Source organism: Myotis myotis, unplaced genomic scaffold (assembly GCF_014108235.1).
Source record: "Myotis myotis isolate mMyoMyo1 unplaced genomic scaffold, mMyoMyo1.p scaffold_m19_p_2, whole genome shotgun sequence".
Taxonomy (NCBI): Eukaryota; Metazoa; Chordata; class Mammalia; order Chiroptera; family Vespertilionidae; genus Myotis; species Myotis myotis.
The window spans coordinates 48,919,569-50,073,001 of NW_023416324.1; the positions used below are offsets into that span (position 1 = coordinate 48,919,569).

Sequence of the window (1,153,433 nt, forward strand, 5' to 3'; positions counted from 1 at the left end):
CTAATTTCATGTGGATGTGTTGGCATCAAAGACATGTGGGAAGAAAAATTGAATAGATGTTGCCATAGAAGAGAACTCCTGATATCATTTCAAAGGACTGGGAGTTAAATTTTTAGTAGAAAAATTAAATAGATCAAACATAAAATTGGATGGAGGCTTTTTACTCTGTCCTATTCAGCAGCTGGTAGGATATGAGTGAGGTTCATGACTCAATTATTCATTACTAGAGGCCCAGTGCATGAATTCGTACATGGGTGGGGTCCCTCGGCCTAGCCTGTGATCAGGGCTGATTGTGGGGGGCGGGGGGTTGCTGGCCAGCCATGGGGAGGGCCCAAGCAGCAACTAACCAACGGCCGATTCTGAGAGGAATCGGGCTCCCTCCTTCCTCCTATCTGGGTCCAGGGTGAACCAGATTCGAGGTTGTCAGGGCCCCAGCAGCAAGCTAACCAATGGCCAATTCCACGAGGAATCAGGTTCCCTCCTCCCTACTGTCTCGGTCTGGGGTGCAGGTGAACCAGAATCAGGGCTGTCAGGGCCCCAGCAGCAAGGTCTGGGTCAGTGTGCGTCATAGCTATTGGCCAGTCATTCCAGTTGTTCCAGTTTTTTGGGTGTAACGGTCACTTAGGCTTTTATATATATATAGATAATCTATGATTCAGGTACTCTTAGTCTCATTGTAAGAAGGGGAAACTGAGGATTAAAGAGGTTACTTAATGCACTAAAATTATAAAGCTAGTATTATGCAGCAGGATTAGAACACAGGTCTATTTGTTCCTATAGGTCATGCTTATTTCCAAAGAGGAAAAGAAGTATAAAGTGTTTGGATTGGATATATTTTAGAGATTAAAGTAAAAATCCAACAGAAAGGTTCTCAAAAGCTTATGCATTATCCTGTCTAGTTCACCTGGTATGGATGAATTTTAATAGAAACAGAGTATACAACATTTTAATAAAGTTTCCTCTGACAACCCTGCCCAGTGTGGCTCAGTTGGTTGGAGTGTCATCCCATGCACCAAAAGGTGGCCGGTTCAATTCCAGATCAGGGCATATACCTAGATTGTGGGTTTGATCCCCAGTTGGGGCACATGTGGAGGCAACCAATCAATGTTTCTTGCCTCGATGTTCCTCCCTTATACCCCTCTCCCTTTCTCTCTCTAAAAAAAAAATCAATATTTTTTTTAAGTTTTCTTTGTCCTTGACCTTGAAAGAATAAGCATGAAGGTAGTGAAAAGCTGTTCAGCTATTTGGAGTAGAACCTAATACTACTAATAGCCTGGAGTAGAGCCTAATGTGATTGGGATTGGGTAAAATTCTAGCCAGAAGCTCTAAGTAGAAAAAATCCCAATGACACTGATCACCCTGTAGCAGATGGCCCATGCAGGGCGCTCCTGCTTCAGTCTCAGCTTGATCCTGTGGGCTTTCCTTGGTCATCAAATGTACTCTGACAATGAGGAGGTTTCAGCAGGGTGAGTTGGTTTGAGGCTGTTGAGTTTAAAATATAAACAATGTCTCTGAGGTCTCCCTGCAGTACTATCTGCTAATGGAGTCATGTACACACTACCTAGCAATAGCACATTTAATTCCCATAAAAGAACAGTTGTCCTTCTCTTTCACTTTTTTTTCTTTATATATATACTAGAGGCCCAGTGCATGAAATTCGTTCAGGGTAGTGGTCCCCTCAGCCCAGCCTGCACCTTCTTCAATCCTGGACCCCTCAGGGAATCCGGGACCCCTGCCAGCAATCGGACATCCCTCTCACAATCCAGGACTGCTGGCTCCTAACTGCTCACCTGCCTGCCTGCCTGATCACCCCTAACTGCCCCCCCCGCCAACCTGATCACCCCTAACTGCCCCCATTGCTGGCCTGGTCACCCCTTACTGCCCCCCATGCCGGCCTGGTAGCCCCCAACTGCCCTCCCATGCCAGCCTGATCATCCCTAACTACCTCTGCCTGCCAACCTGATTGCCCCTAACTTCCCCCACCCTGCCAGCCTGATCACCATCAACTGCCCCCCCTGCTAGCCTGGTCACCCCTAACTGGCCCCCCTGCTGGCCTGGTTGTGCCCAACTGCCCCCATGCCAGCCTGGTTGCCCCCAACTGCCCCCCATGCCAGCCTGGTTGTCCCCACTGCCCCCCCTGTTGGCCTGGTCACCCCACACAGCCTGCTGGTCATTACTGTTTCTGTGATGGCATCCCAGACAATTTGCATACTCCTTTATTATTAGTAATATATATATATATATATATATATATATATATATATATATATATATATATATATATTACTTAGCTCTTAACACAATTTGTAGCACATAGAACCATGCCTGTAGTTTTAAATAATTTCGCTGAGTTTCATTTTTAATCCTGAGTTGCAATTTAACTACTTGTGTGGTTGTAAAAGCAGACTGGATTAAGAAAATCATATAAAACTATAAGCCAACCAGAGATCTATCCAGAGAAGGTACAGATCTGGCAAAAGCTTAGATTTCTCATACTCAGAAGCCATCTCATATTCAATGCAGGGCTTCTGAGATCACTTGGATTTTTTCAAGAGTCATCTTCACAGCCTCAGAGTTAAGACAGACATTAATATAGCCTCTGATCAAATTCAGAAATATTTTGCACAGTGTCTGGGAAAGTGCTCAGGTAGATCTTTAAACATGGAAAGTCTTGTTGGTTGGAGGAATAGCCAATTCCTCCAACAGCCATTTTGTTTTAAGGCTGATTTAATCACTGTGGAGTTCTTTATACTAATTCATAACATGCCCATTGTAATTTAGGATAATGGAACTGGAAAAGACTTCAAAATTCATTTGGCAGAATACCCCTTTTTATAATAAGGAGTAAATTTATTCACTCTACAATGAAATATTGTGAATCCACCATGTGCCTGATTTGTTTTAGGTACAAGGGGTATGGCAGTGAATGTCACAGACAGAAATCCCTAACTAATGAAGCACACTCTTTTTCAGTTGACTTGCTCAAAGTCAGATAGTATCAGAGAGAAATTTTATTGCTTTGTACTATACTTGTTACCCCTTTATTTACTCTCCTTTCTCATTCCCCAGTTATATCCTACTACCCATCCAAAGCTTTGTTAAGGTCACCCATATTTTCCAGGTCAGTCTCCTATATGTTCCCAGAGTCCTTTTTCCATAATCCTGTAACAGTATGTTTTATTGTTTTATGCTACCTCTATTTACATATGTATCTCTTCCAGTAAACTTTGAAGTTCTCAGTTATTACAATTTATTTGTATTGTAATCTCAACATCTTTCTGAGCACTTTAATTGAATGAATTAGTGAATTATTGGATATTATCTTTTCATTTATTCATTCATTCATTCAATAAATGTCTACAAAGTGCCTATTATTTGCCAATAACTATACTAGCCACTGGTGAGCTACAATTAAAAATATAAAAGACACAGCTTATGTTATGGTACTTAAAATGAGACAGTGAACAACAGATTAGATAAGTAAATTAAATTGTAAGTGGTAAAGTAATTCTATGTGAAAAATAGATGAGTAAAGGTTTTCAGGAATGCTGGGGTACAGTAAGCATCTTCAATTTTAATGAAGTAGCCAAGGCAGGTCTTAATGGAAAGGTGACATTTGAGGAAGGATTTGAAGGAGGTGAGGGTCTGAGCTATATAGATATTGAGTGAACTGCATTCTAGCAGAGGGAACAGCCACTGCAAAGACCCTCAGGAAGGAGTGTGCTTTGTGAGTTCCAGGAGAAGCAAGGCTCTCAGTGTGGCTGGAGTAGAGTGAGAAAAGTATAACTGATAGGAGATGAGGACAAAAAGGTGATGGGGGAGGGAGGATGGAAATTAACAAAACCTTGTGATGATTGTTAGGACTAGTTCTTACCCTAGAAAATTGGGAAACCATCAGAGCAGGGGTCCTCAAACGTTTTAAACAGGGGCCAGTTCACTGTCCCTCAGACCGTTGGAGGGCCAGACTATAGTTTAAAAAAAACTATGAACAAATTCCTATACACAGTGCACATATCTTATTTTGAAGTAAAAAAACAAAACGGAACAAATACAATATTTGTATTTGCATGTGGCCCGCGGGCCGTAGTTTGAGGACCCCTGCATCCGAGCATTGTGAGTGGAGGCATGATAGGATTTGATTTACATTTTAATGGGATCTTTCTGGATATTCTATTGAAAGGAGCTGGTAGAAGGGCATGGGAGATAGCTCAATTAAAAGACTATTACAGTAATACAGCAAAGAGATGATGGTGTAAGGTAGCAGAGAAGGCCCTAAGAAATGGTTGAATTTGTGATATATTGATGCTAATGTGGGTAGAAGTAGCTATTTGAGAGAATGGCATGTGATAGAAAGGTAATAGGGATGAGTTTAAGATTTTTAGACCTAAATAATTGAAAGAATGGACTTGCTATCAACTAAGATTTAGAATGTAATCAACGAAGCAGATTGTCGGGGAGAATGAGTAAGCAGCACTTTTGGGCATGAGTTTGAGATATTTAGTATCCAATTGGTGATATCATATAAGCATTTGGATACATAGAAGGAAGCTTGAGGGAAAGAATGATAGAAGATAATCCTAGTTGTCTGTGTTTGCGTATATGTTTATGTGTGTGTGCGTGTGCATCTGTGTCATATAAACTCATAAGTCACGTTAAAAGTCATGAGACTAGATGAGATTACCAAGGGGCAAGGTGCAAACTGGAAATAGAATTAAGAAGAAAGGTTGGGCCTAGCCTGCATGGCTCAGTGGTTGAGCATCAACTTATGAACCAGGAGGTCATGGCTTGATTCCCGGTCAGGGCACATGCCCGGGTTGTGGGCTCGATCCCCAGTAGGGGGTGTGCAGGAGGCAGCCAATCAATGATTCTCATAATTGATGTTTCTCTCTCTCTCTCTCTCTCTCTCTCTCTCTCTCTCTCTCTCTCTCTCTCTCTCTCCCTCTCCCGTCCTCTCTGAAATCATTAAAAATGTATTTTTTTAAAAAAGAAAAAAGAAAAGAAGAAAGGTTGGTATTGTGGATTTAAAGAAAGAAAGGAAGGGAAGTATGAAATGGTCATTAAGTAGAATGGGGGCAGTGAGTAGAGTAAGGGAACATAGTATAATTTCCAGGCAGCATTAAAGTTATATTTGAAGTTCATGATCATACATCTAAAGTAAGATCAGTCAGCATGGTTGATGTTTCCCTCCAGCCATTTTCAGTTGCATGGCTACAGGAAAGTTGGGTTTAACATTTTATACAACAATAAGTACATCCTGCATCAAATGTAGCTGTGTGGGAAAACATGTTTAAGAAGAGAATTAAATTTTCTATATGTGAGAATGTATATTGGTTAGTGTTTTAATATAGACAGTAGAACTCAAGTGCATACACAGAGGAATAAAGTACTCTGCATAAGAAATTACCAAGATTTATCATGGAGAAAGTAGGGAATGAAGAGGGCGCTAGTGAAGGAACAGACCTGCAACATGGCGGAACTGCACGGTCTGACGAGGATCATAGGACTAGGCCGCCAAGAAGACTTTACAAACAAAAATGACTAGTGACTCTAAACATTAATAAATTCTGTCATACACACAATAACCAAAGTGAATTTGAGAGGAAAAAGGAAAATCAGAGACAAGGGCTGAGAACAGTCAAGGAAAATGAGACATGAGTCAGAGGTTAAGAGAAGCAAGAACCAGGAATGAGAACTATTGGGCAGGGGGCGGGGACATAATCCCATAGGAATGTGCAGAAATATTAGAAGGAAATTAGACATGGCATAAATTTTGTGGGCTCAGATCAATATTTTCATTAAATTTTAAATAGCAAAATATCAGCTCATATTTCAGTTAATTAACAATAATAGCTACCAATTTTTGAATGCCTAGTATGTGCCATACGTACCTACAGATGGGCCCTTCCATGAAGAAAACTTCAAGACCTTGCAAGATTAGCATTGTTAAGTCTTCATGCTATTAAAACACCTACTTATTTATACTTTTTATAATTAATGTGTGCATTACAGTTGAAGCAATCTCTTATATTTTTGAAATGTTTTATTAAATTGCTGACATGTCTCATGTTTGATATTATCTTAAACTTAAGAAAATGTGGCAATATTATCACTATATGAGTGATAAAACTAAGATTCAGGGAGGTTAATTAGCTTTTCTAATTTCTTACATATGACTGAGCCAAGTATTTAAAACCTAGGACCCCAAAATTCTATTTTCTCCTGTGAATTCTGGTTATTTCTTCCAGTATTTTAGAGTCAGCCCTGACTCAGCCAAGCAAGCCTAATTCCATTTGAATACCCAGGGATACGCGTTCATGTCATGAAAGCAAAACATTTCACACAGCAGCAGCTCATCAGACCCCAAAACCTTGGTGTCAGCAGTGACACAGAAAGTGTCTCGGTGGCAGAGACAAAAACAAGTGATGTCGCTATCTGATTTATCGGAGAAAGCAGAGGGGTCACAAAGAATAAGATACATTCTGAAAAATAAAAGAAATCTTATTTTCTTAGTGAAGCAGAGAAATTTGGGGGAAAAATCAGCCAGGAGTAACTACTAGATTTGAAACACCAAAGTAAAACAATGAGTTGACAAAAACAAACGATTCAACCAAAGTGGTTATTTCATGCAGTGGAACAAGTATTTGCAAAACCATTACTGTATTATCAATTCTCTCACCATATAACCCCACCATACCTTTTAAGAAGATGTATTTTATGGATCTAAGCTATTCCAACCAGCCTGAAATTCATATGCTTTCCCAAAATACACTACATATTTTGAGTCACAGGCTCAAGAACTGTAGGCCCACATCCAAAACTGGCAGAAGAGTTCAGGAATTGACTGAAACTGGTAACAAATAAAGTAGAAGGAATGGCCACATCACAGGAGAGGGAGAACTCTGAGCAGATATATATTATAGCTTTGCAATGAGTATGAATATATACTATAAATTATAACAGTTAGCCAGGGGACATATCATGTAATACAACCAAAGTCACTGGGGAAGAGCTATTACTGGACGTATGCCAAAGGATAAAGCAAGGTACTGAGTAGCATAAGGTCCTAGGAGGCAAATCCAAGGCAAGCGTGAACTAGAGAGTTCTGTGGTAGGACAATGAAAAAGGGTGCATAAGGTTAACTGAAATATTTTTAACCATTTATGTTCTAATTCTTTTGCTGCCTTACCTTTTCTCTATTAACGTAATCAACTTCAGGAATCTCTCTCATAACTGCCTCTCTGGCTCAAAGCCTTAGATGCTCTATCTTTCAAATTTTGATTTGTTAAATTCCTATTCGTATTTCAACAATCTTTGTCTAAAATGACAGTGCACTTAAGAAGTTCCCCTCAAGTCACCACCCAGACTCCCCACTTGAGTGCAATATCATTCTCAGTTTACACTCCCAATTTCCTGTATCCTACACAATGCTGGGTTTTAGCAGACTTTCAATTTTATACATCTGATGGGTAGGAAAATGTGAGGTTGAATATCTTGTCATATCTTTATATATTTTAGTTTTTACCTTCTGTTCATATCTTTTATCCATTTTATGGGTTGTTTATCTCTTTCTTTCTGATTTGTAGACTATCTTTATATGTACTAATCTTTTACTGTTACAAGTATAGCAAAGGTCTTCTCCCAGTGTATGGTTTGTCTTTTAACTTTGTTCATAGGACCAACTTACTGATACTTTCACTGATGGTTACTCTTTCTTTCTACATTATTTCAGAAATCCTTTCCAGTCAGGAAATAATTATAGTCTCCTACATTCTCTTTTAAAAGTTTTAGTTTTGCTTATATTTTCGTCTTTAATCAATCTGGGATTTATTTTTGTTATATGGCATGGGGTAGGATACTGATATATGTATTTTATATATAAGCTAATTATCCCAGTTTAGTTTAATTAATGTTTCACAATTCCCACTGATTTCTAATGCTACCTATGACATTTACAATGAGTCTACTGGTATTTGCCTTCTGAGTTATGATTAACATTTTCCTGACTTTAAAAGTCCTATATAACCAAATCATATAGACGTCAGGTGTGTATCCTCTAACAACAGTACTAAACCCACAGAATCAGAGAACCTTAGAGATTAAAGGTAATATATGGTTTTAAAATCTGATTATAGAATTGTATAGATAAGAACATTCATGCCCAGAAAAGTTAAATGAGTTGCCTAGGGAAACATAACCAATCATTGATAAACCCAGTTCTAGAAATATGTTTTCTCCACAGAACAAGTGCTCAGCCCATATTAGATTGAATTAGTGTTTGATTCAAATGACAGCATCAAATTAAATAGAATGGGGAAAATGTGATTTGTTGAGTGTCTATCATGTGTTGGATGCTGTGTTACTATTTCCCTAAAACCTGCAAGTGACTGGCCTTTGAATGTTGACCCATGAGTTCCAGCTTGTGTGGTCTTTATTCTGCCTCTGTACCATGACTGGTTATTCTGAGAATACTCTTAGTCTGATAAGAAGATTCTATTCAAACTTGGGTCCTGCATTGCTATAGTGCAATTTTCTCTAACATGCAGAAAATTTTTTGCCAAACCCCTGAATTATACATAGGTGTATATTATACAGGAACTGTACAAATAGAATTTCTCCTTAGAAATTCAAACAGTCACCTGCTTCCCTTGGTTCCATATACTCACTCCACAAACATATGTTAGGAATCCACAGTGACATAGATCACCCTCATGAATATCATGCCTGTCTAATAGGGTCTTACAGGCTAATTGTGTAATGAGCTCATAAAAAATTATTATTCAGTTGTAGTGTCATTAAATAGAAAAGAACAAGGAAGTTATAGAAAAGCACAAAAAGATCAGAACTGATTATTCTACATGGTAGAGTCCAGGAAATTCTCATGAGTGGGAGTACATGAACTGAACTAAAAGTACAGGCAGAAAAACAAGTATTTTGCATAGATATAGATATTGATGTGGAACATTATGAAATTTTGTGTTAGTGGGTAATGCCTCAAACTTTCCTTTCCAAGATCTCTCATTGTGATCAGTGTCAATATTTATTAAGCAGTCCGTTATTTTACAGGTACCTCAAAGTCCCAGGAAACACAGAGAAAACAATATCGATTTGATTCCTGCTTTCAAAGGTAAGGTATCTATCTAATTTATCATTCAAGACAGTATACTTTGAGATTGCAAAGAAATCTATATAATAAAAACCCAGTGGTTGTAACGCCATAATGACCAAAGACCGGTCACCAGGAGGCTGCCTGCACGGCAAGGCGCATGAGTGGGTGGGGCTGCGTATGTGGCAAGGCACCTGCGGGAGGTCGGGGATGCCTGCACAAGGAGGCACATGTGGATGGGCGGGGACTTGACTTTGGGTCCTGCAGCGGCGCCAGGACTGGGGTGTGGGGGACATCTCAGGTCTCATGCAATTTTCCTCCGAGTCGGGGTCTTGCGTGATTTCACATGCTGGGTCACTAGTATTATTAATAAGTACAGCATGGCAACAGGTGTGGATCAAGACTGAGCTAATGGAATTTTTGTCACCACATACAAAAGAAAATATCAGTTTGCAATATGACAAGTATAGCAGTGCTCATAACGCTTTCTGAGGTGTCATAGAAGCTGTGTAAGTTAAATGTCTTCATAGAATCAGGGCCGGCTCATCAGCATATAATCTGTGCAGTTTCACAGGCTCCTGAACCTAAAAAAGTTCTATAGTAGGATTCAAGCTCTGTTGTTGCTATCTTGAAATTATGTTGCTATCTTAAAAAATTGATGTTTTTTAACAAGGGGCTCCACTTCTTATTATGGCCTGGCTCTACAAGTTATATAAACAACACTACATAGAAAATATAATTTAATCTGATTTAGCAAAAAGATAATCAGAATGCCAGAGGATTCAGGAACCATATGGGTTGGAAATACTTAACTGGATAAAAAAAAAAATGCCTAAGGATAAATGAATAACGGCCTTAAGATAGTGAAGGTTCAGATGGTCCAAAGGAAAAGCAGAGCTTCCAGCGCAGTCCTAGAAGGTGGTACAAGAACATTCCTGGAAGTTATAGAAAACCTGAGAAAAGGCAGAATTTCACTACAGTGGAAGGTAAGACATCATTACATGTAAACTTCCAAGTATCAGAGGTATTAAAGCTGAGACTTGGTGACCATTCAGTTGGGATTATTGCAAACGAATTTTTGCATTCATTAAGAGGAGAAAGAATGAGATAATTACAATGGTTCCAATCAATCATAATATTTCATATTTATGAAATATATTGAAAATTCCTTGTCAAGAAGACCCATATTTAGGAGTTCCAAAAAGTGGAGCAGGAAATATGTAATCTACTTTCAAATATATATATTGAGCAGAGAAAATGAAGAGAAATTGGAGAATATGGGCAATGTGCTCACTCAAATTGTCTCAATGAATACACAGATCATGCAGACATTAGTTATGACTCTTGAGACATGAGTTTAATTGTAGCAAGTGATAATAATAACTCAATATTCAACAAGTCTAACTTAGTTGTTTAAGGGTCACAAAGAATTTGTGAGTTAAGACTTGTTATGCCATTTTATAGATTCTAAAACAGTTGATTGGTTTTTGTTTTTTTTAATCACATACCTAGCTAACAGAAGATTAGTGAATTTGGTTTATTTCTTCGCTGAAGAACTATTTATTGAGGACCTAGAATATTCAGACATTGTGCTATGTGTAAATATGAGAAAGACAGAGTGGAGTCCATACTGTAGCAGACTAGCCAGGATATAATACACTTTTTGCTGTGTTACATCCTAAAGGAAATTCTCAAGCAACTTTTCTCTGTGGCAAGCGATTGTTATTTTGGATAATTCTGATTGGCATGGACTATGTTTATTTAGCCTTTATTTCAAGCCTAGATGAGCCTTGTACTATGATAATCAGAAAATGAATAAGATATATACCCTGTTTTTCTAGAAATATGCCAGAGATAGACCTGGATAAACAACTGACTAAATTACAAAGCAGAATGAAATAAGTAGTAAAGTAAGTAGATTTAAAAATATTGGAGAGCAGAAGTGGGAGACTTGGGTTATTAGAAAGGTTTCATGGAGAAGGTAAGCTGAGAACCATGAAGTTTGGATAAAAATTGGAATTATGAGAACACAATTTAAAAGAGGACACACTATGATATATTGACTCACATATCCATAGCACTGAACACAGTAACCAGCATATGCCCACCCAGCTAACAGATAGTGTTTATTAAGTTAATGAAGACAAAATTATCATATTTATACAAATTAAAAATATTATAATGTATTAGTTTGTATTTAATGTTGGACAATGTTTTAAAGATCAAAATCACAGAGCTATGGGTATTGATGGAACATTTGGATGATGGGCAGGCTGGTGAGTATGAATGGTGAGTGGTATTACTGGGTTTTGGACAAGTGCTTATGGAAGAAAGAGAAAATGATTCTTAGAAAGACAAGTAGGAATCAATTTGTGGAAAGACTTACTTTTTAGATGAAGGTTAAAGTGAACTCAGTAGGAAATGACAAGACTCACTTTTAGCATCCAGCACCTATCAGAGTATCTCAAACAATAGTGCACAATATGTGTATGCTGAATGAATAAATTAAAATGTAAATAATAAATGATGAAAAGAGTAAGATTTCAGGAGAGAGTGGTTAATAAAGGACAATTAATGGGGGGAAGTGACATCTGTGTTAATGCATGAAAAATGAGCAGTAATTGGGAAGGAGGAAGAACAGAGGGGGAAAAGGTTTGGAAAATAAAAAAATTCAGCAAAATATATAAAGAAGGCAATAGAAAGAAAAAACAACACTAATGCTAGAGATGAAGAAAGGAAAGAGATGAAAGATAAAATTGGGAAACTCAGAAATTGAATGCCAGAATGCCAGTGGGGTGGGTATAGCAATAGTTTACAGGAAAGGTAACTATGGTGGTGGCAATGAGAATGGAAAAGGAGGATGGCTTTGTAACTTCCAAATACTCAATGTTCAATAAAGAATGCATGGCAATATGATTTTGATCACTTATATGTAGTAAAGAAGAAAGAGAAGAGAAGATGGACCCAGGTTTCTAGTTTGAGGGAGCTGAGTGATGTTGACAATATAATTTGAGATTGGGAATATGGACATTGAGCAGATTTTAAAGATTAAATTAGTAAACTTAATTTTTCACATAACTTAGTTAAGAATTCTGCCTGCCATCTCTTTGGGGTTGCCTTGCAGTGTATAACTATATCTGGAGCTCAGACATCATAGCATTAAAGGACAATCCTGGGAGAATCTTTATCATCACGTCATATAGCAGTATTTCCTTTTTAAGGAAAGCAAATGGAATTAAAAATCATGACTATTTATTATCATTCCTAAGTAAGTGATTGCCCTTTCCAAAAAGGTAGGCTGTTTCTCAGCATTAAGAGATTTCACAACATCTGCTAATCTCCTGCCATTTCACTTAGAAATCACACTTGTTTATCTTTTTTATGTTTGTGCTTAAGTAAATAACTTGTAGGAAAATATGTCCCTTTGAATATTGAATAAAGAAAAACAAATTAAGCTTGGATATTTTTAAATTCCTGCATAAGGACAATAATGAAAAGAATCAGAATAATTCCTTCTCCCCTGATATAAGAGCTGCCTGTAGACGCTTACCTTTAGACTAACAGCAAGGATCGCTCCATATGCACTTTTTTTTTTTAATAACAATGTTTTAATGTTGACTTGATTGCAGGAGTCCCCCTTCTCCCCACCCTTTTTCCAGCTCTACTATTCCTGCCTCCCCCTCCCTTGGACTTCACCAAACTATTGTCTGTGTCCATGGGGTATGCATGTATGTTCTTTAGCTAATCCCTTCACTGTCTTTATCCAGTCACCCCCATGTATCCATGCTTCTGGTTCCATTTTGTTCGTGAGTTTATTTTTTTCATTAGATTCTTCATATTATTGAGATCATATGTTGTCTTTCTTTGACTGGCTTATTTCACTTATATTAACACAATGGAATACTATGTGACTGTATATGCACTCTTTTCACTAAGCTAGCCCTGCCAAGATGTCTTAGAACACTGATAGGTCCCACCTTTGACAAAGACCTGAATGCAGTGTTTCTTGACATTTTTTTAATGGAGCATAAAGAAAAAGTAAAAACATTTCACTGGATTTGTTCTATTGATGTCATTAAATATATTTCCAATTGCAACCAGAGAAATAAAAGTATAGTTTAGCCCAAAGAGGGAAGCATCCATTATTTTGAGGACTATTAGAATATTTATAAAAAATATATATATTTTTTTTATTGATTTTTTTTAACAGAGAGGAAGGGAGAGGGATAGAGAGTTAGAAACATTGATGAGAGAGAAACATCGATCAGCTGCCTCCTGCACACCCCCTACTGGGGATGTGCCCACAACTGAGGTACATGCCCTTGACTGGAATCGAACCTGGAAACTTTCAGTCTGCAGGCCGACGCTCTATCCACTGAGCCAAACCGGTTAGGGCAGAATATTTATAAAGACAGATATAGCATTTGAGTTGAGCTTTATCTGGACAAATATAGCACTTGAGTCCATGGGAAAGAATAAAAAAAGACAGACAAAGGCGAGAGAGAGAGAGTAGGGAGAGGGGAGGACAGAATAGAGAAAGGGAAGGAAAGAAGAGAGAAAAGGCTGAAATGAAACAACCTAAACTGAATTTTCTGAAGAAACAGAATTTTAGGAGTGAAGAAGAGAAAAGTAAAACAAGTTCAATGTGAGGAGATGAGAAATGGTAAAAAGGATGAACACGGGTGAGAACACTGGATCTGACCTCAGGAGTTCTTTGGTTATCCTGAGAAAACCACTTTTACAAACATTCCAAATTGAATATGGAAAGAGAATCACTTAATTTAGAGACAATACTTATGATAGTAGTGATCTATGTGAGACAAGATACAGGGTGTATGGAGAGATGAAATATTATAGACATTGAAGAGAAAATCAGATTTTTTTCAACATCACGATATTTTGCTCTTAGCCTGATTTCTGTACTTAGCCTTAATAGCTGTGATACGGTCTGGTGGGATGACAAAATTAGCCTCTTGTGGAGAGTCTATTTCTCACAAAGTCTGTCCCTCATTATTGTGAGTAGAGAACAGAAATCAAATACATAAGTTCATTGCATTTCAGTCCTCAGGTTAGTCCTTTTAATACAGATATATTGGCCAGATAGATGACACTTATGTTCAATCATTTTTCAAGTCCAATTAGTCCTTAATCCTAATTATGCCTGACCTGATTTGAAGTGAACAGACATTCATTTTCAACCAAGTAAACAGGAACCATAGAGCTTTTGTTATTTGTTCGAACAAGCCTTGTTAAATAGCAAGCATCTGCTCTCCATTCCAATTATTATTTGTAGGTTTGGAGGGTCTAGATTAGAATTGTCAGATTTCACTTTATTGTATAATTAAGTCAGAAAAATGAATTAATAGCAACAGCTCAAATCTGTCATGTTTTGCAGTTAGCTAGTGCATCCATTAGCTTCTTTGATTCTGATAATGCTGGGAGGTAATGTCTGTCTCCTCATCTGTATGATGGGGGTAATAATAATATCCTCCTCACAAGGTTGTGGTGAGGATTAAGTGAGTTAACAGATGCAGAGAGCTTAGAATTGTACCAGGCACATAGCAAATATTCAGTAAATGTTAGCTGTTTTTGTTGATCCTGTTATTATGATTATTAAGTTCAGTGTGCTTTGTACAATCTGTACCACATTGAAAGAAGAAAGAGAGGAAGAGGTGATGAGAGGGAGGGGGGCCTGGAGATAAAAGAAAAGAGGGAGAAGAGAGTAATGCCAGACATAGAGCTGAGAGGCTCTGAACCATGCCTATCAGAAAAGGCTATTCAGGGTAGTGAAGTGTCATTAAGTAGAGTAGACAGAAGCAGATACATTAAACTGGTATTGATTAGCTTTGTAAATCCCCATTCTCTTGCAGTCAGCAATGGGAGATCGTTGAGATTAGAAGGCAGTGAGAGGAGACAGGGTGTTTCAGGGATTAAATTGAAGGACTAAGAACCACTGACCATCTTTATGACCCTGTTTGCTTGTAATTAATCTATGAGGGCCTGAGCCACTTTCTCTACAAAGGAGAATTAAATAACAGTTTCTTATATTTATCTTGCAGTGAGGCCACCGAAGTCAGAAAGGTATTCACATAAGATGAATAAGATAATGAAGAATCTCAACAAACTAAACTCTGTAGCTGTTTTATTCATTGTTTATTTTGTTTGATTTAGCCTCAGTTCACATCTTACCATGCCTCAACGCCTCATTTGGATGATTTTGTAACGCCTCACTTTCCAGTTCCTCCTCCCGTCAATCCATGTGCCATAATGCATACCAGACTCACATCTGATCAAATTAATTCCATAGCAAAATGAATAATCAAGTCAATCACTAGAGCATGAATTTCACAGTCTGAGACTAGAAACTTTATTAAAGCTTATTCACTTTGTCCTCATCTTTCTAGAGCATTATTCAATATATCCTTGTCTTTACAGGGGTCATACAGACTAATTTCCTATTGCTGTTCTACCATTATTTGTGGTGTGACTTTGGAAAAATCGCTTCACCTTTGTCAGACACATTTTCCTGGGGGTGATTATGTATCCCAGGAAACATTTGTCAATCTCTGGAGACATTTTTTATTTTTACAACTGAAGGGAGGGGTGCTATTGGCATCTAGTAGGTAGAAGCAATGGATACAGCTAAAAATCATAGAATGCCCAGGACAGCCCATCACGAAAAAGAATTATCCATTCTTAAATGTGAGGATGAGAAGCTCTGTGTTATAGAGATCATAAACCTACTGACTCATTTGGCTGTGACAGTTAAAAGTTAAGTGCCATATAGTGCCTGACATTCATAAACAGAACAAATGTTCATTTTTATCGCCTGTCCAATCTTATTTCCTTTCCTGATGTCTATTTTTTTAAAACCATCTTTAATGTTTACTATGTGCCAAGCACTTTAAAAATATTAATCCTTAAACTAACCCTGTGAGATAAGTCCATGTCCATTTCACAGATGTGGAAACTAACATTAAGGGAGGTTGGATATGTTGCCTCAAGTTACATCATCTGTGAGTTGCAGATGTGGCATTTAAACACTGGCAGTCTGACTCCAGCGTCTGTGTTCTAACAAATGTCTTGTGCTGCATTCCTATCTCTTACTGCCCTGCTTACCAGTCACTTCAGACTTCTGTTTAGTTTCATGATATTGCACACATCTCCATACCACTGAACAAGAAATGCTAAGCTTTTTAAAAACAGAAACACATTGTTCCTCTTAGAATCATCCCCTGTGACTAGCACAGTGCTTAGCATAAAGTAGATCGTATATGTGTGAATGAACCAATCCACCAGTCTATCAGTCAGCATTCCCTGGTGCAGTTTTCCTTCCAGTCACAAGTAAAGGATCAGGGAGACAGTACTTGACCCTAAAGCAGAAAAAGTCCACTGATCTTCCCAAGGGCTTTGTCTTTGTCTTTTGTTATGACTTCTTCAGCCTGGACTCCAGCCACCTAAACTAATGAAAACTGACCCTGAGTGATTTCATGGGTACTGAGCCTTCCAGGGGCTTGATGAAAATGCTTTTCAAAAACAGAGGCGCCCTAGCCAGTGGGGAGCGTGCAGGAGGCAGCCGATCAATGTCTCTCTCTCTCATCATTGATGGTTCTATCTCTCTTTCCATCTCTTCCTCTCTGAAAATCAATAAAAAATATACAAAACAAACAAACAAATAAACAAAACAACAGATGCACCCTAGTCGGTTTTGCTTAGTAGAGTGTTGGCCCACATACAGAAGGGTCCTGGATTTGATTCTGGTCAAGGGCACGTACCTGGGTTGCAGGTTCGATCCTGGCCTCCGGTCAGGGCACATGCGGGAGGCAACCAATTGATGTGTTTCTCTCACATCAATGTTTCTCTCTCTCTCTCAGTATCTCCCCCTCCCTTCCACTCTCTAAAAATCAATGGAAAAAAACTATCCTCGAAAAGGATTAACAGGAGAAAAAAAAAACACAAAAAACACAAAAACCAGACCCAATTGTATCCACAGCATCCAGGAACTGCTAAGGTTCAAACAGAGCCATATTTTGGTTCTTAGCAAGCATCAAACAAACAAGCATGCTTATTATTTTTTGAGTAACTAGGTAGGAAAATTATTAAAGCTTCCCCATCTATTTTTAGTGACAATTTCTAACACATAAAAAGAAAAAAAATAACATCCTCAACATATGGATAGTGTTCCAATGTGAATATTATTTTAAGGCCCAGTACTTGGATTCAGAAGCCTAAGGTGGTTTTTTTCTTTATTTTATTGTTTTTCACATCACCATATATCCTCCCAATACCTTCTTTCACCTCCACCCACTTGCCCTCCTCCCTATAATCACCAGGCTGAACTCATGTCCATGAGTTTTCTCTTTTTTTTCCCTTTTTTGTTCAATCCCTCCACCTCCCCCAACACCTCCCTCCCCACCAGAGTTGTCTGCCTGCTCTCTATCTATATGAGTCTGTCTTTATTTTGCTTGTTAGTTCAGTTTGTTAATTAAATTCCACATATGAGTGAAATCATATGGTATTTGTCTTTCTCTAATAGGCTTATTTCACTTCGCATAATGTTCTCCAGGTCTATCCATGATATTGAAAGGGTAAAATTTTCTTCCTTTTTATGGAGAGCACTATTCCATTGTGTAAATGTACCATAGCTGTTTTACCCATTTATCTACCTATGGACACTTGGGCAGCTTCCAAATCTTGGCTATTGAAAATAATACTGCAATGAACATAGGCATGCATATATTCTTTCGAATTAGTGTTTTAGGTTGCAATTCCACTTCTGGAAATTTATCCAAAGAAGCCTAATGTTTAAGTCCCAGCTCTGCTACTTCTATAACCTTGGCAATGCTACTTAACATCTTTGTATTTCTGTTTCTTCAATCTGAAGGAAAGAACATTAATACAAACGTAAGTGTCCACACCCACACACACCCATGCCCCCCCCACACACACATCATGCATGACTATTGCAAAGATCAAATAAGATGAAGTATTTGAAAGTACCTAGAAAAGTTTTATTTAAAAAAATGCATGAGTTTATCTAATATTAGGAAAGTAATAATCATCCTTATAATCCTTAGAAAAGGAATAGGCTAAAAGAATGATTTAAGAGTGTTCACAAAACACATCTATAGTAGCTTAAAAAATTGGCTAAAACATCTGTACAGGGCTGATGATAGGTGATAGGATGCCAAAAGTCTCACATTGGAGAATAGTACAGTTTTCACTTAATCTTTTCACTTTTATTTAGCTTCATAGAGCTTTCATTTCAAGAGTAACTTATCAATATGCTCAGTCCTATTCTCTTCCTTCAAGTTGCCCTCACTTTGACCCTCATGGCAAATAGCAGACATCGCAAAAGAAGAAACACCACCAACGATCTGTGTGCATTCAGGGTCCTGTCCTCAGCCACTCCTCACTTCGCAATCTGTGGTGTTTCTGGGTGCAGACTTGGGCTCTATAAAACAGTTTCTTGTTGTCTTTGCATAATTATAACCCTGCCCTTTACAAACACTGTCTCCTTAACCAAACTTTAGTCAAACTCATCCGAACCCTTTTTTGACTTGACCCTGTCCTTGGGCCTTGTCCAGAAGAGAAAGAATCTTGCCAAGTCAGTTTAGTGAGAACCCTCACACTATGTATCTGGTCATCTGTAATAGCTGATCAAATTTCTCATTTCCCACCATCCCTCTGGTGATATCTGATCACCCTGGCCTGCCATCAGCAAGAATCCCATCCAGTCTGTTTAACCAGAATCCCCCTATTTCTGATATCTCCTTTTAGTAATTTTCCTTTATTTAAAAATGTATCTTTATTGTTGAAAGTATTGCAGATGTCTCCCACCCTTTTTTTCCCTTTTCCATTGACCCACTCTACCCTGCACCCACCTCTCCCAGGCCTTCACCACACTATTGTCTGTGTCAATGGGCCATGCATATATACATGTAAATTCCCCAGTTAATCTCTCCCCATCTCTAACCCCTCACCCTTGCCTTCCCTCTGAGATTTGTCAGTCTGTTCCATGCTTGCATGTCTCTGGATCTATTTTGTTCATCAGTTTATTTTGTTCATTAGATTCCACATATGAGTGAGATCATGTGATACTTATCTTTGACTCACTTATTTAGCTTAGCATAATACTCTCCAGGCCCCTTCATGCTGACTCAAAGGGTGAGAGATCCTTCTTTTTTAGTATTTTTTTTTTCATCCATAGACTCTTACTTTGCTCCATGGATATAAATCCTCACATTTCCTTGTATTCAGAGTTCAGCCCAATCTCTCTCCTCTCCTGCAAAACCCCATTGCAGTAGTGCCTTGAATGAAGTCTTCATTACCATCTTTAACAAGAGTCTTCAACAAGAACATTTTTTTCTTTAACACTCTTTGAATCTAATTGGCTGAATTGGCTCTTTTTAATAGTAATACTGGTTCATGGTCATGTTTATGCTGCCTCATGCCACCCTTGGAGAAATACTCCCCACTTCTAAGTTCATCTCAGCTCTGAGATCATGCAGGCTTATGCCAGCCCCCAGATTGGGCACCCTATACCTTGCACTTTTCCTAAAATTGTAATTCTGAGTACATGTACTTTGGTATAGCCCATGAGGGAAAGTTTGCCAAGCTTGGTAGCAGATGTTGAATTCTTTAAGTATGTATTCTAATTTAGGAAAAGTCAGGTACCCACATGAGAACCTTACAATCATATGATAAAATTCACTTAGAAATTCTGCCATGGCTCCTTTTTTTCTGACCAAATAAGAATTTTACCCAACAAGAATTTTCAAATTAAATAAGCACTGGTTGAAGCCAAAGCAGCTCATGTGGCAGTGCTTTGCAAATATAGTGTTTTCAAACTGGGCTTTATAAAGCCCATTGCATCTATTGCTAATATACTTCACTCATAATACATGCATGGGAGCTGCACAAATCCTAGCTGCAGCTCAGGCCCCAGTCTCAGCCCTCTAGGTACAGGTTGCTGAAAAAGTGAAACAGCCAAGCTAAGCAGATAGAGCCTTTAGGACGATGTCAGGCAGGATCATGAATTAAATGATTTTTTCTCTGTAGCCTTCTTGCCTGATTGACTTATACTTTTAAAAGTCAGTCTAATTCAAATTCAGTTCATGAGCTCTCATACCTCAAGTTCTTCGAATTTGTAGCAAAATGATCCGAGAGGGTTTCATCAAAGATCAATTTTCAGACTCAAAGAAGGTGAGCCGTATCAAAAAAAAGCTCTATGCAGTCACAGAGTAAGGTTTTACTACTCCCAACTAATCAGAGAAAGCAAGTAAAAGTATAAATTTTAGGCAATTTTGAAACAAGTTAAAATAAATATGTTTTTAGGAGTACAGTAATTTGAACTTTGTAATGGTAGCTCATTGTCCAATGAGAGATACCTGAGCTCACAAAGGAGAGTGATTTGTAAGCAGGAGCACCAATCTGCATACAGTCCTTCAGAGAACTATTTTAGCAGATTAAACACTTCCCCTTCTAACCTTGTTAACCCAATACAATTTAAGGGAAACTATGTCGGCATAAATAAAACAAAAGAAAAAATAACAGCATTTCAAATCCTAAACTTTAAAAATGCACAAATTCCTTTTTCTTATATAATGTTGCATAATACAGTGCAAAAAGAATTAGACTAGAAGAAAGACTTGAGTTCTCTTTTTAACTCCAAATATTGTTTCCAAGTCAATTGTTTCATTGATTTATTCATTTTATTTAGTGTTAACTCTGTGCTGTGTACTGTTTCAGACATTGGAGATAACAGTGGAAATGAAGAGAGCACACAGCATTGTGAATCTTACTTTGTCATTGGAAGAGAGAACAACAAAAAAGTAACATGTTAATATATGTAATTTCACACAGTTGTTAGTTACATCTGAAAAAATAGCAGTGTAGCCCTCGCCGGTTGGCTCAGTGGATAGAGCGTCGGCCTGCAGACTGAAGGGTCGAGGTTCGATTCCGGTCAAGGGCACGTATCTCAGTTGCAGGCTCACACCCTAACCCTGGTCAGGGTGCATTCAGGAGATAACCAATCGATGTGTGTGTGTGTCTCTCTCTCCCCTTCCTTCCCACTCTCTCTGAAAATCAATGGAAAAATGTCCTCGGGTGAGGATTAACAACAACAAAAAAGCAGTGTAAAAAGATAGAATATGAGGTGTGGGGATATAGAAAATCAGCATATGAGTCATTATAGAATGATTAGGAAAGCTCTTCAGTTAGATGACATGTGAGCTGAGTCTTGAAACTAGGAAAATTTTATAAGCCTCAGCTCCTTATCTGAAAAATGAGCATAATGGTAGGATATATTCCATAAGGTTGTTAAAAATACCAATATCTTACACAAAAGATACTTACCAATTGAATGATGGCACATTGTCAATACTCAATATAGTTATTAATGTTATTATGTTAGGCATTACAATGATGACAAGTGTGGATGTGAATAATAATACAAATAGCAAATGTTCTCTGGAGAGAATGAAGTCAGGTGGTATCACTGTTGAAAATGCACAATTAATTAAAAAACTAAGTAGGTAGAATGATCATAAGACAGCAAGAAAAATATTAAAATAAAAAGCTATATCATTATCTATCACAGTTCTTTTGCCACTTATGATCATGTTAGATCAAAATAAGTATTTATATAATATCTTTTATCTGAGCACCTTAGCCTGCTTGGGTCATATCTGGGTGTAAAAGCTATTACTTTCTGTTGATGTTTGATCAAAACAAGTTTTGTCAGTTATGATACTACAAGGTAGAATCAGAATCACAGGTGAATTAGAATCTTGTATCTCATTTAGAACACGATTTCTATACCTTTTAGAACTCCAATAGCAGCAGGATGGTGTAGAATGTGCATTTGTTTGAGAGTCACAGATCTCTGCATATCTATTATTTCTTGACACTTTCTGTGTAAATTAAGAGGATCTTGAAGGCTTAGTTTTCTTATCTATAAAAGGAAGATAGTGGTTCCTAACACAGGCTGCTTTTGATGTTTAAGTGATATAATATATGCAAAGTCAACTAGCATATATGTTGGTTATAGAGTGGTGAACAGAACAAATATGGTCTTATCTCATGGAACTTAATCTAGTGGAAAGAACAGATATAAACAAACAATTGAGAAAAATACCATAAAAAATAAAATAGTATAAAAGTGAAATAATCATGAAAATATCACACAAAATGCCAAGGATTATTGTTTTGGTAGCAGTGCTGTTTTGGAAATAAATTTGAAGAAGACAGAAGTCTTGCTTCCTTAAGTTACTTGGTAGAGGGCCTAACAACAAAAATGTCATGCCTAAAAAATCGATTAAACAAAGGTGTTTGATTATTACTTTCATAGATACTAGTAATGATGTGAGGAAATTTTAGCTATGGGAAAATTAAATGATAACTAAGACAGTGTGTCTGCTTCATGATTCTGAATCTAAAATCTGATGGGAGATACAAAAGAATACATACCCTTGGCCAAAGGATAGTATTCCTCTATCTGGACAGATCACTCTGTTAAACTGCTTTTAAGGGAAAGAACAGAGACAAAGGAATGTAAGAAAGAAAGAAAAGACGTTCCTTGCCAGTAGATCAGCCCATTCAACTTTGTCAACCAAAGAGGTTACTAGTTTTGTCAGAACCACATCTTATCCAAGGGCCACAAAAACAAGGCAGAATGCTACAACTGAACTGTAAGAGTCACGAATAAGTTGGCTTTCCCCCAAAAGGAGATGAAAAAGAGAGAGAGAGAGAGATCTATGCTGACCCTCTGAGTTTGGAGAGTCCATGTTTCAGAAGTTCATGTTTATTATAAACAAATTGCAAAGTACTCCAATTTACTTGACAGATTTAGACAGGACTGAATGAATTTACATAATTGCCAAGTTAAATCTTAGGAGACAAGTTTTCTATTGCTAGTATCTCTCTCTGTTATTTTTCCCTTGAGTATCCACCCACTTGAAGATAAAAGGTTGTCGGCCACTCCAAACCAAAAGTAAGCCATCAAGTCTTTTTGGTATAAGAGTGATATAAAGATTTGCTTACTTTATTGCAAAAAAAAAAAGCATGCCAAAGAGTAAAAGATGGGCAAAGAACCTAAATAGACTTATTTTCCAAAGAAGACATACAGAAGGCCAAGAGCACATGAAAACGTGCTCAAAGTCACTAATCATCCGAGAGATGCAAATCAAAACGACAGTGAGGTACCATCTCATGCCTGTCAGAATGGCTGTCATCAACGAATCAACAAACGACAAGTGCTGGAGAGGATGTGGAGAAAAAGGAACCTTCGCACACTGCTGGTGGGAATGCAGACTGGTGCAGCCACTGTGGAAATCAGTATGGAGTTTCCTCAAAAATATTAAAATGAAACTCCCATTTGACCCAGTAATCCCACTTCTAGGAATATATCCCAAGAAATCAGAAACCCCAATCAGAAAGGATATATGCACCCCTATGTTCATAGCAGCATAATTTACAATAGCTAAGATTTGGAAACAGCCTAAATGCTCATCAGCAGATGAGTGGATTAAAACACTGTGGTACATCTACACAATGGAATACTATGCTGCTATAAAAAAAAGAAGGAACTCTTACCATTTGCAACTGCATGGATGGAAATGGAGAGCATTATGCTAAGCAAAATAAGCCAGTCCGAGAAAGATAAATATCACATGATCTCACTCATTTGTGGAATATAATCAACAACATAAACTGATGAACAAAAATAGAGCCAGAGACATAGAAGCATGGAGCAGACCGTCCAATCTAAGAGGAAAGGCAGGGGAGGTAAGAGATTAACTAAAGTACTTGTGTGCATGCATATGAGCATAACCAATGGACACAGACAGTAGGGGGGTGAGGGTATGTGCTGGGGGTGGTGGGAGTGGCTGGGGAGAGGTCAATGGGGGGGGGGGGAAGGAGACTTATGTTAATACTTTAACCAATAAAGAATTTAAATAAAATTTAAAAAAGAGTAAAAGAGACCATAGGGCCCCAGACCATTGTACATCTTTCTTATATATGCTGGGAACTTAAAGATCATTATTCAATAATTGACCTATTTCATGAGATTATTTGTCAAATAGGTATATTTACACATGCTCTAGCAGTCTGTTATTATCCTGCCACTGCAATTATGAAAACCAAAAAGAAGGGGCAGCTAGGAATGGGAATTTTTCTTTTTTAGCTCTACAATTTTCACACAAGCACATAAATTGCATTTTCTTTAAATAAATTCATTAGCTTCTGCCACTCAAATGTCTTTCCTGGTTTCTTCCAAAAACTCAAGCTACTTATTTTACTGGAACTGGTAGTTTCCTTGCAACATAATACAAAACATTTTGGCAAAGAGCAAGCCCAGGAAGAAAAAAACATTATATATAGCAAATGATTCATTAACACTGCATTTTTATCCTCATGATAGAAAGCTATGTAAATTACTTTCCATTGGTTTTATTATTTTAATAAAATAAGGAGTCAGCCTGATATGTGAAACAGGAGTCCTGAGATTCTTTTGAATATTGATTCCACTTACCTATTATCGAATGAGGTTTCTTGTAATTTTTGAAGATGAATAACATTGAGAAAAGTGGAGTGACAGTCAAGTTTCCACATTAAGTCAAGAGTAGTGAAACTAGGCATTCTGACCATCAGCAGTATGCCCTGTTCTTGTAAAAACCCGAAATGCAGTTCTCAGACCTTTCCCAGATGTGTCAATGTACAAGAAAAGTCACTGAAGCTGTTAACAACAATAACAACTTTTTTAAAAAGGCCAAGGAAAAGTTCAGTTTCAGAAAATCACTTTGTGACTCTTAAAGATACATAAGAGCATAAAAACCAAAATTATCTTAAAGAGCGCGAGGCAGGTGGGATAGCATTAGCAGTATTTGCCACTCCACTTCCAGTTTCTAGGGCAAAAGAGAGGGACCTCCTGTTGGTGGCATGGCTGTGCTCCCTACTCTTCCTTTCACAGAGAAGTGGTGTCGCCCAGCCCATCCCTAGATAGCATGAGTACTGAAGGCAAATACGTTTTGACAATTGTGGAGGACTCTTCCAGAACTTTAAAGATACCTAGGAAATCTGGCAGAAATTCCTGAAGTAAATATTTAGGCTTTTAAATTACAGATTGCAAAGGCTGTACAATCATAGCAATGATATCAAAAGAATCAGCCACCCTCCAGATCTCAGCCTGATGAGAATTTAACATAAGATATTTCAAAGGAACCACGTTCTCTGCTCTGGCATAATTTCCACGACATAAGTGTTAGCAACCCATGTGTTTACAATATCAAAAAATGTATAGAGTGCATTAATTACTGATAAACTAGTAACTTCGGAGAAAGAAAAGAGAATGTCTACTACTTTTTCCATTTTATAGTCCTTTCCTTTTAGGAAGGTTTTTCCTGTTAAAACATATAAATTAATATCCAAAAAAAACCTGCTTTTGGAAATATGGACCATCGATGGAGGCAGTATCACACGGTGGTTGAGTGTTAGGCTTTGCAGACAAGTCAGCCTGAGTTGTATTCTCAGCTGCACGGATTCCCAGCTCTACCTATGTCACAGTCATTTATTATCCTGTGGAAGATAATTGATTTGATTGGCACATCCCCCCTCCTTCTAGGATGCTTTTCTTTGCTGTCGGGCATGGAAAGTTGAAAACTACATTTCTCTGATTTCCTTGCATCCAGAATCTGGCATCAAATTAGATTCACCAATTAGATGCACTCACTGATTTTTGAAGGGTAAGGAGAGATCATGTAGACCATATCCCCACTGCCCTTAGTTTTTTGTTTGCTTGTTTTTGCTGGCTAAAAATATTATGGAAATGAGGGCTTTTTCCGCAGCAGCGCAGTAAGTAGTGTCTGGCTTTCTCAGTATCAAGTGCAGATTATGATGGCTTTGGAAACCTCCATGTCCTTTCTTCTGGTTCCATATTTTGCTGCTACAGCTGTGCTTACGTTCAATACCTCAGCTGAGACTTCCTGATCCCACCCCCCCTTTTTCCCTAGAAGATCCTGCCCTGTTGTTTGTCCTGTATGTTTGTTGGACATTGTTTCTAGAAGCCCAGCCTAGAACCTACTTCAGAGGTTTTTATAAACACCTGAGTCCATGTGTTAATTCTGTCTCTCTTAAACTGCCTAAAGCAGCCGTGGGCAAACTACGGCCCGCGGGCCGGATCCGGCCCGTTTGAAAGGAATAAAACTTTTGAAAAAAAAAGACCGTACCCTTTTATGTAATGATGTTTACTTTGAATTTCTATTAGTTCACACAAACACTCCATCCATGCTTTTGTTCCGGCCCTCCGGTCCAGTTTAAGAACCCAGTGTGGACCTCAAGTCAAAAAGTTTGCCCCTCAAGTCAAAAAGTTTGCCCACCCCTGGCCTAAAGCCTTAGTGTCCTCATCTGCAAATTGGGTGTTTGCTTAAAAAGGGTGTTGTGAGAATGAAGTCAGATGGCTTATGTAAGCACTTGACCCAATGCTAAGCACACAGTAAGCAGCCGGTATCTACACTAATAAAAGGGTAATATGCTAATTAGACCGGGTCAACCAGACATCTTCTGGACATCCAACTTCCTTCCATACAGTTAGGGGGCAGCCAGGTCAGCAGAGGGGCAGTTAGGGGGTGGCCAGGCCAGCAGGGGGGCAGTTAGGGGGCAACCAGGCAGGCAGGCAGGCAAGCGGTTAGGAGTCAGTGGTCCCAGATTGTGAGAGGGATGTCCGACTGCCAGTTTAGGCCCCATCCCTGTGACAGTCAGACATCACCTGAGGGGTCCCAGATTGGAGGGGATGCAGGCTGGGCTGAGGGACCCCTCCATGCACGAATTTCATGCAATGGGCCTCTAGTATATTAGAGAATATTATTTTAAATATCAATTCAATGTTGCTCTACCCACAGATATACTCTCTGTAAACCTTAGACATTCATTCAATGATGGTAATAGAAACATTGAGAAAAAGAAATTGAATATGAATAATTGAAGTAAGAGAAAATACTTCTAGGATCCCCTGATTGTATCAGTAACAACGCTGTCAGGCATATTCCATAAAGTCAGATAAGGTTGGGAGTTATCTGGAAAGAAAGGTTCCAAGAAAGAAAAAAAAAAAAAGGAAAGGAAATGTGTCTCTGGCCAGTAAAGAAAACATCAGAAGGATGATATAAGAACAAAGGAACAAAGTAAATGAGGTGTAAGGATCTTTTCATCCAACTCTATCCCACTAAAACAGTTAACTATGGAAATATAGTAAGAATGCCCCAGTCCTGAGGTGACAAACCATGATATAAAACTTTTGGCACTAGGTAGCTAAGTGTCCTAGGGTAAGGAATTTTTACTTCAGTGCCAAAAATGCCTGCTGCCTTGCTCACTGCCCCATGACCTAGAAATATTCTAGTGGTGTTTAATCCCTGACTTTAAGAAAATATACTGAAGGGGTTAATTTTAGGAACCAGCAGAAATAATGATTATGAGAGTATTTATAGCAAGGATCTTAATCATTTTCATCATCTTTTGGATGTGCTTAAAATTAACAATTTCTCCTCTACCTTTGCTAGGTTTGGTCAATCAATCCTGCCTGTAAGTTTAAATAGTATCTCTCTCATGCAAATTGGAGGTGGCATCATAGGAGGTAAAATTAGAAGAGGCTCTACAAAGAGACTTTAATGGAAGCTATTGATCAGCTCATTACTTGGCCTTCAGTTTTTAGACATCATTAGCAAGAAAGAACTTAACTGAATAGCCTCATTAGTATAGGGATGGTGCACTGGAATGAGAAATGTGTGAAGGTAAAAATAAGGTATCAGAACTCTTCAGACATGTATAAAGTATTGTCTGTGCTCCTGAAAGAGCAGGAGGAAGGCCTCCCTAAGAGCAGCTCCCCTTTCCCATCCTAGTTCCCCCAGAAAAGATGTTGTCATAAATTCACATCCAGACACAACTTTGAAAAGAGGTCTATCTCTTCCTGTTCACCCCTTCTATCCTTAGAAATTGCAAAGTTAATATATAGAATGTATGACCCAATCAGAAGTAGAGCCCAGATTTCTGGATGCCCCACTCAAGTGACTTTTCTCCCATATTATATTTTGTCACTTCCAGTTCATATGATTTCTGTCCTGAAGTGATTTCTTTCTTATCTTAAGGCTGAGCACAGACTCTAAATTAATTGTTTTATTTTTAATGTTGCATTTAATTGCTTACAGGATATGTATAGTTTAAAAGAGATCCACAAACCTTCATATTAATGTCATTTTCAACATTTCACTTTATTATACACTAGGGGCCCGGTGCACGAAACTCGTGCACTGGGGGGGGGGGTCCCTCAGCCCAGCCTGTGCCCTCTCACATACTGGGAACCCTCAGGGGATGTCCTACTGTAAGCTTAGGCCCGCTCCCTGCTCCCCTTGGGGAGCAGGCCTAAACCACAGTCTGGCCTCCCTTTGTGGGAGGCGACCGGGCTGATCAGGGGAAGGCACCAGCCCCATCACCCCACTGCTGCAGCCACTGCCAGTCACTGCAGCCACCAAGGTTTTTTCATCAACACGGACTCCAGTCCCTTCACCATGAAAAAATGACAACTTTCTTTAGGTATTTTCAAGATGTATCTTTCATAGGATATGACATTTCTTTCTTTCTTTTTTCTATCCTCACCTGAAGATATGTTTCCATTGATTTTTAGAGAATGTGGAAGACAAAGGGAAAGACAGAGAGAAACATCAAAGTGAGAGGAACACTTTGATTGGTTGCTTCCTGCATGAGTCCTGACCTGGGCCCCGGCCAGGGAGGAGCCTGCAACCTAGGTACATGCCCTTGGTCAGAATTGAACCCAGACCCTGCAGTCAGCAGGCATTATCCACTGAGCCAAACCGGCTAGGGCAGGATATGACATTTCTTAGCTCTCCAGCAGCGGACCTTCGTTTTTTTCGCCAGGAGTGTGGTGAAAAACCCTAGATCACATTATTGGATTCTTATTACCCAAGTTACTAAGAATATTACCAGTGGCATACAGGGAGCTTAGCCAATGAGCAGTCAGAAAAGGTGTTTCCTCTGTAGTTCACACCGATCTCCCCGCCGAGGCCTGATGCCTCGGCCAGAGGCATTGACCCCCATCACCCTTCAATTGCCGGATCGGCCCCTCGCCCAGGCCTGACACCTCTGGCCCAGGCGTCAAGCCTGGGCAGGGGACCCCCGTTTCCCTCCGATCACCAGCTCTGCCCCCCAACCAGGCCTGACGCCTCTGGCCCAGGCATCAGGCCTGGGCAGGGGACCCCCAGACTCCTCCGATCACCGGCTCCACCCACCCCACCCAGGTCTGATGCCTCTGGCCGAGGCTTTAGGCTTGGGCAGGGGCCCCCCTCACAGCTCCAATGGCTGCCTCCACCTCTGCCCAGGAGCCCCCTGGCTCAGGCCCTTCCTATGCTGCTCAGGGCCCACACAGGGCCTACCTTGAACTGACCTGGGTGCCAATGATGTTCCCAGGACCCAGGCCGCTGGGCACCTATGATGCAAATTAACCGCCATCTTTGTTGGGTTAATTTGCATACTCATCTTATTGGCTGGTGAGCATAGTGGAGTGACATCAATTTGCATGTTTCTCTTTTATTAGTGTAGACTAGAGGCCTGGTGCACAAAAATTTGTGCACTCGGCGGGGAAGGGGATCCCTCAGCCCGGCCTGTGCCCTCTCGCAGTCTGGGACCCCTTGGGAGATAACAACCTGCTTGCTTAGGCCTGCTCCCAGGTGGAAGAGGGCAGGCCCAATCCCTAGGTGCAGCCCCTGGTTGGGCTCAGAGCAGCGTGATTGGGGAGTTGGGGCGCTGCCCCCTGTCATACACAGAGCAGGGCGATTGGGAGGTTGTGATTCTACCCTCAGTCACGCTCAGGGTAGGGCCGATTGGGGGGTTGGGGCACCATCCCCTGTCACACTCAAGACAGGGTCGATGGGGAGGTTGCAGCGCCACCCCCTGTCATGCACAAAGCAGGGCCAATCAGGGGGTTGGGGCATTTCCCCCTGTCACTCACAGAGCAGGGCCCATCGGGGGGTTGGGGCTCTGTACCCTGTCACGCACAGAGCAGGGCCAATCAGGGGGTTGGGGCCCATCCCCCTGTCACGCCCAGAGCAGGGCCAATCAGGGGGTTGGTGTGCCGCCTTCTATCACCAACAGAGCAGGGCCAATCAGGGGGTTGGGGTGCCGCCACTCTCACACTCAGGGCAGGGCTGATGGGGAGGTTATGGCTCTACCCCATCACACACAGAGCAGGGTCCGTGGGGGTGGGGGGGGCGCCGCACCCTGTCACACACAGAGCAGGGCCGATCAGGGGGTTTGGGCGCTGCCCCCTGTCACGCTGATCCTGGTGCCGGGAGGCCTCGTGGCTCCACTGATCCCGGTGCTGGGAGGCATATTACCCTTTTACTATATAGAGTAGAGGCCTGGTGCATGGGTGGGTGCCAGCTGGTTTGCCCTGAAGGGTGTCCTGGATCAGGGTAGGGGTCACCACTGGGGTGCCTGGCCAGCCTGGGTGAGGGGATGATGGCTGTTTGCAGCTGGTCACACATCCTTCAGGGTGGGGGTCCCCACTGGGGTGCCTGGCCAGCCTGGGTGAGGGGATGATGGCTGTTTGCAGCTGGTCACACACCCTTCAGGGTGGGGGTCCCCACTGGGGTGCCTGGCCAGTCTGGATGAGGGGATGATGGCTGTTTGCAGCTGGTCACACACCCTTCAGGGTGGGTGTCCTCACTGGGGTGCCTGGCCAGTCTGGGTGAGGGGCTGAGGGCTGTTTTCAGGCTGGGGGTGATTGAAGCTCCCAACCGCTCCTTTTTTTCTTTTTTTTTTTTTTTTTATTCTGGGCCAGCTTTAGCTTTGAGGCTTGGCTCCAGCTCTTAGGCCTCCGCTGCTGAAAGTAGGTTTCTGACCTTTGCTTACAATATTGCAATCCTGCCTGATGAAGCCCGGCAGGTTTCTGGGGTTTTGTTTAGCTTCTATGTTTGTTACATAGTTGCTTGCAGCTCAGAGGCCTGCAGCGGCAGGCGGGGAACGTTGGAGTCCTCCGTCACTGAAGCAAGCAAGCCTCATGTTAGTTTCAAGCTGCCTGGCTGCCGGCCGCCATCTTGGCTGACTGTTAATTTGCATATTTCCCTGATTAGCCAATGGGAAGGGTAGCGGTCATACGCCAATTACCATGTTTCTCTTTTATTCTATAGAATAGGATAGACCTAGCTCTAGAGAAATTCCTAGATCTTCACAGAATGTGACAGTCATCATGAAAACTAGGGTTTTAGAAATATAATTTACAAAGTTCAAATGAGAGGCCTTGACTTCATGCTGTTCATAGATATATTGGTGGACACTGAGAAAAAGAATATCATAAAACAAAGAAGAAAACCATCAGGAGGTGAAAAGATGGAGAGTGCTGTTTTTCTTATCTTACCCAGTCAAAAAATGTCTTTGATTTTAGGAAGAATAAATCAGAATTTCAATGTGATGGGATAAAAAAAAATGCATGATTTGCATCTAAGCAACCTATCCCAAACTCATTAGGAAAGATCCTCAAGAAAGTTTGGCTCTTGTCCTAATCTTGTAGCTAATTCTATGATATCTGGTGTCATGAGCAAGGGAACATCCTGAAAGGAGTCACTCACACATGTTTCTGTCTTTCTGCAGTGCCAGGTTTATTAGGGGAGACCCCCCTCAAAAGCCAATAGAGCAGCCTTGGGCAAACTACGGCCCGCGGGCCGGATCCGGCCGTTTGAAATGAATAAAACTAAAAAAAAAAAAAGACCGTACCCTTTTATGTAATGATGTTTAATTTGAATTTATATTAGTTCACACAAACACTCCATCCATGCTTTTGTTCCGGCCCTCCGGTCCAGTATAAGAGCCCATTGTGGCCCTCGAGTCAAAAAGTTTGCCCACCTCTGCACGCAGGTTGCACACAGAAAGGAGGAGCTTACATGATGGAAGTGAGCAGAGAGAACTTTGGTCCAAGTCCTGGTCACTGGCCACATCCACAGGTGGAGAGGCAGATATTGGTCTCAAGGTAGGCGGCTAAGTGGCAGGAGGCACCTGGTAGACTGGAAGTCTGGCAGGGCTTTGAGCATAACCCTTGGTGCAGCCAAGCCTGAACATTGGGTGGTCTAAGGTCTGAGTTCTCATAGCCTTCCAGGAGTGGAAGTCCCACTCATATTGGTGTCCAGATGGAGTCCTTATCCAGACGTCCACCCTTGTGGCTTTGGGCTTTTGAGCCACTCCTAAGATTCTTCTCATTACACTCCATTACCTCAGTCTTGACATTGCACTTGACAGTGACCCCAATGGATTGTCAAAGGTGTCCAAAAAGTCTGCTCTGCTCTTGCTCTATACTTCTGGCCAAATCATTGCATCTCTCAGGGCTTTAGTGTTCCTTTTCAGTGAAAGGAAAAGATGGCCTTGTGGTTTTCAAATTGGGTTCCACAGAGCCCAAGGCCTCCTCTTGAAGGAGAGCACAAGGGTAAGTCATATGGTTGGAGCTTCAAGAAATTTAGAGCAGCTGTACTTTGTCTCTTGTACAAATTTCACTGATGGTTTTGTTTAAAATAAGGATTCACTACTTTAAAAAGTAAGCCCTCGTTGAGTGCATTTCTAGCTCTGAAAATCTAGGGTTCCAAATGTCTGACAATTGTCAGATCTCACTTTTAGTAACTGGATCAAGACAATGTCAGAGAGGAGAAATACCTTTTTCCTCTATCCTTCTAAGTTCTCAACTTGGATTCTTGTAGCAAAGGACAAATTAAAAAGAGAAAACTCACATATTTGTTTAATATGAGTTTGATGTGACACACGAGCCTTCATAAGGAAATGAAGACCTGAATAAACAGTTACATTTGAGTGCTTTTATGCTAGATTTGATGAAGGGCAGGAAGTCCTGGGAAGCTATTTTAGGACAAAGGTGAGCTAAGCATAGTAAACTAGGGGTATGTAGCAAGGCTGTTTGTTTAGATTTTTCTCCCTGTGTTCTTTCATCTTCAAAGACAAGAATTTTTCTTTCTTCTGAGTGTAGGGAAAGCATCTCTCACATGAGGATTTTATGACCTGTCTCAAGGGAAGATCAGAAAGTTCTTCCTGCACATGCTATTCCTCAAATTCCTTTAGCTTAGATATTCAATAGGCCAAGGTGCCATAGTTTGAGGTACAGTATGCTGAACCCCATCAACATGTCGGAGGAATTTGCCTTAGAAGTAGAAATGAAGAATGTGACCAATGAAAACTGTAGAAGAAGATACAGATTTTTTTCCTGTGAGAAAATTTCTTAGGTCTCACACGGTGCCTGGGTGTCTTGAGTTTACCCAAGTATGGGTATAAATCCTGTTAGATTCAGCAAACAACAAATATTGGATGAGTCCTCAGCATACATTTATATTTATATTTAATCAGCAAATATTTCCTGAGATCTTACCAAGAATTCTTACAATTCTAGGCCCCAGGAATAAAGAGGTATGTAGTCATGTTCATTGGTCTCTTAGACCTTACAGTATCATGGGGGAGGCAGACATTAAACAAATCTGTACCCATTAAATACTTTCAATCTTTTTAAACTTTTTATTGTTAAGTAATCTTAGATTTCCACAAAAGACGAAGAGCTAGTACAGAGAATCCCCAAACACTCTTCACCCAGTTCTCCCTAATATTTACATCTTATATAAATGTGATACATTAATTAAAAGTAAGAAATTAACATTGGTAAATACAATTAAGTAAACTAGAGACATTATTTGGACTTTACCAGTGTTTCCACTAATATCTACTTTGTTCCAGAATCCAACCTGGGATGCATTTAGCCACCACGTTTCCTTAGTCTCTTTCCATCTGTGACAGTGTTTCAGCTTTCCCGTCCTCTTTATGACCTTGGTACTGAAGAAGACTGATGAGGAATTTTGTAGAATATCTACAGCATTTACTACTTGGCATTCTTATCAAATGAAGAGTTGTCTCCTCATCCCATTTCCAATACAGTTTTATAAATTATAGGAACATTAAAAGGAGATGTAGGAGAAATAAGAGGAGAGAGGTTTATTTAGAAACCTCTATAAACAAGACATCAAGCTTCAGGTGCACTAGACAGATGCCTCTGAAGACATGGGGAAGCAAAAGAGAAAATGACAGGAGAAAATGTACCACTGTTATGCTTTTCCTTTCCTCCCCCACCACCCAAGCAGAGTTTACTTACAGGTACTTGGGATTCCTGGTGCTGGGAGACAGCATCAGAAAAAAAAAAAAAGAAAAGAAAAAAAAAAAAAAAGCAGAGCAAAATTTTTTAAAAAATAGCAAAACTCTCTGGGACATGAACAGAATTCTTGTTCTGCAATGAAACCTGCTATAGCAACACTGAGTAACTTGAAAGAATTCTTCAAGAAATAGCAAAAGGTCAAAAGTTGAATTTGCTACCAGAGAGATTACATCCATTTATTTCTCCTTTTTCATATTTATTAAACTCAGTTGGGGTGCAAAAGACAAGAATTGTAATATGCAGCTTCCCAGGATCTCACACTGACCTATTTGGAGTATGTATATAAGGAAGGGAATTGAGGCAAGACTACCAGGGGAAAGAGGCTGGAGTTGACAGTGAAGAGCCGGGTGGGACGAAAGGAGTTAAATGAAAAGGAGGCGGATGTGCTCACATCCTAGCTTCCATCTGTGTGCCCTCAGTTCACGAGACAAATGAGAAATTGGCAGATATAAATGTCTGGCTTTAGAATCTTTCCTCATGAGAATGTGGGACTGTAAACCCTTTGCGAGTTTGCAAGCACTGTCCTGAGATAAATAAAAAAAAATTGTAAGAAAACCCATATTTTAAATAAAATTTTTAAAAAGCCAACTTCATTGTGAGATCAAAGAGGAAGTAGATTGATTACTTAATTGAAAATCCTCTTCCAGAAGAAAAGTAGATGAAATAAGCAGATAAAAGTGCTTCCTAAGCTTTCAAAGCCTTGTTTTTATATGCTTCACCTTCCTTTCTACAGCTCTCAATCCTGCGCCCTATTTCAGAGACTTTTTCCCACTCATCTTGGGAACCTCAGGACACTGAGGAAATTTGATGTTCAGACACTTTATTTTTAGGATATCACATTATGTAATATCTTAGGCTGGTGTCATTCATTCCAAAAGCTGCTGTTTTGAACGAGAACAGAGAAAAATGTACCCAGTAGATATAAACCTTTTACATTCAAACTGTCTTGAAAACACCTTATAAAAACTCAGCAATCCTTCCTGACAGCCTTTTTCTTCTTTTTACCCATTAACAAATACATATGTGACTCCAGGTTCATTTTCAAAGTCTAACGCCTGCACCTCGATTTCTGGCAGTATTTCTCAATTAATTAACATTCCTGAGAGCGCAGTTAGGCACAGTATTGAAGAAGATAACTTTTATTTTATTTGGTTTCCATGCTGTGTAAAGGATGTTACAACTCCAATATACTTCATCCTTTGAAAAACATCCTCTTGTTCTCCCATCAAGGATACCCATAAAAAGTAAGAGACAGTGACGGAAAGGGAGAAAAGGTACAAATATAAAGAATAACGAATGTTGCTGGATACGTGCTGAGGCCCAAATATCAGTAGAGCTTTGCCACATAAAGGGCCCGCAGTTGTGCTCACCCCCTCAAAGTGCTCTTTTCATCTCAAGAAAAGAAATGTTGCAGGATGTCACTGGCAAACAAGATCAATGCCAATTTTGAAAATATGCATGGAAAACAATAGTGAGTTTCTGACCAGCAATTATCATAACATCAAAATATCTTATAGTTTCATTCTGAACTGGTACAATTGTTTCGACATTGTATTTATTTGAAAGGCTTTTCATCAGCTCCGTCAAGCATTTGATCCAGGCATCCTGCTAATGTCGCCTGTCTGCTGTTTAGACAGAATTCTGCAGGAGTGAAGTGGGGCAGCAGTCCTAGAATGCTGCCGACATGCTCTTGGAGAAGCCAGCCTAGTCATTAGCTTTATTGCTAACAAAGAGGAAAATAGTGCATATAATTACATGGATTGCAGAGCCAGCAACGAAAATTGGCACCGGGGAATTATTTCCCTGCCACCATTACTTCATCGGGATCAGAAGTCGCCTGTAGGCCTTCAAGGGAACACGGGGTTGGGAACAAAATAAACATGTGTTTTCTTTCTGTTGTAGATTATTTTTTTCGCCCCTAAGCAAACCTCTCTCAAGTCCCTGCCAGTTAAACTATTTTTAGAAGTCAGTGAACCCAGTGAGTCAGTGACTTCAGGCTTCTTATGATTACTCTAATGTCAGTTCAGTATTACTAGCAAAAATAACAATATTGGTGAGACCATGAGATAATGAGAACTGAAATTCAGGGAAGTTTAAGTTATTCAAATTACTGGTTGGCTGTGTGTGTGTGTGTGTGTGTGTGTGTGTGTGTGTGTGTGTGTGTGCCTGCAGCGTCCAGTGGCTGGCATCCCCTTTCGCTGGGCAGCTACTGTCTTCTACACATATCTTAGTTGTTGTCATCACTACAGTAGGAGATGTACAAAAATGTTGAGGCTTATGCCCAGATACCATGCCCCTCAGTGCCACAAAAAGATGTGAACCCAGAACCAGATGGATTTACTACTTGGAGCTATTTGGGGAATTCTTATAGTCTTATTCTGTAAGGCTCCTTTGGATATTAGCTTCTTAGTCACCCTTGTGCCTCTCATTTCTCCTATGCAATTAAATGTGATAATACATATAATTCACCAGCATAGTTACGTACATAAAGCAGACTTTCTCTCTTCTCTAGATCCATTCCTGTTCCACTTTGCTTTTGCAGCAGAAGAGCCCTCCCTATGGAATCCAATGCCGCCTTACTGACAGTGAGCTTGAGCCACTCAGATTCTTCCCTATAATATGAAGATCATAACAATTGCCCTACATCTCTCAAAGAGTTGGTGTAAAAATCAAAGGAGATCATGCATACGCAATTGTTTTGTTTATGAATGGTTGTCTGGTTTTACTTCAAAGTTCTACATAATTTTCATGAAGCATTATTGCCATGGGATTTCTTTCCTCCAGGAAATCAACTTTGTCATTACCCTATATTTTCTTTGGTAAATCATACGTATTGATTATAAACATATCCAGTACCCAGAGATTTATATATAAAAAACCAAACATGCCGGAACCAGTTTGGCTCAGTGGATAGAGCGTCGGCCTGCAGACTGAAAGGTCCCAGGTTCGATTCCGGTCAAGAGCATGTACCTGGGTTGCGGGCACATCCCCAGTAGGAGATGTGCAGGAGGCAGCTGATCGATGTTTCTCTCTCATCGATGTTTCTAACTCTCTATCTCTCTCCCTTCCTCTCTGTAAAAAATCAATAAAATATATTTAAAAAAAAACAAAAAACAAAACAACCAAACACATGGTCCCTGAAGGCTCTGTGAAAGAATTGGGGGTATTGGTGAGATGAAATATTAACATGCAGAATAAAGATAAATGACAATTCCAAATGGCCTTATGGTTGGAGACCTCCCTCCCAGTGACTCAGCTCACCTCACAGATGCAGCTGCTACAAATAATAGCCAGGGAGCAATGATCATTGTGATTTCACTCCATTATTACCAGAAGCTTGATATACATAAAATGTAGGTCAAAGCATTCCATTTAAAGCCATATTATTCTTCAGAATATGAAGCATGAGAATGTTGACTCAGCACTAAAGAGACAGGTGATAAATTAGTAATCTCCAACATGCTATTTCAATGACCACATTCAATTTCTATCTCCTCATAGCAATATAAATTCCACAAAGTAGAGGATCATACTTGTTTTATTTTTGTTCATCTCTCAGGTGAACATAGTGTCTGCCTCATACAGGCCCTCAATCAAATAAATGCATGTAAAGGATTAGTTAATTGATTGAGATATATTTATTGCTGCATGTATTTACAACTCTTCTTCTCTGCTGAACTTCCCCTATGGGAAAGGATTGTGCTGTGTTATTCACCCTTTATTCAGTAAACAAGTAGATATAAGAAGGATGCTAGGTAAGAAGTTGATGCATAAGCTTTCTCCTCTGGGCCGCCAGCTTATGTAAGAAGGGAATTCAAGTTCCATAATGGGAAGACTCATAGATTCACAGATAGAAAGAGTTAAAAGAAAGACAAGAAAATTAAAGGGATGTTTTGGGTGTAGACTAATAGGCACAGAAGACCGAAGGTAACCTTAAGTATAGAGAACAAAAAGGAATGAAGGGAATTCATGAAGTCAAGAAAGTTAATAGAGCATGTTGCTTTTTAAATGTCAGAGCACAAAGAAAAATTTAGAGATCAGCTATAGGTTTCAACTGTACGAATTTAAAAGAAATAGCATGGGGACAATTGTTGAAGGGTTAGTGATGTGTTTAGATGTAATTATGTGAGGCATATGGCAGTTTTGATGATGAAAAGCTGTGATTAAGAATATAGGGAACTGTTTGTTAAACTAAGTAAGTAAATTCAGATTGCTGGAGATAAGCCAGCAGCTGCTTTGCATAGGATTTAGTGTGTACATCTTGGCAAATAACACACTATATTTGGCCTTTGGTTAAAAATAGTTTAAACAAAGATTTTTCGAAGAGATGATAGAAATTTAACATCATATTTACCATGAATTCTATTCAACCATTTGAAAATTATGGAGGGCAAAACAATAATTGGCTGTCTTTTATATGCCTTTTATATGCATTTTTCTTTCTATATTATACCACAATCTTTAATATACAGGTGAAATTTAATAGTCTATTACCAAAATGTGCTTTGTACGTTTTATGAAAAGAGTTTTAAAAGTGGAAAAAATAATTGAACAACATTTGGGGTTCCTCAGAATTATTGATTTGTTGATATAAATTTATGTTCATCCTGACTTTTTAAAAGAGTACCAATTCAGGTATATATATACACACCTGACAGATAACAGTGATAATTAACCATGGTGCAATGCAATGCTTTAAACACTTTATAGCTAACTAAATGCTTTGGGAAATTAAGTGCAGAAAAACCTAGAAGTACAAAAATGGATAAAGTTATCTGTGATTTTAGTTTATTAGGTTTTTGGGGAGAATAATAAAAATATGAATACCAATTGGTTAGTATTTAAAACATTCTTAATGCATAAAAGAGCTATAGTTTTATAAGGAAAGACCAATTGATGAAATTATATTGATGTATATTAGGACTATCTCTCTTCCAAGTAATCTTTTCCTCTTGAAACTACATTACTAAAATTTGGTATCATTTATGAAGAGATATACCTTTCTTTTGTCTATTTATAAATAAAAAAGTGAATTCAAAAAAAGTGACTCAAAAATGAGTATGTGTAATATTTGTATCAAGGATTTCAGTAAATATTTTTTAAAATCTCTGTAAGTGTGCACTTATGCACAAGTAAATGCATTTAAATTTTTCAGTTAATGGGAGATATGAAACAAATAGTATGTTTATCTATTTCCATTGCATTTACCATATATGTTCACTTAAGAAAAGAGAAAGAGCCCTAACCAGTTTGGCTCACTGGATAGAGCGTCGGCCTGTGGACCAAAAGATCCCAGGCTTGATTTAGGTCAAGCGCATGGGCATATCCCCAGTAGGGAGTATGCAGGAGGCAGCTGATCGATGTTTAACTCTCTATCCCTCTCCCTTCCTCTCTGTAAAAAATTAATAAAATCTATTTTTTTAAAAAGAAAAGAGGAAGAAATAATTTTTAAAATAAATCAACCCTATATTAAAGTAATGACTACAAATATGGTGATATTTCAAGTCTGTACTCTGTGCTCTTGCAGAGGCCACCTTGTACACTGCTACATTTCTACAAAAGCACCTGCTGTCCTTCAAGTTGTTCAGGCATTTAGCTGAGGGCACACCCTGAAGATCTGCTTCTTTTAGATAACCCCGTAGGGCCCAGTGAAATCCATCAGTGAGAAATGAATGAGAATGCAGTCCCCTCTACAGGCTACAGGAATGTAAATAAATAAACTTACAAAAACACAATTATTACTTGAAGATAGTAAAAGTACTTGTCTCTTTAGCCAGAGAGGATCAATTGAAAAATTTCTATGAGCAACAATAACATGATTACATACCAAATTAACATAAAAATCAATAGACTTGATATATGCAGAAAAAATAACTTAAAAGATAAACTATGTCTATCCACAATACCAATAAAATAATTAAGTATAACAAGAAATATATAGTCCTGGCCAGTGTGGCACATGCCTAGGTTACAGGTTCAATCCCCTGTCAGGGCACAAATAAAGGTCAACTAATCAATGTTCTCATTCATATCAATATTTCTCTCTCTCTCTTTCTATCTGTCTGTCTCTCTCTCCCCCTTCCTTTCTATCTAAATCAATAAGCATATTCTGGAGTGAGAATTTTAAAAATGAAGAAATATATAAAATCTGAATTTAAAGGTAAATATTACTGAGAGAAGAAAAGGGTTTAGAGAAACAGAAAGGCATATAATCTTGAATAAGAAAATTTAAAGATGTTTATTCTGAGATTAATTAAAAAGTAATTCATTCACAATAAAAATAATGATGTTTTTTGTAGGAGATATTAGGGACTGGTTCTAAATACAGCATGAAATGAAAAACAAAAGAACAAAACTTTTCAGGAAAGTTTTTAAGAGAGGGAGAGCAATAAGAGGAAATTAAAATATGTTAAATATAGTATAAAGCTACAATAAATAACACTGCAGTTCTGGTAGATAAATAAACAGAATGATCAATGAAACAGTAAAATGTCAAGAAATAGACACAAATTCATATAGGAATTAAGTGAATGGTAACAATAGCTTTTCAGATAGTGCAAGAAATGTGAATTATTTAATGAATAATGTCAATAAAACTAGGACATCTGATAAAATGAATTTCCAATGGATGAAAGATCTAAACCTGAAAATACAAACCATGAAAGTACTGGCAGATTTTCTTTGTATTAACTTTTTTAAAAATTCTTTATTGTTTAAAGTATTACATAAGTCTTCTTTTTCCACCATTGACCTCTCCCCATCTGCTCCCACCACCCCCCAGCACATGCCCTCACCCCCCTACTATCTGTGTCCATTGGTTATGGTCATATGCATGCATACAATTTTTTTGGTTGATCTCTTACTCCCCCTCCACTGCCTTCCCTCTTAGGTTGGACAATCTGACTGATGCTTCTATAATTCTGGCTCTATTTTTGTTCATCAGTTTATGTTGTTGATTATATTCCACAAATGAGTGAGATCATGTGATATTTATCTTTCTCTGACTGGCTTATTTCGCTAAACATAATGTTCTCCAGATCCATCTATGCCAGTAGTTCTCAACTTTCTGGCCCTTTAAATACAGTTCCTCATGTTGTGACCCAACCATAAAATTATTTTCGTTGCTACTTCATAACTGTAATGTTGCTACTGTTATGAATTGTAATGTAAATATCTGATATGCAGGATGGTCTTAGGCGACCCCTGTGAAAGGGTCATTCGACTGCCAAAGGGGTCACGACCCAAGGTTGAGAACCACTGATATGCTGTTGCAAATGGTAAGCATCCTTCTTTTTTACAGCAGTGTAGTGGTCCATTGTGTAGATGTACCACTGTTTTTTAATCCACTCATCTGCTGATGGGCACTTAGGCTGTTTCCAAATCTTAGCTATTGTAAATTGTACTGCTATGAACATAAGTTTGTATATATCCTTTCTGATTGGTGTTTCTGATTTCTTGAGATATATTCCTAGAAGTCAGATTATTGGGTCAAATGGGAGTTCCATTTTTAGTTTTTTTTGGGGGGAAACACCATACTATTTCCACAGTGGCTGCAGCAGTCTGCATTCCCACCAGCAGTGCATGAGGGTTCCCTTTTCTTCACATCCTCGCCAACACTTGTCTTTTGTTCATTTGTTGATAATAGCCATTTTAACAGGTGTAAGATGGTACCTCATTGTCGTTTTGATTTGCATCTCTCAGATGATTAATGACTGTGAGCATGTTTTCATATGTCTCTTGGCCTTCTTTATGTCCTCTTTTGAAAAGAGTTTATTTAGGTCCTTTGCCCATTTTTTGATTGGATTTTTTATCTTCCTTTTGTTAAGTTGTATGAGTTCCCTGTAAATTTTGGAGATTAAATCCTTATCGTAGATAACTTTGGCAAATATGTTCTCCCATGCAGTGGGCTTTCTTGTTGTTTTGTTGATGGTTTCTTTTGTATTATGTTAATGGGGAAGCATTTTACTAAGTTTGACACGAAACCTAGAAATTTTAACTTAAATTTGGTAGGTTAAAAATTGTATTTTCAACTTAATTATTTTTCCAAAAGGGCAATCAATAATTTCTAAGCAAAGACAAATAGCAAGTGACAACTAGTAATACAGTATTTCTGATTCATATTATAAAATATGTATTTTCCTGCCCTTCTAGAGAACTCTAGAGAAAAGTTCTCTAGAAAACTCAAGAGAAAGGCCACCACAAGATGAGTAAAGGTTTGTGGGCACATTTTATTGACAATCATTTAGCACATATTTATGGAATATCTATTATATCCTAGACACTGATCCAGAACTAGCGATTCAACTATGAACAAAGCAAACTGAAGACACTAATCTCATGTAGATCATATTTCATCAGTGGGAAGCAATTAATAAATATAATAAATCAGTAAAATATCTAGTATATTAGAAGCTCAGAATCTATGGGCGAAAAGGAGCAGAGTATGGATATGGGGAGACAGAGTCAAGGTTAAAGGTGGTCAGGATGAATTTTATGGAGAAGGTGACATTTGAACAAAATCTTTAAGGCATTGAGTGAGGAGTTAGCCCTAAGACTATTTTGTAGATATCATAATAAGAGTGTAAAGAAAAGTGAGAATAAATATCTTAACAGTGTGCTTGGAATACTTGAGGAAATACAAAATCAGTGGAGTTGGTGCAGAACAGGTGAGAAGGGAAAGAGTTGGTGATTTAGTCTAAGAAGAAATGGGGGCCAAGTCTTGCAGGGAATTTTAAGTCTGAGCAAAATGAGCCCTGAAGGATTTGTCCAGAGTAGTGACATAATCTGACTCACTATTTAACAAGATCACTCTGGTTATTATATTAAAATCAGATTGTAAGACAGCAAGAATGGAAGCAAGATCAAATCAGGAGGGCTTCCTGATTATCCAGATAATGAATTTCTGTTCACTGTTGTAGTAGCAAAGATGGAGAGAAGTGGTTATATTCTTTCTACATTTTGAAGGTGGCACCAACAGATTTCAGAAAAATAAATATAAGTGTTAATATATTAAAAACTCATTTCAGGCCAAAACCGGTTTGGCTCAGTGGATAGAGCGTCGGCCTGCAGACTGAAAGGTCCCAGGTTCGATTCCGGTCAAGGGCATGTACCTGGGTTGCGGGCATATCCCCAGTAGGAGATGTGCAGGAGGCAGCTGGTCGATGTTTCTCTCTCATCGATGTTTCTAACTCTCTATCTCTCTCCCTTCCTCTCTGTAAAAAATCAATAAAATATATTTTAAAAAAACAAAAAAAAACTCATTTCAGTCATATTAAGAGAAATCCTAATTAATTACACTAAGATGCACCCATTAAAATAGCAAAAGTGCAGAAGGTAACCCAAGTAGCAGTAAACATGTGGGCCTACTCATACTCATATACACTGATGGCAGTGTTGGTATGATCACTTTGGAAAACAGTGGAATTTAACTAGAGCTGAGAGTATGTACACTCTATGGCCCAGCAATTTTACTTCTAGATATATAGCCAATAGAGTTGCAGCTATACATCCACCAAAAGACACATGCAAGAATTTTCATAGGATTACTAATTATAAAAACCCCAAACTGGAAACTTCCCAACACACATTAAAAATATAATATAAACTGTGTAATCATCACACAATGGAATACAATACAACAAAGAAAAGAACAAACTGTATCTATAAACAAAAGAGGGGATGAATTCCACACATAAGAAAATGGTGATAGAAAGAATTCAGACCTGTAAAGCATACAGATTCAGTTTATATTAAAGTCAAAAACAAGTAAAACTAATCTATGGAGTTAGAAGTCAGATAGAGGGTACCCTTGGGTGAGGATCAGTGGCTCCCTGGGGATACAAGGAAGGATTCTAGGGTTTGGGTAATGTTCACTTTCTTGTCCTGGGTGCAAGTTACATAGAATTGTTCAGCTTGTGAAAATGCATCCATCTATTTATGATTTTGTACATTTTTCTGTAAATATGTCACATTGTACTTCAAAAATGAAGGTGGTGCTTTTCACCTATGAGACTGGCAGAAATATAAAACAGTATTTTGGCTAGGGAACAGGAAGAAAAATGTTCTTTTGTTGTGTTGGTATGAACATAAATTAGTGAATCTGCCATGGAAGAAAATTTTTATCATATCAAATATTAAAACTACAAATGCATATATTCTTTTTCCCAGCTAGTTTACTCCAAAGAATATGTTCTTCAGATACTCTCAAACAAGAACAAAATGATGTATGCTCAAAGTTATTCATTTCAGTATTGTTTGTATAAGTAAGAAACTGAAATAATCTCAAAGGCCATCAATAAACATTTTAAATAAATGATGACTACAGCTATTCAATAGAAAATTATGATGTTATAAAAAAAAACATAATAAGAGCTCTATGCACTGATACAAAGCAATTTCCAAGGTATATATTGTTAAGTTTCAAGAAATATTAAAGTACAAGAGGCTTGAATGGCATGTTCCCATTTATTTTGAAAGAATAAATGCTTATATATAATAGGGAATGATGGATAAGAATTTATAGCGTTTAATGCCTCCAGGAAGAAGAATGGGTAATGACCAACTGATAGTCATGGTAAGAAGACTTTATACAGTGTACCCTTGTGTTCTTTTTGAATAAATAAATGTATCACCTATTTGAAAAACAAATGCAATGTATGCAGAAATGAAACATTTTATTAAGGAGAAAAATATACACACTCTACCATAAAATAATTGTAAACTAAAAGAAAAGAAATATTTTACCTGGATATTATACATATGCAGTATTCTGAAGTCACACCTTACATCATTGTGTAAAACTTAATAAATCATTGAAGACATTCAGAGAAGGCAGTTTTATAGTTCTTGCTTAATCGGATATAGGATACCCTTGTGAGTATATTTATTGGACTGTGTCATTGTCAATTTAAGATCATGTCAACTTCTTTATTCATTGAATTAAAAAGAAAATAGATTCTCTAACAAAGTCAATTTACACTTGTTTTCCCATTCTCCACTTTTTTTCATAATTAAAACAACATACTGCAGAGATGCACTCTTCAAGAATAGCTGTGTTTACACACTGGTCTGTGTTGCTCACTGTTTAGAGTATTGACCCATGCATTGAAGGATCTCAGATTAAATTTCAATCAAGGGCACCTACCTGGGTTGCAGGTTGAAATCCCAGGCTAGTAGGGGTGCGTGCAGGAGGCAGCCAATCGATGTGTCTCTTTCACATACATATACTGATGTTTCTTCCTCTCTCTCTCTCTCTCTCTCTCTCTCTCTCTCTCTCTCTCTTCTATCACTCTCTTCTCTCTCCCTCTTTTCCACTCTCTCTAAAAATTCTCTGGAAAAATATTCTCAGATGAGGATAACAATAACAAACAAACAAACAAACAAAAAGTAGCTGTGTTTACAAGGTAGCTCATATTTGGATGAAAAGTAAAAAATGCTTTATTTCTAATTCATCTCTTTGTTTATATTCTAGGGTTAACAGGCTTTTGTTATTTCAGCAACATATAGATAGAACTAATATGGTTGTAACATTAAATATTTTATGAGAATCAGTTTTTTTCCCCTATAAAGCACATTTGGAAATGTTCAATGACTATATCCTGTTAATATGGAAATATATTCAGCAGAAAGGCTAACAACTTTATTTCAATGATTTATTAATGTAATTTTTTCTCTCATCATTTGGCAATGTAATATGATTTATATCCAACTTCAAATGGCTAGTCAGAAAATTTTCATTTTATCACTATATAGCAAAAATTAATATACTGGGAACATATATTTTTCAAAATGAAGACATAAATATAGCTTTTAGTCAATATTTCAAAATAGTGACATCTATCTTTCTGAAAAGATACATTTCATAACTACATAAAAAAACTAAATGAAGAATTAATTTAAGACTTTAACAAAATCATTCCATTAAATACAACCAATATTTATTGGGGATCTAATCTGTCTGCTAAAAACTATAGGAAATATACAAGAACATTGGGTCATAAAAAATCCCTGGCATGAGTTCTAAGGATACAGAACAGTAAGATCCTATCTTTACGTAGAAGAAGCTTGCTTTATTTTCAATATGAATTATTTATCGTAAAAATATGTAAAGATATTTATAAAATTCCACATGAGTTATGCAGACAACAGATATTACATGAGAACACGTGAGACACAAGGGCATATCAGGGAGAAAATTGAGAAGCTGATAGGACTACAGAGACTCATGAAAGAATGTAGCTTATTAATAAATCTTTTCTCAGTCCCACTCTATAAGTCTATTATGTGGTAAGCCATAAATAACTCATGTATTTCACAATAAATATTTGTGAATAAATAGCAATATTTCTGCTTTTAACAAAGCTATAATCTGCCATGGACACAGCACTTTAATAATTACTAAAATACAGGAAAGAATAAATAATATAATGTATTCATAGATTGTCAGTGAATGAAGGACTTGGATAGTACTTAACAATTAGAAGGAATGGATGTTTCTATTATTTTTTTTATTTTTTTTTACATTTATTACATTATTTATATTTTACTCATGTATTTATTTATTGTTTATATATATTACTTATCTGCACTAATAAAAGAGAAACATGCAAATTGGTGTCACTCCGCTATGCCCACCAGCCAATTAGGATGAGTATGCAAATTAATCCAACAAAGATGGTGGTTAATTTGCATATGCAAGCACAGAGCGAAGACCGAAGATGACTGAAGACTGAAGACAACTGAAGACTGAAGAGGCTTGGCTTCTCCACTGCAGCCAGAGCGGAGAAGCCAAGCCTGGCTGCTGTGGCCCCTGTGGAAAAGCCAAGCCTTGCTGCTGCGGCTGTAGCAGAGAAGCCGAACCTTGCTATTCTCCACTGCGGCCGGACCAAAGGCCTGGGTCCCGGGTGCCAGAGGAAAACTGGTGCCAGCAGCCAGGGGAAGGAAGGCCTATTGCGCAAATCTTTGTGCAACGGGCCTCTAGTATATATATATATATATATATATATATATATATGTATGTATTTTTATTGGGGTATAAGTAACTGGAGGTACTGCTACGCTGGAGCCAGCTTCCTAACTCTGCATGAAGTTATATAGTCTTAAAACATACCATAAAATTCAACAAAGGCTACAAATCAGGTCTTACTCCCACCTCCAGAAGCAGTTGCTAAATTTGTGTAACACAGCACAGTAAACACAGTTTAATACACTGCCTAAGGGATCAGAAAATATGCATTTTCTTGGCATTCATTGGACAAAACCCTCTCATTCTGAAATCGGATATTCTACCAGCCATTTCGGCCTGGTTCTCTGTTACTGAGTATGTGCATTATAGAATTTATGCTATAAGGTTCTTCATAATTTCTTTTTTCCATCCACATTCCTCAGGATAAAATACATTGTTTCTTGGGGGTTGCAGTATCCAAATGACTAGAAAAGAATGGATGGACAAGAGATATAAAGTAGGAAAAGTTGGAACTGGAGAAATAATATTTTTAAAAAGCCATTCAACAGTTCATTTATTTGAAATAATTATTGAATGCAGAACTGGGTCTTAGGCACTATTGTAGTTATTGTCAATGCCCTGGTGATCTAAAATAAACACACTTGGTCCTCATGGAGCTCATGGCCTTTCCACAGTGGAAGGACAGCTGCAAAATGTTATGATTTATACAGACTTTGGGTCTCTTGCCAAAGGGGTAGACTGAGCAGAGAGACAGTTACCTTTCAACCTTATTTTAAGCAGAGAAGGAGGCTTGTTTATATAAGAGAAAGTATCTGTTGACCTTCATGTCTTTACTGAAACCAGAATCATTATTTCTTATAATACCTTCCAGGTTGTCAATAAATATCATGTTAATCAAAGATTTATTTTGAAGTTTATTTTCTTTTTCTTATTCTTTATGAGTTTTTAAGTTAAAAGCTGTGAGACATTTTTCTGGGGACAACTAGGTAGACTGGCATTCATTGGACATAACTCTGCCATTCTAAAATTGCATAGTCTATAACTAGGACCCTTTCTCTCCACCTTTTTTTTTTTCTAAGTGCTTCATTTCAAGGGATGTTCACAGCTTGAACTGCAAGATCCATTCATTTAGTCAACTAGTAACTAGTAAGCACTTAATGGACGAATAACTCTGTCCTCAACATTATTTTTGCCAGAGAACACTTACCAGTTGTTAGGAAATGTACCTCAGGTGACTATTGCTTTCTACTTTTTTTATTGATATGACTGCATTTTCTTAATTTTGCTCAAACATCACAATTTTACCTAGGAAACTCTGATTTTGCATCAACATGAACTCATACCCCACTAAGGCAGAGGCATTTTGGACTCTAGACAGGCCGGAGAGAAACTTAGAAGTGTCTTTGCTAAAATTGGTATCTAGATATCTTTTTCTTACACATTAGGCGAATTTTTTGGGGGGTGGGGGGGAGAGGAGTGTGATAATATGATAGTCTTCTAAGATTGCTTCTGATCTGACTTGTCCCACCTCTAGAGACACCAGGTAATAAATAAACCAGAGAATTCCTTTGTTTGGGCTGGTAGAAGCAGGTAGGTACTGTACTGGTTTACGCTTTTCCTCATACACACATTGTAGTGATTATGGGGTTGGAGAAGCTCTACTAGAATGTGATTCTACTGGCCCCATCATTGACATAGAATTGCTTTCAATTTTTCAAAATAACTTTTGCTTTTGAAATAAGGCTTTTTTTTTTTTTTTTTTGCTGTTATCCTCAATATTAAAGTAACAACTGATAAAATTTGCAGTTAGCAGTAATTAAATAGGAAAACCAGAGACCAACAATTAAATATCATTTAGGAAAATTAATATATTCATGACAGTTAATATAACTATATAATTAATTTTTATACAGTAGCCATAAAAAAATCCATGCAGTTTCCTTTAATTAGAAACTTTCTACAAATCCATTGGCAGGTTGTACATTTTCAAATGCCAGATATTATTTGCTTAAGCAATTTAATCCCTACATGTGACATTTTCTTTCTAAATAAAGTATAAGGGTATTAACATATAACTACATATTATTTTGAATAATTATAGACTCAAAATCTTTTTATTTATGTTATAATTCCAAAATTTTGTTTTGAATAATCCTATTTCTGTAGCACAAATTTAAGAATGATTGATGATTGATTAATTAAGTCATTCATTAAAAAATATTGATGGAGGGCTATGTGGCTGGCACTGTGATAAGGCTAGAGATATTTAAGGGTTGCTGCCCTCAAAGGTTTTTGAGTTCATGGAAATATAGTTACACAAACAAATTATAATTAACATGAAGGCATTAAAAAAGGGGAAGGTCTATCCGAGCAGAGGAAAGAGCACTCGCTTCAGTTTTGGGCGTGGAAAAAGGTGTCAAAGTTACATTTAAAATAAACCTTGAAAGTCAAGGAAGTACCCCACCCTGGGAGCAAAGGGTATTCCACACAGAGGTGGGAAAGGGGTTGTCCACACAGAGGGAAGTATATGCCCACAGTCATAGTTGGGTGTACATGGCTGTATGGTGCGTCCAGAAATGGCAAGTCCTCAGTGTGACGGATACCGAATGAGAAATGAGTCAGGACAGCTAGGCTTATATGCAGTTCTCAGGAACCTTGATGCATCTACAGCATGGGATGGGGAAGAAACTAAACAGGGTGTAGTCCATGAATAAAACCAAATTTCCTGATTTGACAGCAAAGAGGACGATGAACTGCAAACCTGGGTAAGATAAGGTGTAAGGAGTGCAGGCCCATTGCTGTTATAACACGTTGGTGCAAAGCTGTGGGGGACTGAGCGAAAGCAGTGTGGTGAGGTGAGGACTGGAACTGAGGTATGAGAAAGATCGAGGAGATAAATATAAGATGACTTCTAATTAGAAACAGGTAGAGTAAATGCATGCATATTCATGTGTATACACATTAATTCAGTCATTTCATAATTGTCTGCTGAGCAGTCTTTATACAAAATACCGTGATGGATTAGTCACAGCTCCTGCTCTTAACCACAGTCCAGAAATGGAAGAATGGTATATTTAAATACCTGGAAGGAAAGGTAAAAGTGGCTAATGACTCACCAATGAGAAACTTGATATATAATGTGTAAAAAGACAAAACTTGCATGCAGAGTATTGTATGTATTAGTAGCTCCTTATTATGTGAAATGGATCAATGACAGAAGATGTCAAATATTAGGGTATTTGAAAGCGCATAGCCCATGGCATAGGGTGATCTCTCAAGAAATACTTGCTGGGGGATTGGGGGTGAGGATGAAGTATAGCTAAAAAAAAAAAAAAAAAAAAAGAAATGTGAATTTTCATTCCTGCTCTATTATTTACTGCTAGTGTGACCCTGGACAAATGAAGTAGCTGCTCTGTGATTAATTTATTCACTAATTTATTAAATAAACACTTTTTTAATAACTATTCTATGCCAGACCCATTAGCATATGAGACAGGCTTGTTCTTTGTTTTCTCGGGATTTCCCTTTAGAAGGAAAGACAGCTACAAGCATATAAACGAATACATTAAAATAAGAGTTTTAATTTGTGATCAGCACCTCAATTTCCTTAGCTGCAAATGTAATGTAACAATACTTTCTTTTAAAAATCACTGAAATGATTATAAATAATATGGATAAGTGCACTTGCATAGTACTTGGCAGACTATAGGAAAACACCGAATGACTCAGTAGTAGTAGAATTAGCAGTGTTCTAATGAGGATAGCATGGTTTCAGCATTTCAGAAGCTAATGGTATATAGAGTGGTCAGCAAACCATAGCCTTGGACTGGCCAACTTTTTTTGTTTTACAAATAAAGTGTTATTGGAAAGCAGCCATGCTTATTTGTTTACCTATAGGGTACCACTGCTTTCTGGCTTTCAAAGGCAGGATTTAATAGTCATAACAAAGGCTATGTGATCACCAAGCCATATTTACTTAAACATTTACGATCTGCCCTTTAAGGAAGTTTTCTGACCCTGGTCTAGTATGCTGGTTAGGTCATATTTACCAAAAACTGGTTCTTTTCTAATGTAGGACTGTGTATTTTGTACCCAGTGATGGATATAAATCTTTAGTGTTGTGAAGAGAGAGTCTGCTCCTAATAGGGGTTATCAGAGAAACCTTTTGTCAATGTAAAAAATGTCCAAACCCATAAAAGAAATTCTTGTAAAAGTTTATTTGAGCCAAACTGAGGACATATGCCAGGCAGCAAGGTCTCAAATGCTCTGGAGAATAACAGTTTTTGCAGTTTCTTTTATGAATTTGAAATTAAGGAGGGACATAAGAAAGATTACATGAAGGTGGGAGAAAACAAGGCGGGAATGGAATTTATAGGGGAAATAAGATTATGTGTTCTCTTGAGGGTGGTCAAGAAGGAGGGGTCGAAGGTGTGTTCACCTAGATGCACAGAAACAATGAACAGTACTTGCTTAAGGCAAAGATAAGCCTTTTACTGAAGAAGTTATATTCCTGGGGTGTGACTACCACCATGATCATAGGAATTTGTGATCAGGTCTCCCTGAGATAGAACCCTTTTTTCATCCACACCTTCCCAGGGGAGAAAGTATTTCTACCAGACCTTGAAGGATAAAGTAGTACTCGGGAGGTGTAAATGGCTGGAGTGAAAGCATTTCCAAAATTTTTTTTCTGTATGAATAAATGGCACAATAGAAGCATAGCATGTGATGAGCACATTTCAAAAAAATGATTTGATGTGAGGCAGGAAGGCATGGTCGATAAATTAAGGAGTGTTTTTAAAACCAGACCAATGTGTTTGAACTTAATTTGGTAGACAATAGAAAGTCACTGAAAATTTCTGAGCACGAGGATCTCATAATCAGTATTTTAAAGCTTTTCATTTATCAGTTGGCATGCAAAATGAGTTGAAGCAGAGATAATGAAAAAAGTCAGCTATCATTAATGAATAAAAAATTTGCACAGGCATAGGATAATGAGGATTAGCACTAAGATGATAGATGAAAAAGAAAAAGATGACCACAAACATTGCCTTCGTCACTGTGACAGATTGAGCACGCAGGGTGGAGGGGGGGGGGGGGGGGTGGAGGATGGAAGCTGGCATATGCCATCAGTGTCAGTGGTGGTGAGAATTGATGAAAATGATGAACAGTGTCAAATTCAGGAGCGAAATCAAGATGAATGTGGACTGAGAAAAGATCAATGGATGCTGATACATAGGAAGTCAGTTGTTGCCTCTAGAGTGATGGTGGCAGATGTGCGATTATGACTTAAAGACGTAGAGAGGTAGTGTACTGGAAAAAAGAGGGAACAACAAATTCTAAGGTGGTGATAGTAAAACCTGCCTCACCATCATTGAGGGCTTATGCTGTGCCAGGTTGTGTTGTAAGCACTCAGGTTACTATTTAATTTAATGTATATAGTGACTCTATGAATAGTCATTGGTACTATCATGCCCATTTTACAGATGAAGAAATTAAAGTTTAGCAGAAATGAATTGCCACAGGCTTTCATAGTTAAGTGAATACTACAGTTTAATACTAGTTTAATACTAGTATGACATGAACGCTTTTTACTTAACCATAAACTATACTGCATCTCCAAAGCGGAGGAAAAAATATCAGTGCAGTAGTGTTTTTTAAATTTCTCTTTAGTTATTAAAAACTAGAGGCCCGGTGCACGAAGTTCATGCATGGGGGGAGAGGGGCAGGTCCCCTAAGCCCAGTCTGCAACCTCTTCAATCCAGGACCCCTCAGGGGATGTCTGACTGCCGTTTTAGGCCCGACCCTCACAATCCAAGACCGCTGACTCCTAACTGCTCACCTGCATGCCTGCCTGCCTGATCAGCCCTACTGGCACCCCTGCCAGACTGATCACCCCTAACTGCCTCTGCCTGCCAGCATGGTCACCCCCAACTGTCCCCCCTGCCAACCTGGTCGCCCCCAACTGCCCCCCCACTGGTCTGGTCACCCCTAACTGCCCCCCCCCCCGCCAGCATGGTCACCCCTTGCTGCCTGCCTGCCATCCTGGTTGTCCCAACTTCCCTCCCTCCGCCAGCCTAGTTGTCCCCAACTGCCCCCCGCCAGCCTGGTCATCCCTCACTACCCCCCTCTGCCAGCCTGGTTGCCCCTCTGCCCCCACTGCTGGCTTGGTCACCCCTCATGGCCCCCCCTGCCAGCCTGGTCACCCCAACTGCCCCCCAGATGGCCTGGTCACCCCTCACTGTCCCTCCCCCCCGCCAGCCTGATCGCCCCACATAGCCTGCTGTTTGGTCATTTAGTCGTCCCTCACTACCCCCTGCTGGCCTGGTCGCCCCACGCAGCCTGCTGTTCAGTCATTTGGTCGTCCCTCACTAACCTCCTTGCCAGCCTTGTCACCCCACTCAGCCTGTTCGGTCATCCATTTGGTTGTTCGGTTGCGATGGCCCCATGGCTCTTTATATAGGTAAATTGTGTTACCATTTGGTAAGGGTGATAATGGCTACTATTTAAAATGAAATCTTCATGGTTTAGGAGAAGGGGAATTAATTTAGAAAGCAATATCTACTTATCAGAAACACAACATAATGTTAGTTTAATCAGATAGGCCTTTTTGTAAGTGTTGAGAGGTGAGGAGACCCCTAAGGCTGGCCCTGCGTCTGGCAGAATAGCAGGATCCTGGGACTAACCACTGTGTGTAGTGATGGCTTCTAACCCCCAAGCTTCCTGATGGCAGCCCAGGTAGCAGCTCTTTGTGGGCCAGGTGCACAGGGTTGTTCTGTGAGTCATTCCTGGCAGTTCAACCTGCAGCTGTCAGACTCAACTCTGGCTCTCCTGTTGGTTTTGTAAGCACCAGATTCCCTCTGTTAAATCTCTTCCTACTTAACCTCATTGGGACGATTTCTGTTCTAGAAACCATAATCTGTCCTGTCTAGGTTTTAATCCTAGCAAAATTAGCAATCATGCGATGGGTAACACGGAAATTCCAGGAATGTCTCCAAATGTCTTTTAAGCTTTCCCTGCCAAACAAAGGGAGTGCTGGATTAAAGTTGGTATTTCCTTAACCGTGGCTGTTTTCCAAATTGCAAATGGTAATCTTTGGATATAGTTTACTTTCTCCTGGGATGGACCAGAATCAAATAATCCTGACATCCTCTAGGGTTTTCAAGAAACTGTATTACCAGAAAAATCTGTCCCGTAGCAGTCTGTGACTATTCCAGCTAAAGAAATCCTTGGGCTCCTGAATCTTACCAATGTGTGAATGCGGTGTGATTCCCAGAAGGGCAGCCCTGTTCAGAGCACACCTGCGGGAGGTTGTAGATTTCCTTTGGTTTCTATTTCTGCTCTTGATTTCTGGTAGAATTGTATTATCTGATAATGCAGTCTATTGTATTTCAAATTGAAAAATACATTTTTCTTTGAGTTTAATATGTACTCCAGTTTTATAACAGTTCCATGGGTGATGGTGATTTCCTTAGTTACTATATATATATATAAAGGCCCGTGGCCGTCACACTGTCACGCCGTCATGACCAAACAAGCAGCAGCTCTCGTGGCAGGTGGGACGGGGTGTGAGCTGCTAATGTTGGAGAGCTACAAGCAGCGGAGGCCGGGGCGGTGAGCTTCAAGCAGCAATGGGCGGGGTGGCCAGCTGAGGCAAGCGGAAGCGAGCTACTCAGGCACGATTTCCTGTGCGCTGGGCTTCATATATATATTATATATTATATATATATATATATATATATATATATATATATATATATATATAATATATATATTATATATATATTATATATATACATACATACACACACACACATAGCTTCTAGTATATATATATACTCATTCAACTTGATTAATACCTTTGTTAAAATCCCTTCTGTTCTTACACTATTGTCTATTCAATCTAACATGACATAAGAGAGATACACTTTCATATCTATTATTTATGTATCTATTCATATATTTCTTGAAGATTTGGCTTTCAGTATTTTGGCTTTGATGCTATGATATTTAGATATTCAAGACATCTTATATCCTCATTGTGGAATTGCACATTAGAATTATAAAGTGGTGCTTTTATATACCATTTAATTTGCCTTGAATTTAATTTTGTGTGAAGCAAAATTTCTAAAGCTTTAAATAGACACTCAGTTGATCTGATTGAAGAACCATGAAATTTGAAAGATAGTGGGAAAAAAAGACCCCCCTCCACCACAAGAATATAACTACTATATTCATATTAGTTCTGTGTATTTCTGAAGTGAGGGTTCAATAAAGGAGAGAATAGAGGTCTTCCAGTGGAAAAGAATGAAGCTAATGTGAAAATAAACTTTTGTTTTCTTCCTTTATAAAGTACATTAACAAATAACAACAAAGGGTTGGGAAATAATTAATTTTCTTTTTTTTTTTTTTAAAAAAAAAAAGAAAATTTTACCCAAAAAATAATGTAATTTTCCTTTATCATTCCTGGTAAATCTGTTTAATATGAAGTTCCTAAGTAAGGATATGCAGAATTCATAAATTATTTATAGTAGTTTAAATATTTTTTGTCATTTATAATTTTGGGAATTAGAAGTCACTAAGTGTGTTTTAATTTTCAATATTTTATTTCTTCAAAATCCTAGCTAAATTTTCATTAAGTAATTATATTTCCATTTAGCTAACATAATAGATTAAAACATTTAACTATGGTTTTTACTGCAGTAAAAATGTGTTATTTTCCACCACACTTAAGATCCACATAAAAGTCTCATCATAGCTTTGCTGAATGTTTTCCTCAATCTCTTTGTGAATGTAAAAAGTTTAATACCATTTGCCATCAATGTTGCCTTTACAGTTCTTAAAGGTCTTAACGAAGCACTGTAAGGTGGTAATACCTTAAAAGTCAACCATTCCACAATCTAAATGATTGGGTGTATTTGGCTAATCAGTGCTTATAGCCATCATATACTCAGATCTCAGAATCTCCCTTTTTAAAAAATATTTTTTATTGATTTCAGAAAGGATGGGAGAGGGAGAGAGAGATAGAAACATCAATGATAAAAGAGAATCATTGATCAGTTGCCTCCTGCACACGCCACAGTAGGGAGCCTGAAACCTGGGCATGTGCCCTGACTGGGAATCAAACCACTACCTCCTGGTTTATAGGTCAACACTCAACCACTGAGCCATGCTGGCTGAGCTCCCTTTTTTAAATTTGGTTGTGTTTTATTGGACTTGAACTTTCTTTACTTTGACCACAATATATTTAGCAATCAAATTAGATTTCCCCCCTTTGGCATTTGAAAACTGTCCTTAATACTGGGGGGCACCCACTGCAAGTACAATAGACATATTTACTAGATGCAGAGACATGCACTAGAACTGGGGGAAAACTTTTATATTACACTTCTCTATTTTTCTATTTTCTCTTAGTTGTTTTATTTTTAATTTGGCATGTTTGTTGCTTTCCATTGCTACTAGTTGTTTTTAGTAATGTCCTAATATTAGTTGTTTTGTAGCAACTTCCCTATTTAAGCTAAAAAGGCCTGAACAGTTTTCAAAACCTGAAGATGCATCTCCACCAAGATGAGCCCTTTCCCAACTATTTCCACCCAATAGTCTACTCTTCCCCCAGAATTTCTCTAGTACCTGAGTTCATGGCCAACCCCATGTACATGACATCATTATTTGGTCTCACCTTCTGCATCTTTTTTAAAGTATTTAGATCCTATCTATTGTTTTCACCTCCTGGTTGTATCCCTTCTTCTGCTTTTTCAACACCATGCCACCCCACCTATCTTGTCTATTACTGACCCATCCCGGTCACTACTTAGCTTATTCTTCTTGTAGATCCAAGGCAATTTCAATGAACAGGTATTTAGAATATTTTTTTTTCTCCTTGAATCCTGATTACCATGACAGGTTGATTATGAAGAGTCTAGAATGATTCTGGTTTTAGCAGTTATTCAGATCCCTGAGCATTTAAAAAAATCTACTGCTTAGTATGCAAAAATTATGGTTTTGCCAAAAGTGTTCTACTATGTTACTTTTAAAGTCTTTCTTCCATTTCTGAACAAATGCACTTGGTACTTGCATAACCTGCTGGACTCCGTTTCCCTGCATAGTAGCAATCCAGCTTCATTTACTTATGTTTCCTTCTTTATGTCTTTCACATCTGCTTCTCAGTACTTTGCATTTCCACTGGAGAAGTGTTGACTCATGTAGTCCTTTCAGGGTCCCTCCTCCAGATCAAAGATGTTCCGCTATTGTTTCAAGCCATGTTAGCTGTCCCGGCTGCATTATCCAATCTAGCCTTACCCAGATAACTTTTACTTTCCAGAAGAAAACACACAAAATATTTTGTTTTTCTCTTGCACATATACTTAAAAATCTTGGAAGAGACTGAGGATTAATAAACTGCTTCTTGGTCATTAAATATTGCTTCATGTGAGGGAAATATTAATTTGGTTTAAAAAAAACATTTAAGTCACACTTACACAACAATTTGTAAAATTCTAATTTATCCATTATTTATAGAGACACAACCAAGTGTTGTCTTAATTTACACATTTGTTACATGCAAGACCTAAAATTGTCTGTCTGTACCATTGGCTGCAAAAGGTTAACTTCATGAAGGCAAAAGTCATGTCTATTTATATTGGTTTTAACAGCCTGAGAACAAGGCTTACTGGATAATTATTTTAATATGGATGAAATTAAGTCAGGTCTATTGTCATGTTTAATCTCAGTGAGATTCAAAGGTGAGGTTAATAATTTCTTGAGAAAATCAAGTTAATCAGCTACACAAGACATCATCAATCAGTATCTGAATGTAATTGGTCCCAGTATTTCTTTCTGGAGTAGCCATGGCCTCACAGGACCTAAAGTAAATTTAGAGAGTGACTGTTTTGCTCACAGGAACGTGGGTAATTTTATTAGCTATTCAAAGTCATACTATCCAAATCCAAATCTAACTCAGAGAAAGAGATTTCACAAAGTTCTTTGAATTTAATATTATAATTTTTCTATAATACCTCTCTGATTCTCATTTCTTCTATTATAGCCACCAGACCAGGAGAGAAAATTCTAATAACTATCTAGTCATTATCTTGTATATAAAATCACATGGACTATATTTAATTGTAGCACCAAGTTCAGCCTTGTGCATTTAAAGGTTTTAAATATAAATTGAGGAAGTTGAGTTCCTCTCAAAGAACTATTAGATATTTTAGACAAGAAATAAGTGATAAAAGAAGTGGTATTTTAAAACAATTGGTTGACACATAGAAAAAAATAAGGTGACCAATCATATATAGCTCTTACACATTGAGGGAAAAATGGCACATCTTAGTTATGTGGTCAGTGGAAGTGGGATATCCCTTTCTCCACTGAGTGCTGGGGTGGGGTCCTTACAATATCTTGAGAAAAATAATTTTCTGAGACTTGCACTGGAGGATGAGTAATTTTTATTTGCATAGAATTGTATCCCTCTGTTTCCAAAGTCCCATTTCCCTTAATCCAGTCCTGGGAGATGTGCAGCTGGGGATTCAGTAGAGCTAGAGGCAAAGCCAGCATCCAAAGCTTCCTTTCCGTGGTGGAGTTGGGTGGTACAGCATCAGACTAGTTACAGACCACTCATCCATGGTGTGGGGTCCATATTGGCAGAAGCCATGTGGGCAAATGCAGGGGAACCAAGAGAATGCCAAGAGCCAAGAAGGCCTGAGAGCGAACTTCTTTGGGATGAAATATATCAAATCTTCCAGTGCTTGCAGTGGTCATACTTACTCTGGCCAATGACCTCTTCCCAGGTGTGACAGACAGACAAGTACCTTCCCTGTGTCATCCAGACTATCCTGGGCATGAGTCTCTTCTCCTCCTGTTCAGTCCCTTCCCCCGGCCATCTGGGGGGAATAGACGGGTGGCCCCCTGGGGAGTGTTACACTGTAGTTTCCTGGCAAAGCTGCACAAAGGGCATGCCTATAGTACTTGACCTTCCCTTCGCTCCTTTCCTGGTATGCATAACTGGGTCAATTATAACAGTATCAGTTATACATACAAATAGTTATTTCCTACCTATCTTCTTAGTATTTTTAAGAAAAAAGTTATTTTAAAAATCGGTAAATAAGGCAAAATGATGTTTGCGTATCTTTTCAATGTTTCACTGAAGCTTTGTTTAACAGTTCATTTTTAGAATGTACCATTGCTTGACATTGCTATTTATTATTTACTAAGAATTAAGACTGTGAACTTAAAGACCTTTGAATGAGATGCAAATAATTTTTGTCATAGAAAAGTTAACCCTAAAGGGAGCTATATAACATTATTAGGTTGGTGGTGGTGGTGGTGGTGGTGGTGGTGGTGGTGTGTGTGTTTCACTTTAACACAGTAATCTTTCCCAAATTTTCTTTAGAAGATGTTCTATGAATATTTAGTTCCTAAAATATACCCTTTGAACCACCTTGACAATCCACTGGTCCTTCATCATTTAATTAGTTAAATAAATTTTGGACAAATGTTCATTCTACATTTGTATGAGGATCATGATTGTACCATTTGAAAATTATTCCTGGTTAGCACATTCCCAATTCTGATTGAATTCTAAGTCACCTTTTCAATTACTCTTAAGCTTCCATGGCAAGTGTTCCTGCAAACCCAATGCATCAGTTCTCTGCAGTTGATGAAATGGGAAGGAGTCTCTAAAATGATGAAAAGAAAGAAACCCCTTCTGTGGGTGTGCTTTGTTCTAGTTTAGGCAGTAATCGGATCTGATTTCCTGGGCTTCTCAGTAGAAGAACCATCTCTCAGAGCAGGATGGAGGTAAGTAGCTGACACAGTGTTGGCAGGTTCAGGCTGGATAATCATGGCTGTGCTTTCCCGGCTGCCTCAGACCGCCAGCTTCCTGCTGGGCTTCCACCTAGATGCTGTTTTAAATACTGTTTTGTTAGCATTCGTGCCTAAGCAGGTCCTTCCATTTTACTTGCTGCACCCCTAGCTCCCTCTGTACAAACACATTGCTATTGCTGCTCACCAATTAGTGGGGGTGCTAATGGAAACCCAAAAGATCATAACACAGTTTTTAGATTCTATTATATTCAATAAATGAAAAGACTCAGGAGAAAACAAAACCATTCGATGAAATAAACAACAGGTGAGTACAGGTTTCTTGTGTGAAAATTGTTTTAGAAATAAACAGATATATTTACTTTCTACTTTCAAGATCAAAAACTTTGAGAGTGGACATCAAAGGGCCAGCATCATTATTGCAGAAAGTTCCCAGGGGGTAGAGAAAACAGACAGAAAACATAATGCTGCGGGCACCGGTTATGGCCACTCTGCAGACTTCAAAGAGCAAAAAAGGCCTCAAGGTTGCTAAAATTGCTCTATCTGCCAGTTCTAAATATGGTTTTTCAATCAGTATATTAAAGCTGTGACAAACTTTGCCAAATCCCAGAGTAATAATTTACATGGAATAGAAACCCATCCTTTTCTCTTAGGTTACTTGTGTGACTCAGGTTGTTTTTATCTTTGCATCACAAAATAGAGGCAGTGAATAGAACACTTTTCCAGGAAATTTTCCCGTTGTTCTTATTTTCATTTCAATGATGTGTAATAGGCATTTGTCCTAACAGTTAGCCAGCTTAGCATAAAATGACTGAATTTTGACTTACTGGACTAGTTAATTCCATAAAACCAACTACAAGTTTGGTGAAGCAAGCAGGCTGAAGCTTGGTAAAGGATTTGTGAGACATTATTTGCTTTTTGCTTGTTTATTTACAAACTGTATCGAATCACTGTGGTTCAGAGGCCACATATATGGAATATATGTGACATCAAAATAACAAATTGAAATAGTTATAAAGACAGACTTATAACTTTTGTTTTATTAGAATGTAATTTTATGTGTTGGTGTTTACTAGTACATAAAAAAAAAAACAAAAAAAAAAACCATGGGATGGAATTCCTAAGCTTATTAAAGAAACCTGATTTCAGGAAATGCAGACATCTCTAAGGAACTCGGCAGGAAACCAGCAGCTGCTACAGTGATGGGAGAAATCCCTTGGTTTCCAAACTGTCTCTGTCTTCATTTCCTGTCCTCTTTTTTGTTAGCTTATTTAAGCTGCAATTTTATAATTAAAGTACAATGTTTTCAGCTCCCTGAAAATAACCTTATTTAACCTCGCTTCTTCTCACCTGAGTCCTGGAGCCCTGGTGGAACTGAAGCATGTTATAAGAATCTCTCTCTCTCCCTCCCTCTTGTCTAAGCTTCTGCATTCTACACAGAGTTTTACACATTGAAAGCCTCACCCATACAAAACCAATAGTAACAGGGAGTGACTATAGGTGTGGTTTTTGGGTTAAATGGCCTGGATCTGATTCTTTGGATCAAAAAACAATAACATCAGTGAAGATGTTTTGTGTGAGTGACCCTTTACAAAGAAGGATCCATAAACCTCTGTTTTAATTCAGAAAACTGTGCACCAGAATAAAATCTACATTCTAGCCTTAGTGTGACTTTGCATATCTTAATTCTTATTCGTTAAGTATTGTTTTCTTCATTTAATTCACACAGAGCAATCTTATTTTCCCAATTTCAAATATCTTACTGGGAAGTATCACAGGGGTTTTTATCTATGGACATAAGGGAAATCTTTACATCTTTTTGAGATTTATTCCTTTTTTTTTTTTTTTTGCTTAGCAAATCCTTCTCCACAAAATGATCAGAAAATGTTTACCAACTGTATTATCAAGATTCTTTCATATACAGATTATAGAAAGCTAATTCAAGCTAGCATGAGCAAAAACATAAAGGAAAGATATAAATTCTGATGGCATGCAGTCTCGTCACTTTGACTCCTAAGACCCTTATGTAATAACTAGAGGCCGGGTGCACAACATTTGTGCACTGGGCGGGGGGGTGGGGGAGGCACAGGGGCAGTCCCTCAGCCTAGCCTGTGCCCTCTGACAGTCCGGGACCCCTGGGGGATGTCCACCTGCCATGGAGGTGGGAGAGGCTCCCGCCACTGCCGCTGGGCTTGCCAGCCTTGAGCCCTGCTTCTGCCTGAGCGGCCCTCCCCCTGTGGGAGCACACTGACCACCAGGGGCAGCTCTTATGTTGAGCATCTGGCCCCTGGTGGTCAGTGCATATCATAGTGACTGGTCATTCCACCATTCAGTTGATTTGCATATTAGCCTTTTGTTATATAGGATTTTCCCCCTTTTCCTTTAGGTAAGGATGAATATCAGGGAGTGCAGAGATCAGGATTTTTTCTCTCCATTCCTTAGTTCTGCTTCCCTCACAGGTTCTATTCTTGTGGTGGCCCAGCTCAGCAAACATAATGACACAGAGTGGACCTTTCCCAATAATTCTAGTGACAATCCTGGGCCTGACAGTGATAGGAGCAGTGTAGGTTCTGCATCCAACTATTGTCCCAATCACTGTGTTGAGAGGATTTTCTGCTTTGCTTAGTCGGGTCGTGGTCCTGGGTCCACCGTAGAGCTGGTAGGTAAGGTTAGAACTGGCTAGACTGTTATTCATGTGATATGAATAATCTGAGAGGCTGAGAAAGAAAGCTGTGAGGATGAGAAACCCAGCAGAGATTTCAGTAGCTTCACATGCTGAGGGAATAAACACTGATGAGAGTTTTGTGTCCTGGAGAATTAAGAAATATGAGAAGTGAGTAATTAAAATTGCTTCCTGTATTTACAGGTGCCGCCTATCTATTGATCTCATGTTACAATGTTCATATTGTATTGGTTTTCAGCTTTGTCTCTGTTGGCTTTGAAATTAGATTTTGTGGAACCTGTAGGTCATAAGTTTGCTTATTTAGATTTCTGAAAGACAGGCCCAAGAATTGCAACATATTCAGTGTATATATAAATATAAAATTTTTTGCTCTTGAAACTATTTTGCTGCTATGCATCCATTCACTCACTCAGTGTTTACTGATGATAAAACAGGAGTTAAGAGCTCAGATAGAGCAGACTGCCAGGGTGGATCTCTGCTTTGTTACTAATTATCTGTGTAAGCTTGGACAAGTTAATTTGCCTGTCTGACCTTCAGTTTTCACATCTTTAAAGTGGGGATAGAAATAGTACTAACCTTACAAGAGTCTTTTTAGAAGAATAAATAAATTAAAACATATAGATAACCAAGAATAGTGCTTATCAACTAGTGAGATGTATAAACACTTGTTTTCATCATCATCACCATCATCATCATCTTCTTCTTTTCTATGCTAAAGCCTTCTTTGAAAACAAAAAAAAAACAGACTTTTGTGATTTGAGGCTAACCACTTTATTTTGTGCTGTTATAAATTCCCATCCAAGGAGCTTCATTGGTGGGGTTTTTGTACACCTGTCAATTAGATGTGGCCAGTCCATTTAGACAGTATGCATGGGAACTTGATCATGATGTGAGGAGCAGCAGAACATGGTAAAACAGATTTGGCTGTCAAGATTACTGTGTGGTATTTTTCACTGAAAGTATTTTTGTCCATTAATGACCAAGAATTCCTGATGCTGTTCTTTTTTCTACTTCCACAAAACTTTGAGTTTGCCATAACTATATTCAAGGTAGCAGAAGTGCTTTTGAGCTGTTCTGGCTCCACCTTTTAGGACACAAACCAGCTCAGGTCCATCCCAAAGCTTGCAGAGACCAGAGATGTTTATATAGTGGATTAGGCAGGGAAAGCTTTATGAAGTCTTCTGAAATATGAAGTTAAAACAATTCTGAAATAGGTAGACAGCTATGCTGGCTGATGCAGTGCTAACATTTTGATATCACTGCAGGATTTTGAGACTTTTTTTCTTCACTAATTTTGAGTGTCATAAAAGTCAAGACTACTTCTCTAGTTGTGATGATTCAGTGATTTTTTTTCCTGATTTTAATCACAAAATCTCTTTGCAACTCAAAATGATAACCGACTGATTGTGTACTGTTATCCCATAGAATGTCAATAACATGAAAACCCAAATAGACTCTCATCCTTTTATACTTTACAACACTTAATCCTGATTATGTTGAGCTCCCAGACATCTACTTTCCAAGTGAAAAGCAGGAAAAAATGTAATACCAGTGGATTGGACAAGTTCACGGATTTCAGATGTCACTCTTTTGATCAATCTAGAGGTACTTTTTCATATCCAAGGATGGCTAATAACTACCAAAGTAGGTTAATTCTGATCTTAGATTGATCAAAGACAGAATATTTGACTTATGGTTTTAAAAATTACTGTGTTACACACTCTGAAATATGGTGTCTGTTTGGTGACTATTTGTATATGGGGTATTGAGTAATGCTGTATCAATACTAATGATGCCAACCTCTATAAAGACTTAATGCAATGCAAAGAGAACACAATGCATTATATAACTATATACAGCTACATATAACACATTATGTATAATATATACAATGTACTGCAGCACATTGTATTGTAACTTGTTTTGTACTTGCTTTTAGAACAGGGACCATGCAATTCATATTTCTTTTTCAGTTGCTTAGTCCAGGAACTCAATAATTCAGAAAGTATTTGGTAAATGGTTTTGAAAAAACATAGGACTCCATATTCACATTTTAATAGATGAAGTTGCTGGTAATGAAATAAATATCAATGTTTTCAGTACACAAATCATTCCCATAATAATTTCTTTAAAGTTGTATTATGCTTTATTATTCATAATCAAATCACACGTAAGTTTATAAAATGACTAATGTCTACCAATAATCAGCCATCTAGAAGTTTAAGTCTGTGATGCTCTTCAAATTAATGGTTAATTTGAAAAGTCCTGTCATCTTTGAAGCTGTTAAACCATTTGGGCTGTGTCTGTTGAATCTATCAAAGAGAAAACGTGTTTATATTTTTTGTTTTCCTATTGGATATTATTTTCTCAAAATTAATATCCTCATATTTTTATGATTTGAATTTTACATGTTCCAATATATGTAGTCATATTTATTTTAATCTTTTATAAATATTAAATTAATATATGTTTAATTCTAAAAACTTGAAAGATACAGAAAAGCACAAAAGGAAAATAACCCATAATTTCAATAACTAAATGCCCCATTATAATTATTTTGGTGTATATGCAATTTGTATGTAAATATTAACACATATGTTTCCCTTTGTACATCATAATAATGTATATGTTATTTGATAGCCATTTTATTTTCTACTTAACATTTTACATTCTAATAAATATTCCTTAATATAGTGGTATTTTAATAACATAGATTATTATGCCATAGTTTAATAAATTATTTCTCCATTTTTGGACTTTTAGGTTGTTGCCAAGTTTTAGTATTCTTAAATATACTGTCCTGGACATCCTTATATCTATATTCACAATATGTAATTTTCAGTAGGAATAACCATAAGTGGATTATTGTTTCAAAGGCTGTGTACACATATGGACATGTTAAACCTGAAAGTTTATATTTTAGCTTCTATTGTCTTCTTCCAACCTAATAATAGAAGCATCTTTCATTTTATTTTTTAAAAACCACTATAAATTGAACAAGCAGTGTTTTAACCTTACACAGTTAGTTACTTTACAGCCTCTTATAAATTATAATAAACTCCTCTGATGTAAAACAATATCAATGGCATAAAGAAATCATCATAATTACAGTAATACAGGACTGGGCAAAAGTAGGTTTACCGTTATGGGTGACATTCTTTTGGGTTAATAAAGTTATTGTAATAATCATAACCTGTATGTCTTTCTATACAAACAACTATAAACCTATTTTTGCCCACCCCTGTATTTAGCTCTGAATAAGTGCCTGGCACGTTTCTTAGAGGAGATGCTATCTAGTATTAACTCACTTGAACTGCAACTCCTATGAGGTCAGGGATATTAATATGCCCATTTTGAAATAGAGGAAACTGAGTCACAAAAAGGTTAAGTAATAAGTCCATGGTCACACAGCTAGAGAGTGACAGGACTGGGATCAAAGCTAAGCACTGGTTCCTGAGCTCATATGATTAACTGCTCCATTATACTGCCTCTAAAACAGCCATTATGTGACTAACCAGTTTATCTGCTGATCGTTGATAGACACGTGGCATTCCCTAGCATATGCTTGAATTCTTTCATGAAACTGTCCAATTTTTACAAAGTGTAATTTTTTTAGATTAAAATATCTTCAGATGGAAGTAACAGCCATCTATGGCCTCTCCTTGGTACATAGATGGGTTTTATGTGTACCTTGTTTAAAATATGGAAGGCTGGACATCATTTTCTGGTGGAAGGCTATATCACACATAATATTTGAAGGAAGGAAAAAATAAGATCTGATTTGTGCCTCAGCAAATGCATTGCTAATCTTCCTATTAAACCGAACAAATATGCTTATTCCTGGTGCCAAGCAGAACTCTTTATATGTATCTCATGTGAAATCTCTGACTTTGCAAAGGGCAGAGAAAGACTAAAAATTACTTCTGAAAAGGAAATTAGCTATTCTGCACTGTTATACGTATTAGCCTCTACCACAAAAGAATTGAGATTGCTCCATTCTCTTCTACTATCTGAGACTTTGATTTATTAGTGATTCTCGCTCTTTTAAATTTCTTTTCCCATTTGCCAGTCCCTGCCCTTAAATTCAACAATGGAACATCATGGGCTTTGGAAGTTGAGGAACTGACACCATCAGTTAAGATTAATCAAAAGAATAAGAATAATAAACACTGTTCTACAATGATTTTTTCGTAAGCAATCTTTGAGGTAGATAGCTTTATTATCCCCATTTTATAGATGAGGAAATCGGAGGCATAAAAACAGTGTGTAAACTACCCCAGAACACACAGCTAGTCAAGGGCAGATAACAGACTTGAACCTAAGCTCTCAGACTCCAGAGCGCTTGCTCATAAGCACTATTACCTGATCCTCTATAGCATGAATGTGATAAGTACTGTATTACAGAGCTTCTGTGAAAATTAGTAGAAACTGTCTATCAGTGCCTGGAACGTGATGTACAATTCATCAATGATTGCATTGCTGTTGACAATGTTATAACTGTTATCCTCCCATTAAAAGTATGTCTTCTATTCATGTGAAATATTAAATATACCGAAATAATGTATGTATTGTAAATAATATTATTTTTATAAAACCACCACACCTACCTACTCTCCACTTCAAGAAATAAATCATGACCACTGCCTTTGAGGCACTATACAATATATACTGTATAAGTTGACCCTTTTCTTAAACATTGCCAAGCATGTATCATCATTACAGAAAACTGTATCACTATTGTTAACACAGCTTATGGTGTCTGCATTACTGATACACAACCATTTCTTAAGTCTGCATTTATAGTTGTTGCCTTATGGTGATTGTTCATATGGGTGTAAACATCTGAAGAATCACAGCATTCATTAATTTATTCATTCAGGACATAATTCCGTTATGCCTTCATAAAGTAATTGTATTATGGCTTATATACTAAAGTGTATATTACTGAAATGTTTTTTCTTTAATTTCTCTTTTATATGTCACATTTAAAGGATTATTATGATTTTGTTTAATGAATGGATACACAGTTTTTAAGGATCTGGAAATTTTATTTTAGAACAAAAAAGGAGTTACTAGAATATTTTTATATGTGGGGAGTTTGAGGTGTGATAGAGTTGGAAATTATTGACTTCGAGGCTACTATAAATTCTTCCTCTCCCTTATTCACTAACATACAAATATTCACCAAATTCTCTAAATTTTACTTTCGTGGCTATTCTAACATATTTTCCACACATCACCAGTTTTTGGATCACAATTTACATGATCTTAATCTAAATTCTCAATGTCTTCCTAATAGACCTTCTTACCTTAAAAGGTAAGCTTATATATTTTTTTAAATCCTCACCTGAGGATATGTTTGTTTGTTTGTTTGTTTGTTTGTTTGTTTGTTTTTAATTGATTTTGAGAGAGAGAGGAAGGGAGAGAGAATAAAAAAGAAACATTGATGTGAGAGAGAAACACTGATAGGTTGCCTCACATAGGCACTCTGACTGGGGATTGAACCGCAACCTAGATATGCGTCCTGACCTGGAGTTGAATCCACAACCTTTTAGTTTAAGGGACAACACTCCAACCAACTGAGCCACTGCAGCTGGCCAGGGAAGGTTATACAATTTTTAAAAATATGGGCTTTGGAATCAGACTGACTTAGATTCATATTTTATCTGTTTACTTATTATTTGTATTTTAATTGTTTTGTATTTTTAAAAGGACTCATAAGTCTTACCTAGAAATAGCAATATTATTAGACATCAATAAGACAATATGTAAAAAATACTCATTAGAAATTAGTTTACTCTTTCGGTTCTGCTATGTATAGTATGATGATTATAACAATCTAGACTCTATAAAATAATCTTGATTGCAATAATAAATACTGTTTTCAGACCATGTGACAATGTGAGGTTTAGAGAAAGGGTAAGGTAATTACAATGTACCATTTGGTGTACAGCACTAAAGGCCTGGGTGTATATGTATCTACTGAACAAATATTTGAGAACTCCTTTAGTAACAGATATTATATGACCTCAGGAGATAAATTCTCATTACTTCTTCAATAATATTGCAGATGCATTTGATGCTGGGTATGAACAAAATTTTCTTCTTCCATCGGAGTTGCCATTTCTACTGAATGTCAGGATCTTACTTATTTTCAGCTTACATATTTTATGAACTATATTTCCATTCAATTTCTGCTCACCTGCAATGGAAATATGAAGCACTTACCAGGAAGCAGGCCTTTTTCCTGCCTCTTTATAAATGAAACATTTCAGAAAATTAATGTGGTACCCTATGTTAACAACAGCAATTTCAATGCCTGCATGAATGCTACATAAAGGAATAGAGAACAAAAGTCGTCTTTATTATTATTATTGGTAAAGCCCATTTTAGAAGATTGCTTTATTTCCTCCATCTGGGCTTCCTTATTTTAAAGATTCATCTGTAAAATAAGTTGTCAGAAGGTTAATTTAAAACCGCAGCTCTGGCCAGTTTTCTGAGATGACTTTCTTCCACTTTCAGAGATTAGTTCATTTATATCAGGAATGTTTCCAAAAGGAGATCAGAAATAACTATAGGGAAAAATGAGTGTTTGAGGCATTAAGGACAATGGGAAAATGTGCCTTTAGCTGATTCTAAGGAACTGGATATACATCCAGAAAATATAGAGAACAAACCCAGGGTCCTTTGAGCCAGCAAGGTAAATGGTAGAGTGTTTGTCAGTGAGTATGATTTGTAGGCAAAGAGGGGACCATTATTCCAAAGATGCAGACTCTACAATTCTGAAAAAAAAAACAGAAACAGAAACAAAAATATTAGGTGGACTAAGGGGGGAAAAAAAGTGGGAGGAGGGTAGGTATAAAAAAGGGTAATATCAAATTGATAGAAATTTTGGAAAATAAAATAAAAATGAGAAAAGAAAAGAAGGGTTTATGAGGAATGAGTGTATCCAATCATAGATATTTTGATGGAAACATTGTCAGATAAGACAAATCCAGGATAGATATGCCAAATTTTAAAAAACTAGCTTTTTAGTGTCATTATCAAACAGAATTTGTAGCTTTATCTAGAACTATGTTTGAGGCATCTATTTTATAAAGTATAACATCATTGTCACATGTTCTGCAATTAAATCAAGAGTTTTATTTGATGTTAATGACAGAATATAATCAAATTTGAAACCATTTGGATTTTCTAATTAGCTGCTATTTTAGAAGCAAGAATAACACACTTGGAGTGTACTATTACTCTTGACTCTGTCAATCAATTTAAAATGCCATGGTTTTGGTAAGTAAAATATAAATGATCGTGGAGCTTCTGCCTCCAGCCACGACAGGAAGCTCTAGAGTAAGTAGGCAGAAATTGCCATCCTACTGTAAACAACTGTAACACTGAACAAAATATGTAAGGCAGGTGATTTCAGGCAGTGACAAGCAGGCAGTGCAGGACTGGATTTTTGAAAGGAGGTAACACGTGAGGTAAGTCAGACGCTGCTCACCCCAGCTTTCTGTCTGGCGGTGTTCTCCTGGCCATGAGCCCTGGAGGTGGACCCAGAGTAAAGTACAGCAGGAGCCAGAGACTGGACCTTGAGGCTGTTGAAACACTTGATATAGGAAGGGCAGAGAACCACGCAAAAGGCAACTATGGAGGGAAGAAGTCCCGGAATTCAGAAGACAGCACCATGCACTTTATTGACAAGGACTTTGCTGCACATAACAGGGCAAGTTTCCCTCTGGCTAGCAGAGAGCAAGAGCTGTGGGTCTGAGTTGAATGAGATACCAGCGGTGCTGGGAGGCACTGGGGTTCTGGACTAACCCATGAGGATGGACCTCACTATGCGGGGCACCTCAGACATTTAGTAAAAAGGAAGAAGTAAGGACCAAACACTAAAGTAACAGCCATCTCATTGTACTAATGTACAAAACCAAAATAGGTTTTCTTCCTAAAACCTAAGGCCGATGAGATCAAGAATATATGCCAGCAACTTAATTATCTGCCAGAACAAAACTTCATATTAATTCATAGAAGACATCACAGTCTAGACGTACTTTCCACAAATCAGGGGTAGGGAACCTTTTTTCTGCCAAGAGCCATTTGGATATTTTAACAACATTTGTGGGCCATACAAAATTATCAACTTAAAAATTAGCCTGGTATATTTGGTCAAACATTTAATTAACTCACCCCTAATGCTTTGACAAGGCCAGACCAAATGATTTCGTGGACCTTACATGGCCCAGGGGCCTGAGGTTCCCTACCCCTGTTAAGTCATCCACAAGAATTCTATATCTAATGACAATATTCCTAAAATAAGAGTCAAATAAAGACATATTCTGATAAACAAAAGCTCAGGGATGCAACTTGTAGTGTCGGAAACAGCAAACCAACACTATGAGAAGTGCTAAGGGACATTTTCCCTCCCAGGATATAAGGAAATGATATTAGGTGGAAACTTGGCTCTATGAGCAGTGTATTAATATACTAGGGCTACTGTAGCAAATTACCAGAGACTAGGCCAGTGATGGCGAACCTTTTGAGCTGGGCATGTCAGCATTTTGAAAAACCCTAACTTAACTCTGGTGCCGTGTCACATATAGAAACTTTTTGATATTTGCAAACATAGTAAAACAAAGATTTATAATTTTGATATTTACTTTATATATTTAAATGCCATTTAACAAAGAAAAATCAACCAAAAAAATGAGTTCGCATGTCACCTCTGACACACGTGTCATAGATTCACCATCACTGGACTAGGTAGTTTAAGAAACAGGAATTTTTTTTATATTTTTAAACCTCACCTGAGGTTCTTTTTCTCATTGATTTTTAGAGAGAGTGAAAGGGAGGGAGGAGGGGGAGAGTGACAAAGAGAGAGAAACATTGATGTGGGAGAGACACATCAATTGGTTGCCTCCCAAATGCTCCCTGACTGTGGTGGAGGATCAAACCTGCAATTGGGGTACATGCCCTTGACTGGAATAGAAGCTGAGACCCTTTGGTCCATGGGCCGACTCTCTAACCACTGAGAAAATCTGCCAGGGCGAGAAACAGGAACTTATTATCTCACTGTTCTGTAGGCTAGAAATACAAGATCAAGGTATTGGTTCTTTGAAAGCTGTGAAGGAAAAATCTGTTTCATGCCTCACTCCCAGCTCCTGGTGGTTTGCTGGAAATTTATGATGTTTCCTAGTTTATAGAAGCATCACCCCAATTTCTGCCTTCATCTTCATTTGGCATTCTCCGTGTGTGTGTGTGTGTGTGTGTGTGTGTGTGTGTGCCCAAATATACCCTTTTTATACGTTACCAGTCATATTGGAATTAGGCCCATGCTAATACTTCATCTTAACTAATTACATTTGCAACAATCCTATTTCCAAATAATGTCACATTTTGAGATACTGGGGGTTATGAATTTTAACGAGACTTAAGTCACCCATAACAAGTAGGATTGAAGAACACTAGAAGGTGTAAATGTCTGAGTAAATATAATAAACTACCATACATTTTTTTACTTTTTCATTTTTTTTAAATATATTTTATTAATTTTTTACAGAGAGGAAGGGAGAGAGATAGAGAGTTAGAAACATCGATGAGAGAGAAACATCGATCAGCTGCCTCCTGCACACCCCCTACTGGGTATGTGCCCGCAACCCAGGTACATGCCCCTGACCGGAATCGAACCTGGGACCCTTCAGTCCGCAGGCCGACGCTCCATCCACTGAGCCAAACCAGTTATGGCACTTTTTCATTTTTTGAGATAAAAATAACAGCATTGTCTTTTGAGATATCTATTTATATAAAAGCCTAAATGACCAAACAACCAGTCGCTATGACACTCACTGACCACCAGGGGGAAGACGCTCAATGCAGGAGCTGTTCCCTGGTGGTCAGTGTGCTCCCACAGAGGGAGTGCTGCTTAGCTGACCGACTCATCCCAGTGGCCCACCAGCCAGGCGGCAGCCACTCACTCCCTCAGTAGTTCTGCAGGTCCAATCTCCAGAGAATGGGCCAGGCACTGCCGCACCAGCACTGCCGGAACAATCCCGATAGCACTGCCAGCCTCCTGGAAGTCAGCCTCAAGCACCATGGCTGCTTCCCTTCCCTAGATGCTTCGCAAGGAAGAAATGATATAAAAGCAGCTGCCAGGTGGCTTCTGACAACCGGCGTAAATTTCGGTGGGATGGATCTGGATCTCGGGCCAACAAGGACGTCCCACCACCCACCCGCTCAGAGGGCTGATCACGTCCCAGCCCCTCCCCCACACTCCTCTCAGGACGGGCACCAGATGCCGGGCTCAATGCTGGCAAGTGCCACTCTGGCGGCGCGAGCCTCTCCTGATCAGGACTGACTGAGCACAAGCCCACCACAGGAGCAGCAGGCCAGGATGAGCAGGAGCAGCATGCAGGAGTGGCAGGCAGTGTTGGACTATGGGTTTTGGCCCAATCCCCGCAGGCCACACTGAGGGACCCCACCTATGCAAGAATTTGTGCACTGGGCTTCTAGTATCTAATATTTATAGATGTAAAATATGTGACAAAATAGAACAAGAATGGGAATACGATGAAGTTTTATTGTTGTAAAATGAGGATTTCTTAAAATGTGAAGTACATATTTTAACTCTAGAAGATTTGATAAGTCAAAGATACATGTTGGAATACATACAACAGCAATTAAAAAATCACTAGGAGTATTAGAATAATTAAAAATATTCATTTAACTGAAATGAATATTCATTTAGCAAAAAGGAGGGGAAAAAGGGGGGAGATCTATTAAACAATAAAATACATCTAGCAAGATTTTAGAATGAAAACAATATAAAAATTACATTAAATATGACTCAGTTAAACATTTGAATTTAAAGTCAGAGATTGTCAAACTGGATTAAACTGCATAACCCAATTATTTGCTATCACAAGAGGTGCTCTTTAAATATAAAGCCACAGACAGAGAGATGGATAGGAAATATATATCATGTAATTAAAACAGATGGCTATATTAATATTAGATAATGTATACCTCAAAACAAGGAATATTACCACATATATGTGTTTTAATTACACATACTAGGGGCCAAGTGCACAAATTCGTGCACCTTGAAAGGAACTGTGGGCCACTATGGTCACAGCAGAGGGTCTCGGCCCATCCTCTGTGCCCCCATCCGGCCCCTCCCGCCATGAGCCCCAGTCCCCTATCTGTCAGCAGCCCCACTCTTGCCACCATCTCTCTCATGCGCTGGCAATGCCAGCCCCGCTCGCACCCACTGATGGCGTGGAGCAATTGGGGCTGGTGTCGTCAGCGGGTGCGAATGGCGGCTGCTTCCCCAATTGCCCCTCAGAAGCAGGGGCAGGTGGAGAAGTGCTCAGAGGCGATCGGGGCCAGCACCAGGCACTGACAGAGGGTGCACGGGGCAGCTCCAGAGCTGGCAGCAGGTGCGAGTGGGACCATGACCGGCAGCAGGTATGAGTACAAGGCAGGACCGCAGTGCATGGGAGCAAAGAATTTTCAGTAACCAACAGAGGCTCACCCTGATGACAGTGAGCGGTGGCGCACCTTGGACTGGTGCCCCCGCTCACCTGCTCCACCATCCCACGGCAGCTGACACCCACAATGACACGCGTATGCCCCGTGGTGGTCAGTGCACGTCATAGCAATTGGTTGTTCAGTTGTTTTGCTGTTCAGTCTATTTGCATATTAGGGATTTATATATATAGATACAGTCTCTCTTTCTCTCTCTCTTTCTCTCTCTCTCTCGGCCATAAAACATCTCTCATTCATTTGAAAGCATTGATTTTTGTAGAGAAACTTTCTTGACCATAAGATAAATTAAATTAATACTCAATAAAAAAGATATCTGGGATACCTGGGAAATCTTCAGTTGTTTGGAACATAATTCATTTCTACATGAGCCAGAGACAATAAAGAAATGACAAGGGAAATTAGAGTATATATCAAACTGAATGACAATGAAAATACAACATATCAAAATTTGTTGTAGGTAGCTAAAGCAGTGCTCAGAGGGGCATTTATAGAACAAATAGCTTATATTAGCAAAGAAAAAAGGTTTAAATTTGATATTATAATTTTCCAGCATAAGTGGCTAAAAATAGCAAGAGGATTTTAAGGAAAAGTAAGTAGAAAAATGAAAAATAAAATGAAGAATAAGAATCAATGAGATGGAAAAGAGATGTAATAATGGAAAATAACAAAGGTAAAAAAGTTGGTACTTTGATAAATCAGTATACCCTAGCTTTACTGATAAAGGCAATAGAGAAGAAAATATAAATTTCCAATATCAAGAATAAAACATGGGATATCTCTACAAATTTTATGGATACTAAAAAGTTAAGGAAATACTATGGGCAAACTAAAGCCAATATATTTAATAATTTAGATGAAATGAGCAAATTCCTTGAACCACACAATTCAAAAATATGACACAAGATGTTGAAATAGGAAATATGAATATCAGTTTTATGTTAAAAGAATTATCAAAACCTTCCCAAAATAACACATTAGGTCCATAAGTTATTCTTGTGAATTTTATCAAATATTTAAGGAAGGAAAGCTAACGATCTTTACAATCTATTTTAGAAAGTACACCAGGGAACACTTACCAATTTGTTTGTAAGGCCAGCATATCAGTCAAACACTTTTTATAAAAAGTGCCCCTAACTTCCTGAACACATTTCAGCTATATAAATCCAGAAATAAATAAAAACATATAATGAACAGGTTGGGTTTATCACATTTATGCAATTTAGGATTAACATTTAAATATCAATAAACCTAACTCACCACATTAACTCACCACTCCCCCTCCACCCCCAGCCCAAACTGGATCATCTAAATAGTTGCTTAAAAGTGAGCAAAACCATCAACAGCAGCCTGCTTGATAGGAACATGGAGAGGAATAAATCTGTATATGTAATCTCCCGTGTAATACAGAACCTGGCACATGGAGGAGCTGGTAATGTCAGCAGTTGTTTTTACTAAACATTCTGAAGCAGTTTCTTATTTTCCTGTGACTTGCAGAACAAAATCTTATATATTTTATCAATGACCAACTTTCCTAAGAGCTGATGAGAAGCAGGGTAATTCTGAGAGGTGTTGAAGACAGGTCTCTGATTTATCCAGGATACCAGGAATACTGGCCTGGGGCTCCTGGGTAACTAGAGGAACCTGCAGGGCAACTTCATCCCTGCAGCACCAGCCAATATTTTACATTGATAACCCTGTGCTGGGCTGGAAAGCATCGAGAATGTACTTAGCTCAGTGCCTGGGAAATGATGTTAGCTTAATCTGAACTTACCTCTAGGGACCATCAATGGCTAACTACTTAGGAGATATGGACTAAGGATAGGAAAAAAAATTAGTGAAGTAAAAAAGACAAGTAGGACAAACTCTAATTAATATGAATTTAGAAGGGTATGATGAATGTTGTATCTGTCTTCTATTTTACACGTAAAAAGGTACTTTCATAATTTTTAACTCAGATCTTTGTTAATACTAAAATGATTTAAAGCAGAATTTTTAAAAGCCTTCAATATGCTAATGTGCACGACAAATCTCAAACAGATGACATAAAATCAATTATTTCTCATACTTTTCCATCCAAACATTATTAACCTTCTGCAGGATCAGAACACCGCAGAATGCAATGTAGTAAGTGTTGCGCTAGAAAGTTGTGAGGTCTTTAGGAGTATGGTCTGTGTTTCTATCAAATCTGTATCTTCAGAACCAAGCAACATCGGGCATTCTATAAATATTTCTTTAATTATTTTTCCACTTATGATTATTCTTGTATAACAGATGAAAAATCAATGCACAGAGAAAATAAGCGATTTGCCTAAGTCAAATAGTCAATGAGAGAGATGGGATTTAATTCTTTCTTTGGGAGGTGGGGGTGGTAATTTAATTCTTACTTGCAATCTTTTGCTCTGTGAACTCGAGTGGTAAGGCTTCATGCTAGAGGTAGACAGGGGCAGAATGGTATCAAACTGGTAGTTGGCAAATGTACAGTCTGGTGGTGCTCCTACTCCTTGGCAGGGTGATGTTGAGCAAATTATGTAATCTTCCCAGGCTTTATATGCTTCCCTGGCTATGAAATAGAGGAGCAATTAGATTAATGACTTCTGAAATGCCCAGTAGCTCTAAAATTCTTTAAATTACTCTATCTGAGTTTGAAGAAATGGCAGACTGTAAACAGGGGAAGACAGTGAGCAAGGTAGTTTGAGGTATATGGGGAGCGACTTGACCCTTCAAAACTAGTATCCATTGGCAAACTGTCCCTAAACCTGAGCACCACCACCAGTCATCTTGTTTGATTAAGTATTGGTTTTTTATATCTTTTTCTTATTACTATCATTAATGCTATTAATAATAATTGCTTAAGTTAAAAGAGGGTATTTCTTTCTTAAAACTACTTTCTCATTTATTTTCCCATCTTATTCTTTGCTCATTATGAGGGAGAAAGTGAAGGCAGGCATCTGTCTCTAGGCCTTTAGGACAAACGGAGGATTTACATAAGGTCTCCCAATAAGCAAAGTGCAGAGTCAAGGTCTGCTGACTTCCAGCCTTATGTTTCTTTTTCAAGATTGCTTTTGCCTTTCTCTCATTAATATTTTAAAATATATTTCTTAGCATGTGGACCTTTTCCAGATTTAGATTTCTCACCTTTAGTTCTGCTCAGGGTTCGTGATCTCTATATAACTGGAGGCAGAGCTTCTCCCTCTCTTTCCGCCCTGGAGCTTTCTTCTTTAGCTATAGATGATTAAACCGCCTCTCGACTGGTAGAGATGCCCCTTGTAACACCACAGCAAACTCCAACTTTAAACCTCCTCTTACAAAAAAAGTATCAGACCTCACTTCACACATAAAGGTATCATACTTGAAACTATACCAGAGTTTTAATAATTCACTCTTTAAATGCACTTTTCATACAAATTGCTTCAGCTTTTCCAGTGCGGTAAAGGATAAGAACATGTTTTAGGTTGCAGATTTGTGTGTCAGCACTTCAGGATGATTGATGATGGTGTTGATAGAGGAATAGAATTACCAAACACCTAATAGAACACTTAACATGATAATGTTAAATCATTCTTAAATGGCTTACCTTCAATGGATAAAACCATGCTTTTCATGTGGTAGTTTCATAAATTAGTTAAGCACCATATTTTGACAGACTGTGCTAGGCTCTTGTTGATTTAAAGCTAGGCAAGCCAAAAAACAACAACAAAACAAACAAACAAACGAAACAAAAAAATCCTTGACCTCAAAGTCTTCATAGTTTAACAAGAGGCCCGGTGCACAAAAATTTGTGCACTCAGGGGGAAGGCAGGGTTCCCTCAGCCTGGCCTGTGCCCTCTCGCAGTCTGGGACCCCTCGGAAGCTAACGCCCTGCTGGCTTAGGCCTGCTCCCGGGTGGCAGAGGGCAGGCCCAATCCCTAGGTGCAGCCCCTAGTTGGGCTCAGAGCAGGGCCGATTGGGGAGTTGGGGCGCCGCCCCCTGTCATGCACAGAGCAGGGCAGATTGGGAGGTTGCGATGCCACCCTCAGTCACGCTCAGGGTATGGCTGATCGGGGGTTGGGGCACCACCCCCTGTCACACTCAAGGCAGAGTCGATGGGGAGGTTGTGGCGCCACCCCTTGTTATGCACAGAGCAGGGCCAATCCGGGGGTTGGGGCGCTGCCCCCTGTCACGCACAGATCAGGGCCAATCAGGGATGTTGGGGCTCTGTACCCTGTCACGCACAGATCAGGGCCAATCGGGGTGTTGGGGCTTTTTACCCTGTCACGCACAGAGCAGGGCCCATCAGGGGGGTTGGGGCACCACACCCTGTCACACACAGAGCCGCAGGGCTGATCGGGAGGTTGGGGCGCCTTCCCCTGTCACGAACAGAGCAGGGCGGATAGGGAGGTTGTGGCCCCGCCCCCTGTCACACACAGAATCGCAGGGGGATCAGGGGGTTTGGGCCCTGCCCCCTGTCACGCTGATCCCGGTGCCAGGAGTCCTGTTGGCTCCACTGATCCCGGTTCTGGGAGGCATATTACCCTTTTACTATATAGGATAGAGGCCTGGTGCACGGGTATGTGCCGGCTGGTTTGCCCTGAAGGGTGTCTTGGTTCAGGGTGGGGGTCCCCACTGGGGTGCCTGGCCAGTCGGGGTGCGGGGCTGAGGGCTGAAGCTCCCAACCACTCCTTTTTTTCTTTTTTTTTTAATTCTCGGCCAGCTTTAGCTCTGAGGCTCCAGCTCTGAGGTCTCTGCTGCTGAAAGCAGGTATCTGGTTTGTTTGGGTTCTATAATCGAAACAATGTATAACTCCAGCTCTGAGATCCCGGCTCGCTGAAAGCAGATTTCTTGGGTTTTGTTTAGCTTCTATATTTGTTACAATGTTTCAAACTGCAGGCTCAGAGGCCGGCAAGGCATGCGGGGAACATTGGTTTCCTCTGTCACTGAAGCAAGCAAGCCTCATGTTAGTTTCAAGCTGCCTGGCCGCCATCTTGGCTGGCAGTTAATTTGCATATCACCCTGATTAGCCAATGGGAAGGGTAGCGATCGTACGCTAATTACCATGTTTCTCTTTTATTAGATAGGATACGAAGGACAGGAGAACGACAAAGTGCCACAATGTTTCATGTTGTTAGAGTTCAAGTGAAAACGACTCAAATATGTGTAGGCAGAAGATGCCATGGCAACAACGGGAGGCAGCTCCTGAGGGTCAGGGTCAGTTCGGAGAAGTGAGGCTTGAGGTGAGTCCTAAAGGGATGGGAATCCATCAGGAAATGGGTGCAGAGATGATAATTCCCAGCATATGTTTTCGCAGATGGAAAGAGAAGCTCACCTTCTGGGAAATGGATATTCTTTATTATGGCTAAATTACTGGTCATGTGCAAACAGTACATTTGTTAAAAATAGAAGGAAGTAAATCATAAAATAAAGTAAATCATGCCAATCTAATAAATTTGGATATCATCAGATATTTGAGAAAGATCTGTCTGATAAGTGTGAAAGAAGTTGGCGTGAATGGATTAAAAAGGGTAAATAAAGAGTATTCCCAATTTTTAAGCATGAAACGAAACATAGTTTCTTTGAAAAGAAAAATTTGGGAGAACAGAAGTTCTTTTTCAGGAATGACATGAAGCATCCAAGTGGAAATATAGAAAGTTAGATACACAATTCAGGAATTTAAGGGACAATTGATAGGCTAGAATTATAAATTTTAATTTCATCAGTTTATATGTGAGATATAGAACCACGGATTAATGAGATCAGCTAGGGAATAAGTATAGATAGAGATTTCTCCTAGGACTTTTGGGGAAAATACTTGCTGTTAGAGAAGATCAGGCCTCTGTCCTTCCCTTCTCTTACTTATTGTAATCCAAGCATGAATCTGGAGCTAGAACAAGGGAATGCTTCTGCATTAATGAAGGAATTACTTAAATTTGAGGCCACTATCAGGGCTGGAGATTGCAAACCAGGTAAAATGCTAGAGTGGATAAAGAAGGATCTACTTCAGGATAAGAATGAGTCACCCATCTCTCCTGTGAGGTGGTTGCTCTGTCTTCTGACCTTGCTGGGAAATATTGAGGCAAGCAGATTAAGCACACTCTGTTGAATAAATTAAATATTATTGATTCAAAGAAATTAACATATGAACCACACCTAATCTATATATCCATATCTCTATCTCTATCTCTATCTCTATCTCTATCTCTATCTCTATCTCTATCTCTATATCTAATCTATATCTATATCAAGAGCCAGGGTCCGTAACATCCAAAACGACCAATGGGATGACTGAACACCAGGCTGCACACACAGCAGTGGGCTGAACTGATGACCTCAGAGAGAGAGAGAGGCAGGGCTGATCAGCAGCCACCCCAGGCTGCTGGCGAGGCCCAGAGAGAGAGAGAGGTGCGGCTGCTGCCGAGGCCTGGTGAGAGAAGCAGGGTCTGATCCACAGCCTCCGTGGCAGTTGCTGATCAACCCTTGCCTCTCTCTCTCTCTCCAGGCCTCACCAGCAGCGTGGGGCAGCTGCTGATCAGCTTCGCCTCTCTGATCAGGCCCAGAGATGCTGACTGGCATAGAAACCAACCAATCAGAACCAAATCTGGGTGAACTGCGAAGGCAGAATCTAAGGTGGGGGCTGAGGAGGGTAAGGGCAACAGCTGTTTGGTGTAAGTTGTCAGAAAGTGGTTCAATTTTTTAATGACCAGTTTGGCAGTATAGTGCAAATGGCTGGCTATCAGTCCAGATATAGGGATTATGTATTTTTGTCTGCCAAAAGCATCTCCTCCTGCTGAAAAAGGCTTCCCCCCCCCCCCATTTAAGCAATCCTATTCTATATAATCTATCTATACTAATAAAAGGGTAATATGCTAATTAGACCAGGTCGACCAGCCATCCTCTGGACGTCCAAGTTCCTTCTGGACAAAGCCATGATGGTGGGGGCTGAGGCAGAGGCAGTTAGGGGCTATCAGGCAGGCAGGCAGGTGAGCAGTTAGGAGCCAGCAGTCCCAGATTGTGAGAGTGATGTCCTTGATTGTAGAAGGTGCAGGCTAGGCTGAGGGAATGCCCTCCCCCCACCCCTGGCATGAATTTTGTGCACCAGGCCACTAGTACAGAAGTAAAACTTCATAATACTACAAATGAAATATTGCAATTACTAAGTGTCCTTCTATGACCATGATTTTTCATTCTTAATACCAATGTTAACAGAGAGTATTCTCAGTCTTTTTCTATTTTCTCCAGGATATGGAGACTAGTGGCAATTTCTAAAGCTATGAATATGGGGTATAAGAATGTATTCTGATTAGTCATTAATTGCCTGTTTTATCTAGCTTAGTTCCCACTCATAACCTTTAACTGATGAATTTGACTAAAGCAAAGGAAGTATTTCTGATTAAGCAACCCATGAGGGAGGCATAGTCCTCACCATGACTGAAAACTCTTTTATGGGCGTGTGGAGATACAGTGGGCTCTGATCACACAAAGGCAGGAAGGCCAGGCATAACCACAGATGATCTATTTCAAATGACTTAGCAATGTACTAATCTTGATTTGTGACTCCTCTAGTTCTGGCAAGGTCGTGGCTTTGCGACTGTTTTTGTTTTATGGATAAATTAAGCAGCAACTACATATACTTTGTTGCAGTTATAAATAATTTAAAATCTACATGGTCATTCATGTAAATTAGCATGCAGTTTCTGATGGTTCCCAACAGGATAAATAAAGCTTGTGGATATGAATGATTATTCATTAAATCATATTATTCTACATTTATAACATATCATATATTATAAAATGTTTTATATTACATGTTATTATATTATTAAATAATAATAATTTATTCATTTAAACCTCTTCAATATATGTGTTTATAGATAATGGGAAACTCAGAGAATTCTGTAGTTGTTGCTATTATAATTTTATAGATTAAGTTAAAGTTCAGAAAGTATATGGTATGTAACTAATTTATAGGAATAAGTAACAAACTGAAACTCAAGAGTCTCCACAAAGGTTCATCAGTAGATAGAGGAGAAAATGAGATTTCAACATGTTAATCAATACAAACACAATCATGGAATATTGTGCTATCTTCTACAAATAATTAATGAATTTTGACATATTTAATAAAGCCTTCACTGTCTCCATAATCCTTGTTGAGGCCTTCTCTCTGACCTGTTTTTTTCTTCTTCTTCCAATCTGTTTCGGTTTGCAAAGTGAACGTGCTGGTGTCATTGAGCCTATGCACTTGAGGCCCAGATTCTTTACTTGCTCTCCACTGAGCAGAAAGAAACCAAATCAAGGCAGACGGGCAAATGTTTTTTTAAGAATTTTTTTATTGACTTCAGAGTGGAAGAGAAAGGGAAGGATAGAATCATCAATGATGAGAGAGAAAACCATCCATCAGCTGCTTCCTGCACACCCACCACTGGGGATCAAGCCAGCAACCCAGGCATGTGCCCTTGACCAGAATTGAACCCAGGACCCTTAAGTCCGCAGGCCGATGCTCTATCCACTGAGCCAAACCAGACAGGGAGATAGGCAGATTTTTTATCTTTGTGACTCCTAGACTGCAGAGGGCAGGCCAAATTCTGAAAACAGGTATACTCACCTGTACAGGCAGACCAACAAACCAAGTTAGATGAGAACGAATTATTGAAATAGTAAAAAAGGAATCAGAATAGATTTACTCCTTTAAAATAGATGCATATATATTTACTGTCATTCTAGGAATTTGGTCCATTTGATAGTTGGGATAAATATTTATGTACTCTACATTATGCATTTGAATTTGATATAAAATCAGTTTAAAATATTTCCAATTGCAATGTAGCTGACAAATTGAATACTGAATAGGATTACTGCTGTAAGGCAAAGCATGCTGCTAGTTTGCCTCAGGTAAAATGATATGCTCATATTAGACCCCCTCAACATCAAAACTTGTTATGAACTTGTTATCAAAAGGTCAGTTTGAAAGACTTCTATTTTCAAATTACTCCTCTTCTCCAAATAGCCAAATAGAATTATAGAAAATCCAGGAAATAATGTATCCATTGTGATTCCAAACATTAAAATGTAGAGAAGAAACCTTCTCTTGCTCTCAAATAATAATGCCTTACAGTGATATGAAGTTTTTCTATTTTAACTTGCTTTACCACAAGCAATCTTATTTGAGCTTCCTTTAACAAACACTCCATTTTGTGTGTGAGGAACCTGAATCAGCTGCCCAAAATTATTCAACCAGGTGAGACTAGGGCCTGCAAGAGATGTCTGTTCTAAGTCCTATCCTACAGGGCTTCTGCTACATAGAATTTTCTATAGTATGAGAGTATGTTATTACAAATTGTAAGTTTTGTGGCATATTAGGACAACAGTTTACTGTCATGACTAAATTTTTATTAAAGTTACTTTACTATTCAAAATCCAAAGGTTATTTAATAATAGGATTTTTAAAATTCTTCTTTTGTTGTCTTTCTCTTTTAGAATAGCATGGAAGGAAAGAGAAAAAATAACAGTAAATGAAGAAAGGCAAGAAGAGTTAATGAAAAAAGAGAGAGAGAAGAAAAATAATGTAGGAGGGAGGGGAGAGAAGGAAGGAAGGAAGGAAGGAAGGAAGGAAGGAAGGAAGGAAGGAAGGAAGGAAGGAAGGGAGGGAGGGAGGGAGGGAGGGAGGGAGGGAGGGAGGAAGGAAGGAAGGAAGGAAGGAAGGAAGGAAGGAAGGAAGGAAGGAAGGAAGGAAGGAAGGACTTGAAAAATTGTTCAGATTTATTATTTCACCAATATTAAGTATAAATTATTCAGAAGATAGAAAGTCTATCTTTCTTCACAATTTAGGACAGAAGGCACGGAATTCGTAGCTGTTTTATGACACATGGGAACACTCAGCAAGTCCTTGAGCAGTCTGCTTCTCAATACCAATTTCCTCATATCACTAGAAATTATTTTCACACAAAATCTATGTACTTTATATTATTTTTATAGGTTTAAAAAATACTACATGTATGGCATGCAAATAAATGTTTTTCTCCAGTTTACTAATTCTACAATAAAAAACCTTGTGATTCTATTAGCAAAACATTCCCAAGGTCGTAGATAGAGGTCTTGGGAAATTGAGCACATGCTTGCTTATCAAATTAATGTTGCTTATAAATTAAGAAGCTGTCAAAGCACAGTGATTATTTAACATGCATAGCTACTTCCACGGAAAGGAAGAGGTAGTTTGAGTTTGGGAAGACCTTATGTTAAAAAGTAAGTTTCCACATGATCTCACTCATTTATGGAATATAAAGAACAACATAAACTGATGAACAAAAACAGATCCAGAGACAGAGAAGCATTGATCAGACCATCAAACCTCAGAGGGAAGGTAGAGAGAGTGGGGGTAAGGGGGAGAGATCAACCAAAGGACTTGTATGCATGCATATAAGCCTAACCAATGGACACAGACATCAGGGGGGTGAGGGCATGAATGGGAGTGGGGGTGGGGAGGAGCAATGGGGGGATAAGGACACATATGTAATGCCTTAATCAATACAGAAAAAAATTTAAAAAATAATAAAAAATAATAATACTGTAAACAAAAAAGTAAGTTTCCTCTGTGCCATAATATATTATTATACGATAACTTTGCAGCATTTTGAAATTACAGAATTTGTAACACAGAGGCCTAATTCACTTTTAAAACTTAAAACTTTTATTCTATGAAATTTTAATAGCAGAGCTGATCATTGGTAGTAACTTAGACACAATATAGTATCATAAAAAATGGGGGGAAAAAACAGAGTTAATAAATTGGACTTTGGTAAGTTTGGTTATTTAGAATGTTTAACTAAAATGTCCCATGTATGAGAAAGTTATTTCCAATTATTAAATGAACTTTGTGGTCCAGGGTTGTACAGACACATAACTGGAGGTAGAAAAAGGATCACAGACTGAAAACAAAATAAAAACCAGTGTTTAGGTAAGGACCATATTTTCAGGAAACACATTTATTTGTTTATTCATCAACTATTTACTAAGCCCTCCTTCCATCAAAGGTGCTGTGCTTGATGTCTCTGGCCCCTGGTAATCCCAGTCTTCCTGTGGTGGCCATGTGTAATGGGGACAACCTTGGCTTCAAAACCTGAACACCAGGAGTTTGGAGAGCTTTAAAACATATATTCAAATTTAAAGACTATTAAAGGGATAGCTAGAAGACCCACTACCCCATTTAACAGCTGGCAAGGCTAGTATTTAGAAGCTTCATGTGTGTCCCTTCTCAGTCACACCAGCCTCATTCACCTCCAGAGGAAACCATCATTCATATTTTTGTGCTAATCAGCCCCTTGATTTGCTTTATAGTTGTTTATGCTTATATCAGTAACTCTAAAGAATGAATAATTAGTATTACCTATTTTTTAAATCTTTTAATGATAGAATCATACTGTATGTGGCTCTGATTTTTTTCTCACAACATTGTGTTTTGGGAATGAGATGAGTCCAGTCATAGCTGCAGTGAATTTACTTTCACAGCTGAAAATTACTATTCTCTTTGAATATAGAACAATTATTAACCCATTCTACTATTGATTAGCATTTGAAATGTTAATATTTATTTTCTTTTACAAGCACTGCTGCCTTGTGAGTTACCTTCTTTTGCAGTTGAAGAATTTCCCCTGGTATTTATTTCTAGGAGTGGAATTGTGTTCAACATACTACAAATTGGCAAAGTCTTCTAGAGTGTTCTCCACAATTCTCATTTCCTGAGAAGTGGATGAATATTCTCATAGCTCCACAGCTTGCCAACACATAGTGTTGTAAAGCGGTGTGTAATGCAGACATCAAAGTGTACTTCTGGGGCTGCTAATGAGTTTGAGTATTTTTTTCATGTATTCAAAGGTCATTCATGTACCTCTTCTATGAAATGTCTGCTGGTGCTTTTATTCCATTTTAATTGGATTTTTTTCTCATTAATTGATTGGTAGGATGATAATTCTTTGTTTATATATGTTGTGAGAATTTTCTCAGTTCTTAAGCTATATTTTTTTATCTTGTATCTTGTGATGATCAGATGTTCATTTTAATGTAATGATAGATTTTATCAACCTTTTGTTTTATGATTTGCATTTTCTGTTTTTTTATTTAATAAGCTCTTCCCTGTCCCAATGTCATAAAACATCCTATAATAATTATAGAGGTTTCCATTCCCATTTCAATCTTTTTTCTATCTGGAATTGCTTCTTTGAATGATGTAGAGAGCTAACTTAACATTTTTTTGTCTCCATTGAATAAACAATGTTCTCAAACCACTTATTTTCATTGATCTACACTGACAACTATGTCATAAATTAAATTAAATTTTTATATACAGGTATGGCCATTGATGGATGTTCTAATCTGTTTTCATTTGTCTAGAATTCTATCCTTGAGCCAGTACTATACTATTAAAATAATTATAGTTTATAATAATTTTTGTTATAGTAAAAAAATCTTCAGGTTATTTTTGACCATTTAATTCTCCAAATACTTTATAAACTAGTTGTAAATTTTCACAAAGCTCTTGTGGGAATATTGATAGTAATTGGTCTAGAGCACTTGACATGCGTTCTTCTCACTTAGCTATTAACTATATATTTTTGTAAAAATTTTGTACATATGCATGTATGCATATATGCAATTGCACATTCATTCATTTGCTTCTCCTTTGCTGCTTAACTATTCATGACTTTAGGACTGGTTTCCATAATTAGATAAAAATTTAAGAACAGACATAAGTTTTTACATTTGTTTTCCTTCCTCAAATATTAACCTGTGGTGCACAGAGTGGTTCCTACTTGGATTTCAGGAATTTTTAACACCATTAAATTTCATGCAGAATTTATTAACTTGCAGAAGTACATTTTTAAGAGAAACGTGTCCAAAAACTTTATTCATTCTTAAAGAAAATTTTTTTAAAATGAAGACCTGACTGTTCTTGAGCACTTGGCAGAGTTTGGGGCTCACAGTAAATTCGCAATAAATATTAGTGATTTAACTTATGGTTTAGAACAAGATCTCCCCTTCGATACTTGTGGAACTAACAATAAATGTGTGACATTGAGACTACCAGACTAAGATTAGGTTCAACTTAAAAAAATTAATATACATCTATAAAAGAGTAAAGTCTAAAAGAGGAATGAAAGACAAAACAAATTCATACATAATTATTTTCATTCAGAGATAACTGTTAACATTTTACACAATATATTGCAAGTCTGACTCATATCTTCTATCTATATAGCCTATAAAAATATACTTATATATCAAACATTATTATAGTGGTATTTTTCCTTTTTTTTCTTTTCTGGGGCCCTTTGTTACTCTAATGCCAAAATTTATATCTTAATAAATAACTCAGATATTGGGATCAGTCCTACTGTGGTGATCTCTCCTTGGGAGTTCCACCTCACCCAGACACTGAGGCAAAAAGAGGGAGACCAAATGAAATACCAGGAGTTCTAGACCTTCTGTGTATTATGAATATGTAAATAATCTGCTTCTCCTTGATCCAATTGTCTAAGTCAGTGATTTGTAACCTTTTTTTTCCATCACATGGCACCCATAAACTAATTACTTAAATTCTGCACCAAAAAAATACATTTTTTGCAATCTAGTTTTTTAAAAAATAACTAATATGTATTGAATTGCTATAAAGAGCTAGGTGTTATACTATGCTTTACATACCACCCTCATCTGGGTCCTGTTGGAAAACAGCAATCTGAGGAATAAAATCTGAGGTATTTTATGGAGGAAATCAGTTATACAGTTGTGATCACTTACATTGTTGGAAAACTGAAAAAGAAAGTGAAGTAACCTAAAAATTAGAAGCTTCCATGACCAGCTTCTGTTCCTAAATCTAAGAGAAAAACATATAACTGGAATGTGAGGTTAGATAGATATTGTGAGTCAGAGTTAGGCAGCTAGGTTAGCACTTGTACAAAACAACAGCAGTTTTCAAAAGAAAAAAAAAGCAATTGAGAATAGTCAGGTAACGTAAGAGTTCAAATTATAACTTGAACTCTTTGGAAAACAAGTATTGAAAACAAGTATTGAAATGAGTTGTGCTGGTCTTTGAATGTGTTAACTTGGTTAGATTATAGTTCCCAGTTATTCAATTAAACACCAATCTAAAAGTTGCCATGAAGGTATTTTGCAGATGTGACTAAAGTCCTAAATCAGTTGACTCAATGAAAGGAATATTGTCCTAGATAATCTGGGTGGGGTTGATTCAATAAGAGCTGAAGTTTCCCTAATTGGAAGAATCTACCTGTTGACGGCAGCTTTGGCTCCTGTCCCAGATTACCACTTGCCCTTACTCATGGCCTGTCCTATAAATTTTGGACTTTCCTAACCAGCTCCTACAATCAACATGAGTCTTACAATCAATATTTTAATATATATCTCCTACTGGTTCTGCTTTTCTGGTTGATCTCTAATTGATACAAGTACTAAAAGAGAAGACAGGGAGGATGTCTATAGCAAGAGATAAGTCAGTGGGAGGGGCATTGGGTAAGGGCACAGAGGAATAAAATGAAGGCAACAATAATCAGGTGGAACCTTGACAAATGAAGTAACTTTTGCCACAATCATGGGACTTTTCTCTATTCGGACACTAGTCAGTTCTTAAGTATGTCTTACTCTGGAGTCTGAGGTGGAAAGGCTAGGTTTAAACCCCTCATACGAAATCAAAGAGAAGGGGGAGCTATTGCTATAATTAAGAGAAAAATCCGCAATAGTAATGGTAGAGTGCCAATATATAATATTTTATCTACATGTATTTTAAGAAATTTTATCCTACAGTTTGCTCAATCATTTTTGAAATTCTAATGATTAGAATATAAACTACTTCAATTTCTTATCTGAAAAAAAGAATATGAATTAGCATAACTGTAGAATTATTATCTGAGAATAAGGGATAAAGTGGTTATTGTGGACTGAAAATTTTTTAAAAATTAGGATATCAAGAACATTATCAAGCAGACAGTTTTATATAACTTCAGAGAACAGTACTATGAAAGAATAAAACTTATTGCCCAGCAGGGCTGAAAAGTGGTTCTGCATGTTTGACTCAGGGCCATTCAGGGACTGTAGCTCCTAGATTATAGCTAATTCCCTCTGAAGATATGGCTCTGCCTACTAATACAGATTTGGAAAATTTCCAAAAAGATACTTTGGCTGCTACTGCCATTGTTATCTGTATACATTGATTGCATTTCCTTTTCATTTTGTACAGCTCGGAGTTAAATTCAGCTATGCAGGACCCAGTTGTCCTATGCTCCTTCTTTCCTGAATTTAGCAGCACGCACTCTCAAAACTGTGCTTTCTCTTTGGATCTGTGTCTTTCTTCTTCCTCTTTAACCTATAAAATCCCTTATTTCTTCTACCATATTAAAACCTCAGTTGTCCTACTGGCCAGCTGGCCTGATAGATATACAAGCCAATTACAGGCCACCATATTGCTTTAGTCTGCAAGACCAGTTAATCAACTTTCAAATTACTCTGATTTTAAGGAATAATAAAAAAAAAATGAGCAGAAGAATGAATGCGAAGGACCTCCTTAAGGCATTATACTACTAGCAAAACCCTCACTCAAAAGAGAAAAAAAAAGAGATGTTTCTCTTTACTTGTTTTAAATTATGATACATTTATATCTTATAAAATAGATCTTCAATACATTGAGAAATAAACTGTAGTAAGGCAGTTAGGTTAGTAGGTTCTAGATTCAGATAAGTCAGGGCTTACCAGCCAAGGTAGCCAAGGGCAAGTTACCTCACTTCTCTAGTCTTTTCGTTTTCTGTTATGGAAACAAATAATAAGATTATTCTGATGAGTCAAAAAGACAGTAGTTATAAAGCTCTAGGCTGACTTTGTGATGTACAGGGAGTGTTCAATATCAGTGTCTGTGAACAGTGGCCATGGTTGTTATCTTCATGTATTTGCTTGAGGAAATAACAAAAGATACCCCAGATTTTAGTCATCCCAATAAATAAGTAGAAGATAAGTCTTTATCAGCAACTTATTTTCTGGCCAGCAAAATGTTTCATATCTTGGATAGGTTAAATCAGTGGTTCTCAACCTTGGCTGCACATTAGAATCACCTGGGAATCTTTTAAAAATCCTGATTTCTGAGCCTCATCCTCCGGAAATTCTGTTTCTTTGTTACTAATGTTGTGGCCCCACCCCATAACAAAGAAACAGAATTTCTGGAGGATGGGGCTCAGAAATCAGGATTTTAAAAAGATTCCCAGGTGATTCTAATGTGCAGCCAGGGTTGAGAACCACTGGGTTAAATGAACCTATTTCCTGTTCGTTATACGAGGTAATTCTGTGGATTTGATGAGCTTCAGCTCTGTGGAGTTGAGGCTGAGTCATTCATCAAAGGCTGTTAGAAGTCATCTACATCTGCTTTAACAGAGGCAGCATCTCCGCTCCAGGTGACCTCATGTTACACCATCGCTTGTGGGTGTTAAACTTGCTCTCTCCGGGGCATAGCTTTTATACATAGAATCTTAAAGGGAGCACTAAAGTGCCTTGGCAAAATTGGGCACTCTGAAATTGAAAGCGCAGTGTGTGTGCTGAGAGTTGTTAATGAGATGCTATCTCAATAATTGCTATCACAGAACAAATATTAGGCTGTTCTGGCTTATGCAGCATAGGAAGCTATCTGTGGGGAAGGGGGAATCTCTTTCCTAAGATAGAGATATTTTATAGACAGCAAAGCCGATGTAGTGACACAAGCATTGAACTTGGTGTCAGGTGAACTGTGGGGCAAGCCAGCTCAACTTACATTTTAATTCTATTCCAGTGGTTTACCTTCCTGTCCCAGTTTCCTTATTGGGAACCTAGAGATAATCATACCTATCTAGAAGGCTCTGTGAGGTAATGTATGTGATAACATGTCCCACTGTGATATGAAATAATATGTACTAGTAGCTTTTGACTGATGGAGTAAATCTCTGTGAAATCGACACGGGATCCCCAAGATTCCTGAGGAAATTATATCAGCAGAAACACTTTAAGCTTGGATTACATGAAACAGAAAGAATGTGACATTGAAAGAGGCTCCTGAACTCCCAGGCTTATTGGTAGGCTGATAAAAATACTCAGCTGCAGAACCAAGAGCCCAGAGGGTAGAAGGACCCGGAAAGCAGGTCTGAGCCTTGCAGCATTGTTCCCAGGCCTCGCAGCCGAATCAAAACTCTGACTGGACTAAGCCCAGATGGCTTTCAAAGCTACATGAGACCTGGGACTGTGTTTTCTTCCATTTTTCACCTTAAAAAAAATTAACAGCGGCACCTTCAATTATTATCCTGTGCCTGCACTGTGATTGCATGTTGGGAATACTGGGGCAGATCATTTGTTTCATTAGTTTCAAAAGGACAGAGATGGAGAGCAATTTTGCTCATAAGCTCATTTAATGGGTTAATCATTGGCACCTTCTTTAGATGCTTTAGAGCAGTGGTTCTCAACCTTGGCTGCACATTAGAATCACCTGGGAATCTCTTTAAAATCCTGATCTGGGCCTCATCAGATGATGGGATGGCAGTTTGGACGTTGAACTGATGTTGAAATGGGATAAGGCCCCAAGTCACCTTGGGATGTGGAAAGAGAAAGCATAGGATGGACTGAAGAGTGTATGGCACCTGAAGGTTAGGGTGAGAAGTGGGGTATCCCACAGGCAGTGGAGAATCACAAAGCACTTATGAATTTTTAAAATGACTGAGTTCAAGAAATGCCTAAAGGAAAAGCCTGTGTTGCTGTAATGCAGGGCTTTTTTTTTAGAAATGTGTGTGTGAAATGAGGCATGCTTCATAAAATGAAGAAAAAAAAAATCACTATAAAATGGGTTTAATACACTCAAAGAGATGTAGCTTCTTGTCAGGAGTGCTTCTACCGTGGGAAAGCTCCTGAGGAGAAGAATGGAAAGGTCCTTCGTTAATCATTTTGGAATCTGCCTTTTGTTGGGAATACTTGTGAGGAAGTCTTTGATATTTCAGAAATCACAAGCCTTCTCCCCTTTCTGTCAAGAAAGGGCATGTAATAGGCTCATGTTTGTATTTATTTCTGCCTTGAAAATTTAAGGCATTGTGTCTCATCAGCACTGCATCTCTGACAGCTTTTTAAAGTACAAATTAGAAAAACCTTTTTCCCCCCTAATTATCCTTATTTTAACTGCAAAGGATGTCATTTCTCCAGAGTTTTAGTGTATCGTATATTCAACTATAATGAGTCCACTTATTTTCTTTGTTTGATAAACTCCAGAGCTGCTTGTTTTATAATTCCCCAAACTTTGCCATGGTTTCGTTAGCAGATGATGGTCTCCTACACTGTAGCTGATGACAGCGTGCCCTGGACCGACACCATGAAAGAATCTCCTAGGCTTTCTATTGACTGTAGTGTTTCTAGAATTTTTGCAGAAGCATTCAACCATATACCATCCAATTAATTAGAAATTGGTTTCAAAAACAGAGCATTTTTATAGCAATTTTTACATAGGCCTAAGGGATCTAGAAACCATGTCATATGAGGGATGACTGAAGAAATGAAGGACAGTTAACCCAATGGAAATGAAGTGTTACATATTTATTTAGTGAACTATATATTTAGTGTTCACTAATGGACTTGTACAAATAGATGGGCATTAAATACATATCACTATTTGGAAGGCATATCTAAGGCCTTGACTTGATCAACAAAATAAATATATTTCTCCTAAATGATTTGTGAACATTATTATGAGAACCAATTGACAGCCTATTAATTTGTATTGAACATCAAGATTGTATTATTTGTGTAGACTGCATTGAGTTAAATGGGTACATGACCTAAACTCCCTTTGAACTCAAGTAGAGGATTCTGTCTTGCAGGGTTTCTGATGTAAAGAAGGCCAACTCAGCTGGTACCAAAAAAAAAAAAAAAGAAAAGAAAAGAAAAAAGGTGACCTATATTATTTTTGTAATAGAAGCTTTGCCTAAGAGAATTCAAAGCAATAATAAAAGCATCCTGTAACTAAAAGATCTGAAAGCAACCCTGGGATTCATCTTGTTCAAACTTGTAACTTTACCAATGAGGAAACTGAGGCCCAGAGAGTTTATATGACCTGTACAAGATTACACCAAGGTCATACCCCTAAAAAGTGGGCAAGTCAACCCAACTCCTGGTACTCAGGTTGTAGCTCTTATTAGTAACTTGGGTTATGTTACAAATGCAGGTCTTTTGTTTATGTATTCCCTATTAATTTATCCGTAAAGAGCATTGTGTCTTTCCTCAATTTCCCTTTATCATCTCATATAATAAATTAACAATATTAATTTTCACTTTTCTTCTACATCCTCTCCCCTCACTTCCTAAACACTCAAAAGCCCCACGTGCTTCTTCAGTGAAATGACCATGGGCAATGGCTGCCTGCTTTAAGTTAGAGTGAACCTTAGGTCTTAGGTTCACAGACAGCAATACAAAAAGTGGAAAAAAAAAACCAAAACTATTGCTTGCTATTGTCCGTGGTGATCAGAGGCCAAAAGTCATGAAATGAGGAGAAAAGGGAAGGAGGCCTTTACGAGGAAATATAAGAGGTGATTGTGCAGAAGCCCCATACGTAGAAGATGTGTATGCATGCACAGCAAAGAAATTTATGGCTGAAAAATCCCTCCCTTTCTCCCTTGGCCTCCTGGAACTCTCATTACTTAAGAGGCTATAATAGTTAACTGGTGCTGCCATAATAAAATACCATAGTTTGTGTGGCTTAAACAACAGAAATTTATTTTCTTAGAGTTCTGGGGGATGAAAGTCCATGGTCAGGTTCTAGTGAGAGCTCTCTTCCTGGCTTATAGACAGCAGCCATCTCACTGTGAGCTCACATAATCTCATTGTGGCTTGGAGCCGGGGGGTTGGGGGCGGGGGGGGGGGGGGGGGGATCTGATGTCTTTTTCTAAAGTAACTAATTCCAGTATGAGGGCCCTATCCTAGTGGCTTCATCTATCCCAAATTACCACCCAAAGGACTCCTCTCCAAATGCCATATTAGGTAGGGATTGGGACTTCAACATAGGAATTATACAAACTGAGTCCATAGCAAAGGTGCACTTGCTTGCCCTAGAATACATAAGCTGTCAGCAAACTCTGATACCAAACTTTCATAGCGAAACACATTTTTCACAGTTTTCCAGCTTGTGAACAATATTGAAATTGTGTACTTGCACACAGGGTAACAACAAATGTGAAGATGCCATTCTCCTTTATTTAGTAGGTTTCAGAGTTGTTTTTCTAAGGCTTATCCAAAGATAGCTTAGTTAAACATTAAATATGAGACCAGTTAAAAATTGTTTCTCTCTATATCAAAACTGTATTCTATGGTTCAGAATAAAAAGAAAATCTCTTTTAACTGGATATACATATTCCAGCTAACTCCTTCAACCACCCCCAGTCCTATGTTTATACATTCTTCGTTTAAATAGGTGTGCCATGTGCTGTGTAAGATATTTTGTTCATTCTAGGATCCTCTTATTTGGGGCATTTAAACTGTACATAGTTGTCTATTCTATTTCTTTTTCATTTTGAAATTTCATTTCCCCTTCACTCACACACATTTTGTGTTCTAAGTGGGAAAAATATATTAAGTAAAGATTGTGTTTTTTCTTCTCCCATTCTCTGCTGCACACTGAGTGTTTTGTTTTTTGTGTTTTTTGTTGGTTTGTTTGTTTTTTAATATCGGGCTTCCACATGGGGGATTTAGGATAACTATCAAAATACTTTTATTTTTCAATAGAATAATATTTGAATAGAGTTAATGGAGGATAGCACGTTAATGCCATTCTTCAGTGACCTATGAACTCTACTTTTTTCCAGATGTGTATTTGATAAAGGTTTAGGGGAAATTATATACATCCATTTATAATTAAAAGGCCTGGGTATTATAAATTCTATGTCAAACAAGATACACCCAAGGATTCCAGAATGGAAATATTATGTTTTGTATTAATGAACTTTATTACAAATCCACATTCCTTCAGATATTAGAAATTTATTTTCAGCTACCTTGAAGTCTCACCATCCTTTCTTAGGGGTTATATCCACATTCTGTAGGAAGAGTTTTACCCTGTTAAGCACATTATCCTTTATCTACTCTAGTACCCATTGACATATACTGTTTCCATCTGACCTATCATCCTAGATTCACCCAGGCTGCTGCTCACCTCCTTATTCCAAGTTCAGGGCACTAATCCCTACGCCATGACCATACTGCGACAATGGATATATTTAACTAATTCTGAACCCATTAGGCTATGGGTCTCTTTTGTCCTCTGAAAAGTGTTGGCTTGTTCTTGTTTTGGCTTTTGCTCTAGCAGTGGGCTTGTTGTGTGGTTAATATAGGCTCTATGCCTACGGAGACAAGGTTAAAAATCCTCTCTGTTCATAGATCTCCAAGTATATCTAGATTATTCTCCCATAACCTTCCCCAAGAGCTCTGTATGTGGTGGGGCAGGGGAAAAGCATAAGTCCACTTTTGGGGGAAACACCATAGACCAGTGGTCGGCTCTTTGGCCCCTTGTGTGTGGCTCTTCCACAAAATACCACGTGCAGGCGCGCACGTACAGTGCGATTGAAACTTTGTGGCCCATGCACAGAAGTCGGTTTTTGGCCTGGGCGAGTCTATTTTGAAGAAGTGGTGTTAGAAGAAGTGGGGGTACGTTCCCTGAGGTCGACCCCTAAGATTGAGGATGTTTTTAGCAAAGGCCAGCTTAAGAGTACCCTAATTAAGTTAATAACAATGTACCTACCTATATAGTTTAAGTTTAAAAAATTTGGCTCTCAAAAGAAATTTCAGTCGTTGTACTGTTGATATTTGGCTCTGTTGACTAATGTGTTTGCCGACCACTGCCATAGACTAAGTCCTTTGCTTTCTCTGTAGTCCTCTCATTTCTTTCCAAAGAACTTTCATCTAGTATGGAGAGAGAGATAAAATGGGTAGCCTATTTCTTCAACTTGTCTTTCAAAGTTATCTGTGGCATGTGATAGCTGAGTTCTTTAAAGTCTAGGCTTTTGAAAAACTAAAGACTAGATTTTTTTAAATCCTAAATGTTTTTTGATAAACATGTCCCATGTCCAGAGGGTGACATGGGAAGGGAACAAGAAAATCTGAGGAAGCCTTTTTGGTAAATATTTTAAATACTAGCCCTGATATTTGCTTTTCTTTAAAATGCTTTGCATACATCCTGCTTGCCTTTTGCCACTGTTTTATATACATGTATGTCTCCTCCAGTTGCCTCTGTCTTCTACACAAACTGCAACAGGAGGTAACTTTACTTTTCTGCAGAAGACCAAATTTTTAATTTTTTGTTTATAACATAGTGCCCCCCACACACACTGGAAAGAAATATGGATACCATGATGCCTACTAAGTTATGTCATTAAGCAGTCACCCCTCTGCCACAACGCCATCCTATTGGCTTTGGTAGCACAGCAGAATAATCATGTATTCATATCATGCTCAATATTGTATGAGCTTCAGTAGCACATAATAAACTCTTAAATGCTATTGATAGGCTTAATGCCAAACAATCAGCACAGATCAAAGAATGAGTTAGTTTAGTAGGATGAGATCCAATTTAAGCTGCTGCTGTAGAAGAAGGGTCACATATCCTGGATCAATATCAAGAGTATTACAGTAATTGACTGATGTAGTGAGCATGGTGCAGATGTCAACACTACTTTGCAACAGAGTAGCATATTTAATATGTAACCAATACCACCTCAATTTTGGTCTAAAGGATAGTAACCTTTGGTCAAAAGACCAACATGTAACAGGGAAGCTATGGAGTCTATGCCCATGATAATTAACCTTACATGAAATTGGCCTTTCATAATTAATTAAGCTGCAGGATTTTTATCTCCTAAATCAAATCCCCCTTGAAACCTTACAAAAACCCTTTGTGTAATTACACAAACACTATCAAAATAAAATCACTGTTTCCTTTGTGTGTCAGTTAATATGCTATAGTATTCATGGTTGTTTTAAGTTTACATAAAATGTAGAGTATTTGGAAGGGAAGGGAGATGAAATGCTGTTCTTGCAAACTGATGTTTACAAATGGGCATTTACTACTCTAATAGACCCTTGTACCAGTTCTCACTCTCATAATCTATTATTTCATTTCAGTGTTTTTATATTGGATTATCCATCAACTGTGAATACTGTTTGCCTTCACTAATGAATTCTTATGATGTGATAAGATGCACCTAAATGTTAATAGAGTCATTCTATGTTTATATAAATAGACACATTTCTTCACTCAGTACTTTTTTTTTTCCAAAGTATTAGATATTGTGCTGAGGATAGCAAAAGGCTGAGAAAAACTGTCTTTAAAAAGAGAACATATAGTGAATTAAATGAAAAAAATGCATTGCAAACATTATATAAGGAATAATTATGTTTTACTATTAAAATGTTCAGTTGTCTGAATGTTCACATTCAGTTGGAGAAATCAAGTTTTTCTGGAGAAGTTGTCATCTAACTTAAAAGATGCCCAAAACTTGAATAGCAGACACACATCATGAGTGAAAACAAGAAAGTATAAAGAAATGCCATTGAGATGGAAGATAACATAAGTAAGTTAGAAAAATGTGGGACATATCCAAGAAGTAGCTTAGACCGATGTGGCTGGAATGCAGAGTTACTAAAAGCAAAAGGTAAACTAAAAATGGATCTGGATCCCAGTATTGGAGGACCTTAAAGATCAAGTTAAGAGAATCTACCAAAATTGTTAGACATTAAGAAGCCACTGAGGGAATGATTTTATGTGGAGCATGGTTTCTGCAACTTTTCCTAGAATATAAATAAACTGTCATATATAAAAACTAACTCTTATTACTTTTTCTTGGTGTGTTTCCTGACTGTATCTTTTATCTAGGTTCTAGATGTTGGCCTTTATATTTCGTTCCCCTCTCCCACATGCATACAGACACACATATAAATGAACATGTGTACATATAACCTGGCAAGCTCTTTCCCAGGCTGGCTTTCTGTTTGCTGTTTTGTTTTTGCATATAAGTGTGTGTATTTCCTACCATGAAATTACAGGTAATAGTTTTAGATAGGTATTGTGTTGATTTCTGGTTACATTGTATGGGAAATCCAACATCAATTTTCTACTATCTTTCCCCTTGCTATTTCTATCACAGAAGCTGAACAAATAAATATTTACTTTCTTAGATTCTCTGGCAAATAGAGAGGGGTCGTGTCATACAGATCGTGGTGTGTTACTGGAAGTCTGCTGAAATGACAGCTGGGGAAGTTCTTGCTTTCTTGGTTAAAGGGATTGAATCAGTATCATTGATACCACTTCCTTCCTCTTTTCTTCTTCTTGAAATATATATGACTTTGCTTATAGCTGGGGCAGAGGTGTGGTGTAGGGGAAGATCAAGAGAATTTCAGAAATATTGGTCTTTATATAGTTGAGCTTTTTAACCAATATTAACAGAAATCTATAGATATCTTCAGATATCTTATTATATGCCAAAAGTATATCCCAAATTCACTTTTATTTTACTTGCTACCAAAACAGTTCCTAATTAGTATGCAATGTTTATTAGCTTTATGTAAATCTCTTTCTAAATTTATCTTTATTATTGGAGGTATTACAGATGTCCCCCCCTCACATTGACCGCCTCTACCCAATGCTGGGTCCCCCCCCCCCCAAGGCCTTCATCACACTATTGTCTGTGCCCATGGGTTATACATATATGCATATAAATTCTTTGGTTAATCTCTTCCCACCTCCACTCTCCCACCCCCACCTTTGCTCATTAGATTCCACATAGGAGTGAGATCATGTGATACCGTCTTTCTCTGACTGGCTTATTTCATGTAAACCTTGACTTAACATAAATCTATAAAGTATAATTGCTTAAAGTAAAATAATCAAATAATTTATTTTCTCAATTCCATATAACCTCTCTGATTCTCACCTTCTTTATAAAATGAAGGGAAAAATCACCTACTCTGAATAATTATGGTGCTTAAGGGCACTAAAACACCTGATATAGGATAAAATCACCTATCACAGTGCCTGGTCTATAGCAGCATATGAATAAATATTTTTAAATTAATGTATGAATAACACATTTCTACTTTAAACAAGCTCATTTGAATGGTATTAAGTTTCTGTTGGGTTGAATGATTAGATGTATCTTTGAAGAATCCTGTGAGTGATGTTTTGTTGCCATTAGAAGATAAAGTTCTCATTTGATACCAGCTCAAATATAGCTTTGGAGATTAGTATTATGTCTGAATGATAGAGACAGCATCTTGGTTTTGGTTTATCTCCTTGAACTTTAATTTTATACTAAAAAAACTTTGGGGATTAATAGATGACAAGTATATTCAAATTTGATGCTGATGTGATTCTACAAAGTTTAGAAGATTGCCAATGAAAACTTTGACTTCTGTGATCCAAGATTATATTCCTTTTTCATTGTATATTACTTAAGAGTTTACTATATAGCCCTAACCAGTTTGGCTCAGTGGATTGAGTGTCGGCCTGCGGACTGAAGGGTCCTAGGTTCGATTCTGCTCAAGGGCATGTACCTTGGTTGCGGGCACATCCCCAGTAGAGGGTGTGCAGGAGGCGGCTGATTGATGTTTCTCTCTCATCGATGTTTCTAACTCTCTATCCCTCTCCCTTCCTCTCTGTAAAAAATCAATAAAAAATATATTTAAAAAAGATTTTACTATATAAATAGTAGGTTATACTAACAACTTTTAACATTGTACAAGAATTATAAAATTGGGTTTGTCAAGGGTCCCTGCTATAGTATGATTCTATTTAATACCATTAAATTGTAGCATGATGTTGACTGACGCTACAAAGTATTTCTTGATTTAATACTTAAAAAGCAGAGAATCAGTCATTATTTGAGGGAGGGGTGTTAAGATTTAATCACCTCAAATCAGTATTACCTTCAAGAATTTGTTACATAAGCAGGAGATGATACCCATCTTCAGATAAAGAGGGGATGCAGAAAACACCATCGATAAAAAGAGGTAGCAGGGTAGCTGGCAGTTTGGGAATTGTTCTTGTCCATCTTCAACATCCTATATAATAAAAGCCTAATATGCTAAGTGTCCGGTCATCCAGTCCTCCGTTCAACCAATCAAAGCATAATATGCTAATGGCATGCTAAGGCTGCTCAACTGCTCGCTATGATGTGCACTGACCACCAGGGAGCAGATGCTCTGACCAATAGGTTAGCTTGCAGCTGGGGTCCGGCCAATTGGGACTGATCCAGACAGGCTGGACATGCCCTGAAGCGCTCCCGCGGTCCCTCCATGGCTGGCCAACCTCCTGTGTCCCTCCCTGGTCTCGATTGTGCACCAGTGGGATCCCTTGGCCTGGCCTGTGCCCTCTGGCAATCTGGGAACCCTCAGGGATGTTGGAGAGCCACTTTCAGCTCAATCCTGCAGACCAGGCCGAGGGACATCAATGGTGCACGAACTCATGCATCAGGACTCTAATCTTCTTATATAAAGATCAACCCATGACTATTGTATTCATATCAAGATTCTTATAAAACATTTTTGTAGAACTTGTGAAACTGACTGTTTTGAATTACAAAAATGGGCAATTATGTCTTACAGTTAATCACATCCAAAATTATTTTTTCATCCCCTTGTCCCCAGAACTCAATCCTGCTGAGTATATAGAAATTCAGAACCACATTTAAGGAGAGTTCTTTATTGGGGTTCACTATTAGAATCTAGAGTAAACCTTTAAAACAATAACCATGACCTCACTGACCATAATTCACAAGCCAAATAATTTCTTGATTCTAAAAAGCTCTGGCAAAACTCTTTTGCCCTTGAAACTGAATAAGGAACAAATGGGAATATCCTTGGACTTCAAACAACGTCCTATTCAAGGAAAAATTTTCCATTCCCTTATTTCATTTAGAGCATGTTTTCAGGGTCTTCATGTCAATGCTGTGAATGTATATAGGGTATAGTTTCACTCCCTTCTTTATTCAGTGGACTTGATGTGAATTCCTTCTTTATATATAAGCATAAGGCATAAAAATGGTCAGAACTTTAATTTAAAAATACATAAATCATGGTTGGTATTAGACTATAAAACATTTTTGCCTATAAAGATGAAATTCCCCCATACTCTCCCCAAATGTGTATTTATTGGTTTAGAAACAAGTAGTCCAAATCATGCTGATGAAAATGGCCTGGCCAGGTCAACTTTTGCCAGATAAATAAAAATAGAGTAAGTTAATCACATGGCAATGCTTTTGGAGTACTTTTTATGGTCAGAAAGCACATTTATGTTTATCGAAATTTGGTATAAAGGTAAGGATTGAAATGATGTTATACTAGATCAGGTGGACCATAAATCCAATCAGAGTGGTCTTATAAGTCATAGAAAAGAACACACAGAGACACAGAAAAGAAGGTGATATGAAGAAAGAGACAGAGATTAGGTATTATGCTGCTATAAGCCAAGAAATGCCAGAAGCCACCTGAAGCTGGAAGTGCAAAGAATGCTCCCCTGGAGCCTTTGGAGAAAGTTTGGTGCTGGCAACACCTTGATTTGCGACTTCTGGCCCTCAAAACTGTTCGTTAGAGAATAATTTGCTATTGTTCTAAGTCTCAAAGTTTGTGGTACTAATTTGTTGCATCAGGCTTAGGAAGCAAATACCGGCAGGTTCCCAGCCTGGGAGATTCCTTCCTATGTTTGAGAAGCTAACAAGTCCAGATGCTCACTTGTCTAAAGCCTCTTATTGCTAGTGTGCAGGCCTAAGGTCTAGGCTTAGTCACTGCATTTGTTATCTGTTGCTGTATAATAGCACATACTCAGTGGCTTCAAACAACACACATTTGTCATTGCACAGTTCCTCTGGTTCAGTAGCCTGGACAATGTCCAACTGGGTCCAGCACCTCAAGTAGTTGGCCAGGGCTGCAGTCTCCTCTGAGGCTCGGCTGAGGTAGGGTCTGCTCCCGTGCTTATGTGGTTCTTGGCAGTGTTCAGTGTTCAGTGTTGGACGGAGGGCTTCCCTTCCTTGCTGGCTGTCAGCTGAAGGCCACCCTCACCTCCTCGCCACGTGGGCTTATCAACACGTCTGCCTATTTCCTCAAAGGAAAGCTCTCTCTTCGGAAAATGGGTTTTACAATCTTATATGACATAACCAAGTACATGTAAGCACATATATTCTGTCACTTGTGTCTACTCTATTGCTTGTAAGCCAGTCTCAGGTCCTGCCCAAGCTCAAGGAGAGGGCATTACACAGGCATTACCAGGATGCAGGGATTGTGGGAGTCACCTTTGGGACTGTCTGCACAGTCAGTCAGACATAGCTGTTCTTCAAGTTGGCAATAGTGACACAGAGAATCCGGAACAGTGAGGAGTCTATATTTGAATAAGTAGAAGTGGTGGCAGCAGCAGCAGCTCCAGCACCAGCTGTGTCAGAGGCAGTCTGCAGGGTCCAGGACTGGCAGCTTGATGGGGATGCTACTGAGATGTGTTTGTGAGCAGGGCCAGTGGTGTTGTCATAAAACTAGTTCTACAGCATAAATTTGGCTGTGGGTTTGGCTACAAAACTTCCCTTGTCTCTGCACTTTGGCCTACCTCCTGATTTTGTGAGTTACCTGAATACTTTCCAATACATTCGTTGTATGCTTTAATCAACCAGACTTGGTTTCTATTGTGTGTAATCAAGAACCCAGGCACTTAGTAAAATAAAACTTGTTTTCTGGGATCCTAGCCCACCTATAGCCTTCCTGCCTTCCCTCACTATAGACAATAGGGCCAAGATTATAGCTATTAAATTTGGATGTAAACAACATTAAAAGAGAAGTAAAATATGTTTATTTCTCTCTGGAAGAGCCTCCTCTGACTCTCAGATTAGGTTAAGTACCCAAGCTACATGTTTTTATAACGTGCCCCTCTCATAACAGTTATCCTATTTTACTATCTTTATTTAAGTAAAGTCTTCCCTGCTCGACTCAAATCTTCTTTGTCCATAGATACCATCAGTCTAAATCAGTGCCTAGTACACCCATAGAGTTTAAGTGCTTTCCTAAAATAACGAATGTGTAAGCAAATGGACGAGAAAATTTATAGTACTCCTTTCTCTGCACTCCTAGTCCCACCGAGTAATCAATTGTGTCTAGCTTTGGCAGCTCCAAGTATTAAATGTTCTAGAATTAACCTTTGTTTAGATCACTTTGAACTGTCTTCCTGAAGATGCTGTTTCAAAATTTATTCACAGCTAAATTTTCTATTTTCCTTAATGTCAAATCAGAAAATAGAGGTCTTATTTCATCTTTTGGCCTACCAGAGATTCCCCAGGTAATTAAACTTCATGCCATTTGATATAATATCAGATAAAATTCTTCACTGATGTTTGCAATTAATTTTATCTGTTTTATTGCTATATTTTTACTACACTTTCAATATTTTCTCTTCTTCAGTTCACAATTTTTTTGCTGATCTACTCTATTTCTCACCTGTCTACAATGTTCTATCGCCAATGTTCATACCATATACAATGCTCACTTCCACCTTCTACAAGTATTCAAATGCTACTTATTCCTTCTGATCCAACAACAACAACAACAACAACAAATGATCTCTTCTACTGTCATTTTCCTGCCCATCCCAAAGTAATCTTTTTCTCCTTCAAATTCTCACATTTATTATTTTAAACCTTCTGTAATAAGTATGCATTTGTCTTATCTCTTTTAGTACAATGTAAGTTCCTTGAGTCTGCAATATATGATGATTCACTTTCATGTTCTTTGGATATTCAGTAAATACATGAATGATCTTACAATAGGAGAACACAGGATACAATAGCAATAAAAGCAATCCTATTAAAGATAACCTGTGGAGGTTATCATCTCTCAAATAAAATATGCCAAGTTCTCTAAATTGCTTTACATAGGTATCACCTAAATACCACACATGTGTATGACCCCAATTGTGGAACCCTAATAATACTGTTCATAAAAATCGTATAGAATTGATCACCTCCCTCAGTTTCTGTGTTTGTCATTAACGGTGTGTATACCAAATATTTCTGGTTTTCTTGCATTTATCTTCCAGCACAATTTGAGATTGGATGGGGCCATGTGGCTCCTCTTGACCAATGAGTGTGAGTAAAAGAAACACTGGCCAGTTCAGATCCAGAACATTTAATTGCCTGGTGAGACTTTGACTCTGGAATGGTAACTTATGCATTTGAGATGGTGCGGCTCTCTCTCCTCTGGGTCCCTGAGACATTATGATGAAGAGAGCTCCCTGATGATCTACAGTTGATAAATAAAACCATAGATACTTAAACCATTGAGAATTGTAAATTTTTTGTTTCCACATAAAGCAAGCTACCCTAACTGATAGCACCTCTATTTTCAATCTAGCAAGCCTGGATATGCTTTATAACACAGAATATCTACAGTTTTTTATTTTGCACTATTTTTTGTATGATAGTTCTTATCATCCACTGCTTAGGACATCAGTCATAATTTACATACATGTGAAAGGAAGATAGACTCGTTGATGGGGAAAATTTGTTATTATGAACTAGATATGGAGATTGGCTTATATACTGAAAACATAGGGATTTAACAGAATAAATTTCTTGGGAAAAGAAGAAAGGATTTAACCTTATATTAAGTGTAAACTGCCATGAATGTTACACTACATTCTCAAATTCCTATGGACATTTGTTGTTTCTTTTGAGAATTACTTAGAAAGACAAGATGATGAATGCAACTAATAAAAAAGTTTGGGTTGTAGGCTATGATTACAAAGCAAAAGTTTTCTATGTGAAAGTCTGGATTTTTATTGGATAAGCATGCTCAGAGAGGAAATTTATACTAATATACAAATAAATTGTTATATTGTTCTAAAGAAGGGTGGTAGCTCTGTCATGTATATCACAAAATTGGCAACAAATTTTGTTTTTTATAGAGAATCTAAACTTTAGACTTAAGTGACCTGCTCTAGGACATAAATGCAACAATAGAAGTTTTCTTAAAATATATATTTTTATTGATTTCAGAGAGAAAAGGAGAGGGAGAGAGAGAGATAGAAACATCAATGATGAGAGAGAATCATCGATCAGCTGCCTCCTGCATGCTCCCTACTGGAGCCCACAACTCAGGCATGTGCCCTGATGGGGAATTGAACTGGGACCTCCTGGCTCATAGGCCAACACTTAATCAATCACTGAGCCATCCCAGCTGGGTGCAATAGAAGATTTTTTTTTTGTGTGTGTGTGTGTGTGTGTGTGTGTTTTGTTTTGTTTTAATATTTTTTTATTGATTTCAGAGAGGAAGCGAGAGGGAGAGAGAAATAGAAACATCAATAGTGACAGAGAATCATTGATCGGCTGCCTTCTGCATGCCCCCTACTGGGGATTGAGCCCACAACCCGGGCATGTGCCATTGACCGGAATTGAACCCTGATCTCCTGGTTCATAGGTCAATGCTCAACCTGGCTGGGCAATAGAAGTCTTTAAAAAAATAGTATGACCCAACCACTCAGTCTTGGAATAGCTTTTATTTTAACAATCTGCTTCCTGATAGCCAAAGAGTGATTGGAGCACGATTGGCATGTTTTATTGACAATCAGAGTAAGCATTTTGTCCTAGAGTAAATTGCAGTAAATTCTTAATTATGATGTCATTTGTACCCACAATGACATATGGATGTTAGTTAATTTCATTAAGCTGTGTGTCTAAGGAGGACCATAGAAAACAATAAAAGAAAAATCCCATCCATTGATCTTGAAAGAATTGCTGATGTAGCCCTTATGACTTCCTGACATAAGTAGTTTTTGTGCAGTGATATTAAAAACACATAACCCTGGGAATGACAAAATGCATCAGACCGTCAAGGAGATGATTTATTCAGGCTATTGTTATAGGGAGAATGTTGTTAAAGAAGAATGTCTCAAAGAGAAAGAAGGGGCCTGTGTTTTACAGAGAAGAGTAAAGGAGGAAGTCATCTCCATCTTAAGAGACACATGAGAAAGGATGGAGGGAGACCTTATTTTTAGAATAGACAAGGCAGGAGTGTCTGAGATCAAAAGGGTGAGGTTACTTCATAACTTTCAGTATCTTCTAGAGCTCCAATAAAGTTCATCATCAATTCCATATCTGAGTTTCAATCAGGACACAAAAACCACTCTAAGCATTTTTTTTTTTACCAAAAGGGGACTTAATACAGGGAATCCATTGCTTACAAAAGGAAGGGCTGAGGGTGCAAACAGCAGGGGAAACTTTCACTCTCAGGCCCCCACCACAGGGGCAAGTGTGGAGAACCAGGTGGTAACCAGGTTCTGCCGAGCAGGGCAGAAAGCTGCAGGAAGCGCTTCTTGATGATCACAGCAAAACCCACACAAAATCTCACATCTGCCGAATCCCATGCCTTTGCCTGCCGCTGCCAAGGAAAAAGATAACATGGCTCTGCTTCCCTTCCACCTTGTAAATCATGCTCAAATGCCCCTCGGTGGTAGAGGATAAATTGTATTGGGAGCCCTGGAGTCAAAAGGATCTGGAAAATGTGTTCCCTAAATACCCAGCCACTGTGAAACAGAAGAAACCCTAGAAGGGTTTGGCTGCCTGTAGAATAAAATTTAATTACCATGCTAATTTTTATTCTTTTAATAAAAAAGTAAAGAGATTTAATTCTTGACACAGAGCCATGTTTCTCCTTGTATCACCTCCTCAAACCTCTCCTACTCTGTGCTGCTCCCTCAATTTCAGTTGCCAAACCCCACCCCAATTTTTCATTCTCTTCCCTTTTATTCTCTCCTCCCTACCTCTTTTCCTCCAACCCTTTATGTTACTGAATTTAAAATATAAATTATTAAGTAGGCTTGGGGTTTCCTGTTGGATATGAGGTTGATATTTCTAGGCAAGTCTACGTAAATTTCCAAGGCTTACTATTTGACATTTTATTTTAAATTTAGGTTTATGAGAACATAATTGCCTCATACAGAGTAATATGCTCTCTGACATACTCTGACTCATATATGGACCATAGCCCCCTGTCCTTTATTTACTCACAACAACACGCTTAAAGTAACCATTGGTATAAAACACTTTGTCAGGCAGGGTAAGGGTTACAGCATCATCTGGCAAAGGTTAAATTGGATAGTCAACACTTCGCTCCCTTCGGCCAGCTCTACCACTGAGAAAGTTTTCCCGGTAGATTCATTCGCCCCTTCTTTTTCTCTTTACCTGCCTTCCTCCTTTTTTTGCAGCTCTCAATTCCTCATTCTTTCTTTACTTTTTTTTACTGGTGACACTATTATAGATGTCCCCATTTCTCTGCGCCCCACCTTTGCCTGCCCCTACCCAGCCTCCACCCTTCCTTCCCTCTGGCCATCACCACACCAACATCATCATATGTTCTTTGGCTAATCCTTTTACCTCCTTTCATGCAGTCTCCTTCACCCACCTTCCCTCTGACAGCTGTTAGTCTGTTCCACGTATCTGTGGCTCTGGTTCTATTTTGTTTGTCAGTTTATTTTGTTCCTTAGACTCCACATATAAGTGAGATCATAGGATATTTCTCTTTCTCTAACTGGCTTATTTCACTTAGCATAATAATCTTTAGGTTCATCCATGCTGTTGCAAAAGGTAGGGGTTCCTTCTTTTAACAGCTACATAGTATTCCGTTGTGTAAATGTACCACAGCTATTTTATCCTCTCATTTACTGATGGGCACTTGGGCATTTCCAGGTCTTGGCTATTGTAAATAACTCTGCTGTGAACATAGGGGTGCATATATTCTTTCTGATTGGTGTTTCCGGATTCTTAGGATAGAAGAAGTGGGATCACTGAGTCAAAAGGCCATTCCATTTTTAATTTTTTGAGGAAACTTTATACTGTTTTCCACAGTGGCTGCACCAGTCTGCGTTCCCACCAAAAATGCACGAAGGTTTCCTTTTCTCCACATTCACACCAGCACTTGTTGCTTGTTCATTTATTGATGATAGTCATTCTGGCAAGAGTAAGGCAATATTTCATTGTGTTTTTAATTTGCATCTCTCTGATGGCTAGTGACTTTGAGCATCTTTTCATATATCTGTTGGCCATCTTTATGTCCTGTTTGAAGAAGTGTCTATGCAGGACCTTTGCCCATTTTTTAATTGGACAATTTTCCTGATGTTGTGTTGTATATTTTTTTTATATATTTTTGGAAAGTAACCCCTTTTCAGTTGTATCATTGATGAATATGTTCTCACATACAGTGGGTTTACTTTTAATTTTGCTGGTAGTCTTTTGTTGTACAGAAGCTTTTAGTATGATGTAGTCCCATATATTTATTTTTTCAGCAAAAATATTAATATGAGAGATATCTGAGATTTTACTGCCTCAAACTTTGTTCTTTCTCAATATTGCTGAGGTTATTTAGGGTATTTTGGGGTTCCATATAAATTTTTGAAATATTTATTCTAAATCTGTGAAATGTGCCACTGGTATTTGAATAGGAATTTCTTTTAATAGATAGATTACTTTGGATAATATGAACATTTTAACAATATTAATTCTTTTAATCCATGAAGACAGTATATGCTTCTACTTATTTGCATTGTCCTCAATTTCTTTCTTCAATATCCGATAGTTTTCCAAGTACAGGTCTTTTACCTCCTTGGTTATCTTTTGATACAGTGGTAAATGGGGTTGTTTTCTTAGCTTCTTTTTCATAAAATACATATTTTTAATTGATTTGAGAAAGGAAGGGAGAGAGAGATAGAAACATCAATGATGGGAGAGGCTGTCTCCTGCATGCCTTTCCACTGGGGATCAAGCCTGCATCCCGGGCATTTGCCCTTGACCAGAATTGAACCCTGACCTCCTGGTTCATAGGTCAATGCTCAACCACTGAGTCACAATGGCCCGGCTCATCATTTTTTAATGCAGAACATAAATTTCAAAGTTTCCTTCTATCCTATAGTGGGCACAGGGAAATGAGGAGCATCTCATTTTCCATACCCAAAACGGCTTCTGAAGATATGTATTTTTTTGTTAAATAAAATATCATCTATTATGGAAGGAAATTAAGCCAGTCCAAAGGGACAGAAGTGGTGACCAATAATGTGATTCAAAACAGAGCAATTTGTTTGGTACTATACTATTCAAAGACAGACCAACTTTTTAATTCTCATGTTTTAACCACATAACAGAGAGAACTGGATAATTAATATAGAAGCAAGCTGAAGACTAGATTATATAGAAAAACCGACTACTGTACTACTTTACTAGTTTAATAATCTTGTCAGGATGCCATAGACTTCCTTAGTGAAGTCTTCAGTGAGATATGTGAGTAGAATTATAGCAATCCTCCTTTCTTCAACAATGTTTTAGTTAATTCTCCAGAGAAATGGTGAGTGTAGTGAGTAAAAGTATACAGTCTGGACTCAGTCTGCCTGCATTTGAATCCTGACACTGGTACTTAATTGTTATGCAATCTGGGATCTAGGACAACTTACATTTCTGAGACTCTGTCTCATGATTAGTAAAAGAGAGATAAAATAAAGACATATCTTGCCTCATTCAGAGTTGTTGAAATTATTAATAAGGTAAAACATTTACTACAAATGTGTGTGTTCATGCACACCCACTTTTATGAAATACCAGTTTACAAAGCAGGAAACCTCACAGTCATTCTAGGCTCCTCCCTCCATTTCATCCTTCACAAATAATTGATCACAAAATTTGGCCAACTATACCTTTTCAATACCTTTCAAATCATTTCCCACCCTAGTTTAAACCCTCAGCACCAGTATCTCCTACTTGGACTATGGCAATCACATCTTAACTCATTTGTATTATTGTTGTTATGTCACCACCCCTCTTCCTCATTTATTACCTACATTGCAGCCAGTGATCTTACTCTATGGAAAATGCGATCAGTCTAACTCTAATTTTAAAACCTTCATTGTTTCCCAAATACATATAAAGTTTAATCTCCATAGTTTAGTACAGGGGTGGGGAAACTTTTTTCTGCCAAGGGCCATTTGAATATTTATAACATTATTTGAGGGCCATACAAAATTATCAACTTAAAAATTAGCCCAGCCGAGACCGGTTTGGCTCAGTGGATAGAGCGTCGGCCTGCGGACTGAAAGGTCCCGGGTTCGATTCCGGTCGGGGGCATGTACCTGGGTTGCGGGCATATCCCCAGTGGGGGATGTGCAGGAGGCAGCTGGTCGATGTTTCTCTCTCATCGATGTTTCTGACTCTATCTCTCTCCCTTCCTCTCTGTAAAAAATCAATAAAATATATTAAAAAAAAAAATTAGCCTGCTATATTTGGTCAAACATTTAATTAACTCACCCCTAATGCAGGGCCAGACCAAATGATTTCTTGGGCCTTATATGGCCCCTGGGCCAGACATTCCCCACCCCTGATTTAGTAGATAAGAACCTCATCTTCCAAATTGGCCAACCTCTACATTAATGAATATCAAACTTCCAAGCATATCAGAGTCACCTAGGATGTTTGTCAAAAATGTAGATATTTAGAGCCTACTCCACGAATAGTATCATAGAGTAAATCTCAATTATGGACTAAACATCTGAATTTTTAACAGTCAATTTAAGAAATATTGCTGAGATCATCTTCTGAGAAATACCTTGCTCTACAGTTCTTATAGCTAACCATTTTTCACTACCTCTACTCTCTCTCCATCCTATATAAATGGTGGGTCTTCAAATATGACAAGCTTTATATGCCTTTTTCCCTCTACACCTGCTTTTTCTATTTCCTGGAAAGGCCTTCTGCACTTTCTGCCTGGCTAATTTCCATCTATCTTTCAGCATTTCATTCAAATGGCACTCTTGTGTGAGATTCCAGAGACCTTTCAAGGAACAGTTAGTTATATCTTCGCTTGTATTTTAGTAAGATCCTCTACTAAGCTCTACTTGTAGCCTTGGATTATAAGTGAATTTTAAGTATTAGACCTCACTACTAGCCTAATAAAGGCATGGCAAGCGAGAAGAGCATCCCACTCATTCCTGTGTTAGCATCACCCAGGACCTGACACATGTCTAGTGATCAGTAAGTAATCATTTGTGGAAAGAAGAAATTAATAAGTGTTAGAAAGTCACTTATTTGGGATTACGTATTTAAGGATTTAGGTCATCTGTACAGGGATAAATACTTCCTCCACAAGTCTTCTGCTCTTATCTGAACTGCTTTCATTAGATATTATCTCAATTGTTCAAAAGGCCAAGAGGTAAATATTATTAACTTTATATTAGAAAGTCTAGACAAAATGAAAACTGTTTTCTGTTTGATTGTTTGAGTTCAATGAAGCAGAAACTGCAAGGCACTCCAGAGACAGAAGGTGGAAAGGGGGTGCACTTTTCTTTTATTCCCTATTAAATTCAGTGTCTACTAACTCAGCTATCACTGAACTGTGGGTAACTTTGCCTGAATGTGGAATTTTGTAACTACCCCGAACAGTTCCTGGGTGCTGCAGCTGGGGCAGTTCACTTGGCCATGGGAGTGCATGATCCACAGGTTCACCTAGGATTTGTAGCCAAGCTTTGTCTGCACAAAGCAGTGACTGTTCAAAGAGGGGCTGGTTCCTTTCCAACATTTTACTATTTCACTTTTAGGCATTATTAAGGACTGACCTTGTTGACTTGACCTGGGGCCTGTGTTTCCTGAAAACAATACTGGTTAAAAATCCCCCCACCCTTTGTATTTCAAGAAATGGTTTTCTGCAAAGAACCAGTCTTCTTCCTGTGACTCAGATAAGGCTCCCAGATGACCTTCTGTTTATCTGTAACAAGCCAGACACACCCTCCAAATTCCAATGTGTGTCGCACAAATGGTTAGCTAACCTGTTTGTCCCTACTGACAAATCTGGACAAAATACCCACTAATTGACCAACCTAGAACTAGGTTTCTCTTCTTTCCTGAGGCCCCTGAAGTTGGCTCACCATTGAGCTTAAGTAAGTATTGGGAGCTTAAGCAGAGATTGGAACATGGAAGAACACCCATTTAACAGCTCCTCCCAAGATTCATCTGGTTGCAAGAAAAATATTTCCTGTTCAAATGTCCAGTCATGCCCACCTGTCCATCCTTCCCCCATATACCAAAACATAATGATAATAAAGAGATGGGTAAGTCATGATTTTCTTCTATTCCACGTGCACTGCTCTCCTATAATAATGTCTTTTTCAGAATCATCAGAGACTTAGTGTTGACAATTTATTAAGTGCAGGGTGATGAAGGGAGTCATGAAAAAAGTACCTATCATTTGATGAGTAGGGTTACTACATATGGTCCCAGAAATGTGCTAGTATTTTACTTTAACAAAATTGGAGGAAACTAAAGTTAAAAGGTAATTACTTAAATAATTACAAATAATTAGTAGGTAAGAACCTCATCTTCCAATGGCCAACCTTATCTTCCAAATTGGCCAACTGGTTCCTATAACTAGATCTCAATCATGATGCATTGTTACAATCATTAGATTAGGTAACAATGCATCATGTTTGAGATCTAGTTATAGGAACCGTCAATACACAAGAAGAGATCACCATTTATCAGAACGTTCTTATTTTTAATAGATGAGGTACAAGGTATTATTAGCCACTTTAATTTCTGGGAATAGTCTCCTAGGTCTTGCAGAGAGAAAAGTGTAAAAATCACAAAGGAGAATTTTCTAATAAAAATGTTATATTGCCTTTTTAAAAATTGTTTTACTTACTTTCAACTGGGCCCTGACATGTAGGTGAGAGCACTGAGGGATTTTGTGTGAAGGGGAGAATCTTGGGCAGCTCTGTTTAACATGATTGATGATTTTTTTTTTCACTTGCATAATTCTCGTTAAAAGAACTTTCTTTCCAGGGTATTTTTAAATTGAGGTATCACTGTACAAGGCAGCATGCAATACATTCATTTTGAAAATTTCATTTTAAAAAATGGCATTGTTCTTTGTCTTGAATATAATGCTGTAATGTTTAGGTTCTGTAAGTGCACAACTTGAATGTTTAATTATGTTCCAATTCTAGGCATATTATGGAAATCATTATTTTTGGCTTGTGTATTCTAATTATATTCCTAAGATTTATAGATGTGATTAGAAACACATGGATATCCAATGTAACACAATGACTTTTTGAAAGTGATATTTACAGCTGGTAATATGTGTGCTTCATCATTCTCCATCTGAGCTATCATTGTCTTAAAGAACAGATGTAGCTACACTTGTAACAATAAGGATAGAGTATACAATAAGAATTTTAAAATAAAACCGGAAAATAAAATTTTTAAAATTCCAATATTACAACAGTGGGGTAACTTATAAAAAATACGAATATCAATGGAAAAAAATAGAAAACTATCAACGATTAAAGTTTAACTATAAAAAAAGAATAGTGGTACCAGGGATAGGGGTAGGATACTGAAAAGCCATAGTTGACATGTATAATTTCTAATGCAATGTTTTACCAAGCACTTCTTAACCAAAATAGAATATCCCGTTACTTTCACACAACTATTAGTATTAGAATAGATCTTAATTTATGTTAACAGGGATTCACATTTGTTGGATAGAACTACTGTTTTTGCTTTATTATGCTAATTTTATTTTGAATCTGTTTCTTTTCATTACATTATCCACTTATGAAGAAAATAGATTAGTTTTCTTTGAAATACAAGGATCCCTATGGATTTCCTGGGAGCAAATGTGCTGACATCAAATTTTACCATGTCCAATATATATGCTATTCCTCTTCACAGAATCTCTGTGAGCTTTAATTCTTCTATCCCCTCTTAGACTCTTGTTTTGAAGTACAGTTATGGCCATGGAAGAAACAACAGCATGTTTCAAAACATACTTCATATCTTGCAGGACAACACCCTAATTTCACAAGGATTTGCTCCCTCCCATATGGAACCTTAGCTGATTAGTTAGTGTGGCCATTTCTACATCTTATAAAGCCAGCTGCAACAGGATAAGGGAGAAGCAATGAATTTCATAGTTTTAATATATTATTATATTTATTTTGCTGTAAAGTTAGTTAGTTGGTCAGGGGCAATGTTTTGTGGCACATTATGACCCTAAATGAGGCGTTCTATGGGTTCACATGTGGAAGCATCACAAGTATTGATACATATCAAGAATAAGGGTCCTTAGGTAACAGTATGGTGGTTACCACAGGGGAAGGAAGGATGGAGGAGGATAAAGAGGATAAAGGGTGTCCAATATGGTGATGGAAGGAGACTAGATTTTGGGTGGTAAGCACACAATGCAATATGCAGATGATGTACTGTAGAATTGTACACTTAAAACCCATACAATGTCATTAACCAATGCCACCACAGTAAATTTAACTTAAAAAGTATCTGACCCATTAAGGGAAACCACTATCCTCTCCATGAAGGAAGGCATCCAGTGTAATCAATCTGCTACTGAACAGCTGGCTTGATCTCCACCCAAAATGGTGTGTTCTCAGCTCAACATTGTTCTCATTTGTTGGCAGGCGGGGAACACTGCATGGGCAGTAGCCATACCAGCCTTGACGGCTGCACATGTGCAAGCCTTCAGCCCTGATGCCAAATCCACTTTTCCATAAAGCAAGCACCATATATTAGTTTTCTAGGACTACTGTAATATCACAAATTGGGTGGCTTAAAATTTTTCTCCCACAGTACTGGAGGCCAGAGGTCTGAAATCAGGTTATTGGCAGGGTTGATTCCTACAGGAGGCCTTAAGACAATATTTGTTCTATGCCTCTCCTACTTCGGAAAGCTGCAAGCAACCCTTGGTATTCCTTGGCAAAAACTCTAATCTCTGCCTCTATCTTCTTATGGCCTTCTTCCCAGTGTGTCTCTGTATCTCAGATCTTCCTCTTCTTTCTCTAATAAGAATATCAGTCATTGGATTTAGGGGTCACCCTAAATCAGGATGATCCTATCTGCAGATACTAATTATATCTGCAAATATCCTATTTCCAAATAAGGTCACATTTAGAGAGATCAGAGGCTAGGAAATGTATGTATATTTTTTCAGGTCACAATTGAACCCACTATACAGCAGGTTGAAGAAAGAGGTTGATTGAACTCAACTGATCACAATAAAGATTTGTCTTATTCAGACCCCAAGTGACCCTCTGGTTCCTTTGCCTGCCTCCAAGAAGCCAAACACATGACATAGGTGCTGATGAAAGGAAAGTGATTTATTTAGGTGCCAACAACCTGAGAAGATGGCAGGCTCATGCCTTAACAACCATCTTAACATCTCAGGAAAGGCAAAGGCTTGCATAGGGAGATCATGGGAAGAAGCAAACTATGAAATTCTGGTGACATGCAGTTTTACATTCCAGCTTTCAGGTGGTTTCAATGTTCTCTTTTGTATGTGTCAGCATCTGTCATTATTTTTCTCTCTGGGGGTTTTATTGATGATATCTGGCAACAGGATGTTGCAGGCCTGGCCAGCCATTGGCATCTGCTACACTCTTGTGGTCAAGGCCAGGGAAAAGAGGAACTAGAACTACTGCTGTCTGTAACATGTTTAAATATGAAACTGTTAATATTTTAAACTGTAACTTTTATTAGTATATTCTTATTTTTAATTATTGATTAGTTAATTAATTAAATGTGAGAGTTCTTTTTTTATTATACCCTACTAGTGGCCCAATACACAAAATTTGTGCATGGGGGTGGGGGCATGTCCCTCAGCCTGGTCTGCACCCTCTCCAATCTGGGACCCCTTGGTGGATGTCTGACAGCTGACAGTCAGACATCCTTCTCACAATCCAGGACCGCTGGCTCCTAATTGCTTTCCTGCCTGCCACCCTGATCACCCCCTAACCACTCCCCTGTCGGCCTAATTGACGCCTAACTGCTCCCCTGCTAGCCTGATTGCCCCCAACTGCCCTCCCCTGCTGGCCTGATCACCCCCAAGGCTTTTATTAGTATAGGTACCATGTTACATTATCTCCCTAACTATTGAGGTATTCCTCTGCTCTGAATGCCCTTTGTTAGTTATTCCCATGAAGCAAAAATACCATCCCAATATGTACCTGTCCTGAGATGTCCATCCCCATATCTCATCAGTACATCCTTTTGTTAACAAGTTGCCAAACTTTTTTCTCTCCAAATTCTGACCATCTGGCCAAAACTGTTAGCTATGCTCCATGAATCAGTGTAGATGCATTCAGTGTAGATCTATCATTTCTTTATTAAATTGTCAGTTAAAAATGCTGCTTGACTTTTGCTATTTGTGAGACTCTACTACCCTTCTTTCTTTCAGGACTTTGTGTGTAATGTTGCAACAATTCTTTTCTGGCTAGTCCCTTTATATTGTGCAGAATGATTAGTAAGCCCAGGCCTAACAATGCCCATAACACCTTAAATATTTACTATTTAGCCCAGGGGTGGGCAAACTTTTTGACTCGAGGGCCACAATGGGTTCTTAAATTGGACCGGAGGGCCGGAACAAAAGCATGGATGGAGTGTTTGTGTGAACTAATATAAATTCAAAGTAAACATCATTACATAAAAGGGTACGGTCTTTTTTTTTTTTAGTTTTATTCATTTCAAAAGGGCCGGATCCAGCCCGAGGGCCGTAGTTTGCCCACGGCTGATTTAGCCCTTTACAAAAAAAGTTTGCCAACTTTTGTCCTATGAGATCATTGAAATAGTTGAAGGAAGGTAAACAATATAGTCACCATAATGGTCATGCAATTTACTTGTGCCTTTAATACCTGTCCAAGCCCAATTTTGTATTATTTTCTTCCATTTGGTGGTGATGTATTGCTGTACTCACTGGGTTGATGGATCATATAAGCCCAGTTCTTGTCACTTGGTATCCATGGTCTTGGATTCAGCAAGTGAGGACTTGACTTTCTTGAATACCTTGTAATTCATCCCATCTAGGCTTGTGTCAATAGAATCTCTATCTATCATATATACTTTCAGCATCATCTGATCTATTGGATCACATGCACCAAGTAAAGGAAGGCTTACATTGTCTGCTGGATCCATTGTAAATTCTTCTCTTACTCTAGGCTTCTCTCAATACTGTTAAGCTTATTGATTATTTAGTAATTGAGTCAGAAAAGCACCTTTAAATATAGTTATACTAGTGGCCCATGGCACGGATTTGTGCACATTGAAATAAAATTAATTAGAAGAAATATTTTAATACTGCTATTTGCCCTTTCTCTATAATAGAAATGTCAGGTTGTGCTAATAGTCGACAGACATATACTGTGGATGACGCCCCTTTCTTTCAGCTTCAGAATGTCAACAAAAACAACCAAATTCACGATCAACAATAACAGATCAAAACAAGCGTGCAATTAGTGCCAGCGAAAGCTTTATGTGTATTGCACATGCATGAGTCAACATTTATTTTTAAATTGCCAGTCCATGTCATATGTACCAGCCAGTCTGTCAGTCGGATGATCAGATGGATGTACAGTCAAAAAAAAAAGTCACTTAGTCTTTTATATATATAGATGTTTCCAATATCCAAATAAGTCTGTCCACCAAGCACTGTGTTTCTTTCTTAGTAATAGGTTATATAAAGAATGAAATAGATTTTTATTTGTTTATGTCCCTTGGTTTTCATAAAGGTATTTTCCACACTGTGATTTTTATGATTACCAAGTCATTTAGAATGCTTCTTACTTCGATGTCCAAAGAGCATGATGTCATCAATGTAGTAGACCAGCATGATATTTCTGTAAAGGCAAAATGACCAATATTCCTGTAATCTAGATCATGACAAGAAAGCCACAGAGCTAATATAGCCCTGAGATAACATAATAAAGGCTTACAATTGTGATTGTGAGATGAAACCAAGCTACTTACCATGGTCCTTACTAAATAGTAAAGTTTTTTTTAGTTCAATAATTCTGTACCAAATGCCAGAGGTTAGTCTGGAATGCAAGCTGACAATAGAGTAACCACCTAGTAGGTTTATGATAATGCACATTCTCAAGGACCCATTGGTCTTTTCACAAGTCAACATTCTGTATTCAAATATGAGTTATCTAAATGTTTATCTAACAACTATTGCTTTAAGTCAGCAGTTCTCAACCTGTGGGTCACGACCCCTTTGGGGGTCAAACCACCCTTTCACAGGGGTCGCCTAAGACCATCGGAAAGCACATATATAATTACATATTGTTTTTGTGATTAATCACTATGCTTTAATTATATTCAATTTGTAACAATGAAAATACATCCTGTATATCAGATATTTACATTATGATTCATAACAGTAGCAAAATTACAGTTATGAAGTAGCAACAAAAATAATTTTATGGTTGGGGGTCACCACAACATGAGGAACTGTATTAAAGGGTCACGGCATTAGGAAGGTTGAGAACCACTGCTTTAAGTGCTTTAAATTATCCTATCTAATAAAGAGGGAATATGCTAATTGACTGCCCCCGCCCTCAAAGATGGAAGCCCCCCAGCCAATAAGGAGGGATTTTCTAATTGACTGCCCTGCCCTTAAAGATGGTGGTGCCCACAGCCACAAGATGGTGGCGTCCAGTCCCCTCAGCCCCCCAGCCACCCAAGGCACAGGCAAGAGTTGGATGGCAGCCGCATGGAGGTCAGGTAACCAGGGCTGGCCGAGTATTGCGCTGCCGGCAGTGGCAGCAGCAGAGGTGTGACAGGGCATTGCCTTCCCCTGATCACTGGGTCGCACCCTGCTCCTGAGGGCTCCTGGACTGTGAGAGGGGGCAGGCCGAGCTGAGGAACCCCCTCTAGTGCATGAATTTTCATGCACCAGGCCTCTAGTTTAATTATAATATTAAACATTAATTTAAAATATTAATTAATATTAATTATTTTATGTACTTCACAAAATAGGTGTTATTATTGCCTCCATTTTATAGGTGAGAATTGAGGTAAACAACTTGTTCAAGGGCATGGAGTTAATAAAGATTTGAGCTGGGATTATCAATCCAAGCAGTCTAACTCCAGAGCCCATGTTCTTAAGTAAGATGCTTCACTGCCTATGAAGTTAAAATTTTATACTTCTCTAATACACTTTATATTTTATAAATCAATTTCATAGTATGGATTTTTAACTGTTCTCCAGTCTCTTCTCTATCTTACCTTTGCTGAACCTCCCTAATATATGTGAGTATACACATGTCCACACATGCTTACACACACACACACACACACACACACACACACACATCAGACTTCAGAAATATAGAGCTGCTGGTATTTGTCATAAAACAACCCATTGCTTTCTACTTACTTTCTTTTATTTTAACATATTTTTATTGATTTCTGAGAGGAAGGGAGAGGGAGGAGAGAGAGAAACATCAATGATGAGAGAGCATCATTGATCAGTTGTCTTCTGCAAGCCCATTACTGGGGATCGAGCCCACAACCTGTAACCTGGGCATGTGCCCTTGACCATAATCAAACCTGGGACCATTCAGTCTGCAGGCCAATGCTCTATCCACTGAGCCCAAACCGACTAGGGTTCTACTTACTCTCTTCTGCATATGCTTCCTTCTCAGTAGTATGCCTTACCTCACCTTACCAGCCCGAAGAGGACTTTTATCTTTAAACTTCACCTCCCCCACCAAACACACACACACAATTCCCAATAGAATTTTTAGCTTTTATATAATCAGTGAAGTCTGTGACAATTACAGAGACTTCTATTTTTGCAATTATCATATACTAGAGGCCCGGTGCATGAAATTTGTGCACGGGTGTGGTCTCTAGCCCTGTCCAGTGATCAGGGTCAATCTGGGCCTTCCGGCTGCTGGCCGAGTCCTTCCTTCTAGCTGCCGGCCAGGGCCTTCCTGTCGCCTGCCAGCTGCTGGCCGGAGCCTGCCAGACAGAGGGAGGGACCAGGGGAGGTTGGCAGGCTGCAGGAGGTTGGCTGTGGGAGCGCACTGACCACCAGGGGGAGGCTACTGCATTGAGCGTCTGCCCCCTGGTGGGCAGTGCACATCATAGCGACCGGTCATTCTGGCATTCCAGTCACTTAGGCTTTTCTTTTATATATATAGATATGTCTGCCTCCATTATTGCACAGTAAGCACAATAAAGACAGACTTCAGGCCTCATTTATCTTTACATCCCCCGTGCCTAGCACAGTTCCTGATGCATGGTATATTAAAAATACTTATCATATTTAATTAAAACTCATTTTGCTATTCCTTTCCTTTAATTTTTTTTTTTCAAAAATTCTCTGGTGCCTACTAAAAAAATAAAGTCTAAAATCCCTCAGTATTATAGCAAGCTCTTCTTAATCTTTGCCCCCAATTTACTTTTGCAGCTTCAGTTCTTAAACACACACCACTTTCAGCTCCAGCAAAAGTAAACTAGGACTGCTTGAAGGTTCCAGGATAAAATTTCTTCTTGTTTGTCTTTAATTGAGATATAATTGACATTATAGCATTGATAAGTTTGAGGTGAACAAAGTGTTGTTTGATATTTATATATTGCAATATAATTGCCACCAAAGAATTAGCTAATACCTCTGTTAAGTCATATAACTGTCATTTTATTTTGTAATGAAAAAATTTAAATGTAGTTTCTTTCATGGAAGCTATATTATAGTATTGTTGACTATAATCACCATGCTAATGGATGGCCAATGCTATTCATTTTCAAGTTGCAATCTGTACCCTTCTTCATCTCCTCAATTACCCACCCCAGTCTCACATAACCACCATTCTATTCTTCGTTTCTATGGGTTGTGATTTTTAAAAAAATATGTATATTTATTGATTTCAGAAAGGAAGGAAGAGGGAGAGAGAGATAGAAACATCAATGATGAGAGAGAATCATTGATCAGCTGCCTCCTACATGCCCCACACTGGGGATCAAGCCTGCAACCCAGGCATGTGTCCTGACTGGGAATTGATCCATGACCTCATGGTTCAGAGATTGACATTCAACCACTGAGCCACACCAGCCAGGCTGTGCTTTTTTACATATTTACATGTAAGTGATATGCCACAATAATTGGGCCAAAACTCATATCCTGTTGTTTCTTGCTTTTGTGCTTTGCTCACATTGTATTCTTCATCTAGCATTCACTTAATCCTATTTTCACTGCTCTTTGAAATTCTGCTGAGCTTTCAATGCCATCCCTCATTAAACCAACTCCTATTTCTAAGTCAGATCAAATTTACCTCTTTTTTTTGTTGTCTGTGAGACCACTCACTATACTTATGTATAGCCACAGTTTATTTTATACAAAGCATCATTATCTCCATGGAGGAAGGCTCCTATTTACCTCTGCATTTCCCATCCCAGCTTTCCCCTAACAATTACTCAGCATTAGCTACTGCACTGACAATAAGATGCTATTCTTGTCCACATGCTTACTCATTGTTAATTAATCATAAACACATGAATGTTATGACTCAATCATAAGGTATAATCAATAGCAAAATAAATGTATTTTGCCAGTCACATTCCAGTATGTCAGGAACTATATTACCTGTTGATCTAGTACTGTAGGTTTTCTTATCCCTATTTTAGAAATAAGGAAACTGAGGTTCAGGAAATATAAGAGACAAAGCTAAGATCACACATCTAGTAAGTAAAAGAGCCTAGACTTAAATCCTTGTCAGCCTGTCTTTGGCACCTGTGTTCATAATAAACTATATTCCCTGCTTACCATATACAAATGCACTACCCCAACCACTTTACATATGTTATCTATTTGGTCCTCTGAACAACTCTGTGAGGTATGTATTATATTCTCTATTTTACAAATGAGGAAACCAATGTTTCTATATGAAGTCATTTCTGAAAATTCACATAGTCAATAAGTGATGGAATTGAAATTTGAACCAAGACCGTCTGATGCCAATCTTATCTTAAATCATAAACTGTCTTCTGCATAGGTCTTTCTGCTTTACATTTCTCTCTTTCAGGCTATGGATTATTTGGAGTATGTAAGAGAAGCAGTAGCAGAGTCACAAGTTATTTAAAATGCTTTCTTCTGGCAAGTAAAGGACCTGAAATGCCATAAGTCACAAGGCATAATCTATTTCAACAATGTCTTATCTTCTCTGAGCCCCAGGGTAGAAAAGAGACCCTAAACTTATATCTAATTGATTTATTAGTCATCTAGTTCTCTTTTTAGGAGTTATTTTTGAAAGGATTATTGATTCACATGTGTGCTGATTTTTAATTAGTTTCTCTTTTCTGGCAATAGTATTTATAGTTAAATTAACCAACAGGCAGGTAAATAACTCATGGCGGGTACATATGCAAATTGTCAAGTAGTATCTGACAGTCTTGGTTTTCACAGAAACTCTGTGTTCAGTGGTTTGTTAAGACAAGCTAACATTTTTAATGGGCAGAAGCCCACGCTGTTAGGCAACAAGCAGTTAGGTAAACCCACCCTGGGATGGGAGAAAAGCAGGGCAGAAACCCCAGAATGATGTAGCCCTGAAGTAGGTGGCCAGCCCTTACCACGCTGCATCTACCTCTTAGAAGATGCCCCATGGAAAAGACAGCTGCATATTGGCTTCCTAACTTATTTTACTACTAAAGTTGTGTTTTATGATAAAAATAATAGTAACAATAATACACTCGTGGCCTTTTACAGTTAATAACTTTAAAGTCTTTTTCTTATAACTATGTTTTCCAAAGCATATGGATATATACCAGGAAGATATGTAAGTATGGGAGGGGTTGGAAAAGCTTCCTAGATCAATTTTCTTTTCTTTTAGGCAAGGTAAAACATTATTGCATATTAAGTCAAATGTAGGGTGTATTGTGGAGTAGACTGTCAAGTAAGCATGAAATTTTAAAATAAAAGACCATGTTTCAAAGAAATATTATTCTTGCTTCAGCTAATTTGTGCAGCTGATCTAGAACCTCAGGGGTTTTGCTTTTATAATCTTCTACCTTTGAGGATACTCAGGGAGAAAATTTGAGATGCATTGATGGATATTATTTCAGTTCAAGTTTATGAATTAGATAAGCATTTTTATTAATTTTACTAAATGGATTAGGGTGATTTTTATGGTTGTAGAGTAAGTATTTTAAGGTTTTCTAGCCACATTTTCTATGTCCTTTCTTTCCCACTATCCACCTGTAAAACCACTCAAAATTCTAGGTAACTTCTTGGACCATATGGAAAATGAATAGGTTCTCTAAGAAGATGAAAGCAACCCACCATACTTCACCTTTGTGCTGCCTGTGGATGTTTTTCATTCACTGACTCTTTCCTAATTAATATGCTCTCACCTCTTAGATTACCCTTCTTGTCATGACTCAGTGAACGCTTTGGGATGGTGCTTATGACCAATTGACAATTCAGATAACCAAGGGCACACTCTTTCAGAGCTCTGTCCATCAGAGTCAAGAGCTATAATTCTGTCATGTTTCCCGGTCTCTTTCATAACTCAGTTGAAGTAATTACACCCCAAAGGGGAAATCAGTCATTCTAGCCTAAATGTTTTATCACACCTCTCATTTGTATCTTCTCTATCAACAGACCTTCATCAGGAAGCTGTTTGTGATATAAAATTGCATTTGAAAACAGTATCATGGAGTGATTTAGAGCTTCTGAAGTCCGAAGACCTGGGTTTTAAACCCAGCTCTACCACGAACAAGGAAGTTGTTTAACTTTTCTAGAATCAATTTCCCATTAGCATAACTAATACAATATCCTCATGAAAATATTATAAGAATTAAATGAACTACTGACTTCATAGCACACTGTCCATAATTTAGAATAAGAGATCATCAAATAATAGTCACATTTATTATTGTTCATATTATTGTTGTTAAAATATTTTTAATTAAATGTAATATGAAAACTTGAAAAATCATTGGTATATAGCATGATAAAGTGAATGAATGTAGACAGCACTCAAGTCTTGGATATCAGTACCCCCCAAATCCTTGCTCATACCTCCATTCAGTCATTAACAATCTGAACAAAACAGTATTTTTGCTGCCCCATCCATCCATAAGTTTTTGTCTCTTTCTGTAACTTACATGAATAGAATAACATTAAATGCATTCTTCTGTATCTGGCTTGCTTTTCTCAATCTTACATTTGCAATTTCTTTGTGTTGCTGTCTGAAGCACAATTTGTTCATTCTTATTTCTGGTTTATAATGATATAAAATGTTTTTATTCATTCTTTTGTTGATATTCATTCCACTGTTAAATGTTTTTTAACATTTATTTCTAGTTTGAGACTATTTTAATAATGCTATGAACATTCTTGTATATGTCTTTATTTCTCATTTTTGTTAGATTTACCCCTAAACTAGAATCACAGAATCACAAGATGCATTGTATTTTCAGTTTTAGTAGATACAGCAAAATAGTTTTCCAAGGGGTTTTTATTACTTACAATTTCTCTAGCAACGCATGAGAGTTACAGTGGCTCCCATCTGCACTAACAGTGGATAATGTGAATTTGTAAACCCTTGTAAGTGGAATGGCATCTGGTTGAGGGTGTAATTTGTACTTTCCTGATGATTAATGACATTAAATGCTTTTTAATATGCTTATATTTAATAGCCTGATATATGATATAGTCCCTTTGTTCAAGATTTGTGCTAATATTTCTATTGTACCACCCATCCCTTTTTTATGGCTTAATACAAGTTTTATATATGTTTTTAGATATAAGTCCTTTGTAAAGCATCTATATATCAGATATTGTGATCTAGTGTGTGATAGGGGTTTTTGCTCTATTAATAGAATTTTAGATGATTTTTTTATTTTGATGAAGTTCAATTTCAATCTTTCCCTTTATAATGAATGCTTTTGGTTTCCTATTTTAAAAAAAAAATATTTACCTATCTCAAGGCCACAAAATCTTATCTTATGTTATCTTCTAGAAGGTTTATTGTTTTAAATTTGATGTTTTGGTCTACAAACCATCTATAAGCTATATCTGTATGTGTGAGTTAAATGTTAAGGGGCATGTTTTTTTTTTTCTATAATTACACCAGTCAACACAGCATCAGTTATTTATTTTCTTAATATGTTTTTATTGATTTCAGGGAGGGAAAGAGAGGGAGAGAGAAAGAGTGAAACATCAATGATGAGAGAGAATCATTGATCATCTGCCTCCTGCATGCCCATACTTGGGATCAAGCCCACAACCCAGGCATGTGCCCTGACCCGGAATTGAACTGTGAGCACCAGCCAGGCAACATCAGTTATCTAAAGGCCTTCTTTCCCAAGTGCATTCCTGGGTCACCTTTGTTGTAAAGTGACCATATAGATTTATTTTTTATTTCATCAACTTTTATTTATATTGTTATTATTTTCTTTTTCCATATTTTGGAGATCATCTGCTGTTCTTTTTTGTAGCTTTTTGAGACAGATGATTATAATCACTAATATTTAGCACTTTTATTTTCTAACATATGGATTCATAGCAAAATGTACCTCTTTAGCTGCGCCCTGCATGTTTTGATAAGTAGCATTTCAATATAATTCATTCATAAAAAAAATATTTATTTTTAAATAACCCATGAGTTATTTACAAGTATATGGCTTAATTTCAAAGCATTTGGGTGTTTTCTATCTTCCTTTTTATTGTAATCTTCCCTTAGCCACAGTTTCACTTTCTGCAGTTTCAGTTACCTACATTTAAACAGGGTCCAAAAGTACTGATTGGAAAGTTTTAGAAATACAGAAATCATAAGTTGTAAATTGCCTGCCATTCTTACTATCATGATGAAATTTCGCACTCTCTTGCTCCTTCCCACTCCAGAGGCGAATCCCCCCTTTTTTAGTGTATCCACCCCGTATTCCCCTACTTTCCTGGTGACTTAGAAGCCCTCTTAGAATCACAATGCTTGTGTTCAGATAACACTTATATTACTTAATAATGGTCCCAAAGCACAGGTGTAGTGATGCTGGAAATTGAGTTACACCAAAGAGAAGCAGTAAAATGCTATCCTTCCTTTCTTTCTTTTTATTTAATTTATCATTATTATTGAAATTATTATAGACTAGAGGCTCAGTGCACAAAATTCATGCACGGGGGTAGAGGGAGGGGGTGTCCCTCAGCCAAGCCTGCACCCTGTTCAATCTGGGACCCCTTGGGAGATGTCCGACTGCCAATCCTGTGGGATTGGGCCTAAACCAGCAGTCAGACATCCCTCTCACAACTTGGGACTGCTAGCTCGCAACCGCTTGCCTGCTTGCCTGCCTGATTACCTCTAACGGCTTCTGCCTCCAGCCTGATCACCCCCTAACCACTCCCCTACCAGCCTGATCAATGTCTAACTGCCTCCATGCCGGCCCAATTGCCCCCAATTGCCCTCCCCTACAGGCCTGGTCCCCCCCAGCTGCCCTCCCCTGCTGGCCTATTGCCCACAACTGCCCTCGCCTGCCGGCCATCTTGTGGTGGCCATCTTGTGACCACATGGGGTGGCCATCTTGTGTGAGGATCAATTTGCATATTACCTCATTATTATATAGGATGTATTCTTTGTTTTTTTCCCATTGACCCCCCCCTTGACCCCGAACCCACCCCTCTGTCTTCCCCATACTATTGTCTGTGTCCAAGGGCTATGCATATCTATATATATAAAAAGCCAGGGACCGGAACACCGTAATGACCGGAGCAACTGATCACTATGATGCCCACTGTGGCCAGCGAACCAGCCCGATCAGGGGGGTGGGGCCAGCCGGCCAACCTCCTGCAGCTCCTCCCCCCAGTTGCCCCACCCCTGATCGGCCTCTCCCACCCCAATTAAGGACAGGGTGGCTGACCAACCCCCCCATAGCCCTGCCCCCCAGTTGGCCCTGCCCCTGATCGGCCTGCAGTCCCTCTCTCATGTTGGCCCTGCCTCTGATAGCCCCTCCTACCCCAATATGGAGCGGGACCAGCTGACCAACCTCCTGCGGCCCCTCCCCCCAGCCAGCTCTGCCCCCAATCACAACCCCCACTAAAATCAGGGGTAGGGCCAGCCAGCCAACCACCCATGGCTCCTCCCCCAGGCTACTGGCCCCTGATCAGCTCCCCCACCCCTTTCGGGGGCAGGGCCAGCTGGCACACTGCCCACAGCCACTCCCCATGGCTGGCCTCACCCTCAATCAGCCCCCAGCACCCCGATCGGCCCACAGCCCCTCCCCCCAGCCATATCCACCCCCGATCGCCCCCCCAAAACCAGTTGGGAGTGGGGCTGGCTGACCCACCACCCACAGTCCTTCCCCACAGCCGGCCCTGCCCCCAATCAGCCCCCCACCCCAATCAGGTGTGGGACCCATCAGCTAATCACCCACGGCTCCTCCCCCCAGCTGGCCCAACTCTGATCAGGCCCCGATTGGGGCCAGCTGTCTAGCCAACCTCCCACAGTCTCCTCCTCCTGACAGACCCGGCCCTGATCCGCCGGACCCCACCCATGCACCAATTCATATACTGGGCCTCTAGTATACATGTAAGTTCCCTGGTTAATCTCTTCTTACCCATCCACCCCTGCTTTCCCTCTGAAATTAGTCAGTCTGTTCCATGTTTCTATGTCCCTGGATCTATTTTGTTCATCAGTTGATTTCGTTCATTAGATTCCACATATGAGTGAGATCATTGATCTTTACATTAAATTTTATCTGATTGGCTTATTTCACTTAGTGTAATACTCTCCATACTCTCCAGGTGCAACCATGCTGTTGCAAATGGTAAGAATTCCTTCTTTTTTACAGCCACATATTATTCCATAGTATAAATGTACCACAGCTTTTTTATCCACTCATCTGCTGATGGGCACTTGGGCTGTTTCAAAATCTTATTGTAAATTGTACTACTAAGTGAAAAGGAAAAAACAACAACACACATTATATATAGAATTTGGATTTCTATCTATAATTCAGGCATTCACTGGGGGGTTTGGAATCTATCCCTAAAAGATAAAGAGGGACTACAGTATTAAGTACTGGCTTCAACCAAATTCTTTATGGTCAGCAAAGCCTCTGAATTATGATAAGACTTCTTAGGCACAATAAGTGTTCAATTTCAGTGAATGTTTCATGTATACTTGGCCATAAAATGTTTTCTGCATTTGTTGATGCTGTGAATTAGACCATTTTGGTATTCATGATATCTAAATCTTCTTTTCCTTACTGAATTCTGGTCTATTTTTTTTCTCTCAGTGACAGAGGTATGATAAAATCTCTAGCTATAATTATAGGTTTTCCTATTTCTTTTATAATCTGCCGGAATTTGCTATGAAGATTTTAGATCCATGTTATTAATTGCATTATAATAATTCCACAAATTATGTAATATGAAGTTTCTATTAGATTAACCCTTTTATTATTGTGAAAAGTCCCTTTTTCCCCTGATAATACTTTGTGGCTCCAAATCCAAGTGGTCTATTAGTATAGTTTACCTGGCTTTCTTTTAGTTACAGTTTTTAGAGTATATCTTTTTCATCATGTTACTTTTAATCTTAATCAGCCTTTATGTTTTTTATTCCAGTTTTTAAATCTACCTTTTTAATTGGGAATTTAGCTTATACCCATAATGTAAATACTAATTTATTGGGATTTTAATCTAACATATTATTTTTTGCTTTTTGTTTCATTTCTTCTTTTTCTGTTCCTTCTCTTATATTCTATTTGTTGTATCAAGCATGTTTCATTATTCTATTTGTTCCCATATTGTGCTTATTAGTCATACTGCCTCTTATTATCCTTCTAGTAGGTTCCTTAGAAATACCAACAAATATCCTTGACTTAGTACATTCTATCTGAAATTAGTACCCTTTCCATTTGGTAGATATGCTAAAGACCTTAGAGAACTAACTTACCTAACTCAATTTTTATGTTATTATTCACATGAATTGCAATTATATGTATTATTAAACCACAAAAGGCACATTGTCAGTGAACCAGCATCCAGTCACTGCTCTCAGTTCCAAATCCATCCTTCTTTGCCTGCTTTCTGATACTTAAGCTGCACCCTCTGAATATTTCTCTTTGCTCTCGGTAGCAATGCTAGAATTTGTGGGCGGAGGACCCTGTGGTGACAGTGGAAGGCAATGCCAACAGGAAGACACGTTCCTTCCAGGTAAAGGTCCTCCGCGTCTTTATTTAGCACGGGTGCCCTGCAGATGTCACAGGCAATTTCAGCTGCACCCTCAGGCCTTGCCCTCTTCACCCAGTGGCCGTTTCCATGAGCTTCTATTGTGTGGTTTCTTTTTTTTGTCTGACTCCATTTTTCCTTGCCTAATGGCTGTTTCAGTGAGTCTGCCATGGGCTGCTAGCATAGCAGCTCTAGAAGCTTTGTCAGGCAACTGTTTCCCACCCTAGAGAGCGATTTCCTTAAAACGGTGCCAGCCTGCCTATGCTTCCCAGCCATGGCAGGTCCTTTTCAAAGATTAGTTTGGGCTTGTGCCCTCCGGGACCCTTCTCTTTTACTGTGAGGCAGCACCCGCTAATGGTACCCAGGCCTCCTTTCAAAAAGTCTGCCTCTCAGCTTTGGGCTGAGGCAGGGGGAGAATAGTGAGGGACCGTCCTCAGTTCCTTTGTCTGTCATTCTCTCTCAGCCTAGGAGTAACAGCTGTTACTCTGTTTGTTTGCACATATTACTTATGGGCCCTCTGTAGTATTCTTTTACCCGTTTTAATAGTTAGCTATCTTTGACTGATGAACAAATCTTTCCATTAAATTTTTTCTGTCCTAAAAACTGGTTTGGTTCCTGTCTCCTGGCTAGATCCTGACTAATATACTCAGATTTCTAATAGTGTTTTCTATTATTTATCATCCCTGGTGCTCTTAAGTCCTTTCTGCATTTCTATGGTGCCATCTGAGGTCTTTTTCTCTCTGTCTGAAGAACATCCTGTAGTATTTTTTCAAGTGTGTGTCTGTAACAATAAATCATCCCAATATTTGTCTAAAACCACTTTATTTTGCATTTACTCACTAATGAATAATTTTGCTCTGTGTGGAATCTGAGATTGGCAGCTACTTCTTTTCAGCACTTTAATGATGTAATTTGTTGTCTGGTTTTATCATTCCTATTGATGAGTCAGCTGTCAGTCTCATTGATGTTCCTTTGAAAGCAATGTGCCTTATCTCTGGATACTCTGAAGGTTTGTAATTGATTTTAAGTAGTTCTACTATTATGTGCCTTGGAATGGTCTTCCTGCCCTTTCATAGGTTTGTAGAAATCCTTGAATCACACTGACTGATATCTTTAATTAGTCTTTAAAAATTCCCAACCACTGTATTTTTTCAAATATTACTTTTATCCCACTCCCTTTTTCTCTTCCACTATAGCTTCAATTACATGTATATTAAATGTTTCACAATGTCTCTTTCACTCTTTTTTTGTGTATTTTCCTCTTTTGTTTATTTTCTAATTTATTATTATTGTTCTCTTCAGCAAGTCTAATTGGTTATTATAACAAATCTATCAAGTTCTTTATTTCCATTTCCCACACAATTTTTTTTTTTTTTACACAGACCAGTTCTCTCTGGACATTTTATCTATTTCCATAAACATATCAATAATAATTATTTTATGTCCATGTCACATTACTCAAATGTCTGGATCATGTGTGGGTCTATTTCTATTGCAAACTTTCTTGATCACTCAGTCCTGATTCTTTAAATTTCTATTAATTATTGAGTAAATTTCAAAATTTTTATAAAGTAATTATAGTGACTACCTTATTTTGCTTTTTGTTGTTTTATTTTTGCATTACTTTCAAAATAAGGTCTAAATTCTTTATCGAAAGAAAAGTAAAGTTTACTCTGATATGTGGGAATTTGGGGGTATATGTTTCTCATATGATGTAATTCTAGAATTAAAGTAATAATTACAGCCACTATTTGTCATTATATATTTAATATTGGTTTTATTGATTTATTCTGACATCTAATACCTTTCTATGTAAGAGTACATAGGATACATTTTTTGAAAGGCTCTACTAAAGGAATCTCAAGTAAATATATTTATTAAGCATTTAGATAAATTTGTTTTTGTCTTTAGGAATTCATTACATAAATATATTGAACACATCATTATTTTTTAAATCTAATATTTGCTATTAAAATGGAGACAAATCTACCAAGCATTTGGAATTTTTATAGTCAATAACAACTCATAGCTAGATAATTAAAGGCTAGTTATATGTTCTCATCTCTTATTGTTTTAAAGTCAGAGAGTTATGTATTGAGAAACAGTTCTGGAGGAAGAAAATCTTTAAACAGCTATGTAACTGCACGACTATGGGGAAAGAGAGACAGAGACAAAATGGGAAGAAAAGAATATGTAACAAAAGGTAAAAGTTTCAATAAATTTCATATCCCACTCTTGTGGAAAAATTATATTTATATTGGTCATATCTAAATATTACAGAGCAGTTCAAGATGCTGAAGACAGAGTATTAAAGTAGAAGTGCTTGGGCCTGGTTGTTAGCAGCCAACACAGACAGACTTCAAATTTGATTCTAGAAAAAGGTGTTTTCTTCATAGATTCTAGTCCTATATCTACACCTCCTTGATTCACCTTAGGACCACTGCTGTATACTTTTACACCTACTCTCTCCTTTGGAGTTGCCCAAACTTCTCAATTTTTAAATATTGGACATTGATCCATATGGCCTTTACGTATTCAGGGGTCTCTGTGTTTTTAGTAGCAATACTGTTAATTACACAATTGCATAACTTATGTAAATAAAATGAATATTCTGCTTTTTTCTATGACCCACAAAATAAATAAGCAGATTTTTTACAAAACCCGATGCTATGTCTATTTAACCTGATCGGGTGTCAGGGTATTGATTCCTAATTATAGGACCTATAAAATATTGAACTTTGGTGAGAGAAAGGAGAGACATTCAGTAAGACTTATTAAATAAATCTTTGGTGTTGCTTATAGAAATTAAATATAAAGCATTGAGCGGCATGCAGTGAAGTTCTTGGATTTCAAGAGACATTTCAGGTATAAAAATTATCACACTACAATTAGGGATTTGGTTGATTTTTTAATTGAAATTATTTTGTAACAGGAAAATGGAAAATTGCAAACCCTTTATTTAAATACTTCTGTTCAGATCTTCATAAATTGTTTTCTGATTATTAATAAGCATACTAATTTTTTCTATAGTTGGTTAATTATCAAGTTTGTTGGATTTAAGATGTATATATTTTGAGGCATTGCAATGTTCCCCAAAACAAATTTTAATGGCATTGTCAGTGGACATTCTACTTGGAATTTCTTTGAAAAAGCTTGTGTTAGTTTTATTCCATCCAGACCTATTCTGTGCAAAGAACTGTGCCAGGCACAGGGGATGTAGAGATGAGTAATATAGATTTTCTGCCATTAAGAAATGAAATAAATTTGCAAGAATATGCACTGTATTAGTTTAAGTATGAATTTCAGCCTGGTTTTCTATCTTCCAGCTTCCTCAGGAAAAACTTTTCTAGCTATTTGATCAGATTTTGCCTCAAAATATAGTAACAAATTAAAGTGAATGTAAATACAAGCTATTTTATTTCTTATTTTTCATAAGGATGGGATTTTTGTCTAGTTGGAATAACAAAAAAATGATCTCTTCTTCAAAAATAAGAACATATGTCTTAGAGATAAAGTAACCAAGTATTTTCTAAATCTTTTCTTCAAAGCATTAGCTGTGTGAAATTTTGAGATTTTTTTCTATAAAAATATTTCCAATCAAAATGAGTTTGGCCCTAACCAGTTCGGCTCAGTGGATAGAGCCTAAACACTGAAGGACCCCAGGTTTGATTCTGGTCAAGGGCACATGCCCGGGTTGCAGGCTTGATCCCCAGTAGGGGGCGTGCAGGAGGCAGCAGATCCTTGATTCTCTCATCATTGATGTTTCTATCTCTCGCTCCCTCTCCTTTCCTCTCTGAAATAAATAAAAATATGTTTTAAAAAATTAGTTTGTAAAATAATTTTTCTTGTATCCCTCTGTGAAGAATCCCAACATATATAAAACATCAACTTTTTTGAGAAGTCCTGTGATTTAAAAATTCTATTTAAGTTTGTTTAGCCTAGCATTTCTCACTTAACAATACAGCCTCCCTTATGAAATATAAACAAAAAATTAATGCATTGTGGAAAAAACAGTGAAAAAGTAAGAGTTCACACAGCAAAGGAAACACCTAAATTTTTATTCTCAGACCAGAGGGCTTTCTATTAACCACACTTGTCTGGCCAAGTAATGATAAGAGAGGAAAGTTAACATTCTTACAGGAGATTGAGTCAATGGCCCATTAGAGCAATAGGCCAAAAGGTGGGATGTTGACCAGAATGCAGAAAAAAACTGTTATTAGAGAGGGAACCAAAGTTTCTGGACAGAGCCTGTACAGTAGTTAACAGAAAGGGCTTTGCATTCAGACTACTTGTGTTCAAATAAACTCATTATTTGCAGTGTGACCTTGGAACAGTTGCTTAACCCTAAGTGTCTCACTTTTCCTATCTGTAAAATGAAAATAAGGATAGAGACCATCATAATGAAGCAGAATTTTTGGACTGGAACCCAGATTCTTTGTCCACCAGAGTCGAGTAATGAATCCACGGACAGAAAGTGGTATAGCAAAGGTGGAGATTTATTGAAGAACAAGTACAGACTCCCACATGGAAGAGCCCCATAGAACTAACTCCCATGTCGGGAGGGGGAAGAGTCCCACTGAGTTGGTTTTCCCTATGGCTTATAAAGGCTACAGATCTTGGTGCCTTGATATCCTCTCTGATTGGTCACCATTCCCTTGGACTGGTTACTATAGTAACTCCTGGACTCAAAAGTTGAACCTCACAGGTCCCCTCCTTTCTTATTGTTTTCCTATTACCTTTGGGGTTTCCTCTTCTCCTTCTGGATGAAGGGCTTCCTTCCCTTTATTTTGTAAATATAGACCTTTTGCTGATCCCAGCTCCCTCATTCTATGGAAATGTACCTGTTGCAGTTTTTCAGCTTCCCTATTCTATGGAAATATACCTTCTGCTGCTCTGCAGTCCTGTGCTTCTTCCATGGTCCTCTTAATTTCTAAAATGTCATAAACCTGTCTTTTCCACCCCCCAAAATTCCTGTTTCAATAATCACATATTATGATCACTAAATTAGTTATGATTGTCAAAGCACTTAAAACATTGTATAGTACATAAGAAATAGCATCTAATTGTAGAAATAAATAGTCCTCACAGTTCTTTGTCTTTTTTTGGGTCCCTTGTTGTTGGATTGTCTTCTTCCAATTGAGAAATCAATTTTTCTTACAAATTCAAACTCACTGAGCTGATACTTATCAAAAAATCATGTTTGGGAAATTCACAAAATGAGTTTATGGAGTAAATAGAACAAAAGAAGAAGAGAAAATATTTATGTATGCTGGCCAAATCTTCAGCCATGTGCATATCCAATATCTTGGGGCATGCTCACTGGAGAAAACCAACTAATCTCATGTAATGAGAACAACAGATTATTTTCTATATTGGTCCCTGTTGCCTCCAAATGTTTGCTTGTGGACTTGCTTACACAATGTTAATAATACCAATATATTTACTGAGTGCTTGGCGTATCCCCTGTTTTCTTCTTAGGGATTTGTATATAAATTTTTCACTGAATTACTAAAAAAAATTCTACAAGTTGGTTATTGTTATCATCTCTATTTTATAGATAAGAAAATAATGAGAAATGTTGTCTTACTACTAAACCAATGTAGTTTAATTTTTTTTAATATTGCAAATAGTTTAAATTCATTCAATGTAGAAAGTAGCCCTTAAACATGAGTCTTTCTAAGATGGGGTTGGCATTTGGAGAAACTAATTCATAGTTTATAAATGGTGAATATGCACGGCTTATCATTTTATACATCAAGAGTAGTTTCTCTTTGATACTCCAAAACTCATGAAATTGCTGTTATTATTCTATGTTACAGAGGAGCAAATTGAAGTTCAATAAAGTTAATTTGCTGGTCCATGTTTATAATGAAAATGATTCCCTTATTTCTTTAAAAATGGTCTAGAAAATCTGAATATGAAATACACACACTTTCATCACTGAAGCTAAAAAAGAAGAAATGTTAGCAGTAATGGTAGATCCATAAGAATTATCAAAGAAAGAAAGGTCTCCAGTGCCGAGCTAGTAAAACAGATAATTCAGAATATCTTTAATGAGAATTATTTTTCTTACTGCTCGTTTTCCCTGTGCAAAAGCTGATTATGGATTCATTTATTTCATCAAGAACATAGCATGTGAAGGTTGCTTTAGTATGTACTAAATAGGTCCAAAAGTTAGGAAATGAGCATCTATATAATTCAGTATTTCCCATGAAGCTATATGCACACCTCTAAATTGAACATTGGCCTTTGAACCACTTTTGCATTTATTCGAATGGTCAGAGGGAAATTCAGAGTGATTTCTTTTTGTATCTACTTGTGTCTGGTTTTCTTGTCAAAATGACATGGAGTATCCTCCAAATAGCATAAATATGTATCTCTTAGCTATCTGCATATTTTGAAATCACTCCAAGACCTTCAGTTCTAACAAAAAATTCATTGTTTTCTGTCTCTATACCAGAAGCTTGCTATGTGTCTGAATTTCCCAGGAGCAAAATAAATAAGTTTCATGACTTTTTCATTGTCATCTTGAAAATATTCACACCTTTGTTTAGCTACTTAAGAAAAAAAGTCTTTATAATACATCAAGTACTGTTTACTTCATTGTAAAGGTTGGAAAAACATCAGCTAATTGTCAAGAAAATTTTAAGTTTATATTCAAGGTTTCAAGCATTAAATATCATGAAAATGCAAAGAAGCCTTCTAGTTCACTTCTCACTTGTTCTAGGATTTAGATCTACTGCCTAAAATATGATAAATTATTGTGTGACAATTAAATTTCCTTTGAATACACGTTATGGAAACTAAAAAAAACAAAAAATGTGAGTCAACACTCTCTTGTCAATATAAATGCAAGAGAACAGTAACCTAAATGTAAATAGTGCCTGGATTAAAAATCATAGCATATTCAGAGTACTTCAAGTAGTTAATTTTGGCCACAGTGTGGAACATAAAACCCTGGGCTCTAACAGTAGGCTAACTTGTTTTTGAATCCTACCCAACTATGGTACTAACTAGTTGTATGATGATGGGCTAATAACTTTACTTTTCTTAATCTAAATTTCTTCTCTAAAATTTTAATAATTATAAAGATTAACTAATTATGAAATATACATTATAATATATATTTACATATTAATTCCCAATATAAAAGAATGTTATAAAGTTTACATGAAATAATGAATTCAGACTACACATTGTGAGCATTATAAAAGGTAGATACTGTTCATTACTTTGGTTAGATTAAAAATCTAATTTAAACCAGAGAGGTCAGAGCCACAGCTTGAAAAATCTGTTATGCCATTTAAGGACTTTAGATTTCATACTGTGGCATACAATGGAAAGCCCCTGAAAAATTTTATCCAGAAGACTACCACAATCACTTTGCATTTTGAAAAGATCACTCTGCTTGCAGTGTGGAGTGTGAATTAGAGGTGCAATAAGGAAAATAGTTACAGACTATTTAGTGGTCCATGAGGGAAATAACAAAGGCTTGAACCAAGCAATCACAGAAACAACAGAGAGATTAGAAGGAGCTGGAAATAATGGAGCATGACTACTAATATAATATTCAAACTTGGAAAAGGGAGGAATGACATCCAGCCACTAGAAAGATAGGTGGGGAGGCATGGTTGGGGGGAGGAGAAGGGAGTACTAGATGGGTAAGATAAGGTTGGTTTTGAAGAAGTAGAATTTGAGTTACCTGTAGGACATAAAAATACAGAAGTCTATCACATAGTTGGTATGTTGATTCAACTTGGATTGCAGAAATCAAGACATTTATGGATCACTTACATATAAAAAGTAAATTAAATAATGGCACCATATGTGACTACTTATAGAGATTAGAGTGATCAGAGGAGACCTAAGGATTAAACTTCCAGAAATATCAAAATATAAAAGATAGGTAGACGATAAAGAACTTCAAATGGAGCCTGAGAAGGCACATCCATATAACACAAGTGGAATCAGTAGATACTGATGCCAAGGAAACCAAAGGAGAAGTGTTTCAAAAAGAAAAAAGTGGTTAACCCTGCCAAATGTTGCAGGTAAATAAAATAAGATTAGGAGATAAGAAATACCATATGATTTGACAATTATTGAGTTGCCTATGATATTTGCAAGAAGTTTCATTTCAATGGTGGGGACTATAATCTAACTATAGAAGTTTGAAGTATATATATGAAACATGATGATATACTTTTAAAAATATATATTTTTTTATTGATTTCAAAGAGGAAGGGAGAGGGAGAGTGAGATAGAAACATCAATGATGAGAGAGAATCATTGATCGGCTCCGTCCTGCACACTCCACACTGGAGACCACAATGCAGGCATGTGCCCTGACTAGGAATGGAACCATGAACTTCTGGTTCATAGTTGACACTCAACCACTAAGTCATACCAGCCAGGTGATAATAGATTTCTTTTTTCCAAAAGTGGGCACAGCAATATTTCTGATCTTAAATCTTCTCCCAGATCTTGTTGCACTCCATCAAAGGTGGAGTCTGTTTCCTCAAACCAGAGTAGGACTTTGTGACTGTCTCAATGAACAGAATGCAACAGAAGTGATGCTGTGTGTTCTTCCAAGTTCAGATCATAAAAGGAAATAAAGGTTCTCTCTCTCTCTCTCTCTCTCTCTCTCTCTCTCTCTCTCTCTCTCTCTCTCTCTCTCTCATACATGTATATCATATCTGGTTCTTGAAACCTACCAAGCACATTGTGAGGAAGCCTAGGTCATATGGAGAGTAGGTATTCTGGCCAACAGGCCCAGCTAACATCTCAGTGCTCACACCAACACTAACTGCTTGAATGAGCACTCCTTTGAATGATTTTTGCCCCTAGCTTTTGAGCAGTTTCAGCTGATACATCTGAAGCAGAGATGAGCTATCCCAATTGAGCACTTCTCAAATTGCAGATGAAATATTATACATGTTTTAGGCCACTAGGTTTGGGGAAATATTTTATATAGCCATAGTACATACTACAAACACAAAGAAAAAAGACCATAATTGTTAATTATTCTTTGGAAGTAACACTGAAGAATTGCAGGAGAAAAAGAAATTAATAACTGAATGAAAATAGAGGATCAATAATGTTTGGGAGGTTGTTTTTTTTTTTAAATTTGCTATTAAAAGAGCATCATCCCTAGTCATATAAGATATAGCATGACAATAAATGTTAAGAAGAAATAATATTGGTGCAAATTCTGTATCCTGGTGGATATAAAGATTACCACACAGAGATCATAAAGGGTGTGATTGGCTTTAAAAGGGGAAAATGATATGTGTATGTATATAGGTGTTCATATATGTGGCAGAAGAAGTTAAAGAGCATTCTTAATATAAGATCACTCTTATTCTTAACTAGAGGCCCAATGCACAAAATTCGTGCAAACGGGCTGGGCCCTCACAGCCCCTCACTGCCCTGGGTTCGTCTGGAAGGTCGTTCTGCTGTTCAGCCTAATTAGCATATTAGCTCTTTATTATATAGGATAAGTTGTCTCTATGAAATCAAAGTCATCTGCATTGAAAAAGTGGTGAGCTAGGTATTGGATGAGTAGAAAGAATAAAAGCATATGAGAGCTGTTAGCCCATAAGTTTATTCATATGATAGTATATGCACATCTTTTGTTCCATAGACTTAACTACCAAACACCACTGAAGACCCTTACACCTAGTCCTTAACCCTAAGGTAACTATTGTAGTAGCATCTATTACTGTTGATTAGTTTCTCTTTTGTTTTTGAAATATATATAAACGTAATCATAGAGTAGGTACTCCTTTGGGTCTGGCTTTTGTTGTTCAACATTGTGCATATTAGACTCATACATGTTTTCATATAGGAGCAACTTATTTATTAACATTGCTGAATAATATTACATTATATGAATACAAATGTATTTTTCAATTTAATATAGATAGACATTTGAGGTATGTCAAGCACAGGACTATTAAAAATGAAGCTCTTATATAAATATTTTTGTGTATGGCCATATTGCAAATATAAGAACATTTCTGTTAGGCATATACCCGAGAAGATGATTACTTGGTTATTAGGTTTACATATTTTCAGCTGTTGCTACTATCAGACAGCTTCCCAAGTTGTGATATTGAATTACATTTCCACAATTAGCTGGTGTGAGTTGCAGTTCCCTCATGTTCTTGCCAGCACGAGGTGTTACTGAGCACTTTTATTTTAGCTGTGCTGGTGCTATTGGGTTTCTTGTCCTTTTTCTTAAATATTTTTAGGAATATTATTATTTTTTTTATTGTGTTCTTGTTTTTGTTTTAATTCTGGGTTCGAGTCTTTTTTTCAGATATTTGCATTACAAATATTTTTTGCACTCTATGGTTTGCTTTCTCACTCTCTAATGGTGTCTTTTGAAGAAAAAAAAATAACAATTTTAATTCCATCTAATTTATCAGTATTTTCTTTCATTGTTAGGTTTTTGCATTCTGTTCAAGAAATCTTTGCTTATCTCAGTCATAAAGATATCATAAAGATATTTTCTCATGTTATTTTATTGCTAGAAACATCAGGTTTTATCCTTTGCATTTATATCAGCAGTACATTGCAAATAAATTTTTGTGTGAGACTGGAGGTAGAGTTTCAGCTGCACTATTTCCCATATAAATGACCTAACATCATTATTAAAAAAATCATTTTTTTCCCCACTGCACTAGTGTCAGTTTTGAGACTCTATTTCTTTGGTCTGTGAGTCTATCCTGACACCAACACAGCACTCTATTTATGACTGTAGCTTTTATATTAAACCTTGATTAGTGGCAGTATAAGCCCTCAAGTTTTGGCCTGCTCAAGATTGCCTTGGCTATTGTTTGCTCTTTGCACTTCCGTATATATTTTAGAGTAACTTGTCCTTTCCACAAAAATAAAATCCTACAATAATTTTGATGGAGATTGCGGTAAACCTAGGTAACAATTGATATTATTGTAATATGGAAATTTCTAAACCATGAAAGACTATATTGTCTGGAGATTTATCCACATTGTTACTGGTATAAAAAAAGCTTACTCCTTATTTATTAGTAGATATTATTCCATTGTATGATTATATCACAATTGTTGATCCATTCTCCTAGTTGAAGGGCATCTGGGTTATTTTCATTTTCTGGCTATTGTGAATAAAGCTCCAGTGAATATGCTTGTACAAGTCTTTTCATGGACATGCCGTCTTTTCTCTTGGGTAAATACTGAAGATGGGAATTTTGAGTCATTTGTATATGTTCTTTTGCAAAGTGATTATTCAATTCCTTATCTCCATTTCAATTGGATTGTTTGCCATTCTGCTTTGAGTTGTCAGAATTCTTTAATGTATCCTGAATACCAGTTTTTTGTTAGGTATCATTTTAGAAATACTGTCTCCTACTCTTTTGTTTTCCTATTAATTTTATTTCACTTTATTAATGATGTCTTTTTATTTTATTTTATTGATTGATTTTTAGAGAGAGAGAGGAAGGAAGAGAGAGAGAGAGTGAGTGAGAGAGAGAGAGAGAGATCAATTTGTTGTTCCACTGTTTATGACCTCATTGGTTGATTTTTGTATGTGCCCTGACTAGGGGGTCGAAACTGCAACCTTGGCATATCAAAACAACACTCTAACCAACTGAGCTACTGGGCCAGGGCTTTATTAATACTACCTTTGGATGACAGAAGTTTTTAGTAATATTAAAGCCTATTTATCAAATTTCCTTTTGTGGTCATTAATTGTTATCTTTGTTTTAAGCAACTTTTACCTTCCTAGTAGTCAAATGTACATTCTCTTTCTTCTGAAAAATGTACACTTTTGGTATTTATGTTTAGGTCTATAAAATCTCAATTAATTTATGCTTATTGTATAACATAGGAGTTAAGTGGTTTTTTTTTCCATATATATTCTGGGGGTTCAGAATGAGCAATGCCAAAATGTACCTCAGTGTATGTGGATTATTTTGATCTAAAGGCAATTTTAGCTTCAGACTCAACAGAAACTTTTGCCACTCCCTTGAACTACCTGGAAGAACTGGAATCAGGGGCCTTGTTCATAATAAGAGGTTGTCAGCAATAATCTTTTTGACCCGCCTAAATGGCAGGACAAACTTATTTGTTAAACAAAAACACCTGATCTTCTTATCATCCTGCAGTAACCAAAAGTGCATTATCTCATTCCTAGCTCAGAATGTCTTGTATACCTTCATCCCCCTTTCTATCTCTGAACCTCTGTCCGTGTGGATATCATGAATGTTAGCTTTGCAACTCTGACTTCTCTTATAGTCCTCTGAAGAGTTTGCATTTGTTTGTGTTGCCTGTTCTTTCTCTTGATCGTTTCTTGGTATGTCAAAAAATAGTTTTTAATGGCAGATGTTACATCTGAAAATTTGTGGGCTCAGGACAATATTATCTCATTTGGGAGATGATTTACTCCATTCTCTGATAGGCAACAAAAGGCAGATCACCTCAATCTAATGCTGAACTAAACGAACTAGAATCTGGTTTTCAGGCATTAGTAGGCTTGAATTTCTCTTTGTTTCCTCTAACCCATGTTCCTGGAGTCCCAAATGACAGACTGAGTTATATTTTAAAGACCTCAGGCTTGGTGACTTCTAAATTGTATTTTTTTTTTCTCAGTGCTAGAAAACTTACAAATATTCTACTCTGCTTCAGAGTCACGTTTGGCTTGATTTCTTAGCTTTTTGGCATATGCAGCTGAAATGGCAAATGTTTTGGTGCTTAAACATGTGCCAGTGTCAAGCTGACTTTTTTGCACCTTTCTTCTCACTGAGATCTGAAACTTTCAAATCCAGGATGCTTTGGCAGGCCCAACCTCATCTTCTAGCCCAAGGAGGTTGCCTTGAACCTCTACTGGCTTCTCTGGCAGTATCTAGTCAGCCAGCATCTGGACCTTTTGGCCTCCTGACCTTTGCTGAAACTGAGCAAATGCCCTAAGAGGAAAAACTGCATGCAGACAGTTGGGTGCACCCTGTTAGTTTCCCTTCTCCCTTTGATCTGTTTCCTTACATCTTGGCTACCTTAGAAACTTTCTAATACCTTCATCAAGATTTTAGTGGAGTTTTTTGTGCTTGTTTTTTTTTTTTTCTGACTTATAAAAATCATTCTAAAATTTGCTAAATTATTTTCATAACAGAAATGTTTATGATAATAGTATATTCAGTTGGTGTTCTAGAACTTCCTTAGTATCTTCATATTTTACATTTATAATGATCTCATTTTTTAAAAAAGTTTACAGCAGGCATCTTAGTTCATGTAGCTTTTTTTTCTGAAGAATTATTTTTTGGAATGAATTGCCAGTATTACAAGATCCATTAATGTTTCAAGGGATATGAACAATGTACTTCTCATTAAAAGCATTTTGTAATAATCTTTTAAAAAGATTGTGCCAATTTACAGTATCACTTATAATATATAATTGCTGCATTTTTATCACAATCTCTTCAGCACTGAAGAATTCTGTGTTTAATTTTGGATGGCTTAATAATTGTAAATACTACATCTTATTTCAATTTGAATACTCTTTGCCTAAAATGTTTAAAATTGTTTTATATTTGGGGAGTGGGGAGTAATTTCAAAGACTGCATGTCAGTAGAGCTACAAGGTTAATTTCCATAATTATAACAATACTAGAAGCCTGTCACACGAAGATTTGCGCAATAGGCCTTCCTTCCCCTGGCTGCTAGCACTGGTTTTCCTCCGGCACCCGGGACTCAGGCCTTTGGTCCGGCTGCAGTGGAGAATAGCGAGGCTTGGCTTCTCCCCTCAGGCCACAATGAGGCTTTTCAGTCTTCACTCCGGCCGGAGCCTTCAGTCCTCGCTCCATGCCTGCATGTGCAAATTAACTGCCATCTTTGTTAGGATAATTTGCATACTCATCCTGATTGGCTGGTGGGTGTAGTGGAGTGACACCAATTTGCATGTTTCTCTTTTATTAGTGTAGACAATAGTGTATTTTCCCAGTTGTCTGTGGTATACTTTTCCTTGTATTCTACTCAGAATTTTTCATAATGTCCAAGACATAGGATGTACTCCACAAACATTTATTAAATTGAATACCATTTTCTCTTTCATTTTTCACTGATTTTAGACAGACTTTGAATAACATTTCAGAGGCTTTATTTGCACATGGTACAAAACTGGCTTATCTGTTTAATCCACTTACCATATGTCCAATGTCCTCCTTTCCTGGATGCTTCATTTTGATCTATTTTGCCCATCATGAGAAATAATAGATTCATAAGTTATGTATCAGTTATCTAGACTTATATTGGTAGGCTTTTCTTTTTATCTATAGCAAACTGGCAAAAGGGACACAACTGTATTCCTGGACTTGAACAGGCACATAATAATAGAATTTTGAAAAATGAGGACATTACTCAAGGCTGCTAGATAAAGCATGTCAGCCAGTGTTGTTGATTGGAAAAACAGTAAGTTCTGCTCAACCATTATTCTCTACATCCCTATCTGTCTGTAAGCAAAGATAATGTAGCTAACTTGTCATCAGTAATGTGGTTTTGAGTTGCTTTTCCAAGAGTAGAAATCAATTTTCAATGGTCCTTTCTTGTACTGTAAAATTTCTGGACAAGTTGAAATCATGGCAAAGTGGTTTATTATTATTAATGGTATTTTATTTCTTTCTTTCTATAGTCTTCTCATATAAAAGAGCTGCTGTCCATGGTGTAACAGGCAAGATATTACCAATTTGTCTAGTATAATTGATTACAATAGTATTATAAGCAGAAATATTAGTGATATTTAAGGAAAAAATTTCACATTAAAACATACAGTGCTCTTTAAAAATTCTTTATAGATTTAAACTTATATAGAAGAATTACATATATTGTATGCATCTTGACTTTCTATAAAATCCTTATATTTGCTATATTAAATTTAGAAGTATAATTTATTCAAGCAGTAACTGCAAGTGTCCGTATTGAATTTACTTACAGTTTATTTAATTATTAAATTAACAAATTATTTCTTAAATATGAAGCCATATGCTACATTAAGGATTCTAAAATCTCCTGAGACACTGAGAAGCAGGCCAAAGTTTTTTAAAGGAAGAAAACACATTTGTTAAATAAAAATAAATGTAAAAAACAAATATGTACATTTAAAATGTTTTATTGATTTTTATAGAGAGGAAGGAAGAGGGAGAGAGAAAGAAACATGGATGTGAGAAACATCAATTGGCTGCCTCCTGTATGCCCCTAAAGGGGATCAAGCTGAACCCCGGGTATGTCCCCTGATCTGTGAGCTTTTGGTGCATTGAGCTACCTCAACCAAATGAGCCATACTGTGCAGGGCAAAAACAAATATGTACATTAGAGTTCCTTTCTTATAGAACAACAATAAAAAATGTTTTTATTAAATAAGACAAAGAAATAGAGAGGGAAAAAATGTCCTTTAACTTGAAATAAAATTATATTTATTTGGTTCTATTTCCAGGTTTGACATAGATGAGGTTATTCTATTCCTCATCTAGCCAATAAACAAACACCCTTTGCACCATCTCTTATAGGTAGTTATCTACACTCTGGAATTTTCGGACTAATGAAAGATACACATTTCAAGAAGTATCCAGGGAAGTCAATGTTATTTTGATAACTCATCATTTTGTCTAGTTAAAGGCAGTAAAAACATCAATCAAGAAAGCCAAAGATGTACAAATATTATTTCCCAATGGAAAGGGTATCTTAACCCACAAAAATAGAAAAGACATAATCTCCGGAGAAGATAGGCTTTTTACTGAATATACTGTACATTTTTTTTTTAATTTTATTGTTTTTTACAGAGAGGAAGGGAGAGGGATAGAGTTAGAAACATCAATGAGAGAGAAACATCGACCAGCTGCCTCCTGCACGCTCCCTAATGGGGATGTGCCCGCAACCAAGGTACATGCCCTTGACCGGAATCGAACCTGGGACCCTTCAGTCTGCAGGCTAACGCTTTATCCACTGAGCCAAACCAGTCAGGGCTATACTGTACATTTAACGTTGTAAAAAAGTCATTACAATTTTTATGTTTTTTCACTTTTTTCTTAATTATATAAGATTTTATTTTAAGACCTGAGTGTTGGCTACATGGGTGTGCCTCAATAAAACAGAAATTATTTTTAAAAAACACAATAAAAACTACACAAATTGGAGACAATTTCCAAACTAACATACATCTAATCTAAACACTTCCTGCCAAAAAAACCTTAGTGCTTTTTAGAATCGAGAAGCTCTGGGTGTTTAGAAATGCTTTTATTATTTTGAAATAAAGTATATTTCCCTGTCAATCGCTCCCATCCCAAACATCTAAGTCTGTCTTCTAGAACATGGAGTAAGTCCATTCTTCTTTCCTAAAACACACCCCTATAAGTATTAAGACAGTTATTGAAGCAAAAAGGTTGGAATCATATTGATATTTTCTAAATGTCTTCATGCTACATTTTATTATTTTCAGGGACTTGTGAAAGCCAAAGCTTTGAACATATTGAGAGCAACTTTCTATAATTTAATGGGCTAGTTTATTTCTTGATTTCGTCTGAATTCAAGCAGATATGTGAGTTTCAGATAATGGCAGACAGCTCTGAAGTAAGAAGCAATAATGAGAGGCCCTACCAAGAGGGCCAGAAGGCTTTTCTCAGCAGCATCTGAGACTGCATTCCTGGACCAAGTAGCAGAAGGTGTACCCTGTTCTCTAACAACTGAAAATGCCTTTCCGCCACGAGTCCTCCTGTCCAGCGTGGTTTTCTCTCCTATCCAGTGTCATAATGCTGCTGTTATTTAATGAGGAGTGTCTCTGGAGGCAGACATGAATCTGGCTTGCTTTTGAGGGTGTATTATTTGTCCTTGGTTACAGAAATAGTAGTGATCTGTTCCTGTGTAATTTAACATCCTCTTCTTGCAACATTTGTAGGAATCACTCTGGGGAGTAAAAGCTTAGTAACAGTAGTATAGCACTTAACCAAAGAGATTTAATTCTAATATTATTCTCATCCTATTTATTGTTCATGCTGCTATAAAACTTATCTGCAAGTGAGTTTATCACCTTCATACAGGCACCCCATAATTTTCAGGGTAAAAGGTAGGCTCTTCTTGTGGCATGGAGAAACTTTCTGACCTGACTCCTCCCTATCTGCATCACCTATTGCCATGAATGTCTCCACTCAAACCTCAGCCACAAAGAACCACCACCTCTCCAAAAGCCCTACACCCATTCTTGCCTCAGTGGCCTTGTGTCTAAAATGCCCTTTCCTGTCCTGGCCTGTTTTGCTCAGTGGATAGAGTGTTAGCCCTCAGACTGAAGGGTCCTAGGTTTGAGTCCAATCAAGGGCATGTACCTCAATTCCCAGCCCAGCAACCAATCGATGTGTATTTCTCACATCGATGTTTCTCTCTGTCTGTCTCTCCCCCTCCCTTCCACTCTCTAAAAAAAAATCAATGGAAAAATATCCTCTGGTGAGGATTACAAAATAAAATGAAATGCCCTTTCCTACCACCTTTCTCCTGCATTGTACCCAGCAATAGTTTTCATCTCAGCAAATAAGCCTTTCCTGACTCCTGAACACCTCTGTGTGCAGCTCCATCCTAGCACAAAGTACACGTATATCGGAGCTTTTATTTTGCCCACCCAGAGATTGTGAGTGTCTTGAAAATCAGGGTCTTTCTGCATACACCTACGTCCCCCCCAGCAATTTGCACAAGGCTCCCACAAGGTAGTCTTCCTGGAAATTTATTTTTCTTGTCTTTTACTTTGATAGTAGATAAATACTCTGTAATGTGATCCCTCTACAACCAGCTGCACACGTTTGTAGGAAAACTAGCTAGAAACTGCGATGAAACAGAAAGAAACCAACCTACCTGTCCCCAATACCTACCAAAGCAACGTAATCATTAACCTTGTTGACAAAGTTGTCCAACCACGTAGTGAACAAGTCACAGGCCTTTTGAAATCTGTTGTCTCACTAGGAATAATGGGCACTTCCCTTTTCGGCAATGCACGGATGTTTGTTGTTTTTGTAAAGATACCTCAGGTTCTACTGCTAGTGACAACCATAAGCGCCTCTGTGACCACTGTATGTAGAAAAGCTGACAACTGTGCAGTCTGGATAACAATAAATTTGTCATGCTCTTTCACAGTGACAGTAGAAAACACTGCATTATATTTTCAGCTTCCTGGTAAATACATTTTGTTTCTTCTTTCAAATGTTTCCCAGTCATCATGCCTGATAGATTGACAAGCTCAAAACCATGTTGTCACAGGGAAAACTTAGCAAAGCTACACAGCATGGTTCAAGATAGAACAAGGTTCAGAAAATAAAAGAACATGCATAGAAGAAAATAGTGTCTACACCAGGGCATACTCCACTTAGATTACAGAGAAAAGTAAAAAGACATTTCTTTGCATAAGATTATCCCATCTTTATATACACAAACACATACATTATTTTTTTTTCACTTAGTAAAATAAATGCTGCCAATAGAGAATTTATAAAACAAAGCATGCTTTTTTGTTTAGGAATAACTATCTATACTACTAAAAAGGTAATATGCTAATTAGACCTGGAGACCAGACATCTTCCGACCGTCTGATTTCCTTCCAGACAAAGCCATGGTGGTTGGGGCCAAGGCAGAGGTGGTTAGGGGCCATGAGGCCAGCAGGGGAGGGCAGTTGGGAGCCATGAGACTTTCAGGGGAGGGCAGTTGGGGGCCATCAGGCCAGCAAGGGAGCAGTTAGGCGGCAATCAAGCTGGTAGGCAAGCAAGCAATTAGGAGCCAGGGGTCCTGGATTGGAGAGGGTGCATGCCAGGCTGAGGGGAACCCTCCCCCCATGCATGAATTTTGTGCACCAGGCCTCTAAATAATAATAAAAATCTAGGGACCATTCATTTTAATTAAAATAATCCCACCAATTTCTCTTTGTAACTCCATACATGTTTATTGCTCTGTATATGATCAGTGTTTAGCCTCTCTGTGTGAGAAACCCCACCATTCTCAGTTGTGTTCACTTACATGTTTTTTATAGTGACTGTGGCATGTACAGATGAGGAATTGTATGAGAGAAACATTTACTCAGCACTAAATCTTTGCCAGCTATTGGTCAGTTTCATTACATGTTTTTAAACATTACAAGAACCTGATGGGTATTTGTAGGATCTGCTTTTAACATGGAAGGAAAAACTCAAGTTAATAGCCAAGCCAGGATTAAAATCCAGATCAAAATGACTTCAAAGCCTCTACTTAAAAAAAAAGGGGGGGGGGGTTGAGGGGGGAGCTGTCCAAATAGGCTGCATCCAATCTAGCCTATCAAATTGGCCTAGTTTATCTGCTTCCATATCATCTGCCCAAATTTCTTGAAATCCATATCTCTAAATTCTATTGTGAGTTGTAAAGACAAAAATAAGGGTTTTTTAATTTGTGAAAAAAAAGAATGAAAGAAATCTTAATGGAGTAGGGCCTAAGCATCTACACCTTTATTTTATTTTTTATACAATATTTTTTTTTATTAGAATTGAGGTACAGTATAGTTTCAGGTGCACAACCCAGTGATTGGACATCTATATAACTTAGATACCTAAGATTTGGAAGCAGCCTAAGTGCCCATCAGCAGATGAGTGGATTAAAAAACTGTGGTACAGCTACACAATGGAATACTATGGTGCTGTAAAAAAAGAAAGAACTCTTACCATTTGCAGCAGCATGGATGGACCTGGAGAGCATTATGCTAAGCAAAATAAGCCAGTCAGAGAAAGATAAATATCACATGATCTCACTCATTTGTGGAATATAATGAACAATATAATTTGATGAACAAAAATAGATCCAGAGACATAGAAGCATCAAACAGACTTTCAAACCTCAGAGGGAAGGCAGGGGAGGCTAAGCAGAGGATGAGGGAAGGTAAGAGATCAACTGGAGAACTTGTATGCATATAAGCATAACCAATGGACACAGACAATAGGGGGATGAAGGCCTGGGGCAGGCTGGGAGAGGATAATGGGGGATTAAGGGGACATATGTAATACTTTCAACAATAAATTTTTTTTAAAAAGTACAGATTAGAATATCCATGAGGATGTTAAGTACAGCATAGGAAATATAGTCAATAATCCTATCTAATAAAAGACAAAAAAGGGTAATTAACCGTACCTCCACTACGCTTCCCGTTGGTTAATCAGGGTGATATGCAAATTAACTGCCAACAAAGATGGCGGTTAACCGCCAACAAAGATGGCGATTAATTTGCATACGTAGGCTCAATGATGGGAGGCGAAAGGGGAAGGATGGAAGAACGGTGATGGCTGTGATCGGAAACCCAGGAGGCAAGAGCCGGGGGGCAGGGTAAAGGCGGCCCCCAGGGCCGCCTTTGCCCTGCCCCCCACCCTGGATCCGAGAACCGGGACAAAGGCCCGCCCCCCAGCTGGTGATCGGAGAAGCCTTGCGGGGCAGGGAAGAGGCTGCCAGCGTCTGCCTCTTCCCTGCCCCCCACCCCAGCAGTGATCAGTGACCCTGCAAGGAAGGGAGGGACCCAGAACATGAAGAAGCCATCCTGCCTGGCTGTGGGGGACCTGCTCACATCCCCGGCGGCAAGGCAGGGAGGGACCCAGAATGCATAAGCCATCCTGCCTGGCCACGAGGGACCAGATCGCATCCCCAGATGTGAGGTAGGGAGGGACCCAGAACACGGGGAAGCCAGGTCTTTTTTTTTTTTTTTTTTTTTTTTTTTTTAGATTGTGAATTATTTATTACAAATAAATGGTGGCTTCACATCTGTCAAAAACGGGTCCTGTTTTTACATGTGTGTGCAGGTTCTGATGTACAAGAAAGGGTCATGTGCTTAGTTCCTTAGTTCATCCATGCAAAGCTCACAGGTACATCACTAAATACTTTAAAAATAGAACAATCTCCTTTTGAACCAATCTGTTTAGATTCAGGATTAGTAAAACAGTATGAAACTAATCAAATACAGTGATAGGAATTCGGAAGTGTGACACTGATGGTTCTGGGCATGTGAAGGGTGAGGGACAGAAGGGTATACATGGCCTTCCCTTCAGTTCTGCTGGAGAGATGAGCTCCGAGGGCCCAAGCTGCTCCATGCCCAGAGGAGGTGGGTGTGGTCAGTGGCTCTGTTTCAGAACTTCTTGCCAAGCAGAGAGCTTACCCGACCCACAGGAACCTTTTTACTCCAGAAAACAGAAACAGCCAGTTCCCAATGGGCATGGGAAAACCAGTGTCCCTTCCTGTGCCCGGTGTCCTGATGGGGTGACGGGGAGGTGGGCGAAGGGAGCAGGGCAGAGTTGTTAGGCAGCTGGAGTGGGAGTGGAAAGACCATGAAATGTCCACAGTCCTGGCTGTGCCCACGGCCTGGGAGGCTCCTCCAGTCACTGGCTGAGGGATTAGGGCTGATTCTCTCAGGAAGGGAATATTCCATGGGTGGAAGATTTACAGGCTCACGGTGGGCCGTGTGTTAGTTTGGGGCAAATCCCTCAGCATTCCTGCTGCCAAGCCCTCAAAGGAATGAGGCAGAGGCACCCCTCACCCCCAAGACCCCTTCGTGGACATTTTAGCATCTATGTGATTTTTAATCCCTTCAGGGAGACTTTCTATCCTGCAGTCCCATCCCACCCCACTGTTGCTGTTTGTCTGCCAGCTTGGTCGAGCATCAAGGGGAAGGAGGGTTTATACTTACTGAAAGACTACTGATCCTACCAGGAAACCAACCTGTTTACTGTACTGTTGTAAATATCATACCCTTTATATCCTGTATATTGGCTTCTTTTAAATAAAGTGAAATGTCTTAGAAAAAAAAAAATGGCAAGGCAGGGCAGGACCCAGAAGACCCATATGGGGAGTGCCACTGAGCCAGAAGCTGGCTCATGGCTGCCCAGCATAGTGGTGGTGGCAGGAGCCTCTCCCACCTCTGTGGCAGCACTAAGAATGTCCAACTAATGGTTTAGATCTGATCCCTTGGAGGCCTAAACCTTTAGTTGGACATCCCCTGAGGGCTCCCTGGCTGCCAGAAGGATGTCTGACTGCAAGGTTAGGCCTGATCCCCTGGGGTGTGGGCCTAAGTCTACAGGTGGACATCCCCCAAGAGGTCCTGGACTGTGACTGGGCGCAGGCCAGGCTGAGGGACGCCCCCCCTACAACGCCCCCCCCCCCCAGTGCACAATTTTTTGTGCACCGGGCCTCTAGTATTATAATAACTAAGCATCTATAGTTTTAAAGTTTCACAAATGATTCTGAGGTGGATGCTAAATCAAATCCTTAATTTATTTACTGAAAACCTACTAAGGCTCTCTGACAAAGACCAGTTTTCTTCAAAGACCTGGTAAGTACCAGAAAATCTATGTTATGATTTATCTGAGATTTTCCCAAAGCATGGAAAATAGCCCTCATTGACCAAAGATTGTCCCAAAAATGCTTTCAATATAAAAAGAAGTCGTAAGCCCAATCAGAGGAAGGGCTAAATGTTGGAGAAAAGATTAATAGTTTGTGATTAACCTGGACTCTCTGCACACATTCTAGAGTCTACCCAGGGAAAAGGGGAGGGGGCCAAGGAGTCAGGTGGATTAATTTTAAAACAAAGTCAGCTTTTTGAGATGGAGTCAGCTGTGTCCACACAAAGAGAAATGAGCTCACAGGGCAAACTACTACCCCCAAATTGGAGAGACAAACCAGTGGATAAATCACAACTTACTGGAGCAGAAACCAATGAGTAAAATTTTTCCTGGGAACCAAGGCAGAAGTAGGGAAGCCTAAACCGTGATTGATGAACTCCTGGAGACCCTGGGTGGACAAGTCTGAGAAGTAAAAACTCCAGGAGGACTTAATCATCAGGGCTCCCATCCTTTTATGAGTTTACCACCAGGAACTCTCCCAGGTCCTCACCATGAGTGAAAAACCCCTTTATTCTACCTACAGGGAGAAAGGAAAAGGAATCATTTTGAAATATGCCAGAGCATTCACATTATGGAAGATGATTTTTCACAACAGCTTTATAAAAATTAGTCTTGAAGCTACTAAAGGCTGTGATGACATAACGTTGTCATTATTTGATGTTGAATTAATAGAGAGTATATATTACAACCATTAAGAAATGGAATTCACAGGATTTCTTTTGAAGAGATGAGGGCCTTATAGGATGGAAATCAGAAGAAAGCTAAGAGGAAGTTTATGAAATTTCAAGGTGTCATATAGCATATAACTTATTTGGTTATATGTTGGTAGGAATCTTTGGTTATATCTTTGGTAGGAATCTGTAACTCCAAAGATTTTGTGGGGACATTATTATAAAAAGATACACTCAAAGCAAAACTCCATGGGGTAAGGACAGCACTTGAAGCATTAATGTCTACGCCATTTACCTTTTTAACAGAAAGCTCACTGTATTTTTTTCAAAGGTAGTAAAATAAAATTACAGTCCTGCTGAGTCCAGTTTCACCTTTAGACAGTTCCTAAATTATGAAGGTTTATGAAAGCAAGACAGATATTTAATTACTATCACAAGAGCAGCACCATTCCAATATAACATGCAGTCACCTATTATCAATCAAATTGAGTTTTTAAGATTGCTTTGTTCAGAATACACACTCGATTATGTACTATGTCACGAATACTTTTCTAAGGACCTTAATCCATATCGGCTTTCACCCTGTCCCCTAGGGTTCTTTTCAGAATTAAATCTGAAGTGAGAAATTATAACAATTAAGTAAACAGCACAGTACAATATTTAATAGCAGTACACACAGACTGAATTTGTTGCTATGTCACAGCTAAGCACAAGCTGTAGCAACCTGACTCTGACTTGAATAATCAGAACAAAACAAAACAAAAATTGCATTAATTTTCACCTTGAAAAACTATGCTGAAGTTTTATTTATCAAAGAAATTATCCACAAAAACTCTTTTTCATCCACACTTCTGGTAAATAATTTTGAAAGCAGAGGTAATTCTATAAAACTTCCCTGACACTAGATACTGGGCACCATGAAGGTCACTTGGACAGGCTGATGTACATTAACAACAAACAAACAAAACAACAACAACAAAAAACTCCTGCTCAAATTTTTACCAGATTAATAAATAGAAAAAATATTTTTTCAGAGATATTTAAACTTACACCTAAAATATGAGAAAAGGCCAGATTTCAAGGAGCTTGAAAGCAAGATGACTCTTGTTTCAGGGAAAAAGAACTGCAGAGCCTCAGCTAAGAAAGAGCCCAGCACTTACAGTTATGTGCCGGCTAATGGTGGGGATTTCTGAGAAATGCATCATTTGATGGTGATTTCCTGGTTTTGCAGTCATCATAGAATGCCCTTACACAAACCTGGATGGGATAGCCCACTTCACAGCTAGGCCACATGGTATAGTTTATTGCTCCCTAGGAGAGGAAAACTAATTTTTCCTATACCCGTCTGGGTTGTGGATGTAAGAAAAGTCTAGTCCTGTAGATTTGTATGAGTTTATTGGAGCCAAAACTGATGACAGTTACTGGGAAGCAAGACCTCAAATTCTCCTGAGAATGATAGCTTTGTGGTTTCTTTTATACATTTGAAATTAAGGAGGGACATAGGAAGATTACAGGAATAAACAAGGCAGGGATTGAGTTACAGGGTAGTTAGCAAAGTTGTGTGCTCTCTTGAGGGTGGTTATGTTTATTTCAACGGTGGCATGTTACCTAGATGCACAAGAACAATGGGTAAGTCTTGCTTAAGGCAAAGATAAGCCTTTTACTGAAAATGTTATTTATATGTCTGGGGTGTGATTACCTATCATGAACCTCCCAGTTAGGAATTTATGATCACATCACTGTGTGAGGTTACTTTCCTTAGAACTTCGTTTTGTCCACAGGGTTCTTAGCTAATATACTCCTGAAATAAAACACAAATCAGCAGGAGAAAAACAAACCTAAGTTTAATAACATGTGCACTTCCTGTATGCATGGGAGAGAAACCAGGGAAACAGTCCCCTCCCCTCGTAACACAACCACATGGCACACACCTGGGGGAAGAGAAATGGAATTCTTCCTGCAAGGTTATTTTCTGGTGCAGAACAAATCATTCTAATGCTTTAACATTCTGAGCCTAGGTGGAAGTGATGCTTACTTATGTCTTACTAGAAACTCGTTGCAGGAAGACTCCTGCAAGAATAGAGCTTCCTGCAGCGCAAGCGAAGCAGAGAAGGGAGCAAACCTGCCTCCGCCGCCCCGCTTGCTTCCCACTTGCTTCTCTGCAGCTTCGCTCCCTTCTGCAGAGCTTGGCTTCCTTCTAGTTGTCTTCAGTCTTCCCTTCGAGCCTGCATATGCAAATTAACCGCCATCTTTGTTGGATTGATTTGCATACTCATCTGATTGGCTGGTGGGCATAGCAGAGTGACACCAATATGCATGTTTCTCTTTTATTAGTGTAGATGGGAACTATGGCATGCTTATAGAAGTCACCATCTTAATACCATCTTCAGCTGAAGACAAAAGATGTTGGGAGTAGAAGATCAGCTATGGGAGGTTACCAGGAAAAGCACAACATTCCAGGGATAGGTTGTGATGCAGATTTAAGTCCTAGTCTTCTGTGTTGAGAAGAGGTTCTAGTGAAAATGTTTTCTCCTCTACCTGCTACAGCCAGGAAGACACCCCTACACATAGAGATGTCCCTTATAAATATAAATGTATTATACAAGGGATAACTTCTATTTGGTTTTTCCAGATTCTCCAAGGTCTGCTGTGTTTCTTAAAATTAACCAGCCTAAAATAATTCTTATGTCAAAGAGGCATATTTTGGGGTGATAAATTCTATCCCCCTGCAGATCCTAGGCTACAAATCTGTACAGCATGTTACTGTACTGAATATTGTAGGCAATTTTTCTGAACTGAGGGGGTTTGTTTGTGTATATCCAAGCCCAATAAAACATGAATAGATTTTTTTTTAATTTGCCACATTTTAAAAACTTTTTAATTGAATTTATTGGGGTTACATTGGTTAGTAAAATTGATACCGAATTTTTGGACTGGAACCCAGATTCTTTGTCCGCCGGAATTGAAGAATGACTCCATGGACAGAAAGTAATATAACAAAGGTGGAGATTTATTGAAGAACAAGTACAGACTCCCACGTGGGGAGAGGGAAGAGTCCCACAGAATGGACTCCCAAGGAAGGAGGGGGAAAAGGGTCCCATTGAGTCCCCTTTCTCTATTTCTTATAAAGGCTGCAGTTCCTGTGTCCTGATATCCCCTCTGATTGGTCAATATTCCCCTTTGAGTTGGTTACTATAGTAACTCCTGGACTCAAAGGTTGAACCTCACATGGGACATGTGAGGTTCTCCCCCCTCCTTGCTCATTGTTCCCCTATTCCCTCTGGGCTTTCCTCTTTTCCATCTGAATGAAGGGCTTCCTTCTCTTTATTTTGTAAATATAGACCTTTCCTGGCTACTTCCAGTTCCCTTGTCTTATGTAAATGCAACTGTTACTGCTCCCATGTATTATGGAGATGTAACTGCACCTGGCTTCCTAGTGTTAGGGAAACATACCTCCTCCCAGTCTGCAGCCCCCTGCTTTTCCATGGACCCCAATTCTAAAAAATCCCTAAGCCTTCCTAAGTTCCCCCCAAATTCCTGTCTCAAAATTATATAGGTTTCAGGTATACAATTCTATATTACATTATCTGTATATTGTATTGTGTGTTCACCATCCAAAGTCATCTCTTTCCCTTTCCATTCATCCCCTCTTTAGCCTCTTTTCCCTCTCCCCATTCCCCTTTCCCTTTTATGATCACTATACTGTTGTCTGTATCTTTGATGCATTTTTTTTTTATTTCTTAACCCCGTTTAGCTTTTTCATCCAGCTCCCCAACCCTCCTTACCTTTGCAATAGCATGGACGGACCTGGAGAGTAATACACAGAGTGAAATAAGTTAGTCAGAGAAAGACAAGTATTGTATTGAAACTAAAATGTGGTGGTTGGGTCCCTAGTTCTTTGTCTCACAAAACTGAAGAATGGATTTCTTAGGTTTTACGCCGCCACAAGGAAAAACCGTGAGTCCAAACAGAGACCAGATTAAACAGGCTTTATTGGGAGCACACGGGCGGGTTCACCGGCTCAGAGAGGGGAGCTGGAGAAGCCGCGCCCAACCTGGGCAGGGGCAAGGTTTTATACTTTTCTGAGGCAATTGTTGCTGGCCAAAACTGGTGGCAGTCGGGGCTTTCCAGGGTCAGGTGAAACCTGCGGTCTGTCCTGCGGTTTGGTCATTTTCCGGAGCCGTTTGTCCGGCAGAGATTTTTCACCGGGGTGGGGTGGTTTCCAGACGTCAGTGTGGACAGGTCAGCTTCTCACCAGCCCAAGAGAGGGAGGGGGTCCTTTCGCCCCGGGGCAGGGTGCCAGCGAATACCAGACAGGATTCATGAACAAAACAGTTGAGGGAGAGACAGACTTTCTGCCACAGCGGGCAGAAGGAAGGGGACCCAAAGCGGGTTACCACTTAAGCTTCTTTGTCTAGGGCCCTGGTCGGCAAACTGAGGCTCGCGAGCCTCTTGAGTGTGGCTCTTCCACAAAATACCACGCGCGCGAGCGTGCACGTACAGTGCAATTGAAACTTTGTGGCCAATGAGCAAAAGTCGGCCTGGGCGAGTCTATTTTGAAGAAGTACTGTTGATATTTGGCTCTGTTGACTAATGAGTTTGCCAACCACTGAGCCAAATATCAACAGTACTTCTTCAAAATAGACTCGCCCAGGCCGAAAACCGACTTCTGCACATGGGCCACGAAGTTTCAATCGCACTGTGCGTGCGCCCGCACGTGGTATTTTGTGGAAGAGCCACACTCAAGGGGCCAAAGAGCCTCATGTGGCTCGCGAGCCTCAGTTTGCCGACCAGGGGTCTAGGGTATGTATGTGTTCTGCTGGCTTCTGATTGATCGCTTCAAAGAATGCTGCCAATATCCAATTATTTCAAAGCTCAAGTTCCCCCCACCTACTGGAGAAACTGATTGAGGGTTGACACTTCAGGTCTGAGGTGACATCACTGTTCAGGGCTAACTAGATCTAGTTTCCTTCCCCCCGCCCCCAGAAGGGTTCCCCACCTAGCTGGATCTAGTTCTAAGTCCCTCAATATGATTTCACTAACATGCGGAATCTATTGAACAAAATAGGAACAGACTCATAGATACAGAAAACAGACTGACAGCTGTGAACAGGAGTTTGCAGCAAAGAAAGAAAAGGTTTATTTAAGGAATGGCACCAAACCTTGGAGAAAGAGGTAAATAAGCGCTCTAAGATCTGGCTCCCCAGTGGCCCCCAGGGTATAGATCATATACGGGGAAATCATTAGTTATGGAGACTAAGCAAGTTCTGGTTATGGGCTCTACTGATTGGTTGGGGCCAATCATGGTGTCATCCTGTCTAGTTCTGCTTTCATGAACCTAGGTCTGAAATACAACTGAGATGAAGATGTTATCTTTAGTTTGACTGAAACTCTGTTCACTTGATCAACAGACCTGAAAGCTTTTCTTAAGACTGTTTGATGCTGACCAGAATCTGATGTCCTCAGGGTTTAATGAATAAGGGGTGGACATGTAGTATGCACAAGTGTGGAAGGATCTGAGTGAAAGAAAGGAAGTGAGTCATAGTGCTATTAGACTGGACAACGTAAGCTTGAATTAAGGAAAAAGTCACACTAAAAAATGAAGTTCCTAAGTGGTTACACAATTATAACACAACTAGAGGCCCGGTGCACAAAAATTTGTGCACTCGGGGAAGGGGGGGGGGTCCCTCAGCCCGGCCTGTGCCCTCTCGCAGTCTGGGACACCTCGGGAGATAACGACCTGCTGGCTTAGGCCTGCTCCCGGGTGGCAGAGGGCAGGCCCAATCCCTAGGTGCAGCCCCTGGTCGGGCTCAGAGCAGGGCCGATTGGGGAGTTGGGGCGCCGCCCCTTGTCATGCACAGAGCAGGGAGATTGGGAGGTTGTGATGCCACCCTCAGTCACGATCAGGATAGGGACGATTGGGGGGTTGGGGCACCGTCCCCTGTCACACTCAAGGCAGGGTCAATGGGGAGGTTGCGGTGCCACCCCCTGTCACTCACAGAGCAGGGCCCATCAGGGGGGTTGGGGCTCTGTACCCTGTCACGCACAGAGCAGGGCCAATCAGGGGGTTGGGGCGCTGCCCCCTGTCACTCACAGAGCAGGGCCCATCAGGGGGGTTGGGGCTCTGTACCCTGTCACGCAGAGCAGGGCCCATCAGGGGTGGGGCACCGCCCTCTATCACCCACAGAGCAGGGCCGATCAGGGGGTTGGGGCACCGCCACTCTCACACTCAGGGCAGGGCTGATGGGGAGGTTATGGCTCTACCCCATCACACACAGAGCAGGGCCCATGGGGGGTGGGGGGTGGGGGGGAGCTCTCCCCTATCAGGCACAGAGCAGGGCTGATCAGGGGGTTGGGGCACCTTCCCCTGTCACGAACAGAGCAGGGTGGATAGGGAGGTTGTGGCCCTGCCCCCTGTCACACACAGAGCTGCAGGGCGATCAGGGGGTTTGGGCGCTGCCCCCTGTCACGCTGATCCCGGTGCCGGGAGGCCTCATGGCTCCACTGATCCCAGTGCTGGGAGGCATATTACCCTTTTACTATATAGGATAGAGGCCTGGTGCATGGGTAGGGGCCGGCTGGTTTTCCCTGAAGGGTGTTCTGGATCAGGGTGGGGGTCCCCACTGGGGTGCCTGGCCAGCCTGGGTGAGGGGATGATGGCTGTTTGCAGCTGGTCACACACCCTTCAGGGTAGGGGTCCCCACTGGGGTGCCTGGCCAGTCTGGGTGAGGGGCTGAGGGCTGTTTTCAGGCTGGGGGTGACTGAAGCTCCCAACCGCTCCTTTTTTTCTTTTTCTTTTTTTTTATTCTGGGCCAGCTTTAGCTTTGAGGCTTGGCTCCAGCTCTTAGGTTTCTGGCCTTTGCTTACAATGTTGCCATCCTGCTGGCTGAAGCCGGGTGGTATTTGTTACAGAGTTTCTTAAACTGCAGGCCTGAGCCTGCAGCCGCAGGCGGGGAACGTTGGTTTCCTCCGTCACTGAGGCAAGCAAGCCTCATGTTAGTTTCAAGCTGCCTGGCTGCCGGCTGCCATCTCGGCTGACAGTTAATTTGCATATCTCACTGATTAGCCAATGAAAAGGGTAGCGGTCGTACGCCAATTACCATGTTTCTCTTTTATTAGTGTAGATGGTAAATATTTGTTTAATGAGTTGTGCTAGGACATTATGATGGCTATGAAATCACCAAGTGATAAGAATTTTTCAGTTTTATTATAATCTTATGGGACCACTCTAGTTTTTGTGGTCCATTGTTGACCAAACTCTTGTTATGTGGTGCATAACTGTACAACAGACTATTAGAAGGTCAGTGTGGCTAAGTGTAGAAATGAAGCAAGGGTGAGAGTGATACCATATGAGTTTGGAGAAGTAAGCAAGCAATTATGCGTGGTTATAGGCAGGCAGTGTCTGCAATGATAATAGTAACACCATAATAATAATAATGATAATAATTATTATTATAAATAATAACAATATAAATGGACTTTTTCCCAAAGACAATGGGACTATACTAGAATATAAGAGTTTTAAGTTAGAAAATATGATCATATTAGGGTTTAATAAATGGATCTTAAGGATGCAAAGTGAAACTATAGAGACATTAGGATATAATTCATATCGGAGATGATGATTACGTACTCTAGGGTGGAAGTAATGATGAGAGAGTGGAGCAAACATATTTAAAATACATTGTATAGAACCAATGGAACTGCTGTGGATTGGATACGAAATCTACAAGAGATGGAGTTATCTGGAAGGATTATCAGATTTTTGAGTTTATGATTCAGTATTGGTAGCATTTACTGAGATGAGAGAAGACAGGAAAAATAGGTTTTGGGGAAAAGTCAATAGTTCTAAAGGGTTATATGTTAACTGAGGTGCTCATGAAATATGTAAGTGGGAAAATCAAATAGTCCTTCATTTATAAAAGTCCCAATATCAGAAAAAAATGTCAGTGCTATAGATATAAGTTGTCAGCATAGAGGTAATTTTCAAAGTCACAGGAATAGATGAGTTCACCTAGCAAGAAAATATAAAGACAAAGACCAAGAACTGAGCTCCACACAGAATTTTGCTAGTTGTGTATAAAAAGAAGAGCTAAAACCTTTGGAAGAAAACCAGTACAGCATAGTGTTATAAACATTGAGAAGGGTTTGTTCAAAAAGAGAGTGGTGCCCCACCAGTGTGGCTCAGTGGTTGAGTGTGAACCTATGAACCAGGAGGTTACAGTTTGATTCCCAGTCAGGGTGTGCAGGAGGCAGCCGATCAATGATTCTCTCTCATCATTGATGTTGTTATCTCTCCCTCTTTCTTCCTCTCTGAAATCAATAAAAATATTTTTTTTTTGAAAAAAGAGAGTAGTCAACTATGTTGAAAGGTGCTTTGATGTCTAATAAGATAAGCATAGAAACAAGCTATTTCAGTGGCCTAATTAGGACAGAAGAATGATTAGAAAGGTTAACCAAAGAAATGGTGTGTGAAGAAATGAAGATGTTAGATGATTCTCTCAAAATATTTTACTGTGAATGGGAGCAAAGAAATATGGAGCAACAAGGGGCATATGTGGGATCGAGGACAGATTTCTTGATGTAGCAGGAAGTACTCTGGAGGTTTATATACTTTGGGGAATGATACACAGTAGAAAAGGAGAAAACAGTGTTGCAGAAAGGGGGATTATTGTCAAAGCCTCCCTCTACCTGGCTGAGGTAAAAATTAAAAATGGAAAGAGAGTGATGAAAAGGTTGGAGTGTTAAAAGTAGAAATCAATTCCTCAAGAAGATGAGAAGGATGGACTATAGAACACAAAGAAAAGAGGAGGAAGCCTTTATCTATCATAACCGGAGGAAACAGGAACAGATGAGACAAGGTGTGAAATCATTATTTCAGTGAGTGCAAAATGAATTTTATAGGAAAACACAGCAGAACTGACGTGCAGAGTCATGGACCTCTTTGGAATTATGAATTTTAAGTGAAATCAGTGCTAGGTGATTTTCTCTGGCAATATTCATTTCTTTGGGTCCTGGCACAGAGAAAATAATCTGGTTTCTCTAGGGTTGGGGATATATCAGGTGATACAGAGGGAGAGGGGCAAGGGAGGTTAGAATGTTTGCCAAGATGTGATTATAATTATAGGCTAGGGGACTTAACCTGAATAAGGAATGTGGTAAAGGCAGGAGGGAAGAGGCACAATGATAGTGAGAAAAGGCAAAGTCTGTGTTTTAGATCAGAAGGAAGTTGAAGTAAAGTTGTGCTGCCAGAGTTAATGTCTTAGAATAGAAAGTGTGCTTATATATTGGGATATTTGAAATCCAGATCTAAGAGAAGGCTCAGTTTCTGATGATGACAACATTTACTGTGTGTCCGGAAGAGCAGATGGCTGAGGTGGAGTAGAGGAAACAGTCATTGTAGGTGGAGAAGGAAAGAACAGAGATTCCGGTTTCTGTAGACGTCATCAATACGTAATCACCAAGGATGTGTGGAGGAGAGGAAGACTCTGAGCCAGGAACAGAAGTTTTCAATATGTGCAGTAAACCAGGTTTCACTTACTACATCTACGGAGAACAGAGCACATTAATTTCATTGAATTGGTCTTTTTAATGCAACCATATTTATTTCTCTTTGGTTCACATGAGCTCATGAAAAATGGAACTTTTTCAATTATGTATCCTGAAAAATTTAGTCATTGCAAACCCAAACTCCTCACCCCTGCAGCTCTGGGAAGTGCTGAGTCCAAAAATTATTGTGAAGAGCTGGACAACACCAGGGAAATCACAGAGGAGCTGGACAACCAGAAGCAGAGGAGAGAAAGACATTCAAGAACAAATTACAGGAGAATAGAAGGAGGAAAAAATCAAGTGACTGTTAAAAAGGCATGAGCTCTATACTTAAATCTTTTCTCCACTATACCTGGTATATAAGCTGAAGATGGGCATTACATAGACCAGTTTCTTGAACATTAACATAGAGATAATAACACTCATATCATCTGCTTGTTTTGAAGATTAAAAGAGGGGAAATATGTAAAGTCTATTTATTATGCAGTGTATAGGCTAAGATGCTATAACAAAAAGATCTAAAATTATAGTTACTTCAAAAATGTATTGCTCTGCCATCCAACAGACTAAGGGGTAGGTGAGCCCTGTTACCTAAGGCCATTTGGGGACTTAAATTCTTTATATCTTGATGTTTTCTTATACCCTGTGATATGGTTTTGCTCATGGTTGAAGCGGGCTGATCTCCATCTCTGTGGTCCTATTTGGGGGGCAGGACAGGAAAGAGTGGAAGATAAGGTCAGACAGATTATCTTCCGGATGTTGGCATATGTTGTACATGTTATTCCAATTTCTATCACACTGGTCCAGACTTAGTCTCATGGGGAGTGCAGTTTCTAGCAGGCCAGTCTGGTTCTAAGCCTCAATTTTGGAGTTTTGGAGTCTAATACCAAAGGAAATAAGAAGAAAATGAATTCTTGTGGTGAGTTGCAATATCTACCACAGCACCTATCACAATACATGGTCCATATTATTAATTATTAGTTCCATTAATTACCCTTTTCAGGAATATCTTTGGTCATCCTTTACAGACTTTAGTGACTTTTAAGTGAAAATATGTTGAATTTTTATTTGTAAATACATAATAAAATTTGATTCCTTGATAATTATTGACATATCTCTACCAACAATTCAGGAACACTTTATATGTACAAGTGTTTAACCTGGTGCCAATTTTCTGAGTCGATTCCCATAATAAAATGGTGGCACAGTGTATGGTTTAAACATATAGAAAACGTTAATATGAAGTTTAAAATACTTGGTATGCTGGATATGGTAGAGATTTATCTGTTATTTGACTAACTGTGATAAATTTACATATGTGGACCCAGCCCAAGTAAAAATACTCATAAGTAGCAAGTAAATAAAATGACTATAAATCATGTTCTATTGACTTATTCTGGTAATTACCCTCACAACAACATGTTGTCTCTGCCAATATATTTTATTTGTGACTGTCTAGTTTTGTTACATGTTTTACTTATTAAGCATTTGTTGCTTATGAATACTCTGGCGGTTCAGCATGTCCCATGAAATAAGAGCATTTCCAATAAGGATCCAATCTGAATAAGGAGGCTGTAGCAGCGCTGGGGACATGTAAATTAGGATGTTAATGAGGAACTGGCTACTCTCAAATTTACAAAGCTCCCAAGAATAAAGCTCCTAGAACAAAAATAGGTCATTACTACACAAAGTCAATTTTATTGGGAAAATAAGGCACTTCTATTGGAAAATAAGAAACTTTTTAACAGGGACTCTATAAATTCAATGAAAAATAAGTACACAACTAATTCCATTTAAAACAATAGCTTTTTACAAATGGGTCTATGTACAGAGCAAAGTACCTTCTGACTTCCCTCCTTTTGATCATATGCACCATCCCCTTTAAAGTCATTTTGTCTATTACCTTTTCCAGGAGGTTTTCCTTCATTATTCCCTGTACTCTTGTGTTCTATTTTTAACACTTTAAAATATTTTAAAACTGTTTAGACTTGTGAAGACATGGATGTGTAAAGCAAAAACAACATTATTATGATTTCATTGTTTAGCTGCTACGAGTTTAGGTAACTTGAAAAATCTAAGTAGAATGGAAGATTTGTAATTTAAAATCTCTCTGTGTTTTTTTTTTGTTGGTTTTTGTTTGTTTTGTTTGTTTTTTGTTTTTTGGGGGGTTTTTTTGGTATGGTGCTCTTTATTAACACTTAAGCAAATACTGTTGTTTTCAGAATGAGAACTAAAAGCAGCAGTACACTTCTAGGCAGGGAGCTGGTAGGACGTTTTGTATCCTGGGTGGGTTGAGAAAGAAAGATAATAATTGCTTTCTCATGCATATTGGATCCTGCTGCTTTTCACGTGGTATTGTTAAGGAGATCAGTGATTTTTATTATTAAGTAGCTTTTGTCCCGCAAATCCAGCTTCCTCCCTCTCTGTGCCTTTTCCCTTTAAAGCCAAAGGAGAGGAGGACAGAGGAAGCCAAATGGGTCAGACCTGAAGCTAACTGTGTGCAAAGCAGACAGTGAAGGAGTTCTGCACTGGTTCTGCAAAGTCTGCGTTACTTTCTGTCTGATTCTGAAGTTTAAGTCAAAATTTTCATTGTACTACAATATGCGGTTTCTCCTTTAGAGAACTAATATTATCCTCTTAGAAGCAGAGTAAGAACTTAAGAGCTCTAAGTGTTGAATCAAGCAAAGAGTTCAAAGAAAAATTAGGATCCGTGTAGCAAAGAGAAAACTCAAATACCAAGGTTAAGGACTGTATATAAATCACGTTATATCATATGTATTATGTCATATATATAATATCACACACAAAAAAAAATGTAATGCAAATTCAACTTAGAATATGTAGGCATCCAGATTTAGGTCACACATTCAGTTACTTTGGATGAGCCAGGAACATTGCAAATACCACCTCAAATCAACAATTCAGTTTTAGTATAGTTTTCATCAAAGAAAGTGAATTTTCCCAAGATTTCTCAGATTGCAGGATTATACACTTGTTTGAGATCATCCAGCTTTTTACCAAAATTCAAATTGGGAACTTCATTGTGAATATAAATGAAATATGTGCTTTCATTTAGTGGCATTCTTTTGGCACAGCCTCAGATGAAGCAGCACATTAGTCAACACCTCAGTTTTTCCTTTCTGTCACAGAAGACTTTCCATTTTAGTTCTAGTGGATTGGGAATAGAAAATTATTTTGAAATGGTGATTACAGCTTTATTTATCACTAGAGGCCGATGCACAAAAATTCGTGCAAGAGTAGGCCTTCCTTCCCCCGACTGCAGCACTGGCTTCCCTCAGGCACCCAGGACCCAGTCTTCCCTCCTCTAGCTGCCTGCAGGCACCCAGGACCCAGGTTGCCTTCCCTCCGGCCTGGCTTCATCAGAAAGGACAACCGGAATGATGTCTGGAAGATGTCAACTGCTTCCACGTGTTGATGGCGCTGATTGTCCCTCAGCAGCAGGGGGAAGTGGAGAAGCCTTGAGGGGCGATTAGAGCCAGCAGCTGCTGCTTGCACCCACTGATGGCGCCAAGCAATCAGGACTGGCACCAGGTGCTGGCAGTGGGTATGAGCAGGGCCGTTGCTGGCAGTGGGTGGGAGAGGCGGCTGCCAGCCCCAATCACCTCTCAGGAACACAGGAAGGTGAAGAAGCCCTGAGGGGTGACCAGGGCTGGCAGCTGCTGCTCACACCTGCTGGCAGCACTGAGCAATCAGGGCCAGCACCGGGCGCTGGCAACAGGTGCAAGCAGTGGCTCCAGTGTCGGCTGAAGGTGCGAGCACTGGGCGGGACTGCAGCATGTGGGAGCAAAGAATTTTCAGTTAGCTACCATAGGCTCACCCCGATGACAGCGACTGGTGCCCCGCCTTGGTCTGGCACCCCTGCTCATCTGCTCTACCATCCCACTGAGGCTGACACCTGCCAGGTCCCGCGCACCCCCTGGTGGCCAGTGCACATCATAGCGACCGGTTTTTCTGGTGTTTGGTCTATTTGCATATAAGATTTATGTGTGTGTGTATATATATATATATATATATACATACATACGTACTATATAACTGTGTAGTCTAATTCTCAGATAGCACATATAGTAATTGAGATAGCAAGTAAAATAGTAAGTATAAAGCATTTTGTAAAGCTGTAAATCTCTTTTAATTACAAGGACTAACTTGGGCATTCAACAAACATTGAACACATAGTATGTGCCAGTCATTAACAATATGAAGAAAAATAAGGCAAAATTCTTTTTTTAATAATCTCTCAGCAGAGATGAAGAGGTAATATACTAAAGCAGGGGTGGAAAAGGTCCAGTCCACGGGCCTATGAGGTCCACGAAATCATTGGTCTGGCCCTGACAAGGTATTAGGGGGTGAGTTAATTAAATGTTTGACCAATATAGCAGGCTAATTTTTAAGTTGATAATTTTGTATGGCTACAAATGATGTCATAAATATCCAAATGGCCCTTGGCAGAAACAAAGTTCACCACCCCTGCAGTAAAGAACACTGCCCATCCAAAATGATAGAAAGCACAATAGGTGTGGATGCCGGGGCCATTCTCAGCATCTACTAGGGTTCAGGAATCTGGAGAAGGGCTGCAAGTAAATTAGTAAAGAGACTAGACATGAAATATAAATTTGGAATATATGGGGGAGTCAGATGGAGCTTAACTTTAGTAACTAAGTTCTCCCTGAATCTTTGGACCCAGGGCTTTTTTTCACACATTTTTGCCCTAAAGCAAAGCAAACACACATATCAGAGGTAAAGTGTGGTAAGCAGTAAAGTATCAGGTTGGGGAAACTGCCTTTGGCTGTTCAGCTGTTTGGCCAGCAGCAGGTAATAACATGTAGATTTTCAGGTTTGGGGAAATGCCCTCAACTGTCTGGCAGCAGGCAATAATATGTATCTTCAACCCTGCTAAAGCTTTAAGGTTCACCAACCTTTTGATGAACTTCTTGCATTTATGACAGGGGTCCTCAAACTTTTTAAACAGGGGGCCAGTTCACTGTCCCTCAGACCGTTGGAGGGCCGGACTATAGTTTAAAAAAAACTATGAACAAATTCCTATGCACACTGCACATATGTTATTTTGAAGTAAAAAAACAAAACAGGAACAAATACAATATTTGTATTTGCATGTGGCCCGCGGGCCATAGTTTGAGGACCTCTGATTTATGACCTGCTGGAATTAGCCCCCAGCATGTGAACATGTCTTTGAGAATACAAAGAGTAGTGCATATCCAAGAGGTTTACCGATGGGCATCCTTGAAACATGAGTAGAGTTGTTCATTGGGTTAACAATAGTAAAAACTAAAAGTTTCCTTTAAGATCTGGAACAAAGTAAGGATGTCCACTCACATCCCTCTACTCAACATAGTCTTGGAAGTTCTAGCCAGAGTAATTAGGCAAGAAAAAGAAATAGAAGGCATCTAAATCAGAATGGAAGAAATAAAATTATCTCTGTTTGCAGGTGATATGATCTTTCATGTAGAAAATCCTAAAGACTCCACACAAAGAAAAAATGAAAAACACCAAATTTATTAAAATTACAGGATGCAAAATCAATATACAAACATTAGTTGCATTTATATACATGAACAACAAAACAATTTGAAAAGAAAATTAAGAGAACAGCCTAATTTACACTAGCATGAAAAAAATACTTAGGAATAAACTTAAAAAGGATGTAAAGATTCAGACATTAAAAATTATAAGACATTGATAAGAAATTTTCAAAAACACAAATAAATAGAAATACGTGCCATTTTTATGGATTGGAAGAATTAATATGTTATTAATCATACTGATATTTTTTACAGAAAAAAAATCCTAAAATTCATTAAGAACTAAATAAGACTCTGAAGAGGCAAAGCAATTTGATCAAGAAGAACAAAGCTGGAGGCTTAACACTTCCTAATTTCAAAATATGTTATAAAGCCACAGTAATCAAAACAATATGGTACTGGTATAAAAACAGACCTATAGAACAATGAAACAGAATAAACAGCCCAGAAGTAAACCCGTGCATATACATCAACTAATCTTCAACAAGAGTGCCAAAGAATTCATAATGCAGAAAGGATAGTCTCTCCTATAAGTGATGTTGCAGAAGACCACAGAAAAACCAAGCAACACTTTGGAGGAAAGGAGTAACACTGTTTCTTTACACCAGAGGACTCAGGGAGTAACTTTCCAAATCTGAGTAAAGTAACATGCAGAGGGCTTCTCTTTTATATCTCCCTGTGGTCTTTGCCCCGCAAATATGGATTATGTTTCCGATCCTTTTTGTGGGTCTTGCAAGAAGGCCCCCAGATGTTGGGGGTCTCCAGGCCATATCTGATGGTTTGGCCTGGCACCAGCATTAATAATCCTCCCTCTGGGGTAGTGCACTGTTCATAGTTTTATGGCCTCTGTAACAGGTTCTGCAAGACCAGTTTCTGGGAAGGAAGTAGTGACTTAATTATAGGTTATCAAGAATGTACACTGAGCTTGCTGGCATGGATTCAGATCACAACCTCCCCCCCCCCCCCAAATATCAGGGTTACATTGGAATTAGCCCTTTTTAGCCTTCTCAGGGAAAACTGTATATATTCATGCAAATGAATGAAAATTGACCTTTATCCTACATCATACACAAAAATCAGCCCAAAATGGATTAAAATCTTAAATGTAATATTTGAAACTATAAAACTCCTTCAAGAAATCCTAGGAAAAAATCTTAACATTGACCTTGGCAATGATTTTTTGGATAGAATACCAAAAGCACAGGTAACAAAAGCAAAAATAGTCTAGAGTAATGAAAAACTTCCACACAGGAAAGGAAGCAATTGACAAAATAAAAGAAAACCTATAGAATGGTAGAAAATATTTATAAACCATATATCTGATAAGGGGACAATATCCAAAAAATATATAAGGAACTCCTACAAGTAACTAGCAATAATAATAATAATCCAGCTTTAAAATATGCAAAGGGACTGAGTAGACAGTTTTCCAAAGAAGACATTCAAATGACCAATAAGTATATGAAAAGTTGTTCAACATCACTTATCATCAGGCAAATGCAGATCAAAACCACAATAAGCTATCACCTGACACCTGTTAGAATAGCTTATTTTTCACCTTCATTCAAGGATATGTTTTCTATTGATTTTCTTTTCTTTTCAGAGAGAAAGTGTGTGTGTGTGTGTGTGTGTGTGTGTGTGTGTGTGTGTGAGAGAGAGAGAGAGAGAGAGAGAGAGAGAGAAGTATATGTGAGAGAGATACATCAACCGATTATCTCCCATACACACCCTGATTGGGGATTGAACCTGCAACCTTTCAGTGTATGGGGCAGTGCTCAAACCAACTGAGTCACCCAGCCAGGGTAGAATAGCTATTTTTTTTTAAAGATAAGTCTTGACAAGGATATAAAGAAAAAGGAACCCTTTTACAGTGTTGGTGAAAATGTAATTGGTGCAGCCACTATGGAAAACAGTACAGATATACTTCAATATATTAAACTAGAGGCCCGGTGCACAAAAATTTGTGCACTGGGGCGGGGAGGTCCCTCAGCCCGGCCTGCCCTCTCACAGTCTGGGACCCCTCGGGGGATGACCATCTGATGGCTGAGGCCTGCTCCCGAGGGGATTGGGCCTAAGCTGGCAATCAGACATCCCTCTGGCAGCCCAGCAGCCCTCGGGGGATGTCCACTTGCCAGCGGGGAGCAGACCTAAGCTGCAGTCGGACATTCTTAGCGCTGCTGAGGAGGCGGGAGAGGCTCCCACCATCACCGCTGTATTGGCAGCCATCAGCCTGGCTTGTGGCTGAGCAGAGCTGCTCCATGTGGGAGCTCACTGACCACCAGAGGGCAGCTCCTGCATTGAGCATCTGCCCCCTGGTGGTCAGTGTGTGTCATAGTGACCAGTCATTCCCAGTCTTTCTGCTGTTAGGGTCAGTTTGCATATTGCCCTTTTACTATATAGGATAGAGGCCTGGTGCACGGGTTGGGGCCGGCTGGTTTGCCCTGAATGGTGTCCCAGATCAGGGTGGGGGTCCCGCTTGGGTGCCTGGCCAGCCTGGGTGAGGGGCTGATGGCTGTTTGCAGGCTGCCCGCACCCCCTTTAGGGTGGGTGTCCCCACTGGGGTGCCTGGCCAGCCTGGATGAGGGGCTGATGGCTGTTTGCAGGCTGCCTGCACCCCCTTTAGGGTGGGGGTCCCCACTGGGGTGCCTGGCCAGCCTGGACGAGGGGCTGATGGCTTTTTTCAGGCTGCCGCACCCCCTTCAGGGTGGGGGTCCCCACTGGGGTGCCTGGCCAGCCTGGATGAGGGGCTGAGGGCTGTTTTCAGGCAGGCCAACCCTGCAACTGAAGCTCCCAGTCTCTCCTTTTTTTCTTTTTTTTTTTTTTATTCTGGGATTTATTTACCTTCTGTAATTGAAACTTTGTTGCGGCTCCAGCTCAGAGGCCAGCTGGCTGAAAGCAGGTATCTGGGGTTTGCTTAGCTTCTATAATTGCAACCTTGTTGCTTAGGGTGCAGCTCAGAGCCCAGCTGCCACAGGCGGGGAACCTTGGCTTCCTCCATCACTGGAGCAAGCAAGCCTCCTGCTTGCTTCAACTGCCTGGCTGCCGGCTGCCATCTTGGTTGGCAGTTAATTTGCATATCACCCTGACTAGCCAATGGGAAGCGTAGTGGAGGTATGGTTAATTACCATGTTTGTCTATTATTAGATAGGATATGCAAGCACCATATGATCTAGCAATCTCACTTCTCAATATATACCCAAGGGAATTAAAGTCTGGATCTCAAAGAAATATCTACACTTATATGTTCATTGAAACATTATTCATAATAGCCAAGACATGGAAGTAACTGAAATGTCCATTGGTAGATGAATGTATAAAAGGGTAGAGTGAAACTTTCAGAGGGAATGGATATGGATATAGAGCGTGGTGATGGTTTCATGGGTATATACTTATCTCCAAACTCATTACATGTATGCATTAAATATGTACAGCTTTTTGTATATTAATTATATCTCAATTAAAGTAGTTTTAAAAAGCACACATAAAACAATTAACTAAATGTAACTCATAGGGCAAATGAAGAAACAAGTGGTTATGGTGAAAAAGACAAAAGAAATCAAAATTAATAAAATCAAGTTTCTATTTATCATCATATGTGAATAATATTATTTCAGTATATTACTTCCAGTAATATTCACAGAAACTTTTTGAAGAGGACAAAGATTAATACTGTGTACATGGATTAGAAAATCCAACATATTAAGGATGTAAATTCTCCTCAAGTTGATCTATAGATTTAATGCATTTTTATAAAAAAGATGAGCTGACAGACAATCCAATGAAAAATGGGTAAAGGACCTAAATAGACACTTCTTCAAAGGACATATATATATATATAGACTAGAAGCCCAGTGCATGGAATTCGTGCACAGGGGGTTGGGAGGACAACCCTTAGCCTGGCCTGCACCCTCTCACAATCTTGGACCCCTCCTTTTAATGGGCAGTCAGACATCCCTCGTGCATTCTGAGACCGCTGGCTCCTAACTGCTTGCCTGCCTACCTGCCTGATCACCCCTAACCACTCTGCTGCCTGCCTGATGACCCTAACTGCTCGCCTGCCTACCTGCCTCATCTCCCCTAACCATTCTGCATCCCTGCCTGATCGCCCTTAACTGCTCATCTGCCTGCCTGATCGCCCCTAACCACTCTGCATGCCTGCCTGATCACCCCTAAACACTCTGCCTTGGCCCCCACCACCGCAGCTTTGTTTGGAAGGATGTCTGGAATGAAGTCCAGCAGGTTGTCCAGCTGTTCAGTCTAATAGCATATTATGCTTTTATTTTTATAAATGGCCAAGAGATTTATGAAAAAACACTCAAAGTCACTACTCATCAGAGAGATGCAAATTAAAATGACAATAAGGTATCACCTCACACTTGTCAGAATGGCTACTATCCACAAACGACAAGTGCTGGTGAGATGTGGAGAAAAGGGAACCCTAGTACACTGCTGGTGGGAATGCAGACCTTTGTAGCCAAAGTGAAAAACAGTATGGAGTTTACTCAAACAATTAAAAATGGAACTGCCATGTGACCCAGTGATTACATTTCTAGGAATATATCCTAAGAATCCTGAATATATGCACTACTACTGTGTATTCATAGCAGTGTTATTTATAATAGCTAAGATCTGGAAAGAGCCCAAGTGCCCATTGGTAAATGAGTGGATAAAAAAGCCATGGTACATTTAAACCATGGAATACTATGCAGCTGTAAAAAAGAAGGATCTCTTACCCTTTTAGACAGCATGGAGGGACCTGGAGAGTATTATGCTAAGTGAAATAAGCCAGTCAGAGAAAGTCAAGACTCACATGACCTCACTTATATGTGGACTCTAATGAACAAAAAAAAATGATGAAGAAAATAGATCCAGAGACATAGAAACATGGAACAGACTGTGGAATCTCAGAGAAAAGGTGTGCATGGGGAGAGATTAACTAAAGAATTTATATGCATATATGCATAACCATGGACACAGACAACAGTGTGGTGAAGGCAGGGAGGCGGGGAGGGAGAGGTAGTGGGAAAGAAGGAGTACATCTGTAATACTGTCAACAATAAAGATACATTTAAAAAAATGATCTTAATCTGAAATGGGCATGAAAGGTATAATCTCTAGAATAGCTAAAGTAATATTGATAAAGTATAATAAAGTTGAAGAAATAACTCTATCAGATATTAAGGCCTATTATATAGCTACATTGATTAGGATAGTGTGATATTGGTAAAGGGATAGACTCTTGTATTAATGGAACAGAATAGAAAATCTAGGAATAGGCCTACACAAGTACAGCAAATTGATGTTTGACCATGGTGCAAAAATATTCAGTGTTGGATGGAGGGTGAGTTTGATCTGCATCCTGTGCTATCCATTTTTTTCTTCATTGTGTACTCTATTAGTATAAATGTCTAACCATGTGCCTCCAAGATTTGTGGACTCATTTATTTATTCATTATATGTGTGTTCTACTGTACTGACTTATGAAAAACATATGCAAACTGTACAAATGTTTAAAGTATACAACAAAAATAAATATAACTAGGGATTTTAAAATTTTATTCCTACACCACAATCTTGTATAACCTTGAGATGCAAGCACCACTTTGATGATAGCAATTGTAAACAAAGGGAAGTTATTAGAAGAGCATTTTTTATTTTTGTTTTAGTATGAATTTTTGGTTTTATGTTTTCCCTGAAATCACTGCCCTGAAATATTACAAAGTACTAATAATATAGGTGATATTCTCACAGTGTTAGTGAGAGCATACCACGATTCTCTAGGGAATATTTTTTGTGTTATTAATAGTGGAAATTTAACCAGTTTCTGGAGGCAACAGAAATGTGAAAAATCTTGGGTTTGTTCATTATATTTAAAACTAGAGGCCTGGTGCATGAAATTCATGCATGGGTAGGGTTCCTAGGCCTAGCTGGCAATCAGGGCTGATTGGGGCCTTCCAGCTGCTGGCCGGGGCCTCCCTCTCCAGGCTGCCAGCTGCCAGCTGCCAGCTGGGGCCTCCCTTCCCTGCCCCCTGGTTCTCAGTACACATCATAGCGAGTGATCGAACTCCCAGTCTCCTGGTCAAACTCTTGAGGGGACACTTTGCATATTAGCCTTTTATATATTTACATATGTGTGACAAGTTTTGTAGTACTCAGAGTGCAGAAAAACAAAATGTACTTTTTAACTTTCTCATAACCAGTTTCTTCTTATACTTTATCTCCCTGCAAATGGAGGTAGAGGGAGGGTAAAGTGTGAAAAAGGGATCAAATATATGGTAACGGAAGGAAATTAGACTTCTGATGGTAAGCACACAATAAAGCACACAGTTATCAAATTATAAACTTGTGCACCTGAAGAGTATATAATGTTATTTACCAGTGTTACCCTAATAAATTTAATTTTTAAAAGTTAAGGTTTAAAAATAAAGGAATAAATTAAAATGAATGAGGGAAGGAAAGTGAAGGGGAGGAAATAGAAGGAAAAGGAAGGGAAGAAAAGGTAAGGAAGGAAGAGAAGGGAAGGGAAGAATGGAATTAAAGAAAAGAAGGAACAAAAGAAGGAGGGAGGGAAGGAAGGGAGAGAGGGAGGGAAGGAAGGGAGAGAGGAAGGAAGGAAGGAAGGAAGGAAGGAAGGAAGGAAGGAAGGAAGGAAGGAAGGAAGGAAGGAAGGAAGGAAGAAAAAAAGGAAGGAAGAAATTGAATTACAAGGCAACTCACCATCAATGGGACAAAACATATTCCTGGTTTAATGAAACAAATCTGAAGACAAAAAATAAGATAACCTAGACTATGTTGCTGAGGGTCCTTGTACCCTCAATAAACAAACCAGTTGCTAAACGTTGAATTTATGACATTACTTTCTGGAATCCTCAGGAAAGCCTTACCTCATACTAGCCGACCCTACTGTCATGCTTTACCACATTCCCACATGTCATTCTCTCCATCGTGCTTATTGATGTTTAAAATTACCCTATGTCTTTATCCTATTGCCTAAGTTTCCACACAAGAATGGAACCTCCTAGATGGCTTGTCTGTTGTTTTTCTTGTTAACCTTTCTATCTTCAGGGCCAAAAATAGTGCCTGCCACAGAACAAAGACCTGATAAATACATGAGCATTGACTGAACAGATGAACACAAAGAGAGTCAAGAAAATTCTACTTACAGTACTTTGTGACATACTGCCTTAAACAGAATTTACCCTACCTAGACATAAGTAAACTGAAAAATACAAAACTTCAGCAAAATTTGGTCAAAGATAAAAACAAACAAAAAAAAAGGTTTGTGTTGCAATTAATGACAAGATAAATGAAGGAAAACGTGAATTTTATAAAAGAGAATTTATGATAATAAATATGATGATAGAGACTAAAACTGAATAAGAAAAGGAACTCAAGGGAACAAAAAGATAGAGCAAACTAGTTGGGTGCCAAACTCCAGTTCAGGGTATCGACTAATATGGGTGCTCTGTTTCCCAGGTTTCAATGTATACTTTCTTTAAACTTGTGGGCAAATACTTCAACTACTCATTATTCAGCCAATCATGAGAAAAGAAAGGGGCAGTCCCTCAACTGCTCCAAATACATCTCACTAAGAGATCACCCCAATATTCTTCTTCCCTCCACTTCTACCCGTGCACTCTGTCTGAGCTCAGTCTCCCCCAAATCACTCCTACCAACCCAGTAATCTTTCTCTGCTACTCCCTTCTTTCTATCTCAGCAATTTCTCAAACTTTATGGTCTACTGCTCTTGCAGACTGCATATAAATGGAGTAAGGAGTTAAAGTGAAATAAGATAAGGGAAGACATCTGAGAGAATTGACATTTCAACAGAGAACTGAACAAAATGAGTCATAATAGCTTATATAATATTATACAATAAAATATATCAGAGAGACTAATCTTCCAGGTAGTGGGAATAGCAAGTGCAAAGACCTAGAGAGAAAACCATTCTTAGCTTGTTCAAGGAATCTAGTGGGACTAGAGTACAGTATGCTAGTTGTTGTTTTTTTTTTGTTTTGGTTTGTGCGTGTTTTTTGGTAGAATTGAAAGAGGAAAAACCACAATTCTATCATGGTGTTATCAAGGTAACAAATACAGACAGCATAAAAAAGCAACCCAAAACAGAATGAAATGAAATGAAAATACAAGAAGGAGCCTAATTACATGCTAAGTGAGTATATTAGAATGGAAGAGAATAATTCTGGCATGGTAGATCAGGTAAGACTTTGTGAAAGATTTTAAAGGTCTTTATTTTTTGTTTATCTAAAAGCATGTTTGTGTTTTGACTTTACTGCGTAACTTCATCAAGGGCTTCATTATTTGTACAGCATTGCACTTGTTCAGTCTAAGTCTCACCACTACTAGTACACTGACATTGCAGGGAGAAGAAATGGAAAAGGGGATATAATGGCCTTGCCCCTTCCTAACAAGGGCAGGACTTGAAAAGCACACACATCTCTTTACTTGCATTCCATTGGTCAAAAATTTAGTCATGTGGGAAACTTAGATGTAAATGGAGATTTGGAAGTATAATCTTTATGTGAGTTGAACTCTATCTAGCTAAAATCTCTATTACTCTGGAAGAAAGGAGAAAAAATATAAGGGAAATTTGGAAGTCTTTAGCACACATTCTAAAAAGAAAATCTTCATAATTCTAATAGCATCATCAGTGATGGCACACTTTAAAGCTCCATGGGTATATAAACTTCAGTTCCATTAACCATCTAAAGACTTACATTTGTCTTTGGGTGGTGCTAACCCCACCTTCCATTATATTTCATTTTAGATATTACGGGAACATTCTTTGACTTGTAGAATTACTTGACTAATAGGTTGTCACATAAATTAACTAGACACTCTACATCCAAATAAAAAGTATTTCACAGTCACCTGTTATAATACCAAATTATGTTGAAAAAATTTGTTAACTTTATTCCCCATCACCCTCATGGATTTTTATATTTATACAGGTCCATTCTATTTCAAATTTGATACATATGCATAGGATATGAAGCAATCTATATTTATGTTCCTTGCAAAGGCCAGAAGTTGACTACACACATCTAGAAACAGCTCCTGTCAAAATTAAGTTGTACACATCACGAATACATTCTTGCCGCTGCAGCATCTGCAATGCACTTTGCACAAACTGCTGCAGACTGCCCACAGACTGCAGCAAATGGCAGATACATGCTGCTCTTTGATACAAGGAGTGAAATACCACATGATTCTCTGTGAAAATGTGGTCCCCAACTTAGTGTGTACTGCAACAAACACACACAAAAAAACCCACAAGTACTTTTGCAACTGTTTTGATTTCCTATAAACAGAAGATGAATTTTAATAATTAATTTCACAAATCTTCCATTTACAGAAAATCTACATATGTGCTATTGTGTAAGAAAATGTTATTATCCTATATTAGCAATGACCCCAAAATATAGATTCTAAATGAAACTTAAATGTCAATCTCTACTTATTAAAATAGTAGTTTTTTTAACCAGGAATTCTAAGGTATCATCTACAAACACAGATGCAGAAGAAAGAAATAATTCCTAGTTTATTAAATGATGTAAATACTTGCTATTTTATGTTACTTACATTGTCTGTGTAATAATAAACAGCCCTATAGTTCAATAAAAATAATAGAATGAAAGAAGTGGACATTTTAATAATCAAATTTTAGTTATTTTTCAAAATAAAAGTCTTCAATTTAAAGTATAGCAGCCAAGAAGTGATCAGAGTTGAAATTACTCTTGATTTACAGTTTCCTGACCGGTATGCTTTGACAAAAGCAATGAAAACTAAAATTAATGTCATCAGAAACATTGCACTGATAAAAGAATTCTATAAAAGTACACAGAAAAGATTGAATTCTTAAAAATGAAAAAAAATGATGAACAAAATGAAAATATTCAAAAAAAATCGTTCAAAATATTGGAAAAATAGCATCACCTAGGAAGAAAATAAAAAGACAAAGATATCAAAAGTAAGAGGAAAAAGAGAGAAAATTGAAGAGGCAATATAGGGGTTTATATAACTAAATAATATAAGTTCTTGAAAGAATAGAGAAAAAGAAGCGAGATGTTACAAAGATTTAATAAAACCAGATTTTCCATAACCAAAGGACTTAGGCCTCTGCATTGATAAGAACCATACCAAGACAGCATTATAAAATACTAGAGTACTACTGTGGATACCAAAAAGATCCTAAAAACCTTCACACAGGAAAAACAGCTCAAATACAAGGAAGTAAGGAAAAAACATGGTATTGTACTTTTCAGCAGCAATTCCAGATACAAGGACACAACCAGCAATGCCTTCAATATATCCAGGAAAATGAGTTCCAACTTAAAATAGTATATCCAACAAAACTCTAAATCTATTGTAAGGGTAAAATTTTCAGGCATAAAAAAACACAAAAACATAAAAACATTACATCTTATGCACCTTCTTAGGAGACCAACAGATGGTGTACCTCAGCAAAACAAAGAAATAAACAAAGATTTAAAAATATGAGCAACAACAAAAAATAAGCAAAAAGAATCCTATATAATAAAAGGGTAATATGCAAATTGACCAAACGGTGGAAGGACCAGTAGCTATGATGCACACTGACCACCAGGGGGCAGACACTCAACGCAGGAGCTGCCCCCTGGTGGTCAGTGCGCTCCCACCGGGGAGGGCCGCTCAGCCAGAAGCCCTGAGCTGGGCTCATGGCTGGTGAGCGCAGCGGTGGTGGCAGGAGCCTCTCCCTCCTCCACAGCAGTTAAACATCTCCTGAGGGTTCCCGGACTGCGAGAGGATGCAGGCCGGGCTGAGGGACTCCAGTACACAAATTTTATGCATCGGGCCTCTAGTTTCCAAAATAAAATTAAAGGAAGTCCCTGGGTGACACCTATTTATCAGGCTGAGAAAAAATAAGAAGTACAAATTGAAGCAGAAAAAAGGAAAACTAGAGGGAAGAAAGATGGGGGAAAAGGAGATGGAAATAATAAATCATCTGATATTTGGCAATATTTGTGAACATTACTGTAAGGTATTTAGCAAACCTGTTAGAGTATTTAGGAAAAAAAATATTTCAAGTGGTACATTTAACACTAAACAAATGGAAAATGAGACAGTAATGAGCTCTAGGTAAAATTAAATGTGTTGGGTTTTTTTTTTTGTTAAGGAAATATATTCATAGTACACTACTTGGCTTTGCAATTGGCATAATGTAAATATTAATAATATCACCAAAAATATGATATAATTATATGGGGAAGATAAGAGGAGGAATGTTAACCCATAACTCTTAACTACTGTAATGAAAAGTTTAATAGATTCTGTCAAAATTTATAAATCAAGAGAAATCAGAATATGCATAGTATTTAGAAATATGGATGTAAATACCAGAAGAAAAAGCTAAAAATTGGAAAGTGGCTGCCTATGGGAAGAATGACAATGGAGGAATGGGCTGGACATATATTTTTTAAAAATAAGGATAACTATTTTATTATAAACTATTTTATTCCAAGGATTCAATAAGGTGCAAGTAAAAACAAACTGATGACTCCACTGCTCTTTCAAATATAATCTGCAGTCTCTTCTCTATCACTTCGTTAAAATTTCCAGTAGGCACAATAACTAGTTTCGGTTATTCTCAGATAATAAGATGTCCTCTGCCCATTTTTAGACCCAAGCATAGTAATTACATTGTCCAGACTCAGCTCACAACTGTAGAGTTCCACAGCCTTCTTCACTTTAAAACCTTTCCTCAATCCTCAGGATCGTTTCAGGTCGGGAGAGGTGATGGGAGAACAGAAGGCTTCTTCTCTATTTAACACTTTTCCTTTTCTCTCACCCTGTGATATTTTTTCTCCCGTGGATGGTGGCATTTTTGTGAGTTTCTTGGGGATACTTTTTTTTTCCTGGGGTTCCCCAAATTGAGGCTTTTTTCCTTTTTTACTGTGGACAATAATGATTATCCATTGGTTATTTGACCTCTCAGGAGGGAACCCTAAGTTTCTGCATCCAATACCTTCAGCCTTTAACATATGCTATTTTAACTTGGTTCCAGACCATTTACATCTTGTGAGTTCACTGGGCTCATGGAAAAGTCTCACATGCCTGCCAGGCAAAATGGAAAAGCTTCCTTCCCAGGAAGGAAAACATTGAAAAAGCCTTCTGTGTTTGCTCTGCTGGGCAGGCAACTCCACCTATTAGTTTTCACCTTTAGCTTTCCCTGATGTGAGTCAGTTACCAGTACTTACATCCTGTGAAAACCTAAGATACACATGCAAGTATGCAGGTTATCATTTTGAGCCTCTGAAGGCCCCATGGCTCTTGAGATGAGAGGGAGGCACCCCTCGCCCTCAATCTTATAGAGGTTAACACCACAGAGCCCAGGAGAGCACTCTCCAGGAATCCTCTCTTCCAACTCTTCTCCCCTCTTAATGCAAGACATGGGGGAATCACCAAAGCTGGAAGAATTGTTTGCCCCATTCGTTAATCTGTACAACACAGGTCCTCAAGCACCCAGCTTCAGAACACAGGGTTTTTGGTAATGATTGTTTTGTTCTTGGCCTTTGGGCAAAAGATTAAACTGAAAAAAGGAGTTTCATTTTACCAACCTATTGCATTAAATTTTTAGTACTATTTTTAAAAAAATATGTGGACTTTTTATTTGGATTAAAAATGAAGGTTAATTTTTCTAAAAAAAAAAAAAAAAAAAGAGGACAAGGAATAAGACTCTGAGTATACATTAAATAATAGTTTGTAATCCTGAGTCTTTTTTTGTTGTTGTCAAGTTTCCTGATAAAAGAATACTTAGAAATGATGCATGCCATCATGAATAACAAGATTCAGGTAAGATTCAAGGGTTCTGTCTGCAAAAGTCACAAACTCAAATGCCCACCAGAAGCAGACAGATAATAGTCATATGTAACGCAGAGTAACCTTAATAAAATCTACACAATAAATAGATAGATAAATAAATAAATAAAGTGATGAATATGTTAATTAACTAGGTGGGGGATCATTTCACAATGTAAACGTATATCAAATCATCACAGTGCCACAATGTACACTTTAAGTGTCTTACAATTTTGTCAACAAAAGTCAGAAACTGAAATAAAATTTTAAAAAAACAAGCAAACAAAAAACTATGGTGCAAGTGTACTGAGTGGTGGCAACCAGTGTCAGAAAATGAAAGTGAGTGGCAGGCGTTCTGAGAGCTGCACAATCTAAAGCAGGCAGCTACCACTCAGCTTCAGCTGATTGCCATGCAGTGATTTAAATCCTCACAATTGCAAAGAGAAGCTAATGGAACAGACTGACAGAACTCAGAGAAGAGGGAGGGGGTAGGAGGAAGGAAGAGATTAGCCAAAGAACATATATGCATATGTGCATGGACCATGGATACTGGACAATAGTGCAGTGAAGGCCTGGGGTGGGGCTGGGGCTGAGAGGGGAGCAAAGTAGGAGGAAATGGGGGACATCAGTGTCAACAATATTTTTAAAACAAACAAAATGTGTGTGTCAGCCAGATCCAGCATGTAGACCAGCGGTTCTCAACCTGTGGGTCGCGACCCCTTTGGGTGTCGAATGACCTTTTCACAGGGGTCGCCTAAGACCATCAGAAAACACATATATAATTACATACTGTTTTTGTGATTAATCACTATGCTTTAATTATGTTCAATTTTTAACAATGAAATACACCCTGCATATCAGATATTTACATTATGATTCATAACTGTAGCAAAATTACAGTTATGAAGTAGCAACGAAAATAATTTTATGGTTGGGGGTCACCACAACATGAGGAACTGTATATTAAAGGGTCACGGCATTAGGAAGGTTGAGAACCACTGATGTAGACAATCCCTGATCTTCAGATTTCCTTGCACAATGCCTATTGTATATCAGTGCTGTTAAATAGATGAGCTATTTCTCATAGTACTATGCTGTTCTCTCTAAGGCTATTAGTCTTACATTACAGAGCTGCCAAAACCAAAGTCAATAACTCAGTCCACTCAATCATTTAACAAATGTTTTTTGAGTGCTTACAATGTTTCAGGCACTGTTCAAGGCACTAGGGACACAATAGTGAGAACAAGCAAGCAAGCAAACAAAACCCTGCCTCACAGAACTGAGTCCATTGGCAAACAAGCAAATATACCAGATTATGGTTAATGTAAATGTTTAGGGCAGAAGCATTTATTTAATCCTCATAATATAAGATAATGATGATCACATCAATTTCCTAATTTCACAGATGAGAAAATTGAAGCCTAACAGAGATTAAGTACCTTGATTAAGGTGACACAGATATTAAATGGTACAATAGAAGCTTGAATTCAACTTCGCCTAATTCGAGGACCTACATTATAGTATCATGTTGAACAAAGACCAAAAAACAACAGGTTTAGAAGGTGAATTAAAGCAGAAAGACTATGTTGGAAAAATGATATGAAGATCACAGACATCACAAATGTGTGACATCAAGAAATAACTCATAGACATAATATTGGGAAATTACAAACAGGTGCAAAAGCTTCATGTTCACATATCAAAGATAAAGAAATTCTTTAGACAAACACATCTAGTAGTAGACAGTCCCCAGTTTGTTTGTAGTGCTCGACACTGTCAAGATCCCAGGGTCTTTTCAGTCTTTCCTCTCAACTATATGCATCTTGCTGGCTTTTTGTGTCTGGCTTGTTGCCCCAAGGTCAGTGTCTAAATGGGGAAGAGAAGGAAGAGTTCTTCTTTCTCCCTTTTGTAGGTCTCATATCAGGAAGAAAAATAATTCCTTGAAGTCCTTCCATGTGTTTCATGTGTTAAATACTAAGGTGAATGAGGTTGTTCAGACAAATTCTGATAGGCTTTGACTAATGTTGATTTATCTATGTGACCATCTATTGTTTCTTGGAAAATATTAAGGTTTTATTAGCAAAGAGGAAAGGATAAATGGTTGCTGGTTAAACCACTAATAAAGTCTTCTAAAATAATAGAAAAGCAAATATTTATTGTGCCCATTATATTCAAAGTACTTTGAAATTCAAAAAAATAAGACAAAAAATACAATGATCTGTGACTACAAAACCTTCCATTGTATAAATATTAGGGACAGAATTTTGAGTAAAATACTTTATGTAATTGGTCAAATGTATAAAAAAATAATGACCTGCAAGTAATGAAAAGCCCTTCTGCCCTAGCCGGGTTGGCTCAGTGGATAGAGCGTCAGCCTGGGGACTGGAGGGTCCCAGGTTCAATTCTGGTCAAGGGCACATGCCTGGGTAGTGGGCTCGATCCCCAGTAGGTGGCGTGCAGGAGGCAGCTGATCAATGATTCTTTCTCATCATTGATGTTTCTATCTCTCTCACTCTCCCTTCCTCTCTGAAATCAATTAAATATATTTTTTAAAAAAATAAATGAAAAGCCCTTAGGAGAAAAGTCACAAATGAAAATTAAAATACAATCTTGACTTGAGTATAGTATGGACAGATAGTGAATTCTTGCATAGCAAAGATTAACTGTATAGTTGGTGACAATATATTTTATTACTATAATTGTTTAACTCTATTGGAATTGGTTACACACAGAGACACATTCTCTTTTAATAAGCAGTGGAATCAAGAGCTTCTTGTGTAACTTTTAAAAACTGATCCCTCTCAGATTCTCAGTTGCAGGCAGGCAAGAAAATATCTCAAAATGAAATTGCCTCTGTACCTGGGAAACAACTATATGTATACTAGATTAAATCAGAGCACCGATTACTAAGTCCTTTTTTGTTTTCCTTGTGTTTCTAGGGTTTTTCAGACAAAATAAATATAAATCCCATTGATTCAAATGCACACACATTATTTAAAGGACAGCAGTGTACTTCATATATTTTTTATTGTTGTATCTTTCAATATTTTACTCTCATTTGTTCCCATTTTTGTTCTTCCATGATGCTCATATCAACTATGATTGTCAAATATCAGGAAGTTATTTATAGATACTTATGTCTATGTAGGAATCTTTTTCCAAGTTTATTTATTACCTCAAATAATATAGAGAAATATAACCACTAGAACCTCACTAGACAGAAAAGCAATGGAGTGTATATCTGCTTTGCTTCTCCCTTTTCTCCAGCTATTTAACATCCTTTAATTGCTTCCTGGCCCATTGTGGCAGATGCTTTCAGTATTTTGCCCATAATCACTCAGACCCTTTACCTATTTTCCACACATAACTTCCTGCTGCTTCTTCCTCTTAAGATCTGGCCATGGATCTTTGTTCACAGGCTAGCCTCTGACTGCCACAGCCAGCTTTATCTGAGCAAAAGGAAAGCCTGATATGTCAGCAATTCAAAAGCTCCTACTCTCCTCAACCCAATTGTTGCTCATGAAATGGTCAAAATCACTAAACTAGCATGCTGGGTGAAAATTGAGACAGAAATATAATAGATACTGGCAAGGCAATCACAATGTCTACTATAAATATAATTCTGTGGTCTAAAAATTGTTTTCAACTCATATTCCTATGGGTTCCTTAGTAAATACAATCAGATGTAAGCCAAATCATCACAATATAGTCCATGAAAATACTTTTCAATGAGAAAAAGTGGATAAACATCACAGTGAATAAGCAAATTGTATTCATCTACTTCAATCAATGATATCTCCAAGTCTCCCCTTAAAGAATTGCTCATCTTCCAATTTCCACTTATGAATGTCTTTCTCCTTTGCTGGACCCACAGACTCATTCATGGAAGAATGAGAAAGAAAAGAAGAGCTTAATCGAATCTAATAATTTAAGTAAAGTGTTTATTATTTATACTTAAGAGACCAATTAGGCAATACATTCGAGAAAGTTACCTTAGTAAGTCTGTCTTTTATGGTTATGCTATATTTGAATTCGTGATCATTGATTATATTGTTAACCTTTGGCCTTATTAAATACTCAAGTTTAAGAGTGATCTGGATTACTGATACTATCTTTGATTATGTTAGCCTCCTTTAAGATGTTGAGAACCATGGTTAACACGAATCCAAAAAGAAATTTAAAAAAGGAAAGAAAAGAGCCTCAGATTGTCCAGAATCACAATATCACAATCATTGACCAGGGACTAAATTTATACCTGAAAACAACATCATTTGGTTTGAATAATTAAGTTCTACATTAGTTTAATTACCTTATACATCTCAGTGATCTAAACAATTCAGTATAATTTTTTCTATTCTAATTTATCAGGTAGTCTAAGTTATCTTGAAGACTTTCTGTAGTCATGGTCATTATAGTGGTAATAAAAAGTAATTCAAAATTATAGGTTCAAAGAGTGGAATGACTGTTGCAAGGGACTTAAGGAAGGAAGAAAAGGAGAGTTACTTATCAATGGGCATGTTTCAGTTAAGTAAGATGAGTAAGCTCTGGACATCTGCTGTATAACATCGTACCTATAGTTAGCAATAATGTATTGGGCACTTAGACATTTGTTAAGAGGGTAGATCTCATGTTAAGTGTTCTTACCATGATAAAAATACATAAGAAATAATACCACCAACAATAACAAAAAAATAGCAATAACTGAGTTATTCACTATTAACTCTGCACCAGACACTTTTTAATCACTTTATATATTTAACTCATTTAATTCTCACAATGTTATTATGATCCCCATTCTACAAATGAAACTGAAGCATCAAAAGGTTAAGTCATTGACCCAGAATTAAATTCAAACAGTCATTTCAGAGTCCATTGTTATTACTGCTATGCCTGTAGAAAAACGTATCTATTCTTGTGTTTAATTTTTTATATCAAGGGAGTTATTCTTGGAAGAAGTCAGTAATTGTGTGCCTCTGATTCCAAATCTAGTAACAAACATTAAACAAAAATGCTAGATTTAACATTTTTAAATGTTTTGATGTGAGCTCTGTATCACTGATTGATTTTACCATGTAAAACAGCAGCCACATTATAAATAAGGAATTTTTAAACAAACTATTTTGTTGTCTAAATAGATACAACTTCATTTAGTTAAGTACAGAATATTTGATTCTCAGTGGTAATGGATACTTTAAGCACCCAGTTTAAAATAACTAAAATTACTTTACTGTTCATATTTCAAGTTGAAAAGAATTATAAGAGTTGAAAGGTGCTAAGACTAGTATTTTAGACTTGGTTCTATTTTGTAAAGTTATTTCATCTTTGAAGGAAGGAGAGAGAACTCAGTTTTCTCTAATTTGCTTCTCGCTCTTACATTCATACATAAAAAACTGAAAAAACCTATTGAAAGTATATTTCAAAGCATGATTATATTATAAAATTGGAAGGCATCTTAATTGTACACACATACTTATTTATGTATATGTAATGTTTCAGATAATGTATGAATGTGATTAAACAAATAGCCTTCTCTATCTCAGACAAATGACTGTTAAATTTCTATGGACAAAGTTGCAGTAAATCTGTTCAAATCATAATTAGTTTCACCAGTATTCTAAAAAGAAATGATATAATATTTGGTTTTAAGTCCCAATTATGGTTCCCATCTTTGGGTCAAGTCAATTTTTTATAAAGATAGTAATATTAAATTCTTGACATAGAGCACAAAATTATTACACATTAATATTTTTCTTTCTTCCACGTAGTTCATATGAAATAGCTGGTTATCATATCTTTGCCTTGACCTAAGAACTTTGGCCACACTTTAAATCCCAGGACAGGTAAAATTGACACAGCACACAAAATACTGACAGAAATTCTGGCTTCTTTCTGATATGGCTTTGTATTTTATAACACTCATCGAGGGTAATGAGTCAAACCTTCATTACATAGCATAGCACTCATGTTGTCTGAAAAGTCTCAACTAAAACTTGTAAGCAGCCTTAGGAAGGGAAGTTCTATATTTGGAGTTAATGTTTTGGATAATCATTCTGTTTGTATCTGCTGCCTGTGGGTAATTTATTTAATCCCAACTTTGATTTCCTTATCTATAAAAAGGAGCTGAGGATGATGTTTACCAAATAGGGTTGTTGTTAGGAAGTCTCTAATAAGTTAAAAATGTATGATCTTCTTAGTAAATGAATAAAGAAAATGAGTAAAGATCTCTCTCTTAAGCACTAGATGTCTATACCTACCCAACTGCTCAAAAATTAAAAAATATGTTAATCCACTATTTATTATGTGTCAAAAAAACACACACAAATAAGTTTCCAACATAATGGCAGACTGAGTTGAAATGGAAAAGTCTCTTGCTCAAATCTATAGGTATATTTGATAAAACATAGCAACTTTTAAATACATAACCTCACATGAAAGAGATGAAAAACCCCAGGTGACAGAAAAGAAGTAAGCACATACCATTTCAATAAGGACATTAGTTGATGCTGTGGAAACTTACAGAGGTGTTGGGCCAGATATAATCTCTAGAGAATAGGGTTTGTGATTTTAACAAACAGCAGGAAGCAGATGAGACCTTGCACCAGAGTATGGGGAGGATATGAAACCCAGATGCTGCACTAAAGTAATATGCTGCAAGAGCTCATCTTCACTCTAAAATGAAGGAGAGGGAACCCCATCTTACCCTAGGTCTTATATGGTTTGGGGTTCATGTTGATACTACTATTGTAGAATGGTAGTTTCAATATTTGAAGTATAAAAGTTAGCCCACGGATATAAAAATTCTAGGGAGTCCAACAAAAAGCAATACTTTGCATTATGGAAAGTTTCGTAAACTAGGGATCATAGGATGCTCATAAGTAAAACAAAACAAAACAAACCCTCCACAGTAGGTGAGCCCAGTAAAAAACTGATAAGCTATGAGATTGGTCCCCTAATTTCCAACACTCACAAATAGATGAAAGACTTAACTGTAAGACATGAAACCATAAAACACCTAGAAGAAAATATAGGGAAGAATCTCCTTGATACTGGTTTTGACAGTGATTTTTTTTAGATACAACAACAAAAGCACAAACAACAACAACAAAAAATCAACAAGTGGGACTAACTCAAACTTAAAAGCTCTGCACAGCAAAAGTAACAATAAAAGAAATAAATATGAAACCTATAGAATTGGGAGAAGATTTTTGCAAACCATATATCTGATAAAGGGTTAACACGGAAATATATAAAATACTCATACAACTCAATAGTAAAAACAAAACAAAACAAAAACAAACAATCAAAAAAATGGTCAGAAGAACTAAATAAATGCTTGTTTTTCCAAAGGAAGGCATCTAAGTGGCCACAGGTACACGAAAAGATGATCAACACCCCTAAACATCAAGGGGCAAATTAAAGCCAAGATGAGTATCACTTTAAACCTGTAAGAATTACAATCATTAAGATTAGTATTGGTGAGGATGTGGAGAAAAGGGAACCATTGTGCACTGTTAGTGGGATTGTATACTGGTTCAGCCACTGTGGAGAACAGTGTGTAGGTTCCTCAAAACATTAAAAATAGAACTATCATATAATCCAGCAATCTCACTTCTGGGTATATATTCAAAGGAAATAAAAGCAGATTACTGAAGAGATGTATCCATTCGCATGTTTATTGCCATATTATTCTCAATAGTCAAGATATGCAAACAACCATCAATGGATAAGTGGATAAAGAAGATGTCACACACACACAAACACAGGACTATTATTCAGTCACTAGAAATAAGTAAATCCTGCCATTTGCAAAACAACAGGGATATGCTTTCAATTTGGATCCTAGAATGAAAAAGATAAGAAGCAAAGCTATATGGACAGTGTCACATGAACACAAAATAAAGCATTGTTTTTGTAAGAACTGAGATTTGGGGGTTGTTATCACATAACATACCAAAAATGATAGATATACTAGTTCACTAATAATGTGTACTACAATATTTACTATCTCATAGATATCTATTAATTTAATAAATGTAAATTCTTACTACCATCCTATCTATTAAAAGAGTAATATGCAAATTAACCATCACTCCATGACAAAGATGGTGGTGCCCATAGCGGCTGGGCAGGTCGCTTGTGGTGACACCCTGGCAACGTAAGCCCAGTAGGCAAGCGGGACCACAGGCAGCACCCAGCAGGGCCTGCTTGCCCATCCCCATGGTGTGGAGCAGGCAGGCCCCACAGAGAGCAGAGAACCAGGGGGTGTGGGCTCAAGCCGTCAGTAGCACATCCCCTGAGGGCTCCCGAATTGGAGAGGGTGCAGGTCAGGCTGAGGGACCTCCCCGCCCTCCCTCACTCCCCCCTTTCCCATGCATGAATTTCATGCACTGGGCCTCTAGTATCTGAATATAGTGGGATCTTGGTAAGTAAGAAAATTTACTTCATTTGTTGTTTATTCTCATCCACCAACTTCCTTCTTCCTAACAGAACCTCACTTCTATTCAGGTAGCCTTTCCCATATAGCTCACATGGCTCAGGAAAAAATGTTTCTATCTCTTAGTTCAGAGATAATCCTTATTGTTTTAAGAGTCCCATTTCTCCTTGTCTAGAATTGATTAAAAAATGAACAAGTTCGGCCCGAACCAATATGCTCAATTAATATTTGACAAAGGAGGCAAGAACATACAATGGAGCCAAGATAGTCTCTTCAATAAATGGTGTTGGGAAAATTGGACAGATATATGCAAGAAAATGAAACTAGACCACCAACTTATACCATACACAAAAATAAACTCAAAATGGATAAAGGACTTAAATGTACGACAGGAAACCATAAAAATTCTAGAAGAATCCAAAGGCAACAAAATCTAAGACATATGCCGAAGTAATTTCTTCACTGATACAGCTCCTAGGGCACTTGAAACTAAAGAGAAAATGAACAAATGGGACTACATCAAAATAAAAAGCTTCTGCACAGCAAAAGAAACCATCAACAAAACAACGAGAAAACCCACTGTGTGGGAAAACATATTTGCCAATGTCATATCTGATAAGGGCCTAATCTCCAAAATTTATAGGGAACTCAGACAACTTAACAAAAGGAAGATAAACAATCCAATCAAAAAATGGGCAAAGGATCTAAATAGACACCTTTCAAAAGAGGACATTCAGAAAGCCAAGAGACATATGAAAACATGCTCAAAGTCACTAATCATCCGAGAGATGCAAATCAAAACAACAATGAGGTACCATCTCACACCTGTCAGACTGGCTATCATCAACAAATCAACAAACGACAAGTGCTGGAGAGGATGTGGAGAAAAAGGAACACTTGTGCACTGCTGGTGGGAATGCAGACTGGTGCAGCCACTATGGAAGACAGTATGGAGTTTCCTTAAAAAACTGAAAATGGAACTCCCATTTGACCCTGTGATCCCACTTCTAGGAATATATCCCAAGAAACCAGAAACACCAATCAGAAAGGATATATGCACCCCTATGTTCATAGCAGCACAATTCACCATAGCTAAGATCTGGAAACAGCCTAAGTGCCCATCAGTAGATGAATGGATTAGAAAACTGTGGTACATCTACACGATGGAATACTATGCTGCTGTAAAAAGGAAGGAACTCTTACCATTTGCAACGGCATGGATGGAACTGGAGAGCATTATGCTAAGTGAAATAAGCCAGTCAATGAGGGAAAAATACCACATGATCTCACTCATTCATGGATAATAGAGATCATTATAAACTTTTGAACAATAATAGATACAGAGGCAGAGCTGCCTCAAACAGATTGTCAAACTGCAGCGGGAATGCCGGGGAAGGTTGGGGGGCAGGAGGGAGGGGGGTAAGAGATTAACCGAAGGACTTGTATGCATGCATATAAGCATAACCAATGGACATAAGACATTGGGGGGTAGGGAGGCTAGGGGACTGTCAAGGGCGGGGGGAAAAAAGGACACATATGTAATACCCTTTGTAATACTTTAAGCAATAAAAAAAAAAAAAAATGAACAAGTGATTCAATTCCAGCCAGTAAGAACCAGAGAGAAGCTTTTAGAAAAAAATTGTTCTTAACATTTAAAAGAGAGTCATGAAAAGCCTATCTTCCTCTCAAGTCAAATGTCTGTATATGAACGAGAAAGAATATGGCTTCAATCACTGCAAGCAACTACCCAGTCATCTAGGGCACGTCTGAGTAAGGATGCTGAAGGAGCCTGAGTCTTTGATGATGGTGTTGAGACATTGGGCCCACCTTGAGAACGTCTCTCCTTAAGGAGCTTATATCATCTAAGCCAATGACTTTTCTTATTGGTTAAACTAATTTGTGTCATATTTTGTGATATCCATAGCCTGACACATGCTAAGTTCCATAAGAAATATATTTTTATTATCAAACTTCCCATTAAGTAGAATTTTATAGATTTTTGACCATCTTCTGTTGTATTTTTGCCATAAGGAATCATTTGCAGGGTAACTGATGTTCATTCTCTTCCATTTGTCTAGAGTTCCTGCCTCAACCATTTGGGTAATTGATTTAGGCCTCAGATAAGGCCTTTTAAAACTTTGGCTTTATATTTCTTATAACAATAAAAATCTATGATGCTGCACTAATAGATAATGCTTTTAACTACAATTTCTTATGCTTTTACAAATATATTCTGATATTTTTAGCACCTTTGAAAACTTTGAGAGTATATCATACCAAACCAAGTATAACATTGATGACCATCCAAAAATGTTACTATTTTATTCAAAATGTATACTGTTTATGTTTTACATATATTATTCCCTGTGTGAACAGAATACTGTATCCATTGACTAAAATATAAACTAATCACACATTTGTAGTTGTAATGTTTCTTCTATGAAAATCATGGCTTTTGCTTCTTGACTAAATTAACATTTAAATATGAAGGTTAATGGTAAACATCAACTATTGTTTTTGAGCTTTTAGTATGTGTCAAGCATATGTTAAGCACCTATTTCGTTGTTATTTTATTTGTCAGTTGTCAGCACTGTCCCTGTCACTTTATTTTGCAAATAATAAGTCCAGTATGAACTTCTACCCTAAGCTCTCATACCCATGTCCATTCCTGTCCTCATAAAAAAATAATAATAAACTCATCCAGCTACCATAAATCATCACATCCTAGAACATAATGAGAATTATAAATAATTTTCAAAGATTTGTATATATTTTATCCCCCTTATTGGAATGAACATACTTCAAAAGTTGCACTCTACCTCTGCATGTCACCCATACCTTTTTATACCAGGCAAATACTTATGCCTTTTGACTTGTTTAGATAGAATAGACCATCTGGGAAAGCAAATTAGTAAAAATAAAATGTTCTTATCCCCAACGCTTCTAGAAAGGGGTATATTATTGAGTTTTTTGTTACTGGAAGGAGAGAAACCAGTAGTTCATTTCTGTTAAGAGTTTTTCAAATAACATCTATTTGAGCTCACTGGACTCAAAGCTCCTGAAAGCCAGAGGCTGGCTCTATTTCATCTTCATGGTGAAAAGTCAAGGGAATTTAGAAGCAGAAAGATAAGAATTGCATGACTGCTGCTCTCTGTGGTGAGGAAAGGAGGACAAGGTTGGGGAAGCAGGAGGAGTAGGGCACATGTCCATGTTCTGCTTCTGTTGAAAAGCTTATCTATGTTGCACTTTGATTGACCTTGCCTGAAAGATGCAAGTTTAAGGCAAAAAAAAAAAAAAAACCCAAAAAACAAAAAACCTTTGGACTCTTGGAGTGGCATCATCAAAGTCTGGAGGTATAAATAATGAACTTCTTCCCCCCCAAAAAACAAATTTAAAATGAAGCCTACTTTCTGGGATGCAAGCAAACCATCGGCCTCACATTGGGGCAAGGTAGCAGACTTTGGCATCAACTATATAAATTGTTGAATAAATAGTATCAAGTGAATGAAGTTTTTGCTCTTTTTCCCATTCTCTAAGAGAATCAAATGCCCCTGCTAGCCCCTGCCAGTCAGGCAGTTTATTTATATTCTCTATTGTACTTACAGTGTTTTACACATAGTAACTATTTATTAAATGTGCTAAAAACCATTTTATACCATTAACCATACATTCAGTAACAGTAGAACTTGAAAACAGAACTTAAAAAGCCTTAAGTAGTCATTTTTATGGAAATCAGCAAATGACACATAATTTTCAAAACATAGGCATACTAATGGGCATAGAAAACTCAATGGTAAAAGTACAAATAAAAAGAAATTTTTACTTTAATAAATTTTGTATAGATTACAGCTACAAAGATATTTAAACACACATTGTGGCTAATGTAATCAGGCAGTTCAATTTTAAGGGGTGTTTAATCTGATAACTGTGTTACCTATATACAATCTTGATTTATTTCCAAGGAATTAAAATAATCTCTTTAAATTTAATGTTAGCATAAGCATGGGAATCTTAAATTAACCACGTGTGCTTTAGTGAAATAACAATATATCTTGACATATTTAGAGATATACAATACATAAAGGTTCTGCCCTGGCCAGGTAGCTCAGTTGGTTAGAGCATCATCCCAATATGCCAAGGTTGTAGACTCAATCCCTGGTCAGAGCACATACAAAAATCAACCAATGAATGCATAAATAGGTGGAACAACAAACTGATGTTTCTTTCTCTCTTCTCTCAAAAAAAGTCAATTAAAAAATGAAAGTTAAATAGCAATGATAAAATCTTCCTGGTCATTTAGATATGCATTTAATATTATAAAGTACCTGGTTAGTATCTGTATCCTGATCCAGTACCCATTTATATAATCATAGTAAAAATCACATTCATTGTTTTAATGCTTTAAGTACATTGCATTATAATGGTTTTCATTTTTAAATGCTTTGTAGTAGATAGTAAACTACTATCAAGAAACAAATACATTTCATTTTTATTTGAAATCAAATATTAAGCTGTAAACAAATGACTGACAGTATGTTTTAGTTCATTTTATTTTCTTATGAAGGAGCAAATACACTAAGTAATCCAAGCTCAGAGATACTGGTGTCTGGCATTTGTAAGCAGCAAAACTAAGAAAATGTTATTGAGTTTGAAGATGATACAATGTCAACTGTCATTCTCTGGTGGGGAGAATAAGGCTACCAAAAGCCCTTTGGCTCTAAGAAATGCCACGTTCCTTTTCTAAAACATCTCTTTAAATTAACTGGGTGAAAGTTAGTTTCTTGAAGTGGTTTAAATCCAGGAGGATATCAGAAATTTCTCAGATCTGTGACCTTTTTCTTCATAGAGAAGTGAGGAGGAGAAGGTTGAGGTTGGTATTGTGGAGATATGAAATGAATTGAGAAAACTTCAATAAGTTTTCCCTGTACCACTGTTTCATGGCACTTCACTAAAAACCTATTTTCTATACGGAAGACTTTGATTTCTGTATTTTTACCTAATTTCTGGTTATTTTCTTGCTGCAAATCAACACTATGATTAAATAAGACCATCTTGCCCATTAAGGAAGACCATCTGCATTAAAAACTTTCATAAAAAGGCATAATACTTAAATTCAATTTAATAAGTATTGCAGATATACAAATCAAATAATGAAATGTGCTTCTCTAGTAGATTGGGAAGGTTTAAAAAATGATTGATATCTAGGATTAATAGTGATGTGAAAAACAAGAATTTTGGTATACCATTGGAGCAACATGAATTAGTTTATGTTGAATTTTGAGAGGGATTTTGGTACTATCAAATTTTTGTATATGTATAGTTTTCATACTGTCAATAATATTTTATTTATTTTTTTAATTAAATCTTTATTGTTCAGATTACTACAGTTGTTCCTCTTCCCTCCCCCCCATAACTCCCCTCCACCTGATGCCACCCCACCCTCTGCCCTTACCCCCCTCACTGTCCTCATCCATAGGTGTAAGATTTTTGTCCAGTCTCTTCCCGCACCCCCCAACACCCCTTTCCCTCCAAGAACTGTCAGTCCACTCCCTTTCTGTGCCCCTGATCCTATTATATTCACCAGTTTATTCTATTCATCAGATTATTTATTCACTTGATTGTTAGATTCACTTGTTGATAGATGTGTATTTGTTGATCATAATTTGTATCTTTACCTTTTTCTTCTTCCTCTTCTTAAAGGATACCTTTCAGCATTTCATATAATACTGGTTTGGTGGTGATGAACTCCTTTAGCTTTTTCTTATCTGTGAAGCTCTTTATCTGACCTTCAATTCTGAATGATAGCTTTGCTGGGTAAAGTAATCTTGGTTGTAGGTTCTTGGCATTCATCACTTTGAATATTTCTTGCCACTCCCTTCTGGCCTGCAAAGTTTCTGTTGAGAAATCAGCTGACAGTTGTATGGGTACTCCCTTTTAGGTAACTGAGTTTCTTTCTCTTGCTGCTTTTAAGATTATCTCTTTGTCTTTTGCTTTTGGCATTTTAATTATGATGTGTCTTGGTGTGGTCCTCATTGGATTCCTTTTGTCTGGGGTTCCTGTGCATCCTGGACTTGTAAGTCTATTTCTTTCACCAGGTAGGGGAAGTTTTCTGTCATTATTTCTTCAAATAGATTTTCAATATCTTGCTCTCTCTCTTCTTCGGGCACCCCTATAATTCGGATGTTGGTACGCTTGAAGTTGTCTCAGAGGCTGCTTACACTGTCTTCATATTTTTGGATTCTTTTTTCTTTTTGTTTTACTGGTTGGTTGTTTTTTGCTTCTTCATATTTCAAAGCTTTGACTTGATTCGTGGGATCCTCTAGTCTGCTGTTGGATCTCTGTATAATATTTTTTATTTCAGTCAGTGTATGCTTAATTTCTAGTTGGTCCTTTTTCATAACCTCGAGGGTCTCACCAGATTTCTTGAGGGTCTCACTAAATTTATTGGTGGTTTCTAGAAGATTCTTGAGTAACCTTATAAGTGTGGTTTTGAACTCTATATCCAGTAGTTTGCTTTCCTCCATTTCTGTCATTTGTGACCTGTTTTTTTATCTCCTCATTTTGGCTGCTTCCCTGTGTTGATAGAGTGGCTTTCTGTGCTAGGTGTCCTATAGGGCCCAATGGCTCAGCCTCCCCAATTACCTGAGGTGGACACTCTTGGTGCACCCCTTTGTGGGCTGTGTGCACAGTCTTGTTATAGTTAAGCCTTGATTGTTGTAGGTATCACTGGGAGGAATTGACCTCCAGGCCAATTGGCTGTGGGAATCAGCTGTGTCTACGGTGGGAGAACTTCTGTGCTGAAGACACCCTTATGGGGCAAGACTAGCTTCAGTGGGGCTTTGCTGCTCACTCAGTCTGCCCCCTGAGTGTGTCCCTTATGGATCTGAGGAGTTGTAATCTGGATGGTCCCACTCTGACCACTGGGTACACTGGCTCTTGGATCTCTAAGGAGGTGCTAAGTTAGCCTGCCTGAGGCTACACAGCAGGAGCTATGGAGAGATCTGCAGATTCCTCTGCCTTGTTTGGGGTTTGGAGATGCCCAGATGAGGCCCAGCTGTGAAGCAACGCAAGCTGCGGTGGGGCGTTGGGCCTTCTCTTGGAAGTTCTGGGTCTGTCTGGCCCAGCTGCAGTTTGTTAGGTAATTTTAGATTGCAAAGGGCCAGGTCATTCATATGCAAAAGCCTCTGCGCACTGCTTTGGTGGAGCGGGGTCTCAGGGAATCAACAGGGTGGAGCAAGCAGCTATGGCTGATCCTCAGCCCTGCCCTAAGAGGTCCTGGGTCTCAGTGTCCCGAGGTAATCCCTGTAAGCACCTCTGAGAGAAAGCCGCCCTCAAGTTCCAACCAATGCCAGACAATCCAGTTTCTCCCTGTATGAGTCTGGGTCCCCAGAGACTCGCCGGGAACTGGAGTTCAGAGCAGTCGGGAGCTTGAGACTCCCTCCTGATTGAAAAAGACAACCGCATCCTCAGTTGCCAGCCCTTTCCTGGTGCACCTCCATACCACTTTACTTCCGCACCTCCTCTGAGTCGCAGTGTGCTTTTCTCTTTCCTTCTAGTTGTAGAATTTCCACTCAGCCAGCCTTCCTGTGGTTCTGGATGATGTCTGTTTTGTCTTTTAGTTGTAGTTTTGAAGTGGTTGTGTGAGGCAGCAATTTTCTGTGTTTACCTATGCCACCATCTTGGTTTCCTCCTGTCAATAATATTTTAAAAATATGTTCTAATATCTTACATTCATGTCCTCTGCCTGTTTTTAAATTAGATTGTGTGTGTGTGTGTGTGTGTGTGCGCGCGTGCGCGCATTAAACTGTATGAGCTCCTTATATATTTTGACCCCTTATTAGATGTATCATTGGCAAATATATTTTCTCATTCAGTAAGTTGTCATTTCTTTTTGTTGATGGTTTTCTTCAATGTACAGGAACATTTTAGTTTGATGTAGTTCAGTTTCTTTATTTTTGCTTTTAATGCCCTTCCCTAAGAAAACATATCCAAAAAGATATTGCTAAGACCCATGTCAGAGAGTTTGCTATTTGTTCTTTGAAAAGTTTTATGCTTTTAGGTCTTACATTTAAGCATTTAATTCATTTTGAGATTATTTCTGTATAGATGTAAGAAAGTGGTCCAATTTCACCTTTTTATATGTATCTGTCCAGTTTTTCCAATATGACTTATTGAAGAGACTGCATCCACCCAATTATATATCCTTACCTCCTTTACCACATATTAATTGACCTATAGTGGGGATTTATTTCTGGGCTTTCTATTCTATTCCATTAATTTGTGTATCTGTTTTTATGCCAATATCATATTGTTTTGATTATTATAGCTTTATAGTATAGCTTAATGTCAGATTGTGTGATACCTCCCAGTTTATTCATTTTCCAGATTTCTTTGGATATGTGAGGTATTTTGTTGTTGTTGTTTTTTTGTTTGTTTTTTACACTATAATGTGTTAGTGAACTCATTTATATTATTTTTATAAAGATATTATCTTATTAGCTGATCTTTTTATTCACATTTTATGTAAGATAATCTTCCTGTTGGAGTACTGGCATGATAAATTTAGTCTGAAATGCTCTGAGAGAAAATTGCCAATACCATATAGCATTAGATAGAACAAGGTCTTGTGATTTTACAATCTGTTTTTGAGACATGCATGGTGTGAAAAAAAATTAAAGAAGCTATAATGGAACTAATCATGCTTAAGAATTAATAGCCCAAAAAGCAAAGATTAAGAAAAGTCAAAGACATTTTAAAGAAGACAAAGTACCTTGTTTCCTTATATATCGATACTGATTATGAAACCACAGTAATTTATAAGTTTTCAATTGAGACAGTATGGAGATACAAACGAAACAAAACACACAGTCAAAAATAGACCAATGAGCTGGTTTATGATAGAGAGTGCAGTATTATGTACAATCAATTACCTCATGAGGAAAAAAAATGAGAACAGAAACAAAAATTAATCCCTTACCTCACACCAATACACAGAATCAATCTCAGATGGTTTAAAGTCTGAAAGGTAAAATATCAAATTATAAAGCATTAGAATGCAATGTGGAAAAATATATTTACAATATTGGGGTAGTAAAGTTTTCTTTAAATTAAATTCAAAGCACATATCATTAAGGAAAGTACTGATAAAGTTGACAACATTAAATTAAAACTTATTTTTATAAAAAATAGACCATATTAAGATTAAAAACTAAAATTGAGTTATAACTGACAATATTGATATTGGAAATGTGGATTGTTAATAAACCTATGAAAAGGTGCTCAATCTCATAAGTAACCAGGAAAATATATATTTAAACCATAATAACATATCATTTCACACCCCTCAGACTGGAAAACATGAAAATGTCTAATAATACCAAGTACTGCTAGGATATTAATCAATAAAAACTCTTACAAATGATAGCAGGAATATAAACTGTTTGAAAACAATTTAATATTAAATGTATTCTGTAACCCAAGAAATCCACTTTTATGTGATATATAAACTAGAAAAACTCTCATAATTATACATCAAGAGATGTAAACAAACATGTTCATAAGATGTAGTTATAAAAACAAATATTGTCATCAGAATGTGAATATAGTAAATTCATACAGTCAGTTACAATACAGCCGTAAAAACTAGTGAAGCACAGTGACACATCAGGATTCTCACAAACAGAATGTTGTTTTTAAATCAAAAGCAATCTGTGAAAGCATACATACTGCTTTATATCACTTATTAAGGGTTAAATACTAAAAGATTTTTAGCAGTAAGGAATATATAAATGTACAAATAATACAACGTTTAGGAATGAGGTAACCTCTGTGGGGTGAGGGAAGCAGAAATGGAAGAATAGGAGTGAAACTTCAATTTTCCTTCTTAATGAAAGGGTTAGCTAGCTAGTTTAATTAGGCATGTTTAGGAAGTTTTAGTAATAAAAAGGGGTCTATAGGAAAGAAATACATAATGAAGACTTGAAGATGCCAGGGTGTTTATCTTGTACAGAGAGTAGAGAAATGGAATAGGCAAATAGAAGTGTATCTGGCCGGTGCAATTAAGACAGCCATAAATCAAATGTATCGCGGGCCTGAGCAGTTAAAGTGACCATAAGTTAGGCCAAAAGTTGCCCTGACTTGAGTAACTGGGAGGGCCATAAGATAGGCTTTCTTTGCCAAGGTAAACTGCCAGAGCTATAAGATAAATCAAAAGTATCTCAAACAACAAGATAAGGGGGAAAGGGGGTAGGGGACACCATGTGGGCTTTGAGCTTTGAAAACTAATTCTATGTAGCAAAATGACCAATAAGAAGGGGTCAGGTTCAGACAAAGAACTGCAGCCTATTTAATATCTGTCCAGGAGGGACGGAGTCCTAGGCTTAGAATTTAGAATTAGGTTTTAGAGATAGTGCCTGCTTGCAATAAAGTTTCTGCTTGCAATACGTTTCTGTACTTTTCACCTATCACCTTTTGTCCAAGGCCTCGTTCTTCGAAACCATCAAGACAAGAACCTGGGAATTCAGGGCATTCCAGTTCAATTTCTGCGTTTCATTAAGGTGCATGGTGGGTACATCAGTGCTCATTGTATTTTGTGTATCTTAAATATGCAAATTTATGTTTAAAAATAAAAATTATGGAAATGAATTAAAACCTACAATAAAGAAGCATTCATTTTAGGAAGCACAGATTATTAATCTGAAAGATAAGCTTCATGGTGAAGGCCATCTAACTAATTTGAAGATGAATCTTAATGAGTTTCATTTCCTATTCAGAACTTCTCCACTGCTTTTCAAAAGCTAACCACAACAATGCAGCACTTCCTACCCTTAAGGTATTCCACTGATATTGATCCTGTCCTACCAAGCTCTGAGCTCTTCAGACCTGTATCTCCATCAAAATTGAACAATGTTTTTTATTTCCCCAAGAACTAATATCTAATTAAGTCAATCCTATTAAGATAGTAACAGTTGGTAAAGCTAAAATCATTGTGCTTTCTACACATAGTTATATTTTAACCAAGAATTGATAAAGAGAAAATCATTTAAGGCAAAGGTGTCATTCCAGGCCTTCAAAGAGAAAGACTAGGAAAAATAGTTAAATTAAAACTCATTGCTTAATATCATCCTATGTCTTTTTAAATTTCAAATAAGGTTAGTTCTGCTTGTCCTAGGAACAGATAATCATTTCAAAAAATTTAGTAATGTGAATCAAAGTAACTAATTAACAACTTACAAAATTTTATAGGCTTAATGTCTAGTCACTCACAGATGTAATCTGAACAGCTAATCTGTTAAAACTGGCTTGATCTGATTTTTAAAGTTGTTTCTGTTTTTATTGTTGGACCTCTGCCTGAATGACAGCCTGAGGATATTTAACACTCCTCTTTCTTTCTTCAGTTTTCAGATAGTCATCTGTATTTCCAGAGGGTTGATGACAGGGCAACTTGGAGTTTAGAGGCAGCATCTGCATTTGCATTTCAATAGTTCCATCATTCTATGAAACCATTGAAATCTCTTCAATATGCCCATTGTTTAGATAGTGAAGGTGGCCAATTTTTCAAGATTCTTAGAAATCTTTGAAAAAAAATGGACTATTGTATCCAAAGCCTATTCTACAGAGAATATTCTTCTCCCTTGTTATTTTTTTATGCTAAAATCATGTTTGTTAAAACCCATAGGCACTACATCACATCTGCACATATTTAAAATCTTTTATCCTTTTGGACCTTTGTGGCCTGAAGTCGTGGTTCTAGGATAAAATAAAAGGGAAAGGATAGCAGCATATGGTTTACAACATATATAGGGGAGTCATCAATTTTTAATTAGGGTTCCAAAAACATCTTTCTTCCCATTGAACAGAAATGTTTGTTTTCACTTAGAAAAACAAGTCCACTTAACACATGGAGGATAATGCCATTGGTAGGTACATAGCCTGTTTTCAAGGATCTATACTCATAACTAGCTGTAACATTAAATAGAATTTCTGTCAAATATTTAGATTGAAGGGAATGCATCCTGAAGTTAAAATATGAAATTCAACTGGATACCTTTCTGAGTTGAGCCTTTGTGCCCTTCCTGGAAGTGTGGGCATTATCCACCAAATAAATTTAGGAAAGGATTGAATGAAAGAATGTATGTGAAAGTTCTGTGCAAAATGCATCCAAAAGAGCTGGAAGCCTATAAAAGATTGCTACAGTTGTATACTTGTTATGGCAGGTTATTTTTTTTTAACTTTATATTAGTACCTACATTTTTTCATATCACTACACCCAGGTGAAACACCGAGATGTGAAAAATGTTTGCAAGGACAAAACGATGGGTGAAAAAATAGAGCTCCACAGAGGTCAATTAAAAATTTTGTCCTTAGAACATCTTTTTCATCTCCTTGCCATTTGTTTTAGAACCCTTTCTCAGTGGTGTTTTAAAACGGCCTGGCTTTTCAAAATACACTCTCATTTCTTTTTCCGTCTAACTAAATTAATGAAATACTAGGAGGCTCTCCATAAAAGTCAGCCCACCTTCATGGCCCAGATAAAGTGGAAAGGAATCCTCATTCTCGGTCCTCTGCGGAGAGGTGTCAGTCTTCAGATACTCTTCCTAGAAAATCCCTAGCAGCCAGAAAGGATTTTTGACCTTGACGATTTTAGCATTGCAAATCTAAGAATATAAGCAAGTGCATTTTCTTTTTAGTAAACCATGAGCTTACATCCACCCTGGCCATTGAATGGCATGCAGCCTGACTGTATTAGCATTATAGAGCTAAAGAGAAGATTCTCTCTCTCCCCTTGTGAGGAAGCAAAACCTATGGCTTATCTTCCGCAAAAGAATGATTCCAGGATAATAAAGCCGTTTCCAAAGAGGGAATTCACAGATGGGTTTAGAGAATAAAAGAGAAATCTAAATATAGTACTAACTTCATCAATGTGTTTCTTAGCATATTGCAGCTTATGAGTTTAAATATAAGCGCGTGAGAATACAGTGTCCGAGTGTGCCTTTATGGAAGGGAGTATATGAGTGTGTGTGTGAGAGTGTTCAAAGCAGGAGGGTAGTTGGGAAACCCCTTTGTTTTCTGCGCACTCCCAGGGCAGCAACCCAGGCCCCCCCAAAAAAGAAGGGAAAGCGAGAGCAGGCGCAAAGGTCGCTGCCTTGACTGACTGATGCGAAGCGACCCAACCGCCAAGCAGAGACTTTTCTCCTTGGCATCCAACAACCTGCAGCGGGAAAGGCGGGCGGGGGAGGAAACCCCGAGGAGGCGCTCCTGGCCGCCTCTTTGCTGAGGTAGCAGGAGCAGCAGCCTGCGGAGCCACGAGCTCGGCGTCACTGAGCTGGTGCGGGCGCCCAGGCGCTCGGGAGGCGCAGAGGCCGCGAGCTGCTCTGCCGCCCAGGCGCCGGCGCTGCGGGACCGTGCGCGCCGCGAGCGCCCCGGGCCGGTCCGGCAGCGGGAGGAGCGGGGATCGCGCGCTGCCAGGCGCCGAGTCCCCAGCACTTTCCTCGCGCCCCGGGGGCGACCGAGGGAAGCCCGGAGCTCGGCCCCTTGCCCCGTTTTCTAAACGCAGCCTCTGACAAAGCCGGGACAAAGCAAGCATTTCCATTCTCCGCCGGACTGGGATTTTTCTCCTTCGATTTCAGGGGAGCCCGAGTAGAGGTCAGAGGGGCCAGCGAGATTCTCAAAAAGGGGCCGAGAGCCGTGAACGTGGTCACCCCCTCCTGTCGCGGGGAAAATCTCCTTGACATTTTTCACACTTTGAAGCAGCTGCAGCTGGTGTCGTCGGAAAAGGGGGTGGGAAAAAAAGAGGGGGCGGGGAGAGCAGGGAGACACAGCCGCGAGCAGCGCCTCCTCTCCTGCCAATCCCGGCACCTGTGCGCGGAGCCACTGCACCGAGGCGGACCCCACTCCAGGAGAACCCCGGGCTCGAAGCCACGGACACCCCGCCCCTGGCAGCGGGTTCTCCCCGGAGGGGACCTGCAGCAGCCCACTCCGGCCACCGCGGTCGCCTGCAGCCGCGGGAGCGCACAGCCCCTCCGAGCCGCCCACCGTCCCCTGGTCCCCAGGGACCCCCGCCCAACCGAGGCGCGGCAGCCGCGGGCAGGGGGTGTTACAGAGTTGGGTGCACGATTCGCCTTTTCTGCTCCTCTCTTCTCCGCCCAGGATTTATTGTCTGTGGAGCCTTTGGGGGGTGGGGAGGGAGCTGCGCCTCCGCCGCCGCCGCCGCTGCTGCTGCGGTCGCTAGCGCGGCGCGCACGGCAGGCGGAGGCTGGGGAGTGAAGCGCTCCTGCCTCCCCCGCCGGCGCCTCGGGCTTCCCCTCGGCCGCTTCCCGCCGGAACCTCTCCCGCCGTCCACCTGAAGGGCACCGGCATCATGGTCTAACGTGGCACCTGCCTGGAATCCCCTCTTCCTCCTCCTGTGCCTCCTCCTGTGACCACCCTCCTCCGCACCGCCTCCGAGGACGCCCGTGCCCACTCCACTGCGGACCCCGAACACTTTAAGGAATAACCCTTGGCAGCCGCACGAGTCGCTCTCTCCGGAACCTCATGGGCAGTTTCTCCGGCCGGCCATGTGAGTAGGACACTCCTGTTCGGTGGCCCAGGGGGGCTGCGGAGACCTTCGCCGCTGGCGGCCGTGGACAGGGCGCGCTGGAGGTGCGGGACCCTAGCGGCCGGCGAGGGGCGGGGGGCGGGGGCGGGGGCGGGAGGACTGGAGCCTTCAGCGCTCTCCCGGAGCTGCTCGCGGTGGCCCCTGGAGGCGGCAAGGATGTGGTAGGTTGCGGGGCATTTGGAAATGGGGTGCTAATTGTGTGGGTGCAGGGGAGCACCGAGTGGCCTGGGCTGGCTGGCGGGAGACCCTAAAAGGTTACCTGCTGCTGAAAGGAAATGTAAAGAGCGAGCGCTGGGCGCTCGTGCTGGGACCACTGGCCGGGCTGAGGTTAGTCTCAGCTCCTCTTCATGACCGCGGGCATCTCCAGTCAGCTTCCGAGGGGTCTGCGGGTGAAGCACTTTTTTTTTAATTGACACACACACACACACACACACACACACACACCCCACTTGTGGCAGGTCTCATTTGGCCCTTTATCTTGGAAGGTATAGTATTACTGTTGGATGTCTGTTTGAAAGATACAATTAGAAGATCTTTATGCCACTGGGGATTGAAGGCACAGGGTGGGGTTTGGGGAGGTGTGGAGGGGATGAGGAGTGTGACAGACTGGAGGACATGAGGACCGAAAGAAGTGGGGAGCAATGGAGTGAATGCTTTCCCTGGGAGTCAGGGAGAACCATGCCTCCCTCCCTCCCTCCCCCTAAGCTAGACAACTCCTGCCCACACAGCTCCTTTGTGTTGCACGGCGAAGCCGGTGAGCCCGCACCATTCCCAATCCCATCGCCAGCCCCCTCCAGCACCTTCTGTCCTCCTCCTGGAGTCATTAAGGATGCAGGACTAGTTTCGGGTCCGGCGGGGAAAGAGGGAGGGAAGTCCATTAACATCCCCATAATCATGGCACCCCGGCTCGTGGGCCATTAGATTGGTTTCCGAAGGTCTCTAGGCTAACTGCTTGGCCGAGTCCAGACGGGGGTTGCGGGGATGGGGAGGCGTAGAATGTCTTTAATGTGTGACTTCACAGTGACGGGGATGGCTGCAACCTTGCTCCATGGTACTACTTCTTGGCCATCGGGCCGAATAAAGGACCCGCCTCCGCCCTCTCCTCTCCCGCACCGTCTCCTCCCCACCAAGTCACAAAGCCTGTGGGCTGGGCGAGAGGGGGCAGCGCAGGCAGAGCAGGGAAGGGGTCACTTTCTCAACTCCCGGGAATTGGCTTCAGAAGGGAACCATCTGCGACTCCCACGGCTCCCACGTTCCTGTCGAAGTTCCCCTTCAGAAAGAATTAGGAGGGAGGGGGTGCGGTGAGACATAAAGATCCTCCACCTGCTCCTTTTGGTGACTTTCCCAGCACACTTTCCACGCATCGCCTCTACCTGCATTGGTAACTAGGTCAGCAGGTGCCTATGCGTACCTGCATTCATTGCAATATGCCTCTTGATAGATGTCAAGCAATTTGCATGTGAGCATATTTGTACCTGGACCAAATTTCTAAGCACAATAGAGATTTTCTAGCGTGGGCGACAAGAGTGCATTCCAGCGAAAGCAGGACACGTGATCTCTCCAACCGGGGAGATACAGTATTAGGAACTCGATTTTCTTTGTTCTAGGCTGAGCCTATGAGATGCTCAGTATCCCAGTTGCTAAGTCCTCGTATAAGAGGGGAAAATATTAAAGTTGACGGGAGTGGGGGGGGGGATACATGGTGGAGAGCATAGGTAGATAGATAGATACCTGTGAACTGCTTGAACCCTCTCTGCTGCCCACCTCTCCCTCTCTTACCGCCCAGCTCCCACCATGCCCCTCAGCCTAGCCAGCTTCCAATTTAAAAGTGAAGCATTCCTTCTCTGAGATGCGGTGGAAAAGTTCTCCAGCCCCTGCACACGTGGGTTCCCCAGTGCCTGGGAACCTGATGGGATTAGCAACAGATTCTGCCACCTCCCCAGTCCAAGTGTAACGCCTCCATCCAGGCGACATTGAGCTGACTTCACAGACTCTAAGAGAAGCACCACAAGATCTTCTTGCAAAAGGCAGTAGGTCAGAGTCAAATCGTGCTTCTTGAAAACCACTGATCCAGGACAGGATGAGAAATTTAGCTAGGATGTAGGAATGATTTTATTTTTCTTTAAAAATTAGATGCTTAGGCCTAAAGTATATAGAGGGTGATGTTTAGCTATGTCTGTGTTGGGACTCCTGGGGAGATTTCTCAGGCCTGTGGAATGTCCTGGCCTGTGATTATTAATCTCAGGGAGGCAGAACTTGCTCTCGACCCATCATTTAATTAGAGTTACCTAACTTGGAGATTTCTTATTTTATTTTTCACTCCATGTTTTATAAGCCATCTTAATGGGCTGAAGTTTTTAAAGTGTGGGCTATTTCTGTCCTATACTGCATTGCATCATACTAATTTGTTGTGGTAGGGGAAGCAGAGTCAATTTCCATGACATATTATGAAGTGAGAGTTTTTCTACATTTTATTTTTATACTTGACTGTCCAAGAAAAGATGTGTACTTACCATGGCAACCCTTGCATTCTCCATCACGTGTGCCTGCACATATGTGGCTTCAGAATTAGAAACAACTTCTTAAAGAACTAAATCTGTTTCAATTCCAGTTGCCATGTTTTAGTCAGAATTTTAGCACCACTTTAGGCTGGCATTAAAATTTTCTTCATTAAAATAGCATTTTATTTTCTTTTGTAAGCTTTTAATTTTTCTGTGACCTCTATAGCATACAACATATTGATTAAAGTGTTTCTGTGTACATATAGTTTTGTTCACTTTGGATTTTTAAAAATTGTGAAGGTATAGTTAATATCACTGAATTTTTATCACTTACAAAAGTCATTAAATAACTATTACCCATGTGGTGATAATTCTCAAGGATTTTTTTTTTTTAGATCTATCTTATTTTCAGTATCTACTACATGGTAATAATTGATATAAAATTCTGATTTCTTTACTCACAATTAAAATGCCTACTTTATAGAACAGTTGAATATTTGAAGATGTTATGTTTTAATTGATCACCAAAATTACATTGTCAAACTATAATTTTATCTTATGATAACTGTGGCCACACTTTAAGGGTGGATCACACATTCCATGATATTATAACTTCATTCCATACTCAAATGAACAGAATGCACAAAATAACCAACGATCAATAAATTACTATCTGAGTTATTTCTGTATTCTTTGTTTGTTTGGTTAATCCTCACCCAAGGATTTTTTCCCCATTGATTTTTTTAGAGTGAGTGAAAGAAAGGCAAAGGGAGGGAGAGAGAGAAAAACATCAATGTGAGAGAGACACATCATCAATTGATTGCCTCCCACATGCACTCAGACTGGGACTGGGGATCGAACCTCCAACCCAGGTACACTCCCTTTACCAGGAGTGGAACCCATGACCCTTCAGTTCCCAGTCAGATGCTCTAACTACTGGACATACCAGCCAGGGCTCTGGATTCTTATTACATTTTTTTCTTCACATAAATTATTTTATGATTTTTGGAGAATTATTTATTTAAAGAATATATGTAGTTTATTGAGTGTAACAATTATAACAACCACGTCATCAATAAAAGACATTATTTGGAGTATTTTGTTCTTTTCAGTAATAGTAAGTGCTTTGTACAGTATCATCCGTATTCTTTTTCAGGTGAGTTCAGCAAGTCATGTAAATTTGCAAGATGACTTTGGGAGAAACGTCAATTCAAGTCTGTGACACAGAATAGACCTTTAGTTTGTGCCAAGCGAACTGACCATTCAGTAATCCATATCTTCAAGAAAAGATACATTGGGGATGATTCTAGGATCTTCTGAGAACTTTTCACTTTGAATCTCTTTAATCTAGGGGCCAGATCAGTATTCAGTGGAGGGTTTTTAATGCCTCAGAATTTAAAATGGAAATTTAATATTAAAGCACAATCTGACCATGTAGTGTGACAATTAAATTCTATTCTGAGGAAGCACAAAAGCAGAAAGGAGATGCATAGATGGTAGGTTAAGCATATGTATTGAAATACGGGATCATAAATTATAAATGGAAACTCAAAACTAGAAGTAGCACTGAAGATCAACAGTGTTTGGAAGATCGTGGCCATGTAATATTTTCCTTTATGAAGATTTTAGCTGTGTTTTGTGAATCAGCTTTGCATCATTAAAAATGTTCATGTTTTTATAGAAAACACTGTAGTGCATCATTCTGAGGTAGTGAAAGAAGAATAAGAAAACCTTAGGTTCCTCCAGAATTAACATGTGATCTTAGGTAACATAAATCAGCCTCTTAATGCTATAAAATAGAGGTAGTAATAAATGCTATTTTATTGTCCTAGTGCATAGCAAATGCTAGGACAGAGTAGTATATGAAAAGTAGTTTGGACAATTTCGAAGAGTTTAATAAACTTTTTGGTACAAACCAGTTTTCCTATACTGATGTATGTGTGTGTGGTTGTGTATAGTGATGGCATACTATATTTTTAAGGTATGCCATTTAAATAGTTAAATATGTATATTTCCTATCTTGGAATTAGGTGGTTACACTCAGAAATCCATGAGCTCTTGTAATCAGGACCCATCCCTTGTCATCTTACTTCCTTAGTGCATGAATTGTAATCACAGTCATAACAGCAGCTACCTGTTACTAAACACCTACCATGAGTCAGGTGTTTTGCTTCAAAGTAATCTTGTAGGAAGCATCAGTCACCATTTGAAAGTTTAGAAAACCGACTCAAAGACAAGTGACAAGTCTATTTAAAATAGCTAAAAAGTGGTGATGATTTAAACTCAGATTTGGCTCTTGTACCTTTTTTTTCATACTATGCTCTTTCCTTCGTTGGCACACATTGGTGATTGTTAAATAACTGAAACTTATAGATCATAAAGCTAGTTCCTAAAGAATAAAGAAAAATTAACATTTTGAACTAGCTTTTCAAAGTGATCTAAATATTTGGCAATAGTTCACCATATTGCTTTTGTGACCATTTAATATTAGTACAATATATACTGGTGCTTATCTTCTTGGCATAATTAATTCATGGCAGAAACATTTAATAAGCTATTACAACCTTTCATATGAAAGTACATTAAGGAAGGTTTCAATAAAGCAAGTTTTGAGTCAATAGCTGTCATATCTAGTTTGAAACTGGTGACATATTTGATATATAAGCCTCTGGAGAATTAATGTATGTGCTATTTAAATTATTAACCACGATTGAAAAATTATCATTTGTTATTCAATGATATATGGAAAATTATTAAGTAAATTTAATTACCCAAAGGATTTTCTGCACACACTCATTTTCATCCCATTGTTCAGTTTGATAAATTACTTAAAACCTCTATACAAAATATTATTTTACTTAATACACATGAAAGCAACACTAGTTGCCAAAAATGAAGTATTGAAATTTACATTAGCATTGACATGATCTATTTAAATATTTTAACAATGGAGTAGATGCTTACATTGTTTAAGGAATTAATTTACTGACTTCTTAAAGATGCCTTTCCTTCAGTTGTGCCAGAGTATTTTTGCTCCACATGAAGGTCAGTAAGGCTGAGAGCATACTGAACACCAGATACTGAACACATGGTAGTGATACCATGCCCAGGGTAGTAGCATAACAAATTTGTTAAGTGAAAACAAGGAACTTGTAGAATACATGTAAATGTATGTGTGTGTGTGTGTTATATTTTTTTTTGGGGGGGGTGTTCAGGTAGAATTAAATTTTGTGCTATTCAAGACGTAAAGTAGTCTGAAAACAAATGAGAAGCTATAAGTTGCAATTACAGGGAAGAGGTAGCTAGCCTGAAAAGAAAAATACTGATAGTGTATGTCCTATCACTATCATTATGAGACTTTCAGAGGGAGAAAGAGAGGGCAGTAATGTAAATACAGAGCTAGCAGGAGAAAAAGATGGGAAGAATAGTTGAAAAAGAGCTGTTTGACTGAATTCACCAAGAAAAAAATATTGTAGCTATTTAGGCTATTATAATATTGAAAGAGATAAAGATACTTTTGTGTAGTGGCAAAATATTTATGGCTGACTGGCTGCATTATCAAATTATTTGGCAATAGAAGGAAAGGCAAGAAATGTGCCTTACTGAGACAGTGCCTAAATGTTATGAAGACATTTGTTGTACTAAAAAGGTTAATGATGGACACAAAGCTAAAATGTGTCAGCTAAATTTAAAGACTTAATGTGACACAAATGTATAACTAAAATAATTTAAAAGTGGGAGCAATTAGACTTTTTAAGCAGTAACTGCTCATGTGTTCCGCATCTAATACATTCACCATTATAATTCTTACCATAAGTAAGCATCCTATAGTCCATAGGATGGAGGTGCACCTCAGACCACATATTTTGAGCACTGACATCACATTAAATATTTACTCCAGTGTTATTCTGAGTCAGTGTAATTGAAGCCATAAAAAAATTTTCTTCATTTCAAGTGTGATTAATTTCTCAAGACAATTATAAAAGTTATCATAATTAAATCAAACACCTATTTAAACTTTCAGTGATTGTTAAATATTAGCAATGTCCTTAGGGCAATACCATATTGTTGAACATTGGGCATACTACACAGATGCACACACAGCTGAAATTTCTCTGTTTTATAACACACACACACACACACACACACACACAGCTGTAATCTTACTATTTCATAGATTCATAACACTTTAGAGATGGAAAATTCTTGAAAAGGTCTTATTTTACCAAAGAGGAAACTGAGCCAGGAAAGTTTCTTCTTCTTTTTCTCCTCCTCCTCCTCCTCCTCCTCCTCCTCCTCCTCCTCCTCCTCCTCCTCCTCTTCTTCTTCTTTTTTTGTGAGAGAAAATGAGAAGAAGGGAGAGGGAGAGAGAAGAAACATTGATGTGAGAGTGAAACATCCATCCATCAACTGCCTCCTGCACACCCCCTACTGGGGATCACACAACCTGGGCATGTGCTCTAACTGGGAATCAAACCAGCAACATTTTGGTGTACAGAACAATGCCCAATCAACTGACCCACACTGTCTAAGGCTAAGTTTGCTTTCTTGCTGAATGGCACACAACAATTAGTGACAGAAACAGAAATGGAACCAGATCTCTCAGCTCCCAAACTCTATCAGTAAAACCATACCCTTGAAACTATTGGAGTTCTTTTTATCTGAGCAAAGGGAAACAGGGAAAAGGACTTTAATCCAATAAATTCAGTTAATGAACCAGGCCATTATGATGACCCCACACAAATACATTTTTTTTCTCATTTCATTTTTGGCCTGAATTTTGGACTGAGTTTTTATTTGGCCTAACTTTTTATGGGTAATTGCTTTATCTCTCCATTTGAATTTGTCTAGGCAGTTTAATGCTATAAATTTAACATCTATCACATATTCTATTTTTAAAAGACACTTATTTTTGCCCTGGCTGGTGTGGCTAAGTTGGGTGAGTATTATTCCGTGCACCGTAAAGTTGCTGGTTCGATTCCCTGTCAGGGCACATGCCCAGGTTGTGTGTGGGCTTGATCTCCGGTGGGTATGCATGCAGGAGGCAACCGATTGATGTTTCTCACACTGATGTTTCTCTCTCTCTCTCTCCCTCTCCTTCCTCTCTTTCTAAAATTCAATAAAAATATTTTTAAAAAGATACCTTTATTGTAGAAAAATTAAATTTATTCCACTAATATTAAAGCACTCTAAATTTGGATACTATACCCTTTTAATGAAAATTAAAATGTTCTTTTAAATTATTTTAGTATCTTTTTAGTATAATGCCAACTAAATGAATTTTATTCTAAATTTATTAACTTCATTAAAGAGCAATTAATGAGTTTTCTTACCAAAAACAAGATTTACTGTAAAGTTATGCCTTTCTATAAAATATTGTCTTAAATATTAATTAGGAAAACATAATCAAGAAAATAAAATATGATACATTTGGAATTCATTAAATATACTCATTTCTATGAAATATTTTTGCATTACCAAGATACATTTTGAAGGGTCCATTGAAATAATAAGTTTCCCCTTACCACTAAATACTGTTTATATACCTGTCACGCTTTCATAAGATGAATTTAAAATAAATGTTTCTCATTTGGTGTTTTTTCTAATGCTAATATTTTGAGTCCACTCTTTTTAGAAACGTTAGTTCTTGGAAAATTTAGGACAAGATGTTTTAGTCCTAACTGCTAAAACATTAATAATACTTACAAAGCCTTTTTAAAATTATGTATGTCTCTTAAAATATGTATTTGGTTTATAAACAATAACATATGGAAATAGTTACAAACAAAAGCCTTGATTAAACAAGACATACCTACATAGTCACATATAATAGCCCCCTAAAAAGCAAATTAAAATGGCTTAGTACAGCAATAATGTTTGAAATTGAAAAAAAAATATGGTAACTGCATTAGTCTATTACAGATCAGTGCATTAGCTGTGCTTTTCATTTGTAGATTAATTCTATTCATGCCAGCTTTCCGTGTACTGTTCTGGGACTCGTGGGTGTGATAGAACGGAACATATTTCTGTATCTTTGACTACAATCCCACACACCATTTTACATGACAAATCCTAAATGTCCTAGACTAGGTGGTAAGAGAGAAGACACCGTGTCTTCTCTTTACCAGTCCGGGGTTTGAATCACCTCCATAATGAAACCTGTTTTATGTTTCAAAGTATCTAACTTCATTTAATGAGCTTATTTAGTGTTATGCTATAAGGTGTGAAGGGCATTTTGTGTTGCCCCCTTGTTTTCTTGCTTACCTGTTTGCTTTTTCTACTTGGACATAGTTAAGGTTTGCTTCCTGCAGACAGAAAGCAAGCTGCTGAGACTCAAAACAGTAGCCTCCAAAGTGGGTTATGAACCAGGGAAGAGAGGTGCAAAGGTGATTCATTTTTGTGCTTTGGCACAAGAAGAAAGTACTAGAACTGCAGCACATATTTATTTTTATATTAAAACTGTGAGGAGAATAACCTTAATTAATAGTTAATGAATATATGGATTAACAGGATCACATTCTATATTGAGATTGGGATGCATGCTTTTTTATGAACATGTATTAGAAAAACTAGGAAGGCAATGGGTAAAATTGAGAATGCATTTATCTTAAAGTCTAAAATGTGCTGGTGAGTAAAAACATTAGAGCAAGGCTTGTATGTGAACAGTGTTTAGAATCCTTTTTTCTAAATATAATTGTATATATGTCAAGCTCTTAGGCTCTTTATGGATCTCACCCTAAATAGACTCCCTGAGCCACGCCAAGGGCACCAGTCTTCTGTAGCAGTTGGCAGGAGATATATACTCTCCACTGTTCATTAATTAGCATAAATTCAGCCCTGAGGACATGGTTTTATGGTGGCTGCTAAGGGAATAACATGTCAGTCTCTTTGTAATCGTTTTAGGAATGTGATTGTCACTTCCTTTGACTCTGCATGGGTCCAGGACAGCCCCAAGCCTCAAGGGTACTCTTCTTCTTTGCATGTGTAAAGTTATCCATAATTTTCAGGATAGACTTTGTTCTTAATCTTTCCTTTTCCAATGTAGAATTTATTTGTATGATTATGTGTGAAGATAACATAGGAATGCAGATAAAAAGAAAGTTGAATTTAGATTCTGGGTATATGGATGAATATTTTCTTGTCTTGAATGTCCCTTGTTTTTATGTTATTGCTTAACAATGGATAAAATAGGATCTAATGATAATATTTGAGGGCAGAACATTTTATTGGGACTCAAGAATTACAGCCTGGCCCTGGCCGGTGTGGCTGTTCGTTGAGCATCATCCTGTGCACCTAACTGTTGCCGGTTTGATTCCCCATCAGGACACATGCCCTGGTTGTGGGCTCGATCCCCAGGAGCGGGCGTGCAGGAAGCTGCCAATATAAATTTTGCTCTCACATCTATATTTCTCTCTCCCTCTCCCTTCCTCTTTCTCTAAAAATCAATAATAATAATAATTACAGTCTGATAGGTTCACATTGTAAAAAATATTATAGCTTCTAGTATTTACTCTGAAAAGGAAGGCAACCAAAAACTCTATAAATGCCATTTGAAGGGTTTTACACACTCTTTTGGATTTGAGTCACGGAAGATACTTTTTAAAAAATACCCAAGAATATGTTTTTATGAATTTTAGAGAGAGAGAACGGGGTGGGGGGGAGAAAAAGAGAAAGAGAGAGAGAGAGAGAGAGAGAGAGAGAGAGAGAGAGAGAGAGAGAGAGATGAAAGAGGAACATTTGGTTGCCTCCTGGATGCACTCCAACTGGGATTGAACCCCATAACCTGGGTATGTGCCCTGACCACTGGGAATCAAACCCTCAACCTTTCTGTGTCCCAGACAATGCTCCAACCAACTGAACCATGTGGGCCAGGGCAAGACACTTACTCTTAAGCTGAGTAAAGATCAATATTAAGTTGGTAAATTCTTTTTAGAGTGCTTTGTTGGATAAAAATAGGTAATTGAATGAAACTTTAGAGTTCCTTAATTACTTTTTTTTTTTAAACAAACCTTGTTGTAAATGATCAAACCCTTCATTTGTATGATTTGTGTGATCTCCTAAAGATCACTTATAGTTGGTCTTTTCTGGGATGCTTCAATTTTTGAATATGCTTTCTTTGTAGCATCCTTAAGTAATTGTTTGTTTAAATGGCTGTCTCCAAAACCAACACATATGCATAGTAGCCCATTTGATATTTTATCACTAGCAAACTAGCTCAAGAAAGCATAGTATGTGAATGAGTGATTTCACTTCTGCTTCTGAATGCCTCTAAGTGACTCTCCTAGCCATTACTGTGGTTCCCCTCAATGTCTGCCTTTTCCTTTCTGATAACAGCATAAGATTGTACTTCCCAGTCCCTCTTTGAAGTTAGGCTGGCATGTGACTTACTTTGGCTAATGCAAGAGAAGGAAAAAGTAAGGTGTGTCTCTTCTGAGTGGAAGTATTCATGATCCAGTGCACTCTTTTGCTCTTCCCCTGATGTAGCAATCACAGAAGCCTGTGTCACAGTGGAGCCTCCATCAGCCTGGTCTCTGAACAACTAGTCATCCTTGCATACATGTATTCAACATGTAGCATGAGCAAGAAACAGGGTGCTGTTGTGTTAAGACTTGGGGACTTGGGGATGGTGTTTGTTACTAAAGATAACCGAGCCTTCCCTTCCTCTCAAATTTATTGAGTGAAATTCTAGTGAAAGTGGTATCCTGATGTCCAGTTTATGGCATCATAATGACAGCGATGTTATATATAAACGTGCCTCTAATTTAGATTTTTAATAGAAAAATGCATCCTATTTTATGACTGATTGAAATTATAATAATTAACAAAGCTATAGTCAAAAGATACAGAGGTTGATGTATTTGATAAAATTTTATAGATTTCAAGCAGTATGAGTTTCTCAGTTTGTAATCTTGCATACACATATTTTGATACTCCAGAAGTCTAAGCACTCTGCTACTATTCTTGTATAATGCAGTAGTGACTCCTCTGAGTTATAAAAAAAGAAACCCTGCAGGTTAATACATATATTCTCATTCTGTAGATTATTGAGACAATATTTATAACAAACAATCTACCACACCTATGGAAATCAGCAACATTTTCTCAGTTTAATAAATTTTACTCAAGTTCATGCATTTATTCATGCATTATTTATAAATATTTATTGTGCTATTGCTCTGTACCAGGCCCTGTGCCAGGTAAGGCTGATTACAAATGGGGCCCTTTATTTCATGGTGCTTATAATCCAAAGGGATAGGCAGATATTGAACAAATAACCACTCTAAGGATATATAATTTCAAGTTATGATGAGTACTAAGAAGGAAGAGACCAAGGTACTGAGAGTGAATATAATAAAGAGTCTGAGCAGATGAAGTAGCATCTCTGATGAACTGATTTTTTGTTTATTGTTGTTAATCCTCACCCAATGATATTTTTCCATTGATTTTTAGAGAGAGGGGAAGGGAGGGAGGGCCGGGAAGAGAAAGAAACATTGATGTGAGAGAGAAACATGGGTTGGTTGCCTCCTACATGCAGGATCGAACCTGCAGCCCAGGTACGTGCCCTTGACTGGGAATTGAACCGAAGACCCTCCAGTCTTCCGGCCAATACTCTAACCACTGAGCTACACCCACCAGGGCTGAACTGATCCTATATAATAAAAGCCTAATGTACTAAGTGTCAGGTCGTCCGGTAGGCTTTTCAACCAATCAAAGTGTAATATGTTAATGATATGCTAAGGCCACTCAACCACTTGCTATGATGTACACTGACCACCGGGGACAGACAATTGACCGGTAGACCAGTCACTATAACGTGCACTGACCACTAAGGGGCAGATGCTCCAACTGGTAGGTTAGCTTGCTGCTGGGGTCCGGCTGATCGGGACTGAGTGAGACAGATCAGACATGCCCTGGAGCTTTCCCATGATCCCTCCCCGGATGGCCAACCTCCTGCGTTCTGCCCTGGCCCCAGTCATGCACCAGTGGGGTCCCTCGGCCTGGCCTGCACCCTCTTGCAATCCAGGACCCCTCGGGAGATGTCGGAGAGCCGGTTTTGGCCCCATCCCACAGGCCAGGCCGAGGGACCCCAATGATGCACGAATTCGTGCACTGGGCCTCTAGTATTTACATAAGACCTCTAAATTGATAGGAGTTACCAAGGCAAAGAGAGGGAGCAGGAGAATTCCAGCTGGGCAAATGGCATATGCAAAGACTGCAAATCCTGAGAAGATGGTGCAGTGGAAGGCAATGCTATTGAAAAAAGGCTGGATATTAGGGAGCCAGGGATGATTGGCATAATATGAGACAGGCCTAAGTCAAATTCCTCTCAGGATTTATTGACCAGTTTAAAGAATTAAATATTTTTATCCTACACAAAGTCATTAAGCATTTTTTAAACAGTAGAAGGCCAAGTGGAGGAAGGGATTTATAAATTTGGAGATGTTTACAGAAGGTTAGGTAAGTGATTACCATATCTTGTGCTTGCATTTTGGGAGTGGAAATGGAAAGAGGTAGATAGAACTGAGGTATGCTTTATACAACCTGTTGGATTCATTGTTGAATTGATAGTGGGATAGGGCTAATGAGAAAAAGTGTGGTATGAAGAATAATTCTAAGCTTTCTCACAGAAATAACTGGATACATGGAGGTACAATTTATTGTCTGGAGAATCCTGGAGAGGGAGCTACTCTATTAGAGTATAATTGGAACATTGCTACTAATGTGAAGGAAAGTGAACAACTGGCTGACATACTGATAAAACATGAATCGGAGCATCAATTTATAAAATTATAAACACCCTATAAAAAATTACTGGAAACATAGTGGATACTTTTGAGGGGAAAATAATTAAAGCCTCTTTTTAAGAAAAACTGTTTTCAATAAATGATCATTGGGTGACTCACTCTATATCGCTATCTTGGTTTTCTTTTTCTTTTACTTATTTATTTATTTTGGAAAAGACAACATGAATTCATAATATCCATCCCTTCTGAATACTAAATTCTTCCATCTTTTTTTTCCCATTATGCTTTAAAGTTTGGAAAGAACAACTTACTCCTGATTTTTTATATTTTTTTACTGTGATGAGCAGAAGGGTGGGTATAGTTTGTTTTAAACAATCTAGCTCAGGTACTCTGTATCCTCTTATAGCCCTGTATCTATCCAGATAGCCAAACTGTTGATCTCTCTGGTCAAGGCCACACACATTTGCAGATATCCCCATGTGGACCCTTCCCGAGAACCCTTCCCATTCATAATATCCTGATGCTAAGTTCTGTCATTTAGGACACACTGTAAATTGCTGCCCAGAGAGTGCACATATTAGTAAAGTGATAATCCTTTATTCATGTACACATTACCGATTCATTATTTTGGAATGTTTTCAGCTTCAAGTTACCAACAATGAGTGGCTTAACTCTGTAAGATGCGTAGTTATTGTATCCCCTCCTCCAGTTAGCACTTGCAGTGGTAACTAACAATTCCAAAACATCTCAGTGGCTTACAACCCCCAACATTTATTTCTCACTTACGGATCTATGAGGCAGCCATAACTCTGCTTGGCTCTGTTCACCCAAGCATCTCACTCCAGCATCCAGGCTGAAGGAGTAACCCTTATCTAGGATGTGTTGTTGTGGAAGAGGGCAAAAGCAAAGGGCCAAACTGACCCATTCAATTCAGCGAAAGCGTCTACTCAGACATAGCATATTTTATGTCCTTTGACATTCCATTGGCAAGGGCAAGTCGTGTAACCCAGCATGGAACGGCAAGAGAATGAATGGGTAGACATCCATCCATGCTGGTATCAAGGCCCAGTGATGCCATTAGGTACTCTAACTCTTCCCAAATCATTGTCTTAGCATTTATACTCTGAAAGAGTTTTCCTACCATAACATAATCACCTTCAAGTGGACTGGCACCAAAGATAATGGCAGTGGTGGGTATCAATTTTGAGTTCTTTAGCTCTCTCTCTCTTTCTCTCTCTTTGTCAATACTGCCCCCAGCATACAGATTTATTTAATATAGTAGTATTTGTGATTATATTTTGAATTTTCTTCTCTGATCGACTTGAAGTGCATTTTACAAATTTCTTAAATAAATTCCTTTTGCTATATCCTGCTATTTTCCTAGCATGGGGCACTTAGATAAAGTAACATTCATCTTGAAAGTTAGGTTAATAGCAATTCAAATTTGGCTTGGGGAAACAGAATACCATATCTTCTTAAGCACCAAGGTTTAGTTATGAAACAGAATTTTATTTCTTTTTGAAAATCTGGAGGATATATGGAGTAATTTAGATTTTAAGAATGGATGTACTTTGGGACTTTCAAGATAGTTGTCAGCTGATAAAGCTATATCCTGAAGTGCCACTTAATGTTTAAAACCTTTTATAATTTATTTTTGTTTGGTTCTAATTTATATAGGACTTTGAGTTATAATCATTGTGTATTTCATGAGCCATATTTTCACAAAGAAAATTTTATTTTTTATTTTTTTCAAACAAAATAAAAATAGGACTATTTCCAATTAAAATAATTTCTTCAAAAATAAATGAATTAGATCATTCATGTTTGACCTCCTGTGTTATTTGGAAACCACTTCAAATGGTAAAACAATCACCACTAGATAAGTGGTTTCAAACATTTTTGTCATTGTGAGCATTTTTTATCAAGTAAAATAGTAAAAAAATTTTTAATGCATAAATCCAAAGACAAGAAAAACTGCTATGTTTGAAAATCACTATTTTTATACTCAAGAATTACCATTCTAGAGTATAATTATTTTATAATTTCTCACTTCCTATTTTAACAGAAAAATACTTTATCCCCAATTGCAGAATTTGCGAGAAAACATAGGCATTATTTATTTTCAGCTATAAATAATCAACAAATTTAGAGTCAGGCAACATTATTTCAATTACCTTATGAGCACAGATAGGGTTGCACTGGATTAGCTCTTCTTTTTTTGACTGACAGAGCGTGGCATCCACACAAAGACTCCCGGAGGGTTTCACCTTCTCACACCAGTTATCAGTGTGTATTGCCGGCCTCTCCAAGACAAAAAGGCATTTGGGGCTGCAGTGCCGCCTCTTAATGAATATCTTCTGTGCCCAGCTAAGTAAGCGAAATGGTAGAGAAAGCACAACGCCCGGATAATCTGAGACAGATGAAATGACTTACTCATTTTGCTGAATATGGCTCATTAGGATGGCTTTTGTTTTTGTACTTGTCAGGGCCTGGGATCACTTACTTCCCTCATCCTAAATATCCTATTGAGACTGGTTACAGTTTTTGTGAAAGTGGACTCCAGGCTGAGCAGCAAAAAAACAAACAAACAAAAAACACACTTTAGAGGCAAAAGTGGACAAAATGATTATTTTCTCAAGACTTAATTCCTCTATTATCCCATTTTTGAGGGTATCTGGGGGCTCTTCTGTTTTACATGGAGTTCTTGATACTCCTGCTGGCTAACCCATATGACTCTCTTGCCTTCTGCCACCCTGATATTGAATTATTTTATCAAATATCTGTCAACATTTTATTTTTCTGGCATCTGTGGTTTAGTGAGTGAAATGCATAGTAAAATTGCAGTCAGACCAAAATTATGGGTTTAAATATTTCCTATTTCTTGCTAGGCAACCTTAGGACAGTTCATTTTGACGCTCATCATAATTTATTCATCCTTGAAATGAACATAACAATGCCCATTTCACATAAATGTTGTGATAACTACATAATTTATGTAAAAAAAACCCCCACATCTAGCACAAATATTGCCTTAGAAATACTTTGGACATGCAACTCAAATCACCTTATTTCCTTCCCTTTGAAAAGGGTCTATTGACTTGCCTTTATATTGGGATAAAGACAGAAATCCATAATTTTCCCCTTAAGTCTAGTTGGTATCAACACTGCAGCTCCACTTCCTACATGCCCAAGAATGTTAGTCTTCTTTTGGTGCCTTGAAAAAGCCTTATATTCTGCTGTTCTCATTGGCTGCTTTCTTCACCCGGTTGACTCCTATTCTTCCTCCCTTTTCACTTCCTGTGGAAATCCTCTGCTCTCACATTCTGTTTGGCACTGTGCATATAGCACAGTGCTACACAAAGTGTTCCATACATGTTCACTGAGTGTGGATTGCCATATTGATCTACAGTTTTATCTTTCTCATCCTTGAGATGTTTTATCTCAACCATTCACAAAAATGCTTCAAAATGAAATTGCGTAAAATAGAATAAAAGGAGAAGGAAGGAGCTCAATCATTTGTTGGAACCTCAATCATTTCAGGAACTCGTCTAGGCATGCTGCATATATGTTTTTCCTCCTGTAATCCTCATCAACACTGAGAGCAAGCATGATTTTTAGGGAAGGAAAAATAGATATGTATCGTTAAGGTCTTTGTGCCAGATCAAGAGGAGGAAGGGCAGCATGCCCTTTTTAATTAATTTATAGACTAAAAAAGTACTTTTTTGTTGAAAAGCTACAGAATAACAGGAAAGTTTTATTACATAGGAAATTTTCATGTTGTAGAATATTTTAATCTTTTTTTTTTTAGGGATACAGTTACCTTTTATATATCTCAGGCTAGATAAAACACAAAGCTTTTGAAAAGACAATAAATAGTCCATATTTTGTACATAATTTATATATTTATAACTAAAGTCACTATTAAGAAAATAATTCCCATGACATAAGGAAGTACTTATGATGTCAATCTGCATTTGCACTATCAACACAAAAAGAGAAGCTTGGAAAGAGCCTGTGGATGCCAAGGTAAGTTGAGGATGATCCCAGTAAATATTTCTTAGAAGTACAATATGTGATAAAAAAACTCACAGCCAGTTAAATGAGGGCCACCGACCTTGTCAGAAAGACACAGCTGGCCTCCAGTGAGCAGAAAGAACTACATGAACTGTTACTAAGAAATACATTCTTCTAAAAATTTTAATTAGCAAATTGTTCTTTTTTTATCTTACATGTTTTATAAGATAATGTCTTTGGTTCCCTAACATCCCAAATATGATAAATGTCAACTAAATAAAAATCTTTGCTCACAAAAAATGAATCTTAAAATGGAAGAACTGTGGACTCATAAGAAACTGCAGAAAATGGAGGGTTATTGTAGACTTAAATCTACTGTTATTAAATAGTGGATGTACTAAGAGCTGGTCTGAGACTCAGCAGGCTTACTGTCTCCAGTTATGTTAGATGATAAACCAAACTTCCAAAATAAAATTATTTTAAGTTTTTGTCAATTTAAAAATATTGACTCATTTAAAAGTTTTCTTTCCTTCTACCGCCTTTCCAATCTGTAAGAATTTAATATGGTATTGTACTTGGTCTTTCAGAGATTATTTTCCCTCACCCATCTGTCAAATTAATCTTTGTGAATGCCTTTCTAGTAAAATTAATTTTCCTTCTGGGAGATCTCCAATAGTTCCCCACTGCTTATAAAAAGTCTTAATTTCTGAAGTTGAAGCTCACAAGACTGCAAATTCCACTTACAACTTTTTCAAACTTATTCTCTCTTCCTTCTCTACACAAATATTCCACTCTGTGGAAACTGAGATGAGTTCCCTAAGAGACAAAGCTCCCTCATAAGAGTGTTTGAAAGATGACATAGGACAACAGATACAAAGAGCAAGTAAAGATCTTACCACTATGTGTTGAGGCTTAATAAATGCTAGTCCACCTACTGCTTGCTTTATTGAGTTCATATTTCCCTTAGAAATACCAGTGAATTAATTGCCCAAAGTCACAATGAAATACATGTTCTATTGATTATAAGGACAAATGTGAAAGGATATGGTGTAGAATTTGTGGTCAGAAGCAAGGGCTTCAACTTCAACTAGTCTGGAACAGGCTGTAGCACTGTCTCCCTTCAGCTAGAAGACTATGGACAGATTCGTCTTTCTTAGTCTTGGTTTCTGATGTTTCAAATATGTCAAGTCTTCCTGTTCTGTTAAGGTATTAGGGGAGGATTAGGGGAGCTAATGCATGCCACTTACTTATAATAATTACAATAACTCCTTTTACAAAATTTTCGAGAGAGAGAGAGAGAAAGAAGAAGAGAGAGAGAGAAAGAGAGAGAGAAAGAAAAGAGAGAGAGGGAGAGAGAGAGAGAGAGTGTTGTTCCACTTATTTATGAATTCATTGGTTATTTCTTGTATGTGTCCTAACAGGGGATCAAACCCACAACCTTGGCATTTCAGGGCAACACTCTAACCAACTGAATAACCTGGCCAGGGCTATTCATTCCAGTAACTCTTGGTAAATGTTACTTTTTATTGTCATTGAAAAATAAAATGTCCTATAACATTGTAATAACTATGTATGGTGACATGGATCACATATACACACAGTGACTTCTGCTCTAACCCTTCCCATCATGCCTTTAATACTCTGGCCATAGTAAGTACCAGATGCTTCCAACATGCAACCTGCCTTGCCCCAAGCCAGGTTATCTGCCAAACTTCTACTGGCAAACTTCTACTCATTCTTTAGGTGATAGTTCTAAATGCCACTTTCTTCATGAAGCTTTTCTATAACCTTTCTCCTTATTTCATTCCAGAGAAAGTTAGTGGCTTTTCCTCTGTGTTTTGAAAGTGTTGGTGTATGTCTCTGTCAAAAGGCTAATCATGTTATATTTTAATTTTTATGTGTCTTTTTCACTAGAATAGGCATTATATCAAAAATAGCATCTTAAGCCAAAAAAATCACTTTTTGTGTAGAACAATGTACTGTTTATCTTTTTTCCCCCCTGCAGTTGCTGCTGCTGATGCCATGTGTATGCATGTGCATGTATATGTGCATGTGCGTGTGTGGGTGAGGGAGACGTACTGATGGAGGGCTAGCTGTCCCTCATGCCATTCTCTTTCTCTGCTCTCTGGCCTCTGCTGAGGTCTCCAAACACTGGATCAACTGCCCTCACTACAGCTGCCCTTAACATTTCTGTATATCCTACCTGGACCACTAATCACTCAGCTATCTGTATTTAATGTTCTTCTCACCTCAACTCTTCATCCCTTCAGACACATCCCTATAAACACTTCATGCTCATCTCAGAAACTTTTCATTAAAGAAACTTTCTCATCTCACTGGGGTATGTAGAGACCCCATGTCTGTAGAGACCTCTTCAGTCTATTGCCTATTGTGGATCTGGGGTGTTTTAAGAGATTTGTAGACTTTCAGGGTTATATTTTGGGAAGAGAAGCACCATCCTTGAAGAGATGCCATTGGAGCTAGTTGGATGTTTCTGTCACAAACACCCTAATAATGGGTTGATCATTAGGCACCTATGGTATCCATACTCTGGTTTTGTTCACTTTGAATTTTTTCTCTTCCTATTTGGGGAAATGCCTGTTTCCTTTGAGGGCAATAAATCAGATGTTAATACATCAGTCACTCATACTCTGTGACTGATAATCATAATCTATGCTCATTTTTCTTAACATGATCCATGATACTTAATGTCAGCTGTTGAAATTCCAAGAAAAACCTCTGTCTCAACAAGTGTTTGGCTCTGATTCTTATGCCAGATACGGACTTTAAACACTCTATTTTGAAATTCAAGGTTGAGCAATAAATTCTTTGTTCTCTGCTATGTTCATCCTCTCTCTATAATGAAGGCCACCAGTTCCACTGTTATAAGGGACACAACAGGTATGGGAAGAAAATATAGGAAAGAATATTGCCCATAAAATATCTCTGCAACTTAGAAACTCCACTAATTCTGTAAAATAAGCAACCAATCATAGGCTAATATTTTCCAAAACTTAGTTAACAAATTTGATTTTTTGCTCTAGATCCCCAACTAGAGTATAAATTGAAGATAAATGCTACGTTAAGCTTATCTATAAACTGAGGCTAATAATGGTCTATCTCATCAGGTTATTGTATTAAATGCTATCATGTAAATAGAGCACCCCGTAAATTTCTAGCACTTGGTAGGTCTCAATAAAGTGAGATCCTACTCTTCCTCTCGTGTTGTTATGTTGTATTCTTCCATGGTGCTTAACAGAATTGGTTGGCAATCAGAATCAGCGAAGTCGAATACTATTAACAATAAATGTAACAGCTGAAAACTATTGCTTTATCAGCCTGCTATGGTGAATGTTTGCAACCTTTGCAGATACCTAAGAATATATAATATTCTACATAAAGGAAGCCTTCTTTATTCCAAAAAATTGTCATTAAAAATGGGGATTGAAAAGCCTTTTCTAGAAATCATTACCAGGACAGGAATTGACTGGAATGTCATGGGAAGATATGCCTTTGGAGCATTTGGATACCACTTTCCTGGTTTCTGGTAGTGTGTCCAGTTAATCCTGACAATGCCAAACATGGGCTAATTTCATCTGCCAATTGATGTGCTGTTCAGCTATTGATAACGCTTAGTTCTAGAGAGTTCATTAGCCAGCTTAATATAAAATATGAGATACTAAAAATATATACAGAATATGATCTGTGTAGAAATTTAGTCTCTTTGAATTCTGTTACTCTTACAAAGATGTATGGATTGAGAGAAAACACTTTTAAAATATAAGGTTTATAAAATACTATAATCACTTATTAATATTATTACTATTATTACATTAAGTAGTAATTAGGAAATACAGTTTATTTTTCTTAAGTATAGGAAATCTTAACCATATATAAAGTGAAGTTTACTTTTTACAAGATGAAGATCATAATGATTCATTGAAACAGGAAAATAACATCCCAAAAATCCTATAAAAACAGTAGGATATAATCATTGATTGTTGATTCTGGATAGAATTTCAGAAGAAGATGCTGTGCCCAGCAGTTAGAGAAGTTAATTAAATTTACTTTTTGAATTTGTCCAAAAACTTTCTCAAAATAAACAGGCAGAAACAAAAAAAAAGGTAATTAATGCCAAAAAATGGGGTGTTCAGCTACCATAGAACTTCCACTTTATCTACATTTTAGTTACATTTTTTTACACCAGTATCTGATGTTGAGGAGATTTTTGCTGCCACTTCATGAAAAGGGCAGGGGGTAAGAAGCTATTTGACTGAACAGTGGTTTCTTCATAGATGTCCAGAGGAAAAAATCTCGGCCCAGCAAACGTAAGTCATATATACTTTGAAGTAAGGCCACATGATCCTCAAATAATCTTCCAATAGAAAAACATAATAAAACACCAGCTTCCATGATGGGTTTATCTGGGGAGATTTATAAATCTGATCTTTAGTATTTTGACATCTTCACCCAACTCCAGTTTTTCATAACCCCATATTGCCAAGACAAATATTCTTTATTTTTCTATATTATCTGGAAATTCACAAGAATTCTAATCTGTGACTCAGGATTGATGATCAGGTGGGTACTTAACTACCCATTTCTTCATCCAATTAGATTAAACAGGAATTAGATGACGCAAGGAATGGCCATTTTTATTCTCATTAATAAGGCATTAGCAAATTTATCGCATCTACCTACACAATATTTCCTTAAGGCTACTTTGTAGTCTTACCTCAATAATAGAAATTCTCCTCCTCTCTATCAGTATTCTCATTACTCCTTTTATTTCCTTTTTCTCCTTCTTGCCCTGTAAAAACTTATCAAAATATGTTGATCTAATTACATTTCTTTTGTGCAAAGCATTATGTCAAGGGGTGGGGGTGGACTTAATTTCTATTCTTAATCACTATAGTCTAGAGGGGAATAAACACAATTACAGTGCTTTATGCCAGATGCTATGATAGGGTAGTACAGGTTACCTTACCTCTCATATGTTCTCTTTCCTCTTCCCCTCCCTCTCTCTCTTACACACACAAACACACATACACCAGCACATGTAAATACACACCAACACACACCTTCAGCCTGTAAACAAGCAGATGTTCCAATTAAATGAAAGTTTTGACTAAAGTTAAATCATTATACAGAATATACTGATTTAAAAGAACATCATCTAAAAGGGATCAAGAATCAAAATTTCTGAGAGATTGTATTTTATTCCTAAAGAAAGAATAAAGAGGAAAAGAGAGAGAGAGCAAGTTATTTTTTCTTTTGCTCAAAAAAGCTGACTCTTTGGGAATAACTGAATGTTTTCATAACTTTTGAATCTTTACATTACAAGTACCTAATGCTAAGCAAACACCACTGCATTTTTTTTTTAATCTAGAGGGAGAAATTGCCTCATTTGAGATCAGGACTAGATATATGGTAGTTTTCTCCCTACTAAGATTTTGGCGAAAGCATAGCTGAGCATTTAGGGGACAGTGCAGAAATGTAAGGACCTACATTGAGAGTAGAAATGCCAACCACCTAACTTTTAGGTTAAACAATAAGAGCTAATATTTTCATTATCAGGAATCTATCTATACTAATAAAAGGGTAATATGCTAGTTAGACCAGGTCGACCAGCTTTCTTCCAGATGTCCGACTTCCTTCCAGACAAAGCCATGGTGGTGGGGGTCGAGGCAGAGCAGTTAGGGGCTATCAGGCAGGCAGGCATAGGGGTTGGAGCAATCAGGCAGTCAGGCAGAGGCAGTTAGGGGTGATCAAGCAGGCAGGCAGGTTAGGAGACAGTGGGGATTTTGAGAGGGATTTCCGACTGCCCCACAGGGATTGGGCCTAAACCAGCAGGCAAGCATCGCCCAAGGGTTCCTCAATTGGAGAAGGTGCAGGCTGCGCTGTGGGAACACCTGCACCATGCATGAATTTCATGCACTGGGCCACTGGTACATCTAATCTAATAAAAGAGAAACATGCAAATTGACTGTACCTTTGCTATGCCCCAAGCCAAGCCCACCAGCCAATCAGAGTGACTATATGCAAATTAACCCAACCAAGTTGGCGGCTGGAAGCCACAGAGCTGGAGCAAGCAGGAGGCTTGGTTGCCCCAGCAATGGAGGAAGTCAAGTTTCCTGCCTGCCTTGGCCGGCTGTGGCCTCCACTAAAGGCAACAAAGTTTTAATTATAGAAGATAAATAAATCCCAGATACCTGCTTCCAGTCAGCCTGCACTGGGAGCTTGGGTGGTTGGGGGCCGTGGCCAGCCTGCAAACAGCCATCAGCCCCTCACCCAGGCTGGCCAGGCACCCCAGCAGGGAACCCCACCCTGAAGGGGCTTTGGCCAGCCTGAAACAGCCCTCAGCCCCTCACCCAGGCTGGCCAGGCACCCCAGCGGGACCCCCACCCTGATCCAGGACACCCTTCAGGGCAAATCAGCCGGCCCCCACCCATGCACTAGGCCTCTATCCTATATAATAAAAGGATAATATGCAAATTGACCCTAACAGCAGGACGACTGGGAATGACTGGTCACTATGACACACACTGACCACCAGGGGGCAGACTCTCAATGCAGGAGCCGCCCCCTGGTGGTCAGTGTGCTCCTACAGGGGAAGCTCTGCTCAGCCACAAGCCAGGCTGCCAGCTGCCAGCACAGTGGTGAAGGCAAGAGCCTCTCCCGCCTCCTCAGTAGCACTAAGGATGTCCGACTGCAGCTTAGGCCTGTTCCCTGCTGGCAAGTGGACATCCCCTGCTGCCAGAGGGATGTCTGACTGCCAGTTTAGGCCCATTCCCCCAGGGAGCGGGCCTAAGCCAGCAGGTGGACATCCCCCGAGGGGTCCCAGACTGCGAGAGGACACAGGGACCTCCCGAGTGCACAAATTTTTGTGCACCAGGCCTCTAGTATATATATATATAAAAGCCTAAGGGACTGGCCAACTGGCCGGCAGCTATGATGTGCACTGACCACAAGGGGGCAGACTCTCAATGCAGCAGGGGAAACCACAGGCATGGAAACATGGGACAGACTGATGAATCTCAGGAAAGATGGATGGGGGAGGGCAGGAAGAGATTAATCAAACATTTTATATGCATACTAGAGGCCTGGTGCATGGATTGGTCCACTGGTGGGGTCCCCTGCAGGGACCAGGCTGAAACTGACTCTCTGGCATCCCCTGAGGGGTCCTGGATTGGGAGAGGGTGCAGGCTAGGCTAAGGAACCCTACCAGTGCACAAATCCATGCATGGGGCCTCTAGTACTTTTATAAATGTCTTACATATCTTCAAGCTTCACAACATCTCTGGGAGCTAGGAAATTTTATCTTCCCCATCTTTCAAATGAGGGAACTACAGATGTGTGATTGGAAGTTTTTTTAAACTTTCAAAACACAACAGTTCTTATTTCTTCTGTACCCTTCTTTGATTTAGTTTTTAGGTGTACATGTTTCACTGCTGAAGTTCATCTCTTGCCATTTCAACATGACTTAGTAAGTCTGGTGTTCAGAATATAGTCAGATGAGCCTAACCTGAGCTTAAATCCTTGCTCTGGCCCTACCTGGTTTGGCTCAGTGGATAGACAGAGCAGCGGCCTGTGGGCTGAAGGGTCCCAAGTTTGATTCTGGTCAGGGGCACATACCTCAATTCTAGGTTCTACCTGGGTGGCAACAAGTGTGTCTCTCTCAAACATCAGTGTTTCTCTCTCCCTGTCTCTCACCCTCCCTTCCACTCTCTCTTGAAATCAATGGGGAAAATATCCTTGGGTGAGGATTAACAAAATAAAACAAAATGCTTGTTCTGCTATTTCCCCTCTGTGGAAGCAGAGGCTGGGAACTTCTTCCAGCTGTGAACACACACAGCTGACTCTAAATCCTTTAACACAACCTATCCACAGACATTTCCTGTTCCTTTGCCACTCTACAGCCGGGTGACCTTGGGAAATTCTCTTAATATCTCTTCAGCTTAATTTTTCCCTTGCCAAATGGGGATAACAATACTCACTGTTGAAAATTGTGATGATTAAATGAAGTAATCTATAAAGTGTCTTGTACACTAAATTCAGTAAGTGATAGTAGTTATTAATATGTATATTTCTTATTACCTGCATAACAGTCTATGAAGTTGATATACTACATAATTTACTTCCTCCTGAAGGTCATTCAGGCTGTGCAGACATTTTCCCTATTATAATATCCAAATTACACCTTTTTGTATTGTTCTTTACCCCTTTATTGACTAAACTCATTGAAAAAAATATTGGAAGTAAAATTCCTGTATGATTGAATATGAACAGTTTTATGCCTCTTTATACATATCATCAATTTTTTTCCAAAAGGATTATACTAATTTTGGGTGCCTCCTCTGACCGGTTTTATTTGGCAAGCCTTCCAGAATACAAATAGTAACATAAGTGCAATTGTACTCTTTCCTACAAAGTAACCCCCAGAAAGGCTCTGTTCATGGGAACAAATTCTGTTATGGCTCCCAATGATTCTGAAATGTCTTTGGAATTGCTTTTATAACCTGCTTCTCAGGCCTTGCTATTGAATTCTCCCTCTCCTTAGCTTCCTACATCTTATTCATTGCTCAGCCCTGTTCACACTCTATCCGCACAGACTTTCGTGCTCACCTGTGCTTTTCTCTTCCTGTTATCAATGTCTTTGTCCAGATCCTCAATTGTGAACCATGTCCACCTAAAAACTAAATCAGAGAAGGGTATAGAAGAAATGAGAACTGTTGTGTTTTGAAAGTTTTAAAAATTTCCTTAGATATTGCTGCATTTTGGTTTTACAAATAAAGGACATTTAAAAACAAGTAAATAAGTTTTAAAATCCTTTATATTTCACACACCCGAGGCTCTTGCAGACATCTCAAATTGTAAGTATATTTTTAAAAAATCAATCAAAGAATGTTTATTAAATATCTATTATTTGCTTGAAATATTCCAATAGCATTTTACCTGGTCTCTCTGCCACCCATATTTTCCCCTCTAAGTTCCAGTCTCAGATGCCAACAGGTATCTTACCAAAGCCTTGATGTCATCAAATCCTGCGTTTATTATGTTTTTTCATTATGTTGCTTCTCTCCTCAATGTCATTGCTACTTGTTTGCTTGGCTGACTCCTACTTAACCTGGAGAAGGTGTTACCTACACTATTTAAAGGATGAGGAGGAAGCTTACATCATTTCCTTTTCATATCAACATACATGATCAACACACTTAGAAGATGGTGCACTGTACCCAGAGGAGTTTTGTAAAATTGATCATTGTTACTGTTTTTTGAGTATTTACCACATATCAGGCACTATTTTAAACATGTCAAAGGATTAATTCATTTAAATCTCACAATTACCTTATGAGATAGGTAGTATCATCGTGTCCTTTTTTTTTTTTTAATGAAGAAAGGAAGGCACAAGAAAATTCATTAACTTGCCTAGCATCTCAGCTGGTAATGAATAGGGCTGGGTTTCAAAATCAGAAGTCTGGCCTTTAACCACTACTAAACCAACAGCTGTCTGGTACCTCAATTTTTCAGGAGTAATTACTCCACTGCAACTGCTACCTTGCAGTGTGATTTTCCTTACCTTCGTTTTCCTGCTCTAATGGCACAATAAGCATTACACACGTAGTAAAGTTCAGCCAGTGTAGCCTTCCCTGTGAGGCAGATGTGGTGAAATGGTATAGCACATTACTCATCCTAACAACAATTAATTCTGCCAGATGGCACTTCACTAATGGATTATGGTATATTATGCAATCTGTACAGATATCATTATTTGCCTCTTTTAAAAGTATTTAACTACAATTTTTCCATTTAAGTTTCCAGTAAATTATCCTTAACTTGCTCAGCTTTTATAATAAACCATATAGTTTTATTTTAAAACATTTATACTTAAGAGACTGCCTACTCTTAGGCAATTAACTGTTGCAAAGAGTAGACCATGTGACTTGGTGTGAGGATCAATTACCTTTACTTGACTTTTCTAAGTAACTAGAGGCCCGGTGCATGAATTCGTGCATGGGTGGGGGCCGGCTGGCCCACACCAATTGGGGCTGATCGGGGCCGAGCCAGCCAGGGTCTGGGCTGCGGGAGGCTGGCTGGCTGTCCCCACCCCCAATATGGGGGGGGGGGCAACAGGGGTTGGGGCCAGCTGTGGGGAAGGGCTGCAGGCAGTTGGCCAACTGGCCCCACCCCCGATGAGTGTGGGGGAGGGCCAATCAGGTCATAGTGACCGGTCATTCCAGTTGTTCCAGTGTTCCGGTCACTTGGCTTTTATATATATATATAGAAGATTATCCTCAATCACAGAAGTGGACAATATCTGTGGGTCTCTGTCTGTAGGATAAGGACTGTTCAGGTTCATTAGAGCAGAGACTTTTTGCTTTATTTTCTGAGGAAAGTCCTTCTTAATAGTAAGAGCACTTATTTGTTCCAAGAAGTATTCTCACTACTTTATTAAGATTGCCTCCTTTGCTCTTCACCACAACACTGGTGTCACTATCATTTTTGGAAAAAAAAATTAAAAATCAAGGGACGTTAAATAACTTGCTTAAGATCACATGGCTCATTAAATAGTGGAACCAGTGCAAAAACCCTGACTCTAGAGCCCTTCCTGCTAACCAGGCAATCTAGTAGAATATCCCTGTGCCTGGATTCCTGCATAGAAATCCTATAGTTTGTCAATTTATTTTGTTCATTAGATTCCACAGATAAGTGCAATTATATGCTATTTGTCTTTCTCTGTTTTATTTCACTTAGCATAATAATCTCCAGGTCCATCCATGCTGTCTCAAAGGGTATGAGATCCTTCTTTTTTATGGCTGCATAATATTCCATTGTGCAAATGTACCACAGCTTTTTTATCCACTCACCTACTGATGGGCACTCAGGCTGTTTCCAAATATTAGCTATTGTAAATAATGCTGCTATAAACAGGGGTGCATATGTTCTTTCTGATTAGCATATTGGGGGATTTAGGCTATATTCCCAGAAGTGAGAATTTCGAGGCATGGAACAGGATGATATATCTAGGGGCAGCGTGAGGGAGTGAGAAGAGGAAAACCTCTTATACAATTACATGCATAGCCCATAGACACAAACAATAGTTTGGTGGAGGCCTAAGTGGGAGAGAAGCGGGGGGGGGGGGGGGGGGAGGCGTGCAAAATGGGGGACATCTGTAATACTTTTAACAATAAACATTTTTTAAAATGTAATAATTGCAGAAAAAATAAATCCTATAGTACTTAAACACCACATAGCTTAATTGAGACACAAGCAGATTGGCACAGAACAGATGCTTAGAATTTTTGAGATAAACCAATGAATGGAAACAACAGTGTCTATTTAAATGTCTCAGAAAGATAACCTGTTTTATTACTAAATGACAGTTATAAATATATTGTTAACTTTAATTGGAATAAACTTGTTTCCTCTCAAGTGAACAGAAAGTTAGTCATTTGCATGTATGGGAAATATGTCAGTTTGTCAATGTGAGCAGGTCCCCTCTCCTTCCCCTCTTTCACTGGTGTAAGAGCTCCTACACTTCAGGAATTAATGGCAAATTTTCATTGACTGTCTCATAAAAGTAAAAAATAAAATTCAGTAAGTACTACTGTTATCTTCTGTCAGTGTTATTATAATGAGATGTTATCCTGCTTCAAGATTATTAATGATACCTTACACTTGGTCAATATTTCTCAATTTGCTTTCACAAACATTATCTTATTTGATCCTCACAAAACTCTGTGGAGTTGGTACTATAAGAGTTTCCTATCCAGGACTTGAATCCAGAGCTTTAACCTACAAACCAAAGTTATTTCTAATGATGTTAATTAATTTATATCTCATTTATGCAATAAATGTGAATTGAATAATTACTATGTGCCAGGACCATTCTAAGCATTTGAGGATAAAACATTGAACAAAATAGGCAAATATCTCTGTCCTTGAGGGGTTTATATTCTGGTTGGGGGGCCAGGCAAGAGGGAAATAGGTGACAGTTGATGAGTATAAAAAACAAGTAATGTATAGATATTGGAAATCAGTATTGCAATATCAATAATTGGTGACCTAGTTAATTAATTAATTAATTCATATCCAGATATGCTTTCTTGAACAGAACATGTTGAGTATTTAATTCTAATTTTAAGGTACAGACGTAGATGCTTAATTCATAATTGTTGAATGAATAAGTTAAAGAATGAACGGAGCAGAGACATAAAGGTCATTAGATTTAGGGAAAGAATCTGTAATTTTTGTACTGATTGTGGCTTGACTGATCCATTCTTTTGTTTGTTTGACAAATACATAGATTAAGTGCCTACTGTGTGCCCTAGAGATAAATATCAATAAAAAAATACATGGCTCCTGCTGTCAGAATGTTAACAGTTTTCCAGGAAAGACAAATTAAACCAAGCATTGCAGTTCTATGGTTGGGGGAAGTACATGATGATATGGGTGAGGAATATAGTCATCTGACTCAAATAGACAGGAGAACTTCTGGGTGGAAGTGATATTTGCATCTTGAGAAGAAAAGGAGTAGAAACTGGTCATTGATTAGAAAATAAACTAATGTCATATGCAAAGGTCCAGAGACTACAAAGAGTACATTTGATTTTCTCAACTATTGGAATCTATTGTCATTTGAAGGGTTTGTGTTCTAGTTTTTAGAAGGAAGAAAAAACTCTTTCATAACACATAGCCTTTGTCCCCTTCTATCATGTACTATAAATAAAAATTTCTATTACAGGAGACTGATATCACTAGCTATAATTTAAGTACTAAATCTTCCAGATTGAATTTGAACCTTAGCATCAAGCACAGTGTCTCTAGCACCTAGGAAAATGCCCTATCCATAATAAAAGGTCAATAAATTGCTGTTGACGGAAAGGTTTTTTGACTTGAAATCCCAAAGTGGCCAGGTTTTAGAGTGCAGAGAAGATACTAAGAAGAGATGCCAGAGAGGCAGTCTGCTGGACTGACTTACCTTTTCAGATGATGTCCTTTATCTTTAACTTCAATATAGACTGGTAGGGTAATCCAACAATTAACATCACATAATAACATATAGCATTATGATCATTTTCTTTACAATTGTCACCTTTACAAATGCTTTTGTGGCTTGGGGAGCTTGTTTACATCAGTCATAGAAAATAGGGAGAGAGAGAAAGAAAGAAAGACTTGACAGAAAAAAAATCACTAGAGAATGTTTCATGAGGAGCTGTTAACCATCCACCAAATGGAATTTATATGTGTGAAGTAAATTGATTTGAGGAGCAAAATTATGTTAATGGATCACTTGAATAAATTTAAATCTGAATGTGTTTTCCCATTTACTAATGCTTACCTGGAAAGATGTGTTTAGTCAGTTAACTGAACGATAGCTTTTTAATGAAGTGTGAGCTTTTCTTTTCTTTTTTTTTTAAAATATATTTTATTGATTTTTTACAGAGAGGAAGGGAGAGAGATAGAGAGTCAGAAACATCGATGAGAGAGAAACATCGATCAGCCGCCTCCTGCACATCCCCCACTGGGGATGTGCCCGCAACCCAGGTACATGCCCTTGACCGGAATCGAACCTAGGACCTTTCAGTCCTCAGGCCGATGCTCTATCCACTGAGCCAAACCGGTTTTGGCAAGTGTGAGCTTTTCTTACTCTGTTGCTATATAGAGTGTCAGGTTACTAAGCTTCATTAATCTTCCATCCTGAGAGTAAACTCAGGAATATAGTCTATGGTAAAATATCAGGGAGTGTTTTGATCTGGTTTAAATATGTTAAAATATGTGGTGATGGCAATATCTTGGGCAAACACAGTATTACTTGCAATTTTGGGCTGAAAATCTTTGCAAAGAACTTTTTGAACAGTAAGTTGGTATATGATTGACACAAGGGCTAGCTCATGGTTATTCTAAGAAGTTATGAGATATTATTTCCTTGTTTTAGAATTTTTTTCCTAAGAATTTTCCAAGCCAAGTTTAAGTTTTTGAGACTGTGCTTCCATGGGAACAAGTCCCTTTTCTCCATCAAGCAATTGATCTTTTTCTAGCAAGCAATGTGAATAGTGATGCTTAACATGGTAAGAAAAAGTATGGTAACCAATATTATACTTTGTAATTAGAAAATACCTTTGACATACATTGATATTCATAGCTGTCTAGTAAGGTAGATATGATTACCACCATATGCTAAATATAGAAAATAGAAAAAGTAAAGCAGCCCACTAAGAAGCAACCAGGGAAACTTACAATAGGAAATGGCAGAGCTCCAAATGAAATCAAATCTTCTGTTCCCATATATGTCCCTTTCCACTACATCATGAAATGTTCAAGGTAGGTCCAGGGTCCTTACAGTTTTCCCCCATTATCCATGCAGGATGCGTTCCAAAACAACCAGTGGATGCCTGAATCCACGGATAGTTCCGAACCTTATACATGTATATACTATATTATTTTTCTGTATGTACATACTTGTGCCTTACATTAGGCACAGGAAGAGGTTAACACAATAACTAATCATAAAATAGAACTATTATAACAATACATTGCAATGGAACTGATGTGAATGTGCTCTTTTTCTCTTATAACTGAGATGTTTACTAAGTGACTAACAGTGGGTAGTGGATACGATGGACAAAGGGATGATTCTCATCCCAGGCCGGACAAAGAGGGATGGTGTGAGATATCATCATGCTGTTCAGAACAGTGTACAATTTAAAACATATGAATTGCTTATTTCTCTAATTTTCCAAATAATATTTTTGGACCAAGGTTGACAGTGAATATAGTCTTCATTAACTGAAACCATGGAAACCACAGTTAAGGGGCAACTACTGTACCCTATTAGTTAGGGTTCTCCAGAGAAACAGAACCAAAAGATCTAATATATGGCATAGGGGGTGGAGAGGGTAGGTTTTTTTCACTCTTTTCTCTATTAAAAATAGTGATTTGGATTGGATGAGGTCCACCCACATTATAGAGGGTAATCAATCTGCCTTATTCAAAGTCTACTGATTTAATTTTTTATCTTTTCCAAAAACACCTTCCAGAGTAACATTTGTCCAAATAGATGGGCACCATAGCCGAGCCCAGTTCACACATAATATTAAGTATCACGTATACTAAGGTGTTTCCAGCCAAAATGTACAAGGGTATATTGGATGCAATTAAGTCAAGGATGCCATTAGCTAAGGCAGTGATCCAACATTCTACAGATTTCACATTCCAAGTATTTCTACTGAACATTATTAACTTTGGTCTCACTTGAGACTCTTGCTCTCTTTCTTTTATAACCACCTACTTTAGGCTATTCCAGAATCACCCTGGATTTGTTCACACACTTTTCTTACCTGACCTGACATGGCAAATGAAGCATAATAATTGCTTTAGATGTGCCTGAAGCTCTAGGAAGAGTCTGTATAAAGAAAGTAGGAAAAAGCAAAACTGTGTATTGCTGATTTCCCACATATAGCTAATGTGTACCTCAAAGGGGTGAAGTAGAATTTGACATATAAGGTAAATTCTAGAGGTAGGGTGGCTCTGGGGAGCTTCCATCTCTCCATTCTGCCAATATAAGCCACATTTTCTATTACTTTCAGTCAAATGCATTCTAAATGATGTAATCAACTTTTAATGAAGAAGAAAGCACTTTCTTTGTGATTATTTAGTTCCTTTAACAACTTTCATGACCATGAACAAGTATGTATCTCAGTTTTATGAATAATTTGAGGTCATTGGAGTAGGGGAATAAGTCTGCTTCTTTCTCTAGAATTCCATGAATATAACCTTTTATAAAAAACTTTTTTAGAAGCATAAGTATTTAGATTTATAGAAAAATTGCAAAGATATCACAGGGAGTTCCCATACACCTCCATGCATACTTTCCTCTTTATTATCTATGTTAGTGTGGAACATTTGTCACCATTAGTTAACCAATATTGACACATTATTATTAATTGAAGTCTGTTTTATCATATTTCCTTAGTCTTTACCTAATCCCTTTTTCCGTTCCAGGATATCACTTGAGATACCACATTGCAGTCAGTCATCCTGTCTCCCTAGGCTCCTCTTGGCTGTGACAGTTTTTCAGATTTTCCTTGTTTGTTTTATTGTCCTGGCAGTTTTGAGGTGTACTGATCAGCTATTTTTTAGACTTTCCCTCTATGGAGACTTGTGTTATGATTTTCTTTTGACTAAACTAGGGCTACAGAATTTTAGTTGAAAAGACACAGTGGTAAAGTAACATGCCAGTTCGGACTGATGGATGTTTCTTTATACTTTGGGTTATAATCCAATACAACTTTTTTATTTTATTGCTCAAATTGTTCCAGCTTTAGCCATTAGGTGCTCTGTCATTTGACTCGTGTGTTCCTTTGACATACACCCATGTTTTTATCACGTCCTTATTTTGTGATATTTTTGACTAATTCAAAACAATATAATTTTTTTTTTTCATTTTAAATAAGTGCCAATAAAAAATAATGTGATGTTTTGTATTGGCCCTTTAAAATAATTTACAACTCATAAAATTCCAAAATAATTCTCTCGATTGGTGAGAGGCAGATAAGTTATAGAAGTCTTCTGTTAAGATTAAATATTATGTAAAACTAGAAAAACATTAAGTCATTAATACCTTAACTTGATTTAGTGATTTGGTTTATTGATTAGCTCAAGCAGAGAACATTATCCCAAGAAAATAACATGCATGATAGACAGGTTTTGATGAAGGACTACTATATATTTGGCATCACTCTTTATTGTTTTATGGGGTTTGCTGTCATTATTTTATAAGTAGTTCAGAATCTATAAGTAGGTTTGCTGGCATAGGTGATAGTTGACGGCATGTATTGGGGTCACTCTAAGAAACTTTCTGTCATTTTAGGATTTGAGAGGTAAGCTAATACAAATTAAAAAGTGTCTACTCTGTTAAAGGAAGTTATTTTCTTCACTACTAATGGTATTATACAAATAAAGTAGAAAAGACATCACATATATGTAACAAAATATTAAAAATCAATCATTCAGTAAATGTGTGAAAAAATTTGTTTTTGACATATGATACCAAGTTGGACATCAGAGTGATTGGTTGTCCAGGCAGGTGTCTTTTCACCTTAGTGAGGATGATTGTCCCAATAGGTCTGGACTATTCTATTAAATACTAGAGGCCCAGTGCACGAAATTCATGCATTGATAGAGTCCCTAGTGGCTGCTGGCTGCCAGCTGGGGCCTCCCTCCCCTCCCTTAGCCAGCGCCCCCAGGCTGAACTCCCTGACAACTCCTGGTCTAGGGCACAATTTGCATGCTGTGCTTTTATTATATAGGATATAGAATACATTCAACAAAGCTATTGACAACTTGGTTTGTGCAAGGCACTTGACTACATGCCATGGAAGATGCCAAATTAATGAGACAGAATGTCTTTTTTAGTAGTTAGGGACATGCACTGTATATACTGATAATCGCAATTGAGGTACATGGATAAGTGATCTATGACTGATTAGATAGAGACTACTACTGGTTCAGGTGCTCAGCATAGTCACTGGAAAAGGGAATATTTGATGTGGGTCCTGAAAGATGGAAAGTGTTTCAATAGTCCAATGAGGTAAAGATATGGTATGGAAAAACAATAACACATACAAGTAGGAGTGTGTATTTATTTATTCATTTAGAATAAAAATCTACTTTGAGCTTAGTGAGATTTATGCGTAGAAAAATAAGTATGCCAGGTTTAGGGAATGATTCCAGTGCTAGGCCAAAGTGCTAGAATAATATTCTCTAAAATTAAAATTTAAATCAAAGTCAAAGTTACTTTTTTATCTTATAAAGAATTTTATTTTTAAAGGGACAAACTGCAGTCGCTTTGAAAACTTTTAAAAGTGTGTGTGTGTGTGTGTGTGTGTGTGTGTGTGTGTGTGTTGTGTGTGTGTGTAGGTCTCAAACTTTCTGAACTGAACTAATTTCCTCTCATTAGTTAGTGAAAAATTTTATATAAAGCAAACAAAAAATGTTTTTGACACCCACACATTAATGTTTGAGCTTTCTTACTCAATAAGAGCTTCCTGAAAGTTCACATCATAATAACTTGTGATTCTTTTTTGAGGTATTCTTTTAAACCATGTATATTTAGAGCTAGCTCAGAGCTGGTTTCTTACCTACTCCCTGAGCCTAAGAAACAACCAATTCTCTAATCATAATCTCAAACACATAATCTTTGAGAAATTAAATGCAACAGTTCAAAGTACATAGCTGATGGTCAAGGTAGTAATATTATTTTCTTAGCTGTAGGATATCTTGGGCTTTCTCACACTGGATTTTTATTTCTCCAAATCTAAAACCACCATTCTATTGGAGTCCAGATATATATTTTTAACACTGCAGAAACATTGATGAATATTTGGTATGACACAGTTTCAAATGACTTGGCATTTGCCGATGTCTGCAAGTTTTTATTATTTTCTCTTTCATTTCTTTATGTCTTCAAGATTGTCCTGAGACTTTATAAGGCACCTTTCTTTGGCCACTTCTGTGACACATTTGAAATTCTTCTGATACTAACCTGTTGGCTGGAGGTGGTCATATTTTGTGGTTATGTGTGGGTTACTCAGGCGGAGTCATGCTCTGCCATGAAGTGTCCCACAACACCCTAAAATAACTTAATAAAAAATATCACACCAGTCACCTTGCCATATTCAGGCCCTGACTTAGTTTCTTTTCAGCTTCCTCAACAAATATAGTAAATATTTAAGTGCTTTAATATACCAGGCATTTTGTTTGGTGGTGGAATTACAGAAGTGAAGAAGAACCCCACCCTCAGAGATCATAGTATTCTACCAAATATTTAATTAAATAGGTTTGAAATGAGAAATTGGAATTTCTCTAAATTGCTATGTATATCTTTAACTTTACATAGTAGAAAAGGAAAAAATTTAACAGAAAATGTGTTCGTATGGTCTGATACAATATGGTGTTTATAAAATTGGTATTTCGCCATAGGAAAACTTTCCAGATAATGAGGTATTTAATGATTAGCAGAGGCAGTGTGAAAACATTAGGCTTTTTAAGCTGTGATGGGGGAAAAGTAGTCTGTTAAAACAGAGAAAGGAGAATGGAGGGAGACTGTGAACTTCACAATTTGACCTTGAGCCAACCTTGCTTTATTAAAATTCTTAGAATGTTGCTTCTATTCTGTACAGTCAGCCAGATAGTGTGACATTTTTATCCTCTGATTTTTGAAATCTAACCCCCTTCTAAATATTCATAATGATGATTAATTACAACAACAGTAGAAAATGATTCTATATGGTAATTTTTACCTTATTCCAATCTTAGCTGAAGAAAAAAATTACTGTATGAAATCAAAAAGTTGGATAAATTTATGAGTCCCTCTTAATTTTTTTATGTATTTACACACAGAAAGGACGACAGAGAAAGAGACAGACTGACAGAAAGAGAAATATGGTAGAAGAAAGTGAAAATTATAAGAAAGAAAAAATAAAGTGATCCCACAACCCAGAAATAAACACTGGTAACACTTAATTCTACAAATACCTCATTAATATGAGTACTATTATACTTTCCATTTTATGGATGAAGAAATTGAGGCTTAGATGGTCTAAGTGATACAATAATGCTCACCTGGCAGTTGGCATAGTTGTGACCTGCAGCTGTCTAATTAACCTCAATGCCCTATTATTAGCCATGTGCATTGTCCTTATCCTATATAATAAAGAGGTAATATGCAAATTGACCATCACTCAAACACAAGATGGCCACCCCCATGTGGGCACAAGATGGCCACCACAAGATGGCCAGCAGGGGAGGGCAGTTGTGGGCCATCAGGCCTGCAGGAGAGAACAGTTAGGGGTGACTGGGCTGGCAGAGGAGGGCAGTTGGGGGCAACCAGGCCTGCAGGAGAGGACAGTTGGGAGGGACCCAGGCCTGCAGGGGAGGGTAGTTGGGGGGGACCAGGCCTGCAGGGGAGGGCAGTTGGGGGGGACCCAGGCCAGCAGGGGAGGGCAGTTAGGGGCAATCGGGCTGGCAGGGAAGCAGTTAGGCATCAATCAGGCTGGCAGGGGAGTGGTTGTGGGGTGATCAGGCTGGCAGGCAGAAGCAGTTAGGGCAATCAGGCAGGCAGGCAAGTGAGCGGTTGGGAGCCAGCAGTCCTGGATTGTGAGAGGGCTGTCCGACTGCCCGTTTAGGCCCGATCCCATGCCCGTTTAGGCCAGATCCCACCAGGATCTGGCCTAAACGGGCAGTTGGACATCCCTAGAGAGGTCCCAGATTGGAGAGGGTGCAGGCTGGCTGGGCTGAGGGACACACATCCCCCCCTCCCCGTGCATGAATTTCATGCACCGGGCCTCTAGTAAATTATAATTTCTAATGGGTGATGTATATGTATTTTATTTAACCAATATTCCATTTTTAGATATTGAGATTGTTTTTGTATATAATGCTACAATAAATATTGAATATTTTTGCCCACTGTTTATGGAACAATGCCTAGAAATGAAAGGATATTTTAAAAATGACCTTCCAGAATTATTTTCCATATGTATATAAGTAGAAAGAATGTTAAAATGAAGCCCAATATATCCCATCAGCCAGTTTCAACAGTGATCATCATTTTGCTACTCTTGTTTATGCTGATATTTATTCTCTTTACTATACTATTTTAAAGAAAATCCAGATAACATATCAGTTCACTCATAAGTGTTTTAGTGTGAATGTGTCTAAGACATAAAAATTGAACTTTGTAATGACTTTCTGTTTCTTTCTTGCAATTTATGTATTGAAGAAATAGAATAATATTTCCTCAAGATTTTCCCTATGATCTAGATGTGACTAATCCATTGTGGTGTTGTTAAACTGTTCCTTTTTCCTTCTTTTATTCCCACTATGAACTGGTGGTTAGATCTAAACGCTTGGTGAGATTCAGGTTTGATTTAATTAATTTATTTTTTTGGCAAGAATATTTTATGGGTGGTGCCATGTACCATATCAGGAAATACTCAATTTCAGGTTACCCCATTTTCAGTGATGACAAGATTAGTCTTTGAATTCATGCACATGTTCTTTAGTCTGCTTTTCTCTTTCCTTCCTTTACTTCTTTTTAATCTTTTCCAATCTGATAGCCTGAAATTAATAACTAATTTTCCATTTCTATAATTACTAATAATATTGATTCTTTTTTTCAATTCAGATTGACCCATGTAAATTGCCTCTTTGTCTTTTGTTCACTGCACTGTTTGTCATTTTGGAAGAATGAACAGGTTTATGTTGTATTTAATGTATTTTTATTAAGGACATGATTAATTTTTTTACATAGAACATTTTAAAGAGACTGTGCTTTAAAAATATTTCTAATATATTAATAAGAAAACACATTTCTTATATGCTGGTTTAATTAATTATAACCCATAGTGGTTATACTGTCATAAAACTGGTGAGTATATTAAATCTCCAAGGCAAAAATATTTCAGAAACTTAAGAAGAAACACAATTTTCTACACAGAATATTTATTTATTTATTTATTTATTTATTTTTTTTATATTTTATTGATTTTTTACAGAGAGGAAGGGAGAGAGATAGAGAGTTAGAAACATCGATGAGAGAGAAACATCGATCAGCTGCCTCCTGCACATCTCCTACTGGGGATATGCCCGCAACCTAGGTACATGCCCTTGACCGGAATCGAACCTAGGACCTTTCAGTCCGCAGGCTGACGCTCTTTCCACTGAGCCAAACCGGTTTCGGCCACAGAATATTTAAACAAATTTAGTTTTCTATAACAAATATCTTCAAGTTCACAATTATACATCAACAGTTTTTGATTTTTTAATTTATTCTAATTAATTATAGGAAAGATCATTGTTCTTATTAAATACACTTAGGCAAGAAATTCAACTTCATGGTGCAAATATATAGAATAGGTATGAATTTAATCAAATATTATGAAAAATGTCCATAATATTGCTAAGTTTTTTCTTCCCATCAGAATATAATGAGTAACCTGGTGCTTTTATTCTCAAAACACTTGTCAACAGCTTTTTTTTTTTTTTTACATCGAGTTTTGTATTAATACTTTTTGAAATTTGTGACCAATTATTTTATTTATAATGTTAAGAAAAATTAAAGTCATTTGGATCTTAATATATTTTACTTTCACAAAGTTTATATATATATATATGAAATTGATAACCTTCGTTGTCCTATGTACTATAGATATTTTTTCCCATGGATGTCATTTGCCTTCATATTATTTAGCTTGTTTTAGATCTGTAGTAATTTTCAATTACCTGAGGTAAAATATGTTAGGACAGTTGACTTTTGTAATTCACATAGTAGTTATCTATAATAATAAAAGCATAATATGCAAGTTGACCAAATGACTGAACAGCAGAACAACCTTCCGGATGACCATGTTATGACACACACCGGTGCCATTGCACCAAGGCGGGTGCAATGCATTTGGTCAGGGGGCCCTGCCATTGCCCCCCCAAAATCGTCCCACAGAGGGAGGCCCAGGCCACCCTCTCTGAGGCAATCGATGGGAGGGGGGGGCGCCATAATTGATTGCCCCAAAGAGGAAGGCCTAGGCTACCCTCTGTGTGGCAATCAATTGCGGAGCCCTGTGATTGATTGCCCAGCAGAGGGAGGACCAAGCCACCAGCCAGCAACTCTGTGGCAGAAGTGCAGGGCTGGCCAGCGATCTCCCCACTGAGGGAGGCCCAGGCCAGCCAAGCAATTGCACCTCACGCCTGTTGCTCGCAGAGGGAGGCGACTGATGATGGGCAAGAGGGGGGCAGCGCCACACAGATGGCAAGCAGTGGCAGTGTTGGGGGCGGAGCCAGCTGCTGGCAGCCAGGGGAAGGAAAGCCCTGATAGGCCCTGATTGCCAGCCAGGCCTACGAACCTACCCAAGGGGCCCCAAATTGTGAGCGTGCGCAAGCCAGCCTGAGGGACAGCCCCCCCACTCCTCGTGCATGAATTTTGTGCACCGGGCCTCTAGTGTTCTTATAAAGTTGCTACAAACACTGAATTAGTGAATACTGAATTGTTTCTCCTAGGGGAGATACACGTTTAGGTTTCTGTGAGCCTCTGGTACAACGTTTTTATTAACCAATAAATATATAACCTTGTTTTATGTGTGCTCTATTTAAAGGCACCTTGTTTAATGCATTTTATTGATTCATTAACATTGAACTCATGGCCAATAGCACTATAACTCATGCCTGAACAAAACTTACCTAACACATTTTCTTTATAAAGTGCATGACAGCTTTCTTTCGCTTAGGAACTGAGACAGCACAGCAGTACTGTGCTCGGGGAGCATTTAAAGAGCAGAAACACCAACAAAAAAGTTCAAAAATGCAAAAATATCCCACTAAGTACCACAAAAGGACACATCTTTTGATATGTGAGAGATGAAATAAGAAGGCAAAGCATCACCTTGTTGAACCTCATCCAGAAATGTGCACATTGAGCAACTCAACGTTTTTGGCACTGTGCATACACATGTCCACAAATGACCACAAAGTGCCACAAGTATTGGCTTGGGGTCATAGATATATATTTTTGTGAAAAGGCAACTTCATAAAATCAGAATCTCCATATATCAAGATTGGCTATATTTTCCATTTTGATTTTTCCTTTGCTTTTCTGTGTCACCCACATTTAAATGATGTCTTTGAATAACTCCTCTTATGATCTAATGTTATTGAACTGCATTGTATTAAAAATAAGTAAAATAAATATATTTCAGCAAGCTGCAATTAAAATAATTTACTAAAACAGTGTTTTATGCAATCAAATAGTATCATTTAGATTTTTAAGAATTTAGAAGTTAAAGTTACTATATCAAACCTTGATTAAAAACTTATCACTCATGCTTTCTTCCAATGAATAAGTTATTTTTATCTTTTTCTGTATTATGATGGAGTTAATATTCTAATACTTAGAAAGTATTTGAGCACATCTCAAGTTTGTGAGACACTTAAGAATTAGATTGTTGGATATTCTGCTACATGCTTTAATATATGGTTCAATTACTAGAGAATGGCTACAGCCTGGCCACTGAAACTTTTGTTACTGACATAGAAGCTTTATTTTGAGTTAAGGGAAGTGTTTCTCAACTGTGGCTGCACATTAGAATCACCTGGGAATCTTTTTAAAATCCTGATTTCTGGGCCTCATCCTCCGGAAATTCTGTTTCTTTGTTATGGGGTGAGGCCACAACATTAGTAACAAAGAAACAGAATTTCTGGAGGATGAGGCCCAGAAATCAGGATTTTAAAAAGATTCCCAGGTGATTCTAATGTGCAGCCAAGATTGAGAACCACTGGTTAAGGGACTCCTATAATGAAAGAACATGTCATGAATTTTAGACTGTTGGCGTTAAGGAACTGGTTTCTTAAACTCGTTTTTATATTTTACTCCAAATAATGTCATTTACCTAAGACATATCTAAAGTTTTAAACTTAATTTTATAAATTAAATATATGCGCACAGACATACAGTCACTTTTACAGCAACTCTATCTTCCAGATATCATTATCTCTACTATACAAGTGAGGAAACTGAAGCTCAGGGGTTTAAATAGGGGTCACATCGAGTAACTTGTCCAAGATCCTATAGTGAGCCAAGGCTCATCTTTTCATGCTTCCCACTTTAAGCTTCAGTTACATTAAACAGTCTCAGGTTCTCTAATTTGGCACACTCGTTTTCATTTCTTGGCCTTCCCATATGGTAGTTCCTCTTCCTGAAACAATCCCATCTTCCTCCATCAACTTCCTTTAATGAATTTTCATTCATCCTTCAGTTTTCATGTCAAACTTCCTCTTCTCATTGGCAAGAGGTAAAGCCTCTGAACACTGGGTGCCTCCCTGTTAATACTGGTCACACCCTGTTACGTTTGCTGCCTTTTTTGCGTGTATGTACCGTTGGTAAGGTCCGGGAGTATGTCTTGTTCACTCGTGTAAAATAAGTCAGCCCTTAGCACACTGATTAGCATGTAGTGGGCCGTGTAACTTGAAAAATTTGCTGCTTACATGAACACATATTTCCAAATGTTAAGCAAAGCAACATTTTTGTAGATTTGGCAAATGTAAGCATTTGATAACTTCTGGGATGGTGAATTTCCTCAAACCATTATAATTGACTTGTGAGAAGAAGCTAGAGAACAGAGATTATTCTGTGTTTCTAGTTGTCAGTAGGTTAACTTATAGGGTAAATGGCAGAAAAATATGTATCCAAGAGGAAAAGATAATGAAAAACAGTTAGGGGTTTTTATTAAAAAGCCAAAAAACAAAATGAAACCCAGTAAGGAATAATGAGAAGAAAGTATAAGAATACAGGGATGAGCAAACATTTGGGTTATGATTAGTACAATAGCTTTATTAACTCAAAAGAATATCACAGTGTAACTGTAAATCTACTTTTGCCCACCCCTGTATTTATCCAATGTATCAGCAATTGGAGAACATTCACCTAATCATACATCTAATAGCTCTGTTTTTGACAAATTGATTCACTTTTTATCCTATCTTCACTAAGACATATCCATGGATACATCATATGCATATGCACACTCTTCCCTGGAAAGTTTTATTGGTTCACATTATCAAGAGACTTTGTTAGTCACTTTTGTGCTTGCAATGACACATGGGAAGGACATCAATGTAACATGTGCATGACAGAAACACATCCTCTTCTCAGAGAACTTGTTTGTTAAGACAAACCCCCAGGAGCATCATAATAAGCTGTTCGTAATAATAAATTTTTCATGATAACAAACAGTTTCCAAACCCAATCCTGTTGTCACCATATTTCAAGCAATATTAAATACAATTGGGGTACAGCCCTGAAGTGTGTGATAACTGTGCATCACTCTTTTCTATGCCACTGAAAACGAATGAAAATCAGCTAGGGAATATGTTCATTTGTACCTATCAGTGCTGTAGGCAGATAGAACTCTCATTTGTCCTGGCCTCTGTGGCACCTTGATATCACTGACCAAACACCAGTTTGGGCTGTGGTCTTTTGTGCAGGAAGGAACAGGAGCAATTTAAATTGCCCTTAGGCAACTTTCATTGTCTTCATTCGTGTTCGCTTTCTTGGCACTGATTACTTATGTTAGCTCTCCTGTTAACTTCTGTGTGACTTGAGGGATATAGAAATTTAACAACTTGTGTGATCTATCTCATTTGTGAAATGCAGCTAATCTACTTAACCGTGGCAATGAGTCAAATTCTTAATAACAGGAGGTAAGTCATTACTTGAATGACTAAAAACAATTTACCACAAATTTGGAGGCTAGAGATGGGTTGTATAAACTGTCTCTCAGTATAACATAGGGCATATCTACAGTGTGTCCCACTGGGTAAGATAAAAACTAGCTTAGGCATGATGGGCCCCAGAAAAACAATAGTATAACGAGCCCTTATTTATCAATTACCTAGCATTAGCAATTAAAATTTTGCTATAGTTCTTTTACCTTTTCATATTTTTTCTTTTTTCCAATATTTTCAAGCAAAATTTTAACAAATAGGTTAGGTAGACTATATGTGTTTGCAAGAGACTGGGAGTAGTTTTCTTCTACTTCCTCTTACTTTTAGCCAAATAGTAGGCATAAGCTATTGATATTTAATATTCATATTCTAGACTCATATAATTACACTTTCTGCTTTAAAATCACTTGTTAGATTTTAGCAACGATTTAATTCCTTTTATTTAAAAAAAAAACTTTAAACATTTCTGTAGCAAATATTTTAGGTCCCTTCTCCCTTGCCACTTGCATCTATAAAGGCTAAACAAATAATTGATTCCTTCAGCCTCCCTTATATATTTATATCCATATACATGTGTTCATGAAAGAAGAAATTTGAGAAGGGGGAAATGCAAAAAAAAAATCAGTTGTATATAATACTGGTTCAGATTCAAAGATGGCTGCAAAGTAGGCGGAAGCTACTTGTTCCTCCTCCCAGCACCAAACCGGATTTACAGATAAATTACAGAGCATCAACCTGAATAACCAATTGAAAGACAGCTGGACAGGAGTATTATAATCAAAGATTTACAGAACAAGCCACATAGAGGCTGGTAATAGGGGTGGAGATGTGGAGAGGGCTGGGCCCTGCATCCGTGAGTGGTTGCTGAGAAGCTAGAGGATATTTCGCTGCAAAACTCCCTCTCGAGGAGCAAGGGGTTGAGGCCCCAATCACCTGGGCTGGGAAGAAGAGCCTGCATAGCACTTGACAGTGAAAATCAGCAGGAATTCTGTCTACCTGAAAGAGGAGGGAGTTTGCTAGAAACCCAGGTGCTCTTTTAAAGGGCCAACACAGGATATTGCTCTTGAAACTTCATGCAGGGCTTTGGTAGAGGGAAGGAGACTTAGGGCAAACAGGGGTCATAAGGAGAAGATCCAGGTGACGTGGCCCTGGAGGGCCAGCCACAGAGGTCCCCATCATGAGTCCCTATCCCACACTGCCCATAGCATCTGCCCAGGGTCAAGCACTCATATTCTTACAACACCAGCCTGGGAGTGCACTAACCCGGACCTCCAACTACTGGCGACACCACCCCGCCAAGCATGAGTCCTGAAGAAAGGTCTGTGGACTGCACCAAGAGGGATGCTCCTGGGTATGCTCTTTCTTTGGAAAAGCTCTTGGCAGACACTCAGTCAATCATTGAGCTGTGTGGCTTCGGAACAGGGGCCAGTCTGCCCGCTTCCTGCAAGCTCAGCTGGCGCTACCCCCAGTAGGAGACTATTTTGATATGTCCTCTCATGTCCTGGTGGTCCTGCCCTGCAAAGCTCAGTTCTGCAGAGGGAAGGAAGTGCTGCTCAGCACCTTTGGAGCACATCTCCCTCAAAAGCTCTTTTCCGTGATTTAGATGGGTACTGGGTTGTGCAGCTATGGATGGTGGTTTGGAGGCAAAGTGCTGGCCCTACTCCTGCAGACTTGGCTGGTACCTCCTCCAATGGAAGACTATTTCGATCTGTCCTCCCAAGTCCCAGTGGCCCTGACATGCTGAGCTCAGGTCCCCAGGAGGAAGGGATTGCTGTACAGAGGTTGGACCTTTAGAGTGCATCTCCCTCAGAGATGCAAACTATACATTCCTTTCAAGTGCACATGGACCATTCTTTGGCATAGACCACATGTTAGGACATAGAAGAACTCTTAATAAATTCAAGAAGATTGAAATCATATCAAGCATCTTCTCCAACCACCATAGATGGAATTAAAAATGAATTACAATAAAAAATGAAAAACACAGAAATATATAGAGACTATAAGACATGTTCCTAAACAGTAAATAGTTTAACAATGAGATCAAAGAAAAAATCAAAAGTTTCCTTGAGGCAATAAACACAGAACAACCCAAAATGTATGTGACAGAGCAAAAGCAGTCTTAAGGGGGCAATCCATAGCATTATATGCCTACCTCAAGAAGCAAGAAAAATCTCAAATAAGCATAAACCCTCACTTACAAGAACTAGAAAAAGAATAACAAACAAAACAAGAGTAAGTAAAAGAAAGGAAATAATAAAAATCAGAGCAGGAATAAATGACATAGAGATTTAAAAAAATGCAAAATATCAATGAAGCCAAGAATTGGTCCTTTGAAAAGAAAAACAAGATTTACAAACCTTTAACTAGACTAATGAAAAGAGAGAGGACCCAAATAAACAAAATCAGATATGAAAGATGAGAACTGATAACTAACACCACAGAAATGAAAAAGATTGTAAGAAAATATTACAAACAAGGTATGCCAACAAATTAGAACAGACAGCTTTTCATGCCCAATGAAACTTCCGTATTCAGAACATTCTACAGGAAAGTGAGAAGAACATGTGTTCCTAAAGAAATTCTGTCAGAAAGCATGCCTAACTTTAAATTACTAGATCATATTTAAGTGTTGGAAGTCAAGGTTATTAAAATTCTTTTTTTTTTTTTAAATATATTTTATTGATTTTTTACAGAGAGGAAGGGAGAGAGATAGAGAGTTAGAAACATCGATGAGAGAGAAACATCGATCAGCTGCCTCCTGCACATCTCCTACTGGGGATATGCCCGCAACCCAGGTACATGCCCTTGACCGGAATCGAACCTGGGACCTTTCAGTCCGCAGGCCGATGCTCTATCCACTGAGCCAAACCGGTTTCGGCTCAAGGTTATTAAAATTCTTAGACAAGAATTTTAACTCCCTTGGGACTTTTCAGAGGATGGGACTTAATCACCAATTGTGTATTACTGAGATTCCTATGAATGAAACTATTAATTTACTGTCATTTAAAAGACAATGCAACATTTAAGTATGATTATCAAAGGAATTAAATAAATATTTCTATTTATGAAAATAATGCTGTGTTAACATTGTGAAGTATACACAAGAGTAATTTTCAATATGTCCCTTTAATAAACTTACAACAAACATTGAATATATTTAAGATAACCTTCGAGGTTATATAATCACAGTGTAGTAAATGAAATTTAGTGTCAATTTTAGTTCCTAGAAAGTGGATTTTTAGTAGTAAAATTTAGGTCCTTTTTGTTACTGTAAAAAATATGCCTTTTTTTACTTATATTATAAAATAATTAATAGACCTGTTATTTTGTTAAAATCAAATCTTTATTACTACCATAACACATATAAGTCCATAACAGTACTCTCATATCCAAATATTTAGAAAAATGAAAATGCATAGTGAAGCCATTAAGTCCTATGAGTTTGCTTCCTAAAGTAATTTAGCAGTCTTTCATTTAAAGTTATTATTATCATGTAGAAAGCTTAATAAGAAAATCTTTTTCCAAAGGCTTAATGACTTGATACATTCATGAATTTTATGATTGTGGGAAATGATAATTTAAAGCCTAGAAAGACCAGTTGAAAATAAACTTCACTTAACATATTCCACTTTACTAGCAAATAACCAAGGGTAGTTTGGGTTCTACCTCAAAGATGTGTTGCCAAAAATGTTAGCTTTGTCAGCTCTTCAGAGAAATAAAGTGGCCTGTATTTATTTCAAAGTGGAAGGGGCACATTCAGAAGGACAAGGGATGGGCCAGAGTAAAGGCAATGAGAGTAATTGAAGAATTGGTCCATAACAAATTACTTTTTTCATGCCCAATGAAACTTCCGTATTCAGAACATTCTACAGGAAAGTGAGAAGAACATGTGTTCCTAAAGAAATTCTGTCAGAAAGCATGCCTAACTTTAAATTACTAGATCATATTTAAGTGTTGGAAGTCAAGGTTATTCGTTGTTCTTTAACAAATTTTCGTGTTGTATTCGCATTTTCCATCCTACATCTATTTATTCCAAGCTTCATAACAAAGAAATTCAATTTCTAATCAGTGAAATAACCGGTAATTGTCTGGTGACCAGTTTCATTGTTTGTGTCCTTCTTTTTAAATACATTTTAACTCACAGCTGTGTTAGTTGAATGGATGTCCCACTTACATTGGAATATGGGTGGCAGCAGTAAGAGATTAAAGTTCCTCTCTAGGCAGGGCTAGGATGGCATCTAGCATAAATCAAGAGGATATAAGTCAACTACAAATAAGCCAGCAAAACAAGCATATTGTTTCTATGAGGTTAAGGATCACAGCTGATTTGCTTATCCTGGTATCACCAGCACCTACTGCAATGCCTGGCACATAGTAGGTTTCCAATCAGTAGTTATTGAATCTCCAGTTTAAATAAAAGATCAGAATTATCTTGGTATTATTTATAAGAAGAACACATTAATAATGAGGATAGAGTGTGATACAAAATTATTTGTGAGCTGAAGGGTATGTTATATATACCTACAGTAAAAAATCAGAAATACTAAGAGCTTATGGGGCTTGAGTCTATAGGTGGTGGAAATAATTTTGTCTGCAAACTCACAATCTCAGCATTTATGGGAAAGGTTTCTGGCTGCTATAACTAAAATACATCAAATTTTAGCAGATAACTATAATAAAAGGTTTATTTCACATTCTTTTCAAAGCCTAACATGAGTCAATAGCGTGCAGGCTACACAAGCAGTCATTCAGGGATCCAGGTTCCTTTTTTTTTTTCATTTTCTAAATCTTTGAAATTTTCTGCATGAGCCAACAGATGGGGAAAGAGAATGAGGTATTTTTATACTCAGAAATTGGCATACATTACTTCCACTCACATTCCATTATCTAAAAATGAGACACAAGTCCATGCCAAAAAGGTATGGAAAACGTACTCCCACTTCCTTTGCTCAGGAAGAAGGGGAGAACATGGAAATTTGTCAATAGCATCAGTGTCTCCAATAGTCCACTCTTTAAAACATTACAGATCTGTTTCACTATTTTTCCCATGCATAGGACATACTCATTCCTCTTCCAGAAAGGCAACCCAAATCCCATTTAATCACTAGATCCAGGTCAAAGCATAGGGCCAGTACTTGGGTGATAGGCAGTTGCCTCCATGGGATCAGGATATGCTTCTTTGTGGGCCAGCAGCCTAAGAACTAAAAGAAAAAGTGATGCACTACTTCATATATAACAATAATATACAATGATGGAGCATAGTCAGAAAAATATAATAGAACCTTGTTTTTAGATAGAGAAATAATGGAAGGCCCATAACAATATGAAATATCACTAGGTAGGGTGTGAAGATGCCTACTGTGGTGGGGGTGGGAGGGATGTTCTCTAATTAGACTTCAGTTTTACTAGGAAGAGTACTGTCATTCCAGACCCCTGGCTCCAGGCTCTGGGAAGTTCTTACTTTTCCATTCACCTCCATGGTCATATCTATCAAAAAGGTTCAGACTCCTGGTTTCTTTGGCCATAAAATGTCCTTGAAAACTTAGTAGGCTTTTTATCTACTCAACTCTGTGTCAGTAACTGTACCCAAAGTTCTTTCCTGTCCATGCCAGTCTCTCTCTACTTAATGGGAGCTACATTTGGCCATCAGACATGGCTGGGAGGCTGTATTCTGAGTCTGATCTTTGCCAAAGGATTTAGTAGGCCTTTGAGTCCCAGAGATCATTTTTTGTTTGTTTGTTGGAAGCCTAGAAATAGTTGTCTTCAGCATTTCTTCAAGGCTTCAAATTTATGGATGTTCTCTTCCCTGTCATCTCTGCCAAAAAACCTGCCAATTCTTGTTTAATCTGATCTCTTTCTCATAATATTCTGCTTAAAAGAGCAGCAGTAGCATCCAACATACAAGATCATGTTGATTCTTTCCCATTACCTCCTCTAGAGGTATAGGCTCTGCAAGCAGATACCTACTTTCCACCTTAGCATTGGTGATAGTTTTACCAAATATTTGAAAAGGTAGAATAGAGCTTTTGAGCCTCATAGCTGGGTCTCCTTGCCATCTATGGCTCCAACACCTAGTGTTAGCTTCATGCCCCGTATTTTAGTTTTTGTCATGGTAACACCCAACTTCAAAGGATCAATTTCTGCATTCACAGAGGCTTACTGCTGCAATAAAACGTAACACTGAGTAGGTTATGCAATAAAAGTTTATTTTTTACTCATGTCATAATCCAGTGTTCTCAAATTGTGGTCCATGGACCTTTGTAGGGATGGGGGTGGCTTGTAAAGTCACAACTTGTTTCTTAGTAATTATAACATTATATAGTACATTTTCCAGCATGTTGACATTTGCACTTGTGGTTAAAAAAAAAAGCAATGATGAATAAAACTGCTGGCATCATTGCACAAATCAAAGCAGCAGCATCAAACTATAATAGCAATCACTGTCTTTTCACTGCCATTCTTTTGCAGTCCAAACATTATCAGATTCTCTTAAAATATGTCCTTCATGAAGGAAGAATAATTACTCTAATAAATGTTAAATCCTGACTTTTGAGTGCAAACCTTTTCCATATTCTGCATGAAGAAATGGGAATTATGCATAAAGCACTTCTACTATTCATCGAATTGATGGTTGTCTAAAGGAAAAGCCCTTGTTTTATTGTGTGAATTTCTGGATGAGGGGTGAAGGCAAGTCTCACTCTGTTCCAGCCTAAGAATTCCATTATACAGCCATAAATTCTCATTGTTTTATATCTATAGCATTCAAATTATCCTTTTGTCTCTTAGGCTTCTGGTGTATACCCACAATTCATGTGACCATCTCTCTTAGGATTCTTTGGAATTGTTACAATACAATCACTGGCATTTCAGCCTCTGGGAATGTGGCAGAATATGGTTTATATGCTTAAGGATGGCCACAGGAGGCCAGTGAACCCCGCAGTATAGGCAGAGACTTGGCTGAAGATTGAAGTAAATATAAAAGAAAATCTGACTGGAGAGGAAAACTTAGAAGTGGGGAGGGCGAAGTCTCTGACATTCAAGTATTTAAAATAATTTTAGTGTTTGCTTTCAGCTTAGTGAATATGCTTAATCCTTAATTACTAAAAGACTAAAAGGAAAATATATTATAATTACTTTTAATTAATTGTGGAAACCATTATGGGAATAATCATTTTGGTGCATTGGATTAAGGAGAGAAAGCATAATTATAAGAATCTAAAACAGATATATAATAAAGATAAGATCAAAAAAGGAGAAATCAGAGCTAATAACATAAATGTTATGGGTAACCAAGAAATGTAACTGTATTTTCAACAGAAAATTTACCTATTTTTTCATATTTTTGTAATGAAAATAATTAGAATTTTATTATCCTGGAATTTATTTTACAGGAAAGATTTTAATGTAATTTTTTTTTCTTAACAAAGTGTGTGGTTTGCTCAAGGAAGACAACCAAAAATTTGATAGGTGTGTGTGCAAGTTAACCATATCCATTTAGTGCCTATGAAACTAAGGTAATTAAAGAAATGTCAAACTTAGGTACACATAATGCATTATTCATGTTTATTTTGAAAACAGAAAGTGTGAATAATACCGCAATATATATGGGAGTACAAATATCTGTACAATGTCCTCTTTTCATTTCCTTTGGATATATATATATATATATATATATATATATATATATATATATCCAGAAGTGGGATTGCTGGATAATGTGGTTATTTCCATTTTTATTTTTTATTTTTTGAGGAACCTCCATACTGTTTCTGTAGTGGCTAGGCCAATTAACATTCTCATCAACAGTGCACAATTTTTCATGTTTTTTCCACTTTCTCAGCAGTACTTATATCTTATCTCCTTGATGACATTCATTCTAACAGGCTATTCACAATAGCCAAGATATGGAAACAGCCTAAGTGTTCATCAATGGAATAGATAAGATATGGCATACACACAAACACACAATGGAATAATTTTTAACCATGAGAAAGGAAGAAATCCTGCTATTTGTGACAATATGGACTGACCTTGAGGGCATTATACTAAGTGAAATAAGTCAGAGAAAGGCAAATACTATATAAGCTCACTTATATGTGGAATCTAGTAACAGCAAACTCATCAAAACAGGAGTAGAATGGTAGTTACCGGGGACTTGGGGGTGGGAGAATTGAGGAGATGTTCTTCAAAGGGTATAATCTTGAAGTTGGAAGATGAGCAAGTGATGGAGACCTAATGTGCAACACAGTGTTTATAGTCAACAGAACTGTATTATATATTCAAGGCTTCTAGGAGACTAGGTCCTACATTTCTCACCACTAAAAATAAGTGTTAAATATGTGATGTGATAGAGGTGTAAGCAAACACTAAGGGTGGTAATCATATTGCAATAAATAAATGTATCAAGTCAATACATTGTACACCTTAAGCTTATACAATGTTAAATGTCAATTATATCTCAATAAAAAAATATTGAAACATAAGTCATATGAATCAATCCATTAGAGGGTATTAAATTAGTGTAAATAAGCACAATGTATATCAGTTGTTAACCATAAACCATGTAGATATTAGAAAATAGACAATAATAAGTTCCCTTAATATATGAGATTAATTCATCATTTTAAGTGGTTGTCTTTGTTTTGGGACATATTCTTTGAATGAGTGAATACATGAATGAATGCTGAACCAAATACCTGGTTTGAAAGCACTACAGTGCATCAATTCAATACTACTTAGGAAAAGTATAGAGTTATTTATTTCTTGAAGAAAGACTAGCCAGATTCATGTTTATAGTTGTGAAATCACATATATGATTCTATTCAATTCTGTTCTGCTTTAAATATGTTGAAAAATTTTTCCTTACCTAGCATATGACAGTTTTTTCTATTAGGAAGATTGCATTTTTCTTGGACAAAAGGAGAGTATAAAGTTCAGTAAAACTGTTCTTTAACTAACAAAATAAATGTAATTTAACATTACCACAGATCCAAAGGATCTTAGACACACACACACACACACACACACAATATATTGGAGATATATTTCTTAGTAGGAGGAAAGACCATGGTTATTTAAGGACTTCAAGAATCTTTGAGCCTTAGCTGGTTTGTGTCACTGGACAGAACATCAGCCTGCAGACTGAAAGGTCCTGGTTCAATTCCTGTCAAGGTCATATGCCTGGGTGGTGGGCTCAATCCCCATTAGGGGGCATGCGGGAGGCAGCTAATCAATGATTCTCTCTCATCGTTGATGTTTCTCTCTCTCCCTTTCCGTTCCTCTCTGAAATCAATTAAAAAAAAAACTTTGAATAATTGGTTTGCTTATCGTGGCTGTGTAGTTGCTCCGGTATAATCTACACTAATAAAAGAGAAAGATGCAAATTGACCATACCTTCATGATGGCCACTAGCCAATCAGGAGTGAGTATGCAAATCAACCCAACAAAGATGGTGGGTTAATTTGCATATGCAGGCACCAAGCGACCGGGGGCGGTGTGGGATGCTTGCATCATCGCCATGGCCTCTGGGCCTCTGGGCAGCATAGGAAGGTGGAAAGGTGGCTCCAGGTTGGAACAAAGGCAATGCTGGCAGCCAGGGGAAGGCCCATTCTTGCATGAATCTTCGTGCATTGGGCATCTAGTGTTATATATAAATGTTGATAGATAATATTTCTGGTGTTTACCATAAGGCATAATATTTACTGAAGGTATTTGGTAAGTACTTTTCTTGTTAAAAACATTTTGGTATTCTTAGTTTGTTGATATATAGAAAAGTCAGAGTTGAAATTCATCTAAATCTTTTTGCAGCTATTGAAGTAATCATATGATTTTATGGTTTTCTCCTTTAACATGTTCATTGGGGAAATTACAATAATAGACTATCTAAATTTAAACCATCCATGAATTCTTGGAATAAACTTATATTGATCATAAAAGATATAAATATTTATATCTGGCTTGATTTAGTTTGCTAATATTTTATTCATGTTATTTCAACTATGTTTATGAATAAAATTAGACTCTGATTTTCATCTATTGCCTTTGTCTCATTCTTTGACATAAAGTTTATAGTTACTTTATATTCATTGGGAATATTCTTTCCTTCCATTTCACCTTTCTTCCCTTTCCCTCTTTTCTCTCACTTTTTCTCCCTCTCTTTCCTTTCTCTACCATAGTTTGTTTAAAGTAGATTATCAAGTCATCTAAGTTTAGATGGGGGTAGCGGGTAGTGGTTTGATTTTGTGTGTTGGGATAGATTTTAAATTACTGGATGCATGTCTTTAAAGGTTTAAAATACATTCAGATTTTCTAATTCTTCCTTGGGGCTGTTTAATTTTTTATATTGTTAATCCAGAAGTTTTAAATAGTAAAGAGGAAATAAAATAGCTAGGAAACCAAAACACCAAAAGCACGCAGTTTGAGGCAGGACAGTCTGTGACTCGATTCCTGGATTTGGTTCTGTGGGTTTTGGGTGAAAACTATCTACTTCATGAAGTTGTCATCTTTATCCAAATGTCCTGGGTGGAATCTGTCACTTCATGGAGTTGTCTAAAGTCTTTGTCAGACACTTTATCATGTTCTCAAAGTTTGTCCGCCTCCCAAGGATTCCTGAGTCTTCAGCTTGACAGCTACAGGAGGATAGAGATGGGAGAAACAACACTCCAGCCTTTGTTTTGTTTACTGTTAACAGTACCTGCTAATGTCCCTTTTCTGTCTTAGGGGAGTTTTTTTCTGATGTCTTTTCCAGAAGATGAAATCTCCAGGAACATCATCATAATGGCAGAGATTGAAATCCTCTAGTTAGGCATAACTCATAATTAATTTTAAAAGATGTAATCCCTGATTGTCATGAGAAGAAGGATATATTATACAGTGTAAATTTTTAATTTGTGAGATAGTGGGCACTAGGATTGTCCCAGGTTAGTAAGAATAAAGGTGTTAATAACCAGAAATGAAATCATTTTAGAGCTTTTGTACATTGTTTTTTGTATAATATAAAAGTATATTCCTGAGAAATACAGTGATTAAAACATATTTTTATTTATATCTAGTTAACTTAGGAGGATTGAATTTCTTTTTTGATTTTTCATTTAATGAAATTCTGCCCCAGCTGGTTTTGCTCAGTGAATATAGCTTCAGCCTACGGACTGAAGGGTCCCAGGTTCAATTCTGGTCAAGGGCACATACCTGGGTTGTGGGCTCGGTCCCCAGTAGTGGGTGTGGAGGAGGCAGCCAACCTATGATTCTCTCCCTCTCTCCCTCTCCCTTCCTCTCTGAAATATATATATAAAATTCTAAGTTTGGTAAACAACATAGCTATTTAATTTTGAGTTAACTAAAACTTTGAAAATCAACCACAATGTTATTTCTATTTTCCTTTTATTTGTAATATGAAAGAGCAAACATAATTTAGGTTTAAATTAAATCTTAATGGTTCTATTATTCTGAGTTGGGACTTGAATTTGGAAAAGACAAAATTAATAACGATTATTAGTGGAGCAAAGTAGCTATAGGTGATATTTTCCAAACAAATAACAATAAATAAAATGATAATAGGGACTTTCTTTTCTTTTAAAAATAAGGGGTTAGGAATCAAAAAGTTTAGAGGGTTAACAAAATATCTTTAGTGATGAAAGGAACTTATTTTACCTGACTACAGAAGAACTTGGACATTTTATAAAAACAAAAACAAACAAACAAAAAAACAAACACCAAAATTCTAAATTTATTCCTCTATATTTTCCATGTAATACTTAGCAGTAACTGTTTTACAAAACATTTCTTCATTAAGAACAAATCTACTAATATTGGGCCAACATAGTAAAAAATTTTGGGATGACAATTTATGTATTTCTTCCAATTGACTATCCATAGGCTAAAACTCTAAGCAAATCAAAGTTGCCAATCCCAGAGTTTTTACATGTATGCCTTCAAATTTTTCTTTGTATTAATTATAAACATTTTAATTAATGTTAAAATGTGTGTGCATTTAGACATAAATACATAACAATGGAATTATATGGTAAAATAAAATCTTTTAGCTTTCAAAGATCAATAAATTAGCATATTGAGTAATGTATATATTGTTTAATTTATCATATTAGTAAATTTTAAAGTTTCATTTAGAAACAGAGAAACTATATTATTCTTATGTATATTTTTACTTCTCTGTATTATACTTAACATTATCTCAATTGTTTATATTAATTAATACCTTTAACCAAAATAAGTAGCACTTGTTTTTCTGGAGAAATGAGAGAACTAGAAGATGGGAAATCAAGAATTTTCAGCTCTATTTTCTATGAGCACACTTTCTTTAGAACTTTAACAAATTTGATGGAGGGGAGGAAGGAAAAAACAGATATATAGTAATTTGAGACATTTGCACATACCACTGATTTATACTCATTCTACATATAAATATTTTAAAAGTTAATTTAAAACTGCTTAGTAATAAGTGATTTCATATTTTTATAAAAAGTTGTTTCAAGTAGTCATAGGTCATTTATTAATTAATTCATTTTAATAATAATCAAAGGTTTTTAGTTGAATAAGATCTGGAAGTTATAATTTTAGCCACCCATTAGGACTTCATGGTTGGCAACATGGTAGCATTAAAGGAATCCTTAACACAAAACAATAGCTAATATTATTGTTTCATTTAGTTGAATATAATTTTATGGTTTTGAATTTATAAAACCTTTGTGAAAACAGTAACAATTTACAGGACCTATCTATAATAATAAAAGCATAACATGCTAATTAGACTGGACAGCTGAACAACCTTCTGTGCGTCATTCAAGACTACCTTCTGAACAAAGCCGCAACAGTGGGGGCCAAGGCAGAGGCAGTTAGGGGCATCAGGCAGGCAGGCGAGCAGTTAGGAGCTAGCGGTTCGGATTGCAAGATGGATGTTGGACTGCCGCTTTAGGCCCGATCCCACTAAACAGCAGTCAGACATCCCCCATGGGGTCCTGGATTGTGAGAGGGTGCAGGCTGGGCTGAGAGACACCCCGCCACACACACAAATTTCATGCACTGTGCCTCTAGTCTATATATATAAAAGCTTAAGCGATCGGCCGACTTTTGGACTGTTCAGCTGGTAGCTATAACATGCACTGACCATCAGGGGGCAGACACTCAACACACAGGCATGAAAACATGGGACAGACTGATGAATCTCAGAGGGAAGGGGGAAGGAGGGAAGGCAGGAAGAGATTAAACAAAGATTTTATATGCATACGAGAGACCTGGTGCAGGGATTTGTGCATCAGTGGGGTCCCTCAGCCTGGCTTGTGGGGTTGGGCCAAAACCAGCAGTCTGACATCCCACAAGGGGTCCCGGATTGTGAGAGGGCACAGGCCATGCTGAGAGACCCCACCAGTGCAAAAATCCATGCACCAGGCCTTTAGTTACTAATATAAGAATTTTACAAAGTTTGAATCATGAAATGTTAAAGCAAAAGTATATTTTAGTTAAAATATTATACTGACACTATTTTTACATAGTGATCAAAACAGAGAGAAGATGTAGATTTGTAAACTTGAGGGTGACATGTATTTAATCATCTCTTAAGGTGCAGAGCTACATATTTTACATAATCCCCAGAAGAAGAAAAAAGTATTCTCTCTGAGGGACACAGGTTTACCTTGGTTCATTATATGTACTAAAAATATGCACAGACTAAATAACTAACGGGGTGTTTAATGATATAATAAACCTAATTTGGAACATGTCTTTCCAGAAATAATATATAATGACAAGGGGCACAGATTAAATTCCTTCACATGAGCATTCAAATCCCAGTTTTGCTGTTTCCAATTTAAGGCTTAATTACTTCATTACTTCAGCTTTCTGAAGTTTTATTTTCTCATCTGTTAAATGGCTAAATCAAGGTTGCTGAAAATTATGTGAAATAGTTGGCATAAAATTGCAGCAAAATGCCTTGTAACAACAAGGATGATTTAGCGATTTCTCCTCTCAATCGTGTCTGAGATTATATGTTTATAATCATGTTTCTCTACATCACAGTGGGTATTGATCTTTTTCTTTTGCATTCTGAACCTTTTCATGGCTTTTATATTAACCTTTGTTTTATAATAAATTCTACTTATGAACTGTTACAATTCAGTGGAATTCAAAGTTTTGGGTCCCCCCCCTCCCACCCCCTTAATCCATATCTTCAACCACACTCTGCCTTTCCTGCCCTGCCCCTTAAAAACATTTTTGAAAGATTGCATAATTTTCTGATCAGTTTCTGATATTTAAATTTTCATTCCAGTTTAAAAACTCATCCATGAGACAATACCCTTCTCTCCATTCTTCTAGAGCAGTGGTTCTCAACCTTCCTAATGCTGCGGCCCTTTAATACAGTTCCTCATGTTGTGGTGACCCCCAACCATAAAATTATTTTTGTTGCTACTTCATAACTGTAATTTTGCTACTGTTATGAGTCATAATGTAAATATCTGATGTGCAGGATGTATTTTCATTGTTCACGACCCACAGGTTGAGAACCGCTATTCTAGAACCACCCAGGCTAGTCTTTGATTCAATAGATGAGAATGATCTGCCTCTTTGCTCTTCCTGCTCCTCTTCTGAAATTCCTCTTATGTGTTGGATTATGGGAGAGAGAGGTAAAGGGCAAGTGCCTCTTGCTGATCTGGCCCCTATCAAAGACTGGAGTTGACAGTTACCACATGATAGCTTCCATCAATACCCTGTGGGTGGAGGATGTCCATTTCCCAGCTTTCTTTGGGGACATGGGAATATTTTCTTCAGAGGAGCCTGTACAGGTGGTTTCTACATGCCTCTGTTCTCAGATAACAGAAATCTCTGTCCAGCTCATTCCTCTCCAGCTTCCCTCAGCTGTTTTCTTAAAAGTATGGTCTGCATTCTTTTGCAGTTCAATCCCTCTTTCCTAAGGATGAGCAGTTTGTCTTACGATGCATTAGAGAGGAAATATTCTTGCTCTTTGCTAGGCTAACTGGTGGGTACATCTAAACTACCCCAAACTCACTCTCGCAATTCTACCTTTTCTCTAAAAATCTTTGCTCCCTTTAATCAGCAGGATGAAGGAATAATGTTAGATTAATAAAAACCATTGGCAGAAATCTCAAAATTGTAGAATTATTTTGGAGCATCCTCTCCCCTCCACCTTAGTACTTTGGGAAGAAGGTCAAGTTGGCCTACGGGGTATGCTCTCTGATTACTTACAGCAAAATTAAGTTAGAAATTAATTCTTTAAAAAACTAGAAAGTTTCCCAATATTTTAAATGAAAAAAAAAAAAAGCATTTAAAAGTAACCCACAGGTGAAAAACAAACCACAAACAAAAATTAGAAAATATTTCTATCTGAATGAAAATAAAGGTAAATCAAATTTGTGGGATGCTGCAAAGCCGTGCTTAGAGAAAAATTTTTAGTTTTAAAAGATTTTATTTTTCCATTGCCCTGTATTCAGTTTATCTTGGAATATATCACATGTACACTTCAAAAGAATATGTATTCTAGTTTTTTGGTGTAGAATGCCATAAATGTCAACAAGATTAAGTTGATTGAGAGTGATATTCAGATCTTCTATACTCTGATTGATATTCTTTCTACCCATTCAGTTACTGAAAGAGAAAGGTGTAGAAATTTGCAAATATGATTGTGGATTTCTCTATTTCTCACTTCTATTGTGTCAGTTTCTGCTTCATGCATTTTGAAGCACTCTTATTTGATGCATGCACATACAGGTGTTGTTTTTTTTTTATGTGTTCCTGATGAATACCTTATTTATCATTGTAAAAAGTCTTTCTTTGTTACTGGTTACATTTTTGTCTTGTATTTTACATTTTATGATGTTATTCTAGTCCCACCAACTTTCTTCTTTTTACAATTTTCACGATGCATTATTTTCTATCCTTTTACTTTCAGTGTACCTGTGTTTTTATATTTAATGTGTGCTTTGTACATGATTTCACTCATATGTGGAATCTGATGAACAAAATAAACTGATGAACAAAATAAATCCAGAAACATAGGAGTATGGAACAAACTGATGAATTCCAGAGGGAAGGCAGGTGTAGGTAAAGGTGGGTGGGGAGTGATTAACCTGGGACCTTATAGCGTATGTACATAGCTCATGGACACAGCCAATAGCATGATGAAGGCCTGGTGGTGGGGGGTGGGCGGGGTGGAGGGAGTCAATTGGGGAAAAAATAACAAAGGGGGACATCTGTAATTCTTTCAAAAGTAAAGGTAGATTAAAATAAATAAAGTGTGGTTTAATAACAGATAAAATTGGATTTTGCTTTTTTTAACCAGATGGTTTTACTGGTGAGTAAAGGAAATAATGATACCAATATTAAAAAGACTCTGTCATAAACTACTGGAGGAGGAAACACTTCCCAACTAATCCTGATATCAAAAGCTGATATTATAAGAAAAGAAAAGTAGCGTCCATCTCACTAGGAATAGACACAAAGACCCTTAATTATTGTTAGCAAATTGAATCTAGTAATATGTAAAAATGAGAATACATCACAAGTGAGCAAGGTTTATCTGAGGCTTAACATTCAAAAATCAATGTAATTTACCATATTAACAGAATAAAGGAGAAAATCATATGACCATCACAATAGATGCAGAAAAAGCTTTTGACTAAATTCAATACCTTTTATTCATAAAAATAAAAACCCTTAGTAATTCTGGAATAGAAAAGAACTTCCCCCTTCTAATAAGAATATCTATGAGCCCTAACCGGTTTGGCTCAGTGGATAGAGTGTCGGCCTGTGGACTGGAGGGTCCCAGGTTTGATTCCGGTCAAGGGCATGTACCTTGGTTGTGGGCACATCCCCAGTAGGGGGTGTGCAGGAGGCAGCTGATCAATGTTTCTCTCTCGTCGATGTTTCTAACTCTCTATCCCTCTCCCTTCCTCTCTGTAAAAAATCAATAAAATATATATTTTTTAAAAAAAGAATATCTATGAAAATCCACAGCTAATAGTTAATATTAATTAATTGAATGTATTCCTTTAAGATAGGGAAAAGCCAGGGATATCCATTCCCATAACTTGTATTCAGCAACGGTTCTAGCCACTGCAGTCAAGTAAGACATCAAGTTCAAAAAAGAAGTAAAATCCTTTTCCGTAATAGTTTGTTATGAATGATGCATCACAGACATTCTAAGATTTTGGAAATTATTTTATTTATATGAATTATTAAAAAATAAACACAATAGCTAGTTGGGCAACATACTTAGAATTAGGCTGATTGCTCTATTCCCTTTTTAACAGAGAAATATGCATAATAAATGCCATATGTTTTAAATTTCTTTATTGTAGCTATAAAAATAACTTAGAATTGCTATTAAAGTATGAGAGTCTCATAATTATTTTACTTTATTCTATTTTACATCCACTTAGAGTTGCTTTTAAAAAAAATCTGAGGGTCTGATGAGTATTTTTTGCATAGATTTCCACATAATTGTTTTACATTTTTCTTCATGTTTTTTGGAGTAAAGCAATAAAATACTAGTTAAAATAAACCAATCCATCATATTTCAAACAGTTATAATAACATGATAGATACATATCACTTAGAATAGCACTGACATAAAAACTAGATATTAGGGAATTACCCATACTTGTCTTCGTAATTTCTTGGCATAGTAAAAGTTAAATATTGACTGCCAACTTGAATGTCAATATTTCCTAACCTAGCTAGTGGTCCTCGATGCAGTCTCCTTAAGCATATCACAAATTAGCCAGGAAGAAAAAGATTGAAACATGAGATAGAAATAAATAAACCAATTTTGTAAAGAGAGGGATCCTCATTGGCTGCTGGGTTGCCAAAAAGAAACTTGTATTGAAAAGCAGAAAGGTGGGTCTTTGTGCTCTCCTGCGTGGCCCTCCCTGACTTCAGTACACAGTCCTTGCTCCCCATATTATGTAGTCTTCGGTTCTGAAAAAAAATATTTTAAAAGCAGTGTTTCCCCATCCTGATGTCACTCATATATCTGCGGATGCTCTTTAAATGATTTGACACTATCAGAGTCTTTTTTGGTAATTGTGAAATGGGGCTTAATAAGAAAGAACTCATCATCTTGAATATTCAGTGGAGGAGAAGAACTCAGAAAATGATTTACTATGAAAAATGAAAACATTTTTTTAAATTGATTGGCCAATAGTGATTGAGGAGTTATGGGCTGTAAGAATGGAAGAAGAAAGCTATAGGGTAGGATTTGGTTGCCTTGTATGACATATAAAATTTTATTGAATATCTGTAATATGGGGAACTGACAGTGAAAGGAGATAGTTATTATCTATCTTTTACAGCGTGTTTAGAAAATAATCTCTGACAAGCATATCATAAGATTGTAGACTGCATACGGAAAATCTATCAATATTTTTCAAACAAAACACTAAAGTCAGCGTGACTCTCCACTAATGAAACTCAAGGACAAAAAACAACAATAAAAGCATTATTTCCGTATTTATTTTGCAATTTTTTTCTTCAAGGCAAAATTTTTCCCTTTCACCTTACTATTAATTCTATTTATTCCTCATAAAAAGAGAGGAATTTTTAAAAATGCTTTGGGGTGGTCTGGGAAAAACTTTCTGATAAAAAGCTAAGCATTTTGTCATTTGTTAAATAGAAATACATTGTTTCATACATTTAGCCCATACAGTAAGCACTCATTTAACCTCATCTATAGGATCTGCTACTTAAAGCAAAGTGACGTAAAATCAATTTTACCAGAGGCTAATTGATATAAACAAGAGTTAAGTTCCTTTGGCATCTCATCAACCTTATAATGAAACAACACTGAATGAAATATCGTTCAAGGACCTGCTGTATTTATTTAGCACCCACTGTGGGTTGTCTGTGAAGTCTTTCATTCTGTGATACATGTATGTGTGTGAGCTTTGTAGTCAAGTAGTATTCCTATCCATACCTTCTGAGTAAAATATAATATGCATTTTTTTTATAATCAGAAAATTTTAAGTCTTTCTTTTAAAATGTATTCTGAGTGCTTCAAATTTGCAGACACACTTTGGCAGAATTTGGGAGCACATTGCAAGCATCATTACTTAGGCATTGTCAAAAGCTTACCTAATTTACTGGCTATATTTTAGAACATTTTTCATCTGATTATAGCCACCACAGACAGGAATGCTATCATCATATGAAAGTTACAGTGGTTATGACAAGTATAGATGTCAAGTCTAGGGTTATGGTCTGAGGCCTCCAGCTAACTCGTCCCCAAGACAGCTTGGCACATCTAGATTTATAAAGTATAAGTGATGAATGTCAACTTGTTCTAATTAGGTGACAGCCAGAGGTAGCACCTGAATATAACTAAGTTTTGGAATAAGCTTAGTGACATAAATTATAACTTTTTAATATTTTTATTCATACTGTTCATATATAGTTTCAAATATGTGAGTCCATTTAAAGATAAAAATACTTTACAAAATTGCTTTCTGAGGCAAGTTTAACCTAATTTAAAAATTAGCTATGATACAGATTTAGGAAAAATAAGAAGAAAGCATTAAAGTTTGGGGGAAAAAGTAACTAACTTCCTTTGTAGTTGAGACCAAAAGTATGCATCCTTTTGGTCATAATGAAATTTTGAAAATCCAATAATATCTGTCAATTCAAATATTATTTATTCTGCCTCACAACATCTTAAGTTATTTTGAAAGGCAGTAGCAGATAAAATTAACTGGGTAATTTATTTGAAAGTCAAAAGCACAGGAAAAGTGTAGACATAATACTAATAACTTTATATTTTATCTTAGAAATGTGATAAAAATATAAAATGTAGCAGCATAATAAACTTACTGAAAATATAAAAAAATGCCAAGTTTTAAATTTGCCACTGGTTTAGTTAGGTTTTTACTCACTTTCTCTTTTAGGGCATCTCCTTCATCATCTTACCAAGAAAAACTGTATGGATACATTTTAAAGAACATTTTTAGGTGAAATATAAAATGTAAACTGCTGATCTCTTTACCTTTTCTTTAAACCAGGTGAAAAAGATATGTCTTAATTGTGATTATTTCAATTTACCTTCCTAAAAGATACTTGCTTTCAAAAACAAGAGCTGTAATAAGAAGAAACAATAATCCTATTGAATCACGTCTTATGCTGTGGAATATGTACCAAATAGTCCTTAAGATGCCTCCCTAACAGTGCACTTGTATAGTGATGCTAGGTGAAAAGCAAGGTTACCATTATTAATGCAAAGAATCCAACTGTTCTTTTTTAAAAAGTCATTTCTGAACCTTTGCCCAATGCACTTCTTTTATGCATTATAGGTTCATTTTTTAAAAAGATGATAGCTGTGCCCAGACGGTGTTGCTCAGTGGTTGAGCATCAACCTATGAACCAAGAGGTCATGGCAGGGCAGGCTACACATCCAGGTTGCAGGCTCAATCCCCAGAGAGGGTGTGTGTGTGCAGGAGGCAGCCTGTCTATGATTCTCTCTCATCATTGATGATTATCTCTCTCCCTCTCCTTTCCTCTCTGAAATCAATAATATATATATATATATATATATATATATATATATATATATATTTTTAAATGATAGCTGCTATTACATTACAAGAGAAGCTGCAAATATTGTACTTCTGCAAACAAGTGAGAGCAAACAAGACAAATTAATAGTAAATATAGAACTTGCCTGCCATTTATTTACAATTAATAAGTGATAAATTGTTTTAATAACAAATGGGCTATACTTCTCAGAAATGAAATTAATAAAAATATGCATTTTGATGACAAATTATCAGAATTACTCAAATCAGGTATGCTGGCCAGTATTTCCCTGTTGCCATTCATCACGATCAAGGTTTTCTACTAAGATGGCAGTACTCCATATTTCACAGCTAATTGGTCTCATCAAGCCAGTAAGCAAATGAATGAATCCCTAGAGCAAGTTAGGCACATTGAGAAAGCTATGGACTTGCTCACATTTCTGTAATAAATTTCTACTGGATAAATATTTAATGGAGTTAAGTAAAAGAATCTACAGACCTTATATGAATGCTTGAATACATTTATTATTAAAAGACATTTGTGTCAGTTTTGGATTACATTCAATTGTGAGTAATATAAATCCCTCAAGACAGACTTAAGCAAATATATGTTTTATTTTTCTACACTTTACTCCAGTACAAGTATCAGGCTGGTGAAATTCCTCTTGAAACCCAAGCTTCTTCTAGGTGTCTAGCTGGCCATATGGATTTTGTCCTTCTTATTGCCTGCATGTTGCACATGCCATCTGTACCATCACATTCATGTTACAATCAGGAAAAATAGAAAGGGCAAAGAAAGGGGCACAGAGAAGCCAACAGAGTCTATGACAGGCATTATATAGGCACAATCAACTTCAGTTTAAAAGAATTGTACAGTCATCTTGGTCAACAGTGTGGGTTCTTTGGCCTGAATTATTATTATTTTTTTTTTAATAACTGCCCTAGTGAAAACAGCACAAATACTCATCAACACGTGAATGTGAATGGACAAATCAATTTTGGAATATTTACATAATGAAAGTCTACTCAGCACTAAAAAATGGATTGACTACTTATATAGATGAATCTAAATCATTAAGCCAAGCTACAGGTTACTACTAGTTACTAAAGGGTACTAAGTACATAAATTCTAGAGCCTACAAAGAAAATAGGTGTTGAAAATATATATTCATTAGTTGCCTGGGGATTGAGAGGGGTCAAGGGCAAACTGGGAAGAAATACATGAGGATTTTTTCTGAATTCTCTTTTAAAGAGATTTCTCAGAAATCCCAGTGAATTTGGCTTACTGAACTTTAGCCTGGAGTGGGTCACATTGCCACCCTTATATTCAAAGGAGTTTGGGAGACGGATGATTCTAACATTTAGAGACCTACTACCTCGAACGAATTTGAGGCTCTATTAGTAAAGAAGGGGAAAAAGAGTGTAAGGCATCTACTGGAATGCTTCTAAGAATTTGAAGCATCAAAGTAGAAACATTCTTTTTTTTTTTTTTAACTGAAATAGATTTAATAAAGGATATTAGGTAGCTCAGGGGATAATTGGAAAGGCCAGAGAAATCTGCTCCATTTCTGAAAATTAAGTCTAGTAGAAACATTCTTAATTATTTCTCAAGTTTGAAATTTTGCCCTCAAACATTGCTCTAAGAAATTTTTAGTTCTTAAATTTGTTAGATGGTATATTAACTATCAAGTTGACCCAATAGATTTTATAATAAACTGTGAAATAACATAAACAAAATGCATGTGTTTCAAGAATGTTAATAAGGTGTGATGAATTATCCTGCAAATAGAAAATATTATATAACATTTGTTATATGAGCTTACAACACTAGGGCTGATTAAGGCTGTTTGAGACAATGTGGTAGTTGAATTAATTCACATTATCTAAAATGCTAACTTTTTGTTGGTCAACTAATATATTTTCAGGCGACAGTACCTCTAAAATAATGCATTGTGTTTTGAACTTCAGGTCTTATGTTTTCAAAATCTTATGCCAGCCAGTATTTGTTATTTAACATTCATAAAATTGAGTGCTGATTGTTGCCAACCACTTTGGTTGACATTGAGGCTATAGTAGCGAATGCGGCTCAGTTACTGCTCTCAGGAGTTAATAGTATGGTCTAGTGAATGCCAATAGTAACTTATGTATGGTTGCCAGTATCCACAATTCCAAAGGATCCATTCACATTATATTCTAAGTGAAAGATGCCACCCCAGGTTGTCCTTATGAGAAGGCTCTGTGTTACCCATCTCTGTATTAGGCTAACTTTTCACTTTTCCAGCATAATTGAGAAATGAGATTTTTCTCAAGGGGAAAAAATGTTTCCTCATAATGTTGTTTGGAGTATTAAGTGGGATATCATATTGGCACAATACATTTTATTTTTAAAAGAAAGGTGGTCCAATTCTCTTTGTCAAAAGTGTGGGCTCTAGAGCCAGAGGATCTGAATTCAAATTATGACTCCACAACTTGCAGCCATGGGCAAACTACGGCCCACAGGCTGGATCCGGCCCATTTGAAATGAATAAAACTATTGAAAAAAAAGACCGTACACTTTTATGTAATGATGTTTACTTTGAGTTTATTAGTTCACACAAACACTCCATCCATGCTTTTGTTCCGGCCCTCCGGTCCAGTTTAAGAACCCATTGTGGCCTTCGAGTCAAAAAGTTTGCCCACCCCTGTCTAGAGCAAGGTATGTCTTCCTCTGTGAAATGCTGACTCTTAGGATCCTGAGAGGATTAATTGAATTATATAATTCCTATAATCATACATTCTAGATACATTTTAGTTATTAGCTTATCAATTGAAGCTGAGGTATTAAGCCTCAGCATCCATTTTACTGAATGGTATTTGATGGACAAATTCCCTAACCATTTTATACACTTTTATCTGCCTTTTTTAAATAAAATTAAGTACATGCAATTTAAACTTTTCCTCATATTTAAACATAATTATTACAAATATTGCTATTATACTACCATAAAATTATCTCACACTTATTGTTTGCTCACTGAGCACCAAGTACTCCTGGAAGCATGTTACCTATAGAACCTCATTTGATTCTCAGAACAAAGTTTGCTGCTAGGAGATTTAGAGTTTTTATTTTGTTGTTATTGGCTTCCTTGCATAATCTCAGCTATAATTCAGAATCTTGAGGCTTCTCAATAACTGAATACAAGATAAGTAAAATGAATATGTTTAGTACTTTGCCATGAACAATGTTAAGGTCACAGTAACATTCTAGGTCAATGTTTCTCATTTTTATTTTTCCTTAATAGATATATCTCAATAGAAAGGGAAGCTATGATTCTGACCTATAAAGTTACCTCCACCCCTACCCCAACTTTGGCTATCTGATTTATCCCTTGTGGAAAGTATCACTCTTAGTGTTGGCAAAAATTATAATTGACCAGTGTAATACTTCATTAAAAAAATCCCTACTCACCACAATTTATTTACTATCAATATAAAATTCCAAAATTATGGAAGAGATTATTTAAGAGTTAAGCTTTTGTATTAAAAGAGGACTCTAATTTTTTTTTAATGTTGACCTACACCCAAACCATAGAGTTAGTCTTTCCCATCTCAATCCAAAGTGACAGAGGCAAACTCAGCAAACAGTTTCTCATTTGGCAGTAGTCAGACCATAAAAATTTAGTTACTTAAAAAACCAATTAACCTTTAGCACAATAGGTTAATAGAAATAAAATCTGTATTCTTTTATTTCTTAATCCTTACCTGAGGATATATTGATTTTAGAGAGAGTGAAAGGGAGAGAGAAACATCAATATGAGAGAGAAACATTGATCAGTTGTCTTCCTCTATGTGCCCCAATGGGGACCTGAACCCACAACCTTTTATTGTACCTGACAACCATGCTCCACCCAACTGAACCACACTGGTGAGGTCAAAATCTGTATTCTTTTGTTAGGGGTGTCATGACAAAATTCCACAGAATAGGTGGCATAAAAAACAGAAATTTGTTTTCTCACATTTCTGGAGGCAAGAAATCCAAGATCAAGATGACAATAGGTTTAATTTCTTCTGCAACGTCTCCTTTTGGTTTACAGATACCTACCATTTCACTGTGGTTCTCACATGGTCTTTTCTCTGTGTACATGTCCTGGTATCTCTTCGTATGTCCAGATTTTCTCTTCTTATAAGGACACCAGTCAAATTGAAGTAAGGCCTATCCTAACAGCTTGATTTAACTTAAACATATCTTTAAACACCCTCTCTTCAAATACAGTCACATTGTGAGGTTACAGGGGGTGAAGGCTTTAACATATGAATTGGTAAGGGGAACACAATTCAGTCTATAACACAATCTATTTAGAGATCACTTTTCTTTCATATATATATTTATGTTATAGTAATACATCATGGTTTTCTGATCAAGAACCTTATTATTTTAACAAGCACAGAGGACATCTTATTTAAGTATAAAGTCTAGCAAAAACTTAGTTTTAGTGATGAGAGCTACTTCAGATTAGATCACAAATAGACATATATGTTATTAATGCTTCTGTTTACTTAACTTTTTTATATTTTTCCCAATGCCTATTTATGTAATTCTAGCCACTGTGGAAGAAAATGCCATTCTAGGTCAAAAATTTAGGAATTGTGCCATTCAATGCTAGCAAACATAGATTTTACTCAATACTAGCAAAATAGCTGATGATTGATTATTTCCAGAGACTCCTGTATAAAATAGTATTGCTAAAAGAATGAGAAAATAAATTTTTGTATAAAGGAAAGTACACTCATGAAAGATTGTTTAATTTGTTGTGATTTTTATCTTCTGACTTTTCTACTGGAATTGACCTGGATTTAAAAAGAAAATCAATTTTTTTCTCCTACATCTTTAAATAGATTTTGTTAAGACTGTTCATGGTGTATATTGGTTATTGGTATTTGTTTGGTTCAGTATTCATTGCTGCGTATTATAGTGCTTATCATAATAGTGCTACCAGGCAGATAGCTCTCAAAATCAAATTTTCCCTGAGCGAGGGTATCAGCAACCTTCAGTTTACCAAATTGGTCAAGAATGCCATGTTTTCCCAAGATCATGAAATTCAGTGCTCTCCAGATATTGGAATTTTATAGAGCAGTGATATTTTAATTGGGACATTTTATTAGACTAATAATAATAAACTTACCGTTTAGAATCAATACCATTTTATGAGAAAGAACATTTTAATGCCAAAAAGATTGCTTAATGCAAACCTCAAAACATTGCTTATTGCTCTCATTTCCCTACTGAGAATTTTATCGTCCACAGTCCAAAATGTGGGAACCACTGATCTGGAAAACAGAACAGAGGGTAAGAAAAGCAGTAAATGTCAAGAGAACTAATTAAAGACCTGTGCATAGAATAGTGCATCCCTTTTCAACATGCAAGTGATTTTCTAATTAAAACATCAAAGAGATTGTTGCTGTGTAACATTTGAAAAAAATGGCATTAGGCTTACTCAATATATAGTAATAGATACATGAAAAAGAGCCTTCTTTTTAAAAAATTGTGATATTATCCACTTGTAGTTCTGGTTTCCTGACAAGATTCTCCAGGATATTTAACATATCTTATAGTGCAAACATTTCTCTCAGTATAGAAAGTAGACTTTCAAGGTTTTTTTGAGTTAAACAGAAAGTTTAGATCCTAAAGATTTATTAGTGCTGATAAATGTCTATATTAATGCTCGTAAAGATAAATTATTTTTAGTGACAATATAATGTAAAGGATCAAGAAATAACTACCATATTCCTTTACTACACTATAGTTATTTTTAAAAAAGGAAGGATAGGAAAAGAAAGAAAAAGAAAATAGAAGATATAACTTTTCAACTAGAAGCAACATAATAGTGATTGATTATGGTAAAAAAAAAAATTCGTAGTCAATCATAGACCCAAAATTAGAAACTTGCATTGTAAGTCTTATGCATTTGGGAGAGATACTGGTTACTGACCCAAATTCACACTGACCTAATTTCTCACCAGTATTTGTATGTTTCTAATAGCAATAAGTATTCCTGACATTTTATACTCTGATTAATCTGAAAGAGCAAAACATAATAATATTTTTAAAAGTATAAATACTCATCAAGAATATTATAATTACTTGTTTAAAACAGTTTATTGGGATCTTAATGGCTCTATATTTTGAATTGATTTTATGTATAGAATTAGCAGTGCTTCAAGATATTTCTTTTAGGTAGAATTACTTCAGAATAACATGTAGAACTAAGTAATTCCTATTAGCTTGTTTTAATCCCTTCTAAAGTATATCATCATTATAATTAACTTTGTTTTTTTGTGTGTTTTTTTAATATAACTTCTATTACTATCAGCATGGAGTACTAAATACCTTGAAAGTACCTTCCCATAAAAAAACACAAAAAAACCTAAATAATGTGGATAAAATATAAATTATATTTCTATAAACAAATTGCTGAGTTGGCTAGAAAATTAGAAAGTAGCCAAAAGCTAAATAAGAGAGAAAATCCTGGAAAGTGGTAAGAATTGAAATTAGATCTTACCCTAAGGGCATCTGCTAAACTGTAGGAATCCTGAGCTTCTGTGTCACTGACTGGAAATGCCCAGCCAGTCAGGGCATAATGCTTAGATATTCTCTGGAGTAGATACACTCCAATATGGACCTCAAAGATAAAATTTTCAAGTAGGGGAGGGTGGGGGTAAGGGGAAGAGATCAACGAAGGGACTTGTATGCATGCATATAAGCCAAACCAATGGACACGGACAACAGGGGGATGAGAGCATGAATGGGAGGGTGGGGGGAGCTGGGGGTTAATGGGGGGATGAGGACACATTTGTAATACCTTAACCAATAAAGAAATTAAAGATTAAAAAAAAATTTTTTTCAAGGAAAATGAGCTCATTGAGTTAAATCATAAAACACACAAAGGAACCAGAAACCATCAGAAGCCTGGCACTGTAAATCAAGGGTCAGCAGAAACAAGATCCAGAAGAATCATACTTCAAACTCTTCAGATATTGGAGTTTTCTTCAATGTCTGTGTTTCAAGAAGTAAGGAATTAAAATGTGAGAAAAGAACAGGAATCTATAAATATAACCAGGTGGATTTATAATATCATACCTGATGCCAGTCAAGAAACTTGTTTACTGCAAGACATACAAGTTAGTGTGCCAGTACACAGAGCAGAGTAGAGAAGGGAGGAATCAGAGGGCAAAAAGAGACTTCTCAGCATAAGAGGTTAAGAGGTGTTGAGGATAGAGTGCAAAGGCTTAAGTTACATGTAAATGTACTTTTAAAAAGAAAACAAACTAACAAGGATGAACAAATATTCAAAGATGAAATGTATTATTTTTTAGAATTGCTGAAAGACAATACACCTCAGATAAAAAGGCAAACCCGATATAAAAAGAAATTCACAAATAGATAGTATCATAGTGAAACTGATGACAAAAAAGATCATAAAGTCAACTAGACAGAAAAGTAAGATTATCTACCAAAGGAGAGCAGTTTAAGTGATAACTGATTTCTCAACAGCAACAAGGGAGTTGCAAGTTGGAAATAACACCTTCAATGAGCTATGGGGAGGGGAGGTATCTGTCCACATTTGATTCTCATCTTTCAAAGCTATCTCTCAAGAAGGGTTGCAAAATGTAGACATTTTCAGATGAACAACTGAGAGGTTTTTTTGGTTTGGTTTGGTTTTTGTTAATCCTCACCCAAGGATATTTGTCCATTGATCTTTTAGAGCAGTGGTTCTCAACCTGTGGGTCGCGACCCCTTTGGGGGTCAAATGACCCTTTCAAAGGGGTCACCTAAGACCATTGGAAAACACATATATAATTACATATTGTTTTTGTGATTAATCACTATGCTTTAATTATGTTCAATTTGTAACAATGAAAATACATCCTGCATATCAGATATTTACATTACGATTCATAACAGTAACAAAATTACAGTTATGAAGTAGCAACGAAAATAATTTTATGGTTAGGGGTCACCACAACATGAGGAACTGTATTAAAGGGTCGCGGCATTAGGAAGGTTGAGAACCACTGTTTTAGAGAGAGTGGAAGAGAGAGGGAAAGACAGATAGAAACATCTATGTGAGAGAAACACATTGACTGGTTGCCTCCTGCATGTGTCCTGACCAGGGTCTGGGCCAGAGAGGAGCCTGAAACCAAAGTACGTGCTCTTGGCCGGAATCAAACTCAGGACCCTTTGGTCCACTAGCCAAAACTCTATCCACTGAGAGATTTAAAATCTCCTGACTTACTTTAAAGACAATTTCAAAGGATGAACTTCAGGAAGAAGGAAAGTGATCAAAGGTAAAAGGTCTGAGATGCAATGAAGAATAGTAAGCAAGTATTAAATAGGTAAATTATATCTAAACATAGAAATCATAATTTCCAAAGGAGACGTCAAGAGGTAGAATGAAAACAGGAAAAAACAACACCTCAATTCAAAAGAAGGGAAGAGAAGTAGAAACTCTGTATAAATAGTGCAAAATAAAATCATATAAATTATTCCAAAGTATTATCAGTAAAGTCAGATGAATGCAAATACAATGTTCTGACTAAAATCTGGAAAATATGTTGATTTTAAAAATACAGTAATATTTTATTTCTAAGAGACTACCTTAAATATAATGACCCTTCCCAAAAAATTAATTCAAAGTATGGAAAATGACATCCCAACCAATTGCTATACAAGAGAGCAGAAACTATACTATCAAATAAACAGATTTTAAGTCAAACAGCTTTAGTAGATCTTATTATCACTACCTAGTCACTACACTACATAATAAAAGGTTCAATTCATCAGGATGTTATAAATTCTACATATGCAATAATATAGCCTCAGGTTACAGACAGTAAAATATGGTACAACTATGAGCAGAAAAGAGCAAATTCCCCATCATATGAGGGAAGTCTTCACATTTCTCTCACTAGTCCTATATAATAAAAGAGTAATATGCAAATTGACAGAACAGCAGGACGACCGGGATGCCCATGGGCCCTCACCACCACTGGCCCCACCCCCCAGTGGTCATCCCCACCCGAATCAGGGGTGGGGCCAGCTGGAAAACTGCCCACGGCCCCTCGCCCCAGCCAGAGTGCCTCCCAATGGCCCCCAGTTGGGGCGGGCCAGCTGGACCCCACCAGTGCACGAATTTGTGCACCAGGCCTCTAGTTAATAGATAAATAGAAACAAAAATCACCAACACTTGGATAATGTACGTTCTTTTCAAAACTCATGTGGACTTTTACAGTCCATTAACAATCCTGCAAATAAGTAGATTAAAAATTATGTTAAAAGTTGGTAAATACTAGGGTAAAGGAAAATATAAATAAGATATTTTCTAAAAGATATTTTCTAAAAAAAAGATAAGAAGGATCAGGAGTGTTAGTGCAGGAGTAAAATTTGGGGAGAGCTGTTCAAAGTGCAGTGTTAAATGTGATGGTCAGGAAAGACCATTGAAATAGTAACATCTGAATGAAGAAGACTAAGGTGAAGGCATTCCAGAGAGAGGACACTGCTGGAGTAAAGGCCTGGGCAGGAGCAAGCTGTTTATGTTTGAGTGGACTGATGAAGATGGAAAGAAAAGGTTAGGAGGAGATGTTACAGGTAGCAGAACACTAAGGGTCCCGTAGGCCAGGTCAGGACTGTGGCATTTGCTCTGAGTAAAAGGGAATGTCCTCAGAGTGCTGGGACCAGTGCAGTGACTACATCTGACTCATGATTTTAAAAGACCTCCCTGGCTGCTGAATTGAGAATAGACCAGAGGAAACAAGATTGTAACACAGAAGCAGTGAATGTATGCTCTAACATTCTTTTAATGGATAACACATTTACTTAATCACAAAAGAAGCCAAAAGTAGATAAAGAAAAGGAAAGAAAGTAAAGGAAACCTGTCTGGCTGTGTAGTGGGAAAGAAAAGAGGAAGAAATGCCAGGTGAGGAGTAAATTGCTATGTAACTTGTGTTATGATCCCTTCTTGTGACCCCATACATTTTTAGAAAGTGCAAACAGATATTTTAAATGTTCCTAGAATTAGCACGTAATTATGTGTTGTTCATTTGAGTAGTTACAGGTCTTTGGGTACTCACTCAGTCTCAAATAGGAACTTAATTGGGTTTTTCCTGAAACCCATCTTCCTAAATAGATGTTTACTTGGCTTCTTACTTTGGTAAAAGATACAGGATGTTTCATATTTCTCTCAGTACACAAAGAAGAACATTGAAAGTATTTATGCTTTAACACATCCTAGAAATTATAAATATTCTGATTTTTCTCTCATCAATAAGATTCATTGCCATCAAACAAACAGAAGTCACCTGATTAATCATAACACTAAATATTTCAAACAAAATACTGAGTGTCTTCTCTGCCTCACACTGTATACCACAACTCTAAAAAATGTACGGGAAGAACAGTGTCCTAATATTCACAAACCTGAAGTCTTAGTTTTGTGACTGAGAAGCATTGGCTTGTGGGTGGGAACCACAGCTGAGACTCATCAGGGATAGGAGGCAGAAAGAGAACAGGCTGAAGGCAGCAGAACTCTTGGTAAGAACTTGGTCTTCACGTCTCCAGATGATAAAGACTATGATGCCATTTATCTTGTACATTACCGTATGTGTTTACACATGGATACACATTTTGGGGGGGTTTAAAATACATTTTTTATTGTTGATAGTATTACAGATATCTTCCTTTCCCCTCCCATTATTTCCCTCCTCCCAGCCCCTACCCCTCCCCCCCACCCCAGATCTTCACTAACCTATTGCCCATGACCATGGGCTATGCATATAAGTATGTAAGTTCTTTGGTTTATCTCTTCTCATCCCCCCAACCCTACATTGAGGTATGTCAGCCTGTTCCATGCCTTCATGCTTTGGGTCTTATTTTCTTGGTCAATTCATTTTGTTCATTAGATTCCATAAATAAGTGAGATCATTTTGGAAAGAATAATATTTACTCATATTTGCCAACTCTTCCCATTTTACTTTGAGAAAACAATACACGTCTTTCTTGCCAAATAATTTCAGTCCTTCCATACACGTTTTTTCCCTGCATCTACACAACTACTTGATATGATAGTAGTCGCTTCTCTGAGACTTAAGAAAGCTCCAAGTGCAAATGGAATAATCTGGACTTAAGCAGAGCAGTTGCCTCATTTAGGCAGCTGTGCCCGGTGAGAAGATCGGGAGGAATCAGAAAACCCAGCAACACACTTTGCTGCTGACCTGGGGCAAGTGAGTCTCAGTTTCTTCATCTGTAAAATACTAAACCCACAGGTTCTTTATGAGGCATAAGTAATACATATATGAATGTTGTATAACCATAGATAACATCAGAGCTATACCGGGCATACTTTATCTCTAACATCATTCAGTCAATCCCTTAAAAATGATTATTTAATTTCTGCGGTGTTTTATGAATTGTGCTATGTCCTTCAGGATGATATAACTTCTGTCCTCCAGGGATTTTGATGTGGGCTGGGGTGATAGATGTATGTGTAGGACCCTGCAATAGGACAGAGGGACAGCAGATAACTGGGTAGGTAGGTGAAATTATAGAAGATTTTCTAGAGCAGAGATTGTTCTGTATTCCGGTGGCATCAGTCTTCTCACTTCATAAATGTTGACTGAAACCTTGAAACCCAAATGTTGACATGAGTATTTTCCTCTTCCTTTAAAGTTTAAGTGGATGGAAGAAGGAAAGAGGAAATCAAGAAAAGTAATCAAACCTATCCCATAAATGTATTAAATAAATGTATTAAGTTCTAGATGACAGGTAATTACATTGCATTTCTATATTTCACCTTATTCAAAATATAAAATAAAAAATAGTTTTAATATGCTATTAAATTTTATAAGGATAGATAGATAGTCTAGGTGCAATGTTTTATCACAACTTGTGTGGAAGTAATCTTATTAAAGCACCTAGCATTTTTTCTGTGTTTTTTAGTATCAGTTTTATCTTTGCATAATTGTGTAGAATCGACATTAGGACTTTTTCAAGTATTCTCACCATTTTTAAACTGCTGTATTCCTTCTACATTGCCCATTCTGTTATTGCTCTTGAGAGTATTTTGGGTGTTATTGATTTCTTATAAAGCATTCTTTACATTTTTTGTCATCCTGCGATTATTATTCACTCTTGTAGGCAAGTGTTTTTATAAATTTATCCACTTAATTTACATAGTTGTAAGAGAGTTATTTTTTTGAATAACTCTGAATTTTAGTTAACTTAATTGATTGTCTTTTAGTGATTTCGGCAATAAACACATTCCTAAATCTTGCATGTAACTCAGTTATCTCTGGAAGGACCCTCACTAAGGGGAGCTTGCTATTTCTTATATTGATTCAATTAGTTAATAAAATACCTTCCTAAAGATAACAGACTTTTGATACAGCATTACTGTGTGTGTGGGGAGGGGGTGTAAAAAACCCCACCAAATATGTTTTTTATTGATTTCAGAGAGAAAGGGAGAGGGAGAGAGAGATAGAAACATCAGTGATGAGAGAGAATCATTGATTGGTTTCCTCCTGCACACCCGCTACTAGGGATCAAGCCTGAAACCCAAGCATGTGCCCTGACTTGGAATCGAACCGTGACCTCCTGATTCATGGGGTCGATTCTCAACCACTGAGCCACATAAACAAGAAATAATTCAATTTAAAAACTAGAATTTTGTGAATAATGTGCTTCCTGAATTTATGAGGAGCTTGACTGTTTCCCAATTGCTACACATGCTCTTCTCATTAATTTTATAGACTTTTTGTACAGTAATTGTTTGTTACAACCTTACAGAGTAAATTATACACCATTATAAATGAGCACAGGTACCTCAGTGAAGAAACTGTTCTAATTTCCGGATTTTTCTACTTTCTTAACGCTCCTTCTTAAATCTCAGAAAAGGGACGACTATCATTTAGTGATTCTAGATTTTCAAAAAGTCCATAATGATATGCATCTACTTTGAATTATATTTCTTTGGAGAAAGGTTAAAACAATATGCTATTGTGTTTATCATTCCCTAAATGTGCGACATGGCACTGTAAAAACAAGTTTTTCCTCTCTGACATGATTGATGATTCTTATATTTTTGGTAAATCATCATTACCCTAAAAAATCAGGCACCTGACTTTCTCCAAGCTCAACAGTATACCATCTATCTTTCTTTCTGTTAAACATTTCACTCCTCTTTTAAGCAGCTTAAGTATAGTTGAGAAGTGATTTCTTTTCACAATAATCTTGCTGTTTAACTTCAGCTTGTCCTTATTAACTATCAACTCAACATATTTGGCTGAAATAAATGGGTATTGATTATTTTTGTACTGTCATTTGCAGTTCAAATTGGTCTTTATAAACAGCTGAGATTCTTTTTAATAGCTATTATATGCTTAATATGTCTGCATAGTTCTAGTCTGGGATTAGGTTCACTGTGCTGAATTCAGGCTCAACTTCCCTTAAAAGAAAAAAAAAGGAAAACAGCTCAGTAATAAAGCAAGAGCATTTCCACTGCTTCTTCAACTCTTTTATTTATTTATTTTTATTGAATGCTAAGCCAAAGAAGGAATTCTGAAATTCGGGGGTCGGGGGTTGGGAGTGTACCGGGAGGTCACATGGCTTTATAACTTTGTGAGGATGGATGGTCACAGCATGTTGCCCCTTATTCTTCCCTTTTTCTGGGCAAGACAGACTATTAATCATTATTTCCAAAATGATACAGCAATCTTATTCTTCCTTTTTTCATATGCATGCTTAAGCACACTTTTATTTTTTTAATCCTTGGTGCTTTTATTTTAGTTTGTGATGAATTATTTCTGTTGAGTTTTAATATTTACCAGAGTATAAGTCAAAGTGACAATAATTGATATTTAATATTTGAATATTTCATGACCATCTGTGACTCACATGGTAAGAATCCTACTCTATGAGAGATCAGAAAGACTAAAAAACAGACAATGATATTTATGCAGAGTAGCATTGTGAAATGAAGGTTGGAATGTGGGACTCAAAGTTCAAGTTCTTACTCCGGTTTTCCTGTGTTACTTTGCACATGTCAATTGTCAGACTTCCTGTTGTCTCATCTATAAACAGTGATGAACTAATACCTACTTCAGAATTGTCAACTGTACTTTATTATATCAAAGCCTTCAAATGGATTAGAATCTATGTGAGTAAAGACACAAACATTGAAATGGAGACTTAATATGAGCTGGAAAATCACTGGTTACTCTTCCAAACATTTAGTAGATATAATAAGGAAGATTCAGAAGGTAAGCATTGAGTGTATGTGAAGTGGTTGGATTTGTTTCTGAGTGGAATTAGGACTTAAAAAATTGGTCTGCAACAATAGGTAACATTTGTAATATGAATATAGAATCTTCTAAATGTTCCCACCAGAAAAGAGCAGAATTCTATCATTCATTCATTAAATATGTATGACTATAGTCTATGTACTGTACTTTGTTAAGGGAAAAGATGGAAGATGAAGTGGCTATAAAAAGAAAAAAAAAAGCTTGACTTTTATCAGATGGTATATGTTTAATCTTTGGACTCTGACAAAAACCCTCTTTACCACAGACTAATAGGGTGAATTTTGAGATTATAGTCAACATTCTATGGCTTTGTACTTTAACAGAAATGCTCCTGTACATTCATTGTCAAATTTGAGGGCAACAAATGCTACCATTTTTTATTCTATATATTACTAAGCTTCTTAGTCATATTGATTGCCATTTTAAATATAAGGGATTGTGTTTATTTATAGGCATGCATTTTATTGTGCCCAATTTGGCTTATCATCAAGTTAAATAAAAGCTCAAGAAGTGCCAATCTCAGTTTTTAAAATTGTCTGCATTTGTTCAAGATTATTCAATTAAATATTATCAAAACACAATTAAAATTTTTACTTTTCTAGAAACTAATAAGTCAAGGATATTTACTCTTTGTAATTTATCTTATATTCACTTTACTGAATAAAAATCCTTAAGAAGTCTTAAGGAGCTTACAGAACAAAAAGCAGAAGGACTTGCAAATACTCACTCATTTCGTATATACAGACCTTCATTTAGAGCAGTGGTTCTCCACCTTCTGGCCCTTTAAATATAGTTCCTCATGTTGTGACCCAACCATAAAATTATTTTCTTTGCTACTTCATAACTATAATGTTGCTACTGTTATGAATCGTAGTAAATATCTGATATGCAGGATGGTCTTAGGACACCCCTGTGAAAGGGTCGTTCGACTGCCAAAGGGGTCGCGACCCACAGGTTGAGAACCACTGCTTTAGAGGCTTATCTAAATTACACAATTTATCTAATAAATCCATTTGAGCACTATATATTTTTAGTTTGGGATGTGCTCACAAAGCAGCAAATATAATAATCTCAATGAAAGGGAGGAAAAATAGCTTCAGTATCTTTGTTGACTTGTTTTTTATGTCATGATTAAATCATTTTCCTTGGTTATAATCCTTGTCTACTGGTAGGGGCACCTGATTCCCATAGAGTTGTCTCACACAGAAGAGAGCAGCTACCAAATGAACTCTTCTCACCTTTCCCCTTCAATCCCCCTAGGCCCTGCAGCAAAGGGAATCTGGGGTTGACCTGCCTTCTGATAACTGGTCACCCTTGATGGCTGGTAGAGAGAGCAATGGTGAGAGGCTGCTGTGAGTGCAAGGTGATGGTCTCCTAGGAAAGTGTTAGGAGGTGCCAGTGAATGGCTGAAGGAAAGCACACAAGTCAGGGGTAACAGAAGGACAACATTGTTTGGACGGGCACTCACTAGTTTGACTACCTGGCTCACACCCAGTGGTCACAGGAACATACATTTGCCCTTGGGGCAGGATTAGGGAGATTAATTCATTCAAACAAGAAATACTTCTTGAATGCCAAACACTGTGCTAAGCTCCTGCAATAGAGTGGAGAGTAAAACTGACACTGTCCCTGTCTTCATGAAGCTTACAGTGCAAGAGGAAGGCAGACATTAAGCAGAAATTCCAGAAGACTAACATATAATTAAAATTTGTTATAAGTGCTATAATGGAAAACTCCAGGCTGTGGAGTTGAACCGTATTTGGAGACCTAATTGGATAAAAGGGTCAAAGTGGTGATTAGCAGTTATTCAGATGGAATAGATTATTCGAGACAAAGAAAGCAGTATATGTTGGGGCCCTGGGTAGGAAGGAGTTTCAAGTGTGTATTCAAGGCACTTAGATGTGCTAGGAGAGCTTCATAGTTAAAAACCATGGTTGCATGAAAAAGTGTGTTTCTGCAAGGAGGCTCTTAGGAAGTTACTGTGAGCTAGTTCTACAGCGAGGAGTTAAGTTCACTTGTCTGCAAAGACCTTCATGTGGACCACTTTTCCAAGACTTTACTTCCCTGCTCTTATTGACTTGAATTCAGAAACCTCCAGTGGAAATTTGTATTTTCCTCAGTCATGTGCTGAATAGGGGCTCCTGGATATGCTGTGCTATCTACTACAGTAGTCAAAAGTGGCTATTAAAATTTAAATAAATTACAATTCAATAACATTTCAAACTCACAAATCCAGTTCCTTAGTCCTTCTAGCCACATTTCAAGTGCTCAGTAACAGAAAGTGGCTAGTAGCTACCGTATTGAACAGCACAGATATTAAACATTTACATCATTGCAGAAAGTTCTATTGTACAGCTCACATGGTAGTCAATAGCATGGGCTCTCAAGTCAGACAGTTCTGGATTAAAATCCTGATTGTTGCATTTACTTGCTATATGGTCCTAACCAAGTTACTTAACATCTCTGAGACTCAGGTTAACCCTGACTATAATAAGAATGGAATAGATTATATATATAAAAGGCTAAGTGGCCGGCCATATGTCCATCAGACCGTCTGACCATCTGACCAACCAACCAGCAGGTACATATGATGCTCACTGGCAATTTAAAAATAAATGTTGACTTGTGCATGTGTGACACATATAAAGCTCTCACTGGTGCCAATTGCACACATGTTTTAATTTTATAATACTATATTATATAATGTTATGTAATTTTTTGCAGTAACATAATTACCGTACAAATATTTCTTCTAATTAATTTCCCTTCAATGTGCACAAATCCATGCACTGGGACACTAGTATATATATAAAGAACCTAGCATAGCAGCTGGCACATAATAGACATTTTAGAAATACTACTTATTTCTGATATGTCTATTCTTTTAATCCAACTCCCTATCTCCTAGTGACTCTGTCATTCTCTGTCTTCCTTCTCCATCTAGTATAAATCCATTTCAACCATATTTTCACCTAAACTTTACTTTCTCTATTCATCCTCAACCCAATCCATAATTCCATATCAATCCAACTTGTTCTCTTATCCCACAAACCTTACTGAAGGAAAGTATTTCACTGTTGAGATTATCAACCTTGTAAATGGGCAGCCTTCAGGTTCATTTGGTTGACCTCCAGGCAATTTGGCAAGGCTTTAACTATACCATTCTGGCTACTCTTTTCATTTTTTATAATACCTGTTCTAACTGCAGTCTCCAACCCAGATTCTTACCTCATCTCTGTATCAGCATATGACTATCTCCTGGAATGCATTAATTGAACTTCCCTCTCCTACACCTGCAAGTGTATATGCTTTATTCACATGGGTTCCAAATGTCAGTGTAAGGCTATATTAGACACACTTGATTAATGTTAAAAAATACATCTACCTTGTCCTGATCCCAAAATCCTGAATGAAAACCTTTAGTGTTGGAAATGGTGGGAGCTGTATTTGTTTAAAGCCCCTCAGGTGATTTTTGTGAATTTTTCCTAATTCAATTTAGGAAAGTTGTGGACACCTTTGTTCATAATCTCTTTGTTTTTCTATGCTTTTTAAATATCATTCTGGCTGCCTCTATTTCTTCCCAGCAGTTGACATGTAGGCTGCACTTTTCAGAGCTCTTCAATGAGCTGTTAGAGCATCTGTTTTGCCCGTGGTCGTCACACTTCATCTCTCCTTGCTGGAGCTGTTAACACACTCCTGCTGATGTCTTGCCAAACTTGAGAGTAGCTAGAATAGCTCCTTTGCTGTGTCCTGGCTGTGCTCCAAGACTTGGTGGTTGGTTATTTTGTCTGACCATTTAATGCAAACTGTACATCATAGATGACACCAGTAGAAGGGTTCAAGCGGCTGGACGTGTAGTCTCAGGAAGATGGAAGTCCCACGGTTATATAGTAGTTTAGACATAAATATTGCTCTGTAAAACTTTTAATTTGATTCAGAGTGTTTTCTACTGGGCATAACATTTAGCATTCCAGAGAAAAAGGACATGTAATGCTGTTTTAAAATATTTTCCTCTATTAGTATGTGGTATATATAGTTTATAGTGAGTTTTTTTGGCCCTCGTTTTTGTTTTGGTGGTTCTCAAAAATGTAAAATGGCATGGATAGAAGCAAATATTTCAATGAAAATAGCTAATTGATCAAAAATCAACATGTAATTAACAGATCAACACACATATATTTGTTAACATAGATATTATGTTTAATAAGAACTTCATCACAAGTAAATTATACAGTGCATAGTGGCATTTCAACTATTCAGTCTCCTAGTGGAATTATTTTTATGATTCAATGATTAGTCATTATAATTCTTTATTAATTAAAGCCCAATTTTCATGTTTCCTAACATACTATACATTTAAAATTTTAGTATCTTATTTTATTTTTATTTGGGATAATTCTCATTAATAATAGCAACATGTGCTGAGCTCTTGAATTGTGACAGACACATGTAAATCATTTTACATATATTAACATTTTTTAAAAATATGTTTTTATTGATTTTAGAGAGGATGGAAGATGGAGAGACTATCATATTGATCTGCTGCCTCCTGCACACCCCCTACTGGGTATCGAGCCCACAACCCAGGCATGTTCCCTGGCTGGGAATCAGAGTCCTCTTGGTGCATGAGTCAATGCTCAACCACTGAGCCCACCAGCCAGGCCATGTATTAACATATTTAGTCTTCACAACAATCCTATAAGGTGGCTGTTATCCCCATTTACTTATGAGAAAATTAAGGCACACAGCACGTATTTTTTTCCTGACGTCATTCTTTAAAGACAGAATTAGAATTTGAACCTACTTCTCTTATTACAGAACCTAGGCCCACTTAGGCTGTGCTCCATATCTAACCTTGCATATCTGTAGATCTGCTTGTGAGCATTCCAAAGAGCAACGTTTGGGCATCTGGGGAGTTGAGTTGGGGATCTTTGCTGCCAATATCACACATAATGAAATTGTTCTGAAGTCCTATTAGTATTTTATAACTTGTATTTCATTTATTCTGACTTATCCTCAAACATAGGTAGATGGACATTAACTAGACCACTTTTGTTTTCACATACTAATTGTCAGAGATATAAAAGGAGAAAGAATAGCTCATCCAACAGAGTGGTTTACATAGATTTCCAACCAGGATAGTATGTTACCATTCTTCATCAGAGGGTAGTCACGATGACTAAAAGTGGTTTCTAAAATTACATCACAATTATATATAGACATTTGCATGTACAGGTCATGTTTGCTGCCTTTTATGATTTTGAGCTTATAAATACTAGTGAATAATTATTAGTTCACTTAAGTTATTATTGGCTCATCATGGAAATCCGTTATTTACTGAAATGTAGAGAAAACTGTACATTGAGCCCTAGCCTGTTTGGCTCAGTGGATAGAGCGTCGGCCTGCGGACTGAAGGGTCCCAGGTTCAATTGTGGTCAAGGTCATGTACCTTGGTTGCAGGCATATCCCAGTAGGGGGTGTGCAGGAGGCAGCTGATCGATGTTTCTCTCTCATCGATGTTTCTAACTCTCTATCCTTCTCCCTTCCTCTCTGTAAAACATCAATAAAATATATTTAAAAAATGTACATTGAATTAATTCAAGAGTCAAAAACTAGAAAGTTTATATAGTATAGTTTATATAGCTAAGCCTCTTCGTGAAACTGCAGGGACAGGCCTGGAAACTTAATTTCCTCCCCAAATTATATCATAAACAATTCAGGTTTTCACTTGGTTTCACATTATTGTATTGTTATAACCTCGAGAGAAATAACTTTTTTTTTCACTTGAAATGAGTTTCAAATGAAACTAAGGTTCAAGTTATCATTGCACATTGAGAAACATTCTCTTGAACTGCTTATACACAGGCATGAACATATGAACACACACACGCAAACACATTCAGCATCTTCTACATATAAATGGACTGATTTCAGGAAGTATATTTGAAAAAGTGTTTTTAAGAACCAGTGACTGTTTCCCAAAGAAATGGTGTTATGTTACAGTACAAAAGGTTATTCATATCATATTTTACACTATTTAGTTAATGCTTTTATGGGATCATCCTGTCCTAATTTTTCTCTCTGGATGCCAGAAACACAATCATCTGTACCACTACCCTAGAATATCCACCATCACCATTACCCATAACAACTATCTGGTTTTCAAATGTATGCATGCAATCAACCAGCACAGTTATCAAATCCAGTGATATTCCATTAGGATAATTAGGTAGATGTTAAGAAGCTATACTTATATTTTCAAAATGACAAATAAATATTATGGTTTTGTTCTGAATTTTCAAATCCTGAGACTCAGTAGTTTTTTACTTTTATTAAAATGAGTATACATCGGTAGTACAAAACTATAAAGTTTACTTAATGATCACAAAGTACATGTTAAATATGCTAAGCCAAGGTGCATCTGATGCATTTATTATTATATTCTGGATTCCAGCATTGCTATGTCACCTGTAACTGAGAAGAACACTTTATATTAACTGACTTTTTCAAGAAGTCACAATTATTAGAATTAGAAAACCCCTCTCAATTTAGCCATTATCATGAACGAAAAGCAACAATTCCTCTCTTGAAATTGATATTCCAAATGTTGGTGAGAGATATCTTCTTTTTTTTTCTAAAGGGTGACCTATTTTTGATAAATTTCTTTTCTATACAAGTAATCACTGTAGTCAGTAGGTCTCTGCCTTAGTCATCTGGGCTGCTATAACAAAATGCCACATACTGGGTAGCTTACACCATAGAAATTTATTTCTCACAGTTCTGGAATCTGAGAAACCTGAAATCAAGGTTCCGGCAGATTAATTTCCTGGTGAGAGACCTCTTCCTGATTTTTAGATGACTACCTTCTCACGAGAGAGGGAAAAAGAAAGAGAGAGACAGAGAGAGAGAGACAGAGAAAGAGAGAGACGCCAACCTCTGGTCTCTCTTTCTGTTCCTCTAAGGACACTAATTCTATCATGATGTCCATCTAAACTTAATTATCTCCCAATGGTCCCACCTCCAAATACCATCACATTGGGGCTTAGGGGTTTAACATGAATTTGTGATTGAGGGCACAAACATTCAGTCCATATCAGTCTCTAATCTGAGAATTGCATATCAGTGTCCACATGGTATTTTTACATTTTTTAAATTGGAATGTCTTAGAAAAGTCAAGCACTTTTCAGTTTACCACAGTCTTTGCCACTCCCTATTATATATATATATTTTTTTAAATATATTTTATTGATTTTTTTACAGAGAAGAAGGGAGAGAGATAGAGAGTCAGAAACATCGATGAGAAAGAAACATCGATCAGCTGCCTCCTGCACATCTCCCACTGGGGATGTGCTCGCAACCCAGGTACATGCCCTTGACCGGAATCGAACCTGGGACCCTTCAGTCTGCAGGCCGACGCTCTATCCACTGAGCCAAACCGGTTTTGGCCACTCCCTATTATATTATTCCTTGCTACATACTCAATGATGTTGTCTAACAAGCCTGTGTAGATACTTGGAGTCTTGACTCTCGATTTAAACCATTTACCTTCTCAAAATTTATCAAGATTTCTATATTAATATACTTTTTGATTCTTTTTTATAGGATGGAGAGCCTACTAAGGGGAAGGAATCCCCCACAGTATCAGAGAAGTCCTTGTAAAGAAGTTCGTGCAGCACTTCGGAAGAGGCCTGAAGAGGAGTGTAAGTATTTTAATAGGATTAACTATACTATAGATAGATTTTGGTGAGTAGCATTGTAAAACTAAAGGGTTAACCTTTAAATAATTTTTAAAAATAGAGGTACTTAATAAGTATTTATTGCATCAAATTGAATTTATTTTTTTAAAACATATTACCATACAGTACATGGATTCAAACCCTAAAAGACCATTGTTAAGATGCTGTACTGATAATTGGGTTTCCAAAGAGATTGGAAAAGGCTGCACAATCCACCACATTTTTCTTAGATAGTCATGTCATGAATATTAATGTTTCTCATGAGTCTTGAAGTTAAAAATCATTTTGAAATGTGTTTAAAATTAACATCCTCTAGTTTCCTTTGACCACAATGCTTTTTCAACATTTAAAAAAAAACAGCAAAACAAAACACCTGAGGACTATGAAAACCACTACATTAGACTAAAGAATAAATATCTAGTGGTAAATATAAGCCCATTTAACAGAGAAAAATATTTGATTTAATCCCATTTAGGAAAATATTTTGGAAGATAGAAGGTGTGTATCTCACCATAAACTCATTTTATTCTATCTTCATATTATTGCATATTAGTGTATATACTTGTCAGGAGAGGTTTAATTTAAATGTTTCTAGTCATTAGTATTTTTTTAAATGATTGACATGTTATTTGCATTTTAAGTTTCTAAAATGACCCTTAGTACTAACTTCCTTCATGGTATTTGAATATAATTATTTTCAGGGAAGTAAATCACATTCCATTATGATAACATCTCAATTCTGCCCTTTTCCAGGAACTTACATTTTATAAGGATAGAGCTAATGCAGTGGGTTCATTGGCAGGTACAGTTTAGTAGACTTTTAAGATTACACTGGCATTTTAAATTAGTTTGAAGTACACTGTTCCAAGTAAAGACCAACTACATTAAATCTGGCAAGTTGAGTGTTTTTGCTTTGTTCTGTTTTATTATAAAGTCAATGGACATCCTAGTTTGGTTGGTGTTTATATCATTCAATGTAATGTTAGTTTTACTTTAATTGGTAGATTTAGCTTTAACACTAGAAACAATATCTAATTAAAACTAAAATTTCAAAATGAAGATTGAGTTCATGGGTATCTTAAAACAAAAACTATAAGATGTAGGGTCTTGCATCTTTTACTGGGTACATAAGAAAGCCTTGGGGTTTTTCCTTTATGCTAGTTTATCACAATCAACTTAGTATCTGGTATAGTTCTGCAGATTTTCTTTAAAAATTTAGAGGAGATTTTTGTAATTAAATCTGTATTGATTCTTATAGAGTTACTATTTAATGTATACAAAGTAATTTTTCAAGCCTCTTGTACTGAGTTGGTCTAGGCCAGAGATTGATCAACTGATCTATTGAATAAATCCAGCCTGATACCTGTTTCTATAAATAAAATCTTACTGAAACACAGCCATCTCCTATTTACTTAGGTATTGTGTATGGCTGCTTTTGCACTACAAAGGAAGAGTTCAGTACTTGTGACACAGACTACCTGGCCCACAAAGTCAAAAATATTTACCTGATTATTTACAGAAACAGTTTTTTGAAACCTGGCATGGGCCAGCCATTCTTAATAGTGTGGTCTCCAGACCAGCAGCAGCATCTGGGAACTTGTTAGAAATCCACATTTTAAGGGCTGCAACCCACATCTACTGAATCAAAACCTCTGAGAGTCAGGTTCAGTAATCTGTGTGTTTTGAAGGGAGCCCTACATGAGATTTGGATGCAAGCTCAAGTTTAAAAACCACTAGCCTGGGTCAAATAACTGGCTGCAGATGATATTAAATCATCATGGATGCAAAAAACTAATGATTATAGAGATATTTCATTGTTAATATAGGCATATGTCAGAGTTAAGTCTTATTGTTATCAAATATAAGGTACATAATATAACTGATGCATGTGTTATAACAAGACCTCATCAATTGGATTGTGGCAGTCATGCCATTTTTGAACTAACACTGTAGAAACACTGTGGGTTGACTATGTTATAGAACATGGAATGATATAATGAGAAATGAGAAATTATAAAATATTGTTCTCTTCCAGAGAGGTCTTAAGTATCCCTTGTTAATATAATGAACAGTTCTTGTCCTGTTATAGGACAGGATTGAAGTCCTAAGAAAGAAGCCTTCTTTAAGAATAGAAGCAGCATATCATATTAGAACTAAGACATTAACTTTAGAGTCACACAATAGAGTTTATTCTGTATGTGACACTTAATGTAAAAGAACTAATCTGTATTAGTTATATGGTACCAATTCTATTATACCCAATCCACCTATGTACAACATTCTCTTTATTTTTTATTTTTTAATCTTTATTGTTGAGATTATTACAGATGTCCCTCTTTTTTTTCCCCATTGCCCCCCTTCACCCAGTTCACGCCCCCTGACCCAGGCCTTCCCCACCCTATTGTCTGTGTCCATAGTTAAAGCATATATGTATATACGATATTTGTTTAATCTTTTCTCAACTCCCCCTCCTCCTTTCCTTCTGAGAATCCTTAGTCTGTTCCATTTCCATGCCTCTGATTCTATTTTATTCACCAATTTATTCTGTTCATTAGATTTCTTATTTGTTTATTTTGATTTTTAGATGCAATTGTTGATAGATATGTATTTGTTGCCATTTTTTGGTTCATATTTTTTATCTTTTCCTTTTCTTCCTCTTCTTAAAGAATACCCTTCAGCATTTCATATAATACAGGTTTGGTGGTGATGAACTTTAGCTTTTTCTTGTCTGTGAAGCTCTTTATCTGACCTTCAATTCTAAATAGCTTTTCTGGGTAGAGTAATCTGGTTGTAGGTCCTTGTTATTCATCACTTTGAATATTTCCTGCCATTCTCTTCTGGCCTGCATAGTTTCTGTTGAGAAATCAGCTGACAGTCCTAGGGCCATTACCTTGTAGATAACTAACTGCTTTTCTCTTGCTGCTTTTAAGATTCTCTCTTTGTCTTTTGGCCTTGGCATTTTAATGATGATGTCTCTTGGTGTGGTCCTCTTTGGGTTCCTCTTGTTTGGAACTCTTTGTGCTTCCTGGACTTGGAAGTCTATTTCTTTCACCAGGTAGGGGAAGTTTTCTGTCATTATTTCTTCAAACTAGTGGCCTCGTGCACAAAATTCATGCACATTAAAAGGGAATTAATTAGAGGAAATATTTTAATACTGCTATTTGCTCTTTCTCTATAATTGAAGTGTCAGAGATGAAAGAAAATTAGTAAAATGTATATGAAAATCTCCATCCTGTCAGAGTCTGGGGTACGCCACGGGACCTAGAGTCAAGTCCCCGCCTACCACCTGCAGATGCTTCAAAAACCCAGGAGACCCAGACCCAGCCGGCCCCACCCCTGTCAAGCCTCTCTGGGTGGGGAGGTGCAGTCTCAGGTCCCCCATCAAGCCCCACTGGGCAGGGGGTGGGGGGCGCAGCCTCAGGTCCTCTGACCTGGCACTGGGGTAAGGGGGGCATGGCCTGAGGTTGCCCATCAAGCCCCGCCAAGCTGGGGGCACAGCCTGAGGTCTCCAGGCCTGGTGCCACGGCTGGGGGTGCATCCTGTTAAGCCCCGTGGGGCGGGAGGCATGGCCTGAGGTCTTTCGTCCTGTCCAGGCACCATACAGCCTCAGGTCCCTGCTGTTTGGTTGTGATGTTACAGCGTCCAGTCTAATTTGCATATTCATCTATTATATAGATAGGTTTTCAATATCTTGCTCTCTCTTTTCTTCTGGCACCCCCATAATTCAGATGTTGGTACACTTGAAGTTGTCCCAGAGACTACTTACACTATCTTCATATATTTGGATTTTTTTTTTTCTCTTCTGGTTGGGTGTTTTTTGCTTCCTCATATTTCAAATCATTGATTTGATTCTTGGAATCCTCTACTCTACTGTTCAATCCCTGTACATTATTCTTCATTTCAGTCAGTGTATGCTTTATTTCTGACTGGTCCTTTTCCATTATTTTGGCATTCTCACTAAGATCTATGAAAGTCTCACTAAATCCATTGGAGGTTTCTGGAAGATTCTTGAGTAACCTTATAACCATGATTTTGAACTCTATATCCAGTAGTCTGCTCTCTTCCATTTCTTTCATTTGTGATATGCCTCCCTATCTCTACATTTTGGCTGCTTCCCTGTGTTTATTTCTGTGTATTCAGTAGAGCTGCTATGACTCCTTGAGTTGGTATAGTGGCCTTGTGTAAAAGGTGTCTTATATGACCCAATGGCTCAGCCTCCCCAGTCACCTGAACTGGGAGCTCTAGGTGCACCCCTTTGTGGGCTGTGAGTACAGTCTTGTTGTAGTTGAACCTTGATTGCTGTTGGTGTCACTGGGAGGAATGGACCTCCAGGCCAATTTGCTGTGGGGATCAGCTGCTACTGCAGTGGGAGAGCTGCTGTGCAGGAGACACCTCTAGGAGTCAGTACTTGTTTCTGTGGGGCTTTGGTGTTCACTGACTCTGCCCCTGGTATGGTCTGACACTGACCACTGGGTACACTGGCTCTTGGGTCTCCAGGGAGCTACAAAGTCAGCCACTGCCTGGGGCCACCCAGCAGGAGGTACAGAGAGATCTGCAGATTCCTCCTCTTTGTATTGGGTTTGGAAGTACCCAGATGAGGCTCAGCTTTGAAACAAGGCAGGCTGGTGCTGGTGCTGGGTCTTGGGCCTTTTATTGATAAGACTGGGGCTCCCTAATCCAGCTGCAGCTTGTTTTACCCTGAGCAAGGACAGGCAATTCGTATGCAAAAACCTCTGCACACAGGTTGGGTGGGGCTGCAAATTGGATGGGGCAGGGTCTCAGGGAATCACCAGGGCGGAACAAACAGAAATGCCTGCCAGTCAGCCCTGAGACCAGGGAGGTCCCAGAACAGGAGCAATGATCCCTGCAAGCACCTCTGTCTGGGAGAAATCCACCCCTGATTTTTCTGCCCTGATGCCAGATAATCCAGTTCCTCATATGTGTCTGTGTTCCCCAGAACCTCATCCTGGTGCTAGAGCTCAGAGGAAGTGAGACCTGGTAAGTTCAGTTCATGCACTGGCCTTTTAAGAGAAATAGCTGGGTCTCCAGCAGCCTCTGTGTCACTGAGCCCTAATCCACACTGGTTTTTATAGCCAATTATGGGAACTTTTTTCCCCAGCTCTGGGACCCTGTGCTGGGCATCTGGTATGGGGCTGGGACCTCTTGCTCCTCCCAGGTGGTCTACACAGAGGCTATCTCCCTCCCAATTAAAAAGGCAGCCCACATGAATGCACGTCCAGCCCCTTCTGCCTCCATGCCTGCTACCAGTGTCAGTGTGCCTTCTTCTTTCCCTCTCTAATTGTAGGACTTCCATTCAGCCAGCTTTCAGGCAGTTCTGAATGATGGTTGTCCTATATTTTAGTTGTAATTTTGTTGTGGTTGTGGGAGGCAGCAAGTACAGGTGTTTACCTATGCTTCCATCTTGGTTCTCTCCTCTGTGTTTTTTTTTTAATCTAAGACTCGGTTTACTTATTTGAAAAATGAGAAAAATGATAGACCCTCCCTTATAGGATTGTTTTGAGAATTAGGGAGATAAGTGTATTAATTACTTAGTATAGAACCTGGGATAGCAAGTTTTTTTCCCCCTTTCCTCTCTCTCTCTACACTTGTTATTATTGTTATTATTTCAAACTGTATGAGGATAATAAACCATGTTTCTGGTTGCAGAAATTAAAATCCATAGAAATTACTACCATTATTTTTAGAAACAATAATGCATGGAAAGGAGTATAGGTCTTAAACAAATGACATAAAGCTGAAATTCTTAAAGCAGTGTTCAATAAAAATGCGTGTTAGATAGTAAATTGTCTCACACAATGGCATAGTTCTTTCCTAGTCATTCCACGTATTCAATACGGAATATAGACAAAGACTTGTTGGTCAACTCCCATGAAAAACTGTCACCTTAAAAATCACTATAGAAATAGAAATGGTAGTGGCTCCCCTTTAGTGAGAGTAAAGGAATAGAATTTAACTCAGACAGAGGATCCTCCATATTTAAGAAGAGCCCTCTTGCATTTAGAAATGGTGCAACAGGAAGGTTTCTTACTAAGTGTCATGATTCAAACTGCCTTCTTTCATAATATTTTATACTCATTTACAATATTTTTAAATCAACACAAGCTCTTAACCAACTATATCATGTGAATTATATCTATGCTGCATCTAGCAAAACAAACTTTCAGTAAAAATTAGTTGTTTCTTATAAGAAACAGACTTTTAAACATGTTCAAGTTATTTCCCATTAAAGAACAAAATTAAAAACCTTGTTCTCAAAACCACAGACCCATTCAGCTACATTCCCACATTCTTGCTCTATTCCCAGACAAACCTTTCTAAAGAGTCATCCACACTCACTCCATTTACCTATCTCCCACTCCTCCAAGCCCATGCAATCAGGCTCCTCCCCAGTATACTGAAACAGCCTTCATTCACAGCACCGACAATCTCTTTATGTTGTTGTGTTAGTTTTCTCTTGTTGTGTAACAAATTACCACAAACTTGGTGGCTGAAAACAAATTATCTCACTGTTTCTGTGTGTCAGGATTCCAGGTAGGGCTTAGCCTGGTTCCCTGCCTCAGGGATCATACCTGGCTGAAGTCTCCTCAGAAGCTCAACTCAGGAAGAATCCACTTTCAAGCTTACTTAAGCTGTTGGCAGAACTTGTTTCCTTATAGTTTATGACCAGGAGCCTTGCTTTATGCTGACTTCTAGCTGGAGGCCACCGTTAGGTTTTAGAGCCTCCTGCAGTCCTTGCTTACATGTACTTTCTCCACATGACTGCTCACTCCATGGAGCAAGCAAGGAGACTCTCTTCAAGGAGGGCCCTGTCCTCTTTTAAAGGATTTTACCTGATTAAGCCAGGCTCACTAAAGATCATTTACTTTTGATTAATTCTCAATCAACTGATTTGGAACCTTAACTACACCATCATCTTTTCCATATTCTGTTGGCTAAAAGCAAGTCACAGGCCCTGCCAATCCAAGGGAAAGGGATTACATAGGGCTTGATCACTTCAGGGGTAAGAGGGCGATGATCATGGGACCATCTTAGAATTCTGGCTACCACTTACTAAATCCTTCAGGCATTTTTTTTTCAATGTTCTTCTTAGTTAACTTCTTAACCAAAATTAATACTGTTGATCATTTCTTCTTTTTGGAAATCCTTAATGCTTTGATTACCATAATACAATACTTGCCCTGGTTTTCCTCAGTCTCTCCGGTTATTCTTTTGCATGTGCAACTTTCTCTTTCCAGCCACTATATACTAGAATTTCTGAAAACCGAAGCCTTCTTCTAAATATACTCTCTCCATAGACAGTTTCATTACACCCACAGTATGTTATTCCTGTGATCAGATGACTCACAAGATAATACCTCCAACCCATGCATCTCTCTATATATACAAATGTCTACTTAACATAGTCCCTTGGATATTTCGCCTATGCCTGAAACTCACCAAGTCCATGATCTTTCCCCCCAAACTGTAACTTCTTCCAGTGTTTTTGGAGTGAGTGTTAGGAGCTCTTAACTATTTCGGTTCAAAGAACATAAATTTGGGAGCCATCTTTCATACTCTTTTCTTCTTTTTCCTCTAATATTCACTATAATTTCAAGGCCTTTAATTCCACCTTCTGAGTATGTTTTGAGGCTGCTCACAAATCATCTCCTCTGTGGAGATTCAAAGATTATACAAGATACTCCTCTAAGTGGCCTTCCTGTGTATTGTTCTCAACACTTTCTTCTTAAAATGATTCTCTGGTCATTGCTCATTCAAGAAAGACAAAAGTCTTACTTAGTTTATAGGACTTTGCATAGTCTGGCTTTGACCCACCCCTCACTTTCATCTCACACTTTATTCCCTTGCCCTTTGTATTACTACCACATGGGTGTTCTTTTAATCAGTAATAGAAACATAGAATGAATATATATATTATATATATATATATAATGTTATATGACCAGAGAACAAAAAAAAACTATCCTGGAAAAGAGAAATTAGAGAAAATTACAAAGCTGTTAAAACTTTTTAATAATCACAAGAAGATAAGTACTCTAGGAAGTAGCTTCAAAATAAACAATATAGGGAAAAACAGTAATTTTTTTTTCAGAAAGAAAAAGGGAGAATTAAAAATGAACATTGATGAGGAAAGGAATTACAAAAAAAACTAAACATGAAGAGCAGACTTGAAATCTCCACTGGAGTCAATAAAATAACTAACACTGTAAACATACCAGGAATTGGAGGAGCAAATAGTTGAAGTCCATGAATACAAAGAAAGTATGACCCACAAATACATATGAAGAGACATAATGACAAAAGAAATAAAATATAAAAATACAACCTAAGAATTATAAACTGTCCTAAGAAAGAAATCAGAGCAAGTTAAAGGGGAAAAAAATAATCAAAGAGTTAATTGCATATACTTTTCAAAGTTATGAAAATATCTGACTATATATTGAAATGTCTTATAGTGTACTCTACTTATCAGTTAAATGAGGGCCACACCCAAATACATCCAGACAAACATTTTAGAATTACACTATCTGCTCTTTGAAGAGCAAGGTATCTTTCATTTACCATTATGTCAACAACACACAGCATAGTGCCTGGAGTTAGGAGATGTTTAACAAATATTTCAGAATGAATGAAGAAATCAATTACTTTACTTTAAAAATAAAAGTGCACCAGCTTGAGAATAAGAAAGAGGGGTATGGGGTTGGGGAGAGAAAATACAAAAAAAGAGAGAAAGCAAGGAAAGAAAAACAGAGACAAAGAGAGAAAGAGAGGGAGGGAGACAGGGAGGGAGATAGGGAGGGAGGAAGGGAGGGAGAGAGGGGAAAACTTCTAATTATGAAACAGATACCATGGTCTCATCTTTCCTGTTCCTCCCTTCAAAATTCAATTAAACACCCTAGAAATTATTTAACAGACCATGATATAACAGCCTCTGAAAGCTTAAAAAACGAAGACAAACTGGCTGAGATTTCCAAACTGGAGGAAAGACAATGTAATGTGTCCCTTGGGTTTTCTTTTCATCTTCCATATATCCCTGGACTGGGTGCCAGAGAAACCTACATCACATTGTCAAAAGACATCATAATCATAATTATCATTACAGTATAAAAAAAAAACAAGAAAAACCTGTTCTCTCAATCCACCTGCAGCAGCAGAACAGTGAGGCCCCAGGCCATCCTAGCCCTGCTGTCCCTGGCAGCCAGAACTATCTGGTATTAATGGTGGCAACAGTAAAACCCTGTGTCTTTGTACCTTCCATCCAATGGCATAATGAGGCCCAGACCCAGTGGCTTCTGTGCCTCCCCTGAAGGTAACATTAGGGAGCTCAGAAAAGTATCTTCCCTCCCTGGATGCGGGCACCAGTAGGGTCTGAGCCAAGAGCCCAGCAGTGCCAGAAGAACAAAGCAGACCAGAATAGCATTAGCATTACAAGGGGTCAGAAACTTTTCCCCTTTGAGTGCCAGTGATGGACTGAATGTGAGCCTGTCTAATGGCATGGCTTCTAAAAAGTGAGGTAAGCAGGTGTCTGTTCCTGGAGCCCTAGTAGCCATCACCAGGTGCACTGCTGTCATTCTTATCTTTTAATATGGAGAATTAACCTCCTCGTGTTCCTGACCCCCAAAACAGCCGTTGTTAGCTTAGAAATGTGTGCCTTCAGGGACCTAATGAAGATGTGTCTGCTCTTTCAAGAAATTTTCTTTCCTCAACATTGGACTATCCCAGGCAGGCCTTGAGTAGAATTTCTTTTTACTCTATCTTTTTTACAGAATTAGGCACATTATGTTTCTTCTCTTTTAAAATTCGAATTCTAGCCCAGCCAGCATGGCTCAGTGGTTGAACATCAATCTATGAACTAGGAGGTCACAGTTCAATTCCCAGTCAGGGTACATGCCCGGGTTGTGGGCTCGATTCCTGGTGTGGGGCTTGCAGGAGGCAATTGATGAATGATCCTCTGTCATTACTGATGTTTCTATCTCTCTTTTCCTCTCCCTTCCTCTCTAAAATCAATAAAAATCTATTTTTTAATTAAAAAATGATAATTCTATAAATTTCTAGAATCTTAACAGCAAGGTAATACCTATACCTTCACCTCTAGTGATTTTAGTATTTTGAAACTCACCTAAGAATTCTTTAAATATTTTTGGTGGTGTTCTGCCTTCTGACCTTAGATTTGTCCAAATTTTCTAGACACTTGGTATAGTGTCCCCATTCTTCAAGTTATAGTTCCTCACTGCTATTGCACTGGACTCCTGAAACACAGCTTTAAAAGGCCACATCATCAGTAGTTTCTCTGACTCTGCCCTTTCTTGGAGATTCATTCTAGATCGGGCTCTGAAATTTTGTCTCTGCTTTGGTTGGATTTCTTTAAGGCACCAGTTACAATTGTTTGATTTGGTAATACTGACACATCTCTTGCTTTTCTACTTGCCTCTTTAAAATTAGCCAGGGCTGGGGCTGTTCATTTCTTTTTCACATATGTTTCTCTTCACCTTGAAGATTGCAATTTCTGTTTCATATCCCATAAAATATCAAGATTTCTCCTAAGGAAATCTCTCTTTTCCTCCAAAGAAAAGCAGCCAGTTTTCCTTTATTTTATTTTTATTTTTCTACTTCTTCTTTTCTGGTAATAAAATTGTAGCATGCTTCTTTTAACACTACTCCAGTTCATTCTGGAAACCTTACATAAACTCAGTTCTTAAAGACCGACTGCTCCAAACAGTCTTTGTTATTTCTTTGCATAGTCTTTAGGTATAAAATAATTTCAATGACTTTTGTCACCTTTTTCAATTTCACCTAAGAGAGGGAAGATTCTCTTCATTCTAAGGGCTCTCTATTATTTTTCATTTGTTTATTAATCAAATTCACCACCCTTCTGTGGGCACATCTACAATGCAAGATTCCTGAATTATAAAGCCAGGGACAGTGCTTGTGTGATTATCCAGCCCAAAGCTCAAGATCAGATAGCAGTAATTCAAACACTGTGGCCAGCATCTGCGAAGGTCAGCAGGATCAAGGCAGTGTTGATAAAACAGTCCCATCTGCCCCAAAACAACCACTTGCTTGGGAGTAAATCTGCTGTGAGCCCCCATTAATCCTCAAGTCAAATCCTGCATGACCCACTTACTGAAGCTGAAAGCCCATGGCCATATGCATGGGTCCCATCAGAAACTTCTTCAATCATTACTTGAGTCATCCAAATCTACTTTTTTCCCATTTATATGTATTACTGATAAAACTGATATTGGAGGATGTAGCTCAAGTGCACAGCTACCATGGTCTTCCTAAGATTTAATCCATCTCGCCTCACCCTCTGCGGCCTGCTGCTATACAGATGACGCCTTGGCAGCCAAATCAAGTGTTCCCAGTCAGGCTCCAGAGCAGCGGTTCTCAACCTGTGGGTCGCGACCCCTTTGGGGGTCGAACGACCCTTTCACAGGGGTCGCCTAAGACCACCGGAACACACATATATAATTACATATTGTTTTTGTGATTAATCGCTATGCTTTAATTATGTTCAATTTGTAACAATGAAAATACATCCTGCATATCAGATATTTACATTACGATTCATAACAGTAGCAAAATGACAGTTATGAAGTAGCAACGAAAATAATTTTATGGTTGGGGGTCACCACAACATGAGGAACTGTATTAAAGGGTCGCAGCATTAGGAAGGTTGAGAACCACTGCTCCAGAGGGAGGGAGGGAGGGAAAGGCCTGAGTGCTGCGGCTATGCTCAGTTCTTCAGAACTTACCAATCAGGTAACTCCTTCCACATCCATGGAAAAGAGGAGGGGGCAAGAGCCCAGGAAGATCATGGAAAATGCCTCCTCGTGGAATCCTGAGAAGTAGGAAACAAATCTGCCCCCTCCTACAACACTTCTATAGCACGCATCACCATGAAGCAGGTCTCGCAGAAGTTCTTGGGGGTCAGTCTGCCTTAACATGAGTTCACATCAATTCCTAGAACACCTGTCCCAGAATGAAAGGTCAGCCCGGAGAGTTTCTTTCGGTAAAACTTGCATGTCCATGAAGTAGCATAACTTCATTAAGATTGCTCTATGGGAGAGTTTAATTTAGTTTTCAACCCTCAGTCTTCCTTATGTGGAAGCCACCACTCTGGTACCTCACAAATTTGACCTCCTGTCAAAACATTTGATCCAGAATGACTTCCAAACCATGCCACAGGAAGCAAAGGCTCTATCTAGAGCTGCCATCAGCAAATCAACAAGAAGCCCCTCATCATTTGAGACTCCATCTGACCCTCCTTCTAATTTTTTCTGTCCTCAGGAACACAAAGAAAAGTACACAAAATTTCTAGAGTCCTTTCTTATCCCTACAACCAAACTCATTGCATTCTGCTTCCATTCTAAACTCCTGTGCAATTAAGATTTTGAACAACCATATTTCATGACATAATTGAGGTGCAACTATATTTTTGTCTCCCTCTGTACATTTCAAGGGGGATAATCTCGCCCTGTCCCTGATGTCATTGACCCACTCAGGGAATAGACAGCCCTGTGATTGCTTTAAGTCAGAAAACACAGACTCAAATTTGTCCTTAGATATGTTAGTCCAAATTATTGATCAATGCTTTAATCTTCATTAGATTTAAGACTTTTTCTCCCTCACGTCCCCTCCCCATCAATAGTGCTCGGTCTAACTCGAGATAAGAAGGTGTGGTCAGAGCCTTTTCACTTCCACCCACTTCACCTCTCTGACTTTATAGCAACTCTTTCAGAGCCTCTCAAGATTGAAGAGGGCGCGGCAGAGACTTTAAGGAACAGGGAAGCTCTTGCTTAGCTAGAGAATTCTTCTTGATACATGTTAAAAGTAACGTCTGGTTTGGGGAATAATTTTCATTGTTTTTCTTGGAAAATCCCTTCACCGGCAGAACTTGTCTCCGGCCTCTGCAGATACTTAGCTTTTCTAAATGTCTTCGCAACACCTGCAGGCCCTAATAAATACAACACTTGCTTCTAGGTTCTTGCCTGTGGGTTCATCTGGTAAACCAGAATACACCAGTGAAGCCATTGAAAGCCTTCTACCTGTGAGACTGGTTCTGCTACTTCAGAGAATAGCAATGATAGTCCCTAACAATTATCTAGGTGCTTGGCAGCACATCCAGCTTTCTCACTCAGGCCAAAGGGGAAGAGAGGAGGAAAAGGAGAAAAACAGGATAGGGGCCCAGAAAATTCTAGGGAACTCAGCAGTAGGTGTCCATGACTGTTCTAACAGTACTAAAGTGATTCAGTTCCCAAGATTTGAAATCAGTGTCTATTTCAAGTTTTATTTTCAGCAGAGAGAGGATTTCACCCACACAGTTTGCCATATTTTTGTACCCTAAGTTCAGGGTCATGTTGTGTGTGTATTAAGGCCATTCCAAGACAGAAGGAACCCTTGTTGGCCAGACAGCTTCACAGGAGGCGTCCACTCTAGTTTGAAGTACATGGTCCTCCCAGGACCCAGTGTGGCTACATCGCTATTATTAACCTCTAGGATCCTTGACTTCTGACCCACTATAGCTCCAGCTGTAAAACCACAAGTGATTTGCATTAGGGTCAAGGTATGTGTTTTTTTTTTTAATTGAACTAGATAAAACTGTACCTGTGGCTTTCAAATGATAGATAAAAGACCAAGCCTCAAGAAACTTCCTCTATAAATTGTCAAATCAGATGATTCATATAAAAGAACAAGTGTATTAAAAGAACAACTTATAAGTTAGTTTGGCTAATGCATTTCAAATATTTCAGGCTCATTGGAATAAAGATAATATAAAATAACCCCCAAAAGTAGAAATACTAGTAATAAAATGTCATGCTGTGAATTTTGCTTCGCTAGACTCTTAGCCCTGTGGAGAAAGGAACTGTGCCTCTGTTATGTCCACATCACTGAGCCTAGTACCTGGCACTTGGTGATGCTTGGTAAATACTTGCTCATTGAATGAATGAATAGAAGAAGACATCTTTGTTAAAAAATATACACACACTTCAATTTTTGTTGTTTTATCACCTATACTAAATGAAAAGGAGTCAGTAAATTGATAGCATGTTAAAGCCAATGGTGTATTTATGAAGTGATGTTCCTTGGAGTTTACTGATGGACCAATCCATTAAGGACTTAAACTCTGATCCATGTGAGGCTGTTTCTATATGTAGAATAAGTAAGTATTTTTATGAAATAAAAGTCCTGAAAACAACAAAGTCATTCTAGCCCCTTTGGAAGATTCTCTGGATTCATTAAAGAAAACTTAACTGTTTAATCAGAGCATGCTATTTTAGAAAGAGTTGGCTTAATTTACTTTCAAATGAGTACACAGGGGATATTTGTACTCAAAGATTTTAAAAGTATCTCCAGTATTGTATAGTCCAGAGGAAAGATTGATTGCACTTTACATGTCTTAGTTGTTTGAATTGATGGTATGTTCTTATGGAATGAAACCTAGAAAACCTTTGCAGCACTAATTTAAAATTATGTTTTTAAGTTCACTTACATTTATAAAAATGTCCAAAAATCGAGCCTTGTGTCATTCTCTTTTGTGTGAGTTTGAACATCCTAGTGTCAAGAGCAAAGCTAAATACTTCCTTTTTCATTTTAAAAGCAAAAATACATGTGCCATTTGGCTGCATGCCCGAAGAGTGAATAATGTTACCTGTCTTCTGGTGGGTCACCACATGCCATGTTTAATCAAGAAAATATTTCCCCCTATAGTATTTGGCATGTCACATGCCTATCAGTTTCCTGTCAGGCAAGATAGGAGAAATCAATAAGTGCATCAGTTCTTCCCACTCTTTTTTGGAGCCAAGCACTACAACTGACAGTAAACTTGACAGCTTTTACCATCAGCAGCATTTTTGCTGGCATCCTGTTGTTAATAACACATTGGCAACACAGCATTACCAGGGCTAATCCACAGTGGAACAATCATCCCTGCATCATCAGCCACAAAATGATTTTAAGCTTTTTCCAAGGTTTTTTGTTTTTCAGACTTTTTTCCCCTTCGGCCAAACTCTTCACTAAACTTGTTATAAAATTAATTGGGAATGGGAAAATGGAAGAAGAGACTATGAAAGGCTCGATATTTAGTTCTTGATTCAAAGGCCATATTTATCAGCTTTTTAAGAACCACCATGTATACTGACGGATACAATCAAGACTCTGTGAGATACGAGAGGTGAAGTTAAAATATGTAAAGGTGAAAAATTGATTTTTGACTGAATGTACAATTATAGCACTTGGGAAAGTTATTGAGATGACTATTTCTGATAATATGTGAGATATAGACAGTATTCTAGATGTAGTGTAATATGTACTTAATAGCCACAATGCCTTTTTATGTTTAAAAGAAAAATCAATGAGTCAGGAAAGGGTGAGCAGTTTTATGGCCAGCCATTATCCAGGCATGTTTTCCTCTCCTAGGATCAATTGCAGTGTTTATTATATAGACATAATTTATATTTCTGGTGTTATGTATTATCTACGCCATCATTAAGCGAAGTTCATGGGATGTCCTGTCCCCCGGCTCACTGATCCATCTGTGTAGAATCCAGACTTCAGTTATTTAAAGCTCTTTAGTTCTTATGAGATTCTGGAACTTTTAAATGGATCCTGCCTCAGATTCACAAACAACTTTTCATTTTTACCTTATCCTGATTTATTTTACTTGAAAATTCCTAATATCTCAAATTCTTTTGAATATTATCAAGATTTTAACATTGCCCTAACTGGTTTGGCTCAGTGGATAGAGCATCAATCTGTGGACTCGGGGGTCCCAGATTTGATTCCGGTCAAGGGCATGTACCTTGGTTGCGGGCACATACCCAATAGGGAGTGTGAAGGAGGCAACTGATTGATGTTTCTTTCTCATCAATGTTTCTAACTCTCTATACCTCTCCCTTCATCTCTGTAAAAAAATCAATAAAATGTATTTTTTAGAAAAGATTTTAACATCATTTATAAATTTTTGTTGCTTTAAATTCAAACTTCTAAATGGAAAGTTGTTTTCTTCGTGATCTCAATTTTTAATTTGTAAATTTTCCCAGAATTAGAAAGACACTTTTACCCACTTCTTCTTACACAACTGTTACCGTTGCAATGATACGTAACCACAAACCTTAGCTTTACAACAACAAAGGCTTATTTTTCACACTGTTACATGTTGGCCACATATTGGCTTGGTCTCTGCTCTGCCTTCTCTGGCTTCTAAAATCTAAGAGGAAAAAGGAGCCCATATCTATGATTTACTGTAGAAGGAAAGAACACTAGTAAAAGCACCGGCTAACGTAAAGCTTCCCCTCGTCTTGCATCCCATTATCCAAAGTGAGTCACAAGATCTTGGCTAACATCATTGGGGCAGGAAGCATGGCCTTCCCATGGGAAGGAACATCCAGAGGAGGAGCCTGACAGTATAGAAAAATGCTTCAGGTAGTATTGATCACCCCACACGTTCTACCACAGCTTCCCTTCAATAGCAGCTCTCTCCTTTCAGTAATTCCTTTACTGCAGGGCTGAATGTTAAATTCTTCTTGTTTTTTCCAAGCCCTGCAGTCATGCTAAATGACATAAGGCTGTAATGTAGTAATGTAAATGAAAGCATCTATTCATTCTTAGCAAATATAGGTAGGAATACATGTTTTCTTATTCTCTTGTTTCCAACTCCCTCCTTCCTGGTTCCCTTTCACTTGTATCATTATGTGTTTTTGTTCAGGCTCAGTAACCTAAAGCAAAATCACTCCCCCTTGCATGGGTAAGAGGAATTTTGCTCTTCTATCACCAGTAACTATGAGTCCCAGTCATTTTGGCTTCAGAAACAGAGCCTTGAATTCTCACCATCACTAACACCCAACCTTCTGACTGCTCCAGAAATTATATTTACATTTATTTAGCATTTTATATTAGATGTTTTAGAGGTCTGATCACACTGTTTTCTCATATTAAAGTAATTGTTGACAATAAGCAACCTGCAAGTCATTTTCACCTATGGTTTTAAGCAACATTTCATTTATCTTTTATGTATTTGTACACTATTTTTTTAAAGATACAAGACTAATCTAACTAGCCGGGTTATAGAAGGAATGAGGAATTTAGATTTAATGATGTAGGAAGTAGGAAATAATTGAATTTTCTGAGTCATGAAATAGGAAAACAGCATGGTGTCAATATCATAGTGTACTAAAGAGTATGGGGTTTTTATGTCATACCATCCTGGATTGGAATCCTGTTACCATCAATATGGTCTTAGTATTGAAACACAAAAATTGAACTGGAATGCCCTGAATTCCCAGGTTCCTGTCTCAATGGTTTTGAAGAATGAGGTCACGGACGAAAGGTGATAGGTGAAAAGTACAGAAACTATTGCAAGCAGAAATTTATTGCAAGCAGGCACTACCTCTAAAACCTAATTCTAAATTCTAACAGAGGACTCTGTCCCTCCTGGACAGACAGAGGGGCCCCTGAAAAGGATGACTTCTGCTTTCTTTGTCTTGAGGCATTAAATAAGCTGCAGTTCTTTGTCTGAACCTGACCCCTTATTGGTCATTTTGCTACATAGAATTAGTTTTCAAAGCGCAAAGCCCACATGGTGTCCCCCACCTTCTCTTCCCCTTATTTTGTTGGTTGGAGTCACTTTTGATTTATCTTATAGTTCCCCCAGTTGTGTTGACAGAGAAAGCCTTATCTTATGGCCCTCCAGCTACTCAGGTCAGGGCTACTTTTGGCCTAACTTATGGTCACTTTAATTGCTCAGGCCTGAGATACCTTTTGGTTTATGGCTGTCTTTAATTGTCCAGGCCAGATATATTTCTATTTGCTTATTCCATTTCTCTACTCTCTGTACAAGTAAGATAAACACCCTGGCATCTTCAAGTCTCCATTATGTATTCCTTCCCCCATAGGTCAGCGGTCGCCAACCTTTCAGACCTCACAGACCACCAGTGGTCTGTGGATCACTGGTTGGTGACAGCTGCCATAGACCATTTTCATTCCTAAAACTTTCCAAGCCTGCCTAATTAAGCTAGCTAGCTATTCCTTTCAGTATCTCCACCTAGAAATGAAAATTACACTACCTTCCTCATAGGACTGTCATTCACTGATTCTACAAATTTTGGGTTCCCACTTTGTACCTGATGTTGATGAACAAAACACTCAGTTTTTGACCTCATTATGCTCACAGTTTAGGGACAAATCTATGTATATAAAAGCTTACGCCACCGTTCAACCCGTAGCTATGATGCACACTGACCACCAGGGAGAAGACGCTCAATGCACAGGCATGGAAACATGAAACAGACTGATGAATCTCAGAGGGAAGGGGGAGGAGAGAGGGAGGGAAGAGATTAACCAAAGGTCTTATATGCAAACTAGAGGCCCGGTGCATGGATTCATGCATGAGTGGGGTCCCTCGGCCTGGCCTGTGGAGATGGGGCCGAAATTGGCTCTCCAACATCCCCTGAAGGGTCCCAGATTGCAAGAGGGCACAGGCCAACGCCAAGGGACCCCACTGGTGCATAAATCCATGCACTGGGCCTCTAGTAAATATATAAGAAAAGAAGCAAATTAGTAGTGAACAATAGTGATAAGGGCTCAGAAAAAATGAAAACAAGTGATAGAGAACTGGGTATGTGTCTTTAAATTCAGTGTCAGGGAAAGCCTCTCTAAAATGGTGATATTAATGAGGAATAAATGAGAAAAAGATGTGTAAGCTATTGAGGACCCTCTCATGTCCTCTTGTCCCTTAACATCTGGTATGTGCCTATGGTGTCTAAGTGCCAGAACTGTCAAATCCTCCTGAGAACATTCATTCAGCTTGTGTTCATTGCAGCCTGAAATACAGAGGAGTTACTGTCTTCAAGTACAGCTTTCAGTCATCGACAGATGGGAGTGGGGTAGTAAGTAGTGCACCTCCCTCCCCCTCCACTGGCCCACCCTGATGTATGTTGCACATGGTCTCTCAGAGTCCCAAGTAGTATAGAGCCTTAGTTGCTCAGGGTGGTAATTGCTTCATTACACACCCAACATTGGCTTCCTTCCCTTCCCTCTTTCACTTCTTTCCTCTTCTACTATTGTTCTTTAGAATTTCCTCCCAATGAAGTATTTATTCTCAAATCTCATCTTAGGCAGAGTCTGTTGCAGGATGGAACCTACCTGAGAGAAATATCATCTCTAACCATCTAGGATAGCATCTGTAATAAAATATGAACTCAGCAAATGTTGTCTTTTCTCCACCCTTCTTCCCCTGAGTGAAACATGCATGATGAAAATGTTTTAGGAAGTCATCTCTAGACTATATTACAGTCTTGGAGGTAGGCATAGAGTCCTAGAGGCCACTGAGGAGGCAGACTGTTGCTTTAGAACTGAAAAGAAAAAGGCAATAAAGACAGGCCAAGGTGAGATGCCAGTAAACTTTAGTTACAATGGCTCATTTATGACTCTTTTGTATCCTTCGGTGCATATTATATCTTTTGCTGGACCGCATGGTTCTATGAAGTGGTGGTACAACAGGGTATTAGTGCCATAAGGATACCTTTGGGTAAATAAATTATATAAACTATAAAGCCAATAAAAGTAGGTAGATCAGCAAAGTGTTCTGTGAAATTGGTGAGAGGTTCCCAGGTCTCCTGTTCTTATCCGTCATACCTGACCTAGCAGGTAGCAGTACCAGGGAGAGTGTACAAGGGCCTCTGATCTCCATCAGGACTCTCAAAGCTGGTGATATTATTCCTTCTCCATGGAATTTCATTTTAAGGATGTATTTCAACAGAACTTTATCCTTCATGCAAAATGTTATTTTCTCAGCAACTTTTTTCTTTTTTTAAATTCAATTTATTGGGGTGACATTGACTGATAAGATATTATATAAGATTATATTTCAAATGTGCAATTCTGTGATAACACCATCTGTATTGTGTGCCTACAACTCAAAAGTCAAGTCTTCTTCCATCACCTTATATTTGACCCTCTTTACCTTTTACTTTCCTCCCACCTCACTTCCTTCTGGTAACCACCACACTGTTGTCTGCGCCTATGAGTTTTTGTTTGTTTTTCTTGTTTGTTCATTTATTGCTTTCAGTTTTATAGCCCACATATAAGTGAAATGATATGGTTCTTAACTTTTTCTGTCTGACTTATTTCACTTAGCATGATATTCTCAAGATCCATCTATGTTGCTGCAATATAGATGGATCTTGTATTTCATCTTTTCTCATGGCTAAGTAGTATGCCATTGTATATATGTGTCACATCTTCTTATCTTCTTTATACAGTCATCTAGTGAAGGACACTTTGGTTGTTTCCATGTCTTAGCCACCATGAATAATGCTGCAATGAACATAAGGGTGCATATATCTTTGTGAATAAAGGTTTTCGAATTTTTCATATAGATAACCAGAAGAGGCGTTGTTAGATCAGATGGTAATTCTATTCCTAATTTTTTGAGGAGCCTCCATACTGTTTTCCATAGTGGCTGTATTCCCACCAGCAGTGAATGAGGGTTCCTTTCTCTCCACAACCTCTCCAACACTTGTTATTACTTACCTTATAGATAATAGCCATTCTAACAGGTATGAGGTGGCATCTCATTCTAGTTTTGATTTTCACTTCCCTAATAACTAGTGAAGTTGAGCATCTTTTTATATATCTATTGGTAAATGAATGGGACTATATCAAACTACAAAAAGCTTCTACACAGCCAAAGAAACCACCAACAAAGCAAAAAGGTAACTAAACAAATGGGAGAAGATATTTGCAAACAACAGCTCTAACAAGGGGTTAACAACCAAAATGTGTAAAGAACTCATACAACTCAACACCAAAAAAACAAACAATGCAACTAAAAACTGGGCAGAGAACCTGAACAGACACTTCTCCCAAGAATACATACAAATGGCCAACAGATATATGAAAAGATGCTCAGCAGTTAACTTTTAAAATTTTTAGTTTTATTTAGACATGAAGACAATGACAGGAATCAGATTGAAAAAGTGAAGAAGAGGTGCTTAATCATCCCCACTCTATGTTCAAGTCTCTCCCATTTAGGATCAAAGTGATGTGTAGAAACATTTATATATATATATAAAAGCCTAAGTGACAGTTATGACCAGACGACTGCATGGCCGGTAGCTATGACAGGCACTAACCACCAGGGGCAGATGTTCAATCAGGAACTGCCCCCTGATGGTCAGTGCACTCCCACAGCCAACCTCTCTCAGCTGGCCAACCTCCTGCGGTCCCTCCCCCCAGCCAGCTGGCCCAATTGGGACTGGGTGAGATGGCCCTGATTGCCGGCCAGGCCGAAGGACCCCACCTGTACACGAATTTGTGCACTGGGCCTCTAGTACTATATAATAAAAGCCTAATATGTTAAGTGTCTAACCGTTCGTTCAACCATTCTACCAGTCACTATGATGCCTACTGACCACCAGGGGGCAGGTGCTCCAATTGGTAGGTTAGCTGGCTGCTGGGGTCTGGCTAATCAGGACTGGGCGAGATGGGCTGGACATGCCCTGGAGCCCTCCAGCAGTCCCTTCCTGGCCAGCCAACCTCCCATGGTCCCTCTCTGGCCAGCTGGCCTCGATGGCCCCAATCAGGACTGGGTGGGACAGGCTGGACACACCCTGGATGAATCTGTGCCCTTGGCCGGTTTTGGCCTGATCCCCACAGGCCAGGCCAAGGGACTCCACTGTTGCACGAATCCGTGCACTGGGCCTTTAGTTATTTTTTATATATAGCATAAAATCAAAGTAAAAAATGTGCTTACTGTGTAAGTGCATTTTAATGTTAAGCATTCCTTGTCTTCTCTTCCAACTCACTTTTCACTTCTAAGCTAGCCTTTAATGGACATTTTGAAGTCTCTACTTGATCTTGGAAATTTAAACAATTAGCTTCCTACCGGGTCCTACAAGATCTGATCTGTTACCTACCTGTCTCTCCAATCTATTCTTGGGCTATTTTCATTCATGCTGATTAGGCTCAGGTATACTTGCCATCATTAGTTCTTCAAAATATGCCACATACTAAGTGTCTTTTTGGATGTTGTTCCTTCTCCCTGGAATTTTTTTAATCAGCTATTTACATAGATAGCTCTCTCATTCTTAGGTATCCACTTAAATGTTTACCTTCTTAGTGAAGTCTTCCATGACCACCTTACCTTATCTGTATCAGGGAGCTAGTACTAAAATAATACTGCATAACCAACAATAACACTTCAGTGACATGCAATTATGAAGACACATTTAACCCAAATGTCTGAGGACTGATTGGGGGCCTTTCCAGCTAGGCCAGGCCTCGCTCAATGGCTCTGCTAATCTCATTTGTGCTTGTTTATGTCTGGAGGTCAATTGGAGGTCAGCTGATCTAAGGTGCTTCTGGTGTGCAACTCTGCCTTATATATATCTAACATCTTCCTCCTAGGACCAGTGGGCTAATCTGGACCTGTACATTTCATAGGCCTTACACATGACAGATGTGTAACTATATGAGCAGAAACATACGAGGCATTTTAAGGCCTAGGCTCAGAACTGGTCTATTACATTGGCCAAAGCAAGTCACAGAGCCAAACCCAACATTAATGATATACTACTCCCTTGGAAATGTGGCAAGTTGGAAGGGAATATTTCTGATCCATAATCCAGTCTACTGCAATAGGACTCCTCTGTTATTCAAGTTCATAGTACTCTATTTCAAAGCAATTATTTTTGGTCTTCATTCATTGTCTAGTGTCTATCTTGCCCATGAAATTTTATTTTAGACAAGAAAGAAATAATAGACTACACTGTGGTAACAAATTAGCCCCAAGTATTAGCAGTTTAATGCAATAAAAGTTTGGCTCTCATGTCACAGTCCAATGCCTTTTGGGAAGCCCTCCTCCACTATAGGTATGTCAACTGCACCCGTGCAGCCTACTCAGGGGAAGAAAGAACAAAAGATCAAATGAGATAATTTTTTTCAAGGCCAGGCCTAGAAGTGGCTTCTATTACTTTCACCCACCACTGGCCAAAGGGGGAGCAGGCAAAGGAAATGGTGAAGTGAACACTCAGCTTTGTTTCTATGGAGACTGTGAGATCTTTGATGGGAAGCTGTGCCACTAGCACCACAGTGCCTGGAAGATGGAAACTACTTGTTCAGTGCATAAGTGAGTGATGCCTTGCTCCAAAGTTAGTGTTTTCATCTATTGAAGATACTGGTTTATACCCAAGAAAACCATCATAAAGAATAAAGAAGTAATCTTTATGATAGGGTTTTATAGGAAAGATGTATTATCTGGGGGCTCTTAGTGTCTGACTACTGTCTCAAAAATACATAGGAAGTGTTGTTATTGTATATGAATCATTGTTTGTGATAATGAGGAAAATGTGTTGATTTATGCAAATATGTGTGTGGATATATGAAGCCAGACGTTAATTTTCATTTCTTAAGATAAAATGGTCGAGAGAATACGATCTCAGTAAAAGCCAAGACAGGAGACCCCGGGCAGGGAGAGGCAGCAGATGCGGGCCTGTCTAGCCCAGAGTCTTCACCTCAGCTCCAGGGCTTTCTTCTCTTGCCAGCAGCATCCAGGCCACGCAGTTCTATACTTATCTACTCCTCCCGGCGCCCTGTAGAGCAGCGGCTCTCCGCCTTCCGAAGGCCGCGGCCCTTCAATACAGCTCCTCATGTGGTGGTGACCCCCAACCATAACATTATTTTCGTGGCTACTTCATAACTGTCATTTTGCTACTGTTATGAATCATCATGTAAATATCTGATACGCAGGATGTATTTTCATTGTTACAAATTGAACATAATTAAAGCACAGTGATTAATCATAAAAACAATATGTAATTATATATGTGTGTTCCGGTGGTCTTAGGTGACCCCTGTGAAAGGGTCATTCGACCCCCAAAGGGGTCGCGACTCACAGGTTGAGAACCGCTGCTGTAGAGTGTAAAGGATTTGGAGGGTGGAGTAGATGTACAAGGAACAATGGAAGCCTTATAGTGATCCACAAAGCTCTGCCATTTTTTTCCTGTCTTTTTACTGGCCTTAAGATAAAACACACACATTGAAGAAACTTATGGATATTGATTTTGTTGGTTTTTCAACAAAGTATATAAAATGCTTGGGTCATCCAAGATACTGACCAATCACTGGGTCAGAAGCCTTTCATGAAACTCCAGATTGTTCTGTGTGCAACCTCCTCCGGTTCTCACAGTACATTCTGCACACTTATTTCTTATCATATCAAATATAATGTCTTACATTATATTTAAATCTGCTTTGGATCTTTGCCCCTCAATGACAAGTTCTTCTAGGGGCTTATTCATATTGTTCCCAGAGCTCTCACAGGCTATATACCCCGAAGGCCTTAGTCTGATATTAGGAATTCTGTTTTGCCCTCTAGTTTCTAATGGTCTTCATACATGTACTTTAAAGCTCTGCCTTTAAGTTTAAGTGTCCCACAGTGCATACTGCAAAGTCAACCTTTGCTCCGCCCTGATCTCGCAAACCCAGTGTTGAGTGTATAGTCTCATGTTTCCTGGAAAGCCATTCTACCATAATTCTTTAGGTTGGCATCTGCATGAATTTTCTGAAGATACTGGTGACCTTGAAAATATAGTAGATTCCCGCTGGCTAAGGATGGCTGTGGTGAAATTCATTCTAAAATAATGAATAGACTCTACTATTTAAAATTTCCCTAAACCTTATCATTCAGCCTAACTATGTTCTCTATCATAATTTCTGCTTGGGTTAGTGCTCATCAAATTTCTTTGATAGGCAGTGCCTGTACTTCATTAGCTCCTAGAAAATTATAAGCATCAAATAGCCACTGATTATTAGTAATCATATCACAAAAATGCTAAGAGAACATTAAACATGAGACAGAGTTAAAGTTCTTAGCCATTTCAATATCTATTTCAAAGCATCCTTGACATTTCAAATCCCCTGAATTTTTATTTATGCCGTAGTTGGAAACCTAAATCTAAAACTTTAGTATTAACATGAGTGTTCATTGTGCCCTCTGGATTCGATAGGTTAATTTTAATGAACATTTAAACACTCACATTAGGCAATCTCATTTAATTATAATTAAGATGTGAAGCTGGGAGTTGTAGTGCTTGGCATCCTAATCTGGCCCATTTAATGTGCAGCTATATCTCAAGTGGCGCAGCAATACTTGTTAAATATTTCGGTGGCTACAGAGCGATAAACACTGATTAGCAGCATATCTGAACAGGTCCTTGCCCCTGGGAGATCAGGTTTTTAAGTAGGAACTTATGCCTTAAGGACTTTTCATATGTATTTCCTGCTTTTGAGTAGCAAGTAAAAGAGGCAGGTCAAACTGGGGTTAAATTCAGTTTAGGCCACAGAAAGGTCTGGAAAGTGCAGGAAGGAAAGGGCTGCAATAGGGAGGGCAAGCAAGTGGGAATTAGCATTCACCTAACGCATACAATGAATGATGTGTGTGGGGGGTGGGGGGGGATGGAGGGGACGGTATCATTTACATACAATTAAGAACTAGTCAGGAGGTTATATTTCAAGGATGTTGGACTAAAATACTGGAAACCAGAAGTACCACAAATGGGTTATGCCCAAAGCAAAGGACCTTTCCAAAGGTCCTCCCAATAAGTCTTTTAAAATGGACAACAGAGAGGAAACCAAGATGGCTGCATAGGTAAACACCAGAAATTGCTGCCTCGCACAACTACTTCAAAAATACAACTAAAAGACAAAATGGACATCATCCAGAACCACAAGAGGGCTGGCTGAGTGGAAATTCTACAACTAGAAGGAAAGAGAAAAGCACACTGAAACTCAGAGGAGGTGTGGAAGTAAAGTGCAGAGGTGCGGAGGCGCATGTGAAAAGGGCTGGTAACTGAGGACGCTGCTGTCTTTTTGAATCGGGAGGGAGTCACAAGCCCCCAACTACTCTGAACTCCAGTTCAGGGCGAGTCTCTGGGGACCCAAACTCACACGGGGAGAAACTGGACTGTCTGGCATCAGTCAGAACTTCAGGGTGGCTTTCTCTCAGAGGTGCTTGCAGTGATTACCGGGACACTGAGACCCGGGGCCTCTTAGGGCAGGACTAAGGAGCAGCCATAGATGTTTGCTCCACCCTGTTGATTCCCTGAGACCCTGCCCCACCCAAGCTGTGTGCAGAGGCTTTTGCATATGAAAGGCCTGGCCCTTTGGAATCTGAAGATTACCTAACAAACTGCAGCTGGGTCAGAGAGACCCAGAACTTCCAAAAGAAGGCCCAAGGCCCCACAGCAGCTTGCATTGCTTCACAGCTGGGCCTCATCTGGGCACCTCCAAACCCCAAACAAGGAAGAGGAATCCGCAGATCTGCTGGGTAGCCTCAGGCAGAGGCTAAATTAGCACCTCCTTAGAGATCCAAGAGCCAGTGTACCCAGTGGTCAGAGTGGGACCATTCAGATTACAACTCCGCAGATCCATAAGGGACACACTCAGAGGGCAGATTCAGTGAGCACCAATGCCCCACTGAAGCAAGTCTTGCCCCAAAAGGGTGTCTCCAGCACAGAAGTTCTCCCACTGCAGACACAGCGGATTCTCACAGGCAATTGGCCTGGAGGTCAATTCCTCCCAGTGTACCTACAACAATCAAGGCTTAACTACAACAAGACTGTACACACAGCCCACAAAGGGGTGCACCAAGAGTGTCCACCTCAGGTAATTGGGGAGGCTGAGCCACTGGGCCCTATAGGACACCTAGCACAGAAAGCCACTCTATCAGCACAGTGAAGCATAAAAAATGCAGAGACAAAGAAACAGGTCACAAATGACAGAAATGGAGGAAAACAAACTACTGGATATAGAGTTCAAAACCACACTTATAAGGTTTTTCAAGAATTTTCTAGAAACCGCCGATAAATTTAGTAAGACCCTCAATAAGTCTAGTGAGACCGCCGATAAACTTAGTAAGACCCTCAATAAGTCTAGTGAGACCGCCGATAAATTTAGTAAGACCCTCAATAAGTCTAGTGAGACCCTCAAGAAATCTAGTGAGACCCTCGAGGATATGAAAAAGCACCAACTAGAAATTAAACATACACTGACTGAAATAAAGAATATTATACAGAGTTCCAACAGCAGACTAGAGGATAGCAAGAATCAAGTCAAAGATTTGAAATACGAAGAAGCAAAAAAAAAAAAAAAACCCAATCTGAAAAACAAAAAGAAAAAAGAATCCAAAAATATGAAGCTAGTCTAAGGAGCCTCTGGGACAACTTCAAGCATACATCCGAATTATGGGGGTGCCAGAATAAGAGAGCGAGCAAGATATTGAAAACCTAGTTGAAGAAATAATGATAGAAAACTTCCCCTACCTGGTGAAAGAAATAGGCTTACAAGTCCAGGAAGCGCAGAGAGCCCCAAACAAAAGGAATTCAATGAGGACCACACCAAGACACATCATAATTAAAATGCCAAGAGCAAAAGACAAAGAGAGAATCTTAAAAGCAGCAAGAGAAAAACAGTCAGTTACCTACAAGGGAGTACCCATACGACTGTCATCTGATTTCTCAACAGAAACCATGCAGGCTAGAAGGCAGTGGCAAGAAATATTCAAAGTGATGAATGCCAAGAACCTACAACCAAGATTACTTTACCCAGCAAAACTATCATTCAGAATTGAAGGTCAGATAAAGAGCCTCACAGATAAGAAAAAGCTAAAGGAGTTCATCACCACCAAACCAGTATTATATGAAATGCTGAAAGGTATACTTTAAGAAGAGGAAGAAGAAGAAAAAGGTAAAGAAAAAATTATGAACAGCAAATACATATCTATCAACAAGTGAATCTAAAAATCAAGTGAATAAATAATCTGATGAACAGAATAAACTGGTGAATATAATACAATCAGGGGCATAGAAAGGGAGTGGACTGATTATTCTCAGGGGGAAAAGGGTGTGGGGGGTGAAAGAAGAGACTGGACAAAAATCGTACACCTATGGATGAGGACATTGGGGGGGGGGTAAGGGCAGAGGGTGGGGTGGGAACTGGGTGGAGGGGAACTATGGGGGGAAAAAAGAGGAACAACTGTAATAATCTGAACAATAAAGATTTAAGTAAAATAAAATAAATAAATAAATATTGGACAACAATGTGGAGACCCAGGAACTATACCATGAACCATTATAGCACTAAAAATAACACCTGACCATTTATTTTTTAACATATTACTTAGTAACAGGGAACCATCAAGGCTGGTATGTTCATCTCTATTATAACCAAAGGTTCTTTTCCCTCTTCCCCCCTCCCCTTTTAAAATAGCCTTAAAAATGTGATGTTACCTGTGACTAGGTCTCTTAAATTAAAAAAAAACACAAAACTGTGTATAAAGGAGTGTCCTGTCCTAACATTCTTTTCATTCTCTGAAGAATGTGTATACTGCACTAGCCATGGCAGGAATCAATACCAAGGATTTGCAAAGAACAAGAGCAGGTCTACTCATCCTAAAAATAACATCACTATATATTATACTATCATCATATAATTATAATATAATAATATAACATTTATTATTATAATATAGTATACTGCAGTATAGTGTAGTATAATAGTAATAGTATAATAATATAACAATAATATTAATTTATTGTTCTAAATTAAGATATATATTTCTTTCATTGTGTTGAATAGAGTCTCCCTGAAAGTGAAGAGGCATTTTTTTATTTTCAACACAATAGCAACAAAATAGCATAAAACAATATTATGATAAATTATTTTTACATATATATCACTTTCTTGCGTACTGAAATCATATATTTTCAGCTTATAATTTCATTTGTTACAATAAAACAATATAAAAACAACCATTCTCCTAAGGATCGTGCTTGGCTATTAAGAATGGTTAAAGAACAAAAATTCAGATCTGAAGATCTAATTGTCTTCATTGAGCGATTCATGTCAGGCAGCATCCCATCTAGTAAACAGAGAGTTTCTCCAAGAAGTTTAAATATGGAAGACTTTTATAGGTAGAAACTAGGCAGGACAAGAATGCTATTAGCAAAAGAAAAGAAAGGATTTTTTCTGGCCAGGCTACCTTCCCTTTGACGAAGGCTGGATCTGATGGGGCAGATTGCCTCAGTTTCGTTGCAAGCGGGGATTGTGGTTGGAGAGGGTCATGATAAATTACCTCACTGGTGCTGACCAAAAATTCCAGACCAACCAATTATATGCCTGCAGAAGGTTGCGACTGCAATTAGATCAGGTATTAAGTCTAAGTTCCGTGTGATGGGCTTTATAGCACATGTGACTCCATTTTGGGCCTGTGGTTTTCTTTAACAGAACTCTATTTTTAAAGAAACTGCTTATGAGATACTTAAAATTAATTATTATTTTATAGATAAACAACTTAAATTAGATTAATTCAGTTTTCTAATCTGTAGACCTAGTCTATATCAAGTGGTATTTAATCAGATTGTATCTTTGTATTTCTAAAACATTCAGAATAATATATTGTGGACTGTAAGCATTTTATAATGTAACACTATAATGGAGGTGTGAAAATCGCTTTTAAATTAGTATAAAAGTAAAAAACTAAAGTATTAAGAATACTTATAACTACAAAAATTAGTTAATTTCTATTTCATATTAATGATGCATTTGTTGGGTTCCGGGGGGGTGGGGCGGCGGTAAGAGATCAACCGAAGGACTTGTATGCATGCATATAAGCATAACCAGTGAACACAAGACACTGGGGGGTAGGGGAGGCCAGGGGAAGGTCAAGGAGGGAAAAAAAGGAGACATATGTAATACTCTTTGTAATACTTTAAGCAATAAAACAAAATTTTAAAAAAATAATGCATTTGTAATCAGAAAATTACTTCAGCCTAAACACATGGTTTGCTAAGCTTTATTTATTCTAAGATGATGTGTTTTATACAAGTAAAAAATTACATCAATTAAATACATAATCTCCAGCATCTTAATTGCTATTTAATATTTTAGTATAGTTTTTATTCCCCAAAAAAATTTCTAATTTCAAGGAGAGGTAAAAAAAAAAAAAGTAACTAAGTTTTACTATATACAGTTGACTTTATTAAGCAGATCTTGAATATTTTCTTGGTTCTTTCACTCCCCTTTTAAAATTTTTATTAGAAAATTGCACTAAAGTATAACAATAAAGCTTCCTTTATGACTCCTAAAACACACCAGGCAGTGCCTGACTCTGTGCATGGACTAGATACTTCTCTGCTCCACTAATAAGTGGAGGTTCCCTCCACTAATAAGTGGAGTCCTGACTAGTAACTACTAGTATATAGAGATTCTTGGGCTTTGTAAATGTAAAGGCTTTACTTCAAATATTCAAACAAGTAATGTCAAGGTATAGTTTTTTTCTTATTTCCTCTATCAACCATGGTTGGTAAATGCATAGAGTATAAACTAAAATTCTAAATAAATATGGATATCTTAATTTCATGGAAGTCAATGTATTATGTATATATTATTGATTTTAGAAAGGAAAAGCGAGATAGAAACATCAACGATGAGAGAGAATCATTGATTGGCTGCCTCTTGCACGACCCACAATTGGGATCAAGCCTGCACCCAGGCATGAGCTCTGACTGGGAATCTGAACCGTGAACTCCTGGTTCATAGGTCGATGCTCAATCACTGAGCAACACTGGCTGGGCTGGAAATGACTTTTCTAAAATAAATTTAATTATTACAAACACATATGGTTATTTTAGGATTAATTAGTATGATTATAATATAGGAAACACATTAAACTATGAATATACAAACATATAATAGTGCCAGTGTCAAAGCAATTTTTTAATGGTCACTAGGAATTACCACATCAGCTTTTAAGGTGTAACAGTGAGAACATACAACTTTATTTATTCAGAATAATTAGAAGAAAAGGCAACTCAGACCTGTACAAATCCAATTTATGAAATATTTTAAAAGAAACTCTGCTTTTATAATTTCTAAAAACAAGGAAAATACATTGCTCATTTACTATTTAGTTATTAGGAATAAAACAAGAAGGGAGGGAAAATCACTATACAAAAAATTTTCCTTGCTGCTATTGAAGGGTTGCATTAAAAAGGAATATTGGAAAATAATATCATCCTTTTGTTCCACCCTGAATATATATATTCACAGCTCAAATATTTAAAATGTAGTGTTTGCGGAATTATTCTGAGAGGATTTGTAACCTGATGATTAGAAGAACATCTGAGTAAGCTCTTCACATTCCATTCTTGCTTATTATGTTCATTTAGATGTATTTGTCAATTTATAAATACAGTTAATTAAAACTTTTTAAATTTTCTTTTTTTTTTAAAGGAGCCCGCTACATGAAAAAAATGCAAGTCAAAGTGGTCACAACCTAGAAGTCTGCAGAGACAGGAATAACTAGCAAGTAGATATTATGTTATTTTGCTATGCTTAAATATGTAGAATTCCATAGTGTTCTTAGAATTTTACTCTATAATAACCAAATAGTCATAATTTAAAATTTACACTTAGTAATATTTGTGTTAACTATATATTATATTACAAAAATAGGAAGAAAAGAGTAACTATGAATTTCAGGAAAACAATTTTCTGTCAATATTAATGAAATTATTTTGATCATAAAGATAAGTTTAAATATTGTATCCTCTCTCAGGTCTTATTTCTAGAGCCCCAATTCAACAATATATTTCTTTATAAAAAAGAGTAAGACTCTCCCTATGCCTCATGACATACTTAGTTACTATGTAAATATATTAATTCTTCTCATAAACCATTAATAGAAATTATGTTATAACCATACTTTAAGAGTAAAGTAAATTACATTCACTTTTGAAGGTTACATTTCAAAATTTCAAGGTGCTATCAAATGAAATCCAGACACAAAGCAGGATCTTTCCATTTATCAGTACTTACTGACATTTTCAAGTAATGAAATAATGCAGTGTTTGGATGAGTGGATTCAGAAGAAGATTTAAGAACGTGGGAAGGGTAAATAAGATTATTTAAATGGAAAAAAAAACATTTTTGAAAAATTCATTGTTTCACATTAAAGTTGTTGGAGTTTATTCTTTCTCCAAATGTATCTTGAAGATCGTAATAGAATAGAATGTTAAGGCTAAAAGATTTTAGAAAGTATTTACCTCAAATCTTTCATGGATATGGATTAAGAAACTGATACATTTATATACACATGATATACATATTTTAATACACACACCAATACATTTATAGATACATAACATACATCTTTTTAAAAAAAATTTTTGTTGTTGGTATTATTCCAGATGTCCCCCATTTCTCTCCCCACCTTTGCCTTCTATCACCCAAATCCCTCCCTCCCCTCCCTCTGGCCCTCACACATTGTCTGTGTTCATGGGCTATGCATATATGTTCTTTGACTATTCTCTTCACCTTCTTTCATCCTGTCTTTCCCACCCTCCTTTTAGATAAAACTTAACACAGTTAGTTCTTAATTTAACAAGAATTTTCAGTGGTAATGATGATTAAAATATATTTATAAAGAGAAGTGTACTGTATAAGAAATGATGGCATTATCTATAATAAAAATATTGTAGAAATTGTACATTTTATATTTATATTTAAAAATCCTATAATAGTAGAAGTTTCTCTAATTATAAAAATGTTTAAAATTGTGTTTCAATTGCTCAACAGTACAGTCCCTAAAGAATTATATAAGCCAGCAGAAGTTTCTTCCCTTTCTGTCTTCTTTTACGGCTTTATAAATGACGCCATGGATAATAAGTACCTCACATATAAACTCTTATAAATATTCATACTATTGGAGCCATATATCTTGATAACAAGAATGCTAAGTAATGGTTCAATAGAGAAGGATCATTATAATGTAAATTACTAGCCTTTAATGTATCTGGTTTATAAATTTAGAGTTTTTCTCTTGGGTTGTTATACAGTGATACAAGCTTGCACTATGAGGCAGTGGAAAGCAAAAGCTCTTTCAAAATTCTAAGACTTTTAAAATAGTTCAGTTGGATTATCTTTCTAATAAAGGAGATAAAATTGTTAAAAAAATGTATTTAGAAATATGTTGGTAATAACCAACATCAATTTTAGCTCAGAAGGAAATGAAGATCATAATTTAAAAGGCATTGAAGAACTTAAAAGAAGAGTTAGTGAAAAAAGGAGAAACATCTGGTAGACTGTTGAGAGAGTCTGGTGGTGGAAGACCAGGTAATTGATGCTGTCAGTAATCCAGGTGGACAATTTCAGAGTCAAACTAAGGTGGCGGCAGTAGAGATATTGAACAGGACTTTGATTTGAAAGAAATACCTTCTTCACTGTATTCTACAGAAGCTTGACGTGGATCCCATTATTTAAGATCTGGTATATTAAAAGAAGAGCACTTAACTTTCAGCAGAGGATATTAAAATGCTAGCTTTAGACAGTGAAATTCAGGTGCCTGTGGCAAAGCAAAATGGGTATCTCACAGGGATGATGGAAATTCAGAACTGAAGCTCTAGGATTAGAAGACATATGGACTTAATTTATCTGAATACAGATAGTGATTGAGGCCACCAGAATGTAATCAGGCAGAAAGCATATACAGGGGGAAGGGGAACATTACCACAGGTACAATTCCTAGGATCAATATTCAATCATCAAAAGTGGAATGAACCACAAAAACACTGAGCAGTAGTCAAAAGTAAGAGTACAACTGGCTTCCAGTGTTTATGTTTTGTTTTAAAAAAATAACAACAAAGCAGGCAGATTCATAGACATTAACTGTTAAATGCTGCTGAAAAACCTAGGAGAAATATGACTGAGAGAGCAAAAGCTTTGGGGCATCACAATTAGTCAGCCATTGGGAGCCCTAATGAAGAGCATCTAACTTTGAAGGCCAGACGGACTTACGAGTCCTTTTCAATATAGTGACTTTATTCTTTACCTTATCTCCTTCCTACATCAAGCCCAATGATAGAATTATGTTGTTCAGATTTATCTTCGGATGGTTTTATATTTTTAAACCAGATTTAACAAGTCAGATTTACTTATTCTCAGGATATCTTTCTATTGCAATCACACTAAAACATCCCATAATTTGAATAGCTAATGCAATTGAATGTACCTTGGTTAAGGATATCTTCATTACTAGGTAATCCTGTCAAATACATTTACCCTATTATTACTTCATTCAGCCATCTCATAAATGATTTCCCTCAGCCGGCTGACAAATACTCTATTTGCATCTTTGTTAGGAAGATCCCAGTCCTCCTGCAGTGTTTCTCCTTTACTCTCATACTACTACCACACCCACAAGACTTCAGACAACAACCGATTTTCTGTGACACCAGCTGGGCATCCTACAATTTAACTCTATTCTGACACTGTCTACCTAGAGAAGCATCAGATCTCCTAGGTTAAGCCTTCAGTCACATCAGAAGACCCACACACACCTCAGATGGCAAACCCACGTAGCAGGTCTCCGGGTTACCCACAACTTCTGTCCAACTTGGCTACAAATTGGAGGTTCCCATGACCTCCTCCCCTTGGATTCTGTTATTTGCTGGAACAGCTCACAGAACTCAGGGAAAACTTACTTACATTTATCTGTTTATTAAAAGACATGATAAAGGATACAGATGAACAGCCAGATGAATAGATATGTGGTCTGGTAGGGTTCGGAGCACAGGAGCTTCTGTCCCTGAGATGTTGGGCTGTATTATCCTCCTGGAATGGGGACATGCTCACCACCTGACAGCTCTCTGAATCCCATACTATTGAGATATTATGGCGGATTACTCATGTAGGCATGACCAATTTTTAACTCCATTTCCAGTCCCTCTTCCTTCCTGGAGAATAGGAGGTAGGGCTGAAAATTCCAAGCTTCTAATTATGGCTTGGTTTTTCAGGTGACCAGTTCCCAACCATGACCCACGCAGAAGTTCAGCCAGAGTCATCTCATTAGAACAAAAGACACTCTTATCACTCAAGAAGCTCTAAGAGATTTAGGAACCCTGTGTCAGGAACTGGCATCAATGACCAAATGTTAGGACAAAAGATTCTGCTAGTACCTTTATCCCTTAGGAATTTACAAAGGTTTAATAAGCTCTGTCAAAAACTGGGGGCATAGATGTGCCTGTCTACCTGTCCGTCCATCCATCCATCCATCCATCCATCCATCCATCCATCCATCCATCCATCCAGTGCTAATAGTTCCTGGCACATAGTAGGAACTTATAAGATATTTTTGAATGAAAGAATGAATGCTTTTCTCCCTGTGGATTATTCCTAAATTCTTTTTAAAGTACTGTTACCGTCTTGCAGCAAGTACACTCAGAATTGTTTGACCATCTCTAAATCCTTAAATAAACAAAAGACTAAGAGGAAAATAAGTAAAACTTTCTTTAAAAAAATACATATATTTTTATTGATTTCAGAGAGGAAGGAAGAGGGAGAGAGAGATAGAAACATCAGTGATGAGAGAGAATCATTAATCACCTGCCTGCTGCATGCCCCCTACTAGGGATCGAGCCTGCAATCCGGGCATGTTCCCCAGCCAGGTATTGTACAGCGACCTCCTGTTTCATAGGTCAGTGCTCAACCACTGAGCCACACCAGTTGAGCAAGTGTAACACTTTTATGTGAGATTTTCCACCTGATTCTCATTAGTACTATTAGTATTTTTCTTTCCCTGGTACTATAGAGTTAATTTTCATGATTGTAACTAGGGCAGAATAGCCAACATCTCTTTTAAGACTTTTTATTTAGAAACAGATTACCCTTAAGTCTTTATACTGCTTTATTTATTTATTTTTTTTTGGTCCACAATAAAAATAGCATTATTGCTTTATTTCAGTTATATAATCCATGCTTATTGTAAAAACTTCAACCAATGTATGAAAGCATAATGAAGAAAGTTGCTTGAAAAGCCACCCAAATGATATAATGATTAACATTTACATTTTTTATGGTTTGACCACTTTCTCATTATGAAATGTTCTTTTTTATTTCTAATGATTATTCTTGTTTATTCTACTCTTTCTGTTCTTAGTAAAACTACTGCCAGCTTTCTCTTAGTTAATATGTTCATGTGTTTTTTTAATTAACTTTATTAGAGTTACAAAGATTAATAAGATTATATAGGTTTCAGGTGTACAACTCTATGATACATCACCTGTATATTGCATGTATTTCTTTTTGCAGCCTTCTACTTTCAGTCTTCTTGTGTTCTTATATTTATGATTTCTTGTAAACATCATATAATAGACTTTTTTAAAGTCTAGTCTGTAATATTAATCTTTTACTTGGAATATTTAACTCATTTACATTTGTAATTATTTGCTGATATAATTGGATTTATATCTATCATGTTACTCTTTATTTTCTCTTAATAACCTATCTGATTAGGTTTGTTTTTCTCTTTTTTATTGCTTTCTATTGAATTTTGGATTAATTCAATTCTTTTTTTCTATTCTATGTTTTTCTGTATTAACTTATTAGATATATATTCTTTAATTGATCTTAATGGTTACTCTAGAGATTCCAACATTTATCCTTGACTTATTATGGTTTAACATAATATATTAAACAAATAGCCTGATATTAGTTTTAACAATAACCTGATATTAATAGAATCTTAGGAGACTTTAATTCCATCTTTTATCATTCTTATTGTGACACATGTATCTAGAGATTCTTACCCCTCACTCAAGAGATTTGTTATTATTTTGTACAGTCAAGATCCATTTATATTTACCCACATATTTACCTTTTCCACTGTCTTTCATTTTTTCCTGCATATCTGTTTTCCACTTGGGAATATTTTTTCCCCATTTGGGACTCTCTTTACTATTTCTTTTAGTGTCAGTATACTGAAAATAAATGTTCATAGTTTTTATTTCTTTGAAAATTCTTGATTTCATCTTTGTTTCTGAATATAATTTTTACTGGTTATAGACTTTCAGTACTTCAAAGATGTTATTCCAATGTCTTGTAGCTTCCATTTTTTTTTCTGTTAAAAATGTCATTGGTCTTACTGGTGTTCCTTTGATAATTATTTGTTTTATTGTTTAAATTATTTTTAAATATTTTAAAGATTATTTATAATTCTGCTGACATACACCTAATGTAAAATTTGCAATCTTAACTATTTTTAAGTGTACAGTTTAGTGGCATTAAGTACATTCACACTGTTGTACAACCATCACAGCCATCCATCTTTGTAACTTTTTTCATTGTTCAAAATTGAAACTCTGTACCCATTAAACAACATTTCCTCCACCCCCGACTGCCACCATTCTTTCTGTCTCTATGAATTTGACTGCTCTAAGATCTTCAGATAAGTGGAATTGTACAGCATTTGTCTTTTTGTGACTAACTTATTTTACATAGCATAATATCCTCCAGGTTCATCCATATTGTAGCATGTGTCTTGCGAATTCCCTTTTTTTTTTAAGTACGAATAACATTTTATCTATATTCCACACTTTTTAAAAAAAATATATTTTATTGATTTTTCACAGAGAGGAAGGGAGAGAGATAGAAAGTTAGAAACATCGATGAGAAAGAAACATCGATCAGCTGCCTCCTGCACATCTCCCACTGGGGATGTGCCTACAACCCAGGTACATGCCCTTGACCGGAATCGAACCCGGGACCCTTGAGTCCACAGGCCGATGCTCTATCCGCTGAGCCAAACTGGTTTTGGCTATATTCCACACTTTTTATTTATTAATCTGTTGATGGATATGTGGTATGCCTCTACATTTTAACTGTTGTGAATAATACTGTTATGAACATGGGTATATAAATATTTCTTTGAATTTCAACTTTCAGTTCTTTGGGTATATATCCAGAGTAGAATTGTTGGATTATACAATAATTCTATTTTTAATTTATTTTTAGTTACAGTTGACATTCTATACAGGTGTCCCCAAATATTATATACACATTTTAACAGCTAATAGCTCAATTTTGTCAATGAAATATATTTAATAGATACTGCCTTTATAATTATTCAAAGTGTGTATACATTTGGGGGATACCCTATATTATTTTATATTCATTTCAGCTACATAGCATAGTGGTTAGACATTTATATAATATATGAAATTATTCTCTCTGATAAGTCTAGTACTCATCTGGCACCATACATAGTTATTACAATATTGATTATATTCTCAATGCTGTACTTTTATATCCCATACTATTTTTGTTTTGTTGCTACCTTAATCCCTAAACTTTTTCACCCAGACCCCACTACCCTTCCAAATTGGCAAATATCAGACTATTCTCTGTATCTATGAGTCTGATTTTGCTTTGTTTGTTCATTTAATTTGTTCTTTAGATTCCAAATATACGTGAAATCACATGGTAATCTTTCTCTGTCTGACTTATTTCACTAAGCATAATATTCTCTAGAGCAGTGATGGCGAACCTTTTGAGCTCGGCGTGTCAGCATTTTGAAAAACCCTAACTTAACTCTGGTGCTGTGTCACATATAGAAATTTTTTGATATTTGCAACCATAGTAAAACAAAGACTTATATTTTTGATATTTATTTTATATATTTAAATGCCATTTAACAAAGAAAAATCAACCAAAAAAAATGAGTTCGCGTGTCGCCTCTGACACGCGTGTCATAGGTTCGCCATCACTGCTCTAGTCCATCCGTGTTGCTGCAAATGGTAAGATTCTTTCTTTTTTATGGCCAAGTGATATTCTACTGCATATATGTACAACATAGTTTATCCAATGGTCTATCAGTGGACACTTGGGTTATTTCCAAAGCTTGGCTATTGTAAATAATTCTTCAGTAAACCTAGGGGTGCATATATTTTTTTCAAGTTGATAATGTGGATTTCTTCAGATAAATACCCAGAAGTAGAATTGCTTGGCCATCAGGTGTGTTTTTAATTTTTTAAGGACTGACTGCGATACTGCTTTCCATAGTGACCATGCACTGCTTTACATTTTCACCAACAACGAATAAGCAAACTGATTTTTCCACATCCTGGCCAGCACCTGTTACTTTGTGTTTTGGTGTATTGTTTATTTTATTGTAGCCATCCTGATACGTATGAGGTGGTATCTCATTATGATTTGTATAAGCATTTCTCTAATGATTAGTGATGTTGAGCATCCTTTCATGTGCTTATTGCTATTTGTATATCTTCTTTGGAGAAATGTATATTCCACTCCCGTGCCTATTTTTAATCAAGCTGTTTTTTTGTTGTTGTTTACATGACTTTTAAGACTTCCTCTTTAGTTTTTATCTCTATCACCCCAAAATAGAATGTTCCTGTGACATCTTTTGTAAAGGCCCGTGTGGCATAAAACAGAGTATCCCCTGCTTTCTGAAAGCCACTTCACTTTTATGAAAGATTTACATTATTATGGTAATGACAGTTTTTTCATAAAAGTGAAAATCCTCTTCAGATTCCTTTCAATTATCTAAAACAGGTCATTTCTCTTTTGAGATGAAAAGGCCCAGAGGTCTATACTTGTGAATGGCAGAAAGACCCACAAAACTTACAAAACTGTGTGGTTATTGAATTTTTGTAAAAAAAAATCTTTTCAATATACTATGGAGACTTGCTGTTGTTAAACTGTTATTTCAAATAATTATCTATTCGTTTTTTTGGCTTCCAAAAAAAAAACAAAAAACTAACCACAAATCACCTCCAAGTGCCCAAGTGCATATTCTACTGAGAATGTATCAGTAATTGTGTTTGCTGGACATTCAGAGATAAATTAAAAATAATGTATTTTCCATGAGCAATAACCTAAAAATGATGACTAGTTTGTACATGTTATAGGTGCCATCTATGTGAACAGGCATTCAGAATCTAATGAATGAAATCAATGACACAATTCTTCAGGTCCTGTATTGCCAATATGCAACTTTAGTGTCTAAGGCAGGGGTGGGCAAACTTTTTGACTCAAGGGCCACAATGGGGTCTTAAACTGGACCAGAGGGCCGGAACAAAAGCATGGATGGAGTGTTTGTGTGAACTAATATAAATTCAAAGTAAACATCATTACATAAAAGCGTACAGTCTTTTTTTTCAATAGTTTTATTCATTTCAAACGGGCCGGATCCGGCCTGCGGGCCATAGTTTGCCCACGGCTTGTCTAAGGATTATAAATATTATGAGAGGGAAGAAAGTCATTGAAGGCTGGTTGAGCCACAAAGTAGCGATCATATGAGAAGGAAGCTAGAGGTAATCAGGGAAGTGGACACAACAGTACTTGACTCTCAAGGCCATACTGGGCAGAGAGAGACTAATGCCAGCTGCACACCACAGGCTCCTGGCCAGATCTGCTTTGGGTATCTCTGAATGAGCCAGCAACCTGGCTTCTGTTGCCTGAGGTGTTCTGATGCCAGGTGAAAGGTTTTCCAATGCTGCTATCTTCATCTGACTTAATTCCTCAATTTCCTGTGCTGAACCCTGAGCCCAGTTCCTACCTGTGGGCTAGTTGAGCACTTTCTAGCTGAAATTAGGAACTGAGTTTAGTTGTTTAAATCATAGCTGAAACCAGACCTGGAGAGGAAAAGAAAGGCAAAGGGAGGGAAATTGACATTTATTGAGTAAGTTTTATGTCATCCAAGTACATTACACAAACATTTTTCTCACTTGGCCCTTACGACACGACTATAACAGAGATGAGACTCTAAACTGCAGGGAAGTTTGTTGAGTGATTATTTTTACACGATTACCACAGTTAATTACTATAGGGAAAACCAGTAGCACAATTTATTTCTATGTGACTCGTAGAACCATTCTCTTTCTACTGTAGTACCAGGAGGAAAAAGTTTGCATGAAAGACATTACTAGGCAGAGCGAACATCATACAATTTTATCACCATTGTGAAACTACACAGTCATAGCTTTATGAAATGGAGATAAAACAACTCCTTATTAAAGCAACACCAATCGAACAATGACAATAGCCATCAGTACTGTTGCTTTGAATGTGACACCTCTGGCCATAGTGTGAAGGGTAGATGGTGGGGCTCATGGTAGCAGCTAGGAAAATGGCTATCAGCAACAGCCAGGGAATATCCGGGGAACAATACCAAGTGAGCTTTTATAGCAAAGAACAGATATTTGAACTTAAGATGTGCATTCAGGAGGTTTACCATAAAGATGGGAACTAAAGCCAAGGGTGTAAATGAGATTTCCCAAGAAAGAATACAAAGCCAGGTCAGAAGAGAACCAAAAAACTTGGTTAATAAAATAAACAAATACAAAAAATATTTTATCCCTGGCTGGTTTGGCTCAGTGGCCCATGGACTGAAGAGTCACGGGTTTGATTCCTGTCGAGGGTGCGTACCTGGGTTACAGGCTCCATTCCCAGCCCTGGTTGGGGCACATAAGGGAGGCAACAAATCGAAGAGTCTCTCACACATTGTTGTTTCTTTCCCTGTCTCTCCCGCTCCCTTCTACTCTCTTTAAAACTCAGTGGAAAAAAATATCCTCCAGTGACAAAAATAACAAATAACAGAGAGGCAGGAAGAGGATGAGCGTAAAGGGAGTTCACGGAAGCAAGGAAAGGGTACTTAGAGGAAAAAATGGCTCAACAGTTAAATAAAAGCTGCAAAGAAACCTAAGAGTTCATGGAATCTGGTGGTTAAGACATTGTAGGTGTCTGTGAGAGAGCTACACAACAGTGTAGATTAAGGAATTTGGTGTGCTGTAGGTTGGGTTCCTTGGAAACAAGCTCTGAGATAAAGATAGGATTATTGGGAGTGTCAGGTAGGGAGAGAAATTAAACTATGATGAGATTGCAACAGAGGCCTCGATAGAGCCTATGGATAGCACTCCAGCTGGGAAAGCCTTGCAGAATAAAGCCAAAGTGATGCAAGGTGCCTGGGCTTTTAAATCAACATCAACCAGTCGTTGGAGAATGTAACCTAGGTGAGATCATTTCCTTTACCAAAAGGCAGTGCCCAGAGAAGGAGGCACCCATGGGCCTTTAGCAGGCAACCTTCCAGCAGCGGGAAGAGTGAATGGTTTCCTCCTGCAAGGGACCTGGGTTGGAGAGTGCGGCCCAGCGTCCCAGCAGAGAGTGGAGAAAATGAATGTGAAAGGCTAGGCTACTGTTTAAATACTTTGCTGTAAGGGATTTTGTTATTGCAGCCACTAATCTTCTTTTCCAAAGTCTTCCCCACCACCATCTTCTTGCCAGCTGACTCCTTTACTGACAGATTTTCTTCAGAGATAGATACTTCATTGACTTATGTGCCCCTTTACTGTTCTTTATTAATTGTTACTCTTAATCTGTCTTATACTATAGAGGCAGATGGAGGCCTAAGTGCATTCCTGTAGCCACCCTCATTAATGCATGTTTATGACAAATAACCATAGTGGACAGAATTGCCTTTTCCAGATCAGTTACCATTAGGAAAGAGGCTCCCCCTGAGAGCTCCAAGTTAAGGAATTTAGAAATTACAAGCCAAGACTTGATATATCCCTGCAAGGTTCTGACTGCATTGAAGAGTCTGGTTTTACATATTTCATCTGGGCCTTTACATTTAACTAGAAGATGCTACATAAATAGTATGATTATAAATATGAAATCTTACTGTAATTATATGCTCATGAATATAGAAAAAGGTTAAATAAAAACTGTTCATCATTTTGGCGATTATTAATTTACAGCAGCTCTGAGTATGGGGACGGGGTAAAATAGTTCCCAGGAGAGATTTGAGTCAACATGCATTTATGTCATCATATCAACCACATTTATCACCCTGCATCCTTATGATCCGGGGTTCATAATGCAAACTCAAATGTCTCTAGCAATCACCTGGGATGTGTGAACACTGGCGGTTTTATTATTAGTTTTAGAATACATGGGACCCTCTATTTATTTCTTTTTAAAAATCATGAATAGAATAGTTTAATGTTTTACATGTCTTGGCAGGGTTTCTTTGGAAATATGTTAAATTTCCATTTAACCAAAAAACACCCCCCGCCCCCCCAAAAAAGAAAGAAACAACAGAAGCATGCACTACTTTATGGAGTTCTAACTGGAGACTGTTTGAAAAGGCAGTTTTGTTCTTGCTTTGAAAATACCATATAAGTGCGCGCGCACGCGGACACACACACACACACACACACACACACACACACACGCATGCACGCGCGCAGTTCCATCTGTCAAATTGCCTGGAGAATGATTTTAAGAAGGAATGAAGCCACATTAAAGGCCATAAAATATGCAGCAAGGGGAAGAAGGAGAAAGCCATCCTGCAGTTCATTGGCTTTGCCTACTGTGCAGTGCTCTCCTTGTGAACAAGACAGATGGGGTAGTTATTACTACATCAAGATGTCTGCCCTTGTGGACAGTAAGAGAATTGGAAAGAGAACCCTGGACTCCAGATTCCAGCTTCTCCCATGATTATTAGCCAAGGAAATGTGAAAAGTAAGGATCCTTTCATTTTAAGGGAGCAAATCAACTTTTTTTCTACCAGGAAAAAAACACAAATTTTATTTGCAATCAAGAATCTATAACTCCATTAATATTATTATTAATTTGGCAAGTGAGAGAAGTGAATTTTAACTTACAGTTTTGCAGCTGTGTCTAAGAAAAGGCAGCACATTGTTAAAGGGTATGTTTATAAGCCAGATATTGACAATTTATAAATGTATTATTGTTTACCAAAATGTGGGAGCAGGACAAGACATTTTGTTAGCATCCTCATTTGCACCTAACCTAACTTCCTAAAAAAATAGATAAGACAAAGCATTTAGACAGTGTTTTCCAAGGTAGATTTTTGCTTGGATTGTAATTTTGAAAAGTGTTCACTTTTCTGTCGAATAACAAATTGAAAAACCATTATCTGGAACAAAATGCACATTGTTAAACTTATTGAAAGTGGTCTCCACCTGTGAATTATAGCAAATCTATCCAATAATTCTCTCCTGGTGCATTTCGAGGATAAGAAAATAACATCAGATGTTCTGACCAGTTTATAAGCACTTATGAAATAGGAATGACATTATTGAAGATCTTGTTTATTAGGAACTAGAAGTTATTTGGTATTTCTAGGTAAAATGTTAAAATGTCCTCTATATCTCCCTAAATTTTGTCCCTTTATAGGAAAAAAAATGACAGTTTTTATTGCAAAGTAGCTAATTTATTTAAAAAACACTGTACAGTATTTTGCTTGATTTCCCTTATACAACTATGGAACTATTCTTCAATTAATGCCTAAAAAGTATAATAAGATAGAAAAACAATCTCTCAATAAAAATGTACTACCATTTGCAAAAATAATTCTAATTTAGTAATAGAAGTAAACAACTGATTTTAGAAATACTGGTTTTCTTTAAAAAGGTTTGGAATATAATGTCAATAAAGAGAATGTTGTTTTTCTTTTAAATAAAGAAAATATTTAACACTATGGCAGATAAACTGATTTTTAATAGTTTTTTTAAATGTTTTTTAAAATTGGACATTGTTGTCCTTGCTGGGTTGCTCAGTTGGTTGGAGTGTTGTCCTGGTGCGACAAAGTTCTGGGTTCCATCCTGAGCAGGTGCATGTAGGAATCAACCAGTGAATGCATAAATGTGTGGAGCAGCAAATCAATGTTTCTCTCTCCTCCACCTCTCCTCCTTCTTCTCCTCTCTCTCAAATCAATAATTTTTTTAAGTGGACATTGTTGTACAATCTAGTGAACAATAGGCAGCATACACATAGTTAATTGTCCTAAAGAAGATATATACAATTATGATGAAATATGTAATAATGGTAATTCCAAAAGTCCTAGTCAATTAAAAAAGCTTAGAAAGAATTAATCTAAATATCTTGTCCAAACTTAGGAACTGTAAAATAGTAGTTATTTTAAAGTTTTATAGGTTAACATTCTGTTGTGAGGGAATGAAATAAAGATTGTTTCATATTGACAAACAGAGACAATTATTTAGAGAGAAAATAGATTGAAGTACCAATAAGTGTAATACTGGAGCCCTATGTTGAAGAAGATACAAAGAATTTCTGCAATGCTCAGTTGGGCTTAAACTATACTTGCAATATTTTGACTCTAATTTTTGAAAAGTTGAAAGAAGAGTTGGCTCTACCTCCTTTTTATAAACAAAAAGAATTCATTTTTCTTGAGCTCAAAAATTAGATTTGAATAAAGAATCGAGTGAACCAACATGTTCCTTTGAACATATACATTCATCACAATATACTTCTATGGAGTAAACCAGTTTAACACCTTAGATATAAACTATCTATATTGTTAACTAGAGGCCTGGTGCATAAGATTTGTGCGCTGGGGGAGGGGGGGGTGTCCCTCATCCCGGCCTGCAGTCCGGGACCCCTAAGGGAATGTCCACCTGTAGCTGAAGTGGGAGAGGCTCCTGCCACTGCCGTTGCGCTCCCCAGCTGTGAACCTGGCTTTTGGCTGAATGGCACTCCCTCTTGTGGGAGCATCATAGTGACTGGTCATTCTGGTCGTTCCGCCGTAACAGTTGCTTAGGCTTTTATTATATAGACTAGAGGCCTGATGTATGAAATTCATGCAAGAGTAGGCCTTCCTTCCCCCATCTGCTGGCACTGGCTTCCCCCTGGCACCCGGGACCCAGGCTTCCCTCTGGCTGCTGGCAGGCATCCAGGACCTGGGCTTCCCTCACAGCCCCGGCTTCGTCTGGAAGGTCATCCAGTCTAATTAGCATATTACAGTTTTATTATTATAGATATGGTCTCCATATAATCCTGAGAAAGTGGGAGGTAGTCGATGGCTTGGGAATTGATCCAGAGTCTCTCTACCATTTAGATCTAATTCCTAGGGGAGTTGCCATTGTAGGATGAGATCTCAATAGGTTTGGGAAGAAAATAACAAAGAAAAAATACATTGAATATGCATATTCCTATTTAAGGCATGGTAAATTTAGAGAATTGTAGCAATGAGGACCACTGTACTCTATTTATAAATGAGGACACTTTAAAAAAAAATTATTTGACTCAGATCATGTGGCCTCTTAAATGGCAAAACTGGGACTAGAATTCAGGTCTCCTGATTCTTAATCCAAAGCCCTTTAATGGAATTCTGGCAAGATTCCTGATGATACTTTATGTTCCCTGTTAGACATGCAATTAAGCTTATAATTGGTCCTTGTTCCACTTCTCTGTGAACTTGCCTTTCTTCAGACTCTATGAGAGGGCACATTATTCACCCAGGGACAGAGAAGAGAGTGTGAAAATTAAGCCAGTGAAGTAAGTTTTTGTTGTCCAGTAAACAAGGGTAATAATATGATTTGATTATTTATTATGTTCTGCTCATGTTTCCTGATTTTCATTAACTGAGTACCTAATTCATTTAACTTAGGTACAAGTGAATCCAAATGTATTATTAATTTTATTTCTAAATAATGGTGGGGAAATGTTGCAGGGTTCCTGTGAATTTTGGCATTGTCACCCCCAACTTTCCTCTTTTTAAAGTCATGAAAACATTATTTTCTAGCACTAAAAACTACTTCCACTGATTTCTCAATACTGCACCTTATTTTATGCAGAGAAATATTATCTTTACTAAAATTGTAATTTTTTCCAAAGGCATTTAGCTTTACTCTGTCGGATTATGCATCTCTTCCAACAGAAGTTTTCCATCTCAGAAATCATTCATTCTGCTCTCTTAGCAGAGTTAATTGCCCGGATATTCCCTGCAACTCAAATAGGCTTAGTGTCTTTAGGTGGTCATAAATAGGAGTTGCACTTATTTGTAGTAAAGTACACTGCAAAAGTTGAGGCTTAATATAAAATGACATAGTTAGCCGAGGATTAAGGTTGGGAAAGTCATGTGTATTTATCAAAAATCTAATAACCTGCTCAATTGTATTTTGTTTTAATTTTTTATCTTATGACTAAAGCCAAACAGTCATTGTTGAAAAGTTATAAAATATGTATAATCAAAGGTGAAGCATCATAATGTCTGTCACTTACAGACAGATAAAGCCAAGGTGACTAAATGTTGACAACTGGTGACTGTAGGAAAAGGATATAAGAGTAAGGTTTTCCATTGCCTATTTTATTTCTTATAGATATGGTCATTTCTGAACATTTAGAAAAGATTTTTATTGTTTTCACGTTGTTTCTTTGTATATCTCCATTGAATAAAGATGCTGTTTATCCAAACAACTTATAAAATTATCATTTTGTTCATAGTGCACTTTTTAAAAAGAATCTTTATGGTTGAAATTATTATATATGTTCTCTTCCCCCTCGCGCCCCGCCCCCCCCCCATTGGCCTCTTCTAGCCCGCCCTGCCCCTTATATCCTTTTCCTACATATACCAGTTGTCAACATTTAACCACCTTGGCTTTATCTCTCTGTCTGTAAGTTACAGACATTATGATACTTCACCTTTCAATATTTCTATAGCTCTTAAAATGAGGACTATCTTTTCCATAACTACACCACCATTATCACACTCAAGAAAATTTACAATTGTTCCATAACTAGAGGAATGAAATGCTTGCACTGGGGCGAGGGATTCCTCAGCCCAGTCTGCGCCCTCCCACACTCCAGGACCCCTCGTGGGATGTCTGCCTAATCCGGAAGTTGGACATCCCTCTCGTAGTTTGGGACCCCTCACTCCTTACCGCCCACCTGCTCGCTCCTCCTTACTGTTGGGCTCGCTGATCCTTAGCGCTGCCAGAGGCAGGAGAGGCTCCTGCCACCGCCACTGCCCTTGCCAGCCATGAGCCCAGCTTCTGGCTGAGCGGTACTCCCTGTGTGGGAGTGCACTGACCACCAGGGGACAGCTATTGCATTGAGCATCTGCCCCCTGGTGGTCAGTGTGCATCCTAGCGACCGATCATTCTGGTCGTATCGCCATACTGGTCACTTAGGTTTGTATTATATAGATATTTACCATATTTAAAATTCTCCAATTATCTCCCAAAAGCCATGAAGGGCTTTTCTATTTTGCATCCAATCATTCTTCATGCATCTTGGTCATTATATTCCTTAGTCTCACATCAGAAGCATCACATTAGTAGACATATAATGTCATTTTGTCCCACAGTTGATGATATTAAATTTGACCACTTTCTTGAGTAGGTGACAAATCCCTCCAACATTTTCTCTTTGTAATTGGTAAATAATATGTGGATTTCAAAATTGTGTAAATATTCCAATTCTAATACATATTTACTCAATAATTTTAGCATCACTTGATTATCTTTGACTGAATTACCATTAAGGATTGTAAAATGTGCATATTCTATCATTGTTCTACATTGTATTAGTATTCTTTGAAGAAGTTTCCCTTTTGATCTCTCTTTCACTCACTCACTACTGTGGGCTCATAGATTATTTTTAATTAAAAAAATTTAAATTTAACAAAAGTAATAGAAACTTAATTGTAAGTCTAGCTTGCTTTTGATGGGCTTTGGAAAGAATTTGGGCTTTGGAAAGTGTATGCATTTAGTAGCATTAACATTGTTCCATTCTTTTAATAAATAATAACTTTGCTGCTTTTCCGTTAGTCTGCCTGACATGTTGAAATTATTTCACAATTTATATTTACAAAAAACTTTTGAAATTTATGAGATTAAACACTGCAGAATAAGTGTTATGTAGCTTGCTTTTTAAATTCTCATAAGATTTGATTACTTTTTCTGAGTGATTCATTCACTAAGCATCGACAATTATTACTTTAATTGGTAATTCTACAATGTTTACTCTTTTTTATCTTTAATTTCTTTATTGGTTAAGGTATTACAAATGTGTTCTCATCCCCCCATTAACCCCCAACCTCCCCCCCCCAACTCATGCTCTCATTTACTGAGTACTTTGCTGTATCTTCACCTCTTTTGGAGAAAACAAGCCACTTTATAATTATTATTTTTCTATTTTTAGTTTTTTACACAAATAAAAATTACTTAATATTTTCTTCATCTTTTAATATAATCCAATAGTATTTAATGATGAGACATTTAAGAACATCAAAAGCTGATTTTTAGGAACTACCTGATCAGTAATGATTTTCTTTTAGAGGAACAGAACATCTCCTAAAAGATGAAAATTTCTATCTGGAAAGTTGCAGAAGATTTGGGTTAATTTTAATAAGAAGGTCTATTCTGGTGATTGGAAAGGAGTGTGTGTAGAGAATAAATACAGATTTGTAGATAAACCATTGTGTGTTTGAATCTTGATGTATTCACTGCTTTGAGACTGTTTCCTTACCTGTGTAAAGGGATTCAAGCTGACAGTTCTTATACCATCTTATGAGATTCATGGTAGGCCCTCATCTAATTAATGTAGCCATCATGATTATCATTATCACCATTATTTTCCTTACATTGCCTTTAATATTATTAGCCCTTGAATTGATTCAAGACACTAAATTTGCTAACAAAGGTTCTCAATGTATGAGTCTTTGTTATATAATTGAGTTAAAGGTGACCTCTGTAATTTTGGCTCCTATATTGTTCATTTCTTCACAGCAAGTTAGAATCTGCCAGCTCAAAGCTAGCCAGTGCCAAACTCCAATTCTTATACATTCAGTTGCTTTCAATAGAGACCCCAAAGCATAGTTTTAACCATTTAGAGCCTACCTGCTTTGCATGGCCCATAAAACTGCACCTAATGTATAGTAGCCATAGGTAATACAAACCTGTGGCTCAAAAGAGCTGCTACCCTTGCAGCTGTCTGACTCAGAGACTCCACATCTTGCTGCTGCGCAGTATCACCTAGACATAAAAGCCCCTTCTCCAGTTTCCCTCTCCCCAAGAGGTCCCGTGCCCTGTTAGCCTTCTGGGTGGTGGTCCCACACCCCTGTCTCTGGAAGGTCTCTCACTGGGAGGCACTTCAGAACCCTTTGCAAACCCACCCAAGTGCCACCCACCAAAGCTTGTTGTGAAATACGGCCGCCTTGTGGTCCTGACTTTCCCTTGATCAGCCCTGATATGCTTAAACCCACCAGTCTTATACTCCAGTTTTGGATCAGAGACTAAGAAGTTGAGTCTTTCAGGCCTCTTGTGTTTTTTTTAAAGGCTGATGGGAAGGGAAAGAAGGGGATTTTTGCTGCATTTATTTCACAACCTCGCCCCAGAGGATTTGATTGTGGACTCACATTGCACTTGGTCAGCAGGGAACCTGTGTCTGGTAGAAACTGCCTTACTTTATTTCAGGAGGCAAAATATCTGTCCAGGGCTTTCTGGTACTGTTTTGGGAGCTAAATTGCTTGAGGAGGGCCATGTTTGTCTCAACTGATACCATAGAAGGAACATGTCCTGAGTTCTAGTAAGGAATTTTGCATTGATTACTTCACTCAGTCCTGTTTAGAAAAGAATAGCCCTATTTTATTGAGAAGGTAAATGGCATAATAGAGCTAGAAACTGGTAGAGATGGAATTTAAACCTGGAAGTTATTCATAGACCATGTTCTTGCCCTTCATCACCATTCTGCTTTAGCTATTCCAGAGCTTGCAATAATCTGCAACTAAGTATTTTATGGGAGCTGTGATAATGAATCAAACCTATTTTTTTAAATATTTCTACCAGTTTTTACTTCTTTCTCTTTTTTTGTATTGTCAATTCATCAAGCATCTTATAAAATTGAAACCTGGAACTATTTAAAACAAATTGCCTACTTTCAAAAAATTGCCTTTATGTGTTAGTCTTATACAAAGTGTTAGTTTATTCGTAGGCTGCTGTTTGAGTGAGTTGCTTAGAAATATTGAATGAGAGAGAGAGAGAGAGAGAGAGGGAGAGAGAGAGAGAGAGAGAGAGAGAGAGAGAGAGAGAGAGAGAGAGAGAGAGGAGAAGGCTATTTTTATTCAAAAACAACACACTGATGGATCTGTTATTTGTGAAAGGCAAAGCTACCTAGGGGTAGTTTATGAGAGAAATAAGGCGCAGAAGAAGCTAACCTGTGTTACTTAGTAAACTATCAGGTATTACAGATTTAACTCTTGGCAGCTTGAAAAGAAAAAAAAAAAAACACGTAACTGGCTGCTGGAAACTCAGTAAAATGTACATAGGCAGGAGTGAGTTCTTGGGACTTTTAATAGCTTGAAAACAAAAGGATCAAGAAAAAGATGATCAAATGAGAAATTCCTTAGAGAGGAACAACAGACTATTATTACTATGCCCCAAACAGCAGTTGTTAGGTTACTGGGTATAGTACAAAATCCTGATATTGAACAATAAGAGGTTTTGAGAGATCAGACTAAAAGCAAGGTAGCAGTATAGCAAGTGGTCACTATGGTAACCAGAAGTGAAATGTTGCTGATGGGGAGGAACACTGTTAGGTTAGGTTGAGGTTACGTATAAAAGCCATAGAGAAAGAAATCAAGTTGCTTTATTTTCATCTATTTATTTCTGACTTGGAAAAGGAAAGATATAGGGATAGGCACTAGCTAGGAAATATCACAATATAAATTATATAGTTTTCCCTGGCCTTTTTGGGGGGTAGCAGAAGGCAGCAGAGATGAGGGTAAAGACAGTAATTAAAGGTGTTAGTCATAGAGGGGGACAGCCATGTGCTTTCAGCAGGTGCACTGTAAGCCCAGGATCAGGCCATCTGTACAGTCTCAGAATGGACACAACATGAGAGGGCATAAGATTAAAATAAAAACGGGAAGCACACTTCCAGAAAGTTAATTGATTTGACTTTTGTGTTCATTTTTTTCAATTGCTTTCAGTATTTACATTTTTATTATGAAAGGGGAAACAAGCTACTTATTAGTTAATATCTGTGATAGATAACTTATATCTCATTTAATTTAATGAAGAACTAGTTATTGAAGACATAAAGTCATATTTTGGCAAAAACAGTTTCCTTTGTGTACAATGAATTTTCAAGATGCCAATCATCAGAGGAGAAACTGGCTGCTGGTTTATGCTATTAAATGAGGACCTATTATTAGGCACAAAAAAAAAATGCCTGGTCATCTGTTAGTCAGAATTTGGTTTCATAACTACCCAGTGTTCACAGATATAAGCAACTTCAGAAAAGACCTCTAATACACAGAGAAACTGAGTGGGGACAATAAACAAGGCATGAGAGGTTATGGGTTCTACTGTATGATTGGTCAGTTTTTTAATTAGAAGGAGAAAGGTATAATGAGTTTTGATGGCTATAACACACCAAAGATTGCTGTATTAGTCTGCCAGGGCTGTCATTACAAAATATTACAGTCTGGGTGGCTTAAAGGTTAGAAATTTATTTCTCAGTTTTGGAGGCTGGGAGTCAAAGATCAAGGTGCTGTTGGAGTTGGTTTTTCCAAAAACTCCAAAGTTTTTCTTCTTGGTTTGCAGATGGCCGCTCCCTCTCTCTGTCCTCACATGGCCATTTTTCTGTGTATGCACATCTCTAGTGTCTCTTCCTCTTCGTATAAAGACACCAGCCCTACTACATTAGGGCTACTTATGACTTCATGTAACCTTAATAACTTTTATAAAGACCTCTCTTCAAATGTAGTCACATTGGAGAGTAGGGTTTCAACCTAATGGATTTAGGGGCAGGGAGAAAATTAAATCTATAAAACAATTGCCACTCCCCAAATCAGAGTACACTAGATGTATCCATTCATAAATTTACACAAAAATATTTATTAGGCATTAACAATGTGCCAGACACTGCACTAGGCACGGGAGAAGTGCAGTGAGGAAAGGCAGACGGATCTTATTCTGAAGATTAATGGGGCCATTTAAACAATTGTGTTACATTAGGTGAAAAGTGAGTTCACTGAGCTACATAGGAGCATGTAGCAGGATTTCCAAATCTGGTCTTGCTAGATCAAGTATAGAACTCATCCAGTTAAATGTGAACTTCAAATAATTTTTTTAGTATGCACATGTTCCAAATATTGCATGGGACATCCTTATACTATCCATTGTTTACCTGACTTTTCAGTTTAACTAGACCAGGGGTGGGCAAACTTTTTGACTCAAGGGCCACAATGGGTTCTTAAACTGGACCGGAGGACTGGAACAAAAGCATGGATGGAGTGTTTGTGTGAACTAATATAAATTCAAAGTAAACATCATTACATAAAAGGGTATGGTCTTTTTTTTCAATAGTTTTATTCATTTCAAGCGGGCCGGATCCGGCCTGCGGGCCGTAGTTTGCCCACGGCTGAACTAGACACTCTGGTTTTTATTCTTTTATTTATTTACTAGAGGCCCGGTTCACGAAAATTCATGCACTCAGGGGGGTCCCTCAGCCAGCCTGTGCCCTCTCGCAATTCGGGAGCCCTCAGGGGATGTCCAACTAATGGCTGAGGCCCGCTCCCCCTGGGGCAGGCCTAAGCCATTAGTTGGACATCCTTAGCGCTGCCGTGGAGGCAGGAGAGGCTCCTGCCACTGCAGCTGCACTGGCCAGCCATGAACCAGCTTCTACCTGAGCAGCACTCCCCCTGTGGAAGCGCACTGACCACCATGGGGCAGCTCCTGCATTGAGTATCTACCCCCTGGTGGTCAGTGCACACCATAGCAACTGGTCATTCTGCCCTTAAGGGTCAATTTGCATATTACCCTTTTATTATATAGGATAAATCTGGCAACACAATAATTCCATTCATGAGAATTAAGAAAGCTCCACAGAGGAGGTGAGATGTAATCTAAGACCTGAGGAAATGAATAAGGTTAAGAAAAGAAAAGGAAGCCAGAAGAAAAGATTCCTGCAGAAAAGAAAGATGCTAGAGACCAGCAGTAAAAGTACAGATCACCAAAATGTAGAGTAGTTGAAAACCTGTGGTGAGAAGCAGACACTTGGCAACAGTTACTCTAGAAATAAAGCACAGAACAAGCATGAGGAGAAAAAGATGGAAGAAATAATGCCCAATTTCACTAGACTAAAGTTATTCAGTAGAGGAGCAAGCTCAAGGGGATACACCAACCATGACTAACTAATCACCAAGTCTTGCAATTGTAGTTCTAATTTATTTATTTACTTAATCTTTTACTATGTTGACTTCTTCCCCTCTCTACCTCCTTTCTGGCTGTATTTTCTCAAGAACCCCTGATTGGTTTCCAAACCCTCTTCAAACTATTCTTCACTGAGCAGCAAGAATACAAAAAAGGTCTGATCAGATCCTTCCCTCACATAGGATCCTCAGGACATTGCCAGATGAACTTCATCTTGTTTAAATCAGTACAAATGATGCTAAGATTTAGAAAGCTGATGGAGATTTTAACATAATTTTAAAAAAGCAAGAACAAAAGTATGAAAACTGTATGTGTGTATGTGTGTGTTTATGCAATTTTTGTGCCATAAAAACTCAGAAGGAAAACTGCCTAAAATCCTTCTAAATCATTTAAAGCAGAGTGGAGCTAAGTACGTGAAATAATTAGAATTATAAATTATCAACTTTTGGTCAACATTGGAGCAATTTTCTTCAAAAATTGTTCATTTCCCTGTGAAAGACTAAACATCAAATTGTCTAAGACAATTAATAGTGTCGGAATTAAGATTAGATTTCAGTTTTCTTGGTCTTAATATACTATACTTTATGCTATTTTGTATACTATATATAACAAACTAACAGAATATTTCCAGTAAAATGATTTCCAAACCAGTAGTAATTTTAGAAGAAAATACTTTTATATCACCTTAGATTATATGGTCAGTAGAGATTTTGTATATGGATGTGTGTATGTTTATAAATGTTGTGAGATATCTCAGCAATGTCTATGAATAATTTTGGGGTATGAGAACTATTCATTTAATAATAGTTACCAAATTCTGTACTAGAATGGTCAGCCATTCTCAGATTAAAACAGAAAAATAGTGACTATTATTTCACAGAGATATGACATAGATCATTATTTTAAATCTTGATAACTGAAAATATAATGATAGTAGTGCTTTTACTTTTTTCAATCATTTTGTTATTGTTTAAAGAACATAATTTTAATGTATAAATGACAAAGAATTTAAAAAATATGATATGTTTTATATCTGAATCAAAATAGAATATTGTGAAAGAAAGCAGAGTTGGTGTCTGGACTTGGTTATTATAACCTGCCAGCATGTTATTTAGAACACAGGTGTTACCATAGAAGACATTTCATAAGAAAGATGATTCATCATTTAGATGCCCCCCCCCCTCCCCATATATAATATCTAGTAAAGCATGAAAATGATTTGACTTTTCTTTCCGGTGAAATTTAAAAAGAAATTTGAGTCACCAGCTAGCTAGGAAAGGATACTTTTAGAGGAGAGATTTCTGAAATTGTCTGTCTTGGTCAGGGTCGGTGTCCTGATGAGTCCTCAGAATGAGCTTTGACAACTTCCCACAATAAATGCCAGAGCATGCTCTCACATCCTAAGGAAGCTGGAAAAGATCTGCTGAGGGAGTGACATTCCAACTGCCTCAAGATTGAATGATTAAGATTTCTCCAAGTGAAAAAAAACAAACCACACACCCGAAGATCATTCCTGTCAGAGAAATGCCTTTGCAAAAGCTTGGAAGAATGTAAAGGCATTGTGGCTATGTGTTGGGTGGAAGAAGTTGACAACATTTACAACATTTATAGGGTAGGCTGTGTGGTAACCAATTAGAAAGATATTAAAGAAGTCAAAGAAAGGAAAGGAAATAGAACCCAACATTTCAGCAATGACTGCAGAGACCAGGGGCCACATTTAAAGATATGACTCATTTGTGACACTGAGCGTGGAAAATGATAGAAAACAAGAGTGGAGGATGGCCCCAGAGGCTCAGTTTAGGAGACCAGAGGAGTTGTCAGTTCGTTAACTGACAGATGGCAGTACATTAGAAAGGCTAGATTTGGGGGAGAACACGATGAGACGATGCATTTCGCATTGTTACCAGATAAAGGACAGTGAAAGTAGTTAGTCAATAAGAAAGTTTGTAGAGGGGGAGAAATCCACTGGGGAAAACAACCTTAGGAGGCTTACCTTAAATATAAACTTTTAACAAGAGAAAATCTTTGCCTCTGATTCTCAGGTTAAATGATTGTACATATTTACTCTCTATTTAAAAGTTAGAAATTTCTAAAAAGTATGATAAAGTATTCTTTAATTTCTTTACTCTGCCCAAATATATCTGTTATAATCTTTATAAAACAAACCACCACTACTCAGGATAACTCTGAGACAAGCAGGAAAAATTAATTAGTCCAGCTATATTTCTTTTAATATGGGGAAAATATTTTAAAAAAATAAATAGCACATTTAATCTAAGAAGCTAAAAAGGTTACTCTAATTATCTGGTACATTCATTTATCTATCATCCCCCCTCCTTTAACACTGCTTGCTCTGAACCTCAACACACACATGTACATACAACACAGCAATACATTTAAGTACATTTAATGAATTATTGTCTACTGTCCTTAAAAACTAAGCAGATGGTCCAGAAGAATAATGGAATTATTTTACTTTTCTGATTCAGATTAGATTTGGCTCTTGGTTGAGAGTCAGTCTAGGTCAGTGGTTCTCAACCTTGGCTGCACATTAGAATCACCTGGGAATCTTTTTAAAATCCTGATTTTAAATTCCAGAGGATGAGGCCCAGAAATCAGGATTTTAAAAAGATTCCCAGGTGATTCTAATGTGCAGCCGAGGTTGAGAACCACTGGTCTAGGTAGACAGTTGTTGCTACTTAATGAGAACCCAAGTGTATTTTTGTCTCCGCTGACGCTCATTTCTGTACCTTGTTTTGTTATACATATATCTAAAACAATGTGAAATAGAAAGAAGATTTGTTCTGACAGCATCCATATGTTAATCTCACTATAATTGCTAGAAGTGGATTAAGCTCCAATTAGGTTCGCAAACAAAGTAAAACATTGAGTTTATATTACTAAAATAATTATTTGGTCTGTGGCATCACATCTCAGTAAGAAAAAGAAATAAGATCTAAGGTTTGGTGCAAAAGTTCAAGGTCAGTCAGTAGAATTGTTATCAGGAGGCATTTCCATTTGAAAGGGTTCATTATTGACAATGGAGAAAAAATCTTAGAAATATTTTTCATACCATTTATTCATGTTGTTATAAATATCACTTGCCTGGAAACTCACAACCAAATGAGACCTTAAGTTCTATTAACCCTGTATAAGTGGCAAAGAATTTTTCAAATTTGAAAATGTGACCTTTATATAATTATTTACAAGGTTCTTTTCTAATGGACCCACCTGTTCAAAAATCAGGGCCATTCTTAAACTTCCAAAAATACCTGGGTTATTCATACATTGTTCTGGAACTATACCTGAGAATGAGTCTATTTATCTACATGAGACACTTCCTATAATTGAAAAGTTAGAAAACTATGATATAAACTCTTGTCCAAGAAAGAAGTTTCCAAAGATGATGTTTGAAGGCAATGATTGGTGAAAAGTAAAAGTGTTCCCTATTAGTAAGCCTTGAGTTAAATCCATTAAACCAACTGGTTTTGTAAGCATATATCAAGGGAGTAACAAATGAAGAGAATAAAAACACCTTAAATTATACTTTGCTATTTAAAAACTGACAAAGATTGGAAATAAACTGAATATATCTGCTGGCAGTGGTGCAAAGAAATGGATATTCACATATAATACTCTGGTCAGTCTCAGTTGGTACAAATAATTGAGCAATTTTACAATATTTATCAAGAAGAGTAAAAGTGTTCAAATACTTTTCACCTAATAAAAGCACAATAGCTTATATTTGAGGTTGTTAATTAAGGCACTAATTATAATTTGGGGAAATGTTGAACTATATACATTTCTAAGATAGAAAAAAGATCCTATCTAATAAAAGAGAAACATGGTAATTGGCGTACGACCGCTACCCTTCCCATTGGCTAATCAGTGAGATATACAAATTAACTGTCAGCCAAGATGGCGGCCGGCAGCCAGGCAGCTTGAAACTAACATGAGGCTTGCTTGCTTCAGTGACGGAGGACTCCAACGTTAACCGCCTGCCTTGCCGGCCTCTGAGCCTGTAGTCTGAAACATTGTAACAAATATAGACGCTAAACAAAACCCCAGAAACTAGCTTTCAGCGAGCCGGGATCTCAGAGCTGGAGTTAATACAGAGTTTCGATTGTAGAACCGAAACAAAACAGATACCTGCTTTCAGGAGTGGAGGCCTAAGAGCTGGAGCCTCAGAGCTAAAGCTGGCCCAGAATTAAAAAAGAAAAAGAAAAAAAGTAGCAGTTGGGAGCTTCAGTCCCAGCCTGAAAATAGCCCTCAGCCCCTCACCCAGACTGGCCAGGCACCCCAGTGGGGACCCCCACCCTGAAGGGTGTGTGACCAGCTGCAAACAGCCATCATCCCTTCATCCAGGCTGGCCAGGCACCCTAGTGGAAACCCCCACCCTGATCCAGGACACCCTTCAGGGCAAACCAGCCAGCCCCCACACATGCACCAGGCCTCTATTCTATATAGTAAAAGGGTAATATGCCTCCCAGCACTGGGATCAGAGGAGCTGAGAGGCCTCCTGGCACCAGGATCAGTGTGACAGGGGGCAGCACCCAAAACACCTGATAGCTCTGCAGCTCTGTGTGTGACAGGGGGCGGGGCCACAACCTCCCTATCGGCCCTGCTCTGTTCATGACAGGTGAAGGCACCCCAACCCCCTGATCGGCCCAGCTCTGTGCCTGATAGGGGGGAGCTCCCCAAACCCCTGATCACCCTGCGGCTCTGTGTGTGACAGGGTGCGGCGCCCAGACCCCCTCACCCCACGGGCCCTGCTCTGTGTGTGATGGGGTAGAGCCATAACCTCCCCATCGGCCCTGCCCTGAGTGTGAGAGTGGCGGCGCCCCAACCCCCTGATTGGCCCTACTCTGTGGGTGATAGAGGGCGGCGCCCCCTGATCTGCCCTCCTCTGTGTGTGACAGGGGGCGGTGCGCCAACTCCCCTATCGACCCTACTCTGTGAGTGACAGGGTGGAGCTCCTCAATCCCCTGATGGGCCCTGCTCTGTGCGTGACAGAGGGGAGCTCCCCAACCCCCTGATGGGCCCTGCTCTGTGTGTGATAGGGGGGAGCTCCCCAACCCCCTGATTGACCCTGCTCTGTGTGTGACAAGGGGGAGCTCCCCAACCCCCTGATCGACCCTGCTCTGTGCGTGACAGGGGGCAGCGCCCCAACCCTCTGATTGGCCCTGCTCTGTGGATGACAGGGGGTGGCGCCACAACCTCCCCATCGACCCTGCCTTGAGTGTGACAGGGGACGATGCCCCAACCCCCCAATCGGCCGTACCCTGAGCATGACTGAGGGTGGCATCGCAACCTCCCAATCCTCCCTGCTCTGTGCATGACAGGGGGTGGTGCCCCAACTCCCCAATCGGCCCTGCTCTGAGCCCAACCAGGGGCTGCACCTAGGGATTGGGCCTGCCCTCTGCCACTGGGAGTAGGCCTAAGCCAGCAGGTCGTTATCTCCCAAGGGGTCCCAGGCTGCGAGAGGGCACAGGCCAGGCTGAGAGACCCATCCCCCCACCCCCTCGAGTGCACAAATTTTTGTACACTGGGCCTCTAGTTGATTAATAAATTGGTAGACATATTCACAACATAATATTTCAGTCTTCAAAAAGTATGTTTCAAGGAATGTTTAATGATATGAGAAAATGTTCACAGTGTAATTCTAAGTAGAAAAGCATGACACAAAACAATGTATTTAATCTTAATAATATGTGTGTGTTGTGTGTGGGGGGCGGCTGGGGGAGATGGATGTGTCTGTCTGTATTTAGATTGCAACCTTAAGTGAAAGGAAGGGCTCTACTATGTAATAATGCTTTACTTCTGGATGGTAGGAGAATAGTGAATTTTCTTTTCTTATACTGTTCTATTTTTTCCCATTCTTAAAATAAATATGCATTACTTTTATATTCTGGAAAAAAAAAAACATACAGGAATTTTGAGTAGCAAAATTTTGGTTGAGCAGAATTGTATGTCCAAAATGTCTAAATAGTTCTTCTCTCCTTACTCTTATTCTGTTCTCTCTGTGCCAGTATAAAATGTTCATTAGAAAAGTATCACTCAGCCCTAGCCAGTTTGGCTCAGTGGATAGAGTGTCAGCCTGTGGACTGAAAGGTCCCAGGTTCGATTCCAGTCAAGGGCACATGCCTGGGTTGTGGGCTCGATCCCCAGTAGGGGGCATGCAGGAGGCAGCCAATCAATGATACTCTCTCATCATTGATGTTTCCATCTCTCTCTCCCACTCCCTTCCTCTCTGAAATCAATAAAAATATTTTTTTTTAAAAAAGAAAAGTATCACTCAGATATATTCCACATGACCTGGTGGTTAATAGTATACTCTTGCCTGGCCAGTGTTGCTCAGTGGTTGAGCATCAACCCATGCACCAGGAGGTCACAGTTTGATTCTTGGTCAGGGCACATGCCCGAGTTTTGGACTCCATCCCCAGTTGGGAGCATGCGGGAGGCAGCCGATCGATGTTTCTCTCTCATCAGTGTTTCTATTTCTCTCTCCCTCTCCCTTCCTTTCTCTCTAAAAGCAATAGAAACATATTTTTAAAAATAGCATACTTTCATACTTTATATTTTCATCCTCTCAAATGTTCTTTGATTTAGTTCCAGTATCAGTTTGGGATGACATATAGTGCTCTCTCTTTTCTATTAGAACTGCTTCTCCCAAACAAGTTATTCCTATCATTTCCATAGGATAACCATCATATCAATTTTTCAAAATACTTCTGAAATATTATTTAACTCTTTGGGTTCAATTTTTAGGTTCAAGTTATTTATGTTCACTATTTCTACTGATTAAATATATTCAGTCATTTATTTTTCTGGGTATTTATTTCTGACAATTTAGTGGGTAACCTATTTGTTTTGTACTTTTGGTTATGTCACACATTTTCCTTGAATATCTAATTTTATACTTTTATTGGGTAATTTTGCTTGCATTTGAAATTGCAGTTTTAAGTCTTTTGCAACTGGTTAGTGAAAAATTTCCATCTTTGCCTCTATTCATTAATCTGTACAAAAGAATTTCACATCATATGTCTGTCTTGGATTAGAAATACAAATAAAAGACAGAGTTCTAATTAAGAATTAATGCCCAAAAAAAACCCACAACAAAATACCAAAAAAAAAGGATTAATGCTACTTCAAGAGATTGACAAGGAAACAATTGTAATAGGTCTACACCAGATTGGACCCTGGGTTCTATAGACACTGGAGATGACACACCTAACTTTTGGTTGGAACCTAAAGAGGGGATTGTATTAGTTTGCTAGGGATCCCACCATAACAAAGTACAAATGGATGACTTAACAGAAATTCATTTCCTCATAAGTCTGGAGGCTGGAAGTACAAAATCAGTGATTATCAGGGTTGTATCCTTTTGAGAGCTATGGGGGAAGGATCTAATCCAGGACTCCCCCCTTGACTTGTAGATGTCTTCTCTGTGTCTCTTCACATTGTCCCTCTATGTGAGTCTCTCTTCATGTGGCTTTCTTTCTGTAAAAATAGGACTTTAGCCCAGCCAGCATGACTCAGTAGTTGAGCGTCAATCTATGAACCAGGAGGTAACAGTTCCAAGTCAGGGAATATGCCCAGGTTGTGGGCTCAATCCCCATTGTGGGGCATGCAAGAGGCAGCCGATCAATGATTCTCTCTCATCATTGATGTTTCTATTTCTCCCTCTCCCTTCCTCTCTGAAATCAATAAAACATATTTTTAAAAAACAGGACTCTACTCAAATATGACCTCATCTTAACTAATTACATCTGCAACAATCCTATTTCCAAATAAGGCCACATTCTGAGGTACTAAAGATTAGGGCTTCAACTCATGAATCTGGGAAGATCCAGTTCAGGAATAATAGAGACAGTAGAGGAGTTTTTTTGTTTTGTTTTGTTTTTTATAAGGATCATCTTTAGGTTTAATTGATAATGCTTAGAAGAGTAATCCAGGAGAGACAGTAGTTCAGGAGAAGAAACAGGTAATGTAAAGGCCTAAAGGCATGGAAGGTACCGTGTGAGAGGAGACTGAAATCTTGGCAGCTGCATATATGCCTGGCTCTGCAATAATGTGGGGTTGGTAGCAAAGGTGGCAGGGAGCCAGTGAAGAATCTAACACAAGTTTAGATTTTGAGTTTTGGAGATGATTATTCTAGTAGCTCTCTGATCTTTGTGAAGCGCCTTCTGTCTTTCAGCAGAAGCCCATCATTTAGGCATGCTCTTCATTGAAAGAGCTCACCAGCTTTCTTTGAAACTTTTCCAGTCCTCTTTGCACAATGTTTATTACTCATTTTATTCTCTTAATTCTCTCAAATCCTGGTGCCTGTCATCATCTGCTAAATAATTTAATTCGGTAAAAATTTTAACTAAAAAAATTGCAGCCAGGGAGTCTATTACTTATAGGATGAATAAAGGTAAGCATTTAAATACTCAGAATGTTTAAAATTGTGTTTGAAATTATACTTTTAATCCCATATTGTAGAATAACAGTTAAAAAAATCCAGAATCGTAACAAAACAGTTCAGTTTTATTTTTTAAAATAAATCTTTATTGTTCAGATTATTATAGTTGTTCCTCTTTTTTCCCCCCATAGCTTCTCTCCACCCGATTCCCACCTCACCCTCTGCCCTTACCCCCCGCCCATGGTCCACATCCATAGGTGTATAATTTTTATACAGTCTCTTCCCGCACCACCCACACCCCACTCCCTCTGAGAATTGTCAGTCCACTCCCTTTATATGCCCCTGATTCTATTATATTCACCAGTTTACTCTGTTCATTAGATTTTTTATTCACTTGATTTTTAGATTCATTTATTGATAGATATGTATTTGCTGTTCATAATTTTTATCTTTACCTTTTTCTTCTTCTTCCTCTTCTTAAAGGATACCTTTCAGCATTTCATATAATACTGGTTTGGTGGTGATGAACTCCTTTAGCTTTTTCTTATCTGTGAAGCTCTTTATCTGACCTTCAATTCTGAATGATAGCTTTGCTGGATAAAGTAATCTTGGTTGTAGGTTCTTGGTATTCATCACTTTGAATATTTCTTGCCACTCCCTTCTGGCCTGCATAGTTTCTATTGAGAAATCAGATGACAGTCGTATGGGTACTCCCTTGTAGGAAACTAACTGTTTTTCTCTTGCTGCTTTAAAGATTCTCTATTTGTCTTTTGCCCTTGGCATTTTAATTATGATGTGTCTTGGTGTGGTCCTCTTTGAATTCCTTTTGTTTGGGGTTCACTGCACTTCCTGGACTTGTAAGTCTATTTCTTTCACCAGGTAGGGAAAGTTTTCTGTCATTATTTCTTCAAATAGGTTTTCAATATCTTGCTCTCTCTCTTCTTCTAGCACCCCCATAATTTGGATGTTGGTATGCTTGAAGTTGTCCCAGAGGCTCCTTACACTATCTTCATATTTTTGAATTCTTTTTGCTTTTTGCTTTTCCAGTTGGGTATTTTTTGCTTCTTCGTATTTCAAATCTTTGACTTGATTCTTGGGATCCTCTTATCTGCTGTTGGATCTCTGTATAATATTCTTTATTTCAGGCAGTGTATGCTTAATTTCTAGTTGGTCCTTTTTCATATCCTTGAGGGTCTCACTAAATTTATTGGCAGTTTCTAGAAAATTCTTGAAAAACCTTATAACTGTGGTTTTGAACTCTATATCCAGTAGCTTGCTTTCATCCATTCCTGTCATTTGTGACCTGTTTCTTTGTCTCCGCATTTTGGCTGCTTCCCTGGGTTGCTAGGTGTCCTATAGGGCCCAGTGGCTCAGCCTCCCCAATTACCTGAGGTGGACACTCTTGGTACACCCCTTTGTGGTCTTTGTGCACAGTGTTGTTGTAGTTAAGCCTTGATTGTTGTTGGTATCACTGGGAGGAATTGACCTCAGGGCCAATTGTCTGTGAGAATCAGCTGTGTCTATGGTAGAAGAACCTCTGTGCTGAAGACACCCTTCTGGGGCAAGACTAGCTTCAGTGGGGCTTTGGTGCTCACTGAGTCTGCCCCCTGAGTGTGTCCCTTATGGATCTGAGGAGTTGTAATCTGGATGGTCCCACTCTGACCACTGGGTACACTGGCTCTTGGATCTCTAAGGAGGTGCTAATTTAGCCTCTGCCTGAGGCTACCCAGCAGGAGCTACAGAGAGATCTACTGATTCCTCTTCCTTGTTTGGGGTTTGGAGGTGCCCAGATGAGGCCCAGCTGTAAAGCAATGCAAGCTGCTGTAGGGCCTTGGGCCTTATTTTGGAAGTTCTGGGTCTCTCTGACCCAGCTGCAGTTTGTTAGGTAATTTTAGATTGCAAAGGGCCAGTCCATTCATATGCAAAAGCCTCTTCACACAGCTTGGGTGGGGTGGGGTTTCAGGGAATCAACAGGGCAGAGCAAACTGCTATGGCTGATCCTCAGCCCTGCCCTAAGAGTCCCCGGGTCTCAGTGTCCCGAAGTAATTGCTGCAAGCACCTCTGAGAGAACGCCGCCCTTGAGTTCCGCCCAATGCCAGACAGTCCAGTTTCTCCCCATGTGAGTCTGGGTCCCCAGCGACTCACCTGGACCTGGAGTCCAGAGCAGTCGGGAGCTTGTGTCTCCCTCCCAATTGAAAAAGACAACCACGTCCTCCATTGCCAGCTCTTTCTGCGCGCACCTCCATACCTCTGCACTTTACTTCCCACCACCTCTGAGTCTCAGTGTGCTTTTCTCTTTCCTTCTCGTTGTAGAATTTCCACTCATCCAGCCTTCCTGTGGTGCTGGATGATGTCTGTTTTGTCTTTTAGTTGTATATTTGAAGTGGTTGTGCGAGGCAGCAATTTCAGGTGTTTACCTATGCCGCCATCTTGGTTTCTCCTAAACAGTTCAGTTTTAAATACACCTCTGATTCCACCCTGGGACGCTTTCATGAGTGCATTCTCCCATGTTTTTAAGTTCCTTCCAGCTTTAAACTTGTTCAATTAATATTCCTTTTACTTTGACTCTTTTTTCAGCCTGAGGGTGACATCAAGCAAGCTTATTTGTTTCATAAATCTCTTAAAATCTTTCCAATTATAAAGTAACTGCCTAGATTTATACCCAAAGCAACTTAATTGATTAAAATATTGCCACTACAAGTCCTGTTTATTTAGTTGAGCTTCAGAATTGTAGCATTTGCTCTAAATAGAAGACACAAGTACCACCATCATCAGCATTAATTAAAATATTAATAAATATAGATAATGCTAGAAGTTATCTATAGTTATGATTGAAGAATGAGTATAAAACAGCATGAAATGCCATTTAAAAGCGCTTTCTTTAAGTTGTTTATATCAGTTTGAAAACACAGGTCTTTCATCATGTCTTGTGAAGGGCACCATATTGACATTGTGTCACAACACAAAAGGCAAGGAATCCCTAAGATGAGAACTACATGGAAAATGTTTTCTTGCTAGCTCCCAATAAATGCATCTTCTCAAATCTTGAAAGAAGGTGTGGAGTGAAATGCTTCATACAAAGTGGACTTTTTTTTTTTTTTTACAAAAGTAAATATTTACCATCTTGTACCCAAATTTTCATTAAATAAAATATTTGATTAAACTAATACTTCTAAATGTACTATATACAACTCAATAAGTCATGTTGAATAATTAATATTTTTCTTAATAGCCCAGTCATCATTAAGAATATAAATCATTATCTTATACTACAGCATAAAAAATATCTCAGGAGATATTAAGGTATAAGACCATCTTATGAGTAATTTATGTAAGGGTGAGATAAGTGATCAGACTAAGGTTCAACCAAACCTAAGATTGTATTAATTAAATAGCCTTTATTTGACTACTTCTGTTCTATTCCCTTATTCTGTCTCTCTGTGAACAAGCCTTCAGATATTATTCCAGCAACTTATTATTTTAGATTATCACCTTATGAAAGTTAGATCTTTAAGAGTGTCCCAAATCTTAGAAATTGATTTCTTTATGCTGCTCTTGGCTGAGGTTCACAGTTTATCTGAAAGCAAATTCTATAAGAAAAATAACTATAACTTTTTTTACAGAATTAGAACTTTTTCTGAACTCAGACTATTATTAATCTAATCTTGAAGTCTGATTTCTACTGGACTCCACTGTAATATTTTCATATTTAAGTGAGTAGATTAAAATTCCAAGAGAAAATGGAAATACTAAAATACTGTTACTCATCTGTGTGATACAATAAGGAGTCATTTTGAGTAACCTTGTATATGCCACTACTTAGTAAAAATCTTCTCTCAAGAGACTTTTTCCCCAAATTGATTCTGTAATCCTGAGGTTGATGTTCTTTAAAGTAGTTAGTTAAGATGACAATAATAACAACAATGAGGAGGAGGAAGACAAGGAAAGCAGCATTTTTTATATAGTCTGGAACAGTTAGAGAAACCTTTAAAAAGAAGTTGAGCTTGAATAAATAATCTAAACTCAAATTCTATGGACTTTTTTAATAGCACACACTGTGACTCATAGGCAATGACGTAAATAGAGTAAAACAGAACATTCTATTTATCATTCTAAGATGTTCCATTTTACAGGTTTCTATAATATCAGTTACTGTGATGTTTTAAGACCTGCAAATAAATTCTAATAACCACCATGGTTTATAAAGATATCATAGGTTTAGCATAAATTGGCCAGACTGGTATAGATGGGAAATATGGGTAAGGGATATATTGGGTGTGATGTAAACTAGAGCACAGAATTGGAAAAGTATGCATATGAAAGTACGAGGTAAAACAGCTGAAAAATTGGGTTGAAATTAGTTTAACTGTCAAGATAAAATATCGTGTAGACCAGAATTTCCTAAAATGTATTCTAAATACTCATTCCTAATTACAGTGATAAACTTCAACATTTTCTGTTTTTTTGTTTGTTTGTTTTTAAAGTGTTTAGTAAACACTGGTTTGAACAAAGATAAACATATTTACCACAAGACCTTTCTGGGGTCATATTAGTATATTTATTTCTTAGAGGAAGATACCACCCAGGACATGGACTGGGGAATACTGCTCTAGGAAATCTGGACTCTGTGAAGATCCCAGAGCTGGGGACTAGACATGCATTTTAGGAGATTAGTCAAGATACTTAATGTGTATGTCAATATATAAAATGGATATAACTTTAAAATTTCCTTTTATAGCAATTATCATTATCTGCAATTATGGATTTACTAGTATTTGCACATGTTTTATTCAGTATTCATCTTCCTTACTACCCAGTAAATTCATTAGAGCAGGAACCAGAGCTCTTTTATTCACTGGTATTTCCTACTTATAACCCAGTACCTACCTACCACAGAGTAGGCATTTAATAAATATGTGTTGAACAAATGATGGTAAAGTAAAGGTATCTGGAAATAGTATGCGTCCATACAGTTATATTTTTAGCACTACCACCAGGATATGATAAGGGTCTGATCCAGATTGAATGAATGGTAAAGAAAGAACGGGGAAGATGTAGAAGGTTTACTATGGGAGGAAAGAAAGAAGAAGCAGTAAAAGATGACTCCAAGGTTCAGAATTAAGAGAATTAAAACAAAGCTAATCAAAATTAGAAATCGAGAAGGAAAGGGCAGTGTCTAGTGTGAAGTCGGTGCTTTATAAATATTTCCAAGATCTGCTTTAGATTAGTTAAATTTTATTCAAAGATAGGGAGCTCATGAAGCAAAAACTATACCAGGGATGATGGTTTATATTGGGAATCATTCATAGAAAGACTCTTGAAATCAGTAGATGAAATGGGAAGAATGTGTATAGAGAGAACAGAAACATTGCTTTATTCTTTGAAGAAGTAGCTTGTCTAGAAGCATAACTTAGAAATATTTGATAAGCTTCTTCTAGGTACCAGGCACCATGCTTTTCTTCTTGATTTCTTGGTTTGATTGCTAATGTGATAATATCAGCATTAAGGACCACAAGGGTTTTGTCCTAATGACAGTTCATTGATCGTTATCAAGACAGACTGGTGCCCATGTATTGAAAGCAAATAAAATTGTGTGCAATAATTGCAGGCTTTCAAATATTGTAATGACAAGATGAAAACAAACCCCTGAAATCTGAGTATTTTTGAAGTGGGATCATTTTAATGGTCAAAAAACAAGCCTCAGATGCTCCACATGGAGTCCTATAAGCAACATGCCAGTTGTCTTGATAAGGGGGTTTCAAAGACATACTTGAGGTTAGGTAATGGTTTTAAGGATGTTTCTTGAAGTAGGACATGGAGAGAACTTGGCAGTTGTCCATCTCCCTGTGGCACATTTAGTGAAGCAAAGGTTTCTCAGTGAATAAATTAGAAACGGTTGTTATTTGAAAAACGTAAGTCTGTGCCAACTAATGAGGATAGCCAGGGTATTTGTCCCAAGAAATCTTAGAAAGATTGAACTTTCCTTGATCCCTTTATCTTTCAAGGTATGTAATATTATACAAGGATAGCATGAACAGACCAGACAAAGGTATAAAATCCTAAGGAATGCACAGAGGTATCGAAAGACAGGTGTTTTGATACTCATATTCTTATAGCCTGAGTCAACTACTGCAGGCATAATTCTCAAATGGTTGAAATTCTTTTTGGCGTAAATTATCAGTAGAGAAGGGTTTGAAGAATGTAGCAGGTGAATCTTCCTTTGACTTCATTTGGGTGAGGCCTTATTATCAAACCTGCTGTTTAAATGCATTTGATTCTAGGAGAATGTCAAAAGGGAGGCTGTTGGCTGCACACTGTGGTTATAGAAAAAATCCCCTTTAGCTATTCAATTTAGATTTTTTAAAAACACGATTCAAGAGAGAAGGGGATCAATGTAGTGTTGTTAGTAGACAGAAAAAAAAATGCTCTTATCTTTGATTTCAAGGAATTTACTGGAAGGGTCTTGCCAGGAAAAGATGAATACCTGTTTTGCCTCTTTAAATCCTTTTGAAAAATTGAAAATCTAAGAATTTCTCTTTTGGATGTGTGCTAAGGATATGTAGTAACACAACAAATCAGATTGCTTCTGAGTCAGACTCCAAACACTGGGCATGAAGCTACATGTCTTTGTGGTGTACTGGGCTATGGTCATGTTTCAGAAAAAAATAAATGTGCTTCTGTATATAATGTATGTAATGTGTATGTACTTTCTTGTGTTTTGTGCTTACACAATTTCTGAAAAGCTTTCTCAATTCTACCACATTACATTTCCATACTTTTGACATTCAAAAAATTATCTAAAACTGATCACTAAGAGGCCAATGTTATTTCCCTCACTGCCACCCTTCATTCTGTTTTGCATCTATAAAGTATTCTATGTGAAAATAACTCTCGTGTGTGTGTGTGTGTGTGTGTGTGAACTGATAATAAAGTCATGACTATAAATTCTCATATGCTGACCTGTATACATTGCTATCAATGTAGTGCAAGATCTCTAATAGAAAAAAAAAAATCAATGATTCTGCCTGGCCAGCGTGGCTCAGCAGTTGATCATTGACCTACGAACCAGGAGGTCACAATTTGATTCCCAGTCAGGGCACGTGGCCCACATTGTGGACTCGATCCCCAGTGTGGGTGTGCAGCAGACAGCCAATCAGTGATTTTCTTTCATCATTGATGTTTCTGTCTCTCTCTCCCCCTCTTCTTTCCTCTCTGAAATCAAATCAATAAAAATACATTTTTTAAAAATCAGTGATTCTGGGGGAGGAGATATGAGATCCAATCTCAAGTCTACTAATTACTCTGTGTGTGACCTTATGCACATCACAGATTCACTAAATGTTAATTAGTTATTGTTAAAATATGGAAAGTTACACATATGCCTATTTTATGAAAAAACAAGGTGAAAGGTTATAAATTGTTTTGAAATTTTTGCAAGGACTATACAAATGAAAGTTATATTCATCTTAGCTCCCATATTGATTTGCTAAAAATCAATATTTTTAAAGTATCAACTCTGGACCACATACTAACCAACTTATTGGAAATATGCATTGTTGAACAGGCTGGACATGGCCTGTTCTCACAGAGGTTTCAATCTCGTAAACAAGATTGATATTGAATTAAGTAATTAAAATGTGATCAACAGGAATTGCAGCATAGAGTTGGAATATATGCTCAAGAATCATAACCTGCCTTGATGATAAGTAGAGGCTTTTTTCCCTTCTTCATACAATTATTTTAAACGGCAAGGGAAATGTACCTATGCAGAAGCAGCCTTATTGCTGAAGGCTCTGGCATAAGAGAAGTCATGTAGCCTTAGAGTTATAAAAGAAGCTGTGAATGCAAAAAGCCAGAAAGGAATGAGAAGAGTGTATGTGGAAGGCAGCAGTCAGACCCCAAGACATCACCATCCTTGGTATGCCAGAGTAAAAATGTTAGACTTTGCCTAGAGGTCAGAGAGGAGTCATGAAGTGTTTGTACCAACGGGGTGACAGCATAATATTTATGTTTTTAAAAGGTCACTCCAGCTGCACTGTGGAGGGAAAAAAGAGAGACAGGCATAAGTGCAAGAGATAATAGTTTGAGCTAGGTTGCTGAGCAGTTGAACTTGGTTCAATAAAAGTTTAGGCTATTTAATGGTTAGGACTTGGTGATAGGTATGGGAAGTGAGCGAACTAGAGGAGTCAAGAGCAGTGCCAAAGTTGCTATATTAAGAAACTAGGCGAATTATATTTCCATCCACTGAGATTTAGAACACAGGATGAGATGGAGGTTTGGGGGCAGAACAGTCGTTGCTTACCCTGTGAATGCTTAAAACCTGAAGACACAATTTTAGTATTTTTTATGTACTCTTATTTTATAGGCTAAACTGAGAGAGGTAAAACAGTGTGCCAAGAGACTCACAGCGAGGGAGTTAGCTCCATATTCTTGACCATCATGATGCTCACTACCTTTTAAGAGCATCCCTTCAGTTTTGAACAGTTATATTTGAGATGCCCATAAAGTAGAAACAATAAGAAAAATAACCTGAGTAGAGGTAAAAAGAACGTTTATAATCATCCACTCATCAAAGTTAAATGAGATTGTAAAAGGAAAGAGTGTATAATTAGAAGAGAATGGGCCTGGAAGGGGCGAGGGGAGTGTCTAATACTATAAATCTCAGTGTTTGGAGAGAAGATAGCTTCTTCTCAAAAAATTGAAATAGAGGAAACGAAGTGCAAGGATAAATGTCAGAAGAGAATGCTGTCACGGGAGCCAAAGAAAGGGATTGTTCCAAAGAAGGATGTAGTTCTCTGCCCAGTATTCCTAATACTTCAACTAATGAGGGATTAAAAGTCTAAAAGAGATCAAAGAAAAACTTCCTCTTAAACCTGGAAGATAATTTCCCACCTTCCTTATTTATCTGTTCTTACCACCAAGTTTTCACCAAATGAAAGAAATTTTAAAATACATATATCCATAAAGACAGATAAAATAAAAGACATCTAGAGATAAGAAATTTCAGCAAATTTTGAGAAGACAGGGAATGAAGATGTAGTTTATTTTCATCTACATGCAAAGTACATTATGAGCTACATTATAAAGTACTCTCAAAGGGATACAAAAAGTAATTTACTCCATAGATTTCCTTTGAGTTTTGAAGGCAACAGGTACCAGGCAAGGAACTGGAAGAGACTTAGTACTGAAAATAGGAAAATTGACTGGATTTCTCTATATACAAAACTGCATAGCTATGCCCCAGACAGAAGATGAGAATATTCTTTGGCTTTCTGCCAGACCATCCTGCAGTGAAATCTATTATGCATACAAAGCTTCCAATTAACTTTTTAGTGCTTCACTCTTCAATATGGAAGGACAGCCAGGGATCAGCAGATATTTTTTAAAGCCGATCATGAAAGATAAAGACCTAAATAAACAAACAGAAAATAGAATTCAGAAATAATGCAAGAAACAGGAGGAAAAAAGATTTAAAATGTATTGTTGATATCTTCTAAGAATCTAAGAGAACATTAACGTTTTATGGTCCCCTAACATACTATGAAAAAGGAGCATCCATTCAGGAAGCAACAAATAACTTGTGGAAAATAAAATGTGCTATCAGATATAGATAATACAGTCAGTAGATTTAGTAGATAAAGTTAAGAAACTCTCCCAGAAAATAGAATAAAAGGACACAGACATGGAAATTACAAGAGAAAAAAAATAATTGTTACCAGATAGATCTAAAAGGTAGGTCCTACGTCCAGCTAATCAGGATTGCAGAAAAAGGGAAAATAAAAACAACAAAGAGGAGGAAATTACCAATTAAATAACAGAAAATTTAACAGAATTGAAGGATAAGTGCTTTCAAATTGAAGAGATCCATGAAGTATCCAGTACAATGGAATTTAAAAACAACACACACACACACACACACACACACACACACACACACACACACACACCATCAAAGCACATTTTCATGAAATTTCAAAAGACTACAGATAAGATAAAAATTCTAAAATGTTCTGATGGAAGGGAATGTGGGTATAAACTGGGATTTTGAATAGTAATGGGACTGGATTTCCTGGCAACCATTTTCAAAGCTAGAAAATATTAAATTAAAATGCCTTCAAATACAGAAGGAAAATTATTTCTGACCTGGAAGTGTATATTCAACCAACCTTTCAATTGCTTGTGGGTGAAATAAAACCATGTTCAGACATGCAAAGTTTTCAAAAAATGTACCTACCATAGATGCTTTCTCAGTAAGTTATTAGATGTTATATTCCAACATTGGATATTATATTCCAATAAGTCTAGCAAGCAAAAAGTAACCAACCCAAATAGGAGCAAGAAGATAGACTGCTTCTAATGGATTATTTCAGGGGAGTGAGAAATTATTAAAAATCAAATTACATTTGTTTGGCTATACCAAGAGGAGATAGGATATTGAATTAGTGGAAGGTGCATAAAAAACCCAACCAAAGAAAACAAGAGGCAATTTTTAAAGAAAAAAGAAAGCACAAGAGATAAAATGTGATTGAATTGCAGTGGAATATAGTCATCATAAAATAAATACTATTAATTTAAAACAATATTGTTTGGTTGATTACAAGTATGTGGGAATTTATTAGAAGAAAGATAAACTGCCACATTTTACACTAGAAACCTGTCATTGCAAAGTCAGTAGTAGCACTGTAATCAAGTTATTTAGAATTTTAGGGTAAGAAAAAAACCTCTAAAATGTTGAAAATTATTATCTGTAGGGGGCATAAGTCAGGAAAGAATTGTGATTGAGAAATAGTCCTTGCATTAGATACCAAAGTTATCAGTGAGGAGAGAGGTTGTTCAAGAGATGATAAATGGAAGGTCTGAGGAAGGGCAGAGTGATGTTACTGCCAGGTAATGAGACCATCACAGCGCAGAGGTTTTACAGGATGAAAGAAAAGTAATGTAATAGTTTTTAGAGAACAAAGGAGGATAACAACTCCACTTTCCAAGCCTGAAGTGTTTGGAAATCATCATGTTCCACTTGTAAAGCCTGTAGGTCAGCCAAGTTTCTATTGAGACTACGATGGGGAGGGAGCATTCGTGAAGAAGATGAGGCTCATTGGAGTTGATCATGATGTAAGGCATAATCTCAGAGTTCAGGGTGTAGAGGAAAGAGAAGTTGAGCCAGGGACAGCCTCAGCACAGTGTGGGGATGAGAGATGGGACAGAAAAGATGATCAGAGGTGCCTACCATTTGGGTCAATGAAAGACAAAGCAGTTATAAATGAATTAAATTCCAGAAATCTTGGTGGACAGTGAACTCTCTCTCTGGCCAAAGTGTTCAGGTGCAGACCTGGATTTTGTCTTATTTCTCTTGGTTCATAATAAAAATTTTGTGGTGGTAGCACAAGGTGGGTATCAAAAACAACCATGCTGTTCAGCACAAAAGGGTAAGTGCAAGACACTGGGTGACAGAAAGCATGAACAATTGATTCCTCACTCATCTGTATGTCATCAAGACAGACAGAGTACATGTCAGCTCTACAGCATCACAGCTGGGTGGTCAATGTGGCCACTAGTGACTCAAATTAAAAACCTGGGAATCTCTTAAACACCTTTCTTTGCTCCACAGCCTCCCCTTCCACCTCTCATTTCATCCTTCACCAACACTTGATTGTGCTTCTTAAATATCTTTCCAGTTTATCACTCCTCTCCATCCTCACTGCTACTATTTTAGTCTAAGCAGTTGTCACTTATCTTTACAACTGCACTAACCTCAGCAAACATGTACTAGATGCCTAATAGATGTCAGATGTTTACTAGATGCATTTATTGGTTGCCTAATATGTGTTAGATCTCCCCGTGGAGACTTGAAAGGTACTACCTATATCTTGGCTATTGTAAATAACACTGTAATAAATATAGGGATGCATATATCTTTTCAAATTAGAGTTTTGTATTTCTTCAGATATATTCCCAGAAGTGGAATTGCTAGATGATAAGGTAGTTTTATTTTTAGTTTTTTGAAGAACCTCCACACTGTTTTCCATAGTAGCTGCACCAATTTGCAGTCACACCAACAGTGTGTGAAGGTTCTCTTTTCTTCACCTCCTCACCGTTATTTGTTGATTTATTGACCATTCTGACAGGTGTGAGGTGATATCTCACTATGGTTTTAATTTGTATTTCTCTGATTAGTGACATTGAACATATTTTCATATGCCTGTTGACCATTTATGTGTCCTCTTTGGGAAAATGTCTATTAAGATCTTCTGCCCATTAGCTTGTTTGTTTTATTGGTGTTGAGTTGCATGAGTTCTTCATAAATTTTGGATATTAACGCCTTATCGGATGTGTCATTGGCAAGTATCTGCTCCCATTCCACATGTTGTCTTTTCATTTTGTTAATGCTTTCATTTGCTGTGCAAAATTTTTTTAGTTTGATACAGACTTTGGATTCTTTTAAATCTTATGATAAGGTTGTGTCAGCCCCCTGGAACAGGTAGGGCAGCTATCACCTGGTGATATATCTTCTACTTTTAGGGGGACAAAGTGATCAGGGTTTCTTCTTGCAGGATAATTTCTTAAATAAGTTTAAATCAAAATAATTGGTATGCCATTTTGGGATATCTTAGGGTGGCCTACCCTGGGCCCCTACAGAACTCCCTTATAGGGAAATCTATAATAATAAAAGCGTAATATGCTTTTGGGTCAATGAAAGAGGTCCTTCCGGACAAAGCCAGGGCTGCAAGGGAAGCCCAGGTCCTGGCTGCCAGAGGGAAGTCGATGCCAGGAGGGTAAGGAAGGAAGGCCTACTCTTGCACAAATGTCGTGCATCAGGCCTCTAGTGGTACAAATAAGTAGGAAGCTACATAGTTAGTGCTCTGGGAACTCAGAGGAAGACACTACTCATTATTCTTCCTGGGGAGACATCACAGACAGAGTGACCTTTTAGTTAGAATGAAAAGTTTTCAATCAAGCTATCAGTACCTGATGTGGTTGGGGAAAGAGTCGCAGGCATGTTTGTTTATTTATTCTTGTATTCATTTGATCATTCTATATTTGTTGTCAAGCACCAAGACAAATGCAAAATATGAACAAAACATGATTTCTATCCTTAAGAGGCTTACAGTCTATGAGAAGAATAACATAAAAAATAATAGATTTAATAAAGAACTGTAGGTGCATGATACAAATCTGTACACAATTTATGGTATTTAGTCAGTTTAACTTAGAGAAAGTCATGCCAAGGATGTCACAGGTTTCTGCCATGATTACAAGTTGTTTTCTCCCATTAAAATCACAGGATTCGTAAAGATAGGCCCTCATTCTAAGCACATAACCAATCCAACTCTGATTTGTTGTTCCAATAGAATATAAGCTTCATGAAAACAGAGAATCTGTTCAATTCATCACTCTCTCCCCAGTACCTAGATCAGTGCCTAGAATAGAGTGGTTTTTCAATGAGTATATGTTGACTGATTATATGAATTTGTGGGTCAAAAAGAAGACATCATAAACCTTAGTGGTGAAACTTACAGAAATGGGAGAAAAGTATTTTTTCAACAATTTCTGGAGGTTTCTGTTCTCCACTGTTACTTGTGTAAAATTAAAATCATATCGTAGATCCATGTTTCAAGTGGAAGTGGAAGTACAGTAATAACATTGCAATATGGCCCAGTTCTGTTATTCCTAAACTGTATGATATTGAGAAGTCTCTTAACCTCTCTAAATCCATTGTTTTATTTGTTAAATGGGAATAAATCCTATCTCACATACCTTGTAGGTTTGTTTAAGGATTAAATGATATAATGCTTGGACATGTCCAATATAAATTTTGAAGTAATATGTAGTTATACAATATATACCAACATTAAATTTCTAAGTTTTAAATATTACAAGAAGGTAGTTGATTAAGCAATTGTGTTTTTCTTTTTCTGTTTTTCTCTAGTGCATTGCCTGGAGATGACCACCAAACGGAAACTCATCGGCCGTCTGGTGCCGTGCCGATGTTTCCGAGGTGAAGAAGAAATCATCTCGGTTTTAGATTACTCCCACTGCAGCCTTCAGCAGGTGCCAAAAGAAGTCTTTAACTTTGAACGGACATTAGAGGAGCTTTATCTAGATGCCAATCAAATTGAAGAGCTACCCAAGGTAATTTTGACAGCCTAAAATATACTCTGTATATGAGTTTTTCATAATTTCCAAAGACTTGGCATAATGCTAATGCTAACTATAGCCCTTTGCCCTGGTGACTGACAAATCACTAAAATTGGTATAAGTTACCCCAATAGTCTCATTACCTTTTTTTATTTATCAATATTACAAATTTATTTTAACAAACACCAGTCAGAATTTTTTCAATGTAACATTTTATCTAATATTTAAGAGGAAAATGTCTTTATTATTTTATTTTTTCCATTTCATTTGTAACTTCATCTGATATGTTCATAACCAATTGAACTCCATGGAAATGATCATTTATTAGATTATGCCTTGTTATTTTAGTTGAAAATGACCTTCAAGAAAATATGGATTGGTGGCTTAAATCAATAACTTCTGTGTTTTTAAAAAGGAAAAAAATATACTATTTCAGAACTGAAAATTTTTTATGCATGTATGTTCAGGTGACATTGTTTTAAAAACTTGAATTACATGGTCTAAGTCTAAGAAATACTTTTCACACACACACACACACACACACACACACACACAAAATGTTTTTGGAATTTGAAATCTTTGATTATTACAGATATCATCAAATTACCTGGTGTTTAATAAATATAATGTAGAAAAAAATAATTTAAAAACTAATACCAAACTTTATGTACACACAAATGCACTCACAAAATCTTTTTTTTAAAAAATATATTTTATTGATTTTTTACAGAAAGGAAGGGAGTGGGACAGAGAGTCAGAAACATCAATGATAGAGAAACATCGATCAGCTGCCTCTTGCACACCTGCCACTGGGGATGTGCCCGCAACCATGGTACATGCCCTTGACCGGAATCGAACCTGGGACCTTTCAGTTCGCAGGCCGATGCTCTATCCACTGAGCCAAACCGGTCAGGGCTCACAAAATCTTTATAACATTGTGTCAGGCAAAGAAAATGTCTCCTGGGAACTTGTTCTCCATTGCAGAAAAGATTGAGGACCAAAAATTAACTAAAGCAGACCCAGATTCAAAATCTAAACCACTGGATCCTAATAACCATTTAAATACATGACTCAAATTAATTAATCACATGGCATTTACCTGTGAACGATTTGTACAATGGCTAGGAGGGGAGAAAATTTTCATTTTCATTGCTTTTGCTAAGTAAAATGCACATTAAATATCCAGAAACTAGAAAAAGAATCTTCCATAATTAAACTAACTTCATTATCAAACTCTAAGTAAAGCATGCTGGCCAAAACAAATTATAAATAATTATTTTTATGTAGGATTATTAATTGTGGTGTTTATAAACACTTCAAAGGCAAGAACTATTTAATATATACTTTAAAACCAATATATTTCTTTTTTGACAACCTAAGTGTATAGTGACATCTTAGATCTTTGCCCAGGAGGGTTGGATTAGGCCTAAAAATAATTTTGGCCAATGGATGATCTGGATTGCACACCAAGTAGAGGCTGGACTGAAATGGGCTTTCCCTTCTTCCATCCAACTATGAATTACTTGAGGGCAGAAATGCCATTTTGTTTAACTTTGCTCCCTTTACACATGCATGCATGGTGACTTTCAGAAAAGGATTACTCAATTTATTTGTTGTCACTACCAGGTGAAACAATGCAGAGAACTTCATTACTATTGTACTTGATTAGCAAAACTATGTAATGGTAAGCAATTCATAAATGTGGTATTTAGCTTATTTAGAAAAATAAGCACACATATTTCTGTAGGGAACGCCAATCTAGGATTTCCAGATAAAAATAAAGGACATCCAATGACATTTGAATTTTAAACTATAAGGCAGACAATTTTTAGTATAATTATGCCTCAAATATTGCACTGCATATGCTTATACAATAAAAAGTTTGTTATTTATCAGAAATCTAAATTTAATTGAGCATCCTATATTTTTGTTTGCTAAATCTGGCAGCCCTCAGTCCATCTAGTAAATTAAAATCTTTTTCTAGTTTCATGTGACAGATTCTGTAAGAAAATAATAAAACATGATCTACACTAATAAAAGACAAACATGCAAATTAACTGTACCTTCGCTACACCTTAAGCCACACCCACCAGCCAATCAGAGCGACTATATGCAAATTAACCCAACCAAGATGGCGGCTGGCAGCCATGGAGCTGGAGCAAGCAGGAGGCATGGTTGGCCCAATGATGGAGGAAGCCAAGCTTCCCGCCTGCCACGGCCGGCTCTGAGCTCCACTCAAGACAACAAAGTTTCAATTACAGAAGACAAATAAACCCCAGATACCTGCTTTCAGCCCACCGTGGCCATGGAGCTGGAGCGATCAGGAGGCTTGGGTTGTCCCTGGTGATGGAGGAAGCCAAGCTTCCTGCCCGCCCACCCTGGCCAGCTCTGAGCTCTACTCAAAACAATAAAGTTTCAATTATAGAAGGTAAATAATCCCCAGATACCTGCTTTCAGCCGGCCATGGCCATGGAGCTGGAGCGAGCAGGAGGCTTGGGTTGCCCCTGGTGATGGAAGAAGCCAAGCTTCCCTCCCACCTACCTTGGCTCCTGAGCTCCTCTCAAGGCTACAAAGTTTCAATTATAGAAGGTAAATAAATCCCAGAATAAAAAAAAAAAGGAGAGGCTGGGAGCTTCTGTCGCCAGGGGGGCTTGGCCAGCCTGAAAACGGCCCTCAGCCCCTCACCCAGACTGGCCAGGCACCCCAGTAGGGACCCCCCACCCTAAAGGGGGTGTGGCCAGCCTGAAAACAACCATCAGCCCCTCACCCAGGCTGGCCAAACCTCCATGGGTTGAGGGTCCCACTGGGTTGTGGGGGTCTTGACCAGCCTGCAAACAACCATCAGCCCCGCACCAGGCTGGCCAGGCACTCCAGTGGGGACTCCCACCCTGAAAGGGGTGTGACCAGCCTGCAAACAGCCATCAACCCCTCACCCAGGCTGGCCAAGCACCTCAGCAGGACCCTCATCCTGATCCGGGACACCCTTCAGGGCAAACCAGCTGGCCATCACCCATTCACCAGGCTTCTATCCTATATAATAAAAGGGTAATATGCAAACTGACCCTAACAGCAGAACGACTGGGAATGACTGGTCACTATGACACACACTGACCACCAGGGGGCAGACGCTCAATGCAGGAGCTGCCCCCTGGTGGTCAGTGTGCTCCCGCAGTGGGAGCTCTGCTCAGCCACAAGCCAGGTTGACGGCTGCCAGTACATCGGTAGTGGTGGGAGCCTCTTCCGCCTCAGCAGCGCTAAGGATGTCTGACTGCAGCTTAGGCCTGCTCCCCGCTGGAAAGTGGACATCCCTGAGGGCTCCCGAGCTGCCAGAGGGATGTCTGATTGCCAACTTAGGCCCAATCCCCCCGGGAAGTGGTCCTAAGCCAGCAGGTGGTCATCCCCCGAGGCGTCCCAGACTGTGAGAAGGCACAGGCCAGGCTGAGGGCCCCCTCCCCCTCCCCCCAAGTGCACAAATTTTTGTGCACAGGGCCTCTAGTTAATTAATAAAGCTGTATTCATTTAATATTTACTACACAGTATTTTAGGCTCTGGAGGGTAGTTATAAGAGAAATACCAATTCTTGCTCTCAATGATCTAACAAACTAATTACAAAGAAGTCAGAAGCATTACAGGTAAATGCACAGTAAGATATAATTAGAGCCAAATATTGTGTCAGAGCTTATGTATTTCAAAGAGTTCTATTCTTGGGGAGGAGGAAGAGGGCTTGACCAAAAAGCACAGATGAAAAAATTAAGATGTTATATGGAAAGGAAGAGAGAGGGACAGCACAGCTGTGCAGAGTCTGGACCTGAAGGTGCATGTTTGTGAGGTCCCACTATATGCAGGTAGAGTATGGAGAGTGGGAGGACCCAGATTGTGAAAAATCTTGAGAGTCATACAGCATTGTTTGATTTGATGTATTAGGCAGATAATGCCATTGTGGAGAGTTTTATACATCAAGTCAGTAGGAGCTTAAATAGGCTTGCATTAATAAGAAATTATGCAAGTAAACCAAAGATATTCCCAAGTTATAAGATGTATACTTTCCCAGTGTATTAAAATTAAGAAGAAATTATCATCTTTTGTTATTGGTGTGCTTTAGATATTTTGAAGATATTTCACATAATTTATCAAGGTTTTGATGAGTCCCCAAATTCAATATTGTTGTTTTCATAAAACATCCCTGTAAGTTAGTTTCTTCTAAAGTATCTGCTAGTGAGCTATGATCAAAACTATCTGACATTGAGAAATGTGATACTAGTACATTAATATACGTGCACATTTTTAGGAAAATGGGAAATTAAGAAGAGAAAAGAATAATGTATCAGTAAGGGTTCATTATGTGTATTTCAAATAATAGAAGACCCAATCCAACTTAACTTAAGCAAGAAATAGGATTGATTGGCTCACATAAGTGTCAGATCCATCAGGATAGGTTCCAGAGTTGGTATATTTTTATTTGCCTTGTGTGGGATCAACTTTATTCTTAAGCTGCCTTCCCTCATGGTGGTCATCTGCTTCAACATCCATAAAAAGGAATATCTGACTCCTGAAAACTCTCTTTTTCTGAGAGGGACAAGAAAATGTTTCCTCCAATATTCCTCAACTAATTTGCCCTTAGGTCTCATTTGTCTTAATTGTGCATTTGTTCATTGCTGATCCTATCCCTTTGCTATGGAACCTTCTGTGACAAGAATGATGGCATTGTTATAATTGGGTTAAACAGTGATGGGCTACTGCTATGGAGTTATGATTTTAGCAACAATGCAAAGAGAAGAGGTAAAAGGACTGATGGTGATATTACCATAATGGAAACTATAAACAGAATATTATAAAATAATTTCATGAGGAAAATTTTCTTTTAAGCAAAAATAACATATAAAATTTTTGAAGACCTATAGGCAAAGGATTAAGCTCTTCAGGGATTTAAATTTTTAAAGTTATATTAAATAACATTTTTTCTGCCATCTTATATTATGGGTTTTCTTTGTATTTCTCTGGCATTGTTACCATTGTACTTTCAGATTTATTGAATAATGAGATAGCCATTCATATTCTTGATATTACATTATGGCAAGACTTGCCTTTTACAAATGTTTTTATTACTTTTTCCTGATATTTAATACCAAGAATATTCTAGCTAGTCATGACTCCATACATAAGATGTTATACAACAGGTAGAGAACAGAGTCAAGGTTAATGGCATTAGGTAAGGATACTTCAAGAGATTCTGTCAGAAAAGAAACAAAAATAGATATGAAAGAACAGGAAATTTTTTGATAAGGAATAGTTCAATCTGTGTTGCTTAACTTTCTGTAGTAAAAGATAAAAATACAAAATGGCATGCCTTTTGTTTATTTTCTGCTTTGTTCCCTTGCTCAAGAAGATATATCTGCAAAAATATTGCTACGAGAGATGTCTGAGATTTTACTGTCTATGTTTTCTTGTAGAATTTTTATGATTTCGTGACTTTTAAGTCTTTTATCCATTTTGAATTTATTCTTGTGTTTGGTGTAAGTTGGTCTAGTTTCATTTTTTTTAAATGTAGCTCACCAATTTTCCCAACACCATTTATTGAGGATACTGTCTTTACTCCCTTTTGCGACAACATGGATGGACCTGGAGATTATTATGCTAAATGAAATAAGCCAGACAGAGAAAGACAAATACCAAATGATTTCACTTATATGTGGAATGTAATGAACCAAATAATATAACAAACAATAAAGAAACAGAACCGTAGATACATAGAACAAACTGACATATACTAGAGGGGAGGAGGGCAAGGAGTAGGTGAAAAGGGTGAGGGAATTAAGTAGAGGTGGACAACAGTATGATAATAGCCAGAGAGAAAGAGGGGAAGGGAACATGGAAGTGGGAAAAGTGGGTCAATGGGGACGGAAAATGACTTTATCTTGGGTTATGAGCACACAATGCAGCATGAAACCTGTATGGTTTTATGAACCAGTGTCACCCCAATAAATTCAATTAAAAATGACATGCCTTTTACACAGTGATAGAAATGCTACAATTTACCATTTAGTACTTTTTTTGCTTGTTATTTTGAATTTGGAACTTAAAAATTATGGACAGAGTAATAGACCATAACAGGTGCATATTACATATTCTATATATGAAGTAGTGTGGAAAGGCAAATGTGAAAAAAGAAATAAAAGGAAAACCTACAGAGAAACTTCTTGAAACTGAAGAGCAACATTTAAAAAGAGAATATAAATAAGTTTGGAAAAGCCAATATGTGATCAAAATTAAAAGACATGTAAAGTAAATTTGGTAGATGAGGTCAATTTCAACATATGTAAAAGAGGAGCAAACCAAATCTGAAGCACCATACTTTAAAAGTTTTCTCCTTTGAGAAGTTTACAACCTACTCCAGAAATTTTTTAGAGATTAAGGACCTGAGCTTTGGAATTAGATCCTTGCACTGCTGCTTTGTTGGCAAGGTGTTTTATTTGCTGAAAGCCTCAGTATTTTCCTTAGCAAAACTGGGAAAATAATAGCACCACTCTTAGGGTTAAATAGATGATAGATGATAGATAGATAGATGATAGATGATAGATAGATAGATAGATAGATAGATAGATAGATAGATAGATAGATAATAGGTAGGTAGATAGATAGATAGATGGATGATAGACAGATAGACAATAGAATAGTAGCTGAGATAATTCATGTGTAATACCTGGAATAAAAAAATCCTATATAATAAAAGGGCAATATGCAAATCGACTGAATGGTGGAATGACCAGTTGCTATGATACACACTGACCACCAGGGGGCAGACACTTAATGTAGGAGCCGCCCCCTGATGGTCAGTGTGCTCCCACAGGGGGAGCACTGCTCAGCCATAAGCCAGGCTGATGGCTGGCAAGCATAACAGCAGTAGCGGGAGCCTCTCCCACCTCCCCGCCTCCACAGCAGTGCTAAGAATGTTAAACTGATGGCTTAGGCCCGCTCCATGGACATCCCCTGAGGACTCCTGGATTGCTAAAGAGTGCAGGCCTAGCTGAGGGTGCACCCCCCCCCCACCCCACCCCCAGTGCACGAGTGTCATGCACTGGGCCTCTAGTATTTAATAATTGATATTTATCATTCTCTTATTACAGATAAAAAAAAAATCCATGTTAATTACCCTCAGTCAAACAAAAGTAAGATTTTGTAACATCTCAAGGTAATTCTGGGTATTGACTCTCCAACAAAAAATTGTGTCATGACTTCATCTGTATCTGGAATTTCCAAAAACAGCTTTTGGGAAAACACTCCTCTGCCCATAATGGGTGATAGGTTTTTGATCCTATCAGCTACATCAGCATGTTTGTGATAATACCACCACTTCTCCAGAGAATGTCCTCAAGTCACAGAGTCACAATGTTATATAATTTTTGAGTAGATGCAATCTTGGAGATTATTTTATTTAGCTTTATTATTACCGATAAGCAAATTCAGGCCAGAAAAAGGTAATTAAGTTTCCTTAGGTCACCTGAGATGTTATAATCTATCCAAAACTATTACCAAATTCTATGTATTAGTTAGGATAGAATAGATCACGCTATGGTAACAAGTCAAAATCTCAGTGGATAACCGAACAGTTTTGCTTTGAATCTCATGAGTGTTCACAGGAACCCGTAGCTAACAGCCAGTTCAACTCTCCACTCAGTGCAGAAATGGCTACTTATTATTTCTCTTAAAACAGTCATCCAACCTACTCATGACATTTCTATTAATGAAAGAACACACTAACTTAAAAAGCAGGTCCTTGCATTACTGGAAAGTTGTGGTTAGTAGAAAGTTCTGCAACAATTAATTAAAAACAAAATACTGGAAGAAGCTGGGTACTGGAGCTCAATGTCATGTGTGCTATGGACTACAAGGTCCCAAACTGATAAATTTGTATTGAGAAAACAATTACATACATGTGTTATAGAAAAGCAACATTTTATAGTAATTTTTCTGCATTTCTATGAGTGTTAATTCCTATTTTTAAAAAGTGATATATCCCTACAAAGAAATATTATTGAAAGGCAATGAAAGGGAATAAAGTATTGTCACATGCTATAATGTGGCTGAACCTTGAAAACATTATGCTCAGTGAAAGTGGTCAGGAATTTACCAAGGAGGGATGTTTCAGACTGGTGAAAATTTTGTCATGGCCTGCCTCCATTCACTGGACCATGAATAGCAGAAATCCTTATTGACTCTTCAGAAAATAAATGTGCAAATGAATGCACCTGAATCATGCCAGCAACCAGCAGGTAAAATAATGCTCCAAGTTAATGACCAGCCAATGGGCTATGAAACTGTGAGCGAGCTGTGTGTGCTGAGCCTTTACATAAAAGCCACACAGGCTCTTCGCTCAGAGACTTGGCCCCTGCTCCTTCCTCTGCCAGCTTCTCTTCCACTAGACCTGTTCTTTCATTTCCTTCAGCCTCTCCTAAAGTCTCCTTCACAGAGAAGCTTTTCCCCGCTATCTTATACAAATTAACACCTTCCACCACCACTACTTATTCTCAAGAAAATTTTAGGCTTAATTTTATCTCTAGAAAAATTTCTAGTTCAATTTAGTTGTTAAACAGTATTAAGACATTGCCTAAATACTTTATCATTGCTATAAAGCAACGGCGTAAATAATCCCTCCTGATAATGGTGTCTATTATTTTACAAAGAGTAAAACTCTTGACAGTGGCCAGAGGTGAAGAAGAATGGGAAAAGTTGGAGCATATCTGTAAAGGACACAAAAAATAAAACAGCCCGACTTTTTAAATTATATTTTTATTTTTTTAATTAAAGATTGTTTAATGTTCACATTATTACAGAAGTCTATGGGGAATGTAAGGAGTTCTGAAGAAAAAGGACCAAGATTTAACACGGTTCTGACTAGCCCTGTGACTTCAGACATATTTAACCCCTTGGAACTTTAGCTTCTTCACCTGTAGTAGATGCTAACAAATTTATTTCAGTTGTCTCCTAAGAGTGAGGATCAAACAATATAAAGTATATGAAAGCCCTATATAAACAGCAAAATGATATACAACTCTTGGGTTAAGAGAAATAATTTATTCTATATAATAAAAGGCTAATATGCAAATAGACTGAACACGGAACAACTGAACAAACAGTCGCTATGATGTGCGTTCACCACCAGGGGGCAGGGCGTGACACATGGCAGGCGTGGGCCACAGCAGGATGATGGAGCAGGTGAGCGGGGGCACCAGACCAAGGCGCCTGGGGCGCCAGTTGCTGTTATCAGGGTGAGCTTCTGGTGGTTACTGAAAATTCTTTGCTCCCGAGTGCCATGGTCCTGCTGGTCGCTTGCACCTGCTGCTGGCTCCAGCCCTGCTTGCACCATCCCTGCTTGCACCCTCTGCCAGCACTAGAGCCGCCACTCACACCTGCTGCTGACACCAGAGCCACCACTCACTCCCGCTGCCGGCACCCGCCCCGATTGCTCAGTGCCGTCAATGGTTGCAAGTGGTGGCTGCTGGTCCCAATCACCCCTCAGGGCTTCTCCACCTACCCCTGCTCCTGAGGGATGATCAGGGAAGCAATTGCCACTTGTACCCGCTGACGGCTCTGGCCCCAATCCTCTGCACTGTCAGCAGGTGCAAGCAGGGCCGGAGCTGTCAGCTCATGGGAGTGGTGGCTGTGGGAGCGGGGCTGCAGGCAGAGAGGAGACCAGGGGCTGTGGTGGGAGGGGCCAGGCAGGGGTGCGGAGGATGGGCCAAGACCTGCCCCTGTGCCCACTGCAGGCTCATGGCCCCACAGTTCCTTTCAAGGTGACGAATTTGTGCACTGGGCCCCTAGTTTTATAAGAAAGGGCATATGTTTAATAAAGTTAATTTATTTCTTTAAGATTCATGTAAACAAATTCAACACTATAATCAAAACTAAACTTTCATTGGCAAACAAATAGCTATCAACTTATAGTTTTGTTTTTCTTTAAATTTAGTCCACAAAAACTAACTGACCATTTTAAGTAAAGATGGACATTTATTGGAAATATATCTGGAGTTCATAAAATTAATAGGAGCCTAAAGAACTTTACATGGGAAAGGTAGGATCCAAGTGAGCTCTGGATGGTTGCCCAGAATTCACAGCATAGGATAGTATGGGCCACACACTGCTGTTCTCACACCCCTATGTAACCATGATGTTTGTTCAAGATACAAATTCCAGATGCCCCCAAATATAATAACAATGAGGGATGTCCTTAAAAGGAAGGTCAAGATTCTAATGGAAAAAGGGGAATGGATGCTGAACAGCAAACTAACTAAATAAGTAAAACGTCCTAGAATCTTTTACATATCTTTTGGCTTCAGTTGTATTGATTCTTCTTGTCATTCACTGATATTTGCTATTCAGGAGCCTGAGGCCATGTTTTTCTTAGACCTTTAAATAAAATTATTTGAAATAAAGGGCACTTGCTTATCTTGTGAGAGGTATTACTATTAATTAGATCAAAGGAACCATAGAAGGATTATTTTAGGGTGCCAAACTATGAGGTGCTAATTCATAATTGTGATTTTAGTTTATTGAAACTTGAATGAGCATTGAATATTTTTTCTTCTACACAAAAGGAATCTTTTTAAATGAAAGAAACTACTTTATCACCATAGTTGCTAATTAAACAATTGTGATGATTGAGAAATATGAAAAGGTTTACTCTAGGTTAAATATGGCTTAAATTTGCAAATGTAGAACATAAAAACTGCCACTTGTTCAATAAAATTGTCTCATATTTTAATCTTACATTAACAGATAATTCCTTAAGTGTTTGCCTTGCAGAAGCATAGAGTAGTCCACAACATTGGCATTTTATATAAATAGTCCAACATTTATACCTATGGAGGGCTCTCCTAAGATCCTGGGTTTAAATAATGTGGGGGACAAATGACCTTCAATTCTTTCACTCCCTTAAAAATATTCAGGGTGCATTATGCTGTTCTTCAGTGTCCAAGGTATAGAATGTATCTGAATATGTGAAACCATGTCCAGAATAAAGCTGTCACATAAGCATTGCATAAATAATCCAAATTTGTCCCTGTTTAATCTTTTGTCTGAAGCATCTTTCTCCAAATCTATTCTTTTATTGCAATTATTTTGCCATTCACATGCAGTCATTTTTTTTTCAATAAATAAATAATGTAGATTGACTCTCCAGAGACCCAAGGGAAAGTTATATGAAGAACAAATTTGTATTAAAAAATAGTTTATAAGTGGAACATTTTAGATAATTTTTTCTTATTCAGATTTCAATTTTTATTTAAAATGTTTTACTTGTCCAAAAGTTTATAGTATTAACAGCTCTTGATTACATGTAATAGTGAGAAACTGGGACTTCTGCCACGCCCCAGTCATTTTTTGAACTGTTTTATCTTCCAACTGAGCATTTACTTACCCTTTCATTTATTTCTGACCTTTACCCAAATTTCAAATCCCATTGAAATTTAATTTCAATGAGATTGAAAACTCATTAGATGTCTTTTACTGCAAATTTTAGGTAAAATATATCTATTGATCTGCTCATTCATTCAGCATTTTTTAGTACTAATTATGTGCAGACAGCTGTTGTAGGTGCTGAAGATACATTATTCAGTGGGACCAACAAGTTTTTATTCTCACAAGATCTACATTGCTACAAAAAGAATGGAGATCATTTTAAAAAGAAAATGTTAGGTAATGGCAAGTATCATGATAAAAATTAAGCAGAGGGATTGCTGGAAGACTGTTTTAGTTGCGAGGACAGTGAATGCTTCTCTAAGGAGTCACCTTTTATGTTGACTTTTGGATGACAGGGAGGAGTCAACCATATATATCTGAGCAAAAGCATCACAGACAAAGGAATACTCTAGGATAGGAAAGAGTGTGACATGTTCAAAGAACAGAAACAAGGCAAGTGTGTAATGAGTGAGAAGAAGAGCAATACAAGATGCAGTAGGAGATGTACTGGTAAGTAGGTAGTGAGACTAAACCATGTAAGTTCAACTAAGCTAGGGAAGAAGACCTTTATATTTTATTGTAAGTGAGATGAGGAGCCACTGAAAGATTTTTAAGGGAAAGGGTGATATGAAATAACTTATATTTGAAGAATATCTTTCTGGCTGAAATGTGGGAATACACTAGGAAGTCAAGAGTAGAGTAAAGGAGCCCGTGGCTTCAACTAGATTGATGTAGAGAAGAAAAAGAGAAGCATTTTGGATTATGCTTTGTAGGTTAATGTTAATAGGATTTGCTAATGGAATGGATTTGGAAGATAGGAAATTTGGACCTGAAAAGAGATTTAGAAAGAGTTCCTATTGATAAAGGAGGGAAAAGGGAGAGAAAGAGTCGCTGTGGGTATTTGGAAGAACCCATGTGTTGTTGTCAGGGAAACTAGAGAACAGATGTTCTAAGAGAGAGTAGTAAACTAAGAGATTGACTTAGACGAGGGAGGGAGGACCTTTCTGTATTTGCTAGCGTTGACGTAATTGGTAACTGTGATAGTAGCAGTGTGGAAACACAGTGAAGCAGGATTGTAGAAGCAATGGGGGACATCCACATCACTCGTAAGAGGTTTTGCTATGAGAGAAAGCAGAGACATAAGACAAGTTAGAAGGAAGTTGGAGGTTACGATAAGTTCTTTTTTTTCTATTTGTTTTCTGATCATTGACATTAAAGCACATTTATACACGGATGAGAATAAATTAGAATAAAAAGGGAAAAACTAAATGAAAGAAATTGATCAAATAATTATAGTAGCAAAGTCCTGAAAGCAAAAGGACATGGGATTCCCAGAATGCAAGAAGGGTCACCTTTGAGAGGAGAGGAATGAGAACATTCATCCATTTTAATGAGAAGAAAGAAAATGTCAGCACAGATGATGATGGTTTGTAGAACCTGAAAGATGTGATCAATATTGAAATTTGGCTTAAATGATAGAAGTCTCAATATGTTAAAGAAATGCTGGAATCAGTGAGCTCAAGGATAGGAAGTGGCAATCTTGCTGTGAGCTGAGAGGTTAGGGGAATGGGGTGGATGAAACAAGGTCACAGAGGAATATAATACACAAGAGGAATGGAACATCTTCCATGTATAAATTAGCTGTATTTGTAAAGTTGCTTTTTGAAGTGGCATTTTGAGAAATAAATACTGGAGCCAGGTGCTTCTAAAGTCATATTTGCTTATGTGTCTGGAACAGTGTGTTAGGTGGAGAAAAAGAGAAGAACAAGACAGGTGAAAGAGCAAAGAGGAGAAGGCAGGAAATGCAACAAATATGTACTGAGCACATATTGTGTGCTAGGGCACTCATATGCAATAGCTTCTGTGTTCTCAGAACAAATCTGACAAATAGGTTTTGTTATCCTCATTTCAAATCCAAGGATACTGAGCGCATAAGGCTAAAATAATTGCATATTATTTAATGCAAATTGTAATACAAATTACTTCAAATCCATGGTCTTTTCACTTTACTAATCTGAAGACAGACCTTTTATAATTTGGCATATGACTAGACTTGGGGATGAACAAGGAGGAAAAAAGGATATTAAGATTTTTATCCTAGAGAACTGGGAAAATGATGCTATCAAAAACGTATTTAAAAGGTGTCTATTCAGATCCTTTGACTGTTTTTTAATTGGGTTGTTTGTCTTCTTGGTGTTGTCATATAAGTTCTTTATATATTTTGGAAATTAACCCCTTATCAAATGTATCAATGGCAAATATGTTCTCCCATACAATGGGTTCCATTTTCATTTTGTTGCTGGTTTCTTTTGCCGAGCAAAAGCTTTTTAGTTTCCTGTAGTCCTGTTTATTTATTTTTTCCTTTGTTTTCCTTGCCCGAGGATAAATGGGAACTGAAAGAGATTTTGCTTGGAGTGATGGATGCATGGATACAGCATGCAGATGGTGTTTTGTTGAGTTGTACACTTGAAACCTGTACAGTTTTGTGAACCAATGCACCCCAATAAATTACAGATATACAAATATGACAAATTCTGTTTTAGATGCAAAATATGAGCTATTAGCTGAGCATCCTCATAAAGACGTCAAAAAGTAGTGAGATATCTGACACTCAGCCTTACCAGATCAGGACTGTCAATCCAAGTCTATCTTTCATGTAGAAATTAGAAACAAGCAGTCATGTTTTGTTTGGCCTGCCAATTTTCGAAAAGTGAGCTAGTAGCCAACTTATACTTTACCAAAAAAAAAAAAAAAGTCCAGATTCCTGGACTCTTTAAAAAACGGAAGATGTGGCGGGGTCCACATGCCCAACTGGTAACAATTATGTAGATTTGAGTGTCACTGGCTCTCGATGAAGCAGCTCTATTGGCCACAGATTCCACCTAGGCTGCCACTAACAGTGAAGTTACCCATCTAGCTCCCACAGGAAATTGTGTTTGCAGCTTAATGTGTATATTCATTAATCTTTTCATGAAAATGTATCTACTATGTGCCAGATACTTTGCTAGTCACTGGGAAAATGGTGATTGAATAGACTTACATTGAACAAGTAATTGCATCCAGTATGCTGTCTTCTGTGATAAGAGGGGAAGCAATCAGTGATTTGCAAACACATTCAGTGGAGCATCCTGAGGAATGTCATTTCAACTAAGACTTAAGGATGAGTAAGAGTTCATAGGAGAGGAGGGTGCGGTTTCCTGAGAGAGTGCAAATGAGGCATATTTAAGGAACTGAAAGAGCTGAAGTATTGCTTAGATACATAGTGCAGGAGTGACAGTGGAAGAAATGAGGCTGGAGAAATTAGGAAGCCCTTCCACGCTAAGATCAGAAGTTTGAATTTTATCTGGATTATGTGAAAATTCACTGGGTAACGGCAAGATCAGATATGTCTTTTAGAAAAATAGTTTTAGCTGCATCAAGTATAGACATAAAAGGGTAAACCCAAAGGCAAGAAGGCCCATAGAAATCTGAGAGAGGATGATGGCCTAGTCCAGGGTAGTGACCCTGAGGATGGAATCAGGGACACAGATTGGAGAGACTTTTGAGGCAAAATTTACTGAATTTGGTCATCTGTTTCATGTCTTGAGTTGGGGAGGCGGGAAGCAAAATGAGTCAAGGTGACTCTCAGGTTTCTACTAGAGGATGTGCAATAAACCAGGAAATGGAAGGTATGGAATCGAGGAAACCAGAGCTTAGTCTGGGGGTGGAGTTAGCAAATGGATATCTATGGAAGCCATGCATGCATCACACCGAGACAGCAACCTACCCAGCCTGGAGCCAGCTACACCAGGTGCAGGAATTAGTTCCTCTAGAATAGACTGTGGGCCTAGCAACTTATCTGATGTGCTTTAGCATTTGGAAATAGAATTGCTGGGCATTTGACAGAGCTGTTTGAGCCTCTTGGGGGAGGGGGGGGAGGGGCGGAAATTAAGGATAAATATATAGAAAACCGGGCAAATAAAAAAACACAGTAACTTCAGAAAAAATAATATGAGTTAAAAAATCAAACCTAGTGTGTAAATAAACATTACTATCAGCATTAACTACTTATATAATAAATATTTGGGTGTAAGTATATCAGGAAGATGAGGCGGGGAAGGAGTGATGGTGGCTGTGGTAAGAAATGTGGGATGCAAATGAGAGGATAAAGAACTGATGTAATGCTTTTATAAAAATAAAAAATAATTTTAAATAAGAAAAAGAAAGAAAGAGAATTAAGCTGGGAAACAAAAGCTCCAAGGGTTAACCTGTTGGTAGATCTGACCAAATTATGGTACTTCTCTTTGAAAATTGTCCATAAAACACACTGATTAATGTAAATATCCAATGCTCAAGTGAATTATAAAGTGTCATTTGACCGAATTTAATGACATAAAAAATTAAAATGTAAATTTATAAGTGTTGGTCAATATTTGCTATCTACTCTTTTCACTAGTTCTTATAATACTATTTAACTGATTATTACATGTGTTAATGTTGTTTGTTTCCTAGCTCAGTCCTTAATATGTGAAGTAGATCTAAATCAGAAGGCATTTTATTAGCATGGCAATTTAGATTCACTTCTAGAATGAAATTAGCCTTTAGAGAATTAATGGAGAATTATTTCTTTAGAATATAAAAACAAGCTTTTTCTAAACTTGCTTCAGTTTTTATTTGCTTGGTTTTCCATACATCTATCATTAAATTTCTATAAAAATGTCCCTACAGTATTTGTTACTATACTCTAGAGCAGTGGTTCTCAACCTTCTGGCCCTTTAAATACAGTTCCTCATGTTGTGACCCAACCATAAAATTATTTTCGTTGCTACTTCATAACTGTAATGTTTCTACTGTTATGAATCATAATGTAAATATCTGATATGCAGGATGGTCTTAGGCAACCCTTGTGAAAGGGTCGTTCGACCGCCAAAGGGGTCACGACCCACAGGTTGAGAACTGCTGCTCTAGAGAAATTCCTTAAGGGTTGGTTTCATTCTAGAAGTGAGTCCAAGTTGCTACATTAGTAAAATGCTTTCTTTGATATAGATCCACTTCATGATACAATTCTTGACCAGGAACTCCTGGGAAGTCAGGCCATACTCAACTTGTTATAGGAACATAGAATTACTTCAATTTGATTATGAGGTTGACCTTCCATAGAACTGGCCCATAGTCACATGTAAAATCGCATGTAAACATCTGCTTTCAAAATTATGCATACATATATGAGACCATGAGTTAGGATCTACCATAGTATACATGTGGTACATTTTTTAAAAAAATAATGACAATTAATTTAAAAACTTCTAAGAGAGATGTGAATATGTTGTGGAATCAAATGAAAATTTAATCTGAATTGAAAAGAAAAAAATCACATTCACTGTATTCTGTTGTTAGAGGAATTGTGATAGAAGTTTAGAGAACCTAGACTAAACTTCAGAGATAATGAACAGTTCTTCGGGTAATGAGAAATGATAGGAAAGCCCTAGCTGGTTTGGCTCAGGTTTGGCTCAGTGGATAGAGCATCAACCTGCAGAATGAAGAGTCCTGGGTTTGATTCTGGTCAAGGGCACATATCTCAGTTATAAGCTCCAGGCAACCAGCCATGTGACTCTCACATCAATATTTCTCTCTCTCTCTCTCTCTCTCTCTCTCTCTCTCTCTCTCTCTCTCTCTCTCTCTCTCTCTTCCCCTCCCTTGCACTCTCTCTAAAAATCAAGAAAAATATTCTGGGGTGAGGACTAACAAAAAGAGGGGCTGAAAAGTGAAGCAAAGGATATGAATGATGTAAGCTCATGTGCATTGCCTGCGCTAGTATTGCTTTAACTTCAAAGTTCAGCTCCAGAACTCCACTGGCTCTTCTGGTTGCTGAGATGAGCAGTTAGCAGGGATATATCCTGTGTATTGAAAAGCAGTGGAGCTTTAGAATCTGGCAGATTTGAATTTGAATCCCAGTTTGAGGAAGGTTCTCAGCCTCATTTTCTCCCCTACTTGGAAGAGGGCATCTACCTTGTAGGATTAGTTTTGTCAGTACCAACTTTGTGGTCATTCTTCATTGTTGTAGAAAAAAAAAATAGTATGATGCCTGTAAAGTATGAGCATGAGGCCTTACAAAACACAAAACCTTCAATAAATGGTGGCAATTGTTAGGAGCTGCAGTACCTTGAAAGAACACCAAAAAGTTGGCTTTTTTTCTATAAAACGAGAAATGATAATCCCACTTTACAAAAAGGATGTCATTTATGTCATTTTCTTTTCTAAATCAAGTGATATAAAAAGACAGACAACCTTTTGCTGATATCCAGTCTTCCAAAATTTATGTGAAATTTAATGTTTTAATAAAACCCTAGAGATATTTATGCTTTCTATACAAAGAGGCAGCTTGTGTTTTCTATAATGAGCCAAAAAAGCAATAACTCAGTTAAAATCTTGACCAGAAATTAGTGAGAATACCAATAGTCTATCTTTTTAAAGCCTTTTTACTGCTTCTTGATTTCTTGGTAACAGGGTAGACTTGCTGTTGGTTTTTTATTTTAGCCTGTGTGTGTGTGTGTGTGTGTGTGTGTGTGTGCGGTACTTATTGCCTAGAGAGTTACGTTTTCTGTTTTCTTTATATTTTAAGTGGATGAATTAAAGGTTTGTTCTCTTTTTTTGAAGTGGCAATAAAGAGTAATTATGTTGAATATAACTCCCATGGCCCTTAATTGTCTCTTTCCTGTCTGTCAGTGCCCTTCGATAGGAATAAAAATTCTCTTTATTTGTCCGAAATAATTAAGAATTGACTACATAAAAGCTTATAATATGTGTTCACCACATGAATTTGCTCATTAGCATTAATAATGGCTGCTTCTGTCATTGCCAGTGAAGTACCACCAGCCCGCAGGGGAGGTCTAACTTCCAGGAGAAATGGAGCAGGGCCAGCAGGGCAGAGTGAGGGGGGTGCTGACACAGGAAGAACAGAGTCACATAAGGGAGTGGAGAGTTCCAGGGAGGCAGTGATGACATTCTCAAATGCGACAGGAAGGCCAAGGAAGGCAAAAACTAGATAATCATGAGCCTGGGCAGTAAAGTTTCATTTGTGGCTTTTACAATAACAACATTAGGGAAAAGGAGGTGAGAGCGTCTTGATGTTCCCATTCTCTCTAGGTCATCACATCCATCCGGTCTCATGTTCTCAGCCACCACACTGACGGCTTACAAATCTGTTTTGCTAGCTCAGCCCCATTTCTCAGTTTTCAGATCTGTGCATGCTTTCTGTATTTACTTGAATATTCCACAGAACAAGTCTGATACCCCTTTGAAACCTGTCTCCTGTTCCTATGTTCTCTGTTGGGTGACCATCTAGTCCCAATACCAGGACCCTGTCATCCTTTACTCTTACTTCTTACTCACCTGTCAATTTTGCCAGCTTTTTCTTAAATCTAGTCTCACCTCTCTACCATATGAACAGAGCCTTTGTCAGGCACTCATCCATCTCCTAGCAGACTAGAACAGTCTCCTTAAATAAAATATATATATATATATAATGATTTATATATATGATTTATATATATATATAATGATTTATATATATAATGATATATATATATATATATAATGATTTCAGAGAGGAAGGGAGAAGGAGAGAGAATTAGAAACATCAACGATGAGAGAGAATCATTGATTGGCTGCCTCCTGCCACTGGGGATCGAGCCTACAACCCGGGCATGTGCCCCGACTGATTCATAGATCGATGCTCAGACACTGAGCCACACTGGCTGGGCAGAACAGTCTCCTTATTGATATGATCCCTGCCCCTCTGCAATTCTTCTTCACACATCCAACAGTGATATTTCTAAATGTAAATATGATCAGGCCATAATCTCATTTAAGGTTATTCCCTGTCTCCTCTCTAATTTGTAGGGGGAAAGTATGTGACTAAGGCCTCTCATTGCCTGGCTACAGCCTCCCTCTCCAACCCCTTGCTTCTGTTCTCACAAAAAGTGCTGAAAACACTAAACTCTTTCTTGCCTCTAAGCTCAGGCTGTTTCTCTGTCTCATATGCCACTTTAAGATTCATCTCAACTGCCACCTGCTCCACAGTTTCCATTCTTCTCTCACTGGCAGTTCCTCACGCTCCTCTATACCTTCATGTAACTATAAGTGCATGTCCACAGTTGCACTTTCCAAACCTATGTGATTATTCTTTCAAGACGTATTTGTTGAATGCTTATTCTACTCCATGGAAACAGAATTTAAGGAGCAAGACACTAGACCCGTGGTCGGCAAACTGTGGCTCGCGAGCCACATGCGGCTCTTTGGCCCCTTGAGTGTGGCTCTTCCTAAGCCTTAGGAGTACCCTAATTAAGTTAATAACAATGTACCTACCTATGTAGTTTAAGTTTAAAAAATTTGGCTCTCAAAAGAAATTTCAATCATTGTACTGTTGATATTTGGCTCTGTTGACTAATGAGTTTGCCGACCACTGCACTAGACTATGAGACTTGGTCTATTTAATCTTTAAATGAGTGTAACGTTTGGTTCAAAGTTAGAATCTCACTAAGTATTTGTTACATAAATAATTATAATAGGACTAGAAGCCCAGAGCGCGAAATCGCGAGCAGTAGCCCACTGCTGCTCACCACGCTCACCACACTGCCCTCCCGCCACCCCAGTGCACTCACCACCTTGCCCGCCCACCCGCTGCTGCTTTCCACACTCGCTGCCCCACCTGCCCACCACCCGCCTTGCTGCGATCAGAGCCTGTGCTTCACAGGGGAGGGATTGAGAGGTGCTCAGTGCACCTCATGGCGACTGGTCCAGCAGTTGTTCTGGTTGTGACACTTATGGCCTCTGGCCTTTTATTATATAGGATTGGTAAAAGTGGATTATAAAAATATGTGTGCCAGATTATATAAGAACACAGTAGAGGGAAAACTAATTCCACTTAGCTGAGTGGTCAGGGAAGTCTGCCTGACAGAGTGTGTTGTTAAAGATAAGACAAGAACATGACCTATTTGGACTTTTTAAATGATAAATTGACCTTAGAAAACAATTGTGGAACTTTCTCAATAGTATGTAGCTAGTTAATGGTGGAGTCGGATTTCAAATCTAGGTTTGTCTGATACCAAAGTTTATGATTTTTCCATTATGACTAGACCTGGAGAACAGATCCGAGCTATACCATGAGCCATCTTCTCTTTGGTTTACTGACCTGGTCAAAACTTATACTAGTATTACCCTGGCTGCGTGGCTCAGCCAGAGTGTTGCCCTGTTCACCAAAAGGTTACAGGTTCAATTTCTGGTCACAGCACACACCTAGGTTTTGGGTATGATCTCTGGTCAAGGAGCATAGAGGAGGCAGCCAATTGATGTTCCTTTCTCTCTCTCTCTCTCTCTCTCTCTCTCTCTCTCTCTCTCTCTCTCTCTCCTCTTCTCTCTTTAAAATCAATTTAAAAAAACATACCCTTGGGTGAAGATTACTGAAAAAATCTAAAATATTTTACTAGTATGGAAGTCTAGATTAATGCTATTCAACCAGTTGTTCACACACCATATTGATCACTCTCCATAGACAAGCTAATACCTTTTAAAAATTACCAAAAATTTTACTAATAGTTACTAAAAAAAAACACAACAACAAAAAAACAAGGCAACCTGTGCATATACATGAAGACACACACACACACACACACACACACACACACACACACACACCACTTGTCTTAAGAATAGCAGAGTTATCAGCAATTTGCCCCAAATGCCTAGCAACAATAAACATTAAAAAATTCAAAGCTGTGCCCTGGCCTGTGTGGCTCAGTTGATTGGGTGTCATCCCGTGCACCAAAGGTTTCTGGTTGGATATCCTATCAGGGTACATGCTCAGGTTGCAGGCTCGATCCCTGGTAGGGGGCATGCAGGAAGAGCCAAACGATGGTTTGCTCTAGCATCAATGTTTCTCTCACCCTCTCCCTTCCTTGCTCTCTAAAAATCAACAAAACAATTCCTTTAAAAATAAATTTTAAGCTGTGCTTTTATATTCAGCTTTCACTTTTTCCTATGTTATTCTTGCTGTTATTTGCTTATTTCCATCAAGTAATTATGAATATGTAAGTTAAAGAACATTTTCACCTAAATTTTTTTAAATATAACTGGTATCACAAAGAATGTGTATGATGAAGTGCCATGTCTTGTATATTGAAACGAACAGCTGTTATCCCACTATAACAGATATATTCCCTTCTTCCAAGACAATGACAAATTCTAAAATAACCTTGCTGTTTCAAAGGGGAAAAAAATGATTGAGAAATGCCTTTGTACAAATTGTTGCTGAAAGGATCTGTATTTTATAACAACAGCAGTAATATTTATTGTTTTCTAGGATAAAATGCCTGGGTAGTTATTGCAGTTGCCATCTTTCTGCAGGGAAGAAAAGAGCTCATCTCTGCAGCACATTCAATATTTCTAAACTGCACTAGAAGGGTTTATAAGCATTCCCTTTTCCTACAGCTGCAATCTTATTTTATGCCACCAGCACTTGTCTGGCTCCACACCTCCCACATCAGCTCACAGCTCACCGCTACTGAGACCCACCACAAAACCTTCCCCTCTGTGACTGCCCATATGAGACTGGCACCAAGTCTTAATGATCTCTCCTCCCAGTATGTCTCCTTCCCCATCCCTCCTGACAGTGCCTTCACTAAGACTCAATATTTTCATCTGGGTATTCCCTAATCACCCACCTGCCTTGCTTTTGGTCACAGGTGCCAGTTGTTATTCAAAAGCAAAATTCTGAGTCACTCACTTCCCTGCTTAGGAACATTTAAGGGACGGACGTGAATGGGAGGGAGCCATGGAGACTAGTGTGAAAGGCAGATTCACAAAGTTAAGGGCAAGTTCTAAGAATGTTTCTTCTGGACTAAAAGGCAATATGCAAAGCATATTTTATAGTATTTTTACATTGGATTTATTTTATTTTATAGCTACTTGTTGACTGTACACTTGAGAAAGGGGGTACTTTGTTCTCTCACCTTTGGGTCCTGGCACTGTGTGGCTCTGAGTAGATGCTTAGGAGGTGCTCACAAGCACAAGCGGTCAGGAAGGAAGGAGGGAAGAAGAAAGAAAGAAAAAGAATGAGGGAGAGAAGGAGGGAGGGAAAAAAGTAAATGAACGCCATAATTAGAAGCTTGCAATTTTCCAAGTGTATACATGAAATCATTTTTACTCTATTATTTTTAAGTTGATTCTTTTCTCACCAAAGATAATTATCAACACTTGTGTTAAACTAAAGAATTTTAAAACATTTTATTATAACGTGTGCAAAGTAATTACCTATTTGAAACAGCTTTCAAACAAACTTGGAAACACTGTCTCCTGCACACATTTAAAGGGATCAAAGGAAGAGCTTCTAAGAAACCAGCCACTCCGTGATGCCAGCTCATTAGATAATCAGTTCTTCTCCCGGTGGAATCCACTTGTGCCAGCGTATGGCATCCATCACCCTCTCATTGAATATTTATGATTTTATATGAAACTTTTCAGGAAAACAGTTTATCTTTTTAAAATTCACAAGCAACGAATAATTTTTTTATTTGTGGTGCAAAACTAAACAGCTTATTTCTTATGTTTTCTAGGGAGCTGCTCTAATATACAGTTATTCACACTCATGGTGTTTTTAATGTATCCTTGATTTCCCAAGCCAGAGTATAAAGGTGATAATAAAATGCTAATTCCAATTATAATAGTTTGCATTTGTATAGCACTTCAGGGTGAGCCAAGTGCAAAACATACATTCTCTCCTTTAACCCTACTTTAGGCCCTTGCTCCCAATAGCCATTGAATTTAAATCTTCTTCCCTCATCCTCCTGGGACCATTAGGATGGGTTCAAGGTTCTCCTCTTATTCATTCTCCCCTACCAGGCAGCCTCTGACTGTTGTCACTTGTCACCGTTATCTTTCCAGAGCACGATCTGACAGTGCAGAGGGAGCAGCGTGCCGCGGTAGAAATGGCTTCGTATCAGACAAAACTGAATGTGAATGCTGGCTCTGGCACTTCCTGGGTAGATGACCTTGTAAAAGTGAACTTCCTGTGTTTTCTCACCTGCAAAATAGGAATAATAATAATACCTTTCCTTGCAACATTGTTGCAAGAACTAATGGTGATATATTTTAAAATCTAGTTTAGTGCCTTGCATATATTCACTAAGCTCTCCAACAAGTGGTGACTATCTTGTTATTTGTCACTTCCCTGTATAAGAATATTCATGAAACAACAACTGTTTACTGAGAAGGTGCCATGTGTCAAGCATCACATTATACACTGAAGAAGCCACAGTGACTAGAGAAGCTTACCGTCTAATAATCCCCAAATAGGGACATCTAGGCTTCAGTGGGGATAAATACAGAATTTTATGAAAGTGTATGAGTGGAGCATGTAAACGGGCCTTGAGCTGTGATCTTAAAGTTGGGGAGGCCTGAGCTTAGAGAAGGAGGTAGGGCGGAGGTTGGATAGGATACAGTGGAAAAAAGCTTCAGCTGGAAACCTGGCATTTGCAAGGGCGAAGCAGAGCATGGTGAATGCAGAAACTGGCAGCTGCCTTGTGTGGTTAGAGATATGGTAATGCAGGGCAGAGAGGGGAAGGGGTGAGGAACAGACAGGGACAGGGGAATGGCAAGGTGAGAAACTGGAGAGATGAAGGGCCTTGAAAGCCACAGTAAGAAATGTGAACTTTATTCTGAAGAAAGCAGAGAACCATGGAAAAGGGATGAGCAGGTGGACCTGATCACATTTGCATTTTTAGAAGTGACATTTCATGACCCATCACAGCCGTCCTTCACCTGGTCCACAGCCACATGGGCTTCCAGAGATTTGCTAGTTCCCTGAAATTGGACGCGTGTGTGCGTGTGCATGTGTGTGTGTGCGCGTGCACACGTGTGTGTGTTTTTCTGAAGACAGCATTTGTAAGGCTGACTCAGAAATGAATAAAAATCATCATCTGAACACCTCCTGTAGGATAAAGCCCAGACTTGCACATCTTTTCACATTCTGGCTAAAACCTTCCTTTTCTATTCCTTTCCACAAAGTTTAGAATAGAGCCTCTTTTAATTTTTTGCCATTCCTAACATTCCCCTGAGTCGTTCCTCCTAAAACAGCTCTCTAGACTGCCCTGCTCTTCCCAATCTACCCCTCCCCACCCACCTTCTGCTCACAGAACTACCCCTCTCTCACAAACCCTGGCTGAGCTTTTTCTTCCTTCCCCAGGCATTCTCTTACTTCCCTTCCCCTTCTTCTCCGGCTCAAGCACATTTCCCAGTCATAGAGTTCAAATGACCCAGCTGGAATGAGAGATGGACAGAAATAGAAAGTACAGAGATGGACCCATACTTATGTAGAAATCAGATGTACAATAGAACTTGTCCTGCAAATCAGTAGAGAGACAAGGAGCTGTTTTAAAAATGGAGCCAGAACAACTGGTCATCGATAAAAGGAAAAGAATGGACCCTTACTTCATATCATACTCAAAAATAAATTCTACATGAGGCAAATCAAAGCATGAAGACTTTCAGGAGGAAAAAAACTGGAGACCATGTGCACATATTAAAACAGATAAATTTGACTATTATAAATGTCTTTTTATTGAAAGACTAGAGGCCCAGTGCAGGGATTCATGTACAGGTGGGGTCCCTCAGCCTGTTGTGTGCCCTCTCGCAATCCAGGACCCCTCAGGGGATATAGCAGTGTGCGAAGCAGGCAGGCGGCCAGGGAGGAGCCCGAGCCAGGCGGGGTACTGTGCCTCTGTAGTCTGCAGCGGAGGTGGGAGAGGTTCACACTGCCTCAGCTGCACTTGTCAGCGGTTAGCCCAGTGGCATTCCTGCTGTGGGAGTGCACTGACCACCAGTGGGCAGCTCCTGCGTTGAGCATCTGCCCCCTGGTGGTCAGTGTGCATCATAGAGACTGGTTTCAGTAGACCTGTCGTGATGGTCACTTAAGCTTTTATATATATATAGATAACATAAAAAGAATGGAATGTTGAGCCATATATTGAGAGAACTGTCCAAAAATTAGTATCCAGAATATGTTTTTCAAATGAATAAAACAAGAAAACATATTCCATTTTATTAGTAATTTGTTACAAAAGATGTTACCATTTTACATACCACAAATTGGAAAAATTAATGTGTGTGTGGTTTTGTTGCACTGAAAGGTTTTTCTTTGACGATTTTGTCCACCATACTGCTGAGGACAGAAATTGGCAATATCTTTTATTTTTCATTTTCAGTGCTAAATGTCTACCATTAGCATATAATTAGTATTCCATAAATTTATTTAAAATGCATGTAGCTGTTGTAGACTCAGAGCATTCACTCCAAAATCTAAGTCTCTGCATATATCAAGCAAATTTCTGAAACTAGTTTGAGGTATGCATATTTTGAATGGGAGTATCTTTAGATGCTACAAGAAAGGTGCAGTATTATTCCTCATCTGCTTACTTGTGCTGGCTTTTTGGTGATCCATTTTTTCATCACCTCTCTTGGGAATACTTTCATGAATCAACCCCACCACCACCATGAACATAATCTGGTACAGATATCCTACCCGTGTGTTTTTACCATACCTCATATTTACTTTGGCATTTTTCCCACTGTAGTAGTTGTCTGAATATTAACTTGTAAGCAATCTGAGATCAATAGCTATTGCTTGTTTACTTTGTGCCTCTCATACTTGGCATAGTGTCTCTAGCCTGTAGCAGGTATCAATTAATGGTTTTCCCATGGATGAATGCATAATTCCTTTTAGGATATACATTTTTTGCTCAAATGTGTTTTTATTTTCAATCTTTAGGCCTTTCTCTTTCTGTCAGCTCTCTTAGTAAACACCTAACCATTTCTTTCTTGAGTCAGTAATTTAAATTGCATGCTCTTCACAAACCAATTTCTGTCAGAGTTTAAATTGCTTCCATTAGCCCTAGAAAAAGACCTTTAGTACACAAATATTTCAAGACTCAAAACAACTTCACTGTTTTTGAAATGTGAAATTTCAATACCAAATGAAAGGCAGGGTAACTATAAACATTAACAGTCTTACTCTAATTAGTAATTAATTAATTTGCTATTTTATACTATATTGAAGAATTATGGTTATTTCATAATCATCCTTGACTTCATTTTCATTCAAAGCTTAATTCTTGAAGGAATCATTAAAATATCTCTTTAATTTCTTTCCAAGTAATAAACATCATAACTCACATTCAGAAGTTCACTTTGGTTATTAAATTAAATTCCACAAGCTTGTTACCTCTCTAAAACTTCTAATACAGTGAGGTACTGCTTTCAGTTAGAACTGAATACTTTACTCATTTTCCCTCAACTTACCTAAGTATTTGGTAAAATATACTTATTAAGCACACACTATGTGCGATGCTAATAACTTGGGTATAGGCAAAGGCGAAACAGATTGCTACCAAGATGAATTAGATATGACTTCTACCTTCAAAGACCTCATCATCTAGAAAATAAGAAATAGGTTATATAGAGAGATGTGCTTCTGTATCATATATATAAATATTAATAATCCCTAGTAGTTATCAACTCTTACTATGTGCCAATCAGTTTTACATGTTCACAAGTAGTTCATTTCCTCAGATCAAGGCCATTGGTTATAAGACATCATTATGGTAGTCGCACGGAGAAACACGCCTTAAAAACTGGAGCTTGCTCTTGACTGTAATGTGCCTCCCAAACATCAAAGATGTTAAGATGTAAAAAACGCAGAACTTAGAATTGATGGATAATGGTAACTCATTTCAGTTAGGTAATGTTATTGTCCTCATTTGACAGAGGAGGAAATTAATAGGGCTCAGAGATGTTAAGCAACTTTCCCAAGACCATACAGCTAGTAAGTAGATGAGTGGGGATTGAACCCACATCAGTCTGATTACAAACACCATGCTCTTAGCCTCCATACCAGAGAAGTCTTGGATTCTCTGTGTAATAGGGTATTGAAAATTTTTCATATATTTTGTTCCTAACATGGTTATGTTTAAAGTTAGAGAAGAATACAGGAATATATTTTTTAATTTATGGGAAAAAATGAGAATTTAGTTGAGATGATGGGACTTAAATTTCAAAAACAGAAAAAAAGCCTTTCTGTTTTGAAATTTAGTTGTCTAAATTTGGCATAAAATGGTTATAATAATCTATTAACTAAAGAATAGTTAGTACACTTGACCAACAACAGTCATGAGGCAGTTGATTTTTAAAAATCTATGAATTTATAACCTTAAATCTATGAATTTATAATATTACATTGCATATAGATGTAATAATCCTTGCTGGATGATATAAACTGGACAAAAATTTAGTTAACTTTTACCATGAGTGTAGACATTTATTTTTCTATTTTTAAAGGAAAATTGGCTGTTAATAGGAACTATCAAACTTACATTTTTAACTGTTATTAAGAAATAGTAGCAACATTTCTGTACAGCATATTGAAATTCTAGCACTACATGAAGTATTGCAAATAATCTATGTAAGGAGCTACAAGTGACTAACCAAAAGCAAGAAAATATATATTTCATCTTAAGTATCAACCAGTACAATCTATTTTTTAAAAGAACTTATGAGTTAAGAAATAATAACTATGGCTTACATCATTTCTGCCTATAAATAATGAATTACATGTAAGAACAAGTGGTAGTTAAATGCACTCTGGGCCAATTGCATCGTCATGGATACCAAAGACTTCATCTGTGGAAATTTAGCAAAACATAATTAGAAATGTCAAACAGAAAGGATCTCATTAAGATAATTCTTCCAGAAAAGAATAAAAATTCTGTCCCAGCTGTTCATATCTTGAGTAATCAAGATAAGATGGACATAGCTAAAAAATCTTGTTTCCCAAAATATGGTACTGTAAACACACACATCAGAATAACCAGATCACTCGAGTTCTTGTTTAAAATACAAGATGTTGATGCCCACCGGGTGTGGATCAGTGGTTGAGTGTCGACCTGTGAACCAGGAGGTCGAAGTTCTGTTTCCGGTCAGGACACATGCCACATGCCCGGGTTGTGGGCTCAAACCCTGTGTGGGGCATGTAGGAGGCAGCCGATCAATGATTCTCTCTCATCATTGATGTTTCTATCTCTCTCTCCCTCTCCCTTCCTTTCTGAAATAAATAAATATATTTTTAAATACAGATGTTGACTTTCATCCCAGACCCACTATATCAGTATGTCTTTGGGTAGAGCGCAACAATCACATTTTAAACAAGCACCTCCACCCACCAGTGATTATAAGCATGCTGGATTTGAGCACCGTTGCTTTCACTTTACATATTTCCCCACCTAATACTTTAGACTGATGGCAGAAATTAACCAATCACTAGTTTTCACCAAGTATCAGAGGTTATATGTTTCATTTATTAGATATTTATGAGCAGTGTAGGGGGAAATAAAAGAAATGTGAGCTCATGTACTCAAATATATATATCAATTCTTGCATGTCATATAAACAATTCTTCAAAATGATTACATTGAAGTGCTACTTTCTGAAATCTAACATAGTGACAGGAAAAGAGAATTGAGGTAATCTTATAGCTGAGGGAATAAAAAAGAAGGGACAACTCCAGGAATTATTTCAAAGAAGAAAATCTATAGGGTCAGTGGCAAATTGGACATTAATGGTAAACAGGAGGAAAAGTAGAATACTTTGGGTTTTGAATCTAAGCAGCAGAGAAGAGTGAGGTACTAACATGGGGATGGAAAACATTCTGAAAACAATAGAGAATTTCAGGGTGGAAGAAGGTGAGAGTGTGTAGCTGGCCCATTCACTACCACATTTATAAAGATGAATTTTGTTACTGAGTTTATATATGAATGGACTTAACCAAATTGAGTTCTAATTAATCATTATTTTTTACAGCAATTGTTCAACTGTCAAGCTCTACGAAAACTAAGTATTCCTGACAATGACCTTTCAAGTCTGCCAACCACCATTGCTAGTTTAGTTAACCTTAAAGAACTCGACATCAGTAAAAATGGTAAGATTTCATCTCATCTCTAAATAATTTTTACTGAAAATATGTTTTAATGATTTCTCTTAGAAAATGGTATGATACTTTTTCTTTTATTTTGTTGCAACTCTAAGTTAACTTTATTGAAAAGTTAAATCTTACTTTATCAGTTAATGACAGAAAACCTCTCTCCCCTTTTCTTACTGGTGTGCCTAATTTCCCTTTGCATTTAGATATATTATTTAATCTATTTTAGAATATTTTACTGCCTTTATACTGTTTACCTCATTCTCAGTATGTAGTGAAGGACCAGGGGTATTTTCTATAAAAATAAAATAATAAATCCTTTCTTTCAGACATCATAATGGACTGGAGATATACTTGATGTTAAACATAGTGCTTATAGCCCTAATCGGTTTTGCTCAGTGGATAGAGCGTTGTTGGCCTGTGGACTGAAAGGTCCCAGGTTCGATTCCGGTCAAGGGCATGTACCTTGGTTGGTTGCGGGCACATCCCCAGTAGGGGGTGTGCAGGAGGCAGCTGATCAATGTTTGTCTCTCACTGATGTTTCTAACTCTCTATCCCTCTCTCTTCCTCTCTGTAAAAAATCAATAAAACATATAAAAAAAACCCATAATGCTTATAATTGACAATATGATCTTGTGAACTTCAAAATTTGTTAAAAATGTAACTTCTGTTAAGTGTTCACACACACACACACACACACACACATACACACACACACACACTCTCACTCACTCATGAAGTAAAAAACAAAGGAGAAGAAACATAAAACCAACAAGGGGACACAGGAAACTCTGGGAAATGTTGGATGTGTCTATTAACTTGATTGTAGTGATGGGATCACTGGAGTTTGCATATATCCAAAACTCATCAAATTGCACATATTAAATATGTGCAGTTTTTTGTGTATCAATTATACCTTAATGGAGCTGTTTTTAAAAAAGAAAAAATTAATTTAAGCACCCTAAAAAAAATAAAAGTTGGATAAGATTGGCTTGATTCTAGGTAAATAGGGACCTTAATTTAATCTGTTAAGGACACTAGGAAAATTTCTTGATCACATTAACTATGGCATTTCTAAGAATTCCTAGACTGTCCTGTTTAATATTAAGATCTTTCCATTGTTACTCCCTAGAAGCAAACCCTATTTCTTTCTACCTCTACTTTCTTAGTAATATTTATGAGAGAAACTGATATACTATATATTTACATCATTTATGTATTGTCTGGATTCCTCTTACTAGAATTAAAATTCAATGATGTGTAAATACGTCTCTCTTCTCCGCGTCCAGCGTGGCTAGAGAGCGGTCCGGTTCTTGAGTAGGGGCGGCTGGGGATTGAGAAAAATGAAAGAAAGAGACAGACACAGAGATGAAAGGGAAAAGCTGGAGCCCGGTGGGACCACTGTCCTCTGACCTGGATCCGGACAAAGACAGTGACTCTGAGCCAATACAGCATATGTATTTTATACTGCAAAAAAACTGGAAGTTTAACTAAAAGTCAAGACAAAGGAGATTATTTGCATTCTTGGGTGGGCTAGAGTTGTATTCATTCCTGCTGCTTGGCTGGATTTAAATAACAAAACCCACCCCCTGGCACCTGGGCTGAAGGTTAAGCTGACAACACTCCTGCCTTTTGGCAAAACGTGTTTCCGGGACTTGGCTTTGCCAACGCCACTGGCTTGAGCTGACAATAATGAAAGAAATGCCCATGTGCCTTCCCAGGTGCTCTCTACAATGATGTCTCAAATTTTTTTGTGTTTGTTAGTGGTGTATCTGTATTGCTTAAAACAGTGTGTGGTCCATTGTAGGATCTCAACACATAATGATTAAATGAGTTCTTGAATGAAAGGTTATTCTGGATGAACATGGAACACTTGTTGAAATGTACCAGTGTGAATAGCTAGTGAGATGTCTAGAGTGTAAGTCTATGAGAGTCATAGAGAAGTTTAGTGTCACCGGGGAAAGAGGAATAACCCCTGTAAGTAATCAGTGAATATCATAAAAAACACTACAATGAAATGCTTAATTACATAGCACAAATTACAATTGCAAATTCTTAGAGAATAGAAAGATTAATTAAGGCTGCTTTATTATTAGAGAAGAATTCAAGTAAAAGATGTAGCCTGAGCATTTCCATGAAGCATGGTAGCATCTGGATAAAGGAGAGCATTTCATTTGAAGGAAACAGAATACAAACAGTGGACACACACTTTCTTCTATCCAACTTATCTTACCGCTTAGAGTGTTTTCAGGAAAACAATTTTAAAAGGACTATATGCAGACTTAGAGAATAGCAGCTAGACCAGGGGTGGGCAAACTTTTTGACTCCAGGGCCACAATGGGTTCTTAAACTGGACCGGAGGGCCGGAACAAAAGCATGGATGGAGGGTTTGTGTGAACTAATATAAATTCAAAGTAAACATCATTACATAAAAGGGTACGGTCTTTTTTTTTTTTTTAGTTTTATTCATTTCAAACGGGCCGGATCCGGCCTGCGGGCCGTACTCGGCCTGCGGGCCGTACTTTGCCCATGGCTGAGCTAGACTTAGGCCCACTAAAAGATGACATTAAGTTCTACCTTTATTGTTTTAAGATTAGATTTACAGGCCACATATTTAAATGGATTGGTATTTCTGCACTTTATTAACAACTAATACTGCTTATTTATTTACATACATTCACACATGAAGTACTATTTTCAAATTTTAATTTCTGAGAAATATAGGATGGAGAAATATACCATATCTTCAGGAAGGTTTGGCTGGAAATCTATCTTAAAGAGGATTAGAAAAAAAGTCATCACCAAGTATAAACACACAACTCCTGATAAATATGAGATTTGGAGAACTTAAGTCTGTGAGCATCCTTAAAAAGTCCTTATGAGTATTATTTAGGGACTTTTAGCTATGTTTATATTCTCTATATTCTGGAAATATTTACGCAAAACGACATGCAAGACATGGCAAGCTGCTCTGCGGAGTTAGCACAGGACAAAAGGTTAAGTGAGCCATTGCTGGAAGTTACACAAACGGTGAAAGATTTTAACACAGGACCCATTTCAGAAATCATACCTTAAAAGGCTGTCACTGACTTCTATGGCAGAGACCTTGACAGTTACTTAAGGAGCATAATACATCCTTTGGGGATCTGTCAAGTGCAAAAGGAGCAGATAGAAGAACATTAAGTGCAGTGTCAGCATCACAGTTAGCAAGGCTGGAATAGCCCTGGTGGAAAAGAGTCAAGACACGGGAGAATATCATGAGAGAATACCACTATCAGTATTGGTATTAGAGGCAGAAACAGAATGTTAATTTGTAGACACACTCATTTAAGTACTACTTAATCTGGTAAGAATTTGCCTGAAATGTGCTTGAAGTTGATGAGTGACTCCATACAATGAACTAACTCATCTGGAGGCTGAGTTTAAAGCTGACCTTGGTCGTCCTTGTGGCCTCCAATCTTTACTTTTCATTTTCAGTTCTTCCATTTGCCACCTTGATTCACAATTTTTCCTTTTATCATTGAGAGGTACTATTTTATAATAAAACCTTGAATAAGTAAACTATTGAGTGCAGAAAGATATCTACATAATTTACGTGACTAGCTTTCATCTACCTCTCCCACCACATCCCCAGCTATCCTTTCTCCCTTCCATTTCATCCACAGGCAATTCCCAAATGCATCAGCTATTTATTTGTGACACACGGAACTCTGTTTTTTTTTCTCTTTTCAAAATATTCCTGCCTCCCCTCTGTTGCTCCTCATTAAGCAGACAGGGTCATCTTCACCTTTCAAAAGGTGTTTCAGATGCCATTTATTCTGGGAAATTTGCCTGTACACAAGCAGAATTGATTGCTACTTCCTATGATCTGCCTTGTGTGTGTTTTTGCTTTGAACTTATCTCACTTTGTAATTTAATATCTATATATCCCTATATATTTGACTAGATTGTGAAACCCTGGAAATCAGGGACTATTTTATTGATCTCTCTATTTGAAACCACTAACACCTTACCCAGCATACATAGTAGTGCTCAATAAATGTTTAACAGGTTAATAACATTATACAGAAGCATTCTTTTAAAATATTCGATGTGCATTTATACAGGGTGGGGCAAAAGTAGGTTGACAGTTTTTTATAGAGAAAATAATGAAATATTTAATAAATAATAATACAAGAATTAAGTGTGTTTTCTATACAACTCTTTATCTTAAAGACCCTATGTAGGCTACGGACATGTTAAGTGTTGTGACTGAGTGCTGGAAAATATAGAAATGACACTGCAGTAAGTAATGAGTAACCACGAAAATCAGCTTTAATCTGTCATGTAACAATATTTTTTATATCCTTGGTCCTTGGGATAGTGACTACTTCATGTCAAGCTTTGACCTCTCCCTTGAGCTTTAGACTGATATAGCCACCCGCATGCTGAACATAACTATAATATGTTCCACAAACACCCCAGACATAATATATTTAAAACCAAACTCATCATCCACCCAGTCTGCTTTTTCTCCATTATCCAGCTCTCTGCTAATGTTACTATTATCCACACAGGTACCATATGCATTCTGTCTACCATATGCATTCAGTCACCAAATCCTGCCAAATATACCTTCAAAATACATGTATAGTCAAGTCTGTTTTCTTCTTTCTGATCCCATACAATTTTAATTTACTCTCTTTCATTTTCCTAGACTACTTAAATAGCCTCCTAATTGATCTCCCCATCCCCATTATTGCCACCACATTACAAAGTAGCTTTAGCAATCTTTACACATTGCAAATATTACCAGGTTATATTTACTTAAGACTCTTCAACTGACCTAGGATAGAGTGTAGGCTCCCTAATACAGCAAGTCCCCACAATTCTATCCTCCCATCTCACCAAAGGTGATTTGCATTTTTTAACCTATGGTCAAGGTACTTAAATATTTAATGCAATCACCATCTCCATGACTCTCTATTATTTTCTCTGCCTAAATTATCTTTCACACTCTTTTACCTGGCTCAATCTTTTTCGTCATTTAAAACTCAATTCAGTATTAAAAAACATTTGACAGTTATATTAAAATAGTTAAATAGTCTTCATATTTAAGCTGTTAAGCATTTTAAGCATGAAGAAAATAATGAGACCAATGTGCCTATCGTGAGATTAAAATATTAACATTTATTTTGGATATCACATTCTAGTTTTTTAAAAAATAAATAAATAAAATCTTACAGAAACTTGCCCTAACCAGTTTGGCTCAGTGGATAGAGTGTTGGCCTGTAGACTGAAGGGACCCAGGTTTGATTCCGGTCAAGGGCATGTAGCTTGGTTGCAGGCACATCCCCAGTAGGGAGTGTGCAGGAGGCAGCTGATCGATGCTTCTCTCTCATCAGTGCTTCTAACTCTCTATCCCTCTCCCTTCCTCTCTGTAAAAAAATCAATAAAATGTATTTTAAAAAATCTTACAGAAACTTGTAAATTCTCATTGTCACTTCCTCCCTCTCAGAGTTAGTATGTTTAAAATTTCAGTGAAGTACTAATACATTGTACATATAGTTTTGCAAGTTTTTTATTCCACATTATGTTTCTGAAATCTGTCCTTGGTGACCAATGTGGATCTAATTGTACAAGCAAAGTAAAAATTCCAACGGCTTTATATCTTTGCCAACACTTGCGGTTATTAAATATTTTAAATGTTGCTCAATCAGATGGAAGAGTAGCTCAATATTTTAATTTATATTTCCCTAATCACTAGAGGAGTTGGATTTTTTTTTCTTCTTATTGGCAAATGTAAGGTATCTTTCTCTACAAATTGTCCTTTTTGGTACATTTTTATTTTGGATTGTTTATTATGTATGTGGACATCAGTCCCTTGGTTAAATGAGTTACAAATATCATCTTCCAACCTGTGGCCTGTCTTTTCACTTTGCTTGAGATGCCATTTGCTATAGAGAAGTTGACATTTTAATGTATTAAAATTTATCACTCTTCTCTTTATATTCTGTATTTTCATAGCTTATTTAATAAAAATTTTCCTACCCAAATATCATAAAGGTATTGTCTATATTTTCTTCTCAAGCTGTTAGTTTCTTTTTACATTTAGGCCTTTGATTCACTTAAAACTTATTTTTTGTGCTATATAAGATAAAAACTCCATATAAATAGATTATTGTTTCAGCAACACTTATTAAATAGTCTTTTGTTTTCCACTAATTTATAATTCTACCTGTTTTACATACAAAAGACATTTTTCTAAACTCCCCATCCTGCATCATTGGCTTATTTGCCTGCTCCTGTGCCAACAGCATATTGTTCTAATTACTAAAACATAATGTTGAGTTTTAATCTCTGATAATACAAGTTCTCCTTTCTTTTCTTTTTCAAATATATCTTGCTATTCTTAGTATTCAATTCTTCCATGTATATCTTAGGCTCAACTTGTTGAGGTTCACAGATAATCTGTTGGAATTTTTTTAATTAGCTTAAATTTAAAGATTGATTTGGGAAGAATTTATATTTTTGTGATAGTAAGTATTGTAATCCACAGACATTTACCCTTATTTAGGTTTTATTTTATGTCTTGCAATGAAGTTTTCAATTTTTCTCAAGAAAGTCTTTTATACATTTTATTAGAGTCACCCTGCCAGAGGATTTTCTACTCTGCTAATTGTTGAAATACTCTTTTGTCTATTGGTTGATTATTGGTTTATTTTCCAATTATTAATTTCTACTTTTTTACTTCCTACTACAGCTATTTTTATTATGACTCCTCTTCTTTCTTAGGGTTTATTCAGTTGTTTTTATTATTCCAATATATACTTTTTGCCATTGGATGTACTTATTTTCCTGGTGAACAAAATTATACAGACTTCAAGTGCACAATTCTACCACACCTCATCTGTACACTGTATTGTGTGTTCACTACTCCAAGTGAGTTCTCCTCCCATCACCATTTATTCCCCCTGTACCCCCTGTAATACCCCTCCCCTGGGCAATCACCACACTGTTGTCTGCATTCATGAGTTTTTATTTTCTTTTTTGCTCAATCCCTCTACCTCTCCTCCCTGCTGCCTCCAGCCCCAAACTCTCCCCAACCTGACAGCTGTCAGTCTATGAGTCAGCCTCTATTTTGCTTGTTAGTTCACTTATATTTAAAGCTTTTTTCGTTTTCACATTTTTATTGAGATACGTTGCAGACTGTATGGTCAGGATGACACTAATTTCTCATTATTTATTGACTTTCACATTGTGGCCAAGTATATGGTCAATTTTTAAAATACAGGGTGTCCCAAGAAATACATACACACACTTTGAATAATTATAAAGGCAGTGTTTATTTTCATTTTCATTTAACAGTTATCAGCTGTTAAACTGTGTATACATTTTTTGGACACCCTATGTACATTGCTTCTTACAATATAAATACATATTCTCTTATTATTGGGTTCAGGCTAGGAATCCAGTAATTATATAATTTATTCTCCATTACAGTATGCATTTTTAAGGACAAATGCTATTTCTTAATTTTTGCATACTTGAAACATTGAAAACACTCAGTGCTTGGAATGTTTGCCTACTTGGAACACTAAACACACCTAATGAACTGGAAAAAAAAAAGAACTGGAAAATGAGATTTCAACCTCTTGTGTTCAGTAAAAGATTCTGTTCTCTCTCTCTCTCTCTCTCTCTTTCTCCATATGGAGAAATATCTGTAAATTACCCTTTCTCTCTTAAGTCTTTCTAATCCTCAAATTACATGCAACAATCCATGGGTGAATGCATCAGTTTTTCATACCAATGCATCTTTTATCCTTTATTATGCATATCTTAATTCAATAGTTAAATAGAAGCCCATGTCCATCTGTGATGCATTTTATATAGAGTGATCTCTGAATAAATAGTCTCTGCCTGTTTAAAGAGCTGATTCATGGCCATAACGGAGTAAACGTTTTATATGATAAAGCAAAATAATGAATGACAAGGTTTAATTAGCTGGTGATTCAGTTTTAAATATGAATGTTGATTTGTCATAGTTCAGAGCGACTATGACACTATAATTAAATGACTTTAATGAAAATGAACTAATGTGAAAACCCTTCCTAATTCTGCAGCAATTAAGTGATTTTTCTCTTATCCTCTAAAACTTATTTCTATACAAGAATAGATTTTAAAAGCATCATAGTGGGCAAAATTACTATTGTTAGTTGTAATGAAAGGCAATCAGAGTTGAAGGCATTATTATGTGTTTTACCAGCTTGCCAATTATTCCTCCCCTTCCCCCAAATGCATGCAAAACACTAAAGACAAATAATATCCTCAATTTCCAGTAAAGAAAAGAAGTTTCTCTCAAACACATTTGAGAAAACATATGAGCAACCAGTTAAATGATAAAAAATATTTTAAATGTTGAGCATATTAAGAATAGACACCCTGCTGGATATATATATATTTGGGAGGGATGCCTTAGGTGAATTGGGGAGAACACGTTACCATGCATCTGTTCTCAATTAGCAATAAATATGCTCTTTGGTGTTTGGCAAATCATTAGGCCATTTGTTTAGAGCAAAGCTTATTATTTTGCCCTATTAAATGTCTGACTTTCAGCACTCTTAATGTGTTATTTATCTGAAAATCACTAACACTTCCCTAGCTATAAGACTTCTTTTCTACTTATGTCCAAGATCATAGTGTTACAGTAAGCCTGGATGGACTCCCTCCATTTCTGTTACTGAATCGGCTGGCAACACAAACCCAGTCTGATCTGCTGCCACCTTCTCAGCCTTGTGCCAGGACTTTTAACTCTTTCCAATGTCTTTATCAGCAAATACAATCAACAAATAATGCTTAAGTATGTTATTAACACTTACTCCATGGGAGGATAGAGTTTACAGCCAGGCAATATATCTAAATATAAGGAAGAAAGCAGTTGCTCTCACCCCTTCATCTTTCTGAAGTCTGTGTTGGGCTGTCACCTAGACTGGTACATTTCCCTAGAGTCGCAGCGGAGCCTTTTCTGAGCTGAGTGATTAAGCTGTCTTCTGTGTCGCTGTGAACCCTAGAAAACTGTAAGAGAACAAAATTGAACTGGGATTGAAGCATGGTGAGCCCTCTCTCCACAAGGCCATGCTCCCTCCCAGTTTCAGTGTAAACTCCTTGAAAGCCAGATGAGAACTGCTGCACATTAGTTGCACTGTTTCTAGATCCACAATAGCCATTTTCAAAGTATAGGCATAGTACGTGCTCAATAAAGTGGTTAATTGATAATGAAGGATAAAATTATTAGTCAAATATGAAGTAAGATTATTAAACACTTTATTTTACATAATAGTGACTTATTTAAAATAAATGATTGCTGTTGAAGCAGAGAGAGTGTGGGGGAAGGAACCTGGTGTCATTTTAACTAAATCAGATTCATTCTTCTGGGAATGAACTTGTTGGTCAAGGCCATAAAGACCTCTCAAATTTTTCTCTAGATCTATCTTTAAGGCAGAATCAGTTGCATAACTGTCTCATATTATTGACTACTTTACCTGCCTTTGATTTTTCTTTTTATAAGGCCACTACAGGAGGCAGAATCTTTGCAGGAAACCTTTAGCTCTTTCTCCTCCTCTTCCTCTTCCTCTTCCTCTTCCTCTTCCTCTTCCTCTTCCTCCTCCTCCTCCTCCATCTCTATCCCTTATCTTTTCCCCTCCCTCCCACCCTTCCTCCCTCCCTTCCTGCCTCCCTCCCTGTCTCCCTCTCTCTTCCTCACCCTTTTAAAGATATAACAGACCTGTACGGTTTCTCCCAAATTTGCTAACCTAATTGCTGGATGTTTTTTCTTCCTCCTATATAACATATTGCCCCTATGAATTTCCTCTCTAATCAGAACTTACTATTCAGTAGAGCATTGTCTCATATGCCAAAAATTCCTTGGGGAATGTAGGCTAATACACAAAATAAGATTACAGTATATCCTTTTAAACATCAAAAATTTTATTTTATGTGAATCATTCTTAATGGACATTATTAAAAGATGTTTCACATCACATTATTTTTGTTAAATAAGTGTAATTAATGCAATTGAACTTTTCCAGCTTGACTTGAGTTCATCATAGGTTCTGTTTTTGAACTTTCTTTTAGTATGTGTAGCTTGCCTCTACACAACATAGATTGGTATAATTTAAGAATTCTGCTATTAACTTCATAGTTTTCCCCTCACCAACTTTATTATCAGACCATCATTATACTCTCTTCATATTGGCACTCTGCTATTTCCAGTAGCCCCTCCTTTCTCCTTGTTCCTTCTATTTGCTATCTGTTGACCTATATATAAAGTTTACAAAGATCCTGAACTTGGCTTATGACACTTGTTGGCAACATGTTAAATTAAGAAATAACTTTATTACCTGAACATTACCCTCAAAGTTCCAGAAAATCATACTATCTGAAATTTGACCAAGTAATTATAGAACAAAAGCAGTTTACAATGCCCCTGTAGGAGCTACATGGTCAACCTTCAGTGTGCATCACACTCAGAGTTTCAGTTGTATTTGATACTTGCAGAGTATGTTGGAAACAAATGTAATATGTAGTGCTTTGTTATAAGTGTTGCATTGTCAATCTTGAATAGCTAAAATGTATACCCAAAAGTAGTTCAAATCCTAGATTTAGTAGAGGCAGCTAGTATAATAATGTGTGGAATAAGGTTGTCCTGTTTTCAAGTCCTGGCTAGTCTTGGAGGCTCAGTTTCTTCATAAGTTAAAGTAATAATAAACCACATTATAAAATTATTGTGAAAGTGGAATAAAGTGATTATAACATTTTCTCAATAAATTTCATTCTCTCTGCTCCTAAATATACTTCCATTTATTAGATATACAAAAACTGCCTGCCTTCTTTAAATTGAAAAGCATTCTAAAAGTTGATATCATAATTAAAATATCACAGTAATGTCTCATAAATATATTTTCTCTTATTTTTATACAAAATATTAAGATATTTGTTCAGCATATGGCATTCATATCACAGAATAAACCATTTGGGTTGATATGTCTGTGAAATTCATAAAACAAGCGTTTCAAAATGCATTATCCATAACTATTATCAAGTGTACTGATTTATATAAATATTTATAGGTAATCAACATAAATGTTAATGTACTTAAGAGAACACAAAGTCATTCAAAATGTGGTATTTGTAAAAATTCTGTATTATGTTTGTATGGAAAGAGTTACCTTTTTCATCTTAGAAAAGTTCATTTGAATCTAAAACCTTTGTACTAAAGTCAAATGTTTCTATACTTGTAAAGTTTTTTAGTTCAGTGCTTCAAGGTATGGACGCAAAAATATAATTAGATGCAATTTAACAAGCACTTGCTGAGTTACCATTGCTTTCTTGAGTCTAATCAAGATCATGTCAGGATTGTCAAGATATTGAATGTCAACTGAAAAAATTTACTTATTGGCTCCATCCTGTCTTTCTAGAATACCTCTTCTACTATTCCAGCCACCCTTTGACTCCAGCAGAACCACCAATCTATTAATGCCACCACCTTCTCAGGATTTCTTCCCTTTTGATGTTTTCTCTGCCCTTTTTGCATGGCTTAAATGCCATGCTTAATCATTAGATGACTCCCGTTAGATGACACCCTTGCTTTTATCTCATGTCACTGTGTATGCTCAATAAAATTATAATTCTGGCTGCACCCAACTCTACCTATTGCTGAAAGGAACTGGGGAAAATCCTTAGTTACGCTGGTTGGTATCACTTTAGGTTCATGATTGCAACATCTAAGTACAGCTTTCATGCTTCCCAACTTCTTTTATCCATCGATGTTCCTCTTCTGGTGACTATGTCACATATTTTCTTCTGTCTTCAAGCCTTCCACACTTCATCGCCATCTTCACGGCTATTCATCCTACTCCACTGAGAATATTAACACTCTTAGAAGATAACTTCCATAGACTGTTACCATCATATGTACCCATAGACCAGCATCTGCACCCATATTCTCTGATTTTTGCTTATTAGTGCAGATGAACTATGCCTGTTCATTTCTGAAGCCAATCTTTCCTCAACAATCCTTTTTTTATAATTAAATAAAGTTGAACACTATATTTATTCATTTATTCAAATATATTTTTATTGATTTCCGAGAAGAAGGAAGACGAAGAGATAGAAGCATCCATGATGAGAGAGAATCATTGATTGGCTGCCTCCTGCAAATCCCCCACTGGGGATCGAGCCCACAACCCAGGCATGTGCCCTTGACCAGAATAGAACCTGGGACCTTTCCGTTCCAAGGCTGACGCTCTATCCACTGAGCCAAACCAGCTAGGGCTGAACACTATATTTATTACTGTCTTAAAATCCTTTTGTGAGACCTATTTGTCTGTATTAGTAATAAACAGGGTAGTCAAGGTGAAAACAATTAACTGAATACTGTATACTAAAACCTCAATTTAGCCATGACTTTCAACTTTTCCATGCTAGGCAGAAAAGATTCAGATTGGATTGATTTCAGAATTCTTCCCTCTCCCTTCTGCACAGCAGTGAAGTGGTCAAATGGAGGCAGCAGGAAAGTGAACAAGAATGAAAACTGCACAAAGTGAAGTCGTTTTTGAATAATTGAAAGTTGAATAGGAATTTTTTCAACCTAATTTATTTAAAAGGGAAAGGGCAAAGAAAACAGATAAAGAAGTCTATTATGTCTTTTCTTCTTAAAGATATTCATATTTTGTTAATGCAATTATCAATAATTCCATTGCATTAGGATCTTTGTTTCTAAGGTATTTTAAGTTCCAATGCAGAAATGTCATTTCTCATTTGACAGTATTTATGTGGACATATTCAAAAGAGATTTTATGATATAGTTACTGAAGTAAACATATTGGGAAAATATTACTGCAATGTCCTAATTTGGATGGTAAACATTTATCGATGTCATCTGCTATTTGTGAATAGGGCAGTTGTCCATTTTTAAAAATAAATATACCATTTTGCTTATAAAACACAGTGCTTCTTGTGTAACTAGTTTAGGATACATTCCTCATTGGTTGTTCAGCCTAGGTTTGAATCTAGTCTAAACATAATGAGCTTGAATCTCCAGGGATTCCCAAAAGAATACAATAGTGATGCCCTTAAATAAGGGCTGCATTAGAAAGCCTATGTGAGGTGTCAACTGAAAAATAGGGATTAGAACTTGCGTTGTACTAGGTATCGTCTACAAATATTTGATCTGATTTTCTCCAGTAATCACAAGTAAAAAAATTGGAATAAGATAATTATAAAAGTAAAAGATATTTATCTCCCTAATTCTGAATAAATAAATTTGAAAATCAGTACATAATCCATCTCAGAAAATGTGTATGTATGTATATTTAACATATAATTTATATATATATATATATATATATATATATATGGCCTTTTTAATTATTCAAAGATACTGTGTTTCAGAGTATCACACAGACCAATCTCAAAGATTGGTAATAAAAATGTGAGTTCTACAATAAGTCTAACATCATTTTAATAGGAAGTAACATAATGGGGTAAAGAGGAACAGGAGATATGATGCTGAAAAACTGAATTAAATCCCACCTATATCCATTTCCATCTATAAACACTCATTAAGTATTTAAGTAAGTCACTTAATTCTTGTGAATGTGTGGTTTTTCATCCATGAAATGAAAATAATGTTGCTTAATATATCTTCCTCACAAGATTAATAGAAGAATGAAATTATTTTATACAGTGGCATAGAGAAGTTTGTTACCTTTCATTTTATTAATATGTGAATTTTATATAGTATTTATTAGGTACGTGTTAAGTGCCAGACATGCTACTAAGCGCTTTACATTAATACCAGCTAATACTCATAACACTCAAATATTATAATGTCTAAAATTACATGGCTAGTTAAGTGATAACACAGGGATTCAGTCACCTTGCCAACCTGTGCTTTTAACTGTTACGCTATCTTACCTCTCCAAGTTTAGACTGAACTACAAGATGGGTTTATGTTCTAAGAACTTTTCCTAAATTCAAAAATCCCAGCTCTCATAAGCAAATTAAGATAGCTATAAGAACCTCAGCAAAAATATAAAAATATTGCTCAGTACAAACTAGTTATACAGCATGTCCCAAAAAAATGTATACGCACTTTAACAGCTGATAGCTCAATTTTGACAATGAAATGTGTTTTTTAAAAAAACACCACATTTGTAATTATTCAAAGTGTGTGTATACATTATTGGGATACCTTATATTTTTATATTATAAGATATAAATATATGTATAAATATGCATATTCATACATATCTTTTTATAACTTATCCCCCATCTGCAAGAGCATTTATGTCAGCAACTATATTGATCAAATATTGGGATATTCTTCCATCATACTAATTCCTACCACTTTGCTGTGTTTTCCTAACTCAATAAATTTTACAAGTTTATACCTCAAGCCAGCTCGTTCTCACCTGATTGTTGGTTCCTTTTTGACTGTTACCCTCTGCTGCTATTTATTTCTAATAACTATAGATAACATTTATGCAGCACTTCCTGCTAATTACTTTATCCGATTTATCTTTTTTTAATCCTCACTGCAACTCTCTGATGAAACCATTCATTTAATCACCATTTTTTAGAATAGGAAATTAGAACATTATACATTTAAATGACTTGCCTAAGGTTACCCGACCTGTTTGAGTAATAAAGTTAGGATTCCATCTTAATCCAAGAGACTCTGCTCTGAACAATTTAAGGTTTAAACTGTGAACATAATACAGGTTTTACAAAAAATAATGTAGCAGCATTTTCAACACAGCAGGGAATTCCTTTTTCAGTAGACGATAAGGAGACATAGTCTTTTCCTTAATATCGTGTTCTGTTTTGCTCTGCTTTCATATTTTGGTTTACACATACTTTCAGAAAATATCATTCTATGGCAGTGTGGACCGACGGCATCGGGCACAGTGTGTAATGAGCCCAGATTGGTGACTGAACAGAAAGATCTAAAGGGAGGAAAATAGAAGCCTTACCCCCTGTTGGTTGCAGACATCCAAAGTAAATATAAATACTAAGGAAGAATGTGGAGGATAGTTCCAGGGTTAGCTTATTGACTTCTTTGACATTTTGTTAATGTCTAGTTAATGAGGGCAGCTCTGGGTGTTACATCTTTCCAAAAAGGAGAATTGTTCTTTCTCATTCAGTTCATACAGAATGGAGCTCCTAAACTTGGGTTCTCCTTAAGAAGGCAACATACTTTAGCAATAATGTGAGGACAGCATGCTTTCTGATGAACTTTCACGTAGGGAAGAATAGCATGAGAAATGTCCTCCACCCTACTTGACACTGAATGAACCACCTGCTGCTTCCTGGGTGTCCGGGTCCTGTGGTCACGTGGTTTAGGTCGCTGACTCTAGCCAGGCGGAGGAGGGTTTTCTTTCTTAAGTATCTATCTACAAAAGTTCAACTAAATCCTGTCACAAAATGTTTCTCCTCCCTCTGTCAGATATGAAGTATTCAGGAGGACTGCTATTCTGTGGACATTCTTATATCATTAATAACAGTTTCAGAAATTGAGAGCAGGTAGTACGGCAGACACATAGGAATTGCTCCATATACTAGTAGCTGTTGTCTCTTCTAAACGTTTGCAGGGGCTACTATATTTGATTGATTGGTATCAGTTGACTGAAATGCCCTCCACATCTTTTATTCCTGACACTCATGTTTCGGATTCGGTTTTGTGGCTAATTTTCAGGAAGAAAAACTTGTGTTTTTCTGTCACATCGCCAACAGCACAGCTGTGACAGCAGATGAGCAGTTCTCCAAGGGCAGCTATGGAGGCTGCTATCTCAGAGCCTCCAGAGGACCTGGGAAGGGCTGCTCACTTCTTCACCCTCCAGGCAGATGCAGAGCTGCATCGGTGCCAACAGGAAGAATTGCACAAGATTCGTTAGAGCACAGTATTCGTTTGGGAATATCCATTGGTTATGTGATTTGTCCTTAGGTATTTTTCAGATGCATGTGTTCAATCTTCCCAATCTTATAAAATGAAGGGAGCAAATATTTTTATCTTCTGTTTTCTTGTATCTGCTGATTTCCCCTTTTTCCTGTAAAGGCACTATAATAACTAAATAAATCCAAACTATTTTTATTTCTTTCGATATGTAAAGAGTCAAGATCTATCTTATACCAAACACACAATTGTCTTCAAATTTGTATCCAATTTCCAATTATAGCTATCATAAAATATGTATCTATGATGAAAATATATATATCATTAAATTATTATTTTTACTTAAATAATAATACCCACAGTGTTTATACTGTATAATTAATTATTCTTAATATTATCATTATAGCTTAGAGAATTTTGACTGGAACATTTTCATGTATTTTTTCTTTTACATTTTAGGTGTACAAGATTTTCCAGAGAGCATAAAGTGCTGTAAGTGTTTAACAATTATTGAAGCCAGTGTCAATCCCATTTCTAAGTGAGTATGAGTGATTTCATTTATTTATTGTATGTTTCCAATGGAATAATGTACCAAAAAAGGAAATTCACATAATAAATTAATTTTAAATGCTGCACTTAAAACTCTGTTCAATAGAATGATGGGAAAGGACTAATCAAATCAGAATAATTCACCAAAAGATGATTAAAAGCACTGCTGGATAACAATGAAGGCCTAATTGGTGCAAGTGGGCACTACTTTGAAGAAAACTGTGTCATTATTTTTCTGTGGCTCTCCAGCAACATTCTATGGAAGAACACTGAAACTAAGGAAACAGTCAGTAGTATAGCCATGGTGGAAAATTAGCATCAAGGATCTGATGAAAGTTCAAACAAGTGCAAGAATTTTATGAAAATAGCTAATCATGTACTTCAAGCTGGAAAAGGAATTAACTGTGATCAAAAAGGTAGTATTTGTGTACCTGAGGTTATAGGAAGAGCAAAAAGACAATCCAATGAGGATAGCAGAATGGAAGAAATGCATGGTAAAGATGCTGTGATAAGACATAGGGTATATGTGGTTGGTGACCACCTGTGACCACCTTGGCAAATTAGTTGTCACAGTGATAGAGTGTACGGTGGATCAAAGAGGTCTTTAAAACATGAGGTGAGCCGAAACCGGTTTGGCTCAGTGGATAGAGCCTCGGCCTGCGGACTGAAAGGTCCCAGGTTCGATTCCGGTCAAGGGCATGTACCTGGGTTGCGGGCACATCCCCAGTGGGAGATGTGCAGGAGGCAGCTGATCGATGTTTCTCGCTCATCGATGTTTCTAACTCTCCCTCTCTCTCCCTTCCTCTCTGTAAAAAATCAATAAAATATATTAAAAAAAAACAAAAAAAAAAACATGAGGTGAATGGATTGGAGGAGCCATGAACCTCAATGTCATAGTCAATTAGCAATGTAAGTGGACTTAAAATCTAGAAAGGCTATAACTGTTGTAGTAATATTTGCAAGAGGTTGAAACAAGTAGTGAAGTTGGGATGCAAAGAATGAGTTTCAGAGTAAGAATGACATTTTAATTATGCAAAAATTGAAAGTAGGATTTGAGAAAACTTCCTTAATCCTTGGTCCACATGATGTTGGAGAGACTGAGAGAAACTGAAGCCCACTGGAAAGTCATTTGATAAATGAAAGGAAGTTTATCTAGGAAATTTGGGGGGAAATTTTTTACCAACTGAGAGGAAGTAGTGAGCATGTTTCCTCTATGGATCATGAGAAATGGCTGTAGATAAAAATAGGAATGGAATGTAAAAGAAGGAGACTGAAGTTAGGAGGGAGGTCTTTACACCGACAATTTATTAGAGTTCCCTTTGTTTTCATCTTTCTCCGAATTTGATACTATCTTTTTTTTTTCCTATTTAGCCAGTCTAGTAGATATGATATCGCATGGTAGTAGCTCACAGTAATTTAATTTACATTTTTAATGTCCAAGTAGCATCTCCCCATGTACTTATTATTTACAATCTGTATTAGTTCTTTTTTGTTAATATGGTACCAATTCTATTATACCCAATCCACCTATGTACAGCATTCTCTTTATTTTTTATTTTTTAATCTTTATTGTTGAGATTATTACAGATGTCCCTCTTCCCCCCTCCCATTGCCCCCATCCACCAGGTTCCCGCCCGCCCAGGCCTTTGCCACCCTATTGTCTGTGTCCAAATGTAATGCATATATGCATGTAAGATCTTTGTTTCATCTCTTCCCACCCGCCCAACCCCTTCCCTCTGAGGATCATCAGTCTATTCCATTTCCATGCCTCTGATTCTATTTTATTCACAAGTTTATTCTGTTCGTTAGATTTCTTATTTGTTTATTTTGATTTTTAGATTCAATAGTTGATAGGTATGCATTTGTTGCCATTTTGTTGTTCATATTTTTTATCTTTTTCTTCTTCCTCCTCTTCTTAAAGAATACCCTTCAATATTTCATATAATACTGGTTTGGTGGTGATGAATCCCTTTAACTTTTTCTGATCTGTGAAGCTCTTTATCTGACCTTCAATTCTAAATTAGAGCTTTGCTGGGTGAAGTAATCTTGGTAGTAGGCCCTTGCTATTATTATTTATTTCTTGCCACTCCCTTCTGGCCTGCATGGTTTCTGTTGAAAAGTCATCTGACAGTTGTATGGGCACACCCTTGTAGGTAACTAACTTCTTTTCTCTTACTGCTTTTAAGATTCTCTCTTTATCTTTAGCCCTAGGCATTTTAATTATGATGTGTCTTGGTGTGGTCCTCTTTGGGTTCCTCTTATTTGGGACTCTCTGTGCTTCCTGGACTTGTAAGTCTATTTCTTTCAGCAAGTAGGGGAACTTTTCTGTCATTATTTCTTCAAACAGGTCCTTAATATCTTGCTCTGTCTCCTCTGGCATCCCCACAATGCAAATTTTGGTATGCTTGAAATTGTTCCAGAGGTTCCTTATACCATTCTCACATTTTTGGATTTTTTTTTCCTTTTTGCTCTTCTGGTTGGGTGTTTTTTGCTTCTTCATATTTCAAATCATTGATTTTATTCTCACAAACCTCCACTCCACTCCTGAATTTCTGTATATTATTCTTTATTTCAGTCAGTATATGCTTAATTTCTAAATGGTTCTTTTCCTTTTTTTCTTTCTTTCTTTTTTTTTTTTTTGGAAGTTTCTAGAAGATTCTTGAGTAACCTTATAACCATGGTTTTGAACTCTATATCCAGTAGTCTTCTCTCTTCCATTTCTTTCATTTGAAACATTCCTCCCTGTCTCTGCATTTTGGCTACTTCCCTGTGTTTGTTCCTATGTATTGGGTAGAGCTGCTATGTCTCCTTGAGTTGGTAAAGTGGCCTTGTGTAATAGTAGGTGTTCTATAGACCTTAGTGGCTCAGCCTCCCCAGTCACCTGAGCTGGGAGCTCTAGGTGCACCGCTTTGAGGGCTGTGAGCAGTCTTGTAATTGAGACTTGATTGCTGTTGGTGTCACTGGGAGGAATTGACCTCAGGCCAATTGGCTGTGAGGACCAGCTACGACTACAGCAGGAGAGCTGCTGTGCAGTAGACACCCCTGTGGAGCAGGACTTGCTTCAGTGAGGCTTTGGTGCTCTCTGAGTCTGCCCCTTGAGTGTGTTGGTTATGGATGTGTAGATTTGTAATCTGGTATGGTTTCACACTGACCACTGGGTACACTGGCTCTTGGGTGTCCAGGGAGATGCAAAGAAAGCCACTGCCTAGGGCCACCCAGCAGGAGGTACAGAGACATCTGCAGATTCCTCCTCTTCGTATCTGTTTGGAAGTGCCCAGAGGAGGTTCATCTCTGAAGCAAGGCAGGCTGGTGCTGGTGCTGGTGCTGGTGCTGGGTCTGGGTCTTGGACCTTTTATTGATAGATTTTGGGCTCCCTAATCCAGCTGCAACTTGTTTGAGAGATTTTGCCCTGAGTAAGGAAAGGCTATTAATGTGTAAAAGCTGCTGCACACCGCTTGGGTGAGGTTATAAATTGGATGAGCTGGGGTCTCACGGAATCACCAGGCTGGAGCAAAAGGAAATGGCTGCCAGTCAGCCCTGTGACTGGAGAGGTCCCAGCATAGGAACAATGATCCTTGAGAGCACCTCTGTCTGGAAGGAAGCTGCCCCCAAGTTCCTGCCCAGATTCCAGACAGTCCAGTTCCTCCTCGTATGTGTCTGGGTCCTCCAGAGCCTGGCCCAGCACTGGAGCTCAGAGGGAGCGGGAGCATGTAAGTTCAGCTGTGGTGCTAGCCTTTTAAGAGGAGCAGCTGGGTCTCCAGCAGCCTCTGTGTCACTGAGCCCCAATCCACACTGGTTTTCACAGCCTGTAGTTCTTACTGCCCATAGGGACTTCTTTTCCCAGCTTAGGGACCCTGGGCAGAAGGTCTGGTGTGGGGTGGGACCCCTTGCTCCTCTGGGCAGCCTCTGCAGAGAAGATCTCCCTTCTGATTAAAAAAGCAGCACACGTGGGTGGCAGACTAGCCTGTTCTGCACCTCCGCATCTCCTACCAGTTTCAGTGTGCTTTCTTCTTTGCTTCTCTCATTGTAGGACTTCTATTCAGCCAGCTTTCCATCAATTCTGGATGATGGTTGTTCTGTATTTTAGTTGTAATTTTGATGGGGTTGTGGGAGGAGGTGAGTACAGGCGTTTGACTATGCCACCATCTTAGACAATCTATATTAGTTCTTAAAAGTTCAGGATTTTGTTTATTTATATTGACTTGTTTTTTATTATTGGTTTACTAGAAATTGTTATATATTCTGGCTAAAAGTTCATCATATATTTGTTTGTAAATCATTGCTCCTATTCTGTGACATGTCTTTCCATTTTCTATTGATTTTCAAAGAGAAGTGTTTAATTTTGAAGAATTCCTATTTATAAAAATTTTAATGACTTATACTTCAAGCTCCTATCTAGTGATCTTAGCTAAGTTCATAGTTATAAAGATTTTCTCCTATGTTTTTCTCTGGAACTTTTATAGTTTAGCTTTTACACTCAGGTCTATGATCCATTTAAAGCTGAATTTTATATATGGATAAAGTGTGTGGGTCATTTTTGTGGGGTTTTTTTGCTGGTTGGTTGGTTGGTTTGCATATGGTCTCCAATTGTTCCAGTACTGTTTGTTAAGAAGATTACCCTTTCTTCATAAAATCACCTGATCATTTTTTATAAATCAGTTGATCATATGTGTTTGATTCCATTTCTGAGTTATCTGTTTTGTAAAGTGATCTATATGTCATCTTCTTACATCAGTTCTGTACACTTAATTACTAAAGCTTTGTAGGAATTCATACAGCCAGGGAATGGGAGTCCTTCAACTTTGTTCCTCTTTATCAAAATATTTGGGATGGTCTGTGCTCTTTGGTTTTTCATATAAATTTCATAATCAGTTTGCCAATATTTACAAAAATAAAAAAAATCCTTCTGGACTTTTGATAAGGATTGCACTGCATCTGTGGTTGAATTCGGACAGAGTTGTTTCAGAAATGTTGAGTATATCTATCCCTAAGCATAGCTTATCTGTATACTTATTTCGATCTTTAAAAAATTATTTTATTGTTTTCAGTGTATAAATCTTGTACATGTTTTGTTCATTTTATTTCTAGTATTATATGCTTTTTGTGCAATTGCAAATGATTTTTCCATTATTTAATTGTTTATTGCTGCTGTATAGAAATACAATTGATTTTTAAATATGAACCTTATGTCCTGCAACCTCACTAAAGTCCCTAAATAGTTCTAGTAGGTATTTCATAGATTTGGGGTGATTTCCTCGGTAAACTGTCATGTCACCTGTGCATAAAGACAATTTTATTTTATCCTTTTAAATCTTCATACCTTTTTACTCATTTATTTTTCTTGCTCTATTGTTCTGTCTAGGACCTCCTGTACAGTGTTGAATAGAAGAGGTGAAAAGAGATATCATTATCTTGTTTCCAGACTTAGGGAAGGAGCATTAGACTGTCCCCATTATGTGTGATTGTTACTTGTTTTTTCATACATGCCCTTTATCAGGTTTTGGACATTTTTTAATAACCAGACCCTCACTTCCTTTTTAGTTTTTTGTGTGTTTTTTCAGCAGGGTCCTCTAAATGTAGATTTCTACTTTACATTCTTTTCAAGGAAACCTAGGCTTTCTCTGTGTTGTTTTTCAGCAGTTGTTTAGTCTCTGACCACTGCCTGGTTCCACAGCCACTTCACATGTTTAGGTAAATATTTATTACAGCAGAATCTCAATTCCAGACACCAAAATATGTGTTAGTTTTCTAATCGTGTATAAGAAATTACCAGCAGCTTAGTGGTTCAAAACAACATATATTCATTATCTCTCAATTTCTGTGAGTCAGGAGGCTGGCTGGGTTAGCTGGGTTCCCTGCTTCAGAGGTTCATCAGGCTGCAATCAAGGCACTGGTCAAGCTGTGTTTCTTCCGGAGGCTCATCTGGGAAGAATGCACTTTCAAGCTCACTCAGGTTACTGGCAGAATTCCTATGCTTGTTGTTATAAAGTGAGAGGCCCAGCCTTTTGCTGGCTGTCAGTTGGAGGCCACTTTGGGATCCTAGAAGCTGGTTCAGTTCACAACATAGCAGCTTGTTTCTTCAAGCCCAGCAGCTGAATACAGTGACTCTCCTAGTAAGACGGAGCATCTACTGTTAAGTTATGGGAGTGACATATCATATTCACCACATTCCATTGAGCAAGTACCAAGTCCTACCACAGTTAAAGGACATGACCATCAAAAAGTGAAAGCCCTAGGGCTACCTTAGAATCTGTCCACCGTGTCTGTCTGGTTTGCTGAGACTTTTCATTGTCAATGGATATTGAATTATTACAATGCTTTTTTTAAAGCCTCTACTGACACAATGATATGGCTTTTCTTTTTCAATTTCATGATATATTGAATTACATCAATTGGTTTTTTTAATATCAGTTTAACTTTCCTTTTCAGATATACATGCTGCTTGGTCATGTGAATTATTACTCTTTTTATAAATTAATGGCTTTGATTTGCTAATGTTTCGTAAAGGATTTCCTCATCTATATTCATGAAGCATATTAGTCTGAACTTTCTTTTCTTGAAATGTCTTTGATTTTGGTAACAGGGTAAAACTGGCTTCATAAAAATAGTTGGAATATGTTCCTTTTTACTTTTTACAAAAGTTTTTATAGAATTGGAAGTATTCTTTTCTTAAATATTGGTAGAAATTACCAATACATCCATTGGGCCTGAATGTTTATGGGAAAGTTTTTAATTACAAACTTAATTACCGTAGTAGTTATAAGGCTATTCCAATTACTTATTTGTTTTTCTTGAATGATCACTGGTAGTTTGTGCTCTTGAGGAATTTATACATCTCATTTAAGTTTCCAAATTTATTGACATCTCATTTTATTAGCCCTTTAATATCTTTGGGTCTTATAGTGTGCTCTTTCTTTCATTCCTGGTATCAGCAATCTGTGTCTTCTTTCTTTTTTATTTTCATTTATTAGTCTGACTGGAGAGTTGTCTATTTTATTGCTCTTTTCAAAAAACCAATTTGGGTTTCATTGGTTCTTTTAATCTGCTGTTTTTCTCTTCATTTTATTTGACCCAAGTAATCTACAAAGAAGTAAGTCATGAAAACTCTAGAATATAAATAGTTTTGAATGTTTTCATCACAGCTTTAGTTTTAGATATGAACTTTACAATATAGTCTGAATGCCTAACCAAGTCATTGGTGAAAATTGCCACAAGAAAATTGAAAACAACTACTCACTGAAAAAAGGATGAACCAACATTTCTTGAAAGCATGTTATGTCTCAGGCATTTAGATACATTATTTCATTTTCGTCTTTACTTATCTATATAACTTTTTACAAATGAAAACACACGAAGATAGTAGTTGAAAATCTAAGTTTCTTTCACTATATCTCCCAATTCCGAAGAGGCATTTTTGGGTTTGGTTTAAATTAAAAGATACATTTTGAAATTTTTGAAATATTGTTAAAGCTCAATGATAAGGAAATTGCAAATAAATTATGGCACATGGACTGGATGGGTACAAATAGCATGTAGAAAGTAACCATATGGCTCTGTTTACTCAAATCATCCTAGTTTGCACCTCTTAACGTGGCATGATTAATAATAGGTCCCTTTAAGCTTTCAAACATGTCCTAGTTTGAAAGATAGATTATACAACAAAATTAAAAGATAATTACAAAGTAAAGGGAGACTTCATGATACAAGTTTGCAGTGATGTTAAAATAATTAATTGTAAATTAGATTAGAAATACATGAAATGGTAATGATGTTGTGTTAAGGTGGAATTATGAGCAGTATTGTTTCTCTTTATCTTCCAAATCTTCTGTAATATTGTTATATTAATTTTATAAATTTAAGCTGCAAAAATTTAAAGATTTAGATTTAAAATGTATTTCCAGTAGGTTAGGAGATTTTACATTGGCTTTCCTTTCTTTCTTTCTTTTTTTTTTTTTTTTTTTTGCACCATTTTGGCTGTTTGTTTATTCAAGTTTACAGAGAAGGTTAAACATCTGTGGAAAAACATCAAAGACTTATTTCTCTCAAGTTCATGTCTTTTTAAGTGGTAAATACATGGTATTTAACTTTGTACACCTGATAAAAGGGAAAATGCATAGTAGAAAGGAGATTAAAGAATGAAACAGAAGCATCAGGCAGTAAATCAATCACAGAATAGCTTCTTAATCACAGCATGTAAAACCTGTAATTAAATTTGGTCTAACTGTTCTAGTGGAGCTTAAATGCTTGTAATAATGTTTTTATTTAACATCTAAAGTAGTGAATGGAATTAGAAAAGAAAATGTTGAAAAATGAGTATCCACAGCCTATCTTAATTTGCCTATTCCAACAATAAAATTAGCATTAATAAAAATATTTAAATTAGGGTTATAGTTAATATTGAAAGATCAGAATAAAAACAATACTATGCCACATCAAAGTAATATAATTACTCCCATTTACTGTGCTCTTGTCTGTGGGGCATTTAATCATTTAATCATTGGAACAACTCTGGAAGTGGATGTTAGCATCATCATTTTAAAAACAAGGAAACTGAGTCTTACAGTTGCAGAGGTCACAGAGATAATAATTGAAAGAGCTATGATTCAAACCCAGGTCTTTTGACATTGATGCCCATGTGCTCAACCTCTAAATCATATGGTGTCTGGTTCTATTACCCTTTGTTAAAGTTTGAGCATGTCACTTTTAAGTTCAGAAAGTAATAAAATGAAAGTGTTTTCTTAGCAGAGAGAATTATTTACTAATATATATAAAAATTCTATTCTTTGAATTTTTTAATAAATCAAATGTGCCAGTTGTTTTAAGATAGTAAAACCATTTCATTATTGGGAGTCCCTTCACTTAAGCATAAAATGTTAGATTTCATTGAATAGCTTGGAGGAGGATAAAGACAACCCATCTTCATCAAATTTATTTGTCTTCTTTCTTGCTGCTCCTTGAATGTTCCTCTGAAAATGGTGATACTGACAAATGGGGCAGCTGTTCTTTAAGAAACTACAAATTTGTACCATAAAATTAGAAATAAATAAAATTGACTATTTTATTTACATGTTTTTCAAATATGTTTCAAAGTATAAAACTAGATCATTAGGGATGCATATATCCTTTCTGATTGGTGTTTCTGGTTTGTTGGGATATATTCCTAGAAGTGAAAGTTCCATTTTTTAACTTTTTGAGGAAACTCCATACTGTTCTCCACAGTGGCTGCACCAGTCTGCATTCCCACCAGCAGTGCACAAGTGTTCCTTTTTCTCCGCATCCTCTCCAGCACTTGTCCTTTGTTGATTTGTTGATGATAGCCATTCTGACAGGTGTGAGATGGTACCTCATTGTTGTTTTGATTTGCATCTCTCAGATGATTAGTGACTTGGAGCATGATATCATATGTCTCTTGGCTTTCTGAAAGTCCTCTTTCGAAAAGTGTCTATTTAGGTCCTTTGCCCATTTTTTGATTGGATTGTTTATCTTCCTTTTGGTAAGTTGTTTGAGTTCTTTATAAATGTTGGAGATTAAACCCTTATCAGTGATAACATTGGCAAATATGTTCTCCCATGCAGTGGGCTTTCTTGTTTTGTTGATGGTTTCTTTTGCTGTGAAGAAGCTTTTTATTTTGATGTGGTCCCATTTGTTTATTTTCTCTTTCGTTTCCAATGCCCTAGGGGATGTATCGGTGAAAAAATTGCTTTGACATATGTCTGAGATTTTATTGCCTTTGGATTCCTCTAGTATTTTTATGGTTTCCCATCTTACATTTAAGTCCTTTATCCATTTTGAGTTTACTTTTGTGTATGGTGTAAGTTGGTGGTCTAGTTTCATTTTTTTGCATGTATCAGTCCAATTTTCCCAGCACCATTTATTGAAGAGACTATCTTGACTCCATTGTATGTTCTTGCCTCCTTTGTCAAATATTAATTGAGCATAGTGGTTTGGGTCGTTTTCTGGGTTCTCTATTCTATTCCATTGATCTATATGTCTGTTCTTGTGCCAGTACCAGGCAGTTTTGAGAACAGTGACAATTACCATAGCTAAGATTTGGAAACAACCTAAGTGCCCATCAACGGATGAATGGATTAGAAAACTGTGGTACATCTACACAATGGAATACTATGCTGCTGTAAAAAAGAAAAATTTCTTACCATTTGCAACAGCATGGATGGAACTGGAGAGCATTATGCTAAGTGAAATAAGCCAGTCAGTGAAAGAAAAATATCACATGGTCTCACTCATTTATGGATAATAAAGACCAATATAAACTGATGAACAAAAATAGATACAGAGGCAGAGCAGCATTAAACAGACTGTAAAACTACAGTAGGAAGGCTGGGGAGGGTTGGGCAGTAAGAGATCAACCAAAGGACTTGTATGCATGCATATAAGCATAACCAATGGACACAAGACACTGGATGGGTAGAGGAGGCTGGGGAAAGGAAAAGGGGGAGAAAAAAGGAGACAAATGTACTACTTGTTGTAATATTTTAAGCAACGGTGATGTCCGTTCCATCTTTTAGTTTCACTTTTGAAGTAGTTGTTCAAGGCAGCAAACTCCGGCGTTAACCTATGCCGCCATCTTGGTTCTCCCGCACCCTGCTTTTAATACTTCCTTGGGTGCCTCTGCTTTTTCTAATCTGCTGGATGGTCTTAGGCAACCCCTGTGAAAGGGTCGTTCGACCACCAAAGGGGTAGTGACCCACAGGTTGAGAACCACTGTGAAATCCTGTTTCCTGCTGATATTCTCAAATCGTAACTCCTAATAACCTCATACATGAAATATTTTCTTTAGAACTCTTTGGTCACCAATCTCAGATGAATTCTTACCTCTGTATTATAAAAAACTCTCACTGTTCTCTGCCTCTTTTCTCCTTCTTTTGTAACTTTCGTGAATCCTATATCTCTATTAGAGAAAATTTATGGAAACCCTCCATGAAGCCATATGCAAACAATTTAACTCCAAAGTACATACTGGAACAAGATATTTTCAGCAAAAATAATCAATATATGATTAGGATCCTAAGAATGTGTAAAAAATTCCTACAAATTAATATAAAAGTTTTAATTGTGTTTAGTCTATATTCCCCAAAAGCAGGTGTTTAGAATATAATTCAAGCAGTATATTTAGGAGTTGGTCTCAGGAAATACTTATAGAGGGTGTGTTGTCAAGCTATTTACTAGTGTGGACCATTGGACCTTGATCTCTCGGGGGAGCTCTGGCCAACAGTGCAAGACACCTGTGAGGGAGCTGAGCCAGTTATGCTCCTGCCAGTCATTAGTTGAGGACTGTCCCTCAGGGACATTAACCTCATGTAACCAGGGGTATAACTTAAATAATCTCTTGTACAAAAGGGTATATGTTCAATAATATTTACAGGTGGAATGGTTATAATAGAAAACAAACAAGACACCAGAAACAACTGTAATGTTCTTTAACAGAAGAATAATACATGCATCATAATATACTCATACAACAGGATGCGATGCAATGGTGATCGGTCATCTACATCAAAATGGATGAATTTCACTAATTATGCCAATTTTTCTGCTTCTCCTCCTACCCCTGGGACATTTATATCTCAGTTTCACTGTGTCAAAATAGTCATAGTATAAGTGGATTTATATAATGTCCAAAAACATACAAAGTCATTACTTTTTTAAGTATTTAAAGAGGTATAGTAAAACTTTTTAAAACTTTTAACAAAACAGAATAGTAAACATCATTCAGGAATTTGTGGGGCAAATAGAAAATTGTAGTCAGGGAGGGGCACCCAGAGGATTTTAAAGGTATTTGTTAAATTATATCATGGGTACACATATTAATTTATGTACAGAAAACATTTTATAACAAAAGATTGGATAGAGGAAGAAAAACCATGGAGTGAAACTGAGATACAATGTCCCAGGGGTAGGAGGAGAAGCAGGAAAAGAGGTCTACTAGAAGCCAAGAAGGGGAGAACAATTAATGATGGCAACTGTTGCTAGGCAGTGTGGGATGCAAAGTGAAATGAAGTTAGTGGAATTGGGACTTAAGTCAGAAGGCTTTGGTGACTGCAGTTTCAGTAACTGAGTTGGGGCATGTGTCAGAAAACAATGCCTCAAGAGGTTGTAAAAGGCCTGTGGATAGGTAGTTCTTTAAGTAATCCTGCCAGTAAATGCAAGTAGGGAGATAAGTCATTATTTGAGGGGGAGGAAAATTTGAACACTATTTAGGAGTATATTTTTAAAAGAGCATAATCTCTTCTAGACCATGGATCTCTAAATAGAAATTTAATTATAGGAAAAAAGTCAACATCCTTTTAGGAAAAAGTATCCTGGAAAAATTATGGGTTAAATGTTTTTGGTGCAAAAGATGTAAATATTTTAATAATTATTTTATCTAACTGGAAAATTTTCCCCAAAGGATATTTTCTCAACTCTTTTGATGACTCCTAAAAGCCTTTAGGATTTTGTTTATTATTGTTTCCATGTTCTTGCTAATTTTCAGTGAATAAGAATTAGACCAACTTGAGTTGTAAGAGACATGCATGATGAGCCTACTTTTAAAAAAATTATCAATTAAAGGGAAAAAGACTCCTTCCTTTTCATATTGGGCAGCTTTATTCATCATTATAACAAAATGTAGGCAAATTTTAATGACTACGTGAAAGAGTAAGTAGATAGCCTTGCCTGACTATATATGTGAGTGTTCCATTGATAAAGAACATTACATTTAAAATTTAAAAATCATGGCATACAACTTGAAAATTCCACTTAATAAAGTCTTGCTGGTGTGCTTAAGGTTAGGGCAACACTGAGTGATGCTGTTGGCTTTCGCAGTGACATAGTCTCAGCATAGTAGAGTGGCAAGGAGGTGGGTGACTGTCATTTACTTTAATAGCAGGAAAAATTTTCAAGCTGTAACAACATGCTCAATAAATTCTTCCATTACTGTAATACCGAAGGAGAGTTGAAAAATGTATTACATTTCTAGTTTTTTCCTTGGAGATATATAGTCTTGTTCTGTTTCTATGGCAATATTGATGCAGTAACTAAACCTTTAACTTCTCTCTAGACTCCCTGATGGCTTCACACAGCTTCTAAACCTGACCCAGCTCTATCTGAATGACGCCTTTCTTGAATATCTTCCAGCCAATTTTGGAAGGTAAGAATAAAAAATTTAAATGATTTCATTTTATTTCACTTTAGGTAAGTACTTTACCTGAGCCAGTTGGTGAAGCTTTAAAAGTGACCATTGTGATAAACCTCATTATTATTCAGTAAATGAGACAATATTAACCTATGAAGCATTTTGCAAAAAATAAACTAAAATTAGGTCATTAATAATCAAATAGCCCAGCCGATGTTGCTCAGTGGTTGGATGTCAACCCATGAACCAAGAGGTCCCTGGTTCAATTTCTAGTCAGGGCACATGCAGGGTTGTGGGCTCCATCCCTGGTGGGGGGCGTACAGGAGGTAGCTGATCGATGATGTCTCTCTCATTGATGTTTCTATCCCTCTATCTTTCTCCCTTTCTCTTTCTATAAAAAAAAGAAAATATTTTTAAAATAATATATATGTATTTCCCTTTTTAAAAAATAATCAAATAAATTGCATGTGCTAAATATTAAAAAATTTAAAAGATATGGAAAAATACACATGAATATTTATGGCTCTTGAGTTGGAAAATACCTTTATAGAATAGAAACAAAGGAAAATATAAATGGATACATAGATGTGAGTATATAAACACTTTTAAAATCAAATAACATCAGAAGATATTTAACAATTAAGGAAAAACAATAAACTGGGAAAATATTTCCACCATTTATGGGAAGCAAATTATATCCTTAACTGTAAAGAATTCTTACATATGAGTTTGAAGGCAAAAATTTCATTAGAAAAAAAATGGATAAATGACACATACAAGCAATCCATAATAATGTACAAATTTCCAATGAATGCATGAAAAATCATTAGCCTCACAAATAGTAAAAATAATACAAATCAAAATGACAATAAAGTTCCATTGTGTTCTAGCATGTTACAGAGGAAAGCTATCCTCATTCTGCTTATGGAATTGCAGAATGATATGAGCTGTGTACAAGGCAGTGTGACTTAAAAGGTTTGAAAATATTTACAACCAGTGCTTCTGCCATTCACTTCTAGAAATGTATCATATCATCATCAAATATCACCCTAGGATTTATGGACAAGAATATTTATCATTATTTGCAATATGAATAAAGTGGAAGCACGCATCCATCTAGGTCTAGGAGATGGGTTAAATATATTAAGTTGCACCTACATGACAGTCTGTGGAGATTTATAATGTTGTATATGGAAATATGTTTATAGATCATATGACACGTTATATTTAGGAAAATATTATAACAGAATATATAAACTACGTTCACAATATGAATATAAATAGGCATGAAATAAAAGACTGGTTCCTTAGGAATAAAATTAAGGAAATTTTTATTTTCATCTCTATATTTATAATATTTTCCAGGTATTCTGCAATACATCTTTTTCTCCAATTTTCTTTGAAATAAATTATACACAGCACTATACAAGTTTAAGGTGTACAGCATGATCATTTGACTTACATATCTTGTGAAATGATAACCACAATAAGTTTAGTTAACAATCATCACCTCATATATTTACAAAAATATGTTTTTTTCCATGAGTTTTTTTGTGTGGGGGGGGAGGTTTTTTGAAGGGGCAAGGAGAGGAGATTTCTCATATAAATATGATCATACCATATTTCTCTGTCCAGCTTACTTACCTCAGGCTCCATCCATTTTGTCACAAACAGCAGTTTGTCCTTTTTATGGCTGAATAGTATTTCATTATATGTATTTACATTTAATTTATCTATTAGCTATTGACGGAGACTTAGGTTGTTTTCATGTCTTGGCTATTGCAAATATGAAAAATATATCGTAAAAGTTAAGACAATTTAAGTTTATTAACTGCATTTTTCTAAGTGATCATCATTGAAAGTGCTCAAATAATAGACTGAGTATAACTTGATGCCTGTCTGTTGGCAGAAGCTAGGGCAGATGTTCAGAACTCTGGAATAATGATGTGCCTTAGCATGTAGTAGCCCCATTTGCATATGGATTGTATAACATTTCCCAAATTCCCTGCAGATCAGATCACAGCACCTACAAACACCCTGTTCTTGGACAGTTTTTAAAATTCACAGACCTTCAAAAGAGTATTTACCTGGCTTCTAAATGAGCTAGTACTTCACCATTGACTCATCTAAATTAGCATTGTCCTTCTGGTAGTGAGCACAACTGCAACTATGCTTTTGATTTATTAAATGAGAAAATGTCTAATTGTCACCTGAAGAAACTCTTTTGTCTTAAATTTTTTTCGGTTCTCTTTTAGCAGTCCTAATATGAGGGAAGGGATTTGGCAAATAGAAAACATAATAACAAAATTTAAACCACTTGGAATTAGATTTTAATTTTGTGTAAATCACATGTCAAAATATGATCTATTTTATTATTGTTATCTAAACAGTTTTTGAACCTTCAGTTGGATAGTTTGTCAAAAGGATGCTTAAAATCCCTTTCAAAACCTGAGATTTGTGTTCCTAAGAGCCAAAATAAGTCACAAAATATCATCACACTAGTACAAATATTGAAAAGATTTGAGACATATAAATGTTTAAGGAATCTTTTCTACTAGCAATATATCCATGTACTGGAGAATTGAATCACTTTATTTCATATAGAGATTAAGAGTTATATGATTAAAATTAAATTAGAAATTTGATAGGAGTCAAAACAGAAAAGAAATGGGAAGAGACCTTGATGAATATACAAAAGCACAGTAAATATGGACAATTGTAGGTGAAATCATTCAAATAATGAATTATTCCCCAAACACTAAAAATTCATAAAATTCATTTAATGTTGCTCTACAGAATCCTCAACTGAGTACATTTTAAAACTCAGTTATAGACATTAGTGACAAAAGTGCCCCAGGCTGCATACCTGAACAAGTACTTAGGTGTGAAATGCATTCCTAATCACGTGTTACACAGCAACAGAAACTGTGAGCATCTTTTACCTCCTCCAGGATTTCCCCAACCCCAGTACTGTCACGGGACAGATGATGCTATAGATTTTTCATGTACATCCACTTCCAAAATGCTAAGATGCTCATCTTAGAGTCAATGAAATATGATATATTAATTAGATTGCTTTTTCCACTATCCAATTATTGATAATAGTAATATCTAACACATATTAAAACTTGCAATGTGCCAGGCATTATGCTTTACCTATGTGACATTATTTAAGATTCAAAACTCTATACGTTATGGTACTGTTATCACAAACTCATTACAGAGGAGGAAGCTTAAGTTAGACAGGGTTAATTTGCCCAGAGCCACAGAGGTAGAATATGAGAGTCTGGATTTCATCCAGATCTGTCTGAACATAAAATTCAAGCTCTTGCCCTAACCGGTTTGGCTCAGTGGATAGAGCGTTGGCCTGCGGACTGAAGGGTCCCGGGTTCAATTCCGGTCAAGGGCATGTACCTTGGTTGCAGGCATATCCCAAGTAGGGAGTGTGCAGGAGGCAGCTGATCGATGTTTCTCTCTCATTGATGTTTCTAACACTCTATCCCTCTCCCTTCCTCTCTGTAAAAAATCAATAAAATATATATTAAAAACAAACAAAGAAAAACTCAAGCTCTTAACCACTATGCTATTTTATTTGCTTTACAAGTTAATGTATAATCTTTTGAGGGAAAGTGTTGCCGTGTTCCAGTGAACATAGCACTTGGAATTTAGTAGATAGTCAATAGTCTGTTGAACATATACAATTAAACAGTGAATATATTTTTATAAAACATTAAATGTAGAAGTGATATCTTTGAAAGATATTTATTTCCTGGAAATTTTGATTTTACAAATTACTTGTCAAATTTGCTTTTGACAAATGATATTCATTATTGTCTAATGTTGATATGACCCTATTCATAATCAATTTGTATAATTCTTTAAAATCTGTAATGAAGGTATATAATGTTGAACATAGTTGTTTTGATAATATACATAGTGATTATTGATTGTACCATAGTAACATTGTTTTCTAGAAAAAAATAAGAAGCAATTTTTAAATTTATTTCTATAGACTTGTCAAATTACGGATCTTGGAGTTAAGAGAAAATCACCTGAAAACTCTACCAAAGTAAGTGACTGTGTATTTTCTAAATTTTGAATTGTGAATTTTTTCACTATTATTAAAAAAGTGACTATTTTTATTTTGGCTATGCTTTGCCATTTTGATTGAGTGAATTTTTCTATAATTTCCTGGAGACTGAAAAGTATCATTACTGTAAGAGTTATGCATTAAGTAAGAATGAATCCTGCCTTTTAAAATCATATAGTTACAAGGTGGGGAGAGTCCATTTATGGTTCATATTATAGTTAAACTAACACATCAGGAATGTTAGTCTGTCAATTTCATTGAAACTTATGAAATTGTTATTTTTAAGCACAGAAACAATCAAGAGTTTCAAAAAGGTTTAACCCAATATGATGTTGAGTGTTTCGAGTTAATTTATGGATTGTGATAGTTTTCAGTTTTTAAATCAAGACTATGCAAAAATATTACATAAAATGTAGTAATCTGAACAATAAAGATTTAATAAAATAAAATAAAAAATATTACATGAAAAAGATTACTTTTTTCCTAGAGATCCTAAAATGGTTTGGAGAAAATTTATATTTATACATTCTTTCAAACTGTGTCTTTTTACTAGTTTATTTAAATTTTGGTTTATATAAAAACACAAGATATTTTATGTAAAACAAATAATTAAAATGTTATGCAATGTTTACTTTAATAAAATGCTTTGCTTTACCCTGCCTTGACCTATTCATGTCTAATAATAAAATTTTGTGTTGTACAGAAAAAAATGTTCTTGAAAAACAAAAATTATTCAAAATATAGTTTTTACTCAAATAAATTAATATGATATGTATATGTTACAACTAACTTATTGAAAGTACCATGGCTATTATTACCTTCCTGTAGTATTGCAGAAAAAGATTGAGTACAGTGTTTCATTCTTCAAAAATCAGCAAGACTTAGAGACCTTTTCTCTGCTAACAATTGTATTTTTTACTTTCTAAAATCTTTCCCCTAAGCAAACAGTACTGAATTCCATTGATTTTTTAACCAATATTTCAATAAAATACCTTTAAGTACTTTTTATGTACGCTATAATGTATAAAAAATTTTGTCAATTCAAGACTTTCAATAATGATATTGATTTCATTTAAATATATACATAGAGATAAAACATCTCTTCATTCCTCCATAAATGGAAGAAGACAAGGAGAGAACATGAAAAGGAGGAAATCCCTATATCTAGATACCCTGAACTTTTGAGTAGCCTTTCTCTAAGCTAAAGCATTAGGCATAAGTCTAATGAAAGGCATCTCTTCCAGGTTGGAGACATAAACAGAGAGGGGAGAATGATAGAGAGTGTTACTGGTTTAGCATCAATCTCCTGTAAATGCAGTTGGTGCCACCATTTCCATGCCAAGGGTTTTAAAGGTTACATTTAAAGTAGAATGGAAACATGGCTAAGCAAAAACTGACCCACGGGAAATAGCATTGTCCCCTTCATCTAATATATATGTTTAGGTCAAGTCTCCTTGAACATACTGAGTGTGTGGAGGAGAATCCTTTCCTCTGGTCTCAAGTAATGGTTTTGATGTGAAATATAAAACAAATCTAATATAAGATGTCAGGTTTTTAAGTATATTTTTAACATATAAATTTTAAATATAAATTAAAGCCTGACCTTAGATTGCTTTTATGGACTTTATCAGAGATAGCTGTGAAAACAGTTCAGAGTCATGAGTAACAATGCTCATAATTGGTGCATAGGTATTGTGTAGGCTTTGAGACTATGGTCCAGTATCAAACCATTAAAATAAGTAGAGTAATATGCATTCAACTATGTTTGGTCTAAAAAAAACATTATAAAGATGTATAGAAGTAACACCGGGTCTCTTTGGTAGACAGATAAGCATGTATGACTTGAATAGATGTTACAGTTTTTACATTTAAAAACATGTTCAAGTCATTTTCAATCTTGTGTGTTCATTTTTTACCTTATAGACAAAAATATAAAGAATCAAAATATGCATAAAATAGGAGAACTGTATCTTAGTTTTTAGTGTCTATAAAATGAGAATTGAAGACAGAAGTTCTGTCTTAAATAAAAATAAACTGTTTTCACTATGTATTATACCCCAATCTAGACCTGTAACTGAGATATGTGAGAGCTTTCTACACTTCTTACTTCGTACCTCCAATGAAAATAAAGGAAGAAATTTAGTTTTAGGAAAAACAATTTAGTTTTATAATAATTCCTCCAAGAAGAGATAGTGCATAATTTTCTCAAGGAAACAAATAAGATGCCAAGTCTTCAGTGCGTTCTTAGTGATTCCTCTTCTTTTTATCTTCTGTCTTAAAAATCTATATGTCTGACAATCTGTGCCAAAGCTAAAAATGTGTAAGAATTATGATATGCCATCCATTCAAATGCATATCCCTTATATAAACTGGTAGAGACATTCTGATATGTGCAGATTCTAGAACAATTCTTTCAGTTATTACCTAGAAGTCAGTATCATAAATTTTTACACTGTTTTGTGATCATTCCTTTAGATATCAATGAGTGAGGAAATTAAATTTCTCAGATACACATTTCCTAAAAAATAATTAAAACAGTCAGTCTTGATTATGCGTAATAATTGAGGATGTTGAACAACTGAAGAAACTAGATAACCAAAAAGAAAAATCTTTAGATTTCAAGATACCACTTTTCCTCATAGCAGAATTATTCTCCAAATTATGGTTTTTGAAGGCAAGCCAGAAATGAGTTAGTTCTCATTTTGACAATTTTTCACTAGCAATTTCTCTATCTGGAATTCTCTTACCACAAGTCATTGCATGGCTAGATCTTCCTTATTCTTTACACTTTCCTCAGATGTGGCCCCTCAGAGCTTTCCCTGGTCACATCATATAATATTGTCCCCTCTTAGCCTTCACACTGTCTCACTCTTACATTTGACTTTCTTCATAGCATTTAAGGTTCTCTGAATTATTTCAACTCTGTTTACTTGGAGATGATATTCTCAGGAGAACCAAAGTTCAATTAAGAAAAGGGTTTTATTTTTCTTTATGTCACTGCTGAATCTCAGAACCTAAAGCAGTGCCTGGCACACAGTGAGCACTCAATACATAAACAAGAATACTGACATAGTGATTCAAATAAAGAAATACCTGTCATGTGACCTGGAAAATGTATAAGTTGGTTTTTCCCCATAGAAAATAATATAGGATAATAAATATTATAATTAGATGGGCCTTTGGTGAGCATCAGACAGAAGAGGACAAAGATAAATGATTGAGGGGACGAGGGCTTCTCAAAAGCTGATAGCTGAGCTTTAAATTTTAAACTTACACTGTCACACACACACATACATATTCTCTCTCTCTCAGTTTGTTTCAAGTTAAACATTATATAGCTAAGGAATGACAAGAGAGGAGACTAATTTCAAATTAATAAAATTAATACTTATAACAACTAAAAATATCTAAAAATAGTATATCTTATTTCTTTTCTCTTGTCATTAAAATGTGATACATTTAATCAAAAAACAGAATATATGTCAAGATAACGAGGAAAGGATAAGATCATTTTTTTAAATGAAAATTAGGAACCATTTCTATGGAAGTAACATATCAGCATATAAATTGTTAGTTATAATTGCAGGTTTTACCCTTAAATAAAAGTTTTTTAATATTCATGAGAAGAATTTTTCTAATACCTTAGTTAAAATTTGGGCTGTCCATCATGGCTAAGACTAACCGGAGCCAAAATATGATTTGATGTAATTGTGTCTATAATAATTTTCAAAATATGAAGTAATATGAAGAAAAGTAAACACAGATTAAGCTAATATTTGTCCTTCTGTATTTGTCCTTCTGAGTGTACAAGGCTTAAGAAGTGTGATTCCTCAATCTACTGTCCTAATACACTGACTGAGAGGAATATTTCAGACACATTCCAGCAGAATTACTGGGGCAATATCAGTCAATAGAGTAAACCCTGATGAACAAATCCAAAGGGGAAAACTAGATGGATTTGGTGGATAAGGAACTCTTAAAAATTGTTGGAAGAAGGAATTTAGAGTGTAGATTATAAATATGAAGTAGTAACAACTTTCTTGGGGGGATCATGAATCCTTCCAAGAAGCTAAAAAGAGTAGTGGAATCTAGAAAAGCATTATTTCTAAAATTCCAGCTATATCTATTTCCGATATTTTTGTGGCCCACTGTGAGTTTTCACAAAAAGTAGATTATTTGGCATTTTATGTAAAGTAAGCCATATCAGAATACATAGTATACTATGAAAGAGCACCAAAACTAGAAAGGACTCTGTCAGTTTTAAAGTACCAAAATTTATCAAGTGTGTAATTTTAATTATATAAATGTTGGTTCAAAAGAGAATGTTTTATTGAGCAAAATTTCATTTGGTTCATTTCACTATCATCTATGAAATTTTTTGAACTCTCCATAGAAAACATTATTAAGGAATAATTTAAAGGAATATTAAATTTAAAGGAAATTAAATTTAATTTAATTTCCTTTAAATTCCCAAGTACACGCATGAATAATACTCTAAAACTACTAAGCTATATGTGCTTGAAAACTAGTAAATAGTGTATCCATTATACATGATTTTATTCCTTAGGCACCATTGTTTTTATTTAGTGATTTCCCCCCTGGCAACAAAGGTTCAGAAACTCTACAGTATTTCTCTTCTCTGAATGCCTATGGACCCACACACATATTCACAGGTGTCAAAACGTTACACCTTATCTAGCCATACTCTAAGAGAAAAGATCCCCTTGAATTATAAATATAAATCAAAACCAGAGCTACAGTAAAACACTACCAATGAAAGACATTAGATCATGAAAGTCAAGAAAGTCATAATAGTTAAGAACTATTTCAGATTGAAGAAGACTAGAGACATACTAAAAATAGTTATCTGAATTGTTTATTTTTCTAAAAAAATTGAGACAACTGGCAATACTTGCATGGGATCTGAGGACTGAATGGTAGTCATGTATCCGTACTGATTTCCTAATTTCGATGGCTGCATTTTGATTTGGTAGGAGGATGTTCTAGTTTCTAGCAAATACACACTACTATTTGGGGATGATGGGCTACCAGGTTTGCATTGTACTCACAAGTATTCATAAAAGTTATGTATGGTGCTTTGAAACGTTTTATGATTCTTTAAACATAATAACTTTTAAAAAGAGATTTTTCAAACATCAATTCTTTAAAATTTAAAAAAAAGCACTGTCTCATGGAGAAAATTATCAGCTTCATTTCTGAAATACTTGTAGATGTAGAGAGCAAGGGAAGAGTTTGCATTCATGTACTAAAATGCTTAACTGTTTGTAAAAATGAGCATTTGTACTTATGTGATAAAAGTTTTACATATGTGAGTAATATGTATACTGTGGATGTATTTTTTTCCTAACTAAATGGCAATGAATACTCTATATCTATAATTTATCAGTCAGATTTCTATTCATTTGCAAATAATATATTTTAGTTTTCATATAAGCTCATTTACTTTTTTTAAATAAGACTACTCTATAGGCAGACTTACAAAATTAGAATGTACTTGTCAGGTGTTTTTTTTAAAACCTCTCTTCCTTTGTTATCGATTTTACTGCCAATTATCATTGTCAGCATAATGAAGAAAATTGTATAAATAATATGTATTCTGAGTTGGACAGGTGTGACTAAGTCATGTTCTATTCTCATTTCAGTGATTCTATTAACAGATTTATTTCATTTGGCATTACTGTACTAGTTACTTCAATAAAATACATCAATAGGTTCTATGGTTCTATTGTAACAAAAAATTACATTGTCAAGCACAGCTTACAGAACAGATTTTTTATGTTTTAACTCTGTTTTTGTGACTATAAAACATAATTGGATATAATGTGTTTTTATAATCATACTAAAGGCCCAGTTCACAAACTTCGTGCATTCGGCAGGGCGGGGGGTGGGGGGGGTCCCTCAGCCCGGATTGCGAGAGGGTGCAGGCCAGGCTGGGGACCCCACTGGTGCGTGATCGGGGCTGGGGAGGGACACAGGAGGTTGGCCAGCCAGGGAGGTACTGCGGGAGGGCTCTAGGGCATGTCCAGCCCATCTCGCTCAGTCCTGATCGGCCAGATCCCAGCAGCAAGCTAATCTACCCGTTGGAGTGTCTGCCTCCTGGTGGTCAGTGCACGTCATAGTGACTGGTCAACCGGCCAACTGTCTGCCCCATAGCAAGCAGTTGAGCGGCTTTAGCATATCAGCATATTATGCTTTGATTGGTTGAACGACCAACCGGATAACTGGACACTTAGTATATTAGGCTTTTATTGTATAGGATTACCTTATGCTTTTACCAATATATATCAGTTTTTAAGGCATGGTGTTTTGCTAAACCAAACACCATCCCATCCTGGGTTATCTTTATGGAAAGTGACAATATGACAAGCTAGCTAACCAAGGTAATAATATTAGTGACCTCTAGTTGCAGAGAATTGTACTTAGAACTAGGTATTTTCTTTATTTCTTCTCACCTTGTCTTAAACTTTAAATTCAGATTAAATAAGTCCTAATTATAACATACTATATTTAAAAACATTCTGTAAATTATAATGCATTATAACAACACTAGAGGCCTGTTGCATGAAGAGATTCATGCAATAGGCCTTCCTTTCCCCTGGCTGCTGGCACCGGTTTGCCTCCGGCACCCGGGGCCCAGGCCTTCGCTCTGGCTGAGTTCTGGCCAGAGCTGGGCCCCAGAAACATCAGTCTTTGCTGCCTCGCCGGCCCCAGGGCCGTGTGGCCTCGCTGCTCTGCCAGCCCTGGGGCTGTGAGGCCTCGCTGCTCTGCTGGCCCCAGAAACGTCAGGCCTCGCTGCTCTGCCGGCCCCGGAAACGTCAGGCCTCGCAGCTCCGCCGGCCTCGGGGCCGTTAGGCTTCGCTCCACCACTTGGAGCCTACGTATACAAATTAACCGCCATATTTGTTGGTGAATAATTAGCATATCCTGCTGATTAACCAATGGGAGGCGTAGCGAAGGTATGGCCAATTACCATGTTTGTCTATTATTAGATAGGATAATTATTAGAGGTCCTTCTAAAATATCAAACATATACCCTCCAAAAATTCACTAAAGGAAAGGCTAGAGCTCTCTGTCTTGTGAACTAATTGTATTTTTTAGCCTACTTTCAACATAAAATTAGGATTAAAATATTGCAATTAAGGTTGAGTCAGGTCCAGTGAGGACCTAGGGAGAGGGCACAAAAGAAAAAAACAACAAAAAAACAAAAACAAAAAACAACCATGAGATAAAATTGCTCTTTTCAGAGTACTCCAATCAATACCCACTCTGATCCCTGATGATTAAATTTACCAAAAGACGAGAACTGCTTGATATACAATAGTGAGGTTCAAAGTGCTGTGGCTTCAGTTTATTAGATCTCGAGGCTTAGTCTCTAGAGGAGCAATTAGCCTGTGCTTCGTTGTTTCACCTGGGAAGAGCCGTAATGTACTTGAATGGGTATCTACTTTGCAGTCAAACCAACCTGGATTTGTATTTGGACCTTTGCTGCTCGTTTATGAATTTTTTAACTTCTTTGAACTTCAGTGCCATTGTTTTTAAAGAATACTTGTTGGTCGTTACCTCCTTTAAATGGTAAATTATAGTTTGAGTCGTAGTTGATGAAAATGAGTTTTGTGATCATTAGAACCAGGAAAATACTTAAACAAAGGTAGCATGTTGTAGCACTTGGAAAACATGAGTGTGTGCAAGAAAAGATTGGCCTGAGTAATATTTTTTTTCATTTTATCTCATAATTATATCTTTATTAGAAGGGGAATGGAGAGTGTTTTTAGTGTTTTCTTTATAATAAATACTTAAAAGTAATGTGATGCTGTTTTGCTTTTCTTATTTTTAAGCAGGACTGTAATGAGAGCTAGAAATGATTCTCATCCTCAGTAGTGTATGTAAAATTTTAAATATCTAGTTATCAGTTCTTGAAGACTGTTATTTTTTCTTTTTAAAATTGGTAGTTTCTTTGGGTAAATTGGACTAAAGATACTAAAAGGCATGATAAAAAATAAACAAAACTTTCAGCAAGCACCAGGAGGAACATAGCCACCATCTGTGACTCCATGTACTTTTATAAACTCATTCACTGCCGCTTTGCAAATTTAAATAATTTAATGTGTATGATTGTTCTCCCCTTATGAATAAATGTAGTTCCTTTACTAAAGATATATTCTAAACATCATACTAGCGTTGCTCTTGGTCTCAACATCTTGGGCTAGAAAAATTTAAAAAAAACACAAAAAAACAGAGAGGAGCTCCTTAATAGATCTACTCCTATGGTCTCAGATATTACCTCTGGTGGTGAATTTGCAGATTTATCCTAATTCCAATTCTGTATTCCATACTCAGATCTCAAGTGGAATATTCACCACATATCAAAAGTGAAATAATTTTTATCTTTCTCCTCTACCACCACTCCATTACAAACCAAACAAAATCAAACAAAACAGAAATCCCAAGCTTCTTAGTATACACTGCCTAGTCACAGTACCATCCACCTAATCACAGAAATTAGAACTCCTACTCCTCTCTTCCTCTCCTACTACCCTCAAATCCACCTGCCATCAACATATGCCGTATCTAAGTACTCCTCCCTTCCTTCCATCATTGTCCTACGTGAGTGCCTTAATATTACTTGCCTCAGCCTCCAGTAACTCCTCCTTCCTCTTACCTCTCCTACTGGAACCCACCTCTTTATTGTTGTCAGAGCTTAAATTGCCACATGTCCCTGTAAAAGCTCACAATGACTGCTCACAGGGGGCAGAAGACACATGTTGATGCCCTTTATAGTTTGGAGTTAGCATTTCTACTGTCATTACCTCCCAACATTCACCATCCCACAGGGTGTCTCTGCTGCATCCAAAACACAATACACCTTTGTGTCCCCAGGCATCTTTCTTGGAACCTTCCTCTTTTCTGTCTGAAAAACTCCAAATCACCCCTTAATTTTTACATCACTTTTGCTTTGAAATTGGTAATAGATTCTGCATTCCGAGTGGTAGCTTTGAGAATTTGTTAGAGTTTTTCAAGGTAACATTTTCATTAAAAATATATCTATTTATAGTTTGACTCAGAAATTGAATATGCTTAATTTTGTGAGGTTTTTATCATCTTTATTTTGTTATTTGAAGTTCCAACTCTAAGTCTAGCTGTTAAGTAAGTGAAGCTGAATAATCTGCTTTTCCTTTATAGTTACAGATTTTGTAATAGCACCGCCTTAGCAACAGTGGTGCCTCAAGAGGTATTGGTGAATTGATTTTCACTAGAGCCCTTCTATAGTATAGATGGTCAACGACTTTTAATGGTTCAACTTTACAATGATGCAAAAGCCATACATATACATTCAATAGAAACCATACTTTGACTTTTGAATTTTGATCTTTTCCTGGGCTAGTGATAGGCAGTTCGATACTCTCTTATGATGCTGGGCAGCGACAGCAAGATGATTTTGCCCAACTGTAAGCTAATATAAGTGTTCTGAGCTAGACTAAGCTAAGTTAGGTATACTAAGTGCATTTTTAATTTATGATATTTTCAATTGACAATGAGTTTATCAGGCTATAACCCCATTGTAAGTCAAGAGCATCTGTATTTTGGCAAGTGCAAGGAAAAACTGAACTTCAGGAGATATGTTTTATTTTAGCATTTTCAAATATTTCTCTGACATTCATGTTTTAATTTTTACTTTTAAAAAGGACTCCTGCTAAGTAAACAATAAATAAATTACTTTATTATTGATAGTTGACTCAATGATGCACACTAAAACAAATGAAATGTATCTAACTCTCCAAATGTATCTTACCGCTTTTTTGTGTCTCCACTTTCCTCTCTACTCAAGTCAGGGTTAATTCCGGTCTTTCAATATGCAAAATACATTCTAAAAAGGCTTGATTTCCTCTCAAACAGATGCAATGTGAATATTTCTCAGTTGCTTTCATTTTCGACACTTTCCGTGACATTTAACATCAGTACTCGAACAATATTGAAAATTCACATAAGATATTAACTTTATGACATTAATTTCCTCTAATATACATTTTATATTTCCTTTTAGTAACATGAGATTTCAGTTTGTCCTTTCTTGGCTTTTAAAAATTGTTATTTCTTTCCTGCCATACTCCAAATTTTATTATGTTTAGTTTTACCTCATTTACACTCCAAATGATCCCAAATCTTTATGTAACTATATTGTACTGCTATTCATTTTTTCTTTATAGTTAACCTTTTTAAAATACATTAAAAGGACATCTGTTAACATTTAGTAGATAATAACAATCTTTTCTAGTTATAAAGTAAATGCCCTATAATTTTCTAAATAAGAAATAACATTAATTCGATTAAAATGCTATGACTCTTATCAAATATTAGCTGTTTAAATTTATGGTTGTTCTAAAAAGATAGATTGAAAATATTATGCTACACAAATTTGTTAAAAGTAAGAATAATACATTTCTCTATTAAATATTCAGTGATGCCTGGTTGGTGTTGCTCAGTGGTTTAGACTAGAGCATCAGCCTGCATGTGGAAGGGTTGCAGGTTCGATTCCTGGTCAAGGGTTGTACCTGATTGCAGGTTCATCCTTGGCCCCGGTTGAGGTACATGTGGGAGGCAACCAATTGATGTGTCTCTCTCACATCAACGTTTCTCTCTCTCTCCTGCCTTCCCTCCTTTCTGCTCTCTCTAAAAATCAATGGAAAAAAATATCCTCAAGTGAGGATTAACAAAAATAAATATTCGGTGACAATTTGACTAAATTAATTACTTTTACTTACATTAAATGATATTAATGTCCAGGCCAGTTTGGCTCAGTGGATAGAGTGACAACCTGCAGACCAAAGGGTCCTGGGTTAGATTCCAGCCAAGGGCACATACATTGGTTGCAGGCTTCTCCCTCGTCAGGGCTCATGCAGGAGGCAACCAGTCGATGTGTTTTTCGCACATCGATGTTTCTCTCTATCTTTCCCTCTCTTCCACTCTCCCTAAAAATCAATGGGAAAATATCCTCAGGTGAGGATTAACAACAACAAAAAGTTATTAAGGCTATTAGTGTAGTAAAATATTTCTAAATTAAATAGATTTCTAATAGCAAAAACTTTACTTAGATTAAATGTCTCTTGCAATTTCTAAAAGCAAAAGGAAAAGCATTTCTTATACTAAATAGAGTCTTAAAGGGAATCTAATTATTATATCCAACTAAATGGATGCACATTTTAAAATATACTTATATACTTTAGTTTATTAAAGGAAGATTTTATAGTTATAGGTTTTATTTAAGGGAGAATATAAAATTAAAATTATTTGGCTTTTAATTTTATGTGAAAACATCTAAATCACTAAATATGGCGCTCAAGACCTGACCTTTACCTTCCCTCTAACCACTCCCCTGCTTAATTCCCTAGATATGACTTGCAGGTTCATGCCTGTGTACACTTACTGATAAGTTCTTATTTTACATGACTTCATATCTCATAAGGCTTTCTCATAAACCAGTTTAAAAATAACACGTTGTAAAAGGTATACCTAATGTATACCGAATGTGACAGACACTACTCCAGGTGCAAGAAGATATGACAAAGAACAATAGATTCTCTCTTCTTCAATGACTTTCAAGCCTGGCAGAAGGAGACAAACCATTAACACACACAAATATGTGAATAAGATAGGTAATTGCTGTAAACAAAACAGGATGATGTTATAGGAAATTTTTAGGTTTGGGGGTTTACTTTGTTTAGTTGGTTGGTTGTTAGTTTGGTTTTTTTTCATTTTTTGCTTTTTGAGTTAGGCCGGTCAGGGAAGACCTTTGTAAAGGTGGCCTTTGCATCTAGTCAAGCAAGACGGGAACAGAAAACTGAGCATGGGCATTAGCGAGATAGAGGTCACTGATAGGAGCTTGGTAAAGCTATTGCAGTGATGCGTTAGGTGCAGCCTCATTGGAGTGGTTGAAGAGAGAGGAAGGATTCACAAAAAAGATAACAAGGTAAAAAAAATAGAAATAGGTAGATAACTTCAGACAATTAAGATATAATGATGACATAAGAGACAGAGCAATATTCTAAAACCCCAGTTTCCACAGTCACCCCCAAATTCCCTGAGCACTAATGTGGGGGAAGGAGACAGGATTACTCTACCACAGTAGCATAACTTCATATCAATAAACACAGAAATTAAAATGGAATTGAAGTACGACATTTAAAAAAAAAAGAAAATAAGTGCAGACAACACCTTCACGAAGTTTAGTTGCAGAATGGAACCAAGGAAAGGCAGCAGTTAACTGGTATACGGTGCCATGGAAAAGGTTTTTTAAGATGTATGGTGTTGCCAGGCTGCCATGGCTCAGTGGTTGAACCTATGAACTAGGAGGTCACGGTTTGATTCCAGGTCAGGGCACATGCCTGGGTTGCAGGCTCAATCCCCAGTGTGGGGCGTGCAGGAGGCAACCAATCAATTATTCTCTCTCATCATAGATGTTTCTATCTCTCTCTCCCTCTCCCATCCTCACTGAAATCAATTTTTCTTAAAAAAGGATGTAGGATGTTAAAGCATATTTGCAAGCTGATGGGAATGATCCAGTAGAAATTGAAGAATTAATGATGCAGGAGAGGAGGTAAATAATTACAGGACCAAATTTTTTAGAAGGAGAGGGAATGGGATGCAGAGTACAGGTGGAGGAGAGGGCCATAGAAGCAAGGACCCTTCTAAACGGAAGCATAAGGATCCTAGACAAAATGGACATGACATAAGTTGGTGGCTTGGGAGTGGAAAGATGAAAACATTCTCAACTAATTGCTTTGATTTTCTCTATGAAGCCTGAAGAATCATCATCAGCTGAGTGTAAGTAGGGAATGTTGGAGATTGAGGAAATGAGAGAAAGGGTGAATGAGTAGTTCTCTTATAGAAGGGGAAAGTGAAAATATTGGGAGGGGGCTGGACTTAAAATCATCTGGCAGTGTTGACTGCCCATTTGAAATTTAAGTTTATATATTTGAAAGAAATCCATTGAGCAGTCTTCTTCAGAAACTCAGATACATTGCTGCAGGCACCAAAGCAGTCAGCTGGCTGTGTTTTGCCCAGCATGCCAGATGGAGGAGGAGAGGGACAAAGAAACCTGGCCTTTTTACAGGTGCGTGACTGGGGTATGGGTCTACAAAATCTAAGATGGGAGTGGAGGCAACTGGAGAAAGAGAAGAAATGTTTCATTTGTCCTTCTTACCTTCTGGATATACTATGAATTTTTAAAGTACAATCCACATGTCACTTTGTAAAGTGTCTCCTGACACTTCAAGAACAAGCTAATTATTCCTTACTCTGCTACCACAGCATTTTGTATATTCTTTACCATAGTCTTTATCACATTGTACTGGATTTCTTATTTGTGAGTTTATTCCCAAGAAAACTGAGAACTGCTAAAAGAAAGAAAGTGTCTTTTCTTTATATTGACAATAATGTGGGGCATAAAGAAAGTTCTCACAGAATGTTTGCTAAAATAAAGGCAGGCCATGTTTTAGTGCCTAGAAAAATGCCAAGTAATTGGTGGACACCTGATAAATACTTGATTGATTGTAAAGACCAGAAATGAATAGGGAGTTAAACTCCGGGATGTTTTCTCATTAAATAATTTGTCCACTGTCCCTGCCTCTTGATTATTAAAAAATTAACTTAAGCATAATGCATTGTTTTCTTTCTTCTCATTTCACTTGCATAACTTTTAGCCATTGCACTTATTGCTAGCTTCAAGAGAGTACACACAGATGTCAAATTGGTATTGATATCTTATCTTGTGTTTTTAAAAAATGTTGGCAATATAAAGACGTGGCTTAAACTGACACTTTTAGTTATACATGGTCTTTCTTTTCCTGGGTTAGTTAATTGAGTATGTTATTTAATTTAATTTAAAAAGTAAATGTCAACTTTAGGTATATTCTTGGACTATGTTTCTTTATAAGAAAATATGTTACAGTATTTTATATAGAATGAATTTCCCTACCATTATGTACAATGAAAATGTGTTCTAAAGAAAGGAATAATGAAGGTATAGTGTATTGTGAGGCAATATGGCCTCTTTTAGATTGCCAAATATGGTTGCCTGGGAAGCAAACCATTTAAAACACTTTGTATACAAATATCCATAATGCAATTATAATTTGCTATAGATGTATTTTATAACTGTTTACAAAATCTTTAAATCTCTAATACCCAAATGCAATCACTGCATATCCCCTGATGAAACTGCTCTCATGAAAAACAAAACAAAACAAAAAAAAACACCCCACTGAGAGATGATAAACAGTGTGTCCCATTGTTGTATTGAAGGAACCATTATTTGGTGATTTTTAATCTATCTGAAATTGTAAAAGAATCCACCTTTAAATAAATTTTGTTCTACTTGAATTATCATTAAGGAATTAGTACCCTTTTAGCTATAATTCCTTATAGAAATTTTTGCATTTAAAAATAGTTGTTCAGACTGTCATAGAAAGAAATATGTTGAAAGAATCTATTCCAAGATTAGGGCAGAACCAAACTCAGTAATTTGTGGGAGAAAATCGATGAGAAATATGAATTCAATTGATTTGGACAGTGGATAGCTATTACTTTTTATAGTAACAATGAGATACCTGAAGTTCTTGCTTCGGTTGTAATATAGTAACTGACATAATATTTTTTATATTTTTATCAAACATAATGAATGGCATTTAATATTAGTTTGTACATGAAATTTACTCCCTAATAAAATATCATAGACATTCCATTTACAAGGTTTTGAATAGATGATACAAGATCCCATGAATAAACTGATTTTGTCTGCTATTCCTATTCTATCTGCAAAAGAAGTATTAAACAAGTAAATCATCATAGTCCTCTTTTAACTCTGCCCCGTTTTTAAGTTGAAACCTTGCATATAATTATAACAAGGATAATTAACTTTCCTAAAATTTCTTCTGTTGTTTTCTGACACATTTTCCCATCTGTATTTTGAAACAGAAATGCAAACTGATTTTTTCCTCTGAGATTACTAAACAAGTAAGATGAAACAGGAATATTAATGTTTAGTATGTCATAAACTTTTTATAACTATCATACTTGGGGTAACCTGATGCAATGGGAATCCAGAAATATTTATTAATCTCACACAGAATAAAGTTATTGCTTAAAAAGTATGTAATAAAAAATAAATATTGCTTTGGAAAAAAACAGCTGTTAGGTGAGCTGCTTCGACAGTTTAATAGCAAAATTAAAAAAAAAAAACTTTTAAAATCCAATGCAAGTTACCAAAATATGCCAGTATTTTAAAAAATAAAAATATTCTATTGGTGATATGTTTTTTTAAGTTTACAAAATATGCATTATTTTTTTCTTAACTTAACCTATGTTTCCCTGTCTACATCAGAAGCTGGAAAAGCAACATAGCCAGGTGGAGGGGGCTTGAGAAAACATGAATTCCCATTTCTTTCATCCCTTACTACCAGTGTGCTACAGAGCAAGTGAGTTAGTGTCTTCTAACTTCAGTTTTCCTATCATGTTTTTAGGCACTATAAATAATAAAATATGCATCATATACCCAATAGTATTTGCACAGATTGGATGCATGATAGGTGGAAGTGATTCTTAAGTTTTCAGAGGGAGGGAACAAAACAAACGAAAGAAGCCAAGAGAAGCTTCTCAGGGGGATTCTACTATTGCTGCAGTCCTTGCTCAAGATAAAAAGTAATTCAAAAAGAAGGAGGCCATACCCAGACAGGCCACACCGATCATACCATGCCCAAACCCCTCTCTGGCTGTTCTCTTTTCTCTTTTTCCTTCCATCCTTTGAGTTGGGGATTTTGAAAGAGCCTCTGGGTTCCAAGTTTACCAATTCTGCTCCTGCTTTGTCTGCTGGGCCTCACAATGGCCGCTACACAGCAAGATCCAATAGCAAAGCACAGGAAGTCAAAGTGCTGATATTAGAATCACCTCACTGGCCCGAAACCAGGAGTCAAAGATGTTTACACTAAATTGCCATGGCGCAAAAGGGCCCATTTTAGATTGCTGAGTTATCTGACCTCTAGTCCCTGAAGAACTGTCCTCTGAGGCCTTTTACCTTAGTTATCATAGTAACCTGGCAGCCTGCCTTGCAGAGTTAAACAACCGATCAATAATTGTTGAATAAGGAGAACCAAGATGGCGGCATAGGTTAACGCTGGAGTTTGCTGCCTTGAACAACTACTTCAAAAGTGAAACTAAAAAACGGAACGGACATCACCCAGAACCACAGGAACGCTGGCTGAGTAGAAGTCCTACAACTAGGAGGAAAGAGAAACGCATACGACACTCAGAGGAGGCGCAGTGCTGAAGTCAAATTCTGAGGTGCGGAGTGCGCGGAGCGGGCTGGCAGCGGAGGGCGTGGTTGGCGTTTTCAATCGGGAGGGAGTCGCAGACTCTGAGCTCCAGATACAGGCGAGTCTTCAGGGACCCAGACTCAAACGGGAGAAGCGGGACTGTCTGGCTTCGGTCAGAGCGAGTGCAGCTTTCTCTCCGAGCTTTGCAGCGGGTGCTGGGACTCAGAGAGGCAGAGCCCCTGGGGACAGGACTGAGAGCCGCCATAACTGCTCTCTCCAGCCCACCCTGTTGATCCTGTGCGACCCGCCCCGCCCAAGCCCTGCACAGAGGCATTTGCCGGATAGCCTCAGGCAAAGGCTAGATTAGCACCTCCCTAGAGGACAGAAGTTCTCTCACTGCAGACACAGCTGATTCTCATAGCCACTTGGCCTGGAGGTCAAACCCTCCCTGGTATTAGCTACAACAATCAAGGCTTAACTACAAGACTGCGCACAAAGACCACTAGGGGGTGCACCAAGGAAGCATAACAAAATGCGGAGACAAAGAAACAGGACAAAATTGTCAATGGAAGATATAGAGTTCAGAACCACACTGTTAAGGTCTCTCAAGAACTGTTTAGAAGCCGCCGATAAACTTAATGAGATCTACAAGAAAACTAATAAGACCCTCGATGTTATATTGGGGAACCAACTAGAAATTAAGCATACACGGACTGAAATAACGAATATTATACAGACTCCCAACAGCAGACCAGAGGAGCGCAAGAATCAAGTCAATGATTTGAAATGCGAGGAAGCAAAAAACACCCAACCGGAAAAGCAAAATGAAAAAAGAATCCAAAAATGCGAGGATAGTGTAAGGAGCCTCTGGGACAGCTTCAAGCGTACCAACATCAGAATTATAGGGGTGCCAGAAGATGAGAGAGAGCAAGATATTGAAAACCTATTTGAAGAAATAATGACAGAAAACTTCCCCCACCTGGTGAAAGAAATGGACTTACAGGTCTAAGAAGCTCGGAGGACCCCAAAAAAAAGGAATCCAAAGAGGACCACACCAAGACACATCATAATTAAAATGCCAAGAGCAAAAGATAAAGAGAGAATCTTAAAAGCAGCAAGAGAAAGAAACTCAGTTACCTACAAGGGAATACCCATACGACTGTCAGCTGATTTCTCAACAGAAACTTTGCAGGCCAGAAGGGAGTGGCAAGAAATATTCAAAGTGATGAATACCAAGAACCTACAACCAAGATTACTTTATCCAGCAAAGCTATCATTCAGAATTGAAGGTCAGATAAAGAGCTTCACAGATAAGGAAAAGCTAAAGGAGTTCATCACCACCAAACCAGGATTATATGAAATGCTGAAAGGTATCCTTTAAGAAGAGGAAGAGGAAGAAAAAGTGCCAATAAAAAGGAAAACTGTGAGAGAAAAAAATAATAATAATAATAATTGTTGAATAAATGAAGAAATAAATGTCATTTGTTTTCACATAATGAATAATTTAACTTGGAACCAAAAGGCCTAGAGCTACATATAGCATAATTGAAACAAGATGTGGTATTGTATGTGTACCACCGTATACCACCACCCTCAAATCAGGAATCATGTGTCCTATATTCTCATGCTAAAACCTGGCTAACTTATTCCAGTCAAAACTTACTCAAAACCTTACGTAGATATATATGTTATTAATGTGATTGAAAAAAGATGTGTTTATTTATAGAAACAATATTTGAAAATTTTCAAATTATTACTTCTTGTTCACACAGTGGATAATGAAGATGTGTATATTTTTATTATTTGCTAATATTTATACATTTTATGATTCTTGTAAGATCAAGTAGTCAACTTTCTTTGTTATTTTTATACTTACTTGATAGTAAACATAATAGCATGGTTTATGCCAGGGTTAAGGTCTAGTATGTTTTCAAAATGTTCTTGTCTTAAATAAAACAATGTGATTGCCTGAATATCCATGAAAATCACATAAAGATTAATTAAAAACCCATTAGAATGATTTCTGGCCAATTTAGAAAAATTGTTCTTAACCAGAGTACTATGAGAACCCCATCGATACTTCACAAGCATGCCGATTCCAGTTAACTTATAAGTGTTATTTTTGCTACAACGGAACGTTCTTATCCTCATGGCAATGAGTGTTAGGCAGAACATTGCCCTGACTCAGGACTATGGTACTGAGTAGAATGAGACACAATTTCCATAAATAAGAGGTCATAGCATACATAGTCAAGCCAACACCAAAAGAAGATGGCATCCCTATTAAAACAGGATGCATTTTCTCCTCAATATATGCTAGTTCAGGTAAAGGCAGTAAACAGGATTATTCAAGCAGTCAAAAACTACATAAGGATAAATAAGGAATACTTTAACATTATGTATGCTTTCGTAAATAGTATGTGATATTGTTAAACTATCATAGCTATTGCTGTTGAATTATTGCTGACTTGTTTAATGTCGCCATGAATCTTTTAATACGTTCAAAGCATGCCACCACAACTTAAGGAATGAGAAAACCTACAGAGAACCCACCAAAATAAGAATTCCTGCTTAAAAGAATCCATTTGAATTTATAAAAACTTAAGAAGTAGTTCTATACATTTGATTTATTTGGATAATCCAATCCTTCCCTATTGCATCTGTTTCCTTAGTGATTTTTTTTATGCAGCAAGTTTAGTAGGTGATCACTGTGGTAAGGAAAATATTTTGCAAAGGTCCTTTTTCCTGATTCTGTGAAATAGAGAGAATAGAGTCATTAGGATGAAGACCCTGCGTCGCATAGCTTTGAAGAGGCAAGATAACTTATTATCGCTTTGTATAGGAAGACTAGACATTCTTTTCAATCAATAAACACACAAAGCACAGTTCAGCAGAGTTTCTATGTCAATATCCAACAAAGAACCCCTGTAGTCTGAAAAAAAGGAGAGTAAAATTTGGGTTGTATTCATACCCAAATCAGGTATTTAATAGAAAATGGCACTAGTGAGACAATCAGGGACAAACTTTTTATAGGAACCTGGAAAGGGAAATGTTAAGGAAATGGTTTTGCGACTATAAATTGCACTCTTAACTCTAGGTAACGGATAAGGAAATGAATGTCACTATTTACAAGCAAAAATAACTTCCTCTGCTCCCCACAAAAAGTTTTCCTGGACTATCCCAGACCCAAATTCACTACTTCACATACAACCCGTAATATTAGTGCATGTTTCTGCTGAGAGTGGCTAAGTTTATACCTATGTGTACACAAGGGTTACTTTAATAAATGTACCAGAATTGAGAGTTATGCTAATTTTCAGCTACTAGATGAAGGCAAATTTAAATACTTTTAAATATGTAGACAATAAATGCATGTATTGTGATTCCTACATTATGCGGGTTGAAATTTATTTAATAGCCTTCAAAAATGTTATATTCATATGACATACCAATATAGTATATTTACTATATATCTATTATCAAAACTATCATTATGTCAATTATAATCCCCAAATCCATAGGCTGTTGACAGACAGCTAATCTGAATATTCTGTCTTCTCTTTTTGGTTAGTAATGGCTTTTTGTAAGTTGAGCCAAGAACTTTATTCCCTTTTGTTTTTCTCTGCTGGCAAATTGGGGTTAATGGCTTCTGATATTAAGTCTCTTTCTTCTGACAAGTGTAATGCAATCACTTTGGGGAAGCTTTTTAAAGCTAAATTATAAAAATATAAATGCTGCCAACCTTTTTCAAATGTTATGTTTTTGTTAAGAGCTAACAAAGTTGAGAAAGGAATAAGGAAGCCAAAACAGTGGAATATTTTATTATATGTGACTATTATATGTTCATTTTGATCCATTTTTACATCAACAAAAACTTTCCTAAAGAAGCTACTCCAGTTAGATTTAAATAAGTATTGATATTTAAAGAAACTGTATTAATCTTCCTTTATTAATAAGTTAAAATGAACTAAATAGTGTGAGCAGACATTTATACTGAATATACCTGTTTCTCCAACAGTCTACTTATGAGCTCAATTCTGTGGTTTTCCAATAGTTTCCACAATTCATAACATTTAATTCACCATTTATATTTCTCTTTTATTTTTTGTTTATGTAGACATCCATTTGATAGTGTTTTGTAATTGTTCTTTAACATTAAAAGGCTCATTAGATGACATACATATTCTGTGTTGGATTCTATTTTGCTAAATAGTTGACTGTCATTGTATTTTGGGGTTATTTTTTGTTGCATATTATTCTGGAGACTCTCTTGCTACTCAGAAGAATCAAAGCTATTCTGGTTTGCCTGTTTAAAATCTTATATATATATTCATAATGTAAAACTTGTTAAAGAAACAACACTGGAAAATTTACACTTGCTACTTAAGCTGGTTTTCTGCCTGTGACTTCTCTGCAGCTATCATAGCAACAGCAGCCATCATTTCATGGTGTTTTATACCTGCCAGCATTATGCACACTTGCTTTATATTTATCACTATATTAATCCATATGGATCACTATAATACAGGTATTATTATCAGTTTCAATTTTATAGATGAGGAAAATAATGAATAAATAAAACAGAAACAGGCTTATAGATACAGAGAACAGACTGATGGTTGCCAGAGGGGGAGAGGGTTGGGAGACTAGGTGAAAAAGATGAAGGGAATTGAGAAGTACAGATTGGAAGTTACAAAATAGGCATGGAGATCTAAAGTACAGCATAGGAAATACAGTCAATAATATTGTAATAACTATATATGGTGCCCATTGGGTACTGGAAATATCAGGGAGAACACTTTTTGTAAAGTAATATATGATTGGCTACCACTATGTTATACAACTGAAAATAATACAAAATAATCTTGAAAGTAAACTGTAATTTTTTTAAGTAAAATAAAACAATGGAGAAAAATAATTTATAACAAAAAGTATTAATTGATAGGCTTGCCTTGTCCAATATCAGAACATATTATTACATATACTTATTAAATAAATACTGTCTATAAAATATCAATTAAGTCAATGGAACGAAGCACAAAATTAGAAATAGATCTTAGTATTTATAAGAATTTTAAATATGACAAGATGAGTATATTAAATCAGTGGAAAGGGTGTATTATTTAATCAATATCATTGGAACAGTTGGGGACCCATTTGAAATAAAAAGGAATTAGTCTCTGGCTTATTCAGTATACAAAAACTGTGGATGATAATTTAACTTACAAGGTTAGTTGCATCAATGTCTTGAGTGACCTAAACAACACAAACAAACAAAACAGGAAAAATAAAAATTCATTAACACAGTAAAGGCTAAATCATGATACAGTAACACCATAAAGCCATTAAAATGATGATTTATATAAATTATTACTGAAGAAAAGAAGAAAGATTCAGAAAACTGCATATAAAATAGTTTTATTTTTATGAAATAAATAATGCCACAACCGCTTTTATTTGTATGTGATTAGGTAAGCATCAAGAAAAATAAAAAAGGTGACATACTGGGTTATATATTTGGGTCACTTGAGGCTGGGGTCAGGATGAGAAGAGTAAAGAGTAGAGAGGAGAAAAAGATGAAAAAAGTAAACAATTTTAAAAAATTAAAACTGTGCTAAAAAAGTATAACATATAAATTTAGAAAAGTTATATTTTTAATAGAAAATAAGTTGAAAAGGACTGCCAATTACTTCAATTGTTATCAGCAGTTAATGAATCTGTATTATAATTCACCAGTTCTTCAGCAGGGTCGATAGATATCTTAGTTCATGCAAAATGTTCTTTAAATAAATTCTGGAATGGGATTCTTAAACAATATTCAATGGACACAACTTAATGTGACCTTCTGTCAACATACTGCTTTAGAAAAATGAGAGTGTCAGTAAAAATCTAGCAGTGGTGACTTGAGAATTGCAAATGCTCTTTAATGGACTTTGACTCTTAAAATGTAACAGATTCGATCTACATGATGAGACCTGCTGGATATGACAAGCAATTTAACCAGTCGATTTTACAGGGAGCTAAGATAGAAATCAGATTAAAGAGGAGGAGCCCTAGCAAACAAGTTTGATAAAAGCTACATACATCCAAGGAGGTAGAAAATCAAGTTCAAGGCAGTCAAGTGTTAAACTGGTACTATAGGACAAAAACAAACACACAAAAAACAGCAGGACTCAGCTGGCAGTGGAAGTAGCCATAGCATAAGAAGCTAATCGAGAATCTCAATATTAGACCATAGGCACTTTGCTTTCTGCCTTTATATCATGCAGTGTCTATGTGTGGTGGAGCTGAAATCACACGGGTTCTTGCAGTTCAAAGGCAAGTGGCAATCTATCCGGTCCTACCCACACTGGATAAAATCGGTTGCTAGAGTCTAGCTTTCTGGCACTTTTTAAAAGTTATCTGACACATAGGACAGGTTTATCAAGTTGAATTCCTTGCAATCGAGCCTTCTTTATTGAGAACATATTTCAGGGTGAAGTTGCAGTAGCGTTGTATTTATGTAGCAGGGCAGTCTCTGGCATGTCTGTACATAAGGGCACTTTCTGCCTTGAAAAGTCATTAGTCAGTACAATACCTTCCAAAGTTAACCACAAAAGTATCCTCAGTAAAGAAGTCTTTTTTTCTTCCTCTCCTTTATACTCTAAAGGGAACTATCTATAGCCTGTGACAGTATGAAAACATATTTGCAGTGTACTATACAGGTCTAAACTAGACCCCCTCCCCCAAGTCTAAGTCGAATATGGAAAACTGATAGTAGATTCTTATACTGTATATGCCATATAAATTATTTTGTTGGGCATAAGTAGTTGATGAGATCTCAAAAGAATGGGGCCTTTTTTTTAAAAAAAAAAAAAAAGAATGAAACTGTTTTTACAAGAAAACAGAAATCCAAACAGTATTAAAGCGTGATAGGGAAGAATGCAGTAGAAAAGTCCAGATTTCCAGATTTCTGCCTGGAAACAATTAGTTCTGTCTACAGCTTACCAATAGTTAATAACCATGTTATGTTTGGATGATCACATTAACAGAGCATTCTGAAACAGAACAGGGTCTACTGGACCTGAATAACAGGAGGTATTGGAAATAATTTCAACAAGTGTAATTAACGAGGGATATTGTCAGTTAAGAAATTTCACAGGGAAAATGCTATTGTTAACAATCCTTTAGAGTTGTGGTCTACATCCTTTCTGTTCTTAGAATCTTGCAGGTAAATTATCATCTACATGTTGCAGTGCATCATGGGTTCCTTAAAGGCAACAGTTCCATGCTGAACTCATCATTTGTCACTATCTGTACTTTTTCCAGTATCCCCAAGGTCATTAGAAAGAATAGAAATAACATATTCTAGAACCTGTGAATCATCCTAGTTCTATTTCTTACTCCCACTTCCAATCAGTCAACAAATTCTGTCAAATCTGTCTAATTTGCTTATTCATTTCCTTTGTCTGGAACTCTCTGCTCCCAGATCCATCCGTAGCTGGCTCCTTTTTTATCATCCAAATCTTCAATCAAATGTCACTTGTCCTAAAAGTCATTGATGACCTAGCCACTCCCATTCCAGCACTTTCCAAGTCCCTTGTTTTAATTTCTTTGTAACACTGATTATTATTATTCAAATTCTAGTATTTCTTGTCTCTTTTCTAAAATTTCTCTGTGAGAATATGAATCTTGTCTAGCTTGTTCATCACTGTATCTTCACTGCCCATTGTACTGTCTAGTTCATAGTATACATTTAATATGAATGTATTTTTGTGATATTATTTTATTTTATTATTCCTTATTGATTAAAGTATTACATATATCTCCTTTATCCCCCATTGACCTCTCCTCCGCCACTCCCATCCCCAGCACATGCCCTCACCCCCCTATTGTCTGTGTCCATTGGTTATGCTTATATGCATGTATACAAGTCGTTTTGCTGATCTCTTACCACTCCCCCTCGCCTGCTTTCCCTCTGAGGTTTGACAGTCTGTTTGATGCTTCTCTGCCTCTGGATTTGAATGTATTTTTTTATTCATTCATTATAGCATTCATGCAACAAATACTTATTAAGTGCTTGTGTGCCAGGCACTGTGTTATGCATAGGAGATGCAATAGTGGGCCAAAACAAACCCTATCTTTGTATTCATGGAGCTTAGATTTTTTAAAAAAAGATAATAATTCATCGAATTATCATGTAACTAAATGTAAAACTACAGATATGAGTAGTTACTTTCAAATCTGTATTGCTTTTTTAATCTCCATTACCTTTGCTTTAATTCAGGTTATGATCATCTCTTGCATTAATTTCCCTGTGTATGGTCTTGCCACCCTCCACTCTATTTTTCCAAAATTAAAGTGCAGATCTTAAGTAATTTTCTATCTTAAAACTATTAACAAATTCAATAATTTTCAAGAAAAAAATATCTAGGAAACCAAGATGGCGGCATAGGTAAACACCAGAAATTGCTGCCTCGGACAACCACTTCAAAAATACAACTAAAAGACAAAACGGACATCATCCAGAAACCCAGGAAGGCTGGCAGAGTAGAAATTCTACAACTAGAAGAAAAGAGAAAAGCACACAGAGACTCAGAGGAGGTACGGAAGTAAAGGGCAGAGGTAAGGAGGCGCACGCTGAAAGGGCTGGCAACTGAGGACGTGGTTGTCTTTTTCAATTGGGAGGGAGACACACCCTTCCGCTCTGAACTCCAGTTCCGGGCTAGTCTCTGGGGACCCAGACTCATACGGGGAAAAACTGAACTGTCTGACAGCAGGCGGAACTCAAGGGAGGCTTTCTATCAGAGGTGCTTGCAGCAATTACTGCGGGACACGGGACACTGAGATCCACCGGGGCCTCTTAGGGCAGGACTGAGGATCAGCCATAGCTGTTTGCCCTGCCCTGTTGATTCCCTGAGACCCTGTGCCACCCAAGCTGTGGGCAGAGGCTTTTGCATATGAATGACCTGGCCCTTTGCAATCTAAAATTACCTAATAAACTGCAGCTGGGTCAGAGAGACCCAGAACATCCAAAAGAAGGCCCAAGGACACACAGCAGCTTGCATTGCTTCACAGCTGGGCCTCATCTGGGCACCTCCAAATCCCAAACAAAGAAGAGGAATCTGCAGATCTCCCCATAGCTCCTGCTGGATAGCCTCAGGCAGAGGCTAAATTAGCACCTCCTTAGAGATCCAAATGCCAGTGTACCCATTGGTTAAAGTGGGACCATCCAGATTACAACTCCTCAGATCCATAAGGGACACACTCAGGGGGCAGTCTCAGTGAACACCAAAGCCCCACTGAAGCAAGTCTTGCCCCAAAAGGATGTCTTCAGCACAGGAGTTCTCCCACCATAGACACAGCTGATTCTCACAGGCAATTGGACTGGAGATCAATTCCTCCCAGTGATACCAACAACAATCAAGGCTTAACTACAACAAGACTGTGCACAAAGCCCACAAAGGGGTGTACCAAGAGTGTCCACCTCAGGTAATTGGGGAGGCTGAGCTACTGGGCCCTATAGGACACCTAGCACAGAGAGCCACCCTATCAACACAGGGAAGCAGCCAAAATGTGGAGACAAAGAAACAGTCACAAATGACAGAAATGGAGGAAACCAAACTACTGGATATAGAGTTCAAAACCACACTTATAAGGTTTTCCAAGAATTTTCTAGAAACCGCCGATAAATTTAGTGAGACCCTCAATAAATCTAGTGAGACCCTCAGTAAATCTAGTGAGACCCTCAAAATATCTAGTGAGACCCTCGAGGATATGAAAAAGAACCAACTAGAAATTAAGCATACACTGACTGAAATAAAGAATATTATACAGAGATCCAACAGCAGACTAGAGGATAACAAGAATCAAGTCAAAGATTTGAAATACGAAGAAGTAAAAAACACCCAACCGGAAAAGCAAAATTAAAAAAGAATCCAAAAATATGAAGATAGTGTAAGGAGCCTCTGGGACAACTTCAAGCAAACCAACATCCGAATTATAGGGGTGCCAGTAGAAGAGAGAGAGCAAGATATTGAAAACTTATTTGAAGAAATAATGACAGAAAACTTCCTCTACCTGGTGAAAGAAATAGACTTACAAGTCCAGGAAGCACAGAGAACCCCAAAGAGAACCACACCAAGACACATCATAATTAAAATGCCAAGGGCAAAAGCCAAAGAGAATCTTAAAAGCAGCAAGAGAAAAACAGTGAGTTATCTACAAGGGAGTACCCATAAGATTGTCAGCTGATTTTTCAACAGAAACTATGCAGGCCAGAAGGGAGTCGCTAGAAATATTCAAAGTGATGAATAGTAAGAACCTACAACCAAGATTATTTTACCCAGCAAAGCTATCATTCAGAATTGAAGGTCAGATAAAGAGCTTCACAGATAAGAAAAAGCTAAAGGAGTTCATCACCACCAAACCAGTATTATATGAAATGCTGAAAGGTATTCTTTAAGAAGAGGAAGAAGAAGAAAAAGGTAAAGATAAAAATTATGAACAAGTACATATCTATCAACAAGTGAATCTAAAAACCAAGTGAATAAAAAAATCTGATGAACAGAATAAACGTGTGAATATAACAGAATCAGGAGCATAGAAAGGGAGTGGACTGACAATTCTCGGGGAGAACGGGGTTTGGGGGCTGCAGGAAGAGACTGGACTAAAATCGTACACCTATGGATGAGGACAGTGGTGGACGGGGGTAAGGGCAGAGGGTGGAGTGTGAACTGGATGGAGGGGAGCTATGAGGGGAAAAAAGAGGAACAACTGTAATAATCTGAACAATAAAGTTTTAATTTAAATAAATATATATCTACACTCCTTAAGATAATGACTCTTCATGACCTGCCCCCAACTATTTCTCCTTCCTCTCCTAACCCCCTCTTTTCCCTCCTCACACTCTATGCTCCAGTCACCTGAATTACATTCTTATCTCTGGGCCTTCAAGCATGTTGTTCCTGCTACCTGGTCATCTTTTCCTGCTTTTTGTTTAATTAATTTACTTATTCTTTATAACTAAGTGGAGGTAAGCATCCCAAGAATTTTTTTCTAAACCCACTCAGAGTATCTCTGCCATGCCTTTCCTATGTTTTCTTAGCTAAATAAAAAAGTATACCATTATTCTTTAATTGTTTATTTCCTTGCTTGCTTCCCTTGCAGGCCTATGATTTCCTTTAGGTCAAAATGACTTTCATATTTTTAGATTCATTGCCCAGAGTAGTAACAAGTTTGTAGAATAAATTTTTGAAGGATGGTTGGATGGATGCATGGATGGATGAGTTCATTTGACAAAATTAAAAAGTATAGGATGGCATTCAGCACAGCTTCAAACATATACTATTAAGAATGTGTGTAAAAACATACTGGCCAGAATAGAAAGCTAGTAAAGCTCCTTTTGGGTTTTCCAAGCACTGTGACAGGTAGCACTCAGTAATTTACTCACTAAATTTATTCCATATTTGTTGATGTTAAGAAAAGAACGTCATTTATTCATACCTTGGTGTTGAAGTGTTGGAAGAAAAGGCAGTATGGCAACTACATCATCAGACTGAAAGGCAGTTTGCAAGATTTCTTCTGCTGAAACACTTTAAACAAAGGGTGTTAACATCCTCTAGTCTTCAGTGAGGAACTTTGTAACCAAAGAAGAAAAGCTGTGGTTGCACTCTGTCACTGGACACATGGAGTCATGGAGGCAATACCATATCACATATCAGACAAGCTTGAATATTTGGACTAATAAGTAAAATATAGTATAGAATAAGACTTACCAATAAATATGTGGAAACCATTGCTGTCCAAGGGGAGTTGACTGTGTTTTCTAGAGAAGAGGAGCATGAGGGCAGAAAGGTAAGCTGCTTCTCAAGAAGCCCTCTGGAACCATTTGCAACAAGGCAGTTGCTTGCTGCAGTTAACCAGTACGGATAGAATGAGTATAGACCAAAAGTATAAAAATGAGATGATTCTCATTGGTCTACTGACAACATCCTACCAGAGGGGAACTGCTTTCATCTTATACCCAACGAACTAAATAAAATAACTTCCTTTACCTGCAAAGGGTAACTTAAGCACCAAGGCAAGTACTTACATATCAGCTACTGTCCTGGTAAAGGTGTCAGTGACTATCTGCAAAATATCTGTGCAATAATAAGCAAATATTTGTTAAATACCTGCTGTATTTCAGGCAGTAGCCTGCATGAGGCCTCATTATCAGAAGGAAAAATGAAAGGTAACTGGTGAAATGAAGCCACAGTAAACTTTAGGAGTTAAGAGGAGTAGCCACCAGATTCTGATAGCCAAGGAATTAAGGTACTCAAGAGCACCAAAGTAAGTGAGCTACTGAAGACAGTTCCATATCCTATATAATAAGACCCTAATATGCAAATTGACTAATGGCAGAACAACCGGCCGCTATGATGCACACTGACCACCAGGGGGCAGACGCTGAACGCAGAAGCTGCCCCCTGGTGGTCAGTGCACTCAGCCAGAAGCCAAGCTAACGGCTGGTGAGTGCAGCGGCAGTGGCAGGAGCTTCTCCCACATCTACAGCAGGGGGACATCCCTGGAGGGATCCCAGAATGCGAGAGGGCACAGGCCAGGCTGAGGGGCACCCCCCCTCCCAGTGCACAATTGTCGTGCACTGGACCTCTAGTCATATATATATATACACACACACACACTAGAGGCCTGGTGCATGAAGTTAGTGCACTGAGTCCCTCAGCCCAGCCTGCACCCTCTCCAATCCGGGACCCTTTGGGGGATGCCTGACTGCCAGTTTAGGCCTGTGGGATCAGGCCTAAACTGGCAGTTGGACATCCCTCTCACAATCCAGGACTGCTAGCTCCCAACCACTAGCCTACCTGCCTGCCTGATTGTCCCTAACCGCTTCTGCCTGTCAGCCTGATCACCCCTAACCACTCCCCTGCCAGCCTGATCGACAGCTAACTGCTCCCCTGCTGGCCTGGTTGCCCCCAACTGCACTCTCCTGCCGGCCCAATCACCCACAACTGCCCTCCACTGCTGGCCTGGCCACCCCTAACTGCCCTCTCCTGCTAACCTGATCGCCCACAACTGCCCTCCTCTGCTGGTCATCTTGTGGCTGTGGACGCCACCATCTTTGAGGGTGTGGCAGTTAATTAGCATATTCCTTCCTTATTGGCTGTGGGCGCTGCCATTTCTTATGAGGGCGGAGCAGTCAATTAGCATATTCTCTTATTGGCTGTGGGTGCTGCCATCTTTGAGGGTGAGTCAGTCAATTAACATATTCCCTCCTTATTGGCTGTGGGCACTGCCATCTTTGCAACAACATGAGGGTCAATTAGCATATTCCCTCTTTATTATATAGGATATGACATAGAGAGAGAGCTACTGAACAAAGTACCTGTCACTTTAAAAGTGACCTGAAAATCAGCCTGTTACCAGAATAATTTCAAATTCACCAGCAGTAATGAGTGAAGACATCACTCCTAGATGCTACTGCCAAGTGGAAGAGAATGTTTAGTGGTAGATGGAATGTTTGAAGAGGAATAATTGTGCCTAAATGCATATGTCATCTAAATTGTAGTTGTAAGTAGATTTGCACTTGTCAAGATGGCAAATTCTCAAATGACAAAAACAATGAAACAAGATAAATTCAATAGGATACTTTTGCTATAGGTCTATTACTGTTTCTGTAGGGTCTGGAAATGGAACACAAAACAGGAAATAATGTGGAGAATCAGTAATGTGTGACAGGCACCAGCAAGCTAGATGGTAAAAAGTATAACCCCTTATTCTCCCAAAGTAAACTCAAAGAACTTCTAGAAATTAGGATCGAAAGGCATCCAGACTTTTCAGACATAGACCTTCTGATTTCAAGGATTACCATTTTCCATTTTAGTTCTTACTATAATACTTCCTGGAGAATATATACATTACCAGATTTTCCATATAATAAATGCATCAGAACATTCTTAAAACTTATAATAAAAAATCATATCAATCAGCATTCCTTATAGTGATGTTATTCAAAGCAAAGTTTGTTTTCAATTAGCTTCAAAATTAATTTGTTAGCTCTAAATATAAATTCTGCATTAGTGCTCCTGTGGTAATTATTGCTTACCGTCAAGGCTCCATTAAGTTTCCATGTTTAAAATGATGAATATGTACCTCTACTGATTACTGCTTATGATTTAATGAGTTATTCTTAGAATAATAATGTTTTTAGCAATATGTTTATTGTTTTTGAACATTTGTGAAATGACTTAAACCTTGAAAAGTTTGTATATATTTAAACTCAGAGTGGAAGTACAAAATCACATTTTTCAGGCTCTTTGCAATTCTGGTGTAAACTTATGAAGGCTCTATTATAGAGAACTTTACAAAGTTATCATACATTCACATGACAAAGGTATTCAGAAATGTAAACTAAATATTTTATTTCAGTTTAGATCTTGAATTAATTACAAGTTATATATTTTATTAATCTCCTCTTGCTCTTTTAATATTCTGCCTACCTGAACCTAGAGTGAACATTTTGCCAACATAGATATCTAGAACCTTTAGCAATTTTTTTTTGTTCTTCCAATTTTCCAATATGGGGATGGAGTCAGGCACACAAACACATAAGTATAGTTCTTCAAGAAGCACTGATATAAAATGTAAAAGTCATGCTGACTCTCAGCGGGTTGCAAGTAGGATTGGATTAAAGGATATATATAAAACACCTACTATAATGCCAAGTGAAAAGGTTGGAACATGGTTTTGAAGAATCCTGTGATCCACTGAAGAAAATTAAGCTAAGGAGTGCCATGATCAGATTTGCATCTTTAACAGTTATGTTAACAGTTATGAAGCAAAGTTGAGGAAGATGTCATTGAGGAGTCCAGAGGGATGAATTTAGAGACCATTTCAGCAGCCTAGAAATCATGTAAACCAGTTTAAAATAATGACAGTGGAGTGACGAGCAAAGACACAAAATATACTTAGGATATACTTAGTGAAATAAATACTTTAGTCAATGATCAAATTTTAATTAAGAAGGGTTGAAGGAAAAGAAAAGTCCAGATGACCCACTGGTTGCTATCATGGAAGACTTTTTGAATTACTGTACTATAAATGGATACAGAAGAAGGCTTGGGAGATATGGGAGGGGTGGGACAGGTACTAGGTGGAAATATTGAGTTTAGTTTCGGACCAATTAAATTTTCATGAAAGGATATGGTAGTGAGGTACAACTGATACACAGATCCAAAGACCAGGAAAAAACTCTGGAATTAGAAGTTTGGGAATCACACCATACAGTTAAGCCCAGCGCAGTCAATAAGGGCTCCTGAACTTCTAGAAGACTGATTAGATTAATTGAGATAATTCAACATGGCAAAATATCTTTTGAAGTCATTAAAATTGTGTTTTTAATAATGAAAATGTTCAAAGAATAACACCACATCAAATAAACACATAATGTAAAATTTCTTGTACAGTAAAATCTTAATTGTGTAAAAATCAGTCTTAAAAGGCTAAATGGTAAAGCCTGAAAGAATTACAATGGTCATATCAGGGTTAAAATTTCATGGTGAGTCGCCCCCTCTTCTATGTACCTATATTTTATAACTTTTATTTGTACATTACTTAAAAATCAAGTTAGGGTAAAGGTGGCGTCCTAGAAAGATAATTATTAAGCTGTGTCTAAAGGACAGGATAGAAATCAGCCAGGTGAAGAGAACAGTAATAGCAAAGTTACAAAGATGAGGAATATGCTGTGTCCAGGGAACCATACTCAGCTGGAGGTTGTGGAAGCATATCATGATGGCAGACAGTGTCCAGAGAAGAAGCTAGATAAGAAGGTGTGCTAACCCTGTGCCCACTTGTTATGTTGAGGTTCTATCCCATGTACTGTGAAAATCTGTTAAAGAAATACACGCAAGGTAAGGTAATGTATTCATTGGCTAGGGCCACCGTAACAAAGTATCACAGATTTGTGGCTTAGACAACAGAAATTTTTTTACTCACAACTCTGGAAGCCAGAAGTCCAAGATCAAAGTTTCAGCAGAGCTGGTTTCGTCTGAGGTCTCTGTCCTTGACTTGGTCTTCCCTCTGGGAATCTGTGCCCTAATCACCTCTTCTCATAGAAACACCAGCTATATTAGATTAAGGTTCCCTCTAACTACCTCATTTTTACTTAATTATCCCTTTAAAAACTATATATCCAAATACAGTCAAATTCTGAGGTATTGGTGGTGAAGACTTCAACATATAATTTTGAGGATGGGGAGGAGACATGATTCAGCCCCTAACAGAGAATGATGTGGTTAAATTTCCTTTAGTAACCATGTAGAATATGGATTTAAGTGAGAAGAGATGGATTGATAGTCTATTGTAAAAGATCACCATGTTCTTAGAACTCTGGCTGTAAATCAATGAATTTAAAATGAATGTAAAAACCCAGACACAATAAATTAAATTTTGGGAGATCCTATTCTATACCTATAATACAGTTAGAGATAGGACTCTGAAGCTCAAAGATAGATAATTAGCCTGGAAGTCTAGCTATGGACATTGTCAATACATGTTACTTGAAACTATAGGGGCAAATTCTTATATATTGAGTGATGAGAGCAATGAACCGGGAATGAAAAACCAACATTTACAGAACAGGCAGAATAAGCCCATGAAAGAAATATTAAGCTATGAGGTAAAGCAGAAAAGTGCCTTACCGTAAGATCTAAGCAAGTAGAGATCTTTGATAAAGAGAATAAGTAATAGTCAAAGACAGCAAAGAGATCCCAAAGATAAATGTTGAATTTGGAATGAGAATTTTGGACATTGATACTTAACAACAATTTTTTGAACTTCTGTGTGTGCGGCTATAGGTAAACCACTGTAAAACATGCATTATGTTTCATTTCAATCGACTAAGAAAAGTATCATTATCTCTGTTTTACAAATTTAAAGAATGATAGCTCAGGAAAGTCAAATTACTAGCTTAAGGTCAGCAGATAAGCAACAGATGTTCTAGATTTCTTTACCACTAGCAAAGAAATCTGGAATAATTAACCACTAGTAATACTAACTCCCTAAGAGCAAGACACTTTTATTGAATTGAGGCTAGAGACCCAAAGAGCAGTGGGTTAATGAATGAATGTTTGGTGAGGAAGTAGGATAGACTGCCTTTTGTAAAAGAAAAGAAAAAAAGACAGAGAGCAACTCATCTTACGCTTCTTCTTTATTTTTTTGACGTTGCCTGGGACACAATAGCTGCTCAATAAATTATAGTTCAATAAACAAGAAATGAATGTTAACTTGAGCTAGGCATAAGGTATATATGTTTGGGTTTGGAAGAGGAGGTAGCAGAGGTGTAGATTGTACGCAGCTCAAGAAGAAGGAACCAGTAAGAGAATAACACTAAAGAAGAAAGAGGGGAAAACTGAAGAAGTTAGATCCTTCCTAGAAAAGGTTGATAAGGCCTGGGATCAAGTGCACAAGTAAGAATTTGACCTGACTAGGTGAAGAAACACTTTCTTTAAGGTTGAACAAAAAGCGTGAGGTATAGAAATAAATGTGTCAGGACACATGACAAGTGCTTCATCTTCCAACAATCCCCTCCATATTAAGCTCCCTGCTCAAAAAATATCTCACCATAACCAATAAGTTTTGTGCTTTAAAATTTTAATGTACTTATACCAGGTACATGCAATTTTCTATGCCTAGCATTCTCTCTCTTACTGTATGGAAATCTTAGAATTTTTTTGAATTCTCCAAACAGAATCTGTCATTTCCTCTTTTTTACACCTCTCAACCCACTCCTTCCACAGTGACTTGGAGGCCATAGATAAATCACTTTCACTTATTTATTAAGCTCCTTTGAAATACCATAGCATATCAACAGAATATTTTGAATGCTATAAGGAATATACCTTATAGCAGAGATTTAGCTTGAACACAATTGCATTTCTTTTATTCAAACATCTATATACAAAATAATGTATATGATTCAAATTTACTAGTCAGCTAAAGACTATTCTGTCAGATGACTGCATCTATAATCATAAAAACATAATATGCTAATTAGACCGGACGTCCTTCTGGACGAAGCCAGGGCTGCAAGGGATGTCTGGGTCCTGGGTACCAGAGAGAAGCAGCTGCTGGCAGCCAGGGTAAGGAAGGCCTACTCTTGCATGAATTTCATGCACCGGGCCTCTAGTTTTATAATAAAAGCACATTCTTAATTCATTGAGTTTTAATAATCTCATACTGAAAATGACATACTGATTGAAAAAATTTATAAGTGTATTTAAAGAGTAAAATATTACTTGTCAGTATAAAGATATATCTATCGATCACCTTGGTATCGAAAGAAAATGATTTGTACTCAGGCCCTATCTTCAAAGCCAAATTGTATGCTGCAACACTTTCAGCTTTCAGGTGGTGTTGAATTGTGCCTGGTTCAATAATGGAATGAGAATGCTGACTGCTCTATAGCTCTTCTGTTAGAAAAATCCATTCTTGAATAATCTGTAAGCGCTGTGAGAAGGTCAAATGATGAGGCACAGAGATCTGAGACAAAACCCTAAGATTTCGTTGTTTTGACTTTGCCAGCTATCCAGCTGCATATTTAAAATTCTCCAGGAAAAATACACAGAGTGCACAATTCTATTCAACTTGAGCCTGAATTTGACCTACATAGTATTATCTATATCTAATTTTAAAAATATGGTAAGAAATATAGAATATAACATTCTTTATAATATTTACACATACTGTTATTTTTCTTGTATCACTAAAATAGTAATGTAAATGTAAAAACATGAATTAGGAGAGTTATGATAATGATGTGAAGTAGCTATATTGATTTGTAAATAAATACCTCGTTTAAATGACTATTTAAAAATACAACCCAAAATAAGTTAAAAACTAAAATTCTAGCAAAAGCTATGAATTTATATATGTATTGCCTGTCAGTTAACCATGCAGATAAGTAATGTTTGTTCAATTAGTCTATGTGCAGTCCTAATCTGCCTATTGGAAGCATTGACTTGTTCAACTTTTAGAGCATTTACCAAGTGTTTCTAATGTAATTAACAATCAAATGGTTTTGAGGATTCTACTTTTTGCCTTCTACTGTGAAAATACTTTAAGATTAGTGTTCACCAGTTTCAGTTGTATGCAAAAATATTGTAATGTCAAATCTTTTCATTTTTTAATTTAAAATATTAAAGTCTCTTTATATGGGAGAAAGAGAAATTTCTATTGCAACTAAGGTATTGAACCATCATTTAATATTATGTATAACCATAATTGCATTTTATCTGAGATGCCATAATTTTCTGTTTTGTTATTTAAACATATTTAATTTTAAATCATTATATGTTAGCAAAAATATAGCATTTAATTAATTTGAATAAAACATAGCACACTGAAAATTGTAATTAAATATGGATATGTCATTAATTGAAATGTGATTGGTGGCTTTTCTGGAACAAATGGAGAGCAAAATTAAACTAGAATAAAAACATGATGAATTGATTCAGTATAAACAGGATAGTTTCTGCTGAAAAATTATGTTCAATAAGAATTTGTCATCATAATTTGTGATTCTTTATCACTTTACAGTATGTCAAGTGTAATGAATTCAGGTGCACAAGCTATGTAAATGACTGCCAATGCTTTAAATAAAAAAGACGGTTACTTAACTCAAAATAGCCATGGCATATAAATTTGAGCTACTGTTGTGTTTCCAGATATCATAAATATTTTGTAAATTATTTTGTACTAATATATGCATTTAGCATTTTGCATCCAAGTCAATGACTTTTTTAAATGTTTCAAAATACAAATACACATATTTTAATTACAACATGAAGATGCTGGGCAAAATTTGCTGTTTTAAATAGCTTATTAAGAAATAACTGGAAAGAATGATTATTTTTTGCAACCCAAACATTCTTCCAGTGAAAATACTTTTCATATAATAAAACATACGCTTCTATAGATGTCCACTTACATATGTGTCTTTCACTGCTTTCTTTCAGTGTTGTTTTCACACATAAGAGCTTTTTTCAAACATTATGCAGATTAAGCTTAATTATTCTAATATGATGGGAGCTGATCTTTGAGAGAAAAAAAAATTTACTTAACAGAGGACATCCATAAACCGAATTTGTTATTTTCAGGAAGAAAAAGAAACCCTGAAACTCAGAGTAAAATATCAATGGGTTCATTTATATTCTGCCTTAAACAGCATGCATTGATAATGCTCATTATTGGAGAGTTCATTTAAATGAGCAGGAACAATCTTGGAAATGAAAGTTATAGCAAGTTTTTTTAATGGAAATGGTTTATCACTCAGTAATCTTTATATGAATATTTGGCCCCCTCCTTTCAGGAAGTATGCATGTTTTTAATCATCTGATCCAATTCCACTCAGTTTAACCTTCTATTTTATCTAATATTTTTTCCTAATCCTGGAGCTGTACCTCTTTACAGAAATCTTGTTTAACACTTATTTCTGTGGAATTATGTTAAAACAATCAAATGTTCCACCTCCCTGTACTGTAGACCAAGTGGTATTATTTTAGTCACCTTCTGCATTAGGAGTTCCATCTTTTGGGCATTGAAATTGATTTTTCTCATCTTAGCATCTGAAGATCCAGAGTGTGCCCCTTGCCCAATCGCCTGAGACTATACAGTGACACCTACAACAGAGGATGTGGAGGCAGCAGCTTTCGGTCACCAGAAATGGCAACATCAGGAGCATCAGCACGAATAGACTATGTAGAGGTAGTTCTCCCAAACTATGTTATGAAACCAAACATTTTTGGTGTGCTACCTGCTATGGGGGCTGCCTTCTTCCCGCCTAGTGTTATGCAAAATGTTTGGTCTTTGTTAAAGTTTAACAATGACATTTCTAACTAATATAGAGAAATGTGATTTTTCTTCCAAGTATGTTCAGTTGCCTTAACTTTCAATGAATATGAATTTTTATCAGCCTCAGAAAAACATTAATACCCAAATTTTTGTCAAATTTATTTCCTTATTATATAAAGCTGCTGTCACATGTACTTTTTGTATAAATATTTTTAAAATATATCCGAATAACCCATCATTTTAAAGGTCATCCTTATGCAGTAAATAAGAGAATTTCTCTGATCAGTTATATCCTCCAGAGACTAAATACGGTAGGCCCAGTTTTCTGTTACACGCCCTGATGATGTTCATTGTGAACTTTTTTCCAAGTGAAAGATAATTCCCACATGGCCCCAAGTCAAAATATGAAAGGCTAATGATTGACTGGTCTTCTGTATCTTTTCATTTTATGCAATTTAATGTGAAAGAGTTATTTTGTAGCTATAAAACACATTTGTTAATTAACCACATTGGCTTTATCTGTACAGTTCAATGACTTACAGCATTTCAATTTGCATGTAAAATGAGTCTCTGTAATGATGGCTTTGCAAAATAAATAATAATTTACATAATGGGTGACTTTAAACACTTTACATGTATGGCTTAGAAGTAGGATATATTTCATCTTGAAATTTTCAAGTGTTTGAAATCCGACATACAGAGGTCTTCATGTTAATGTAACAGCAAATTCACAAATTCATCGTTCACCCCATCTTAACTTTTTTTTTTAACAAAGCAAGATACAAAGAATTTATATTAGTTCTATTGGAACTATTGCTTGATTAAATATAATTTGAAGGTTTTTTTCATAAACGAGATATGAGCAGGATATATTAAACTTAACAGTTTTTTCTGGTTTTTGAGGGGGGAGGGTGTTCTATTTCATTTTGTTATTTAGGAAATTGCAAACTGTTATTACTTGTTTTTTGTGTGTTGTTTTTTGTTTTTTTTCCAAAATCTGCACTATGGATTTGAAATGTACTTTTCTGAATATTTCTATTCAGTTTTAATGCATTTTAATTATGTGAAATATATAATGGATATTATATATACTTGTATATATAATATCCATTATATATTATATAAATATAGTGTAATGAAATTATGTACTAAAATGTATAGCCCTTTGTGAAAAGCACAATACATTTGCAAGTGGATATTGTTGTTTTTTAGCTCAAATTATGTAAATGTTGATTTTTTCATAAGTACTTGTAAAAATTCGTACAACATTATTTTTAGCTGTGTGTGCCATACACTAATTGACTTCTGTCATTTACATATATTGCATATCTCTAGAAACTGTATACCAAAAGGTGTATTGATAATTCTAAAAAGACAAAAGTAAATTTCTGACTCATCTTTAAAATAAATTGTGCTATTTTAATGTAGTTTTATGTGTTCTCACCATGTTCTTCAAATACCATTTTAGAGATTATTTAAAACATTCTATAGGAAAGTAGTGTTAAAGATTAAAGATATACTTCTGTTTTGCTTTTAACATATTCCAATAAGAAACTGGATTTTTCATTGTTAAAATTTGAGAGCTGCAAGTAGAGTCTGAAGTAACATGTTATTCTGTTGTATAACTATTTTGTTTGCATAACCTTACTGCAGTAAGCTATATTGCTTTTCTGGTCTTATGATAACGTATTGCAATTAAAAGCTTGTATATGTAGGATAAAGGGAACTTTTCTCAATAACAAAGGATTAACAGGTAACTTGAATAACTGTTGTCAAAGCTGGAGTGGTTTAAATTGCATTAGCAGAAGTGATTACAAGAGTAAGAAATTAAATACCAGTGAATACAATAACTCAATTCGTTGTTGCCCACTGTTACTGCTATATGCTACCCTAGTGTTCCAAGTGTAAATGAATGTAAATTCATTCATAATGTTTATATCACTCTAACGCTAATCTTTTTTTAAGAGGAGTCACACATACCAGTGTAATAAAATGTGAAATGTGTTTATGAGTTACATATTTTTAACCACTAGATATATATTTTAAAACGAGGTAAAATAGTAAAAAGAAAAAATGCGCTTATATGCATTTGTAGTTATTGAAATTATAATAATGTCTTATAGTGTACTTTTAGAAATATATATATATATATATATACACTGAGATATGCATATTAAGTGAGAATTTATTTAAATATAATTAATGATAAACAAAGTGAAAAAACCTCATAAGCAGGCAGTACAATATACGCTTACCCATTCCCTAGGATACCAAGGACATCAGAGCCCTTCCCTCCTTCATAAATGTCACTCCCAGGAACCTGGGCCACCAGGCAAACAACATACTGATTTGCCCTTCAACATCTTTTTGACACGTCATGAAAGAGAAGTCATTTTTTAATGGCTCGCAGGAGTGCCTCAGAAAATAGGGTGCATCTTCCCTATGTTTCTCAGAAGTTACAAGTTCTTGCAGGTTTATTAAGAATTCTATATACTCTCACATCCCTATTTTTTGGTTATGTTAAATTTTACTGACTAGGGTTTCAGTTGTTTTTTTTTATCAACTTAACCTTCCTGTAGCAAAACTGGCAGACCTACATCTTGTCACACACAAAAATATAATTGTTCTATTTTTAGTCAAAAACAAAATTTAAAGGAGTCTTGTTAGCTGTTCTAAGTTTCATTTTATATTGCTTGCTTCTGCCATAGCAATTAATATAAATTGGATAAAAACTGATAGTTTATATGTGTTGGCATAAAAAGCAAACAATATTAGTAAAACAAAATTATGGCATCTAGGTGTCATTACAGTAAAAATAACAGTTTCAGAACATCAGGGGGTTAGAATAGCCTAAGGGTGTGGAAACTTCAAATCTCATTGAAGTCAGAATCTTCTACCAAACCAATAATCGCTCCCATCTTCTCCCAATGTACAACTTGCTTTGATGTCAGCTGTATAGTACATACAGATATAACATTTGAAATCCAAACTCTTAGTTACCTCTTCTGCTTGGCAAATTTTGAAGGAAATACATATCTTTAATTCATTCCAGTCCAATAAACATTTGTTAAGGGCTTACTGTTTGTCAGGCATTGTGATTAACATTGGAGACACCGAGTGAAACAGAGCCCCTGCCGTTAGGCAGATGACAGTCTGGTAAGGAAGACAGACACGCAAAGCATTACATGCCACACAGCACGTTACAGGGGATTATGGAAATGTGGTAAATAAACAGAAGTAGTACAGAAAGTACTTAATCCTATTGGCCAAGTCCGAAAAAAATTTGCAAAGGAAATGAAGCCTGAGGAGTCTTTTGAACAATAAATTGGAATTGAACAAGTGGGCAGAAGGAGGAGGATTGCTTAAAGTGGAAGGAAACCTGTCACAGGGATTAATGTGCAAAATAGTAGCATGTGGGAGGAGTCCTCATGAGGTAGATGGATAAGGAGTCATCGTGAGGAGAAGGGGCTTGTGTGCCACAGGTGGACTTCATTTTGTGAGCAGTAGTAAGGTTTCAATGAAAGGATTGTAAGCAGAGAAATGGTAAGTTAGATTTGTGAGCAATGGGATAAAATTTATTAGTAAGAATTCACAGGCACCCTCCCCTCTACAGAGGCAAAGAACAAAAGCCGCTCAGTAGATTTCCATTTGTTCGCTTTTGTTTTTTAAATTTATCTTTATTGTTGAAAGTATTGAAGTGTATATTGCATAACATAAAATTCACTAGGTGCATAATTTAATAATTTTTGGCAAATTTATGGAGTTCTACAATCATCACTGCAAAGCAGTTTCGAACATTTCCATCAGCCCTACCAAAAATCCCTCTTGCTCCTTCACAATTAATCCTCATTCCCACTCCAGCCTCAGGCAACCACTAATCTGCTGTCTGTACTATAAATGTGCCTTTCCTGAACATTTTGTGTAAATGGAATCATACATCTTGGGATCTTTTCTCTGGCTTCTTTCACTTAACATAGTGTTTTTGAGGTTTCTGTCCAATTGTTATGAGACGAATGGGACAGAAGTATTTCACTCCCAAGGAAACCATGAATACTCAGGAAATAAGACATGTCAGAAGGATGTTATGTGAACTTGGCCAAGGTGTGGAAGATATACAGTATTGAAAATCCAAGATCATGAGGACAGGATGGCGTGGAGAGTTCAGTGAGGGCAGAAGAATCAGAGTGTACAGTAACGTGAAAGTAGAAGATAACATGTCACGTTATTTTAATTAAGTTTTCTGAAAACTAAACCTTGAACTTCTATTTCTTCTCTACCTTAAAGGTTTGTAATGGGTATTTGTAAATTTCCCATTCATTGCACTTCCTGTTTGTGGTTACTACTCTAGACATTACATATGCTTTGTTAGGTTCTTGAGTTAAAATCATTTCTCAAAAAAATGCATTAGAGAAAGCCAACAAATCATGTCAGACTGACATCTGCAGTTAAAAGTGAATCTAGAACAAACTGATTTTTCCTTGGAAAACCATTTGGGACAATATAGTAGTCCCAGTGAGATTGGAACTGCATTTTTTTTTAGAGAATGAGAATTGTTTTAGAAATTCTAGTTCAGTTGGAAAGACCCTTAGGTGGAATTATGAGACCACCCAAGTCACACAAAAATTTAAAGGTTTCTTTTTTATAAAGGAAGGCAAGACTCTGGACCTACTTGCAAGCTCCACTCCACTTGCTGAAAGGGCTGTTCTGATTTAGCTGCTGCTGTGGGATTGAAGATGAACCAAGTTTTGGTGTTCCTTGCATAGACTATTAGTTACTAGAGAAATCATAGGATTGCAGTGCATCAGATGGAATAAAAAGACTGAGTCTGGCCAGAATATAACCACCACGTGAGTGTACCAGGAAAGACAAGCTCAGAAACAAAGAAGCATTAAGTAGGAGAGCCTGACAGAAAGCTTTAGGTGTGATGTCATGACTGGCCCAGAACCAGGTGAACCCAGGTTAGAGTCTCAGAACAACACAACCAAGGCAGGCTGGTTCTCATGCAGGAAGGAGTCCTGCCATGCCCTACCTCTCAACAGACTCTGTGGTCCACTGAGGTGATGAGGGACTTCTGATGGGTGATCAGAGATCCTCTGGAGCCACCCCAGGGTGATGAATGGAACTCAGTCCCTAAGCTACAGAGTTAAGGTCCCCTGGCTTGGCCTAAGATGGACAAGACAAATCCTAAACCCTTAATGTTGGTGTGATCTGTTAGAGCAGTGGCTCTCAACCTTCCTAATGCCGCGACCCTTTAATACAGTTCCTCATGTTGTGGTGACCCCCAACCATAAAATTATTTTCATTGCTACTTCATAACTGTAATTTGCTACTGTTATGAATCGTAATGTAAATATCTGATATGCAGGATGTATTTTCATTGTTACAAATTGAACATAATTAAAGCATAGTGATTAATCACAAAAAAACAATATGTAATTATATATGTGTTTTCCGATGGTCTTAGGCGACCCCTGTGAAAGGGTCGTTCGACCCCCAAAGGGGTCGCGACCCACAGGTTGAGAACTGCTGTGTTAGAGGAATTAGGAGCATCAGCCAGCTATAAAACTGAGACTCTGGTCTTAAAAAAGAGAAGATATTAACTGTACTAATGTACTCAGATCCTAAGAATTGGCTATTCCTCTGTGACATGTCCAGAGACATTGGATAAGAATTTGCATACACTGGGTTTTGCATACTAAGAAGTGCTGTGATCCAAGTTAGTAGATCTCCTTACACATTGAAAATAATTAGAGGAAAGAAATTGCCATTTTGAGGCTATGTTCCTTGACAACAGGAGAGGATGCATAAGAGTGAATACTGAGGACTGGGAGACCAGTTGCTGCAATTTGGCCAAGAGAACATGAGTACCATGACAACAGAATGAAGAAGATTAAATAGGATAGGGAGACATTTTTGGAAGTGAAATTCAAAGGCCTTTCATCAGAGTGTAGTTTATTCTTGGCACATATAAGGAACATGGGAAAAGGTCCACAAAATCAAACTGCTTCCAATTTATGCCTTAAATCGAGGACTCAATCTGGGGCTTTATGATTTGATTTGAAAGGGATTTCTCAGATAAGAGACACAGTCATGTTCAAATGCAACGAATAACGAATTGCAAGCCAAACATAAAGCATCTTGTGTTAATACCTATTTTTGATTGACTATGGCCCTGCTTCTATTTATTAATTTGATTAAAGTGAAGTCCAAATGTCAATGCTTCTGTGAAAACTCTGCTGGTTGCACATCCCCATTCATACTATAACATATGCATGTCAGACTTTGAGTGTAATATTGCTGAAAAGTTATGTTGTATTATTATTAGTTGTTTGAGGGTCTATTTCTTTGAGATATTTGAAGACAACACTATGTCTTCATCATTCTATCTCCCTTCAGTGGCTAATAAAATGCTTTGTCCAAAGTTACATTTGTTTACTGAATAGAGAAGATATGGCAATCAGGAAATATAGTTTTCTGCCAAATATTTAAATACTGTTATATGTAATAAAAGCAACACAAATGTCAGAAATTGTTAAACTGTCACAAGAATTATTCTTACCAGAACTCTCTGTGAAACAGATGCATTTATTTGCTACTTAGTCTCAATTAATCAGGCTACTAGAACATTGTTGAGTTTGAAACTGTTAGGATCATTCAGCTAGTATGTGTATAAGTATCACTTCCATTTGAATTACTAAAGTGTAATTTTAGTCCATTATTCTAAAATTTGGCAAATATATTTTAAATCAGGAATGATTCTGGCCTTTCTCACCAAACTTTACCTACTTGAGAGGTTGTCCTAAAAACCCATCATGACATCTTCCAGCGTGTAAGGTCTATGTATGCCTATTCTTATGTTCTCTGCATCCCAACTAGATTTCAATAATCTATTTTATACTTACCTTCTGTATTTTTCCAAATTGCCAGTTTTTTGGGGTTTTTTTTGGGGGGGGGGGCGTTGAGGACAGGTATGATGTTTTATTCATCCTCCAGAGTACCTAGCATAGTGGCTTGCAAGTGGTATGCATAATTAATAAAGAAAACGAGAAAGATGGAAAGGAAGAAAAGTACTCCTCCAAAAAAGATACTCGAGAAAATCAGATTACTCCTGGTTGGAAGGGAAAGAGGGTGGATCTGAGAACACTCGACTGAGGCTATAAAGAGGAAGCTGTCCTTCAGTTATGGAGAGAGCAGTAGCACACTAGGCAGAGGAAAGTCCAGGCATGTCTGCGGAATAAGGAGTGTCCGTCCTGATTTTGCTGATAGTTGGAATAAGTTGAACTGAGTAGTGAAAGTAAAGTGGAAAGGTAGATTGAGGAGTTTGGAAATAGCTAACTGGTAGCTATTAGATTATTTTATTATGTGGGTAACAAGGAAGAGTTGATATTTAAGGTAGAAGTTAAAAACTCAAATGAGATAAAATGTTTAGAGCAACAACCCATAAATAAAGCAAATATATGTTTAAACACAGTGCAAAACACATTTTTAAATCTCTGTTGAGCAGCTAGTACTTATATAGATTTAAAGATACATGAAGTCATATACAGTACAATTCAATCATTGTTTTCCCCTTTAATAAAATAATAATCTAAGTTTAACTGATCTAGTCTATAAGTGATCTCATGTTTCTTGACAATGAAGGGAAACTAACACTTACTTAGTGGATATGCGTCTCTTTACCCACAACATAATTTCATTAGATGTTATAACAACTGTATAAGATATGTGTTTTTGTCATGTTTTTCCAATGAGGAAATTGAGTCTCAAAGAAATTAAACAATTTTACAGAAGGTCACTCTGATAGAAAATGGCAAGACCTGGAATCAAATCTGCTTCTTTCCCTAGTGCTCCCATAATGTACTCACTTCACTGTTTTGCCTATAGATTATATTTGCCTGCTTACATTATATTTTTAGCAACTTCAAAACATTTATGCTAATGTTGCTCATTTGATTAGCTCACCTGCAAGGCACTGGGTTAGGAATCAAATTCTATTAAACTTCTTATAGATTATAGACATTTATCCCATATGACAAGAATAGGTTATTCTTTTGAGGTGCTTTTCATTAAAAATATTTCAGGTTCTATATAGGGTTCTGGAATTACAGATTAAGCATTCAGCCCTTATTATGATAAAACTAGAGGCCCTGTGCAAAAAAATTTGTGCACTGGCAGGGGAGAATGGGGGGCGGGGCAGTGTCCCTCAGCCCCATTTGTGCCCTCTCACAGTCTGGGACCACTTGGGAGATAACCACCTGCTGGCTAAAGCCCATTCCCCAGATGGCAGATGGCAGGCCTGATCCCTTGGTGCCTGCCCCACCTCACCGGGTCGCGCACATGGCAGGGCCGATCCAGGGGTTGGGGCACCGCCCCGGGTCACACACATGGCAGGGCCGATCTGGGGGTTGGGGCGCCGCCCCGAATCGGGTCGCACACGGGACGCCCCGATGGTGGCAGGGCAGGCTGGCCGATCACGGCTGTCCCGCCTGGCCGCCTGGGGTTGGGTCGCACATGGGACGCCCCGGTGGGCCGGCAGATTGCTGCTGCCCCACCTGGACGCCCTGGGTCCGGTCGCACATGGACACCTGCCACCCCGGGTCACAGATAGCAGGCCTGGATGGCAGTAGGGCAGGCAGAATGACGCTGTCCCTCCCCACCGCCCTGGGTCGCAAATAGTAGCGCTGTCCCACCCTGCCTGCAGTATGCAAATTAGCCGCCATCTTTGTTGGTGGCTAATTTGCATATCGTGCTGATTAGCCAATGGGAGGCATAGCGAAGGTATGGTCAATTACCATGTTTGTCTATTATTAGGTAGGATGAGATAATCAATGAATTTCATAAGGTTATAACAGTGTCAGTTTATTTGTAATAATGTAAGACATTCATTGCTGCCTTTAACTTATGTTGCAGTGTCTTTATTTGCCCAATGTTTTAAAATCAAGATGATTTCTTCTTTTGCTAACATGAATTAAAATTTTAAAGGCTCATCCAAGAGTACTCTCAACAATATTTTTTAATCTACACATTAACCTGGTAAAGAATGCATAAAAGATATTTCCCATTCATCAAATAAGAACATTAATGTTATTTGCTATCTGTAGTGCCATAGGCAATGCACTAATTTTTGTGTCAGCTTGTACTATTTATTCTATATTATTTTTCTTCTTGAGGACAAATATTTAGAATTGTAATTTTTATTATTATAAGTTTTTGCTTTGCTAAAGGCTTTCACACAAACTGGTAAAACTTTGAAATATAAGTCATTTTATATAGTAATCACCATCAAATACAGTTAAATAGTTCAGGGTGTTTCTATACAGTAATTACTGAACAATGTCCTTTCAGTATTTCTTCACATAGGAAATATAGACACTATGTAGCTTCTAATATCAAAGTTGTTGTTATTCTAAGAAATTTCTAAATTTACATTTTTATACAAAATTTATCATACTTAGAAATCAAACATTTGTGTATGATGTACATAATTGATATAAAGGAAGTAGAGAAATTTTTAAGAAAAAGCAAAGAATATCATTCTCATTATTTTTCCCTTCATCAATAGGCTTATGTGGGTATCTATAATTATAAAAGAAGACTTAGAAATAAAGAGGATTAAAAAGGACAAATAAACATGGATACACTGAGATGAAGATCTATAAACAGTCATCCTAGTTTTGTCATTTAGTAATTCTAACAGAAGAGCAAAACCATATATTCTGTTCACATGAGGCTTAGGGGACAGAATAAGAAATAAATGTAGTTAACATTAATGGCAGAAAACTCAATAAGAGAATGAAAATTAGAATCAGGGAAAACTTGCCCAACATTTGTTGAAAACTTACAATGTGTTGAGCACTGCACTATGTGGTGAAAATGTTAAAGATATATTTGATCCTTTCAGTGAGTTTTTGTGTGGAAGAGATATTCTAAGCCCAAAACTCATGTGCAAAAGCCGAGAGATGAATGAGAAACTGATGAATTATGTAAAGTACTAGGAGATTCATTTGTGCTGGATGCATTGGCTTGTGCATATCCAGAGATGAGGTTTGAAAAGTAGAACAGAGCCTATTCAAGGAAGGTTTTGTATGCTAGTATAATGGTTAAATCAATAAAGAAAAATAAGCCTAATTTAGTCAATTTTGCAAGAAATACTATCCATTTGATTTTAGCTAATATGGGCACCAGAATCAATTCTTTACATGTAGTAGCTCACATAGCCCTCTCATTAACTCTCTGAAGTAGAAAATATTATTATCTCCATTTTAAAAATAAGGAAACTGAAACATAAAAGAATAGCTTGCCCAATGTCATAAAACTGGGAAGGCAAGGAGGAAGGATTTGAACCGTGGCAGCCTGACTCAGAAGGCCTATTCTTGATTACCATGGCACAGCTGGAAATGGCTTTATTGTTGTATAATTGACATCTAATAAACTGCTATAAAGTGTACAATTTGATAAACTTTGGCATACACACCAGTGAAAGCATCAACACAGTCAAGACAATGAACATATCCATCCCTCCCAATGGGCCTGCTCACCTGCTCCCCACCCAGACAAATGCTGTTCTGCTTTCTGTCACTATAGATTAGTTCAGACCTTCCAGAATGTTTTATAAATGTAATCATTTCGTATATTTACTTCCTTAGCCTGATTTCTTTTACTGACATAATTATTCTGAGATGTGTCCATATTGTAATGTTTATCAATTCTATTGCTCTATCTTTTCACCTCTCAATTGATATTTGAATTGTTTTCTTCCAGTTTTGGGGCTACTAGAGATAGGCTGCTATGGATATTCATGTAAAGTCTCTGTATGAATGTTCAGAGAAAGAAGGCAGGCACAAGGAATATATATGTTTTAATTTATGCAGAATAAGCATGAGGAAAATCTAATCTGTGCTCTCAGAAACTGTAATAGCGGTTATCTTTTGGGAGGCAAGGAAGTGACAAGAAGGGTGCCTGAGGGGGGCTGCTTTTGGACTCGGGAAATATTTTGCTTCCTCATCCTGATATTGATTACATGGGTAGCCAGTTCAGTACATAAAAATACAGTGAACATTATGTTTGTATTATTATTTCATTGGTATCTTACATTTTGATTAAAAGTTAAAATAAAAGTGAGGCTAATGAATTGGTTTGGTTCAATCTAGATGATTTTCTACATGTTATCTGGCAGGTCTGTTTTTTACTTCATAGCCCTTTTTACTATTTCAATTATATATTCCTATAGCATCCTCCTTGTAGTCCCATAGCATTGCTTTTATGCTTTTACTGTGATTGCTTATTTTACTATGTCTTTCTTGATACACTATAAGCTTTCTGGAAAAAAATGTCTAATTTTTCATCTTCATGTTCATTATCTGGCATGGTGCTTGGTACGTAGTAGATAGTCGACTTGGATAATGATATGATATCTTCCTTGGTGGTTGCTTATGACCTGCTCAAAGTTTAGCCTCTGAGTCTTCACTATTTGGTTTCTACTAAAGGTTTTGCTTCCTTATTGTCTGAGAATTATTCATTAGATTGTGATATTGAAAGTTTTTGTTCCAACCTCAATGCTTTGTTTTAACATATATTTTTCATAATAATTATAATTTCTACTAGAGGCCCAGTGCACGAATTCGTGAATGAGTGGGGTCCAGCCAGCCTGCCCCGATTGGGATTGATCGGCCTGGGTCAATCGGGCAGACTGGCCAGGGGGAGGGGCCGTGGGCGGTTAGCCAACCGACCCCGCCCCCTGATCAAAATCCTGGTTGAACTCCAGGTCAAACTCCCAGTCATGGGAACAATTTGCATATTAGCCTTTTATTATATAGGATTGTTGAGAATTTATCATGTGCTCTGACCACTTTACATATACTAACTTATTTAAGATGCACAACCCAACAATATAACTATTTATATTGCTCCCATTTTATAAAAAGGCAAACTGAGGCATTGTTAAATTAAATATCTTTCTCAAAATCACAAGGCTTGTGTCAGATTTGATCCCAGAGAGTCTAACTCCAGAGCTCATACTTTTATCCAGTATAGTCTTCTGTGTTTATATATACTAACTACATTATGTCATTGCATTTCCTAACTTCCTTTAGAACTTTGACAAGATATTAGCTTTTCAGAGTGGCTTTCTCTGATCACTTTTTATGTTATAACACCCACCAAATACTCTCAGTCATCTCACCCTGCTTTATTTTCTCCATAACACTTACCCCCATATAATATATTGTATAATTATGTTTATTTCTTTCTCAGACATTTCTCTCCAGTAAAATGGTAGCTGCATGAAGGTTAAGACTTGATCTGTTTTGCTTTCTGCTATATTCTTATCTTAGAATGAGGCCTGATGCATAGTAGATGCTTAGTAAATATTTATTGAATAAATGAATAAACACTTCATAAAATCAGCTTATGCTGTGGTGTTAGAGGGATGCCAAAGGTTTTTAATTTTTTTTTAGCAGAGTCACTTTTTGCTTAGAATAGAGACCAAAAAGAATCTCCATCAGACAGAAACATGGACAGCATTATACTTTCCATATAGCACACTTGAACATGCCCTGGAGATCTTAACTCAAGAGCATTTCTGAACATTTTAGTTTCATGTGACTTTTTATTCAAGAAGCAACTTGTTCTGGCAAAAGTGAATCAAAAGAGAGTTTCATATAACATCATACTAGTATGGCTTGCATTTTTTAAAGACTTCTGTGGCTGCTACGTGGAGCGTGGATTATAGTGGTCACAATGGAAGACACGGTAACAAAGTTAATGAAATAATGGCAGTCATCCATGAAGGAAACAAAGCTTGGAACTAGAGCAATCAGGGTAACTGTAGAAATGAGAAGAAATAGATTTCAGAGAGAGTAGACTACATAGGTCTTGATGAATAATTAATTACGGGTTTCTGATTTAGGTAATAGCAGTTACATAGACAAGACATATAGGAGGTCTGGGAAGATGACTACTTTTGTTTTCAACAACATAAATTGGAAGTTTGTGTGGTATATTCAAAGGAGCTGTTCAGTAAACAGAAAAAAAAATTGGACCTGGAACTTAAAAGAACATCTGAGGCTGGAGAATTATATTTCAGTCACCATGTGCATGAAGTTGCATAAGGAGATTTTGCAGAATATTGTTCCAGTATCAACAGGTTCTTAGCTGAGCACACAATGACCAACATTATGATTTAAGCTATAAAATGCTTTAATGAGAGGTCATTGAATAAATAAAGGAATTGACAATAAGACAATAAGTATAACCGAAAACAGGCTAAAGCAATTTTTAAAAAGCACAGTGTGCTGTAATACCATTGTTGCCTCCACTGAACACTGAATGTCACAGTTTGAACTGGCATCCTGCCAGCGCTGGGTACTGACCACTGCTACTGTACCCTCAGCTGCAACCTCTGTTGCTGTTGCTCGAGGCATGAGTTCTCTGTAGGCAGTAGCTTCTATGGAGAGTAGGGAGTATGTGCCTAACTTGTATACCCTGAATGCCCAATTCACTGGTGCCAGAATGTCTTGAAAACCAGGTGTCTGCTTCTAAAACCAGGTGTCAAGCAAAACCACCAAATACACCTACTCACCATTGTTAGGTTTATTTATTGCAGCAAGGGAGACTACATACTGTGGAGAACCATGGAGAATCTCCACTAACAGGGAGTTAGAAGGGACTGTGACAGGTGTTTTTTGGAGAAGATTTAAGAATGTGGTTGTATTTTCTGAATTGGGTATTTTCTGAAAGTGAGACATGGTTATTGGTTATTTCAGTATTTTTAAGTTATGAAATCAGGGGAATGTCAAAAACTAGGGTTGCCATTAAAGAAGAAGTAGACCCTCCCAGTAGTAGAAGTACAAGTTCATTGTTTTTATCTCTATTCAGTTATGATTTTATAGTTATCTTGTTTTTGCTTTGTTCTATCATGATCATGAAGAGACCTCAACTAAGGTTGATGTTTTATGATAAGCAAAAAATAGCCTAGGAAACAGCAGCCAGACTAGCTACCAGTTGTCAGGGCTGTTTTCTCCTTTCTTGGTAGGCAAGCTTTACCTCCTACCAGGACGCTTAAACCAGGAATTATCAAAAATGCCAGATGCTGGACAACCAATTAAAAAATTACCCAAGACTACAATTTGCAACTATTAGGTATTGTATTAGATAACTCAGGCTGCCATAATGAAATACCAAAGACTAGGTGGCTTAAACAACAGGAATGTATTTCTCATAGTTCTGGAGGCTGGGAGGTCCAAGATCATGGTGTCAGCCAATTCTATTCCATGACAAGAGGTCACTTTCTGGCTTGCACATGCCAACTTGTCACTGTGTCCTCACATGGCGGGGGGGGGGGGGGGGGGGGGGGGGGCTCTGGTCTCTCTTCCTCTTCTTAAGGATATTAATCCCATTCTGAGGGCTCTATGCTCATTACCTTCTCTAAATCGAATTACCTCCCAAAGCCCTACCTCCAAATACCATCACATTGGGGGTTGGGGCTTTAACAAATGTTGAGGGCCCACAAACATTCAGTTCATAACAGGCATCACTTTAATTTCGGAATCAGCAAACCTATTCCTACAACAGGCCAAATGGTAACTATTTTAGGCTTTGCAGGCCATAGAGTCTCTACCGCAACTGCTCTGTCCTTATAGCACACAAGCAGCCAAAGACAATATTGAAACAACCGAGCATGACTGTGTTTCAATAAAACTTTATTTATGGACATTAAAATCTGAATTTAATATCATTTGAATAGGTAATGAAATATTATTCTTTTTTTCAACTGTTTAAAATAGAAAAACCATTCCTAATTTTAGATTATATAAAAAGTTAACTCATTTGTGGAATATAATGAACAACATAAATTGATGAAGAAAAACAGATCCAGAGACAGAGAAGCATTGATCAGACCATCAAACCTCAAAGGGAAGGCAGGGGATGGTGGGGGTCAGGGATCAACCAAAGGACTTATATGCATGCATATAAGCCTAACCAATGGACACAGACAACAGGGCGGGTGAGGGCATGAGCAAGGAGGGGGGGGTGGGCAATGGAGGAATAAGGACACATATGTAATACCTTAATCAATAAAGAAAACACACACACACACTGACACAAAAAAAGTTAATGGACCAGATTTGACCTGTTGGACATAATATGAAAACCCCTGTTATAACTGAAAAGCAGTATTTTTAAATTTTATTTTATTTTTCACTTGTAATTTACATTCAATATTATTTTGTATTAGTTTTAAGTGTACAGCACAGTGGTTAGGCAATACTAGTATGCTCCCCCCGATATTTTATTGACTGTATTCCCTATGCCAGTGATGGCGAACCTTTTGAGCTCGGCGTGTCAGCATTTTGAAAAACCCTAACAACTCTGGTGCCATGTCAGATATAGAAATTTTTTAATATTTGCAACCATAATAAAACAAAGACTTATATTTTTGATATTTATTTTATAGATTTAAATGCCATTTAACAAAGAAAAATCAACCGAAATAATGAGTTCGTGTGTCACCTCTGACACACGTGTCATAGGTTCGCCATCACTGCCCTATGCTATCCTTTATATCCCCGTGACTATTTTGTAACTATCAATTTGTTTGAGAAACAATATTATTGATGAGTCTTCTGCCTATGAACTGATATGGAGAGAGAAGAGCCGATGGTATTGATTGGTTCAGAAGAGCACATCATGTGGAATTAGAAGAGAAGTCACCATACTAGAGATCCCATTACCTCTAGGTCTTTATTAGAAAACTCAGAACTACATCTAACTTAATAGTTCTTACATTAGGAAACAGTGACAGACTCTTCTTTTGAGTTTTAGGAACTACTTCAGTAAGTACTTCCTAGAGTTCTAGGCCAAGCTGCCTTAAGTAGATATTTTAAGTTTATTTTCCTTTCATTTGAATATATTATGTATATTTATTACAAGCTTTTTATTCTTCAAAGCTTTTTCCTTCAAGTTTTTTATAGTATCACTGAGATATAATGACATACATCATTATGAATTTAAACTGTATAGCATAATGGTTTAACTTACATATATTATGACATTATTATCTCAGTAAGTTTAGTTAGCATCCATCAGATCATATAGATGCAATGAAAAGAAAAAATTCCCTCATGATGATAACTCTTAGAATTTACTATCTTAACAACTTTCATATATGCCACACAGCAGGATTAACTGTGGTCATCAAGTTGTACATTAAATTCCTTCCATAGATTTTTAAAGATTATTTTCTACTGATCAGCTTCACATGACAGACTTCATATTTTTTGCATACAATCTAATAACTTCGGTGGTTTATCTATAAAAATTGACAGTTTTTTGATAGCATAACATTCTTTCAATAGGTGAAATCATAACAAATATTCTCCCTAGTAATTCCAAATTTCTTCTCATAAAAATGAAATTATTCTGCTGGGTGCAAAAGATAAAGGGATTAAGAAAAGAACTCATAGGCACAGACAGCAGTATGGTGATTACCAGAGGGAATGGGGGATGGGAGGAGATTAAAAGGGTAAAGAAAGGATAAATGGTGGTGGGAGGAGACTTGACTTGGGATGGGGTGGTGAACATACAATACAATATTCAGATGATCTATTATAGAATTGTACACCTGAAACCTACATAATTTTAGTAATCAATGTCACCCTAATAAATTCAGTAAAAAAGAAAAATTGAATTATTCTCAGTTGTCTCTTTTTACCTCCGAGGAGTTCTCTAAGATATGTTTTGAAAAGTGAAATTTAACCTCATGACCTCCAAAGCTAAATCTACCAGAGAGTGACTCCCAGTAGAGAACCATACTTATGACTAGATTATAATGTGCATAGGGTTTTTTCAGGCAATAAAGCCAAGAAGGTAAACAGGTGTCAAATTATAAGGTTCCTTAAATGCAATGTTGAAGAGCTTAGAACTTTTCCTAAAATAATTTGATATCTGAGCCCAGAAATGACATAATAAAATTATTTTGGTAAGTATAGCTTGGAAGGAGGTGGAAGGAGAGGCAGACAAACTATTGAAGAGGCTGTTACAAAGGCCTGGTTACCATAGTCCAAGAAGTAAGAGGGGCTAAACTAAGAAGTAAGTAGACTAGAAGTGAAAGGGGCTAAGGGACTCTTCATCTCTTAATCCCTAATTCTAATATTACCTGATATGAAGCCATCTCTGAAATTTGAGTCTGACAGCAAGAATGAAAAAAGAATATACATTCAAGATATATAATCGAGGTAGAATAAGCCGGTGCTTGTAATTGACTAATATGGAGAGTGATCAAACAAAGATTTAGAATGGCTTTCAAGTTTCTATTTTATGTTACAAGGAGAATAGTGGTAACATTCATCAAAGAAGTAAGAGACAAGTTCTTTGTACCATTTCTTTATTGAGACACTCAGCCCATCCTTTCCTTCTAGGGAAAGCGGGCTCCATCTTCTTACTTTGGCACTGACGGTTCTCCATCCCAAAGAATGAGCCTCTGCTTACAGTGTAAAGGTCCAGTGCTTTAGACTGGGGGAACATGGCCTATAATAGCCTGATGGGCAGATAATTCTCTGAACTAGTCTTCTCCATGAATGAATTGCTCTTGAAAAAGAACGTTCTGTCTCGTCTTTGAGTATTAATGTTAAGCAACCAGAGAACTCAGATCCATTTCATTTTGCCAAAATTTTTTTGAGAAAATACTTCGCTTTTTCCAGAACATGTCAAAAACCTAGGTGAATGCTGGTGTATTTTCTTTTCTTGGAATTCCTTTTCTGCCTTCTTTATCTAGAGAACTCTTTATCTCTTAAACCTTAATTCTAGTGTCACCTGATATGAAGCCATCTCTTGGTCAGGCCCTGAATTGCAAGTTCTCATAGCAGTCTACCATCTTCTGGGTAGCATGAATCTCAATCATAATAAATAAATACTAGTACATTAACTTCATAATCATTTAATTACTAAATTTTCCAATAGAATGTAAGTTCCTTCAGAGCAGGGTCTATGTTTTGTCAATCCTTTAATTGCTGCCACACACATAATAAAAACCTCATAGTATCCATTATTACTGGTAATTATAAGATTTATGACTGCTCTACTAGGTTGTGAGGTACCTGAAGGCAACAACCACATCTTAGTCCCAGCCCTTTGCCCAGCACCTAATATGTGCTTAATATATATTAGTTACATTAATGAAAGAATTATTTGGTTAATGAATTTAAAAGGTTTGATTTACAGAGAATATGTAAAATGAAGTATCAGTGTGGTACAAAATTAAACAACTTAGATCATTAACTTGCTATTTTGTCCACAATAATAACAATAATCTGATTAGATTTTTCTTTCTCTTTGTGCAATTAGCTGTTTTGTCACATTAACAGGAAGTTGATCTTTCCTCAATAAAAGTCAGGTTCAGAAATGTAATTTTTCATGAGAGTATGTTGAGAAGCAATGGTTGAATATATGAGTATTTTAAAGCAAGATTTACTTTACATGAATATAATTATCATGAGAAATAATGCAATTAGACTTCAGTGTCTTTTATAGTTTTTTGAAATGAGTTTCATTATGAAGCACATTTCACAATGGTCTCATTTAGAGGGAGATTTCTTACCCATTGTTATTTCTATTGTACAGTCTATTACTTCTGATAGCTATCTTATTATATTTGATATCACAACTTCTAAGTGCTGATTGTTATAATCATATTTTAGCATGATAATCTTTATGCCAAATTATGTCCATGGAAAAAAATATTTTTAGTTAAAGCCAACCAGAAAACTATCCTAAGTAAAATTTGTTCTTAAAATTGCTATTTTAAAAGAACATATGGAGCCACAAGTACACATCATTCCAATTTTTAAATAAAACCTAATTGTATTTCTATGTATTGATAGGCACTATCAAAAATATGCCAGTAATGTTGGGTTTAGCATTACAAATTGTAAGGGAAGAATCTGTGGCAATAACTTTATATAAAATACAAACTACCTAGTTGAGTCAGAAGCAGATATTATTGTAAGGAGTAAATAAACTTAGAGAAAGGATTTCTGGAGCAATTTTCTTTGAATATGTAATAAATATAGAAAAGAAGAGAAATACAGATTTAAAAAACATTAACATATTTACCTAATTCTTGAAACTCTAAGTAATAAAAGTAAAATAATCCTGAAACACCAATCAGGAAAAATATATGCATTATTTGCAATAGCTAAGATCTGGAAACAGCCCAAGAGCCCATTAGTAGATGAGTGAATAAAAAAAGCTGTGGTACACTTATACAATGGAACACTACGCAGCTGTAAAAAGAAGGAACTTTGAGACAGCATGGATGGACCTGGAGAATATTATGCTAAGCGAAATAAGCCAGTCAGAGAAAGACAAATATCACATGATCTCACTCATATGTGGAATCTAAGGAACAAAATAAATTGACCAACAAGATAGAACTACAGACATGGAAGCATGAAACAAACTGACAGATCTTATAGGGAAGGTGGGAAGAAGAGCAGAAAGAGATTAACAAAATAATTAATAAGCATATATGTGTAGCTCATGGACACAAACAATTGACAGGTGAAGACCTGGGGTAGAGTGGGAGGTGGGTGGAGGGGGACAAAGGAAATAATGGGGGACATCTGTAATATTCTCAACAATAAAATAATTTTTAAAGTAAAAGAAGCTATATATAGGATCACAGTCATGCTTTCTGAAAAGCAGAAATTATATATATCAGAAATCACACCAAAATCCACACAGTCAATGACTGGAAAACTAAAATATTGAGAAGTTAAATGCAGAAAGTAAAAAAACATAAACCACCCTTAAACTTAAATGATTTATAGAAATGGTTTTTAAATTATGATTAACATATGAAACTGTGCATATACTTTTCTGTATATTTTATATTTTTAAAATTATTTAAAATGTACCTTTGCAGCCAATTTAAATAGTAAGATATTTATTTCTTTTTTAGCTTAGTATTGTCAAAATATTTTAATCAAGATCAGAATTGTTAAAATTATTTGTTTTTTATTTATTTTATATTTTTTGCTTAAAATCTACTAAAACTCACATTATTATACCAGGATTTTTTAACTTTATTTTTATTGTTGACATTATTATAAACATCGCTATTCCCACCCGACTTTGCCCACATCAAACCAGCCGCCACACTCCCTTCATTCCAGCCAGCACCTCACCATTGTCTGTGTCTATTAGTTATGCATATATGTTCTTTGGCTAATCCCTTCACCTTCTTTCCTTTTAAAATGTGAGACATAAAAGACCTCTATTTTTGCTTTAGCTCTGCCACCAACAAACCATGTGACACCCTTTATAGGTCCCTAATAGTGCAGTAGTGGTAGTGTACTTGGAAGTATGCTTTTGCTACAAGAAACAGAATTCTCAGTAAGTGACTTTTTTTATTTTTTTAATATATTTTATTGATTTTTTACAGAGAAGATGGGAGAGGGATAGAGAGTTAGAAACATCGATGATAAACATGGACCAGCTGCCTCCTGCACACCCCCTACTGGGGATGTGCCCGCAATCAAGGTACATGCCCTTGACCGGAATCGAACCTGGGACCTTTTAATCCGCAGGCCGATGCTCTATCCACTGAGCCAAACCAGTTAGGGCAGTAAGTGACTTTTTAAATAGTAGGTGCATCGTTGCCTATAACAGTCTAAGAGTTAATGGCTTCAGAGTTTGTTTCAGGAGCTTAATGATTTTATCAAAAGCCTGGGCTTTTTCTATTTTTCTCTACTGCTATCTACAGCATGCAGCTTTCAACCTTGGACTTGTTACCTCATGGTTGCATAGTGTCCACTGCAACTCCAGACATCACATTCTCATCCAACTCTGAACAAAAAGGGGGGACAGGGGAAAAGTTCTCATGTCTCCCTTCCTTTTTTAAATCAAGTTTTTTTCCTAGCATCTCCCCCAGTAGATTTCTATTCCTGTTCTAGTCACCAGAACTGAGTCATACGTTCATGTCCCAGCTGCAGAAAAAGGTTTACCTACTGACAATCTGGCATTTCCAGTTTCGGATGCAGGGCAGGTACTGCTGTCAAGGAAGAAAGGGAAGGAAAATGACAGTTGCCTGGGAAGCCAGCCAGGGCTACCTTGCAGATTATTTTCAAAGGCCTTTATCCTCTAAAGTTCAAATTCTCTGATGTGTTAGTCACCAGGTTGTGTAAGTAATATACATCAGTTAGAGGTTTAACAATCGAAGGCCAAATCTACATAGAAGCACATGAATCAATATTCAGAAAGCTCAATGTGACAAGTAATAGGTTTTTATAGGATGTACAGGAAGAAACAATGTGCCTGAAACACCTGTGGGTGTGCACCTGCATGTTAAAGGAGTCTCTTTGAAAAGAAACTTCTTGTTGCAGTTCCCTGCTCAGCTATCTGTATAAGTTTGAAAATAGTTTAACTCTGCTTAAGCACTTTTTCAGTACCATTGTAAAATGTCTTCGTGGGGAAATACTGTAGGTTGCAATATACTCTAGTGAAAATGAGCATCTTCATCGCTGATTGTTTCTCATAACCTTTTGATTGTTCTGCTGCAGTGTAAACTATGAGAATCAGCTTCAGGGATGTAGCTCTCACAGAGATAATTAGCATAGCTCCTGTTTGCATGGTATCTTTTCCCCCACAAAGAACTCAGAAAACCTTACAAGTGCAATTATATCTTGTCTTGAGTTAGGGAATGCACAATGATTTTTGGCCAGTGGGAAAATTTATGTATAGAGTGAATGAATGATAGGTTCTGATTATAAACCCAAGAATACTAGAGAGAGAGGAATAAAATTCAGGCTTCTCCTCAATCTAACTAGACCTTACATTAGAAGGAATTAGTGCAGAATTTGTCTTAGATCTCAATTTGCTGTTCTTAAGGTTCTGTTTTGTGTGGTTTTTTTTTTTATTTTACTTTAATCTATGTCTCTGAACAAGTATACCTTACTGTATGAACTAGACATATTCTTGAGAGATTACTTGAGTTTATTTCTTCATACAGAATCTTTTTTTTCATGCTGTGAATTAAATTGAAGATAAGTAATTAGAGGAAAGAAAATGTTTTCAACAAGACATCAGAAAAATCAATTTAAAGCTTTAAATGTTAAGTTTTTAAAAGGAAAAAGCATTTCCAAAGCAAATACTCATATTTGTGATAGTTTGATGTCACGTATTATATATTCTAAATGTTCATTATAATAAATTAAATGCTATAAAAAAGTAACATCTTAATTGAGAAATATTAACATACTTGTCTAAAAAAATTGCCTTTCCAATACTTTTTGACAAAATACTGTCTGTTTAGTTTGGTTACATGCCCCTCTGGAAGATTCCAGGAAGCCAGGTTAGCCTTTTGTCACTGTTGTTCTTAGGAAGAAGAGGAATTGAAGTGATAGGGAGTACACAAAAATAATAGCTGTGACATTGGTTTTAAGGTACAGTAATAAAATTGTTATATGAAAATATCTGATCATGGCAATTATGTTTATCTGCCATTGGATAAGAAATTTTTAATATTTCCTGGTGTCTAAAGATGATACGTTTATGGTTTTTCAACATGAAGTATGCTAGGATTTGCATTTTTAAGGAATGTCAATACGTAGGCATTCTAGTCTTGGGTATCTGTGCTATACAGAAAAAATTATTTCAAAAATTCATAATATGAGATTCATCTCCAGAGAGATTATTAACAAGGGAAGAACATGATAATGTGGTAAAATTGGCATGTCTAAGTTACAAAATGTAAATGTCCATTAGACATAGGTCACAGATTAAACAAAGTGCAAAGATAGTATATTCTTTCTCTTAGTTTCAATAAGAAAAATGCATTGGACCATAACAGCAAAAATGAGTTTTCCTATCCTTGTGCCATGTATCGTCACTAATTAGAGAGAGTATTCAAGCACATTTGAAAGACAAGTTAAAAGCTGGAATGCATGAGCTTATAATGCACAAGCCCATGCCGAAAATTTGTAGGATCCTGTGAGAGTCAGGAAACCCAAGTTACTGAACTGGGAATTTATGGGCAAACAATAGTCCTGCCAACTCTATGTGGCTTCAGAGGTAATTGTACATTTAAATACATAAAACCTCTGAGTCTGATAAAAAGACAGAATCATAGATTGTATAATTTTATTAAAGTGACAGATGAACCTAGCTATGCATTATTTTGTATCATTGTTCCAACTGGAATCTTTTTCCAGATTTTCAACTGGATAGATGCTAGAAAGTAATAGCATGCTAGTAAGGGCTGATATTCATAAATGCAATCGAATGACAGTGTTAAAAAAATGTTCCTGAATTCCAGTAACATGTACCCTAAAAAATGGGAATTTCAAATAGCATAGAAATGGTTATTATTGGCAATTCCCTAATAATAAGTATCCTCAGTCCTTAATTTATCTGTCATATTTGTATTCAAGGATTTGAAAACCTAAAGATTCTTAGGGGTCAATCTTATAACATAAACCCATAAAGTCATCTCGGGTTTTAAGGACTGATGTTAAATTTTAAGGACTGATGTGACCAGAGGTTGGGAAACTATGTCTGTGGTTCAAGTCTGGCATCCCTGTTTTTGTAAACAAAGCTTTATTGGAACACTGGAGGCCCGATGCACGAAATTAATGCAAGGGGCTTGGCTCCCACCACCGTGGCAGCTGCCTCTGCCTCAGCCCCTGCCGCCATGGCTTCATCCGAAAGGTCTTCTGGGAGGACGTCCAGAAGGACGTCTGGAAAGATGCCTGGTGTAATTAGCATATTGTGCTTTTATTATTGTAGATATCCATGCCCATTTGTTAACATAACATTTGTGGCTACTTTTGTGCTACAGCAGAATTGAGACAGAGATCATATGGACAGCAGATCCTGAAACACTTCCTATCTGGCCCTTTACAATAAAAGTTTGCTAACTCCTCTTAGACTAGTGTGAGCTGTAGACCACATACTTTTCATAAAAACAGTCAGATTTAATCAATGGTCAAGCAAACAAATCAGGCCAGATTTAGATGGAGATGATCCCATGTCAGCTCTGTCACTAACTTTCTATGTGACCTCACGCAAGTGACCAGTTCTCCTGTCCCTAAGAAATGAGCATTTCCTTTTTGAGGTTGCCGTGAATAATGCCAGAGCAAACACCAATGTGGACTTAATTTATTTTTAAATATACTTTTATTGATTTCAGAGAGGAAAGAAGAGGGAGAGAAAGATAGAAACATCAATGATGAGAGAGAATCATTGATCAGCTGCCCCCTGAAACCTTCACACTGATGATCAAGCCCGCAATCAGGCATGTGCCCTGACCTGGAATCGAACTGTACCTTCTGCCAGGCCCAACATGGTCTTTAAAGGGAATGTAAAAATCAAGCCAGGGTGTCATGTCCAAAAAAAGTCAAAAATGCAAGGAAAGCCTGAAGTGAATATTGGGAGCTGAGGTGACAGGAAATTCTAACAGGTCAGAATTTCAAGCAGACAAAGGAATGTGATCTGATAGAATTTAAATACTCAGAATAAGATGCTTAAGTACACCTAGGCCCATGTTTCCATGACCAAGTATGTACATGATTTCATGGACTCGAATGGACAAGAATTCAATTTCATCATCTTCAAAAAGAAGTTTTTCAAACTGTGGTCCTAGTCTAAGAAATATACTAGAGGAAAGTAAAAAATGTTTTTGGTCACATAAACAGGAAATATCTCTGAAATGTTTCCATCTGTGTTAGAGAATCACAATAGACATTTGTATATTTTATCTGAGAAGTCCTGCCAATTAGAAATCTAACTCTTTTTTTTCCAAAATGTCCTGGCGATTCGATTTTTTTTTAACTCAAGCAACACCTATAATTCCTTAGGAGAACTTTAGGAAACTCTGACTTAGACAATTTCTTAAGTTATTTCCAAATTTGAAAGAAGCATTCCTGAAGTATTTTAGTAGTTAACTCTTACAGTGCACTTACCATGTGTCCAACACTATTTATGTGCTTTACCTATACAGTGGGGCCTTGACTTACGAGTGTCCCGACTAACAAGATTTTTGAGATACCGGCTGATTTTTTGCATTGAGTTGACAGTAATTTGAGTTAACGAGCTTCTTAACGAGCTCGGACTCGGAACGAATTAAACTCGTAAGTCAAGGCCCCACTGTACTATCTTAATCATCACAATAATCCTATGATGTAGGGATTCTTATTAACATCCCCATATTACATATAAGAAAACTAAGGTGCAAAAGTCTCTTTTAATTTGTTCCAAGTCAAATAACTAGTGAGTGGTAGAAGTGGGATTCAGACCCAGGTAGTCTGAATCCAGACTCCATGTCCTTAACTACTCTGCACACATAATTTTATTGCGATATTTCAGATATTCAGAGAAGTGAAAAACATACCTAAGCATTTCACTTAATATTTATTTTATTATTTGAATTTCTAAAAAACATATTATTGGAAATGTCAAAAAGTTAACAGTAGATGTAGGTATCCAGGAACTGGTGACCCTCAAACTTAGCTATCTACCTTTATCCATCATGCATATTCCACAGTACTTGAACAAATGTATATTCATTATAGTTTTCATTAAAACTCTAATGAACAAAATGAAATGAAAAATATCAGGATATCTCCATGGCAACTGTTAATTAACTGTAAATGCCTGACAGAAATGTAGTGGTGTTTCTTTGTAAATATTCTAGTATTCACACTTCTCACTGGTAAAGAATAATTCATGTATGCATATATGAATATCTTCATTAAACAAACAGTGATTGGGAAGCTATTTATGGTGTGAATAAGATTGGCAAGTTACTTGCCCTCATGGTGCTTAAATCTAGCAGGGGGAAATTAGTTAGCTAACATATAAACATATGATATTTTTCAGTGGTAAAGTTTAAGAAGAAAATAAAACAGGCTAAAAATATACAAAGTGAAGACAGAAAGGAGACTTTAGTTTGGATAGTGGGGATGGACTATCTTAAAAGGAAACATGAGCTGAGATGAGAAAAAGGTATTAACTCTGATATTTATGGGAAAAGAACATGATGGAAAGGAGAGATAGCAATGATAACAGTCACAATCAAATTTCACGCATTTCTACCATTTTACATATACAATATGACCATAGGTCAGTAAACTTTATTAAATACAACCAATTGTATTAGAATTTCTCCAGTAGATAACAAGGTAAACTTACAAATCAGCAAGATATTAGGTTTGGCTAGATAAAGGTCAAATTTTCACCATTACTGACTGAGGGCATGGCCCAAATTTGTGACCAAGTCTTAATATTTGCTCGCTGACCTATGGTGGCTATCACGTCTTCAAGGCCAGTCATTTATAAGGGGAAATCACACCCATTGGATCTCTGTGGGGACAAAAAGATAGGACCAGATCCACATGTGCTTGCTGTAAGGAACTAGGTTGCAAAGTCAAATGTGTGCATCTCTCCAGCAGGCTGGCTTGAATTGCATAAGGACAGGCCACATGGGAATCCACCTAGCAAGGAGGTAAACAAATGGAGATAGAAAGGTCACCTCCTCCTAACCAGTAAAGTGAGGCGATCAAGGCCTGAAGTATTTCTCTAGCAAAATGGATCACAGCTCAAGGTGGTTTTGCCCCCTCACCCCAACCCAGGGCACATTTGAAAATATCTGGAGATATTTGGTTGTGAAATTGGGGATGGTGCTACTCCTGTCCGGTAGGTAGAGCCCTTGGATGCTGCTAGCCAACCTATGGTGCACAAAATCACTACACCCCAGAAGTCCTCTTATCCAGCCATGAGGGTAGGACAACAGGGTTTCCTGCAACAAAGTCTATTGGGAATTTTTAGAGTTACTATGGAGAAAAATATTTTATTTTACTTCCTTTGAGGACACGTGTTAATATTGTACTCTTATTATTTTCATTGTTTCTTTTTATATGTGCAAATACATGTGATTCATAGAGCAAGGTTCTACAAAACCCGGCTGAAATGTCACCTCTTCTTGAAGTTTCCCGTAATTACTCAACTGCTAGGTGTTTTTTTTTTTTTTTTTTTAGCTCCTATGGCAATCTATACATACTTTTATCCCAGCACTTATCACCCTGTGAAGTAACTATTCATTTAAAGGTCATTCCCATTTGGAAAATAAGTCTTTCAGAGTGCAGACTGTGTGGGATGTGGTAAACATTCTACAAAGCTCACATTAGGACCCTGTATTAAAGAAGTAATCAGTCAAAATGTCAATAGTTCCGCAGTTGGGAAACAATGAGTCCCAGAAATCTTTGTAACTGCAATATCCACATGGTACCTGCCATAACAATCACAAACTGAGTGAATGAATGCTCAGAAAAGGACACTACTACCATAAAAATGCCATGAGTTCTATTTTATTTATCTGGCAAAGCTTTACTTATTTGTATCCTGAGGGAATTAAAAACGCATTTCATATGTTCATCTGAAAGGAACATTTTTTGGACAATTTGACAGAATGATTATAGTTTAGCAGCTAGCACATGATCAAGAAAAGCAATAGGCTATGTTACAGACTGGATAAAATCTTGGGGTAAAAACAGTCCATTTGAAAGGTGTGAAACATAAGACATAATATTGAATGACATCTTCAAAAACAAAAGTAAAAATGTAGTAATCTTAAAGATACAAAGTCATATTGGACAGATAACTTCAAAAACAGAAGTGAGAATGTAATGATGAAAGGAAACTTTGGTGATAACAATTAAACAGTGATGGAAACTAAGAGCATAAAAAATAAAATGAGATAAAATTAAAATAGAAGAAAATATATTTTAAGTAACTTAAGCTTCAGAAAATAGTTCAGAACACCTCATGGGACAGAAAACTTTCTTGGTGTACCAGAACAAGAAAAAGAAAAAATGTTGCCCATTCAAAAGAATGGAAAAGGGATGGTAGGAAGCTAGAGTTTACATTTAAAATGTAGTTCCCTAGGTATGAATTTATGAAGCACAGTTTTCAAAGGCAGTAGCCTAAAACTAAAAAGAAAAAGGCTTAGTGGTGGCATAGAGGTTACCTATCTTCCCACAAAAAGAATCACGCTTGAAAAACAGTAATAGAAATGAAAAAATAATCACTTTTTTCTACATTGTCTTAGAGACCCACACTAGAGAATAGTGTTCAACTCTGAGTGCCAGCTGGTCATCAGAGGTTCTGTGATCTAAATGGTGTCTCAATTCTGTTGTTGCCAGGCAAGATAGCCCCAGATAATATATTAACAAATAAGCCTAGATGTGTTCCATAATTCTTTTTTTACATATATTTCTGTTGATTTCAGAGAGGAAGGGAAAGGGAGAGAGGGATAGAAACATCAATGATGAGAAAGAATCATTGATCAGCTGGCTGTCTCCTGCATGCCCCTTACTGGGAATCATGCCCCAAACTCGGCCATGTGCCCTGACCTGGAATCGAACAGTGATCTCCTGGTTCATGGGTCAAGGCTCAACCACTGAACCACGCTGACTGGGCCATAATTCTTTATTTACAATAACATGAGTGCCAGATTTGAACCTGGTCTTGTTTTGGAAGAGAAACACTGAGAATTTTTACTAAGTCTAAATTAAGATGATCAGGTGTTTAGGGGGTTGAAAATCCTATCACACAAGGGATGATTAAGAGGTCACTAATATTTAACCTAGAAAAGAGGTAAATCCTTTAACTAATGCAATTTGCTTTAGGATACCCAAGTACAAGGTGTAACTCATTTATTCATTTAATAAAATTAATTTTGTCTTGGTCATCAATCACTAGAACTAGGGGGAAAAATCTGCTCTCAAGTTTATACAATATCCTCCTAGGAGACTGTGAGAACCACCAAGTTCATAGAATCCAAATAATTGTGGAAGGGCCTCTGGTCTTCAGGTCATGGTGGTTCTCACTAGCATATTTGTTCCCTAAGGCCACAGGGTCAAGTCACATACAGGTGGCTCTGCTACCCCTGTGCTCATTCTCACTCACTTGCCACGCTTGGCCACTGGATCCTTCTCCTTGACTCCCAAGGCCTTGATGCTCATTGTTTGCTTGTTGCTAGAAACAAGATTTGCAAGAATTTGCCATTCTTTAATGTTTCCAGGCTCAGAAGAAAATCTAATTTTCTCTTCTTGTGGCCCAGCCACTTTTCCCACTAGATGCATCTATTCAGTGGCATAGATTTGGCAGGAGGCGAGGCAGATGTTCTCTTAGATGTTGCCCACAAGGTTGCACAACCTCTGGATGGCTGGATGGGTGAATGGCTGGCAGTCCCTCTGAGCATCTTAAAGCGTGTTTTAAGATCTGGTGGAGAAAGGAGGCATGTAGACATGAAAAAACTAATAATTCAAGAAATTAAGTGGTAAATATCAAATAAACCCTGGAAAAAGGAAGCAAATGGTATGTGTATTTTAAAAAAGGAGATGTAATTTTTAGGTGGAGTAGACAAGAAATATTCCACTTATTTTTTAAATATTTATTTCCAGTCAAGACTTTTATCTGAGCTCTTTTCTCTCTACTCATTCTCTCTCTCTCTCTCTCTCTCTCTCTCTCTCTCTCTCTCTCTCTCTCTCTTTCTCTTTCTCTCTCTCCTTCCCTCCCTCATACCTGCCCTCCCTTTTTCACACACACACACACACACACACACACACACACACACACACACATTTTCCCTAATAAAGGTCTCTCACATTCACTTCAAAGTCACTATAGTATTTTATTTTATTTTTTTAATACATTTTTATTGAGTTTTTACAGAGAGGAAAGGAGAGAGATAGAGAGTTAGAAACATCGATGAGAGAGAAACATCGACCAGCCGCCTCCTGTACACTCCCCACTGGGGATGTGCCCGCAACCAAGGTGCATGCCCTTGACCGGAATCGAACCTGGGACCTTTCAGTCCGCAGGCCAACGCTCTATCCACTGAGCCAAACCGGTTTCAGCACTATAGTATTTTAAATAGCATTATTCACTACATCCAACCAATCTTCACCTTAGATCCACTCCATTCCAATATTCCCACAACTGCTACTCAATCAAGAAATTATCTTTAATTTTTCCTCTTTTTTACCTCCCACATCCAATCGGTCATCGTCATTACCACATGGTTTTCAGGGCCATTTTTTTAATTTAGCCTCTTTGCTAGCACATCCTCTCACCATTATCCACACCATTCCAAGCTACTGGAGTGAGCTTTATAAAATACAAGTCTGGTAAGTCTTTGCTCTCTAAATCTCAAAGGTGTTATTGCCTTTAAACTAAAACTCAAATTCCTTGGCCTGACATGTATGACCTTATGATCTAACCCTTTCCTACATTTTATTCCTGATTTCTTATTATTTGTCTCATTTTTTTATTATTATTTCTTACTATTGTTACTAACCTGCTGTTTCTGAAATAGGCTATGATCTTTTAACAAGTCACTTCAGTCCTACCTTTGATCAAAACCTTTCACTGACCCTCCATCTTACTCAGAATCAAAGCCAATGTCTCTATTGGGCTGTTAAGACACGCTTTTATCTAACTCCTCATTATCATCTCCTTACTCTCGCTCTCCCTCTCCCTCACTCTGCCTCAGCCACACTACGCTCCTGGGATGTCTTCAAGCAAATAATATGTTCCTGCTTTAGAGTTGATGCACTGGCATGCTCCTTCATTTCTTTTAAGCCTCGGCTCAATTTTTTTCCTTTTGAGTAATATCTATCTGACCCCCCTATTAAAAATTGCAATCCTCCATGTAAATTCTTACTGTGTGCCTTGACTATTTGAGTTTTCTCCATAGCATTTATAACATTCTAGTATATTATTTTATTTTACTTAACATTAATTGTAATCCCGTCCCCCTCCCCCCACCAACACTGAAATATAAAGTCCTTTCGGGCAGGAGTTTTTGTCTCGTTTATTCACTGCTGTACTCAGACCTCAGAAGATTGTCTGGTACATGGTCTTTCAATAACAGTTGCTGGGTGAATAAAGGGTACACACAGGTTTGCATTTTGGAGTACCTGACAGTGTCTGGATTACACTAGTATTTCCTTTAATGCTCATAAAAGCCCTGTAAGATAATTGCTATATCCATTCTAAAGATGAAGGCACTAAAATTTCTAAGATGTGAGTCAATGATGTCTCCAGAATTTCTGTGTAGTCAGCATATATAAGGACAGCATTCTGGTTGGTGGAGAAGTAAAAATTTGACACTCAGAAATACACTGTCTTTTCTTCTGTTGCATGTTGTACTTGTGAGTGGCTTGAGATACGCTGATGCATATAGCATGTGCTAAGGTATCTCTAACCTTTGGCAGCATCTCTTGCCCAAGGTTCTGCAATTATTCAGAGCATCCAAGCCAATATGTTTAGGAGACAGTGAATATAACGTTTGTCTATAGCAGAAGTTCATGTAGGGAAGTAGAAAATGACAAGATTGATGGTGCTATTGTGTCTATATTGTGGCTTTTTAGAATGCTCTGCTAGGAATGGGGCTATCATTGGTTCCCAAACCTGTGGTGACTTAAAAATATAGTTGTTCGAAACTATACCTCCTACTGGTGTAGATGTTTAACAAGCTTCCCAGGTTTTTATAAAGCAGCCAACCCTGCCCTGACTGGTTTGGCTCAGTGGATAGAGCGTTGGCCTGCAGACTGAAGGGTCCTAGGTTCGATTCCAGTCAAGGGCATGTACCTTGGTTGCGGGTACATCCCCAGTGGGAGATGTGCAGGAGGCAGCTGGTCGATGTTTCTCTCTCATTGATGTTTCTAACTCTCTATACCTCTCCCTTCCTCTCTGTAAAAAATAATACAAATATATTTTTTTTAAAAAAAAAAAAAGCAGCCAACCCTGTACTCTAGCTAGACTGGCATTTGGGAACATGGTAAACTACTAAAGGTTTTCAGGTAGCAGTTTGCATAGGTTACTGTTATTTGCAGTTTGATTCTTGCTGGAAAGCACCCCTGTTGCTGTGCACTGTACAAACAGGGAAATCTAACAGGGAGGTGGGTGAGATGTTCTGGAGTAATGTGTCATGCTTTGCCTCACAACGGTATTTGTCTCCCTCTGTTACAGGTCAATGCACAAACTGGCCCAGCTGGAAAGACTTGACCTAGGAAATAATGAATTCAGTGAGCTGGTAAGTGAATGCATTTTCTAAACTTGATAAATACACCCCAGGAGATTTTTTTTATTTGTCCTTGTAGCTCCAGGTATCAAATCAGCAAGTGTACATTTGCATTTGCTAAATATAGAAACAAAATAAAATCTGGGGATTAAAATAATTGTTTGGCTCCATAGTAAGCCACAGAGAACTGGATAATATTAGGATTCACTACAGCAAGGGGGATAAGCAGAGGCAGTTTGACAGTTTTGAGCACCAGTTATGTGGCAGGCACCATGTTCCGTGAATGACAAAGGTTATCTCATTTCCTCCCGCTTTGACATGTCACCATGGTAACTTTATGGAAATGAGCTCAAAGTGGTCACCAACTTACATGGCTTTAATGTGGTTTAACAGGAGTTAAACCAAGACTTAACTCAAAATCTAAACCTTGAAAACTTCTGCCTTGGAGGCTTCTTAGTGAAGAGGAGACGTCAATTGTCTTCTATTTCTAATTGTCCTGAAAGTATCTTTCTAGTGAACACATGTTACAACCTCACTACGATCAAATATGACAGAATTCGGATTTCTCCTTTCAGGCTTACGTGTCCTTTAAAATTTGCCTGAAGACTAAAGTCTCAAATGCAAATTAGAAAACAAATACTCCTTTGCAAGCACACTCAGCTTTCTATTTCAGAAGTCTCCCACTTGAACATCATCATATATCAAAAATCCAATTCATCTAAAATGTATTTTAATTATTTATAAGTTAAAACAGTTAAGTAATCGGCTTTCCTCTCCCAGCTATGTTGCTAGCGATGTGACCATGTGTGAATTACTGAACCTCTCTAAGCCTCATTTTCCTCTTCTATAAAGTGGAGATTATAATGATTCCTCCCTTACAGGGCTTGTGTGAGAATTAAATGAGATAATGTAGGTGCCGGACCTGGAAAATGTGATTCACAGTAAATCTAATGTACAGGGGTGTCAGTGTAAATTACACTGCATGTTGAATGAGCAAAATAATTAACTTTTTTTTTTCTTTAACCATAACTGATCTGATCATTATCCCACAGTTGATTAGCTGTTTGTGGAAGGTAAAAAGGTACTTTTCTTGTGTGATTAAAAGTTTAATCTTCTTTAAAGGTTACATGGTTCCTCTCAGTGATCGGCAAACTTCAGCTCGGCAAACTGTGGCTCACGAGCCACATGCAGCTCTTTGGCCCCTTGAGTGTGGCTCTTCCACAAAATACCGTCTTCTGCGCATGGGCCACGAAGTTTCAATTGCACTGTACGTGCACGCCCACACGTGGTATTTTGTGGAAGAGCCACACTCAAGGGGCCAAAGAGCCGCATGTGGCTCGCGAGCCGCGGTTTGCCGACCACTGCTCTACATTGTGCTCATCTTCTTTGCATAGCATTTCTGTCTCTCGTGTATCCTCTCGCCTTCCCTGCTTTTCTCCTTAAGATGGAATTGGATATGTGGGAAGATGGCTGCACGTCTCTCTGACCTGAGGAAAGGGACTATCCTGTCCTTGGGCTGGTTTTCAGAAGCATGCTGGCAGCACATGCTCTGGGCTGCTGTCTGCAGCTGGGCCTGTCTCCCGTGTTAAATCTGCAGTTCTGAACCAGTCCTCGCTCCGGCGATATTTCCTTTGGGCTCAGGAGATATCGCCCTCTTGCTGGACCTGCCACCACTCAGCTCTCATTGGCTATAGATACATGAGTCTCTGCCCTGTCTTCCTTCCAGCATCAGGCTTGGCAGTTCATCTCCTGGTTTCTGTTGTGAGGGTTCTTCAACAACCATAACCCCTATAGCAGCCCCATAGCCAGTATACATAGACCCTAAGTGTCTACATGATGTGCAACCTGAGAGAGGCCAAGGACAAATGAAGTGCAGAGACTCCCTCTGCCTGCTGCATCTCACTGTCAAGTTTTTCCTGCTTTGCACGCTCTCAACATTGTTATAGGGCAGCCTGGATGGTCAATAACAGATAGTGGCAAAACTAGTTAATACTGGTAGCTTTAAAATTAGTCCTTAGGAAGGTGGGATCTGCCCATAGTTTTATGAAGAGATGTAGCTTGGCCTAGTAGTTGAGAAGCCATAGACAGTGGAACATGACAACTGAGATTTGACTCTCAACTCCATCTCCGGCTAGGTGGGTTCCTTTGGGTTTGTAGCTCACTCTCTCTCATCAACATTCTCTTTACTAAAACAGGGATCTCACTCTCATCTCTTTTGTAGGCTTTTTGAGAGAATTTCATGCATAATATTCTATCATAAACACTTACTATGTGTTTCAGTGAATTTTAATTTCATCAGATGTATCATTTTGCAAGCCTTTCATTTGTATAGTTTGTGAATAAATCTTTTATTATAAACTAGAGGCTCAGTGCATGAAATTCGTGTATGGGTAGGGTCCCTAGCAGCTGCTGGCTGTCAGCTGGGGCCTTCCTTTGTTCCACACCACCCCTGGTGGTCAGCGCATGTCAGAGCGAGCGAGTGAACTCCTGGTAGGTCGAACTCCAGATGGGACACTTTGCATATTAGGCTTTTATAGAGAGAGAGATATTTGGAAACAGAGATGAATATTTATTTTTTTGAAAATAGACTTACTAAAAGTAAATTTAAAATATATTTTCTTTATCTTACACTTTATGGTATCTAAGAAATCATCCAAGCAGAAACATTTATTTTTTACTTTTGAACTCCCAATATTCCATAATGGTCACAAAGCAGTCTCTTCCTAATTTTTTTTCAGTTACCCCAGGGCACTTAATGTGATAATACACAGTTATTTGTAGGAGTGGGGGAAGTATAATTATTGAACCTCACATTCCTAATGTTATTCACTTTTAATCAAATGGCTGGCTTTTATTAGTCATATGTGTGGGACTATTATTTCTCTGACAATACAACCTTTAATGAAAAAATAAGAGAATTTTCTATGATAAGAGGCCTCTGGAAATAATGTAATATAAAAGAAAGAGGATTAAATTCTATTCTACAGCTAGATGTTGACACCCAGGAGATTACTATTAGGTGATTCATTTGTGTGACATGATAATGAGACCAATGTGGAGAGAAAAATGACAATAAGTAACTTTTAAAAACCTTAGAATGTGAAAGCCTAATAAGAACAAAAATTTACTTGCTTAAAAATCCATATAAATATCCCAAATGAGATTCAAAGTTGAAATATCTATTAATGGATGCTCCTGTTATGATGAAAATTTCTAAACAGAAGGTATTATTTTATGTTTCTAACAGTAGTAACCACCAAAAAATGCTGGGCAAACTTCTAGGGACATAATAGGTTATTAATGTTGGGGTGGAGTTTTTTAATATATTTTTATTGATTTCAGAGAGGAAAGGAGAGGAAGAGAGATAGAAATATCAATAATGAAAGAGAATCATTGATCGGCTGCCTCCTACATACTCCATCTTGGGGATCAAGCCCACAACCTGGGCATATACCCTGACTGGGAATAAGTCGTGACCGCCTGGTTCATAGGTTGATACTCAACCACTGAGCCATGTCAGCGGGACAATGTTTGGGTGATTGTTGTTGTTTTCTAATTATTTCTTTCATGGCTTATTTTTTGTTTTGATTTTTCAATATAAAATTAATAAATGAATAGTTTTCAAATTTTAGAAGTTTTTTTAAAGTATAAAATGATAGTAAAAGCCATCCACAACCTCATCTCCTTATATGATCAAAATTAATATTTTTCTAGTGTCTTCTTCCTGCCCCTCCCCCTCATTTTCTTTTTATGAGATCAAATGTGTATTATTTGGAGCCAGGTCAGAGATGGGACACTATTAGGTTGATTTGTGGAATTGGATCACATCAATCCTTAAAATCCTCTGTGTACTATCACATAATGATTCAGATCTTCCCAGAGTCATAGAATGGTCAGGGCCACTAAAACAGATTCAGTAGTTGTCACAGGGCCCAAAAACCCTATGGTAGGTATAGATTTCAGGTATATAGAGATCTGTCCAATGAACTGAGTCCCTATTGTCCTGAACTGGTTGAGGAAATAATGGAACCCTGAAAGCAAATCACCACAAATGAGAAGAATATAGAGCAGACTGAGCAGCAGAGCCTGGAGAATGATGGGATCAGTAGGTGGATCCAGAACCAATGTGAAGCCCTACTGACCATCCCTCTAATTCAGTCCCAGCTTCTTAGCTTCCAGCCTCTCTCACTACCTCGCTGCTCCCCTCCCTGCACTGGTCTGGACATTTGTTTTTCATATGAATTTTAGAATTAGTTTATGAAGTTTTAAAAAGAAAATTCTTGTAATTTGATTAGAAATGCATTGATTCTATTAGATTCTATAAATCAAATTTGATTGGATTAACAATGGAAAATTTTAAGATATTGATTTTCATTAGAAACCAACATGACATATCTCAATTTGTTTGTCTATTTCAATCTTTCAGCTAAGTTTCAAAAGTTTCTTCAAAAAAAGTTTTACACATTTTTAGGTTAGCCCTAAGTACCTATATTTTTGTTGTAGTTATCAGTATACTTTTCAAAGGTTATTGTCTCCAGCTGTTTTGTTGCAAGTGTACAGTAATCCATTTGATTTTTTGGTTTTTGCTTATATCCAGCTACCTGTTAAACTCTACTAAAAACACGAATAATTGCCTTAGATTCTTTAGATTATTCTGTGTAGTGAATCAAAAGTCTGTGAATAGTTGAATAGAAGTAATTGTTATTGTCTGATTCCTGACGTTAATGGAAATTTACTTAATGTTTTGTTATTAAGAATATTCTTTACTATTAGTTTGGGTTAGCTTCAGGATTTACCTTCCTATTTCTAAATTACTAAGACAATTTATCATAAGGAGATGTCAAGCTCTATAAAAAGCTTTTTGACGTTTATCGAGGTAATAGCATTTTTTCTCCTTGAATCTATTAATGCTGTGAATTATATACAGTTTCTAATGTAAGACCACCCTTGAATCTCTAAAATAGATCCAACATGATTATGATATAACAATGATAATGACCATCTACATAAACAGTATGCAGGTCAAGCCTATCTAGGATTTTTAAAAATCCTTGCTCATATGTGAGATTTGTATACATTATTCTTGTGTACTTTCTCTATCTGTGATTTTATGTTTCTCATCAGTTTTGGAAAATTACCAGTCCTTATCTCCTCAAATGTTGCCTTTTACCTATATGGTCTGTCTTTCCTGCTGGAATTTGAATATGAATATGAATATGAGTATGATATGTGATCTTAAAATTCTATTTTATTAATTAATTTATGTTTTTTTCTGAAAAAGTAATCAGATAGGTGATAATTTTTAAATGTTTATTTTGTATCATTAAAGAAAGCATCTTGGTCTCTCTACCAAACATACTCATTCCTCAGAATTTGAAGCAGAATGGTAAGATCATTTTAAGAGTATTTTAACTCCTTGAACTATTTAATGTACCAATTACTGACAGATATTTTTTAATTATAGGCCACTCAAATTCTGCATTAAAAAAAATAAATTGTAATAAACAAATACCTAAGTGATAGCAACAAAAATGTTTAAAGAGTAAAAAGAGTTATTTCACATGATAAAAAAAAAAAAAACATTTAAGCCTCGGCTGGTTTGGCTCAGTAGATAGAGCATCAGCCTGTGGACTGAAGGAACCTGGGTTCAATTCTGGTCTAAGGCACATGCCCGGGTTGCAGGCTCAATCCCAAGTGGGGAGCATGCAGGAGGCAGCCAATCAATGATTCTCTCTCATCATAGATGTTTCTATATAACTCTTTCCCTCTTCCTTCCTTTCTGAAATCAATCAGTAAATAAATAATTTTAAGTTTTTTAAAAACACAATGCAAAGATGGATTGGATTTAAAAGTTCAAAGAACTCATCAGGAAATGCTCAGTAAGTCTACAGACCACTAGAAGCAAGAATTTCTAACCTTAGTATTCAAAATGAATTCATTTTGGTTGACATTCTTCACTTTATTTCATAGAGTCCAACAAAAAATTCAAATAGATAAATAAAGAATGGAGAAACTCTGAGAAGAAATATCAACAACTGCATAGATTATCTGTTTGGACTATACAAATACTACCAATGTGCTTTCATAGAAATTTAAAACAATTAATACTTATGCTAATGTTTTAACTTGTATCTACAATTAATTTGAATTTAATTAAAGAATTTAACTTAAGAATTAAACTCATTCTACTAAAAAGTGTAGCTACCAATGGTTTCAGCTCCCTAATTTGCCCAGGGTGGACTCATTTTTAATTACCTGGGATGCCTGTATACCTGAGGCAAGCACTTTATTATCATATGCAGTAATTTTCTTTATGAGTGATTACAGCATAGGTTTCCCACACCTATTAATTACACTTTGTCAGTTATTCTTCAAGTAAAGTTTATAAGTAGATAGTAATAAAATACAATTTGTCATCAAATAACTGGCTACCCCAATTTTAAGGAATATATTTGAAACATCTTAGTCACTAACTCTTCCATTTCTTATATTTGTAAAATGTCCAAGGACAATGATATTGTAGATATATATCATAGACATTGACAAATGTTATTAATATATCAAGAATTTTTTGAAAAATGAAGCTTATTTTTTAAATTATTACAGGCACATCAATTTCTGTATCAAAGTCCAGGCAGGAGGTGGAAACTATATCAATTATTTCACAAAGAAAGTTTCACATAAAGAAAGGTTAATTGTGCATCAGAGAACTAAAAGAGTAAAAAAGAGGCACTGAAGGGTTACAGACATAACTCTAGGACAGTGATGGAGAACCTATGACACGCGTGTCAGAGGTGACACGCGAACTCATTTTTTTTGTTGATTTTTCTTTGTTAAATGGCATTTAAATATATAAAATACATATCAAAAATATAAATCTTTGTTTTACTATGGTTGCAAATATCAAAAAATTTCTATATGTGACACGGCACCAGAGTTAAGTTAGGGTTTTAAAAAATGCTGACACGCCAAGCTCAAAAGGTTCGCCATCACTGCTCGAGGAAGTAGCTAAAATCTCTAGGAAACAAATGGGAGAAGGTAGTGTAGGGAACTGGGAAAACCTAAAGCTGGGACTAAGACATCTATAGAGGGCACCAGACAGCTAGGTAATAGTGGTGTCCCTTAGGGGGCCTGATAAGGTTGGTTCTAGTTGTGTTGAAAATTGCTGTTGCTGAGGTTCATTGTTGCTACAAGGAGAAGCGTTGCCATTGATGCTACTGTTGAGATGCTAAAATGACAAGGAAGTAAAACAAGGAGCAAATCCCATCTTCTTCCTCTGGCCTCCCGGTCTCTCTCCAGCACACCGAATTGTCAGTGCCTGTCACAGAGCTGCCTGTCCAAAAAGAAATGTTAATCTCTGAATTACAAGCAGAATATAATGGGCCCACAGCTAAAAGGCAATAGTTTAAACATTTAAAGTAAAACAAATGTTTATTTTTGCCAACTCACTTGCAGTATCATTCTCTCCAGAAAGCTTTCCCTCTTCCTAGCAGAGCACCAGGTTCCCAAGTGGTGCTTGATAAATATTTCTCAATGACTTGAATGAGGAATGATTTGATTTTAAAAGTGAACCATTTGACCCAGTGGTCCCACTCTATGAATATATCCCAAGAAACTAGAAACACCAAGCAGAAAGAATATATGCACCCCTATGTTCATAGAAGCACAATTTACCATAGCTAAGATCTGGAAACAGCCTAAGTGCCCATCAGCAGATGAGTGGACTAAAAAATGGTGGTATATCTACACAACGGAATACTAAGTTGCAGTAAAAAAGAAGGAATTCTTACCATTTGCAACAGCATGGATGGAACTGGAGAGCATTATGCTAAGTGAAATAAGTCAGTCATAGAAAGATTAATATCACTTGATCTCACTCATTTCTGGAATATAATGAACAACATACACTGATGAACAAAAACAGATCCAGAGACAGAGAAGCATCAATCAGACTGTCAAACCTCAGAGGGAAGGTAGGGGAGGGTGGGGGGTAAGGGGGAGAGATCAACCAAAGGACTTGTATGCATGAATATAAGCCTAACCAATGGGCACAGACACCAGGGGGATGAGGGCATGAGTGGGGGGGTGGGGGGCATAAGGACACATATGTAATACCTTAATCAATAAAGAAAAAAGAAATAAATAAATAAAGTAAAATAAAAGTGAACAGTTCAGCCAATTCTCATCTTCAGAATTATGCCTACATAAATAGGAAATTGAAGTATTTCCTCCAATTCTAAAGTAGAGGAAACACTTTATCTGAAAAGCAGTCATTCTGTAATTAGCTATCTTTTGAGGAATCAATTTCAATTCACTTTGAGACACACTTCCAAACAAGTTTCTCCATGAAAATTAAAAGTACAAAATTTGAAACTGTGCCCAATAAATAAATAAAACTGTATTTCTACTAACTCTGAAATTTGAAAGGAATCCTTGATGAATCATTCAAACAAAATGTATTTTCTGACTGAAAAGAATTGTGAAGGCTTTTTATCACAGGAAGATCACATTGGGTGTCCACTTTTATAAATGCAACATCTGTCTACTTAGGATTGTGAAAGCAATTTCCACTATCACACATACAAATAAAGAAACTTGCTGTCTTGCTTTCAAACTTTCCCTTTCGTAGCAATAAAATAAGTCACCTTTGCCTTTGTTTTCAAAGGAAGCAATTTTTCCCTCATTGCCATTTCTTATTACTTTAGTATCATAACTGGGCACTGTGAATGAAACTAATTAGCTCTGTTTGCCTTTCTATAAATAAATTGTTCTAAGAGTGGCACATATCTCAATGTAGTCAAGTACCTTGGTGATTCTATCAACAGTTCTACCAGAGAAATTAAAGAAAAAATAAACACTCCCTGACTGACTACATTAAGTAAGAATACAAATTTAAAATCAAGGCTTCACAAAGAAAACAGGAGATTATGTAATCATGGAGCACACCCAGGAGAACATTCTTGAGTTGTGAATAGGGATTGTGAGTCACCTAAATAACAAACATAAATTGTGTGTAGAGTAATCAAATTCAAACTGGAATCTTCCTGACTTACATACTGAGTTGGTAATATCTGGATGTATTACCTGAAATTGAATTAATAGAAAAAAAGTTATTTGATTTCAGGTTTCACAACAAATCAAACTAAAAGAATGAAAATGCCAAGGAGAAATATAGAAATATAAAGAAAAGGGTATGAAGAATGTGCATGTGTGTTCGCACATGTGCGTGTGCATGTGCGTGTGCGTGTGTGTATGTGTGTGTGTGTGGTGTAACTAAGTGTAGGTGGCCAGAGAAGCTTCACTCAGAAGGTGACATTTTAATAAAAACTTAAAGAAAACTAGAGAAGAAATCATGCAAATATCTGGGCGGAAGATTGTTCTAGAAGAGGGTACAGGAAAAGTACAAACATCAAAGATGAGAGCAGGCATAACATGTGGACATCAAGAAGACTAGAATGGCCCTGGTTGGTTTGGGTTTGGTAGAGCATCAGCTCACAGACTGAAGGGTGCTGGGTTCGATTCAGGTCAAAGGTTGCAGGCTTGATCCTTAGTCCTGGTTGGGGTGTGGGCAGGAGGCAACCAATTGATGTGTCTCTCCCACATCAATGTTTCTCTGTCTCTGTCCCCCTCCCTCCCACTCTCTCTAAAACTCAATGGAAAATATCCTTGGGTGAGGATTAACAACAACAAAAAAAGACTAGAATGGCTAGAATACATTAAGTGAGGAAAGGGGGGTGATCAATTATTTGGGAATGGAGTGGGTTGGGGTAGGGGAGTAGAGATAGAATCCTGTAAGACATTTTAAGGTTTTGAACAAGTAGAACCACTGGTCTGACTTACATTGTTACATTATATTATATTGCACTAGGTTACAGTATGTTATATTACATTAATTTACATTACGGTACATTATATTACATCACATTACATTATATCACATTACATTGCCAGGATCAGTTTGACTGCTGTGGGGAGAATAGTTAGAAAGTGGGGCAAGGTGGAGTTAAAGGGACCAATTAAGAAGTTGTTGCAATAATACAGGGAGGAAATTACAGTGTCCTGGATTGGGGTAGTATCAGTGAGGTGGTAAAGAGTTGGTTTCTGGGTAAACTTTAAAGATATAGGCCAGAAGTAGAATCTGAACTTGCCAGTTAGGGATACCCTCTTTCAAAAAAAAAATAATACACAACTAGGAATACACAATTAAGTACATAAGTGAATGAAAAAAGAAACTACGAATTTTAAATTACAAATTAAAATTAATAAAGTACAATTTTAAAAGCTGATGAGTGCCATAAACACCATTAAATCCGAAAAATAGCATAACACACATTTATGATGCTCCTTTCCCCACGCATTTCGGTTTCATGCTCTTTGACAGCCTTTTCACATGACAAATACTCTGTAATATTATTTTCTATGGAGAGAATAGACAAATAATCCAATCTTTTATCTACCATGGATTTTATCACTGCTAGTTCAGAAACATTTATTTTAGCCTTACAATTTTCAATGTTACACCTTGTAAAATTTTAGGATTGTTGTCATATTTTGGAAAAGCTGAGGCTCAGTACATTTTAAGCCTTGTTTCTCCTCCTCCACATAATACTTCTGGTGCTGGGAACCAATGGACCTGTTCATGTCCCAATATGTCCTCTGATCCTGCACCTTCGTGTCCTAATGGTCAGGGGGGTGGCACAATGAGCAGTGGGCATATTTCTGGAAGTCATTTCTACACTAGATGGCCAGCAATAAGTTAACTATATGCCGACATGATTGCAATCCATATAAATATATTCCACTACAACTATAATAAACGTATTCTTATGCAACTTCCTTTTATCTAGCATCCTAAAATGTCTGTGACATGAGAAAAATTATAACAGAGAGGAAGTCAGGATAGAAATTATACTTAAAATATTTTTACTTTTACTCAGCATTCCAGGCCTAAGCATATACCGGTATTCCTATTGCTGAACTATAACAAATGACCACAAATTTAGTGGCTTAAAACAATACAAATTTATTATCTTACCGTTCTGAGTTCAGAAGTCCTAAAATTAAGGTTTTATGGCTTTGTTCCTTCTATAGGTTTCATGGAAGAATCTGATCCTTGCCTTTTCCAGCTTCTGGAGGCTGGTGGCCTCTTTCTCACATCACTTCAATCTCTATCATTACATCTCCTCTGGCTTCTCTTCCATCATCACATCTCTTGCTCTATCTTCTTGACTCTCCTGCCTCCCTCTTAGAAGGATGTTTGTGATTATATTAGGACCCCCTCCCACCCCTCCAGATAATATAGGATAATCTATTACAAGATCATTAACTTAATCATGTATGAAAATTCTCTTTTACCATTTAAGGTAACATATTCACAGAGATCAGGAGATTGATATCTTTGGAAGTCCATTATTCAGTCTACCACAATCTGACTTCTGCCCCCAAAGATTCATATCTGACCCACATGAAAATGCCCTTGCCCCAACTCAAGTTTCCCAAAAGTCTCATCCATTAAAACATCAACTCGGTATTAAAATCTCACCTAAATCTCATCAGTTCAAGTCTCAAACTTCATCATCTAAAGCAAGCATGTCAAACTCACGGCCCACGGGCCACATGCCTCATTTATTTGGCTCGTGTTAGCCTTTGAGTTTGACATGCTTGATCTAAGCATCTAAATAGTCATGGGTAAACTTTGGGTATAATCCATCCCTGGGCAAAATCCCTCCCATCTATAGACCTGTGAAACTAGAAAACAGTTAATCTGCTTCCAAAATACAGTTGTGCAATAGGCATAGAATAACAGTTACAGACATTTCCAAATATTTTTTTTTAAAAAAAGGACCAATTTCAAAATCCAGCCAAGCAAAATTCTTTAAGTTTCAGACCTTAGAATAATATCTGTGGCTTAAGACACAGATATTATTGGCTTCTGAGTCATCCTTCCTTTTCCAAGAAGGAAAGCAACTTTTTGCAGCTGAGTACATTTACCAACTGTTTCCTACCTATAGAATTTTAGGAGTCTGGCAGTTTTATTTTGTCCTATCTCTGACCTTTTCAACCTATGCTGGCAATGTTTCTGTTGCTATAACAGTCATAAGAGCTTATGTTTATTTTCTCCTTAGTCTCCATTGCCCTAGGAGCTATGTCGGTAAAGATATTGCTACAACATGTCTGACATTTTGCTGCCTGTGGAGTCTTGTAGAATTTTTATGGTTTTCCGTCTTACATTTAAATCCGTTAGCCATTTTGAGTTTGTTTTTGTGTATTGTGTAAGTTGGTGATCTAGTTTCATTTTTTTTACATGTATCTGACCAAATTTCCTAGTACCATTTATTAAAGAGACTGTCTTGACTCCATTGTATGCTCTTGCCTCCTTTGTCAAATATTAATTGAGCATAATGGCTAGGGTTGGTTTCTGGGCTCTCTGTTCTGTCCCATTGGTGTACTAGTATATGTCTGTTCTTGTGCCAGTACCAGGCAGTTTTGAGAAGCATGGCTTGGTAATATAGCTTGGTATCTGGTATTGTGATCCCTCCAACTTTGTTCTTCTTTCTCAGGATTGCCGTGGCTATTCAGTGTCTTTTTTTATTCCAGATGACTTTTTGGAGAGTTTGTTCTAGATCTTTGAAATATGCTGTTGGTATTTTAATGGGGATTACATTGAATCTGTAGATTGCTTTGGGTAGTATGGACATTTTAATGATGTTGATTCTACCAATCCATGAGCATGGTATGTTCTTCCATTTGTTTATGTCTTCCTCTATCTCTTTTTTCAATGTCCTGTAGTTTTCTGAGTACAGTTCTTTTACCTCCATAGTTAAGTTTATTCTTAGGTATCTTAAATTTTTTTGGTTCAGTGGTAAATGGGATTGTTTTTTTAGTTTCTCTTTCTGTGAGATCATTGATGGTTATATAAAAAAGCCATAGATTTCTGGGTGTTAATTTTGTATCCTGTTACATTGCCGAATTCATTTATTAGGTCTAGTAGTTTTTTGATGGAGTCTTTGGGGTTTTCTATGTACAGTATCATGTCATCTGTGAATAAGGTCAGTTTTACTTCTTCTTTTCCAATTTGGATACCTTTTATTTCTCCTTGTCTCATCGCTGTGGCTAGCACTTCCAGTACTATATTGAACAGGAGTGGGGAAAGTGGGCATCCCTGCCTTGTTCCTGTTCTTAGGGGAAATGAGTTTAGTTTCTGCCATTGAGTATGATGTTGGCTGTAGGTTTGTCATATATATTCCTGGCTTCTTTGAAGATGTCTGACAGGTTTCTGGAGACACATACATACCTAACCTCTTTGTGTGGCCTTTGTGGTAATGAATGAATTATCTGACCTTTTAACCCTTACAAGACACTAGCAAAAGATTGCCCAGACATACCCTTGATTTTTTTTTTCCTGGCAGTGAATCTCCTAATTTTAGCATCTTTTGCAATCTGGAAAGGAAAAGAACTTCCCAAATCAAGTCCTAGTTATTTTTTGCTTAACAGTTCTCTCAATTTACCTCTTTCATCATGTATAGTACTGTAATCAGCAATTAGAAACCAGGCCATACCTTGGATACTAAACTTGAAAATCTGTTCTATCTGAATGTCATGTCCATTAGTGAAAGGGGTGTTTTAAAATCCTTTACTATTTTTATGTTATTGTCTATTTCTCCCTTCAGTTTTTTCCATGTTTGCTTCATAGATTTGAGTTTTCTGATATTGTATAATTATAATACTGATAAATATTATATATTCTTACATAATGGACCATTTTATAATTGTGTCATTTCTTTGTCTTTTGATAGTATTTATTATCTATTTTGTTGGATATAAGTATAGCCAGGGGTGGGCAAACTTTTTGACTCAAGGGCCACAATGGGTTCTTAAACTGGACCGGAGGGCCGGAACAAAAGCATGGATGGAGTGTTTGTGTGAACTAATATAAATTCAAAGTAAACATCATTACATAAAAGGGTACGGTCTTTTTTTTTTTTTAGTTTTATTCATTTCAAACGGGCCGGATCCGGCCCGTGGGCCGCAGTTTGCCCACGGCTGGGTTAGTGTTCACACACCCCCCGCCCCCCCCCCCCCCCACACACACACACAGAAGGGCCTAGGGCTGTCTCTATTCTCTTCTGGTTACCATTTGCATGAAATATCTTTTCCCATTCTTTCACTCTCAGCTATGTGTCATTAAATCTAAAGTGAGTCTCTATAGACAGTATATAAATGGCTTTTTTTTTAACCATTCAGTCCAAAAAAAAAAACAACACCAAAAACCCAATGTCTTTTGATTGGGAAATTTAATCCATTTACATTTAAAGTAACTATTGGTCTGAAATAACTTACTATTACAATTTTGTTAAATGTGTGTGTCTTCTTTGTAGCTCTTCTGTCTTTTCCCTCTGGCTGTCTTCATTTGTGTTTTATTGATTTTTTTTTATAGTGACACATTTTGATTCATTTTTTATTTTCCTTTGTGTATCTTTTTTTTGAGTATTTTGTCAGGTAATTTATATACCAGCATTGCTTTAGCATAGGTTTTTTTAAGATTTATTTTGTTCCTTTGTTCAGGCCTTACTTCCCTGTTTCTTAATGTTCTGTGACACTTTTCTTTGCTGTCTGCACAATTAAAAAACACCTACCTTTCCCATTTTTTGAAGACTAACGCTATACAGGGGAAGACCTGTACCAATCAGTCCAGCTAGAGATTCCAGGGATAAGAGAGGTAGTTTTTAAGGTCAGGAGTTCTATTCTGGAAATCTTAAGTTTGACATCCCTATTACATATCCAAATGGAGATGCCAAGATGGCTATTAACTATTAGTTGGGGCAGAAGTACAGATAAATATCCTATATAATAAAGAGGTAATATGCAAATTGACTGTCACACCTTGCACAAGATGGCCACCCCCATGTGGTGACAAGATGGCCTGCAGGGGAGGGCAGTTGGGGTGACCAGGCCGACAGGGGAGGGCAGTTGTGAGTGACCAGGTCAGCATGAGAGAGCAGTTGTGGGTGACCAAGCCAGAAGGGAGGGCAGTTAGGGGTGATCAGGCCAGCAGGAGAGCAGTTAGGTGTCAATCAGGCTGGCAGGGGAGTGGTTAGGGGGTGATCAGGCTGGCAGGCAGAAGTGGTTAGAGGCAATCAGGCAGGCAGGATAGTGGTTGGGAGCCAGCAGTCCCAGATTGTGAGAGGGATGTCCAAGATTTGAAAGGGTGAGGCTGGGCCGAGGGGCACCCTGCCCCCCAGTGCACAAAATTCATGCACTGGACTTCTAGTATATAATAAATATAAGTATACAAATATATTTTAAAACCATGTGACTAGATATGACTACCAAAGGAAAGAGTATAAACAAAACATAAAGCAATAATTTATACATACTATAATTGTGTACGATAGATGCAAGTAGAATCGCTCTGGTAAAATGAGGGAGGGGTCTGGTACCCAACAGCCTTCTTCTATTTCCTGTTGCTCCACAACACAATTCTATAATCTGTATTATCAAACTCAATTAACTATTGGGGGATATTGTGGAAGGCACAAGATGCTCCCCAAGATCTGTACCCCCTGAAATATATACTAGCATGTCTCTTCCTATTTATTCAAACAAACAAGTGCGTGCTGTGAAGTGATTTTGCAGATGTAATTAAAGTCCCAAGTCAGCTGACCTTAAACAGAGAGACCCTGGGTGAATCTGATCTAATTAGGTTATCCCTTCAAAGATAATGGACTCTTCTTAATTAAAGAGATTGAAAGTGTAAAGGGCTCAGGGAAAGAGCCATATTTCAAGGATCTGAGAGTGACCCCAGCAAGGAAACATCTGACAGCAAGGAAGGAAACAAGGACCTCCAACCCTAAGGAACTGAATCCTGCCACATGACCATGAGCTTGCAAGAGGACTGCAAACTCCAGAGGATAATGCAATCTAGCCAACACCACCATTTTGGCCTTTGAAACCCATGCCCTGACTTCTGACCTACAAAATTTTGAGTGTTGGTTTAAACTAGTAAGTTTTCAGTTATTTGTTATGCAGCATTAAAAAAAAAACAGCTATATTTTATGTATTGTTCTTGCAAAGATTAGAACACATTGAATAATTGAAAGGATTGGTAAGACTCCAAGGAGCATATGCATGTGGGGCTTTCAATAAAGGCCGATGATACAGTAGAGCAGTGAAAGGGAGAATGCAGGAAACCTCAGGGCCTCAAAGCCTTCCAAGTACAGCTTTCCAAAATCTTCTTATTCACACGAGGATGTGTGCTGGGGTCCAGCCCCAGCGGGTCCAGGGGTCCCCAAAGGTGTGGACGGAGTCGGCGAAGAAGGAATGATACGGAGACAGCATTCAGTTGATCAGCAGCCTAGCCAGGATCTCTAGCCAGGATCTCCAGCCAAGTTCTGGTCTGGATCTCCAGCGAAGTTCTGGTTAGGATCTCCAGCCAGGTTCTGTGTCCATGTTCTCTTGCTAGGTTCTCCAGCCAGGTTCTGTCCAGGTTCTCCAGCCAGGTTTGGTCACCAGGTTCTAGTCAGGTTCTCTTGCCATGTTCTATCCAGGTTCTGTAGCCAGGTTCTGTCTCTAGGTTCTTCAGCCAGGTTCTCTCGCTAGGTTCTGTCTCTAGGTTGTGTGGCCAGTTTCTGTCCAGGATCTTTTCCCATGTTCTCTCGCTAGGTTCTGTCTCTAGGTTCTGTGGCCAGTGTCTGTCCAGGATCTTTTGCCATGTTCTCTCCAGCGAAGTTCTTCTGTCTCTAGGTTCTGTGTAGGTTCTGTGTCTAGGTTCTGTGTCTAGGTTCTGTGTCTAGGTTCTGTTCTCCAGTTTCTGTGTGGCCTGTTGTCTTGTTACATCTGTATTTATACCAGTTGATTCCAATCCTATCAATCTCTATTCCAAAGGTTAGGGCGTTTCTAATCTCCATTTCAGGGAGTAAAGATTATGTAGCTTAAATGTGATTGTTCGTAGTAAAAGTGATTAACTACCCGCCTGGCACTTAGTTAAGGGGTTTTATTCCCTCCCTAACTTTAGGGGAAAATCCCTACCTGGGGAAACAACCTTTCTCAGAGAGGTGACCTTGGTTAAAACACATAGTGCCAAGAAGGTGAGCAAACATATTAAGAACAGTATGCCATATATGCCAGGTCCCTTGAAACAGCAAGGATGGACCAGCTCCCGGCAGATGTGTTTCATCTCTGCATAAAACCACCAGGATTTGTATGATAATTCTTAGTGTCAGGAAAGCTCCCTAAAAGTTTCCAGTAGCATCTTTCATGCCCTCTGCACACATTGCCATGCCAGGCTATTGAACTGGTGATGACAGGTTATTATCCCCACTAGGGGACTTTCAGTCTTAAAATAGTGTTACAAACCTTTAATTAGCCACTGCCCTGACCTTGGCCAAGAGTCTAGGCTTTCCCAGAGAGAAGTTTAGAGATGAACCATTCCACCTGTAAAATAATTCTATGCCATACAATTCTGTCTCCCTTTCCCTTTCCCTACTTTACTGTCCCTGGGTCCCCAAACAGGATATTACATGTTGGCTATGGTGAATGAGCAGTCTTCGGTGCATGCCTGGATAATCAAGGTTGTGGTTAGCTACCTGGAGTGGGGCACTCTGGTTAAGTCCTCAAGCCTGAAGAGTGCTTCTCAAGCCATCATCTCTTTCTGCCATTGTCAGGGGATTCTTAGGGGCTAAAGCTATACTTGCCAACAAGTTGTAGAGGAAGAACTACTAATGACAAACACATTATAGAATTTCACTGCTATTTTGATTGTGCCAACCTGAAGTTAGTGAAACATTGCCTTCTGCTCTATCTGACCCCACACTCATGATAGAAGCCAATTAGAAACAGATCTTCATTGAACAGTCCAAGTTAGTGTAATAGTCCTAAGTGCTAATGCCTGACTGCCTAGATGTCCTCCGATTGATCCTTATTGACTAATTATGGCCTCTTTTGCTCCCATTCCCTGCTTTCCAAGTCTGAAAATTGTCTTTGTTTAAATTGTTAAACTGTTTACATTACTCTTTAGTTGTAGTACAGAAGTGTAAAAAGGAAAAAGAAAAAAATCCCCTTTAGCAATCTCCCAGTCCCATTCCCCATAGGTTAGCACAGTTTAATGTCTGTTGCCTACTTCTTTTCTATCTATGTACAAACAGGCACCTGCATATCCATTTTCCCCCTTAAGAATTTATCATGGACACTGTACATCTTTGATTCATTTTTAAAAATTATCAATGGTTTCCCTCAATGGGCATCATATTATTTATTAAATATGTAATCTATTGATGGACATTTATGTTTTTCCAATATTTTGCTATTGTAATGATGCAATGACTAATGTTTGACACATTCATGCAAATATTTTCAAAGAATGGCTTCTCAGAGATAGAATTGCTGGATCATTGAATTGCATATTTTATTTTAATGGATACTGCAAATTTTTCTCACAAAAGCAGTATTAATTTACATGAACTTTTGGAACTCATTAGAGAAACCAAACAATTCTGACTTCCCAGAGGGACCCCTTTCTGTTTGAATTAAGTCATAGGTGATTGGCATTGAATATTTTTTTACAAATATAATTAAATCTACTCTGTATCTTCTATAAAATTCTTTAAGTCTCTAAGTCTTATTTTACTCTTTTCTGTTTATTAGCAGCAGCATTTTCCTGTTTCATTTGTTTTTAGATTTTTTCTGTTTTTATCATGTCAACAGAACTTGAAGAGAGATGAGACATAAAACCATTTTGACATATGAATCCAACTTACTGTTTATCAGCATATGTTTATGCTATATTTATGTAGGTACTCTGCAAGCACTGAGGATACAAAGATGAATAAATTTTACCTTTCATATATTCAAACCCAATAAGAGTTATGCAAATTATAACACCACTAGAGGCCCGATGCATGAAGAGATTCGTGCAATAGGCCTTCCTTCCCCTGGCTGCCGGCACCGGTTTTCCTCCAGCACCCGGGACCCAGGTCTTTGGTCCAGCCGCAACAGAGAAGCTAAGCTGCAAGGCTAGGCTTCTCCCCTCTGGCCACAGTGGGGAAGTGTTCAGTCTTCAGTCTTTGCACCTGCATATGCAAATTAACCACCATCTTTGTTGGATTAATTTGCATAGTCGCTAGCTGGTGGGTATAGCAGAGTGACACCAATTTGCATGTTTCTCTTTTATTAGTGTAGATAATTAACATAAAAAATGGATTGGTGGATGGATAGATAGATGATAGATAGATGATGATGATAGATAGATAGATAGATAGATAGATAGATAGATAGATGATAGATAGATAGATAGATAGATAGATAGATAGATAGATAGATAGATAGAGATAGGGGATCTGAAGAGTGACTTTTGTGGGGGAAGACAGAGAGGTTTACAGTAAGGTAAGACTGAAAGCTAAGTAGGGGAGAAAGAAGAGCTGGTAGCTATATAGGGATGAAACAGAAGGGTAGGCTTGAAGAGCTTGAAATGGTTAGATATGGCTGGATACAGATTCTTTTATAGGATAAAGGGAGGCAAGATTAGAAAAATAAACCGAAACAAGAGCATTAGAGTCTTTGAATGTCACATTAAAAATTTGCTATTTATTTAATGAATAACAGCAGGAGAAAAATTTTAAGCAGGAGAAAAATATATTTAAGTGTACATTTTAAAATTTACCTGTGATATGAGGATAAATTAACCACTCAAGCAACAATTTTTATTGATAACCTACTGTGTGTTAGAAATTATGACAGAATCTAAAACTTTAATAGACTAGACTAAAATCAATGATAATTGAGTTATTATAGTAGACTCCAAAACAGATTAAATAGCCAAAACTAAAAAATGAAGACAGAAGAAATGAAGAAAAAAAAAGAATGGATTCAAGAAATAAAGAACTTGAAAAGGGGTGGGTATATTAAAGGGAGAAAGAATCAGGTATGTTTATTTTAGTTATAATTGGGATGATTTGGTGGATAATGTTATTAATTGAAGTAAGAGGAGTAGAGGAAGAAGTAGAAGTTGGGTAGGAAAAGGAGGTTCTGAACACCCTGAATTTCAATTACCTATGGAACATGTGGGTGGAAAGACCCAAAAGGTAGTTAGAAATACAGATTTGGAAGTTAGTAAATGTGACAGAGCTAGAGATAGAAATTTGAGAATCACTGTCATGAAAAGATAATAATAATAAAGGAAAATGCCTAGAATCAGAAGGGGAATTGTGTAAAATAACACAACAAATATGGAAATGTTTTACAAACTTTATACTGTTATTATTGGAACAATTAAACAAAGCTACTAGGTCCTATTAGAATTTAAGTTTCACAAATCAAAGAATGTGTCCCTCCCGTTCAACATTGTATCTCAGAACCTAGAATATTTTCAAACATGTGATAGGTTTTCAGTAAACATTCATTCCTTTTCTGAATATATTTATTATTTGTCTTATATATATATTTTTATAGGGGTACATCAGGGTTGTGACTTTTTCTGATGAAATCTCTCACAGTCCTTCTATAGCCACACAATCCATGAAGAATTTGGATGCCATTTCTTTAACTCTATAAAAAAAAGTTTCTTTCTTACGTTTGTAACTCAAATAAAACTACAACAGTCATTCTTAAATGTTCAAACAGTTTGACTTTACAGAATAGTTACTAATTTCTTCCTTTCCTGGTGCACATTTTATATTATGTTAATAAGACCGAAATAGAAATTTAAGAAAATCTTTATAGTTAATATGGAGAAAATAAGAAAGAAGCATGCATCTGTAATAAAGCTCACAATGGGCTAGAATTTCATTATTCATTTTTGATGCCTTCAGTATATTCACAGCATGGCCTCTGTGATTGTCAACAATGACAATCTTCTCATACGCTTAACGTGGTGCCAACAGAGGGAGAAAACCCCAGTGGTGCATGGTCCTGTTGTATGCTATGGAAGCCCTCCTTCTGAGAACAAAATCAGTCTCTCTTAATCAGTCAACAGACATTTTTTGAACTCCTGCTGTGTGCCAGACATTGCACTACATTCGTAGAAGCTTATAAAGGTACAAAATGTGCCAGTGCCTTCAAAAAAGTATGAGCCTGTTGTGAGGACAAGGCATAAAAAAGTGGTATAAAGCATCAAATGAGGTGTCCAAGGAATAAATGCTACTCTGAGGTCAACTTTCAAGGTCTCCTAAAATTTGTCCATTTACCCATCAAAAGTGGTTGCCTAGAGCCACAACTATAAGAAAGAGAAAAATTATCCTTCTTATACCTTTCACTAGGCCAAATTTGACTGCTTACTAGTATTATTCTCCATACTTGCAGCTTGCGTCCCTGCTTCTATGTCCTTGTTTGTACTGATTCTTCCTTCTGGAATATCCTTGCTTTCTCTCATGCCCCTCTCTATACTGCATTATAGTTTGTAAATCCTATCCTTCCTCAAGGCCCAGCTCAAATGCAGTAGATTCTCAAAAATTCCCTGATGTTACCAGCTAGAAATTATCTTCCTCTCCTATAAATTCCACTATAAAGAGATGGCCACTGCAACCATTACTTTCTTTATTATGCCACCGTTGTCCCTATTCACGTAGGTGCGTGATTACAACATGACATGTCCCTTCTCTCTCCCCTATTGCTTGATGAATATTGTCCATAAAGGGATTTGAATCCCTCAGAACCCAATGAAGCTAACTTGTGGTTTCAGTGCATCCAGCACTCTTGAGTCTTTCCATCCTCTGTGGTCCATAAAACCATCTCATAAGCCTGTTCTATTTTTAATAAAATAACTACATAATATTTGATTTTAGTTGTGATTAATCACCTCCCCTAACTAGGATGTGAGCTCCTTGAGGGCAAAGAACCTGTGCATTCATCTTAGTAACCTCTGTGTCCAAGTGGTGTATATTAAGAAAGCTTCCTCAAATTACCATCAACATTTGTTAAAAATTTAGATTTCTGGGTCACACTCTGAGAAATTCCAATTCAGTAAGTTTCATAGGGAGGTCAGGAAGCTACATTTGTTTAAACTCCCCAGATGACCCTCAACTGCAGTAAATTTGAAAATGGTCACTAGTTAATGAATATGTGTGAATGAATGCTGACTTTTTACTCTCTAAAGTTATAGCATTATAAGAAAAAGACATGTAACTACCTAATCTTAAGCTATTTGAACACAATAGATTCTCAAACACTTTGGAATCAATGTATGCTAATGGGGTGACTAATGGCAGGTGTAATTTTAAAAAGCTTTCCCTAAGGCACAGAATTTGCTAGGCCTTGAAGAATGAGTTTGATATGGTAGGTGGGGAGTAGAGAGAGCATCTTGGCCAGAAGAGTGACATGATCAGAAGAATGAATGGAGATGAGGAAACACAAGCATAGTGAGGGCTGATGATTAGATTAGCTTAACGAGAGCAGAGGTCCTCATGGCAGAGGAATGAAAGATGAGGCTACCTCCCCACTGTATAAAATAAACCTTTGTTAGTGGAACTCTCATTTTCATTTTCATTTAATGAAAGCAAAAATAAGTGGGTTTGATGTGATTAATGACCAACAAGGGAGATACGGTGCTGACTTGGCGAGCATCCACCTCTATGGCATGTATAGAAGTACAAGATTTAGTGCAGAATGAACCTGCCCAAGCATCTGTTCACAACTCCATATGAAAATGGAAAAAATAGACCAGAGCATATGTTACAAGTAGAGGTCTGGGCAACTTTTTTTTATAGCATGTTGGTAGGGATTCACATTTTTAGAAAAATTCCTTACTGACTTGTTAATCGGATTTGAATATTAAAAAGCAAAACTTTTTTAAAAAGCATTCTGTTCACACATGAAAAATAAATTAATTTGTTACCAAAATGATAATAAATTTGCAGATAAAATATAATCCTTTGGTTTTATGGCATACCAACATCAACCTATACATCTATAATTAATCCTCTTGGACATTACTTCATTCATCAATCTGGCAAATAATTATTAGCAATTTACTAATAGATTGCAAAGCACTGTACACACAATGTTAATGTGAAGCATCATATGCATGACACAAATTGAAAGATTTATTCTTCCCTGGAAGAGATGTTGATATGGAATGATTAATTTAGACAAGTTATTATTTATTCCTTCGTTTATTCAACAACTCTTGGATGAATAATGTGGCTCTATGACTTTGTTTTTTCCTCTGGTATATCCCCCACACTAAGCACTATGTTTGAACTATGTTCAGATATCTGTTGGATGATTACATTTATTGATCACTCTATCAGGTTCCTATATACAAAAGTAGAGTATTATGCCAAGTGAAATAAACCAGTGAGAAAAAGATAAGTATCACATGATCTCACTCATATGTGAAATCTAATGAACAAAACAAACTGATGAACAAAATAGATCCAAAGACATAAAAGCATAGAACAGAATGCAGAATCTCAGAGGGAAGGTGGGGGAGGGTGGGTGGGTTGGAAGTGATCAACCAAAGAACCTGTATGAATATATGCATAACCCATGGACACAGACAATAGGGTGGTGAAGACCAGGGAAAGGGGAGTGAAGTGGGGCAGGGAGGGGGGCTAAAAAGAGTCAATGGGGGGAAAAAGCAGACATACCACTGAGCCAATCTGGTCAAGCTATGTAATACTTTCAACAATAAAGATCTTTTTTAAGTAAATGGAAAACTCATGGAGTTTATAGGCTAGTGAGGAAAACAAATATTAATCAAGTACAGGCAGAAATGTAAAATTCCAGCCATGACAAGCGTTGAGGAACTTCTAAAGAAGTTTGGCCAAATACTTTCCTAAAGGAGAAATCTAAAGATCTTGGAAGTCTAAAGGATGAGTGATAGCTAACCAGGCAAAGATAAGGAGGAAGGGCACTTTAGGCAGAGGACGGGGAGGAAGGAGCATGATGAGCACACAGTGACTGAAATATAGATCCAGAATGGAAACCTAGGTAGGTAATGTGAAAGTATGTAAAGACAACTCTTAGAGAGTTGTAGAATTATAAATGTTAGACAAGGTCATATAAGTGAAGAAATACCTCATTTAAAGTTGCTATAATACAAATTGGTTTGAGCTACAGCCTCAAGACTCATTGCTCACTTGTAATATAAAAGAAAAATGTGTCTGATAAAGCATACTAAATTTACTAAATTTTTTACACTGAAAAGCAAAACAATTGAGCATGTAATTTCAAATTACATAACCTTGATCTTTGTAGATTGCACCAATAAATATAATTTTACTAAATTACACAGTAGCAATTAGCCCTCAAATGGGGGTTAATAAAGGAATCAACACGGTATCATAAGAACAATTTGAGTGTACTGATGTAGAACTATATTGACGGATTAATATACCCTGGCAAACAGCTCATTCAACTGTTGTGTAAAACTAATAGAAACTATATAATTTATTGGTGTAGTTCACATGATAGAATCTATGTAGAGAAAAATAAACCCGAGAATTTTAAAGAGCTTTAAAGCAAATGTAGAAACAATGAAATGTTAAAATCTGACCAAAGAAATAATTGACTATTATCTCACTAGTAATTATGCTCAGGTAAATTAATATTCTTTTCCTCAATTCATTTTGCTTTTTCTTTGGCCTTGTGTATTACTACAATTTTTACCACAGTATTTACCTCTAGATCTGATCACTCTCCATTACCCTGTATCTACATTTTGTCTGAGATCAAATTATAACATTCTTAAGGTTTCCCTCCCCCACATGCATGTGCACCTGTATCCCATAACAGTGCCATACCTAAGCTTGGTACTTGATAAGTACTTGTTAAATTTTCAGAAGTGGCCAGTTAGAATATTTACAAATCAGTATTATAAGGTTTAATACTAAAATGAGAATTATTATAAGTTGCTAGGTTTAGATCATTATTATTTAGATAATAAGTGTTCAAATAACCAGGTTTAAAGATAAATGTTGTAGAATGTTAAACATATTCTTTACCAGCTTATATTATTTATGTGGGATATGGTCAAACAAACCTAATAAATGTCCAGTGATATGTATACCATTGGTGTTCTGATTCAACCCTTAATTGAGAATAAATTCATAAATGGAGTAAATATTAGAATGTATTATAAAAGTAGATGAAATATTCAGAAGTAATAAATAAAACAAACATTAAAGAATCATAAAATTAAAATATGCAAATTTAATAAATCAAGTCTACTTAAAATAACCCATAGAAATCTGATAATGTTTAAAAGTATTTATGTCCCTCAAAATGCAGTTTAAGAGCCCATGATAATTGGGTGGAGGGGGGCAATGGTAGGAAAAAGGGGATGTCTGTAATACGCTCAACAATAAAGATGAAAAAAAAAAAAAAGAGCCCATGATATGAGAGACACAAGATTTTATTAAAGTACATAACCTCACTATGCAGTAAAGTAAGATAATTATAATGAGAAAATTAAAGCATAGTAAGATAAAATCTTGCACTGATAATATAATCTTTTTCTTTTTTCATTTAACAAATATTTACTAAAGATCCTCTAGGCTAGGTGATGGGGATACAATGGTGATGACTCTGTTTTAGCATTTCCTAACTGCTATAAATCAAAGACAAGATGACTTTGGAACCCAAGCATGAATGTGTCTTGCCTGGTCTCTGTTCTTGCCAGCCTCTAATGAGCTACTTTTATGACCAAACACATAATAAAATGATCTTCACATGGAAAGATTTAAAATTTTTAAAGTAGTTCCTCGCTTCCACTGGACAAATTTAAGATACTGACAAGGCATAATGACCTGCCTTATCATTTTCTACTTTTAGTCAGAAATTATAATGCATGCACACCTGACAGTTCAGTTTCTTACTGTTTAGCAGACTAGTGACATTAATTTATCTGTTGTTTTCTGTTGAAGTAATGGGGCATTATACAGATTAAAAGAAAACTTATCTTATATACCAAATATTGATTATTGATTTTTCAAAGAATTTGAATTTTGAATTACATTGAAATTGCTCTGAATAGAAGTAGTCTTGTGATTCAAAAGGTAATTCAGTGTTGTACTACATCTTTGTGACCTTCAAGGGTCATTGCCAGTATTTTTGCAACAGACACACAGCTCAGTGTCAGGGATTCAGAACTGCAAGCCCTGCTCCAGAAGCTCATGTTAGTGAGTATGGAACTAACAGCTTAAAGAGATTTCAGGTTATTGATTTACCAGATAAACTAACTTTCATTGTATTAAATAAGTAAAATCCAATAATGTTATCATCAAGTAGTAATACAAAGAGAATTTACCCAGGGTCTATAGAAAATAAGACTAATGTTACACATAGGTTCTTACATAAATCTCAGCAGTTTTATTAAAAACATTTCTCACTAATTCACATTAGGGGATTGGCTAACAGTGGTAAATAAAAATAGTGACTCAGCTTTGTTTTTCATTCAATGAAATATCTATATTGAAAAAAATATTTATTTGATACAGAAGAAAGAAAACAGTTTTAGATACTTTCAGAGACTAGTTCATAGGAATGTGTACATTGTAGAATATGATGTATCAAAGTACATGAATGTGATTTAAAAAGTACATGTACATGTTTTCAACATTTCAAAATTTAATGAGATAGAGAATTAGGTATAACATTGAAATTACATAGGTTACTATAATTATAATTTGCACCAATTAACACCCATACATCACCCAAAGATTCCAGAATTTAAAATTATATTGTCAACTGCTTGTTTTTTCTCTATCTTGAGGGAAAAGGGGATGGGGAGAAGTAGAAGAGGGTAAAGGAGAGATGAGTGGTAATGGAAGGAGGCCTGACCTGGAGTGGTGAACACACAATACAATATACAGATGTTGTATTATAGAATTATATACCTGAAGCTTACATAATTGTATTAACCAATGTTACCCCAATAAATTCAATAAAATAAAGAAATACTTACATTTGTATTATTTCCTTTAATCAACTGGGCTTTATTGTAAATTTTGCATTACTCCATTTAATATTGTTTTTTCTTCTCTGATTTGCTTTTTGTCTGACTTAGCGGCTAAGTACTAAGTCTGATTTATATAGCTGTATTTTACCTCAATTTTAAAATGGAGGTGATGATGACTTACAGAAGAGTGGTTTTCAGTGACACATCTGAATGTCTGGAAGGGTAAATTAAAGACCAGGAAGCAAAGATAGATAGTGGCCATACTTTTTCTAAAGTGTCTCTATGAAAAAGAATAAACAAATGGAAAAGTAACTGGAAGAGGGTGAAGAGGCAATAAAAATAGTATTTTTTTTTAAATGATGAGAGAAACTAAAGCTTACTTGTATGCTGCTGGAGGTGACCTGGGAGAAACAGATTGATGTGTGTGGAAAACAGTCAACTCCAGGCCTGGATCGCTGCAAAGACAAAAAGAGGTGGAAGATATGTGATCTAGAACTCAAGTGGCCTAGAAGGGGACATGAATTTGGGAGGGCCAGAGTTGGTTAGCTAAAGAGAATCACAAAAGTGACTTCAAAACATATTGACATATTGCACTGAATCTAAACTTAATGCATCCCCAACTCAACTTCAACTAAGCCAGATCCCAAGTGTGCCACATTATACCCAAGAAAGTATGCTGGAGTGAAAGTCTATGCAGCAAACTGCAGCAATCTTAACCAATTGCCTTTGAAGTATATTTCTTTGTAAATGTTTCTCACCATGCATGGGAGAGGCCTGAAGCTTAAGCTTCAACACCTTTGAAGTAAATGCATCCCTGCTTGTTTGTGTAGGGTAAGTTATAAGCTGGGATAAGAGGAGAATACTTTTGATATGGTTAACGAACCATGAACTAGTTCAGAGATTTGATAAGCAACTTCTTGGAGCAAAATAATAGAGTTGTCTGGCAGAATGCAATCCACATTTCAAGTATTTGTCATAAATTTAAAATGAGACCAGTCAGCCAAGCTGAGTTTTCCCAACAAAGCTTGGTGCTGTAGCAGAAAAGGCAGAAAGATGGATTCAACCTAGGTTAAGTTCAGGTAGGTGATGTGACACAAGGAAAGAGAGCAACGTTTCTGAGTGACATTTGTGGGAAAACTGTGTAATGATGATAGAGTGTTTATCATTACTCTCAGTGAGGCAGGAAAGGTAGATGAAGAAAGATAAATTGAGCATATCCCTAATATGTCATATTAAGAACCTCTGTAGGTACTGGGACGCATGAACTGGAAGGCTAGGAGGTGCTAGTCAGACGTCGGCATACCTGCAATTGAGATTTCAGAGGTGATACTGGTATTTGTGGTGACAAAGTTTAAGTGGGATCTTGGAAGTGAACTACTGTGATGGAGTAGAGGAGAGGATTGATTGTGGATGTGGATTGTTTATTTTGTTCAATTCAGATGAAATTTTTGAAGCGCTAGAATGTACAAGTTACCATGGAAGGAGACGGCGATACAGATTAAACAAGATTCAGTTCCTGCATCAAGGAACTAACAGTGTAATACGTAAAGCACTATGGTGAGGATACCAACACAGAAGAAGGGATTCCTCACCAAGCCAAGAAGAGCAGAACAGGCTTAGAACATCTGCAAAGGCAAATTGCAAGATAAAGTATGATGCCTCGAAGAAGAGCAGAGTTGGGTTTTCCTGGAGGCTCTAGTTCTAACGGAGGTATAGTGACAGAAGAGGCTAAGAAGTAAGCGAGGGTCAGATAAGAGTTCTTTGTGACGCAGTACAAGCATCATGGCTTTATAATCTTTGGATAATGGCAAAACTGTTGCAGGCAGGAGCAGACATGATGAAATGTGGAGACAGAGGGTGGATGAAGGAAGTGACTGCTTTTTTGAATAAAGAAGGCAGCACGGCCAGTTTGAATTATGGGATGAGAGTGTATGTGTTATTTGGATTCAGACAAGGCCATCCAAGTTTGCAATCTAGATGGTCAGTAGTACGTTAAAGTGCTTCCCTTGTCCAGCTGTTAACACTTTGTAGGAACTAGCCTAGGAAACATGAAACACCACAATGTAATCTCCATGAGGGCATCTTTGTTTTGTTCTCAATCTTTCTCCGGTGCCTGGTACTTAATAGACTCCTAATAAGTACTAATTAAATGAAATTGTTGAATGAATTAAACTCTGCCTTTAACTTCTGATCTCCTCCTTTGGTACCTTCATTCTAAGGTAGCATCGTGCTAGGTGTGAGCCACTTATACCTTTTCTCTGGAATACTTCTCTCCTTTTAAACCTTATTCATCATATATTTTACAAGTTCATGAGTGGGGGTGGGAGGGCAATGGGGGGATAAGGACACATATGTAATATCTTAATCAATAAAGAAAAATAATTTGAAAAAATAAAAATAAAAGTTCAAGATCAGGCTCTTGCCATCCCCGTATATCAGCCATATAGTTTGGAGCACAGTAATTTGCTTCTCTATGCCTGAATCTCTTTGTCTGTAAGGAAGGGCTAATAGCTAACATTCACTGAACACTGAGCATTAGCATGTAGAGCCAGGCAATGTTCTGAACACTTTAAATGTTTTAACAGAGTTCATTCTCATTATCCCCCTATGTGACCAATACTACTGTCACTCACCTATTAGAAATGAGGAAACTTAAACCAAGATCTTACAAGTTAAATCTGAACTGTCTTAAATTGTGCTCTTAACCACTCTAGTCTGCTCACTGCTTGTCCAATAGTACGTACCTCATTGGATAGTTGCAAAGATTCAAGAATAATTTTATGTACATGCACTTTGAAAGTACCTTACTATGTAAGTGTCCAATAGAATTTAGTTAATGTTGTTATTTTATTTTTATTATTTCTATCTTCTTAGGGAGTTATATATTTGTTTAACAGAACAGTTATTATCACGTGCAGGAAATTAGACTATTTTATTTTAGACAAATCAAACTTGGAAAAAGTACTCCTTATGTGATGCTTACTTACATCTACCTTCCTACAACTTTCCTCATTGATTCTGAACTGGGGATGAAGATAGGACAAATATCTTCCTTACAACAACCCCCAGATAAACAAAGATGATGTCTTTGACACCTACATCTCCTATTCTCTAGCCTAAATTTTAGTTTGCATTATTTTAGCCATTTTTCCTATGGCATCATTTCCAAATATTCTTTGAATAATCTCTGATTTGTTGAAGGCACCTTTATACTTGGAAACCTAAAATACTGTAGTCCATATGTGGGTTAATGGTTGCATATAGATCAGGATATTGACAAAAAAAGATTTGGGAACATTCTTGTCATAGTCTGAATTAAATTCCTAGAGACCATTTTAATGCTTTCTTTGCAAGAGTAGGTAGTATTTCTTTACTGAATGAATGCACTTATAAACAAACTAGAGGCCCGGAGCACAAATTCGTGCACTGGTGGGGTCCCTCTGGGTGGCCTGCAGGGATCAGGCCAAAACCCGCAGTCCAACGCCACTGTCTGCAGCTTCTACCTGCTGTTCCCACTCATCCCAGCCCCACTGTACCTGCCGTGGGCTCGCACCCAAGCAGCCCCAATCAGGAGAGGCTTGCACTCCCACAGCTGCACTCACCAGCCATGAGCCCTGCATCTGGCGCCCTCCCAAAGGGAGTGGCTTGCAGGATTGGGCTGAAACAGGCTCTCTGACATCCCCCGAGGGGTCATGCGAGAGGGTGCAGGCCAGGCTGAGGGATCCCACCGGTGCACGATCAGGCCGTGGAGGGACCACGGGAGGGCTCCAGGGCATGTCCAGCCCATCTCGCTCAGTCCTAATTGGCCAAACCCCAGCAGCAAGCTAACCTACCGGTTGGAGCATCTGCCCCCTGGTGGTCAGTGCACATCATAGTGACTGGTCGGCTGTCTGCCCTCTGGTGGTCAGTGCACATCATAACGAGCAGTTGAACAGCCTTAGTATATCATTAGCATATTACACTTTGACTGGTTGTTCGGTTGTTCTGCCGTTTGGTCTATTTGCATATTACTCTTTTATTATATAGGATAAATCAATGAATACTGAGCTTACTCTTGAATTAAATCCCCAGTTATGTTCATACCCACTTCTGCTACTGTTTATACTTGTATGCTTGATTTGGGGGACATATGTCAGGACTTTACATTTGTCCCTATTAAACTTCATGTTGTTAAAACTATCAAGTCTTTGAACATTTTCAGATGTCTTTATTGATTGTTTAGAGAGAGAGGAAGGGCATAGGGGGAGATAGAAACATTGGTGAGAGAGAACCTTATATCAGTTGCCTCATGCACACCCCCTACTGGGTATCGAGCCCACAACCCGGGCATCTGCCTTGACCATGAATCAAACTGGTGACTTTTTGGTTCATGAGTCAATGTTCCACAACTAAGCAACACCAGCTGGGCAACATTTTCATATCATTTTAGATACTATTTTAGTCATTTAATGTATTGTCTCTCCCTCTCAACATCATGTAGATTTTTTTCCTTTGTGCCATCAATATACTCTTCTGAGTATTTAAACAGAATATATTACACTCATGTTCATATTAAAATATTCATAAGAGCTTATGGCTGAAAGTATTTTAATTAATTATAAATTAATCACATTTCCCCAGCAGTGCATTTTATTAACTGTCTCTAAGAATATCTGTTTTTTATTCAATAATTTCTAAATTATAAAAATATTTTTCCTAAATATCACTCAATTGGAATAATTAAATTTAAAACATAGTTAGAATTTTATGAACTTTTTAGTGGCATCAGCATCTGAAATAAAATTTAGAAACATGAAACTAATGTAAACTGGAAACAGACTCAGGCCCTATGGAGCTAACCTTTTCATCACCAAAAAATTAACTGAGGAAGTTAAACAGTCCCAAGGCATGTAAGACAGGACAACCGAGAGAATTAGCAAGAAGCTTGCCATCAAGAGCTGAACAATTTCAGTCATCCAATTTTGTGCATCAGAAAGAGTTTCAATTGTGTACTATAAAATTAATGAATAAAAGATTTCCCAGTTGTGAGAGCTAAAGGGCTAGTAATAAGCCAAGTATATTATTAAATGAAAGATTTCAAGAAAAATGAGAGAAAGTTTCTTAAAATGTCATCATAATTCCTTGGCAAATTGCATACTCCAAAAGTTATTAAACAAAGATGGTAAAAGTAAAAGGAAATAAAAAAATAATACTTTGAATTGTGATCTCACATTTTAGAAAAAATATAATAACTGGAATATCTCAGTGAATATCATGTCACTTTAGTGAGAGAATATAATTTTTAAAGTTTACATTGACTATTTTACATTTACTGATTTGAGAAAACACCTTTAAGTTTATTTGTATATATTTTGAGACAGGTTCCATCCTGTTGCCTTCCAGTTTTGTGTAGTCTCTGGGAATAGCTAGTTTTTTTTTATGATATCGGCCAGATAATCTCATCAATTTTAAGATACTTTAAAGTTCTCTTTTTAAAACTTAAAGTTCCCTAGCTTAATGTTGACAAAATTAGACAGAAGTCAGATATTATGATTTTTATACTTAACATTTTTTTAACATCATTGGAAGAAAAATTTAATAGGTATATACATAAATGTAATCTAACTATTATCAAAATTAGTGGAATAAAAGTAGCACATATGTCAAATCAATAGGACAGCCTAAGATTGCATATACATAGCACAAGTTACAGAAATTTGTTGTAGTCATGCAAAATATATGTTCTATTTATGTTAATACTGATGTAACTATTTTCATAACTCATTTTAATTAATCAAAGTAATACTCTTTCAAAAAGAATTCTAAGTAGTTAGGTATCAATTTGAAGAAAAGACACTGAGATGTTCTCTCATTTTTTCTGGTTATTAAATGTAGTGCCTACATACTATAGGAAATTTGGGAAACAGAAAAAATGCAAAAACAAGAAAATTAAAATCAATCATAATTTCACCACTGAGATTTTTTAAAATTTTTTGATATAGTATCTCCTGATTTTTTCTAACTTTTTAAAGTAAATATAAATATAAAAATATTTTTATAAAATATGAAAATTTTAAATATATCAAACACCTACTAACCAAAATGAACAAATGTTAATTATGTTCATATTTGAGTTAGATTTTTTAATTAAAGATGTAAAACACTATAGCTCAATGAGAAGTCATCTGTCCTCCCTCCTAATCTTATTCCAATCCCCCCCTCCTAGTCTGATTTCAACCCCAGGGCAATTACTACTTTGAATTTGGTGTGCATCTATTCCACATATCACTATTTTCTACTGCATAAATATGTTTTATAAATACATAGCAATGAATTGTCAGTAACTGCTTTTTCAGTCAATAGTGTTTGCAAGATCTATACATCTTCATAAAAATATAATTTATTTTTATTGTTGCATACTATACCAATATATGACTTTATTACTATTATTTGGTTATCTATTCCTTATGCTGTTGTTTATTTGGATCATAACCAAATTTTTATTTTTATTAATTATTCTACAATGAAATATTTCTACAAGATTTTTCTATATTTCAGATCATTTTAGTAGGACAGTTGCCTAAAAGTAGATATGAATGTTTTCAAGACATGAGAAACATATTTGAAAATTTTTTCCTAAAAGATAACACTAATTTATATTCCCCAAAGTAGTTTAAGTGAGTTCTTAGCTCACCAGCATTAAATATGACAAGCCATTCTTGACTTAATTCATTCATTTTTAATGGAAACAATTGACTTTGGGATGAAATTAAGTAGCATGATAAAAGGCAATTTATGTGTTAGGTTGGGTGTAAGCATTTAGTTTACTTCCAAGATCCACTTTAATACGGTCTATTAATCATGAAATGCCATTTCATCATCTTTAAGTTGTGGTTTTTGTTTCAGAAAGGTTATATATTGATCTGCTAAATATATTTCATCTCTGCTATTATTAGGAAGTTGCTGAAATTTCTTCTGTGGTACATTTTATTTTAATACCCAGTAATAAGAATATTATCTTTTTTTAAAAGCCAGCATATGATTTACTTTATTTATAAGGTATTTGTGATCACCAGCATTCTTTATTATTTCAGGACTAGAGGCCCAGTGCATGAAATGTGTGCACTCCGGGAAGGGTTCTTTCAGCCCATCCTGTGCCTTCCCACACTCCAGGAGCCCCATGATCCATCACCCCCACAGAGGGAGGCTCCACCCAACTGCCACAGTCCAACGGTTGGTGGCCTGGGCCTCTCTCTTTGGGGCAATCATGGAGCCCCCCAATTGATCAATCGCCCTGCTGGCCTGTGGCCTGGGCCTCCCTCTGCAGGGCAATCATGGGGCGATGGACAGGCCCCCGACCAATCGCATCGCACCCACCTTGGCTGGTCTGGAACCAGTGAGTGTCATAGCGTGGTTGTCCAGAAGGTCGTCCTGACGGTCGTTCTGCTGTTCAGTTGTTCGATCGATTTGCATATTATCCTTTTATTATTATAGATTTCAATTGTAAGCTGTAATATGATGGCATCTTTGAAGCCAGAAGACCTGAGAAACAATCCTAGCTGTAGTTTTACAAACTTTATCAAATTATTCTCATTTTCCCCAGGAAATAATGATCAGACTCCTCATTCATAAAGTGGGATGATTATTACCTTATTATGGTGTAAAATAAATCCAAATGAGAAATTTTGAAATAAAGTAGAAACATAGGTTAGCATTAGTTATCCCTTTTCAAGTAGTCATAGGTGCATAGGGTCCCCGGTAGAGGCCAGTAGAGCCCAGTGTTAGAGATATTTTAGAGGAACAAATGTTCAGCTATATCTGCCACTTTGTCTGACATAGCCAAGGAAGCAAGTTACACAGTACGTCAAAGCCTACCCAAATCATTACAGATCATGCCAAACCTTATGTTCCCACTGCATCCTCTTCTGCCCACACACAAAGACTTCATGCTACATAGCCTTACAACCTGAATTTTGTCAATGCCTGGAATCCCTTCAGAAATCTTAAGCTCCTAACTTCTGTTCTCTCCTAATATTTTTTAATTTGTCTCATTCTTTCAATCTCTCATTCCTACTAGTCTTCTTTGACCTCATGAAAAACTGAATTATCTTGTTTTTTTCCCTAGTCTGTCAGTCTCCCAGCTGGCCCCCCAAAGAATTAAAATAATTATCATTGATGGAGCTATTTTGATTGTCTTTGCCTTCCTCTTTAATTCCCCTTAAATGACTCAGTATATACCATAGTCCCCAAGTGTTATATGTATCAAAATCCATGCCCCTTTCTGCTCAACAGATCATCTTAATCCCTACTTCATCAAGAAAATTTGAGCCTGGTCAGCATGGCTCAGTGGTTGAGCATCGACCTATGAACCAGGAGGACAAGGTTGGATTCTTAACCGGGTCAGGTTGCAGGCTTGACCTCTAGTGGGGGCATGCAGGAGGCAACTGATCCATGATTCTCCCTCATCATTGATGTTTCTCTCTCTCTCTCTCTCTTTCTCTCTCTCTCTCTCTCTCTCTCTCTCTCTCTCTCTCTCTCTCTCTCTCTCTCTCTCTCCTTTCCTCTCTGAAATCAATTAAAATATATAGTTATGTTGTTTCATTTTAAAAGAAAATTTGAGGCTTTCGGACATGCTCTCTCTCAACTTCAGCCCCCTCCCATACAAAATGCCCATTTACATCCACACCATCCTTACCATCTTCCCTTGAACTTCAGGTGTCTCACTTCTTTTCAAGGCCAGTACCTTCTCTTGTGCTATCAGTCTCATCTTTTTTTCTTGTTTTTCGGAATTTACTCCATTAATTTTATACTATTTTATGTCTTTAATCTTTCCCTCTTTGCTAGTGTTTTTCTATCAACTTTCTTTTCCCTTGACTTCCTCAATTTCTTTCTAGCCCCTCAACTTTTCTCTTCTCATCCAAACTTTACAAATAATATTCTATCTGTGTTGTGCCCATTTATTTGCCTCTTATCTTCAACTCTATATAATATATAATTATAGCATGAAACAGTTATCACTAAGGTTACCAGTGTCCTACTATTTCCAAAACTGAGTGGACATCTTCAGTCTTTTATTTCACTGGACACCTCTCCTTACAGTTGGGGAACTGATCATTTCTAAAGAGAAATCAGGAAAATGTCATCACAAATCAAGAAATGATGCTGGCAGCAATAGCAACATCTATCCTCTGTATTCAGCCTGCTTCCCAGGAGACAGAATTTAGAGACATTTTTTTAGGTAATTAAAGTGTTTTCTCATGTGCCATGTGTTACACCTTGGTTATATTCTCTCTCTCCTTTCTCTGAACTTCTCTACATTATTCTTTCCTCCCATGTGCTATCTTGTGTTCTGGTTATTCATATACATTCGTCTCCCCAATTAAATTATTAGCTATGTCAAGGCAGGAACGAAGTTTGAATAACTGTGGATTCTGATTTGTGCCTTTCCTATAGTAGGCATCTCCACAACAAATAATTATTTGTTGATAAATGAAGAGATAAGAAATGAGTGGGTCTTGGTGTGGTCCTCCTTGGATTCCTCTTGTTTGGGATCTGTGCTTCCTGGACTTGTAAGTCTATTTCTTTCACCAGGTAGGGGAAGTTTTCTGTCATTATTTCTTTAAATAGGTTTTCAATTTCTTTCTCTCTTCTTCTGGCACCCCCATAATTCGGATGTTGGTACACTTGAAGTTGTCCCAGAGGCCCCTTACACTATCTTCATATTTTTGGATTATTTTTTCTTTTTGCTCTTCTGGTTGGGTATTTTTTTTGCTTCCTTGTATTTCAAATCATTGATTTGATTCTCGAGATCCTCTAGTCTATTATTGAATCCCTGTATATTGTTCTTTATTTCAGTCAGTGTATGCTTAATTTCTGACTGGTCCACACCAAAGCACATCATAATAAAAACGCAAAGGGCAAAAGACAAAAAGAGAATCTTAAAAGCAACAAGAGAAAAACAATTAGTTACCTACAAGGAAGTGTCCATACAACTGTCAGCTGATTTCTCAACAGAAACTATGCAGGCCAGAAGGGAGTGGCAAGAAATATTCAAAGTGATGAATAGCAAGAACCTACAACCAAGATTACTCTACCCAGCAAAGCTATCATTTAGAATTGAAGGTTGGATGAACAGCTTCAAAGACATGAAAAAGAAAGGATTTCATCACCACCAAACCAGTATTATATGAAATGCTGAAGGGTATTTTTGGAGAAGGAGAAGGAGAAGGAGAAAGGTAAAGATAAAAAAATATGAACAACAAAATGACAACAAATACATATCTATCAATAATTGAATCTAAAAATCAAATGAATAAAAAATCTAATGAACAGAAAAACCTAGACTGAGAGAAACCAAGATGGCGGCATAGGTAAACACCTGAAATTGCTGCCTCACACAACCACTTCAAAAATACAACTAGAAAACAAAACGGATATCATCCAGAACCACAGGAAGGCTGGCTGAGTGGAAATTCTACAACTAGAAGAAAAGAGAAAAGCACACAGAGACTCATAGGAGGTACGGAAGTAAAGGGCAGAGGTAAGGAGGCGCACGCAGAAAGGGCTGGCAACTGAGGACGCAGTTGTCTTTTTCAATCGGGAGGGAATCTCAAGCTCCCGACTGCTCTGAGCTCCAGTTCCTGGAGAGTCTCTGGGGACCCAGACTCATACAGGGAGAAACTGGACTGTCTGGCATTGGGTGGAACTCAAGGGCAGCTTTCTCTAAGAGGTGCTTGCAGATGTTACCACGGGACACTGAGACCCGGGGCCTGAGAACGGTGTCTCCAGCACAGAAGTTCTCCCACCATAAACACAGCTGATTCTCACAGCCAATTGGCCTGGAGGTCAATTCCTCCCAGTGATACCTACAACAATAAAGGCTTAACTACAACAAGACTGTGCACAAAGCCCACAAAGGGGTGTACCAAGAGTGTCCACCTCAGGTAATTGGGGAGACTGAACCACTGGGCCTATAGGACACCGAGCACACAAAGTCACTCTATCAACACAGGGAAGCAGCCAAAATGCAAAGACAAAGAAACAGGTCACAAATGACAGAAATGGAGGAAAGCAAACTACTGGATATAGAGTTCAAAACCATGGTTATAAGGTTATCAAGAATTTTCTAGAAACCACCAATAAATTTAGTGAGACCCTCGAGGATATGAAAAAGGACCAACTAGAAATTAAGCATACACTGACTGAAATAAAGAATATTATACAGAGATCCAACAGCAGACTAGAGGATCACAAGAATCAAGTGAAAGATTTGAAATACAAAGAAGCAAAAAACTCCCAACCAGAAAAACAAAAAGAAAAAAAATCCAAAAATATGAAGATAGTGTAAGGAGCCTCTGGGACAACTTCAAGCATACCAACATCTGAATTATGGGGGTGCCAAAAGAAGAGAGAGAGCAAGATATTGAAAACCTATTTGAAGAAATAATGACAGAAAACTTCCCCTACCTGGTGAAAGAAATAGACTTACAAGTCCAGGATGCACAGAGAGCCCCAAACAAAAGGAATCCAAAGAGGACCACACCAAGACACATCATAATTAAAATGTCAAGAGCAAAAGACAAAGAGAGAATCTTAAAAGCAGCAAGAGAAAGACATTCAGTTACTTACAAGGGAGTACCCATATGACTGTCAGCTGATTTCTCAATAGAAATTATGCAGGCTAGAAGGGAGTGGCAAGAAATATTCAAAGTGGTGAATAGGAAGAACCTACAACCAAGATTACTTTATCCAGCAAAGCTATCATTCAGAATTGAAGGTCAGATAAAGAGCTTCACAGATAAGAAAAAAGCTAAAGGAGTTTATCACCACCAGACCAGTATTATATGAAATGCTGAAAGGTATCCTTTAAGAAGAGGAAGAAGAAGAAAAAGATAAAGATAAAAATTACTGATAACAAATACATATCTATCAACAAGTGAATCTAAAAATCAAGTGAATAAAAAATCTGATGAACAGAATAAACTGGTGAATATAATAGAATCAGGGGCATAGAAAGGGAGTGGACTGACAATTCTTGGGGGGAAAGGGTTGTGGGGGTGCAGTAAGAGACTGGAAAAAAATCATAAACCTATGGATGAGGACAGTGGGGGGGGGGGGAAGGGGGTAAGGGCAGAGAGTGAGGTGGGAACCGGGTGGAGGGGAGCTATGAGGGGAAAAAAGAGGAACAACTGTAATAATCTGAACAATAAAGATTTAATTTTTTAAAAATCTAATAAACAGAATAAATTGGTGGATGGAATAGAATCAGGGGCATGGAAATGGAACAGACTGATGATTCTCAGAGAGAAGGGGGTGCGGGAAATGATTAGTCAAAGATCTTATATGCATGTAGGCAATACCTATGGACACAGACAATAGGGTGACGAGGGCCTGGGGTGGGGTGGGAACCCAGTGGAGGGGAGTTATGGGGGGGGGGGGGGAGGAACATCTGTAATAATCTCAACAATAAAGATTAATTTTTAAAAATGAGTGTGTCTTATTCATATTGTCATCACCTCATGGTAATGTAATTCCTGGAGGGGAATATGTAAGGCACTAACACATATGATAAAAACCTACTGTGTGTCAGGTACTGTGGCAAACAATGGGGATATGAGGTTGTAATGATTAAAAAACAAACATTTTTCTGCCCTTCAAAAGCTTTTCCATATATATAAAAGCCCAGCAAATGGACTGGCGGAACATCTAGAACAACTGGAACAACCGATGGCTATGATGCACACTGAGGCAGCCAACCAGCCTGATCTGTGCCCCAATCCCCGCCCCCCGGCCAACCCTGCTCCCAATTAGCTCCCAACACCCCAATTGAGGGCAGGGCTAGCTGGCCAACTTCCCACAGCCCCTCCCCCTGGCCAGCACCACCCCCTACCGCCCCCCCCACCCGATCAGGAGCCAACCGCTCACTATCCCTCCCCCCGCCAACCAGACCCCACCTGTGCACAGAAACAATGCACTTATTGAATAGAGTGTAATAAATGCTCCAAATGATAATTATAGGGTGTTAAAGGAGAATACATTTTTATTTTTTTTAGAATTCAGGTAAGCAGTTTGATTAAATAAAAAATGCAATTGTCTGTGTATTAAGAACTAGAATGTGAGCCCAGCCAGTGTGGCTAAGTGGTTGAGCATCAACCTATGAACCAGGAGATCATGGTTTCGATTCCCAGTCAGGGCACATGTCTGAGTTGTAGGCCCAATCCTCAGCAGGTGACTTTCATCATTTTCTCTCTCCCTCTCCCTGAAATCAATAAAAAATATTTAAAAAAAAGAACTAGTATGTGAAACACACAACTCTCCTGGGTAGAGAAGGCAATTTCATACTGATACCCAACAGCATGTTTTTTAAAGGTTGTTCTGATTGTTTTCAGATTAATTCTAGGTTGGCTAATTCGGGGACCACCAGTTTTGCTAAAGGTTTGTTAAATTTGGAATTTCTTAGAGGATTAACATTAGATTCCCAAATATAAGTTCTAGACCAAGAAATTATACCTTATACTGTAATATGAAAAGATTAATTTGGTTTCTTCTCCTCTTTCCTTTCTCCCCACTTCTCTCCCAGCCTGAAGTTCTGGATCAAATACAAAATTTAAGGGAGTTGTGGATGGATAATAACGCATTGCAAGTGCTACCTGGGGTATGTAAGTTTTTATTATACCATGTTGTCCAGCATCTGTGTTATATACTAACTGCAATTGAAGATACTCTTAAATCTCAGTGTTTGCATTTCAAAGTAGTAACACATTTGTTAGGAGTGTTCAGTTTCCAAGTGTTTCTCAGTAACTTGTTTTTGAGTATTTCATGTACCCTTCGTGGCTGTTACAGGTATGTAAAATGTATGAAAGACTTCTCTTGTTCTCTTAGGAGTATATTTGTCATCTCTTTCTGCATGTGTTATTTTTAAATTGTATATTGTTATATTGTAAAAACAGAAATGCCATATACAATACCAACTCTTTGTTTTGTGCAATCATCCTTATTCTTCTTGGTAATTAGAAAATGGTTTCTGATCATATTGTTAGATCTCTTCCACAAAATAAAAAAATCTTTCTTAGTTCAGGTGATATTTAGTAAAACCCATTTGAATTTTTTTTAAATGGCAAGGATTATACGGTGTAACACCAGAAAGTAAAATTATAGTCAAATTTTTCCCTCAATTAATGGGCTGTCCAGTGTCTCCTAAGCAGATTTGCCAATCAACTCATTTAGTGTGACTATTCCTTCTTTTTCCATCCAGTGAAAGAATGATTTTCCATAAAACATTGCCTCTGCCTATCACAATGCACACATTCAAATAAGCATATGTAGGCCGGCCGGCGTGGCTCAGTGGTTGAGCATCCATCCACCTATGAACCAGGAGGTCACAGTTCTCTTCTGATTCCTGGTCAGGGCACATGCCTGGGCTGCAGGCTCAATCCCCAGGTGTGCAGAAGGCAGCCAATCAATGATTCTCTCTCATCATTGATGTTTCTATCTCTCTCTTTCCCCCCTCCCCACCACCCCCCCGCTTCCTCTCTAAAATCAACAAAAATATATTTTTAAAATAAGCATGTGTACACACACACAGCAGCCACAAGGCTGCCAGTGGTGATAGCCAATTCCAAACTTCCTCCATTAGGCTAATTAGCCAGGGCAGAAGATTCATAATCCTTCTTCCACCACTGAGATTTAGCTGCACATTCCCATAAGCCAATTTTATTTCTCTTTTGAATTGACATTGAAAATTTCTTTAAATGATTACAAAAGCAACAGAAACAAGAAGCTTATTCTCTTTTGAACAAGCCTGAGACCACATAAAGGAGAAAATCTGGCAAAAGATAAGGGAGAAAATGCTTTCTTTTCTTATCGAAAAAATACATTTCTGCCATCATCGCAGACACAAAGCAAAAAAGCATGCATATCTCCTATTTATTGTTATTCAAAAACCACTTACAAATGCACCCATCTGAACCAGAAACTATCCTAATGTCAAGGTTACAAAGATAATATATTCAATGATCTTGAATATATTTGTTTGAGGAGCTCACTCACACATAACAGAGAGAAAGATCTGGATTCCACTACACACAGTACAGCTTGATTTGTGCCATATTGAAGGTATGTACACATCCTGGGGCAACACAGGTAAGATCCTCATCAATTTCCTGTGCAAGATCGAGGAATCAAGATGTTTCTACGTGTTTCTTCACTGTGTTTATTCATTTATTCAAAACACACAGCATTTATCATGGGCTAGGCATCTATTTAGGTGTTTTACAAATACTGACTCATTGAATCCTCATAATAACTATGAAAATGGGTTTTTACCATCCCCCTGTTATAGATGAGGAAACTGAAATGGAAAGAGTAAGTAACTAAGTGACTGCCCCAAGGTCAAACAGCCGGTAAATGGTGGAACTGTAATTCACACCAACTCCCCAGGCTGTTGTTCACTATAATGTTCCAAGTTTTATCGCTATAGAATTAGTAGAAGGTACAAATGAGAATTAGGTTTATCTTGCTTTTCACAATCTTTACATTCCCAAAATCTGATCTTGCAAACTAATTCAGAACTCAAATCCCTTAGTAAGCTTATTATTTAAATGGCAAGGTAATATGAAATCTGTAAAACAAATAATGCTACTTAATTTGTCTGTTTCAATAGTAGATTTTTTTTGTATACTAACAACTTTAAGCAGATCTCTTATGTTAGCGAGTACACTTGAATTTTACATTTTGCTATACTCCTTGTGGAAATACCCCACAGCTCCCCTGTCAAACAGGTGTGGCTTTCTCATTTCAGTGCTGGCAAACAGCTGTTACACAATTACCTAGAAGCACATGACTTTGAAAGACTAATCTTGAATGTGATTTTCAGCCTATGTGTCTGTTTCACAGAATGATTAATCCTAAAAATTTAGTGTCATAAGACACAGGAATAAAAGCAAGTTTATTTTATTATTAGTTCATCTATCATAATACGTTAAGGTAATGTACTTTTTAAATAATTGTAGAAGCCTGGGCTATCATTTTTCCACTGTAGTTTTCATACATCAGAGAAGCAAATAGATAATGATGAAAAATTGTTCTTCTATATAACTGTCTTGTGACCATCACTCTGAGATCAATCAACCAAAATATGAGTAGACAATGTATTGAGTCCACAATTACTTTTAAACAAACTTCAATATCTTGTTTTGCTTGTGATGGCTTCTGCTCTTCCCATTTGCTCTCCACTGTTCACCATGGCCTTGCTTCGCTGTCCAGAGGGCTGTTGGAGGGACACTCCATATCCTCAAGGACTCTGAGATACTGGGACTCAAGACCTCTTTCACTCTAAGATACTATTGCCTTTATAAGGTGCTTGAGAGTGAGAGTTTAGAAAAATTAAAAAGAAACGCCAAAGAATTATTTTGTTTTGGTTTTTTTAAAAAGATGTTTAGAAACTTTAAACCAAAATATTGAGTTGTCCTAGAGATAGCAATGAAAGAAGCTTCAAAGAAGAAAGTTGCTCATAATAAAGGAACAAAAGATACACACACACATAAACACATATATCATTTTTCCCTTCCTCACCAGAAGAGAAGAATGAGATAAGGCAACATAATAGTTCCTTGGGGTGGAAAGCTGTAAGTAAAGTGACAGTATTTTTCCAAATGACATATTGCTAGGCATGGGGAGCAGCTCAGCTCTCTGGCCTGACTCACCCAAAGTACTCAGTTCCTAGTCTGGCAAGTATTAACCTACTCCCTAACTTTGTTCCCACTGTTGGGAGCGGAGGGAGCAGGGCTAGAGCCATAGTGCTGTGTTACTTTGGGAGTTAGAGGGCAGAATTGCCAATATAATCAATAGGCTTTGTAGTGAGTAATCCAATAAAGGTGAGTTTAAGTTTAGCTCTACCCCTTTTTAATGGGGTAACCTTGGAAGGTTACTTGCAGTCGATGCTGCATCACCCTCCTGGAATGAAGAGCTTACTCTATTTCCCCAGCTTCTGGAATTACTGCTTGCAGCTCCCCACCCTCTTCAGGAACTGCCTTCAGCTGAAGAGAACCTCCTCACCCAGGGTCACATCCCTATTCTGGGAGACCTCCATCCAATGACCAATCCATGCAGGGGTGTAAAAGCCTGGCCCCTTCACCCCACTCAGGACAACTTTAAGGCAATTCCCACTTCAGTGCTCCATAAAGGGTCAGCTGAAAACTTCCTCAAGACTTGATCACAGCCCAACTTCTTCATCTGCCCAATCCTACGTCCTTCCTTACCTCTTTCTTCCCACTGTTATTGACTCTAAGAACACTCTCTCATAAACTTCTCTTTGTCTCTGCTTCCCAGGGAACCCAATGGGTAACAGTCCTGAACCTCTAAGCTTTAATGTGAGTGAAAGGACAGATTCTGGCTCAGTAGGTCTGGAGTGGGTCTAAGCGTCCAAATTACAGACAAGCCCCCAGGTGGCGCCAGTGCTGCTGGTCTGCGAAGCATATTTTGAGTGGCAAGAATATAAAGCATTAAATCAAATAATAAATATAAAGTACTTAGCACAGTGCCAGCTGTGAGCTTGTGTTCGTAATAAATTTATTTTCTGTATTTGGTTATTTATACTTTGTCAAATAAGTAGACACGCTATAGTAAAGTGTACACAGGTAGACTAAGCAGATGAACCACTGAACACTGATATGTGTGAGACATTTATTTGCAAGACATGCCCTTAAAGACAAGGTAAATTAAGACTTTCATCTTGCTTGAAGTCCTATTGTCCATTGTCTCTACTAAGCCATTACTGTTCGCTTTCTGCCCAAGGTATGACTTGATTCCTGCCCCCTGCTCAGCGATCAGTTACTCAATCATTTCACTTCGACATCTTTCTTGAGCCCATTGCCTCTTCATCCTCATTTCTGCATGAATTCAGGTCCCTCTCACCTCCTCCGCTAAACTGCTTCCAGATCTTCCTAATGAGTCACTCTGACTCCAGTCACGAATCTTCTCCTTACAATTCCCTGAAGTTATTATTTCAAAGCACAAGTCCAGTCATGTCATTTTTCATCTGAAAAGCCTTGAACGGCTTTCCGTGCCTGTTAGATAGAGTGCATATCTCCTCGCGTAAATGTAAGGCCTTTTAACAGCTGGCTTCTTACCATCCTAACTTCATCACGATATGCTGTCACTTTGAATTTCTCACCTTCCGCAAACATGCCGTGCTTTCTCACACTCCTCTGGGAATGTATGTGCTGTTCTCTCTTCCATGTACGGGTTCTTCTCTTCTTGACGAGCAGTGTCTTCCAGGCAATTTGCAGGACTGCTTCTGTGGCATTCCCTACATGCTTTTTTCAGTGCCATATCGCAGGGTATGATAATCATTTGTTTATTTGATGGTTTCCTTCATTACTCTGAGCTCCTTCACGATAAAGACTTTGTCTGTATCATGACCAGTCTCTCCCCATCCTTAGCTGACTTCGTCATAGTGGTTCTCTGGTATATAACACAAGCCCTAACTCACAGTAGATCCTCAAAAAGTATTGTTAAGTGAACAAAATATTGAATCTGCTTAGTATAAAGTCCAAAGCACCGTGTAAAACCTTTCTTATGCATTTGAAATTTTAAGAATCAACATGTCAACATATGGTGCTCTGGTAGCAACTTCATGTTATTTAATTCAGTGGCAACTTTGAGATTATTGCTGTGCGTGTTTTTAACTGCTGTATTGAAATATAATTCACATATAAAATTTGCCCATTTAAAGAATGCAATTCATTGGTTTTTAGAACACTCATATAGATGTGCAGTCATCACCAAAATCTAAATTTAGAACATTTCCATTACCTCCAAAAGAAACCCTGACGCCATTAGCAGTCACTCCCACTCCCTTCTTCCCCCAGCCTCTAGCAACCCTAATCTACTCCCTATCAATCAGTCTATTCTGGATAGCCATATAGTGGAATCATACAATGGGTGGACTTTTGTGACTAGCATCTCTCATTGCATATGTTTTCAAGGTTCATACATTTTGTAGCATGTATCAGTACTTTTTTATAAATAATATTTCAACATGCAGATATACCACATTGTATTTATCTATTTGTCAATTAATGGACAGTTGGATTGTGTCCACTTTTTGGCTATTGTGAATGATACTGCTTCGAACATTCGTGTTTCTGTGTAGACATATGTTTCATTCTTGAACACATACCTAGGGATTACTGAATCATATAGAAACTCTAATTTAACATTTCAAAGAACTGCCAAACTGTTTTTTTCCAAAGTGGCTGCACCATTTTATGTTTCTACTAGCGATGTATAAGCGTTATAGTTTCTGCACATTCTTGCCAACACTTGTTATTGTTGTAGCTTCTTTTAAAATTAATTTAATTTGTGGTTTTTACAACTTTAAAATGTCTTTTGAAAGTTTCTCAGCTAACCCTGAGTTTATGCAATGTCATCAAGTCTATAGGGAAGTTAAAGATGTTGGTGTACCTGGATATGTCAAAAAACAGAATAGAAACAGTGGACATGGACATTTCCGGATGTGAAGCCCTTGAGGACCTCTTACTGTCATCCAATATGTTGCAACAGTTGCCGGACTCTATAGGTGAGAATATATTTTGCCATAAATGTTATCAAATATGTAATTTTCTTTCTTGGCAGTATAGTTTGTCTGTAGATGTGGGGAATATACTGTTAGCTTGATATTAATAAATTAGCAATTTCATTATTCAAGATGATAAAATAGTATTTTACTGCTATCTTAAAATGAGATGGTAACTCGTTATCAAATTCAAGAAGACTCTCTTATGAAAATGATCTTACTAAATTGATATATTTAAATTTTTTCAGATCTCCTAACTGAAAATGTTATTGTAAGGAATATATATATCTTAGATTTACAGTAATTTTATTACAGTAGCTTCTATTTACATAGTGTATCTATAATCTATTTTTGATACTATTGTAACATTGCTGTGATCTAGAAATAAGATAAATATACAATAAATATAAAATATCTTTATTTTATTTTCTATTATTTTAAAAAGACATATTGTCTTTTACATGCTGAGATTCATGAGGGCAGATAATTTGTTAGTATATATTAAGCATTCAATCCACTTTTGTTTTAAATTTTTATATTAGTAGAATAATAAAAGAATCTAATTTAAATAATGAGTAAATTTTTTGCATAGTTATCTTGCTATTATTTATGAGAGAACTCATCAAGTAGGGTAATCATCAAATAACTTAACTTTGGAATATGGTTTTTAACACTCTGAATTAAACATGTCATATGTTCTGGAACTTATTAATCCTTCTGAAAATTAAGTCACAACTGAGGCAGCCTGGTTGAAGGGAAGCTAGAAGACAAGGTAGTTTCCCAAATTATTCTTTAGTATCCTATTACTTTCATGTTCAGGCTAATTGAGAATGTAATTTTAACAAGACAGGATAGCTTTTCTTTTCCTTCTCAATTTGATGACTTTTTGATTTATATAATAACATATTTATAACAATACTAGAGGCCCTGTGCACAAAATTCATGCGGTGTGGGGGAGAGGGGGGCGTCCCTCAGCCCAGCCTGCACCCTCTCCAATCCGGGACCCCTTGGGAAATGCCAACTGCTGGTTTAGGCAGTCAGACATCCCTCTCTCAATCCAGGACCATTGGCTCCTAACTGCTCACCTGCCTGCCTGATCGCCCCTAACCACTTTGCCTGTTTGCCTGATGCCCCTAACTGCTCCCCTGCCTGCCTGATAGCACCTGCCTCTTCCAGCTTGCCTGATAGCCCCTGACCACCTCTGCCTGCCAGCCTAGTCTCCCCTAACTGCTCCCCTGCCTGCCTGATCACCCCTAACTGCTCCCCTGCCTGCCTGGTTGCCCCTAACTGCCTCTGCCTGCCAGCCTGGTCACCCCTAACTGCCCTCCCCTGCCAGCCTGGTTGCCCTACCTGCCCTCCCCTGCTGGTCTGGTCACCCCTAACTGCTCTCCCCTGCTAGCCTGATCACCCCTAACTGCTTCTGCCTTGGCCCCCGCCACCATGGCTTTTTCCAGAAGGACATCTGGATGGATGTCCAGAAGATGTCTGGTCTAATTAGCATATTACCCTTTTATTAGTATAGATTTCTCCAATCTGCTCTGTCATAAGACTTATCTGCGTGCTTTATTAAACACTTATACATTTCCACACTCTCACTCTGAAAATTCTTATTCAGTAAGTTTGTGATAAGCCCTCTAATCTGTATGTTTATTAAACATCCTAAATCAAACCTATGATCAAGCAAGTTTAGGAAATATTCTTTTGTGCAATAGAAGGTAAGGTAGTATAATGGTAAAAAGAGCATTCTCCAGTCAAGATACACTCCTACTCAAACACCACTCCATACCTCTTCAAAGACATAATGAGAATAGAAAAATAACTCATATCGTTACTGCCTCGTTGATACCAAGAACTATACCTGGTATATGGTAAGTGCTCCTCAGATATTCAAAAAATAAAATAATTTAGACATACTTAAGAAGAATGAACATCTACCTTAACCTGAGATAGAATAAAAACATACCAGTAACCCCAGGCCTGAGAGACTCCAGACCTCAAACAGCAGTAGCAGACTTACATTCCTTTCCTGCTGTGAAAAAAAAAAAAAAGACCTTAAACATAACAAGGGAACTCAAATTTACAGGAGATTGAAGAAGGAACCCCTTATCTGTGAAGAGAGACTGCTGCAAAAACCTACAGCTAATATGTGAAGCTAGGGTGGAAGGCAAGAACATATAAAGATTCACTGCTGGAAACTGTGGCTAGTCACAGCTGGTTTGGACTAGATCTGCAATATCCACATGGGATGAGAACATCGTGTTGCTAATGTAAGACCTAGTTCTGAACTCCAGAAACATGAGGGTCAGGTGGAGATAATCATGAAACTGCCAGACAGGCAGGGGTGAGCATAAATAATGAGAATACATTCACCCTCACAAATGAGCATGTAAACCAAAAGAAATTTAAGCTAATATTATTATGGCAATTCGAATATTCAAACAAGTAGGAAAGTTTACCCAAGGGAAACTGAAGTCATCAAGCAATATAAAAAAAAAGAGTTTAAGTATGTTTAGATCTTCAAATAGATAAAAGGAAGAAAAATGTTTGTCTCAAAATAATAACTTATAAAATAAAAACAGAAGCTATGACTAAGAACAGGTAGTTATTTTAAAAAATAACCAATTAGAAATCCTGGAAATAAAAATATCACATAAAGAGATAAAATATGTTGTAATTTATTTGTTTAAACTATCTTCCTTTAAGAAAGTAGGCTAGGAAATTAGCAGTTCAGATTCTGGCTTTTCTGCTAGCTCTGTGACCTTGAAGAATAAATGAATTAATCTATGTAACATTGCTTGCAATATTACCTGGAACATAGTAAGTACTAAATATTAGCTGTTATAATAGTGTAATTATTATTATAATCTTAGATTGAATGAGTGCACAGTATTTAGGCTTTTAAAATTCTATTGCATGTGTATAAATTTCATGTAAATATCAGCTATAGTATTAAATAAATTACATTAATATTTAAATATATTTACTACTAATTATATATTAATAGCTAAAATCATGGTAAAAGGCCTCCTTTTTCTTTCTCTTTAGTACTTCCTAGTTTGGAGTATAGGGTAAAGAGGTTGGGACTTGGGGAAGGGTGAAAGTAGAAGGCAAAGAATAAGATGAAATACTTTTGGTTCCTGTAAGGTAGACAAGGAGAATCCAAGCAGATGTGATATAGAAATGCAGTGAAGGAATTATCTGCCAGAGGAAAATAATGAGTAGCAATGATGGTGAGGCCACTGGCCTAATACCATTCCAAGGGCAATCAGGTGCCTACAAAAGCTCCAGTATCTGTTCAAGAAGTGCCTCTTGGATGGAATATATGAGTGACAAAGTAACCACATCACAAATGAGTGAGGTTCCAATACACTGACATGGAACTAAGCAGGGAGGTCTATCTTGCTTCAACTTTCAAAGCTGTAGAAACGTCTGTCAATTGTCAGAGCCACTCCCCCATTCTTTAGAAACATCTATTACATCAATCTTTTGGCCTGAATTCTTAACCTGACTCACAATTTTCTCACTACTACATCACACCTGGGGACTGCAATGCTCTTAAAGAAAGCTTTGAGACCTAGCTAGCTTCCTGGTGTTGGCTCAGCCCAAAACTTCTTGTGACCCCGTCAAGTGATGTTGAGAAAATCAGCCCTCCTCCAGCTCCACCAGTTTGATCAGAGTTAACACGTCATAGAAAATTTACCTATGAGTCATAGTCCTGTTTTCTTTTCACAATTGATGAGCAAGCTCAGGAGTTCTTTTACACGTTCAAGGTTGATATTTTAACGTACACACCAGAGAAGCTAAGGTGACTCAGTCACTCTTTGAACAGAGATGAATATGGCAGTGGGTGTCCCAGCTTCAGAGATAAATGACCCCAATGTGCATTGTCCTCGTTTTCAGATGCTGGGCTGTTTTCAGTACTGTGTCCTGGGGTCACGCGCTGATGTATTAAGCTCTAAATATTACGGGCATTTTTTCCAAACAGTCTGACAGGGATCACATTTCTCTCCCTCAGAGTAGAGATTGTGAGTGCCTCTGAAGACTGTGTAACCGATCATACTGCAATTCAAAGTGCAGCCACAGCTTTATTTCAGAATTTTTGTGACTTACTCTAGGCCTTTAAGGAATCCTTACAATACTTGCAATAGGTGGGCATGATCTTCTCAAAGCCTGTTCACAAAACACTGCTTGTACGAGATAATCCTCAGGTATGTACACAAATGCCATAACTTTGGACAGACACATTGCTACAGTAATATATTAAAAACTCCTAGAAAAACTTCACTAAAAAATCTGTTTTACTTTGCTTAACGGCATTTCCTAAACACAAACTTGTACCCATCAGAAGTTTTCTGCAAAACAAGTAGTCTAGAATATATGTGCATATTTCTAATGTAAAACAAAAAAATTAGCCAGCTATTAATGCTTTGTCCTTGGATTTTGGCTATTTAAGCCATATTGATATTATATGTTACTAGTGGTCCAGTGCATAAAATTCGTGCATGGGGGGGAGGGGTGTCCCTCAGCCCGGCCTGCACCCTTTCCAATCTGGGATCCCTCTCACAATCCAGGATGATAGCTCCTAACCGCTCACCTGCCTGCCTGCCTGATTGCCCCTAACCACTCTGCCTGCCCACCTGCTTGCCTCCAACTGCCCCCCTGCCAACCTGCTTGCCCCCAACTGCCCCCCCCCACCAGCCTGATCACCCCCAACTGCTCCCCTGCTGGCCTGCTCACCCCCAACTTCACCCCCCCACCAGCCTGCTTGCCCCCAACTGACCCCCACTGAAGGCCTGCTCATCCCCAACTGCCCCCCCACTGGCCTGATCACCCCCAACAGACCCCCCTCCGGCCTGATCACATACAACTGCCTTCCCCTCTTGGCCCCTTACCTCCTCTACCTCTGACTTTGTCCAGAAGAACGTCCGGGAGGTCTCCTGGAAGGTCTCCCCGTCTAATTAGCATATTACCCTTTTATTAGTATAGATAGAGGCCTGGTGCATGGGTGGGGGCCAGCTGGTTTGCCCTGAAGGGTGTCCCGGATCAGGGTGGGGGTTCCCTTGAGGGGCAGGGCGGCCTGGGCGAGGGGCCTATGGTGGTTTGCCGGCCAGCCATGCCCCCATTGGGGTGAGGGTCCCCACTGGGGGGGCGTGGCCAGCCTGGGTGAAGGGCTGAGGGCTGATTTCAGGCTGACCACGCCCCCCAGCCAGGACCCTCACCCCATGGAGGCGTGGCCAGCCTGGGTAAGGGGCTTAGGGATGTTTGGGGGCTGGCCACACCCCCTTCAGGGTGGGGGTCCCTGCTGGGGTGCCTGGCCAGCCTGGGTGAGGGGCTGATGGCTGTTTGCAGGCTGACCACACCCCCCAGCAGGGACCCTCACCCCATGGTGGTGGGGCCAGCCTGGGTGAGGGGCTTTGGGCCATTTGCAGGCCCCTCCCTCAGCGGCCGGCCCCAGCAACCCAAGCCTCCCATGCACCCAGGCCAGCTCCATGGTCACCGCCCACAGGCCCCTCCTTCGGCTGTTAGTCCAAGCAGGTGGGAAGCTTGGCTTCCTCTGTTTCCAGGGGCAACCCAAGCCTCCCACCTGCTCTAGCTGGCTCTGTGGCTACCGCCATCTTTGTCCCACTAATTTGCATATTTTCTCCTCATTGGCTGTGGGTGTCATGGAGGGATGGTCAATTTACATATTCATCTGTTATTAATGTAGATGCTATAGCTGGATAAAGGAAGTAGTTCTCAATTACTCTGTGGTTAATATTCATTAAAACCATGGGAGTAGAGCAAGCAATATGGGTGTGGAGAGCATAAATCAGACAGCAGAGATAAATAGTTGAAATTTCATTCTTGGCAAGTTCTGCATAGTGTATTAAAATTTCAACTTTTTGTGCTTACTGCTGATCCAAGTCAAGGTTTTATGGTAACAAAAAGAGTATGACGTCATATGTACTAATTTTCCAAGTCTATAATTATAACCACTGCAGTGTACTAATTCAGTACCCATTTGTTAATTATTGGGCTTAATTCAGATTTGTTTTCCATTTGTATGACAACAGGAATGTTAGTTATTAGTGCTTAGGAATTAATTAAATATTAAGTCACATCTGCCTTGAAAAATATCATCTGGTCCAATTGCTGCATAATAGAAAATGGAAATGTGGCAGTATCACTGTCAACTCGAGTTTCTATGGAGCCCTATGTTTTGTTTACTTGTCTGCATTGATGAACTTGAACTCCTCTTGACATAAGTAATTTTTTGCAACTGGAAGGTCAAAACTAGACTGCACACAGATATCAGTTTGTAGGTTTATATAAGCAGAGTGCAGCCAATTAGCATAACAAACATTCATCACAAGTAATTATTTTATCTCTTTTATAGTGCATTTTCCATCAGAAATCTGTTCTTGTATATTAATAAAACTTCTCTATTTTAGGACTGTTGAAAAAACTAACTACTCTGAAAGTGGACGACAATCAACTTACAATGTTACCCAATACAATCGGAAAGTAAGTGCCAAAGTTTCACACAGTCAGCCTCTCTGAAGCCAGAAACAGAAGGATTGGTTGAGTTTTTAAAATCAAAACATTTTCCACTACAGATACCAATAATCTTATTCATATGTAAGCTTATTTTAGACCATATTGCATTTAGTTATAAATGTCATATATCTTAATTTAGTTTTATACCTAAATATCACATTGACACCCAACTATATAAAATCATGAAAAATGCTTAACCATGACTCTTTCATAAGAAAGTGATTACCCAACCTTCAATTATACTCTTGCCCTTAATTTTACACATTATTAATTTGATGTTTTGACTGTGAAGTAACTCTAAATTCATTTGAATGTCTTAAAAAAAATAAAATCAATTTAATGTGCATTATGTATATGTTACCATTACATTATTAGTAATATTTGATAATTATAGAATTATAATGTATTTTAGAAGTTAAGGAGATAACCATCTGTTTTAGCTTGCACTGTTTAAAAGTTTCAACATGAAAGGTTAGCATTGCATTTTAAGGATAAAACATACGTTATTTATTTGAGAGCAATTTATATCTAATTTTTTGTTGACTTTAGCATTTGGTTCTCAATTATTTAAGAAATATATATTCTTACCAATGTTTCACTGAAATGCTTTTGTCTACAACTTATATAAAGTGAGAAATCAATAAGGTGGTCTTCATTCTGAAATTATGTAAGACCATTTTATAGGGATCTTGCTCCACATCTCAATGAAGAGTTATATAACTCTGTAACTTAACAGATTTGGGTGTACTTGGGGTGGGGGAAGTTTTAAAAAACATATTTATTAAGTATAACTGGCATGCAATAAGCTGCATATATTTAAAGTTTACGATGCAATAAGTTTTGACATAGACAAAAAGGCATGAAACCATTGCCACCATCATGATAGTGAAAATATCCTTCAATCCCAAAGGTTTTCTGGTGCCTTTTCCACTTTACTTCACCCCAAGTTGGCAAGTAACCACTGATATGGAAAATTTCATTGGCTAAATTCAAATTCTAATGTTCAGACTTTGGGGAGTAATAAAAGTCTCAATCATTTTTTAATATTTTTGTGTCCTTACTATACCATATGTTTTGTTCTACAATTACTTCCATTTTCTCCAATATAAAGTAGAGCCATATTTAATTTCTTTAGGGGTACACAAAAATAATTATCTTTATCAGTCTGATGCCTTTTAAAGGCTTTCCTATCTTATTATTTTCTTAGGCACTAATCTTTCCTGTTAGATCAATAATGAATTCAACTTCATTTATCTCTACTAAAGTTATAATTGGTATTTTACCACTTATGTTCATATTTCTTATATAAATTTATATAAACTAATAACTCTAGCTCTGTGAAGATAAGTTAAAGAGTTTTGATAATGTAAAAACAGACCAAAAAAAGTTTCTTTTTCAGTATGCAAGTAAATTTTATGCTAGGTTATTTAAATATTTAGTTTTCATTTTAGTTTTTAAAAATTGATACTTTTTGGAGAGAACAAACATGGTGGCAATAGGTGGCTGGAATGCTTGCTACCTTTCACAACCATATCAAAATTACAACTAAAATATAGAATAACTATCATTCAGAACTACCTGAAATCTAGCTGAAAAAAGTCCTACAGCTAGAGAAGTAAAGAAAGTACATCAAGACTGATAGGAGGGGTGGAAGCTTGGAACGGGCAGGTCAATACCCACATGTGGTGTTTTTTTTCAATCAGGAGGGATATCTTGGCTGTGGATGCCTCCCATCAGGAGCAAAGGGTCCCAGCCCCACAGCAGACCCCTAGCTCAGAGTTCCAGAGCTTCTCTCCCCAGACCCCTCCCCATAACTTCAGGCTATAAAAACCATCAGGGATTATGGCTGAGTGATGCAGAGGTTGCTAGAGACTCTGGCAGTTCCTTTTAAAGGGCCAGCACACAAACTTACATGGACTCGTCCCTCTAAACTCCAATGCCGGGGCAATGGCTCAGGGAGATCCAAGGACATACAGGAAGGAGCTGAAGTGTCTGTCATTGGAGCAAGAACTTGGGGCAGCCTTCTCCCAGACACAGGTGCTCACAGGGGGTCATTGTTCCTATGCTGAGACACCCCCACCCCATAGCAGAGATAACTGGCAGCCATATCTAAATTTCTATCAGCCTGTCTCTCACTGTTTGATCTGCCCTGGTGATCCATGAGACCCTGCCCCATCAAATTTACAGCCCCACCCAAGCTGTTTTCAGTGGTTTTTCCATATGAATGGCCTGTTCTGGCTCAGGCTTCAGAGATTCTTAAAATCTCTCAAACAAGCAGCAGCTGGCATCAGACTGCCCCATACCTATCAATAAAAGGCACCCTTTCTTCATCAAAACTCTCATCAAAGTGGGAATAGAGGGATCATACCTCAACATAATAAAAGCCTTATATGAAAAACCTACAACCAATATCATACTTAAAGAGCAAAAACTAGAACCATTTCCCCTAAGAACAGGAACAAGACAGGATGCCCACTTTCACCACTCCTATTCAACATACTACTGGAAGTGCTAGCCATAACAATCAAACCAGAAGAAGAAATAAAAGGCATCCAAATTGCTAAAGAAGAAGTAAAATTGTCATTATTTGCTGATGACATGATATTGTACATAGAAAACCCTAAAGACTTCATCAAAAAACTACTTGATTTAATAAATGAATTCAGCAATGTAGCAGGATACAAAATTAACACCCAGAAATCATTGGCATTTTTATACACCAGTAATGAACTCACAGAAAGAGAAACTAAAAAAGCAATCCCATTTGCTATTGCAACAAAAAAAAAATTTAAGGTACCTAGGAATAAACTTAACTAAGAAGATAAAAGACCTGTACTTGAAATAAGCATTATTAAGCAAACTACAGGTTGTTGAAAAAAGAGGTAGAGGAAGATATAAACATGTGGAAGAATATATTGTGTTCATGGATCGGTAGAATCAACATCATGAAAATGTCCATACTAGCCAAAGTAATCTAAAAATTCAATGCAATCCCTATTAAAATACCAATGGTACATATCACAGACCTAGAACAAACTCTCCAAAAATTTATATGGAATAAAAAACAAAACAAAACAAAATAGTTGCAACAATCTTGAAAAAAAAAAAAGAACAAATTTGGAGGGATCACAATACTGGACATCAAGTTATAGCACAACATTATATCACAAAGCCACTGTGCTCAAAACAACCTGGTACTGGCACAAGAACAAGCATATAGACCAAAGGAACAGAACAGAGAACCCAGAAATTGATCCAAACCTTTATGCTCAATTAATATTTGACAAAGGAGGCAAGAGCATACAATGGAGTCAAGACAGTCTCTTCAATAAATGGTGCTGGGAAAATTGGACAGATACATGCAAAAAAATGAAACTTGACCACGAACTTACACCATACACAAAAGTAAACTCAAAATGGATAAAACACTTAAATGGGAAACCATAAAAATCTTAGTAAAATCCATAGGCAGCAAAATATCAGATATAGCTAGAAGCAATATGTTTACCAACACATCTCCTAGGATAATAGAAACTAAGGAGAAAATAAACAAATGGGCATCAAAATAAAAAGCTTCTGCACAGCAAAAGAAACCATCAACAAAATAACAAGAAAGCCCACTGTATGGGAGAACATATTTGCCAATGTAATATCCGATAAGGGTTTAATCTCCAACATTTACAGGGAACTCAGACAACTTAACAAAAGGAAGATAAACAATCCAATCAAAAAATGGGCAAAGGACCTAAATAAAAACTTCTTAAAAGTGGACATATAGAAGGCCAAGAAGCATATGAAAACATGCTCAAAGTCACTAATGATTGAGAGATGCAAATCAAAACAATAAAGTACCACCTCACACCAGTCAGAATGGCTATCATCAACAGATGACAAGTGCTGGTGAGGATGAGGAGGAAAAGGAGCCCTCATGCACTGCTGGTGAGAATAAAGACTGGTGCAGCCACTGTGGAGAACAGTATGGAGTTTCCTCAATAAATTAAAAATTTGACCCATTTGACCCAGTGTTCCCACTTCTAGAAATATATCCCAAGAAATCAGAAACACCAGTCAGAAAGAACATATGCACCCCTCCGTTTATAGCAGCGCAATTTACAACTAGGCTGCTATAAAAAAAGAAAGAACTCTTACCATTTACAATAGCATAGATGGACCTGGAGAGCATTATGCCAATCAAAATAAGCCAGTCAGAAAAATATAACTATCAGATAATCTCACTCATTGTGGAATATAATGAACATAAACTAATGAACAAAAAAAAGATCCAGAGAAATAGAATCATCAAACAGACTGTCAAACATCAGAGGAAAGGCAGGGGAGCGTGGATTGGGGGAGAGAGATCAACAAAAAAGCTTGTATGCATATAAGCATAACCAATGGACACAGACAATAGGGGGGTGTTAAAGGCTGGGGCTGGAGCTGGGTGTAGGCTGGAAGAAGACAATGGGGAGAAAAGGGGACATATGTAATACTTTCAACAATAAAGAACTTAAAAAAAAAAAAAGGCCTAAAACAGCTTGGCCTCACTTCCATGCCAAACACTGGTAGAAGCCATCTGCAGACTGCTCACGAAGGGTAACTCCTGCACAGCAACTCTTCCACTATAGTTGCAGCTGGTCATCACAGCCAATTGGCCTGGAGGTTAATTTCTCCCAGTGACACCAACAATTAAGGCTCAACTACAAAACGACTGTGCACACAGCCCACACAGGGGCACACCTAATGTGCCCAGTTCAGGTGATTGGAGAGGCTGAGTCACTGGGCCCTGCAGGATACCTACTACACAAGGCCACTCTACCAATTCCAAGAGACATAGCAGCTCTACCTAATACATAGAAACAAACACAGGGAAGCAGCCAAAATGCAGAGACAAAGAAACATGTCACAAATGAAAAAAAAATAGAAGAAATCTCCAGAAAAAGAACTAAATGAAATGGAAGCAAGCAAATTACTAGATACAGAGTTCAAAACAATGGTTATAAGGTTGCTCAAGGACCTTAGTGAGATTTTCAAGGGACTTCCTAAGATTTTCAAGGATCTTAGTGAGAATTTTAAAGACATGAAAAAGAACCAGTCAGAAATTAAGCATGCACTAACTGAAATAAAGGATAATTTCCAGGGATTCAACAGTAGAGTAGAGGATTCTGAGACTCAAATCAATGATTTGGAATATGAGAAAGCAAAATACACCCAATCAGAAGAGCAAAAAGAAAAAAGAATAAAAAAATATGAAGATAGTGTAAGGATCCTCTGGGACAATACCAGCATTTGCATTATAAGGGTGCCAGATGGAGAAGAGAGGGAGCAAGATATTGAAAACCTATTTGAAAAAAATAATGACAGAAAACTTCCCCTACCTGGTGAAAGAAATAGACTTATAAGTCCAGGAGGCACAGAGAGTCCCAAACAAGAGGAACCCAAAGAGACCCACACCAAGACAGATCATTATTAAAATGCCAAGGGCAAAAGACAAAGAGAGAATCTTAAAAGCAGAAAGAGAAAAGCAGTTAGGAAGGAGGAGAAGGAGGAAGAGGAGAAAAAAAAAAGCCCAGCTGGCATGGTTCAGTGGTTGAGCACCAAACTATGAACTAGGAGGTCATGGTTCAATTCTGGTCAAGGCACATGCCTGGGTTCTGGGCTCTATCCCCAGTAGGGGCTGTGCAGGAGTCAGCTGATCAGTGGCTCTCTCATCATTGATGTTTCTATCTCTCCCTCCCTCTCCATTCCTCTCTGAATAAAATATAAATATATATATATATATATATATATATAGAGAGAGAGAGAGAGAGAGAGAGAGAGAGAGAGAGAGAGAGAGAGAGATAATATGAACAAGGGGACATATATAATACTTTTAATAGTAAAGATATTTTAAATGAATAATAAAATAGCAATAAATATATATCTATCAACAATTGAATCTAAAAATCAAAATAAATGAGCAAGGAATCTAATGAATAAAATAAATTGATGAATAAAATAGAACCAGAGGTGTGGAAACATGGAACAGAGGGAAGGGGGCAGAGGATGTGAGAAGCAGGAAGAGATTAACCAAAGAACTTATATGCATATATGCATTACCTATGGACACAGACAATAGGGTTGTGAAGGCTTGGTACAGGGTGGGAACTGGGTGGAGGGGAACAATGGGGGAGAATAAGGGGAATATCTGTAATAGTCTCAACAATAAAAATTTTAAAAATAAAATAATTGGAAAAAATTGATACTTTTTTTTCCTTAAAAGTATGAAAAAGAATTATCAAAGATAAATGGGCCTAATTAATTCAAAGGTTGATACTGGTTTACAGGGATAAAGGTTAATAATCTTATCATAAAAGCTCACTTTTTAAAGTTATTTTCAGTGCCTTTATCATCCTCTGATTATTGTTTCAGGGAAAATAAAAGGGAAGTGTTAGATTAGTCCAATCACAAATGCAGAACTTTTTTCATAAAGCAGTAGGGAGTATATGGGAAAACTCTATCTCTTCTGCTCAATTGTTCTGTGAACCTAAAACAGCTCTAAAAAAATAATGTCTATAAAAAAAGAAGAAGAACTTACAAACTGGGCTATTTCGACTTGGGTATTTGGCACACATTTTGCCAAAAATGAACAAAGTGAGCTTGACAGTTCAAGAAAACAACTGACAGTGTTTGTTGCCAACAATAAAATTAGAGCTATTAAGCAAAAATTAGAATTTTGGAAAATTTTATCTGCTGCTGTGAGCTTGAAAGCTTCCCAATACTTAAAGGCTTTTCTGATATTATGAAATGTGCCAACATTTGGAAAATTTGTTTAATTCAGTGAAGCAACGTTTTTAAAACTAATGCATGAGTTATAAAATCTGACATGAATAAGAGACCCATTCAAAATGGAAAACAGACCAGTTGATTTTAATGTATTGGTATAAAGAGAAAGAAAAGTTCATTAATATAGTTTCAGATTGCACATTGCAATTATCCCCTAAGAAACTGCCACTGTTAAGTTTTGGTGTAATAGCATAAAATAATAATAATTATTATTATTTTAAAAGGCTTTTAAATTTTTCTCCCTTTGCAACTACATATCTATGTGAGGCTGGATTTATTTTATATAATTCACTCAAAACAATGTACCCCAACATATTGAATACATAAGTATGTAAGAGAATCGAGTTGGGTATTATTAAGCCAAACATTGAAAGATTTGCAAAAATAAAAAGAATGTCACTCTTCTTACTCAATGTTTTTGTTTTGGAAAATATAGCTACTTTGTATAAAAATATGTTACCTATATTAACATGTCATTGTTTTTTTCTTGATACTTAAGAGCAAAAAATAAATATTTTTAAAATTACTGTTTTAAATTAAAATATGGTAGATACCAATAAACATAAAGCATATAAACAAAAGTTCTTAAGGGTTACCAGTGATCTTTTTTAGAATGTAAAAGGATCTTAAGACAAAAAATTTTGAAGATTTCTGTTCTATATCACACCATGGATTGGATAGTAAAATTATGACAACTATTGTCTAACTTATGTTCTCACTTAATGATAGCATCTGCATACAAATGTTTTGCACCTACATATATGGCAAAAATAGACTAAATTTCTAAAATTTTATAGTACACTTTAATAAGAAATCTGTATGAAATAAAAATAATAATAATTAAGTACTATTATTATTTTCCTTAGAAAATTCAGAAGTGATAGATCAGAGGTTTAGTTCAAGGACTAGAGTTGAAGTTTTATTATGATCCTATTAAATGGCACCCCAGATCACATGCAGAAAGTGTTTTATGAATAGTGGAATAGTCTATATTTTATTATGCACCACTCCATCTAAGATTTTGTACATCAGCTATACTGACCAAAACTATTCTCATTCTGCACATAGAATGCTTCCATATGTCAGATTTGTCTCTAACCACTTTAGTAGTCCAAATATTAAAAACTACTAAAAGAATTCATTTTTCAGTATTTTTCAGAGTTGAAATAGATGCCATGACTGTTTTGCCAATCCTATATAATAAAAGGCTAATATGCAAATTGACCAAACAGGCGGGACAACAAGTTGCTATGATGCACACTGACCACCAGGGGGCAGATGATCAACACAGGAGCTGCCCCCTGGTAGTCAGTGCGCTCCCACAGGGGGAGTGCCACTCAGCCAGAAGCCAGGCTCACAGCTCTCCTGCCTCCACAGCAGCCCTAAGGATGTCTGACTGTCAGCTTCCTAAGCTATCAGTCGGACATCCCCCGAGGGCTCCCAGACTGCAAAGGGGCACAGGCCGGGTTGAGGGACCCCCACCAAGTGCATGAATTTCATGCACCAGGCCTCTAGTGACTTATAAAATTGTTTATTTTTCTTGTTGAGCCTAGGAGTGCCAGATGCCCTAAGAATTGAATGTGCAATGAAAATAATAATAAATAACTTTTTGTGTGTGTTCACATTGTACCAGACACCAGGTTTGGTGGTTTGCATGCCTTCTTATGTAGTTAAAGGCCCATTAATACTATATTCAAAAGCTTAGCTTTGAAATCTAGTAACTTCTCTTAGCCTAAGTTTCTGTATTTGTTGATGGGACATGTACGAGAGGCAACTGAATGATGTTTCTCACATTGATATTTTTCACACTCTCTCTCCCTTCCTCTTGCTCTAAAACAATCTATTTGAAGAAAAATGTCCTCAGGCGAGGATTTTTTAAAAAGGAAAATATCACAGGATAACTTTTACATGTTTCAAAAACAGACTGTTCAAAATGTGTTTTTTAGGGTACCTTTCTACCTCATGACATTTCAATGAAGCACTATATCTATACCACAGGCTTAGCATACATTTAATCCTCATGAAACTACATATTCGGCATTACCAACCAATTTTCCAGAAGAAAAATGCATTCATAGTAAAGTTCATTCAGTTATTAAGTGGTCACACTAAAATTGGAACCCAAGCCTGTCTGAATATTTTCCACTGAATTATATCACTTCAGCGTAAGAGTTAAAAGTGAGCTAAGAAAGTGAAGCCCAAAGCCATTAATTTTATGTTTATTAGCATCTACATTAATATAAGATATAATGGCTTCTAATGGTCATAAATGATGTTAAAGTGAAATTATAGATTGTCTATGTAATATATTCACAGTACCTCTTCCCTATTTGCTAGGTAATTGAGGGTTAATGAGACAGTAAGATCTTCCCAACCAAGACTAATTCATGGAAACTAAAGTAGAGAAAAATGTAGAGAATATTTTTAGAAAATTAAGTTGATACTATTATTTAATTTCAAGCATTACTACCTCCAGTTCTGACACTTTGTCCTGATACCTGAAGAAAAGCAAAGCCTTACTAAATACAACTCTTGTAATATTTATATGGATCTTAAGTATCATTGACATGGTGTGTGTGTGTTTAAATGTTTCTATTAAAATGATTTCAAGGGCTTTATTTAAAGCCTTGCAACTAAATGTGTGGCCCCAAGACCAGCAGCATCCACATCACCTAGAAGCTTGTCACTGGATAACCCAAACCACTGAATATGAACCTGCATTTTAGCAAGTTCACCTGGTGATTCATATGTACAGCTGAACATATGAATGAACAATGTTTAGGAAACATTGCTTTATTGTACTCTATACCTCCTTGGCAGCTTTTTTTCACTTTGAATGGTACAATAGACTACAGATAAAACTTCAAAATAAAGAAACTTTTGGCATTTTTAAAATACTTTATTGATATTTTTAGAGATAGAGAAAGAGAGATGGGGAGAGAGAGAGAAACATTCATCACTGCTTCCAGCATGCCCTCTACTGGGGATCAAGCCTACAACCCGGCCTGTGCCCTGACCGGGAATCAAGCCTGTGACCTTTTGGTGCATGGACAATGTGCAATCAACTGAACCATACTGGCCATGGCGAGGATTTGTTTGTTTGTTTACACAAAGTATAATTAATATGTGTTTTATTTATTGAAATATAATTGACATAAAAAATATTAGTTTCAGGAGTACAACATAATGATTCAATATTTGTTTATATTTCAAAATGATCACAAGTCTAATTAACGTGTCACCATACATACTTACAATTTTTTCTTGTGATTAGAACTTTCAGATATGCAATATGTAGTTATTATGCTGTACATTATATCCATAAGACTTAATGATTTTATAAGTGGAAATGTGTACCTTTTGACTGCCTTCACCCGTTTTTGCCCACCTCCCACCTCCACCTCTGGCAGCCACCAATCCATTCTCTGTATCTATTTTCTTGGGTTTGTTTGCCTATTTGTTTTTAGATTCCACATATAAATGAGATTATATGGTATTGTCTTCCTCTGTCTGAGTATTTTTTCACTTAGTTGGTCTATGCCAAATGTGATACAACTGTATTTATATAGATCTGGAATTAAAATACCTTAGGTGATTTCTAACAAGATAGCCATCAGTAGTCAGTTGGAATGTTAAATTATTAATTAGGATCTTTTGAATTTCAGAAATCATTGAAGAATGTGTGTTTTGCACCTAATAGCTTTCCTCTGTATCTCAGAGATATAAAATACTTTCAGGCTATAAATTATGAATTCAGTATATCCACGGTATAGGAAAAATGTTGTCTTTTAATGCAGGAAGTTCTTGCTTTGCACAGTAGTGGAAGACCATAAAAACAAGCATGCTGCAACCTGAAACTGTGCAAAACAGTCCATGAGGAAAACTATGATTGTTCTCAAAAGTTCTTTCAAAACCTTTTTCAAACATTAAACACTTGTGCGGTTGGTTATAAATGTATAGGGAAATGAAAAACTAGTAAAGCCAATATTTATTTAGTATACTGTCATTGTAAGCATTAGGAGCATCAAGAATTACGATGTTTTATTTATTTTGTAAAAAACAAACAAACAAAAAAACTATCAAGTCTGGCTAGTGTGGCTCAGGGGTTGAGCATCAACCTATGAACCAGGAAATTCATTCCTGATCAGGGCACATGCCCGGGTTATGGGCTCCATCCCCAGTATGGGCCATGCAGGAGGCATCCCATCAATCATTCTCTCTCATCATTGATGTTTCTATCTCTCTTCCTCTCCCTTCCTCTCTAAAATCAATAAAATATATATTTTTAAAGAAAACAACACTATCAAGATTAATTTGAACTGTGCTTTCCTTCTTTTCATCATGTAAATTATAATTTGGAGTGAACATTTTTTTCTAGTGGCAGTGAATTGTCATACTCCTTTTTAAGCTTGGGTTAGCTTCCAAACTTTTATCCTTCGTGCTTTTAATGTTTAGAAACATCTCTGAGAGTTCCTTTAAGGTGAAGTTGATTCCCAGCGTCACTTCCTCTGGGACATCATCATTTTCATCACAACCATCTTCCTCATTTTATGTCAACAGGTTTGCTTCCACTAAGTTCTACTGGCAGCATATCTAGTCTCTCCAATAGTGGCAGGCAAATTTCAGCAGTCAGCCATTTCTTCTACAACTCCATTTATGTTTGATTTGAATTCTGCAAATTTATTTGCACAATACGCTGAAAGTCTCTGCTATATTGCACCCATGTTACTTGCTGTTCCCTCCTGCCATGATGCTTGAATACCTTCAGTTGTATGCTTTATGTCATATTTCTTCCAAAACACAGCTAAACATAATGCTTGGTCTTCAGTTGTGGCATTGGTAGCCTATTCAAAAGCCTGCATAAGATAATAGTCTTTCAAAGTTGAAATAATTCCTCTTTCCATTGCTTGGATTAATGTTGCTCTTGGTGATAAAAGCAAACTTTCACATTTTCATTTAAATACCCCAAAGAATTATGACGACCAAGAATACTATCAAATGGTAGTAGTGCTTTAAATGTTCAATTATTGTGCCTGTAGTATTCCTGTATTGCTGACTGACAAGTAAGCAATACAACAATGGGATTTATACTCTGTGTGTGAACTGAGTAACACTGTGCAGTGACTGATCACTGACAGACTTTGAAAGAAGAAACGTGACTAGTCACTGTTCAGACGCACACCTGTTATTTATACTGTGGCTCTAGAATGAAGAGTTAGCAGTGAAGTTTATATTGTATGGAGGTACTCACAGTGTATGAGGTAACTTAAATTTGAGTCATGTTGCTAAGGAGCTAATATTATTTCATGAAGCCATAATAACTGAAATGTGTGCCTCTCAGAACTATAGGAAGTAAGGACTGCCTTACAGTGTGACTCAAGACTTAACTTCAAGACATGTTTTTATGAAAGAAAGAAAGAAAAAATAAGATACTTTAATTATATTTTAATTGTTTAATTCTTTGATATCTACCTGGAACATACATCAGAAAATTTTATTTTAAAAAAGTCCTGGTACTTCTATCACCACTTGCTGAGTACATGACAACAAGCCATTGATAGAAATGTCTTTTAAAAAATTCTACCAAATATATTAAGTGCATTATGTGTAAGACACTGTGCTAGACTTTTTTTAGAAACAAATAAACTGTTATGGGTTTCCCAGTACATTGATCCCTGTGCCCACCAACACACACACACACACACACACACACACACACACACACACACCCCACACAGTCACACACACCCCACACAGTCACACAGCCATGCACACCAGGCACCCAGCGACATGACCACCCCTGCATGTGAGAGTTTCAAAGGATTTAGAAACAAATTTATGAGGGTTCACTAATACAAAGACAACATATATCCTGAGTATGTATTTTATGGCAGGTATTGTGCTAGATTCTTTACTTACAATAGTTCATGAAATACTCAGAGCAACTAACATGAGGCAAGACATATTCATATCCTCATTGCAAATATAAAGAAACTAAGGATTAGAGAAAAGTTATAGAACTGGTCTGTGCAAAAGAAAAAATTTCACTTAAGCAGCACTTGCCAAAGAGATAATACTCAAAGCGGAATGCTGTTTCACCTCATCTGGTTCTAACCTGTTGAAGCGCTTAAGGACCATGGATGGTGAGTTACTTTGGTCAGGGTCAGACTTGACCTGGCTGAACTCATTTCTTTCTTGACCCATGGATAATGAGACTTGATTTACCTTGAACACAGACTTGTGAAGGCATTTCACTCTCTACATAATGCACATTTTTAATCCTTAATTAGTATAACCCAGTGCTAGCTCCCCCTTTTGGCACTTAATTTCCCTCCTCAGAGCACTACTCAGTGAATTTCTTCCCTGCTATGTCCCTTTGCCTGTCAGCTTTGATTTTTGAGCTGTGGTTTTTGTTTTATTTTTTGATACCTAAGATAATGCATCTAGCAATTGACAGAGCTTGAGTACAGATCCATTCTGACTGACTAAAAACCCACATGCTTATTTCTGTGAAACTAAATGAGGAGAGTAAATGGCAGTCAGACCAGCCAGTTCCAAGGTATAAAAAAGGAAGCTGATTCTACAATCTAGTCCAGACAATAATTCAATCTCCTCTTTGCGAGGGCAAGATCTTCCCCCTTGGGGTTCCTTCCTATTACAGTAATAACAATGATATGAGTAGTGATGACAGTATAATAATATTAACAACAACATCACTGACAACTTAAATACAGCTAGTGCCTCCTCTGTGCCAGGCCCACTTTCCCGGCTGCCTCAAACCAGCCATCGGAATGTCTGGTTCCCTAGTGATAACTTGAAAGTGCATTCATACGAGTCCTTTCTGTAGATAAGGGTCAAACTGGCTAATATGGAGTGCTAGTGGTTGTGACAAACTGGAGAACTGTGACCAAAGGCAGCAGCCATTACTCTATTTCCATGACTTATTGTGGAAGACTACATGGTCAGTATTGCCAGGTCTTCCTCTTTTTTTAAGAGCTACCAAAAGTCACCCGGCCAATGTGGCTCAGTGGTTGAGCATCGACCTATGAACCAGGAGGTCACAGTTCGATTCCTGGTCAGAGCACATGCCCAGGTTGAAGGTTCGATCCCCAGTGTGGGGCGTACAGGAGGCAGCCAATCAATGATTCTCTCTCATCATTGATGTTTCTCTCTCCCTCTCCTTTCCTCTCTGAGATCAATAAAAATAAATAAATAAATAAATAAATAAATAAACAAATAAATAAATAAATAAATAAAAATAGTTACCAAAAGTCTGGATCATTAGGTAGAATTTACCACTTAAATAAAAAAAACTGTGTAAACCAAACACAACTGCATGTTGAAATAAGCTCTGTTTGCAGCCTCTGTTACAGAGGCACAGGCTAAGGGGCAAGGTCATGCAGGGGCCATGCTGCCTGCATTTAGGTTTCAGCTTTCCTACTGTGTGTGGCCTTAGGCAAGTTATTTCACCTCTGTAAGCCATCATTTCCTTATCTATACAATAGAATTTAAAATAATAGGTATAGAATTGTTACAAGCAAAAGATGAGTTATTTATATCTCTTAACTTAGCAAAATACCTATCATGTAATCAATATTTTGTTGTTACCGTTTGACCCCTTTATTCTCCCTTTCTTGGGCCCACCCTCTATACCCTTATACCTACCCATGCCAGTTATATATATTTATTCCAAGGACATACTTTATGAACATCTGACTATAAATGACACCTATGTTGTATTAAAAACAAACAAACAAAACCATCTCTCATTTCCAATGGTTCAGTTAAATGACAGTTGAATTTAGAAAGGGGGAAAATAAACTATATTTATTTTACCAAATGGAACCACTTATTAAATGGTATTTAATCACTTGGCTAAACTGATAAAATAAATTATATAAATTATTCAGTCACTAGATAAATAACATTTTTGCTGAATCTGAACATGTGGCTTTTTCAAAAATTTTTTGCCATCTGATGTTTTAAAATGTCTAACTAATGTATTTATCTTTTCAGTTTATCTTTATTAGAAGAATTTGACTGTAGCTGTAATGAACTGGAGTCACTACCTCCTACTGTTGGCTACCTTCATAGTCTTCGAACATTAGCAGTCGATGAGAATTTTCTTCCAGAATTACCCAGAGAAGTGAGGAATGAACTTGTTTCTATTAATTAACCTTTAATGATTCTGTTTTAAGATTAAATCTTAAGAAATATAAAGGCAGTTTAGATTCATGAGTTGAGTTTTGAATAGTCATAGGAATTGTCTAGGTATACGTATATGTATTTGTTAATCATTCTCTTTTAAATGACAAGTGATAAGTTCTTATATTCAACCCAGAAAATGCATTTAAACATTGTTTGCAAAGAAAAGTAATAAAATATTGCAAATTAATTAATGCTAAGGAACAAAATTTTGAATAATTTATATATTTTGCTTTTAAGAAAAGAAATAAATATTTTGAGATCATTATATTTCCATTCCTGAAGTGAAAGATTTTTAATGTAAATAATTTTTTAAAGTATCATGTTGCCTAGCAATATTATTTTAGTTTCAGAATACACCAAGAGGTTCTGTTAGTTTTTATCTCTAAATAGAAGTTTTATTTATTAATGTCAAGGAAAAAGTGTGAAATAGGTTTTCAACATTTTTACAAAACACTTCCATGACAATGGAGCAATAATCTATATATCATTTTATTTATTTTCCGTTTCTTTTTCTTTATTGATTAAGGTATTACATATATCATTTTAAAGCTCAAAATTATAAGTAAAAATGACAAAAACCATTGTAATATGAAGTAAAACTAACTTACCAAAGAAATGTCAACAATATTTCACATTTTGAATATGTATGATCTATTACAAACATAGGTATGTTACTATTCACTTGGATGGGCAAAATCAATATGACATAAAAACAATTAAGTGTTCTAATAATAAAATTATAAAGGAAATTATTCCTTCCTAATATGTAAAAGAATATGAGATGTACATTGCCTTCATATCTAAAGCAATATATAAATAATGATACACATATTTCAAAGAGTGAGATTATAAAAATTAATATACATATTAAGAGGATCTTAAAAGTGATAAGGAAATATGTAAATTAATCAAATTGTTTTATAAATTATAAAAATTAATATAAAAATATAATCTACATTGTGATTCTTTACTTTTTGTTGTTGTTACCTACAGATTGGAAGCTGTAAGAATGTAACAGTTATGTCTCTACGCTCCAATAAACTGGAATTTCTTCCTGAAGAGATTGGACAGATGCAGAAACTAAGAGTCTTAAATTTGAGTGACAACAGGTATTTCTGTAACATATCACAATCCCATATTAGTTACCTACTATAAGCAAATTATTGTTTCTTATCAATAATTTTGGAAACATATTCTATGTAAAATGTGTGTGAACTATAAGAATGCAAGTGTCATGCAAATATGCAAATATCCATTTATAAAATCCAGGAGCTAAATTATTTTTAAAGAGATATTTCAAAGTTTAATTATTTGATTGTATTAAAACCATATATTATATTGTATTTTAAAAGTATATAAAATTTATACACCCAAATTTATATACTGAAATCCTCCCATATGCAGAAAGCATAATATTATGAAGACATGAAAAATAATTAAAATAAAAATCTACAAAATTTATTAATAAAATTATATGCATGGATATATATATGTATGCAGACATATATATATGTTTTCATGTATATTTTTATGTCTCCAGTAAATTAAATTGGCAATATGTATATAGTCAACAGCACCTAAATGCTGATAAATATATTGCCAGGAAGCTAATCCTAACTAGTCATAAGGGTTTTATGTTATGGTAAGGATAACCAAATAGTCATTTAGTCATGTTCAGAACAGGCCAAAAATAAAGGACGTGACAAAGGTGTTATATTGGTTGATGGGTAAAAAGAAAAAGTAAAACTGCAGTTCATCTTTATTTTCACCACAATTGTCCATAAACAGGAAAGGATAAAAAAAAAATTGACTAAAGCCCAGCTGGAGTTGCTCAGGGGTTGAGCATCAATCTATGAACCAGGAGATCACAGTTCAATTCTTAGTCAGAGCACATGCCTGGGTTGTGGGCTTGATCCCCAGTAGGGGGTGTGCAGGAGGCAGCTGATCAATGATTCTCTCTCATCATTGATGTTTCTATTTCTCTCTCTCTCTCCCTTCCTCTCTGAAATCAATAAAAATAACATATATATATATATATATATATATATATATATATATATATATATATATATTTTATATTGACTAAAGAGAACTACTAAGAAGATAAGTGACTATGCAATAGAATGCTTGAACTCTTGGTTTTCAATAAGTTTCCATCAGAATAATAATAATATGAGAAATTGAGAGACTTTGCAACAAAACTGTCAAGATTAGCTTTTATGAAGTAACTAGTGGCCCAGTGCATGAAATTCATGCACAGGGGTGGGGGAGTGTCCCTCAGCCTGGCCTGCACCCTCTACAATCTGGGACCCATTGGGGGATGTCCGACTGCTGGTTTAGGCCTGATCCCACAGGCAGTCAGACATCCCTCTCGCAATCCGGGACCACTGCCTGCCTGCCTCATTGCCCCTAACCATTCTGCCTGCCAGCCTGATCACCCCCACTGCCCCCCAGCCAGCCTGTTCGCCCCCAACTGCCCCCCCTGCTGGCTAGCTTGCCCCCAACTGCAACCTCTGCTGGCCTGAATGCCCCCAATTGACCCCTGCCGGCCTGCTCAGCCCCAACTGCCCCCCCCTACCAGCCTGCTTACCCCCAACTGCCCCCCTGCCAGCATGCTTGCCCCAAACTGCCCCTCCTGCTGGCCTGATCATGCCCAACTGCTCCCCACTGCCAGCCTGTTTGCCCCCAGCTGGCCCCCCCTGCTGGCCTGCTTTTCCCTCTACTGCCCCCCCTGCTGGCCTGCTTAGCCCCAGCTGACACCCCCCTGCTGGCCTTCTCACCCCCAACTGCCCCCCCCCCACCAGCCTGCTCACCCCCAACTGCCCTCCCCTTGCCAGCCTGCTCATCCCTAACTGGCCCCCCCTGCTGGCCTGCTCACCCCCAACTTCCCTCACTGCCAGCCTGATCACCCTCAACTGCCCTCCCCTCTTGGCCTGATCGCCCCTAGCCCTATTCCTGGGTCACTGGGGCAACCCAGGATGCCAAGGCTTCCCGCCCACTCTCTGGCCAGCTCCGTGGCTCCGGCCGGCACCACCATCTTTGTCACATCAATTTACATATTCTGTCCTTATTGGTTGTGGGTGCTGCCATCTTCATTGTGAAGTAACAGTTAATTTGCATATTACTCTTTTATTAGATAGGATGAAGAATATTCAGATTCTGAAAGTTTACTAAGTGTGCAATTTCTCATTTGTTAGTTTAAGAAAAAAAATGATAATGTGAATTTCAAAAACCATTCACTTAGCAGCTCAGTAATATTCCCATATAAGAGAATAAAACATCTTATTAAAAGATTTGGGATTTTATTTTTAAAATCACGATAACAAGGAAGCCTTATAGTTTGGTGCAACAAGAGTAAATCATGTTCATGTCAAACCAATCTTGTTTCCTGTTTTGACTGCCTTACTAGGCAGGAAAATGAGGGAAATGCATTGAATATTATACCTGATCTTCAACAAGACATTTTTCAAACATTTTTAATTATATTCTTGTAAGATGAGAAATAGGTCATGGGGATATCATAGGAAGATGGAGTTCCAGTGAATTCCGTTACAGTTCCCCAATAAAACCAAGCTCCATAATTGTCACCTGGAGGGAAGTTTTATGATGAGCTATGGAAGTCTCTCCTAAATATTAATTTTGCTCAACTTTTATACATTAATAATCTGTATGATGAAGTAGAAAATATATTTATCAAATATTTTTAAAAGATCCATAAGTTGGAAGGACTACTAATGGAGCTATTTATTCAACAAATATAGCATACTTAAGTGGAACAGACACATTGTTGAATGCTAGTATAAAAGATATAAATTAAATACTGGGAATTTCATAATATCAGAAGTTACATACTTATCAGGCCAGAAATGTAAGCTTAACTTATCTCCTAATACAGTGACTGAAACACAGTATGAGCCAAATTAATATTTTTAAATTAATGAATTACTCAACAAACCTTAACCTGAGATTAAAATTAATATTTACCAAAGCTGAGGACAAAGTTGAACATTGTCATCAGAAAAGTAACTGCTTAGATAAAAGATTAAATATGAAATGCTATCCAAAAGTCACAATTATTCCAGTTCAATATTTAAAATATGATAAGATTTTTTAAAATCTATTATAAAATAGATTTGTAAGACAGCTTCTGTGGTACTAAATAAGGCTCACTTTCAACAACTGAAAGAGCAAGGAAAAATAAGGGTAACATCCTTCACTAACATTCTTCATCCTCCACATTTATGGCTGGATTGGCAATGATTTATCATGGATGTTGTTGTATATTATTCTGGAGAGTTTTCCCCTCATGTAATATTGATGCAGGTGACTTTATATTCTGCTTTTAATTCATTGCCACATGATGCAAAAAATTCTCCTTGTAAGACCTTACTTGATAGTTTCTGACTTACATGAAATTAAATAACTAAAAAGTGAAAACAGCTTTTATGAGTAAATTGGGTTAATGTTATAAATGCTAGTATAACAAGTCTATAAAAAGAGAATTATGATATAATTTAATATATTTCATTCTTTACATTATCATTTATGTTTTATAAATATTAATCTCAGAAAGGTTATTATATTCTTCCTAAAGTTATTTAGCTAATACCCACTCTGTTGGTATTTGTTTTGGTTCTCAATAGCTTTGCATATTTACTAAATTATATGAAAGGATTTAACTGCTTCCACATACAAAAATTAGTTCCTACAATCCTTATTAATTATTGTAACATTTTCCACTTCCATTATCAAAATATATTTATTCATCAATTGGCTAATAGAATTTCAGCATATTAAAGATGTAAGAAAACTTTCATTATAAGTTATATCTAAAATGTTTATCTAAATTCAAAAGTGAACATGAAGAAAATAACAAATGCATTGGCATGCCTTGTTTGTAATACTTTGCTGACTAGCTGTCATGATAATCACTATTTATTGATCATGCACAATGTAAGGAATATCAGATAGTGTATTGAAGTAGGCATTTGTCTATTTGGCCTTCCAAAGGCTGGAGCCAAAGCTAAACAAATAATTCTTGAATACTGAGGTTGATGCCAAACTTCATCTATCTCAAAATGACATTTTTAAAGATTCACACAATGTATGAACGCTGAAGGAACCTAAGAACATACTTTCAGGAGTCAAAATAATGTTGGGAGCTATAAATTCTTTTAGTAGTAAGAAAAACATATCCCCTTGCCCTCATGGAGCCTGCAGTTTTGTGAGGATATCTAATTGTTTGTTTTTATCACAAAAATAAATATATAATTACAAACTGTGATATGTTTAAGGAAGAAAAATATGACGTGCTTTGTGACTAGATTGGGAAAAATAATTTAAATGAGTACTCAAGAAAAAGCCTCTTGTCCAGCTGGTGTGGCTCAGTGGTTGGAGTGTCAACCTATTAACCAAGAGGCCATGGTTCAATTCTAGGTCAGGGCACTTGCCTGGGTTGTGGGCTCAGTTCCCAGTGGGCTCAATACAGGAGGCAGCTGATCAATGATTCTCTGTCATCACTGATGTTTGTATCTCTCTCTCCCTCTCCCTTCCTCTCTGAAATCAATAAAAAATATATTATTTTATAAAGAAAAAGCCTGTTGAAGAAAATGGCATTTAAGCTAAGAGCTAAAGGATATGTGGGATTTAGTCAAGTGACTTATGGGAGAAAGAATATGCTAGAGAAAGAGATAAGCTTGGCTTACCTTCCTAGCAGGCTGAGAAAATGCCAGTGGTACTGATGGGACCAAGTCAGGAAAAGAGTAGCAGAAGCTTATGGAGAGACTCGGGGCCAGATCTTGTAAGATCTTAAAGGCATGGATGAAATTTTGGATTTTATCCTAGCTACAGGGAAAGCATTTATAGGGTATAAAAAAGAAGTTTTTACTTTTTAAAGATAGCTCAGGCCACTCAATGGAGAAAGAATTAGGAGAAGAAGAATTAAATCAATGTTACAGTATTTTAAACAATTCTTTATCAAAATGAACTATATCCATCTGTACCCATGCTATTAAAATTTTCTTGTTTTTTGCAGGTTGAAGAATTTACCATTCTCATTTACCAAACTTAAGGAGCTTGCAGCTTTGTGGCTTTCTGACAATCAGGTAACAACTTTTATTACCTGATTTATTTTGTTTATTAAAATGAACTATAATTGAAACTTGAATTACTAACTTTTTTAACAATAGATACCTCTGACAATTAGTATAAAATATAGATTCTTTATCTTCTGGAGGGGAGATTTTTGTAAAGGTAGCAATTCAAATATGTATTTCATTGCTGCACACAAAATAGAACTATAATTCCCAACCTCTTTTAATGCTTCAATTTAGTATCTATTTCATTCTCAGAGATCTAATATACAAAATGATCATTTTTATAGCTTTTTAGCTGTAGATGGCACATATATGTCCTTAGAGGACATATTTTAATTATGCCTTTGAAGGTAAAGAATAAGAAATTATTACCACAATCCCCACAAGAGGGAATTATTATCCTCTATGTTCCTTTTTTCTCATATTTTTAATTATAATCAACTTATTTCTAGAACTTCAAGAAATTTGCAGGTATCTTTTGCAATTATTATCAGCATTTTCTGTAACATTGCTTTGATATTTCTTTTCTCATGAAGTTAGATTATAATTGGTAATAATTTTATTAACTGGAAAGTAACAAGAAAGAGTTGAAGACATCTGATTTGTCACCAGAAAAATTGATGATAGACAATTTTGACATTGTTTATTAGTACTCATTTACTCTTTTCTTATAATCCTAAAATTTTAAAACACTTATCCCAAAATACAAACAGCCAAGTGGAAAAAAAAATCATGTTGAATTTAGTTTGTCATCATTTCCTGAGCATGAAAACAGCATTGTTCAGATTTCTAGGTATTGGGCTACTTTTGTGAAAAATTAAAATAAACCTTTACAAAGTGTAGAGTGTAAGTGTAAGAATAATGTTTGTGCTTCTATAGTTATTTCAGCACTTGCTTCCATCTACTGACTAAAATATTAGATTAGCATTCAAATTCAAATCTTATCAATGAACTACAGATCTTTCAAGGCATCAGTATATCATTATAAATAAAGCATTTCTGGAATCAATGTGAATTATGGTAATGAAACAGTCTATTCAGTCTTGCCTTGTGAAAAAAAAATCCCCTAATATCATGATTTATTATTCTTGTAGAGAATAAACAGAACAGTGACTGCATCATTTAATTTTTTTTAGAAGAGTGATTTAATGTGTTTCTGACTCAGTTTCATGAGACACGTTGATATCCCAAATCCCTTTGAGCTTCATTCCTATTAATAAATGTCATGAAATAAGCCAATTTTTAAAACATTAGATAAAATGATAATTTCCAGTATATTTTCATATATATCTATCCTAATAGATCAGCGGTTCTCAACCTGTGGGTTGCGACCCCTTTGGGGGTCAAATGACCCTTTCACAGGGGTTGCCTAAGACCATTGGAAACACATATATAATTGCACATTGTTTTTGTGATTAATCACTATGCTTTAATTATGTTCAATTTGTAACAATGAAAATACATCCTGCATATCAGATATTTACATTACGATTCGTAACAGTAGCAAAATTACAGTTATGAAGTAGCAATGAAAATAATTTTATGGTTGGAGGTCACCACAACATGAGGAACTGTATTAAAGGGTCACGGCATTAGGGAGGTTGAGAACCACTGTAATAGATAAAGAGCCAGGGTCTGTAACGTCCAAAATGACTGAACAGACAACTGAATGCCAGGCTGCGTGTGCAGCAGGCTCGGATGGGCAGGTACTGGTGAGTGGGCTAAACTGCTGACCTCTTGGTCCCTCCTGGGTTGCAGGCGCCACAGCAACCCAGCACTGACTGCAGCCGCCAAGGCGGGTGTTATGCGATTGTTTGAGGGACCCCACCATCGCCCCATGATCGCCCCGCAGAGGGAGGCCCAGGCCACCGCCCAGGGGGCTCCACGATCGCCCTGAAGAGGGAGGCCCAGGCTACCCAGCCAGCGGCGGTGGGCAGGGCCTCCCTCTGCAGGGCAATCAATCATGGGGCTCCCGGACTGCGAGAGGGCGCAGGCCTGGCTAAAAGAACCCCATCCCTCCCCCCGGAGTGCACAAATTTCGTGCACCAGGCCTCTAGTGTATATATATGTAAAAAGCTAAGTGACTGGCAGGTAGATATGATGTGCTCTGACCACCAGCGGGTAGATGCTCAACACCGGAGCTGCTGAGAGACAGCAACTTTGCAGAGTACCCTCTTGCACTCCAGGACCCCTCAGGGGGTGTCAGACTGCAGGTTTTGGCCCGATCCCCACAGGCCAGGCCGAGGGACCCCACCTGCCAAAGGGACCCCACTCACTCCACAGACACCCTTCGAGCCCCGGCGCCACCCCAGGTGTGGCCAGCCGGGGAGGGGCCACAGGAGGTTGACTCCAGGGCATATCCACCCTGTCTAGCCCACTCCCACCCCGCTGGCCACCTTCTAATTAACTTCCTTTCAATGTACATGAATGCGTGCACTGGGCCCCTAGTAATATATAATATCAGAGTTCTAAAAACCCCTTTATAATAGTATTTTTGAACTCAAATTAATTAATAAAGAATGATACATAACCATCCATAAGTCAATATATTAAGACCCTGTCTTTGGTTACAAAATAGCTCTCAAATATAAATGCTTATGCTTTAACCTAATTAATTTCATTGATTATCTTGCATAGCATGAATTTGATAGCAAATTCCATTTGGTGCTTTTTGGACAACAGCTTTTGAAAATGAATGGATATACAGAGCCATACCAAAAGCTTACTTATTTTAAACAATTTAATACATTTTTGGTCTCTTCAGGATTGAAACTGACATTGCTCAGTGAGGATGGATAATTTTGTAAAAGAATATACTAGAGAAAAAGAACATTTCATTGTGAATACCTTAGAACTTTAAAATATTCCCAGCAATAGTCTTAGTTTATGTTATAATTTCTAGTTTCATTACTTTTTCCTTGCTTTTCTTTTAATTTTTCATTTAGCTTGCTGAGTCCAGACTATTGATCATTATCATACATAAAATAAATATTCTGCATATTTGCTAGCTAATTGATCTAATTTGTATTTTTTTTTTGCTTCCAGTCCAAAGCCCTTATCCCTTTACAAACTGAAGCCCATCCAGAAACAAAGCAAAGAGTATTGACTAACTACATGTTTCCCCAGCAACCTCGTGGCGATGAAGGTAAATTGTCAGTAGAAATGTCTCCCAAACTTATATAATAATGGACCAAAGAGAATCATTTTCTTCTGATCTTTGCCCAGGAATACTAACAAGTGGGCAAGGGTATAAAGATCATTACATGACTTACATCAATCATTTAGAGGTTAGCTATTAAGTATGAATCTTATCTTCACACTATAATATTTTAAGTAAGATTCCAAAAACATAACTCTCTCTCTTTGTCATAAGAAAATTGACTTTTAGGATCGACTTCTTCTCTTGATGGATTACAAGGCCCAGGATTAGTTGACCAAATGTGGTACCCAGCTCATTGAAATGAGCGAAGAAGAGTCAGATCTTAAGGAAGATTTTCAAAGCTGGTTTAATTCCTGTGTTCACTAATTTCATGAATGAAATTTAAACATTTAATCCAATGATCCCAGCCCCCAAATTATTTCATGTTAAGAGTCAACCACAAAAAGATGACCTGCAAATGATGACTGTTCTTTCTTTTTCAAGTTGAGTTACCCCTAAACAACATCAGCAATTATGATAGGAGTACTTTTTGAAAAACCTAAACCTTTTCCAATAATTAAATCTTCTATCCTATGGCCACATTATTCATACAGTGCTTACTAGTAAAACAGTGTTGCCCTTTACAATTTGGAACTCAGCATAGGCCACTTAGCCCACGACAGCACAGGCTCTCCTGCACATTTTCTAGTCTTATGTCACTGTCATTCTTAAAAGAGTAAATCCACTGTAATCCACCAGTCAGTTAAATTCACTCAATCCACTTTAATGAGACTAACTTTTAAAATAAATTATTGGTATATGTATTTCTCATTATCAGGGATAATTATAAGAAATATCTTTAGTCTTTGATAGATGAACATAAATGAATCATTTTAAAATATTTTAGGATATTTTTATTCATATTTGACTTACAGAAGTAGGATAAGGAAAGAGTCACTTTAATATGCATTTTTCAGGCTTTAATAAAATTGATCTTTTGAATTTATGAAAGAAAGCCACCATGTTTATAGATGATATAAGAAAAGACTTTTATAAGAATTATGTTTTATTCATCTACCTTTACTTATATTTACATTTTAATATCCCTACGTTATCAAAATATTTCTCTTAAAAAGATGTAAAGAAAAATGAAACTGCCTTATATTCACTGGTTATTTCTGAGATCCAGTCTCACAGATTAAATTTCTAATTTGTTACAGGGAGTGAGGAGGATCTACTTAGGTAAGGTGATGTTAAGGAATTAGCCTTGTTTTGCTTTAGTTTCCTTTGGAAAGTAGAGTTAGTGTTAGAACAATTTTCTTGAACTTTAAGCAACTCACCCTCTGGTTTTTCAGGCAGACGTGTATTAAGTGAATTTTCAGAACCTTGCAACAACAAAAAAAACAAGATATTATCATTAGCCAACAATTTGATGTAAAGATTTATAAGCCATTTATTTTCCCTTAAGTTGAGACACATTTAGACCTTCATGTTAAAGACTAAATTTTTCACGTTTGTTACCCTAAAAATAAACTCCCTTCCATTACCCTGACTCCACCTTACCCCCAACACACACAATGGTGCAATCTTAGACACTTTACAAAACCATTGTTATATAGTTAATACCTTTTATAAAATCCAGACACAGTTTAGTAGTTAAAAATATGGGCTTTGTAATTACACAGACATGGAACAGGATCCTGTATACACCACAGGGAAACTGCATGACTTTGAGCAAGTCTTAAAACTCAAATAAAGTTTTCTCATTAGTAAATTGAGGGTGATGTTAGTATTACCATTGTGCTGTTGTGAAGATTAAAAAGATAAACCTGGCCCAAGTGGTTCAGTTATTTTAGCCTCTCCTGTACACTGAAAGGTTGTTGGTTCGATTCCAGGTCTGGGCACGTACCTGGGATACTGAAGGCAACCAATTAATGCCTCTCTCTCTCTCTCTCTCTCTCTCTCTCTCTCTCTCTCTCTCTCTCTCTCTCTCTCTCCATTCCTCTCTCTAAGCCAGTGATGGCGAACCTATAACACCCATGTCAGAGGTGACACGCGAACTCATTTTTTTTGGTTGATTTTTCTTTGTTAAATGGCATTTAAATATATAAAATAAATATCAAAAATATAAATCTTTGTTTTTCTATGGTTGCAAAGATAAAAATATTTCTATATGTGACATGGCACCAGAGTTAAGTTAGGATTTTTCAAAATGCTGACACGCCGAGCTCAAAAGGTTCACCATCACTGCTCTAAGCAGTCCTCAGGTGAGGATTAAGGATTAAAACAGATAATATTTAAAAATGTTTAGTCCGACTATTATTTTTGTCCTATGAAGAGCTCATTCTCTACACTGGAAACTTCCCAACCTCAATATATAATTAAAGTATACTTAGGAAACCTGAATTGTGTTAAGATATTAAAAGACCATCCTAGCTGGTTTGGTTCAGTGGATAGAGCATAAGCCTGTGGACTGAAGGGTCCCAGGTTCGATTCTGGTCAAGAGCACATGCCCAGGTTACGAACTTGATCCCCAGCAGGGGGTGCGCAGGAGGCAGCTGATCAATGGTTCTCTCTCATCACTGATGTTTCTCTCTCTCTCTCTCTCTCTCTCTCTCTCTCTCTCTCTCTCTCTCTCTCCCCCTCTCCCTTCCTCTCTGAAAACAATAATATATATATTTTTTAGTATATATTTTAAAGACCATGTAACAAATATCAAGGGAATTTTATTCCCACTTTCCTCCTCTTTCCCTTTTTTTTCCTTTCTTTATTATATCCCTTTTTTCTTTGTTTTTTTCCCCTTTTAAAAAATTTTTGTATTTGTTTGTAGTAGCTATCACCATTGTTTGCATAGTGTACTAAGCTCTATTAAAAACACTTTATGTAAAAGTAAGCAACAATCTTTTGAAATCTAACTGTAGATTTCCAGTCAGACAGTGACAGCTTTAACCCGACACTGTGGGAAGAGCAGAGACAGCAACGCATGACTGTTGCCTTTGAATTTGAAGACAAAAAGGAAGATGACGATAATGCTGGGAAAGTTAAGGTGAACCTTTTAATTGTTGTTTCTTACTTTTGCTTGTTCAATGTTCTTATTCAAATAGATTTTGAAACAAATGGAGTGACCCCTGCTAGATGGTCAGATACATCTTTAAGTCTCAGGGTGGTACCTTTCGTTATAGCAGAATGGTAATTCTGAAAGCATTGTTTTGCTTGAGAATGAGAAGACTGTCCCAGTTCATCTTACAGAATAGCATGAAAGAGATTCAAGGTGAGAAAAAGCCAGGAAAAAAATCTGGGTGATGGGCTTTTCCTGAGCATCTTATATATCCTTTGATACACTGAAATGTGTGTTTTTTCATCACTGAACAAAACATCATGCAGACTGTTGAAACCAAATTACACATTTATTGAAGAGCCGATGGATGAATATAGTACATTGGTATTAAAATCTCTGAAAGATTCTATGTTACTGGGATATTTTAAGAAGAACTGATGAGTTTTCTTAAGTACGAGGACATATTTTAAAGGAGGTGAGGGCTAACAACAGGTGATGTTCCTTAGAGAAAACAACTTCATTTTTTTTAACTCTAAAGCATATTTTTTAAAATCTTTTATTGGAACCAATCTAAGTCAAGTAATGAGGTTGAATTTTAAAATCTATATTTTTCATTAACTTTAAAAAGATCAGAATTGATATAGATTTTATCAATATCAGATCTTTATATTATCGTTGTAACAACATCTTGAATCTCTCATTATTTTTATGGCATTCTTTGTACACTTTTTTTTTTATCATGGGTACTAATTTCCTAGGTAATTGTATAGTTATTCTATTAGTAGATCTAGATTGTATAATGTGTTTTCTCTGTCCTCTCCACATTTTATAAACTTTTTTTATACCAACACACTTTGGAACCTTATTAGAATTAGACAGTAAGGTAATTGACAGAGCATATCTATATGGATTTCCAAATCAAAATGATAATTCTGTTAAAAATCTGAGTTAAAAAATGTTTCTGGGTTGTTAATTAGTGCTATCTAAGAACCAGAGACATTTTTTATTGTGAATTCCTAGAAAAAATAATACCAAGCTAAAAAAAAACAAAAACCTTTAGGATCTTATACATTAGATCCAGAACCAGTGGGTGATGCATTCTATACTGGACCTTTGATTCATTGTTTTACTCCACCGATGTAAAAAACTATGCACTTCTTCCTAAAAATCTATATTCAAAGGATCCAAGAGGAAAAGAGTATATTTAATATACTCTGGCATATGTGACAATGAAAACATAAAATATAGTCAATGCAAACAATTATTTAGAAGTCCTGTTTGTGTGTTATGTGCTCAGGTCTATTTATAATCAGAGTACATTCATTATATTTTAGAGTGCATTTTTCTCTGTGTTCATTTATATTTGCTTTATTTATATTTTGGTAAAACCATATGTGTTTCCTAAATCTCATTCTACTTTACTTTGACTAGTTTGAATATTTCCAATGCCATTGGCTATTAGACAAATTAGAACACAAACAAACTTCTAAATAAATCATCATAGAAAATATGATGCATGGAATATGCTGAAATCTTAAACTAAATCACACTTTTCTGGTTCATTACATGTACATTCAACCTCACACAATTTTACCTTTAATTTACATACAATTTAAAAAGGAACCAGTGACCTATGCCACCAACTTCCAAATGGACTAGACTATAATGCCTTACTGATAGTGTGTACAGTGCAATATGAATGCTGCCTTGTGTGAAGAAATTGCAACACTTTAGCTTCATATGATATTGGTACCATTTTATTACAGGAATTAAAACTAATTTTTCTGATGGTTATTTTAAATGCATTACCCAGAATGAAAAAAAAATCAAGAGTAGAAAAATGATAAAGTGAAAGTATTGCTACAGTGCTCCTCTTTCTCCCAGAAAATGGAGATTCCTTCTCCCACAGGATCACTCCTGCCAAGCCCCCTGGGAAAGGGGCCAGCGTGGGATTACTCTCCAACCTGCCAGACTGTCTGGCGATTGCTGCACACCATGGGCCAGGTGTGATCAGCAGATCCAAGATATGCCCGTCCCCCAGAATGACCCACAGCTGGCATGGGGTTGTATAAGTGGCCTCCAGCAGGAAAGGAGCATGTGCACTCCATTGCCAGTTGCAGCACAATCCACCACTCTTCCCTCTCTAAGTGGCAGACAGGTAGGCCTAGGTGTTTGGGGTAGGAGAATCCCCCATGTAGAGGCAACCTTGGAACAGTGGTTTAAGGGGTATGTTCTGCATGATTTGGGGTAAGAAATGTTGATCATAGAAACTTACCAACTGCCAATGTTTGATCCCCATTTAATTTTTGTTCATTGACATTGGAAATGGGGCGGGGAGACCTGAGTCAGAGGGGAGGGAACATAATATGAAGTGCCTAATGGGGGGGTAACTGGCATGGTTTTTGAGGTGGGTGCTTCATTTTTTATGTTTTTATTTTTAAAGATTTCTTTTTATTTAAAGTGTGGGAATACCAATAGTCAAGCAGAATGTTGATGACGCTGTTGAGAAAAATCTAAATTGTCCTCACACATGCATACATTTTTAAAAAATATTAATTCTGGGGGAGATTAAATAACTAAACTTGATTCTTAAAATAGAATGAGATTTAAATTGAGATTTGCTGAGAGTGAACTTTAAGCACAAAGATGGTGTCTGTTGAAAAGCATCAATTTACCTTTAATTTGAAGGCACAGATGATGAGAATTCCTGTAAGAGAAGATTGGTTTGGGAGTTGTGGCAAATAGGGTTTCTTTATCTCTGTGGGTTGGATTCAAGAGTTTAATGTGGGGGGGAAAAGTCTTGATGGGATGTGAAAGAACACTGCATTTTTTGTAAACTTTACCATCCACATGTAATGGACTAGATTCTTATTGTCTTATATTTTTTCTGCAATATAAGGCAAGCTGAGAATGCATTTTCCTAACTAAAACTGCTATATGTTTTCTTTGTGTGTAAAATGTTCTAATTAATTCCTAGAATAAGATATTTAACAATTAATAATCATAGCATTAACTATTATTTCTCTTACTGGAATTTACAAACAAATCAAAATAGAATTTAATCATTATATAAGAAAAGCACAGTTCTGTGTGAATTCAAGTATCACTTCTAAATGCCCTAGCTATTAACACTAATTCTTTCTTCATTGCTACATTTTGGGGGAGTCTCCAACATCTTGCAGCTGCTATTTGCATTTACTGCACTTTATTTAGATCTAAGATATATAGAATTTTATGAAAAGCTTATATTTTCCAAAATTTAAGTAAAATAGCATTTCAGTAAAAATTTTGCATTTTAGTAAAATGTATATGTGAAATGAGCAAATACTTTATGGTGAGTGATATACACAACATTTTGGTAAGAGCATAATTGACAGATTTTTCCCACCTATGTGTATAATAAGTGAATGAACATATATAATTATCCTATATTAGAATAAAGGAATATTCCTAGCCTACATATTTAGAAATATAAAGAAACTGCTTTTGTATTTGGGCATTGCTGACCTATTAATATAATTGTGTTTATGATCATGTTTGTTCATTTCTGAAGTACAGCACACATGAGTTGAAGAGTAGAAAGGAAAAACAATCTGGGAAATGGTATAAAATATGCTTTTACAGAGCTTACAAATATAACAAAATTATAAAATTATAGTTTAATTTAAAAATAAATTATAAACTATCATGTTAGCTTCATGTTGTAAAAAATTGAAATTATGTTATTTAATCAATAAAATTAAAATTTTAGACTTATAGTATTTCTTCCACAAGAGAGTACAAATATGTGCCACACCTGTACCAGAGAATAGCTCTGAGTCAAGTAATATTTGTGTAGCATAAACTTTTGACTGAAAGGCCTGAGTTTGAATTTGGGCTTTGATACCTACTAGCAATGTGATCTTGGGCAAGAAACTTATACTGTTTGAGCCCTGGGTTGTTGTTTTTTTCCATTAAATAGGAACAGGTGCTATAATGACTTGTGAAAATTAAATGATATGTAATTATAATTTATCATAATTATTAATTAATAATTTATTATTTATATTTAAAATTGTGGTAAATAATGAAATGTGTATTATATAAATAGCTAATAATAAGTTAAATATCCTTATAAAACATTTTGCCTGGTGCCTAACACATGGCAAATACTAAATAAATGATAGTGTTGCTGCATGCAATCTGAAAAAAAATCACTCAGTATGGTATTGCAGTTAGACATATATAGTAGAATCTATATTACCAAAGGAATCCAGATTTTAAAAATACATAAATAGAATATATTAGAAACAGTATCTAACCTCTGCATAGAATCTATAAATTTTCAAAGGACTATCACATTTATTATCTCCTTTTAGCTCCAGATTAGCATAAGCGTGTGGGAGAGACATTATCACTCCCATCTATATATATAAAAGCCTAATATGCAAAATGTCCCCTCTGGAGTTCAACCTACCGGGAGTTTGATTGCTTGCTATGACATGTGCTGACCACCAGGGGGCAGGGCGGAACAAAGGAAGGCCCCAGCCAGCAGCCAAAGGGACCCTACCTGTGCATGAATTTCATGCACTGGGCCTCTAGTATTATATAAGTAGAAATCTGGCTTAAATTTAGGTTCTGCTGGTAGACTAATAAATGGAAAGCAAGGAGCTTATTGTATAGATAGAACAAATCTAAGTTTTATGAGACCTGAAGTTTCCACAGTTTTAAGAGGGGCCTCTTTAAGGAAAAGAATATAAAATAACTGTGTAATACATAAGCAGGGCCTCTCACAAGGCTTTGGAAGCAACCCATGCAAGTGACAGGCCCTAAAGCACAAGCTTCATTAACTTCATGGTAAATCCACTTCTGTTTCTAGATTTAAAAATACTTATAGAGATGAAATACTCAAACATATTCTGGTGATGTGAACAAAATATTGCATTAATTTGCTTATAAAATAAACAGAAAATATTCGTACTGTAGCCATTAGTAAATAGCCATATAATTGTGTCAGATGGGACATAGCATCTACAAAAATATATTACATTATTCAGTGAAGTATTTAATTCAATTAAAGAAGAATGCTTCACATTTTTCCCTTTGATTTAATTAGAAGCAATTTCAGCATTGAAGATATTTTAAGGAACATAGAATTTTAACTTAGTGCCCTACTTGAGAATTATTTCTCATTCATATGTTGCTAATTATTAAAAATTAAAAGATGTTTTAATTGGCATTATAGTTGTACCATTCTATAGTTTACGTTTTAAATGTAGTATTTGCTTTTTAGTCCTTTGATATCAAATGCTTTTAAACAAGTTCAACAATAAAATTTTAAACTTAGATTTAATTAGTGATTAACATTTCTACTACAGTTTAAACAGCAGATCCAAGATGCATGCATCCCAATAGACTTTGTCTAGCATTGATATCATTCTTTTTATGTTTATTTAAGAATGCATATAAATTAAGTGCCCTGAAATATATTTATATTACACTCTAACAACTTACACTTTTTCTGTAAAGTCGAACTTTTTCTTGAGTTATATTTTTATAACTTAATTTCTATATATTATTAATGTCATCCTTATTTATTTGGGAGTATAAGAGATTAAATTACATTTAAACAATACATACACTAGCAAAATTAATTATCTGGTTTTTCATCAGCTTTCCAAAGTAACTGGGAAAATAATTTTGTATTTTTTACTGAAAGGAATGTTAGAAATCATCCAATGCCAATATTTGAGAAGGAAAATGAGCCAAAAGAAAGACGAAACACTAGAATAACAAAGTTGGTGGATTTGCTAAAACTGCAGATGAGCAAAAGTGTTTGATTTCATATTCATAATCCTCAGATCTATACCACTATCATGGTTTCTTACATCCCATGAATTACATGGGTGTGTGGGGGTGTATATACCTGTGCCCTTCCCGCTTTCTTTTTCTCTCTCTCATTCCCACTCTTCCTCCTTCAACTTCTCTTCCACTTGCTCCTCCTCAACCCCCACACACTTTCACAGACACATACTCGCCACAATCACATAAACCATTCCATTTTGTAAAGTTGGTTCTACTCAGATACAAAAAGGCATAATTTTTGGAACAAGCCTGGCCAAGTAAATCTGCCCCTTATTTTTCCTCCTGCTCCCTTTTAATCAGCATGAACAGTTTTTATCTATTCCATGTAAGTACTCTGATGTTTCAATATTCTATATGGAATATCTTACATTTTCTCTCTCTAAGTTAAATGGGAAAAATAATCATTAATATATGTTTCTAAAGTCAGATTAATACACCAAAGAGGAGTTCAAGTATAGAAATAATATCTGAATAAACATAAGCCAAATTTTACGTTTGCCTAGAATGTCTTAGAAAATTTTTTTATTTCTCTTTAGTGTAAGACACTATCTACAAAGCATGTTACTTTATTAGGGTAAAAATTAAATTTAAAGCCACCCTGAAATATGTTTTCTTAAATGTTAACAAGAATTAGCTACCCTACCTTTTGATGTAACATACCAATTAACAGAAAGCGGAAGCATATTTGAGTAGCAGATATTGTCCCCTCCTGAGTTTTTAAATAAGTGATAACTCATCCTACTTATAAATCTTTTGGGGTCTCCTTCATCACCTGCATTGATATTTTTAATATCAAAATAATTACTTATAAATAATTTATGTAGGGAAAAGGACAGCCTCTCAAGAAAATATAAAAGCAAATGAGAGTCACAATTACATTTTTCAGAGATTAACTGTCACTTAAGTGTTGGATGTACTGCTATTTCAACCATTATAGGGTAGGTCTAAAGATAGGATATAATCCAAAAATTGTATTTAATCTAGAAGGGTGGGCAGGGGTGAGAAAAAATCCCACATGCAGAATAAGAGAAGAACTCTAAGTGTTCTACTCTACAGAACAGTTTCTCAGCCAGCTCAGCACTCACTATACTGCATTTGGTTCTACTACTACACATAAAGTGCAGTAGTTTTGTGAACATGCTTGCTGAAGGTATTTTGATATTAAATTTCTTTTTATAAACTTCTAGGTTGAAATAAACCTAAAACGATATCCAACTCCTTACCCAGAGGATTTAAAGAATATGGTAAAATCTGTTCAAAATCTGGTGGGTAAGCCAAGCCATGGAGTGCGTATTGAGAATTCAAATCCAACTGCTAACACGGAGCAAACTGTGAAAGAAAAATATGAACACAAGTGGCCTGTAGCCCCAAAGGAGATTACAATGGAGGTATTTCAAGGTTATTGGTAATTGCCAGTGTGGTTTGGATTTTTCGGAATTACTAAGTCATATGTGTGGGTTTTTTTTAACTGAATAGATCTTCCTTTAAAAGTACATTTTGTTTCCCAAAATATAAATGGAGTGTCTCTACTCTTTCAAACTATGAGAGTTGCATTTAATAAATCACAGATAAGTGATACCCTCATGGCCTAAAAGCATTAATACAGCTCCAAAAGTTCCAATATACACAGAAAAAATAATTTGCTCACCCAGCCAGTACATGCATTATATCATTTTCATGATAGTCTTTTGGCAACCTCAAACTTTTATTGTATGAGTCATTAGAAGAGACTAACTGAAGATTTTTTTTATTCTGCAAATCTCAGTAAAATTCCTGATCAGATTATAAGCCAAAAATTTTTCAAATATTTTTGTGTTTAGGTTACAATCTTCTAGGAAGCACTACTATAAACAACAAAAAAAAAGGGAGATAACTTGGAAATTTAGCTTTTCTCAATCTAGTAATGGGAGTTTAAGTCCCATATTTTGTATTAGATATTCATCCTTATCAATTTGTTTGTTCTGAAAAGAATTCAACTACATGTATGCCACCTCTCTGCACTATCTCATCAACACTTCAGATAATTTGCTTATCACCTTTTTATCTTTATTAGATACTTAATTTTTATGAAAACATCTAGAAGTTACTATACCTCTTTCTCTAAAATCTAGATTGGTGAAACTCTTTTACAAATCTGCATTTTAGAGCATCAATTTATTGCATTGATTAAACACCAACTGTATATTTAGCACTGTGCTAAACACTGTGAGAGAGAAAGAAGAAATATAAAAATGCGTGCATAATCCCCAACTAATTTAGGGCCTTGCCAGGTACACTTAACAAAGATGAAGTAAGTAGAGAATATATAATATGAAATATGATCATATGGTTACTTGTGTGATGGAGAATGTAATAATCTAAGAAATTAGAGAGATAAGCAATCATTGCCAATCAGTTAAAAAGTTACTTGAAGCAGTTGCTGTGATCAAACATCAAGTGTCCCCAGAAAATCAACGTGAAACAGAAATTAGAGTGGTAGTATCTAATATGATTCCAAGGTTTGAGAAGGTAGACGTGGTGTCCAATAGGTGCACACATTCCATTAATAAGTAGTTTTGGTTATTTAAACATAAAGTAAATATCACAAAGTAGGTCATAAACATATATACAAGTTTGGACCTAATTACTTAATAAATGGGACTGTTAGGTATTTCTTTAGTCTAGGGTCCATGTATCAAAATTATTAAGACACCAAAGGCATTTGTATACCAGGAATTCAGGAACTTCTGGCCTTTAATTGTTTTATGTCAGAGCTTTATTCACTGTACCCTTCTCCCTTCTTCCTTCTCTCCTCTCTCCCTGCATTCCTCACTCCACAATATCCTCCATCACTATATTTTAACTTTATTCATAATATTATATTAATGTATTCATATCCATAATATATTGTATTAGACCATCAGAGTTAAGAAGGATTCTATTTTATTGGCCATATGGTAGATTGATGTTGTGAAAATACATTTGATTCAACAAACAAGTGATAAAATGTGTACAGGTATGGCAGCCAACACTTAATTCAAGAAAAATTCAGAGAAACTGTTTTGGCCTTCAATAAACTTCTGATTGGATGAAAACATGTTACCAGGGTTACAACATTAGACCATATCAGTCATTCACTTATTCAGCACATATTTATTGTGCCCCTGCTCTATAGCAGGCACTGTGCTAGACACTGAGAGGACAATAGTGGACAAAACAGACGTGGGCCCTGCCCTCACGAAACTCAGGCTGCAGTTAATAAATTAAATAATAATAAATGTTTTTATTATATTTAATGCAAATAAGCAGGGTGATCAGAGGGTCCTATTGATCAGGGTGACCAAGGAAGGCCTTTCTGTTGAGGTAATAATCTTTATCCTGAAAATTAAAAAATGAGGAATTTCTAGCTATTTTAAAGAGCTGGTGCTACAGACTGAATTTTTGTATCTCCGCAAAAATTAATATGTTAAAACCTATGTGATGGTATTTGGAGGTGGGCTCTTTGGTAGGTGATTAGTAAGGGTAGAGCCATCATTAATGAGATTATAAGAGACCCAGATTGCTCCCTAACCCCTTCCATACATCATGTGAGGTCACAGAGAGAAGATGGCCATCTATGAACCAGTTGGGGTATAAGTGTGAAAGTTTGGTCTAAACATATAAGATAATTATTGAATGTCTAAGGCATAATGGGAAAAAAAAGTAAAACCCTTTATTATATTTACATTTCTGCATTGTACAACTATTTGGTTTGTTATTTTGACTAAAACAAAAGGCCTGTACTTCAATATTAAATGTCATAAGAGTATTTTAATATTATTTCAACAAATAAGCTATACTTGTACTTATAGAATATTAGTACTAGACAGAAATTTGCACAGTTTCTTATTTTCAATTACCTTCATTTTATTGATGAATTGAATAAAATGTAGAGAGTTACATTTACTTTCCCAAGGTAACCTGGTCAATAAATGGTAAAGCAGGAATAAAATGGAAATAGGCCACCTTGTCACTGACACTTTTTTGAAAGTCTATATATTTTATGCCTTTCATGATCCCACTTATCAAACTTGCATCTGTTTCTACTTATACATTTCTCCAAAGATGTGTAAACTTTTATTCTCTGTTCTTCCAACTTAAAATTTTGTCATAAGTTTCTTTGAAACAACTTTCAAAATCTACAAAAACACCTATTTTCCTCTTCATCTCCAGTATGTCCATCAATCCCACTCTTTCCTATCCCTCTTCAAATCTGACACTGCATTTTAAGTGTCTGCTGTTCTCCCAGCTGAGCTCACCAGGAAGCAGCACTATATTCGTGGAGATCACTGGACCAGAGCCCGGTGGAATCATGCCTCCATGCTGGGCTTTTGTCTGTCTGTGTCAACCTTGCTGAGTCTCAGAATCCACCTCTAGGAAATGAAATGAAAAGATCAACTAGATGATCTTTAGTCTTCTTCCCCTAAAATATTCTTTAAACACAAAAACAAAAGTATCAAGTCTACCCAGGTTTTTCACAGGCAAATATTTCCATATCAACCTAACCAAAAACAACCCAAAAGATAGAACTTAAGCCAAGATTTAAAGAAATGGATGTTTCTCTGCAATACCCAAAGCCCTAAGCCTGTCACTAGGGAGACCATAACATTTATAATAAGAGCTTCTATCTGATCATTACTCACAGATTAATCATCAGGCAGGACCAGCGCATTTTTTATATTTTTGTCCTCAAGTATATTCTTTCTCTGAATTAATAAAATATTTCCAAATATGTTATATTAATGTTCCAAACTAGCAAGTACTAATAAATGAAAATAAACCTGAAAATTATATTTTTTATTTCCAATTAAACTAAATATTAAGGGACAATAGACATAAAGATAACTGCTGTGCATAAATTTACATCAGTAGATACATAGACAAGCCATTTTTTAAAATATCTAGAAAAAAAGTGAGAATTTGGTATTTTGGTCTTCCCTAATTCTCTACCACTACATGGTTACCTGGGAATAATAATTTGAATTATAGAAGCTGTAAATTTATAGATTTTTTTACATGTTAAATTGTCATTATACAGTTCTATTCTCATGCCAATGTTGCTCATTACACTCAATGGATGGATTTAGAATGAAGATTTAGCAGGCTAGACTGATATGAGAAAGCTTAGGAACAAAGCATGATAGAATGAAAGAACTTGGGATCACTTGGGAAACAGTAGGAATTAAAAGGGAGATTGGTGGTAAAAGCAAGCCTTAGCGGATCCAGTTTTGCATTAATATAGCTAAGGATTTTAAAAAATTCCAGCTAATCAGTGATATACTTTCTTTTTAAAACTCTTAAGAAGTTTTCCCCTTTGAACTCCTACATGGCTTATATTATATGTATCATATTACTCATATAAGGCTTATCATAATTGAATCCTGTGCTATAATGAGTTATATCTCATCTCCCCAACTAGATTATAAATTCCCAGCAGTATGGGTGACATCTTGTCTTTCTTTGGAACTTGTACAGTTCTTTGCACAGTGTCAGGCATATAAACAGCATTCAACAAATGTCTGATGAATAAATGTATTCATTTAAATTAAAAAAAAAATCAGGGCTTACCTTAGAGATACATAGGATTCACTACTCCCAGTGCTCCACAGGGATTTAAGTTTTAGAAACCCCATCTTTAAATCTGAACCAAATAAAGTATTGCCATCTTGGTTAACCATTGTTTTAAATGTTTACTTTCCTTGTCCTATATTATTATATCTCTCAGGATTCTTTTGTTCATCCAGCTAATGATATGAGGATTGGGGAGCTTCACCCTTCATTAGCTGAGACCCCTCTGTACCCACCCAAACTTGTTCTGCTAGGGAAGGACAAAAAAGGTAACCTTGTGAACCTGATGTGTAAAATACGCCACAAATGCATGTGCATGATGAATCGCCAGTTGTAAATTATGATACACCATAGTCTATAGAAAAATTTTACAATTATGTACTTCTAACATTTATCGATATGCTATCTGTTTTTATCCTTACTTTTCTGTGTTTATAATTGTCCGTGTTCAGAGCATTGTAATATTTTCCCTTTACGTTTCAGAATCAACTGATGAGTCTGAAGTTGACAAAACTCACTGTCTGAATAACAGTGTTTCCTCAGGCACTTACTCAGACTACTCGCCCTCCCAGGCTTCCTCAGGATCCTCTAACGCCCGGGTTAAAGTGGGGTCCTTGCAGACAACAGCTAAAGATGCAGTACATAGTTCTTTGTGGGGTAACAGGTGTGTTTTCAGAATTCCCTCTTTTCTGTTCCCAAATGGTTATTTTCAGCAACTTATTGAAATGAAATCATCTTAACTTTGGAATTGTATCAGCACATGAGTTACATAGAAAATGGAAGGGGCAGGTAAGCAAATAGAGGCCCCTGGGATTTCCAAGAGTACCTTGAATCCATTCTATAAAGCAAAGCCATTGTTTAAGGGAGAGATTGTAGATTAGTAACAGGTTGAGATGATAGAACAGAACAACAATTTTTAAACAAAAATTTTTTCCCAATACTTATTATATTTATGTAGTCATTTCACCACTCATAATGGTGTTATGGATAAAGCAGCGGTTCTCAAACTGTGGGTCGCGACCCCTTTGGCGGTCAAATGACCCTTTCACAGGGGTCGCCTAAGACCATCCTGCATATCGAATATTTACATTACAATTCATAACAGTAGCAACATTACAGTTACGAAGTAGCAACGAAAATGATGTTATGGTTGGGTCACAACATGAGGAACTGTATTTAAAGGGCCAGAAGGCTGAGGACCACTGGATTAAAGCAAGATGTATGTAAAGCCCTTGTATGCCTAGTACAAAGTAAACGTTCAATAAACTTTTCATTGCTATCATCATTTTATCACTACCTGGAAAAGTTAGAATATAGGTGAAAGTATTTAATCTTTCCAAAATGGATCCTACTCTATATTACCTCCATTTTACGCACGAAAACAACTAAAGTCACAGACCACAATAAAGTGACTCGATGAGGTAGTATTTGCCCAGTTCTGATTCCTTGTTTTGTAACTTGTTACTGTTTTACACTACAAATAGCAAATAAAAATAATCATCTATATATATATATACATATATATATACATATATACATATGTATATATATATGTATATATATATATATATAAAAGGCTAAGCAACCAGCCAACGGGCCGGTAGGTATGACGTGCACTGATCACCAGGAGGCAGATGCTCAACACAGGAGCTGCCCAATGACAACAACTCTCGCACTCCGGGACCCCTTGTGGGATGTTGGAAAGCCAGTTTCAGCCCAATCCTCGCAGGCCCTGCAGGCCCCGCAGGCCCCGCAGAACAGGCCAATGGACCCAACCTGCCAGAGGGACCCCGCTCACTCCACAGATGCCCTTTGAGCCACAGCTCTGCCCCAAGTGCAGCTGGCCAAGGAGGGACCGAGGAAGGTTGGCTCCAGGGTGTGTCCGGCCCATCTCACCCAGTCCCACCCCGCCAGTCACCTTCTAATTAATTTCCTTTCAATGTGCATGCATCCATGCACTGGGCCACTAGTATGATATAACTAAACAATGACTTTCATTCATATTTTACTGATACTGTCACTACTGTTGGCCATAAATTGTTTGGTAATTAATAAATAACTTTCTATTCACTGATGCCCATGATAATATTAACTCTTAACTCCTTATAAATTCATTATTTTTTTTCTATAAGCTGAGATTAATTTAGGTACTTTTTTCATTAGCAAAAACACTTAAAAGTCTTTTGCTCACTGATAAAAGATATATAATTCAATATTATTATTGTACAAATGGTTTTAAAAAATTGACATCTTCTAGACATACTGTGGTCACTGGTATGAACATGCCAATGACCAAAAGTCACCCTATATAATAAATGTTTAATATGCTAAGTGTCCAGTCTACCAGTCAGCTGTTCAACCAATCAAAGTATAATATGTTAATGATATGCTAAGGCCACTCAACCACTCGCTATGACATGCACTGACCACCAGGGGGCAAACAGTCGACTGGTCAACCAAGTGCTATGACATGCATTGACCATCGGGGCACACGCTCTGATGGGTAGGTTAGCTTGCTGCTGGTGTCCAGCTGATTGGGACTGAGCAAGATGGGCCGGGCATGCCCTGGAGCCCTCCCACAGTCCCTCCCTGGCTGGCCAACCTCCCCCATCCCTCCCTCCCTAGCCCCGATGGTGCACCGGTGGAGTTCCTTAACCTGGCTTGTGCCCTCTTGCAATCCTGGACCCCTTGGGGGATGTCAGAGAGCCAACTTCAGCCCAATCCCAACTCCAGGCCAAGGGACCCCACTGGTGCATGAATTCGTGCACTGGGCCTCTAATATAATAGAGTCAAATAGAACATAATACAATATGCATTCTAGATAAAGATACAGTGGGGCCTTGACTTACGAGTTTATTTCATTCCGTGATGGAGCTCGTAACTCAAATTACTCGTATGTCAAATCAAGAAGTGAACGAGTGAGACACATGATGCTGGGCTGATGCTGTGGCGTTCGCTGTGACGTTCACTGCGCCAGCTAGCGGTGGGGTATCTGAAGCTGGCTCGTAACCCGAATTTTAGCTCGCAAATCAAAGCAAAAAATAGGCCGAGATATCTCAAAAAACTCGTTAGTTGGGACACTCATAAGTCAAGGCCCCACTGTACATGAGTATGTTCCCTATGCAATGGGTTTAATATTTTCAATACCTGGTCTTCAAATAAATTTTATTTGAAGACAGTTTGGGTTTATTAGGCACACCAAGCATTTACAGAACAGGTACGCTCGACCAATAGTTTGTAAATGTCATGAATCAGAAATTCCAGGAACTGGGACCAGGAGTCAGGTGATTCTAATTATCAGACAGGCTACAAGACCAATACCAAAGAACTGTATAGTTCATTCATTCATTCATTCACTCAACAAATATATTTTTAATACCTACTCTGTGCCAGCCACAATGGTGGGCCTGAAGAAAAAAAAATCTCTGCCCTCATACTAGTAAGTTTACATTCTAGCAGAGGACACAAGATAATACACAATATAATAGATAACTAAAATATATAGTATGTTAGAAGTTGTTGATTACTAGGAAGAAATTAAAGTCAGAGCAGGGTAAAGGGTGGATTTTTTGGACATGAAATGGTAGTGAGGTCTTAATCATAAGAGAGGTATGGGTGAATGAGCAGTTCAACAAAGGACGGTGACATTCTTGACTGCTTGCTCCCTTTCTGGCAAAGACCCATTTTCATACTTCTTCCCATTGTCTTTACAGGATTACACAATCTTTCCCACAGCCTCTTGATTCAAAGCCATTACTCAGCCAGCGGGAGGCTGTTCCCCCAGGGAATCTACCACAGCGCCCTGACCGGCTGCCAATGAGTGACACCTTCACTGACAACTGGACTGATGGCTCACATTATGATAACACAGGGTTTGTTGGCGAGGAAACCACAGGCGAGAATGCCAACAGCAATCCTCTCTTAGGTTCCAAATCTAGAAACCCACCTGCTCATGGACGCAGGCCTTTGATCAGGCAGGACAGGATTGTCGGAGTTCCCCTGGAGCTTGAGCAGTCTGCAAACAGACACACGCCGGAAACAGAAGTGCCTCCTTCCAATCCTTGGCAGAATTGGACCAGGACTCCTAGCCCTTTTGAAGACAGGACCGCTTTCCCTTCCAAGTTAGAGACCACCCCCACCACCAGCCCATTGCCTGAAAGGAAAGAACATATGAAAGACTCCGTTGACATACCTAGTCCTTTTTCTCCAGGACTACCATGGGAGTATCACGATTCCAATCCCAACAGGAGTCTTGGCAACGTCTTTTCGCAAATCCACTGCCGCCCGGAATCTTCTAAAGGCATTCCCATCAGCAAAAGCACAGAGAGGCTGTCCCCACTCATGAAAGACATTAAGTCCAACAAATTCAAAAAGTCACAGAGTATCGATGAAATTGACATTGGCACCTACAAGGTTTATAACATCCCACTGGAAAACTATGCTTCTGGAAGCGATCACTTAGGGAGCCACGAGCGACCGGATAAGCTGTTGGGGCCCGAACACGGCATGTCCAGCATGTCTCGCAGCCAGTCGGTCCCGATGCTGGACGACGAGATGCTCACGTATGGAGGCAGTAAAGGGCCCCAACCACAGAAAGCGTCCATGACCAAGAAAGTCTACCAGTTCGACCAAAGCTTCAATCCCCAAGGAGCAGTGGAAGTGAAAGCCGACAAGAGGATGCCGCCCCCTTTTCAACACAATGCCGAATACATGCAGCCGCCCGGCAAGAGCCTCGCCAAGGATCTCATCAGTCCGAGAGCTTACAGAGGGTACCCGCCCATGGAGCAGATGTTCTCCTTCTCCCAGCCATCTGTCAATGAGGATGCTATGGTGAATGCCCAGTTTGCAAGCCAAGGGGCCAGGGCAGGCTTCTTGCGAAGAGCCGACTCCCTGGTGAGCGCCACAGAAATGGCCATGTTTAGAAGGGTCAGTGAACCGCACGAGCTGCCTCCGAGCGATCGGTACGGCAGACCTCCGTATAGGGGCGGTCTGGATCGCCAAAGCAGCGTTTCAGTGACTGAGTCCCAGTTCCTGAAAAGGAATGGCAGGTATGAAGACGAACACCCTTCATATCAAGAAGTGAAAGCTCAGGCGGGAAGTTTTCCGGTTAAAAACCTTACCCAGAGGAGGCCATTGTCTGCAAGAAGCTACAGTACAGAGAGTTACGGTGCCTCCCAAACCAGACCAGTTTCAGCTAGGCCTACTATGGCAGCTCTTTTGGAAAAAATACCATCTGACTATAACTTGGGTAACTATGGTGACAAGCCATCAGATAACAGTGATATAAAGACGAGGCCCACTCCTGTGAAGGGAGAGGAGAGCTGTGGTAAAATGCCTGCAGACTGGAGACAACAGCTGCTTAGACATATAGAAGCTAGAAGGTTAGACAGGGTATGTTTGGCATTTCTCTGTAAGAATATCCCTCCTGCCTTTAGTTTTATTTTATTGGCATTTCTAAGTCCATGTAGTGAAGCATGAACTACATGGGTGAATAGATGATCAGCATTTTGTTTATCTTCATATTGCGGGGAATTGGTCCTTAGTTTTTCGTGGATGTTGTTTAATGCTCTTGTAGAGTCCATCACCTGTAGGTGAGTTGTTTATCAAATCTAGCCTAAATATTGTTAGCAAGAAAGAATTTCACTTGATTATATGGGATGGTGCTTCAGTCACTTTCGGGCCATTAAGGCAAATTATCTCTCCGAAGGCACAAAACTGTTCTCTGGTGACCTAAAGGGTATGATTTTTATTGAATCCATAAAAAGTGAGTATTTTGCCCCTTTCTGCATGGGCACACTTTTATTAAAGTCAGGTCTAATTTGTTTATAAAATTTGCATATAGTTACCGCTTTGGGACTACTAAAGTTATTACTGCAAAGGAGTAATAATCTTCCCAACAAGAAACAGAAAAATAAAACAAGCAGACACTGAATGCCCCCTACATGTTATTTTATTTAATAAAAATCCCGCCATTTAGAATGTTAGTCTTTATATAGAAAGAAATGTTTAAATTCAAATCATACTACAGACAACAGAAATAGATGATGTCTTTATAAAGACTACAAATGTACAAATTAGTGTGTATATTGCAGCAAAAAAGGAAATGAATACCATTTCAGATAAAAAATTAAGTCACAATGAAGCATGGAATGCATAATTACTGAGGAGTAAAAAAAAAATGTATAAAGCCTAGAATTATTTTTGTTGCCTATTATTTCTCTTTTAGAGGAATCTGGTCATTCATTTTCTAGAACTGTGACCAGTGACCATCATTATGGAGTGGCCTTTGTGTGCCCTGCATTGACCGTAGAATCTTAAAGCTCTTTTTTTGTGAAAACACAGGCTTTTCTCATTTTGTAGGTTTAAAAGCTTCAGTGTAAATTGGGACTCTGGGTAATAATACACCATTGGAGTCTTTCACTCAATAGTTTTATTATTTTACTTGGTGTCCTCCTGAAAGCACAGGTCACTGCATTTATCATATATATTTCCTTAACCTTGAATTTTGCGTTTTCAGGTGTACTTTTTCTAAATAATTATATTGTTTGTAGGTCGTGTCTACATGACAAGAAAAGAATCATTGTTAGGGAAAGCGTGAACTAATAAGTGTGGGTGTGGGTGTTAGTTTCTCACTGTGGAAATTGGTTCTGCCTTGCCAAGTATTTCATCAGAATGTCTGTTTCAAATAGGTGTGCTCAGTCCCATTGAAGGGAGCCTCATCAAAGCCTCATGACTGGCTGTCAGTGGGAGACACCTGGTCGGTTGTCACCATGCCTTACCTCAAGTTACACCCTCCATGTAGACAGATAACTTGGAGGGCGAAAATATTTGGGGCCAAATAATACAGTACAGTTTGGAAACTCTGGCCTCGTGTAGACACGACCATACGTAACAGGGTAAGATGAACTAGTCAAGAAAGGTTATAAGAAGCTTTTCAGAGCATATGTACAATGATGAGTAATTTGAGGCAGCAGAGGAGTGAGTGGAAACAAAGCATAAAAAAAGAAAAACAAATTCTGAACATTTGGTACCATCATTCTCACTTACTGGTTTCCCAGCTAAATGGTTTCTCTCCTTTGATCAGAGCTACTGACAAGTAGGTGACCCCTCTAACTGGAGTAGGAATTTGGAGGGAGGAAGATAAGACTGTGAGAGGGGGGTTTGGATCACCAGAAGTTTGGAGGTGCTGCCTGTCCCAGAGTCCAGATACAAAAAGTTAACTCATATATTTCCCATTGCTGTGACAGCACCTCCCTTTTCAATTAGCCTTCATGTATCCCTGGTTTGATTATCATTTTATTAGTGTCTTTCATTTTTCAGAGCAACTTCAATGTATGTTAATAGCTTCTCATTTAATTCTGACATTAAATTGCCTTAGAGAATTGCTTCAAGTCATTGAATCCTAGAAGCTCTTTCTCTAATTTTTTCCAAATAAGATTTATGCTCCCTCTCAGTTGGCGTACTGAGCTTTTCAGGCTGTATCGTACTTAAAATTTCTCAGCTACTCAACAAGATGAATCCAGGGTTCTGAAGCACAGATGTGTTGCCTAAAACTAGTTTTGACATAGCTGTGCTACTGAACATTTTGTCCAAAGTCAGATTGCACCAGAGACGTGCTGTGCTTCTTTCCCAGTGAAATTTAATTGATCAATTTGAACCCTGGAAATCAAATAGTTACATTGGAAACTATAGATCTTTGTCCAGTCCTCATAAAACAGAACTGCCTTTAAGCTCCGATAAGCTTAACAGACCAACATGATATTGGTTAAAGCTCTGGATCGGTACTTGGAGAGGCAGCTCCAGGTACAACGCTGGATAAAAGATGCCCGTTTTTTCCTCTAATTTAACCTCAAGGCTCAAGCTTGCACCACAGAGCCCCACTGTGACTGAGAGAAATTAAAACATGAACCCATGTGTCTGAGACTGCTACTCTTCTAGAGGAGCTGATAGAGCACTAGATGGGGTGATTTTAATCCTTAAGAAATCAAGGGCTACTGAACTGTTCAGTGTCCTTTTCAATTTTGGCATAGTGATAATGAAAAAACTCTGGATAAAACAATCAAAAATCCATAACAAATCTTATTGGTCAGTGAAACTCTGATGCTAAAAATCATTGCTTTGCAAATAATGTCCTAGAGTCGAGTAGCTGTCTACTGTTGGTGTTCAGTTTTTTTAAAGGATATTAAGTTAACTTCTATAGATTCTTTTTCAAAATAAGAGAATTACCTAAAGGATCAAATACTGAGTTATTACATTTCCGTTATAAGTAGAAAGTAGAGATTGTACCGATGAAAACTAGTTGATGACCAGTCACCCAAAATATCTGAATTTTTTAAATGAAGTTCTGTAGAAAAAATTAACTATAAGATACTTGCAATAACTTTAGAAGGGTAGCCACAATTAAAACAGTACTAGTTTTCTATAGTTATTTAGGTGTAGTATATAAGTAGCACTAATAGTTCAAATCATAATTCCTTTAGTTTCATTATTAAATTTCTCCAATTAAAATGTAATTTTTAAGAAATAAAAAAGTTAGAATATTTGGATCTTCATACAACTTATTTGACTGGTTTGACTAAATTAATCTGTAAATTCAGTCAGCCAGTGGTCAAATTGAACGAGCTTTTGACCAGCTCTTTTTCTGAGTTGCTGTAAGTAAGCCTATAAACTGAGAAATAAAATAAACTGATTTTGACTGCAACATTGAGTGCATCAGTTTTAAGGCAGAATCAGAAGCTAGTATTTGTCTTTGGTATGTGATGAACTCATAATGTGAAAGACACCATGAGATTTGCAGCTGACAAAAGTTTACTGACTTACTTCACTGTTTAAACTTTTTTAATTGATAGACTTACACAGATAAACAACATCTGTCCAAAATCACTGCTATCATGATATACGAGATAGATTTTATGCCTTTGAGTTAGCAGCAAATATAAAACAGAATGTATCTTTGCTTTTTGTCTTTTCTGTAGTTTTGGATGGTACTCATTATGTGCATAACTAACACTGTTTACCGTTTGCTTCTGTCTGATCGAGTGCATGTTTTGAAAAGAAAGTTACTGTTTGCTCGCTTAAAGTTAAATGTGATAAATTGAAACATGTTCATGTTATAATCAGTTTGTTGAGCATGTGTTCACACCCTGTCACATGATTATCTCCTCTACTCAGAACGCTGCTTACAAACACAACACAGTTAACCTTGGCATGCTGCCCTATGGAGGTATTTCAGCAATGCATGCAGGCAGAAGCATGACTTTAAACTTGCAGACTAAGTCTAAATTTGATCTACAAGAACTACCTCTTCAGAAAGTAAGTATGGACTGCCCTACATGTGTCAGCATACCAAAGCCAATTAAAGTTTGCTTACTTACTGTGTTTAGGCTGTACATACAGCCCTGCTTATAGACTCTCACGAGTCCCTAAAGCACCAGGGCACATAATGTAGAGCCTGAACTCTTCTTAGCTGCTAAATGAATACTTGTAGCTAGACTGATTATCAGGTTCCTGCTTTACAGCTTTGCTTTTTGGATTGAGCAGGTACATGGCTTTTTGTGTTGCTTTAAGGCTCATTGTTCAAGTTACTCATTTTCTTTTTCTCTTATTCTTTGTTGTTTTTTCATACATCTTTTTTTTAGATAGCCTCTAACTTGCTGATGCATTCTAAGAACAGAGCTAAAAATTATAACCTTTATTCCTTTAGAAAAGACAGAGTCCTAAATTGGAATGGAAATTAAGTGGTCAATACCTCTAAGTGCTTTTTCAGCCTGTTTTCCTTGCAGGAAATACTACACAGAAGTAAAACATGGATACAAGTTTGTGGCTTCCCGAGCAAATTGTTCCTCAACCTAGGCTAATAAAAGAAAGCGTAGGCTCATTTGAAAGAGACTACACTGTAAGATGAAACATTTCTATTGGCAAAGAAACATTTCTGCTCATTTTATTCAAGCAAAACTGAGAATGTACATTTTACCTGTTTAAATTGATTAATGCCTTCTGCCTTGGTTACATTTTGATGGATACTAATGAGTCATTTTTACACAATCTGTCACTAAGACTTTATTATAAATATAGTCATTAGCCTCGTAACGTTTTAGGGGGGAAAATGCAATACAAAGTGGGAATAGCAGAGTGACAGTAGCCTCCTAATAAAATTAATGACCATATGGAGCAAACTCCCATCCTAGCAAAATGAGGGTCAAAAGACCTCAAATTCAGGTTTTATTGTCAAATTAGTCTTAAAAATAATCTCTACCTCTGGATTGTTTGCTTCCCACTGTGAGTAGAGAAATAAAATCAAAGAGATATTTATATTCACAAATGTATCATCACTTTGAAAAAAAAAACTAACTAAATTAAGAACCTTTAAGTGTTGTTTGTCCTTGGTCTCCTGTTGCAGGACCCGTGGTGTGTCAGTAACTTCCTCTCCAGGGAGAAAAACATGGCCATGATTTGTGATGTTTGCCAATGTCAGCGATATAAATACTCCCTCTACAGACAGTTTCAAAGTACTAACGTAACACCACTGAACTCAGAACTGGGGCTTGAGTACAAATGGTTCTCATGAGCTAATACTAGTCGGCTTCCACATACCACTATCTGCGAGGCCCTTTTTGCTGGAGCCCCAGCTTTTATGGAGCCTGTTTCATGTTCTCTCAGACGCCCAAGGCTCTCATCCTCGGCCACAAGGAAACCAGTTTTCCAAAAGGCCTTGAAACTTATTTGCACTAAGTAATAGATGAGATGTCACAATTTTAATAGGCACCTTTCCTGGAGGGCTTGACAAGTAATAGAAATGAAACCCTTAAACTAAAATGATTGAGTTTCAAAATTCAGTGAGATTAGAGAGGTCTTGGTATGAAGGAAGCTATTGCTTGAATCCCTTAAAGTTATACCATATAAATAGCTCCTTATTCTGCCTAATTTTTAGCCCTATTTACTTATCACTCTATAGAATAATACAGACATATTCAGTGCTAAAAATGGTAATATACTTTGAAGCACCCTTTCTGAATGTCTAAATTATCTCCAGATATAATTTAGGTACCTCTGTATTGCTATATTAATTTTCTGATGTTGTTTGGGGTACCCGAGAGAATGGATTCATTATGCTTACTATAGTTTTAGGATGATCTATAACAGAAATATTCCAGAGTTATAATATTTAGAGACTCTTCAACCTTCCTCCATTGGGCACAGAGATGACCTAAAGGAATTCTCTTTGGAAGCTACATTAAAGTGCAAATCAAGAATAATTTAGTTATTGCAAGTCTCCATCTGAAAATGAATTATCGTCAATATTGCATTATTCACACAAAGAGAGAAAGAGAGAGAGACAAAGAAGGCAGGGGATGGAAAAGGAACGCAGGCAGGGCAAGTATTCTATTACCACCAAAAGATTTCATGACCCCAGACTATCAGTTTAAGGTGTCTAAACTTTAGGCCTTTAGGCATCTGGGACAACTTTCTTACCCTGCCGCCATTGCAGGAACTCCATCATATGTGACATTGAGTGGTGCTTACTCACTTTTGAGACTCCTCCAGCCTCTGCTTCCTCCCATGGATTCCAGTCTAATTCTCTGCCCCTTCACCTTTGGGCAGGTCCATCTGTTCTGCAGAGCTTCCTTAATTAGAAAATCTGTCTGGTTTTTCCGCCAGGCTTTCCCATCGTCACTCTTAAGAGGCAGACTCTCAGCATTCCCCTTCTTGGATCCACTGGCCACTGTTGCTGACTGATCCCATGCTTGGGGCTCACTTTCCCTGAACTCTTTTCTACAGGAAAGGGGATGGACAAAAATGATTTTCCTTTGATTTACAAATGCATAAACATCCGTTTCAACACTTTTGTCTTGCCTCTTAAGATAATAAAAATTAATATCCGATATCTACAATTTCTTTGCAGCCCCTAAATATTTGTTGGCCACAAGAATTCCACTAAAATACAAAATAAGGTCAATTTATAAGCATGCATTTTTCAGCAGATAAAATTGACAAAGCTGTCCATTCTCCTGTGGAAACACTGGCACTGTCTTTTTATTCATAAAATTCCTGAATGATAATATTAGCCATCTCTAGTTAGGTGCTAGAAAAAATGAATTTAAGTATCCTAAGGAATCTAAAGTAACATTTTTCACATATTACAAGTTAAGCAAGGGAAATAAAGTTGCAGCATACTTTTGTGTGGTCATGCCCTGCCAAAGGGACATTCAGGCACTGAAATCTAGACTTTTTCCCTGCTCCCTGCTTGCCAAGTCTTACCTCTGGTAATTAGAGGAAAGGAGCACCTTTGTGTATTTCCTCCCTCCATTAAGACTGTCTTTTTGTAAGTTATGCACCCAGAGAAGTGGGCCTTTCTGTGATTCCTACCTTCCCCACCATCTCCATTTTGGTAATTGACAGAAAGGTGCCATTTGTGTAAGCTGAGATCCTGACTCAGCACATTGTTTCTTTTTTTGGTTTGGGGTTTTTTTTTAGTTTGCCAAAACATATCTAGTTTGTTTGTTTTTTCTTCTCAACTTTCTTTAAATAAATTTGTAGTAAACTAATGAAAGGATATAACTATTTGTGAATGAAGATTGAAGACTCTGTACTTGATAAAGTATTTACACAGTAAATATTTACGTGGACAGAAAGGGAAGACTCTCCCAGATTTTGCTATGTGTTTTGAATAGTTCCATTTTCATATTTATTCTATGCTAGGTTGAGTATTGCACATTTTTCATGAATTACAAACTAAATATAGACTTTCCATATGATAAAGAGTAAATTACATTTTCTAATTTAATTTTATGGAACCTCTTAAGATATTAAAAGAATGTGAATAAATATAACAATATTAGTTTAATAAATTTAATTTTCTTTAATATTCTCATTTATTGATGATTATTCTAATTTCCTAAAAAAGTAATGATACTTATGATCAGAGCATTTAAGACATAAATCATCTATTAAATTATGAACTTTTATATTTTCTATCTACTTATTTATTCATTCATTCATTCATTTACTCATTTTTTTATTTACTGCCACTCCAAAAAGCATAAGGCAACTTTCTATGATGTTATTAATGGTTCTATGTGCTTCTTCGGATGTGTTCTGTTGTAATTGAACTTAGCTATTGTCTTAAAATGTTATGTTATCAGAGAGAAACATAATACAGTTGACCCTGTACAACATGGGTTGGATTGTACAGGTCCACTTATATATGGATCTTTTTCAGTAAATACTGTGAGTGTATTTTCTCTTCCTTATGATTTTCTTAATAACATTTTATTTACTCTAGCTTACTTTATTGTACAAATACAATATATAATACATATAACATACAAAATATGTGTTAATCAACTGTGTTATCGGTAAGGTTATCTGTCAACAGTAGGCTATTAGTAATTAAGTTTTGGGGAAGTTAAAGGTATATGTGGATTTTCGACTGCAAAGGAATTGGCACCCCTACCCATGTGGTGTTCAAGGGTCAACTGTATTGTAAAATGTCAATTCAGACTACCATTTTTATTATCCAGATTAATGGTAGAATAAATATTTTGATAGAAGAAGAAGAAAAAAATAAACGTTATTGAGAATCTACTATGTACCTGGTACAATGAGGTACTTTAAATATATTTTTTCACCCACCTCTAACAAAAACTCTCATAAGAAGTATTTATCTTCATTATATAGATGAGAAACCTGAGGTTCATGTGTCACAGAAAATAAGTCACTTGTATTTTTACTGTTTACTATTGTAACCCCTGTCCCTAGCATAGGGGCAGCTAGAATTGGAATCTGACTCTGCTTGGCACCCAAGTTCTTGCTGTTTACTATATGGTGATGCCTTCTCGAATGTTTGTAAAACCTGGCATTTCCTTAGAACATAGCTCATAAAAGTTGATAAAGCTCTCTTGTACACACTGTTATCCCACATCATCTTCATAACAATCCAGAAAAGTAGATATCACGGGGTGAAAGAAAGAACACATAAGTAGGATATATTCATTTATCCAAAGCATATCATGACCCAAATCTTCCCCTATGTGCTACAGACACATGCTTTCTGAGTTAGCTGAGCTTGCTAAATGCTAATAGTTACCTTGCACTTATTAAGATCCTCTTGCACTTCCTGAGCACTTACTACCGCTTAGAAATATGCTTGGTAGCAGTCAAAGGCCAAAGGTTGTGAACCCAAGAAAATCATAAATTAATCATCCATGCTACTGCAGCCCCAGGGATAAGCAGGGATGTGGAAGAAATCATTGGCCTTCTCTAACTTCTGTTTGCGGGTTTCCGGCTGCCAATATTAATAGTGTGGTCTCTTCTACGCTGGAGCAATTGATACTTTGTTTCCTTTTTTTTCTTTTTTTAACGTCTCCCACTGTAATATTATACCATAGCACCTAATGCTTATTGGACTATTAAAACAGATATTAACATAAATTATAATTTCAAGAGAAGGGATGCTGAAATTATAGAAATATATGTATTAAATCATCTTTTCATAGAATTTTTCCTGGAAGAAAATGTTATCTGTTTTGTTGGTTAATACTCATTCTTCTATATTTTGAATTAGATAAGTTTAGATAGCAATACTTGTACCTAAACGATTTTAAAATTTCTAATGTCCTTTATTACTGCATCTATGCAGATGACTCAGGATCAAATAGTGCCAACATTTTACATGCATTTATTTACCCCAGTTCCAAGGATTACTTACTTGATGCCATTTAGGTGGCACCTAGAGGCAGTTTATGCCTACAGTTTCTATTGACCTTGCTGCATTTATTATTGGCTACCTACTCTCAAGAAGGATTCTCTTAACTTCCTAATTATGCAAAATGCTTTTATCTTATAAACCACATACATTTTCATCAGTAGGAGCTAAAATTACCAAAATAAGCTTAGCATCCATACAGATGCTTCTTCATCATTGTAATAAAATGCTGGTTTAAGAATCATATTGACATGACCTTACCACCTTCAGACTGAACCCTGTGATATCATAATAGTATAGATTCAAGCTTGGCATATAGTTGTCTTTATAATACCTAATTTTTTCAAAAATATGCAGGAAAAGAATAATATAACAATAATTTTGCCAGAAATATTTTGAGGAAAATTAATTTTAAAGCATTTTTGAATCTATGGTAATGCCTTTCATGAAGCATGTAACAATTACTGAGCAAAATAGATCCTTGAGCTCTTAAGGGATATATCCCAAGACCTTTTCAAAGTGCCAAATTGTAATACCACACTTACATAATTCCTCCGACGAAATGCACTAAGCGTTTATTGTACCCATTAATTAGCAGACAAGAGCAGAGCCATTGGATCAGCTAAGCTCATTTACTTCTACCTGTGAATCCTGTACATACATGTACTCACATATGGAGACATATAGACACACCTACAAGCACACACTCATATACATACACAGATATATAGAGACACACCCATACTCATGCACATTTATGTCTCAGCAAAATTAGAAATTACTTCTTCCAATAGACACGTATGATCATTCACAGCAGTGTTAAATCTACAAATGTCCGCAGCAGTCTTTGGGACCAGAACCTATTCAGCAAAACTTTTACTAGCATTACTGAATTTCTTAATACAATTTTTGATTTTTCACTAAATCATACTGACCATTTTCTCTATTATTTTGAAATATTGAATATCTACAGAATTTAGAAGCTGAGAGAATGCTGCAGGTGATGATTTTCTATGTCCTTTAGATTTAATTGGTTACATGTGGTAAGGATAAGATTTATTCTTAATCTTTTAAAGTATATAATTAAAATATCTAGAGTATGGTACTAAAAATAAATGAATAACTGAACATCAATTTGGTTATTTTCTCTGAAATAATAAATTTCAACAGTGATAACTTCATTACTTTTTTTATACTTTTCAATTGCTCCTTTTAATCTTCTGTGGAATTTTAACAACTGAGGAAATCCATTTATACTTGGTTCATTAGCACTTTATCAAGAGTACAATTTTTTGTTAATGTCTATGCTCATTTTGGGAAATAGTGTGAACCTACCATATAACTCTCTTTTGGGTTCCCCTTCCCAAACAATAAATTGTTCCCATACTCTATTTCTGCAAACTGAAGTCACCCCTAGGATGTCTTACTTAAAAACAAAAAGACCAAAACATTCTTAGAATTAATAAAGGAAATTGCGTTCAGACTATTTCTTTAATTTCGCTGTCTAGTGAAAGTAATTCTTTATGCGTCTGCATGTTTGTTTCCTTTGGCCATAATAGAGAGAAATTGGTATGCATGCTGATCCTAATTTTAAAGAGAAAAAGATTAATTCCTAAACTAATGAAGAGCCTATATCATCATAATATTAGAAATTTAACTAAAGACTTTTAGCCCCCTTTTTTTATGCCAGAAAGAATTTTGCAATTATCAGTTGCTCTCTGTGACTAGAAGTCATATCTGGCCAGCTGAACCAAGTTTAGTGGAGGAAATAGAGATGGTGTGATATGGAGGAAAAGAGAAAGATACCTGTGTGGAACTCAAAAAATCTGTGTTGCACAGACCTAGCCAGATGAACACTTTATTATCCCACTTCTCTGGCACAGAAACCCAGCCAGAAAAAACCATGGGCCCGTAATGCCTATCCTGAATGATTATATTTTAACTGCTTAATTTTAATAATTTGAGTTGTCGTATTTTAATATCTAAAAAAATTGTTTGGGGACATATGCCAAAATAATAATCTGGAAAAGGCAAAGACTAGAAAATTAATGCTTAAAGACAAATAGATGGACCCGGAATTGTTATCTGGTTATTTTTAAGTAATATATACTTTAAAGGTGTTAATGTTTGGTTTCCAAAGAAACACAAATTCATTTCTAGCTAACCCAGGAAATTCAATTCAATACCTTTTCTCTTTTTTCACTCTTTCAGATAGGCTCATGAGAAAGAAATTCACATGGCCAAAGAATAAGAAGAAAACTGAGTTATCTTCTTACTTTTCACTATATCCATTAGACCTTAGGAAAGCTTCATCTAGTTTCATAGCAAATCGGATTTTCAAGTAACTCCAAGCAATGCTTTTAAAAAATGCATGCAGTCAGAATACACATAGAGTGGTTATATAATTGTTTTCTAAAGGAGAACAACGGGGACTATTCCATGTAATCAGAGGAAGCCTAGCAAACAGCCCATTTCTGCCATGTTATAAAGAGAATGGTCTAGTTCTCCCTTTCTGGGTTTGGAGGACAATACTTCACACAGAATAGAGCTGCACATACATGCTGTAACTCAGCTTTATTTGTCTGTAGTGATCCTTCAAAACATCCACATAAAGTGGAATAGGGAACACTAAACATAGTATCTCACCCATAAGAATTCCTCAGGAACTCGAGTTTAGTACCTGTGTATCCTGTAGGTTCGGGGAGGAGAAAGGCTTTGTGAAAAGTTAATCTGCTTTCAGAAGAAAAATATCCCACTATTATCCCTCCATGGTGTATGAATCCTTCCTATTAATCAGGTCAGACTGTGGAGGAATCCCCCCCCCCAAATAGCTAATATTATAATAATAAAGACAGAGAAATTATTATTTGTTAAAAATAATAAGCAGTAAATCAGCAAAAAATTAAATATATATGAAGAGTTTAAACTTTAATGCATGTGACCTATATAAATAAATTTTGAATTAAAAGTCATAATTTATTTATACTGTGATTCTAATAATACAATATTTCTATGTTGTTTTAATTTCCCCCTCATAGCTATCTGTAGATAATGTCATATAACCATGAATCTTACATACACTATACTAGTGTTAACACTCTTTTGGATTAGCGCAAGGTATATGCTCCCAGAATCAGTACAGCCTTATAAAATTTGTGTTAGGCTATGGTTTCAAATATTAAGAGTTACATACTGTGTTTCTATGGTTTCAATTTACACTCTAAATGGTAGTAGCATACTCAAGAAACAAGCAAGTTTAAATGTTGTAGTTTTATCGGTTAATTTTATTTTGATTATTTTTATTCAGGTACTGTAAATAATCTCAACTTTTCCTTAGATTTCAGTATATAACACTAAGAATGTTACTTTAGTTAAATTTCTCACTGCTTCCAGAAAGCTATCAATTTAGAATTTTTTACTGAGTAAAAGATGTATAGTAATACTTCCAATTCAGGATGTATGGAGTTTTTTTGCAGTTAAACAAAATTAATTTTACCATAATCATTAGGGACTCTCTTCAGAAAACTATGATTAAACTTCTATTACATCACTAAAGAATGCCATACCATTTTTGCAATAGACCCCGTCCCAGCAAAGCAACATTTTAGACAATGGACAAGAAGATGTATCTCCTAGTGGCCAATGGAATCCTTATCCTCTTGGGAGGCGGGATGTACCTCCGGACACCATTACTAAAAAGGTAACCAATTTTAAGTTGATGACACAAACCTTGAGCCTTGCACGTCCATTGTAATATGTAATCCATATCTTATATCTTAACATCATTTCTAACTTTGTGACAAATTTAGGCTAAATATTATTTCACTATAAGAATTATAAGTGCACTGAAAAGGATGAAAAATGAACATTGCCATATGTTCAGAGCTGGTAACAAATTTTTACAAACATTCTGCTGCCTCTCTGCAGATGCTAGCACCTCTTACTAGTGCCTGACACCCATCTTTGACATGCAACTACAGGAAGGTGTGTAACATATACTTCTGACTTTCTTGGCTTCAGCATTATGATGTAGCCAATTTGTATGAAATGAAATTTTTTTAAACATTTAGACATTTTTTATTTTTATTTTCAATATATGTTTATTGATTTCAGAGAGGAAGGGAGATGGAGAGAGAAAAACATCAATGAGAGAGAATCATTGATCAGGTGCTTCCTGCACACCCCCTACTGGGGATCGAGCCCACAACCCAGGTATGGGTCCTGACCGGGAATCAAACCATGACCTCCTGGTTCATAGGTTGATGCTCAACTACTGAGCCACGCCGGCTGGGCATGAAATGAAATTTAACTACAAAGAGATTGATTCACATTACTAAAAGTCATTCATTCATCCAATCATTCATTTAATAAACAGTGACTCAAGTAACACTATATTTGGAGCTGTTACTAGATGCTAGGGAACAGAAATGAATATGATATGGTGTCTTACCTCCAGGACCTTTTAGTCTAGTAGATAGGCTGAGTGATATGTAGGTAATCATAAGACTACATGTTAATTGCCATAAAGAGCATTAAAAAAGACTGAGAGAAGATAATTGTGAGATATATGCGGGACACAGGATTAGTATTCCAGAATATATGTTTTTAAACTCCTACAAATCAATAAGAAAATACATACAATAGAATATTTTAAATTATAAAATACAGGGGAAATCAGAAGAGTGAATAAATATTTTAAACATTGAATCATTTAATCAATGAAATGCAAAAAAAAGATATTATTTTCCACTGGCTAGATTTGGAAAAATTAAGTATGAAAAATGAAGCTGTTTGCAAGTATAAGAGCAATGGAAACTTCTATCCTGCTAGTGGAAATAAAAATCACAATGGTTTGATAACAAATTATCTTATAAAGCTAACCATGCATAGACCCTACATTCCAACAATTCTCTTTCTGAGATGATATTCTGGAAAAAATCCTGTACATGTCATTCAGATACTTTAAATATTCAGAATAGTTGAACATTGAAAAAAAACACATTATCTACCAGGAAAGTGTATACACAAATTCTGATATTCACACAAAGGAATATTTTACAGCCATGGAAATTACTTAACTATAATTATGATAATGTATATAAATTTTTAAAATGTAATTAGAGTGAAAAATTAGTTTCAGAAGATGTCACACATCAAAAATACCACATTTATAAATCTCAAAAATAAGCAACATTAAAATATATTGTTTAGGCATAATTACATGATTGAAAAAACTAATTTTATAAGGAAACAGTTAACAAAAAATTTAGGATTATTGTTATCTCTAAAGGGAAAACTGGGGGTAGGATGAGGGAGGAAACTGGTATTATTGGTACTGTTCTATTTCTTAAGTTGAATTGTGGTTCTTACACTCTAGTTTTTAAGTTCATGAGTGTTCATTTTGTAACTGTGATTCATAACTTACATATGCACTGCATAATCACAAACTCTTTCTAACCCAGGTGATGATTTCCCTCTTGATGATGACCTCGGTACTTTTAATAGATATAAAATATCAAATTATTTACCCCACATAATTGTGAACACCCTGATTTGCAGGTGTTACACATGTTATTAATCTGCCTATTGAGCAATATTCAGCAGTGTAGATAACTATAATATAGTGTGATTAGTGCTGTGAAGATGGGATACAGTGCTATGAGGGCACACACCTGTTTAGTTAAGAAACTAATGGAAGTTGAGAATGAAGAGTGGTGTAAAATAAAGCTGGAGGAATACGCAGAAGCCAAATCATGCTTAGCTTTATAGTGAAGGAAATGGGAAGGGAAACATTGAACTATTTTAGACAGGGCAGAGACATGACTAAATTTTTCTTTAATGAGCACTGATAGCTTTTCAGAGAATGAATTGGAGAGGAGACTGACTAGAGGTAATTGAACCAGTTAAGAAACGTCTGTTGTAATTCAGGGGAGAGTATATGGAAGTAATAGGTGATGGAGAGAAATGCATAGATTGAATATATTCTTAAATGTTACACTGGACATGAGGCATAAGAGATAAAGGGCAGTTCCAAAATTGATTGATACCCAGGTTTCTAATTTGGACAAGTGAGTGACGATATGCACTGGGTTGGGAAATACAAAAAGAATAGTAAATGGAAGTGGAGAAGAGAGAGCTTAAGTTTAATATGTTGATTTGATGTATTGTTGGGGCATCTGAGTGGAAAAATTTAGTGGATATTTATATATTTATCTGAAGTTCAGGAAGAAAATATTTTTTAATGTTTTTTATTGATTTGAGAGAGTGAGGAAGGGAAAGGGATAGAGAGATAGAAACATCAATGAGAGAGAAACATTGATTGGCTGCTTCCTACACCCCCCTCTCCCCACCCACTGGGGATCAAACAGCTAACCTCCTGGTTCATGGGTTGATGCTCAGTCAGTGAGCCACACCAGCTGGGCCAGGAGAGAAATCTTAGCTGGAGATTCAAACTTAGCAGTCATCAAATTGAGCCATGAGTGAGGTAGATGGATGACATAGAACTCCATGGAACACCAACATTTCAGAGATGTTTCTAGGAAGAACAGAGAAGAAATCATTTTTTCAGTGGAGTCTTTCCTTTGCAAGGTATAGAAAACTCAAGGGAAACAGCCTTGAACATTAAGGAAATGCTTAGCTAACATAAGAAACAGTCAAAATGTAGGGAAAGGCTCAGATTTATATATAATATTAAATACTTAAGTTACTAGTATTTCCCTCCTCACTCTTCCATCCATACTGTTAGCTTTATCCTAAAATCGGTTCCCCTCATTACAGACTAAATAAAGACAGAAATCTAGAAAACTCAAAAAAGGACTTCCCTTTTGAAAGAAAAGATAGAATTATGGTGGACTCTGGAAGAGAATATTTAAGACAGCAGACACCTGATCATATTTTAAGGCTGAAGGGAAAAAGCTGTTTGTTGAAAATCTCAGAAAGGCTAGGAGGAAAATTCCTCTTTATGAGAAAAGAGGAGAGGATAAAACTGATGGCAAGAAATTCAAGGAGTGCCTATCAGAGCCTAGTGCCGATTGCCTGCCAGAAGGAGGGAACCATATGCACATACATAGCTGCAAAGGACTACTATAATTTTCCCACACAAAGGAAAACCTTATTCATGTATTACTCTAGATGCAACTAAGAGGTGTTTACATTATACATTCATACATCCACTTTACATGAAATCTATTTTCAGTGTCCATAATGTCATGTTTAATCATACCATCGATACAAATCAAGATGATCATTTTCTTGCTTCTCTATGTGCTTTAAGAACTGCATGCAATCCTATATATTGATTAAATATTTGTGGGCTGGAATAATTGTTTAATTTGAAAACTTTATTAACCGTTTATACTGCTTGTCAAAGGTGAAATAATGTAATATGTCTTTAAATATGTATCATGTCTTCCATGTGCAAACTCATTTGTACATTCTTTCTACGATAATGATAAGCATTTTATGATTCAGCCCATGTTATAGTTCTGAGATTTTAGAATCTATAAATACATATGTCTATCTATTACCTCACAGAAAAGAGAGAATAAAGCATGTTTAAATATCCAGATTTAGTTTTTTATTATATCTTATATTGAACATATCAAATTAGTATTTAGTGAGAATTAACCTAAGGAAATGAAAATGGTATGGGATTATTTGCCTGGGCTGCAGGATTTACCAAAATAGGTGTGAAAATTGTACTTTTATTTATTTGGTTTATATTTTATTCTATAATGTGTGTGTGTGTTTTAAATCATTGTTACTTTTGCAGTTGTCGTGACGTGCGTAGTCATTAGGCTAGACAAGTTAAGAGTAGAAAATGAGAAATTGAGCTACAAGTGGAATGGAGAACCAAAGGAGACTAAGTGGTGAAGAAATCTTGCCAGCACCCAGTTGAGTCTCTTTCTCAAAGTCTCTGCAGATTTTTTTAATAATTATCTCTGTGCCCAGAGATACTACTATTCTGCTACTACTCTGTAGAATTGGTACTGTGATCAGAACTACTGTAACACTGCTGAGAGTCAGTGGGAAATCCCTTTCAGAAAGGCTTTGGTTGAACTTGTGGCTCTCTGTTCTGGCCATCACAGCTCGTTGCTTGAACTAATATTGGTAATACTCATGGCTGTGACTAGTGGTACTCCAAGTAGCACAGCAGAACAAACGTAGGTACTCTCCAAACTGAAGACCCAGAGATTGAGACACATAAATTAGATGAAAAGTGTTCATCTATCAGAAATAATTTTGTTGCTGTATCTGTCACAGGCCTATGTACCATAGTAGCTAATCTATAGCAAAATGTTGAGGTTGTTACATGCTGACTTGTGGGTTTTTTTTTTAATGGTGTAATAGAAGGTGGTAGTTTTAAATTTTCTCTTGTTGTGTCAGTCTCCAAAATTTTAAATTCTGATTTCCATTAATTTCAAAAGTCTGGGAATCACTGCTAGAAGAACATGTCACAGCTATGTAAATCTCCCCTTGTCTTCAAGGTAGGACTATACTTGAGCACTTTGAGAATTGCTATTACAGCCTTGCAGTGGCAGAGAACTACAGGAGTATTTGTATTTTAGAGTCTTATCACCTCACTGCCTTCACTACTACAGTCTATTGGATTATGCCATAGTCACCATGGTAAGAATTATTATGTACCATGTATCTATAATAATAAAAGCATCATATGCTAATTAGACTGGATGTCGAAGCCAGGGCTGTGAGGGAATCCCGGGTCCCGGGTGCCAGAGGGAAGTCGGTGCCAGCAGCCGGGGGAAGGAAGGCCTACTCTTGCACAAATTTCATGCATTGGGCCTCTAGTTATTAAATATTACTCTCTGCCAGGCATTGTGCTATATGGTTGATGCATTTCTTCTAATCCTCAAAACCATCATATAGGGTAAGCAGTATTATTTTTATCCACTTTATTAAAGAAAAGATTGAGTTTAGCCTGGCTGGCATGGCTCAGTAGTTGAGTATCGAGCTATGAACCAGGAGGTCACAGTTTGATTCCCGGTCAGGGCACATGCCCGGGTTGTGGGCTCAATCCCCAGTTTGGGGCGTGCAGGAGGCAGCCAATTGGTGATTCTCTCTCATCATTGATGTTTCTCATCATTGATCTCTCTCTACCTCTCCTGTCCTCTCTGAAATCAATAAAAATACATTTTTAAAAAAGAAAAGAAAGAAAAGACTGAGTTTAGGTTTTCTCAGAAAATTAAGAGTTTAGGTGCCCTAGCCAGTTTGGCTCAGTGGATAGAGCATCGGCCTGCAGAGTGAAGGGTCCAGGATTTGATTCCAGTCAAGGGCACATGCCCAGGTTGTGGACTTGATCCCCAGTAGGGGACTTGCAGGAGGCAGCCAATCAATGATTCTCTCTCATTGATGTTTCCGTCTCTCCTTCCCTCTCCCATCCTCTCTGAAATCAATAAAAATATATTTTTTTAAAAAAAAGAGTTTAGGTTAGCTTACTTGCCAAGCTCACAGAGGTGACTAAATATTTTAGATTATTCTCCTATATGTAACAAAAAAGAGAATGGTCATAGTATAAAATACAGTTGGAAACAATTTTCATTTTAAAGTTAGACAGTAAATGATTTGTTAGAATCCTCCACAGGAATGACAAGGCTGTTTTTCCCTAATTCTAAAATGACAAACTCTTTGAAAAGTATTGAGAGTCTTAAATAGGTTGAATATCTCTGAGGAGATTAAATATTGAAGGATAATGTTGTCAAGATATGTTTAAATGTTGGAGCAGAAAACCATTGCAGCAAAAGGCTAAAGTGACATATTAAAATGAATGAAACAAAATATTTCCCTTCTGGAAAGAGTAACTAAGACACTTTAAAATCCTAGCGGTGTTAACACTGAAAGTTCTTTAATATATAGAGACTGGACTTTCAAAGGTCTCTTTCTGCGTTATCTCTCTTTTTTTAATATATATTTTTTATTGATGATAGTATTACGGATGTCTCCCATCTCCCTCCTCCCCAGCTCCTCCCTCCACCTATACCCCCCCGAAGTATTCACCATCCTATTGCCTGTGTTCATGGACCATGCATATAAGTATACTAGAGGCCCGGTGCACAAATTTGTGCACCAGTGAGGTCCCTCAGCCTGGCCTGTGAGATCAGGCCAAAACCAGCTCTCCAACATCCCCCGAGGGGTCCCAGATTGCGAGAGGGCACAGGCTAGGCCACGGGACCCCACAGTCGGGGCCGGGGAGGGACGGGGGAGGTTGGCCATCCAGGGAGGGACCATGGGAGGGCTCCAGGGCAAGTCCGGCCCATCTTGCTCAGTCCCAATTGGCTGGACCCCAGCAGCAAGCTAACCTAAAGGTCAGAACATCTGCCCCCTGGTGGTCAGTGCACATCATAGCGAGTGGTTGAGCAGCCTTAGCATATCATTAGCATATTACGCTTTGATTGGTTGAATGGACGACTGGACTACCGGACACTTAGCATATTAGGCTTTTATTATATAGGATAAGTTCTTTGTTTTATCTCTTCTGGTCCTCCCATTCCCACATCAAGGTATATCAGTCTGTTCCATGCCTCCATGCTTTGGGTCTTATTCTGTTGGTCAATTCATTTTGTTCATCAGCATTGACTCTTCTCTCCCCAAGTGGCTTTTATTCTAGGTTAAGTGCCTAATGACTTGGCAGTTAGAACAATAAAGTTAGGCATCAAGGGTCAGCATCAGGAGGGACACAGTTGAGGAAAAAATATTAAAAGTACAGCTAGTTTAGTCTTGGCTCACCAACTCATCCCGTAGTAGAATTTGCCCATGATTTCCTCACATTTGCAATGCCAGCTCACCATTAAGTGCTTCAGGATTGCCAGTTGCTCCTCATCTCTGGTGTTTTTTTAGTCACTTTCATTTTCTTTTTATTCTTTGTTTCACAGGCTCCCAAATCGGAATTTTTGCTTTTTCAGACAATATTAAGAATTTTTTTTAATAGTAATGATTGCAGGGGGAGCAGGTGGGTGATGGGGGAAGAGGGTATAGGGGACATAAATGGGATGGGGAAAAATAAAGTGAAATTTAAAAATACATAAATAAATTTTTAAGTTTCTAGGAAGGAATATTTATTCCTTATTTTAATTTTGGCATTCATCATATTTCTTAATATAATGCACTTTACTTTCTTTTTGTACATATTTAGGAAGATAAGGCCTAAAATCTCTTTTGAAAATATCAAGTTGTTATGTTATTGATCCTATGACTAAGTCATCAATTCTGTTTTTAAAAACAACTGAATTAAATTCCTTCTGAAATTGATTTTCACTTGAAAACAAATCAGTTTGTCACAGAATTTCTCAGAGAGTAAGAATAAACTGATGCCATTTTTAAATGAGAAGTAAATGCTTAAAGGTACTACATTAAAAAATCAACCTATAGAGTTAGTGATTTTTTTCTTTCTTTATTGATTAAGATATTACATATGTGTCCTTATCTCCCCCATGATTCCCCCCCCCCACTCATACCTTCACCCCCCTGGTGTCTGTGTCCATTGGTTATGCTTATATGCATGCATATAAGTCCTTTGGTTGATTTCTCCCCTTTACCACAACCCTCCCCTACCTTCCCTCTGAGGTTTGATGGTCTGATCGATGCTTCTCTGTCTCTGGATCTGTTTCTGTTCATCAGTTTATGTTATTCATTATATTCACTGAGCCAAACCAGTCAGGGCATATGTTATTCATTATATTCCATAAATAAGTGAGATCATGTGATATTTATCTTTCTCAAACTGACTTATTTCACTTAGCATAATGCTCTCCAGGACCATCTATGCTGTTGCAAATGGTAGGAGTTCCTTTCTTTTTACAGCAGCATAGTATTCCATTCTGTAGATGTACCACAATTTTTTAATCCACTCATCTACTGATGAGCACTTAGGCTGTTTCCAAATCTTAGCTATGGTGAATTGTGCTGCTATGAACATAGGGGTGCATATATCCTTTCTGATTGGTCTTTCTAGTTTCTTGGGACATATTCCTAGAAGTGGGATTACTGGGTCAAATGGGAGTTCCATTTTTAGTTTTTTGAGGAAACTTCATTCTGTTCTCCACAGTGGCTGCACCAGTCTGCATTTCCACCAGCAGTGCATGAGGGTTCCTTTTTCTTTGCATCCTCGCCAGCACTTGTCATTTGTTAGTTTGTTGATGATAGCCATTCTGACAGGTGTGAGATGGTACCTCATTGTCGTTTTGATTTGCATCTCTCGGATGATTAGTGACTTTGAACACACTTTCATATGTCTCTATCCATTTAGGTCCGTTGCCCATTTTTTGATTGGGTTGTTTATCTTCCTTTTGTTAAGTTGTATGAGGTCCCTGTAAATGTTGGAGATTAAACCCTTATCTGAGATAACATTGTCAAATATGTTCTCCCATGCAGTGGGCTTTCTTGTTGTTTTGTTGATGGTTTCTTTTGCTGTGCAGAAGCTTTTTATTTTGATGTAGTCCCATTTGTTTATTTTCTCTTTAGTTTCCATTGTCCTAGGAGCTGTATCAGTGAAGATATTGCTTCAGCATATGTCTGAGATTTTGCTTTCTGTGGATTCCTCTAGTATTTTTATGGTTTCCCGTCTTATGTTTAAGTTCTTTATTCATTTTGAGTTTATTTTTGTGCACGGTGTAAGTTGGTGGTTTAGTTTCTTTTTTTTTTTTTCTTTTTGCATGTATCCAATTTTCCCAACACCATTTATTGCAGAGACTGTCTTGACTCCACTGTATGTTTTTGCCTCCTTTGTCAAATATTAATTGAGCATAGTGGTTTGGGTCGATTTCTGGGTTCTCTATTCTATTCCATTGGTCTATATGTCTGTTCTTGTGCCAGTACCAGGAAGTTTTGAGAATAGTGGCTTTGTAATACAGCTTGATATCTGGCATTGAGATCCCTCCTACTTTGTTTTTCTTTCTCAGGATTGCTGCAGCTATCCGGGGTATTTTTTTATTCCAGATGAATTTTTGGAGAGTTTGTTCTAGGTCTGTGAAATATGCCTTTGGTATTTTAATGGGGAGTGCATTGAATTTATAGATTGCTTTGGGTAGTAAGAACATTTTAATGATGTTGATTCTACCAATCCATGAACATGGTATGTTCTTCCATCTGTTTATGTCTTCCTTACAGTTAGTGATTTAAATAAAAACATTTTATTGTTAATGCTATAAAATTTTATCTAAATTATAATCAAGTTTTAATAATAGAAAAGTAGTTTTCTCAAAACCTCTTGCCATTAAAAACAAACTACCAGCACTATCGGTGGAACTGAAATAAAATAGCTACAATGCTTGGCTTTTGTAATTTAACTCAGACTGGGCAATTGTGCTGTTGGAATCCCTTATGCCAAGAGTGAAGAGGAGGGGGGCTCACTTTCATAAAAATTGAGGAAATCCTAGAATGGATAAGGGAGATGAAGGTTTAAATATTGAAGAACATCAGGATGGCAGAAAGTAGAGTAACTATTGAGGCTAAAATTGAGCAAGTCAAGATGTGGAAGAAGCAGAAATAAAAATCAACTGGGTAAACTGTACATATAAAAGATAAGATAGGGTAGTGGAAATATTTCTTATTTCCATCAAAAACATCATAGTCAAGAATATCTGTTATAATTTAAAGTAAAATTGAGTTAAAACATTATTCTGAAACTTTAGTGATTGCCAGTGCCACAAACTCTCCTTTTGTACAGAAAGAAATACGTCAGGTAGTTAACTTTTGCCTGAGGCTTTGTATTTTTTCCTCCCAAAGCAATATGCATTATTACCAAAGAACCCCCAGGAGGAAGGCCTTGGTTTCATCAGTCCATAAGCAAGTGAGAACCATCCTCTCTATCACTGTGAGTGATGCGAAGCACAATCCAGGCTCCCTCTTTCTGACTCTCTTCCCTACGCCTCATTTTTCACCTCTGATAGGAGCAAATTTTGCACTGGTTAGAGTGAGTTTTTCTTCTGGTAGTCTGGGCCATCACTGAAACTCAAAAACAGATTGGGATCCTGTATATGGAATTATTTGACCTCAAACATTTTTCTAAACATTAGGAAAAGAGGTCTTTCAGTGTCAGTGGGCAAGTTGAGATTCTTCTTGCTTCCCTCATCCTTTTCTTGTCACCCTCCCCATGTTGATGGCACTCAGCACTTTGCATTGAACAACAGAAAGGCTGCATTGATAACCCATGGTACTGGCATATTCCCCAAAGGATGCAGAGCTTCAGGAAGAAATAGTAGCCAAATGTATTTGCAGTTAGTGAGCTCTAACCAAAAACCAAGAAATGAGTTCATGAAAGAGCAGATTGATGAAGTCATACAATTATAGATTTTTAAATTTTAAAAAAATCTTATAGCATAATCTATTGCCCCCAGAGAGGTATTTCTTACACAAATATCTGCAGTTTTTCTTTTGACCAAAAGCCACTTTTTTCAGGAGACATAAGTTTTAAAAGGGTGGAACAGTGGGAGAATCATAAATGTGCTCAAAAAACAAAGAGCCCCCATCTCTTGCAGGACTTTGAAAATGACATTCTAGATCTACATCAACACAACCCTACTTTCCTTGGAAATGTCCAGAAATAATCTGGAACTGATTATGTATGGGAATTGTTAAGTACTCCTTAATTTTCCCATTAGTTTGAAAAAGGAAGTTTTAAGCAATAGTTCCAATCCCACCAGCTGCCTGGGAGGTGAAAACATACCCACAAATATCCCTGCAGGTTAAGAGGGTTTGGGAGTAGGAGAGGTAGGTGGGTGAAAATTATACCTTATGTGACCTATGTATCGAGAATCAATTATTGATGCCATTGTTAAGCATCTACCAAACACTGATAAGAGGCTCTTTGAAATTTCTAGTGCTTATATTTAGTGATTATATTAAGACACTCATTAATTTCCCCTTGCAAACAAATATACAACTCTGTCTCTACTAGACTAGCCTCAACATGGTCTTTATGGAATAAATTACACTTATTGTTTGTGGTTGTACAAGTTAAAATGTGTGGAATCATCCAAAGAATTATTATAGGAATTATAAGCTAAGGGCTCAAATCTAGTCTTAAGAATTTCTGGTTACACCCATTTTATGTTACCAGTGTCTGAAACTGTCATTCAGATTAATTCAGTGGTTCTCAACCTTCTGGTCCTTTAAAACAGTTCCTCATGTTGTGACCCGCAACCATAAAATTATTTTTGTTGCTACTTCATAACTGTAATTTTGCTACTGTTATGAATCATAATGTAAATATCTGATATGCAAATATCTTAGGCGACCCCTGTGAAAGGGTCGTTCGACCACCAAAGTGGTCGCGACCCACAGGTTGAGAACCGCTGGATTAATTAAAGCATAGCTTATTGATTGGTTATCATGTTACCTTTTCCAATAAGTCAGTACAGCCATACCTGTTGCTATATACTAAAGAAATAAGAATACATCCAATTAGATTCAATGCCTCCCACAATTGCAAATTGTTGATAGAAGAGGTAGGAGGCTAAATATATTTATGTAAAGACTTGCTTGTAAAACAAAAATTAATTGCCAAAGGAGAGTACATGGCCTGTAGAAAGTCAAAAATTTTATGAAAATGGGACCCTTCAGAGTTAGGTACATGTTCTTAGTAAAAGCTGAATTGGGAAGAAGGATTTTGAAGAAATCAATAAAATAATTTCCTCTATTTAATGATCCTTTTCAAATGTTTATTTCATTAATCTGAATGTATGGAATGATGCATTTTTAAGCTGATTATTTTAGTATTACTTAAGTCATAGGTGCTTTTAAACTTACTCTGTTTTATTATGTAACTAAATTTGTTCTCAAAAATAGTGCAGGTAGGAAGTTGTGAAAATGTGAATGGAAAAAATTCTTCTCTAACATAAAGCTAATGTGACAACTGAATGAAATATTATTTAGTTTTATAGTCACTTTTTAATTGAATTTTCTTCTTAATACAACATTAATTCTTTAACAGAGCACATCCCCTTATCTTCTAATACCAGGGCAACAAAACAGCTGTCTCCAGTAGTGAAGGACTCACTGTCATAAAATCAGGAGATTGTTCTCATCCAGACTGGCTCGAAAGCATTCCCTTAATGAAAGTATAAACTGTGTCTATCAAATGGCTATTAAGTCAGCAGTAGCATAAAAACTTGTCATAGACTAAAGCAATAGAAAGAATGACAGGTTAAAACTACTCCCATCAATTCTTGACAGAGGTGTTCCTTAAAACGATTCTACTTCAGTAAATTGAAATAATTCAATCACATTTATGCTGTCTTCATTTTGGAAGAAACTAAAAGAAAAAGAAAAGCAAAACTAGCCCAATGCAATAAAAACGTCCATGACTGAGTATGGAATCTGAAGATCTAAACTACATGACAACTGGCAGATGATCAAGGATTGTTGCCAAATAGAGACTGTCAAAATGATAAGATTCCATTTCTTTCACTTGATTGTTACCACTTACTCTACTACTTATGGTTCTAAGAAATTTTATGGGTGGAAGAAATTATTGTAACACTTTTATTGTTATTGTTAACAACTTTTATTTTAAGAATGCAAAAATCAGCATCATCACAAAACAAATTATAGGATGAAAAGCATAGACTTTGCTCTAATTTAATCATTTTTGCTGTGATGGATACTCCTTTTTTTCCTTTTAGTTAATAATTTCTAATTCTGTGGCTATACTTTATAAGTTGACATTTAACCACAGAAGAATGTGCTTATAGAGATGCCATAAGCCAGAAATAACTGCCTGCACATATCAGCCAGCTACCATACTAAGGCATGTATATGCTCTGAAGGGAATGCCCTATTGCCTCACCTTCTCACCTGTCACTTGAGGCACTCGACTATATCATCAGTATTAGACTCTAAAAATTTAAGATCAGTGAATATTTTGAATGTCCCCTCCCTCCCAAATACTGCACTGTACCAACAGAATACAATATCACCAAATTCCCACGGCAGGAGGAAGAACATCTTTCTACCCCTCCCTTCCAGACCTCAGAGCTCTCCCCGCTGTATTTGTTCAAGTCTGTCCTCTGGTGCCTAAATGGGAGAACAGAGACTTTTTAGTATCAAAGTTGCCCTAACTAAATACAAATAAATGAGAAGGAAAAAATAAGCTTAATCATGTGGTCATCACAGTCATAAAACAATATCTACAATACGTATTCAACACGGGAAAGATGCATAACATACACACACTCTTATCTTCACAATATCCCTATGGGACAAAAAGATAGGGGCAAGGAATTGAGGAATGAAGATTGATACCATAGCATAGTCTACCCACTATGTTATACCACTAATATAGCATACCCCACCCAAACAAACAAAAATCAAAAAACTACTACAAAAAAAATCAGAAAAATTATAGCATAGACCTGTTGCAATAGTAAATAACCCTCAATATCAGGAATTCATTTGATATATATTTGGCTAGCACTTTTTACCACAATTTGGTATTGTTTCTTCTGTTTCACCATTCAAAAGAGAGAGAGAAAAAAACCTTGACACCATTCATATACTTAAAGAGAATTTTTAAGTCCTCTTCAACTTGCTCTATGTGACCTACACAAATCAAATATTTTAGATATTCCTAAATGGGCTTGTTTTACAAGCCTTCATTTTCTTTAAAATATTTACAGGTTCTTTATTTACCTTTATGAATCTCAAAAGGAATAAAACCAGGAGCCTACCTACAGATCCTTCTATCATATTGAATTTAGTCCCTTTTGTTAACTTGGTCCCTCAATCATTTAGCTCATCAAACCTCCTGATTATATCTGTAAGATTCCTACTGCCAAAAAAAAAAAAAAAAAAAAAAAAGATTCCTACTGCCCCTTTCTGTTTGATAGTTTCCATTTTCCACCAAATAACCTAAGTTCCGTCCCCAAAATCACTTGTGAAAGTGATAAAACTGCACTGAATATGGAAGCAAGCCCTGCAAAATGACAATTACACTGATACACAAAAACTAAACTATGCACCAAGCTGCAGGGCGGGGGGGGAGGGTTATCTCAATATATTTCTTATTTCTCCAGATGTCACTTTTTATTTCTTTTAAGCAGGAGTGCAGGAGAAACTGTGAGCCTTAACTTTGCGTTTCAGGCCCTTGAGCACCTTAAACTTCCCTGTTCAGTTCCCTCCTCTGGGAAGACAATGATGTGTACCTTGTAGAGTGGCTCTGAAAATGAAGATTATGATGTTAGACATTTATCACAGCACCTATCATATAAGTGTTTAATTAATGGTAACTACTATAATATGTATTATTTGGGATAAAAATGTGTAAATTAGAGACAAGCAAAATCTTTATTTAGCTTTATTTCTAACAGCAGGTTGTTAATGAGACCAAGGCCATGAATTTGAGTTATTTATACATGAACAGGCTATCCTCTTCACTTGGACAGTTGTCTTGAAACATATGCAATGATAGGGAAGGAGGTATGTGAGGGGGCGGAAATGTAGGTGAATCATGGCAACCTAAAATATTAGCCATATTAGTGAAGAGTAAGTAGTATCATCTCTACCACTGGTAGAATAGTTTTTGAAAATGTTTTATATGCTATCTTCCTCTATTTAAAAAAGGCTATGTCCCCAAATCTGGAACAAATCTATACTTTACTGTTTTGCTAACAAATAGCTTGAAGGCATAGTCTCTCTGAGAAAGACAGAGTTTAGGGGAAGCATGGAGTTCAGGTATTGGTGGATTTTCAGAAGTTGGAATATTTAGGGGTTCATTGACCTTGAACAAAGGTTACTTGTGTGAGACTGTTGCTGATTGCCTAACTTTCAAGTGCAGTTTCCAAAGCAAGCTGCCATTAACTAATTACAAGTTTAAAACAAGTTCTAATTGGTGATTACTTATTGCTGTGGCCAAAGGACAGTTAGACCTTTACTCAACAGGTAAGAACTTTTTATTCACATTGCCATTATTGAGTACTTACTGTGTACCAGCAATATGCTGAATGTATTACGGTATATTTTTTAATCCTCATAATATTCTGTGAAGCACTTATTATTATCTACAGTTTTTACATGATAAGCAAAGCACTTAGATAACTTACATAAGATTGCATAACTAGAGAAGGAAGATGGCGGCGGTATAGGCAGACGCGTCCCAGGTCGTGTCCCTGAGCAAATGGAGTGAGCAGCTGAAACTAGTAACATCCACCCCGAATTGGCGAAATTCCTCAGCTGGCGAGACGGTTTACAGCCGGGAAGAGCAGAACTCCCCTGGAAAGCAGATCCAAGCAACAGCAACCTCCTGAGCACCACACCCTCTGCTGAGGAACAGCAGCTGTACGTGAAACCTCGCCCCACCAGCCAGAAGAGCCACCACAGCTGTGAACAGCACCCACCAGAGGAGTTGCTGCCAACTGAAGAGCAGCTGCTACTGCAACCGCCCGAAGAGGAACCGCAGACCAAGGAGTCACTGCCACCAAGGGAGCAGCCACTGAACGACTCAACGTCTAGATATGTCAGTGAGATCAAACATGGGTAGACAAAGAAACCCCCAAAGGAAAGAGAAGGAGGACTCTCCAGAAAAGCAGCTAAGTAATACAGAGGCATGCAACATGACAGAAAAAGAATTCAGAATAAGGGTCCTAGAGTGCATAAACCGGATGGAGGAAAAAATCGACAACCTCAGCAAGAAGCAAGAAGAAACAGATGAAAAAATCGATAACATATGGAAGAAGCTAGAAGAAACAGATGAAAAAATCGATAACATATGGAAGAAGCTAGAAGAAACAGATGAAAAAATCAACAACTTAAGTAAGACCCAAGAAGATATGAAGAGCGATATAGCTGCAATGAAAAACTCCATTGAAAGTATCAACAGTAGACTAGGAGAAGCGGAGGACCGAATTAGTGATTTAGAAGACAAGGAAGCAAAACACACCCAAAACGTACTGCAATTGGAGAAAAAAATGAAAAGACAGGAGGAGAGCCTAAGGGAGCTTTGGGACAACATGAAACGAAACAACATACGAATAATAGGGGTACCAGAACAACAGAAGGATGAACAAGGATTAGAAAACCTATTAGAAGAAATAATATCAGAAAACTTCCCTGAGGTGGGGAAGAAAAAAGTCACACAAGCCCAGAGAGTCCCAAACAAGGTGAACCCAAAAAGACCCACACCAAGACACATCATAATTACCATGGCAAATGTTCAGGACAAAGAGAGAATCTTACAGGCTGCAAGAGAGAGACGGAAAGTTACATACAAGGGATCTCCCATTAGATTGTCAAATGATTTCTCAACAGAAACACATCAGGCCAGAAAAGAATGGACAGAAATTTACAAAGTGATGCAAAGCAAAGGACTGAATCCAAGAATACTCTATCCAGCAAGGCTATCATTCAAACTTGAAGGGGAAATAAGAAGCTTCACAGACAAAAAAAGGCTAAGGGAGTTTATCACCACCAAGCCAGCAATGCAAGGAATGCTAAAGGGACTGGTATAAAAATAAGAAATAAAAAGCTCAGAAAGAAAACAGCCACACAAAAACAGAAATGCCTACAAACAACTACCTTTCAATAATAACTTTAAACGTAAACGGACTAAATGCTCCAAACAAAAGACATCGAGTGGCTGAATGGATAAAAAAACATGACCCATACATCTGCTGTCTACAAGAAACCCACCTCATTAGAAGGGACTCACACAGACTGAAAGTGAAAGGATGGAAAAATATCTTTCAGGCAAATGGAAAGGAAAAGAAAGCTGGGGTAGCAATACTTATATCGGACAAAATAGACCTCAAAGTGAAGGCCATAACAAGAGATAAGGAAGGCCACTTCATAATACTAAAGGGATCAATACAACAAGAAGATATAATCCTGGTAAACATATATGCACCCAATGCAGGAGCACCCAAATTCATAAAAAAACTCCTGGAAGATATCAAAGGAGACATCGACAACAATACAATCATAGTAGGGGACTTTAATACACCACTGACAGCACTGGATAAGTCCTCTAGACAAATAATCAGCAAAGATACAGCAATCCTAAATGACTCACTAGATCAGATGGACTTAATAGACATCTTCAGAACACTTCACCCGAAAGCCAGGGAATATACATTCTACTCAAATGCTCATAGGACATATTCAAAAATAGACCATATATTGGGTCACAAGCAAAGTATCCCCAAATTCAAGAAAATTGAAATCATAAAAAGCGTCTTCGCAGACCACGATGGCATAATATTAGAAATAAACTACAATAAAAACAACCCAAAATACTCAAACACCTGGAAGCTGAATAGCATGCTATTAAATATTGATTGGGTTACCAATGAAATCAAAGAAGAAATTCGAAACATCCTGGAAACTAATGACAATGAAAACACAACAATCCAAAACCTATGGGACACAATGAAAGCAGTCCTGAGAGGGAAGTTTATAGCTCTACAGGCCTATCTCAAAAAACAAGAAAAAATGGTAGTAAATCATCTAACTCTACAACTCAAAGAATTAGAAAGAGAGCAACAAGAAAACCCCAGAGTGAGCAGAAGGAAGGAGATAATAAAGATTAGAGCAGAAATAAATGACATAGAGACCAAAAAAACAATACAGAAAATCAATGAAACCAAGAGCTGGTTCTTTGAAAGGATAAACAAGATTGACAAACCTCTAGCCAGACTCACCAAGAAGCAAAGAGAGAGGACCCAAATAAACAAAATCAGAAACGATAGAGGCGAAATAACAACAGACCCCACAGAAATACAAATGATTGTTAAAAAATACTATGGACAGCTCTACTCCAACAAACTAGACAACCTGGAGGAAATGGACAAATTCCTAGAAAAATACAACATCCCAAAACTCAATCAGGAAGAATCTAAAAATCTCAACAGGCCAATAACTATGGAAGAAATTGAAGCAGTCATCAAAAAGCTTCCAGCAAACAAAAGCCCAGGACCAGACGGCTTCACAGGGGAGTTTTACCAAACATTCAAGGAAGAACTAAAACCTATTCTCCTCAGACTACTACAAAAAATTCAAGAGGAAGGAACACTTCCAAGCTCATTCTATGAAGCCAGCATCACCCTAATACCAAAACCAGGTAAAGACAACACAATGAAAGAGAATTACAGGCCAATATCCCTCATGAACATAGATGCCAAAATCCTCAACAAAATCTTAGCAAATCGGATCCAGCAGTACATCAGAAAGATCATACACCATGACCAAGTAGGATTTATCCCAGGGATGCAAGGATGGTACAATATCCGCAAATCAATAAACGTGATACATCACATAAACAAATTGAAAGAAAAAAACCACATGGTCATAGCAATTGATGCAGAAAAAGCATTTGACAAAATTCAACACCCATTTTTGATAAAAGCTCTCAGCAAGGTGGGAGTAGAAGGATCATACCTCAACATAATAAAAGCCATATATGACAGGCCCACAGCCAACATCATACTCAATGGACAAAAACTAACACCATTTCCCCTAAGAACAGGAACAAGACAGGGATGCCCCCTCTCACCACTCCTGTTCAACATAGTACTGGAAGTGTTAGCCATTGCAATTCGGCAAGAAGAAGAAATAAAAGGCATCCAAATTGGAAAAGAGGAAGTAAAACTGTCCTTATTTGCAGACGACATGATATTATACATACAAAACCCTAGAGACTCCATCAAAAAGCTACTGGACTTAATACATGAATTTGGCAATGTAGCAGGATACAAAATTAACCCCAAGAAATCCGAGGCATTTCTATACACCAATAGTGAACTTTCAGAAAGAGAGATTATAAAAACAATCCCGTTTACCATCGCACCAAAAAAATTAAGCTACCTAGGAATAAACTTAACTAAAGAGGTAAAAGACCTCTACTCAGAAAACTACAGGACGTTGAAAAAAGATATAGAGGAAGACATAAACAGATGGAAGAACATACCGTGTTCATGGATTGGTAGAATCAACATCATTAAAATGTCCATACTACCCAAAGCAATCTATAAATTCAACGCACTTCCCATTAAAATACCAACGGCATACTTCAGAGATCTAGAACGAACTCTCCAAAAATTCATCTGGAATAAAAAAAGACCTCGAATAGCTGCAGCAATCCTGAAAAAGACCAAAGTAGGTGGGATCTCAATACCAGATATCAAGATGTATTACAAAGCCACTGTTCTCAAAACTGCCTGGTACTGGCACAAGAATAGGCATATAGATCAATGGAATAGAATAGAGAGCCCAGAAATCGGCCCGAACCAATATGCTCAATTAATATTTGACAAAGGAGGCAAGAACATACAATGGAGCCAAGATAGTCTCTTCAATAAATGGTGCTGGGAAAATTGGACAGATATATGCAAGAAAATGAAATTAGACCACCAACTTACACCATACACAAAAATAAACTCAAAATGGATAAAGGACTTAAATGTACGACAGGAAACTATAAAAATTCTAGAAGAATCCAAAGGCAACAAAATCTCAGACATATGCCGAAGCAATTTCTTCACTGATACAGCTCCTAGGGCACTTGAAACTAAAGAGAAAATGAACAAATGGGACTACATCAAAATAAAAAGCTTCTGCACAGCAAAAGAAACCATCAACAAAACAACGAGAAAACCCACTGTGTGGGAAAACATATTTGCCAATGTCATATCCGATAAGGGCCTAATCTCCAAAATTTATAGGGAACTCATACAACTTAACAAAAGGAAGATAAACAATCCAATCAAAAAATGGGCAAAGGACCTAAATAGACACCTTTCAAAAGAGGACATTCAGAAAGCCAAGAGACATATGAAAACATGCTCAAGGTCACTAATCATCCGAGAGATGCAAATCAAAACAACAATGAGGTACCATCTCACACCTGTCAGACTGGCTATCATCAACAAATCAACAAACGACAAGTGCTGGAGAGGATGTGGAGAAAAAGGAACACTTGTGCACTGCTGGTGGGAATGCAGACTGGTGCAGCCACTATGGAAGACAGTATGGAGTTTCCTTAAAAAACTGAAAATGGAACTCCCATTTGACCCTGTGATCCCACTTCTAGGAATATATCCCAAGAAACCAGAAACACCAATCAGAAAGGATATATGCACCCCTATGTTCATAGCAGCACAATTCACCATAGCTAAGATCTGGAAACAGCCTAAGTGCCCATCAGTAGATGAATGGATTAGAAAACTGTGGTACATCTACACGATGGAATACTATGCTGCTCTAAAAAGGAAGGAACTCTTACCATTTGCAACGTCATGGATGGAACTGGAGAGCATTATGCTAAGTGAAATAAGCCAGTCAATGAAGGAAAAATACCACATGATCTCACTCATTCATGGATAATAGAGACCATTATAAACTTTTGAACAATAATAGATACAGAGGCAGAGCTCCCTCAAACAGATTGTCAAACTGCAGCAGGAAGGCCGGGGAGGGTTGCGGGGCAGGAGGTAGGGGGGTAAGAGATCAACTAAAGGACTTGTATGCATGCATAGAAGCATAACCAGTGGACATAAGACATGGAGGGATAGGGGAGGCTAGGGGACTGTCTAGGGCGGGGGGATAAAATGGACACATATGTAATACCCTTTGTAATACTTTAAGCAATAAAAAAAAAAAAAAAAAAAAAAAAAAAAAAAAAGATTGCATAACTAAAAAATGACAGAGCAAAGTATAAAACCCAGGTTTGTCTGACTCCAAAGACTGTGTTACCTGTACTGCTCTATTAAACTTTTTAATTAACTCCCAGCATTTCTATAACACTTCACTCCTATAATTTTGTCACTTCAAGAATGTCATGCAAATAAAAGTACATAGTATCATACAATAACTGTTGGGATTGGCTTTTTTTAACTCAGTATACTTCAGGTTGCTGTGTATATCCACAGTTTCTTCCTTTTTGTTGCTGATTAGTATTCCAAGGTATGGATGTATCACAATTGTTTTAACCACTCACCCATTGAAGGAAGCCTAGATTTCTAGTTTGGGGCTATTATGGAGAAACTTTCTCTAAACACTCATGGACAGATTTTTGCATGAACTTAAGTCTTTCTAAGTCTCTGGGATAAATGCCCAGGAATGTAATTGCTGGATCATATGGTACTTATATGTTTAGTTATTTTTGTTGTTGTTTTATCTTAGTTTTGTTTTTTTAATATATTTTTATTGATTTCATAGAGGAAGGGAGAGGGAGAGATAGAAGCATCAATGATGAAAAAGAATCATTGATTGGCTGCCTCCTGCATGCCCCCTACTGGGAATTGAGCCCACAACCCGGGCATGTGCCCTTGACCAGAATCAAATGCAGGCCAATGCTCTATGACTGAGCCAAACCAACTAGGGCTGCATGTTTAGTTTTTTGTTTGTGTATTTGTTTGTTTATTTTTAAGGAATTGCCAAATATTTTTCAAAAGTGGCTCTACCATTTTACATTTCCTGCAGCAGACTGTGAGTGATCCAGTTTCTCATCATTTTCAGCATTTGTTGTTGTCACTATGTTTGCTTTTAGTCATTCTGATAAATGAGTAGTAATATCTCATTGGGGTTTTAATTTGAAATTCTCTAATAGCTAACAATGTTAAACATCTTTTCATGTGCTTATTTGCTGCCATCTGTATATCCACTTTGGTGAAATATCTCTTTGTGTCTTTTGACCATTATTCTAAATGAATTGTTTAATCTCTTACTATCGAGTTTTGAGAGGTTTTCTTTTAATATATTCTAGATACTGTCTTTTGTCAAATATATGGTTTGCTAATATGCTCTCAAACTTTATAGCTTGTTGTCTTGTCCTCCTAACATTTTACATTTAAATCTATGATCTATTTTGAGTTAGTGTTTATGTAAGATGTAGAGACATAGGTCACAGTTCATTTATATTGTCTATCGATGTCCCATTGTGCCAGTACCATTTGTTGAAAAGGCTCTCTTTCATCCATTGAATTGCTTTTGCACCTTTGCCAAAAATCTTTTCTTGGAGGTCTATTTATGGGTCCTCTGATTCATTCCATTTATCTATATGTCTGTCCCTCTGCCAATATCACACATAATAATCGTGAAATCAGTCTGATTCTTCTTACTTTATTCTTCTTTTTCAAAATTGTATTAGCTATTCTAGCTTCATTGGCTTTTTTTGGTGATTATGATTATCTTTATTTAAATGTGAAAGATAGATTTTCTTTTCTTTATTGATTAAGGTATTCCATATGTGTCCTTATACCATTACCCCCCATGCCCCCCACTCATGCCCTCACACCCCTGGTGTCTGTGTCCATTGGTTATGCTTATATGCATGCATACAAGTCCTTTGGTTGATCTCTCCCCCTTATTCCCACCCTCCCCTACCTTCCCTCTGAGGTTTGATGGTCTGATCGATGCTTCTCTGTCTCTAGATCTGTTTTTGTTCATCAGTTTATGTTGTTCATTATATTCCACAAATGAGTGAGATCATGTGATATTTATCTTTCTCTGGCTTATTTCGCTTAGCATAATGCTCCCAGTTCCATCCATGCTGTTGCAAATGGTAAGAATTCCTTCTTTTTTACAGCAGCATAGCATTCCATTGTGTAGATGTACCACAGTTTTTTTAATCCATTCATCTACTGATGAGCACTTAGGCTGTTTCCAAATCTTAGCTATGGTAAACTGTGCTGCTATGAATATAGGGGTACATATATCCTTTCTGATTGGTGATTCTAGTTTCTTGGGATATATTCCTAGAAGTGGGATTACTGGATCAAATGGGAGTTCCATTTTTAGTTTTTTGAGGAAACTCCATACTGTTCTCCACAGTGGCTGCACCAGTCTGCATTCCCACCAGCAGTGCATGAGGGTTCCTTTTTCTTTGCATCCTCGCCAGCACTTGTCATTTGTTAGTTTGTTGATGATAGCCATTCTGACAGGTGTGAGATGGTACCTCATTGTCGTTTTGATTTGCATCTCTCAGATGATTAGTGACTTTGAGCATGTTTTCATATGTCTCTTGGCCTTCCTTATGTCTTCTTTCAAAAAGTATCCATTTAGGTCCATTGCCCATTTTTTGATTGTGTTGTTTATCTTACTTTTGTTAAGTTGTATGTGTTCTTTTTATAAAGTTTAGAATAGAATATACATATAAAGATATATACACTAAGTGGCCGGATTATTATGACCACCCCATCAGTACTTCGTTGGGCCACCTTTTGCCTTCAATACTGCGGCGATTCTTCTTGGCATTGACTCCACAAGGTGATGAAAGGTGATGCGAGGAATCTGACACCATGCCTGATGAATAGCACTGTCCAATTCTGTGAGATTTGATGGTTGTGGAACCAGCTGCCTGATGGCTCTTTTAACTTTGTCCCACAAATGCTCAATTGGATTGAGATCTGGTGATTGTGGGGGCCACCTAAGCAAGGTAAAGTCTCCCTAATGTTCTTGAAACCACTCCAACACATTACAAGCACCATGGCATGGTTCATTGTCTTGTTGAAAGAAGCCATCTCCATTGGAATACGCCATCAACATGTAGGATGAACTTGATCAGCAATGATACTTAGGTATGTTGTGCTATTCAGACATTTATAATGATCTAGCCCTCTAGCAACTTCAGTGCGAAATTATAGCTAATTTGCCTACAAACATCAGGTGCAGGTGGTCATAATAATCTGGCCACTCAGTGTATATACACACACACACACACACACACACATATCTTTCTAGGGTTTTGATAGAAATTTGTTAAACCTGTGTATCAATTTAGAAAGAATTGACATCTTTACTGTGTTGTCTTCCAACCCATAAATATGTCTCTCCATTTATTTGTGTTTGATATCTTTCTTCCGGATTGTGTAGTTCTCAGCATATAAATCTTATACAAGCTTTGTTTGATTTATACCTAAATATTTTACTTTTTTTGAGTTACTGTGCATGGTATTGCATTTAAATTTTGGTGTCTGCATTTCATTGTTAACATACATAAACACACCTGTAACCTTGCTGAATTCATTTGTTAATTCTAGGAATTTTTTTGGTGATTCTTTTGGGTTTTCTATGTAGACAATCAGGTAACCTGTAAATAAGGACATTTAATTTCTTCCTCTCCGTCTGTATGCCTGTCATTGCCTTCTCTTGCCTTATTCTGCTGACTAGAACTTCCAGAATTATGCTGAATAAGAGTGGTGAGTGTGGACATCTGTGCCTTGTGCTTGATCTTGGGGAAGAAGGATCCACTTTTTTCCCATAAGTTTTAAGTTAGCTTTATGGTTTTGGTAGATGTTCTTTATCAGGTAGAGGAAGTGCAACTCCATTTCTATATTTCTGAGTTTTTATCACAAATGGATGCTAAATTTTGTCAAATATATTCTACTTCCATTTTTCTTCTGTAGCCCATTAACATGTGCACTGCAGTTGTTGATTTTCAAATATTGAACATGCTTTGTATCACTGGAATAAACTCCACTTGGGCATGGAGTTCAAATATTGCTAAATTTCATTTGCCAACATTTTGTTAAGGATTTTTGTATTTATATTCATAAATGGTAGTGCTCTATAGTTTTCTTTCTTCCTTTTTTTTTTCTTACTGTCCTTATCAGGTGTTGTTATTGAGGTAATATTACCAGCTTCATGAAATAAAGTGGACGTGTCCCCTCCTCTTCTATTATCTGAAAGAGAGAGTGTAGAATTGGTGTTAATTCTTATTTAAATGTTTGGTAAAATTCTCCTGTGTAACCGTCTGTACCTGGAGATATCTTTCCTGGGGATTTTTAAATTACATATTCCAATCTTGATGGTTGCAGGGCTTTTCAAATTATCTATTTCATATTGGGTGAGTTACAATAGTTTGTGCTTTTAAAGTGGCCCATTTCATATAAGTTGTCAAATTTGTGCGTAGCGTTATTTGAAGTATTACTTTATTACCCTTATGATGTTTGCAGGATCTGTAGTAATATTCCTGATTTTGCTAATTTGTGTTTTCTTTTTTCTTTCTTATTCAATCTTGCTAGAAGTGATCTTTCCAAAGAATCAGATTTTTGTTTCTTTTTGTTTCTTTTCTGTTACTCATTTTCAATTTCATTGATCTCTGATATTATTATTATTTTCTTCTTTCTTCTTGCTTGGGGTTTATTTGGCTTCTCTTTTTCTAGGCTCTTGAGATAGGATTTTAATTATTGATTTGAGGGGAAAAAAACATGTATTATTATTGCTAGGTGGAAATTAATGTTCTAAGTTCCCAGATGGCCTCCACTGGTACCTCGGGGAAGGTAGCCTCATTACTAGACCCTCTCTAACCATCCTACTGGGAAAGTAGAAGGGTGCCTCATTACTGCTGGGTGGGAGAGTAAGTCCTTGCTCCTTGTGCTCTCCAGTGACACCATGGCGGTTGGGGAGGGGCTCCCTGCTGGCCAAAGGGGATGAATGCAGTGGCCTTCTCTGATAGTACACCAGCAGGAGTGCTGGTGTGCCTTGTTGCATCCTTATGAGGGTAGAAGTGTAAGATCCCCACTTGGACTTTGTGGGACTACAGTGTTTTCCCACTGGTTATATATAGTAGGGCTGTCACCATCAAAGTTTTCTGTCCCTTTTTTCTGGTCTTTTGGCTAGACAGGGTAGGGTTTTGCTGAGGCTTTTCTTATCTGTACCTTCACGCATTTTCAGGTTACCTGCTTCTTCAGCTCCAAGTCCGGGATATATGACACAAAAATAAAACTCAATGAATTCACCACTATGCATTTACTTGGTCCCTATGTCCCTAGCTGATCTGCTGTCTTCTGTCTACTTTCCAGAATTTTCTTATATTTGTTTCTATATAATGTCCAGAGTTTTTTATTTTTCTTCATGGAGAGAATAAAGTATGCCTACTCAATCTACCAGGAAGCAGAAGTCCTACTGCCTCAATTTTTAAAACTTAACCTGCATGTTAAAAAGGAGAACAGACAGAATACATGATGTAGATAGAAAGGGACAGGGCTTTTTGTTGTTGTTTTACAAAATTACTATAACTAACTCATTTCAATGAGTGCTGCTGATATCTTGAAATCAATGACTGAATTATCCTTTATAGATGATTCTGTGTGTTGAAATTGCTCCCAAACATTTTTGGACTCTTTTGGACGTAATTTTAGAAGTTGATTGTGTCCAGTTGCATATTCTCAGTGGCATAAATTGTCATCCTTTGAGGCTGTGTTTGACTTTTGGAAGGAACCCTAAAATGGTTAGAGTCAAGATAGGTGGTAAGACAAATGACCAAATTGGGTAATACACTTCTCAGTCTAACACCGTTTTCTAAGAGAACAGTGTAAACCAAAGTATTGTTGTCATGAGAAAGTCATTTCTTTTATATCATACAAAACCTCCCACACACTTTAAAGGTAGCAAAATCAACATTTCTTTTCTGTGGTGTTGACAGTAATGTTTCCTTGGGTCCAATGGATATTGGAGTTTTTCCTTGTAAACATACACTTTGACAGTATTTTGTTCAGGTCAACTTGAAAACACCACGTTCCATCACTATTCTCCTCAAATACATGTTATTTTGTCCAACTTCCCCTTGAAAATTCAAAACAAATGTCAAATCTTCTCTATTTCTTTTTATCATTCAAAATGTGTAGCACAGGCTTTACAGAAACCTTTTTGTTCAAACTTCCCTTCAGTATGAGTCAGTGTTCTCATAGCTAACCCCTCTGCCTGAATAAATGCCAGCTCTGACATTTTCTGCATTTTCATCAGTCCTTTGTACTTCACCGTGAGCACCTTATTACCTTTCTTAAGCCCTCGTGTCAGTCAGAAAAACTTCCTCATCACCGTCTCTCCACACCGTAATTGTTCTTTTAGATATCTTGTGTCCTGTATGTCTGTTTAACTTCACACAAAACTTAGTGTTAATTCTTTGCTTTCTATAGCTGTCATTCCCATCCTCTGCAATGTATAGTCCAAACACAGACTGAAAAAAACTGCTGCTGATGCGAACAGAAACGTTACAGATGTTTCCTCCAAGCTCACGTTGTATTTTTCCAAGCCATATAAGAACACGAGCTCCATCACTTCATAATCATAGAAAGATTGCTAAGTGCACAGAGCATCAGCCTATTTGCTTAACTATACAGCTCTAAGTCCCATACATAGGATCTAAAATAAGTGATATACCTAAATCAGTAAGTAGGAATGGCCCTTTGGCAAATTAAAGAGCTGCTAAAGATTTTAATATATTCATCCTCAACAACCTGATCCTCTGTTCCTTTACATGGCTCCTTTTCAATTCACTATGATAGTCATAGTCAGACAGCCTGTGTTCAGATCCTGGTCCTGCCAGTTTACCAGTTGGCAGATGACTTGGGAAAGTTACTTAACCCCTCCAAGCCTCAGTTTTCTCCTCAATATAATTGGAGAATAATAATAATTATCTCTAATGCTATTACAAGGATCAAAGGAGATAATACATGTAAGTTTTAGCACATTGCTTGGCACCTAGTGTTTGGATGACAGCTATTATTTATGAAATGCCAGTCATTAAAGATGGCAAGTAGGATACGGTGTTTGCCCTCAAGTTCCAAATCAAAACAAAATTCTGAGCTCAAACTGTCCCATCAGAAGGAAAAAATAAACCAAAAAAAAATCTAAAGACTATTACAGTTCTATAATATATAGAATTAATTTTGTACCCATGGATAGACCATTACCAGAATATTCTAATCAATGAAGTGATTGTTAAGGGGTCATTATTGATTTTCTCAGGCAGATTACATGTTTTGGAACTCTAGCTATATGCTATATCTCTCTAAGTTTTTCTGGGTGTTAAAAATGCTTTGTCTATGTGATCACTTCCTGTGTGTCCACTGACTCACACACTGACTGAAGATCCATGAATATTATGCTAGTGGAGGTGAGAAGCAGGTATAAATGTAAAACCAATGGACTGTTCAGAAGCCAGGCCAGTAAGCCTAAGCCAGCCTATACTCCAAGCTCCTCGAACTCCAGGAAATACTTTTCTCTAACTAACTCAGCATGCCAGTGACTTAGCAGCTCACACTGTGATACTGTGTTTATCATGGCTTTTCTCTCCTCCCATACAAGAGAACGTGAAATTCCACAGAAGTAGGAGAGAATTCAATTTGCAATAAGGAAAAACTTGACCAGAGGGGTGTTCAGTCTTCTAGGATGGCTGAAAAGGGAATAGATTTCATCAAGAAATACACATTTGCCCTCTACGTGGTTATCTTAGTTGTGTTGGTGCTGTAGTGTTGTGGTCGCTGGTTAATTGTGTTGGCCAGTGCTGGATTGCTAACTGTTTTTCACTATGCTGGAATAGCCTGAAACTTTTTTTTCCCATCTTTTCCTCAAGATTCTCATACTAAATATCTTTGCTGGTTTTTGATGTAAAAAACTGTACATGATACCAAGACAACCAGTTAAACACCTAAAAAAATATAATCAAATGGTTATTTCCTTTGCTCTACATATGGCCAAATAATAATTTTTGAGTATTTTCTTCGCTCAATTACCTCTTGTTTGGAATCAAGAAATATGCCTTTCATCTCCTTCAAATGATTTTCCATGGTCACTGTCATTTCCTGATGTCTCTTAAAAAATAAAATGAACCTCTTCATTGACTACTTGCTTAAAATTATTCTTTTATTCCTCCAACCTGACCTTTTCATAGTAATCAAAATCTTGATTAGGCAGGAAAATTCACAGGCTTTCTTAGCTAATGAATTCTAAGATGAAATTCATTTTTGAGTTCCAAATTACCCAACCTTAAAAGATCAACAAGAAAGAAAATGAATTCGTGAAGTAAACCCTCAGATCCTTCCATAATGATGAGTGAGGTGCCAACCACAGCACTATACTAATACATATGCTTAAAAGTATTTATGATAAGCTTTCCTTTCTCATGTTAAACTTCCATGTTAAGCCCTACCTGATATTAAAAGACATATTCTCGATTACCAGCTCATAAACAGATCTGGTTGCTTGGTAGAAAAAATATCAGGTAGAGTGACTGAAGGAGCTGATGCTAGGAAGAAGGTGAGAAAATAGGAGTGAACAAAGGAGCAGAGGTTCGCACCGTATCATTCAAAGATGAGAGACCGGAGTGAGCATGCCCTCCGGCCTCCATAACTGCCTTTAAGGACTAAGAAATGATCGCTTTACTGATGAATCTCTGAAAGCTCAACATGAGGTGATCTCCTTACAGAGTTCACTCTGAAGACCTTTCCAGATCTAGTGCCTCCACAGACTATCGGTACTCACAGGAATTTATCTCATGATTAATTTTTAATGTAACTTAAAGATTCCCAAAACCATACTGTTGATTCCATTTTATTTTATTTTTGAATGTCAAAACACAATTTTTTTAGTTTTCTTTAAGTAATACTCTTGATTTAAAAAATGCGGAAAATCAATAAATATTGACTATACTCATGTAAGCAATATCACTAAGCACTTGTGGCATAAAGGTTCCATATAGTACATCTCTCTCCCTGGGATATTTCAAAATAAAATGCCGTATGAAACCTGACTTTATTTTTAAGTAGTGACTTCTTTTTCTTGGACTGAATTTTGTTCCCTTAAAATTGGAGTTAAAATAAACTTTGGCAAACCACCAGCTGACTGCGAATGTATTTAATGCAACCTTGCTCCAATATTAACATTTTCACAAACCATAGTAGGCGGCCCCTTGCTGTCTTTTCATTATCTTTTCCAGCCATGGCTGCAAGCCCAAATGATGCCACTTTACCCAAGAGGTATCTGTACGTGTTTTCTACTTTAATCACATCCTTTCAACACCACGAATCGTCATCTGACAGATTATCTTCTCCACAGGCAGGCAGCCATATCCAGACCTTGATGGGGTCCCAAAGCCTTCAGCATCGTAGCCGGGAGCAGCAGCCATATGAGGGAAATATAAACAAAGTGACCATCCAGCAGTTCCAGTCACCATTGCCTATTCAGATCCCCTCTTCACAGGCCACCCGGGGACCTCAGCCTGGACGGTGCTTAATTCAAACTAAAGGGCAAAGGAGTATGGATGGCTATCCAGAGCAGGTGAGAAGAGATTTCACAATTGATGAATTTTCAGGAAATCCCAATGAATCCATGGTTTGTCTTCCCTCGTTAATGTAGTCTGGGACACATTAATGCTGTCACCATGTTGAGTAGAGTGCAACACACTATTTTATCATTATTTTTAGTGGTTAAAGACACCTACCTATAGGAATTGATGGTTGGTAAAATGCCCATTTTACATAAAGCAAAACTGATGGATCGGAACAGTTTTTCTGATTTATCCTACACCCTCTTCTCCCCACTCCCCACTCCACTTTAACTCTACAGCACAGCATTGGGATCTCACAAAGAGCTTCAGTGGACTAGGTGTGGTTACCAAGGCCTCTGGTGAAATTGACTGTGTGAAACATAAACTGTATATTCCTCTCTATTTGTGGCATCGTTTTTTATTTTTTTATTTTTTTTAAATATATTTTATTGATTTTTCACAGAGAGGAAGGGAGAGGGATAGAGAGTTAGAAACATGGATGAGATGAGAAACAGCAATCAGCTGCCTCCTGCACACTCCCCACTGGGGACGTGCCCGCAACCAAGGTACATGCCCTTGACTGGAATGGAACCTGGGACCCTTGAGTCCGCAGGCCGACTCTCTCCACGGAGCCAAACCGGTTAGGGCGGCATCGTTTTTTAAAAGTCCTATCTTCTGACTGTTGAATAGTACAGAGATAAAGTTTGCTATGAAGAAAATTAAAAACAACAGAAGGGAAACATTTCTGAAATGCTCCAAAAGATACTGATAAATGCCATGTAGCACAAAAAGAATTGCTGCTCTTCCGACCTATCTAAAAGTAGAATTTGCTTTTCCATTATAAAGACCTGTTTTCTTCCTCAGGACCGGAACACGGAATAAGATTTCACCTACTTAGTTACATTAAGCTTAAAAAATAAGACATCAAGATCTTAATGTTCATATAAAATTAATGTATCTTTTTTTGATAATTCAGATAATTAGGCAAAGCTGATTTTGCCCACTGACTTCACTAAATCTTTAATATGGTATATAAAGGTTTCACTTTATTATTAACTCAAAGCTTCACATATTATCCACCTTATTTTCTGAATGTATCAGACAAGATTATCTTCATTTTCTAGTTTTTCCCTTTCTGTTGTTAAGAGCCATTTATTATTTGGATCTCAATGGTCTAGACAGGTCCTCTATTTCTTAATACCCTCTTAAAGCTGAGATTATGTATTAATCATTCTCTGAATTATAGATATTTTTAAAAATAATTTTTTCTCTATCCCGCCTTGATCTAGGCCAAGTGTTTGATTTAAGGGAAAATATATCAGACTGGTGCCTTTAATGAGGTAATGATGTGAGGCTTTTAATTCTTCAGAGATTCTAAAAAGTTAATGAAGTTTTAAATTATGCTTTATTAAAGACATCTAGAAGGTTAAAAATTGCTCATATCTTCTCCCTCACAAATATTATAACCTCAGCTTCATTCTCTGACTTGGTTAGTCCTAATAGCAGCTATGTGTTTGTTTTCTGTGAGAATCAATGCATTTAAAAATTCACTGAAACAATAAAGATTTATATTTTTAAAAATTCATCGAGATCAATGCCCTCTATTTTCACCTACCTTGAATAGTAAGTTTAGTATTAGCGTGCACTTACTCTGAACACTCTAAATTTAAAGACTATTTTTACATTATCCCTCCAATAACACAAACATTGTATAGTTTGACTAATGAGAGGATTATTAGTTTTAAAGTTTATGTGTTTGTTCCAGTTATTTATTTGGCAGGGAGGGGAGGAAGGGAGAAGGAGAGAGAGAAAAACATCCATGTGAGAGGGAAGCATCTACCGGCTGCCTCCTGCATGCCCCCTGCTGGAGATTGAGTCCAAAACCCAGGCATGTGCCCTGACCTGGAATTGAACCAGCAACATTTTGGTGCATGGGACCAAACCAACTGAACCACACCAGCCAGGGTATTGCTTATTAAATGTAAAACATCATGATTCAGAGTTTGTATTTAGAATCCCTTGCAAGTGTTTTGACTCACCCCCTCTAGAAATATCAGGTGCCTTTCAAACTGAGAAGTAAACACTGAAACATTCTATAGAAGGCACTTAAGTATGAAAAAAGCCCTGCACTTAGAAGAGCCCCACATTTGGTTTAATGCTCTGCTGTCTCCAACTTTTAATGCTTAATAATCTTTGAACAAAGAGCCTCACATTTACATTTTGCACCAGGACCCAACAATTATAGAGCTGATACTGCTTATACGTACTCTTTCATTTAATCCTCACAATAATCTTATTTTCTTTTTACAAATGAATAATCCAGGGTACAGAGAAAATAAGTAACTTGTGAAAAATATAATTGGTCACGCTGTAATTTTAACCCAGGTGTACCTAACCCAAAGCCCAAATTCTTTGTCCAAACCTTCCTATTAAGTTAGCAACAAACCCAGCCAGTGTGCCCCAATGGCTGAGTGTCGACCTATGAACAAGGAGATCATGGTTCAATTCCCAGACAGGGCACATGCCTGGGTTTCAGGCTGGATCCCCACTGGGGGGCATGCAGGAGGCAGCCAGCCAAAGATTCTCTCTCATCATTGATGTTTCTATCTCTCGCTCCCTCTGCCTTCCTCTATAAAATTAATTTTTAAAAACATATTTAAAAATAAAATAAATTAGTGCATGATCTAAGATACTGCCTTTGTGTCACAGATCAGAAGTTTCAAGTGAAGTCACATGATGAAAACAGACTCTGAAAGAAGCAAATGCACCACTGACTGCCAGCTGCTGCTTATATCTTCATTCATTGTTTTAATATCTTAGTGAAAAACTGAAATGCTGACTCTCACTAAATAAGCTACTTATTAGCCTCCTAGATCTGACTTTTTGCTAGAACACTGCATTTCCCCTTTGATAATTCTCTTCAGTTTCTGACTGCTTCTTGGCTGTGAGATATTCTCTCATCTTTTCATGGCCCCTTTGGGCCTTCCCAGGCAGGTGGAACTCTTTATATGTGAGATGAATACTCTCTCTGACATGCTTTATGGGACACAACAGTCACAACACAACCTATTAGCCATACCACAATATGCCCAAGGGTAGTCTGGCTTCAGATAAGAATTTATGGTTGTCACATTTATAAAATCACAGTGTCATCTTTATTATTTCTAATATTAAAAAATATATTGAGGCAGTTCTTCATCTACTTGGCACATGTGAAATTTATTTCCTTAGATTTTTAGTGCCTTCCAGATTGACAATAATATAAAATGGATATAGTCACTACCTTGCAGGAGAAGGACTAGGAAGTATTCGCAACAATTTACTTTATAAGTAAATATGTTGCATAAGTTTCCTTTCAGGTTTATAGTGTCCTGGGGAAATATACCTTCTATATATTACATTGTGCAATATAAAATTTTTATATTAGAAAGAAATAACCTAAATCTTAAATAATTTAATTAGAAATGCACAGAAATATGGGAAAACACAAAGATAGTATATTTAAATCATGTAAGTTCCATTCTTCTCATTTTCTAATCTATATACTAGTAATAAAAGCTTAAGCGATCATTACGGCGGAACGGCCAGAACGACTGGTCGCTATGATGCACACTGACCACCAGGGGGCAAATGCTCAATGCAGGAGCTACCCCCTGGCGGGCAGTGCACTCAGTCAGAGCCAGGCTCAGGGCTGGCAAGCACAGCTGCCATGGCGGGAGCCTCTCCCGACTGCGCAGCAGCACTACTGAGAGGCAGCAGCGGGCGCAGCAGGCAGAATGAGCGCGAGAGGCATGGCACCTGGCCCGAATCCAGGCTCCTCTCTGGCCACCTGCCACTTGGTGCACTGCTACAACCCCCAAGGGATTCCAGACTGCAAGAGGGATGTCCGACTGCTGGCAAAGGCCTGATCCTGGTGCCGTTCTCTGTAGAAGGCAGTCAGTCTGAACAACTCAGTGACTCAGGGAAGTGCAGGGAACTCGGGTGAGCCTGCCTCCACACTTGACTCACCCACTCGATGGTGTTCATAGGACAGACCCTGTGTCCCAGCCCGCGCACATGCAGCAGCTGCTGAAGCTCAAGCAGCAGGCCATGCAGCTGCAGAAGGCCATTCAGCCACAAGCCGGCAGTCGGACATTGCCCGAGGTGTCCCAGACTACAAGAGGGCACAGGCCAGGCTGAGGGAGATCCCTCCCCTGCACGAATTTTGTGCACCGGGCCTCTAGTTAACCAATAACCACCCAAAAAGGAATACAGGGTAAACTGGTATATTGAATAAAGCTAAAATATTCCTTGGAGCTGCATCAAGTTATCATATGCTCATATTTACAGACTGTGAGCCTTATAAATACAAAACTGTTATAAACTGTACTTTCTATCACAGCGTGATAACCAGTTTTTGAGAAATCTAGCTCAATTCAAGGAAAAGCTGTAATTAAACGTATCTTTAAAATAAAAATCTTAGAGAGTACTTCTGGCAATTGCAGTTTCCCATAATTTAGAAACTATTCATTACTGACTCTACCATAAAAGTTACATTAGCAGATAGTTTTTGCCTTTGTGTTGCAAGTGAACTGTGTAATACTTAAATGTTCCATTCATTATTATGAAATATGACAGTGAATTAAGAATAGTTCCATTAAATGGCCAAGCCTAATTGACCTAGCTCCTAAAGACTCACAATATGCTGATTAAGTCAGGAATAAGGCTCAAATTTGCCTTGAACCATCTAAGAGTTAGCAATTAAAGATACCTCAAAAATAAAAATATAGAGAGCATTTTGGGCATTTGCATTTGCCCATAAGCAAATTAATAGGCTATGCAAGATTGCTGGGGGAAACATCAAACTACTTAAGAAAATAAACATTTCCAATCATCTTTAAGAAAGAGTTTTCTTAACAGTATGGAGTTTCCTCAAAAAAGTTAAAAATGGAACTCCCATTTGACCCAGTGATCCCACTTCTAGGAATGTATCCCAAGAAACCAGTAACACCAGTCAGAAAGGATATATGCACCCCTGTGTTCATAGCAGCACAATTCACCATAGCTAAGATTTGGAAATAGCCTAAGTGCCCATCAGCAGATGAATGGATTAAAGAACTATGGCACATCTACACAATGGAATACTATGCTGCTCTAAAAAAGAAGGAACTTTTACCATTTGCAGTAGCATGGATGGAACTGGAGCATTATGCTAAGCAAAATAAGCCAGTCAGAGAAAGCTAAATATCACATGATCTCACTCATATGTGAGATATAATGATCAACATAAACTGATGAACAAAAATAGATACAGAGGCAAGGGTCAGAGGAGGGGGAGAGGTAGAGATCAACCAAAAAACTTGTATGCATGCATATTAGCATAACCAACAGACAGAGAAACTGAGGCAGTAGGGGCTTGTGCTCAGGGGTGGGAGTGGCCGGGGGGCTGTCAATCAGGGAAAAAGGAGACATATGGAAAACTTTAAACAAACAAACAAATAAATAAATAAATAAATATATATATATAAATAAATAAATAGTTTTCTTTCTTTACGCAACCAAAGTTTTTGCCAACTGTGGGTTCTATGTCTTTCAGTCATCTGGGGGCCCCAATCTCATTACTCATAGAAAACTAGCATTTTCACTACAGACCACACGCACATCCCCAACCCATGATCAGCAAGAATTCCTAAGTTTGTTATACAGTAGTTTTTGTAGATCATTCCTGGTACTCATTTCCCTCCAATGGAATTCTTGATCTACATTCTTTGTATCAATTCTTATAGTGACTGTCATCCTTACTACAGTCTTATCTCAAGGTGGACCTGCTCCCAATGCCATCATTTCCCCATAGCTCTATGAAACACAAGGATCTTGTGTTTAACAGACTTTCATTGATGGTTTTGGGTTTGGGAAGGTAATGTAGCACAGAATACTAAACTATTAGCCCTCCAGTCCTAGATATTTCTTGACTATTCCCTGTCACAAGTCGTTTCTCCGCGTTCTTGACCTCTTTCTTTTTCAGTGTTCTCTTTCTCCAAGACCCCTAATAGCTTTGCCAGAAACTGCTGCTAAATCCAAAACTCTTTTTACTGAGTATTTCCTTTTTTCTTTGTTTAACCCAAACTCAAGCTATGGCCAAAAGTTCTCCCCTTTCTCAAGCTAAAAGTCCCACTGTTTCTAAACAAAGGAATTATCTACCAAGAAGATGAATTGTACTACTCACCTAGGAAGTGGTAGCAACTTAAAGAGCCATCTTTTCCCCTAACTCTGCATTTGCAAATTTTCTTTTACTTACTTATACATCCTTTCAAATTAGTTAGAATATGTGTGCATTTAAAGTAGATAATTTAAATAATTCACAATCTTTTTGTTATAAGGCTTTTAATTTTTAAAAGCTGTTAATCAAAATTTAGTCTTGCACACAGTAATGAATGAATACTTACTAATGTTTGCTTGCCAGGGAATTTCAAGCTAGTTTCATTCATAACTGATGCCTATAGAAGCACTAAATACTATTTTGTCAGAGTTTATACCTGTCTTGTGTACCAAGTTAATATAAACTGTCACTGAGAACTTAAGTAAAATGTGAATTTTTCCTACTGGGATGCAGTTATTTGAAGATATTTAGTTTTTATTTGCATTTGATTACCTTTTTATATCTTTTTTACATAGTTTTGTGTGCGAATAGAAAAGAATCCTGGCCTCGGATTTAGCATCAGTGGTGGAATTAGCGGACAAGGAAATCCATTTAAACCTTCTGACAAGGTAAGAAGTGAATTTCTTATTGACAATTTTAATTAGAAAAACAGTCTTTTACTGCAGGGAACAAAAAAAAAGGTTGGAAAAAATGTTAAGATTTTTACTGTGCTTTAATAAGCTAGCTAACTATAAAGCCAATTAGAAACTTTTTCAACCCTGGGAAAAAGAATTCACTGCAGTGCTTGACAAATCCTAAGGATAAAAATACATTAATGCAAGCATTCTCTTAGAAAGGAAACTTGTTTTTGCCTTTTGTTTTGTTCACAATTGTATATATTTATAAAGAAAGTTATTCAGGCAATTTCTAATCAGTTGTGTCCAAATGTTTATTTGTAAGCCACTTACTTAAGAAGATGTTTTCTCATAGGAACAGAATAATTAAATTATGATTCAATGCCAGGGCCAGTTGACTGACATCTCTTTAATTCATCATGTTTGTAAAGTATTTCACTGATAGAATCATAGAACTTTAAACCACAGAAAATAAAAATTCTGTGAGAAAATCAGAGTTAGCATGGAAGAGGAATCTGGTCCTCCTCTGGTGCTTACCCCTGTTTGTCAAACCACAGGTAAAGTTTGGCCACCATCCCCCATGCTAACCACAGTCATTGCCTGAACATCCGACGTGCTGCCCATGCTCACATCTGGTCTGTCTGGTCCCATTGTGGACCACCTGACATTTTATTTTAAAATGTTTATCCTAAGCCACATAACCTGTCCTGCTACCATCATTGTTTAATACTCTCAGCTTTGAATCAATTAGTAATTATAATTTGATGATAATTGAAACTATTTGCCTTTGACCTAATCAAATTTAATTGCATTAAGTGGCATCAGAAAACTTTAGGGTGATGAAGAAAGCCAGAAATTAAATGTGAATACAACTTCCACAGGCTCTCTATCTACTTATAAGTTACGACCTGGTACAGATCCTTTCTACTCAGCATTTAAAACAATAACCCATGAGCCCTAACTGGTTTGGCTCAGTGGATAGAGCGTCAGCCTGCAGACTCAAGGGTCCCAGGTTCGATTCCGGCCAAGGGCATGTACCTTGGTTGCAGGCACATCCCCAGTAGGGGGTGTGCAGGAGGCAGCTGAGTGATGTTTCTCTCTCATCAATGTTTCTAACTCTCTATCCTTCTCCCTTCCTCTCTCTCTAAAAAAAAAAAAAAAAAAAAAAAAAAAAAAAAAAAAAATCAATAAAATATATTTTTAAAAAAAGTAACCCACACATCAATTTCTGATCATAAGACCTGCTTCTGAAAAATCTCTGATGTCCTTACTCTGGAGATTTCTGTAGCCTTAAACAGGGCTCTTAATTCCTTATTTTCCTCCACTTCTTCCCAATCTTGCTTCCCACCACTCTTTTTTAAATATTTTTAATTGAGTTCAGGGAGGAAGATGAGAGAGAGGGAGAGAGAGAGAGAGAGAGAGAGAGAGAGAGAGAAACATCAATGATGATAGAAAATCATTGATTGACTGCTTCCTGCATGCCCCCCGGTGGCGATTGAGTCTGCAACCCAGGCACATGCCCTGACCAGGAATCAAACCATGACCTCCTGGTTTATGGGTCAATGCTCAACTACTGAGCCACACTGGCCCGGCTCTACCATTCTTTATGTCCTTCCTTTCTTTTCTGGAGGAATAAAAAGAGGGGGAGGAAGAGGTTGGACCAAAGGAAGACACTATACACATTAGGATGGAAGAGACTGGAAGGAAATCCTCAGTGGCCATAGATGGGCGCTCCTTTGGTCAGCTGGTTGGAGCAGCTATCCTATATAATAAAAGGCTAATATGCAAATTGTCCCCTTGTCTGGAAATTTGACTGGAAATTCAACCAGGAGTTTGACCAGGGATGGGGCCAGCCGGCCAACCACCCATGGCCCCTCCCCCCAGCCAGTCCCCCGCAGCCCCTCCCCCCAGCCAGCCCCACCCCCAATCGGCCCCCCAACTCCAATCGAGGGTGGGGCAGGCTTGCCAATTGCCCACAGCCCCTCCCCCTGGCTGGCCTGGCCCAATCAGCCCCAATTGGGGTCGGTCAGTTGGCCCCCACCCATGCACAAATTTGTGCACTGGGCCTCTAGTCTATATATATAAAAGCCTAAGTGACAGAATGACCAAACGACCAGTGGACCGGTTGCTATGACACACACTGACCACCAGGGGACAGATGCTCAATGCACAGGATTGGGCTCCCTCCAGTCTGGATCAGGCCTGTGGGATTGGGCCAAAATCGGCTATCCGACATCCCCTGGTCCTGGATTGCAAGAGGGCGCAGGCCAGGCCGAGGAACCCCAGCAGTGCACAAATACGAGCACTGGGCCTCTAGTTTATGTATAAGAATGTGTATGAGGCAGCCCTAAATATTTAGGGGAATGTCAGTTACAAAAGTCTGTGCATGAGCATTTTTATTTTGGAATGCTGTTGAGGAAAACCATCAACTTGATAGATTTTAAATATTCATGGTTTAGTACAGGGGTGGGCAAACTTTTTGTGAGTGTGTGCCAAAACCAGCAAAATCTCTGACTCAAAATTCTTCTGCGTGCCAACCCTAATTTTTTGAGAACATGTTACGCCTACTTGATAGCTCTTAAGGTGTACATATGTGAAGAACTGAAGACATAATAAAATTCATTCGAGCGACAAAAACACAGTGTGTGATGATGAAAAATACATTTATTTTTTAATGTATACATGTACACTGATAGTCCGACAGAAACCTTTATGACTCCGTCTGATATTATCAGTGGGACTTTTGCTGCTGCATCACTGATGACAGAGATTTTACATCAGGTTTATATTTCGTGACCTTCAGAGATATGCACGAGCTACTACTTTCATCCGTCAGGCTACTCCTGTTAGAGACTTAACAAAATTCATCACTGAGAACAAAGATTCACAAGCGTATGTGGATGAAACCAAAACACTGGTCGGATCTAGGAAGGCAGGGAGAGTTAAGGCAGAGGCATAGAAATTGCTCTTCCCTTCTCTCGTCAATCCATGTCTATGGTCTTTAACCCTTTGATTGCCAACCAATACCCTAGGAGCTATGCTAAAATTGCCAAGGCATTTTTGCTGATTTTACAGCAGTCTAGGAAAAAAATTATGAATCGCAAGTAAATGAAGTTACATATTCAAAAACTTAAGGAAACCTTTACTACATTGACATATTTAGCAATATCATCATCACTAATAAAAGCAGACTTAGAACTGGACGCCATTTCGAAGCTTTGATAGCACTCCCGGCACTTTTGGCAAAAGTCAGGAGCACGATCACGCTCCCTGGCACTCTAGGGGTTAAGATAACTTGTTATGTAAAATTATTTATTTATCTAAGATGCACCTACACTGAATTTATCTGAAAAATAAAAAAGTCGATATTAAGAAAAAAATTGTAAATGGAAGATTGTAAGAGAGGGTTTCACGTGCCAGCAAAAGTTACTGGCGTGCCATATTTGGCATGCGTGCCAGGGGTTGCCCACCCCTGGTTTAGTAGGACCACCTGTTTACTGAATTTTAATAAATTATTAATATACCTTAAAGGGGATGGATAGGGTCTACTAGGAGAAGGAGGAAAAGGGGGAGAATGGAAGATATCTATAATACTATCAACAATAAAAAATATTTTTTAAAAATATATATATATAATCTTAAGATAAAAAGTATGAAAGTTCAAAATTATTAGAAACATAACAGTATTTTTAAAAGCCTCAAATAATTATCTTCTTCTTCTTAACCCCTCTTTTGATCTTTGGTTTTACATGTCCTCCATGAGTTCTTTCAATGAAAAGTTAGTAACCTTGTCATTCTTAAGATAGTTGAAAGTAAAAGGACATGTTTTTCTCTTCCTTTTGCACCAGCATAAACATCTTTCAATACAGTGTTAGAAGTCACAAGGTAATAAATATTTTTAAATTAAGGATGAACAGATTGCTAAATTGTCAAGATGTCTAAATGCTACTACCTTTCTACTGTTATTTTCAACTGAAGGAAACAGTAGATGTGAGGCTTTCAAATAATTGCCTGTAATTCTTCCATTATGAGGAATCTCAACACTTTATAACTATTACTTTAGTTTCTCATTTGTAACATTTTGATGGCTCTAGTGAGACTGAACTATTTCGATAATTTTATAATTTGCTCTTTTAGTTAAATGTAACACATATAGAGCTTGAATTGTATAATGTGTCCATTGAAATATTTTCCCTCAAAAGCACTTTGCTTTTCCTGATTACTCTCTAAAACACTTCACAATCTGAAAAGTGAATCTCTATTATTGCAAAATTGGTCATTAAAAGTTCCAAATCAACAGAAGACTCTCAAAACTGCTCTTAATTTATTGACTACTTTGATGTCATGCCAAACACATAGTAGATACTTACTTCAAAGTGTTCAGAGGATTGCCCTGGCCAGTGTGGTTCAGTTGGTTCAATTCCTGGTCAGGGCAAATACCTGGATTGAGGTTTTGATCCCCGGTCAAGGTGGAGGCAAATAATCAGTGTTTCTCTCACACATTGGTGTTTCTCTCTCTCCCTCTCCCTTACTCTCTCTCTAAAATCCGTAGGAACATTAAAAAAAAAAAAAAAAAGAATATACCAAGCAGTAAGAAAATGAACTTTAAAAATATCTCTCTCTGAAGAAAAAGAAAAAAAAAAAACATTGTTTTTTCAGGAGTTGGCTAATTTACAGCTGAGAATGAGAGAAACAAATTAAACAGATATTTAAATTCAACAGATACTACCTGACTTGGAGGTGGATCCTTTGTAAGAAGTCCTAGTCATGCAAAAGTTTAAATTTAATATGAGCCATACTCCCTTCCAATAAAGAAGTCATGGATTAGAAATATCCCCAGAAGCAGCTATGTTATTTTACTTACTGTTCACGAATGTTTGAATGTTTTGTAATGCCACTCAAAATCTAAGTATCCATGATATCTGAATTTCTTAGAGGCATTAGGACTTTCTCTACTAATGTAGCCAAATAGATTTGTTCCATTATCTACATTATGATTGATGGAAACCACTGTTTCAGCCCAATGCCGAGGGTCATTGTGAGATAGCACACAAATGACTACCTGGCATATAGCCAAATAAGGAAAGCATGAAGTTGTCATCCCAAAAGGCGGGGAGTGTGGGACTACAGCAAAAGTGAGCTGTGTTGTTCAATCTGGCAGAACTCCCAATTTATATTCTGTAGTAGCATTAAGATTCTTGTAGAAAAACCTTTGGGACAGCCCAAAAGTTAACTGAGGCTTTAGGGAGAATTCAGGATTAAGCCTATACGGGCACTGTTTTGAGCCCGACTGAGAGCTTTAGAACAGCACCTGATCTTGCAAACCTAACTTCTCTTAAAGAACCCAAAGTAGTACTAGCCAAGTATTGTCTCCTCCGGTTAAAGGGATGAAGCACAATTAGTCCTGTAGTTCATATCATTGTCAAAACAATGTTTAGTAGTTGAACAACCCAATTCACTCATCATGGAATTCATTATTTTGACTTGGAAAGAGAAAACTGGTTAAAACTGGCCCTCCCTAATGCTTGCCTCTGCCCTCCCACTAAAGTGAATGGAAGCCATGGTGAAGTTTATTATTACGGAGAAGCATTGCTGTCGAGATAGCAAGCTACTAAAGAGAGGTGAAAGATTTTGATCCAACAAATATGATGATAGCAATCAAAGTAATAAAAATAATAACCTTTTATTAAGTGTCTACTATATTAGGTTCTTCATATACATGAAGTTATCTTATCCTCATAACAACTTGTGTTAGTTGAGTGTTATTATTCTTCCTTTTTCTGAAGCCCAGAGGGGTTAATTAAGTTGTGCAAGATGATTTAGCTGATCAGACAAGATTTGAACCCAAATTGATCTGACTCCAAACCCTTTTCCATTAATACGCACTATGAAAAGAAGTAATAGCTGCTAGATGTCTGCCTGTGGCAATAATTTTTAACTTTTTTAATTTACCCAGATAACATTTAGGATATGTCTCAATAATATAAAGTATGTAATAAAAATATGATTCACTTTTTTTCCCTTTCTGCCCCCAAAGTTGTTCTATGTTAGGGGAGGCGGGAAATGCATTTTATCTCCTGTCTCTGGCTTCCAAAAATCACTGGTAGGCAAAATATAGAATCTACATATTTCTACTAGGCAAGATGATGCTGCAAAGCTTTAATTTTGTAGTTTTTATTTGTCTAAAGTTAGTTTCCCTAAATGGGGATATTTTGTGCAAGTGGTTAACTGAAATGGCTGTCCAGTGAAATCTCTAAGGGACTGAGGGAAGTAAGATAGGGCAGAGGAAGAAACTAAGCCAAGATCTAGGTTGAGTGGAAGCTTGATCATACAGAGTGCTCTTGAGCACGCTGATACTACAGCATCTTCTCACCTTTTGTACCATGGTATCAGTCAGCCATTGGCTGCGAGCCACTCCCAGCCAGGAGGGTACAGCCTGCCAAGCATTTCCCAACAAGGAGACTCCAGGCTGAGGGTAATTTTCAAGAGAAGTGTCAGATGTGTGCTGTGGGCAGCACCTGCAGGATGAGAGCAGCAGTCTGATAAAGGGAATCTGGCAGGTCACCAAAAGTGTCCATAACAGTATTACCAAAACAATAGATTTTTTCCATCTTTCAGACTAAATTACTTTAGTACCAGGGATTCTGATTTGCTTCTGTCTATGAGAAGTACTGCCCTCGAGCCTGAGAGCTTTCAACAATGGCATGTAACCAAGAGGGATCGCCAAAGCAAAAGATGTTTCAGTGAGACTATGTCAGAATTGTTTTTGTAGCGAGACCCATTTAAATATGCTTTTAGCCCTAGCTGGTTTGAGCATCAACCCTCAGACTGAAGGGTTCTGGGTTCGATTCTGGTCAAGGGCATGTACTTCAGTTGCATGCTCAATCCCCAGACCTGGTCAAGGCTTGTACAGGAGGCAATCAATCCATGTTTCTCTCTCACATTGATGTTTCTCTTGCTGTGTGTCTCCCCCACCCTTCCACTCTCCTAAAAATCAATGGAAAAATATCCTTGAGTGAGGATTTAATTAATAAATAAATAAATTTGCTTTTAAATTCTTGTAATTTTTCTGATTAAATTTTTTTCTTTTTAAAAAAAGACTGCTATATTCTACAGAGTCCAAGTCTCTCTAAGAGATAGTAATCACTAACTGAACCAAATCCTTTGTTCTTTTTTAACTAAAGGAAATTATTTTAAAAACTAGAGGCTCAGTGCATAAAATTTGTGCACTGGGGGGGGGGGCATTCCCTCAGCCCAGCCTGTGCCCTCTCACAGTCTGAGAGCCCTCGGGGGATGTCCAACTGCCGACTTAGGCCCATTCCCCATAGAGAGTGGGCCTAAGCCGGCAGTCAGACATCCTTAGCGCTGCCGCGAAGGCGGGAGAGGCTCCTGCCACCTCTGCTGTGCTTGCCAGCCATGAGCCTGGCTTCTGGCTGAGCGGCACTCCCCCTGTGGGGGCGCACTGACCACTGGGGGCAGCTACTGCATTGAGCGTCTACCCCGTGGTCAGTGCACACCATAGTGACCGGTCATTCGCTGTTGGGCCAAAACCGGCTCTTCGACATCCCTCAAGGGGTCCCAGATTGCAAGAGGGCGCAGGCCAGGCTGAAGGACCCCACCGGTGCATGATCGAGGCCTGGGAGGGACATGGGAGGTTGGCCAGCTGGGGAGGGACCACAGGAGGGCTCCAGGACGTTTCCGGCCCATCTTGCTCAGTCCTGATTGGCCAGACCCCAGCAGCAAGCTAACCTACTGGTCACAGTGTCTGCCCCCAGTGGTCAGTGCACATCATAGCAAGCATTTGAGCAGCCTTAGCATACATATCATTAGCATATTACACTTTGATTGATTGAATGGCCAAATGGACGACTGGACATTTAGCATATTAGGCATTTATCAGAAGGAACAGGGGAGTTTGGAGTGAACACCTTTAGATGAAAAAAAAAAAAAAGCAACATATATAAGGAATCTAAGACAAGTAAAAAAGAAAACAAAGTAGCTGCAAAACACTTTTCTTGGGTCATTTTTCTCTTTTGGGTGTGTAAAGAAATCATGAGAACTCTTAAGTTCTATAAATTCAAACTTAAACCCTCCCTAGTATCATTTGGATAAGTTGAGGAAGAGGCACAATCAGTTGAGAATAGATTTCCAGGAAAGACTTGGACATCAAGTTACCTGAAGGTCCTAGAACTATGCTGGGAAGTTACACTAGTAGATTAGAATTTAGAATGAGTTATTGTAAAAAGAAGAGAGAGAGAGAGAGAGAGAGAGAATATATATATATACACACACACATGAATATAAAGATAAAGTTTATGTCTAGTGGTGTATAGGGTCAGTAGCCAGATTGTATATATGTAAAGATAAATCCAGAGTTAGAATAAACAGTAAGTAAATAATAACTGTTTAGGATTATTGTATGAGGTACAATGTGTTAGCATTAAATAAAACCATATTAAATCTAAAATAATCTTAATTTGACTGAATATAGTTTACAACAAAACAAACAACTACTAGGCAAAATAGAGACAGACTCATAAATAGAGAGCAGACAGCTTGGGAGGGGGGAGGCTGGCGGGGTGGAGAGATTGAGCAAAAAAGAAAAAGGGAGAACTCATGGACATGGTCAACAGTGGGGTGATTGTGGGGATGGAGCAGTAGGGGTGGAGGTGGTAGAGGGCATAGAAGGGATAAAAGGTGAAGGAAAAATTAAGTTAAATTTAAAAATTAAAAAAACAATTTTTCACTTTAAAACCTTATTTTAGCACAAGTGACAAAAAAAGGTTTGACTGAATTTTTCAATTCATTATTTTTAAGTAGTGCAGATAGTGTCAAAAAATTATACAATTGAAAGAGCTTTGAGGAAGCCTAAAGGGTGATAATCAAAAAGCTGATTACTGATACTATTTTAGGAATAGCTAGGGAGGAGGAGCCACCTACAGTTACCCACTCCTGTTTTCAATAGTTTCTACTATTTTAGGTTGTATGTGAAGCTGAGGAGGAAAGCTCTTAGGGGCTCTGACAGAATCAGAAAACTATAAAACTCAGCAATCCAAATATCCACCACCCGTTGAAGTCTCATATTAAACACAGGCTTTAAAGAATATTTCTTTTATTTTTTCCAAAGACAAGAAATCTGGAAATACGGTTTGTGAAGGAGTGTGATCATTTACTTTTAAAAGAAAATATAAAAATCAAATGAAAGAGACTTTTTTAAAAATTCGAGAATTTCACCAAGAAGTAAACAGAAAGCAATAGACAGACATCCTAGAGATGGTTAGTTGTTAGAGCATAATTGGATTACTGGAGCCACTAATAAAATAATTATAGGAGAAACTAAGATGGCGGCATAGGTTAACGCCGGAGATCGCTGCCTCAAACAACCACTACAGAGAAACAACTAAAGACAGAACGGACATCACCCAGAACCACGGGAAGGCTGGCTGAGTGGAAATTCTACAACTAGGAGGAAAGAGAATATCATACCCAGACTCAGAGGAGGCGCAGTGCTGAAGTGAAATACTAAGGTGCGGAGTGCATGCCAAGTGGGCTGGCGGCGGAGGGCGCGGTTGTTGTTTTCAATCGGGAGGGAGTTTCAGACTCAGCTCCAGATCCGGGAGAGTCTCTAGGGACCCAGACTCAAACGGGAGAAGCGGGACTGTCTGGCTTCGGTCGGAACTCGAAGGCAGCTTTCTCTCCGAGGTTGCTGGGACTCTGTGAGGCAGAGCCCCAAGGGACGGAACTGAGAGCAGCCATATCTGCTCACTCCGGCCCGCCCTGTAGATCCCCCGGCACCCGCCCCGCCCAAGCCCTGCGCAGAGCCATTTGCCAGATAGCCTCAGGCAAACGCTAGATTAGCACCGCCCTAGAGATCCAGCACAGAAGCTCTCCCACTGCAGACACAGCGGACTCTCATAGCCAGTTAGCCTGGAGGTCAAATCACCCCCGGTATTGCCGACAACAATCAAGGCTTAACTACAACAAGACTGCGAACAAAGACCACTAGGGGGTGCACCAGGAAAGCATAAAAAATGCGGAGACAAAGAAACAGGACAAAACTGTCAATGGAGGATATTGAGTTCAGAACCACACTTTTAAGGTCTTAAGAACTGTCTAGAAGCCGCCAATAAATGTAGTGAGATCCTCAAGAAATCTAATGAGACCCTCAATGTTATGATAAAGAACCAACTAGAAATTAAGCATACATGGACTGAAATAACGAATACTATACAGACTCCCAACGGCAGACCAGAGGAGCGCAAGAATCAAGGCAAAGATTTGAAATGCGAAGAAGCAAAAAACACCCAACCAGAAAAGCAAAATGAAAAAAGAATCCGAAAATACGAAGATAGTGTAAGGAGCCTCTGGGACAGCTTCAAGCGTACCAACATCAGAATTATAGGGGTGCCAGAAGATGAGAGAGAGCAAGATATTGAAAACCTATTTGAAGAAATAATGACAGAAAACTTCTCCCACCTGGTGAAAGAAATAGACTTACAGGTCCAGGAAGCGCGGAGAACCCCAATCAAAAGGAATCCAAAGAGGACCACACCAAGACACATCATAATTAAAATGCCAAGAGCAAAAGACAAAGAGAGAATCTTAAAAGCAGCAAGAGAAAGCAACTCAGTTACCTACAAGGGAATACCCATACGACTGTCAGCTGATTTCTCAACAGAAACTTTGCAGGCCAGAAGGGAGTGGCAAGAAATAGTCAAAGTGATGAATACCAAGAACCTACAACCAAGATTGCTTTATCCAGCAAAGCTATCATTCAGAATTGAAGGTCAGATAAAGAGCTTCACAGATAAGAAAAAGCTAAAGGAGTTCATCACCACCAAACCAGTATTATATGAAATGCTGAAAGGTATCCTTTAAGAAGAGGAAGAAGAAGAAAAAGGTAAAGATACAAATTATGAACAACAAACATGCATCTATCAACAAGTGAATCTAAGAATCAAGTGAACAAATAATCTTGTGATCATAATAGAATCAGGGACATAGAAAGGGAATGGACTGACTATTCTTGGGGGGGGAAAGGAGTATGGGAGATGCGGGAAGAGACTGGACAAAAATCGTGCACCTATGGATGAGGACAGTGGGTGGGGAGTGAGGGCGGAGGGTGGGGCGGGAACTGAGGAGGGGAGTTATGGGGGGGAAAAAGAGGAACAAATGTAATAATCTGAACAATAAAGATTTAATTAAAAAAAATTATAAAGTAACCAAAGTCAGACACAATTTTAACTTTTACCTTCAAATCCCCCTAAAGGTAACCACCCATGATGATCAGCCTCAAACTACAAATATATATATCTCCCTCGTTAGTCAAATTCTCATTTTAACAGGAATCTCAAATAAAAGGCAATAGATTTCTTACTTTTCTAATGCTTTTAACAAATCAAAAGAATAGTATCTTTAAAAAATACTCTTTTCCCTAATAAATAAACCTTTATAATGACCTAAAACTATGGTACAAGTCTAGAGAGCAAACAACGTGTATTTCTTCTGTTAGGATCATCTGCATTATGTTGCCACTAAGATATTTGTAATCACATTGTAATTTTTATGGGTTTTATTCGTCTTCTTAGTGCTCCAATGCATTATTAATAAATATTTTACCAATGCAACCAAGTATTCCTATTTTGCTATTAACATTATTTAAAAATGTGTGAGAGTTTGTGATTCCTTTAAACATCTATGCATAAGATTTTTGTGAAATGTTTAGAGGACTTTGGTCAGCCTGAGAATTTTTATTTGTATCCCTATCTTTTGGGGCTCAAATTTGCTCAGTTTCTAAAGCAATTCTCCTTTACATTTCATTGTTTTGTTGGCTAAAGTCCAGTCATATAACAAAGCAGTATATTCAGCTGCCAATGCCCCTATTTCTTCCTCCCCATTTTCCTTCCTCTTTCTCTCCCTCCTTCCCCCTCCCCCATCTTCTAGTTTCTAATGGCCCTAGGACACATCTCTTCTGCATATAAATTCCTCAGTTTTTCCCATGGCAAATTGTTCAAAGCCTAAGATTTCGCACTCAGCAATTAATCTTAAATTATTTTGTCATCACACTTTTGATCCATAGAACAGAAAACTATTAATAATACCTTTATCCTTGATGTATAGTGTCTTCTAATAAGCACAAGGACTAAGTAAAGAGCCTATTGTGTATATGTGGTGCTACTTGTATAAACCACAACATATTTTCATATTAACTTTACTTGATTCATGAAAAAATATATTATTTGCCACATTTTTGGCAAAAAAAAGTTTCCCCTCAGAAACAATTGAATCTGTGACTGTGTTTGTTATTTTCGTGAGTTAGTTTTTATTCCAGAAACACTTTGAACTTTCATAATTATGTAAAAGCATGAAAATACTATATTCTATAATATTTAATCAATGTATTTTGACCTATAATTGTAATAGTATGCAATTTTTCCCCTGGTCAGCTTTCTCAGTGGTTACAGCGTCAGCCACAGACTGAAGGTCTTGGATTCGATTCTGGACAAGGGCACTTACCTCGGTTGCTGGCTCTATGCCAGCCCTGATCCGGGTGCATGCACAAGGCTACCAATCGACATGTCTCTCTCACATCGATGTTTCTCTCTGTGTCTCTCCCCCTCCTTTCCACTCTCTTTAAAAATCAATGAAAAAAATATCCTCGGGTGTGGATTAACCAAAAAAAAAGTATACCATTTTTACTTGAGATATGGCCTTCCTCGAAACCAATTTCTTAGCATCAGCTAAAGCCAAGATTTTTCAGAATTTTAAAGAAAAGCATATTTCATAAACTGCAGTCGCAGTTCCCTTAAGACAAGTTCTATTTTGGTATCTCCATTTACAATCGCCGAGACTGTCACAGTCATTCACCTTCATCATTAAAAAGCCATATAAAGTTTCTCCTCTAAAGTTCGAATGTTACATGTTGGCCTTGTAGACTAACTTTCTGAGCACTTGTAAGTTTATGCCCAGCGGCGTATAGGCTAGGTAACCAGAAAGACAAGGTCAGACCTTAACACTGTGAAAAAACCTCTTATATGCACCCTTTTCCAAAATTACTTGTGAAAAGTAAAATTCGTAAAACTTCATTACCGGTACCTTTGGAAAAACCATTTGTGACTTGCATGAAGACTAGCTTAAAAATGGGGAAGAAGTATAACATGGCATTAGGTCATGCCTATTGGTAGCCTTCAGCCAGCCCTCTCTAGATTAACTTTGGTTCCATGGGACTCTGTCTGGCTCAAGCACACCCAGATGTTGGTGTCTGAGGAGAGAGCACAGACTTCCAGACTTAGGAAGAACTGCAGCGCGGGTCCTCTGTTGCTCTGCTGTGAGATGCTCTCTAGAGGTGGTGCTGAGGAAAACCAAGAGTTGTCAAGCCACTGAGGAACCTGAGCGCTGGTCCTGAGGTACAAGACACTAGAACAGTGGTTCTCAACCTTCTGGCCCTTTAAATGCAGTTCCTCCTGTTGTGACCCAACCATCCTCACCCTCATCCTCGCCCTCATCCTCTCCCTCATCCTGTCTCTCTCTCTCTCTCTCTCTCTTTCTCTCTCTCTCTCTTTTTCTCTCTTTCTCTCTCTCGACTGGAATCGAACCCGGGCCCCTTCAGTTCGCAGGCCCACACTCTATCCACTGAGCCAAACCAATCAGGGCTCTTCTCCTCTCTGCTTTTTCCCTGGAAGAAGGAAAGGAGAAAGGCAGAGGGTTTTGAATCCATACCAAAAGGAGGGAAAAAGAACTCTACTTGGACACAGAGCAGTCCCAGTAATACCCAGAGGCTTGAAATAGTGTACAAGTTGGGGAATTATGATGTGTTCCAACCATAAAGTGAAAGAAAAGTTGGAAGGAGATGAGGTTGGAGAAAGGGGTCCCAGGCTGTCCTCACATGGAAGTCATTACAAAGCCTCTCTCTCCCACACTCCCTCTTCACTCTCTTTCTCCCTTTCACCAGGTTCACCTATTTGCTTTAAAATAACCCCTCAATTGAAAATTGAAAACAATTCAGGCCTTAGTCAGGATTTTCACCTTTATCCTGAGAACAATAGGAAACCATTTGGCAGACTTAATTAAATGAGTGGTCAGAGCAGGTTTTCTTTTTAAGTTTATTCTCGTTGCTGCATTGAGAATGGTCTGAGAAGGAATGGACAAAAAGATTTGGACAGAGCAGTCAGGTGGTGATAGGTAAGAGAGATCATGGTGAACTGAAGTGGTGGTAGCAATAAGATAGAAGGAGTATTGGACAGGTGTGGAAAGTATTTCTAAGGTAGAATAGATAGGTCTTGCTGATGGGTTGAATGATCTTTTACCCTCTCTGCATCCACCCCCTTGGGCATCTAACTTTGAAGTGTCCTCTGCCTCTGTTTCTGGACTTGACCATGTGCCTGGCTTTGGGTAATAGAATGAAGCAGAAGTTCAAGTATGGTGCTTCTAAGTCTACAACTCGAGAGGCCTTGCTCTTTCTTGTGTTTCTGTCATCTCCATGAGGACATTCCTGAGGTAGCCTACTGGCATGGAACAGTTACGTGGCAGAGACTTGAAGTGCCCAGTCAGCCCAGTTGAGACTTGTCTAGATCAGTGGTCGGCAAACTCATTAGTCAACAGAGCCAAGTATCAACAGTACAACGATTGAAATTTCTTTTGAGAGCCAAATTTTTTAAACTTAAACTATATAGGTAGTTACATTGTTATTAACTTAATTAGGGTACTCCTAAGGGGAAGAACCACACTCAAGGGGCCAAAGAGCCACATGTGGCTCACGAGCCGCAGTTTGCCGACCATGGCCCTAAGCCACTAATTATATTCTAGAAGCCATTACTCAAAAGAGCTGATGCTCCTGCCCTGGCTGGTGTGGCTCAGTTTGTTGAGCATCGTCCCAGGCACCAAAAGGTCCCCGGTAGATTCCCAGTCAGGGCACATGCCCTGTTGCAGGCTGGATCCTCCTATGGGGGATCATGCAGGAGGCAGGTGATCGATGTTGATGTTTCTCTTTCATCAGTGTTTCTCTCTCTCTCTCCCTCTCCCTTCTTCTCTCTCTAAAAAATCAATAAAAAATACTTTTTTAAAAAATAATGTGGTGGGTTCAATTCGAGGTCAGAGCACATGCTCTGGTTGCAGGCTCGATTTCCAGTAGGGGACAGCAGGAGGCAGCTGATCAATGATTCTCTCTCATCATTGTTGTTTCAGTCTCTCTCTCCCTCTTCCTTGCTCTCTGAAATCAATAAAAATATATTAAAAAGAAGAAAGAAAAAAAAAAGAGCTGCTGCTCCTGACTTGGAGCTGCCGAAGGAGGTAGCCCTGAAAATTACCAGGAACCTGCAGAAAGCCCTCCAGTTGGGACCCATGTCCACTACTGAGCATGAACAATAGTTGGAGTCACTACCTCTGAGAGTCACCCCTAGAAAACCACAGATGAGCTAGGAGAGGAGGAACTTATCACCCTCTTCACACCCCCTTTTCTAAATCAGAGACGCAAATCCTCTTACCTGTGGCTAGTGCAAGGGGACAATAACAGACATGGGGCTTTCAATGTTCTCCAGCTGGAGAGCAAAGAGAAATTTCCTGGCAATAAACATGGTGTAGCGGGAGATTCATGCACTCTCAATGTGGGCTCCGCTGGATAAAAGACCTTGGATTATAGTTCAAACTCCAGACTCCCAATATTATAATAATATTTATTGACCCTACCTTAAGTGCCATCCACTGTTCTAAGTATTTTGTGTATATTCACTCACTTAATCTAATGAGTGAGACATACCATTATTATACCCATTTTACTGATGGGGGGTACACAAAAGTTAATTAACTTGCCGAAGGTCACCCATTTATAAATGATGAACACAGACAGTCTGACTGCAGAGCTATGCTCTCATCTGCTTCTTATAATATGTGGCAGGCAGAAAAAAATCCCCACCCCAAAGATGTCTCCCACTACAGCCACTATGAATGTTTAAGAGTCTACCTTTGCAGATATTTTCCCACACAAAAATACATGTAAACAAATTGCAGCCAACATACAGGGTGGGGCAAAGATAGGTTTACAGTTGTTTGTTTGGAAAACAATAAAGGATAAACTTTCGTGTACTCACAACTGTAAACTTCTTCTGCCCCACCCTGTAGTTTCATCCCCCACATAGTGATTTATACTGCTTGTTTCACTGAGCACTAGTCTATTTCTGTTCCTGCCATCTAGGACTCCATTTTTAATGACCACATATTATTATATTACTAGAGGCCTGGTGCACAAAATTTGTGCACTTGGGGGGCAGGGGGGTCCCTCAGCCCGGCCTGTGCCCTCTTACAGTCTGGGACCCCCTTGGGGGATGTCCACCTGCTGCCTTAGGCCCAATCCCTTAGGGAGTGGGCCTAAGCTGGAAGTCAGACATCCTTCTGGCAGCCCGGGAGCCCTTGGGGGATGTCCACTTGCCAGCGGGGAGCAGCCCTAAGCTGCAGTCAGACATCCTTAGTGCTGCTGAGGAGGCGGGAGAGGCTCCCGCTACCACCGCTGTGCTGGCAGCCGTCAGCCTGGCTTGAGGCTGAGCAAAGCTCCCCCTGTGGGAGTGCACTGACCACCAGGGGGCAGCTCCTGCATTGAGCATCTGCCCCCTGGTGGTCAGTGTGTGTCATAGTGACCAGTCATTCCCAGTTGTTCTGCTCTTAGGATCAATTTGCATATTACCCTTTTATTATATAGGATTAGAGGCCCGGTGCACAAAAATTTGTGCACTCGGGGGGAGGGGGGGAGATCCCTCAGACCGGCCTGTGCCCTCTCGCAGTCTGGGACCCCTCGGGAGATAACGACCTGGCTTACGCCTGCTCCCGGGTGGCAGAGGGCAGGCCCAATCGCTAGGTGCAGCCCCTGGTCAGGCTCAGAGCAGGGCCGATTGGGGAGTTGGGGCGCCCCCCCCCCGTCATGCACAGAGTAGGGAGATCGGGAGGTTGTGATTGCACCCTCAGTCACGCTCAGGGGATGGCCGATTGGGGGGTTGGAGCACCGTCCCCTGTCACACTCAAGGCAGGGTTGATGGGGAGGTTGCGGCGCCACCTCCTGTCACGCACAGAGCAGGGCCAGTCAGGGGGTTGGGGCACTGCCCCCTGTCACTCACAGAGCAGGGCCCATCAAGGGGGTTGGGGCTCTGTACCCTGTCACGCACAGAGCAGAGCCGATTGGGGGGTTGGGGCGCCGCCACTCTCACACTCAAGGCGGGGCCGATGGGGAGGTTATGGCTCTACCCCATCACACACAGAGCAGGGCCGATCAGGGGGTTGGGGCGCCGCACCCTATCATACACAGAGCCGCAGGGCGATCATGGGGTTGGGGAGCTCCCCCTATCAGGAACAGAGAAGGGCTGATCAGGGGATTGGGGCACCTTTCCCTATCACGAACAGAGCAGGGTGGATAGGGAGGTTGTGGCCCCACCCCCTGTCACACACGGAGCCACAGGGCAATCAGGGGGTTTGGGCGCTGCCCCCTGTCACGCTGATCCCAGTGCCGGGAGGCCTCGAAGCTCCGCTGATCCTGGTGCTGGGAGGCATATTACCCTTTTACTATATAGGGTAGAGGCCTGGTGCACGGGTGACAGCCGGCTGGTTTGCCCTGAAGGGTATCCTGGATCAGGGTGGGGGTCCCCACTGGGCTGCCTGGCCAGCCTGGGTGAGGGGATGATGGCTGTTTGCAGCTGGTCACACACCCTTCAGGGTGGGGGTCCCCACTGGGGTGCCTGGCCAGTCTGGGTGAGGGGCTGAGGGCTGTTTTCAGGCTGGGGGTGACTGAAGCTCCCAACCGCTCCTTTTTTTCTTTTCTTTTTTTTTTTTATTCTGGGCCAGCTTTAGCTTTGAGGCTTGGCTCCAGCTCTTAGGCCTCCGCTGCTAAAAATAGGTTTCTGGCCTTTGCTTACAATGTTGCGATCCTGCTGGCTGAAGCCCGAACTAAAACAGGTGTCTGGGGTTTTGTTTAGCTTGTATATTTGTTACATAGTTGCTTAGAGTTGCAGCTCAGAGGCCGCAGCGGCAGGCGGGGAACATTGGAGTCCTCCGTCACTGAAGCAAGCAAGCCTCCTGTTAGTTTCAAGCTGCCTGGCTGCCGGCCGCCATCTTGGCTGGCAGTTAATTTGCATATTGCCCTGATCAGCCAATGGGAAGGGTAGCGGTCGTACGCCAATTACCATGTTTCTCTTTTATTAGATAGGATAGAGGCCTGGTGCATGGGTGGGGGCTGGCTGGTTTGCCCTGAAGTGTGTCCCAGATCAGGGTGGGGGTCCCACTGGGGTGCCTGGCCAGCCTGGGTTAGGGGCTGAGGCTGTTTTCTGGTTGGCCAAGCCCCCTAGCGGGGACCCTCAAATCCATGGGGGTGTGGCCAGCCATGGTGAGGAGCTGAGGACCATTTTCAGGCTGCCCACAGCCCCCTGGTAAACCCAAGCTTCCAGCTTCTCCTTTTTCTCTCTCTTTTTTTAAGAGATTTATTTATCTTCTATAATTGAAACTTTGTAGCCTTGAGCGGAGCCCAGGGCAGGCGGGAAGCTTCTCTTTCTCCATTGCCAAGGCCAAACCAAGCCTCCTACTCGCTCCAGCTCTGTGGCTGCCACCATCTTAGTTGGGTTAATTTGCATACTTGCTCCTGATTGGCTGGTGGGCATGGCTTGTGGGTGTAGTGGAGTGACGGTTAATTTGCATCTTTCTCTTTTATTAGTGTAGATATGGGTTTATCATAACTTATTTAATCAATCCCCTGTTATTAGACATTTAGGTGTGGTTTGTAATTTTATTGTTACAAATACTACTATGATGAACATATCATAAATGTATGTTGCATATTTGTTCAATTATTTCCTTAAGATAAGTTCTAGAAGTTGAATTAATAGATTTAAAGTTATGTCATTTTCTAGGGATTTTGAAGCCAATCCGTAGTTTCATCTTAAACTAGAGGCCCGGTGTATGAAATACGTGCACGGGTGGGGTCCCTAGGCCTGGCCTGTGATCTGGGCCGATCAGGTTCCCTGCCTCCCCGCCTCCCCGCCTCCTCCTTTCCTCACCACCCACATCCACCACCACCCATCCCTGGTTCCTCTTCCCAGCCTGGGGGCCTGGCCCTGATCTGGTGATCGGGGCCTGCTGGCCACGGGGAGGGACCCCATCGGCAATTGGGGCCTGTGGGCTGGGGGCAGCGCCTAATTTGAGTATCTGCTCCCTGGTGGTCAGTGCACCTCATAGCGATTGGTCATTTGGGTCGTTCCAGTGTAATGGTCACTTAGTCTTTTATATATAGAGATATGAAGGAAAAGAGAATAAAATCAGAAAGATAAAAATCATTCGAAGTCCATAAATGAGTACGTTTCCTAAAGATCTGAAATCCTAAATGAAGACACATGTAGAAGCATTTTAATTAGGGTCTGTTTGTTAAACCATTTACATACACACATACTCAACTGCAGTGGGTTTAAGTGAGAGTCATTAGGTGTACAGATCAGCAAATGAGATGATTTTCTAAATAATAGGCAAGGATATTAAAAGATTGTTTTCTATTTGATTAATAGTTCTTAAGAATTAAAAAAAACAATAACAGTTATATTGAGGTCTAATTCACATGCTACAAAATTCATCCTTTTGAAGTATACAATTAAGTGGTTTTTAGCATATTCAAAGAATTGTACAACCATTACCACTATCTGATTTCAGAACTTTTTTATTACTCAATAAAAACTCTGCACACCTTGTCACTCCCAAGGCCCCTGCTCCCCAGCCTTTGGAAAACCCAAATCTGCTTTCCTTTTCTATGCATATGCCTATTCTTGACATTTCATATAAGTGGAATCATATAATATATGTATGGCCTTTGGTGACCAGCTTCTTTCACTTAGCAAATGTTTCCAAGGTTCATCCATATTGCCAGAACATCCTTCCTTTCTACTGACAAATAATATTCCACTGAATAGGTGTATAGCAAGTATGTCAAACCCAAAAGCTAACACGAGCCAAATAAATAAGGTTGAAGTTTATGTGGGCCGCAAAACAAGAAAAGCTTCAATTTTCATAGAAATGTGGGTTTATTTCGATAGAGACATGCTGAATACAAAGGGCTGAAATAAATGAGTAATTGTTAATATAAAATAATAAAACATTTTAATAAAAATTAATATTTTTCTTGAACATTAACTTACCAGACACTGAATAACTGCACAAATTAATAAGTGTAATGCAAGTAAACCTATTTTCTTGTTCTCTGAAAGCAAAATATTTCCACCAAACAAGTCAGTCCAAGACTAATGACATGGCAATCGGCTGCTAAAATATTTGCTGCTAGTATTAGTAGAGAAAAATGGTGTGCCTGCATGTAAGGTGTGTAAGGAAAATGAATGCAACACAATTATAGTAATTAGTCATTAGCAAAAATTGTAGTTTGTTATTAATAATTATGTATAACAGGATATTGTAAAATTTAAGTTATGACATTTCTATTAAAATGTTTCTTACATACCATTATATTGGCTGGGCCACAAAAATATTCGTTGTGGGTCGCGAGTTTGACATGCTTGATGTACACCTTTTGTTTATCCATTCATCAGTTCATTCTTCAGATCTTGTCACTATCATACTTAAAATACTTCAGTAGCTCCCCACACTAATTAGCATGTCTATTAAAGGTCCATCTTCATCTGGCCCCAATGTGTTTTGTAGCTTGATTCTCTCCCAGGCTCCCAACCCCATGCCCTGGCACCCTTCCACCACCATGCCAGTCATAATAGAACTACTTGCAGTTTCTTGAATGTAACAGGCACTTTATCCTTTGTGGTATCCCTGCAATCTGGAATACCCTTCCTCCCCTTATCCTTGTGGATGCATTTTATTTGTCCTCCATGATTCAGCTGCCAGGTATGTCCTCCTTTCAGAAGCCCCAACACACTAAGGATAAGCTATGTGCAACATCTTTGATCATTTATTATACTTCTCTCATAACACTTTTACTCTTTTGTAATTGGTGGTTTTCTTGACTTTTCCTACATTATATTGTGAGCTCATTGAAGACTATATTCTGTATATCTCTATAACACTAACAATCAGTCAAGGCCTATCATGTGAATGTTTTTGTTTTATATATATGATCAAAAAATTTTATTTGGTAACCCATGGACACAAACAATAGTGTGGTGAACAGGGGCAGGCTAGAAGGGGTAAATGGTGGAAAAGGGGAGACATATGTAATACTTTCAGCAATAAAGATTTTTTAATTTTAATTTGACTCTTTTATAAACTAAATTAATTAATATAGAAGTTTTGTAACTATGTAAAATACACTTTATATTTTATATGCATGTTGAAGTTTTCTTATGTTTAATTTGTTCATATGCATTTCATATTTACTAATCTCAATAACATACAAAGTAACATTCATTAAGATAAGCTAGTTCTTATATGTAATTGTAGTAAGGTTTTTAAAGTGCAAATTGAATTTACAATATATCAAATGAGAGACATTTTCAGTGCAGAATAACTCAAGACAATTTCAGAAGCTGTACAAAAAACAGTACCATATTTCAAATGATCTAAGAAAGAAATTAAGAATATGCAATGAAATTAATTTATAAATCATAAGTACACTTTAAAAACAAAATGAACTTTTTTTATGCAAGTAAAGATGTTGTTTTCCTAAAGTTGACTTGGAGAGTGGTGTCTTATTTAAAATACTATAATAATCTTTGAAGTTTACATGTATAAACGGTTTTTAATCTTTTTTCACTGTATCTTATATGAATGAGTTTTTTGAGTAGACCTAGTTCTTGATCATAGAATCCTAACCTCTGTTACTTCTGACTTATAGGGTATCTTTGTTACTAGGGTTCAGCCTGATGGGCCAGCATCCAACCTGCTGCAGCCAGGCGATAAGATCCTTCAGGTAAGACAGACAAAAGGCAATGCGTTAAAATGCCAACATTGAAACAAATATGTAACCCTGTTATTCAGTTTACTGACCTGAATTAAGTGATTCAAGTCATTGAATTAAATAACTCCTTAGATTCCTTCTTTTCCTTTATTGTTTTGGGTTGAGAGATAGGTCAGAAACCAATTCAGTCTGATAGAATCCTATATCCCAGTACCCAGCACATGGTAACTGTTCTGCACACTTTTGTTCCATGAATGATTTTGTTCGGTAATGTATAAAAATTGATACATAACCTATGCATAGTTATCAAGAGAAATGAAGTACCCAAATAGGATATGTATGTGACTTTAGAAGAGGGAGATCTTTAGATGGTCCATATTTAATTTCTCAACAGTAAACGTGTTACTATTTGAATCTGTGAAACACATGGTTATATCTCTCTACTCTTCCTGCTGAACTGTATGAGTAGGGAGAGTAGAGAGTGGCTGTATATAAGGTGACTTTTTAAAATGTATTGTGTGGTGGAAAAAGATGCTCTAACTTAAAGCTCTGCATATCAGAAAAGGGTCAGTCCAGTAAACACTTAAGTAAATGCTTGGTATAACCTCATCCATTTTGCTTATTTGCCCTTCTTCCCATATACAAAATGCTTAATCATTTCCTACATCACATGGAAAGGCTCTTAAGTATCATCTATTTAAGATTTGGTTTTTTTACTTATGACCCCAGAAATTTTCTGCTATGTAACTACATGGAATTATTTGACATTGCAGATATTTGACCATTTGGAACAATTATGAAATAGTTCAACATAATTTACTAAAGACTTGGGGACACTGTAAAGGCAGGTCATGTGAGAAAGGAACCTTCTAGTCTTACTGGCTTTTGCAAACACAGTTACAAAAATGCAAAGGCCCCACTCAGCTCTGAGGAATCTTCTGTCTTCTAGTTACTGAACTCTCTCAGAAGGCCCTACAAAAGTAAAACCCCTATATAACCAAGTGTGTGTGTGTGTGTGTGTGTGTGTGTGTAATGGCCTGGACATTTTATTCTCAGAAATATTTTTAACTATCAAAATTATGAAAAATCAAGTTTTTGAAAGTGATAATTCTCTGGAAAGATTAAAGGCTGCTCCAACGTGTGGCAGTCTCACAGCAGAAATACTAAGTTTATTCCATGCAGGCAGAAGAGCAAACCAGCAGTTGGTCTTTTGAGCTGAAACATGGAAAGCAAAAAGACACAAAAAATATTCTAACACTTTTCTTTACTGCTTTATCCTGAAAGTGCTATACTTTTGGGTCTCCTAACTAGACCATTGGTCTTCAGCATTTTATATCATGTCCATGGGACTCCCATTCATTATGTGCAAAGTGAACTATGAATGACATAACTGAGGTCCCTCCAGCTGAAAAATTTAACTGTTTAATAATTTTATCACTTCCCATGAAAAATGGCCATGAATAAACTAACAACATAGCTCCATAACACTCAGTGAATGGTGCTGTTTGTCTAGCAGAGGAAATGGCTAGTTTTCTTCTCTACTGAATCTCAGAGAAATAATTTTGAATCTTAGAGGCTAAAAAAAAAATGTGACTGGTGAACCTCAGATCTCTGACCAATTAGAATGCCAGACTGAGTAGAGTAGCTGTCTTTTATTTTTAATTTTTTAAAATATATTTTTATTGATTTCAGAGAGAAGAGGGAAGAGGGAGAGACAAATAGAAACATCAGTGATGAGAGAATCACTGATCGGCTGCCTCCTGCACGCCCCCTCGAGTAGCTCTCAATAGCTTGAGACAAGTTGGGGAGTTGCCTTCATCCATGACAAGTAGCAAAAGAAATAATTTTCTCTTCAAATTCAAAAAAGGAATATATACAAATGGATATAAATATGTTATATTTATTTATAGAGATAGACAGAGATAGAGATAAAGTCAGAGATAGCGATAGATAGAGAGATACTGAGATATACTGCAGAAGGGAAATGAGAATTAAGTTAGTGTCAGGCTGCCAGGTTAGAATCCACATTTCTGGCTATAAAATTCTAGAAGAGTTATATGTGTGGCCATGGGAGTTAAGTATTTCTAGTCCCTAAGCAGTATACAGCCACAGCAAAGTGCTCAGAGGAATGCAATCCTAATGCAAGAAGTAGGAAGGAATTATTAGCCAAATCAGTTAAAAGCCAAAAATACTGCAGAAGAGCTGCATCAGGATGTCTCTTCTCTTCACAAATGACAATTGAGGATGTAAGATTTTTATTTTTGCTATAGAACTCATTTGCATCTAGTACAATAAATTTAAGTTCTATTCAGTAAAAGAAATATGCACATAGACCTTAATTCAAATAAAGTACTATAGTTAGAGTTTCAGTCATACCAGTTGAAAAGCACAAGTGGCCAATTATACTTTCTCAAAGAAGTAAGAATGATTAATTCTAAACTGAAATAAATGTCAAAATCAGCTGCTAAGAGGGAAAGTTATATTTTTTCTATTTATAATACTACCAAAGGCCTAATGCATGAAATTCTTGCGGATGGTGGGGCCCTCAGCCCGGCCTGCACCCTCTTGCAATCTGGGACCCCTTGCTTCTGACCACCTGCCTGCTCGCTCCTTACTGCTTGGCTTTAGCGCTGCTGTGGAGGTGGAAGAGGGTCCTGCCACTGCCACTGTGCTCACCAGCTGTGAGCCCAGCTTCTGGCTGAGTGGCACTCCCACTGTGGGAGCGCACTAACCACCAGGGGGCAGCTCCTGCATTGAGCATCTGCCGCCTGGTGGTCAGTGCACATCATAGTGACTGGTTGTTTTGGTCAGTCAGCCATAACGGTTGCTGGGCTTTTATTATATAGATTAGAGGCCCGATGCAAGAAATTTATGCAGGGATGCCCAGGCAGTCAGACATCCCTATCACAATCCAGAACTGCTGGTTCCCCACCACTTGACTGCCTGCCTGCCTGATTGCCTCTAACCGCTTCTGCCTGCCAGCCTGATCACCCCCTAACCACTCCCCTGCCACCCTGATCGACGCCTAACTGCTCCCCTGCCGGCCCGATTGCCCCTAACTGCCCTCCCCTGCAGGCCTGGTTGCCCCCAACTGCCCTCTCCTGCTGGCCCAGTCACCCCCCAACTGCCCTCCCCTGCAGGGCTGGTCCCTCCCAACTGCCCTCCCGTGCCAGCCATATTTGACCACATGGGGGTGGCCATCTTGTGTGTTGGAGTGATGATCAATTTGCATATTACTCTTTTATTAGATAGGATTGGCTCTTAGTTTAAAGAACACTGGAAAAGAACGGGTTTGTATCAGTGAGTTATCTGTCATTTACAAAATCGTAGAACATGTTCTCACTGGAGCAAATTTATTTACAAGCCTTAATGACAATGTACAACCTGGAAAATTAAGGTAAAAGAGGGAGAAAAAACAAAAAGCAATGAATGAGCCCCCTAAGGGAGTTTCGTCTAACCCGATAGCAAATAACAGAAGAGATATGAAATAGCAAAATAGATAGACCTTTCCCAAACCTCCCCTAAACTCATTACTTATTAAATAGGAGTCATCTCTTTTTATGTAACTCTTTTTTACCTCACTTTCTGTATAGTTGAATTATAGAAGAGGGAGAAAGAACAAGTGAAAGCACATGGGTCATAAAAAATGTTATTAGGCCCAGCCGTCGTGGCTCAGTGGTTGAGGGTCGATCTATGAACTAGGAGGTCATGGTCCAATTCCCAGTCAGGGCACGTGCCTAGGTTGCGGTATCAATCCCTAGTGGGGGGGCATGCAGGAGGCAGCCGATCAATGATTCTCATCACTGATGTTTCTGTCTCTCACTCCCTCTCCCTTCCTCTCTGAAATCAATAAAAATATATTTTTTAATAAAATATATTTTAAAAAATAAATAAATAAATAGAAGTTCTCCTCCCAAAAGCTATAAAAAGTAAAGAGTGAGAAAATTTTGTTATGGTTAAAGTGAAGTGTGAGACCCTTAAAGAATAAACTTAAGATATTTGGAAATGTCACTAAAGCATTCCCCAACAAGGCCAAAGAAGTTAACATTTTTCTATATTTGATCTTATTTGCTGGTTAAAAGTTAAAAATAACAGAAAGGTTGGGAGGCAGGTGGGTAAGGGGACCCTGGCATGTGTGTGTGTGGGGGGGGGGGGGGGGCAGTGATCACTTGACTCTTAGTGTCCAGAGAAATTATTGCCTATAATGATATGATACATTTGAGGAACAGGATTTTTTAGAAATACAGTTCCATTAGAAGACAACCAAAAATAACTTTAAATAATGTATCTAGTTTTATATTCCAGAGTTTCACTGCATATCTTTATTATTTCATTTTATTCTGATCTATAAAGTTCAGCATGGATTACTTTTTTAAAAAATTAAGAAATATGGTACTTTTTGCAAATCAAAACAATTACATGGTATTAAGTAAAACATGAACACCAATAATAACAAGTTAAGTTCGTTAGGCAGGCTCTGACTTCCATCATTTGGCTGAAATTAAACTAATATTAATTAAACACCTATATGATCTCATTTATGTCATGCAACAAACCTGCAAGATATAGATTATTGGCAGAGGTTAAATAACTTATGTGAGCTTCTTCAATTACAAATGCCTGATGCTACTGTAGCAAATTTTACTGATGGCATCATAGTCATCACATTTCCTATTTATTTATTTATTTATTTGGAAAATATACCTCAGATGCCCACTATGTGCAAAGTACTGTGCCGAGCAATATGAACAATGTGATGGGGACCGTAACAAAGTCCCTGCCTCGACACAGCCTAGCCCAGAAAGCAGACAAGCCCAAGATTACACAGAGCAGAAAACGGAGGAGGAAGAGAGGCAGGAAAGAGCTGACAATCAAACATTTAATGAAATGAACTCCTACTCTGTCTTCTTTTAAAACCTAGCTTTTCACCGAAACAGACAGCAATCTGGCTACAAAGAGCCCTCTGAAAATGAGACGCTGATTTTTAGTTATTCTTTTCTTGGCAGAAGTAAAAGGAATAAAGTGTAGCTCGTCAGGGAACTGCTTTGCAAACCAAGGGAGGGAATTCATTTCTTAGAGATGTTCAGTCAACATGTTTGATAAGAAGAAAGCAGACATTCTAAAATCAGAACGGATAACCAAGTAAATATCTTTATTTATTAGCAGTTCTATATCTACATTACTACACAAATAATTCGCAAAATCTTCAGTTGAGTCTATTCTAACTTGTGTCTTTTTTTAGCCTGAATTCATGAAACATTCAAGCCACAGTACATGTGTGCACTTAAGACACAAGAAAAATTTATATCTGTGTTTTATTCTATGAAGATTTTTTAATTTTTTTTATTAAGTTATTACACATGTGTCCTTATCCCCACGTTACCCCCATTCCCCCCACTCATGCCCTCAACCCCCTGTTGTCTGTGCCCATTGGTTAGGCCTATATGCTTACATACAAGTCCTTTGGTTGATCTCTCCTCCTTATCCCCACCCTCCCCTACCTTCCCTCTGAGGTTTCTATGAAGATTTTTTTAATGCTACAGTAAAAGCCACTAAAGACTTTAAACTTTCTCATTTTTAAAAAGTGCACTATTAAAAGTGCAATATAAATTTTTCATGTGAATGCTCTAAGTCTTTAAGGCCTGTAGTTCAGATATTTTGTAGAAAGTAAAAAAATGTAATGACTTGGCATAGAATCATTGTTGTATTGATTATGCAGTACTCTCAGCCCTAAATATATCCTAATACTTAAGGAGAATATTCTAACAGATTAAAATTCTGAAGTGGGAATTAATTCCAGGTAGTTAATGTGAAACATAATTATCTAAGATTCCCACTGTTTCTGATAATGTCTGGCTGTCAGGATTTGACAACATGAAAGCTTGCCCTTATAGCTCTGTATTTTCAGTTGTACCTCATCTCAAGAGCTTTAGGCATTTGAAGTACAAATTATTAATGTATGAATGTATATCTAACGTACAAAATACATGTGCACTGGTCCTTTAAATGTTTGTCCCTTGAGTGTGAGTTTAAATCAAACAAAAAATCACATGTCCATGTGTCTAATCTAGTCTGTGTATCTTTTTTGGATTCTAAAAAGAGTCATGCTGTTTTTATTGGATAACCTCACCAACGCTTTAGCCAAGATTTCTCAGAGACTCATTTTTAAGTTTAGAACTTTGAATAATAAGGATACAGCAGAATTCCTAGGAGAGTTACAGTGTCATCTGGACTCTGGAGAATATCTGCAGTATAAATAAAACTCCATAATTCATTCACTTAACAAAACATTTACCAGAAGGAAATCAAAGATAAATCCAGGAAGGACCAGGAGGATGAAATCCCGAAACAAGTGTGTTTTACAGTAAACTGGAGCTGTAATTGCAAAGCTCCAATTTTTTTTGGAATAATAAATATTATTTTCATTAACCCTCAATCTTTTCATGTCTAAATCATAGAAAAGAGTGGTTAAAAAGGCATGTGTGGCACAGATGACAAGTGGAATTAAAATAAGGAAAGACATCTTCTATAAATAACAAAGATCATAGTAAAATATTTCTTTACATTTTCAAACCAGCTAAAGCCAGAAACCCATTAATTACATGTTCTCAAAGGATAATATTCTCAGAATATACTTTCTTTCCTGGATTGTTTTCTTATTAACTTCATCTTGACTTAATAAGTCATTCATTTATTTCTCATTGTTCATTACTTGCAATTTCCTCAAAATTGCACACATTCTATTATAATCTATGGTAGGCTGTGTTTACATAAAACGTATATGTAGTTAAATGTTGCAATATATTTAAAAATTTTATTAATTTAGCATGTATTCCTCAACTCATCTTTTGCGTTAATATAATATATATATTCAAAATATCAAATGGCCCTAGACAGTTTGGCTCAGTGGATAGAATATCAGCCTGTGGACTGAAGGATCCCAGGTTTAATTCCAGTCAAGGGCATGTACCTCAGTTGTAGGCTCCTCCCCTGCCCAGGCCTGGTTGGGACTCGTCCAGGAGGCAACCAATCCATGTGTTTCTCTCACATCAATATTTCTCTCTGTCTTTTTCTCTCTTCCACTCTCTCTATAAATAAATGGAAAAATAGCACCGGGTGAGGATTTTAAAAAAATAATAATAATATAAAATGCATTAATGTAAAATATATGCTTTTTTTCCAAAGCATCATTGAATATTTACTCTGCAGTTAATATTGCCCTAGTACCAGCCTTTATCTCCTCAGCTCTTCTATTCACACACATGAGACAACAAAACCTTACTGGCTGAAATATTGTGATTCTTCTGGTCTCCATGTTAATTGGAAAAGCCCTCCACAGATGCTGTAACATAATTATTTGATTCCCTGTCTGAACTGCTGGAGATGTAAGCCAGATAGCCATATTCACTTCAACAAACAATATAAATTCACTTTTTCTGAATGGAAAAAGGTTCCCTGGAACTGAGATTATCTTCTTCCATTCAAACCTCTCTTCGAACTCCCTCTGTTATTGCCCACCTTGGCATCAGGCCTAACATAATGTTCCATATCAAGAAATAATGAATTAATATTCAAAAGTGCATTTATTTAACGAACCTAAAACATTTGTTACAAACTCACAACACTCAGCGAAACAAATTACGTCAAGAGGAAAGATCATTGATTACTGCGACATAAGTTCCCACCTAGCCATTAGCTGTGTGAGCTTGGCTATTTCACCTTACCTCTCTGATCTTTACATTTTCATCTTTTTAAAAAGTTAGGCTTAACTAAACACGAAACAAAAGTTCTTTCCTCTGGCATTTTGTCCTTCTATTTTCAAGGCTTAATGAAAATTATATTTCTTAATTTCAGGAAAGTAATAGTGAAGTGACATTAAGAGTAGAAGCTAACATTTATTGATTGAGCAGGTATAAGGTGTCCTGTGCATTTGACATATATTAATTCATTTGATATTTAATAACTTTCCAAAATGACACGCTCTCTGATCTTCCAAACTCCTCCTGTTATTTTGAAGCCATTCCAGGCAGTCGCTAGCTGTGGTCTTTTAAGCCGGCCTCTTGAGGTTCACCAAAGCTCTGGTTTAGATCCAAAACGTTTAGGGGGACTAGAATTACAAATAGAGTCCTAATGTTTATTTGACAAGGTGATCTAATTTATCAGTCCGCTTATTTCTTCTGGGAAATCAGCTCTCTGCTTGTGTTTCCAGTTGTCATTTGTACTTATAAAGCATGAAAACTGAAAGCTGAGGCTTTAATTTTACATTAAAAGCTAAGTTATTCAAAGGGCCTCCCTAGCCTTGACTCAGAAACTGAACTGTGGTTCTGAACGTCTTGAAGCCTGGTTCATTGGCAGCGAACCCGGATTCAAGGCCAGAGTTAGCCTGGCTATGCCTTTTCCCTGTTCTTTCCTCTGTGCTACACAAAGTTAGGCTGCATCGGGGCCACTAGAAAGTACTTGATTCTCTAGGATTTCCTGCAATCTTATGAGCACTCTGCCATACTCCCATTCAGGATGACTCTTCCCTGCTCTCCTCCTGCCTAATTTCTCCCCTCAGTGCATTGGTCCCCCTAAGAAACCCCATCCTTTAGGACCTGTGTCACCCACCTTTCCCTCCCCCATTACAGACAGACTTTCCTGGATGCCCAGGTCGACAGACAGCAAACACTAGCTTCCAGTTCTGCTCTACGTGTCCAAAGCTGCCTGCAGCCATATCCTGCTCCCCTAGTCAGATTTCCCTTCACTCACAAGCTCCCTTAAAACTTATTTTCTGATCAATCTCTCAGCCTTTCATGTGGGTAATACCACGCTGCAATACAACCTTAGCTCTGTGGCTAATGCTGCCACTCTGACCTCCTCCTGAATTCTAATCTCTTCTTACTAAATAATGATCAACGTTTCCTTTGCATGCATCCCCCCGCACCACAAACTCCATTGTCTCCCCAGCTAAGCTTTGCTGTTCCACCAGGGTGTCCATTTTCTGTTAAGGACATCACGGTTAGATTCCTGTTTGTTTCGTATTCCTTTGTTTGATCAGTTGCCAAATTTATAGATTCTACCCTAAAAGCTTTCTCCTTTTTAATCTATTTCCTCTCAAGACGCCTGGCAGTGCCCTAGCAGATATTCTACTTTTGAGAGAGAAGGCTCACAAATGGCTCCAAAAACTCAATTAAGCTACAGTTAAAACTGTGAGAACAAGAAATGCAGCATTTCTGTAGATTCCAATTTAGGACTAAATATTATTTCCACTATTATTTTTTAAATAAGTTCAATTAAACCTGATAGGAATCTAAATTACGGCTTTGCAACCACTGTAAAAGAACAGAATTATGTTAGGAGGCACTATAGTAATAATTTTAATGAGAAAAAAGTTCATTATTTTATCATAATTAGTTAAATGTCAGTTCGAATCACTGAAAGCAATAGCAGTCTTATTATTTCAGTGATGTATTGAGAGAAATAATAATAAAAACCATGGGGTTGGAAGTATTGGCAAGCAAACTGATCTATGGGCATAATCCCCACTCCAACTCTCACCTCTCTCCCTGGCTCTCTCATGCTCTCAGTCTCTCTATCCAGAAAGGTCTGTTTAAATGTTTTACATATAGGGCTCTCTCTCTTCCTTTGGAAGAAAAGATCTATGAGTTAACCCTACCTACACATTAGCTTATTTTTATGGTTGCTTCTTATGCTAAAGTCATCTAAATTCATAGATATTTTTGTTTTTTTAATTTTCGTAAAAATGATTACATACATGAATCAACTCTTCTCCCTGCATGGACTGATGCAGAATTCACTTGAAATGGCCAACCATTCTGTCCATGGCTGGAGGAGACTCCAGGCTTGAATCTAGACAAGGACTTGTGATCTCTTACTAATCACACTTGCCAGGTGTGAGTACCAAGAAACTCTTGTTAAGTTCCTCAGAGAAACAGCTTTCTTAGAAATTGTCCCTCTTCTCTTCCTTCTTCTGAACGACCCTAATTCTTTATCTCTTCTGATGCTAATTCAATTCAGCATACATTTGCTGAGTGCTTACTACATGCAAGGTATTTTCTACATTATTTTTAGTTATGTCCATGGTTATTTCCCCTCTGGGAGGTCACCTCTGATGGTAGCCCCGTGTTCCATCTCCCTTACTTTCTATCCCCAGTGCCTGGCACAACGCCTGGGGTGCAGTCCGCATATGGCAGACATTTTTTACTGGGGGAAAAAATCAAGATGGTGGAGGTGGACCATCCTACTTCAAAGATTTTTTAATAAAAGTATCATTCAGAATTAACAACTATGACCAGTTGGCTATCTGAGTTTTGTACCACTTATGCCCTATTATTTTGTGACAATAGTTTCTAAAACCATGATCAGATGTGATAATGGACAATATACCATGCATGGGCTCCAAATACTAGAGCATTCCTTCTCCCCAGACAATGAAATATTTAAATTTTGAACAAGTCCCTGAAAGTTCTCACTGAATATTGAGGTCATTGCAATTCTAGTTTTTTAGTCTGCAGCTAGAGAAATCTGAGCACTCACAAATCTAGTTATTTTTAAGATTTGACATTCAAGAATTCCATTATTAGTTAAATTTTAAATTAAGGTATTTAAATTGTGGCCAAATTAAAGGCATTAAAGTAGTTAGTATGACCTTCAAAAGTATAGTGGGATAAACATACTATAGTTCGCCCAAGTTTGCTACTTTCCTGATGTCAGAATCAGGAGAGTAAAAAGCAAAGTGTACCATATGCTATTCTCTATTCCACTTCACCACCTGATCAAATAACATCGAATGAAACCCAGTTGTCTGTTTTGTACCATAAATTAAGGCAAGAAATTTGGGCTGTGAACACACACAGCTACTATTACCTGCCACAGAAACAGCCAGTACCGACTCTGATAGCATTAAGTAAATGTTATTAAATAATATATATAAAGAGAGAAAGATTCTTTAATTTAAAATTAATTTGTACATATTTTTCCATGAGTTTACATTTTTGTTTCCCAGTATTTTCCTTATTCAGAGATGTACGATGGTTTTTTTAAAAAAAAAAAAAAATCAATATTTTAGGGCCTTCTTTATCATGTCATTAACCAACCAATTTTAATGAACTAGTGATAAATTAAGCAGACAACTTTCAACTAAGTTATAAAGATTATACAGTATTGCTGTTTTAAATTCAAAAAACCCAAAGGTGTGAAATACCTTAAATGAGTGGTTATTTGAAATTAAATTAATCATATTTTAAGGAAGCATAAAAATGTAGAATCACAAATGCAATGGGTGCCCCAAATTAGTCTCAGTCAACTGAAAATTGAAAAAAATCAGCCAATTAACTGGCTCTATTACTTGTACTTTGCCAAGCAGCCATTTGGGCTGGCTCTTCCAAATCAACTGAGTCTCAGACCACAGGAGAACAGTTACATAGCTGTCACTCACAGTTTCCACGTTTCAGTAAGGTTGTCTTTTATTTTGGCCTTCATGACAGCAAAGCTTTATGGGATCCACTTCTCTCTCTATTAATAATAAAATTCACTCAATCAAGAAAATCTGCAATTTAATGTAGAGAAAAACGAAAGACCCATGAGCACTCACTACAAAGAAGCACATTCATTTTGTGAAATAAATATCGAACAATAGCCCGTTTGAATCCTGAAAATGTAACCTTAAGCTAATTGTGCTTAAAATGAATTTTGATTGCATGGCTTGAGGATTCTTGACTAGAAGAATGGTGGGCATGTCCACTGTCACTAATGTCAGTGCGCCTTATCCCTGGGATGGGATTGAGAACCACTGTTGTAGTTAATGGATATACTTGCATTTAACAATGGGGGGAATAAAAATGACCTCTTTAATATAAAAATGTACAAGGTAAGAACTTTCAAGTGAGTCAAAATAAGATTTGTCATGTTTTGCATGACTGAAATATTTGACCATGCAGACGGGCTTGTATCAAGTAGGCAATGGTCCTGTGGACACTTCAGAACCGTCTCAACTAAGTTCCGTCAAAAACAAAATAAATCAGAACAACAACACTGAGCTAGTGCCGTATTTCAAGAATGTATGTTCTTCACCAGTGCGTTTCTGCAGTTAGCACAGTGGCTAAGACTACACTAGGACAGTCCTAGGTAGAACATGCTAGGTACTTGAAAAACATTTGTTGAGTTAATAGAGTTGAAGCTGGGTGAAATTAATTAGTTGTTTCCACACTTGCAATTCTATTGTGAATTTTTAAACTGCTAACTTTTGGTTGCTCAATACTCCCTTGACTCTTATTATTGGAAACTGTGATAAAGTGATAAACAAATGTCTTTGCATTGATTGCCCTGTTTTATTTGCATATTTACAGGCAAATGGACATAGTTTTGTACATATGGAACATGAAAAAGCTGTATTACTACTGAAGAGTTTCCAGAACACAGTAGACCTAGTTATTCAACGTGAGCTTACTGTCTGAATATTTTTTATAAATAGTGAAGATAACGTCTAGCCAGACCTAATGTTCAAAAATAAATTTATACATAGAGACAAATTTTGCCAATTGCTGGACCAATGGCAAACATTAGTGCCAAATGTATAATACTATATGTTAGCACTGATCATCCTTACAAATGTTAACTATATAAATATGATGTTCATGTGGTTATGTATTAGTTTTAATTGTCAGCCTCTGGCTGTGCATTGGTGCAGTTTTTTTTGTTGTTCTTGGTTTGTTTGTTTTTTTAACCAAATAAGTTTCTTCTCAAAGTGGATTTCATATGATTTCGGAAGCACGGAAGCACACACAAGCTCTTTACAAATTCTGCTCTCCATCAGAAACACTGCCTCAATGTTGTATCTGCCTTTATATAGAAAATACAAATATGAAGAATTGTAATTCCCATTAAATATTTCTAGCACAAGGTATATGTTGGCATATACACAAAAAAAGAATATAGAGCAAAACAATATTTTCATAAACTAAACACCTCGGATTGAGAAAGAAAATATATCTTAAAATAAGACTTTACTATATTGACTCTTTTTCAATAAAAACTACATGATAATGCCTTATGAAAGTAACTGTACATATGGTATAAAGTGTTTATATTTGGTTCCATATTCATTTGCTAAATTCTCATAACACAGAGTGAAATATTTCATAAGTTAGCCATTTATCTCTGGGACCTGAATAAAAACTAGGATGAACTAATTTATTCAATGCCTTTAGCTAATTAATTACAGAATCTGCAGAGTTAAAATACAGACTAAAGGTCATTATAGGTAAATCTTTTCACCACAAATTTAAGCAGTGGATGATGGGTGGCAGGAAAAGTATTGCTTTATTTCTTTCAAGTTTATATTGATTATAAACTGTAGCCCTTGTGATTTCTTTACTTGTAAATGTGGAATTTATTTGTGTGTTGCTTTCTCTAATTTGCTACTTTTAAATACTTTGAAATGAGTTTTGGGGATTGATAAAATTTATCATTAAGAAAAACTGCTGTTAGAAAGTTAATGTGGGAGATTTAAAAACTTTGGTATTTAAATATGAAACTTCAAATATAATTTCTCAGAGCGATAGTCTACCTGTAGTATTCATTTTGATGCCTGTTTTTGTGGGCAGAAATAGAGAAAATACTTTTGTTTCAAAAAAGTTTCAAAGTATATAAAATCCTGAATTTTGTCTCACTCGAGAAAAAGACAAGCATAGTTCATATGGACTTAGTTATTTTTACATTAGAACTGTTTTCCTCAATAAAAAAATAAATTCATTGTATAATCCTTTAAACACATTTCTTTTATATATTTATCATTAATTTGATTAAAATATTAATTTGAAATTTTAGAATAATTTCCCAAAGTTGTTGTATGAATTATCTCTCATATTTCCATATAGCTGTTTTTAATATATATATATATTATAAATTTACTTTGCACACTAGTATCTCAAGTCCTCTATTAGGATTTTCACAGTAGTAGCCCATATTGATGTCACTGAAGCTCTGAGAATAATATTTGTAAGTTAAATGTTTTATGGGGACATTGAAAATATTGTATTTTTGTAGGGTCTATTAAAATGAATGTCACTTATTAGAAGTATAATGGTATTTTTTGGCAGTAGAATTTGTCACTTAAAGGCAAATGATACTTCACTTTATAGATGATGCACTAATTTTGATGTTGCTTTATGTCAGGGTGACATTATACCATGATTTTATAGAGTTTGACATTTAACAAATGATTAAATGATTGACCTATTTAATATGTTTCCCAGAAGTAACTTTTAAATGCATTTTAATATACTTACAGTTTCTGATGAGAAATGTTTTTCAGAGCCTAATTTTCTTTGTCAAAAACTTGCACCAAGCCACCATATCCAACTGCTGTTAGAGGATAATCATCATTAATCAAGACAGAGGCCCCCACTGGCCTCACGAGATCACTTAAAGAAAAAACAAACTCAAGGGTGTCGTTCGGTGGCAATGAAGCAGCTCAACTCATCCCGTCCGTTTTGTTGAATCTTTTATGGCAGAGGTGGGAGAAGAGCCAGAGACAGGCCTTCCCAAGTCTTTTTCCTTATGTCTGGTCTCCACACCAACCCCAGGCTTCAGGAGGTGCTTCTAAGGCACAAAGCTGAGAGGACCATGACCCTAGCAAACCCTCTGCCCCTCCTGATGTGACAGCATTGTCTTGGCCGATGCTCTGCAGGTCAGGACTGAGGGAAAGAGAAAAGGGAGCCCAGACCAACTGGAAAAGAACTCCGATTGCCAAAGCACCTCATGGTCAATGGCACTGCCGTGCTGCAGACCGAGAACAGGCAGGTAATGGTGAAAAGAGGCATTGTTTTAGGTTGACTGAATAAAAAAACCATGAAGCACTTAAGGGCAGGGGAGAGGGGGATCTAATGGATTCCACAGGTGACCAAATAATGCATTGATTTTTTTAGTATTGGCTTTTTTCGAAATAACTGGTTTTGCTGCCTGAAATGAGAATCTGGTTTACATTCATGAAAACCAAAACCAAAAATAGATACTAATATATATATATATATATAGATAGATAGATAGATAGATAGATAGATAGATAGATAGATAGATAGATATTTTAAAGGTGTGCCTTTAAAAAAGGAAAAATCAGCAACAAGAAAAGGGTGGAATTTGTGATGGCTCCAAGAGACTCTGCCTCTTGGTCTTTGGTTTTTATTGGCATCTTCCTGCTGAGGAAGCTGTCTATATCTGATGGATCGGTCCGTAGGACACAATGGAGGGGAACGAGAACGATCAGGGGTGAAAAGAATAAGCACTGAACTGTATTAGTAGACGTGCTGCAGATTTTGCAAGCCAAATAGGCGTTCCTGGGTGATTTTTACAACTCTTCATATGGCTTCTAATACATTGTTTGCAAAAGCTGTCTTACCATAACTCCAACCTTCCAAACAACACATGTCCCCTCAGCAAACATAAGAAGTTCAAAATATAAGTGTGCTTTTGAGAAGGAATCGTCAGAGTCAGTATGCGTACAAATCTTTACATCATACTATTTTACTGCTCCTTGAAACCTAAAAATTACATGTGGCCCAGTTCATTAGAACTGTGATTATGTAGCCATCAGACAATTCCGGTTGTTTCTGGGCCTGACCTGGGAGTACCACCTTGGACAGTAGTTTTAAAGAGAGGGTGACAAACTTCTTTTCATTAAAAATAAAAATTATTTTTAATCTTGAAGATGATTACACACATATCACTAATATATTTGCTTATTTAAACTAGGTCTGAAATATCTTTTACCTGAAGAACTAAAAAGAATATTCAGAGGGAGGAAAAACACTAGAGAAATTAGATTTTTTTTTTCCTGCAAAAACTTTATTGTATGGGAGAGGGCTTCAGGGTGGTTAAAAGAATGGCTAGTAGTTTCAGGGAGAGGCTCAGGCAAAAGCCAGACACCAGAGGGATGCAGAGGGACCCCTCAAAGTCATGCCTGAGGGTGAGCCTTTCGAAGAGATACTCGCCCAGCCCAGCCTGGGAGCCAGCTGCCTGTGGAGGTGAGTCAGGTGTCGCCCATCTTCATATATATATATATATATATGTATATATATACATATATATATATATATACATATATATTAATTTCAGAGAGGAAGGGAGAGGGAGAGAGAGATAGAAACATCAATAATGAGAAAGTCATCGATCTGCTGCCTCCTGTACACTCCCTACTGGGGATCAAGCCCGCAACCCAGGCATGTGCCCTGACTGGGAATCGAACCTGGGACCCTGCAGTCCGCAGGCCAATGCTCCATCCACTGAGCCAGATCATCCAGGGCTTGCCTATCTTCTTGATGAGTTTCACTTGTTCATTCAGGAAGTTGTTCTCCCAGAAGTCACAGAGATTAAGGTCTGTGCGGTGGAACCCAGGGCCTGCAACTCCACAAGGGCCTGGTTCAGGTTCCTCTCCAAGGCCAGGGCAGCTTCCAATTTTGCATCTTTAAGAGACGCTCAGCGCCCTTGTACTTCTCCGCCAACTCAAGGAAGAAGTGGCCCCTGCCCTCCAGAGCCACATCCTCAGGGTCAAAATAGAAGCCCAGAGAGAGGTAGGTGTGGGAGGCCCGCAGAGGCAGGTTGGCCAGGGGTTGACCGCAGCCTCCACCTCGGTGGAATAATTCTGACGAATTTGGGAGCACATGGTTGTTTGGCGATAAGAGTTAAGGTGTGTTGGCTGGTCCCAGAGGTGGTTCTGAAGGTCGTGACTGGATAAGACGCAGGAGAGTGGCCGGAGTTTGGAAGAAGGGGTGTCCCTGGGTCTGTTCTGTCCACTATTGAAGCAAGAGACAGATCTGGGACTACCGAGGACACTGTCAGAAATTAGATTTATATATTCAAATATTAAGTGAAAAGTATCTGAATCGACCAAAATGATTAATGACGGAAGCCAGGAAAGCATTTTATTTCTAAAGATAAGATGGGTTTAGTATCTCCACCACAATATAAAACTTTAAAAAACAGCCTTTGCCAACTCATCTTTCCATTGGCTGTTAATGCTGTCTTCAGTCAGTCTCTGCCCTCATTGGCACACAGATCAAGATGTCTATTCCAATGAATACACTCTTATCCTGAGGCGGCAGTATAGCATCACCAGATAAAAAGCCATGTTAGTACAGGACTACACTCTAAAGCAGGGGTCCTCAAACTACAGCCGACATTTATCCGGCCCACCGGGTGTTTTTACTGCCGCTGCCTGTTGCTTAGCAGCTGACTTGTCCCAGGCCTGCAGTGCGCATGCGTGGAATGTGCGCTGCACTCTCCGACTCCCCTCCTCTCTGTCTCTCGACTCCTCCTCTCAATCTCCGGTGTGATCGGACGAGTCACGAGCTTGCCTGTGCAGAGCCTGCTGCTGCCTGAGGACTGAGGTAAGAACAAGTTAGGATTTATTTTTTTTTTAAGTTAGGAGGTCTATTTTTTATTTTTTTTTATTTTGCAGTTAGTAGGGCCTTTTTTTTTTTAAGTTAGGAGAGACTTTTTTCTTTTTTTGAAGTTTTGTTTTTTTACTTCAAAATAAGATATGTGCAGTGTGCATAGGAATTTGTTCATAGTTTTTTTTAAAACTATAGTCCAGCCCTCCAACTGTCTGAGGGACTGTGAACTGGCCCCCTGTTTAAAAAGTTTGAGGACCCCTGCTCTAAAGGTCTTTCTTTGGCAATTTGATTCAGAAACCAATTTCACTGATTCCTGATATACTGACCAAACAGCAGGTTTATTGAAACACTGGGTCAGTAAACAGTTACACAGGTAATTAAATCCAGTAAGTTAAGAAGATGGGTCCTTTACTAGCATCAAGAAAAGCAGGGTTTAGGTTCTAGTAGAGTTTCAATCACAGAAATGCCAGATCTCTCTGAAGCTCAATAAAATGTTCAAACACTGGGTTGGTGATGTGTTTGATGGTTCTAGTTATCTGATCATTCAAGAATTAGAGGGAAATCTTCATATTTGAGATCACTGGCATATACTTTTCTCCTTTGCAATATAACTGCCTTTTATTAAGAAAAGCAACCTGCATTGGCCCAGAATATTTCCCCAATCTCAGCAAGACCCAAGGATACGTCATAGCAAGAAAACAGAGGACGGGCGTGGGAAAATAGACAGGCACTATTGGAAGCATGTGGGTTCATATTATAAGAGATCCTAGGTGTCAGCTCTCCTAGGCATCAATTGAGCTCCATTTGATCTAAACTATTCGGAAAATGTATTTTCCAGAACACCCCACTATACAAAAGTAAGGCAGGTGTAACCAAGTTTTCTAGTTATATGCTGAACCTTCTGGGGCATTTCTGCTTCTCGTGTGTAAAACTGACCTCTATTCATTGCTGCTGTAGATCATCCCTCCAACTCCGGTGATGTTCCAAAGGCCATTGAGTGGCTGCTTCTATCCTGACGCAGGATAAGAGGCCCCCTTAGAGTCCTACCTGTTCAGAGACCCTTGAATATCAGCTGATGGTGGTTCCAGCTGCCAGTTTGGGAAAAACTTTCTTGGGTGATCCCGGAACCTGGAATAGTACCATTAACCAAGGCAGAGCGCTTGTCATGTCTCTGACAACAGCAAACAAAGCTTGTGCACAAGGGTGAGGGTGGCAATGCTTTAATAGAACTTTGTTTCCACTTCCGGTTTTAAAATATTGATGTTTACCTTCCCAGGGACCTTCTCTTAGTCTCCTCCTACCTGATTGGTATTGGGACAGGTTCCATTCTTGCTCCACGTGGACCCTGTCTGCAACAGAATGGCTTGGGAAAACTCTCCTGGTTGAGGGTATACATTGCACAACTTCTACTTTGGGGGATTCAGAGATTTCTGATAAATGAAGGGGAAAGTCCACTCTAAGATTTGGTTAAAAAAAAGAATAAATTAAAATCGAGGAATATTGAATACCTAGGCTTTTAACTACATGAGAGCCGTTCCATGGGAATTAAGAGAGGAGAAATAATTCACTGGTTCCAACTTTAGAAACATCACTTCACCTGGTAGTTGCCCAGTTGGATTCGGCTGTCGGACAGTCAGCTCACACTGTGACAACCCAGTAGTCACTACCTGGGCTGCAAGGCAGGCACAGACGAGAAGGATCAGTTGCACCAATACTTCTCCACGTGATCCTGGCTGCAAAACACTTGTGGGGTTTTGTTTTGTTTTGTTGTTGTTGTTTTGTTGTTGTTGTTTGGCCTGATTTTGTTAATAGAAGCACCTCAAACAGTGGCAGGTTCTAAAATCCGGGCAATGTTTATGTAGAAAGCGCTGAAACCCTGTCACCCTAATTAGTCTGGGGTTGGAACCAACGTGAGTCTGACCCAAAGACAAAACCATGCATCAAATTTCCATAGTGGTGATTTTCAAACCTTGCATAGATTTTTTTCCTCTCCTAAAAACAGTCCTTAAGCTGGCATCATTTTCAATGTATGTAAGAATGGGTATTAAGGCAAAAATTAAATGCATCAACCAATCTCTCTCTAGTTTTGAAGGTACATTTTTTTTCTTAAAAATTATATTATCTGTGCCGGTTTTTTCCTTCTTTAAAATGACCTGATGAGTAAGCAGCCTACAAACAGTCAGGCATCTCTACTCCTAGAGTAAAATATCTTAGTACAGAGACTTTTACTTTCATCAGCAACTGCATATTTCCTCCACAGGAAAGCAATGACCGTAGCTGAGTCTCAGATGCCTAAGGTATGTCATTCATAAATTCAAAACATCGGGGGATATTTTATTGAAGAATATAACAAAAACATTAAATGCGAAGCTTATAAATATTTGTTGAGCATCAACTATATACCAGGCACTTCAAGGGATATTACATGGTCTCCTCTGCTCAGAATCTCATAATCAAGTGGAAAGATGAGAGAATTTCCAGATCAAAGACGGTACAAGACATGTGGTGAGTCCCTTTGTTCCATCCCCACTCATGTGTTGCAAAAGGAAGCAGCCTCTTTAATCAAATCTCTTTTTGAGTCAAGCATGGTTGTTCCATTTGAAGGCACAGATAAGTCTCCCTACTGGGTCTCATGGCCTTTGGGAGGCCATTGTGATTGTTTGCTGGGATTTGGGCAACATCCGGTAGGCTAGTGGATACTTTTACCGGGCAAGATAAACAGCAACCAGATTCCCTTGAATCTCTGGAAGAGAATTTTGTCAGTTTGTCATAAAGAAAAGAGAATATAATGAAGATGTCCCTTGCCCTGGCCCAGCACCATGTCTTTATGCCCCTGACATGATGGGGAAAAGAGATAGAAAGTCAGCACTTTAAAAGGCCTGGGGTGTTTGACTGGAAGGATTCGTCTATGCTGAGTGTCCCTGTAAGGTTTCTCCTATGACCAAGGCCTCTTGTAGACTATCGGGGTGCATGGGAGTCCATAAGATCCAATTTTAGAATGACGTACCCAGAGACGAATGAGTTGAAGAGTCGTTGAGGCGGTTGCATTTCATGTTAATTTGCTTCGCTTCTTTCAGTGGGTGAAGAACATTTTCACTGTGTGCTGTTCAGCCCATCCCATGAAAATACTGTTGGCATGAGGTTGGTCTCACATATCCACATATCATAGACCTCTATTTCTTCTTCCAAGGAAAGTTTGATCCTCTGAACACAGGAATTGCTTGGGTGTTGTTTTTCCTTCCCTCTATACACACTCGGTGTTTTAGAGACCTGGCAGTCCTTACCTTGCCCTGAGTACTCCCCGTGCTTTTCAGCCTCAGCCTTTGCCCATGCCTACTGAAATGTCTTCCTTTCCCCCTTCCCACTATAAATTATCAAAACTATATTCAGCCTTCAGGGTCCAGCTTGAACAGCACCACCATGAAACTAATAGAACTTTCTTCCAGTTAAGATTGAGGGACCTATTAGGCTCTTTGCACTGTTTCAGCCGTTGTGTTTAATTTCCCTTTAATGTGTTCTAAGGACCTTAACACGCTCCAAAAATTTTAATAAGTGTCTTTCATTCATTTAATTGATGTTCATCGTATCTATCCTTCTGATTTGTTTGGGTTTTATTTCTCTTCTTAGAAGTCATGTGTCTATATGTCAGAAACCTCCCAGAGAAAAGAATGTGTGAGGTTGAACTGACAAAGCCATGGTTTTGGCCTTGCCGGGGTCTTAGAGGTAACCAGCCCAGCTCCCTCATTTTACCAGAGGCCCAAGGTCTAGACAGGTGAAGTGACTCTGGGAACTCAGGAAACACAAGCAGATGGTTTGATCTGGTTTGAGACTCATTTTTAATGTACTTCTACCTGTATTTTGTGTCTTGGTAGATTCCTTTGCCCAAGCTATTGTTTAAAATTTGGGGGTGTGGGGAACAGTAAAGGGAGTAAGGATAGGGATGAGAATGGGGATAGGGATAGGGATAGGGATAGAGATAGGGATAGGGATAGGGAGAAGTAGTTGGGAAGAGGGAGTCCCCAACCCTATTTCAGCTCTAAAACAAATACAACTGCTGCTTTGTGCTGCCTGTTCTAGAAAAATAAAAAATCTGAGCACAGGCCTTTGGCCATAGTTCAGCATGACAATGTTTACACATTGCATTTTGGCATCATTTCATGGACAGATTCCACCACCTGCATCCCTAAAGTGAAACTGTCATACACTCCAGCCAAAATTCTCAGGCCACTGCAAAAGCTATAGAATTAAAATGATTAACTATTTAGATAAACCACAGACAATCTGGGTCATCTTGATAAAAACTACATGCCCCCTCCCAATTATAGAGGTCAGAATCTGGCCTGTTGATTTCAAAGTTGAAAGAACACTACTTATACTGCCATGAGCATTGGCTTCATTAGATACCTCCCTTGTAAGGGCGAGGAAAAAAAAAAAGGAATCCTTGAAAAGAAAAAATGTCTAAGTGGGGAGAGCCCTAGGTTGGTAAGCTCCTAAGCTCAGTTCCTATATTACCACACAGGATCTTGATTTTCTTGCAGGTAAAACATTTCTTTGTTAGCATTCTCTCAAAAATATTTCCCATATTTTTCTCTTCATGTTTCATAGCAAGTTGATTACAGAAGGTGAGTGAAATGTTCCCCCAACAAATCCATTTTTCATATACTATTTTGCTTACACCAATAATACAAATTACTTCATCTGCTTCTGCCTTTTAATTTCTTTGTATAAAGAGACTTTGTTATTTTGGCTTCTGTCCATGAAAGAAAGTTTCTTTGAAGGAAACTTCCATTATCCTTTTCTTTTATAGTTATGGTGCCTATAGCTCTCCAGAGGCCTACACTTTGGTCCTATAGCCCAGTGTCTATATATTTATATGAGGAAAAGAATTCCAATGTCTGTTTGAACAGAAATGAAGTGGAAATGAAAAGTAAAATATTAATTGAAAGGGGAACATTATTTTAGTATAGTAAGTGGGCAAAGTATTTTAGAATAATAAGAGTACTTTTTTCTTTTCTTTTCTTTTCTTTTATGTTGTTGTTTAAGAGTACTTTTAATTATTTTAAGAACTAGTGGCCTGGTGCATGGATTCGTGCACATTGAAAGGAAATTAATTAGAAGGTGGCCGGTGGGGCGGGACTGGGCAAGACGGGCCGGACATGCCCTGGAGCCAACCTCCCACGGTCCTCCCATGGCCAGCTGCACCTGTGGCAGTGCCATGCCTCAAAGGGCATCTTCAGTCACTGCAGCTCTGCAGTAAACCAGATTTGGGGCCGACAGTGCCCCAGCAACAACATAACCCACAGCCAAAGGTGGAATTGCATGGCCCCGTGAGGAATAAGGCTCCCTCCTCTCTGATTCCAGGGTGCATCACCTGAGAACCGCTGCTGCCAAGTCACTGCAGCCCGGCCACTCCTGCATTGAGCATCTGCCCCCTGGTGGTCAGTGTGCTTCATACCTACCGGCCGGTCGGACTGTCAGATGGTTGGATGGTTGCTTAGCCTTTTATATATATAGATATTTTAGGATCATGAGTAATAGACATGAGGACTGGAGGAATGAGAGAAGGTAATAAGTAGTTAATGGAGTAAGAATGAGAAAGCCATCAGAAAGGACATAAAAGACAGATAAAGTGGAACAGAGGGAAACCAGACTCAGACTCTCCCTCTCCCTTCCTCTCCAAAACCAATTTTAAAAAATTTAAAAAACTGTATCGTATGGATAAAAGTTCTGTGGGGAAATGAGAAAAATCATGGTTCTGTCATAAGACAGAAAAGGACCTTGAGGGGATCTGATTCATCTGTTTACCTTCAGGGAAGAATTAATGCTATTTTTAAATACCTCCAGAGAAGATGCTATCACTCCCCTCACTAAAACACTCTTATAAAAGCAACAAACCATATGTCTTATCCCAATAAGACTCTCTGTTTAAATTACTGGGTTCAAGTCCAACAAATACAAGTTCCTTGTAGAGTTGGACAGATTTACATACTTTTTAGGAAGATGTCCGCTGTTAGGAAGAGGCGCCACTAGATGGCGCCCTTCTAGCTATATTTTATATCCGAGCCTTGGCAATTCTCTAGCTTGGTCAATTGACCACACTCTGGACAGTCCATATTTATACCTGTTGTACTAATGTAGCTGTTAAGAAATATATTAACACCCCTTTCCATATTATCATGAGAGAATTAATTTGAAACAAAACTCTAAATTTAAACACTATAAGAAGAGATATTTAAGAGCTGTTAAAAAAACTTTAAGCAGGTTTTTTTTTTTTCAATTTCAGAGAGGGAGAGGGAGAGAGAAATATCAATAATGAGAGAGATTTTTTATTTTGTTTTTTAGTACATTTTTATTGATTTCAGAGAGGGAGAGAGAGGTAGAAATATCAATGATGAGAGAGAATCATTGATCGGCTGCCTCTTGCATACCCCACATCAGGGATGGAGCCCACACACAGGCATGTGCCCTGACAGGGAATCAAACTGTGGCCTCCCAGTTCATAGGTCGATGCTTAACCACTGAGCCACGCCGGCCTGGCAGCAGTCTCTATATTTTTTTACTAAACCTTTCAGGTTGTGTATCAACCACTCCCAGAACTCAATCATAGGAAGAACCTGCTCTCTCTCTAAGCCTCAGCTGAATATGTGCTTTAAAGTTTGTTGTTCCTAATTGTTCAGTTTAATCATTACACCTGCCAATTTAATAGTTCTCCAACATTCTTGTGCTTCCCAAATATTTTGGGCCTATCTGCCACTGTTTTAACTAAGCTTCCTTCACACATGTTCATTCCAAAATAAAATATTTGCTTCAACTTATTTAAAATATATTTTTTAAATGAGCTCTCCAAAATTTAAACATTGGGAATTAAGTTTGCCTAGCAAAGCCTTCCTAATATTCTAAAACTAGTCCAATCTGAAAATGTCTGTATAGCTTTATTTCCAGGTGACATCTGTCAGTAACTAGGCATCCAGTATAAACTACTAGTTTTTCATTTTATATATGAGTACAAGAAATTACCACAATATTATAATCAGATTTTACCTAACTATAAAGTACATAGGCATGTATTTCAAAATATATGCCATCTAGTGGTCATCAGATTCAAGGGGCAGTTTGCAGCCCCTTCCATCAGTAAGAACGTCTGTGTGTGGGAGGCCCAGATACTCTGGCAGCTTTGGTGACGTGTCCTTAAGCTGTTTTGATTCTTAAATATTTGGAACTTCCGGGCCACTAATAACTGGGTTATTCATTTAAACGCCGAACGTTTCTGTTTGCTTCTTCTAAGCTAATTATACCCTCACAGCTTAATTGAGCCAGCACCCTTGTTTGGGCCTCGCCTTTGCAGATTCCATCAAAGCCCTACTTATTTGAAGGTTTCTGTTGTTTCTCTGCCAACCACTTAATCTTTTTTTCTTCCAACCCCAAGCAAAAGTACAGAGAACAAGGTGTTCTTTCCCCAAGTCTTTGCGAAACTATTTCAATCCTCTGGCCTTTTCCTCCAGAGGAAACCGTTTCCTTCAGGCCACCTGATCCCCAGCCACTGGTACAGTGTGGGCTTTCTTAGCAAAATCAGTTCAGCCTTCTTTGGTGGTTGTTTTCTAACTTCTTTATTGACCTCAAACTGACGGAGTTAGTGCACAGTCTTGGGTTTGCCTAACAAGTGCATTTCCTCTCTTTCCAGGGGAGATAAATGTCTCCTGAACAATTTTTTAAAAATGTATCTTTATTGTTAAAAGTATTTCACATGTCTCCCCTTTTTCCCCCATTGACACCCTCCACCCTGCACCCATCCCTCCCAGGCCTTCATCACACTATTGTCTGTGTCCGTAGGTTATGCATATAAATTCCCCAGTTAACCTCTCCCCACCCACTCACACCCCCACCTTCCCTCTGAGATTCCAGTCTGTTCCATGCTTCGGTGTCTCTGGATCTATTTTGTTCACCTGTTTGTTCTGTTCATTAGGTTCCACATATGAGTGAGATCATGTGATACTTACCTTTCTGTGGCCGGCTTGTTTGCCTCAGCGTAATGAACAAATCTACATCGTATGCAACGTGGCCACACATTTGACAGCGAATGCTGCAGGGGCCCACCTACCATTCTTTTGAACACAGCTCTTGGCTCTTCCATTTGCCTCGTTTCCTATTTCATCTTTTTTGGCATCCCTTCTCAAACTCCCATTAGCTTTTCATCATAGGTTTAGCTGTAGAGACTGGAACTAAGCATTAGAATGGAAATTAGAATTTGTACTGATACTGATGGGAAAAAATGGCTTGAGAGCTATTTATATACTCCCATTGTGTTTTTGTTTTGTTGCTGCTGGTGGCACCTCCAGATTTTTTGGTATCAACTATTACCTGAAATACTTTTTTAATTTTTTTGTAATATAGAGAGAATGTTAATTTTGTGTTCCTGGGAGCAATCTGTAGGTCAGTACTTCCTACCCAGCCGCTAGCATAGGTCCCCTAAGTGCTGAGACATTGATTCCCTGAGAGCATGGGGGCTTGTGGCTTATTGCTTTCACTTGGGGCCTGAAGAGCCTTATCTGTTTTACCCACCTGTACCCCATTATGCAGAACAAACATGATCATTTTCTCTCTGTGCCATAATGCAAAGAGGTTGGGAGGGAAGCTCTGCTTTTAGGTACAACAAAGGAAGATCACCAACGTTGGGTGGGAGAGTGGGGCCCTCAGCAGCTGAGGGAAGAGAAGAAAGCAGTGAGTAACGGTTACTTAAAATGCCTGGAGCTCTTTGAAACACTCTTCGCACTCCTCCCCACTCCCGCCAGGATGCTGACTGTGTGTGGGTCACGTGACCTCCCTGCAAAGTAGAAAGTGAGTGACAGTCACACTCAGGACTCCGCTTACTTTCACTGGTGCCCAGTAGCCAGGATGCACCTGGAAAGGAAGAGGTTGTAGGTAGTGGGCATGTATAACCTCCAAATTTGATTTTTCCTCTATGTTATCATTATACAAACTGTTCTGACTTATAATACTTGTCTTTCCCTGTCTTCCTTATGTTTGTTTTAAACTATCCACCTTTGATAGCCAGTCTTTAAGCATTACTCTTCAGCCATACTTGTGGTGTCGTTCAACTTAGCAATGAGTGTTTTGTACTTATTAGAATCACAGTCTCATTATGATCAAACAGATTCTCTAGCAAGTCATCATTCTGATATGTTCTTTATTTTATTTTTTTGCTTGTGATACATTCTTTATAAAACCATGAAAGTTGCTATCAAGATCTATATTTATGACCATTTCCTAGAGAAATTCTAACTCAATCCCCCCCCCCTCTCTCTCTCTCTCTCTCTCTCTCTCTCTCACACTCTCTCACACACACACACACACACACACACACACACTCAGGAACTTATCTTTTAGGTTTCACATATTTACCAAAAATAATCATTAGTAACGTGACCTAGAGACATAAATCTTCATAAACTACTCAAAGGTAAGGGGCCATGTCTTCTTTTCTTTTTAAAATATATTGTTATTGATTTCAGAGAGAGGAAGGGAGAGGGAGAGCGAGATAGAAACATCAGTGATGAGATAAAATCATTGGCCAGCTTCCTCCTACACGCCCCCCAACCGGGGATCGAGCCTGCAACCCAGGCCTGTGCCCTGACCAGGAATGGAACCGTGACCTCCTGGTTCATAGGTTGACCCTCAACCACTGAGCCACGCCAGCTGAGCTTTTCTTTTTCTTTTTTTAACTTTCCATAATACCTCCAGCATGTTCACCTACACCTCCCACAACAATACATACTCATAGAGTATCCATTGTTGTATGTAAGTTTGGATAGACCCAACTATCCAAAGAGGTATTTAAGTAATCCTCTCCTAAGTCCTCCTCTGCATCATCCTAAAATTTGCCTTTTAGCCATCTATGTTTTAATTCTTAAAAACACATATATCAGTGATTAGAACAATTCATCTCTTTTTCTTGCTGTACACGCTATTTAATCAACAAATGTTAATGAACGAAGAATTTTGAGGGCAGTTAGAAATATAAATATAAAAAGCCATGGTCCCTCCCCTTAAGAAACACAGTCTCATAGGGAGATAGACACATAAGAAGTTAATAAATGCTACTGTGCAGGTACATAATAGGAGGGAAGAATAGAGAACAGAACCGTATCGCTTTCTCTCCCAGTCTAAAAAAAACGGCAAGTGCTTCCTTTTAGCTTTATTGTTTTATAATGTGGATGAGGAATCTTTTCTATTCCCTTAGGAAGGTAGGCTCCCATTTCTCATATGTGGTCCTTTCTAGAAAGTCTCAGGTGACAGTGAGAATGTAAATAACTGCCGTCTCATCTTGAATGAACCGTATCAGGGAGCCATAGTCACTTCGTTAGTTAAGTTCCCCCTTTCCACCGAAATTGGACTTTGTCCTTACAAGCGGTTGCCTCTTCAGAGTCAAAGTCAGAGGGGTTTCAGGAGTCACAGGCAACTCCTCCCTCCCGGAGGGAGGGCACTGAGGCTCGATGACAAAGGCGATTCTTCCACTTGGACACAGTTTCTCTTAAAATCTCTGCTTTAAAACAATTCGTATTTGTTTTAAACATCAAAAAAAAAATGTGCATGGTTCTGGTGGATTTGCATGTTCTACACACTCATCATGCACATACATGCAAGGAAAAGGTGGTGCTCTTTCCTGTTAGCAAACACCCCACCATTCAGGGGATGCTTCGTGTTTTAAGAACAGAATAGGACCCATTAGAATCTAGTAAGATGTGCAACTTGAACAGCACCTCTGACAAAATTTTCTAGGAAGTAAAAAACCGAAGAGTGCCTGGAACATACAGACCAGTCTCAGCCGTGTCTGTCAGATGGACAGCTGGAATAGCATGTGTCCAGCCCCAGACCCTCCTCGAAGGGCCTCCAAAGCTACGAATTTGAGCTGCCCTGACAATGTGGCTCAGCACTAAGAAGTGGCAGCCATCTAAATCCCCACAGGTTATTCTGAGGGAAGAGTCTCCTCAGAGACACCATTGGCAAGAGGAATGGCAGATGGGTTTTTACAGCCAACAGATCCAGAGATTGTGTTTGCTTGTAGAGGTTAAAATTGAGGATTTCCTAAATAGTGGATTCAAAATTATATGAGATCCACCGTGGTCTGGAAAGTTGGCTGCCATTTGGTAGTGAAGTGGTGGGTTGTACCTTGGAGCAATTTAGTGTCTTTGTGCATCAACTTTGAAAGTGTGAGTTTATTAAAACTATATGTAGCGGATTGTGTAGCATGCTTACATTTGAACATGAGATTGTGCTTCTTAAGTACTTAATCACAGGGCTCCTGACCTTAAAGTACTATTCTGGTCATATTGCTGGAGGTAAAGACTGAAAGGTTGAAAAACACCCATTATCTATAAACATTTATTCAATGGCCAACATTAAAAAGCCATCTTTTTTTTTTCTTCACAATTGAATTGAACTATTTGCTTATTTAACACATCATCTTAATCAAGAAATATAAGCATTGGAGTGTGCTGCCCTTGTTTTCTTGTTTTAGGTGTGTGTGTGTGCTTTTCATTTTAAAAAATTGCATATACTTAAAGTATACATAGACATAGTAAAATGATTATTATAGTCAAACTAGTTAATGTCTCATCTCCTCACAGGTTTGCCGTGTGTGTGTGTGTGTGTGTGTGTGTGTGTGTGTGTGTGTGTGTTTTGAGAGCATCTGAAATCTATTCTTTTGGCAAATTTCCATTGTTCAATACAATATTATTAACCACAGTCATCATGCTGTCCATTCGATCTGAAGACTTATTCATCAGATGCCCACAAGATAGACACAATCTTTTCACAGATAAGTCAGCTTTTTTTATTTCAAATACTTGTGGTTGAAAGCAATGCATGTTCTAATATTGGCAAGATTGGTTCTTTTGCAGACTATATACTCACCTGTATGATAAACTAAAGAAAACTATGAAAAAATATGTAAAAGTCAGTAACCATTTAAGGAACATATAGCAGGGAGTCATTTATACAACCTCAAAGAAAATTAGGAGAAAAAAATCAAGTTGGTTAAAAAATTTGGAGTCAAATTTAAACTCTCAAGACGTAATGTGCTTTATAATAACATGTTTTTATCTCCTTGTCTGTAGAATGAACAGACGTGGTAAAACTATTAAATAGGGCAGTGTCAGGTGGCCTTTCAGCCGGGAGGAGCTCAAGCGTGTCCAATGAACGATTTACCAGTGAGAGAACCAGTACCAAGTCACAGAAATCTTCATTTAATCCTGACCAGAAAGTCCTCCAAGCATCTGCTGCCTGATCTTAGAGACCATCTCAGAAATGAAAAAAGGCACTCTCACCCTAACCGGTTTGGCTCAGTGGATAGAGCGTCAGCCTGCGGACTCAAGGGTCCCAGGTTCGATTCCGACCAAGGGCATGTACCTTGGTTGCGGGCATATCCCCAGTGGGGGGCGTGCAGGAGGCAGCTGATTGATATTTCTAACTCTCTATCCCTATCCCTTCCTCTCTGTAAGAAAATTAATAAAATATATATTTAAAAAAAAAAAAGAAAAGAAAAAAGGCACTCTCTTACTTACCATGTCAACTCCAAAGGTGGGGCTGTTTGTGAAGACCCTCTTAGGGTCTATGGGCCTATCTCAGAAAGAGATCTGCTTACCTGTTAGAGTAATGCCATGCCTTGTGTAGCTTTCAAGACTAGTCCTGCGTCAGGCTATTCTCACGCTTCCTACCTGCAGAAACCTGCCCTAGAAGTCTCAAATTCTGAAACCCGCTGGAATACTGAGGAAGAAATTATTTTAGCATAAGCAAAATCACTGTACTCAACTCTCTGTTTATCATCAAGTTTGCCTTCAGACTCTGCCAGTGGGAGAAAATTCAGGCTTTCCTGGATTTGTGAACTCTGTAAGCTCTCTTGGGAAAACAGAAATTAATGGGCTTTGGGCATTTCAAGAACTCATTGTTGAGATGGTCAAAGGGACTCTGACAAATAGAACAGCCTGTTGTTAGCGAGCCAGAAATGAACATTTGTGGTGAAACCTGTGTCCAGTGGACCTAGCACTGTACAAAGGGCATGTTTTATTTAGACCATTTATAGGTGGATGTATCCTAAAGACAGCTCTCTAACAATGGCTTGCCTCCTACTTCCTGGGTGATGTTGTCTGTGTGTGTTGGGAGGGTGGGTCGGCTGAAGGGTATCACTACTACTTGAAAATTAGATCTCTAGGAAGGGTCGAATCAGGTCGTCAATAGTGTGACCTACCCTTATCTCCTCAGGGCGATTGCATTTCAATGTGGACCAAAGGCTGAAGTCATAGGAAGGAGGCATTAATCATAGGATCTCAGAAAACAGCTTTTGGGGAAGCTTAGGGGACAGGACAGATGTGGTCTCCCCTGAGCCTCTGAAAGTACAAGGCGTAGGTCGGCTTTCTCAGACTGGGCTGAAGCCAAGCCCTTGTTATAGATTGTCCTGGAATCCTGTAGTCTGGTTTGGTAGAATGACAGAGAGGTGTCCAAAGGGAGGACTTGTATCCGGTGAAGTGGAATAATTATTTCCTTAATGAAAAACTAAATTCTAGGTCACTGCAATAGCTGCCTTGTTGGGGCAGGGGAGGGCTGCAGATTTAAAAGTGGGTATTTTTTTGTTTTAAAACTTAGGAAGATGTTTCAAGCAATATTAGATGTGCAATACTTTTGTCAAGTGGTGTGTGCCAGCCTTGGCAGGGTGAGAATTACAGCAGGTTTGGTTTATCAAGGGAAGATGGATATGCCTTTCAAAGGGCACCTTTGGACCACATGGTTAATTTGCCCTTTGAACTGGTGTTCAGCCTTCCCAGGAATGGAACTGGATTTTATAGAGTTCCCCTTCTCCAACCTACCGCATGCTTACTGCTTCCTCTCTGTATCCCTCACATCTCAGCTGCCAGGACCAGCTACCGGCAAGTCATTTTATTCATTGTCATTGGTTTGGTCACATGAAGAACGGCCTGTTCTTTAAATCCCAAATGTTCAAATTGCCATGTAGAAACCAACTCCCTATCAATTTTCTCCACATTTAATCCTCAGCTTCTTGTCATATTTTCATTTTTCTGCATTGGTTCCCATGGTAACTAGTCTGTTGGCAGAGAAAGTGTGACTCTGCTTTTAGCCTTCTGCACATTACAGAATCCTTCTCGTGATCCTCAGGCAAGTGTCATTACAAAAAGGCAAGAAGAGACTACTTCACTAGGTTAATGCCTTTAATCTCTCACCCTACTGTGTGCATTTACCACCCTATCCCCAAATCAGCCCCACTGACCCAAAAGACAGCATTCAAAGATACTGTCCCGAATCCCTATTGGTTCAACTATTCACTTACAAATGCAAGGATTGAATCTTTGGTTCAGAAGGATTCCTCTTTTAGGCATTAGTGACTTAACTGACATAAATGCATAATCAGTGCAATGTCCCAGCTGACAATGGCCGGTCTGGGGGCAGTGTGGAGCAACAACTCACACTCATTTTCCTATAAACTACTCCCAGATTGCACCTGGGATGGATGCAGCCCAGGGAATAAGTATGTCCTGAATCGAGCCTTAAAGTGTCCAATGATAACACAGTGGGGACAAATAAATAGATTTCCTCCTACTGAGTAGTTAAGTGGCACATGAGGGGAAGCCAAGGAATCATCACAGAGAACTCAGCTACTAAAGATGAGGACGAGCTAACGAAGATGTAAAGGACACTGTAACTGGTGGTTGGGTGTGAGCAAGGGAGTTTCATTCAGTTGGGAGAATTCAGGGTTCAAGTATGGAAAAGGTGAGAAACCCACTGAAAGCTGAGGAAGTTGTGCATAGAGAAAAGGGATTTTTTAAGAGATAACTATCTGCAGAAAAGGAGCCTGCACATAATAGCTTCATGCAGACTTTGGCCCAACTCTATCTACAACATAATTTTCCAAGTAATGTTTTCCTTCAAAATATATATTTTGTTTTGAATTTTAGAGTTCTATTTTGGTTTGGCATTGTTATATGCCTAGCAACCCCAAATCTCCTACGTCCTCAATATTTAGATAAGAGTAAGAATTGTTCATCAGAAATTAAACAGTCCTCATATTTAAGTACTAGAGGCCCGATGCATGAATTCGTGTACAGGTGAGGTCACTCTGGGTGGCCTGCAGGATCGGGCCGAAACGCACAGTCCAATGCCGCTTGCAGCTCCTCCCTGCCACTCCCGCTCATCCTGGCCCCACTGTGCCTGCTCTGGGCTCATGCCTAATCAATCCCGATTGGGAGAGGCTTGAGCTGCTGCAGCAGCGCTCGCCAGCCATGAGCCCTGCATCTGGTGCCCTCCAAAGTGGAGTGGCCTGAGGGATTGGGCTGAAACCAGCTCTCCGACATCCTCCGAGGGGTCCTGGATTGTGAGAGGGTGCAGGCCAGGCTGAGGGACCCCACCGGTGCATGATCCAGGGAGGGGCCGCAGGAGGGTTCCAAGGCATGTCCGGCCTGTCTAGCTCAGTCCCGATCGGCCAGACCTCAGCAGCAAGCTAACCTACCGGTCGGAGCATCTGACCCTGGTGGTCAGTGCACATCATAGCAACTGGTTGACCAGTTGACTGTCTGCCCCCTAGTGATCAGTGCATGTCATAGCGAGCGTTTGAGCAGCCTTAGCATATCATTAGCATACTACACTTTGATTGGTTGTTCGGTTGTTCTGCTGTTCGGTCTATTTGCATATACCCTTTTATTATATAGGATGCTTTTATTTTTTGGAGAAGTTAATGAATTCAGGGGAATGAAAATAGATGTTAGAAATAAAAATGGGGGTATCAGTTATAGTTAAGAAAATTATCAAATGTAAATTATTCCTTTTTTGTTAGGTCTTATAAAATATGTGATACTTAAACACAGTGAAGTTTTAGTTAGCTAATTATATTGTACAAAGATATTTTTTGGCCCTTTAAAGGTTATTTTCCTACATTAAGATTTCTTATATTAAAAACTTTTTATTGTGACTCAGGTTTTGTGTCTCTGTAGAGACACACGTACATAGGTGTTTTTCTTTGTGCATTTGTTTTGCACAGGTAATGAGGTTAAATTATGCCCAAGTATTCGGGTCAACTAATCTTTATGATAACTAAATTAAGGAAAGCATTTGATGGACAAAAGAAATCACATTATATTTCTTTGTATCTTTCCATCCCTCTTCCTTTTCCCAGCACTCTACTAAAGAACCTCTCTTAATCAGGAAATCTTACATAATTTTTTGAAAGTCTATAGGAAAACCAAGATGAAACTCTCAGGCAGATAGAACACAAAGGAGTTCTCATTTTGTTGGGATGGTAATTTACTTTCACAATGTGGTGCTGAAATAAATTTTATTTTCAATGTTTGTAGAGTCTTTCCACTCAGAGGAGCCTTATTGGTCTTGAATGTGGAAAAGGCACCTGTTCAGGACAGTAATGAATGTCATATGCTTAGTTTTACTCTAGGAAATTTGGTTTTAGCTTTGATGACACCTAGTGTCAACGGAATGCAATAAATGTTTAATACTGCTTTATGATGTTTGGGCATTTTCCTTTAACATCCTCAACTTCATTTTCCTCCTTGAAAATAGAAGCTTATTATTTTCTGTTTGGAATAAAGAGAAAAATAATTGATAGATAAACCAGATATTTTTGTCCCAAGAGCTAATCAAGTTTCTCTTTGTACTGAGTGTATAGAAGGGACTAAAGGAAGCTTAACATGACATTGTCGTCTTATGAAGGATAAATTTTTTCCTATTTGAAATTCAGAGGTAAATCTATTGAATTCTATTTATGAATTTCAAAGACCATCTCAAATAACCTTGCAAAAGTAGTTTGCAAGTACTTTAATTTTTCCCATGTTATAGCCATGTAAGGGTGCCCTCCCCTCCACACACACACCCCAGTTGTATAAAAGTAAACCATAATACGAACTACAGTCTCTTTCTATTCAGAGAAGAAATATTAACAGCAGCAATTCTAAAGAAAGACAGTGATAGGCTTTTAATTGGTTTGTAAAGAATTACTAAGTAAAAGGGTTTTAGGGTGTTTTAATTTTTTATGTAGCCGTGAAAAATATTCTCTCATTCCTAAACTATTTGATAATTGATTACTTTTGACCTTAGTTATTTTGGGGGCATAATCCTTTTATTACTATATAAGTAAATACTAATTCCACCTACTTATATTAATATTTTTCCATATGCTAAACACATGTACACACACAAATTTTCATTTGAGGTCATATAATTCGGGTAGTGAAATATTTCCCTCTTCTGTAAGTTTAAGAAAAATTCCTACACAGTGATGCAACATTAGGCCAGTACTTTAGCAAAATTAAGACAATCTCTAGACCCACATTCTTTTTGACAACTGACTTCACTACCGTATGTGCAGTGCAACAGTGACATCTTAAGGCCAAGTAACTGGAGCTCCTTTAGCCAGAGAAAGAACTTGAACTGGGATTTGTTTTCACAGAAATTCCATTATATTATCAAGTAGTTTTCAAGTTTACAATTTGCAGTTGATAGGTCTTTATAAGTGCTTCTTTATTTATGACTTCTTTTGCAGTCTTTGTGAACATTTAATGTGCACTAGTAAATACTAACATTTTACATAAACATATTGTATATTAATGCATGCATTTCACTGCGTAGTTTATTGATATTCCCCTTGTAAAGCTTTTATGGAAGAAACAAGCCACAGCAGTATAGCAAAAGAGGCTTAATCTTTATAAATTGGGGCCTTTTCTGTCTCTTTGCTAGCCTAGGTGGCTGTATACAAATTCGAGTGGGAGGGGGCAGGAAACACCTCTTAACATTTAAGGTTTTCTACATGGGAGAACTCTGGCCAATTCAAAACTAATTGCTTACTTTAATAAAAAATTTTACCATTTTATAAAAAAATAAATCACATGTTTAATTGAGATGGCTGTATTGTAATTAATATTTTGAGATAATTGTGATTTTGAGCTTAAATTATATATAAAAATTATCATTTTTGTATGTGTTAAAAGAACTACAGTACCACAATTAACAGTACTTTTTAGTTGAACTACAGATTGATGTAAATAAAACTGAATGAAGACATTTACTACTTTATTAACATAGACTGTGAATGTACTTAATGGTTTTTCTTTTGCAGTATGAGACCATAACAACCTTGAAAGCTGCTTTCATTTTATGTGCAAAGAAGTCCTATGAATCTATATTTTAAATTTACTGAATCAGTGAAATTACTTCGTTAATTTGCAAATGCAAGCTGTATTCTGCAGTTTTATTTTATGTATTGACACTAATCGGCAAAGGTGTACAATGTGATTAGAATGCATTTTGAAGATGCTTTCTGTACAGATAAAAATACAGGGACTAAAATAATGCTGTGCAGTGTATAGCAGAGCCATTTTTCGGCTTTGGTGTACTCAACTTTTTCAGTATTTAAAAAGTGTTTTGAATAACATAAAAGTCTCCTTATTGTATAAATAATAAAATGTCATCTTATTGTAAAGTGTCTTTTGTTTAATGTCAAAGCAGATTTTTCTTAGTCAACCAAAGTTATAGTATGAAAAAAGCATGTTTGTTTTAAACCAAAAACACAAACATTGTAATTAACATTTGAAAATGTAACTTTTATTATGAACATGTACTATTTATCTTTAGTAGCAATTGACTTTTTCATATAAGCATGCCTCGATCATACAAAAGCTATCTACCTACTTACCTACCTACCTATCTATCCACCCATCTATCTATGTAAGTTAATATGCATTCTATTGATTGGCTACTTAATAGAATCAAATGGTAAGTTTTATAATGACTGATCAGCCTAGCCTACTTCTGATATTTCTGATGTAAATAAAAATGTTTATATTTGATATTTATTAAATGAAGTTCACCTATAATAACTTCCCTTTTAGAAAATTACTGCCTGATTACAAGTTTAATCTTATGAAGATTACAAGCAAATTTTAAAATTAAGCCCCTGGAAAAAAAATATATACAAGGCTGGATTAGAACACACCAACAGAATAGATGTATACAAATACTTAATTAGTAAGTATTTAAACAAAGCACATTTCAAGATTTCTATGCAGTATACATTATTGGTTATGTCCTGTTTCTAATATCTATAGAATAAAATAAGGTCTTCAATATTTAGAAAAAAAAGTACTTTTAAACTGCTAACACTTTGAAGGAAAAATATGCAGATCCAATCTCTTTGAATTTCTTGCATCCAGAAGTTCCAGATTATTATATGGAAGCTTAATACTAAGACATCATTTTATAAAACCTTGTCAACTTTTAATTCAAGAAGGTGAGGGTAATTTTAACAACACTTACTATTTTCTCCAACTATAACTATATCTTGTGTAGCATGTCTGTGACATTAGAAATCATGACAAAATGATTTCCTAAAACATGGGGAAAAGGCTAAAGACATTTTAACTAGATTAAAACAAAACAATACAGTGCATGTTAATGGAAAACTTATATTGAGACCAACAACATCACAAAAGTCCTATCAGTAATGAAGTCTTATTTTTAAATGTCAAAGAACAACATTGAATAAAATTCAAGTTAATTTTATATTAAACGAAAGAAATTGGATGGTCACACTCAAGTCAATTGGTCACGTTATATGTAACAAAAACAGAACTAGGGAAAAAACCAACTTCTACAAAAACGCTTTGTCATTATAAAAATATTAAACTTCATTAAATAAAAATTCACTTTTGAAGAAACTGTTTTGTTATAATGGAATGAAAATGAGTAGGATAAATCTTGTACAAAACACTCAGAACACTGTTATCACCATTACAAATGTACACAACACCTTAGAAAAACTTTCATTATCAATGTAAGAATTCTAAGAATTAGCATGACCAAGATTATAAAACAACTCCAATTTATGTAGGAATTCGGTCTCTCAAATATTCCAGAATAGCGGCTGTTCCTTTCATTAATATGGCTGCTCGCGGAACACGGAATGGATTTCCATCTAGCAGTAATGTTCTAAGCAAAAGAGAGAAATAAGAACTTTAACACTGTCCATTGGGGAGGCTTTTCTTCTAATTTCATTTATAATATTTTGAATAAGATTCGTGTAGTTTTTTTTGTCTCTTTCAAATCTAACCATTTAAACAGCTGGAATTATAACTACAACAATAACCAAGACAACATTAACAATACTTAGGTGAAAGGTACTCTGCTCAGTAATTTAAATTCACTGACTCAGTTATCTTAACAACCTATAATATAGGCCCCGTTAATATTCCTATTTTAGAGATAAGGAAATACAAGTTCAGGGAGGTAAGAAAGACTTGTCCAAGATCCTACAGCTATTATAGAGAGTTGTTGTCATCTGAACCACCATTTAACACATCCTTTTCTCAATCTTATGACCACATACTAAAAGGTTGAATTATACAGGGTAGGTTTACAGTTGTGAGTACGTGAAACAGTTTATTCTTGTATTATTATTATTTACTAATTATTGCATTACTTTCCATACAAACAACTTTAAACCTACTTTTGCCCCTGTATTTACACAAGTGTAGAATGAGCATACAAGTAGAGGACTAAACATGCCGAGGACTAAAACATAACCAAATTATCCCCCTCCGCCCTGGGAAACATTGACACGTCTGCCCTCTATCCCCTCCCCCCGCCTTGATCAGATACACACATAAAAATCTATTTACATGTTCTAAAATGAGGTTCCAATTTAAGATTTAAGGGCTTGTTAATTTGTTTCTTTAATAATTAATGAAATACCTTAACTTATGAGATAAAGAAACTTTTATACTAATTTTCAATAACTTGAGTGTTTGTGTAAACAAAAGTCAAAGGAATCACACCACACTATATACAGCAGATCTAAATTATATCTTCAAATACTTCTATGTGCCTTGGGAATTCTTTTAAAGACTGACTTTCTTAATTTATAGAAAAAGAAGTTAATTACAGTCAATCTTCAGTACTTGCTAATTTGCCTACTCACTACAACTTATTTGCAACCCAAAAATCAACGCAGCTGGCACTCTAAAAGCCATTTTTTGACACGCATAGAACAGCAAAAAATTTGAGTTGCTGGATAAGCACATTCTCTGCTGAAGGTGAGCAGGTGACACTGCCTTCTTGTTTCAGCTCTCATTCTGTAAACAAGTGTCCTATCCCTGGTCTATTTCACGTGGCATTTTTTCCCATTTTTGTCCTTATTGGTAACTTCACTCTTTAAAATGGCCTGCAAGTGTAGTGCTAAAGTGCTCGCTAGTTTTCTTAACAAGAAGGCTGCCATGTGCCTTACAGAAAAAATACATATTAAATAAGCTTCATTCAGGCATGTATTACAGAGCTGTTTGGCCATCGTTCAATATTAATAAATTAACAATATTAAATAAGGTGTCTTAATACAAACACATTAAAAAAGGGGTAATGCACTGACTGATTGAAAATGTCGTGATCAGAGGCTCAAAAGGACCTACCTCTTGTACTTCCTCTAGGAGTAACAGTTCAGGATTCACTCATTTGGTATTTACAGAGACTTTATAGACTACAACTGCTTCCAGTAATGAGAATCAACTGTACTTGCCTCCTATAATGCACTAATAAGGCTACCAGAGCAGATGCCAGCGCTGCCCAAGCAAAGTAAAATATGTCAAACCATCATGTGCAGTTTTAAATAATTATATTACTTCTGACACATTCTGCTTCACTACTTAGCTTTCTGTTAACATCTCCAACTACCTTTATAGTCACTTAACAAGCTTTATTGGGTGCTTACTATGTTCTAGGCCAGTGATGGCAAACCTTTTGAGCTCGGCGTGTCAGCATTTTGAAAAACCCTAACTTAACTCTGGTGCCATGTCACATATAGAAATTTTTGATATTTGCAACCATAGTAAAACAAAGATTTATATTTTTGATATTTATTTTATATATTTAAATGCCATTTAATAAAGAAAAATCAACCAAAAAAATGAGTTCTCTGACACGCATGTCATAGGTTCGCCATCACTGTTCTAGGCACTGGAACAACTCTTTTCTAAAGGAGGACAAAGAAATGGTATATATCAGTCTAAACAAAGCAGGATGGAAAATTACAGAAGTGACTAATTCTGCCTGGAGAATAAGGAAGGTTTTCAAATATGATATTTAGGTTGATTATTGATAAAAGCAGGGTAAAAACATTTGAGACTAAGGGTGACAGCGAACACAGAGTGAGGAAGATCATGACCCAGCATGAAGACCATCTATATATATAAAGAGCCAGGGGCCGTCACATCCAAAACAACCAAATGGATGACCGAACAGGCTAAGTGGGGTGACCAGGCCGGCAGGGGGGTTAGTGAGGGACGACCAAATGACTGAATACCAGGCTACCAGGAGACCAGGCCCGCAGGGGGGTTAGTGAGGGAAGACCAAACGACTGAGCAACAGGCTGCGTGGAGCAATCAGGACAGCAGGGCGTTAATGAGGGACGACCAAATGACTGAACAGCAGGCTGTGTGGGGCAACCGGGCCAGCAGTGGGCCGGCAGTGAGGGGCGACCAGGCCAGCAGGGGGGGGCACTTGGGGGCAACCAGGCTGGCAGAGGGGGCCATGAGGGGCAACCAAGCTGGCGGGGGGGTGGGGGGGAGGGTGGTTGGGGGTGACCAGGACAGCAGTGGGCCAGCAGTGAGGGGGGCACTTGGGGGCAACCGGGCCAGCAGTGGGCCAGCAGTGAGGGGCGACCAGGCCAGCGGGGGGGGGCACTTGGGGGCAACTGGGCCAGCAGTGGGCCAGCAGTGAGGGGCGACCAGGCCAGCAGGGGGGGGCACTTGGGGGCAACCAGGCTGGCAGAGGGGGCCATGAGGGGCAACCAAGCTGGCGGGGGGGTGGGGGGGAGGGTGGTTGGGGGTGACCAGGCCAGCAGAAGGGGCGGTTGGGGGCGACCAGGCCAGCGGGGGGGGGGGGGCAGTTGGGGGCAACCAGGCTGCCAGGGGAGGCAGTGAAGGGCGACCAGGCTGGCAGAGGGGGGCAGAGAGGGGCAACCAGGCCAGCATGGGGGCAGTTGGGGGCAACCAGGTCAGCACAGGGGGCAGTTAGGGGGACCATGCCGGCAGAGGGGGGCAGTGAGGGGCGACCAGGCTGGCAGGGGGAAAAAACCCATATGCACAGCTAAATTTATCCCCCTGACATTTTACACATTCGTTTCAGGTTACACTGAGTGATGAGAAAAGTATCACTAGAAGCAATCAATTACTTTATCTACACATATATAATACCACATAAACAAAGCTTAAAAAATAAATTTGGTAAAATCTGGAAAACAGAATTGGGATTCTGGGTTTGTTACCTATTATTAACAGGACATTACATTTTTATTTCAACTTTCCTGGTAGAGTACCGAAACACAACAGACAAACAGAAAGCCCAGACACTTCAACAAAGCAATCAAATAAATGGAAAATCTTAGTAGAATGGAGTAGTTACCTTAAGTTTACACAATTACCAAGCTCTGGCGGAATTTGTAGGAGGTCATTATTTTGAAGGTCCAATGTGACCAGATTCTCCATTATCTTCAATTTTTCAGGGTTCACAGATCCAACCTGATTGTTACTAATTAAAATTGTTTCAAGTGTGGAGATGCGATACAGAACTTCAGGTAGTATTTTGAACCTATTTAAAGATGAACAGCACACCTAAATATATTGGAATCAGAGGCAAAATCATTCCTCTAACAATGATCTTAAGTTTCATATCTTGAGATAAAGTTTTCTTTAGTGTAAATTATTTTATATTTAGTTCAAGTCCTATGTTCAAATTTACAAGAAGATAAAGAAAATGAACTAATTTTGGAAACCTTGAAATGTATGTTAAGTGGAGATTTGAAACAGTTTATTTTATTGTATAAAATCAAATGAAAGTTTATAGTAAATTATCCAATGTTTTCCTCTTCACATTCAGGAGACAAGGAAATCATCCTGAAATTCTTTATATAAAATGTCTCTGTGTTAGGTATTCTTCCTTAGTTCACTTTTATTATGAAACAGAATCACTGCCAATATTAAGTAAAAATTCAAGGTTTCTATTTTGCTTTGGCTGAAGTTTCAAAAATGAGTGCATTTTTGGTTCTTGAAAAGATGACAAACTAGCATAGGCTGTCAGCTTCCTCTTCCAAAGCAAGGCTAAAGATTCCACAAGAGAGATAAGAAAACTAATGGCTCTCAGAACAATTAATACAAAATCCTCGAGTGTCTCTTGAGGGACAGAGGCTAGGATAGTGTGAGGCAAAATGCATCTCATAAAATGGACTAGAAAAGATAGGATGGGCTGTAGAACTTTACAGCTGTGGCCTTTCACTTCCCTATATAAAAAAATGCAATAGCAAAGGGTAAACTCAAGGCAGCTCTGTATTTCCAGAGGGACTGGGAGTCAATATCTAGGAGTACAGACCAACCAAACTGCCTCCAAGTAGTCCCTCCTCTTCTTTCCCACCAACCCATGAAAAGGCATGGCTCACATGCAAAAAGACAAGTTGTACCCTTACCTCTCATCATATACAAAAATTAACTCTAAATGGATTAGAGACCTAAATGTAAGGAAGGGCTAAGACTATAAAACTCTGAAGAAAACAGGGATTAAGTCTTCATGACCTTAGATTTGACAGATATAACACCAAAAGCACAAACAACAAAAGGTAAATAAACAACTTCACCAAAATTAAAACCTTTTGTGCTTCAAAGGACACCATCAGGAAAATGAAAAAATAACCCACAAAATGGAAGAAAATAATGTAAGTCATATATCCAATAAGGGATTTGTATCTAAAATATATAAAGAACACTTACAACTCAATAATAAAAAGACTATGCAACTGACAATTGGAGAAAAAATCTGAATACGCAGGTCTCTAAAGAATATATACAAACTAGAGGCCCAGTGCATGAATTTGTGCACCAGTGGGGTCCCTTGGCCTGGCCTGTGGGATCAGGCCGAAACTGGCTCTCTGACATCCCCTGAGGGGTCCTGAATTGAGAGAGGGCACAGGCCAGGCCGAGGGACCCCACTGGTGCATGATTGGGAGGTTAGCCAGCCAGGTAGGGACAACGGGAGGGCTCTAGGGAGTATCTGGCCTGTCTCGCTCAGTCCTGATCTGCTGGACCCCAGCAGCAAGCTAACCTACCAGTCGGAGCATCTGGTGGTCAGTGCACGTCATAACAACTGGTTGACCGGTCGACTGTCTGCCCCCTAGTGGTCAGTGCACAGCATAGCGAGCAGTTGAGTGGCCTTAGCATATCATTAGCATATTACGCTTTGACTTGTTAAACGGATGACTGGACAAACGGACACTTAGCATATTAGGCTTTTATTATATAGGATGATCAATAAGGACATGAAAAGATGCTTAGCATCATTAGAAATCATAGGAATGCAAATCAAAACTTCAAGATACCACTTTAGCCCAGCCAGTATAGCTCAGTGGTTGAGCACTGACCAGAAGGTCACGGTCCAATTCTGGGTCTGGGCACATGCCCGGATTTCAGGCTTGATCCCCAGTGGGGGGGTGTGTAGGAGGCAGCTGATCAAGATTCTCTCTCATCATTGATGCTTCTATCTCTCTGTCCCTTTCCCTTCCTCTCTGAAATCAATAAAATATATTTTTTAAAAAGTCAAAAAATATTAGATGGCTAAAATTAAAAAATCAAATAACAAGAATTGGTAAGGGTGGGGAGAAATCAGAGGATGTGGAGAAATCATACATTGCTGGTGGGACTGTAAAAGGTGCTGCCACCTTGGAAGAGTCTAGCAGTTCCTCCAACAGTTAAACACAGAGTTACCATATAACCCAGCAAATCTACTCCCAGGTATATATCCAAGAGAAGTGAAAAGATATGTCCATTCAAAATCTTGTTCATAAATGTCTATAGCATCATTAACAATAAGAACCAAAAAGTTGAAAGAAATAGATTTACAACTCCAGGAAGTGCAAAGAACCCCAAACAAAAGGAATCCAAAGAGGACCACACCAAGACACATCATAATTAAAATGCCAAGAGCAAAAGACAAAGAGAGAATCCTAAAAGCAGCAAGAGAAAGAAACTCAGTTACCTACAAGGGAATACCCATACGACTGTCAGCTGTTTTCTCAACAGAAACTTTGCAGGCCAGAAGGGAGTGGCAAGAAATATTCAAAGTGATGAATACCAAGAACCTACAACCAAGATTACTTTATCCAGCAAAGCTATCATTCAGAATTGAAGGTCAGATAAAGAGCTTCACAGATAAGAAAAAGCTAAAGGAGTTCATCACCACCAAACCAGTATTATATGAAATGCTGAAAGGTATCCTTTAAGAAGAGGAAGAAGAAGAAAAAGGTAAAGATACAAATTATGAACAACAAATATGCATCTATTGACAAGTGAATCTAAGAATCAAGTGAATAAATAATCTGATGAACAGAATGAACTGTTGATTATAATAGAATCAGGGACATAGAAAGGGAATGGACTGACTATTCTTGGGGGGGAAAGGGGTGTGGGGGATGCGGGAAGAGACTGGACAAAAATCGTGCACCTATGGATGAGGACAGTGGGTGGGAAGTGAGGGCGGAGGGTGGGGTGGGAACTGGAAGGAGGGGAGTTATGGGAGGAAAAAAAGAGGAACAAATGTAATAATCTGAACAATAAAGATTTAATTAAAAATAATAATAAATAAATTCTGTCTACTTAAAATAAAAAAACATAAAAAAAGAACCAAAAAGTTGAAAACAATGTAAATATCCATCAACTGATGGGTAAATAAAATGTGGTACATCCACATAAAAAATGTTACTCTGCAATAAAAAGAAATGAAATACCAATGCATGCTACAATTTGAATGAATCTTGAAGACATTATGCTATGGGAAAGAAAGCAGTCACAGAAGACCACATATAGCTCTATTTATATAAAATGTCTGGAATAGGCAAATCTAAAGACAAAAAGTATATTAATTGTTGCTTAGTGCTGAGAAGGGGCAGAAAGTGATATAAGAGGGTGGCAGCTAAAGTGTACAAGAGTTTCTTCTTAAGGCAATAAAAATATTGACTGTAATGGTGGTGTCCATATCTGTGAATATACTATAAACCAATAATTACACACTTTAAAGGGAAAAAAAATGACATGGCTCAACTAACAGAAGTTAGGCTTAACTTTTGCCACTTCTCCAAAGATATTACTTGACAATGCAACTGATAACATAATAGCCAATTCAAGAGAGAAATGATAATTCAATTCACAAATAAAAATTAGGAGAGATCTGAGAAATGCATACATTTTAAAATAAGGACAACAGTAGTATAACTTACCCATGAGAAAGCAAAAATAATGGAGCAGACAGAACAAAAATTTAAAAGGCAGCATTTTAACATCACTATGTCACTGAGGAATAATAATGATATAAAACTTATATACTTACTAGAGGCCCGGTGCACAAATTCGTGCATGAGTGGGGTCTGGCCGGCCCACCCCAACAGGGGCCAATCAGGCCGGGCCAGCTGGGATAAAGGGAGGGAATGCAGGAGGTTGGCTGGCTGGACCTGCCCCTGAGTGAGATGGGGGGGGGCCGATTAGGGGCGGGGCCAGCCAGGGGGAGGTGCCGAGGTGGTTGCCCAGCCGGTCCCACCCCCAGGTCGAACTCCTAGTGGAAGGGACAATTTGCATATTAGCCTTTTATAATATAGGATTATCAGGATTGAATGAATATATTTGAAGACCTTCAGATAGTAGCTGAAATATAGTAAACTAGTAGCCCGGTGCACGAAATTTGTGCACATTAAAAGGGAATTAATTGCCCTAACCAGTTTGGCTCAGTGGATAGAGCACTGGCCTGAGAACTCAAGGGACCCAGATTCGATTCTGGTCAAGGGCATGTACCTTGGTTGCGGGCACATCCCCAGTGGGGAGTGTGCAGGAGGCAGCTGATCGATGTTTCTCTCTCATCGATGTTTCTAACTCTCTATCCCTCTCCCTTCCTCTCTGTAAAAAATCAATAAAATATATTTTTTTAATAAAGGGAATTAATTAGCAGAGATATTTTAATATTGCTATTTGCCCTTTCTCTATAATAAAACTGTGAGAGATGAAAGGAAATTAGTAAAATGTATATGAAAATAATATATAAATTTATTAATAAACAGTAACAAAAGGATATAACAACAGAGGCATGATATAAAAACAACAGTGATGCAAACAATGACTGATAAAGTCATAAACTTATTCTAATATCTCCCTGTACACCACATTAAAAGTGAAAACACTTTCAGAGTGCTTGACTAATTTCCCTTGCTGCTGGGGTCCGGCTGATCGGGAATGAGCGAGTCGAGACGGACACGGCCTGGAGCCCTCCCGCGGTCCCTCCCCAGCTGGCCAACCTCCTGTACCCCTCCCCAGCCCCGATTGTGTACCAGTGGGGTCCCTCAGCCTGGCCTGAGCCCTCTCGCAATCTAGAACCCCTCAGGGAATGTCAGAGAGCCGGTGTCGGCCCGATCCCGTAGGCCAGACCAAGGGACCCCACTGGTGCATGAATTCATGCACCAGGCCTCTAGTTCTTAATAATTAGTGGTAGTTTTATAGTTTTTAAAGAATAAAATCTAAGTTTCATTTTGGATAAAAAGCTCTTGAGGGGTTTTTATGCTGCTTACATATCCAACGTCAGTTGTTACCTCCACTCCCCTAGCCCAGTGGTCGGCAAACTGCAGCTGGTGAGCCACATGCGGCTCTGTGGCCCCTTGAGTGTGGCTCTTACACAAAATACCATGTGCGGGCGCACATGTACAGTGCAATTGAAACTTCGTGGCCCAGGCACAGAAGTCAGTATTTTGTGGAAGAGCCACACTCAAGGGGCCAAAGATACGCATGTGGCTCGCTAGCCGCAGTTTGCCGACCACTGCTCTAGCCCCATACTTTATGGTCAGAGCCATATTAAACTTATTGAAGTGCCCCCAACACAGCATGTTCTCATATCTGTGTGCCTTAGTACATGCTACTTGCTCTACCTGGGGTGCCCTACCCCTGTGTATCTGGCAAATGTCTACCAGTTTTTCCTAAGTCTCAGTTTCAATGCTACCTCCTTTATCTTCAGGTAATTTCAGGAAACACCTTTGTCTGTGCACAATGCTTCCATTATAGCAATTATAATTATTAAAATGATTAAAAGGAACAAGAAATCTACTACAGATCAGTGGTGAAAGCACTAAGAAAGCAACACTTTAAATTCTAAGTAGAACTAAGTGAAAATAAACCTGGACATTTAAATTAAGTAAAAATATAGGGCCTTTTTTGTTTGCTCTTTTAGTTGTCGTCTCTGATTAAACCTACAAATTTTCCATAGAATAACAGTTAGTCACAGATTTGTCTGTTCTGTCTCTTACCTATTAAAGGAAAGATTGATTGTCTGTAGTCTTATCAACGATTCCATTTCTTCAGGCAAGGAATTTAAAAAATTGTTTCTAAGAAAGAAAAAGATGATTTACAAAAAATTTTTTGTTCAGCTTCAATTTATAATTAGTGTTCATCAGACACAAAAAATACACAGCTCTGCTTATAAATCTTCGATCTGATCTGCTTAAGGCTGAGTCCTCAGAATGCTAAATCAGTCGGCTACCTCAAGTATTTGATTACTTTACCAAATTCTAATACCAATATGCATCCCATTGATAATATAATCAACTCTTTTAACAATTGATTTAATAGGACTAACACTGTTAACGCCTTATCTCCTTCAAACTGAGCTCAGCAATACTTCTCCAGATCAGGGCCCTTTACATCATGCTTTGAAATACCACATTCTTTGATATTACAGATATTTGACTGGTGTAAATACACAGATATCTTGCATACAGACATGAAATTCTACTCAAAAAATTTTTAAATATTATATTAAAAACTTGACAGGAAAGTAGAGAGATGCTACATATTTAGAAATGCGGAACTTTCTACCACATAGGTATTATGCAAGTCCATTTCTACTCTAAGTTTGGTATTTAAATTTGCACAGTGCATTTTCTTTTTTTAGATCTTATGATGAACCATGGCAGAAAACAGAATCTCATTTACTGTTGGAAGGACCTGGGAACAATTTTAGAAGGAAGGTTAACAAAAAGGTAGGATTATAGAGGCTATATATACCTAACAATAGAAAATATCTGTGAAAAAATTATATCCAACCTGATGGCTACATATTACAATTGAATAATTTCCTCTAACTTATTTCTTTACATTCGAAGTCAAGTGTAATAGTTACAGTTCAACCTATGTTTTTTTTTCTTTTCTCTGTTCTTTTCTCTAGTTACTGTCTTTATTAAGGTGTACTGAATAACCTACTGCTCATTTCTATCCTTTTCCTAGAAAGTCTTATACCTACTTATATTAGACACAAAAGCATATTTTAGTCACTTAATTAGAAACCTCCAGATATGGTTACAGAAAAAGGCCACACATACACACACCATTGAAGAATGGGACAAAAAGAAATAAATACAACAGCAACGTGGACATAAATTCACTCTCTTTACTCTGACAATACTACACTAAAATATGGTTTACACTGTTTTGCTAATGCTGCCACCCAAAAATAGAAATTAGTCTACATTTAGTAGGAGCAGAGTAGATTTGCTTTCATCCCATAAATAAAAAAAAGATATAACTTAACTTATTGTTATTTAACTACTGTTTCAGCAGAACAAGAGGAGTTAGACTTAAACTAAAAATCACTCCTAGTAACAATATATGAGAAGTAAGAAACCTAGGTAGTAGACATATAGTATTAAAGCCCATGCAAATAAATGATTATCTAACACAGAGACATGTATTATTACCTTCAGAGAACTGTGATACTTTTGATCCTGTCACGTCAACTTTGAACATATTAAACTTCCTACTACATCTGCAGAACCTTAAGTAGTTTCTTTTCTTGTTGTTGCCACTCATAGTGTTCCTTTTCATTATTTCTGGCATATCTATGTAATATAATATTTTGGAACCAAATAGTTTCTTTTTAAGAGAAGCCATGCTAGCCCCAGCTGGTTTGGTTCAGTGGATACAGTGTCAGCCTGTGGACTAAACGGTCCCCAGTTCGATTCCAGTCAAGGGCACATGCCCAGGTTGTGGGCTTGATCCCTAGTAGGGGGCGTGCAGGAAGCAGCTGATCAATGATTCTCTCTCATCACTGATGTTTCTATCTCTCCCTTTCCCTTCCTCTATAAAATCAATAAAAATATATTTAAAAAGAGAGAGAAAGGGAGAGAGAGAGAAAGCCATGCCAGCTAGCTGGTATGCCAGTACAGGATTGACAGTTTATGTTATTTACTTTCAGAAAAGGAACCATGTGAAGCAAATACTTTCCACATGTTATTTGTAATTTTGCATAAGCAAGAATCTAAAAATGTGTTAATATTTTCCAATATCTAAAATAATTTTGTCATATAACCTAACTTGTAAATTGCCTACAATGATAGATATCTGATTAAAATATTTCCTAAATGCTATATTTTAGAGTTATCCTAAAATATTATTAATAAACTAAAGACCAATTTCCAGACTTACTTAGGAAAATATGAGGGACAGGGCAAAAGTTAGGCAAAACTCAAAGACAAGTTATAATGGAAAAAGTGAAGAACAGTATCAATACATACCTGAGATCTAAAAAACTCAATTTCTGAAGCATACATAATTCCAAAGATATAAGGGAAAGCTTATTAAAACCGAGATTGACATCAGAAACCATTTCCTTCAGTTCTATAATCCTGAAACAAAAATAATTTTTAAATGTTAGCACTCAAACTATAAGAAGACCATAGAGGATAAAAATCCTGTATTATTTCTGCTAATTAAGATCTTCTGTAAATTTTATTTTCCTCATAAAAATTTTAATCAGCTTGGATGTGTAACTGATAAAAGTAGTTTTTAAAAACTGCCTTAATATTATCTATCCCAGAATTTCTACTTATCCTTAAATGTATGATGACGTTTAACAGCCCCTTTATTTTATATTTAAACCAATTATGGACAAAGAAATGAACCAATTAAAGAAAAGTGAAATCTAGGCAATTTTTTTAATGATTTGAATCCATGAAATAAATGGTTAGGCATATACTCTATAACATAGCAGTATTCTTTTTAGAGTGCATTATATAACACCATCTGGGTACTTCAAAATGTTTTTTAAATACTATATGTCCACATTTTAAAAGTATAGTATAGTATTTATTATCCTATCATTACATTTAATCATGACTGTAAGAAAAATTAATTCCTAGGTTTGATAAGTGTCACTACTAAGCAACTTAACTCAAAAACTTAAAAAGGAAGAACAGAACATTTCTAAGTAAGCCTAATCAAGCTTAGTAATTTAACACTTAGTTAAGCGCCATGTCAGTCTCCGGTGACTGACAGTATATTTTCCGTCTGGACCAGTCAGTCACTGGTGCCGCCAGCTTATAGGTAAAATCAGATATCGCAGGCTAAACGGAAAAGAAGACAAAACAGGCTTGGCACTTAATGTGTTAAAAGAATGCTATTAATCTATATATAAAAGTCTAAGCGACTGTCCCCCTAGCTGATAGCTATGACGCGCACTAACCACCAGGGGGCAGACACTCAATGCAGGAGCTGAAACCACAGGCATGGAAACATGGAACAAACTGATAAATCTCAGAGGGAAGGGAAGGGGGGAAGAGATTAACCAAAGATCTTATATGCATACTAGAGGCCCGGTGCACGAATTGGTGCACCGGTGGGGTCCCTCAACCTGGCCAGTGGGGATTGGGCTGAACCGGCTCTCCGACATCCCCTGAGGGGTCCCGGATTGCAAGAGGGTGCAGGCCATCCCGAGGGATCCCACTGGTGCATGAATCCGTGCACCAGGCCTCTCGTTGAACTATAAAAACATGAAATGCTATATATGGTTAGCCAAGAAATGAATTAAACTATTGACTATAAATCATTTTTGTCTATATTAGCAAGAAAAAAAGAATATCAAATACTGTGCTAAAAAAGATACAATGAAAGATACAATGAGTTTGGATATGTATAGACAGCCATACTCTTTGATTTAGTAAGTCATCTAGAAATCTGGCCTAAAGAAATGTTTTATTTATTGCCATAATCAACTTTATCATATATAAATTTTTCTATATTTAATCTTTATTGTTGAAAGTATAACATATGTCCCCTTTTCCCTCCCAATGACCCCCTCAACCCCACACCTACCCCCCCCACCACGAAGTCTAGCGCACTATATTCTGTCCATGGGTTATGCATATATGCATATAAATTCTTTGGTTAATCTCCTCATGCCGCCCCCTTCCACTCCCCACTTTCCCTCTGATATTTGTCAATTCATTCCATATTTCCATGTCTATGGATCTATGTTGTTGTTAATCCTCACCCAAGGATATTTTTCCTCACCCAAGGATATTTTTCCATTGACTTTTAACACGTTAAGCACCAGTAACTGACACTATACTTTCTGTCCGAACCGGTCAGTAACTGGTGCCGCCAGCATATCGGTGAAATCGGATATCGTGGGCTAAACGGAAAGGAAGACAAAACCAGACTGGCGCTTAACATGTTAAAGAAAGTGGAAGGGAGGGGGAAAGACAGAGAGAAACACTGATAGATTGGCTGCCTCCTGCATGTGCCCCAACCCAGGTTGGGATCAAGACTGAAACCCAGGTACATGCCCTTGACTGGAATTGAACCCACACCTTCAGTCCTCGGGCTGAGCAAGGTTCTATCCACTGAGGCAAAACAGCTAGGACTCTGCATCTATTTTTATTTTATTTTATTTTTTTAATGTATTTTTATTGATTTCAGAGAGGAAGGGAAAGAGAGAGAGATAGAAACATCAATGATAAGAGAGAATTATTGATCAGCTGCCTCCTACACAACCCCTACTTGGGATCAAGCCCACAACATGGGCATGTGCCCTTGACTGGAATCGAACCTGGGACCTTTCAGTTGCAACAATGCTCTATCCATTGAGCCAAATCGGCTAGGGCTGGATCTATTTTTAAAGTACTGTTTACAACATAGTGAATTATTTAGGAAAAATAAACCAGTCAAGATACAAATTGTAATCTATAATAATAAAAGCGTAATATGCTAATAATACTAAAAGCATAATATGCTAATTAGACCAGACATCCTTCTGGACGTCCTTCCAGAGGGGGCCAAGGCAGAGGTGGCCGCCACAGTGGGCAGGGGCCAAGGCAGAGTCCCCCGGCCGCCAAGGCAGGCGGGGGCCGAGGCAGCCACCGCAGCAGCAGGAGCCGAGTCCCTTTCATGAATTTCGTGCATTGGGTCTTTAGTATAATTATAAATGGGAAATAGCTTGAAATAAAATATGCCATTAGTTAATAAATTAGTGATGGGACTATTAGCGATCTCTCCCTTCATTTAGTATAAAATCCTATGAATAAATATTATTTTTACAATCAGATAATAATATGGTGAAAACTCTAACATGTGGAATAAAAAATTAAGAAAGAGGGAAAGTGGTTCAGAAACTCTCTACAGCAAGTTATGTCTTTACTGTATTTCTTCTTTGGCCTTCTAAACAGTGAAAATGATGATAAAATAACTGTGGTAACAGAATAACATTGTTTTGCATAACCAGATTGTGAGATAAAATAAGGAAGTAAGCGATAAGGTAAAGTCTTTTAACTCCTTTCATCTTTTTTCCCAATTAGCTTGTATGAACCAGGATCCCCAAGACAATCTTATCCTATCTGACAGCAAACATCAATGCTCAACTACTCTATCAAATATCTTCTGAGCCCTTAAAGAGAGAATGAGAAAATGAACTAAATCTCCCTTTTCAGTGAAAACTCTTAGTTATCATCTTTCAAGATCTACATCCCCAAACTATGCTCTGTAAAGTTCTAGTTTGTTGGACTTTTTAAAAATTTTAAAGATCGAAAAAATTTTTTTTGCAATCAGATGAAAGTCATTCTATTTTCCAAATACATCACTTTTTCTTCTTTTTTAAAAAGTATTTAAGTACTTACCAAATGCTAGGCACTGGTTAAATGCTTTATGTGGATTATGCCATTTGATTCTTATAAATAGCTATTAACATCTATATATATAAAAGCCTAATATGCTAAGTGTTTGACCATTCGACCAGTCGCTATGATACACACTGACCACCAGGGGGCAGATGCTCTGACCAATAGGTTAGCTTGTTGCTGAGGTCCAGCTGATCAGGACTGGGCGAGGCAGGCCGGACATGCCCTGGAACCCTCCACAGTCCCCACCCGGCTCCAATCATGCACCAGTGGGGTCCCTTGGCCTGGCCTGCGCCCTCTTGAAATCCGGGACCCCTCAGGAGATGTCGGAGAGCCAGTTATGACCTGATCCCCACAGGCCAGGCCGAGGGACCCACCGATGCACAAATCCATGTACCAGGCCTCTAATAGGTAATAATAAATTATTATCTCTACTTCACAGGTGAGAAAACCACTAGTAAGAGCAGCTAGTTAACTTGTCCAAAGCCACACAGCTGACAGATCTGGGATATAGATATAAACAATCAACTATATTGTCCCAATTCTTTAACACTGCCCAATCCTGCCTCCCATACTGTTGTCTTAATTGCAAAGTTATCTATCACCTTTCTTTGGGTATATAGTTAACTAGAGGCCCAGTGCACGAATTCATGCACGGGTGGGTCCAGCTGGTCTGGCCTCAATGGGGGCGGATCGGGGCTGGGCCTGTCGGGAGGAGGAGATGGTGGAAGGTTGGCCGGCCAGCCCACCCTGATCAGGGCCGGCCGGCTGGGGGGAGGGGTCGTGGGCAATTGACTGGGGGCCCGGTCCCCAATTGGGTTTGGGGGGGTTGATTGGGGGTGGGGCCAGCCATGGGGAGGGGCTGTGGGCGGTGGGCCGGCTGGCCTCGCCCCCAAATGGGGTTGGGGGTGCCGATAGGGGGCCAGCAGCCTGGGGGAGGGGCCATGGGTGGTTGGCTGGCCAGCCCTGCCCCTGACTGGCACCCTCCCACCCTGATCAGGGGCGGGGCTGGCCGGGGAGAAGGGGATGGGGCATTTGGCCAGCAGGCCCCACCCTTCATCAGAGTGGGAGAGTCCGGTAGTGGGCAGTACTTATTAAACGATACTTTTGAGAACAGTAACTGGGAAGAATGGGAAAAGAGCAGGTTTGAGCAGAGTAAAGCTGCAATGCTGGCCAGGGATCAGCCTCAGCATACAGAGCTCTTGGGTCAATGGGGAAAAAAGGAGATATATGTACCCGATCGGGCCAGTTCGCTGGTCACAGTGGGCTTCGCGTCATAGTGACCAGTCGTTAGGATCACTGGCTTTTTATATATATAGAGATTGCAAGAGAATATTCATTTGTAAAAGTTCAACGTTAAACTAATTTTTTCTCAAAACCTAAAATTCTGCTATAATTTACATCTAAAAAGATGTTTTAAACAAAATATAATGAAAAAGACTTCTAATATTTGGAAGTAAAGAATCCTTTTATAGGAAAAAAATAGTAATAGGATTCAATCAATTTTATTTTTGCTTTCAGTGGAAAAATTCAGTGGGTTCTCAATTCACTAATATAAAGCCCCAAATATAAATTCCTATTAATCTACATGAACCTGGCTTTGGATAGTCTCTTAAAACTTTCCTCATGTATTTTTCATTATGTGGGGAAAAGTAATTTAATACTTTTAATAATTCTGATACCTAGTCTCCAAGTTTAAAATGTAAAAAAAGAAACAAAGTTTTAGAAAAATATCTACGTATATACACCTCTCATAACAGCCCTAGCCAGTTTGGCTCACGAGCGTCAGCCTGCGGACTCAAGGGTCCCAGGTTTGATTCTGGCCAAGGGCACATGCCCGGGTTGTGAGCTCGGTCCCCAGTAGGAGGCATGTGGGAGGCAGCCAATCAATGATTTCCTCTCATCATTGATATTTCTATCTCTCTCTTCCTCTCCCTTCCTCTCTGAAATCAATAAAAATATATTTAAAACAAACAAACAAAAACAGCAAAAGTGTCTCAGGAAATACTTAAATAAATTTTGCTAAATCCCTCAAGTATTATTAATGCAAGAAACTTTATATATACTTTCAAATTTAAAAACTATAAAATAAATATTTTTGCAACTAAGATGAAACAAAACTTAGAATGAGTAACAACTTAATAGAAATGGCATCATGAGCAGTTCTTACCTTTTTGGAATTTCACATAGCTGATTCTTACTGAAGTTAATAGAAGTGACAATATTGCTTTTTACTGCATCAAACACTTCATCAGGAATCAAGGTTGTCTGTTTATCACTAAATGAAAAATGTTTAACTTTGAGAAGTCCAGAAAAATATGATTATTACTTTTTACTTTTAAAGGACTTTGAAGATTTTATAAGACAATTTTAAGGTAGTTAGTTGATAATGTAGTTCTGTAAAGAATGCTACAAAAACCTGCCAATCCACAAAATGTTAACTGTCAGGAATTTAGACAACATACTGTGTCACAACACAATGTACCTTCTGAGCATTCATATACTCAATGTTAATAAAAATAAAGATATATCTCTAGACTCTAATGTCTAGAAGTCATATAGTAAATAGCTAGTAACTCAGTAAATGGACTCCTCCACCTCAGAGTAGAACTAAATCTGTAATTTTAAAAACTGTTTTTGCCCCTTTTTAAAAATTCTTTAATACAGGCTGTCAACTTTCTTTAGATATATATTAAACTGCAAGATAAGAATCATTCTTAAATGTTCAATATTGTACTAGAGTTCTCATAACCTAAACCAATTTCTCTCTCGTTTAGCATGTGACAAGGTAGACAGAATAGTGGCCTTAGAATAAACAATTTCTGGTTTTACCATTAAGGAGCTTTATCATTCACCTTCCCTGAACCTCAGTTCTTTGAAATTAGAATCGAAAGTTATTAATTGTTATTTATGCCAGATCTTTTACAAATGTAAATATAAATTTCCTTTTCAGTAAAATTAAAATTTTCAGTAAGATTTTTAATGAAATATAATTTAATCTTAAATGAAACTATAGACTGCTGACATTTAACAATCTGTTGTTGTTATAATTAGCCATTATCTTTATGTTCTTCTTTTATAATTTTTAATGCCTAATACATCATCCACTTAAAAGCATCCTCGATAGAATGTCCACTGAATGACTGTATGTACAAGAAAGCAATATCATGTGTGCAGTATGGGAGAACTGTGTAAAAAAAGTTATTGCAATACAGATAGAAAAAAAGACAGCCTAAATTCCATACGTATTATGCCTTCTACTTTTTCTGCTTAGGGCTCCATTTTCTGCTGGGCAGATGTAGCATTTTTATCTTTTCAATCAGCTATGTTCAAGTCATCAGAAAGTGATTTATTCTAATCAAACTTTGAAGATTCATGCTATTTTTTAAAATTTAGTAGAAGGCATTTATAACTTAAAATTGGGAATTAATTTGTATCTTAAATGGTATACTCTTTTCCAATTAAAGTCTCTGAGGAAAACAAACTACAATAAATTCAGAATCTAAGTATGTAATCTAAGATGTGTAGTCTTAAATGTTGTATTTATTATGCTTTAGTGATACATGTGTCTTTAAAAAGTAGGATTGATTATCTCAAATAAAATTGTATTACTATTACTGTATAGATTTTTTTGGAGGATACTGACTACTGAGAAGGTGGTTCCTACTGACACACTGAGGAAAAGAGGCAAGATATTAAAGCTGGCTGTGTAGATGAACTGGTGTTATTCTGTATTTTCATTACGTTACTGAGCCAATCATTGCAAGAGCTTTGATAGTATTGGTTATTTTTATCTTTGTCACCTCAGTACTGATAGAACACTTAACCACTCCCAAACTTTGCATAGGTATCCTCATTCCCCAATCAAATACACTTCCATAATATATAAAAATTTTTAAGCTTTGTCTCAGTTTACATACCAACATTGAAACTGTTTCAGATTGAATATATGTGCTACCAGAGCACATTGTTACTATGACATTATTTTATTTTCATTCAGATATATTAACACAATACAACCTCTCAAGCTTTGCCTGCTTGGGGTGTTCATTAACTAAATTATATTTATTTCTAATTTACTAACATAGACACACCTCCCTGCCTCCCCCTTGCTCCATACCAATATAAAAATCCTCTCTAGATGCTGGTCAGAAAATTTTATTACCAATACTGTCACCCTTTATTTTTCATAATAGCAAAAGGTTCTTTATTATAAACATTTTACTATTAATAACCATTGATTCAGCTCTACCATAATACATACAAACCACCTAAGAAATGGGCATTTAAGTTCACTGAACTTTTAATATGCTTCTATCTCATCATTGCTTTTACAATTGCTATTATTCTAAGTCAAGCATACTAATGCACTTTTGCAAAAGGTTTATTTCTGAAAATTTCCTACGTTTTGTTAAGTTTTAAAAAAAATGAATTACATACCTATAGTCTAATATTTTTAATGTGATGATGGCATGTACATTGACTCTAGATTCACTTGGTAGTGTCATGGCAGTCTCAATAACAGAGTCACTTTGGCTAGGTCCATCATCTGGGGGGGGAAATGTTATATGAAACCAATAAATATAGCATAAAGTCATTTTTGAAAATTAAGAAAATACATAAAAATTATATATATGATTTCTTTATGTAATTGGTGAGAATGTCTTAGTCATATGCTTTATCTCCAATAACTCAAATCTGAGTTTGAATTTAATATTTAATTAATAGAAAATAAAGTTACTATAATATGGCTTCAAAATCTATTAATAAATCGTACCATAAGGAAACTCAGAAGTAGGAAAGAACCTTTAAGAATAACTAAAATGTCTCAGAAGAAACAACAAGGAATCCTTCTTCTTAAGCAAAATAATATAGTCCATTAGAAGAAATATATTAAAAACAACAGCAAAAAATGATTATTTCCCACAAATGCCTACAAAATAGGCATATGCCTATCTTTTCATTTTAGAATACAATGAAGCTGATATCCTCAATCATTTAAAATCTGTTAATTTATCTAATCCAGGAAACTTTTAATATATTACTTACATTAAGATTTTTTTTTTTTAGCAAATGTAAGACTATTTTCTTTCTTCCTTTCTTTTTTATTTATTTCAGAGAAGGAGGGAGAAGGAGAGAGAGATAGAAACATCAATGATGAGAGAATCATTGATCGGCTGCCTCCTGCACAACCCACACTGGGGATCAAGCCTGCAACCCAGGCATGCGCCCTGACTAGGAATCGAACTGTGACCTCCTGGTTCACAGTTCAACTACTGAGCTGGGCTATTTTCAATAAATATTTCCTAACATGTCTGTGTACTCACACATTCACACACAAATCAACCCTCTCACTAATCTCCAGAGACATTTAACACTGCCTTGGCAATATTCCCAAAACTGAACTACAAATTCAATGCAATCCTCTAACAGAATCCTAGCTGAGTTCTTTGTAGAAATTAAGTTGATTGTAAAATTCGTATGGAATTGCAAGAAACCCAGAAGAGCCAAAACAAGCCTGAGAAAAAGAAGAAAGTAGGAGGACTTACATTTCCTGATTGCAAAACTTACTACAAAGCAATGGTCATCAAGACAGTGTGGTACTGGCACAGAATAGACATGGAGATCAGTGAAATAAAATTGAGAGGCCAGAATGCACCCTACATTTATGGTCAACTGATTTTCAACGAGAATGGAAAGACCTTGTTGAAAAGAATAGCCTTTTCAACAAGTGATGCAGGGAAACTGGATAGCCCCGTGGTCGGCAAACCATGGCTCATGAGCCACATGTGGCTCTTTGGCCCCTTCAGTGTGGCTCTTCCACAAAATACCATGTGTGGGCACGCACGTACAGTGCGATTGAAACTTTTTGCCAGACACTCAGAAACAATGGGACACAGGATGCATTTAGCAAACACACTTGGAGTCTTCCTAACTAATGCTAGCGTAACGATTCTTAAGGTGATTAAGCCAGGCTCTCTTTCTAAAGCAGGTTTCTCTGAATCTCTTGGGCAGGAAAGGGAAGAGAGTCAAAGCCTACCTCTGAGTCTTGTTTCTGAAAATCAATATTCCAAAAGGCAACTTCAGGATAGCAAAACATTGGTTCCCTTCACTAGCAACTCAAATCTAAAAAAGTATTAAAAAAAATTACACACCACAACCAAGTGGAATTTGATGCAGGTATGCAAGGCTAGTTCAAGGTTCAAAAATCAATTAATGTAATCCTTCACATAAACAGGCTAAAAAAGAAAAATGACATGACCATACTGCTATTGTCATAATTAGCTAGTTATTAATACTAATAATAGGAAGAGAACAAAGGTGAGGCAAGACATTGTAAGCATGGTCATCTAGGCAGCTTCACTAGGAAGCCATGGGTCCATTCCCTGAAGAACACTGAAGGAAGAAATCCAACAAAGGGGGAGAAGGAAGCATGCACAGAGAAGTAGGGGTGACGTAGGGAAGCTACTTGCCTATCAGTCTAGCCTGGGAAACAATGGATTGGTTAGGAGCACGGACCCCAATGCAAGCTCCTGAGAATTTGGGACTACATAATTCCCAAAGAGTTCCCGCTCTCTTGTTCTGCTCTTGTGCTCTGACATTCTTGCTCCATGACCCGCACTCGTCCTGTGTGCTTGCCTGTTCTCTCTCTACACAGACAATGGATGGAGTAGAGCTGGGAACACAAACTAAGCTGGCCAGATGCTGGACTGGACTGTGCTTTAATATGGAGCAGAGACTGTGAGCAGTGGCCTTAATTCTAGCCCTGCTGAAGACAAGATTGAACTTTTTTCATGGCAAGATGGAGGGAAATGGTACACTGGGAACCCAGGGGCTTAATTCCATGGAAATAAAGATCACTCATCCTCCCTGCGAGTCTCACGAAATTCCTTTCCTGTGACATCCCAAGAACTCCACTTCCACCGATAACAAATGGGGACACAGATGGCACCCCACCGATAACAATAGCAACAGATGTATAAAAAAGCATTTGACAAAATCCAACACTCATTCATGATTTTAAAAAAAAAACACACACACACTCAGCAAACTAGGAATAGAGGAAGAAGGGGACCAAAGTCTTGCCATCTTGAAACTTCCTTTTAGAATGTTGATTTTAAGCTGCTATTAAGAAACAACAGGTTCTTAGTGCATTACACTTAACTCCTGGCTTGTGGGGGCTCTTTTGCTCCTGCTTCCCTGCATTCATCCATACACAATGGACAAATGGACTACAGCTAACCTGATGTTATTATACTGGGCCCAGCTGCAACACAGAATGGAAACTCTGGACTTTGACTCTACTTCTAACTTTACTGAAACTCCAGCTATATTTTTCTATGACTGGACTAAGGGAAATGGGACTTGAGAAATCCAGGGATGTGATTCCATGAAACTAAGGCTTTCTACCAATAAAAAAAGAAACAAAAGACTCGGGGGGAAAAAACCTTTCACCCCTTTCTTGCCCAAGAGATTCAGATAAAAAAACCTGCTACAGGAAGGAAATCTTACCATGTTTGCCTAAGCCTAATTTGAAATAAGTATGGTAAACAGAAAGACTTCAGGTAGGGGTCTGTTGTTGATTTGGTACTATATGAGGAAACATGACCTTTGCTACATTATATTGCCTTTGCTCATTTGGCAAACATCAGTTGACTATATTAATAGGGTTTTACTTATGGGCTCTCTCTTCTGTTCTTTTGTCTCTATTACTGTAGCTTTATAATAAGTCTCAAAGTTGGATAGTGTCAGTTGAAGGAGCATCCCTTCAACTTTTTCTTCTCCTTCAATAGATTGTTGGCTATTCTGGTCTTTTGCCTTTCCATATAAACTTTAGGTTCAGTTAGTCAGTATTGGCAAAATAACTTGCTAAGATTTTTATTGTGATTGTGTGAATCTATAGATCAAATAGGGAAGAATTGATCTTGAAAATATTTGGTCTTCAACCTGTGAACATGGGATATCTCTTATTCTTTGATTTCATTTATGAGAGTTTTGTAGTTTTCCTGTTAGTTCTTGTACATATTTTGGGGTCTGTGTCACATTGTTTCTGAGTTGCATAGCAAGGATTTGCGTGACACGTGTTCTACTCTTCCTCAACTACCTATAAATCAACCATTGTCATTTCTGAAATCTAGTATCTTGTTCCTTCCCTGTCCTCCTTTGTCCAAAATGTCACATGTACCAAATATTATCTCACTATTTATGGAATTTTCATACTTATGTAAATTCCCCATATACATGTACTAAAATTTTATTTTCTCCTGTTAATCCTGTCCCTAAATTAATTAGCCCAGCTAGAAAAAGTTAGAAAAAGGAAAAGTTTTACTTTTTTAGCTTCCACAAGAGGAACTTTCTCAACTTGATAAAAACTATGTACAAAAACCCTACAGGGTAATATCAAACTTAATGGTAAAAATCTCAAAGCTGTCCCCTTACTATATCAGGTTCAAGGCACGGATATCCCCTCTCACCCTCCTTTTCAACACTGTACTGTCTCTGCTAAAGCAATCAGACAAGAAAAGGAAATAAAAGGTATAGAGATTGGGAAGGAAGACATAAAACTGTCTTTGTTCACAGGTGACACAATCATCTAGGTAGAAGACATGAAAGAACTGGAAAAAAACCCTCCTGGAACTAAGTAAATTATTACAGAAGGTTGAGGATACCTGGTTAATATGGAAAAGTAAATTGCTTTTCTCTATCAACAATGAACAAGTAGAATTTGAAATTAAAAACACAATGTAATTTACATTAGCCTCTGTCAAAATAAAATACTTTTGTATAAATCTAACAAAATATGCAAAAGAACTGGGAGAAACTAAGATGGCGGCATAAACACCAGGAAATTGCTGCTTCCCACAACAACTTCAAAAAAACAACATAAAGACAAAACGGACATCATCCAGAACTACAGGAAGGCTGGCTGAGTGGAAATTCTACAACTAGAAGGAAAGAAAAGCACGCTGAGAGCCAGAGGAGCTGCGGAAGTAAAGTGCAGAGGTACGGGGGCTCGCGCGTGCGGAAAGGGGCTGGCACCTGAGGACGCGGCTGTCTTTTTGAATCGGGAGGGAGTCACAAGCTCCCGACTGCTCTGAACTCCGATTCCGGGAAGTCTCTGGGGACCCAGGACTCATACGGGGAGAAACTGGACTGTCTGGCAGCGGGCAGAACTCAGAACTTGAGGTCGGCTTTCCCTCAGAGGTGCTTGCAGCAATTACCGGGACACTGAGACGCGCGGCCCCTTAGGGCAAGGCTGAGAATCCACCATAGCTGCTTGCTCCGCCCTTTGATTCCCTGAGACCCCGCCCCACCCAGGCTGCGGCAGAGGCTTTTGCATATGAATGCCCCAGCCCTTTGCAACCTGAAAATTACCTAACTGCAGTTGGGCCAGACAGACCCTGAACTTCCAAGAGAAGGCCCAAGGCCCCACAGCGGCTTGCATTGCTTCACAGCTGGGCCTCATCAGGGTACCTCCAAACTCCAAAAAAGGAAGGGGAATCTGCAGTTCTCTTCGTAGCTCCTGCTGTGTAACCTCAGGCAGAGGCTAAATTAGCACCTCCTTAGATCCAAGAGCCAGTGTAACCAGTTGTCAGAGGGGGACCATCCGGATTACAACTCCTCAGATCCATAAGGGACACACTCAGGGTGCAGACTCAGTGAGCACCAAAGCCCCACTGAAGCAAGTCTTGCCCCAGAAGGGTGTCTTCAGCACAGAAGTTCTCCCACTGCAGACACAGCTGATTCTCACTGCCAATTGTCCTGGAGGTCAATTCCTCCCAGTGATCCTACAACAATCAAGGCATAACTACAATAAGACTGTGCACAAAGCCCACAAGGGGGTGCACCAAGAGTGTCCACCTCAGGTAACTGGGGAGGCTGAGCCACTGGGCCCTACAGGACACCTAGCACACAAAACCACTCTACCAACACAGGGAAGCATAAAAAATGTGAAGACAAAGAAACAGGTCACAAATGACAGAAATGGAGGAAAGCAAACGACTGGATATAGAGTTCAAGGCCACGTTCATAAAGTTTTTCAAGAATTTTATGGAAACCGCCGATACATTTAGTGAGACCCTCAAGAAATCTAGTGAGACTCTCGAGGATATGAAAAAGGACCAACTAGAAATTAAGCATACACTGACTGAAATAAAGAATAATATACAGAGATCCAATAGCAGACAAGAGGATCCCAAGAATCAAGTCAAAGATTTGAAATACGAAGAAACAAAAAAGATGCAACCGAAAAAGAAAAAAGAAAAAAGACTCCAAAAATATGAAGATAGTGTAAGGAGCCTCTGGGACAACTTCAAGCGTACCAACATCAGAATTATAGGGATACCAGAAGAAGAGAGAGGGCAAGACATTGAAAACCTATTTGAAGAAATAATGACAGAAAACTTCCCCTACCTGGTGAAAGAAATAGACTTACAAGTCCAGGAAGCGCAGAGAACCCCAAACAAAAGGAACCCAAAGAGGACCACACCAAGACACATCATAATTAAAATGCCAAGAGCAAAAGACAAAGAGAGAATCTTAAAAGCAGCAAGAGAAAGACAGTCAGTTACCTACAAGGGAGTACCCATACGACTGTCAGCTGATTTCTCAACAGAAACCATGCAAGCCAGAAGAGAGTGGCAAGAAATACTCAAAGTGATGAATACCAAGAACCTACAACCAAGATTACTTTATCCAGCAAAGCTATCATTCAAAACTGAAGGTCAGATAAAGAGCTTCAAAGATAAGAAAACGCTAAAGGAGTTCATCACCACCAAACCAGCATTATATGAAATGCTGAAAGGTATTCTTTAAGAAGAGGAAGAAGAAAAAGGAACTCTTACCATTTGTCACAGCATGGATGGAACTGGAGAGCGGATAAATACCACATGATTTCACTCATTTGTGGAATATAATGAACAACATAAACTGATGAACAAGGACTGATCCAGAGACGGAGAGGCATTGATTGGACTGTCGGGCCTTGGAGGGAAGGTAGGGGAGGGTGGGGGTAAGGGGGAAAGATCAACCAAAGGACTTATATACAAGCATATAGGCCTAACCAATGGACACGGACAACGGGGGGGTGGGGGGGGGCATGAGTGGGGGGTGGGGGGGTAGAGGGTAACGTGGGGATAAGGACACATATGTAATATCTTAATCAACAAAAGTATATTAAAAAAAATATGTACAAGAACTAACAGGAAAACTACAAAAGTCTCATAAATGAAATCAAAGAATAAGAGATATCCCATTTTCACAGGTTGAAGACCAAATGTTGTCAAGATTAATTCTTCCCTACTTGATCTATAGATTCACACAATCACAATAAAAATCTTAGCAAGTTATTTTGCCAATACTGACTAACTGAACCTAAAGTTTATATGGAAAGGCAAAAGACCAGAATAGCCAACAATCTATTGAAGGAGAAGAAAAAGTTGAAGGACTGACACTATCCAACTTTGAGACTTATTATAAAGCTACAGTAATAGAGAAAAAAGAACAGAAGAGAGAGCCCATAAGTAAAACCCTATTAATATAGTCAACTGATGTTTGCCAAAGGAGCAAAGGCAATATAATGTAGCAAAGGTCATGTTTTCCTCATATAGTACCAAATCAACAAGACATCTACAAACAAAAAAAAAATACTGCTTTATTCATAACTGCCAAAACTTGGAATCAAACAAGATATCCTTCAGTAAGTTAATAGATAAACTGAGGACATCCAGACAATGAAATATTATTCAGCATTAAGAAGAAATGAGCAATCAAGGTATAAAACATATACTGAGAATGCTTAAATGCTAGCACTAAGTGAAAGAGGCCAATTTAAAAGATTACAAATTGTATGATTCCAATTATATGACATTTTGGAAAGGGAAAAACTATGGAGACAAGAAAAAGATCAGTTGTTGCCAGGGATGCAGAGGCAGATCATAGAGAATTTTTAGGGCAGTGAAAATATTTTATATGATATTACAATAATGGTAGACCAACAAGAGTGAACCATAAGGTAACTATGGACTTGAGATGATTATGATGTGTCAATATAGGTTCATCCTTGGTTAAAAAAAAAAAAAAATTTTTTTTAAAGTACCATTCTGGTGAGTGATATTGACAACGGGGGAGACTATGCATATGGGGGCCAAAGGATATATGGGATATTTCTGTACCTTTCTCTCAATTTTGTTGTAAACTTTAAACTATTCTTAAAAAATTAAGTCTTAAGCCAGCCGATGTGTCTCAGTGGTTGAGCACTGATCTATGAACCAGGAGGTCACGGTTAGATTCCAGGTCAGGGCACGTGCCCGGGTTGCGGGTTTAATCTCCAGTAGGGGGTGTGCAGGAGGCATCCAATCAATGATTCTCTCTCATCATTGATGTTTCTCCCTCTCCCTTCCTCTCTGAAATAAATTTTAAAAATATATTTTTTTAAAAATTATGTCTTAAAAAAATTCTGATCTGAAATGACTTGATTCATATCAGAATAAATTTTTCTGGAAGAGAAAGCATACCTGGAGAAGAAAGGAAACTCTTTGGCAGGAAATAAGTCTTAGAATATGATTTTAATAATTTGTTTAAAGGACAAGGCAGAAAATGGAATATACTGAAGTATACAATTATTTATATAACATATACTGACTAGCCATATGGTGCTAGGCTAAGTTGTGCATAACCAACAGAGTTTTGAGCTAAATTAACAGCTGCTATATTTAGCCACTAAGTTTTGGAGTGGTTTAGTGGTATCTACAGCAATATACTCATACAACTAATGTTTTTGCTTAAATCTTAATGCTCTAATGTATGCCACAATGACATACACTAAATAAAAATTTGGGATATATCACAATTTTAGTGAAGCATTAAGAATTAAATTTATAGTATCATTTTCTCCTTTGTTTGTGCTAAATGAACATAGTCTGAAAAATGTGTTTTGTATTTATTTTTTGTCAGAACTTACCTAAGGCAAAAGATATTCAAATACCTGCTAATATACTTCCTAGTCAATATTATTTATACCCACATATATTATTATATACTAGAGGCCCGGTGCATGAAATTCACCCTCTGGTAATCCGGGACCCCTCAGGTAGGGTCCCTAGGCCTAGCCAGTGAAAAGGGCCTGTCAGGGCTTTCCTTCCCCCAGCTGCCAGCAGCTGGCCCCACCTCCGCCACTGCCACTGCTCACCATCTGTGCGGTGTTGCCTGACCCTCCCCCGCCACCAGTAACCTCCCTCTGCAGGCAACAGGTGTGGGGTGAGAGCGCTTGGCTCGCCTGGGCCAGTCTAATAAAGAGATAATATGCAAATTGACTGTCACACCTTCGCACAAGATGGCCGCCCCAATGTGGTCAAAGATAGCCGCCCCCATATGGTCACAAGATGGCCACCACAAGATGGCTGGCAGGGGAGAGCAGTTGTGGAGGGGAGGGCACTTAGGGGCGACTGGGCCAGCAGGGGAGGGCAGTCGGGAGCGACCGGGCCAGCAGGGGAGGGCAGTCAGGGGGACCAGGTCTGCAGGGAAGGGCAGTTGGGGGTGACCAGGCTGGCAGGGGAGGGCAGTTGGGAGCAATCGGGGGCAATCGGGCCAGCAGGAGAGCAGATAGGTGTTGATCAGGCTGGCAGGGGAATGGTCAGGGGGTGATCAGGCTGGCAGGCAGGAGCGGTTAGGGGCAATCAGGCAGGCAGACAGGCGAGCGGTTGGGAGCCAGCAGTCCCGGATTGTGAGAGGGATATCCGACTGCCTAAACCAGCAGTTGGACATCCCCCAAAGGGTCCCAAATTGGAGAGGGTACAGGCTAGGCTGAGGGACACACACCCCCACCCATGCACAAATTTCGTGCACCAGGCCTCTAGTGTATGTATGTGTATATAGATCAGCGGTTCTCAACCTATGGGTCGCAACCCCTTTGGGGGTCGAACGACCCTTTCATAGGGGTCACCTAAGACCATCAGAAAACACATATATAATTACATATTGTTTTTGTGATTAATCACTATGCTTTAATTATGTTCAATTTGTAACAATGAAAATACATCCTGCATATCCGATATTTACATTACGATTCATAACAGTAGCAAAATTACAGTTATGAAGTAGCAATGAAAATAATTTTATGGTTGGGGGTCACCACAACATGAGGAACTGTATTAAAGGGTCGCGGCATTAGGAAGGTTGAGAACCACTGATATATATAGATAGATAGATAGATAGATAGATAGATAGATAGATAGATAGATATAGATAAAGCCCATATATTATACGATAGAAGTTTTGCTTTGTTACATTTTCTAATTGGTACACTATAACACACAAATCAACAGATTAAAGACAGAACATTATTATTGTAGATTTAAGGATATTTTTATAACTTCAACATACTTATGGCCTATATGGATTATTACAACCACACCTGGCAGGAACCATTTCCTCTAATTATTTATACCCCAAATACATGTAAATTTATGTACTATTAGTACTTTACTACCTTTCATATCATCCTTCTAACGCAGAAGAAAATTGAAAAGTACCTTTAATCTTGCTTCGTAGATATTTTAAGACTTCTTGGGTTCCTTTCTGAAAAGGTGGAAAGGCACATATTCACTAAGACATCTTAAAAGTTTTATACATCAACACATATGTATAAATTTCAAATTTAAAAACTGATTTCCAAATATGCTTACATTTATAATTTCTCTTCGAATGGTTCTCATAGGATTTCCTTCTAGTGCCAGGAATTTCAAATGAAGTTTTCCCAAAGAATAGGGCAGACTACAAAAGATTAAATTGATTTCAGGGAAAACATTAAGGGTAAGAATAATTCAACCAAATAGTTGATTATAAAACTAACAACATATAAGTAAGTGTCAAAGAAAACCCAAGTAATAAAGGCCTACAATATTTCCCTTTGAGGTAGCTGTACACGTAAAAGAAAAAACAGATTTGTCTGAAATTATCATACTGTGATTGCTAAAAAAGAATGTGAGCTATAAAACATTCGCTAAATTGTATCCAGTGCTAAAAGTAAATGGTCAAAATATAAATTTGACTGAATCAGTGATTCAAAATAGTTATCCTCACTGATACTAAATATTTTGATTCTGCCGTTAAAGCAAATAAAATTCTTCCTAAATAAAGACAAAAAGAAAAAAAATTAATTTTAATAGCCCAATTCTTATTTTCACTCAATAAAAAAGTCATTTTTATCTTGTCACACAAAAAGATAACCTGTTGAGACTGGATATCCAATCTCAAAATTAAGCATCTACAATTAAATATTTAAATAGGCATTGGTGTAGGATATCAAGATTATTGCCCTTAAAGAATTCTCAGGGGAAAAGATACATATGCACTTAACCAAAATATAAATTGAAATTATCTTATGTTGCTGGTGAGCATTTAAATTAGTACAGCCACTCTGAAAAGCAGAGTCTTACACTTAACATACAACAAAGCAATCCCACTCCTACAGATTTACCCAGGAGAAATGAAAATAATGTCCTTACAGAGACTTTTACATGATAGTTCACAATAGCCAATAAACTGAAAATAATTCAAATGCCCATCAACTAACTACGAAGAGAAGAATAAATTGTGGTATAGCTGTATAATGGATTAACACTTCATTATAATGAAAATGAACTGCTGATACACACAATCACATGAATGAATCACAAAAGCCATACGCTTGCGCGCGTTCTCTCTCTCTCTCTCTCTCTCTCTCTCTCTTTCTCTCTCTCTCTCTCTCTCTCAATATCCAGAGCTCTGGAAAAAGAGGAACATATATATCAGAAATATTTCTACCAATTACTTTATTTATTTAATATTGTGTATCATAGTTTTTGTTTTAAATATTTGCTTTCCATTGCTTTTATGCAGTAGCCAAAATAAAACTGCCATGAGGAAAAACTTACATGTCAATATCTATAAGGCAAGAGATTTATTTCATTCACTAGTTGTTTGATAAGCACTTTAAGTGATATCCAGGCCACTTATTAAAACTGTCATAAGTAGAAGTGAAAAGTGTTGCTCTCTAAAGTTGAAAACAACTTTGATTTTTTTAAAACACTATTAAAATATACACATAGAAGAAAATCTGCCTTGCCTAACCTTTCACCTTCTATATGTAGCAAAACTTGTTTTTGACATCCAAACACAAAACTTCAGACATCTAACTGGTATATAATTCCAGGTTAAGTCTGAGTCATATTTTTGTATCTGTAGAAATAATTCTATCTCTAAATACAATAAGGGCAAAAGTAGGTTTACATATGTTCAAATGGAAAATAATACAATAATTACTAAATAATACAATAAACTATGTTTCATGTACTCACAACTAACTGTAACCATATTATAGTTTTATAACAGTTTATGATTCTTTGCTCACTACCCTCCTCCTCCCCATCTCCAACATTGTCAATATAGTGAACTGGAAATCTACAAAGCTGTCAATACAGTGAATTGCATATAGTAGAAAGTGCTCCTTAATGCTAAACATCATTAGATTAATCTAATAGAGTTTACCTAGATTTCCCACCTACAAAACCACTCTTATCCAATGTATCTTACCCATTATCACCAATTTATTTTCTAATAAGTTACAATAAATTTGGTTCTGTTGTAAATCATTCAATAGCTCTCCACCTCTTAACTAATGAAAACTGACTCTTCATAGGTATTTCAAGAACCTCTTCCACATGGCCTCAACTTACCTCTTAAGTCCTAAATTCTCATAATCTGCCTACTTGCATCCTATTCACCAGTTCAATTTGACTCTACTGTTCTCTGAATACATCCCTATAATTTTCTGAACTTTCAAAGCTTTGGACTAGAACAGGGGTGGGCAAACTTTTTGACTCGAGGGCCACAACGGGTTCTTAAACTGGACCGGAGGGCCGGAACAAAAGCATGGATGGAGTGTTTGTGTGAACTAATATAAATTCAAAGTAAACATCATTACATAAAAGGGTACGGTCTTTTTTTTCAATAGTTTTATTCATTTCAAACGGGCAGGATCCGGCCCGCGGGCCATAGTTTGCCCACGGCTGGCACTAGAATGAAGCATGACCATGAAAATGAGTACATTCTTAAATTTGTACTCTAGTCTAGACAATTAACTTGCTTCACCCTAGTCCCAGTCCTAAAGATCATCTAAAAATATTACTTCTTCCACAAAGTCTACCCTGATACCTCTCAATAACTTGTAATTCCTAGCTCCTTCAACCCCCAAAGCATTTTATCTCTCTCCCATGGCTTTACAGTCATTTAACAAATTCAACAAATATTTACCAGGCATCTACTATATATCCAGACACTGATCTAGAAGTTAGAGCAGTGAACAAAACAGATAAAAATGCAGCCTTCTGAGAGTTTACATTCTCGTAGGTCAGAGTAGCTTGTAGATGAATCTCATTCTATTAGCATATTGGGCTTGCTGTAAAGGACAAAATCTAATAACTCTTTGTATGTCTGTACCTGATACCTGCACAGAAAATATTTAATTTAGAAAAAAAAATCTTTTTATGTACTTTTTATAAGTATTTTAACTTATGAATTATAACCAAATACAAATGTGATTTCTTATTCACTTGATCTTTAAACTTACCTGCTAATATCATTGTTGCTTAGGTCAAGCCTTTCCAATGATTGCAGTAGTGTAATTTCATCTGGAACAGATTTTAACTTGTTATCCCGGAGGTCTAGCACAAGGATAGAATTCAGATGCTTAAGATGTTCTGCCCCTAACATTTCAATTTGGTTTTCACCTAAATGTAATTCCTACAAAACCAAAGATCAATCATGTATATTTCTGTAATCAATGTTATATTACATAATGAAAATAAAATTGAGATTTTAATTTCAAATCATTGAAAAACACATAGAAAAAACGTAACTTCCTAATCACCAAAGTGCTTAAATTTTCAATTACATTTAAGCTATCTTACAGCTAAAGAAAAATGACAGCAAGAAAATTTTCAAAATTTTTCTAGTAATTTAAAAATAATTAAAGGTCTAACAAAGTTCAAAGTTTACAAAACCAAAGAAGAGAAACGATTTAATAGTTACATTTATAGAATAAAAATACAAATCCAAGAACTATACTGATGAAAGATTAAAGTTTTTTTTGGTTTCTTTTGAGGGGGAGAACAGGAAGGGAAAGAGGAGGGGAGGGGGAGGGGAGGGGAGAGAAGGGTGGGGAGAGAGAGGGAGCAACAACACATCAATTGGCTGCCTCCCGAACACGCCTCGACCTGGGCCAGGGAACATGGCCAGGAATGCCCTGCAATGCAGGTACATGCCCTGGACCGGTAATTGAACCCGAGACCCTGTGGTACATGGACCAATGCTCCAACCACTGAACCACACCGGCCAGGGCAAAAGATTAAAGTTTTAAAACAAATCAGTATAAGTTAAAGTTATTTATCTTGTTATGTTTGTTATTCCACACTTTCAATGATAATTATTATATATAATGATTTCCCATTAACAATATCTTTTAACATCATGTATTAAATGTTTTTAACACTAATGCATAAAAAGTATACATAAAAGAAAGCAAAGCATGGCAAATTTAAAAGATAATGTTAATGCTAAATACTTATAGCCAAAAGAAATTAATTTTAAACAGATCTGATTATGATCAGGTAAACGTGAGAGATGGCAACTTACAGAAATAGATACATATACTGGTATTCCAGGTCTCCTACAATATGGTCTCAACTTACCATGTCAGCCTCACCATCTACTACTTCTCCAGGTATAAACTGATCATCAGGTAAAATGGACAAATTTCTATTTTTAAGTTATTTCTTTTAAAAAATGTATACATTACTAATACCATTAATGCATTTAGCCATATTAAAATTCCAAAAACTATTAACATAGGAAAAACATACCACATACAACACATATTTCCAATGTAAAGCAATATTAAAAATTTCATTTTCATAAATAACTTTTGAAAAATATATAGTTACTCAATAATCAACTAAATAGTACCTTTAATAATTTACAAGAAGGAAATTCTGGTAAAAAACGTAATTTATTCCTCCGCAAATAAAGCAATTCTAGTGATTCCATGCCAGCCAATTCAGAAGGTATAGATTCCAACAGATTTGAATTACAATCCAAATGCTTTAATCCTGTAATACATATTTAGCAAAAAAATTATTTTAATAGAGAAAAAATATTGGTCTATAATTTTATGTACATTCAAAAAATGTATACGTAATCATGAAAAGTTATATATCTGTGCTGTTGTATACTTTTGTAATAATCAAGAATCCTAGAATGCCACTGAATTAAATAAACATGAACTAAGATTTTTTTCATATAATTATGAGAATTGATATTAAAATTGTTTTATAATAGTCCATGTCATTATTGTAACAGATTTTTTAAAACTTTGGTACTCTGTTAAAGTACTCTAAAATGTACAAGGTGTGGCAGAAGTAGGTTTACAGTTGTTCCTATAAAAAATAATACAATAATAAATAATAAACTATTTTGCATACTCACAACTCTAAACCTTTTTGCCCCACCCTGTTTAAAGTATACATTATGAGATTATTTCCTCCATAATTATATACCTTCAAAAAGAAACAGCTTAAAATAGATATATAACTATACATGCATACTATATGTAAAATTGGATATCAGTAGCTTAGACATATCAGTATTTAAAATAGGGAAACTGACTGTCAAAAAGCCTTGGATTTTTATGTATTCCCTCTTATTCTTCTTCCATACATACTGCCTCTGTCTTTTTTCCATCCTTTCTTCTTCTATTTTTTTTTTCTTTAAGTACATGTTTTCTCTCACATCTTAGCTAACACCCTTGACAAGAATTTCTTACTTGCAGCATCTCACTCTTACCTCCTGGACTTTTCTTTCTTAAAAAACAGAACAGGCCCTGACCGGTTTGGCTCAGTGAATAGAGCGTCAGCCTGCGACACAAGGGTCCCAGGTTTGATTCCGGTCAAGGGCATGTACCTTGGTTGCGGGCACATACCCAGTAGGGAGTGTGCAGGAGGCAGCTGATCGATGTTTCTCTCTCATCGATGTTTCTGACTCTATCCCTCTCCCTTCCTCTCCATAAAAAATCAATAAAATTTTTTTTTTTTTTTTTAAAGAAGCTATTGCCATAACCGGTTTGGCTCAGTGGATAGAGCATCGGCCTGCGGACTGAAAGGTCCCAGGTTCGATTTCGGTCAAGGGCATGTACCTTGGTTGCGGGCACATTCCCCAGTAGGAGGTGTGCAGGAGGCGGCTGATCGATGTTTCTAACTCTCTATCTCTCTCCCTTCCTCTCTGTAGAATCAATATATTTTAAAATAAATAAATAAATAAAATAAAATAAAGAAGCTATCAAACTCATGATGGTAGATATAAGTCTTCCAAAGTTCTAATATTTACTTGATAGCTCAAATTTAAAAAAACAAAACAAAAAAACAGAAAACAAAACTGAAAAAAGTAAAGGTCTTCTTTCACTTAAAACTTCAAAATGCAGTTCTCTCCCTAACCCATAATACAGATTCTTCCACTTATAATAGCCACAATTTTCCATAATTCACTCTCAACCCTCTAGTTTGAATAAGCTATATATATTTTACAACATTTCTTTTCCTGTACTGTAAGCCTGTCAATTTTAAAATAATTCAAGACTGAGTTGTTACAATACCTTAGACTGCAGTCTTTTAGTGATTAAAAAGCTAATTTCTTTAATTAAATGTAATAGTACTACTTTCAACTAATAATATCATACATTATTTGGCTAGAGCATTAAGAAAAATATCACAACCTCATCCACCCCAAATCCAGTAACTTCTATAAACAAAAGTGTGTTTGAAAGTTAGAGGCTGCAGTTTTCACAACTGTTTGCACCTTAAAAGCCCTGATTGAGAATACAAACAGTATATAGTTTAAAGAGTAGTGGGGATGATGGAGTAAGAGGACTCAATCCCTTGCTCTATAATTTACAATAGAATTTCTAGTCTAGGTTTATGAATCTTTAAAATGTAAATAATATGCACATCCCCTAAATGTCAAAACTTTATATGTAAAAGCATTTTGAGTTTTTAAAAAAGCATACAAATGTTAGATATTGTCCTTAGAATCCAGTCATTAATAGTGAAATAACTACTAAATGTCCTAATAATGACAGCTTTAAAGTATTGCTGCTGTGACTGAAGTACAGAAAGCATCTGATCATTAATTATACAGTACTAGAGGCTAATGCACGAAATTCATGCAAGGGGCTCAGCCCTCACAGCCGTGGCGGCTTGCCTCGGCCCTCGCAGCCCCGGCTTTGTCCAGAAGGTTGTCTGGAAGGTTGTCCAGAAGGATGTCCAGAAGATCTTTCGGCTGTCCAGTTTAATTAGCATATTATGCTTTTATTATTATAGATATTAGAAAAATTGCTGTATATTCATCTGTTCCTGTATCTCAAGATATTTCCACTCATATTACGAGAAAAAAATGTTTCTTATATACTCACTCCAGATACCATATTTTATGTTTAACTCTACTTCCTAATACCTTTATTGGGAAATGGCAAAGACAAGCAGTCTTAACTGGTATCACAAGTAAAGGCTCCCCTGAAACATCAATTTGATTTATGCAGATTTAATTTATAATTCCTATTATAAATGACAAATAACTATTAAAATAAAATACACAATTTTACAAATTCACCTCCAAATGATCTGTAATCAACTATACAAAATCACTTTTATGATTTCCTTTACAAAACAAGGGTTAAAAAAATGAAGAGGGCTTACATATGATTAGCAGAATAGACCAGATAGTCTACAGCTGATACACACTGTGGTCATCAACCAAGAAATAACAGTTTGCCTTTAAACAAAAAAAGCGGTTTAATGATTTTGAACTCTAACTCAAGAATTCTAAGATTAAGTATAGTTATTTGAAAGGTACTTAGAATGTACCTTACGTATTTTTATCCCTTAATATTAGTTCTGTAATACTTTCAATATGATGGTTCAGTGGAAAACTGTAATAGAAGCACTAAATTTTAACATTTTTTAAAAAAGGATTCATAATTTAGGCAAAACTAGACTATCTCTTGTCATTATTAATTATGAACCACAAGGAGGCTACAGCGATGACATAACCATATGTCATAGATAGAAACACCTATGAGAAGGGAATAACCTCTTAGTGAATACTGAATGAAAGAATGAAAATATAGCACAGTTCAAAACCTAAATTTCTCAGGTATAAAATTTTGTCACAATTTATAATCATATTTTCTTTTCCTTTTTTTTGATATGCCAAAGTATTTTTTGGTGTTGTTAAGGAAGTTGATAGATAATAATGGCCTGGAGAAAATCTGACTAGTTGTTATTGTTTGCATTTACCACCATATAATCTATTATTTTACTTTTCTGCAAGTATCTGTATTAAAATTTATTTTGATAAAAGTAAGTTTCACCAACTTCAAATATATGTATTTTTTAAAACTGAGATTTACTTTTCATTCCACTTATTTCTGCTGGCAAATTCTTCAGTTGATTACTGGAAAGATTGAGTCGCACCAGACTGGATAGAGAAGAAAAACTAGCAGGAACAGTTGTAAGACAATTATTTGAAAGGTCCTTTAAAAAGAGAAAGACAGAATGAATGAATGAACAATAAAAATAAATAAATTATCCCTAAAGGGTATTCCAGAATTATGCACGAATTGAAACATTTTTAAAATATATAAACATATATATTTCTGAGGGTATTTTTTAACCCTCCTTCACTGATAATTTCACAAATCATCATTCATTACCTCAATATTTTGTGGGCCCACTAGGTGCCCAATAATGTAGCAGAGAGAAATCAGAATAAATTCTGACTTCAGAAACAGTTTATAAAAAGTAAGTCATGCTGTACTATGTATCCTATTTTCAATACGAAAAATACATTTGTTTATCCAATATTTATTGATTGCCTGTGATAAATAGGGCAAACTATGGGTAAACCGTAATACGAAATGAAATATAACTTTGCAAGAAAGAAATATTCTTGGGGGGGGGGGGGGCTAAAGCTGAAAATATGGCCATTTTAATTTTTGAGGAAAAAATATTCCCTCTTGATTTTCTGCTGACCTCAGTAAGTCTGCTTTGACCAAGTCTAGAAGTCCACTATACTACTACAGTATTCATTCATTCAAGCTTGCCTAATTAATCTTTATACCACAATGTTTCTTTTAGTCATTGTTTCTGTTTTTTCTTTAAACAATTACACAAGAACTTTCTTTTTGAAACTCCCTTTAAAAGACAATGTTACAAAACAAATAATTCTTCTTATGATATTTGAATTCGGTGTAAGTACTCCATTAGCTTTCAGGAAACTGTTAGGTAGGTCCAATAGTAACAATGAATAGAAAAAAAAATAACTTAAAGGAAATTCTCTCTGAAGACTTTCAATTAGTCTAAAATTAAACAATTGTATTCTGTAATTCTAAATAAATCAAGAAGATACAAAAAGGTAAAAAATGCATTAAAAGTACAGTACTGTTATACTGTAAACAATAGGAAAATAACATATCACCGTAATCTATAACATACAACATAATAATCTACAACTCCAATACTCTAAACTCTAAGAATTAATAGATTACTAATAAATAAATATTGTATAATATTAAAAGTTACTGACACTAAATGCAATGTAGTATTCTGGATTGGATCCTGGAACAGAAAGAGGAACATTAGTGGAAAACTGGAAAAATCTTAATAAAATCTATAGTTTACTTAGTAATACTGTACCAATATTAATTTCTTACTTTTTACAAATGTTCTATGGTTATGTAATATGCCAACATTAAGGAAATCTGGGTGAAGGGAATACAGGAACTCTGTACTCTCTTTATATTTCTACTAGTGGCCTGGTGCACGGATTCATGCACATTGAAAGGAAATTAATTAGAAGAAAGATTTGTGCAGTAATTATGTTACTGCAAAAATTAAATGTTATAATAGTATATGTAATATAGTATTATAAAATTAACACACACATGTGATAGGCGCCAAGAGCTTTGTATGTATCGAGCATGCCCAAGACAACGTTTATTTTTAAACTGCCAGTGTGCGTCAGTTGGACGGTCAGTCGGTCGATCACTTAACTATATATATATGTATGTGTGTGTGTGTGTGTATATATATATATATATATATATATATATATATATATATATTCTAAAATTATTCCAAATAAAAAGCTTAAAATAAAAGTTCCTACTAGAGAAAAGATATTAACTCTTCACAAATTCATTTTAAATAAACCAAATCAACTAATTACTAAAAAAGTTAAACATTTAATTATTGTAGTTAATAATTAAATTAGATCTAAAATTTAATTATATATCTAAATAGATATTTATACTGCCAATTCTTCAGTAAATATTTATTTAGTACCATTATACAAAGTTAGTTCTTACCTAACTAAGAAATATTACCAGTGTAAATTATTACAGATGCTTATACTTTTAATGTTTTAATATATTGTTGCTCACATTATGGTTTATTGGATACTGAATCCTTAATACAATTCTCACTGAAACATCCTTTCACTATGCTACCTGTAATCCAGGAACCTATTCAAAGAAATAACTGGGAACTGCTGTAGTTTATCACGTTTTTTTCCTACTATAGACTCTCAAAAAAAATTCAATTGCTCCCCTTTTCCATTAAATTCCTAAGAAAAGCCCTTCTTTCCCTCCTTTGCCATTCACTTTACCTACCTAACTTTCCAAACCTTATTTCCAATCTAACTAGATTGACAGTGATACTAAAGGAATGGTTGAAGAGTGTGTATTTTGATTTCAAACACTAGAGGAGATAATGGGATATATCAAGAAGGATGTTTTTACAGAAAAAAAAAAAATAGAAGTGAAAGAAGTAATTTTCCCTAAAGAAATAAACTTTGAGGCTAAAATAACATAAATTAGTTTTCCAAACATGTAAGAGGGAAAAGAACAAAAATATAATACTGAATTACTATGTGGGGTAGAGATTATTAGAACATCTGATCTAATATAGCTAATGTCTTTCTGATGGGATACCTTACAGTGGAATGTTATTCCTTCAGTGGTAAAGTGGAGGGATAAATACACTTTGGAGTCAAACTGACTTATGTTAAAATCCTGAATTCCTTACTTATTAGTTGAATGACTTCCAATAAGTTGCTTCTTTTTTATAAGCCTAGTTTCTTTTTTATAAGCCTAGTTTCTTTTTTATAAGCCTAGTTTCTTATCTGTATTAGGGGATAAAACTATCTACCTTGCCATGTAAAGCACAAAACAAAGTGCCCATTGTTTTTAAAATACTTAATAATATGATTAAAATAATATTTCTATTGTTTTACAGTTATCTCTTAAGATGTGACACAGAAGTAATAAAAATTTTGCCAGATTATGTTGCAATTTGAAAGAATAGAGCAAAAAGGCAGGCCTTTAAGGGGTTACCTGGGTAATCAGAGGACAGGAAGGCTATAAGGCCTATAAAGGAGGAAGTGGAATGGGTATAGAAAAGGGAATTGGTATATGCTCAAAACACCTTTCCTCTAATTTGCTAAGCCATGAAAGCCACTGAATAACAAAGTGATTCTCATCACCCCTTTCCCAAACTCTATTCCTAAATTAAAACCTAGGTGATTTCATAGGAAAACAAGAAAAACAAATTTACAATTACTAATTTAATGATCTAATCGAAATGCATAGTTTCTGGTAACCTAATCATATGATCAGTTGCCCATTTCCTCATGATTTTAATCATACATAAAGATTCCAGCCTAATGAAAAATGTGATCAGTCCCAAATTATATAAAAATTGAAAAATCACAACTTACCAAATCTTCTAAATTGAACAGTTGTTCAAATCCCTCTGGTATAGAAGTTAGTTCATTATGCTGGAGATACAGGCCCTTCAGGTTTCTTAGATTTGTAATTTCTTCAGGGAGTATCTTCAGTTTGTTATGGCTATTAATAAAATAAATGCCTAATCATCAGTTGACAACTTATTAAATATTTATAAAGGTTTTTTTATGCTGACCAACTACATGAACTCATTAAAAACATGAAATATGTTTACTAATATTAAAGTTCTCAAGCTTCATATCCTAAAGTAATCAAATTGAGGGTTTCAATGGAAAACAACAAAGAAATAAAAGATTATTAACCAAATAATTTGTAAACTTTTGATTGCTGCCTTATAATCAACTCTTAATTTTACATATAGTGTGAAAGGATACATTGGATTCTTACTACTTTATACTGCACCTGAGTTTCAGAATTTTTACAAAGATGTGCACACACACACACACACACACACTACAATGCAGCACATCTTACATGGGGGTTATGTTTTAAAGTTATCGCCCAAGACAAAAATAGTTGTTTCTGTCTGAGGACCTGGCATGTCCATTTGAATGTAATATAAAACTCCACTCTTCTTTGTACCTAGTTTTAACATTTCAGCTCAGTCGTTCTATAGAGACACTTGGCTTACTGGTTTAAGAGAAGTCCCAAGTCACCGAGGATGACACGCTCCCGGATAATTAAGAGATGGCTTAGGTTGTTCCCAACTAATAGTTGATTTACCTCAACTATTCACTTGGGAATTCCACTCTCTTTTCACGCCACATACAATTATTCAACAGATAATGGAGAAATGTATAATGGGGTAACTAACAATAACCTTAAGTTATATTAAAATAGAACTAGTTGAAATAAAAATGCCAAAAGGTGTTCTAAAATAAGAACCATTGAAAATTGTCAGAAACTGGTTACTACTGTTGGTTATATAATCAAAATCTTTGTATATCTGATGGGGAGCTAGTTGAGCAGAGTAATTCTAGCTATGTACTTTCCTCCATTTCTTTTCATCATTTATTTCCTCCTTCCTAATGTTCATACTCTGAAGCTAAAACTAAAGCCACATGCCCTCGATTCTCCCTCACTCTTCCTCTCAACCCAACCTAGTCTTGCTTTTGCAGGCCACACCCATGCCTTGACTTGTAAGGGGAAGTTCTAATATAGTTCTAAACAATTAGCACCTTTTTTGTGTATAAATAATTTTGTTGATTTATGGTGACTTTAAAGTTTTCACCAGATGAGGACTGTCGTTTGAGGTACTGTTTTTCCTCAAACCAGTTAACATACCTTCAGAAAACTGACACTTGGCTATAAACTATTGTTAGACGGATCTGTAACAATATCTATTTTATAAATCTTAGTTTGCAAACTATGTTTTGAATACTTACACCTTTTTTTTTCTCCTAAATGAAAGCTTCCCTAATCCTTTTTCTCCTAATATGTGTGTGTGTGTGTGTGTATATATATATATATATATATATATATATATATATATATATGGTAGATGGTTATTCTTTCTTGAATGTCTGGATGTGCAATGAAGAGCCTTGGCTGCCTGGCCTCTCAGACATCTGTCAATGAGTACCAGAAGCATATTCACAGAATCCTAGGAGTCCCCAGAAAACATTAAAAACCACTAATATCAAAACCACCAAATTTTTCATCATTAATGAAAGAACTGTTTTCAATTTATTCCTATTGCTTAACATTTAGATATTTTTATATCAAAATAACTTAAAACTTCAGATATCAACAAAGAGGTTTTCTAAAATAACCACATAAAATTGTTTCATAAAACAAATTTTTTAATTCTCACGGGAAGATATGTTTTATTGATTTTAAGAGAACGAAGGGGGGGGGGGGGAGAGAGAAAAAACATCTATCAGTTGCCTCCCACAAGCTCCAGAAGGGATCGAACCCAAAACCTAGTTATGTGCCCTGACCAGGAATTGAACCCCCAACCTTTTTTGGTGTACAGGATGACACGCCAACAAACCGAGCCACCAAGCCAGGGCAAAACAAAAGTATTTTTAAAAAATCAACTGGCCTTGAATCTGTAAAACCAGAAAGTATATAGACAATTCTAAAACAAAAAATAAAAATAACCTGAGAATTAAAACTTACCATTCTTATTCTGCTTTAACCACTTTCTAAGGTAATACAAAAATACTTTCTAGTGTTAGAAAAAAAAATTTTTTAATATATCTTTATTGATTTCAGAGAGGAAGGGAGAGGGAGAAACATCAATGAGATCCACCAATTGGCTGCCTCCTGTAGGCCCCCTACTGGGGATTGAGCCCAAAACCCAGGCATGTGTCCTTGACCGGGATCGAACCTGGGACCATTCAGTCTGCAGGCCAACGTTCTATCCACTGAACCAAACTGGCTAGGGCTAGCAAAACATTTTTAAAAATATCAGGTAGACAGCGGTGGTGGTTGAGGGGGAGGCAGAGGGGGGATTGAGCAAAAAAGAAAAGAAAGAGAGAGAATTCATGGACATGGACAACAGTGTGGTGATTGCGGAGGGGGGTGTTGGAAGAGGGCATAGAGGGGATACACAGTGATGGAAAAAATAAAGTATAAGTATTCTTTTAAAAAATAAGTTTAAATTTTACCTGACATTAAGTTTCTGAAGATTTTCTAATTCTCTTATAGCAGAAGGAAGGGATATCAGCTGATTGTCATGTATCTAAAAGTTATTAAAAGAGTCAATATCTTAATCTTATAATTAACCATATATTAGCTTTGCCATTGTACAAAATTCTTCAACAATAATCCCATTCTTCTAATTCAATAGAATCGAGTTGAGTATTGGAAATTTGTTCTGTGTATAGAAGAGGAAAAGGAGTTTGAAATTGATCAAACTGCTGTTCAGATATCATGAAGTTACATCATCACTATTAAAAATTACAATTAAAAAAGAACTTTACCTCACTGAGTGGAATTTCAATCTCAAATGAGAGATGGGAGGGTTAGAAACTAACAATAATCCTCTGATGGCATGATTTATGTCAACATATATAAAAATAAATGAGAAGTGGGTGAGGGACTTCTCTCATGGTTTCAAAGAATCATATTGTTTTCATGGTACCAGGAACCTAAGCCAATCCATTCATTTTACAAATAAAGAAAAAAAAAAACTTCTCGAAAACCAAGATGGCAGCATAGGTAAACACCGGAGTTTGCTGCCTCGAACAACCACTTCAAAAATACAACTAAAGGACATAACGGACATCATTCAGAACCACAGGAAGGCTGGCTGAGTGGAAATTCTACAACTAGAAGGAAAGAGAAAAGCATACCGAGACTCAGAGGAGGTGCGGTGCGGAAGTAAAATACAAAGGTGTGGAGGTGCATGTGGAGCGGGCTGGCGGCTGAGGACACGACTGTCTTTTTCAATCGGGAGGGAGTCTCAGGCTATGAGCTCCAGTTCCAGGCGAGTCTCTGGGGACCCAGACTCATACGGGAGAAACGGGACTGTCTGGCATTGGTCGGAACTTGAGGGCAGCTTCCTCTCGGAGGCACACGCAGCAACTGCCAGGACCTCTGAAGGCAGGACTGAGAGCAGCCATACTGCTCGCTCCGTCCGCCGTGTTGATCCCCTGGGACCATGCCCCACCCAAGCCGTGCACAGATTCTTTTGCATATGAAAGGCCCGGCCCTTTGTAATTTGAAAATAACTTAACAAACTGCAGCTGCCCCAAGGCCCCAGGGCAACTTGCATTGCTTTACAGCTGGCTTCTGCTGGGTAGCCTAAGGCAGAGGCTAGATTAGCATCTCCTTAGATCCAAGAGTCAGTGTACCCAGTGGTCAGAGTGGGACCATCCAATTATAACTCCGCAGATCCATAAGGGACACACTCAGGGGGCAGACTCAGTGACCACCAAAGCCCCATTGAAGCAAGTCTTGCCCCATAAGGGTGTCTTCAGCACAGAAGTTCTCCCACTGCAGACACAGCTGATTCTCACAGCCAATTGGCCTGGAGGTCAAATCCTCCCAGTGTTACCTACAACAATCAAGGCTTAACTACAACAAGACTGTGCACAAAGACCACAAGGGGGTGCACCAAGAGTGTCCACCTCAGGTAATTGGGGAGGCTGAGCCACTGGGCCCTATAGGACACTTAGCACAGAAAGCCACTTTATCGACACAGCGAAGCATAAAAAATGCAGAGTCAAAGAAACAGGACACAAATGACAGAAATGGAGGAAAGCAAACGACTGGATATAGAGTTCAAAATCACACTTTTAAGGTTTTTCAAAAATTTTCTAGAAACCGCCGATAAACTTAATGAGACCCTCAAGAAATCTAGTGAGACCCTCGATGTTGTGATAAAGGACCAACTAGAAATTAAGCATACACTGACTGAAATAAATATTATACAGACTCCCAACAGCAGACCAGAGGATCGCAAGAATCAAGTCAAAGATTTGAAATGCGAAGAAGCAAAAAACACCCAACCAGAAAAGCAAAATGAAAAAAGAATCCCAAAATACGAAGATAGTGTAAGGAGCCTCTGGGACACCTTCTAGCGTACCAACATCCGAATTATAGGGGTGCCAGAAGAAGAGAGCGAGCAAGATATTGAAAACCTATTTGAAGAAATAATGACAGAAAACTTCCCCTACCTAGTCAAAGAAATAGACTTACAAGTCCAGGAAGCGCAGAGAACCCCAAACAAAAGGAATCCAAAGAGGACCACACCAAGACACATCATAATTAAAATGCCAAGAGCAAAAGACAAAGAGAGAATCCTAAAAGCAGCAAGAGAAAGAAGTCAGTTACCTACAAGGGAGTACCCATACGACTGTCAGCTGATTTCTCAACAGAAACTTTGCAAGCCAGAAGAGAGTGGCAAGAAATATTCAAAGTGATGAATACCAAGAACCTACAACCAAGATTACTTTACCTAGCAAAGCTATCTTTCAGAATTGAAGGTCAGATAAAGAGCTCCACAGATAAGAAAAAGCTAAAGGAGTTCATCACCACCAAACCAGTATTATATGAAATGCTGAAAGGTATCCTTTAAGAAGAGGAAGAAGAAGAAAAAGGTAAAGATACAAATTATGAACAAATACACATCTATCAACAAGTGAATCTAAAAATCAAGTGAATAATCTGATGAACAGAAAAAAAAACAAACTTCTCTAGAAATCTGACTAGATCCAACTTTTCATATATGAATTGGAAGATAGTTGATGTTCCTAAGTTAAGGACATTAAAAGTGTGTAGATTGTGAAATAAACTATTCACGCTTTATCACATGACATGGCAACTAGAGACTAAAACATAGTCCCTAAATAAACACACAAAAATATAAGTTCAATAACTGAAGTCAATGCTGAAAGTTATATAAAAAATTTAATCTTAAGTGCAGTTGATCCTTAAACAACATGGGTTTGAACTGTACGGTTTCACTTATACACAGATTTTTTTTACAGTAAACACTGTAAATGTATTTTTTCTTCCTTATGATTTTAACATTTTCTTTTCTCTAGCTTAATTTATATGGTATGTAATACATATAACGTGATCAGTATATGTTAATCTACTGTTTACATTATCGGTAAGGCTTCTGGTCAACAGTAGGCTATTAGCAATTAAGGTTCTGGGGAGTCAAAAGTCATACATGGATTTTCAACTGTGCAGAGACTGGAGTCCCTAATCCCTGCATTTTTCATAGTCAACTGTATTTGCTTTAATGTCCAGAATAATAATGATATTACAAATTATAGCAACAGAAAAATATGAGTAGCAGCAACCACTTGTTAAATACCGATTCTGTTTATAAAACAATGTTTACAATTAGGTAGTAGTATCAGTCCTAGTTTACAGATGTGGAAAATGAGACACCAACAGGTAACTTTCCCAAGTTTACACAGCTATCAAATGGCAGTGCCAAAATCTGCAGCGTGATGTTCTGACCCTACACTCCTAACCATTATGTTATGTCTAATGATAATTTGTTATTCTTCCTTGTGTTTTACCAAGTGAAATGGGTTTTCTGCTCATCAAAGCCTAAATTTAAATTAGAATCTCTTCACCTAAGGACCGAAATTTATAATCAGTCAACTTACATCAAGAACAGTGAGTGCAGGTAGGAGTCGGAGGTCATCTGTAAGTGACTGAAGTTTATTGTTGGATATTATTAATTTGGTCAAATCCGTCTGTTCCCACCATCGCTCGGTAGCACTGAATGAAAGATTCTGATTAGCTTCCTCAGGGATATCCACATTTATTCTCCAGACACACTGAGGCACTATTTCCAACACAACCAGACCCAAAAAGAAGGACATAAAACAAGCAGTTAGATACTAAGTGACATACTTTTATAACAGCTATTCAGTTTACCTACTGAAAAGCAATTGCTGAAACATTTAAATAAAAGAAAAAAATACTTCAAATAAGTCAAGTAACAATGAATTGTAACTAGATTAGAGTAAAAGTTGATTTTATTAAAAAACAATATGTGATATGTATTTTACCTATTATACCTCACTTTTATCTTTATCTAACTATATTTACTATACATGCAATCTGCATAGCACCTAATAGAGAGAAAGGAGGGATTCTACCATTAAGCTAACAGAGTAACAGAGAGCATGAAAATTAACACTTATAAGGTAATGTTATAAATTTCATAACACAAGTGTGTATTAAGTCTGAGAAAGCACTGGTATTAAAATTAATAGCTAATAATCTACACTAATAAAAGAGAAACAAGGTAATTGGCATACGACCGCTACCCTTCCCATTGGCTAATCAGCGAGATATGCAAATTAACTGTCAGCCAAGATGGCGGCCGGCAGCCAGGCAGCTTGAAACTAACATGAGGCTTGCTTGCCTCAGTGATGGAGGATCGTTGGAGGAAACCAACGTTCCTGCCTGCGGCTGCAGGCCTCTGAGCGGGCAGTTTAAGAAACATTGTAACAAATACTGCCAGACTTCAGCCAGCAGATTCGCAACATTGTAAGCAAAGGCCAGAAACCTACTTTCAGCCTTGGAGGCCTAAGAGCTGGAGCCAAGCCTTAAGGTAAAGCTGGCCCAGAATAAAAAAAAAGAAAAGAAAAAAAGGAGCAGTTGGGAACTTCAGTCACTCCCAGCCTGAAAACAGCCCTCAGCCCCTCACCCAGACTGGCCAGGCACCCCAGTGGGGACCCCCACCCTGATCCAGGACACCCTTCAGGGCAAACCAGCGGCCCCACCCATGCACCAGGCCTCTAGTCTATATAGTAAAAGGGTAATATGCCTCCCGGCACCGGGATCAGCGTGACAGGGGGCAGCGCCCAAACCCCCTGATCACCCTGCGGCTCTGTGTGTGACAGGGGGCGGGGCCCCAACCCCCTGAGCAGCCCTGCTCTGTGCCTGATAGGGGGGAGCTCCCCAACCCCTCCACCCCCCACGGGCCCTGCTCTGTGTGTGATGGGGTAGAGCCATAACCTCCCCATCGGCCCTGCCCCGAGTGTGAGAGTGGCGGCACCCCAACCCCCTGATCGGCCCTGCTATGAGCCCAACCAGGGGTTTGTACCTAGGGATTGGGCCTGCCCTCTGCCACCCAGGAGCAGGCCTAAGCCAGCAGGTCGTTATCTCCCGAGGGGTTCCAGACTGCGAGAGGGCACAGGCCGGGCTGAGGGACCCCCCCCTCCCCCCCGAGTGCACAAATTTTTGTGCACCAGGCCTCTAGTAATAATAATAATAAATAAGATGTACAAATAACAGGCAATTTTCTAACATACTAACTCATTTAAATCTCATAACAACTCTGTGAGGTAGATGCTAATACTATTCTAGTTCATAGAAGAGAAAAATGGGACACAAAGATAATTAGAATTTACCCAGGATTATACAGCTAGTAAACACCAGAGATGGGATTTAAACCTTGGCAAAACTATATAGTCTTGCCTCTCAGTGAATTGGAAGGCATGCCTGTTTCTGGTAGCTGCTAATTTACCTGACATATTCAACAGAAATGATAACATATGTCCATACAAAGACTGTACTTGAAAGTTCATGGCAATTTTATTCATAATAGCCAAAAACTAGAAAAAACTCAAATGTCTTTCAATAAGTGAATGGATGATTATCTATCTATATATATAAAATCTACATATATAAAAGCCGAAGTGACTGGTTGACCGTTCGACCGGTAGCTATGACAGGCAGTGACCACCAAGGGGCAGACACTCAACGCAGGAGCTGCCCCCTGGTGGTCAGTGTGCTCCCACAGCAAGAGTGCTGCTCAGCTGACCAATGGGCGCCAGACACTGGGCTCATGGCTGGCGAACACAGCTGTGGCAGTACTAGCCTCTCCCACAGACACTCCTCCTGCACGCCCCTTCCCCATCCAGACCAGGACTGGGATCGGGAACTGCAATGGGACTGACTGGGCGCAAGCCTGCGGCCACTTCTTGCTCATGGGCACACCGGTATCACCCTAGGAGAGGTGCACGGAGACCACAGTAGAGCAGCAGTGAGCCTACCGAGCAATGGTGGCAGCACAGCAGGGCCGGGATGAGCAGGAGTGGTGCCCCGGTCCCAGCTCGGGCTCCTCCCCGGCTCAGGCTCTTCCAGGGCCACCTGCCGCTTTGCACACTACTACATCCCTCAGGGGATGTAGGACTGCCGGTTTCGGCCGATCCCCGCAGGCCGAGGGACCCCACCAGTGCATGAATTCATGCACTGGGTCTCTATTTTAAAAATAAAAAGAATGAGTCTCAAAAAGCAAAATAAACAAAACAAAAAAAACAGTATACTAAGCAAAAGAAGCCTAAAACAAAAAAAGCAGAAATGTATAATTCCATTTAAATGAAATTCTGGAAGAAGCTAATATATATTTGTGTGGAGCACTGGGTTAGATTGACAGCAAAGGGGCATAAGAGAACTTTCAAGTGTTGGAAATGTTCTATAACTTGATTGTGGTAGTGGTTAAACAATTATACATCTGCCAAAACTCATCGAACTATATACTTAAAATAGGTGCACATACTGTTTGTAAATTACATCCCAATAACACTAACTTGAAATAAAAAAAGATGCCAATTTTTAAAATCCAGATAATGTAATATATGAAAGTAACCGTGTGTGTGTGTGTGTGTGTGTGTGTGTGTGTCTAATAAACAAATATCCACATATATGCATGTGTATATATGAAGGAGAAAAGAAAAGACTTGGAGTATAACAAAAATTTATTATTTAACAACTGCAATCCTATATAATAAAAGCCTCATATGCAAATTGTCCCCTTGGGTGGTCATTCGACCGGGAGACCGGGAGTTCAACCACTCGCTATGATGTGTGCTAACCACCAGAGGGCAGTGTAGAACATGGCGGGCATCGGTGATGCGCTGCGACCTCTCGTTGGCTACCTGGGGGTGGGGGTGATGGGGACGGAGGGGCGGTGAAAATGCAGGGTGTCCACCAAGCTCACTCCCACTCCCCCTGCTACCCTACCATGGACGCCAGCGCTCGCGTGCTGGGGAAGCTCAGGCGCTCAGGTACCGAGCGCTCGCGAGGAGCCCACTGCACCCACACGGCCTCTTCTAGGTGAGCCGAGCCACAGCCACAGGGACTACAGGGGCCAGTCGGGTTCCCCATGGGTTCTCGCAGGAGCCAGTCTGAGAGGCTGGCTGGGAGAGAGCGTGCTGCCTGCCTGGCTTCCGTGCAGTGCTGCCAGACCCAGAGGCCCACGCTGTACCCCAGCCCATGGCATCTGGCCATGCTCACCGCATCTGTGTGGGGACTCAGGCGCCATGACACAGAAGGAGGGGGACGCATGGGGGGTCCGGGAGCCCAGGTGCTGCCAGGGCCCAGAGGTCAGATGGTACCTGCCCTTCCACGCCAGACGCTTGTGCTTCAATCACCGCCCAGGCCTAGGGACCACACCAGTGCATGAATTTCGTGCACCAGGCCTCTAGTTCTTAATAAATAAATTTGAATAAAGCTCATGTTAAAGTGCTTATGTGACTATGAATTGTTCTAGGTGTCACTCTGCTTCCTTGGTACCTACCTAGTACCATATCTGGAAGAAACATAGATAGTATACAACAAATGCTGTTTAAATAAGTATGTGGCACTTCCTATTGCCTCTCTGACCTGGGACCTCTGAACAGAGTCTTACAGGAAGCAGAGGAGTGAGCCTGTCAGGGATAAAGGAAATTTTTCCAAGCTTTGGGAAAACGAAGTGTATATGCATGTTGTTTTAAAATACTTATATTCCCATAGATTAAAAGCTTTACCGGGTAGAGCAGAGATTTTAGCTCATATACCCTTTCATTCATTCAGCAGGATTTCTTGGTCTACTCTACACATGCATGGCACACACAAAAAAGCAATCATTAGAAGGAAAGTGTAAAGTTTTAATACCAGATAGCCTGAAACCTGACTATAAATAGAGGAAATCATTACAGGAAGAATGATCCACTGTCTCCTTCCCCACCTCCCACTACCTTCCAGATAGTCGGGAGAGCATCTGGCTATTTATTCTTCACTCATGGTATCCAAATTGGCGCTTGTTGAGCTTTTATTCGGTTTATCAGGATGGCCCCAAATTCACTCTGTAGGGCATCTATCCTGATCCGCAATTTGGGAAATATGCTCACGATTCTTTGTATTTTAGGACAGCTCAGGTGCACAAAGGAAAGTGTCTTGTCAGGGAACAGCGGCATGCAGAAAGTTCACAAAGGAGCTGATAAGTGCAGAATTTTATGTCAAATTAAAAGGAGGGAAATGAGGGCCAAAGCAACAAAGCATTTGCCCATCATGTGATAGCTAATTTAGTCACACATTAGGTCGTTTATCTCATAGACTGTGGGAATCCCGGAAGGCATCCCGTTTAAATGTTGGCCCATTCCCATCAGGGTCCCTTCACCACACATTCTGAAGAGAGCGTCGGAACCGAACCGGGCTGACCGAGCCAATGGGAGTGCGATGAGTACCTCGATGAAAGCCACGGGGTCCTGGCCAGAAGCGTTAGGCAAAGGTGGCCAAAGCCAAGCCAGAGGAAAGGGAGGTGGCCCGGAACGAGGGCTTTCTGACAGGACGCAAACCGGGTCGCACCCTGGACCTTACCTTCGCTGAGGTTCCGCCCCGACAGGTTTAACTGGCCGCTCTTCCTCGCCGCCTTTAGCAGCCCCTGGGGCACGGAGGCACCGCAGTCTCCCCTTTCAGCTCTGAAACCCGCTCGGGGATCCCGCTCCGCGAGCCCTCTCAGACGCGACATGTTCCCACCCCGAGTCCCGAAGCAGAGAACCATGCGCGTGACGCTCAAAGGCGCCGCCACCTTCGGCCCCGCCCTCCCGGGGGCGCGCGCGCTCGGGGCGCGGGGCCTTCCGCTCTTGGCGGCGCGGCCTCGATGACGTCACTGTCCGTGACTGGAGCTGGAGGACAGAGGAGCCCTTCCCGTTGCCGGCGCCAGCCTGGTCTCTTGGAATTACTTCGCTCAAGTAAGTGTGTGTAAGCGGCCGAGGAAGGACTTGAGGATGTATTGTGTGCAGTGTTCCCGCGATGCCCTCCTTCTTCTCGGTGCCCCCGCCGTGGCCGGGGTGGCGGGAAAGAATAACCTTTTCTGCTTCCTCCTTCTGGCCTGAACTGAACGTGGGCCTTGAGTAAAACTTGAGACCTGGGCGCGGTCTGCCGCCTAGCTGGACCGTAGCCTGTTTGTCGCTGTGGTGGTGGCGCCAAATCTCCGCCCGGCGTAGAAAAGAAAGCTGGTTTCTGTTCTTCCGGACTGTATTCTCTGATTCCCAGAGTTGGTGTGCCTGGCCCGCTGTTGTATGGAGTTCATAGGCCAGCATCGGAAGTAGTGTGAGATGGAAGGGTTGGCCACAGGGAGAGGAGGGGGACAGGCTTAGTAACTGTTTTCCCGGGAATCGTGTGGAGGCGCAAGCTCTAGCAGAGCGGAAACGGCTTGGAAGCCCGGAGATACGAGTTCGAATCCCAGCTGCTTCTGTAGCTTACCAGCGATGTGGCTGTAGGCAATTTACTTGATCTCTTTTTAAAGCTCACTTTTTAAAACTTAATCTAGAAAGAATAATTTGTATCTCATTTGACTTTTAAAATAATTAAGTGAAGCTAACGCTTTCAATATTGAGCGCTTAGTGAAGAAGGGGACTCCAGTCCAGAATAGAAAAGGATTTTTTTAAAAAATATTTTTATTGATTGCAGAGAGGAAGGGAGAGGGAGAGAGAGAGAGAGAAACACCAAAGATGAGAGAGAATCATTGATCGGCCGCCTCCTGCCCGCCCACACGAGGGATCGCGCCGGCAGCCGGGGCCTGTGCCCTGACCGGGAATCAGACCGTGAGCTCCCGGTTCGTAGGTCGTCGCTCAGCCACGCCTGCCGGGCAAAGGACAATTTTGTTCAGTTAGGTCGGTTTTCCTGGAAAGTTAGTTTCTGTCTGAAATGTACAACTTTATTAATTAAAGAAATAAGAACTCATCTTTAGACTTTTCTTTTGCCTGAAGTGACTTTGTTTTGAAAAGCATATACCCGGAAATGCCCTCCTGAGCCCCATCAACTCGGCGGGAGATCGGTGGGATGTTTGAAAGGTAGAATGACAAAATCTGCAGCACAAACAGTTTTGCCCGAGTCCTGGTTCTTGCTACCTCTGATAGTCGGTTTTTAACCCCCTCTCGCTTTTTTTCTTTTTAGTTCTGTAGAGCCCTGTACACTAAGAGTGAACAGCAGAAAAGTACCAGTATTTACACTACCAAGCAAGAAAAGAGTGGGTTTTGCCCAGCCGATGTGGCACAGTGGTTGAGTGTGGACCCGTGAACTCAGGAGGTTGTGGGTTCGATTCAGGTCAGAGCATGTGCCCAGGTTGGGGGCTTGACCCCCACTAGGGAGCCTGCAGGAGTCAGCCTTGATGTTGTCCCTCTCATCATGGATATTTCTCTCTCTCTCTTATCCTTCTCTTTATAAAATCAATTTTTTTAAATGGGTTTTAAAGCAAGAACGATAGCAGATCATGCAAGGTCACTAATGAGATCTCCCCTCCCTCCAGTTTGTCTTGGCGATTTGATTATAGCAACCTTATTAATATTAAGCCTTTACTTAGTGCCAGGCTCAGTGCTAATAATACCTCTCTTTGCTATCTCTTTTTTAGCACAATGACCAATTTGCAGATGAAGAAATTGATGCTAAAAGGGATTAAGAAATTTATATATAAGGTCACAAGTTTCTATAAGTTCTATGGCCAGGAATTTGAACCTAGATCTCTTTCCTAAACCTTTCTTGTTAATCATTATTATTCGGTTAGTGGCTTTTATTTCATCATTTTCAACTTGCTTTTTAGTCTGGACCCATTTTAAGGGACCCTTCAAATACGTTTTAGGAGACATACATTTATTAGAGAAAACCCTTTTTCTCTTCTGTAGGATTTAACCTACCTTTGAAGGATGAATTGTTCAAGTAGCAAATTTTACAATAGCCACCCTTCTCCCTACAATAAGTTCTTCAGCATTGCTTTAAATAACATGCAAGGTATAATTTGTTCATTTATTGTGCTTCTACTTGAAGTTAAGTATTTCATTATTGGTATTTAATTAGCTCTGACCGGGGATTGAACTGCAACCTTGGCTTATCTAGGTGACACTCTAACCAACTGAGCTACCGCCAGAGCACATTGTTGCATTTTGTTTAAGAGAAGCACAGCCTGTTTAATGGAAAAGTACTTGTGAAAAATCCAAGTGACTTACATTTTTAGTAAGCAATAGATATAAAGTGACATGTAAAAATTGTACTAGAATGTATTCACAGTACCACTAGTATTGCATCTGAAGCAAGTGCAAATGGATGAAAATTATTTCCTCATGCAATTTGGAAAATTACATGTTCTATCAATTGTATTACTTTAGGAAAAATGCATTACAAATTTTTAAAAACTCAGCCCTTTTTCAACATGAACATATTTGTTGAAAAATATTCATAAGTTAAAGTACTTGGTTTTTTTAAAAAAACAGATTATTAAAACAATATGGATATCTCCTTTATGAGTTTGTTTGCTTTTAAAAAAAACAGATTATTAAAATAATCTGGAGACTCCTGCATAGCTACCTTTTGCAACAAAATTTGTCTAGCTATAATTGACTCATTTTTTTAAAGTAATGGAAGGTTTCACTCTTCTAACTTATTTGCTAAATTAAAAAAAGAAAGTGAAGAAACCAAAAATATATTGAGTCTAAGAATTACATTGACCGAAAAAAATGTTTTGTTTCATAAGGGAAAATAAGACTATTATCAAAGTAAGAGTGGCTTATCTCCACCATTAAAATTTAATGACATTTTCAAACATGGCTGTGTTACTCTTATGAACATTACTACATTTGTTTTCCATTCAGCTCCATAACTGCCAACTTTTAAAACTAGCAAAATATGCTGTATTATTTCTTTGAAGACATATATATTTTGCATTTGTAATCATGGTTTCAAATGTGGCTTTGATTTGTATTTTGTTGCTATTGGAGTTGTTTGTGGCAATTTTTTTTTTATAGAGACAGTGCATTTTATTTTAGGTTATTCATTTGTGTATTTTTTGTTTCCAGTGCTTCTCTTTCTTGTTTTTGACTCATAAAGTAGTGATCTTACTCTAGGAGGTTTAATATTTTATTCAAATGTTGAGTGATATAATTCTCTCTACTTTCAATACAAAAGAATTTTAGCCCACCAGCTTTAGGAAAATATTTTCATTTTCCTTTTTTTTTTAATATATTTTATTGATTTTTTTACAGAGAGGAAGGGAGAGAGATAGAGAGTTAGAAACATCGATCAGCTGCCTCCTGCACATCTCCTACTGGGGATGTGCCCGCAACCCAGGTACATGCCCTTGACCTGAATGGAACCTGGGACCTTTCAGTCCGCAGGCCGACGCTCTATCCACTGAGCCAAACCGGTTTCGGCTCATTTTCCTTTTATAAAAAGGTTTTTACATGCTAGTGTTTTTCACATGAAGAAAAGTGGAAGAATTACTTCAAAATATTTTTCTTTTCATCCTAATTTCAGTTTTCTTTTTTTGGTTTGTTTTTTTATTGGGGGGGGGGGAACAGCTGAAATCAGTGTGGTTGTAAAGCACTTTTATGTCATTAAATAAAAACATTATGGTATCATTTATAGTTTTTTCTCAAATCAGCTGAAAATGCTTCCCATTATTCCAGTGAGTCTTACTCCTAAACTTAATAGCTATTTGTTTTCTTGCTCATTTTTCAAGATTAATGTGTTCTGTGACCTAAAGTCTTAATATTAATTATATAGGATTTATGAGTTTGTTTGCTTTAAAATAGTAAAGTAATACAGAGAGAAAATTAGGGCACCAAACCCTAGAACAGTGGTTCTCAACCTATGGGTCGCGACCCCTTTGGGGGTCGAACGGCCCTCTCACAGGAGTCGCCTAAGACCATCAGAAAACACATATATAATTACATATTGTTTACAGTAGCAAAATTAAAGTTATGAAGTAGCAATGAAAATAATTTTATGGTTGGGGGTCACCACAATATGAGGAACTGTATTAAAGGGTCGTGTCATTAGGAAGGTTGAGAACCACTGCCCTAGAAGGTACTTCATAGTACCATTCTATCTCTGTTTTAAACACATACAAAACCACTACCAAATAAATCTGTTTAAAAATTAGTTTAATTAAAATCCACTAAATTAGAATTTGACTTTATATCACCCCCTGCCAATAGCTTTGTCCTATTGGATTCAACTTGCAACCTCATTTGCTCAGTACTTCTGAAAGAGAGCGACATTGCCCCCCTGGAGTGGCTCAGTTGGTTGAGCGTTGTCACTGTTGGATTCCTGGTCAGGGCACATGCCTGGATTGTGCAGGAGGCAATGGATCATGTTTCTTTCTCACTTCTCTCCCTCTCCTTCCCCATCCCCCTCTCCCTCTCCTTCTCCCTTTCCCTCCCTCCTTCCCCCCTCTCTGTTCCTCTCTAAAAAAAATTAAATAAAAACATTTTTTTAAAGTGACATAAATGATTATACATGGCATATATTGTTCTATATGAGGAAAGCTCCTTAACTGTCTGTCTTATGAAGACAAGCTATGGTCCCTGAGATTATTTTTAGTGTCAACTTAAGTTGATAAGGAAGGAAAATGTGGATAATTTGACAGCTATTGACAATCACAATCAGATTTTTACTTAAAAAATGGATACTCAAATTTTGAGTTGGAATATTTATACTCACAAATACAATTGATATAAATTCCAGTTTAACTAATTTTTTTCTACATCAATTTTTCTTAATCCTTTAAAATATCACAATTAAATTTAGAAGATACCATCTTTGGCGTGTTAAAATACTAGTGAACATTTAAATACTTGGCCTACAATGCAAATCTTCGAGCCCAGCTTTACTCTTCTTATTTCTAAAGATATGTGTTTTGCACTCATCACTAAATTTACAGTTAATATAGCTTTGACTTTTTTCATTTTAGAGATGCTAAACTTTTTGCTTTTCTTTTAACTTGTCATTTCCTTAGGAAGTTACCTTTCTACTATCTCTTCCCTCCTTCAAAATAATTATTTGATCAATGTCTCCACATGCTTTAGACTTCAGTCTGAGCAAATTGTGGCTTGAAACTAACTTCATAGTTTCAAGTGATAGGGTGACAAATAGGGGAAAGAAGTATTATAGCTTTTAGCTTTAGTGCATGTCGGGAATTCAAATTGTTTCATATACTTAGTGATATTTTCCTTTTTTTTTTTTTTAATCTGTGCTTTTCGTTATTTCCTAGTCTGTTGCTCTGACCCATGTCACAGTACTTTTATTTAAGACTAGAGGCTGGTGGATGAAATTCGTGCATGGGGGTGGAGGGAGGCAGGAGGGCTCCCTCAGCCCGGACTGCACCCTCTCACATTCCAGGACCTCTCAGACATCCCTCTTGCAATCTGGGACCGCTGGCTCCTAACCGCTCGCCTGCCTGCCTGCCTGCTTCATAGCCCCTAATCACTCTGCCTGATTGCCCCTAACCACTCTGCCTTCCTTCCTGATCACCCTTAACTGCTCATCTGCCTGTCTGATTACTCCTAACTGCTTCTGCCTCGACCCCTGCTGCCACGGCTTCGTCTCTAGATCATTCGACTGTCTGGTCTAATTAGCATATTATGCTTTTATTAGTATAGATTAGTGAAACATATCTATAGTTGTGTCTTTTGAAAATAAGAATAATGTTCTTGCTCTGAAAATGTAGAAAAGTAATTGAATCCTTCCTAGAAAGAGTCTTCCATAAAACAATTGTGTTTTGTCATCCATCTATCTATGCATGCAATTAATTGGTAAAATGCTGCTTTAGGATCAAAATGAATATGAAAACTTGAAATCCGTTGGTGTCATGTTTCTGTTACAACAGTTTCTTAAAGGAGAAAGGGCATCTAAGAGTAGTATATTTCATGTTCACTACCACTTAACAGTTTACAAAGTATTTTCACAGTTGACAATAATTTACTAAGTAAGACAAAAAGTATTATTGTTATTATTCATCCATTGAAAAGATGAGATAGTTGAACACATTTTCCTGTAATGGTACATACCATTTGTTGAGTGCCTGTGTGCTGAGCACTGTGGTAGGTTCTTCATATCCATAATATTTCAAATTTTGGAAACTTTAAATAGTATCATTATTCTCATTTTTCACATAAGGGAATTGGGGCTCACACAACTAATTATGGGCAGTACTTATAGTAGCTGACAACATACATTGGAGAGTGGAATGGGAGACTTATACTTTGTTACACTCACATAGATACACACTATTTAGCATTTTGCATTTATTACCTTATAACAAATTTTTATTATGCCACAAAAAGAAACCATGTTAAAATGTGGGATCTTAAATAAGAAACTTTTGTATATATGTTCACTCTTCTGATTCATATTTTTCATGTGAATAATAAAGTAGCATTAGTCCAAGGTACTAGCCTAAAGGAATGGTATATCACTTGTAGAGTAGTTAATGTTTAGCTTTACTAAGCATTTGCATTAGTATTCTCACTTCAACCTCACAACAACCCAGTGAGGTAAGCTTTATTTCAGAGGAGGAAATTGAACCACAATGTAATGAACCAAAGGTCACAATAAACCTAATTGGTGATAGATTCCATCAGTCTATTCTCTGTATCTGTGAGTCTATTTCTGTGTTGTTGTGTGTGTGTTTTCAAGCTGTGTTTAGACCATGATTACAGTATGCTGTTGTATAGTAATCCTTTATCTAGAAGTGTTAACTATTCTTTGGGGGTTTTTTTATTTGTTTGTATTTTGTGTGTTTTTAATATATATTTTTATTGATTTCAGAAAGGAAGGGAGAGGGAGAGATAGAAACATCAATGATGAGAGATAATCATTGATCAGCTGCCTTCTGCAGGCCTCCTACTGGGGATCGAGCCCACAACCCCCAGGCATGTGCCCTTAACTGGAATAGAACCTGCAACCATTTAGTCTGCAGGCCAACACTGTATCCACTGAACCAAACCACGAGGCTATTTCTGTGGGTGTTTTGTTGTTGTTGTTCGTTTAGATTGTTCTTTATGTTCCACATATAAGTGAAATCATATGGTATTTCTCTTTCTCTTACTGACTTATTTCATTTAGCATAATATCTTCTACATCAATCCATGCTGTCACAAATGGTGATTTTGTTCTTTTTAATGTCTAGGCCTACATTCTTAATCACCTGTAGTGCCTTTATATGTTGGGAGGATTAACAGGCATTTTAAAAGCATTCCATTACTGTACACTCACTTGTTACTGAGTTGAGTATACTTTTTTTTTTTACCAGTTTTATAAGACTCTAGAAATAATTTTCTTTCATGAAGAGAAACTAAATTTTATAGCATAAGGGGAAAAGGGAGTTCAAATGGTGCAAATGTTTAATTTCTTGATTTGGAAAAAGTATTTAATGTTAAAATGCTTGAAATGTTAAAATACTTAAAGATATATATAACTGCCCTAACCGGTTTGGCTCAGTGGATAGAGCATCGACCTGCGGACTCAAGGGTCCCAGGTTTGATTCCAGTCAAGGGCATGTACCTTGGTTGCGGGCACATCCCCAATATGGAGTGTGCAGGAGGCAGCTGATCAATGTTTCTCTCTCATCGATGTTTCTAACTCTATCCCTCTCCCTTCCTCTCTGTAAAAAATCAATAAAATATATTTAATCCCCAGCCCCCATCAGGTCACATGTGGGAGGCAACCAATCGATGTCTCTCTCTCACATTGATGTTTCTCTCTTTCTCCCTGTCTTCCACTCTCTCTAAAAATCAATGGAAAAATGTCCTTGGATGAGGAATAACAACAGCAACAAAAAAGCCAAATATCTGTAGGAATAAATGCACTGATTTTCCAAGCTTGGGCATTATAGCTGAGAATACTGTATATATGGATACAGCAGTATCTTAATGCTCAAACTACTACTTTTATTCCTCTATGTTAATCATAAAAATAAAGCTTTGAAAAATGGACACAATACAGCTTTTTGCCTATAATTTCAAAGTGCTCACAGACCCTGTGCTGTCAATTTTAAAATGTAAGTCTAGAATCCCTACTGTTAATAAGTTGAACAATACGAAACAAGTATTTGGAAATGAACTTAGACTTTTATTTATGTCTTGATGAGTGTGTCCATCCATCCACTTGTCATCGTCCTCTAGTGCTAACTCATTCTTTAGTCTCTCCCCTTCATTTAGATGGAGCAGAAGAAAGGGGAGCATGAGATTTACAATTTCGATTTTAAAATAGATATTCATATTTGTAGAATTATCTAATTTATAGAACTGGGAATAGAATGGAAATACAATGATCTATAATATGTAGAATTACAGATACAAATTAAAATAGATCTGCAGATAAATTTTTTTAAAGTTACAGATTTGTAAGTAGTAATTTATGTCCTAGGTTTTTCTTAATGCTGTCTATAGCCAAATACTTTGACAGTGTATCTCAATCAAATTTCCCTGTAAATCAAACAAATGTATTCCTGTCTTCATTCACCCAGGCTTTGTTTAACAGATTATGTGAAGCACTTGTAAAGTTTCCACCACATAGATGATACTCAGTAAGTTTTTATCAAATGCTGAATTAGTTCCAATATAATATTGTTGGGCATTAGAAACACAAAGTATAATACATTGTCTTTCCTGTCCTCAAAAAGTGTATTTGCTAGAGGAAAAGATCTACTTAACAACTAATTTTATTTTATTTTAAATATATTTCATTGATTTTTTTACAGAGAGGAAGGGAGAGGGATAGAGAGTTAGAAACATCAATCAGCTGCCTCCTGCACACTCCCTACTGGGTATGTGTCTGCAAACAAGGTACATGCCCTTGACCGGAATTGAACCTGGGACCCTTGAGTCCATAGGCCGACGCTGTATCCACTGAGCCAAACCGGTTAGGGCTTAACAACTAATTTTATAAAAGACCTGTTGCTTTTGCAGATACACAAAATTGTGTCAATTTGGAGGACTCCACCATCTTTTCCATTAGTGGGTAAGAAGGTATTTAACAACAGAGGTGGCAACTTAGCCAACTGAGAACTTTTATCCAGTAGGTAGAGTGATATCTATGCCTATTCTGTTTTTAAATTGGAGAACTTCTATCTAAATATGGTGTTTTTTTCTTAGAAATGTCTTTGCTACAAGTAGTTTTCTTTTGTTGTTGTTTTATTGAGATATTAGAGGACCGATGCATGAAATTCGTGCAAGGGACTCGGCCCTCGAGGCCCCGCGGCCCTGACGACCCCCCCCCCCGCCCCCCCACTGTTCGTTCTGGAAGGTTGTTCCACTGTCCAGTCTAATTAGCATATTAGCTCTTTATTATATATGACAACTGACTTATAGCACTATGTAAGTTTAGAGTGTACAGCATAAAGGTTTGACTTACATGTATTGTGAAATGATTAAATAAGTTTAGTTAACATCTATCTCATATAAAAATAAAGAAAAAGATTTTTTTTCCTTGTGATGAGAACTCTTGGGATCTACTCTTTTAATAATTTTCATATATACTACACAGTAGTGTTAAGTATAGTCATCATGTTGTATACTATATCCCTAGTACTTATTTTATATCTGGAAGTTTGTACCTGTCAACCACCCTGTTACATCCTTTCTGGTAATTAGTAATCCTATCTCTTTTTCTATGAGTTATTTTGTTTGTTTGTTTGTTTATTCATTTTAGATCCTACTGTGATGTCATATAGTATTTGTCTTTCTTTGTCTGACATATTTCATTTAGCATAATGCCCTCAAGGTCCATCCATGTTTTTGAAAATGACAAATGACAGGATTTACTTTTTTATTGCTGAATAATATTTGAGTGTGTGTGTGTGTGTGTGTGTGTGTGTGTGTATTCATCCATGGACACTTGCCTGTTTCCATGTCTGAGCTATTGTAAATAATGCTGTTGTGAACATGGGGGTGCAGAAATCACTTCAACATAGTGTTTTCATTTCCTTTGGATATATTCCCAAAAGTGGGATTGTTGGGTTATATGGTAGTTATATTTTGATTTTTTTTAGGGAGCCTGCATATTATTTTGCATAGTGTCTATACCAATTTACAGTCCCACCAGTAGTGCACAAGGGTTCCTCTTTCTCCACGTCCAAACCCAGCATTTATCACCCGTCTTTTTGGTGCTAGCCATTCCAACAGGCATAATGTGATATCTCGTTGTAGTTTTGATTTGTATTTCCCTAAAGATTAGGGATGCTGAGCATCTTTATGGGTACCTATTGGCTATTCATATATCTTCTTTAGACAAGTGTCTATTCAGGTCCTTTGCCGTTTTTAATTGGATTACTGTATTTGTTTTTTCCTGTTATATGACTTCCCTGTATATTTTAGATATTAACTTCTTTTCTTTATTATATATGATAACTGACTTATAGCACTATGTAAGTTTAGACAACCCATTCCATAGGTTGTCTTTTCATTTTGGTGATGGTTTCCTTTGCTGTGCAGAAGCTTCTTAGTTTGATGTAGTCCTGTGTGTTTATTTTATTGTTTGTGCTTTTGGTGTCCCATCAAAAAAATCATTGCCAAGTCCAATATCCAGGGGCTTTTTTCCTATGTTCTTTTCTAGGAGTTTTATGGTTTCAGGTCTTTAATCCATTTGAGTTTCTTTTTGTGAGTAGTGTAATATAGGGGTCTAGTTTCATTCTTTTATATATGAGATCTTTTTTAAAAATATATTTTTATTGATTTCAAAGAGGGAGAGAAACATCAATGATGAGAAAGAATCATTGATCAACTGCCATCCAGCATGTCCCCTACTGGGTATCGAGCCCACAAACCAGGCATATATCCTGACCTAGAATGGAACCATGACCAACTGATTCATAGTTTGACACTCAACCACTGAGGCACACTGGCTGGGCATGATACACAAATTATTTTTATCAAACTGTTAAGAATCTGTAATTGGCAGTTTAGTACGTATGTCATTTTCAAAATGGTAAGTTACATTTTTTTATTCAGAGATACACATTTGTGATTGGCATAGATTTAGTTGTAATTTGTAATTTTGCTGAGGCTTACATTCACCAACCCATCCTGTTCTATATAAGAGCTAGCAGAAGTAACTTAGCTTGTAAGTAAACTAGGCCAGTTGGCTCTACATCAAATCTCAGTAACTTTGTGTTCTGATCTCTCACAAATTATACTCTTAACTGCATTATTTCACACAGGTATTTACTAATGAAAATATTCCATAAAGCCTCAGGTGTTAACCTCCAAAAATATTCAGGATCAGGTAAATTATTAAACAATTGTCATAGAATAAATGGCTCTTTATTAAGGCACGTGTTCAACATATTTATTAGGTATTGACTGTGTGACAGACATTGTGCTAGGTCCTAAACTGACCCAGAAAATTCACAGCTTTGCTGTGGGGCAGGGGGTGCATGTCAATATAACAAGTTAAACGTATCCCTTGTTGTTACGCAGAGAAGCTGTGGCAGTGAGAGAAGAAACCCCTACAAAAGATGGTAGATAAAATGAGGGAGGTCATTAATAACTTGTATAAAGACAGTGAAATGAAATATTTTGTCAGGTTTGGGGAACTGCTAGTCATTGAATAACACTAGATGAAAGGAAAATAATTTAGATGTGGCTGAAATAATTATGCAAGGATCTTTTTATAGTCAAAAGCTTCAAAAAATTATTAAGCAAAAATATGCATGTAAAACAATTTTTTCTGTAGTTTTCAGATCTTATACCTAAATATATTTAGGTACATTACAATGTGCTCTTAGTCAACCTGTGAAATAAAATTAGCTTATAAAAGCACTAATAAATGTAACATTAAAATACCTTTTTTGAAGGTTTACTGACAAAGCAAATTATAACAATTTAATGTTACCGAGATGCAGAAAATTTTATACTGGTGGAGAGGAAAATCTTGGTAGGTAGGGTGGAAATTTCATTAGTTAACTCCACAGATCTGTAGTTAGAAGTATCTGTATATAAAAATATTGTGGGCATTTTTTAATAAGAATAGTTACTAAAGTGTGCATATTTATTTTGCAGGGGAGTGGATATTGCCTTGAAAAATTCCACTTTTTAAAAAAATAAGGGGGGGCGGAACGAAAAGATGACGTATTTCAGTAGACCACGGAGCCTCTTGCGACCTCCTGGCTGCGAGCGAGGCTGGCCTGCGCCTGCGCGGGGCGGAGCCGACGGTGACGCGCCCGTGCGCCGCAAGGCATTGTGGGGAAGTTGGGCCCGCAATTGAGGTGGTTGGAGGCGAGGCCGTTTGTTTTCTCGTGGGCTCGAACTCGCGCGCTCTGTTCCCTCCCCCCCGGCGAGCGGTGGGGCGGAGAAACGGCGGCGGAGGCAGCAGCAGCGGCTGTAACAGTGGACACCCTCCTGTCTCCTCTCCGGCAAACGGTTCCTCTTTCCCCTCCCTCTCACTGTTTGTTGTGTGTTTGATGTGTTAAAGCAGGAGCGAGCAGCGCCATGAGCAACACTACCGTCGTCCCCAGCACTGCGGGCCCGGGCCCCAGCGGCGGGCCGGGTGGTGGCGGCGGCGGCGGCGGCGGCACCGAGGTAATCCAGGTGACTAATGTCTCCCCGAGCGCTAGCTCTGAGCAGATGCGGACCCTCTTCGGTTTCCTAGGCAAGATCGACGAACTGCGCCTCTTCCCGCCGGAGTGAGTATCGTCCACCATCACCATTTCGCTAACTCCTCCCAGCCTGGGCCTAGCACCATTTCCTAGGCCCTGTCGATGCTTCGGGAGCGGGAGCTTTGGCTGAGCTGGCTGTGCGGTCCCTGGGGAAGCATCTGCCTGCTGGGCCGACTAAGGCGGCAGGGCCAGGGGTTCGGGGATTAACCTTCAACCCCCGGCCCCTTAAATCGTGCCAACAGGGTCGTTCTTTGAGCAACTAAAGCATGATAACGGCATTTTATGTGTCTTGGTTAATCTTTTTTTTAAAGTTGTTTCTTTGAGTTCTTTGGAAAGTAACAAAATTGCCCGTTCCTATGTAAATTTATTATTGAACTTTGTAGGTGGTCGTTCACTTATTGCTAGGTATTGCTGTTCCGGGATTCTGGCCGACTGAATACATACAGAGTTAATATATTAACACTCTTCACAGCAGTAAATTCAGTGAACCCGAGTACATAATTTTAATGACAAAAGAAATGGGTTATAGCTGAAAGTTAGAGTTTTTCTTTGTTTAAATAATGTATATAGTTATGATGTTTTACAGTTCTAAATTTTTAATTTAGAGTATATGGCTTTTTTTATCCTGTTGTCTCACATTTTTATTGCCAAAGTATTAAATGAGTGGATTGTAAAGAAAAGTAAAGAAGCTATGACGCTAGATAAGATGTGATAATTATTAGAACAAACATTAGGAATAAAAGAGTCTGCACTCTTTCAAAATTCAAATGTTACTTTCAGTATCTTCTCCCATCCCACTTAGTTTTATGATTTCACTTTAGTTCTAAACAGGAAATAGGAATCTGCTGTTTTGGTGGATGTGATAAATCATTACTCTATGTACTCTCTACACCAAAATAATACAAGTTGACCATACTGTGGTGTTTGTGAGGTATTATCGTATTTTATCACTTCCTATTTAAAATATTTTCAGGTGATTCTTAGTGTTTTCAAATTGTTGTGTTGTCTTGACTATTTAGGGGAATATACCTGAGAGAGATTTTAGAATTATTTGCATGAGGTGTACAGTTCTGGGAACATGTATTTGTAGTAATCTTGAATAGAAACTCAATTTGCTTTGGTAATGAAGGACAAATAGCTTTCATAATATGAACATACAGAAATAGATGTTTTCCTGTTACTCAGTTTTTCTCACATATTCCTCCTTAAGTTGTTAGTAAAATTAATAAACAGTAAATGGCAGAAAAATGAGTCACACATTTGATTATATTCAAAGTATTTGAGATACTGGATTTATTTACAAAATAATTCTTTCCAGTCCCACAAGTTATTAAGAATTACAATTAGGGACATGGTTTTAAAGAACTTAAAAATGTTTTAAAATAATGGAATGGTTAAATATCTTATAAAAACAGATCCAATTTCTAATTTTTAGAATTAAAATCTCAAATAAAAACATGGACCACAGTATAACAAGGGTTTCAAATGGTTCACTCCATGCACATTTACACAGGGACCTTTAGTTTTGTCAGCTCCCAGTTGCTGACCTTGAAGTGTTTTTGTTTATTTTGAAGATGCTCTTTTTATGATTCATTTATTTAAAAGATGACAAAGGGGAGGTGTAATCAGCTTTCTGGCTTATCCTTTACCCATTCCATGGTCAGTATCTTAGAGGGATACTGGACTCAGGGCTTTTTGCTTTATAATCCAAGGAGTAGTTTCATCATGTAACCGGGATAGCAGATGTACAATGATCTGGGGTACTGTACATTAAGAGGACATTCCCTGTTTTGGAAGAAGGAGTTATATATTGACACGTTTCTGCTCTTTGACTCCATATGTGTTCCCACATACAGACTATTTTCTCACCTGAAAATGTACGAAGTTACAATGTAGTAAATGCTGTATTATCTTAGTGGCTTCCCTAAATTGAATAGTACTTATGTAGATGTTTACTTTTGTTGCTAATTTTACATCCCAATAGCTCATCTGACCTGCACAATTTGGAAATATTTGATAGACAGTTTCTTTAAGCTTGCTACAGTTTTCAGTAGTTCCCTGTTGACAATGTGCTATGGAGCCTTAGTAGTCCAAGAGGGTTCATTATGTCAAAACTTGGCTCTTAGAACATGCTTAATTGGCTCAGATTACATAAAATTATGACTATTATAGACACATTTGCACATGGTGTGTTGTTGTTGTTTTTAGGGTGTACATCCTCCTCCCCACCAAAGGCATTCATATCCCCCTGGAACTCTTTTCTCCTCGATATGACCATGATATGCTTATTTCCTTTTGTTGCTCAGATGCCACGTAATGTTTCCTGATCACCCTGTATAAAAATACAGCACACCTGCTTCGTCTTTATTCAATTTAACTGCTTTGTTTTCCTCTATGGCACCAATCATCAACAGGTTAAGTTTAGTTCTCCCTCTTCTAGAATATGAGGTCATTGGTTGGGGTCATCAGTAATTTGGGAGACTGGAAGTTGGCATGTTTTAAAGTACATATATGACTGAGCCCCTGCCTATTGGGGGCGGGTTTGGTTTTAGTGGGATTTCATAATGGAAAATATAACTGGAATGTTGATAGGGTAATGATCCCAGCAAAGCATATGTCAAAAGTGCGCAGTAACTACAGGCTACTGTAACACTGCAGGTAAACTTAAATTCATTATTTAAGTAAATATTTCAATGGCCAAAAATAGATACTTTAATCATTATGTAAGTAACTTATATGCTACTTTACCTTAAAAAAAAATTAAGGCAAACTAAGTTCTCTCCCTTATCTAACTATAGCATTTAAAGAGCTCTTTAGTGGTAAAAATATGGATATCAGGAAAAAAATACAAATTGCTGTATATAGCTTTAGTACTAAAACTGCTGGAATTGTATTCTTTCCACTACTCTTGGGTGTAACATTATTACATTTTCCACCAGTGGTCCTTCATATTAAAAAAAACAACACCACTATGTCTACATTAAAAAACACTGTAGCCTTTCAAAAATATTTAGCAGTAAGCTTCTATGACAAGGTGGCTTAAATTCTATGTGGATGGATATATTGTCAACTTTGCTTTGAGCTTAGATTAGGATCTATGCTTAGTATCTAAGGGCAACGCCTTGGGTAAACTTACAAATTCTAACGGGTTTGAGGGTTATACAGCTTTATGTTAGTCTTCATTATAAGTAATGAGGTTTTATTTTCATGTTAGCACACAAATTGGAATGGGGGGGGGGGGGTCAGCAAGTACTTACCTCTGCAATACCTAGGGTAACCAAATCTGATGTAAATACATTTTTGTGTACACTTGAAAATCTAGTTTATTAAGAAAATTAACAGTAAGCCTCATTCTAATGACATTCAAAGATACTATAGGATTTTCCTTTTCATTGAGTCTTAAAATGTAATTGGCTTACATTTGGCAGAGGTTCTTTACCCTGGGTGCATATAAAAATTGTCAGAATTAAAATAAAGAAGGGGAAAACACTTAGTACTTCATAAGAGATCTTATTTAATTGCTGTGGAGTAGAGAGCCAGGGTATTTTTTTCTCCACAGAAGATTCTAATGTATGACCAGGATGATGTGATTACTGCTGCCATAGGGCATTGGTTTTAAAACAACTTTTGGGTTGGGATTAGGGAGTAACTCCTGCCCATATTTAATCTTTCCCTCTCATAGATGGAAAGTTTTGTGGCAGAAATTTGAACCACCCTATATTTGAAACAAAACAAAATCTGCACTCTCTTAATTTATCTTACCTTGTAGTCTGCTATAACTTGTACATTAGCACTTGGTTTTTGTTTTATCTAAGAAAGCAGTTTGCTGAGGGAAGTGACTCCTTTGCTTATTGAAATTTTGCATACTAGTAACACTAAAGGGTGGAGTACTGTTGCCATGTGTGCTTAAAATTTTTTCTCTCTCTGATGCTATAGATGAAAGAGGACAGGGCATTTTATTTAGTAGGCAGGTAAAGAAAACTCGATTGTCAAATAGATATACTTTTCCACAATATTCTTTTGTTCCTAAATTGGTGAATTCTGTATATTTTTTGCTCTGAAAAGTTTTCTAAGCCAAGACTACTTGCTACCTGTATTTAAAAATAACTGGTATTGGTATTATTTTTCTTCAAGTGTTGACATTTTTGTGGTCTGCTCAACCTCTGACACTTGAGTTTCAAAGAGTTTTTAACTTGGTAAACTATAAAGTTAAACAATGATTGCATGCGTGCAATTTGCTCTACATGAGTTTAGTGGATAGTTCTTTATTTGTGATGTCATTTTTTAAAACTAGCTAACTAATATATGTGCAGTTACTAATATCTGCCTATTTTGCTTTAGAAATGCAGGTGTGGGTTTATGAATCATACACTTATGTTTTAATTGATATTCTTTTCCTCTACTTTTATGCAATTTGTTTGTTTTTCAGTGATTCACCTTTGCCGGTCTCATCCCGTGTCTGCTTTGTTAAATTCCATGATCCGGACTCAGCAGTTGTGGCACAGCATCTGACAAACACTGTATTCGTTGACAGAGCATTGATAGTCGTACCATATGCAGAAGGTTTGTGCTTTGTTTACCTACCTATGTGGGCATCCAATGATGACCATCTACCTCAGTATAGTTTTAGAGTGAGTGTTAGTAGCATGTTAAAAATCTAAGCTATTAACAATTTGAAACCCTTGTTATACTGTGGTCCATATTTTTACTTGAGATTTTAATTCTAAAAATTAGAAATCGGATCTGTTTTTATAAGATATTTAACCATTCCATTATTTTAAAACATTAAGTTCTTTAAAACCATGTCCCTAATTGTAATTCCTTAAGATTCATTTACTTAGTTAATGTAACATTGAGTTTTATGAAAAAGTCCTGAAGGTGAATGGTTCACTCCATGCACATTTACACAGGGACCTTCAAATAGATGCATGATGTTATTTCTGTTTTGAATAAAGGACTGGGCTTTATTTTTTTAGTGCTTCCTCACTGACAACTTTACAAAAAGATCCCATATTGAATTCCAGTATACCAAGGGTTGCAATGATTTTGGTTTGTATGAAAATTCAAGATTTCCTATAGCCTAGGTGCCAGATGGGCACTGGGTGTTTTGTTTTTATTGCCAGATTTTCTTGTTCATTCTTGCTATATTTTCTAGAATATCTCTAAATAATAAATTCTTCTCTCTGTTATTTGTGTGTGTGATTTTTGTAGTGGAGAAGGCAAATGCAAAACTCTTCCTGATGACTGAAAAACAGTGGGTCCTCTGCAGCTACAGGGGATTCTAGACATTAACTAAAGGCCAGCAAGCACTCAAGTCCCCCAAGTGTTTTTCTGGTGTAACCATTTGTTAACTACATTTTCTTTTCTTTTTACATTTTAGGAGGTTAAAGTAACTTGACAGAAATAATGAGCAGGGTTTGGGGATCTTAAAAAAAGCCACTGTGACAAGACAGCACTATTTTAATTCCATTTTGTAAATTTTCTAAGCCATATTTTATAATTAGTTTGTTCCCAATGTACTGCTACTTTATTTGCTTTTTGTTATCTATAAATTTTGATCAAAGAAATAACTGAAATATAAAATTACTGGGTTTTAATTAAGTTAATAATTATGGGGTTTTAAGTTAATTTACAGCATTAAGTTAATTTTGACCAGAATTTAATGCTTTCCCCTTTCCTTAATGTACTGGTCAGTGGAAGCAGAATCTTGATATTGTTTACTTTAAATGCTATCTCGGCTCTTTGAATACCAATGTGAACATTTACACCATACCTTGTAAAAGTTGTGAAATGTCTAGTCCTTAAAACTTAAACAAATTGCCTCTGGTTTCTAAAGAAATTAAGTTGCATTCATAGATGGGGTAAAGGCATCTATATAATAGTACATCTATCTCTATGATATTAAAGTGTGTCGACCAATTTAAAGGTTTTAAAATATATATGCTGATAAACATTTGATTTAGTGTGTTTTGATTAAGCAGTTCTTTTTATATCAGTTTGCCTGTTGTAGGATAAGACTTATCACCAAAAGAAAATTTACAGAATTCAAATTTAGAATAAGTAAAATATAGATGATAGTTTTTGGAACAAGGGTCAAATCATGTGAGTAACGTACAAAACATTAGCCTTTAAATTTAAATAATTCTTATTGGCTAAGTTTTATATCATAGTTCCTGAGCCCTGGACATAATACAGTATATCATCATATAATTGGCTTTTATAAATATTTTTAGACTATGGTAATTTTTCTGAATCTATTTCAGAAGTGAAATATTTAGGACTGTATGTGGAATTACCAAAATACTTAGTTCTGGAATCTATTTTTAGTGTATTTAATAATGGTATGGTATGCTGTATTAATGTTATCTCCACTAAATAACTGATGTACTCAATCCATTTGTCACCATTCACCCTAGTTTTAGCTTTGACACTTTGGTGTTGCTTCTTGATCATGTTTTAGAACAATAGACACAAAGTATACGGTAAGGAATAATCTTTAATTGGTAAAACTGAGATAGCTGGATTTGGAAGGAGCTCTTAATAGTAATGGATTTGGGGGTTATTTAGGTTCCTTGGTTAATGTTTGTTTCTTTTGTCTGTTTCTTTTTCTTTCATTTCTACACATTCATGCAGTATTTCATGGTTCTATCAAAGCAGCAGTAAAAAAAATACTCTTGACGCATGAAAATTAACTGGTGAGGGGCCTCATTGCTATTTTTAAATTGTAGTTTTATTTTCAAATAGTCTTTTTTTAATCAGAGGATCAGATGCATGACTTTTTTTTAATGGATGCAGATCTTCTATCAGGTGTCTCACAATAAATTCAAGAGGATTGTAGTTTGCCAGAAATGTTGCAAATGCACTAATTTGAATAAGATGTTGATATTTAATATTATCCTCTTGAGACATAATTTTGCATGCAAGATTATCCCATAATCTTTGTAGGTTTGTTAATATTGATGCATTAATGCCCTATATCTAAATGATCTTCTCCCTCCCCATCCCCCCTCCATAACTCTGGGTATCTAAATTGATGACAGCTCTGACACAAGCAAGATAACAGTGCTGTGTAGTATACATTTGTTTATATTATCGGCACTTCTCAGTATAGGTGGAAGGAACCATTACCTTTATTTAACAGTGGTTTTTCTTTTTTGTTGTTGTGTTTTACAGTTCTTTTCCCTGGTTCAGCCTGAACTATATACCAGGCCCTGCTGAAAATACCACCCAACAGTTTTCTTCTGCAGCTTATCCAGTTTCTCTTAAGTGCCCTGTACATATTGTATGTTTTATGATGAGATGCAGTTTCTTAATATGTATTACAGAAATACTACTGGTATTTGCAAATATATAGTTTAATTGTCTTATTGAACTCTCATTTTGGGGGCTTGGGCACATTAACAGATTAATCCATCTGTATAGGGCTTTTGCTGTTGGATAGAATTTAAATTGTGTACATAAATATTTGTCTTAGGACCCTTAGATGTTATCTGAATACACAATTTAGGCTTTAAAAACAGATATACATGTTGTTTTCGACTTTAGGAGTTTGCTTAAGTTAGCTTTTGAACTCACACTGTATAGCAGCATTTTTTGGTATGGTTAGCATGGCACATGCTGGAATATAAAGCATTTTACTGTACAGGTAAGGAATGTGCCATGTTATTTTACCCCTTCTCTCTCTCTCTCTCTCTCTTTCTCTCTCTTACTCCCCCACACACATCCAGTGTGTATTCAGAGACCTTCAGAAACATTCATTTTCATGAGTCAGCAAAAGCCCTACACTTGATTCCAACAGAATATTTCCTTTACATACTTTCCTTCTCTTAATTTTTACAAAATTTGTATGGTAGGTGTAAAAGAAAATCATAGTAACTGTACCATATTATTAACCCCTAAATCAAACTTTTTTTGTCTTGTGTATCTTGATTTTTCTGTGTGCTTTATAGTGAAGCAGCCGACACGAGTCGTTGTTCATAAAACAGCTTTTGAAAGTTGAGAGCACACCCCTGGAGAACCGACTGTGCTTGCTTACGTTTGGTTCATGACTTAAAAATCGAGTACAGGTGATGAAATCTTGGCAGTGTTAACAAAAAAGTAGTGTGTATTGTGCTATTTTTTTTACTCTAGAAACTTAACCATTTGTAGAGAAAAAAAGGAAACAAACTTTCACACATTGAAGTTTCATTCTGACATAAAGTTAATGATAAATAATAATAGAAATCAAGCTTTATATTTTAGCGAACATAAGTACTTTCAACAAACTCAGGTGGTGTATCAGGGAGACATTTTCTGGGTGTTTTTGTGTGTTTTCTGTCTTGCAAAAGGGTGTGTTCTAATGCAAGGATGTTTCTCTGCAGGAGTTATTCCTGATGAGACTAAGGCTTTGTCTCTGTTGGCACCAGCTAATGCAGTGGCAGGTCTTCTGCCTGGTGGTGGACTCCTGCCTACTCCTAACCCACTTACCCAGGTACTAGCTCTATTGAAATCTTAAAAGATAAAAAGGAACACAGAATTGTGGATAAAGCTAAACATATTTGAGCTTTTTAAGTATTGTGATTCTAGTTCACAGAATGATACCATTGTTTATGATATTAAAGGCTATTGCGATCATAAATCCTAAAGAGAATCTTAGAAGTTTGCATTTTAAGAATATCTGTTACATTGGTTTTGCCACTGATTCAGAATAACTCAGTAATGTGAAAAAAAATTTCGTGGAGCATAGTTTGTTTTAATCAGGAAAAAAAATAAAGGTGAATTTCAGACTTGTTTCTTTACCAATGTTTTTTAATCTTTTGCTCTTAAACTGGGGGTTTGAATTAAGTAGGTGTCTTGAAATAAAAATGTATTTGTGGATATATATTTGATATGGGGAATAAAATATTCAAGTTGGAGAAAAATTTACTTGGTAATATAAAAAGCATATCATTATAGAGGCAAAAGGTTCTTTAAATGTTATGTATTGAAACAACTCAGAAAGACTGTAACTGGTCAGTGGTTTCACAGATAAAGCAAATGATAGAGCCTCAACTAGAACTTTATAACAACATTCTTTTTATTAAATTATTTTGCCTGTCCAAATAGTTTAGTTAACTGTTAAGTGAACAGTATGTATTATGAAGGAGAATGAGATCAGGAATTCCCAGCTTTTATGAGTATGACTTTGATTGTCCCATATAAAATGTGGACCTTGAGAAATTTGTAGACAACTTTGATGTATAAAATTGTGTAAAAGCCAAAATAGCTTATATAATAGTATTAACACAGTTTTTTAACTGTACTTAGTAAATAGTTAAATCACAGAAAATTTGGAACCTTATATTTATTAAAAATTAATTGGAAGCTAGGAGAACTTTTATAGAGAAGGTCAAACTGCCTTCAAAGCTATAAGATTTTGTGTGGTTTGTATCTTAAATTATTGATTAATCAGAATTATATTGGACAGGAGACATAATCACACAGTAATTTGAACAGTGAGAGTTTAGTATAAGGAATTAGTAACTTGTAACTGGACCTTACTAAGGGAACTGTAAGAATACATAAATTGCAGATATAGGAAGCAACCATTACTTCTAGGGCTGAAGAAGAAAGAGTACAAGGGGAAAAAACACATTTAGATGAAAGGGCTTTGCAACGCTCCTCGCATAAGATTCAGACCTTTGAAAGGGTTGGATGCTAGAGAAGTTTCCCAGGGTGCCACAGAACTTGTTAGGTAGTTGCCCAAGAAGATGGCTCTGCAACTTTCTGAGAGGTAAAGGCCACTGGGTATTTCATATGGTGCTACAGTAACAATCAAAAAGGGAACATAGAAACAAGGAAGAAAAATCCATTTTACAATGTCATTCCAGTTCTTATCCCCCGGTAGATAAAGCTTTTAAGATTCCATCTGTCAATGGAGAAATGCTATCTTCAATATCACAAAACAGGGCAAAGAACTGGATTTGGAGCTAAGAGACAAATATTTTTGATTGGCACAAAAATACATTGAATTTTTTCCCCTAAATTCTTATTGTAGGGATAAATGTGCTATAATGACAGGTGGAAAATGAGGCCAGAGGTAGGCAAACTATGTCCATTTGTTTGTTGTATATGCCTTTTTTCAGGCTATAATGGTAAAGTCAAGTAGTTGCAACAGACAGCACATAGCCTATGGACTTAAACTTAGTTCTTTGCCCTTTAGAGGGCAAAATAAGGTGACAACCTCCACACACACATATCTCTCTCTCTCTCTCTCTCTCTCTCTCTCTCTCTCTCTCTCACACACACACACACACACACACACTATAAGGAACAAATGAAATTTTAAATTTTGTAATTTCACAGATTGGCGCTGTTCCATTGGCTGCTTTGGGAGCTCCTACTCTTGATCCTGCCCTTGCTGCACTTGGGCTTCCTGGAGCAAACTTGAACTCTCAGGTATAATTCAATACCCTTCAACTTTGAGCTCGTAATTAAAGACTTTATTTTATTTATAACTACTACTGGGCATTTAAAAAGTGGAAGATAACTAATTACTATGGTGTAGTATTTTTTCTCATATAGTCTTGTTAAAAAGATTTAAAAGATCACTGCATTATTAGCCTATTAATCCATTAAAGAATTTTACTTCATATAATTTTATTTTATTTTTTTAGTCCTCATCCAAGGATTTTTTGTTATTGACTTTTAGAGAGAGAGAAACATCACTCAGTTGCCTCCTGTGTGCACCCTAATCAGGGATCCAGCCTGCAACCTAGGTTATGCGCCCTGACCACAAATCGAACCTGCAACTTTTTTTGGTATACAGAACAGTGCTCCAACCAATTAAGCCACCTGGCCAAGGCAAAAATTTTTCATTTTACATAGTTCAAAGTAGAGAGTAGTTTCACAGAAATTTAACACATCATATGTTATGGAGACTTTTTTTTTTCTGTCATTTGCTCACTTGGAAATTTTCTCGCATTGTAATTTGGCTGAACCTTTTTGGACATCCTTTGTGAAAATATTTTGATTTATTATATTGGCTAAGTACTTTGAGTTGTGTTTTACATGTTTCTTTTAAGCATTACTTTCCGTCATCCTGTATAATAAAAGCATATGCAAATTGTCCCCTCAACCTGAGTTCTTCCAGGAGTATGACCAGGGGGTGGGGACAGGGCTGGCCAAGGGAAGGGAGGGAGGCCCTGGCCAGTAGCTGCTGCAGGCGGCTAGGGGAAGGGAGGGAAGCCCTGGCTGGAAACGGGCAGCGGCTAGGGACCCTACCAGTGCATGAATTTCGTTCACTGGGCCTCTAGTTTTTCTATAAAAAGTAGATTGTTCAGTTTTATAATCTTCACTAGAGGCCTGGTGCACGAATTCACAGGAGGTTGGCCAGCCGGGGAGGGGCCGCGAGAGGGATCCCAGGGTATGTCCAGACCATCTCGTTCAGTCCCTATCGGCCGGACCCCAGCAACAAGCTAACCTACCACTCAGAGCATCTGCCCCCTGGTGGTCAGTGCATATCATAGTGAATGGTTGAGCGGTCTTAGCATATCATTAGCATATTAAACTTTGATTGGTTGAACAGCCAACTGGGTGACCGGACACTTAGCATATCAGGCTTTTATTATGCTCCAACTGGTAGGTTAGCTTGCTGCTGGGGTCCAGCCATTTGGGACTGAGCAAGACAGGCCAGACACACACTGGAGCCCTCCTGCCGTCCCTCCCCAGCCGCAATCATGCACCAGTGGGGTCCCTCGGCCTGGCCTGTGCCCTCTCACAATCTGGGACACATCAGGGGATGTCGGAGAGCCAGTTTTGGTCCAGCGGCGGAACGACCAGTCACTATGACATGCACTGACCATCAGGAGGCAGACGCTCAATGCAGGAGCTGCCCCCTGGTGGTCAGTGCACTTTCACGGGGGAGCACCACTCAGACAGAAGCCGAGCTCATGGCTGGCAAACACAGTGGCGGTGGTGGGAGCCTGTTCCCCATCCATGTCAGTCGGACATCCCCCGAGGGCTCCCAGACTGTGAAAGGGTGCAGGCCGGGCTGAGAGGACACCCTCTTCCCTCCCTCCCCCCCCCCCCCCAATGCAGGAATTTCATGCACCGGGCCTCTAGGATATTTAACTTGGATAAAGCACCTTTGAGTATCCAATCAGTACTATAGTAACTAATGTCATCTGTTTTTTGTTTTATTTTTTAATGTGGCTACTGGAAAACTTAACTGACATTCAACTGGCATTGTATTTCTGTTGGGCATTGATGTGCCTGGTATGTTACTTTTTGTAGGTTTGCCAGGGTCTCCTAGGACATTTCAACATCCTGGGAAAAATAAAAGGAAATCATTATTGCTTCATGTATTCCTACTGTTGTTATATTTTGTGGTGTTTTTTTTTTTTAGTCTCTTGCTGCAGATCAGTTGCTGAAGCTTATGAGTACCGTTGATCCCAAGTAAGGTTTTTTTCTGTGTTTCCATTGATGATATGGATATAGTATTTGAATGTCTAGAGAACGGTGTTTTGATAGCTAAAAAGAAAGTTATCTCAAGGCATGCAATACGTAATTCAGTTTTCTAGAAACAGAAAAATCCAGTGGTGAGTCCATCAATAAGAGGATTTTGTCTTAATGTAATTTGAGTATTTCAAAATAATTGTAAATAACTTACACCAAAATAATGGGGAAAGAGCTAAACACTATTTTTAGTTGATTCGTTTAAAGTACATATTGAATGCCTACTATAAAGTTGTATCTTTATAGCATTTATACACTAGTTTGGAAGGGAGATGTTATTTAAAGCATGTGGATCCAACTAGATGAAGTACAAGGGTGCTATGGAAAGAACTTATTACAAGAACTTAGTTTGAAGATCAGAGAAGCTAAGCCCTAGGGGATGAATAGGAGTTAGGAGACATAAATGAGGGAAAAACAATCCTAGAGCCAAGGACTGGCATATGTCACCATAATAATGGCCAGCATCTTTTAGGTGCTTTGAAAAGTTCTCTTCATGCTGTCACTTTTCTATTTCCTACTTGGTATACATAAAACAAAGTCATAGTTACTTTCATTGCAATTTGTCAGTATGTTAAATTTGAACTGAAACCTTTTTCTCCTTGGTGGAAGTCACTATCAATAAGTGGAAGAGTATGGGAAAAGGGAAGACAGGATTATTTCGCTGTAGTACTTTGTGGACTTCTTTCTTAAAAACGAGATAAAGTTCAAGCGGGTACCTGTCACCCAGCTTATAAAATGAAATATCAATCAAGTTGAAATTGCCTGTGTACCCATTTTTAGTTACATTTCCCACTCTGCCCACAAATGACTACTGTCCTAAATTTGGTGTCTAATTTTTTCTCACACGTATAAACCCTTTAAAAGTGTATCTTTAGCCTTTCCGATCAGGAATTTCATGAGTAACTTGGTTGTGCCATCAACCTCTGCCCCAGTTTCTTCCACAAACTTAAAATGCTCTTCCCCAACAGAATTATGATGTAGAAAGTTTTTAAGTCATATGAAGAAAAGTTCCATTATTCAAAAATCTTTAGCATTAGCATATTTCCATGTACTAGCATTTCACAAAATGTGTTTATGGAAATTGGATGAATGTTCATTCAGGTTTAAGAAGGCATTTTTCTTATTTCAGATATCCTGAGTCTTTAAAATGCAGGTGGCATTTAAATATTCAAAAGGGTACTTATATTATGTATGGTTTTACAAAAAAAAAAAAAAAATGGAATCCTCCCCTTTTTTCCCAAGGAATGTCTTACTAAAATGTTATATGAAACGTATTTACTTGAAATGCTGTTGTGCATTTTAAAATGTTTCCTATCTCAATTCTTGGTTCTGTTTCAGGTTGAATCATGTAGCTGCTGGTCTTGTTTCACCAAGTCTGAAATCAGATACCTCTAGTAAAGAAATAGAGGAAGCCATGAAGAGAGTACGAGAAGCACAGTCCCTAATATCTGCTGCCATAGAACCAGGTAAAATATGTTAATGCACTTGTATTGAATATTAAACTACATGATTGTTTGCAAATATGATTAGTGCATTAGTTTGAAAAGTTTTTGACTTAATACTCTAGTCATTTTTTAATTTTTTCAAATTCTGATAGAAGATCATTTAGTGGAGTGATTTTCAGTAGGGGTGTGGGGGGGACCGGTTGGAGTTGACACCCAGACATACTTGGAAATATTTAGAGACACTTAGTTGTTGTGCTGGTACCAAATGTATCTCGTGGGCAGAGGGTCAGGGATATTGCTAAACATCCTTCACCATACAGGACAGGCACCACCCCTGCTTCAAATGATCCATTCCTAAATGTTAGTAGAGCCTAGGACAGGGTTGGGCAAACTTTTTGACTCAAGGGCCACAATGGGTTCTTAAACTGGACCAGAGGGCCAGAACAAAAGCATGGATGGAGTGTTTGTGTGAACTAATATAAATTCAAGGTAAACATCATTACATAAAAGGGTACCGGTTTTTGTTTTTTGTTTTTTGTTTTGTTTTGTTTTGTTTTAGTTTTATTCATTTCAAACAGGCCAAAATCCGGCCCGCGGGCCCATAGTTTGCCCACTGCTGGCCTAGGATTATCTAATAATTAGTGTGATTTTTTTGTTTGTTTTTTAATTTATAGCTTGGGGTGGTTTTTTATCATTCATGTTTGTTATATGGGGATAGCCTAATTGATTTTAGTCTTTTATTTGACCAAGAGATGATGCTTCTGTTGATGCCATTTGTTTAAAGAAAAGCAGACCTTATTTTTTGCAGATTATCTTTTGAGATGAAATGAATGGTTATCCTACTGTTGGCCTGTGTTTCAATCTTTGATTCCCCCATTAAATAGTGTTTTATTTTTCACTGTTACTTCTTAGTAAGTAGGAAGAATTTTTAGTAGGTAGAGCTTTTGAAAAATAATTTATATACAACATTGGATGAGTTAATACTAAGTGCTTTATGTGTGTTACCTCATTTAACAAAACGTTATCCCAAGGTAACATGTCAAACAGGACCTGGTACTTTCAGTACACAACTGGATCACTGACACCAAAGCTAGAACACCGTGCTGTAATTGTGTTCAGTGAAAACTTATAATCAGAATGACTAAAAGTGGTTTCTGTATGAATTTTATCTCTCCACTGTTTTTTAAATTATTAATAATGACATTAACAGTAATTTGAATTCTGTTAATGAAAGGCTCTGAATGTGAAAGAGGACTCATTCTCACTGAGATGATTGCTCATAAGTGTAATGGCTTTATTTCTCTTGTTATGTGTTACTTAAAAACTAGGAAATGGGACAAATCATTCTAGATCTATTTCCTCTACACAGTTAAACATTGGTGAGGAAGAGGAAAGACAGATTATAAGGCTATGGCTGGTTTTCTCAGTGGTTAGAATGTTTGCTCATGGACCAAAGGGTTAACGTATTAATCTCAGTGAAATGTAGTGAAATTTGTGAAAGTAGTACCTGGGAGTGGAAAAAGGGACTCCTTGTTTATAAAACTTTAAAGAATAAAGGGTGAAAAAGATAACTCTTCATAGATTATTTTATGAACAACACTTATCAGACTCCTGAGTCTAGAAAGTGAAATTGTCCATTTGGCTAGCCAAAATCAGAAGTCTAATTTGAATCTATCAAAACCCTGGATAATTTGTGTCACTTCAGTAAGCTTCAAAGTTTTGATTGTAAAATGATCACTTATAATATTTAAGGAATTTATGTAAATGCTGAAAATTAAGATGATGAAATTCTTACCCAATTCCTAAGTGGGATTACATTAATTCCTGAATCAGATTAATCTATTTGATGGTTTTAAAATCCAGATTTACTTTCTTTTAAATCCAGATAAAAAAGAAGAAAAACGAAGGCACTCAAGATCAAGATCACGCTCTAGGAGGAGGAGGACTCCTTCATCTTCTAGACACAGGTTAGATTGCTTTCGGTATTCAGTTGTACAAAGATGAATTCGGTATGCCACATCCTTCATAATTTACTGACTCTTCACCTTGCATCTTGTGGTTAAACTGTGTTTTAGTAACCAATCCTGTTAGCAGAGTGTGTAAATAATCGTTCACACATGCATAAATGGAAAAAAGGTATGGGCCTAAGTAGGTGATTGGTACTTTAAAACCCAAAAACATTGAGGGGCAGGAGAAAGGCACTGGGACTTGAGCACTAAATTAGTACTATGGGAAGACCCTTACTTGAAACTTGGACTTGAATTCTAGTTTTGCTTTTCACTAGTCTCTCCTAAGTCTTAAGTTGGAAGGTCATCATGCAACCTATAGATTGATTCTCTAATGCATGAATATTTGCAAATGACACCACTTGCTGTTCTTTTGAGATTGTTTTTTGTATTACTGGATAAATTAAATGATTCTATAACTTTTTATCATATCTAGAGTAAGACTAAATAAATTTATTGCCTTTTCCACATGACATCCCTGTATAAATTTGTAAGGTTTGCTAAACCAGTAGATCTCAAACTTGCTGGTATTAGGGCCTCTTTATACTTAATAGAAAATATGAGAACCCCAAATAGTGTTTGATTATATTGATCATAGCTATTAATGTAGGCCATATTAAAAAAAAATTTTTTTTAATATATCTTTATTGATTTCAGAGAGGAAGGGAGAGGGAGAGATAGAAACATGAGGAGAGAATCATTGATTGGCTGCCTCATGCACACCCCCCACTGGGGATCAAGCCCACAACCTGGGCATGTGCCCTTGGCCGGAATCAAACCTGGGACCCCTCAGTCCGCAGGCCAACGCTCTGTCCACTGAGCCAAACCAGCTAGGGTGGCCATATTAAAATTTAAAAATGACAGTAAACCCATTCATGTTAACACAACTTAGAAACTACTAACTTTCTAAAAATATGGTTTTTTTAATTGATTTCAGAGAGGAAGGGAGAGGGAGAGAAATGGAAACATCAATAATGAGAATTGCCGAAACCGGTTTGGCTCAGTGGATAGAGCGTCGGCCTGAGGACTGAAAGGTCCCAGGTTCGATTCCGGTCAGGGGCATGTACCTGGGTTGCGGGCATATCCCCAGTGGGAGATGTGCAGGAGGCAGCTGATCGATGTTTCTCTCTCATCGATGTTTCTAACTCTCTATCTCTCTCCCTTCCTCTCTGTAAAAAATCAATAAAATATATTTTAAAAAAAAAAATAAAAAAATAATGAGAATCATCGATTGGCTGCCTCTTTCCCGCCCTCTACTGGGGATGGAGCCCTTAACCTGGGCATGTGCCCTGATAAGAATCTCACCATGATCTCCTGGTTCATAGGTTGACATTCAACCACTGAGGCACACCAGCCAAGCAAAACTAACCTTTTTAAAGAAAAAATTAGAAGAGTGACTGTTGTACTTTTTGCAAATCTCTTTAACATTTATAATATAGACACACAAGATTCTACATTCAATAAATTTTGGTTGTATAGAGAAAATCTGCCCTGACTGGTTTTCCTCGGTGGTTAGAGCATCAGCCAGCAAGCCAAAAGGTCACAAGTTTGATTCCCAGTCAAGGACGTGTACCTTAATTACAGGTTTGATCCCTAGCCTTGGTCTGAGTGCAAGTGAGAGGCAACCAGTCGATGTGTCTCTCACATCAATGTCAATGTTGATGTCTCTCCCTCTCCCTCTCTCCTTCTCCCCTCCCTTCCTTCCACACACTCTCTACAGATCAGTGGGAAAAAATATCCTCAGGTGAGGATTAAAAACTATGTATATATATACACACACACATACACACACACACACACACATATATATATAGAGAGAGAGAGAGAATCTGGCTTCACAAAAACATCGTTGGAAAAGGAAAAAGTTATACTTTTCTCCAGGTAAACTGCAACTAGTGTTCTTTGATATACCACCAAAACTTGACCTGTGATAGTTTCTTAAAAGATAGCTGCAGTAGGGAATCTGAAACCATAAATGAACCTTTCATACCCTCTTAAACTTTGAATGAATCTTTTTCCCAAGCATCCTTTTGTAAAATTGTGTGTTGGCAATTTGCAAAATAATCAATTCATTGCTTTATGCAAGTTTTCAAATGTTGGCATGTTTTGTTATATGACAACAAAAATGGCATTTGGTGCTACCACCACAAATCTCATCAGAAAATGCTGTCAGTTCAAAATGGTGGGTTCAAGTTTTCCAAAATTTTCTCTTAAAAGCTCAGAACTTTATACAGGCAGTCCTCGGGTTACGTAGGACTCAACATATGTCGTTTCGTGGTTACATCGCCATCTCCCAGTTACAGTATCCTATCTAGTAATATCCAAACATGGTAATTGACCATACCTTCGCTATGCCTCCCATTGGCTAATCAGCGAGATATGCAAATTAACCACCAACAAAGATGGCAGCTAATTTGCATACTGCAGGCAGGCGGGACAGCACGAGCGACCATCCAGGCCCCCGTGGGCAACCCCAGAAGCTGCTTGCCTGCCACCCGGGACCCAATCCAGTCCCGGGCCCTAGGCAGGCCGGCCCCGCAAGCCCCAGGAGCTGACTGCCTGCCACCCGGGACCACATTGGTCCCGGGCCGCTGGCAGGCCCCAAAAGCCCCAGAAGCCACCAAATATGGCAGTAACTCTATCAGTAAGCACTCTGAAAGTCAGTAGCATAAATGCACCAATTAAAGACAGATAATGAGGCTGAATCAAAAACAAAACCCACTTTAAATATAAAGACACATATAGATTAAAAGTAAATGAATTAAGCTGCAGCCTGTTTTGCTCAGTCGATAGAGCATTAGCCCTTGGACTGAAGGGTCCGAGGTTCGATTCCAGTCAAGGGCATGTACCGCAGTTGCTGGCTTGATCCCCAGTCCCTATCAGAGCATGTGCAGAAGGCAACCAATCAATGTGTCTCTCCCTTTCCCTTTACTCTCTCTAAAATTTAATGGAAAGATATCCTTGGGTGAAGATTAACAGAAACAAAGTAAATGGCTTAAGTAACATTAAAGAGATTATAAGAAAAATATATTCCAAATTCTGTTAGTTGTATAATGGTTATGTTTAAATTATTAACACCTAAGAAATTGGGTGAAGGGTACATATAATATGCTGTAGTATTTTATAGGGTTTTTTTTACATGTATGAGATTATTTCAAATTAAAATATTAAAATTTAATAAAATATTAATTGAAATGTATCTGCATTACATGAAAAATCTCCTAATTGCTTCTAGCATAATTTATTAAATTGTGCTAAAATTTACAAGGGTTCAATTTAAAAATATGTTAATTCTAAATGATATAATAGAGAATATATAATAGTGCAGTTATTAACACTTATCTGAAAATAAAAATTTAAAGAAGGGATTAGCCAAAGAAAATATATGCACAATCCATGGACACAGACAACAGTATGGTGATAGCCAGAGAGAAGTGGGGGGCAAGAGCTGGGTAGAGGGGACAAAAGGGGGGAAATAGGGACATTCTATATCTACACTAATAAAAGAGAAACGTGCAAATTGGTGTCACTCTGCTACGCCCACCAGCCAATCATAGTGACTGTGCAAATTAACCAAACAAAGATGGCAGTTAATTTGCATATGCAGGCGCAGAGCGAAGACTGAAGAGGCTTGGTTTCTCCGCTGTGGCTGCAGTGGAGAAGCCAAGCCTCGCTGTGGCGGGACTAAAGGCCTGCGTCCCAGATGCCGGAGGAAAACCGATGCCAGCAGCCAGGGGAAGGAAGGCCTATTGCATGAATCTTCATGCAACGGGCTTCTAGTAATAATAATAAAAGGCTAATATGTAAATTGACTGAACGGTAGAATGGCCGGTTGCTATGATATGCTCTGTCCACCAGGGGGCAGACGCTCCATGCAGGAGCTGTCCCCTGGTGGTCAGTGCACATCCATATGGGGAGTGGCATTTTTATTTCTTCTTTTACTGCTAGTACTTACTACAAATGCCTGTGAAGAATACAGTGACTACTAGGGCAGTTCAGTTGCCACTGCCTTTGTTTGTGCTAAGGTGATGCCAGCACTTTTACAGTTAGTGCAAATGTCAACACAGTTAAAAAAGGCAAATAATCTTACTATTTTGAAAATAATTTTGGCCTCATGGACCCCATGACATTATCAAGTCATTTCTCATCCAGTGTCTTCCTCTACTCAGAATACTATAAACTGGGTGGCTTATAACCAATAGAGATTTGTTTGTGACTGGTCTGGAAGCTGAGAAGTCCAACATTGAGGTGCCAGCAAATTTGGTGTCTAATGAGGACCTATTATTTATACTGTGCTATCTTTTTGCTATGTCCTCGTATTGTAATGGGCCAAGGGGTCTCTAAGATCTCTTTCAAAAAGGACATTACTCTTAATCATGAAAGCTGCACCCTTTTGACCTAATTACCTCCCTAAGACCCCACATTAAAATATCACATTGGAGATTAAGCTTTGCATAAGAATTTTGGGAGGGACACAAACATTCAGTCCGTAGCAGAATATTAATATGTGGTATAACTGTCTGATTTCCTTTTACCTATCTTCCCCCACCCTGTTTTATTCTTCCTAAAGATGTCTATTAAAAACCTAAATTAGAATTATATCACAACCTATTAAACCTTGAGTAGTTCCTTATTGCCTGAAGGTGTTAAACCTTAGAGTGGCATTCAGGGGTTTTTTTACTATTCAACCTAGTTTTTCTTTTCACACTTATCATTTACCACTCCAAAACAGTTAACCAAAGCACTGCTTACCTGAATATAATCACTTTCTTTATGCTTTCAAGTTTTTACTCTTGATGTTCCTTTCTACCTAATGCTCTTTCTGATACCTTCATTTCCCCTTGAGGGACCCCTTTTTCTTTGTTCTTACATGCAATGTTGATACTACTTAGAATTCCATTATCTTTCAGGTCAGTGCTCTTATAGCTTAGTTTTAACACTTAAAAAGGAGAACCTATGTTTTTTACATATAGTACCAAGTACATCCCAGGGCTCTCAACATTTAGTTTGAATTACTTTGATATGTATGATTAATGGGAAATAACAGTGAAGCATGTATTTCCTTGAACAAAGTGTTTTGGACACTTGCAATAACACTTCATAACAGATAATTATTATAGCTTTTAATATCTTAAGCATCCTAGCATATAAAATTGGCCATTTCTTTCAATAAGCTTTTTTACTTAGATACATTATATACAAGTCTCTATTTTTGTGATTTTTAAAAGCTCATATAAACTAGTGTGTTAAAATGGCTCTGTTGTACATTATTCTTGAAAGATAACTGTTTCCGGACCTTATAATAAATAGATTGATGTGGTACTTCTGTTTATTGGCTTTTTAAAAACTATTATTAATCACTTTGTTTAGGAAAAATCCTGTGTAAGAATGGTCATATGGTTTTCTTTTCTGCATCTATATTTTTTCTATATACATTCAAAAGCAGGAAAAATGTGATTCAACTTAGCTAAAAGGATTGTAGAATCAAAATGAATTGACCAACAAAATAAGTCCCCTGCCATGGAGACATGGAACATACTGACATACATCAGAGGGTGTGTGACAGAAAAGAGATAAATCAAAGAACTTATATACTACTGGAGGCCCGGTGCACAAAAATTTGTGCGCTGGCGCGGGAGGGAGGTGTCCCTTAACCCCACTTGTGCCCTCTCACAGTCTGAGACTCCTCGGGAGATAACCACCTGCTGGCTTAGGCCCACTTCCCGGGTGGCAGATGGCAGGCCTGAACCCTTGGTGCCTGCACCGACTCCCCAGGTCTTGCACACGGCAGGGCCAATCCTGCCCCACCCCGGATCGGGTCGCACATGGGTCGCCCTAGTCGGGTCACATACAGGACACCCAGGCGGGCTGGCCGATCGCTACTGCCCCACGTTGGTCGCACATGGGACGCCCAGGCGGGCTGGCCGATCGCTGCTGCCCTGCCCAGCCGCCCCGGGTCAGGTCGCAGATAGCAGGCCCGGAAGGCAGCAGGGCAGGCGGGATGGCGCTGTCCCGCCCTGCCTGCAGTATGCAAATTAGCTGCCATCTTTGTTGGCGGTTAATTTGCATATCATGGTGATTAGCCCATGGGAGGCGTAGCGAAGATATGGTCAGTTACCATGTTTGTCTATTATTAGATAGGTTATGCACAGCCCATGGACGCACAATAGTGTGGTGAAAGCCTGGGCAGGGGGAGAGACATGGGGAGGAAATGGAGGTCATCTGTAATACTGTCAATGGTAAAAAATATATATATATATATTTTTTGCCCTAACCGGTTTGGCTCAGTGAATAGAGCGTCGGCCTGCGGACTCCAGGGTCCCAGGTTCAATTCCAATCAAGGGCATGTACCTTGGTTGCAGGCACATACCCAGTAGGGAGTGTGCAGGAGACAGCTGTTCGATGTTTCTCTCTCATCGATGTTCCTAACTCTCCCTCTCCTTTCCACTCTGTAAAAAAATCAATAAAATATATTTAAAATAATTTTTTTTTTCAAGAAAGTGAGGAATCTGATATTTTATATTAGAATCAAAATACAGTGTCCCCAAAAAAATCTTTACGATTATTCAAAGTGTGTGTATACATTTTGGGGGGGGACACCCTATATTCATACCTTTCATTTAAGTCAGACAAACTAGTAATTTCTCAAGGGTTTGTGGTCAGTAAGATATACACACTTCCTGTACTTATGGAACTTACAAAAAGGTAAGCATTACATGAAAATTTTCTAGGATATAGACATGTTTTTAAGAGGGAAATGTTTTAGTAAATAGTTGCATAATATGGTCAAATATAAGATGATTAAAATAAAAATTCGTTGGATTTGATGAAACACCAAGTAGGAATTTTGAAACAGCTATTTTAGAAAATGATGGCAACAGAAATTTTCTTAATACATAAGCAAGAAGAAGAGGGTCAGTATTTAATGTACATACTTATACTAAGGCCAGAGTGCTGAGTTTTTTAATTCCTTTTAAATTACAAATGTTCTGTAATGGAAGTGCTACTATTTTTCTTTGCTAAAGTAGTAGGCTGAAAGAGGTTAGTTAATGAATGCACTCAGTTGTTTGCTGGCTTATAAATGAGATAATTTCCATTTATAAAATGTCCGTCCTTTGGCACCTTGAAAATGTGAAGGCAAAAGGTTTAGAATATATTTGAAAATTTTCAGAGAAAGGTTGAATCGTCACTAAAAGTTAAATGATTTAAGTCTAAGCAAAATATTGCAGTTTATTTTTAATCTTAATGTAGAAGGGAGTAAACTACAGGAAGGAGGATTGATGACAACATCAAAAGGGTTAATTTTACCTAAATTCTGGGAGAGAAAGAAACTATAGGTTTGGAGGGAGGAGTGGAATGAAGAGGGTACAGAGACATTTCTTTTACATGACAGGAAGGAATGGTAGTGAGAATAAGGCAGTTTGTACTGAATTATATAAATCTGTATAAGGAATGCCTTCATTGCTCTTAAATTGCAAATTAAAGAAGTAGGATATATTTTAGAGAACAAAAATTAGAAATTATAGAAGCAACACTAAGTGGTTTCATTTATAAGATGGGAGTAATGATACCTACATTATAGGCTCATTATGAGTATTTATAAAGCATGTAGTAAGCATATATGAATATTTGGTAATTGATAGATTTAACATGCAGTAGTGAGGAATCAATAAATAACATGCTAAGGTGCTTATATACTGAGGAAGATAATGCAAATCATTCAGGGTTTTTTTTAATTTGATCTTTTTTTTTCATGCTCTAGCAGTATTTTTACATTTGCTATTGTAGTTTCAATGGACATAGGACTAGTTTGATAGTTTCAACAAAAGGTATTCATATTTCTAGGGTAATAAAAATGTTTATTATATGGACTAAATAATGATAGCAACTGGTAGTAAATTGTCCCCACTTAATGAAGCTTATAAGTCTTTTATCTGATACTAAGTGATATAGTCATAAACACAACTAACCTTTCCTATTTAAGTACATGTATTGGCTTTCTTTCATTAGGCGGTCAAGAAGCAGATCTAGAAGGAGGTCACATTCTAAGTCAAGGAGTAGGCGACGATCCAAAAGTCCCAGACGGAGAAGATCTCATTCCAGAGAGAGAGGTAGAAGGTCAAGGAGCACATCCAAAAACAGGTATAGTGGACGGTTAACATTGGGTGGGAAGACAAAATTTAGAGTTCTCAAGACCCCAAATACTGTGCTACTTAAAGACAAAAGCGATGGTATTGGGAAATACCAATAGAGGGGGAAGAAACTAAAGTTTGATGAGTCTAGCATTTGTTTTTCTTGTTTCCTTTATAAACTTCAGATTTCTATTTATAGCTGAAGATCCAGGTAAGATTTCTGTGTAGTAGAAATTCTTAGCTATCCTACTACTTTCCTTTATTACCACCACTAAGGATTTAGTGCTACCAGCCATCCCTTGTGATATGCCAAGGAGTTTATGACAACCATGTTTTAATTCATCTTTACACATTTCATCATCAATACTTAAAAATATTTATTAATGCCTGGCTGCTGTGACTCAGTGGCTGAGCATTGACCTATGAACCAAGGAGGTCAGGGTTTGACTCCTGGTCAGAACACATTCGGGGTTGGGGGCTCATCCACAGTAGGGGGGTGCAGGACGCAGCCAAGAAATGATTCTCTGTCATCATTGATGTTTCTATCTCTCCTTTTCTCTTCCTCTCTGAAATCAATAAATATATGTTACATATTAAAATTGACTATATGCCATATTTTAGAGTCTCTTATCCCATGATTTGGGACCAGTAGAGAATTGAAGTGAGGATTTATTAAAAAGCAAATATATTGCCTGCTGGTATGGCTCAGTGATTCAGTGTTGATCTATGAACCACGAAATTGGACTCCTCAGGCTGCATGTTTGATCCCCGGTGGGGTGGTTGCAGGAGGCAGCTGATGGATGGTTCTCTCATCATTGATGTTTCTATCTTTCCCTCTCCCTATCTCTCTGAAATCAATAAAAATATATAATTTGTCAATCAAAGGCAAACATTTTGACTTAAATATGTGTTCAATAATCAGTCTTTTTCATTTAAAGTGAAACTTTAAATTAGCATGATAGCCTTGAGTAACATTTACCAAATCATTGTTTTCTTCTGAACCACCTTTAAAGTGGCAAGAGAATTCTGTCACTTGAAAAATACCTAGTTTTTTTTTCCTATGTAGAGTTGTCACACTTTGTTTCACAATACTTCTTTTAGCAACTGTCCTTTATCTCTTTCTAAAATATTTGCCTCATTTTTTTAGAAGCAGTTCTTTATACTACTTTACCTATTCATTTAATTATGTAATTTTTAAAAAGGACAGAAGGGGACCAACAACATTTATTCTTGGCAAACATATAACAACTGGGAACATAAAATTCTGGGATAGTTTTGCTGACTGTTTGAGACTGTAACAAGGCTTTTAGTTGTGTTTTACAAGGTGGGTCATCTCTTAATTCAGTCAAACAAACAAGCTTCCTCCCACATATGCCCTGAAGGATTCTGGGTCCAATTCCAGTCAAGGGCACATACCTCAGTTGCAGGTTTGATAGCTGGCCCTGGTCAGGGCATGTGTGAGAGGCAACCAAACATTGTGACTCACATCTATGTTTCTCTCTCTTTCTGTCTTCCCACCTCCCTTCCACTCTCTAAAAACTAATGGAAAAATATCCTTCGGTGAGGATTAACAAAATAAAATGACTTGAATGAAGAGAAGGGGTGACTGATGGAACAGGGTGACCAAGGAAGGAAGGGATGGGAGAATCGGCTTAGAGCAACAAGAGACACTTTAATCTCTAAAATTGTGGAATAGTTAAGGATGAATGTATATGTATGTTTATGGATATAAGGGATTTCTCATTCAACAAATACAGTATTGATCCCGTTGTCCATAGTCTTGGGGAAAATGGTGATCCAAAGCGGGGGTGGGGGGGAGTATTTCTATAGCAAATCTCCTCACAGGGAACAGGTGTTCTCAGTTGATCTCAGGCAAGCTGTTAGCTTAGAAACAAAGACCTTTGCCTGGTGGGAGAGCTGTTGTCCAAGACCGTTTGTGATCAGATGCACACCTGCACAACACAATGTGTATGGGGGTGGCCTCACATTCACCCATCCTGAAAGGAGATTCTTCCCACGAATGGGACAACAACATTCAAGACCCAATTACAATAGGAAATAACAAATTACACAAGGGACATTCCTAGCCCGCCCGCCCCCAATTCAAGAGGTCTGAGAGACTGCACCAATGAGACTGCACAATACACTTACTACATAAGACCATCCCATGAAGACTGGAAGGCATAGCAATTTGATCTAATACATAGAAACAAATACAAAGGGACAGCAAAAATGGGGAGACAAACAACACACAAATAAAAGGGGGAAGCTCCAGAAAGAAGGCTAAGTGAAAAGGAGGCAAGCAATTTGTCAGGTACAGAGTTCAAAGTAATGGTTCGAAAGATGATCAAGGAACTTTGTGCGGATTTTCAGAAACTTAGAACTACAACAGCATGAAACAGGAAATAGAAACCATAAATGAGAATCAGTTGGGCCCTAACCAGTTTGGCTCAGTAGAGCGTCGGCCTCTGGACTCAAGGGTCCCAGGTTCGATTCCTATCAAGGGCATGTACCTTAGTTGCAGGCACATACCCAGTAGTGGGTGTGCAGGAGGCAGCTGATCGATGTTTCTAACTCTCTATCCCTCTCCCTTCCTCTCTGTAGAAAATCAATAAAATATATTTTAAAAAAAGAATCAGTTGGAAATGAAGATTAATATCTGACATAAAAAATACATTAGAAGGAATCAAAAGTAGATTAAGTGGGGCAGAAGATAGAATCGGTGACTTGAAATACAAGGTAGGAAAAAAAACAATTAGAGCAGCAAAAGGAAAAATTGAAGATCAGGAGGATAGTTTAAGGGAACTTTGGGACACCATGAAACAAAACAACATTTGTATCATAGGGATACTAGAAGGAGAAGACTGAGCACAAGTAATAGAGAAACTGTTATAAAGAAATAATAACTTCCTTTAAAAAACATGCTGAGCCCTAACCGCTTTGGCTTAGTAGATAGAGCATCAGCTTGTGGACTGAAAGGTCCCAGGTTTGATTCCAGTCAAGGGCATGTACCTTGGTTGCGGGCACATCCCCAGTAGGAGGTGTGTAGGAGGGAGCTAATCGATGTTTCTAACTATCCCTCTCCCTCTCTGTAAAAAATCAATAAAATATATATTTTTTTAAAAAAAACAACATGCTGAGGGGAATAAAAGTCAATTCATAACAATCTGTAAAAAGACTTAGAATTGATAAGGTTACAGTACCAGTTGATTATGATGTGATATTTTTTCTAGTAGCACCAAGTAGCCCAGAATAGTTAGCAGCAGAAACAAAGGTAGAAAGTCGGCTAAGTCCATCAAAGAGGTTAACATGAGTGTGTGCTTTGGAAGAATACTAATAATTAATTTTGATAGTGCATTATAATGGGTTTTGGCCTGACAGAAGACATAGAGCAATGGTGGGTTGGAAAACAAATCACTTGAGAGAAAAATGACTATTGAAGAGCCTAGAGACAATTATTAAAACTACTAGAGGCCCTGTACACAAAAATTTGTGCACTCAGGGGGGTGGGGGTCCCTCAGCCCGGCCTATGCCCTCTCGCAGTCTGGGACCCCTCAGGAGATAATGACCTGCTGGCTTAGACCTGCTCGAGGGGGACAGAGGGCAGGCCCAGTCCGTAGGTGCAGCCCCTGGTTGGGCTCAGAGCAGGGCTGATTGGGGAGTTGGGGCGCTGCCCCCTGTCATGCACAGAGCAGGGCAGATCGGGAGGTTGCAATGCCACTCTCAGTCACGATCAGGGTAGGGCCGATTGGGGGGTTGGGGCACCGCCCCCTGTCACACTCAAGGCAGGGTCGATGGGGAGGTTGCGGCGCCACGCCCTGTCACGCACAGAGCAGGGTCAATCAGAAGGTTGGGGCGCTACCCCGTCACGCACAGGTCAGGGCCCAGGAGGGGTGTTGGGGCTCCGTACCCTGTTACGCACAGAGCAGGGCCCATCAGGGGGTTGGGGAGCTCCCCCCTGTCATGCACAGAGCAGGGCGGATCAGGGGGTTGGGGCTCCGCCACTCTCACACTCAGGGCAGGGCTGATGGGGAGGTTATGGCTCTACCCCGTCACACACAGAGCAGGGCCCATGGGGGAGGTTGGGGCGCCGCACCCTGTCACACACAGAGCCGCAGGGCGATCAGGGAGTTGGGGAGCTCCCCCCTGTCACCAACAGAGCAGGGCGGATAGGGAGGTTGTGGCCCCGCCCCCTGTCACACACAGAGCCGCAGGGCGAACAGGGGGTTTGGGCACTGCCCCCTGTCACGCTGATCCCGGTGCCAGGAGGCCTCGCGGCTCCACTGATCCCAGTGCTGGGAGGCATATTACCCTTTTACTATATAGGATAGAGGCCTGGTGCACGGGTGGGGGCCGGCTGGTTTGCCCTGAAAGGTGTCCTGGATCACGGTGGGGGACCCCACTGGGGTGCCTGGCCAGTCTGGGTGAGGGGCTGAGGGCTGTTTTCAGGCTGGCGGGTGACTAAAGCTCCCAACTGCTCCTTTTTTTCTTTTTCTTTTTTATTCTGGGCCAGCTTTAGCTTTGGCTCCAGCTCTGAGGCCTCTGTTGCTAAAAGCAGGTATCTGGGTTTTTTTGTGTTCTATAATCGAAACACTATTTCAACTCCAGCTCTGAGATCCCCGCGGGCTGAAAGCAGGTTTCTGGGGTTTTGTTTAGCTTCTATATTTGTAACAATGTTTCAAACTGCAAGCTCAGAGGCCGGCAAGGCAGGCGGGGAACGTTGGTTTCCTCCGTCACTGAAGCAAGCAAGCCTCATGTTCGCTTCAAGCTGCCTGGCTGCCGGCCACCATCTTGGCTGGCAGTTAATTTGCATATCTTGCTGATTAGCCAATGGGAAGGGTAGTAGACGTACGCTAATTACCATGTTTCTCTTTTATTAGATAGGATTGGTTTTTTTACCAGTCAATCAAGAAACTGGCCAACATCCTTTATCATTTTCTCTCTATAGTCTATGCTCTCTATTGGAGAGAAGTTTTCTGTAGAATACTAGAAAAGTAGGATTTTTTTTCTTAAAAATTTTTAATCAGCCGAAACCGGTTTGGCTCAGTGGATAGAGCGTCGGCCTGCGGACTGAGAGGTCCCAGGTTCGATTCCGGTCAAGGGCATGTACCTGGGTTGCAGGCACATCCCCAGTAGGAGATGTGCAGGAGGCAGCTGATCGATGTTTCTCTCTCATCGATGTTTCTAACTCTCTATCTCTCTCCCTTTCTCTCTGTAAAAAATCAATAAAATATATTAAAAAAAAAAAATTTTAATCACAAGTAATACCATTCGAATTATATTTCTATATTTAGTATCAGAATAATGCTCATTTTATTTTAAGAATTGAATTAGATCTCACTGTGCTTTTGTGTTTATTTGATGTACTGTATAAGTTTTTATTAGGTGAAACTTATTAATGCATTCATAAATTATGTTCATTTATTAGAGACAAAAAGAAAGAAGACAAAGAAAAGAAACGTTCCAAAACACCACCAAAAAGTTATAGCACAGCCAGACGGTCCAGAAGTGCAAGCAGGTAAGTCATTATAAATTCTTGGCATTTCTTAAAACTATTTGCAAGGATGTCAATAGATTGTGAGCATTGTGTGTTTTCTAGTACGTACAGGAGTGGGCAAAAGTAGGTTTACAGTTGTGAGTACAGAAAAATTTATTCTCATATTATTACTTATTGTATTGTTTTCCATATGAACTGTAAAACTTCTTTTGCCCACCTCTGTACATACTTCAGTATTAACAAATTTTAGAGGCAACTTGTGAAGAATAACCTAAAGTTCTTTTCTTTTTACTTACTTTTTATGGTGTAGAGCAAGCATGTCAAATTTGTGGTGAGTTTGACATGCTTAGTGTAGAGCATCGGTTGCCAACCTTTTGGACCATGTGGACCACCAGTGGTCTGTGGACCACTGGTTGGCGAATGCCTGTGTAGAGTAAATTTGACGTAATAGGGAGTTTAACAGAGGTCATTTTCTAGTTTGCTACATGCATTTTGTATCCTGATTTGAATTATTACATGAAACTTATTTTTATTACATAATAAGTCATGCTTTATATGTCCACATTAATAGTCAAGAGTTTTTCCCCCTATATATAGGGTTTTGTTGATAAAATAATAGCAAGTAGTCAAGTTCTAATTTGTGTCATTCTTAGACTTGTAATTCTGCCATAGTGTGAAAATTAAATGTTGCTAACTTTACTCCACAGGAATGTGTTTTTCGCAATGGTATATAAACATTGATATTTATGAAACTAGAGGCCCAGTGCCCGAAATTCGTGCACAGCCAGGGGAGGGTCCCTAAACCTGGCCTGTGCCCTCAGGGCAGTCAGACATGACTCGCAATCCAGTACGCTACATGCACCAGTGACCATACTTTTCATACAGGTGAAAGGCATCTTGCTGTTGTATGGGCAGCTACATTTTTTTGCCCTGATTATAAAAAGTAGTACTTAACATGATCCTTCTGAGGCAGTAGTACCATTTTCCCCATCTTATGGGTGGAAAAACTGAAGCAGAGAGAAGTTAACTAATTGGCTTTGTCACATAGTTGTTACAAGTGTCAGAATCAGGGCTGACTACAAAATGTGCAAGCCAAAGTCCTTGAATGTCATCACTGCATCATCCTGTTTTTTCAGTGTTAGAGTAGCCTTGTCAGGTTTTAATTTTTAAATCTAAGAGACTCTTCCCAATATATAGGGTAGAGTCTGTAGGCCTGGCTGGCGATCAGGGTCCCCACCGCTGGTTGCCTCCCTTTTGGGTGCAGATGCTCAACGCAGGAGCTGCCCCCAGTCGGGGACAGCTCCTGCGTTGAGTGTCTGCCCCCTGGTGGTCAGTGCACATCATAGCGACTGGTTGTTCTGCTGTTTGGTTGATTTGCATATTAGGATTTTATTAGAGGATTAGTAAGGGCTGGTCATACTTAGTAACTCCATTTTCTTCCAATCTAGTTTACACATTTTGCTGTAGTGATTATTTTCTTACATTGATTATTAAATGCTTAGGAGGGTCACTCTATGTACAAAAATTAATTCAACATGGATGCATGACCTAAATGTAAAACCTAAAATGGAAGTAAATCTTCATGACCTTGAATTTGGCAATGGTTTTCTAGATATGACATCAAAAGCATAAATAACAAAAGATAAATATAAATTTTGGAGGTCATCAAAATTAAAAACGTTTGTTTCAAAGAATACTGTCAAGAACTTAAAGACAACCCAGAGTGCTAGAAAGTAACAGATTATATATTCAAAAAGGGACTTGTATCTAGAATATACAAAGAACTGTTACAACTCAATTATAGTAAGACAACCTAAATAAAAAAATTGCCAAAGAATCTGAATTGACAGTTCTCCAAAGAATATATGCAAGTGTCTGATAAACATGAAAAGATATACATTCGTCATCAGGGAAATGCAAATCAAAACCACAGACACTGCCCTGACCAGTTTGGCTCAGTGGATAGAGCGTCAGCCTGCGGACTGAAGGGTCCCGGGTTCGATTCCAGTCAAGGGCATGTACCTTGGTTGCGGGCATATCCCCAGTGGGGGGTGTGCAAGAGGCGGCTGATCAATGTTCCTCTCTCATCGATGTTTCTAATTTTCTATCCCTCTCCCTTCCTCGCTATAAAAAATCAATAAAATATATTTAAAAAAACAAACAAAAAACACAGACACTAGGATGGTTATTATTAAAAAAGACAGATGGTAACTAGTGTTGGCAAGTATGTGGAGAACCTGGGACTCTGTATGTTTTTGGCATTAATATAAAATGGTGCAACTGCTTTGGAAAACGGTTGGTAATTCCTTTAAAAAATTAAGAGTTTTGACACAGTATTTTCACTTCTAAGGATATACCCAAAAGAAATGAAAATGTTACACACAAAACTGTGTACACTAATTTTCATAGCAGTGTTATTACTCATAATAACCAAAAAGTCAGCCCAGATGTTCATTAACTAACGTGTGTGAATAAAATGGTATAGCTACACAATGAATTATCCAGCAATGAAAAGGAATAAAGTACTGATAAATGTTACCAGGTGGATGAGCCTTGGCAACTTAGATGAAAGTAGTGAGTCACAAAGAACCATAAATTGTAGGATTCCATTGACAGGTGTCCAGAATAGATAAATCTATAAAGACAAAAAGTAGATTGATGGTTGGGGTGTGATACCTAAAGGTAATTTATTATGGGGTTTCTTCTCAGGGTGAGGAATATTTTCAGAAAAAGTAAATTATATTAGAACCCCCTGCAGGAAGCAAAATCCAAGAAGCTCAAGTCCCTTTTACAGGGTGTCCCCAAAAGATGTATGCACAGTTTAACTGCTGATGCCTCAATTTTGAAAATGAAATGTATTTTATAAACACTGCCTTTATAATTATTCAAAATATGTGTATACATTTGGGGGCACACCTTTTATGAAATGGCATAGAATAATGCATACAGTTAACCCTCTGGCATCCATAGATGTAAAACCTGCAGATACGGAGAGGCAACTATTTAAAACAGAAAATGAAACCATGTGTAAGTATTTAAGAAAATGACAAACTAGGTCTTAGGGAAAGGTGGGGTGTGCAGCATTTATTTTTCTTACCTTGCTAACTAGTGGCTCTTTATTTTTTTCCTTTTATTTTTTCTTTTTGTTGTTGTTTTTGCCTGTTCCTTTATTTAATATACTTATTCATAAGCACTTTACACTGCTTAATTATTGGATCACCTTGATAATATTTGATGAATGAAAAGTTGTGTGTAATGTTTCCAGGACTGTGGGGGGAGGTGCCACACAGGGTTGTAAAGGTAATTTTTTGTATGGTTGGTTTTTGGTGGGGGGTTTTTTTCCTAAAGCTTTTATGGAAGCTAGACAACTGAAATTAATGGGGTTTTATTTTTATTTTGTGCCTAAATTGTAATCTTACAAGTCCTAATAGTTTTTGAGAATAGTAACCAGCAGAATTTTTTTTAAGCCACATTTTAAACCACAGGTGGGGAACATCTCACCAAGAGAGAGGAAGGGGCAGTGAGAGAGAAAAGCTATGTGAGAGCAGAACATTGATTGGCTGCCTCCTGCAACCAAACCTCCCCACCACCACCACCCACCGGGGTTTTAGCTTGCAACCTGTGCATGTGCCCTAACCAGCAATCAAACTGGCAACCTTTTGGTGCATGGCTGACGCTCAACCAACTGAGCCACACCAGCCAGGACAGCAGACTAATCTTTTGTTTGTTTGTTTTTTAAAATATATTTTATTGATTTTTTACAGAGAGAAAGGGAGAGAGATAGAGAGTTAGAAACATCGATGAGAGAGAAACATCTATCGGCTGCCTCCTGCACATCCCCCACTGGGGAAGTGCCCACAACCCAGGTACATGCCCTTGACCGGAATCGAACCCGGGACCCTTCAGTTCGCAGGCCGACCCTCTATCCACTGAGCCAAACCGGCTTTGGCAGCAGCAGCAGGCTAATCTTTAAGTTGATAATTTTGTATAGCCCAAAAATGATGTTACAAATATCCAAGTGGCACTAGGCAGAAAAAAGGTTCTGCACCCTGTTTTAAAGAGAGGGAAAGGGCTATATTTCTTAAAACAATGATTGCTCAAAGCAGTGTTGGGGGACATGGCTTGCTGGAGTATAGGGAATCAATTTGATCCTACATTAACATTAACTTTAGTTCTCTAAGTTTTACCCAGTGAATTTAAGAGTAATTTTTTATTTTACTAGTATCTGCAACATACGATCCTATACCTCTTCTGGACACTGATATATGAATCAAAAACTGATTGTTAATCTTTCCTCAAGTTTAACAAATCTGATGTTATGATAATGTAATTTTTTAAGAATTGCTGGAAATGAGGGTTTTCTTGAGAGCATTAAAGGAAAGGGACATGGTTTGAAAAAGAATTGTGGTTTATTATTACTCATTTGATTCTTCAGCTCAAAACTGTATTTGAAAATGCTCTGAGTTCCTAATGGAGCTCCATCATAGACATATCTGCTATGATGTGTCTGTATTTTAAAGTCTAGTTTGTACATTTGTGGTCCTAGAGAGAGACGACGTCGACGAAGCAGGAGTGGCACAAGATCTCCTAAAAAGCCCAGGTCTCCGAAAAGAAAATTGTCTCGCTCACCGTCCCCTAGGAGGTAAGAATGCTAATGATTTAGGTGTACTCTTTCTAATTTTCAGAACTTTTTTTTCCATTAAAATGCTTATGAATGTGCTTTTTTCTCTTACAATTTGAGACTGTTTTAATAAACACTGTGGAGGATTGAGCATTTTATGCCTGTAACCAAATTAGTTTTCTTCTATTATTGAGCATGGCTTGTGTCCAGTGTTTTGAAAATGGATATTTGCTATATATTATTTAAAATATATTTTCATTGATTTCAGATAAGGGAGAGAGAGATATATGTAAACATCAGTGATGGCGAGAGAATCATTGATTGGCTGTCTCCTGCACACTGCACACTGGGGATTGAGACTGCAACCCGGGCATATGCCCTGACCAGGAATCAAACCTTGACCTCTCCTGGTTCATAGTTCGACACTCAACCACTGGGCCAAACTGGCTGGGCTAGTCTTTTTTTATTATTTATTAATTTGATAGAAACATCAATTTGTTATTCCACTTATTTATGTATTTATTGGTTGCTTCTTGTATGTCCAGGGGTGGGAAACGTCCAGACCGCGGGTCCTGCTAAATTTTGGTCAGGCCTTGCCAAGGCATTAGGGGTGAGTTAATTAAATGTTTGACCAAATACAGCAGGCTAATTTTTAGGTTGATAATTTTGTATGGCCCAGGAATTGATGTTATAAATATCCAAATAGTCCTTGGCAGAAAAAAGGTTCCCCACCCCTGTTGTGCCTTGACGAGATCAAACCTGCAACTTTAGTGGTGTATCAAAACAGTGGTCTAACCAACTGAGCTACCCGGCCAGGGTCCTGTACCCTCTTTATATCATGTGAACTTGGGTCAAGCTTAGCATCTAAACAAGTTAAAACTTATTGCTATACTTACAGGTTAAAATTCTCAAGCGTATCCTTTAAAGCATCTTTTTTTTCTTTGAGAACATTTTACTGTTATCCTAGGCATAAAAAGGAGAAGAAGAAAGATAAAGACAAAGAAAGAGGCAGAGATGAACGAGAACGATCAACAAGCAAGAAGAAGAAAAGTAAAGATAAAGAAAAGGATCGGGAAAGAAAATCTGAGAGTGATAAAGATGTAAAAGTATGTTTACATACTAATTTATTTTGGTATTTTAGGTGGTACTAGTACTTATAAGAAGTGATTTTTCTGTGAAGACGTTTACTTTTATTATTCTCCTTGGCAAAGCAGGTTACACGGGATTATGATGAAGAGGAACAGGGGTATGACAGCGAGAAAGAGAAAAAAGAGGAGAAGAAACCAACAGAACCAGTTTCCCCCAAAACAAAAGAATGTTCTGTGGAAAAGGGAACTGGTGATCCCCTGAGAGAATCCAAAGTGAATGGTGATGATCATCATGAAGAAGACATGGATATGAGTGACTGAATATGGCCTCCATGAGAATCCACCTGTATACATGCATCAGTGTCATTCCTTTGTGTGATATCTTCATGCTGTATTTGTTCATCTCAAACCTTAGATGTATACAGCTCTGAGCTACAAATGGTTATAACGCTCCTGTAATTGATATTATTTACATCCAAAAGTTTTTAGAAAATGCTATGTTGGTAACCAATTCTTGATGTGGTGAAATCTGATTGAGTAACCAAGCAGCTTGACTATTCTGGTGCTGCTTCATAGCAGAAGTGAAAAGCTGCATGCATCTACAGCAGGCATGGATTGTTTATGTTGTATAATCTCCTTTATTAAGTAAGTTCACTTATAGTATTTCTAGAATTTGATTCATTGCCGTAATAGAGCCATGTAGGGAATGCACTGATTGCATGTTAATTGTGACAGGAATATCCTCAATGTCATTAAAATCCTCCAACATGATGGATCTACTTATGGTCTTGTTCGTTGATATGACAAGTTAACATTCTTATAGTTACATCTGGAAATAAGCATTTGAAATAGATAATCCTTTAAGCCTTGTGGCTGAAATTTTGTGGCTTTTGTTTAACTTTGAAAGGTTATATATGCACTAACCTTTTTTGATGGCTGCTTAGGCTTTAATTACAGAAACAAAATTTGAAATAAAACTGTCTTTGGCAGTGAGTAAATAGCATATTTTGAAGTAGAGTTGTATACTTTTTCATAAGGTGTTTGGGAATTTTTTTCCCTGAAATAATTTATTTCACACCTACATCATTGAAAGCTATCTGCCTATCCTGAGTCCATCTGTAAAAGACTTATTTCTTGTCCTAATTTTCAATTTTTCACTTTTATTAATTTGTTTTAATATCAATGTTGGAAAAAGGGGGTAGTGCATTTTAAATTGACCATATGCTTTTAAAGTGAGACAAATGTACTTGATAATGTACTTTTTATTTGATCTCAAGTTGTATAAAACCAATAAATTTGTGTTACTGTTACTGCAGTAGTAATCTTATGCCCACGGTGATTCCATGTTAAATGCAAAGTAGTTTAGGCAACTGTTTTCTTAGTTACAGGAGTTTCCAGCTTCACTTTTGTGCAGTAAAAACAAAAGTAGGCTACAGTCTGTGCCATGTTGATGTACAGTTTCTGAAATTGTTTTACAAGTCTTTGATAATAAAACCCTTAAACCTATGTTCATGTTCCTGTAAAACCGTATTTGTATTTATTTACAAGCTGTTGAATGTATGACATTTACCTCATTCATTTTACAAATCAAGTCCTTTCCCCTACAATCTACATATTTACTATACAATCCATCACTGTAGTGATTAGTTACCATCAGAATGATCAAAGTTGCTTTAATTTCTAAAACAATCTATTTCTTAGTATAAATTTCTCATATTTTGGGTGTAGGAATTGGGTTGAGTAAAGTAACTGTAGGATAAATGATCCCACCTATATCTACTAAATTTATATTTTCAATGAAATATTTGCCTTTGCTGGAATAGTATAGCAATTCAATGGTATGTATCTAATGTACAATACTAAATATTTATTCATTTATGAAATGAGTAGTGTAGAGTGGCTGGGTTTAAGGGGGAAATGAGACTTGGAAGTATAACTCTTATCCAAGTCTGATAATTTTTTTAACTTTTAAAATTGAAATGCCATATAGAAAGCAGCATTGTTTTTACAGTTTATAGTAAGTAACTTTTTAAAGATTTTATCCAAAGGAATTTTGTCTATAGTTACAAAGTTCTAGTAATGGCCCTAATAGTCATTTTAAAACTGTTGAACAGAAGTGACATTTACTTAAACCTACAAAAACTTTCTTAGTAGGTGATGGTTGAACCATATGACTGCCATTTTTGTAAATCAAAACAAGTAAAATGTTGGCAGTTTCACCTGGTTAAACCTAGTATTAGTCTGTTTCCTCACTTGTAATCTCTGAATACAAATATACATAACTTTTCAAAAGGGATTAAGTTTTGGGCTGTAAAATAGTGTCACTGATGTAAAATGCAGTGACGGGAACCCGTACCTAGGTTATTTTTCAGTGAACATTTTATGCACAGTGGTAAGGTTGCACAGGACACAAGCCTTTAACACGATCAGTTGAAACCAAGTGAATACTGACTGCCTCCACACTTAAGTTTTGTTCTGTATTTAGTAGTAAATGATTAAAAAAATAAAAGTGGTTTTGTTAGAAAAAATGTTTGTCCTATTTATTTGCTTAAATTCTTCAGCAGTGAATGAGAGGTATTGGCTATGAGTCTAGTCATGAGTTTGGGTTTCATTTGCAGCTGAGGAGACCTGTATCTTTTACTTTGAATTTCTTAATTGTGAAATGAGATTAATTACTATCCTGCAATGTAGTTGATAATTTCACCGTGGGGGGTGGGGGGGAGAATGGGTTGGAGCGGAGAGATACAGGCTTGTGTTGCCTGGTACCTGCTATGGAGCTTTTCAAAATTATAATTTAGTTTAGGGTAATGTTTTAGCAGAAGCACTACAATAAGTTGCATGCAGATTAAGAGAGAAGGCTATGTTGCTCTTCTCATTTTTTGACGATGGGTTTTGGATGATAATCTTCCTGGTAGTGATTACAGTGTCTGTATGTGGAGAGTATGTGTAAATGTTAGATACTTAGGGAAAGAACAAACAGGGCTTCTACTAGAACAGTACAAACTAATTTTACTTCAAGTTGCATCTTAACAACTAAATAAAGTTCTGGTGTGGGTATCACAGAAAATGTACAAGCCAACTTTTCCTCTAGCAAACAACACTTTGGTTGAGTTCTAGATTAAGTGCCTCAGGGCCATGCAATCAGTACTTAAGTTGTGTTTACTTTGGTTAAATATGGATGTTATGGAAATGCTACTGGGACTTTAAAGAGCATCCAGAATGTCTATTCCTAAGGCTTTATTAGCATAGGTACTTTCTAAATGAGACTGATTCTGGAGTTGTAGATTTACTCATCTGTTTTACTCAGTTTTAATTTTGTTGCCATTTTCATTGTATGTGAAATTCATTTAGAAATTCTTTAGCAGCCCTAGTGGGTTTGGCTCAGTAGATAGAGCCTCAGCCTGTGGGGTTTGATTCCAATCAAGGGCACATGCCCGGTTGCAGGTTCAATCTCCAGTAGAGGGCATGCAGAAGGCAGCCAATCAATGATTCTCATCATTGATGTTTCTACCTCTTCTTCCTCTCTGAAAGCAATAAAAATACATTTTTTTAAATATAAATTCTTTAGCAAAATAACACGTGTACCATACTAAATTCTTCATCCGTGGGAATATTCTTAAGAATACGATTATTTTAAAATACATATATATACACATTACAATATAAAAATTCACAGAATGATGAACTTTTTTTATATACAGTGGGGCCTTGACTTACGAGATTAATTCGTTCTGAGGCTGAGCTCATTAAGGAACTCGTTAACTCAAATTACTCTGTCAACTCAATGCAAAAAATCGGCCGAGAGACAGCTGGTATCTCAAAAAACTCGTTAGTCGGGACACTCATAAGTCAAGGCACCACTGTATTATTCATTTCAGAGAGGGAAATACAGAAATATCAATGATAATCATTGATCAGCTTCCTCCTGCACACCCCCTACTGGGGATCGAGATCAAGCCCACAACCCAGGCATGTACCCTGACTGGGAATAGAACCTTGATCTCCTGGTTCATAGGTCGACACTCAACCACTGAACAAAACCATCCAGGCCAAACATCCTAATATATAGGATGGGTCATAACCAGTCACTACCGAGGCTCAACCAACCAGAAGTCAGTCCTGTAGGCAGTGCTGCTGGGTTGCCATAGCAACCCAGTTGCTGACTGCTTTCTGCTGCAGACACAGTGCCCCAGCACTGACTGTTGAGGGGGCTGCAAATCAGGGCCAGAGAGAGGCCTGAAGAGAGAAGCAGGGACTGACGGTTGCTCTGTGGCAACTTTTGATCAGCACTTGCCTCTCTCTCCAGTCTGGCCAGCAGCTGTTGTAAATGTTTCCCCCCACGTCCCGCGTGGTTCAGGGTTCAGGATCTGGAAGAGGGGCCGCACACGAAAGAGAAGAGACGAGATAATTTGGAAATACTGGGGGGCCAGACGGGTAAGTCCAACTCAAGGAGAAGGACTTCCACTGGTGCTCAGGCCTCGCCAACCTTTTATTGGTTTGGGATACACCCATAGCCCTTAAGCAGGCAAGTTCCAGTAACAGACTATCTTATCAATAAGGATTTACAGAGAAAAAAAGATGGCAGCATAGGTAAACACTGGAGTTTGCTGCCTCGAACAACCACTTCAAAAATACAACTAAAAGACAACGGACATCATTCAGAACAGCAGGAAGGCTGGCTGAGTGGAAATTCTACAACTAGAAGGAAAGAGAAAAGCATACCGAGGCTCAGAGGAGGTGCGGTGCAGAAGTAAAATACAGAGGTACAGAGGCGCATGCAGAGCGGGCTGGCGGCTGAGGACACGGTTGTCTTTTTCAATCAGGAGGGAATCTCAAGCTCTGAGCTCCAGTTCCAGGCGAGTCTCTGGGGACCCAGACTCACACGGGAGAAACTGAGCTGTCTGGCATTGGTCGGAACTTGAGGGCAGCTTTCTCTCAGGGGTGCTTTCAGCGATTGCCAGGACACTGAGAAGCAGGGCCTATGAGGGCAGGACTGAGCAGCCATAACTGCCCTCTCCGCCCTGTTGATCCCCTGGGACCCCACCCCGCCCAAGCCCTGCACAGAGGCTTTTGCTGGATAGCCTCAGGCAAAGGCTAGATTAGCACCTCCCTAGAGATCCAGGAGCCAGAAAACCCAGAGGTCAGAGAGGGACCATCCAGTTTGCAGCTCCGTGGAACCATAAAGGACACACTCAGGGGGCAGACTCAGTGAGCACCAAAGCCCCATTGAAGCAAGTCTTGCCCCAGAGGGGTGTCTCCAGCACAGAAGTTCTCCCACTGCAGACACAGCTGATTCTCACTGCCAATTGGTCTGGAGGTCAATTCCTCCCAGTGATAACTACAACAATGACGGCTTAACTACAACAAGACTGTGCACAAAGACCACAAGGGGGTGCACTAAGAGTGTCCTCCTCAGGTAATTGGGGAGGCTGAACCACTGGGCCCTAGAGGATACTCAGCACAGAAAACCACTTTATCAACACAGGGAAGCATAAAAAATGCGGAGACAAAGAAAAAGGACACAAATGACAGAAATGGAGGAAAGCAAACTACTGGACATAGAGTTCAAAACCACACTTTTAAGGTTTTTCAAGAATTTCCTAGAAACTGCTGATAAACTTAATGAGATCTACAAGAAATCTAATGAGACGCTCTAGGTTGTGATAAAGGACCAACTAGAAATTAAGCATACACTGACTGAAATAAAGAATATTATACAGACTCCCAACACCAGACTAGAGGATTGCAAGAATCAAGTCAAAGATTTGAAATACGAAGAAGCAAAAAACACCCAACTGGAAAAGCAAAATGAAAAAAAGAATCCAAAAATACGAAGATAGTGTAAGGATCCTCTGGGACAGCTTCAAGCGTACCAACATCTGAATTATAGGGGTGCCAGAAGAAGAGAGAGAGCAAGATATTGAAAACATATTTGAAGAAATCATGACAGAAAAATTCCCCTACCTGGTGAAAGAAATAGACTTACGAGTCCAGGAAGCGCAGAGAACTCCAAACAAAAGGAATCCAAAGAGGACCACACCAAGACACATCATAATTAAAGTGCCAAGAGCAAAAGACAAAGAGAGAATCTTAAAAGCAGCAAGAGAAAGAAACTCAGTTACCTACAAGGGAATACCCATACGACTATCAGCTGATTTCTCAACAGAAACTTTGCAGGCCAGAAGGGAGTGGCAAGAAATATTCAAAGTGATGAATACCAAGAACCTACAACCAAGATTACTTTATCCAGCAAAGCTATCATTCAGAATTGAAGGTCAGATAAAGAGCTTCACAGATAAGAAAAAGCTAAAGGAATTCATCACCACTAAACCAGTATTATATGAAATGCTGAAAGGTATCCTTTAAGAAGAGGAAGAAGAAGAAAATGGTAAAGATACAAACTATGAACAACAAATATGCATCTATCAACAAGTGAATCTAAAAATCAAGTGAATAAAAATCTGATGAACAGAATGAACTGGTGATTATAATAGAATCAGGGGCATAGAAAGGGAGTGGACTATTATTGGGGGGGGGGAGGGGTGTGGGGGATGCAGTAAGAGACTGAACAAAAATCATGCACCTATGGATGAGGACAGTGGGGGGGGGCGGTAAGGGTGGAGGGGAGCTATGGGGGGGAAAAAGAGGAACAACTGTAATAATCTGAACAATAAAGATTTAATTTAAAAAACAAAAAAAGGGCTGGGAGGCCAGCACGGGCACAGCGACCATGCCATCTTGGAAAAGAGAGCTGCTTGAGACTAGGATCCTGGCCTCAGCACCACCCAGTCTGATCTCAGACACATACCAGGACCCTGCAGCCACTGGGGACAGAGACCTGTGACCACAGCTACAGACCTGTGGACACCAAAAGTTCAGAAATCCCCTCAGCAGATCCGTAACAGAGCCCATCCCCCTTCCTGCAGGGGTGGGGGCAGCACCATAGTAAACTGATAAACCCACCCCTTGCCCGGGCCTCAGTGCTGCCACCGGAACTTTAGCCTGGAAGTGCAGGAGCACCTTGGAACTGGTCCCGCGTAGTGCCTACTTCAGGAGTCCTGGGCTGGGAGCAAACGCGCGAACACCGGGAACTGGTCCTGCGCGCACTGCCTGCTCCAGGAGCCCTGGGCTGGATGCAATTGTGCGAACACCGGGAATTTGTCCCAGGTAGCGCAGGCCCAGGGTCCCCGATTCTCTGCGCAGAAGGCAGAACCAAACACCAGTGACTTGACTGTGTTTCTTATCACCTGCGCCTGAGATCCCTGACTCCCTGTGCATTCATACTAAGAGCCAGTAACCCCAATTCTTAGTGCAATGGCACACAGGGACCCTGATTCTCAATGCAAGGTCGCGTGAAGCAACAGAGACTCTGATACTGGATTCTTGGGGAACTCTGACTCCTGGAACACGCTAGGGGGCGCTGATTTTCAACACGCTCCAGGGGGGTCTCTGTTTCAGCACAGTGCAGGCAGGGTCCCTGATTCTAAGGGCATGCATGAGGCAACATTGAGCGCTGGCAACACTGACTCTGAGCGAGCCTGGTTCCCACCAACGCACAACAACAACACATCTTAGTGTCAGAGCTCTTCAGTGACACTAGGGTGGTGTGAGGCTCCCACTGCACACAGCCCAGGCCCAGGCAACTCGACGTTTGAACCATCGGGAGGTAATCAGAATGAAGAGACGACACAACACCCAGAGGAAAGACAATGGGGAGTCGCCAAGAAAGGAAATTAATCAAGTTGAAGCATGCAACATGACAGAAAAAGAATTCAGAATAATGGTTGTACAATTCATTCACCGAATGGATGAGAAAATCAACAACCTATGCAAAAATCAGGAAGAAAAAAAAAGAATCAGGAAGAAATGAAAAGTGATATAGCTACAATCAAAAACACCATGGAAAGTTTCAACAGCAGACTAGAAGAAGTAGAGGACCGAATTAGTGAGTTAGAAGATAAGGCAGAGAAATAAGCTCAATCTGAATAGCAACTGGAGAAAAAAATTAAAAAGCAGGAGGAGCCAAACCGGTTTGGCTCAGTGGATAGAGCGTCGGCCTGTGGACTGAAAGGTCCCGGGTTCGATTCCGGTCAAGGGCATGTACCTTGGTTGCGGGCACATCCCCAGTGGGGGGTGTGCAGGAGGCAGCTGGTCGATGTTTCTCTCTCATTGATGTTTCTGACTCTCTATCCCTCTCCCTTCCTCTCTGTAAAAAATCAATAAAATATATTTAAAAAAAAAAAAAAAAAAAGCAGGAGGAGAGCCTAAGGGAGCTTTGGGACAATATGAAACAAAGTAACGTACGCATAGTAGGGCTGCAAGAAGGACAAGAAGAGCAGCAAGGATTAGAAAATCTATTTGAAGAAATAATGACAGAAAACTTCCCAGATATGGGGAAGAAAAAAGTTACACAAGTACAGAGAGGCCCAAGCAAGATGAACCCCAAAAGACCCACACCAAGACACGTCGTAATAACGATGGCAAATATACAAGACAGAGAGAATCTTAAAGGCTGCAAGAGAGAAACAGAGAGTTACCTACAAAGGATCCCCCATCAGATTATCAAATGATTTCTCAACAGAAACACACCAAGCTAGAAGGGAATGGAAGGAGGTATACAAAGTGTTGCAAAGCAAAGGACTGAATCCAAGAATACTATATCCAGCAAGACTATCAATCAAAATTGAAGGGGAAATCAGGAGCTTTGCAGACAAAAAAAAAGGCTAAGGGAGTTTATCACTACCAAGCCAGCAATGCAAGAAATGCTAAAAGGAATGCTGCAAAAAGAAGAAATATAAAGGTAAGAAAGAACACAGGCACGAAAATAGAAATGAATCCAAGCACGCACCTTTCAATAATAACTTTAAATGTAAACGGACTAAACGCTCCAATCAAAAGACATCGAGTGACTGAATGGATAAAAAGACATGACCCATATATATGCTGTCTACAAGAGACCCACCTCAGAAAAAGGGACTCACACAGACTGAAGTGAAAGGATGGAAAAATATCTTTCAGGCAAATGGAAATGAAAACAAAGCTGGGGTAGCAATACTTATATCTGACAAAATAGACCTCAAAGTGAAGGCTATAACAAGAGATAAGGAAGGCCACTTCATAATATTAAAGGGATCGATACAACAAGAGGATATAACCCTTATAAACATATATGCACCCAATGCAGGAGCACCCAAATACATAAAAAACCTCCTGGAAAATAACAAGGGAGAGATCAACAACAACACAATCATAGTAGGGGACTTAAACACACTACTGACATCACTGGATAAATCCTCTAGACAAAAAATCAGCAAAGAAACAGCAATCCTAAATGACTCACTAGATCAGATGGACTTAATTGACATCTTCAGAACATTTCACCCCAAAGCCATGGAATATACGTTCGTCTCAAGTGCACATGGGACATCTTCAAAAATAGACCCTATATTGGGTCACAAGCAAAGTCTCCCCAAATATAAGAAGACTGAAATCATACCAAGCATCTTCTCAGATCACAAGGGCATAATATTAGAAATAAACCACAGTAAAAACAATCCAAAAAACTCAAACACTTGGAAGCTGAATAGCATGTTACTAAATAATGATTGGGTTACCAGTGAGATCAAAGTAGAAATTAAAAACACCCTGGAAACTAATGACAATAACAGTACAACAACCCAAAATCTATGGGACACAATGAAAGCAGTACTGAGAGGGAAGTTTATAGCACTACAGGCCTACCTCAAAAAAACAAGAAAAAATGATAGTAAATCATTTAACTCTACAACTCAAAGAATTAGAACACCAAAAAAAGCTCAGAGTGAGCAGAAGAAAGGAGATAATAAAGATCAGAGCAGAAATAAATGAGATAGAGACCAAAAAAAACAATAGAAAAGATCAATGAAAGCAAAAGCTGGTTCTTTGAAAGGATAAACAAGATTGACAAACTTCTAGCCAGGCTCACCAAGAAGCAAAGAGAGAGGACTCAAATAAACAAAATCAGAAATGAAAGAGGCAAAATAACAACAGACCCCTCAGAAATTCAAAGAATTCTTAAAAAATACTATGAACAACTCTATTCTAACAAACTAGACAACCTGGAGGAAATGGACATATTCCTAGAAAAATACAATCTTCCAAAACTCAATCCAGAGGATTCTAAAAATCTCAACAGGCCAACAATGATGGAAGAAAGTGAAGCAGTCATCAAAAAGCTCTCAGCAAACAAAAGCCCGGGGCCAGACGGCTTCACAGGGGAGTTTTACCAAACATTCAAGGAAGAACTAAAACATATACTCCTCAGACTATTCCAAAAAATTCAAGAAGAAGGAACACTTCCCAGCTCATTCTATGAAGCCAGCATCACCCTAATACCAATACCATAGAGAGAACATAATGAAAGAGAATTATAGGCCAATATCCCTCATGAACATAGACGCCAAAATACTCAACAAAATTCTAGCAAATCGGATCCAGCAATACATCAGAAAGATCATACATCATGACCAAGTAGGGTTCATCCCAGGGATGCCAGGATGGTACAATATCCTCAAATCAATAAACGTGATTCATCACATAAACAAATTGAGAGATAAAAACCACATAGTCATATCAATTGATGCAGAAAAAGCTTTCGACAAAATTCAACACCCTTTCTTGATAAAAACTCTCAGCAAGGTAGGAATAGAAGGATCATACCTCAACATAATAAAAGCCATATATGACAAACCCACAGCCAACATCATAATCAATGGGCAAAAACTAAAACCATTTCCCCTAAAAACAGGAACAAGACAGGGATGCCCCCTCTCACCACTCCTGTTCAACATAGTACTGGAAGTACTAGCCGTTGCAATCAGACAAGAAGAAGAAATAAAAGGCATCCAAGTTGGAAAAGAAGAAGTAAAACTGTCCTTATTTGCAGATGACATAATACTGTACATAGAAAACCCTAAAGACTCCATCAAAAAATTATTAGAGTTAATAAATGAATTCGGCAATGTAGCAGGATACAAAATTAATGCCAAGAAATCTAAGGCATTTCTTTACACCAATAGTGAACTTACAGAAAGGGAGACTAAAAAAGCAATCCCATTTACCATCGCACCAAAAAAATTAAGATACCTATGAGTAAACTTAACTAAAGAGGTAAAAGACTTATATGCGAAAAACTACAGGACACTGAAAAAAGAGATAGAGGAAGACATAAACAGATTGAAGAACATACCGTGTTCATGGATTGGTAGAATCAACATCATCAAAATGTCCATACTACCCAAAGAAATCTATAGATTCAATGCAATCCCCATTAAATTACCAATGGCATATTTCACAGATCTAGAACGAATGTTCCAAAAATTCATCTGGAATAAAAAAAGACCTCGAATAGCTGCAGCAATCCTGAGAAAAAAGAACAAAGTAGGTGGGATCTCAATACCAGATATCAAACTGTATTACAAAGCCACTGTTCTTAAAACAGCTTGGTACTGGCACAAGAACAGACATATAGATCAATGGAAAAGAATAGAGAACCCAGAAATTGACCCAAAGCACTATGCCCAATTAATATTCAACAAAGGAGGCAAAAGCATACAATGGCGGCAAGACAGTCTCTTCAATAAATGGTGTTGGGAAAATTGGACAGATACATGCAAAAAGATGAAACTAGTCCACCAACTCACACCATACACAAAAATAAACTCAAAATGGATAAAAGACTTAAACTTAAGACGGGAAACCATAAAAATACTAGAGGAATCCACAGGAAGTGAAATAGCAAACATATGTCGAAGGAATTTCTTCTCTGATAATGCTCCTAGGGCAATGGAAACTAAAAAGAAAATAAACAAATGGGACTACATTAAAATAAAAAGCTTTTGCACAGCAAAGGAAACCATCAACAAAACAACAAGAAGACCCACTGCATGAGAGAACATATTTTCCAATGATATCACCTATAAGAGATTAATCTCCAAAATTTACAAGGAACTCATGAAAGTTAATAATAGGAAGATAAACAATCCAATCAAAAAAATGGGCAACGGACCTAGATAGACACTTTTTGAAAGAGGACATACAGAAGGCCGAAAGACATATGAAAACACGCTCAAAGTCACTAATTATACGAGAGATGCAAATCAAAACGACAATGCAGTATCACCTCACACCTGTCAGAATGGCTATCATCAACAAATCAACAAACAACAAGTGTTGGAGAGGATGTGGAGAAAAAGGAACCCTTCTGCACTGCTGGTTGGAATGCAGACTGGTGCAGCCACTGTGGAGAACAGTATGGAGCTACCTCAAAAAACTAAAAATGGAACTCCCATTTGACCCAGTGATCCCACTTCTAGGAATATATCCTAAGAAGCCAGAAACACCAATCAGAATGAATATATGCACCCCTATGTTCATAGCAGCACAATTCACCATAGCTAAGATTTGGAAACAGCCTAAGTGCCCATCAGCAGATGAGTGGATTAACACATTGTTTGCAGGTAGTTTTTATCGCGCGCTAACAGGTGGTGCGGGCCATTTTTGCTAATTTTTTGCGCAAATGGCAACGTTCAGTAAAATTACGATAACTTTAGTTTATGTATTAATAACGTGTCCTGCACTCTACTACCAGTCAATGTAAAACGTATAAGTAAAACATATAAATACGTTTCCTGTATACAATTTGTTAATACGTTTTTTATAGACTAGTGGTAGAATGCGGGTAACGTATAAATACGTAAACTAAAGTTATTGTAATTTTACTGAACGTTGCCATTTGTGCAAAAAATTAGCAAAAATGGCCTGCGCCACCTGTTAGCACACGATAAAAACTACCCGCAAACAATGTGTTAATACGTGTCCCGCTCTCTACTACACTGGTAAGAGGTATAAATACATAAAACATATAAATACGTTTCCCGCATACAATGTGTTAAAAAACTGTGGTACATCTACACAATGGAATACTACACTGCGGTAAAAAAGAAAGAACTCTTGTCTTTTGCAACAGCTTGGATGGAACTGGAGAGCATTATGCTAAGTGAAATAAGCCAGTCAGAGAAAGATAAGTACCATATGATCTCACTCATTTGTAGAATATAGAGAACAACATAGACTGATGACCAGGGACAGATCCAAAGACAGAGAAACAGCAATCAGACTATTAATCCCCAGAGGCAAAGTAGGGGATGGTGGGGGTAAGGGGAAGAGGTCAACCAAGGACTTGTATGCATGCATATAAGCCAAACCAATGGACATGGACAACAGGAGGATGAGAGGCATGAGTGGGAGGGGAGGAGGATGGGGGTTAATGGGCGTGAATGAGGACATATTTGTAATTCCTTAACTAATAAAGAATTTAACGATTAAAAAAAAAAAGGATTTACATGACTATCTGGTGGGGAAGTTGCTTCAGCTACCATTGTCTGGACTAACAGTGGGTGCACAGCTTTGACCTTTGCTAGGGCTTCAAGGGTCACCAGCCTTCCAGGTTCTCTGTCCATACCTCACTGCTAGTGAAGACTATAGGCAGTTTCCCACATGCCTCCATTTCTCTCCAGGCCTCTACCCGGGCTGCTGATCAGCCCTGCCTTTCTGATCAGGCCCTGTTGATAAGCCTAGAGATGCTGACTGGCATAGGAACCAACCAATCAGAACAGAATCTGGGTGCTATGAGGAGTAAATGGTTGCCTAGGAGGTGGAGCTTTTGACATTGACATATGAACAACCAATCAGAACCAAATCTGGGTGCTGTGAGGAGCCAATGGCTGCCTAGGAGGCGGAGCTTGACACTGACTGGCATAGAAACCGACCAATCAGAACTAAATTGGCCTGCAGGGAAGGGCAGTTGGGGGCGAGATCAGGCGAGCAGGGGAGGGCAGTTGGGGGCAACCAGGTTGGCAGGGAAGGGCAGTTGGAGGCGAGATCAGGCCGGCAGGAGAGGGCAGTTAGGGGTGATCAAGCAGGCAGGCAGAGAGGTTAGGCGCGATCAGGCAGGCAGAGGGGTTGGAGCAATCAGGCAGGCAGGCAGAGGCAGTTAGGAGCCAGTGGTCCCAGATTGCAAGAGGGATGTCCGACTGCCGGTTTAGGCCTGATCCCTCTGCCGGCAGTCGGACATCCCCCAAGGGGACCCAATTAGAGAGGATGCAGGATGGGCTGAGGGAACCCATCCCTCCATTCATGAATTTCGTGCACCGGCCACTAGTCTTACCTAATAATAGACAAACATGGTATTTGACCGTATCTTTGCTACGCCTCCCATTGGCTAATCACCGCGATATGCAAATTAACCGCCAACAAAGATGGAGGTTAATTTGCATAGTAGGTTCCAAGCGGTGGAGCGAAGTCTGACAGCCCGGGGCCAGAGCAGTGAGGCCTCACACCCTGGCGCTAGGCGGAGCAGCGAGGCCTCCCGGCCCTGGGATCGGCAGAGCAGCGAGGCCTCACGGCCCCAGGATCTGCGGAGCAGTGAGGCCACATGGCCCTGGGGCTGGTGGAGCAGTGAGGCATCATGGCCCCGGCGCCAGGCGGAGCAGCAAGGCCACAGGGCCCCGGGGCCTGCCGAGTAGCGAAGCCTGATGGCTCCGGGGCAGCTTCTGCCAGAGCCCAGCCAGAGCGAAGGCCTGGGTCCCGGGTGCGGGAGGAAAACTGGTGCCAGCAGCCAAGGGAAGGCCTATTGCACAAATCTCTTCGTGCAACAGGCCTCTAATCTAATAAAAGAGAAACATGCAAATTGACCATACCTCTGCTACACCCACAAGCCATGCCCACCAGCCACGCCCACCAGCCAATCAGGAGCAAATATGCAATTTAACCCAACTAAGATGGTGGCAGCCATGGAGCTGGAGCAAGCAGGAGGTTTGGAGGCAATGGAGGAAGCCAAGCTTCCCGCCTGCCTTGCTGGCCCTGAGCTCTGCTCAAGGCTACAAAGTTTCAGTTATAGAAGATAAATAAATCCCAGTTACCTGCTTCCAGCTGCCGTGGCCACGGAGCTGGAGCGAGCAAAAGGATTGGGTTGCCCACGGCAATGGAGGAAGCCAAGCTTCCCGCCTGCCCTGGCAGGAAATGGGCTCCACTCAAGGCTACAACATTTCAATTATAGAAGATAAATAAATCCCAGAATAAAAAAATTTAAAAAAAGGAGAGGCTGGGAGCTTTGGTCGCCTGGGGACTTAGCCAGCCTGAAAACAGCCATCAGCCCCTCACCTAGACTGGCCAAGCACCCCAGTGGGGATCCCCACCCTGATCCAGGACACCTTTCAGGTCAAACCAGCTGGCCCCCACCCGTGCACCAGGCCTCTATCCTATATAATAAAAGGGTAATATGCAAATTGACCCTAACAGCAGAATGACTGGGAATGACTGGTCACTGACACACACTGACCACCAGGGGGCAGACGCTCAATGCAGGACCTGCCCCCTGGTGGTCAATGCGCTCCCAAAGGTGGAGCTCTGCTCAGCCACAAGAGGGTGACGGCTGCCAGCACAGCAGTGGCGGCGGGAGCCTCTCCAGCCTCTTCAGCAGCACTAAGGATGTCCGACTGCAGCTAAGCCTGCTCCCCGCTAGCTAGTGGACATCCCCCGAGGGCTCCCGGGCTTCCAGAGGGATGCCTGACTGCCAACTTAGGCCCAATTCCCCTGGGGAGCAGGCCTAATCCAGCAGGTGGACATCCCCCGAGGGGTCCCAGGCTGCAAGAGGGCATAGGCCAGGCTGAGGGACTCCCCCGAGTGCACAAATTTTTGTGCACCGGGCCTCTAGTTTTTCAAATAATGTCCTTACAAAAATAATTGGGAAAGGTGCTTTCCTTCCCGCAGCTTGCCCATGCCTTTCCCATCTTCCTCTTCCCTGACCCACACACTTTACCATTAGCTGCCTCACTCCAAGTTCCATGGGCCCTTCCTTTACCTCTGTAACTTCTTTCCTAAGTCCACTTCTAGAAATTTTTCTACCTGTGATTTACCAAATAAATGTTCTCTTATACAAAAAAAAATAATTGGGGAAGTGACATGTTCTCATTCTTTTCAAAATATCACTTTGTAAAAGTCATTTTTCCAGTGCACAGTCACTAAATTAGTGATACTAAAATTAGTTACATGATGTATTTTTTTAAAAAAGCTAGTTAGTTAAATAAAGTATGATGGCCCTAGCCAGTTTGGCTCAGTGGCTAGAACGTCGGCCTGGGGACTGAAGGGTCCCAGGTTCGATTCCAGTCAAGGGCATGTACCTTGGTTGCAGGCACATCTCCAGTAGGGGGTGTGCAGGAGGCAGCTGATTGATGCTTCTCTCTCATCAATGTTTCTAACTCTCTATCCTTCTCCCTTCCTCTCTATAAAAAAATCAATAAAATATATATATTTTTTAAAACTGCAACATTTAAATAAATAAATAAAGTATGATTTTTGCATAAGGAATTGAAGGTTAATGGTCACAAAAATGAAGTTAAGATTTGCTTACTTAAATTGTTTTAGAAGACAAGCATGTAGATTTAACTTTTTTTTACCAGTCAGCATTCAAAAGAGAAAAAGGTTTGTTACAGCCTCCACTCGGGCTGCACCCCCCAGTAGCCTTGCGGTCAGGCCACTCGGCCTGGTGGCGACACGATCTTCGGGCAGATCATTGGCAAGGAAATCCCCGCCAAAATCATTTCTGAGGACGACCAGTGTCTTGCTTTCCAAGACATTTCCCCTCAAGCACCAACACATTTTCTGGTGATACCTAAGAAGCATATATCCCAGATTTCTGTAGCAGAAGATGATGATGAAAATCTTCTTGGACATTTAATGATTATTGGCAAGAAATGTGCTGCTGATCTGGGCCTAAAGAAGGGTTACCACACGGTAGTGAATGAAGGCACAGATGCGGAGCAGTCTGTCTATCATGTTCATCTTCATGTTCTTGGAGGTTGGCAGATGAATTGACCTCCTGGTTAAGCATGTTTTAGGGATAATTTTCCTTGCTGTTGGCAATGACCAGTTTTGCAAGTTCTAATATGCTAAACAGTACATTTTATTTTTGCCTGTGTACGGAGTGATCCAGGAAATAATTTCTAAAACCCATACATAATAAAAGACATCGTTGCATGTTATGAAAAAAAAAAAAAGGTTTGTTACAGGGATTTGACCTTAATTATGGGAGCTGGTTAACCAGTTTCAAATCTATTTATGGGCTTTATATGATGCTGGAGGTTGAAGCCTGCAGGCAGTTGAGAAGGGAAGATGGATAGAGGGAAGAGTAAGTTAGAACCACAAGCACAAGCTGGAATCCACAAGGATGGGCTAGAACTCAGGTCTCATTGCTTCTCACCTGGGTGGCATGGCAGAAGCCAGGATTCTGCATCATGAAGCTAAACTCGCATATCTGGCCCATAAGTCTGAGAAGCTGAAGGAAGAGAAGGTGAAGTCACTGCAGGCCTTGCTCTTACCTCATCCCAAAGGGGCCAGCATGGAAGCTACAAAATTTCTGCTTCACTTCTGCTTTCCAAAACTCCTACACCACCCATTTTCATTAGAGCATCCCAGCCAGTCATTGTCAGCCACCTTTAGTGATCAAGAATGCTATGGGAGGTACAGGTAAGTAAGCGGTGGGGTTTTTCTGTTTTTTATTACACAAAGTTTTTTACTTTAGGCAAGTTATTGTCATCTGCAAAACGATTAAATTCAGGAATGCTTTCCAAGTACCTTTCTTTAAAATCCTTAGATTTTGCTTATGTATTTGCAGGTGCTGTGGCAAAAGTGAAATTGTAACTGTATCATTGGTGCCATTATGACTAAAAGTACTATACTAAAATAATTTTAGAAGTTCTTCATTAGATAGTACTGTAGAGGGTCACATGACCTAAAATTGCCAAAATACTTGAGGTGACATTTTTAGATGACAATCTAAAACACTACTGCCCCAGATTTCTGACATAAAATGCTTTGTAAAAGTATTAACTTTGCACTTTACAAGTAGTGTCATATCTCCTCTGTCCTTTTGTCTCTTGGGCAAGTTTTACTGTCAGTTGTCTTTGAAAGTTTACAGTTTCCAAATATAAAAACTTTGGTAAGGATGCATTTTCTTAATTTTAGAAAACATGGTTAAGATTCCTCTTGCTGGAGTTAACAGCAGAGGCATAATGTGTTCCATACTAATTAATAATTCTCTCACTCAATTTTAAAGGCAGGACTTCAAAAATAAATAAAAATAAAGGCAGGACTTCAAATTCACCTAGTGTTCTACTGTAACTTTCTTACTCATGCTATTTGCAAATAAAAGGAACATAAATGAGCAAAAGGAAGCAATCCTTAAGTCAATATGAAAGCGTTTAGTCCAGACCTTTTTTGTCCCCTTGAAACAGGATCAATTCTGTAGACTTAGTAAAAAATAAGAAGGGGTCACTAAAGATCATTATTCACTACTCTCTCACAAGGTGTGAATTATAAACTGTCCATGAATAACAATATAAAAACTCATTTCTATTAGTGTGAGTGGGGCTCAATACCAATTCAAAGCAGAAACAAAATTGTTTTTCAGCTTCCGTCAGCTATTCGCTTCTCTGAAATGTGTTAATTTCCAGACCATATGTTCCTAGGTTCACAATAATCAGAGCATCTGCTCTATGCTTCCTTTTTATGAAATCTGACAATTCTCTATGAAGCAAATTCTCTCTCAAAAATTATTTTAAGACAAGAATCTGACCTTCTTTTGATGCCACACTGTTGGCAGAAATATTGAACTCTTCAAAATAGCCATTTAAGGTGACTATTTCATAGGCCCCCAAGTTTTAATTTTCTTCAATCACAAATAGAAGACATAGAATTTTATGGACCTACACTACAAAATCTAGATTTTCATGTGGGATTAAAATACTAGAGGCCTGGTGCACAAAATTCATGCACTGGGATGGTGGCGGGGGGGGGGGGGGCGGGGTGTCCCTCAGCCCAGCCTGCACCCTCTCCAATCTGGGATCCCTCTGACATCCCTCTCACAATCCGGGACTGCTGGCTCCTAACTGCTTGATGGCCTGCCAGCCTGATCACCCCCTAACTGCTCCCCTGCTGGCCTGATGCCTAACTGCTCCCTGCCAGCCTGATCGCCCCCAACTGTCCTTCCCTGCCAGCCTGATTGCCCCCAACTGTCCTTCCCTGCCAGCCCAATCGCCCCCAACTGCCCTCCCCTGCCGGCCTGATCTCACCCCTAACTGCCCTCCTGTGCTGGCCTGGTCACCCCAGTGGAAGCCATGCAGAGCAGCAGCGGGAACCCGCCCCCACAAGGGGCCGCAGGAATTGTGGTGGCCGGTGCGCGGAGCAGTCGGTTCCACCCCCGCTGTGCGCACCGCCATCTTGTGATGGTGTTATGGTGTGGGGGTCAAATTGCATATTACCTCTTTATTATATAGTATATGGTGTTTTGATTTAGTTACTTGAAACACAGAATATCGCTTCATTCATTAACTGGATTAAAAGGCACATTTTGAAAAGTTTAATGTGAAAAGTTTATTTGCATTAATAACTCCTTGTTTTCACCATTATAAGAGATACTGACATTTGCTTGTCCTTTATGATCAAATAAAAGACATTTGGAATGGATCATCTCTTTCTACTATCCTTTATGAAAGAAAAAGTTAAGAGTTAAAAACAAAACCCAAGTGCAAAAGTTTTCAGTAGTCTTCCTACCTCCAGTGTACCCCAGCAAAATATTCACAGCTTTTAGGAAATTGTTAAGTTCCAAGTTGCAATTTTCCATGTTTTTCCCCCCACTAAATTGTCTGTACTTGTGAAAAATCTATAGTATAATCCTGAAAATATAACATATTCCCAAAGAGTAAGGGAGCCTAAAAGCAACAGTGATAACTACCATTCAGTGTCTCAAACCTCACATAATTACTGACAAGATAATTCAATTTCTAAGTCACTTGATCTATAAGGATTCCCAAAATAATTGGGATCAACTTGTATTTAATAAACCTAGTCTGGGTTTCCAACTCTTCTCACAAAATTCAACAGACCCACACCAGGTAGTAAATGGCCTTTGAATTTTTAACTATGATTATTTTTCTTTATTATAAAATGTATTTAATAAAATGTCAACATATGCAATTATGTTATCAGCATGAAAGATGCAGCTTTAAAGATGTTTATTATAAAAATTTTCTTATGATTGATGCTTTGGATTTGTAAATAATCATCTTTTCAATAAAGGTTTCTAAACTCATTCAGCTTAATTAAAATTCTTGAAAATGTTTAAATTACGGGTCACTCTAAAAAACCTGACAAATGCATTCTCACACATTCATCAGGATACATTTAAAAAGCATTTCTTTAGCTAATTTCTTAAATACAACGTAACATATTATGTCTCATACCTTATTCTCCCTAATTTATTTTCATTCTTGGACCATCAAACCATCTTGGAATAAACATGAAAAATTTTAAGTGCGAAAATGAGTAATGCATGATTTTTTAACACTTTGAAGATAATTAAAACCAATAAATATTTTCTTGTGACTTAAAAAAATAAACAGTAGGAATTATCAATCTTGTGTACATTTTTGGAATTTAACTTATAACAAATATATTCTGTTAGCATATAAAATGTTTTTACCTTACTCTGAAAGCATTAAATATGTAGGGAATCCAAAATGTGAGTTGTTTAAAACTGACATGAACACTAAAAACAAACAAAATAATCAGAATGATGTGCAGTTATTAGGAAGCAAGTTTAAAATTTTGGAATATTTTTAAAGTGCTGAGATTTGGAAGAGGACTATCCTTAAACATGCTAGTCATATCCTATTATGAACACAAAAAAGGCTTTAAAACTCAAGTTTAGAAAAAAAAAATAGAGGTTCTATGAAAGGAAGATTAGTAACAAACATTTACCATTGAAGAAAGAATTCAGGTAAAAACAAATAGCACCACAATGAATTGCACTAAGGTGCTAAAGGAGGTACCTTATTCCCTGCAGAGTGAATGCTCCTTCTGAAATGTATTGCAACATATAAATGCAATTGTTTAATGGTTACCATTTGGTTCATTCATCTACAGAAAACTGCATTCCTTTCTAGTTCATCATATTGAACAAACATTCAAATTACTGAACTATACATAAAGTTACATAGTTTACATTTTATGAAAACAAAGTTGGAAGGAATATTTATAAATGTCACCTTGGTCGGCCGTAGGAGGTTGGCTGTGGGAGAGCACTGACCACTAGGAGCAGCTCCTGCGTTCAGCGTTTGTCTCCTGGTGGTCAGTGTGTGAATATAAGATGACAACTGTAAAGGGCTTCATATCTCTTAAGACATTTAATTTATGTTACTGGTCCAGGAGTGTTTTAGATATAACTATATATATAGATATAGATATATATGCATATATATTTCAACAAGAAGTGTAAAAATTTTTAAAAACAAATCACAGCACTCATAGCTGTTTTACATAAGAAGTACTTAGGGTCATTAAGGTGTCAAACTATTACACTATAATATGTATATATTTAAAAAGACTGAAAATGGCACATCAGGAAACTTATTAGAGGCCCATTTCATTATGTCATATCACTGATGTGTCAGTTCTATGAAATTCCCTTTTCTTCACTGAAAGCATCTGTCCCTCCTACTTCGCCTCCCTGTGGGGTCTCTGCACGCTCTTGCTTTCCTTGGTGAGATGGCGTCATGCTCGTGTCATTAGAGATCAGGAAAACGGCTTGGGTCTTCCTTGTAGTCGTCAGGTATAGTAAAGATGGAGCCGTCAAACTCATCATATCTGAATTCCTGAAAAGTCACAGTGGCTGTGATCGTAGGAAACACAGGTATATCTAGAGAGAATAATCAATGATAATACTGTAAAATGAAATGTTAATCTACTTATCCATATATATAAGAGCCTAAGTGACTGTTACGACTGGTCACTATGACATGCACTGACCACCAGGAGGCAGACGCTCAACGCAGGAGCTGCTCCTGGTGGTCAGTGCACTCCCACAGCCAACCTCCTGCTGCCAGCCAGCCAACCTCTGCAGTCCCTCCCCATGGCTGGCCAGCCAACCTCCCGCGGTCCCTCCCCATGGTTGGCCAGCCAACCTCTCGCGGTCCCTCCCCAGGTTGGTCAGCCAACCTCTCGCGGTCCCTCCCCAGGTTGGTCAGCCAACCTCCCGCAGTCCCTCCCCATGGTTGGCCAGCCAACCTCCCGCGGTCCCTCCCCAGGCTGGCCAGCCAACCTCCCACAGTCCCTCCCCATGGTTGGCCAGCCAACCTCTCGCAGTCCCTCCCCAGGTTGGTCAGCCAACCTCTCGCGGTCCCTCCCCAGGTTGGTCAGCCAACCTCCCGCAGTCCTTCCTCAACCCCCAGAATGGGCGAGATGGCCCTGATCGGACCCAATCGCCGGCCAGGCCGAGGGACCCCAACCGTGCACGAATTCATGCACCGGGCCTCTAGTAGACTAAAAATACTATTAGAGACATCCATACTCCTTAAATTAAAAAAAGACACATTATTCAAGCACCAGACCAATCCTACCTAATATATGTTTATTACTGAGTATGATGCTTGGAGGAAGGACTTAGTTATTGGTTATGTGAGAATAAACAATCTTTTCTGTCAAAGAAGAGAGTTTTGGCGGCTGCCATTTTGGCTCCCATGAGGGGCTGCCATTTTGAAACAGCAAAGGTCAACCTCTTTGTTTAAATTAGCCAATCGCGCAAGAGTGTGAGCCTAAGCTCTTCCAACCAAGAGTGAGGAACAGATGGCGTGCGCCAGGCATGAGAGCCTGAGCAGACCGCCACCCAGTGTGCATGCGCTCCCAGACCATGTGAATGCGCACCCTCCTGCAGGAGTGAAGATATCTGCCTTGCTGCCTGACTCCCGAGTGTGCTTTGTGTTTTACCAGGAGCCCTGATTTTGGGGCTCGCCTTATTTCTAACAGTAAGAAGAGAAAGACATGGAAGCATCAAAAAACTCATTTCAATTGCTTTCCAATCTAACATATAATGCCAGATTCCACCAGTCTTTTTATTTTCCTTCAGGCAAAGGGACAGCTAGCTATATTTGTAATTTTTGCAATGTGATAACTTTTCTTCAAATTATAGTATATATATTATTCAGACTCTGAGCTAATTTATTTTCATTCTAAAATAAAATACATGAGCCCTAGCCAATGTTACTCAGAGGTTAGCAACTGTTGGCTCACAGATTGAAGGGTTGTGGGTCCAATTCCCAGTCAAGGGCATGTACCTGGGTTGCAGGTTAGATCCCAGGCCCTGGTCAGGGCATCTGAGGGAGACTACCAATCGATGTGTCTCTCTCAAACTGATGTCTCTGTCTCTCTCCCTTCCTACTCTCTAAAAAGCAATGGGAAAAAATATCCTTGGGTGAGGATTAACAAAACAAACAAACAAAAAACTTAAACATAATTAACATAAAGATTACACAAAGAAATCAACATAAGGATTACACAGTTTCCAGTTATTTCTGGGAGGGAAAATCATTCATTTGTGCCTATTATGTGCAGATGCTATTCTATCTAATTCCAGGTATCAGCAAAGTAAAGCCCATTGCCTGGCCTCTTTTTGTGAGGCTTGTGAGCTAAAAAATGATTTTCTATTTTTAAATGGTTAAAAGAAACACCAGAAAGTAAAAATATTTGTGTCTATAAAATTACATGAAATTCAAACACATCACCACAAGATGGCCACCCTCACATCGTCACAATATGGCTTGCAGGGAAGGGCAGTTGGGGGCAACCAGTCCTGCAGGGGAGGGCAGTTGGGGGCAAGATCAGGCCTGCAGGGGAGGGCAGTTGGGGGTGACTGGGCCTGCAGAGGAGTGGTTAGGGGGTGATCAGGCTGGCAGGCAGAAGCGGTTAGGGGCAATCAGGCAGGCAGGCAGGCAGGTGAGTGGTTAGGGGTCAGCAGTCCTGGATTGTGAGAGGGATGTCCCACTGCCGGTTTAGGCCCGATCCCTGTGGGACATCCCCCGTCGAGTCCCAGATTAGAGAGGGTGCAGGCTGGGCTGAGGGACACCCCGCCCCCACCGTGCACGAATTTCGTGCTCCGGGACTCTAGTAATAATATGAATATCAATAAGCACAGTAAAGTGTGGTTTTAGTAATATTGATCGAAGCAAGATAAAATAGATCTGAGGAATTATATCAAGGTTATATTCACTATATGTTTATTTTTCTCCCTCACTAGAATGTAAACACTTAGAGGGCAGGGACTTTTACTAACTCTCACCCTAGAAAAGCATCTGGCAAGTAACAAGCACTGGTTAAACATTTGATGTCTGAATTGATGGATGTACTGAAGACTCTCCTGAACAAAGCCGAAAGTCAGTAGAGAAGAGAGTTAAACTTCTCCTGAAGCTTAAATTTATGCTAAATCCAAGCCTAAACTCCAAAAGAAACTTCTAAATCTCGTTTCCAGTTTTCTGATATAGTTAAGAAGTTAAATATGAGATTTTACTATTGTTAAAGATCATGATGATAAAATTAAGTTTAAATATTTGAAAATAACCCTAGCCAGCCCTAACCGGTTTGGCTCAGTGGATAGAGCGTTGGCCTGTGGATTCAAGGGTCCCAGGTTCGATTCCGGTCAAGGGCATGTACCTTGGTTGCGGGCACATCCCCAGTAGGAGATGTGCAGGAGGCAGCTGATCGATGTTTCTCTCTCATCGATGTTTCTAACTCTCTATCCCTCTCCCTTCCTCTCTGCAAAAAATCAATAAAATATATTTTAAAAAAATAAAAATCATCATTCTCCCCTTTAAAAAAAAAAGAGCCCAGTGACTGAGCCACTGCCGAGGACTCAGCAACCTCCCCCTTAAGCCCCCCTCGCTTCCCGAAACTCCGTCCCCCCTGCCCGCCTTCTCCCGCTGCAGCCTTCCACAGGCCGTTTCCACCGAGGAAAAGGAATCGGATTGTATGTCCGCTATCCAGAACCTCCACTCTTTCGACCCCTTTGCTGATGGAAGTAAAGGTGATGACCTGCTTCCTGCTGGCACTGAGGATTATATCCATATAAGAATTCAACAGAGAAACGGCAGGAAGACCCTTAGTACTGTCCAAGGGATCACTGATGATTACGATAAAAAGAAACTAGTGAAGGCCTTTAAGAAGAAATTTGCCTGCAATGGTACTGTAATTGAGCATCCAGAATATGGAGAAGTAATTCAGCTGCAGGGTGACCAGCGCAAGAACATATGCCAGGGACTCGTCGAGATTGGACTGGCTAGGGACGACCAGCTGAAGGTTCATGGGTTTTAAGTGCTTTTGGCTCACAGAAGCTTAAGTGAGGGTTTCTTTGCAATTAGTAGAATTTCCCTTCTGTCCCTTGTCACAAGTTTAAAAACCTCACAGCTTGTATAATGTAACCATTTGGGGTCTGTTTTTAACTTGGACTAGTGTAACTCCTTCATGCAATAAACTGAAAAGAGCCATGCTGTATAGTCTTGAAGTTCCTCATTTAAACAGAGGTCAAGCAGTAGGCGCCTGGCAATGCCCAGCCTGAAACGGAGCAATATCATGATGTTTCAGCCAAGCCCATGTCTGGCCAAAGCTCCTCACCAGAGTCCCCTGCCCTCAGAGAATGTCACCACCGCCTGAGCAGCCTTCAGTGAAGCTGAGAGGAGAGGGGTAAGGCACCAGCGGCATGTGTACCACTAGAGGGAGCTTTCCGTAATCACAGATCTACACCTGACCCAGTGATGGAGCTTCGAGCAAGCAGCCTGCCACCTTCCCTCCAGTGAGGTGTAAGGACTTCTGGCTTGCCACTAAGGTCTTTTTGACCAGACAGATCCTAGCTAATTGTTGTCCAAACACCGTAATTTGAGGCCAACCTTCTTATCAGAGTTAAACTTTTGACAAGGGAACAAATTTCAAACTGAAGTGTCAGTCATGTAGCTAGCTATAGAGCAGTGGTAACCAAACTTATTTGGCCTACCGCCCCCTTTCCAGAAAAAATATTACTCAGCGCCCCCTGGAAATTAATTTGTTTTAAATTTTAATAGCAATTAAACAGAAAGATATATGTATTAAAGTTTCTACCTTTTTCGTAAAATATAGTAAAGAAAGGTATAAATTAGAAACATTGAAGTTTGAAATTATGAAACTATTTATTGAACTCAGAATAGAAAGGTAACACAAAAAAAGTTAAAACAAATGCACCTGTGGCCATCACAGCCCCCCTGGATCACTGCAGCGCCCACCAGGGGGCGGTAGCGCCCACTTTGGGAATCACTGCTATAGAGCTTGCAACTTCCTAGCAACAGCTGCCCAATGCCATGTGAAGTAAAAAAAAAAAAAAAAAAAAAAAGATTTTTGGGGTGTTCTTTTTTCCCTCCTTCAGTTTTAATGTTATGTTATGTATTTAAACCCTTATTTAAATAAAACTTGTTTTCAGAAAAAAAAAAAAAAGAAAGAAAATAACCCTAGCCGGTTTGGCTCAGTGGATAGAGCATCAGCCCATGGACTGAAGGGTTCTGGGTTTGATTTCGGTAAAGAGCACATGCCTCAGTTGCAGGCTCCATCCCTGACCTGGTCAGGGCATGTGCTGGAAGCAACCAATCGATGTCTCTCTCACATAGATGTTTCTCTCTGTCTTCCCCCTCCCTTCCATTCTCTCTAGAAATAATCAATGGAAAAATATCCTTGGGTGAGGATTACCAAAAAAATATTTGAAAATAGAATGTATGATTATTACTTTATCTGTAAATAGTGACTCCAGAAACATTCCCACTGTTCAGAAACTCATTATCACAGTGCATCAGAAGTTCACCCACACCCTCTTGTATGAAGTATTTGCATATCCCATACATTTAATTTAAATAAAGTAGAATTAGGCCCAACCAGCATGACTTAGTGACTGAGCAACAACCTACGAATCAGGAGGTCAGGATTCAATTCCCGATCAAAGTACATAACCAGTTGCAGACTTGAATCCCAGTGTGGGGCACGCAGGAGGCAGCCAATCCATGATTCTCTCTCATCACTGATGTTTCTAGCTCTCTCTCTCGCTTTCCCTTTCTCTCTGAAATCAAGAAAAATATATTCTTTTTTAAAAAGAAAAGAAAGAAATCTAGTAGAATTAAAACTATAATCAGGCACTTTATATATTTGACAAAGGATGAATATCAAAGCATTTAATTACAGAAAAACTTTAAAATTTTTTAGCAAAACTTAGAAATCCATTTTCCTTCAAATCATATTTTTACTAAATGTTAGTAAACAATACCATATTTCTAATAGACATGGAAATTATAAGCAATTTTTCTCTTACCTAGTTTTACAGGAAAGCCTGGAGGAAGCTTCATTTGAACAAATTCTCTAAGCTTGTTAAAGTGCTTGAAGGGAGCTATTACTTCCAAAACATTCAATATTCTGAGAAATGGAAAGAGAAAAAAGTTTTCATTTTTCAAATGGATTTCTTTGTGTCCTAATGTTGTTTTATAACCATAAGCTTCAAACTTAAGGATGAGGAAATGATACCTCCTTCCTCTTGAATTTTTTTTTATTATTATTCTTTTTACTGTGTCAGAGTTTGTGACTTCTATCTGTTACAGTACAAGCATAATTTCCACAGTTGTTTGATTTTAGGTCCATATTTAAATGGATTCAAGGCTTCTTCTTCCTGAAGTTTATACATTCCTGAATTCTTAAAGTCGCTTCACTATTTAGGTGTCTAAATTTCACTGCTAGTTTTTTGTGCATGAAGTGCTTTTATGTGCTCAGTATCCCTTGATTTCTTTCAAATTTAATAAATTAGTGTTTTCTTGCATACTTAAAAGGAAATTTTGCTGGCATAACATTTCAGTTTATGTTTCTTCCCCTGTGAACTACAATTTCATAATGTCTCCTAGCATTCAGTACTGCACTAGTCATTATACTGCAGCTTCCTCTTTTCATTTTTTTGGTTTGATGGATTTTACTTTTTAATTAAATCTTTATTGTTGAAAGTATTACATATGCTGCCTTCCCCCCCCCCCATTGACCCCTTCTAGCCCACTCCTGCCCCCACCCCAGGCCTTTAGCACCCTATTGTCTATGTCCACTGGTTATGCACATATGTATTCAAATTCTTTGGTTGATCTCTGCCACCCACCCCCTTTCCTCTGAGATTTGATGGATATTATTTTCAAGTAATATTATTTTTCTTTCAAAAATGGCCCATTGCTGCTATATTTCTTGAATACTTCTTTTTTAATTGCCTTTATATTTAAATGACATCTTAGCTAGATATATTATCAGATCACACTTCCTTTGCCTCAGAAATGCTAAGATGTGAAAAAATGTAATGCCAGGCTGTATTTTAGACCCTTTCTGCCTGAATGCCATTAGACTTCAGAGCGAGGGGAAAGAGAGGAAGAGACAGAAACATCAATATAAAAGAGACCACCGATTGGCTGCCTCCTACAACCCGGGCATGTGCCCTGCCTGACCAAGAATCGAACTGGCAACATTTTGGTGCACCAGATGTTCAACCAACTGAACCACACCGGGGCCATTAAACTTTAATGTGTAGAAGCTTTTGGGTTTGAATGCATATTTTTTCATATGTCTCAGGGCCATTAAACTTCTTTATTAAAGTTTAAGTCAAATAGTTTCATCAGGATAATTATTGTTACTAATCATCCTTTTATCAAATTTTCTTGGACCCTAATGTTATGCTACAGATACAGTTTTCCTTACAGAGAAACTTTCTCTTATATTTAGAATGGTATTTTGGTTATATTTTGGAAGCTCTCTATATCAGTGGAACATTAAGAATACTTGTGTTGAACCATCTCTGTCTCCCATAAATATTACTTCTCTAATTACTTTATTCTTTTACTGCATTCACTATGAGCTAACAAAATTTAATTTTTTGCCACATATATTCTGTTTGTTATTATTTCTAAAGTAGCTATTTTGCAACAGTGATATTTAGTGCTTAATTTATTTCATTACCTTTACAATCTCCTTTTGATTTCATTCTATTGTCATCTCATCTAGAGTGATCTAGTTTATTCATTTCAGTATTTTTATGGTTTTCTACAGCATTTACAAAAAAATTTATTCTAGAATGAATTATTTGTCTGGCTTTTATATACTATGTTCCTTTTCAACGTTTTTTCGGGGGACATTGTTATAAATGCCACACTTATAAGTTCTAATATACCCATTTTTTCATATATTAACATCTCTGAAATTGGGATAACTCCTAAAGCTGATAATATCCTATAATTAACCACATTTTTCTTAATTAGAATATAAAACTGATGCATATTTTTATTTGCATCTCTCTGATGATCAGTGACTTTGAGCATTTTTTCATATGTCTCTTGGCCACCTCTAGATCCTTTGCCCATTTTTTAATTGGATTGTTTATCTTCCTTTTGTTGAGTTGTATGCATAGTTTATGTTTTGGAAATTAACCCCTTTTCTGATGTATCATTGGGGAGTATGTTCTCCCATACGGTGGGTTCCCTTTGCATTTTGAGGATGGTTTATTTTGCTGTGTAGAAGCTTTTTGGTTTGAACGCAGACTGGTGCAGCCACTATGGAAACCATATGGCATTTCCTTGAAAAATAAAAGTGGAATTGCTGTTGAAGCCAACAATCCCACTTCTGGGAATATATCCTAAGAATCAGAAAGAATATTTGCACCCCTGTGCTCTTAACAGCGTCATTTATTTACGACTAGAGGCCCGGTGCACGAAATTCGTGACGGGATGGGCAGTGGTCCCGTCAGCCCACCTGCACCCTCTCCAATCGGACATCCCTCTCAATCCTGGACCGCTGGCTCCTAATCGCTCACCTGCCTGCCTGCCTGGTCGCCCCTAACGGCTCCCCCCTGCAGGCTTGATCACCCCTCACTGCCTCTGCATGCCGGCCTGATTGCCCTTAATACATTGTTTGCGGGTAGTTTTTATCGTGCGCTAACAGGTGGCATGGGCCATTTTTGCTAATTTTTTGCACAAATGGCAACGTTCAGTAAAATTACGATGACTTTAGTTTACGTATTTATACATTATCTGCATTCTACTGCTAGTCTATAAAAAACGTATTAATACATGTCTGCGCTCTACTACCAGTCAATGTAAAACGTATAAGTAAAACGTATAAATACGTTTCCTGCATACAATGTGTTAACTGATTCCCCTGCCAGCCTGGTCGCCCACAACTGCCCCCCTCTGCTGGCCTGGTTGCTCCCAACTGCCCCCCCACTGGCCTAGTTGCCCTTCACTGCCCCCCCTGCCAGTTTAATTGCTCCCAACTGCCCCCCATGCCAGTCTGGTCACCCCCAACTGCACCCCACTGCCAGCCTGGTCACCCCTAACTGCCCCCCCCGACCTGGACACACCCCTGCCCCCCTGCCAGCCTGGTTGCCAATCACAGCCCCCGCAGCCAGCCTGGTCACCCCATGCAGCCTGCTGTTCAGTCATTTGGTCGTCCCTCACTAACACTCCTGCCGGCCTAGTCGCCCCACACAGCCTGCTGTTCAGTCATTTGGTCATCTCTCACTAACACCCCTGCTGACCTGGTCATAGGCAGCCATCTTCTGAGGGCATGAGGGTTAATTTGCATATTACCTCTATCATATTGGACTAGAGGCCCAGTGCAGTGCACGAAATTCATGCACGGGGGGGTGGGGGCGGGGGGGCGGGGGGGGGCCACGCGCGCGCGAGTGTTCCCCAGCCCAGCCTGCACCCTTTCCAATCTGGGATCCCTCAGGGGATGTCCGACTGCTGATTTAGGCCCGATCCTAAACTGGCAGTCAGACTTCCCTCTCACAATTCGGGACTGCTGGCTCCCAACCGCTCGCCTGCCTGCCTGCCTGATCACCCCTAACTGCTCCCCTGCCAGCCTGAACGATGCCTAACTGCTCCCCTACTGGCCCGATTGGCCCCAACTGCCCTCCCCTGCAGGCCTGGTTGCCCCCAACTGCCCTCCCCTGCCGGCCTGATCGCTCACAAATGCCCTCCCCTGCTGGCCATCTTATGGTGGCCATACTGTGACCACACGGGGGGCAGCCATCTTTGACCACATGGGGACGGCCATTTGTGCGAGGGTGTGACAGTCAATTTACATATTACCTCTTTATTATATAGGATAGCTAAGATCTGGAAACAGCCCAAGTGCCCATCAGTAGATGAGTGGATAAAAAAAGCTGTGGTACATTTATACAATAGAATACTACCCAGCTATAAAAAAAAGAAGGATCTCTTATCCTTTGAGACAGCAAGTATGGACCTGGAGATTATTATGCTAAACAAAATAAGCCATTCAGAAAAAGACAAGTATCACATGATCTCACTTATATGTGGAACCTAATGAACAAAATAAAATGACAAACAAAAAAGGTCCAGAGACATGGAAGCATGCAACAGACTGAGAGATCTCAGAGGGTAGGGAAGAGGGGTAGCAGAAAGAGATTAACCAAGTAACTTACACGAGTACTAGTGACCCGATGCACGGATTTATGCACACTGAAATGAAATTAATTAGAAGGTGGCCACTGGGGCAGGATTGAACTAGATGGGCCAGACACGCTCTGGAGCCAACCTCCCATGGTCCCCCCGAGCTGGCCACACCTACGGCGGCGCCTTGGCTCAAAGGGCATCTGCGCAGTGAGCGGGGTCCCTCTGACAGGTGGGGTCCCTTGGCCTGGCCTACAGGTATCGGGCCGAAACTGGCTCTCCGACATCCCCCAAAGGGGTCTCGAATTGCGAGAGGGTGGTTTTCAGGTGACGCACCCCAGAATCAGGTTCCCTCCTCTCTGGTTCCGGGTGCATCAACCGAGAACTGCAGCTGCCAAGTCACTGCAGCTCAGCATCTCCTGCATTGAGCGTCTGCCCCCTGGTGGTCAGTGTACATCATAGCTACCGGTCAGATGGTTGAACAGTCGGAAGGTTGATTAGGCTTTTATATATATACTAGTGGCCTGGTACATGAAATTCGTACATGGGGGGGGGGGGTTCCCTCAGCCCAACCTGCACCCTCTCCTATCTGGGACCCCTAGGTGGATATCCCTCTCGCAATCCGGGACCACTGGCTCCTAACTGCTCACCTGCCTGCCTGCTTCAATGCCCCTAACCATCTGCCTGCTGGCCTTCTCACCCCTAATTGCCCCCCCTTGCCAGCCTGATCGCCCCCAACTGCCACCCCCACTGGCCTCACTGCCCTCCACTGCCCCCCCCATCAGCCTGCTCACCCCAAACTGCCCCCTAATGCTGGCCTGCTCACCCACAAGTGCCCTCCCCTCTTGGCCTGATCACCCCTAACTGCCTCTGCCTTGGCCCTGCCACCATGGCTTTGTCCGAAAGGATGTCTGGAAGGTCTCCCAGTCTAATTAGCATATTACCCTTTTATTAGTATAGATAGATATGCGTAGCCCATGGACACAGACAATAGTGCAGTAAAGGCAGGAGCCAGTCTGATGGGGGTGAAGCAGGGGTGGGGATGAAACGGGGGACAATTGTAATACTCTCAAACAATAAAAATAAATGAAAAAAAAAGTAAAAAAAATATATAATAATAAATTTTAAATAAAAAATACTGGTACATTTTTTAGTCAACTGGGTCTAATATATGATAATAATACAGACATGTATGTATGTATGAATAACTCCCTTCCCATATTCTATAGGAACTATCTATCTCCATCCCTGATCTATAGCTTGAAGGCTGTATAGCACATTCTATCTCCTTTCCTCAAGTTAGGCTATTGGGGGCTATGAGACATATATAGACTGTAGAAAAATGTAGGTCTTGCTCTATTCTATGATGATTTTTTTACTGTCCTAGGCCAGAGTAATAGGGGAAGGAACTAGGAAAGGAAAATAGCCTGGGGCTTCAGTCTGCTAATTGAATTTTTTAAGAAGATCATTAGTCTTTAATTGATTCATGAATCAGACAACATCCCCCGAGCACCTTAAAAAGTACTCTAAATTAAAAATTTTATGAGCATCTGATGAGTACAGTTTGAGAGATGTCTACTGCAGTATTGTTTATAATAGTGACAAACTACAATCAATATATTTATCATCAGGGGAATAAAACAAATGACAATAAATCAACACTGCAAAATAACAAAGAAAGAAGAAAAAGAGACACTAAAAAGTAATTACTGTAAGAATTGCAAGATATACTCACTTTTAAACGAGAAAAAAAAAGAAACTCATAGAACAAAATGTAGAATATGCCATTTTTATAAAAATGCAAAAACATAGAAAATTCTAGATAAAAATATAGCAGTTATCATCTATTAACAATTACTAAGGTGAAAGTAAGCTATCATTTTTATTCTATAAACCCCATTGTATTAGATATTAAATAAAACATATGTATTGCCCTAGCCCAGTGGTCAGCAAACTCATTAGTCAACAGAGCCAAATATCAAAAGTACAACGATTGAAATTTCTTTTGAGAGCCAAATTTTTTAAACTTAAACTATATAGGTAGGTACATTGTTATTAACTTAATTAGGGTACTCCTAAGCTGGCCTTTGCTAAAAACGTCCTCAATCTGATTGAGGTACGTTCACTGAGGTTGACCCTTTCCAACTCTCCCATCCACACTCGTCTTGTATACTTGTTTCGTCTATCTCCTTTCGTTCATCCTCTCTATATGTCCAAACCATCTCAACATACCTTTCTCAGTCCTTGACACTACATCTTCTTTCACTCCACAACGTTCCCTAAAATTAACTTAATAAACTTTACTTTTATCACCCGCACGCGTTTTGCAGACGCAACTAGCACTAACCACTGCACAACGAGACTGCTGACTGACTGGCTCACTCAACTCGTGCATGAATCACACACACTTCCCCTGTGCTGCGTATCCCGCGGCCCGCCTGCGCTGCGTCGCCCGTTGCCCAACCGACCGACACCCCCCACTTCTTCTAACGCCACTTCTTCAAAATAGACTCGCCCAGGCCAAAAACCGACTTTTGTGCATGGGCCACGGAGTTTCAATCGCACTGTACGTGTGCACCCGCACGTGGTATTTTGTGGAAGAGCCACACTCAAGGGGCCAAAGAGCTGCATGTGGCTCGTGAACTGTGGTTTGCTGACCACTGCCCTAGCCAGTTTGGTCAGTGGATAGACCATCAGCCTATAGACTGAAGCGTCCTAGGTTCAATTCCGGTCAAGGGCACTTGCCTGTGTTGGGGGCTCAAGATCCCTAGTAGGGGGTGTGCAGGAGGCAGCTGATCGATGATTCTCTCTCATCATTAATGTTTCTATTTCTCCCTCTCTCTCTGTGAAATCGATAAAAAAAATATTTTTAAAAAAATGCAACAAAAATGTATGTATTTATGTATTATTCTTATAATTATAATTTAAAAACTATACAAACACTTATCTGGTTAAAATAATAAAAATATTACTATTTTGTGAACTAAAAAATTTCAAGAAGGGTACACACACTATCAAAGCAATGACTAATTGCTTTTGCATGTCAAAGGCTTCAAATGAACCACTCAGATACAAATATTATTAAAGTCTTTAGGGTTTAGTAGCTTCTTTGATAAACTTGTTTAGTTAGTAACTAACTTACGACTGAATTCCCAAGGGAAATTCCTGGCTCATGGCTATTGTGGCTTTAAATGTTTTCTTATTCTCTTTGCACACCAGTTCTCTACCGAGATGAGGAGCTCTAAAATGAAAAAATATATATATATATTAGTAAACTTTTTCCATGTCTTATCATCTTAAGAAGAATCTGTCCTTTTCCAATGACACTTATTAATATTTCAAATTTTCTTACTTTGAGCATAGAAATAAAATTCTGATAAAAGAAAATGAGACGTATAAGAAATAAGGATAACAAAGTATAAAAGTTCAGAAAAATGATCAAATTTCACATTGATATAATTTAATAAGCACTTTTAGGAACAAAGCAAACCATACAAAAACTGTAACGCTGTGTATCTTTAAAAATCACTTATTCAATTCAATCTCTTTTACTGTCTGTAGTTCTCAGCATAACCAATAAGAAATGATGTGAAGAATAAAGAATTCTAGCCTTAGCCGGTTTGGCTTGGTGGATAGAGTAGAGTGTTGGCCTGCGGACTGAAAGGTCCCAGGTTCGATTCCAGTCAAGGGCATGTACCTGGGTTGCGGGCTCGATCACCAGTGTGGGGTGTGCAGGAGGCAGCCAATCAATGATTCTCTCTCATCATTGATATTTCTAGCTCTCTCTCCCTCTTTCTTCCTCTCTGAAATCAATAAAATATATTTTAAAAAGAGAATAAAGAATTCTACATTCACTATAGAATACTGTACAATGGAAACATTTTGGAAAAGTTAGAAAAGTATAATAAACCTTCAATACAAAAAATAATAATCACTGCAACTTCTTCTTAAACATGAGAGTAGGCAATCTTTTATTCTCTGCCGAAGAAAAATCCTATTTTCTATAAGAACTATACTTTAAGTATCTCACATGGTTGGCCAGAAAAAAACTTTTTATTTATTGATTCATTCAAAATAGTTGTCTGTCATTTATCATTTTTTTATTCAACAAATATTTGCTGAATACAAACTATGTGCTAGGTACTCCAGTAAATATTAGTAATAAAATATTAAGCAAATGTCTTATGTAAGGATAGTGAGAAATAGTCTGGCATAGGCTAAAGCACAGAAATAATGACCGAAGATGGAGGAGCTTGAAAAAACAAAAAGTAGAGAAATAGTGAATGGCCTCATATAACATGCTAAAGACTCAAGATAATGACAGAACATAAAAATTTACATAAAGTGAACTCAAAAATGCAAGGGCACTGGGCAATTCCTCACATTGTATTTCCTTAGAATGATATCCTATAAGTTTTTTTAGTGAATGTAAATTGGCAGCAAGAATGTAAAAAGAAAGCTCTATAACTTATTCAAAGGGTGCACATCATGCCTAATCCATATTTTAAAAGGTCAAAGAATTACTTCAGACAAAACTATTAATAACCAAAGGCCCAATGCATGAAATTTGTGCAAGAGGAGGCCCTCGCAGCCTCGGCTTCATCCGGAAGGTCATTCCGCTGTTCGGCCGTTCGGTCCATTTGCATATTATGCTTTTATTATTATAGATTATATTATATTCTCTCTAAAACAATTCTACACCCAATGTTATGTTCTGTCATTACCCTGAGTCTTTAGCATAGTGTGTGAGGCCATTCACTATTTCTCTACTTTTTGTTTTTTCAAGCTCATCCATCTCCAGTCATTATTTCTGCTTTTTTTTTTTTTTTTAAATATATTTTATTGATTTTTTACAGAGAGAAAGGGAGAGAGATAGAGAGCTAGAAACATCGATGAGAGAGAAACATCGATCAGCTGCCTCCTGCACATCTCCCACTGGGGATGTGCCCGCAACCCTGGTACATGCCCTTGATCGGAATCGAACCCAGGACCCTTCAGTCCCCAGGCCGATGCTCTATCCACTGAGCCAAACCGGTTTCGGCAATTATTTCTGCTTTTACAAATTATTCTTTTTAAAAACCAAAGAATCCAAAATAATCAAAATAAAAGAAAAAACACTTACTTTCCATTTTCAGCAGATATATATTCTTCCCATGTAATAGTGTTCTGAGGAGGAGGAGTAAGGGACTGTCTTCGAACCGGCTGCCAAAAAGAAATAAAGAGGCAGAGGGACAGGGAGAAAGACAGAGACAAACACACAGAGAGACAGACAGAGGGAGACACAGAAGAAGGGAGGGGGAAAAATGACATTTTTTAAAATATAAAATAAAGCTATTTTAAACTACTTATTTTATTTTTATTGTCTAAAGTTTTACATATGTCTCCTTTTTCCGCAATTGCCCCACGCCACCCAGCCATTTCCACCCTGGACAAGATCCCACTGCCCCAGTGTCTGTGTCCATTGGTTATGTTAATATGCATGCATACAAGTCCTTTAGTTGCTCTCTAACTCGCCCTCCCCTACCATTTGTCTCTAGATCGATCTATTCTTGTTCATCAAATTATGTTGATCATAATAAGCTATTTAAACTACTAAACTGTTCAATCTCTTCAATATAATGCTTTAAGAGTTTACTGCCAAGATAGTTCCATGGTGATTTAAGCGCTATCAGTAATTTAGTATCAATTTTTTTCTAAATCTCAAATAGGAAGATAAGTTATCAAAGTAATAAAATCCATTCATCAATGTTTTAATCATCTAAAATGTTCTTGGCATTATGCTAGGAAGTGAATATGAAGTATAAAAACCAACCATGACTTCAAGGAGTTTACAATTCAAAGAAAAATCCATACATGAACAGTTAATCAGAAATACAAAATATTATATTATTAAAGACCAAATGAGCTTACAAAAAAATTGAATAGTACAGGAGCTAAAAAAGAGAGCAGTGTTCTATGGATAATAAATTCAGATTAGGGGACTAGGGCTCAGATTGTATGAAAGTCAAACACAGACTGTTTATTTGATCAACACCGGTAAAAGGTCAGGTCAGATTTTAAAACTTACACCTTTGTCTGTTAAATATGCATTTGGGTCACTATAGAGAAGCAATACACTTAGAGCAGTGGTTATCAACCTGTGGGTCGCGACCCCTTTGGAGGTCGAAAGACCCTTTCACAGGGCTCGCCTAAGACCATCGGAAAACACATATGTAATTACATATTTTTTTGTGATTAATCACTATGCTTTCTTTAATTACATTCAATTTGTAACAACGACATTGGGTGTCACAACATGAAGAACTATATTAAAGGGTCATGGCATTAGGAAGGTTGAGAACCACTGACTTAAGAGTCAAGAACTGATCTTTGCTACTTCTAATTTTGTGACTTCAGAGAGATTAATTTCTTTAAACCTCATTTTCCTTTCTATAAAGTGGAGCAATGACACTCATCTCATTAAATAACTAATAATTAAAAGAGATGAAAATACTTAGCACAGTGCCCATGTTAACAATGCCAAAGTTATTTTTGCGCACTGGGCATTACCTTCACACCATCTCCCATTTGAGTCTCTGAGCCTGGAGAACAGGTCTTATGTTCTATTCATCTTTGTATCAATAGGACAATTATAAAAATACTAGTATCCCTTTGCACAAAGATTCGCGCAATAGACCTTCCTTCCTCTGGCTACCGGCACTGGTTTTCCTCCGGCACCCGGGACTCAGGCCTTTGGTCCAGCCGCAGCAGCGAGGCTTGGCTTTTGAACTCCGGCTGCTCCCAGCCCCTCCTTTCTTTTTTTCCAGCTCCTCCAGCGGAGCTCAGGGTGGACTGGAAGCCTGGGTTGCCCCCAGCGACCCCGGCCCCCAGCCACTCCTTGAGCGGAGTCCAGGGCCGGTGGGAAGCTTGGCTTCCTCGGTCGCCAGGAGCAACCCAAGCCTCCTGCTCACTCCAGCTCCGTGGCTGCCGCCATCTTCAGTCATCTTTAGTTTTTGCTCTGCACTTGCGTATGCAAATTAACTACCATCTTTGTTGGGTTAATTTGCATAGTCGCTCTGATTGGCTGGTGGGTGTAGCAGAGTGGCAGAGTGATGGTTAATCTGCATGTTTCTCTTTTATTAGTATAGCTATTATAATAAAAGTTATGTGAATGTGAAAAAAAAAACCAACTCCAATGTTTTAAACCAACATAAATAAAAAAGAAAACTCATTGAGGTGCATATGAAATCAATTTTTAACTTGTAGAAGCTGAATTTAAATTTATGACACTTAATTCAGATTAGGCCACTGGAGAATTCTTTGTTATCTGCCAACAAAATGTTTTGTTATAATAATCAGTCATTAAAGTACATGCATTTGAGTAACCTGTGTTTATGTGAATTGCAAGTTGACATAACACATAATTATTTTCACACTCGATTCATTTTTATATTACCAGCTGTGACCAAGCAGCCATTAATTTTCAATACTGGTTTATGTGTTTTTTAAAACTTAATATTAAGATTTTAAGTACAATTCCCCATCACAATGGGATTGTCTCTTGAATTTGATAGGATCCTCCCTTTATTCTTTTGACCACCTATTTTTTAACTGTGCATGTTAATTTATATGTACCTTTCCTAAAAGCTTATTATTTAGGTTTAAAAGAACTGTATTCCCTTATGCTAAGTGAAATAAGCTAGTCAGAGAAAGATAAATATCACATGCTCTAACTCATTTATGGAATATAATGAACAACATAAACTGATGAACAAAAACAGATCCAGAGACAGAGAAGCATCAATCAGACCATCAAGCCTCAGAGGGAAGGTAGGGGAGGGTGGGGGTAAGGTGGAGAGATCAACCAAAGGACCTGTATGCATGCATATGGGCCTGACCAATGGACACAGACACCAGGGGGGTGATGGCATCAGTGGGAAGATGTGTGTGGGGGGGGGGGCCGATGGGGCTATAAGGACACATATATAATACCTTAATCAATAAAGAAAACAAATTAAAAAGAAAAAAAGAACTGTAGTTCCAAAAGTATCTATGAAATGCATACAAGTATTTCTTTTCTCCTTTAATGCCCACTGTGGAATATAATTAAACTGGTATCAATTCCATGCTGCTTTCTCTGTGTTTGTAAATTCTGTGTCTGGGAGAAAAAAACACACAGCTATTTTTATCGTTTTTATAATTAAATACCAATTCTGTTTTGATGTTTTTTCATCCTGCACCATTCCAGATTAAAAAAAATCAAATTGTATGCATAGATGAATATAACAGAATTAATATTGTCTTTAAATTTCTTCTATTTATAACTGAACTCCAAAAGGATTCTCAAATATAATTAATCAATTCTTCCCCATCAAAAGTCCAACACCATCCTAATCAAAATCCCAGCAAATGTTTTATCTTTCATAGAAACTGACAAGCTGATTTAAATATTCATCAAAAACTGTAAAGTTCAAGGGGCTATGATTCACATAGAAAGTGTTTTATTTCTGCTCAGAAGTCAAAACCTTATTTAACTTAATTCGTATTACTTTGTTCTATCATGTGGCTATCTGAAATTAAACTATATCTTTAATTTCAATGTGCAAAACTATAACTTATTAAAATGCCATCTGCAGACCCCTTTAACAATTCAAGTACATCTTACAAAGAAAATTAAGTTGTATGCTGCAGGTTTAAATACAGATAAATCAGACAATCGAAGGCAATTGGCAAATGGTCCATGAAATGCTATTCTATATAGTTTTTCCCCCCCAAATATTCATCCCAAAATGGTTTGCTGACAAAATTAAACAAAGGTAGCAATAACTACCACAACAAAATCATTTCTTAAAAATAACTAAATAAAATTTAAGTCACAATATAAGTCCAAAGAAATGGCCTTTTTGTCTGGTCAACAATGGGTGAGAGAAGCAGTTTTGTCCAAAATTGAGCGCAGCATTTTTTCTCTCAATTTATTTCTATTTCCTGAGTATATCATGTCCTGTATCTCCTAGTTATCAAGATATCAGTAAATACCAGGTGGGCTTCTGAAAAATGAAGTCTGATGAAGCACAACTCTATCCCAAAGCCAGAAAAAATCTAAGGAGGATCTGGTAGGAAGGAAACAGGGTCACACTAAACTAGCATGATCACAATTTTAACTTAAACATTGAATGGGGGAATTCTCAAACATTTTACATCCTATACTTATTTAATTGAACTACATGGCTGATTCACTTAATACATGAACTTTGCAAACGTTAAAATATTTTCACACACACACACACACACACACACACACACACACACACACACACACACAACATTACCATGACTTAGTTGGAACTTGGCACACTATGCAAAGTTATAGGCTAGAAATGATTTCAAAAGTAAGTGGACCATTACTTCGGCCTTCAAAGCAGTCAGTGATTTCAATTAGTGAAATAGGAAAAAGAATATATGCAAAGGAACATGGATTAAAAATGAATACTGGGTTTCATGCTTATAAAATGATTTAATCTATTTGTTAGTGAAGCCTCAGAGACCAAGAACAGATTCACACACACAAAAATATCACTAGAGGCAATATATATAAAAAAACACCACCACCAAAAGGTGTATTGTATATAGTAAACAAAACCTATGTGTGTACTTATATAAACTCACTAAATGCCAGGAACAGAGTCTACCCCCTCTCTCCTTAAAACATTATAAATTAGAAGTGAAAATTATACCTCAAAATTTTGTTCCATTATGTTTCCACCTTTACTAAGACTCTCCATAATGGCCTTATTTCGAAGAATATCTTCTTCACTGAGATGTTCTCTTCTTTTTCTTGATTCTAAAACAAGTCCATTCACCAAATAAAAGTCTGCCAGAAAGTTTCCTACTCTTTCCTAAAACAAAATCAAATATTTCAACATAATAAAAAGATTAAGGTGGCCTTAGATTAACAAGAAAGTTTCAAAGTAATATACATGTTTTTCCATAACTATGTAACATTAAGGTATATATAAATATTCCTTTGGTACTTGAATTTACCGAATTGTCTTATGCACTCTATTAAGTTAAAAAATATATTAAACTAGAGGCCCAGTGCACAAGATTCGTGCACTGGGGGGTGGGGGGCACACGGTGTGTGTCCCCTCAGACTGGTCTGCGCCCTCTCACAGTCCAGGAACCCTTGGGGGGTTCAGACATCCTTAGTGCTGCTGTAGAGGCAGGAGAGGCTCCTGCCACCGCTGCTATGCTCGCCAGGCCAGCCGTGAGCCTGGCTTCTAGCTGAGCAGTGCTCCGCCATGGGAGCACACTGACCACCAGGGGGCAGCTCCTGTGTTGAGCGTCTGCCCCCTGATGGTCAGTGCGCATCATAGCAAACCAGTCATTCCACTGTTCATTTGATTTGCATATTAGCCTTTTATTATATAGGATTACACATTTCAAATTTGTAAAGAAAAATTTAAAACACACATACGTATGGTAGTTAACACACTGTTTGTGGGTAGTTTTTATCGCGCGCTAACAGGTGGCACGGGCCATTTTTGCTAATTTTTTGTGCAAATGGCAACGTTCAGTAAAATTACAATAACTTTAGTTTACGTATTTATACGTTACCCGCATTCTACCGCTAGTCTATAAAAAACATATTAATACGTATCCCGCACTCTACTACACTGGTAGAATGTATAGATATGTAAAACGTATAAATACGTTTCCCACATACAATGTGTTAATCTGAAAATGAGTTAAATTTAAATAAAAATACCACATAGTATTCCTTTAGAATCTACTCCCAAGTAGCACAAAGCTATCTGAAAACTTTATTTAGTTAAAGTCAAACATCATAAGTAACAAGGAGGGGTCAGGGATAATTACTGTTCCCATTTTATAGATAGAAAAGAAAGTGGAATAAAAAGAAATAGTCTAAGTCACATAGAAATCTCTAGGACACCTAGAATTAATTACCTGTTCCAATACTCTATTTTTTAACAGGATCAAGCCTCAAGTTACATTTAGTTACTACTTTCCAACAAAGAGAGAATAACAGAGCAGTCCAGCTCACCAATACCACTGTTTATATTAGAAATGCGGGATAGGGAAACTCAAGAGGTTTAAGGGACATTACGAAGAGAGTTGTTATTTCCTTCAACATAAAACATCACCCTTTTAAATCAGACCAAAGAGGAGATCAGAGTTTGAAATATTTTACTTCAAAAAACATGATGGAAAGCAAGCTTCCCAGTTTCACCTGCATGCAAATCACCTGGTCTCCTACTTACTACTGTGTTCTGGCATTCCAAAACTATGTGTTTACAGTTGTTTCCATGTCCACCTCGCTTTTGGTGGCTCTTTTACCAGTAACCAGAAAGCAAAGCATTCTGCACCTGTTTCTACCTACAAAATGGGAACCATAAGCATTACTGACTCCCTCCTTACCTGTCAAAGATTTAAGAAGATCACCTAGATGCTGTTCAAGAGCTTTGAGCTGCTTAGCAGTAGCACTAGATGAATAGCAGCTTCAATTTTTATCTTCTCTTGAAGTGATCCTTCTAATGCTGTCCAGAAGAACAGAGTACAAATAAATAAGACTTAAGCCAACAAATGGATTGCAGTGTAGGAGCTCACAACTGGGAATCCTATATGCTATTTGTTGCCAAATAGCTTAGAGAGGAAAGCTGAGGAGCCTAGATCTACAGTGAGGATTTTTTCTGTGGTTGTGAGATGCTCAGGTGATAATTATCAGTTTTTGAAATCTCACAATAAAAAGCATTTATTAAAAGTAAACCATCAGAACAGTATAAATTTGTAGTGTATAGTCTCTATAATTCAGCCATTTTATTTCTTGCTATCTATTACAGACACTGCAAAGGAATGTAAAAGAATGCAACATCATTCATAAAGGCAGAAAACTGGACAAAATGTGTGTCCATTCATTTAAATGTCCAAAAAAAGAGCCTCGCTAAATAAACTACAACATACCCATATTATGAAATACTATGCAGTTGTTAAAAAGAATGAAGTAGCACTACTAATAAGAAAAAGCACCTAATACATACTAAAGAGAAAAAAAATAGTTGCAAAAAATAAGTATAACACTTTATGAAAAAATAAGTATCAACAATTAAAGTTACAGATGACTATAAACACATTATTTATGGAAAGCATATAAAAGGGTCTGAAGGATATATAAATAGATAACCTTCTGCAAGGTGCTCTGGGATTGTGAGTAGTGGCCAAAGGGAACATTTAACTTTATATGTAAGGTTGTGTGGTGGTTAATTTTACGTCAATTTGGCAAGACTATGGTGCCCAATCTTTTGATCAAACACCAGTCTAGATGTTTCAATGAAGGTATTTTTTAGGTGTGATTAACGCTTAAATCAGTACACTTGGAATATAGCAGATTACCCTCTATAATGTGGTGGGCCTCATCCAATCAATTGCAGGCCTTAAGAGCAAAGCCTGTTTCCCAAAGGAAAAGCAATTCTGTCCCAAGACTGCAACATAGAAACCCTGCCTGAGATTTCAGAATCAAGACCATATCAACTCTTCCCTGAATTTCCAGTCTACCGCACTGCTCTAGATTTCAGACTTGCCAGTTCCTACATTCACATGAGCCAATTCCTTAAAATAAATCAATCTCTCCTGACACACCCCTCTTTCTCTCTCTCTAAATATCTAGTTATACATCTACTAGAGGCCGGATGCACGAAATTCGTGCAGGAGTAGACCTTCCTTCCCCTGGCTGCCGACACCAGCTTCCCTCTGGCACCCGGGTCCCAGGTGCCAGAGGGAAGCCAGTGTCGGCAGCTGGGGGAAGGAAGGCCTACTCTTGCACGAATTTTGTGTATCAGCCCTCTAGTGTAATATAAGATGAATATAATTTTTAAAAGTAATAAGTATGGCCCTTACCTGATCTGATTACTTATTGACCTTAAAATTTTATAAAATGCTTCTTCATGTGTCTAATTTAAAAAATGCCTGAGAGCCCTGGCTGGTTTGGCTCAGTGGATAAAGTGTTGGCTTGTGAACTAAAGGGTCCCAGGTTCAGTTACGATCAAGGGCACGTGCCAGGATTGTGGGCTTGACCCCCAGTGGGGGGCATAAAGGAGGCAGTCAATCTATGATTCTGTCTCATCATTGATGTTTCTATCTCTCGCTCCCTCTCCCTTCCTCTCTGAAATAAATAAAAATATATAAATAAATAAAGTCTAAGAATATTTCAAACATTTTTAAAAAAACTTTTTCTTTATTGATTGATTTAGAGAATGAAAGGAAGGGGGAGGAGGGAGAGAGAGAAACATCAATTGTTGTTCCACTAACTTCTGCATTCACCAGTTGCTTCTGGTATGTGCCCTGACTGAGGATCAAACCTGCAACCTTGGTGCATCAGGATGATACTCTAACCAACTGAGCTACCAGACTAGGGCTTGAGCATTCTTACATAACCTCTTCTTGACAGGTAAAATGGTAATTATGGGAAAAATTTACAATTCACTAAAGAGAAACCTTCAATGAAATTTAATTTAATGACAGTATTGTAAAAAATATAAGCATATTTCATTTTAGTCATATATATGGAATACTGAGAAACCGCTATTAGATAAGTAAATAGTTTAGAAGTCTAAGAATAGAAAGTAAAAATATCCAGGGAAATGAATTCAAAAGTGTATCCCTTTGTGGTCTTCCTAAGGAATAAAGCATTAGAAATATAATGGAAACATGTGAGGACAAGACAGCTGACAAAAAGAATCTTTCCCAACATGGAATTCAATGAACTAAACTTTCCCTCTTGGCTTCTCTAAGAATATGTTCCAATTCTGTAACCAACCATTATAATTCCCTATGTGGTCACAAAGTGGAGAGAATAAACTATTTGAAGACAATTCAGTAAGCTACTTCTTGCATTTCCATCACCTTATTTTGGCAACGTTAAATTCTAAACAATCTTTAAAGTTTAAAAATCTAGATTTGTACATACTGTTTTATCTTCCCGAAAAAGCCATCCTGTTTGGGCACGTGTGAAAGAAATTGATTTGGTTGATAGAGTTGCAGAGTAAATATCACTACTCATTAAAATGTCAACCTCCTCTTCTGTTTCCATCTCTGATTCCTGGGGAGGGGGTAAAAGTTAAATATTAGAACCTAGGTTTTCAAAGGTTATTAGAATGACACATGAAAATAACAAAATGTTATGAATTCCTAAAAAGGAAACAAATTCTAAAAAATGTTAAATCCTACTTATTCTAAAAACAATTACAGAATTTTAAACTACATATATCTAAGTAAGTTAGAATTATGACTAATTATGAATCTATAAGTACAGGATACATGAAATACTGTACTCTTACACTGTTATACATAATGTAGTTGAAACAATACTAGATTACCCATTACAGAAACATACAGTATGTAGGGCAATTTTAAAAGATTACTTAAAGAATTAAGTTGACAGGTGTGAGACAAAATGTCCATATGAAGGTTTCATTTTCTTTCAACAAAGATGAATCTTACTTCATTTCTTTTTTTTTTTTTTTTTAATATATATTTTATTGATTTTTTACAGAGAGGAAGGGAGAGAGATAGAGAGTTAGAAACATCGATGAGAGAGAATCATCGATCAGCTGCCTCCTGCACATCCCCCACTGGGGATATGCCCGCAACCCAGGTACATGCCCCCGACCGGAATCGAACCTGGGACCTCTCAGTCCGCAGGCCGACGCTCTATCCACTGAGCCAAACCGGTTTCGGCTACTTCATTTCTTTTTAATCTAAAGACCGACCACTATCATTTGAGCCTCTCTTTCTCAATAGTTCTTAAGTGGAAGGAAGGATGGAAGGGAAGGAAGAAAGAAAAGCAGTCCAGAAGGGATTTGCTCTGTATTTCTTGGGGGGGAAAAAAGAAATCCATACATATCAACCTATGATTTCTAAACTTGATAAGTAGCCTTACTTCTGGTTTTATTCTCTGCATATTCTCCAGTGCTCGCACATAATACGTGATCAATAATTACTTTTTAAATGAGAAAAAAGAGAAAGCTTTTGTGCTTGTTTCAGGAGCAGAAGACTAAGAAATCAGGTACAGAGGGTAAGTGAGCAGGTAAAAGATGAGATTCTATCTTTAACAGGCCAAGAGAGTCTCTGATACTTAGGATCAAAGAGTCTCAAGTAGAAAAAAAAAAGGGGGGGGGGGAGAATAAAAGGCAGAATCTAGAGAGCTCGCTGGAGAATGAGAACTGTGCATGAAGTTTACAATGTCTAGAGCAGTGGTTCTCAACCTTCCTAATGCCACGACCCTTTAATACAGTTCCTCATGTTGTGGTGACCCCCAACCATAAAATTATTTTCTTTTTTTTTTTAAATATATTTTTATTGATTTTTTACAGAGAGGAAGGGAGAGAGATAGAGAGCTAGAAACATCGATGAGAGAGAAATATCGATCAGCTGCCTCCTGCACATCTCCTACTGGGGATGTGCCCGCAACCCAGGTACATGCCCTTGACCGGAATCGAACCCGGGACCCCTCAGTCCGCAGGCCGGCGCTCTATCCACTAAGCCAAACCGGTTTCGGCTATAAAATTATTTTCGTTGCTACTTCATAACTGTAATTTTGCTACTGTTATGAGTCGTAATGTAAATATCGGATATGCAGGATGTATTTTCATTGTTACAAATTGAACATAATTAAAGCATAGTGATTAATCACAAAAACAATATGTAATTATATATGTGTTTTCCGATGGTCTTAGGCGACCCCTGTGAAAGGGTCGTTCGACCCCCAAAGGGGTCGTGACCCACAGGTTGGCGACCACTGGTCGAGAGGCTTGATTTCCCACACCTCCTTATTTGTATACTTGAGGCCCGATGCACAAAATTCGTGCAAAGGGCTTGGCCCTTGCAGCTGCGGTGGCTTGCCTAGACCCTCGTAGCCCCAGCTTCGTCCGGAAGGTTGTTTGGCTGTCCAGTTGAATTACCATATTACGCTTTTATTATTATAGATTATCAAGAGGCCCATTTTCTATTTTTCACCCTTGAACTTTCACCCAGATATAGTCCAATTCTTAATCTATCGTCTATAGGAAAAACAGCAATACCTTGGGACTGGGATAGTACCATTTCCTTCACCCTTACAAGTGAGGAATGGAAACTCTTGATATTAATGCTAAGGTACAAATGTATTTCTGGTAACCCAAACTAATTCAGAACACAATTTTCTTAAGAAAATTTTGGGCAGACATAGGTTATACAGAACTGTCAGACATTATCTTACAAATATATTACAATCAATTAGGATTTTGTGTATTAGCTTGAGAACAACATTACATATAAGACTGTGAAGAGCCCTAACTGGTTTGGCTCAGTGGATAGAGCGTCGGCCTGCGGACTGAAAGGTCCCAGGTTCGATTCCGGCCAAGGGCATGTACCTTGGTTGCGGGCACATCCCCAGTAGGGGGTGTGCAGGAGGCAACTGATCGATGTTTCTCTCTCATCGATATTTCTAACTCTCTATCCCTCTCCTTTCCTCTCTGTGAAAAATCAATAAAATATATATTAAAAAAAAAAAAAAAAAGACTGTGAAGAAATTTGCCTTGCTTCAAACACCCTGTTTTTAAATAAACTTTTAGAACAGAACTCTTCTATAAATCATAGACTGATCATCACCATATCATTGAAAAAAAACTATTACATCCATTCAACAAACATTCATTGAACAGTTATTACTTATATATGCCCATTAGAATAAACAAGTATTTCCTTCTTAAGGATTATTACTCAAAATCCAGCTTATCTGTAAGTTTTAGGCATAAAATACACACATATACATACCTTAAATACCAGTCCTTTGGTGGTGACTTCATCAATACTCTAACATCAGCTAATGTTTACACCACTAGCCTTAATCTTTGGTTTCTCTTTCAGTACCATATTTCCACTTACCTCTGCCTAGTTAGCTATGCTATTCTCATTTAATATGCAATAGGTCAAATTATTTAATAAATATCTGAATCTATAGGAAAAGTCAGCAAACTATGGCCAGCAGGCCAAATCCAATCCACTACATTTTTCATCATTCATGTACATAATATCTCTGGCTGCTTTTATACTAATCACAGCAGAGTTGAGTAGTTGTGACAGAGATCATATGGCATGCAAATATATCTTAATATCTAAAATATTTATTATCTATACCAGTGGTTCTCAACCTTCCTAATGCCGCGACCCTTTAATACAGTTCCTCATGTTGTGGTGACCCCCAATTTCATTGTTACAAACTGAACATAATTAAACCACAGTGATGAATCACAAAAACAATATGTAATTATATATGTGTTTTCCGATGGTCTTAGGTGACCCCGTGAAAGGGTCGTTCAACCCCCAAAGGGGCCGCGACCCACAGGTTGAGAACCGCTGATCTATACCTTTACAGAAAGGTTCCCAAACTCTTGCCTAGAAAGTACTGATGCTGTATCAGGTACCAGAGACTACAACTAAATGAACCCCATAACCGTGAGGGGTTTAACCCCACAAAGGAAGAAAGCCACATAAACAAATAGCAGAAGAGGGTCTTTGATACCATATTCAGCGAAAGCATAAAGAAAACAATGGTCACCTGGCAGGGGAGGAAGTGACACTAAGCAGTGCCCCTTAAGTATGAAGGTGCAAGAAGAAGGGCATTCCAGGAAGTGGAAACAATGTGAACAATAAAATAAACGCTAAATAGCCTGGCATGTCTGAAAAATTACAAAGAGGTAAGTACTACTGTATCTAAGACAGCAAAGTAAGAAAAAGGCGGGAAAAACCAGGTCACAGAAGTAACCATATCATGCTAAGGAATGTGGATTTCCCTCTTTAGGAACAGGAAACTTTAAAATGTCTTTAAAGAAGGCAGGTTTCATAAATTTGTTTTCAACATTTAATCTATCTCCAATGTGTGAGATAATTTAGAAGCAGAACAGAAGGGGGCCAGGAAGATCATTTATAAGACTTGTGATAGTCGAGTTGAAAGATAATGAATATCTAAATTGAGGCATTAACCCTATGGAAAAAAAAAGGGATATTTATTAGACACAGGGAAAGAGAAATGACTATACATAATCTCTAGTTAGAAAACATGAAGTATAAGAAAAGATGTCAAAAATAATTCTCAGTTATCTGGATGAATAGAAAATGACGTCATTCACGAAAAGAAGGAAAATGGGGAAAAAGGAAAAAAAAGGAGGCTTGGAGGGAAAATAATGAGTTTAGCTTTAGACAAACTAAATTTTGAAGTTATCTTGGAGACATACATGATATCCCATTTGAGTAGATAGGTTTCCACTCAGAAGATTTATCTGCGGTACAAATACATACTTTGTGAGAATAGAAGAGATTATTCTGCCAGTTTGTAAAAATGAGGGCCACATCAGAGGCAAATCAAGATTAAACAGGTGAGTAGGGAACAGGGAAAGGAGAATAAGATGGAGAGAAAAGAACAACAGACGAAGGTCAATTCATAAGGAAATGAAAATTTTAAGAACTGAGTTATCAATAATAGCAAATACTTCAAAGAAGTCTAATAAAGAGAAGGTTGAAACAGGTGTGCTGGTTTTAGCAATGGACTCAAAATGAGCATTATCCAAAACCCCAAACCTATTTCCTTTTCCAAATAACCCAATTTTATCAGTGGAAACCGTCATTCCACTCCTCAAGACAGAATCACTACACTCACCCTTAAATCTTTCCAATTCTTAATTCACTCAACCTATTTAGCAAGTCCTATTATTTCATTCTTGGAAATATAAGTCATAATTTCTCTTTCTTAATTATTCACTACACCATCTTAGTTAAGAACCTCATCCCCTCTAAACTGTATAACCATAACTTCCCTGCCTCCAATCTCTTCCTTTTGCAATCCATTCTGCATACCAGCTATGTGATCTTGAACATGTCATTTAATATTTGTAAGCCTCAATTTTCTCATGTGTAAAATGAACATAATCCCTCCCCAGGGGAAAATGAATCCAACCTTTTAGGGCCAGGTGTTCTTTACAGTTAAGTAACAGCATGGCAGAGAGAGGATAAGCTCACTCAACTTTTCACAAAGTAATCAAAGTTTATACTGGCTTCGTTAACATATGTAATTTTATTTTATTTATTTTTTTTAAAAAAATATATCTTATTGATTTTTTACAGAGAGGAAGGGAGAGGGATAGAGAGTTAGAAACATCGATGAGAGAGAAACATCGATCAGCTGCCTCTTGCACACCTCCTACTGGGGATGTGCCTGCAACCAAGGTACATGCCCTTGGCCGGAATTGAACCTGGGACCTTTCAGTCCGCAGGCTGATGCTCTATCCACTGAGCCAAACCGGTCAGGGCAACATATGTAATTTTAAAGATGCTTCATAACAATAAAGCAAAAAGACAAAAAAATGAAGATAATAAAAGTACTTACTTTGATAGGTTATTTTAAGAATTTAATGATAAATACTTTTTAATTAAAGTACTTAAATAATAGTTCCAATATGCTGGCAATTAATGCTTAATATAATTATATAATAATAATGGAGATACACTATTAATACAGATCCACTATCCATAGCATTTAGAAGTGTCTAGCATTTACTAGGTCCTTGATAAATGTTTAAGAAAGGAAGGGAGGGAAAGTGAAAGAAATGCATAAGATTAATTCACTTGAATTACTTTTAGATGATATCAATAATTTAAGAATCTATGACTTTGTTACTAACTACAGCAAATCCTAAGTTTTCTGGCTTTTAAGACCTGCCATAAACCATGTTTGCATACTCAGTAAGAGAAAACTTCACTCTACTCAGATCTCTTTTCTGTTTCCCCAAAAGACCATTCTTATTCCCACTTCCCTGACTTTACTCACCCTGTGTGCTCCACAAGGAATACCTTCTCCTCTTCCAATCTAAATCTTCATTGCTCAGTGCCAGTTAAGACACTACTTTTCAATAGTACACGTACAAGGTAACTAAGGTCTCATCAACAGATATGGTAGTAGGAAGTTCTAATCTAAGAGATGTTGAGGAAGGAACCATAAGGTGTGGTGAATGACAATATGCAGAAATGAAGTGGTGAAAAATAACAACAAAATTTAAAAAGTGACAAAACAAAATGTTGACTAAGAAAATTTTGTAGTACTATCAATGATAGAGATACTAGAAAAGCTTTGTCTTTCCAGCATCTCTAAAAGCAGGGAAAGGGGCATTCAGGAAATTAAAGGATGAGGATAATGGTGCATTTGGTTTTCAATGATGGTTGGGTAGGCAACCCCAACATAGATTTCTGATGTGATGAAAGGAAGATAATTTTGTACTTTAAGAAGAAAAAGATAAAAGAAAGGCAGTCAAAGAGTGAGGAAAAATAAGAGTACAGACAGAGAATCAAAGTACAAATAAAGAGATAGGGATGGTCAGTAACATTTTAAAAGAAGCGACGGTTGTAAGATAATAAATGGCAAAAGGGACAGCGCAGATTCAACAAATAAGAACTAAGAGAAAATGGAGTTCACCTAACTAGAAGATCATCAGTGAATTATGAGCAAACAGACTCACTGGCTTGATCAAGATGAAAACCAGATGAAAATATATAAAATAAAATAAAACTAAAAAACTAGTAGTAAGGAAATAAAAGCTTTAGGATCAATCCCAATTATACCTTAAGCCCTTTGAAACAATTACACTGACACTTGGTTCCATAAGAAGACATGTTTTAAAAACCATTTAGAGGAATGCTCACCTCATGGTGTATTCGCTGATAAACTTTTTGTTCATTGTCTAATACTACAAAAGATTCAGAGGGTGCTGCATCCCCATTGAAAATGAAGCTTAAATCCCCTCGTTGGCACTTCATGTCAGTAAAGTCTATGAGAGTAGTGTCAAGCCTGTGAAAGATATGTGGATGAGAAATTCTGACAAATAAATTTCAATAACAGTCCATAATAATTAAACCAAACTTTGTTCCTTCTAAACTCAAACCAAGATGCTAATACCATATTTCAAAGTCAAATTTAGAGAAAAACACACACAACTGAGTTTAAAGTATCTTATTTGAAAAAAAAAAAAAAAAACACCAAAAAGATATTTAAATATATTCCATTTTACAAGTATTTCATTTTTCTGACTATATACTCTAATAAAGATTGTTTCCCCATTGTTGAAATATTGTGCCTTTGTTCCCTACCATTTCCCTTACTGTAACTAATCCATAAAAATAACTTCAGGACAGAAAAAGAAAGCAAACCTGTCTAATATTCTTTGATTCCTTTAAGACCATGTTACTGACTCAGCAGAGTAATTAAGAAGGTTGTAAAAGCAAAGGATGTACCACATTCTTGGCCTTTTGCTCTATATCTATGCCCTATCCCTAACCATCAGGTACCAAAACTTGCTTCATCCTTCCACTTGGTAACCCGCTTAAATTATCCCAAAATCTTTCAGCCTTTCTGTTTGACTTCCTAGATTCAATTAGCATTCTCTTTTCCAACATCTCCACAGCTTGAAAATCTTATGGATCATTCCTATGTCAAAAGCTCACAGATTCACTTTAGTGTATTTATTGTGCTCTTTGGTAACCAAGACCTGACAGTCTACCCCAATGAATTGCTCTCAAATTTCACAAATCACTACTTGCTGAAATTAGGGAGAATACTGGAATGGGAAAGTTCCCAAGTACCCTAAAGTTCTTCAATGTTTGAAGACTTTGTAGATCACATCAGGACCTCTCTAACTGCTCAAAACATAGTCCTTAATCTAAGAAATGGGTTGACACATTTGTTACATGATGGTGATCATGCCCAAGGAAACACCTTTAAGTCTCTGTGAAAGATCCACTCCAGCTACTGAGTTCTAATGCGATTATAAGAATTCATTACTTTGTAGGCTTTTCAGTTTTCACCCTGAACAAGGCAAAGTGAATGGGCATTCTTGGTTTCCCTAAACAAAAAAGCTGAGAAATGAAACATCTCACATACTGCATCAAAAGAATAACAACGGTTATTTTTAAAAGTAAAAGTGAGCCCTGGCTGGTGTGGCTCAGTGGTTGGGTGTCGTCCTTGCATCAAGAGGTCACTGGTTTGATTCCAGGTCAGGGCACATGCCCAGGTTGTGGGCTCAATCCCCAGTAGGGGGTGTGCAGGAGGCAGCAGATCAATGTTTCTCTCCCTCTCTCAAATCAATAAAAAACTGTTTTTTGTTTAGAGTGAAAGTGATCCTATTAATAATTTTACGAGGGTAACAGGGATGAACCAGACCAAATAGGAAAGTTTGATTATCCTATGTGCAAGGAGCTCTTTTCTGAGCCATATAAAATATACATATTCCCTCAGAATGAAATCAAGAAGAACTAAAAAAAAGCAAGTCACCAACTCCTGTAGGGATGAACCCTGTCTGCACCTTTATAACTGAATTGTGGCTTCTGGTCTGCTGCCAGTGGCCTGCTATTGCACTACTAGTGCTTGTACTGCTAAACATATCCTGTTGTTACTTGTACATATGGCCTAAGAGAAAATAATGCTAGTTAAAGGGGCTTATCCCTTCCCTTTATAAGGTGTGGCTACTGATAGTATCAAAAAGAAACAGATCAATTTATGTAAGTGCCCTATTTGGACTCTAAGCTTCAGCTATCAGGAAACTCTACACCCCACATAAAAAAACTTTTTAAAAAGGGTGGGTGGCCAGAACAGTCTCTGCCTCCATTCCATTCCTGCCCATCCTGGATGACAGTGGTAGTGAGTTGCAAGGGGTAAGGGTGAAAATACTGAGAAAGGAGATACAAAGAAAGGCAGAGATAGAGTTACATGGTAATATTTAAGCTCCTAGATGTAGTCACACCTAAAATCAATAACAGTCACTTTTTATTTCATCTGTACTTTTATAATTTGCAATTGAAATAAGACTACCTAATACATCTTCTGCAATATCCCCGATTTATTATATGGCCTGATAAATATCACACATGCCTCATAATGATAAAATGTATCATGATATTTTAATGAATCAACTATTCCTTTGCTTTAAGCCTATGAACCTAAATATTAATTTTTGACATGTAATGGCTATGAAGAACAAAAAATCTTTATATAAATGCAAAGATTTAAACAGAAAATATTTTTTGATATAAAAACTTGAAAAATGCCAAATAGCACTGAAAAAGGAAATAGAGCCTTCTCTTGAGACAGGAAAAGCCTGAAATGGGGCAAAGTTTGCAATGATCATTTCAGTCAATGGGTACAGATCACCTCAAATTATTAAAATTAATAGTGAAAATATTTTAGTATTCACAACAATAAAGCTGCTCACACTTTCCTATTTCTACTAAAGTATTCATCTCTCGCCCTAACTGGTTTGGCTCAGTGGATAGAGCATTGGCCTGTGGACTAAAAGGTCCTGGGTTCGATTCCGGTCAAGGGCATGTAACTTGGTTGCGGGCACATCCCCAGTGGGAGGTGTGCAAGAGGCAGCTGATCGATGTTTCTCTCTCTCTCATCGATGTTTCTAACTCTCTATCCTTTTCCCTTCCTCTCTGTAAAAAAACCAATAAAATATATTTTTTTAAAAGTTTAAATATTAATAAAAAAATAAAATATGCATCTCTCCTTGACACCAAAGAACATATTTACATGATCAGATGCATGTCATGAGGTATGAGTAAACTTTAAAGATTTCTTTGATATATTTAAAATTCAGCTTTATTTGAAGTGATGTGGTTTTTTTTGTTTGTTTTTTTTAAATATATTTTATTGATTTTTTACAGAGAGGAAGGGAGAAGGATAGAGAGTTAGAAACATCAACGAGAGAGAAACATCGATCAGCTGCCTCCTGCACACCCCCCAATGGGGATGTGCCCGAAACCAAGGTACATGCCCTTCACCGGAATCGAACCCGGGACCTTTCAGTCCGCAGGCCGACGCTCTATCCACTGAGCCAAAGGGGTTACGGCTGAAGTGATGTTTTAAAAAACTAAGTCTTTTGACATTTAAATTTGAAAGTTTTTATTTAATGTTAACATATTTTTTAAAAGTTAATTCTTGTCATATAGGCAAAAAAACTTTGCCAAACTTCCTAAAATCCAGCCTTTCCATTAATGTAATAAACTTTATTTAGAAATAAGAGCTTTAGAACCTATCACATTTCTCCTTCATTCTCAGCTGCTTGTAAGCCCTAGGTCTGAGTGTCTTACTACATTAAAGCAGCTTCCTCTTAACCTACATTTCTATAACAGTGACTCTCCCTCAGGCTCCTATTTTCATGTCTCCATTTTAACCATTTTGTGGTTTTATTATCTATATTTATTACATAATATTCACAATAAAATTTACTTCCAAAAGTCATATATAAATGTGATATATTTTTTTAAAAGAGAAAGTTCCTCCTTTTTTGCTATTTCTAAAAATCAAACAAAACTAAAACTAACCTTAAAGTATAACACATGGAATAAAATACTATTCTCCCAAATTAGCTACTACCTTTGGCAAGTGCCTATATTAAACATTTTTAAATTGATGAATAATTTTTTATGAATCCATAATATACTGTTAACAATGGGCTGCTGAATTAAACCTACATCATTATCAAATCCTCTCCTAGTTTCTCTTGTATATTTTTCTGTAATTTCCAAGGTTTCTATAATTATCATGAACTTAATGTGCAGGAGCACTATCATAATTGGAAACTTCTGAAGAGGTTATTTTTTAAAAAAACAAAAATTTATAAACTTCTACTTTAATTCTACTGCTTGAGAATAATTATCCTAGAACTTACTTCCAACTAAAGGTTATCTCTTCCTCTAAATTCAACATATTACATAATGAATTTTATACAGTTAGCTTTTTAAAATTTCTGCCTTGTGACATGGTGGGAACTGATAGGAAGTTGGAGGTCCTGGCTCAGCTACTAATTTGCAAAGTGCTCCTGTAAAAATCACTTCACTTTCTCATCTATAAAACAACAGTATACATGAAATAATATTTTAAGACATTTCCAATTCTAACCTCTTACATATCCAAATTAATATTCTGGATATGTATAAAGATATATATGTAATTTTGTATATGTATATATAATTTATAAATATACTAATATACATATATATATGTGTGTATATATATATATATATGTTGGCATATTCACTAGCATTATATATAACTTCCATATACTTAATTTACATATATACCTACATTAATATAAAGCTAAAGATAATAAGGAACGATAAAAGTAAAATTCTGAAATGAGTAAAACAGATTTTCCGCATGATCCAATCATCAATCTTAAGTTTTAAAAGGAAACAGAAGAATATTAAATTTAGTGTTAAAAAGTTAACTAGAATAAATGATTGAACAGATGAATGGATTCATGGATGGGTACATTGGGAACAGAAGGGTATAAGAGTAGGGAAAGAAGGACAAGAATTAGGTCTTCTACTTATGTGTCCCTTATTCCTTAAAAAGCCAGGATCAAGGAGATGACCATCTTAAATCTTCTTAGTATTACATCATGTTCTTCACTGTTTGCCTTCTAGATATTCTGTAGTTGAATAAGAATAATACCTTTGTTTTAGTCAAGAGTTGATACCTTTGGTTATCTGTATATAGTATGTCTCAAATGAGATAAAATGTTGTGACTTTATTACAGCATGTTTAAGTTATACTACATCCTAATGTAAGCTATTACTAGAGGGGTAGGGGGAAAGATTCTTCTAAATCTCAATTTTCTATTACTCAGGAAAAAAAATCAAATCACCTTACCTGATATTGATACCTTGTTTGTATATTTTACATGCATCGGAAGGCAGAATTCGGGAAAGTAAAGGCACTATATTTTTTAAAAAGAAGAGGTAAAAATTAATTAGAAGAATAACGTGAACATTTTAGGAATTCATCAAAATTATAATAACTTCTTTTGAAATAGTATTTTCCCACCTAAAATGTACGTAAAGCAATTTTGAGCAACTACAAGTATCTATTATTTAATTGTATTTGCTGTATAGCTCACCACATTCCCCACCACCACCCCTGCACACCACCAGTAGCAGAGTTGATATAATGTTCCTTGTGGATACATATTGTAGGATATTATTGTAGACTAGAGGCCCGGTGCATGAAAATTCATGCACTGGAGGGGGGTGTCCCTCAGTCCAGCCTGCCCCCTCTCACAATCTTGGAGCCCTCAGGGGCGGGAGGTGACCTGGCAATCAGGAAAAGGCAATGCCCCCATCACACCTCTGCTGCTGCCACTGCCGGCAGTGCAAGCCTCGGTCGGCTCTGGTTACCTGAGCCTCAGGCAGCCCTGGGCAGCTGGGCAGCCACCATCTGAGGCTTGCTTGCGCCTTGGGCGTTGGCTGGGCAGCCAACATCCGAGGCTTGCCTGTGCCTTGGGCTGGTCCTGGGCAGCTGAGGGGCTGAGGGAGGGTCTGGCCACACCATACGCCTGCCCCACCTTCCCCCAGGGGGCCTGAAAGGACTGGGTGACTCTGGTGGGGTTGAAGGGACTGCGTGCCATCTTTGTGATGGCGTGACAGTCAATTTGCATATCCCCTCTTTATTAGACAGGATGAGAAAACTATGCCCTTTTGGTAACTAAAACCTCCTGAATGGGTAACTGGATGGACCTGAATCCTATCTGATCCTTTAAATATAATGTGATTAAATAGTAGAAAATAGCCCAGCTGGTGTGGCTCAGTGGTTGAACATTGACCTATAAATCAGAAGGTCACAGTTTGATGCTCTGTCAGGGCACATGCCTGGGTTACAGGCTTGATCCCCAGTGGGATGCGTGCAGGAGGCAGCCAATCAATGATTCACTTTCACCACTGATGTTTCTATCTTTCTCCCTTTCTCTTCCTCTCTGAAATCAATAAAAATATATTTTAAAATAAATAAATCCTATATAATAAAAACATGATATGCAAATTGACCGAACAGTGGAATGACCAATGGGTGGGGGGTGGGGCCAGCGAACAGGTGGCTCCAGATCAGCGGGCACATGCCAGTGGGCAGAGGGAGGGGATGGTGATGGGGAGGGGGGCAGCGGCGGCAGTGGGGGGCGATTTGGGGTAGGGCCAGCCACTCGCTGTCCCCAGATTGGCCTGCCGGGGTCGCCTCCCACAGAGGGAGGCCAGACTGCAGCTTAGGCCCACTCCCTGCCAGTTGGATATCCCCTGAGGGCTCCCAGACTGCGAGAGGGCACAGGCCGGGCTGAGGAACGCCCCCTTTTGAGTGCACGAATTTTTGTGCACCAGGCTTCTAGTAAATAGATAGTAGAAAGTAATGTGTATAACAGAAAAAGACATTTTTAAATCTAAATAACTGAATTTGAGTTTGAATCCCAAATATGTGACCTTGGTTACTTAAGCACACTGAACCTCAGTTTCAAAAATCTATAAAATCCTACTGTTTACTTATAGATGTCTATATTCCATGTTGTTCACATTCATATCACAGCTATCTTTTGATAGCTTTTTATTAGTTATTATCTGCCATACTTTGGGGAACTAGGAGTTATTGTATGGATGAATAAATCTGTGTATCGGGTTATAATAAACTACCACATACCAAAAAAAGAAAAAAATATGAAGTTCAAGATTCCTGAAAGTAAGATCATATCAGACGTGTATGTTAGTGTGTGTGCATGTATACAGATAGGTAAATGGATAGATAGATAGATAGATAGATAGACAGACAGATATCTTACACATATATGTATATATACGTGTGTATGTATGTATATGTATGTGTGTGTATATATGTGTGTGTGTATATATATATACACATACATACATACATACATACATATATATATATATATATATATATATGTATATATATATAATTTGAGACAGAGAGGAAGGGAGAGGGATAGAGAGCTAGAAACATGGATGAGAAACATCATTGATTGGCTGCCTCCTGCACACCCCCTACTGGGGATTGAGCCCACAACCCAGACATGTGCCCTGAACGGGAATTGAACCCTGACCTTTTGGTTCCTGGGTCAACACTCAACCACTGAGACACACCAGTGGGCTACAGGTATATTTTTTTAAATTCAGTGTTTAAAATGGGTGCTAAATCAACCTGGGTTAGAAAGAAACAAAAATTTCAGAGAAAATTAAAGACCAGTTTTTCAGTTAGCTTTTTCAGAAGTATCAATATTTTCTAAACACTAAAAGTACATTTAATATATCAATTTCTTTTTAAAATCGTGAGAGGTTATTGAATCTAAAATGATTTCCAGGAATGAAGACTGTTTTCTAGACATTTTACTATACAAAAATAAGTTTACTGCCCAAAGAGAATGGATACCAACTAACAGTTACCCTAATCAAAGTATATAAGAAATCATTTTCTGATAAAAAAAAAAATCCCTTATACGAAACAATAGAAGTTGAGAAAAGCAATAGTAGTGTAAATTGATGTCAATGGTCAAAGCTCTTCTTTCATGCTCATTAATTGAAATCCAGTTTTCCTTCCTCAAGTATTTGATGTAGCATGAAAAAAATGATCAGAAGATAGCATTCGAAATTAATTTAACCTAATCTACTACATTTTTTTGAAATTGTATGGAAACCTATAAAAACAAAATTTAGAAAAATCAGAAAAGGAGGAAGAAATGAATGCAAAGAGAAAATAAAATGCTTAGAAGTAATTTTTCATAAGCACAATTTCAAAAATTATTTCATAAATAAATCTCAAGAAAAAAATCTAACGCAGAAAATAAGAAAATCACTTAAATATAAAACAAGAATGATGGAATATACTTGTAGTTGAAAATGTTTCTGAAGAGCATTTAAAGATGTTAAATATGTTTATATAAAATAAAAAATCAGGATATGCAAAAAAGAAGCTTGGGGATTTGGGAGAGTGGCAAAAAAGCTACAAAACAAAAGGAAAGAGGGAATAGTATCAACAAAAAAGAATACTGCTATGAAATGAATTCTAAAAATAGAGCAATTTATATTTTCCCAATTCTGTGATGACTTTTTCCTTTCCCGTGTAAACTGAACAATTAAATTCTCTATATTTTAAGTTAACTCAGTATAATATGAGAGTCTAACATGCCATTCCAAAGGTAGCATAATTTACTAAACTGAAAAATGAAGAGTCTCTAAATTTAAGTTTTGGTTTTGCTATCACTTACTTCCTGATTTTAATTAGCATCTCTAAGCCTAATGTTTTCCATTCATAATATGCAAATAACAACCCCAAATATATAGGGTAGAATGAATATTCTGTAGATAATGAGATAAAGAAACTTTTTAAATTATCAGTTTTTCTGTTGAAACATGTTATATGCATAATCCTAATTTTGAAGTAGTGATTATGATACTGTAAATTATTTAACATTTTACAATATATAGGGCTTCCTTCAAAAACATGATTACATTTCATTTACAACAAAACAAAAATTTGCAAAAGATGGGGCAATTATTATCCCCACTTTAACCAAGTCTGAGGCTATTTTCAGCCAAACACTGAATATGACAGCACAGGAAAGAGTAGAGTTTGTATGCTCCACTTCCTTTAAATTAAACTTAATCCTGGGATCTCAGTATTTCTTAGATTTCCCCTAACTTCTGGATTGCCCTCCCCCTTTTTTTAGGGGTTTTGACAAGGAGAAGAAACATGCCTGAACTCTAGAATAAAGTTTGATAATCGAACCTAATAATAAAAATTATCCAGTGTTTTTAAATCCAAAGTGTCTAAGCTAAATCTAGTCAATGAGTTTTAGTTTTTAGAATTACATATGCTATCTAACCATCAGGAGCTAGGTTTGACACGGTATCAGAAAAATCCTTTATCAGCAACAAATAGATGTGCTGACTTTTTTGTGTCAAAGTCAAGTTCTCGAAAAACCCCAATACTTTCAACAAGTACCTCAGGGGTTGCATCATGAATTTGATTATGCAACATTTATAATGTGTTTGTAACTACAGATGTATGTACACTTTCAGGAGTGATTACATCCATTTCTATTTCTTTATATAACTGAACTGTCACTTTCAAAATATTTTAAAACATTTTGCTCAGCAAGGTAAATGGACTATTTTAGAATTTAAACCACTAATATTACTAAGAGAATCAGTTAAAGAACCATTATACTCAAGGGACACCCTTATTTTAAGATCACCAAGGAAGATAGGGTCTCAATAAAAGTTAAAAAAACAGAGTGAAAAAATGTATTTTGACTTTAGACCAATTTGACTTGGAGCTCTTTTATTATTCAAAGCCACTACAAACCTCTTTTCTTCTCAGTGGTCTATTACACCAGGGCTTCTGGATTATATATAAAGCAAAAAGGCAAGGTAGGCCTATCAGAATAACAAAATCATGTGTGATTTTGATGAAGCCAAAACTAGCCTGATCAGGTAGAATTGTAACAATTTTGGAAATAACTAATTTTATTTAGGAATTAAAACTTTACATTTAGAGATGAAAAACATTAGGAAAACCTTAATCATCCATGCTGTAAAGTATTATGCAGCTGTTAAAATAAATGAATTATTTCCTCATGAATATGGTAGGATGCCTGTGATATATTAAATAAGAATGACAAATTGTATAATCATATAATAGTATAATTCCATTAAAAAAAGAATGCTCAGGCCCAACTGGTGTGGGTCGGTGGTTGCGCGTTGACCTATGAACCAGGAGGTCACGGTTCCATTCTGGTCACAGTACATGCCCAGGTTGTGGGCTCCATATCCAGTGGGGGATGTGTAGGAGGCCACCGATCAATAATTCTTTCTTATTGATATTTCTATCTCTCTCTTCCTCTCCCTTTCTCTCTGAAATCAATAAAAATATATTTTTATAAAAAGAATGCTAAGCATATATTTGTGCACCCACACTCACACATTTGTAAACATTAAAAAAAAATTTCGAAACATTAGTATGAAACGTTAACAGTGATTTCCATATTTGTCAATATCTTACTTTTATAATTACTTTATGATTTATTTTTACAATTATTTTTGGGGTAAGTATCATAGAGCATTCAAATATCTTTATATCATAAAATTAATTCAGATGCTTTAAAAAAATGTAAGCTCATATATATACACATTACATTTGTTTAAAACTTTTAAACAAAATTTAGTTGTTTTGGCAGTTTAGTTAGTTAAGGTCACTAGGATCAAGCTCCCTATTTAAACAATGGGGAAAAGAGAAACTTACTAAGGTAAAATAAATGACTGAAAAATATCTTGGAATTAAGGTCTTTCATAAATAATAGAAACAGTGTGCAACCAAACAGTATGTTAAGGCAGTGGCTATAACCCTGCCGGTCTGGTTCAGTGGACAGAGCACCGGCCTGCAGACTGAAGTGTCCCGATTCTAGTCAAGGGCACAAGCCAGATTGCGGGCTTGATCCCCAGTAGGGGGCGTGCAAGAGGCAGTCAATCAATGATTCTCTCTCATCACTGATGTTTCAGTCTTTCTTCCTCTCCCTTTCTCTCTGAAGACAATAAAAATATATTTAAAATGAAAAAAAAGACAGTAGCTATAAAGTATAGAGGAAAAGTGGCCAAAATGATTGAAAGCTGATAAAATATCCAAAATCAAATGTTAACCAAATTCTGCACATTCAGGGATCCAAGTACTATATCAAACTTCCTTTAATTCAGTAATCTAATAATCTCATAATTGTTCTCTCTTCCTCTGAACATTCCTTAAAGTACTATAATATTTAAACCTGCATTTCATTGTTTAAAAATGTAAGACATTTTTAATCTTAAAATAAAAATTATAAAAGTTACTAATCAGGTTGAGATAATGAAATACCACTTCAATGCTTTACAAACAACCACTTCAGTTTATTACATTCAACATAATGGTAAATATTAATTTTCCTGGGGCAAGTATCAAATTTGTTATGTTAACAAGTATATACAATAGTTATTTTTTACATTTGCAATTCTGCGTGTGTACATATGTTATAGTAAAACATAGCACACTCTTACCCCAGCTTTGAAAATCCCAGTGAAGTTCTAGATAAAAGTCACCTAGCTAGAAAATGAAATATGAATAATTACTGAATGCACCTTAGTTAATAGTTCTTATATCTACTTAACATTTTGCTTTTTAAAAATCTGTTATCATTTAAGATCTATAGACAAAAATAGAAAATTTCAATGTTTAGATTAGAGAAAAAGAAAATAATGTCCATTATTTAAAATAAAACATTACAATAGCACACATTTATCTACAAAGGAAAATATGCACCACTATAGATTTTATAACATTTTAATTACATAGGAAAATATCTGAAACTGATAGACATTTAAATTTGCATAAGTAAATATTCCTTTTCTCAGCATAACTAAAATAACAATAAGTATTATTGTAAAAATAGTTAATAACTTTAGAAGTGTTATAACAAATGATTTCCAAAATGATTATTTATATAGCCTCATAATGGTCTAAAAAAACAACCCATTAAAATAGAAACTTTTATCTCTGCAAAGTAATAACACAAAGGTTTATTTAATCTGAAATAATATGTCACCATATGAGAACTACAGAGTAAAATTTTATTTCACAAATTAAAAACTAAACACCCAAAGACTATAACTGTTAAAGAAATTATTATAATCAAATATTCTAAAATATATATATATATATTTATATATCTTCAGAGCTCAAAAAAAAAAAAAGACATACCTAAGAAAAGACATAATCATCATCACAGGCCTATCTTTCTTCCACAGTTCTTTTAGCCATCAAAAATACAGAAGAAAACATCAGAAAATAAACCTCTCTTTCTAAGCCAGCACGCCCAGCTCTTACCATCAAGAGGTAGGGCACAAAAAGAATTATATAAGGAAAATGCAAACTGCTCTTGCTAGAAGCAGGGGCTGCAGCTCTTAGAAATCTTTTAATCTAAAGGACAAAGAAAAATTATTGCCATTAACTATGACCTACCTCCTTTTTCCTTAGAGCTCTCATCTAAGAAAGCAATAATTCTTTATTTACTTTCCTAGTTCAAAGTGAATGGTGGTTCCCATTAAGATGACATTTATACATCATAATCAGAGTATTTTGTTATGCTATTATTGCTTAACTTAAGCAGGATTTTTACCATTTCTTGACAATAATTAGTGAGAAATTAGACTATATTTTTAAAAATGCTTAAAATCACACTTACAATTATTCTTTGAATGCAAAATCAGCAAAGAAATACAGCCTACCTCTTTCAGGGCTTTTAATAATCGAGGTCGTTTTTCTTCAACACTTTCCCTGGATTGCTGTTTAAGCTTCCTTAAAAGAGCAGTAACTAAAATTTAAATTTAAAAAAGTTTTAATTTAAAATAGATTTCACCATACTAAAAAATTTTATTTCACATATAAAATTTTATTTCACTGACTTTTATACAGATATATTGAGAGATGTAGTTAGTAAATAAGTTTAGTAAGGCTGTTATTATTCACACTAGTTTCCCTAGTTTTAAATTATCTATATGAATTTACCTGACTGAGCCAAGATTTACCAATCTCAATCAGATGATGCAATGTCCTGTTGTAACACTGATCTAAAAGATCTCAAAGTTAGCAGATCTTAAAAATCCCATTGGATACCACTTTTCTAAAAACGTAAGTATCTACAATTGTTACCAGGTATTGTATATCTTCAAATTTTCACTAGAGGTTGTATTTTCACATAATACTAATACAGAAAAAAATACAGAAATGAATCCTATTCTATCTTTAACAATAACTTCTGAATCTAATAAAACCTGAAGACCTCCTTAGTATTTTCTCCATGGTTAAAAGATTCAAATGTAAACACTGCATTAAAGTACAAACCCCGGCTTTACTACTTACTAGCTATGTATAAACCTGGACAAGTCAGAAAATTTCCCCAAACTTAAGTTTCTTTTTTTTCATTTGTCAAATAAGAATAAAGTAAAATCTACTATATAGTTACTGTTAAGCCTCAATATAAATTGCTTACTCACTGTGTCTACAATTAAGTAAATATGATTTTTATTTATTAGAATGATGGCCTAAAACTGACTAGCAAAAATCAGTTAATTGCTAACATTTACTGAAATAAGGGAAAACACTAGACTTGAATGAATTAAGTCTAGCAAAATAAGAAGATGGAAAAGTGTGCATTGAGATTAAAAAATATATACATCAATACGTGATTTCTCCTCCTGGTCCTGACATTTTTTCATATACGTATATAGATATATATGTAAAAATACTATTTTTTCTATTTTACAATATGCAGTCTTATAAACTATTTCAAGCCTATGTGGAATACAGACAAAAACAGAAGGTTAAAAAAGAGAATCCGGCCCGTTTGAAATGAATAAAACTATTGAAAAAAAAGACCATACCCTTTTACGTAATGATGTTTACTTTGAATTTATATTAGTTCACACAAACACTCCATCCATGCTTTTGTTCCGGCCCTCCGGTCCAGTTTAAGAACCCATTGTGGCCCTCGAGTCAAAAAGTTTGCCCCCCCCGCCCCGCCCTAGCTGGTTTGGCCCAGTATGTAGAGCATTGGCCCGCAGACTGAAGGGTCCTGGGTTTGATTCTGGTCAAGGGCATGTGCCCCGGTTGCAGGCTCATTTCCCAACCCTGGTCAGGAGCCTGTGGGAGTCAATTAATGTGTCTCTCTAACATTGATGTTTCTCTCTCCCTCCCTTCCACTCTCTCTAAAAAAACAATGGAAAAATATCCTCGGGTCAGGATTTAAAAATTTAAAAAAACGAAAGAAACAGAAAAAATGGCAGTGAAAGATTGAACCAGATTTGTTTTGTCCACATAGGCCAAATTAGGAAAAGGCCAAGGAACAATTCTGAAGAACAGTAAAGTTTATTCTTACTTTTAACCATAGGTCTAACAGTAATTCCAATATATTTTAAAAAGCCAAAAAGCTGCCGAAACCGGTTTGGCTCAGTGGATAGAGCGTCGGCCTGCGGACTGAAAGGTCCTGGGTTCGATTCCGGTCAAGGGCATGTACCTGGGTTGCGGGCACATCCCCAGTGGGAGATGTGCAGGAGGCAGCTGATCGATGTTTCTCTCTCATCGATGTTTCTAACTTTCTATCTCTCTCCCTTCCTCTCTGTGAAAAATCAATAAAATATATTTAAAAAAAAAAAAAAAGCCAAAAAGCGCCGAAACCGGTTTGGCTCAGTGGATAGAGCGTCGGCCTGCAGACTGAAAGGTCCCAGTTCGATTCCGGTCAAGGGCATGTACCTGGGTTGTGGGCACATCCCCAGTAGGAGATGTGCAGGAGGCAGCTGATCGATGTTTCTCTCTCATCGATGTTTCTAACTCTCTATCTCTCTCCCTTCCTCTCTGTAAAAAATCAATAAAATATATTTAAAAAAAAAAAAAAAGCCAAAAAGCAAAGAACAATGTTTAAATTACTAAAGATCTTTCAGAACAGTAAAAAAGGCTGAGACTAGAAGCCAAAGAACATAAGACCTGATCTCATTTATAAACTGGCTGTGTTACATATATTTTTAACACAGTAAAAAAAACTCAAAAGCAAAAATAAACAAATTAGCTCCATGACCTAGGTCAATAATTCCCAAATACAAGTCTACATTTCAGTGACCAATTGTTCAAGTTCCAGTGATATGCAGCAAAAAAAAAAAATTGGAAACTAGGATGGTTTTAATTTAAAGATTACATATTATTTTAATTCAAGAACTATTCTTGCTATTATTTTTGGCTTTAAAAATGTCTTTTTCTTAAAATGATCACAGAAGAAAGCAGTTATCTTTTTTTAAAATATATTTTTATTGATTTCAGAGAAGAAGAAAGAGGGGGAGGGGGAAGGGGGGGGAGAGAGGGAGAGAGAGAGAGAGAGAGAGACTGATGAGAGAGAATCACTGACCGGCTGCCTCCGGCACGCCCCCTAATGGAGATCGAGCCCTCAACCCAGGCATGTGCCCTAGACCAGGAATTGAACTTTGATCTCCTGGTTCATAGGTCACTCAACCACTGAGCCACGCAGGCTCGGTGAAGTTATTTTTTTTTTTTTTAAAGTTCTTATACACTAAAATAAAAATGTTAGCTACTCTGCATCAATCCTCAAATAAATATTTTTCTGGTCTGTGAAATCCAAATAGTCTGGAACCAATGACCTAGATAATCATTAAGATTCTTTACAGATTCAAATTTATATGAATCTGGTTAACCTTCATGTTTGTTACAATTTAACTCTAATATCAGAGATACATTACCCAAATGTAGTAGCTTTTCTTCCTCACTATAAGCTCAAATACTTTTTTTTTTTAAAATATATTTTATTGATTTTTTACAGAGAGGAAGGGAGAGAGATAGAGAGTTAGAAACATCAATGAGAGAGAAACATCGATCAGCTGCCTCCTGCACATCTCCCACTGGGGATGTGCTCGCAACCCTGGTACATGCCCTTGACCGGAATCGAACCTGGGACCCTTCAGTCCGCAGGCCGACACTCTACCCACTGAGCCAAACCGGTTTCGGCTCAAATACTTTAATAAATCTTTATTCAACCTCTCTTGCCTTCAAATTGAAATGGGCCTCTGTTGAATGTAAACAATAAAAAGAATTCAATTCCTAGGCTGAAAAAGTATCTTCTTAATGTACTAGTAAAGCAGAAGCCATATTTTTTCATCAACTGAACATACTGCGACTGAAGAAGGCATTCAATAAATAACACAAAATGACCAAACATTATTAAAAAGGTAGTGACAATACTATATAGCACAGTAATATATGCAAAAAGAGATTCTTGTTCTATGAGACTTCACATTTAAAAGAGAATCACATCAACTCAAACTTTCTTATGGAAGCAGAAACATTCAGAATGCAATTATACAAAATTACCACTATGTTTTTGGGGTTTCAGTATTTGTACTTCCATATTTTAAAAGTCTTACTCAAATGGTATCAGATAAAATTCATACTCAAATAAAATTAGCTTTAGAGTATTTAGATGGTATTAGATAGAATTCATACTCAAATGAATTTATATTCCAATAAACTACAATTAATTTAACTTTCTCTTGCTTTCTTCTCCCAGTATTTTCAAGTTTTCCATTTATTGTTCCTAAAGCTTCTAGAACTATGCTCTATTGCTCCAAGTATTACTTAAATCTATACCTTCTGCCCTCCACTTCCTTCTACTCTCCAGTCTAATTATTTCCCACTTCTTACTTGGAGAGTTCTTCCTGGATGTGCCACACATAACTAAAACTGACCAAGCTTAACACCTAATTATTTAAATCCCATATTGCTCTTCCTTCTATATTCTATACATCAATTAATCAATGAGATCACCATTAATACATGATAGAGATCTTGGAGTTACTCATAATACTTCTATCACTATCCAGGAGATAATCAACCATTGTCAATTCTTTCATTTAATTATCTTTCTAATCTATCCCTTACTTCTCTAAACACAGTATCTCTTCTTTAAGACAAGATTACCACATTTGATCTAAAGATTTTTTTTCTCTAAAAACCTATTGTCTCCCACCCAATCAAAAACTCTTAGGTTTTATCTAATAATCTCAAACCCTGCTTTGAAGTCTTCTGGAGCTCCAGCCCTGATTGCTGGCTCCAGAAGACTTCCCCAGTGCGGGGCATGCAGGAGGCAGCCAATAAATAATTCTCTCTCATCATTGATGTTTCTATCTCTCTCTCCCTCTGCCTTCCTCTCTGAAATCAATAAAAATTTTTTTAAATATCACTGTACAGAAATCACTTTTAACATTCTTAACTAATATGTGCCTCAATTTTTACATTAAAATTTATTACTATATGTCTAATAATTTATTTTCTTAGAAAACTCTGTTTACTGGCCTTCCCATAGATTATGAATTACTAAAGAGTAGAAACCATGTCTTTATTCTCTACATCTTACTATATACACATGCTTTATAGTAAGGACTCAATAAATATTCACTAATGCTGATTAAGAGAATCCTTGAAAGTCACTTAAGTCTCAAGGTGGGTCAGAAATCCAGGAGCCCACCTCGTTTCCTCTCCACTCTGCTAATCATTTAGAAATATCAGAACCCTTTCTGGGTAATTCAGCTGGTTAGAGTGTCATTGATATACCAAGGTGTGGGTTTGATCCCTGGTCAAGGCACATACAAGAATCAATCAATTAATGCATAAATAAGTAGAAAAACAAATCAATATTTCTTTCTCTCTTTCGCCCCCCAAAAAAATCAACAAAAATTTTTAAAAAATATATCAGACCAAAGTTTATTCAGACCAACTGCTATAACTTTTAATTAATTCTCACTTTCTTAGAGCTGTATATTTTTATCCTTTTCCTAAAATAATTCTAGGGTTAGTACAGTTTCTTGCTCTCATAAGGGTCCCTTGATGTTTGTCCAGAAAGGACAACTCTCAATGAATAACTTACATATACATATACATGTACATAGTAGTATAGTTGTTAAAATATCATAATTTTATCTCACATTAAATCTTAAGCCCAAATCTAACTTCACCATTAAAAGTGGTCCAAGGTTGCCAAAACCGGTTTGGCTCAGTGGATAGAGCGTCGGCCTGCGGACTGAAAGGTCCCGGGTTCAATTCCGGTCAAGGGCATGTACCTGGGTTGCGGGCACATCCCCAGTGGGAGATGTGCAGGAGGCAGCTGATCGATATTTCTCTCTCATCGATGTTTCTAACTTTCTATCTCTCTCCCTTCCTCTCTGTGAAAAATCAATAAAATATATTAAAAAAAAAAAAAAAAGTGGTCCAAGGTGTTCAGAAACTCCACAGATATAATATGTGGATTACTTGTAAAGCTAAAACATAAGAAAAAACCCATAAGAGCCCAAAACTTAGCATCAAAAATAAAATTAAAACCAAATAACAACTCAGTAGTGTCCAACATTATGCTTTTTTTAAAATAAAACTGCCAAATTTTTTTATAGTTCCTTCTACAAAGCTAGACTGAAGTGATTATTTTCAGCCTCAAAGTCTAAAAGAAAGATAATATTACCATTCAATATTACCATTCAATATTTTATAAAATATTCAACTATTGAGATATATTTGACAAAAATAAGACCTGTATATGAAACTGGGGGGAGGGAAAAAAAAGATGTAGGAGGAGGGAGAGTGGTATAACTGAACAGTCTATAAATTGTGAAAAATATATCTGACATCTTTTGGAAATTCTCTGAAGACTAAAACAGACACACTTGTTCCTTGCTTTTAGTAATTAAGACAGATACATAACTGATATTGATACACTGATTATTCTCAGTTCCAATTAATCTTCAAAAAATTAAGCAGTTGTCAGAAAGGACAGTCAAGTCTCAATGTTTTTGTTTTTATTTTTTTCTCAATATTTTTAAAAAGTCCTTCAATCTAAATTATATAAAGCCCTGACCGGAGTTTCCCAATGGTTAGAACATCAGCCCATGCATTGAAGGGTCTTGGGTTCAATTCCCGGTCAAGGGCACATACCTCACTTGCAGGTTCGATCCCTGCCTTGGTTGGGATGTGTGCAGGAGGCAACCAATTGATGTGTCTCTCTCACACCGATGTTCATCTCTCTCCTCTATTTCTCTCTCTCTCTCCCCTTTCCCTTCTACTCTCTCTGAAAATCAATGGAAAAAATATCCTCAGGTGAGGATTAAAAAATAAAAAAGTAAATGATAAAAAACAACAATAGGGCAGGATGCTATTAAAAGAGAAAAAAAACATACTTTTAAACATAATTCCTCAGTTATTTTTATGTATCATGCAATGTTCAAGTTCCTAATAATCCATATATAAGCTTATAAATAACTGCACACTTTTCAGAGCATGGAAAGTTATGCTAAATGAAAAATATTTCAAATGCATCACTTCATATTTTTAGACTATATAACAACTGTAATTTATATTGCTTACTCATCTGTCTATCTCCATAGCTGATGGCTTCCGCCAGCGGGCTCCATCCCTGAGCATTTTTCACTTTTACTGGAGCATTGTGAGCCAAAAGTAAATGGGCACATTCTGAAACATAAAGAGGTAATAATATCAAACATCATGTAATTTTTAGAAGCTCAATATAAAAATCATGTAAAAATTCAAGAAACCAAATTAATAGAAAACAAATCCATAAAATACTGCACTATGGAGAATTAAACATTTAATTCCTATGGATCACCCAGTCAGTGTGCCGCAGTGGTTGAGCATCTACCTGCGAACCAGGAGGTTGCAGCTCCATTTCTGGTCAGGGCACATGGCCAGATTGCGGGTTCGATTCCCAGTGGGGAGAGTGTAGGAGGCAGCCATTCAATGATTCTCTCATCACTGATGTTTCTATCTCTCTCTCCCTCTCATTTCCTCTTTGAAATCAATAAAAATACAAATACTTTTAAAATAATAATAATAATAATAATAATAATAATAATAATTTCTATGTATCTTAACCAGGTTATTTCAGATCCTCAGATTCATGAAGTATCAGTTCTAAAAATAAATTGGATCTCTGCAATGGAAGAATTATGTCTCTTAGTAATTGTTCTCAAGAGTATTTTGAAAATGTTTTCTACTCTAAAAGATAACCCAAGAACCTCAAGAGTAATTTACATCAAACAAAAAAGATTTGATTGTAATATCAAATGAGAAGCTCATTATTTCATCTCTTAAACAAGTAAACAGACTTAGTGGCATTAATAGTGAGATACTAGACATTATGTGTATCCTAAAGTAATGCAATATAATAAAGTTCATAGAGCTCCGTGGACCCCTTCCCAGAGCCCCAGTGCCCCTTCTCCTGACTCCCTCCCCTCATCTCTCCAAACCCTCTCCACTTCCCAGGCTCCTCTCCTGACCCAAAAGCAAAAAAAAAAAAAAAAAAAAGTTCATAACATTACCTATGCAGCATGCTTTCCAGAAATGTTTAACCTGAATCTAATTAAGCCTCTACAGTTCATTTTCAATTTACAGGAGAGACTGAAAACAAAGAAAAAGTTAAATAATATCACGAGAAAATAGGTAAATCCAAGATGGGGGGACATTCTACAAATTAGCTGGGCAAGACTTCTAACAGGTACACAGGAGGAAGAAAAAGCTGGGCAAATTTTTCTAGATTAAGATAAAGAGACATATCAACCAAATGCAATGAGTAAACCTTGAACATGTCTTGGTTTGATATAAACCATCTATAAAAGACATTTTTTAAACTGAAAAAAATAAAATCTGAATTAGATATCAGATATTCAGTAATATTATTAATTTTCTTAGGTGTGATAACGATATCATGGTATGAAGGAGAATGACTTAGAAATGCATGCTGAAGTAGTTGTGGTAAAATGTCATTATGTCCACATCTAATTTTTAAATGGTACAGCAACAGTAATACATATAACCCGCTAAGATAAAAAGGTAATGTAAATATGATAAAATGTTAACAATTACTGAACCTAGATGGAGAGTACTTCAATGTTCGTTGTGATAATCTCTCACATATATTTGAAAGTTTTCAGGAATGTAAAAATAATTTTAAAGGAATAAATTTAAGCTATCCCAATGTGGAATGTCCACATTGTACTGCTAAATGAAAATGCAGAACTATATATTATGATCCCAATTTTTAAAAATTACATATATGAGTGTGTATTTAGACACATACACACATATTTGTATATAATTTGTATATAATAGTAAGCATGGAAAAAAGTATACAATAATATCCAGCAGGTTAACATGGCTTACCATGTTAACTGGGAGGAGGGGGTTAATAAAGAGAGAAAATGACAGACAAGATAAAAAGAATTTTTAAAAATAAATAAAATGAACCCTCTCCTCAAGAAACCTAACATAGGGTTTTATATAAATGTGTATATGTGTGCACATACAAAGAAGTTGGGGAAACACAAACATGAATAGATATCTACAGACTTGTAAAAATATTTCGTGATAAACATTTGAGTGAAAAGAAAAACATGGCAAAGTACTATATGTAGTGATTTAACTTCAGTAAAACTAAACTAAGCCTCTGTGTTATAAGTAGTAAGATGTGCAAGGATACATATTAGGTTATTAATATTAATATCATCAGAAAACAAGTAGGAGATATGTTTTTATACAAGTTGACGGGCAAAAGTAGGTTTACAGTTGTTTGTATGAAAAAAACATGCAGGTTATGATTATTACAACAGCTTTATTAACCTCTGTGTTTCACATGCTCACAACTATTAACCTACTTTTGCCCACCCCTGTACATCTTTGTTCTGCATTATTTCAATTGTTTCAATAAGAATGTATTAATAACTTCAAAATCAATAAAGAAAAAATTTTTTAATTTAAAAATAATAAGCAAGATGCACAACAGTGTCTAAAGCAAATATCCCAATTGTGTAAACTAAGGTACAGGATTAGCATGATTTAAATGCTAGATATATCAACTATGTTTTCTAATATACTACAAAACCTGCTGAATTTGGTGCCCTTTACTCACCAGTTATAACTCAACTGACATAGAAATGAGCAACTAAGGAAAAGTCAGATAACCATAGTTATGTCAATGATCTATGACATTCTCATACATTTAAAAAAAACAGGATCAGTCAAATGCCTTCTCTCTGTATTTTAAAAATGAATAATAAGAAAACAAGGTAGTTATCAACCAGGCACAAAGGCTTAAAGATTAAAGAGTACATGAATATGGCACAAAGAAGTTAAAACTTTAGTAATGTGGACAAAATGAAATCATGAGAAACAGAAATCACATATAAATAAGCAAAAACTATAAAGGTGATAAATACAAAGAGAGTAGAATGGGACAGTTGGAAACAAAACAGAAAATCCAGAGAGATCCTTATGAAAGTTAGAATAATCCTAGAATTATTTCAGGGAGAAAATTTTTAAATTGCATATCCAAAAAAGACTGAGAATGAATTAAAAGTTGCAGCAACGGGCCTGAAGAATACATCTCTGATGTCTAACAAAAAGGATAAGAATTAAAGATTAGTTTTCCATTTCATCTCCTAAAGATTCTTAAAATCTTCCTTAAGTATAATCCATTTTAATTAAAATCCATAATTCAAAATCTTTCCTGCCAACATGGCCAACATGATCAATGGACCCAGAAATTCAGAAAAATCAGACCTCAAAAGTGAAAAAATAAGGTTATTCAGTAGGTTAAGATGAGCAAGAGAAATAAATAAAAGTGTAAAAGTCATATGATAGTCCTCTCTCTAATTCAATCAATAAATACAATTTGAATGAACTAGGAATTTATACTGTGCTTACAAAGAAGTATACAAACAGAAAGTGCCCCTCAACAATGAAATCACAAAAGGTATAGTATAGCTCTAAAGAAGAAGATAGAGAACAGAGTAGCACAAACTGAACACTAGTATGTAAAATTAACTTACAGTAACCAATGGACACAGACACTGGGGGCTTGCCCAGGGTGGGAATGGCTGGGGGGAGGGGGGTGTTAATTGGGGAAAAAGGAGATATATGTAAAACTTTAGACAATAAAAGAAGAAAAAAAATAAAATAAATTAACTTACAGAATTAAGTACAAGGTAGATGTTTTAACTTCTACACATTTCTATTTGACTCTTGTGCAATCAAATATCAAAAAATATTAAAGGACATAGTTTTTTTATAAAGTAAAAAAAAAAAAAAAAGAGTATAAAAGTGGAAAAATAGCCCTAGCTGGTTTGGCTCAATGGATAGGGCATCAGCCTGCAGAATGAAGGGTCCCGGGCTCAATTCCGGTCAAGGGTACATACCTCGGTTGCAGGCTCCCGGCCCTAGGTGGGGGCATGCAGGAGGTAACCAATCGATGTGTCTCTTTCACATCAGTGTTTCTCTCTGTCTCTCCCTCTCTCTTTCACTCTCTCTAAAAATCAATGGAAAAAATATTCTTGGGTGAGGATTTAAAAAAACCAAAGTGGAAAAATATAAATGGACAAAAGTAAATTGGTCAGTATATTACTGAAAAGGACTCAGAAACAGCAAATACCAACATTATTTGCAGATCATGATCATCAGTTTCCCAAAATACCTTCCACAGAATTCTAGTGTCTTAAGATACTTATGAAAAAGAGCAAACATCAAATAACTATAAGGAACAATGACTCCAATCCAACACTTTCCCCAATAACCCAGAGATGCAACAACCCATGATATGCATTCCCCACAATGCATATCAAAGTTCTAAGAAGGTCCATAATAAAGAAAACTGTTTAATACTTATTAATCCACTATCTTTCAAATTGATAAGACCTGGAGACACTATTTTCCTTAAAATACTTAGCAATATCCCAGGAAACCAATGTTCTGCGAACTACATTTTGTACAGGCTGATATAAACCTATGATGAAGCATAACAATACCTCCACCTAACATTAGAACACTTAGGCCTGGGATGGTAAATATGCTTCATTTCACATTCAAATCCTGGTAAATCCATACTTGTATTAAAGTACAAAATTTAGAACAGTAATCAGTCTTGGCATCTAATTAACTATGTCTGCCATGAAAACTGGAGGAAGACATGATGTTAGCTAACTTTGATATAGATCATATCTTTTTTTAATGGTTCTCAGTAAAAAGAGATCAAGGCAGTTCAGCATAATAGGAATCCAAGCTCTACAGCCCGATACTCCATGTTCAGTAAAATCCTGTACCTTTACTCTGGAAAAGTTGCTTAACTTCTCAGAGCTAAGTTTTTTTAAATCTGTAAAATGGGGCTAATAACAGTATTTTCCTCATATGGTTATGTTAAACAAGTAAATATGTGTAAAGCACTAAAAAAGAGCATCTAGCATATTGTAAATGATGAACATACTTGTTATTTTCTAAAGTTCTGTTCCAATGCCCTTTGGGAAAAAGTGCAAGTGTTTACTGGTCAAATTTAGCCAACTATATCTGATACATGTTCACCAATGTTGCTATACTAGAGATGACTCTCATGGCCTTCCCTACCCACATACCTGCTAAACTAAACATTCTTCCTCTGTATTTTTGATTCTCTCTCCCACCCCCAACTCTCATCCCAAGCCAGGTAGATGGAGATAGTTTCACAAAAGTAAATACGAATCCCAATTATAAGTCATGAGCATGCCAGTCGTTCATTACTGTGGCTTGGCTTGAGATGAAAAAAACCCATCGAACATTTTGCTCAGAAATTCAGGTACCTAAGAAACAAAACTATTTAGTGGTGAATACTGAAACCAGAAAGTCATGATTATCTTGGATTCTAGAACAGTTATTTTAGGTCATGTTCAATTTCCGTAAACATTGAAAAATAAATCAGGAAAAGGCAGATTATTACATATATATATACCCACACTGAGTAGCCAGATTATTATGACCACCTGATGTTTGTAGGCAAATTAGCTATAATTTCGCACTGAAGTTGCTAGAGGGCCAGACCATTATAAATAGGGAAGCAGGTTGTTTACCATGACAGAAGTGATTTTTTTCTGAAGATATGGGTAAACAACGTGATTTAACAGTCTTTGAATGTGGGACATATTTGAACGTGAGTGGCCAGATTATGACGACCACCTGACATTTGTAGGCAAATTAGCCATACACTACATCGTATGGAATATGGAAGCCGAAGGCCTGTTCGAACACCTTTGCTGTCTGCAGTTACCAAGATAAAACGACTCCAATTCACACAGGAACACAAGGATTGGACAGTCGAGCATTGGAAAAGTCATGTGGTCCGATGAATCATGTTTCCAGTTGCATCATGCAGATGGCAGAGTGAGAATTTGGTGGAAACAGCATGAAAGCATGCACCCCAAATGCATGAGGTACAACCCTTCAAGCTGGTGGGGGCAGTGTTATGGTTTGGGGCATGTTTTCCTGGCATGATTTGGGCCCTTTAATTAGTGTGGAACAACGTCTGAATAGCACAACATACCTAAGTATCATTGCTGATCAGGTTCATCCTATCATGTTGATGGCGTATCCCAATGGGGAGATGGCTTCTTCCAACAAGACAATGCGCCATGCCACGGTGCTCATATTGTGCAGGAGTGGTTTCAAGAACATGAGGGAGACTTTACCTTGCTTAGGTGGCCCCCACAATCACCAGATCTTAATCCAAATGAGCATTTGTGGGACGAAGTTAAAAGAGCCATCAGGCAGCTGGTTCCACAACCATCAAATCTCACAGAACTGGACAGTGCTATTCATCAGGCATGGTGTCAGATTCCTCGCATCACCTTTCAACATCTCATGGAGTCAATGCCAAGAAGAATCGCTGCAGTATCGAAGGCAAAAGGTGGCCCAATGAAGTACTGATGGGGTGGTCATAATAATCTGGGCACTCACGTTCAAATATATCCCACATTTAAAGGCTGTTAAATCGTGTTGTTTTACCCATATCTTCAGGGGAAAAAATCACTTCTACTGTCATGATAAACAACATGCTTCCCTATTTATAATGGTCTGGACCTCTAGCAACTTCAGTGCAAAATCATAGCTAATTTGCCTACAAACATCAGGCGGTCATAATAATCTGGCCACTCAGTATGTGTGTGTGTGTGTGTGTATACACATACACATATATATATATATATATATACACACACACATATATATATACACATACACATATACATATCTCTATATATAAAATAGAGAAATATGCCAATTAACCAGGACGCAATAACGAGTCGACCAAACAGGAGGAGATTGTGCAAGCAGCGTCGGGGGCGGGGCGGCATAGTCCTCCACGCACCTGCACTGGGGGAGGGCCTGATCAGCAGCAGCTGTGGCTGCTTCAAGGGCTGGAGAGTGAGGCAGGGGCAGACTGGTGACTTGAGGGTGGGCGGCGCCACGCGACTTCAAATCACACGCTGTGCTCCTAGTATGTATATATTAGCACATATACCACAAGAAATAGGCCGATGACGGATGGATGGATGAAGGAAGAGAGGTAAGGAGGGAGGGAGAAAGGAAGGAAGGTAAGAAGGAAGGAAGGAGAATGGATGATCCTTCAAACTGCCTTGGTAATGCTTTTCCTGAGATGTAGCCAGTGCCCATATCTTAAGTTTCTAAAATATGTAGCCTCTTCATGAATCTCTAGAAGTTAATCAAGTTAGTCTGTTACTTCCAGAAAGAAAAAAAAGCAGTGTAACTAAATAAAAAATAGATGAGTCACCAATTTACACAGAATTTAAATCAAAATTAAGTTACCCTGCATATCATATGCTTCATTGAAGCATATGAACTTAAAAACCAAACTAGCAAAAGAATTCTGTGTGTTTTTTTCAACAAAGCAAGTTCTAGTAACACCCCTGGGATCAGCACCTATTGAGATCAAATGTTTATACCAACTACATTACACTATCTACACTAATAAAAGTCAAACATGCAATTTGACTGTACCCTCTCTACGCCTTAAGCCACGCCCACCAGCCAATCAGAGTGACTATATCCAAATTAGCCCAACCAAGATGGCGGCCGGCAGCCACGGAGCTGGAGCAAGCAGGAGGCTTGGCTGCCCCAATGATGGAGGAAGCCAAGCTTCCTGCCTGCCGAGGCGGCTCTGAGCTCCACTCAAAGCAACAAAGTTTCAATTATAGAAGGTAAATAAACCCCAGATACCTGCTTTCAGCCGGCCGTGGTCATGGAGCTGGAGCGAGCAGGAGGCTTCCCTCCCGCCCGCCCTGGCCGGCTCTGAGCTCCTCTCAAGGCTACAAAGTTTCAATTATAGAAGGTAAATAAACCTCAGAATAAAAAAGAAAAAAGGAAAAAAGGAGAGGCTGGGAGCTTCCGTCGCCGGGGGGCTTGGCCAGCCTGAAAACGGCCCTCAGCCCCTCACTCAGACTGGCCAGGCACCCCAGTGGGGACCCCCACCCTGAAGGGGGTGTGACCAGCTGCAAACACCCATCAGCCCCTCACCCAGGCTGGCCAAGCACCCCAGCGGGACCCCCATCCTGATCCGGGACACCCTTCAGGGAAAACCAGCCGGCCTCCACCCATGCACCAGGCCTCTATCCTATATAATAGAAGGGTAATATGCAAGCTGACCCTAACAGCAGAACGACTGGGAATGACTGGTCACTATGACACACACTGACCACCAGGGGGCAGACACTCAATGCAGGAGCTGCCCCCTGGTGGTCAGTGTGCTCCCACAGGGGAAGCTCTGCTCAGCCACAAGCCAGGCTGATGGCTGCCAGCACAGTGGTGGTGGCGGGAGTCTCTCCTGCCTCCTCAGCAGCACTAAGGATGTCAGACTGCAGCTTAGGCCTGCTTCCCGCTGGCAAGTAAACATCCCCCGAGGGCTGCTGGACTGCCAGAGGGATGTCTGACTGCCAGCTTGGGCCCGATCCCCCAGGGAGCGAGCCTAAGCCAGCAGGTGGACATCCTCCGAGGGGTCCCAGACTACAAGAGGGCATAAGCCTGGCTGAGGGACCACCCCGAGTGCACAAATTTTTGTGCACCGGGCCTCTAGTCTATATATATAAAAAGCCAGTGACTGAAACGTCGTAACTACCAGTCACTATGATGCCCACTGCGGGCAGCGAACAGGCCCGATTGGGGGTGGGGCCGGCAGGCCAAACCCCCCTCTCCCACAGTCCTTCCCCCTGGCTGACCCCGCCCCCGATCAGCCGGCCCCACCCCTGACCACTCCCTCTCCCCAATAGGGGGTGGGGCTGGCCAGCAAACCTCCCTCAGCCCCTCCCCCTGCTCGCCCCCACCCCCCCGATCCGCATCCTCACCCCCATCAGGGGCAGGGCCAGCCAGCCTATTGCCTGCAGCCCCTCCCTCCAGCCAGCCCACCCCCAATGGGCCCCCACCACCCCATTCTCATGGTACCTCCCCTCAACCAGTTCTGCCCCCGATTAGCTCCCCCCACTCCAGTCAGGGGCAGGGCTAGCCCACCACCCATGACCCCTCCCCCAGGCTGCTGGACCCCGATTGGCCCCCCCACCCCAAACGCCTGCGGCCCCTCCCCCAAGCTGGCCTGGCCCTGATCGGGCCCCAATTGGGGTGGGCTGGCTGGTCACCCTCCTGCTATCTCCTCCTCCCAACAGGCCTGTCCCTGATCCGCTGGTTGGGGTAGGCTGGCTGGACCCCAACTGTGCATGAATTCGTGCACTGGGCCTCTAGTATAACAATAACAGATATCCATAATGATACATCTAGGTTAGAAAAAAAGTCTTATTAAACAACGACTGGGTCACCAGTGAGATCAAAGAAGAAATAAAAAACATCATGGCAACAAATGACAATGAAAACACAACAATCCAAAACCTATGGGACACAGCAAAAGCAGTCTTGAGAGGGAAGTTCATAGCTCTACAAGCCTACTGCAAGAAACAAGAAACAATGAGAATAAATGACCTAACTCTACAACTCGAAGAATTAGAAAGAGAGCAACAAAAAAAGCCCACTGTAAGCAGAAGGAAGGAAATAACAAAGATCAGAGCGGAGATAAACGACATAGAGACCAAAAAAACAATACAAAAGATCAACAAAACCAAGAGCTGGTTCTTTGAAAGGATAAACAAGATTGATACACCTCTAGCCAGGCTCACCAAGAAACAAAGAGAGAGGACCCAAATAAACAAAATCAGAAATGAAAGAGGAGAAATAACAACAGAACCCATAGAAATACAAAGGATTGTTAGAAAAATACTATGAACAACTCTACTCCAACACACTAGACAACCTGGAGGAAATGGACATATTCCTAGATAAATACAACCTTCCAAAACTTAACCAGGAAGAATCTAAAAATCTCAATAGGCCAATAACTATGGAGGAAATCGAAGCAGTAATCAAAAAGCTTCCAGCAAACAAAAGCCCAGGGCCAGATGGCTTCACAGGGGAGTTTTACCAAACATTCAAGGAAGACCTAAAACCTATCCTCCTCAGACTATGTCAAAATATCCAAGAGGAAGGAGCACTTCCCAGCTCATTCTATGAAGCCAACATCACCCTAATCCCAAAACCAGATAAAGACAATACAATGAAAGAGAATTATAGGCCAATATCCCTCATGAACATAGATGCCAAAATCCTCAACAAAATCCTAGCAAATCGGATCCAGCAGTACATCAAAAAGATCATACACCATGACCAAGTAGGATTTATCCCAGGGATGCAAGGATGGTACAATATCCGCAAATCAATAAATGTGATACATCACATAAACAAATTGAGAGAGAAAAACCACATAGTCATATCAATTGATGCGGAAAAAGCATTTGACAAAATCCAACACCCTTTCTTGATAAAAACTCTCAGCAAGATAGGAATTGAGGGATCTTACCTCAACATAATAAAAGCCATATATGACAAACCCACAGCCAACATCATAATCAATGGGCAAAAACTAAAACCATTCCCCCTAAAAACAGGAACAAGACAGGGATGCCCCCTCTCACCACTCCTGTTCAACATAGTACTGGAAGTACTAGCCATTGCGATCAGACACGAAGAAGAAATAAAAGGCATCCAGATTGGAAAAGAAGTAAAACTGTCCTTATTTGCAGATGACATGATACTGTACATACAGAACCCTAAAGACTCCATCAAAAAATTATTAGACTTAATAAATGAATTCGGCAATGTAGCAGGATACAAAATTAATGCTAAGAAATCCATGGCATTTCTTTACACCAATAGTGAACTTACAGAAAGTGAAACTACAGAAGCAATCCCATTTACCATTGCACCAAAAAAATTAAAATACCTAGGAATAAACTTAACTAAGGAGGTAAAAGACTTATATGCTGAAAACTACAGGACACTGAAAAAAGAGATAGAGGAAGACATAAACAGATGGAAGAATATACCGTGTTCATGGATTGGTAGAATCAACATCATCAAAATGTCCATACTACCCAAAGCAATTTATAGATTCAATGCAATCCCCATTAAATTACCAACAGCATATTTCACAAATCTAGAACAAACGTTCCAAAAATTCATCTGGAATAAAAAAAGACCCCGAATAGCTGCAGCAATCCTGAGAAAGAACAAAGTAGGTGGGATCTCAATACCAGATATCAAACTGTATTACAAAGCCACTGTTCTTAAAACAGCTTGGTACTGGCACAAGAACAGACATATAGATCAATGGAATAGAATAGAGACCCCAGAAATCAACCCAAACCACTATGCCCAATTAATATTCGACAAAGGAGGCAAGAGCATACAATGGAGTCAAGACAGTCTTTTCAATAAATGGTGTTGGGAAAATTGGACAGGTACATGCAAAAGGATGAAACTAGATCACCAACTCACACCATACACAAAAATAAACTCAAAATGGATAATAGACTTAAACGTAAGACGGGAAACCATAAAAATACTAGAGGAATCCACAGGCAGCGAAATCGCAAACATATGCCGAAGGAATTTCTTCTCTGATAATGCTCCTAGGGCAATGGAAACTAAAGAGAAAATAAACAAATGGGACTACATCAAAATAAAAAGCTTTTGCACAGCAAAGGAAACCATCAACAAAACAACAAGAAGACCCACTACATGGGAGAACATATTTGCCAATGATACCACCGATAAGGGTTTAATTTCCAACATTTACAGGGATCTCATGAAACTTAACAAAAGGAAGATAAACAATCCAATAAAAAAATGGGCAACGGACCTAGATAGACACTTTTCGAAAGAGGACATACAGAAGGCCGAAAGACATATGAAAACCTGCTCAAAGTCACTAATTATACGAGAGATGCAAATCAAAACGACAATGCGTTATCATCTCACACCTGTCAGAATGGCTATCATCAACAAATCAACAAACAACAAGTGTTGGAGAGGATGTGGAGAAAAAGGAACCCTTCTGCACTGCTGGTGGGAATGCAGACTGGTGCAGCCACTGTGGAGAACAGTATGGAGCTACCTCAGAAGACTAAAAATGGAACTCCCATTTGACCCAGTGATCCCACTACTAGGAATATATCCCAAGAAACCAGAAACGCCAATCAGAAAGGATATATGCACCCCTATGTTCATAGCAGCACAATTCACCATAGCTAAGATTTGGAAACAGCCTAAGTGCCCATCAGCAGATGAGTGGATTAGAAAACTGTGGTACATATACACAATGGAATACTATGCTGCGGTAAAAAAAAAGGAACTCTTGCCTTTTGCAACAGCATGGATGGAACTGGAGAGCATTATGCTAAGTGAAATAAGCCAGTCAGAGAAAGATAAATACCACATGATCTCACTCATTTGTGGATTATAGAGAACAACATAGACTGATGAAAAGGGACAGACCCAAAGAATGAGAAACAGCAATCAGGCTATCAATCCCCAGAAGGAAAGTAGGGGAGGGCGGGGGTAAGGGGAAGAGATCAACCGAAAGACTTGTATACATGTATATAAGCCAAACCAATGGACATGGACAACGGGGGGATGGGAGCATGAGTTTGTGTGTGGGGGGGAGGCTGGGGGTTAATGGGGGGGATGAGGACACATTTGTAATACCTTAACTAATAATAATAAAAAAAAAAAGAATTAAAAAATAAATAAATATAAAAAAATAAATAAATAAAATGTCAACTTCTGGTTTCCACTCTGAAAAAAAAAAAAAAAAAAAGAAAAAAAGTCTTAAAAAAAAAAAGTCTTAAAATTAATAAGCCTGTTTAAAAAAAGAAAGAGTATATGTTTTAAAAATTTTTTTAGCAAACACATGTAAAATTTTAAATTCTAGCACTCAAAAGGTTGCCAATCATCTCCCCGGTATGGCTCAGTGGTTGAGCATTGACCCATGAACCAAAAGGTCCCCAGTTCAATTCCTCGTCAGAGCACATGCCCGGTTGCAGGCTCGATCCTGGAGGCGCCAACGAATGTTTCTCTCTGTTTCTATCTCTCTCTCCCTCTCCCTTCCTCTCTCTAAAATCAATAAAAACATATTTTTTAAAAAAGGTTGCCAATTAGCTATCTGGAATCCTCACTTTTCAGAATTATTGGGAATCCAGATAACTAAGATTTTATGGCATCTAGGAATAGCCTTATAAAGCAGATCTTTTAAATCACCTGTCTACAAGTTGTTTTCTTAATTAAAGAATAAACAAGTATTAAATGTTTACAATCATATACAAAAGACTAGACTTGAGTTTTTAATACATAAAAGTTCACATTAAAGATTATAAAACTCTTTGAATATTAAAAGTATTACAATAATGAATAAACCTTAATATATGAAAATAAGAGTCTCCTAAAATTATAAATAAATACTTGCTTGACAAAATAACCAAGTAAGGGAAAAAAAAAACCCATAATTTCACAAAGCATAAAGGTTAATATAAGATTTCCACTATGAGCCCTAGCTGGTTTGGCTCAGTGGATACAGCATCGATCTGGGGGCTAAAGGGTCCCGGGTTCAATTCCGGTTAAGGGCACATGCCTGGATTGTGGGCTTGATCCCCAGGAGGCAGCCGATCAATGATTCTCTCTCATCATTGATGTTTCTACCTTTCTCCCTCTCCCTTCCTCTCTGAAATCAATAAAGATATACAGTGGGGCCTTGACTTACGAGTGTCCCGACTAACGAGTTTTTTGAGATATGAGCCGTCTCTCGGCCGATTTTTTGCTTTGAGTTGCGAGCTAAAATTCGGGTTACGAGCCAGCTTCAGATACCCCACTGCTAGTTTGTGCAGCGAACGTCACAGTGAATGCCACAACATCAGCCCAGCATCACATGTCTCACTCGTTCACTGTTGATTTGACATACGAGTAATTTGAGTTACGAGCTCCGTCATGGAATGAATTAAACTCGTAAGTCAAGGCCCCACTGCATATAACAAAAAAAGATTTAAAAAAAAAAAAAGATTTCCACTATGAGAAAATATTTATTTTTCATATACTGAATCCTAAGCTCAATTAGCAAATAAAATAATCAGGCTAATTTGTAAAATCTGAAAAGACAAAATTCACAGGGAAAAATTAAAGCTGACTATACATTAGTGAAGTTAAACATAAAAAAAGAAAGTATTTACTAACCTTTATTTCCTAACATCACAGCAAGATGTAAAGGAGTGTTTCCTAAAATAAAATAAAAAGTTAAATTAGTATAAAAACACTAGCAGCCCTTGCACGAATCCATGTGCCAGTAGCTCGCTGCCCCCCTCCTGTAGCTCCCCCACTGCCCCTCCTCCCACCCCCCACTCATAGCTTGCTGCCCTGCCCCCTCCTGTAGCTCTCCACCGCCCACTTGTAGCCCGCTTCCCCACCCTCTGCTGATCTGTGATCCAGTCGCTATGTGGTTGGTCATTATGTAACAACCATTTGCATATTACATCTTTATTATATAGGATAAGAAAGTGTGTATTTAAAAGTAGTTTCATCTCCTTCACAAATTTCACTGATAGATTTAAAGCAAAGTAAATGTGATTGCAAATGATCCTGTTTATATGGCAAATTCAAAGTCAGAAGATGCTAAGGTTTCCAAACATAATACAGCCAACTCCTCTTACCCCTGCCAACCCACCCCCATCTCTCTCCAAAAGATACCCATTTTGCTTTAGGGATTTCTTCTCTAAATAGATTTAGAGCTTCTTTTGCTGCTAATTTATCTGTCATATTATTCTTTCTCATTCAGCAAACTTAAACACTTACTATAAACTCATGCTTGGAGATAAGTATCAATAAGATCCAATCCCATCCTCAAGTTGCCAAAATTCTGTTAGAGACTAATATGAAAATAAATCATTGTTATATTATTTAGTAGAATAGAAGGGAGTGTAGCATGATAATGGAACACAGGGCAGAGCACCTAATTTTGCCTGTGCAGAGAGACTTAAATATTAAAGATAGACCACAGTGAAAAAAAAGTCTTGAAGAATAGGTTAGAAATTTGTAGGAAAAAAAAGCAACACTGCCTAGTCTTCCATTCAAATGCAAGAACAGTTTTTGGGAAATACACAAAAAAGGTTTTAATTGGTGTGAGTCAAGAGCTTGTAAAAGAATAGCAAATAATGAAATCGGAACTATTTGCAAAAGACAAACCTTTTTGAGAACCTGCAGGCTATGTTCTAGAGTTCGGACTATATCTTATAGTTGATGTTACAGAATGACTAATTTAATTTCAAAATGATTTCCCAAACCATACAGCCTCAAAAATTCTTGATTATAGAAGAAATCAAAGCTATAGTAACATTTTAAAATAAAGTTACTAATTAAAGTTTATGTGTATTAATTTTCAGATATTAGCATTTTTACAGAAGTTGCTACATGAACAATTTTTTCCAATAAAATGAACTACACATGATTGAAGAAATCATATACAGGATTAAAAAAACTTGATTTTCTAAAAAATCTGCATGTGATCTATCCCAATCTCATAGCTAAACAAAACCTGCCAAAACCTGCCAACACACACACACCCCTTTTGCTCAATAAAGCCAGAAAAAAATGGCAAAGAGAGCATGACTGTATTTTATGTAAAATTTACAAGGCACAAATAAATTCACTAAATTTAAATTGTATTTATAAGAAATTTTACCAAAAAAACAAGCTGCGTTACAGTAAATATCTTCGTCTTAGTCATTAGAAACCAAAAAAAAAATTTTTTTAATGGCAGACTTTGGAATATAATTCACATTATGGTTTTCAGAAATAAAAATTTGAAGTACAAACTTCAATTAGTGACTAGGAAATATACTCCCCAGTTTTCACACCTCAGAACTTAACGTAGTTGAATAGGAAAACCACTATGATATAATTGTTAATAATCAAACACTGAAGCATGTCCCAGAACAGACATGACTACCAAAAGTCACTGGTATAAGCTATTTTCCAAAGACAAACGTCAATCCCCCCAAGATGTCATACCCTTTAGAGTGAGCTAGCGATCTTTTCAAAATGCTATGTCATAATGTTAGAAATATTTATATGAGTAAGAATGAAAACAAGTCCAATGAAAAAGTATCCTGTGGCCTAAGTCAGGCCACATGCCCAGGTTTCAGGCTTGATCCATAGTAAGGGGCATGCAGGAGGCAGCTAATTGATGTTTTACTCTCTCATCAAAGTTTCTCTCTCTCTCCCCCTCTCCTTTCCTATCTAAAAATCAATTAAATGAGATCTAAAAGATATGTAGGAACTAAGAAATCAAAGAATGAAAAGAAAAGCATTCCAGACAGAGGCCAAAGTAACCTGGAATATTCAAGGAACTGAAAGAAGACAAGGCCAGAACATAGAAAAAAAAAGATTTTTGTACAAGATAATATCAGAGAAGTAGGCAACGGCCAAATCCATGCAGAGCTCTGTAACAATGATAAGAAATATGAATGTACTTTTAAGTGGAAAAGACATTAAAGGATCTTGAGCATGGACATGACCTGATACAAATAAATTTTAAGATTATACTTGTTACCATATAGAGAATGGAACAGAGGAGAGGCATAGGGAAACTAGTTATGACTCTGGTGCAGTATTCTAGGGAAAAGATAATACAAATTGGTTGGTTTCAAGTGGTGGCAATGGAGACAGAAAGTAGACTGATTTAAAATAGCTTGTTGATTGATGTGTATGGGTAGGAGAATGGGGTGAGAAAAAGAATAATCCCAATGACCAAAGTTTAAGCAATTGGATAGTTAATGTGATTTACTAAAACACTGATTGGCTAGGTGTGAGATGGAAAATGATAACTCCATTTTGGACAAGTATATTTTAATATATCTATGAGATTCCCAAGTAGAAAAATTACAAAATCTGGAACTCCAAGAAGTCTAGAGATCAAATATGTAAATTTCTGAATATTCATTTTTGTCCTACCTATAGAAAAGGCAGTAACAGTTACCTTTCTTCATTCTCTATCTTAAAGGAAAAATAAATAAATAAATAAATAAATAAATAAATAAATAAATAACATGCTCTAAATGGTAACTGAAAAAGAAAATAAGAAAATAACACTGGTTACTGCCCAGGAGGGTAACTGGGTAGCTAAAGATGTACCTAGATAATTACTCTGTTTTCTTAACCCATCCAAGAACATCTAGATGTAAAGTTAAAGCATAAGTATCTACTTAAGTTACAAATGAAACTTCTCATTTCAAATCCAAATCAATCACATTTCCAAAATATTCATGAACTAGAAATGACTGAGTTCAATAATCTAATCTCTCTCAATTTACAGTTAAGAACATAATCAGAAATACATACTACAATTAAGGAAGCCAAATATCATGCTGTGATTCAATATTTTAAATGCGAATGATCATCAACATCATCATCTTCACCAAGCCAACCAACACCGCATTTACTTTACTGACCAAGTGTATCATGAAATAAGGGCTCAAATGTTCTAGTCACCTTCATTTATTATCCCCTCAGTTTTAAGTCCTCTATCTGCTGCTTAAGCTAGTTACACAAAGAAAATCAAAACTTAAAATAACCTTCTCTGTGAAGTTTGCACAATGAAGTTTTAAATCTGAAATTGGATTCCTTGGTTCTAACTTGGTAAACAAAATTGAACTGTTTTATCAAATGAGTAAAACACTCCAGTAACATTAAGACTATTATAGTATGAAAGTATGCAAATTATTAACCAAATGGCTAGCATTTCTGGCTCACCTATTATATGTGCCCAATACAATGCTATATACTTTATATACCTTATCTTATTTAATTTGCTCCATACCCTGTAAGACAAATATTATTTCACAGGTAAGAAAAATAAAGCTAATAACAGTTAAGTAATTTTCTAAAATTACGTATCTAGAAATTGTGGGAGTCATGACTCTAAGATCCTTATTCCTTTTACTACACTAACTGTTTTAAAACATTTTGGTCGCTAGACCCTTTTTTTTCTAGACCCTTTTATACTCAAGAATTACTGAAGATGCCAAAAATCTTTTAAAAATATAAATCTATCAATTTTTACCATATTAGAAATTAAAATTTAATGTTTTTACATTTTTATTTAATTTTAAAAGGACAATAAACCCATTATGTTTATATAAATTTTCTGAAAAAATAATCACATTTTTCAAAACAAACAAAAAAAATGAATGAATAGATCTTTTACTGATACATGATTTTTTTAAAATTTTTTATTTTTAAATATATTTTATTGATTTTTTACAGAGAGGGAGGGAGAGGGATAGAGAGTTAGAAACATCGATGAGAGAGAAACATCCATCAGCTGCCTCCTGCACACCCCCTACTGGGGATGTGCCTGCAACCAAGGTACATATCCTTGACCGGAATCGAACCCGGGACCCTCAGTCCGCAGGCTGACGCTCTATCCACTGAGCCAAACAGGTTAGGGATGATACATGATTTTTGATCATCTGAAAATTATTGGTTGACCAAGTTACACAGATCTTCTAAATGTTAACTCATTTTATTATACAAAATAAAAAAAATTCACATTTGGTAATATCACCAATCTGACTAGTACAGTCTTTAAATATCGGGAAACTATCAAACTTTTTCCAAATACTAATTTTCATTTCAAAGTTTGATGTTTTTTTCCCACTGGCAATACTATCAATTGTTTTCCTTGAAGTCACAGGCTCACTTCATTCAATTTCCAGAAAATGTGTGCCAAATATCCAAATTGGAATAACCATAGTTTGTCTGTAAACTGGCTTTGTTTTTCCCAAGTAAAAATGGGGTGCCATGACAAAAGCAAGTGGCTTACAACTCAAAAAACTGCAGAGCTGTTTTCTCTTATTTTCCCTTCAGTATGCAGAGCATCATGCATATTCCATATTATGTCAAAAAATATAAAAAAGATATGTACTTGAGATTAAGACAATAAAATTAATCATTTCTACAACTTCATCAAAGACATTAAGAAAAATGGCTTTAAAAATTAAAACTGCAAGGACATGGCAGTGAATAATATAATGTCTACTGGCAGTTTGGTGCCTTGATTCATGTTAAGGTTCCAAAAATTTTATTCACCACTGCTTTTGTACCATGAGCAAAAATGTCAGCACAGTGAGAAAGGCAAGCTATGACTGTGTATTATTACAAAAATAGTTTTGACTTGATGTGCCCCCTATCTGGGAAGCAAAGCAGGAAATTACAAGTACTAGAACCAACATAGCTCTAGCTTCTACAGACACCTTCAAGTCTCATCCAATCAAGCAATAGGGAGAACTTTTGTATTTTTTCTCATAAATGGTACTATACTATATACTCATACATGCGTGTATTATATCCAACCCCTCATCAACTCCTACCTTCTATTTCCATAGCTCCCTTCCTTATTAAAATAGAATGGTAAGTTGACCCTTGTGTCCCCTAGTTTTTGCTTCAGAGAGCAGACAGAGTGAGCCTTTTAAAATCAGTGTTACTCCTCTTTCAAATCCTCGAATTGCTTCCTATGTTGCTCAGATAAAAACCCAAATCTTGAACAATGGTCTATAAAAGTTCCTCCCTGTCACCTCTCAAATCTCCTCTTTCCACTCTACCCCTTGTACCAACCACACTGGCCTTCCTATTCCTTAAACATGATACTTTCTTTGCATCTGCCTGAAACTCTGTTCTGCCAGACATGCGCTCTCTAACTTCCTTTAGATAACTGCCTAAATCTATTTTATCTCTGATGTCTTCCATGAAATAATTACTACCTCCCCTCTCCTCATCTTCTCTACCCTCCTCACCCTGCTTTATTTTACTCTATATTTATCATTACCATATATGTATTGGTTTGTCAATTATTTACCTTTCCCCTTTTAAAATATAAGCAGGAGACCAGGAACTTTGTTTAGTTCACTGCTGTAAATCAGACCTAAAACACTGTTTATCACACATTGTGAGCTCAATATATATCTGTTACATGAAGGAATAAATGAAAAAAGAAAAGAAAAAGAAAGATAAAAAACCATTAGCATAGTGTTAAAATCGGTTTTTACTCTCCCAAAAACATTTCGCCCCCGGACAAAGCAGGTCTCCACAAGAAAGCCAACCCAACGATACATACGCATAAGAGGATATGCAAGACTGCACATATGCTTTTATAAAATTCAGTACAGTGCTGAGTAAGAGAAAGCATGCATTAACATGCCTGATAGATATCTACCATCAAGAATCTAAATGTAGCAAACTACAGATGACTTACAGGAGTCAAATGAACCTAACCTCATAGATTGACAGGCAGTATAAATCCAAGTATCAGATAAAATCTCAAGTGAAGTCTAAACCTCAAAACTTAACCCATGGACAGTCCTACTCAGTTGGAGATGCACATGGGGGAAGAGGTGAAAGATGGAAAGTCATATTCATATGGTCATGAAGATCAACTGGCCCTAGCTGTTTGGCTCAGTGGTTAAGTTAAAGCGTAGGCCTATGGACTGAAGGGTTCAAGAGCACATTCCTCAGTTGCAGGCTCAATCCCCAGCCCTGGTCGGGTGTGTGCAGGAGGCAACCAATTTATGTGTCTGTCTCCCATTAATGTTTCTCTGTGTGTGTTTTTCACCCTCTCTTTCACTCTCTCTAGAAACCAATGGAAAAATAGCCTCGAGTGAGGATTAACAAACAAACAAACAAAATTATCAAATGAATCAACCCCAGCAAAGGTATATAACACTTGAATGGATTATCTTGGGCCTCTAGAACCATTCTAAGGGAAAACAAGGTCTGCCTTTTAAAAACAAAGTTCAGAAAAGACTACAAAATACGAGGAGAGCCCTAGCTGGTTTGGTACAGTGGAAAGAGCATTGTTGGCCTGTGGACTGAAGGGTCCCGGGTTCGATTCCAGTCAAGGGCACATGCCTGGGTTGTAGGCTCCAGCTCCAGTAGAGGGCGTGCAGGAGGCAGCTGATCAATGATTCTCTCTCATCATTGATGTTACTCTCTCTTTCTCTCTCTTCCTCTCTAAAATCAATCAAAATATTAAAAAAAACAACAACAACAACAACACGAGGACAGATATACAACTACCAGCGTTCTTTTTTAAAGATGTGCCATCATTATAATCCTCCTGGCTAAAATTGTTCACTTGAGGTTTAGTTCAAGACTTTTTTTTTTTTTTTTGCCATGCAGTTTAGCTTTATAGTCAGTTCTTTTCATATAGACATAATATGCATTATTCTCTTGCATCACCTATCATAAAGATTTTGGTGACAAAATAATATCAAAAGGGAATTTAAAGATTTCTAGAGAATAAATCAGAATTGAAAAAAACATACAAACACCAAACAGATTATCCTATTGCCTCAATTCTCAAACATACATTTTTAAACTTTCAAAATTAAAATGTTTTAAAATCCCTGCAATAAGACATCTGTCAGCTACCAGGCAGAGATATCACATGTTAATTATTTCCTTATCACTTCAATGAGTTACCCACATTTAGAAATACTCTAAATTGAATTTTAACTTAAATTTGAAATCTACAATCACTTCAAGATTACACTACAACTCAGGAAAAATAAAAATTAACTGTATATAGAGAGGATGGCTTGTCACATGCCAGGCAATGTAATTAAAGGCAGTAGAAACTGCCAAATCTCTCAGAATAGATCAGAAATTGTTCACAATCTAGAAAAGGCTGTGGTGAGCAATTTATATATCAATATCTTTCATCTTTCTGACACCTAAAAGCTCTGACTAATGGCCAAGAGAAGGTGCTTAACTTCTAAGGATATGTAAGTAAATTAAGAGAAAAAATAAAATTACATGTTTAACAAATAGGAAGTGCACTCAAAATCAAGAAAGTCTTCGATATGCTTCACCAACATTATCAATTCTAAAGGTGAAAAGGTAAAAACATGATGCTTTGTTTAACTACCATTGGCTAAAAGTGATTCAGAAAAATCTTAATAGTCAATATAAAAAAAAGCTTATTTATACTTAAACTTTAATTCTATGCTAAAGAGAAAAGATATACCAAATATAAAAAGTTCAATAAATCTGTGTACATTTAACATAATGGATCTTTTTACCCATCCCAAAAAAATTTACTAAACATACACTGAATCACAATCACTTGGCATATTTATTTATTTATTTTTAAATAAGTATTTATTTATTTATTTATTTATTTTTATATTTTATTGATTTTCTACAGAGAGGAAGGGAGAGAGATAGAGAGTCAGAAACATCGATGGGAGAGAAACATCGATCAGCTGCCTCCTGCACATCCCCCACTGGGGTTGTGCCCGCAACCCAGGTACATGCCCCCGACTGGAATCGAACCTGGGACCTTTCAGTCCAGAGGCCGACGCTCTAGCCACTGAGCCAAACCGGTCTCGGCCACTTGGCATATTTAAACACAGTATATACATGATTTAACTTAAATTTCAAGAGATTTGTTTGGATCCAAATTCAGTAGACCTCAAAATAATTGATGGCTCAAAAAAAGCAATTCATATTCAACCAACATTTTTACCACAAAAGAAAAAGCTCTATTTTTCCTTGTTCCTATTCAATTCAATAAAGAAGGAAGAATTTAAAAACTAGAGTTTCACTGAAAGAAGATGTTTAAGATTTTCACTTATTTAACACACACTTAGTATGTACTGTTTCAGGGACTACTCTAAGCACTTTATAAATGATGTTATATGAAGAATGGATACAGAAGTTAGGAATGTTTACCTGAAGATAAAGGAGAACATGATAGCTCTTGTCAAATATCTAAATGACTATCAAGTGAACCAGGTAGCCCATTTAAATAAAAAAGATACAGAACAAGCAAGAGATTTGGGCTCTGAAAAACTATGAGAGCTCTCCAATGGCAAAATCTCTCTACAAGTCTACTAATAACCACTAAATGGGAAAATATATACTAAAGCACTTGGCTGTAAACTGCCACATACACATTAAAATTGACTTCTTTGCAATACAGTGGGTCCTGATCAACAGAAATATTTACAAAGAGGTTGATAATGGGCTTTGGAGTTCACTTCTCATTTTTGCAACTTATCCTACGTATGCAACTTCAGAAAACTTTCCTTTAGAATAGGGATAAAACCATTACTCTGCTTTGCAGAGTAATTGTGAGAATTAAATCTGATAATGTGTGTAAACAGTACAGTGCTGAAACACGCAATAAATTGTATCTATTATGATGACCACTATCATAATGTTGTGGAAGGAATCTCTACAGTGAACATAAAACTATGTGATATGATGTGGTATGATTGTATGGCTCTGCTATGCCCTGGTATGAGTGTATGATTCTGCTATGCACTTATCATGTTACAACAATCCAAATACAATACATAGCTTGTTTCTGTTTGGGTGACTTAAAAAGCATTTATCTTTTGTAATGTGAAAGGAAAAATATTCTAAAAATCTAAATTAAGTATCCAGGTTACTAAAAATCAAGTGTATAAATAACAAAATATAATGCGGAAATGATGCAGCTATAGAGAAAAAAGGGATTAAACAAGTAGCACATTAAATACAAACTACTCTTCCTAGAGACTTTACTGCAGGACATGAAAATACATATTGAAGCGGGGGAAACAATTACACTTTCCACAGGTATGTGAGCCACTGGTTACATTCATCAGAAATATCAACAATATAATGGTAGCTAAACACAATGCAAACATTTGGTATATCCAGGCAATTTAAAAAATGAATTTCAGTGGACTATGGACAAGAACTTAGGGGTATTTAGGATTCCTATTACTCTGAACAGAATTTGTATTTTAACAAACCAACTTCTAAATGTTGCATATTATGGAATACTAGAAGCCCGGTGCACAAAAATTTGTGCACTGGCGGGGGGTGGGGGGTGGGGGTGTCTCTAAGCCCAACCTGTGCCCTCTCACAGTCTGGGGCCCCTCGGGAGATAACCACCTGCTGGCTTAGGCCCGCTCCCCTGGTGGCAGATGGCACACCCGATCCCGCAGTGCCTGCCCTGTCTCCCCCAGTCGCACACGGCAGGCCCAGATCCCAAGCTGGGGCGGGCAGCAGCTGGGGATCACGCTGACGCCCGCACAGGGCGGTGCAGTGGGATCTGCCTGCAGTATGCAAATTTAATGGCCATCTTTGTTGGGTTAATTTGCACACTCTTCTGACTGGCTGATGAGCGTAGTGAAGGTACTGCCAATTAGCATCTTTGTCTTTTATTAGTGTAGGTGGAAGCCCAATAATCTTGCAATTCAGTACCATTTGTGATCAATCAAGAAAATCAGTTCTAACATACCATACTATCCTACTTAGCTATATTCATCTCGCTCTTTTTTGAAAAGGAATTAACTCTCAAAAGGCATCTTTTATGTTTTCAGGGATCTTTCTTTCAAAGACAATGACCATAAAGTAAAACGCAGCTACTATTAAGACCAAATAAGAGAGACTTCTTAATAACTGACTAATAACCACAAACTACAACATTTTTCCCACTAAACATTCTTTCCCAAAAAGTTAAAATACAATTACCATCAATGAACTATACTATACTTGTTGCAACAGTAGTAAAACAAATAAATTAAATGTAGGAATGAAAAACTGGGTGCAGTTTTCAGGAACTTTTGGGGGGATTTGATTTATGACAAATGACAAGTAGTGGTATTATAATATCACTAAATTCAGAATACAAGAGCAATTGTTAGAAAATTATACAACCAACAGAAATCTTACTTCACCTCAATTTCTGCCCTAATTTTAGATAAGAAGCCTAGAGTCCAATGGAATTAAGGGAGCTTATTCCACAGGCAAGTATTTCATCAATGTGTTATATTATTTTGAGCACAGAGTTCATTAGTGTGTTCTAACTGAATGTATGCAATAGTCACGGTCAGTTAAAAGCAAAGCTATCAACATTTGCCAACTACCCAGTTTAAATGGCCTATGAAATGTTGAAAATATCAGTGTTTCCATTCGTTTTCATTAATTTACTGTTAACTAGAGGTCAACTCCATCACATTGTTTTTAGAACTAAAAATATTAAAAAAAATCAGCTGATGAGTTAGGGTAAGGCAAAAAGTGGAAATAAAATCCTTGAATAACAAATGATACTACATTCTGTCATATAGGTTGTGAAGTTACCATGAAAAACCACAGTACTATTTTTAGTCACAGTCATCAAGATGAAATATTAGCAACTGCCTATCCAGAACAAGCAAAAAACTCAAAACTCTACAACAAAATTTTACCTACTCGGAAGTCGCTTTACTTGCTCTAGGTATCAGATGTCAACACATTTAAACTGTGTGGCTTTCAAAAATCAAAGCACTTTACATTCCATCTTAAATGCAAAATTCAGACACTTTGTATCAAATTTTCCTAAAAGCATTTAAAAAGCACACACACACAAAACAACAACAGAGAAACCACCACCTGGCAGGTACCCATCACAACCAGCTGCAATCCTGTTGGGATCTGTACCCAGGTGATGAAGGTAGGTGGGCAATATCCGAGTCCCACATTTAGACCCCAAGGTGGGGGATGAGAGATAAGAAAAGAAATTTAATTCCACAAACAAAGGAAGAAAGCCAGGATGGATGAGAGGCACCCTAAAACTGCTTATCATCAAGAATCCACACACACACACTGAAGGCCTGTCTCAAAGACAAACAAATCGGCTGTTCGCAGGAAACTTTGCAGTGGGGAGGAGGGGGCATGCCTTGGCACCCCCCGGAACCACCCCCTGGCCCCTGGCACGCTGTCACTGAGCCCGGCACGACTCCCGGGGACGGCGAGCCAAGGAAAGAAGGGTCTGCGGGAGGAGAGCCTGGGGCTGCAGAGACCGGGGGGTGGGGTGGGGGTGGGGGGGCGGCGCGCCCGGGGTCCGGGAAGGGAGAGGCGGAGGGGCGCGCGCTCCTCACCATGATTATCTTTCTGCCCGATATTGTGCGTGCGGATGAGCGAGGACAGCCGCCTCACGTCCCCCTTGAAGACGCACTCGTGCACCGGGTAGTGTGCGGGGGAGACGCCTCCGTCGGCGGCCACCGCCACGGGGTGGGCGCCCGTTAGCAGAGTCTGGGGCTGGGAGGCGGCGGTGACGGAGGAATTGTGCAGCAGCGGCAGGGCCGGCGCGCCGGGAGGAGCGGCGGAGGCCGGGGCGGGCTTCAGCGGCAGCCGGTGGTGATGGTTGCTGAAGATCTTGTGACAGGCTTTGCCGCCCTTGCCGCCGCCGCCGCCCCTGCCTCCGGTGAAGGTGCCGCCAAGGGCCGCCGCCGCTTCTTCATCCCCAGGCTCCAGCAGGTCCCCCTCTTCTTTGCTGGGCTTGTGGTCCCTCCGCAGCGAGCGGATCTTCTCTCCGGTCATCGCCGCCAGGGGCAGGGAGGAGGTCCGGGGCGCTCAGCGCCGGCGGCAGGAGGCGATTAGAGCGGCGGCCGGGAGCCGCCGGCGCAGCAGGAACTCCGCGAGAGCCCCCGCGCCCCGGACGGACGCATCTCCCGGGAGAAGAGGAGCCGGCCCTCGCCGGGGACGAAAGGACGCGCGCTCGCTGGGGGGAGCTAGTGTTCAGGGACCCACGGCACCGCGATCCCGGGCCCCGTCGCGGCCAACGCCACCGCGGTCTCAGCCCGAAAAACAGGGCACGGCCATCTTCCTCTGGCTTCTCTCGCGAGAGCTCCCCCGGGAAGGGGGCGGGCGGGAAAGGAAGGAAACCCCGCGATAGGTGAGCGGCGTGCTCGCGCCCCCGCGCTGTCCGCTGCCGGAGGGCGGCCGGGCGGCGGCACCTGCGGGGCCCCGCGTTCCAGCCTCGCGCGGGAGTCTCTGCGTTAGAAGACCCGTCGCTCCCGGTGGCCGCGCTTCTCGCGGAGGTTCTGCTGCGTCTTATGAACAAGGACTTGAACCCTCCGACCTCTAGGCTTCCCGGAGTGCCGGCTGACGGCACTGCACACAGGATGTGATGTCACTGAGATGCACAGGGCATTCATTCACTAAGCATCTACTTCGTGCCGCGCACTGCGCTAGTAGGTTTCTAAAATGCCACCCCTGGCGGGAAGGAGCTCAGCTGGTAGAGGAAGAAAGAGAGGCAAGCAGTTGGGTTCAGCCTTGAACTGCGCGAGGAATGAAGTGGACGCGGGGAGTTAGGTTGCTCGCGCGCACCCACGCCCCCCCAAAAGAAGCAAATTTTAGAGTTGGAGTGTCAGAAAAGTCCCTGTAGAAGGGGTTAGGGCTGACCTTGGGAAACAGGCTATTCAGCAGAAGGGGAGAGGTAGGTCACTCAAATATTTGTTGATGAATCAATCTCGGGCAGGCGTCAGTGTCTAAGTGTGGATGGTGGAGGCTGGAGGTTGGCAAATACAATTGTGTAACTGGAATCCCTGGGCTAGTTCATGGCCAATCTCGGCTCAGCGTAAAATTCTAAAAGAACTTGAAGTCTGACATCCATAAAGCCTGACGAAATAACTAAATCTATGGGAAGTGGAGTGGAGGGAAGTTAGCAAAATGTCCTAAAGGTCTTACCCGTTTATCTCTCCCAAGTCCCACCTACTCTGATAACTGCTTCTCTCAAATCTCTTCTTAATTTTTATCACCACCTCCACCCTACCACCCCTTTCTCCCAGCCGCCCCCCCCCCCGCCCGAAAAATAAATAAATAAACCTCTGTGGGAACTAGCCTCTCTTCCTCCTCCCCCAGCACTCAGAGTTACACCTCCCATCTTCTTTCAAATCTATTCAAATCAATCTCTTTCCTTCTTCTTTTTTTTTTTTAATTTTGGTGGGGGGAATGGAGGTTGTTCCAGTTATGTTCAAGCATTACCCAACCAGCACCTCAAAGAATCCTACTCAGAAAGCAAGAGCGATTGAACACGTTCATATATACAAGAACATTTTGTTCTTCCACAATAGCCAGTATTTATTGTTAACTCTAAACCAGGCAGTATGTTTCGCACTTCATGTATTATCTCCTTGTGATAAGTATCATTTTTAATCTTTGACAGTTGAGAAAACTTGTCCAGTGTCCCAATGCTAGAATGCAACACATCAAGTATGATTCCAGAGCTAGAGAAATAAGAAAGGGTTAGATCATGTAGGACTCCTTATGTCACCTTAAATGTTTCAACTTTATCCTAAAAGAAATGGATATCCTTTTAGGGATGTTAAACTGGGGAGTAGCATGATGAGATTTGTCTTTTAGAAAAGCCACTCACTCATATTTTAGAAAAGTATGTATTCAGAATAGGTTACCAGGGCCTTCTCTAGAAAGAGGGAAACAGAATAATGCGTAAATAAAAAATAATAATAATGTGTTAATATTTATAATAATAAAAAGGTAATATGCTAGTTAGACCGGACATCCTTCCAGATGAAGCTGGGGTCGGAGGGAAGCTGGTGCCGGCAGCTGGAGGAAGGAAGGCCTACTCATGCATGAATTTCATGCATCAGGCCTCTAGTTTGAATGTAAAAGTCTGGACAATATATACATCACACAGGGTGAACAGTGAGTATTTCTGGAAGATGGAATTGTTAAATCGCATATTCCCTGCATTGCTTGAATTTCTTTTTATAAGGAGAAAGTATTACATTTTATTAATCAGAAATATAATAAATTTTTAAAGAAGTATGCAGCAATTCAGTTAATGAGAGATTTTGAGAGCATGAACCAAGTTGTCTATCTACCATTACATCCATAAAGTATCACTGAATCCAGAATTTAAAAGTACCTTAGTGGCTGCTCTTCATGGACACTATATGTCAAACACTATTGACATCAAAAATAATATTCAGCCCTTTTAAGAGTTCCACAGTATAATAGGGAAAATAATATAGACATATGAGATTATAATACATTGTGAAAAATACAAAAATTTAAATTAAATTATATGAGATCCTGATACAATATAGAAGAGAAAATTATTCATTATCTCTGGAGGAAATGAAAGTCAGGTGATCAGGAAATCTTTCAGAAGGTGCTGTTCAGGCTAGGTTTTAAAGAATATATAGGAGTTGGCTAATTGGGCAAGGGAAAAAGATATTATAGGTAATAATAGCTATCATTTATTGAGAGCTCTCCATGTGTCAGGCATTGTGCCAAGCAAGTTTCAATAACTATTTGATTTAATCGCCACAACAAGTTTTTGCGCTACTTACTGTCCCCATTTTACAGCTAAGGCACAGAAAGTGACCAGCTGATGAGTAGAGGTAAAGAGAATAGTGTATATAAATATAGCATGATATTAAGAATCATTGGAGTACAGTATGTGGCAGGAAAAGTGATGGTAAGTGAGATGAAAAAGAAAAGCTGGGCTAGATTACAAAAAGCAACTATATATGTTAGTGGGAGGAGGAACAAACTTTCCTCTCCCTTCAGGGTTCTGGCTGCCCTAATAACCAAAGAGACATGAGACAGATTAGCAAGAGAAAATAACCATATGTAATATCTACATATGTATGGGAACTTCGCATACAAGAGTCAGAGACCCCGCAGACATGAGAGTTTCAGAGACAGAAAGGGTGATTAAAGTACATAAGACATCCTGAGCTACGGATGAGGTAAGGTGTCTTGAGGCTTCAAAGGATCATGGCAGGATGGTAAGAAAATCAGACTTCTAGTAAAAAGAAGTTTGCCTTGCCCTATAGAGAGATCAAAGGAAGTTGTCTCTAATACTCTCTTATGGGCAAGGTCTCTAATTTAAATTCTTCTATATAATTAAGGGAGATGGACAGAAGTTTCTCTTGAGCCTGAGGTCAAAGTTGCCTTTAGCTTAAGACATTCTGCATACCACGGAGGCACATCTTGACCTGACTCCTTCTGGACCCCTAACCTAGGCAATAAAGAGTTTGCAAAGGATTTTAAACACAGTAAATGCAGGAGCACATTTAATCACCATAATATACAATCAACCCATATCCCAAAGATACGAGATTTTGCCAGTCTTTTCAGCTTCACCTCCTACCACAATGTGAACTTCATCCTTTATCCTAACCAATGCAATCTGCTGACAGTTCCTGACCTTTTCTCACGCCTCCTCCATACCTTTGCACATGCTGTTCCATGTGTCCCAAACTCATTTCTATTTCATTCACCCAGATACCTCCTTCAGTCCGTCTAAAATGTGTTCAAATTTTATCTCTCCTTAACACCAGGTATTTTTTAAAACTTGGTATAAAATTCAGGGATCCAGGAAATTACATCAAACTAAACCTCTAAATAAAAATTCAGCACATCCTATTATAAATGTAGGCCACAAACCACATAGTATTAGCAACACCTATGCTTTTGCAACCAGAAGAAACCACAGGTATTTCCGTATCACATTACAGTTGCTACCAAAATATCATTCACATTCATTGCTACCTCAAAATTATGTTAATAATTATGCCCACCACTAGATCTTGTTTTTAATAAGTTAATCAAAGAGCACATATATTACTAAATCACAAATTTGTTTTTAAAAAAATATTTCAATAGCTTTTTCATACACAATATTTCCTTTGTTAATCCAAAATATTGTATGCATTTAAAAACATTGTTCTGAAAAGGGGTCCCTAGGCTTCTGCCAGAGAGGTCCAAACAAAAGTTGGTGACTCCTTCTTAGGAGTCCTGAATGACACCTGCCCTTCCCTGCCCTTCTCTCCTATCCAACACCCCATCATTCTGAGTAAGGTGTCCCTCCTTTGCCTTCCTTCTGATTTCCCATTTTAACGTTTGCATCCCATCCCTCTCTGATATTCTTCTCTGCCTCCCTAACTAATCCGTTGAGCTCTTTGAGTATTGGAACTATGTTTATCACTGCTGTATGCTCAGTGCCTTACAGATAGTGACACAGTGCTTATTAATAATAATAAACAGTCATAGAATTAATCAAACATTAGAACATAAAACCCCAAAGTATCTGCAATGTACCAAGACAACTATAAACTAAGACACAAGACCCTAAATAAATTTAAATAATCCCAATCTGACTACACTGAAGTTGACGACTACTCTCGTGGATGCTTGTATGAGGCCCAAGAAGAGGTATGTAATTTTGGATTTTTTTCATTTACCAGTAAAAGTAAATTCATTTGAAACTGGTCTAAATTAAGGGGATTTATTGACTTCTATAACAAAAATGTGAAGAGATACGTTTTCAAGGGTGACCGCCTCCAAACCACATGTGAGTGTCTCTGTGACTCCCAGGGAGCCTCCCCGTTTCGAGTGTCCCCTGAAGGCCATCTTCCCTCAGGGACACAGATGGCCGCCAGCAGGAAAGGGGTCACGTGCATTCTCCCTCAGATCCGGAAGGAGGACCAGTGACCACACAAGTCAGGTGCTTGACATGGATAAGAGGACCCTCTCCAAACCTTGTGTCCAGGACAGTGTGGATTGGCTCAGGCCTAGGATGTCTACACAAATTCCTGCGGCGGAGTTTACCTTGGTCAGTTTTGCCCAGTTTGAGCACTCATTTCTGAGTGGGGTGGGGTGGGGCCAAGCCACCCAAACGGCAAAATAATTTCATGATGAGAACGAGGGTGATGGGGAAACAAACACAAGAGAAGTCAGGAAAAAGTGCTGCACCCAGAGACCTAAAATGAAATTTTACTTGGTAAAAAACAAACAAAAATACAGTATCACAGTGTCTTAGACTCAACATGATTAAATATATTGTGTTTTCAATTATATTACTGTGTAATGAATAAATAACTTCACTGTCAAGCAATATATTTACTTTTTATCCAAATGTTACCAATATAGAATTCAATCCAACAACTCAACTATGTAACTCAGTTATTGAATTTACTAGATAACACTCTGGTCCTATAGACTGCACTTATTAACCTCCCTCCTGGTGTGAGTAAGAATCCAAATAATGATCTATTTGCCTTGAATAGCCAAAACAAGTACCTTCTGATAAGTGTGTCTTTCAACTTTTTCTAGGGAGGATTTTGTTAAATGCCTTACTATTCACTAATACCCAACAACAACTAGAGGATTGAGCCTGGTTCTAACAATGAATATTTCTGAATTTTAGCAGAAATATTTTATCTAATTAGCTTTTAAGAAGGAAAGCACCTATTCCCCACCCTAGTGTCTTCATGTAATAAAAGTGATAGTATCACAGTATGAAATATAGAATGTACTGTACAAAATAATAAAACCTCACTGATTATATTTTATAAATGTGTCACTGGACCTAAAATTAAGATTGGTAGCTACTAACCTTACCCCTCCTAAATTGTATTCTGATATATTCCTAATGTAAACATTAGAGCAAGCTTAGTCTCCATCTTTTTTTCTTCTTCTCTGAAGGTTTGTGTTTCATATTTTCACAACAATCTAGAATATGATTTCTTACCCTCCATATTGGTTGAGCCAGGCCTTGGAGAATTGAAGGAGGATAGATGATACAGCTGCCTGCTTAATGAAATTATCACCTTGAACATCCCCTGACAACACCACTACTGGTACACTGACAATTGAAAAGAACAAATCATGTAAATCAATACCTTCTACACCTTTTACATTCTTCTCCCTTCCTCTCAATGTTTTTCTGTTTCCCCTAAACCTGCACACTTCTTTTCTCAGAGGCAATGCTGGTCACTTCCCTTCTACTATTTTTGATCAGTGATTATTATAGATTTAGTCAGATTTCTAAAAAGCAAGCAGAGAAAATCAGAGAGGGGTTGCCAAGGAAACCCAGAACCAATAGCAGTGGAAGCACCAGAAGGAAGCAGTTCCTCTGAGACAGAAGAAACACAGAGACTTAGGGCGGGAGAAGGAGGGAGGAAAGGTGCCAGGAGCCAAGTGAGAGTACAAGTCAATATGAGATGAAAGGGAAAAAATAAAGTGCAACATTTACAAAAGAAATTATTTTTAGATCACCAACATAGGCTCAGAACAAAATATAGAACACAGAGATGAATGGATTTTTCAGTGAAAGAAGAGGTTAAAACACAATAGGTGGATATGTAAGAGATATTAAATGGAATAGATGGATAAGGGTCAGTACTCAACATGTGCGATATGGAACTTATCTCCATCAGCAATCCCAGTGGCCAAATTTGTATATCACTTTCATTATTCTTACTACTATCTCCTCCCTCTCCCTTGGCCTCACATCCAATCAGTCGCCAAATCTTGACCTTTATAACTCTGATATAGCTCTGAGATTATCTCTCTATTTTGCATTGGCCATATTTGAGTTCAGGCTACTATCGCTTGAAAAAGTCTTCAAACTGTTGTGTCTCTGTCTCCCATTTTCCATTCATGCATGTAGTTCACACATTGATGCTCAACCACTGAGCCACACTCGCCAGGCTCAATTTGTACTTCTTAATCCCTTCACCTTTTTCACCCAGCCCTTAACCCCTCTCCCATTTGGCAACCCTCAGCAGATTAAACAATTTTTCATGTAAGTATGGCCCAAATATTATATAAGACAATGTTGCAAGTATTTCAAATATCCATTCAATATTTGTGACATACTTATACTAAAAACATATTGTGTTTGTTATCTGAAATTTAAATTTAATTGGTAATCTTGTATTTCATCTGGCAGCCTTATTTATCCTACAATCATTTGTGTTATTTAGAATTAATATAGCTAAAGTACAAAATCAAATGTCTTTGCTTCTTAGCATTTTCTTACTCTTCATTAATAGAAGAAAATAAAGATACTGGGGAATAGTTGAGGCTGGAGCAGTTGGCACAGGGAAAAACAGTACGTGGAACACGTATAATGAGGATGCCATCTTTACTCCAATTGCACTCTCTTTATTAATTCCACTTCTCAAATTTTCTATTTCCAGCTCTCAGGTAATTCTTGCCTTCACATTCTACTTTTGTAATTTCCAAAATACGATTACCTGGGTCATTCTGAGGCAATATCAAGATTAGAAAAATAAGTCAAGTGATTATATGATTATTGAGGGCCCCCTATTGCTGAAATCTAAACCACTGTGGTTCCAAGACTGTTATGAACATTTGGCTCAGGAAAGCAAAACAGCTATTGTTTGAAGAGAGTTGGCAGACAGTCAAGATCCTTCTATACTGTCACTTACTATAATGGATTTACTGTAGTCTGTAAGCTGGTCCTCAGTCTGACAAATAAAGAAATCTAATTTTGTCAGCTCTCTGAGAGTGAGTCCATTTTCCAGGGATGGATTTAAGATAGCCAAGGATAAAAGACTAATATATCAGAATTCCAATCTGAAATGAGTGATCAAGTGGACTGGAATTAGTCATCAGCATACCTCCCTGCAGACAAACTGCATAAAAGCCAAAAAAGCAGAAGGCTGCTTGGTGAGCATGGAATCAGAATGAGACCAGTCAGTGATTTGATTCTAATGTTTAATGACGTTGTGTTTTGAGTGCCTGGTGATGTGCCCTGTTCCACAGGAGCAAAATTTCTGTCTGTGAGGCAGATGGAGACTCATAAGACCTGAGGAGCATCAGCCCCTCCTCACCAACATGCCGTGCTTGGTTGGCCAGGGCCAACGTATGCCTCTGTGACTCCTTTTTCTTTGTATTCCTGGATGAGTCCCACCCCTAAGTCCCCAATTTTATATGCATTTGCTTGTTACTTTTTTCTTCAGATGTATTAAAACAATCCATGTTATTGTGATGTCTGAACCAAGAAGCCATTATGTTTCTTTATGACTTTGCACAAATCTACTCAGATTCATTATGTGATCATTTAACTTTCAAATAACTGCTTATTTCCCTTATTTTAACATGTTGGGCAGTATTCTGTGGTATCTATATACTGGAAACATAATATAAAAAGCAATGTTTCACCTCAGGAAGTAGGAATTAGGACTATTACTAATGAATGAAATCTACCAATTAAATATTTGTTAGATTTTTTAAACGATCCTTCCGCATGTGTGCCCACACACATGCACAGGGACCGAACCTGCGTGACCTGACCAGGAATTGAACCCCCAAGCTTTGGGTGTATGGGATGACATCAGCTCCAACCAATTGACCCACCCAGCCAGGGCTGAAAAATTTTTTAAATATTATTTGCTCTGATGTTTTAAACCTTTAAAGTCTTCAACATAAGAAAATAGTTGCACACATCCTATATAATAAAAGCCTAATATGCAAATTGTCTCCTCAGGCTGTCGTTTGACCACTTGCTATGACATGCACTGATCACAAGGGGGCAATGCAAAACATGGTGGGAGCCCCCGCCCTCAGGAACGGGGCGTCTGCGAGGAGCCCACCCCGCACCAGCACCTGCAAGGCCTCTTCCAGGTGAGCTGGACCACAGCTGCCAGGACCACAGGGGCGGGTCAGGCTCCCCATGGGTTTGTGCAGGATCCAGTCTGCTAGGCCAGCTGGGAGAGAGCACGCTGCCTGCCCGGCTTCTGTGAGGTGCTGATGGGCGGCCCAGAGGCCCACGCTGTGCCCTGGCCCACAGCATCTGGCCGCACTCACCACATTTCTGCATGGGGACTCGGGCACCGTGACTCAGGAGAAGGGGGGCTTGTGGGGGCCCGGGGGCCCAGGTGCTGTCCAGGGCCCAGAGGTCAGCTGGGACCTTCTCTTACACACCAGACGCTCACACTTTGATCACTGGCCAGGCCTAGGGACTGCACCCGTACACGAATCTTGTGCACTGGGCCTCTAGTTTATCTAATAAAACACAATTCAAAAAGTAATAATTGGTCTTTGTCATTTCTAGTAATAAATCCTGTCTTTTTTTAAATCATAGTATAAATTATATTCTTATGCAATATACAGGATTGCATTAACACCTAGTAGTTCTTAAACAATATTATCTAATAACCACATAAATCTCAAATGCAGCAAAAGTTAACAATATTTTTTTCTCATTTAACACATTTTATGTCACTTTTTTTAAAAAGGTGCTGGGGTCCAACCCCAGCAGGTCCAGGGGTCCCCAAAGGTGTGCGAAGAAGGAATGACACGGAGACAGCGTTCAGTTGATCAGCAGCCTAGCCAGGATCTCTAGCCAAGTTCTGGTCAGGATCTCCAGCAAAGTTCTGGTTATGATCTCCAGCCAGGTTCTGTGTCCATGTTCTCTTGCTAGGTTCTCCAGCCAGGTTCTCCAGCCAGGTTCTGTAGCCATGTTCCCTCACTAGGTTCTCCAGCCAGGTTCTGTCCAGGTTCTCCAGCCAGGTTCAGTCACCAGGTTCTAGTCAGGTTCTCTTGCCATGTTCTATCCAGGTTCTGTAGCCAGCTTCTGTCTCTAGGTTCTTCAGCCATGTTCTCTCGCTAGGTTCTGTCTCTAGGTTCTGTGGCCAGTTTCTGTCCAGGATCTTTTGCCATGTTCTCTCCAGAGGAGTTCTTCTGTCTCTAGGTTCTGTGTAGGTTCTGTGTCTAGGTTCTGTGTCCTGTTGTCTTGTTACATCTGTATTTATACCAGTTGATTCCAATCCTGTCAATCTCTATTCCAAAGGTTAGGGCGTTTCTTATCTCCATTCCAGGGAGTAAAGATTATGTAGCTTAAGCATGATTGTTCATAGTTAAAGTGATTAATTACCCGCCTGGCACTTAGTTAAGGGGTTTTATTCCCTCCCTAACTTCAGGGGAAAATCCCTCCCTGGGGAAACAACCTTTCTCAGAGAGGTGACCTTGGTTAAAACACATAGTGCCAAGAAGGTGAGCAAACATATTAAGAACAGTATGCCATATATGCCAGGTCCCTTGAAACAGCAAGGATGGACTGGCTCCCGGCAAAAAGGTATTTTTTATTGATATTTTACAGAGAGGAAGGGAAAGGGATAGAGAGTCAGAAACATCTATTGGGAGAGGAACATTGATGAGCTGCCTCCTGAATGCTCCCAATTGGGGGTCGAGCCTGCAACCAAGGTACATGCCCTTGACCAGAATCGAACCCGGGACTCTTCAGTCCGAGGCCCGATGCTCTATCCACTGAGCCAAACCAGTCAGGGCTTATATCACTTCTTAAAGACTTTTTAAAGAGAAGTTTTAGGTTCACCACAAAATTAAGAGGAAGGTACAGAGATTTCCCTAAGACCTCCTGACCCCACACAGGCATAGCCTCCCCCATGATCAACATCACTCATCTGCTACAACTGGTGAACCTGCATTGACATATTACATTTACCCAAATTTCACAGTTTGCATTAGGGTTCACTCTTGCTATTTTATATTCTATGGGTTTGGACAAATGTATGACATAGCCATCATTATAGCACCATACAGGCTATTTTCACTGCCCTAAAAATTCTCTTTGTTCTACTTCAATTACAATACTCCTTTTACTCACTCAAATACATACTGTTCATTAAGCACTTAAGAGTAACAAAATTTCTTACAAACATTTTAAAAAAATTTTACTATTTATTTTGTAATGCTCACTAACATCGGCGTGGCAGAGAAACATCAATTGGTTGCCTCCCACACCCACCAAAAGTGGGGGCAGGGATTGGACCTGCAACCCAGGGATGTGCCTTTGATCTGGAATCGAACCCACGACTCTAGTGCACAAGCTGATGCTCTAACCACTTAGTGACACCAGCCAGGTCTCTTACATACATTTTTTTAAATTAAATCTTTATTGTTCAGATTATTACATTTGTTCCTCTTTTTCACCCCCCATAACTCCCCTCCTCCCAGTTCCCGCCCCACCCTCCGCCCTCACTCCCCACCCACTGTCCTCATCCATAGGTGCACGATTTTTGTCCAGTCTCTTCCCGCATCTCCCACACCCCTTTCCCCCCCAAGAATAGTCAGTCCATTCCCTTTCTATGTCCCTGATTCTATTATAATCACCAGTTCATTCTGTTCATCAGATTATTTATTCACTTGATTCTTAGATTCACTTGTTGATAGATGCATATTTGTTGTTCATAATTTGTATCTTTACCTTTTTCTTCCTCTTCCTCTTCTTAAAGGATACCTTTCAGCATTTCATATAGTCCTGGTTTGGTGGTGATGAACTCCTTTAGCTTTTCCTTATCTGCGAAGCTCTTTATCTGACCTTCAATTCTGAATGATAGCTTTGCTGGATAAAGTAATCTTGGTTGTAGGTTCTTGGTATTCATCACTTTGAATATTTCTTGCCACTCCCTTCTGGCCTGCAAAGTTTCTGTTGAGAAATCAGCTGACAGTCGTATGGGTATTCCCTTGTAGGTAACTGGGTTTCTTTCTCTTTCTGCTTTTGAGATTCTCTCTTTGTCTTTTGCTCTTGGCATTTTAATGATGATGTGTCTTGGTGTGGTTCTCTTTGGATTCCTTTTGTTTGGGATTCTCCGCGCTTCTTGGACCTATAAGTCCATTTCTTTCACCAGGTGGAGGAAGTTTTCTGTCATTATTTCTTCAAATAGGTTTTCAATATCTTGCTCTCTCTCATCTTCTGGCACCCCTATAATTCTGATGTTGGTACACTTGAAGCTGTCCCAGAGGCTCCTTACACTATCCTCGCATTTTTGGATTCTTTTTTCATTTTGCTTTTCCGGTTGGGTGTTTTTTGCTTCCTCGCATTGCAAATCATTGACTTGATTCTTGCGCTCCTCTGGTCTGCTGTCGGGAGTCTGTATAATATTCGTTATTTCAGTCCGTGTATGCTTAATTTCTAGTTGGTTCCCCAATATAACATCGAGGGTCTCATTAGTTTTCTTGTAGATCTCATTAAGTTTATCAGCGGCTTCTAAACAGTTCTTGAGAGACCTTAAAAGTGTGGTTCTGAACTCTATATCTTCCATTGACAATTTTGTCCTGTTTCTTTGTCTCCTCATTTTGTTATGCTTCCTTGGTGCACCCCCTAGTAGGTCTTTGTGCGCAGTCTTATAGTTAAACCTTGATTGTTGTAGCTAATTCCAGGGAGGGTTTGACCTCCAGGCCAAGTGGCTATGAGAATCAGCTGTGTCAGCAGTGAGAGAACTTCTGTCCTCTAGGGAGGTGCTAATCTAGCCTTTGCCTGAGGCTATCCGGCAAATGCCTGTGTGCAGGGCTTGGGCGGGGCGGGTCGCACAGGATCAACAGGGTGGGCCGGAGAGAGCAGTTATGGCGGCTCTCAGTCCTGTCCCCAGGGGCTCTGCCTCTCTGAGTCCCAGCACCCGCTGCAAAGCTCGGAGAGAAAGCTGCACTCGCTCTGACCGAAGCCAGACAGTCCCGCTTCTCCCGTTTGAGTCTGGGTCCCTAAAGACTCGCCTGTATCTGGAGCTCAGAGTCTGCGACTCCCTCCCGATTGAAAACGCCAACCGCGCCCTCCGCCGCCAGCCCGCTCCGCGCACTCCGCACCTCAGAATTTGACTTCAGCACTGCACCTCCTCTGAGTATCCTTATGCGTTTCTCTTTCCTCCTAGTTGTAGGACTTCCACTCAGCCAGCGTTCCTGTGGTTCTGGGTGATGTCCGTTCCGTCTTTTAGTTTCACTTTTGAAGTAGTTGTTCAAGGCAGCAAACTCCGGCGTTAACCTATGTCGCCATCTTGGTTCTCCTCTTACATACATTTTTAAAAATATATATATTTTATTGATTTTCCCCAGAGAGGAAGGGAGCGGAATAAAGAGTCAGAAACATCAATGAGAGAGAAACATCGACCAGCTGCCTCCTGCACACCCCCCACTGGGGATGTGCCCGAAACCAAGGTACATGCCCTTGACCGGAAGTGAACCTGGGACCTTTCAGTCCGCAGGCCAACGCTCTATCCACTGAGCCAAACCGGTCAGGGCTCTTACATACATTTTTAACAACAATTAAAAGTATAATGAAAAGTATAATCAATCAGAAAATTAAAAGTATAATCAATCTTCAATTAAAAGTATAATCAATCAGAAAAGTGAAATATATTGCTATTAAGTCAGTGATTCTAATTTATTGTGCCTTAAGACTGGCTGTTCAAAGAAACAGGGACTTATAGGCCTGGACATGGTTAACCAATTACCAGGTCAATATAACCAATGGGGTTATATTTTGAGCAATCCAAAGGAGGAATTACTTCTATTATCATAGGAACTGAGAAATCACAAGACTGGTGTTCATAACAATAGCCATTCACCAGTTGCTTGCTACACAACAGACACTATACTAGACCCTTTACTTCCATCTTCATAGTAAATCTCTGACTGTCCATTTCAAGTAATCTGTGGTAAAGAACCAGCTTTGTTTTATTTACAATCTGATGCAGACTGATACTTTTGTATAATACAACAAAAACAAATAGCTAGAAAAATGAAAATTTTAAATGTCATAAAATTAGAGTCAAAACACACAAAATTACTGTCAAATTTTTATAAAAGTTCCTATTTCTCTTAATTTCTGATCTTTCATAAATAGTTCACTGATGGGCACTGATATGCAGATTTAGAGTAGCACTATCGAATACAGAATAGGAATTGTTATTTTCACTCTTCTGTTGAAAAAAACTGAGGCTCAATAACTAAAGTAACTTACTTGAATTAATTCTGATAATCAATGGCAAGACCAAGTTTACCCAGAATTGATGACCAATTCTGAAGTTTCAAATAGATATGATACATATAAAGGGTTCTTTGGTTGCCTGATTCTTCTAGGTCTCTTTCAAGCCCTCACGCACCAGTTTCCTAGTTTTATCTTCCTCGTTCTTTTCCTCTCTCCTTCACAGCTCAGCATGCAGAAAAAAGACGTCTCCCCACATGGTTTCCTGCATAGCTTCCAACATTTTGCCATGCAGGAACTAGAGCAATGGACCTATGAGGCTGTAGTGACCCCCATCTCCAATTATAAGATCCACCACATTGGATCTTCAGTATCAATATTATCATAAGTTTTATTGGCCTCAAGTAAAGTTATTTTGCCTATAATTTCAGTATTACACCATATTTCTGTAGCACTTAATGTAAAGTTGGTGTCATTACAATAGAAGCCAGTATAACAAAATAATTTTCTAAATCTTCCCAACAAAAATGTCCTTTTCCCATATACTATATATTGTTATTCATTGGGGTAGATCTGACAGGCCCAAATTGGGTCAATTCAAAATTCCACATAGATTGAGGACATAACCATTCATCTCTCCAATTTTCATAATCAGATAATGAGATGGTTTCCCATTTTCAGTTAGTGTTATGATAATCGCTTTGTAGTTTACATGCTAGCTTACATGAAAAAGCAGCACACACACACACACAAAATAGCATTTACTATATTTAAAGTATGTTTTATTCATTTAAAAAGTTTTTTGCTAAGTAACTTGCTTAATTGCAATTTTTAAATTAGGATTTTGGCATTATTAATGTTGAGAAGGTTAATATATGCCCATAGTATAAGACTTGAACACGAAAGCAAATAAAACATAAACAAAATTACTTTTCTACTGTAGGTTCATGGTCTCTACCACCACAGGAATTTTTATGCACATTAATCCATACATATCTGTCTGAAATGAATGCAACATGGTACTGCATATATTCTCAAAAAAGTGGATGAATAACATACACATTGCTTCCACATTGCTTTGAAGTCTCAGAAATTAGAGATCACAACATACTAGCTCATATAAATCTCTTCCTGCTTCTTAGTCATTCTGCAGAATGACTGACCTGCCTCCTATAGATGGATATACTTGAGCTATTTTCCATTCTTTTGCTATAAAAAAAAAGGCAAAAGTAGGTATAAAGAACATCCTCGCTCATCTTTACTTACATGTAGGAATACATCTGAAGGATAAATTCCTCCAAGTAAAATTGCTGAGTCCTAGAAATCCTTGATACATAATATTAAGCTACCACCTAATAAAGGTTCCTCAATTTATGAGAGTAAAACAGGCTTAATGTAGAGCATTTATATTGGTGCCATATTTTAAAGAATCCTTGATTACAATAACACTAAATAAGACATCTATATTTATGCAACTCAGAGTTTGTCCACAAATATTAGGAGGTAAACTAATTAGGACTGTGTTAGACTTTCCTGGTACCTAAGCATCATATCAGATAAACACGCCCATGTACAGTTATACATAACTCTTGAGATAAGTTGAGAGCTGTTTATTTTGGATTCTCCTCTTTCTTAATTGGCTTAATAAAGTTCCAAATCTGTAGCTAAGACTTTGCAGGAACAGAAATATTCCTAAATTCCCTAGTCCTAGAAAATAGTCACAGTAGTCAATAGGACAGGTCTGTATTGTTTAGGGAACAAGAAGATTTTTGTTGTTTGTTTTAAAAGAGTGATCCTTGTGAGAGAGTAGGTCTCTGGGTGCGGGGTGAGTGGTAAACAATGCCCTGGGACTGTTCCCTTTTCCTACAAGAATGTTGCTATCAATTATGGGACAACGAAAGCATTTTTTGGTAAGGATTTGAGGCTCCAATAAGTTGTTCAAAATCAAACTATCTTTTTTTTTCACCCGGAAGAGTTTTTCTGGGTACTTCAAAGAAGATAATGATGCTTGAAAAAAGCTCAAGTTTGAATAGCTGTTACGAGGCTGCCAGAGTTCTGCTTGGAGACCCTCACTACAATAGCTTGCTAGAAAAATATGACCTTCACTCCTGTTTCAATCATGGCAAGTACCGGCTCATTCGGATAATGAGAATCCAAGCTACACAGTTGGCAGCTTGGACCACGTTGTTTTGTAAGGAATCTCCACTTTGTCGCTTGCGTCCGTCAGCACCACCCTCAGGACAAAGGGTGCTGGGGGCGGGGGAGGTGCGGAAGGTCGAGGGCAAAGGGCTGCAGTGAGAGGAGGCTATTTATGTGGCCTGTTTACAGGTTACTGGGTTTCAACACCAAACCAGTCTTTTTCCAAGTCTCCCGCGAGCTTCTGGCCCGAGGTCACACAAACCGCCCGGTATCTCGCAGGAACTGGCAAGGCCGCTTCCTCCCGAGCCCGAACTCGGGAATTTCGCCCGCGGGGACAAGCACCACGTGGAAACACTGACTCTGCAAACCGCCACCTAACCGGGAAGGCCGGGCCCGGCGACGCTCCAGGCAACGCCTCCACTGCCAACCAATGAGGAGCGGGGACCGCGTCGGGGTTTTCGCTCATTGGGTGGCGCTGGCCCCGCCCCTCTGGCAGTGCAAACCCTCCCAGGCCACTTAAGCCTCCGCCGCAGAGTCGCCGAGTCCGGCTTTTGTGTGCGGGCTGCATGTCACTGGCTTCCTATTGGCTCCCTTTTGCCTGGTTCTTCTAGGTCTCTTTCCAGCCCTCACGCGCCCGTTTCCTAGTTTCATCTTCCTCGCCCTTTTCCTCTCTCCTTCCTTCGCAGCTCATCATGCAGAAAAAAGACGTCTCCCCATACGGTTTCCTGCCAAGCTTCCAGCATTTCGCCACGCAGGCCATCCATGTGGGCCAGGAACCAGAGCAATGGAGCTCTCGGGCTGTAGTGGCCCCCATCTCCATGTCCACCACGTTCAAGCAGGGGGCTCCCGGCAAGCACTCGGTGAGCTGGGTCTGGCTGGGACGGTCCAGGGTTGGGCGGGAAAAGAGAGATGGCTGACAAGTTTAAAAGGCACCCAAGTAATTTATAAAACGACTTAAACATCAGGAAGGCAGCCGGGGCGGATGTTTGCTACACCTGTAATCCTTCTTGCAATAAAGGTTTGTATGGGATGGTCCAGTGATCATATTTCTTTTGATAAGCAGGACTAGAAGGAACAGTTTGTCCAACTTGCCATCTAGATTTGGCCTTAAATTCATGTGATTCTGGTAAATGTGCAGTTCAAAACTGAGGATCATAACTTCCTTGAATTACTTGTAGCAGCAACAATTATAAAAATATAATGAGTCAGCTAGAAAAAAATTTAAGGGTTTTATAACTCAGAATCAAGATCATTTCCAGTAGATGTATTCAATTGTTAATAGTTATTGAGTACTTACTATATGCTAGATACATAATTACATGCGTTATGTCATGTGTATTACATGTATTGTCTCAGATAATTCTGACAACAGCTATAGTCTGAACCAAATTCTCATTTTTCTCATGAAAAAAACAAAACAAAAAAACACCCTGAGATTTAGGGACAAATAAATAGTCCAAGGCCACAGGGCTAATAAGTTGAGGAGCTGGAATTCCAGCTGTGTTCTGGAACCACACTTTTAGGCATTCAGCGACATTGTGCTCTACTCCAATAATGCTAGCAATAATGTAACTCATTGCATCATGTAAGCAGTGTGGTTTAGTGATTAAAAGCATAGATCATGTAGTCAGAGGACCTAGGTTTGGGTTCTGACACCACCTCTTCTGATCTGGGTGACCTTGAGCAAAGTTACTTAACCTATTCCAGCCTCGGGTTGATTCTGTATAAATGGGTTAATAATAGTACCTGCCACATAAGTTGTTGATATGTAGGTTAAGCTGTATGGTACATTATAATTGCTCAGTAGTTTGGTATTTCATGGTGCTCACTTTTTTCATTGGATCCTCAAAACAACCAGATCCGGGGGCAGGACAGATATTATGCACTTTTTAGAGACAAGGAACTGACCCAGAGTCACTGATAAATGACACGTAAGGTTTGTGAGAGTGCCCTCTTCGTTAACCACGTAGCCTTTTCCCTTTTGGTAGAATACTCGATGGATCTTGGAGTACTTAAAAGTGTCTGAGGCTCAGAAAAAAGTTAGTTAAATGAACTTCGTAGGTCCTAAACCTTGATTAAACTTCAGCAACCTCTTTGCTGTGTTATGCTATAGTAAGTTGAAGAAAATTCTTTTAGATTTAACCCATTGTTTTGTCAGGTGGAATTCTAAGGACATTTCTACAGTTGGTTTAGGATACTTCCAGCTACTGTATTTTGGAATCAGTGTGTGTATAAACAACCTATCTTCCAGCATATGGTTTGTGCCTGTTGCAGAGTTTCGTGAACGTGTGGCTGCCGGAGCTTCTGCACAAAAGTTAACCATGTAGCTATGATATTAATAATTAATGTTTTCAGAGAGTCAGCAGGGATGGTAAAATCCACAAACTCCACTTTATACCTTTAAAAAATCAGTTAAGGGCCTAAAGAGAATTTGAGGGGCTGAATGAGAAGCATCTAATTCTTCAGTTCCATTTGGAAAGCTATTGAATGGGTGAGGGGGTAGGAATTTGCTTCGAAAATTGGCTTCTCCCCATCCCCCCAAAGTTAAATCTCTGCAGTGAAAATTTATGGAAACATGGGGTACCTTTCTGTGGCAATTGCCACATGAATACAGTATTTTTCTGTCTGGTAAGTACAGCTGCAGGTCACATCAATTAAGTGATGGTGGGAAGAGATGAGAGTAGCTGGAGTCCTATAAAATATATCTATACAGTTTGTCAAAAACAAAGAAACAAAGCAACAAAACAAATTAAAATATATATTTATAACTAATACTGGGAGCTCCTGAATCAGAAACAAATGTGTAAAGAGTGGTGTCTTTGTTATGTGTTATAGGAGGAGGGCTTTGTGAGGAGAGACGGGTAGGAAATTATAGGACTTTCATTTAAATCCCGGGTTTTAATTCTGGTTGTGACACTCCCTATAATATTTGGCTTTCCTTTTCTCAAAGCAGAGCACGAGGATTAAATAAAATGACTGGATGAACACATTTAGTATGGTGACATACACATAAAATAACACAAAATTTTAAAAAGTATTGTGTAGAGCTGCTTTGCCAAGAATTACTCTCCATTTTTTGAATCTCTTTTGTAGAGCCAAGATCTGATCCTTGAACATTTGTAGAATCTGTTCATAGCTTCCTGTTGGAAGCTAGACAGAACTTGCGTCAGCCACTTCTTAGGAAACGAAATACATGTTAGAATTTGGTTTACTCCTAGCTTAGGTGATTCCCTTTTCATGATGTCCCCAGATTAATGGGTAAAGGTAAGTCTAAATAATAATGCTAATAATGCAATCAGTTTTCTATTAGTTAGCATGTGCTAGGCACCATGGAGAGGACTTATATATTATCTCATTTTATCATCACAACAGTTTTATGAACTAGATATCTGTAGTTTATTCACATTTATTGAGATCGACTCTGGGAAATGTTAAGTAATTTGCCTGTTGGCATGTAGCTCTAAGCGGTAGGTACAGAATTCTAATCCAGTTTGGCTGACTTCAGAGCCTCTTCGTACCACAACACTGTTATCCTTTTTACGGCAAGACATGCCAAAAATAAATAAAACTTTATTACAGTAGGCTGAACCCATAGTTGTGGAGTTGTCTAGTTACAAGTGTGATAATAAACTTAGATTTCTGACTTCTTTCCTTCAGGGTTTTGAATATAGCCGTTCTGGAAACCCCACCAGGAATTGCTTGGAAAAAGCAGTGGCAGCATTGGATGGGGCTAAGTATAGTAAGTGATTTCCAATCCCAAGTTTGTGAAGTCTGGAATCTATTCTTACATGCATAGAGAAGATCACAGAAGCACAGAATGTAGAACTGGACTGAAATAAGGATTAGCTAGTTCAAAACTGTTATTTTACTAAAACATTGAATTTTTTACCCAAGGTCCCACAGCTGGTAGACTGTGCATATATATGATTATTAGGTAAGAATAAATATGAATCGAGACAAAATGGCAGAATTTTCCATTTGGTATTCATGTAGATACTCTTTATCTGAAGCTGTCAATATAAATAGATAAAAATTAACTAAGTTTTATAAGACTACCTAAGAGAATATAAGCTTTCTTATATTCTGGTTCATTCACCCGATAATTTGTGCCTGAGAATAGCAGCAAGGCACATTTGCGCTAGCAGGTACCATTGATAATGTGCTCTCAGAGATTAGAAATTAGCTCTTGAATCTTGTGTCTATTTTCATAAGAGGGTGGATTGATATTTTATCTTTGAAATGGAAAAGGGGTATTCTGTGATGGTATTCATCATGGGACTTCTCGAGACGTGGTGGTGATGACTGTCCTTTTGCAGAGAGGGACATGAAGTTACTGCTGTAGGTGTTTTTAACCTATTGGTCTGACTTTTTGGTTTACTCTATCTTGGTTTTTATTTTAGGTTTGGCCTTTGCTTCAGGTTTAGCAGCCACTATGACTATTACCCATCTCTTAAAATCAGGAGACCAAATTATATGTATGGATGATGTATATGGAGGTAGGTGATGTCTTGCACTCGTGTTGCGTCAACTGATATTTAAAGATAATAAAGTGGGTCCTGAATTATATTAACAATGTTGCCAAGATGGGTTTACTTACTTTAGATTTGAGTACTAGGAAGAAACTGTTTAAAAAGACACTGATATTTTAGAGAGCATGCTCCTTAATGTTTGAAGAATAGAGATTGTGTGTTTTGATAACATTTTCTGTTTTATGCCACTTGGTGTGGATACCAAGTATGTTTTATTTGACTCTCTAGCTTAAAAAAAAAAAAAAAAAGATCCAAGCCTTATATTCTTTACAATACACAATAGCCAAACTGTTTAACCAAAGTAGAATTGCTCTTAGTTGTATTTTTCTTGGCAACTGATGCTTCCTTATATTTTTAAAGTGGTTATACCAATAAGGAATGAACATTTCTTAATACAGTGTCCTTTCCATTTTATCTGATTCTCTTCTGCTTCAGGTACAAACAGGTACTTCAGGCGGGTTGCATCTGAATTTGGATTAAAGATTTCTTTTGTTGATTGTTCCAAAACTAAATTACTAGAGGAGGCCATTACACCAGAAACCAAGGTAATTCAGTTTTGTTTGGCTTTTTTCCCTGTGATGTTTTGTTTTCATCATTTCTGTTTACGAGGGGACATAAATCTGAATAACAAATTTTATTAGAAACCATTGGAAGCCATCAACAAGAATAAGATAGGTCTGGTGTCCCTAGGTATTACAGCATAATGACTAGATACATAAATTACTAGGTACACAAATTCTAATTTTGTATCATAGTTGGCATATTATTTAACTAAACTCTCAATTTCTTCATGTGCGAAATGGGATAATTGTACTTGCTTTATAGAAAGGTTGTTGTGTGAATTAAATGAGATAAGGCTTATGAAACACTTACCACAATTCCCAGAACATGATAAGTATTAGAACATTTGTTAGCAAAAGCACATAATTCTTAACTGCATTACCAAGCTAGTATTGGTAACAGAAGTCATCACAGAAATTGGATTTCAGAAAAGGAAGCTTGTCAAGCCCCCCAAATTCTAAGCAAAGTGGCTTCTTAAGTGTTCTAAGGGATACTTCGGCAGAATAATAGAAGTAGAGAAAAGGCCACTAGCAATCTTTAGCCTCCATTCTGGGAAGCTTGTATGCCACCGGAAGGTGTTTTGTGCTGAAGTGAATGGCATATGTGCTATTCTTTCTTGGGACCTCATTTAAATTCTGCATGGGTAAAAGAAGGACCAATGTCTTTTATAAGTCAACCCCTTCCAACTTTCTGTTACTGATTAAAAGGTTTGAATTGTACCCAAGATTATGTTGCAGTGACTGCTAAAAAATGAAACTATTTTCTCACACAAATACTTTGAAGTAATTAAGGTTGAACTTTGAGTAATTAAGGTTATTTTCAAAAGAAAAATTTTTTTTATCTTGTTTGGGAGAAAAGATACTTATTAAAATAGCTAGTCTAAGGAAAGAAAGCAAATTGTGAGTATATTAATTCTTATCAACAGAGCTTTATGTACTGTCTCTTTACTAACTTGAATCAATCCATTCCCCAATCCCCCCCACCCCCCCTGCACCCTCAAAAATATTTTCTTCATCATTTGAAGTAGATTTTTTTGCAGGTAAACCTACTTTGTATTTATTTACTTATTTTTACTTCAATTTTTGTAATGAGTGGAATAATTTTTATAGATTCTTTAAAATCAATTCTCATAGAATATACATTACTTAATTACCTTATCTTTCCTACAGTAAAACTCAAGAGTTTTTGTCCATTTATATAAGTAATAAAAAAAGAAATGTTAACTCTTAAAAAGAAATCAGTAGATAATGTCATTCAATACAGCAGCACCTTGTTTAACAAATAGAATTCTTTTCTTTGGTCTTAAATAAATAACTATCAAGCATCAACTATGTCCCTGAATTGTACTAGATTTTGGAATATACAGATATGTATATGATACGGTCTCTTTCTTAAGTGAGCTTTTCAGAGCAGCGTGGTTCCCACACAGTTGTAGCCAGGTTTTCTGTTTGTGTGTTGCTTTCTTCTTCGCTCTAAAACCCATGCTCTTCAAGTCCTGGGTTCTTAATTTATAATTTCTAGTGCATCTGGAATTATTTAACCTAACATTAAGGATATATATATATATATATATATATATATATTGCATCATAGAGCTAGTTCTCTTTAATGAAAATTCTAAGATGTAACTTTAGACAATCTATGTTATCCTTAAGAATAAAATTTCCAGACACTGAATTATGTCTTTGGAATACATCCTCTTTTTTTATGGAAAATAATTACAATAATTACCTTGAGTACTTTTCTGCTTATATGTATATTATCTCATTTGATTTTTACAACAACTCTGTCAGGTAAATATTACCAGCCCCATTATACAGATGAAGAATTTGAGGGGTACAAAGGGCAAGTTACTTAGCCATGACCTCTCAGAAATTTATGGGGGCTAGGATTCAGATTTGAACCTTTCAACTTCATCATCCAGCTCTTCTCATATAGCCTCCCAGATGGTTACAATATATGGGATGTATGTCTGTACAGTGTTTTTGATAAACTATTATCTTTTACTGAATTGTTTTAGCTTGTTTGGATTGAAACCCCCACAAACCCTAGCTTGAAGATGATTGACATTGAAGCCTGTGCACATACTGTCCATAAACATGGAGACATTATTTTGGTCGTGGATAACACTTTTATGTCGGCATATTTCCAGGTAAATGCAAATAAATTTTTTGGTTTGATTAGTGGACTCGAGGGACACCTGTAATTGGGTTGAAAAGATACTAACTAATGGTAGAAAGGGCCTAATTATAATAATTTGTCTAATCAATCACTATGACTAGATTTTATGAGTTTGAAAATGATTTTAATGTAAACAAGACCTTTCTTTCCTCAGGTTAATATCTTGTATATGGGACTTTGTGTGTTTTAAATGTTGTCTTAATTAGCTTTTAGGTTTTCATAGGATGTGTAAACTCTCCAAAGATGTGACCTTATTTTATGATTGTATCTGTCAGGGCCTTGCACATAGTAGGGACTTGCATATTTATGTGTTGCTTACAAGTTAGTAACATCATTTTTCAGTCATCTCTAATACGTTTTTATTTGACCAAACTTCCCAATAAAAGGAAAAGAAAAGCTGTACTTGGTGACATCTCAGTGTATGTCACATATTATTTCTTCATTTCTCTTCCTTCTTTCTAGTTTCTCTTCCCTTAGCACCCATAGGTTATGCATAACCCTTTCTATCTTAACCTTATTTGTATTATGAATTTCTACTTTGTCTCTCCTTATGAATTTCTACTTTGCTTCACATTGTAGCTATAAATATTTAGAGTGCTCCTTTTAAACCATCTTTTTTCCCCTACCTACCCACCCCTCTATACATCTCCACCCCCAAACTACTTCCCAATTTGTCCTTCATTTCTTTCCTTTTGTTGTTGTTGTTGCAGATTCTTCTTTTTTTATGTTCTGTTTGGCTCCTTTTGGTAGATCATCTTGGGATCTCTATAATTGAGTAATCTGCCCCTCCCCCCCTTTCTCCCTCTCTTTTCCCTAAGTAACCTAACTTTGTTTCCTTTCTTTATTAGGAGTTACATTCTCCCTTCTCTTTCCTTCCTGCCTGCACCCTCTAGTCCAGCCTTGGGCAAACTATTGGCTGCGAGTTTGAAATGAATAAAACTAAAAAATAAAAAAAACTAAAAAAAAAAAAGGCCGTACCCTTTTATGTAATGATGTTTACTTTGAATTTATATTAGTTCACACAAATACTCCATCCATGCTTTTGTTCCTGCCGGCCCTCAGGTCCAGTTTAAGAACCCATTGTGGCCCTTGAGTCAAAAAGTTTGCCCCCCCCCCCTCTAGTCCATTCTTATTACACTTCTGTAGTGCTTCTTTATTATGCAGAGGTCCAGAAACCCCAGCTCCGTTCTTCTGCTCTTCAATTAGGCACGTGTTTACAAGCTCAATTGTTTCCATTTCCCCCCTTCTATTCTGGGTCCCTGAAGTTGGGCCAAGCTTCTGCCTTCATGTGACTGGCTAACTCCCTGGAAAGTTGCATAAGCCTGTTCTCCACTATCCTTCGTTTTATTCAGAATGGATTACTATGTTTTTGTTTTCCTTTCCTGACACACTCTTCCTGGCTAAAGTGCATTCAGATAGCTTCATGGGCCACTTACCTTCATGATATATGATAGTCCCTCAGTATCCAAAAGGATTGGTCCCAAGAACCCCTGTCGATACCAAAACCCACAGATGCTCAAGCTCCTTATATAAAATGGCGTAGTAGTTGTGTATAACCCATGCATTTCCTCTTGTGTACTTCAATTCATCTCTAGGTCACTTATAATGCCTAATAATACACTGTAAATCAATGAGGCATGGGGCCCGCTGGCCGCGAGTTTGACATGCTTGCTGTAAATGCTAAATAAGTAGTTGTTATACTGTTTTGCTTAGTGAATAATGACAAGGAAAAAAAAGGCTGTACATGTTCAGTCCAGACATTTTAGGCCTCACTACTTAGTACCAGGGTCAGCAATGGTATAACTTTTTTTCCCAAATGTTTTCCATCCATGGTTGGTTGAATCCATGGTTGCAGACGACAGAGGATATAGACGGTTGACTATCTTTAGACAGGATATAGTTGTTTCCTATAACATCTTGTAACAGAAAACCTAGTAAGGCGGTCTGTTTCTAAGTGAAAATCTCCTGGCATTATCTAGTTGTCACAGGTGATTTTCTTTCTATATATGTTGAATTCAGAGAGAAGAAGGGAGAGGAAGAGAGAGAGAGAAACATCAATGATGAGAGAGAATCATGGATTGGCTGCCTCCTGCACGCCCCCTACTGGGGATCAAGCCCACAACCCTGGGCATGTGCCCTTGACCAGGAATCAAACCCAGGATCCTTGAGTCCACAGGCCGATGCTCTATCCACTGAGCCAAACTGGCTAGGGCGTCACAGGTGATTTTCATTCTTATATTCTTTATCTCAACTCCTTATCCACCTACCACTTGCAGTAGTCCAGTTAATACAGCCTAGGAGTGATCTGGCTGAGTCACCGTGAGTCCTGCATATTCCCAGAGAGGTGGTGTGAATTGTTTTAGCCTGGGCCTGTCTACGTTACTCATCAGGCTTGGCCCTCTTTCTCCTGTTACCGTCACTAATATAGTCCAGTTTTTCTACCTTCCTGAAGCCCATATCACATTGCTCATGACAGGGATGAAATGCTTCATTTCAATCTGGATGCATTCCAGTTGAATTAATCAATCATAGTGTTCCTAGGCAACCACATGTATTGATTCCACAAAGCAAATCCTCTGAAAAGGTCCTCTCACTGTTTTATCCTCATGAAAACTGGATCATTCTCTTTCTTGCCTGCCTTTTGTCTTCTGGATCTCCTGTAAGTCTCAGAAAAGGCACAATGACAGATGTACCAGCATCAAGTTTCAGAGTAGAGCCGTTTGATTCAGGTAGTCTGGGTGGGAGACCTGGCTCTACCAGTTTTTTAATCTGAGTGATCTATTTTATTTCTTAGTCCCTTTTCCTCATGGGTACAATTAGAGTCATACAGTACTTATTTTACTGAGTTAGGTGAAATATTTTTCACAGTGTTTCACTGGGGAACATAGAATATTTAACATGATTCTTGGCACATGCTGCAATCACCAGATGTTAGTTACTGGATTTTTCTGTTGGCCATAGAGTTTACAGAATGTTAGTCCTGGAAGAGACCTTAGACATCATCTAGTTTGAGAGATGAGCAAACAGCTATGTAGACAGTGCTTAGAGCAGTATCTAACTTAAAGCCTGATTATGAGCCCTGGCTGGGTGGTTAAGTAGGTTTGAGCATTGTCCCCTTACACCTAGGTGTTGTGGGTTCAATTCCTGGCCGGGGCCCATCAATGTTTCTCTCACATGTTGATGTTTCTCTCTCTCTTAAAAAAAAAAAATTAGTAAAAACATATCTTCAGGTGAGGATTAAAAACACACACATAAAACCTGTTTATGAAACATGTATGGTCCCCAACATTAATACCTTCCAAAGACTGAACAGCTGGTGAGGTTAAAACACACACACACACACACACACACTTTGTTTTAAAGAAAACATAAATGGAAAGATGTTGATAGTATATTGTTTAATGAATATGTTGATTATATCAAAGACATCTTAAGACTAGAGGGTTAATTTGCAGGACAAGTGAGGGAAACAATCCAAACAAAAGGTTTTTTTCTTCTTCCTTTTTTTTTTTTTTAAAGGTGACTGGGTGCAACTTTAGATTGCCTTGTCAGGGAAAGCAAACCTCTGAGGAATTGACATTTATTTGTTTGTTTATTTATTTATTATTTTTAAAATATATTTTTATTGACTTCAAAGAGGAAGGAAGAGGGAGAGAGATAGAAACATCAGTGATGAGAGAGAATCATTGATCGGCTGCCTCCTGCACCCCTCACATTGGGGGATCGAGCCTGCAACCCAGGCAATGTGCCCTGGCTGGGAATTGAACCATGACCTCCTGGTTCATAGGTTGAGGCTCAACTGCTGAGCCACGCCGCTGGGTGCAAACAAGTTTCTTCATAAGTGATTTAAACTTGGCAAAACTAGTGTAATAAAGGAGTAATTAAGAGTCAAGATCATGGCAAACCAAGTGAATAAGCAGAGCATATATTGTCAGGTTTTAATGATTAAAAATCCAAGAGATTACTTGCTGAATGTTTATGTCAGTTATCTTTTGTGTTTACTGAATCATAAGAATGCCAACATTTCTGCTGTAAGTCATAAATTTAGGAGCCAGTCAGCAACTGCCTTAGAGAAACAGGTTCAGGAGACCCGTGTGCCTGAGTTTACCTGCTATTTCTAAAAAAATTGTGCCTTTGGATCGACTATTGGGTCCAATTCTTTGTATTTTTATTTGGGGGAGGTAAGAAAGGGAACAGTATCAGGGATTCTGGAACATTTTAAGATGTATATATTTTTGAAAAGTTAGAATAGGAATGGTTGTTACAATAACAAATAGTCAAGTAATGAAACATATTTTCAGGTGATCTCTTATTTAAAATAAAAACCTTTGTTCTTTTCAGCGACCTTTGGCTCTGGGAGCTGATATTTGTATGTATTCAGCAACAAAATATATGAATGGTAAGACATGCAGAATCTACACTTTGAAAGTTCTTTTCCATGAATCGATGAAAATAGCGTAGGGCTATTTTTAACACTTTTGATCCCTTTTCTTCCGCTATTATTTAGGTTTTCTCTGTGACTCATGTAGCAAGTAAAAAAATTACACTTTGATTAAATATAAGATTTCATTTATAACAGATCTAACTATGCTCATGATTTATGAGCAGAAGATTAAATTTTACTATAAAAGATTTTACTTTCATCCTGCTTACAGCTTTAAAAGAAACGTTTACTTTTTATATGATTTTTATTTTATTATTTTGAGTATGGCTTTTGCTATTATAAAATAAAGTTTATTTAAACTTATTCTAATTCTAGAGGGCTTTTTTCCAGAGTTCGCTCAAGTGAAAATCACATTTTAGAAATTATAAATTGAAGTAAAAACAATTATAAATTGAAGTTAAAGTTGTTATTAACTTAACAGTGTTTGTTTTTTCTCAGGCCACAGCGATGTTGTAATGGGCTTAGTGTCTGTTAATTCTGAGAGCCTCCATGAAAAGCTCCGATTCCTGCAGAACTGTGAGTATTAAAAAAATCTGGATTATTTTATGGTCTCACAGGGGCTACATTTAATCTTTTTATTTCCACTAAATGTTGTAAAGTGATAGCATTCTATTAATTTAGAAAGAAATCAGAAAAAAATTGGGTATTTAGAGGAAAGTAGAAAAATGGGGTTATAAAGATTTAATTACAGCGTAATGGAACTTTACAGAATGACACACAGGATGAGTTGTGTTTTTTCAAATCCATGTTAATTTTGATCATAATGTGGTTAAAGCCCAAGTGGATTTTTAGTTTTAAGACTTAATGAATTTTTTTTCTTTTCTTTAAACACCAACATTTGGTATGATGACTTTCTTATATTATACTTTTTATATCTGAAATGGTGGTGAATTTTAAATAGCACATAAGATATAAACATAATTTTCATCAGATGTCTGTCTACACATCACTTTCTGGTTAGATTGTTTAGTTATCCCAGGATAGATAGGAGTTATTTCTTTTTTTAAAAAATATATTTTATTGATTTTTTACAGAGAGGAATTGAACTCGGGACCTTTCAGTCCACAGGCTGACGCTCTATCCACTGAGCCAAACCGGTTTCAGCAGATAGGAGTTATTTTTAAGAGACTTCAATTAATTATTACAGTTTGACAAACACATAAGATACAAACATAATTAGGGATACAAGTGCCCTTCTAGGAAGTAAATATTAAAGTAACAAAAGGGGGCTCTGAGGAGGGAAACTAAAACTTACTGCTTGTTAAGTTTCATTTGTAAAAAGTCGGAGTGTGGTCCATATCCTGGAGGCATGTAAAGTCATAGGCTGCTTTAGACAAAAGCTAAATAGACTATCTGTTGAACATTCAGTAATAACAGGAACTGAACTGCTTTTTTCTCTATATGTTGTAATACTTTTTCAAAGAAATTCAAGGCTCAGCTCTGTGCAGTATGCCATTTTATTAAGATCATAGAAAGGACTGTTTATGTTCATATTCAAAAAGTTACTGTTGTTTGTACATAATTTTCAGGATATTCCTTTTCCCTCTCATTTTAAAGCCCATTCCTCTAAGCATAAATTATGCTCCATTCTCATGCTTCTGATTTGAGATATTAATCCCCCTGCCCCCCCTAAAACTCAAGCATTGGGTTTTGTAGCTAGCTTCTCAGAGACACTATCATGAAAAAGAGGGGTCAGAAAATGTTGGGGATTCCTACCCACCTTCAACACTAACCCAGGATATGTTTATTTTGCAGCAATTGGGGCAGTCCCCTCTCCTTTTGACTGTTACCTCTGCAATCGAGGTCTGAAGACACTACAAGTCCGAATGCAGAAGCATTTTGAAAATGGAATGGCAGTTGCTCAGTTTCTGGAGTCACATCCTCTGGTGGAAAAGGTTATTTATCCTGGTATGTTAATCTGAGTTCTAAGCACATATTCTTGGGATTGTAAGGCTTATCCTAAGCATCCTGTGTATGTAACATTTATTTGTAAGTTAGGTGCTTTCATATATTTTCATGTTCATTAATTATTGAATGCTGCTGGGTGTCAGCTCTGTGGTGGTTCTGGTGGTAAAGAAGATAGACATGATCTATGGCCTTGTGTTGCCTAGTGGATGCTTGGATGTTAAGAAATTAGTCTTACCCAGCCGGGGTGCCTCAGTGGTTGAGCGATGACCTTTGAACCAGGAGGTCATGGTTTGATTTCCTGGTCAGGACACACTCATTCTCCAGTGTGGGGCATGTAGGAGGCAGCTGATGATCAATGATTCTCTCTCATCATTGATATTTCTTTTCTTTTTTTTTTTTAATTAAATCTTTATTGTTCAGCTTATTACATTTGTTCCTCTTTTTTTCCCCCCATAACTCCCCTCCTCCCAGTTCCCGCCCCACCCTCCGCCCTCACTCCCCACCCACTGTCCTCATCCATAGGTGCACGATTTTTGTCCAGTCTCTTCTCGCATCTCCCACACCCCTTTCCCCCCCAGGAATAGTCAGTCCATTCCCTTTCTATGTCCCTGATTCTATTATAATCAACAGTTCATTCTGTTCATCAGATTATTTATTCACTTGATTCTTAGATTCACTTGTTGATAGATGCATATTTGTTGTTCATAATTTGTATCTTTACCTTTTTCTTCCTCTTCCTCTTCTTAAAGGATACCTTTCAGCATTTCATGTAATCCTGGTTTGGTGGTGATGAACTCCTTTAGCTTTTCCTTATCTGTGAAGCTCTTTATCTGACCTTCAATTCTGAATGATAGCTTTGCTGGATAAAGTAATCTTGGTTGTAGGTTCTTGGTATTCATCACTTTGAATATTTCTTGCCACTCCCTTCTGGCCTGCAAAGTTTCTGTTGAGAAATCAGCTGACAGTCCTATGGGTATTCCCTTGTAGGTAACTGGGTTTCTTTCTCTTGCTGCTTTTGAGATTCTCTCTTTGTCTTTTGCTCTTGGCATTTTAATGATGATGTGTCTTGGTGTGGTTCTCTTTGGATTCCTTTTGTTTGGGGTTCTCCGTGCTTCTTGGACCTATAAGTCCATTTCTTTCACCAGGTGGGGGAAGTTTTCTGTCATTATTTCTTCAAATAGGTTTTCAATATCTTGCTCTCTCTCATCTTCTGGCACCCCTATAATTCTGATGTTGGTACGCTTGAAGCTGTCCCAGAGGCTCCTTACACTATCCTCGCATTTTTGGATTCTTTTTTCATGTTGCTTTTCCAGTTGGGTGTTTTTTGCTTCCTCGCATTTCAAATCATTGACTTGATTCTTGAGCTCCTCTGGTCTGCTGTCGGGAGTCTGTATAATATTCGTTATTTCAGTCCGTGTATGCTTAATTTCTAGTTAGTTCCCCAAAATATAACATCGAGGGTCTCATTAGTTTTCTTGTAGATCTCATTAAGTTTATCGGCGGCTTCTAAACAGTTCTTGAGAGACCTTAAAAGTGTGGTTCTGAACTCTATATCTTCCATTGACAATTTTGTCCTGTTTCTTTGTCTCCCCATTTTGTTATGCTTTCTTGGTGCACCCCCTAGTGGTCTTTGTTCGCAGTCTTATAGTTAAATCTTGATTGTTGTAGCTAATTCCAGGGAGGGTTTGACCTCCAGGCCAAGTGGCTATCGATATTTCTATCTCTCTTCCTCTCCCTTCCTCTCTGAAATCAATAAAAACATTTTTAAAAAAAGAAATTGGTCGTATGCATTAGAGCAGCAATTTTCAGCCTTTTAAATCTCATGGACATATAATTACTAAAATTCTGTAGTGCACCAAAGAAAATTCTGTTTATTGCCAATCTGACAAAAAAAAAAAAGGTACAATTTTGATTCATTTATACTGGACAGTTATTGTTGTGTTATTGTTGTTGTTGTTATTATTATTTATATTTTTATTGATTTCAAAGAGGAAGGGAGAGGGAGAAAGAGATAGAAGCATCAATGATGAGAGAGTTACCTCATTGATCAGTTACCTCCTGCAAGCCCCCTACTAGGGATCAAGTCCCCAACCCAGGCATGTGTCCTGACTGGGAATCAAACTGTGACCTCCTGGGTCATGGGTTGATGCTGGGTCACTGAGCCACACCGGCCGGGCCATTAGCTCTAACTTTTTTCTGATTTAGGTTGGAACTTGATACATCTCTATTACTTGCACCCATCAAAATCCCCCCAAAGTTCTCTTCCTTTTTGAATTCCTTCACATCTAACAACCTGAAGAAATGCTCATGTGGAGTTAGCAGACTTACATGTTACTGTTTGAATCTATTTTGCCAATGGTTTGAATTGTGGTGGTCTTAAGTAAATAGCTATTTTAAACTCTTAGATGTACAGGAGAATTAAGCCTGATTCCTACTCTCAAATAACTTTAATAAGCCAAGGCAAAAATACAAGGTGGGCAAAAGTAGTTTTATAGTCATGAGTACATGAAACACAGAATTTATTCTTATATATTAATATTTATTAATTATTGTATTATTTTTCATAGAGTCACTGTAAACCTACTTTTGCCTCATCCTGTATCTATGCTAGTAAGTGCCCTATATGTACATTTTGAATGAATGAAGGGAGAAATGTTTTGGGCTGTGAACTGAAGAATGGGTAGCATTTGTTAAAAAGGCTTGGACAAGGCATTTCAGATTCATTCAGTAAATATTAATTGCCAGCTATGGACCAAGCTTTGTACTAGCAACTGGAATCCAATTATCAACAAAAGGAAAGGATTTCTTATGGAACTGTTGGGAGCCTGGGGACAGGCACCATGTGTGAGATGGTGGGTCAGACTGGACCTGGGTTCAGCAACCTTGGTACTTGAGTTCAGGCTAGGAAAGAATTCAGAGCCAAGACTCAAACTATAAGAGAACATTTATTTAGGAAATTACAGAGGTAGAAGTAATTCATAGAAGAAATGGGCTGAAGAAACAAGTTATAGAGGCAGAGGAAGGGCCCTTGGAACTTGGGAGTGAGGAAGTTAAAGATGATACGAGTTGGGAGGGGGAGGGAAAAGGCCTGGGCATGCTCCCGGTAGAAGAGTGAGCTGGGTCCTCTGTCTTAAGGGTGTTAAGGATGGAGATTTTAGGGGAAGATCTCAATAGAATATTCAGCAGCTCTCCAGGTGTGTTCTTTCAGGGTCAGGTTCTCCACTGATTGTCTGGTCAGCGCCAGGGCAGGGGGGACATTATCCAATGCAGCCGTCCTTGAGGTCAGCCTTGGTGTAGCTGGTCTGGTTTTGATGTTTTTCTGGGCCGGGAGCTGAAATACAACTGAGGCCTAGATGTTATCTGTAGGGACAAAAGGTCAGGGGGTCCAGATCTCATGACCAGCGATATGCTAGGGAGGAAAGGTCATCCTGGGATGATGTCCCACCTGCAATTGTCCTTTTTGCACCCAGGGTTTTCCGCCCTGGTGACCTTCTGTACCTGGCCCATCGTCCTTGCTCTGCTCATGTTTGTCTAACTGTCTATGACAGAACTAGGTTGGTGAATAAGACAAATACTAAGCAGGACAATACAGAAGGATGTAATTAACAAGGGGTAGGGCAGTCAGTGTAGAGAATGTTCCAGGCAAAGGTCCTGATGATAACCGGAACGGTGAGCGATTTAAGCAAAAGTGTGGAAAATGTATTACAAGCAGATTCAGACTCCCCTCATGGGGAAGGGGGTGCCCAATAATGGGCTGCCCCCCTCAAGCCTTGTAGTCCTGGGGTATATATTTGCTACAAGCCTGCTTCTATATCTGTCTGCATCGTCACCTGATTGATTGCCTCAGTTGTTCTTGCCCAGCAACGGACCTGAACATTCCCTGTTTCTATGTGTTCTGTCTCTGTCCCTGTGCTGAACTTTCCCTGTTTCTATTCATCAGTTCACCTTATCGTTGCAGGCCCTCCCTTATTTTCCCATGCCTCCCGCTTTGAGTCCAGAAACATTTTACAATTTCTGCTTCGTTGTTTCCTGTGGTGAGGCTGGCTCACACTGCCGTGTCTGCCCTGCCTGTGTTCCACCTGCCTTTGTTTTCCACTGGACCCCAGTCCTATCTGTCTGTGTTTCAAATGAACCCTTTCACTGAGATGAAAATAGGGTGTGGTACTTCTGGTGTAAAGAAAGCTGGTGTGGCTAGAGCATGGAGAGCATAGAAAAGAGATAGAAAGGAAGCCAGAGAGAGAAAGACGGGCCAGAACAAGCAGCCAGCTGAGACCATCGGGTAAAGCTCATAATTAGGCTTATTTGTAGTTTACTTGAGCAAACTGATTTTTTTGTTTTGTTTTGAAATTACTTGTTTGACTCTAAAATAAGACTTTATTACAGGGCTGCCCTCTCATCCTCAGCATGAGTTGGCAAAGCGTCAGTGCACAGGTTGCCCGGGGATGATCACCTTTTATATTAAGGGCACTCTTCAGCACGCTGAGGCTTTCCTCAAGAGCCTAAAGGTAAGCTTTCAAAACAGGTTATTAAAATCTAGAGGTAAGACCTTCTTACAGCAGTTTATTATCTCTCACTTCCATCCAACTCAGATGCATGTTTTTGTACCTGCAGATCACACCTACAAACCTCTTTATCATGAAATGCATTGGGTTAGAAAATGGCTTTGATGTGGTAGCAGATATCTGAATATGTTTATTTATTTAGCTCTCCAGAGCCTGCTATCAATTTGAGAAAGACAGGATGTTCTAGTGCATAGGTTTTCAAATTTATTTAAAAGTAAACCCCTTTTGCCCTAGCTGATTTGGCTCAGTGGATAGAGCGTTGGCCTGTGGATTTAAGGATCCCAGGTTTGATTCCAGTCAAGGGTATATGCCTGAGTTGCAGGCTCAATCCCCAGTAGGGGGTGTGCAGGAAGCAGCCAATCAATGATTCTCTCTCAGCATTGATGTTTCTATCTCTCTCCCTCTCCCTTCCTCTCTGAAATCAATAATTAAAAAAAAAAAGTAAACCCCTTTCCCAAATGAAATATTATGTGAGACCTCAAAGTAAGGTGCTGTTAGTGCAATGCCTGAAGCTATGCCGGAACCCAGCCCAAGAATGGCTTTCCAAACCCTGTGGCCTCCCAGGATGCAACTGCCTGGAGTGAGGGAAGGGAAGGCCTTTGTCTAATTCCACAGTGGCAGGAAGTTCTCAGGGGCTCAGGGAGAGTCCTACATAACCACACACTAAGCTTTCATTGATCAACCTCACACAATACACTGAGTTTTAAATACTATCGGTTTAAAGAATAGGGTGCTACCAGATTCGTCAAAGCCCTACTGGTCCACCTCTGAAATCAGAAAAATAGTAGTGTGTATTTAATTTAATATGGCCGTGAGAGTAATTTTTTAAATATTTATAAAATTCTTTGCTACTATAACACTAAATACCAAAACTGAGTTATTTTTTCTTCTATTCCAGGCCGCAGTTTAATGGATGTATTAATTTAATAAGTGATACATACTAACAAATAAGTACTTAAACATTTAGATATTTTTCTTTAAAGGGTAACTGTAACTGGACAATCAATGGGTCCACACTGCCTGTCACTAGAGCCAATGAAGCAGAGAAGGGATTGAATCATCCACAAAAATCTGCTCTGCAGCCCCCTATAAACCAGCTGCTCATATAGGGTAGGACAAGGGTTACATGGGGAAGTAGGGATTACAGGAATGGGAAAGTAGGCAATGCGGGATGGGACTCCATTGTTTGGGCAACAAGGTTGTTAGTCCTTCCATGATAATAGGCAGGTCTTGAATGAGAATGGACTGCATTCCAAGGTTGACTCCCAGGTCCCAGGGGCTTACAGCTCCCAGCCAGAGTAGACTGTCCTTTCCTTTACCAGAACAAAGCAATCGTGGTTAACAGAGCATAATTAATATTTCCCATAACCATAACTAGTCCCCAATATTCTTTGTGCCCCTAACCACAGAGCTAGGTCTCAGATGTAGTAATTCTGAGGTTTTAGAGCTCAGGTTAAGTATTGTTCATGTATAGGGCCAATTAGGAAGATATAGGAGGTTCACCTTTATCAACTTTTAATGTTGTAAAAGTTTATACATAGTATGTCTAATTAAGGAAATCAATGTTATGGATTCTATTCTCATTTTTTCTCTCTGACTTTCTTGCCCAATTATCGTTTATTCATAATCACTATTTCCCATCCTCTGTCCCAGGGCCATTTTATTAAAAACATTTACTTTTAGATATTTGTATTTTTATTTTGGTGGAAGCTCTAAATTAATTTTTTCTTTGCTATAGTTATTTACTCTGGCGGAGAGCTTGGGAGGATATGAGAGTCTTGCTGAGCTTCCGTAAGTATGTTTTTCTTTTTCATAGTATTTTACCTTTGATGTCAGTTTTAATGATCATTTGATAAAGGAATATGATAAAACCCAAAATAATTCAAGATATTTAATGATCAGAAGAGCATGGTACTATTTAATCAGAATGGATTCTGACTCAATAGAATGGAGACTGATGAAATCTTATGGAGACTCTTATCAGTGTTCTCCAGAATTTACTTCCACGCCTGTTCTGTCTGAAGGACATTCCAGCAGAAGTTGTATGTCGGGCTTTCCGCCTTTGGCCCAGGACTACTTGTTCTATCCTACTCCTCCCTGAAAGGGAGATGAAGACTTTGTCCTGGAAGGGCTGATTTCAAGGCTCCCTGAGAAATGGGGAATGTGTCTCTGATGAAACACCTCCACGCCTTGATTGTCAGAAGAGGGCCCAACTAGCTACCATCAAATATCTAAGAAAAGATTTCAATCAAGGACATTGTAGAAAAGCAGGCAAGAATTTATTGACTGCAGCAAAAACATGTAGGACAGTGACACAAGGAAGGGCATAGGAGAAGCAACAGGAGAACCTAGGCTGGGCTGCTTTGGCTCACTGGGAAGTCAGAGAAAAGGGGCCCTGGGGACAGGGTCAGGGGGTTAGCCTGGGACAAGCTGCTACTGCCCATTGCTCTCCTGGTTACAAGTCTTTTGGGGCCCCTTGGAGTTTAGGAGATAGGTGCCTGTGGGGGGAGAGGGAGGAAGTGCAGCACCTTATTTTACAGACAAGGAAACAAAGATTCAAAAAGTTTTGCTGATCCCTCAAATGTCACATGGGAGTATGTTAGCAACTTAACTCTTGAGGCTTTGCAATGAGGGGAGGTAAAAGCATCCTGGATCTGGAGTTGATGCCTATTCTACCAATTACTTAACCTTTAAGCTTCAATTTTTTTATCCATAAAATTGGCTTAATATTTGAAATAATGATTATCATTTATTGATTACCCATCCCACCAAGCATTCCTGAATTATGTCCTGACTTCATTGTATGTTACTATGACCATATGATATAATTATTGCAGTGGTCAATCAAGAACATTACCTAATAATTTTCAATTGCTTGTGTGTTTTAATTTCCATACACATTTCTGGAATAACTATGTTCTGGAAGCATTGTACTGAGAGGTATTAGAGCTGACCAAAATTTGGGCACATTTTCTGCTCTCTCATCGTAGTTTTCAGTTTCTGAGTAGAGTTAGGCAATTTCGCAAAGTTAAAAAGAAGAAATGATGCCCCCCAAAATGATTCAAATAATTAAGATAACACAGGTTTTGTTCATCTTTCAAGGAAATGCCTGTTAAGTCTGGATATACAAGAGGGCACACTCAGCATATGAAATTGGGTTATTTTTCATAGTAATGAAATGTGTATTACTTTAAGGCGAGTCTTAAACCTCTCCTGGTTTGTTTAGGGATTTGGTTTAAAGTTGCTTGGCCCTCAGACGCTCCTGCTAGGCCATAACCCTGCTGCCTGTAGAGGAGTGAATTTAGGTCAAGAGCTTGCTGTTCTATCACCCTCCTTCTGTGTCTCCCAACTTGGCTGCAACTAGTGCAGCATTGCAATCAGAGAGGGAGGAAGCGAGCCAGTGTGCACTGGGTTGGTCTCCCAGCCTGAAAACATGTATTAATTTTGTGACCTTAGAAAAATTGTTTATCCTCTCTCAACTGCAGTTTTCTCCATTGTAAAATGTGGATAATACTGTGCCCAGCTCTTAGGGTTGTTGTGAGAACATGGGAGAAAATAATGCCTCAGCTAATGCCTTGGTTCATATTAAGTGCTCAGTAAATGTTAACTACTCTTACAGATCATTTTTTATCAGGCATTTAGTGCATTACTATATTGCAGATACATCCCAGGTACATGTAAGTGCTTCCTTCCATTAAGGACTGTGACACACTTTTGAGATAGATGTTATATCCCGTTTTTATCCATTAAAATTAAATTAATGCACATAAATGACCTAGAGTACCTGCTTCATGAGCAGCATACAATAAGTGATAGCTACTATTATTTCAGATAAGGAAATGCACTCTGAGGAGAGGTAAGTTTTACAAGCCCACACAGCCAGTATGTGGAGGGGCTGAGATTCATACCCACGTCTGCTGGTCTCAGAGGCCTAAGTTCTTATTTCTACCTGTGCATGCTCTGTTAGGGAATTAAGAGCCTGAAAAGGCAGAACATTTTAAGGAGGCTGTTTACATGTAAAACTTAGAGTAGTGAAAGAAGATACCCATTTACTTTGACCATGAATGAGATTTTCTTTCCATGGATCTGAAGTGAGGTAGGAGAAAGCAACTTAGGCATTGATTTTACTGGCAGTATGCAGGGAGAGGTTGAGTGTTGGTGGCAATGTGAGTATTAGAGTTCAGAAAGACTATAAGCCCCTCTGTGTTGCCTCAGCCCACAGAGATCTCCCCCCCAACTGAACTCTGGCAGTCCTAGTTTTCATACGGGTTTGTGTTGACTCTTCTGTTTTGTGAATTGCCTTAGTCTTTAGCTCCTGCTTTGTTATCTAGGGTAAAGATAATGCCCCATTTTTATTAGTTTCCTAACTCTCACTGTAATGCCTGACCCATAGTAGGTACTTTGCCTTTACACCTGGGTTATGTGCCAGAATTCCTATTGCACACTGGTGGCTACTAGTGATCCTGGGTTGCCTTTTCCAAATCTGCCTCAGAAGGTCCAGTTCTGGATTGATTCATTGATCCAGAAGAAATTAATTCTGACTGGCTCTTGGTCCCAGAGGCCTCTGTAAGTTCAGCTGGTTGGTCATGGGGTATGATTTCTGGCCAAGGTCTCATTCAGGCAAGGGATTAAAATCCACACACTGGAGGCCCCGTCTTTCCCTCCTGCATAGGGGTGCTTGACTGGCACCTTCAGTGTCTGGATTGAGTATACCTTACTGATGCTATAAATTAATAAAAGAGTTTGGATTTCACTTAAATGACTAGAAAAGATAATATTAACAATTCCTTTTTTTTTTTGCCTATGAAAAATTATAAGCGTATGAAGAATTTGATATTTAGAGTAGAAGAAATTGGAAGATGATTGCAATTTATGATTCAGAATATGTCTCCATTGATATAATATAGTGACAAAAATTGGCTCACTCTGGGCCCAGCCGGTGTGGCTTAGTGGTTGAGCATTGACCTAAGAACCAGGGGGGTCATGGTTCAAGTCCCAGTCCAGGCACATGCCTGGGTTGCAGGCTCGATCCCCAGTGGGGGGCCGGAAGTTGCAGGAGGCAGCCAATCAATGTTTCTCTCTCATTGATGTTTCTATCTCTTTCTCCCTTCCTCTCTGAAATCAATAAAAATATACATTTTTTAAAAATTTGCTCATTCTTCCTTCCAGGGCAATTATGACCCATGCATCAGTGCCTGAGAGTCACAGAAAGGCCCTTGGAATTAGTAACACACTGATTCGACTCTCTGTGGGCTTAGAGGATAAAGAAGACCTACTGGAAGATTTAGATCAAGCTTTGAAGAAAGCAGTGAGTTTTATTACTTTAGTGTTTTTGGGTGTGTGTGCATGAAAATGGTGCTTATCTTGGGGCTGGGGCTCATATTTATAAAGAGAGGCCTCACTGTGAATGCTTAAAGGTTTTTCCCTTCTCTTCCTACAATAAACAGGGTGTGTAAATGTGCATAGAACTTAGTCGAAGTGCAGATTTAAAAGATGTTAGTAATCACAAAAGAGTCCTTAGGGGAGGTGAAGTCATTGCCAGCATGTTTAATAACCTGTTTTTCATGTGCACTGTTTTTACAGCACCGTCCAGTTGCATATTGAACCTAGCATACCAGAACTGCTATTAGAAGTTGCTTCCTGAGAGATCAAATATTCTGAATAATCGAATGGACCATTAATGAACTTTTATAGATTTTCAAGTGAAAATTTTAAGGCACCTCATTACCTTTCACACAACTGTAATCTTCCAGGGATCATCCCTGTTTTCCACAGTTTCCTCTTTCCCTTATTGTCATTGACAGGTCAATTCTGTTAATATCTTTTTGTTAATTTTGGCATACATTTGCCTTTGAAGGAGGTGAAATTTGTGTTGCTTTTTGGGATTATTCTCTTTTTTTCATAGCTTAAGAATTATATTGATCATGTTTACAATATAGTGATAATTCACTTTTGATGTTTTCTGAAGAACTTAAATTATTAAATGAATGTTTTTAAATCAAGTGTGATTTTTCATATCGTTGAAAACAGCACTTAAAGCAGTGGTTTACACTTAATTACCATAAGCCAAATATCACATGCCTGTAAAGTCTACTGTGAAATTCTAGTGATTTAAGATGGTGTTTACTATTTTAAAAAAAAATAAATCTAATTATCAAATCCATTCCATTGTGATGTTTTTATATTATGTGTAATTAACTTGGATTCCTAGCCCTATGAGTTCTTAGCTCTTATGTTAATTTTATCAATTCAGTTGTAGAACTATGATACCCAAATCTTAGTGTTTGCAGATTAGTTACAAATTCTATACATAGAAGGTCAAAAAGCCACTTTTATAGACAGAAATAATACTTTTTTAGGTTTTATCTGAAACAGTAGGTTTGTGAGGCTAAAGGAAGAAATGTGTAAAACAGAATTTTTTATAATTGAAATGCATAACAAGTTATTGTCGCCCTAACCGGTTTGGCTCAGAGGATAGAGCATCAGCCTGTGGACTCAAGGGTCCCAGGTTCGATTCCGGTCAAGGGCATGTACCTTGGTTGCAGGCACATCCCCAGTAGGGAGTGTGCAGGAGGCAGCTGATCAATGTTTCTCTCTCATCGATGTTTCTAACTCTCTTTCCTTCTCCCTTCCTCTCTGTAAAAAATCAATAAAATATATTTAAAAAAAACACAAAACAAGTTATTGTCAATAAGTCATAAGTCAAATAATTAAATTTTTAAAATTGTTTTTATGCTAAAAGCTTTCAGTCATTTGTTTGCTACCGCCATTTGTTTCAGTGTTAAAAAAAGTGTATTGAATTTGATTAATAATAGTGCTGCGTAGGAGGGGAATTCATACTAACACACATTCTTATGTATTGCCCATATTCTGTATAGTCTAGAAATTCTGTCTATAGGCAGCAGCATTCGAGGCAAGTCATATCTCACTATGATTTCTGGCAGGCCTGATTTCTTGCCTTCTCAGGACCTGAGGGCTGCGGAAATAAACAGACTCAGCCAAATAAGAAAAGCAAAGTCTATTTATTCTGAGTTTGCAAGGGAGTCAGCTACTGTTACTTGTGTTTTGTCAGAGACTCAAAGGCAAGCCAGAACATAAGGAATTGCAGAAATTTTTAATATTTGTTGATACAGATGGATGAGAAACTAAAACTTCCATATTTAAAATTGTCAGATGACTCAATTGGATAACAGTAACTCACTGTTAGACATATTAAAAAAAAAAAAAGACTAAAAACATTAAAGGCAGACAGGAGTGGAAAAGCTTTAGAGTGTACAAAAGGGAAGGCTTCAGATATGCCCTGATCCAGAGTTCTGCTGGCGTTTGGGAAGCTGTTGGTGAGCTAATTTGAAGTGGAACATCCTATGTGATTGGTACACATTTGGCTTTCTAGAGTTTATCCTTATTCAAAAGCAGGGACAAAAATTAGGGAAGCTGTCAATTATTAATCAAGTCCTGGCCATTTGGGGCTGATTGTTATAGAAGTGATTGTTTAGCTTCCCAGATGTCACTAGAGATAGAAGTAGATTTTCAGCAAGGCCAGCTTCCTGGGTTGGTTGTAAATGTGTTTCCAGGAAACCCTTGGTTGGGCTCGGGCTGCCTGTCACTGTGTCCAATAATTAAGCCAGGGTTGAATCATATAAGGCAGTGGTTCTCAACCTGTGGGTCACGACCCCTTTGGGGGTCGAACGACCCTTTCACAGGGGTCACCTAAGACCATCGGAAAACATATATATAATTACATATTGTATTTGTGGTTAATCACTAGGCTTTAATTATGTTCAATTTGTAACCATGAAATTGGGGGTCACCACAACATGAGGAACAGTATTGAAGGGTTGCGGCATTAGGAAGGTTGAGAACCACTGGTATAAGGCATTTATTTAGAAGGCCAGCCAACTAAGAAGACAGGGCGCTTACATACATTCAAATCCTGTCTTCCAGCAAGGTGCAGGGGACAGGATTATAAAGGGAAGCGAGGGTGATGCTGGTAAGGGAATGCAGCTACATGCAGTCCTGGAGGTCCACAGATGTCAGCTATTGTGCTTAATCATCAGGCAATGAGATGATGAGATGATATTTTGACTCCTGGTGGGTCGGTCTAACCATGCTGATCGGTTCTGCTTGCTGGATTCACAGCTGAGTTACCTCCCTAATCTCTTCGCACAGGCCTTGTGAAAGAAACTTAAAAACTTAACCTCCTATTCACATACGTATATGTGTTCTAAGATTTAAAATAATATGATTATTTTTCAGATTAATTCAGGTGCTCTATCTTGTCAGATTATAAGTACCCTATCAGATGTGGGAGTTGGTTTTCTGGGGAGGTTGTTGTAGACTGTGGGTCAAAGTTCTATATAAATGGTCTATCCATTGTCTATTTGTATATTCAGTCTCATAAGTAAGTAGCAACCATTCTGTTAGGGTTCTCCAGAGAAACAAAACCAATAGGATATGTGTGTGTGTGTGTGTGTGTGTGTGTGTGCGTGTGTGTGTGCGTGTGTGTATACATATACATATATATGCATGTATATATGGAGAGAGATTGATTTTAAGAAATTGGCTCATGACTGTAGGGGTTGGTAAGTCTGGAATTTATTGGCGGGGGGCGGCGAGGCTGAAAATTCACATAGGAGTTTTGCAATCTGAAGGCAGAATTGTTTTTCCTTTGGGAAACCGTAGACTTTGTCCTTAAAGCCTTCAATTGATTAGATGAGGCCAACCCACAATCTAGAGATTGATCTCCTTTACTCAAAGTTTACTGATTTAAATGTTAATCACATCTAAAAAATGCCTTCACAGCAACACCTAGACTGGCATTTGACCAAATATCTAGGGTGCCATAACCTAGCCAAGCTGACACATAAAATTAACCATCCCATCCATGTTATAGGCACTGTTCCTTACTGCCTGAGAAGGCACCATTATGTTTATTAGGATTTATGAAGTTTATCTGTAGCTTTTGGTTATGTTCAGGCAATGTCTCTCTCCATTAGCATAGTTTACACCAGGATGATGATTCAGTGTTTAAACACTGTACCACCCTCCCCTGCCCCATTTATAGAACATCTGCCTTTGTAGAGGGGAATATAACTGGACAGCAATACTCTGGTCATGTTACATGAGGTCAGGCTTCCAGGATACTACTGTTACTGAGTTGCTTTATATAACACAGTAGTGGCCTGGTGCACAGATTTGTGCACATTGAAAGGAAATTAATTAGAAGTAAGATTAGTGCAGTAATTATGTTACTGCAAAAAATTACATGTCAAGCCCTAACCAGTTTGGCTCAGTGAATAGAGCGTCGGCCTGTGGACTGAAAGGTCCCAGGTTTGATTCCAGTCAAGGGCATGTACCTTGGTTGCAGGCACATCCCCAGTAGGAGGTGTGCAGGAGGCAGCTGATCGATGTTTCTCTCATCGATGTTTCTAACTCTCTATCCTTCTCCCTTCCTCTCTGTAAAAAAAATCAATAAAATATATTTTAAAAAAATTACATGTCAAAATAGTATATATAATACTAGTGGCCCAGTGCATGAAATTCATACACATTAAAAGGGGATTAATTAGAGGAAATATTTTAATATTGCTATTTGCCCTTTCTATATAATAGAAGTGTCAGAGATGAAAGAAAATTAGTAAAATGTATATGAAAATCTTCCTCCTATCAGAGTCTGGAGACCCAGAGTCAAGTCCCTGCTCACCTGCAGCACCTCAAAATCGCACAAGACCCAGACCCAGCTGGCCCAACCCCCATTGGGCAAGATCCAGACCCGTCTGGCCCCACCCTTGTCAAGCCCGGGGGGGGGGGGCGCAGTCCCAGGGCGCCCCATCAAGCCCCACCATGCGGGGGGCACAGCCTAAGTTCCCTTGGCCAGGTGCCAGGGCAGGTGGCGCGACCTGATGTCCCCCATCAAGCCCTGCCAGGCGGGGGGCATGGCCTGAGGTCCCCTAGCCCAGCACCAGGGCAGGGATCACAGACCGAGGTCCCCTATCAAGCCCTGCTGAGCAGGGTTGCGGTCTAAAATCCAGCCAAGCCCCACTGGGCGGGGGCGGGGCGCAGCTTCAGTTAACCTGTCAAGATCCTCTGGGTGGGGAGCGCAGCCTCAGGTCCCCTGGCCTGGGGGGAACAACCTGAGGTCCCCCAGCCTGGCACTGGGCACAGCCTGAGGTTCCCCGGCCCAGCACCTGGGCGGGGGGTGCACTTTGAGGTCCCATGTCAAGCCCCACCAGGCGGGAGGCACAGCCTCAGGTCCCCTGCCCTGGCTCAGCACCATGCAGCCTCAGGTGCCTGCTGATTGCTTGTTAAGGCTTGTTACAGGAACTCGGCCTCTGCTGTGGGTGCAGCCATCTTGTGTTATGGAAACACTGCCTCTGCCATCTTTGTGATGGTGTGATGGTCAATTTGCACATCACCTCTTTATTAGATAGGATAGTATTATAAAATTGAAATGCAAAATATTTTAATATTGCTATTCACTCTTTCTCTATAATGGAAGTGTCAGATGAAAGGAAATTAATAAAATGTATATGAAAATATATAAATTGATTAATAAATAAATAATAACATGATATAAAAACAACAAAGACATGATATAAAAATAAAAAAACAAAAACATTGATTAAAAACAATGATTGATAAATTGATTAATAAATAACAACATGATATAACAACAACAAAGACATGATATAAAAACAACAAAAATATTATATAAAAACAACATTGATAAAAACAATGACTGGCCCTAACCGGTTTGGCTCAGTGGATAGAGTGTCAGCCTGTGGACTGAAGGGTCCCAGGTTCGATTCTGGTCAAGGGCATGTACCTCGGTTGTGGGCACATCCTCAGTAGAGGGTGTGCAGGAGGCAGCTGATTGATGTTTCTCTCATCGATGTTTCTAACTCTCTATCCCTCTCCCCTCCCCTGTACAAAATCAATAAAATATATTGAAAAACAAAACAAAACAATGACTCATAAATAAACGTTTATTTTTAAACTAGAGGCCAGGTGCATGACATTTGTGCACTGGGGAGGGGGAGAAGGGTCTCTCAGCCTGGCCTGTTCCCTTTTGCAGTCCGGGAGCCCTCAGGGGATGTCCGACTAGCAGCTTAGGCCCGCTCCCCCGTGGGAGCGGGCCTAAGCCACAGTCAGACATCCTTAGTGCTGCTGCTGCTGCTGCTGCTGTGGAGGTGGCCGCTGTGCTCACCAGCTGTCAGTCTGGCTTGTGGCTGCGCAGCGCTCCCCCTGTGGGAGTGCACTGACCACCAGGGGGCAGCTCCTGCATTGAGCATCTGCCCCCTGGTGGACAGTGCGCATCATAGCAACCGGTTGTTCTGCCGTTCGGTTGATTTGCCTACTACCCTTTTATATATAGGGAGGATTGCCAGTGCGCATCATATGTACCAGCTGGCTGGTTGGATGTACAGTTGGTCACTTAGCCTTTTACTAGCATAAATATAGATTATTAAAAATTCCATTCTACCCTTGTGCTTACTACATTGTTGAAATTCTGAGTGAAATTAATCTCACACCAAAGTCAGTGTGTACTATTTTAAGTAGATACACAGCATCATGTTTATTTTATAATGCTAGGTGGCACATGACTATTTATAAACTATAATTATTTTAACTTGTAACACTGTGAAGTATTCTTCATATTATTTGTCACATATTATCTCTAGAATACATCATTCTTTTTTTCGGACAAAAAAGGGTTATGAGTATGGACTTTGGAGTCGTATGGCCTGAATTTGAATCCTGGTTTTACTTCACATGTAACTAGGCAAATGACTTAATCTCTTCTCTGTTAATTACTTAATCTTTTTTCTCTAAAATACGGATAATAATGGCACCTACTTCCTGAGATTATTTGAACTGATAGAATACTTACAAGTGCTTAGCACAATGTCTGACATATACTAAACGCCCCGTACACAGTGACAGTTAGTACTAGAATTATATTGTTGCTTTAAAAATTTGACAGAACTCCTTATTGAAAGAGCACACGGTTTTGAGAAGGGACTTGAAAGTGATCACATTGCCAATTGCAGTGGATCCAAGACCAGAGTCCATTTCCTGCCTCTATATTGATCTCTAGTCTTCTTTCTGAGTCTCCACATAGGCTGTGTAAACAGTGACACTGGTGTTTTTTTCCTTCTTCTTCTTCTTCTTCTTCCAGTTTTAGGGAAAATCTATAGGAGAAAAGTATATATTTCTGTCTCTTCATGCCCAAATCATAACTAAATTTGACTACATTTTTGCTATTGCAAAAAGCTCTTCAAAATTTGCCGGGAGCCGGTCCATCCTTGCTGTTTCAAGGGACCTGGCATATATGGCATACTGTTCTTAATATGTTTGCTCACCTTCTTGGCACTATGTGTTTTAACCAAGGTCACCTCTCTGAGAAAGGTTGTTTCCCCAGGTAGGGATTTTCCCCTGAAGTTAGAGAGGGAATAAAACCCCTTAACTAAGTGCCAGGCAGGTAATTAATCACTTTAACTATGAACAATCATGCTTAAGCTACATAAATTTTACTCCCTGGAATGGAGATAAGAAACGCCCTAACCTTTGGAATAGAGATTGACAGGATTGGAATCAACTGGTATAAATACAGATGTAACAAGACAACAGGACACAGAACCTAGACACAGAACCTAGACACAGAACCTACACAGAACCCAGAGACAGAAGAACTTCGCTGGAGAGAACATGGCAAAAGATCCTGGCTGAAGAACCTAGAGACAGAAGCTGGCTACAGAACCTGGATAGAACATGGCAAGAGAACCTGACTAGAACCTGGTGACTGAACCTGGCTGGAGAACCTAGCGAGGGAACATAGCTACAGAACCTGGCTGGAGAACCTGGAGAACCTGGCTGGAGAACCTAGCAAGAGAACATGGACACAGAACCTGGCTGGAGATCCTAACCAGAACTTCGCTGGAGATCCTGAACAGAACTTCGCTAGCTCCATCCACTATGTTTATAGCTATGCTCACTGTCATTGCTTGCCAGTCTTCTTCCGAGTCTTAAACGGCCCAATCTGAGAGGTGGCCACTGATTTGCATGCGCTATCATTTAAAAAATAAAAAAGGGGGAATTTTCCGGGAGCCGGTCCATCCTTGCTGTTTCAAGGGACCTGGCATATACGGCATACTGTTCTTAATATGTTTTGCTCACCTTCTTGGCACTATGTGTTTTAACCAAGGTCACCTCTCTGAGAAAGGTTGTTTCCCCAGGTAGGGATTTTCCCCTGAAGTTAGAGAGGGAATAAAACCCCTTAACTAAGTGCCAGGAGGGTAATTAATCACTTTAACTACGAACAATCATGCTTAAACTACATAATCTTTACTCCCTGGAATGGAGATAAGAAACGCCCTAACCTTTGGAATAGAGATTGATAGGATTGGAATCAACTGGTATAAATACAGATGTAACAACACAGAACTTAGAAGACAGAACTTAGAAGACAGGGCCTACACAGAGCCTAGAGACAGAAGAGCTTCGCTGGAGAGAACATGGTAAAAGATCCTGGACAGAAACTGGCCACAGAACCTAGAGGCAGAACCTAGCAAGAGAACATGGACACAGAACCTGGCTGGAGATCCTAACCAGAACTTGGCTGGAGATCCTGAACAGAACTTGGCTGGAGATCCAGACCAGAACTTGGCTGAAGATCCTGGCTAGAGATCCTGGCTAGGCTGCTGATCAACTGAACACTGTATCTGTGTCATTCCTTCTTCGCCAACTCTGTCTACACCTTTGGGAACCCCTGGACCTGCTGGGGTTGGACCCCAGCAAAAATTCACTTCTCTTCTAATTTTTCACTTTTTCAAACTGGCAATGTTTTTGAAGTTGCTGGAAATTGTGATAACGTATTTTCCTGATTATTTATTTTCAAAAGGGCATCAATACTCCTTGGTAAATCTTCAAGTACTTCTTTTTTAAAAAAATATTTTCATTGATTTCGGAGAGGAAGGAAGAGGGAGAAGTAGAAACATTGATTGGCTGCTTCCTGCATGACCCTCATTAGGGATCGAGGCCGCAACCCAGGTATGTGCTCAGACCAGGAATCGAACTGTGTTCATTGGTTGACGCTCAACCACTGAGTCCCACTGGCTGGGCCAAGTACTTTTACTTTAGTGCCCAGAGTTTCATTAATATTGTGTCAGAAACAGAAAACTACAATTAGCTCATAGGGGACTGGGGGCACTCCTTAGTAAAAATGTCACCAATTTCAGAGAAAACAACTCACTAATGAGATATATTTCACTGAAATTTCGCTGAGATATATTTCTCAGCAATCATATTCAACAAGATTATATTGTCAGAAGTTAGTGTCTAGATAAACATGTCCTCCTCAGTTGCCAGGAGAAATTACTTTAGGAACTTTTTTTCTTTTTCCTTCTCCCTTGTTTTAATCATTCTGCCAGATAATTGATTTTGGGAGATAATATTTACTATATAAAAAGAGGGAAATCAAAGAACCTATAAAATGATAATATTCACAAAGTCAATTAAGTTGATTTATACTAATAATTATAGCAAAGTTGCACAAATTCTCTCCAAAATGTCCAAGATGATGATTTATAAATGCAAGATACTATATAAATGTCATATCTTTTATTTTTAATTTTTTTTAAAAAAATATATTTTATTTTTTACAGAGAGGAAGGGAGAGAGATAGTTAGAAACATCGATCAGCTGCCTCCCGCACACCCCCCACTGGGTATGTGCCCGCAACCAAGGTACATGCCCTTGACCGGAATCGAACCTGGGACCTTTCAGTCCTCAGGCCGACGCTCTATCCACTGAGCCAAACCGGTCACGGCAATAAATGTCATACCTTTTAGCAGGGTACATACACTAATGACCAAAATCTAAATTGCATATTAGAACTAGATGAGATCCTAGAAGTCTTCAGATTTTATCACTTGCTCCTTAAAAATGCTTTACATTAGGGTAATGTGTATTGTTTTGAACCAAGTGTTGTGTATTATGTTTTGTTTTACAATCAGAAATTATTACATAAGAAACCCAAGTGGTTTGTTACACAATAGCATTATTGAGGGAATGAATTAAGGTTGTACAAGCCACTATTTTGTTCATTTTATTAGTTAGTTATTCAATCTTATATAACGGTAGAATTCACCTATTCATATGAGTCTCCCCATAAATTAGGATCTTATTTTAGTGAACTGAGAATTAGCACTGTCTTTTTAAGCATATCCAATGGACGCAGACACTAGGGGGGGTGAGAGCATGTGGGGGGAAGTAGGGGTGACTGGTGAGAGGTCAATGAGGGAAAAAGAAGACATACGTAATACTATATGTAATACTTTAAACAATAAAGAATTAAAAAGAATGAAAAAAAATATCCTGAGGTCAGGGTTCATGTTGCTCCCCTCCCCTGCCCCCATAGCTTTTACAGCAGCTTAGGTAGTTCAATAACGTGGTGAGACCTAGTAAATATGCATTGATGAATAAATAAACAAATGAAAACTTTAAAAAAAAAACTCTGTCTTATTATTGCAAGTTGTACTTAGGCTCTCGGATCACTGTGGAGTAGAATGCCAACACCACGGACAGCTCTTCGGGAAGCAATTAATTGCCATATTCTCTTTCCTCCCTGGCCGGCTGAATCAGGAACTTGTTTCAGGTACTAGACATGAAGTGCCTGCCGGCGTGCACACCCAGAGGTGGGAGGTCTGAAGGGGACTGTGAGATCTGTGAAAAGCTTGTGTGCACCACTCTGCAAATTGGAGATAATTACCTCTGACCGAGGAGGGCTTTAGAGTTGCTGTGTGAAGTTAATGAAAAGCATTATGAAGCACCCACATGAAAGGGCCCTTTTCTTCATTAGGCCTGCTGCTCACAGCGGGCATGATTGCATAGGATCATTCATCTTTCCCTGTGAAATCAGATCGCAGAGTTCTGTGTCATGCGCACATGTGTCTTCTTCCTAGGCTACCACATTTCACAGAATGTTAAATAAGGTCTGCTTTTAAAAATATATATATTTTTTATTGATTTCAGAGAGGAAAGGAGAGGGAGAGAGAGAGAAACATAAATGATGAGGGAGAATCATTGATCAGCTGCCTCCTGCAAGCCCCTTTTTGGGGATGGAGCCCAGAACATGGGCATGTGCCCTTGACTGGAATCAAACCCAGGACCCTTCAGTCCACAGGGCGACTCTTTATCCACGGAGCCAAACCACTAGGGCAAGGTCTGCTTTTATGAGCACATAACTGCTCTTCTGTGGCTTCACTCAGAGGTAAGACTTGTTCAGATGAATTATGCCGGAAGCCGATCCACCCTTGCTGCTTGACACAGTTGCTGCAGGGAAGAAACATCTACATAGCTTATGTTTCAAGGGACCTGGCGTATATGGCATATGTTTGCTCCCCCTCTTAGCGCTATGTGTTTTAAACAGGATCACCTCGCCGAGAAAGGTTGTTTCCCCAGGTTAGGGATTAATAGGACTAAGGAAGAGAATAAATCAGTAAATCCCCCTAGTGTTACAGAAATACCATGTACTACTTATGAAGAACTTGGACTAAGACTGTTGACAATAAATTTGGGACTTGTTGGGCCCACATCCCCAGGGGTCTGCCCACCAGGGAAAGCACAAAAGCCTATACCCCTGGAGATCCACCTACACAGGGCAGTCCCAGGGAAGGCAAGCAGCGAGGCTGGGAGGACATAACCTTTACTGGGTAGGATAATCTCCTTCAGTCACTTCCTTGTAGCCTATCAGTAGAGCAGTGACCTTGGAATAGCCCTTGTAATGGAACACAGAGATTAACCTAGACAAGATTAAAATCAACAGAACTAGATAGAGACCTTTTGGCAAAGGTCCGATAAGAAACAAGGAACTGTAGAACGTTACCCAAAACATACCATGATGTTATTATAGAGGCATGCTTATAGGATCAAATGGTATAAATACAGATGTAACAGGACAATAAAGAGAGAACCTTGCCATGCTGATCAACTGAACGCTGCCTCTGTGTCCTTCCTTCTTCACTGACTCTGTCCACACCTTTGGGAACCCCTGGACCTGCTGGGGCAGGACCCCAACAGAACTACTCTTTTGAAACCTGGCATGATTTGACCTCTGACAGCACTGGGAGCAAATTGAACTTACGATGCTGGTGACTGCCACTGTTGAAATGTTGAAAAATTGCAGACACCAGGAGCCAGAGGCTCCCATAGACATGGGAAGGGTTCTGGGAACAAAACAGTCCTACCGTTTGGTTTTTGGATTGTTATGGGTTCACTCAGCGAGATAGACCACTGACTCAGAATTCAAATTTAAGAGCCTTTATTAAGCTGGCCAGCTGACTACAGTCCCAGCACTTTGCCAAAGCAAAGGCTGAACTGCAGCGCAGATTACAGGAGTTACATTCTATTATGAAATTCTGTGGAGGCCCAGAGAAAATGTGTCTTTCAAATTCTGGGCCCCCCAATATGGAGGAAACTCTCTTTATTTATACTTTTTCCAGTCTTTTGTCTCCCAAATTTGGAATGAGACTTCCAGGCCTTCTGAGAAAGAAGGCCTGCGTGCTGGGAAGGGGCCATGAGACCTTATCTCAAGGCCTGGCCTGATGTCAGTACCTTCCTATCTATGTGTTTTAGGAACAGACAGCACAGCATGACCCGTCTGGCCAAAGTGCCAGATATGCTGCCCAGTACAGGATGTCAAAAACGTGCTCTCTTCTGGAAGTCAAAAGGTTTTGGGGGAATAAATAAAAATATAAATCATGTATATTTGTGCTCTGTAAGAGACGGTGGCAAGTCCCAGTTTATACTTGGGGTACATGTGATGTGGAAGCAGTATCTCATCATCTAGTAGCAAGAAATTGGTCTTAAAAAATGGAGGCTCCTTAGAGGGATATAGTTAAGTTTCCTTGCGGCAGGAGAGGCAGCCCGAAGGTCACCGGCCTGGGGTCAGTCGGTTATGTCTATATGCACACGTTTTCCTTTCAAGGACACAGTGATTGAGTTTGTGTTCTAAGTACCAGCTTGCCCATTTGCTTTCCACACATTCTAGCACATTCTACCCTCTCCCCTTGCTATTTTGTCCCCTGCAGTGTATTTGCTTTACTAGACATTAACCTTAAACTAGGAAATAATTTATTGCTTTCAGGTTGTCTCAAACGTATTATTCTTGCTTCTATAATGAGGTTGCTCATTTTTTTTTTATGGCAAGGTACAGGTTTTTTTAAATTTTGTTAATTTTGTTTTTACTGTTTATCACACGTAGCATCCAGTAGGTGTTCAATAGATGGGGGGTGGGAGGGGCTCTCCATATAATTTATATCCAAGTTGAAACACTTTGGAGAGTAAAAGTGGATGCTATTCATTGTTATGCTGCAACTGTAGGTGCAAATTGGAACATAAGGTCAGTTTATTAATGTATATTTATAAAATGGAATTAATTTCTGCAATGATCTCTCTTACACATGAGTTAGGTAAAATTTCTAAGACCACGTGTCTCATGTCTTGTTCCCTTCTTATGAGACATTACATTTTTCTCTACTCCTCTGATTGGTTTAGCAATGTAATCCAGTAGTGTTTTTCCTTGACCAAACTCTTGAAGACAGACTTCTTAAGAAGTCATTCTAGCCAAGATGTTCCAAATTATATTCCTGTTTCTGGATACTGGTTATTAAAATGTCAGTCTCTGTCTTTAATAGGCTTATCATTTGGGGTGGGAGAAAATAGTTCTTGCTTACTGAGGTCTAATTCTATTCTAAGGACCTTATTCCTTATCGCTAATTATCATAAAGTGATGCACTCTCCCAAAGCTTCTGTGAATTATTAGTTATTTTGGTGTGTTATTTAATATTATGTGAAACATGCTTTCCTCCTTGACCAAGTAAATTTGAGAAATACTATGTTAAAGTTAAAGAGGCTTCTCTTGCAGCAATTCTTTATCTGTAATAAGCAAATGTGCTTCATCGATTTCTAAGGGGAGAACCATGGAAGTCACACTCTATCTTTTCCCTTGACCTTTCTTCCTTCACTTCAAAACCAAGAAGCATCAGCCATGTCTAATTTTTCAAAGAATACACTTCAGAAGAATCTAAATTAGTATCACATATTGTCTTTTGAGATTGAAATAGGCTTCATTACAAGAGAATTCTACAAGGCAGGCTAGGCTATTTTCTGATTGAAACCACATAGCCAGGAGTCTTGAACTACTTTGTGATTTCCAACTGGGAACTTATAAAAATAATAAAATAATTTGATGGGAATAAATAAGTCCAGACATTGTAACAAGAAGTGTTTACCTCACGTAGTTACATGTAACAGACTTTAAAGAATTCCCAGTGGTTTCATAAATAATTCCCAATTCCCTTTGCTAAGAATCTAGTGACATCGTTATCTATTGTAGCAGAATGGTTTCCATTCTTTCCCTATCTCTATTCTGTTCTGTATGTCCCACATAATATGATCTTTCAGTTTCCTTCTTAAGGGCTCCTCTGACAAAGCCAGTCTGATTATGCACTTATCCAAAGTGCAGTCTTGAAGTATCAAGTGCATATGCATAGTCTTTTGCATAAGGATATGCTTTCTTTGAATATGTTCAGCAACCACTGGCTGCCTATTTATTTGCACTAATGTATGAAAGTGACTACCTCATGTTATGAATCTCTGTCCCACATGCTGTGTTTATGGGGGATTTTATTTTAAATTTGTATTAGCAAATTCTGCATGGATTCTGAATAAAAAATAGGCTCTGTTGCCCCTATGTAAAATTACCGATTTCAAAAGATTAAAAAGTCTCACCAGCATTGTAGTTTCTTAAATCCATTAAGTCTCTAGATTAATTTACCAACCTGTAATGAAATCCTTAGATCTGCTCTGCCTGTACTAAGCACTGACGGAATAAAGAAAAATAAAACACTTTGGGTTTAATATTGTGTAGCTATTGGTATGTATTATCTCTGTTTTTTTTTTCAGGTCGGGTTGCTAGGTCATTTAAGGAAAAAAAAAGGACACATTTGATGAAATTTATACACTAAATGAGAAAAGATATGATTTGGAAACTTTGATCTCAACGATATATATCATGGTTTAAATTTTATATTGGGTGGGCTCTCATATTCCTACAATTACATTGACAAAAGATAATATATTAAGAAAGGGACTTTAGTATGACTGGTATTTGTTCCCAGAGAAACTTCAATTTGAAGTACAATACTGACCAAGCAATAGTAGCTACATTAAAGCACATGTGCTTTTTAATTTTGAGAGATTGTCTTGGATGGATGTTGTGTATCAATTTGCACTCACACCAGCACGGAATGAAAGTGACTCTTTCCCCAACACTTGCCAATACAGGGAGTTATCAAAGTTTTTGATCCCCTGATGAATGAAAAACGGTATCTCATTATAGTTTTAATTTGTATTTAGTGAAGTTGTTTTAATATATTTAAGAGTCATTTATATCTCCTTTTCTACTAGCTTTCTGTCCTTCGCATTTTCCTATCAGGTAAGAGATACCTTGGCAAAGATTTTCTGTTCGATTAATGGCATTATTATTCTGTATTCACATCCAATAGTAACAATAAATATTAATTTATGGAGTCAGGTGATTTATTTATTTATTATTTTAAATATGTGATTTTATTGATTTTTATAGAGAGAGGAAGGAAGAGAGAGATAGAAACATCAATGAGAGAGAAACATCAACATCGATCAGCTGTCTCCTGCATGTCCCCCCCTGGGGACGGAGCCTGCAGCCCAGGCATGTGCTCCGACCAGGAATTGAACTGATGACCTCCTGATGCTTAATCACTGAGCTACACCAGCCAGGCTAGGTGATTCATTTGTAAGATGAGTGCTGAAAAGCGAATTTCAGCATTTGGACAACATATTTTTTATTATAAAATTTTAACCCAGGTTAAATGGGTAGATTATATTTTTCAGTTGTTTCTTTTTATGCTATAAAATGAAAGAATTATTTGGTATTGTATCTACTGTCAAATGTTTTTAATGGAATGTAAACATTTTATGAGCCTGCTTTCTATTATGCTCTAATTGAAGATAAAAAAAAAATAGGTTTACTTTTATTTATTTTTCTCAGACTTTGTAACTGAAAGATTCCATTGCCCAAAGCTCCATGGCAACCAAACAAGTACACAAATAATATCTCTAGATCAAAATAAATCAAATTGAGCTCTTGAGCCGATTATCCAGGTCTGTCCACCTGCTGCTTGCTTTCCCAGCCAGATATGAGCAATAGTTCCAATTACCCTGAAGGAAGAAGCAAGAATTCTGTTTGTTAATTCACTGTGTAAGAATTAGAACACCCGGAAGTTGGCTTTCTGCATGCCAGGAAGGATGCTCTCAGCAGAACCTGACCATGCTGGCATCCTGACCTCAGACTTCTAGCCTCCAAACTTATCAGTGGCTTCCATGAAAAAATAGTGAGGAATAAACTACATCTATCCATCTGACACTGTGCAGCTTGGCTCTTCATGGAACCATCCCTAACCAGTAGTTCAGAAAATCGGGACTGGAGGCCCTGTTCAACACTCATATGACTCGGTTGGGATTGAGCCTCACACTCAGTCAGCCTGAGGGGAGATCCCATCCACAAACAGGAAAACAACAATCAATACCCAGTTACAAAGGAAAACCCAAATAACCCACAAAAGAGACACTGCTAGAGCATCCAGATCAGGAGTTCAAGGAGACCACACAATTGGTCTCATAGGACATTTATTACAAAAGGCCACCCCACAAAGACTAGAAGTCACACCAGTTCTATCTAATACATAGAAACAAAAACAAGGAGGCAACTAAAATGTGGAGACCAAAAACAACCCCCAAATGAAAGAAAAGGAGGAATCTCCAGAAAAAGAGCTAAATGAAATAGAGGTAAGCAATTTATCTATAGAGTTCAGAGTAATGGCTATAAAGATGCTCAAGGAAGTTAGTGAAAACTATAAGAAACTTAATGGTAGCCACAAGAAATTTAGTGGAAACCACCAGAATGAAAAATGACATAGAAATCATGAGTAAGAACCAGTCAGAAATAAAGAATACTATATCTAACATCAAGAATATACTGGAAGCCCTAACTGGTTTGGCTCAGTGGGTAGAGCATTGGCCTGTGGACAGAAGGGTCCCAGGTTTGATTCTGGTCAAGGGCATGTACCTTGGTTGCGGGCACATCCCCAGTTGGAGGTGTGCAGGAGGCAGCTGATCAATGTTTCACTCTCATTGATGTTTCTAACTCTCTATCCCTCACCCTTCCTCTCTGTAAAAAAAAAAAAAAAAAAAAAAAAAAATCAAATATATATATATATATATAATATACTGGAATATAATATATAATATCTATAATATACTGGAAGATAGGGGCTTGCCCAGAGGGGGAATGGCTTGGGGGGGGGTCAATTGGGGAAAAAGAAGACATATGTAAAACTTTAGACAATAAAAACAAAGAATATACTGGAAGGAATTAAAAGTAGGCTGGATGAAGCAGAGGATCAAATTAGTGATGTGGAAGACAAGGTAAAAAACAACAACACTTAGAACAGCAAAAAGAAACAACAAAACAAAAACACTTAAAAAGCATGAGGATAGTTGAAGGGAACTTTGGGACAATATGAAATGGAACAACATCCACATCATAGTGGTACCAGAGGGAGCAAAGGATAGAAAACCTGTTTGAAGTATTAATGGCAGAAAACCTCCTTAATAAGTTCAGGAAGCACAGAGATTCCCAAGCAAGATGAACACACAGAGACCCACACCAAGAAACATAATAATTAAAATACAAAACTTTAAGAAAGAGAGAATCAAAAGGGCAGCAAGAGAGAGACAGTCAGTTACCTATAAAGGAACTCCGATAAGGTAGTCAGCTGATTTCTTAATGGAAATAATACAGGCTAGAAGAAAATGGCATGAAGTATTCAAAAGTAATGAAAACCAAGGATCGGAACCAAGACTACTCTATCCAGGAAGAATAGACTACTCTATCCAAATTGACTGTGAAATAAAGAGCTTCCTAGACCAAAAAAAAAAAAAAAAAGAAAAGATAAAGGAGTTTATTACCACCAAACCAGCATTACAATAAATGTTAAAGGGACTGTTGCAAGAAGAAAAAGAAACAGCGAGGGGGGGGGGGGGACATAGGCATAATGAATAAAAATGGCAATAAATAAGTACCTATCAATAATAACATTAAACATAAATGAATTAAATGCTCCAATCAAGACATAGGATAGGCGAATGGATAAGAAAATATGATCCATATCAATGTTGTCTACAAGAGACCCATATCAGAACAAGACTCACATAGGATGAAAGTGAAGGGATGGGAAAAATTTTTATGGAAATGAAACAAAAAGCATGGGTAGCCATACTTATATTTGACAAAATAGACTTCAAAACTAAGGTCATAAAAGAGACATAACACTCAAAGGATTGACCCAACAAAAGGATATAACCCTGGTAAGAATATATGCACCCAATATAGGAGTGCATAAACATATTAAAAAAACTCCAGGAGGATGATAAGGGAGAGATAGACAGCAATGCAGTCATAGCAGGGAATTTTAATACCCCATGTACATCACTAGGGTAGATCTTCCATATAAAAAATCAACAAGGAAACAGCAATCCCAAACAACACACTAGACCAGATGGATTTAATTGATATTTACAGAACATTTCATCCCAAAGCTGCAGAATATACATTCTTCTCAAGTGCATATGGAACATTCTCAAAGATAGACCACATGTTAGGAAAAAAAAAAGTCTTTACAAGTTCAAGAAGTTTGAAATCATATCAAGCATCTTCTTGGATCACAATGGCATGAAACTAGAAATCAACCTCAATTAAAAATGTAAAAAAATTAAAACCCATGGAGACTAAATAGCATGTTATTAAACAATAAATGGGTTACCAATGAGATCAAGGAAGAAATAAGAAACTTTCTGCATATAAATGAAAATGAACACACAACAACTCACAATCTCTGGGACAGAGCAAAAGCAGTCTGAGAGGGAAGTTCATAGCATTACAGGCCTACCTCAAGAAACAAGAAACAGTTCAAATAAAAAAATCTAACCTCACAACTAAAAGAATTAGAATGAGAACAATAAGAAAAGCCCAAAGGAAGTAGAATGAAGGAAATAATAAAGATCAGAATGAAAATAAATGACATAGAGACTAAAAAAATAATACAAAAAATAAATGAAACCAAGAGCTGGTTCTTTGAAAAGAAAACAAGATTGATGAACCCTTAGCCAGACTCATCAAGAAAAAGAGAGGACCCAAGTAAATAAAAAATCAGAAATGAAAGAGGTGAAGTAAACAACTGATACCACAGAAATACAAAGGATTGTGAGAAAATATTCTGAACACCTATATGCCAACAAACTGGACAACTTGGGCAAAATGGACAAATCCCTGGAAACATACAATCTTCCAAAACTCAATCAGGAAGAATCAGAAAAACTGAACTGGCCAATAGCAACTAATGAAATTAAAGCAGAAATAATAAAAAAAATCCCAGCAAACAAAAGTTCTGTACTGGTTGGCTTCACAGGGGAGTTTTATCAAACATTCAAAGAAGAACTAACACCTATCTTCCTCAAACTATTTCAAAAAATGCAAGAGAAGAGAAGATTCCCAGGCTCTTTTTATAAGGCCAGCATTAATCTAATTGCAAAACCAGATAAAGACACTACAAAGAAAGAAAATTACAGGCCAATATCCCCGATGAACATAGATGCTAATATCCTCAACAAATATGAGCAAATTGGATCCAGCAAAACATTAAAAAGATTATACATCATGGCCAAGTGGGAGTCATTCCAGAGATGCAAGGTGACTACAATATTTGCAAATTAATAAATGTGATACATCATATAAACAAAATGAAGGATAAAAATTGCATGATCATATAAATAGGCACAGAAAAAGCATTTGACAAAATCCAGCACCCATTTTTGTTGTTGCTGCTGTTAATCCTCACCCAAGGATATTTTTAAAAAATATATTTTTATTAATTTCAGAGAGGAAGGGTGAGGGAGAGAGAGATAGAAACATCAATGATGAGAAAGAATCATTGATCGGCTGCCTCCAGCATGCCACCTACTGGGGATTTAGCCTGCTACGGGCCATGCTCAACCACTGAGCAATACAGAGTCAGGCAAGGATACTTTTTTCTCTTGAATTTTTAGAGAAAGTGCAAGGGAGGGAGGGGTGTGAGAGAGAGAGAGAAACAGCAGGGTGAGAGAGACACATCTATTGGTTGCTTCCCGCATGTGCCTTGACTTAGGCCTGGTCTCAAACCTGTAACCCAGATATGTGCCCTTAACCGGGAATCAAACCTGTGACCCTTTGATACATAGGCCGACTCTCTAACCATTGAACACATGGTCAAGGGCCAGCATCCATTTTTCATAGAAACTCTCAGCAAAGTGGGAATAGAGGGAACATACCTCAACCATAATTAAGGCCTTATATGACAAACCTACATACTCAATGGCCCAAAACTAAAAGGGTTTCCCTTAAGAACAGCAGCAAGACAGGGATGTCTGCTTTTACCACTCTTATTCAACACTAGTAGCCCGGTGCTTGAAATTTGTGCACATTAAAAGGGAATTAATTGCCCTAACCGGTTTGGCTCAGTGGATAGAGCATCGGCTTGTGGATTCAAGGTTCCCGGGTTTGATTCCCGTCAAGGGCATGTACCTTGGTTGAGGGCACATCCCCAGTGGGGAGTGTGCAGGAGGCAGCTGGTCAATGTTTCTCTCTCATCGATGTTTCTAACTCTATCCCTCTCCCTTCCTCTCTGTAAAAAATCAATAAAAAATATATTTTTTAAAAAGGGAATTAATTAGCAGAGATATTTTAACATTGCTATTTGCCCTTTCTCTATAATAGAAATGTGAGAGATGAAAGGAAATTAGTAAAATGCATATGAAAATAATATATACATTTATAAATACATAAACAGTAACAAAAAGATTAACAACAACAGAGGCATGATATAAAAATGACAAAAACATGATATGAAAACAACAAAAACATGATATAAAAACAACAGTGATGCAAACAATGACTGATAAAGTGATTAAACTTATTCTAATATCTCCTTGTACACCACATTAAGAGTGAAAACACTTTCAGAATGCTTGACTAATTTCCCTTGTGATGAAGTACTTAGAACTTTAACTGTAACATCACATGCTCTTCAAACTCGAGAGAAAGCAACATATAACTGATCATGTGCAAAAACAGGTTCAGGTAGGAACATGCCTACTCCGTCTAGAGTTTGTCCTTGTGATTTATTAATAGTCATCACAAACGCTGTCATCACAGGAAACCGTCGTCGAATCAATTTAAATGGGAGGCCAGTGTCAGATGCGGACAAATTAATTCTTGGAATCAGAACAGCCTCTCCCTCTGCAGATCCTGTTAATACTTCAGCTTCAATAATATTAGGTCGTAATCTTTTGATTATAAATCTGGTACCATTACAAAGACCCCATTTACTATTGAGATTTCTCAATAGCATGATGATTGCACCCACTTTCAATTTTAATTTATGACACGGCATTCCCAAAGGAGTAATACTATTCAGAAATTCGATGGGGAAATTTTCCTTTGTTTCTTTGTTATGGGGTGGGGCCATGCCGGGAGCCAGTCCATCCTTGCTGTTTCAAGGGACCTGGCATATATGGCATACTGTTCTTAATATGTTTGCTCACCTTCTTGGCACTATGTGTTTTAACCAAGGTCTCTGAGAAAGGTTGTTTCCCCAGGTAGGGATTTTCCCCTGAAGTTAGGGAGGGAATAAAACCTCTTAACTAAGTGCCAGGTGGGTAATTAATCACTTTAACTACGAACAATCATGCTTAAGCTACATAATCTTTACTCCCTGGAATGGAGATAAGAAACGCCCTAACCTTTGGAATAGAGATTGATAGGATTGGAATCAACTGGTATATATACAGATGTAACAAGACAGAACTTAGAAGACAGAATCTACACAGAACCTAGAGACAGAAGAACTTCGCTGGAGAGAACATGGCAAAAGATCCTGGACAGAAACTGGCAACAGAACCTAGAGACAGAACCTGGCTACAGAACCTGGATAAAACATGGCAAGAGAACCTGACTAGAACCTGGTGACTGAACCTGGCTGGAGAACCTGGACAGAACCTGGCTGGAGAACCTAGTGAGGGAACATGGCTACAGAACCTGGCTGGAGAACCTAGCAAGAGAATATGGACACAGAACCTGGCTGGAGATCCTAACCAGAACTTCGCTGGAGATCCAGACCAGAACTTGGCTGGAGGTCCTGGCTAGAGATCCTGGCTAGGCTGCTGATCAACTGAACGCTGTCTCCGTGTCATTCCTTCTTCGCCGACTCCGTCCACACCTTTGGGGACCCCTGGACCTGCTGGGGTTGGACCCCAGCAGGGCCACAACATTAGTAACAAAGAAACAGAATTAAAACTTTATTGTGGGGAGCCGCTACAGTGTTTTGGACAGGTTCAAGCCTTGGACTGATGGGAGGGCACAGTCCTCTCATTGCCACGTGCAAGACCGAGCTTGGAGGGCAAGGCCCTCCCCGCACAGTTATAGCCAACAGCTGTAGTTGTAAGCTTGAACCTATGGTCTGAACACATCGCCCCACGTGCCTGAGTGATGTGGGCTTGATAGAGTTCAGGTACATGTAGTTGAGTAGGATTGAAACCCAGGAGAATGTTTGTAAACATCTTGGTCACGCCCTTACCTTGCCTCGTAGCATCTGCTATAAAATAAAGGCATGGCTGTGGGCGTGGTCGCTATCTCTCAGAGAAGCAGTGTCCCACTGAGACCCGGCTTTCATTCTCTGTCTTTCCTAAGCCTTTCAGCCTCCCACTCAGGTTCACACTTTAGAAAGATCTGCCTGCACACTCCCAGGGCGGGTTCCTGCCTCAAACTCCGCCCCTACAGGAAAAGCTCAGGGAAACAGCTTGGGGGAGGGTGCAGCCGTTGCCAAGACAACCTTGTAGGACTGACTTCCTTCCGCTGGTCGTTATTTGTCCCTATGTGACGAACACCACCCATCGTTTTTATATAAGTAGATGACATTGGAAGTCCACCTAGCCACAGTGAACAGACAAGAAGAAAACATAAAAGGCATCCAAATTGGAAAGAAGTAAAACGGTCATTATTCACAGATGACATGATATTATAGACGGAAAACCCTGAAGACTCCATCAAAAAACAACTAGATTTAATAAATGAATTCAGCAAAGTAGCAGGAAACAAAATTAACCCCATAAATCTATGGCATTTTTATATACCAATAATGAGTTCTCAGAAATAGAAACTAAACAAACAATTCCATTTACCTTTGCAAGAAAAATATAAATACCTAGGAATAAACTTAACCAAGGAGATGAAAGATCTATACTCAGAAAACTATAGAATATTGGAAAAGAAATTGAGGAGGATACAAACAAGTGGAAACATATGTTGTGCTCATGGATTGGGAGAATTAACATAATTTAAAATGTCCACACTACCAAAGCAACCTATAGATTCAATGCAATCTCTATTAAAATACCATTGGCATACTTCACAGACCTAGAATAAATATTTCAAAAATTTACATTGAAGCTAAAAATATCCTGAAGAGCCTCAGCAATCTTGAGAAAGAAGAACAAAGTTGGAGGTGGTCACAATACCAGATACCAAACTATACTACAAAGCCATTTTAATCAAAACAGCCCAGTACTGGCACAAGAACAGCCATATAGACCAATGGAACAGAACAGAGATCCTGGAAATCAACCCACACAATTATGGTCAATTAATATTTTACAAAGGAAGCAAGAGCATACAATGGAGTAAAGACAATCTCTTTAATACATGATGTTGGGAAAATTGGACAGGTACATGAAAAAACAACAACAAACTAGATCACCAACTTATATGATACACAAGAATAAACTCAAAATGGATAGAAAACGTAAATGTAAGTCACAAAACCATAAAAACTCTAGAAGAAAACATAGATAGTAAAATTGCAGACATCTCCTATAGCAGAATTTTCACCAATACATTTCCTAGGGCAAGAGAAACAAAAGAAAAAATAAACAAATGAGACTACATCGAACAAAAAAGCTTTTGCACAGCAAAAGAAAACATCCTCAAAATGAAAAGGGAACCCACTGTACGGAAGAACATATTCACCAATAATACATTTGATAAGGGGAAAGTTCCCAAAATGTATAAAGAACTCATACAAGCTGACAAAAGGAAGACAAACAACCCAATTAAAAAATGGGCAAAGGACCCAAATAGACACTTCTCCAAAGTGGACATACAGATGGTCAAGAGACATATGAAAAAAATGCTCAGTGTCACTAATCATCAGAGATGCAAATTAAAACGGCAATGATGTATCGTCTCATACCCGTCAAAATGCCTATCATCAATAAATCCACAAGTGCTGGCGAGTATGTGGAGAAAAGGGAACTCTAGTACACTGCTGGTGGGAATGGGGACTGGTGCAGCCATTATGGAAAACAGTATGGAGTTTCCTAAAAAATATTAAAAATGGAATTGCTGTTTGATCCAGCAATTCCACTTCTGGGAGTATATCCTAAGAATCCCAAAACATCAACCAGAAAGAATATATGCTCATAGCAGCATTATTTACAATAGCTAAGATCTGGAAACAGCCTGGTGCCCATCAGCAGATGAGTGGATAAAAATGCTGTGGTACATTTAACCATGGAATACTATGCAGCTGTAAAAAAGAAGGATCTCTTACCCTTTGCGACAGCATATATGTGCCGGGAGCCGGTCCATCCTTGCTGTTTCAAGGGACCTGGCATATATGGCATATTGTTCTTAATATGTTTGCTCACCTTCTTGGCACTATGTGTTTTAACCAAGGTCTCCTCTCTGAGAAAGGTTGTTTCCCCAGGTAGGGATTTTCCCCTGAAGTTAGGGAGGGAATAAAACCTCTTAACTAAGTGCCAGGCGGGTAATTAATCACTTTAACTATGAACAATCATGCTTAAGCTACATAATCTTTACTCCCTGGAATGGAGATAAGAAACGCCCTAACCTTTGGAATAGAGATTGATAGGATTGGAATCAACTGGTATAAATACAGTTGTAACAAGACAACAGCAGACAGAACTTAGAACACAGAACTTAGAATACAGAGCTTAGAACACAGAACTAAGAAGACAGAACCTACACAGAACCTAGAGACAGAAGAACTTCGCTGGAGAGAACATGGCAAAAGATCCTGGACTGAACCTGACTACAGAAATTGGCAAGAGAACCTGACTAGAACCTGGTGACTGAACCTGGCTGGAGAACCTGGACAGAACCTGGCTGGAGAACCTAGCGAGGGAACATGGCTACAGAACCTGGCTGGAGAACCTGGAGAACCTAGCAAGAGAACATGGACACAGAACCTGGCTGGAGATCCTAAGCAGAACCTCTCTGGAGATCCAGACCAGAACTTGGCTGGAGATCCTGGCTAGGCTGCTGATCAACTGAACGCTGCCTCCGTGTCCTTCCTCCTTTACCGACTCCGTCCACACCTTTGGGGACCCGTGGACCTGCTGGGGTTGGACCCCGGCATATATGGACCTGGAGATTATTATGCTAAATGAAATAAGCCAGTCAGAGAAAGGTAAATATCATATGTTCTCACTTACATGTAGAATCTAATGAACAAAATAAACTGACGAACAAAATAGGTCCAGAAACATAGATGCATGGAACAGGCTGAGAGATCTCACAGGGAAAGTTTTTTTTTGTTTTTGTTTGGTGTGTATGTGTGTGTGTGTGTTGGGCGGGCGATGGTGGGAAGGTACTAATCAAAGAACTTAAATGCATATACGCAGAGCCCATAGACACAGACAATATTTTGGTGAAGGCCTGGGGTGGAGCAGGGGCTGGATGGAGGTTGGTAAAGGTGGGGGTTGGGGGTAGTGGATTGGGGGACATCTGTAATACTGTCAACAAAAAATATAAATTTAAAAATGTATTGAGTTCTCACATTGTAAGGGTTAGACTTTATTTTAAAATTTCTTTCTTTTTTTAAAAAAATATATTTTATTGTTTTTTTTACAGAGAGGAAGGGAGAGGGTTAGAGAGTTAGCAACATCGATGAGAGAGAAACATCGATCAGCTCCCTCCTGCACACTCCCTATTGGGGATGTGCCCGCAACCAAGGTACATGCCCTTGACCGGAATCGAACCTGGGACCCTTCAGTCCACAGGCTGACGCTCTATCCACTGAGCCAAATGGTTAGGGCTAAAATTTCTTTCTTGAAAGGCCAAAGCATTAAAATGCATGGTTATAAACTCACAGCTAAAATAAATAAATAAATAAATAAATAAATAAATAAATAAATAATCAGGTCCTGCAAGGCAAATTGTATTCCTCTAAAAAAGTCACATAAATAGAGAAACACTGGATCAAGTGGAAATCTTGCCAAATATATAATTATGCTAACAACAATTATTTTCTTACTAAAGCCAGATTGATGGTCTCTGTACTTAAAAAACAAACTGTATTAGCATCTGAAATAAGCTTTATAGAAATGTAGAGGTAAAGAAATCTTAAGCTTTATAGAAATCTAGGCAAATGTACATGATGTAGCATATGCTGAATTTTACCCAGTGATAAAAATTGAGAAATGTAAAACAAACAAACAAAACAATCAGTACATTCCAAAACACCCTGTGCCTTTGATAACCAAGGGCATTGGTGGCTTTTACACTGAAATAATATTTCTAGCAGGTCACTGGTTATTTGTTAGGCATTCCTTTAAGGCAATGAGCAGTATGTACTTCTCAGAGGAATGCATCCTGTTTTGAACAGAAAAGATGGATGCTTGTATAATTGTTTGATTGCCTGTATTAGCAGGCAATCATTAAAAAATGTTCATATAGTAAACATTTTACGTTATAAATGCACATTCAACTCATCTATCTTTTGTGTAGGACCAAGGTCCTTTCTTCATTTATTCAAGCAATAAATAGTTATTAAACTCTTACTATTGCAAGTGACAGAGATAAAACAATAAGTGAAATAGACAAAGATTACCATCCATATATGCTTGCTTAGGCATGGAGTGGGAGTATGTGGGGGTCATGTGAATGCTCTCACAGACTTCCTACTACGGGGAGTATCCTGAGCCCCGGCTTTTCATTTGTATCCCCCTCCCTTCCTACCTTCTCTCAAATACTTACATAATCCCTCCATGACCAGGCTCTCTGGGAGTTGAGATTACTGTGATAAACAAGGCATGATTACTGCTTTAAAGGAATGTGTAAATTTGAGAACATAGACAGCTAAAAAGTAATTACAATGCATATAATTAGATCCATACTAGAGGTATGACTGGTGTATTATGAAAGCCCTGTAGAGGAAGTGATTAACCGTGTTTGGAATAATTAGGGAAGTCTTCATAGAGAAGGTAATGTTGAACTGAGTTTTGAACAGTTTGGAGAATTTGTCAGGAGGAGAGGAGGGACTGAATGTTGGCTCCTCAAAATGAAATTTCCTGAAAGTTTTGTATTTCAGGAGAAAGTGTTGTGCACTTCCATGTTGCAGGTGCTATGTAATAGAGTAAAAACTTAGAAAACAAATCAAGATTAAATGAAGCGATTGTTTTTTCTACTTTTTGTGATAGTATCATTATGGTTATATTTTTAAAACATATATTTTTATTGATTTCAGAGGGGAAGGAAGAGGGAGATCGAGATAGAAACATCAATGATCAGAATGAATCATTTATCAGCTGCTTCTTGCACGCCCCCTGCTGGGGATCAAGCCTGCAACCCGGGCATATGCCCTGACTGGGAATCGAACCATGACCTCCTGATTCATAGGTTGACGCTCAGTCACTGAGCCACACTGGCAGGGCCATATTTGGTGTTAGGAGAAGGGTATAGATGGCCAGATCGGACAGGAATTGATAGTTGATGAAGCTGGGTGATGAGTATCAGAGACTTATTATTTTTCATAATAAATAGTAAAAATAGAACAATAATACTTATTCCTAACTTTGGAAAGCTTATGGTCTCTTGGGAAGAGAGATCTAAAGAAATAGTTTTAACACTTAATGAGGAGAAACACTTAATCCAGTAAGGAAGGATGTGTAATGCTACAGAAAGAAATGATAGTTATTTAAAATAAAAGTGAACTCTAGCTGCTTCCACAAGGTAAAGGGTGTGACATAATTCATTTCAGTGGGTAAATAATCTCCATTTAACTCCCTTGACTTTAGAAACTGGGTCTATGAGGAGAAAAGTTAGATTCGGACAAAATGACCTATGTTTATCAGAGCATAAGGATGAGTCATTGGGTATATAAAAGGAAGCCCAGAGGTGGTTATTTTTGAATGCTAGTATTTGTAATGAGGAAAAGAAAAGGCTGAGCAATATTATAGGATGCTTCTCTTAAAGTTGGTGATTATATTTTTTTACAGTGAAAATTTTTAATATTTAGAATTAGCCAGCTGGACTCAGTTGAGCTGGTTCCAATTTTGTTGGCAATACCCAAAGCATCATAGTCGGAAGCCAGTTGAACACATGCCTTCTTCTCTCCATCAGGCTTGATCAGGGTGTTGACCTTGACCATGTCAATGTTACAAAGCTTCTTTCAGGCTATTTGATCAGAAGGTGGGTGACTTGTGAAGTGTGTGTGTATGTGTGTGCGCGCACGCAGGTGAATGCCTTTTAGTACTGCCTTTTTTGCTTTTAAAACCTTTGCTTTGTCTTCAGCTTTGGTTTTGGGAAAGACAGGGGCTTCCTGCTTCGCTTTCCTTGCCATCGTCATATAAAGGGTTGGTGGAGATAATATTGAAACGTTTGTACGTGTTACTGCTGTATAACCCCACCCACTGTCCCAAGACCTTCACAGAAAGCTAGCACACAAATGATTTGTCTGTTTTTTCTTTTCCTATTTTCTCTTTTTCAGAAAATTAGGAAATAAACCTTAGTTCCACATGATGGAACACTGCAGTCATGGGAGGTGATATTGAAGAACTCCTGGGAACAGAAACTTTGATTCATTAGTGACATGAGAGGGTTAACCATAGGAAGGTACAGAAATCCTGGCAGGAAGGTACAGAAATCCTGGCAGGAAGGACCCAGAGTTGGGCTGCGGGTTGGATATGTTGATATGTGGTATAAAAGTGAAGTTGACTGTATCAAAAAAGGAGGATGAAGCTGATGTATTTAAGTCACTAATGTCAGATGCTTTATTCTGTTAAGCAAGGAGGAAGGGTCTTGGGCAACAGTAATGCCCCAAAAACCCAGGAGGAAGAAGTGCCTCAGAAAAGGGGCGTGGATGTTGCTGAGAAGAGGGTGGGAAATGCTTGAAGGAAGGTGAGAGACCTTCTTTCAAAGGTGGTGCTTTCTAACCCCTTGTTCTCTTCTTTATTTTATACAAACAATCGACGTTGAGGGCCTAGAAATGACCGCTGTAGAAAATTGCAATTATTATCCAGTAGAGATATTTACATTCAATGCCTGTTTGCTTTCACATGTGCTTTTTGTTGTTGTTTTGTTAATCCTCACCTGAGAATATTTTTTCATCAATTTTTAGAGAGAGAGAGAGATTGATGTGAGAGATACATATAGATTGGTTGCTTCTCGCATGCACCCTGACAGGGGTGGGGGAACAAACCTACCACCCAGGTATGGGCCCTTAACTGGTGACTCTTCGCTGCACCACAAGCCAAAGCTACAACCACTGAGCACACCGGCCAGGGCAAACACATGCTTTAAGCAAAATAAAGTCAGTATGAATTTTGATCCTCATGCAACTACTTTAATGATCTCAATTGTGCAATTATCTTTGTGTATTTGCTTGAACTGGCTCTTAGGCTAAAAGGTCAATAAAATTCTTACCTCTGTTTATTTGGCAGTCTTGTCATTAAAGAAAAAAAAAATTTACAGCCAAAAAATTGGCAGCCCAAACACGGTTTGAATAAAATTAGTAGATCATAGTAAACAAGTCTCAGCTATTAATTAAGTGAAAATTCAGCTTCTGTCCAAATATTTTTTATATGCTCTCAAGTGCCCTACAGCCACCACTTGACTCCTATCATATCCGGGTAGTAGATCCTATTGCTCTGAAAAGAAGATCAAGAATTCAAATTCCAGAATGATTAATGCACATATTCTGAGAGTCATTTGAAATGTCAACTTAGGACATTACTTAACGGGACACTTATACTAAAATAAAGTACCTTCATAATGTTATCCCAATCCATTTAATTTTTAGAAAAATACCCTGCAGGTCCCTGAGTATTAAAACTTCAAGTACGATGCTCTTTTGAGGAGAGTCGACATATTTTTGTTTTGAATGTAGACCAAGGATTGGAGACCGCTCTTACCTCATGACACTTACTGTTCTGAATATAGCAGCACACATTCAGGAAGAAAGTCATAGTAGCAGAGGTCAAATGGGGACCTGGGTGGTTCTGAGCTGTATTTATAGCATACTTTAAAAAAATCTATTTTTTATTGATTTCAGAGAGGAAGGGAGAGGGAGAGATAGAAACATCAATGATGAGAGAGAATCATTGATCGGCTGCCTCCTGCATGCCCCACACTGGGGATGGAGCCCATAACCCGGGCATTGTCCTGACTGAGAATCGAACTGTGACCTCCTGGTTCATACGTCGATGCTCAGCCACTGAACCATGCTGGCCTGGCTTCATAGCACACTCTTAAACACAGAAATGTGTTTTAGGGCATACTTGATGTGATTAAATTACATTTAGTTCATATTTATTGCACTATGCACTTTCATGCCTTGCAATATTATGTTGTTTGAACAGAGCTAGTTATGGCAAGAATCTTTATGCAATAGCTGCTGAGCCACAAACTACCAAAAACATGGTTATATTTGTAAAAGTCTTTATCTCTGTAACATCCATACTAAAATTATATGATAAAATTAATTGATATCTGCACTTTTATTGGAACATAGTCATGCTCAGTTGTTTATGGTGACTTTTGTGCCATAATGGCAGAGCTGAGTTGTTGTGACAGATTCTAAATGCCTTGTCCCTGCAAAGCCTAAAATATTTAGGATCTTGCTCGTTACCAACTCATGGGTTAGTCCTCACTGCTTTCCTTACATGTTTAAGAAACAAGGTTCTATATGTTCCAGGAAATGTGAGATCTTATTTTGTTGCCATCCTAATCCTACATTATTATTCTAGCTTTCATTTATAGAAATTTGTACATGGCAATGTACCACTTTTCATCCCCATTTATCTCAATGATTTACCCAACAGACATCACCATAGTAGACTATATCTTCAGATAAGGTATATTTGTGCAATAATAAATTGTGAAGACTTCATGATATTTCAATGTGTTGTCACACTGGTAATTACTTGGCTAGACTTTGTGTTAAATACCTGTTATATATGTAAGGTATTGTAGTAGATGTTTGGATGTTTGTTTCCTACTCATTACTTGCTCTCCCTTGATCTGAGAATAATGTCCTGATTTACTTTGGGAAACATTTGTAAATGCATATCTATGCACATACAGTGGTTAGATTTTTACATATTTTGAAGATAGAACTAGTGAAATTTGCGGGTGAATTAGATATGGGCTATGCAGAAAAGAGAGGACTTAAGATATTGGTTGGGTCAATTGAAAAAAAGGATCTATCACCATTTAGTATAGTATAGATTCATTTATTTTTTTTCCCTTTTTTACCAGTTGCTTGAGGTCAAAGGCCTTCTTTTTCTTCCAAGAAACTGAAAAAAAAAAAAAAGTAGAGCATAATACACTCTCAATGAATATTTGTTTGATGAATAAATGTTAAGTATTTCTGTGGCATAGATTTAATAGGTGAGGGATTATATTAAGTCAAAGAGAATGTACAAATTTAATTTTGATATATTTGAAACTGCCGGAGTCCAACCCCAGCAGGTCCAGGGGTCCCCAAAGGTGTGGACGGAGTCGGCGAAGAAGGAATGACACAGAGGCAGCGTTCAGGGTCATCATAGCCGGGGTCTCTTGTCAGGGTCTCCAGCCAAGTTCTGGTCTGGATCTCCAGCGAAGTTCTGCTTAGGATCTCCAGCCAGGTTCTGTGTCCATGTTCTCTTGCTAGGTTCTCCAGGTTCTCCAGCCAGGTTCTGTAGCCATGTTCCCTCACTAGGTTCTCCAGCCAGGTTCTGTCCAAGTTCTCCAGCCAGGTTCAGTCACCAGGTTCTAGTCAGGTTCTCTTGCCATGTTCTATCCAGGTTCTGTAGCCAGGTTCAGTCCAGGATCTTTTGCCATGTTCTCTCCAGCGAAGTTCTTCTGTCTGTAGGTTCTGTGTAGGTTCTGTCTTCTAAATTCTGTGTCCTAAGTTCTGTGTTCTTACATCCGTATTTATACCAGTTGATTCAATCCTATCAATCTCTATTACAAAGGTTAGGGCGTTTCTTATCTCCATTCCAGGGAGTAAAGATTATGTAGCTTAAGCATGATTGTTCATAGTTAAAGTGATTAATTACCCGCCTGGCACTTAGTTAAGAGGTTTTTATTCCCTCCCTAACTTCAGGGGAAAATCCCTACCTGGGGAAACAACCTTTCTCAGAGACCTTGGTTAAAACACATAGTGCCAAGAAGGTGAGCAAACATATTAAGAACAGTATGCCATATATGCCAGGTCCCTTGAAACAGCAAGCATGGACTCGCTCCCGGCATGAAACTACCCTCCAAAATGAATTGGCCAATTACAATTCTACTAACAGTATATTAGACTGTCAAGGCTACAATTGAATGGGCAGTGTGGTAGGCAGAATAATGCTATTTCCTCTCCATCCATAGACCTGAATGATGTTCATGCCCTAATGATGCCCAAAACTTGTGAGACTATATTACCATACATATAAGCAAAAAGGACTCAGACATTGTGAGTAAGGTTAAGGATCTTGAGATGGGAAGACGCTGTGGTCAGTGATGTGCCAATGGAAGATGGAAATAGGGTCAGAGAGATATGATGGTGGTGGGGAGTGGGCCTAAGCCTTCAGTCGGACATCGTCTGAGGGCTCCTAGACTGCAAGAGGGTGCAGGCTGGGCTGAGAGACACACCCTCTCCCACTGTGAGTGCATGAATTTTGTGCACACAGACCTCTAGTATTGTTACAATAAAGATGTGGGTAAAATACTGTGGGAATCAGAGAAAATTATATAGAAGATCATTTTTAACTAAATTTGATGAATAATTAGGAGTTAGGGTTTAGCAAGAGATTTAACATTTCCCTCTTAATATGCAAATACCTCCAAAGCTTGAAAAGTTCAGAAAATATTAAGTACATATTAAATCACAGGTACTATGTTAGAAAATGGGAAAGTAAGGAAACAAATAAGCTTTAGCCTGTTTGGCTCAGTGGATAGAGTGTAGGCCTGCAAACTGCAGGGTTCTGGATTTGATTTTGGTCAAGGGCACGTACCTCGGTTACAGGCTCGATCCCTGGCCTTGGTCGGGGCATGAGCGGTAGGCAACCAATCCATGTGTCTCTCTGACAGTGATGTGTCTCTCTCTGTCTCCCTCCCCTCCCCTCCAGTCTCTCCAAAAATCAATGGAAAAATATCCTCAGGTGAGGATTAACAACAACAATAAAAACAAACAAGACTCGACTCCTTTCTGTGAGGAGCATATAGTCTCCTAGGGGAAGAAGAGGTTTATAAAATATGCATTTTCAATACATTGTGAGAAAAGACACTTTAGTTTGATGAGAGTAGGTGTGGGTCAGGGAGATTAGGGGCTGGGGGATCAGGGAAATGTATCCAAGGGAGGTAAACTTGTGCTAAGTCATAAAGGATGAACACAGTTCCAAAAGGAAAAAAATCTTACATGGAACAGAAGCTTGCTCTGGCAAAGGGGTGACATGCTTGCGGTTGGGGAAAGAATCACACATTGGTCCTTTTCCCCTACAGAGGCCGGTGGAGGAGAGACGATGGCCGACTGGTGAGCAGAGCGTATGGAATGAGGAATCCCAGAGACATAAAAATTTCCCACAACAATCACACAGGAGTAATGAGGGGAAGGAAACCAGCTGAGCAGCAGTCCTGAAGATTGCTGCTCAGGTTGGTAGAGAAAAGTCGAGGGACTGTTTTTAAGAAGCCTAATATTCAAGTTTAAGTTATTCATGTGCATTAGTAGAAACCTTATGCATTTAAATAAACTTTCAGTAAAGTCTGCTATATAAGAAATGCCTCTTAATAGAAATCAAGGAAAAGTGGCCAACACTTGAGTTAATGTGGAGCAGAAAGAAAGGGAGAATTATAGGAGGTGATGTTGAGATTCTCCTAATACCAAGAATTGAAGAGTAAATTGATCATGAGAGAATGAGTCTTGGGAAACACAGATATTCTGGGAAAGATGTGGCATGGGGGGAGGGTTGAAGTATCATCAGTATTAAAATTAGAATTAGTGTTATGAGAGGGAGAGAATATAAAGTGTTTTAGTAATGAATACTCTACTGCGAATTAGTTTATCTACTGATTTACTCTATGTCCTGGACAATATCAAGTATCAAAATTCAGGCGTCAAGGCAAAGAAGGACCTATAGAGAGGGCGGGCAGTCTGAGAAGACCAGAGAATCGATATGGGAAAAATCGATACCCACTTCTCTCCCAGGTCTGCAGGACTCCATGAGCCACTGATCATCCCTTGTGTCAGGTTTGCATCTGCCAAGGAATTGAATTCAGGGGCCTACTTGTGACCGCTGCAAGACATTGGCCATTTCTGTTTAAAAAACGATTTATTTTACATGCTTATTTGCTTTTAAATATAATAAAATCGACAGGATACACCTTCAGGGATGTTGATTCTCAATGAAATGCTTTCATGATGCAAGCTGCATACTTTAGCTCTTTGCACCAGGCTTCAAACTGGTTTGGGGGCCTAAACTGTGGAAGTCAAATAAAATTATCTGGATATTCTGAGCCCATTTCCTAGGCAATCTTGCAGATCAGAAAAAAAGTTCACTGGCAATCAAGATGTAACCATAGCAATAGCTTTCAATTCAACATGGGCATTTTGCTTAAGGAAGAGCAGGCGGATTTAGTTTCTATCCAAACAATCTTCATCAAAGCCACTTTATAATCACCTGTGTTCATGGTATTGAATCCTGGCACTCTAAAGTCAAGATCAAGCATAGAGATCCAGCTAGAGTGACTCTCCAAACATGCACAAACACATTGTGCAAGGAAGCTGGCACTTACGGACACTAATTAAATCAGCTGAGAAAATAGGACAGGATTCCTGGAATTTATTGACTAAATAGCTCCCAGTAGTCTAACCTTTGGAGCTAAATCAACTCATCCAGATTGGAATGTATACCACAGAGTGGAGCCTGCTCCTGCTTCATGATACTTGCAAAGCTCAGGGAAAATGGCCTATTAGCTTATTAGCAGAGCCCACATAGAAAGTTGATTTAGGTTTCTCTATTTTTTTTCCCCACAGAACATTTTTGTTTTTCAATATATTTTTTCTTTATGTTTTCTAGGATTTGTGCTTTATTTCAAAGACCATTCTACTTTAATATTAGAAAAACATACTTTCATATGTCTGTAAATATTTTAATAATTTTAATAAATTTATATCTTTAATGCATCTAATGTAAGTTGTGAAGTAGAGATAACAGTTATATTTTTTGCAAAACATTATTTTTTTCTCTGAAACTATATTTTTCTTTTTTTTTAAAAAAATATATTTTATTGATTTTTTACAGAGAGGAAGGGAGAGGGATAGAGAGTTAGAAACATCGATGAGAGAGGAACATTGATCAGCCGCCTCCTGCACACCCCCCACTGGGGATGTGCCCGCAACCAAGGTACATGCCCTTGACTGGAATCGAACCTGGGACCCCTCAGTCAGCAGGCCAACGCTCCATCCACTGAGCCAAACTGGTTAGGGCATGAAACTTTATATTTTTCAATTTTACTAACACTACCAAATAGGCCAACTTCTCTCCACTGATACAAAATGATACCTTAAAAAAAAAATCATGATGTATACATGAGTTTCAATGTATGTATCCTTTCTTAGACTCTATTTTTCCATTGTCTGTTTGTGTACATATACAACATTCTTTTATTATTATAGCTGTTAAATTACAATTCCAAGCCTCTCATCCTATTCATCTTCTTGAGATTTTATTGATTTATATCCTCAGAAGCAGAAGATTTTAGTAGTTGAAATCCGAACCTCTGGTCAGATCAGCTGTATAAGGCCTGCAAAATCATTTGGTCTGGCCCTGCCAGAGTATTTGGGATGAGTTAGTTAAATGTTTGACCAAACATAGCAGGCTAACTTTTAAGTTGATAATTCTGTACAGCCTTCGAATGATGTTATAAATAACCAAATGTCCCTTGGCAGAAAAAATGTTCCGCACCCCTGCTTTTAAACCTATATAATTTTATTAACCAATGTAATCTTAGCAAATTCAGTTAAAATAAATAGATAAATAAGTTATCTGTAATGAGGAAAGGAATCACTCAAAAAAAAAAAAGAGAGAATAAAGTGGGCTTATTGTAGACGGCAAAAAAAGAGTACTAATCTAAGTACAACTTGAAGTCTTCTACTTTCAAGATGCTATTGTCATAAAATTGTCTGTCACTCTCTCACATGGTGTAGTGGTTAAGATTCTAGATTACAGAGTCAAACTGACTTGCTTCAAATCCTAGTGCTTCATATTGACTGGTTGTGTGACCTTAGGCAAGGTACTTAGCCTTTGCATACCTCAGTTTTTATGTCTGAAAAATGGAAATGACATATTACTTACTTCCTGGGGATTGTGAGAATTGAATGAGTTAACATGCGCTAGGCATTTAAAACAGTTCCTGGCACAGTATAAGCTATATAAAAAGTTGTTTTTATTGTTATCCTATTTATTGATCTGTCCTAGCACATATTTGCATAAACAGAATTCTGAAGTTATGATCACTTAAAATACTAATGGCTATTTTTACTTGATAAGATATTTCAGTATTTTTTTCCTTCATTGTAAATTTTTAATGCTAGTTTTTTATAGTTACAAATGCCATTTATATAAACACAATTTTATATATAAAAATGTAAGCAATTTTATATATGAAAATGTAAGCAAGTTTTTCTGGGGGGGGAAAAACAGACAAAATATCCAAGAAAGTTTCTATTAAAAGCACACACAACTGATAGGGAAATGGTTCTTTTGGACATGAAAATATACTATAAATTTACAGTATAAGAAGAAAATTATTTTAATCTAAAAATAAGTAAACGGATCAATGAAACAAAATAAATTCCCCAGAAATAGAAGCACATGTATATGAGAACTTGGTATGTGATGAAGTTGACCCATCATATTAGTTGGGAAAGAACAGTTTATTCAACAAATGGTGTTGGAGGCTTTGGGAAAAACTAAGTCAGATTTCTATCTTACATAGCACATAAACATAAATTTTAAACTGATTTGAGATTGGCATTTTACACACATAAAATATAACATAAAAGTCCTAAAAAAAGGGATTGTATTAGTTTCCTATTGCTGCTGTAGCAAATTGTCATGAGCTTAGTTACTATAACAACACATTTATTCTCATAAAAGTCTAGAGGTCAGAGTCTGAAATGGGTTACACTGGGCTAAAATGAAGGGTGGAGGTCCTTTCTGAAGGTCCCAGGGCAGAATCCTAACTGATCTGACCCAGAGTTTCTGATTTTAACTACTAAAATCTTCTGCTTCTAAGGATATTTACACTAATAAAAGAGAAAAATGGTAATTGGCATACGGCGCTACCCTTTTCATTGGCTAATCAGGGCTATATGCAAATTAACCGCCAACTAAGATGGCGGCTAATTTGCATATGTAGGCACAATGCAGGGAGGCGAAAGGGAAAGCAGGAAGAAGGCCCCTGCCACTGACAGTGATCGGAAACCCAGGGGGGAGCTAAGAGCTGGGGGGCAGGGCAAAGGCGGCCCCAGGGCCGCCTTTGCCCTGCCCCCCAGCCATGATCGGAGAATCAGGTGCCTTTTCTGCCCTGGCCAGTGATAGCAGGAAGTAGGGGTGGAGCCAGCGATGGGAGCTGGGCACAGTCGAAGCTGGCAGTCCCAGGAGCTAGGGGTCCCTTGCCTGGGCCTAAAGCGGAGCCCACGATCGCGGGGCCGCTGCAGCTGCGGGTCCCCACTGCCCGGGCCGGATGCCCCAGCCAAAGGGGTTAGGCCTGGGCAGGGGCAGAGCCTGCAACCGCGGGGAGCTGGGGGTCCCCTGCCCAGGCCTGACACCTCTGCCGGAGGCCTCAGGCCTGGTCAAGGGGCCGATCCGGTGATTGGTGATCAGAGGGTGATGAGGGTCAACTCCTCTGGCCGAGGCATCAGGCCTGGGCGGGGGGCTGGGGGTCCCCTGCCCAGGCCTGATGCCTGGGCCAGAGGCATCAGGCCTGGGTGGGGGGCGGAGTCGGGGATTGGGGGGATATGATGGTCCCCTTGCCCAGGCCTGAAGCCTGGGTCAGAGGCATCAGGCTTGGGTGGGGGGTGGAGCAAGCGATCAGAGGGAGATGGGGGTCCCCTGCCCAGGCAGGATTCCTGGGCCAGAGGCCTCAGGCCTGGACGGGGGTCAGAGCCAGTGATCAGGGGGAGATGGGGGTCCCCTGTCCAAGCCTGACACCTCTGGCGGAGGCGTCAGGCCTGGGCAAGGGGCCGATCAGGCGATCGGAGGGTGATGGGGGTCTATGTCTCTGGCCAAGGCATCAGGCCTGGGCAAGAGGCAGAGCCAGCAATGGGAGGGGTCTGGGGGTCCCCTGCCCAGGCCTGACGCCTGGGCCAGAGGCATCAGGCCTGGGCTGGGGGCAGAACCAGTGATGGGGGGAAATGAGGGTCCCCTCCCCAGGCCTGACGCCTCTGTCAGAGGCGTCAGGCCTGGGCAAGGGGCCGATCCTGCGATTGGAGGGTGATGGGGGTCAACGCCTGAGGGCTCCCAGTATGTGAGAGGGGGCAGGCTGGGCTGAGGGACACCCCCCCACACACACACACCCAGTGCATGAATTTCGTGCACCGGGCCCCTAGTGAATCAATAAAATCCTCTAAAAGAGGAATAGGATGAGAGATTTGGAATTGTAACTTAACAGCTATAATAATTAAAGAATGTTGTATATGTACACAGACAATAGAAAAATAGAGTCTAACAAAGGAAACATAGATATATATGTTGAAACTTATGTATACATCATGATATTTTTTAAAAAAATGTAGCATTTCATATTAGTGGAGAGAAGATGGTCTATTTGATAGTATTAGTAAAATTGAAAAATATAAAGTTCCCCACCCCTGGTTTAAAGTGTACAATTTCACAATACATCATCTGTATGTTGTGTTGTGTTCACCACCCAAAGTCTAGTCTCCTTCCGTCACTATTTATCCCCTCTTTACTCTCTTCTCCTGCCCCACCCCCCTTTCTCTCTGGGAATCACCATCTACCGGTTATCCTACTCATTCCTGAAAAAAACACTGGCTCTTAGTGACTATTGTTGCCAACATGACTACCTTTTTGGGGTACATTAGTTAGACTTATGACTGAAACCAATTAAGCTTTTTTTCTTCTTTTTTTCTGTTTTCCAAAAGGAAAGATTTTTGTCAAAGAGTTCTCTTGACTAAAGCCGGTAGAGTGCATTGTGATTCCAACTCTCGATGAGTAATTACTCTCTGGATATCTATTCCAAGGTTATAAATTTTGGCTGTTATTAATATTACCTTTTCTGACTCATGCGGCAGTCCTGTAAAGTAGTTATTTCTATCATTACTATTTTAGGAGATAAGGAAGTTCACAGAATGACTTCCCCGAGTCTTAAAGTCATATCAGTGCAGGGCTCCAACCCCATGGCTTTCTGATTCTTATAACTAACCTGCACAGCTTTCCCTGTCATTCCCAAGACCGAGACCCATTCCAGAATGGGGAGTACACAGTCCATTGCTTTCCCTCCCAACTACGTAACGCAGGGCAATGAAATAAAATGGTATTTACATCTGCCTATTTAAACCTCTTAGTGAGAAATGATTGAAACCAAAGAAGGAGTTATATTTTATTTTATAGTTTTATTCTTTGTAGGTTCATGGGAGACAAACTGTTGAGTAGAACTTGATGAAGGCAAGTCTCACATAAACGGAAGTGAAGTCCTGATCAGTCACATTCTTCATTTTCTTTTCTCTCCAGTCCAGTTCTGGTTCTTGTCTAGTTTTGCTGTCAGGCTGCCTGGGAGCCAGCATAAGAGCGGAAAGCTGGGCTGGGTTCCAGCGAGAGGGTCTTTTCTGGGTCACTTTCATCCATTTTTATACACCGGAAACAAGGATTTTTCTGGCAGAGCAAGAAGGCTGGTTAATGTCTTGTCTTCCTTTAGTATCTTTTCAGACAAGCTCCCATTTTTCACATGACAAGACCGAGATGGAGTCATTAAGAATATTTTCTCTTTATATTTAGTCATCTGGTCTTTTTTTACACAGTTAATCCTCTGAGAGGTTAAAAAAATCATTCAATGTAAAAATTCCTTCTTTTCTATTGAGGCCAGGTTTTACCTCTGCTAAGAATGTCTCTGTTTATTTCTCTAAACACACCTCAAGTCCCCAAATCCAATAATAGATAACTTGCCCGAGGTGTCAAAGAAACACGCTTATATTTCACCATGTGAAGTTACAATTGGGTGATAATTTGTATGCCAGTGACTATAATTTGTATGTCTGGCCTTGTCATGTGGTTGAATTTTTGGAAAACTAGCAACTGTGTAAGTATTTTGCACTGCTTCATGTTGTGAAAATATGTCATTTAGGTCCGATACAAAATAGTGACATAGGTGAGGATTTTAAGGAAAAATTCAAAATGACCAGGCTCATATATTTTAAGAAACTCCATGACATTGTAGTTGACAGGAAACAACTAAATAATCTGTCACTTATGCAAGACCCCACTGTTTCTGGTCATCTCTACTATTGCATTTTTTTTCTTTCTCACCTTACTTAAACAAGTATTGCTTTGTAATATGCTTCATAAATGAACTGGATTGCTTACTTCTTTAAAAAAAAACCATTAAAGGATCAAGTAGTTTTTCTGATCAAATAATTAAGGACTTGTATTGTTTTACAAATAAAAATCTAACTAGACACTCCCCCCTGTATACTATAGAAATAGGACATAGAGAAGACTACAGCATAGCTCTGCATTTTAAGGAGGGTATAACTTACAAAAAGATAAATCTTTTTATATTGTGTGGTTAGTGCCACGCAAGAGGTATGCAGAACTGCGAGGAGGGGCCCCCTATTCAAGTTAGGCTAGAGGGAGGTTTTGGTAAAGATTTGTCACAAGTGATGCAGCATGAGCTGATTCTTAAAGGCTGAGTAAAATTTGGACACACGGGGAAATAAGAAAAAAGAAATCTGCTGATAATCAATGAAATATTGATTTGCATATTATTTAAACTTACAAAAACAAAGTTTCTATAAAACCCAAAGGGCCATTGTTACTGCTCTACTTTCAGTATTTATCTGTAGGAACCATCTTTAACTTTTGAACTTCATTTTATGGGACTCTATTGCAAGGGGGAGAGCAGCCTCAGAATGATAAGGTTAGTAATATTTTACCAAAATGCTAGATTAAGATGATTGTGCTGTATTTTGTTGAATTTTGTATCCAGATTTCTTGCTGGGCAAAGTAAAAATAGATGCAAGTTATGACAGAGTGGTCAACAATTACAAGATATTTTTCAACTCTTTACTCAAGCAGCAGGAATAACGAAATGAGTCACCAAAGACCGACTGAGTCACCAACGTGCAACCATTTTCTCACAAGATCTTGAGGAGTTGCCGCAAGAGGCTAAGGGAACTCCATTAAAGATTTGTCCCAGAGCAAAGTAACGAACAGTGATTATAAGTGGAGCAGAAAGTGCCACCTAGTGGCCTTTGCGGGAAATGCACACACGTTCTTTCTAAAATGAAGAGCTGGAATTTTGTTTTCGGAGTTTATGACATTCCTGCTTGGTTGTTCGAGTTACAAGTAATCCAAATAGTACATTTAAAGACAAAATGTTTATAATTTTAAACTTGAATGTAGCAAGAACAGAAAACTGTCAGGTGACCTCAAATGATGAGAGTTTATGGAAAGGATATATGTCTAAGAAAGGAGATACAGGAAACTGAATGACTGGCCCACACAGCCAGATCTCTTAGGGAACTGAAACAATGGCTCCTTGTTCAAAACTTTCAGCAGTTCTAGAGCTCTAAGAGTCACTTTGTTCATCTAGTTATCATATCAGAGGCATGGGCGTGGTGTCTCAATCTCAACCATCCAGCAGAACAGTAGCAGTTAGATATCTATTCTCTAAGCAAGAGACCCGAAATTTCCTCATTGAAGAAAAGATCTCCCTGTGTAAACACTTACTCCTCTCCAGGTCACCCAAAAGCAGTGGATGCCAGTCTTGGCCCTACATAAGTGGTTCTCCAACTTTTGTGTGCGTTAGGGTCACCTGGAGGGTTTATAAAAACAGATTACTTGGTCCCATCCCCTCTTCAGAGTTTCTGACTCACTAATGATGGGATAAACCAGAGAATATGCCTTTTCAGCAAGTTCCCAGATGATGGTGAGGAACATATTTTTTTTTTTTAATTAAATCTTTATTGTTCAGATTATTACATTTGTTCCTCTTTTTTTTCCCCCCATAACTCCCCTCCTCCCAGTTCCCGCCCCACCCTCCGCCCTCACTCCCCACCCACTGTCCTCATCCATAGGTGCACGATTTTTGTCCAGTCTCTTCCCGCATCTCCCACACCCTTTTCCCCCCCAGGAATAGTCAGTCCATTCCCTTTCTATGTCCCTGATTCTATTATAATCAACAGTTCATTCTGTTCATCAGATTATTTATTCACTTGATTCTTAGATTCACTTGTTGATAGATGCATATTTGTTGTTCATAATTTGTATCTTTACCTTTTTCTTCCTCTTCCTCTTATTAAAGGATACCTTTCAGCATTTCATATAATCCTGGTTTGGTGGTGATGAACTCCTTTAGCTTTTCCTTATCTGTGAAGCTCTTTATCTGACCTTCAATTCTGAATGATAGCTTTGCTGGGTAAAGTAATCTTGGTTGTAGGTTCTTGGTATTCATCACTTTGAATATTTCTTGCCACTCCCTTCTGGCCTGCAAAGTTTCTGTTGAGAAATCAGCTGACAGTCGTATGGGTATTCCCTTGTAGGTAACTGAGTTTCTTTCTCTTGCTGCTCTTAAGAGTCTCTCTTTATCTTTTGCTCTTGGCATTTTAATTATGATGTGTCTTGGTGTGGTCCTCTTTGGATTCCTTTTGTTTGGGGTTCTCCGCGCTTCTTGGACCTGTAATCCAAGGCATTTCTTTCACCAGGTGGGGGAAGTTTTCTGTCATTATTTCTTCAAATAGGTTTTCAATATCTTGCTCGCTCTCATCTTCTGGCACCCCTATAATTCTGATGTTGGTACGCTTGAAGCTGTCCCAGAGGCTCCTTACACTATCCTCGCATTTTTGGATTCTTTTTTCATTTTGCTTTTCCGGTTGGGTGTTTTTTGCTTCCTCGAATTTCAAATCATTGACTTGATTCTTGCGCTCCTCTGGTCTGCTGTCTGGAGTCTGTATAATATTCGTTATTTCAGTCCGTGTATGCTTAATTTCTAGTTGGTTCCCCAATATAAGATCGAGGGTCTCATTAGTTTTCTTGTAGATCTCATTAAGTTTATCGGCGGCTTCTAAACAGTTCTTGAGAGACCTTAAAAGTGTGGTTCTGAACTCTGTATCTTCCATTGACAATTTTGTCCTGTTTCTTTGTCTCCGCATTTTGTTATGCTTCCTTGGTGCACCCCCTAGTGGTCTTTGTTCGCAGTCTTATAGTTAAATCTTGATTGTTGTAGCTAATTCCAGGGAGGGTTTGACCTCCAGGCCAAGTGGCTATGAGAATCAGCTGTGTCAGCAGTGAGAGAACTTCTGTCCTCTAGGGAGGTGCTAATCTAGCCTTTGCCTGAGGCTATCCGGCAAATGCCTGTGTGCAGGGCTTGGGCGGGGCGGGTCGCACAGGATCAACAGGGTGGGCCGGAGAGAGCAGTTATGGCGGCTCTCAGTCCTGTCCCCAGGGGCTCTGCCTCTCTGAGTCCCAGCACCCGCTGCAAAGCTCGGAGAGAAAGCTGCACTCGCTCTGACCGAAGCCAGACAGTCCCGCTTCTCCCGTTTGAGTCTGGGTCCCTAAAGACTCGCCCGTATCTGGAGCTCAGAGTCTGGGACTCCCTCCCGATTGAAAACGCCAACCGCGCCCTCCGCCGCCAGCCCGCTCCGCGCACTCCGCACCTCAGAATTTGACTTCAGCACTGCGCTTCCTCTGAGTGTCCGTATGCGTTTCTCTTTCCTCCTAGTTGTAGGACTTCCACTCAGCCAGCGTTCCTGTGGTTCTGGGTGATGTCCCTTCCGTTTTTTGGTTTCACTTTTGAAGTAGTTGTTCAAAGCAGCAAACTCCGGCGTTAACCTATGCCGCCATCTTGGTTCTCCTCCTGAGGAACATATTTTGAGAAGCACTCATGTGTATTGTATCCTCAAATCAGCTTTCCAAGAGCCTCTTTATTAAATATGAATAGACAAAAAAGATTAGTATGTATTGTGTGGTGAGTGGTGAGATTTCTACAATGAAAGAGAGAAAAAGAGACATATGGACGGAAACAGAAGAGAATTTTAAAATTTTTTGAAAAACTATCACATTCGTTCATTAGTACATTCAACAGATATTTTCTGAGCCCAAATATATACCAGGAATTGTACTAGGATGTGCTAGGGGTATAGCAGTGATACAGTCTTCAGAGGTTTAAGGAAAAATGACTTCCAATTAAGTATTCTATACTCAGTCAAGTTGTAATTCAAATGGAGGGGCAGAGCAAATGCATTTTTAGGTATGCAAAAGTGTATCTTCTCTGCATGACTTTTATTTCTCAATGAAGTTTGATGAAAACATATTCTAGAAAAATGAAGACATAACTAACAGGAGGAAGAATGGGATGCAGAAGCATAGTCTGAGAAAATCCTAGGATGACAGTCATGAAATAAGTCTGAGATACAGCCTGGTTTGCAGCAGGAAGATAGAAGACTTCGAAAGAAAGGTCTCTGGAAAAAAAATAGAGATTTCATAGAGGATCTGCTCTACTAAACCTTAAAAAAAGGAGATTACTATAAAATAAATTTTATGAAGAAAGAAGAAAACAATGAGAAACTGCAGGAAATTGTACAGGAAAGGACATATAATCACTGTAAAGTTCTTGGCTTTACAAATTCCTAAAAGCGTAACCAGAGGTTAACAATTTTAACAACAACTTTATAGAACTGTGTTGGGAGAAAAATGGAGACTAGCTGGAGGGCGAGAGAAGTGATATAAATATCCGTATATTACAGTAGTGAATAAATAAAGTGTAAAATAGTTAAATTAAAAAAAATAGCAGCCTAAAAATATTTTGAGAAATTGATGTGAACTATCAAAATAAACAGTGAAAGGCCCTGGTCGGTTTGGCTCAGTAGATAGAGTGTCGTCCTCGGACAGCAGGGTCCTGGGTGTGGTTCTGGTCAAGGGCTCCTGTCTCGGTTACAGGCTTGATCCCAGGCCGCTGTCGGGGTATGTGGGAGGCAGCTAGTCTATGTGTCTCTCTCACATCGATGTTTCTCTGTCTCTCCCCTTCCTTCCACTCTCTGTAAAAATCAATGGAATAATATTCTCAGGTGAGGATTAACAACCAAAAATAAATAAAATAAATAAAAATGAATAGTGAAAGGACTTCAGTGTTTCCTCCAAGAGTTAGGTGGGGAGAAATAGATATAACTGCTTTTCTTTATGAGATATTTGATCCCATTTTAAAAGACCATATTCACTTATTACTTTGATAAACATTATTTTAGAAAATATAAAGCAATTATAGGTAGAATTAATAAATTTTATTTTAGGGTTTTTCTTGTATTAGGAAAATCTATCTTCATTTCTACTTTATTTTAATATATTTTTATTGATTTCAGAGAGGAAGGGAGAGGGAGAGAGAGATAGAAACATCAGTGATCAGCGAGAATCATTGATTGGCTGCCTCCTGCACCCCACACCCCCACTGGGGATTGAGCCCTAAACCCAGGCATGTGTCCTTGACCGGAAGCGAACCCAAGGCCCTTCAGTTCAGAGGCTGACACTCTATCCACTGAGCAAACCAGCTAGGGCTTCATTCCTATTTTAATTAATTGAAAGTAAAGGCTTTTTTCTTTGTTTTTCAGAAAGGGGGAGATTCAACATTTATAAATGTAGTGTAAATATCTTGTCTTCAATCAGATTGGACATTAAAAAATAAGCTTAGGGAGAAAATATTGGGGCCTATTAGATTCTTGCTATACCAGAGTCATCTAAGCCTACATTTATTCATTCAACAAATAGTTATTATGAATGTGTTGTGCACCTAGCATTGTAAAACTAATACACTTCATTATTATAATTATTAAAATGTTATTCTACTGCCCTGGCCAGTGTTCTCAGTGGTTAGAGCATTTGCCTGCAGACTGCAGGATCTCAGGTTTGATTCCTGGTCAAGAGCATGTATCTGGGTTGCAGGTTCCATCCCAGCCCTGGTCGGAGAACATGCGGGAGGCAACCAATCAATGTGTCTTTCCCACATCGATGTTTCCCTGTCTCTCTCTTTCTCTCTTCCCTCCCTCCCTTCCACTCTCTCTAAAAAAATCAATGGGAAAAACATCTTCAGGTGAAGATTAACAACAACAAAAAACGTTATTCTACCTATGTCAGTGTATTGTCAGTCATGAAATAAAAAATGAGGGGAACTGGCACCCTCTGGGTAGGGTCATTTCAGGACAATTAGGTAGGAGAAGAGGGATGGGCGGGAGGTCTGCTTTTACTGGCAAGAGAAGCACAGTGGGTTTGGGGATTTAATGTTCTCAGGTTCATCTGAGTTCATTCAGATGTTTCACTCCAGTTCCGAGAGGCAGTGATTTAAACTTACATTGCAGCTCTGTAACCCAAGGGTGAATGTGGAAGTGAACACACAGAATCAGTGTCCATCAGACTGCCTGGGACATGATCTTTTGACTAGATCCTCAGGGAAAACATCATAGCAAGCCTTGTATTAGGAAACATTTCAAAATGGTTTGGTAGAATTGCTTGTCCCTGTAGAATTGCTCTTTGGAAAATAATTGGCGGCCAGTTATCTGTCCCCTGCCACTGGACGGCCACCTGGTCCTTCTTTGTTTGCTTAGGCATGGCCCAAATTAAGCACTTCTTCCTCTGAGAGAGCAATCTTTATTTTATTTTTCTTCCTACTGTCCCCTTTCCATCTAGAATCTGCCTCTATTATTGCAAATAGTAACAACTGGAGATGGCAATCTCAGATAAGTTAAATGAGGACATCAGTATTTTATTTAGAATACAGGAGACAGCATAATATTGTGGCTGAGCATGTGAATTGTAGATCCAGAGGGCCAGGTTTTATTGCCTGTAGAATGCTTAATGTTGGCTATTATTATTTACATTAATTTATAATCAAATAACTTAAAATACTGCATATTTTAAAAGGTCATTAAATCTAATTGTGGAACATTTCAAGGACAGTTGTGTATGTAATATCCCTGCTGCAAACCGTGATGTTTTATTTTCTGAAAAATCTTGGAATATCTAGTAACAATTTGTAAGGCACTTTTAAGGCTTTTAACACGATGTATGAAAGGGACCACATGCTAACCTGACAAGCTCAGGGAAGGCCTGCATGGCATTCATGCAAACTCAGAGACCTAAAGTAACCACAAAGGATGGTCTGAAATTAAACTTTAACTAAAAGCAGTTATGGTGGGCAGTTACATCCTAGGATGGTATCTTCACTGACAAGGTCAACCTTTACCTTAACTGAGCCTATCTGTCGTTTTGCATCTATGATGACATATCTTTGAAATGTCTGGGTAACTTGTAACTTCCCTCTTTTTCCAGACCCCTTGGGGCACAACCTAATGTGCTTGGGCTCCAGGACAGATACCACAAATTCCTTCATTGTTATCATGTTAATTGTTTCTGCACCCACCTAAGTATGTGTCTATCATTTTGCTTTTTATCCAATCCCAGAGGTTTCCCTGCTTTGCTTTCTTCCTCCTCTCTAGTCTATCACCAATGGATTTCATGTAACACACCTACATCCCTCTTTTGATTGCAATGTATAAAAATAGATGAAAGACCACCATTCTCTGGAGCTTTATCCTAATCTGTTGAGATACTGCTTCCCGGCAATTGTCGACATTTTGGCTCAAATAAACTCACAAAAATTCTTTACAGTTTGAATGTTTTTTTACATTAACAACACCTAGATAATATCTTTTTATGGTAACTGTCAAACAAATGATAAAATACATAGTAAAGCCCTAGATCAGTGGTTCTCAACCTTCTGGCCATTTGAATACAGTTTCTCATGTTGTGACCCAACCATAAAATTATTTTCGTTGCTACTTCATAACTGTAATGTTGTTATTGTTATGAATCGTAATGTAAATATCTGATATGCAGGATGGTCTTAGGCGACCCCTGTGAAAGGGTCGTTCGACAGCCAAAGGGGTCGCGACCCACAGGTTGAGAACCGCTGCCCTAGATGGTTTTGCTCAGTGGATAGAGCATCGACCTGCAGACTGAGGGGTCCCAGGTTTGATTCCGGTCAGGGGCACGTACCTCAGTTATAGGCTCGATCCCTGGACCTGGTCAGGGCTCTTGCAGGAGATAACCAATTGATGTGTCTCTCTCGCATCATGTTTCCCTCTCTCTGTCCCCCCCCCCCCCCCCCTTCCACTCTCTCTAAAAGTCAATGGGAAAATATTCTTGGGTGAGGATTCATAAAATAAAATAAAATACATAGTAAAATACCTTTTCTGGTTTCAAATCAATATCTATCTTTTTTGTTGTTTACCAAGAGTTACTGAGTGAGAATTTTATTTAATTTTCTAGTTAATTCATTTAAATGATGATGTGACTCTGCCTTCTTCCCTTTCACTTGTTGTTTGATCTGACTGCCTTTTTAAATCTGTTTGTTGTTAGCTGTTTTGTTTTTTAAATTTTATGTAGGCGTAGCATTATTTTACAAGATGTGGTCCTCAACACCCATTCAGTGTGCACCTTGCCAGATTTTAGAGATACTAAGCTAAATAAGCTAAAGTCCCAGTTACCAAGATACAGTAATTTCATATAAGAAACATTTTACTTTGAGCTTGAACAATGGCTTACGCCCTCTAGTGGAAGGGTGAAGAGCTTTGCCATATATTTGCAAAGATAGTTTGCTAAGCCTCTTTTTCTCTTTGTAAAACAAGAAAAATAGAACCTACCTCATAGTATGCTTGGCTGATTCCCAAACTTGGCTGATTATGAGTCACATGGAACTCTTTAAAAAAATACATACATTCTGCACACCTCCCTTGAAATCTCTGATTCAGTAGATTGGAGGCAGGGTCTGGGACTATATTTCTAATACGTTTTATAGATGATTTTTTAAAGTCAATCAATGTTTTGGAAACACTGTTCTAAGACAGTGGTTCTCAGAGTAATTTCTGGACTGTATTCTAACCAGTTGAATCAGAAACTCTGGGCCTAACTGTATTTTATTTAATACTAGAGGCCTGATGCATGAAATTCATGCAAGAGTAGGCCTTCCTTCCCCCAGCTGCCGGCACTGGCTTCCCTCTGGCACCCGGGACCCAGGCTTCCCTTGTAGCCCTGGCTTCATCCGGAAGGTCGTCCAGAAGGATGTCTGGTCTAATTAGCATATTATGCTTTTATTATTATAGATTTTTACATTATTTTTTTTTAATTTTAGAGAGAGGAAGGGGGGGAAGAGAGAGAGAGACAGACAGATCAGCTGCCTTCCACAAGGGCCCTGACTGGGATCAAACTCACAGTCTGGATAAATGGCATACATCCTTTGCTCTATTGGATGGTGCTCCAACCAACCAAGCCATACCAACCAAGGATCAATCTGTATTTAAAAAAAAAAAATCCTCCCAGTGATTTTGATGTTCAGTAAAGTTTGAGAACCACCCAAATGAACTCTAATCTAATAAAAGAGAAACATGCAAATTGACTGTACCTTCGCTATGCCCCAAGCCACGCCCACCAGCCAATCAGAGAGACTATATGCAAATTAATCCAACTAAGATGGTGGCCGGAAGCCACAGAGTTGGAGCAAGCAGGAGGCTTGGTTGCCCTGGTGTTGGAGGAAGCCAAGCTTCCCGCCTGCTCTGGCCGGCTGTGGCCTCCGCTAAAGGCAACAAAGTTTCAATTATAGACAATAAATAAATCCCAGATACCTGCTTCCAGCCAGCCTCCACTGGGAGCTTGGGTGGCTGGGGGCCATGGCCAGCCTGCAAACAGCCATCAGCCCCTCACCCAGGCTGTCCAGGCACTTCAGTGGGGACCCTCACCCTGAAGGGGGTGTGGCCAGTCTGAAAACGGCCCTCAGCCCCTCACCCAGGCTGTCCAGGCACCTCAGTGAGACCCCCACCCTGATCCGGGACACCCTTAAGGGCAAACCAGCGAGCCCCCACCCATGCACCAGGCATATAATAAAAGGGTAATATGCAAATTGACCCTAACGGCAGAACAACTGGGAATGACTGGTCACTATGACACACACTGACCACCAGGAGGCAGATGCTCAATGCAGGAGCTGCCCCCTGGTGGTCAGTGTGCTCCCACAGAAGGAGCTCTGCTCAGCCACAAGCCAGGCTGATGGCTGCCAGCACAGCAGTGATGGCGGGAGCCTCTCCCGCCTCCTCAGCAGCATTAAGGATGTCCGACTGCAGCTTAGACCTGGTCCCCCCTGGCAAGTGGACATCCCCTGAGGGCTCCCAGGCTGCCAGAGGGATGTCTGACTGCCAGCTTAGGCCTGATCCCCCAGGGAGCGTGCCTAAGCCAGCAGGTGGACATCCCCTGAGGGGTCCCAGACTGCGAGAGGGCACAGGCCGGGCTGAGGGACCCCCCTTCCCCCCGAGTGCACAAATTTTTGTGCACCGGGCCTCTAGTGATTCATAATAACCTAGGGAAGGATCAGCTTATTACCTTCTAAAACTGTCAGTGAATTGATATCCCAGTTCCCAGGCATTTGTGCACTTTTTGTCAATGTTGCTTTATATGCAAAACTGGAAAATGGTGAAATTGCTTCATGACTTCAGTTCTAGATTTAGATAAGAGAGTTCCTTGTAGGCAAGCTGGTGGCAGATAACATGGGAGACACCGATTTTTTTGTTTAATTGAACTCATATTTATTGGGCACCAAAATGTGCATGAAAACATTTGAAATAGTTCCTGCCATTAAAAAATATACAAACCAAGTTGATGGGGCAAGAAACACGCATGTGATGCTTGAACTTAAACAACTTATTTACTTATTTAGCCTTTCTCATTTCTATCACCACAAACATCCTAATAAAAGGCTAATATGGAAATCAACCAAATGGCAGTACGACTGGTCACTATGATGCGCACTGACCACCAAGGGGAGCACCGCTCAGCCAGAAGCCGGGCTCACTGCTGGTGAGCACAATGGCGGTGGCGGGAGCCTCTCCCACCTCTGCGGCAGCACTAAGGATGTCCGACTGCCGGCTTAGTCTCACTCCTTGTCAGTCAGACATTCCCTGAGGGCCCTTGGACTGCGAGAGGGCATAGGCTGAGGGACCCCCCAAGTGCACGAATTTTGTGCACCAGGCCTCTAGTATTCAAATAATCTTTAAATTCTATTGATTCTAGCTCTGTAATATTTTTCTTCCATTTCTCTCCACTTGCACATTAGTTTCTTGTAGCTGACCTTTTTCTCCCAGAGCCTCTTTGGGACTTTCTGTCCTAAGAATTTTCCTTCCTTTCATAACTGGCTTGTTGTTTATAATAAAAAGATATGATCCAGATGTCTTCACACTGCACTCAGAGGGATCTTCCAAAAAGGCAAATCTTATCATGTCACTTCCTTTTTTTAAAACCTCAAGGGCTTCTCATTATGAGAAAGTATAAACTGTATTACTTCTCCTTAAAGGTCTGTAGAATCTCAATCCTTTTGTCACAGCCTCTTGCCAGGCTGAAGGGCTGGCCTTGGGCCTGTGGGCAAGTTTAATATGTAGTACCCAAAGGTCGTGACAATGAAATTGTGCCCAGCCCTTGAGGGTCAACCTATAAACCAGGAGGTCATGGTTTGATTTCCGGTCAGAGCACATGTCCCAGTTAGGGGCTCTATCCTCAGTTTGCGGTGTGCAGGAGGCAGCCGATCAATGATTCTCTCATCACTGATGTTTCTATCTCTCTATCCTCCTCTCTGAAATCAATAAAAAATATTTTTTAAAAGTATAAACTTGCCCTAACCGGTTTGGCTCAATGGACAGAGCATCGGCCTGCGGACTCAAAGGTTCCAGGTTCGATTCCGCTCAAGGGCATGTACCTTGGTTGCAGGCACATTCCCAGTAGGGAGTGTGCAGGAGCCAGCTGATCGATATTTCCAACTCTCTATTCCTCTCTGTAAGAAATCAATAAAATATATATATTTTTTAAAAAAGTACAAACTTAAAAAATATTGCAGGGCATCCATATCAAGGGAGGATGGGATATGACAAAAAATTTAGATATGGAGGAAAGCTTTATAGACATTGCTAGTATACATATTCTGATTTTAGGTGATCAATACATTTTTAACATAATCCTCACCTATCTGTGGGGCCGGAGGCTGGAAGCAGGAGTAACCTCATCACTTTCAGGGGAGAAGAGTGGCAGGGGATGGTGGTAGATGCAAACCAAGGAGGCTGGGATCAGGGAAAGATGCTAGCTAGGCGCTGGACACCTGCATTTATATGCAAGGAAACCGAGGTTGGAACCAGAAGGACAATCTGCTTAGTGGATAAGCAATTTGGATGGCGCTCACTCATTTATACAAAGAACAGAGTGCAGAATTGTTCTTGGCCACGGTGGCTATTGCATTGCAGCATATATTTTTTCTTCTTTAATCAGAATTAGGGCAAGTCATCAGACCCTGCAGAACTGAGGTCTCCTCCTGGGAGAACATGGGAAACAGTATGTAATTAAATTCTCAAATAACAAATAGAGATAACATGTATTAAGGGAATCAGCAAGGGTAGATTGCTGAGACCACCTTACAGGGATGATGGTTTCATTGAGAAAGCTGGACAAGAACGTAGGAGTCTTAGAAAATGGATTTGATTTTTAATAATGGATGAAATATATAATATATATTACAGCTAAAATATGTTAAGTCAAGCATGTCAAACTCAAAGGTTAACACGGGCCAAATAAACAAGGTTTAAGTTTATGTGGGCGGCAAAAAAAGAAAAGCTTCATTTTCATAGGTTTATTTTGATAGAGACATGCTGAATACAAAGGGCTAAAATAAATGAGTAATTGTTAAAATAAAATAATAGAACATTTTAATAAAAATTAATATTAACTTACCAGACACTGAATAACTGCACAAATTAATAAGCGCAAAGCAAATAAACTTATTTTTCTTGTTCTCTGAAAGCTAAATATTTCCTGTTGCACACACCAAACAAGTCAGGCCAAGACCAGTGATGTGGCAATCGGCTGCTAAAATATTCGCTGCTAGTATTAGTGGAGAGAAATGGTGCGCTGCGCTTTAAGGTGTGTAAGGGAAATGAATGCAACACGATTATAGTAATTAGTCATTAGTGAACGTAGTTCGTTATTAATAATTATGTATAACAGGATATTGTAGAAATTAAGTCACGAAATTTTTATTAAAATGTTTCTTACATACCCTTATATTGTCTGGGCTGCAAAAATATTCATTGTGGGCCGCATGCAGCCCCCGGGCTACGAGTTTGACATGCTTGTATTAAATGCTTATGGTGTGCACAGCACTAATAGAACATGATTTTTCTTTCTTTCTTTCTTTTTTTTTTTTTTTTGAGCAAGTTGTCATCCGTTTATTGTTGCATTCAATCTCTCATTTGTTTGCTTAACAAGTATTTGTTAAGCATCACACCAGGTGCATGGGATACAAATATTAAGGGTAAAAAAGGGGCTAGTACATAAATGGGAAGACAGACAACACCTAAAATACAATTACAGACAATATGGTAAGCACTGCAATTTAGGAATTTGTACAATGTATCATGAAAGCACAGAAAAAGCAGCAAATTCTGTTTTTACCTGCTTCTGGCAAGTTGAAAATGGGAATGCACTAGTATATACAGGTTTTTTTTGTTGTTGTTGTTTTTTTTTTTTTTTTTTTTTTGTATGAGTGAAGGATGTGGGGAACATGATCTTTCTTAATCCTCACACTGGTGCCCATTTTACTAGTGAAGAAATGGAGGGCTAAAGAGGTTAAGTGACTTGTTAAGGACCACAGACCTCCAGAGTAGAGAGCTAGGATTCAGACTAATAATAGAGCTGGCTTTGGTTAATGTAGCAAATTGCTCTTTTTTATGAACCAGACACAGTTCCATAGGTGGAGAAGACAATGAAGGGAAAACCCCAGCAGTTTTAAAACTCTTTCTGTTTATAAGGAATAACTTTGAGTGCCATGCTAGGGGTTGGAGAGGGACTCATTCCCTTCATCATCCCTAGGAATTGTGTAGTTGTCCAGAGTGATTAGTAGAGCGCTGTGCATTAACTCATTAGGAAATGGCCTGTGCAAAATGGCTTTCCTGAGTTTTTTGCAGATCAGGAATGAGAAAAAATTTGTCACCCAAAATTAAATACAATTTTCTTCATTTGCACTTTTAAGTGCATTTCTACCTCCAATATTAATATAAGTAGCCTAGATATTATGGAATGATTAAAATCCTCAGTATGTCATATAAGTTAATCTTAGGTGCCATTTCAGTTTAGGGAACTGTGAAAATTTTATTTTTAACTCAAGCACAGACATTTCTGTTTTTTCAAAATCCAGTGATATTTTGCTACTCTGTACTTGTATTGAATTCTTAAATTATATTTATCTGTACACTAAAAATGGAAATATTCTAAGGTAGAACAGAATACTTAAGCAAAATCTGAAAATAGTGATAAATATTGAAAAGTTTATTGTAGGTTGATTTTTCTCTTCTGACACCCATATCTTCTCCTTCCGGAAAGATTATGGTGGGAATGATTCTGAACATTTGCAATTGGATGCTTGGAAATACACAGCTTACTTAAATGCATTAAATAAAGTTGTTTAGAGACTCAGCATTATTGCTAAGCCAACCCATAATTTTTTTGCTCCCAGGGATTCAGAACATAAAAATAAATTTTCTGTATAGCTCCTTTTCTGCAGGAACAAATCTAGTAAGTGGTCTGTGTTAAAAATAGAACTTAAGAAGATTCAAAATACTGAGACTCACAGAGCAATGATTTCAGAAGAGATTTATTATTTCCCTGATTAATTAATCTCTTTTTGAAAATTGAAAATAGGTTCATAATTTATTTTTGACAAAATTCAATGCACAACCATTGAAAAAATTCAGATCGCATGAAAAACTGAAGATAACAATAATCCAGTTACAGATGCCACCACTGTTAAGATTTGGGTGTATATGTGCCTGATGTGCCAACTTACCCTTTGCTTTTCTCCCTTTTTTTCTTGCCTAGAACACAGGCCTGAGGTCATGAGGTGCAACAGGCATCTGTCTCCTTCAGAGGATGACGGAGTGGAAGGAGAAATAGCCTGGGGCTTGAATGACGTTGCTGAGCCATTGCCAGTCCTGAGCTGCCTATCTCCAGAGTTCTTGTTGGCCAGCCATGTAACCCCCCAATTTATTTAAACAACTGCTAGTTGGGGTTTCTGCTACCTGCAGATGAAATCATTCCTAAGTGATACCAAATCTCATGTTAATATCTTCCAAAATACTAGTTTTGTTTCCAAAAGTTATTGAATAATCTCGACTCCCCTTCCCTAATTTTAACTATCTTTTTAAAAATCATGTACCAGTTCCTATATGCAGGCATACCTGTTCCAGATGCATCATTCTTTTCTCTTAGTCTGTCTGTTTAGTCCTATGACCCCCACTATCCTGTCTTAATTGTTGACACTGACACTTCTTTCCCTCCTCTGACTTTTATCCCTCACTTTGATTGCTATGTTCTTGGATTTTTATTGCCAAATCACTGCTCTTACTTTATGCAGCCTTTCTTTAAAAAATTACAGGTATGCAGTTTGTTTTGTGTAACCATGATTACTACAGTTGTTTAATGCCGGGGTGATATCCAGCATGTAGAAGGGTTCAGGAATCTGGAGAAGGCGCTGCAGCATAAATTAATAAAGAGACTAGAAATATAATATAAATTTGTAATCCACGGGGGAGCCAGAGGAGCTTAGCTGTAGGAACCAAGTTCTCTGACTCTCTGGAACCCTAGCTCTTTATTAACACAATTTGTCCTAAGGCAAAGTAGATATACATATCAAAGGTTAAGGTTTGGTATACAGTAGGCATTGTTAGTTTTGGGGGAACTGTCTTCGGCTGTTCAGGTGTTTGACCAGCAGGAGGCAATAACATGTAGATTAAAATGCCCTCAGCTGTCTGGCAACAGGCAATAATATATGCATCTTTTTCAGGTTTGGGGAAATGCCTTCAGCCATTCCAGTAGGTAATAACATGTATTCAGCCCTGCTGAATCCCCAAGTTCCATCATCCTTTTGATGAAACTTCTTGCATTTATGACATGCTGGAATTAGTTTTCGGCAGTTGTTCACTTTGCATTCTATGTTAGAGACTTCCCATTTGTCCTCCCCTACGACTTACTCATTTACATGATAGTTTTTGGGGGGAGATGATTCAACAGTATTATTTTTTAAAGTAAAAGTTTCAGGAAGGGTAATGTGATATGAGGCCCAAAATTGATCTGTACTCTTTCTCTTGCTGTGGTTTTTGCTGTGACCTTAGGTAAAAACCTCTCCTGCACTGTTTGACTTAAAAAAATTTTTTTTTTTAAAAATTGATTTCAGAGAGGAAGGGAGAGGAAAGAGAAATAGAATCATAAATGATGAGAGAGAATCATTGATTGGCTGGCTCCAGCATGCGCCATACTGGGGATTGAGCCCACAACCTGGGCATGTGTCCTGACCAGGAATAGAACCGTGACCTCCAGGTTCATAGGTCAATGCTCAACCACTGAGCCACATCAGCTGGGCTAGTACCGGACCTTTAGGACAATTTCTTAGCACACATTCCCCAGGGCTACCCTATTTTTGTGAGCAGGACCGTGGAACTCTGCATTTTACCCTAAAATCTAGCACTTAATTTTTATGTTTTTAATAATGGCCTTGTTCTTTCAGTAATCAAGATTCAAAATTTTGACTCCTAACTTTCCTTTCCCCTAAACCTAAATACTTTAAAAGCCCCCAAATTTATCACTTTAAAGTTCTTACAAATTTTCACTTATTTTTATGCTACCATGGTCTTATTTCTGACATTCTTTACTAGTCTTCTCTATTGTATTCTTAGTTTCCTCATCAACACATCTCTTGATTTTATCCATACCTGTTCAATTATTTTCCCGAGAAGAGGTGTGTTTCTCTTTTGCTTAAAAGGCTTATGCTGAATATTTCCCCTTTGCCCCTCCAGACCACTCCCTTCCTTTCTCTGCCCAGCTCTGTGCCCTGGGAGGCTGACCAGTGTGAACTGCATCAGGGAAGTTCCTTGCCTCTGGCTTCCATATGGGTTTAACCATAGGGGCACTAGCAAGAGATTGGAGGGCGCCAGCAGGGAGTTAGGTTGAGTATGTATTCCCCTGGCTCTCTTCTTGCTCCACCATAGGTTGTCTGTCTGCCTCTACAGAAGGCCTTGCTTCATGTCCAGGGACACTTACAATTATAGCTTCTCTTTGCAGGTTCCAGCAATGTCTTCCTCCACTTCCTTTTCAGCACTAGTGGTGGTAACCCTTCCCACTGCTGCTGGCAGGATGTTCACCATCCCTTGCTGGTGTCCCTTACTCTGGGCACATCCTTTGGAATAGGCTCTTCATCAACTCCACCCACTCATTCCATTGACCATGTTATTTGCTTCAGACCCTGATTGTTACAAACCTTAAAATGCCTTTGTGTTACCTACTAAAGTAAGTACAGTCCCTTCAGTCCCAAACAGAGCATCGACTTTCAGGCTACTCTTTTAATTCATCCCTACATTGACCCTTTGCTCCAGTAAAACTGTATAGTTTCCTGGATAAACCTAAAAAAGTACCTTGTGTTTTCTTGCTTGGGACACCCTATTTCTCTAAAGTCATCTTTCAAAGACTTGTTACCTTATTTTCATAGTTTAACTCAAATGCCACCTTTTCCATGCCTCCTTCCTTGAGCTCCCTGGTTAACACTTGTATATTCCCTTGTCTTCTGCTGCTTTTATTTTCCCTCGTCTTGTTACTATGAATGTATTTGTTGTCCCTACTACTTTGTAAACTCTTTGGGGGAAGGGCTGACTGTTTTGTCCCTGTAGTATTTTCTGCATAGTCAGTGTTTAAAAATAAATATGTTGTATATCTCTGTCAATTGCACAGGTTAAATTTAAAGATTCAGATTATTTTAAGGTAGGGCCAATGGTTCAAATCAGATAGGATATTTTAATTCAGGTATTATGTTATGGTAACTGAGGAAAACGCAACTTTGGTGGACATGGAGGTAGATAATAAAGAAAAGTTAGGCATATCCTTCTCATCATTTACTTAAAAATATATTTTTACATATTTTTTTTATTACTAATAGTATTACAGATATCTCCCATTTCCTCCCTTCCTTACCTTAAAAATATTTTAAAAATATTTCTACTGTGTATCAGGTACTTTCCTAAGCACTAAAAAAATGCCTTATTCATGCCCAACAACATGGCATTAATAATTTTTTAAAATTAGAAAACTAGAAAAAAATTTAGAATTTATGATAAGTTACTCAACTAGTAGTCCTATAATTAGATTTTTAGATTATTTTAATGACAATTTCAAGTCATGAAAATGAAAAGCATGAGTTAATTTCAAGAGTTACCAGGAAGTTAACAAAAATATAATAATTTCTTCACAAATCTAATGTGACACCATTAGCAGTGTGAAGATTTTCCCATGTTCCCAGAAGAATACCATCATTTACAAGAGGACTATCTAGATTTAGTTTTGTTTTTGAGAATTAGCAGAGACAGAGGATCGAGCTGCTAGATTAAAAAAGAAAAAATGCCACAGGGAATATTCATGATGGCATTTTAATTTATTATCATTCTTATGTTATAAATTGTGGATTCTTTTGTATATCTGCTTGATAAACAAAAACTGATTCTTGGGAGATTGAGGATCTTTTCCAGTGAATAAGAGGAGAAAAATGGTAAATAGAAACTATCTATTTAGAGAATTTCTCGTCTGTTATACCATCCTACGAAAGTATTTCTTTTTTGTGGTTTTATTCTGTTATGTTCCCATTTTTTAATTAAAAAAAAAAGCAGCAAACGATGCTATTATGCTCTTGAAGAAAGAAAGAGCTAGACCAAACAGAACTGTTGCAAATTAAATATCCATATTTGGTCACAAAAATCTCAAAATGATGAAATGCATATTTATTGACTTTATAAAAGCACACATTTATATTTTTCAGTTTCTTATGCTCATGAACTTTAATGAGTCAAATGTCAAGTGTGGGGAATATAGATGGCCAGAATAACCAGAGATTCATGAGCAGAATAATTGTGAAATTTGTTGCTCACTCTCATTCATTTCCAGTTTGCCATCTTCTGCGTTTTGAGTCCTGAATTGCTGTTTCAAGCTCAATCTGAGTTCTCTCAAATGTCATATATATTTCAGCACCGCTATTTGACTAATTGAGGGAAAGTTAACTTTATCATCTTCTGGGGCATATTATCTCTAATTTAGTAAGTTTATGAATGATAAACTTTATTTTTTATGATTATACAAAATGAAAATAACAAAAATCTAAGGCGATACAAAGCAGTGGATATTCCACATGAATTCCTATTTCTAAGATTCTTAATGTTTCCACCAGGACTTGGCAGATTCAGAACACAAGATACATTACTCTGCACTTGCAGAAATCTAGATCCCAGAGGTGAGATTGCATCTTCCACTCCCTACTAGTAAAACCAAACCAAACAACAAAACAGAAAACCAGCTGAAGAAGCTTCTTTAAACATTTTTCTCAAAAGTAATGGTATAAGTTTAGTATTTGCTTCCTTTTATTCCTTTACTTCTCTGAAGGATGTAAGGTCTGTGTTGCCTGACTCACCTGAGTCCTTGGGAGTGAGGTGAATGGCTAACTTTGGTGGACAAAGAAGAAATAGTTTACCTTAGTTTCAAACTTTGAGTGCCATAAGCATGATTTGGCTCTAAATCTTGCAAATTCCTGTTCGTTTTAGTTAAGTGGTAGTGCCAGGGCCCGCCTGCTTCTTCTGGAATCTCTTCATGAAAGTTCTTGGGTGTTTGTGTTAGAAGTTTTGTTTCTGCTTAACTTGAAATTCCCAAATAAGGTTTAATATATGATATATTTTATAAATAAAATAAAGCAGTAGAGCTTTATTCCTTAGTTGAATCAAAATGATTCAGTTATATTTTTAATGTTTATTTATTTAACAAAATTTGACAATCTGATTTTCACATTATTTGAATTCTAGATTCCAACTACAAGATTTGACTATATAAGAGGGAGCTTTAATTTTTATTATACAGTGATATTCTTTCTGTACAACATGCAAATTTAAGTTGTTTTTATTACCTCATAACTTCTTTAAAAATAGTATTGAAATGATATTATAGATTAAGCATCTAAGGTTCTTAATATGAAATTAAAGTTGCTTTATTTATTTTTTTCTTAATCCCTTCACCTTTTTTCACCCAGTCCCTCAAGCCCCTCCCCTCTGACAGCTGTCAGTCTGTTCTATGTATCTATGCTTCTGTTTCTATTTTGTTTGTTTAATTGTTTTGTTGATTAGATTCCACATATAAATGAGATCATATGGTTTTTGTCCTTTGATGACTGGCTTATTTCATATATATATAAAACAGTATGGTGATAGCCAGAGGGAAAGCGGGTAGGGGGAGGTGGAAGTGGGAAAAAGGGGGATAAATAGGGATGGAAAGAGACTTGACTTTGGTTGGTGAGTGCATGACGCAGGGTGCAGATGATGTGTTATTGAGTTGTACACTCAAAACCTGTATGGTTTTATTAACCAATGTCACCCCAATAAGTTCAATAAAAAAGAAACATGAAATTGAAAGAAAAACATGATTTGATTTCTTGGGGTACTCTTAAGTCATACTATATCTCACTGCAACTATTGGTAGTGGGAAGGTTCTAGAAGACCACCCACAACATGGTACAGTATGACAATAAATCCAAATAGCATTTGAGAAAGTTGATAAGATTGGAGGAGAGGACAAAAAGCAAAGCAGTCGTTTTAGGCCTCTGTACAAGAATTGTGTCTCACTACAACACTAGACCCCATCTCTGACAAAATTCCAGTAGTTTTCCAACAGCGGTGTTACTGGCTATCAGATTTGTATCTTCAACTCCAACTTTGTCATGGATTTCCCAGTTCTCCATACCTCATTCCTCACAATGATAGCTATCGTTTTAGATATGTTTAGCCTCTTATGGAAAATGAAACAATGAGTCCTGGTACTAGAATGTCTATTGATCTAATAGAAAAAAGAGAATAAATTTAGTTCCTCGAGCAAAATGCTGCCCTTACTAGTCCCTGGAAGTCCCATATTAAAGGAAATTTCTTACAAATTCTGATTCATTTAAACTGCCTCATAGATTTGTCTCAGTGATTTGTTTTAATGGCTTGCAAAAATGTTTAGAAACAAAAATAAAACAAAGTTATAAGGAGAAGGAAAAGAAGATTACGAGAGCCTCTTCAGGAAACAATGGAGGAATATTTAACTGCTGACTCAATATTAAAGCATTTTGAAATCTTCATAACAGTTTGATGATGTGTTGAGTCATACTCAGTGACTCCCTTTGCAGTAACTTTGTGAGTTAAAGTGGGAAGATGATAAAATGCATTTTTAAGCCTATTATAGAGAATAAAAGTGGTGTCCATTTAGTGGCATACAAAGTACAAAATCAAACCTGAGAAAATAATGTGAATTCAATTAAAATGTTAATTTTGTGTCAGGCAGTGTGATGTGTACTTCAAGGGGGAATATTAAGCTATTGCCATGTCTTCCTTCCTTTCTTTCTTTCTTTCTTTCTTTTTTTTTTTTTTTACAAGTTTTTCTTTTTTAAATTTAATATATTTTCATTGATTTCAGAGAGGAAGGGAGAGGGAGAGAGATAGAAACATCAATGATGAGAAAGAATCATTGATCAGCTGCCTCCTGCACACCCCAGTATCATTATCATTATCCGTGATAAGCAATGCTTATCATTTGTTTTAGTCATTCATTTATATGAACTCAGTTCTTATTATCTGTACTATTAGATAGGAGAAGTATTACTTCAGCAACCTTCTCTTCAACAGTTCTAGTAGAAAGGAAAGAAACAAGAATATATCCTGGCTTTCGAGTGTGGTAGGTACAGGCGAGGTACTGTAGGGTCACAGGTTTGAACATGTGTGAAGGGAGAGATTCAGTTATAGGAAATGAGGCTGGAATCATTGGCAAGGGTCAGAACAATGGCAGCCTTTTGGATAGACACAGCACCTATCATGGGTATGAAAGAGAGAATTTAGGAGACTGCTAAGCCAGGTGAAGGTGGCAAGGAGGTGTCTGAAATCTCTCCCTGGCATAAGGGGCAGTGTTATCAGGGGTCATGCCCAAGGAGTGGGAGACGCCGCTCTACTGCCAGGTCCTAGGAGTCACGAGGGCTAAAAGCATCCTGACGACAGTCGATGATGTTCCTTCAGATTTCTGAGAAGCTGCTGAAATTGGAACTTAATAAAGAAATTCTCATGTATTGGTGATGCAGAACCTTTAGGTTTTGGTATTTTTACAGGAATGACTTACAATCATCTTTCACACGCCTTCTGGCTACATTGAAACTACCTGGGCAGTGAAGAGAAGACTGATGGCGCTGAAATAACTTCTGGTGAAATGTGCTCATTTGGAAGCCAAGATCTACGAAGACGTTTATACTTGGAAATAAAGTATGGGGCATTAAACTCATCTTCCTTTGGCAAGGTAAGGCATTTTCAGGGGTAATGCCGACCTTCCAGAGGCAGCAGCAGAAGGATACAGAGAAGATGAGACAGAACACAGACTGACTGAAATTGTGTCATCGCAAGCCTTATGTGCTGAAATCCCAACACCCAAGTTGATAGTATTAGGAGGTGGGACCTTTGGGGGTGATTAGGTCATGGAGTGGAGCCCTCCTAAATGGGGCTAATGCCCTTATAAAAAGGACCCCAGCCTGCTGGCATAGCTCAGTGGTTGAGCGTCGACCTATGAACCAGGAGGTCATGGTTCGATTGCCAGTCAGGGCACATGCCCGGGTTGTGGGCTTGGTCCCCAGTGTGGGGCATGCAGGAGGCAGCCGATCAATGATTCTCTCTCATCATTGAGTTTCTCTCTTTCTCTCCTTCTCTCTTCCTCTCTGAAATCAAGGAAAATATATTTTTTGAAAAATAAAAGAAACCTCAGAGAGCTAGCTTGCTCATTCCCCATGTGAGGACACAGCGAGAAGTCAGCAGTCTGTAACCCAGAAGGGGACCTTCACCCGAACCCCACCATGCTGGCACCTTGATCTGGGGCTTCCCAGCCTCCAGAACGGTGGAACATAAATGTTTGTTGTTGATAAGCCACGCAGTCTATGGTATTCTGTTATAGCAGCCCAAATGAACTAAACCAGTCCTGAAAAATAAAAATAAAAAAAGAGCAGAAGAAAAAGCAGCAACATTAGGAAATCCAGGTCCCAGAGTTCTGGCTCCCCTGCTGTAGAAATAGTCACTAATCTCTAAATAGGTAAATGAATTAGTACAGAAATATGATGAACCAATCCTAAAATACCTGCAGGATATTAAAGATTTCAGATCCTAATAGTCTATGTTTTTTGGTTTAGATTTTTCATATTGAATCCAGTGATTACTTTACCAGTACAGTTCTGGCAAAGATGAAGTCAAAGCCAAATAAGGCAGATTATTTTTGTTTTGAAGCTCCTGAAATAGTTGACTGTGATGGGTTTAGTACTGACTAGACAAGAGGAAGAGGTTATAGTTAATCAAGAAAAACAGAACTGAGGTTCCAGGCAGTGTTAGAACAATTCCTGAATAAGTATGGAGTGATTCACTTTTTAAATTATTATTATTAACTTCTTCGGTCTACTGATAGCATCTGAAGATGAAGAGTGACTGGATAAAGGATCACAATTCACATTAGTATCAGCTTTTGAACCCGGGCACGTCTGGAAAACAGGGTTCCATGTACTGTGTATGAAGTTACCGGAGAAGCCATAGAGGTGATGATAATTTTGAAGAAAGTGAGGAAGTAGGACAATAGGTATTAGAAAGTGAAAGGTAAAAAGTGTTGGATGAAGCTGAAGTTGACTCCAATTGTAATTTTTTGGTGTCAGTGTATCTTTCCTACATTTCTAGAAAAAAGCCACTTGACCTGCTGAATGCACACAGCAGTTAGAGGCAAGTACTCCTCTGTGGGGCTTGAACATGTAGTGGTTATGTCAGCACGTCAGGGTGACCAGGCAGGAGATTCAGTCATTGCGGTAGAAAATTCTCTCATTGATGATGTTACAAATAACTTGTTTTCAAATGAGTGTTTTTCATTTTAGCTTATTTCTTTTAAAATTTTACTTAACGTGTCACTTAAATGATAGCAGAAATAAGAAAAAAGCACTTTCTATAGCCATGGTACCAGCATCTTGGTGATCTCTCCAGACTTTGCACCAAGGGAGGGCCTGATAGAGACCACGGTAGGTTGGAGAGTCATGTGATCAGTAGGGAAGATAATAGAGTAATGTGATTCAAAGGTTCTTAGAATCTTTTGTAACACTCCAGCAAGTGGATCTATTCTATATCCTATATAATAAAAGGCTAATATGCAAATTGACTGAAAGGCAGAAGGACCAGTTGCTATGACACGCACTGACCACCAGGGGCAGATGTTCATGTAGGAGCTGCCTCTGGTGGTCAGTGCGCTCCCACAGGAGGAGCACTGCTCAGCCAGAAGCCGGGCTCACGGCTGGGCGAGCGCAGCAGTCAGACATCCACCAAGGGCTCCTGGACTGCGAGAGGGTGCAGGCCAGGCTGAGGGACCCCCCCTGAGTGCACAAATCTCGTGCACCGGGCCCATACATTAATATCTATCTCTATCTCTATCTCTATCTCTATCTCTATCTCTATCTCTATCTATATCATCTATCTATATCTATATATGTAGATTGATTTCAGAGAGGAAGGGAGAGAAATAGAGAGAAACATCAATGATGAGAATTATTGATTAGCTGCCTCCTACACACCCCCTACTGGGGTGTGTGTGTGTGGGGGGGAGGATCTAGCCTGCAACCTGGGCATGTGCCCTTGGCTGGAATTGAATCTGGGACCCTTTAGTCTGCAGGCCGGTGCTCTATCCACTGAGCTAAACTGGTAGGGCTTTAAATATATATATAATCTATTCTTTAGAAGAAATCCAGATATTTTGTTTTTGGCAAGTAACATCTGCCTCATGCAAAAACAGCTTCAACTGTGTGTTCTCAGAAAAACCTAGCTGAGTAAAGTCATGTTTTCCTTACATTTTTACATCATAATTTTTTTCATTTTACTTTTCCAGAGAATGGGTTAGGGGAGAGAGACAAACAGGCTGTCATGTATTATCTTTAGAGTTTATCTTCATATTTATTTAATTCTTGTTTATAGGTACTTTGATTTATGTTATTGATTAGCTCCAAAATTTCTGAAGCTGTATTTGTCACAAATGGTCTGGTGAGTTAGTCTGGGAAAAAAATGTCCATGAATCATTAAGTCCTGTGCAGAAAAAACTGCATCTTCTTGCCTATAGTGATTAAAAGAAAGAAATTATTTTTATAACATGCAGGCTGAATTTCATAGTTAAAAATTAAACAAGGTATAGCCCAAAGACAGGATTAGTGAGTTTTTAAATTTTTCTACTAACATTGAAAATCTTAGAGTAGAAAGAATGAATTTCCAATGTACCATAAATTCGAAGTCTTGTTTTATCAGTAATACTCTTAGTTCTTGTCTCCACTATTTTACTTTGTTCGAAAAGCTCTGGATTTGGCAGCGTAGCCTGCTTCTTCACTGTGATGCTGGATGTCGGAGCGTATGGAACCAGCCTCTGTCATCAGGCTACTCCCAGAGCATCATTATGACTAAGTACAAAGAGAATGAGCTAGTTTTGTCTTATAATGCACATCTGTAACATAATACAGTGCTTTCAATGTGTGCAGAATATTTAGGATATTTTATCAAAGCTATGAAACATGAATCCAGCACCAAAAATATAAGAAAATAAAACAAAACACTTTCTGTGGGTTAGAAAAGGGAGAAGACCTCGATGATAGAGTTGGACATGCTTGAAAGTCTCTGAGAAGGAGCCCTGTGTGCTCTCTTAAGGAGGGGAATGGACTCCACAGGAGGTTTGAGCATCTGTCCTCTCTCCCACACAAAGAGGCCACCTCACAGTATCATGGGATCCCCATGCTACCATGTCAGGAAAGCCATAAAATAAAGCATCAAGTGCAGGGGAGTGGCATAGAAGAGCTGCTAATTTTTCCCATGTCTTTGAGGAGGACACAGATGTTAGGAGAGAGAGAGAGAGAGAGAGAGAGAGAGAGAGAGAGAGAGAGAGAGAGAGAGAGAGAGACTTGGTAGACCTGAGCAAGTCTTACACACTTGATGAGGGACACCACAGAAGCAACAATTGTGGGCCTTTAGACCAGACCAGGTGGGAACTAGGCTGCCTCAGTGAATGCCAGTGTGGGCCAATGACATTTTCTGAGCATTGAGTGAGAAGAAATGTCGCTAGGTGGCAGCAGAGTGTAGGGCCCAGGATATGAACAGGATAATCAGCTACCTTACAACTTCATGAATAGCCTCCCACTTCTCTGTATGAAAAGCAGCAAATGATAATTTGTAAAGTGGCTGAAATGACTGAATTTACTCTTAAAGTATTAAAATTATGCTTTCTGCTTTCAAATTTAGCGCGCAGCACCACCAACTCCCAGAATAGTTTAAGGTCTAATCCCTTAATAAATCCCTCATTCTGTATAGCTCATGAACATAGATGTTCATTTATAGCTTAATTAGGAAATAATTCAAATTGCTTAGCATCAGCTCAATAAGCTAAAAAATGAAGAAAAGAAATTAAAAAGGTAAGAAGAAAAATAAATAAAATAAGAAAGAGAGGATCAAAAATATAAAAGCTGGTTCTTCATTAAGATTTATGGTATACTTACAAAGTTTGGTATATCTGAAATATTGTCTTATGATTGTTCTGTCATACAGACAAGGAAGGGAGAGATGCACATTCAAAGAGAAGGATTTCAGAATTTTTCAATGAGCTTTGGTCTCTGTTATCATGTTATCTAATCATACAAACTTCGTCCTTTCTTTACTTTTTATTGTAAGTTTACATTCTGAGAAGTAAGAAAATATTTTTCCTTTTTAATTCAAAAGGTTTAGGAAGTGAATAAATTTTCTAATGCATTTTCTCAAGTGTGCTAGTTTCACTACAAATTCAAAGCATGATATTTAAGACAAAATTAAATATAAATTTAAACATAGCTATTTAAGGCAAAAATAGTTACACATTCCTCAAAGAGAAGTGAAGTAGAAAGTATATGTGGCAAAAACAAACTTTCTACCTAGTGTGAGTTGAAACACATTTGGCATGTTTCAGACATACATACAAGAGTTGGTGGGATGTACTTAGTAAGTAAAAAAATGTTTTTCCTAAAATTTCAGGGTTCAGGTTTTATCCTACACCTGCTCTTTGTAAGGGTTCAAGCCTTTTACATTATCCAGAATGATGCCAGTGATTTTGTTATTAGCTTACTAATGGGAATTGTCTATGTTATATAGACTTGTTTAATCTAATTGATATGCTAATAAATTCTAGGAGAAAAAAATGTATTTTATTGAATTAGTTACATTTATGTAACTGGAATTGCTGTCATTTTCTCCTCTCTGAAACCTCAGTTCCCTTGTTCAAATTACTCAAAATAGGTCACCACTGAATACTGTAATAGGTAACCAAATAAGTTTTACAGTCATAGAATTATTACCTGTACCCCTTATTTAACATAATTATTTGGACTTAAACTAGATGGGCTCATTAATTTCTCTCTTCAACACACCTCACAGTTGAGGAAAAATTAATATTAAACTATAATAAAAAAATGTTTTATTATTTCTAAACTCAAAACTTGTACTCTGCTTCTTTTATTAGAATTAGATCCAGTCTCATGAATTTGTTAGATTGTCATTTTATTTTTGAGAACAAGCTACATACCCTTTAGACTACATTAGTATAAAACTGGCTTTGCTAGTCATTGTCAAAGGAAATGGAAAGAATTAGAAGTTAGTAGATATTTGAGTTTAGCAGATATTTATTGAACATTTAACATATGCTTATTATTGTAAGGGAAAAGAAAATGACTTTGCTTTTTTCACTCAAAACTGACAATAATGAATTGTTCAAATTAATGGTGCAAATGTTAAGTGCTATTTTAGACATTTCAACTTTTGTCTACCAGGAGAATTATCAACATAAAAAGATTGGACTTTGGTTCATTCTCACAAAAAATGCTTGGTGAGTACTTGTCATATGTGATGAAAAATAATTGTGAACAATACAGAACCTGCACAATGATGGCAAAAACTTAGAGAAGGGTTTCATAGGGAAAAAAGTCTTCCACTGAAAGGCATTTCTCAGATTTCAAAAAGTGATGAGTGATGTGGTTCTCTTCTGTATGCTCAAAAGAACCCTGAGGGGAGACCTGTGATCAAAGGGCATCTTCTGTCTTGCCCACAATTGCTCAGTGAGAGAAACATGGTTGATTGATTTCCAGGTTTCAGTGGGAATTTGACAGCACATTTGTAAATGCTCTCATTCAAATTCTCACCTTTGGCTTGAAAGACAAACACCTTGGTTTGTTAAATGCACGAAAAACTTAGCTTGTGGTTAAAACAGTAAAATGTATACTATTCTTTAGGGCACATATTTTCCTTCTATTGATTTATTTTTAATTTTTAAAAATTTTTATTGGGGTGACATTAGTCAACATGAACATATAGGTTACATGTGTGGATTACTAACTTACAAAATCTGTATATAGGATCATGTGCCCACCACCCAAGTCAAATCTTCTGTCACATCATATTAGGACCCCTTTCTTCCTCCACTCCCCGCCCCCCAGAAACTACCACACTGCTGTTTGCGTTCATAAGTTTCAGTTTTATATTCCACATATAAGTTAAGTCATATAGTTCTTAGCTTTTTCTGTTGGACTCATTTCACTTTGCATAATGTTCTCAAGGTCCATCCATGTTGTTCTAAATGATTCTATTTTATCCTTTCTTATGGCCGTGTAGTACTCCACTGTGTACATGTACCACATCTTCTTTATCCAGTCCTCTATTGTAGGGCATTTTGGCTGTTTCCAACTCTTGGCCACCGTGAATAATGCTGCAATGAACATAGGGGTGCATATATCTTTGCCTATAAATGACTTTGAGTTTTTTGGGTATATACTCAGGAGTGGGGTTGTTGGGTCGTATGGTAGCTCTATTTTTAATTTTTTGAGGAATCGCCAGACTGCATTCCCACAAGCAATGAATGAGCATTCCTTTTTTTCCCAAACCTCTCCAACACTTGTTGTTGCTTGTCTTATTGATAATGACCACTATAACTGGTATAAGGTGGTATCTCATTGGAGTTTTTTTTAAAATTAAAATATATATTTTACTGATTTTTTTACAGAGAAGAAAAGAGAGAGATAGAGAGTTAGAAACATCGATCAGCTGCCTTCTGCACACTCCCTACTGGGGATGTGCCCACAACCAAGGTACATGCCCTTGACTGGAATCAAACCTGAGACCCTTGAGTCCGCAGTCTGACGCTCTATCCACTGAGCCAAACCGGTTTCGGCAATCTTTAATTTCTTTATTGATTAAGGTATTACATATGTGACCTCATTCCCCCCATACTCCTCCCCCCCTCCACTCATGCCCTCGCCCCCCTGCTGTCTGTGTCCATTGGTTCTTCTGCCCACTTTTTGATTGGATTGTTTGTTTGGTGTTGAGTTGTATGAGTTCTTTATATATTTTGGAAATTAAACCTTTGTCAGAGCTACTGTTTGCAAATATCATCAATATGCTTGTGTAACTAGGGAAAATTTATATTAAATCAATAGCCTGTTGTTAAATTAAGTATACCACAGAATGAGTATACTATACATATTTCAAAAATAATTTGAACTGGTAAAATTGGTGGAATTTCAGATATTAAAGATTTTATTCTGTGTCAGGTATTTTGCTAAGTGCTTTACATATATTATGTAAGCATTAATTCCAGTATCACAACAACCTTTAAGAAAGAGATAATTCTTAGTGAGATATTACAGATAAGAAACTTGATGCCTAAAGAAGTAAAATGATTTATTAAATTTCATAGAACTATTGTCAGGTTCTGACTTTTAAATCAGATCTGCCTGATTCCAAAGTCTGTCTTTAAACTATCTTGCTATGTGGTTAAAAGTTTTATTTATCCAACTTGAGGTTCTCTTTTTTCAGCCCCCAAATTTTTGCTCTTATGTAACATATAGCCTGAAGACTTACATAGATCAAAAGCTGAGACCTAGTACTTTGTCTGCAAAACATTTATTTATTTACTTATTTTTAAACTTTGAAAAAAATTTTTAAATTGATTTTTAAAGAGAGAGGAAGGTGGGGGGCAGGGAGAGAAACATCGATGTGAAAATGAAACTTCAATTATCAGCAACTGGAGATTGAATTCAAAACCACAGTTGGCACAGGGTGCAGGGTCAAGTGCACTAACACCATGTCTTAAAAGTGAGAAAATAAAAATAGACGCAAAGGTCAATGTACATCAAGAAAAATGGAGGAAAGAACGTCTTATATCAATATTTTCCACTAATTTATGTCATCTCTCTGTGATAGTGTATAATTTTGGCTTAAAGCAAGACTAAATTAGTCACAGACACTGAAGAATTAACAAAAAGAACAAGGACTAGGGTTACCAAAATTCTCTTTGATTCATTTTAACCCTTTAGGGTCACCCACATTTCTTTGAAGTTTTAGCATATTGAATTTAATTGGATCACTGAGCAACTTAATTTGTGAAGAATTACATGAAAAAGTGGGCCTTTCCATTATTAATTTATATATTAAAGTTTATATGCATTTTTTCTGTCAAATTCAATAAAATAAAACGCACCTATATTAGATACCACTCAATTATAGATCAGTTAGTTACTGTTCAATATACCTCCTTCCCTTTCTCTTTACTACATTCTTTTGAGGCATCAATGAAACCATGAAAAATACTCAACTTCTAGACTCCCTTGCAGCTTGGAGTAGCTATATGTCCTAGATCAGGGGTCCTCAAACTTTTTAAATAGGAGGCCAGTTCACTGTCCCTCAGAATGTTGGAGGGCCGGACTATAGTTAAAAAAAACTATGAACAAATTCCTATGCACACTGCACATACCTTATTCTGAAGTAAAAAAACAAAACAGGAACAAATACAATATTTGTATTTGCATGTGGCCCGCGGGCCGTAGTTTGAAGACCCCTGTCCTAGAAAATGAGATGTATGTGGAATTCTAGGGAGCTTATGAAAAATCCATCTTTTATTGGTTAATATTAAGCCTAGACTCAGTTGGCATACTCTCTTTTTTGTACTTTACCCTAAATCTTCTACCTGCCTAAAATGCATATGCAGTTTCTGAAGATGGAGTAGTCTTTTCATGACCATAAGGATAAAAGCCAACTGCTCAAGTTGAGTAGAGGAAAGTTAGATGGAACCAGAGTCCTTTATGCATTTATAGAATTACCATGCCAGACTTAGGCTACTTCCATGCTTCTAGCTATTAAAAAAATATTTCTCTATGTAACCTTCTGTAATCAGGTTTCTGATGTAAGCATTCAAATGCAATCCATAATTAAAAAGCATCTAAAACCTGGAAGTGGGTTGCCACAATGACAGAGCCTAACATGTTGTGGGATGGAACTTTGGAAAACAAAATCCTCAGAGAAAAAATCCTAAACATCTAAGTCTAGATCTGACCTGTGGCAAACTCATTCCTGTTTGCCTGGGAATATTTCAGTCTTAAAATGCAAAATTCTACATGCTGGGCAAACCAGAAAGTTGTCTACTTGACCCTAAGCCAAGGTAGAGGGATGTACATCTTTAATAAGGGAGACACTCTTTACCTCAACCTGTGTCTGTCACCAAAGCCGATGAAAGCAAAGTTGTACCCTTAGCAAGAGATCATACGAAGATCCAAGGTCTCTGCTAAATTTAGGTCTCTTCTAAGATATCCCAAGAGAATGGCTACACAAGATCTCTCTTTGGGATTGTTCTACAAGGAATTGAATAAATAAACACTTTTTTTTGAGGGAATTCTATTGCCAAAGATACACAAACTTAGCAAGCAACAGTCTGTGATTACTCAACCCCTATGGTTATCAGTGGACCCTCCAAGCGTACGCAAAGTACAGGTGTGCTACGAAAACCGCACAGCTCCAGGTGCGGCATTCTCCCTAATTTCTACCTCACCTACTACCCTGGAGGGTAAGAAACCACGAAAATCCCGGTAGGAGCAGGATTAAGATCTGTGGAGGGCCATGGACGGGGAGAAGACCTAGAGCTGCACTGTCTAAACTGACGGTAGTCATTAACTACATGCAGCTATTGAGCACTTGAAAGGTGGCTATTCCATATTGAGCTGTGGTGTAAATGTAAAATTTACACACTGGATACCAAAGACTTAGTATGTAAAAAAAGAATATAAACTATCTAATTAATACTTTTCCCATATTGAGTATAAGTTGAAATAAGATTTTGGGTATATTGGGTTAAATATAAATGTAATAAATAAAATGTATGATTGAAATGAATTTCAGCTAGGTTTTCTGAGTGATGTTAGGAAGATGGTAGAACAGGCAGCCCCATCCTACACTTATGAGAAGTCTGGAATCCTTTTAAGAAGTTGCGGTATCCCAAACACAGACCTGGAAGCAGCTGCATTGAAATGGGTAATAAGAGTAGTAATTCCACTTTATCTGTGCATCCCTTCCCCCAAAGAGGCACAGCTCAGTGTTAAGAGAGATCAACTTAGCCTGTGACTTCTACAAGTGTGTGTGCGCGCGTGTGTGTGTGCGTGTTTGTGTGGAGGGGAACAGTGGAACATGGGTCTGGTCTTCCTGCCTTTCACTGTGGGCCCAAGGAGCTGGCTTGTCTGGCCTCACGTGGACTGCTGAAGAAGTGGCATTGATGCCTTGAACAAGTAGGAACAAAGGAAAAGGGGAGGGAAGCTCCCTGAAGCCAACCAGGTTTGCAAGACTGGGAAAAGACATGAGACACGGAACTGAGGAGAAAAGGTGTCTCCAATGTCCCTGGTCTTTCAGTACACTCCCTGAAGGGCTCTTTCTGTCTTGCCCACTTAGCGAGCTGAATGAACTGGCATATGTAACCCTTGGGGCAGCTAAGAACAAAGTAAAGGTGGCAGGTGGCTTCCTGCCCCTGGCCTGGCTCTGGGAAAAGGCACAGAAATGAGGCATTTTCCCAGGAGAGAGGGAAAGGAGTGGACATCAGAGGTAGCAAGAGTTTACAGGCGCCTGGAAAAAAAAAGACTGGACTCCTGAGGCAGCCAGGTACAAAGGCCCAGAATTTAGCCATGCTGACTTAAAGCAAGAGACAGGTGGCAGTTTCTTCAAATGCACAGACATCAATGTAAAGCTACAGGAACACGAAGAATCAGGAAAAGATGTCACAACCAAAAGAATAAAGTAAATCTCTAGTAACTGACTCTAAAAAAATGCACTGACAAAGAATTCAAAACAATTATCTTAAAGATGTTTAGTCCCTTTGAGCTGCTGTAAAAAAATACCCCAGAATGAGTCACTTACTGCAGGTGTATTGACTTAATCTTCATGCATAGTTTTGTTTCTTTTTTAAATGTAGAAATCCAATTGGAATCAAATTTTGAAGCAAGAAAATTAAATCTCTGGCTTTTAAAAACCTTTATTTCCCTGCTCTGTAAAATGTTACCAAGATGTCACAATGCTAAGCACAAGAAATATGCAATTGGGAAAGAATTGGAGAGATTAGATTAAAAGGGAGGGATGTGCATTTAATCAAGGAGAAAGATATCTTGAAGGCTAATAAAAAAGAAAGATATTACAGGCTATATTTATGTACTCTATGTCAGGGATGGATGAGTCTAAATGGTTTTCTACTATCAAGGTATCTTGTACAAGTTTCTGGAAAGTATTATGCTCAAGACCATGTTTATTGCCAATCACCTTTGTCTTAAACTTTTAAAGTCATGTCTGATTTGAGGGAAATATTGTCCATATGATTCTGGTTCATTTCCTATTAACTTACTTTTTTATCTGCAACATAATCTCTGAAATAGAGGTGCTTTAGAAACAGCTAAATTTAGTTTTTCTTTACCTCTCATAATAAAAAGAAATTAGAAATCAGAGCCCATAAGCCCCAAATAAAAAGTTGTAATTGGTATCTATGGCTATCTTTTCAAGTTAGCTACCATATAAAGTTGATACCCACAGTCAACAATTGAAACTGAGGTCATTCTTCTGGTAAATTATTATTTTTTTTAAAAAAATCCTCATCTGAGGCTGTTTTTCCATTAATTTTTAGAGCGAGGGAAAGACAGAGAGAAATATCGATATGAGAGAAAACCATTGATTAATTGCCTCCTGCATGAACCCTGACCAAGGCCCAGGCCGGGGAGAAGCCTGCAACCAAGAAGCCTGCAACTGAGATATATGCCCTTGACAGGAATTGAACCTGGGATCTTTCAGTCCCCAGACTGACGCTCTATCCACTGAGCCAAGCCAGCTAGGGTTTCTGGTAAATTCTTTGTGAAAGATCGCAAGGCAATGTTTTGGCAGAGCCAAGGAATTTAATTTTTATAATCTGGCAACTTCTTTAGAGTTGCTTCAATTCAGCAAGTGGCTTATTGAGTACCGACAAGGTGCTGGGCTCTTTTAGGAATGAGTAAATTATATTAGTCACATCCCCAACCCTCACATAACATCAAGGTTTATTGGATAGGTTAGACATAAGTGACAGACTGGAAGATCAAAAAGGTGTTACTATGCCCTGACTGGTTTGGCTCAGTGGATAGAGCGTCAGCCTGTGGACTGAAAGGCCCCTGGTTGGATTCAGGTCAAAGGCATTTACCTTGGTTGCGGGCACATCCCCAGTAGGGGGTGTGCAGGAGGCAGCTGAGTGATGTTTCGCTCTCATCGGTGTTTCTAACTCTCAATCCCTTCCCCTTCCTCTCTGTAAAAAAATCAATAAAATATGTTTAAAAAATAAATAAATAAAAAATATTTTTTAAAAAAGGTGTTACTGGCCTGGCAATGAGAACTATAACGGTATTTTGGGTTTATCAGCAGGGAGAAATCAAATTGGGCTAGAGAGAGGCCTTGTTTGTGCATGTGTGTGTGTAATTTGGTTAGGCTTTAAGAAATATTAACATTAATATATGCATAAAAGACCATAGTTGGGGGGCTTACAAGCGTAGGGAGCTTTTAATGGAGAGTTACAACATCAGTATGATGCAAGAAGATCATAGATATTTGGGCAAGAGGTTCATGTACAAGGCAGGTCTGTGGAAGATTTGTATTGGGGAAATACAATTTTATTCTCTTTCTTTTTTTGACCTCTCAAACATAACCTTTACCCAGGATTGGTGGCTGCTTCATGTCAAGTGCTCTGGTTAAGTCATATAACTTTTCTCATTTTGCCCTTGTTACCTTGAGTTCCTTTACAGACTGCAAAATAAGTAATGTCTTGAAAATGTATTGAATTGGTAGACACTTTTAAAAATAATTTAACCTCTTGAAGTGCTGTTTGACTGTTATAGAGACTGAATAAATTTCCTGGAAGAAAAGGCTTTACAGAAGATGGCAAATTTATCTAGTTTTCCAATTTTATTTAACATTTCTGTTTTCAAATGATATGGAGATAAAAATGGACCCTTAAGGCACAATTTTGAAAGAATGCAGAAAGATTCAGAAAACACACATGATCTTAAAGTTCTCGAGGCTCTGAGTAATACAAATATAGGTATTAATTTTACATGTGAAATTGAGACTCTTGGAAATAAAATTTCTTTTATCTTCTTACTTATACAGAGGAAAGACATATCCAGTTGAAATGGCCAATTCCCTGGCCTGCAAAGTAGTAAGTCAGAGGAGGGTAGGTTGAGGTTGGAAATAGTTTCTACTATTTATGTGACTCTCAGTTTTTAAGATAGAAATAGTGTTTAAAAATCCCTTTGCTGTAGACATAAAGCCAGGTGGACTGCATCATGGTTTTGATCTCACTGCAGTTCTGAGAAGCCATAAATAATGATAGCAGGACAATTCAGGAGACTCTGGCCAAGAATGTAATAGAAGACATGGTTTTCCTTTTTTGTTTTTTAATGATGAATCACAGTACATGTATTTTTAAATGTAATTGTTTTAGGAACGCAGTCTAGCTAGTATAGATTTCAAACCACAAACTATGTACAAAAACAAACATAAAAAATAAGGATATATTTTAAAACAGTTTTTATTTTGAACCCCTCTTCTGCCTGCTGGTGAAGACGAACTCTTAGTTATTTCAATCATTTTAGGGGTCCCCGCCCTCCTACATATTTCTCCATATTGTATCTAAGTTCCAGAGAGCTTATGGGGGCTTTAGGACAATTTCATCTCATCCTTGGTTATTGCCATCTATCCATTATGACATTAGCTGACATGTACATTATTTTTCCCACTTTCAGTAATTGCTTCAGGTGTGTCACTGCTGTATACTACTGTCCCAATCACTTGGCCTCTGTCCCCCACTTGGTATACAAAAACCCTCCAGCACTGTCCTGGACCCCAATGATAGAAGGGAATCTCTCCATCTAGATGAGCCTCACATACATCCTGTCTACTACTCTCCTACTTTGCTGCGGAAGGAGGACACAGCTGTCACATTCCTCTGTGCTTTATGTGAACACAGAGAACACACATCTGCTCTCCTCTCAGATTCCTGGGTTCCTCTGCTTCTCAGTCTTCAGCCTCTAAGAGCTCTTAGAGAACCAAGAGCATGTAGACTTACTGCTTTCACGGTCTCTTCTCTTCTTCCTCCCACTGCCCCAGGCCCCCACTGTCAAAGGGAGTCTTGATCTAGTCTGGAGGTGATGTGAATGGCTTTTCCTTTTTCCTTTCCAATCTATTATTGAAACTGCTCATTTTTATGTTTTTATATCCTGAGACCTGAGAAACTCAAATCCTTGAAAATCAAATGTCTTGGGTTTTGAAACTCAAAAGCCATGTCTCTGTCTTTCTGACGATACATCCCTCTCCCCGAGGCTGGGCATCAGTATACTCATTTGTCTTAGTAAGGAAGAGCCACAGGCAAGTCGAGTTAATATATCAAAATAAACAGCCACACTTGTGTTATTAGGAATGTTTATGAAAATATACAAAGAATATTTATTTTTATTGTTGAACATCTGTTTTCAAGAACTGTGAAGAGCCTTACTCAGAACTAACGAGTCAGCCTGCTGCATCATGTGTGATGGAGAAGACATGAGACTCGTGAGTCAGAGACAAAGTTTCACTTATTACTCACAGAACTAGCAGTAACCAGGCTAATAATCAAGATTTTTGTGTCATTTCAAAGCCCCAAGTCCCATCAGTGGTGCTAAGATTGACAGATAACGCCTGTATATACAGTGGGTTATGTTATAGGAGAGGGACCTTCAGCTTAGGGGATTTGAATTACTTCAAAACTTAGTAGCTTAAAACAACAAAATTTATTATTTCCCAGTGTCTGTGGGTTGGCAATCTGGACACAGATTAGTTTAGGGACAAGATTGCAATAAAGGTGTCAGCTGAGTTTGCGGTCTTTTCTGATGCTTAACTGGTAAAATTAAGTTTCTCACAGGCTTTTGGACTGAAGCTGTCCCCACATGGCAGCTTGGCTCATCAGAGTGAGCCAGCAGAGAGATCAAAACAGCACCAGCAAGAATCTTGGAAGAGACATCTCATCAATTTTACTGTATGCTATTCATTAGGAACAAGTCCTTAAATTCTAGCCCACATACTTGGGAAGAGGATTACACAGGGAGTGAACCACAGAAGGCAGGAGATCACTGAGACCATTTTAGGAGCAGCCTACTGCAGATACATTATGGATTTACTTATAAAGATACTAGAGGCCTGGTGCATGAATTTGTGCACCAGTGGGGTCCCTAGGCCTGGTCTGTGGGATTGGGCCAAAACTGGGCACAAGCCAGCCAGGCTGAGGGATCCCACCAATGCACAGGGAGGTTGGCCAGCTGGGGAGGGACTGCAGAAGGGCTCCAGGGCGTGTCCAGCCCGTCTCGCTCAGTCCCAATTGGCCAGACCCTAGCAGCAAGCTAACCTTCCAGTCAGAGCGTCTGCCCCTTTGTGGTCAGTGCACTTCATAGCGACTGGTCGACTGGAAGACTGTTTGTCCCCTGGTGGTCAGTGCATGTCATAGTGACTAGTTAGTATATTATTAGCATAGTATGCTTTGATTGGTTGAACGGACAACCAGACGACTAGACACTTAGCATATTAGGCTTTTATTATATAGGATAACAATACAAAAAAAATTGCAAAGCAACTTAATGTGCTGAAGGTACCTTTGACATTAGAATAGTGACATGCGTTCTCACTTAACTTTTGCTATTAATTGAGCAGTCTACTTAAATTCCATGGTTTTCAATTTATCTTTAAAATAAGTACTTTGATAAAGATATTTTGAAAGATCTGTTCATATTCTAAAAAAGATGACTCAATTTAGTATTTCAAATGTTTCTAGGAAATAAAGTAGTAGAATAATAAAATGAAGAAGTAATTTATCATGCATAGGTATACATATTTGGCACCCACTTTTATAATATATGAGTTTTTAAATTTCATTTACTTTAAACATTTTCAGTCTCTGGACTTTATAATTGAACTAGAGGCCCCATGCACAAATTCATGCACAGGGAAAAGGGGTGGCTGCCAGCCCCAAGGAGGGAGCCAGCCCTTGGCCCCCCTGGGAAAGGGGCCGCGTCCACCGCTACCCACCCCTTGTTCCCTGTCCCAACCTGGGCCCGAAGGCACCAGTGGGGTCAGGAAGGGAGGTGAGTTGCTGGGCCAGGTGCAGAGGAACGGATGCTGGATGCTGCAGCTGCCATTGGCACCCTGCCACTGCGCAACTCCTTGCCTCCCTCCCTCCTTTCCTCACTACCGTGGTGGTGTGGCAGGTGGGTGGTCTCTGGGTAAGGGAGAGGATGGGAACTAGACAAACCCTTGTGTTGAGGGCAGACTTTCAATAGATCGCAGCAAGGGAGCTGCTCTGCTATGTATGAAACCTCAAACCAGAAGCAGGTCTCTAAGAGTGGTTTAGCACCGGGGGCCGGTGGGAGCCAGCCAGCCAGGGGGAGGGGCCATGGGAGGTTGGCTGTGGGAGCACACAGACCACCAGGGGGAAGCTTCTGCATTGAGCGTCTGCCCCCTGGTGGCCAGTGCGCATCACAGCAACTGGTTGACCAGTCGTTCTGGTTGTTCCAGTCATTCGGTCGTAACCGTCACTTAGGCTTTTATATATATAGATGTTATTGTTTAGATCATTGGTCGCCAGCCTTTCAGACCTCATGGATCACCAGTGGTCTGTGGACCATTGGTTGGTGACTACTGGTTTAAATTGCTCTGTGAGATCTTTGGGGAAACACTAAAAAGACTACAAGTTTTACTCTTAGTGAGACCTTTAAACTGAAACTAGATTCGTTATGACTTTCAAGGGTAATTCAGTGAGGCCCAGTGCTATCCTGTGCTTATCTCTGTCCTGGTTCTAGCTGTATTGGATGGAAATAATCACTCTGATCCTCTTTTCTAAATAGAGTGGTTCTCAACCTTCCTAATGCTGTGACCCTTTAATACCGTTCCTCATGTTGTGGTGACCCCCAACCATAAAATTATTTTTGTTGCTACTTCATAACTGTAATTTTGCTACTGTTAGGAATCGTAATGTAAATATCTGATATGCAGGATATATTTTCATTGTTCGCGACCCACAGGTTGAGAACCACTGGTCTATAGAGGATCCAGAAATTGACCCAAGCCATTATACTCAATTAATATTTGACAAAGGAGGCAAGAGCATACAATGAAGTCAAGACAGCCTCTTTAATAAATGGTGCTGGGAAATTTCGTTAGATACATGCAAAAAAATGAAACTAGATTACCAACTTATACCATACACAAAAACAAACTCAAAATGGCTAAAGGACTTGAATGTAAGATGCGAAACCATAAAAACCCTACAAGACTCCATAGGCAGCAAAATTGCAGACATATGTTGTACCAATATCTTTACAGACACAGATCCATTTATGGATAATAAAGAACATTATAAGTTAATGAACAAAAAGATAGATACAGCGGCAGAGAAGCATCGACCAATATCTTTATAGATACAGTGCATGGGGCTGAGACAGAACATGTCTGTGTGGGTTGGTCTCTGTCTACCACCCTTGCATTGATAATGCTTTCAAATGTTTTTATTTTCTTCTTTTTTTTCCACATGGGTGTTCCCCCTATTTTTATTCTTTACATGCCACACTTTCTGAGTTTGTACCTCTGGGTGAGAGAACACATGTGCATTCACATTGTTACACTGAGCTTAACAGGGGCTGAACTTGTGCAAGCCAAAAGCTCCTCACTACCCTCTGGGTCAAGTAGGGGCATTGCTTGTCCAACCAAGAAGCAGTCCAGCAAGAAGTTTCTTACTCAAGCTAATCACAGGGTGAGTTTGAAGGAAATAGTATACTTTGGAAGGGGAGTCCTACTTTATCCCTCTTTGATTTAAGTCTCCGGTCTAAGCCTTGTCATTCTTGCCAAGTTCCGAACTAGTCCAATTCCAGGACCAGGGACCTTCATTCTGTGTTCCTTTTGCCATTTTGACCAAGGTCAGAACAATTTATAACTGCCCAGTTCAACCAAAATAAAGTTGTAGTTTTGAAAAAACTGATCCATGCTCCACTCTGTCCAGTTGCAGATGAGATTTGGTCATTCTACTTCTATCCTTCATGTTTCAACTACCTCCACATTCTAAATCCTATCCTGTAGGATCTAAGAAGACTGACAGTCTCCCTTTATTTCATCCTATCTCTGTCCCCTTCAGTTCAATCAGCAGTATTCTGACAAGGGCAGTGGCTAATACCCATACTCATCTTTTTTTCAAATGATTGCTTGGCCATACCCCCTGTATATGTGTTCTCTTCTGAACACATTTTCTCATTTTTTTGCAAGATGGGCAAGCTGAGAATTTTCCAAATTTTTAGGTTCTGGTTCCTTTTCACTTAATAATTTATTTTTCAATTCATGTATCTACTGGTTGCAAGTTTATACCCATAACAACATTTCCCCAATTGCCTCAATCCCCAATTTCCCCAATTGCCTCAATAGTGGCCCTGGTAGCCACCATTCTACTCTGTTTTTATAAGATCAGCTTTTTTATATTCCTTATATACATGATATCATACAGTGTTTGCCTCTCTAAGTCTGATTTATCTCACTTAGCACAATGCCCTCAAGATCCATCCATGTTATTGCAAATGGCAAAATTTCACTCTCATTGCTGTATAATATTCTATTGTATAAATGTACAAAATCTTCTTTTTAAAAAAAATATATTTTATTGATTTTTTACAGAGAGGAAGGGAGAGGGATAGAGAGTTAGAAACATCGATGAGAGAGAAACATCGATCAGCTGCCTCCTGCACACCCTCCACTGGGGATGTGCCCGAAACCAAGGTACATGCCCTTGACCAGAATCGAACCTGGGTCCCTTGAGTCCGCAGGCCGATGCTCTATCCACTGAGCCAAACCGGTTAGGGCCAAAATCTTCTTTATATATTTGTTTGTTAATGACATTTGCATTGTTTCCATATCTTGGCTCTCATAAATAATGCTACAATAAACATGGGAGTACACATATCTCTTCAATATCCTGTTTTCATTTCTTTTGGATATATATGTAGAAGTGGAATTGCTGGATAATGTGGTACTTTTCTTTTTGATTTTTTTGAGGTATCTCCATTCTGTTTTCTGTAGTGGCTGTACTAATTTAAATTCCCACCACAGTGCACAAGCATTTCCTCTTCTTCACACCCTCTCCAAAACTTGTCTCTCATCTTCTTGATGATAGCCATTCTAATAAGTTTGAGGTGATGTCTCATTGTGATTTTCATTTGCATTTCCCTGATGATTAGTAATGTTGAGAATTATTTCATGTACCTGTGGGCCATTGGAAGTACCTTGGAAAAATGTCTACTTAGTTTCTCTGCTAATTTTTAAATTAGATTGTTTGCTTTTTTGTTAGTGAAGTGTATGCTTTCTTTATATATTTTGGATATTAACCCTTATCTGATAGATGGTCTGCAAATATTTTCCCCCATTCTGTTGATTGTTTCTTTTGCTGTGCAGAAGATTAGTTTGATGTGGTCCCACTTGTTGACTTTTGCTTTTGTTGCTTGTGCTTTGGTGTCATATCTTAAAAAAATCATTGGCAAGACCAAGGTACAGAGTTACTTTCTTATTTTTTCTTCTAAGAGTTTTATGGTGCCTGCTCTTATGGTTTTCTTCAATCCACTTTGACTAATCAACATTTATTGAACACATTATTTGCGAAGTACCATGCTGAGTTGGATGAGTACAGAGATGAGTAAAACAGAATTCCTTTTATCAAGGGGCTTGTTATACTCTTGGACGAGACAAACGCAATCCACGGTAAGTGATACAACAGACACACAGAAGATGCTAGAGAGGTTCAGGGAAGTTCAGTGTTCAGTGAAGGCTTCTTTTTTAAAAAAAATATATATTTCATTGATTTTTTACAGAGAGGAAGGGATAGGGACAGAGAGTTAGAAACATCGATGAGAGAAACATCAATCAGCTGCCTCCTGCACACTCCCCACTGGGACCCTTGAGTCTGCAGGCTAACGCTCTATCCACTGAGCCAAACCATTTAGGGCCAGTGAAGACTTCTATGGGAGATGTGCCCAAGAGGAGTCTTGAGGGATGAATAAGGGCGAGCCAACTGAGGAGAGATGGAAAAGAAAACTTCCTCAAGGCATCAAGGTGTGAAACAGATGTTATTCAACCTCAAAGGTTATACTTCCCCTAGCCTTGCTTATTTCTTCCCTTCCCACGACTTGTTACTTCAAGACAGAAGACACCATATTAGAAATGATGACCTGTTTTATTTTCTTAAGATCCCAGGAGCAGTGAGTATATAAGCAATTTCTACAGCCAGTGCTTTTCTAGGATGATGCTTCAATACAAGAAATCTGCTAAAGCTAAGAAGTCCAGTGACTGCCCTCTTGCTTCTCAGATCTGTTTGCTTTCTTTTACATGACCTCCATCCTAGGCAGTGTCAGGATTACTGTGGAGCTTTGGGACTTCAGATCATCTCAGTGGTATTGAAAACAAAGCTCTTTTCCATGGAATCTGAGATGTAGAAACCTTGAATAATGATTATGTATATTTTTAATAACAAAGACAACCACAGTTTTTTCTTGAATGCCATGGAAATGCCCTCTTTTAACAAAAATAATTGCTGATACATGTGTCTTTTTGAAAGGCAACAGTCATATTTCTATGAACACTAGTTTTCCTTTAGAACAGTCATTCTGGGAACAATATCAAAAGCTGATTGTGTGGCAATCCAGAAAATTAGTCTCTTTTGTTGTGTGTTTTTAACTTGCTAAGCATTAAAGATACAAACATTCTTTCAAGGCTTTGTTCCTGGAAGGCAAGATGCCTGTACACTTGCAAAAAGCCCCAGTTTTAGTGCCTTTGGACTACTATAACAGAATACCACAGACTGGGTGGCTTGTAAACAACAGAAAAATTTATTTCTCACAGTCTGGAGTGGCTGAGAAGTCCAAGATCAAAGTGCTGGCAGATTTGGTGTCTGGGGAGAGCCTGCCTCTTGTTCATAGTCAGTAATCTGTCTTTTCACTGTGTCCTCATATGGTGGAAAGGGTGAGGGACTTCTCTAAGGCCTCTTTTATGAGGGCACCAATCCATGAGAGCCCTTAGGACTCAATCATCTTCAAAGGTCCCACAACCAAATACCATCACATTGGGGATTAGGTTCCAATATATGAGTTTTGGTGTTGTGGGTAGGGGAGGGACACAAACATTTAGTCTATAGCAATCCCTTTTTCAAGTTCTTGGTTAGGGATAGGCAGTGGGCTAGAGGGGATTCATATAATATCACTTATAGTTCTTTGCACATAGAGGATTCTCAATGAGAAAAGAGATGAATGAATGAAACTCTTATGAGTAGATTGGAGTGTGTGTGTGTGTATTTTAAATAGTTTATTTTTTTCCCAATAGGCTCTTAACTTGTATTTCTATTTCTGCCTTTGTCTCTCTACAAACAATTCTTTTTCTAAAAATTTTTTTAATATGTTTTTATTCATTTCAGAGAAAGGAAGGGAGAGGAAGAGAGAGATAGAAACATCAATGATAAGAATCACTGATTGGCTGTCTCCTGCATGTTCTCTACTGGGGATCGAGCCAACAACCTGGTTCATGGATTGATGCTCAACCACTGAGCAACACTGGCTGAGCTATAACCAAATTTTTTTCACACAAAATTTACAGACTTTATTGATAAGACATAATCATTTTGCCAAAATTCAGCCATCAATATATAACCTCATTTCCCATCCACAATTAAAAAGAATATGTTTCACTTTAAATGGGACATAGAGGCAAAGTGCCAAAAATTAAAGTAAAACCTTAAATTCACCATTCAAATGTCAAATGAAGCAATTCTCCAAATCATTAAAGCATGATAAAGTAAGAACACAGAAAAAAGGACATTGAAGTCATTTCAATTTTTCTTGTATATAATGAAAACAGATGCATTTATAACTTCAGTCTTCAGAAAGCATGCTTCAACAGAACCTGGCTATGATGATCATCTGAACACTGCCTCCTTGTCATTCCTTCTTCGCCGACTCCGTCCACACCTTTGGGAACCCCTGGACCCCAACATCTGGTGCCTGAACAGAGACCCTTAGGGATATGTCTTCTGGCAATGCTGTTAAATCCTTATTAAGAAGTAGATGAGGAGAAACCAAGATGGCGGAATAGGTTAACGCCGGAGATTGCTGCCTCGAACAACCACTTCAAAAAACAACTAAAAGACGGAACGGACATCATCCAGAACCACAGGAAGGCTGGCTGAGTGGAAATTCTACAACTAGGAGGAAAGAGACTATCATACCCAGACTCAGAGGAGGCGCAGTGCTGAAGTGAAATACTAAGGTGTGGAGTGCACGCGGAGCGGACTGGAGGCGGAGGGCGCCATTGTTGTTTCCAATCAGGAGGGAGTTTCAGACTCTGAGCTCCAGATCCGGGCGAGTCTCTAGGGATCCAGACTCAAACAGGAGAAGCGGGACTGTCTGGCTTCGGTCGGAACTCGAAGGCAGCTTTCTCTCCGAGGTTTGCAGCGGTTGCTGGGACTCTGTGAGGCAGAGCCCATAGGGATGGAACTGAGAGAAGCCATAACTGCTTGCTCCGGCTCGCCCTGTAGATCCCTGGGGACCCGCCCCACCCAAGCCCTGCGCAGAGCCATTTGCTGGATAGCCTCAGGCAAAAGCTAGATTAGCACCACCCTAGAGATCCAGCACAGAAGCTCTCCCACTGCAGACACAGCGGACTCTCATACCCAGTTAGCCTGGAGGTCAAATCACCCCCGGTATTGCCAACAACAATCAAGGCTTAACTACAACAAGACTGCGCACAAAGACCACAAGGGGGTGCACCAAGAAAGCATAAAAAATGCGGAGACAAAGAAACAGGACAAAACTGTCAATGGAGGATATTGAGTTCAGAACCACACTTTTAAGGTCTCTTAAGAACTGTCTAGAAGCCATCGATAAATGTAGTGAGATCCTCAAGAAATCTAATGAGACCCTCGATGTTATGATAAAGAACCAACTAGAAATTAAGCATACACGGACTGAAATAACGAATACTATACAGACTCCCAACAGCAGACCAGAGGAGCGCAAGAATCAAGGCAAAGATTTGAAATGCGAAGAAGCAAAAAACACCCAACCAGAAAAGCAAAATGAAAAAAAGAATCCAAAAATACGAAGATAGCCTAAGGAGCCTCTGGGACAGCTTCAAGCGTACCAACATCAGAATTATAGGGGTGCCAGAAGATGAGAGAGAGCAAGATATTGAAAACCTATTTGAAGAAATAGTGACAGAAAACTTCCCCTACCTGGTGAAAGAAATAGACTTACAGGTCCAAGAAGCACAGAGAACCCCAAACAAAAGGAATCCAAAGAGGACCACACCAAGACACATCATAATTAAAATGCCAAGAGCAAAAGACAAAGAGAGAATCTTAAAAGCAGCAAGAGAAAGACAGTCAATTACCTACAAGGGAGTACCCATACGACTGTCAGCTGATTTCTCAACAGAAACTTTGCAGGCCAGAAGGGAGTGGCAAGAAATATTCAAAGTGATGAATACCAAGAACCTACAACCAAGATTACTTTATCCAGCAAAGCTATCATTCAGAATTGAAGGTCAGATAAAGAGCTTCACAGATAAGGAAAAGCTAAAGGAGTTCATCACCACCAAACCAGGATTATATGAAATGCTGAAAGGTATCCTTTAAGAAGAGGAAGAAGAAGAAAAAGGTAAAGATACAAATTATGAACAACAAACATGCATCTATCAACAAGTGAATCTAAGAATCAAGTGAATAAATAATCTGGTGATTATAATAGAATCAGGGACATAGAAAGGGAATGGACTGACTATTCTTGGGGGATAAAGAGGTGTGGGAGATGCGGGAAGAGACTGGACAAAAATCGTGCACCTATGGATAAGGACAGTGGGTGGGGAGTGAGGGCAGAGGGTGGGGCGGGAACTGGGAGGAGGGGAGTTATAGGGGGAAAAAAGAGGAACAAATGTAATAATCTGAACAATAAAGATTTAATTAAAAAAAAAAAAAGAAGAAGTAGATGAGCCGAAACCAGTTTGGCTCAGTGGATAGAGCGTCGGCCTTCGGACTGAAAGGTCCCAGGTTGGATTCTGGTCAAGGGCATGTACCTGGTTGCGGGCACATCCCCAGTGGGAGATGTGCAGGAGGCGGCTGATGGATGTTTCTAACTCTCTATCTCTCTCCCTTCCTCTCTGTAAAAAGTCAATAAAATATATTAAAAAAAAATAAGTAGATGATAAAAACACATATCTTTAGTATCTTCTAGAGAAAACATGTCAAACTCCCAACCTGTGGGTGGCATGTGGCCCACAACAAATATTTTTGCGGACCAGCCAATATAAAGGTATATAAGAAATGTTTTAATAAAAATTTTGCAACTTAAAAAAAAATAAAATAAAGCATGCTTCATAAAGTCATTATTCATTTAAAATAGACAATGGTTACAAAGAACATTTAACTTTAAATTTCATAGTTGCTTATAAAATGATACTGGAACGGTTGACCTATATAAGGAAATAAGAGTCCTGTCAAGAGAGATGGTAAACTATAAGTATAAAGTATACCACAACGTTAAAAACCTCACAGTGCTCTATAGGAAAGTCAATAAAGATAACTTAATTTTGCCGAACCAGTTTGGCTCAGTGGATAGAGCATTGGCCTGCGGACTGAAGGGTCCCAGGTTCGATTCCGGTCAAGGGCATGTACCTTTGTTGCGGGCACATCCCCAGTAGGGGGCGTGCAGGAGGCAGCTGATCGATCTCTCTCATTGATGTTTCTAACTCTCTATCCCTCTCCCTTCTTCTCTGTAAAAAAATCAATAAAATATATATAAAAATGAGCAAACTGTACTTTCTTTAAAAAAAAAAGATGACTTAATTTTTCTGGGGAAAAGTGTATTTAGCATTACCAATTTAAATGTAAATTTTATATATGAATTTAATGAAGAATACATTTAAACTGTGCATTGCCACATAATGATCTATTTTGTGTAAAACAATAAAAATGATGTTCTTTTTGAACATGTGCACATCAAAGCCAAAAGGTTATTTTTCACTTTTTACTTTATTGGCAACTTTGGATGCATTTTTAGGTTTTGGTTTCCAGAGAGCATTTTTTACAAATCTTGAAGTTGCCCCTCTGTTCAGCTCGGCTGCCTTCTTCTTGTCTGTTATTTCCTTGACTCAACTTTGTTCATATATATTCTGGTTCTTTCCAGTTCCTGCTCTACTGGATGTTCCTTAGAATTAACTCCAGAGTTGCCAAATAAACCCAAAACTTTGAATCTAATGTGTAAGCAGAAACGAAATCCACTTTTGCTTGTTCAAGTGGGTGCAACTGCTGCAACTCGTTTCTAGAGACAGACATCATGGTCTTCAGCGTGTCATCCACAGCAGCGATGGAATTCGCAAATGTTGCCAAATGCTCATGAATTCCTGCTGGGTGGTCTTCATTAAGCTCTTCTCCTGCCCTTATGACCAGAGTGATACCAGTTTGATGGGGGAGGGCCCTCTTCTGATGGCAGTCGGCTGGCTTCGTGTATTCTCACTTGGGAAAGGCCACCAATTCCAAATGAACAGTCAAAGTGATCCTGTGACAAAGAAGTTGCCGAAACCGGTTTGGCTCAGTGGATAGAGCATCGGCTTGCGGACTGAAAGGTCCCAGGTTCGATTCCGGTCAAGGGCATGTACCTGGGCTGCGGGCACATCCCGAGTGGGGATGTGCAGGAGGCAGCTGATCGATGTTTCTCTCTCATTGATGTTTCTAACTCTCTATCTCTCTCCCTTCCTCTCTGTAAAAAATCAATAAAATATATTTAAAAAAAAAAAAAAGAAGTTAAATCATGTCTCTCTTTGGTTTAAACCCCTTATGGCTGCCCATCTCCCTCAGAGTAAAAGCCAAACTCCTAAAGCTAAAGGCATTGCATAGTTTGGCCTTTGTTACCGCTCTGACTTCATCTCATATGACCCTCCCCCAAGTCATTCTCCTCTAGCCACACTGGCTTCCTTGTTGTGTCTCATAGACACTTGAAATGCTCCTCTCAGGGCATTTGCACTTGCTCTTCTATGTGCTTGAAATGCTCTTCCCACCAATATATAAAGACTCCCCCTCTCCTTTCAGTCTTTGTTGAAATGTCAGCTTTTCATCAAGGCCTTGCTGACCATTCTATTTAAAGAAACAGCCTGTCCCACTCCTTACCCACCCGCACTTTGCCATCCCTCTTATCACTATCTAACATGCTATATATTGACTTTTATTTATTGTCTGCCTCCTCTCTAACATCTCCTTCACCTAATAGAATATAAACTCTATGAGGGCAAGAATTTTAATATATCCTATTCACTAATTTATTCTCCTTTGCCCAAAACATACATGGTATATAAGTAGGACCTCAGGAAATATTGGCTCAATGAATGAGAAAAATGAAGGTATATGGGTGGGTCTGTGTGATTTTTAATAAGATTGCTAGATATATTAATAAGATTTTTAAAAATATATATTTTATTGATTTTTTACAGAGAGGAAGGGAGAAGGAAAGTGATAGAGAGTTAGAAACATCAATGAGAGAGAAACATCGATTCAGCTGCCTCTTGCACACTTGCTACTGGGGATGTGCCCGCAACCAAGGTACATGCCCTTGACCGGAATCAAACCTGGGACCCTTCAGTCCGCAGGCCAATGCTCTATCCACTGAGCCAAACTGATCAGGGCATTAATAAGATTTTTAAATGTTCATGAGAAAAATCTCTCTTTGAGACTTATTTTCTGTGTCTTTCTGTGCCTAGGGTAGAGCAGTGTACTTAAAGATTCTAATATTTTTAATAAAATCTTTGTATACTTTTTTCTTTTCCCCAAACACTCGCCAGTTTTTATTGATCTTGATCTGTTGCACTGAATGTGGTTGCTCATATATTAATGATTACATGTTTTATGAAGTAAAAAAGTAGAAAATATTGCCTATTTTTAACTTCTTTTTTTCAATATCATGGACTTTAGCTCATGGTACTTTGGGAGTTTTTTTTTTTAGTTTTTATTTTATTTTTATTTTTTTAATATATTTTTTTATTAAGATGTTACATATGTGTCCTTATCCCCATGTTACCCTCTACCCCCCCATGCCCTCACCTCCCCCCCCCCCTTGTCCGTGTCCATTGGTTAGGCCTATATGCTTGCATATAAGTCCTTTGGTTGATCTTTCCCCCTTACCCCCACTCCCCTACCTTCCCGCCAAGGCCCGAAAGGCCAATCAATGCCTCTCCGTCTCTGGATCAGTCCTTGTTTATCAGTTTATGTTGTTCATTATATTCCACAAATAAGTGAGATCATGTGGTATTTATCTGCTCTCCAATTCCATCCATGCTGTGGCAAATGATAAGAGTTCCTTTTTCTTCTTCCTCTTCTTAAAGAATACCTTTCAGCATTTCATATAATGCTGGTTTGGTGGTGATGAACTCCTTTAGCTTTTTCTTATCTGTGAAGCTCTTTATCTGACCTTTTATTCTGAATGATAGCTTTGCTGGATAAAGTAATCTTGGTTGTAGGTTCTTGCTATTCATCACTTTGAATATTTCTTGCCACTCTCTTCTGGCTTGCATGGTTTCTGTTGAGAAATCAGCTGACATTCGTATGGGTGCTCCCTTGTAGGTAACTGACTGTCTTTCTCTTGCTGCTTTTAAGATTCTCTCTTTGTCTTTTGCTCTTGGCATTTTAATGATGATGTGTCTTGGTGTGGTCCTCTTTGGGTTCCTTTTGTTTGGGGTTCTCTGCACTTCCTGGACTTGTAAGTCTATTTCTTTGACCTGGTAGGGGAAGTTTTCTGTCACTATTTCTTCAAATAGGTTTTCAATATCTTGCCCTCTCTCTTCTTCTGGAACCCCTATAATTCTGATGTTGGTATGCTTGAAGTTGTCCCAGAGGCTCCTTAGGCTATCTTCATATTTTTGGAATCTTTTTTCTTTTTTCTCTTTCGGTTGGGTATTTTTTGTTTCTTTGTATTTCAAATCTTTGACTTGATTCTTGGGATCCTCTTGTCTGCTGTTGGATCTCTGTATATTATTCTTTATTTCAGTCAGTGTATGCTTAATTTCTAGTTGGTCTTTTTTCATATCCTCCAGGGTCTCACTAAATTTATCAGCGGTTTCCATAAAATTCTTGAAAAACCTTATAAACGTGTCCTTGAACTCTATATCCAGTCATTTGCTTTCCTCCATTTCTGTCATTTGTGACCTGTTTCTTTGTCTCCTCATTTTTTATGCTTCCCTGTGTTGGTAGAGTGGTTTTGTGTGCTAGGTGTCCTGTAGGGCCCAGTGGCTCAGCCTCCCCAGTTACCTGAGGTGGACACTCTTGGTGTACCCCCTTGTGGGCTTTGTGCACAGTCTTGTTGTAGTTATGCCTTGGTTGTTGTAGGATCACTGGGAGGAATTGACCTCCAGGCCAATTGGCAGTGAGAATCAGCTGTGTCTGCAGTGGGAGAACTTCTGTGCTGGAGACACCCTTCTGGGGCAAGACTTGCTTCAGTGGGGCTTTGGTGCTCACTGAGTCTGCCCCCTGAGTGTGTCCCTTATGGAGCTGAGGAGTTGTAATCCAGATGGTCCCCCTCTGACAACTGGGTACACTGGCTCTTGGATCTCAGGAGGTGCTAATTTAGCCTCTGCCTGAGGTTACACAGCAGGAGCTACGAAGAGAACTGCAGATTCCCCTTCCTTTTTTGGAGTTTGGAGGTGCCCTGATGAGGCCCAGCTGTGAAGCAATGCAAGCCGCTGTGGGGCCTTGGGCCTTCTCTTGGAAGTTCTGGATCTGTCTGGCCCAGCTGCAGCTTGTTAGGTAATTTTCAGGTTGCAAAGGGCCAGGGCATTCATATGCAAAAGCCTCTGCCGCAGCCTGGGTGGGGCAGGGTCTCAGGGAGTCAAAGGGCGGAGCAAGCAGCTATGGCTGCTCCTCAGCCCTGCCCTAAGGGGCCACGCGTCTCAGTGTCCCGATAATCGCTGCAAGCACCTCTGAGGGAAAGCCGCCCTCAAGTTCAGAGTTCTGCCTGCTGCCAGACAGTCCAGTTTCTCCGTATGAGTCCTGGGTCCCCAGAGACTTCCCAGAACTGGAGTTCAGAGCAGCTGGGGGCTTGTGACTCCCTCCCGATTCAAAAAGACAGCCGTGTCCTCAGGTGCCAGCCCCTTTCCGCGCGCGCTCGAGCCTCCGTACCTCTGCACTTTACTTCCGCAGCTCCTCTGGCTCTCAGTGTGCTTTTCTCTTTCCTTCTAGTTGTAGGATTTCCACTCAGCCAGCCTTCCTGTAGTTCTGGATGATGTCCGTTTTGTGTTTTTGTTGTATTTTTGAAGTTGTTGTGGGAGGCAGCAATTTCCCGGTGTTTATCTATGCCGCCATCTTAGTTTCTCCGCCACTTTGGGAGTTTTTTAAAAAATTCTCAACATATTCCTTGTATGTAAGTATATTACAGCCCTAAGAAACTGAAAAGCTACACATGCTTTACATATGCACTTACTCAACAAATACCTCACTATGACTATATTGATGCAAGAAGTCACTATTCAGGATTTACTATGTACTGGGCACAATTTTAAGGGCTTAAATTCACCAATGAACAAAGCAAAGCTCCCGTGTTACATGCTTCATAATAAATTACGTAGAATTTTGAGTTTTATACCTGTAAGGGGATGTAGAAGGTATAGTAACAACCACCAATTTTACAACCAAATAAACTTATACCAGAGAGCTTGAGTCGTTTTCCACAAGGTCACACAATTAATGTCAGAACATGGATAGAAGCTATTTTGATGATTTCTACTGCATTTCAGATCACCAGTTCTTGCTGTGAATATAAGAGGAGAATACTAAATATCTTTGTGTAAGTATCCTGGGATCTTCTGCTTTTCCTAGGGCATAACAAAAGGTCTAAATTTCATATATATTCATGTTTAGGACAGCTGTGCAATTTGTTGTTATTTTTGTTATGGTTTTTATCCATCTGTCCTACAATCTGTTCACACAGCCTAGGCCAATTATGATGATAAAAACTTTGTCATGCATTCTGAGTCATATTGGTTGTCTCCTATCTGATCAACATTGAGCCCAATTTATTCCAGGGTTAAGTAGGCTGTCCCTTATCAAGTTGGTTATTTCTTTAGAGTCAGTAATTTATATCACTATTAAAATGCCCAGAATATGAAGTAGTCTTGCAGCTTTGAGAATGAGGCAATTCAAGGTTAAGGTGGACAAGAAGTAGCCTTTGATTCCGGTGTCCTAAACAATCCTCCTGAAAAATGAATGTAAAAAAAACCCCACAAAACTCTAAGGGGGCTTAATTTTTAATAATCTAACACATTAGTAATCATCTTGGGTACATCCTTTCAGTCTTCTCAGAAACTCTGAGAAATAGATTTGGGCAGAAGGAGGAAGCAGGCTGAGTGATGTAATGCTTAGCATTACATTGTAGGAAGCAAGTGAAACCTATGAGACCTAATATTTCAGCATTTAATGTAATTGCAAGGATACATATGAGGTGCCAGAAAATTGATGGCTATCCCCCTTGAAGGCAGTGGATAATTCAATTTCATAGCCTGCTTGAGTTCACCTTTAAGCATATTTTACTAGAAAAAAGTTGAGACATGCATTAACCTTTATTAATACATAATGAAACAAATAGTACTTCCTTTCTAAAACCCCATTATAGCAACATTAGTAAATGTTACACAAAAAGACCTGTGTATGTGGTTACATTGTCACTCGGAATGAATTAAAGACATCTTGTTGACCTTGATCTCCCTTCTGTGTCCCTGAAAACAGTGTATGCGTGAAAGTACAACTTAGAGCAGTGATGGCGAACCTTTTGAGCTCCGTGTGTCAGCATTTTGAAAAACCCTAACTTAACTCTGGTGCCATGTCACATATAGAAATTTTTTGATACTTGCAACCATAGTAAAACAGAGACTTATATTTTTGATATTTATTTTATATATTTAAATGCCATTTAACAAAGAAAAATCAACCAAAAAAATGAGTTCGCGTGTCACCTCTGACACGCGTGTCATAGGTTCACCATCACTGACTTAGAGGAAGACTGGATCTAACTTCTGGACCTTGTCTTTCAGTGAGACTTTAGAACAACGGTTCTCAACCTGTGGGTCGCGACCCTTTGGGGGTCGAACGACCCTTTCACATGGGTCACCTAAGACCATCAGAAAACACATATAATTACATATTGTTTTTGTGATTAATCACTATGCTTTAATTATGTTCAATTTGTAACAATGAAATTGGGGGTCACCACAACATGAGGAACTGCACTAAAGGGTCACAGCAATAGGAAGGTTGATAACCACTGCTCTAGATTGAAAGTGAGGAGGAAACTGGTCTTGCAAGGCCTGTTAGGACATAAAAACTGTGAACAATGCACTGCCCTGAGGGGGTGGGGAGGAGGTTGTTATTGCTGGCCCCAGGACAGATCATCAACACCTGGGGGCCTTCCTATAAATCCACAAAAGGGGGTGGAACCACATCTGCAAGGAAAAGACCCCAGAAGGTTATAAAAAGCGAAGCCTCTGAGTATTCACTCTGATTTGGAAGTTATTCCTGGAGTCCACTAGTGTTAATAAACGGGGTCCCTCCCTTTCTCTAGGAAGCGTGCTTGGTATTTCTTTGCTCTTCTGTAACAAAAGAAACTACAAGACAACTTCCCTCAATTCAGATTCTGGTTCCATGGGTGTAGAGCTGTTAATCTTAGCTGGCGCTGTACTTGAATCTGGAGTGTAGGGTTGAACAAGAGTCATTTGGCCTCTGTCTTCAGGCCCTAAAATTTATCAGGAGAGATAGACAGTTATAGAAGTCAACATAATAAAGGGTAATGGGTGTTTTGATAGATGATAGGAATACGTAATCCATTCTGGGATCAAAGATAATCTCCCAGAAGATGAGATACTTAATCTGAGGCCTAAAGAATGATGAGGAGTTAGCCTGGTGAAGAGGAAGTAAGGAAGCATTTCTAGCATGCAGCTGATGCATACTGTCAAGAGAGAATGAGTAGTGAGAGATGGGACTGAGACAGGTAGGCAAAGACCAGATCATCGAAAATCATTCTTTAATATTTTGCTGAATTTTATTTGCCAGTGTTTTATTTAGAATTTTTGAGGTAATTTCCAAAATGAGTTTAGTCTGTAGTTTTCTATTTTTGTACTATTTCTCTTGGGTTTTGGTATTAATGTTAATCAGGCTTTGGAAAAATAATTTGAAACATCATTCTATTTATTTTCCAAGGGGTCCTTCCTGCCTCCCCTCTTAACATCTGCTTCTCTATCTATATTTTTTCCTCTCCTTTTCCTCCTCTTTTTCCTTCACTTCCTTCCTCTCTTTTACTTTTTAAAAATCTGCTTTTTTTCCTCTCTCTTATATTTATTTTCCTTCCAGCTTTTGCTTTTATTCCTACTTCTAGACTTGACAAATGCTCTGAGCAACAACCTAGAAGTTAAGTTACGTAATATGTTCATATAATAAAACGCATATACAAAAATATAATTAAAGTTAAGCAATTAAGACAAAACAAAACCAGTTAGAAACCTAATATATACCAGTCATCTTTGTTGAGTTTATCACAAGTAGGCACTAACATTAATTTTTAAAAAATATTTTTAAATTGATTTTTAGAAAGAGAGGGTGGGAGAGGAATAAAGAGATAAAAACATTGAATGTAGAGAAACATTGCTTGGCTGCCTCATGCACACACCCTATTGTGGATTGAGCCCACAACTTTGGCCTGTGCCTTGACTAGGAATCAAACCAGTAACTCCTTGGTTCATAGGTCGATACTCAACCACTGTGATACACCAGCTGGTCACTAACATTAATTTTTAGTTTTTGAACCCAACAATTGATTACTTCTGGGAATCTGTCTGGAAGAGTTAATTGCATATGTACTTCAATAGGGAAGTACCGTGGTTACAACTATAAAAATGACATTCTCTGTTCTATATTATGTGCGAATACATATATTGGTATGGGAAAATATTTAAGATGCATTATTACATGGAAAAAAATCAGACCACAAAACACATGTTTTTTCTTATATAAAAAATACTATTGTCCGAGTGGATAGATGAATAAAGGTATTATGTATGCATGTATATATGTATCAACACATTTATTTATTTATTTATTTATTTATTTTTAAAATATTTCTTTATTGATTTCAGAGAGGAAGGGAGAGGGAGAGAGAGAAACATCAATGATGAGAGAGAATCATTGATCAGCTGCCTCCTGCATGCCCCCTACTGGGGATTGAGCCCACAACCCGGGCATGTGCTCTTGACCGGAATTGAACCTGGGACCCTTCAGTCCGCAGCCGATGCTCTATCCACTGAGCCAAACCGGCTAGGGCCATTTATTTTTTTTATCTTGCTAGACTTTAAGAAAATCATTGGGAAATGGATCTCTAAATTGTTTTAATGTTAGAAAAAAAATCAATTATATATTTCATAGAATTTGTGGTTCTGAAATTCCCTTTTTACTCCTAGGGATTAAGGATTATAATGTGTAGCAGTGACAGTACCCTATAATTGTCTCTTTCTGAACACACTTGAAAGCTATATTTTTCAGTCTCCAATGCAGTTAGTTTGAGGCTATGGAGTATGGACTGAAACGATTTAAGCCTTTCCTTAGGTGTGACCTTTAAGAAAGACCATTTATACCAGCCCTCTCTTCATGGCAACCACAGGGTTCGCGTGTTCCTAATGGAGTGTGTACCTAGTGAGAGTTCCTGGATCACTTTTGAAGGAGAGTTAATCAACCCATACTATGTGAGCCATAAATAAACTTTTAGTGTGTTATAAAAATGAGATTGTGGGGTTATTTGTTGCTGTAGCATAGCCTAGTTTATCCTGAACAATATGTACTGAGAAGGTTTCTTTAGAATTAAGAACTTTCTAACCAAATTTGTTTGACAGGAGAAAGAATTTGATTAATTAGTCAGTAGGCTACAGAAGCCAATAAAAGAGATTCAGAGGAAAGGAAATTTGGATAAAATTATTCTGCTTTAGAAATTGTGAGAACTTGATATTGGACTTATGACATCTTCAGGGAGAAACTTTATTTGGAACATATCTGAACGTCCAGAGTTGTCAGGAGAATAGATTTTAAGTATGAAGCCAACAGATTCCCCCAGAGGGCTCTTCTTCATGCCATCTAAGACCAGATTTGGAGATGTTTTGAGATGCTAGGATGTGTCTCTGAGGAGTTAACTTGGAGGAAAGAAAGCATTTAAGATTTGTTATTTGAAACATGGGGAAGATTTTAAGTTTTCCCTGTATTATGACAATTCTTGAATACAAATTTGAATGAACAATTTAAAGTAAAGAGAAAATATTTTTAAAATTTCCTACAATTATAAAAACAATTATACAAGCAAATAAGACAAATAAAAAAATAGAGAACAGAGCTCTTAATCTGAATACAAACTGTCTAGAAGTTATAATGAAACCAATAGACTGAGCTTCATAAGTCATAAGGTGCCAGAAAGACAAGGAAAAGGGCATGATGATAAGGAGGAGGTAAAAGAGGAGAAAAAATAGAAGAAGGCTGAGGTTATCATTGGATAATCAGACTATACATATATAGTCTGATTATCCAATGATACTGATATCTATATCTATATCTATATCTATATCTATATCTATATCTATATCTATATCTATATCTATATCTATATCTATATTTATCTATATCTATCTATAAAATCAGTTATAGTCTCAAGCCATTGAGCCAGTAGCACATAATGTTAATAGTAATGATAACAATAATGATGTGCATCTACATAGTTTGCTAGTTTCCCCCTTTTTCCCCCTTCAGAGGGCAATGTCCTCTAACCTATGATAAATACAATGCTCAGTCTTATTTTTTCTTCCCTGTGTCCTCTCTGGAATGCTCTTTGAGCACATGGACTTGTCTCACAATTTCTGACTTTGCTGTGGACTTCCCTCTTGCCACCACCAATCACTGACTTGCACTCCAAGTGGTATGTTTATATTATTTTTATGACGAGCCAAGGGCAGATGGAGGAATATAATTACTCTTTTAGTATTCCCAAGACTAGTGCATTCAGACTGAGTAGGATCCTGATTTAAGCCAAGGAATTTAGTTCTTCTCTAATTGCCCTTTCCATTCAAGTTTATTTACATTCTGCTAACATTACTCTTTATTCCCAGATTTAGAGCCTAGTAACACTCACTAGGAGTTGATTGATTAGAGAGAATGAGGGTGAATAAGGAATGTGACATCTACCACTTGGCTAGATTTAGTTAGAGCATGATGCAAATGAGGTTATGGATGTGAGTTTATGCTGGATTAGAGCCAGATGGTTACTCAAAAATATTGTCCCATGACCCTGTAACCTCCCCTTAGACCCAGGCAGCTGCTTTGCATATGTTGGTGCATCAGAGAAAAATCCTGCCACTACTATATATATATATATATATGATATATATATATTATATGTATTTTTATTGATTTTAGAAAGGAAGGAAGAGTGTGAGAGAGGTAGAAACATCGATGAGAGAGAAACATCAATTGACTGCCAGCTACCTCCTGCGCACCCCCATCGGGGATCAAGCTTGCAACCCAGGCATGTGCCTTGATGTGGAATTGAACCAGCCACCTCTTGGTTCCTTGGTCTATGCTCAACCACTGAGCCACATCAGGCCACGGAAATCCTGCCACTATTAACAGCTCAGAGAAAGGAAGTGGTGGTTACTAGCACCATTGTGTATCAAAGCCACTCCATTTATTTTCTCTTCCACAAATTAGGGAACATTACTTCTCATAGGGTAATGAATTGAATGAATTAATGTGTGAGAAAACATCTAAAATAATAATTAGAAAAATCTTCACTAACTGCTCTTGAAAAGGAGCAAGTTTGCCATGATATTGACATTTGGGCAGAGACATCTTAGAAAGGATTCAAGAATCAGAAGAGTTGTTGGATTAGAAGGGCTTTAAGGTACCATCCCATCATGAGATTCTATTATGTTAGCTCTCTCATTTGAAAGATAAAGTATGGAATAGAATGAGAAATAATTTGTCATGTGGCCATCTCTTACTCATCTTTTGGGATTCAGCTAAAACTTCATTTCTTGAAAGAGGACTTCTCAAATACCACTTCCCTATTACATTCTCTCTCAGATAGCACACTACTGCTCTTATCATAATTTGCACCTCTATATTTATTTATTTTTTGATTATTTCTTCCATGCCATTACTGTAAAGTAGGTTACAAACTACATGAGAGTAAAACCAAGTCTTTTTTACACATGATATATAACCTTCTATCATATTTGCAATATATACAAATATTGAATCATTGTGTTGTATACCTGAAACTAATATAATGTTATATGTCAACTAACATAAAAATAAAATTTAAAAAAGTCAACAGTTTCCCATTTATATGTGACACATCCTAGTCAGAAAAGGCATGATTTGTCACCCAATATCTTGGTACATGAGCGTTGACCCATGTACCAAGAGGTCACCAATTCGATTCCCAGTCAGGCCACATACCTGGGTTTTGGGTTTGATCCCCAGCAGGGGGTGTGCAGGAGGGAATAGATGTTGGTGTTTCTCATTGATGTTTCTATCTCTCCCTCTCCCTGCCTCTCTCTCTTCTCTAAGGAAAAAAAAAAGGCATGATTTGTCAACAAAAACAATTTCAAACTGTCATATATTTGAAAAAAAACCCTAAAAATGAAAGTGTACATTAAATCTTACCTATGTGTTACAGAACCAAAAATTAAAAAAATCTGATTTATTTTATTTTAAATGTTATACTTTATAAAAAAATAAAATTAGCCATTCATTTATTATAATTTTATTTTTATTGGAAAGATTAATTAATATAAAGTTTTCACATCTGGTTAAATGTTTTTATTTCTACCACTACTTCTATCATTATTCTTGTCAACTTCAATACCAACAAAAACGATTAATTCAACACACTGGCTTCTGAGGTCCATGATTTTCTTAATTATATCTTTTGTTCTCTCAGCTACCCCTGTTGGAACTATCCTGTAAATAAGTGGTGCACCACCATAAAAACAATGGTGGTGCAGGACAACCAAGATGGCAGCATAGGTAAACACCTGAATTTGCTGCCCGCACAACCACATTAAACCACATCCGTTTTGTCTTTGGTGGAAAACCCCAGTGTTTTCCAAACTTCAGATTGTGATGTATTAGTAGTCCTTGAAATTAATGTAGTAACTAGAAATGAGAATGAAATAGAATTTAAAATATCAGAGTGTATTTAAGGATAAGCATGTTTTGTAAAAATATGTATATGTGTACTAAATATCTATGGAACATTTCTTTTGTTTTTGAGGGTTGTGGTCTAAAAAAGTTTGTAAAATAGTACTATCAACATTGTCATCATCAATAACAGCAACTCTGAAACTTCAATTATAAGCAGCCTATCCTTTTTCTATACTGCTTTCTTTCCTTTTTTCTCCTTTATGGCAATAGGTCCTCCTGAATGTATTATCCTCAAATTCATTGACTCCAACACTTTTTTACTGTCCAGTGTTTCCTGCTTCTCACTGTTCTCCTTGTTGGTTAGACTTCATGATCTATCACATTCAGTGTGATATGTCAAGGGCCTTAACTCCCTTGTTACCCCCTTTCCTTCTGTCTCACTTAACTGGCAAAACCTGTCTGGAGACATACCTTTGCAAACAAGTCTCAAGTAAGGTCTTGCCTCTGCTACCCTTCATTGACTCTTTAACTATCCAGCCTATCTAGGGAACTAGAGTTCCCTAATCAATCTGCTTTCCGACTCTGAGGTGCTTTCACACCTTCTCTCTCCATTAGCCACCAATATCAACTGCTTCTCTAATTCCCTGTGGTGAATTTACTCATATCCCAAGAAAATAAGAACCCATCATAATACAACTAAGTTATCTCTCCACCAAATTTTCATTTCACTGTACTTTCATTTTTACCCAAATGTTCTTTATTTTTCTCCCGTGATTATAGACTGTTCCCACTAAAGCCAAACCTCCCACTTGTCCCTTGACATATATACAGGGACTTTCCCATACTTGCCCTTCATTTCTCTGCTTCATAGTCACAAACAGATCATAATATTCTAGCTGGAACAAACACCGTGTTTTTCCCCCCATTCTTTATGCTTTGTGTCTTGCTGGGTAAAATAGCAAGAGGACTGAGTAAGCTGGAGAAGCATGAGTGCTGCTCAGTAGGGCATAATAATATGCTGTCATGGGCAGCCAGGTGTAACTCAATGTCATTCTGTGCCTGTTGGGGTTCCATAAAGGGAGAAATAGTAAAGGATGGAAGGGGGGTACATTAGAATACACTTCTACTTCTTAAATGTTCTCACAACTGGCTCTGTATCTATATTATGATTATATAACATGCTTTCCTAGTAAAATTGACTGGCATTTGTGGGAAGTATAACAAGATTTTTCTCCTTGCTCTACAGCTCCCATAGTGTCTTTAAAATATATCCTGCTCTCCCACTTCTTCCCACAGTTATTATCCTGCTGTAGAACATGGAGAGAGTTTAAAGGTCTTTTCTCACTGGACCTTGACGTATTCATTTGTAGAGTTTACAGGAAAGTAGATCCTTCGTTCTCCTCTGATGCATGTATTTCCGTTTCCTGACCTTTTCAAAAATGACCCTTTAGTAGCAGTAATTATTGAGAATGGGAAATAATATGGGCAACAAACTTTGTACCATAATTTGTCACAAAATTGACCTCTCAATCATCCCTCAAGAGACTCTTCTTAATGACAGGTTCATCTAGCTAGGAAAATTCATGGCTTCCAGAATTCCTTGCAAAGCATTGCTGAGAAAAATCTGCATTTGATCCCATCTTCTCTAGTATGTGTTAATGATATTTTAGGTTTATATTTTAAAGATCTTTGAAAGTGTTTTCTTATCTGTCATTGCCTTTCATTCTGGAAATGACTTATGGGTTAGATAAGAGGGTAACTTATTGAAATTAATAGGTTAAATTTGGTCAAGTTTCTAATTAAATAGGACCTGGTGGTAGAACACAAATCTGTGTATTCTTTTTATACTAGAAGCCCCACGCACAAAAATTTGTGCACTGGCGGGGGGGGGGGGGGGGCGGGGAGGGTGTCTCTCAGCCCAACCTGTGCCATCTCACAGTCTGGGACCCCTCGGGAGATAACCACCTGCTGGCTTAGGCCCGCTCCCCTGGTGGCAGATGGCACGCCCGATCCCGCGGTGTCTGCCCTGTCTCCCCCGGTCACAGATGGCAGGACCAGATCCCGCCCTGGGGCAGGCGGCAGCTCAGATTGTGCTGCAACCTGCCCTGCCCACCCCACCCCTCACATGGCAGGCCCGGATCCCGTGCTGGGGTGGGCAGTGGCTGGGGATCGCACTGCCACCCACCCCGCCTGCCCCGCCCCGCACACCACAGACCAGGACCTCGTGCTGGGGCAGCCAGCAGCTGGGGATCAGGCTGCTACCAGCCCCAGGCGGGGCGGCGCAGCGGGATCTGCCTGCAGTATGCAAATTAGCCACCATTTTTTGTTGGTGGTTAATTTGCATATCGTGCTGACTAGCCAATGGGAGGTGTAGCGAAGGTATGGTCAATTACCATGTTTGTCTATTATTAGTAGGATGATTGCATTACTATGTTATGTAGGGCTGTGGTCGGCAAACTGCAGCTTGAGAGCCACATGCATCTCTTTGGCCCCTTGAGTGTGGCTCTTCCTAAGCCTTAGGAGTACCCTAGTTAAGTTAATAACAATGTACCTACCTATATAGTTTAAGTTTAAAAAATTTGGCTCTCAAAAGAAATTTCAATCATTGTACTGTTGATATTTGGCTCTGTGGACTAATGAGTTTGCCGACCACTGAATTGTAGGGGTACATCAATGTTCATCTTCTTTTTGAAGTACCTTATGACCCCAAGGAGAACAATCTTATGTCAAAAGTAATTATGGTTACAGGAATCAACCAATGGATTCATAAATAAGTGGGATAACATACTGATCTCTCTCTCAAATCAATGAAAAAAGGATATTAAAAAAGTTATTGTGCTTAACTAACATTGATTTAGTTAAGTGAGGAGGGAGATGTCCTAGAGCAGTGGTTCTCAACCTTGGCTGCACATTAGAATCACCTAGGAATCTTTTTTTTAAAATATGTTTTATTGATTTTTTTACAGAGAGGAAGGGAGAGAGATAGAGAGTTAGAAACATTAATGAGAGAGAAACATCGATCAGCTGCCTCCTGCACATCTCCTACTGGGGATGTGACCACAACCCAGGTACATGCCCTTGACCGGAATCGAACCTGGGACCTTTCAGTTGCAGGCCGACACTCTATCCACTGAGCCAAACTGGTTTCAGCTGGGAATCTTTTTAAAATCCTGATTTCTGGGCCTCATCCTCCAGAAATTCTGTTTCTTTGTTACTAATGTTGTAGCCCCACCCCATAACAAAGAAACAGAATTTCTGGAGGGTGAGGCCCAGAAATCAGGATTTTAAAAAGATTCCCAGGTGATTCTAATGTGCAGCCAAGGTTGAGAACTACAGTCCTAGAGTGTTTTCTAATGAAAGGATGTAGTAAATGAAGACTGGGAAGCAAGGGAGCTTACAGGTGATCAAGGAGCTAAAGTAGGTTAACTAAGGCTGGAGTGAAGCGAGGGAAGCTAAGAGTGGTAAATCAGGCCACAAACAATGAAGGAGATAGAGAATCTTATAAGGCATGTTAAGATGAATCTCTGATGTACCTTTAGAAAGAAAATGTTGAATGATCTAATCGAATTCCTCACTTTTACTTTAAGAATGATTTAATTCAGTGATCTCACTTTAACTTTGAGAAAACTAGAGTCCAAGAGGTTAGGTAACTTACTAAATGCCACAAATCAACTCAGAGCTGGGACTAAAATTTAGATCAGATTTATGACTGAATGCTGATTTTCTTATGTTATTTGGTTGATTTAATTTTAGTGGTCCTCAATATTTTCTATTATTGCCAGGTTATTAGAATAATCTGGGTGTTAAAAGATAATAGAAGGCTAAGCTCAATTCCAGAGATTGGATTAAATTGGTTTGGGATGGGGCCTGGACATTAGCATATTTTAAAAGCTTACTAGGAGATTCTTTTTAAATTAAATTTTATTTTTCAATTACATATGTCATTCATTATATTTTGTACTAGTTTCACATATATGGCATAGTGGTTAGACAATCAGATTCTTTACAAAGTATTTCCCCAATATTTACAGTACTTATTGACTCTATTCCCTATGCTGTACTTTATATCTTGTGACTATTTTGTCACTATCAATTTGTACTTCTTAACCCCTCCATCTCTTTTTATCTAGTCTTCTAACTCCTTTCGGACTGGCAATCAGTTTGTTCTCTGCATCTATTAGTCTGTTGATTTATTTGTTCTTTAGATTCCTTGTATAAGTGAAATCATGTTATTTATTTGTCTTTCTTTGGGTGACTTATTTCACTTAACAAACACCTGTTGCAAATAGTAAGATTTCATTCTTTTTTATGGCTGAGCAATATTTCATTGTATATATGCACCAGCATTTTTAAAAAAATAAATCTTTATTGCTCAGATTATTACAGTTGTTCCTCTTTCCCCCCCAATAGCTCCCCTCTATCCGGTTCCCACCCCACCCTCTGCCCCTACCCACCCCACTCTCCTCTCTTTCTGAACCCCCACACCCCCTTTCCCCTGAGAATTGTCAGTCCACTCCCTTTCTATGCCTCTGATTCTATTCTATTCACCAGTTTATTCTGTTGGTCAGATTTTTTATTCACTTGATTTTTAGATTCACTTGTTGATAGATATGTATTTGTTGCCACTTTGTTGTTCATAATTTTTATCTTTACCTTTTTCTTCTTCTTCCTCTTCTTTTTTTTTTTTAATCATCTTTAATCCTTCTTCCTCTTCTTAAAGAATACCCTTCAGCATTTCATATAATACTGGTTTGGTGGTGATGAACTCTGTTAGCTTTTCCTTATCTGTGAAGCTCTTTATCTGACCTTCAATTCTGAATGATAGCTTTGCTGGATAAAGTAATCTTGGTTGTAGGTTCTTGCTATTCATCACTTTGAATATTTCTTGCCACTCCCTTCTGGCCTGCAAAGTTTCTGTTGAGAAATCAGCTGACAGTCGTATGGGTATTTCCTTGTAGGTAACTGACTGTTTTTCTCTTGATGTTTTTAAGATTCTCTCTTTGTCTTTTTCCCTTGCAATTTTAATTATGATGTGTCTTGGTGTGGTCCTCTTTGGATTCCTTTTGTTTGGGGTTCTCTGTGCTTCCTGGACTTGTAAATCTATTTCTTTGACCAGGTAGGGGACGTTTTCTGTCATTATTTCTTCAAATAGGTTTTCGATATCTTGCTCTCTAACTTCTTCTGGCACCCCTGTAATTTGAATGTTGGTACCCTTGAAGTTGTTCCAGAGGCTCCTTGTGCTATCTTCATATTTTTGTATTCTTTTTTTCTTTTGCTTTTCCGGTTGGGTGTTTTTTGCTTCTTCGTATTTCAAAGCTTTGACTTGATTCTTGCGATCCTCTAGTCTGCTGTTGGATCTCTGTATATTATTCTTTATTTCAGTCAGTGTATGCTTAGTTTCTAATTGGTCCTTTTTCATATCCTTGAGGGTCTCACTAAATTTCTCGGAGGTTTCTAAAAGATTCTTGAGTAACCTTATAACCGTGGTTTTGAACTCTATATCCAGTAGTTTGCTTTCCTCTGTTTCTTTCATTTGTGACCTGTTTCTTTGTCTCTGCATTTTGGCTGCTTCCCTGTGTTGATAGAGTGGCTTTGCGTGCTAGGTGTCCTATAGGGCACAGTGTTCACCCTCCCTAATTACCTGAGGTGGACACTCTTGGTGCACACCTTTGTGGGCTGTGTGCACAGTCTTATTGTAGTTAAGCCTTGATTGCTGTTGGTATCACTGGGAGGAATTGACCTCCAGGCCAATTGGCTCTGAGGACCACTTGTGTCTACAATGGGAGAACTTCTGTGCTGGAGACACCTTTATGGGGCAGGACTTGCTTCAGTGGGGCTTTGGAGCTCACTGAGTCTGCCAGGTTTTTAGGCAGAGAAAAGCCAGGCCATTCATATGCAAACACATAGCTTGGGTGGGGTTGTAAATTGGGTGGGACTCGGTCTTAGGGAATCACCAGGGTGGAGCAAACTGCAGTGGCTGCCAGTCTGCTCTGCCTTGGAGAGGTCCCATGGTCTGTGTCCTGCGGCCCAGTGCAGGAACAATGACCGCTGCAAGCACCTCTGCAAGAAAGCAGCCCTCACATTCTGGCCCGATGCCAGACAGTCCAGTTTCTCTCCGTATGAGTCTGGGTCCGCAAATTCTCACCTGGAACTAAAGTTCAGAGCAGTCGGGAGCCTGTATCTCCCTCCTGATTGAAAAAGACAACAGCGTACCCAGCTGCCAGCCCCTTTTGTGCATGCCTCCATACCTCCGCACTTCCACACCTCTGCACCTCCTACCGGAATCAATGCGCTTTTCTCTTTCTTTCTAGTTGTAGAATTTCCATTCAGCCAGCCTTCCTGTGGTTCTGGATGGTCTTCGTTTTGTTTTTTTTTTTTTAATCTTATTATTTTTAAATTAAATCTTTATTGTTCAGATTATTACATTTGTTCCTCTTTTCCCCCCCCATAACTCCCCTCCTCCCAGTTCCCGCCCCACCCTCCACCCTCACTTCCCACCCACTGTCCTCATCCATAGGTGCACAATTTTTGTCCAGTCTCTTCCCCTATATCCATTACCCCTTTCCCGCCCAAGAATAGTCAGTCCATTCCCTTTCTATGTCCCTGATTCTATTATAATCACCAGTTCATTCTGTACATCAGATTATTTATTCACTTGATTCTTAGATTCACTTGTTGATAGATGTGTATTTGTTGTTCATAATTTGTATCTTTACCTTTTTCTTCTTCTTCCTCTTCTTAAAGTATACCTTTCAGCATTTCATATAATCCTGGTTTGGTGGTGATGAACTCCTTTAGCTTTTCCTTATCTGTGAAGCTCTTTATCTGACCTTCAATTCTGAATGATAGCTTTGCTGGATAAAGTAATCTTGGTTGTAGGTTCTTGCTATTCATCACTTTGAATATTTCTTGCCACTCCCTTCTGGCCTTCAAAGTTTCTGTTGAGAAATCAGCTGACAGTCGTATGGGTATTCCCTTGTAGGTAACTGAGTTTCTTTCTCTTGCTGCTTTTACCATTCTCTCGTTGTCTTTTGCTCTTGGCATTTTAATTACGATGTGTCTTGGTGTGGTCCTCTTTGGATTCCTTTTGTTTGGGGTTCTCTGTGCTTCCTGGACTTGTAAGTCTATTTCTTTCACCAGGTAGGGGAAGTTTACTGTCATTATTTCTTCAAATAGGTTTTCAATATCTTGCTCTCTCTCATCTTCTGGCACCCCTATAATTCTGATGTTGGTACGCTTGAAGCTGTCCCAGAGGCTCCTTAGGCTATCTTCGTATTTTTGGATTCTTTTTTCATTTTGCTTTTCTGGTTGGGTGTTTTTTGCTTCTTCGCATTTCAGATCTTTGACTTGATTCTTGTGCTCCTCAGGCCTGCTGTTGGGTGTCTGTATAATATTCTTTATTTCAGTCAGTGTATGCTTAATTTCTAGTTGGTTCTTTATCACAACATCGAGGGTCTCATTAGATTTCTTGTAGATCTCATCAAGTTTATTGGCAGTTTCCAGAAAATTATTGAAAGACCTTAAAAGTGTGGTTTTGAGCTCTATATCCTCCATTTCTGTCCTGTTTCTTTGTCTCCGCATTTTCTATGCTTTCTTGGTGCACCCCCTTGTGGTCTTTGTGCGCAGTCTTGTTGTAGTTAAGCCTTGATTGCTGTAGATAATTCTGGGGGGGATTTGACCTCCAGGCCAACTGGCTATGAGAATCAGCTGTGTCTGCAGTGGGAGAACTTTTGTGCTGGATCTCTAGGGCAGTGCTAATCTAGCCTTTGCCTGAGGCTATCCGGCAAATGCCTCTGTGCAGGGCTTGGGCGGGGCGGGTCCCAGGGGATCAACTGGGCGGAGGGTGGAGTAATCAGTTATGGCTGCTCTCAGTCCTGTCCCCAGGGGCTCTGCCTCTCAGAGTCCCAGCAACTGCTGCAAACCTCGGAGAGAAAGCTGCCTTCGAGTTCTGGCCGAAGCCAGACAGTCCCGTTTGAGTCTGGGTCCCTAGAGACTTGCCCGTATCTGGAGCTCAGAGTCTGAGACTCCCTCCCGATTGAAACAGACAACTGCACCCTCAGCCGCCAGCCCGCTCCACATGCACTCCGCACCTTAGTATTTTACTTCAGCACTGCGCCTCCTCTGAGTCTCGGTATGCTTTTCTTTTTCCTCCCAGTTGTAGAGCTTGCACTCAGCCAGCCTTCCTGTGGTTCTGGATGATGTCCGTTCTGTCTTTTAGTTGTATTTTTGAAGTGGTTGTTCGAGGTAGCAAACTCCGGCGTTAACCTATGCCGCCATCTTGGTTTCTCTCCGTTTTGTCTTTTAGTTGTAGTTTTAATGTGGTTGTGCGGGCAGCAAATTCAGGTGTTTACCTATGCTGCCATCTTGGTTGTCCTGAACCACCATTTTTTTAATCCATTTATTGATGGGTACTTGGGTTGCTTCCATAGCTTGGCTATTGTAAATAATGCTGCAATGAACATAAGGTGCATATATTCTTTCACAATAATGTTTGGGTTTCTTTGGATATATACCCAGAAGTAGAATTGTTGGATCATAAAATAGTATCATTTTTAATTTTTTGCAGAATCTCCATACCGTTTTCCATAGTGGCTGCATCAGTCTGCATTCCCACCAACAGTGCACAAGGGTGTCCTTTTCTCCACATCCTCACCAGCACTTATTGTTTGTTGATATTGATGATAGCCATTCTGACAGGTGTAAAGTGATATCTCATTGTGGTTTAAATTTCTGTTTATCTGATGATTAGTGACATTGAGCATCTTTTTATATGCCTATTGGCAATCTGTATGTCCTTTTTGGAGAAATGTCTATTCAGGTCCTTTGTCCATTCTTTTTTATTGGATTGTTTGTTTTTGGTATTAAGTTGTATGAGTTCTTTATATATTTTGAATATTAACATTATTGGATGTATCATTGGTGCATATCTCCTACCATTTGGTAGGTTGTCTTTTTGTTTTGTTAATGGTTGTCTTTGCTGTGTTAAAACTTTAGTTTGAGGTAGTCCCATTTTTTCTTCTTCTTCTTTTGTTTTCCTTATCTGAGGAGATATATCAGTAAAAATATTGTTAAGACAGATGGCCAAGATTTTACTGTCTACATTTTCTTCTGGGAGTTTTATAGTTTTGAGCCTAACATTTAAGTCTTCAATCCATTTTGAGTTTGTATATTCATATATGACATTACATATTTATATATTATAGTGTGTGTATGTATAAATGTATATATGGTGACACACATACACACAAAATCAATTGAAAGAAAATGTGAATATGATTTTGTTACTTAAAACGATTACATTCTGTTAAATGTTTGGTGGGTTGTTTTGGCTTGAAAAAGAGTGCTGAACAAAAATTAATTTTAAACCCTCAAAAATCTTTTCTTATAACTTTAAATAGAAGAAAGCAAGGGACATTGGCAGGTGAATTTTTATTGGGGGAAGGAGAGGGGCTCTGTTGTGGGAATCCCCAGGCCACCAGAGGGCAGCAACAGATGCTCAGAAAAGTGCAAAAGCCAACAGTGTTCAGAAAGGAAAGGTGAGTATCCACAAATGGATCTATCTAGGATTGATCTTATTAGTTCCACACTACTTATTGCTCAAGCTGTCTTCCGGACCTTCTGTGAGCAATGGTTGGTATTTAGAGATCCAAGAAACCATTGCCTTATTTCATTTCATTATATTTATGTATACATTATAATGTGAAAATACATTCTTGAATCAAACCTTATTCTTTTTACTTTTTATTTATCAAATTTCTCCCTTAAAAAAAACCACATTACCAGGTGTAAATGCAGTAAATATCTTCAATGACCTAGTCTTGAGGTAGTGTACGTGCCTTTCTGGAGACATTCAAATGACCACTTTCCAACCAAAGTTAAAATCCTATATAATAAAAGCCTAATATGCTAAGTAGTTGTCCGGTTGTCCATTCAACCAATCAAAGCATAATATGCTAATGATATGCAACGACTGCTCAACTGCCCACTATGATGTGCACTGACCACCAGGGGGCAGACTCTCCGACAAGTAGGTTAGTTTGTTGCTGGGGTCCGACCTATTGGGACTGAGCGAGATAGGCTGGACATGCTCTGGAGCCCTCCCATGGTCCCTCCCTGGCTGGCCAACCTTCTACATCCCTCCCCAGCCCTGATGGTGCACAGGTGGGGTCTCTTGGCCTGGCCTGCACCCTCTCACAATCTGGGACCCCTTGGGGGATGTCGGAGAGCCTGTTTCAGCCCAATCCTGCAGGCCAGGCCGAGAGACCCCACTGGTGCATGAATTCATGCACCTGGCCTCTAGTAAATAAATAAAAGCTGAAAAACACTCCTCAGACTCAGGGAAAACCAAGCTTGCTATGCAGCCCTTGTGTTGTCCAAAGTTTTCAGAGCTACCATGACAGCTGACCTTCCAAAATGTCTTCTCGTGCTCTTGATAAGAGATGATCATTTGTGCTCCTTACAGGTGGCAAATAGTTCTTGGAGAATTTCTTTCCCATCTGGACCAGCTCCAAGCCAGTGGGTACCAATGCACTAAATATTCCTCAGTTCAGGTCCCTAACTAACCAACATTAATTTGTTGCTGTGCAGCTGATGGTTCCCCATCATTTACCTAAGGTGTGATAGCAGATTCCCAGGTAATCACATGCCTGATAACTTGTAAGGGTTTTTTGTTGTTGTTGTTATAGCCAGATACCAGGTAATATATTTCAACCTCTCCAAGCAGCCATATGTTAAATAGCCTTATTTAAGATTATTATAAATGGATGGAGGCAAATATTGCATGGATTTTTTTGTCTTAAGAAAACATGATAATGGTACTAATTAAGAAGTATCTTGGAAGCACTTCTTGGAAATTATCAGAGGGAGATAGAGGATATGCATTAAAGTTGTTACCAATGAGATGGATTTCTTTTTGGCTGACATAATAGGTGTGCAACCTTTGGATAATGGATCTTCAAGTTCACAGCAAATCAGTATTTTCAAGTTGCTATCATTAGAGAAGTCTATTTGCTTGTCCTTGATTCTGTAGGAAAGGTAAAATTATAGTTACTCCCGGAGAAGGTAATAATGACAGTCTGTCAACATTAAAACAGAAACAGCATGATTTCTATCTTCCTGAGAGAAGCTACTGAACAAACATCTAATGCTGCAGTGTAATATCTAGTGTCAGTACTATTTACATCTAAGCTATTTAAACTGTAACATGCATGTTTTGAATTCTAAAAAGGAAAAGAGTTTGATAAAAATTTACTACTCTACATCTACCATAAAAATGTCCCCCATTTTAATGGTCACAGTTGAAAGTGAGGGCATGGTAGGTCTAACACTGCAGTGATTTAAGGTGTTAGGGGCCTGGTGGTTCCAGATACGGGGGTAGTTTATTGTGCTGGATAAAAACAACTTTCTAGTAAACAACTTTATGCTCTAGTAAAACAACTTTCTACCAAAACAACTTTTCCCTTTTCATAAGCAAGCTGCATCACTATCAAAGCAGAAGTTGGGCCCTAGCCAGTTTGGCTCAGTGGGTAGAGCATCAGCCTGCGGACTGAAGGGTCCCAGATTTGATTCCGGTCAAGGGCATGTACCTAGGTTGTGGGCACATCCCCAGTAGGGAGTGTGCAGGAGGCAGCTGATTGATGTTTCTCTCTCATCAATGTTTCTAACTCTGTATCCCTCTCCCTTCCTCTCTGTAAAAAATAAATAAAAAAAATTAATATTTTTTATAAAAGCAGAAGTTGGTAGAGGCTTAGGGAAGAATGAAACATTTTATTGAATTCTTCAAGGATTCAGAGGAGAAACAAAGATGGTGACATAGGTAAACACCGGAGATTGCTGCCTCGCACAACCACTTCAAAAATAAAACTAAAAGACAGAACGGACATCATCCAGAACCACAGGAAGGCTGGCTGAGTGGAAATTCTACAACTAGAAGGAAAGAGAAAAGCATACCGAGACTCAGAGGAGGTGCGGTGCGGAAGTAAAATACAGAGGTGTGGAGGTGCATGCGGAGAGGGCTGGCGGCTGAGGTCACGATTGTCTTTTTCAATCGAGAGGGAGTCTCAGGCTCTGAGCTCCAGTTCTGGGTGAGTCTCTGGGGACCCAGACTCATACGGGAGAAACAGGACTGGCTGGCATCGGTAGGAACTCGAGGGCAGCTTTCTCTCGGAGGCACATGCAGCGATTGCTGGGGCCTCTGAGGACAGGACTGAGAGCAGCCATACTGCTCGCTCTGCCTGCCCAGTTGATCCCCTGGGGCTCCGCCCCACCCGAGCCATGCACAGAGGCTTTTGCATATGAAAGGCCCCGCCCTTTGTAATCTGAAAATTACTTAACAAACCGCAGTTGCCCAAGGCCCCAGAGCAACTTGCATTGCTTTACAGCTTGCTTCTGCAGGGTAGCCTCAGGCAGAGACTAGATTAGCATCTCCTTAGATCCAAGAGTCAGTGTACCCAGTGGTCAGAGTGGGACCATCCAATTATAACTCCACAGATCCATAAGGGACACACTCAGGGGGCAGACTCAGTGAGCACCAAAGCCCCACTGAAGCAAGTCTTGCCCCATAAGGGTGTCTTCAGCACAGAAGTTCTTCCACCATAGACACAGCTGATTCTCATAGCCAATTGGCCTGGAGGTCAAATACTCCCAGTGTTACCTACAACAATTTAGGCTTAACTACAACAAGACTGTGCACAAAGATCACAAAGGGGTGCACCAAGAGTGTCTACCTCAGGTAGTTGTGGAGGCTGAGCCACTGGGCCCTAGAGGACACTTAGCACAGAAAGCCACTCTGTCGACACAGCGAAGCATAAAAAATTCGGAGACAAAAGAAACAGGACACAAAGACAGAAATGGAGGAAAGCAAACGACTGGATATAGAGTTCAAAAGGTTTTTCAAGAACTTTCTAGAAACCGCCGATAAATGTAGTGAGATCCTCAAGAAATCTAGTGAGACCCTCGATGTTGTGATAAAGGACCAACTAGAAATTAAGCATACACTGACTGAAATAAAGAATATTATACAGACACCCAACAGCAGGCCTGAGGAGCACAAGAATCAAGTCAAAGATCTGAAATGCGAAGAAGCAAAAAACACCCAACCAGAAAAGCAAAATGAAAAAAGAATCCAAAAATACGAAGATAGCCTAAGGAGCCTCTGGGACAGCTTCAAGAGCACCAACATCTGAATTATAGGGGTGCCAGAAGATGAGAGAGAGAGCAAGATATTGAAAACCTATTTGAAGAAATAATGACAGTAAACTTCCCCTACCTGGTGAAATAAATAGACTTACAAGTCCAGGAAGCACAGAGAACCCCAAACAAAAGGAATCCAAAGAGGACCACACCAAGACACATCGTAATTAAAATGCCAAGAGCAAAAGACAAAGAGAGATTCTTAAAAACAGCAAGAGAAAGAAACTCAGTTACCTACAAGGGAGTACCCATACGACTGTCAGCTGATTTCTCAACAGAAACTTTGCAGGCCAGAAGGGAGTGGCAAGAAATATTCAAAGTGATGAATGCCAAGAACCTACAACCAAGATTACTTTATCCAGCAAAGCTATCATTCAGAATTGAAGGTCAGATAAAGAGCTTCACAGATAAGGAAAAGCTAAAGGAGTTCATCACCACCAAACCAGGATTATATGAAACTAGAGGCCCAGTGTATGAAATTCATGCACGGGGGTGGCGGGGTGTCCCCTCAGCCCAGCCTGCACCCTCTCCAATCTGGGACCCTTTAGGGGATGTCCAACTGCTGGTTTAGGCCCAATCCTTGGCAGTTGGACATCCCTCTCACAATCCTGGACAGCTGGTTCCTAATAGTTTACCTGCCTGCCTGACTGGTTGCCCCTAACTGCCCCCACTTCCTGGCCTGATCGCCCTTCATTGCCCCCTGCTGCTGGCCAGGTTGCCCCCAACTGCCCTTCCCTTCCTGCCTGGTAGCCCCAAACTGCCCCCCCCCCCAGCCTGGTCATCCCCAACTGCACACCCCCCCCCCCCACCGGCCTAGTCACCTGTTACGGCCTGGTCGCCCCACGCAGCCTGCTTGTTCAGTCGTTTGGTCATCCCTCACTAACCCCCTGTGCCGGCCTGGTTGTAGGCAGCCATCTTGTGAGGGTGTGAGGGTTAATTTGCATACTACCTCTTTATTATATAGGATGCTGAAAGGTATCCTTTAAGAAGAGGAAGAAGAAGAAAAAGGTAAAGATACAAATTATGAACAACAAATACACATCTATCAACAAGTGAATCTAAAAATCAAGTGAATAAATAATCTGATGAACAGAATGAACTGGTGATCATAATAGAATCAGGGACATAGAAAGGGAATGGACTGACTATTCTTGGGGGGGGAAAGGGGTGTGGGGGATGCGGGAAGAGACTGGACAAAAATCGTGCACCTATGGATGAGGACAGTGGGTGGGGTGTGAGGGTGGAGGATGGGGTGGGAACTGGAAGGAGGGGAGTTATGGGGGGGAAAAAGAGGAACAAATGTAATAATCTGAACAATAAAGATTTAATTAAAAAAAAAGGATTCATGAAATAGTTGAATAGAAGATAGAGGAAGTAAAAATTAGGGTTCAGGTTTAAATCAGCAGAAATTTTAAGTCATACTGAAGTGTAAAACTCCAATTTCTATCCCAGGTTTTACAACAGTCAGGTAATCTCTTTGACTCTCCCCAGTGAGTGCATTTTTTCTATTTTAAGGTTGCTGTTGGTAGTATATTAAAAGACTTAAACAGGGATGTTAATAAAGAATACAATAAGATGTGCATGGATGCAGAAATTTAAATCATACTTCCCCACTCTCTCCCAAGGGTGGAATAAGTAAGTGGACTTTGAGACACTGAATTTAGAGAGAAACTATTTGTCACACTAAAAGTTTAGCTTTGTATTTATCATTAAAGAAGAACTTGCAAAACCAAGCATTTTATTGCATTACTTTTTGTACCAATTCTCTTCATCATAATTCTTCTATTAGGTTTTTACCTTAAGTAAGCTGTCAAAATCTGATGGGTTCCAGTTTCTTTTTTTAAAATTTTATTTATTTATTTATTTATTTATTTATTTATTTATTTATTTATTTAATTTATTGTTTAAAGTATTACAAAGAGTATTACATATGTCTCCTTTCCCCCCGGGATCCAGTTTCTTTATCTGTAAAATGAGGGTGTCTAACAACTTCTGTCTCTTTTAGCTCTAACTTTTATGGCCCTCCATAGGTAATATTTTTCTCCATCTCTTAGGGCATTTCTTCATTTTTTTAGAGAAATAAAATCTATAATAATAAAAGCATAATAGGCTAATTAGACTGGACCGCCGAACGACCTTTCGGACGACCTTCTGGACGAAGCCAGGGCTGCGAGGGCCGAGGCTGAGTCCCTTGCATGAATTTCATGTATCAGGCCTCTAGCATATACATAAAATAATAAAATATTAATTTATAAATAAATACTAAAACATAATTATTAAATAAATAAGTAAATACTTTAAAGATATTTCTTGGTAATTTTAGAAAACTTAAGCATGGGGGATTTAACTTAATGTATTTGGATATGAGTAACTGATATGTTTTTAATGAATAAATAAATCTACCTATTTGTAAGACATGCTGCATTTCCTGTTTAGATACATGGAAAACAACCATAGATTCTAAGCAGGCAAAAAGGAAGAATTAGATTCAAGCTAAAGGCATTTCTTTCCCCAGGAAGAGTATGTAAAAGGAAAAGCTAAAAGCAAGTTAAATAATTTGAGAACATTTCTTGAAAGCATTGTAAGATATTTTGAGTATTTGAATTGTTGGCTAAAAAACCCCCAAATCTCATACAGAAATTACATTTGGAAAATAAGCCTGGGAAACAGACTCTGTAATTACATGAGGGAAAATTTAAGAATGCCTGGACAATTCAAGAATACTTATAGACACACATAAGTTATAAAAAGGTTTTAGACTAGGGAAAATAGATGCATAAAATGTTGCCCCTGGCACAGCTCTGGGGGAGATAAATTGTTTCTGCTTATGATTTTTAGGAAGAAGGCAATCCTAGTAGAAAGATATTCTGCTCCTCTAGGAAGCCACACCTTACTAGTGTGTTAAATCAAAGGCGCTTAACCTGTGGTTCATGGGTGCTCTAACTGATATATCAATAGGTAAGGAAAATCCACATGAATCCCCTGAAATTATATGAAAATGTATGTATGCATTTTTTCATGAAGAAAAAAAATTCAATAGTTTCAATAGGTTGATAAAGATATTTGTGTTCCTTCAAAGGGTTGGGGGGCAGGAGGGAGGGGGGTAAGAGATCAACCGAAGGACTTGTATGCATGCATATAAGCATAACCAATGGACATAAGACACTGGGGGGGTAGGGGAAGCCAGGGGATTGTCAAGGGTGGGGGGAAAAAAAGGACACATATGTAATACCCTTTGTAATACTTTAAGCAATAAAACAATAAAAAAAGAAAAGAAAAATATTTCACATAAAAAAAAAAGTTCAAGAAACTGCTCTAAATGATTATTTGGAAAGTTCTGATCTTTAGATTCTTAGGATTTTTTTAAAAAGTTGAATGTCTCCCAAATGTTGGTAAGTGGAAGAAATGTCAGAACATTTTAAATCACAAACCTAAGGAAATTTAACCTGCCCCAAGGATGTAAGAAGATAGCAAGGGAGAGTCCAGACTGGCAATCAGCACTCAAAGACACCATTCAAAAATGGGGCAAAGGGGCAAACATAAAACAATAAAATCATTTCCTGGACCAGTGAGCAGAGTTCTGAAGCTCAAGATTGACTTCATGAGGGTCCGTCAGCTACTCATTTTAGCCATATCTGCTTCCTTATCTGTGAAATGGGGACACTGCTATATGGTTAGTCTGACCCCCAGAATGAGAAATTCCACATGAGTAGATTTTTCAGATAACTGGAGCATACTTCCTTCAGCCCTAAATGATGTATATTTTAGCTGTCTGGGATGAAATGCTTCCTAAATATTCTATCTTCTAAAGCCAAGTAAACTAAATAGTAATGAGAATAATAGCTAATATTTATTGGATGCTTACTGTGTCCCAGGTTCTTTTCTAAGCACTGTATGTAGTTTATACCACTTAACCCTAACAATAATCTCATAAGTAGATCCCCACATATGGAGAAATTGAGGCATAGTGATAAAATAACTTACCTAAGGCTGTATAACCAGAGAAGTATTGGATCTAGGATTAAAATTCAGGACCTAGCTCTGGAGCTGAGCTCTCAATCACAATGCCAAAATGAAAGCCAGCTCATTTCTCTGTGATCCCTTGAGGCTTTCATGGTCTCAGTAGCAGTGAGGAGTATGGCATTATTTATGACAAAATTAAATAGCTCAGACTGAGTGTAGTTTGAGTTATTCTTTTTCTTTTTAGTATTTCAGCATCCTCCTTAATGTCTGACTTCATCTGTAATATCACATAACTGGCACTTTGCCTGACTATAGTTGTGTCACCCGTCCTTACTGTCACCCTTCTCATTAGCATCTTTAGGAAGATGGCAAATTGGATAGCCATGACTATTAGATTTGTCACTAAACTTGAAGTAAAAAGGCTCTAAGTTAGCATCTGAGGTCACCTCTATGAAAAAGGTGCTTCATAGACCCTTTTTAATAGACAAAGACCTCCTAAGAGTCTTCTTAGGGGCTGTCTCACAGACCCTTCCCATTAAATAACAGGATTTCTAAGATTGAAAGGATGTTATTTTACGGAAGCTTCACAGGGAACCTGAGGAAAAGAGGAGAAAACAAAGATTTTTGGGTATAATTTTTATATAATGCAGTAGGTTATAAATTTATATTTTAAAAGTCTATACTATTAAAAATGATATCAGTGAAAAAATGCTCAAAGTCACTAATCATCAGAGAGATGCAAATTAAAATGACAATGAGGTACCACCTCACACCTATCAGAATGGCTACCAACAACAAATCAGCAAATGACAAGTGCTGGATAGGATGTGGAGAAAAGGGAACCCTCATGCATTGCTGGTGGGAATGCAGACTGGTGCAGCCATTATGGAAAACAGTGTGGAGTTTCCTCAGAAAATTAAATATGAAACTGCCATTTGACCCCATGATCCCACTTCTAGGAATATATTCTAAGAAACCCGAAACACCAATCAGAAAGATGTATGCACCTCTATGTTCATAGCAGCACAATTTACAAAAGCTAAGATCTGGAAACAACCCAAGTGCCCATCAGGAGATGAGTGAATAAAAAAGCTGTGGCACATTTATACTATGGAATACTATGCAGCAGTACAAAAGAAGAATCTCTTACCCTTAGAGACAGCATGGAGGGACCTGGAGAATATCAAGATGAGTGAAATAAATCAGTCACAGGAAGCCGAGTATCACATTATCTCACTCATATGTGGAATCTAATTAACAAAATAATCTGATGAACAGAGTGGATCCAGAGATAGGGAAGCCTGGAACAGAGTGCAGAATCTTGGAGGGAAGGTGCTGGAGGGTGGGCGGGTGGGAGGTAATCAACCAAAGACCTTGTACACGTATATGCATAACCCCTGGGCACAGACAATAGGGTAGTGAAGGCCTGGGGTAGGGGGTGGAGGGGGGTGGGCTGGAGGAGGTTAATGGGGGAGAAAAGGGGACATATGTAATACTTTCAACAATAAAGATTTATAAAAATAAATAAATAAATACGTACAAATATATACAATAAAAAATAAGCTAGGGTAAAAAAGTTAAAGAAAGCAATTTCAATGACCATATCATGTTTGATTCCATTTATGTGAAATATCCAGAATAGGGACATTTATAGAGGTAGAAAATAAATCAGTGGTTGCTGAGGGTCGTGTGGTTTGAAAGGAAATGGGGAGTGATTGCTAAACGGTGAAAAGTTTCTGTTTGGGAGGTGAAAATTTTCTAAAATTGATTGTGGTGATAGTTGCACAACTCTGTAAATATATTAAAAACCATTGAATTGTGTACTTTATTTTTTTTATTTTATTTTTTTTTAAATATATTTTATTGATTTTTCACAGAGAGGAAGGGAGAGAGATAGAGAGTTAGAAACATCGATGAGAGAGAAACATCGATCAGCTGCCTCCTGCACATCTCCCACTGGGGATATGCCCGCAACCCAGGTACATGCCCCTGACCGGAATCGAACCTGGGACCTTTCAGTCCGCAGGCCGACGCTCTATCCACTGAGCCAAACCGGTCTTGGCAGAATTGTGTACTTTAAACAGGTGAATTGTACGATATGTGAATTATAGATCAATAAAACTGTTATATCAAAAAAAAATTGTATTGTCCATAGCCGGTTTGGTAGAGTGTTGGTCTGTGGACTGAGGGGTCCTGGGTTTGATTCTAGTCAAAGACACATGCCTGGGTTGCGGGCTTGATCCCCAGTGTGTTGTGTGCAGGAGGCAGCCGATCAATGATTCTCTCCCATCACTGATGTTTTTATCTCTCCAGCTCTTTTCCTCCTTGAAATAAGAAAAAAAAAATCCTATATAATAAAATACTATTTTGCAAATTGTCCCCTCCACTGGGAGTTTGACCAGGGGGTGGAGCCGGCTGGCCAACCGCCTCCGGCCTCTCCCCCCAGCCAGCCCTAGCCCTGATGGGGTCCCCTGGCCAACCTCCTGCATCCCCTTTCCCTGGCTGGCCTGGCCCGGCCGGATCCCACCCTTACATGAATTTGTGCACTGGGCCTCTAGTATATATACCCTATATAATAAAAGGCTAATATGCAAATTGATCAAACAGTGGAACAACTGGTCGTTATGACGTGCACTGACCACCAGGGGGCAGATGCTCAATGCAGGAGCTGCCCCCTGGTGGTCAGTGCACTCCCACACGGGGAGTGCCGCTCAGCCAGAAGCCCTGAGCCAGTCTCACGGCTGGTGAGTGCAGCGGCGGTAGGGGGAGCCTCTCCCACCTCCATGGCAGTGCTAAGGATGTCTGACCCCCCACGGGGAGTGGGCCTAAGCTGTCAGCCAGGCTCCCAGACTGCGAGAGGGAGCAGGCAGGGCTGAGGGACTTCCCTCCCCTGCCCGAGTGCACGAATTTCGTGCACCAGGCCTCTAGTATAAAATCATATTGGCTTAGACCAGCCGTGGGCAAACTACGGCCCGCGGGCTGGATCCGGCCCTTTTGAAATGAATAAAACTAAAAAAAAAAAGACCGTACCCTTTTATGTAATGATGTTTACTTTGAATTTATATTAGTTCACACAAACACTCCATCCATGCTTTTGTTCCAGCCCTCTGGTCCAGTTTAAGAACCCATTGTGGCCCTCGAGTCAAAAAGTTTGCCCACCCCTGGCTTAGACTGAAATGGTAGTACAAGAAGAGACCTTTGGGTGCTTGATGTTTTATAAGCTAAGGAAACTATTCATGTTAGCTGAAAATGTAGGCTACTCTTTATGGGGAAAACAAAAACTATAACCTAGAGGGCAAAACTAAAACCCAAGAGGGTGAAATCCAGAGCTGCAGACAATTAGGCCCTGGGCTTTTATCAGGGAACTGACAGCAAGATGGTACCTGAAGAGACTTTCAACATTGTTGCACACCAGTTCCTGCTTTCCTGTCTCCAGTTCCCTTGTTCTTGAATGAGCCGTCTATGTTGGTTTTCTTATTTGCTTATTTGATTATGGGGCAGGTGCGATAGATAACTTGTCTCTATAGGTCACAGGTCTTCAGACAGAGAAGAAGACTACACAGTCCATATCTGAAGAATCACACATGAATAACCTCATTTGCACTCAGATCTATTTAATTTAGTTGGTCAACTCCTAGATCTTGAGCTTGATGCCATGATGGGTTGAAACTTGTGAAGAGTTTTTGAAGAGGGTGAGCAGAATTTGCATGCAGGAGGGATGTAATTTATTGTGGCCAGTGGGCAAACTGTGCACATTTTATTTTTTAAAGAGGCTAAAATAACATTTCCTGCCCTGAAACATTCTTCTACAAGCTTGCCACTTCCCCATAAAGACATGGAGCTTGCCTTTAATTAGGCCAGCTGTGATCACCTATAACCAACAGAATGTGGCAGAAATAAGGCTGCATGGTTTCCAAGACAAGGTCATAGAGAGCTATGTATCTTCTTCCTAGTTTACAAAAACACTTTCTCTTGAATACACACCCCAATTGTTTTAAAACCATTATGCTGTGAGGCAGCCTAAATTAATCCATGCTACAGACCACATGGACAGGCCCCGAGATTACATGGAGAGAGAAAAGGGTCTGACCAGCCCTCAGCTCTTCTAGCCCCTTGTGATTTTGGCACCGGTCATGGTCTAATTGCAACTGCATAAGAGATCACAAGTCAGGAGCTCATAGGTGAACCCTTCCTGAAATTCCAGAACACAGGCACTGTGAGAGATAACAGTTGATTTCTTTTAAGCAACTGTGTTTTGGGGTGATATGCAGCAATAGACACCTGGAACCTGGACAATAGCCTTTAGGAAAACTTTAACCTATAGAAATACAAGCAACAATCCTATGTAATAAAAGCCTAATATGTTAAGTGTCCGGGCGTCCAGTTGTCTGTTCGACCAATCAAAGTGTAATATGCTAATGATGTGCTAAGGCCACTCAACTGCTTGCTATGACATGCACTGACCATCAGGGGGCAGACAGTTGACTCTTCATGCAATCGCTATGATGTGCACTGACCACCAGGGGGAAGATAGTTGACCAGTAGGTTAGCTTGATGCTGGGGTCCAGCCAATTGGGACTGAGCGAGAAGGGCCGGACACACCCTGGAGCCCTCCCGCAGTCCCTCCTCAGCCCCGATCATGCACTGGTGGGGTCCCTGGGCCTGGCCTGCACCCTCTTGCAACCCAGGACACCTCAGGGGATGTCTGAAAGCCGGTTTCAGCCCGATCCCCCTCAGCGCAGGAGCTGCCCTCTGGTAGTCAGTGTGTTCCCACAGGGGGAGCTCCACTCAGCCAGAAGCTGGGCTCACGGCTGGCAAGCAAAGCGCTAAGGTTGTAGGAACATGCCCTGAGGGCTCCTGGACTGCAAGAGGGCACAGGCCGGGCTGAGGAACCCTTCCCCCCGCCCCGAGTACATGAATTTTGTGCACTGGGCCTCTAGTATAAAATAAAGAATGCAAAGTAGAGTTGGTAATCAAATTACTAGTATGCATAGGCATGGTGTACTAGTTGATTGATTGGATATCAGTTCTGATTACCCGTTTCTTTGCCATGCCAGCCATCAAGTATTTTCAGTATAATTCCTATGTACAAGTACGTGTGAGGCTGTATTGTGTACAGAGGTGACCCCTTCCCCCAAGCTGCGGGAAAAGGTTAAATCAAAGCACAAACTCACAAAAGAAACAGTGAAAAGTGGAAACGGAAAAAACCCCCTGATGTGTGGGGTGAAGAGAGTGTTCGATCTTCAGGAATCAGCAAGAAAAATGGAACATGAATCCTGTTCTAGGGCAGAATTCAGAGTCTGCACCAGGCTGCCTGCCCTGGGAAATGGCACAAGATTAGAGGGAGGCACTGGGGTGTTGTCGCAAGTAGCAGCTTGCCCCTTGGTAACCTCTGTGTTCTGTGGGCTAGGTTGCAATGCTTTGTGTAAATGCTGGCACTGTGTTCTGAACATTGGGAACATCTAACCCCACCCCCACAACAAGCAAATGCAGTTAAGCAGCCAGAGACGAAATGCTCCCAAATTGTTTAGAAAAGCTACAATAAATGACCCAATATTCTAAAAAAAAAAAAAAAAAATTATACGTGAATTAACATTTAACTACATCTGACTTTGATTAGTTGTACAAATGGAATCATGGTTTTACTTGGTAATGACTCAGTAGTCCTTCATCTTTCTTTGTTAATGCTCTCCAAATTTAATAGTGATGTTGTATAATCTATCATATGACTCTTATCAGACAAACTTAGAAGAGGACATTTAATGATGTGTTCTGGATACACAGACAACTACATTTTGCTATTTGGGTGCTAAAGGAGTTTTCTAATTATCTTGGATGGTATTGAGACACATTATAACTCTGTACAAGGGCAGGAAAAAGCCTCAATTCCAAGACACTAAGTTGCCTCCACACTCCAAGGTGTACCAGTTATAGAAGAAAGCTACAACTTAAAACAAAATGTCCTATTTCTCCTTTAAGGCTCAGCCAATTTTACCCTTACTCCCCCCCACGCACCCACATGCAAGTTTTCCTCCCAGCTCCCAACTCTGAGCTCCATTAGTGCTTAGCTATTGCACTCCTTTGGTATCATTCCCCTTCTGTCCTGGATTGTTGTGTATCTCCCTAGATACAAGGTAACCTTCTCTAGTGAAGCTGTAAACTCTTTGTAGTCAGGGACGATTATTATTATTTCACTTTTAGAATTAAAAAGATTGTTGGAAATTGAGGTGGATTATTCAGATTTCAAGTTTTTCAGGGAAGTTTAAATGTAAAAAGCTTTTGTGTCTTCTTACGTGTCTCCCATAATTAACAGCAGCATTGAAAGTAAGTTTCGACGCTGGACTCATTTTTTTTAAAAAAATCAACTGAGTGTTTTAAGGCTTCTCAATTAATTCTATTTATGGGAGTATCTTTGTAATCCTAGTACTATTCAAATTTCAAGTAAATGCTAAGAGCTTTAAGTACATTGTCATGGATATGACTTTACTTAGGTCTATGTTGCTGAAACTGGGGTACTAGTATTTCCTGGGAGAACTTGAATTTAAAAACCACAAAATAAATATGGGATAAACAATTGTAAAACAATAAAAGCAAACTAGCTGGAGAGAAATACATCTTAGATTCACATAAAAACTTGTATAAAAATGTTTATAACAGATTTTTATTCATAATCACCAAAACTGTTAACAACGCAACTTATCCTATCTAATAAAAGAGAAACATGGTAATTGGGGCACAACCGCTACCCTTCCCATTGGCAAATCAGCGAGATATGCAAATTAACTGCCAGCCAAGATGGCGGCCGGCAGCCAGGCAGCTTGAAACTAACATGAGGCTTGCTTGCTTCAGTGACGGAGGACTCCAACATTCCCCGCCTGCTTTGCCGGCCTCTGAGCCTGCAGTTTAAGAAACATTGTAACGAATATAGAAGCTAAACAAAACCCCAGAAACCTGCTTTCAGCGAGGCCGGGATCTTAGAGCTGGAGTTATACAGTGTTTTGATTATAGAACCGAAACAAACCAGATACCTTCTTTCAGCAGGAGAAGCCTCAGAGCTGGAGCCAGAGCTAAAGCTGGCCCAGAATAAAAAAAGGAAAGAAAAAAAGGAGCAGTTGGGAGCTTCAGTTCCAGCCTGAAAACAGCCCTCAGCCCCTCACCCAGAGTGGCCAGGCACCCCAGAGGGGAACCCCACCCTGAAGGGTGTGTGACCAGCTGCAAACAGCCATCATCCCCTCACCCAGGCTGGCCAGGCACCCCAGTGGGGACCCCCACCCTGATCCAGGACACCATTCAGGGCAAACCAGCCAGCCGCACCCATGCACCAGGCCTCTATCCTATATAGTAAAAGGGTAATATGTCTCCCAGCACCGGGATCAGCGGAGCCGAGAGGCCTCCCGGCACCGGGATCAGCGTGACAGGGGGCAGCGCCCAAACCCCCTGATCGCCCTGCGGCTCTGTGTGTGACGGGGGCGAGGCCACAACCTCCCTATCCGCCCTGCTCTGTTTGTGACAGGGGAAGGTGCCCCAACCCCCTGATCAGCCCTGCTCTGTGCCTGATAGGGGGGAGCTCCCCAACCCCCTGATCGCCCTGCGGCTCTGTGTGTGACAGGGTGCAGCGCCTCAACCCCCTGATCAGCCCTGCTCTGTGTGTGACGGGGTAGAGCCATAACCTCCCCATCGGCCCTGCCCTGAGTGTGACAGTGGCGGCGCCCCAACCCCCTGATCTGCCCTGCCCTGAGTGTGATAGGGGGCGGTGCCCCAACTCCCCTATTGGCCCTACTCTGTGAGTGACTGGGGGAGCTCCTCAACCTCCTGATCAGCCCTGCTCTGTGCATGACAGGGAGGAGCTCCCCAACCCCTTGATCGACCTTGCTCTGTGCGTGACAGGGTACGGAGCCCCAACCCCCCATTCGGCCCTACCCTGAGCGTGACTGAGGGTGGAATCACAACCTCCCGATCGCCCTGCTCTGTGTATGACAGGGGGCAGCACCCCAACTCCCCAATCGGTCCTGCTCTGAGCCCGACCAGGGGCTGCACCTAGGGATTGGGCCTGCCCTCTGCCACCAAGGAGCAGGCCTAAGCCAGCAGGTCGTTATCTCCCGAGGGGTCCCAGACTGCGAGAGGGCACAGGCCGGGTTGAGGGGCCCACCTCCCCCCCGAGTGCACAAATTTTTGTGCACCGGGTCTCTAGTCAGGAATAAGCAAACTGAGGTACATCCACACAATTGAATAAAAGGAACAAACTATTGATTCATGCAACAATATGGAAAAAACTCAAATACCTTGTGTTAAATGAAATACTCTAGATTCAAAAGGCTTCCTGGTGTACATGCCCAAGTACAAGACATTTAAAAGGCAAATTATAAGAACAAACAACAGACCAGTGGTTTCTGGGAGTTGAAGTAGGGAAAGTATTGATCACAAAGGGGCAGTTTTGAGGGCGATGGACGTGTCTTGTATGTTATTGTGGTGTGGTCATGTGACTATATACATTTAGCAGCACTTATAGGACATATACCAAGAAGGGTGAATTTTACTGTATAGTAAGTAAAAATAATTTTATTTAAATGCCAAGAAGCCAATGCTAACAGAATATTATAAAATTTATACATTTGGTATAGTAATTTGTTACATTTTTCTAAAGTAATTTAGCTATATATTTCCAAAGCCATAAAACTTTTCATCCAATAACGCCATAGGGAATAATTCATTCTAAGAAATCATAAAAAATATGGGAAATCTATATACATATAGATGTTTGTTTCCTTTTAAATAGGTGAAAATTCTGCCTAGTTGCTTTTATTTACATTTCTATGTTTGCTAACAAATTTATATATTTTTCACATTTTTTATAACCAGTTTTGTGGGAAAGAATAAGATTAATATCCTTCAGTGGTTGAAGAGTAGCAGACCTCCTGTTCTTCTCTTTTAATAAACATGCAAAGCCATCCATTTCTGTGAAATGATTAGAAATAGCTTGGGATTTAGTAAAATTTTTAGTGTTGCTGCTACAGATAAACACATTGAAATAAAAAAATATGGTTGCTAGGCAGGCTATTTAGTGGGATTTTGGCTTAAGAGTCTTTCAGTACATTGCATAGTTGGAAATTTGTCCTAAACTTTTTGTCCCTTTAATCCAGTCTGGACCCTTCAATTTGAGAATATGAGAAACTGAAATCCAAAGTTTTGTGCATTATTTTTCCTTGAGAGCTTACAATTTTGAACTCTACCCAAATTTTTCATTCTTTTTAAAAAATTCATTTAATTTTGGCAATGTGTACTTTTTAGTTCATGAAGCTTTTAAACTCTCCATTAGGTACTGCAAAACAATGTTTTGGAGAATTAAAAATAGATGAATTAAACCACAAAATGTTTTCTTAAAAATGGCCACATATTTTTTTAAAAAATCAATTGAGAAGTGCTGTTAAAAATGAGCTGGGATGAGGTGAGAAGGTAAATATTCATGGGCGAGAAGATCATCTGGAACAACACAAAAGCTAGATACAGCAGCTTCTGTCTTTAAAACTTTGCCTTCCCCTTTACATTCTCAGCAGGTGACCTTGATTCTGTTTTCATTGAGAAAAAAGAAGCAATCTGAAGAAAACTTTCTTATTTTACCACCAAATCCACTAACCTGTTTGCTTCTGAGCTCATCTGTACTTAGTTTCTTTCTATTGTTCTTCAGGAGAAGTCAATGTGCCTATCTGAGGGAAATCTATCCTCTTGAGCACTAGACCCAATCCTGTCTGCCTATCCAAGGAGTTTAGTTCTATAACTAGAGGCCTGGTGCATGAATTTGTGCACACTGAAAGGAAATTAATTAGAAGAAATACTTTAGAAGCCGGGGAGGGACCGCGGGAGGTTGGCTCCAGGGCTTGTCCAGCCTGTCTTGTTCAGTCCCAATCAGCTGGACCCCAGCAGCAAGCAAACCTACTGGTCAGAGTGTCTGCCCCCTGATGGTCAGTGTGTGTCATAGCGACTGGTCAAGCACTTCATTGAATGGTCAGACTCTTAGCATATTAGGCTTTTATATATATAGATTACCCCGTTATTCCTACTTCATCAAATTTCCCCACTGGCATAAAAACATGATATAATATCTCCAATTCTTAAATAAACCTCCCTTCCCCCAAAGATACCACTAGCTCTGATCCCTTGGTGTCTCCTTTTATAGAAAACTTCCTGAAGTAGCTCTTAATAGAGGCTATCTCTTTTGCCTTCTTTGCCTCCTACTTGCTAATGTAATCACTTCAACCAAGTTTTCATCCCCATCATTCCCCTCCAAAAACTCTTATTAAGGTTACCAAAGACCTTTATATTGCTGAAGTAATTGTCAATATTTAGTCCTCATTTCAAGAGCATATGATAGACATTTTCACTTTCTCCTTCCTAAATACTCCTCCCCCCCACCTTTTAAAACTTGGTTTTGGAGATGTCTGACATGAATTCCCTCAGGGACCACTATCACTCATCCTCCTTTGCTCTATTATCTTCCTCTTCCAGACTTCAAATATTGAGAACCCAGGACTCAGTCATCAGGTCTCTTCTTTTTTCTACCTATACTCACTCCCTAGATGACCTCATCTCAAGACTTTAATAGCATTTATGTGTTAATTATATCCAAATGATGTCTCTAGCCAAGAATTTCCCCTGAACTACTACTAATGTCTAAGAGGATATCTCACAGCATATCAAATCTAAAATGGCTAACAAATGAATTTGTAATTTCTCAACCTCCTCCAATTCTACTCTTCCTGTAGTATTCCCATCGTAGTAAATGGTATTTCATTCACTGAGTTACTTAAAATTCTTGGAATCATCTTTCACTCCTCTCCTTTTCCGATGCCCCAGACTCAATTAGAAAATGATGTCTCAAAGCTGACCATTTCTCACCTGTTAAAGTCTAAGCTACCACTATCTCTTGATTGAACACTTGCCTCCTTACTTATCTCCCTACTTCTAACACCAGATTGTGTCACTCTCTGGCTCTAATTAGCCAATGTCTCCCCATAATATCTAAAGCAACATCTAAAGACTTTACCATAATCTACAACTACCTACATGATCTGCCTCCTGAGGTTGAGTAGATAGTCAGGAGACAGATCAATTTTCATCTAGGTGATGGCTACTAATATTTCCCAAATATTAGATATTTTGCCGGGATAAATAGGGGTGTCTGATATCTTCACAACCTGGAATCCACAAATAGCATGTTTTATTTAAAAGGTCATTCTTAATAAGAAATTCTAAAAAAATCATAATAATTAGAGCAAGAGCATGATCCAGTTGTCATAGAACAAAGTTGGAATTTTGAGCATTGATTGACCCATGAAGCAGGAGGTCATGGTTCGATTCCTAGTCAGGGCACATGCGGGCTCGATCCCCAGTAGGGGAGGTGCAGGAGGCAGCCAATCAATGATTCTCTTTCATCATTGATTCTATGTCAGATCTAGTCCAAATTCTAATTCTTTTTATTTATTTATTAGTTGTATAAATGACACTCTGGACTTCACTTTCTTCATTGGTAAAATGGCAAAGACAATATCTAGTTTATTTGATTGGATAAAGTAAGGTAGATTAAACAACTACTACTCAGTAGAGATCAGGAACGCTTGTACTTTAAGTAGTAAAAATGGTAAGGACTGGAAAAGGAGATTTTACTGATAAAAACCTTTTGGATAGAATAAAGAGATCACTGACATTAATTCTTCATCTTTGGTGTGTTGAGTTGCCCACTGCCTCTGTGATGTGAAAAAGTGATGTGGCTCTTCCACAGGAGGCCTACACACCACCACTGCCATGTCTCTAGTGATTCCTGAGACATTCCAGCACATTTTGTGAGCACTCAACACCAATATCAATGGGCAGCCCAGCCAGTGTGGCTCAGTGGTTGAACATTGACCTATGAACCAAAAGGTCACCATTAGATTCCTGGTCAGGGCACATGCCCGGAGTCCATGCTCTACTCCCAGTCAGAGGGGTGCAGGAGGCAGCCAATCAATGATTCTCTCTCATCATTGATGCTTCTATCTCTCCTTTCCTCTCTCTTCCTCTTTCTGAAATCAATAAAAATATACTTTAAAAAAGATTATCGACAGGCAGCAGAAAAAAGCCTTTGCCATCATTGCAATTAGGTTGTGAAGATATGCTCATGTGGTGTTGAGGAAAGCAGACATTGACCTCACCAGGAGGGTAGGAGAGCTCACAGAGGACAGATGAAACGTGATCACCATTATGCAGAATCCACGCTGGTACAGGATTCCAGACAGGATGTGAAGCTTGGAAAATAGAGCCAGGTCCTGGCCAATGGTCTGGACAACAAGCTTAATGAAGACCAGTCGTGGTTGAAGAAAATTTGGGTCCACAGAAGGCTGAGATACTTCTGAGGTCTTTGTGTTCAAGGCCAGCACACCAAGACCACAGGCCACCCACTGTGGGTGTGTCCAAAAAGAAATAAATCCATAGGCCTTGTCTGCTAATACATAGTTTATACACCAAGAAAAAAAGTGATGTGGCCTGGCCAATGTGGCTCAGTGGTTGAGCATTGACCCATGAACCAGGAGGTCATGGTTTGATTCCCAGTCAGGGCATATGCGGGCTTGATCCCCAGCTGGGAGGTATGGAGAAGGCAGCCAATCAATGATTATCTTTCTCATCATTGATTCTATGTCTCTTTCCCTCTCCATTCCTCTCTGAAATCAATAAAAATATATTTTTAAAAAAGTGATGTGAAGGAGGAAAGTTGAGCCAAATACACTCTTTGAGTTGAAACAAAGAAAGCCCTGAAGGGTCATTACTCAGGGTAAAGGTAGCCTGGTAGCTTTTGGCTTTGTTTTATATTTCTTTATCCCATAAATAAACCAAATTAATAGGCATAGGGAAAAAGGAGTTTTACCTTCAAGCAATGTGTGAACTATAGCAGGAAGAGTTACAAACGTACATTTTTAATGCTGGAATTGGCATGAAATATATCTCTTGGATGTGGTATCCTTATATACTAGTAATATACAATATGAACAATTACTCATGGAACCGTTTGTCTTCCTACATAGTTGTTAATAGATCTGGGCACAGAATAACTTTCCTTTGTGGAAGAAACAAGGTAAGTGAGATTAACGAGGAGGTGTTAATAACATTATTCCAATCCCCACCCCAACCCACAGACTATTTTTGCATCAACTCCTTCTCATGTCAGAAATACCCCAAACATACTGTTATATCACAAATAAATTGCTCCAACCTCAAATATTTAGGAATTATTCTAATAAAACGTGTTTAATGTTGGAGGATCATTGTCACTTTTCTGGCTTCGCACCTTCTCATTCAATGAAAACAAACAGCTCTTACAGTTTTTCCAACCAGAACTGGATTTCTAAAGATCCGGCTTGTGACTCATAATCTGGTCTTCTTTGCTACCTCTCATTAGCCAAGTTTTTCATTTCCTGCACGAGGTCTCTGTGATGTCTTCTGCTTTCAATTATAGGAAAAGAGACAGCTCTAACACGGTGTGCTAAAAATGAGCCCTGTTTTTGGTTACTGCCAATGTTTATTTTTATAACACTCATCTTCTTTCTTCAGTGGTCATTCCTATCCTTGCTCACCTCTGTACAAGTTGCTGGGGCCTGCGGCTTGCAATCTTGTACCCGTGCAGATCTTTGAATAGTTCACTCTTTTTGTAATAATAGTTTTTGCAGCAGGGTGCAGGTGAGTCCTGGTTGGTTTGATCTACAAACATCTGTGTGCTTGACATGGTGGATCTAAGTCATCCCTTTCCTCCCACCTTACCTACTTTTCTCTGAATCTAACTAATGTGCTTGACTCTCTTTCCTTGGAATAAATTCTTTCCCTGGAGACTTCTTGGCATCTTCTGTAAGTAGGTCTCTGGTATCCTGTTAGAATTTATGTCTATCCTTAGGGACAGAAGCTGCTTGGTCTCAGGCTCTCTCTGCTACACCTGAGTATGTGTGAGAGGCTATGGGGGCTGAGAGGCGTTGGGCCCTTTACCATGGACCCAACAGCCCAGGCTTGAATGCCTGAGGCTTCATGGGAACCCAATCCTCAGGTTTGGATTGATCCTCAAGTCTCATCTGTAGGTGCAATCTGCCAGCTGGGTACTCTACGCAGCTCAGCCCTGCTATCACCTTGAGGCCATTGCTCTCTAATTTGATAGGGCAGAGGGGCATGGAGGAATTTCCCCCCAAGTAGAGGGCATTTGCTGAAGGGGTTAGGGCTGGGCTTCTGTGGTGGCCACCTGCCAACTCCAGAACCTCTAGAAAATCTCCACTCGAACATGATTGTTGAAAGCAGCTTATGTAACCAAAGGTTTAATGACATAGAAAAAATGTCTTTGTTTTCCAGATACCAAATGTGCTATTTCGTACTCAAGGCCTTTGCACTCGATCCTTTATTTCCTTCCGGTCCCTGTTCAAATATTGCCTTCTCAGGGCAATCTCCTCTGACCACATTCTCTAAAGTAGCACCCCCTCCTCTCCAACCTCTCTTACTCGGCAGAGTGGATATGTGTCCTTCATGATTTCCTCCAATATTTTGCACAGTCTCTCCTCATTTTAATAGTTTCCCATATTGTGAATACCATATAAAACTCCAATTTTTCTAATGTAGCAGTAAAATATAATCTAGTATCTCCAGCCTCTCTTGACAATGAAGAGCAGATAATAGCAGTTAGGTGGAAGGCTATGACTCAGAAGGTGGCTGCGTGGCACACAGGCTGAACATGGGCACTCATTGTATTAATACAAGTCTCAGCCGAAACCAGGAGCTCCGGGAGTGGCAGGAACAAACGCAGCCTTCCTGACTATGGCAGAGGCAGAGTGGTGCAAAGGTCAGTAACAGTATAGTGGCAACAGGGGCTTCCTCTGAGGTCAGTTTTGTGATATAGGTCTGGGGGTTGTTGTTTTGTGAGCTTTCTGTCAGCCCATAAATTCCTTCTTGCTGAGACAACTAGTGGGTTCCATTGCCTGCATATTAGACTCTTACTAATAGGGTGCATTTATTTTTTTCTCTTGGCATTCCACATATTATTTACTTGATTGTCTACTAGACTATAGCTCCAGTGTCTACAACAGTGCCTGGTCCATAGTAGGTGCTCAGAAAATATCGAATGACTAGAAAAATGGGCTAAACATTCAGGATCTCTTTTGGACTTTAGATATTTTAGTCATTGGTATTAGTTATCGTTCAGATAAGAAGTCTAACACTGCCACGTGCATCACATTCTACTCATTGATTCACTAAGTACTGCCCACACTTAAGGGGAGGGGAACCAGGCTCCTCTTGTTGACGAGAAGAGTGTGAGATAATTTTTGAACACATTGTAAAATCACCACACCAGTAAAGCAGAGAGTTAAAAAGCTGTAGCCCTATTTCTCATCTCTTTCTGGCACTGCCATCATCTCCTTTTCCTTAGTTCTTAGACCCTAACATTATTTGGAAAAGCAATATGCCCATCTAAAATATCATATTTTTGCCTCTTTGAGGTTTGATTTGGTCATGCGATGATGTTCTGGGAGGCTGCTGACTCAAGTGTCTACTCTTTTCACACTTCTGCCCTTTCCTCCTTCCTGCTCTTCCAATGTGAACATGATGGTAGGTTCTCTATTAGATATCCTGGACCACGAGCGATATTTTTTAAAAAACACTGAATTTATTGGGGTTATATTGGTTAATGAAATTATATAGGTTTCAGGCATACAATTCTATAACACATTACCTGTATGTTGTATTGTGTGTTCACACCCTAAGTCAAGTCCCTTCCAGCACCATTTATTCCCTCTTTATCCTCTTCTACCTCCCCACACCCCCTTTTCCCTCTGGTAATCACCATGCTATTGTCAGTGTCTATGAGTTGTTCTTCTTGTTGTTGTTTTTCCTTAATCCCTTTACCCTTTTCACCCAGCCCACCAACCCCCACCCTTGTGACAGCTGTGAATTGTTTCCCATGAACAATCTTAAGAATGAAATCTATAGAGTACAAAAATAGAAGGGTGATGACTATGGAATCAGCAAACAGCCCTGGGTTGACTTTTTCTTCTGTTTTGCTTAAACCAATATTACTTTTAGTTTCCTATTCTTTATAGTCAAACTAATTCTGATACCTGTATCCTTGTGCAAGTGATTAAACTTGTCTTTTGTTTACTCTCTTTCTTAGGAACTTGTCTGTTCTACCCATAGTAATTCACTGGCAGAGCTTAAACTGGCAAGTGGCTCAGTGGTTAGAGTGTCAGCCTGCACACCGGAGTGCCCCAGGTTTGATTCCCAGTCAAGGATATGTACCTGGGTGACAGGTTTGCTCTCCAGCTGTGGTTGGGGCATGTGCAAGAGGCAACCAATAGATGTGTGTCTCTCACATCAATGTTTCTCTCTCTCCCCCCTCCTTCCATTCTTTCTTTCCACTTTCTCTAAAAAAATCAATGGAAAAATATATCCTCAGGCAAGCACTAATAAAGAAAAAAGGCTTCAATTCCAGCCTAAATCTGTTGCCCCTCACCCCCATCCGTCACACAGATTCTCTGGGTGCAGAAGTTTTTTCTAGTCATCTTGGGAAAGCCAGAAATTACTGAAATTTTCTTTCAGTTCTTTAGATATCAGGGTTTTGTATCATAACAAACTTGAGAAAGTGTCACTGATGCTTTGCTAATCTTATTTTTAAGTTAGGTGCCTGAGCAGGAGAGATATTGCTCATTTCATTTCCATATGCTCTCTGTCTGCTGAGCTCAACCTTTTAGTCTTCATTCTAAAGCTCAGTGAGACTTTCTGAAATCCCTTACACTTAAGTTTATTTCTTAGCATCCTTTCTAAACTCTAGAAAACTTCCTATAATGACAATAGTATATTGTTAAAACATTTATTTTATTATGCACTAGATTTCTTCAGTCATTATTTCTAATGCTTGTGGCTATCTGGAACAGTAGCACTATTATTATCTCCATTTAAAAAGAGGAAATCAAGGCCTGGAAACTTACCCAGGGTCATAAGTTTAAAAGTGGCTGAGCTTGGATCCAAACCAGGCTCAGAATGACCCTAGAGCTAGAATTCTTTCCACTCTGCCTGGTTCTTAACTTCACTGAAATCTTGCTGAACACATTTAGTTATAGTAGAAAAAGTATAAATACGGAATAAAAATTACAATTTAATTGCCAAGTTGGCTGACTTCAGCAAGCATAGTCTTGGGAATCCATCTGTCTACAACATTTTTTCTTAATAAAATTTGTTGAAACCAGATCAGCAAATTCATGTTAGTGTGGGCCATCAGCCAGGATATGGGAATCGCTCTATGGAATGGAATCTTATGATAAAATTGTATTTATTAAAATAGTATTCTTCCAGAGGGTTGTATTTCAGTGAAAAAACTTCGTGACAAGCATTTAGACCTTGCTCACTCCCTCTCCACTCACCTTCTCCTCAGTTTATTTCAGATGGACAGCAGTGTCACTGCAAACCACGGGGTGCAAGGGCAGTGAAGACAGGGGCAGGAAGGAAGAGGGTAGAAGAGAAAGAGAGTTGGTAGGAACATTCACATGTATTTCCATGTAGCACAGAATGTTTTTTTCCCATTGAATTAATATTTCATTTAACCTTCATATACCCTAATTGGCTAGGTTTTATTAATCACATTTTATAAATGGAGGAACTGATGGTCAGAGAGGTTGAGGTCAACAAAGTCATAGATGCAGAACATGATCAAGTTAAAATTTGAATTCACAGTTGTCTGGTTCCAAATCTGATGGCCTTTGCAGTACATCATTGTTACCTCTTCATCAGCACTAATATTTAATAGTATCATATGTTTTAAATCTTTCTTTATATTGCATGTGTTCTCCTATTTGCTCTCATAATAATCTCATAATATAGTTGTCATGGTTAATTTTATGTCAACTTTGCTAGAACACAATACCCAGATATCTGGTCAAATATTATTCTAGATGTTTTTATGAAGGTATTTTACAAATGGCATTAGCATTAAATCAGTAGACTCTGAGTAAAGCAGATTAATCTTTTATAACATTGGTGGGCCTCATCCAATCAGTTGAAGACCTAAATAGAAAAAGACTGATCTCCCTAGAGAAAGGGGGTTCTTCCTCTAAACTGCCTTTGGACTTGAACTGTAACTCTTCCCTGAGACACTAGCCCGTCTGCCTACCCTGCAGATTTTGGACTTGCCAAGCTGCCACAATTGTATGAGCCAATTCCTTAAAATCTGACAGGAGGGAGGAGGGAGCCCTTTCCTCACGGAATCAGCTCCTTTTGTTACTGTTTATTTATTAATAAATTTATATATTATTTTCATATACATTTTACTAATTTCCTTTCATCTCTCACACTTCTATTATAGAGAAAGGGCAAATAGCAATATTAAAATATCTCTGCTAATTAATTCCCTTTTAAAAAATATATTTTATTGATTTTTTTACAGAGAGGAAGGGAGAGGGATAGAGAGTTAGAAACATCGATGAGAGAGAAACATTGATCAGCTGCCTCCTGCACACTCCCCACTGGGGATGTGCCCACAACCAAGGTACATGCCCTTGACCAGAATCGAACCTAGGACCCTTGAGTCCTCAGGCCGATGCTCTATCCACTGAGCAAAACCGGTTAGGGCAATTAATTCCCTTTTAATGTGCACGACTTTCGTGCACTGGGCTACTAGTATTATAATATCAGTAACAATCTGAAAACTAATATAATATACAAAATTTATTGAATTTGTCAATAATTACGTATGAATATGAATACATTCTTAGAAAGGAGATAAGCAGAAATAAATACATTTAGATGACATAGTTTTGAGATACAGTTGAAATAGACCATGAGGCCATATATTGATGTAAATTAGTTTCTGCTCAGCAACCCAATATGCCACCAGGGGCCCAATGTATTTCTATGTACATGTAGAATTATTCCATCAAAAGGATATTTCTTCTTTTTCTTACTCCTGATCATTTTCTATATAAAATATTACTTTCTGATCTAGGAAATTATCAAAAAGTTGTCAGACAATCCTTGACAATTCAAAAAAAGAACTAACTATTTTATGGAAATTCAGAAGAAATAAGAAACTATTTAGGTGGCCTAAATAGATTTGCTTATAAGGGCAAATTAAGCAAGTGTTGAGCAAGGAAAAAGTGCCTCCATGATATTATCAATGCAGTCATGCTCTTCTTTAAGATGATGTTACTAGGTGATGACAGGTGACCATCACCATGTCTAGGCTAGAGAACTGATTCCCTTTTGTTTTTTAATATATTTTTTTTACTGATTTCAGAGAGGAAGGGAGTGGGAGAGAGAGCTAGAAACATCAATGATGAGAGAGAATCATTGATTGGCTGCCTCCTGCACACCCCACAGTGGGGATCGAGCCTGCAACCCAGGCATGTGCCCTTGACTGAAATCGTACTCAGGATCCTTCAGTCCACAGGCCTACGCTCTATCCACTGAGCCAAACAAGCTAGGGTGAGCTGATTCCCTTTTGAATGACAGCAGTTTACCTTTCTAAATTTATTTAGATGACCTTGACCTCAATACATAAAATCCATGCTATACTGTTTTATTCTCAAAGGCTTTCTTTAGCATACATTCCATCAAAATTAAGTGTGTAGGTTTTAGAAATTAGGATACAATAATTCATGAGACAGTTGTTTTTAATAAATCCATCTCTCTCTATTTTTATCTCTATCTCTACCTCTATCATCTCCTACTGGTTCTGTTTCTCTGGAGAATTCTGAATAATACAGTGGTCAAGGAAGGACAGAACCGTGGATATTTGGGAAGAGCTATTGTAATACTGTAGGTAAAACTTGATGGTGGCCTGGACCAGGGATGGAGCACTGGAATAGGAAAAAGGTGGTTTATTTGGGATATATTTTAAAGGTAGAATCAATAGAACTTTTTGGTGCATTGGATTTGTATTTTAAGAAAAAGAGGCATCAAACATGATGATTTCAAGGTTTGGCACTAAGAAAAATGAACTTCACTAAAGACAGGAAAGAGTGCAGGAAGAACAGGTTTGGGGTTCATAAATTCAGTTTTGAGCACGTTGAGTCTGAGACATCCAAGTGGAAGTGTCAAGCGGACAGCAGGACATATAAAGTTGGGGTTCAGGAGACATAAATTTGGGAATCTTTAGCACATAGATACAATTTAAATTATTAGAATGGATGAGATCACCATATTCATGAGTGTAAGTAGAAAAGATATCTAAGGACTGAGCATTAGGACATTGGGTAGATAAGAAATAACTAACAAAAGAGACTAGGAATAATCAGCCAGTAAGGCAGAAGGAAAATGTGGTGTACTTTGTCCAAGAAATTAAATGAAAAAGGTGTTTCAAAGAGGAAAGAGCAAGCATAAAATACTTACTATTCTGAGTCTTGTAAGACACCTTTAATCTTTATTTCTCTGACATTCATCTGCTGCTAAAAATTTATTGATAAAAGCAGTATGAGGGAGATGTTACAAATTCTCTAATAAAAATTCTCTAAGCTTTAGTATGTAATATATCAGAACATATCTTAAGGCAGGTTCACAAAATAATTTATATGGCATGCTAGTTTCCCCTTTTGTAAAAAAGGGAAAGACTTTCATCTTCAAATGAGTTTCAGAAAAACAGATTTCTTTATTTCAAAACTCTGTACCTTCCAATGGTAATGTATTTTATGAATCTCTAAGATAACAAAGTATAGATAATGTCATATGCAATGTTTCTCAATGTTATTTAGCAAAATTCTTTTTATTATGAAACAGATTGAGAGGCTAATTATCCAAAATACAAAACTTTGTTTCCTTAAAACAACATCTTTGTATAGCTTTCCTCTGGCTCCTTAGAGGACATTCTTCATAAAGCTTTGCTTCATGTTCTTAGATTTTAGCAAATAGTAACATAAGAAGTACTCATATGAAGAATAGCTTTGCTATTATAAAGATACAACTGCCTCTGAAGAAATTGATTAGTCAGTCACTCAGTGTACTGTTTAAAAAATCACTCATTTAAAAAGTTCTCTGAGAGCTAGAGTCATGAAAATGTTCCTCTTAGACTTCTGTTTTTGGAACTGTGGTGGTCTAAGGGTTTGGATCTCACTGAAAATAACAAACTCATGGGAAAGGGTATAAAACAACTAAAGAGCATGGGTGTCCTAGGAAGGCAGGAAGTGAATTCTCAAACTGGTGACCATGTAAAGGCAAACACAGAGAAATAGACTGAGCCCAGAGCTGGCTTTCACCTTAAGAACATTTGCAACATTGGGTGAACTTGGACTTTGTTTTATATGCCCTCCTAGGGTCCAGGGAACAAGAGAAAACCGAGGGCTTCTCAAGATGGGGAGTCTAACTGGAAATCATATTGTATAAAATCCAGACCCCAAAAGTCTTCACTCTCAATAACATGATGAAATAGGAATATCTACCTCCCAGAAAACTATAAGGCTAATCATCTATCTCAAACACTGACTTTGAACAGAGTGGAGAAAACATGCTGTTGAGAATTTGGAACCATGAGTTGGCCCTATGTGTGTTTGTAGCACAAAATTACATGATCTATGTGGCTCCTAGAAAACTTCATGCCAAAAATTAAATTAATGTGATTATAAACTTGTCATGCTTCAGCAGCTTGGAAAAGCAAATAAAAGTTCTCTCGGAAGGAACCCACTCTTATCCCAGCCCTCAATAATCCCTACAAGCAGTTCAAAGTAAAGAAGAAATAAGCATACAAGGTCAAATGCAACAAAACCAAGCAAAAACAACAGTCCCTGTAAACAGATAAGAAAGGACTTCAGATAAGGAAATTGTTAGACATAGGCTTGAAATTATTATGTTTCAAAGAAGAAAATCAAGCATAAAAATATGTGAGGCAAGTAAGAAATTATAAAAAAAAATTACCAATCAGACTAGACAAAGAAACCAAATGGCATATCAAGGAAACTTCTGATGACACTTGAGTTTGATGAGAACTGTTACCAGACTAAATGAATCCTTTTGCCTGCATGCATCAAAGACCAATAATACACAAACAGAAGTTTGCAGCCAAGAAAGTAAGGATTTATTATGGAAATGGCCCCATGCCAGAGTCATGGGAAAGGGTATGACTCATGCTCAAAGACCTGGCTCCTGATGGCTTCCAGGAGATGGATTATATAGGGAGACATTTTAAAGTTCCCCTTAATATTATCTTTTTTATTGAATTTATTGGGGTGATACTGGTTAATAAAATTATGTAGGTTTCAAGTGTACATTTCTATAATACATCATCTGTATATTGTATTATGTGTTCACTACCCAAGTAAGTCTCCTTCCATCACCATTTATCCTCCCTTTACCTTCTTCTAGCTCCCTGCACCCCCCTTTTCCTCTGGTAATTACCATATTGTTGCCTGTGTCTGAGTTTTTTGTGTTTTTTTTTTTTGCTTAATCCCTTTACTTTTTTCTCCCAGTCCTCTAACCCCACTCCTTTCTGATGGTTGTCAGTCTGTCCACTGTACCTATGAGTCTGTTTCTCTTCTGTTTGTTAGTTTATTTTGTTCATTAGATTCCACATATAAGTGAAGTCATATGGTATTTGTCTTTCTCTGACTGGCTTATTTCACTTAGCATAATACTCGCCAGGTCCATCCATGCTGTCACAAAAGGTAAAATCCAGATTCCTAACTCTTGTTTAATATGTCTGGAGAAGGAACATCAGGCATATATAATATTTCAAATCTCCACAGGTGAATCTGAAATGCACACACTGGTTTAAAACAACTTTTCTGTTCTCTTCTTCTGATCTCTGGCTAGTATCTCCCATCAATCAAACCAAATCAGAAGCCAGATGACAAGGGAGCTTAAGTGATGAGTTCAGAGAAGACATTGTGCCTGGGCACAGAGCAGAACATAGGACAGAGAATGGACTTGTGGAAGGGAGACGGCAAGTGCAGTTAACCAGGATAAGCAATTTCAGTAGTTTGGTTTTCTCTTCTATTCTATCAACGTGATGAAGATGAGCTTTCAAAAAATAGTTACCATATCCTTAAGTGCCCATCAGTAGATGAATGGATTAGAAAACTGTGGTACATCTACACGATGGAATACTATGCTGCTGTAAAAAGGAAGGAACTCTTACCATTTGCAACAGCATGGATGAAACTGGAGAGCATTATGCTAAGTGAAATAAGCCAGTCAATGAAGGAAAAATACCACATGATCTCACTCATTCATGGATAATAGAGACCATTATAAACTTTTGAACAATAATAGATACAAAGGCAGAGCTGCCTCAAACAGATTGTCAAACCGAAGCGGGAAGATCGGGGAGGGTTGGGGGGCAGGAGGTAGGGGGGTAAGAGATCAACCAAAGGACTTGTATGCATGCATATAAGCATAACCAATGGACATAAGACACTGGGGGTTAGAGGAGGCTAGGGGACTGTCTAGGGCGGGGGGGGGGAAAATGGACACATATGTAATACCCTTTGTAAGACTTTAAGCAATAATAATAAACAAAAGAAACAATGAAAATGGTAAAAAAAAATAGTTACCATATCCTTAGAAAAATTCAACAAAATTAGAAAAAAAGTTATTCAGATGTTTTGGATGGTCACCCTAGGTTAAGAATCTTAGATCTGAAAGTAACAAGTAACAAGTGATCCGAGTCCAATCTAAAGCCTTCACCCATGGTAAGTTAATAATATCATAAACCACTGGATTTCTCCCTATACTAATCCATTTAGGAAAACAGAAACCACCTTATATCTTTCAAACCAAAGAAAATGAAGGAAAAGTTTGTACAGGTCATAAATGAATGAGAAGGCAAGTGGATAATGAGGCAACCCAGAGATCTGCAAAGCAGAAAGCCACTAGCACATCTGGGTTTGCAATGTCAATGGGAAAACCCAAGGCCATTTGGTTGGAACTAGAGCAATGGTGAAGGCTGCCTCTTAGGGCCTGCACTACCAGGGGAAAGGCTGTCTGAGTTATGGAGGAGACATGGCTGCGGTCAGAGACCCACTGGGAGGAGAGAAAGATAGCAATACCTTGGCTTTTCTTCTACAGGTGCCCTCCAATTCTGTTAATTCCTCCCAGTGACAGATTAACCAGGAAGCCAGAAAAAAAGAGAAGCCCATCAAACAGAACATGGCAAGAGGAAAGACAAGGAATGTAGCTGAAGGCAAATAGGCATTTGGTCAGCATATTTGTCATCAAATTTTAAGGATACTGACAAAAGCTGTCTGAGCTTGAAAAGTCCCTTGGAAGCCATTCTGTTGTACTGTGGTCTTGATTTTGGGGGAATAAGACACTGCGAAGACTTTGCATATCTAGATATAAAGGGGGAGAATATTATTAGCCAATCAGCATTTGAACTGGACCATAAAAACCCAAGGCATAACAACCCTGATTTATATTGTAGACGTAAAAATTACAGGGGAATTCAATTAAGACAAATGGCTTGTAACTGAGGCTATGCTTAGAGCAAGCATTTTTTAAGTCTGAATATTTGAGGAACCAGTTACATACAGTGAGAGCAGGCCTAGTGGTTTAGACTGTAGATCTCCTGGGGCAGGGTAAGTGGGTAGCATGTTCTTCTTTATGCTTTCACCCCAGATTTCCCAAGGGGTCTAGATATCAATCATTAATACTCATAAAATTATCTTATACCAGAGAATTAAGATGACTTCAAACCCCTCCCTTGTACAACTATTAATGATTCTGATGAAAAAACAAACAAACCAGGAATAGGATTATTCTTGAATGTGGAAGTCAGGAAGTTGCTTTGGGCCAGTATTTAATAAGTAATAGCCAAAGAATTTGATTGCTGGAATTATGGGATAGAGGTTATTCTAGGTTTCAGGAGAGGTAGAAGTGAGAAAGTAGGAGGTGTTCTGGGAGCAGAGAGTGACTACAGTATAGAGAATACAAAAAGTTCAGATGAGCAGGAACACAGGGAAAAAAATTTAATGAGGAAGGTTTAGAGGCTAGATTGAGAAAGTTATCCATAATTCATCGGAGTAGAGATACATGTCAAGCACTATTACTAAGTATCTGATAATGAATCAAATAAACACAATTGTTGACCTCATGGAGTTTACATTCTGAAATTGTTCTTTCCTTTTTTTTTTTTTTGCTCAACAAGATATTATTTATTGTTAGGCATTACAGGAATTGAGAAATGTGCATTAATGCTGCAGTCATTGATATTAATTAATTAAAATCTTTATTGTTGAAAGTATTACATAAGTCCTCCTTTTCCCCCCATTAACCTCTTGAAATTTTTATTTCTATATATGCTCCCAGCTAGGTACAGAGAATTGCAAGAGTTGTAATAATTTTATGTAATCATCATCTTCCTGGCCACTCAACTTGTGCAATCACTACCCCTGTTTTGCCCGTTCAATTTTCTTTACCTGCTGTATTTTTCTTTTTAGGATTGTGTGCATCACATCATGCATGCTATTTATAAATCTTGTTTTTCTCCATTACTAGACTGAAAGCTCAGAAAAAAGATTTTTATTCCTTTTCTTTGCTCTGTTTTTTTTTTTTTTCTTGCACCAATATTTATTTAAAGCATGAAGAAATGGCCTGGCCTAGCATGGTTAAGTGGTTGAGCTTCAGCCTATGAACCAGGAAGTCACAGTTGGATTCCCAGTCAAGGCATATGCCTGGGTTGCAGGCTCAATCTCCAAGGTGAGGTGTGCAGGAAGCAGCTGATCAATGATTCTCTCTCATCATTGATGTTTCTACATCTCTTTCCCTCTTCCTTCCTCTCTGAAATCAATAAAAATATATTAAAAAAGTAAAGCATGAATAAATAAAAGACTGAATGAATTGTTATACAGGGTGGGGAAAAATAGGTTTACAGTTGTGAGTACATGAAACGCAGAGTTTATTCTTATTATTTATTAACTAGAAGCCCAGTGCACAAAATTGTGCGGCCCCACCCACCTGCGCCAGTCTTTGGTCGTTATGGCATTAGGGCCACAAGCCTTTTATAATATAGACTAGAGGCCGGTGCACAAAAATGTGTGCACTTGGGGGGGAGAGGGGTTCCCTCAGCCCAGCCTGTGCCCTCTTGCAGTCTGGGACCCCTCGGGAGATAACGACCTGCTGGCTTAGGCCTGCTCCCGGGTGGCAGAGGGCAGGCCCAATCCCTAGGTGCAGCCCCTGGTCGGGCTCAGAGCAGGGCCGATAGGGGAGTTGGGGCGCTGCCCCCTGACATGCACAGAGCAGGGCAGATTGGGAGGTTGTGATGCCACCCTCAGTCACGCTCAGGGTAGGGCCGATTGGGGGGTTGGGGCACCGCCACCTGTCACAATCAAGGCAGGGTCGATGGGCAGGTTGCGGCGCCACGCCCTGTCACACACAGAGCAGGGCCAATCAGGGGGTTGGGGCTCCGTACCCTGTCACAAAAGAGCAGGGCCGATCAGTGGGTTGAGGAGCTCCCCCCTGTCACACACAGAGCAGGGCCCATCAGGGGGGTTGGGGCTCCGTACCCTGTCACACACAGAGCCGCAGGGCGATCAGGGGGTTGGGGAGCTCCCCCTCTCACACACAGAGCAGGGCTGATCAGAAGGTTGAGGAGCTCCCCCCTGTCACGAACAGAGCAGTGAAGATAGGGAGGTTGTGGCCCTGCCCCCTGTCACACACAGAGTCGCAGGGCAATCAGGGGGTTTGGGCGCTGCCCCCTGTCATGCTGATCCCGGTGCTGGGAGGCCTTTTGGCTCCACTGATCCCGGTGCTGGGAGGCATATTACCCTTTTACTATATGGGATAGAAGCCTGGTGCACGGGTGGGGGCCGGCTGGTTTGCCCTGAAGGGTGTCCCGGATCAGGGTGGGGGTCCCGCTTGGGTGCCTGGCCAGCCCTGGTGAGGGGATGATGGCTGTTTGCATCTGGTCACACACCCTTTAGGGTTGGGGTCCCCACTGGGGTGCCTGGCCAGCCTGGGTGAGTGGCTGAGGGCCGTTTTCAGGCTGGCGGGTGACTGAAGCTCCCAACTGCTCCTTTTTTCCTTTTTTTTTTTATTATGGGCCAGCTTTAGCTCTGAGGCTCGGCTCCAGCTACGAGACCTCCGCTGCTGAAAGCAGGTTTCTGGCCTTTGTTTACCTTCTGTATTTGAAACAATGTTGCGGTCCTGCTGGCTGAAGCCCGGGGTTTTGTTTAGCTTCTATATTTGTTACAATGTTGCTTAGAGTGCAGCTGAGAGGCCGGCAAGGCAGGCGGGGAAGCTTGGCTTCCTCTGTCACTGAAGCAAGCAAGCCTCCCTGTTCGCGTCAGCTGCCTGGCTGCAGGCTGCCTTCTTGGCTGGCAGTTAATTTGCATATCACCCTGATTAGCCAATGGGAAGGGTAGCGGTTGTACGCTAATTACCATGTTTCTCTTTTATTAGATAGGATTATTATATTATTTTCCATATGAACAACTGTAAATCTACTTTTTCCCCTCCCTGTACTTACTTTTCATTAACCACTTATTGAGTGCTAGGCACTGTTAGCTATTTTTATACAGATTGGTTTATTTACTCTTCTGAATAACTCCTTGAGGGATTTATTATGGGTGTCAACATCCCATAGATTGAAAAACTAAGCATAAAAAGAGTAAGATCCTTGTTTAAGTTTATATAACAAGAGGTGCAAAGACAAACGAGGACTCAGGTCTGTTTGACTCTGGAGCTCATGTTCTTCACCACTGAACTATATAACCAATAAATAAAGGACTGGTCTACAGAAATAATTATGGGTCTGTACTGGACCATGCTTCAATATAATATGCATTTGTTTAATGATAGTATAGATTTAAAGTAGATTTTTGATTGAGGAAGCAATCTAAATGGCTTGTTGTGCTAGTGCATTCTTGGCTCCAAATTATTCCCCTCTCCTGCCAGGATTCTTGGCAAGGAACCCTGCAATGCATCAGGATGTACACTGAAGAAAAATAAGGCGATAGAGGTAAGGAGGCACTAGACATACAACATTGTCATTCATAGAGTCCTGAATTACTGACTTATTCTTCTCAGTATACAAGCATACCCAAATCTCTGCTACCTAATAAAGAATAACCCTTCATTGATGTGAAGATGCATTCAACATTTCTCCTCTCCAGGAATTGACAGTAAAATGGAAATAGGGAGGCAAGAGTTGTGGCAGAGAAATATGCTCAAGGACACAGATTACTTAGCACAGGCACTTAACTCATCCTTTTTTTTTTATTGCTTAAAGTATTACAAAGGGTATTACATATGTGTCCTTTTTTTCCCCCCACCCTTGACAGTCCCTTAGCCTCCCCTATCCCCCAGGGTCTTATGTCCATTGGTTATGCTTATATGCATGCATACAAGTCCTTTGGTTGATCTCTTACTTCCCTCCCTCCTGCCCCCCAACCCTGCCTGGCCTTCCCGCTGCAGTTTGACAATCTGTTTGAGGCAGCTCTGCCTCTGTATCTATTATTGTATTCTTAACAGAATCATAGAACCTTAGAGCTGAAAAAAATGTAAAGTTATCTACCCGGTCCATTCTCCTCCCCCTGCCCCCCCCCCCCTTTTTTTTCCCATTTAGGACATCTTAGTCCTATTTAGATGTAAAATCACTGTGGGGAGGAGCTTCCTATTCTATCTCTTTGGTTTTGAAGCCTACTGTTTTGTTTTTTACTATTAACCTATAATAAATTGGATTTAAATGCACTGGATTGTATTTCTTCCAGCGGTTCTCAACCTGTGGGTCGCGAGCAATGAAAATACATCCTGCATATCTGATGTTTATATTACAATTCAAAACAGTAGCAAAATGACAGTTATGAGGTAGCAACGAAAATAATTTTATGGTTGGGGCTCACCACAACATGAGGAACTGTATTAAAGAGTTGCGGCATTAGGAAGGTTGAGAACCACTGGTGGGGGGTTTGTAATAAACAAGAATATTTATTGCTTTGGGTACTATATGAAGGAAGCAGATAAACCTGCAAGTTGTGCCGCTGAGCTGGAGTCAGGGCTCTCAGGAGCTGTGGATGCGGCCACTGAGAGTCTGAAGGGCCTCTTCTCATCATCTAGATGGACAGGACACACAGTTCATGATAAGCTAATCAAGTCCTTAGTGCTTTTATCCAAAGATAATTGTGAAACACCCAGAAAAAAAACCAACCGAGACTATACTATAGGCTTTAAAATAAACTATAAAGCAGAAAAGAGATTGAAGAAAGGAGAATTTGGTAGCATAAATAAAACATAAAAATATTGAACTGATGATTTTGTACATGACAGCATTACACCAAAATTACACTGTGGCAATGATAACTGTGTCTGAAATGATTTTCTGATGACAGAATAGAATAGAAGAGTGAAAATCACAAACATGTCCAGGAGAGGTAATTGAATGCTCTTGACTAATGTACTTGGAAACCAACTAATTCCAGAAATAGTAGCTTCCAGTCTGGCTGTATTTATAGCTTTCTCCCTTTCCTCCTCTAAATTTCAAATCCCACTGGTCTGCCAGGAATAGAACTATATACAACAACTAAGTGTCTTCTTAGAATTTTGCAGTTCCCTTCAGATTCGTGGAACTTCTATAGATTTTTTTCTAGTGAATGCTGCAAAAATGATAGAGTTTGGTTGAAAGAAATAAAAAAAGAATAATGCATTCTGCTTTATGCTTCATGCTTCAGGCTAAGAACAGAAGATGAAAGGCAAGCATGTCAAACTCAAAGGCTAACATGGACCAAATAAACAAGGTTTAAGTTTATGAGGGCCACAAAAAAACCAAAAGCTTCAATTTTCATAGAAACGTAGGTTTATTTTGATAGAGACATGCTGAATACAAAGGACTGAAATAAATGAGTAATCATTAAATAAAATAATAGGACATTTTAATAAAAATTAATATTTGTTCTTGAACATTAACTTACCAGGCACTGAATAACTACACAAATTAATAAGCATAACACAAATAAATCTATTGTTCTTGTTCTCCAAAAGGAAAATATTTCCTGTTGCACACACCAAACAAGTCAGTCCAAGATTAATGACGTGGCAATTGGCTGGTAAAATATTTGCTGCTAGTATTAGTGGAGAGAAATGGTGCGCCTGCGCATAAGGAGCCTAAGGGAAATGAATGTAACATGATTATAGTAATCAATCATTAGTGAACATTATAGTTCATTATTAATAACTAGAGGCTCAGTGCACAAAAATTTGTGCACTCGGGGGGTCCCTCAGCCAGGCCTGTGCCCTCTCACAGACTGGGACCCCTCGTGGGATGTCCACCTGCTGGCTTAAGCCCGCTCCCTGGGGGATTGGGCCTAAGCTGGCAGTCAGACATCCCTCTGGCAGACTGGGAGCCCTCGGGGGATGTCCACTTGCCAGTGGGGAGCAGGCCTAAGCTGCAGTTGGACATCCTTAGCGCTGCTGAGGAGGCGGGAGAGGCTCCTACCACCACTGCTATACTGGCAGCTGGCAGCCTGGCTTGTGGCTGAGCAGAACTCCCCCTGTAGGAGCGCACTGACCGCCAGGGGGCGGCTCCTGCATTGAGCGTCTGCCTCCTGGTGGTCAGTGTGTGTCATAGTGACCAGTCATTTCCAGTCATTCTGCTGTTAGGATCAATTTGCATATTACCCTTTTATTATATAGGATAGAGCCTGGTGTATGGGTAGGGGCCGGCTGGTTTTCCCTGAAGGGTGTCCTGGATCAGGGTGGGGGGTCCCCGCTCGGGTGCCTGCCCAGTCTGGGTGAGGGGCTAATGGCTGAATGCAGGCTGGCCAAGCCCCTTCAGGGTGGGGGGTCCTGCTGGGGTGCCTGGCCAGTCTGGGTGAGGGGCTGATGGCTGTTTGCAGGCTGGCCACAGCCCCTCACCATGGACCCTCACCCCATGAGGGTGTGGCCAGCCTGGGTGAAGGGCTGATGGCTGTTTGCAGGCTGGCCACGGCCCCCAGTCACCCAAGCTCCCAGTGGAGCCTGGCTGGAAGCAGGTATCTTGGATTTATTTGCCTTCTATAATTGAAACTTTGTTGCCTTTAGCAGAGGCTACAGCCGGCCAGAACAGGCGGGAAGCTTGACTTCCTCCATTGCCGGGGCAACCAAGCCTCTTGCTTGCTCTAGCTCCATGGCTGCTGGCCGCCATCTTGGTTGGGTTAATTTGCATATAGTCACTCTGATGGGCTTATGGGCGTGGCTTGTGGGCATGGCTTGTGAGTGCAGCAGAGGTACAGTCAATTTGCATGTTTCTCTTTTATTAGATAAGTTTATGTATAACAAGATATTATAAAAATTAAGTTATTAAATTTTTATTAAAACATTTGTTACATACTGGCTGGGCCGCAAAAATATTCATTGTGGGCCTCATGTAGCCCCGTGGGCCATGAGTTTGACATGCTTGATGAAAGGACTGGTCATGGAAATCAAACCCAATCCTTTGCTTCCTATTTTCAGTTTGGATCAAAGAAGACACAGTCACCCAAGCCTGGGTTGTATAGAAAAAAAGCATGTCAAGGAGAGGTAATTTACATCAGGTAGAGGTAATTTGAATGGGAGGAAAATGATGTTTAGGGACTGTGGAAGTCAGCAATCCTCACAGGAAACTAAACTACTGTGTATATTAGTAGAAATAAGGGGGAATGAAATTGTTTTTGAGACCTGAGAGCCAGAGCTGGAATAATCATACTGCAAGATACAGCTCAATTATTTTCTCTTTATTTATTTATTGCTATCTCTCTACCTTTCTTTGTTTTTGAAATTTCAGTGAAATTTTATCAGAAAATTATTAGAGGAACTTGTTTATGTAAGGAAATAATATTTCTCAATATGTAGTGTTTTTGTCAGTAGAAAAATGAAATATTGGTTATTGATTCAGATGGTATTAAATTAAAAATCCCCTTTTTGTTTTACTTTGTGTGATAGTAAAGAAGAAAGAAGATTTTTTGCTGTTGTTAATCCTTACCCAAGGACATTTTTCTATTGATTTTTAGAGATAGTGGACAAGACGGGGAGAAACAGAGAGAGAAACATTGATATAGAGCAGTGGTTCTTAACCTTCTGGCCCTTTAAATACAATTCCTCATGTTGTGACCCAACCATAAAATTATTTTCGTTGCTACTTCATAACTGTAATGTTGCTACTGCTATGAATCGTAATGTAAATATCTGATATGCAGGATGGTCTTAGGCGACCCCTGTGAAAGGGTTGTTCGACCACCAAAGGGGTCGCGACCCACAGGTTGAGAACCGCTGATATAGAGAGACACATCAACTGGTTGTCTCCTGCACATGCCCTGACCAGGGCCAGGGACTGAGCCTGCAATCGACCATGCCCTTGACTGGAATCAAACCTGGGACCCTTCAGTCCACAGGCTAATGCTATATCCATTGAGCCAAATCAGCTAGGACAAGAAGGTTTTCAATGTTGTCAATAATGGATAGCCAGTAGATATGCAATTATGTAATCAGATTAGAAGTATGTGTTCATTAATCCATTCACAGATATTTCTTGAATATCTAATATGTAGTAAACAGTTATGTGTTTCCCCAAAACTCAGGCTCTTCACAAAAGCAATTTGATATTCCCATGTACTAATTGCACATAGTAGCTACTGCTCTCTTTTTGAGAACATAAATGTGTGTAATGTTTAGCCCATGATGAAAAATTGCTTGAGCTATTAGGCTCTTCTATATAAACTGACATGATACATTGGTTATATTTTGGAGGATTCTTTTTCATAGCACATTCTTTTCAGATTAAATTTTGCTAGCAGATTCCTATTTGCTCACAGTAACCAGGCATGCATCTTGCTGACATCTGCAGGAGATTAAATTTAAGGCAAGTTTTCAGGAAATTATTGGGCTTATTGAATGACCTATTATCCTAGTATCTTTAACATTTTCTTGATGTTTTTGTTTTCTTTCCATAATTTTCTATATATGCCATTTGAATGATGAAGACCATTTCCTCTACCATAAATAAAATAGCCTTCCAAAATTACAACAAACCCTGGCTGAGTAGTTCATTCAGCTGGTTAGAGTGTTGTCTCAATATGACAAGGTTGCAGGTTCATCCTTGATCAGGGCACATACCAGAATCAACCAATGGGTGCATATAGGTGGAACAACAAATCAATGTCTCTCTCTCTCTCTCTCTCTCTCTCTCTCTCTCTCTCTCTCTCTGTCTCTCTCTCTCTCTCTCTTCCTCTCCCTCCCTCTCTCTGTCACTCTCCTTCCCTTCCTCTCTCTAAAACCAATCAATCAATAAATAAATTAAAGAAATTTAAAATTACAACTAACCTACAGAACAACTGTCATTAAACACTTCCTGAAATCTAGCTGAAGAGAAGATCTGTGTCTTTAAGTTTAGGATATAAAGAAGGAGTCACATGAGACTGGTAGGAGGGGCAGAGATGCCAAACTGCTATTCCCACACTCATGTGTGGTAGTTAAAAATTGGGAGGGATATCTTGGCTGCAGAGGTCCCACCCTGAGGATTGAGGAATCAAAGTCCCACACCAGGCTCCCCAGCCCGGAGTTTCAGTAACAGGAAGAGAATTCCCATAACTCTGGCTGAAATACCCAGCAGAGATTGTGTCTGAGTGAGAAGGAGAGCTGCAGGAGTCCCAAGCAGTTACTCTTAAAGGGCCCACACATGGATTTTCTCAATTCACTCTCTTTGAGCTTCAGTGCTGGGGCAGCACTTTGAAAGGTGCTAGGCACATATGGGAAGGACCTGAATTGTCTGGCTTCAGAACAAGGGCTGGAGGGGCAGTTTTGTCCCAGACAGAAGTGTTGGCAAAGGTCCATTGTTCTTTTACTGAGCCCTCCCCCCACAGAGCCAGCAGGCAGGTGCCATATCTGAGTCTACACCAAACTGGGTAACAATGTTAGTCCCACCCTAATAGTTCCCTGAAACCCTGCCTCACCCAGCATTTGGGCCCACCCAAACCCTTTTTAGTAGTTTTTTTCAAGCAAACAGCCTGTCTTATTTCATGCTGCTGACATTCCTAGAATCTCTCAAACAAGCAGTATCTGTCCTCAGCATGCCCTGTCACTCTCACTAAGTGGCACCTCCAATCCCAGCACAGGTAGCATCTCTCTGCAGATCATTATGTAGCTCATTCCAGGTAGCCTCAGGTAGGGCATAGGCAGCGACTAACCTTAGGTTAACCTCCTGGGAGGCCCCAGATCCAGCACACCTGGTGAACAGTTTCAGACTGCACTGAAACACCACCCAACCATCTCCACAATTGACATACTCAAGGGGCAGACTCAGAGGGCACCAAGAGTCCTGCTGAAGTGAGTTCTGCTCTGTGGGGTTGGCCCCTGTGCAGCAGATCCTCTGCTGTGGTCACTGCCAGTCTTTATAACCAATTGGATTGGGGCTTCCATTGATAGTAGTCAAGGCTTAACTACAATAGGAGGGTGTCCCTGGGGCACCCAGGTTGGTGACTGGGGAGGCTGTGCCACTGGGCCCTACAGGACACTTACTACATACGGCCACTCTACCAAGACCCAGAGATGTAGCAGCTCTATCAAATACATAGAAACAAACACAGGGAAGCAGCCAAAATGAGACAAAGAAACATGTCTCAAGCAAAAAAACAAACAAGCAAAAAAGAGAACAAAATTCCAGAATAAAGAACAAAATAAAATGGAGACAAGCAATCTATCAAATGCAGAGTTCAAAACCTGGTTATTTAAAAAAGAAGTCAAGAGCACTATCTGGTTTGGCTTAGTTGATAGGGCGTCGGCCTGCGGACTGAAAGGTCCCAGGTTTGATTCCAGTCAAGGGCGTGAGCCTGAGTTGCAGGCTCGATCCCCAATCTGGGGCATGCAGGAGGCAGCCGATCAATGATTCTCTTATCATTGATGTTTCTATCTATCTCTCCCTCTCCCTTACTCTTTGAAATAAAAAAAAAGTCAAGAAAACAAGCAAACTCTGGTTATAAGGATGCTCAATAATCTCAGTGAGAACTGCAATGAAGAAATAGGAAACATAAAAATGGAGATAGAAAACATAAACAAAGAACCAGTCAGAAGAATACACTAACTGAAATAAAGAATATATTACAGGGAATCAAGAGTAAAGTAGATGAACTAGAGGATCAAGCCAGCAATTTGGAAGAAAAGGAAGCAGAAAATGCCCAATCAGAATAGCAAAAAGAAAAAAGAATCCAAAAACATGAGGATAGTTTAAGGAGCCTCTGGGAAAACTTCAAGTATACCAATATTCCTATCATGGGAGTGCCAGAACAAGAACAGTGAGAGCAAGAAATTGATAACCTATTTGAAAAAATAATGATTCAAAACTTCCCCAACCTGTTGAAGGAAATAGACATATAAGTCCAGGAAGCAGGCTTATATATCTTTAAGAAGAAGAAAAAAGATAAAAAAATATGAATAATAAAATGGTAATAAATTTATCTATTATCCATGTGCTCATTGCAGTATTATTTTCAACAGCCAACATATGGAAGTAATCTAAGTGTCCATTAATAGATGAATGGATAAAGAAGTGGTGCATTTATACAATGGAATATGACTCAGCCATACAAAGAATAAAATCTTGCCATCTGCAACAACATGGATGTACCTAGAGGGTATCGTGTTGAGTGAAATAAGTTAGACTGAAAAAGACAAGGGCCATGATTTCACTTAAATGTGGAGTCTAAAAAATAAGATAGGACAGATATTGATATCAGCATTTTACAAAAGATGAAAAAGAGGGGATTGCCAATGAGACTGAGATCATTCCAGGTTCATTTGTTCAATATTTTTTTGACAAATATTTACTGAGTGTTCACTATGGGCCACATTCTGAAACCCAAGATATATATTAATGAAAAAAACCAAACAAGAACTGCCCCTCTGCACATTTGTTATTTTTCCCACCTAGCATTCATGCCCCCTTCCCTCTTTCGGCAATTTAGAATGTCTTCCTAGGTAATTACTTAAGAAACTCTGATTTGTGTTTCTTTTTAATGGTGGCTGGAATCATTCCAGTTGATAAATAATTACTAGTTCAAAGCACTTCCTCAGCTTCAAAAGCCATATTTACTTATTCCTTAAAGGCTATTTTGCTGAACAAAAGTGAAAGCTTGAATTATTATTTAATAAAAATAATTCAGGCTTCCAAATCTTTCAGCGATAGCAGTTTAAGTGGAGAAAAAAGAAAGGATTCTAATTTTGCTTTTCTTTGGACTGTGTAGATAAGTTGAGAATATTATAAAAAAGAAATGCAGAAGTGAGAACAAAGTACACTTTTTTTTCTCTTCAAAGTTGTTACTATTATAACACCATCTCAGTGTGAGGAAAGAAAACCTCATAGCCATTAAATACACAGAAACTGTTTTAAATAGTGATGATGGGGACCAGTTAGCCTTTCTTCTAAAAGTTCAGAATTTCCTAATATAAACAGTTTAACTTCATTGCATTCTAATCTTTTGAGAAGAATTTTCTAAATTTATGAGATGTAATCTGGCACACATAATTTAAACTGTTAAGTTTATATTTTGGTTTAAAAAAGATCTTTGTTTTGGATGTCATTGTAAAATCCTTGGAATCTAAAAATATGATCTTTTTCATGAAAGAAATTAACTAGACCTTCATAAATTAACAGGGTTTTTATGGAAAATGGATCTGACCTAAATAACCAAAGCTGTCCTGGAGTTTAGCCAGAGTTTTAATATTATGTTAATCAAAGGTAACACTTTCTAAAAGGAATGATGTTTGACTTCATAATATAATGTACTTTTTTCATAACTTACACTAGAAGGCTCAAATGATATGAGCCACATTCCCAATATTGTACATTAGTTTTGAAAAGATAACATGTGCTGATGTTGATAATTCTGAAATCTGCAAGAACCTTCTGGATCAGAAGGCTGAGTGAAACGGTTAAAAGTGTGGTCTTTGATGTCATGGAATTTTGGATTCAAAGGCCTACACTGTCATTTACTGTGTCACCTTAAACAATTTATATACCATCCCACACACCTTAATTTTTACATCTGTAAAATGGAAGCAAGGAAGGAGTGTATAATAACACCTACCTTGTAGGGTTTGTTACTTGGCATGGTGGCTGGCCCATTAGAAGTGCCAAACAAATGCAAGTTATTGTAGACAAAAAATATTCAACTCCCTTTTGTTTATGTAACACATTAAATTTTCTAAATGATTTGTGTTATAGCACCCCAATTAATTTTTTGAGACAAATGAGAGGAAAATAGAACATATATTGATATCACTATTTTACAAAAGATGAAAAAGAGGGGATGTCAATGAGACTGAGATCATTCCAGGTTCATTTGTTCAATATTTTTTTAACAAATATTTATTGAGTGTCCACTCTGGACCACTCTCTGACACCCTAGATATATATTAATAAAAAAACCAAAGCAAGAACTGCCTTTCTGTACATTTGTTATTTTTGCCACCTAGCATCCATACCCTCTTCCCCCTTTTGGCAATTTACAATTTCTTCCTGGGTAATTTATCTGTCCTCCATTGTTTGCAAACTGGTGGTGCAGAAGGACATGGCATAACTCTAGGCAATCAATCTCACTTGCCTGGGTTTTGGAAACTTGCGGGGAAGGACACAAGATAAAAATAATTGCAGCTAGCCCAGCTGGTGTGGCTCAGTGATTGAGCATCAACCCATGAACTAGGTCATGGTTCCATTCCCTGTCAGGGCACATGCCCAGACTGTGGGCTCAATCTCAGGTAGAGCGTATGAAGGAGGCAGCCAATGAAAGATTTCCTCTCATCATTGATGTTTCTAACTCTCTCTCTCCCTCTCCTTTCCTCCCTAAAATCAATAAAAGCATATTTAAAAAAATAATTGCAGCTTATTTAACCCTGATGACACTACCTATTAGTTCATGTAAAGATACCCAAGAGCTGTTCTAACGTTTATCTTGACTATCTGATGCTACACTACAAGGTAGATAACATTCCAAAATAAAATTTCTTTTTGCTTAGGTTAACCAATGTCAGATTATATTGTTTTCATCCAAAGAAACATAACTGATAGAACCTTTGCAAGTGCAACATAATTCATTCCCAGAAGTCTTGAAATCTGTTTCTAAGAAAACGTTGTTGTAATATTGGTAGTGTGGCAGACAAGAGGTTGCTTTATCTTAGTCTTATTTGTACCTAGGAGGAAAGTGTTAGGGCTTTGCCAGTAATGTGGGCTGCAAAGGAATTCACAACTAAAAGAAGAGATGCAGAGAGGAAGTTTATTTTACTTTCCAAGAGAGGAAAGGGCCGTTGCATTGCTAATCAATACAGGGCAAGAAACTAACAGGGGCTCTACTTTTAAAGAGTAATGGCTGCTGTTGCTAGGTGACAAGGAAGAAAGGGGTTTGGGGTTGAAGTTGAGCAGACATCAGGGGGTTGTCTTGAAAAGTTATAGTTTATTTGTTTTCCAGTAAACTATATGGCAGGTGTTCAAGGGAGGTGCCTTATCAGTATTTTCCCCAAGCCTGTAAAACACGCTTAGAGTAAAAGTTATGAAGAGTTCAAAAGAGGCTTCTTTGAAGGAGTAGGGGGAAGGAGGCGTTCTACTAACTAGAGACTCCTTGGTGTGAATTATCCCTGAGTTCTGGAAACAACAGGGAGGAGGAGATGCAAGAATGCAGCCTTGAGAGTAGCTTATCTTGTCTTGCATGCAGTTTGAATACAGGGCTGTTTAAATCAGAGGAGCTAACAATCTTGGGGTTTAATTACCAGTTGCTCCTCATAAATTGTGGAAGGCTACAGCAAAGGAAAAGAAAGGCTTTTTTTTTTGTTTGTTTCTGTCCTTACAGAAAGTATTAACACATTAATGTTCCCTGTACAGCTGAAGCAAAATAAAGTAATATTTTTCTTAGACTAATCTATTCCTCTGGTTCTTTATTCCTCTTTCCTGCTCTATTTCTTTTTTTCCCCATTTTATAACCATCCAGACTCTGCCTCATGTCTTTCCCTACCATATGTCAGCTTTTGCTACATAACAAACTTCAAAGTTTCAGTGACTTAACACCAACAAATATAATTTTTTTAAATTTTTTTTACCCTGGGTTCTCTGTTGACGAGCTGGGCTTAGGTTCAATCTACATGTTGGGTCCAGATCTGCTCGATGTGTCTCCTTGTTCTTCTTGGACGGACCAGGTTACTCTCCTGGTCGATGACAGAGATTCAGATGCCAAATTTCAAAGCCAAATCCTGAGAGCAGCTGATGAAAAATATTGAGAAAATCTGAAAAGAATACTTTCATGATGTTTAGTTAAACAGGAGCTGGCTAAACAAGGAGGCAGAAATTTACAGTGATGCTCAATTTACATTTATGCTGCTTCATTTTGTTTTTGGGACAAGCTATTTTTCTGGATTATTTTCCACTCCTTTTCCTTGGTACTTTATAAGTTTTGAAAAATTGATGTATTCACTGAAATGAAAGTTTTTTTCCACAAGGGAAAAAAATCTCTAGTTTATACAGAAGATGCTTGCTCTAGACACAGAAGCAATGTTTCCATTCAGGCTTGATTCATGAGTGGACGCTGCCTTAGATTTCAGTACTCTTTTTGCCTTTCCCAAACAACTTCAACCTTTGCAGATAAATGTCCTGGCTAGGCAAAGAACTCAGGGCCACTGGATGATGGTTATGTCTGCAGCAGGGAGAGCTGGATTCTCTTGTGTCTGCTAGTGCTACATTGATTTGATGTGAGATGGTATCTACTGAGTTACAATGGATCTGTGTCCTTGGTTAACCAAAAGACAGCAAGTGCATTTCCAAAGGTTGAAAACATCGTTGGAAAAGTGAGTTCCAATTGCAATTACTGCAAACAGTTTGCCTTTAATCTCTTTCTTCCTTAAGGAACCCTTGTTACTTCATAACCCATTCTTGCCTCTCTCCCTACACCAATACATTTTGGACTTTCTAAGTAGACATTCACTCTGATGCTCTGAATATATATTTTCTTCCTTCATCTAGAATGTGCCTATTTACAGACCCAACACCAGAAGCTAACTGATCACTGTGATCAGATAAAATTACTGTTAACCCATTAAAAAGAACACACCAACTATAATTTATTGATCATTTTTAAGTGCTTTAAAAGCTTCATGTCAACTAATGCTCACAATATCCTTATAAAGCAAGTACTATTATTATTCCCATTTTACAGATTATGAAGCTAAGTTTTAGAGAAAGAAGTCAATTCTCAAGTTCTTGGAGCCATTAAGTGGCAGAGTCAGGCTTCCCATTCAGGTCCTCTTGACTCCAAAGTCCATATTTTTCACAGTGCTGCCTCACATGTGTCTTTGACTAATAAGGGGTTTCATGGGACATCTTTAATTTGATAAGGGACAGTGCCCATAGGAATGCTGACCTACTGACTGGTTGATAATAAACCATCTTCACTTTTATCAGTAAAAAAAAAATGATAGGTATCTATGTTCTGAAGATAAAGTTGACACTCAATGATTGATGCTGAGATATATAAAGGCTATCTTTTCCTCTCTTAAAATTTTTTAAAATATTTTTTTATTGATTTTAGAGAGGAAGGGAGAGGAAAAGAGAGATAGAAACATCAATGATGAGAGAGAATCATTGATCGGCTGCCTCCTGCATGCTCCCCACTGGTGATCGAGCCCGCAACCCAGGCATGTGCCCTGGCCAAAAATTGAACCGTGACCTCCTGGTTCATAGATCGACATCAACCGCTGAGCCACACTGACTGGGCTCCGCTATTAAAATTTTTGCATTACCTAAAGAAAAAAAAGAGAAGAAAGGAAATTTCAGCTGTTCTTTACTATTAATTCACCTATTTACTTTCTTTAAAAAAATAGATTTTAATTGATTTCAGAGAGGAAGGAAAAAGGAGAGATAGAAATATCTCTTGTAGCCTGACTGCTGGGCTCACCTACTTAATTTCAAGTTCTCCTAATCACCATGGATTCAGGAGATTTAAGAATGAAGTCTTAAGAAAACTGCCCTATTTATTTTCAGGTCCAACTTTTCTTCATGGGAAGAAAGAATAATTGGTGGTTCTTCACACATTTTGCAGATAAATTATCTGAATACATACTTGACTTCATTGTTTAGATACATTTAAAAAGTGAGAGAATAAAAAGTAGAGCTCAGTGATTCTGACCTTGACACACTTCTACTATGTAAACTTAGTTAAAGCTTATTGAGTTACAGGTTTGTTTGCTGAGTTACTGAGTCTAGCCATAGACTCAGTGAGTTACTTCATGAAGGAACTGCCTCGCATTCTCTGTGGCACAGCCAAATCTCACATTTCTACCTGGAGGTCATTTTCTGTACCCAGTACTGCAGAAACAGTAATTTGGTAATTGTGCAGCTAAGTAACTGCTCTGTAATAATAAGTGTCTATTAATGACCCAAAATGCAATTCTCAGGGACACAATGTGATCGTTTGAATGAATGGAAGAAAGGCTTTTTCTTTGTCAGCAGGTCACAGAACATCAGTGCCTGCAAGGCAGGCTGGCAGGTGTAATCATTACGCCAGCCCTGATGGTTATGGAAATTGCTTATGGAGCTCTCAGTGAGTTTTCAAAAAGATCATGGGAATAATAAGAGATAAAAAATACATTTTCATTGATTTCAGAGAGGGAAGGAGAGGGAAAGAGAGATAGAAACATCAGTGATGAGAGAGAATCATTGATCGGCTGCCTCCTGCATGTCTCCTACTGGGGATCTAGCCTGCAACCTGGACATGTGCCTGGAGCGGGAATCAAACTGTGACCTCCTTGTTCATAGGTCAACACTCAACCATGGAGCCACACCAGCTGGGTAACAGATAAAATATTTTAATGGAAGAATCCAAGATCAAGGATTCACAAAGTTTCACAAAATTTTTTAGTTAAAACAAAACATTCTTGGCAACTCCAACAAATTGCAAATCACTCTTGGCAGCAAGTGATCAATAACGTGTCATTGCCAGAAAAAATTATCTACAGTTCGTACTCATGGTAACTATGATAGTTTGGCCATAAAATAGAAGAGCAGAAATGTAATAATAATAACAACAATAATAAAAACTTTTGTTATTTTCTGTTTTCCTACAAAAGCAGCAGCCATGAAATAATTTTGTTTGGAAAATGCCCTTTTCTTCTTTACCAGGTTTTGTGGACAGATATTAGAAGCAGGAAGCTGATGTGGGGAGTGCACAAAAGCTTGCTCTAATCACGATTTTGTCAGATATGTCAGTGGCAAATATGGCTCTCCCTGACAACCATTTGCCCATCTTTCTCACAGTACCTTTCTCTCTACCTAGAAAAATAATAAGATAGTAACAGAGAAGAAAGAAAATAAATGGAAGAAAAAAAATTTCTAAAGACATATAGAGCAGGAAGAAAGAAAGAAGAGAGGAAGAACAGGATGATGAAATGGGAGAAACACAGAGTGTATCTTCTTCTTCAGCTCCATCACTTTCTGGCTATATGATCAGAGACATATTTATTGAAGTAACATTGGTTAATAACATTACATAAATTTCAGATGTACTACATTATAATTTTTGTTTGTTTGTTAAATCCTCACCGGAGGATATTTTTCCATTGATTTTTAGAGAGAATTTGAAGGAAAGGTGGGAGGGAGTGGAGAGAGAGAGAGAAACACATTGAGTGATCACCCCAACCAGGGCAGGGATTGAACCTTGACTGGGACTGAACCCTTGATCCTTTAGTGGGAGGGGTTGATGCTCTAATCACTGAGCCACGCTGTCAGGGCTACTACATTATAATTTGATATCTGTTTACTCTATTGCATGTTCACTACCAAAAGTCTACTTTCCTTCCATTACCATATATTTGATACTCTTACCTAATCCACCTTTCTTCCACCTGCTTTCCTTCCAGTAACCATCATTCTGTTGTCTGTATCTATGAGCTTGCTGTTGTTTTGTTAGTTCATTTGTTACTAAGTGTCCCTTAATAGATAAATGGATAAAGAAGATGATGAAATAATAGTCATAAAAAAGATGAAATATTGTTATTTGTGACAACATAATGGTTCTTGAGGGTATTTTGCCAAGTGAAATAAGTCAAACAGAAAAGGAAAAAAACTATGATTTCACTCATATAGATAATATACAAAAAGTAACAAATAATGAAAACAAACTCATAATGCATTTCACTATATGGTTCTGTGCATTATTTTCTTTTATCTTACAATAACTCTCTCTGTATATGATTTGACTGCAATCTTTCCTGTTCATGTTTAAGTGAGATGAGGTTTTAAGAAATCTCAGAAGAGGAGTGTTGACCAGTAGTTTTCCTAGCTTTGCAGTTGTAGAACTTCCTCTTATTAATATGAAGTATTCAAAGGATATGATCTTGTACTTTCTGCAGCCCACCTTCTCTGTACTCCTCCCTTACTGTTACCTGGATCTTTTCTTTCGTTTGATCCTACTGTCTCTATCCTGCTCAATTTACCTTCTCCTCCTAGAAGATTCCACTGGAGGCTGATCTTTGTCCTACGAGGGAGCTTTAGCTGTTTTATTTAGTATTTTCATAGGGCACACACTGACCTGCATCCTCTAAACTTTTGTTGTCCCTTAGCGCTCACCCTCTATTTGGAGCCCATGAAACCAGTACCTATTTTGGTGCTGTTCCAAAAAATGGCCCACTGACCTTTCCAGAATGGACTCCTCAAGTTTGGGTCCTTGAGCCATTCAATTTCTGAGTCTTCCAGTTCTCTCCGGTGTCAGAAATCCCTTTGCCTACCCTCTGCTTCCTTCCACACAGTTGGCAGTAGTATGTGAGGTGTGCTCAAGTTAGTTTCACCTCAATTCAACCAACTTTTAGGTTTATAGAGATACTTTTTGTTTAGTTTTGTTGTAGAATTTCTCTGAATGTACTTCTAGTTTTTTTTTTTTTTTTTTTTAGGGGAATTTGGAAAGTCTAAAACTATGCTGTATATCTAATATTTCCTTTGAACCTCCTCCTCCCCCAAATTGTTATAATAGTTTTAAAGGTTTGCCTTTCTGTATATAGTTATTTACTCTACCTGACATTTATTTGCATGTAGAATAGCAGATAAGAATTTAAGTTTTTTTTAATTTGTGTAATTCCCCCCACATATATGCACCTTTTCTTCCTCTGAGTTGTAATACCATATCTCTGACAAGTTTTCATAAAACCTTGGTTCTGTTTGAGATCTGTATTCTATATTTCTATTCTTACACCAAGATTACTCTGTTTTAATTGCCACAGTAGTTACATTTCTGTATAGTATACTAGAGGCCTGGTGCATGAATTCATGCACACTGAAAGGAAATTAATTAGAAGAAATATTTTAATATTGCTACTCACCCTTGCTCTATAATAGAAGTGTCAACCAAATTAATGATCGACAATGACAGATGGAAACACACACACATGCGATTGGCGCCAACGAGAGCTTTATGTATATAAATAAGCTTGCTTATTTAGACCTCCTTCCTGATTTAGCTAAACTTTTTCCATCCCAGTGAAGCATCCCAATTTCTCTTTCAGGTAATTGTCAGCAACACAGCAGTAAATATCAACATGAAGCAGATTATTATTGTAGATCATGCAGAAAGAATAAAGGGTAAAATATTTAACTGTAGCAATGTTTGACTATATTCTGCGCAGTGAGAAAAACTGAAGTTATTTTCAAGGTCCACCATTTCTTACTTCTTTTCAGTAGGGTCAAGTTTCTAAAATTTTTAAATCTCCATTTTCCGGCTAATGAAAGAAAATAGGATTCCACCAAGTCTCCTATCTACCTACCACAGGAGTTCTGTGAGGATCAAATGAAATGAGGCACAGGAAAACACTTCACAGACATTTGGATAAACTGTGAAATGTTTCTACCTGGCTATAAAGCAGGTCATATTCCTGGGCTGAAGAAACTCCAAGGAGGCCAGTTGCTAGGGAGAGGAAGCTGGGTGTTACTACGTGACGTCATTACCTGGTGCCCACAGTGACTGTTTCTGGACTGGGCTGGGCTGTGGGCTGCATTTTGTGCCATGGGGTCTTGGCAGCGTTGGCTGCGATTTGGTGGGCTGTCACTCCAAGATGGTGGCGAGGCCTGTGTCCCACTAGGGCAGTGGTTCTCAACCTTCCTATTGCCGCTACCCTTTAATACAGTTCCTCATGTTGTGGTGACCCCAAATTTCATTGTTACAAATTGAACATAATTAAAGCATAGTGATTAATCACAAAAACAATATGTAATTATATATTTGTTTTCTGATGATCTTAGGCAACCCCTGTGAAAGGGTCGTTCGACCCCCAAAGGGGTCGCTACCCACAGGTTGAGAACCGCTGCACTAGGGGGAAGCCAAGTGTTGCTTTGTGGACACCAGGTCCATGGTGCTGTTTCTCTGTAAATGGCCAGTGCATGTCATGGCAGCTCCTGTGTTGAGCATCAGCCCCCTGATGGTCAGTGGGTGTCTTAGTCACTGGTCAGATGATTGGACACTTAACATATTAACCTTATATATATATAGATTAGAGGCCCGGTGCACAAAAATTTGTGCACTTGGGGGGCAGGGGGGGGTCCCTCAGCCCGGCCTGTGCCATCTCGCAGTCTGGGACCCCTCGGGAGATAATGACCTGCTGGCTTAGGCCTGCTCCTGGGTGGCAGAGGGCAGGCCCAATCCCTAGGTGCAGCCCCTGGTTGGGCTCAGAGCAGGGCTGATTGGGGAGTTGGGGCGCTGCCCCCTGTCATGCACAGAGCAGGGTGGATTGGGAGGTTGCGATGCCACCCTCAGTCACGCTCAGGGTAGGGCCGATTGGGGGTTGGGGCACTGCCCCCTGTCACACTCAAGGCAGGGTTGATGGGGAGGTTGTGGTGCCACCCCCTGTCATGCACAGAGCAGGGCCAATCAGGGGGTTGAGGTGCTCCCCCCTATCATGCACAGAGCAGGGCCCATCAGGGGGTTGGGGAGGTCCCCCCTGTCACTCACAGAGCAGGACAGGTCAGGGGATTGGGGCGCCGCCACTGTCACACTCAGGGCAGGGCCGATGGGGGCGGGGGGGCGTCGCACCCTGTCACACACAGAGCCGCAGGGCTATCAGGGGGTTGGGGAGCTCCCCCCTGTCACACACAGAGCAGGGCGGATAGGGAGGTTGTGGCCCCGCCCCCTGTCACACACAGAGCCACAGGGCGATCAGGGGTTTGGTCGCTGCCCCCTGCCACGCTGATCCCGGTGCTGGGAGGCATATTACCCTTTTACTATATAGGATAGAGGCCTGGTGGGGGCCGGCTGGTTTGCCCTGAAGGGTTTCCTGGATCAGGGTGGGGGTCCCCACTGGGGTGCCTGTCCAGCCTGGGTGAGGGGATGATGGCTGTTGTATCTGGTCACACCCCCTTTAGGGTGGGGGTCCCGCTTGGGTGCCTGGCCAGCGTGGGTGAGGGGCTGAGGGCTGTTTTCAGGCTGGCGGGTGACTGAAGCTCCCAACTGCTCCTTTTTTCTTTTTTTTTTAATTCTGGGCCAGCTTTAGCTCTGAGGCTCGGCTCCAGCTATGAGACCTCCGCTGCTGAAAGCAGGTTTCTGGCCTTTGTTTACCTTCTGTATTTGAAACAATGTTGCGGTCCTGCTGGCTGAAGCCCGGGGTTTTGTTTAGCTTCTATATTTGTTACAATGTTGCTTAGAGGCAAGGCAGGCGGGGAAGCTTGGCTTCCTCCGTCACTGAAGCAAGCAAGCCTCCCTGTTCGCATCAGCTGCCTGGCTGCCAGCCGCCATCTTCGTTGGCAGTTAATTTGCATATCTCACTGATTAGCCAATGGGAAGGGTAGCGGCCGTATGGTAATTACCATGTTTCTCTTTTATTAGATAGGATTATGTCTTCCCTACACCTTTTCCCTGCTCTTTGTTTTTTTTTTTTTAATTTGTTCAAAATGTCCCCATTTATTCTTTATCTTTCTGTCATCATATAAATGCTATTGTCAGCTTAGTAACTTTGTTAAAAATATTTTTGGGATCTTGAAAGACCTTACCTAAAAAACATGGTAATTCTTCTTACCTATGCAGATAGTATATCACCATTTATTTATGGATCTTATGTATATTAAACTGGAATACAATAGCTTTCTGACTCTCTTGTCAGTTTTCACAGATTCTCTGTAGTCTTTTATATGCTCTTTGTAGATAATACCATCTTCAAAGAATAATTTGTTTTTTTGTTTTCCAAACATTGCTTCATTATTCTGCTACAGCTTTCATATCAAAGTTTAGTAGTGGTATTCACTACCACTAGTGTGAATAGCACTCTTATCTTGCATCTCTTACTTTTATTATAAAATATGGTGCTTGTTTTGTATTTTTGGAAGATATTTTTTATCAGGTTAAAAAATACTTTCCCCTCCTAATTTCCTAAGACTTTTTATCATGGGTAAGGATTGAATTTATTGAAGGCCCTTCTTAATCATTTTAGCATTTTGCATCATGTGTTTTTATTTTAATCTGTTAATGTGATAAGTATATTAATAGTACACCTCCCACAGTATTACAGCATTCTTGCATTACTGGGTTTAATCGCCTTGCTTGTGATATATATATTATGAATTAAATGTCACATAACATGAACTCAGAAATAATGCTTTTGGCAATTTGTTCCTGTCTTTCACAAATGTTGTTTTCAAACAGGGATGGAACAAAGTACTTACCTTCTTGGAGGAATAGATGGTATAGAAAGGAGGGTGAGAAAAAAAATGGAACATTAGTAAGCAACTCCCTTTTGGGAATCAGGGAGGCGGACAGTGGATCCCTGCATCCCATACTCTCCACGCCTTATCATACCAGGTCAATGCTGCTGTCCTAGAAGTCACAACTAACCACTGCATAATAGCAAACCATATCCAGGACCGGTACAGTCTATATCATGTAGCTGTACCTCTTAGAACTCCCCGCTGGCTAGCTGTGCAGGCACAAACCAATTGTTCTATTAGTCTTATAATTAAAAAACCCTACTATTTTATGAGACTCCCCCAGCCCCCCATTCCATCTACTGCACACAGTTTTGCTAGGAGGTGCCCTGTACCAGTGGCCTGAAATTTAAATGGACTGAGTCTCAGTTTGGAGCTTTTCAGAAGTTTAATGTTAGTATATCCCCAAGCTAAAGCTGAAAACTTTAAGCTACAGCCTCAAAGGAGAGCTATATCTTTCTCAAAAATCTTTTAAAAACTAAATTTATTGGGGTGACACTGTTTAATAAGATTACATAGGTTTCAAGTGAACATTTCTATTTAAATATTTTCACCTAGACAAAAGAGGTGAGTGTCAGAATAAAATGGGTTAGGTAAGGATAGTGCCTTTTTCCCTGAGGCTGTTTCAGATTTATTCAAAAGAGCAGCCATTAAAATAAGGGCAGAATTCTCCAGAGAAACAGAACCAACAGGACACGTGTATATAATGAGGGGGTGAGAAAGATAAGAAGAGGGAGAGAGAGAGAGAGAGAGAGAGAGAGAGAGAGAGAGAGAGAGAGAAGGGAAGGGAAGGGAAGGGAAGGGAAGGGAAGGGAAGGGAAGGGAAGGGAAGGGAAGGGAAGGGAAGGGAAGGGAAGCGGGTTATAAGGAAGAATTGCCTTACATGGTTGTGGAGGCGAGAAATCCCACTATTTGCCATCTGCCAGCTGGAGACCTAGGAAAGCTGGTATTGTGATTCTGGCTTAAATTTAAGGCCTGAGATCCAAGGAAGCTGATGGTGCACATTCCAGTCCAAGGGTAGAAAAAGATGAGATGAGATATCTCAGCTCAAACCAGCTAGCCCAAAGAAAAAGGGATGAATTTCTCCTTCCTCTACCTGGAAGGGATTGAATGACGCCTGTCCGCATTGGAGAGGGCATAGTTCTTTAAGAGTCCACCAATTCAATTGCTAATCTCATCCAGAATCACCCTCACAGACACACCCAGAAATAATGTTTAGTGTGGGCACTCCGTGGTGCCATCAAACCGGCATAAAATGGAACCATCTCCGAGGCCTCCAGGTAAGTGGCTAGGATTTTCAGCTTTCTAACTCGGCATCATTGGGCACATTAGCAGATATTTGGAAATGTATGAGAATAGATAAGAACATGCACTTTAGAATCAGAAATCCTTGAATTGTAATTATAGCTATGTTTTGAGCAAATAACACTTCCCCTATAAAACTGACTTTGTTCACATTAAAATAATAGTCTCCATTTCATGGGATTATTGAGATGATTAATTACAGTGCCTGGCGTAAGGACAGTGAATTAATAAATGTTAGCAATCCTCATTAGAGAATATTGTTCAAAACTTTAGGTTAATATTTAATGATTATATGTTACTTTTCTAGTTTTATCTCTTCCTGCATTTTATCTCTTTCCTGTGACTTTTTTTTTTTTTTTACTCCAAAAAACCCACACAACCTACTAAAATGGTCTCTGTTCACTGAACAAATCCTTTTCCACCTTTCACATTGGTTTTATCTACATGAAGTATTCCTGTCTACTTAATTGGGTTGACATTTCTAGATTTAAAATCTCTTTACTAAACGACTTATATTCCTGCTAGACATGGCACAAAGACTGTGCCTGATTAGCATTAGAATTATTTTCGATTCTTTTATCATTGCCAAATAGGAGGCTCACTTTTTTTTTTTTACTTTACTAGGTATTTCTTCCCAATTAAATAATTTTAAAAATTGTAATTCTCCCAATGAAAGAAATACATATTGTTGTATAAAATTAGTTTTGTCTGGAGTTTATGAAATAAAGATAATGGTTTCTTTGATTTCAGTTATAACCAGGAAGTGTGGATGAGAGGAGTAAAATCCCTCAGTGAAAATGAAAATGAACCTTCAAGGACTTTAATAGAATCAAATCCCCTAGTAACACTGTGGCAGGCAGTTAGCAGAGCAAGGACCATGGGCCAGGGCCAGGGGGGAAAGGCATGGGTGCCTAGCAACAGGCAAAACTGAGAAAACAAGGACCTCACCCCCAGGGTGACCTTTCCTCCCCTAGTATATCTGTGGTCATGGGGTTTAGACCCCCTGACCTTTCATATCTCTGGTTGTGTGGTTGGGACCCTTCCCTGACCTTTCATACCCTAGCATGTCGCTAGTCATGTGGTTTTAGACCCCCTTAGAGGAAGAACAAGGGGCCAGAGGATAGCCTCATAAGACTCCCATACAAGCCCTTGTACGACCACTCCCATGTGTTAAGCCCTAGAGATACTTCTAGGTCTCAGTTTCTCTCTCTCTCTCTCTCTCTCTCTCTCTCTCTCTCTCTCTCTCTCTCTCCCCCTCCCACCATTGTATACATCTTTAATCACAGTCTACCTTCAAGTAGTGGTATTCCCTTTTACATTTAGTATGTGAACTTATGACAGTATACTTACAATATCTGCTGTCTACCTTTTGTACTATTATTGTCATATCTATTTTAATTTTATATGTGTTCTAAGCCCACAATACATCGATTGTTTTTACTTTAGACAGTCAATAATTTTAGAGAGATGAAAAAATGTCTTTTATATTTATCTTTATTTTAACCATTTCCTGGGATTCTTATTTATTGGTGTAGACCCTGAAAGGCGCGCCGCCCGCCTCTCCGGGCGGTGCGGGAGGAGGAGTCTGGCAGCTGGGCTCTGAGGTCCCTCTGCGCCCGCCGTAGGGCCTGGCCTCCCCGGAGCGGGTCCGAGTGTCTGGACCGGCTGCGTGGTGGCCGGCGGCGGGCCGAGGGGTGGGGCCGGGCGGCGACCGACCACGGGGGAGGTCATGGGAGCGGAAGGCCTCACCGCCTGGCTCTTTCCTCCCTTCCCCCGTGGTCAGCTCCCCGCTTGCCCGCGCTGGGGCCGGGGGTCCATGCGGCCCTTGGGGCCCGGTCGGGGGGACCGGGGCCTGCGTGGGCCGACCGCCGGGCCCCATGGGGGGGGCATTGGCTCCCCGGCCCACGGCGGGAGCCCGGCGCGGGCTGCCACCCGCCCGCTGCCCCCCGGACCGGGCCCAGTGCAGCAGCGGAGGCAGCGGAGTGGGGCGCGTGCCCTAGCTCGGGGAGGCCGCCATGCTGCAGTGCACCGGCCCCATGGCCGGGCCTGCTCCGAGCGGATGCCGCTCCTCCAGAGCTGGGCCACTCCACTGGCCGCCCCCGTTTGCTGGGCCTGTGCCGCCCAGACGCGCTGGAGTCCCAGTCTGCCCGCAGGCCAGCTGCGGGTGCTGTGCGGGGGGGCCATCCTGCCTTGTGGCGAGTTCGAGCGGCAGCGGCAAAAGCCGGACAAGGACTGCACCCTCCATCTTGCCTTGGGTCCTCCATTTTGGGACGGTGCCATGTGCTTCCTCACGGGAAGAAGCCGCTGCTAGCCACACCCAGGATTTCTCTGGACTAACCAATAATAATCAAGGGAAGTGCACGCCATCACTATGACCACATCCTGTACCGACTCGCGCCTGGCCAATCGGCGGGGCCCACAGTCCCCTCTCCTGCCCTCACTCCACCCCCCTTTAAAACCCCCTTTCCCATCAGGCCTCTCTCTCTCTCGGCCACTGGAGCTTACCGTTGCATCGGTGAGTGTGGCAGGGGAGCCAAACCTAGGTTTGAAATAAATGACTCTTTGCTTTTGCATCGGACTGACTGGCTCCCTGGAGGTCTTGGGAACTTTGAAATCTGGGCACAACAACCCAAGTTTCTGTCTAAATCATTTTTGGTGTCATAATTATGGTGCCATAATTATTTTTCCTGAAAAATTTCCCTTAATATTTCTGATAGTTTAGATCTGCCATTAATGAAATCTCTTAGTTCTTGTTTGTTGGAAAACGTGTTTATTTTTTCATCATTTTTGAATGACAATTTCATTAGATATGTTACTGACAGTTTTTTTTCTTTTAGCCCTTTAAAAATGTCACTGTATTTTCATTTGACAAGCAAAGTTTCTATTAAGATGTTTGATGTATTTCTTATATTTGTTTATTCTATGTAATGTGGCCTTTTCTCTGGATAATTTTGTTGTTGTTGTTAATCCTCACTTGAGGATATTTTCATTGATTTTTTAGAGAGAGTGGAAGGGAGGGTGAGAGACAGAGAGAGAGAGAAATACCAATGTGAGAGAGACACATCAATTGGTTGCTTCCCACATGAGCCCCAACCAGGGTTAGGAATAGAGCCTACAAGGGAGGTACGTGCTCTTGACCAGAATTGAACCTGGGACCCTTCAGTCTGCAGGCCAGCACTCTATCCACTGAGCCAAACCAGCTAGTGCTCTCTGGATAATTTTAATATTTTCTCTTTATCTTTTGTGCTCAGCATTTTGAGTATCATGTGTTAAGTGTTAATTTTATTTTATTAATTGTTTAAATCCTCTTTTGGCTTTTATGAGCTTTTAGAACCTGTGGTTTGATAACTTTAATCTTTTTGAACAATTTTCAGGCATCATATCCTATATAATAAAAGGCTAATATGCAAATTGCCCCCACGGGCTGGAGTTCGACCCACTGGGGGTTAGACATGCACCGACCACCAGAGGGTGGTGAGGAACATGGCGGGCATTGGCAACAGGACAAGTGGCTGGTGGAAGGGAGCCTCCTCCTCCCTCACCCCCTCTCCCCCCCTCCCACCCCGAGCTGGCAGCTGCTAGGGACCCTACCTGTGCACTATTTTCGTGCACTGGGCCTCTAGTCTTCAAATATTTCCATACTTTTGTTATTGTAGGCTTGCCTTCCATTTTCCTGATTTTGTGTGTTTCTATCTTTAGACCAAATCATGTTATTATTACTTTAGTGGGTTTTTTGGAAGGGAGCCAAAGGAAATGGATGTGTTTAATCCACCATATTCACATAGAAATCCTATGTCTGGCAATCTTAAAGTGATTCATCATTTTCACTTCTTATCAAATTCCTCTCTATGTAAATAAACTTTGGGGAGAGCCCACATAGCCCTATAGGCATGGCCAGAAATAGATGAAATGATGAAATTGTCTAAGATATGCAGTTTATATTTATCTCTGGGATACATGTGTTTTTCATGCCTTATTTTATCATTAAGATTTTATGTACCTTGATGGGAAAGTTTATGTCTCATACGTTTTTACAATGCCTCTAACATCTTGTCTGTTTCCTTGATTTCCATTATTTTAAGCTCTTATGTATTAAGCCAGGCAGAAATCCCAGAAATAAAGTCCCATAAGTTTTTTTTTTTTTAAACATATTTTATTGTTTTTTTTACAGAGAGGAAGGGAGAGGGATAGAGAGTTAGAAACATCGATGAGAGAGAAACATCAATCAGCTGCCTCCTGCACACTCCCTACTGGGGATGTGCCCGCAACCAAGGTACATGCCCTTGACCGGAATCAACCTGGGGCCCTTCAGTCCGCAAGCCGACGCTCTATCCACTGAGCCAAACCGGTCAGGGCAAGTCCCATAAGTTTTATAGAGAAATTGTGCTACATAGAGATTATTCTTTGTTTTGCATTTACCTGAAGTTCTTTTTATTCCACAAAAAATGTTATCTGTTTATGAAAATCAGAAGGATCTATTTTTAGCAGGCTCTTAAACCTGAATGCATATAAAAACTAATAGTCTTCTTTTTTATGTTATTTTAGAGTGAGGTAAAGCACTTTTGCTAATAAAAAACTCTCCTCTATTCTATTTTCTCATAAGGATGTAAAAGTAATGTTCAACAGCTGCAGAGCTTTCTAATTAGAAATTCTTAAAGTGGGGATAGACTCATGGAGTCCAGATCACTCTTATTATCTCATTTATATTTATTTATTGAGCAGCTACTAAATTTGAGGTTCTGTGTTAGGTATTCCAGAGGACTTTAGGAGCAGAAGTTTCTATCAGGACCCAAATGGTTGCTTAGTGCTATATACCTTTGTCCACACAGCAAGAACACTAAATGTATAGGCTAAGTCCCATATTCATTTTTAGGGACAACCCTGGTAATTAGACTGAAAAGTTTTAAGGAGCTTGATACAATTTTTCTGAGGCTCAAAATCAAGATACTCTTGCTGCTAATTAAGTTTGTTTTGCTCCCATTTTATTACTGAGATTTTGACCAGAAGCTCCAGTCTAGGTCTTGGTAACTTTTCCCGAAACTGTATGATCAGTATCTTACTCCGCCCACCCCCTCCCCACCCATTACTCCATATTGCCCTAAGCTATGGAAAATAGTATTTACAACTTGGAACTCTGAATCATAACAGGTTCCTTACACCCTGCTACAATATTTTCTTGATATCAACTGCTTTCCTGAAATTTGGGCACTCTGACTTTTGCTTCACATTTTTCTTTCACTTTACTCTGACCCTGTACCAGAGCATTCACCTTCAGTTTATGACCCTACCCGTGTAACCACTGCATGTTCCCTGCTATGTTATTCTTCAATTCTCTGTTCTTCTGAGGTCCTGCAGCTTGATCTGTCCCCCAGCTTAATGGTTGTGACTCTTTCTGTATCATGAATTCTGTAATCATGTCTAGTCACTCCATGAGACAAAGCAATTGTTATTCTTTAGGGACTTATAATTAGTTTGAGTAAACAGAATATATGCATAAAAAGTATGAACAACAAGATTAACTGGAATATTGTCATATCTTATCTAGAATTTCCGAAAGTGTTTCACACAAAAACAAAATCACCTAATAATGTATTTTTCAGAATGTGCCCCTGTTGTTAAGTGACACATGAGAGTAACTGTGTTAAAAATATAGTGACAACCTTGGTCCAAGACCTAGTTCACTTCTTTGTCAATTCATGCCTTCAAATTTGTGAAGTTTTCAGTCATTATTTTTTTGAATATTTTTTCTGCCACTTTCTCTCTTTTCTTCCTGGAACCCCCATAATGGGTATGTTGGTTTGTTTGATGGGTTGTCTAACTTTAAGTTTGATTCTTTCTTCTGCCTGCTCACATCTGCTCTTAAACCTCTCTTCTAGACTTTTCATTTCAGTTATTGTACTTTTTAGGCCTAGAATTTTTGTCTGATTCCTTTTATAATTTCTGCCTTTATGATAATCTCATTTTGTTCATATCTCTCCTTTAGTTACTTCTTCATGTTTTCCATCAGCTCTTAAAGACAATAATAATGCTGATATCTGGGCTTCCTGGGAATGATTTATGTCAATAAATTTTGTGCCTTTGAATGGGTTATACTTTCTTGTTTCTTTTCTTGTATTTGTTGTTGAAAATGGAACATTTGAATGTTGTAATGTAGTTACTCTGGCAGTCAGAGTCTCCCCATTCTCAGAGTTTGCCTTTATTTATTTGATTATTGAAGGCTGGAGTAGTCCATTTGTTTAGTGACTTTTACAAACTATTTTACAAAGACTGTATTCCTTAGCCTGTTGGTAATTAAAGTCTCTGTTCCTTTAGTTCATGTTCTAATATTTTGACAGAGAATTGCTTTAATGCTAAAAAATAAGGAAAAAAGCAACAAAAAGCAATTCTTCTGGATTTTGTTGATTGATTCTGTGCTGTGGCACTCCGATATTGAGGCAGGCTTTCAGTGAGCGTAGGGATCAGTCCAAACTGAAAGGGTGGAGTCTTTTCTGAGTATGCGTCTAACTTGGAAAAGTGGATGACTTTTACAATTTTTCCATATAAATGGTTCTTTTGAATATTCTAATTTCCAATAAATTTCCCCCTCCCAATTCCTTCTGGGCTTTAGGCTGACTATTGTATATCTACTGTAGTCTTTGTGCAAGGCTACATCTGCACTTGTTTGTTTGCCTTGCAGCATTCTCAAGGAATGGCTGCTTTTTTTTTTTTAAACGTAATTCTTTATTATTGAAAGTATTACATATGTCCCTCTATTTCCCCCAGCCCTGACTTCCAGCCCTCCCCTGCTCCAGGCCCTCACCACCCCATTGTCTATGTCCATGGGCCATGCATATATGCATACAAGGTCTTTGGTTGATTACCTCCCCCCACCCACCCTCCCGCCTTCCCTCTGAGATTCCAGTTACTGCTTTTTAAAACTGAGTTCTGAGCTAGGCAAAACAGAAATGAGTGCTTTGTGTCAGTCAGTCCTTCAGGTAGCCCTCAGACAGGTTAGAAAAAATCTATACAATAATTTGCAAGTAAAGTCTGCTCTACTTCCTCTGAAATCAGGAACCAGGCTTCAATCCTAGGAACATAAGATGCTACCATGTCAAGACCGCCACCACACTAGGGAGGAGGTGCAGTGAAGGCAAATAAAAATGCCACAGAGCTTTCCTACTGTTTTAAAGTTGCCTTTGTATTGGTTCAGCATTTACGGGTTTGCTGTAATTGTGTTTTAGGAATAAGACTCTGGAAATGTTGCACAAAATAGATATCATGTTACTCTGAAAGTAGAGGTGAGTCACACACAATCATGATATTCCACTCTATGTAATGTTCTACATAAGAATCATAATGGTAAAAAAAAAAAAAAAAAAGAAAAAAGAAAATGTCAATGTTACAGAAATATTCCCAGAAGAAGTAACAAATGCCTACAGCATGCACATTGGAATTTAGGTATGAATTATTAAAGATGATAAAGGAAGGTAGATGACTCTACCTTGTAAGTGAATTGTTTTTAACCCAAACACACATGGAAGCCTAATTCCAGTAATACTGCTGTCATTGTTCTATTTATATTAAATGACTTGAAGAATAAAGTAAGTCATCTTACACAACCAGCTTCATTTTCCAACAAATCCAACTGAATCAAAGATTATCATATATAGTCAAGTCATTATTAATGGAAATGTGAGCTGTGTTGTTAAGACTGACTCCTTTATCTCATTTATTAGCAGCTTTCCAAAAGGGAAGATAGAAATAGAAGTATGAAGGTTTGCTCATGTTTCTTTCGCTTGTGCAATCTAGTTCTCTCTGTCTGTTTTTGGTTACTGTCAGATTGATTCCAGAGAGGCAGCTTACGGTCAGATTTATCATGTGTTTAGAAAAAAAGGCTTCTTTGGATTACGTGGCATTGAAAAAAATTATATTTTGTATTAAGCTTTTGATCTCAGATCAGTTAAACCCATGAAGGATGTGTTGGAACTGCAACACATGGAAACATGTCCAGAAGTCATTTTGATGGGATTACTAAATTTTCCATCTTTGCTTTAAAGAAGATAAAAATGATGCATCTCTAATTTAATAAATATGTAGGGGAACTGACATATCTGCTGGAGAAAGACACAAGCATTTCAATCTACGTTGGCCATTTCAGATGGAAATTAACACACTTCAGTTATGGACTCTGCCATGGTGGAGACTTCTAAGTTGTCTCTTAAATAGAATGATTATTCTGTTTCTATAGAAGGATGATGCACTGGTTTAATAAAAGATGGATGCAGAAGGCATCAATAATACAATAATAGTAAACTTGGTACTACCTTGAGTTACTTAGAGACAGTATATTACATATCTTTGGAACATGCTCAATGTCAGGCATTTTGATAGGTGCATACAAATATACTTTTCTTATTTTAATCTCATAACATATCTGCAACTATTATCATTACTAATTTTACGCATGAAGAAATATTCCCCATATCACATAATGAGGATCAGGTCAGAAATCTGAATCCATGTCTATATTTTTCTAAAAACTTCTCTATTGCTCGGCTGGCATGGCTCAGTGGTTGAGCATTATTCTATGAATCAAGAGTTCATGGTTTGCATAAAAATTCTAGAAGAATCCAAAGGCAACAAAATCTCAGACATATGCCGAAGCAATTTCTTCACTGATACAGCTCCTAGGGCACTTGAAACTAAAGAGAAAATGAACAAATGGGACTACATCAAAATAAAAAGCTTCTGCACAGCAAAAGAAACCATCAACAAAACAACGAGAAAACCCACTGTGTGGGAAAACATATTTGCCAATGTCATATCTGATAAGGGCCTAATCTCCAAAATTTATAGGGAACTCATACAACTTAACAAAAGGAAGATAAACAATCCAATCAAAAAATGGGCAAAGGACCTAAATAGACACCTTTCAAAAGAGGACATTCAGAAAGCCAAGAGACATATGAAAACATGCTCAAAGTCACTAATCATCCGAGAGATGCAAATCAAAACAACAATGAGGTACCATCTCACACCTGTCAGACTGGCTATCATCAACAAATCAACAAACGACAAGTGCTGGAGAGGATGTGGAGAAAAAGGAACACTTGTGCACTGCTGGTGGGAATGCAGACTGGTGCAGCCACTATGGAAGACAGTATGGAGTTTCCTTAAAAAACTGAAAATGGAACTCCCATTTGACCCTGTGATCCCACTTCTAGGAATATATCCCAAGAAACCAGAAACACCAATCAGAAAGGATATATGCACCCCTATGTTCATAGCAGCACAATTCACCATAGCTAAGATCTGGAAACAGCCTAAGTGCCCATCAGTAGATGAATGGATCAGAAAACTGTGGTACATCTACACGATGGAATACTATGCTGCTCTAAAAAGGAAGGAACTCTTACCATTTGCAACGTCATGGATGGAACTGGAGAGCATTATGCTAAGTGAAATAAGCCAGTCAATGAAGGAAAAATACCACATGATCTCACTCATTCATGGATAACAGAGACCATTATAAACTTTTGAACAATAATAGATACAGAGGCAGAGCTGCCTCAAACAGATTGTCAAACTGCAGCGGGAAGGCCGGGGAGGGTTGGGGGGCAGGAGGTAGGGGGGTAAGAGATCAACTAAAGGACTTGTATGCATGCATATAAGCATAACCAATGGACATAAGACACTGGGGGTTAGGGGAGGCTAGGGGACTGTCTAGGGCGGGGGGATAAAATGGACACATATGTAATACCCTTTGTAATACTTTAAGCAATAAATTAAAAAAAAAGAAAAAAAAAAAAGAGTTCATGGTTTGATTCCCGGTTGCGGGCTTGACCCCCTGTGTGGGGCATGCAGGAGACAGCCAATCAATGATTCTCTCTCATCATTGATATTTCTATCTCTCTCTCCCTCTCTCTTCTCTCTGAAATCCATAAACATATATTAAAAAACATTCTCTAGTAACAAGAAATGATAGAGCATGATGTGTGAGAGCATGGTCTCTACCAACTGCTAGCTGTGGGTCCCGAGAAAGAGTTTCCTTTGTTTGAGGTAAGAAGAACTGTGGCTCTCAGCAGAATATTCAGGCTCAGTGTAAAGCCCAAGGTTACTGCCGTGAGCTTCCAAGATCCCATGGGAAATCGGAGTAAGAGGACTTAGGAAATTTTCCCAGCTGACTCTATATTTCCATACATGTCAGAAAACAGTCAGTACCTGACAAAATGTGGGTTAAAAATACATACTAGTGATGATAGAGCTGAAGTTTCACTAACAAAACCAGTTGGAGGCTACTCTGACATTTTAAAGTTTGTAAACCAGGACCCTGATTTTTTGTTCTTTTGGCTGCCTTGGAATCCCAAGGACATTTTAGCTCAGAAGATACTTATTTGTAAGTTTGATCTTTATTTCCCCTCCTTTCATTCTTTTCTCATTTCCTTCTCATAAGAAGTTCTGCCAGATTCAAAGCCAGAACCATTTGGATAAGACTACCACCCACAGGGATGGTCTTAAAAGAGATACTTCTGGGGCTTTATTGAAGGGAGAGATTTATTTAAAGCAATTAGGAATTTATTTAAATTAGTTATAGTAATTTCTTTAAAGTAATAGCAAGTTACTTGAAAGAGAAGACTTTCCCACAGATTATGAAGAAAATGGAACAGGTTTTTCAGGGGCTGGTGATCCATACTTGGATGATATGGATGATAAGATGGATCTTGAGATAGAAGAAGATTATGAAAAGATTTGTTTGGAATCAAAATGTAAGCAAAAACAATAAAGCTAAATTTTAGCATATCAGTTTTATAGAGCAGTTTACATTAGATTTAGCAGAACACAGGAAATCAAGAAAATGTGTCATACTTATACCTAATTAAGGATGGTGAGTTATGCTACTAATGTATGCCACTTTAGCTTTGTTTAACACTATGTGCCAAAATAAACTTTATTTCTCATAACTTAAGAATATGTGTGTATATATGTGTATATATATATACACATACATATATATTTATTATATACAGTTAATTCCATTGTTTTGTCTGCAATAAATATAATTTTGAAGTACATGAAATGTTGGAAGTAAAAAATGTATATGCTAAGATTTATTCAAGATGCAGGAAGAGCATTGCCAGAGGAAGAGTAAAAATTTAAATCATGTTCAAGGAGGCAACAAGCTTAAACCCAAGAAAATGGTGTTGACAGTCAATTTTAAAAAGTGAGGTGTGAGTGAAAAAAGGAGGGTTAGAAGCTATGGGAAATCAAGGGTAAGACAGTGACAGAGGAATGAATCAGGATAAGTTGAAGTTTTGGGACTGAGAGTGCTGAAGTTTTAATTTTCATATAGCATTTGGTGTGCCATGGAGGTGATTATTCAAAGGAATCCTACAAGATGAGGCATTCCTTTTTTGTTGTGTCAAATAGACTGAATATAAGTCTTCTCATGGGTGAATTCTTCCTATGACTTCTTGGACCTTTTATTGTTGTTGTTTTAAACTTGAAGAATATTTGACCTGAGTATAAATAAAATATATTGATAACTATATTTTTCTCTGGAGGAAATATGTGTGAATGGACTAAAAAGTGTGCAGTCATAATTTCATATGTAATCTTAGAAAAGCCATGATATCTTACTCTCTTACCTCTAAAAATGAAGTCAAAGAGAGATACAGGGCCATTTTCTCCTCTGGGGTGGAAGGTGCTACAGAAATGCAGCGCATCAGCCTATTATTTCCACAGCCCGAACTGTACTGCCCTCAGGATGCAGGAGGGAAAACTGAAGTTGGAGCCATTGCAACTGGCCTCCTCTAATCCAGGAATAACTCCAGAGCAATTTAAATAGCAGCAATAGCCTGAATAAGAAAGACATATGATAGCTCCGAATATCAACCTATCTATATATATAAAGGCCTAAGTGACTGGACAACCAGAATGACAGGAACGACCGGTCGCTATGACGCACACTGACCACCAGGGGGAAGATGCTCAACGCAGGAGCTGCCCCCGGTGGTCAGTGCACTCTCACAGGCAACCTCCCATGGTCCCTCTCCCCCCTGGCTGGCCAACCTACTGTGGTCCTTCCCCCCCAGCAGGAAGGCCCTGATTGCCCCCGGGCTGGGACAGGGCTTGCCCCCCGGCTGGGACAGGGAACCAGGGGTGGGTGGCAGTGGACACAGTCCCTTTCCCAGGGCAGCCGAGGGCTTGCTCCCCGCTTGGGGCTGGTGTCCAACCTCCCATGCCTTGTTCTTTCCCCTGGCCGGCAGGCCCTGATCATCCTGCCGCCCACTGGCTGCAGTGGAAGGTGGAGGGGGGGAGGTGGGGAACCGCATGGTGGCTGGGCGCCGACGATGGCAACATCGGCATCCGGCGTCCATTCCTTCCCCGCCTGGCCTGGTGACCGTTGCCTCCTCTCCGACTCAGCCCTGATTGGCCTGTCCCTGATTGGCCCTGATCGCTGGCCAGGCCTAGGGACCCCACCCGTGCACAATTTCATGCACCGGGCCTCTAGTGCAATAATAAAGGGAACAGAAAACTACCAACTTTTGCATGGACAGATGTAATTGCTTATCTTCTTTCCAGTGGAAAAATAAGATAAAAATGATGGTTTACTGAGCTAAAGAAGAGCCTGACTCACGGGTCATGACCATGATTCATTGCTAAGCTGCAGCTCTTCCTTCAAGCATGACTCAGTTCGGTTCAACGCTAATTCATGCAGCAGTCGCATTTGTAACTGTAGTACAGAAGGAGGGGGAAAGGGCATGGCGCCTCCAGGAAATATCAGATGATTTGAGTTGTAAGCAATTCCTGTCATCTAGTGCAGAGAAAAGCGGTAACTACAGACATTAAATATAAAAATTTATTTACAATTTCAGATTGTTAGTCAGGAAATGGAGAATGTTCCTGGCTATCCACATCTGCATAATATAGAGAGATATATAGATTATTAACTGTGTAATACCTAGTCTATTTCTCTGAATTTATAATAAATGTTTTTAAAAAAATTACTTTTTAAAAAATGATTTGGCTCAGTGGATAGAACGTTGGCCGGCAGACCAAAGGATTCTGGGTTCAATTCTGGTCAAGGGCATGTACCTTGGTTGAAGGCTCCTCCCCGGCCCAGGCCCTAGTCAGGGCTCATGCAGGAGGCAACCAATCAGTGTTTTCCTCTCACATTGATGTTTTCTCTATCTTTCCCCTCTCTCTCTAAAAACAAAAACCAAACCAAACAAACAAACAAAAAAAAACCAATGGAAAAATATCCTCAGATGATGATTACCCCCCCCCCCCCCAAAAAAAAAGAAAAAAAAAAAGAAGAAGAAGCATCAAGGTCTTCCCCCACGTCTCCTACTTGTCTGGTATATATATGTATATGAAATGTTGCTCCAAATAGAATTGCTTCTTAAATAACAAGACCTGAGAAATAGTCACAATTACTCTGTGTCTCCATTAGAATATCAAGGCCCAGATTATTCCAACTCTAGGACATCTCATCCTCAGCTTGCCCATCTGATGTTATAGCATGAGGAGCCTGCACCACTTCAAGTCCTTTCATCTAGAATGCTTCATTGAGGGCTTTTTATGAGGAAATATGTATTTTTTTCTTTCTTAAGATCACTTAGCAATTATCACTCAGTGTATAAACAAGTATTCCTGTGTATCTGTCACAAATGCTCAACCCTATTCCAGAAGTTATTAAAGGAAACTTGTGGAATATGTGTGTGCTGTGTGACTATAAAACATCTGTAAAGAGGAGTTGTCAGTTTCCGTATCTTGGGGAATTGTCAAATAACTCTTCCCTTTCTCCCTAATCTGAGCTCACTGCCGTTTTCTTGCCCTGCTTTCCAAGAATCTTGAGATTGTGTGTATTTCACACAAAGCTGAGTATTGACCTAAAGACTGGACAAGAGAGATGCTTTCTAATCTTTGTTGCTAAGAAAACACAATGATATGGCTGTTTGTAGAGTCACAGTCAAAAGCAATTTCCACTTTGCCACTTATAATAGCATGGCCTTTGAAAAACTATTTGACTTTTCTAAATGTCAGTTTTCCTGTCTGTAAAATCCTATATAATAAAAGCCTAATATGCTAAGTGTCCAGTTGTCTGGTCATCTGTTCAACCAATCAAAGCAAAATATGCTAATGATGTGCTAAGGCCATTCAGCTGCTTGCTATGAAGTGCACTGACCACCAGGGGGCAGATGCTCCAACCAGTAGGTTAGCTTGCTGCTGGGGTCTGGCTGATTGGGACTGAGTGAGATGGCCCGGACATGCCATGGAGCCCTCCCGTGGTTCCTCCCCAGGTGGCCAACCTCCCGCATTCCTCCCCAGCCCCAATCGTGCACTGGTGGGGTCCCTCTCACAATCTGGGACTCCTCAGGGGATGTTGGAGAGCTGATTTCAGCCCAATCCTGCAGGACAGACCGAGGGAACCCACTGGTGCACAAATTTGTTCACCGGGCCTCTAGTAGAAAAATAATAGCATGCAGACCTTAAAGTTGCTGTGAAGGTTAAATGAAATAATGTACACCAAACACATTGTGTATTGTCTCATTTAATTTTAAAATTACTATGTTACCTGAAACTATTACTATAATTTACCATTCTATAGATGAGGAATAATTAAACTTAAAATTAATTAAAATTCTCAAGTCCATGTTGTTAAAAGTACAAGACATGATATTCAGACCTACTCTGCCTGACTTCAGGGCCTGAACTCTTCATCACTGCATGATACTCCTTTTTAAGTGTTTTTAGTGTGAGGAAGGATTTAAGTCCCTGTCAGAATTCTGTTGCATAAGCTTTGTATTTGCAATATATATAATTTGGCCTAACATAATTGTATAGCAACCTGATTCCAGTGTTTACACGACAGGTTCAGCCATTTGTAAAGGAAACTTTGGTTATTTTAAAATCAGGACTAAAAATCTTCACACATGTTGCTACAGTTCCATAGCTAACAGCTAAATCCCAAAGACAGTGGCAGTGAGGGCCCAGGAGCTCAGGATGGGCAGAGCCAATCAGAAAATGGGTTTCTCTCTGAGTGTGCTCTAGTGACACCCACATTCACAAATATTAATCTAGCTGCTACCAAATTGAATTTGCTAATGGAGTTACAACTTTTCCTCAAGCCAACACCAGAAAATCCAAACCAAAAATAAAATTAGCCCTACAGGAACTGGCAGCTTGGTAGCTTAGTCCAGTGGCCCGCAGATGCCTCAGGACCCCTTTATGTTCTTAAAAAGCACTGAAGGCTCTTTAGTAGCATAAGGCATTAGAATACATAAATAATGATTTGGATTTGTAAGCTATACGAGGTCAAGGACCTTTGTCACTACTGATTTTAGAGCCTCATCTGACTGGTTCCATAAGCCATTGAACAGAGAGTGGTTGTTGTGAGATTCAAATACATATCCCTTTCTGGAGTCCAGCCTCAACAAATCCATCAGGCATCCAGTGTGTAAACAAGCCTGTGGGAGCCCAGCTGGCTTTCTCTTCTGGAAGCTCCCAGAAAGTCCAAATCTCCTCCCTTTTCCCTTCTCACTATTTGAAGTATGTGGACTGTGACGATTCGGAGACGAGTGTACTCTAAGTTCCTCAAATCTTAGTCTGCTACAGACTGTATACTTTGGCAGGCTGCTTGAAAGCACATTGCCTGGCTTTCCACCAGTGTGAAAGTCCCACAGATTCTGCAGTTCGTTCTTTCCTGCCTCCCATGGTTATGTTGTTGAAGCTCAAAGGAGGCCAGACTGGCTCTGAGCAGTTTCCCATTCACCTCCCCTCAGGGGGCCACCTGCTTTCTTCCACTCATCCTCTGCCCAAGGAGTATCTTACTTGCCTATCATTTCTTGTGGCCCTGCTATTTTGTGTAGTTCATTCCAGTCTCTGTTAGTAGTATTCAGCTGGCTTTGAATACTTCGGCATATAATAAGACTTGTGAGGAAAACAAACCTGATACCAATGTTATCAGTATTGGTAGGATTTTATAACATCTTTAAAAATCATTTTTGATGTTATGCCCAAATTCTTAAAATGTAATATGCTCATCTCACACATATTGCAATTTGGTTCTTTTAGAACACCACGATATAAATTATAACTTGAGATGTCAGTTATGATGTCTTCATAAAAATAATAAAATAACATATGTATAATTATTTTTAGTTTACAAAGTGCTCTCACAGACCTTATTTAATCTCGAAGAAATGCTTTTTCAGGTAGTTGCTATAATCCCTATTCTACAGATAAGGGAGAAAAATTGTAGCTAAGGAAGGTTATGCACTTTGCTCAAGTAACTGGCAAAGTTGATGCCCCATTATAGGTTTTCAGATTCCGAACCCAGAGCCTTTTCTGTCATATTGGTGTTCTGTAAATTTTAGTTATTTGCATATAATTTTCATATATCTACCATAGCCATAAACCTGAGATTGCTTGAAATTTTAAACAAATTTTATTCCTTAAATAAGCATATACTGAAAAGCTTTATATTACTATTGTTTAAATAAAAAACCCTTATCTTTTGCTTTTCAATGAAAGAAACCATAAAAATAAATATAATAAAGATAAAAAGTTTTTAAATTTGAGCTGGAGCCTAATTGCCTACTCAAATATTGAGGTGCATATCACTGTTGTTAAAAAAAAGGAAAATAGCAAGAGATGAGAAGATTAAAGTCACAAATATCAAACAGACACTTGCTACTTGAGGCTGGAAAGCAAATTGAATAAGAAAATAATTAACAGCCAAAACCGGTTTGGCTCGGTGGATAGAGCGTCGGCCTGCGGACTGAGAGGTCCCAGGTTCGATTCCGGTCGGGGGCATGTGCCTGGGTTGCGGGCATATCCCCAGTGGGAGATGTGCAGGAGGCGGCTGGTCGATGTTTCTCTCTCATCGATGTTTCTAGCTCTCTATCTCTCTCCCTTCCTCTCTGTGAAAAATCAATAAAATAAAAAAAAAAAAAAAAGAAAATAATTAACACAAGATTAATGCAAAATGATGTTAGTACCCAAGCTAGGAAGCACCAAGTTGCAGCATAATTTGAAAAAGTAATAAAATAAAACTCATTTAGTTAGAGACAAGAGTCAAGTTTGTAGTGAAAGTAATTGGTGAGAATGTTACTCAAACTCACAGCAAGATGCATTGCCCTTGTCTAGGAGGAAGGAAGTGGAGGTAACATCATGGTAAATGAAATTCAGGCCTCATTCAAAGGATTTTTCTCTAGAGGAGAGAATTGTACATCAATGATTCTAGTTAGGAAAGAAGGTAGGATGCACCCCTGTCATCCAACCTTCTTCATGTGAGAACACTGTAAGACTGAGATAAACATAATGAGACTGCTGCGCCCAGACAGTGTGGCTCAGTGGTTAAACTTCAACCTATGAACCAAGAGGTCACAGTTCGATTCCTGGTCAGGACACATGCTTGTGTTGCGGGCTGGATCCCCAGTGTGGGTCCTGCAAGAGGCAGTCGATCAATGATTCTATCTCATCATTGATGTTTATATCTCTTTTTCCTTCTCTCTTCCTCTCTGAAATCAATAAAAATATATTAAAAATAAACACAAAAAGAGGCTGCTTCAATTTTCCAGACCCCATGTGGTTGCCCAGCAGGACTAGGGGTCAAGATTGGTGGATTCTTTAAACCTTGTGCAACTCAGTGGGGCACAACAGCACACTGGTGGGAAGCTGTGCTATGTAAAACTGATGAGAGGACCCCAGAATGAGGAGAATGAAATATGGTCCCTGACAGCAAAGAATTCACAATTTCTCCCAGAAACATTTATGGAGCATCTTCTATGAACAAGGCACTGTAGCAGGTACTGTGGGCACATGACTTATTTATATTAGGCAGAGTATTCAGTTTTACCATGGAGAAAAATGTTGATGAGTATTGATGGCATTGTAACACATGGCAACAATTTAAACTTATAAGTCTAACTATATATTTTAATGCCAAATTAAATTTATTTTCCACACTTAAGTTGTTTTATGTGTTTTACCATTATTAATTTTATTGCATACATTTAGTTCTATCAACAACCCCATTAAAAAATAAAAATTAATCTAATTCTTCTCTTGGCAGAAAAACAGTGGGTACTCACAATATAAGAGGCATCATACTGGTGCATAATATATATTATTTTTACCTAGCACCAATGCACAGAATCAGAACACTAACAACATTTTAAAAATGAGGAAATTTTGATTATAGAAAAGTAGTAATAATGGAAAACACCAAGCATTCAAATGGAGGCCTTTCAGATTTCAAAAATGATCCCCTTTAACTATAGTATGTGGAGGTTTTGAAATGAATCTCTATTAATCTTTGTCTTGACTTAATGAAACACAAAGAGCAGATTTACTCTTGAACTCATGTTTGTCCTTTACATACTTCACAGACTGATAGACACACACACACACACACACACACACACACACACACACACACACACAGAATGATACACATATACAGACAGTCCTCTGGTTACGATGTACATCATTTCGTGGTTATGTAGCCATCTCCCATTTATTTATTTTAAAAAAAGTTCCGTCATTTCAACGTAATGTACATATGTGCTTTATGCTTTTTATTATTTATTTGCCACAAGTAAAGGTCAGGAATTGTTATCTTTATTTTAATTTTTTTTTACTATTTCACTTCATTACTGCTGTGTATGTGCTCCATGTGAGCGACGTAGGTGCTTATGTAGGTGGGTTCCGACTTATGGCGAAAATCGTGTTATGTCACCCCGTAGGAACGGATCTCCGACATAACCCGAGGACCTACTGTATTAAGGATATAAATGATAATAATATTGTGCTTTAAAAATGTGAAACTGTCTATTCATCTCAGTTATTTACCAACAGATATTTTAGGATGACAATAAAATGAAAATCTCCTGCCAGATGCACTAAGTCACACATTGGGTCTCTTTTGGGGATCTGCACTCTCAAACAATTTTAATGGATTTTGGTTGAACACCTGTTTTATGGAAGACTTGGAGCTCAGTAATGCCAGGGATTAAAAATGATCCAGGGCAGTGTTTCTCAAATCTTAATGTGCAAGTCTGATTCAATAGATTTGAGAGAAGACCTAAGATTCTAGGTATCTACCAAGCTCAAAGGTGTGGTTTGGTCCGCAACCTATGCAGTTTTGGTTGAGGATCAAGGAACAAGTGTCTAGAGGATATGCCAATCAAAGTATGGTTCATAGACCAGGCATAGGCAGTGAACTATTGGTTACTGGTCTATAATGGGTTAAGTACAGAAATTGAAAGTAAGCACTTAGAATCTTTTATAGCATTTTGACAGAGTAATTTTATATTTGTTGAATATAATAATAACAAAATGGAGCTTGCATTTTGTATGTCTTTGTTTTTTAATTTTATTTTTCTAATAACTTATTTTTATTGTATCTTACAAAAATATTGGTCTTTGAAAGATTAGATATATAAGTGGGCTTTTATCACCAATGTCTTGAGAAGCAGTGGTCTAGAAATATGTCCCTGGCTCTTAAAACTGATAATAACATTGTAGAAATATAACAAGCAACCAGAAACACCAGTCAGAATCTTATGGAGACCATACAAGAAATGAAGAGTCTTGAGGGTTCAGAGAAGTGAAAGGAAATAGAAGAATGTAGTATTTATGCAACACCTAATTATGTGCTACCACAGTGCTAAGTCCTTAATGTTTAGCCCACAAAAAGTCCATTTTGAAAAAGAAGAAATAGAAGATCAAGGTGATTAATTAGCTAACTCAAGATCAAGAGGGGGAGGATTAAAACCTAGTATATGTATAGCTTTAACACCTGTGAATTCTGGATTCTCACATTTTTTAACACTCTCCTACATTCTGCTGTGATTCCCACACTATGAACCTCACCTTCTTTCATTTCCAGCCTTCATTACAGTGAGGGTGCAGGCATGTGATTTAGGTTTTCTATTACAAAGATTGGAGAGGTCAGCAACTGGAGACATAACTCAGGATAGTACAGAAGACAGTGTTGGTTTCTATTTGAGGTTGAATTTGTCTTGAATTATGTTCTCCTCACCTCCAAATTCATATGTTTAAATTATAACCTCAAGCATCTCAGAATATCTTATTTGGAAACAGGGCCATTGCAAATGTAATTAATATGAGGTCATACTGGATTAGTGTGGGCCACTAAACCAACATGACCGAGGACCTTAAAAGAAGGAGAAATTTTGACATGGACTTATACACAAGGAGAATGCCCTGGGAAAATGAAGGTGATGGGGTACAAGCCAAGGAACGTCAAAGATAGCAAACCACCAGAAGCTATGGAAGAGGCTTGGGACAGACCCTCCCTTCTTCATTGCCTCCAGGAGGAACTGACCCTGGTGACAGCTTAATCCCACACTTCTAGTCTCCAGAGCGGAAGGACAATAAATATGTTGTTTAACCAAATGTTGTTAATGTTTTCTAGAAGAAATATTTGAGCCATCAAATTGAAAAATTTCACTGGGTGTGGATTAAAAAAATTCACCCAGGAATGTCATAGTAAAATGGCAGAACATTAAAGATTATGAGAAAGATTGTTGAAATAATCATAAGAGAAAAAATAACACAAGAGAACTTGTGAGTTTAATCCTGGGGTGACTGTGTAGGGCCTGAGAAAACAGTGGAGACAATAGAAAGGGGCACCTTCTTTCAGAGTGTGGGCAATGCCTCCATCTCCACTTCACCCTGGTGAGAGTCAGGCGATGCGGTGGCTGGGAAGCTCTTGTCTAGCCATAGAAAGCAAGTGCAGGAGTGTGTGTGTGTGTGTGTGTGTGTGTGTGTGTGTGTGTGTGTGTGTGTGAAAGGAGACTCTTCTCCTTTTCTTATTTGTTTCTGCTGTCTTGGGAAAGAATAGAGCTCAATATATCAGTATATATTCAATTCAGTCTAATCTATAATGAATATCTTATCTAAGTCAGTTACTACTGTAGATCCCTAAGTGCAAAGCTAAATAAGACATAGTTTCTTCCACCATTTATGGATAATTTTCACTCTGTCATGCTATTTATTACAATTGTATGAACAAAATACAATTTTTGCAGGCAATCTCTTTAGGTTAAGTACCCCATTCATGCATTTCTAGGATTTAAGGATATTTGTTGAAACATTTCTTGATTGGAGACATTTATTCTGGAACTTTGCTAAATGACTTCACTCCATATTAGTAAGTTAGTTGATTTAAAAGGACATAGATAAAGTGGATCCAAATGATTCTTAGTTAGGTATCAATATTATTGCGGTATATTTTTTGTAATACTCGAAGGAGACAGATAAAGTGTGATCTCTAAACTGAACATGCTTGAGTTTCATGTAAAACTTAAATATTAAGGCATTACTGAGTTTACTTTGTGTCCAAACCATGTGATTCTAAATTAAGTTAAAGCCACTCTAGAGGGAGTCAAATGTTTGTGCTCTTCAATAATACATTGGTACTAAAAAGGAGTGATGATGATAATCTCATAAAGATTCTCTTTAAAATATCTACATAGATTACTGCTCACACTGTTCCTTGCTATAGTTTTTTTTAATGCAATAGTGGGGCCTGGTGCACAAAATTCGTGTACGGATGTGGTCCCTAGGCCTGGCTGGTGATCGAAGCGTGAGCGTCTAGCATGGAAGGCAGGTCTGAGCTGACCTTTGGCCCTAGGAAGCACCTGGGCCCCCAGACCCCTGAGCGCCCCTGGAGTCCCCATGGGGAGATGAGGTGAGTGTGGCCAGATGCCGCAAGTTGGGGCACAGTGTGGGCCTCTGGGCCGCCCAGTGGTGCTGCACGGAAGCCGGGCAGGCAGCATGGTCACTCCTGGCTGGCCTCATAGACCAGCTCCTGTGATCCCAGTGGCTATGGCCTGGCTCACCCAGAAGAAGCCGTGTGGGTGTGGAGTGGGCTCCTCGCAGGTGTGCGGCACCTGAGCGCAGGGGGGCTTCCCCGGCACGTGAGCTCGGGTGTCCCAGGATAGGGTAGCAGGGGGAGTGAGAGCGAGCTCGGCAGACACCCCGCATTCTTACTGCCCCTCTGTCCCCGTCACCCCTGCCCCCAGGTAGGCGGTGAGAGGTTGCAGCACATCACCAACGTCTGCCATGGTGCGCGGCTCCCCCTGGTGGTCAGCGCACATCATAGTGAGCGGTTGAACTCCCAGTCTCCCAGTTGAACAACCGCCCGAGGGGACAATTTGCATATTAGGCTTTTATTATATACTAGAGGCCCGGTGCACAAAAATTTGTGCACTTGGCGGGGGAGGGGGGTCCCTCAGCCCAGCCTGTGCCCTCTCGCAGTCTGGGACCCCTCTGGAGATAACGACCTGCTAGCTTAGGCCTGCTCCCGGGTGGCAGAGGGCAGGCCCAATCCCTAGGTGCAGTCCCTGGTCGGGCTCAGAGCAGGGCCAATTGGGGAGTTGGGGCGCCGCCCCCTGTCATGCACAGAGCAGGGTGACCGGGAGGTTGTGATGCCACCCTCAGTTATGCTCAGGGTAGGGCCGATTGGGGGGTTGGGGCACCGTCGCCTGTCACATTCAAGGCAGGGTCGATGGGGAGGTTGCAGCGCCACCCCCTGTCACTCACAGAGCAGGGCCCATCAGGGGGGTTGGGGCTCTGTACCCTGTCACCCACAGAGCAGGGCTGATCAGGGGGTTGGGGCGCCGCCACTCTCACACTCAGGGCAGGGCCGATGGGGAGGTTATGGCTCTACCCTGTCACACACAGAGTGTGTGTGTGTGGGGGGGGGTTGGGGCGCTGCACCCTGTCACACACAGAGCAGGACTGATCAGGGGTTGGGGCACCTTCCCCTGTCACGAACAGAGCAGGGTGTATAGGGAGGTTGTGGCCCTGCCCCCTGTCACACACAGAGCCACAGGGCGATCAGGGGGTTTGGGCGCTGCCCCCTGTCACACTGATCCCGGTGCTGGGAGGCCTCGCGGCTCCGCTGATCCTGGTGCTGGGAGGCATATTACCCTTTTACTATATAGGGTAGAGGCCTGGTGCACGGGTGGGGGCCAGCTGGTTTGCCCTGAAGGGTGTCCTGGATCAGGGTGGGGGTCCCCACTGGGGTGCCTGGCCAGCCTGGGTGAGGGGATGATGGCTGTTTGCAGCTGGTCACACATCCTTCAGGAAAACATTTTTTCTTCTTTGCCTTTGCCAAATGCCTTTGCTGTTATTGTTGTTAGCAATATATTTCTAAGTGCTCAGAGAGATATGTGGGTTTTTTCTCTCTCAATTACAAATATTATCTCCTGATTATGGCCTCAACAAATAATGCTGGTACATGATAATAATAAAAGTAAAAACCAAGACCTAGTTTATTTTTAGGTCAGTAGTCACCAGTCAACCAGTTTCATTTAGTGCCGATAGGACTAAATGGTGTCTATAATTTGTAATAGGAGTTATTAATAATGTTATCTTTATAAAGAAAAGGAGGGATGGTGGAAGGCTAAGCAGTTTATTCCCATAAAGAAAACAATGAAAACAAAAGACAAGGTAATTATCTTATTTTCCTTCAGCCTTAAAATTATCCAAATCATGAGAAGAGGGAGGGAAAGGGAGCAGAAGAAGGAAGGAGGGTGGGGGATAGACTAGCCATGATGGGATATTAACATTGGAATAGTGAAAAGAACTGGGGGTTTGAAATTGGAAGGCGTGGCACTTCTTGGGCACAGAGCTGTTTGGGAAGAATGCTATTGTCTTTGGATATTAATTTTCTTAGTGGTAAGATATAAAAACAATGTAAAACTGGGTGAGGAAAGCCTATGTAAACTGTCGTCACACACTATACAAATGTCAGTTTTCATTATTGCCTCCCAAGGAAAATGGTAAAATCCTCTGCCCTAGGGGAAGTGACTTCTATCATAGCACTAAGCCATGCCGCCCAGGCCACCCTGGGGTAATAAAGATTTAAAGCAGAGAAATGTGTCACATGGGCAATACCCCAGGGACAGCAAGTCATGTCCCTGTGGGAGGCTTTCTTCGATATGATTGAGCAGATGTTGACGGCATGCTTCCTTGTGTTGTTCATGCGAAGAAAGGCAGTCTACAAGAGGGCTTTGGACAATGTGATTCAAAGTCAGGGAAGTTAAGGGCAAGAGTGTCTATTCCTGGTATGCAGAGCCCCGAAAGAGTGCTGTTGGTAAGAAACTGAGAAATATTACAAAATGCTCAGGTGATACCGGGACCACTCCTTTCTCACCTCCCATCTTAGCCGCGATAATCACTCCACTGCTGTGTCCTGCTTTGGAAGAAGGCATGGTGAGGCACCATTCTTCTGGGTATATAGCTTTCTCAGTTTTGCCCACTGCATCCACCAAAATATTGATTTCAGTGTCACCTATCCTCATAATCTAGATATCTATTTATAATTATACTTAGAAAAGCCCCTAAATTAAACAGCTAAATAATCTCCATCCTCCCCACTCTCTTTCTTTCCCACTAGAACATAAGCACTAAGAAGCTACAGACTTACCTTGTTAATTAATGTATTTCCATTGCCTAGACCAGAATCCAACATATTGCAGGCATTTAAAAAAATAGATGCTGATGAGTGAATAAATAGAAAAGATGACAAAAGATTTAGTTACAGTGCATGTACATATGATTACAAGGAAGAGAATTACCCTAACATATAAGGGTACAGATGATATAGAACATTTTTTTTCTCCCCAAATTGATTGCAATGCCTCTTTGTGGGCAGCTAATGATCTCTTTGAAGTCCGTCTTCATCCTTGTGTTCCCCCCTTACATCTTCCCTTCGGTATCTACATTTTTGCCCTTTCCCTCACCGGCTCAGTTCTGCCCTGAGGTGAGCTCTAGGTGCCACTGTGGAAGGGCAATGGTAGGTCTTTACTGTCCAAATAGGAATAGGCTCATGTTTTTCATCTACAAGAAAGACAATATTTCTTTTGCATTATTGTTTATACTTCCACATCACAGTTTTTATAGGATACTATGCACACAAAGTCTCTGCTGCTTTTTAAAAAATATGTAATTACTTTATTATTTATTGTTTGTTTGTTTTTTAATCTTTATTGTTGAAAGTATTACATTTGTCCTCCTTTTCTCCCATTGATTTCTCCCATCCGCCCCCTCCCCCCCCAAGGCCTTCACCACCCTCTTGTCTGTGTCCATGGGTTATGCATATATGCATATAAGGCCTCTGTTGCTTTTGTTTCTTATCACAGATAGGAAAATAAGGGCAGAAACAACAAGGCTGGAATTTGGAAGGGTGCAGAAGACCCCACTGTGCAACAGGAGCTAATCCCAGGGGGATGGTAACTTCAGAGTTCTCCAAAAAAAGTGCTTCTCAAAGTCAAATTGCATAACAATCACCTGAGATCTTGTTAGCAGACTTTGATTCTGGAGTGGGGCTTGAGATTCTGCATTTCTCATACGTACTTTAAATACTCAGTCTCTAAAGAGAAATCCTTTTATTTTGCACCCCTGCCTGACAATCTACTGGACGCAGCATTATGTAAGGGAAACAGCAAGATGATTTTGGAGTCAGCTAGAACAGGATTTTAAATCCGGCTCCATTAATTCTTTAAAAGACATTGGGCGAGGATTACTTTTTAAGTATAATTTCCCTAAGCCTCAATATCATCTGGATATGAGGATGATAATATCTGTTTCAGAGGATTGCTGCAAGAATGAAATTGAGTTTCTTTCCTTTCCTTTGTTGGCTTAGCATTTTAGTGTGGGATCTAGACTGCTCCCTATCCTTTCCCCATTTCAAATCCTTCAAAATGGCAGACTCACAATTCAGGCCTAAGTTCTATTTCCAACTTCATCTGCTTTTTGACAACTGAAACCATCTATATCCATACAGCTTACTGTCTATATGAATATGATTTTACTTTTCAACTTCTGAGCAATTGATTTGTTCTCATTAGATAATAGCCTCTTAGGAACATTGCATATCTCAGTAGGCTAATCAAATGATTTTTTTCCTTTCCCAAGACTCGTCAAAGCCCTCCCCTTACTTTATCCATTCATCTTACACGATGATATTATGAATATAATTGGACTGCCTCACTGAAAGACATGCTTAAACAAGACCCCAACACTTTACAAAATGCTGCTTTGACTGCCTCCCCTCGAGATGCTGCTAAGATTTTGACAAGGTCCTATGCGGTTGCCCTCATTGCAGTGAGCAATAAACTTGTCCCTTCCTTGATCAAGCAGCTTATTTTGCTGTTCTCTTCAGAGTTGGGAGTCAATAATCTCATCTAGAGAAACTATTATCCTGACAAATGTAATTAATTACCTGTTATTTCTAAAGGTATTATGCTTTTTTCGTAGTCTGTGTTTTCCCATAATCAATTCCTTTTTCCTGGAGTATCACCTCCTTGTTATTTATTTATTTATTTATTTATTTATTTATTTATTTATTTATTTATGTGTGTATTTTTCAGTTTTTTTAAATTTACTTTTTCTTTTCTTTTTTTTTTCTTTATTGATTAAGATATTCCATATGTATTCTTATCCCCCCATTGCCCCCCTCCCCCACACTCATGCCCTCACCCCCCTGTTGTCTGTGTCCATTGGTTAGACATATATGCATGCATACAGGTCCTTTGGTTGATCATTCCCCCTTACCCCCACCCTCCCCTACCTTCCCTTTGAGGTTTGATGGGCTGATCGGTGCTTCTCTGTCTCTGGATCTGTTTTTGTTCATCAGTTTATGTTCATTATATTCCACGAATGAGTGAGATCATGTGATATTTACCATTCTCCAACTGACTTTTTTCGCTTAGTGTAACATTTAAGACTCAAGCTAAATGTTGCTTTCTCCATGAAATTTTTATTGAAACACTTCAACTGGCAACATAGATCACTCATGATTCTGTGCACAGTTAACATCTAGAAGGTGGTCTTTTCTACATATCTTACTGTTTTCTGTTTGCTTGGTTACACGTTTTACTTTCCCATAGACAGTGTACTCCTTGAATGTAGGACTGTGCCTTTTCAGGCTTGAAATCATGTCTTGAAGAATGAAAGAAGCTTACTAATTGACTAGCAAACATTTGTTGAATGTTGAATGAAAATTTAGCTTAGCTATTTAGAGGAAGAAGGGGAATAATGACATATTTGTTGAGAGAAACGAGCTTTTTTCCATAAGGATATCCTTTGCATCCTCAATAATTGTATTTTTCTTTTTGTCCTAGGTAACCCTAAGAAATGTTAACTTCTGAAGTAGTAGTGAACAGAGCAGGATCCTGCTGATGTTTCTTGCCTCTGTCAAAAAGGTAATTTCTCATTTCCCTTCCATCTATTAATTACTGATGACAATTATGAGCTTGCAGCTGGCCCAGCCCTTCCACTAAGATAGCAGATGACTTTCTTTTTTCCTTCAGGAAACTTTTATCTCCTTTGGCATCAGTCCAGATATAAATGTTGTCAGTTTCATGATCTGAAATAAAGAGTGAGCATTTTGTTTAGCCGAATCAGAGCTGGTAGAAGGACTAAATTTTATAGTGCTGTGAAATTCATGACACAGTGATGGCTAATATAAATGAAGGCTGACATAGTTATGTGTGTTACAATACTATGTACCCCTTATGCACAACATATGCTTTATGGATAGCCATCATTAATCCAAAACTGGGCTATTAAAGGAAGATTTATACTATAGTAATATAATTTTTTTTTATTTCCTCTAAACTGAATTCTTGAAGTTCCAAAACACTGTCAGAGTTCATGGGTAACAGGTTTTGACAAAGGCTAAATTAATGTTCGCACAATGAAGCATTTCCCAGAGAACAGTATGTTGAGACATCAGAGAAGTTATTGAGAAAAAAAATAAAGTAAAATCTTGGTAGTACTTATGACAAACAATAAGCCTAGATTGACATTCTACATTAGCAAAGTAAACTTTTTGAAAAGAATGCAGATGTATATGTATCATATCTCAGATTCTGATTATTTTGAATCATTTGGAGGTATAAATATTTAATAAATATGTTTAGTGTTTCCTAGTAAGTCTCATATGTTTTCATACCTGCCTTTGGCTGCCATTTAAAAATAAAAGAAATAACTTTTCTTATAAACTGGTTGGCCCGAGTAAATTTGTTTCATATCATAATGACACTAAGCATTATAACATATTTGTGTCAAACCTAATCATTCTGATTTTTGTGTGTCTTCTGTTAATCACATTTTTCAGAAATGTGGGTAGATATTATAATAGTTTATTATAAGTGTGTTACAATTTTTGCCTTTAACATGCATGACCTGTGTGATCCTTAAACAATACTATGAGGTAGTAATGTACCCATTTTATAGAGGAGATGGAGGCTTAACGAGGAGAAGCGACTTTTTGAGGTCAACATATTTGGTGAATGGAGGAGCTAGTGCCAGAACTCAGAACTCCTTTCCTGCAGACACAGTCCCCTTTGTTCTACCATACACAGATCCCAGTTAATATATTTTAAAATAATTACAGAAGAGATGTTACAGACCCTTCACATAGAACCTGGTCAATGTTCATTTTAAGGAAAGTGAACTAATATAGCATTAGTTTTAATTGCATTCTCCATTTGAGGACTGTAATCATGAAAAGAAATTAAAAGATTGAGTTCAGATTGATTTTCTTGTCTTTGTAACAACCACTGAAGCTTCAAGGAGCCTACGGGAAGGCTTTTTATCAGAGATTGTCTCGATTCCCCCATGTTGGAGCATCAAAGACAACCTCAGTACTCAGTACAATATTAATCATATTGAACTCAGCCTTTTCTCTATGGATGTTCCTACACAGTATAAACAGAGTGTCAGGGCAAATAATAAATGCTCACATGTGGCGTAACACAAATTATTGACGACAGAGATTGATAGTTTCTAAGCACTAACATGTTCCAGGCCTTATGATGAATGCTTAGTTTATATAAACTGTTTCAATGAATGTTTATAACAACCCTACATCTATACTATGGGTGTGGAAACAGTCTTGGTGGAGTTAAGAAATTTGTCCAGTTCATACAAGTTTTAGGTGAGTGAGTTAGGATTTGAACCCAGGTCTTTCTGATTTCGAATCTCCTTGTACTCCAAGGCACTACTTTTCTCCTGGAGCCTCAGAAATAGGAAGGGACAGATGGGGGACTCCTGATGGAGGGACGGTAAATGAGTGGAAAGAATAGAATTTGGTAGGAAAGGAGAGAGGCTATGGCCCGTGGGAATTATATGAGAACAAAAATCAAGAGGATATGGCTTCTGGTCCAGGTTCTGGCATAAATGAGCAGGACTTTGGTGATGTCACATAACTATGCTATCATTATTTTTTTGTCTGTAAAATGTGGGAGTTGGATTTGATGAATAGTTTTCTGCACAGGTTCCATGAGTTCCAGAGGTTCAGAGTGATGTGGTTTCTAGGGAGGCATCACCATCACCACCACCACAACAAAAAACCAGTCACCTGTGTATTACAAATGAATACATTACTCTACAAAATATATTTTTGTACTAGTTTAACAAATTCTTACTGGGAACTTGCTATGTGCCATGAATTTACTAGGTACACAGTAAATTGGGTACACAGCTGTGGGGGGAAACAGTCAACATCCCTCAAAGAGATCGCTCTTTCAAGGTATAAACAGACTATAAAACAATGATCATATTAAAAATACATAACTACAAACTGATAAGTACTAGTATTAAAAGTTCAGGATGCCCTCGATAGTTTGGCTCAGTGGATAGAGCGCTGGCTCATGGACTGAAGGGTCTTGAGGGCATGTAGCTTGGTTGCAGGCTTGATTCCCAGCCCTGGTCAGCACATGCTGGAGGCAACAAATTGATGTGTCTCTCTCACATTGATGTTTCTCTCTCTCTCTCTCTGTCTCTCCCCCTCTCTTCTGCTCACTCTAAAACTCAATGGAAAAATATCCTCAGGTGAGGATTAACAACAACAACAACAACAACAACAACAATAACAACAACAACAACAACAACAACAACAACAACAAAGTAAAAGTTCAGGATACTCTGAGAAACCATAATCCATGATCTAATTGCAATTAATATGGATGTGAAATATTTTTTTTTTAGTAACACCTAACCCAAGACCTGAAAGATGACCAGGAAGTAGGCAGGAGAAGAAAGAGAATATTGTAGGCAGGCAAATGTATGCAAATCCACAAGGTGAAAAATAACTGCCTGCCAGAGAAACAAGTACTAGAGAAACTAGACCTACTTGACAGACCTGCCAGATTCACTTGGACCTATCTGTTCTCCTCCCTACCCAGTCTTGGTGGCTTCCATGTTGGAGAACCACAGCATGTCCTGACACCACTGCTGGCTTGTCGTCCCCCAGGGTCAGGCTAAGCTTTGGCAAAGCCTCCATCATGCTTAACACAGCAGGTTGTATGGGGAAGTGTTTAAAATATCAAGGAGAGGCAAAAAAGAACCAAGATGGCAGCATAGGTAAATACCTGTACTTGCTGCCTCTCACAACCACATCAAAATTACAACTAAAGTACAAAAAGAGTATCTCTAGAACCACGGGAAAGCTGACTGAGTGGAAGTACTACAATTAGAGAGGTAAAGAACAAAGTGCAGTGAGACTGGAGGAGGTGTGGAGGCGTGGAACAGACTAGTCTGGCATCTGGATGTGCTGCTTTTTTAATCAGGAGGGAGATTGCCTCTGTGGAGGCCGCCTGGAGGAGCAAGGAGTCCCAGCTCCACACCAGCCCCCCAGCCCAGGGTCCCAGAACTGGGGAAAGAAGTCCCTACAGGCAGTAAGAACTACAGAATGTAAAAACCAGTGTGGATTGGGGCTGAGTGACACACAGGCTGCTGGAGACCCAGCTGCTCCTCTTAAAAGGCCAGCACCACAAACTGAATTTAAAACCTCCTGCTTCCTCTGAGCTCCAGTGCCAGGCGAGGCTCTGGGGGACCTAGACACATATGGGGAGAAACTGGACTGTCTGGCATTGGGGCAGGAATGCAGGGGAGGCTTTCTTCCAGACGGAGGTGCTCACAGTGGTCATTGTTCTCATGCTGGGACCTCCTCAGTGCAGGGCTGACTGGCAGCCATTTCTGTTTGCTCCACCTTGGTGATTCCCTGAGACCCCGCCCCACCCAAGCTGTGTGCAGCGGCTTTTGCATATGAATGGCCGGTCCTTTCTCAGTCTAAAACCTGTTAAATAAGCTGCAGCTGGGTCAGAGAGCCCTAAAACTATTAATAAAAGGCCCAAAGCTGGCACCAGTACCAGCCTGCCTTGCTTCATAGCTGGGCCTCATCTGGGCACTTCCAAACCCAATACAAAGAGGAAGAATCTGTGACTCTCTCTGAAGCTCCTGCTGGGTGGCCCCAGACAGTGGCTGACTTTGCACCTCAATGGAGACCCAAGAGCCAGTGTACCTAGTGGTCAGTGTGAAACCATACCAGATTATAACTCTTCACATCCGTAAGTGACACACTCAAGGGGCAGATTCAGTGAGCACCAAAGCCTTACTGAAGCAAGTCCTGCCCCATATGGGTGTCTCCTACACAGCAGCTCTCTCACTGTAGTCGCAGCTGGTCCCCACAGCCAATTGGCCTGGAGGCCAATTCCTCCCAGTGACACCAACAGCAATCAAGGCTCAACTACAACAAAACTGTGGACACAGCCCACAAAAGGGTGCACCAAGAGTGTCCACCTCAGTGACTGGGGAGGCTGAGCCACTACTACATAAGGCCATTCTATCAACCCAAGGAGACTTAGCAGCTACCCAATACATAGATACAAACACAGGGAAGCAGCCAAAATGCGGAGACAAAGAAATGTGTCACAAATGAAAGAAATGGAAGAAAGCAAGCTACTGCATACAGAGTTCAAAACCACAGTTATAAGGTTACTCAAGAATCTTCTAGAAACCTCTGAGAAACTTAGTGAGACCTTCAAGGATCTTAGTGAAAATGCCAAAAAAATGGAAAAGGACCAGTCAGAAACTAAGCATACACTGACTGAAATAAAGAATAATATACAGGAATTCAACATACTAGAGGATCATAATATACTAGAGGATCCTGAGAATCAAGTCAATGATTTGAAATACAAGGAAGTAAAAAACACCCAACTAGAAGAGCAAAAAGAAAAAAGAATCCAAAAATATGAAAATAGTGTAAGGAACTTCTGGGACAACTTCAGGCAAACCAACATCCGAATTATGGGGGTGCCAGAAGAAGAGAGAGAAAGATATCGAAAACCTATTTGAAGAAATAATGACAGAAAACTTACCCTACCTGATGAAAGAAATAGACTTACAAGTCCAGGAAGCGAAGAGAACCCCAAACAAGAGGAATCCAAAGAGGTCCAGACCAAGGCACGTCATAACTAAAATGCCAAGGGCAAAAGACAAAGAGAGAATCTTAAAAGCAGCAAGAGAAAAACAGTTAGTTACCTACAAGGGAGTACCCATACGACTGTCAGCTGATTTCTTCTCAACAGAAACTATGCAGGCCAGAAGGGAGTGGCAAGAAATATTCAAAGTGATGAATAGCAAGAACCTACAACCAAGACTATTCTACCCAGCAAAGCTATCATTTAGAATTGAAGGTCAGATAAAGAGCTTCACAGACAAGAAAAAGCTAGAGTTCACCACCACCAAACCAGTATTATATGAAATGCTAAAGGGTATTCTTTGAGAAGAGAAAGAAGAAGAAAAAGTTAAAGATAAAAAATGATGAACAACAAAGTGACAAAAATACATATCTATCAACAAGTGATTCTAAAAATCAAATGAATAAAAATTCTGATGAACAGAATAAACTGGTGAATGGAATAGAATCAGGGGCATGGAAATGGAACAGAGTGACAATTCTCATAGGGTAGGGAGTGGGGGGGGGTGTGGCAAGAGATTAGACAAAGATCTTATATGCATGTATGCAGTACCTATGGTCACAGACAATAGGGTGGTGAGGGCTTGGGGTGGGGACCGGGTAGAGGGGAGCAAAGGGGGGGAGGGGGAAGAGGTACATCTGTAATAATCTCAACAATACAGATTAAAAAAAAATGTCAAGGAGAACCTGACTTCAATTCCACAGCAACTTCTCCAGAGCCTGCAACAATGGACTGACTCAAATAATCTTAAAAAATTAGCAAAACTCTGATATTTAAACTTAACAAAACAAACAAACAAAAACAATAATAACAACAAAAAGACACATGACCAACCTTACTTATGAGTGGAGATACAAAACTACAAAATAAAAGGCTAGCAAATAGATTCTTGACATAAAAGAATAATTACATGAAGAGCAAATAGAACTTACTTCTCATAGACAAAAAAATTAGTATTACAAATTTTACTTATATAATGTACTTAACAATCAATAAAAAGGGAAGAAGCCACAGAATCATTTCAGTTCATCTGAAGTCCTTCCCAAGCCTGAGATGAGAGAGAGAAGCTGTGGTTGCAGCTGTGCCTGCTGACAGCAGGATAAAGAGGTGCATAGAGAGAGAGAGAGAGAGAAGCCTTTTCCCCAGGCAGAGCAATCTGTTAGCAAAGCTGTATGTTTCTTGGAAACCAAAGAAGGACTCCAAGAAGAGAGATTTTTGAGAAGACTAGCTGGAGGGTCAAAGAAGTTCACATAGTTGACCACTGAAATCCCAAGAGGGTGAGAAGGGCTTGCTAATGAATGACCATCAAGAGGGGAGGCATTGGGTAGAGAGGAGACCTCCAGGGGCCGGTATCCAGGAAACCAATGCAAGAGCAGACCAGTTTTAGGCATCAGCCACTTCTAGGGGTCTCTAATGCTGGGCTGAAATTGTTTGGGCACCTTTGTGTTTTTTCGTCTCGTCTCTTTTGGAAAATCTCTGGAAGGGTGAGGAACAGCATCTAGCAAGTGGGAAGAGATGCAGAAGGGAGAGGGAGAAAACAGTGTAGGCTCTCTCGGTTACCTACAGGCCCCACTCGATTAGGTACAGGCTCTTCCTTTGAATGATGATGAAAAAAAATTTTTACACAATATTAGAGTAGAATTATCTAATTCCAAGGCCGACCTGCAGTCATCAATACTTCAAAGTTACAAGAGAGAAATTTTATTAGTTAAAAGTGACCCCAAAATGATGAGACTTGATATTTTATATAGGAGTAAGGAAGAAGAGGACTACAAAGCAAGTTTGACAGAACATGCTGAGAAAGAATAAAATTATTTTTATCATTACACCCAACCAGGTCCAGCTTGTTCATAAATCTTTAGAGATAATTTCCAGGGTTATTTTGACTACAAGTGACTTTCATTTCACTCCCTAAGTTTCATAGCTAACCCTACGTGTCTGTAAGAGGCATCATTTATTTTAAAACATAAAAAATTCGTGCAAATTAATGGTTATCTTAAGAAAATATACCCTTACTCTGATGAAGTCACTTTGTCTGAAGCATTGTAAAAATTTAGATATTCAAGTTTTAGAAGTTGCCTTTAGGCTAATACCAAATTCATTGTTTTCATCCCAACCCACTCGTTTTCTCCCGTTGAGTTAAAGACAAATTAAGAAATAAAGCAAGGAAATGGAAGGTAGAAACCAGATATCACTGCTCTTCATACTCAGGAATTGAGGCTGACAGAACCTTCAGTATCATGGAACTGGGCCGTTTGGATCCTTCTCAGTTGTGCAGCAGAGGAGAGCATGGACAGTCATGTGTGTTTAATGCTTCCACCTAGAAGTGAAAACGATCATGTCTGCTTGTATTTTGTTCAAAGTAAGTCACATGGCCATGCCTAATTCTAGGGAGTCATATGACCAGAAGGAAAAATAAATGGGAATTCTTGGTGATTACTTAGAATGTAATCGACAAGCAGGAACTTAATCTCATTCTTTTCACTCAGTTTGATCCAATGGGCTTTCATATCCTGCCCCCCGCAACACACACCCCTGTAATCTTGTTCCCCATTCCCACTCTGGGCTGAGGACTAGGAGATAATGGGTGCTGGGTCTAGAGGGGGCCAAGGCAGCATCTAAACCTGGGATTCACCTTCTCTCAATCTTCCTATTTTTCCTCCTTCAGCCCTGGGAAGCCCTGGGACATTCCCGATGCCATAGAGTCTATGGCAGACTATACTATTGCCTGGATACAGTCCTCTCTATTCTATGATTTATGTCCTAGTCAGTACTCCAAGTTTTTCTCCAATACTTAAGGGGAAATTTTTAGGATTCAGAAAACCTCTTTTTCAATAAAACATAGCTTTCAAGACTGTTTTAAATGTGCTTAGACAGAAGTCCAATTTGAAACTCAAACTTGAGTAATGAGCGATCCCTTTGAGCTAGGCAAGAAAGGAATTCTCCCTGAAGAAAAGAAATGTTATTCTTTTGATGTTTGAGAAGTTATAGGACAACAAGATTTAGAGGGAATTGAGAAGACATAAAATAATATATTTCTTAAAAAGTTATTTTTACTGCACCTATCTTCTTTACTGAGCTATAAGATTTATGAAGGTAGGAACCAAATTGTTTGGTTTGATGTTCTTGAGCCAAAATATTACTTGAATGAATGGAGGAATGAATAAAAGAATCAGTAGATCACTAAGATAGTTATGCAAGTGCAAGTATGTTAGTATTTTGGACGAAACAGGGAACACATTTACATTTACAATATGACCTGATGTTCTAAAGTTAGTCTTAAAAAATGAAAGATTGGCAAAGCATCCTGGGTGAGCAGGAAGCTCACTCTGTTGAAGAAAATAATCGGGATGCCCAGAAGCCTGGTTGGGACACTGGAGGCAAGCTCAGAAGAGAGAGAGTCTTTTGAGTGAGACACAGCAGGAACCATTGATATATCTTCTGACCCAGCACAGGGACTTTCTCCTAGGTCCCTTGAGGAGGAAGGTTGTGAAAAACAAACAGAGCAGCTTGCCTAGAAGGATCCACATGTGGAGATGGACTTGCTGTACCATAAACCATGTGGGTAGGGGTGAGGAGGGGGTCCCGGCCACAAGACAATGGAAGAAGAGCACAACAGGCAAGGAAGGGGAAGTCGTAAGGACTCAGACAGCAGCTCTGTTTACTCCATGGCACTTTTGAGGTCAAGAATTGGGTCGTGACCATTTTGGATCAAAATCCACCAGGGACTGTACAGGAAATGCATAAGGACTTGGATTCCTCCTGTGACAAGTTTAGGGGCCAGAGGTCATTAAGATTACTACCCACACTGAAGCCTGAGGAACCTCAGAAACTGACTTCACACATTGAGGCTCATTGCTACATCCTGGCAAGTCTTCTCTCACACACAGAACAATTCAGATGAATAAGGCAGTCTCTTTGGAAGAGGGAGATTCCATAAAACTCTGCAGGCATTGTAATGGGGTGACCCGCAGAGATGACCACCAGGGACTCAGATCAAAATTTAGGAGCCTTTATTAAGCTGGCCAGCGACTACAGTTACAGCACCCTGCCGAAACAGAGGCTGAACTGCAGTGCCGACTACAGGAGTTACATTTTATTGTTAAATTCTGTGGAGGTCCAGAGAAAAATGTGTCTTTCAAATTCTGGGCCCCCAATATGGAGGAAAATCTCTTTATTTATACTTTTTCCAGTCCTTTGTCTCCCAAATTTGGAATGAGACTTCCAGGCCTTCTGAGAAAGAACGCCTGCATGCTGGGAAGGGGCCATGAGACCATATCTCAAAGCCTGGCGACTGTCTGGGTGTCAGCACTGACAACTCTGGGGCATAGTTTACGGCCTCTCTGGAATGGGAGTAGTCTTATTTTCCTTATTATTTAAGACAGAGCCTTATTATCAGGGTTAAAATTTCAAACAGCAGTTTTTATATAAGATGGACACTTCAGCATGAAACCGCAGTCTAACTGTTCACTGGGGTTTGGAATGAATTTCCCGGAATTCCACTGTTATCAGCCACCAGAAGGCAATCCAAAAGCATTCAAATAGTTTTTTAAATATTTTTTTATTGATTTCAAAGATGAAGGGAGAGGGAGAAAAAGACAGAAACATCAATGATGAGAATCATTGATCGGCTGCCCCCTGCATGCCCTCGCTGGGGATCTAGCCTGCAACTCAGGAATGAACCCTGACCCAGAACTGAACCAGTCACCTCCTGGTTCATAGGTTGATGCTCAACCACTAACCCAAACCGGCCAGGCAAGCATTAAAATCTTGATGGCCTGAATTTGGAAATGTCCCAAATTGGCATGGGTGAAATTTGAATTTTCAATCTATGATTACATGATATTGATTTAATTTCAAGTCCAAAATATCTAGTTCTGTGTTGTAACATCATTGGTGTAAACTGTTCAGACTTTGAAGTTGGAAGTTTCTTTGTGTCTAACTGGTCATAGGCTTTACTGTACAAAATCTTCCAGCTGGTTCCAATCATAAGGGTAAAACTTCCCAGAAGCCTACAGTGGCCTATTTATTTCACGATTGTCTATGGAGAATTAAGTCCTATTTTCAGGCATGTTAAGTTCCTCTTTAAGAAATTATCATTAATATCAATAGAAATTACATAAATCAAATGATAAAAAGTGATTGCATTCAACAAAATTCTAATCAGTACTTTTTGTTATTCCTTTAAAAGAAACAAGTGCTGAGAAATGTCTGAAGGGTATCAGAATATGATTTTTTTTGAGGGTGATCAAATAATTGTATGACAAAGAATTGTTGAGGTCAGTAGGGTTGCCAGTTTTAGCAAATGTATATCTGACTTGAAGCCTGGTCCTTGTGGGTGCCCCTGATGATTTTTCTAAGTCCACCTTCAGAGGCCAGAATCAGCCTGGAGCATATTTATACTAAATACATATACATATTCACTGTTTATCATAAATTCAAATTTAACTGGGCATTCTGTATTTTATCTGTCAACATTACTTTGGAGGAACTGGCTGCTTGCCATGACACTGAAAGTACTATTGTGATTTTTCATTCTGCATTATACTTATGCCATTAGGCTTACTCACAGGAGAAAAGCAAATTAAATTGGACAGCAAAATAGCATTGAATGCGATTACTCTGGATTTTTACTCTGTTGGCATTTCCTTTGCATAATGCTGAAATCTGTATTGGTTGAAGAAAAAAATTTGTTGTGAAGTATTTGGGGTCGTGTAGCTCTGGATTTTGTTAATGGAACTGTTTTGGAAGACTTACCCAGCACCTTGCAAAGCTCCACTCTTACCAGCACATGGTGTTTTACTCTAGTGTTTCAATGTGCCCAAAGAAAGAGAAGAGACAGCTTAGATTTACTTCCACGTATGTCCTGGAAGTTTAGAGCTTTGCATCTTTACAGCACCCAGGCCCATGCCTGGGGACAGGAATAAGTTGTCTCATTTCATCAATAGGCTCAGGGAGTTTAGATCAATTTAGAGATCCCTCACATATCTGTGGTGAATGTACATATAAATTGCAAAGACTCTTGAATTCTTAAAGAGTAGGGAGATGCCGAAACCGGTTTGGCTCAGTGGATAGAGCTTCGGCCTGCGGACTGAAAGGTCCCAGGTTCGATTCCGGTCAAGGGCATGTACCTTGGTTGCGGGCACATACCCAGTGGGGGATGTGCGGGAGGCAACTGATCGATGTTTCTCTCTCATCGATGTTTCTAGCTCTCTATCTCTCTCCCTTCCTCTCTGTGAAAAATCAATAAAATATATTTAAAAAAAAAAAAGAGTAGGGAGAACTATTTAGGGAGTGAGTCGCCTTTGCTAGGTTTTATTATTTGTAATAATAAAAGCCACAATGTACTCAGCACTTAATATGTTGTGGGCACAGGATAAATGATCTAGAGTCATTATTGCCCTTATCCTCACAACTTTGCCATCAGATAGGCATTGTTAGCTCCATTTTATAAATAAGTTTTCATCTTTCATCCCTGGTTCATGAAACTGTCAAACGCAGAGCTTAATTTTAAACCAAGGTCTAATGTTAAAGCTTACACTTTAAGCACCACACTGTATTTCTCACCACTTTGTGTGCTGATTTTGCTTTAAAACCCTCACAATAAATCCTTTTACCTTCACTCCAAGTTACAGTTCCTACCCCCAAATGCCAGGCATACTAAAGGTTTTCTCCCTTGGAACTCAGACAAGCAGACCAGACACATTTGTCTCAGAAAATGGAACTGAGTGAATATTTTTTCTGCATGAAATGAATCACATTTCATGTTGATAGATGGGTCCAGAAGTGTAATTCTCCTTGTTTCTGTAATTTGACATTTTCCACCTCAAGGCCGCCATATTCCTTAGGAAGAGCTGATGTAGGCCCAGCTCGGCTCACACCTCGCCGTAGATGATTTGATCTGAATCTTGCTCCATGAGGAATATTACCATAATATGTAAAAATCACAAGTCCGAGATCAGAAGTTGAGTCAGAGGGAAAGTAATGAGAGTACAGCTGGTGGATATTGGGAGGTTTTGAAATATTTCCAGGTTTCAACAATTACTGAGATTAGCCTGTGGAATCATTCCTCTTCCTCAAGTAAACTGAGGCAGAATACAGATAATTTCCTTCAGTGTCATCAGAATAGTCCATGTTGGAAAATTGACACACAAGGGAATTCATGTGTTGGATAGCATAATGATTGTCTGGTATAAAGTACTTGTTTTTTTGGGGGGGGGGCACGGGGGGGGACGGATACTATTGTCCTTTAATAATCAGGACAGTAAAGTTGAGGGAAGGCAAAAAATGAAAGTACAGTTGGTGCTAGTTACTGTGTTGCAGTTGACACTTTGCTCACCTGGGTATTATTATACCAAGAAGGAGGCTAAGACATTAACCTTTTGCAGGATAGCTTTCATGCACAATTTTTATTGTTGCATTAAGTGTTACCCTAGAGCAGTGATGGCGAACCTTTTGAGCTCGGCATGTCAGCATTTTGAAAAACCCTAACTTAACTCTGGTACCGTGTCACATATAGAAATTGTTTGATATTTGCAACCATAGTAAAACAAATACTTATATTTTTGATATTTATTTTATATATTTAAATGCCATTTAACAAAGAAAAATCAACCAAAAAAATGAGTTCGCGTGTCACCTCTGACACGCGTGTCATAGGTTCACCATCACTGCCCTAGAGGCCGAAAGATTTGTACTTCTGCTGCTTGTCTATAAACTTTAGCCACAATCCCTGTAATTGGACTAATTTGTGAAATATGTGAAGTAGTTTATTGATACCATTATTTTATAGTCCTTCGAGGAAGCCTATTAAGTAAACCAGTGTTATTTTTCATCATTTTATAAATGCAGAGACAGAGGCAAGGTTATTTCTATTAATAAACTCTTAAAATAGACTCCTGTATTTGCTAAAGATAATGTGCTCTATGTTGAAACAACACAGAATTGAGAGTCAGAAGATTTATTTGTAGTCTAAACTCTATTATTTCCTGTCTGCATGATCTTGGGACTTAACCTTATTGAGTTTCTATTTCATCATCTGCAAACTGAGGCACCTGGATTGTAAACCTCAGCCATTCCATCTAGCTATAGCATTTAACGATGCTTGTGCAAGGGATAGCCATTTAGTTAATTCTGTTCAGCCAACGCTAAGTGCTTGCTGAATGCCAGGCACCAGCACTTCGTGGTAGCAGCAGTAGCAGGTGCTATCAGACTTCTGACTCAAGAAATGATTGAGGCCGAAACCGGTTTGGCTCAGTGGATAGAGCGTCGGCCTGCGGACTAAAAGGTCCCAGGTTCGATTCTGGTCAAGGGCATGTACCTGGGTTGCGGGCACTTCCCCAGTGGGGGATGTGCAGGAGGCAGCTGATCGATGTTTCTAACTATCTCTCTCCCTTCCTCTCTGTAAAAAATCAATAAAATATATTTTAAAAAAAAAGAAATGACTAAGGCCTCTAGTCTGCTGTTTGCACCGTTGTTTTGACATCTTCCTCTGCCATTTTAAAAGTGCAAATTTTTATAAGTGAATTTAAAAAAGTATTTTTATTGATTTCAGAGGAAGAGAGAGGGAGAGAGAGATGGAAACATCAATGATGAGAGAGAATCATTGATAGGCTGCCTCCTGCATGCTCCTCCCTGGCGATGGAGCTCAAAACCAGGACATGTGCCCTGACTGGAAATTGAACGGTGACCCCCTGGTTCATAGGGAGATGGTCAACTACTGAGCCACACCGGCAGGACACAAGTGAGTTTATAATAGCTCTGTATAAAAAGGTTTTGAAAACTTTGGATTAGCCTTTGGACTTAATTGAAGACATTAACATATCTGAACACTTGGCCTGTACCTTAAACATGCACATGGTAGAAGTTAATCAATATTGAATGAATGAATTAAAATATTGGTTATCGCTGGGATAAGAGTTTTACCTTTGATTAAGTTTTCATTGATGAAAGCATCTTCTTCATGTTTGGCAATATTATCCATAGGAATCTGAGATATAATAATACTTGCATGTTACAATTATATGATATTTTGTAATGTGTACCTCCCTTTCATTTACATTGCTTTATTTGATCTCCACTTAAACTGTGTAAGTTGGCAAGGCAGTTATTATTATATCATTTAATCTTTCCAGGAGAAAACTGAAGTTCCAAGAGTCTAATTACTTGCCCAAGTTTCTTCAGTAATAGGTGGCAGGAGCATATAAAAGTACAGTTCTTCATTCTTTCCCACCACACAATTATACTTCTATCAACATGCCCATCTGTAACTGAGAAGTTTTCATGGCACAGCAGGGGATGTGCCATAAAATTTATTTCTCCATCTTTCTTTCTCTGCTCATCATGTGGGAAGGCAGGAAAAACACCCCTTTGAGTGGGGTAATTTATTTTTCAACAAAACATTGACTGGCTTACTGAAGTCCACACACTGTATCAGGCTTGGAGAAAAAAATGTGAGCAGGACACAGTCCTTGCCTTTAACCTGCTGACTTTCTACTACAAAGGACAGACTAGCACATCGGGAATACTTTCAGCATCGTAGTAGCCATTAGGAGAGATACCTCTTGGAAGTTAAAGAGAGATACCCATCCAGTCTTGAGACAGTCAGCGACTGACCAAGGAAATAACTAACTAGGCTGAAAGTTGGCTTTAGCAGGGCTGTGGTGGTTTAAAATGTGTCCACAAACTCTTCGACATTCTCTTTAAGAGATGACACACTTTTCCTCCCTTGACTGGAGCTAGGGACTCATTTTAAATGAAAGAGAATGGCCAAAGTGACGGTGCTTCACTCTAGGACTAGGTCATGAAAGACACATGGCTTCTGCCTTGCTCTCTCTTGAGTCACTTGTTTTCCGGAAATCAGTTGGTGTGTGGCTGCGCCCACATGGCCCGTCGGTGGCGAGGAGCAGAGACCTGCTGCCGTCTGAGAGCCATCGTGGAAGTGGCTGCTCCATTCCAAGGCAAGTCGTCAGAGGACAGCAGCCATGGCCAGCAGCTTGACTGTAACCTCATGAGAACCCCAAGCCAGAACCTCCCAGTGAGCTGTTTCCAGGTGCCTGCCCCACAGAAACTGTGAGATAACAAATATTTGTTGATTTAAGTTGCTAAACTTGGTTAATTTGTTACACAGCAATAAAAAACAATATGCAGCAAATAGGAGAGGTGGTTGTGAAAGAGTTCTAATTCGAGGCATGAGCACGTGGAAAGGTCAGGAAGGGAAAACATGACGTGTTTGAGGACATGAGAACAGGTAAGTACAATTGGAGACTGAGTTTGGGGCAGAAGGGACTGTAGAGGGGGTAGTGAGGTAAGTAGATCATGAAAGTTTTTATAAAAAATGAAAAAGAGTTAAGAATTCTTTCTGAGGCCTGTGACATTTACTAAAGAGGAAACCCTCAATGTTATGGTATAATTGGGGTAAACACCTTTTAATTTTACTCTTCTCCTTCTATAATAACATTTATTTTTGGCTAAAATTCTTAATAAAATGCCTAATCACTGTATAAGTACCCAGAAAAGTAGAAGCCACAAATGACATGAGCCCTGGAAAAGAGGAGCTATGATTGGCAGAGTATATTGCTCTTCTGTCAGGGTTAGGAAGGGAGTGACCAGCGGCTTCCTTTGGGGATCTCCTTTGTAACGCTACATGTTCCATATCTTACTGAAGCACTGGGCCAGAGGAAGGAGGAGGTGAGTGTGGGCTTACTCTGCTCTAGTTACCTTGGAGTTGCCCATGGACTACAGTTTAAATGATAGTTCCTTCTGGCAAGTTACTGCTTGCAATCCCAGGGAGAGAGTGGTCATTAGATTGCTCTACATTTGAGTCATTTTACCATCATAGTTATCATGTGGCGTGCTTGTCACAAGGTCAAAATAATGTTTTTCTTCAAAATATATTTTATTGATTTTTTACAGAGAGGAAGGGAGAGGGATAGAGAGTTAGAAACATCGATGAGAGAGAAACATTGATCAGTTGCCTCCTGCATGCCCCCTACTGGGGATGTGCCAGCAACCACAGTACATGCCCTTGACCAGAATCGAACCTGGGACCCTTCAGTCCACAGGCCGACGCTCTATCCACTGAGCCAAACCGGTTTGGGCCAAAATAATGTTTAAAGTGATGCTATGAATGGGCATTACCCCTGCCCACATCTAAAGCTTGTCTTTGCATTTGTCTCGGCTACACTTTGTGCCCTTAAGGTGGGACATCTGATGAGAATTCAGGTGCTAGTTTAAATACGTGTTGCTCATTTAAAAGGTAGTGTACATTGGAAGTTGCCAGTTGAAGTGGCACAGTCCCTGGCATTTAGTGTGTGTTAGTGAGAGCAGGTCCAGCAGTCAAGTCAAGGGCCACTGCTAGTCAGTTTCTGGCAACTGTCATCCTGAAAAGCAGGGCTTATGCTCCAGAGCTTCCAGTGTTTCAATAGAAGCCAACAATCCCAATTTTTGTGTGAAATTTTTTGCCTTTTAATTGCTTAAACTGCAAATTGAGCTCGTTAAATACTGTATGTGTTAGCATTGAACCAGCAAAGAACAAATCAAAACAAACCAATATACAAGGGGGGTGGATGCAGCTCAAGGGCTTCTGGTTTGCTCTCTCTGTATAAACAATATCATAGCGCTGCCTCCTCAAAATTCATCTTCCTAAAGCAGCCAGAGTGTTCTAACTAAAACAATGTTGCCTGCAGTTCTCCCTGGCTTCCCCTTGCTTAATTCCAGCTCCTTTCTGCAGGGTCTGAGGACCTCCTAGGATCTGGCCTCGGCTTCCTCCTCTAGCTTTCTATCTTACCACTCAGAAAACTTCACAGTTATTAATGTTGTCAGAGGGTTTAGTATTTGCCCAGGATTTTTCATGCATTCAGATAAGCTGGGGTGGGTTTACTTGACTTTGTACTTCTAGCTTTTGTCATGTCTTATCCAGTAATGAGCTGCTTGTACATTAAACAGAGCTCTCTCTATAATATGTGGCTTAATCTGAAAGATGATCAATGATAAACTTCTTTCTTTGCCCAGGCTTTCCAAGCATAATAGAACTATCATCCTCCTTCCAAAGACACAATGCAGAATATTTGTTAATAAACAAAAAAATGATCGCAAAGATAGTTTACACTTTTGCGTATCAGAGGGGAAAGGGAGACGTATTTAATATTGCCAACCACTTGTTCTGTCTTGGAAACCGGTTAAACTCAAACATTTATAATGTTGATGTGAACATTATGAGAATAATTATTCTCAAATAGTTTGTAACATTTAGATAAGCAATGGTCAGTGTTTTATTCTTTAATGTATATAGATATATCTTATCTTAAATTTAAAAAACTTTTGTTTTTAAAATACAGTAGTTATTGAATAGATCTGTGTTGTAAGTCCACCAATATAACAACAATAACAACAACAATTTATGTCAATATAGAAGTGTTTTTAAATTATACAATTTTAATTATTTTTGCATTCCTTTTCATTTTCAAAAGTGTCCAACTTTGGACAATAAATTATATGATCATCTTACTTAATTTCTCCTGCATTCTAGCCATTCTAGCTGGCAATTGGCTCAGTACACCAAATTGTTTCTCTGAACCTTTGCTCATGCAAGTTCTCCTATATGGCGTGGCATCATATCCACTGCCATACCATCTTTACCTTCTCTCAAAGTTTAATTACACTCATCATTTCATAATTAGTATGGATGAGTGTGTATTTGCTCATGTG

The 1,153,433-nt window shown here is 38.2% G+C and overlaps 7 protein-coding genes and 2 pseudogenes across 43 annotated transcripts; 6 read left to right on the plus strand and 3 right to left on the minus strand.

Annotated features, from left to right (window-relative positions):
* The first annotated feature begins 202,196 nt into the window (after window positions 1-202,196).
* LRRC7 (leucine rich repeat containing 7) lies at window positions 202,197-681,686 on the plus strand. Of its 5 annotated transcripts, none has more exons than XM_036352078.1 (27): window positions 202,197-203,423; window positions 289,464-289,561; window positions 320,906-320,981; window positions 365,778-365,980; window positions 395,324-395,441; window positions 411,835-411,913; window positions 424,985-425,074; window positions 429,072-429,128; window positions 498,332-498,395; window positions 538,832-538,906; window positions 544,687-544,831; window positions 551,260-551,332; window positions 566,204-566,333; window positions 567,389-567,504; window positions 572,430-572,499; window positions 575,536-575,635; window positions 578,551-578,675; window positions 580,597-580,845; window positions 585,719-585,919; window positions 590,275-590,386; window positions 590,601-590,781; window positions 593,831-595,508; window positions 608,402-608,521; window positions 638,602-638,823; window positions 645,467-645,559; window positions 667,377-667,451; window positions 679,787-681,686. In XM_036352078.1, coding segments are annotated over exons 3-27 (4,485 nt in total). In that variant the 5' UTR covers window positions 202,197-203,423; window positions 289,464-289,561; window positions 320,906-320,980; the 3' UTR covers window positions 679,895-681,686. The 5 variants fall into 5 exon arrangements, with proteins under 5 accessions (XP_036207971.1, XP_036207973.1, XP_036207972.1 ...); XM_036352080.1 differs by having other exon boundaries at window positions 667,394-667,451; window positions 679,787-679,895; XM_036352079.1 differs by lacking the exon at window positions 608,402-608,521.
* Window positions 681,687-703,419: 21,733 nt separating this feature from the next.
* On the minus strand, window positions 703,420-757,002 carry LRRC40 (leucine rich repeat containing 40). 4 transcript variants are annotated; one of them, XM_036348977.1, is made up of 15 exons: window positions 756,796-757,000; window positions 751,806-751,987; window positions 748,344-748,417; window positions 745,704-745,833; window positions 742,339-742,462; window positions 738,846-738,988; window positions 737,452-737,624; window positions 734,528-734,615; window positions 734,375-734,420; window positions 724,284-724,392; window positions 722,014-722,121; window positions 716,469-716,579; window positions 714,207-714,284; window positions 708,287-708,472; window positions 703,420-704,824 (listed from the first exon to the last, which is right to left on the minus strand). In XM_036348977.1, the coding sequence occupies exons 1-15, from the start codon at window positions 756,977-756,979 to the stop codon at window positions 704,719-704,721; spliced, it is 1,842 nt and encodes a 613-aa protein (XP_036204870.1). In that variant the 5' UTR covers window positions 756,980-757,000; the 3' UTR covers window positions 703,420-704,718. The 4 variants fall into 4 exon arrangements, with proteins under 4 accessions (XP_036204870.1, XP_036204871.1, XP_036204873.1 ...); XM_036348979.1 differs by lacking the exon at window positions 703,420-704,824 and adding an exon at window positions 712,253-712,379 and having other exon boundaries at window positions 708,305-708,472; XM_036348978.1 differs by lacking the exon at window positions 714,207-714,284 and having other exon boundaries at window positions 756,796-757,002.
* A 50-nt stretch (window positions 757,003-757,052) lies between these two features.
* SRSF11 (serine and arginine rich splicing factor 11) lies at window positions 757,053-807,637 on the plus strand. 25 transcript variants are annotated; one of them, XM_036348997.1, is made up of 14 exons: window positions 757,091-757,169; window positions 774,276-774,409; window positions 774,823-776,541; window positions 777,020-777,128; window positions 777,796-778,316; window positions 780,170-780,262; window positions 782,211-782,260; window positions 783,659-783,786; window positions 785,651-785,732; window positions 793,782-793,913; window positions 799,332-799,421; window positions 803,926-804,042; window positions 804,920-805,127; window positions 805,233-807,637. In XM_036348997.1, exons 5-14 carry the CDS (start codon window positions 778,050-778,052, stop codon window positions 805,428-805,430), a joined length of 1,365 nt encoding a protein of 454 aa, XP_036204890.1. In that variant the 5' UTR covers window positions 757,091-757,169; window positions 774,276-774,409; window positions 774,823-776,541; window positions 777,020-777,128; window positions 777,796-778,049; the 3' UTR covers window positions 805,431-807,637. The 25 variants fall into 25 exon arrangements, with proteins under 25 accessions (XP_036204876.1, XP_036204898.1, XP_036204874.1 ...); XM_036348996.1 differs by having other exon boundaries at window positions 774,823-776,328; window positions 776,480-776,541; window positions 777,020-778,316; XM_036348983.1 differs by lacking the exons at window positions 774,823-776,541; window positions 777,020-777,128 and adding an exon at window positions 769,666-769,873 and having other exon boundaries at window positions 757,053-757,169; window positions 778,207-778,316.
* Window positions 807,638-819,615: 11,978 nt separating this feature from the next.
* On the plus strand, window positions 819,616-822,189 carry HINT1 (histidine triad nucleotide binding protein 1). Its single transcript, XM_036348453.1, is given in 2 exon segments — window positions 819,616-819,669; window positions 821,670-822,189. Coding segments are annotated over 2 exon segments (420 nt in total). The 3' UTR covers window positions 822,036-822,189.
* A 2,365-nt stretch (window positions 822,190-824,554) lies between these two features.
* ANKRD13C (ankyrin repeat domain 13C) lies at window positions 824,555-903,039 on the minus strand. 6 transcript variants are annotated; one of them, XM_036347333.1, is made up of 13 exons: window positions 902,117-902,882; window positions 890,388-890,429; window positions 876,327-876,431; window positions 869,642-869,727; window positions 868,415-868,460; window positions 862,206-862,272; window positions 857,201-857,345; window positions 850,437-850,568; window positions 846,190-846,351; window positions 841,599-841,678; window positions 839,619-839,717; window positions 832,357-832,457; window positions 824,555-826,902 (listed from the first exon to the last, which is right to left on the minus strand). In XM_036347333.1, the coding sequence occupies exons 1-13, from the start codon at window positions 902,556-902,558 to the stop codon at window positions 826,772-826,774; spliced, it is 1,638 nt and encodes a 545-aa protein (XP_036203226.1). In that variant the 5' UTR covers window positions 902,559-902,882; the 3' UTR covers window positions 824,555-826,771. The 6 variants fall into 6 exon arrangements, with proteins under 6 accessions (XP_036203226.1, XP_036203229.1, XP_036203228.1 ...); XM_036347334.1 differs by lacking the exon at window positions 824,555-826,902 and adding an exon at window positions 831,675-832,107 and having other exon boundaries at window positions 902,117-903,025; XM_036347336.1 differs by lacking the exon at window positions 846,190-846,351 and having other exon boundaries at window positions 902,117-903,031.
* Window positions 829,989-830,519, plus strand: LOC118675135 (eukaryotic translation initiation factor 1-like). The gene has a single exon (XM_036347340.1). The coding sequence runs from the start codon at window positions 830,004-830,006 to the stop codon at window positions 830,343-830,345; it is 342 nt and encodes a 113-aa protein (XP_036203233.1). The 5' UTR covers window positions 829,989-830,003; the 3' UTR covers window positions 830,346-830,519.
* A 16,142-nt stretch (window positions 903,040-919,181) lies between the features above and the next one.
* On the plus strand, window positions 919,182-943,008 carry CTH (cystathionine gamma-lyase). Its single transcript, XM_036351704.1, has 12 exons — window positions 919,182-919,520; window positions 922,318-922,399; window positions 923,061-923,156; window positions 923,625-923,734; window positions 925,771-925,902; window positions 930,273-930,330; window positions 930,814-930,891; window positions 932,131-932,283; window positions 936,667-936,788; window positions 938,584-938,636; window positions 942,015-942,153; window positions 942,429-943,008. The coding sequence occupies exons 1-12, from the start codon at window positions 919,353-919,355 to the stop codon at window positions 942,447-942,449; spliced, it is 1,212 nt and encodes a 403-aa protein (XP_036207597.1). The 5' UTR covers window positions 919,182-919,352; the 3' UTR covers window positions 942,450-943,008.
* Window positions 943,009-1,030,150: 87,142 nt separating this feature from the next.
* On the minus strand, window positions 1,030,151-1,031,343 carry LOC118675524 (annotated as a pseudogene).
* Window positions 1,031,344-1,071,299: 39,956 nt separating this feature from the next.
* LOC118675027 lies at window positions 1,071,300-1,071,957 on the plus strand (annotated as a pseudogene).
* The last annotated feature ends 81,476 nt before the right edge of the window (window positions 1,071,958-1,153,433 follow it).

Coding starts and splice junctions, on each gene's coding strand:
- LRRC7 (XM_036352082.1), top strand. Junction 551,333..566,203: donor TTACCCAATACAATCGGAAA/GTAAGTGCCAAA, acceptor TTATCTTTTCAG/TTTATCTTTATTAGAAGAAT. Junction 638,824..645,466: donor TGGATGGCTATCCAGAGCAG/GTGAGAAGAGAT, acceptor TTTTTTACATAG/TTTTGTGTGCGAATAGAAAA.
- LRRC40 (XM_036348977.1), bottom strand. CDS start 756,979: ATGGTTCTCTGCTTCGGGACTCGGGGTGGGAACATGTCGCGTCTGAGA. Junction 751,988..756,795: donor GGGGCGGAACCTCAGCGAAG/GTAAGGTCCAGG, acceptor TGTTGGAAATAG/TGCCTCAGTGTGTCTGGAGA. Junction 742,463..745,703: donor TGTTCAATTTAGAAGATTTG/GTAAGTTGTGAT, acceptor CTCTTTTTAAAG/GACCTTTCAAATAATTGTCT.
- SRSF11 (XM_036348981.1), top strand. CDS start 757,079: ATGACGTCACTGTCCGTGACTGGAGCTGGAGGACAGAGGAGCCCTTCC. Junction 774,410..778,206: donor AGTCGTACCATATGCAGAAG/GTTTGTGCTTTG, acceptor GTTTCTCTGCAG/GAGTTATTCCTGATGAGACT. Junction 804,043..804,919: donor CGCTCACCGTCCCCTAGGAG/GTAAGAATGCTA, acceptor CTATACTTACAG/GTTAAAATTCTCAAGCGTAT.
- LOC118675135 (XM_036347340.1), top strand. CDS start 830,004: ATGTCCGCTATCCAGAACCTCCACTCTTTCGACCCCTTTGCTGATGGA.
- ANKRD13C (XM_036347333.1), bottom strand. CDS start 902,558: ATGACCGGAGAGAAGATCCGCTCGCTGCGGAGGGACCACAAGCCCAGC. Junction 890,430..902,116: donor CGGGCAGAAAGATAATCATG/GTGAGGAGCGCG, acceptor ATTTTATTTTAG/GAAACACTCCTTTACATCTT. Junction 862,273..868,414: donor CTGGGATTTTCAAAGCTGGG/GTAAGAGTGTGC, acceptor TAAAAAATATAG/TGCCTTTACTTTCCCGAATT.
- CTH (XM_036351704.1), top strand. CDS start 919,353: ATGCAGAAAAAAGACGTCTCCCCATACGGTTTCCTGCCAAGCTTCCAG. Junction 919,521..922,317: donor GGGCTCCCGGCAAGCACTCG/GTGAGCTGGGTC, acceptor TCTTTCCTTCAG/GGTTTTGAATATAGCCGTTC. Junction 922,400..923,060: donor ATTGGATGGGGCTAAGTATA/GTAAGTGATTTC, acceptor TTTTTATTTTAG/GTTTGGCCTTTGCTTCAGGT.